Genomic DNA, 1153433 nt, shown 5'->3' with positions numbered 1-1153433 from the left:
TTCCACTAATTGGGCCACACACACCCCACTTGACTGGCATCAGTTGGCCCCCATTTTCAAGATGAAAAAGATGCTTTGCATGAAGCACTCTCAAAAATACGCGTGCCTTTCACCTCCCATGGATGAGCCAGGGGAAGAAAAGTCCTCTGAGAGCCATGACTTGTTCATCTTGGTTCTTTTTTCAAAAACAAGGGGACTCCAACCACAGTCTCCCTCATTTCCACTAATTGGCCACACACAGCCCACTTCACTGGCATCAGTTGACCCCCATTTTCAAGATGAAAAAGATGCTTTGCATGAAGCACTCTCAAAAATACGCGTGCCTTTCCCGTCCCCTGGCTGACCCAGGGGAAGAAAAGTCCTCTGAGAGCCATGACTTGTTCATCTTGGTTTTTTTAGAAACACAGCGAGGGGACTCCAACCACAGTCTCCCTCGTTGCCACTAATTGGGCCACACACACCCCACTTGACTGGCATCAGTTGACCCCCCTTTTGAAAAAGAAAAAGATGCTTTGCATGAAGCACTCTCAAAAATACGCGTGCCTTTCCCGTCCCCTGGCTGACCCAGGGGAAGAAAAGTCCTCTGAGAGCCATGACTTGTTCATCTTGGTTCTTTTAGAAACACAGCGAGGGGACTCCAACTACAGTCTCCCTCGTTTCCACTAATTGGGCCACACACACCCCACTTGACTGGCATCAGTTGGCCCCCATTTTCAAGATGAAAAAGATGCTTTGCATGAAGCACTCTCAAAAATACGCGTGCCTTTCACCTCCCCTGGATGAGCCAGGGGAAGAAAAGTCCTCTGAGAGCTATGACTTGTTCATCTTGGTTCTTTTTTCAAAAACAAGGGGACTCCAACCACAGTCTCCCTCGTTTCCACTAATTGGGCCACACACACCCCACTTGACTGGCATCAGTTGGCCCCCATTTTCAAGATGAAAAAGATGCTTTGCATGAAGCACTCTCAAAAATACGCGTGCCTTTCATCTTTCCTGGATGAGCCAGGGGAAGAAAAGTCCTCTGAGAGCCATGACTTGTTCATCTTGGTTCTTCAAAAACGAGGGGACTCCAACCACAGTCTCCCTCGTTTCCACTAATTGGGCCACCCACACCCCACTTGACTGGTATCAGTTGACCCCCATTTTCAAGATGAAAAAGATGCTTTGCATAAAGCACTCTGAAAAATACGCGTGCCTTTCCCGTCCCCTGGCTGACCCAGGGGAAGAAAAGTCCTCTGAGAGCCATGACTTGTTCATCTTGGTTCTTTTAGAAACACAGCGAGGGGACTTCAACCACAGTCTCCCTCGTTTCCACTAATTGGGCCACACACACCCCACTTGACTGGCATCAGTTGGCCCCCATTTTCAAGATGAAAAAGATGCTTTGCATGAAGCACTCTCGAAAATACGCGTGCCTTTCACCTCCCCTGGATGAGCCAGGGGAAGAAAAGTCCTCTGAGAGCTATGACTTGTTCATCTTGGTTCTTTTTTCAAAAACAAGGGGACTCCAACCACAGTCTCCCTCGTTTCCACTAATTGGGCCACACACACCCCACTTGACTGGCATCAGTTGGCCCCCATTTTCAAGATGAAAAAGATGCTTTGCATGAAGCACTCTCAAAAATACGCGTGCCTTTCCCGTCCCCTGGCTGACCCAGGGGAAGAAAAGTCCTCTGAGAGCCATGACTTGTTCATCTTGGTTTTTTTAGAAACACAGCGAGGGGACTCCAACCACAGTCTCCCTCGTTGCCACTAATTGGGCCACACACACCCCACTTGACTGGCATCAGTTGACCCCCCTTTTGAAAAAGAAAAAGATGCTTTGCATGAAGCACTCTCAAAAATACGCGTGCCTTTCCCGTCCCCTGGCTGACCCAGGGGAAGAAAAGTCCTCTGAGAGCCATGACTTGTTCATCTTGGTTCTTTTAGAAACACAGCGAGGGGACTCCAACCACAGTCTCCCTCGTTTCCACTAATTGGGCCACACACACCCCACATGACTGGCATCAGTTGGCCCCCATTTTCAAGATGAAAAAGATGCTTTGCATGAAGCACTCTCAAAAATACGCGTGCCTTTCACCTCCCCTGGATGAGCCAGGGGAAGAAAAGTCCTCTGAGAGCTATGACTTGTTCATCTTGGTTCTTTTTTCAAAAACAAGGGGACTCCAACCACAGTCTCCCTCGTTTCCACTAATTGGGCCACACACACCCCACTTGACTGGCATCAGTTGGCCCCCATTTTCAAGATGAAAAAGATGCTTTGCATGAAGCACTCTCAAAAATACGCGTGCCTTTCATCTTTCCTGGATGAGCCAGGGGAAGAAAAGTCCTCTGAGAGCCATGACTTGTTCATCTTGGTTCTTCAAAAACGAGGGGACTCCAACCACAGTCTCCCTCGTTTCCACTAATTGGGCCACCCACACCCCACTTGACTGGTATCAGTTGACCCCCATTTTCAAGATGAAAAAGATGCTTTGCATAAAGCACTCTGAAAAATACGCGTGCCTTTCCCATCCCCTGGCTGACCCAGGGGAAGAAAAGTCCTCTGAGAGCCATGACTTGTTCATCTTGGTTCTTTTAGAAACACAGCGAGGGGACTCCAACCACAGTCTCCCTCGTTTCCACTAATTGGGCCACACACACCCCACTTGACTGGCATCAGTTGGCCCCCATTTTCAAGATGAAAAAGATGCTTTGCATGAAGCACTCTCGAAAATACGCGTGCCTTTCACCTCCCCTGGATGAGCCAGGGGAAGAAAAGTCCTCTGAGAGCTATGACTTGTTCATCTTGGTTCTTTTTTCAAAAACAAGGGGACTCCAACCACAGTCTCCCTCGTTTCCACTAATTGGGCCACACACACCCCACTTGACTGGCATCAGTTGGCCCCCATTTTCAAGATGAAAAAGATGCTTTGCATGAAGCACTCTCAAAAATACGCGTGCCTTTCATCTTTCCTGGATGAGCCAGGGGAAGAAAAGTCCTCTGAGAGCCATGACTTGTTCATCTTGGTTCTTCAAAAACGAGGGGACTCCAACCACAATCTCCCTCGTTTCCACTAATTGGGCCACCCACACCCCACTTGACTGGTATCAGTTGACCCCCATTTTGAAGATGAAAAAGAGGCTTTGCATAAAGCACTCTGAAAAATACGCGTGCCTTTCCCGTCCCCTGGCTGACCCATGGGAAGAAAAGTCCTCTGAGAGCCATGACTTGTTCATCTTGGTTCTTTTTTCAAAAACGAGGGGACTCCAACCACAGTTTCCCTCGTTTCCACTAATTGGGCCACACACATCCCACTTGACTGGCATCAGTTGACCCCCATCTTCAAGATGAAAAAGATGCTTTGCATGAAGCACTCTCAAAAATGTGCGTGCCTTTCCCGTCCCCTGGCTGACCCAGGGGAAGAAAAGTCCTCTGAGAGCCATGACTTGTTCATCTTGGTTCTTTTAGAAACAGCGAGGGGACTCCAACCACAGTCTCCCTCGTTTCCACTAATTGGGCCACACACACTTCACTTGACTGGCATCAGTTGACCCCCATTTTCAAGATGAAAAAGATGCTTTGCATGAAGCACTCTCAAAAATACGTGTGCCTTTCCCGTCCCCTGGCTAACCCAGGGGAAGAAAAGTCCTCTGAGAGCCATGACTTGTTCATCTTGGTTCTTTTAGAAACACAGCGAGGGGACTCCAACCACAGTCTCCCTCGTTGCCACTAAATGGACCACACACACCCCACTTGACTGGCATCAGTTGACCCCCCTTTTGAAAAAGAAAAAGATGCTTTGCATGAAGCACTCTCAAAAATATGCGTGCCTTTCCCGTCCCCTCGCTGACCCAGGGGAAGAAAAGTCCTCTGAGAGCCATGACTTGTTCATCTTGGTTCTTTTAGAAACACAGCGAGGGGACTCCAACCACAGTCTCCCTCGTTGCCACTAATTGGGCCACACACACCCCACTTGACTGGCATCAGTTGACCCCCATTTTGAAAAAGAAAAAGATGCTTTGCATGAAGCACTCTCAAAAATACGTGTGCCTTTCCCGTCCTCTGGCTGACCCAGGGGAAGAAAAGTCCTCTGAGAGCCATGACTTGTTCATCTTGGTTCTTTTAGAAACACAGCGAGGGGACTCCAACCACAGTCTCCCTCGTTGCCACTAATTGGGCCACACACACCCCACTTGACTGGCATCAGTTGACCCCCATTTTGAAAAAGAAAAAGATGCTTTGCATGAAGCACTCTCAAAAATACGTGTGCCTTTCCCGTCCTCTGGCTGACCCAGGGGAAGAAAAGTCCTCTGAGAGCCATGACTTGTTCATCTTGGTTCTTTTAGAAACACAGCGAGGGGACTCCAACCACAGTCTCCCTCGTTTCCACTAATTGGGCCACACACACCCCACTTGACTGGCATCAGTTGACCCTCCTTTTGAAAAAGAAAAAGATGCTTTGCATGAAGCACTCTCAAAAATACGTGTGCCTTTCCCGTCCTCTGGCTGACCCAGGGGAAGAAAAGTCCTCTGAGAGCCATGACTTGTTCATCTTGGTTCTTTTAGAAACACAGCGAGGGGACTCCAACCACAGTCTCCCTCGTTTCCACTAATTGGGCCACACACACCCCACTTGACTGGCATCAGTTGACCCCCATTTTCAAGATGAAAAAGATGCTTTGCATGAAGCACTCTCGAAAATACGCGTGCCTTTCCCGTTGTCATGATGTATGTAGTTTTCTCCATCCCATATTTTTGTATAAGATGCCATGTGATGATTTTACCTTCTCTCTGTATTTGCTTTAGTACTATGTCTTGTGATGTAAGTGACCATACCTTCCCCCAGCCTGTATCCTATTGCAATCAGGCTTCAGCAGTAGCTATTGTCATTGATTTGGTGGGGGTTGCATATATATATTGTTCTTCTCAGCATGGGACTTCTCCAATCTACAACTTGGTAAACAGAACAGAGCCAGCAGTCTAAAGTCCATTCATGCATGAAATGGCCAGGGGGAGGTGTGCCCACCTAAGGGGCTGATCCCAGGAGAGAAGAACATGTTAGTTCAGTTAGTTGGAGCTCAGCTGGATAAGGACGAGGATATATAGCTGAGGCTGGATCCTGGGGTCTGAGTGTGTGGACTGTTACAGACTGGAGATCCGCGGCCACGTGGGATTGTGTTTTGTTGTTCACCTGTTGGACTCAAGGAACTCATATAAGGACCATTGCCCTAATTCCCCTGGCATCGGAATACCAGGCGGTGCCCCTGGATCTTTTGTTTTCTGTTGTGGACTCCTTGCAGATTTGAAGGATTTATATTTATGTTTGCTGCTTTATCTTTGTGGTTCCAATAAAGCCCTTTGGATTGTTCCTTGGCCTGGCGTCCCTCACTGCTCTTTTGCATACCCCGTCACACCCGTCCCCTGGCTGACCCAGGGGAAGAAAAGTCCTCTGAGAGTCATAACTTGTTCATCTTGGTTCTTTTAGAAACACAGCGAGGGGACTCCAACCACAGTCTCCCTCGTTTCCACTAATTGGGCCACACACACCCCACTTGACTGGCATCAGTTGGCCCCTATTTTCAAGATGAAAAAGATGCTTTGCATGAAGCACTCTCAAAAATACGCGTGCCTTTCACCTGCCCTGGATGAGCCAGGGGAAGAAAAGTCCTCTGAGAGCCATGACTTGTTCATCTTGGTTCTTTTTTCAAAAACAAGGGGACTCCAACCACAGTCTCCCTCGTTTCCACTAATTGGGCCACACACACCCTACTTCACTGGCATCAGTTGACCCCCATTTTCAAGATGAAAAAGATGCTTTGCATGAAGCACTCTCCAAAATACGCGTGCCTTTCCCATCCCCTTGCTGACCCAGGGGAAGAAAAGTCCTCTGAGAGCCATGACTTGTTCATATTGGGTTTTTTAGAAACACAGCGAGGGGACTCCAACCACAGTCTCCCTCGTTGCCACTAATTGGGACACACACACCCCACTTGACTGGCATCAGTTGACCCCCCTTTTGAAAAAGAAAAAGATGCTTTGCATGAAGCACTCTCAAAAATACGCGTGCCTTTCCCGTCCCCTGGCTGACCCAGGGGAAGAAAAGTCCTCTGAGAGCCATGACTTGTTCATCTTGGTTCTTTTAGAAACACAGCGAGGGGACTCCAACCACAGTCTCCCTCGTTTCCACTAATTTGGCCACACACACCCCACTTGACTGGCATCAGTTGGCCCCCATTTTCAAGATGAAAAAGATGCTTTGCATGAAGCACTCTCAAAAATACGCGTGCCTTTCACCTGCCCTGGATGAGCCAGGGGAAGAAAAGTCCTCTGAGAGCCATGACTTGTTCATCTTGGTTCTTTTTTCAAAAACAAGGGGACTCCAACCACAGTCTCCCTCGTTTCCACTAATTGGGCCACACACACCCCACTTCACTGGCATCAGTTGACCCCCATTTTCAAGATGAAAAAGATGCTTTGCATGAAGCACTCTCCAAAATACGCGTGCCTTTCCCGTCCCCTGGCTGACCCAGGGGAAGAAAAATCCTCTGAGAGCCATGACTTGTTCATCTTGGTTTTTTTAGAAACACAGCGAGGGAATTTCAACCACAGTCTCCCTCGTTGCCACTAATTGGGCCACACACACCCCACTTGACTGGCATCAGTTGACCCCCCTTTTGAAAAAGAAAAAGATGCTTTGCATGAAGCACTCTCAAAAATACGCGTGCCTTTCCCGTCCCCTGGCTGACCCAGGGGAAGAACAGTCCTCTGAGAGCCATGACTTGTTCATCTTGGTTCTTTTAGAAACACAGCGAGGGGACTCCAACCACAGTCTCCCTCGTTTCCACTAATTGGGCCACACACACAACACTTGACTGGCATCAGTTGACCCCCATTTTCAAGATGAAAAAGATGCTTTGCATGAAGCACTCTCAAAAATACGCGTGCCTTTCATCTTTCCTGGATGAGCCAGGGGAAGAAAAGTCCTCTGAGAGCCATGACTTGTTTATCTTGGTTCTTTTTTCAAAAACGAGGGGACTCCAACCACAGTCTCCCTCGTTTCCACTAATTGGGCCACCCACACCCCACTTGACTGGCATCAGTTGACCCCCATTTTCAAGATGAAAAAGATGCTTTGCATGAAGCACTCTGAAAAATACGCGTGCCTTTCCCGTCCCCTGGCTGACCCAGGGGAAGAAAAGTCCTCTGAGAGCCATGACTTGTTCATCTTCGTTCTTTTAGAAACACAGCGAGGGGACTCCAACCACAGTCTCCCTCGTTTCCACTAATTGGGCCACACACACCCCACTTGACTGGCATCAGTTGACTCCCCTTTTGAAAAAGAAAAAGATGCTTTGCATGAAGCACTCTCAAAAATACGCGTGCCTTTCTCGTCCCTTGGCTGACCCAGGGGAAGAAAAGTCCTCTGAGAGCCATGTCCACATTGTCAGTGGACAGACACGTGTGCTTATCTGCCAGCAGACCCCCAGCAGCACTGAAGACAGGTTCCGAGAGAACGCTGGCTGCAGGACACGACAAGATCCCCAAGGCGTACGTGGCAATCTCAGGCAATTTATCCAGATTGGAAGCCTAAAATGAGCAGGGCTCAAGTTGCACAGTAATGGCATCGATGTTTCCTTGCATATACTCATATATCTGTGTGTCCTCCTCTTTTTCCTTGTCCAGCTCTTTTGTTTTCGCATGAGTATATGTCCTTGTCACTTTCCCATGTGTTTGTGTTGTGTTGTGAGTTGTTTGTCACCTTTTGGACACCTTTGAGGGTGTTTTCTAGGTGTTTTTATGTGTTTGTGAATGCCTGCCATTGTTTCCTATACAGTTCGAGTTCGGTTCGTCGAACGTTCGACGAACCGAACTCGAACGGGAGCTCCGTTCGGTGAACCGACCTCGAGCCGAACCGCGACCGGTTCGCTCATCTCTAGGAAGGACGTGTTCCGTCCCTCGCTCAGACTGGGTCCCAGCTTCCAAAATTTTAACCCAGTGTGCCGTCAACGAGATGTAGCAGCCTTGCCCACAAGCACTTGTCCACGTGTCTGTGGTTAGGTGGACTTTGGCTGAAACAGCATTGTTCAGGGCACGTGTGATGTTTTGTGACACGTGGTTATGCAATGCGGGGACGGCACACCGGGAGAAATAGTGGCGGCTGGGGACCGAGTAACGTGGGACAGCTGCCGCCATCAGGTCGCGGAATGCTTCTGTCTCCACCAGCCTAAAAGGCAACATTTCCAGCGCAAGCAGTCGCGAAATGTTAGCATTTAGAACTGTGGCATGTGGGGCGTTGGCAGTGTATTTGCGCCTGCGTTCAAAGGTTTGCTGAATGGATAAGTGAACGCTGCGCTGGGACAAGGACGTGCTTGATGATGGTGTTATTTCTGCGTGGGCAACTGCAGGTGCAAGGCCGGAGGAGGCTTGTTCGCGGGCAGCATGGACAGGGGATTGGCTCGCATGCACAACAAGTGAAGACGTAGCAGTGACATCAGCAAGCACTGCTCCTCGACTCTGTTGTACATCCCACAAAGTCGGGTGTTTGGCTGACATGTGCCTGATCATGCTGGTGGTGGTTAGGCTGCTAGTTTTGGTACCCCTGCTGATGCTGGCATGGCAGGTGTTGCAAATGGCCTTTTTAGAATCATCTGGAGCCAATTTAAAAAACTGCCAGACTCGGGAAGACCTAGCATTTGTACAGGCACCTTGTGTCGTGTTGTTGTTTTGGGGAACGGTTGCCTGACTTCTGCCTGGGGCCACCACCCTGCTTCTTACTGCCTGTTGGGATGCTACGCCTCCCTCCCCCTGTGCACTGCTGTCCTCGCTCTGCATATCCTCCTGCCAGGTTGGGTCAGTTACTGGATCATCCACCACGTCGTCTTCCTCTTCCGCACCCTGCTCCTCCTCCTGACTTCCTGACAATAGTGTCTCATCATCGCCCACCCCTTGTTGAGACACGTTGCCAACTTCGTGAGAACGTGGCTGCTCAAATATTTGGGCATCTGTACATACGATCTCCTCATGACCCACTTCAACAGGAGCTGGCGAGAGTCCAGAATGTGCGAATGGAAACATGAACAGCTCTTCCGAGTGTCCAAGTGTGGGATCAGTAATGTCCGTGGACGTGTACTCGGCCTGGTGGTAGGAAGGAGGATCAGGTTCTGAAATGTGCGGTGCAGTATCACGGCTACTGACACTTGACCGTGTGGAAGACAGAGTGTTTGTGGTGGTGCCAATCTGACTGGAAGCATTATCCGCTATCCAACTAACAACCTGTTGACACTGGTCTTGGTTCAAGAACGGTGTACTGCTGCAGTCCCCAAGAATTTGGGACAGGACGTGCGAGCGAGTAGATGTGGCCCTTTGTTGTGGCGAAATTAGAGCTTGCCCACGACCTCGGCCTCTGCCTGCACCACCATCACGTCCACTTCCTTGTTCGTTGCCAACGCCCTTGCGCTTTTTGCAATGCTGTGCTGACGTGTATTCACTAGACTTGTGCGTTATATCCTAGTATGTGCAAAACGCACACAAGTGCACCTGAACGCTGCCACCAACAGGCACTCATGTGCGGTTTTTAAATGCAAGCACGGACGCACTAAGAACCTAACAGGTTTTTAGGAGCGACAATTACTGAGAAGTTTGACACTATCAGACACTGCTGACTGACGTGTATTATTCACTAGACTTGTGCGTTATATCCAAGTTTGTGCAAAACGCACACAAGTGCACCTGAACGCTGCCACCGACAGGCACACACGTGCGGTTTTTAAATGCAAGCACGGACGCACTAAGAACCTAACAGGTTTTTAGGAGCGACAATTACTGAGACGTTTGACACTATCAGACACTGCTGACGTGTATTATTCACTAGACTTGTGCGTTATATCCTAGTTTGTGCAAAACGCACACAATTGCACCTGTACGCTGCCACCGACAGGCACACACGTGCGGTTTTTAAATGCAAGCACGGACGCAATAAGAACCTGACAGGTTTTTAGGAGTGACAATTACTGAGAAGTTTGACACCATCAGACACTGCTGATGCGTATTATTCACTAGACTTGTGCGTTATATCCTAGTTTGTGCAAAACGCACACAAGTGCACCTGTACGCTGCCTCCGACTGCCACACACGTGCGGTTTTTAAATGCAAGCACGGACGCAATAAGAACCTAACAGGTTTTTAGGAGCGACAATTACTGAGAAGTCTGACACTATCAGGACTGAATTAGACTGTGTATAGCAGCCCCAGATATGATGAAGGCTGGTATACGGTCACCACTAGGAATGGCTATATACCCTGCCTGCTTGCCTGTATACAGCTACAATAGTCCTGAGAAGGACTCTTCTGGTCACTAGCCTGTATTCCGACCTGGCTATACCCTTTCTGCCCTGCCTGTATACAGCAACAATAGTCCTGAGAAGGACTCTGCTCCTGTACTCCGACCTGGATATGCCCTGCCTGCCTGTATACAACTACAATAGTCCTGAGAAGGACTTCTGGTCACACTGTTTGCAGCCCTGCTACGGAAATAACTATAAAGGGCCGCCAACCTTTCCCTGAAGCAGCAACACTCTCCCTGCACTGACTGTCTGGATGGCTGTGTGCAGAGCACAGCACGCCCGCCGGTATAAAGGCTCGGTCACGCTGTGCGGGCCGGCCAATCACTGCAATTCCACGACTAACAGGGCTGTGGCATTGTAGTGGTCTGCCAGCCAATCCCTGCATGAGGGCTGGCTCTCAAAAGAGTGCCAACATGCAGGGATGAAGACCACGAGTACAGCACGAGTATCGCGAGATTACTCGGTACCCGCCGAGTAGCCCAAGTACAGTGATACTCGTGCAAATACCGAGTAGTGACAAGCGTAATCGCTCATCACTAATAAAGCCCCATCCTTTTCGGGGATTAAAATGCCGGACCTGTCCTTGGAACATCGGGCCCCGCACCCGGAATGTTGCCTGCCGGAGGTTTTCCCTTTCCCGGATGGTCCTGTTCAGTATTTCGGCCTTCCGCTTCTCCCTGGCCGCGATCTCCGTCTTCAGCTGTTGCCGCTGCCGCTCCCAGTACAGGGTACGGGTTCCGCACTCCGCTTCCTCCTGCTCAGTGGCTTGGACCATCCAGATGCCCTCACTGCTGGCTACAACCAGGCTCACGTGAAGTGTAAAAGGGCTCCATTGTTTTGCGGCCTGCTCTGCCGCCCTGCAGGTGCATCCCGGCTGTGCCTCAGCCGGGACCGGGTACTGGGGAGTAGAGTTGAGCGCGGTTCGCGGTTCGAGGTTCTCCAGTTCGCGGCTCGAGTGATTTTGGGGCTGTTCTAGATCGAACTAGAACTCGAGCTTTCTGCTAAAGCTCGATAGTTCTAGATGCATTCGAGAACGGTTCTAGCAGCAAAAAGACAAGCTAATTACTAGCTGGCTTTCCGCTGTAATAGTGTTAGTCACTCTGTGACTCACACTATTATGAAATTTCAGCGTATAGTGTGCGGGAACAGCGCATTCAGATCACTGCTGTTTGGATAATGGCGATCACCATTTTTTTTTTTCCTTGTCTTCCTTCCCTAAGCGCGCGCGTGTAGTGGGGCGGGCCAGCATGTCAGCCAATCCCAGACACACACACAGCTAAGTGAACTTTTAGCCAGAGAAGCAACGGCATGTGTGATAGGATGTCCATGTCACATGTCCCTGGATTATAAAAACGGATATTTTCCTCCAGCACGCCATTATCTGCCTTCTGCGTCTTGGTGTTAGTCACCACTGGGGTAGCTCCTGTCTCCGATACTGCTGTGTACGCTCTATACACAGCGCTATACAGAATAGGGATAGAAGTTTCTTTCAGCCCTTGTAAGGGCTAATACCGGTAGGGTCAGAGCCATGGGTGACAGTCAGGGCCGTGAAAACAGATTTTAACAGCTACACAAGATGACAGCGTCTGTGTAGCTAAGGTCAGGGATTTCCTCGCTGCATTTCCCCATTAGGAGGGATAGAAAGGGAGGCTTCCTTTCCTCTACCCAGACCCACAACGCTGCCACTGTACCCTCCTGCCCTTTGCACACTCAAACTCATTGTTACTAAGCCATTATACTAGCAAACACTGAGGAAACTTAGTGGCATCCTAAACGTGGCTGTTGGACTTCTGTATTGTCCCACTAGTACAAAGATATTTGCAGCACATCTGCCTGCATTGCACACTCAAACTCATTGTTACTAAGCCATTATACTAGCAAACACTGAGGAAACTTAGTGGCATCCTAAACGTGGCTGTTGGACTTCTGTATTGTCCCACTAGGGCAAAGATATTTGCAGCACGTCTGCCTGCATTGCACACTCAAACTCATTGTTACTAAGCCATTATACTAGCAAACACTGAGGAAACTTAGTGGCATCCTAAACGTGGCTGTTGGACTTCTGTATTGTCCCACTAGTGCAAAGATATTTGCAGCACGTCTGCCTGCATTGCACACTCAAACTCATTGTTACTAAGCCATTATACTAGCAAACTGTTACACCTCGTGGCTCTCCTGTGGCAAGGAATGAGACAGTCTCCTTGCCTGCCACGAGCGCTCCTGCTCAGCAGTGCCGAAGGTCTGCCAGACTGCGCAGAGTGCAGGAGAAACCTCCTCAGAGAGGCAGCACAAGGGTGACACCTAGTGGTACTCCTGTTGCAAGAAATGAGGCGGTCTCCCATTCCTTGCCTGCCGCAGCTCCTCCTGCTCAGCAGCCTCGAAGGTCTGTGAGGTTGCGCAATGTGCAGAGGTTTGCTGCTCAGGGAAGCAGTGAGACTCCCGTTATCTCTACACATTGTGAGACCGAGGATCCCGCCTCTATTTCCCAGAGGCAGGAGGGTGAGCATGTGCTATGCTTGGTGGATCCTGATTCGCCCACTGACGTCACACGGCTTGATGACAAGGCTGGTGATGTGGTGAATCCTGACTGGCCAGGCTGGGATGTCGTGGATCCTAATTGGGTCAAGTCCATCATCTCCGCCTCGCGCCCTCCCTTTGCTGGAGCTACACCTCCTTAAAAGCTCCTCCTGCCATCATGGCGGCGCGCGGCCGTCCTTCTATGTTTGGATGTCTGGCAGCGTGCTGCCACGCCACTGCTCAGGCATTATCTTCTTCTGTGGGCTTGGCCCTTGCTGCTTAGGCAGCACCTGGTTTGCAGGCCGTGTCCCTGCCTTGCTGCTCCGGCAGTAGCTCCTTCTACAGGCCGTGTTCCTGTCCCAGGTGAGCTCCTCGAGTCTCCACTGGACTCACCTGGTTATTGAAAGCACACGTGCGTGGGCACCTCTGTGCTACCCTCGTGCCATATTCTCGTGACTTCCACTGGCACACGTGCGTGGGCACCTCTGTGCTTCCCCGTGCAACAGGTACACCGAGCCGTGTGATCCCTGCCATACAACCCACACGGGTTAGGGCAGACCGGTGTACATAGATCGTCTGTGACATTCCAGACGATCGCTAGCAGCAACCCGCTCACTCTTCACCCACCATAGCAGCGGTCCCTTACACCGCACAGTGGACCTTGACCGGCGGAAGCTGTCCATTCCCCATCTTGGCACGCTTCCCCGGGTCCCCCTCGTAACATTACGGTCGCGCCAAAGGTCTGGCTATGGCTGAAGAGCAGCAGCAGTTGCTGCGTTATGTGCAGCAGTTGGAATCACGTTTGGCAGCAGTGGAGCAGTCTTCCTCCGACAAGACTGCTCTGACGACAGTCGCCACCCAGGCGGCTACCCAGGCTGTGCTATTGGGCGGAAGGTCTCCTCGCCTTGCGCTTCCAGAGCGCTTTAGCGGGGACAGCTCCAAGTGCCGTGGATTTATAAACCAAGTTACCACCTACTTAGAGCTGTCCGCGACTCTTTACGCTACCAGGCGGAGCGGAGGCTCAAGGTCTCTTCAGCACCCACGTCCTCATGGCCTAAAAAGCGTCTGGCTCCCGTCTTCCACCAGACAGGTCTCCCAGCCAGCTCTGTAGGCGACTCCGTGGAGTCAATGGAGGTGTCCAAAGCGGTCTCCTCTACCCCAGGTTCTCGGTCTGGTATCATCTGCTTTTCCTGTGGGCAGAGGGGACACATAGCTACCCGATGTCCCAAACCATCGGGAAAAGACAGCGTCTAGTTTCCATCAGAGGGGGGTTCCTAGACGCTGCTTCTCCCTCTAGGTTGACTATCAGCGCCCAGTTGCAGTTTGGCACTACTCTCTTCTCTGCTCTGGCCTGCCTGGACTCAGGCGCTGATGGCAATTTCATTTCGACCTCCCTGGCAACCCGATACTCAGTTCTCCTGGTTCTCTTGCCCAAGCCACTCAGGGTTCGGGTAGTCAACGGGTCCCTACTAGTCGATCCCATCACCCAGATCACCATCCCTCTCAGGATGGAAGTACCACCAGGACACCATGAGCAGGTGTCCTTCCTGGTGCTTCCAGGGGGGACGAATGAGATCCTACTGGGCCTCCCCTGGTTGAGACAGCATGCTCCTATACTCAACAGGGGAGATCTCATCATGGGCAGGATCCTGTAGGGAGCACCTCGTGACTACCGAACCACCCGCTACCATTAGGTCGGTTGGGTCCTCAGGGAATACAGGGGAGCCAGGTTTACCGACTCCTTATGAGGCCTACAGGGACGTCTTCTCCAAGAGGGCCGCAGATACCCTTCCTCCCCACCGGCCATACGATTGCCGAATAGACCTGAAGCCAGGCTCCGAGCCCCCTAGGGGCAGAGTGTATCATAGTATCATAGTATCATAGTTTTAAGGTTGAAGGGAGACTCTAACTCCATCTAGTTCAACCCGTAGCCTAACATGTTGATCCAGAGGAAGGCAAAAAACCCCAATGGGGCAAACAAGTTCCAATGGGGAAAAAAATTCCTTCCTGACTCCACATCCGGCAATCAGACTAGTTCCCTGGATCAATACCCTGTCATAAAATCTAATATACATAACTGGTTATATTAAATTTTTCAAGAAAGGCATCCAGGCTCTGCTTAAATGTTAGTAGCGAATCACTCATTACAACATCATGCGGCAGAGAATTCCATAGTCTCACTGCTCGTACAGTAAAGAATCCTCGTCTGTGATTATGATTAAACCTTCTTTCCTCAAGACGTAGCGGATGTCCCCGTGTTCCAGTCGCAGGCCTAGGTGTAAATAGATCTTTGGAAAGGTCTCTGTACTGTCCCCTCATATATTTATACATTGTGATTAGATCTCCCCTAAGCCTTCGTTTTTCCAGACTAAATAACCCCAAGTTTAATAACCTGTCTTCGTATTGCAGCCCCCCCATTCCTCTAATAATCTTGGTCGCTCTTCTTTGCACCCTCTCCAGTTCAGCTATGTCCTTCTTATATATCGGTGACCAGAATTGTACACAGTATTCTACGTGCGGTCGCACTAGTGACTTGTACAGAGGTAGAACTATATTTTTTTCATGAACACTTATACCTCTTTTAATACATCCCATTATTTTATTAGCCCTGGCAGCAGCTGCCTGACACTGTCCACTAAAGTGAAGTTTACCATCCACCCATACACCCAAGTCTTTTTCTGTGTCTGTTTTACCCAGTGTTCTACAATTAAGTACATAATCATAAATGTTATTTCCTCTACCCAAGTGCATGACCTTACATTTATCTACATTAAACTTCAATTGCCACTTCTCAGCCCAATCCTCCAATTTACATAAATCTCCCTGTAATATAAAATTATCCTCCTCTGTATTGATTACCCTGCAGAGTTTAGTATCATCTGCAAATATTGAAATACTACTCCGCATGCCCCCAACAAGGTCATTTATAAATATGTTGAAAAGAAGCGGGCCCAATACTGACCCCTGTGGTACCCCACTATGAACTGAGACCCAGTCCGAGTACGTACCATTAATAACCACCCTTTGTTTCCTATCACTGAGCCAGTTTTTAACCCAGTTACACATATTTTCCCCTATCCCCATTATTCTCATTTTATGTACCAACCTTTTGTGTGGCACCGTATCAAAAGCTTTTGAAAAGTCCATATACACAACATCCACTGCATTTCCCTGGTCCAGGCTTGAACTTACCTCTTCATAGAAGCTGATCAAATTAGTTTGACAGGATCGATCCCTCATAAACCCATGTTGATACTCTGTCATAAGGTTATTTTTCTTGAGATACTCCAGTATAGCATCTCTCAAGAAACCCTCAAGGATTTTACCAACCGTAGAGGTTAAACTTACCGGCCTATAATTTCCCGGCTCAGTTTTTGTCCCCTTTTTGAATATTGGCACCACATTTGCTATGCGCCAGTCCTGCGGTACCGACCCTGTTATTAAGGAATCTGAGAAGATTAAAAATAATGGTCTATCTATCACAGAACTCAATTCCTGTAGTACTCTGGGGTGTATGCCATCCGGGCCCGGAGATTTGTCAACCTTAGTGATTTCGAGTCGGCGGCATACTTCCTGCTGGGTTAAGCAGGTAATATTCAAGGGTGAATTTATGGCATCACTGGTCATGTCATCTGCCATGGCATTTTCTTGTATAAAAACCGTAGAAAAAAAGTCATTCAGCAGGTTGGCTTTACCCTCATCCCCTCTGAGAGTGTATCCCCTCTCTGCTCCAGAGACGGAGGCTATGTCCAAATATATTCAGGACAGCCTGGCAAAAGGGTTCATTCGCAAGTCTATTTCACCGGCCGGTGCGGGGTTCTTCTTCGTGCAAAAGAAGGAAGGGGATCTACGCCCCTGTATCGATTACAGGGGATTAAATGCAATCACGATCAAAAACAAATACCCTTTGCCCCTCATTACGGAGTTATTTGATCGATTCCGCGGGACAAAGATCTTCACGAAGCTGGATCTACGCGGGGCGTATAATCTAGTGCGAGTCCGAGAGGGCGATGAGTGGAAGACCGCCTTCAACACCAGGGACGGTCACTACGAGTATCTCGTAATGCCCTTCGGACTCTGCAATGCCCCCGCCGTATTTCAAGACTTTGTGAATGATGTTTTCCGGGATTTGTATCTTTCCGTGGTTGCATACCTGGATGATATCCTTATCTTCTCCCCCGATCTTGCCACCCATCGGAGGGATGTCATCCGAGTACTTAAGAGGCTCCGCACTCATTCGTTATATGCTAAGCTAGAAAAGTAAGTTTTTGAACGTGAATCCTTGCCGTTCCTGGGGTATATCGTGTCCAGTCAGGGGTTAGCAATGGATCCGGGGAAGTTGGAGACAGTGATGAAATGGCCTGAGCCCCGCTCGCTGAAAGCGATCAAGCGATTCTTGGGGTTTATCAATTATTATCGCCAGTTCATTCCCAACTTCTCGACGGTGGCAGCACCCATCATTGCCCTTACCCGCAAGGGCGCTAATCCCAAAGCATGGACACGGGAAACGGTAGAGGCATTTCACACTCTCAAAACTTACTTCTCCAGAGCTCCCATCCTTCATCGTCCAGACATCTCCAAACCCTTTCTACTAGAGGTAGACGCCTCTTCGGTCGGTGCTGGTGCAGTCCTGTACCAAAAAGACGAACGAGGAAGGAAGCATCCATGTTTCTTTTTCTCCAAAACCTTTTCTCCGGCCGAGAGGAACTACTCCATAGGGGATAGGGAGTTACTGGCGATGAAACTAGCATTCCAGGAATGGCGGCATCTCCTGGAGGGTGCGAAGCATCGATTTGAAGTATTTTCCGACCATAAAAATCTCACATACCTCCAGACAGCACAACGCCTGAACCCAAGGCAGGCCCGTTGGTCCTTGTTCTTCTCCCGGTTCTGCTTTATTATCCGCCACCTGGCCGGTGAGAAGAACGTACGGGCCGATGCCTTGTCACGTTGTATGGTTGTGTTGGAGGAGGACGAGGAGGAGCCTCGTCTTATACTACCCCCGGACAGCTTGAGGATGGTCACTCCCACTTCTTTGGACCAGGTGCCACCTGGCAAGACCCTCGTTCCCCCTGAACTACGGAATGAGGTGCTATCGTGGGCCCATGCCTCCAAGGTCGGGGGTCACTTTGGGGTCAAAAGGACCAGAGACCTTGTGACTAGGCACTATTGGTGGCCGAGACTACCCCAGGACATACAGGAGTATGTGGGAGCCTGTATGTCGTGTGCACGGAATAAGCCGTCCCGGCAGAGACCGGCAGGTACAAAGATATTTGCAGCACATCTGCCTGCATTGCACACTCAAACTCATTGTTACTAAGCCATTATACTAGCAAACACTGAGGAAACTTAGTGGCATCCTAAACGTGGCTGTTGGACTTCTGTATTGTCCCACTAGTGCAAAGATATTTGCAGCACGTCTGCCTGCATTGCACACTCATACTCATGGTTACTAAGCCATTATACTAGCAAACACTGAGGAAACTTAGTGGCATCCTAAACGTGGCTGTTGGACTTCTGTATTGTCCCACTAGTGCAAAGATATTTGCAGCAAGTCTGCCTGCATTGCACACTCAAACTCATTGTTACTTAGCCATTATACTAGCAAACTATGCTGCCAGTTTAAATGCCGTAGTTGCTTTGTCAGGGATAATTATTGTTGTTTGTTCTGCTGTTAATAAAGCTAGACCACCGCTGAAATCTACACCACCTCTCACTTTTTACTACCACATTTTAAGTGCACAATCTTGTCGCAATCAAAATGAGTGGCAAAATGACAGATGCTGGTGGAAAGGGGAAGAGGCGTGTTGTAAAAGGGAAAAAAAGATTTTGTCCGTGGGGAAGGTGGCAAAGCTCCATTAACATCTGCTGAAGATAGACCATCTTCCAGCAAAAGTAAAATGTCTACTACTTATCGTGGACAATCCGATGTGCTCCCTTTTTTATGGACACGAACAACTGGAACAAAGGTAGATGATGGACAAAAAAGGAAAATGCTTGAATGGATCTCAAGTGGTCCAACAAGTGCCCTCTCCGCCACCTCAACTACCGCATCCAAAAAACATCAGTCCTCTGAGTTGTCAGCCCAATCACACTTGCATTCTCCCAGTTCTGAAGTCTCCATCCGCCCTGCACAGTATGGTGGAACTGAGATGGCTGAGTCTGCAGAGCTGTTCAGTCACACTATAGCCTGGGAATCAGAGGTCTGCTCCCAAGCTACAAATAAGGAATAACGTTTGGAACACCATTCTAAGTCTGAACTGGGTGCAAAAACCTAAAAAACATCACTATGGGGAGATAAGGTATGCACACCAGTGACTATGTAAGGGGAATACATGAAATAGCAGAAACTGCTGTGTGAATACTGACTTGAAAAATCCAATAGCTATATGCAAGAGTGAAAATGTGAATAATGGAATCTGCATTACTGCCATGAACATATGAATCAAGAGAAATTTAGCTACTGAATTGATCAATGCAATAGAGCCCCAACACTACGCCAAAGTATTTCTCTACGTTGGGGTCCCTAGCTTGTGTGTGTCCTCTCATGCAGTTAAAAAACTTACCGTGTATGGGAAGCTGAGACTCAGGCTATTTATGCGTATGATATGGATTGGCAATAGGTGTGGTTGGGGAGGGTTCACAAACGAAAAACTACTAACAAATAAGGAATAACGTTTGGAACACCATTCTAAGTCTGAACTGGGTGCAAACACCTAAAAAACATCACTATGGGGAGATAAGGTATGCACACCAGTGACTATGTAAGGGGAATACATGAAATAGCAGAAACTGCTATTTTCTCTTGATTCATATGTTCATGGCAGTAATGCAGATTCCATTTTTCACATTTTCACTCTTGCATATAGCTATTGGATTTTTCAAGTCAGTATTCACACAGCAGTTTCTGCTATTTCATGTATTCCCCTTACATAGTCACTGGTGTGCTCCCAAGCTACAGTGAGTACAGACCACGAAATAGTGTGCAGTGATGCCCAGAACTTTTGTGACTCTGATTCAGGCCGTGAGGACCAGGTTTCTGAGCATAATGTTGACCCTTTTTCACAAACTGTAACACCTGTTGTTATAGACAATGAGGAACATACTGATGATGATGAGACGCAGATACCAGATTGGGATGGTAACTTAAATATTCGGTCAGGGCAAGAAGAGGCTCGGTCTGAGGGTGAGGGGAGTGCAAACACAACAATTGATGAGGAAGTTCTAGATCCTACCTACTGTCAACCCACAGTCAGGCACTCGAGGAGGTCAACAGAGGCGGTGGTGGAGGATGCAACTGACGATGAAGTTACCTTGCGCCTTCCTGGACAGAGTCGGAGCACTGGTAGCACGTCTACAACTGCATCCTCAGCCACCACTCTGCCTCTGAGCACTAGTCGGGGGGGCTCAGCAGGTCGCATGCCCTCTAAGCCTTGCCTAGCCTGGTCCTTTTTTGACATAGAAAAAGATCGCCCAAATTATGTGATCAGTAAAATTTGTCGTGATTCTGTTAGTAGAGGGCAAAACCTCAGCAGTTTGACAACTTCTTCCATGAATCGTCACATGAATAAATATCATATGTCCCAGTGGGAAGCTCACCGTGCTGCAATGCGGCCTAGCGGAGCGAACCATCCACCGCCTGCCCCTTCCAGTGCATACGCGCGCTCTTCGTCTTCTAGGACTGTGGGGACAGCTGTCACACCTGGTTTTCCACGCACAACTTCCACCACTGTAACCGCAACAGGCAGTTTGCTTGGTAGGTCGTCAGTTGGTTTGGAAGGGGAAACAAGTACGTGTGTACAGCTCTCTCAGACATCGATAGCACCAACGTTGGATGAAGGCAACATCATTTCTACGCCTGCACTTTCCTCACAAAGCTGCATTTTTCCAGGGACACCCTACTCAACACCGTCTACACACAGCAGCCAGATCTCTGTCCCTCAGATGTGGACAAATAAAAGGCCATTTCCTGCGACCCATGACAAAGCTAAGAGGTTGACTTTATCCCTCTGTAAGCTCTTGGCTACCGAAATGCTGCCTTTCCGCCTGGTGGACACACAGGATTTTAGAGACCTTATGTCTATCGCTGTGCCCCAGTACCAGATGCCCAGTCGCCACTACTTCTTTAAGAAAGGTGTGCCCGCTCTACACCAGCATGTCGCACACAACATCACCGCTTCCTTGAGAAACTCTGTGTCAACGGGGGCATTTCACCACCAATACTTGGACCAGTAAGCATGGACAGGGACGTTACATGTCGCTGACTGGGCACTGGGTAACTATGGTGATAGATGGTGAAGGTTCTGCTGCACAAGTCTTGCCGACCCCACGACTTGTGTGTCAATCCTCTGTCTGTCCAAGTTCCGCCACTTCTTCTGCCTCCTCCACCTCATCTGGGTCCTCCACCTCCGCCCCAAGCCTGCTGGTCAGGCCACCAGCGTTCTCACTGCGCAGAAGGAATCACGCACCCCTCATTACTATGCTGGCAGCAGAGCGCAACGGCATCAGGCGGTCTTTAGCTTGACATGTCTTGGAAATAGGAGTCACACAGCGGCTGAGTTGTGGGCAGCTCTGGAGACTGAGTTTAATAAATGGTTGTCTCCACTCAACCTGCAGCCTGGTAAGGCCGTGTGCGACAATGCTGCAAACCTGGGTGCGGCCCTTTGCCTGGGCAAGGTGACACACGTGCCTTGTATGGCTCACGTGTTGAACCTTGTTGTCCAGCAATTTTTAACACACTATACCGGCCTAGATGGCCTTCTGACCAGGGCATGAAAACTGTCTGCTCACTTCCGCCGTTCAACCGCCGCAGCTGAGTGACTTGCATCGCTCCAGAAGTCTTTCGGCCTGCCGGTTCATCGCCTAAAATGCGATATGCCGACACGCTGGAATTCGACTCTCCACATGTTACAGCGACTGTGGCAGCAGCGCCGAGCCCTGGTGCAATACGTCATGATGTATAGCCTGGGCCAATGAGATGCAGAGGTGGGGCAGATCACCCTGATGGAGTGGTCTCAGATCAAGGACCTATACATCCTTCTGCACAGTTTCGACATGGCGACGAATATGTTTAGCGCTGACAATGCCATTATCAGCATGACAATTCGAGTCGTTTACATGCGGAGCACACGCTAAACACTATTCGGAGTCAGGGAGTGGGACAACAGGAAGGGGAGGAACTACAGGAGGATTCATATGCGCAAGACACAACAACATCACCAAGGTCCAGACGTTCATCATCACCAACGCGGCAGGCATGGGACCATGGGGGACAGGGATCAACAAGGGCGCATGGTAGCAGGCGAAATGTTGAGGAAGGTGCAGGAGAACATTAAGAAATGGAGGACAAACTGTCCATGGACATGGAAGACTCAGCGGATGAGGGAGACCTTGGTCAAATTTCAGTTGAAAGAGGTTGGGGGGAGATGTCAGAGGAAGAAAGAACGGTTAGCACCTCTATGCCACAAACACAGCGTGGACTTGGTCCGCATGGCTGCGCAAGACACATGAGCGCCATCTTGCTGCACTACCTCCAACATGACCCTCGTATTGTCAAAATTAGAAGTGATGATGACTACTGGCTTGCCACACTATTAGATCCCCGGTACAAGTCCAAATTTTGTGACATAATTCCAGCCATAGAAAGGGACGCACGTATGCAGGAGTAACAGCAGAAGCTGTTACCGTGCAGGTGCAGGGAGTGAATCTCCCAGTTGTAACTTGACAAACATGGGACGGTCTCGTCATCTTCAACAGTCTACCCGTACCAGTACCACCGTATCTGGTGCTGGTAACAGCAATTTTATTGAATCTTTTCATAATTTTTTTAGACCATCCTTTGCAAGGCCACCAGAGACAACAAGTCTGACACATAGTCAACGGCTGGAGAGGATGATAAAGGAGTATCTGCAAATGAACATCGATGCCATGACTTTGCAAATGGAGCCTTCCTCATTTTGGGCTTCAAATCTTGAAAAATGGCCAGAGCTCTCAACTTACGCCTTGGAGATTTTGTCGTGTCCAGCTGCCAGCGTTGTCTCTGAACGTGTCTTCAGTGCTGCTGGGTGTGTGCTGACAGATAAGCGCACGCGTCTGTCCAGTGACAATGTGGACAGACTAACGTTCAACAAAATGAACAAGTCATGGATCCACAAGGAATTTACTACCCCTGTGTCATCCTGGGGAGAGTAAATGCTTGTGGATTTGGAATGTGCTTGATGCAAATCAAAACATCCAGTTTGCAACTAGGGCACAAGTGCTGCCACTGATGGGGTGTCTGTGTGGCCCAATTTTTGGAAAAAAAGGGAGACTCCGCTTGGAGTAACCCTTGCTTGCTGTGTTTTTTAAAAGGAGCCAAGAAGAACAAGTCATGGTTCAGCAAACACTTAGCTAACTACCCCGGTGTCATCCTGGGGATGGTTAAGTATGGCGTATTTTTGAATGTGCTTGATGCAAATCTACCTGTGAAGTGTACAACTGGGGCACAAGTGCTGCCACTGATGGGGTGGGTGTGTGTGGGGCCCAATTTTTGGAAAAAAAGGAGACTCCGCTTGGAGTAACCCTTGCTTGCTGTGTTTTTTAAAAGGAGCTAAGATGAACAAGTCATGGTTCAGCAAAGACTTAGCTAACTACCCCGGTGTCATCCTGGGGATGGTTAAGTATGGCGTATTTTTGAATATGCTTGATGCAAATCTACCTGTGAAGTGTACAACTGGGGCACAAGTGCTGCCACTGATGGGGTGGGTGTGTGTGGGGCCCAATTTTTGGAAAAAAAGGAGACTCCGCTTGGAGTAACCCTTGCTTACTGTGTTTTTTAAAAGGAGCCAAGATGAACAAGTCATGGTTCAGCAAAGACTTTATCTACCTACCCCAGGGTCATCCTGGGAACGGTTAAATATGGCGTATTTTTGAATGTGCTTGATGAAAATCTAGCTGTGAAGTGTACAACTGGGGCACAAGTGCTGCCACTGAAGGGGTGGGTGTGTGTGTGTGTGTGGCACAATTTTTGGAAAAAAGGGAGAACTCCGCTTGGAGTCACCTTGTGGTGTTTTACATGATTTTAGAAGGCGTGCCATGCCTATATCTGTGTCTCCTCCTCTTTTTCCTTGTCCAGCTCTTTTGTTTTCGCATTAGCATATGTCCTTGTCACTTTCCCATGTGTTTGTGTTGTGTTGTGAGTTGTTTGTCACCTTTTGGACACCTTTGAGGGTGTTTTCTAGGTGTTTTTATGTGTTTGTGATTGCCTGCCATTGTTTCCTATGCGATTCGAGTTCGGTTTGTCGAACGTTTGCCGAACTGAACTCGAACGAGACTTCCGTTCGACGAACCGAAATCGAGCTGAACCGCGGCTGGTTCGCTCATCTCTACTGGGGAGTGGCCGGCATCGTTGCTGACTTCCAGTTGGGCATCGCCTCTACTGCGGCCGGGCGGATTGCCGGGGCCGACGTCATTGAGTGCGCTGCCTTCTGCTGGATCGGGAATGATGTCATCTCTGGTGCGGCCGGGCTCCGGGCCGGAGGGGATGTCTTCCGGGCTTTGGTCTTTCGCGGGACTGTTACGGGTGCCGAAGCGGTGGCGTGCTCATAGCCCGAGGGGTCCGTTGCCGGGTCCTCTCAGGCAGATAAAACGGGCACCGCTGCCATGGCTTGTGGCAGCGGACCGAGCGGGGCGCCAGCTACAGGTACGGGCAGCAAGGAAGGCGGCATGGCAGATGGGGCAGACCGGGCTCCTCAGCCTGTTGGGCTGGTCCCGGTGGGACATAGCGGCGTATGTCGCTTACCCGCTCCTCCGAGGTCATCTCCACTTCGCGAGCCCGGACAGCTGCAGCCAGTTCCTGGATCTCGGCCGTCCATCTTTTTAGCAGAAAGTCGTCCTGGCCCTGGATTCTTCGGCACTTCCGTTCTGTCTGGGCTTCTACCCAGTCGGCAGTCCTGGGGGCAGATCCTTCCATCTTTGGGTTGCCGGACCGGTTAGACATCCTCACTAGGTGGTGTCCACGTACGGAAGATGCAAATCAAAAAGGTCCGTGGAGCCTCTGTTAGGAGTCTCAACACAGAAACCAGCCAGATATCCCTCCGGGAAGGGCCCAGCCAAGGGGTGACTCTTTTTAGGAGACCACCATAACCACCATATTAAGTGGCCCTTTTAGTCAATATCCAACTTATTGACAAGTTTAAAGATATGACAAGGGAAATACCAAGGCCAGGTATCCATCCAAGGACAGCTGTTTCGGGGTATTGCCCCTCATCAGTGTGGATGAGGGGCAATACCCCGAAACAGCTGTCTGTGGATGGATACCTGTCCTTGGTATTTCCCTTGTCATATCTTTAAACTTGTCAATAAGTTGGATATTGACTAAAAGGGCCACTTAATATGGTTGTTATGGTGGTCTCCTAAAAAGAGTCACCCCTTGGCTGGGCCCTTCCCGGAGGGATATCTGGCTGGTTTCTGTGTTGCCACTCCTAACAGAGGCTCCACGGACCTTTTTGATTTGCATATTTCCCAGGGGGCAATGTACCTAGGATTTCACTGTCTTGAGCACCCTCGCTGGCTGCCGATAGTGTTTTCTCTGGCTGGTCTCCCCGAGATCAGTGATTGTTTTGTTTTGCACGTACGGAAGATGGCAGAGTCCTGGTGTCCACGCCTCCAATTTTTTCGGATCACATGCCTCTGTTCTCTCCTGCCCCCCTGGTTTTTCGGGAGCAGTCCTCTGATGCAGCTTGCTAGTTTCGATTTCGGCCTCAGGGTTTACCTTCTGGCCTAGTTCCCAGGGGGTGGGGCTTCGTCTTTGTGCCCCCGTTCTTCGGGGAAGAAGATTCTGGGTTGTTGTTTTTCGCTCCTAAAAATGGCAGTAAAGATGGCAGTTTTCAAAAATTTCACAGCGGAGCACCGCTGACAGTCCAGAACACGGCGCACTTTCACCGGGTAAGTGAATGGGTAAGAATCCTGTTTGTGACGCCAAGTTTTGGGGTGTGCCGCACCCACGCCAGCAGACGCCGCTGCTCGGATCCGGATCTACATTACGGCTCGAGGAATTCTCCGGACCGGGTGGTCGCGCAGACACTCCGAATAAAATGGGGACGTATTTGTATGGGGTTGGTTGTAAATTGTCTGTGAAGCCACTCACGGTGTGTGGTGAGGTATGGTACCACTACTGCTGTTATGGGAGACCCGGGGAGATGTGAAGGCAGCTGGATGTTAACCCCATCGTGGGTAGGGATGGATGCCCCGGGGCCTAGTGTCTCTATGCTGAGGATTATGATTGCAGGGGCCGGCGTACCCGGTCAGGCCGAGGATGTTACTCATGTTGGAGCACATCATAAAGCACACGAGTCCTGTGGTAAACCAAGGTGATGGTGGCCGGCTGCCGCAGACGGGTGTATCTGATCCCACACCCGGGTTTGGTAGTCAAAGTCTCTCTCCTCTTCACTGTTTTGTAGATAGGACTTCCAGGTGTGAAACGCAGAAGTCCGCTCCCGGTTCTTTGGTTGGAAGCCGTGCCCATCTGACTCTGACCCTTGGAATCTAAGGGCCCTGGCGGTTGCCCTATCCCTCTCGGTGGGTGGTTGTCTACTTTTTGGGACTTAGGTTGGGACAGGACCTATAATCCTGCCCTTAATTGGTTAATTAGATAGGCTGTTGGTGCCGGTCCTGGATCAGGGTCCAAGTACCCCGTCTGTGCACACGGTTTCCGTGTTGGTTCTCCGGTGTCGGTACCGGCGGGCTACAACCCGGTCCACCTCGGATCCCCGCAGCCGTCTTCCCGTCTCCTGCAGACCCTGGCAACCATCTGCCCTGAGGAATACACAGTGCAGCGGCAGACCACATAGCCGCAGTACCACAGGTGACGTCACAAACTTTTACTTTTAACTACATTTCCTATCATCATAATCATCATCCCTTTATTATTGAAAGACACCGCCAGGGTCACAGAACAGGACCACACCTCTGCGACATCACTGGACTAGTCCGGCCCGGTAACGAGTACCCCCGGCCCTGGAGCTTGGCGTGTCAACTTTGATGTCACAAACAGGATAACGTGCCCGCTTCCACCGGGTACTGTGTGCCTAAGTACTGTGTGTTTATGAACTGTTGCGCAATAGTGAACTGTCGCCACCATTAAACTAGCCACATGCAAGGAGAAAGGGTGGGTTCCAGTAAATGAGTGTGAAGGAAGCCCACCATCAGAGCGATGGTTAATTAACCCCGCACTGAGTACCCCCTTGTGCTCCGGTTTCCGAGTCGATTCCCCGGGTCGGTACCGGCGGGCCACTACCCTGTCCTGGTCCACCACGGTTCCACCGAGCCTTATTTCTGGCTCCTGCAGGCTAGGCCACCGTCTGCCTCCTATCCGAGGTACCAGGGCTACGACCCTGGCACCTGGCAGTTTCCGATGCAGACCTGTCACCACAGGCCTGCTGCGCTCTGTACTCAACTCCTCACTCACTACAACTCTCAACACTCTCTCTCTGACTATTTCTCCTGCCTCAGGCCATCTGGACTCTTAGGTGGGTGTGGCCAACCACCTAGATCCGCCCCCTGGTGTGTCCATCACGCACTGAGGGAGGTGACTAGGTTTTAAGGGTTGCTGATGTTACCTTTTTGGGGGACAGGTGTTGTGCGGGGCGCCATCTGTGACTACCTGGCTAGTCCAGGGCGTCACACTCCCTCTTGGTTAACTACAGACCGTCCGCGGGCTGTCCAACCACCACCGTTTATTTTCTGTACTGGAAAAGAGAAAAAAAACATGTATACAAGTATACTAACATATGTACAATTACGGATTCTTTGTTTTTTTCCCTTAACGGGAGGCATTTGGATTAAACGTTGTAAAACTGTAAAAACATTTTTATTAAACGTGAACGGGACGAGACCGGGTCCTTTCAGTTGCCCACCCAAGCAAACCTGAACCTTGATGCTGCCTCTAAAAACAGGTCAGCCCCCTTTTTCCCCAGTCCAGGAAACAGGAACGGGTCCGGGTGTTGCCCAAATGGACTGGGTACAAAGTTCCATACCCGGCAGTCTCTCAGAGGTCCCAAGTCCAGGGGACCCCTGACCCGGAGGGTTGCCACCGGTTGCAATGGTGACGGGACCTCAGCCTCCTCTGCCGCAGGCCCTTCCTCCAACCAGCCTCCCCGGTGGCTGCAGGACCTGAAAGTTTGGTCCGGGATTATTTACAAGCCCAAAAGTTTTTGGGTGGCCTGCAAGCTCTCAGCCTTGTTTATTTTGAAACGGAAACATCAACAAAGTCCCAACGGGGACGGACAGTATGGTAGCCGGGAACCGCTGTAAGACCTGTTAACATTTATATATATAGCTTAGAAGACTGTTTGTGGACTTTTCCTTGTGTTATGCTGCCACCTGCTGTCAAAACAAAGAACAGCGGGCACAAAACCCCTGCTGCTCCGACGGACTTGGTACAGTCCTGGAGCAGGATGTGACGAAAGGAGCAGGAGTGTGTCTACGTGGTGGCTGTTTGCTGAAAGGAATGTGCTCGGCTTTGCTGTAATATAGAAGGCCACAGTCTGCCCTGCTTAACGAGGTCCAAGTACCTGAGAGTGTTGCGTGGCGTCTCACCAAGACACAGATCCAAAGAGGCTGGATGTGGAGCGAGGAGCCAGACAGCACGGGAAGTTACAGATCCGGGACAAAGACTGAACTTTAGATGTGTCTGCCAGTGGAATACGGGCCCCAACGGTGACAAGGTATCCCACGCTAAAACCGGCAGTTAAGTGTACACACTACTTTTAGTTAGGGACAGATAGGAAAAGACTCTGCACTGTGTTATACGAGTAAAGTAACAAGGACCCTGCATTTTTGCTTAATAAGGATTTTTGTGTTTTGCTTTTGGAGGACAATCTGAGGTTTCTCACCCTTGGCAAACTAGTCAAAGTAGTTGTATGTATATTACATTATATTTACTGCTGTGCACCTTCCCGCTTCTCTCCCCCTCCTTTCCCGCGCTTTTCCCCCACTTGTGTTGTGCAATCCGTTATTAAATTTGCATCAGTTAATCCCCATGGTTCCATGCAGTCCTTGTGTATCCCGTCACCTGCTGGTTATTACATTTGGCGTAGTCGGCAGGATACGCAGGCTGGTACGGAACAATGGACGGACAGGGGTGTGTCGCTTATGGAGGTGTTCTAATACAACCTGATAGGGGAATACCAGCAAGGCAACTGTCCCTGGGGGCTATGCTGACCCATATACCAAAATTTACTGGCAACGATGTACCTCTCCATGACTGGGCGCAGAGAGTGAGGGGCATGTTGAGAGTAGCAGGAGTGACTGCAGAAAATCAAGGAGAGATACTGTTGATTGCCCTTGAAGGCCATGCTCAAGAGACTACTTTTTTGCGCCCTGAGAGTGAACGAAAGATGTTAGAGCAGGTGGTGAAGATTCTTGAGAGAGTGTATGGCGGGAAAGCAGAAGCAGGAGATTTACAGGTGCAACTGTTCTACAGGCTGCAGGATGAAGAAGAAGGTCTGCCACAGTATGCAAATGCACTCCAGAGAATAATGAGACAAAGGCTTACAGCATAGCCAGAGCTAGCACAAACCCCTGGTTACGCTGACTGTACCCTACGAGATCAATTCCTCCGCGGGTTACATAACCCCAAGATCAAAGGTGCCCTCCGTGAATGGCTCAGGGTAGAAAAAAAAACTAACTTTCCAGGAAATATTGGAAGAAGCAGTCTCCCACACACAAACTGAAAATTGCGACCCACAGAACGCCTGGGGAGAAGTTTGTACGCATAGGGTAGTCCCGGATGAGAGAAACCGAGAACCTAGCCAACTTGAGGCTAAAGTGGATCAGTTACAAGAGACTGTTACTGCTATACAAGAGTTGCTTGAAGAATATGCAAGCCCCGGCATCAGAAGTAAGAACGACAGCACCGCGGCCAAATACCCGCATGCATACCTATGGAGAAGAGAGGGGACAGATCGAGCAGAGACGATCGAGATCCGCTGGAGAGTACCAGTGTTGGAACTGTGGAAATCGGGACCATTTATTCCGACACTGTCCGGAGAGGAAGACGTCTCAAGAAAGACCGCCGTTAAACTAGTGCCTCCCTCCATGGGTAGGCACATGGAAGGGAGACCAACTGAGCTTAGAGAAAACCAACGCCCTGAAGATATAGCAGCCAGTACGCCAACGATCACTGCCGAATTTGAAGGGAAAGAAGTAAGATGCTTGATGGATACTGGGTTTCAGGTGATCACGATGCCAGAACAGTTCTTCTACCAACATTTTGGACAAACTGTATCCATTGACAAAGGGGCACATATCAAACTGAGGGCTGCAAACAATCTTCCCATTCTGGTTGTAGGGGTCGTGTAGATGAACATACGTTCCTGTGGACAGAACTTACATAAAAAAGGGATTGTGTTAACGTAGGGGCGGTACGACAGAGAGGTGTCGGCTATCGTGGGCATGAACGTCCTGAAAGAATTAGACCAGTTGCTCTTCAACAAGGAGGGCTGTGATTACTGGAAGACGACTGCTGGTAGCAGACCCGCCCAAAAGGTCTTCCAACACCTTATCCGTGCCCGAGGACTGTGGGGGAATGGTGGGAGCCGCTACCCGGTGGGGAGGGTTCAAGTCCCAAGACAGACAACAATTACTCTACCTCCAAATCGTGAGACAGTCCTCACCTTGCCAGTCGGGGCCCACCGTACACTCGAGGGGGTGGAGGTGTTGGTGGAGCCTTACCATGATGAAGAGAATGGAGACGAACCGTTGGTGGCTTGCACTTTAGCAACAGTAAGAAATGGAAGAGTCCCTTTCGTTGCGTGAACACCGGTGAACAGGCCTACACCTTGACCTCGGGAGTTGTTCTGGCCCATGTCTACCTGGCGCCTGAAGAGGTAGCGACCGCAGAATTGATTGAATTGCAGCCCATGGCAGGGGAAGCCTGGACTTGGGCTGTTTCTATGGAAAAAAAAGAGAAACCCACTGATCAGTGGAACAGTCACGTCATCTTAGGGCAGATGGGAGTGGACCTGAGCCCCTTCGCTTCGGAGCAAGCCCAAGCCATAGAGGACTTTATTTGGGAGAATCAAGCCACGTTCTCCCGTCACACAGAAGATTTCGGCTGTACTGACAAGATTCAGCACGAAATTTCCATGGGAGATGCCCCACCGATCAGGGAAAGGTACAGACAAATACCCCCAAAATACTACCAAGAGGTGAAAGAGCTTTTGGTGCAGATGCTGAAGAGCAGGGTGATAAGAGAAAGTCAGAGTCCATGGGCTGCCCTAATCGTGCTGGTCAAGAAAAAGGATGGGTTTACCCGCTTCTGTGTTGACTACTGCAAGCTTAATGGATGCACGGTTCGTGATTCCTACCCTCTGCCCCAGATAGAGGAGTCCCAGTCAGCGCTGGGAAAGGCACGTTACTTCTCCTCCCTCGATCTAGCCAGCGGATATTGGCAGGTCCCTGTGGCAGAGAAAGACAAGGCCAAGACCGCATTTATTGTACCCATGGGACACTTCGAGTTCAATCGCATGCCGTTTGGACTAAATAATGCCCCAGGAACTTTTCAGCACCTCATGGAAAGTTGCCTTGGAGACATGAACTTCGAGGCCACATTGATTTACCTGGACGACATAGTAGTGTATTCTGCAACCTTCGAGAAACATCTAGAAAACCTGGGCCAAGTGTTTCAGCGGTTACGGGCCCATGGGCTTAAACTGAAACCAAAAATATGCCGGATCTTTCAGGAAGAGATTGAATATCTCGGACACAAGGTGTCAAAAGCCGGCGTTCAGCCATCCGATGGGAAAGTGAGAGCAGTGCTACAATGGCCCACACCCAGCACAGTGCGGGAGGTTCGAGCTTTCCTGGGACTAGCGGGATATTACCGTCACTTTATCAAAGATTTTGCAAAGGAGGCAGAACCTTTGCACGGGTTGCTCCGAGAGACTGCGAAAGGACCAAAAGCACAGAAAATTTGCTGGGGACCAAGACAAGGAGAAGCCTTACACCGATTGAAAGAGGCCTTGGTTAGCGCCCCTGTGCTTGCCTATGCAGACTATAACCTCCACTTTCGGTTGTACACAGACGCGAGCCTCTACGGCCTGGGGGCAGTACTGGCCCAGGTACAGAACGGTACTGAACGGGTGATTGCATATGGAAGCCGGACGTTGCGAGAAGCCGAGCGCAACCCCGAGAATTACAGTTCCTTTCAGCTGGAGTTACTGGCACTAGTATGTGCAATAACCGAAAGGTCCTCAGAATATCTCACGGGAGCTCAAATTGAAGTCTATATGGATAATAACCCCCTGGCTCACATCTCCACCGCCAAACTGGGAGCAATGGAACAGAGGTGGCTGGCACGACTCTCCAGATATAATTATCATGTGCAGTACCGTTCCAAGCATGAAAATCAGAATGCGGATGCCCTTTCTCGTGTTACCACCGAAGCCCCAGTGGGGGAGAGAGATGAACAGTTGGAGGAAGACAAAATTCCAGACTTCAGTAAATTCACCGCTCAAGTGGTAGAGGCTCGTATGCTGGAAATTACGTCGGGCACGACATCACGCCTGCTTGGCCAAACCAGAGAGGAATGGGTGAAAATCCAGTCATCTGATCCAGAACTGCTTCAAGTGAAAGAGTGGGTGATCCAGCAGCGCAAGCCTAGAAAGGAAATACGGGCTACACTGTTGCATGTGGCCCTCCAGATTCTCAGCCAGTGGGATAAGCTGTCGGTGCAAGAAGGGATGCTGTATTGGAAGGTGCACCTAGCTACAGAGTTGGAAGTACGGTGGCAAGTAGTGATACCCCAGAAGATGGCAGTACCATTGGCCCGAGAGGCGCATGAGAAGGGAGCCCATTTCGGACCGGACAAGACTTACCAGTGTCAAATAGGTCATAGACAAAAAGGGGAAAGTTAATTTATGCGGTTTTAACATAGTGAAAAACAATCACATTCCCCTGTGTGGACAATAACATAGAATATACTCCCAAACGATTAAATACTTAGTGTGAACACACTTGAGGAGACTGATTCCAATATAAAATCTAGTTTTATTGAAAGATAAACATACAATATAAAAAAATGTATTTTCCATAAGGTCAAGTAATGAGGTAGGTGGATTGAAAAACACCCACCCATCTGGGAAACTAACCACAATAACCCATCATTACTCCATAGCCTAAATAGTAAATGCTAACTCAAGTGAGTTTGTAATGGAGACACACCATGGGATCAATTAATCTAACATGGAGACAAGTAGTTCAAGACTTACCCATGGTGTAAGAAAAGAGGGTCCAGGCTGGCAGTCCCAGAATGGGTGAGTGGGCAACCTTTCTCCCGGACGCGCGTTATCGCAAAATGCTTCCTCAGCGGGGTGCAGGCAGGTGAATGTGCCACTCATAATACTCCCCATTTTATATTCCCAAGCAGCGTGCATTAATGGTGACGTGCTCCACGTGTTACGGCGCCGCATAAGCAGTGCATGCGCGCAGGACGAGAGTCCCGGACATTGCATCAGCGCGCGGCGGCCCTCACTCCCAGAGCGCACGTCAGAGGGAATTCCCTCCATGACGTCATTAGACATGCGCACTAGGATTACTGAGGCCGCCGGGCGCCGACACCCGGAAGTCCCGCCCCGCACGCACGCGCAGCAGCAGCAACCCAACACGGGAGAAAATACATCACAGGGATCGGTGTACGGCCAAAGAAACATACACAAAGGATGTGTGATTCATCCAGACGTGGATACAAGGAGGGTACAACATGCATTGATTAAATAGAATGAGCACATAAAGATGCATATCCATACATTCCAAAAACGGCAATAGAAGTGCAATATATATAACCTCATTGTATCCTACCTTATTCATATTATTCATTAATATATGTGCATATTAATTTGTTCATAAACCATCCACAAATATATACGAATCACCATCCACATGTCATTAGACCCACATCAAGGTTTACAAGGGCACAGATGTATAAACAGAGGACCTCTCGTCAAAAAAAAGAGAGACCCCCAACATTACAATGACATAATAACATGAAGTCAAAGGACTATGTCTTTATATTTCATCTGTTCCTCTGCCTGATATGATCCAGACTTCTGATCAGCCATAATGATTCGGTCAACAGTTGTAGATGAAGGAAAAGATGTATATATGCATCTTCTTATGCACCGATCTCCACTTAATTCCGTCACCAATATATTCATCATATAAATGGAGGAGATGTATATGGAAATTACTATTAAAATGACAAAACATGAAATTAAAAACAGGCACAATTAAAAACGAGCCATTAGACCACAGTACAAAGAACAAACCAATAACCTTTCCTTGTCACAATAAATCATTTCCATATTTTCTCATGATAGTTGTTATATCAAAAACTACCTCAACGAGGGTAGAACCATAAGGGCATCCCTATAAAGCTAGAGGTCACAAAGAGGCAGTCCCAATGGAGGGCTCAAAGGAAGGGAGAAAAACTGAGTTTTTCATTGAGCCCCATAGGGGCCATAGTACCCAGAATGACTATCCAGCGGCACTCCATTTGGGCCAGCTGCCTCTTTAAATCACCTCCCCTGATGCCACAGTGCAAGACATCGATCCCCCTAACCTTAAGTCCCGATGGATCACAGTTATGATAAATATAAAAATGTCGTGGGACAGTCCTGAGTAGTGACATGTCCAGACATTGCTTAGAATTACGAATGTCCCGGACGTGTTCCCTAATCCTTGTCCGAAACTGACGTGACGTGAGACCCACATACATCTTTTGACATGGACAAATTGCCAAATAAATGACATATGTACTGCTGCAGGAGATACGTCTAGAAATTTTAAATGTTTTTTTGCCGTCGGCGGAGCTAAACCCAACCTCTCTAATGATGTTCTTTTCCCCACAAGCCAAACATTCCCCGCAAGGGAAGCATCCACCCCTCACTGTAGCAACCCCAGAAATCGTAAAGGGGTTAATTGATCTTGCTACATAATGGCTGTCCACCAATATGTCCTTGAGGTTTCTCCCCCTTCGAGATGTCATTAGGGGCGACTTTGGGATAATCTCCGCCAGACACGGATCAGTATGCAAGACAGACCAGTGCCTGGACAGAGACTCCCTCATCTGTTCCCATCTACCATTAAATGTGGAGATAAACCTCAACACATTTTCAGTACTCGCCCGGGGAGTCGCCTTAAAGAGGAGATGCTCCCTCCGGGTATGTTTGGCTCTTAAATAGCTTTTCTTGATGTTACGTCTGCTATACCCCCTTTGCAGAAAGCGTTCTCTCAAATCATTTGCCTGTGCCTCAAATTTTTCCTCCGTGGAACAAACCCTTCTGGCCCTCAGGAATTGTCCCGTGGGGACAGCTTTGATCGTGGACCGGGTATGTGCCGATGATGCGTGCAGAAGAGAGTTCACGGAAGTATCTTTCCTGTGAATATCCGTCTGCACTACACCATCCTCACCTACTTCAAACAGTATGTCCAAAAATTCCATCCGCCTCTGATGCGCACAATGTGTAAGTCTAATATTTAGATTGTTCTTATTTAAATCATTCATAAATTCATCAAGCTCTGACCTGGCACCCTGCCACAGGAACAGCACATCGTCTATATATCTTAGCCATAGGACAACGTGGTTGGAAAATAAGATGTTATCATGAAAAAGTTCCCGTTCCCACATGCCTAAAAATAAATTGGCATAAGATGGTGCGCATGCTGCCCCCATGGCGGTGCCACGTCTTTGCAGGTAAAATCTATCTTTAAAGACAAACACATTGTGCGTCAGGGCGAATTCAAGAAGATCGGTGATCAGTCCACGAACAGCACCACCCCACCCGCTACCCTCGAGGAACAGTCGGGTAGCCTCAAGCCCATCGCTGTGAGAAATGCACGTATAGAGGGACTCCACATCAGCCGTCACCATCCACATATCTTGGTCGATGTGGAGGCCCTCCATTTTAGTTAGTACATCGGTAGTATCTCTCACATAAGATGGTAGGTCATGGACCAGAGGCTTCAAATAATGATCCACGAACTTGCATATGGGGTCACAGATGCCACCAATCCCCGAGACGATAGGACGCCCAGGGGGATTGGTGGCATCTTTATGGACCTTAGGCAATAAGTAAAATGTTGGGGTTTTGGGGTGTTTAACAATTAGGCCATCCATAACCTTTTTGGGGATAACTCCGTCGCGGCATGCTCGATCGAGTATCTCCTGCAGTTCGATATTATAGGCAAGAAGTGGATTACTGTCCAGTCTCAGGTATGTATTTTTATCATTTAGTTGCCGGAATGCCTCACGTTCATATTTGATAGTCGGCCAGATAACCACATTCCCGCCCTTATCGGCACTTTTAATCACGATATCCTTCATGTCTTTTAGTTCTTTAATTGCCGTCCTCTGAGCTCTGGTTAAGTTATCATTTCTAGAGAACTTATGGATGGTCTTAAAGTCCTTGAGTACCAGCTTGGTGAAAATTTCCACCTGAGGACATATAGACAGAGGCGGGAATGTGGTTGATCTTGGAAGGAGTCTTCCGGGGAACCCGCTCAGAGAGTCAGTGTCCTGCTCCCTGAGCAAATCCTCCAGGTCTCTTAATGTCTCCTGTTCAGTAATGGACAGAGATACATCGGGAGTATCTCGTTTCTGATGTAACCTCCTCAAGATTATTTTCCGTGAAAATAAATATAAATCTTTGACAGATGTAAAGTAATCAAACCTGTTATTAGGGACAAAGGTTAAACCCAGTTTCAAAACCTGACACTGTGCGTCTGAGAGGTTATGAGGGGACAGATTGATTACCTCCAAATTATTCTGTTTCCTTTTGGTATCTTGGCCGCTATTCGGGGAAATTTCCTTCCGCTTGATGGAGGGTTTTCCCTTATAGTTTCTAGATAGTCCTGGTTTGTCCCATTTCTGACGATAAGATATTCCAGGACCACCCTTGGCGCCATCAACTTCAGATTCCTCACCGGATGTTACAGAGGAGATAGAGAAGGACCTTGTTCTAGTAAAGCCACGTTGTGGTAATTTCTTTTTGTTCCACCTATATACTTGGTTTAACTGGAGATCAGTGAGATCCCTCTGAAATTTCTTACTTTTGGTGGTTTTTAATTCGTTCTCCCATTTCACAAACTCCGCCTCCAATTCAGAGTTCAGCTTCTGTAACTCAGCAGCTGGGAGTTCCTTTCTTATTAATTCTTGTAAAGGTTCAATTTCCTTCTCCATCTCATTTAAGGTTTCGCCATTCAATTTAATCAGTAATTCCATGAATTTCACAGAGCATTGGTTGGCACATTCCTCCCATCTATCCTTGAACCATTCTTTATCAATCAGAAATGATGGAAACACCTGAATACGCAGGCCACGGGGGATTAACCCCTTAGTAATATATTGCTCTAAAAACCCTTTGTTCCACCAAATTCTCGTCCTACGGTGAAGTAGTTGTTTTAAATTATGGATATGTACTGTAAGGTCTTTGTGGCTCTCAACACCACTCCCCAACGAATCCTCCTTAAAAACCTCATTAAGTAAGGTAAGCCACGAACTATCTCGGGCCTTATAATCCATGTCTTTACCAGAAAAAGCTGTGAAAAACACAGAAATGAACACTATCAAATAGGTCATAGACAAAAAGGGGAAAGTTAATTTATGCGGTTTTAACATAGTGAAAAACAATCACATTCCCCTGTGTGGACAATAACATAGAATATACTCCCAAACGATTAAATACTTAGTGTGAACACACTTGAGGAGACTGATTCCAATATAAAATCTAGTTTTATTGAAAGATAAACATACAATATAAAAAAATGTATTTTCCATAAGGTCAAGTAATGAGGTAGGTGGATTGAAAAACACCCACCCATCTGGGAAACTAACCACAATAACCCATCATTACTCCATAGCCTAAATAGTAAATGCTAACTCAAGTGAGTTTGTAATGGAGACACACCATGGGATCAATTAATCTAACATGGAGACAAGTAGTTCAAGACTTACCCATGGTGTAAGAAAAGAGGGTCCAAGCTGGCAGTCCCAGAATGGGTGAGTGGGCAACCTTTCTCCCGGACGCGCGTTATCGCAAAATGCTTCCTCAGCGGGGTGCAGGCAGGTGAATGTGCCACTCATAATACTCCCCATTTTATATTCCCAAGCAGCGTGCATTAATGGTGACGTGCTCCACGTGTTACGGCGCCGCATAAGCAGCGCATGCGCGCAGGACGAGAGTCCCGGACATTGCATCAGCGCGCGGCGGCCCTCACTCCCAGAGCGCACGTCAGAGGGAATTCCCTCCATGACGTCATTAGACATGCGCACTAGGATTACTGAGGCCGCCGGGCGCCGACACCCGGAAGTCCCGCCCCGCACGCACGCGCAGCAGCAGCAACCCAACACGGGAGAAAATACATCACAGGGATCGGTGTACGGCCAAAGAAACATACACAAAGGATGTGTGATTCATCCAGACGTGGATACAAGGAGGGTACAACATGCATTGATTAAATAGAATGAGCACATAAAGATGCATATCCATACATTCCAAAAACGGCAATAGAAGTGCAATATATATAACCTCATTGTATCCTACCTTATTCATATTATTCATTAATATATGTGCATATTAATTTGTTCATAAACCATCCACAAATATATACGAATCACCATCCACATGTCATTAGACCCACATCAAGGTTTACAAGGGCACAGATGTATAAACAGAGGACCTCTCGTCAAAAAAAAGAGAGACCCCCAACATTACAATGACATAATAACATGAAGTCAAAGGACTATGTCTTTATATTTCATCTGTTCCTCTGCCTGATATGATCCAGACTTCTGATCAGCCATAATGATTCGGTCAACAGTTGTAGATGAAGGAAAAGATGTATATATGCATCTTCTTATGCACCGATCTCCACTTAATTCCGTCACCAATATATTCATCATATAAATGGAGGAGATGTATATGGAAATTACTATTAAAATGACAAAACATGAAATTAAAAACAGGCACAATTAAAAACGAGCCATTAGACCACAGTACAAAGAACAAACCAATAACCTTTCCTTGTCACAATAAATCATTTCCATATTTTCTCATGATAGTTGTTATATCAAAAACTACCTCAACGAGGGTAGAACCATAAGGGCATCCCTATAAAGCTAGAGGTCACAAAGCCATTACAAACTCACTTGAGTTAGCATTTACTATTTAGGCTATGGAGTAATGATGGGTTATTGTGGTTAGTTTCCCAGATGGGTGGGTGTTTTTCAATCCACCTACCTCATTACTTGACCTTATGGAAAATACATTTTTTTATATTGTATGTTTATCTTTCAATAAAACTAGATTTTATATTGGAATCAGTCTCCTCAAGTGTGTTCACACTAAGTATTTAAGACTTACCAGTGGTTGCAAAGAATAGTATACTGTCCTCAGATGCTTCGGGCAGTAGAGAAGGCCTGTAAACTGTGAGTTAAGTAAGGCTACCCCACAGCGAGCACCAGTACAGACTATTGTAACCAAAGAGCCGTTGGAAGAACTCATGATCGATTATCTGAAGATTGGCCACTCCCACCGGAGCTATCAGTTCTGCCTTGTGATGACATATCACTTCTCCAAATTTGCGGTGGTGACGCCCACCAGAGATCAGGTGGCTGAATCAGCTGCTCGAGCCATCAGTGATGACTTTATCCGGGTGTACGGCTGCCCCAAAAGAATACATTCCGACCAAGGGGCTTGCTTTTAGGGCGGTGTCATGAGAGAGCTGCAAAGGATTTACGGAATGCAAAAGTCAAGGACTACGCCTTATCATCCACAGGGCAACGGAGCCTGCGAGAGATTTAACTGGACCCTCCTACAAATGCTACGCACATTGGAGGATGATCGTAAGAATCACTGGCCCGACTATCTCGCAGAACTCATGTGGGCGTACAATAATCGTGTCCACTCCACCACTGGGTACACCCCATACATGCTCCTGTTTGGAAGAGCCGGAAAAGGCATTGAAGAGCTAAACCTGGCTCCCCCCGAGATCAGTGAAAGTTAGAGCGTAGGTTCCTGGGTTGACTGTCACTGCCGACGGCTGGAGACCGTCCATCGAATTGTCACCAAGCGGCTGCAAGAAAAGACACAACCACAGCGGAAACCTGTGTGTGAAGCCCCGTTCTTGCCAGGAGACCGAGTACTAGTTGCAGTGAAACATCCGAGACACAAGTTGAGCGAGCACTGGAAAACAGAGCCGTACTTTGTGATCAGAAGAATCTCGCCCCACGGATCAGTATATGAAGTGAGAGGCGAGCGAAGAGGCGGCACCCTCATCCTGCATCGTAATATGCTGAGGCCCTGCTATTCAGAAGACAGGACCAGACAAAGTACCTCGGAGACCACCGTGTGCCCCTATGCAGAGTGCCTCAGGAGAGTATCGGCCGGGACGGCCGAGGTTAAAGAGGGGGGGAATGTAAGACCTGTTAACATTTACAAATAAGTTAGAAGACTGTTTGTGGACTTTTCCTTGTGTTATGCTGCCACCTGCTGTCAAAACAAAGAACAGCGGGCACAAAACCCCTGCTGCTCCGACTGACTTGGTACAGTCCTGGAGCAGGATGTGACGAAAGGAGGAGGAGTGTGTCCACGTGGTGGCTGTTTGCTGAAAGGAATGTGCTCGGCTGTGCTGTATTATAGAAGGCCGCAGTCTGCCCTGCTTAACGAGGTCCAAGTACCTGGGAGTGTGCGTGGCGTCTCCCCAAGACACAGATCCAAAGAGGCTGGATGTGGAGCGAGGAGCCAAACAGCACGGGCAAGTTACAGACCTGGGACAAAGACTGAACTGTAGATGTGTCTGCTGGCGGAATATGGGCCCCAACGGTGACGAGGTATCCCACGCTAAAACCGGCAGTTAAGTGTGCACACTACTTTTAGTTGGGGACAGATAGGAAAAGATTCTGCACTTTGTTTTACGAGTAAAGTAACAAGGACCCTACGTTTTTGCTTAATAAGGATTTTTGTGTTTTTCTTTTGTGGCGCCCTGGACTAGCCAGGTCGTCACAGGTACTACAACATGCACCCCCACCCCGAGATAGGCATATCAGCCAGACACAAAATCCTTGTTGCCTCCCTCCAGGGGCTGATGTCCACACCAGGTGGGGTGGAGCCAGGCGGTTGACCCCACCCACTGAGGAGTTCACAGTCCTGGAGGCGGGAAAAGGAAAGCAGATCAGTTAGGGAAGTGGAGAGTGGAGGACAGAGAAGAGTGTGGAGCAATCTGATCGTGTCCGGGTGTGTGACCCAGGCACCAAGAGCAAGGTTGGCAGACGGTGGTGGCCGTCTGCAGGAGAGGCAGATCGACGCGGAACCGTAGGACCGGGGAGGGGTGGTGGCCCGCCGGTACCGAACCGGGGAGCGAAGTGAAGCCAGCACAAACCGGCAGGGCCTGCGGACCCCGACCAGGCTTGGAGTCGCCGTTAAATAGGTCAAATCCGTCAGTGACCGGAACCCCAGGGGTTTCCTAACAGCCAAGACCCGATTGAAGGCAACAGTCCAACCAGCAAAAGGGAATACAGCTACCACCACAGCTACAGTTCCAAGGGCCAGAGCCTGTGGGCAAAAGGGCTCCTCCGGCACATATACACGCTGGGGAGCGGGTTACCGGTGGGAAGCCATCGGGACCGAACATACACAAAGGTGCAGGGAAAGGCAGCCACCACCAACCGTCCGGGAGAAACCACAGCAGCCGGCTGCGGGACCCGTCCATCCAGCCGTTTGGTTTACCAGAGACTTTGCATCCATTTGTGCCTGAGTGAGTACTACCGTGTCATCCGGCACCGCGCTGCGCAGTCCAAGCGACCCTGCACCTTGCCAACCCTGCCTCCCCGACACCTCACCGGGCCCCGGGACCACCAACCGCCTACCCACGGAGGGGAGAGAAACATCCCAGCTGCTCCCTACCATCGCCCCCGGGATCCCTGTCAATAGCAGCGGTGGTGCCCAACCTCACCACAACCCGTGGGTGGCGTCACGGACCAAATCCCCAACCCGAACTACCTCCCTTTCACTCACGGGCGAGGAGCGCCGCTCGAGTCCCCGGATCCGGCCCACCACTCAAGCCACCGTGCAGCAGCGCCAGACCCGAGCGTGGTGAGCACAGCGCCCCGTCGCCCGCGACACTTTTGGAGGACAATCTGAGGTTTCTCACCCTTGACAAACTAGTCAAAGTAGTTGTATGTATATTACATTATATTTACTGCTGTGCACCTTCCCGCTTCTCTCCCCTTCCTTTCCCGCTCTTTTCCCCCACTTGTGTTGTGCAATACGTTATTAAATTTGCATTGGTTAATCCCCATGGTTCCGTGCAGTCCTTGCGTATCCCGTCACCTGCTGGTTATTACACTGCTACCTCCTTATATTAGACTTTGAAATCAGGTGAGCGTCTCGGGTGATTGCCATTCATTCACACACATTCTCATGGTGCCATCTTTCTTCCTCACCAGCACCAATGGAACTGCCCAGGGACTACAACTATCCTGGATGACCCCTGCCTCCTTCATGTTCCTCAACATGTCTTTGGCGCACTGGTAGTGTGCAGGTGGAATCGGCCTGTACCTTTCCTTAATGGGTGGATGCATACCTGTGGGGATATGATGTTGAACAAATTTTATTCCCAAAGTGCAAAAATATTTTATTAATATAATGTAAAATATGCTGAACACAGCAATTAAACCAAAATTATTTCTTTAGACTTATTAAATAATACGTTCCTGAATATCAGGAGCAGACAAAGGGGATCCTAAATAGAGTTGAGCGCGGTTCGTGGTTCGTGGTTCTCCAGTTCGCGGCTCGAGTGATTTTGGGGCATGTTCTAGATCGAACTAGAACTCGAGCTTTTTGCAAAAGCTCGATAGTTCTAGAAACGTTCGAGAACGGTTCTAGCAGCCAAAAAACAGCTAAATCCTAGCTTGGTTTCTGCTGTAATAGTGTAAGTCACTCTGTGAATCAAACTATTATCACATTTCAGTGTATAGTGTGCGTGAACAGCGCCTTCAGATCACTGCTGTTTCTATAATGGCGATCGCCATTTTTTTTTTTTTTTTTCTTGTCTTCCTTCCCTAAGCGCGCGCGTCTTGTGGGGCGGGCCAGCATGTCAGCCAATCACAGACACACACACACCTAAGTGGACTTTGAGCCAGAGAAGCAACGGCATGTGTGATAGGATCTGCATGTCACATGTCCCTGCATTATAAAACCGGACATTTTCTTCACGAACGCCATTATCTGCCTTCTGCGTCTTTGGTGTCAGACATCAGTGTCGCAGCTCCGTCCTCCTGAGTCCTATAGCCGATACAGCTGTATGCGCTGCATACACAGCGTTAGACAGCTTAGGGAGAGCACATTCTAGCAGTCATTTTAAGGGCTCAAAGCGGCAGGGTCAGAGAGCCATAAGTGACAGGTCCTGCAAACAGCAACAGCGTCTGTGTAGCCCAGGTCAGGGATTTCCTCCCTGCATTTCACCATTAGGAGGGAATAGAAAGGCAGGCTTCCATTCCTCTACCCAGAGCACCACAATCCTGCCACTGTACCCTCTTGTCCTCTGCACACTCCAACTCATTCTAAGTAAGCCATTATACTAGCAAACATTCAGTGTACCTAGTGGCATCCTATACGTGGCTATTGGACTTTGCTATAGTCCCACTAGTGCAAAGACATTTGCAGAGCACGTCTGCCTGCATTGCACACTACAACTTTTTTAAACTAAGCAATTTTACTAGCAAACACTCAGTGTACCTAGTGGCATCCTATACGTGGCTATTGGACTTTGCTATAGTCCCACTAGTGCCAAGACATTTGCAGAGCGCATCTGCCTGCGTTGCACACTCCAACTAATTATAACTAAGCCATTATACTTGCACACACTAAGTGTTTTTTAGTGGCATCCTATACGTGGCTATTGGACTTTGCTATAGTCCTACTAGTGCCAAGACATTTGCAGAGCGCATCTGCCTGCGTTGCACACTCCAACTAATTATAACTAAGCCATTATACTAGCACACACTCAGTGAACCTAGTGGCATCCTATACGTGGATATTGGACTTTGCTATAGTCCCACTAGTGCCAAGACATTTGCAGCACGTCTGCCTGCGTTGCACACTCCAACTAATTATAACTAAGCCATTATACTAGCACACACTCAGTGTACCTAGTGGCATCCTATACGTGGCTATTGGACTTTGCTATAGTCCCACTAGTGCCAAGACATTTGCAGCACGTCTGCCTGCGTTGCACACTCCAACTAATTATAACTAAGCTATTATACTAGCACACACTCAGTGTACCTAGTGGCATCCTATACGTGGCTATTGGACTTTGCTATAGTCCCACTAGTGCCAAGACATTTGCAGCACGTCTGCCTGCGTTGCACACTCCAACTAATTATAACTAAGCCATTATACTAGCACACACTCAGTGTACCTAGTGGCATCCTATACGTGGCTATTGGACTTTGCTATAGTCCCACTAGTGCCAAGACATTTGCAGCACGTCTGCCTGCGTTGCACACTCCAACTAATTATAACTAAGCCATTATACTAGCACACACTCAGTGTACCTAGTGGCATCCTATACGTGGCTATTGGACTTTGCTATAGTCCCACTAGTGCAAAGACATTTGCAGAGCACGTCTGCCTGCATTGCACACTACAACTTTTTTAAACTAAGCAATTTTACTAGCAAACACTCAGTGTACCTAGTGGCATCCTATACGTGGCTATTGGACTTTGCTATAGTCCCACTAGTGCCAAGACATTTGCAGAGCGCATCTGCCTGCGTTGCACACTCCAACGAATTATAACTAAGCCATTATACTAGCACACACTCAGTGAACCTAGTGGCATCCTATACGTGGATATTGGACTTTGCTATAGTCCCACTAGTGCCAAGACATTTGCAGCACGTCTGCCTGCGTTGCACACTCCAACTAATTATAACTAAGCCATTATACTAGCACACACTCAGTGTACCTAGTGGCATCCTATACGTGGCTATTGGACTTTGCTATAGTCCCACTAGTGCCAAGACATTTGCAGCACGTCTGCCTGCGTTGCACACTCCAACTAATTATAACTAAGCCATTATACTAGCACACACTCAGTGTACCTAGTGGCATCCTATACGTGGCTATTGGACTTTGCTATAGTCCCACTAGTGCCAAGACATTTGCAGCACGTCTGCCTGCGTTGCACACTCCAACTAATTATAACTAAGCCATTATACTAGCACACACTCAGTGTACCTAGTGGCATCCTATACGTGGCTATTGGACTTTGCTATAGTCCCACTAGTGCCAAGACATTTGCAGCACGTCTGCCTGCGTTGCACACTCCAACTAATTATAACTAAGCCATTATACTAGCACACACTCAGTGTACCTAGTGGCATCCTATACGTGGCTATTGGACTTTGCTATAGTCCCACTAGTGCAAAGACATTTGCAGAGCACGTCTGCCTGCATTGCACACTACAACTTTTTTAAACTAAGCAATTTTACTAGCAAACACTCAGTGTACCTAGTGGCATCCTATACGTGGCTATTGGACTTTGCTATAGTCCCACTAGTGCCAAGACATTTGCAGAGCGCATCTGCCTGCGTTGCACACTCCAACTAATTATAACTAAGCCATTATACTTGCACACACTAAGTGTTTTTTAGTGGCATCCTATACGTGGCTATTGGACTTTGCTATAGTCCTACTAGTGCCAAGACATTTGCAGAGCGCATCTGCCTGCGTTGCACACTCCAACTAATTATAACTAAGCCATTATACTAGCACACACTCAGTGAACCTAGTGGCATCCTATACGTGGATATTGGACTTTGCTATAGTCCCACTAGTGCCAAGACATTTGCAGCACGTCTGCCTGCGTTGCACACTCCAACTAATTATAACTAAGCCATTATACTAGCACACGCTCAGTGTACCTAGTGGCATCCTATACGTGGCTATTGGACTTTGCTATAGTCCCACTAGTGCCAAGACATTTGCAGCACGTCTGCCTGCGTTGCACACTCCAACTAATTATAACTAAGCCATTATACTAGCACACACTCAGTGTACCTAGTGGCATCCTATACGTGGCTATTGGACTTTGCTATAGTCCCACTAGTGCCAAGACATTTGCAGCACGTCTGCCTGCGTTGCACACTCCAACTAATTATAACTAAGCCATTATACTAGCACACACTCAGTGTACCTAGTGGCATCCTATACGTGGCTATTGGACTTTGCTATAGTCCCACTAGTGCCAAGACATTTGCAGCACGTCTGCCTGCGTTGCACACTCCAACTAATTATAACTAAGCCATTATACTAGCACACACTCAGTGTACCTAGTGGCATCCTATACGTGGCTATTGGACTTTGCTATAGTCCCACTAGTGCAAAGACATTTGCAGAGCACGTCTGCCTGCATTGCACACTACAACTTTTTTAAACTAAGCAATTTTACTAGCAAACACTCAGTGTACCTAGTGGCATCCTATACGTGGCTATTGGACTTTGCTATAGTCCCACTAGTGCCAAGACATTTGCAGAGCGCATCTGCCTGCGTTGCACACTCCAACGAATTATAACTAAGCCATTATACTAGCACACACTCAGTGAACCTAGTGGCATCCTATACGTGGATATTGGACTTTGCTATAGTCCCACTAGTGCCAAGACATTTGCAGCACGTCTGCCTGCGTTGCACACTCCAACTAATTATAACTAAGCCATTATACTAGCACACACTCAGTGTACCTAGTGGCATCCTATACGTGGCTATTGGACTTTGCTATAGTCCCACTAGTGCCAAGACATTTGCAGCACGTCTGCCTGCGTTGCACACTCCAACTAATTATAACTAAGCCATTATACTAGCACACACTCAGTGTACCTAGTGGCATCCTATACGTGGCTATTGGACTTTGCTATAGTCCCACTAGTGCCAAGACATTTGCAGCACGTCTGCCTGCGTTGCACACTCCAACTAATTATAACTAAGCCATTATACTAGCACACACTCAGTGTACCTAGTGGCATCCTATACGTGGCTATTGGACTTTGCTATAGTCCCACTAGTGCCAAGACATTTGCAGCACGTCTGCCTGCGTTGCACACTCCAACTAATTATAACTAAGCCATTATACTAGCACACACTCAGTGTACCTAGTGGCATCCTATACGTGGCTATTGGACTTTGCTATAGTCCCACTAGTGCCAAGACATTTGCAGCACGTCTGCCTGCGTTGCACACTCCAACTAATTATAACTAAGCCATTATACTAGCACACACTCAGTGTACCTAGTGGCATCCTATACGTGGCTATTGGACTTTGCTATAGTCCCACTAGTGCCAAGACATTTGCAGCACGTCTGCCTGCGTTGCACACTCCAACTAATTATAACTAAGCCATTATACTAGCACACACTCAGTGTACCTAGTGGCATCCTATACGTGGCTATTGGACTTTGCTATAGTCCCACTAGTGCCAAGACATTTGCAGCACGTCTGCCTGCGTTGCACACTCCAACTAATTATAACTAAGCCATTATACTAGCACACACTCAGTGTACCTAGTGGCATCCTATACGTGGCTATTGGACTTTGCTATAGTCCCACTAGTGCAAAGACATTTGCAGAGCACGTCTGCCTGCATTGCACACTACAACTTTTTTAAACTAAGCAATTTTACTAGCAAACACTCAGTGTACCTAGTGGCATCCTATACGTGGCTATTGGACTTTGCTATAGTCCCACTAGTGCCAAGACATTTGCAGAGCGCATCTGCCTGCGTTGCACACTCCAACGAATTATAACTAAGCCATTATACTAGCACACACTCAGTGTACCTAGTGGCATCCTATACGTGGCTATTGGACTTTGCTATAGTCCCACTAGTGCCAAGACATTTGCAGCACGTCTGCCTGCGTTGCACACTCCAACTAATTATAACTAAGCCATTATACTAGCACACACTCAGTGTACCTAGTGGCATCCTATACGTGGCTATTGGACTTTGCTATAGTCCCACTAGTGCCAAGACATTTGCAGCACGTCTGCCTGCGTTGCACACTCCAACTAATTATAACTAAGCCATTATACTAGCACACACTCAGTGTACCTAGTGGCATCCTATACGTGGCTATTGGACTTTGCTATAGTCCCACTAGTGCCAAGACATTTGCAGCACGTCTGCCTGCGTTGCACACTCCAACTAATTATAACTAAGCCATTATACTAGCACACACTCAGTGTACCTAGTGGCATCCTATACGTGGCTATTGGACTTTGCTATAGTCCCACTAGTGCCAAGACATTTGCAGCACGTCTGCCTGCGTTGCACACTCCAACTAATTATAACTAAGCCATTATACTAGCACACACTCAGTGTACCTAGTGGCATCCTATACGTGGCTATTGGACTTTGCTATAGTCCCACTAGTGCCAAGACATTTGCAGCACGTCTGCCTGCGTTGCACACTCCAACTAATTATAACTAAGCCATTATACTAGCACACACTCAGTGTACCTAGTGGCATCCTATACGTGGCTATTGGACTTTGCTATAGTCCCACTAGTGCCAAGACATTTGCAGCACGTCTGCCTGCGTTGCACACTCCAACTAATTATAACTAAGCCATTATACTAGCACACACTCAGTGTACCTAGTGGCATCCTATACGTGGCTATTGGACTTTGCTATAGTCCCACTAGTGCCAAGACATTTGCAGAGCGCATCTGCCTGCGTTGCACACTCCAACTAATTATAACTAAGCCATTATACTTGCACACACTAAGTGTTTTTTAGTGGCATCCTATACGTGGCTATTGGACTTTGCTATAGTCCTACTAGTGCCAAGACATTTGCAGAGCGCATCTGCCTGCGTTGCACACTCCAACTAATTATAACTAAGCCATTATACTAGCACACACTCAGTGTACCTAGTGGCATCCTATACGTGGCTATTGGACTTTGCTATAGTCCTACTAGTGCCAAGACATTTGCAGAGCGCATCTGCCTGCGTTGCACACTCCAACTAATTATAACTAAGCCATTATACTAGCACACACTCAGTGAACCTAGTGGCATCCTATACGTGGCTATTGGACTTTGCTATAGTCCCACTAGTGCCAAGACATTTGCAGCACGTCTGCCTGCGTTGCACACTCCAACGAATTATAACTAAGTTACATTGTCAGGGATATTTATTCTTTATTATTCTGCTGTTAATAAAGCTAGACCACCACTGCAATCTTCACCACCTCTCAATTTTTACTACCACATTTTCAGTCCACAATCTTGTCGCAATCAACATGAGTGGCAAAATGACAGATGCTGGTGGAAAGGGGAAGAGGCGTGGTGGAAAAGGCAAAAAAGGTTTTGTCAGTGGGGAAGGTGCCAAAGCTCCATTATCATCTGCTGAAGATAGACCATCTACTAGCAAAAGTAAGATGTCTACTACTTATTGTGGACAATCCGATGTGCTCCCTTTTTTACGGACACGAACAAGAGGAACAAAGGTAGATGATGGGCAAAAAAGGAAAATGCTTGAATGGATCTCAAGTGGTCCAACAAGTGCCCTCTCAGCCACTTCAAGTACCGCATCCAAAAAACACCATTCCTCTGAGTTGTCATCCCAATCACACTTGATTTCTCCCAGCTCTGAAGTCTCCATCAGCCCTGCACAGTATGGTGGAACTGAGATGGCTGAGTCTGCAGAGCTGTTCAGTCACACTATAGCCTGGGAATCAGAGGTCTGCTCCCAAGCTACAGTGAGTACAGAACAGGAAATGGTCTGCAGTGATGCCCAGAACCTTTGTGACTCAGATTCAGGCCGTGAGGACCAAGTTTCTGAGCATAATGTTGACCCTTTGTCACAAACTGTAACACCTGTGGTTATAGACAATGAGGAACATACTGATGAAGATGAGACGCAGATACCCGATTGGGATGACAACTTAAATATTCGGTCAGGGCAAGAAGAGGCTCGGTCTGAGGGGGAGGGGAGTGCGAACACAACAATTGATGATGACGTTCTAGATCCCACCTACTGTCAACCCCCAGTCAGGCACTCGAGGAGGTCAACAGAGGCGGTGGAGGAGGATGCAACCGACGACGAAGTTACCTTGCGCCTTCCTGGACAGAGTCGGAGCACTGGTAGCACGTCTACAACTGCATCCTCAGCCACCACTCTGCCTATGAGCATTATTCGGGGTGGATCAACAGGTCGCATGGCCTCTAAGCCTTGCCTAGCCTGGGCCTTTTTTCACATCGAAAAAGATCGCCCAACTCATGTGATATGTAACATTTGTCATGATTCTGTTAGTAGAGGTCAAAACCTCAGCAGTTTGACAACTTCTTCCATGAATCGTCACATGAATAAATATCATAAGTCCCGGTGGGAAGCTCACCGTGCTGCAATGCCGGCTAGCGGAGCGAACCATCCACCGCCCGCCCCTTCCAGTGCATCCGCGCGCTCTTCATCTTCTAGGACTGTGGGGACAGCTGTCACACCTGTTTTTCCACGCAAAACTTCCACCACTGTAACCGCAACAGGCAGTTTGCTTGTAAGGTCGTCAGTTGGTTTGGAAGGGGAAACAAGTGAGTGTGTACAGCTCTCTCAGACATCGATAGCACCAACGTTGGATGAAGGCAACATCATGTCTCTGCCTGCACTTTCCTCACAAACCTGCATTTTTCCAGGGACACCCTACTCAACACCGTCTACACACAGCAGCCAGATCTCTGTCCCTCAGATGTGGTCAAATAAAAGGCCACTTCCTCCGACCCATGACAAAGCTAAGAGGTTGACTCTATCCCTCTGTAAGCTGTTGGCTACCGAAATGCTGCCTTTCCGCCTAGTGGACAGACAGGATTTTAGAGACCTTATGTCTGTCGCTGTGCCCCAGTACCAGATGCCTAGTCGCCACTACTTCTCTAAGAAAGGTGTGCCCGCGCTACACCAGCATGTCGCACACAACATCACCGCTTCCTTGAGAAACTCTGTGTGTGAACGGGTGCATTTCACCACCGATACTTGGACCAGTAAGCATGGACAGGGACGTTACATGTCGCTGACTGGGCACTGGGTAACTATGGTGATAGATGGTGAAGGGTCTGCTGCACAAGTCTTGCCGTCCCCACGACTTGTGTGTCAATCCTCTGTCTGTCCAAGTTCCGCCACAGCTTCTGCATCCTCCACCTCATCTGGGTCCTCCACCTCCGCCCCAAGCCTGCCTGGTCAGGCCACCAGCGTTCTCACTGCGCAGAAGGAATCACGCACGCCTCATTACTATGCTGGCAGCCGAGCGCAACGGCATCAGGCGGTCTTTAGCTTGACATGTCTTGGTAATAAGAGTCACACAGCTGAGGAGTTGTGGTCAGCTCTGCGGTCCGAGTTTAATAAATGGTTGTCTCCACTCAACCTGCAGCCTGGTAAGGCCGTGTGCGACAATGCTGCAAACCTGGGTGCGGCCCTTCGCCTGGGCAAGGTGACACACGTACCTTGTATGGCTCACGTGTTGAACCTTGTCGTGCAGCAATTTTTAACACACTATCCCGGCCTAGATGGCCTTCTGAACAGGGCACGAAAACTGTCTGCTCACTTCCGGCGTTCAAGCGCCGCAGCTGAGCGACTTGCATCGCTACAGAAGTCTTTCGGCCTGCCGGTTCATCGCCTGAAATGCGATGTGGCGACACGCTGGAATTCAACTCTCCACATGTTACAGCGACTGTGGCAGCACCGCAGAGCCCTGGTGCAATACGTCATGACGTATAGCCTGGGCCAACGAGATGCAGAGGTGGGGCAGATCACCCTGATGGAGTGGTCTCAGATCAAGGACCTATGCACCCTTCTGCACAGTTTCGACATGGCGACGAATATGTTTAGCTCTGACAATGCCATTATCAGCATGACGATTCCAGTCATTTACATGCTGGAGCACACGCTAAACACTATTCGGAGTCAGGGGGTGGGACAACATGAAGGGGAGGAACTACAGGAGGATTCATATGTGCAAGGGACAACAACATCACCAAGGTCCAGACGTTCATCATCACCAACGCAGCAGGCATGGGACCATGGGGAACAGGGATCGACAAGGGCGCATAGTAGCAGGCGAAATGTTGAGCAAGGTGCAGGAGAACATGAAGAAATGGAGGACGAACTGTCCATGGACATGGAAGACTCAGCGGATGAGGGAGACCTTGGTCAAATTTCAGTTGAAAGAGGTTGGGGGGAGATGTCAGAGGAAGAAAGAACGGGTAGCACCTCTATGCCACAAACACAGCGTGGACTTGGTCCGCATGGCTGCGCAAGACACATGAGTGCCTTTTTGTTGCACTACCTCCAACATGACAGTCGTATTGTCAAAATTAGAAGTGATGATGACTACTGGATTGCCACACTATTAGATCCCCGGTACAAGTCCAAATTTTGTGACATAATTCCAGCCATAGAAAGGGACGCACGTATGCAGGAGTATCAGCAGAAGCTGTTACTCGATCTTAGCTCGGCTTTTCCACCAAACAACCGTGCAGGTGCAGGGAGGGAATCTCCCAGTTGTAACTTGACAAACATGGGACGGTCTCGTCATCTTCACCAGTCTACCCGTACCAGTAGGACCGTATCTGGTGCCGGTAACAGCAATTTTATGGAATCTTTTCATAATTTTTTTAGACCCTCTTTTGCAAGGCCACCAGAGACAACAAGTCTGACACATACTCAACGGCTGGAGAGGATGATACAGGAGTATCTCCAAATGAACATCGATGCCATGACTGTGCAACTGGAGCCTTGCTCCTTTTGGGCTTCAAACATAGAAAAATGGCCAGAGCTCTCCAGTTACGCCTTGGAGATTTTGTCGTGTCCAGCTGCCAGCGTTGTCTCTGAACGTGTATTCAGTGCTGCTGGGTGTGTGCTGACAGATAAGCGCACGCGTCTGTCCAGTGACAATGTGGACAGACTGACGTTCATCAAAATGAACAAGTCATGGATCCAGAAGGAATTTACTACCCCTGTGTCATCCTGGGGAGAGTAAATGCTTGTGGATTTGGAATGTGCTTGATGCAAATCAAAACATCCTGTTTGCAACTAGGGCCCAAGTGCTGCCACTGATGGGGTGGGTGTCTGTGTGGCCCAATTTTTGGAAAAAAAGGGAGACTCCGCTTGGAGTAACCCTTGCTTGATGTGTTTTTAAAAGAAGCCAAGATGAACAGAGCTGGGATCAGCAAAGACTTTGCTACCTACCCCGGTGTCATCCTGGGGACGGATAAGAATGGCGTATTTTTGAATGTGCTTGATGCAAATCAAAACATCCTGTTTGCAACTAGGGCCCAAGTGCTGCCACTGATGGGGTGGGTGTCTGTGTGGCCCAATTTTTGGAAAAAAAGGGAGACTCCGCTTGGAGTAACCCTTGCTTGATGTGTTTTTAAAAGAAGCCAAGATGAACAGAGCTGGGATCAGCAAAGACTTTGCTACCTACCCCGGTGTCATCCTGGGGACGGATAAGAATGGCGTATTTTTGAATGTGCTTGATGCAAATCAAAACATCCTGTTTGCAACTAGGGCCCAAGTGCTGCCACTGATGGGGTGGGTGTCTGTGTGGCCCAATTTTTGGAAAAAAAGGGAGACTCCGCTTGGAGTAACCCTTGCTTGATGTGTTTTTAAAAGAAGCCAAGATGAACAGAGCTGGGATCAGCAAAGACTTTGCTACCTACCCCGGTGTCATCCTGGGGACGGATAAGAATGGCGTATTTTTGAATGTGCTTGATGCAAATCAAAACATCCTGTTTGCAACTAGGGCCCAAGTGCTGCCACTGATGGGGTGGGTGTCTGTGTGGCCCAATTTTTGGAAAAAAAGGGAGACTCCGCTTGGAGTAACCCTTGCTTGATGTGTTTTTAAAAGAAGCCAAGATGAACAGAGCTGGGATCAGCAAAGACTTTGCTACCTACCCCGGTGTCATCCTGGGGACGGATAAGAATGGCGTATTTTTGAATGTGCTTGATGCAAATCAAAACATCCTGTTTGCAACTAGGGCCCAAGTGCTGCCACTGATGGGGTGGGTGTCTGTGTGGCCCAATTTTTGGATAAAAAGGGAGACTCCGCTTGGAGTAACCCTTGCTTGATGTGTTTTTAAAAGAAGCCAAGATGAACAGAGCTGGGATCAGCAAAGACTTTGCTACCTACCCCGGTGTCATCCTGGGGACGGATAAGAATGGCGTATTTTTGAATGTGCTTGATGCAAATCAAAACATCCTGTTTGCAACTAGGGCCCAAGTGCTGCCACTGATGGGGTGGGTGTCTGTGTGGCCCAATTTTTGGAAAAAAAGGGAGACTCCGCTTGGAGTAACCCTTGCTTGATGTGTTTTTAAAAGAAGCCAAGATGAACAGAGCTGGGATCAGCAAAGACTTTGCTACCTACCCCGGTGTCATCCTGGGGACGGATAAGAATGGCGTATTTTTGAATGTGCTTGATGCAAATCAAAACATCCTGTTTGCAACTAGGGCCCAAGTGCTGCCACTGATGGGGTGGGTGTCTGTGTGGCCCAATTTTTGGAAAAAAAGGGAGACTCCGCTTGGAGTAACCCTTGCTTGATGTGTTTTTAAAAGAAGCCAAGATGAACAGAGCTGGGATCAGGAAATACTTTGCTACCTACCCCGGTGTCATCCTGGGGACGGATAAGAATGGCGTATTTTTGAATGTGCTTGATGCAAATCAAAACATCCTGTTTGCAACTAGGGCCCAAGTGCTGCCACTGATGGGGTGGGTGTCTGTGTGGCCCAATTTTTGGAAAAAAAGGGAGACTCCGCTTGGAGTAACCCTTGCTTGATGTGTTTTTAAAAGAAGCCAAGATGAACAGAGCTGGGATCAGCAAAGACTTTGCTACCTACCCCGGTGTCATCCTGGGGACGGATAAGAATGGCGTATTTTTGAATGTGCTTGATGCAAATCAAAACATCCTGTTTGCAACTAGGGCCCAAGTGCTGCCACTGATGGGGTGGGTGTCTGTGTGGCCCAATTTTTGGAAAAAAGGGAGACTCCGCTTGGAGTAACCCTTGCTTGATGTGTTTTTAAAAGAAGCCAAGATGAACAGAGCTGGGATCAGGAAATACTTTGCTACCTACCCCGGTGTCATCCTGGGGACGGATAAGAAAGGCGTATTTTTGAATGTGCTTGATGCAAATCAAAACATCCTGTTTGCAACTAGGGCCCAAGTGCTGCCACTGATGGGGTGGGTGTCTGTGTGGCCCAATTTTTGGAAAAAAAGGGAGACTCCGCTTGGAGTAACCCTTGCTTGATGTGTTTTTAAAAGAAGCCAAGATGAACAGAGCTGGGATCAGCAAAGACTTTGCTACCTACCCCGGTGTCATCCTGGGGACGGATAAGAATGGCGTATTTTTGAATGTGCTTGATGCAAATCAAAACATCCTGTTTGCAACTAGGGCCCAAGTGCTGCCACTGATGGGGTGGGTGTCTGTGTGGCCCAATTTTTGGAAAAAAAGGGAGACTCCGCTTGGAGTAACCCTTGCTTGATGTGTTTTTAAAAGAAGCCAAGATGAACAGAGCTGGGATCAGGAAAGACTTTGCTACCTACCCCGGTGTCATCCTGGGGACGGATAAGAATGGCGTATTTTTGAATGTGCTTGATGCAAATCAAAACATCCTGTTTGCAACTAGGGCCCAAGTGCTGCCACTGATGGGGTGGGTGTCTGTGTGGCCCAATTTTTGGAAAAAAGGGAGACTCCGCTTGGAGTAACCCTTGCTTACATTGTTTTTAAAAGAAGCCAAGATGAACAAGTCATGGGTCAGCAAAGACTTTGCTACCTACCCCGGTGTCATCCTGGGGATGGATAAGAATGGCGTATTTTTGAATGTGCTTGATGCAAATGTAGCTGTGAAGTGTACAACTGTGGCACAACTGCTGCCACTGAAGGGGTGGGTGTGTGTGTGGCCCAATTTTTGGAAAAAATGGAGACTCCGCTTGGAGTCACCTTGCGGTGTTTTACATGATTTTAGAAGGGCGTGCCATGCCTATATCTGTGTGTCCTCCTCTTTTTCCTTGTCCAGCTGTTTTGTTTTCGCATGAGTATATGTCCTTGTCACTTTCCAATGTGTTTGAGTTGTTTGTCACCTTTAGGACACCTTTGAGGGTGTTTTCTAGGTGTTTTTCTGTGTTTGTGATTGCCTCCCATTGTTTCCTATGCAGTTCGAGTTCGGTTCGTCGAACGTTCGACGAACCGAACTCGAACGGGAGGTCCGTTTGGCGAACCAACCTCGAGCCGAACCGCGACCGGTTCGCTCATCTCTAATCCTAAATAGGACCCATTAGATATACATTACATCACACAGGAAACGGTTTGGTACAAACAATTTAAACACACAATGCTTATTAGGCCTGTTTCACACGTCAGTGATTCTGGTACGTTTGTGCTTTTTGTTAAATGTACCAGAATCACTGACATATGCAGACCCATTATAATCAATGGGTCTGCTCACACATCAGTGATTTTTCACTGCACGTGTCTCCGTGCGGCGTACCCGCGTGTCCGTGATTGCCGCATGGAGACATGTCCATTTTTTTCTGGCATCACTGATGTCCCACGGACCACGCAGTGGTGTGCTCCGTGAAACACGTGCCAGAAAAAAAGGTGGTTTTAAAATAAAAATCATTTTTACTCACCCGGCTCAAGCGATGTGCTCTGCAGCCCGTGCAGCTTGTTGCTTCTGAGCCGGCTCATTACTGTCGCGCATATTCATGATGCACGACACAGCCGACCCGGAAGCAGCTGGTGCGGGGGTCAGCGCCGGCCGGATGCTGCACCGCGGGAGCGATCAGCACCATGGAGAGCAGGAGCGCGCACAGGTGAGTTAATCTCTAAGTGCAATCATGGGCCACGGGAAACGGAGCCCGGATTGCACTTAGACAACCCACGTGTGCTGTGATTCACGGCACACGGAGGGACATGTGCGTGTTTTACACGCCAGTGAAAAACGTCAGTGTTTTTCACTGACGTGTGAAACGGGCCTTACAAGCCAATACTCAGCAGTATTCCAATGAATGGTCAGGATCATAAAACCATTCCACTTCCGTGGATAAAATGAAATTTGCTTGTTGGCAATGGTATAGCAGTCCTTAGTGTGTGATATACACCGTTAGGCCTAAAACACACATCCGTGAAAACCACGTCCGTGTAAAGCGGGCCATTTTTCGGGTCCGTTTTCCGTTTTTTAGGTCCGTTTTTATGGTATGTGTGACCTGCGTATGTATCCCGTATGCTAGCCGTATGTGCGTGTGAAATGTCCGTGTGTGCGTGTGAAACTTAACTGACATGTGTTTGTGTTGTCCGTGTGGAATGTCCGTGTGTGATGCAAAATGTCGTTTACTACATGTCGGCAGACAGCAGACAGAGTAGCGCGATGAGAATGAACTCGAGTGAACTTCACCCGACTTCATTGTCATGCCGCGGCTCTGTCTGTGTGCCGTGTACTGATTAGCGGTCACCTGTGAAGGATTCACCGGTGACCGCTAATCCCTCGAGTGACTTAAATGTCCCCCCCTCTCTCATACTCACCAATCCCCGATCACCAGCGCTGCACGGCGTTCACACTGCTCCGGCGGCTTTTTCTAATTTGAAAAAACCGGCCGCTCATTAAACAATCTCGTATTCCCTGCTTTCCCCGCCCACCGGCGCCTATGATTGGTTGCAGTGAGACACGCCCCCACGCTGAGTGACAGGTGTCTCACTGCACCCAATCACAGCAGCCGGTGGGCATGTCACTATGGAGTATAGAAATAAATAAATAATTAAAATAACGGCGTTGGTCCCCACCAAATTTAATACCAGCCAGATAAAGCCATACGGCTGAAGGCTGGAATTCTCAGGATGGAGAGCCCCACGTTACGGGGAGCCCCCCAGCATAACAATATCAGTCAGCAGCCGCCCAGAATTGCCGCATACATTAGATGCGACAGTTCTGGGACTGTACCCGGCTCTTCCCGATTTTGCCCTGGTGCATTGGCAAATTGGGGTAATAAGGAGTTATTGGCAGCCCATAGCTGCCACTAAATTCTAGATTAATCATGTCAGGCGTCTCCCCGAGATACCTTCCATGATTGATCTGTAAATTACAGTAAATAAACACACACAACTGAAAAATCCTTTATTAGAAATAACAAACACAAACACATTCCCTAGTTCACCAATTTAATCAGCCCCAAAAAGCCCTCCATGTCCGGCGTACTCCAAGATGGTCCAGCGTCGCTTCCAGCTCTGCTGCATGAAGGTGACCGGAGCAGCAGAAGAAACCGCCGCTCCTGTCACCTCCACGCAGCAAATGAAGAGAGCCGCGTGATCAGCTGGGCTGTCACTGAGGTTACCTGGATCCAGCGGTGGATGCAGCGGTGGCCGCGGGTAACCTCAGTGACAGCTCAGCTGATCGCACTACTCACCTCAGTTGCTGCGTGGAGCTGACCGGAGCGGCGGTAAGTAGCGCGATCAGCCAACGCACCAGGGCAAATCGGGAAGAGCCGGGTACAGTCCCAGAACTGTCGCATCTAATGTATGCGGCCATTCTGGGCGGCTGCTGACTGATATTGTTAGGCTGGGGGGCTCCCTATAACGTGGGGCTCCCCATCCTGAGAATACCAGCCTTCAGCCGTATGGCTTTATCTGGCTGGTATTAAATTTGGAGGGGACCGCAAGCCGTTTTTTTTAATTATTTATTTATTTATTTCTATACTCCATAGTGACACGCCCACCGGCTGCTGTGATTGGGTGCAGTGAGACACCTGTCACTCAGCGTGTGGGCGTGTCTCACTGCAACCAATCATAGGCGCCGGTGGGCGGGGAAAGCAGGGAACACGAGATTGATTAATGAGCGGCCGGCTTTTTCAAAAGAGGAAAAGCCGCCGGAGTTTAGAGAACAGCCATGCAGCGCCGCGCCGGAGATCGGGGAACGGTAAGTATGAGAGAGGGGGGAACTGACCGATAGATAGCGAGAGGGACAGATAAGACAGAGAGACGGACCGACAGACATAGAGAGAGACCAACCGACCGACGGACTGAGGGAGAGAACGAAACAGAAAAAGAAAAAAGACCGACATCACATGAAAAAAGCACAAAACGTACAGGGAGCAAACAGAGATGCATCCGTGTCACTCGGACGTGCGCACAGACCCATTGACTTTCATTGGGTCCGTGCTGCGTGTTGCGTGCTGAAAACGGACATGCTTCTGTGAAAAACGGAGACACAAACGTAGCACGCACATGGACCCACGGACCTTAATGAAAAACGCACATGTGTCCTCAAACATTAAATAACATTGGTGCACGTTTGGCCGTGTCTCCGGTATATACGGAAACGGACCAAACATAAACGTGTTTCACGGATGTGTGTTTCAGGCCTTACACAAAGATGGTACGCCTGGTGATATTGCCTCTTTGCCTCGACGCATTTCCCCATAAACAATGGTTCCTCAGGAGGCTATGGATATAAATGTAGTCCATCAGAGATCCCACCAACACAAAAATATACAGACAGAACAAAAGATACAGAGTAAACACTTGCCCATAATAAAGATGATGAATGATTAGAATATATCTATCCATTTTTATCTCTGGGGTCTGTGTCTTGATTAGCGGAATGTATCTTTGATTCCTCTGCGCGCGTGTGCGGGACCGGGTATCTGAATTTGTGGTGTGTCGTGAACGGACCGCGCGTGCGCGCGGTGTCTTAAGGGCATTCACCACATTTGCTCCATTGTGCTCATGCACGGGACTAGGCCTTGCATGTTCCCCTTTATTTGATCCAGACTGGGCGCTGTAGTCGGCCCATGCATGTGCGCGGAGTGTAATGACACTACTATTTTGATTCCAGTGCGCGGTACCCGTTAACCAGTTCTGTGGTGTGTTGCTGCCGGCTCACGCATGCGCGCGGTGCCTTGAGAGCTTCATCATATGGGCTCCATTGTGCGCATGCGCGTGACCGGGTTTTGCACGCTCCACTCTATTTGATCCATAGTGGGCGCCGTAGCCGGCCCGCGCATGCGCTCTTACTTTAAAAACATTACCACGTGTGTATCTGTGATGCCTCTGTTGCTAGGCGCGCTGCACATGTGCAGTGGTGATGTGCTGTTGTTACACATCACTGCCTGAATGTGCCTTGATTGTTAACGTGGTATAGATGTGGTAGATGGAGGTATTTAAACCCCATTTAGACATGCATTTCCATGGAGCCTTCCTGACTGCTGGAGGGTGGAATTCTGACAGCATTGACTGTGCCTGAGGCAGGAGTATCTTTGGATTGGCTTTCCATGGAACTGCATCTCTGATTCTAATCATTCATCATCTTTATTATGGGCAAGTGTTTACTCTGTATCTTTTGTTTTGTCTGTATATTTTTGTGTTGGTGGGATCTCTGATGGACTACATTTATATCCATAGTCTCCTGAGGAACCATTGTTTATGGGAAAACGCGTCGAGGCAAAGAGGCAATATCACCAGGCATACCATCTTTGTGTAACGGTGTATATCACACACTAAGGACTGCTATACCATTGCCAACAAGAAAATTTCATTTTATCCACGGAAGTGGAATGGTTTTATGATCCTGACCATTCATTGGAATACTGCTGAGTATTGGCTTGTAATAAGCATTGTGTGTTTAAATTGTTTGTACCAAACCGTTTCCTGTGTGATGTAATGTATATGTCGCGGGCGGGGAGGACGCCGTCGCTGCTGCGCTCTCGCTAACGCTCGGGTCCGGCGCTGCTGCGGCTGCTGCTGCTCGGTAGCTCGAGCAGTGGGCCGGATCCGGGGACTCGAGCGGCGCTCCTCGCCCGTGAGTGAAAGGGGTGGTTGGTTTAGGGGATTTAGTCCGTGACGCCACCCACGGGTCGTGGTGAAGATAGGGACCACCGCTGATGATGACGGGGATCCCGGGAACGATGGTAAGGAGCAGCTGGGATGTTGTTTTCCCCCTCCGTGGGTAGGGGTCGGTGGTCCCGGGGCCCAGTGATGTTGTGATGGGGAGGCAGGGTTGGCGAGGTGCAGGGTTGCAGGGACGGCGCGGCGCAGAGCCAGATGGCATGGGTGTTCTCACTCAGCAAGAAAGGTATAAAGTCCTCGGTAAACCAAACGGCTGGATGGACGGGTCCCGCAGCCGGTTGCAGTGTCTCTCCCCAGACAGGTGATGGCGGCTATCTTTCCCTGCACCTTGATGTACTTGTTTGACTACGATGGATTCCCAAGGGTAGTCCGCTCCCCGGTGTATAGGTACCGGAGGAGCCCGTTTGCCCGCAGGCGCTGGCCCTTGGGTCTCTAGCCTTAGGCGGTAGCTGTATGCCCTCATGGTGTGGGCTGTTACCTTCAATCGGGACTTTTGCTGTTGTGAAACCCCTGGGGTTCCAGTCACATTTGGATCTGACTATTGACGGTGGCTCCTAACCTGGTCGGGGTCCGATGGCCCTGCCTGTGTGTGCTGGCTTCACTTCGCTCCCCGGTCGGGTACCGGCGGGCCGTCGCCCGACCCAGGTCCTACGGTTCCGCGTTGCTCCACCACTCCTGCAGACGGCCACCACTGTCTGCCAACCTTGCTGTCAGTGCCTGGGCCACAAACCCAGACACCCAAGTGCTTACTCCTCACTCCTCAAACTCCAAACTCTATCTGTCACTTTTCCCGCCTCCAGGCCTGTGAACTCCTCGGGTGGGTGGGCCAACCGCTTGGCTCCGCCCCACCTGGTGTGGACATCAGACATTGGAGGGAGTCAACAAGGGTTTTTGTTTGGCTGGTGTCCCTGTCTAATGGGGGTGGGGGTGTTTGTGTGTTATCTGTGACGACCTGGCTAGTCCAGGGCACCACATTCTCCCTTGGTGAAATGCAGACTGTCCGCGGACTGCCCCGTCCATCACCGGTTTTAATTTTTTTTTCAAAAGCTGTAAAAATATAAATAACATGTAAACATTTTCAAACATAAGTATTTTTGTTAGGACACTTGAACGTTGCACATATATAAAACAAAAACATTTTTAATAATAACGGACGGACGGATGTCTTCCGCTCTCCCACCCAAGCAACCTAGCCCTTATGCTGCCCCTAAGAAGTGGGCAGCACCCCTTGACCCCAGTCCAGGTTCAGGCTGCCCGAGCGGGTACAGTTACTTGCACCCGGCTGTCATTTTCAGGGGACCCCACGTCCTTGGAGGACCCCTGACCCCTGGAGGATGGCCAGCGGTCCTGGTGGTGGCCGGGCCCCAGCCTGCTCTGCTGCAGGCCCTTCCTCCAATCTGCCTCTCTGGAGGCGGCACCGACGGAAAATCACCCCTCAACTTATTTACAAGCCCACAAGTTCGTCGGTGGCCTGCCAGTTCTCGGCCATGTCCATGAGTAGTCTCTCATGCAGGGGGGGTAAAAGCACACAGGGTCCTTCCGGCGACAACTTGCCGGCAACGGCTAGAATAATCACACAGATAATCAGATGAAGGTCACGGTTCATTAAAGTCATTCAATCACACTGCTAAGGGTCCCAACGGGGGACAACTGCTTGCAACGGCGAACGCTGCGCTGCCACTACTTAAGGTCACCATCACCACTCACTTCCTCCGGATCCGCCCTAGGATTGTATGGTGGAGGAGGTGACCCGGGGCTGCTAGTGGTCATCATGGCTCACCCTTCTCTGGACATCTAGGGTGAACCAGCCCCTCTCTCCCAGGTGACAGGTATATGTGACCAACTCTCCCGCGCAAAGGTCACACTTCGGATGGCCCAGAGGTAGTTGGCTGTGCACGTCCCGATGGGAGAAGAATGCCTCGACTCCCAGGCAGGGCTCGTAAATAAACCCCCATCCTTGCCGGGGGTGGAACTGCTGGACTTGACCTTCAAAGACCGGGCCCCGAGCTTCAGGGGAGGCCCTCCGGAGAGCATCCTTTGCTTCTATAGTACGGGCCAGGACTGCAGCCTTCTCCCGGGCCTCTGCCTGTCGTCCCATCAGGTCTGGCCACCGCTCCCAACATGGCGGCTCCTCCAGCGCGGGGGTTGGGCCCAGCCGGTACCCCCTGATGCGGGCTACAACCAGCACCTTCTGATTAGGGAGGCACCGCTGTGTCGCGGCCTGTTTTGCTGTCTTGCAGTGGCAACCCTCCGCAGCCTCAGCCAAGGCCTGGAGTTTGGGAGCAATCAGCGTCACCTTCCGGGCTTGAGGCGGGCTACCCTCCGTCTCTGTACTAGTCGGGCGGACTGCCGGAACCTCTTCAGGCGCGGCCGCCTCCGGGCGGGGTGACTCCCTTTTGGAAGCGGGTGTCTCCCAGGGGAGCGGGGTCGGGACTGGCTGGGCAAGTTGTCGTTCGCGGGCAGCACCTGCAGGTGGGTCTTTGCAGGCGGGGGTGATGTCATCTGTTGTCGGGTTCAGGAGCAACTGGCCGGCCGACGAGGGTGGCACCGACCAATACGGGCAGCGGGGAACGCAGCTGGCTGAGCAACGGCAGAACGGGCCCCTCGGCCGCAGCGACCGGTCCCTCTAAGACACAGGGGCGTGGGTCACTCACCCGCTCCTCCGATTCTGTTTTCGCCTCATGGGCCTGCACGGTCATCACCACCTCCACCATTCCAGCCTCCCATTCTTGCACCAGGAGCTGGAGCCGGGTCTGCAGCCTGCGGCTTAATTGGGCCACCCGAGCCTCCACCCATGCCGCTGTTTCGGGCATGGGCCTGATGGACGGGATGGACATCCTACTTGCTCGGCCTCCAGGAACGGGATATCTTGCAGAGTCCTGGCATCCCCGCTTCCTATAACCTCGGCTACATCAGGCAGACAAACTCTCGCGCCCCCTTTGGTACTCTTCAGCACTTCCGTTTGTTGGGGGCGGGGCTTCGCTTTCGCGCCTTCCCTGCTCGGAGAAGACGCTCGAGCGGGAGATTTTCACGCCAAGATAGCGACGCTTCAAAATTTTCGGCCGGATACCGCCGGCGGAGATCACAAGGCGCACTTCTACTGGTAAGTAGAGGGGTTCATTCCTGTTCGTGACGCAAAGTTGTCGCGGGCGGGGAGGACACCGCCGCTGCTGCGATCTCGCTAACGCTCGGGTCCGGCGCTGCTGTGGCTGCTGCTGCTGCTCGGTGGCTCGAGCGGTGTGCCGGATCCGGGGACTCGAGCAGCGCTCTTCGCCCGTGAGTGAAAGGGGTGGTTGGTTTGGGGGATTTAGTCCGTGACGCCACCCACGGGTCGTGGTGAAGATAGGCACCACTGCTGCTGATGACGGGGATCCCGGGAGTGATGGTAAGGAGCAGCTGGGATGTTATTTTCCCCCTCCGTGGGTAGGGGCCGGTGATCCCGGGGCCCGGTGATGTTATGACGGGGAGGCAGGGTTGGCGAGGTGCAAGGGTTGCAGGGACAGCGCGGTGCGGTGCCGGATGGTATGGGTGTACTCACTGAGCAAGAAGGTACAAAGTCCTCGGTAAACCAAACGGCTGCATGGACGGGTCCTGCAGCCGCCTGCAGTGTCTCTCCCCGGATAGGTGATGGCGGCTGTCTTTCCCTGCACCTTGATGTACTTGTTTGACTACGATGGATTCCCAAGGGTACCAGAGGAGCCCGTTTGCCCACAGGCGCTGGCCCTTGGGTCTCTAGCCTTAGGCGGTAGCTGTATACCCTCACGGTGTGGGCTGTTGCCTTCAATTGGGACTTTTGCTGTTGTGAACCCCTGGGGTTCCAGTCACATTCGGATCTGACTATTGACGGCGGCTCCTAGCCTGGTAAGGGTCCGATGGCCCTGCCTGTGTGTGCTGGCTTCACTTCACTCCCCGGTCGGTACCGGCGGGCTGTCGCCCGACCCCGGTCCTACGATTCCGTGTTGCTCCACCACTCCTGCAGACGGCCACCACCGTCTGCCAACTAGCTGTCAGTGTACAGAAGTAGTAAGTAACTGTTTATGCTGCAAGTCTATACAACACAAAAGGGTTCATTTCAATTCCTCAGTAGGAGGAGATGTTTTTTCTATCAAAACCCACCTTACTTGTCAGTCAGATTTTGTCATAAATCTGATTGAATGTGAATGCAACAAACAGTACATAGGAAGAACGATTCAGGCACTACACAACAGACTGAACTCCCATAGACATAATATAAAAATAGGGTTCATGTTACATGGACTCTCTAGACATGTTACTTTATGCCACGATGGGAAATCAAAACTTAGGATTACTCCCATTGAGCAGATACCCCCTTTTGCTCACAACCGCATTGAATTATTGAAGAGAAAAGAAACATACTGGATCTACAAATTAAACACTCTTAAACCCTTTGGGCTCAATGAGGTTACAGATCTATTTTACTAAGACATGATTTTTAGATATCATTATGTTAATAATTCTAAATTGGTTTTATCTCCGGTAGTTATTTTTATTTGTATTTATTTTACATGTATATTTATGTTTTTATGTGTATCTTTCCGTTTTTACCTTGAGTAATATTTACATGCCGGGTCTTGAATAATGCTAATCTTAATATATGTTTTATACCACTTAATTTTACACATACATGTATTCATTATTTTTTACACATATTTATTAATGTTTTTATGATATTTATACTGATCTTCTTATCGCATTGAGACATGAACGGTGACCGAGAGGCTCCCTAACTTGGCCCGTTGTGGGAGACTTTTTTCTTTCCTCCAGTCCACACTGTGATTGCTTTGCGTTCACATAACATAGGGCATTTGGTCCACTAGGGCATGCGCACTAGAGATTTTCCCACGCTCCTGAACTTATGTGACCCAGTCGTCCTTTCAAAGTCCTCAATGGAGCACTGGCTTCATATCCTTCAATCGAGCATGCGCACTCAATAGTTTCCCACGGTCTTGAACTCCTTCCACCCCGCTCACTTGTTTGATCTGCTGTAACTTCAGTGAACCTGTAATTTGGACGGCCTGTGAGCCGTAACTGAATCTATGCACGTTTTAAGTAAATTCCTATTCACTATGCGTTTTTTCTGTCCTGCTCCCTACTTTTTATAGAAATGACACTCACGTACACTATAAATAGATCATGCTTACAATTGCCGGACCCCCTTATATGAGCCTTTTTAGCTATGTGCTAATGGTTGTGGACTGCTATCCATATATTGGTACATGTACGGCTGTATTGATGATAGCAATTGTGTTGCTTTTAACCCTTGAAACACGATCACTGTTCCTCTAACAATCTTGTGATATTATGTTAATATCCCAGCGGGGATTATGTCACCGTGAATAGCACTTGTGTTTTCCCACACTAATTTTCACTCTAATTCCTTTTCATGTCCCCCCCTCTCCCTCACCTAAGAGGGATAGATACCCTTAATAGGATCGGGCAAGAGACTGATTCGCATATAACAAGTAGCACTATCAGCTGCAGGTTCTTCACACACTGTTCTCGGCTCCTGGGTCGATGAGTTCCTGACGCTGTCTATAGTGATCTAGGCAATGTGCTATACACTGATTTATTTGTAATATATAGTTACATTTACACATATATATATTATATATTTTTTAGAACACAAATAAACCACTCCTTTATAATTTTTCAATATAAATTTTTATTGTAATAGCTTGGGAAAAAAGAGAGAGCTTATGATAGAATAATCGGTATTATTGTTTTATTACAATGTACTACGTCATCTGTGAACCTGAAAGGTATAGATTCCCGCATATTTTTTTTTTTTTTTTTCCCTCTGGGGGTGTGCCTTGACGTCATCTCTAAGGTATATAATGCGGTGTAGACTCTCTATACAGCAGATTTGATGTTCTTTTCTGGTTTGTCCTGAGGAAGGGAGCTGTGTTTCCTGAAACGCGTAGACCTGACCTGTGCATGAAATAAAGCAACATTAATCTTAAGCTTACATGATCCGTTGGTCATTGGCGCGGTTTTGAAACCCATCTCTATTACTCTCTGTTATTTGCCTTATGGGGACCGCTGCCGGGACTTGGAGTTACATGCTGTTATAGGAGTTGTGACTTTCACAACCCCCTTTGGTGAGTAGTATTGCTCATTGCTTCACCCTATATATATTGGGGTAAGACCCTATTGCGCTTCTTTTTCCACAGTTTTTCTCCAAAAATGTCAACAGGCACTCCCTCATGACTCCAAGACCTACGCAGACAAACTCTGAGTTGGTACGCATGATTGGTACCTATGACGTACAATCAGAGCGAGTTTTTGGTATAATTAAAAAATACTGGAATGTTCTTAAAGCAGATCCTGACTTGACTAAATTTATCCCAGATAATCCTGGGATCACCTATAGATGCGGAAGCACTATAGGTGACAATTTTGTCCACAGTATGTGTGGCGCCCCTGACCTGGTCAGGCACCACTGAGTACTGCACCCATGCTGGGGACAGTACAATACAGGTAATCCAGAAGGCTGACCGAGGTGTGACTACACAGGCGCATAGTGATCAGGTCTCACACATGTACCTATGAGAGGACCCCTGGGGATCCCAGGAGGGGGAAAAGCCTTCACCTCCACTGGAATAGTGGAGGGGGCCAAAAGCCTCCATCTCCTCTCAAGGGGTGTGGTAAGAGAGTCTGGTTGCTAGGTGGCGTAGGCAGGCACAAAAGGGAAAAGAGAAGGAGGAGTAAACAGTCTGCAGGAGTCTGCAGCAGAGTGTGGAGGAGTGAGGAGCAGGAAAGTGAAGCTCTGACAGGAGCAGCAGCAGTGAAGGTCCCAGATGTGAGCCGGTTCAGAGCAGAGTCCAGGGAGCTCCGAGGAGAGCTGACCCCTTCCCCTGGGCTGCTGTAGTCTGACAGCGTCCGCGCAGTGGCTACCGACGGGGGAGAACGGTCACCTAGGAGTGCTAGCCGAAACCCATCTCCAGCTAGAGAGAGAGCACAGAGTGGGAAGTAAGGAGACTGCTAGGGAGAACCAGGCCCAAACGGGCGGCAGATCCCGGAGCGGGGATAGATCCACCTTTCCTTGCTAAACCTGCCGGTGTGGGGCCCTCAAAGCCCACACCACAACACCACAAAAGCCGCAGCCACGTAGCCACAGTTAGGGCCCATAGCTCACAGGAGGCAAGCAGCTGGAGTGAGCTGGTCCAGGCCACAAGCAAACGGCAAACGAAGGGGAGTGAGGCTTCAGCAACTTCCCTGGGTGACCCCCATAGGGACTAAAAGTCGGGGTCACCCCAAACCACCAAGGGCTAAGGAAGGCGAGTTGGTAGTCACCATCAGAAGTCAGCCTGAAGGATACCTGGTTCCCGCCTGGTTCATCCCAGCTACGCCCGGGTTACTCACCCTGCCACCTGAAGTGAGTAAAAACCCTGAAAGACATTCTGCCTGTGTGGAGTTATTCTGCGCCTTGTGGTTCTACGCACCTACACAGGGCCCTGGGGCTTGCCTCACTCTCAGGAGGCTATTCCAACTAACTGCACTCACCATCAGCCCCAGGCGTCCCTCAACCTGCAGTGGCGGTCCCTACTGGCCGCAATACTGAGAGTGGCATCACGACAAGAAGAAGATCTCCTACCTGTGACCAGATCCAGCTGAGTGGAGTCCCTGAAGGTAATGCACCGACACAACACCTGTGGGGCTTCACATCTGGCGTCACGAACAGGATAAGGACTAGACCTGTTCAGACAGGTGACCATGTGCCTGGGCGGTCCGCTTGAAAAATTGGAAGCGCCGCCATATTGCCACCATGAAAAGCGCGCTGAAAAACAACAGCAGCCCGCGCTGGGAGAAGTTACCGCCCACGAAGAGGTGTGGCTACCCAGAGATCCCCTGCAGAGTCCTGACCTCGCAAGTGAAGAGAGCGGAGGCGTTCAGAGACGTCGGGACAGAAAGGGAGCCAGAAGCCTGCTGCTGGGAGAGGAGCTGCTGAAAGAGGCAGAGCGGAAACTGAACAGCTTGCTACTAGAGGCAACGACGAGTCCACTGCTGGGAAATCGTACAGAAGAGGGCGCAGAAGAAATGGCGTCTGACCGCAGAAACCCAGAACCGGGCTCCGCTGCCTGGTGGTATCGGGAGCTGGCCCAGTTCTGCGACCGACTGGAGACCCGGGTCGTGGAGCAGATCAGAGAAGAACGCATGGAACTTCTGGAGATGGCTGCCGCGGTTCAGGCCTATGAGGGGAGAGCCGCGCGCCGAGTGCCAGACCGGGCGGTGACGACTCAGACCCCGATGCTGCCACCGATGGGTGAGTCCAGTGATGCCCCTGCCGGCGCGAGTGCCCCGACCCCTGCTGCCACGCCCGCAGTCCCTGAAGAGGCGCCCGGCGCGGCGACGCTGAGCCAGGCCGCAACCACGCCAGGTGCGGCCCGCCAAGCCCCGGCCGCCGCAGCGATGCCCTGCTCGGCCCACCAAGACCCGGTCCCTGCAGCAACGCCCAGTCCGGCCCGCAGAGAACCGGCAGCCACCGCGACCCTCATCCACGCCGCAGGTGTGACGCTGACCCAGGCCGCCGCCTTGCTAGGCCCGGCCCGCCGAGACCCCACCGCAGCAGCAACGCTCGTCCGCGCCGCAAGTGAGGTGCTGAACCAGGCCGCAGCCCCGCCAGGTGCGGCCCGCCAAGCTCCGATCGCTGCAGCGACGCCCAGCCCAGCCTGCACCGATCCCATCGCGACCGCGACGCCGATCCAGGCCGCCGCCATGCAGGGCGCGGCCCGCCAAGATCAGGCCGCCGCCATGGCAGGCGCGGCCCGCCAAGACCAGGCCGCTGCCATGTCAGGCGCGGCCCGCCAAGACAAGATTGCATCACCATTTTCCCCGGCCTGCAAGGCCAGAGCAGACACTGCTCCCCAGTCCAAGGAGGTCCCTGCTAGGAAGCCCACGCTGGGGGAGGACCCTGCATACTGGCAGCTGAAGGCTGACATGGAGGCCAAGTTCCCACAGGAGATGGTGGATCAGTACATGCTCCCTCCGCACACCCCCAAGAGGATTCCGGCAACCCCTGCAGCAACCACGCCAAGGAGTCCCCCGCCTGGGCCTGCTGAAGAAAGTCCATCCCCAGCACTACCACCAAAGGAGTGCTCAGAAGAACTAAGGGGGAGGGGAGGCCAGGAAGCTGAGGAGCTGACCCAGGAGCCATCAACAGTGGATCCATGCCCAGAGCCGGAGATGTTGCCATATTCTCGCTGGGATGAAGAGGAAGATTTATCCAGCAACCTCACCTGGGAGCCTGCCAGCAGTGAAGCAGCCACCCAGCAGAATCAAGCCCGCAAGACACGGCGCCGTAGCCGAAACCAGTTGTCACCTGCTCCGCCATCCCCAGAGCAAAGAGATGACATAACGGCCAGAGACCTAGAAGAAAAACGGTTCCTGAGAAGAGCCAAAGCACAGGTCAGAGGACCCCTTTGTAGAGGAATTGTGGAAGACTTTAGCCTGAAGTCAGGATACGGATTCATCGTTGCACCTGGCATAAAGGAAGGTATCTTCGTCAATAGAAGAGATGTGAGAGCTCATCTGCCCAGAGGACATCCTGGAAGGAACCTGCGTACAGGAGACTCCGTACAGTTTACCATGCATCAAGGAGAAAGAGGGTGGTATGCGCTAGATGTAGCACCATGTCCTAAGGAAGAAGAAAGGAAAGACAGCGACAAAGAAAGAAAAGACAAAGGACCTACTGATGAGACAACCACAGATGAAGAAAGAGATCAAGGAAGCAACAGGTGCCGCAGCCCTACAGGCCCAAGCCCTGGTATGGAGGAATCCACATAAAGTACAGAGAAGCAAAGAAGTTACCAGTTTGAAAAAGTTTGTTTTGCAACGTTTTAAAAGTTCAAGTATGTGCCCACATAAACTGATGTGAGAAATGAACCTTAAGGCTATGAACTGGCTATAGCCACAAACTCTCGCAGTGTAAATAGTTACACCAGAGGGCACCACCGCCACCAGAGTCAGCCTGTTTAGGGGCTTGGCTCGTCTGCAACCAGGGAGCCCGTCCGTATATAGGGCCTTGGCTTACCTGCAACCAGAGAGCATGCCTGTTTATGGGGCCTGGCTCTCCACCACAAAGAGGGTACCTGGTCAGCACCAACTGTGGAGGCCGCCTCTACATCCTGCCAGAAGAGGCTGAAGGCGCGGATCCACCAGGCCAGGTATACCCTGAAGACCACCAGACCATGAAAGCCGCCTCTACATCCTGCCAGAAGTGGCTGAAGGCGCGGCCAACGTGAGAGGGTTTTGGGTGGGTTAACGGACTTGTGGGTGGAGGGTGGTGATGTATGGTACCTGGTGCTTTTAAATGTTTTACATGTTTTAATGTTTTATGCATTTTTAAAATGTTGACTTGCAGCCCGAGGACGTGCTGGTGATAACTAAGGGGGAATGTGGCGCCCCTGACCTGGTCAGGCACCACTGAGTACTGCACCCATGCTGGGGACAGTACAATACAGGTAATCCAGAAGGCTGACCGAGGTGTGACTACACAGGCGCATAGTGATCAGGTCTCACACATGTACCTATGAGAGGACCCCTGGGGATCCCAGGAGGGGGAAAAGCCTTCACCTCCACTGGAATAGTGGAGGGGGCCAAAAGCCTCCATCTCCTCTCAAGGGGTGTGGTAAGAGAGTCTGGTTGCTAGGTGGCGTAGGCAGGCACAAAAGGGAAAAGAGAAGGAGGAGTAAACAGTCTGCAGGAGTCTGCAGCAGAGTGTGGAGGAGTGAGGAGCAGGAAAGTGAAGCTCTGACAGGAGCAGCAGCAGTGAAGGTCCCAGATGTGAGCCGGTTCAGAGCAGAGTCCAGGGAGCTCCGAGGAGAGCTGACCCCTTCCCCTGGGCTGCTGTAGTCTGACAGCGTCCGCGCAGTGGCTACCGACGGGGGAGAACGGTCACCTAGGAGTGCTACCCGAAACCCATCTCCAGCTAGAGAGAGAGCACAGAGTGGGAAGTAAGGAGACTGCTAGGGAGAACCAGGCCCAAACGGGCGGCAGATCCCGGAGCGGGGATAGATCCACCTTTCCTTGCTAAACCTGCCGGTGTGGGGCCCTCAAAGCCCACACCACAACACCACAAAAGCCGCAGCCACGTAGCCACAGTTAGGGCCCATAGCTCACAGGAGGCAAGCAGCTGGAGTGAGCTGGTCCAGGCCACAAGCAAACGGCAAACGAAGGGGAGTGAGGCTTCAGCAACTTCCCTGGGTGACCCCCATAGGGACTAAAAGTCGGGGTCACCCCAAACCACCAAGGGCTAAGGAAGGCGAGTTGGTAGTCACCATCAGAAGTCAGCCTGAAGGATACCTGGTTCCCGCCTGGTTCATCCCAGCTACGCCCGGGTTACTCACCCTGCCACCTGAAGTGAGTAAAAACCCTGAAAGACATTCTGCCTGTGTGGAGTTATTCTGCGCCTTGTGGTTCTACGCACCTACACAGGGCCCTGGGGCTTGCCTCACTCTCAGGAGGCTATTCCAACTAACTGCACTCACCATCAGCCCCAGGCGTCCCTCAACCTGCAGTGGCGGTCCCTACTGGCCGCAATACTGAGAGTGGCATCACGACAAGAAGATCTCCTACCTGTGACCAGATCCAGCTGAGTGGAGTCCCTGAAGGTAATGCACCGACACAACACCTGTGGGGCTTCACATATGTATCAAGGCCCACGTCCAGAAGATACGTGGTTGGGTAGACGTATCTGTGTTTTTTTTAGATGCGGGAGTTGTAGTATTTGTAAATCTGTTGATCAATGCAAATCTTTCTCCAGTTCGACTAATGGCAGGAATTTTTTTCTGAGAGATTTTGGGAATTGTGATACTCCCATTGCGAGACATATGAATATGGTGCATGGAGGTAGTTTGAAACATATTAAGTTTGCGATGATGGAACTGGTCAAACCAAATGTGAGAAGGGGCAATTTCGATAGGGTACTTTTACAAAAAGAGGCAGCTTGGATTTTTAGGATGGGGTCAATGACTCCAAAGGGTCTAAATGAACAAATTACATTTAAATGCTTCCTTCCTTCATAGCTGTCTGATGGCCCCTAAATTGATTATGTGATCCTGCTTTACATACTCAAGTGAGCGAAAAAGTCCCCTAGGGGATCGTCTGTATTGACAGACTATATCTGCATAAACATCTAAATATATTGATGTACTCCTTTCCTATTAGAATAAGTATGCTATATTCTGTTTGTGTTTGTGTTTTTAATTGTATCTATGTACTTGCTATGGTTTTTTTTTTTTTTGCTATCTATGTATCTACATAACTGTATACCTGTGTTTTTTGTTATGCTGTATTGTAAGGTATATACTCGCCCATATATCTATCCATTGTTATCTCTGGGGTCTGTGTCTTGATTAGCGGAATGTATATTTGATTCCTCTGCGCGCGTGCGTGGGACCGGGTATCTGAGTTTGTGGTGTGTCATGGACGGACCGCGCGTGCGTGCAGTGTCTTGAGAGCATTCACCACATTTGCTCCATTGTGCGCTTGCACGGAACTGGGTTTTGCAAATATTAATACGATATCGTGTTGACCTCCTTTAACTCTCCCAAAATCTAGCGGGTGTTTGCTGAAAACCTGCCCATACTACTGCACTACCCTGTATACCCGTTCCTTGTGGTGCATGGGTGTAGCCTCAGTACCGACATGTAACTCCCGACACCATTCCTCCAATTGTCCAGGCGGAAGGTCACTACCTGTACCTGAGCATGGGGTAGTGGTTGTGAGGGTTGTGTCGTGAATAGCATGTGCGTCTACTGTGAACAACTTGGCTATGGTGACATAGCGGGGGAGCCTGACTTCTTCTTCTCCACAATTCAGCACTCTCACGGGCACTCTCCCCTTTTTGACATCAATCACCCCCGTGGCTGTCATTACTGTGGGCCAGTGTTCCGAAGGCAAAGGTTCTATCATTGCCGGGTAATCCCGTCCTTGGGGTCCTACTGCTGCCCTGCACCAAATCATCATCTCACTCCGCGGCGGCACCACCAAAGGCACGGCGTCCATCACCCGCACACCACCAATCTCTCCACCTGTCGTGTTCACCTGCTGTTGCTGTAGGAGGTCCCGGATCTCACGCTGCAGTGCCCTATGCCGACCCACTCCCGCAGTGGCAGACAATTGTTGCAACAGACTCAACACCTCCCCCATGCAATGCTCAATCACATTGGTCCCTAGGACCACCTTTGGGTTACGGTCAGTGGAATCATTCAGCACCACAAGCATCCCTTGACGTCTCAGCTCTGTTCGTCCCACAGTCAGGGTCACCTCTTTGAACCCCACCTGGATCATAGGGAGTCCATTGGCCGCAATGATAGTTAGGCCATCGTCTGGGGGGGCAAGTTCACTATCAGCCCAATATCGCTGGTACAATGAGTAAGGCATAGTCGTTACCTGTGATCCAATGTCAAGCAGGGGACACCATCCACCGCCAGGGAGATGAGGCAGCCTCCAATCTACCAATCCCGCCAATCAGCTAGGCCTTAAGGATCTACTCCTGAGGATTGGCCCTTGGCCTCAGGGGTTGCACATTTAACGGACACTGGCTGGAGTAGTGGCCAGTCTTGTTGCACTTGTATCAGACAGGCAGTCCATACCGTGGGTTGTTATTCCTCCCCCGCTGCATCCAAGGGATGTCCTCTGGGCTGTTGGTGAGCTGGATCTTCTCCGCGGGCTTGACTCTCGTCGCTGGAGATTGGCGAGGATCCGGGTGACGTCCTCATTCAGGCGCCGGACTTGCGATGTCAGATCTTCCAGAGCACCGGTGGCTGCAGCAGGGGCCGGCAGGGCTAACAAGGGGCTCGCTACCGAAACAGGGGCGGTATCCACCGGCCAAGACGGCGGATCGGGGGCGCTGGCTTCTGATGTTTATAGGGCCTTGATAGCCCGTTCTTTTACCACTGCAAAGTCCAGGCCGGTGTGCTCCAGAGACCACAGCCGCAGTTGTTTGCGATCTTCAGCGGACCCTAGCCCCTGCAGGAACTGCTGGACTAGCATCTTATTGCCATCAGCCTCGTTGATGGGGTCCACCCGCTTTAGCGTGCGTAAGGCTGTTTGCAGCCGCAAGGCATAGTCTCTTATACTGTCCTTTGGTCGCTGCCGGCAAAGGTAAAACTGCATCCGTAACTCCGCTTTCGTGCGGGTTTCAAAGGCGAGCTGGAGTTTATCAAAAATGGCGGTTACCGAGGCCTGGTCCGCGTCTGCCCAAGTCTCCACCTCCTGCTCGGCCATGCCAGTCAGCTGCCCCAGGACTACCGCTGCACGCTGTTTGCCAGTCATGTCATACAAATTGAGGATCGTGCACATTTTCTTCTGGAACACCTGCAAAGCATCAGGCTTCCCATCGTACTGGGGTAACCAGACAGCACCAGGCACGTAGGGCAAGGAGATTGGCATTACCTGGGCGACTGTCGGAGCCACGGCCTCCCCCGTTCCTGCAACCGGAGCGAGCGCCGCCGCATTCCCATCACCGGGCGCATCTGCGGGCGCCACCACTCTAGCGGCCGGCGCCACTCCGCCATCGAGGTTGGGCGCGGACATCTTGCAGCTTCTCCCCCTTGGTCTTTTCGTGGCCCTCCCTTCTCGAGCCAGTCAGTTTCGTTTTGCGACCTCTTACTTTTCTGCACGGCTGCGTTCCCAGGGGGCGGGGCTTCAGTTTTTCGCGCCCTTTCTGCGGGGAAGAAGATTCTGGCGGGAATCTTCTCGCCAAAAGATGGTGGCAAGATAGCGGATTCTGCAAATTTTGCAATGGATCACCGCTGACTTTACTTCAAAGCACACTTCACCAGGTAAGTGATTGGGTTCAATTCTGTTTGTGACGCCAGAAGAGTCGATGTGTACCGCCCCGCACTCAGCTGCCTGCCGAGCCGCTTGGATCCGGGCTTGTTGGTGGGTGGCTCGAGAGCCTCCGGACCCGGGGGTCACCTCGCTCTGAAAGGGGGATGCTGGCGCTACTTAGGGGGTAGGTAGGTAGGTGTACGGCCGGAGTCGTGTTTGAGTTCGTGACTCCACCCATGGGATATGGTGAAGACACCACCGCTGCAGTTACGGGGCACCCGGGGGAGATGGTTTTGCAGCAAGATGTTAACCCCTCTGTGGGCAGGGATGATGGCCCCGGGGCCCGTTGGGGAGTGTAGCTGGGCGGTGCAGGGTGGCGCGCTACTGAATGGCACTGTTGTACTCACAGTTATTGACACACACACAAGTCTCTGGTAAACAAAGTTGATGGTGGTCGGTGCCCGCAGCTGGCTGCGTCTGGTCCCCCACCTGGATCGATGGTCTTGGCCTTTCTCCTGCACCGTGTTTTGTATGTGTAGACTGCCTGTGCTTCAGCAACGGGAGTCCGCTCCCCGGCTTTGTGTATGTCGGAGGAGCCCGTTTGCCCGCAGATGCTGGCTCGTGGGATCTCTCTGCCTGTACGGTGGCTTTCTATCCCCCTCGGTGGGCTGTTGTCTTCAGTCAGGACTTGGATGGGAAAGGACCTATAGTCCAGACCGCAATCAGTAGATTTGACTCGGTCCAGTGGCTTCTGCACCTCGTTCAGGGTCTGAATACCCCCCTTGTGCTCCAGTTTCCGAGTCGGTTCCCCGGGTCGGTACTGGCGGACCACTACCCTGTCCCGGTCCACCATGGTTCCACCGAGCCATCTTCCCGGCTCCTGCAGGCTAGGCCACCGTCTGCCTCGTAGCTGAGGTACCAGGGCTACGACCCTGGCACCTGTCAGTTTCCGCTGCAGACTCACCACAGGCCTGCTGCGCTCTGTACTCAACTCCTCACTCACTACAACTCTCAACACACTCTCTCTTTCTCTCTTTCTCTCTCTTTCTCTCTTTCTCTCTCGCCTCAGGCCCTCTGGACTCTTAGGTGGGTGTGGCTAACCACCTGGCTCCACCCCCTGGGGTGTCTGTCACGCACTGAGGGAGGTGACTAGGTTTTAAGGGTGGCTGATGTTACCTTTTTGGGGGACAGGTGTTATGCGGGGCGTTATCTGTGACTACCTAGCTAGTCCAGGGCGTCACATTAATACTTAGCCTGGAAGCAAGCGAGGGGTCCCTTGGTCAGTAAGTACCTACATTCAACACAGTTCCTACTCCGGACCAGCAGAGGGAGCTCTAAACCTGTTTTTTTGGGGAACTTCCCAGAAACTCTGACCTGGGGGAGTAGAGGAGTGACAATTGGGAGTTGACCGTTGGAGAGAGAAGAGTTGGAGCAAGGAGTTTGAGGAGAGCAGACCAGTTGAATTGGAGCATATTGGTTTGGTTTATGGATTTGTTATCCCTGTATATAAATTAATGACCAGTTGAATTGGAGCATATTAAATGGATATGAGTAACAGGGTAGTGTAGTATCTGTTATCCCTGTATATTAATTAACGACCAGTTGAATTGGAGCATATTAAAACAGGGTATTATAATATCTTACTTAACCATTGCCCTCTCTTTGAGATCCATTGAGGGCTAATAAGGCCAACCAATAATTATTAGTATTTTGCATAGGCACTCTCATTTTTTCCTTATATGGTAGGGAAATTATTAGGGTAAGTAAGGGATAGCCACCGAGGAACGGGGGCGCCCAGTTAAGTTAAGGCGGTATTACCTCGTCGGTAGGAAGGAGTGAGGTGGTAGGTCCATAATAGGGTCAATTTAATCCCATCTGGGACCCCACACTCCTATTTGTTGCTCTTGTTTGAATTTCCTTTTAAATAGGGGTGGCATCCCTGGTGTATATTTATACTACCCTTGATAATTTCTGTACAGGTGAATCACTTGGGTAATTTTAAGACGTATTTAATAAAATAGAATTTTTAAAGGGATTGTTTTTTCACTTTATATATACAAAAATAGACTCTCCAACGTTTGCCCCGGGGTCCTGCTCCACCTGTGGGGAGCAATATCAGTCAGCTGCGCCATCATCATCTGCCCCGGTGAATACACAGCACAGCGGCGGCCCACATAGCTGCAGTACTACAAACTTTTACTTTTAACTACAACTAGTCCGGCCCGCTAACGAGTACCCCCTGGCCCTGGAGCTGGGCATGTCATTTACAGTCGACCATACACACAGGCTGTGGGCCATTTTTTATTTACCGTATTTTTCGCTTTATAAGACGCACCGGATTATAAGATGCACCCCAAATTTAGACATGAAAAAGTTAAAAAATAAAAATGGGGTCCATCTTATACTCCGGTGTTGTCTTACTGGAGGAGGGCAGCAGTGGTGATGAAGCGGGGTCAGTGGCGGCGGGGTCAGTGGCGGCGGGGTCCGTGGTGGCGGGGTCTGTGGTGGCAGGTGCGGCGGCGTCCATGGTGGCAGGTGCGTCGTCGTCCATGGTGGCAGGTGCGTCGGGTGAGTAGTGGCGGCAGCAGTGGCGGCGGGTGAGTGGTGCAGCAGGCTGGTGCGGTGAGTGTCCCAGTGTCCGCGGTCCCGGTTCAAATGATGGTGCCTAGAGCGGCACATGCGCAGATGGAGCTATCTTCCAAGAGCTCCATCTGCGCATGCGCTGACTTCCGGAGCGGCGTGTGCGCAGATGGAGCTCTCATCCAAGAGCTCCATCTGCGCACGCGCCCGCTCCCGGCGCTATCATTTGAAACTGGGACCGCGGACACACTGGGTAACCTGCTGCACGGCCGCCCGCGCGCACAGAGTGGCAGCCAGCAGGCTGCCCGCCCACCCACACAGAGAGGCAGCCGGCACCGACAGGCACCCGTCTGCTGCCCTCACGCAGGTACCCGGCTGCCGCCCGCACACAAGCACCCAGCTGCCGCCCGCATGCAGGCACAGGCACCCGACTGCCACCCGCACAGGCACCCGACTGCCACCTACACGCAGCCACAGGTACCCGGCTGCTACCCGCACACAAGCACAGGTACCCGGCCGCTTACACGCAGCCACAGGCACCCGGCCGCCCGATTGCCGCACAGACAGGACCCCCAGGTAACGCTATATTCGGATTTTAAGACGCATCCCCTCATTTTTCTCCCAAATTTTTGGGAGGAAAAGTGCATCTTATAATCCGAAAAATATGGTATTTATTTTTTTTTTTTTTAAATCAAGACATACATTTTTGGGCCTGTGGAAGGCCTGAACACTGGCAGTAAACTTTCCAGAACATTTGGAGACATATCTTTTTAGTCTCAGCGTACCCAAACAAAAAGCTGTTTAATATCATCAACTGCCCCCTACCATAGGAAATTGCCCCCTCCTCATAGGGCTTTAAAACACCCGGGAGTTACAGTCTATGCGAAGGCTGTGGGCCGGCATTTTAATTTGAAAAAGTGATCCCATACTGATTGCGCCTTCTGCAGCAGCGCATCTAGCACATAATCCTGTTCTAGAAATTGCTGTACAACCAGGTTGATCCATGCAGTGAATATGTGATTTTGCCCAGACATTGTGTCACTCGGCCATAGTGCTGCCACTAGATTTTCACCCTAGTAATAGGATACTGTCCTTGTCACTGCTATACTGTCCTGAGAAAGGGGGTTGCGACCCCTGAAATGCATAGACCTGACCTAGCTAATACAATAAATACTTGGATTTATTAATTCTGGCTTGATAAGCGCAGCGTGATACCCGTTTTTTTCCTTCCTATACTTCATCTTACATCTACGGGGCTGCAGATGTTTCCAACCATTGCTATGCAATTATGGGAGTTGTGACCTTTCACAACCCCTATAGGTGAGTGAACCTAATTATATATTATCGCTTTATATCTGGTAAGACCCTATGCGCCTTTTATTCCACAGTCTCTGAAACACTGAGATGTAGTAAGGGGGAGATATTATAGAAAGGGCAAGTGTTGGTGGGACATTGTGGAAAGGGGCACTTTGTGGGGCTATTTTGGAAAGAAGCAGTGTGTGGAAGGATATTTTGTACAGGTAACAATTAAAAACCCTTTCTGATTCCACTTGTTTCCCCAGACATTATTAAATAAAGGGGACCAGGATGGGGGACATTATTAAATAAAAGGGGCCAGGATGAGGGACATAACAACAACAACTACTACTACTACTACTACTACTACTATATACTATAGTACTACTATACTATATCACCAGCGTGAAGGACATACATTATTGGTTTATGGTGGCAAGTGGGGCATAATTACTGTAGGGTCAATTTAGGAGACATTATTACTGATGAAATATAGGTTAATTTTAAGGATACTGTCTTCCATGGTGGAACAAAAGTCTGATGTAGTGTAGAAATTAGGGAAAAAATGGGGAACGTGCTTTTGAAGCGATCGGCTATAGGTGACTGTGTTATTTTCTGTAGAGTCGCAACACAGCAGGAAGAAGTGATGGCGGTCAGCGCCAGATGAAAAGGAAAATCGAAGATGAATAACTTCAGCTAGAGATGTCACTGGTAAGACAGTGTATTACATGTACACACACTATATACAGAGCTCCTGTGTATAATGTCACTGGTGATCACTGTATTGCCTGTACACTGACACTATATGCAGAGCTCTTGTGTAAAATGGCACTGATGATAATATTAGTGTTATTAGTTTTGTGGTTTTTACTCATGATCATTATTTAGGAATTATACGTCCCTGTATGGTAGTAATATGTGGTCTGGTTAGTGTGGTGGTATTTGTCTCGTGTGAGGTATTATTTGGTCACTATGTGGTCTGGTGATAGTGTTATGGTATTTCTCCCTTGTATGTGGTAATATTCAGTTACTATATGGTCTAATTATGGCGTGGTGTTATTAGTCCCTTGTATGTGGTTGTATTTGATCACTATGTGTTGATAATATGTTATCTGGTCATAGTGTCGCAATATTCCTCCCTTGTATGTGCCTGTATTTGGTCACTATATGGTGGTAATATGATGTCTAGTCACAGTGTGGTGATATTTCTCCCTTGTATGTGGCTGTATTCAGTCCCTATGTGGTGGTAATATGTTGTCTGGTCACGGTGTGGCGGAATTTCTCCCTTGTATGTGGTATTATTGGTCTTGGTATAGTGGACTGTGTTGTGTATGGAGGTCACTTTTTCTCTCTGATATCAATATGGGGAAGATTCTTTATTTCCAATGGTTGCTTCCTGTTTTCTACTGCTAAATTGGCTTTGAGTACTTTTTCATCTCAACAATGTGGCTCTCGACCAACTTTCAAAGTCGAATGTGACTCTCAAGGTAAAAAAGGTTGGGGACCCCTGCACTACAGTATTATAACAGTCCAGTTGTATCATTTCATGTAATGAAGCAAATAATCCATGAAAACAGTGAATGTTCAACCAAGGATCAATTGCAAATCCATGTAGTTATTTTAATATACTTAGTCCCTTTTATATATAGTTTTTTTCCGATGAGCACTTGAATCTGAAAAACACTGGACTGGGTATCCTCAGAACGGGTAATACACGGCTGAACACCATTTGGTCTCAGGTTTTTATCTGCGCTACAAAAACTGAATGGCGCTGGATGGAAAACATGTGTTTTTTGGACATGAAATGGCTTTGAGGTTGTAAAGAAATTCGTAGTTCTTGGCAGCAAGACTGGACGTCCTTCCAAAAGAATAGTCACATGACATTGTGGAGAACTTGATTAACAAAGCTTTTATCCACCATTATTGTTGTGAATTTCTGGATGTAAAAGGATTTTTGCTGGAAATGTATTCAAGACTAATTTGAGTATATAACAAACTATAAGTGTGATTCTGAGCCTGTTTTTCTTCATTTATTGTTATTTTATGTAACTATTTTGCCTAAAGTAACCTGACATATAAGAAACAAATTGTACAGACTATACAGAGTACTGTTGATTACCTTTAATTTTAAACAGAACCTGTCAGCAGGATTTAGCACTATAAAGTAAAGTCGTGGTCATACTGGCGCGGTGATGCTTATTAAACTGATACCTGGGGTGAAGGAATCTGATCCATGGTTCTTGAATAATCTTCTAAAATTTTCATTTACTGACATCTTCTGTGTATCGGGGCAGGACTTGGGGGCAGGGTTTTCTTCTTCTCTTCCCCTCCTCCTCCACCTTCCTTCTCTGCTTCTTTTACAGGTCACTGATTATTAAGTGTCCTGCCTCTTTTTGAAACTCTGCGTTGCTGCTGCCATCATTGGGGTGGGTGTTGTGTGTTCAGTATGATTCTGCTGCCAGTTTGCAGGTCTTCAATAAAATGAAAAAAAAGAGCATGCACAGACTGAGATTACAGCTCAAGGACTTCTTCACTAAGGCTGCTGTCACACTACGTTTTTTTAACATCCGTCATGAACGTTTTTTTAACGCAAAAAGGGATCCAGTGCAAATGCATTTTCATTTCAATGCATTTGCAATGGACTCGCGTCAACATGCGTTCACATGCGTTTGCATGCGTTATAGTGAGGATCCAGCAACTTGCAGTTTTTTAACTTTTTTCAAAAACACTACTTGTAGCATTTTTGAGCTGCGTCCAAATACTGCAAATTGCTGGATCCTGACTAAACAGCATGCAAACGCATATGAATGCTGGCATGCTGATAGACAGGATCCTGCTTGCTCTACTGAGCATGCCCAGAAACCAGCCTTGGGTGATCAGTCCCTCTCTGAGGATGGCAATTGTATCTTGCTGAAACGCGTTGTGTTAATACAAGAGCTTTATTAATAATAAAGCCAAATTTCTTAAAAGATCAAAGACCAAAGATCTATTACTAGCGCTCACAAAGACCGGAATCTTTTTTTCTATATGCCTACTTGGGCTGCAAAGGGCCCATATATTGTTCTTGCACAGGGGCTGTTTTCTGTCTGTGTCCACCAGTGCTTACTTAATAGTGCTAATCCTGCTGACGGGTTCTCTTTAAAGCAAAAATGAGATGTTGCAGCTAATTTATTGATTCACATCATAGCTATTTCCATACACTTTATTTCACCCCAGGCATTTAGCCTGAAAATCATCTTTCCTTCTTAGGTTTTTTTAAAGAATGTATTTTATGGCAGCAAACTACTTTTAGCCTTCTTCTTTCCCAGCAAGAAAGATCATAAAAGATGTCAAGAGGTTTTGCAAACAGATCTAAGCTTATAGCGTACGTTTATTTATTTATGTCTGAACATGCCAAATAATCTAAACTTAGAAATGAAAGAATATAGATATATTTTTGGAACTAGCATGACTCCAGTGACAGTCTGGAATCTGGACATACTTAACCCTTTCCCAACATCAATTCTATTGTACGCTTATACCGCCAGAACTAGTTGCTTGCAAAATGTACAAGATAATATAATTTACTATAGTAGCCAATATTCTTGGACCCATTGTAAAGGCTGCCATTTCATGCGATGTTCCATTTTTTTCTGTATTTTTATTGTTCTGATCAGTCATTTTATCCGATTCAAAAACAAGATTCCTCTCTGAACAAGTTTTCTATTTACAATGACCTATTTTTTCAAAAGTACTTGAAAAAGTTAGTAGTTTTGAAGTAAAGTGAACTAAAAGTCCCATATTATACCATGCTTCAAATACTGTAGACTGTAACCCATTGAGTAGAACCCAAAAGCACTTCATTTTCAACTTAATTTATTTCCTATCTAATAAAGGTACATCATTTTTTAGGACACTGTCTTTGTCTGTCATACATAAAAGACTTTTGCTAGCTATATCCTGATCCTAGTGATCTGAATCAAAGCAGAACCTATAATACATTGATAAATCATAAATAAACTCATTAAAATTAAGGATATGTGAAGTATCAATGGTTCGAATGGTGCATCAACTAAAGCCTGACATATACTTTATATAATTGGTTCATTATTTGCCCAACAGCTGTCTCCCCGACTCTCCTACACATAGGAGCGCTCAGCTTGTTGTCAGAAAACAGCTGACAGGTATCTCTGGTTGTGGCTTACTTCTTAAAGAACAAAGCATCGGCATGCCAAAATTCGACATGCCGGATTATTATCTTCCATGACATTTTCCATCATGGGACAATAGGGAGGCTGGCATACATATTAGACTGTAAACCAAACTCGACAATATATCTGGGTGTAACTGATGTTCGTTTCTTATGTGCCATAAGGCAGAAAGAAATGAGTGAAAAATGAAACAACAAAGTCTTTTTTTGGAGATTTCATGCAGGATTTGGCATAGCAATTTCAAACAATTTTATTCCCATTTTATTTCCATTTCCTCAAAAAGAAGGCATTTCACTTGAAATTGTTCATCATTTTTTATGAGCGCAATGAGAGATCAAGAATAGTCAACTATATAACTATAAATACACTAAATTACTACATCTAGAGGTTATCACAAGACATGGTGCGTGTTAGCTTGTCAGCTCTTACTACAGCTTCCAAAAACAAGGTTAGTGCTAGCCAATTTGGCTACTAGATCCAAGGGTTTGCCATTGCCTTCACACTTTAATCTCTGTACAGGAATCTTGACTTGCATAATGAACTTTGGCTGGGTCCACAGAGAAGCTGCTGACTTGTGGAATAGGTTGGCAGGGGAAGTTCAGGTTCAGCTATGACAAAACAGGACTCACAGCCGGACACTCCTGCTTCCTCTGCACCGCTCCCTGTACTGGCTTCTGGCACACGGGCCTCGCGCATGCGCATTAGGGCGCGCGCGCGGTCATTGACCCTCTCTTAAAGGGCCAGCATCTAGAAACAGGAAATTGCATAGACAGGTACAGGGTATATTAGGAATCTCTTTCCTGGTGGGCGGGGCCTGTTCTACATGTTTAATAAGCTAGGAGTTCAGGTCCCCGTATTGCCGTGTCCAGTATTAACCCCTGTCTGTCTCGCAGAGCCTGTCCTGCCACGCCAGCCGGTCCTGACCACGTCCGCTCCGGTACTCCTGACGGTGACTTTGGCGGATGTTCCACCACCTCTTCAGCTCCGCCAGTCTCCAGTCCCTGGCTCCGTTTGGTGACCCGTCCTCTCGCTCAGCAGGTTCCGGATTCCGCCTGATCCTACAACCCGGCCTCGGACCCTGAGCCTCGTCACCCGGACTACCGTCTAGAACTCTGTGTTCCCAGCGACATCTACCTTCCAGCTCATATGGACTGTCTGGCTACCAATAGTGCTTCGGCTGCCGTGCATCAAGGCCCTCTGGCGGGGTGACCGGTCTGGCTGCTTCACCAGGGGAACCCGGTGTACGGTCCAGTGTTTCCACCACCCGGACGTAACAGAATCCTACTCCACACTGATGAGGGGCAATACCCCGAAACAGCTGTCTGTGGATGGATACCTGGCCGTCGTATTTCCCTTGTCATATCTTTAAACTTGTCAAAAAGTTGGATATCGACTAAAAAGGCCACTTAATATGGTGGTTATGGTGGTCTCCTAAAAAGAGCCACCCCTTGGCTGGGTCCTTCCCGGAGGGATATCTGGCTGGTTTCTGTGTTGAGACTCCTAACAGAGGCTCCACGGACTTTTTTGATTTGCATATTTCCCAGGGGGCAATGTACCTAGGATTTCACTGTCTTGAGCGCCCTCGCTGGCTGCCGGCAGTGTTTTCTCTGGCTGTTTTCCCCGAGATCAGTGATTGTTTTGTCTTGAGAGGAGCACCTGAGTATTCCTGATGATGTATTCACTTCTAAAGGTGATGTGGAAAGGGAGGAGAAAGAGATGGAGGAACAAGGGCTGCCACCTATGGGGCAGCAGATCACTGTGGTGGGAGAAGTGAGTATGCTACAGCTGATGAATAATCTGTGTTTTCTGTCAAATAACCTGCAGGGTATTGCTGAACAAAACAACAATAATTTTTGGGCTCCACCTCCAAACCCCGAACCAGCTGCAACCCTTTTGGTGATCAAATCTCATGGCACCTATTTTTTAGGCTCCTGTTTTTTTTTGTAATGATCCTGATGGCATGTTTGATCCATCGACCATGTGTGCAGGCAGACAGCAGTACATTAGTATCAATTGTTCCCTCTCCATAGGGCATTAAAACAGCAGGGAGGTGCGGTCCATCCAACACACAGGCTATAGGCCAGCATTTTAATTTGAAAAATGAAGACATGCCTGAGTGGCAGGTGTAGGCTTGTCCATCCCAGAATCCTGGCACTACCCAAAAGACAAGTTTCAGACCCATTTTGAAGTCTGCACATTCAAAATCCTTTCAGGCAGACAGCAGTACTATAGTATCAATTGCCCCCCTTCTGATAGGGCATTAAAACAGCAGGGAAGTATGGTCCATGCAACACACAAACTGTGGGATGGCATTTTAATTTGAAAAATCAAGGCATACCTGAGTGGCAGGTGTAGGCCGGTCCTTCCTCTCAAGACATACGTTTCAGACTCATTTTGGAGTCTCAACATTCAAAATCCTTTCAGGCAGACAGCAGTACAGTACCATCAATTGTCCACTTCCCCATAGGGCGTTAAAACAGCAAGGAGGTAAGGTCCATGCAACACAGGTTGTGGGCTGGCATTTAAATTTGATAAATGAAAACATGCCTGAGTGACCGGTGTAGGCCTGTACATTCCAGAAACTTGGCTCTACCCACAAGACATAAGTTTCAGAACCATTTTGGAGTATCAACATTCAAAATCCTTTAAGGCAGACAGCAGTACAGTAGCATCAATGGCCCTCTTCTCCATAAGGCGTTAAAACAGCAGGGAAGTACGGTCCATGCGATACATTGGCATTTAATTGTTAACAATCAAGAGATGCATGAAAGACAAGCATATACCTCTTGCTCACAGAAGCCTGGCAGTACATCATCAAAGCAAAGTCACTCGACATCCACAACTTGTTCATCTTTATCAATGTTAAGCTGTCTACGCTTTGAAGGGATAGCTGGATGCGTTTATCAGTCAATACACTGCCAGAAGCATTAAAGACATTTTCTGAGAGAACGCTGGTTGCTGGGCTGGCCAAAACTTCCAGGGCATGACTGGCGAGCTCAGGCGACTGTTCAATTTTTGAAGACCAAAATGAAAAGGGTCCAATACCCACCTTATGGCATTAATGTTGAGCTCTAGATACTCCGGCACCATCCTCTCCAGTCATTCACTATGTGCCAGACGTCTACTCTGTTCTATTGGTGCATACAATAGTGTAAAAAATGTGTGCCAGAAATCACAGAAATTGGTTCTGGCACTTGAACTGCTGCTGCTAATGCTTCTGCATTGACGACGCAACGTTTCCGTGGTTGGAATTCTAGAACTGCGATTCACGCTGTGTGCCTCCCTGCTGTCTTGTGCAAAAGTAGTTAAGATGGTCTACAAGCTTGTTTCGATACTCCAGCATCCAATCGTCCCTTTCCAGAGGTGGAAGCATCTTGCTAAATTGACTCTTGTACCGTGGATCTAACAGAGTAGCAACCCAGTAGTCAGCACTATTTCTAATAGTAATGATATGGACATCATATTGCAAATAGTGAAGCAAGAAGGTGCTCATGTGTGAAATTCTTCCATGCGGTCCAAGTCCATGTTGTGTTGGTGGCGGGGTAATGCTCAATTTTGCCTCTTCCATTCCCTCCTACCAACCACGGACAAAAGAGACAGGATCAATATCTTCTTCATCTGCTGAGTTTTCTGCACCCCTCACCTCTTCCTTCTCCATTTTTTCCTTGGCTCCATCACCTTCACTACCACTTTGTCTGCTATCATGAGCCGACCTCGATCGATGGACTCTACCTGTGGCACCCCTGAGGCGTCAGTCGCCCCAGAGGTACTGCTTCTCAGACAGAGGTGTGGTAATCCATCTTGGGTAAGGAGGAGGTCAACACCGGTTCACACAAAGCACGGCACCCAGGCTCAGGAACACCTCATCAGACATAGCAGAGGGCATGATTATACTCGAAGCCATGCTGGGGGTGGTGGAGTCATAAGAGTGGAGTGGGAACACAATAGTACAAGGGGGCGAACACAGTGTGACGTGTGGAGTTTCAGTCTGAGAAGCTAAGACCCGCGGCCTGGAGCAGGTACCGCCCGGGCACAGACAGAAGGGGTCCTGGAGACCACGGGAGTTCACCTCTCATGGCCTTGTTCCACATATAATTTATTGGTGGAAGGACTTGGCTGCAACACCTGGACTGGTCCTAGGCTAGGGAAGTATAACCTACGGGTTTCACTAGCAAAACCAGCGGCTGAGGTGTCTGTATGCACCGAAGCTACCACCGCCACAGATTCACTGGAAGGTGACCCTCAAGGACCAAAAGGATAGAGCTTCACGCCACCCCACAGGGTTCACGGGCACTGATATAGGGTTCAGTGAGAGAAGGCGCAATGCAGGAGGGAGAAGCAAGCGCAGGAGTCAGCAAGGAAAGGGTACACTTTAGAAAGGTCCACTGGACTCGACCTCCAAACTACCCGGGATCGACTGGAGCCCGTTATGGTGGCTCCAAAGGTGGTCCTTGGCGTGTGTGTAACTGGATACAGTGAGTAAAAACCTTGAGACTGCACCCCTGTATTGCTCCGTTATTCACCTGCGCCTACTATCATAGACTACTACTACCACCCCCATCCCCCCTGGGGCCCAGATCTACCTGTGGAGAGCTACACCATCTAAGCTGCGTCACCATCTGCCCCAGACTGATTTTAACAACACATGGTATATCGGCATACTCAGGAGATATTGCACAACAAACTGTATGGTGCATTTTCTTCTGTTATCCTTGTGAAAATGCAACATTTGGAACTTAAACTATATATTTTTGTGAGAAAAGTAACTTTTTCATTTTTTCATTCCACATTGCTTCAGTCCCTGTGAAGTACCTGAAGAGTTAATAAACTTCTTGGACTTTGTTTTGAGCAGTGTAAGGTGTGTAGTTTTTAGAATGGTGTAACGTTTGAGTATTTTCTGTCACCTAGGCCTCTTAAAGTCACTTCAAATGTGATGTGGTCCCTAAAAAAATGATTTTGTTAACTTTGATCCCTTCTAACTTCCTAATGTTAGATATTTAATAAATTGTGCTTATGTAAAATAGACAAGTGGGAAATGTTATTTAGTAACTATTTTTGTGACATAACTTTGGTCAAAATTGAAAAAAATTATCAGGTCATGAAGTTGAAAGCAGGTTGGGGGTGAAGTGGTTAAACTAAAAAAAAATACTCAGCTCCCATCTTTCCCCTGCTGCTTTGGTCTCTATGTTGAAACATCAGTGCACAAACACAGTGGGAGAATGATGAAGGAGGGAGCGGAGTGCATCATCCGTGAAGCCAATATAGTTGAAAGTGTGATGCAGTGTGGGAGAGGCTCCCCCGACTTAAGGGCCCCTTAGTGGTCACATGGTCTGCTGTTATTGGTGGTAAGCCACTTGTTTTGAAGCTACAGTGATACAGCACCAATTAATTATTTGTAAACAGGTGAATAATAGGAATACACTTGTAACTCCCATACCAGTGTCCCCATGCTGTTCTGCCTCCCTCCTACGGTGGAGATGCCAGTGCTCTCACTTTTCTGGCTGCCCAGAGGTAGCTGATGTCTCCCATGGATTCCTGTGAATGCCTGTAAGAGCCGCACAGAAACGCCCCTTTTCTTAAGAGGCATTTAAGGTACCATCCCCTTAAGGGAGGTGCCTAGGAAACAATTTCTATACTTTGCAAGTTCTCAGGTCCAATGTGCTGCTGCTGTTTTTGTGGTGTGATGTTTCTGATTCATACAGTCATATGAAAAAGTTTGGGCACCCCTATTAATGTTAACCTTTTTTCTTTATAACAATTTGTTTTTTTGCAACAGCTATTTCTGTTTCATATATCTAATAACTGATGGACTGAGTTAATATTTCTGGATTGAAATAAGGTTTATTGTACTAACAAAAAATGTGCAATCCGCATTTAAACAAAATTTGACAGGTGCAAAAGTATGGGCACCCTTATCAATTTCTTGATTTGAACACTCCCAACTACTATTTACTGACTTACTAAAGCACTAAATTTGGTTTTGTAACCTCATTGAGCTTTGAACTTCATAGGCAGGTGTATCCAATCATGAGAAAAGGTATTTAAGGTGGCCACTTGCAAGTTGTTCTCCTATTTGAATCTCCTATGAAGAGTGGCATCATGGGCTCCTCAAAACAACTCTCAAATGATCTGAAAACAAAGATTATTCAACATAGTTGTTCAGGGGAAGGATACAAAAAATTGTCTCAGAGATTTAAACTGTCAGTTTCCACTGTGAGGAACATAGTAAGGAAATGGAAGAACACAGGTACAGTTCTTGTTAAGCCCAGAAGTGGCAGGCCAAGAAAATTATCAGAAAGGCAGAGAAGAAGAAGGGTGAGAACAGTCAAGGACAATCCACAGACCACCTCCAAAGACCTGCAGCATCATCTTGCTGCAGATGGTGTCAATGTGCATCGGTCAAAAATACAGCGAACGTTGCACAAGGAGAAGCTGTAGGGGAGAGTGATGCGAAAGAAGCCGTTTCTGCAAGCACGCCACAAACAGAGTCGCCTGAGGTATGCAAAAGCACATTTGGACAAGCCAGTTACATTTTGGAAGACGGTCCTGTGGACTGATGAAACAAAGATTGAGTTGTTTGGTCATAAAAAAGGCGTTATGCATGGAGGCAAAAAAACACGGCATTCCAAGAAAAGCACTTGCTACCCACAGTAAAATTTGGTGGCGGCTCCATCATGCTTTGGGGCTGTGTGGCCAATGCCAGCACCGGGAATCTTGTTAAAGCTGAGGGTCACATGGATTCAACTCAGTATCAGCAGATTCTTGACAATAATGTGCAAGAATCAGTGACGAAGTTGAAGTTACGCAGGGGATGGATATTTCAGCAAGACAATGATCCAAAACAGCGCTCCAAATCTACTCAGGCATTCATGCAGAGGAACAATTACAATGTTCTGGAATGGCCATCCCAGTCCCCAGACCTGAATATCATTGAAAATTTGTGGGATGATTTGAAGCGTGCTGTCCATGCTCGGCGACCATCAAACTTAACTGAACTGGAATTGTTTTGTAAACAGGAATGGTCAAATATACCTTAATCCAGGATCCATGAACTCATTAAAGCTACAGGAAGCGACTAGAGGCTGTTATTTTTGCAAAAGGAGGATCTACAAAATATTAATGTCACTTTTATGTTGAGGTGCCCATACTTTTGCACCAGTCAAATTTAGTTTAAATGTGGATTGCACATTTTCTGTTAGTACAATAAACCTCATTTCAATCCAGAAATATTACTCAGTCCATCAGTTATTACATATATGAAACTGAAATAGCTGTTGCAAAAACCCAAATTGTTATAAAGAAAAAAGGTTAACATTAATAGGGGTGTCCAAACTTTTTCATATGACTGTACACCCGGAAATCTGTCAAAGTGTAGGTGCCCAGTGCATGTCCACCACTTTGCCTTAAAGTCCCGCAAAACACCCCCCCAAACGGGGCACGGCTCCAGACGGTTACCAGGTCCTTCGGATCATTAAGTGGCACTGCACACCACACTAGCGTCCCCTGCCCTGGCATGACACCAACCCGACATGCAGGAAGGCAATGTTCTATTTGCAACCTGCTCACCTGCTAAGTCCAGTACACCTCCCCAGCCGCTGTGCCGCGCAACAATCGTGTCCCCGTAATACAAGCCAGTCCTGGCAAATGCACATGGCCGAATGAACCACATGGCCATGTAGTTCCGGAGGGGCTACACCACCACGGGAGACCAGTCTCACGGCCATCGAAACAACATGTCCTGCCTCATTCCTGATACAGGATTCCCGACAAATGGAACAACACCCGCCCTCAGCACCGGCCAGCTGGATAAACAAACAATTCACCAACCAAAGACCCCCGATGCAGCAAATAAACTCTGGTTCACCCAACTCAACGGTTACCACTGCCTTGCGCCAACCCACAACCCAGCCCCCCTTCCCCCCCATGTCCGGGGCATCAGAAAAGAAAACTTCACCAGAAAACCCTCTGAGGCGAGCTGTATACCCATAAGCAGAGCAGGGCCAGCTGCACACGGACGAAACCTCCAAGCCCGCCGTGAGATAGAACCACCTCCTCTTTAGAATAAAATCCTACGTAGCTTCTATCAACGGCTATAACGAATACAACCCGATACGGTTTGCCATCAACGCAACCGGCAACCCTAAGGAACCGCAGTAAGATCCCACCAATCCATGCTAATAAAATCTGTTAAAATGGCCCATGCGCAGCCACGGCCAGCAGACTGCCGTAAAATCCCATATAACTGCAGATCATGCAAAAGCCCCAGGCGGCACGTAGGCCCACGTAGTCAATAAAACCACCTCAACCCCCAAGGCAGCAGAACGATATACCCTGAACCTTAATAATGGCCCGCGACCCGGCACAATAGACACGGGAACCCAACAATGACCCGCGGCCTGACTTAAAGAAGTTGTCCAGTTACCAAAACTGATTTTTTTTTTTTCTGATAAATCTTGCTAATATGTGCCCCTCAACACATATATTATGTTTTTTCAGCAAAATTACCTTTTATTGTGCACTAGCAGCACATGCTCATTGCTGGCTCCAGCTCTGATGGGGTTAATCTCTCCTCTGACTTCCTGTGTTCAGTTCCTACAAGTCCCAGAATTCTTTGTGGCTCTAGGGCGGTGTCTAGCTTATCTAACACACCCACTGTGTGTAACACCCCTCTCAGCTCTCCACCCAAAGCCTCCTCCCTGCCTCTTCCCTGTGTGGATGCACTGAGAGAAATCACACAGAGACAACAACAGCAGCTCCCAGCTCTGCACAACCAGGGGAAGAAAGTGTGTGTGTGTGTGTGTGAGTGTGTGTGTGTGTGTGTGTGTGTACAGAAATTATGATTATTAGCCGGCGCAACATGTGAGAAAAATAATTGGGGAAAAAAAAATGACGGGGTGATGAGATTGCTTTTTCCCTCTTGCCTAGTCTGTGTGTCGTCCGTATCATCCGCAAACCGCATATGACCGGATCCTGTGGATTAAATGTGCAGCGCATGCAACCGTTATTTTACCGGATCCTTCTGTAGCGTAACACAGAATTTATCGGCCGGCACTAGAGTTAGCTGACTCCTGATCTCACAGCCCACACACGCTGCAATGGCTGCAGGTGGGCTCATTCACATGACCGTTCCGTTTGTCCTGGTCAGTTCCTGTTTTTTTGCGGCCCCACAGACAGGACCATCTTTTCAATGTCTTTGTGTAGGATCGGATGGTACACGGTAGCACTTCCATGTGACTTCCGTTGGGTGCCCGTGCAGTCAGTGTCCCACTCCAGCCCCAGCCCCGCGGCTGCCCTCTCAGCAGTGTCAGCAGCGGCCCGCACTGCAGTGTCAGCAGCCGCGGGGATGACAAGTGCTACCGTCAGGAAGTTAGTAAGTTCATTACCTACAGTGATGAAGTCCTGCCCTCCTGACGTCAGCGATCGTCACTGCCTTCTATGCCTGCCGCTTGTCACATCACCTCTCGCTGTTGACCCGAGATTGTGACTAGTGGTGACATCACGGGCCGCTCGCGATACTTTGTTTGTGAGGGCGGCGGTCATTGAACTCGGTGACAGTGCTGCTGTCAGGAGTTCAGTGATCATCGCAGGTAATATACCTCGCTAACCTCCTGACAGCAGCACTCGTCATGCCCTGCAGTGACCTGGGCTGACTTATTGATGTTAGCTCAGGTCCCTGCACGGCTCTCCCAGAAAATAGGGAACATTCTGTTCTTCATTGACTGGGACATTGACTATGGTATGGCTCATCGTGGGACCCCCTTGTATTACACCAGACCTGGATTTGTTTTTCTTTCTAATAAATTGGTGAAAGAGGGAATGTGTTGGGGAGTGTTTTTTCAAATAAAAATGTGTTTGTTGTCTATTTTTTTTTTTTTATTACTGCCTGGGTTTGTGATGTCGGGTATCTGATACACACCTGACATCACTAACTCCAGGGCTTGATGCCAGGTGACATTACACATCTGGTATTAACCCCATATATTACCCCGTTTGCCACCGCACCAGGGCAACGGGATGAGCTGGCGCGAAGCACCAGGACTGGCACATCTAATGGATGCGCTACTTCTGGGGCGGCTGCAGCCTGCTATTTTTAGGCTGGGGAGTGTCCAATAACGGTGAACCTCCCTAGTCTGAGAATACCAGACCACAGCTGTCCGCTTTACCTTGGCTGGTGATCCAATTTCGGGGGACCCTGTGTTTTTTGTTTTAAATTATTTAGTTAATTTAAAATAACAGCGTGGGGTGCCCTCTATTTTGGATTACCAGCCAAGGTGAAGCTGCCAGCTGTGGTTTGCAGGCTGCAGCCGTTTGCTTTACCCTAGTTGGCTACAAAAGATATTCATTCATTCATTCATTCATTCCTCTATCCCTCTGTCTCTATTTATCTATCCATCTCTATATCTACTCATCTATTTATCTTTCTTGCTGCTTCTGTTTTTTGCGGTCTGCAAAAAAAAACGGAAGGCACGCAGATGTCACACGGATGCCACTAGTATGCATCCGTGAAAAAAAAGGACCGTTTTTTGTGGCCCGCAAAAACGGAACGGTCATGTGAATGTAGCTTTAACAGCAGTCACTGCCTGCTGCCGATCACATGTGACCGTGTGCGGGCTGTGTGTGCGGGCTGTGTGTACAGGAGTTTAGCTGAGTTCAGATCAGCTGACTCAAGTGTCGGCCGATCAGGCTGGGGCCACACGGGGATTACTGCGATCCCTTCGCATTACACTCGGCTCACGCTCAGTACAGCAGAGCTGAGTGTCATGCGTGTGTCCCTGCGACTGAGGTCCGACTGTGCGAGCAGACCTCAGCTGCGGGGGGGTCCGCCACTCGAGGGGTGGGCCAGCACTGAGGAGGGGTGGGAGGGATTTCTCTCCCTCTCTCCTCCGTAGTCCACCGATGTACCACAAGTGCAGTGCGAGTTTTCTCTCACCACATACACTTGAATGGGTAAAATAGAGAGTCTTGCATTACAGATGTAGCATGCTGTGAATGTTTTCTCGGTCCAATTAGGGCTGAGAAAATAATCGCTCATGTGTGCTGACACACAGGCTAATATTGGTCCGCGTGGAATGCGATGTTTTATCGCACTCCACTCGCACTGTTTTTCTCGCCGTGTGGCTTAGACCTTACTTGTTCTATGTCCCCCTGCATCCATCGCAGCGTGTGCAGGCTGGAGTTCAGCTGAGTTCAGATCAGCTGACTCCAGTGCTGGACTGAACTCCGCTGACCTCACAGCCCGTACACGCTGCAATGGATGCAGGGGGACACAGAACAAGTAATTGGCAGACACTGGAGTCATCTGATTGAATGAGCAGTAAAATGCTCTGGTGCTCGATGGGCGAAGCCCATGTCGATTTTTTTTTTAAAAATTCTTTAAAAATAAAAAAAAAAAAAAAAATCACATTGTTTGTGGGCTCCCGTTGCATTTTCTATTGCTAAGGGTAGCCCAAGCAGCTACTGGCTGCTAACCCCCGCTGCTTGGTGTTACTTTCACTGGCAATAGAAATCCAGGGAAGCATTTTTTTTTTTTTATAAAGGTTTTTGCCTGAAAACTTTTTTAAAAAAATGACTTGGGCTTCGCTATATTTTTGTATGCTAGCCAGGTACAGCAGGCAGCTACGGGCTGCCCCCAACCCCCAGCTGCCTAATTGTACCTGGCTGGGAACCAAAAATATAGAGAAGCCCTTTTTTTTTTTTTTTTTTATTTCATGAATTTCATGAAATAATTTAAAAAAAAATGACGTGGGCTTCGCCGAATTTTTGAGTCCAGCCAGGTACAACTAGGCAGCTGGGGATTGGAATCCGCAGTGCAGGGTGCCCAAACTTTCTGGGCCCCCGCTGCGAATTGCAGTCCACAGCCGCCCCAGAAAATGGCGCTTTCATAGAAGTGCCATCTTCTGGCGCTGTATCCAACTCTTCCAGTGGCCCTGGTGGCAGGTGGCACGCTGGGTAATAAGAGGTTAATACCAGCTATGTTTTACCAGCTGGTATAAAGCCCGAGATTCTTAATGTCAGGCCAAGTTTGACCTGGCCATTAAGAATCTCCAATAAAGGGTTTAAAAAAAAAAAAAAAAAGACATCACACAGAGAAAAATACTTTATTAGAAATAAATACACAGACACAGTAGGGACTCCATGTTTATTACTCCCTCTCACCCCTCCACGATGGAGAGATTTCTGTACTGACCATGCCAGGAGAGAGCGAGGGAAAAGAGAGAGAGAGCGAGGGGGGGAGGAAAAGAGAACGAGGTGGGGGGAGGAAAAGAGAGCGAGGGGAGGAGGAAAAGAGAGCGAGGGGAGGAGGAAAAGAGAGCGAGGGGGGGAGGAAAAGAGAGCGAGGGGGGGAGGAAAAGAGAGCGAGGGGGGGAGGAAAAGAGAGCGAGGGGGGAACGAGAGCGAGGGGGGGAGGAAAAGAGAGCGAGGGGGGGAAGGAAAAGAGAGCGAGGGAAAAGAGAGCAAGTGAAAAGAGAGCGAGGGAAATGAGAGCGAGGGAAAAGAGGGGGATAAGAGGGGGGAAGAGTGGAGGGGGGGAAGAGGGGAGGGGGAGAAGAGTGGGGGGAGAGAAAAGAGTGGGGAAAGAAGAGGGGGGGGCAGAGGTGCTCTGTCATTAACTGTCTCCACTCTGTGACTTGTGGTGCAGGTGACAGAGTGCAGATAGTTGGTGCCATGCAGCAGGACAGATGGCAGAGCACAGCGGTGACATGCCTGTCAGTGTCTTGCTGCATCCTGCAGTGCTGCTGGGAGGAGCAGATGATCACACTGCCCGACACCGGCCGCTCTCCCGACATCGCAGCAGAGCGGGCGGGTGGATAGTGTGATCAGATACTTACGTGCAGGGGGGGATTTCAGCTGAAGAACCCCCCCTGTACTGTACTCCACACAGGCGCCCCGTGCCTCACCATCTGCAGGACGCTTAGCCGGCTCCACAATGACGTCCTCCATCTCCTCCCCTCGATGCTGGGCTGTGCCGTGCGGTAGTCACCGCCCACAGCCTGTCACTCAATCTGAGTGGTGCCAGCCTCCTCTGACGTACCCGACAAGTTTGAGAGCCCGGAATTGCCAGGACGTCAGAGGATACTGGCGGCCACAGCTCCAGGGGGTCATGTGACAGGCACTGAGCGTGCAGGATAGCGCCGCTCAGTGCCAGAAATGGAAACAGAAGCCAATGGAGAAAACGCCTAGAATGGTAAGTAGAACTCATACACAAAATAAAAAAAATGGGTGAACCACCCCTTTAAACATCAGGCATCAAATTAATCAGAACCGTTAACTTATCAAAACACATGCTAACCGCAAACACAGAAAACCTCAGTAGTCCCAGGTTAGCCCCTGAACAGAAAATAAGCACTCAACCATCCCTAACACAGGATAGTCCCCGACTACCAGACAGAACCCAACCACGGACCTCAACTACCAGACGATGAGTAACCATAAAACCCCAGCTCCACACAATATATATGTACCCCCAGAGACTTGTGACAAACACTGAAAACCCAAGTACAGGGAAAAAGGCAACAAACTCCGCCTCCGAACAGGGATTATCACGCTTTTTTTTTTATTAACATCAAAAAAACGCCCATACTTTCTATTAATAAACTGCTGCCCTGGAAACCAAATCCGGTAAACGGATGATTCCAGGACCCCCGGGGAGGTGCCATCCACCGTTGCAAGAAAGGACGGGTCCTCAAGAGATCTTCCGTCCCAAGCATCGCAACCTCTTCCAAACGGCTGACCGCAACAAACCCTCCCACCCGTCAGTGAACATGAAACCCTTAGTGAACACACAACATCTATTGGAGAACCGAACCTGGACCGAGGCATATCAAATATAAAACACCCTAGTGAAAACGCAACCACCGTGCCCCACATTTCTGACCAACAACAGCACACACCCCACTGCAACGCCAAAGATTAAGCCGCCGAGTGCACCACCCAACACGGCCCACCATGTCAGTGAACTGCCACTGAACCCTATCAAGTAATAGGGAGCAGCGATAATCCCCCAGCCAAAAAACCCCATGACTATTACCAGAAACCATGAAACTGCCATGGACATGGCTATCCACCACCGCTTTACCAATATCCGTATCACCACCTGAAGCATGAGTATCCACCACCGCCTTGCCAATATCCGTATCACCACCTGAATCAGTCCCAAACCGCTGTGAAATCACCAGTCATATCCAATCCCCCAGAGAATGCAAACACAATTACACCCACCAAGTAAAATGATGTCATCACCCAGAAAATATACCCACTATCATGAAAACACACTAGCATGAAAAACCCTAACACTCATGAAATGCACCAAACGGCCACCCGGACCACAAAGCAACCACCCTCTCAAAATTGTACGCTGGCCACATAGACCTCCTGACAAGCCGTGCGCCGTTCCGAAACCCACTGACAAACACTATCACCCGAATGCACCCGAAACCCTACGTATCAACACCCTTACCACCCCCCAGAATTCAAGCATTAATACAAGATATAAGTGAGCCTTAATCTTACTAGGCTGACTCCATGGAATCCCATGGAACAGCCGTCACGTGTCCTCCGCGTCGAGCACTGTCATCTTCTCCACAGGTAGATGTAAAATGCAGCCCTCCTCCCTTGCACCAGATGCCGGGGGCCGTGACGGCAAGGCCAGACCGCGAGACCGTGCCAGGGGTCATGCGGTCGCGCCACCCATGGTGTCACACCAAACCCTCGCGCCGTAGCCCGCCTGCCATGTTGCCTCCTCATTTGCTGCCACCTGACTGCTAGCCGTGCCCTACACAGATGCGCAGGCCGCACTTTCCTCAATATCATATGACCTCAACGCCGGGGGGGGACCTCAGTGCAACGCCGGACCCCATGACCGCGCCGCGGTTCATGGGGCCACGCCGCCCCTGTCGCTGCGGTGACCCCCGCGCTGCAATTGGAATATCGGGTAGGAGCAAGGCTGTCACTTACCCCCACCCGCACCGCTGGACGACTCCCGCTGTGTACTCCAATGATACTGGCCAGGCCTCACCCGTATGTGCGGCCGCACTTTCCTGATGCTGCCGGTCACATGACCACATAAAAGAGCCGTGTGACCATGATCTGGGCCATCTCCATCCTGTCCTCGCCACCGCCACTGGAGCCCTATCCTCCTGCATAGGCACTGCCCGCACTGTTGGAGGCTGCCGTTAATCTCCTCGGCCGCAGCAGCGTCCAGCGCAGACACATCCGTCCCACGTGACCGCGGTGCCGTCCCACGTGTCCGCGACGCTGGGCAAGGTGAGCGCGCCACCAGGCAAGGTGAGCGCGCCGCTGGGCAATGTGGGCGCGCTGCCGGGCAAGGTGAGCGCGCCATGTCGGGTAAGCGTGCCTGGTCAGAGGGCATGTGACTGCGGCATTAGACCACATGACCGTGCTCCGGGTCACGCGGCTACACCGCGCATGCCACCATGCTGAACCCCCACGCCGCAGCCGGACGTGTGAGGAGGCCAGAACCTCGACTCACCATCTGAACGCCGAACCGACCTCAGAGTCCCTTCCACTTCTGCGACGCCGTCCTAGCTTCCTAAACCGACGCCGAAGGGGGCTGCTGGGCTCCGACTCCTGGATTCCATCGGAACTCCGTCACATGAGCCGCCCGGTCAGCCTTCATCCAGCGCTGCAGCATCTCCTGGAGCAGGCGCTCTCCACACCTCACCGCCGACCTCCCCGGGACAAGGGCCTTCTCCTCGGATCATCCTGCGTTCCCCGACGATTCTGGACGTCTGCCAGGTAAGGAAATGACTGCCCCCTTCCTACAGATCTACCCTATATATCCATCCCCCAACTGACCACTCCCTGCCCACTCACATGGCCCCATAACCCCCAAAGCTACACCCCACACCTTCCTGCGCAAAAGCACAACACATTAACCCTTCACTAACCCTCGGGCCTAGCATTCCTCCTCAGTCATGTGCACCCTCACTGTAGCCCCTTTGGGGCAGGCGTCCGGGCTTGTCTTTTAGCTCTTCTGTATGTGTTTCCTTTCTTTTGCAATTTGTTCTGAATCTGTCTTACATTTTTTTAAAAGTCAATTGTTTCCTTTTCTCCTCTTCATCTTTTCAATTTCATTTTTTTTAAGAATAGCATGAAAAATAAGCTTAAGTAGAAAAAGGTGCGATCTGAAAGCTTTACTCTTGATATGACATGACATTGCCTTGATGCAAAGAGGTAAAAGCTATAAGTACAGAACAGTAATAAAAGAGCACAGACTTATTTTTTTTTTTACCCACTTGCCTTTATATAGATATACTGAATAACAGCCTATCTCTTTTGCACACAACTGACTTAAAATGCTGAAGAACAATTTTGTAAAGGAGATGTGTTATCCGCCCTGAAAGTCCTGGAGTAGTAAGATGACAGTAATTTGAATTGAATATTGCAGATTTCTTCCACAATAAAAGATTAGAGTGACATGATATGACCCTCTAGATTATAACAATTTCTTTTCTTTGAAATACACTGCAGCATTACATGTTTTTCAGCTGAAGTTTCATTTATAGGGATTAAATGAAATTCATCTGCTTGAAGCATATGACCAATGACTTCGGCAATCTCCCTTTTCATCTTGTGAGGAAGCAAGTATGATTGCTTTGGGTGAAATAGGAAAATGATAGATCCGAAGAAATGTGAGATTTCTTGAGTCAAAAATGGTGGGCGATTATAGATGTTTTAATCCCTGATGAAAATAATACTGTGCTAAATATAAAGTGAGACAAAACTATGTTGTCATCTTATCATTTATTTGCACTCGGTTTCAAATTAAAGCAATTTTAATACTGGGTTTTTTGCTAGTAGATAATGACAGTCTCCATAGATGTTAAATAAACAGTCCTGTACTTGTTTCTTGCTAAACTAGTTGTTTTTGTAAAGAGAGGCCGTACTGGGCACAGCCTTAAAAGGGAGGCCGACATGACTGGGTTAGGTCGGGAATAAGAGAGGTTTTTTTTTAAGTGACGGGGGTTAGGCAGGGGTTAAAGATACTTAGATGGGGCGGAAATAGAGGAAGTTTGCATTGTGCATTGTGGGCGTAGTTAGTGGGGGCGGGAACAATTAAGGGGTTTATAAGGGGTGGTCAGTTAGTGGGGTCATCCATTTTGGCACAGGAAACGGAACAATCTACCTGTCCTTGTGTGCCAGCTTTCCTGCCCCAGAAAATGGAGTCTGTGGATGCCATTCTTCAACAGCTTAGGACCACTGCCGGCCTGATGGGATCAGACTGGCTCCAGGCTTCAGTGAACAGCCTGCTGCAAGGGGCTGAGGATGCTCCAGCTCAGCCATCCCCCGAACCACGCCGGTCGCGGAGGACCAGGCCTCCGGAGCGCCTAAGCCCAGAAGCTACCCCTCGGGTCCGGCGCCGAATAAGGAACCCCTCACGGGACCCTTTAGGTCAGGGTGCCGCCAGGCCCGCCGCCTCCCGCCGGGACCGTCCTGGGAGGAATCCTGCTTCACGGCGGGGCCCGCAGCAGAGGGAGGTGTCGGCCTCCCTCCCATCCAGGACAACGCAGGAGGAGACAGGAACGGCGTCGGCAGGGGCTCAGGAGCCTGCATCGCCCACCCGGAGCAGAGGAGAGGGAGCACGGAGACCACAGGCCGGGGTCTCTCAGCGTGGGTCACGGAGCAAGCAGCAGTCGGCAGCCCCTCCCTCCATGGAAGAGAACAGATCATGCCTCCCTGCAAGCGATTGGTCCTCAGCGTTGTCTGTCTCCAGCCAGCAGATGCAGCCACGCCCCCCGACGATGACAACTTCTGGCCAGCCGGGGCTGGCCCTCCCACAGCCAATGTCAACATCCTGCCAACAGATACTGGGCTTTCCTGTTCAGGCGATCCCTCCCGGCCAGCAGGTGCTGGGCCTGCCACCTTATGGATTACCTCCCGGCCAGCAGGTGCTGGGCCTGCAACCCCATGGATTACCTCCGGCCAGCAGGTGCTGGGCCTGCAACCCCACGGATTACCTCCCGGCCAGCACGTGCAGGGCCTGCCATTACTAGATATGCCACCCGGCCAGCAGGAGCTGGCACGACTACATCACCACGTCGAAAGCGATTTGTCGCATCGAGCCTCCTCCCTCAAGGCCGTGGGGGTTCTGCTAGAGTTTAATCTGATGATCCAGGAAGGCGTCAGGAACCCGGATCTTCGGCTGCTGGGCTCACAGCACCCAGGCAGCCAGGTGAGAACCCTTTTAATTTTTCTCTTAACTCCATATTACCCTCCCCTTTAGTTAGTGGTGCTGAGGGGCCATCAGGGGGGGGGGCAGTCAGGGGTAGATATGTTAGCACAGGGATTGCGCACACTAGCGGTTATTTTAGGTTCGGTGGGAGTCCAAGGGGGGATATCACCGGCGGTGGCATGGACGGGTAGCTCGAGCGTAGGTGCAGTATCGGCTGGGGGGCTTGGCGTGTTGTCTGGTGCAGTTGCCAATCCTTTACCGGAAGTCGGGGTTCCAGCCGGGAGTGCTATTGGCGTCGGAGCACGAAGTCAACCCCCTTCGGTTAGTCAGGGAGAAAAGGAAAACGACGACGTGGTACGGCTCGATGATTCAGCAAAGGGGGAGGTGTACGTCTGCTTTGAGGGGCCGCTGGGGGCCCACCTTAAACAAGAAGTGCGGGAAAAGATATGGCGTAATGAGTACGTAGATATTTTTTCCCTTTTGCCATTAGAACGTTTTAATTTAGACCGGGCCAGGAAGGATGAAGGAAAGAAAGAAGACGAAGAAAAGAGGAGGTACCGTTTAATTCCGCTGACCTTTTCTAACTGGCTGCACGCATTCGCCATACTAGCCAGCGTGATAGGGGAAAAAGCACCGGATAATTGTTCCGGCCTTTTTTGCTACATGGATGCTATTGGCGAAGACTACAGGGTGTACGGGGGTCAGGGATGGCTTAGGTATGACGAACAATTTCGTCAACGCAAGGCGGTACGTCCCAACATTCGTTGGGATCATAAAGATATCAGCCTTTTGATGAAGGTTTCTGCACCCAATAGGTCTGGTTTCGGTGGACAGTCCTTTCCAGGGAGTGGAGGCGGCCCTGTCCAGGCTGGGCACACAGTTGCCCTGCAGAAAGGATTGTGCTTCCTATTTAATGAGGGGGCATGCAAGTTCGGGGGCAAGTGTAAATTCAAACACGAATGCTCTGTGTGCAATGGGGGTCATAGCGCATCCAAATGCTTTCGAGGTGGAAAGCAAAAAGGGGGAGATAATGCTGAAAAAAGGAGTGACACCGGTGCGGCTGGCAGAGATGCAGCATTTTCTAAATAGATACCCTGATCGGGCGGCAGCGTTCTTGTTGGAAGACGGTTTTAAGCATGGTTTCAGGATTCCGTTTGTTGATAGGGAGTTTAGTTTTTGTACAAAAAATTTAAAATCGGCGTTAAGATTTCCAGAAGTTGTATCTGAGAAATTAATGAAAGAGGTTGCTTTAGGTCGCATGGACGGGCCTTTCTCTGTGGCTCCCCTAAGGAACCTAAGGGTTTCACCGCTGGGCGTGGTTCCAAAAAAGGAGCCGAACAAATTTAGGCTTATCCATCATCTGTCATTATCCAGGGGAGCATCTGTGAATGATGGGATTGATCCGGACCTGTGTTCAGTTATTTACACGTCGTTTGACTCGGCTATCGAATGGGTGAGAACATTTGGAAAAGGAGCTTTGTTGGCAAAAACGGATGTTGAAGCGGCGTTCCGATTATTGCCGGTTCACCCAGATTGTCTGCATTTATTAGGGTGTTTTTGGAACGGAGGTTTTTTTCATTGACTGCTGTCTGCCAATGGGCTGTTCTCTGTCTTGTGCCTATTTTGAGGCTTTTAGTACATTTGTGGAGTGGGTTGTAAAGGAGGTCTCGGGTGTGAAATCTTTTATACATTATCTAGATGATTTCTTGTGTATAGGCCCGGCTGATTCTTTCGAATGCTCCCTGCTGCTGCATACCATGGAAACGGTAGCTCGGAGGTTTGGCATTCCATTGGCAGCAGATAAGACGGAAGGGCCAACTATGGTATTGAGCTTTTTAGGCATTGTCATTGATACAGTAGCTATGGAGTGTCGACTACCAGAGCAAAAAGTGGCAGAGCTTTTGGTGGAGGTGAAGAGAGCCAGGCAGTTACCAAAGATAACGTTGAGAGAACTTCAGTCGCTACTTGGGAAGTTGAATTTCGCCTGCCGCATCATGACCATGGGCAGGGCCTTTTGCCGAAGGCTGGCAATGGCAACAGGTGGGGTAAAAGCTCCTCATCATTGCATTAGGTTAAAAAAGGAACTTAGGGAGGACTTGCAGGTGTGGGCTGATTTCCTGAAAGTTTACAATGGAAAGACGTTGTGGATGGACCCAGTGGTAAAACTGAGTGTGGCAGGCCTATTTATAAGCACGGTGGAGCTGAGGGTTTTGGAGCATACTGTCATGGCAGCTGGATTTATGGCAAGTGGCCAATGGAATGGAGGTCCGCGGGTTTGTTGCAAAATGTGACATTAATCGAACTGTTCCCCCTGGTAGTGGCGTTGACACTTTGGGGTGACAGGTTCAGGAATAAAAAACTGAAGTTCTGCGGCAGTAATGAAAAAGTGGTGTCAGCAATTAATTCATTGTCAGCGGCGTCCCCCTCCGGTAGTTAAGGTGTTGCAAAAACTGGTTCTTTTGTGTTTGTCTTTAAATTCTTGGTTGGTGGTGGAATGTGAAGCGGGGGCACATAATCTTATCGCTGATTCAATTTCTTGTTCACAGACGGCGCTTTTTCAGAGATTGGCACCTGCAGCAGAAGCCAAAGGTCTGACTTATCCAATGGAGTTGTGGGTTCTGCCATTCGAGCGGCAAGGAAGCTGATTTCCGGATCATTATCAGGTGGTACCTAGTCAGCCTACTCACAGGCTTGGAAGGTTTGGGAGGATTGGAAGTTATCTGTAGGGGGCGACATGGAGGAGGATGGTCGGTTGTTACTGCTAGTAGGCCATTATTGGGAAGCCAGTTGGTCGGTTCCTAAAGTTAATCGTTTTTTAGCTGGTTTAGCCTTTGGCTTCAAGGTTAGGGGCCTTAAGGATGTAACAAAATCCTTTTTAGTCGTACAAGCGCTAAAAGGATGGAGGAGAGGTTGGAAAGTGGAAGATAAGAGAAGACCAATTTCATACGACTTGCTGTTGAGTTTGGGGAGGCAAGTGGAGAGGGTTTGTACTTTTATTTGGGAGAAGCGTCTCTTTAAGTTAGCCTTTTCCTTGGCATTCTTTGCAGCTTTGCGGTTAGGGGAGCTGGTGTGCACCTCCAGATTTAAAAGGGATGGTCTATCGAGGGATAGTGTCGATCTTTATGAGGACAGGATTGAAATATTAATCCGTTCTTCTAAAACTGATCAGTTAGGAAAAGGTTGCAGAGTGGTGGTGTTTGGAGTCCCCGGATCGGCGAAGTGTCCGGTCCGTTGTTTAAGGGAATTCGGTTCAGTAGCTGGTGGGGCTAACATTCCGTTGTTGGTGCATGCGGATGGTTCCTCATTGTCTCGATTTCAATTTATAGCTATTTTCAAACGCTGTTTAGAGCGGGGTGGTTTCTCATCAGCTGATTTTGGCAGCCATTCTTTCAGAATAGGGGCAGCCACTGAAGCAGCCAGGAGAGGGCTCAGTGATGAAGTGGTAAGAAGGATTGGAAGGTGGGAATCTGGAAGATTCAAGTCATATGTGCGAATTGTCAGGTTGTGAAATGTAAAAATGTTTTACTTTATGTTTCAGTGTCCGGTTTCTTCTTAGTTTTTTCTTTTGTTGTTCCCTCAGGTGCTGGCCCTCTCCTAGTGTGGATCATGGGGCATTCTTTTGTCTTCTGGGCGGCATTGCATGCTGCAGTTCATCCGAGCGGTAGGCAATTACATTTCTCTAGGGAGGATGCTATACTTCGCTGGATTGGTAAACGTGGCATGGCATGGAAACAGTTCCTACCTGAATTTAATTTTTTTGCGAGGCTGGATCGGGCCCCTGATGTGCTAGTGTTGCACATCGGGGGCAATGATCTGGGAAAAAGGCCTTTTCGGGAGCTGATAAAAGATATTAAATTTGATCTCTTGCGGTTATGGGCAATGTACCCAAAGGTAACAACAGTGTGGTCGGATATTGTCCCAAGGAAGGTCTAGCGAGATGCAAGCTCCGTAGATAGGATAAATAAGGCGCATGTTAAGGTAAATAGAGCCATGGGTCGCTTTATCCGTCATCCGGATTTGGGAGTCGGGGGATGGCGAATTTTGGAGACGGGACGGAGTCCACCTAAATGCGGTAGGTTTGGACATATGGTGTGTGTCAATACAAGAAGGCACTGAGGTCGCTCTAAAGTTGTGGAAGGACATAAATGTTTGAGGTTTGCAAAACATTTATGCTGGTGGCGAAGGGGAGGAGGGTCCTCGAAGTAGGAATTTGGGGTTTGTGGCGGAACGGTGGGGGGAACCCGTCAGGTTCTGGACCCCTCATGTGGACTCTTTATATGCTGGCAGGTAGAGGAATCCCGTGGTAGGCCTGGTGGGCCGCGGGTTGGGGACATGTGTTCAGATGAGGCCAGGTTGTTGGTTAACTGGTGCCTCCGAGCCGGTGCTTGAGCGGCTGGGGGTAAAACATCAGTCTGGCTACAGTTTGGGTAGAATACCCGTCGGCAGGTTTTGGGGCTTCGAGGACCACCCTCCGGTTCTGTTGAGTGTATTTCTGTTATTTATGTTGTTTTGTTATAATAAAAGGCTGCTGTGGCCAATAAAATCCATATTGGTGTGCAGTCTGTTTATTTTAAGTAAGGTAATGGTGGGGGGTTTATGTAAAGTCTTCAAGAAAGACTTGACCATACCCGTTGTCATGAAAAATTGCAACTACAAAAAATTACTGTAGGTAACTAGATCTGGCTAGCAAATTTTGGCCTGGGGGGCCCATGAGCAGCGGCCCATGAAAATCATTATTGTATTTACTGGCTGCTTAATATAGGGAGTAGAGGTTACAAGGCTTTATAAAGATAAAACCGAAGTAATGATGATATACTTGTGGTCAAATGCCGACTAAATTCTCATCCACATCTATCAGTGTCTCCAATCGGCACGTAACCATAACTGTGCAAAATGCATACATCTAATCACTAAAATAGGAATACAGGGAATCCTGACAGTATGCACTGCGCTCTATCACCATTCATCAGTCTGCTGTCACATAGTGACTACAGAAATCTCTCTAGAGCTCGGAAAACAGTGTAGAAAAAAGAAAATATGTTGCATGGAAATTGTATGTTGTCCATAGAGTTGATTCATATATACTCACCAACATTATAAAACAGACAAAAAGGCCACCTAAAGAAGCCTCATATGAACTTTTTCTCTTTCTATGGGTAAATGTTAGTGTAGTGTACTTTCAGTGTGTTAATATACTCACCTGCAGCGACCTTCTCCTGTCTGCAGCACCACTCTGCTCCTCTTCTGAGTGAGGTCACAGCTCTGCAGGTAGCACTGCGATCTACTCTTCTTCTCAGTGATGTCACCGCTCTGCAGACTCTCCGGGTCACACTGCGATCTGCTCCTCTTCTCAGTGACGTCACAGCTCTGCAGACTCTCTAGGTCGCACTGCAATCTGCTTCTCTTCACAGTGATGTCACCACTCTGTAGACTCTCTGGGTCATGCTGTGCTCTGCGTAACCTAGAAGAGGCTTTTACAATGTAAGTCTATGGAACAACGTTCCATAGTTTTACATTGTAAAAGAGTCTTCCAAGTCACAAAGCATAGTGTGACTCAAAAAGTCTGACAAGCGGTAACATCACTCAGAAGAGGAGCAGAGCAGTGCTGGATACCAGAGAATGCGCTATGTGAATATATTAACATATTCACACTGCAGAGCACAAACATTTACACAGAATTTGGGGAAAAAGTTCACTGGACACGTCTTCAAAGCAGAATATAAGCAACATTCTGTTATAGCCTTTCTTTGTAGTATATAGTACCTGGTTACAGAAATATGGAGAAAGGATAATATGTGACTGGTATATGATGTATCAGAGACATATTGTCATGTACTGTATATACATCCGATGTCTGTGCACATAGTATATTACATACACTATACAGGATAATATGTGACTGGTATATGATACACTGTGACCCATTGGCGGACACAGACAAAAGGGGACCCCTGTGCAAGAATACTATATAAGCCCTTTTTTTTTATCCAGTAATTCATTAAAATGCACAATTCCACCTGTTTTGGAGGTAGTAGTGGAGCCCCCTTACCTCTTGGGTTCCTGTGCGGCCGCACAGGCTGCACCAATAATGTCGCGGGCGGAGGGTTCTATCCTGTTCGTGACGCCAAGTTGTCGCGGGCGGAGAGGACGCCCTCGCCACGCTCGGGTCCGGGCCTTCTGCCGCTGCTGCTCGGTGGCTCGAGCGGTAGGACGGACCCGGGGACTCGAGCAGCGCTCCTCACCCGTGAGTGAAAAGGGATGGTTTGTTTGGGGAGAGAGTTCGTGACGCCACCCACGGGACGTGGTGATGATGGCACCACCGCTGCTGGTGACGGGGATCCCGGGAGAGATGGTAGGGAGCAGCTAGGATGTTGTCCCCTCCGTGGGTAGGGGGTTGGTGATCCCGGGGCCCGGTGGTGTAACGGGGAGGCTGGATGGCTGGGGTGCAGGGTTGCAGGGACAGCACGGCGCGGTGCCGGAAGGCACTGGTGTACTCACTCAGACAATCAATGACAGAGTCTCTGGTAAACCAAAATGGCCAGATGGACGGGTCCCGCAGCTGGCTGCAGTGTTGTTGTGCTCTCCCCGGACGGCTGATGGTGGCTGTCTTTCCCTGCACCTGTTAGAATGTTCTGACTCCTGTGGTTGCCCACTGGTAGTTCGCTCCCCGGCGTATAGGTGCCATAGGAGCCCGTGTTGCCTGCAGGCACTGGCCCTTGGATCTCTAGCCTGTGGCGGTGGCTGTATATCCTCTCGGTGTGGACTGTTGCTTTCTGTCGGGTCTTGGTTGTTGGAAACACCTGGGGTTCCTGTCACACTCGGATTTGACTATTGTCGGCGTCTCTAAGCCTGGTTGGGGCCCGACCCCGGTCTTTTTGGCTCTGCAGAGTTCCACCAACTCCTACAGATGGCCACCACCGTCTGCCAACCTTGCTGTCAATGCCTGGGCTCCGACCCAGAGACTTGCAGTTTGCGTCCTCTCACTTTCACCTCCAAACTCAATCTGCTGCTTTTCCCGCCTCCAGGCCTGTGAACTCCTCGGTGGGTGGGGCCAACCGCCTGGCTCCGCCTCACCTGGTGTGGACATCAGACCCTGGAGAGAGGCAATAAGGGTTTTTGATTGACTGATGTAACTGTCTAGGGTGGGGTGTGTGTATGTTGTTATGTATTTGACTACCTGGCTAGTCCAGGGCGTCACACTCCCCCTTGGTAAAATGCAGAGCGTCCGTGGGCTGCCCGTCCATCACCGGTTTTATTTTTCTTTCTGCAAAAGATAAATTAACATATAACCATTCAACATAAGCATATTTTAGTTCTTCCCTTACGGGAGGCACGGTACTTTAACGTTGCAAACGGTAAACATTTTTATTAAAACGGACGGGTTCATGGTCATCCGCTCCCCCACCCAAGCAACCTAAACCTTGGTGCTGCCCCTAAGAAACGGGCAGCACCCCTCTTCCTCAGTCCTGGTCCAGGTTACCCGAGCGGGAACGGGTACGGTGTCTCGCACCCGGCTGTCACTTCAGGGGACCCCACGTCCAGGGGGACCCCTGACCCTCGGAGGATGGCCACCGGTCCAGGTGGTGGCCGGGCCCCAGCCTCCTCTGCTGCGGGCCTTTCCTCCAATCTGCCTCTCCGGAGGCGGCACGGAACGGAAAACGTCCCACAAATTATTTACAAACCCACAAGTTCGTGGGGGGCTTGCTAGTTCTCAGCCTTGTCTCTTAGTAGTCACTGACGCAACAGGGAACGGGGCAACAGTGATCCCAACGGGGATGGGGCTCTTCATAGCCAACGGGCTACCACAAACAAAACTGTAGGGTCCCAACGGAGACTTGCTGTAGGGTCCCAGGGACTATCCACAACACCTGACTCCGGTACAGCTTCCTCCTGCAGATTTCCCACAGTCCACCACCGGAGAGCCCGAGCCCCCAATGCCACCCTCACTCAGGGGTGACACTGTCCCACAGGACTCCATTTTCAGCTGCCGGCGGTGCGGGTACGACTGCTCCTCCAACCGGACTCTTTAATCTTGAGGGCCAACTGGAACATCAACAGGGTCCCGACGGGGACCGACAGCAAGGTAGCCGGGAACTGCTACCGCATCAGCATCCTTTTTCTCCAAGCAGCAGTCTTATGGCACAGCTGCCATAGCTGCCACTCCGGGTCAGTCGGTGTGGGGGATGGGCCCAGCCGGAGTCCCTCCGTGCTGGCTACGACCGGCACCTTCAGTAGGGAGGGGCCCCGCTGTGACATGTCCTGCTCTGCCGCTTGGCAGCTACATCCCCGCGGTGCCTCGGCCGAGGCTGGGTGTCTGGGAGCGGTCAGCGTGACTTGCGGTGCTGGCGTCTAAGCGAGGATCGCCTCCGTTGCGGCCAGGATGAAAGCCGGGACGGGTGCCAGGGCGGTGACAATGGTAGGGTCCGGGCCTCCTCCCACAGATGCTGCGGATGCCGCTACCGGTGACAGGGGTAACGGGTCGGTCGGGTCGGTGACTGCGGGCGTGGGCAGTGAGGAAGGTGGCGTAGTGGATGGCAGCAGGCCGGGCCCCTCAGACGCAGCGGCCGTTCCCTCGGGGACATAGGGGCGTGGGTCGCTTACCCACTCCTCTGAGACCACCTCCACTCCAGATGCCCGCACAGTTGCGACCAGGCCCTTCTCCGACGTCCACTCCGCCATCATGGGGTGGACCTTGGCCTGGAGCTCCTGGCACATCTTGCTGCTGTATCGAGGAACGTGTTCCGGCAGAGTCCTGGCGTCCCTGCACTCTGTAGCGCTAATTACATGCAGTCGTTAAGCACCACCGCTCCTGCGGCCAGCGCTCCTCCGCCAGGCACGGACATCTTTTTCCCGTCCCCCCTTGGTTCTTTCTAGCACTTCCTCTTTGGGGGCAGGGCTTCGCTTTCATGCCTTCCCTGCTCGGGGAAGATGCTGGAGCGGGAAATATTCGCGCCAAAGATGGCGGCACTTCAAACTTTTCGGCCGGACGTCGCCGGCGGGGACTGCAAGGCGCACTTCTACCGGTAGGTAGATCGGTTCTATCCTGTTCGTGCCGCTAAGTTGTCGCGGGCGGAGGGGACGCGCTCGCCACACTTGGGTCCGGGGCTTCTTCTGCTGCTGCTCGGTGGCTCGAGCGGTGGACCGGACCTAGGGACTCGAGCAGTGCTCCTCACCCGTGAGTGAAAAGGGATAGTTGGTTTGGGGAGAGAGTTCGTGACGCCACCCACGGGACGTGGTGATGATGGCACCACCACTGCTGGTGACGGGGATCCCGGGAGAGATGGTAGGGAGCAGCTAGGATGTTGTCCCCTCCGTGGGTAGGGGGTTGGTGATCCCGGGGCCCGGTGATGTAACGGGGAGGCTGGATGGCTGGGGTGCAGGGTTGCAGGGACAGCACGGCGCGGTGCCGGAAGGCACTGGTGTACTCACTCAGACAATCAATGACAGAGTCTCTGGTAAACCAAAACGGCCAGATGGATGGGTCCCGCAGCCGGCTGCAGTGTTGTTATGCTCTTCCCGGACGGCTGATGGTGGCTGTCTTTTCCTGCACCTGTTAGAATATTCTGACTCCTGTGGTTGCCCACCGGTAGTCCGCTCCCCGGCGTATAGGTGCCGTAGGAGCCCGTTTTGCCCACAGTCGCTGGCCCTTGGATCTCTAGCCTGTGGCGGTGGCTGTATATCCTCTCGGTGTGGATTGTTACCTTCTGTCGGGTCTTGGTTGTTGGGAAACCCCTGGGGTTCCTGTCACACTCGGATTTGACTATTGTCGGCGGCTCCAAGCCTGGTCAGGGTCCGATGGCCCTGCCTGTGTGCTTAGCTTCACTCCGCTCCCCGGTTCGGTACCGGCGGGCCAACGCCCGACCCCGTTCTTTACGGCTCTGCAGAGTTCCACCAACTCCTGCAGACGGCCACCACCATCTGCCAACCTTGCTGTCAGTGCCTGGGCTCCGACCCAGACACTTGCAGTTTGTGTCCTCTCACTTTCACCTCCAAACTCAATCTGCTGCTTTTCCCGCCTCCAGGCCTGTGAACTCCTCGGTGGGTGGGGCCAACCACCTGGCTCCGCCTCACCTGGTGTGGACATCAGACCCTGGAGGGAGGCAACAAGGGTTTTTGGTTGACTGATGTAACTGTCTAGGGTGGGGGGTGTGTACGTTGTTATGTATGTGACTACCTGGCTAGTCCAGGGCGTCACAATAACATGTTAGCTCCTGCTGTGACTGCACACATCAGATTTTATAGTAGTCATATATTATCTGTATATAACCTCTAAGGCCTGAAACAAACGTCCGTTAAAAATACGCACGTGCCGCGAGACACGTATTTACCCTGCGTGTTGCGTGTGGTAAGTACGTGTCTTGGGTACGTGCAGTCCACGTGTGTTCTACGTGTGTTATCCGCGATAGCACACGTAGAACCGGTAATTTGCATACTCACGTGGTCCGCGCTGCTGTCCATGGTGCTGATCTTTGGTCTCCAGCCCTGCTGTCTTCCCACTGCTGCTGCTGCCGGCCGCAGTGAAGTGAATATTAAATGAGCATAATGAGCGGCAGTCGGCAGCAAGTGGCAGCAGCGGCAGAGACAGGAGGGCTGGAGAAGGTGAGTAAATGTTTTGTTTTTTTTTCACTGAAACGTGTGTTTTCTCCGGCGCGTGTCACACAGGACCGCATCCACACTACATCCGTGTGGTACGGGTGCGGGCCGTGTAACACCCGTGCTGCCGGAGAAAATGTGGACATGTTAGCGTGTAGAAAAACGCACACACGTACAAATGCACACGGACACACGTTCCGTGCGGTTATACGTGTGTGTGCCTGCTACCATAGGGTAGCATTGGTGTACGTGTATCCGTGCCGCCGGGACGTGCAAAAAATGGCAAACACGTACCGGCGGCACAGATGTGTGTCGGAGGCCTAAGACAAATACTAAATCTGTCCCTAGATCAGCAGCACCTCCCTGACACTACACTAGCACTACCTACACTAGCTGACTGTGGATCAGAGTTGAGCACAGCCCCGTCAGGTGTCATATAGAACTGATGACACTGTGCGGCCAGCCAATCACTGTAATGCCACAATCAACATGGCTGTGGCATTACAGTGTGCGGCAGCCAATCAGTGCATGTGGGCTGACTCTGGAAAGAGCTCCAACATGCAGGGAGGGGGAGCCAAGCATGTGCCCGAGCATCTTACCGGTACTCGGCGCTCGCCAAGTATACAGAGTACTGAGATGCTCGGGCGAGGTTCGAGTAGCGGCGAGCATGTTCGCCCATCCCTAGTGACCGTTACTGGCTAGTTCATTATGTTTTCATGATTTTTTTTTTGTTTCTTAAAGCCAGAAAGTTGCCATTTGAAATTACTTTAGTTTTGTGCCATGTCTGTGATATGCTTTTTTTAAACAAAAGTAAACAACTGAATGAACATCCTCAGAGCCAGGTGAGTCCATAATTTTTGCCAGTGGTTGTATATACTATGTACAGACATCAGATGTCATATACAGGATAGTATTCAACTGGTATAATATGTGATAGTCTGTACTTATACTAGTCACATATCCTGTATATCACATCTGGTATAGTACAGTATATTATATCAGTCACATAGTATCCACAAAGAGGGATAGGGCATCCGTCAGAGCCTGTAGATCCCACGGGTCAGCGTCAGTGACTGTGTGCGACTGATGATGATGGTGGTGGTGGCTGTGTGTGACTGATGATGATGGTGGTGGCTGTGGGTGACTGATGATGATCGTGGTGGTGGCTGTTTGTGAGTGACGATGATGATGATCACGATGGCTGTGTATGATGATGATGTTGGCTTTGTGTTTGTGTATAATGATGATGATCATTGCCGTGTGTGTTTGTATGATGATGATGGTGGCTGTGTGTGTATGATGATGATAAAAATGACTTTGATGATGATGGTGACTGGAAGACCGGAAAATGTTACTTTCGGTCTCAGCCTTCTTGCCGGTCTGGACAGACGCTCATCTGTTCAGAGCGATGAAGCTGAGCTGACATTGACTTTGGACTACGTCAGAGGGAAGCTTACAGCCATGGATTGTTATTGAACAGGACCCGCTGCCGTCTCCCCTTAGCCTCCTGATGAACCTCTAAAGGGAGAGGAGAAACGCGTTGAGGCCTGGCAGGCCTGGATTCCTGGTTCTCAGGGAAGTAATTCATCTTTTCTCCCTGTTATACTATATTATATAGAATATGATTGGAGCAACCTTTTCTATTTTGCAGTAATTTGCAGGGGTGTCTGTATCCCATTTTTCTTTCAGCTCCTGGGGTATAATGGGGAGATTATCTGAGCCCCTTGTGATATGACTCTAGGTAACTGTAATATACTTGTGGGGTATACCACCCTGTAACATATGTGGTTGTAAATAACTCTTATGGATCACTACCTTGCATAAAGATAATTTATTAGGAATAGAAGTCTATACGTCTTGTACAGTGCTAGTATCATGAATAGGAATTCCTGGTTGTAGATCAGTAAATTGATACCTTCTTGATCTAAGGAAAACAATACAGGGAAGAGTATTACCATTTGGGAACTCATATATATTGTACTGTGCAAGCACCACTATAGGGCTTTCCATCCCATCCCTATATCAGCGTCAGGGAGAGGGAGAGCCGACGTGGAACGGGGGCGCCCGGTAACTTATGGTGTCATACCCTCCGTTGTTAGGTAGGGATACACTACCCTTATAGGGCTATATTAGTTTCCCTTCCTTTTCCTAAAGTGAGTGTGTATATAAAATTCCTTGGTTATTTACAAGGATATCGTGATCCATTCTCATTTATGTTTGTGTGTCTGTTTGTGGGTACATTTTAATGAATATTAATAAAAATTGCACATTTTAAAATAGGGTTGAGATTACATGTTAGTCCCTTTTTGAGCACTCTACCCATCTATTTAACTCTGTTAGTTCTTGCAGTGCAGGATAAAACAGACGACACAGGGCTTGCAGTTCGGATGTTTTACTCAATGTTTCTGAATCCAGGTGTCGACAAACCAGTCACCCGTGGTATGCTGGAATCCACTGTCAGGGACCTCCGCCAATCCCGGGTAGTTCAGGGGCCAATACCGATGCACCCCTCCTGTGTCTCTTTCCCTGACTGTCTTCTTAGCCTTGACTCTATTAGTTGAACTGGTCTTGGCCTCCACTACAGGGCCTGAACAAGGGGCTTGCCTCACTGGTTTCTTGCCCTCTTCCCAGGGGGACTGTGGCAGGTTGTGGCCCTGGGCGCTTGCAACCACCCCGGGCCTTCGGTGTCACTTTATGAGGAAATGTCTTTCTTCCCTCTGCCTGGGGACCGTCCCCAAATGCAGCCAGATTCCTCCACCCGATCTTCCTGTGGAACAGGCCACGAGCCAAAATGCCCTTCCATGGCCCTGGAATCCTTTCTCTCTCTTTAGGTGTCACCTGGGCCTAACTAGACCCCAGGATCTCCACCAGGAACTTCGTTCTGTCCCTTTCTCTTCTTCACTCTCTGCTCTTGACTGACTAGAGCTTGACTCCACTTCACTTATCTAACTGACAGACTCTTTTCAACCGACTGCTCTTGAACTTCCTGGTTCCCTCGTCTACTCTCTCCTTCTGACTCCTCCCACACACCCACTAACTAGCCCCCACCCACACTATTGGGAACCAGAAATGGGACTTACGACCCCATGAATACATCTATGGGGGTTGCTGCCACTATCCCTGACCCAGTGTATGCCTACCAATTGGTGTGTGCAAGTTTAGTCTGTGGACCGGTATGTGTCCCCGTTCTTACCCAGGATGGGACATCACACCTCTGGCTGAGGAGCAATATCTCTGTGGCGACGGAAGCCTTAGGGGCACCACATATTTCTATTATATCAAATACTTATTTCATGCAATAAAATGCAGAATAATTATTTAAATTCATACAATGTGATTTTCAGGTTTTTTTTTGGATTTTGTCTGTCACAGATTAAGTGTATCTATGATAAAAAATTACAGACCTCTCAATTCTTTGTAGGTGAGAAAAGTTTCAAAATTGGCAGTGTATCCAATATTTATTTTCCCCATTGTACTTATAAACCATTTATTATATACATCCACCTGTAATTAATTAGTAACCTTATGTAATTAACCAACAAACAGATAGTAAGGTAAAAGACTTATGACCTGTAGGGAGAAAATTACTGTATTTTTCATTTTATAAAACACCCAGATTATAAGACACACCCCAAATTTAGAGGAATAAAAAACAAATAGAAATATGTGGTCCGTTTTATAATCCAGTGGTGTCTTACCGGAGGGGGGAGGCAATAGTAGTGGAGTGGTGCAGAGGAGGCAGAGGCGGTGGTGGAGTAGCGCGATGCTTCTGTTGGTGCAGCGGGTGTCCCAGATGCTCGCTGCGGAAACCGGCGCTGTGAGCCAGTAGGAACATTCAGGAACTGTCGGCGGTGCGGGTTTCAAAAGAATAGTACCTGCAGTCGGCGCCTGTGCAGATTGAGCTAACGGCTCAATCCCAAGCCGAGGTCTCATCTGTGCATGCGACACCTCCAGGTGCCATTTTCCTTAAGTCGCACTGTTCAAACGGAAAATACATCAACTGTTGGGAGCTCAATGGGCCAGAGGCAGAGTGTGCGCAGATGAGAGCTTGAGCCGATACCTCCATCTGTGGCGCCCCTGAGGCTACCGTCGCCTTAGAGGTACTGCACCTCAGCAGAGGTGTGGTGCCCAATCCTGGGTAAGAAAGAGACCATCTGCCGGTTCACATCCCAAGCACCTACAGACACCCAATTGTTAGCTCTCACATTAGATCAGGGCTGGGGCAGGTCCCATTAATGCTTAGCGACCAGTAGTCTGGTTATTGCACTTAAGCCCCGTGCACTGTCTCTAGAACCATCCAGGGGGTGGAGCATAATAGGTGAGCTGTCTGAGGTTAACCTTCGTCAGGCTGCATAATTTTACAACGTTAACAGCGACCCCTTATCTCGGAAGAGGGTGGAGATATTATTTTATTGAAATTTGGCCAATATATTCTGGACCAAAATTGCAGAGATGTCACGAAATTTCAGCCCTTTACGGCTTTTGGAAAAAAAAATGTATTGCACTTTTAAAACGGAATAGTTACAATTGTACCTATTCAGGGGGACAAAGGTTGGGCAGAGCTAAGTTTTGAAAATTGGCGGTTAGGAGAGTCAGTCAGTGAGTCAGGAGGAGGGAGGAGACTGACTAGGGTGAGGACCCCATGGGTCCTACTCAACTTTGAGGAAATGGAAGAAAGAATCCCAGTGACTTAGGTGAAATGTGTCAGACACCCCTATTGTCACATTTCACAGACAGTAGCTCAAAGTGAAGGGATTGGTTGCAAACGGGGTCCTGGTCCCTAGGCTAGGACAATACTTCAGGACTTCCTACTAACACCGGAGGCCAGGGTGGCTGTACTCACTTTTCGGCAACAAGCAGCACACGAATCTGCTGGAAGGGGGCCACAGAGGACAAGGGAGCCAGGCAGGCACTAATCTCTTTGAAGGTCCCCAGAGGGAGCCAGGCAAGTGGCAGAAGTCCCATTACTGGTCCGCGGCCCCTGGCTCAGGGCACTGTGTGTGGAGACGCAGGACAGGAGAGAGAAATTGAGCGCAGAGAGACGGCCAGGAAAGGCAAACAAAAGAAGAACCTGGTACTGGTCTCGGACTTATTCGGGATCGGTGGTTGCCCATCACTGCGGATCCCAGCATAACGTGGTGGACTAATCTGGCTGTTAACTGAGAATCGGTAAAGTAAATAAAAGACTGTTATTGCAAAGCCACGATGTCGTCTCCATTCCTCCTGTGTCACAGCCTGCCCTCATAGACCTTTGATTTAATCAACGGTTATCTCGGGGCCTCACTCTACCTGTGGGGAGTAAAATACCTCAGCTGTGCCCTCACCACCTGCCCCAGGAACACGCAGCGAAGTGGTGGGTCACATAGCCGCAAAATCACAGATGGCGTCACAGACTTTATTCCACTGTAAATATAATCATCATCCCCTTTCTTTAAAAGACACCACCAGGGTCACGGAGCCGGACCCTGCCACTGCTGACATCCCTGGACTAGTCCGGTCCAGTTCCGAGTACCCCTGGCCCTGTGTCACTTCTGCTCATGTGCTGACTCTGGGCGCCATTTGAAGCCTGCACTGCCGACATTGAGGATGGCTGCCCCTATCTCACCACCAACAGTGCATCAGAGCCTACAGCGCAGCGCAGCAGAGCCCGCAGCGCAGCAGAGTCCACAGTGCACCACCAGCAGCACACCCCAGCACTTAGTACAGCCCGCAGTATCGCTGTGACCTCTCTCCAGCACCCGGTAAGCTACATTCGGCTGATAAGACGCACCTCTCATTTTCCTCCCAAATTTTTGGGAGGAAAAGTGCATCTTATATTCCGAAAAATACGGTAAATTAAATAAGAAAGTTCAATTTAATAAAAAGTTAGATAGAAATAAACCCAGCAGTGCACAGGGGTATTTGATGCAGGATTCCCAAATACCTCTTCACTGAATCACAAATCACACTTAGACACAAATCACGCTCACTGGCTCATTCACACTCACATTGGATGATTTAAATGGACTCTTTTAGGCCCCCTTCACACGCACGTGCCTCCGGTACGTGTTAGGTCTGTTCCTGCACGTACCGGAGACACAGGCACACGTACTCCAATGTTAATCAATGTACTGAGTTACACGTTCGTTTTTCCATACGGAGCGTGTGTCCGTGTGCGTGATACGTTTGTTGGTGCGTTAATTACGTTTTCTCATGGAACACGCACACATGCACCCATTAAACTCAATGGGTCCGTGAGCATATGTAATTGACACGGATACATCTCCGTATGGCCCGTGTCCGTTTTTTTGCAAATATGGCAATGATTGTATCATTTTGGAACAGGTGCATGTGATTAGAAAAGGTCCCTAGGAAATCGCATTTATCTTGCAGGACATAGTGAGGGTGAGTGAATTGAACACACCAGCAACATATTATCCCATTCATTACATGACTTTTTCGGACTACAAACACGGACACACGTACATCTCATACGGACATACGGATGACACACGCATCACACACAGAGCCAGAAAAGGGACGTTAAAAACTCAACACTGACATGAAATACGGTACGCCTAACACGTACGTGATTTACACGCACGTGTGAAGGGGGCCTTAAAGAGAGTGAAAATGACTGTTCAAACCAAGTACTGGTCCTCGGTGCACCCCTGGAGGGGCTAATCATTTAAATACAATTTACCATCTGCTTGTATTCTCCTTATCTTTGGCCTTCTCTGGGCCTATGAAGCCAGAGCTGTCAATCAAAGAAGAGGGGGGTGGTGGAGATAGAGGAAAAACAGAAAACAAGTGGGCAGGTTTGTGTATTTAAATGATTAGCTATGCTATGAAGCATCCAGCACCTGTACTTGGTTTGAACAGTCATGCTATGCTGACAGTCTCTTTAACTCCTTCACCCATGACCATTTTCGATGTTTGCGCTTTAGTTTTCTCCTCTTCTTCTTCAATAAGCAATTCCACAGTCATTTTTTTTATTTTTTTTTTCATTTACCATATTCACTATATGGTAAAACTGAGCAGCTAGTATGATTCTCCAAGTCAGTACAATTACATAGATATGAAACATATCTAGTTGTTTATTTTTTTATTTAAAAGGAACCTGTCAGGTCCCCAGTGCACCCAGAACCATGATTAGTTCTGTCCACATATCTAGAAGCTGTGCCTAACTGTCCCTGCATGTAGTAACACACATAAACAGATCTTTAGAAAAAGAATTTCTACAGATCTTTTATGAGATGCTAATTAGGGCTGTGATTAATCACAGGGGCATTAGTTCCCTGACTAGTCAGCCCACTAAGCATGTTATACCACCCCTGTGGGCATGAAAGCATGCTTTCTAACAGCCAGCGTCATCGTCAGTGTGATACAAAGCTGTACTGATTTCCAGTCATGCAAACTACTCCTCTCTGAAGCTGGAAAACATATTCCCGGCTTCTGAGTAGTGCGTATGACCATGACATCTCTATGAGGGATACTTCTGTCTTCATAAATTATACCCACTTAATTACTATCTATCAAAAATGACAAGACAACTTCCATTGGACGAATGGCCACAGCTTTATTTAACAAGTATATATATATATCTTTCCCGCGGCTCAACATGCCGCCCCTTTAATTAAAACCATAACTGATATATATATATATATATACATTCCAAACACCACAAACCAAACACCGATAGGTCCGTCCCAGAAGCAACCAATTCTTCCTATCCCCTGGCCGTATCCTAAAACCAGCCCAAGGGACCACCTCGGCCGTGACCAAAACCGACCCGAGGTGTGAGAGGTATTTACGTTCCATCGTTAAATACCCCTCCCCCGACCCTGCAGGACCTACGCCCACAAGTTCCCAATTTCTTACGAAGCTACTACCCCTGAGTGACTTCGTACCACCAACCGAGTATCGGTACTCCCAGCCTCTGACAACGGACCTATCCCCCCACTGTGACAAACAAATCTTCCCATTCTTATCTTTTTATTTAGTTATTTTCATTTATTTATTTTTCCATTTTTTTTTAAATATATATATATATATATAATTATTATTACTTTTTCTTTTATTTTTTCTTTTTTTTTTTTTACAATTAATTAGGGCAGGTGGGTGGGCCACGCTGATCTTCCTGCAGCAAGAGGAGGTAACCATTGCCTCACCCCACCTATATACCCCCCTGATCAGCCAGCCTCCTACCCTATCCCCCCAATCACAACTGCCCCCTTTTCACCAATCCCATAACCCCATAGAATGCACACTTCTGCATTCCAAACATTAACCCCTTCAGACCCTAGCCCCCTCCAGATTGTCATGGGCTTATTCGCCCTTATAGGGCTCACTTGCCCTCTGATGTGCAAACGACTTCCGATCATAGGCAATCAGCCTCTTTGAAGCTGGGACAAATACACACGGTGTCAAAGAAGCTCAATGCTGACAGGTACAAAGCCGTGAGCATGCATAGCTTTGTATTACGCTGCCGATGATGCTGGTTGTTGGATTTGTGACTTAGGGTGGCTTTACACGCTGCAACATCGCTAGCCGATGCTAGCAATGGCGAGCGTGATAGCACCCTCCCCTATCGTTATGCCGATATGTGAAGATAGCTGTCGTAGCGAACATTATCACTACGGCAGTGTCACACGTACTTACCTGCTCGGCGACGTCGCTGTGACCGGCAAACCGCCTCCTTTCTATGGGGGCGGTTCGCTCGGTGTCACTGCGACGTCACTAAGCGGCTGCCCAATCAAAGCGGAGGGGCGGAGATGAGCGGGACGAACATCCCGCCCACCTTCTTCCTTCCTCATTGCTGGCGTGTGGCAGGTAAGGAGAGGTTCCTCGTTTCTGCGGCGTCACACGTAGCGATGTGTGCTGCCGCAGGGACGAGGATCAACTTCGGCCAAGCGACAGCAGCGATAATTGGGAGAGGACCCCCATGTCAACGAGGAGCGATTTTGGACGTTTTTGCAACGATCCAAAATCGCTCCTAGGAGTCACACACAACGAGATCGCTACAGCGGCCGGATGTGCGTCACAAAATCCGTGACCCCAACGAGATCGCTGTAGCAATCTCGTAGCGTGTAAAGCCCGCTTAAGTCAAGACTTCAGCACTGTTCTGTATAGCAAAAATCATGATCTCCTATGCAGATTGTCATGACCAGCTGAGGGAGGATTCTCCAGTCGTGATGTCTGTGTTACCAAACCATTAACATATGTAAATAAACACACGGACTGCATGCGACTTGGTTCAAATGGCCACAGCAGCCTTTTATTGCCTATTATTTACATACTAAAACCTTGGGGAAGCCATCCAACGGGCGACCCCAATCAACAACATAAAGGTAACAATAGACAATACAACTCAACATGACCCCACGGGGCAGGCCGAGTCCATGAACTACTATTCCCCCTATCCCTGGCCACAACACACCGACCCAGGGATGAGGTACCAATCACCCAAGGATTGATACCCCACACTTTAGCAGAACCCCGTGCCTGCAACATCCCGGAACCGAGAGCCACCATACCAAGACTATGTCTCCCGGTCCAGTTACCAATCACTTCCAAACCTCTGGATCAGACCTACCCCCGCCACAGGACAGACCACATGACACCTTACGTGGCCTGAACCCGCCACACATCAAAAGCTCACTCCACACCATCCCGCAAGCCCAACGCCCATAAATCTGAACCGATGTCGTTGAGATGCACACTATCCCCTCTCCGAAACTGCCAATTTGGCGACTCCAACTCCCTGTGCCTCACCACAATCCCACCATTCCTGGTCACAAATCGCGCCACCTCCCTGTTCACTTGAGCCCTGGCTTTGTTAACCTTGTCCACCGACCGATCCTCCCTCCACGAAAACCTTGCCACTATGTAGGACTACACGACAATTGTGGCGCCCCTGACCTGGTCAGGCACCACTGAGTACTGCACCCATGCTGGGAACAGTACAACACAGGTAATCCAGAAGGCTGACTGGGGTGTGGTACACAGGCGCATAGTGATCAGGTCTCACACATGTACCCATGAGGGGACCCCTGGGGATCCCAGGAGGGGGAAAAGCCTTGACCTTCATTGGAATAGTGGAGGGGGCCAAAAGCCTCCATCTCCTCTCAAGGGGTGTGGTAAGAGAGTCTGGTTGCTAGGTGGCGTAGGCAAGAACAGGAGAGGAGGGGCAGTGAGTCAGTTAGAGCAGAACTCCATAGGGCTCAGTGAGGAGCAGACCTGTGGGGCTGTTGCTGTCTAACAGCGCCCGCGCAGTGGCTACTGACGGGGGAGAACGGTCAACTAGGAGTGCTACCCGAAATCCATCTTCAGCTAAAGAGAGAGCACGGAGTGGGAAGTAAGGAGACTGCTAGGGAGTACCAGGCCCAAACGGGCGGCAGATCCCGAAGCGGAGATAGATCCAGCTTTCTTTTGCTAAACCTGCCGGTGTGGGGCTCTCAAAGCCCACGCCACAACACCACAAAAGCCGCAGCCACGTAGCCACAGTTAGGGCCCATAGCTCACAGGAGGCAAGAAGCTGGAGTGATCTGGCCCAGGCAACAAGCACACGGCAAACGAAGGGGAGTGAGGCTTCAGCGACTTCCCTGGGTGACCCCCATAGGGACTCAAAGTCGGGGTCACCCCAAACCACCAAGGGCTAAGGAAGGCGAGTTAGTAGTCACCCTCACAAGTCAGCCTGAAGGACACCTGGTTCCCGCCTGGTTCATCCCAGCTACGCCCGGGTTACTCACCCTGCCACCTGAAGTGAGTAAAAACCCTGAAAGACATTCTGCCTGTGTGGAGTTATTCTGCGCCTTGTGGTACTACGCACCTACATCGGGCCCTGGGGCTTGCCTCACTCTCAGGAGGCTATTCCAACTAACTGCACATACCATCAGCCCCAGGCGACCCTCAACCTGCAGTGGCGGTCCCTACTGGCCGCAATACTGAGAGTGGCGTCACGACAAGAAGAAGATCTCCTACCTGTGACCAGATCCAGCCGAGTGGAGTCCCTGAAGGTAATGCACCGACACAACACCCGTGGGGCTTCACATCTGGCGTCACGAACAGGATAAGGACTAGACCTGTTCAGACAGGTGACCATGTGCCTGGGCGGTCCGCTTGAAAAATTGGAAGCGCCGCCATATTGCCACCATGAAAAGCGCGCTGAAAAACAACAGCAGCCCGCGCTGGGAGAAGTTACCGCCCACGAAGAGGTGTGGCTACCCAGAGATCCCCTGCAGAGTTCTGACCTCGCTTGTGAAGAAAGCGGAAGCGTCCAGAGACGTCGGGACAGAAAGGGAGCCAGAAGCCTGCTGCTGGGAGAGGAGCTGCTGAAAGAGGCAGAGCAGAAACTGAACAGCTTGCTACTAGAGGCAACGGCGAGTCCACTGCTGGGAAATCGTGCAGAAGAGGGCGCAGAAGAAATGGCGTCTGACCGCAGAAACCCAGAACCGGGCTCCGCTGCCTGGTGGTATCGGGAGCTGGCCCAGTTCTGCGACCGACTGGAGACCCGGGTCGTGGAGCAGATCAGAGAAGAACGCATGGAACTTCTGGAGATGGCTGCCGCGGTTCAGGCCTATGAGAGGGGAACCGCACGACGAGTGCCAGACCGGACGGCGACGACTCAGACCCCGATGCTGCCACCGATGGGTGAGTCCAGTATTACCCCTGCCGGCCCGGATGCCCCGACCCCTGCTGCCACGCCCGCGGTCCCTGAAGAGGCGCCCGGCGCGGCGACGCTGAGCCAGGCCGCAGCCACGCCAGGTGCGGCCCGCCAAGCCCAGGCCGCCGCAGCGATGCCCTGCTCGGCCCGCCAAGCCCCGGCCGCCGCAGCGATGCCCTGCTCGGCCCGTCAAGCCCCGGCCGCCGCAGCGATGCCCTGCTCGGCCCGCCAAGCCCCGGCCGCCGCAGCGATGCCCTGCTCGGCCCACCAAGACCCGGTCCCTGCAGCGACGCCCAGCCCAGCCTGCACAGATCCCATCGCAGCTGCGACGCCGATCCAGGCCGCCGCCATACAGGGCGCGGCCCGCCAAGACCAGGCCGCCGCCATACAGGGCGCGGCCCGCCAAGACCAGGCCGCCGCCAAACAGGGCGCGGCCCGCCAAGACCAGGCCGCCGCCATGCCGGGCGCGGCCCGCCAAGACCAGGTCGCCGCCATACAGGGCGCGGCCCGCCAAGAGATTGCATCACCATTTACCCCGGCCTGCAAGGCCAGAGCAGACACCGCTCCCCAGTCCAAAGAGGTCCCTGCTGGAAAGCCCACGCTGGGGGAGGACCCCGAATACTGGCGGCTGAAGGCTGACATGGAGGCCAAGTTTCCACAATGGTTGGTGGACCGGTACATGCTCCCTCCGCACACCCCCAAGAGGATTCCAGCAATCCCTGCAGCAACCACGCCAAAGAGTCCCCTGCCTGAGCCTGCTGAAGAAAGCCCATCCCCAGCACTGCCACCAAAGGAGTGCCAAGAAGAACTAAGGGGGAGAGGAGGCCAGGAAGCTGAGGAGCTGACTCCGGAGCCACCGGCAGTGGAGCAATACTCAGAGCCGGAGATGTTACCCTATTCCCGTTGGGATGAGGAGGACTTGACACCGTCTGCTGATGAAGACCAGCCCAGAAACCTCACCTGGGGCCCTGCAGGCATTGAGGTAACAGCCCAGCAGAACCCAGCCCGCAAGACCAGGCGTCGCAACAGAACAACGCTGTCCCCTGCACCACAGTCTCCAGAGCAGAGAGAAGTCACGGCCAGAGACCTACAAGAAAAAAGGTTCCTGAGAAGAGCCCAAGCACAGGTCAGAGGACTTCTTTGTAGAGGAGTTGTGGAAGACTTTAACTTGAAAAGCGGATACGGCTTTATTGTGGCACCGGGTATGAAAGAGGGCATTTTCGTTAATAGGAGGGATGTGAGAGCCCACTTGCCCAGAGGACACCCTGGCAGAAACTTAAAGATGGGAGACACAGTGCAGTTCACCATGCACCAAGGAGAAAGAGGCTGGTATGCCTTAGATGTAGCACCATGTCCCAAAGAAGAAAGAAAAGACAGAGATAAAGAAACAGATGCAGCAAAGGAAACAGATGAAGATCAAGGAAGAAAAGACAAGGAACCTACAGATGAGACTACCTCAGACGACGACAAAGAGCAAGAAAGCAGCAGGTGCCGCAGCCCAACAGGCCAAAGCCCTGGTATGGAGGAGTAAAGTTCAAGTAAAGTAAAGAAAGAAGTTATCAGTTAAAGTTTTGAAAAAGTTTGTTTTGCAACGTTCTCAAGTTCAAGTAATGTGCCCACAAAAACTATTGTGAGAAAAACCATAAACCTTAAGGCTATGAACTGGCTATAGCCACAAACTCTCGCAGTGTAAATAGTTACACCAGAGGGCACCACCACCACCAGAGTCAGCCTGTTTAGGGGCTTGGCTCGTCTGCAACCAGGAGGAGCCCGTCCGTATATAGGGCCTTGGCTCACCTGCGACCAGAGAGCATGCCTGTTTATGGGGCCTGGCTCTCCACCACAAAGAGGGTACCTGGCCAGCACCAACTGTGGAGGCCGCCTCTGCATCCTGCCAGAAGAGGCTGAAGGCGCGGATCCACCCGGCCAGGTATACCCTGAAACCACCAGCCCATGTAAGCCGCCTCTACATCCTGCCAGAAGTGGCTGAAGCCGCGGCCAACGTGAGAGGGTTTTGGGTGGGTTAACGGACTTGTGGGTGGAGGGTGGTGATGTATGGTACCTGGTGCTTTTAAAAATGTTTTACATGTTTTAATGTTTTATGCATTTTAAAATGTTGTCTTGCAGCCCGAGGACGTGCTGGTGATAACTAAGGGGGAATGTGGCGCCCCTGACCTGGTCAGGCACCACTGAGTACTGCACCCATGCTGGGAACAGTACAACACAGGTAATCCAGAAGGCTGACTGGGGTGTGGTACACAGGCGCATAGTGATCAGGTCTCACACATGTACCCATGAGGGGACCCCTGGGGATCCCAGGAGGGGGAAAAGCCTTGACCTTCATTGGAATAGTGGAGGGGGCCAAAAGCCTCCATCTCCTCTCAAGGGGTGTGGTAAGAGAGTCTGGTTGCTAGGTGGCGTAGGCAAGAACAGGAGAGGAGGGGCAGTGAGTCAGTTAGAGCAGAACTCCATAGGGCTCAGTGAGGAGCAGACCTGTGGGGCTGTTGCTGTCTAACAGCGCCCGCGCAGTGGCTACTGACGGGGGAGAACGGTCAACTAGGAGTGCTACCCGAAATCCATCTTCAGCTAAAGAGAGAGCACGGAGTGGGAAGTAAGGAGACTGCTAGGGAGTACCAGGCCCAAACGGGCGGCAGATCCCGAAGCGGAGATAGATCCAGCTTTCTTTTGCTAAACCTGCCGGTGTGGGGCTCTCAAAGCCCACGCCACAACACCACAAAAGCCGCAGCCACGTAGCCACAGTTAGGGCCCATAGCTCACAGGAGGCAAGAAGCTGGAGTGATCTGGCCCAGGCAACAAGCACACGGCAAACGAAGGGGAGTGAGGCTTCAGCGACTTCCCTGGGTGACCCCCATAGGGACTCAAAGTCGGGGTCACCCCAAACCACCAAGGGCTAAGGAAGGCGAGTTAGTAGTCACCCTCACAAGTCAGCCTGAAGGACACCTGGTTCCCGCCTGGTTCATCCCAGCTACGCCCGGGTTACTCACCCTGCCACCTGAAGTGAGTAAAAACCCTGAAAGACATTCTGCCTGTGTGGAGTTATTCTGCGCCTTGTGGTACTACGCACCTATATCGGGCCCTGGGGCTTGCCTCACTCTCAGGAGGCTATTCCAACTAACTGCACATACCATCAGCCCCAGGCGACCCTCAACCTGCAGTGGCGGTCCCTACTGGCCGCAATACTGAGAGTGGCGTCACGACAAGAAGAAGATCTCCTACCTGTGACCAGATCCAGCCGAGTGGAGTCCCTGAAGGTAATGCACCGACACAACACCCGTGGGGCTTCACACAATCAATCCCAGGTACTGCCTCCACAAATGCAGCAAGTCAATTGTTATATTCCGCGAAGCCCGAATACCCAAATCATTACCTCCCACATGCAACACCAGCACATCCGGAGGCCGTTCCATATTACAATAAAACCGAAATTCCGGGACCAGCCTGCACCACTCCATGCCCCGGACGCCGATCCACCTAACGGCTGCTTGCGAACAATCCAGACCCAGCTGCCGACCATTCGGGCGAGTCTCAACCTGACAGGCACCCCAAAAAATGAAGGAATGTCCCAAAATCCATATCAGTTACACCCCTACAACAAAGTGAAACAAAAACAAAAAAGGTTATAACATCAATAAAACAAAAACCCATCATTTTCCTTCTTTTTTTTTTTTTTTATATATACTTATTCAATCCCGTCAGTCCACATTCACCTAACCCCAAACTACCGTACTGTTACAACTGCGGTCGCACATACCGCCGAACAAAAGAGGATTCCCAACTGCCAATGCGCTTCACCACCTCATCTCCAAGCCCCCATTGAGAGGCCTCCGTAGCTGCACCAATTTTGAAGGAATGCGACCCGAAATCCTCCAGGCGCTCCCCCACCCCACGCAAACTCTTCCGCAGAACCACCACAAACTGATATCGCGACAAGAAAGATCCATCCATATGCCGCAAGAACGGTCCCGGTTGGCCCCCCCCTCACGGCCAAAAATCACTCCACTAAACGCACCGGGCACAATTCCTCCCCTGGAACCGCGTACAGCACAACCAACCTACCACGAACCAACTGATCCGTTTTTGATCGGCGAATCCGGCACTCCACCTGTCTACTTCCCACACACACTTCTTCAATCATGAGTCCACCACCCGTCAGCCTGGATGGGCGATCCGAAAAGGCCGAAAGCCATCTTGAACAAAACCGTCTCATAAGCCGACGAACAAATGCCCCTCAGGCTACCCACCAACCTTCTCAACAAACTAAACGATATAGGTCGCCTCTCATCCCTTTCCCTTACACCGCAGCAAAAACCCTTCAAAGCCTGCCAAACCCGAAAATCCTGGGAAACATCCCGCTCCCCTCTCATCTGTAACCAAAACGCAACCACCGCCACCCGATGAGCCACGGCCGATGCCGATTGTCCAGCCGAGAAATCATTACTCACCACCGTCAATAACGCCACCAAATGATCTACCCTCTCCCCCTCAAACATCGATTCCAACAACTCCTCCCATTCGGCCCACACCTTGGCATAATGGCACCAAGTCACCTCGGTCACCGAATTCTGGATCAAGTCCGAGATCACACCCTCACCAGATTCCACAATTCCTCTGGACACTCCACTCCGACCTCGTCCGCCCATAGCAACAGCGCCCGAAACCTGCTGAACTGAAAACGAGACAAAGCGTCAGCCATCCCATTATCAACTCCTGGAACATGCTTCGCCACCACCTGTACATTCTGCTGCAGACATGTGGCGCCCCAGGACCTGGTCGCCACAACAGCATTGCCCTCCCAAAGGGTTAATGCTGAGCCTGGAGGTAATGGGGAGGTCCATTGGCCAGCAAGTTTAACACCCAACGCAGTTCTCCCTCCGGCCAGCAGGGGGAGCTCTGAACCTGGGATTCCAGAGAGCATCCCTTAAGTCTGGTCTGAGGGAGGAAGTAGTGGTCAGTCTGTAGAGAGCAGTAGAAGTGAACAGACGCAGAGTGAGCTGTCCTGTGAATCTGGGGCCTAGAGCTAGAGTAGCTTGGCCCAGAGAAGGAGGAGTAGCTGAGAGGCAGCGGAGAGACTCGGACATCGGAGTCTGTGGCCACCAGGGCTTAAACATACTCCCTGGTAGCCGAATCTGAAGGGCAGGAGAGCTGCAAGCACCTGGCCCAAAACATCCCAAAAGTACAGCTGCAGCATCAAGGCCGGTGTGGATTCCAGCAGAGAAGCACCAGAGAGAGAGCCTGCGCAGCCTGCTACAGAGGGAAAGGGACGTACCATCAGTCCCAGCAGCACAGAGGGCCATTGCTGGATTCAGTGAAGCAGGGTCCTATCGTAACAAAGCAAAGTACAGGAGTAGGCCTCATACTCAGCTGGCCAGAGAGATCACCACAAATACTTCCAGGCCGACCGGATCCCCATCACCACCTGTAACGGTCTCCCAGGACTGGACTGTTTCCAAAGTAAAGAGGAAAAGGTAAAGAGACTGTTGTTTATGCCTAGTTCTTTCATCACCTGTCGGCCCTGCACCGTGTTAGTCCCACAACCTCATAGACTTCCACGAGCACTAACAGTGTCCCCGGGGCTCCGCTCCACCTGTGGGGAGCAGTACCACCATTGCTGCCATAACATCACCCCGGAGGCCTCACACAGCAGCGGCGGCTTAATAGCCGCAGACCACAGGTGGCGTCACGAACACAACCATTAATAAGCAAGCCACATATTCTACTGACACCCACCAGGGCCACGGAGCCGGGCCCAGCCACCACTGACTACCACCGGACTAGTCCGGCCCGGCACCGCGGGTCCCATAGCCCTGGGGTGGGTGAGTCAATTTTGGCGTCACGAACAGGATTTCGTGCCCGGTCCCACCGGGTACTGTGCGCCTGAAGAATTGCGCTTAAAAGATTGTGTTACTGCGTGTTTCACTGTTTGAAAACTGCCGCCGCCATTAGCCCCGCTGAGCGCAGGAAGAAGGGGGGCGTGCCTGACAAAGAGCGCGAAGGGAGCGCGCCATCAGAGCAGAGCGCTGTTAACCCCGCGCAACCCAGAAGGGAATTTGAAAAGTGAACGGAGCCTGGTAAGGTTCACTAAGGGGGAGGAAGATGTCCGACTCGGAGGGAGGGCAGGTGGCTGCCATAGCCCGAGACGCCGCAGCACCAGCCGAAGCAATCCCAGTCGCCGTCGCCCCAGCCCCCGCTGTAGCGCCGGTAATGCCGATCACGATGCCGTACATCCCGAGGGCAGAATGGCTGCCGCAGTTCTCCGGGGAGTCACATACCCTCGGTGACTTCAGAGAAAGCCTGCACAGCTTGTTCCGGGTGTATCCGCTGACTGATTGCCAGAAGGTGGGCATATTAATGGGACAGCTAGCCGGCGCTGCCCAGCGTGAAGTGAAGTCCTGGCCTGATACAGATAAAGGGACAGCAACCCAGATACTGGCCAAGCTAAAGAGTACTTTTGACACCCGCACCGCAGCAGAAATAAAGATGAGATTCTTTGGGTGCAAACAACGGGCCACAGACAGCATAAGGAACTATGCCTTAAACTTGCAAGAGGCCCTGAAAGCAGTTAAACAGGTGGACCCAGAGAGTGTACGTGAAGAACACAAACTCCTAACTGAGCAGTTCATAGAGGGGCTCCTGTCAGATGCCCACAGGACCCAGCTGCGTATCATGGTCCTGCAGAACCCTGCTCTGGACTTTGCAAAGTTTAAGGACCAGGCCATCCGGGTACTAAGAGAATCTACACCGAACGACCCAGTACCCCTCCGGCCTCTTGCTATCACGTACCCTGGGGTGGTGCCTGCAACACCAGCTGCTGCAGGGGCCGAGGCGCAGTCCATGGAAAAGGATCCCACTGCAGAGCTCAGACAGCAGGTCCGGGAGCTGACCAAAACTGTAGCTGCCCTTGCCAAGACCGTGCAGTCTCTACAAGTGACCCCATCACCTGCAAGAATCGAGTTGGCCTCCAGCCCAGATGACGTCCCATGGATGCGACAGAGGAGGATTCCGCCGACCCGAGGCAGAGACACAGACCGGTATGATTCAACGGGACAACCGATCTGCCGCCGCTGCAGCCAGGCGGGCCACATTGCACGACACTGTCCTTTAAATGGGCCGAGCCTGGGGCCAGGAGCCGACCCCCAGGTGTAAGGAAGCCCGGCTCAACCCCCAGCCGCAGCAAGTATGTGGGAGGACGACCGGTCCTTCCTATTGTGCTGGATGGGATCCCGTTGAATGCCCTCCTGGATACGGGGTCCCAGGTAACAACCATCCCCTATAAACTGTACAAAAGATATTGGGCTGATTCAGACATTGACCATGGCCCAGATGATGATTTAACAATTGTGGCCAGTAATGGTCAGCCCTTGCCTCAAATTGGGTACAAAGAAGTAACCATTAAAGTGGGGCGGGTAGAATTGCCATGTCAGGGGATGATAATTGTAGATATTGATCGCAAAGAATCTGACCCACTGCTAACCATTGGTACAAATGTGATAGAAAATTGTATTGCCGAAGTGATAATTTTGTTGCAACAGGCGTCTGAAACTGCCAGCTCCGGGCAGCAGCGTGCCCTACAGAGGGAGATCCGAGCCCTGATGAGGAGGCAGCAGGTAGAGCTGGCCGGAGGAGAAATTGGCAGTGTGAGGGTAAGTGACCCCCTCCCCATTGCAATACCCCCAAGAAGTGAAATGTTGATATGGTGTTGGGCAGCAATAGGCCTCAAGGGTCAGGACTACCATGCCTTGGTAGAACCGGTGTATTCAGACAGTAGGCCTGGAGTCCTGATATCCAGAGGGGTAGCAGACGTCCGCAAGGGGAGAGTGCCCGTCCGTGTCCTGAATTGTGGGGAGGAGGAAGCCAAATTGCCCCGGTACGCCACTGTAGCAAAACTGTACACTGTCAGCAACAATACCATCAAAGCAGTGGAACCCTTGATCCCGTCCGACCAGGCGGAAAACAATGGCTCCAAGGGGCAGCTGGAAGACTGGTGCCAAAAATTACATGTGGGCACCGACTCCACCCCCTCACACCAAAAGCATGGGGTTTACCGGGTGGTACAGGAGTACGAGCGGGTCTTCAGCAAACACCCCCTAGATTTTGGGCAGGTGAAAGGGGTTAAACATCAAATCCCCACAGGTGATCATCATCCCATTAAAGAGAGATACCGCCCTGTACCCCCCGCGCAGTATCAGCGTGCCAAAGAAATGTTACGGGAAATGAAGGAGGCTGGGGTTATCAGAGATAGTTGTAGCCCTGGGCAGCTCCACTAGTGCTCGTAAAGAAAAAAGATGGTACAATGAGAATGTGTGTAGATTACAGGCAAATTAACCGCATTACACATAAAGATGCTTATCCACTGCCCAGAATAGAGGAGTCACTAACAGCCTTAAAGTCAGCTAACTATTTCTCCACCTTGGATCTCACCAGTGGGTATTGGCAGGTTCCCGTGGCAGAGGCGGACAAGGAGAAGACTGCATTCACGACACCAATGGGCCTCTGTGAGTTCAACTGTATGCCATTCGGGCTCTGCAACGCCCCAGGGACATTCCAAAGGTTGATGGAGTGCTGCTTGGGCCACCACAACTTTGAAACCGTGCTGTTGTACCTGGATGACGTCATAGTCTACTCCAAGACTTATGAAGACCACCTGAGGCACTTAGCAGAAGTGTTTGAGTCCTTGTCGAAATATGGCCTGAAGATAAAGCCGTCCAAATGTCACCTCTTGAAGCCAAAGGTACAGTACCTGGGTCATGTGGTCAGCGCAGAAGGTGTGGCACCTGATCCGGAGAAAGTCACCGTAATCAAGGACTGGCCAAGACCCACCACGGTAAAGGAGGTGCGGCAGTTCCTTGGGCTGGTGGGCTACTACCGAAGGTTCATTGATGGTTTCACCAAGATAGCAGCGCCCCTTCAAGATCTCCTGGTAGGCCAGCCAAAGCAGGCTAAGAAGCAGAGCCCTCCATTTGAATGGAGCAGCCAACTAGAAACATCCTTTGTCCGGCTGAAAGGGGCTCTCACGGGAGAAGAAATTCTGGCCTACCCTGACTACAGCCAGCCGTTTGTACTGTATACAGACGCCAGCAACGTGGGACTGGGAGCAGTTCTGTCCCAGGTGCAGGGAGGCAGAGAGAGGGTGATAGCGTACGCCAGTAGGAAGCTTCGACCCACAGAAAGGAATCCAGAAAACTACAGTTCCTTCAAGCTGGAGTTCCTCGCTATTGTTTGGGCAGTGACTGAACGCTTCAAGCACTATCTGGCATCGGCCAAGTTCACCATCTTCACGGACAACAATCCGTTGACACACCTGGCAACAGCCAAGTTAGGTGCGTTGGAACAGCGATGGATGGCCCGGCTGTCTAACTTTGACTTTACCATCAAGTATCGGGCTGGCAAGAAGAATAACAATGCTGATGCGCTGTCCAGAATGCCTCACTTACCCGAGTCTGGAGAAGACCTGGATGAACTCGAAGAGATAGAGTTACCGGCTTTCCATCACCAAGGTGTTTCCCAGTGTGAGCATGCTGTAGGAGTGAAGCGCTCGAGCCAGCACGAGGTCTCGGTCAACCCATTACTCCACCATTATTGGGAAGAGACACAGAACGGTGACCCGGCCGTGCGATTGGTCAAAGAAAAGCTAGCACAAGCTGAGGCTCATCTTGGCCCAGATGCTCCAGAAGAAGCCCAGCAGTTGTGGAAGGAGAGGGGACGACTGTTCACCTATCAAGGCAAGCTCTGTAAGAGATATGTCAACTGGCGAACGAATGAACTCATCTGGCAGATAGTGGTTCCGCAGAGGGATGCTCCAATGGTCCTAGCAGCTTATCATGATAATGCAGGACACTTCGGGTGGAAGAAGTTGGAGACCCTACTCCGTGATCGGTTCTACTGGGTGCACATGAGAAAGACAGTCGAGAAGTGGTGCCGAGACTGTGGTCCGTGTAACCTGAGGCGGAAAGATGATGCCAGCCAGAGGTCTCCCCTACAGCCAATTGTCACGAAGCAGCCCCTGGAGTTGGTGGCCCTGGACCACATGAAGTTAACACCCAGCCGGTCAGGCTATGTGTACGCCCTCACCATTGTGGACCATTACTCTCGTTTCCTGGTAGTAGTGCCCGTGAAGGACCAGACAGCCAGAACAGCAGCGAGAGCATTTCAGGCCTACTTTTGTCGACCTCACGGTTACCCTGAAAGGGTACTGACTGATCAGGGTCCTGCATTCGAGGCAGAAGTGTTCCAAGAGTTCTGTAACATGTACGGTTGTAAGAAAATCAGAACCACACCGTAGCACCCCCAAACCAATAGATTGTGCGAGAAGATGAACCATGTAGTTATTGACATGCTCAAGACTCTACCTTTGGAAGAAAGAAACCAATGGCCAGAAAAGTTACCAGATCTGGTAGACTTGTACAACCATATCCCGGTAAATTCGACCAACTGTAGTCCTGCTTACCTGATGCGAGCCAGACCTGGCAAGTTACCTGTAGACTTTGAGATGGGGACTGTGTCATCTGAGGCGGTTCAGGAAATAGAGGATTGGGATACAGAGCAGCAGCAGCGGTACCGTAAGGTCCAGGAATGCGTAGAGAAGAGCCTGTCTCAAGCAAGAACGAGACAAGAGCAGCAGTACAATCAAACAGCCCCAGCAATTCCCTTAGCACCTGGAGAACAAGTCCTCAAGAAGAAGCGGAGGACGCATAAATTGGATGATCAGTGGGAAAATGAGCCCTACACCATTATCCCCTCCAACTTTGACAATAGTAAGGTATGCCTCATAAGCAAGGATGAAGGCAAGACCTATCAAGCAGTTTCTCGGGACCGCCTGAAAGCGTGCCCTGAACGGTGCAGAACCCAAAAAGAAGTAGAAGAAGTACAAGAAAGTCCCCAAAGTCAAGAAAAAGAGGAAGAGATGATCCAAACAATCCTTGGAAAATTCCCCAAAACTTGGACCCGAATAAACAATGCCATAGTGGTACCAGTCTTGACGTTCCCGCAGTTGGTCGAGCCAGAAACAGAAGAGGTTCCAGATCCACCTAAAGAACCGGCCGCTCCAACACGAGGTGACACGCCAACAGTGGAACAGGAGGTTCAACCCCCTGCCAGTGGTGAACCTGCCGTACCCTTGGCGAATCTGAGATCCCGTAGGCAACCGACATGTATCCCTGTCAGGGTTAAGCCTACCAATCACACGGGGGGGCAGACACTCTAAGTAGTCCGGGACAAACCCCAGAGCTACGCCGGTCCCAACGTAGCACTCGGGGACAGCCCCCTCCAAGGTATAGAACATAGAAAGTAAAATACCTAACAGAATGTAAATAGTTATGTGAAATGTCTGTAATGTTGTGTATAAAATGCTTTTTTGTCTTAGGCGATTAAGTAAATGGACAATTGGGCCACTGGACTATGGGTGGCCAACACCTAAATTGTTCATAGTTAGCACCTGTGTGCTCAACACCCCTGAAGAAAAACCCGTCCGGCGTGCATAGAGTGGGGTCATCAATGCTCTGACGCACGCCCAGAGCCTACGTTGGGGGTCTGATCGCGGCGGGTCCCCCATGGAGCAGTGTAATGGACACCCGGCAGGGAGCCACACTGGACTCTTATAGTAGTGTTTAAGTTTGTAACGTTTAAGTAATGCGCCTCCCATAATGGGATGAAATGTTGTAACATGTTATGTTTTGTTTCTACAGTCCGGGAGTACTGAATTTAACTAAGGGGCAGTGTGGCGCCCCAGGACCTGGTCGCCACAACAGCATTGCCCTCCCAAAGGGTTAATGCTGAGCCTGGAGGTAATGGGGAGGTCCATTGGCCAGCAAGTTTAACACCCAACGCAGTTCTCCCTCCGGCCAGCAGGGGGAGCTCTGAACCTGGGATTCCAGGGAGCATCCCTTAAGTCTGGTCTGACGGAGGAAGTAGTGGTCAGTCTGTAGAGAGCAGTAGAAGTGAACAGACGCAGAGTGAGCTGTCCTGTGAATCTGGGGCCTAGAGCTAGAGTAGCTTGGCCCAGAGAAGCAGGAGTAGCTGAGAGGCAGTGGAGAGACTCGGACATCGGAGTCTGTGGCCACCAGGGCTTAAACATACTCCCTGGTAGCCGAATCCGAAGGGCAGGAGAGCTGCAAGCACCTGGCCCAAAACATCCCAAAAGTACAGCTGCAGCATCAAGGCCGGTGTGGATTCCAGCAGAGAAGCACCAGAGAGAGAGCCTGCGCAGCCTGCTACAGAGGGAAAGGGACGTACCATCAGTCCCAGCAGCACAGAGGGCCATTGCTGGATTCAGTGAAGCAGGGTCCTATCGTAACAAAGCAAAGTACAGGAGTAGGCCTCATACTCAGCTGGCCAGAGAGATCACCACAAATACTTCCAGGCCGACCGGATCCCCATCACCACCTGTAACGGTCTCCCAGGACTGGACTGTTTCCAAAGTAAAGAGGAAAAGGTAAAGAGACTGTTGTTTATGCCTAGTTCTTTCATCACCTGTCGGCCCTGCACCGTGTTAGCCACACAACCTCATAGACTTCCACGAGCACTAACAGTGTCCCCGGGGCTCCGCTCCACCTGTGGGGAGCAGTACCACCATTGCTGCCATAACATCACCCCGGAGGCCTCACACAGCAGCGGCGGCTTAATAGCCGCAGACCACAGGTGGCGTCACGAACACAACCATTAATAAGCAAGCCACATATTCTACTGACACCCACCAGGGCCACGGAGCCGGGCCCAGCCACCACTGACTACCACCGGACTAGTCCGGCCCGGCACCGGGTGTCCCATAGCCCTGGGGTGGGCGAGTCAGACATCTCAACACCAAATGCCGCAAATACACCACCACCGGCTCTGATTTTGCAGACAAATTGTTAATTGAATGCACCACTGCCTGATTATCACAATGGACGCACACCTTCCTCCCGGAAAACTGGGACCCCCCATTACTCTACCGCCACCACAATGGGAAATAGTTCCAGCAGAGCCAAATTCCTAACCAATCCATTCTCACGCCATGCCTCTGGCCATTCACCCGCACACCAGTGACCCCGAAAGATCGCCACAAACACGGCTGACCCAGCCGCATCCGTGTACAGCTGCAAAGCCCCGTTATACGCCACTTTCTCCATCACCAACGCCCGGCCATTAAAACACTGCAAGAAAATATCCCATACCAGAAGATCTTCTTTAATCGCCCTTGTGATTCGCAAAAAATGAGCCGATGATTTCACACCTGCTGTAGCCGTCACCAACCGTCTCACAAATACTCTCCCCATCGGCATAATCCTGCACGCGAAATTCATTTTACCCAGCAAGGACTGCACCACTTTAAGCTGCACTTTCTATGTCGCTTTCATCCCTTCCACCGCAGCCCTCAAATCACGAACCTTCTCCTCCGACAACCGACATTCCATAGCTATGAAATCAATCTCAATCCCTAGAAAACACATCACCGGCGTCGGGCCTTCCGTCTTGTCAGGCGCCAAAGGAATTCAAAAGCTGCCCGCAACTTTCTGCAACCAAAATAACAACCCCACACAAACCATCGAACCCGCCGGCCCGACACAAAAGAAATCGTCTGAATAATGGACGAAAGCCCGGACACATCCCGCACCACCCACTCTACAAATGAACTAAACGTTTCAAAATAAGAACACGAAATCAAACATCCCATTGGCAAACAACGATCAATATAATAACTGCCATCCCACCAGCAACCCAACAGATGCTGACTATCCAGATGAACCGGTAACAACCGAAACGCCGCCTCCACATCTGCCTTCGCCATCAATGCTCCTCGACCCGCTGCCCTGACCTAGTCCAATGCCTTGTCAAACGACACATAATACATAGCCGCCAATTCTGGCGCGATGCCATCATTCGCCGACAACCCTTCCGGGTAAGATAAATGATGAATGAGCGAAATTTGTTCCGCTCCTTCTTCGGTATAACCCCCAGTGGCGAAACCACCGAATCTAAACACGGGCGTCATAAGGGCCGCCCATCCTACCCAGCTCCACCTCCTTTTCCAGTTTCTCAACTACCACCTCCGCATGTTCCCTAGCAGAACGCAAATTTCGATACGACGGAATCGATGAACCAACAACCGACGGAATACGAAATCCGTCAGAAAAACCAAACCATAACAACGCTGCCGAGTCACCGTCCGGATACCTATTTAAAAACGGAGCCATCACTTCTACCTTCACCGGCGTCCTGCCTCTTACCAGCCCCGTCCCCAGCCTTTCCTTTCCCCTTCTTAAAGCATTTGGACAGACTGTGTCCCCCTCCACAACCCGAGCATTCATGTTTAAAGCGACAGGCAGCTCCAAACCTGCACTGCCCCTCATTGTACTGCCAACACAAACATTTCTTCTGGCTTGCCGGGGACCCGGCGCCCGGTCCCCCAGCGCCCCTCCGAAAGGGCTGACTCGGAGCCGACATTAGCCGCATCCATAAGGATATATCCTTATGATCCCACCACATACCTGGCAACAACGCCTTCCTATGCCTAAATTGCTCGTCATAGCACAGCCACGCCAACCCGCCGTAAACCCTATAGGCCTCTCCTATCGGATCCATATAGCCAAACAAAGCAGAACAATGCTCCGGCTCCTTTTCCCCAATAACACTTGCCAGGATTGCAAACGCCTGCAGCCAGTTCGCAAATGTCCGAGGAATAAGCCTATAACGGCGTTTTTCCTCCTCGTCCTTCTCCTTCTTGGAGTCGCTCGCCTTGACCCTATCTAGATTAAATTTTTCCAGGGGCAGCAGCAAAAATATCTCCACATATTCCCCTTTCCAAATCTTGTCCCTCACCTCCTTTTTCAAATGGGCCCTCAACAGGCCCTCAAAACATACATATACCTCGCTTTTTGCCCTATCAACTTGCCGCACCACTTTGTCCTCCTTCTCTTTCTCCTTTGCGTCCCCATCCGCACTCACCGCCTCGTCCCCGCCTCGCATGCCCCCTTTCCCCCCGCCACTGCAGTACCTTGTCCCGCCGTCCCTACCCATGCCGCCGCTGGCACCTGAGCCCCCCCCACCCCCCGCTGCCCCGGAAGCCGCCACCAACCCCTGCAACAGCCCCAACAATTGGCTTCACCCTGCCGATCCCCCGGGCACTGCCATATCCGCAGACACCCCCCCCCCCCCAGAACACCCTGCCTGCGCAAACCCTGCCGACACTGCAGCTGTCTCACCCAACCGCAGCTCGGCGTCCCCCGGAACTGCCGCCTCGCTGTCCTCTGCCATCCGTCCGTCTGAATCTTCTGACATCCCGATGTCCTCTGCCTCCTCCTCGCTGCTGTCTTCCTCTTCCATCCTAGATCCGGGAGGCACCTCCGCAGCACCTCCCCCACCACGGCCACCCGTCCGGGCCACCGCGTGGGCAAAGTCGTCCCCGCTCCGCGGTGACAGCCCAGGAGACTGTCCTGTCCCCTGTGCCGTCACTCCGGGTCTCGACCTCTTCCGACTGCCCCCTTCCCCTCGCTGATTGCCAGGGGGCTCCACGCTCAGTCTCACTGACACCTAGCTCTGGACTCCAGCCGTCGCCTTCTCCAGCCCTCCAGGGCCACCGCAGGCCTCCTGCCACCAGGTCCTCCCTCCCCCAAGGGAGACTGCTGCTACCGGGGGCTGCACGACCGATCTAAGTGACTGGGCGGTCACCTCAGGGGTCCCGCCGTCACTTCCACTTACCGCCACACAAGAGTCCGTCACACTGTTACATCACTGCCGGAGTCTGCTCCAGCGACTTTTGCTCCAATTGCCAGGCGACGCCGTGTTCCTGCCATGGATGGTGCTGATGATGGGAGAGGAGTCGATGCCAGCGGCACCGTAGGACGCAGGCTCCGATCATCCACTGGGCTGGGTTAACTTGGGATCTGCAGTACCGCTGGCTGACTGTGGGTGGCATGTGTCTTCCAGATGAAGTTGCCAGCGTTCAGCTACAGCCAATGGGAAGACACCACACCCTTCTTATTCCCCCTCCTGTCATATGACCACTGCCAGAGATAGTTCTGATTTTCCTGGCTCCTGTTACGGCCTATTCTGTTTGGTGATTCCTGTGTGTTGACTTCTGCGTGTTTTCTAACTACCCTCCCGCATACTGTTTTTGTACCTCGCTGCCCGATCCGGATTTTGACCTCTGCTACGTTTGCTGACTACGTCCTTGCCTGCCGATTCTGTCCCTGTTCCGCAATTCCTGGTTTGACCCTGCCTGACTACTACTCTCATCGGACTGCAGCCTTCCACAGGTAGTGATCTCCAGGGTCCTGTGTAATTCCAAATCCCTGTATAGGGGTTAAAGGGTTTCAGGGTTCTGGGGGTCCTGCTTGGTGAGTGGCTTCCCTCTAGCCTCCCCTTTACAGCCCATCTGAGTCTGTGGATCGAGGCAGGCGTTACACACACCCGACCTCCTCCTGGCACCGGACCTCCTGCTGTCTGCAGCCCCGCGGTCCCCCCGCCTACTCCAGGGGGATATGCTGGCCTCACTCTGCCGCCGGACGCTCTCCCGGCCAGGAGCCGCCGCTGTCATTCGAACTCCAGCCCGAGGCCCGGGACCGGAAGTAGGCCCCGTGCTGACCACTCCCACCTCCCAGCCATCGCGGCTGGAACGCAGATTTCTCCCACCGGCCGGAGCAGCCACCAGACGCTGCTGCTGCTCGGCCTGCCCCGGAGGGTCCCCGGAGGGGCTCTGACATCTCCTCCTCGCCCCCCGCGCCCGGGGAATACCTGCGGGGGGGCCGTGACTGCCGCCCGCTGCTACTGGGGGAGCGAGGGGAAGGTGCCAACGGGTTAACCCCGGCAGCCCTGATGTAGTATTGAACTGCCAGGGGCCCGTGCGCTGCTACCGTTGCCCGGATAAGACTCTCGATCTCCTGCAGGTCCGCCATCTGTAGTCCACGTCCAGTTCCCTTGGAGTCCGGAAGTCAAGAGGAGGTAACCCTCTAATGCTTCCCAACTAACCCTTTCCCTGCTCCTCCTCTTCCTCCCCAGCTAAACCACCCACAAATGCCATGTTTGGCATACCCTGTACATACTGTCCCTATTAACCCCATCACTCCTTCACCTTTTCCCTGGTCATGTCCTCCCTCCACCCCAGGGAGTTCCATGGCTTTCTTGAGAGAAAGACTGATTATCAGCTGACCCCTGGCTGTTATGACAACCCATCAACGACCTGTGATGACGTCTCTCATCCACCCGCAGCTGTTAGAGGCACATGTCGACTGATCAGTTTAGCTGTTATGTGTAGGGAAATATGGGGGCCAGGATCAAAAATTACAACCTGCAACTGACTCACCCAAGGGCTATGGGGTTCTCGGTCTCAGGCGGTGTACTACTGGGACGTGTCACTGGGTGGCCGTTGCACGGTGCTGTGACCCTGGGGGTCGCTTGAAAAGTGTGTTGTACAGGGGAATATTTAATAAAGTTTTTGTCTTGACGCCACTTATGGGTTGCAGTTATGGAGATGGAACCGCTGCTGCACAGTATCTCACCACTGGGCATGATGTTAATGGCAGCCTGGATAGTAGGTCCTCCGCAAGTAGGGTCAGGCCCCAGGGGGTAGGTGATGGAGTTAGGTGCGGAAAGAAGATAGGTCCCACAAGGGATTGCAGTGTAACTGGTTTCTTTACTCACAGCGTTGTTATGGCTGGCAACCCGAAGAAGGCTGGTCCTCACCACTGGTCCCCTTAGTCACAGTGCCGGTGTGGTAACCTGGTGGCTTCTTTCACCTGCACCTGTCTTTGGTTGGTGGGTCCCCGTGGCTTGAAGCATCTGGGGGTCCCTTCCTGGTAGTCTTTCAGTCTTTCAGTCTTTAGTCCGTACGGGGGAAAGATTGAACCCTCTAGGGTCGGTGTTCTGTTCCGGTCCCTGGTTCTCCCGTCACTGCTGGTGCCCCCGAACTTTACGGTCAGGGAGGTCCAGGATGGTCCCATCACTGTGCAGATTTTATCAGGTCTGCCTGGACCATTTGCCTGTCCTAGGACTCTGTACCCCATCGGTGCTATGGTTCCGAGAGTACTCCACCGTACTCCTTTGGCAACCACATGTTTACGCCTGACAGGTCCCTGTTACACACTCCCGTCAGTACGCTTATGTCCGTCTCTTTTCACTTCCACTTATTGACTGTCTGACCCATCCTCCCTGGTTGTCGTCTAGTTGACTAGATCGGCTCCACCTCTAGGTGGCCATCCATTGGGTCCAACCCTTTTTGCCATCCATTACCTGGTGTCCCTGTGAGGTATGTCGCTGGCTACTATGACGACCGGGTCTCGGCCGCCTCTGCTGCAGACCCTTCTTGCGACCTGTCCTCTCCCACACTTTTGTTGCAAAAACAAGGGTCCTCTGTGAAAGAAAGGTAAATCCTCTTTGAAAGACTTTGTTGCAGAAAACAGGTCCTCTTCGAAAAGGTATGGCTGCAGCATTACTCTGGTAGTGTGCACAACTGGTGCAACTATTTTCAATGGAAAGTTTCTACTTTATCAAACATTATGAAAGCCAGGTCAAATCAACATTCTTCACACATTATCAACATTTACAGTTTACAACCTTCTTACTTTCTATGGTTACACTACTATTTATAACTCTATTTATACATTTTTCTGTTGACACCTATTCTCTGCATCTGAGTGGGGGCTGACTAAAGTTGCTACGACTGGATCTGCGTAGCTCTAGTGTCTCAGCTGATCCCTGTTGTGTTCTGTTGTCTAGTGCACGTGTCTCACTACTGTTTATAGGTAGACTGTGTAATTGTCTACGACTTCTTAAGCGGGCTTTACACGCTGCGACATCGCAAGCATTTGCTGGTGATGTAGAGTGCGATAACACCCGCCCCCGTCGTACGGCCAATATGTGGTGATCGCTGCCGTAGCGAACATTATCGCTATGGCAGCGTCACACGCACATACCTGGTCTGCGACGATGCTTTGGCCGGTGAACCTCTACCTTTCTAAGGGGGCGGTTCGTGCGGCGTCACAGTGACGTCACATGGCAGGCATCCAATAGAAGCGGAGGGGCGGAGATGAGCGGGACATAACATCCCGCCCACCTCCTTCCTTCCTCATTGCCAGTGGAGGCAGGTAAGGAGATGTTCGTCGCTCCTGCGGTGTCACACACAGCGAAGCAGAAAACAATTTTTTGTTTCAGGATGACCTCTCCACGGCAAACGATTTTGACCGCTTTTGCGATCGTTTAGGCTGGTTTCACACTACGTCTTTTTAACATCCGTTGAAAACGTTTTTTTAGCGGACAAGCGGATCCAGTGCAAATGCGTTTTCATTTCAATGCATTTGCAATGGACTCGCGTTAACATCCGTTCACCTGCGTTTGCCTGCGTTATAGTGAGGATCCAGTGACTTGCAGTTTTTTAACATGTTTCAAAAACGCTACTTGTAGCGTTTTTGAGCTCCGTCCAAATACTGCAAATTGCTGGATCCTGACTAAACAGCACGTGAACGCAGGTGAACGCTGGCGTGCTGATAGACAGGATCCTGCTTTTGTACTGAGCATGCCCAGAAAGTACTGAGCATGCCCAGAACCAGTCTCGCGTGATCTGTCTATCTCTCTACTCCCTCCCTCACCCTCTCTCTCTCTATCTATGTCTTTCCCCCTTCCTCTCTCTCCCACCTGAGAGCTGCGGACACTCGTAACCAAGGTAAATATCGGGTAACCACTTCTCTTAGTTACCCGATGTTTACGTTGGTTACGCGTGCAGGCAGCCCTGCTCCTAGCAGCTGCAGACACTCGTAACCAAGATAAATATCGGGTATCCAAGGCCGATGTTTACCTTGGTTACCAGCGTCTGCAGCTGTCAGAAGCCTCCTCCCAGTCTAGTTCCCCTCACTCCCGATCACATGAATCCAATGCCCGCCCCTAAACATCCAGTGCAGGATCCTGCAAAATAACATATGCGTTTGCATACGTTATTTGCTGTAAAAGCAGGATCCGTACTTCCGCTAAAAAAACGTTTTCAGCGGATGTTAAAAAGACGTAGTGTGAAACTAGCCTTAAGGTGGCTCATAAGCGTCACACACTGCGATATCATTAATGATGCCGGATGTGCGTCACAAACACCGTGCCCCCGACGATAATTCATTAACGATATCGTAGCGTGTAAAGCCCGCTTTAGTCTTCTTTTAGAACTTTCGGATTCACTGTTTGTAGACTCTTCTGGAACTTGAACTGGTTCTTCCACTGGTTGTGGGAAAGTAATTACTGTAATTATTATGGCTCCATTGTACTGAGGCCAATTCTCAGGAAAGTCTCCAAGTATTGTATGTATCACCTTCTTTTTCTTCTCTGGTACTTGAGGTGTACTGGGAACTTCTTTAAGTTTCAATGGTTCTGGGCATTTCTTCAAATGATCCCTTGAGACTGTTGACAAAGTTTTTCCTTTATCTTTGCTGAGTAAGCAAGTTTTCCTTTTGTCAGAATTAGAAGATAGCACAATGTAGGGTTCTGCTTCTCACTGATCATCAAGTTCATGAACTTTCCTCTTTCTCTTTAGAACTAGTTCTCCAGGTGTTAAGGAAACAGCTTGTGCGTTCTTGTTGTAATCCTTCTTATTTTTCTCGACTCTGTTTCAAGCTTTTTTCAACACATTCTTGTATTCTTTTATACTGCGCTTGGCGATTAGAGTCCCAATCAGCATCTGACAAATTGATTTCTGGAATAACAATTCCCATTTCAAGATTTACTGGCAATCTTCCAGGTCTTGCTCTCATCAGATACGCTGGTGTGCAGTTTGTGGAGCTCACAGGAATGTTATTATACATGTTCACTAAGTCAGGTAGCTTTTCTATCCACATGTTCCTTTCTTCTAATGGCAGAGTTTTCAACAGATTGATAACTAAATGATTCATTTTCTCACACATACCGTTAGTTTGTGGATGGTAAGGTGTAGTGCGGATCTTTTTACAACCATACAGGTTACAGAACTCTTAACATATTTTAGCTTCAAATGCAGAACTGTAGCATCTCTGAACCCATCAGGGCACTACAAGGTCAAAGATGCAGGGCCTACCGCCAGGGACCTGGAAGACCATTGCCAGTAACATCAAAACACATAAACATCCCCAGCTTCCCTCTCCCAATCATGTATGAATGACTAGTTTGGGACTCAATGGATGGCCACCCAGGGGTGGAGCCGATCCAGTCCACTAGATGTCAACCGGGGGGGAAAGTGAGACAGAAGGAGTGTCTGTAGTGACAGTTGCAGGAGATGGATGTGTCTCTAGATGGGGTCATGTAGCAGTGACCTAGCTTGTGAAGGAGAGTGTTTGCCATGGAGGATACGACCAGGTATCCCTGGAACCATAGCATTGACGGAGCACAGGGCCCTAGGTCAGGTGAACGCTTCAGGCTACCTGACAAATACCTGCACAGTGAGGGGACCATCCAGGACCTCACTGACACAAGAATCCGGGGGCACCAGCAGTAACGAGAGAACCAGGGACCGGGACAGACCACCGCCCCTACAGGGTTAACACTGCCCGTCGTATGAACCAGAGACTGAACGATAAACAGGAGGGGACCCCCAGACGCTCCAAGAAATGGGATTCCAACAAACAGTGAGAGGTGCAGGGGAAAGAAGTCACCAGGTTACCACACCGGCACTGGGACGAAAGGGATCAGAGGTCGGAACCACCTGTCCTCTGTGAACCAGCAATACCAGTGCTGTGAATAAACACCAGTTGCACTGCATCCCCATTGTGTGGTCTCCCTTCTTTCCACGCCAAATTCCAGCATCCACCCCCTGCACAGTTTACCTTACTGGATGTACAGCCTGCTCCTCTCCTTCCATAGATGTTGGGCTTCCAGTGGAGCATCAGGATCTAGGCACGAACCTGGTTGGGCTATCAGTTCTTTAACCAGTCTTACCGCGGGGTCACTGTCTTGTGTCTCTTTCCATCCATGATGAGGTAGTGTGTTCAATGCAGCCTCCTGGCGCTTGCTACAAGACTACTGGTTCTGAGAGGCACTATGGCAGTGGAAAGTTGGCAACTCGATCTCCTCTAGCTCATCTATGTCTTCTCCCTCATCTGATAGGGGAGGCATCCTGGATAACACATCTGCATTGGCGTTCTTGCGACCAGCCCGATACTTGATGGCGAAATCATAGTTCGCTAGCTGAGCCACCCAACGTTGCTCCAATGCACCTAGCTTTGACATATCCAGATGGGTCAGAGGATTATTATCTGTGAAGACCGTGAACTTCGAGGCTGCCAGAAAATGTTTAAACCTTTCGGTGACAGCCCAGACCAACGCCAGGAACTCCAACTTAAAGGAGCTTTGGTTTTTAGGGTTCCTCTCAGTGGGACGGAGCTCCCTTCTTGAGTAAGCAATCACTCATTCTTTTCCATTGTGCACTTAAGATAGCACGGCTCCCAGTCTCACGTTGCTGGCATCCGTATACAGCACAAAGGGTATATTGTAGTCAGGATATGCCAAGATCTCGTCACTAGTCACGGCCCCTTTTATCTGTCTGAAGGAATTCTCTTCTCCTTCACCCCATTCAAATGGAGGACCAGAAGTCTTGCCCTTCTTCGCCTGATCTACCAGGAGTTCTTGCAAAGGTGCTGCCATCTTTGTATATCCCTTTATGAACCTCCTGTAGTATCCTACCAGGCCAGGAACTGACTACCTCTTTGACGGAGGTTGGTCTTGGCCAGTTCTTGATGGCTGTAATCTTTTCTGGGTCTGGTGCTACTCCTTCGGCGCTGACCAGTGATACTGGACCTTGGGTTTTAACAGATGACATTTAGACGGTTTAAACTTCATTCCGTACTTTGACAACTGTTCAAGTACTTCAGCTAGATGTTCAAAATGTTCCTCATAGGTCTTTGAATATACGATAACATCATCCAGGTGAGCAGTACTGTCACAAAGTTGTGGTGTCCAAGGCAGCATTGCATCAATCTTTGGAACATTCCCGCTGCATTACACAGTCCAAACGGCATAGTTTTGAACTCACACATGCCCATTGGTGTTGCACATGCAGTCTTCTCCCGATCCTCTTCGGCTACAGAGACCTGCCAATAGCCACTGGTGAGATCTAAGGTAGAGAAGTAGTTAGTAGTCTTCAGTGCAGCCAGCGATGCCTCTATGTGGGGTAGCAGATAAACCTTCTTGTGAGTTATTCAATTGATTTTCCTATAATCCACACACATCCTCAAGGTACCATTTTTCTTTTGGACTAGAACCAGTGGAGCTGCCCAGGGGCTACAACTATCTCTAATAACCCCTGCCTCCTTCATAGTCCTCAACATCTCCTTGGCCCACTGATAGAGAATGGGTGGTATAGGTCTGTGTGCCGCCCCCGTGCCAGCAGCCGGTGGTGCTCAGATCCGGGCCTTCAGGGGTGGTGGCCGGGGGTCTCGCGGACACGCCGAATAAATGGGGGGATGTATATGTACAGGCTGGGCCGTATTAAGTTTGTGACGCCACCAATGGTATGTGGTGAGGTGGGACACAACAGCTGCTGTTACGGGGCCCCCGGGGGGAGATCTTGTGAAGCAAGTTGTTAACCCCTCCGTGGGCAGGGATGTGGCCCCAGGACCCGGTTGGGGTGTGCAGGGGATGGCGACCGCAGGGGGTGCTGGTGTACTTACTGTTAGTAAAACACACAAGTCTCTGGTAAACCAAGGTGATGGTGGCCGGTGCCGCGGCCGGTTGCGTTCTAGTCCCCCACTCGGCTGGTGGTCTCTATCCTTTTCCTGCCCTGCTGTGTGTAAGATGGACTTTCCTAGTGTGAAACTCACGAGTCCACTCCCGGCTGTGGCCTAAGGAGCCGTGCCCGCAGACGCTGGCCTGTGGGATCTATGGGCCCTGGCGGAGACCTCTTATCCCTAATCGGTGGGCTGTCTTCTATGAGGGACTTTGGGTGGGACAGGACCTCTAGTCCTGGCCTCAATCGGTTAATTAACCAGCTCCAGTAGGTTCTTGTCCTGGCTTCAGGGTCCAAGTACCCCCCTTTGTGCTCCAGTTTCCGGTTCGGTTCCCCGTGTCGGTACCGGCGGGCTACAACCCTGTCCCGGTCCACCTCAGTTCCACTGAGCCGTCTTCCCGTCTCCTGCTGATGGAGACTATCATCTGCCTCGTAGCCAGTGGCACCAGGGCTCCTACCCTGGTACCGTTCAACTTCAACTTCAGTACTGGAGCTACACTTAGCTCCAGCTCACACTCCTCTCCAAACTGAACGCCAAAGCTTAACTAACTGTTTTTCCCACCCTGTTTGGACCCCTGGGTGGGCATGTCCCAACTGCCTGGTCATGCCCACTGGTGTGTCTACCTTTCCCTAAGGGGGGTGACTAGAGTTTCTGGTTGGCTGTGTGTTTCCTAATGAGGGAACGGTGTAATGCGGGGGCCTATTTGTGACTACCTGGTTTTGCCAGGGCATCACATCTGTATCTTTCTTTGATAGGAGGATGATCTCCTGTGGGTACGTGGTGATGTACCCCTTTTACCCTCCCGAAATCTAGTGGATGCTTACTAAAACTTGTTCGTATTCCTGCACTACCCGGTAGACTCTGTGTTTCTGGTGTGAGGGGATGGAATCAGTGCCTACATGCAGTTTCTGATGCCAACCCTCTAGTTGTTCTAGGGAACGGTTATCTTCTGCCTGTTCTGGTGGGGTCAGGGATTCTACTGCCTGGATAGAATCATCTGTGACAGTGAACAATTTAGCAATGGTAGCATACCTAGGCAATTTAGTTTCCTCCTCCCCACCATTTTACACTCGCACAGGCACTCTTCCCTTGCTAACATCAACCACTTTCCTGGCTGCCAAGAGGGCAAGTGAGCCCTATAAGGGCGAATAAGCCCATGACAATCTGGAGGGGGCTAGGGTCTGAAGGGGTTAATGTTTGGAATGCAGAAGTGTGCATTCTATGGGGTTATGGGATTGGTGAAAAGGGGGCAGTTGTGATTGGGGGGATAGGTTAGGAGGCTGGCTGATCAGGGGGGTATATAGGTGGGGTGAGGCAGTGGTTACCTCCTCTTGCTGCAGGAAGATCAGCGTGGCCACATGCTGCTGGAAGTGCTGCTGGTCATCATCATCATCGGGAGAGCTGCAGGATTTCTGACTTGGAGGCCCTGATGGAGATGGTCCGGGGAGACTCTGGAGTGCTGGGAGTCGAGGCACTGCGTGGGCAGCTGGCTGCAGTGTGCGCTCCCGGTCCAGTGGTGCCTGATCCTGCACCTCGGCCTGAGCTGCGCGCTCAGGCTCGCGGCCACCGGAGCGCTACTCCCCGGCTGGGGGAATTAGAATACAGTTTTGGAGCCCCCTCGGGGACCCTCCGGGACAGGGGAGCCCGCGGATGTTCCCTGGTTCCCCTCCGGTCACCAGGAGGAATCCGCGTCTGTGACCCCGCGAGCCGGAAATGGGCGGAGCTACACTGAGGCCTACTTCCGGTTCGCGGCCTGCAAGGACCCGGACCAGCCGTACGGCAGCCCCCGGTGACGTGCGGGCCGGGGGGCAGAGCCCAGCTTGAGGTGGCAGCAGTGGAGACTCCCTGCAAGCCGCAGGGGAGCCGCCCACGGCGGAATTGGCAGTGGGCTGGAGAGAGCGAGAAGCCAGAGGACGTCAGCCAGGGAGGAGGGGATGGTGGCTCCTGCAGTCGGCAGGGCCACAGACTGCGATCAATGGTGACGGTCCCCTCCAGCGGGGATCTGGCTGGAGGGTGGACCCGGCTGACGGCGGACTGGATACGGCCTTCCTGCAGCCGGCAGGGAGGGAGACCTCTGAGGATGGCCGATGGAGCGGTGGCTTCACAGATGGGCAGTGATACGGCGAGGTCTGATGGCGGCAGGACGCCACGTCCGTTAAAAAGGCGGACGACCAGCAGGAGACAGTTGGCGGAGCAGGGGCGATGACCACGGGGGTTGATGGCCGCCGGGAGCGGTTTGTCCCTCCGAGGGTCCCCCCTGAGGACGCCAGCAGCACCACGGATTCCGCCGATGAGGAAAGTCGAATGAACACATCTGGAGGAGAGGAGCGACAGCAGGAATATCTTGTCACGGCTGCTCCAGGATCGGACCAGAGGCAGCCCGGTGAGAGATCATCGAGTGTGCATAATGTTGTGGGTTCTGGGGGTGGGGGGTCGGTTGCGGCTGTAAGTACATGTTTCAGGGGTTGGTGGCAAAGTGATCGGGAGCAAGCGGGTCCGTGTTTCCGGCGGTTGCATGAGTGGGCCCCACTGGGGCTGGGCAATCGGTTGCAGTGGTACAGGAGGAAGGGGTGCAGGGAGTTGGAGTTGCGGTTCCGGTGGAAGCACAAGTGGCCGGGTTGCGGCTGGGGTTGAGATGGCGAAGGAGAAGGATGCAGACAAGGAGAAAGAGGATGAGGTATTTTGTTTAGATGACAGGGCGCGGAGCGAAGTGTATGTGTGCTTTGAGAGTCTGCTGGGGGTCTATTTGAAGAAGGAGGTGAGGGAAACAATTTGGAAGGGGGAGTATGGGGAAATATTTTCCCTGCTCCCCCTGGAGAAGTTTAATCTCGATTAAAGTTAAACTAAGCGATTCAAAGAAGGAAAAAGAGGATGAGGAGAAGAGGAGATATAGGTTCATCCCCAGAACCTTTACTAATTGGCTGAAAACGTTTGCCATACTAGCTAGTATCATCAGGGAGAGGGAGCCGGAGCATTGCTCTGCCCCTTTTAGGCTATATGGATTCCAGTGGGGAGGCATATCGAGTGTAAGGAGGTTTGGGGTGGTTAAGATATGATGAGCAGTTCCGGCAACGGAAGGCTCTGCGTCCTGGCCTTAGATGGGACCACAAGGATATATCCTTTTGGATGCGGTTGATGATGGCTCCGGCTCAGCCTTTTCGTGAGGGTGCCGGGATTCCAGGTACGAGCAACGGGTCGCCGGCTGGCAAAAGAAAGGGGGCATATTGACAGTGTAATGAGGGGCACTGCAAGTTTGGGGCCTCGTGTTGGTTCAAGCACGAGAGTTCCGGTTGCTGAGGTGCCCACCCGTTGGTCAGGTGTTTTAAAAAGAAAAGGGGAAGTCAGGGGAAGGGGCTGGAAAGAGGGAGGATGCCAGTGAAAGTAGAGGGTTGCTTCCCTATCTAAATAGGTATACGGATGTGCAGGCGGCAGGGTTATTGCGGCATGGTTTTGGTTGACGGTTGCAGGTTCCCGTTTGTTTCTCGGGCACCAGTTTTTCACCCAGGTAATTTGAGGTCTGCAACGGAACACCCAGAAGTTGGGAGGGACAAGCTAACTAAGGAGGTGGAGCTAGGTCGGATGGCGGGTCCGTGTAAGGACCCTCCATTCCCTAACCTCAGGATTTCGCCATTGGGGTGTTGTGCCCACAAAAGAGCCGATGAAATTCAGGCTCTTACATCAGTAATCTTACCCGGCCGGGTTGTCGGTTAATGATGGGATCTCACCGGATCTGTCCGCAGTTTCTTGCATTTAATTTGCTAGGGCGTTTGAATTAGTGCGAGCGGCAGGACAGGGGGTGTTGATGGCGAAATCAGATGTGGAAGCAGCTTTTCGCTTGCTTCCGGTCAATCCAGATAGCCATCATTTGTTGCGGTGCATGTGGAATGGAGAATATTATGTGATCTCTGCCTGCCCATGGGTTGTTCTATTTCATGTGCTTATTTTGAAGCATTTAGTTCCTTTCTGGAATGGGGAGTGCGGGACGTGGCAGGGGTTCATTCAGTAATTTACTCTCTGGATGATTTTTTGTGCGTTGGGTCGGCGGGTTCCTCGGTTTGTTCCTTGTTATTGTTTACTTTGGAGCGGATTGCGCTGAGTTTTGGTATGTCGTTGGCAAAGAAAAAAAACGGACGGACCAGCGACGGTTTTTATGTTTCTTGGGCATCGAAATCGATACGGTTGCCATGGAGTACCGGCTGCCAGAAGAGAAGTTGGTGGATTTAAAGCGTCTGTTAGAGCGTTGTATCAGGCAAGAAAGGTAAGGTTGAGGGTTTTGCAGCCGGTGTTCAGTAAATTGAATTTTGCATGTCGCATTATGCCGATGGGGCGGATATTCAATAGAAGATGGGCAAGTGCGACCTGAGGTGTCGTATCGCCAAATCACTTTGTTAGAGTGGAAAAGGAGATTAAAGGGGACTTGCTGGTTTGGGATTCCTTTTTTGACAAGTACAATGGAAAGACGTTGTGGATGAGTATAACAATGTCCTATAGTCAGCTGGAACTGTTTACGGATGCGGCAGGAGCGGTGGGTTTTGGAGCAATTTTCAGACTCACTGGGGTGTTGGGGAGTGGCCACGGCTGTGGAAGGAGAAAGGGTTGGTAAAAAATCTGGCGTTGCTCGAACCCTTTCTGATTGTAGTGGCAATCGAGTTGTGGGGTTCAGAATTTGTTGGAAAAAAGGTTTGCTTACACTGCGATAATATGGCGGTGGTACATGCTATTAACACTTTGTCAGCAAAATCACCCCCAGTAGTGGGTTATAAGGCATTTGGTGCTGCGTTGCTTGGATTTCAACATTTGTGTGGTGGTAAGGCATGTGCTGGGGGTACAAAATTGGGGTGGCTGACGCACTGTTTTGATTTCAGTGTCGCAGGTTCAGGAGACTGGTGCCGGGGGTGGACGAGGATGGAGAACAATGTCCAGGCTGGCTGTGTGATCTGGCATCGGTGTCCCTTTCGAACGGATTAGGAGATCGGTGACCGAGATCACTTGGTGCCGATATCGGTCGGTGTGGAAGAAATGGGAAGAATTGGAACGAGAGGGTTTAATGGGGCCTGGTTACAATGGACGGGTGTTGGGGGTTTTGACAATTGTTAGCTGAGAATTTTTGGCGGGCCGATCAGTGTCAGTGATGGGACACAGGTTGGCGGCACTAGCGTTTTTGTCTAAATTGCACGTGGTTACAGATGCTACAAAAGATTTTCTGGTGCGGCAAGCCATGGAAGGTTTTAGGAAAGGGCCGAGGGCTCGGGACACAAGAAGACCAATTTCTATTCACTCTTTGGCACTTATGGTGCATTGTTTGGGCAAGGTGTGTTCATCACAGTTCACAGTATGAGCAGGCATTGTTTGCGGTGGCGCTTGTTTTGTCGTTTTTTGGTGCTTTTCGCATTAGTGAATTGATTACTCCTCCAAAGCAGGTGGCAGGAGACCTTTTAATAGGGGATGTTGGGCTGGGGGACGGTCGAGTTGAATGTACTTTGCACCGTTCCAAAACGGATCAGATGGGTCGTGGACATTTGACGGTGTTGTATAGCATTCCAGGACACCACTGGTGTCCGGTTGCACAGGTGGCAGGTTTTAAGGATGCGCGGGGGTTACCCTGGCTCCTTCCTGAGGCATGAGGATGGGTCATCGTTGTTCAAATTTCAATTTGTAGCAATATTGAAGTCTTATTTGGCACGGGTGGGAGCAGTGCCAAGGAATCGCGTGAGGGCGATCGATTCAGTTTGGAGGTTAATAGGGGATGTTTAATGGCTGTGCGGCATGTGGGTTTTTTCTGTTCTTAATGGTGTTTATAAGCTTATAGGTGTGTGTCTTGTCTGTGTACTCGGGCACTCCTACATGTACTGGGGGGTGTTGCGGGCGGACGTGCATACGGACGGTCGACAACTCGGAATGGCGAGAGGGGAGGCGCGAGTAAAATAGATTGGGATTCGTGGTTTGATGTGGGGGAGAGTATGCGTGGAGGTGGCATATTATGCTAGGGTTGACCAGGATCCCAAGGTTTTAAATTTCATGCGGGAGGAAATGATTTGGGAGTGCGGGCAGCCAGAGATTTGAAGCGGAAAATTAAGTTGGACCTTTGGTGAGAGTTTCCGGGTATCGTTATCGTCTGGTCAGATATCGTGGCTCGGATGAGTTGGAGTTTTTCCAGGTCAGTCTAGCGGATTAACAGGGCGCGTAGCAAGTTGAACAGGGCGAGTGGCCAGTTTGTGGCGTGGAATGGAGGCTTTGTCGTCCAGCACAGGGACTTAGAGAAGTCGTCGGATCAATATTTGCGGCAGGACGGAGTTCATCTCACTGATATTGGTTTGGATCTGTGGATGCTCGGTTTGCGGGAAGGTTTGGAGCACGCAGTGGGGGTTTGGAGAGCCCGGGCCATGTAAGGGGTCACGTGACCGGTCGGTGGCGGGGGGATAGGTCCCTTGTCAGAGGCTGGGATTACCGATACTCGGTTGGTGGTACGAAGTCACTCAGGGGTAGTGGCTTCGTAAGAAACTGGGAACTTGTGGGCGTAGGTCCTGCAGGTTCGGGGGAGGGATATTTAACGATGGAACGTTAATACCTCTCACACCTCGGGTCGGTTTTGGTCATGGCCGAGGTGGTCCCTTGGGCTGGTTTTAGGATACGGCCAGGGGATAGGAAGAATTGGTTGCTTCTGGGACGGACCTATCGGTGTTTGGTTTGTGGTGTTTGGAATGTATATATATATATCAGTTATGGTTTTAATTAAAGGGGCGGCATGTTGAGCCGCGGGAAAGATATATATATATACTTGTTAAATAAAGCTGTGGCCATTCGTCCAAGGGAAGTTGTCTTGTCATTATTTATAGATATAGTAATTAAGTGGGTATAATTTATGAAGACAGAAGTATCCCTCATAGAGATGTCAAGACAGTAGACCAATTTTCTGAATATATGGGTTCAATCATTGCCTTGTAAAATTACCCGTTAAGGCCTATTGCCGCCCGACACCATATCATCATCTCACTTAGTGGGAGTATCACAATAGGTCCGGGGTCTATTACCCGTACATTACCAATTTCCCCACCCGATACGTTTACCTGTTGTCTCTGCAGGAGGGCTCTGATTTCTCTTTGCAGGACCCTCTGCTGCCCAGCACCCGCAGTTTCAGCAATCTGTTGGAGTAAGAACAACACTTCCCCCAGGTGGGGGGAATTCCGTGGGGATTCCGTCCAGGGTGATGGACAGAAATGGTCGTCTTCCCACGTACCGGTCACACTAATCAGATGAAAGGAGAAGTAACTCCGGCACACTGTATATTTCCCTTAAAGTATGAATAGACACCAGTAGTTAAGTCTTGATCTTTTCTTTTATTAAAGTGAAAAAGTGAAAAAGTACTGTACAAAACAGGGAGTCCGCCAGATGACAACGTTTCGGCCTTGTGGCCTTCCTCAGGTCGGGCACACTGGATGGAATATTACATATACAATAAAATAAAAGAACATTGATCAGTATAGGAAATACAGTTACATGTCAAATGATGCAGTATGATGGATATACATTACACGAGGAGGATACAGCACAGAATCGTCAAGTAACAACGTCAGATTAGTAAAAAAAATGGGTAAAATATGATCATTAAGAGGAAGAAAGACCCATATGTTTCAGACATGCGTGCATAGCTATTGCAGCATGTGGGGGGCATATATTTGTCCTGTGCCGGAAAATTGGGGAATAAGTAAGCTCACCTGAGATGAGCAGGAATCCCTACACAATCATGAGAGGATGGAGAAACTTGTACTATACCTATTGGTAATCAGATGGGCCTTGTCGTCTTATTCCTGGGGGTTGGTGCTTGACCCTAGGGATTGCCAGTTTAAAGGACACACTTGTGCAAAATGGCCGGCCTTGTTGCACCGACAGCAGATGGGTTGTCCAGATAAATCATAGGGATCGCTGCTCCTTCCTCTGGATGGTGGGATCCTCCTTCCTCGCATCCATGGGATGTCCTCAGGGCAGTCGGCTAGCTGGATCTTCTCCACCGGCTTGGGTTCTGGCTTGAGCCACATCACTTTTAGGATCATGGCCACATCCTCGCTCAGCTGTTGCACCTGGGAAGTCATTTGGAACACCAGGGGGTGCTGCCTGTCTATTAGCTCCTACCATGGTTAGGGATGAGGGTTCCACTCGTAAACGTAAGGTACTGGCTTGCCAGGGCTGAAGAGCAGAGTCTGCGGTCGCAGGGGATTGCAGGGATTTTATGGCCCAGTCCTTTAGAACAACAAAGGGGCACTTTGCATACTATGACATCGCAGGTGCGATGTCGGTGGGGTCAAATTGAAAGTGATCCACATCCGGCGTCACAGGCGATATCGTAGTGTGTAAAGCCTTTTTGATATGATTAACGAGCGCAAATCGTCGTAATCGTATCATCGGTGTAGCGTCAGTCATTTCCATAATTTGGAAATGACCAATGTTACGATGTTGTTCCTCGTTCTAGCGGCATCACACATCACTGTGTGTGAAGCCGCAGGAGCGAGGAACATCTCTTACCTGCGGCTCATGCCAGCTATGCGGAAGTAAGGAGGTGGGCGGGATGTTTACGTCCCGCTCATCTCCGCCCCTCCGCTTCTATTGGCCGCCTGCCATGTGACGTCGCTATGACGCCGCATGACCCGCCCCCTTAATAAGGAGGCAGGTCGCCGGCCAGAGCGACGTCGCAGGGCAGGTGAGTGCATGTGAAGCTGGCGTAGCGATAATGTTTGCTACGGCAGCTATCACAAGATATCGCAGCTGCGACGGGGGCGGGGACTATCGTGCTCGTCATCGCAAGCATCGGCCTGCGATGTCGCAGTGTGCAAAGTGCCCCAAAGTCCACATCTGAGTGTTCCAAAGCTCACAGGCGAAGCTGCTTATGGTCCTCCACTTATTGTAGCCCCTGCAAGAACTGTTCAACCATCATCTTGTTCCCTTCTGGATCACTGATGAGGTCTACATGTTTCAAGGTCCGCAGTGCTGCTTACAATCTTAGAGCATAGTCTCTGATACTGTCCTGTGACCTCTGCTTGCAATTGTAAAAACCCCTTTGTCAGCTCTTCCTCTGTACGGGTTTCAAAAACAATTTTTAACTTTTCAAAGATAGTGTTCTCTGATCCCCAGTCGACATCTGACCAGGTCTCTACTTCCAGCTCTGCTGCACCCGTTACTGTCCCAGCACCACAGACACTCTGCTTGCCAGTCATTGCATACATGTCCAATACGGTGTATATTTTCTATTTAAACCCGATTAAGGCATCCGGTTTGCCATCATACTGGGGCAGCCATGCCACTCCTGGGACTTAAGGCAGGGTGATTGGCATGATGGGTGCCGCCGCTCCAGGCGCTGCAGCTTCTGCAGCCAGACCAGGCCCCCCTACATTCCCATCGCCTTGCACCTTCATTTTCCATCCTCCTTGGTTTATCTCACCACTCTCTTGTGGGACTGGAGCACTTCAGGAGCTTCCGTTTCAGGTAACTGCCCCCTCCGCCCAAGCTTGTTAGAGTTTGTGGAAGGGATTTGTGACGCCCTGGCAAAACAAGGTTGTCACAGAGACTGCACAAATCTTCCAGGTGCAGGACTCCATCCTCATTGGCATACCAACACAAATCCACACCCATGTACACAACATCAGCCAGCAAAGCCTAGTCATCCCCCATGACAATAGCGACACACCAGTAAGCGGGGCCAAGCGAATGGTGACGCCCACCGAGGTGTTCTGGGAGGGAACAAGTTGAGTTGAGTGGAGTTGAGTTAGAGCTGGGACACAGTCAAGCTTAGGGAGAGGAAGTGAGAGGAGTGGGAAGTGACAGGGTAGTCAGCTGTTGGAGCCTCTGGACTACCGGACTACTGACTAGGTGGCAGTCGGCAGACAGGGTCACAGGTGACGGAGATCCGGTCGCGGGAGACCTTAAGTGGACCGGGGCAGGGTTTTAGCCCACCGGTACCGACAGCGGGAATCCAGTCCGGAGGCCGTGCACGACAGGGCACCTGGACCCTAGAGCAAGGACAGCTTCACGCACCCTACTAATTGACCAGCCGGGGACAAGATTTCAGGACTTGTCCCACAAGAGGCCCAGATAGAGCGAGACGGAAGCCCAACGAGGAGGATAGGGCTTCGCAATTGCCTGCTAATATCCCACGATCAAATAGATCATAGACAAAAGGGGGAAAATAAAGTTTTGCAATTTTGTCATAGTGAAAACAGTCACAATCCCCTGTATGGACAATATTTATAGAATATACTCCCGGACCATTTCATACTTAGTGCAAACACACTAGAGGATACTTATTCCAATATAAAAACTATTTTTTATTGAAGAATAAACATACATTAACCCATCTTTGCTCCATGAGCTGAGTAATAAATACTAAGTCTAGTGCACTTGCCTGCACCCCGCTGAGGAAGCATTTGCGATAACGCGCGTCCGGGAGAAAAGGTTGCTCACTCACCCACTCTGGGACTGCCAGCAAAAACCCTCTATTTTTTCACTATGGGTAAGTCTGATTTACTTTGTTTAAACACTATGACTATTTGACTATGTGGTGTTCCTTTATTACATGGCTCACTAGACTTAGTATTTATTACTCAGCTCATGGAGCAAAGATGGGTTAATGTGGTTAGTTTCCCAGGTGGGTGGGTGTGATAAAATCCACCTACCTCATTATTGATTATATGGAAAATGCACCTTTATATTAATGTATGTTTATTCTTCAATAAAAATTAGTTTTTATATTGGAATAAGTCTTATAAGATCCCACGATTCAGTTCTCGCGGGCCGAAGCTCCCTACACACAAGAATCACTGGGAGTGGACTTCCCCGTTTCAAGCGGAGTAGTCAAACTAAGGACACAAACACTAAGTGCAGGAGGAAGGGACCCCTGTTTCCTGTACCAGGGTGAGGGACCCGAATACACCCACCGGAGGTCACCGGTCACTGGCAATTTGGTTACCATTTGGACTCTGTGTGAATTCTTCTACAACTGTGAGTACACCAATACCACCCGGTCCAGCCCTGCAGAATGCGGTCCGCAGCATCCTTCCCCATACACCTGGGCCCCGGGACAACACCTCCCACTACCCATGGAGGGGATACCATCCTTCTGCCCCGCTCCATCAGCCCCGGGCGTCCCATACCAAGGCAACGGTGGTGTCACCAACCGTCACCGCAACCCATGGGTGGCGTCACTGACAAACTCTTCCCCTGTAAATACCTCCTTTATTACGTTGTGGCCGGCGGGCTGCAGCACGAGCCCCGGATCCGGCTGCCACTCGAGCCACAGCCACGATCCCGGATCCGAGCGCCTCGGGTAGCCTCCCCCTGCCGTTATCAGTCACCTCTGCCCACAACAAATTCTGGCGTCACGAACAGGATACTTACCCCATCCACTAACCTGGGTGAAGTGTGCCTTTCCTGGACTGTTAACCCGTGAAAACGCAGACATTTTTGGACCGCCGCCATCTTGTCTGTCATTTTTTGGCGCCAAAAACAACAACCTCACCATCTTCATTCCGAAAAGAGCGCGAATCTGAAGCCCTGCCCCCTAAGAACGCGGGCGGAACCCGGTGATCCCAGAGCAGGAAGTTGCAAAGGAAAGTGGGTCCCGCGAGACTGCTGTTGAAAACCAAAGGGGAGGGCAAGAAAAGTGGCATGTGACCAGAGAAGATAAAGTGCAGGGACACCAGGACTCTGCAGAAACCCGGTCGTGGACACCAACGCGGCAAGATGTCACAGCAGCTTGGCAAACAGCGCTCGGAGAGCCCCATTCCCATAACTGCTGATTGGATCGAGGAACAGACGGAGAGGATGTGCCGAAGGATCCAGGTCCAAGCCCACTTCATACTAGCAAGGTGGACGTCGGACATGAAGGGCCTGGCTGCAGCTGTCCAGGTACGTGAAGTGGAGATGGCCTCGGAGGAGTGGGTAAGCAGTGACCCACACCCCTCTGTACCTCAGGAACCGGCCTGCCCGGCTGAGGGGTCCGGTCTGCTCCCATCCGCCACGCCGCCTTCCTCGCCGACCGTGTCCGCAGCCAACGCCCCGACCGACCCGTTGCCTCAGCCCATGGTAGCAGAACCCGTGCAGTCTGCGGAGGAGGACCCAATTCCGGGGTCCTCGGGCCTTATACTCACCACCGCCTCGGCACCCGTCCCGGCCCCGAGCCAGGCCGTAACCCCGATGACATCTCATCCGGCCCCGAGCCAGACCGCAGCCCCGGCGGCATCCGTCCCGGTCCCGAGTCTGATTGTACCGCCGACGACGTCAGTCCCAGTTCCAAGCCAAGCTACCACGCAGCCAGCGCCCATAGCAGTAGCCCCCCCAGCTGCAGCATCCAAGGCTCCCAGGCTCCCTGTACCAGCTGAGAGGCAGCCGGTGTGCTCCTGCAGGAGTGAAGAACAGTCCGCTGATAGGTGGGGCCCACGGCAACGTGAGAGGCCGGTCGTAGCTGGAACTGAGGGCATCCGCACGGGCTCAGCTCCTGAGTGGGAGGGGTAGCATGGAGACCGTGCCCTACACTGGGAGCAGCAGCAGCAACTACGCAGGGAAATAGCTGCTGGGGAGAAACGCAAAGCTGATGTGCTTTCCCATACCTACAAGGAGAAAGACTGCCTGTGGCAAGCCACCTTCCGGGTCCAGGGCCTGACCTACCGAGGGCAAGTCCGCCATTTTGACCCCAAAAAAGGGTGGGGATTCATATACGAGTCGGGACTGTAAGCAGAAATCTTTGTGTCCCGGAGGGATGTAGCTCCTCATTTGCCAACTGGCCATCCAGATAGGAATCTGGAACCCGGGGATATGGTCAGCTACACAAGATATTGTGGAGAGCCAGGTTTGTTTGCCCTCAAAATAAGGAAGTGGATCGTGGTTAACGAACAACCATGCCTCGCCTCCCACCACCACCTTTATGAGCAAAAGGAGTAAAAGGTAGCGGATCCCGGTTACCCCCTTTCCCTGTTTTAAACCCAGCCTTTCCCTTGTTTATGTTTATGTCACACATAGCGATGTGTGATGCCGCAGGAATGACGAACAACATCGCTACTTACCAGACAACGATTTTTCATAAATAAACGACCTCTCTCAGACAAACTATTTTTGCCTCTTTTGCGATCGTTTAAGGTCGCTTCAGCCTGTCACACGCTGCGATGTCGCTAATGACGCTGGATGTGCATCACAAACACCGTGACCCCGACGATATATCGTTAGCGATGTCACAGCGTGTAAATAGCCCTTTAGTGCAAGAGGAAGGGACCCCTGTTTGCTGTACCAGGGTGTGGGACCCGAATACACCCACCGGAGGTCACCGGTCACTGGCAATTTGGTTTACCATTTGGACTCTGTGTGAATTCTTCTAGAACTGTGAGTACACCAATACCACTCGGTCCAGCCCTGCAGAATATGCTCCGCAGCATCCTTCCCCATACACCTGGGCCCCGGGACAACACCTCCTCTACCCGTGGAGGGGATACCATCCTGCTGCCCCGCTCCATCAGCCCCGGGCGTCCCATACCAAGGCAGCGGCGGTGTCATCAACCATCACCGCAACCCACTGGTAGAGTCACTGACAAACTCTTCCCCTGTAAATACCTCCTTTATTACACTGTGGGCGGCGGGCTGCTGCACGAGCCCTGGATCCGGCTGCCACTCAAACCACAGTCACGATCCCGGATCTGAGTGCCTCGGGTAGCCTCCCCCCGCTGTGGTCAGTCACACCTGCATGCAACAGATTCCCTTTCGCGCCTTTTTCATAAAAGCTGTGGCGCAATCAGTTTTGCACACAAAATGACGACAGGTGCACAAGTCACAAAACAGTCCATAAGGCGCACGTCACTCAGTGATTAACGGGTCTAGTCCAATCCTGTTCATAACGCCAGAAAGCTGTCTCACCCCAGGGCTATGGGGTACTCGGTCCCGGGCGGTATACTGCTGGGAGATGTCACTTGGTGGCCATTGCCCAGTTCCGTGACCCTGGGGGTCGCTTGAAATGGGTTATGTACAGGGGAATATTTAATAAAGTTTTTGTTGTGACACCACTTGCGGGTTGCGGTTATGGAGATGGAACCGCCGCTGCACAGTCTCTCAATGCTGGGGCTGATGTTAATGGCAGACTGGATGTTGGGCCCTCTGCAAATAGGGCCGAGCCCTAGGGGGTAGATGATGGACTTAGGCGTGGAAAGAAGGTAGACCACACAAGGGATTGCAGTGTAACTGGTTTCTTTACTCACAGCGTTGTTATGGCTGGCAACCCAAAGAAGGTTGGTCCTTACCACTGGTCCCCTTAGTCCCAGTGCTGGTGTGGTAACCTGGTGGCTTCTTTCCCTTGGACCTGTCTCTGGTTTGTGGGTCCACATGGCTTGGAGAGCCTGGGGGTCCTCTCCTGGTAGTCTTTCAGTCTTTAGTTTGAACCCTGTTTGGTCAGTGTTCTGTTCTGGTCCCTGGTTCTCCCATCACTGCTAGTTACCCCGGACTTTACGGTCAGTAAGGTCCTGGATGGTTCCCTCACTGTGCAGATTTTATTAAGTCTGCCTGGAGTGTTTTCTTGACCTAGGGCTCTATACTCCGTCGGTGCTATGGTCCTGAGAGTACTCCACCGAACTCCTTCGGCAACCACACACCTGCGCCTGTCACGTCCCTGTTACACACTCCCATCAGTACAGTTACGTCCGTCTCCTTTCATTTCCACTTACTGACTGTCTGACCCATCCTCCCTGGTTTTCATCTAGTGGACTGGATCGGCTCCACCCCTAGGTGGCCATCCATTGTGTTCAACCCTAGTCTGTCACCAGTCCTTGGGAAGGGAAAAACAGGGGTTATATATGTGTTTTGGTGTTATCGGCACTGCTCCTCTTTGTTCCAGGGAGTAGGCCCTGCATCTTTGACAGGTTGGAGTATCTTGTTGCTCCATATGTATGGCTTCAGGGGCGCTACACAACTCACTGCAATCACTGTATCAGGCATCACATGCAGCCCACAGGACTAGAGATGAGCGAACCGGTCCCGGTTCGGCTCGAGGCGGTTCGCCGAACGGGGGGTCTGGCTCGAGTTCGGCTCGTCGAACGTTCGACGAACCGAACTAGAACCAATAGGCTATAATGGGAGGCAATCACAAACACATAAAAATGCATTATAAATGTACACAAACAGTTAATAAACATTGCCATAACACTTACCGGTCCTCGCGATCCCTTCTGCACTCTGTCTCCTGCCGCTATTCCATCCGATGATCGCTGAATCCTCCCGGTGACCTGCACTGCCAGCAGAGAAGCAGGACCTATCGTGACGTCAAAATAGCCATGTGACCAGTCACGTGGCTATTATCTCATTGGCTACAGACTGGTCACATGACTATGACACGTCATGTAGGACCTGCGAGTGCATCTCTCCGGTACACGGTGCACATATGTGTATCGCCGTGTACCGGCGACATGCTCTAGCACACGGTCGACTCCCCGTTCCGTTAGGGACCGGCTGACACAGCCGGTCATTAACGGAGATCACCGTTGCCATAGCAACGCAGTTAGCGGTGACGTCACCGCTAACCGCGGCTCCGGGAGCACCGTTGCTATGGTAACGCGTCTGTCAGCGTTACCGCTGTTACCGCTAGCAGCCAGCAGTGATCACTCACGGAGTGAAGGCTGCACGCTGCTTCCCGATTGTAGTGAGCATTGTAGTTAGGATGGAGGTTCCCCAGCCCCAAGTGATGCCCCTCACTACAATCGTCACTACTACTACACTAGAAAGAAAGAAGACAGAAGAGCAGGATCGTGGAGGGCTGACAGGGGTAATAAAGATGGAGTCTCTAATGTGTCTGTGTATTTATTTCTATTAAAGTATTTTTTCTCTGTGTGGTGTCTTTTTTTAACCCTTTATTGGAGATTCTTAATGGCCGGGTCAAACGTGCCTGACATTAAGAATCTCTGGCTTAATACTGGCTGGTAAAACAAAGCCAGTATTAACTCATGATTACCCAACAAGCCACCCGGCTCCAGGGCTGTTGGAAGAGTTGGATACAGCGCCAGATGATGGCGCTTCTATGAGAGCGCCATTTTCTGGGACGGCTGCGGACTGAAATCCGCAGCAGAGGCGCCCACAAACCTCGGGCTAACCTGTGCTGCGGATTCCAATCCCCAGCTGCCTAGTTGTACCCGGCTGGACACAAAAATAGGGCGAAGCCCACGTCATTTGTTTTTTAATTATTTCATGAAATAAGTGAAATAATTAAAAAAAACGGGCTTCCCTATATTTTTGGTTCCCAGCCGGGTACAAATAGGCAACTGGGGGTTGGAGGCAGCCCGTGGCTGCCAGCTGTACCTGGCTAGCATACAAAAATATGGCGAAGCCCACGTCATTTTTTTGGTGGGCAAAAAACTTCTGCATGCAGTCCTGGATGGAGTATGCTGAGCCTTGTAGTTCTGCAGCTGCTGTCTGCTCTTCTCCATACAGACAGACAGCAGCTGCAGAACTACAAGGCTCAGCATACTCCATCCAGGACTGTATGCAGAAGTTTTTTGCCCCCTGAAAAAATTATGTGGCTTCGCCATATTTTTGTATGCTAGCCAGGTACAGCAGGCAGGTACGGCTGCCCCCAACCCCCAGTTGCCTATTTGTACCCGGCTGGGAACCAAAAATAAAGGGAAGCCCTTTTTTTATTATTTCATGAATTTCATGAAATAATTAGAAAACAAATGACGTAGGCTTTGCCCCATTTTTGTGTCCAGCCAGGTACAACTAGGCAGCTGGGGATTGGAATCCGCAGCACAGGTTGGCCTGAGCTTTCTGGGCCCCACTGCTGCGATTTGCAGTCTGCAGCCGCCTCAGAAAATGGCATTTTCATAGAAGCGCCATCTTCTGGCGCTGTATCCAACTCTTCCAGCACCTGCCTGCTATACCTGGCTAGCATACAAAAATATGGCGAAGCTCACGTCCTTTTTTTGTAGCTTTTTGGCAAAAAAAAAAAAAAATGCTTCCCTGGATTTTCCATTGCCAGTGAAGGTAACACCAAGCAGTGGGGGTTAGCAGCCAGTAGCTGCTTGGATTACCCTTAGCTAGCAATACAAAAAATGCAGTGGGAGCTAACATATATTTTTTTTAATTATTTATTTAAATAACTAAAAATAAAATGGGCTTCCCTGTATTTTGATTGCTGGACATCACAGTGCTGTAAAAATAAATCTTTAAAAAAATGACGTAGCGCTCCGCGGTATTTTTGATTCTCAGCGCAGATAAAGCAGACAGCTATGGGTTGCCACCCCCATCTGCCTGCCGTTACCTTGGTTGGCAATCAAAATACAGGGAAGCCCATTAATTTTTTCTATTTAAAAAATAGTTAAAAAAAAAAAATTACGTTGGGTCCCCCCATTTTTGATAGCCAGCTAGGGTAAAGCAGACGGCTGTAGCCTGAAAACCACAGCTGGCAGCTTTACCGTGGTTGGGGATCCAATGTGGAGGTCCCCTCAGGCTCTTTTTTATAATTATTTTATAAATATTAATAATTACACAATAAAAGTAGGGGACCCCCCAAATTGGATCACCAGCCAAGGTAAAGCGGACAGCTGTGGTCTGGTATTCTCAGGGTGGGAAGGTCCATAGTTATTGGGCCTTCACAGCCTAAAAATAGCAGGCCGCAGGCACCCCAGACGTGGCGCATCCACTAGATGCGCCAATCCTGGCGCTTCACCCCAGCTCATCCCGTGCCCTGGTGCAGTGGCAAACGGGGTAATAAATCGGGTTGATACTAGCTGTAAAGTCACCTGAGATCAAGCCCAGCAGTTTGTGATGTCATGGCGTCTATTAGATACCCAACATCATAAACTGTCAGTACTAACAAAAACAAAAAATCGACAAAAGAAATTTATTTGAAAAAACAGTCCCCAAAACATTTCCTCTTTCACCAATTTATTGTAAGAAAAAAAATAAAGGGGTCCCACGACGACTCTGGACCGTCTAGAATATGGGGGGGGAGACACTCAGGGAACGTATCCCCCATTTTCTAGGAGTGCGGACCCTTCATGTGAGGAGTGTGGGTGCAATGAATCTGCACTCACTCTCCCCGGGTCCACAGCAGCAGAGTCCATGTCGTAATGGTTGCTACCAAAGCTGCAATGCCCTGCTCATGAGGTAAGGGCATGCCTAATCAGGAGAACTACTGTAGAGGAAGCTCTGCTCACTGGTATATAGGTGCTCAGAGGTAATAATAGATAAAATTAGTGAGTAACCTCGGCACTCTATATCTCCCAGACTAAGTCAGTAAGTCACAACGGATAGTAATGCAAAATCACTCTTTATTGGTCCGTATTAAGAAAATTTTTTTTTCATAAGCATATATGTTTTTGTCCAAAACAAGTTACAAATGACGTTTCGGCCTGAGCCTTCGTCAGATTGGACTTATCTGCTTGTAATCATGAAAAATGACAATAATCAGTATCACATAAGAGTGAGAGAACAATAACATAAACTCGAACAATGTAGAGGTACAATTGGGATGCAGCAAAAAAATTGCAACACAGCAAGAAATGAAACACATGATACAAATGTCATAATACAGTACAAGGACAATATAGTAATGACAAATATGGGGTCAGAGTAGACTTAGACAGCTCTGGTACGAAAGAGATGTCAATCATAAAGTAACATGTGCAGTAGGTGTAGAGCTACACTATGCATGGCAGAGCTAATGGGTAGACCGACCATAGAAAAAGTAGAGAAAAAGTGGAGAAAAAGTGGAGAATAAGTGGAACATAAGAGGAGAAAAAGTGGAGAAAACGTGGAGAAAAAGTGGAGCATAAGAGGAGAAAAAGTGGAGAAAAAGTGGAGAAAAAAGTGGAGAAAAAGTGGAGAAAAAGTGGAGAAAAAGTGGAGAAAAAGTGGAGAAAAAGTGGAGATTAAGAGGAGAAAAAGTGGAGAAAAAGTGGAGAAAAAGTGGAGAAAAAGTGGAGCATAAGAGGAGAAAAAGTGGAGAAAAAGTGGAGAAAAAGTGGAGAAAAAGTGGAGCATAAGAGGAGAAAAAGTGGAGAAAAAAGTGGAGAAAAAGTGGAGAAAAAGTGGAGCATAAGTGGAGAAAAAAGTGGAGAAAAAGTGGAGAAAAAGTGGAGTAAAAGTGGAGAAAAAATGGAGAAAAAGTGGAGAAAAAGTGGAGATTAAGAGGAGAAAAAGTGGAGAAAAAGTGGAGAAAAAGTGGAGCATAAGAGGAGAAAAAGTGGAGAAAACGTGGAGAAAAAGTGGAGAAAAAGTGGAGAAAAAGTGGAGAAAACGTGGAGGAAAAAGTGGAGAAAAAGTGGAGAAAAAGTGGAGAAAAAGTGGAGAAAAAGTGGAGCATAAGAGGAGAAAAAGTGGAGAAAAAAGTGGAGAAAACGTGGAGAAAAAGTGGAGCATAAGAGGAGAAAAAGTGGAGATTAAGAGGAGAAAAAGTGGAGAAAAAGTGGAGAAAAAGTGGAGAAAAAGTGGAGAAAAAGTGGAGAAAAAGTGGAGAAAAAGTGGAGCATAAGAGGAGAAAAAGTGGAGAAAAAGTGGAGAAAAAAGTGGAGAAAAAGTGGAGAAAAAGTGGAGAAAAAGTGGAGAAAAAGTGGAGATTAAGAGGAGAAAAAGTGGAGAAAAAGTGGAGAAAAAGTGGAGCATAAGAGGAGAAAAAGTGGAGAAAAAAGTGGAGAAAACGTGGAGAAAACGTGGAGAAAAAGTGGAGAAAAAGTGGAGAAAAAGTGGAGAAAAAGTGGAGCATAAGAGGAGAAAAAGTGGAGAAAAAAGTGGAGAAAACGTGGAGAAAACGTGGAGAAAAAGTGGAGAAAAAGTGGAGAAAAAGTGGAGAAAAAGTGGAGATTAAGAGGAGAAAAAGTGGAGAAAAAGTGGAGAAAAAGTGGAGCATAAGAGGAGAAAAAGTGGAGAAAAAGTGGAGAAAAAGTGGAGAAAAAGTGGAGCATAAGAGGAGAAAAAGTGGAGAAAAAAGTGGAGAAAAAGTGGAGAAAAAGTGGAGCATAAGAGGAGAAAAAGTGGAGAAAAAAGTGGAGAAAAAGTGGAGTAAAAGTGGAGAAAAAATGGAGAAAAAGTGGAGAAAAAGTGGAGATTAAGAGGAGAAAAAGTGGAGAAAAAGTGGAGCATAAGAGGAGAAAAAGTGGAGAAAAAAGTGGAGAAAACGTGGAGAAAACGTGGAGGAAAAAGTGGAGAAAAAGTGGAGAAAAAGTGGAGAAAAAGTGGAGAAAAAGTGGAGCATAAGAGGAGAAAAAGTGGAGAAAAAAGTGGAGAAAACGTGGAGAAAAAGTGGAGCATAAGAGGAGAAAAAGTGGAGATTAAGAGGAGAAAAAGTGGAGAAAAAGTGGAGAAAAAGTGGAGAAAAAGTGGAGAAAAAGTGGAGAAAAAGTGGAGAAAAAGTGGAGAAAAAGTGGAGAAAAAGTGGAGCATAAGAGGAGAAAAAGTGGAGAAAAAGTGGAGAAAAAAGTGGAGAAAAAGTGGAGAAAAAGTGGAGAAAAAGTGGAGAAAAAGTGGAGATTAAGAGGAGAAAAAGTGGAGAAAAAGTGGAGAAAAAGTGGAGCATAAGAGGAGAAAAAGTGGAGAAAAAAGTGGAGAAAACGTGGAGAAAACGTGGAGAAAAAGTGGAGAAAAAGTGGAGAAAAAGTGGAGAAAAAGTGGAGCATAAGAGGAGAAAAAAGTGGAGAAAACGTGGAGAAAACGTGGAGAAAAAGTGGAGAAAAAGTGGAGAAAAAGTGGAGAAAAAGTGGAGAAAAAGTGGAGCATAAGAGGAGAAAAAGTGGAGAAAAAAGTGGAGAAAACGTGGAGAAAAAGTGGAGAAAAAGTGGAGAAAAAGTGGAGCATAAGAGGAGAAAAAGTGGAGATTAAGAGGAGAAAAAGTGGAGAAAAAGTGGAGAAAAAGTGGAGAAAAAGTGGAGAAAAAGTGGAGCATAAGAGGAGAAAAAGTGGAGAAAAAAGTGGAGAAAAAGTGGAGAAAAAGTGGAGAAAAAGTGGAGATTAAGAGGAGAAAAAGTGGAGCATAAGAGGAGAAAAAGTGGAGAAAAAAGTGGAGAAAAAGTGGAGAAAGTGGAGAAAAAAATGGAGAAAAAGTGGAGAAAAAGTGGAGAAAAAGTGGAGAATAAGAGGAGAAAAAGTGGAGAAAAAGTGGAGAAAAAGTGGAGAATAAGAGGAGAAAAAGTGGAGAATAAGTGGAGAAAAAAATGGAGAAAAAGTGGAGAAAAAGTGGAGAGAAAGTGGAGAAAAAAATGGAGAAAAAGTGGAACACCCTTTGGTACCTTTCATGTGGCACTAAGGGGTGCTTAGCTTTGTATTTAGCCAAAAAAATGAAAAAAAAAATGACATAGGGTTCCCCCTAGTTTTGTAGCCAGCTAGGGTAAAGCAGACGGCTGCAGCCTGCAGACCACAGCTGGCAACCTCACCTTGGCTGGTAATCCAAAACTGAGGGCACCCCACGCTGTTATTTTAAATTAAATAAATAATTAAAAAAAAAAACCACGTAGGGGTCCCCCAAAATTGGATCACCAGCCAAGGTAAAGCAGACAGCTGGGGCCTGATATTCTCAGACTAGGGAGGTCCATGGTTATTGGAATCTCCCCAGCCTAAAAATAGCAGGCCGCAGCCGCCCCAGAAGTGGCGCATCCATTAGATGCGCCAATCCTGGTGCTTCGCCCCAGCTCATCCCGCGCCCTGGTGCGGTGGCAAACGGGGTAATATTTGGGGTTAATACCAGATGTGTAATGTCACCTGGCATCAAGCCCTGCGGTTGGTGAGGTCAGGCGTCTATCAGATACCCGACATCACCAACCCAGTCAGTAATAAAAAAAAATACACGACAAACACATTTTTATTTGAAAAAACACTCCCCAAAACATTCCCTCTTTAACCAATTTATTAGATTGAAAAACAAATCCAGGTCTGGTGTAATCCAAGGGGTTGCCATGACGATGCACACTGTCCCAGTCAATGAAGAGCAGGATGTTCCCCATTGGCTGGGAGAGCAGTGCAGTGACCTGAGCTAACATCAATGGGTCAGCCCAGGTCACTGCAGGGCATGACAAGTGCTGCTGTCAGTGAGGTACATTACCTGCGCTGATCTCCAGCACACTGACAGCCCCTGTCACTGAGGTCAATGACCGGCGCCTTCACATCAAGTATCGCGAGAGGTCCGTGACGTCACCGCCAGTGTCAGTCTCGGGTCGGAAGCGAGAGGTGATGTGACAAGCGGCGGCCATGGAGGACAGTGACAGCGCTGAGGTCGGGATGGCGGGAGTTCATCACCGCAGGTAAGCCGAGCGAGCGAGCGAGCGAGCGGGCGGGCGGGCGGGCGGGCGGGCGGGCGGGGGGGGGGGTGGATGTGTGTGTGTGTGTGTGTTTGTGTATGTGTATGTATGTGTACATGCCGCGGGCAGGAGGGGGTGGAGCGAGCTGAGCGGGAAAGTGTGGGCTTCCTGCACGTAACTAAGATAAACATCGGGTTACTAACCAAAGCGCTTTGCTTGGATACCCGATGTTTATCTTGGTTACCAGCTTGTGGCAGGCTGCCAGCGATGGCTCCTGCTCACTGTAGCTGTAAAAAGCCCTGCTTTTTGCTGCTAGAACCGTTCTCGAACGTATCTAGAACTATCGAGCTTTTAGCAAAAAGCTCGAGTTCTAGTTCGATCTCGAACAGCCCAAAAATCACTCGAGCCGCGAACTGGAGAACCACGAACCACGAACCGCGCTCAACTCTACACAGGACATGGCTATTCTGGACCAAAATAAATAAACACTGCACATGCTCCAGTGTTTTTGGCATGTCTGCAGAAGTGCACCAAAACTTTTTTTTCCCCAAAAATATTTCCTAGGATATTTGCATTTCCTGTTGAATCTGTTGAATCTGTAATCAGATGTCCAACGGATGTTGGAAAAAAAATGGAATTAATTTTTTTATTTTAGGCCCTACTTAAGGCAGGGCCTAAAACGCCAGGCCTCTACCTGGTGATACTGCACTGTTTCTATGAATAATCTCCACTGGTTTCATCATACCTCCCAACCGTCCCGGATACAGCGGGACTATCACGCTTTGCAGAGTTTGTCCCGTTGCCACGGGCGGGTGGTCCGTATCCCGTGGCTCCGCCCACCCACTCTCTCCCCGCCTCGCTGCTTTTCCCTCCTACCATCCTAACACGTGTCTTGAGCATTACAGAGCAGAGCGCGCTAGTCTCTGTGCTGCTGCTGCTAGAGTAATGAATGTCCCCAGCGCTGATTCCCTCTCCCTCTCCTCCGGCCCGGAGCCTGTGCTCCTCTAGCTGTTTCTCTGACTCCCGTGTGTTTGTGTCCTGATCTATCGTGTGTGCAGTGTTTGCCTCTCAGTGCTGCAGGCACACACCACAGTAGATCAGGACATTGGGGAGAAGACAGTGTGTACTTACCACTTGTGTCCTCTCCTGCAGGTGCACAGCACTGGCCGGTAATATGCAAAGATAGAAGCATTGCCAATGCTTCTATCAGCTACTGTCCACATGATCTCCTGCCTGGCAGAGCTGCTGCATCTTAGGCTAAGTTCACACCTCCGGTTTTGCAGAGCCGGCCAATCCGGCTCTAAAACCTATGCAACGGATGCGGCGACAAAACCGCATCCTTTGCATAAGTTTTTTACATGCGGCCCGTCCGGTTTTTGCCGCTTGCAGTAGGCTACTGAGCATGCGCAGTGGAAAAAAACGCATGCGGCGTCCATAGGCATTCATTGCAAATAGCGCCGCATCAGCCGGATGCGGCGTGATGCGTTTTTTTTTTGCTGGACAAAAAAACATGCCAGGCAACGTTCCATCCGGCCGCCGCATCGGCTAAATCTGCCACATGCGGCAAAAACCGGACCGAACGCAAGCCCATGCGGCACAATACGGCACTAATGTAAGTCTATGCAGGAAAAACCGCAACCGGCGGCAAAAAAAAAAAACGGTTGCGTTTTTCCTGCAGAGCGCCATATTGTGCCGCATGGCAAAAACCGGATGTGTGAAAGCAGCCTTAGGTGAAGTTCACACATCAGTTTTTTCCAATCAGGCACAATCCGGTTTGTGCCTGATGCAACAGATCCGTCTCAGATTGTGAAAAAACTGATGCGACGGATCCGTTTTTTTTGTTTTTTTTGTTATGCTGAGAGAGAGACAGAGACCCCACCATCACTGCACAAATACCGGCACTACCTCACACGCATCATCACCGCACACGCCAGCACTACCCAGCACGCATCATCACCGCACAGGCAGGCACTACATCACACGCATCATCACCGCACACGCCAGCACTACCCAGCACGCATCATCCCCGCACAGGCAGGCACTACCTCACACGCATCATCACCGCACACGCCAGCACTACCCAGCACGCATCATCACCGCACAGGCAGGCACTACCTCACACACGTCATCACCGCACACGCCAGCACTACCCAGCACGCATCCTCACCGCAAAGGCAGGCACTACCTCACACGCATCATCACCGCACACGCCGGCACTACCCAGCACGCATCATCACCGCACAGGCAGGCACTACCTCACACGCATCATCACAGCACATGCAAGCACTACCCAGCACGCATCATCACCGCACAGGCAGGCACTACCTCACACACATCACCACCGCACACCCCTGCACTACCGCACGCATTATCACCGCACACGCCGGCACTACCCTGCACGCATCTTCACCGCACACAACCCGGCATTACCTCAGTGACGTCACCGCTGACAGCACGACTCCCTTCAGTTGCTGCGTGGAGCTGATAGAGAGAGGCGGTGTTCTACTGCCGTTCCTGTCAGCTTCATGTAGTAGAGCTGAGAGCATCGTGGGACCTCTGTGGAATATGTCGGACCTGGAGGGGTACTTGCTGATTTTAATAAAATGGTGAAAGAGGGTGTTTTTTTGTCTTTTATTCCAAATAAAGGATTTTTTTGGGTGTATGTGTTTATTTACTTTCACTTACAGGTTAATCATTGGGGGTGTCTCATAGACGCCTGCCATGATTAACCCCTTATTACCCCAATTGCCACCGCACCAGGGCAATTCGGGAAGAGCCGGGTAGAGTCCCGGGACTGTCACATCTAATGGATGCGGCAATTCCGGGCGGCTGCTGGCTGATATTTTTAGGCTGGGGGGCTCCCCATAACGTAGAGCTCCCCATCCTGAGAATACCAGCCTTCAGCCGTGTGGCTTTATCTTGGCTGGTATCAATATTGGGGTGGAAACCGCACGCCGTTTTTCTTGTAATTATTTATTTATTTTACTGCACAATATAGACCCGCCCACCGGCGGCTGTGATTGGTTGCAGTGAGACAGCTGTCACTCAGTGTGGGGGCGTGTCTGCCTGCAACTAATCATAGGCGCCGGTGTGCGGAGAAAGCAGGAAATACGAGATTGAATAATGAGCGGCCGGCATTTTCAAATCAGGAGAAGCCGTCGGAGCAGTGTGACAGCCGTGCAGCCCTGCGCCGGTGAGTGGGTAAGAGTGAGTGAATGAGTCAGTGAGTCAGTCAGTGAGTGAGAGAGTTTGAGAGAGAGTGAGTGATTGATTGATTTTCTGACAAGCAATGAATTTGTATCACTTCTGGGCATGCTCAGAAGTAAAAACTGGATACGGTACATGCTTCCGGCATTTCAAGCATGACACCGTATCCGGCTCGCATAGACTTTCATTATGCACCCGGCGCTAGGCATTTTTTTGCTGCTGGCAAAAAACGTTCCTCTCTGCGTCTTGTGCGGCCGCCGGAGTGACGATTTTTGCCGCATCAGGCAAAAACCGGATCAAACGCAAGTACATGTGGCACAATCTGGCGCTAATAAAAGTCTATGAGGAAAAACCACACCCGGCGGTAAAAAAAAAACAGATGCGTTTTTCCCGCAAGGCACCGGATTGTGCCGCACAGCAAAAACCTGATGTGTGAACATACCCTTAGCTGCACACCCTGTTCAGCTCTCCTCCTAGGTCCTAGCTGCCTGCACAACCTGTTCAGCCCTCCTGCTGGGTCCTAGCTGCCTGCACACCCTGTTCAGCCCTCCTCCTGGGTCCTAGCTGCCTGCACACCCTGTTCAGCCCTCCTCCTGGGTCCTAGCTGCCTGCACTCCCTGTTCAGCTCTCCTCCTGGGTCCTAGCTGCCTGCACACCCTGTTCAGCTCTTCTCCTGTGTCCTAGCTGCCTGCACACCCTGTTCAGCTCTTCTCCTGGGTCCTAGCTGCCTGCACACCCTGTTCAGCCCTCCTCCTGGGTCCTAGCTGCCTGCACACCCTGTTCAGCTCTCCTCTTGGGACCTAGCTGCCTGCACACCCTGTTCAGCTTTCCTCCTGGGTCCTAGCTGCCTGCACACCCTGTGCAGCTCTCCTCCTGGGTCCTAACTGCCTGCACACCCTGTTCAGCTCTCCTCCTGGGTCCTAGCCGCCTGCACACCCTGTAGTTAACTCCCTGCCTGTTCTGCACATTGCAGATCTGTGGTGGCTCAGAGCGATCACGGGCAGCTTCTGCAGTTTCAGTTTGCTGGATGGGTGTAGATGGGGAGTGGATATGGGTGTGGTCATTTGTAAAATGGGTGTGGTTAGGGGTGTGGCCTAAAAATTGCCTCGCTCGGCCCCACCCCCGCACACATTGGGCACCTATACACCTCCCCCCACACACATTGGGCACCTATACACCTCCCCCCAGGACTACTCCACCTATTAGACACCTCCCCCCCAGTACTACTCCTCCTATTATACTCCTCTCCCCCCAGGACTACTCTTCCTATTATACTCCTCTCCCCCCAGGACTACGCCTCTGATTATACTCCTCTCCCCCCAGGACTACTCCTCCTAATATACTCCTCTCTCCCCAGGACTACTCCTCCTATTATACTCCTCTCCCCCAGGACTACTCCTCCTATTATACTCGTCTTTCCCCAGAACTACTCCTCCTATTATACTCTTCACCTCCAGGACTACTCCTCCTATTATACTCTTCACCTCCAGGACTACTCCTCCTATTATACTCCTCTCTCCCCAGGACTACTCCTCCTATTATACTCCTCACCTCCAGGACTACTCCACCTATTACACTCCTCACCTCCAGGACTACTCCTCCTATTATACTCCTCTCTCCCCAGGACTACTCCTCCTATTATACTCCTCTCCCCCAGGACTACTTTTCCTATTTTACTCCTCTCTCCCCAGGACTACTCCTCCTATTATACTCCTCCTATTATAGTCCTCCGATTATACTCCTCTCTCAGGGGTGCGCAGCATAGGGGATGGAGCACAATGGGGGGTGCGCAGCATAGGGGGATGAAGCCTGATGGGGGGTGCGCAGCATGGGGGATGAAGCACGATAGGGGTGTGCAGGTTGGGGGATGGAGCATGATGGAGGTACGCAGCATGGAGGATGGAGCACAATGGGGGTTCGCAGCATGGGGGATGGAGCATGATGGGGGTTCGCAGCATGGGGGATGGAGCACGATGGGGGGTGCGCAGCATGGGGGATGGAGCATGATGGGGGATGCGCAGCATGGGGGATGGAGCACGATTGAAGTGCACACCTCCCCCCAAAACACACACACACCGCCACACATGCACCGCATAACATACCACACACCCACTGGGAACCACAAACACCACCCTACACAGACACCCACACACACAGACAACGCCGCACACACACAACACTCAACACACAACCACCGCAGCACACACAAATATACGCGCACACTGCGCAACACACACATTGCACAAAACATACCTCCCCAAAACACACACGCACCCCACACACACACCCACACAAACCGCACAACACACACAGCACCACACACACACACAATGCTGCAGACACACAGCACTCCACAAACAACGCAACACACAAACAACGCTCTCACACAACCCCACACCCAGACACCCAGACAACACCCAAAACATTTACAGCGCCCTACGCAAACACTTTGCAACTACACACAACAACAACATATATATATATATATATATATATATATATATATATATATATATATATATATATATATATATATATAAATAAAACAAAAATCATACATTAACTACACAATAAATTCTAGAATTCCCGGTGAGTTAGAATCGGGCCACCTTCTAGTGTATATATATATGTGCATATATATATATATATACTGGCTGTAGTACCGGTCATTGCCCGGGATAGTAACTGTCTCTCTGTCTCTCTCCCAGTCTCTGTCTGTGTCTCTGTCTGTCTCTGTCTGTGCCTTTCTTTGTCTGTCTGTGTCTATGTCTCTGTCTGTCTGTTTCTATGTCTCTGTCTATATTTGTATCAGTCTATCTGTCGCCATCTCTGTGTCTGTCTGTCTCTCGCTATCTCTGTGTCTGTCTCTATGTGTGTGTCTGTCTGTCTCTCTCTTTCCACGTCTGTCTCTTTCCCCATCTGTCTTTGTCTGTCTCTTTCCAGGTCTGTCTTTTTCCAGGTCTGTCTCTTTGCCCGTCTGTCTCTTTGCCATCTGTCTCTTTTCAGGGCTATCTCTTTCCAGGGCTGTCTCTTTGCCCGTCTGTCTCTTTGCCCGTCTGTCTCTTTGCCCAGCTGTCTCTTTACAGGGCTGTCTCTTTCCAGGGCTGTTTCTTTCCAGGGCTGTCTCTTTCCAGGGCTGTCTCTTTCCAGGGCTATCTCTTTCCAGGGCTGTCTCTTTCCCTGTCAGTCTCTTTCCAGGTCTGTCTCTTTCCAGGTCTGTCTCTTTCCAGGTCTGTCTCTTTGCCCGTCTGTCTCTTTGCCAGGCTGTCTCTTTCCCCATCTGTCTCTTTCCCCGTCTGTCTCTTTTTCTATCTGTATCTTTGCCAGTCTGTCTCTTTGCCAGTCTGTCTCTTTGCCAGTCTGTCTTTGCCAGTCTGTCTCTTTGCCCGTCGGTCTCTTTGCCCATCGGTCTCTTTGCCCGTCAGTCTCTTTTCCTATCTGTCTCTTTGCCAGTCTGTCTCTTTGCCAGTCTGTCTTTGCCAGTCTGTCTCTTTGCCCGTCGGTCTCTTTGCCCGTCGGTCTCTTTGCCCGTCGGTCTCTTTGCACATCTGTCTCTTTGCCCGTCTGTCTCTTTGCCCGTCTGTCTCTTTGCCCATCTGTCTCTTTCCCCGCCTGTCTCTTTCCCCGCCTGTCTCTTTCCCCGTCTGTCTCTTTCCCCGTCTGTCTCTTTCCCTATCTGTCTCTTTTCCTATCTGTCTCTTTGCCAGTCTGTCTTTGCCAGTCTGTCTCTTTGCCAGTCTGTCTCTTTGTCCGTCTGTCTCTTTCCAGGGCTGTCTCTTTGCCAGTCGCTCTCTTTGCCAGTCGGTCTCTTTGCCCGTCGGTCTCTTTGCCCGTCGGTCTCTTTGCCCGTCGGTCTCTTTGCCCGTCGGTCTCTTTGCCCGTCGGTCTCTTTGCCCGTCGGTCTCTTTCCCCACCTATCTCTTTCCCTGTCTGTCTCTTTCCAGGTCTGTCTCTTTCCAGGTCTGTCTCTTTCCAGGTCTGTCTTTTTCCCCGTCTGTCTCTTTGCCCACATGTCTCATTGCCCTTCTGTCTCTTTGCCCGTCTGTCTCTTTGTCTGTCTTTCTCTTTCCAGGGCTGTATCTTTGCCCGTCTGTCTCATTTCCCATTTGTCTCTTTTCTCATCTGTCTCTTTCCAGGTCTGTCTCTTTGCCAGTCTGTCTCTTTGCCAGGCTGTCTCTTTGCCAGGCTGTCTCTTTGCCAGGCTGTCTCTTTCCAGGTCTGTCTCTTTCCAGGTCTGTCTCTTAGCCTGTATGTCTCTTTGCCCATCTCTCTTTGCCCATCTGTCTCTGTCTGTCTCTTTCCACGTCTGTCTCTGTCTGTGTCTCTGCATCTTTCTGTCTCTCTCTATCCATTTCACCACCGACATCTTTTTACCTCACACATAAGCTTGTTATACTAACAGTTTATTTTGTTCCTATAGCAACCACTGACAGTTGCTATTAATAGCCTGCAGCTCCCATCTCTATTCAGTTTAAATGAAGCAGGAGTAACTGTAAAGCACGAGGTTAAATTTTCTTGTCAAAACATAGTCTATGACATTCACTGGGTCACATGGGGTGTCTGTGCAAAATTTCATGATTGTAAATACGACGGTGCAAATTCCTTTAGCGGACATACACACATACATACATACACACATACATACATACACTCAGCTTTCTATATATTAGAAACAACAAAGAGCCAGCACCAATGTGCACTAAGGCATCAAATATTCCAAACTGCATTATAAAAATTTTTTTTTGAGATTTTTGGCAAAAAATTGCAATTTCTTGAGCTGCTTCGCCACGTCACGGCAAATCTCATTTGAAGCAGTCCTACACTAAAATATTTTTATAAAATGTGCCATGCGGCCTCACATATAAATAGCAGAACTGCTCTCAGCAGCACTCACCTGGTCTATTGCAGTCCCGTACCCATGACTGAGTCATGGCTGTGGGCGGGACAGGTCCAAGCAAATGCTGCATGAAGTATATATATAGCCTGTGGACAAAGCCTGATGACCCAATGTGAACAGTCACCAAACGCCAAAATCTATACAGATGGAATACATCCCAAATTGGGGTGCATAGCAAGGTGGAGGTCAACCACCGACCAATTCAACAAAGAAACAACAAAGAGCCAGCACCAATGTGCACTAAGGCATCAAATATTCCAAACTGCATTATAAAAATTTTTTTTTGAGATTTTTGGCAAAAAATTGCAATTTCTTGAGCTGCTTCGCCACGTCACGGCAAATCTCATTTGAAGCAGTCCTACACTAAAATATTTTTATAAAATGTGCCATGCGGCCTCACATGTAAATAGCAGAACTGCTCTCAGCAGCACTCACCTGGTCTATTGCAGTCCCGTACCCATGACTGAGTCATGGCTGTGGGCGGGACAGGTCCAAGCAAATGCTGCATGAAGTATATATATAGACCAGGTGAGTGCTGCTGAGAGCAGTTCTGCTATTTATATGTGAGGCCGCATGGCACATTTTATAAAAATATTTTAGTGTAGGACTGCTTCAAATGAGATTTGCCGTGACGTGGCGAAGCAGCTCAAGAAATTGCAATTTTTTGCCAAAAATCTCAAAAAAAAAAAATTTTTATAATGCAGTTTGAAATATTTGATGCCTTAGTGCACATTGGTGCTGGCTCTTTGTTGTTTCTTTGTTGAATTGGTCGGTGGTTGACCTCCACCTTGCTATGCACCCCAATTTGGGATGTATTCCATCTGTATAGATTTTGGCGTTTGGTGACTGTTCACATTGGGTCATCAGGCTTTGTCCACAGGCTATATATATACTTCATGCAGCATTTGCTTGGACCTGTCCCGCCCACAGCCATGACTCAGTCATGGGTACGGGACTGCAATAGACCAGGTGAGTGCTGCTGAGAGCAGTTCTGCTATTTATATGTGAGGCCGCATGGCACATTTTATAAAAATATTTTAGTGTAGGACTGCTTCAAATGAGATTTGCCGTGACGTGGCGAAGCAGCTCAAGAAATTGCAATTTTTTGCCAAAAATCTCAAAAAAAAAATTTTTATAATGCAGTTTGGAATATTTGATGCCTTAGTGCACATTGGTGCTGGCTCTTTGTTGTTTCTTTGTTGAATTGGTCGGTGGTTGACCTCCACCTTGCTATGCACCCCAATTTGGGATGTATTCCATCTGTATAGATTTTGGCGTTTGGTGACTGTTCACATTGGGTCATCAGGCTTTGTCCACAGGCTATATATATACTTCATGCAGCATTTGCTTGGACCTGTCCCGCCCACAGCCATGACTCAGTCATGGGTACGGGACTGCAATAGACCAGGTGAGTGCTGCTGAGAGCAGTTCTGCTATTTATATGTGAGGCCGCATGGCACATTTTATAAAAATATTTTAGTGTAGGACTGCTTCAAATGAGATTTGCCGTGACGTGGCGAAGCAGCTCAAGAAATTGCAATTTTTTGCCAAAAATCTCAAAAAAAAAAAAAAAAAATTTTTATAATGCAGTTTGGAATATTTGATGCCTTAGTGCACATTGGTGCTGGCTCTTTGTTGTTTCTTTGTTGAATTGGTCGGTGGTTGACCTCCACCTTGCTATGCACCCCAATTTGGGATGTATTCCATCTGTATAGATTTTGGCGTTTGGTGACTGTTCACATTGGGTCATCAGGCTTTGTCCACAGGCTATATATATACTTCATGCAGCATTTGCTTGGACCTGTCCCGCCCACAGCCATGACTCAGTCATGGGTACGGGACTGCATTAGACCAGGTGAGTGCTGCTGAGAGCAGTTCTGCTATTTATATGTGAGGCCGCATGGCACATTTTATAAAAATATTTTAGTGTAGGACTGCTTCAAATGAGATTTGCCGTGACGTGGCGAAGCAGCTCAAGAAATTGCAATTTTTTGCCAAAAATCTCAAAAAAAAAAATTTTTATAATGCAGTTTGGAATATTTGATGCCTTAGTGCACATTGGTGCTGGCTCTTTGTTGTTTCTTTGTTGAATTGGTCGGTGGTTGACCTCCACCTTGCTATGCACCCCAATTTGGGATGTATTCCATCTGTATAGATTTTGGCGTTTGGTGACTGTTCACATTGGGTCATCAGGCTTTGTCCACAGGCTATATATATACTTCATGCAGCATTTGCTTGGACCTGTCCCGCCCACAGCCATGACTCAGTCATGGGTACGGGACTGCAATAGACCAGGTGAGTGCTGCTGAGAGCAGTTCTGCTATTTATATGTGAGGCCGCATGGCACATTTTATAAAAATATTTTAGTGTAGGACTGCTTCAAATGAGATTTGCCGTGACGTGGCGAAGCAGCTCAAGAAATTGCAATTTTTTGCCAAAAATCTCAAAAAAAAAAAAAAAAAAAAAAAAAAAAAAAAATTTATAATGCAGTTTGGAATATTTGATGCCTTAGTGCACATTGGTGCTGGCTCTTTGTTGTTTCTTTCTATATATTAGGCCTAAAACACACTTCCGCAAAAAAAACGTCCGTGTGACACGGTCCGTTTTTCGGGTCCGTGTTCCGTTTTTTTTGGGGCGTTTCTCCGGTATGTATGGCATCTGTGTGATGGCGTATTCGGGCCGTGTGTACGTGTAAAATGTCCGTGTTTGGGTGTAAAATGCCCGTGTATGTGTACGTGGAATGTCCGTGTGGAATGTCAGTTTGTGTGTTGCACAATGTCGTTGATACATGTCGGCTGACAGCAGACAGAGTTGCGCGATGAGAATGAACTCGGGTGAACTCACCCGACTTCATTGTCATGCCGCGGCTCTGTCTGTGTGCCGTGTACTGATTAGCGGTCACCTGTGAAGGATTCACCAGTGACCGCTAATCCTCCGAGTGACAGAAGTGAGCGGCCCTCTCTCATACTTACCGCTCCCTGATCACCAGCGCGGCGAGGAACAACTGTGCAGAGAATACGCAGCAACAATTACTTTGAATATGCCGACCGCTCATTAATCAATCTCGTATTCCCTGTTTTCCCCACCCACAGACGCCTGTGTTTGGTTGCAGTCAGACACGCCCCCCACGCTGAGTGAAAGCTGTCTCACTGCACCCAATCACAGCAGCCGGTGGGCGTGTCTATACTGTGCAGGAAAATAAGTAAATAAATAATTAAAAAAACGGCGTGCGGTCCCCCCCCATTTTAATACCAGAAGACACCGCCGCTCCTGTTACCTCCACGCAGCTAATGAAGGCAATAGCGCGATCAGCTGTATTCAGCGTTGGCCGCGAGTAACCTCAGTGACAGCTCAGCTGATCGCGATATTGCCTTCATTAGCTGCGTGGAGGTGACAGGAGCGGCGGTGTCTTCTGTAGCTCCGGTCAACCTTCATGCAGCACAGCTGGATGCGACGCTGGAGGTCCGTGGATTACGCCGGACATGGGGGGCTTTGTTGGGGTTAATAAATTGGTAATGAGGGAATTTGTTAGTGTTTTTTAATTCTAATAAATGATTTTTTCAGGTGTGTGTGTGTTTATTTACTGTAATTTACAGATTAATCATGGAAGGTATCTCGGGGAGACGCCTGACATGATTAATCTAGGACTTATTGGCAGCTATGGGCTGCCAATAACTCCTTATTACCCGATTTGCCAACGAACCAGGGCAAATCGGGAAGAGCTGGATACAGTCCCAGAACTGTCGCATCTAATGTATGCGGCAATTCTGGGCAGCTGCTGACTGATATTGTTAGGCTGGGGGGCTCCCCATAACGTGGGGCTCCCCATCCTGAGAATACCAGCCTTCAGCCGTATGGCTTTATCTGGCTGGTATTAAAATGGGTGAGGATCGCACGCCGTTTTTTTAAATTATTTATTTATTTTCCTGCACTGTATAGACACGCCCACCGGCTGCTGTGATTGGGTGCAGTGAGACAGCTGTCACTCAGCGTGGGGGGCGTGTCTGACTGCAACCAATCACAGGCGTCTGTGGGTAGGGAAAGCAGGGAATATGAGATTGATTAATGAGCGGCCGGCATATTCAAAGTAATTGTTGCCGCGTATTCTCTGCACAGCTGTTCCTCGCCGCGCTGGTGATCGGGGAGCGGTATGAGCCGGGGCAAGAAAAATACCGAGCGCCAATGTAAGTATGACTGAGAACAGCAGAAAAAAAGGTAAGTATACTGAATTTAATTAAAAAAAATAAATAAATAAGATCGCTAGTGTAAAAACGCACACACACGAAACGTGCTGAACACGGACATACTCCGTGTGCGGTACGTGCAGGCACGGACCCATAGACTAAAGCGGGTCCGTGCCTGCGTGCTGCCGGCCAAAAACGGACATGTTTTCCGTGTAGAAAAGCGCACACACGTACTTACCTCACGGACACACGTTCCGTGCGATTTTACGTGTGTGTGCCATCTACCATTGATTAACATGGGTCTCCGTGTCTACGTGTCTCCGGTACGTGCAAATACGTACCGCACACGTACAAATTACATGGATGTGTGCTGCGGGTCTTAGATATACAGTACAGACCAAAAGTTTGGACACACCTCATTCAAAGAGTTTTCTTTATTTTCATGACTCTAAGAATTGTAGATTCACATTGAAGGCATCAAAACTATGAATTAAAACATGTGGAATTAAATACTTAAAAAAGTGTGAAACAACTGAAAATATGTCTTATATTCTAGGTTCTTCAAAGTAGCCACCTTTTGCTTTGATTACTACTTTGCACACTCTTGATGAGCTTCAAGAGGTAAGGCCGCTTTACACGCTGCGATATCGTGACCGATATCGCTAGCGTGCATGCCCGCCCCCATCGGTTGTGCAACATGGGCAAATCGCTGCCCGTGGCGCACAACATCGCGCTGACCCGTCACACTACTTACCTGCCTAGTGACGTCGCTGTGACCGGCGAACCGCCTCCTTTCTAAGGGGGCGGTTCATTTAGCGTCACAGCAACGTCACAGCAGCTTCACCGAACCGCCGCCCAATAAAAGTGGAGGGGCGGAGATGAGCGGGACGTAACATCCTGCCCACCTCCTTCCTTCCTCATTGCGGGTGGCCGCCGGTAAGGGGAGGTTCCTCGTTCCTGCAATGTCACACATAGCGATGTGTGCTGCCGCAGGAGCGACAAACTACTTTGTACACCAAGCAGCAGCGATATTCGAGAATAGGGGGGCATGTCACCAATGAGCGATTTTGACCGTTTTTGCGACGATTCAAAATTGCTCATAGGTGTCACACGCAAAGACATCGCTAAAGCGACAGGATGTGCGTCACAAAATCCGTGACCCCAACGAGATCGCTTGAACGATGTCGCAGCGTGTAAAGCTCGCTGTAGTCACCTGAAATGGTATTCCAACAGTCTTGAAGGAGTTCCCAGAGATGCTTAGCACTTGTTGGCCCTTTTGCCTTCACTCTGCGGTCTGAGGCTATGTGCGCACTTTGCATACAGTTCACTGCAGAAATTTTTGCAGCGATCTGAAGAGCACATAGCTTTAAATCGCTGCAGAAATGTCCGTAGTGAAGCCGATTCCATGCGCTCTGCCTGCAGCTCCTGCCAAAGACAGAGCAGGAGTTGCCGGCAAAGCGCAGGAAAGAAGTGACATGTCACTTCTTTTTACGCAGCGCTTCGGCAGTAGCCGAAGCGCTGCGCTCTAACACGCCACATGCGCACGGCCCCTGCACAATCTCTATAGACTGTGCAGGGGACGCAGGACGCATGCAGTTACGCTGTGCTACAAAGCGCAGTGTAACTGCATGTATTTACGCAACGTGCGCACATAGCCTAACTCACCCCAAACCATCTCGATTGGGTTCAGGTCTGGTAACTGTGGAGACCAGGTCATCTGGCGTAGCACCCCATCACTCTCCTTCTTAGTCAAATAGCCCTTACACAGCCTGGAGGTGTGTTTGGGGTTATTGTCCTGTTGAAAAATAAATGATGATCCAACTAAACGCAAACCGGATGGAATAGCACGCCGCTGCAAAATTCTGTGGTAGGCATGCTGGTTCTGTATGCTTTCAATTTTGAATAAATCCCCAACAGTGTCACCAGTAAAGCACCCCCACACCATCGCACCTCCTCGTCCATGCTTTATGGTGAGAACCAGGCATGTAGAGTTCATCCGTTCACCTTTTCTACAAAGACACGGTGGTTGGATCCAAAGATCTCAAATTTCGACTCATCAGACCAAAGCATAGATTTCCACTGGTCTAATGTCCATTCCTTGTGTTCGTTATCCCAAACAAGTCTCTTCTGCTTGTCGCCTGTCCTTAGCAGTGGTTTCCTAGCAGCTATTTTACCATGAAGGCCTGCTGCACAAAGTCTCCTCTTAATAGTTGTTCTACAGATGAGAAGGTGTGTCCAAACGTTTGGTCTGTACTGTATATATAGATATACATATGTATATATATATATATATATCTATATATACAGTTAGGTCCAGAAATAATTGGACAGTGACACAATTTTCGCGAGTTGGGCTCTGCATGCCACCACATTGGATTTGAAATGAAACCTCTACAACAGAATTCAAGTGCGGATTGTAACGTTTAATTTGAATGTTTGAACAAAAATATCTGATAGAAATTGTAGGAATTGTACACATTTCTTTACAAATACTCCACATTTTAGGAGGTCAAAAGTAATTGGACAAATAAACCAAACCCAAACAAAATATTTTTATTTTCAATATTTTGATGCGAATCCTTTGGAGGCAATCACTGCCTTAAGTCTGGAACCCATGGACATCACCAAACGCTGGGTTTCCTCCTTCTTAATGCTTTGCCAGGCCTTTACAGCCGCAGCCTTCAGGTCTTGCTTGTTTGTGGGTCTTTCCGTCTTAAGTCTGGATTTGAGCAAGTGAAATGCATGCTCAATTGGGTTAAGATCTGGTGATTGACTTGGCCATTGCAGAATGTTCCACTTTTTTGCACTCATGAACTCCTGGATAGCTTTGGCTGTATGCTTGGGGTCATTGTCCATCTGTACTATGAAGCGCCGTCCAATCAACTTTGCGGCATTTGGCTGAATCTGGGCTGAAAGTATATCCCGGTACACTTCAGAATTCATCCGCCTACTCTTGTCTGCTGTTATGTCATCAATAAACACAAGTGACCCAGTGCCATTGAAAGCCATGCATGCCCATGCTATCATGTTGCCTCCACCATGTTTTACAGAGGATGTGGTGTGCCTTGGATCATGTGCCGTTCCCTTTCTTCTCCAAACTTTTTTCTTCCCATGATTCTGGTACAGGTTGATCTTTGTCTCATCTGTCCATAGAATACTTTTCCAGAACTGAGCTGGCTTCATGAGGTGTTTTTCAGCAAATTTAACTCTGGCCTGTCTATTTTTGGAATTGATGAATGGTTTGCATCTAGATGTGAACCCTTTGTATTTACTTTCATGGAGTCTTCTCTTTACTGTTGACTTAGAGACAGATACACCTACTTCACTGAGAGTGTTCTGGACTTCAGTTGATGTTGTGAACGGGTTCTTCTTCACCAAAGAAAGTATGCGGCGATCATCCACCACTGTTGTCATCCGTGGACGCCCAGGCCTTTTTGAGTTCCCAAGCTCACCAGTCAATTCCTTTTTTCTCAGAATGTACCCGACTGTTGATTTTGCTACTCCAAGCATGTCTGCTATCTCTCTGATGGATTTTTTCTTTTTTTTCAGCCTCAGGATGTTCTGCTTCACCTCAATTGAGAGTTCCTTAGATTACATGTTGTCTGGTCACAGCAACAGCTTCCAAATGCAAAACCACACACCTGTAATCAACCCTAGACCTTTTAATTACTTCATTGATTATAGGTTAACGAGGGAGACGCCTTCAGAGTTAATTGCAGCCCTTAGAGTCCCTTGTCCAATTACTTTTGGTCCCTTGAAAAAGAGGAGGCTATGCATTACAGAGCTATGATTCCTAAACCCTTTCTCCGATTTGGATGTGAAAACTCTCATATTGCAGCTGGGAGTGTGCACTTTCAGCCCATATTATATATATAATTGTATTTCTGAACATGTTTTTGTAAACAGCTAAAATAACAAAACTTGTGTCACTGTCCAAATATTTCTGGACCTAACTGTATATATACACTGGATATATTGCTGTCTTCTAAATTCAGCAGCCCCTCTAGGCATCCCTTGTGACTAATACAACTATGTTTATTTTTGCACCAATTTCCTCTTTTTCATAGCTCTCTTCCCTCTTTTTCTGCCTGCCATTAAGATGACAAATCTTATTGCTTACTTATTAAAATATTTTTCTATTATATAGATTAGTTTTACAAAGTTGAGGAATATTCTGTATTATTCTGGTGATTCTGAAAGTATCTTACTGAATGCTTATTGAGAAATAATGGCCAGAGCACACTGACACCATCTGGTTCTCATGTCATCAGTCAGGGCTATTCCCTACTGAAATACAGAAAGGATTCTGCAGGACATTCTAGTTACGTATATTATATAGTTGTAATGATGTTAAGGTCATCTGAGAATAGACAGGAAAAGCAGATGTACTGCGTGGTCAGATTAGAAATTTCTCTGTCCTGGTTAAAATAGACAACAGACTTATCCGCTACTGTTGCCTGGATATACCGAAGGGATGTTGCTATGGTTCTAAAAGATCAATGGTGAAGTAGATACACTACTCACAAAATGCTTTCAGGTGAAATTTCTGGATGATCATAAAATGCACTTCACCCTTATCAGATGATCTTAATGTGACCTCCTCTAAACTTTTGAAAGCACATGTCCAGCTATTCAATGTTTCAGTAATTTTTGCACAACTTGCTGTTCTCTAGCAAAGAGCTTAATGGCCAAATTCACAATAGGTGTTTGATCCATGAATTACCCAATAAATTTCAGGGTTCAATTAGAACAGACTTCATCACCATGCTGTTCACATTTTGATATCATGAGAACAAGACAACACTTAATAATTGATCAACAGTAATGCGCCATTGTGAGACTTCAAGCATGATCTTCTCAGATAGATGAGGCCACTGAGCTTAGAGTGTCACAGAGTGTCAAGAGCAGGTTACAACACAGATGCAGAGAGACTGGAAGAGTCACAGAAAGGCATAGAAATGGACATGTTTTGGCCAGGCTCCATAGTGAACAATGCCCTTCAAATGCGGAGGAAGAATGCCACACAACTGTAGGAACATTAAAGGGAGGTGAGAGGCACCAAAGTGTCACGTTAGACCAGACCTGGGCAAGGGGTGGCCCGTGGGCCAGATCCAGCCCGCCTACTGTCTGTGACCGGCCTGCCTGTCTTAGCTCAGAGTTGGAGGCGTGGCCTAATCTACGATTTTAACCAACCGAGGAGAAGAAAGCTCATGCATGATAGACGTGCAATCCAGAAAATAAAGCTATATCACTGTGTTCCTCAAGTGATTAGTAATACATTTTATTGGATAATCAAGGTCACACACAAAACATGGTTAAAATCACATAAAGACATGTAATATCAAAAACACCACATCTCTCATGATGGTAATAAGGGGTATCGCCCTGTGCAACCATACAACAAAGTGCAATAGTGTATAAACAGGTTTTTTCACAGTATAATAAATAACCACTGAAATAGTCCCTATGAATACATGTGATGAATCAATCAAACAGATTGTCAGGATAAATCCTGTGTCAGTAAGATCTGTAAAACCGGGAGCAAAACCTGTAAGCTGTATCAGTTGTAAAGATATACAGCTGAGAATAGCCCTGCATGGAGCCAACAATGACAAGGTTACAGAGAAGGGGCGGTCAATATATAACATCAAAATGGCATAAAAAATCACACAGTAAACACAATATATTATGCATGAATTCAATAACCAAAAAATTGACCAAGGCCTGTGCCAAGCAATCCCACATATGGCTCACAATCAGCTACCCAAATGTGAAACTACCATGCTCCCAACCTGTAAGGGGAGCTAAAAGCACAAGGTGATACCCACAAAGAGGGAGCGACGTGGGGGGACCCCACGTGTATCGTTGCGGACAGCTTCGTCAGGGGAAGGTGTGTCCAAGATTGCATCAGAACGGATATTTATAGAGGACCACAATATAATTAATTATCTAATAATTGCGTAATTAGACAGTACCATTGGTGGTGTATGTCAGAACGTGGCAGCCGAGTGTGGATACCAAAACTGGAAGTTAGGCCGGAGGAGGACCCAGGCCCCAGACTGAACATTGTAGCAAGGCCTGTGCTATAGATCCATCCATATTACCGTGCGCACAGTCACGTAGTAACCCGTGCTGTTCATTCGGGTCTTGTTATGCCCAAAAAGAAAGTGAATGACTGCCAAGTGATCACATACCGGCTCCGCTGTAACCGGAAGTGATGTTCCCCCTTAAGTTGCCATGGACGCAGTACACGCTAGGGCCACTGCGCATGACATGGCATCTAGTGGTCGAGCTGTGCTTAATATTATAGCGCATGCGCCGACCAAAAGGGGATCTCCCATTCATATCTGGCTAGCGGACGGCATCAGAGAGAGTACATCATGCAATGATCAAGAAGCATGGAAGATAGCTCAGTAAGATCTGCATAGATGTATATCACGGAAGCTGATATTAGTTGCGGGGTGGGCTAATCTAGTAAAGTGCTCGTAGCTGACTAATCATCAGGTTAAGCCATCAAATACACTGTGATCGAACCGCACATGTGAAAAATGGCAAAATAGAAAGCTGGATTTAATTGTAAAAAGAAGAATACACATCTTTAAATACATATCATGCATACTAGGTAGATGATAAGGTTACCTGAGAGCGGTGTCCAAAAAGATGGGACACAATTATATTTAATTTGATTCCAAAAGGAAACCATTCACACATGGAATAACCCATGTATATTGATACCCGCTCCAGTTGCATATAGATCCCAAACATGGGAGCGTGAACAGTATAATCCCTGTTAAGTCATCACAACTATTGGTACCACCAAGGTGGATTTATCTTATAATTGAATATCAGAAAGGACATAGATCACACGAGAACCACTGAGGGGATATAGTAGTCCCAATTTGTGCATCTAATTGTCAAAGACAGAAGCCCAAAGCCCCTATTGGAATAAAACTGCTGTTAATACCACCGGCAAGGCGGATTTATCATATAGTTGGACGCCAAAATAGGAGAATGCAAAAACTGGACACAGACCACTGAGTGGTCATTAGTTCATCACTAAAGTCATTTCCCCACCACTCAGTGCATTCAGTTATCAAAAGGAAGAGGCCAAAGACCACTATTAAGATGTAACTACTGTTAGTACCGCCAAAATAGGCGGGTTTGCCAAAAAATTGAGCGACGCAAATGGTGCCATCTTAGATTGAGACCAAGGATTAGAAGTTGTTCCACCGTTTATCTGAAAAGAAAAAATGGAAGGAACAACATGAGTGTAACTTATTCTTCTATTCAAAATGCAATCTAAATGCTGCCCAATTGGAAACATGCAGAGCTCTATACTGTATCTTAAGCCATATGGAAGGGGGCCGGATTAACGAGCCATCCTAATGTGGGATGAAACATATACATGTGTAAGTGTCCTTGAGATCGACAGGGTGTCCACAATATTCCAATATGGTATGGACAATGTGATAGTCCCGTTTAACCTTGTAGAAGTGTAGGATGTGCTCTAGGCCAGAGCCAAAAATATCCTGAAACTCCTGTAGATTTGTTCCCCCCAACAGGGAGCTGGTCTCCATCCCATAAATGTCCATATGGGCGGAAATTGATGAAAAAGTTCACCGAGATAGTTGAACAGGAAGCAGTTACAGTTGATGTACCGTTTTGTCCAAAGTCAAGATGTTGATCCCAGAGTCCTTCACATCCCAAAGGTGAAAAGATGAATATCCAATGAATCAAAGCCATCAATAGAAACCATAGTTGCAGACCATATACCCCTGTCTGCTTGATTTAGCCGGTGTGGACCAAGACATGAGTGGAAGACGTATCCCCATTTAATTCCTGTTTAGAGACAGCGGGAGGAGGAGGAGGAGTGGTCCTGATGTTGCAACTGTAAAGAATAAAAGATAAAAATAATAATAGGATGAGATTAGGGTCAAATCATGGGTGTGTGATTCCTGTATATTAGCCCAAAAAGCCAGTATACAGTAGCTCTTCGTTAAGCCCCGATGGTGTGAGTGATTTCAAATTGAAAATCCATCTTGCCTCAATTTGTAACAAAGGCTTCAGGAGGGACCCACCTCTTCTATTCGTAGTTATCCTCTGGAGCCCTACGAAATGTAGACCGTGACAGGAGCCCTGATGGTATCTGAGGAAATGTGCAGCCACCGAAGTCAAAGTTCGTCCTTTTTTCTGGTCAGATCTAGCCAAATTGATAGTAGACATATGTTTCTGTGCCCTTTTTTGTAGTTCTTGGGAGGTCTGTCCCACATAGACCTTCTGGCAAGGACAGAGAATAGCATAGATCACATTGGAGGTCTTACAGTTGATCTATCCATTTAGTCTATGTGAGACAGCGTCAAGGGGGTTCAGGAAGACATCCCTGACCGGTTGCATAAAAGGGCATACATTACACTCACCACATGGGTAAGATCCTCGTAGTATGATTCCTCTGTTCAATCTCGTCGTTGGTCTCCTGAAATGGCTCCTCTTTAGCAGATCTCTAAGTCTGGGCGCTCTCTTGGCTGTGAGGAGGGGAACATCACTTACAAGGGATGCGGTTTGGCAAAAACGGATAAAATCCGAGGAATCTTGTATGTAAGATGAAAGCTGTAATACCATGGGCTGGAGAAAAAAATCAACATATGTGCCCGCCTTCTCGCACAAACTTCCAACACTGGACACAATGGGATGGCCGAGTGGTTTGGTGGCATCCTTGTGTACTTTTGGAAGCACATAGAAAGTGGGTATCGTAGGATGCTCCACCCACATATATTTACGTTCCTTGTTGTTAATAATACCGAGGCCATATGCACCATCTAGCAGGGCTTTCAATTTTTTGTGGAAAACCGCATTGGATCGGATGGCACTCTGATATAACATCTGGCATTGTTGTCTATAGGCCTCCTCCAGATATAGTAAGGTAGGCCATAGAACAACGTTGCCACCCTTATCAGCCTCCTTGATGATAAAGGTGCTGTTGTCTTTTAACTGGTACAGGGCTGTTTTTTCGGCAGGGCTTAAATTACTTTCCATAATGACCCTGGTTTGTAAATTCATGATGTCAATTTTAACTAGGTCAAAATAAGTTTTGACCGCGGGTGCCAGGGACAATGGCGGTGTATCCAAGAACTTACATCTGTGTGGAAAGATCCTCCTCCCTGTGGTACCCTCACTTTCTTGGAGCAAGTCAAGGAGGTCCTGGAAAACCTGTCTGTCTGTGTCCGGCAGATGGTCCAACATGTCTGGTTTCTTATGGATCACCCTAAGAACCAGAATCCTACAAAACAGATATAAGTCCTTGATCAACGTAAATTTATCCAACATATGCGTGGGTACAAATGTAAGCCCTTTTTGTAGCACAGAAACCTCCCCTGGTGTCAAAACATGATCAGAAAGGTTAATAATTTGCACATGATCATTCTTATTAGGCTCACCTAAATCCAACGGATCTTGTTGGCTGGTTTGTACCGGAACCATCATGTCCAACGGGCTTTTACGCTTTGACAGCTTTCACCCCTTCCACACAAGAAAGGGAATACCAGTGGGGCAATTTTTACGGGCACACCGTAATTGTTCCACGGATGAGGATTTTCGGAGCCAGGCCTGTGATCTGCCGAAACGGTTGAAACATAGAGGGTATCCCAGGGGAGTTATCTCCTCAGCCTTCCAAAGGGCCAAGCAGGAGTCTCATCAAGATCTGCTTATCCGCAAAGGACCAGTCAGGGGTCAACCATTATGCCTGGTAACCGATTACAACAGTCATTGGGAGCAGGTAAGAGGGATCTTGCGGGAGCATTGGAAGATCATCAGATTCGATTGCCAAACAGCATCCCTTGTAAGTGATGTTTCCCTCCTCACAGCCAGGAGAGTGCCCAGACTTAGAGATCTGTTAATGAGGAGCCATTTCAGGAGACCAACGATGAGCTTGAACAGAGGAATCCTACTACGAGGATCTTACCCATGTGGAGAGGGTAATGTATGCCCTTTTATGCAACCGGTCAGGGATGTCTTCCTGAATCCCCTTGACACTGTCTCACATAGACTAAATGGATACATCAACTGTAAGACCTCCAATGTGATCTATGCTATTGTCTGTCTTTGCCAGAAGGTCTATGTGGGACAGACCTCCCAAGAACTACGAAAAAGGGCACAGAAACATACATTGTTACAAATTGTGGCAAGATGGATTTTCAATTTGAAATAACTCACACCATCGGGGCTTAACGAAGAGATACTGTATACTGGCTTTTTGGGCTAATATACTGGAATCACACACCCATGATTTGACCCTAATCTCATCCTATTATTATTTTTATCTTTTATTCTTTACAGTTGCAACATCAGGACCACTCCTCCTCCTCCTCCCGCTCTCTCTAAACAGGAATTAAATGGGGATACGTCTTCCACTCATGTCTTGGTCCACGCCGGCTAAATCAAGCAGACAGGGGTATATGGTCTGCAACTATGGTTTATATTCATGGCTTTGATTCATTGGATATTCATCTTTTCACCTTTGGGATGTGAAGGATCCTGGGATCAACATCTTGACTTTGGAGAAAACGGTAAATCAACGGTAACTGCATCCTGTTCAACTATCTCGGTGAACTTTTTCATCAATTTCCGCCCATATGGACATTTATGGGACGGAGACCAGCTCCCTGTTCGGGGGAACAAATCTACGGGAGTTTCAGGATATTTTTGGCTCTGGCCTAGAGCACATCCTACACTTCTACAAGGTTAAACGGGACTATCACATTGTCCATACCATATTGGAATATTGTGGACACCCTGTCGATCTCAAGGACACTTACACATGTATGTGTTTCATCCCACATTAGGATGGCTCGTTAATCCGGCTCCCTTCCATATGGCTTAAGATACAGTATAGAGCTCTGCATGTTTCCAATTGGGCAGCATTTAGATTGCATTTTGAATAGAAGAATAAGTTACACTCATGTTGTTCCTTCCATTTTTTCTTTTCAGATAAGCGGTGCAAAAACATCTAATCCTCGGTCTCAATCGAGGATTGCACCATTTGCGTCGCTCAATTTTTTGGCAAACCCGCCTATTTTGGCGGTATTAACAGTAGTTACATCTTAATAGTGGTCTTTGGCCTCTTCCTTTTGATAACTGAATGCACTGAGTGGTGGGGAAATGACTTTAGTGATGAACTAATGACCACTCAGTGGTCTGTGTCCAGTTTTTGCATTTTCCTATTTTAGCATCCAACTATATGATAAATCCGCCTTGCCGGTGGTATTAACAGCAGTTTTATTCCAATAGGGGCTTTGGGCTTCTGTCTTTGACAATTAGATGCACAAATTGGGACTACTATATCCCCTCAGTGGTTCTCGTGTGATCTATGTCCTTTCTGATATTCAATTATAAGATAAATCCACCTTGGTGGTACCAATAGTTGTGATGGCTTAACAGGGATTATACTGTTCACGCTCCCATGTTTGCGATCTATATGCAACTGGAGCGGGTATCAATATACATGGGTTATTTCATGTGTGAATGGTTTCCTTTTGGAATCAAATTAAATATAATTGTGTCCCATCTTTTTGGACACCGCTCTAAGGTAACCTTATCATCTACCTAGTATGCATGATATGTATTTAAAGATGTGTATTCTTCTTTTTACAATTAAATCCAGCTTTCTATTTTGCCATTTTTCACATGTGCGGTTCGATCACAGTGCATTTGATGGCTTAACCTGATGATTAGTCAGCTACGAGCACTTTACTAAATTAGCCCACCCTGCAACTAATATCAGCTTCCCTGATATACATCTATGCAGATCTTACTGAGCTATATTCCATGCTTCTTGATCATTGCATGATGTACTCTCTCTGATGACGTCCACTAGCCAGATACGAATGGGAGATCCCCTTTTGGTCGGCGCATGCGCTATAATATTAAGCACAGCTCGAGCGCTAGGTGCCCTGTCATGCGCAGTGGCCCTAGCATGTACTGTGTCCATGGCAACTTTAGGGGGAAAATCACTTCCGGTTACAGCAGAGCCGGTATGTGATCACTTGGCAGTCATTCACTTTCTTTTTGGGTATAACAAGACCCAAGTGAACAGCACAGGTTACTACGTGACTGTGTGCACGGTAATATGGATGGATCTATAGCACAGGCTTTGCTACAATGTTCGGTCTGTGGCCTGGGCCCTCCTCCGGCCTAACTTCCGGTTTTGGTATCCACACTCGGCTGTCACGTTCTGACACACACCACCAATGGTATGTCTGAATTACGCAATTATTAGAAAATTAATTATATTGTGGTCCTCTATAAATATCCGTTCTAATGCAATCTTGGATGCACCTTCCCCTGACGAAGCTGTCCGCAGCGATACGCGTGGGGTACCCCCACGTCCCTCCCTCTTTGTGGGTATCATCTTGTGCTTTTAGCTCCCCTTACAGGTTAGGAGCATGGTAGTTTCACATTTGGGTACCTGATTGTGAGCCATATGTGGGATTACTTGGCACAGGCCTTGGTCAAGTTTTTGGTTATTGAATGCAGGCATAATATATTGTGTTTAATGTGTGATTTTTCATGCCATTTTGATGTTATATATTGACCGCCCCTATTCTGTAACCTTATCATTGTTGGCTCCATGCAGGGCTATTCTCAGCTGTATATCTTTACAACTGATACAGCTTAAAGGTTTTGCTCCCGGTTTTACAGATCTTACTGACACAGGATTTATCCTGACAATCTGTTTGATTGATTCATTACATGTATTCATAGGGAATATTTCAGTGGTTATTCATTATACTGTGACAAGACCTGTTTATACACTATTGTACTTTGTTGTATGGTTGCACAGGGCGATACCCCTTATTACCATCATGAGAGATGTGGGGTTTTTGATATTACATGTTTTTAAGTGATTTTAACCATGTTTTGTGTGTGACCTTGATTATCCAATAAAATTTATTACTAATCACCTGAGGATAACAGTGATATAGCTTTATTTTCCGGATTGCGCGTCCATCATGCATGAGCTTTCTTCTCCTCGGTTGGTTGCTGTCTCTTCATGCAGGACGCAGCATCCCATTGTTTGAATATTCATATACTTGGCTGTGCACCCAGAGTTTTTTGATCTACGGTTTTATGCCTCAGCCCTGCTCTCACAGCCGAGAACTATGTATCCCGCGTGCGACTGCCACCCCCCACCCCACTCTGCTGGCCACACAGGGGACTCAGAGAAGGCAGCCAGAAGAGCCCTCATGCTTTGCTGCTGCAGTGCTGCCAGCCTGAGCCTGCAGCATTCTGCAGTGCTGCCAGCCTCCTGCCCTTAGCACCCTGCAGTGCTGCCAGCCTGTGCCCTCAGCACCCTGCAGTGCTGCCAGCCTGTGAGCTCAGCACCCTGCAGTGCTTCCAGCCTGAGCCCTCAGCTTCTTCCAGTGCTTCCAGCCTTTGCCCTCAGCGTCCTGCACTGCTGCCAGCTTTGGCCCTATGCATCTTCCAGTGCTGCCAGCCTGTGCATTCAGCGTCCCCAGGAGCAGTATGTATGCCCCACAGACCACCACTGTCAGTATGTGTGCTCCACAGGCCACCAGGGCCAGTATGTATACCCCACAGGCCCCAGTATTCTGTATATCCCCCTGTTAAGGACAAGATTATGAACTATTAGGAGTATATATGAAGATATCCAAAAACCAGGATTTAAGATGCTGTTTGAGACTATGTACCCTACCTAGTTCTGCATTCAGACATAAGACTCAGACAGTCTGGACTTTGCATGTGATGAGTGAATCATGCTGACATTGCTTAATATAAATGAGGAAGCAAGCACATTACAGTATATTGTATATCACAGAATAAGCTGTTATACTTTATCCAATAGGAGACGTGTTACGTATTCTTGGCACCTAGCCAATAACTCCGTTTAAATGTTTGTCCAACTTCCGGATTAAATGAGTCTTACTTTCTAATTCATATCCGAGTACGTCTCTGGTGTGTATGAAAGAGAGTGGTATGCATGCTACCATGAGTGACTCATAATTTGGACTGCAGACTGTTTAAGGTAGATGCACAATTATTAGATTGCATCACAGTAAATTTATGGCCAACATTAACAGTGGCGCCCAACGAACCTGAGGACGGAGCTCTGGATGACGGACGGCCGTGCTGACATTTTGATTCGAAAGGCAACTGCACAAGAGGGGAGAATTGCGCACTCCACAGGCAAGTGAGAAAATTTATCTAATCTCACCTTGCAAACCTCATGCGTGTACTTGCATTTCGAAAGGGGGGGTTGGGCTGTCTCAGTCTAGACACCTAATGACCGCCATCTCGCATGAGATAAGCCGTCCTAAGAGATCCCACACCAAGGTGGTCAGGTTCACCTTAAGCTGTCTGTATAAATGTAATTCTAAATCACGTAATGTAATGTGGTTTTGGGTTTTGTCTTTTCTGTGGAGAAAGCAGAAGTTCCAAGTTTCATTTTATCTGACTTAACTGCAGAGGAAAATGAGGAAGTGGTTATATACACTGGTTATATATATATATAGTTATATATGCAGGTGAGATCAGCCACCTGGATGGTATATATAGTGTCCCTATTGTTATGTCATTATGTTTACCTGTGTCTACCTGTTGAAATGTCTGTTTATTTGCAGCAGGCTGGCTGCCTGAAACAGGAAGTCCTGTGTGCTTTGTTCGTGCGGCAGAAAAGAGGAAGTGTCACGATAATGTACTTTGAAGCTGTTTTTCTTTGAGTGAAAGAGAAAATTGTAACTTGTAACTAGTTAACTGTTTGTTGTGAGGCAGATGGTACAAGAAGGTACAGTGCCATATACACTGGTGTGTGACATGTCCGGTCGATAGTCAGTAGTTGATAAGGCTGAGGGCCAGGTACAGAGTTATGGTAAGAGCACTGACTGTATCCTGGTACGTCTCCCACAGAGAGGAGATGATAAGGGGGGTTGACTTTGGTTTTGGCCAGTACAGAGTTATGGTAAGAACCCTGACTGTATCTGGTGGAATTTGATGTGTTCTCCGCGATCCTAGGTAGGAGGAACATTGGCAGAATCCCTTGACTTTGGTCTTAATCAGAATTATTGAGTTATGGATGGACCGTCCTTATGTGTATGTAATGTAATGTTAACAGAGGTTACTAGTACTTGAAGTAATATGTAGTGAGGGTGAATTTAGTTCCTTATCACCCACGTGACACTTCTTACTGGTGGAGGGAACACAGTAGGACAATCTGTTTGTGTTGTGGACTGAAATAGAGATCTGTGTATTCTGTGGATGTTAAAAACGTTAAAAATATGAAGTCGCTCCTCAAGGTGGCAGGGATCACTGCCAAGAGAGAGAGATTAGAGGAGCAGGAATAGAAAGATGTCTTGTTAAATAAGCGAGGGATTTTGAAGGACAAAGATCTCCTTATGGATGCTGAGGCATGGTATAGAACGTCTAAAGATGTTAAAAAAAAAAAAAAAAATTGGCATGGAAAGAGGAATGTGATGGAGATGGCAGATATTTCTATATTGCATAAGCTCAGAAAATGACACCTCAGGAAGTGGCCAAGCCCATTAGGAAACAATGCCCCCCTCCTCATCAGTCGTCCCCAGAGGGTTGTCTAACGCCCTCCCTAGCCCCCACAGACTCCATTTCAGGTCGGGTCGCACCTAGTTCCCTTTTCCAGCCATCTTAAGTCCCAAGACCACTGGCCTATTTGTTGCTGGAGCAACAGTAGCCACCGAGGGGGGGCAGGAAGATGACAATGATTTTACATCCACCCCCCCACCAAAACTGTCCCCAGCAGAGACCAAACCCACAATCTTCAGCTATAGAGATAAACCACAGCTGCTGTCCTTATTTGAGGAAGTCAGCCCACACATAGCATCGCACCATTATTCCTATAGTCCCGGACAAGAACGCCCTAAATATGTGACATGGAAGCCTCAGAAGGCTGCAGTCCTTGTGAAGGAACACTGAGATATATACTCCGATGAGTGGCGTGTCATCAATAATTGATGTTTGATAAGGCCTTGGACCTGGTCTTTGTGGATAGAAGATTTGCAAGGAGGGGGTTTTCTATGTACAGGTGTAGTGTTATGGAAAAGGAGGGTGGAGAAGCCCTGACTGTTACCTGGTACGGTTTTCCTGCTAAGCAGTGAGGAACGTTGTATGCGTACTCACTGGTCTTGTTTTAGTGGATGTCAATGTATTCTTACCTGGAATTGAATACATTGGGGAAGAACCCTAAACTTTGGCCTTAATCAGAATTATTGAGTATTGGATGGACCGTCCTCATGGAGGTGTATGTATTGTGAATTCTCTCCCTGATCCTGATTTGCATCCCATGCCTTTCTATAGGAAGATGAGCCAAATCCAGAAAACCCACTCTGCCACATATGCTGATTTGTATGGGCTCACCCAAACTAAAGCTGGGGATTCTTTCTGGCCAGTAATGGAACCAAGTTTACAGTGTTACAGTAAGGGTGAGTGGTGAGTGTACTTTATCATCACACAAGTGACACTGGTGCTCTAGGTTTTCCTGAAAGACGTTTGTATGTATAATGTACGCAGTTTTTGGTGTGAAACACCGTAGGGTTGAAATTGGGAAAAAAAAAGAACAAGTGTTAGTTTCTATTTCGTCTTCTGTGAAGTTTACTTGTAAGTGACACATGTATGTTGAAAAAGAGAATTCTTCCAAGGGGGTGAGATTAGATGAGAATTGATTGAAGGTACAGGATGGTATATTGAATGTCAATATAGTGAAAGTATTGAGATGATTTGAAGAGATGTAATTCTGAATCTAGTAACTACACTATGTGTATTTTACCTGTCTGTGAAAATAAGATGATATAAGCTGATATATAGGGTGGACTTGTGTGCTGTCTGTGGAGCACTGTGTCCACGTAAGCCCACCCCATTATTTCCTGTCCTGAATGTAGATTTCTTTCTGTCACTCAGTGTTTTGCCCAGCCCTGGGTGGGGTATGGTATGAGGATAGTTATCAGGGTCTGACAGGACATAGGGATACGATGGAGGCTCGGCCCTGACCACCATCAGGTCTACCGTCGAGATGAGGGCAAGCACAGGGTCCCTAGTTACAGGGTCAGCCCAGGGGTCCCTATATAATCTATATTCCCGGTGACAGATTGAATACCTCCTGGTCCCCATGTCCCTCCCTCCCAGGCCTCTTCAGACGCCATTTTTGGCCAACACCTACTTCCTCTTTTAGTGGTTGTTTCTTATCGGTAATTATCTTTTAGCGGCTGTTTTAACTCAGACACTACATAGTTCATCTTTTGATGCCATTTTAGTCCAGCCGACACCCAGTTCCCTATTTTTGTTTCAGCAGCCAAAGCTACTGCTCTGTTTATTGCTGATGCAGCAAAGGCTGCAGAGGGGGGACATAGGGACCTGAAACACACACTCCGTTTTTGGTCATATATGCAGTTGTGCCCCATTGTGTTCCCACTAATGAACCTTAGCAGAGGATATTGCTGATAGTCCTGTGGAAACCTTTTACCTTCTCTTTTGCATGTTTGTTTTTGCTGTACCTAGTATACAATTTATTAGACCATATAGACTGCTCACTATTAGTCCTGGTGGACAGTGAATATTTTTCTGCCTATGGCAGTTGCTGCTTAGCCTAGTTTTGAGATATTCTCACTTGTACATTATCCTGCTTGGTATCTTGCACAAGAGTTCCCTGATAGAGAGGGTGGAGGATCATGTGCTCCTAAGGGGACTTTGATCATCAGGAGTTGGCATATATTAGGGTTTTTGTTGGCAGCACCCAGTAATCCTTTGTGTCTTAGTTTACAGGGTCTGACTGGAGATAGGGATACGCTGGAGGCTCGACCCTGACCACCATCAGGTCTACCGTCGGGATGAGGGAGAGTGTAGGGCCCCCAGTTACAGGGTCAGCACAGGAGAGGTAGAGTAGATACGCTCCACTGTTGTTTCTAGTTGTGTATATGTAGTCAGGGGGTGCTGCTTGCTAGTTTCCAAACACTCTTGTGCTCTTTTCTCTTTCCCCGGGGTTTTAGGGGATCTTAGTTTTTAGAATTTCAGTGTTCTCCTGACCCAAAGTTACACCCATTGCTCTTTCTTACAAACCTGGGTATAGTCCTTTTTATCAGGTCTCCGAGAGCCCATATGCAAACAACTACAGCTGGTAACTCCTGATTACAGAAGTGAAGGATCAAGACACCCTCCTTCAAGTGGCAAGATGTCTGGAGATGAATCTAGCAGCTTACAAGATCACCCCACATACAGATGTGCTGCAGTCACAGTCACCTGAGTTACAGTCACCTGAGTTAGAGTCACAGTCACCTGAAGAGTATCATCACGTCATCTCCAGCCCAGAAGTCATTCTACTTGTTTGCCATGGAGGAAGACAGCAGCCCTTTGACTACTACTACTCAGCCAGATTGAACACCTACCTAAAGCACCAGTGACAAACTGCTCCCTGACAAAGTCACCATCTCCCGGTGTGGGGTCCTTAATCCTGCTAAACTTCTCCCTCTTCCAAGGGGGGAGTGTCCCACCTCTGACACCTTGGTGGAAGAGGTAGTCGACTCTGGCATAGCTGAGGAAACTCTGGATTCGATACAGTGATGGATACACCTCCGGACCCTGACTTAATCCCTTTGTGGATGGATCAAGATGTGCATCAAGAAGACGGTTCCACATGGGTATGGTGGTGGTAGCAGAAGACGCTGTGCTGATAGAGCAGTCGCTACCCGCATACCTGTCTGTGAAGAAGCAGAGGTATGGACTCTCGCTGAAGCCTGCAAGATGGCAACCAGCATCTACTCTGTATGGAAGACAAGAGACTTGATCACTGCCAATGGAACTGTACGCCGCCATGAGGCCATAGAAGAACGGATGGAAGCTTTGCTATTGCCAGACAGAGTCACAGTGAGCAGGGTTGAGGCCCACATTGGAGGAGTCAAGGGAAGCAGTAAGAAGTGCCCTCACTGGCAGAACATCCAAAGAAGCCCCAAGACCACTTACCAAAGAAACAGTCAGTCAATCTGTGCTCTTTGAATGACCCCGATGTGAAGAAGAAAGGAAAGATGGAAAGTCTTGAGAAAACATTGTCCTGACCCTACAAGTGCAAGTCCCAGAAGAAGATGTGGACTGAGATAGGGTGCAGCTGTGGGCTCCCGGAGACCATGGAAAGTGGCTAGTGACCTGCTTTTACTGCCAGCCAAAGAGATATGGCAGGCCTTAGACACAGAACTGACTCTACACACCCCATACCAGCCACAGAATAGAGGGAAGGTTGGGAAGATGGGGCAGTGTAGAAGGCAAGGGCATGAGAGTCTTCCCCTTGAATTGTTCAGTGTCAGACACACCCCAGCAGGGACCACTAGGTTGAGACCCTATGAAATCCTGTTTAGAAGTACCCCCAGATACTTCAACTAAGCTTGTTGTTTGTTTAACTAAACATTTGCCTAATATATGTTTTTGAGTTTTCTCCTCCAGATCCAACAAGATCTAGATTTCTCTCTTTCTCTCTCTTCTTTTCTCTCTCTCGTTCTCTTCCTCTCTTCTCAATCTCTCTCTCTCTCTCATCTCAATCTTCTCTCTTTTCTCTCTCTCTCTTTTTCTTTCTTACGAAGATCCATGCATCCTACTACAAAAGATTGCGGACCTGGGACCAGGAGATGGCTGTCTTCCCTCTTCTACCCGATACTTTGTGCCAAGAAGATGATATCCAAGCCTGTGGCCCAAAAGATGACTGTGCATTCCACCTTTGATGATGTCACACCATTACCGCCTGTGGACTGAGGAGCATGAGACTTTGGTTGAAACGAACCCTGATAAATATGAGCTAATTAGAGGACTACATCCATGTTCCCCTTCCTAAATAACGTGTGCCAGCGGAACATAGCCATGAGGACAGTCTAGAGAATACGGTCAGGATCTGGCTTCCTATGCATAGTCTGTTGGGTGGGAAGATTCATCCACAAGGGATGGGGTATCTCGTATGTGAGTGAGGTAACCATCGGCATTAGGACAGATCAATAGACTTGGGAAAGTAAGGAAAGACTTTTGGCTATCTCCAAAGGGGGGACTGTTAAGGACAAGATTATGAACTATTAGGAGTATATATGAAGATATCCAAAAACCAGGATTTAAGATGCTGTTTGAGACTGTGTACCCCACCTAGTTCTGCATTCAGACATAAGACTCAGACAGTCTGGACTTTGCATGTGATGAGTGAATCATGCTGACATTGCTTAATATAAATGAGGAAGCAAGCACATTACAGTATATTGTATATCACAGAATAAGCTGTTCTACTTTATCCAATAGGAGACGTGTTACGTATTCTTGGCACCTAGCCAATAACTCCGTTTAAATGTTTGTCCAACTTCCGGATTAAATGAGTCTTACTTTCTATTCATATCCGAGTACGTCTCTGGTGTGTATGAAAGAGAGTGGTATGCATGCTACCACAAGTGACTCATAATTTGGACTGCAGACAGTTTAAGGTAGATGCACGATTATTAGATTGCATCACAGTAAATTTATGGCCAACATTAACACCCCCACTGACCCCAGTAATGTGTATGCACACAGGAATGTCTATGCCACTTACTGACCCCAGTAATGTGTATGCCCCCTATAATGTCTATGTCACTTAATGACCACAGTAATGTGTATGCCCCCAACTGACCCCAGTAATGAGTAATGAGTAATGTGTATGCCACTTACTGACCTCAGTAATGTCTATGCTCCCCACTGACCCCAGTAATGTCTATGCCACTTACTGGTGTGCCAGAGGCTGGATCAGTAAAGGGCAGAGAGCTCCACTCCGACTCAGACGATAGCAAGGTGGAAGTGGGGTACTGGTATGGGCTGGTATCATCAAAGATAAACTTGTGAGACCTTTTCGGGTTGAGAATGGAGTGAAGCTCAACTCCCAGACCTACTGCCAGTTTCTGGAGGACAACTTCTTCAAGCAGTGGTACAGGAAGAAGTCAGTATTGTTCAAGAAAAACATGATTTTCATGCAGGACAATGCTCGATCACATGCATCCAACTACTCCACAGCATGGCTGGCCAGTAAAGGTCTAAAAGATGAAAAAATAATGACATAGCCCCCTTGTTCATCTGATCTGAACCCCATAGAGAACCAGTTGTCCCTCATAAAATGTAAGATCTACAGGGAGGGAAAACAGTACACCTGTCGGAACAGTGTCTGGGAGGCTATGGGTGGCTGCTGCACGCAATGTTGATCGTAAACAGATCAAGCAACTGACAGAATCTATGGATGGTAGGCTGTTCAATGTCATCATAAAGAAAGGTAGCTATATTGGTCACTAATTGGTCACTAATTTTGTGGGGTTTTGTTTTTGCATGTCAAATGTTTATTTCTAAATTGTGTGTAGTTATATTGGTTTACCTGATGAAAATAAACAAGTGAGATGGGAATATATTTGTTTTTTATTAAAGTTAAGATATCTTCCTAAGATAGCCAAATCTAAAAAACAAAACCACTCCAACTTCCAAAAATATTAAGCTTTGATATTTGAGTCTTTTGGGTTGATTGAGAACATTTTTGTTGATCAATAATAAAAAAAATCCTCTAAAATACAACATGCCCAATAATTCTGCACACGGTGTACTCTGTATGGAAGACAAGAGACTTAATCACCGCCAATGCAACTCCTGGATGTCACCATGAGACCATAGAAGAACTGCTTTGTTATTGCCAGACAAAGTCGTGGTGATCAGCATTGAGGCCCACATTGGACGAACCTCAAGGGAAGCAGTAGGAATGCCCTCGCTGACAGAACAGCCAAAGAAGCAGCAATGCGACCACTTACCATGGAAACAGTAAAGCTGTGCTCTTTAACTGACCCCGATGTAAAGAAGAAAGAAAAAGATGGAAGGTCTTGAGAAAACATGGTCCTGACTCTCCAAAAACAAGTCTCAAAAGAAGAAAAGGACAAGTAAATCCAGAATAGAGCAGAATGAGAAACAGCTGATATTAAGATAGTGTGCAGATATGGGCTCCAGGAGACCATGGAAATTGACCAGGGACCTGCCTTTACTGCCAACAAGAGATATGGCAGGATTTGGGTACCGAGTTGGCCCTACACACCCCATATCACCTGCAGAATAGTGGTAGGGTTGAGAGGTTGGGGCAGTGTAGGAAACAGGGAAACAAGGGCATGAGAGTCTCCCCCTTGCATTGTTAAACACACCCCAGCAGGGACCACCAAGTTGAGACCCTACGAGAAACTGTTTGGAAGTGCCAGCAGATGCTCTAACTGATAAGGGAGGGGCATAATTTGGGGAGATGCAATTCAAGTTATGCATCCACGTCTTAAACCCATCTGCATTCCAAATTATGAGTCAAATGTATGTTACGCAAAACAAAAAACCTCAATTTCAAATTAAAATTTAAACTTTTATTGATATATTTAAAACATTTAGACACCCATTAATAGTGAACACACAAAAGGGCATAGATGATGAAGGGGAGGAGCTAAATATATGGGGTCCCTATAGCAAAATGGGACCTTACTCCTACCTACCAACGGAGGGTATGACGCCGTAACTGTTTTGGGCGCCCCCGTTCCACGTCGGCTCACCCTCTAGTTGCCCTGGATAGTTAGTGAATTAAAATAGTAATTACACTACGGATGGCCATACAATAGTACTAGAATGTATTAAGTACAAAGTGCTCATATAATCACACTGTCCGATAGATAATAGCTTCCTATCAGGAAAACCAGGACAAAAAAATCAAATATTAAGCCCCAATATAGGTAGGCTTCTGAAGAAACATTAGTCAGGTGTTGTGTCGGTGCATTACCTTCAGGGACTCCACGTGGAGAAACAGTCTGGTCACAGGTAGGGAACCTTCTCTTTAGGATTTTCGTGATGCCACTCTCAGTATTGCGGTCAGGGTGACCACCACTGCAGATTAAGGGGTGCCTGGGGCTGATGGTGGGTGCAGTCAGTTGTAGTGGCCTCGCGAGAGTGAGGCAAGCCCCAGGGCCCAGGCGCAGAATGACTCAAACACAGTCCATGCAGTCTTTCAGGGTTTTTACTCACAGTTAATGGCAGGGTGAGTAATCCGGGCGTAGCTGGGATGAACCAGGCTGGAACCAGGTATCCTTCCGGCTGGCTGATGAGGGTGACTACCAACTCGCCTTCCTAGCCCTGTGTGTTTTGGGGTGACCCCTACTTGAAGTCCTGCTGTGGTCGCCCAGGCTGCGGACTCTGTGGTGGTATGGCATGGGTCTGAAGTTCCCCCACCGGCAGGTTTGGCAGGAGAAAACTGGATGAATCTCTGCACGGGGACCTGTTACCCTTGCGGGCCTGGTACCTCCCTGGCAGTCCCCTTACTCTGCCACCCCTTTGCTCTCCCTAGCCTTGGGTGGATTTCGGGTGGCACTACCAGGTGACCGATCTCCCCCCGTCGGTAGTCACTGCGTGTACGTTGTCTGACTAGTGGCAGCCCCGGGTCTCTTCTTTGCATCTGCTCTCCCTGAGCTCCACTTCAGACTCGACTCACTCCTTCCTACTCTGTCTGCCTACGCAACCTAGCAACCAGGCTCTCTACCACACCTCCTGAGTGGACATGGAGGCCACGCCCCTCCTGGATTCCCGAGGGAAAAGTAGATGCGTGAGACCTGATTACTATGCGCCTGTGTAGTCACACCTCAGTCAGCCTTCTGAATTACCTGTATTGTACTGCCCCCAGCATGGGTGCAGTACTCAGTGGTGCCTGACCAGGTCAGGGGCACCACAGTTTTCCTGATAGGAAGCTGTTATCCATCGGACAGTGTGATTATATGAGCACTTTGTACTTAATACATTCCAGTACTATTGTACCCAAAACAGTTACGGCGTCATATCCTCCGTTGGTAGGTAGGAGCAAGGTTCCATAGGGTGCTATAGGGACCCCATTTATTTAGCTCTTCCCCTTCATCATCTATGCCCTTTTGTGTGTTCACTATTAATGGGTGCCTAAATTTTTAAAATATATCAATAAAAGTTTAAATTTTAATTGAAATTGAGGTTTTTTGTTTTACGTATATTGAACTCAATTGGTCCTATTGTATATGGTTTTTTTCAAATGTATGTTAGGCACACATGCTATATTAATCTACACAGAGCAGAGATGACCACGGGTCAAAGTAGAAAAGATGACTGCTTTAATCACGGAAGCTCAAATATATTTATAGAAGTCAGTTGGATAGGAGCCAAGAATCCGTAACACTTCTTCTATTGGGTAAATGGCAAAAAGAGCTTATTCTGAGATATACATGTATATCATTTTATATTACAGGAGTTGTCCGACATATACTCAAAAAAAATGCAAGCTAATCTGTGCTGTATTGCCATATAAATCACCCCTACATTGTTATTTTTTGTTTTCTGACTTTTGTTCCTCTTGAATTATGACTTTATTCTCTGCAGCTCTTTGTTTACCTTCAGCTCAAGCAAACATGATAATTTCCTGTATTCTTGGTTGCCAAACCTCACAGTCAGAGCTGGCACCACCCGGCCTCACTGTCCAGCCCCACCCCCTGCCCGCCCTCTGCACACTCATTGGCTGTCAGTATTCTGCCCCAGCACCTGACCTCTCTGCATTAGAAATAACAGAGCAGAGATCATGCTTCTCTCATCTGTGACACAGCAATCACCTCACATCCACAATGGTGACACATAGAGATGTTACATGTTCCTCACCCCTTATAGATAAATGAATACTGTGTTAGGAAGACTATATAGCATCTAATGTGAGTAGATATTTACGCCATGTATGTATGGTATATGTGTGTGTGTGTTTTGTGTCATGGTCATGTATTTTCACAGATGGATCTGTGTGGCATCCGTTCTGTTCCTTATACGGTCCGTGTGTCATCAGCGTGCCTTCCTATTTTTTGCTTACTGCAAAAAAAAAAAGAAGCAGCTAGATAGATAAATAGATGGAAAGATATAGATAGAGGGATAGATAGTGAGACAGATAGCTAGAGGGATGGATGAAGGAATGAATGAATGAATGAAAGGATAGATAGAGGGATAGATAATAGATGAGAAAGACATATAAAATGTCCCACTCCCCTACATTTTGTAATCTTGCACCCTTTAGTGCCATTCATGTGGCACTAAGGGGTGCTTAGCCTTGTGTTTAGCCAAAAAATAAATATAAATTTAAAAAAAAAAAACACGTGGGGTCCCCCCTATCTTTTGCAGCCAGCTAGCGTAAAGCAGACGGCTGCAGCCTGCAGACCACAGCTGGCAGCTTCACCTTGGCTGGTAATCCAAAACAGAGGGCACCCCACGCTGTTTTTTTAAATTAAATAAATAATTTAAAACAAATTGGATCACCAGCCAAGGTAAAGCAGACAGCTGTGGTCTGGTATTCTCAGACTAGGGAGGTCCACTCTTATTGGACACTCCCCAGCCTAAAAATAGCAGGCCACAGCCGCCCCAGAAGTGGCACATCCATTAGACGTGCCAATCCTGGCGCTTTGCCCCAACTCATCCCATTGCCCTGGTGCGGTGGCAAACGGGGTAATATATGGGGTTGATGCCAGATGTGTAATATCACCTGAGATCACGCCCTGGGGTTTGTGATGTCATGGCATCTATCAGATACCTGACATCACCAACCCAGTCAGTAAGAAAAAAAAATAGACAACAAAAAAAGTTTTATTTGAAAAAAACACTTCCCAATACATTCCCTCTTTCACCATTTTATTGAAAAGAACAATCAAATTTGGGTCCAGCATAATCCAATAAGGGGGTCCCATGACGATCCATACCATAGTCACTGTCCCAGTCAATGAAGAACAGAATGTTCCCCATTGGCTGGGAGAGCAATGCAGTGACCTGAGCTAACATCAATAGGTCAGCCCAAGTCACTGCAGGGCATGACGAGCGCTGACTTCAGGAGGTTAGCTGAGATCATTACCTGCAGTGACGATCTCCTGCACAGCTGACGTCACCGCTGTCACTGACTTCTATGCCCGCCACGTTCTCAGCAGTATCGGGGGAGCCCGTTACGTTACTGCTAGTGACAGTCTCGGGCTGCCCGCGAGACGTGATGTGAGAACGCGTGCGCATAGAAGGCAGTGACAGCGGTAACGTCAGGAGATCGTCACCGCAGGTAATGATCTAATCTAAGCTCCTGACAGGAGCACTCGTCATCCCCGCCAGCACTACAGTGTGGAAGCTGCTGATACTGACTGCAGTGCAGACAGACACTGACACTGCAGTGCGAGCAGGCGCAGGGCTGGCAGGGAGCGGGACACAGACTGATGCACAGACATATATGACACATGATGACACAGACAGCGTGCACGGGGGAGAGGGGGAGACAGTTCCCTGTGTGTCGGGCAGTAAACAGGATAAAGCGCCGGGGACACAGCTCCGGCAGTGTATCTGAAAGCAAATGTGCAACTTTCTTGTTCCTTGCCTTATTGAACTGGACACTGAATTGGCTGGAATTCAGGGCGCAAGTAGCTGGGCACAGGAGGCGGGGGAGGGAGACTACAGAGTGTTTGGGAGGGGGCGGGTACTCATCGCACTATACCTGCCCACTAAGCAGCGGGGCGACAACAAGCTGTTCCCAGATTTGCATGTCAACATAGTCCTGCCCATGTTGACATGAAATGACCGGAAGCTGCAAAATCGCGGTAGGAGCGGTCACATGACCACTCTGAGCCGGGGGAGAGGGGCTGATAGCGGGGCAGGTAAGTGCTCACTATCTACTTACCTCCCCCAATGTAGCCCAGTAGGGAAATAATAAAAAAAAAGTCAAAATAGGCCGGATAACCCCTTTAAGCTAAGTCAGCATGATTTACAAAAGTCTTATAATTAGAAAGTCTAAGTACAGTTCAAATGCCATTTTGAGTCAGTCCTGATATTTTTGGTTATCTTCATATAATACAGAATACTGACCATAACAATAAACTTGTTGTTTAATTAACTAAACCTTTGACTAACATACGTTCTTGAGGTTTCTCTTCCACTCCAGATCCAACCAGATCCAGATCAGGAGACTGCTGTCTACGAGCTCTGGAACCAGATACGATGTGACCTTCCATGTTTTCCTGATGACCAGCACTGCTGTAAAGGTTGAAGGGAGACCCACATAGATCCTCGTATCCCACTACAAAAAGATGCCCGATCTGGGACCAGGAGATGGCTGTCTCCCCTCTTCTACCCAATACTTTGTGTCAAGAACATGGTATCCAAGCTTGTGGACCAGATGATGACTATGCATGCTGCCTTTGATGGTGTCCCACCACCACCGCCTGAGGAATATGAGGCTCTGAGTGCCACCAACCCTGATGAATATGAACTGATAAGAGGACTACCAACACTTCCTTCCCCCCGGATAGTGTATGTCAGCGTGGAACGTAACCATGAGGACAGTTAAAGCGATAGGGACATGATGATTTGACTTCCTATGCACAGTCTGTTGGGCAAGGGGGTTCATCCACAAGGTATGGATTATCTCGTAGTCATGTGAAGTGACCATTGGTATTAGGACAGATTGATAGACTTGTGTGTCTCTGTCTGTCTCTCTCTGTGTCTGTCTCTCTCTGTCTATCTTTGTCTGTCTCTGTCTCTCTATGTCTGGCTCTCACTGTCTATCTCTTTCTGTCTGTCTCTCCCTGTCTGTATCTCCTTGTCAGTCTCTCCCTGTCAGTCTCTTTCTGTTTGACTCTCTGACTGACTGTCTCTCTGTCTGTCTCTGTCTGTCTCTTTCTGTCTGTCTGTCTATCTCTCTCTGTCTCTCTCTCTGTCTCTATGTCTGGCTCTTTTTGTTTCTCTCTCTGGCTGTTTCTCTCTGTCCGTCACTCTCTGTCTTTCTGTACCTGTCTGTCTCTCTGTCTGTCTCTCTGTCTGTCTGTCTCTTCCTGTTTGAATCTCTGTCTATGCCTGTTTTTTTCTCTGTCTGTCTCTGTCTGTCTCTCTGTCTGTGTCTCGTTCTGTCAGTCTTTGTCTGTCTCTCTCTGTCTCTTTGTCTCTGTGTCTATCTGTCTCTGTCTCTCTCTGTCTCTTTATGTCTGTCTCTGTCTTTTTCTCTCTGTATGTCTCTCTCTCTGTTTGTTTGTCTCTCTGTTTCTCTGTCTATCTCTTCCTGTCTGTCTCTCTATTTCTATGTTTCTCTACATCTCTGTCTCTCTCTCTGTTTCTCTGTTTGACTGTCTGTCTCTGTCTGGCTTTTTCTCTCTGTATGTCTGTCTCTCTCTGTTTGTCTCTCTGTCTGTCTGTTTCTCTGTCTATCGCTCTCTGTCTGTCTCTTTCTCTGGCTGTTTCTCTCTGTCTGTCTGTCTCTCTGTCTGTCTTTCTGTCTGTCTTTCTGTATGTCTCTATGTCTGTGTCTCTGCCTGTCTCTCTGTCTGTCTGTCTTTCTGTATGTCTTTATGTCTGTGTCTCTGCTTGTCTCTCTATCTGTCTGTCTGTCTGTCTCTTTCTCTGTTTGTCTCTTTCTCTGTTTGTCTCTTTCTCTGTTTGTCTCTTTCTTTTTCTCTCTGTCTCTCTCTCTGTCTGTCTCTGTCTGTCTGTCTCTCTGTCTGTCTTTCTGTCTGTCTTTCTGTATGTCTCTATGTCTGTGTCTCTGCCTGTCTCTCTGTCTGTCTGTCTGTCTCTTTCTCTGTTTGTCTCTTTCTCTGTTTGTCTCTTTCTCTGTTTGTCTCTTTCTTTTTCTCTCTGTCTCTCTCTCTGTCTGTCTCTGTCTGTCTGTCTCTGTCTCTCTCTATCTGTCTTGCTACCGAAATCACATGAATTGAGACACATAAGCTGTCTTATACTAAGAATGTCTTTCGTTGCCTATAGCAACCAATCCGAGCTCCTATTAATGACCTGCAGTTCCCAACCCTATCGACTTTAACGTAACCAGAGTTTTTTTGGCGAATAACTGTAAAGCGCGGGGTACATTTTCCCCTGAAAACATAGTCTATGACATTCCCTGAGTCAAATGAGGTGGCTGGCGAAAATTTTGTGATTATAAATGTGATGGTGCGGATTCATTTAGCGGACATACAGACATACATGGGTGGCACGGTGGCTCAGTGGTTAGCACTGCAGTCTTACAGCGCTGGGTCCTGGCTTCAAATCCCACCAAGGAGAGCATCTGTAAGGAGTTTGTATGTTCTCCCCGTGTTTGCATGGGTTTCCTCCGGGGTCTCCGGTTTCCTCCCACACTCCAAAAACATACAGATAGGGAATTTAGATTGTGAACCCCAATGGGGACAGTGTGTCCAATGTATGTAAAGCGCTGTGGAATCAATAGTGCTATATAAATGAATAAATATTATTCTTATTATTATTTTTATTATATACTTTATAAGTATATAAGTATTATTTACTTATATACAGCTTTATACTGTGTAGCACCCTGGGATATGCTACCTCAGTGGTCTGCAGGATCCTAAGGCTTTCTGGAACGCCCTCTGCTGACAACCCACACCTCACACACAGGTAGGGGCACATTCCCTGAGAACTGGGTGTAGCATGTAGAGGGTTTACAGTGAGCAGATGTGAGAACCAATCCCTTAGCTGTTAGCCTGGGGAAGGGGTGTGGCTTGTGGGAAGCAACAGGGGTTGCTAGGCAGAGTAGGGAGAGGAAAAACGACAGTTGAAGAGGTGACAGTTGAAAGGAGTCAGTGAGTGAGAAAGGTGTAAGGAGTGAGAGGAGACCCCAAAAGGCGACTAGGAGGTAGTAGCCTGAGGGTAGACAGAAGATCCCTGGTACTATGTACGACGGGGTACTGGACCCCAGAGTAGACGACAGCTCCAGGCGATCTGCTGTTCCAGCCATGTGTGGTGACTTCCAGGGTATCACATCACCCATAGGCTCAGAACAACAGCCTCATATATAGGACCCGGGAGAGGGCACCGAGAAGAGTAACCTACTCCACAAGGGACCGCGAGGCCTGTCATACTGGGTCCGGAAAGACAAAGGAGCGGAGCGCCGCAGGTCACCAACAGCTTCAGGCAAGGAGACCATCAGCTTTGCATGTGCACGGAGGGCTCAACTGGGTCTCAAGTCAGCACCTGGACAAAAGAAAGTTGGTTGACCAGCCGTATCAAACTGTACTTGCAACATCCAGTGAGTAAATACTAGTTAATCTGAAAAAAATGTGTCGTGTCTATTACTGGTGCACCACAAGGCGCAGCACACCTACATGGGACTTAAGCCCCTACGGGCGGAGGGCGCGAACACGCTTGCTGCTATACCATCTGTCCCTAAAATGACAGCAGCAGGGGGACATCTTATTTCCGCAACCTGCCAGTGGCGTCACGAGTGACATACAAAATAACCCTGTTAAAGAGCGCCCCCCAGGTCACAGAATCGGGCACGGCCACCTGTGATGGTGATCCCCATTATCCACCACCTGGAACCAAGTATCCCATGGGCCTAGGGTGTGGCCGCTCTCTACAACTGTATACTAGAAGGTGGCCCGATTCTAACGTATCGGGTAGTCTAGAAAGTGTATGTAAGTCCTGCCATGTGCCCACATCCTGCGGGGTAATGTGTGCGGGAAGTGGAGTGCGGGGGGGTGTGGAGCCGAGCGTGGCCATGGCACCGAGTACGTCAGTGCTCGGGACTGCATGACTGGGGACAGGTGACTATTCGTGTGTGTGTATATTCAGGGTATACATGCGGAGGGCGGAGTTAGGGGGGTGGAGCCAAGTGGAGTAATGTGTGCGGGGGCGGAGGTGAGCGGTGGGTATGTGTAGGCTGGGTTGCTGGTGTGGGCTCCTGGGGGTGCAACACTCATCGTGGAGTCGGGGCTCCATGTGGGTGTGGGGAAAAGTGTTGGGCATCGTCCTGTGGGCTCGTAGTTCGGGCTGTTCAGTTAGCTGAGCCGTTGGTCGCAGGCTCTTTAGCGCGCGGTGTGGGGACGGTTGTCACTGTAATAACGTCATTTTGGAGCAAGACAGACAGACAGAATTAGGCAAATATATATATATATATATATATATATATACAGTTAGGTCCAGAAATATTTGGACAGTGACACAATTTTCGCGAGTTGGGCTCTGCATGCCACCACATTGGATTTGAAATGAAACCTCTACAATAGAATTCAAGTGCAGATTGTAACGTTTCATTTGAAGGTTTGAACAAAAATATCTGATAGAAATTGTAGGAATTGTACACATTTCTTTACAAACACTCCACATTTTAGGAGGTCAAAAGTAATTGGACAAATAAACCAAACCCAAAAAAAAAATTTTTATTTTCAATATTTTGTTGCGAATCCTTTGGAGGCAATCACTGCCTTAAGTCTGGAACCCATGGACATCACCAAACGCTGGGTTTCCTCCTTCTTAATGCTTTGCCAGGCCTTTACAGCCGCAGCCTTCAGGTCTTGCTTGTTTGTGGGTCTTTCCGTCTTAAGTCTGGATTTGAGCAAGTGAAATGCATGCTCAATTGGGTTAAGATCTGGTGATTGACTTGGCCATTGCAGAATGTTCCACTTTTTTGCACTCATGAACTCCTGGATAGCTTTGGCTGTATGCTTGGGGTCATTGTCCATCTGTACTATGAAGCGCCGTCATCCGTGGACGCCCAGGCCTTTTTGAGTTCCCAAGCTCACCAGTCAATTCCTTTTTTCTCAGAATGTACCCGACTGTTTATTTTGCTTCTCCAAGCATGTCTGCTATCTCTCTGATGGATTTTTTCTTTTTTTTCAGCCTCAGGATGTTCTGCTTCACCTCAATTGAGAGTTCCTTAGAGATATATATTAGACCAGCTGTAACACCCAGCATTGCCCGTGATAGTAAATAAGTGTCTCTCACTCTCCCTCTCTATCTCTGTCTGCCTTTCTCAAATTCAAATTGAAATATGCTTTATTGGCAGGACCAAAATAAAATTAGTGTTGCCAAAGCAAGAGAAATATAGTAAGTGTTTTGGGAGGGGATCAGGGTTATGGGGAGTTGGGGGCACAATTTGGGCTCTGAAAGTCCTTTTGGAAGTCTTATGTCCATCTTATCTTATGTGGTGGCGACATTCTAGGCAGCGATCTCCACCATTGATTCCTCTTCCCCCAGAAGGATGCGGAGTTTCCTCGCCTTGCCCATGGATGAGTTTCTGGGAGTTTTCTAATTCACTCTTCCAGTCCTCTATGTATTGTGTCTTGCAGCTCTCTGAGATCTCTTTTATTTGGGCTTTTGTCAGGGTGTGTTGCTGACTTTGGCTGTACTGGCTGCCGGGGTTCCTGGCTTGCTCTAGGCTCTGGCTCAGCAAGGCTTTATGATGGTAGGAGTTGGGGTTGCTGTTCTCTATGTGCGCCCTCTTGTGTATACTGAGCCATAAGGGGAATTGGCCCAGCTCTGCCTGACAGGCTATGTTTGAGGTGCTGCGATGGACTTGGAGGAGATATTATCAGAACTCCATGTAGAAGACTTCGGTTGGGCTAGAATCCCACTTTGTGTGGTCTGGGTAGGTCACTGGGTCCCATATCTCGCTGCCATACAGCAGTATAGGGGTGATGATGCTGTCAAATATCTTGAGCCAGACTCTCACAGGTGGTTTGAGGTGGTACAGCTGTCTTCTGATGGCGTAGAAGGTTCTGCACACTTTTCCTTTCAGGGCTTCTGCTGCTTGCTTGAGGCTGCCGTTATTGCGTAGCTCCAGATTGATGTACTTATACTTGCTAGTCATTTCCAGCGTGGAGCCATTTAATGTAAGGTGAAGGAGGGAGTGGGTATTTTATTCTGGTTCCTCTTCTGAAACACCATGACTTTGTCCTTCTTTTGGTTGATGGGATGCACCCATGTGGTGCTGAATTTTTCCAGTACTGCAAGGCTATCTTGGAAGCCTCTTTCGGTTGCGGAGAGTAGCAGGAGGTTGTCTGCGTCTGTGTGTGTCTGTGTCTGTTTCTGTGTGTGTTTGTGTGTGTATTTGTTTCTGTGTGTCTCTGTGTCTGTCTCTGTGTGTCTCCGTCTCTGTGTCAGTTTCTGTGTGTCTTTGTTTCTGTGTGTCTCCGTGTCTTTGTGTGTCTCTCTGTCTTTGTGTCTGTGTGTCTGTGTGTGTGTGTCTGTAAGTCTCTGTGTGTCTATCTCTGTGTGTCTCTCTGTCTCTCTGTGTATCTGTCTTTGTGTGTATCTGTCTCTGTGTATCTCTGTGTGTGTCTGTGAGTCTTTATGTGTGTGTCTGTGTCTCTGTGTGTCTATGTATCTTTATGTGTATGTCTCTGTGTGTCTTTTTCTCTGTGTGTCTTTGTGTCTGTGTCTCTTTGTCTCTGTGTCTCTGTCACTGTGTGTCTGTCTCTGTGTGCCTCTGTCTCTATGTCAGACTCTGTGTCTGTGTCTCTCTGTGTGTCTGTTTCTCTGTGTCTTTGTTTCTGTGTGTGTCTCTAACTGTCTTTGTCCCTTTCTCTGTGTGTCTATGTCTCAGTGTGTGTATGTCTCAGTGTGTGTGTATGTCTCAGTGTGTGTATGTCTCAGTGTGTGTATGTCTCCGTGTTTGTCAGTCTCTGTGTGTCGGTCTCAGTGTTTGTCGGTCTCTGTGGGTGTCGGTCTCTGTGGGTGTCGGTCTCTGTGGGTGTCGGTCTCTGTGGGTGTCGGTCTCTGTGTGTGTCGGTCTCTGTGGGTGTCGGTCTCTGTGGGTGTCCGGCTGTATGCGTGTCTATGTGTCTCTGTCTCTGTGTCTCTCTCTCTGAGTCTCAGTCTCTGTTTGTCTGTGTATGTGTGTGTCTATCTCTGTCTGTTTGTCTGTGTCTGTCTGTGTCTCTGTCTCTGTCTGTCTCTGTGTTTCTCTGTATGTGTCTTTGTGTGTGTCTGTCTCTGTGTCTCTGTGTGTGTGTCTTTATATGTGTACAGCATGTCTGTGTGTCTGTCTGTGTGTCTCCGTCTCTGTGTGTGTCTGTCTCTGTGTGTCTCTGTCTCTGTGTATGTCTCTGTCTCTGTGTATGTCTCTGTCTCTGTGTCTGTCTGTGTTTCTCTGTGTGTGTCTCTGTATGTGTGTGTCTGTGTGTGTTTCTCTGTGTGTGTGTGTGTGTGTGTGTGTCTGTTGGAGTTTCTCTGTGTGTGTCTGTCTGTCTGTGTTTCTCTGTGTGTGTGTCTCTGTGTGCATCTCTGTGTGTGTCTGTCTGTGTTTCTCTGTGTGTCTCTGTCTGTGTGTGTGTCTGTCTCTACCGATGTCATATAACCTCACACATAAGCTGTCTTATACTAAGAATGTTTCTTGCTGCCTATAGCAACCAATCAGAGCTCCTAATAATGACCTGTAGCTCCCAGCTGCATTGACTTTAATGTAAGCAGGTTTTTTGATGAATAACTGTAAAGTGCATGGTTACATTTTTACCTCAGAACATAGTCTATGACGTTTTCTGAGTCAAGTGAGGCATCTGTGCAAAAATTTCTGATTGTCAATGCGACGGTGCAGATTTCTTTAGTGGAAATACACACACACACACATACACTCAGCTTTATATATTAGACTAGCTGTAGTACCCAGTGTTGCCTGGGATAGTAACTAAGTGTCTCTCTCTCTCTCTGACTCTCCCCCTTTCCCACTCTCCCACTTTCCCTCTCTGTCTCCCTGTCTGTCTGTCTCCCTCTCTCTTTGTCTGTCTGTCTCCCTCTCTGTCTGTCTGCCTCTCTCTGTCTTTGTAAGCGCAAGAATCCGGCACACAATAAGGTTGATTCCAGAGATGATATTTCGTTTCAAAATCTTTTTTATCACTATTCTTTTCTTGTGGGGATATCAAAGAAAGAAATGCGAAAATAAGTCCAACGTATCGACCAAAACCATCGGTCTTTTTCAAGGACTGTGAGATATAAAATGATATACAAAAACAAACAATTACATGAAATAGATACAATAAGCATTATTCAGTCACAATGAGAACTGTTTTCATATAAAAAAACAAAAATAAATCACTCGATAGTGAGAGGAAAAACTGGGATTACAATAAGTTTCTCCCACAAGAAGTCACAATAGTTATGAAAATGAACACATTATTTCACTTCAGAAATTATTTAAACATCATAGTTATAGTAAGGAGAAAAAGAATGTTATTACGGAATTTTATTGGGTATCAAGAAAACAAACCTCAAGGGGTTGTAGTATAGCATGTATCGCGTACAATGATCACTCGCATATATTTAATACACATCACTCTTAAAGAGCCTATAACCAAAAAGGAATCAATTAGGAAAGTGGTATGAATGGTACAAGGTACATTAGTGGAGATGCGATCATATGAGTTATTGAGAATAGAGGGGATGATAACATCAAAGGGGGTAGATGTAATTACCTTAAAATACACATACATACACACACACAAACACACACACACACATACACTCAGCTTTATATATTAGACTAGCTGTAGTACCCAGTGTTGCCTGGGATAGTAACTAAGTGTATCTCTGTCTCTCTGACTCTCCCCCTTTCCCACTCTCACACTTTCCCTCTCTGTCTCCCTGTCTGTCTGTCTCCCTCTCTGTCTGTCTGCCTCTCTCTGTCTCTGTGTCTCTGAATCTGTGTCGCTGTGTCTTTGTCTCTATATCAGTCTATGTGTCTGTCTCTGGGTGTGTCTCTGTGTATCTTTCTGAGTCTCTGTGTGTATCTCTGTGTGTCTCTGTCTCTGTGTGTCTCTGTCTCTGTGTCTCTGTCTCTGTATCAGTCTCTGTTTTTGTATCTCCGTGTGTCTCTGTCTCTGTGTGTCTGTCTCTACTGATATCCTATAACCTCACACATAAGCGGTCTTATACTAAGAATGTCTTTTGTTGCCTGTAGCAACCAATCACAGCTCCAATTAATGACCTGTAGCTCCCACCTCCATTGACTTTAAACAAAATTTCCTTTTTGTTTTTGCTATTACTTTTTGAACTTTTTATTCTTTTTGTTACCCCTTCCAAAAACTATACTAAGGGCGGCATCACACGCTACGATATATCGGGCGATATGTCGTCGGAGTCACGGGTTCCGTGATGCACATCCGGCATCGTATGACATATCATAGCGTGTGACAGCTACGAACGACTGTGAACGAGCAAAAATACTCACCTTATTGTTGCTCGTTGGCACGTCGTTCATTTTCAAAATGTCGGTCCTCCTTCTGTGATCCGGTTGTTCATCGTTCCCGAGGCAGCACACACCGCTCCGTATGACACCCCGGTAACGATGAACTGCAGCTTACCTGCATCCCGCCGGCAATGCGGAAGGAAGGAGGTGGGTGGGATGTTATGTCTCGCTCATCTCCACCCCTCCACTTCTATTGGCCGGCCGCTGTGTGACATCGCTGTGACCCCGAACGTCCCTCCCCCTTCAGGAAGAGGATGTTCACCGCCCACAGCGACGTCATCCGGGAGGTAAGCGCGTGTAACAGGGGGTTAACGAGTTTGTGCGCTACGGGCAACTAATTGCCCGTGACACACAAACGAGAGGGGGGTATGATCGCTCGTCCCGTGTGACGCTGGCCTAAGTTAAGAGTGGAAGAAAATTGATTCTGGCAGCTAAATAGGAAAGGGTTCTTCACAGTTAGAGCAGTCAGACTGTGGAATGCCCTACCACAAGAGTTAGTAATGGCAGATACTATAACATCTTTTAAAAAAAGGCTGGATGATTTTCTTAGTACACACAACATTGTTGGTTATAAATGACTTAGGGACAAAATGTAGAATTGGTGGAGGAAGGTTGAACTAGATGGACCTAGGTCTTTTTTCAACCTATGTAACTATGTTTGTTTTTTACCTACTAGCCTGTTTTGAACATTTTATAATATTTTATAACATGTAGATTATGTGCACAATATATATAAGGTTATAGTTATATATAAACTTTGAAAAAGTTGTAAAGTCAAAATCTTAAAAACAATTACATTCAGGAAACTCAAAAAGATACTACATTAATATACAGTGACTAATAAGAGATGTGAGAATCGATTCTCAGCAAACTGAATTAGCTTCAAATTTCACCCTGATGGCTGACTTTTTGTTGGACTCTTTTTAGAGATGGGTAGAAGTAAAAAAAAAAATATATGTTCATCCCACCCCTCGCTAGTCCTAACACCGCAGCACCATGCCCTTTTGTCTGCTGTTTCACTTCTTCCTTCAAGCTCTTCTCTTATATCTTTGCATTTTGATATCTATGACTGACTAAGCATTAAAGGGAACGTATCAGACTCTGAAATTTTCAGGACTTATTTACTTATTGATTGCTCCATTTGTGGATTTATTTATCCAACATTACTGTGTAGCGCCCCTGACTATATCAGGCTGCTACAGGGAACTGCATCCTGTCCCCCAGGGTGCAGGACCCAACCTCTATGGTTCCAGGTTCCCAATAACCGGTGTCACACCATCAGCACCACAAATCCCAAGCACACCTCACATCAAACCTGTCAAACACACCAGTGGGATGGTGGAGCTGGAGTAGGGCCACCCACCTAGGGGTCAGGCAGACTGGTGGGAGGGAGGAAGTGGAGAGCAGATGAGTCGAGTAGTAGCCCTCAAAGAGTGAGGAGCTGGGAGTTGTAGCTCCTGGGGAGCGAGACCTTGGTTGGGTCGCAGATGGTGGTCTGGGACCACATTAGTCGGGGTCTTGGAGGACTGTCGGTATCAGCAAGCCCAATAAACGGACCGGTACCGAGCACGACGGGGTAAAGGACCCTAGGTCAGGAATCAATTCAACGTCCTGATAATTAACCTGGGAGGGAGAGTGTCTTTATGAACTTCCCTAGGAGCTCAGAGATTGAAGGCATCAGCACAATGCAGGGAATAGGGTTTTTTATATAAAGCAACCCAACTGAAATTCCAAGTGCCAGCCATCAAGAGCACAGCTACACTACATATAGGTAGTGGGGCCCTAACAGCTTCAAGCCAAGGGGCCACAACAGAAAACTAAAACGGAGGCAGGGTCCGGACTATCAAGTGACACCGGTGGGATCGGATGCCTGCACGGGCCCTCTGTAGTGACTGTGTGCACAGAGACTTTGGTTTATCTTCAGTGTGAGTTTCTACTTTATAATCCTCATCCAGCACCACGACTACCCACAGTGAGTATAGTACCCTGGTCCCCTGCAGCCTGCGCTCCCAATTATTCACCAATATCCCAGAGGCTAGGCCCTTCCCTACCTGCGGAGGGACTGACACCTTGCTGCTCCACACCATCTGCCCCTCCAGCAGCGGCGGTACTCCCATTACTGCAACCCGCAGGTGGCGTCACGAACTTCTCTCTTGTAAATATCCCCTTTTAATAATCAGAGTGTTAGCCGAGCCGGGGTCCAGATCCCTCGAGCCATGACCACCCCGAATCCGAGCACCCCGGTCTGCACAGGGGCAGCACACCTCTAATTATTTCTGGCGTCACAAACAGGATAAGAGCTGGACCCATTAAATCGGGTGACGTGCGCCTTGAAGAACTGTCCAAATCTGAATTGTGACTTTTAATTTGCCTTGCCGCCATTTTGGCGCCTAAAAACAACAACTGCGCCATCATCCCCAGCAAAAGGGCGCAAAGCCGAAGCCCCGCCCCTTGTCCTTAAAGCGCTGCCAGAAACCGGTAGTGGCTGGACCCGGAAGTTTCCAGATATCCCCTGTTCCAGAGAGCTTGGTGACAAAAACCAAGGGGGAGTAGGAAGATGTCGGCGCCGAATGATGGGAGCGTAGTAGCGCTTCCCCCACCAGATCAAGGTAACGCAGACGCCGTGGGAGCCGCTCCGGTCGCACGAGCGGGAGCGCCTGAAGCTGAAGTGGCCGCGGCAATAATGACGATCACCTTACCTTATGTGCCTGGTGCCGCCTGGCTGCCCCAATACGATGGCTGACCTGATGCCCTGCAGGGATTCAAGAGAAAGATCTGCACTGTCCTGGATATGTATGCAATGACCGGCCGGCAGCGAGCGTCTGTGGTACTCGGTCAGTTAACAGGCGCATCCGAGCTGGAGGTGGAGACCTGGACAGATCAGGACTGGACCTTGATACCCGCCATCTTTGAAAGACTGAAAGTTGCAGTTGAGACCCGCACTGAGGCTGAGCTGAGGATGAGATTTTACAGTTGCAAACAGCACCCCCAGGACAGCATTAGAGATTATGCCTTAAGATTGTAAGCGGCACTGCGGACTTTGAAACTGGTTAATACCATCAGTGAGCAGGAGGGGAATAAAAAGCTTATCCAGCAGTTCCTTCAGGGCCTGGAGTCAGTGGAAGACCGCGAGCAGCTAGCTTGTGGGCCCTGGAACATCCTGCAATGGACTTTGCCGTTTTGAAGGACCGGGTCATCAAGGCTTTGCAACCTCCAGAGGCTACTGACTCTCTCCCACTGTCCTGGCAAGCCGGCACCTGTCCTCTACAGGTGCAGCCTCCTGCCCTATCATTGCCAGAGCCAAGACCTCTGGCAGTGCCTTTGGGTGTTCCCAGTGATTTATCTTCACAGGTGCAGCAGCTGAGCAATGACGTCGCCAGGATCCTAAAGGTGATGCAGCTCCAGCCAAAGACCAAGCCGATGGAGAAGATCCAGCTCGCAGATTGCCCGGAGGATGCTCCCTGGATGAGAGGAAGGACCTCGACGTATAGAGGAAGGAACAGCGACCTGTATGGACAACTTGTTTGTTTTAAGTGTAACAAGACTGGCCATTATTCCCGGCACTGTCCTTTAAATGGGCAACCCCTGGGGCCAAGGGCCAATCCCCAGGAATAGAGCAACAAGGCCCAGTGGACTAGCGGAAGTGGTATGTGGGAGGCAGGCTCATCGTTTCCCTCACCCTGGATGGGATCCTGACTTCCGCACTTCTTGATACCGGCTCTCAGGTAACAACAATACCCCATACACTGTACAAAAAGTTTTGGTCAGATGATGAACTCACCCCGCCGGATAACGACCTTACCAACTATGCCGTCAATGGGTTACCAGTAACTCAAATCGGGTTCAGGGAGGTGACTATTGTGGTGGGCGGGGTGGAGTTAGAGCGTCAAGGATTCATAGTAGTACAGAATTACCCTAATGACCGGAACCCTAAAATGATTTTGGGCACGAATGTCATTGAGAATTGTATGGGGGAAGTGTGCCGCCCAGTGCCCCGTTATCTTCAGGTCGTCTCAGGGTCTTCATGGACGACGCATCCTGGGCCATTCTGGTCACAGGTAGGTTGACTTCTATAGGATTCGTGACGCCACTCTCGGTATTGCGGTCAGGGCGACCACCACTGCACTTTAAGTGGCACCTGGGGTTGATGTTTGGTGCAGTTAGATGTGATAACCTCCCGAGAGTGAGGCTCACCCCAGGGCCCAGTGTAGGTGTTTGACACCACAGGTCGCAGAAAAACTCACACGCACAGCAGGAATGTCTTTCAGGGTTTTTACTCACTTCAGGTGGCAGAGGTGAGTAACCCGGGTGATGCTGTGATGCTCCAAATGGGGAATCAGGCTCCTTCAGGCTGACTTAGGGGGTGGCTGCTGACTCGCCTTCCTAGCCCTCGTGTTTTTGTGGTGACGCAGACTTGTAGTCCTACGGGGTCACCCAGAGAGGTTGCTTCCGCCTGTTCTTTCCTTTTTTGGCCCGTTTGCTTGTAGTCTGGACCAGGTCACTCTGGCTGCTTGCCTCTTGTGATCTATGGGCCCTCTCATTGCTACATGGCTACGGACTCTGTGGTGTTTTGGTGGAGGGTATGAAGTACCCCCACCTGCAGGTTGAGCAGGCCAACTGAATGGGCCCCTGTTCTGGGGACCTGTAACCCAGTGAGGGCCTGGTCCTTGCCTGGCAGTCCCCATACTCAGCCAACTCTCTGCACTCTGGCCTTTGGTGTATTTCGGGCGGCACTACAAGTTGACCTTTCTCCCCCGCCAGCAACCTCTGCACCTGCGGTGTCTGACTAGTGACAGCCTCCAGGTTTCCTCCTTGCGACTGCTCTCCCTGAGCTTCACTGACTGACTGGCTCACTGCTCCCTCCCCTCTTTGCCTGCCTCCGCAACTTAGCAACCAGACTCTCTACCACACCCCTTGAGTGGAGATGGAGGCCACGCCCCCTCCTGGATTCCTCAGGGGTCCCTTCAAAGGTCAATTTGGGAGACCTGGTTTCTATGCGCCTGTGTAACCACACCCCGGTCAGCCTTCTGGATTACCTGTATTGTACTGACCCAGCATGGGTGCACTACTCAGTGGTGCCTGACCAGGTCAGGGGCGCCATATTCCCCCTTAGTTATCAACAGCACGTCCTCGGGCTGTAAAGACAAACATTTTAAAATGCATAAAACAGTAAAACGTCATAAAAACATCATAAAACATACCAGGTACCATACAACACCACCCTCCACCCACAAGTCCGTTAACCCACCCAAAACAATCTCAGGAGGCAGGTCACCGGTAGAGATGAGAGAGCCTCTAGAGGCTCGAGTTCGGTTCGGTTCATCGAACGGAGGCCGCGTTCGAGTTCGGCTCGACGAACCTCTCGACCTCATTGAAAACAATGGGAGGCAAACACAAACACATAAAAACACATTATACATGTACACTTACAGTTAATAAACATTGCCATTACACTTGCCAGTCCCCGCGACGCATCCTGCACTCTGTCTCCTGCCGCTTTGCCTTCCGATAATCGCTGCGTCCTCCTGGGAACCAGCACTGATAATAGGACCTTCCGTAACATCAAAATAGCCATGTGACCAGTCACGTGTCTATTATCTCATTGGCTACAGACTGGTCACATGACTATGACGTCATGCTAGGTCCTGTCAGTGCATCTCTCCGGTAAGCGTTGCTGGTTTGAGCATGCCCTTTTACTGGCGAGATGCTCTGGCACATGATAGGCTTACCCGTCCATGCATGTCGGCGCTCTTTACAGAGTCAGCCCACATGCTGGGACTAGATGTCACAGCCGGTAAATAGTGGCACCGGGAATCACGTGATCGGAGCACCGTTGCTATTGTAACCCGTCTGTCAACGGTGACGTCACCGCTTACAGCCGGCAGCCTCTGGTCACATACAGAGTGATTACTGCACGGAGCAGCAGCATTTTCTTCCCATGCAGTGCTGTCTGATGTAGCAGAGCTGCCTGGGTTGAAGGGGAAAGAAGACAGAAGAACAGGATCGTGAAGGGCTGACAGGGAGTAATAAACATGGAGTCTCTAATGTGTCTAATGTGTGTGTATTTATTTCTATTAAAGTATTTTTTTCTGTATGGTGTCTTTTTTTTAACCCTTTATTGGAGATTCTAAATTGCCGGGTCAAAATTGCCTGACATTAAGAATCTCTGGCTTAATACTAGCTAGTAAAACAAAGCTAGTATTAACTCATCATTACCCAGCAAGCCACCCGGCTTCAGGGCACCTGGAAGAGTTGGATACAGCGCCAGATGATGGCGCTTCTATGAAAGCGTCATTTTCTGGGGCGGCTGCGGACTGCACTTTACAGCAGAGGGGCCCAGAAAGCTCGGGCTAACCTGTGCTGCGGATTCCAATCCTCAGCTGCCCAGTTGTACCCGGCTGGACACAAAAATGGCGCGAAGCCCACGTCGTTTTTTTTTTTTAATTATTTCATGACATTCATGAAATAATTAAAAAAAGGGCTTCCCTATATTTTTAGTTCCCAGCCGGGTACAAATAGGCAGATGGGGGTTGGGGCCAGCCGTACCTGCCTGCTGTACCAGGATAGCATACAAAAATATGGCGAAGCTCAAGTAGATTTTTTTTTTGTAGTTTTTTGGCAAAAAAAATAAAAAATGCTTCCCTGGATTTTCCATTGCCAGTGAAACACCAAGCAGTGGGGGTTATCAGCCAGTAGCTGCTTGGATTACCCTTAGCTAGCAATGCAAAAAATGCAGCAGGAGCCCATATATTTTTTTTTTAATTATTTATTTAAATAACTAAAAAAAAAAATGGGCTTCCCTGTATTTTGATTGCCTGACATCACAGTACTGTAAAAATAAATCGTTAAAAAATTGACGTAGCGCTCCACGGTATTTTTGATTCTCAGCGCAGATAAGCTATGGGTTGCCACCCCCATCTGCCTGGCATTACCTTGGCTGGCAATCAAAATACAGGGAAGCCAATTAATTTTTTTTTATTTAAAAAAATAGTTTAAAAAAAATGACGTGGGGTCCCCCCATTTTTGATAGTCAGCTAGGATAAACCAGACGGCTGAAGCCTGAAAATCATAGCTGGCAGCTTTACCGTTGTTGGTGATCCAATGTGGAGGTCACCCCAGGCTCTTTTTTATAATTATTTTATAAATAATAATAATTACAAAACAAATTAGGGTCCCCCCCAAATTGGATCACCAGCCAAAGTAAAGCGGACAGCTGTGGTCTGGTATTCTCAGGGTGGGAAGGTCCATAGTTATTGGCCCTTCACAGCCTAAAAATAACAGGCCGCAGGTGCCCCAGAAGTGGCGCATCCACTAGATGTGCCAATCCTGGCGCTTCACCTCAGCTCATCCCGTGCCCTGGTGCAGTGGCAAACGGGGTAATAACTGGGGTTGATACTAGCTGTAAGGTCACCTGACATCAAGCCCAACAGTTTGTGATGTCATGGCATCTATCACATATCCGACATCACAAACTGTCAGTACTAACAAAAAAAATAGACAAAAGAAATGTATTTGAAAAAACACTCCCCAAAACATTGTCTCTTTCACTAATTTATTATAAGGAAAAAAAAATAAGGGAGTCCCATGACGACTCTGGACCATCTAGAATATGGGGTGACACGCTCAAGGAATGTATCCCCCATTTTCTTGGTGTGCAGACCCTCCACGTGAGGAGTGTGGGTGCAATGAATCTGCACCCACTTTCCCCGGGTCCACAGCAGCAGAGTCCATGTCGTAACTGTTGCTATCAAAGCTGCAATGCCCTGCTCATGAGGTAAGGGCATGCCTAATAAGGAGAACTATTCTACATTTCCAAATATTGGTATTTGCTGATATTATTGCTATTCCACCTACTATATATTGGGGATAGGATCTTGGAGATGGAATATCCCTTTAATGCCAGTTATCCAGCTGAATGAATACTAAACAACAGAGCTCGATATTTAGACATGTTTTCTTGTGGCGTATAACAGACTTTGGAAGTTGTTCAGGAGGGCAACAATAAAATCAAATACCTCCATTTGGAAATGTAGTATAGCTCTCCTGATCAACTATATTCCTTACCTCATGAGCAGGGCATTGCAGTAGCTTACAGATGCATGGTTACCGCCACTCACTGTGTCTGAACACAGGAAGCTGAGCTGACAGACGCTCTGTGCATGTGGCAGCGTCTATTGTGAAGAAGGGGGCCGCGGGGGATCAATACTGCACACAGGTACCGTGGGACACCGGGAAACACCAGTGGTGTTATAGGGGGTGACCTGGCAGGGCCTGGGGAGGAGTTTTCTGTCGCATGTGTCATGAATAGGGTGAATGCGGCTGGCGCACTGCTGTGCGCGCGGCCATCTTGGATTTCCGGGAGGAGGTTAGGGGGGGACACTTTGGCGACACCGGGGGACCGGAGGGGACCGGGGAGATTTATCTCCCATCTGACATGTTTGTTCATACCAGATGGGAGATAAATAATTTTTTGCCAGCGCTGTCATTTACTGTAACGTGATCATCGGTATACGGTGTATAAAAGTGATCACGTGAGCGGGGACCGGAAAAACCGGCCTGAATCATGATCTCCAGCTACCCCCTGAATCCCCGTAGATTTTCTGATACTGGGGGGCGCTATTTACTTATTTCTGCCTGCTGTCTATTAACGGCAGATTAGAATAAGGCTACATTCACACGACCGATCCGTTTTTGCGGTCTGCAAAAAATGGTCCGTTTTTTTCACGGATGCATGCGTGTGGCATCCATTTCCGTTCCGTATACGGTCTGTATGTCATCCGTTTGTCATCTGTATGCCTTCCGTTTTTTGCGTACTGCAAAAAAACTGAAGGAGGGAAAATACATAAATTTACCCAGGATCCATAGCTTCAACCTACATGAGGCGGTGACATGTTCACTCCAGTGCCATTTTCTACTGCTTTTCACAGCATAGAGCGCTCTAGTGATTTTCCTGTGCTTGTACACTTTATTTCAGTCTTTTCTGTCATTATAATGGCAGAAAGACACATTATGTCTCACTCTCCTGCATTTTGTAATTTTGCACCCTTTGGTGCCTTTCATGTGGCACTAAGGGGTGCCTAGCCTTGTATTTAGCCAAAAAAATGACGTGGGGTTCCCCCTATTTTGGATAGCCAGCTAGGGTAAAGCAGATGGCTGCAGCCTGCAAACCACAGCTGGCAGCTTCACCTTGGCTGGTAATCCAAAACTGAGGACACCCCAAGCTGTTATTTTAAATTAAATAAATAATTAAAAAAAAAACACAAGGGGGTCCCACCAAAATTGAATCACCAGCCAAGGTAAAGCGGACAGCTGGGGTCTGATATTCTCAGACTAGGGAGGTCCATGTTATTGGACTCTCCCCTGCCTAAAAATAGCAGGCCGCAGCCGCCCCAGAAGTGGTGCATCCATTAGATGCACCAATCCTGGTGCTTCGCCCCAGCTCATCCCGTTGCCCTGGTGCAGTGGCAAATGGGGTAATATATGGGGTTAATACAAGATGTTTAATGTCACCAGGCATTAAGCCCTGGGGTTCGTGATGTCAGGCATCTATCAGATACCTGACATCACAAACCCAGTCAGTAATAAAAAAAAAATAGACGACAAATACATTTTTATTTGAAAAAACACTCCCCAAAACATTCCCTCTTTCACCAATTTATTAGAAAGAAAAACAAATCCAGGTCTGGTATAATCCAAGGGGGTCCCATGACGATCCATACCATAGTCAATGTTACAGTCAATGAAGAACAGAATGACCCATATTGGCTGTGAGAGCAATGCAGTGACCTGAGCTAATATCAATAGGTCAGCCTAGGTCACTGCAGAGCATGACAAGTGCTGCTGTCAGGAGGATAGCGAAGTACATTACCTGCGGTGATCGCTGAACTCCTGATAGCAGAGCTGTCACTGCAGGGCATGACAAGTGCTGCTGTCAGGAGGATAACGAGGTACATGACCTGCGGTGAGCGCTGCACTCCTGATAGCAGAGCTGTCACTGCAGGACATTACAAGTGCTGCTGTCAGGCGGTTAGTGAGGTACATTACCTGCGGTGATCACTGCACTTATGATAGCAGAGCTGTCACTGAGTTCAATGACCGCCGCCTTCACAACCAAGTATCTCGAGTGCCTGTGATGTCACCACTAGTGACAGTCTCGGGTCGGCAGCGAGAGGAGATGTGACAAGCGGCGGCCATGGAGGACAGTGACAGCGCTGACGTCGGGAGGGCAGGACTTCATCACCGCAGGTAAGGAGCTTCACTAACCTCCTGATGGCAGCGCTTGTCATCCTCGCGGCTGCTGTCACTGCAATGTGGGCAGCTGCGGACACCGTACAGTGCGGGCAGCTGCGGACACTGCAGTGCAGGCAGCAACGGACACATTAGAGTGCGGGCATATGCTGACACTGCAGTGTGGGCAGCTGCAGACACCTTACAGTGCGGGCACTGCTGAGCGGCAGCCGTGGGGCTGGGGCTGGAGCGGGACATAGACTGCAGCAGCATCTGACGGAAGTCACACGGAAGTGCTTCTGTGTGGCTTTCGGGGATTTTTGCACAAGTAGCCAGAGTAAACATCGGGTTACTAAGCAAAGTGCTTTGCTTGGATACCCGATATTTACCCTGGTTACCAGCTTACCGCAGGCTGCCAGAGATTGCTCCCGGCACACATACAGTTAGGTCCAGAAATATTTGGACAGTGACACAAGTTTTGTTATTTTAGCTGTTTACAAAAACATGTTCAGAAATACAATTATATATATAATATGGGCTGAAAGTGCACACTCCCAGCTGCAATATGAGAGTTTTCACATCCAAATCGGAGAAAGGGTTTAGGAATCATGGCTCTGTAATGCATAGCCTCCTCTTTTTCAAGGGACCAAAAGTAATTGGACAAGGGACTCTAAGGGCTGCAATTAACTCTGAAGGCGTCTCCCTCGTTAACCTGTAATCAATGAAGTAGTTAAAAGGTCTGGGGTTGATTACAGGTGTGTGGTTTTGCATTTGGAAGCTGTTGCTGTGACCAGACAACATGCGGTCTAAGGAACTCTCAATTGAGGTGAAGCAAAACATCCTGAGGCTGAAAAAAAAGAAAAAATCCATCAGAGAGATAGCAGACATGCTTGGAGTAGCAAAATCAAGAGTCAGGTACATTCTGAGAAAAAAGGAATTGACTGGTGAGCTTGGGAACTCAAAAAGGCCTGGGCGTCCACGGATGACAACAGTGGTGGATGATCGCCGCATACTTTCTTTGGTGAAGAAGAACCCGTTCACAACATCAACTGAAGTCCAGAACACTCTCAGTGAAGTAGGTGTATCTGTCTCTAAGTCAACAGTAAAGAGAAGACTCCATGAAAGTAAATACAAAGGGTTCACATCTAGATGCAAACCATTCATCAATTCCAAAAATAGACAGGCCAGAGTTAAATTTGCTGAAAAACACCTCATGAAGCCAGCTCAGTTCTGGAAAAGTATTCTATGGACAGATGAGACAAAGATCAACCTGTACCAGAATGATGGGAAGAAAAAAGTTTGGAGAAGAAAGGGAACGGCACATGATCCAAGGCACACCACATCCTCTGTAAAACATGGTGGAGGCAACATGATGGCATGGGCATGCATGGCTTTCAATGGCACTGGGTCACTTGTGTTTATTGATGACATAACAACAGACAAGAGTAGCTGGATGCATTCTGAAGTGTACCGGGATATACTTTCAGCCCAGATTCAGCCAAATGTTCATCGGACGGCGCTTCATAGTACAGATGGACAATGACCCCAAGCATACAGCCAAAGCTACCCAGGAGTTCATGAGTGCAAAAAAGTGGAACATTCTGCAATGGCCAAGTCAATCACCAGATCTTAACCCAATTGAGCATGCATTTCACTTGCTCAAATCCAGACTTAAGACGGAAAGACCCACAAACAAGCAAGACCTGAAGGCTGCGGCTGTAAAGGCCTGGCAAAGCATTAAGAAGGAGGAAACCCAGCGTTTGGTGATGTCCATGGGATCCAGACTTAAGGCAGTGATTGCCTCCAAAGGATTCGCAACAAAATATTGAAAATAAAAATATTTTGTTTGGGTTTGGTTTATTTGTCCAATTACTTTTGACCTCCTAAAATGTGGAGTGTTTGTAAAGAAATGTGTACAATTCCTACAATTTCTATCAGATATTTTTGTTCAAACCTTCAAATTAAACGTTACAATCTGCACTTGAATTCTGTTGTAGAGGTTTCATTTCAAATCCAATGTGGTGGCATGCAGAGCCCAACTCGCGAAAATTGTGTCACTGTCCAAATATTTCTGGACCTAACTGTAGCTGTAAAAAGCCATGCTTTTTTTTGATTGAACCATTCTCGAACGTAACTGGAACTCTCAAGCTTTTAGCAAAAAGCTCGAGTTTGTCGAGCCTCTCGAACAACCCCCAAAATCACTCGAACATGAAATAGGCGAACCTCGAACATCGCTCATCTCTAGTCACCAGTCCTTCTAGCAACCAGGTCTGGGCCATCTGTTTCCCCAGACCTTTCATCCAATCTTCCTCTCCTGGGGCTGGTGGTTAAAGGCAAGCCCCTTCCTGTCAAGTCGCGTGTTCGGCCTCTTCTGGCAGGAATGTAGAGGCAGCTTTCTCAGTCGGTGTTGTTAATGGGTAAGCCTCCCTTGTGGAGCTGCGCCTTCGTCCTCTTCTGTCAGGAACGTAGAGGCGGCATCCACAGTCAGTCCAGGCAGGGTACCCTCTTTGTGGTGGAGAGCCACAGACGAGCCAGGCCCCTAAACAGGCATGCTCTGGTTTTAGGATAGCAAGCACCATCACACGCATGTTTCCTGGTGGTGCAGAGCCAGGTCCCATAAACAGACATGCTCTGTTGTTGGTACCGCTGGGGTAACTATAAACACTGCGAGAGTTTGTGGCTATAGCCAGTTTATAGCCTAATGGTCCTTGTTAAAGTGCTCAAACCAGGTGCAAATGCTTGGTAAACAGGGTTCTCACATTAGTTCATGTGAGCACATTTCTTGAACTTTAACGTTGCAAACTTCAAACTTGTAACTTTGCTGTACGTTACTTTGCTTACATGGACTCTTTTCTCTCTTTACCAGGGCTTTGGCCTGTAGGGCTTTGGCACTGGAAAATCTCTGTCTTTGTTGTCATCTGTCGTACTTGCGGTGTCTTGCTCGTGCTCTTTGTATTTATCTTCTCTTTCTGTTTCTGTTCTTCCCTCTGTTTCTTTATCTTGTTCTGCTGACCTTGGGGTAGGCTGGTTAGAGACAGCAGGGCTGCAGTAAGGATTCCTGGGGCATGGCACCACATCCAGTGCATACCAGCCGCGTTCACCTTGGTGCTTGGTAAACTCGACCAGGTCTCCCATGTGCAAGTCTCTGCCAGGGTGTCCTCTGGGCAAATGTGAACGAACATCTCTTCTACTGACACATACACCCTCTTTGACTACGATAAAGCCGTATCCAGACTTTAGACTAAACTCTTCAACCACTCCACGGAAAAGAGGTCCTCTCACCTGGTGGCGGGCTTTTCTCAGAAGCTGCTTCTCCGCCAAGTCCCGGGCTGTGACATCTTCCTTCTGCCAATCTGGAGACTGTTGTACTGGAGTTGGTTTTGTTCTGGTGTGGCGCCGTGCCCTGCTGGCTGGACTCTTTTTTTTTCTGCCACCTCACCGCCTGCGAGCTCCCAGGTGACATACATTCTGGGTATTGTTATGGCCAGCGCTTCATCTTCAGCAGGGGACGTCGGGCTCTCCTCATTAGAGTTGAGCGCGGTTTGTGGTTCTCCAGTTCGCGGTTCGAGTGATTTTGGGGGCTGTTCTAGATCAAACTAGAACTTGAGCTTTTTGCTAAAGCTCGATAGTTCTAGTTACGTTCGAGAACGGTTCTAGCAGCAAAAAGCCAAGCTAATTACTAGCTGGCTTTCCTCTGTAATAGTGTAAGTCACTCTGTGACTCACACTATTATGAAATTTCAGCGTATAGTGTGCGGGAACAGCGCATTCAGATCACTGCTGTTGGGATAATGGCGATCACCATTTTTTTTTTTTAAGTGTAGTGGGCCGGGCCAGCATGTCAGCCAATCCCAGATACACACAGCTAAGTGGACTTTTAGCCAGAGAAGCAACAGCATTTGTGATAGGATGTCCATGTCACATGTCCCTGCATTATAAAAATGGGTATCTGCCCGTCCGGACGCCATTATGTCTTCTGCGTCTGGGTGTCAGTCACCGCTGGCATAGCTCCTGTCTCCGATACTGCTGTGTACGCTCTACACACAGCGCTATACAGAATAGGGATAGAAGTTTCTATTAGCCCTTGTAAGGGCTAATAACAGCAGGCTCAGAGCCATAGGTGACAGTCAGGTCCGTGGAAACAGATTTTAACAGCTACAGAAGATAACAGCGTCTGTGTAGCTAAGCTCAGGGACTTCCTCGCTGCATTTCCCCATTAGGAGGGATAGAAAGTGAGGCTTCCTTTCCTGTACACTGACCCACAACCCTGCCACTGTACCCTCCTGCCCTCTGCACACTCAAGCTCATTGTTACTAAGCCATTATACTAGCAAACACTGAGTAAACTTAGTGGCATCCAAAAAGTGGCTGTTGTACTCCATTTGTGCCCCACTGGTGCCAAGCTATTTGCAGCACCTCTGCATTGCACTCTCAAACTCATTGTTACTAAGCTATTATACTAGCAAACACTGAGTAAACTTAGTGGCATCCAAAAAGTGGCTGTTGTACTCCATTTGTGCCTCACTGGTGCCAAGCTATTTCTAGCACCTCTGCATGACACCCTCCTGCTCTGTTTTTAATAAGTTATAATAATAGCAAAAAATGCTGCCAGTTAGTGGCATCCAAAAAGTGGTTGTTGTACTCCATTTGTGCCCCACTGGTGCCAAGCTATTTCTAGCACCTCTGCATGACACCCTCCTGCTCTGTTTTTAATAAGCTGTAATAATAGCAAAAAATGCTGCAAGTTAGTGGCATACTTAAAATGGCTGATGTACTCCATTTGTGTCCCAATGGTGCCAAGGTATTTCTAACACCTCTGCATTACACCCTCCTGCTCTGTTTTTAATAAGCTATAATAATAGCAAAAAATGCTGCTAGTTTGTGGCATACAAAAAGTGGCTGTTGCACTCCATTTGTGCCCCACTGGTGCCAAGCTATTTCCAGCACCTCTGAATTACACCCTCCTGCTCTGTTTTTAATAAGCTAATGTGGCGCCCTGGACAAGCCAGGACGTCACAGATACAGCAACAACACACCCCACACCCCGGTTAGGAACACCAGAGTCACACACAAATCCTTGTTACCTCCCTCCAGGGGCTGATGTCCACACCAGGTGGGGCGGAGCCAGGCGGTTGGCTCCACCCACCGAGGAGTTCACAGTCCTGGAGGCGGGAAAAGTAAGGCAGTTGTTTTACAGAGTTGAGTTGGAGAGTGAGGAAGTGGTAGTGGAGCAGACTGGCCGTGTCCGGGTACGTGGCCCGGGCACAAACAGCAAGGTTGGCAGACGGTGGTGACCGTCTGCAGGCAAGGCCGATTGACGCACAACCGTAAGGACCGGGGACGGGCGGTGGCCCGCCGGTACCGGACCGGGGAGCGAAGAGAAGCAAGCACCATTCGGCAGGGCCTACGGACCCCGACCAGGCTTGGAGTCGCTGTTAAACCGGTCAAATCCGTCAGCAACGGGAACCTCCGGGGTTTCCCAGCAGCAAAGACCAGACTGAAGGCAACCGCTCAACCGTGAAGGGAAATACAGCTACCGCTACAGCTAGAGTTCCCAGGGCCAGAGCCTGCGGGCAAAAGGGGCTCCTCTGGCAAATACACCGGTGGGGAGCGGGTCACCGGTGGGAAGCCATCGGGGCCGAAAGCACATCAATTGTGCAGGGAGAGACAGTCACCGCCAACCTACCAGGAGTGACCACCGCAGCCGTCTGTGGGACCCGTCCATCCAGCCGTTTGTTGTACCAGAGACTCCATGTACGTTACTGGCTGAGTGAGTACCACCGTGCCGTCTGGCACTGCGCTGCTACCACGACCCTGCACCTCCCCAACTCCTGCCATCCACCCTCCAGTCGCTATCACCGTGCCCCGGGACCACCAAACCCCCCCTACCCACGGAGGGAAGAGAAACACCTCAGCTGCTCCCTGTTTTCGCTCCCGGGATCCCCGTCCAGAGCAATGGTGGTGTCCCATTATCACCACAAACCGTGGGTGGCGTCACGGACAACATCCCCAAACCACACCATCCCCTTTTCACTCACGGGCGAGGAGCGCCGCTCGAGTCCCCGGATCCGGCCCACTGCTCGAGCCACCGAGCAGCAGTAGCAGCAGCGCCAGACCCGAGCATGGTGAGCGCATCGTCTCCTCCCCGCCCGCGACAACTTGACGTCACAAACAGGATCTTACCATTCTACCGCCGGCGGTGTCCGGCTGAAAATTTTCAGACGGCGCCATCTTGGGCGCGAAAAGTTCCCCGCTCGAGCGTCTTCCCGAGCAGTGAAGGCGCGAAAGCCGAAGCTCCGCCCATGAAGAGGAGGTGCCGGAAAGAAACCAAGGGGGGCGGATGGCGTCTGGCCGCATGTAAGCCGCGGCTATAAAAGCAGGGACGCCAGGACTCTGCGGCCATCTTTTGGTTCCTGGAAGAGGCCGCCGCAGCGATGCACCGTCCGACCAGCAAAACTGTAGCCCTCGCGCCCGGCACCACGGCGTGGGTGGAGGTCCGGACCGTCCAGCTAAGCACCCGTCTGCAGGTCCATGTGCAGCTCCTCCTGGAGGAGTGGGAGGCCGACATGGCGGATGTGGTGGCGGCTATGTGGAGACGCGAAGTGGAGAAAGAGATGGAGAGGCGGGTAAGCGACCCGCGCACCTGTAGTCCGAAGGGATCGGCCGTAGCGGCTGATGGGCCCGGCCTGCACCCGCTTCCCCTGCTGCCTCCCCCGCTACCTGTATTGGTTGCTACCACCCCGACACTAGGCCCGCTACCTGCCCAACCGGTAGCGGTACCCTGCCTGTCCGCCCAAGCGGACCGACCTGCAGCTGAGGCCTATAACCGTCTTGACCCGCTCCCCTGGAAGCTGCCGAAGACCAAGCCCGTCGGCGGAGATGTACCGGAGGCACATGCAGTGACCGTGCCTGATCCCGTACCGACTCCGGCAGCCTGTCCCGTGCAGGAGGAGGCAGAGGTCGAGCGGGAGAGGAACACTGTACCCATCCCCCACGCCTCGGCTGAGGCTGCGCCGGGTCGTTGCTGTGAGGCAGCACCCCAGGCCACGACACTGTGGGATCTTCCACAGAGGGCGCCAATGGTAGGCAGTGTGGTGGAAGTCTCGCGGGGTCCGACCCGCGCGCAGAGACAAGTAGTAGCCCCTTACTGGGACAGGGAACCGACCCCGCTGGGCCAAGAAATCGCGGAGAGGGAGAAGCTGAGAGCTGAGATGATAGCCCGCACCATCAGAGAGAAGGAGAGCCTCCGCAGAGCCACCTTCCGGGTATGGGGCCCGATCCATGAGGGGCAAGTGAGGAGGTTCGATGTCCGTCAGGGATACGGGTTTATCTTTGAGCCGGGCCTGGAGGCTGAAGTTTTCGTGGCCTGCCGGGACGTCAACGCACACTTACCGGAGGACCACCCGGACTGTAACCTGCTCCCAGCGGGCCTGGTGAAATACACACGGCACTGTGGAGAGAGGGGCTGGTTTGCCCTGGATGCCAAATTGAGGGGCAGTCAGGAGGCCCAAGCACTGGCCCAGCCCTCTCCTCCGGCCGATGTAGTCAACCAGCAGTGATGTCAGCGGTTCCTCCGCCGCAAGTTGTCCCCATTGGGACCACCAGTACCGTTAAGTAACCGAATGATAAGAAAAATAATTAGCCGAACTGTTATCTGATTTTCACCGTAATTTAATTGGCCCCTTGCCGGCAACTAGTCCCCGTTGGGACTTTCTGCACCGTTTGCGTAAGAAACTGCTTACGGACAAGCCCGAGAACTTGCAGGGCAACCACAAACTAGTGGCATGTAAATAAAAATGTTGGCTTATACCGTTACCGCCTCCGGAGAGGCTGATTTGGAGGATGGGCCTGGAGGAAATGGATGGCCAGGCCCGCCACTACCGTAACCGGTGGCGATCCTCCGGGGGTCAGGGGTCCCCCATGGACGTGGGTCCCCTGAAAGAGACCCTACCCACTCGGGCAATTTGGTTCTGGACTTGGGCAAGGGGTGCTGCCCACTTCTTAGGGGCAGCATCAGGGCCAGGTTGTTTGGGTGGGGGGAGAGCGGAAGCCGTTTGTTTAATAAAATTGACTGCCATTTAGTAACGTTAAAAGTACCGTGCCTCCCGTTATGGGAAGTTTATACAGTAATGCTTGTGTTTAATGTTTTTCTATGTTTTTACTTCTTTACAGTTAACAAAAATAAAACCGGTGATGGACGGGCAGCCCGCGGACGGTCTGCGTTTAACCAAGGGGGAATGTGGCACCCTGGACAAGCCAGAACGTCACAGATACAGCAACAACACACCCCACACCCCGGTTAGGAACACGAGAGTCACACACAAATCCTTGTTGCCTCCCTCCAGGGGCTGATGTCCACACCAGGTGGGGAGGAGCCAGGCGGTTGGCTCCACCCACCAAGGAGTTCACAGTCCTGGAGGCGGGAAAAGGAAGGCAGTTGTTTTAGAGAGTTGAGTTGGAGAGTGAGGGAAGTGGTAGGGGAGCAGACTGGCCGTGTCCGGGTACGTGGCTCGGGCACAAACAGCAAGGTTGGCAGACGGTGGTGACCGTCTGCAGGCGAGGCCGATTGACGCACAACCGTAAGGACCGGGGACGGGCGGTGGCCCGCTGGTACCGGACCGGGGAGCGAAGAGAAGCCAGCACCATTCGGCTGGGCCTATGGACCCCGACCAGGCTTGGAGTCGCCGTTAAACCGGTCAAATCCGTCAGCGACGGGAACCTCCGGGGTTTCCCAGCAGCAAAGACCCGACTGAAGGCAACCACTCAACCGTGAAGGGAAATACAGCTATCGCCACAGCTAGAGTTCCCAGGGCCAGAGCCTGCGGGCAAAAGGGGCTCCTCTGGCAAATACACCGCTGGGGAGCGGGTCACCGGTGGGAAGCCATCGGGGCCGAAAACACATCAAAGGTGCAGGAGAGACAGTCACCGCCAACCTACCGGGAGTGACCACCGCAGCTATCTGTGGGACCCGTCCATCCAGCCGTTTGTTTTACCAGAGACTCCGTGTACGTTACTGGCTGAGTGAGTACCACCGTGCCGTCTGGCACTGCGCTGCCCCCACGACCCTGCACCTCCCCAACTCCTGCCATCCACCCTCCAGTTGCTATCACCGGGCCCCGGGACCACCAAACCCCCCCCTACCCACGGAGGGGAGAGAAACACCTCAGCTTCTCCCTGTCATCGCTCCCGGGATCCCCGTCCAGAGCAGCGGTGGTGTCCCATTATCACCACAAACCGTGGGTGGCGTCACGGACAACATCCCCAAACCACACCATCCCCTTTTCACTCACGGGCGAGGAGCGCCACTCAAGTCCCCGGATCCAGCCTACTGCTCGAGCCACAGTAGCAGCAGCTCCGGACCCAAGCGTGGTGAGCGCAGCGTCCCCTCCCCGCCCGCGACACTATAATAAAAGCAAAAAATGCTGCAAGTTAGTGGCATACTTAAAATGGCTGTTGTACTCCATTTGTGCCCCAATGGTGTCAAGGTATTTCTAACACCTCTGCATTACACCCTCCTGCTCTGTTTTTAATAAGCTATAATAATAGCAAAAAATGCTGCAAGTTAGTGGCATACTTAAAATGGCTGTTGTACTCCATTTGTGCCCCAATGGTGCCAAGGTATTTCTAACACCTCTGCATTACACCCTCCTGCTCTGTTTTTAATAAGCTATAATAATAGCAAAAAATGCTGCAAGTTAGTGGCATACTTAAAATGGCTGTTGTACTCCATTTGTGCCCCATTGGTGCCAAGCTATTTCTAGCACCTCTGCATGACACCCTCATGCACATTTTGCAACGCTATTTTTATAGCAAACTCAGGGAATTCCTTGCTGCATTTCATCATTAGGAGGGATAGAAAGTGAGGCTTCCTTTACTGTCCTGGTACACACAGAACACGGCCACTGTACCCACCTGCCCACTTTTGCCACGCTATTTAATTTGCCCAAAGAGCTGACACTTTTTCTGCCATCCTAAAATTGTCTGGAATACTAAGTTAGTGTTCCTTTGCTGCCAAGCAAGGTACAATACATGTGCATTCTACACTCATTTCCATTTCTGGAATGCAATTATTAACTGCAGGTAGTCCAGCCAATCTTTGACGAAGGTGCAGGCGTGGATATAATGTTGCCTTCATCCAATGGTGGTTCTCTCGATGTCTGACAGCTCAACAATACCATCTGTTTTCACTTAAAAAACAAGTGACGACCTGCCAATCACACTCCCGCTTACGGGTAAAGGGGTGGAAGTTCATCGTGAAAAAGCATGTGTGACTGCTGTCCCCACAGTCACAGAAGATGAAGAGCACGCAGATGCACTTGATGGGGCAGGCGGTGGTTGCACAGCCCCGCCAGGCCGCATTGTAGCACAGTGAAACTCCCTTTGCGACTTATGCTTCATTTTAAGTCTTGTATTTGGTGGGATCTACAGTATGCAGCAAAACCACGCAACATAAAAAGCACTGTTTGCAGTTGGGTTCACAAATGATTCTTCACTTTCACAAAACAAACAATAAGAACCATGCATTAAATTGAAATAATAGAACAATCTATTCAGTTGCCTACTGCTTGCTAAGCCCTCTACGTAGCAGCAGTAATTGTTTGTTTCTGTGTGTGTGTGTGTGTGTGTGCGAAGACAACTTACTAGTGGCGCATCACAAGAGCTTCCCAGTTATCTACCTAAACATAGACACAACACATCACCCACCCTGAATAACCTTGTTAGCTGAAGCCTCACAGATAAGGCAGATGATAACAGTGTGAATGCAAACCACACAGCTCTGCAACACAGTCATGTAAATCTTGAAAAGCAACATTCAATGCAAACATGTGTCGCTGTCCCTCTATGATTTAAACTGTACGTGACAATTTGACAGTGCAGAGGCAGCAAGTGTGAGTGTCTATATAGTCGTCCTACACAGAACAGATATGTGTTTTCATAATAAAACAAAGTGTTGCGTGCACGCATTACTGTCTGGGCACAGCCTACCGTACCCGGGTAATGTGATGTCCAGTTGCCATAAATACAGACTTTACGCTCCTATCATAGTTAACAGTATAGACAGCACCGGAAGAATGTTGGTCTGTGGCACAGGATGCTGCTCACTGGCGTTACGGTACTCCTCACCAAACTCCAAAATGACTCCCCTCACAATTGAGCGAAGTGTTTCCGCGGTTGCTCCTTCCTGTGTGCGGATTTACTCCAGCCGCAGCCTAACTCCAGTGTTCCGCCAACTGAGTATGCTCTGCCTGACTGTGTCATTCCTGAGGCAAAATCTTAATTTTGGGCTACAGCGCATGCTTGTTTTTACTGTGTCTGAGTCATTCTGCGACCTGCGGCTCAACACACTTACACAGGGCCCTGGTGCTTGACTCACTCTCGGGAGGCCACTAAAACTAACTGCACCCAACATCAGCCCCAGGTGTCCCCTTACACTGCAGTGGCGGTCCCCACTGACCGCAATACCGAGAGTGGCGTCACGAAAATAAATATAAAGAAGCAACCTAAGTGTGACCAGACTCTTCCTCCACGTGGAGTCCCTGAAGGTAATGCACCAACACAACACCTGTGGGGCTTCACAATGACTGAGAAAAGCCTCTTTGCACAGGTACTTGCACTCCGTGCTGGGTCTAAGTCCTGTGTTGTGCCTAGACAGCATGCTGAAGCGGATAGTCTTTTTTTCAGAAACTGTATTTCATGCTACTGAGCATGCTCAGGCAATTACTGCATCAGAGGCTAGGTCGGGTAATGAACTCTTTGGCCCTGCCCCTGTTGTGGGGTGCCCATATAGACCACAGGGCATCAGGTGTCCTGACAATTTGGCCAGGCCACTCCCAACAGGCTTGCAGAGGGCCACCCTATGACTTGTCACCTCATTGTTGTTGGTCAGACGATGACTGTTGAGGTGTTTTGGTTGTGGCAGCCATGAGGTCATCATTCAAGTGGCGGTTCAAAATAGGACGCTAGTTATGCCACACATGACGTGTCACTCTGCTTTTGTCTCTAAGAGGTGCATTGTGGTCCACCCTGGTTTGGAGCGGACCCAAGTTATAAAAGGGGCTGGAGCCAAGAAGAAGGTGCCCAGTCTTCTACTATGCTCCGAAAGAGCACACCTCCATGTGTTGAACCCATTGCGGCTTTAGGCCAGAGGTAGGCAGGGATAGGTCATCGATGCAGGCCGCCAGCATAGTTGGTAACGCAGAACGTTTAAGAACAGCTCCTGTCCTACCAGTCCTACTAGTGCAGCCCAGTGGCATAAACAGGCCTGCTGCTGCTGATGCACCTTCTGTCCACAGGTGTGTCCCCTACGCACACGGACAGCGTACCCAATGGCCCTTGTGTTGTTAACAGGGAGTTCCGGGGCTGGGTGGTCGTGTGGACCCTGTGACGCTAACAGAGCTCCGAGTCTCCAGATCCGAGTGGCGTCTAACTCGGTTCAGGCTACTATTTGTTTTAGAGTCAACCTGCTCTGTATCCTCCACCTAACCTTCCAGTTGCCAACCTCTCCTTTTCCATCTGTGAGCACGGTGGACACCGAATGGCGATTGGGATATCTACCTTTCTCTTTCTTTTCTTCTTAATATTTTTTATATAGCGGAAACATAGTATATACCACCTTATCCAAATCTGCCAGTCCCACCATACCAGATGTTGTTTCTTCAGCAAATGTTAATGTTGCTTAACCACCAAACCCACGGACACAAACTTTTTTATCCTTTCCAACACACCTGTTCCCCTTTCCACCAGCATCTGTCCTTTTTCAACTCAGTTTGTATATGACCAAAAATGCAACTCTGCAGAGACACCGTACTCAACGCCGTCTCAGCACAGCAGCCAGCCCTCGGTCCCTCAGATGTGGACAAGTAAGACCATTTCCTCCTATCGATGAAAAAGCGTTGAGATTCACTCTGTGCACCACTGGTGTTTAGTGGAAAAGCAGATGTAAGATTGCGTACCACCTTCTGCTGATACTCCTGCATACGTGCGTTCCTTTCTATGACAGGAGTTATTTCGCAAAATTTTGTGTTGTACTGGGGATCTAACAGTGTGGCAACCCAGTAGTCAGCATGACTTGGAATTCGTATAATCCGAGGGTCATGTTGTAGGTAGTGCAGCAAGAAGGCGCTCATGTGTCTTGAGCATCCAGGAGGACCAAGTTCTTGGTGTGTTGGTGGCGGAGAGGTGAGAATCGTGCCTCCTTCCTCTGCCCTCTCCCCACAACCTCGCACAACCAAAATGTGAGCAAGCTCTCACTAATCTGTTGAGTCTTCCATGCCCATCGCCAGTTCGTCCTCCATTTCTTCCTGGGCTCCTGCACCTTCCTCAACTGTTTTGCTGATACTATGCTCCCTTTATAATCCCTCTCCCCCACTGTACCATGACTGCCGCCAAGGTGCCGCTGACCATCTGGACCTTGTAGATCTTGTTATCCCTTCCGCATATGACTCCTCCAGTACTTCCTCCCTTCCTCTTGGACCAACACCTGACTACGAATAATACTTACAGTGTGCTCCATCATGTAGATGACCAAAATTGTCATGCTGAGAATGTCATCGCCAGTGTTCAACATCTGCGTCGACATTTGTAAACTGTGTAGAACGGTGCATATGTCCTTGATCTGACACCACTCCAGCAGCGTGATCTGCACCGCCTCTGGATCAAGTTAGCCCAGGTTATACGTCATAACGTATTTCAGCTGGCCTCTGCGGTGCTGACACAAACGCTGCAACATGTGCAGATTCAAATTCCTGTCGGAACATCGCATTTCTGACGTTTAACCGCCAGACCTTAAGACTTCAGGAGCGATGAAAGTTGTTGAGCTACTGGGTGCGAACGATGGAAGTGAGCACATAGTGAGCGTGCCCGCTGTACAAGGCCATGTAGGCCGGGATGTGGTTTTAATAATTGCTGGAGAATCAGATTAAACACGTGAGCCATACAAGTCATGTGTGTCACATAGGCCTGAAGAAGGCACGCTGCCATGTTTGCATCATTGCTGCACACGGCTGTTAAGTCACCACCGTAGTCCACTACGTGAATTTGTACTCCTGTCGCAAGGTGACAACGTGTTCCTTTCGTGCATAGTGCTGATGATCGGAGAGGAGTCGACGCAGGTGGACGCAGGTTATGCTCACCCACTGGGATGCGTTACCTTGACATATGCAGAACCAATGGCTGAATGCAGGTGGTGGGTATCTCACAGATGAAGTACCATCATTCAGCTACAACCAATGGGAAGACACAACATCCTTTTTTAGGCCCCTCCTGTCTGAAGACCACTGCCAGACATAGCTATGAACCTCTGGTTACTGTTACCTCCAGTTTAGTTTTATGAGTTTGTGTGCTTGTTACCTGACTACTTTTCCTGCTTGCTGTTTAGGTACCGATTTGCATTTCACCTCTGCTTGTTTTCTGATTAAGTCCTGTCCCTCCCATTCTGTTCCTCTTCCTCAATTAATGTTTTGACCCTGCATGACTACTATTCTCTGGGACTGCAGCCTTCCACAGGTATTGATCACCTTGGACCCTGTGTAATTCAAAATCACTGTATAGGGGTTAAAGGGTTTCAGGGTTCTTGGGTCCAGCTTGGTGAGTGGGTTCCCTCTAGCCTATCCTTTACAGCCCGTCTGAGTGTGTCGATCCAAGCAGGCGTTACACCGTGCCCTCGACAGAAGGACATGTAGGCCGGGATAGTGTTTTAAAAATTGCTGGAGATTTGGATTCAACACGTGAGCCATACAAGGCACGTGTGTCGCATTGCCCTGAAAAAGGGCCGCAGACTGTTTAGTATCATTGTCGCACCTGGCATTCCCTGGCTGCTGGTTGAGTGGAGACAACCATTGATGAAACTCGGTCTCACTCTACAGAGCTAACCGTCCACAACTCATCAGCGGTGTCTCACATTTCCCCTACATTTCAAAGTAAACATTTGACCGCCTGATGGCCTTGAGCTCTGGTGCCAGCATAGTAAGGAGGTGTGTGTGATTCCTTGGGTGCAGTTAGAAGGAAGGGTGGCCTGACCACACAGGGTTTGGGCTGAGGTGCAGGAACAACACGAGGTTGATGAGGCAGAAGCAGTGGAAAAACTTGTACATACAATGGAAGGATTGAAAAACACAACTCGTGGGGACGGAAAGACTTGTACAGCAGACACTTCTCCATCTATCACCATAGTTACCCAGTGCCCAGTCAGCGACATGTAACGCCCCTGTCCATGCTTACTGGGCCAAGTATCTGTGGTGAAATGCACCCTGTCACACAGAGTTTCTCAAAGAAGCGGTGATATTTGGTGCGACATGCTGGTGTAGCGTGGGCACGCCTATGTTGGAGAAGGAGTGGCGCCTGGGCATCGGCTCTTGGGGCACTGCGATGGGCATAAGGTCTCAAAAATCCTTGGTTAAAAAGGTTTCAAAGGCAGCATTTTAGTAGCCAACAGTTTGAAGATGCTGAAAGTCAACCTCTAAGCCATGTCATGCCCTTCTAAAAGCATGTAAAACACAGCAAGGGGACTCCAACCACAGTCTCCCTCGTTTCCACTAATTGGGCCACACACACCCCACTTGACTGGCGTCAGTTGACCCCCATTTTCAAGCTAAAAAAGATGCTTTGCATGAAACACTCTCAAAAATACGCATGCCTTTCACCTCCCCTGGCTAACCCAGGGGAAGAAAAGTCCTCTGAGAGCCATGACTTGTTCATCTTGGTTCTTTTTTCAAAAGCGAGGGGACTCCAACAACAGTCTCCCTCGTTTCCGCTAATTGCGCCACACACACCCCACTTGACTGGCATCAGTTGACCCCCCTTTTCAAAATGAAAAAGATGCTTTGCATGAAGCACTCTCAAAAATACATGAGCCTTTCGCCTTCCTTTGGATGACCCAGGGGAAGAAAAGTCCTCTGAGAGCCATGTCCACATTGTCAGTGGACAGACGCGTGTGCTTATCTGTCAGCACACCCCCAGCAGCACTGAAGACACGTTCCGAGAGAACGCTGGCTGCGGGACACGACAAGATCCCCAAGGCGTATGTGGCGAGCTCATGCAATTTATCCAGATTGGAAGCCTAAAATGAGCAAGGTTGCAAAGTAATGGCATCGATGTTCCCTTGCATATACTCCTACAGTATATCTGTGTCTCCTCCTCTTTTTCCTTGTCCAGCTCTTTTGTTTTCGCATGAGTATATGTCCTTGTCACTTTCCCATGTGTTTATGTTGTGTTGTGAGTTGTTTGTCACCTTTTGGACACCTTTGAGGGTGTTTTCTAGGTGTTTTTATGTGTTTGTGATTGCCTCCCATTGTTTCCTATGCGGTTCGAGTGGTTCGCCGAACCGGTTTGCCGAACCGAACTCGAACGAGACCTCCGTTTGGCGAACCGAACTTGAACCGAACCGCGACCGGTTCGCTCATCTCTACTCCTCATCCCAGCGGGAGTAAGGTAGCATCTCGGCCTCCGGACCTCCCTCAATTCTGCAGGGTGCTGCGTCCTCCTCTGACTGTTCAGGAACTTGCTCTTCAGCCTCCAGGCCTCTCCTCCTCCTGTGTGCTCTTGAGCACTCCTCCTGCAGCAGCGCTGACGACAGGCTCTCATCGGAGGGCCAGGATGGTGGGCTCACCTTAGCCAAGGTAGCTGCTGGGACCACTCCATGTCCGGGTAACTGCCTGGGGACGATGTACCGGTACACCAGTTCCTTGGGGTAGAGGACACTCAGCTCTACTTTCAGCTTCAGGAAAAACTGGGTCTTCTCCCGGCGGGGACGTAGAACCAGATTCCCTGAGCAGTGGCTGGGGTGCGGTGACTGTTTCTGCCTTGCAGGCTTGGGTAGATGGCCTAGCGGCCTGGTCTTGGCGGGCCGAGCCTGGTGTGGCTGTGGCCTGGTCTTGGCGGGCCGAGCCTGGCATGGCTGCGGCCTGGTCTTGGCAGGCTGGGTGTCGCTGCAGTGGCCTGGTCTTGAAGGGCCGGGCTGGGCATCGCTGCTGTGGCCTGGTCTTGGCGGGCCGGGCTGGACGTCGCTGCAGCGGCCGGGTCTTGGCGGGCCGGGCTGGGTGTTGCTGCACCAGGCATCTCTGCAGGAACCGCGGGCTTCGCAGCGTGGGCCATGTCGGGCGTCGCCTCCAGGATTGCAGCAGGGATCTTCACGGACGTGGCAGCATGGTGCGCCGTGGGCATCGCAGCGGCCTCCTGTTGGGACGGCAGGGTCAGTGCTCTCACGAGGGCATGGGCAACACGGGACTCACCCATAGGCAGCATCATTGGAGTCTGGGTGGTCGCCGCTCGGTGTGGCACTTGTCACGTAGGCCCGAACTGCTATAGCCATCTCCCGGAGTTCAGGGCGTCCCTCTCTGATCTGCTGCACGATCCTGGTCTCCAGCCGGTCGCAGAACTGTGCAAGCTTCCAGTCCCAACAGGCAGCATACCCTGGCTCTGGATCTCCACGTGCAGACGCTATGCTTCCTATGTCGCAGCTCGTCCAGTCCTCTGCACAACCTTCCAGCTTCACTGGCAGCAGCAGACTCATGACTCCTTCTTCCCGCCGTCTCTGGATAGACCCGCCTCCATCACTTGCGAGGTCAGAACACTGCAGGGGTTCTCTGGGTAGCCACACCTCCTCTTCGTGGGTGGTTACTTCTTCTAGCGCGGGCTTCTGTTGTTCTTTGGCGCTCTTTTCATGGTGGCAATATGGCGATGCTTCAAATTTTTTAAGCGGACCGCCAAGGCACATGGTCTCCTGTCTCAACAGGTCTAGTCCTTATCCTGTTTGTGACGCCAGAGTTGTGCCGCCCAGTGCCCCGTTACCTTCAGGTCGTCTCAGGGTCTTCAGGGACGGCGTGTAGGTTGACTTCTATAGGATTCGTGACGCCACTCTCGGTATTGCGGTCAGGGCGACTGCCACTGCAGTTTAAGAGGTACCTGGGACTGATGTTTGGTGCGGTTAGATGTGATAGCCTCCCGAGAGTGAGGCTGACCCCAAGCCCAGTGTAGGTGTTTGGCACCACAGGTCGCAGAAGAACTCACACGCACAGCAGGAATGTCTTTCAGGGTTTTTACTCACTTCAGGTGGCAGGGGAGAGTAACCTGGGCGATGCTGTGATGGTTCAAGTGGGGAACCAGGCTCCTTCAGGCTGACTTAGGGGGTGGCTGCTGACTCGCCTTCCTAGCCCACGTGTTTTTGTAGTCTTACATCAGACTTATGGACCTGATGCCACAGTGATAGGCTGTCATTGCAGGTACCTACTACCTAGAGAGCCTTCCTGGTGCCATTATGTGGAAGGAGCTTTCATTGTAACTCCAGCACCTAATGGGGGGGTACAGAGTATCAACTGGACCCGCATAAGGACTACACAGGACCTTTATCTTATGGAGAATACAAACAACGAGGAGGTATGTGCAATTCAACATGGGTCATGTGATAACTAATATGTCATGTCGGTATTTATCTAAAGGAATGATAATCTCTTTATTATAGATTGATGACCTTAACAGATTAGAGATAATTTGATATATCTATATCCCCTGATGAACCCCAAGACGTTGGGGGGAAACGCGTCGGGATCAAGTTAGTCCTGGCAGGATAAGTACTAGGACCACAGGTCCATCATCTTTTGCTTAGACCCTTATTCTCATGTATCTTCCCAGTTTCATAGCCATATAGGCAATTTGAAAAACTGTGATTTAAAATCCTTAATTTGCACATGAGATTTGGGTTTATTATTGTAATTGTTATGACTTATGACACATGACTGTTAGGCACCACTGCACAATTCACTTGGTGGTGGGTTAGGGTCAGGAGTAGCAACAGGGGCAGTTAGGGCTAGCCGCCGAGGAACGGGGGGCACCCAAAAAATTAAGGTGCTATTGACCTCCGTGGTTAGGTAGAGAATAACATCAGGGATTATCAGACCCCCTATCTCACCCTGATAACTATCAGCATATTAATTGAATATAGTAGGCGGTGCACACCCCTTGTCCCCTGTCCACCTTCAAGACCCTATTCAGTTATCACTAAGCACGACTTGTTGATGTCTTTACTTCTGGATATTATTCCAGAATTTAGTATTATTTCAGTATTTTAATAGTATTAATAAAAGTGACGTTTTAGAGAGAATTTTTTCCCGTTTGCTTGTAGCCTGGACCAGGTCACTTCGACTGCTTGCCTCTTGTGATCTATGGGCCCTCTTGTTTCTACGTGGCTGCCGACTCTGTGGTGTTTTGGTGGAGGGTGTGAAGTACCCCCACCTGCAGATTGAGCAGGTCAACTGAATGGGCCCCTGCTCTGGGGACCTGTAACCCCGTGCGGGCCTGGTCCTCGCCTGGCAATCCCCGTACTCAGCCACCTCTCAGCACTCCGGCCTTAGGTGGATTTCGGGTGGCAATAAAAGGTGACCATTCTCCCCCGCCAGCAACCACTGCACCTGCGATGTCTGACTAGTGACAGCCTCCACGTTTCCTCCTTGCGACTGCTCTCTCTGAGCTTCACTGACTGACTGGCTCACTGCTCCCTCCCTTCTGTGCCTGCCTCCGCAACTTAGCAACCAGACTCTCTACCACACCCCTTGAGTGGAGATGGAGGCCACGCTCCCTCCTGGATTCCCCAGGGGTCCCTTCAAAGGTCAATGTGGGAGACCTGGCTACTATGTGCCTGTGTAACCACACCCCGGTCAGCCTTCTGGATTACCTGTATTGTACTGACCCAGCATGGGTGCAGTACTCAGTGTTGCCTGACCGGGTCAGGGGCGCCACAGAAGTACTGTTTTTACTTTGACAGCTATCTGAAACTGCAGGAGAAGGGCAACAGCGGATCCTGCAACAGGAAATCCAAGCCCTCCTGCAGCGGCAACAGGTAAATTTATCCGGTGGAGAAATTGGTGGTGTAAGGGTGATGGATGCAGCCCCTCTTGTAGTGCCCCCACGGAGTGAAATGATGATATGGTGCTCGTCAGCTGTAGGTTCCCATGGACAGGATTCTCAGGCAGTAGTGGAGTCCCTGCCCTCAGAACACTAGCCCACAGTCTTGACAGCCAGAAGAGTAATTAATTTCCGTAAGGGGAGAGTGCCCGTGCGAGTGTTGAATTGTGGGGAAGAGGAGGTTAAGTTGCCCAGATATGCCACTATTGCCAAATTGTTCACAGTAGATACAGATTCTATCCAGACAGTAGAATCCCCAAGCACACCGGTCAGCCAGTGACAACTCCCCAAGTCAGCCAGAGAAATGGTGTCAGGAGTTACATGTAGGCACTGACTCTACCCCTCTACATCATAAACAAGGGGTTTACAGGGTAGTGCAGGATTATGAACAGGTCTTTAGCAAACATCTGTTGGACTTCGGGAGGGTGAAAGGGGTGCAATAATACATACCCACAGGTACTCACCCACCCTTTAAGGAGAAGTACAGACCTATACCACCTGCTCACTACCAATGTGCTAAGGAGATGTTGAGGAACATGAAGGAGGCAAGGGTCATCAGGGATAGTTGTAGCCCCTGGGCAGTTCCACTGGTGCTGGTAAAGAAGAAGTGTGCCGCCCCCATGCCAGCAGACGGGCTGCTCGGATCCGTGGTGGCTCGAGGGGTCTCCGGACCCGAGAATCGTGCGGCCTCTCGATAAAAGGGGGCTATGTACAGGGGGACTAGAAAGTTTGTGACGCCACCCACGGTGCGTGGTAATGTGAGGGATCACCGCTGCCGTTGGGGAGCCTGGTGACGATGGTGTGGCAGCCTGATGTTTAACCCCTCCGTGGGTAGAGGGTTTGTGTCCCGGGGCCCGTTGGATGGTTGGTGTTTGGGTGCCGTTGGGGATAGGAACAGGGGTTTTCAATGTACTCACTCAGTCCAGGAATAACAACACCGACAGATTGTAAACCAGAATTCTGAGCACCACTGCAGCTTGTAGGGAGCATGCTTGGGTCCGTGCCCTTGGTGTTGCTGTTAGTCTGTGGCCCTGTCCTTGGCACCTTTGTCTCTGTTGGACCCGTGGGTATAAAACTCTTCGGGTTCCGCTCACCCTTATGGCTAACGGAGTGAGCTTGCTCTCAGGGTTCACGCATAGCATTTCTTTGGACTGTATTGGGAAAGTCCTATCCCATCAGTGTGCTAGTACCCCGATTTTGGAGCGGGTTGGGGATGACACTTGAAATCTTCACCCCTGTCGGGTAAATTACCGGAACGCGTGAACTACTTTCCGGCCTGGGGTCCACATACCCCATCGTGCCCTGGCCACTGCCCGGTGATAGCTTAAGGCTGCCGGCTGCCCTCCTTGGCAGTCCGTGCCCCTGGACACTGTCCCCTGCGACCGGGGTTCCATTTCCTACCAGGCCCAGTCCAACGTCTGTCACCTAGTAACCAGAGGAGCCCTGCTCCGTGACCTCTCCTCACAAGGGTCACCACACTCCACCTCTCCTCTAGCTCAACTTCAGCTCGACTGTCACTTTCCTCACTTTCCCCCTACCAACCCCCCATGTGGGCGGCCCTATTCCCTTCAGGCCCCCCAATGGTGTGTCTGGTAGGTTCAGTGCAAAGTGTTCCAATGGTTTTGATTGGCTAAGCTGTTAACAACACCAAAGGACCAGGACCCGTAACCAAGGAGGGTGGATTCTGTGCAGAAGGGCAGGATGCACAATACCCTGTGACGACCTCATAGGCCAGGGCGGCACATTCCCCCTTGGATAAACGTAGCTCGTCCGCGAGCTACAGGACACCAGAGGTATATTTTTGTTTTGCTTTCAATTGTAAAGGGGAAAAGTATAAAGATTAACACATTTTTATTAACGGGTCCAGCCCACACAGAGGAGGCATTTCAGTTAAATGTTACTAACATTTTGTTAAGAGTTTGTCGCCCAACGGTGGGACGTTACCGGTTTCCATGGTAATGGAGGCTCAACTTACTCCGTTCCAGCCCCTTCCTGCGACAGTCTAGTGCCAACGCTCCGGATCCCAATAACCCGCCACGCAAACAACCTGTTCCCCCTGGAAACCTAAGGTGGGTCCTTGACCGGGTTAAGGTCCCGAGTGTTGTATATTAGATGACTCTGGTTGGCACAGGAGATTCAACTATTATACAAGACACAAGTTTGTGTTGGTCACGCCAGTCCTGTGACCATGGTCCATTTTTTTACCTAGTTATATAAAAACCTTAACCATGTACCGGTTGTACGCATTTTGACAATCTTCTAGCAAATCTGGTAACTTTCACTCGTTTCATTAAAACTGGTTGATTAGGCACTTATTCACTAATATTTTCTATATGGAAAATAACAAACTCTGAAAAATAACAAACGAAAACACCGATACCTAACAATTCTATGGCATCGCAACTACTGGTACTGTATATTTAGTAGGTTCAGTGCAATACTATATTTATGTAGGTTCAGTGCAAAGTCTTCCTAGGGTTTTGATTGGGTAAGCTGTTAGCAACACCAAAGGACCAGGACCCGTAACCAAGGAGGGTGGATACTGTGCAGAAGGACAGGTTGCACAATACCCTGTGACGACCTGATAGGCCAGGATGTCACAGCAGGACAGCACTATGAGGATGTGCGTGGACTACCGGCAAATCAATAAAATCTCCCACAAGGATGCTTATCCACTAACCCGTATTGAAGAGTCATTGGCTGCGTTAAAATCTGCAAATTATTTCTCTACCCTTGACATAACTAGCGACCATTGGCAAGCATCTGTTGCCGAAGAGGACCGTGAGAAACTGCCTTTGCCACCCCGATGGGCATATGCGAGTTCAATAGCATGCCATTCGGGCTGTGCAATTGTAAAATACTCCGTTATTATGAATATTTTCCTGATAATATAACTCTACATACATTCATAAATTGTATGTATAGTAATCACCGACGTTAGCTTGTATGAAGTGTGTTTGTGAGGTTGGAGAACTTCTAGCTAGCATCTGACATCATTAAATCAAACCTGGCTGACAACTCAGTGCTATTTTTCTATCTGGTTTCTTAGCGACGGTCTGGAATTAACATTGAAGCCCTTCTATGCATTACATTAGGCCAAAGGTCAACTAGCCTCAAAGAGCTTCTATACATTCTTTAGGTTAAAGGTCAACTAGTCTGGTTTTGGAAAACAAGTTCTGCGCAGGACACTGCGTTTGCAGTTTTAGGACCACGTGACACAATGACTTAATGTATGGGCTAAAAATGAGAATGAGTTTTATTGGGTTTTTGAAGACATGTTTAAAGGCATGTAAAGACACAACTAAGGAAAGGAGGGTGTGAGGAAAGGTTATATAAAGTGTACTACAGTTCATAGAGTTTAGAATGCCGGTCATTCTCGACGGCAATGTGAAATTGAGAATACTATGTTAGATAAGATGTTTTTTACTGTAAAGAGATTGCAGAAAAAGATACAGAATGTATTGGCCATGGTTTATACTTACAACTCTATGGTGGGTGGGGCACAACCAACACACGCCATCTGCATGGTGACAGACACATCCAATACAACGGACACACACATAGCAGATGCAGAAACAACAGATTGTCCAAATTGTTTAATATTGGCTGAACATATTGAACATCTGGAAGATCAATTGGAAGTTAGAACAGACTTAATATCAAAATTACGTAAAGATATAAAACATGTGTCTGCCAATACAAGACAAAGTTAGAGGGATGCCTCAGCCTCACCTGCCTCAGGTTCAGATATTCCTGAACAGTTGAATACGACCATCGAGGAAGAGCTGAATGAGGAGGAGATGCGTAAAAAGAGATTACATGAAAAAGCAGCCCGTCTTAATATTAAGATTCATGACCAATTAATGAAAATCATTAAAGATATACCCAAATATGATGATAAAATGGACGCCTTCCATAATGCGGACATTTTTTAATCGAACTCAGATAAATACAATCTGACGGACGATCAAAAAAACAAAATATTTAGGGTATGACTTCTCTCCCACATGACAAAAAGGTTACAAGCCACACCTAGGACAGACAAACACGATGACCTGATCCATAATACAAAGGAAGATAGGCTGAAACAGTTAATTTTTTTACAACAGGAGAGTGTACCCCAACAGTTGAGATTTTAGAAAATCTTAAAATACACATATAGGAGGATCCTTTTGTCTTCTTAGTCAAATTCAAACAAGGGTACTGAATGGTAATGGAAATCTGATCTGATCAAGAACCAACTTCCATGGTCAAGGCCTTTGTTAAAAAATTTAAATATTTGGACCCTGCTTCATTCAAAATTGCTTCTAGGATGGACAATCTACAAGAGGCCACGTCATTTATTTATAGAATACGGAGACGAATGAAGCGAAATCAGGTAAAGTCAAAAATAGCCATGATATAGGAGACAAATGACAAATCAGTATCACAAGAAAAACAAACCAAGAATAAAAGACCCATACTGAATTCTAAGAACAAGAACAGGGGGAGCAAACAGAAATAGCAATCATAACTTCTTTTGTGGACTGCCTGGTCACCTGAAGTGGGAATGTAAAAAATTCCTAAGGTCGGGAGCTGAGGAAAAGCTGGGTAAAGAAAATGGACTGATGCCAACCACATCTAGTGCACCTTCCCCATCTTCAGCACCTCCACATTCATACACGCCCACTCATACTGACTACAGGAATAACCAGTCACCATATGCACCACTGACCAAACAGATTATTGAAATGACCATAAAGGAGTTGGATGGAAGGAACAAGACACCTGCTGCTCTACTTCCCTCTCCATCTTCATGACTGGCAAAGCCGGTCCCCAGGCTTCATCCACTGGAATTTGTCACTCAAGTTTCAATGGATAGATGTGGTCGACCATTTTTAAAGGTACATCTTGAAGGCCAGGAAGTAACGTTTCTCCTTGATTCAGGTGCACAATTGAGCGTAACAAATGTTGATTTACATTTAAAGCCAGATTCCCCTGTATGTACAATTGTTGGATTCAGTGGCAAAAATGGAACAAAGGTAACTTTAGCGCAGGATGTTTCTTTGGAAATACCTGGTTCTTTGAAAACAAAAATGGATATTTGGTGTTGTCAGGATACTGAGAACATAATTGGCACTGATTTTATGGAAAAGCACGGCTGGATTATTGATTTGGGTAACAAAACAATTTGGAAAGACTCTAACGGTTGTAAGGCGGTAGTTATTGATCCAAATGAATATAGTCATGTTGGAACCATTTGTTTGAACGATGTAGTGTCATCAGATCATTTGTGGCCTGAAACTGGTGGTAATGAAGTATTGACTGAGATAGTACAAAGGTTTCCATCTCTATGGGCTCAGTACAGGAATCAAGTAGGAACTATGAAGGACGTGATTGTTAAAATAGAAGGGAGGGATCCGCCTCCACAGCATCAGTATAAGTTGCCTCCAGAGTCAGTTGCTCCGATGTCTAAAATTATTCAGTAATTGTTGGATCAAGGTGTCATACGTAAGGCAAATTCTGTTTGTAACAATCTATTGTGGTGTGTTCTGAAAAGCGATGGTAGCTATCGGATGATATTGGACTTACGAATGTTCAATAAGTTTACTCCCAATGTTGCACCGATTGTAGCTGATACACATGACATGATGTCGAGATTGAATGCAAAGGCAGAGTATTTCTCAGTATTGGATATCAGTAATGGTTTCTTCAGTATACCGACTGAGAAAAGTTGTCAGTATCAGCTTGCGTTTAATCATCTGGATCAACAATACGTGTGTTGTAGGCTTCCTCAGGGGGCACATATGTCGCCAAGCATTTTTCATCAGGCGCTAGCAAACGTTTTGTCGAAATGTTCTCGTCCGGAATGTATATTGCAGTATGTGGATGACATTTTGCTCTGTACAGAGGATGAGGATTTGCACGTGTCTCTACTGGCAGAGTTGTTTGAGCTCTGCATGATGCAGGAATGAAACTGAACACCAAAAAGGTCAAGCTCATGCAGACTGAGGTCAGATTCTTAGGAGTTCTGCTAAGTCCAGGTAAAAGGCGACCCCTATAGGACAGAATAGAGGCAATTGCATCCCTTCCAATTCCAACATCACACAAGGCACTAAGACATTTTTTAGGACTTGTAAATTATTCAATTGATTTCATTGAAAATTTTGCTGACAGAGCCAGACCTTTGTATGATCTTTTAAAAGGTGATAATGATGATTATTTTGGTCCCTGGGGTGTCGAACAGGAAAAAGCCTTCACACAATTGAAGCATGATCTACAACACGCAACTGCGTTAAGTATGGTAGAAAAAAACGCACATTTTGCGCTCCAAGCATACACTTCAGAGACAAGTATCTCTATGGTTTTGCTGGAGCTGCAAGGGGGGAATGGAGAATCTTGGGTTACTTCTCTAAGCTTCTCTCACCTGTTGAGAGGGCGTTCGAGGTGTGCGCAAGACACTTGGTGGGAGTGTATTTTGCGATAAAAATAACCCAACATATAATCGGGTTCTAAAAGGTCATCCTTCAAACGCCGCATAATACACTAAAGCTTCTCTTTGAGAAAAATATTCCAGGTGTGTCACATCAGAGATTAACCCATTGGTTGCTCTCATTGTCTCCAAATCAAATTGAGGTAGATTATAAGGCCAAATATGTTCTTCCTCAATTGATGCAATATGAAGGACAAACCCATGATTGCCTACAAATGTTCCAAGAACCAAGTCCATCTCTCTTCAGACGTCAGTCGGAAGACACAGATGAACCTGTGTTTGTAGACGGTTCTAGATTTTTTCTAGAAGGACATTTTTACACAGGATATGGAATTTTCTATTCCAAGAGAGGACAAGTGGTAAAGCACAAATTACCAAGTCATTTCTCAGCTCAAAGGGCAGAGATAGAAGCGGTAAGAATGGTCCTACAGCTGAATGAAGCTGATGACCAGATTCCAATGGTAATTTACAGTGATAGCTCCTATGTTGTCAGGTCCCTAACCGATTATCTGCCTATCTGGGAGAGAAGAGGTTATGTGGATTCTTCCAACAAGACCTTGGTGCACAGCGACACTCTAAAAACAAATAGCATCAAGGACCCCAAATAGGTTTGCTATAGTGAAAGTCGCTGCACATAAAAAATCTGATGATGAGTTATCTGTAGGAAATGCAACCGCAGATGCTCTAGCCAAAGAAGCTGCCCTGACTGGAGAGGAAGTGTTTGACTCTGAACCTTTTGAGATTTCAGCGGTTCAAAGAACAAATACGTGCATACCTTCATTTGCAGAAGAACAGAGAAATGATCCTTCTCTTGTTATTTCTCACTATGATCCAAAGCCTCCTTTTATCTGTGAAAATGGGGTTTTGTGTCACAATTCAAATATTAAATTGCATTCCGTTGTACCAAAATATCTACAGGTAGAATTCACTCGATACAACCATGAGAGTTTAGGTCACTTGGGCCAACAAAAATTGTTAGTCATTCTCAATGAGAAATTTTATTGGGAAAAAATGGACGAAACAGTTCAAAGTGTTGTACTATCATGTCTCATTTGTGCCCAAATAAATCCAAGACCTAAAGGACAGAAACCACCACTTCTACGAATTGCACCTGCAGATGGTCCATGTTCTACATTACAAATAGACTACATTGGTCCTTTACCCTCAGGTAAACATGGTCTCAGGTATGCATTGATAGTGGTAGATGTGTTCTCAAAATGGGTAGAAATATTACCTGTTAGGAAAGATGATGCTTTATCCACAGCAAGGGGATTGGTACAACATGTCTTTCGTACTTGGGGAATCCCAAGGATGATTACCTCCGGTCGAGGAAGCCATTTCACAGGTAAAATCATGCAAACTACTTGTGCTATTCTAGGGGCACGACAACAATTTCATGTCCCCTATCATCCACAATCTGCGGGGTATTGTGGAAAGAATGAATAGAACAATCAAATCCAGAATTGCAAAAATGCTTTTGGATAAAGGTAACACCTGGGTTGATAAGATACCCTTGACACTCATGAGTATAAAGGCCCCGTCACACTAAGCAACATCGCTAGCAACATCGCTGCTAACGAACAACTTTTGTGACGTTGCTAGCGATGTTGCTGTGTGTGACATCCAGCAACAACCTGGCCCCTGCTGTGAGGTCGTTGGTTGTTGCTGAATGTCCTGGGCCATTTTTTAGTTGTTGCTCTCCCGCTGTGAAGCACAGATCGCTGTGTGTGACAGCGAAACAGCAACAACTAAATGTGCAGGCAGCAGGACCCGGCTTCTGCGGAGGCTGGTAACCAATGTAAACATCGGGTAACCAAGAAGCCCTGTCCTTGGTTACCCGATATTTACCTTTGTTACCAGCCTCCGCCCTCTCACTGTCAGTGCAGGCTCCTGCTCTGTGCACATGTAGCTGCAGGACACATCGGGTTAATTAACCCGATGTGTGCTGTAACTAGGAGAGCAGGGAGCCAGCGCTAAGCATTGTGTGCTGCTCCCTGCTCTCTGCACATGTAGCTGCAGCACACATCGGGTAATTAACCCGATGTGTGCTGTACTAGGAGAGCAGGGAGCCAGCGCTAAGCGGTGTGCGCTGCTCCCTGCTCTCTGCACGTGTAGCTGCGTGAGCTGGTAACCAAGGTAAATATCGGGTTGGTTACCCGATATTTACCTTAGTTACCAAGCGCAGCATCTTCCACGCGGCGCTGGGGGCTGGTCACTGGTTGCTGGTGAGCTCACAAGCAACTCGTGTAGCCACGCTCCAGCGATCCCTGCCAGGTCAGGTTGCTGGTGGGATCGCTGGAGCGTCGCAGTGTGACATCTCACCAGCAACCTCCTAGCAACTTACCAGCGATCCCTATCATTGTTGGGATCGCTGGTAAGTTGCTTAGTGTGACGGGGCCTTTAGAGGTTCAATCTCCTCTACAACTCAATTCACTCCTTTTGAGTTAATGACGGTAAAAGCCCCGTCACACTAAGCAACATCGCTAGCAACATCGCTGCTAACGAACAACTTTTGTGACGTTGCTAGCGATGTTGCTGTGTGTGACATCCAGCAACAACCTGGCCCCTGCTGTGAGGTCGTTGGTTGTTGCTGAATGTCCTGGGCCATTTTTTAGTTGTTGCTCTCCCGCTGTGAAGCACAGATCGCTGTGTGTGACAGCGAGACAGCAACAACTAAATGTGCAGGGAGCAGGAGCCGGCTTCTGCGGAGGCTGGTAACCACAGTAAACATTGGGTAACCAAGAAGCCCTGTCCTTGGTTACCCGATATTTACCTTTGTTACCAGCCTCCGCCACTCTCACTGTCAGTGCCGGCTCCTGCTCTGTGCACATGTAGCTGCAGGACACATTGGGTTAATTAACCCAATGTGTGCTGTAGCTAAGAGAGCAAGGAGCCAGCGCTAAGCGGTGTGCGCTGCTCCCTGCTCTGTGCACATGTAGCTGCAGCACACATCGGGTAATTAACCCGATGTGTGCTGTAACTAGGAGAGCAGGGAGCCAGCGCTCAGTGTGCGCTGCTCCCTGCTCTCTGCACGTGTAGCTCCGTGCGCTGGTAACCAAGGTAAATATCGGGTTGGTTACCCGATATTTACCTTAGTTACCAAGCGCAGCATCTTCCATGCGGCGCTGGGGGCTGGTCACTGGTTGCTGGTGAGCTCACCAGCAACTCGTGTAGCGACGCTCCAGCGATCCCTGCCAGGTCAGGTTGCTGGTGGGATCGCTGGAGCGTCGCAGTGTGACATCTCACCAGCAACCTCCTAGCAACTTACCAGCGATCCCTATCGTTGTTGGGATCGCTGGTAAGTTGCTTAGTGTGACTGGACCTTAAGAAAAATGCCATTGTGGTTTCCACATGAGCCACTTTTATCCACTCCACAAAAAGATGCCATCTCAAGGTCCCAATGATTGAGATCGCTACAGGAGAACCTGAAAGCGATTCTGCCATATGCGGCATTGAGAATGCAGAAAATGGAGCCAACCTAAGAGTCCAAATTCAAGAAAGGTGCTCTAGTGATGATCAAAACCTTTCGCAAGAGTGGTCCATGGGAGTGTAATTGGGAAGGTCCTTTTGAAGCCCTTGAGACTATGGGACAAGTCATGATTCTCGTGCAACGAGCATCTAATGTGGTAAAAAATACCCGCAGAAAGCAAAAAGTGTGGGTTCACATTGATCAATGTAAATTGTTTGTAAAAAAATAATGATACTGCATTTCTTTACAGGAAGAATTTGATTCTTATAAGAACTGGAATAAGAAACCTAAAGACTTTGATGACATCAAGCCTTCCGGAAAAAGAACATTTTCCCAAGCTCAAGAAAAGCTTCTATGTGATGGGAACTACTTTCCTGCTGCTTTGCTTTATTTCAGTCATTGTCTACAAGGAAGACATGTTACATCAAGGAACAATCACTAATGATGTGGATGAGCGGACCAGAGAGATTCAACAATCACGAAGACCAAGAGGATCAGAGACACTGAACTTACTGACAGAGAACATCACGGATGATTCTGTGGAGATAACAGGAAATATCTGCATGGGATATTGAACAAAATGTTGCATTGAATTACATTTCATACACGACACAGACATAATCTTACATGCTATTGCAGGACCTAAAACTAATCTTACATGCTATTGCAGGACCTAAAACTAAATTCACACAATTACAAGAAGAATATGTACATAATAATAAAACAGGTACATGGGAATGTTCTCCTACTGATGTACTATACTGGAACATAGAGATCAGAGGTGATGAACCTGCTGTATGGTCCGGTGATATTACAAATGATATGATTGCTAGGGGAAAGTTTGGAAGATCCAAAAAAGAAATTTTGTTAAAAACTCAGGTTTTTGGGAAAATTCTGGATCCTTCATTACTCTTCATTACAGAAGGAGATAAAGATTGGGTAAAAACATGGAATTTCAAGATAACACGGGGACCTGTACAAGTTCAGGTATCTGTAGTGTTTACCGTTACTAACACTATAGTTCCAGAAATAAGGGTTTCACCACAGACAGTACACAATAAAGAAAATACATCCCCTATAATGTTAAAATGTAACACAAGGTTGACATTGCCTTCTGAGTCTCTGTTGACATGGACTAAAAATTCATCATTTTTGGGAACTTTTTTAAATAGTCCAACTAATGTCATTCTCAGAGGTCAGATTGGTAATATCAGATGGATGGATGATAATTTCATTTTTTCCACAGAAAATCCATCTTCCAAGGACTCTGGAATTTACCAGTGTTGCGTTGCAACAAGGACTCATTACAGACAATGTAAAGATGTTAATGTGAATACTTGGTCAGCAGCAGATAATGCATGCACAAACACAAGATTCATGCCATCTACTCCTTTCCAAATCAATCAATTTCAATCTAAGTCTTTATTAAGGGATGGAGAATTTATGACAATGGTATGGACTTTCAATATGTCTCATTGGAAAATCTCTACCAGGTTTCCTCGGTGTCAATCACATCTCACTAACATGGAGATGGGGATAGAAAAATGGTTTGGGAGAAGAACAACTCAGACTAGAAGTAAGAGGAGAGTGTTGGAAGGAATTCTGGGAGGAATAGGGACAGTGGGAAGTTTGCCTAATATCATGAATATACAGACACTTAAGTCAGATTTGGATAATATTGGTTTCATTGGAGGAAAAGGGGTAAAGATTCAGAAAAGTTTGAATCAACTCCTTGAAAAGATGGTAATGAATACAGCTGCTGTACTAGGGTCTTCCGTGTCACATCTACAGGATGCTACACTAGCTCTCGTGGAAAGTACTCAAGAAACACAAGTAGCTGAAGCGTGCCTGGAGATACAGATCGAGTATTCCACCAATCTGAAAATGATTGCTCAAGCTTTACAGAGTGGAATTACTCCACTAGGAATACTGCGAAATTTACCTGCAGAGTATAATTTTGCATTAAATCATACGGATTTGTGGGTAAATAAGTGGTTAGGATGTGAACAAAACATTTGTGTTGGCACATCGTTAATCCCAGTGATTGGAAGAGATGGAACAATTGTTCCTGTAACGGTTTTGGGGATACCTGTGAGTAAGGGGTGCTTCACACACAGCGAGCTCGCTGCCGAGATCGCTGCTGAGTCACGCTTTTTGTGACGCAGCAGTGACCTCATTAGCGATCTCGCTGTGTGTGACACTGAGCAGCGATCTGGCCCCTGCTGCGAGATCGCTGCTCGTTACACACAGCCCTGGTTCGTTTTCTTCAAAGCCGCTCTCCTGCTGTGACACACAGATCGCTGTGTGTGACAGCAAGAGAGCGACAAATGAAGCGAGCAGGGAGCAGGAGCCGGCGTCTGACAGCTGAGGTAAGCTGTATCCAAGATAAACATCGGGTAACCAAGGTGGTTACCCGATATTTACCTTAGTTACCAGCCTCTGCAGCTCTCACGCTGCCTGTGCTGCCGGCTCCGGCTCTCTGCACATGTAGCTGCTGTACACATCGGGTTAATTAACCCGATGTGTACTGTAGCTAGGAGAGCAAGGAGCCAGCGCTGCGCGGCTCCCTGCTCCCTGCTCACACTGGTAACTAATGTAAACATCGGGTAACCATACCCGATGTTTACCTTAGTTACCAGTCTCCGCAGCTTCCAGACGGCGGCTCCGTGCAAGCGCAGCGTCGCTTGCACGTCGCTGCTGGCTGGGGGCTGTTCACTGGTCGCTGGTGAGATCTGCCTGTTTGACAGCTCACCAGCGACCATGTAGCGATGCAGCAGCGATCCTGACCAGGTCAGATCGCTGGTCGGATCGCTGCTGCATCGCTAAGTGTGAAGGTACCCTAACACACAACAAGTGTTCTATCAACAATTCTGAACAATTAGACATTTCTTCATGTTTACATTTTGTTTCTAAGGTGATGTTTTTATCCGGACAGGATAAGGTGATCTATTATTCATGTTTCCATAATCATTCCTTTTGTCATGCCAGAATAGAGATTGTACAGACAATACATGATCTGGTGACCCCAGTAAGTCCAAATAAGATTTGTTTCCAGGTCATGTCTGTGACAAACAGTTTCTGCTTTTTATTCTACTTGTGTACATAAGTCAAAGTTACCTATGGGAATGTATTGTATAGAAGGAAATGTGAAATCTCTTTCAAAGAAGGAAGGAAATTTTAATATCACTTCTATAGGAAAGAGCAACTTAATGGCATTTCCCATACAATTCAATTTATCACAAATTAATGATTTCCCTTGGGATATGTGGACAAGTGAAATAAAGAAAGATAAGGGTTTGTTAGATTTATTAACGAAACAGTTAAAGGAAGCAGAAATTATATTCAGGCATAAACAAGGTGAGTTGAACGATATCGAACACGAACGGAACGAGATGTCAGGTAGATCTTGGTGGAAAAGTTTTGGGAAGTCAGTACATACCTAGTCTCAGTCATCAATCCAGACAGCGGTAAGAAATGTTTTATTTAACCCCATTATAATCATATTTTTATTAGTTTTGATGTACTTTATTTATCAAGTTTTTGTGATGTGTAGAATTCAGAAGATATATAAGAATATAAAAATAGAAATGAAGAAGGAAGATACTATTCTTAGAGAAATGTTAAATTGTAAGACTATGATTTTTTGACAGAAAGCTTTAGATTGTTTTGTTAAGTCAGATATTGGTCTAGAATCTTCAAACAGAATGCATGTGATACGAATGATGACGAATGAGTTAGGGTTTCACGGGATTCCTCAAATCTTCAAAGGGGGGATTGTAAAATACTGAGTTATTATGAATATTTTCCTCATAATATAACTCTACATACATTCATAAATTGTATGTATAGTAATCACAGGCCTTAGCTTGTATGAAGTGTGTTTGTGAGGTTGGAGAACTTCTAGCTAGCATCTGACATGATTAAATCAAAGCTGGCTGACAACTCAGTGCTATTTTTCTATCTGGTTTCTTAGCGACGGTCTGGAATTAGCATTGAAGCCCTTCTATGCATTACATTAGGCCAAAGGTCAACTAGCATCAAAGAGCTTCTATACATTCTTTGGGTTAAATGTCAACTAGTCTGGTTTTGGAAAACAAGTTCTGCGCAGGACACTGCGTTGCAGTTTTAGGACCACGTGACACAATGACTTAAAGTATGGGCTAAAAATGAGAACTTCGGCTTGCGAACTACGACTTCACTATAAAGTATATAGCCCGTTACAAGAACGCCAATGCTGATGTGTTGTTCAGAATGCCTCATTTGCCTGATGATGGGAGAGATGAAGGCGACCTAGAGGAGATTGAATTACCCGCTTTCCATCGACCTGACAACCTGGAGAAGCCTCAATGTCACAGCAGTCAGCAGGAAGCAATCTTCAATCCACTACCCCATCATGGTTGGCAAAAAGCGCAAGATAATGATCCTACTGTTTGACTGATTAAAACACTGATATCCCAAGCTGATTAGAGTTTGGAATCAACTGCCCTGGAGTAAGCACAGAAAATGTGGAAGGAAAGAAGCCAATTGTACCTTCATAGAGCATGTTGTGCAGAAGCCTCATTAATCCCAAGACACATGAGAGGGTATGCCAGATAGTGATACCCCGATCGAATGTACCAGTGGTCTTGGAAGCGTACCACGATAGGGCTGGACATTTTGGTTAGAAGAAGTTGGAGGTGCTGCTGAGGAGTCTGTTTTACTGGATCGGAATGAGAATAACCATTGAGAAATGGTGCAGGAACTGTGGTCCTTGTGCATTAAGGAGAAAAGATCGCACCAGTCAGAGAGCACCACTACAACCAATAGTCACCAATCAGCTTTTGGAACTCGTCGCTCTGGACCACGTCAAGCTCACACCAAGCAGGAGTGGTTACACCTATGCACTCACGATGGTGGATCACTATTCAAGATTCCTGGTGGTGGTACCTGTAAATGATCTAACTGTCAGCACAGTGGCGAAGGCCTTCCAAGCACATTCGTGTGGACCACATGGTTATCCGGATCAAGTCCTCACAGATAAAGGTCCTGCCTTTGAAGCAGAAATCTTCAAGGAATTTTGCAGCCTGTACGGATGTAAGAAGATACGTACTACCATGCGCAAACAAATGGAATGTGTGAGATAATGAACCATCTAGTCATCAATCTGCTGAAGACTTTAAAGGGTTCTTTACACACTGCGACATCGCTAGCGATTGCTAGCGATGTTGCGAGCGATAGCACCTGCCCCCGTCGTTCGTGCGACATGTGGTGATCGCTGCCGTAACGAAAAATATCGCTACGGCAGCGTCACATGCACATACCTGTTCAGAGACGTCGCTGTTGCACCAAACAATCCCTCCTTCAAAGGGGAGGCGCGTTCGGCGTCACAGCGTCGCCACAGCAGCGTCACAAAACGGCCGCCCAATAGAAGAGGAGAGGAGGAGATGAGCAACCGGAACATGCCACCCACCTCCTTCCTTCCTTCTTTTCCGCTGGACGCAGGTAGGATGATGTTCGTCGTTCCTGCGGTGTCACACACAGCGATGTGTGGTACCGCAAGAACGACGAACAACCAGCGGCATGCACCACCAACGATATTAAAGGAGCGACGTGTCAATGATCAACGTTTTTTGCCATTTTTGCGATCATTGATTGTCGCTCCTAGCTGTCACACGCTACGATGTCACTAACGACGCCGGATGTGCGTCACAAACACCGTGACCCCCATGATATATCGTTAGCGATGTTGCAGCATGTAAAGCCACCTTAACACTCGAGGAGCGGAACCTGTGGCCTGAAAAACTGCCAGACCTCGTTGATATATATAATAATATTCCCGTGAGCTCCACCAAATGTACCCCTGCCTACCTCATGCGAGCCAGACCTGCAAGGTTGCCAGTAGACTTGGAGATGGAAGTTAAATCTCCTGAAACCACCTCACCAGCTACAGATTGGGACTCGAAATACCAAAGTCAATACAAGCAAATCCAAGAGTATGTTACACAGAATTTGAACCAAAGTAGAGAGAAACATGAAAAGAGCTTCAACAAACAAGTGAAGGCTGCCCCCTTTTCACCAGGTGAAGTAGTATTGAAGAGAAAAAGGAAACTGCACAAGTTGGATGACCAATGGGAAAAGGAACCTTATGTAGTGCAACTCTCGAACTTTGACAATCAGAAGATGCTTGCGATGCTGAGCACGATAGTCCCCGCCCCCGTCGCAGCTGCAATATCTTGTGATAGCTGCCGTAGCAAACATTATCGCTACGGCAGCTTCACATGCACTCACCTGCCCTGTGACGTCGCTCTAGCCGGCGACCCGCCTCCTTATTAAGGGGGCGGGTCGTGCGGCATCATAGCAACGTCACACGGCAGGCAGCCAATAGAAGCAGAGGGGCGGAGATGAGCGGGACGTAAACATCCCGCCCACCTCTGTCCTTCTGCATAGCTGGCGTGAGCCACAGGACGCAGGTAGGAGATGTTCCTCGCTCCTGCGGTTTCACACACAGTGATGTGTGCTGCCGCAGGAACGAGGAACAACATCGTACCATCGCAGCAGCATAATTATGGAATTCCCCGACACTACACCGATGATACGATTACGACGATTTTGCGCTTGTTAATCATATCATCTAGGATTTACATACTACAATGTCGAGAGCGATGCTGGAAGTGCGTCACTTTCGACATGATTCCCACCGACATCGCACCTGTAATGTCGTAGTGTGTAAAGTGCCCCTAAGGATCAAGGAAAGACAACATTTGCAATTTCCAGAGATCACTTGAAGAAGTGCCCAGAACCTCTTAGAGTCCAGATGAAGTTCAACCTCAACCTCAGGTCCTGGAGAAGAAAAAGAGAACAATTGATACTATCCTTGGTGATTTCCCAGAAGATTGGCCTATGCACAATGGAGCGGTGATTATCCCTGTAATAACATTCCCACAACCAGTGGAGGAACCAGAACAGGAAAGGCTTTCTGACACTGCACCCACTCCCGCACCTAGAGTAGCACCCATACCTTTGCCACGAACACGTAGACTCCTACCAGCAACACCCGCCATCAGTAGTGAGGAACCTGCAGCAGACACTGCCACACCACAGGGGATAGAAGGGAGTCCAGAGTTGAAGAGATCAACCCGTGTCAATATTGGACAGCCCCCACTTAGGTATAGAGAGTAATGGTAACGGAACCTGGCTATCTAGTCATAATGTTATGATGAGTTTGTTATTTTCCTGAAAATGATATGTAATGTTTGAGAATATCTAAACATGCTGATTATCCGGGAAAGTCACCTGATTTTCTACTAAATATTAAAAAGTTCAATATGGACTGTGGCTGCAGGACTGACAGCAGCCAGCAGGAACTTGTGCTCCTTGTAAATAGTTGCACCTTGTGTAAACCATCAGGGCTTCAATCCAATCACCATGGACACAACAAGGAACTTGGGGTGGTGCGACACCATAATTAGAGGTGGCACCAGGGTTCAGGTGTTTTGGGTGGCGGGTTGAAAGGAAAGGGACAATGGGAATGGACTGTCCCAGGAAGGAGCTGCAGTCGAGTAGGCTGAGCTACCGACTACCACTACAAAAGGTAGCGTTCTTATGTGAGACTCTGTGAGTTGTAACGTTCAAGTGTATTGCCTCCCCTGTGTGGGAAGAGTATTTAAAATTAAACATTTTACATTTTTCCAGTTCCTGAAAAATAAAACCTCGGTGTGTCCTGTAGCTCGTGGATGAGCTACGTTTAACTAAGGGGGAATTTAGCACCCCTGACTATATCAGGGTGCTGCAGGAAACTGCATCCTGTCCCCAGGGTGCATGACCCAACCTCCATGGTTACAGGTTCCCAATAACCGGTGCCACACCATCAGCACCAAAATTCCCAAACCACACCTCACATCAAACCTGTCAGACACACAAGTGTGATGGTCAAGCTGGAGTACAGCCACCCACCTAGGGGTCAGGCAGACTGCTGGGAGGGAGGAAATGGAGAGCAGAGGAGTTGAGCAGTAGCCCTCAAAGAGTGACGAGCTGGGAGTTGTAGCTCCCGGAGAGTGAGACCTTGGTTGGGTCGCAGACGGTGGTCCGGGACCACAGGAGTCGGGGACTGGTAGTAGTGACACTGGAAAAGGGTGCCACGGACATAGTCTTGGTGGACTGTCAGCATCAGCAAGTCCAATAAACGGACTGGTACCAAGCACGACGGGGTACAGGACCCTAGGTCAGGAACCGATTCAACGTCCTGATAATTAACCTGGGAGAGAGAGTGTCATTATGAACTTCCCTAGGAGCTCAGAGATGCATCAGCACAACGCGGGGGATACGGTTCTCCATATAAAGCAACCCAACTGAAATCCCAAGTGCCAGCTATCAAGAGCACAGCTACTAGAGATGAGCGATGTTCAAAGTTCGAGGTTCGCCAATTTCATGTTCGAGTGATTTTGGGGGTTGTTCGTGTCGTTCGACGAACTCGAACGATTTGCTAAAAGTTCGGTAGTTTGAGTTACGTTCGAGAACGGTTCGATCACCAAAAGCGTGGCTTTTCACAGTAATAATGTGCGCACGTTGCATTTCTGCATGCATCCTGCGTCCCCAGCACAATCCCTCTCTCTTTCCTACTCATCGAGTACGGGCGCCTCGCTGCACGGCTGTCACAAATCTCCGGCGGCTTTTCCTGTTTTGAAAATGACTGTGGCTTCATTATTCAATCTCGTATTCTGTGCCCCGCCCACTGGCGCCCATGATTGGTTGTAGTCAGACACGCCCACACGATGAGTGACAGCTGTCTCACTGCAACTAATCACAGCCGCCAGCGGGCGGGTCTATATCGTGCAGTGAAATAAATAAATAATAATAAAAAAAAAATGCGGTCCCCTCAAATTTGATACCAGCCAGGATAAAGCCACACGGCTGAAGGCTGGTATTGTCAGGATGGAGAGCGCCACATTATGGGGAGCCCACCACCCTAACAATATCACCCAGCAGCCGCCCGGAATTGCCGCATCCATTAGATGCGGCAGTCCTGGGACTCTACCCAGCTCATCCCGAATTGCCCTGGTGCGGTGGCAATCGGGGTAATAACGGGGTTAATCATGTCAAGCGTCTCCCCGAGACACTTTCCATGATTAACCTGTAAGTGAAAGTAAAGAAACACACACAGCGAAAAATCCTTTATTTGGAATAAAAGACAAAAAAAACTCATTTACCTCTTTATTAATCCCCAAACAGCAATCCAGGTCCGAAGTAATCCACACGACACTGTCAGCTCTGCTACATGAAGATGACAGGAAGCCCCGTAGAACATGAACGCTTTGTGTCCTCTCCACGTAGCACCTCAAGTGAGCCGTGCGGTCACCAGAGACTTCACTCTGCAATACAGATGTCAAGATAACCAAATCTTCCTATGTGTCTCATTAGAGCCAGTGGCTCAATGGTTAGAGCTCCCGCCTAAGAAGCATTCAAGGTTCACGAGTTCAAGTCCCAGCCGCCCCGGTAAAGAATTTAATTTATTTTTAATTTTAAATTATAATTATTATTTATAATTATAATTTAATTTAATTTAATTATGCACTGAGGGGAGGAACTGGACATCAGCTGTGAGCCGCGGGCCACACCTCTAAAATCGGAACAATTCACGGAATGAGGCTGCATTGCTCTCTCCTCTCTCTCTTCTCTCTTTCTCTCTCTTGTTCTCTCTCTATCTTCTCTCTCTCTTGTTCTCTCTCTCTCTTGTTCTCACTCTCTCTTGTTCTCACTCTCTTTTGTTCTCACTCTCTCTTGTTCTCTCTCTCTCTCTCTTGTTCTCTCTCCCTTGTTCTCTCTCTTGTTCTCTCTCTCTTGTTCTCTCTTGCTCTCTTGCTTTTTCTTGCTCTCTCTCTTCTCTCCTCTCTTTCTCTCTCTCTCTTGTTCTCTCTCTCTCTTCTCTCTCTTGTTCTCTCTCTCTTGTTCTCTCTCTCGTTCTCTCTCTCTTGTTCTCTCTTTTTCTCTCTCTTCTCTCCTCTTCTCTCTCCCTCTCTTCTCTCCTCTTCTCTTTTATCCCTCTTTTCTCTCTCTCAGACCTGGCGATGATCAGCTGATGCGGTCCCCTGACGGGATCAGCTGACCCTATTATTCGAGCGGTGAGGCTGCCTTTTTACCGCCCGGCTGGCTAAACTATCAGCTGCTGCTGTCGGACAGGAGTCTGCACAGAAACGTGTCATTTTTTTTTTGCACTGATGCATCAGCTGATTGTATAAAAGCCATTTATACAATCAGCTGCAGTGTCATGTGATTCAGGCCCTTGAACCTGACATATCATCTGATCGCTTTGCCTTCCAGCAAACCGATCAGATGATATTGGATCCGGATTGGATGGCGCGGGACCCTTGACCCAGGATTACTGCGGAGGGGGGTTCTTTATTTCAATAAAGAAGGAGTCACTAATTGTGTTGTATTTTATTTCTAATAAAAATATTTTTCTGTGTTCTGTTTTTTTTATCTGTACTTGAAATTCATGGTGGCCATGTCTAATATTGGCCTGGCACCATGAATTTCGGGCTTAGGGCCAGTTGATAATATACAGATAGCCATAACCCCATTATTACCCAACGAGCCACCCGTCACCAGGGCAGCGGGAAGAGTTGGATACAGCGCCAGAAGATGGCGCTTCTATGAAAGCGCCATTTTCTTGGGCGGCTGCTGACTGCAATTCGCAGCAGGGGTGCCCAGAAAGCTTGGGCACCCTGCGCTGTGGATTCTAATGCCCAGCTGCCTAGTTGTACCTGGCTGGACACAAAAATTGGGCGAAGCACACGTCATTTTTCTTTTTAATTATTTCATGAAATTCATGAAATAATTAAAAAGGAAAAGGGTTTCCCTATATTTTTGGTTCCCAACCAGGAACAAATAGGCAGCTGGGGGTTGGGGGCAGACCATAGCTACCTGCTTTACCTGGCTAGCATGCAAAAACATGGCGAAGCCCACGTATTTTTTTTGGGGGGGCAAAAAACTCATGCATACAGTCCTGGATTGAGTATGCTCAGCCTTGTAGTTCTGCAGCTGCTGTCTGCTGTCTGTCTGTATGGAGGACCGCAGACAGCAGCTGCAGAACTACAAGGCTCAGCATCCTCCATCCAGGACTGTATGCTGGAGGGAGAGGCAGGGGGAGCAGAACTGGAAGGCTCAGCATACTTCATCCACTAGTGTATGCAGGAGAGCAGACAGCAGCTGCAGAACTACAAGACTCAGCATACTTCATCCAGGACTGTATGCAGGAGTTTTTTGCCCCCCCAAAAAATGACGTGGGTTTGCCATATTTTTGTATGCTAGCCAGGTACAGCAGGCAGGTACAGCTGCCCCCAACCCCAAGCTGCCTATTTGTAACCGGCTGGGTACCAAAAATATAGGGAAGCCCATTTTCTTTTTAATTATTTAATGAATTTCATGAAATAATTAAAAAGAAAAATGACGTGGGTTCGCCCAATTTTTGTGTCCAGCCAGGTACAACTAGGCAGCTGGGAATTGGAATCCGCAGAACAGGTTGGCCCGAGCTTTCTAGGCCCCTCTGCTGCGAATTACAGTCCGCAGCGGCCCCAGAAAATGGCGCTTTCATAGAAGCGCCATCATCTGGCGCTGTATCCAACTCTTCAGCAGCCCTGAAACCGGGTGGCTTGCTGGGTAATAATGAGTTAATACTAGCTTTGTTTTACTAGCTAGTATTAAGCCAGAGATTCTTAATGTCAGGCAAGTTTGACCCGGCCATTAAGAATCTCCAATAAAGGGTTAAAAATAATACACCACACAGAGAAAAAATACTTTAATAGAAATAAATACACAGACACATTAGAGACTTCATGTTTATTACTCCCTGTCAGCCCTCCACGATCCTGGTCTTCTGTCTTCTTTCTCCTTCAGCCCATGAAGCTCTGCTACATCAGACAGCACTGCATGGGAGGAAGACGCTGCTGCTCCGTGCAGTCTAATCACTCAGTGAGTGAGCAGAGCCTGCGGGCTGTAAGCGGTAACGTCACCACTGCCAACGTTACTTTAGCAACTGCAATCTCTGATCATGTGATTCCCAATGCTCCAATTCACCGGCTGTGGCATCCAGTCCTTGCATGTGGGCTGACTCTGTAAAGAGCGCCCACATGCAGGAACGGGGAAGCTTACCATGTGCCAGAGCATCTCGCCGGTACATGGAGATGCTGGAACGAGCACCGCGTACCGGAGAGATGCACTGACAGAACCTAGCATGACGTCTAGCCATGTGACCAGTCTGCAGCCAATGAGATAATACACACGTGACTGGTCACATGCTATTTAGACGTCATGATAGGTCTTATCATCAGTGCTGGTTACCGGGGGACGCAGCGATTATTGGAAGGAAAAGCGGCGGGAGACAGAGTGCAGGATGCGTCGTGAGGACCTGTAAGTGTAATGGCAATGTTTATTAACTGTACGTGTACATGTACAGTATAATGTGTTTTTATGTGTTTGTGTATGCCTATTATTGTTGTTCGAGTTGGTTCGTCGAAATTTCGACAACTTGTCCTCCGTTCGACAAATCGAACTTGAACTTTAGTGGGGTAGCTAATCGCTAACAGCTACACTACATATAGGTAGCGGGGCCCTAACAGCTTCAAGACAAGGGGCCACAACAGACAACTAAACTTGTGCATAGAGGCAGTGTCCGGACTATGAAGTTACACCGGTGGGAGCGGATGCCTGGATGGGCTCCCTGTAGTGACTGGATGCACAGAGACTTTGGTTTATCTTTTCTCTGAGAATCTGAAAAAAATAATTTATGCTCTATATAAAGATGGCCTAAGCTATAAGAAAAGTGAAAACTTAACAAAAACTCCTAAAATTCAATTTTTTATTAGTATCAAATGTTAAAAAAGGGGGGGGGGGAATATATTCCAACACCTATGTATCAATTTATTTCAAACCTTCAATGAAAAATACGCACAGTACAAGGGGGAGGGGCAGGGGGGCTAGCCCTTATATTGCCCTGAACTGACCCCTTCCTTGCCGCGGAGGTTGGCACCCTATAGCCTGCGCAGTTGGCGCCCCCGCTCAACTTCGACTATCCCTTCAGGCCCTGATATGACCCTGTTAGATGTGAAGGTGACAGTACCAGCAAGGATTAAATAATCCAAATGAACCAACAATGAAGTCTAATATAGATGATAAGAACGAGCTAACCAATATGATTAAATTGGAAGTATAGCAGGGTACAATGACCCAAACAAATAACCACTCAGTTAATCTCAAGCGGCTTCTATCGAAAACCACCCGACGCGTTTCCCCTCATCTATCTGAGGTTCCTCAGGAGTGGATTACAAGGTTAGTTCAAGGAAAAAGAGAAACAGATAGTACATTAGTAAATGCTGGTGGTCCTATGACACACAGGGAATTAAAAATTACTTGGGATAATCCAATTCAATCCAATTGCGGCTACAATAAGATATTATAGAAATCTCAATACCAGACTACCAGTATCCTGGCAAGCATAACAATAGCAGGGGTTAATCACAGATTCTGTTGAGATAAAGTAAACACAGATCTAAAGGTCCAGTCACACTAAACAACTTACCAGCGATCCCAACAACGATAGGGATCGCTGGTAAGTTGCTAGGAGGTTGCTGGTGAGATGTCACAATGCGACGCTCCAGCGATCCCACCAGCAACCTGACCTGGCAGGGATCGCTGGAGCGTCGCTACACGAGTTACTGGTGAGCTCACCAGCAACCAGAGACCAGCCCCCAGCGCCGCGTGGAAGATGCTGCACTTGGTAACTAAGGTAAATATCGGGTAACCAACCCGATATTTACCTTGGTTACCAGCGCACGCAGCTACACGTGCAGAGAGCAGGGAGCAGCGCACACTGAGCGCTGGCTCCCTGCTCTCCTAGTTACAGCACACATCGGGTTAATTACCCGATGTGTGCTGCAGCTACATGTGCACAGAGCAGGGAGCAGCGCACACCGCTTAGCGCTGGCTCCCTGCTCTCCTAGTTACAGCACACATCGGGTTAATTACCCGATGTGTACTGCAGCTAAATGTGCACAGAGCAGGGAGCAGCGCACACCGCTTAGCGCTGGCTCCCTGCTCTCCTAACTACAGCACACATCGGGTTAATTAACCCGATGTGTCCTGCAGCTACATGTGCACAGAGCAGGAGCCGGCACTGACAGTGAGAGTGGCGGAGGCTGGTAACGAAGGTAAATATCGGGTAAGTAAGGACAGGGCTTCTTGGTTACCCGATGTTTACTGTGGTTACCAGCCTCAGCAGAAGCCGGCTCCTGCTGCCTGCACATTTAGTTGTTGCTGTCTCGCTGTCACACACAGCGATCTGTGATTCACAGCGGGACAGCAACAACTAAAACATGGCCCAGGACATTCAGCAACAACCAACGACCTCACAGCAGGGGCCAGGTTGTTGCTGGATGTCACACACAGCGACATCACTAGCAACATCGCTGCTACATCACAAAAGTTGTTCGTTAGCAGCGATGTTGCTAGCGATGTTGCTTAGTGTGACGGGGCCTTAAGAAAGAACTAGGTAGCTACAATTCAGATAAACAAGGCATCAGCCACTTATCTTAACCCAGTGTTCATCAGTATAGGACATTCATCAAGGACTCCCAGATGAGAAACGGCTCCAGAACCCTCAATGCAGCCATTATCTGGCTCCTCACGTCCCAGCCCTTCAGCCCAGATATGGCCACACAATGAAGGTATGAAAAGGGGCAAAAGAACCGCCCACAATAGACTGCAGGTTTATAAAGACCTACCGTGATTAATGTCACCTGCGGTAGAATCGATTAACCCCTCATTGCCAGCCTAATAGAGCATATGCTCTAACGTACCGCACAGCACAGTTACCGCTTCCACATTGTAGCATACTGCGGTCACGTGATCGGGAATTCCCCGATGACGCGACTCCGCGCATGCCCACAGCCTGCGTCTCAGTCTGGAACGCAAACAGGGAAGCGACGTCATAGGCAGCAGCCCACCTCCTTCTGCCACCAGCGTCTCCCTATCAAGCGTGTGTTGAAAGGCAGGAATACTCAAGTGCTGGAGGTTTGTCAGATAACGCAAACCTCTTGGAGTACAGTGTTTTATTAATTTAAGATAAACATACTGCCAGCGTCAGTTTATTTACCTAATTTCTTGATGGCAGGATTTTTGTCAGGACCTGTTAATCGGCAGCAGTGGGCACTAGATGCAAGGGACGCTTTCTCTGACTGTGCGAGCAGTTCTGATACCCCAAGAGCCTCAAATATTAGAAACATCTTTCAGGAACTCACAGGCTGCTATAAGGATAATTTAAAATCCTGGTGGGAAATACAATCCCTGGAGAACTATATAAAGAACAAAATTGTTCCCAGGGGTTTAAGAATAAATTTAATTCCATCAAAACGATCTAGGTCCCCAGAACTCCTGATATCGTGGGAGAAGGAGCTTACTGAGAGCTCTATAAGGTTGATGGGTGTGCTCCTAAAGGAGGAGAGGAATATCTTCGATTACACCTCAAGAAGATTAACTACCCTAACAGAGGAGGCACTTAGGTTTAAGACTGATATAGACTTCCCAAGGAAGGAAGCTTCTTTACAATTTGCAATTGAAAAGTTCCAAAACTCCATTAGGACCGTAAACAAAAACAATTTAGCAGAGACTTATTGGAGTTTAAGGAAGGCAGGGTTTACCCCACGCTTCAAGGGGATTCTGCTGAAGGTTTGAAGGACGTGTCTACATCGGATACAGACGCGTCCGATACGGAGAAATCAGACACGGCCTCTGCGGACATTGAAAGGGGTGCGAGACTTAAGTCTAGCTATCAGAGTAGCGGTCCCCCTAGGAAAGGGAAATGGGGAAAGTCTACACAAAAAATATGGGCCAAAGAATGGACCCTCCCCCTTTTCCTTCTTCACATGTCCCCTCCTCCACTTCTTCTGCCTCGGGTGTCTCCTCATCTTTTTTAGAACAGAGGACACATCAGAATTTCTACAACCTGAGGAACAATCCTGTGAGAACGAACCGCAGATGAGCTGTGGAAATGACAATTGTATCATTAATCTAACTTCTCGTATAATTACCCCTTTGAATGTCAAGTATTATCTAAAGCCCGCTACACACGCTTCAATATATCTCACAATCCGTCATTGGGGTCAAGTTGTAAGTGACGCACATCCGGCATCGTTTGTGAGGTATCTGCGTGTGGCATCTACGTGCGATCAGGATTGAACGCAAAACCGTTGATCGCAAACACATCGTATCTTTGTCTAGAATTGAGCGTTTTGTTGCAGGAACCTAGTCAATTGTAGCGGTGGCCGCGGATAACCTCAGTGACAGCTCAGCTGATCGCGCGGCTGTCTTCAGTTGCTGTGTGGAGGTGACAGGAGTGGCTGTGTCTGCTGCAGCTCCGGTCACCAACATGCAGCAGCGCTGGAAGCGACGCTGGAGCATCCTGGATTACGCCGGACATGGAGGGCTTTTTTGGCCTGATTAAAGTGGTTAACCAGGGTATAAGTTTGTGTTTTTTATTTCTAATAAAGGATTTTTTCGGGTGTGTGTGTTTATTTACTGTAATTTACAGATTAATCATGGAAGGTATCTCATAGATGCCTGACATGATTAATCTAGGACTTATTGGCAGCTATGGGCTGCCAATAACTCCTTATTAACCCCGTTTTGCCAACGAACCAGGGCAAATCGGGAAAAGCTGGGTACAGTCCCAGAACTGTCGCATCTAATGTATGCGGCAATTCTGGGCGGCTATTGGCTGATATTGTTAGGCTGAGGGGCTCCCCATAACGTGGAGCTCCCCATCCTGAGAATACCAGCCTTCAGCCGTATGGCTTTATCTGGCTGGTTTTAAAATTGGGGGGACCGCACGCTGTTTTTTTTAATTATTTATTTCACTGCACAGTATAGACACGCCCACCGGCTGCTGTGATTGGGTGCAGTGTGACACCTGTCACTCAGCGTGGGGGCGTGTCTCACTGTAACCAATCATAGGCGCCGGTGGGCGGGGAAAGCAGGGAATACGAGATTGTTTAATGGGCGGCCGGCTTTTTCAAATTAGTAAAAGCCGCCGGAGCAGTGTGAATGCCGTGCAGCGCCGGGGATCGGGGATCGGTGAGTATATGAGAGAGGGCTGCTCAGTTCAGTTACTCAGGAGTTTATCGGTCACCGGTGAGCCCTTCACAGGTGACCGCTAATCAGGGCGCGACACAGACAGAGCCGCAGCATGACCATGAAGTCGGGTGAGGTTCACCCGAGTTCATTGTAACAGTGCGGCTCTGTCTGTGTCTGCTGTCATCTGCCATTCAGCTCTGCTACATGGCTGTCTGTGTCTGCTGTCAGCGGCCATGTAGCAGAGCTGAATGGCAGATGACATAGTAAATACGCATCCCTACACATTACACACGCTTGGCAAGTCAATAAATTAAAAAAAAAAGGGTGCCCAATGCATACGTCACAGAACACATGATCTAAAGGATCACACACAAAATTGATCAATTTAACATAGACTACTAACGCTCGTGTGACAGCAAATGAACGACCTACGTGCAATCTCATAAGATCCCGTATGCAACCTGGGTGTGTCACATCGCAAATGCGATTGTACAACTAATTGCAACGTGTAAAGCAGGCTTAAGGGACTATCGTAGGGACTATCGTTTGTCCCCACAAACTCATTTGATGAGTTTGGTTGGGTAAGAGACATTAACCTTTTCTCTCGCAAACTTAAATGAAAGCGTTTCTTTAATTGTCATGACAAGCAGGAATGTCTGAGGTTGGGTATACCCGAGGAGGATCTTTCAGACTTTAGAACTTTGAGTAGCCTTTGGAGTGAGAACTTCTCAGTCCCGGGACATGGCCCCTTCACAGAATTAAAACCTAAGAGTCAAAAAATGCCACCGAGCTCTGAGGTTAATAGCATTGATATTTTTACCAAATTGGTGACGGATGAACTTGGCCAAATCTGGAGGAGGGGTCGGACTCCCCATGGGAATCTTGAGGTGAAGGAGAGAGAAGCATTGGATACCCTAATGAGGAATGATACAATTCTCATAAAGCCATCTGACAAAGGCGGTAATTTAGTTGTTATGACCCACAGCCAGTATAAAAAGATGTGCTTTGATATTTTGGATAACAGGGACACGTATGGAATCATCAGGAGAGATCTGACTGTGGGGTTCAATCAGGAACTCTATTCACTGCTTGAAGGAGCCCTTAATCAGAAACTGATCTCAAAGAATGAATTGGATTTTATGTACTCTAAATTTCCAGTGCTACCGGTTTTTTATTCCCTGCCAAAAGTGCATAAGGGGTTGGACCCCCTGCGTGGACGTCCAATAGTGTCGGGGGTCGACCCCTTTACACAGAATAGTAGTATCTATGTGGACAGGGTGTTGAGAAATTTTGTTACAGCGCTACCCTCATTTCTGTGCGATATTTCGGATCTGCTTTTGAAGTTGGAGGATGTGGTGATTGAGGATGATGTACTCCTCGCCTCGATTGACGTTGAGACCCTCTATAGATGTATCCCACATGAATTGGGTATCATTGCGGTGGATTACTTCCTCAGTACGCGAGGTACACAGTTTACTGCACACAATAAGTTTATGACTGCCCTTTTGAACTTTATCCTCAAGCACAACATCTTTAGGTTCGATGGGAGGTTCTTCCACCAGCTCAGGGGTACAGCAATGGGGATCCCATGTGCTCCCACATATGCTAACCTGTACCGGGGCTGGTGGGAGGACACCATCATCTTTGGCGAGGAGACATCATGGTGGAGCCCCCATATAACATTCTGGGGGCGTTACATCGATGATGTGCTGGTACTCTGGTCAGGTGGGGAAGGAGAATTTAATAGGTTTGTGGATGACCTGAACAGGAACAATTTGGGTCTGAGATTTACCTCGGACTGCAAAAAGGATAGGATTGATTTCTTAGATGTATCTATCTTTAGGGGGGTTCAGGGGAAACTCCAAACCAGAACCTTCCGCAAACCCACGTCAACAAATAGCTTTCTCCACTGGCAGAGCCATCATCCCTTGAGCCTGAGGAGAGGCATACCGAGGGGGCAGTACCTTCGGATGAGAAGAAATTGTTCCTCTGACATAGATTTTTACCACCAAGCAAGAGATCTGAAAAAGAGGTTTCTATTTAGGGGTTATCCAAATCAGGTACTCATTGCAGCCTACATTAATGCCGTTGCGACACCGAGAAGTGTCACTCTGCAGACGAGGGATAGCAATGCCGATTAAGTGATGAGGATCATTGGTGATTTCGATGATCACTCAGAACAAGTACGTAGGATAATCAACAAGTACTGGGGTATACTTAAGGCTGATCCGGACATTGCTGGCTCTATCCCCTCTTCTCCATCTATCACGTTCAGACGAGGTAGGACCATTCGAGACAGGCTGGTCCATAGTAATTACTCCTCTCCCTCTGGATCGACGTGGCTTGATAACAGAAAAATGGGCACTTTTAGGTGTGGGAGATGTACCTTCTGTAAATATATAAAATGGGGGGATCATTTCCTTAGTGAGACAACAGGGAGGACATACTACAATAGACAATTTGCCAACTGTACCACGGTCGGTGTGATCTATCTCTTTAAGTGCGATTGCAGGAAGGAATATATAGGGAAGACCAAACGTGAGTTCAAAAAACGGATAGGTGATCACGTTGGGGACATTAGGAATGCCAGGGATACACCGATTTCGAGACATGTTAGGATGGAGCATGGGGGTAGCCTGGACTGTTTTGCTTTTAATGCCATTGAGGTAGTCCCACCGCCAGATAGGGGCGGTAATTGGGACAGACTAATTCTGCAGAGGGAGGCCCGGTGGATTCACAGAATGCGGACTGTGAGTCCGTCTGGCCTCAATGAGCAGTTATATTTTGGCTGTTTTCTTTAGACTTCCCTAAGTGATATATTTCTTTACACAATTTTTTATTCCATATTTCGGTATATTCATTCATATTTCATAATTATATTCATGTGTCCTTTGTCTCTGGCCCACTGTATTGCCCGATCTTCATAGTCTTGTTCCTGTCATGCCCATTGTTCCACAAAGGATCTGGCTTTGTTTATTTTCCTTAATCTTAGGGTTTATCTTTGGTTATTTGTGTAATGATTATTGGGATTGACGGTCTCCATTACCCCCCTACTCTCTCTGTGACGATTTGTTATATCTCCCTGGCCCCTCCCCCCTCCCTTTGATCCTGACGTTGGCAGTATGTTTATCTTAAATTAATAAAACACTGTACTCCAAGAGGTTTGCGTTATCTGACAAACCTCCAGCACTTGAGTATTCCTGCCTTTCAACACACGCTTGATAGGGAGACGCTGGTGGCAGAAGGAGGTGGGCTGCTGCCTATGACGGCGCTTCCCTGTTTGCGTTCCAGACTGAGACGCAGGCTGTGGGCATGCGCGGAGTCGCGTCATCGGGGAATTCCCGATCACGTGACCGCAGTATGCTACAATGTGGAAGCGGTAACTGTGCTGTGCGGTACGTTAGAGCATATGCTCTATTAGGCTGGCAATGAGGGGTTAATCGATTCTACCGCAGGTGACATTAATCACGGTAGGTCTTTATAAACCTGCAGTCTATTGTGGGTGGTTCCTTTGCCCCTTTTCATACCTTCATTGTGTGGCCATATCTGGGCTGAAGGGCTGGGATGCGAGGAGCCAGATAATGGCTGCATTGAGGGTTCTGGAGCCGTTTCTCATCTGGGAGTCCTTGATGAATGTCCTATACTGATGAACACTGGGTTAAGATAAGTGGCTGATGCCTTGTTTATCTGAATTGTGGCTACCTAGTTCTTTCTTAAGGTACCGTCACACTAAGCAACTTACCAGCGATCCCAACAACGATAGGGATCGCTGGTAAGTTGCTAGAAGGTTGCTGGTGAGATGTCACACTGCGACGCTCCAGCAATCCCACCAGCAACCTGACCTGGCAGGGATCGCTGGAGCGTGGCTACACGAGTTGCTGGTGAGCTCACCAGCAACCAGTGACAAGCCCCCAGCGCCGCGTGGAAGATGCTGCGCTTGGTAACTAAGGTAAATATCGGTAACCAACCCGATATTTACCTTGGTTACCACCGCACGGAGCTACACGTGCAGAGAGCAGGGAGCAGTGCACACTGAGCGCTGGCTCCTTGCTCTCCTAGCTACAGCACACATCGGGTTAATTACCCGATGTATGCTGCAGCTAAATGTGCACAGAGCAGGGAGCAGTGCACACTGCTTAGCGCTGGCTCCCTGCTCTCCTAGCTACAGCACACATCGGGTTAATTAACCCGATGTGTCCTGCAGCTAGCTACATGTGCACAGAGCAGGAGCCGGCACTGACAGTGAGAGCGGAGGAGGCTGGTATCGAAGGTAAATATCGGGTAACCAAGGACAGGGCTTCTTGGTTACCCGATGTTTACTGTGGATACCAGCCTCCGCAGAAGCCGGCTCCTGCTGCCTGCACATTTAGTTGTTGCTGTCTCGCTGTCACACACAGCGATCTGCGCTTCACAGCGGGACAGCAACAACTAAAAAATGGCCCAGGACATTCAGCAACAACCAGCGACCTCACAGCAGGGGCCAGGTTGTTGCTGGATGTCACACACAGCAACATCGCTAGCAACGTCACAAAAGTTGTTCGTTAGCAGCGATGTTGCTAGCGATGTTGCTTAGTGTGACGGGGCCTTTAGATCTGTGTTTACTTTATCTCAACAGAATCTGTGATTAACCCCTGCTATTGTTATGCTTGCCAGGATACTGGTAGTCTGGTATTGATATTTCTATAATATCTTATTGTAGCCGCAATTGGATTGAATTGGATTATCCCAAATAATTTTTAATCCCCAGTGTGTCATAGGACCACCAGCATTTACTAATGTACTATCTGTTTCTCTTTTTCCTTGAACTAACCTTGTAATCCACTCCTGAGCAACCTCAGATAGATGAGGGGAAACGCATCGGGTGGTTTTCGATAGATGCCGCTTGAGATTAACTGAGTGGTTATTTGTTTGGGTCATTGTACCCTGCTATACTTCCAATTTAATCATATTGGTTAGCTCGTTCTTATCATCTATATTAGACTTCAATGTTGGTTCATTTGGATTATTTAATCCTTGCTGGTACTGTCACCTTCACATCTAACAGGGTCATATCAGGGCCTGAAGGGATAGTCGACCTTGAGTGGGGGCGCCAACTGCGCAGGCTATAGGGTGCCAACCTCCGCGGAAAGGAAGGGGTCAGTTCAGGGCAATATAAGGGCTAGCCCCCCTGCCCCTCCCCCTTGTACTGTGTGTATTTTTCATTGAAGGTTTGAAATAAATTGATACATAGGTGTTGGAATATATTCCTCCCCCCCCTTTTTTTAACATTTGATACTAATAAAAAATTGAATTTTAGGAGTTTTTGTTAACTTTTCACTTATTTGTACTTCTACATTATCGGTTCTATATTTAGCTATAAGAAAAGTGCCAATCATCTGAAACTGAGCTGCAGCACGGTGGCCAAGATCATGCAGTGATTAGCAAGACAGGTTCCACTGAGAACAGACCTCGCCATGATCGAGCAAAGAAGTTGAGTACATGTGGTGAGCGTCCTATACAGAGGTTGTCTTTTCAAAATAGATGTTTGCGTGCTGCCAGCATTGTTGCAGAGGTTAAAGGGGTGAGGAGTCAGCCTGTCAGTGCTCAAATCATACGCCGCACACTGTATCAAACTGGTCTGCATGGCTTATGTCCCAGAAGCAAGCCTCTTCTAAAGATGCACAAGTATGTTCGCAAAAGTATATTATGATCTGGTACTAATGTTGAATGTTTCTTGGTTGGTGCCTTTGGCAGAAACGGTCACTGAGATGCTTTTGTTATGATTTTTCCCTTTGTTCTCTGTGTCTTTTGTAAGGTGTATATGCACCTCAGGTACCTGGAATATGTGTATTTTTTGTACTGAATTCTCTTACAGTTTTGCAAAAAGCATTATACATGTCCTTATTCTGTACCTGGTTTATTTTGGTTACTTAATGAACAAATTTAAAAAAATAAAAAGGATGTTTGCAAATAGTTTGCTGAAGACAGACAGAATAAAGACACAGGTTACTGGAACCATGTCCTATGGTCTGATGAGACCATGTTAAAATTTTTTGGATCAGATGGTGTCAAGCGTGTGTGATGGCAACCAGGTGAGGAGCACAAAGTGTGTCTTGCTTAAAGAAGTTGTCCAGTTACCAAAACTGATTTTTTTTTTCTGATAAATCTTGCTAATATGTGCCCCTCAACACATCTATTATGTTTTTTCAGCAAAATTACCTTTCATTGTGCACTAGCAGCACACGGTCATTGCTGGCTCCAGCTCTGATGGGGTTAATCTCTCCTCTGACTTCCTGTGTTCAGTTCCTACAAGTCCCAGAATTCTTTGTGGCTCTAGGGCGGTGTCTGGCTTATCTAACACACCCATTGTGTCTAATACACCCACTGTGTCTAATACACCCACTCTGCTCCCACCCAAACCCTCCTCCCTGCCTCTTCCCAGTGGATGTGCACTGAGATCAATTACACAGAGACAGCAGCAGCTCTACACAGCCAGGGGAAGAAAGTGTGTGTGCGCGTATATACAGTGTGTGTGTATATACAGTGTGTGTGCGTATATACAGTGTGTTTGCGCGTATAAAAAGTGTGTGTGTATATATACAGTGTGTGAGTGAGTGTGTATGTGTGTGTGTATGTCATACTCACCTGTCTGCAGGGTCCGGGTGCCATGCCTGCTTCCAGCCCCTGTCTCGGTCCCGCCGCTTCGGCTGTGTGCAGTCTCCCCGGGGCACGCACGAAGCTTGCAGGACCTGGCGGTGGATCACCTGATGCAGTCACCTGACGCATCAGCTGATCGATTCTCGTGGTGTCACCCGGCCGGCTATCAGCTGATCCTGCCGTCAGGGGACTTCATCAGCTGATTACCAGCCGCTCCTGCAGTGATGGGCCAGGATCAGACTCCCCTGCAGGAGCTGCCGGTAATCAGCACATAAGTGAGTATGTATTTATTTATTTTTTTTTTTTTTGCACTGATGCATCAGCTGATTGTATAATCGGCTTTTATACAATCAGCTGATGTATGATGTGATTCACTTCCTTGATCCTGACACATCATCTGATCGCTTTGCCTTCCAGCAAACCGATCAGATGATATTGGATCCGGATTGGACGGCGCGGGACCCTCCCTAACCCAGGATTACTGCGGAGGGGGGTTTATTTCAATAAAGATGGAGTCACTAATTGTGTTGTGTTTTATTTCTAATAAAAATATTTTTCTGTGTGTTGTGTATTTTTTTTTTTTTATCATTACTAGAAATTCATGGTGGCCATGTCTAATATTGGCGTGACACCATGAATTTCGGGCTTAGGGCTAGCTGATAATATACAGCTAGCCCTAACTCCATTATTACCCGGCTAGCCACCCGGCATCAGGGCAGCTGGAAGAGTTGGATACAGCGCCAGAAGATGGCGCTTCTATGAAAGCGCCATTTTCTGGGGTGGCTGCGGACTGCAATTCGCAGTGGGGGTGCCCAGAAAGCTTGGGCACCCTTCACTGTGGATTCCAATCCACAGCTGCCTAGTTGTACCCGGCTGGACACCAAAATTAGGCGAAGCTCACGTCATTTTTTTTTAAAATTATTTCATGAAATTTATGATATAATTAAAAAAAAAAAAGGGCTTCTCTATATTTTTGGTTCCCAGCCGGGTACAAATAGGCAGCTGGGGGTTGGGGGCAGCCCGTACCTGCCTGCTGTACCCGGCTAGCATACAAAAATATGGCGAAGCCCATGTCATTTTTTTTTTCTTTTTGGGTAAAAAACTGCATACAGTCCTGGATGGAGGATGCTGAGCCTTGTAGTCCCATGCATGACAAGTAACAGTGTGGATTTCGGCTACGTTCACACACTGCGTCGTTTTATTTAAGCGGTGTTTTTGTGCGTTTTTTTGCGTCAAAAAACCCCAAAAAAAACATACGTGGCAAACAACAGACGCGTTTTTACCGGGTTTTGGTGCGTTTTTTGCTCTGTGTTTTTATGCTTTTTTTTATCAGAGAAAGATTGTTGAAAGAAAAAAATAAATAAAAAAGGTCTGAAGTAATTTCCTTCTTCAATATGTTCTTCATTCTCCACTAGTGTATGCAGGAGAGCATACAGCTGCAGAACTACAGGGCTCAGCATGCTCTATCCAGGACTGTATGCTGGAGGGAGAGGCAGGGGGAGCAGAACTACAAGGCTCAGCATCCTCCATTCAGTAGTGTATGCATGAGAGCAGACAGCAGCTGCAGAACTACAAGGCTCAGCATCCTCCATTCACTAGTGTATACAGGAGAGCAGACAGCAGCTGCAGAACTACAAGCCTCAGCATCCTCCATTCACTAGTGTAAGCAGGAGAGAAGACAGCAGCTGCAGAACTACAAGGCTCAGCATACTCCATCCCGGACTGTATGCAGTTTTTTGCCAAAAAAGAAAAAAAAATGACGTGGGCTTCGCCATATTTTTGTATGCTAGCCGGGTACAGCAGGCAGGTACGGGCTGCCCCCAACCCCCACCTGCCTATTTGTACCCGGCTGGGAACCAAAAATATAGAGAAGCCCTTTTTTTTTTTTAATTATTTCATGAATTTCATGAAATAATAAAAAAAAAAAATGACGTGAGCTTCGCCTAATTTTTGTGTCCAGCCGGGCACAACTAGGCAGCTGGGGATTGGAATCCACAGTGCAGGGTGCCCAAGCTTTCTGGGCACCCCCACTCTGAATTGCAGTCCGCAGCCACCCCAGAAAATGGCGCTTTCATAGAAGCACCATCTTCTGGCGCTGTATCCAACTCTTCCAGCTGCCCTGATGCCGGGTGGCTAGCTGGGTAATAATGGAGTTAGGGCTAGCTGTATATTATCAGCTAGCCCTAAGCCCGAAATTCATGGTGTCACGCCAATATTAGACATGGCCACCATGAATTTCTAGTAATGATAAAAAAAAAAAAAAAAACACAACACACAGAAAAATATTTTTATTAGAAATAAAACACAACACAATTAGTGACTCCATCTTTATTGAAATAAACCCCCCTCCGCAGTAATCCTGGGTTAGGGTCCCGCGCCGTCTAATCCGGATCCAATATCATCTGATCGGTTTGCTGGAAGGCAAAGCGATCAGATGATGTGTCAGGTTAAACTACGTGAATCACATGACACATCAGCTGATTGTATAATCGGCTTTTATACAATCAGCTGATGCATCAGTCGAAAAAAAAAATAAATACATACTCACTTATGTGCTGATTACCGGCAGCTCCTGCAGCGATCGATTGGACAGGAGTATGATCCTGTCCCATCGCTGCAGGAGCGGCCGGTAATCAGCTGATGAAGTCCCATGACGGCAGGAGCAGCTGATAGCCAGCCGGGCGCAAAAAAGCCGGCAACACCGCGAGAATCGATGAGCTGATCCACCGCCAGGTCCTGCAAGCTTCGTACGTGCCCCGGGGAGACTGCACACAGCCGAAGCGGCGGGACCGAGACAGGGGCTGGGAGCGGACATGGCACCGTGACCCTGCAGACAGGTGAGTATGCCTTTTTTTTTTTCTACTGTTCACTTTGGTTTTCGCCGCTGCCTCCACCTCCCGCCCAGACATGGCGCCGCATGGAGCTGACATGGCACCGGGCGGGTTGTGGACGCAGCGGTGACGGTACCGGGAGGATTTATGCTTCTGTGTTTATCAACAGAAGGAATCCTCTTCCTGTACACGTCACTGTAGTACCCACCCCTTGCGTTTATAGCTGCGTTTTTAGTCATAGAAACGCAGCTATATGCGTTTTTCATTGCGTTGTTGAACATCTCATTGAACTCAACGGGTGAAAAACGCAGTGAAAAACGCAGAAATAATTGACATGCTGCATTTTTGTGGTCAACACAAAAACGCAGCTACAAAAAAACGCTGTCTGCGGACAGCACTTCTGAAAACCCATAGACATTGCTGGGGAAGCAATGTCACTGCGTTTTCAGCACAAAAACGCGGTAAAAAATGCCGCTAAAAACGCAGCAAAAACGCCTAGTGCGCACAATGGCATAGACTTTACTCGGGAAGCAAAGTCATGCAGTTTTCTGAGTAAAAACGCACCAGAAAAACGCGCAAAAACGCCACGAAAAACGCAGTGTGAACTTACCCTTAGTTGGTGACATGCAGCATCGCAGGTGACAGAGCAGAGCAAGTTGGTGACATGCTCTGCTCTGACACATAGTGTGCTGCATGTCACTGTATCCACTCTGGGACTTGTTGTGCAGGTGACCGGATGCTACATGTCACTAACTGTCTCCACTGTGGTACTTGTTCTGCAGGTGAGAGTGTATACAGTTGGTACTATGCAGCAGAAATCACAGAGTGGAGACAGATAGTGACATGTAGCATCCGGTCACCTGCACAAGTCCCAGAGTGGATACAGTTAGTGACATGTAGCATCCGGTCACCTGCACAACAAGTCCCAGAATGGAGACAATGACATGCAGCACACTATGTGTCAGAGCAGAGCATGTCACTGTCTCCACTCTGGGACTTGTTGTGCAGGTGACCGGATGCTACATGTCACTGTCTCCACTGTGGGACTTGTTGTGCAGGTGACAGAGTGGAGCAGATTGGTCCCATGCAGCGTCCGGTCACCTGTGCTGCTGGGGGGATTATATGATCACACTGCCGACACCGTCCGCTCTCCTGACAGCTGAGCACAGCGGGCGGGTGGACAGTGTGATCACATACTTGCGTGACAGGGGGGATTTCAGTGGAGGAAACCCCCCCTGTACTCCACACTGGCGCCCCGTACCTCCCGCAGCTGAATGCTGGTAAGCGCGCGCTCTGCCTTCACCGCTCCACACTCCACACTGGCATCCTCCGGCTCCTCCCCTCGATGCTGGGCTGTGGCGTCAGGTAGTCACCGCCCACAGCCCAGTCAATCACTATGAGTGGCGCCGGCATCCTGTGACGTACCCGTCTAGTTTGAGAGCCCGGAAATGCCGGGACGTCAGAGGATGCCGGCGGCCACAGCTCCAGGGGGTCATGTGACTGGCACTGAGCGTGCAGGATAGCGCCGCTCAGTGCCAGAAATGGAAACAGAAGCCAATGCAGAAGATGCAGACAATGGTAAGTGAGAATCATTGGGGAAAAAAAAAAATGGGTGAACCACCCCTTTAAGTCAAGCTTGGTGGTGGGAGTGTCATGGTGTGCGGCTGCATGAGTGCTGCCAGCTGTATGAAGCTACAGTTCACTGAGGGAACCATGAAGGCCAACATATATTGTGACATACTGAAGCAGAGCATGATCCGCTCCCTTCATAAACTGGGGCGCAAACACCCTTCCAAGAAGACCACTGCTTTGCGAAAGAAACCGAAAACAAAGGTGTGGACCAAAACCCTACTTATCATCTGTGAGGCATCCTCAAATGGAAGGTGGAAGAGCACAAAGTCTTTAACATTCACCAGCTCTGTGCTGTCATCCAGGAGAACACAAAATATTGACTCTTTGACCACAATTTGGCCATTTCATTTAGGGGTGTACTCACTTTTGTTGCCAGAGGTTTAGACATTAATGGCTTTCTGTTGAGTTTTTTAGAGCATACACCAAATCTACAGTGCTATACTTGCTGTAATTTGGACACTGACTACATTGTTTCAAAGTGTCACATCTTCAGTGTTCTCCCATGAAAAGATATAAAATATTTATAAAAATGTGAAGGGTTTACTCACTTTTGTGAAACACTGTATATGTTCTATATGCTACACATATGTATCTACTGTATATATACAGTTGAAACAAGAAGTTTACATACACTATCTAAGAAGACACATCTGAATGTTTTTCTCACTATCTGACATGACATCAGATCTAAACCTTTCCTGTTTTAGGTCAATTAGGAACCAAAATTATTTATATTTGCCAAATGCCAGAATAGTTAGAGAGAGCATGTTTTTAAGGCATTTTTATCACTTTCTGCAAAGTCAAGTTCCATACACTAAAGGCCACTTTACACACTGTGATATCGATACCGATATCGCCATCGTGCGTACTCGCCCCCATCGTTTGTGTGACACGGGCAAATCTCTGCCCGTGTCGCACAACATCGCCCGGACCTGTCACACATACTTACCTTCCCTGCGACGTCGCTGTGACTGGCGAACCGCCTCCTTTCTAAGGGGGCGGTTCGTTCAGCGTCACAGCGACGTCACAGCAGCGTCACTGAACCGCCGCCCAATAGAAGTGGAGGGGCGGAGATGAGCGGGACGAACATCCCGCCCACCTCCTTCCTTCCGCATTGTGGCCGTGAGGCAGGTAAGGAGAGGTTAATCGTTCCAGCGGTGTCACACAGAGCGATGTGTGCTGCCGCAGGAACGAGGAACAACTTCGTTACTGCTGCAGTAACGATATTTGAGAATGGACCCCCATGTCGCCGATGAGCGATTTCGCACGTTTTTGCGACGATGCAAAATCGCTCATAGGTGTCACACGCAACGGCATCGCTACAGCGGCCGGATGTGCGTCACAAAATCCGTGACCCCAATTGCTGCAGCGATCTCGTAGCGTGTAAAGCCCGCTTAAGAGTACTATGCCTTTAAACAATATGGGACAGCCCATATGATCATCTTTTGGAAGCTTCTGGTTTATTGGTGTGACGCCCCAGGGCTGCGGGGCACTCGGTCCTAGGCGTGTGGTGCGCAGAGGGGAACAGTCGTGGTCACGGCAAATGCCCGGTTCCATAATCCTGAGGGGTAAAAGGATAAAAATGGGTGAAAAATGGAAAAAAAAAATAAAAGAAAATATAATGAAAGATTTTTCTACTACGCCACTTGCAGTGTGCGGCCAGGTTATTGAAGCCGCCGCTGCAGGGTCCTGCTAGGGCTGGTGGAGTAATGCAGCTTAGGTGTTTTGGGCCCTCCGCAAGCAGGGCTAGGCCCCTGCAGTGGATGATGAGGGGCTAAAGTAGGGGACAGTCAGTGTATGTGTACGGAGGCGAAAAGGAAACAGTCCACACCGTTATTGCAGTTTCAACTTGCCTTTTTACTTTGGCTTGATACCTGGACCCGCTGGTGCTGGTTTCAGGTGTTCCCATTCCCCTTGTTCTCCGTGCCAGCTGTGATCTGTGGTAGCTGTCCTCCATGCACACTTGTTGGTATTGGGCTCCCGTGTCTTAGAGCTTCTGGGGGGGCCCTCAGTTTCAGTCTTATTGCAGGCAGCCTGGACTATTTAATGGGTGGACTTCTGTCCCGGATCCCAGGTCACCTCTTTGTTGCTGATGCTTCAGACTCTTTGGTTGATGAGGGACCCTGGAGATCCCCTCACCTTGCAGATTTAACAGTTGACCATAAAGTGTCCCGCTGTCCTAGGGTCTGCACCCCGCCTTGTGCTGAGTCCTGTGAGCCTTGGTTCCATTCTTCCACAGGTGCCCCGCGGTCCCTGGAGTCATAGATTTTCACAGGTAACCCACGGTTCCTGGAGTCCTGGTTCCTTACTCCACACTCCCTCTCTCCTTTACAGTGTCCTGTTCTTACTTTAGGTCTCTACATATTTCCTTCTTTACTTCACTCCTCACTCTTCTCATTCCTTCACTTTCAACCCTCTTCTTCACTTCCTCCCACCAAGTGACCACTGGCCTCTCCCCTTGCTGGGTTTCTCCCTACAGATTCGGTGGCAATTAGCCAATAAGTGCCCATCCCTTTTACCTGTTGCTAGGCAGTCTCCCAGTCTGGAATTGGGGTTATGTATGTGGCCTGAGGGTGCTGGTGTGTTGACTGGCACAGATATTGTGGGGTTTGGGTTTCCACAGTTCATATTTATTTGTGGCACCTGAGACCTCAGGGGTGCTACATTGGCAACATCTGAGTTAATTAGAGACACCTGTGGATGTATTTTAATGCAGACCATGGGAAAGTCAAAAGACATCAGACAAGATGTGAGGAAGAGAATTGTGGACTTGCACAAGTCTGGTTCATCCTTGGGTGCAATTTCCAGATTCCTGAAGGTGTCTCATTCATCTGTACAAACAATTATATGCAAGAACAAACATGATGGGAATGTCCAGCCATCACACCGCTCAGGAATAAGACAGGTTCTGTATACCAAAGATGAAAGTGCTTTGGTCAGACGTGCATATTAACCCAAGAACAAAAGCAAAAGACCTTGTGAAGATGCTAGCGGAAGCTGGTAAGATTGTGTCATTATCCACAGTGAAAAGAGTACTGTATCAACATGGGCTGAAAGGCCACTCTGCCAGGAAGAAGTCATTAATCCAAAAGAAACATAAAATAGCCAGAATAAGGTTTGCAAATGCACACAGGAACATTTTTGGAGACATGTCTTGTGGTCTGACAAAACTAAAATTGAACTGTTTGGCCACAATGACGATCGTTATGTTGGGAGGCAAAATGGAGAAGCCTTGAAGCCTAAAGGGGGCTTTACACGCAACAACATCGCTAACGAGATGTCATTGGGGTCATGGAATTCGTGACGCACATCCGGCCTCGTTAGTGACGTTGTTGCGTGTGAAACGCACGAACGACCGCTAACGATCAAAATTACTCACCATATCGTTGATCGCTGACATGTTGTTCTAATCTCACATATCATTGCTGTTGCAGGACGCAGGTTGTTCGTCATTCCTGCAGCATCACACATCGCTATGTGTGACACCGCAGGAATGAGGAATAACATCGTGCCTGTGGCCACCGGCAATGAGGAAGGAAGGAGTTGGGCGGGATGTTCGGGCCACTCATCTCCGCCCCTCCGCTTCTATTGCGCGGCCGCTTAGTGACACCGCTATGACGCCGAATGAACCTTCCCCTTAGAAAGGAGGCAGTTCGCCGGCCACAGCAACATTGCTAGGGAGGTAAGTATGTATGACGGGGACTAACGATGTTGTGCGCCACGGGCAGCGATTTGCCCGTGACGCACAACCGATGGGGGCAGGTGCTTTCACCAGCGACATCGCTAGCGATGTCGCTGTGTGTAAAGTGCCCTTTAGAACACCATCCCAACTGTGAAACACCGTAGGGACTAATGCACTTTGCAAAATAGATGGCATTGTGAGGAAAGAAGGTTATGTGACAATACTGAAGCAACATCTCAAGACATCAGCCAGGAACTTAAAGCTTGGGCAAAAATAGGTCTTCCAAATGGACAATGGCCTGAAGCATACTGCCAAACTGATTACAAAGTGGCTTCAGGATGACAAAGTCAATGTTTTAGAGTGGCCATCACGATCCGTTGATCTGAATCCTATTGAAAATTTAAGGGCAAAGCTGAAAGGCAGGTGCAAGCAAGGTGACCTACAAACATTGCTCAGTTACACCAGTTCTGTCAGGAAGAATGGGCTCAAATTCCTGCCAACTATTGTGAGAAGCTTAGGGAAGGATATCCAAAATGGTTGACCCAAGTCATACATTTTAAGGGCAATGGTACCAAATACTACTGAAATGTATGTAAACTTTTGACTTTGCAGAAAGTAATAAAAATGCCTTAAAACATTCTTTCTCTATCATTATTCTGTAATTTGGCAAATATAAATCATTTTGGTTCCTAATTGACCTAAAACAGGAAAGGTTTATTCTTATTTCATGTCAGATAATGAGAAAAACATGTAGATGTGTCTTTTTAGATAGTGTATGTAAACCTCTAGTTTCAACTGTATAAATATATATACTGTATATCCACAATGCAAGTATGTGTTTGTGAGTGTGTAGTGTTTATATACTGTAAGTGTGCTACAGCATAAATAAATGGAATTAAATTAAATATAGCTGTAGGTTGCAATGCAATGTACTAAAACAATAGCATGTATTACTGCCGAATGAAAAGCTGATTTTTGCCTTGCTAAGCAACAAAAGACCATTCCGATAGGACGGAGTCATCACCCATCTGGTAGCTGATACCTTCTAGATATGAGGATTACAATGGCTGAAGCTCCAAACAATCCAAACAGCAAACAATTTGTGCTTGTTTGTACAGAGTGGAAGTGTGCATGTTCAACCGCATCTCCATTCATTTCCTATAGGACTGCCGAAGAAAGTAGTACTTGGCTATCTAAAACAGACTCATATAGAAGGAATGTTGTAGTGGGTGAGCATGGGCACTGCTGCTCCATTCAGATGGGTGGCATAATTCCCCATGCTGGCAATCATTCAGGTTTACAGCAGTCAGACCACCATTGATTCAATGATTATCCCCTATCCAGTTCATAGTTGTTGTTATTTTCTTATTAGTGGAAAACCATTGTGAGAAATCTTTGTATAGAAACATCCAACAGTTTTAGGCCTCGGTTCCACTTGCGATTAACACAGACGAGTGCAATCTGATAAAACATCAGATTGCACTCACATCAGTGTAAAACTAAAGGGCAGTATCCATCTGCTTTGTTTATTTCATGCAGAATTGGCATGAGAAAATAATCGCATCATGCTGCAATTAGCAGCGATTCTCACATCACTTGTACCCATACAAGTCTATGGGTGCATGTGAAACATTGGCCTGCACTCGGATGTAATCCAAGTGCACTGCGATATACGCAGAGAGGCAGAGGAAAAGAGGGAGCGATCACTTAATCCCTCTTCTCCGCACCTGTGAGCTCATTAGCATATTGCATCCAATGCTCTCACATCGGATCCCATACGCTTGGAGGAATTAGGCTGCTTTCACAAATCCGGTTTTAGCAGTGCTGCTCAATCCGGCTCAAAAACCTATGAAATGGATGTGGCGAAAAAAAAAGGATCCGTTGCATGTTTCTCCATGCGGCCGATCCGTTTTTTTGACAGATGCGGCTTGATACTGAGCATGCGCAGTGCAAAAAACCGCATCCGGCGGCCGGATGCGTTTTTTGCCACAGGATGCCGCATCCGGCATCCATAGGCTTGCATTGTAAATCACGCCGCATCGCGCGATGTGTTTTTTTCGCCGCACAAAAAAACGTGCCATGCAATGTTCCATCTGGCCACCGCATGGGCTAAATATGCCACATCCGGGAAAAACGGATGCAACGCAAGGCCATGCGGCACAATACGGTGCTAATGCAAGTCTATGCGGGAAAAAACAAATCCGGCGGCAAAAAAAAAACGGTTGCGTTTTTTCTGCAGAGCGCCATATTGTGCCGCACAGCAAAAACGGATGTGTGAAAGCAGCCTTAAAAGACTGTGGAAAAAGAAGCGCGATAGGGTCTTACCCCAATAGATACGGGGTTATGAAATAAGCAGTTCAACTCACCAATTGAAATTGTGAAAGTTACAACTCCTATAAAAGCATGTCACTCCAGGTCAGGGCAGCAGTCCCTACGGTGGCTGGTAACAGAAAGTAGTAGAGATGGGTTTTCAAAGCCGCGCCAATTACCAAATGATGATGGAAGTATAAGATTAATGTTTCTTTATTTCATGCTCAGGTCAACGCGTTTCAGGAGACTCAGCTCCCTTCCTCAGGACAAACAGGTAAAAGAACATCAAATCGCTTTGATGTTCTTTTGCCTGTTTGTCCTGAGGATGGGAGCTGAGTCTCCTGAAACGCGTTGACTTGAGCATGAAATAAAGCAACATTAATCTTATACTTCCATCATTTGGTCATTGGGGCGGCTTTGAAAACCCATCTCTACTACTTTCTGTTATACGCTGGGACGAGTGAGGCCTAATACTGACAACTGATTCCAGTGACTCATTTCACTTCCGTGGTACTGCTGGAAGATATTTTATGCTGCATTATAACATTTGGTGCCCTAGGGGAGGTATGCTTTACAATTCCATATTGATTGGAAGCATTTTGTGTGTCACTGTGGTATGTGTTTACTGGTGCCTAAAGCGGGCTTTACACGCTACGATATATCATATGATATGTCGTCGGGGTCACGTCGTAAGCGACGCACATCCGGCATCGTTTGACATATCGTAGCGTGTGATAGCTACGAGCGAGTGTGAACGAGCAAAAATACTCACCTTATCGTTGCTCGTTGACACGTCGCTCATTTTCTATAAATCGAACGTTCGGTTGTTCATTGTTCCCGAGACAGCACACATCGCGCCGTGTGACACCCCGGGAACGATGAACTGCAGCTTACCTGCGTCCCGCCGGCAATGCGGAAGGAAGGAGGTGGGCAGGATGTTTACGTCCCGCTCATCTCCGCCCTTCCGCTTCTATTAGCCGCCCGCTGTGTGACGTCGCTGTGACGACCAACGTCCCTCCCCCTTCAGGAAGTGGATGTTCGCCGCCCACAGCGAGGTCGTTTGGAAGGTAACTACGTGTGACGGGGGGTAACAACATTGTGCGCAACGGGCAACAAATTGCCCATGCCGCACAAATGATGGGGGCGGGTGCGATCGCAAATGCGATCGCACGATTAATTGCAGCATGTAAAGCAGATGTTAGTCATTTTTTGTGGTCCACTCTGGTTGTGGTGCAGCTAATCGGTTCATGTAGACTTTTGGTAAGCAGTGTTGCAACATGGGACTCTGATTATTCACCCGTATGAGACCAAAGATTTTCTAATGGCTTCCCTGATAGCGGTTAATAAATATTCATATACTTGTATTCATGGATTCCTGAGATTTATGTTATGGTTAGTTACCTGAGCTTAGTTATATAAGCAGATACAATAATGGAAAATACAATACATCTGTAGTAACTATGGAGAAGCCAATGGTCCGATGATAAATTGATTTTCCAAAGATTTGAAATGTTTTTCTAGAAAATATTTGTTTATTACAAGTCTTCTAACACTTATCTAAAATAGCATTAATAAAGTCACATATAAAAAAACTGCTTTGTCATTGATGTCACTTAAAAATATTGTGCCATTTGCCAGATAAATACCCTTCACCACAAAGGAAAGCATATGAAGGATGTATTCAGCCGGGATGCTATCCTGCTCCTTAGTGAGTCTGCACAGTATCTTTTCTTCCCATTAGGACATGTTCACACGTTCAGTATTCGCTCAGTATTCTACATCAGGTGCCCGTGTTTCTATTATACTTTTCCTCTGACTGTTCCACTCCTGATTTTGGCTTACAAATATAATGTAAAATACTTAATAAATACTGAATGTGTGAACGTGGCCTAAAACTCATTGGAGCCCATAGAAGTCTATCTAAATTGTTGTCCATGCTTTTGCTGTGCTTTCTAGATATTCTTTAGACTTTTATAGGCTTAAGGCCGGGGGCAGACAAGTGTACAGCATCCAATGTGAGAGAATCACACTTGATATGGTAATGACACTCGGCTCAAGCTCTGCTGCGAGCATCAGCCAAGTGTCATCTACTGGGCTTCAATTCTCTCACATGTGAAAATCAGAGCACAGGGCAGGTAAGAAGGAGATTAATCCCTCTATCTCCTCAATTTTCTCTCTCAGCATATATTGTACTGCACTTAGGTGACATCTGAGTACAGTCCGATGTTTCACACCCCCATTGACTTGTATGGGTGTGAGTCATCTGGGACATACTGCCAATCGCAGTACAATTAGGGGAGCTTTACACGTTGCGACATCGCTTCCGAAATATCGTCGGGGTCACATCGTTAGTGACGCACATCCGGCGCCGGTAACGACCTCGCAACGTGTAAATCCTAGATGCGCCGATAAACGATTGCAAAAGCGTCGAAAATTGGTGCTCTGTGTAGCGTCGGTCATTTTCATAATGTCGGGTCGACCGCAGGTACGATGTTGTTTGTCGCTCCTGTGGCAGCACACATCGCTGTGTGTAAACACGCAGGAGCGACAAACATCTCCTTACCTGCGTCCCGACGGCAATGCAGAAGGGAGAAGGTGGGTGGGATGTTATGTCTCGCTCATCTCCGCCCCTCCGCTTCTATTGGCCGGCCGATTAGTGACGTCACGGTGATGCTGTGACTGCCGAACAATCCCTTCTTGAAGGGGGAGGTGCGTTCGGCGTCACAGCGACATCGCCGACAAGGTATGTGCGTGTGAAGCTGCCGTAGCGATAATGTTCGCTACGGCAGCAATCACCACATATTGCATGTGCGACGGGGGCGGGTATTATCGCGCTCGGCATCGCTAGCCGATGCTAGCGATGTCGCAACGTGTAAAGAACCCCTTAAGGGGGCTTTACACGCTACGACATCGCTAATGCGAACTCATTGGGGTCACGGAATTGGTGACGCACATCCGGCCGCATTAGCAATGCCGTTGCGTGTGACACCTATGAGCGATTTTGCATCTTTGCAAAAACGTGCAAAATCGCTCATTGGTGACATGGGGGTCCATTCTCAAAAATCGTTACTGCAGCAGTAACGAGGTTGTTCCTCGTTCCTGCGGCAGCACACATCGCTCCGTGTGACACTGCAGGAACGAGGAACCTCTCCTTACCTGCCTCCCGGCCGCTATGCGGAAGGAAGGAGGTAGGCGGGATGTTACATCCCGCTCATCACCACCCCTCCGCTTCTATTGGGCGGTCGGTTGGGCGGTTGACGCAGCTGTGACGTCGCTGTGACGCTGAACAAACCGCTTCCTTAGAAAGGAGGCAGTTCGCCGGTCACAGCGACGTCGCCGGGCAGGTAAGTAGTGTGACGGGTCTGGGCGATGTTGTGCGGCACGGGCAGCGATTTGCCCGTGTCGCACAACAGATGGGGGCAGGTACCCACGCTAGCGATATCGGTACCAATATCGCAGTGTGTAAAGCGGCCTTTAGACCTGAGGAAAATCTCGCAGATCTGCACTGTGTCACTGACTAACATTAGGCCGAGTGCAATGTGAAATTTTCCTGCATTGCACTCGTCCAATTTATACGCTCATATGATGAGCCTCAAAGAGATCCCTTCATATCTGATAAGGTTAACACCTTGCAGTTATAGGATAACCTGTTCCCATACTGACGCACTGCATCAATCAGAGTGCCGCTGCATGCTTACAACTGTTAGGGGTACTATGCCCGCTGCGACATCGTTAACCAATTGTAGCGATGCCGAGCGCGATAGTCCCCGCCCTGTCGCAGATGCGATATCTTGTGATAGCTGCCGTAGCAAGCATTATCGCTACGGCAGCTTAACACGCACTTACCTGCCCTGCGACGTCGCTCTGGCCGGCGACCCGCTTCCTTCCTAAGGGTGCGGGTCGTGCGGCGTCACAGCGACGTCACACGGCAGGCGGCCAATAGAAGTGGAGGGGCGGAGATGAGTGGGACGTAAACATCCCGCCCACCTCCTTCCTTCCTCATTGCAGGTGGGACGCAGGTAAGGAAAAGTTCCTCGCTCCTGCGGCTTCATACACAGCGATGTGTGCTGCCGCAGGAACGGGGAACAACATCGTACCTGTCGCTGCAGCGAAATTATGGAAATGACCGACACTACACAGATCACCGATTTTCGATGCTTTTGCGATCGTTTATCGGTGCTTCTATGCTTTACACGTTGCGACGTCGTTACTGGCGCCGGATGTGTGTCACTTTCAATTTGACCCCGACGAGATCGCAGTAGCGATGTCACAACGTGCAAAGTACCCCTTACTGTCTGCTGTGAGCGTGACTGAAAGCTGCCAGCTCCAGGGAGAAATAAGGAACATTTTTTCCCAGGTGCCTAACTTTTAGCACTTTTACCGGAGCACCTTTCTAATGATATTATCCTGCAGATTAATGTTATTTTTACAGGTTATCTGGCCTGAAATGTTCTCTTTAATTGTCTTCTATAGAACTCACAGAAGTCTATGGACATAGTCAAGTGAGTAGTAACTGCTTGTTACTGAACATTCTTATATATTTTACATTTATAAGATTAGCAGTGTTATCAGACATTAAAGAAAAAAAAACCTTATAATTGTTAAGGACTTGCACAAAAACACACAATGCACATCCTGTTAGAATACTCTACATGAAGACAATGCTTAATATTAACATCTGTTGCTCAGTCATCCTCTGCGAGGCTTTTTATCCTCTTGTTAAAACAGATCTGGCTGATAAAAGATTTGAAATAGCAGAAACCAGCACAATCCTGAAGATCCAGCTGTACATGAAGGGTAGTGGCAGAATGCAGTCACTGCGGAGCGCAGGGTCCAGTACACGATGTTCTGTGTATACTGAAGAACCGGAAGTCCAAAAACATCTACCACATTGAAAATCATTGTCCTGCATAGGATTGGATAGCAAAGGTGCAACTGACCAGGGACATAGGAAATATTCTATGCATTTGATAAGCAATTTATGATCCTCAGATGGCTGTTTTCCTTTACTATTGTACTTTGTTGCTGGTTACAGCATTTCCAAATGCCAAGAAACTTGGTTTATCCAAAAATATCCCCTCCTTTACTGCACCAAACCACCAAACTGATCATTGCTGCTGTCAAGAAAACAGGAATTAAAATGAGAGCTGTGAGAATATCATCTGGAGGATCTTCCCATATTATTGTGTCTGAAGTACAGTTGGAAAAAAACTTGGTGTGAATCCCAATGATGAATCTTTCCGCCAAGTTGTTTGGCCAAAAACAGTTTCCATTTCTAGCTGTGTGTTCGGCACATTCTGAAAGTGTGTCATAATACCTGGGAAAAATAGAAATAATCAGTTAATAAAATAGTTATCAATTATTCTTACTACTACTGCTATTTTTAGATATAATGTATACACATTAATAATACAGACTCTAAAGCGGGCTTTACACGCTACGATATTGTTAATGAATTATCGTCGGGGTCACGTTGTTTGTGACGCACATCCGGCTTCATTAACGATATCGCAGTGTGTGGCACTTATGAGCGACCTTAAACGATCGCAAAAGCGATCAAAATCGTTTGCCGCGGAGAGCTCGTCCTGAAACAAAAAATCATTTTCTGCTTATTAGCGATGTTGTTCCTCGTTCCTGCAGCAGCACACATCTCTGTGTGGGACACCGCAGGAGCGACGAACATCTCCTTACCTGACTCCCGCCGGCAATGCGAAAGGAAGGAGGTGGGCTGGATGTTACGTCCTGCTCATCTCTGCCTCTCCGCTTCTATTGGACGCCTGACGTGTGATGTTGCTGTGACGCTGAACGAATCGCCCCCTTAGAAAGGAGGCAGTTCACCGGCCAGAGCGACGATGCAGAGCATGTATGTGCATGTGATGCTGTCGTAGCGATAATGTTCGCTACGTCAGCGATCACCACATATCGGCCGTACGATGGGGGCAGGTGCTATAGCGCACGACATAGCTAGCAAATGCTAGCGATGTCGCAGCATGTAAAGCCCGCTTAACAATATAACAAAACCAGAACATGAATCCAGGCAAAGCTCATTAGCTGCAGAGGATTGGGGCCACACATGAGATATCGGTGCACAGGCACACATGCAGCACACATTAAATAGATCTCAATTAGTAAGGAAGCATGGCACTCACCAATCTACTATGTTTTTCAAGAAAGTGGCATAGAAATCAAAACCATACAACAATTGGTTTTATTTTAAATGCTACTTTTCCTTGAAAAAAAAAAAAGAAAAAAGAAATGACAGACTAGTGAATGCCATGCCTTCTTCTTGACATATTACTCCTTCAGGGAATACAATACAAATGTCATCTATTGTAAGATTAAAATTTATGTATGATATTTATATGTTTTACTATTTATGTAAACAATTTTAATTATTACATTTTTGTTCAACATTGGGCAAAAGGGGTTTTCAGCATGTGACAGAATTGTCCCTGTATAAATGCAGATAAGGTTCTGCCTTATCAACCTCTCTTCCATGGGGTCTGGCAACCATCAGGAACTCAAGTCTGATAAAGATCAGTCACTGTGAATTGCTGTTTTTACAATGATCAAATAAATTAGCATTTCTCCACACCTGTATAAAACCTTTGCACAGTATTATATACAGTGCTCAGCATAAATGAGTACACCCACTTTGGAAAGTAAGATTTTAATTGATATCTCATTGAACATTCAGTTATTATTATTATTATTATTATTATTTATAAAGCATCATTGATTCCATGGTGCTGTACCTGAGAAGGGGCTACATACAAAATACAAATATGTTACAATAGACAGACTGGTACAGAGGGAGGAGGACCCTGCCCTTGCGGGCTTACATTCTACAGGATGATGAGGAGGTGACAGTAGGTGTGGTCGGGGTCAAGGCAGCTCCAGTGGTGGTGAGGCAGAATCTGTAGTGGTGAGGAGGCAGCGGGGTCATTTGGTGCATAGGCATTTTTGAAGAGATGGGTTTTCAAGTTCCGTTTTAAGCTTGCAAATGCAGCAGATAATCTGAAGTGTTGGGGCACAAAAATTAGGAGGACAGGGGATTCTCAGGAGAAGTCTTGGAAGCAGCTGAATGAGGAACAGAAAAGTGTGGAAGAGAGAAGAGGTCTTGGGAAGACCGCAAATTACGTGTTGGAGTATATCAGGAGATTAGTTCAGAGATCTATGGAGGAGACAGATTATGAACAGATTTGTAGAATAGCTTGAGTTAAATATGGGGGGAATCGGGAGCCAATAAAGGAATTTTCATAGAGGAGAAGTGGTGAACTAGCAAGGAGAGAGGTGAATCAGTCAGGCACCAGGGTTAAGGATGGACTGGAGAGGAGAGAATTAGCAGGGAGGCCACAGAGGAGAATTTTGCAGTAATCAAGGCCGGGATTTATGAGGGCATGCACTAGCATTTTTGTAGATTGGGAGTTAAGAAAAGGACAGATTCTGGACATATTTTTGAGTTGTAGATGGCAGGAGGTGGTGAGAGATTGGATGTGTGGTATGATAACAAGGCAGAGTTGAGGGTTACTCTAAAGGGGGCTTTACACGCTACGACATCGCAAATGCAAACTCGTTGGGGTCACGGAATTGGTGACACACATCCGGCCGCATTAGCAATGCCGTTGCGTGTGACACCTATGAGCGATTTTGCATCGTCGCAAAAATGTGCAAAATCGCTCATCAGTGACATGGGGGTCCATTCTCAAAAATCGTTACTGCAGCAGTAACAAAGTTGTTCCTCGTTCCTGCGGCAGCACACATCACTCCGTGTGACACTACAGGAACGAGGAACCTCTCCTTACCTGCCTCCCGGCCGCTATGCAGAAGGAAGGAGGTGGGTGGGATGTTACATCCCGCTCATCTCCGCCCCTCCGCTTCTATTGGGCAGCGGTTCAGTGACGTAGCTGTGACGTCGCTGTGACGCTGAACGAACCGCCCCCCTTAGAAAGGAGGTGGTTCGCCGGTCACAGCGACGTCGCCGGACAGGTAAGTAGTGTGACGGGTCTGGGCAATGTTGTGCGATTTGCCCGTGTCGCACAACAGATGGGGGCGGGTACCCACGCTAGCGATATCGGTACCGATATCGCAGCGTGTAAAGCAGCCTTAAGGCTACTTTTACACTTGCTTTGGACGGCTTTTGTTGCTATCCGCAGCCTTGAGGAATTACGGTAACTGTTGCAGGAAACCGTTATATTCCTCATAGCCTTCTATTAGCTACGGATAGCAATGGATGGTCTTGCGTTTCATCCGCTGCACGACGCTGAGTCGTTATTTTGATGCTGCGTCGGACGGAAGGAACACTGCATGTTGCGTTTTTTGTGTCGTTAAAATAACGCACCTTGACGGATTTCGCTGGAATCCTCAATGGTGTCTAATGATTGTCTATGGTGGCGGTTTCCGGCGCTGTTCACTAAGCGGCGGAATCCGCTGATGGATTTCATCATGTTCTATTGCACATGCTCAGCATATCCAGCAAAACGATCAAAATCGTTTAAAATCACTCCTGGTCTCTCCCCCTTTCCCCCCCTCTCTCATACTCACCAATCACGGGTGCGCCGCTGCATGGCTGTCACAAAGCTCCGGCGGCTTTTCCTCTTTTGAAAATGCCGGCCGTCCATTATTCAATCTCGTGTTCACTGCTTCCTCCGCTCACCGGCGCCAATGATTGGTTGCAGTCTGACTATATCGTGCATTACAATAAATAAATAATTTTAAAAAACAACGTGCAGTTCCCCCCAATTTCGATACCAGCCAAGGTAAAGCCACACGGCTGAAAGCTGGTATTCTCAGGATGGGGAGCCCGATGTTAATGGGTGCCCCCCAGCCTAAAAATATCAGCCAGCAGCCACCCGGAATTGCCGCATCCATTAGATGCGACAGTCCTGGGACTCTACCCAGCTCATTCCGAATTGCCCTGGTGCGGTGGCAATCGAGGTAATAAGGAGTTAATGGCAGCAGCCCATAGCTGCCACTAAGTCCTGGGTTAATCATGGCAGGCGTCTATGAGACACATTCCATGATTAACCTGTAAGTGAAAGTAAATAACCACATACACCCGAATAAATCCTTTATTTGGAATAAAAGACAAAAAAAACACACTCTTTCACCACTTTATTAAAATCCCCAAATACCCCTCCACATCCCGCGACGCATCCAGCTCTGCTACATGAAGCTGACAGGAGCGGCAGTAGGAAAACCGCCGCTTCTGTGAGCTCCACGCAGCAACTGAAGTGAATCGCGCTGTCAGCGGGGACATCACTGAGGTAGTGCCGGCGTGTGTGCGGTGATAATGGGTGCGGTAGTGCCTGCGTGTGCGGGGATGATGGGTGCGGTAGTGCCGGTGTGTGTGCGGTGATGATGAGGGCTGTAATGTCAGGATGTGTGCGGGGATGATGTGGGCGGTAGTGTCGGGGTGTGTGCGGTGATGATGAGGGCTGTAGTGTCGGGATGTGTGTGGTGATGATGTGGGCAGTAGTGTCGGGATGTGTGCGGTGAAGATGAGGGCTGTAGTGTCGGGATGTGTATGGGGATGATGAGGGCTATAGTGTCGGGATGTGTGCGGTGATGATGTGGGCGGTAGTGTCGGGGTGTGTGCGGTGATGATGTGGGCTGTAGTGTCGGGGTGTGTGCGGGGATGATGTGGGCAGTAATGTTGGGATGTGTGCGATGATATAGGCGGTAATGTCGGGATGTGTGCGGTGAAGATGAGGGCTGCAGTGTCTGGATCTGTGCGGTGAAGATGAGGGCTGTAGTGCCAGGGTGTCTGCGGTGATAATGAGGGCTGTAGTGCCAGGGTGTGTGTGGTGAAGATGAGGGCTCTCTCGGCTAAAGAAAACTTAATGCAACGCGTTATTTCACTGGAATCCGTGGCCTTTATTATCACACTTTTTGCAAGGCATCCGTCACATGCGTCACACAACGCATTGTGACGGAAGCCGTTCAACGCAAGTGTGAAACTAGCCTTAGGCAGCGGACTTCAGGTACTGGGAAGAGTATGGTGTTATTTGTTGTAATAGATTGCAGGGAAGATAATGAGATGGGGGAAAGATGATTAGTTCAGTTTTACCCACATTGAGTTTTAGGAAGCGAGAGAAGAAGAAAGATATGGCTGATAGACACTCTAGATCTAAGTGTCATCGTAATATAGGTGGTACTGAAAGCCATGGGACTTTATGACTTGTCCCAGGCCAAATTTATAGATGGAGAAGAGTAAGGGTCCCTGGACAGAGCCTTGAGGGACACCGACAGAGAGTGGGCAGGATGAGGAGGTAGTATAGGAGTGGGAGACACTAAAGGTGCATGCAGTTGGAAACGTATGAGGAGATTCAGGAGAGGGCAAGGTCCCTGACACCTAGGAAAGAGAGGTTCTGCAGTAGGAGGGAGTGGTCGACAGTGTCAAAGACTGAGGACAGGTCTAGAAGGAAGAGTATAGATAATTGTTTGCTGGCTTTGACAGTATGGAAGTCATTAGTGATTTTGGTGAAGGCAGTTTCGGTAGACTGGTGAGGACAGAAGTCACATTGTAGGTTGTCAAAGAGTGAGTTGGATGAGAGGTGGGAGGAAATTTCAGCATTAACATTCTGTTTGAGGAGTTTTGAGGCAAGGGGGAGCAGTGATATGGTGCGATAGTTTGTAGTAGAGGTTGGATCAAGGGATGGTTTCCTTAGCATGGGTGTGTGTGATTGTTGCGTATTTGAAAGCAGATTGGAAGGTACCAAAGGTTAACGATGGGTTGAAAAGATGGGTTAAAGCTAGGATAACCATGGTAATGAGGTGGGGGAGGAGATCCTATGATATGGGGTCAAGTACACAAATAGTGAGGTGTGATTTGGATGAGTAAGCTCTCCTTCAGTGATGGTGAGGAGGACATTTATGGGGGAAGGGCAATGGTCTGTTGGATGGAGGGGTTATGGTGATTGAGCAGGAAAGACTTGCCTTGTCTGGTTCATCTTATCTTTGATATATTGTGGTAAAGTCATCTGCACAGATGAAGGAAGTGATAGGGGGTAGCGGTGGGCGGAGGAAGGAGTTAACAGTGTTGAATAGCTGTTTGGGATTGTTTGATTTTAGAAGATACAAGAGTTTTGAAGTAATCCTGTTTAGCAAAGGTTAGAGCCGAATAGAATATTTAAATTGCTTTTTGAATGTGGTGAATAGAGATGAGCGAACTGGTCCCGGTTCGGCTCGAGGCCGGTTCGCCGAACGGGGGTCCCGTTCGAGTTCGGTTCGTCGAACGTTAGACGAACCGAACTCGAACGTATAGGCTAGAATGGGAGGCAATCACAAACACATAAAAATGCATGATAAATGTACACAAACAGTTAATAAACATTGCCATAACACTTACCGGTCCTCGCGATCCCTTCTGCACTCTGTCTCCTGCCGCTATTCCATCCGATGATCGCTGAATCCTCCCAGTGACCTGCACTGCCAGCAGAGATGCAGGACCTATCGTGACGTCAAAATAGCCATGTGACCAGTCACGTGGCTATTATCTCATTGGCTACAGACTGGTCACATGACTATGACACGTCATGTAGGACCTGCGAGTGCATCTCTCCGGTACACGGTGCACATATGTGTATCGCCGTGTACCGGCGACATGCTCTAGCACACGGTCGACTCCCCGTTCTGTTAGGGACCGGCTGACACAGCCGGTCATTAACGGAGATCACCGTTGCCATAGCAACGCAGTTAGCGGTGACGTCACCGCTAACCGCGGCTCTGAGAGCACCGTTGCTATGGTAACGCGTCTGTCAGCGTTACCGCTAGCAGCCAGCACTGATCACTCACGGAGTGAAGGCTGCACGCTGCTTCCCGATTGTAGTGATGATTGTAGTGAGGATGGAGGTTCCCCAGCCCCAAGTGATGAGCTGGTGAATCTCATCCTTCCTCACTACAATCATCACTACTACTACACTAGTGATGATTGTAGTGAGGATGGAGGTTCCCCAGCCCCAAGTGATGGGCTGGTGAATCTCATCCTCACTACAATCGTCACTACTACTACACTAGAAAGAAAGAAGACAGAAGAGCAGGATTGTGGAGGGCTGACAGGGGGTAATAAAGATGGAGTCTCTAATGTGTCTGTGTATTTATTTCTATTAAAGTATTTTTTCGCTGTGTGGTGTCTTTTTTTTAACCCTTTATTGGAGATTCTTAATGGCCGGGTCAAACGTGCCTGACATTAAGAATCTCTGGCTTAATACTGGCTGGTAAAACAAAGCCAGTATTAACTCATGATTACCCAACAAGCCACCCGGCTCCAGGGCTGTTGGAAGAGTTGGATACAGCGCCAGATGATGGCGCTTCTATGAGAGCGCCATTTTCTGGGACGGCTGCGGACTGAAATCCGCAGCAGAGGCGCCCACAAACCTCGGGCTAACCTGTGCTGCGGATTCCAATCCCCAGCTGCCTAGTTGTACCCGGCTGGACACAAAAATGGGGCGAAGCCCACGTCATTTGTTTTTTAATTATTTCATGAAATAAGTGAAATAATTAAAAAAAACGGGCTTCCCTATATTTTTGGTTCCCAGCCGGGTACAAATAGGCAACTGGGGGTTGGAGGCAGCCCGTGGCTGCCAGCTGTACCTGGCTAGCATACAAAAATATGGCGAAGCCCACGTCATTTTTTTGGTGGGCAAAAAACTTCTGCATACAGTCCTGGATGGAGTATGCTGAGCCTTGTAGTTCTGCAGCTGCTGTCTGCTCTTCTCCATACAGACAGACAGCAGCTGCAGAACTACAAGGCTCAGCATACTCCATCCAGGACTGTATGCAGAAGTTTTTTGCCCCCTGAAAAAATTATGTGGGCTTCGCCATATTTTTGTATGCTAGCCAGGTACAGCAGGCAGGTACGGCTGCCCCCAACCCCCAGTTGCCTATTTGTACCCGGCTGGGAACCAAAAATAAAGGGAAGCCCTTTTTTTATTATTTCATGAATTTCATGAAATAATTAGAAAACAAATGACGTAGGCTTTGCCCCATTTTTGTGTCCAGCCAGGTACAACTAGGCAGCTGGGGATTGGAATCCGCACCACAGGTTGGCCTGAGCTTTCTGGGCCCCACTGCTGCGAATTGCAGTCTGCAGCCGCCTCAGAAAATGGCATTTTCATAGAAGCGCCATCTTCTGGCGCTGTATCCAACTCTTCCAGCACCTGCCTGCTATTCCTGGCTAGCATACAAAAATATGGCGAAGCTCACGTCCTTTTTTTGTAGTTTTTTGGCAAAAAAAATAAAAAATGCTTCCCTGGATTTTACATTGCCAGTGAAGGTAACACCAAGCAGTGGGGGGGTCAGGTTTCCGGGATTTCCAGTTCTCTTTTGAAAGAGCTTGCCCTCGGTTAACATGGAGTTTACTGTTCTGTTGCCCTACTTCCTGTCCAGCTGCTTAAAAGGCCGCCTCTAAGCCTAGTCCAGTGCCTGAGTATACTGCTTGCTGTGTGCTCCTGCTTTGCTGCTCCTATTTCCTGATTGCCATTTGGATCCTCCTGAAAGACTACCGACACCGACTCTGGACTTTACCCGGTTTCATCAAGCTGTGCCCGGACTCCGTCTGCCGTCTTTGGTCAGCACTTCTGCCCGGTTCCTTCCGGTTCGTAACCACTCTGGACTATCATCCCGTACGGACACTTCTGGACTTTACCACTTGCCCCTTGTGTCCCGGCTGCTGCGCATTTAGGCCTTCCGGGGTGATTGCCAGACAGTCCCTGTATAGGGGTTCGCTCTTGGTGGTCTCCCTGGGGGAGTCCGGTGCGTGGTCCCGGGAATTCCCTTCGCTCCGATTCGGGAAGGTATTTCGTGTGTTATTGTTTTACTGTGTTTGTTCCGTTTGTGTACCTATCGTGGTTACATATTATAAACATCTCTGTACCAAGAACTCGTCTCTGGTTGTCATTGCCCTAACGCTATCGAAATCCTCAGAACATACAATAGTATTACAGGGGGTTAGCAGCCAGTAGCTGCTTGGATTACCCTTAGCTAGCAATACAAAAAATGCAGCGGGAGCCCATATATATTTTTTTTAATTATTTATTTAAATAACTAAAAATAAAATGGGCTTCCCTGTATTTTGATTGCTGGACATCACAGTGCTGTAAAAATAAATCTTTAAAAAAATGACGTAGCGCTCCGCGGTATTTTTGATTCTCAGCGCAGATAAAGCAGACAGCTATGGGTTGCCACCCCCATCTGCCTGCCGTTACCTTGGTTGTCAATCAAAATACAGGGAAGCCCATTAATTTTTTCTATTTAAAAAATAGTTAAAAAAAAAATGACGTTGGGTCCCCCCATTTTTGATAGCCAGCTAGGGTAAAGCAGACGGCTGTAGCCTGAAAACCACAGCTGGCAGCTTTACCGTGGTTGGGGATCCAATGTGGAGGTCCCCTCAGGCTCTTTTTTATAATTATTTTATAAATATTAATAATTACACAATAAAAGTAGGGTCCCCCCCAAATTGGATCACCAGCCAAGGTAAAGCGGACAGCTGTGGTCTGGTATTCTCAGGGTGGGAAGGTCCATAGTTATTGGGCCTTCACAGCCTAAAAATAGCAGTCCGCAGGCACCCCAGACGTGGCGCATCCACTAGATGCGCCAATCCTGGCGCTTCACCCCAGCTCATCCCGTGCCCTGGTGCAGTGGCAAACGGGGTAATAAATCGGGTTGATACTAGCTGTAAAGTCACCTGAGATCAAGCCCAGCAGTTTGTGATGTCATGGCGTCTATTAGATACCCAACATCATAAACTGTCAGTACTAACAAAAACAAAAAATCGACAAAAGAAATTTATTTGAAAAAACAGTCCCCAAAACATTTCCTCTTTCACCAATTTATTGTAAGAAAAAAAATAAAGGGGTCCCACGACGACTCTGGACCATCTAGAATATGGGGGGGAGACACTCAGGGAACGTATCCCCCATTTTATAGGAGTGCGGACCCTTCATGTGAGGAGTGTGGGTGCAATGAATCTGCACTCACTCTCCCCGGGTCCACAGCAGCAGAGTCCATGTCGTAATGGTTGCTACCAAATCTGCAATGCCCTGCTCATGAGGTAAGGGCATGCCTAATCAGGAGAACTACTGTAGAGGAAGCTCTGCTCACTGGTATATAGGTGCTCAGAGGTAATAAATAATAGATAAAATTAGTGAGTAACCTCGGCACTCTATATCTCCCAGACTAAGTCAGTAAGTCACAATGGATAGTAATGCAAAATCACTCTTTATTGGTCCGTATTAAGAAATTTTTTTTTTCATAAGCATATATGTTTTTGTCCAAAACAAGTTACAAATGACGTTTCGGCCTGAGCCTTCGTCAGATTGGACTTATCTGCATGTAATCATGAAAAATGACAATAATCAGTATCACATAAGAGTGAGAGAACAATAACATAAACTCGAACAATGTAGAGGTACAATTGGGATGCAGCAAAAAAATTGCAACACAGCAAGAAATTAAACACATGATACAAATGTCATAATACAGTACAAGGACAATATAGTAATGACAAATATGGGGTCAGAGTAGGCTTAGACAGCTCTGGTACGAAAGAGATGTCAATCATAAAGTAACATGTGCAGTAGGTGTAGAGCTACAGTATGCATGGCAGAGCTAATGGGTAGACCGACCATAGAAAAAGAACGGAGAAAAAGTGGAGAAAAAGTGGAGAATAAGTGGAGAATAAGTGGAGAATAAGTGGAGAATAAGTGGAGAATAAGTGGAGAAAAAGTGGAGAAAAAAATGGAGAAAAAGTGGAGAAAAAGTGGAGAAAAAGTGGAGAAAAAGTGGAGAAAAAGTGGAGAAAAAGTGGAGAAAAAGTGGAGAATAAATGGGGAAAAAGTGGAGAAAAAGTGGAGAAAAAGTGGAGAAAAAGTGGAGAAAAAGTGGAGAAAAAAATGGAGAAAAAGTGGAGAAAAAGTGGAGAAAAAGTGGAGAAAAAGTGGAGAAAAAGTAGAGAAAAAGTGGAGAAAAAGTGGAGAATAAATGGGGAAAAAGTGGAGAAAAAGTGGAGAAAAAGTGGAGAAAAAGTGGAGAAAAGGTGGAGAAAAAGTGGAGAAAAAGTGGAGAAAAAGTGGAGAAAAGGTGGAGAAAAAGTGGAGAAAAAAATTCTCCACTTTTTCTCCATTAATTCTCCACTTTTTCTCCACTGTTTCTCCACTTTTTCTCCACTTTTTCTCCATTTTTTTCTCCACTTTTTCTCCACTTTTTCTCCATTTATTCTCCACTTTTTCTCCACTGTTTCTCCATTTTTTTCTCCACTGTTTCTCCACTTTTTCTCCACTGTTTCTCCATTTTTTCTCCACTTTTTCTCCACTTTTTCTCCACTGTTTCTCCATTGTTTCTCCATTTTTTTCTCCACTTTTTCTCCACTTTGTCTCCACTTTTTCTCCACTTTTTCTCCATTTATTCTCCACTTTTTCTCCACTGTTTCTCCATTTTTTTCTCCACTTTTTCTCCACTTTTTCTCCATTTTTTTCTCCACTTTTTCTCCACTTTTTCTCCACCTTTTCTCCATTTTTTCTCAAGTGGAGAAAAAAGTGGAGAAAAAAGTGGAGCACCCTTTGGTGCCTTTCATGTGGCACTAAGGGGTGCTTAGCTTTGTATTTAGCCAAAAAAATTAAAAAAAAATGACGTAGGGTTCCCCCTAGCTTTGTAGCCAGCTAGGGTAAAGCAGACGGCTGCAGCCTGCAGACCACAGCTGGCAACCTCACCTTGGCTGGTAATCCAAAACTGAGGGCACCCCACGCTGTTATTTTAAATTAAATAAATAATTTAAAAAAAAAAACACGTAGGGGTCCCCCAAAATTGGATTACCAGCCAAGGTAAAGCAGACAGCTGGGGCCTGATATTCTCAGACTAGGGAGGTCCATGGTTATTGGACTCTCCCCAGCCTAAAAATAGCAGGCCGCAGCCGCCCCAGAAGTGGCGCATCCATTAGATGCGCCAATCCTGGTGCTTCGCCCCAGCTCATCCCGCGCCCTGGTGCGGTGGCAAACGGGGTAATATATGGGGTTAATACCAGATGTGTAATGTCACCTGGCATCAAGCCCTGGGGTTGGTGAGGTCAGGCGTCTATCAGATACCCGACATCACCAACCCAGTCAGTAATAAAAAAAAAAATAGACGACAACCACATTTTTATTTGAAAAAACACTCCCCAAAACATTCCCCCTTTAACCCCTTAACGACCTTGGACGTACTGAGTACGTCATGGTGACATGGTGCTAAACGACCCATGACGTACTCAGTACGTCCTGGCGAAATCGCGGTCCCGGAGCCCCGGGGAGTGAAATTTATTTACTTAAACGGTGGATTCGGGAAGGAGGGGACCTCTGCCTGACGTCAGGAGGGGTGGTGCCTCCTCCCCGAACCTACAGAGGCTGTGATTGGCTGACGAACGCCGCTCAGCCAATTACAGCCACTGTAATGTTCCAGCCATTGAAAATGGCTGGAACATTGAAATCCAGCCCTGATCAGTGCTGCTGTAGCACTGGCCATTGGCTGGAGCTGGGTGATCGATGCTTCACCCGCCCCCAGCTCTGATTGGAGAGACCGGTCTTGTGACCGCTCTCTCCAATCAATGTGGATCTGCGGCCTGTGATCGTCCCTAGAAGCCGAGGAGAGCGGTAAGTTGTTGTCCCCGCCGCCCGCCCCTGTCCCCGATCGCCCCGCCGCTCGCCCCTGTCCCCGATCGCCCCGCCGCTGCTCCCGCTTCACCGCTGTCCCCGCCGCTGCTCCCGCTTCACCGCCGCTGTCTCCGATCGCCCCGCCGCTGCTCCCGCTTCACCGCCGCTGTCTCCGATCGCCCCGCCGCTGCTGCCGCTTCACCGCTGTCCCCGCCGCCATGCTCCCGATGCACCGCTGTCCCCGCCGCCATGCTCCCGCTGCACCGCTGTCCCCGTTGCCGCTCCCGATCCACCGCTGTCCCCGCCGCCATGCTCCCGCTCCACTGCCGTCCCCGCCGCCATGCTCCCGCTGCACCGCTGTCTCCGCCGCCATGCTCCCGCTGCACCGCTGTCCCCGCCGCCGCTCCCGATCCACCGCCGTCCCCGCCGCCATGCTCCCGCTGCACCGCTGTCTCCGCCGCCGCTCCCGATCCACCGCCGTCCCCGCCGCCATGCTCCCGCTGCACCGCTGTCTCCGCCGCCGCTCCCGATCCACCGCCGTCCCCGCCGCCATGCTCCCTCTGCACCGCTGTCTCCGCCGCCATGCTCCCGCTCCACCGCTGTCCCCGCCGCCGCTCCCGATCCACCGCCGTCCCCGCCGCCATGCTCGCCACTGTCCCCGCCGCCGTCGCACCGACCTTTTTCAGCCGCTGCTGCCCCCGATCGGCCTCCGTCATCGGCTGCCCCTTCTCCATCGCCACACCACCTATCCCTCCATGTGCTGCAAGCCACCCTCCCCCCACGTGGGGGGAGGGTGGCTGGCTTGCAGCACATGTGGGGGGAGGGTGGCTGGCTTGCAGCACATGTGGGGGGAGGGTGGCTGGCTTGCAGCCCATGTGCTGCAAGCCACCCTCCCCCTACATGTGCTGCAAGCCAGCCACCCTCCCCCTACATGTGCTGCAAGCCCCCCTCCCTCCCCCTACATGTGCTGCAAGCCCCCCTCCCTCCCCCTACATGTGCTGCAAGCCCCCCTCCCTCCCCCTACATGTGCTGCAAGCCCCCCTCCCTTCCCCTACATGTGCCATCTCTCTCTCGCATCAGACTCTGCCCCCCTCCCCGATCTGCTGCCTGCTCTCTCCCATTTTCCATCTACTGCCCCCTCTCACCCTCCTCGATCTGTTGCCTCCTTCATCTGCTGCCTCTTCTGTCTGCTGTGATCCTGCTGCCTAGATCCATCCGGTAAGGTAGGTATCCCCATCTCGCCTCCCCCCCCCATCCTCTGCCGCTTCTCCATCCGCTGCGCCCTTTCCCATCCATCCGCTGCGCCATTTCCCATCCATCCGCTGCGCCATTTCCCATCATCCATCCGCTGCGCCCTTTCCCATCCTCTGCCGCTCCTCCACCCGCTGCGCCCTTTCCCATCTTCCATCCGCTGCGCCCTTTCTCATCTGCCGCCCCGCCCTCTCGCATCGCATTATCCAGCGCAGTTGCTCGCTTCCAGACTGCAGTGGATGATGCGATGCGAGACTCGTGCATTGCTCTCACGTTTGGCACTGGTCTTAGTGGCAGGCGCCCTTTTTTTTTTTTTTTTTTTACTGATGTCTGTATTTTTTATTTCGCCAAACTAATTTTTTTTGTATGGGGGGGGGGGGTCTAGTTTCCAAAATGGGATCACATGTGGGGGAGCTCCATTGTTTAGGCACCTCAGGGGGGTCTCCAAATGAAACATGGCGTCTGCTAATAATTCCAATCAATTTTACTGTGAAATGGCGCTCCTTCTCTTCTGAGCCCCGCCGTACGCCCAAACAATTGATTTCCACCACATATGAGGTATCGTCGTACTCAGGAGAAATTGCACAATACATTTTATGGTGCATTTTTTCCTGATACCCTTGTGGAAAAAAAAGCTACCTGTTTGAAAAAACAATTTTGTGGTAAAAAAAAGAATAAAATATTTTCACGGCTGAACATTACAAACGTTTGTGAAGCCTCCAGGGGTTCAAAGTGCTCACTAAACAGCTAGATAAATTCCATGAGGGGTCTAGTTTCCAAAATGGGGTTAATTGTGGGGGAGCTCCATTGTTTAGGCACTTCAGGGGGGTCTCCAAATGAAACATGGCGTCCGCTAATAATTCCAACCAATTTTGCTGTGAAATGGCGCTCCTTGCCTTCCGAGTCCTGCCGTGCGCCCAAACATTTGATTTCCACCACATATGGGGTATCTGCGTACTCAGGAGAAAATGCACCATAAATTTTATGGTGCATTTTTTCCTGATACCCTTGATAAAAAAAGCTACCTGGTTGAAGCAACAGTTTTGTGGTAAAAAATTTTTTTTTTCTTTTCACGGCTCAACGTTATAAACTTCTGTGAAGCCCCCAGGGGTTCAAAGTGCACATCAAACATCTAGAAAAAATATTTGAGGGCTCTAGTTTCCAAAATGGGGTCATTTGTGGGGGAGCTCCATTGTTTAGGCACCTCAGGGGGTCTTCAAACCCGACATGGCGTCCGCTAATGAGTGCAGCTAATTTTGCACTCAAAAATTCAAATGGCGCTCCTTGCCTTCCGAGTCCTGCTGTGTGCCCAAACATTTGATTACCACCACATATGGGGTATCTGCGTACTCAGGAGAAAATGCACGATACATTTTATGATGCATTTTTCCTGATACCCTTGTGAAAATACTAATTTTTATGGCTAAAGTAACATTTTTGTGTTAAAAAAGTAAAATTTTCATTTTTTCGTCTACATTGCTTTGGTTGCTGTGAAGCTCCTAAAGGGTTAATAAACTTCTTGGATATGGTTTTGAGCAGAGTGAGGGGTGCAGATTTTAGAATTGGGTCACTTTTGGGTATTTTCTGTCGCCTAGGTTTCTCAAATCACTCCAAATGTGATGTGGTACCTAAACAATTTTTTTTTGTAAATTTTGTTGGAAAAATGAGAAATTGGTGATGAACTTTGAACCCTTCTAACTTCCTAACGGAAATTTTTTTTTTTTTAAAAATTGCGCTGGTGTAAAGTAGACATGTGGGAAATGTTATTTAGTAACTTTTTTGTGTGACATATGTTTCGCCCGGGGACCAGGGGTACTCAGGTCCGGGCCACAGAGTCACTTCTGCGGGTATCACGGTGGCGTGACCCGGTCTGTGATCCCAGGCTCCACAGTAAAAGGGGGTTTTGTTAGGGGAGATTGTCCGTGACGCCACCCACGGTTGTGGTGATGGTGGAACACCACCGCTGCTCTGGAAGGGGACCCCGGGAGCGATGACAGGGAGCAGCGTAGTTGTTATGTCCCCTCCGTGGGTAGGGGGGTTGGTTGTCCCGGGGCCCAGTGATGGGGTAAGCAGGGGGCAGGGCGCAGTGCTGCAGTGCGATGCCCGAGGGCACGGGTGTACTCACAAGAAAGTCACACAGAGTCACTGGTAACTAGGAATTGCCGGTGTCCGCAGCCTTTGGTACGGGGTGTTAGTGTCCCACACACGGTGCAGCAGCCCTGGTTGTTCTTTCCCTGCAGCAAGTGTCTTTCTCTCCACTCTCCTCCACTGCTCCTCAGCCGGGAACGGGGAATCCACTCCCCTGTAGTGATCCGGGTACCCAGGCACCGAGGGGCCACCGCCCAGCTCCGGCTACCTGTTCTGGCCCCTTCCTCACTACGGCCTGTCCCGGCCCTCTCAGAGCACACTTCACTCCCAGCCGGGAGCTACAGCTTCAGACTTCCGTCCTGTCTGCCTCCACACACTCTCTGCTCCAGCCCCTCCCCTCTCCTCTGCTTTTCCCTTACACTGGGGGCTGTGCTTTGTCATGCTGCACCGTGTGAGATCATATTACCAAGGAGGATTAACTCTTTATGTGACAACCTGGCTGTGCCAGGGCGTCACACATATCTCTCAGATTTATGGGCATAAAATTTCAAATTTTGAAAATTGCAAAATTTTCAAAATTTTCGCTAAATTTACGAAATTTTCACAAATAAACGCAAAACATATCGGCCTAAATTTACCACTGACATGAAGTACAATATGTCACGAAAAAACAATCTCAGAATCGCCAGGATCCGTTGAAGTGTTCCAGAGTTATAACCTGTCAAAGTGACACTGGTCAAAATTGCAAAAAATGGCCGGGTCTTTAAGGTGAAAACAGGCTGGGGGCTGAAGGGGCTAATCAATTTATTAGAATGAAAAACAAATCCAGGTCTGGTGTAATCCAAGGGGTTGCCATGACGATCCACACTGTCCCAGTCAATGAAGAGCAGGATGTTCCCCATTGGCTGGGAGAGCAATGCAGTGACTTGAGCTAACATCAATGGGTCAGCCCAGGTCACTGCAGGGGGGTGACAAGTGCTGCTGTCAGCGAGGTACATTACCTGCGCTGATCTCCAGCACACTGACAGCCCCTGTCACTGAGGTCAATGACCGGCGCCTTCACATCAAGTATCGCGAGAGGTCCGTGACGTCTCGGGTCGGAAGCGAGAGGTGATGTGACAAGCGGTGGCCATGGAGGACAGTGACAGCGCTGAGGTCGGGATGGCGGGACTTCATCACCGCAGGTAAGCCGAGCGGGGGGGGGGATGTGTGTGTGTGTGTGTGTGTGTGTGTATGTATGTGTACGTGTGTGTGTGTATATGTGTACATGCCGCGGGCAGGAGGGGGCGGAGTGAGCTGAGCGGGAAGTGTGGGCTTCCTGCACGTAACTAAGATAAACATCGGGTTACTAACCAAAGCGCTTTGCTTGGATACCCGATGTTTATCTTGGTTACCAGCTTGTGGCAGGCTGCCAGCGATGGCTCCTGCTCACTGTAGCTGTAAAAAGCCCTGCTTTTTGCTGCTAGAACCGTTCTCGAACGTATCTAGAACTATCGAGCTTTTGCAAAAAGCTCGAGTTCTAGTTCGATCTCGAACAGCCCCAAAAATCACTCGAGCTTAGAACTGGAGAACCTCGAACCACGAACCGCGCTCAACTCTAGTGGTGAAGTCATCTTGGGAATATGTTTTTTTCCCCTGCCACTAAGCAAAGTTAGACACTTGCCAAAGCCTTTTAGTGAGGTTATTGTAACATGATTGTCTATTTATTCATCTCGCTCTGCCATGCATGAGAGGAGCAACCAAATCAGTAGCTGATGTGAGCGTGACATTGTAGAATATGGTTCCACTGTCTGTGCCCCGGAGAGTAAATATGGAGGACAGCGGTAGGATAGAGTGTATGAATGTTGAGATGCGCAAGATCTCTGCGGGGATGTTCTAATTGCTGGACAAAGGGGGCAGGTGAGGCGGATAGGGATGAGAAGATCAGTTGATAGTGGTCAGATAAGGGGAGAGGGGAGGTTATGAGGTTAGACAGGGAGCAAAGGATAAAGCCCTGTATGGGTGGCTGAAGAGGACCACTAAGTAAGCCCAAAGTATGAAGCGAGGGACAGGTGTTCGGAGGCTGCTGACTAGCGAGTGTCAGTGAGAATGTTTAAGTCATGATGATTTGGGGAATGTCAGCAGAGACACAATGTAGAATCCAGGTGTAGAATTGGTCAATAAAAGCAGTGGTCATGCCCGGGGATCAGTATATGATGGCCACTTTGAGGTTGGAGGGAGAGTAGGAGTTAACAAAAAGATTCAAATCCCTTAAAATCCAATATTTTATTTATTGATAGATTAAAAACCACCCAAGTAAACAAAAGTATACTCCCTTCCTCTGATGGTCCTCTCTGTGCTTTTTCCTTTTTTAGAGTGTCTACGTTTGGGATTCTAAGGATTGTTAAGCTCCTTTATCGACCCGAAAATGGGGTCATTTTCTTATTTTGTGCATCAAACACTGTTTTTCCAAGTGTCTATTATACTTTAATATTATGTGCCCCTTAAGGCTATGTGCGCACTAGAAAAGGGATTTTTCTCAAGAAAATTCCTTGAGAAACTTCTGGGAGTTGAAAATTACCGCACCTGCGGTAAAAAACCGCACCAAAACCGCGGGAAAAACGCATGCGTTTTTCCCGCGGTTTTGCCGCAGGTTGGTCCCTGCGTTTTTTTTATGCTGAACTGCAATAAAAAATAGATATAATAGCTATAGATAGATAATCGATAGATAGACAGATAATGGATAGAGGGAAAGATGGATAGATGAAAGAATAGATAGATAGATAGATGAGAAAGACCTATATAATGTCCCACCCCCCTGCATATTCTAAGCTGGCACCCTTTAGTGACTTTCATGTGGCACTAAAGGGTGCCTAGCCTTGTATTTAGCCAAAAAATAAATAAATAATTAAAAAAAATACGACGCAAGGTCCCACCATCTTTTGTAGCCAGCTAGGGTAAAGCAGACGGCTGCAGCTTTACCTTGGCTGGTAATCCAAAACAGAGGGCTCCCCACACTGTTATTTTACATTAAATAAATAATTTAAAACAACCACGTGGGGGTCCCCCCAAATTGGATCACCAGCCAAGGTATAGCGGACAGCTGGGGTCTGATATTCTCAGACTAGGGAGGTCCACTGTTATTGGACACTCCCCAGCCAAACTCGCCATGCCAGATGTGTAATGTCACCTGGCATCAGGCCCAGGGGTTAGTGATGTCAAGCATCTATCAGATACCCGAGATCACCAACCCAGTCAGTAATAAATAAAAAATAGACAACAAAAAAAGTTTTATTTGAAAAAACACTCCCCAAAACATTCCCTCTTTCACCAATTTATTGACAAGAACAATCAAATCCGGGTCCGGGATAATCCAATAAGGGGGTCCCACGGCAATCCATACCATAGTCAATGTCCCAGTCAATGAAAAACAGAATGTTCCCCATTGGCTGGGAAATTAATGCAGTGACCTGAGCTAACATCAATAGGTCAGCCCAGGTCACTGCAGAGGAAGACAAGCGTTGCCATCAGGAGGTTAGATGAGATCATTACCTGCTGTGATGATCTCCTGCAGTGCTGACGTCAGCGCTGTCACTGCCTTCTATGCCCGCCGCGTTCTCCGCATTATCGCGAGAGCCCGTGATGTCACTGCTAGTGACAGTCTCGGGCCGCGGGCAAAGACGGCAGTGACGTCAGGAGGCAGGAGATCATCACCGCAGGTAATGATCTGATCTCATCTCCTGACAGCAGCGCTCGGCATCCCCTTGGCTGCACGCACTACAGGGTGACAAGCTGCTGATACTGCAGGCAGACACTGACACTGCTGTGCTGGCAGCGGCGGGGCTGGAGCGGGACACAGACTGCACGGGCACCTGGAGGTCACACGGAAGTGCTTCTGTGTGGCATCCAGGAGGGAGTGTGATGTGTGTGTTTACTCTGCTCCGCTTCCTCTTCCTGACAATAACATCACTCCCCTGCAAAACAGCAGGCAGTGATGAGCATTACTGCAGGTAAATCGCGGCTATACCGGGGGTATACCGCACATCATTTGCTACCTGCGGTATACCCCCGGTATTTCGTGATTACATTACAGTGAATGGAGGGAAATACCGGGGGTATACCGCAGGTACCTGCGGAAAAGAAGTGACATGCACATTTTCTCAAGAAATTTTCTCAAGAAAATCTTCAGAAAGAATTTTCTTGAGAAAAAAACGCAGTGTGCGCACAGCTATTTTTTTTTCCCCATAGGTTTTGCTAGGAAATGTCTGCAGAAAGATCATAAGCATTTCTCAAGAAATTTCCGCAGCAAAACCACGGGTAAAACCACGGGTAAAAATGCCTAGTGCGCACATAGCCTAAGGCTATGTCCGCACGTTGCGTCGGAGTACCTGCAGTTTATTCTGCACGTTTTCCTTCCCTTGGTTTTTGACCAAATGGCTTTTGACCATTTTTTAGTGCTAAAAAACGCATGCGTTTTTACCGCGTTTTTAGTGCGTTTTTAGCGCTTTTTACCTGCGTTTTCACTTGCGTTTCTGCAGATGCGTTTTTGAGATCAAGACACTGAGAAATAAAGTTGAATTAGTCAAAAAGAATGAAAAAAGAGAAAAAAAGTATAAAATTAACTTTTAATAAAACTATATGGGAAATTATCATTTTTAATGAGATAATAGTGGTTATGCACATTTTAACAGAAAAATAGGTGAAGTTTCTAATTTTTTAACATTTAAATTTTCGGTTATTGTGTGTGTGTAAAGGAACATTAGAACCCATTAAATTTTGTCCAGAAAAGCATGCGTTTTTGGAGCCAAAAACGCAGTGGAAAAGCAGGTAAAATGCATGAAAAACGCAGGAATTGTGATTTTGGTTGCGTTTTGCCATTTCTCATTGACTCCAATGTTAAGGAAACGCTGCAGAAATGGCAAAAACAACTGACATGCTGCTTCTTTTTCAGCATGGTTTTTGACCACAAATATGCAAATTAAACGCTGCTGAAAAAAAAGCAAAGTGCAGACAGGATTTCTGCTTTTCCCATAGACTTTGCTGGCAATCAAAAACGCATGCGTTTTAGCACAAAAACGCTGCTGCTAAAAACGCTGCAGAAACGCGGTAAAAAACGCAACATGCGAACATAGCCTTAGTGAGGTTTTTCTCCCTCTTTTTGATACATTTTTCCTCCAGTTAACTTTTCCCCATTCTAATTCCATCTTTGCCCCCCCTCCTTTCTCCTTCTCCCCCTTTGTTTACCCCAATCCCTCTTGAGATTTTGTAGCCAATAATATGGGGGTCCACATATACATCTAATTAACAATGGAGTTCGATATTAATCACATTCATCCAAAGATCCTGTTGAGCCCTATGGAATTGGGTATTAGCATATTGGTTATTTGTATATGTGATGTCTGGTACATCCATGATTTAGATGTCCAGATAATGTTGGAGGACGTGGACATGTGCAGTATTTAATACAATCTCGGGAGGGTGCTATACCAGGTCGCAGCCTTTTATGTTGTGGTCATGTTACCTTCTGAGCTGGGAGTTAACTCATATGTATATGTTGGTGACTGGGATCGTGTACATACATCACCATCACTTGATTTCCTGTTTTCACAGCAGCACAGATAAACGTGCTTGCATACCCCAGACCGTAAAATGATTGCGATCGTATTTGTTTATGTCACCGCCACGTGACCTTCTGTCCGTATGGCAGTAACGATAACTACTTCTGCACATGTTTTTTTCTAGGTTCCCCTGGCACCGCGCTACGTCACGGGCACATACACTGATTTCAGTGGTGTGTCCTTTTTTTGATGTTAAGAAACACCCGATATTCAGCCAATGAGGAGTGAGGGGCGTTAGCGGTGCCCGGCGAATCAGTCTGCGATGGTCGTTACCTAAATGTGACGTATCACAGAAGTAGAATGTGGGAGGCTCTAGTGTTTATCGGAGCAGAGTCATGCGCAGTTTGATTTGGAGGACAGAAGCCCAATTTGGCTTCTGTTGGAGATTTAACCCTCCTATTGTGGGCATGGATTTTTAAGTCAGGGATTCCATAGCAATGGTAACGACCATTGAGGATAACTGGACCTATTTTTTTTTCTCCCCCTTGAGCCTCCTGATGATCCATTGTGGGTGGGGAAACGCGTTGAGGTTGTGCATATTTGCACCGACAATAAGAGAAGTGTACCTTTTGAGCAGTATGTTCCTATTATCAATATGCACAATTTGCTAAAACTCTGCTTGTATTTTTGTGGACTTCAGCATGCTTTGTTCCCATTTATATGTATGGTTGTTCAATTCAATTGGTCTATAAGGGCTTTGTATATGGCCTGCAACACACATCCGTTTAAAACATGCGTGTTTTGTCCGTTTCCGTACATACCGGAGATACGACCAAACGTGCACATGTTTTTTTATGTTTAAAGGCACACGTGCGTGTTATTTGATCTTCCATGTGTTCGTGTGCGTCCCACATTTTTTGCTCCGTTTGGCACAAAAGCATGTTCGTTTTTGGGACGGAGCACGCACACACGGACATAATGTTAGCCTATGGGAGTCCAAATAAAATGTTCCTTGCACGGATGTGTGGTTATGTTGTCCGTGAGAAATGTCCGTGTGTGATGCAAAATGTCGTTACTACATGTCGGAAGACAGAGTAGCGGGATGAGAATGAACTCTGGTGAACTTCACCCGACTTCATTGTCATGCCGCGGCTCTGTCTGTGTGCCGTGTACGGATTAGCGGTCACCTGTGAAGGATTCACCGGTGACCGCTAATCCCTCGAGTGACTGAAGTGTCCCCCCCTCACTCATACTCCCCGATCACCGGCGCTGCACGGCGTTCACACTGCTCCGGCGGCTTTTTCTAATTTGAAAAAGCCGGACGCTCATTAAACAATCTCGTATTCCCTGCTTTCCCCGCCCACCGGCGCCTATGATTGGTTGCAGTGAGACACGCCCACACGCTGAGTGACAGCTGTGTCACTGCACCCAATCACAGCAGCCGGTGGGCGTGTCTATACTGTGCAGTAAAATAAATAAATAAATAATTAAAAAAAACGGTGTGTGGTCTCCCCAATTTTAATACCAGCCAGATAAAGCCATACGGCTGAAGGCTGGTATTCTCAGGATGGGGAGCCCCACGTTATGGGGAGCCCCCCAGCCTAACAATATCAGTCAGCAGCCGCCCAGAATGGCTGCATACATTAGATGCGACTGTTCTGGGACAGTACCCGGCTCTTCCCGATTTTCCCTGGTGCATTGGCAAATCAGGCTAATAAGGAGTTAATGGCAGCCCATAGCTGCCATTAAATCCTAGATTAATCATGTCATGCGTCTCCCTGAGATACCTTCCATGATTGATCTGTAAATTACAGTAAATAAACACACACACCTGAAAAATCCTTTATTAGAAATAATAAACACAAACACATTCCCTGGTTCACCAATTTAATCAGCCCCAAAAAGCCCTCCATGTCCGCCGTAATTCAGGATGGTCCAGCGTCGCTTCCAGCTCTGCTGCATGGAGGTGACCGGAGCAGCAGAAGACACCGCCACTCCGGTCAGCTCCACGCAGCAAATGAAGAGAACCATGCAGCGAGAATGGATGCAGCGGTGGCCGCGGGTAACCTCAGTGACAGCTCAGCTCATCGCGCTACTCACCGCCACTCCGGTCAGCTCCACGCAGCAACTGAGGTGAGTAGCGCGATGAGCTGAGCTGTCACTGAGGTAACCTGCGGCCACCGTTGCATCCAGCGGCGGCCGCGAGTAACCTCAGTGACAGCTCAGCTGATCACGCGGTTCTCTTCATTTGCTGCGTGCTGTAAAATTGGAGGGAGAGTAGAATAAAGACAGAGTGCACATCAAAAGAAAGGAGAATAAAGGCCCCGTCACATGCTACGATATATCTAACTATATGTCAGCGGGGTCACGGAGTTTGTGATGCACATCCGGCATCGTTAGAGATGTCGTAGCGTGTGACATCTCTGAACGACTGTTAATGAGCAAAAATACTCACCTTATCATTGCTCGATGACACGTCGTTCATTTTCATAATGTCATTCCTCCTTCTGTGTGCCAGTTGTTCATCGTTCCTGAGGCAGCACACATCAATATGTGTGACACCCCGGGAACGACTAACACAGCTTACCTGCGTCCCGCCGGCAATGCGGAAGGAAGGAGGTGGGCGGGATGTTATGTCCCGCTCATCTTCGCCCCTCCGCTTCTATTGGGCGGCGGATGTGTGACGTCTTTGTGACGCCGAACATCCCTCCCCCTTCAGGAAGAGGATGTTCACCGCCCACAGCGACGTCGTTAGGGAGGTAAGTACGTGTGACGGGGATTAACAACTTTGTGCACCACGGGCAACTAATTGCCCGTGACGCACAAACGACAGGGGCCGGTGCGCGCACGATATATCGGCGCATGTGACGCCGCCTTAAGGGAGGGTAGAGGTGGAATTGTGTTACAACTGTTAGAAAGCAGAAGAAAAGCAAAACTGCTATGGAAATACTAGACTGAAAAATAGAATGAACTATCTGAAAAAGTGAAAAAGATGAAAAATGGAATATGCATAACTGCTATGAATAACAGGAGCCTGATGAAGAGACTTAAAACATCGAATTGCACCAGTGTAAAATGATGGTGCAGTGTCCATCTGCGATTGATTTTTCATGATATATTGGCATGAAAAAAGAATTGCAGCATGCTGCGAGTGTCTGAGAGTCTCAGCTCACACACCCATTCAGGTCTACGGAAGTGTGTGAAACATCGCACTGCACTTGGATGTCATCAGAGTGCAGTACGATGTACGCAGAGACAGGCCATGGAGAAGGGGGAGAATTACTCCCTCCGTTCCTCTTGTCCGAAGTTGTGATGCGATCGCAAGATTGGATCACAGACGCATGACACTCGGCTCATGCTCCCAAGTGTCATTAGCATATCGCATCTGATGCTCTCGCATGGGAAGCAATGCGCAAGTGAAACTGAGGCCTAATGATGAGAATTAGTCAGTATCACAAATAAAGGCTGGAGTCACATTAGCATATGGCATCCAATGTGAGTGCAATGGATGCGATATGCTAATGACCCTCGGCTCAGGCTCTTCTGCCAGCGTGAGCCAAGTGTCATGCGACTGTAACGATACATGCACACACAGACGCATTACAGATATTATTAATATGGGGAGGACGGCAGCAGCCTCACTCACCTCCCCCGCTTGTCTCCGTCCAGCTCCCCCTCGGCATGTTCACCTCCCCTGCTTGTCTCCGTCCAGCTCCTCCTCAGCATGTGGCTGTGCCACGCTGATTGGTGGCCATGACTAACAGACATGGCCACACACAGAGCACACTGACACTGCTGTATATATATCACAGGAGAGGCTGCGGACATACAGCAATGGGGGTGTTATGGACAAGATTATGAACTATTATGAATATATAAGAGTTATATGGAGATATCCATATAGAACAGGATTTAAGATGGTGTTTGAACTGTACCACACATATATCTCTTGGCATAAGACTCAGACAGACAGAGTCTTGTGACAAGTGAATCATTCTGACATTGCTTAATATAAATGAGGAACCAAGCACATTACAGTAAATTGTATATCACAGAATAAGCTGTTTTACTTTATCCAATAGGAGACGTGTTAGGTATTCTTGGCACCTAGCCAATAAGTCCGTTTAAATATTTGTACAACTTCCGGAATAAATCAGTTTTACTTTCTATTCATATCTGAGCACGTCTCTAGTGTGAGTGAAAGAGAGTGGTATGCATGCTACCATGAGTGACTCATAATTTGGACTGCAGACAGTTTAAGAGGGATGCATGACTAGATTGCATCAAAGTAAATTTATGGCCAACATTAACAGATGGCGCCCAACGAACCTTAGGACGGAGCTCTGGATGATGGACGGCCGTGCTGGCCCCTTAATTCGAAAGGCAACTACCGGGAGATGGAGATGCGCACTCCAGCTGCAGGAGAGAAAATTTGTCTAATCTCACTTTGCAAACCTCCTGCGTGTACTTACATTTTGAAGGGGGGGTTGGGCTGTCCCAGTCTAGACACCTAATGACCGCCATCTCGCATGAGATAAGCCGTCCTAAGAGATCCCACACCAAGGTGGTCAGGTTCACCTTAAGCTGTCTGTATAAATGTAATTCTAAATCACATGAAATGTAATGTGGTTTGAGGTTTTTGTCTGCTCTTTGGAGAAAGCAGAAGTTTTAAGTTTCGTTTTTCTCTGAGTTAAAGGTAGAGGAAAATGAGGAAGTTGATATATATAGATATATATATATATGGATATATATATATGGTTATATCTGCAGGTGAGATCAGCCACCTGGATGGTATATATAGTGTCCTTATTGTTATGTCATTGTGTTTACCTGTGTCTACCTGTTGAAATGTCTGTTTATTTGCAGCAGGTGGAGTACTTGCTGGTTGCCTGAAAACAGGAAGTTCTGTTTTGTTCAGTTATGGCGGAAAAAGAGGAAGTGTCATGATAATGTAGTGAGAGCTGTCTTTACAGAGGAAAAAAGAAAACAAAACAAAAAACTGCAGCCTTACTTTGGAAAAGTTAACTGTTTATGTATACTGCTGTGTATACTGCGAGATACACTGGTGTGTGACGTGTCCGGTCGATAGTCAGTAGTTGATAAGGCTGAGGGCCAGGTACAGAGTTATGGTAAGAGCCCTGACTGTATCCTGGTGCGTCTTCCAGAGAGAGGAGACGATAGGGGGGTTGACTTTGGTTTTGGCCAGTACAGAGTTATGGTAAGAGCCCTGACTGTATCTGGTGGAATTTGATGTGTTCTCCGTGATCCTAGGTAGGAGGAACATTGGCAGAATCCCTTGACTTTGGTTTTAATCAGTGTTATTGATGTTCTGGACGGACCGTTCAAATGTGGTGTATATAGTGTAAACAGAGGTTACTAGTACTTGAAGTAAGAGATAGTGAGGGTGAATTTAGTTTCTATCACCCACGTAACACTTCTTCCTGTTTGTTAGCCTGTTTGTGTTGTGGACTGGCATAGAAATCTGTGTATTCTGTGGATGTTAAAAATTTTTTAAAAATATGAAGTCGCTTCTCAAGGTGGCAGTGATCACTGCCAAGAAAGGGAGATTAGAGGAGCAAGAATGGAAAGATGTCTTGTTAAATAAGCGAGGGATTTTGAAAGATAAAGATCTCCTTATGGATGCCGAGGCATGGTATAGAACGTCAAAAGATGTTAGAAAATTGGCATGGAAAGAGGAATGTGATGGAGATAGTAGATATTTCTATATTGCACCAGCTCAGAAAATGGCAACTCAGGAAGTGGCCAAGCCCATTAGGAAGCAACGCCCCACTCCTTATAAGTCGTCCTCAGAGGGTTGGACTTGTGTAGTTTGTCCCCCTGCCCACCAAACGCCCTCCCTAGCCTGCCCAGACGCCATATCAGGTCGGGCCGCACCTAGTTCCCTTTTCCAGCCATCTTAAGTCCCAAGGCCACGGCCTATTTGTTGCTGGAGCAACAGGAGCCACCGAGGGGGGGGGCAGGAAGATGACAATGATTTAACAATGATCCACCCCACCACCAAAACTGTCCCTAGTAGAGATAAACCACAGGTGCTGTCCTTATTTGAGGACGTCAGCCCACACATGGCATCGCACCATTATTCCGATAGTCCCAGACAAGAACGCCCTAAATATGTGACATGGAAGCCTCAAGAGGCTGCAGTCCTTGTGAAGGAACACTGAGATATATACACCTATGAGTGACGTGTCATCAATAATTGATGTTTGATAAGGCCTTTGTGGATAGAAGATTTGAAAGGGGGGGGTTTTCTATGTACAGGTGCAGTGTTAAGGAAAAGGAGGGTAGAGAAGCCCTGACTGTTACCTGGTACGGTTTTCCTGCTAAGCAGTGAGTTGAACATTGTATGCGTACTCACTGGTCTTGTTTTAGTGGATGTCAATGTATTCTTACCTAGAATTGAATACATTGGGGAAGACCCCTAAACTTTGGCCTTAATCAGAATTGAGTATTGGATGGAGCGCCCTCATGGAGGTGTATGTATTGTGAATTCTCTCCCTGATCCTGATTTGCATCCCAGGCCTTTCTATAGGAAGATGTGCCAAATCCATAAAACCCACTCTGCCACATATGCTGATTTGTATGGGCTCACCCAGATTAAAGCTGGGGATTCTTTCTGGCCAGTAATGGAGCCAGGTTTGCAGGTTTACAGTGAGGGTGCGTGTACCTTATCACCCAAGTGACACTGGTGCTCTAGTTTTTCCTGGAAGATGTTTTTATGTATAATGTACGCAGTTTTTGGTGTGAAACACCGTAGGAGAGTTGAAATTGGAAAAAAAAATAATAAGAGAAGTGTTATTTCATCTTCTGTGAAGTTTACTTGTAAATGACACATGTATGTTGAAAAAAGAGAATTCTCCCAAGGGGGGAGATTAGATGAGAATTGATTGAAGGTACAGGATGTGATATTGAATTATTGAATGTCAATATAGTGAAAGTGTTGAGATGATTAGAAGAGATGTAATTCTGAATCTAGTAACTACACTATGTGTATTTTACCCGTCTGTGAAAATAAGATGATATAAGCTGATATATAGGGTGGACTTGTGTGCTGTCTGCGGAGCACTGTATCCACGTAAGCTCACCCCATTATTTCCTGTCCTGAATGTAGATTTCTTTCTGTCACTCTGTGTTTTGCCCAGCCCTGGGTGGGGTATGGTATGGGGATATTGTTGCAGGGGCTGACAGGAGATGAGGGCGAGTACAGGGTCCCTAGTTACAGGGTCAGCCCAGGGGTCCCTATATAATCCATATTCACAGTGACAGATTGAATACCTCCTGAATGTAGATGGCACAACCCATGTCACAATCCATGTCACTCCCTCCCAGGCCTCTTTAGACGCCATTTTTGGCCAACACCTACTTCCTCTTTTAGCGGCTGTTTCTTATCGGTAATTATCTTTAGCGGACGTTTTAACTCAGACACTACATAGTTCATCTTTTGACGCCATTTTAGTCCAGCCGACACCCAGTTCCCCATTTTTGTTTCATCAGCCAAAGCCACTGCTCTGTTTATTGCTGATGTAGCAGGGACTGCAGAGGGGGGACATAGGGACCTGAAACACTCCATTTTTGGTCATATATGCAGTTGTTCCCCATTGTGTTCCCACTCATGAACCTTAGCAGAGGTTATTGCTGATAGTCCTGTGGAAACCTTTTCCCTTTACTTTTGCATGTTTGTTTTTGCTGCATCTAGTATATAATTTAGTAGACCATATAGACTGCTCACTATTAGTCCTGGTGGATGGTGAATATTTTTCTGCCTATGGCAGTTGTTACTTAGCCTAGTTTGAGATATTTTCACTTGTATGTTATCCTGCCTGGTACCTTGCACAAGAGTTCCCTGATAGAGAGGGTGGAGGTTCATGTGGTCCCAAGGGGACATTGATCATCAGGAGTTGGTATATATTAGGGTTTTCGTTGGCAGCACCCAGTAATCCTTTGTGTCCTAGTTTGCAGGGTCTGACAGGAGAGAGGGATACGCTGGAGGCCTGACCCTGACCACCATCAGGTCTACCGTCGGGATGAAGGAGAGTGCAGGGCCCCCAGTTACAGGGTCAGCACAGGAGAGGTGGAGTAGATACGCTCCACTGCTTTTTCCTAGTTGTGTATATGTAGTCAGGGGGTGCTGCTTGGTAGTTTCTAGACCCTCTTGTGCTCTTTTCTCTTTTCCCGGGGTTTTAGGGAGTCTTAGTTTTTAGAATTTCAGTGTTCTCCTGACCCCAAGTTACACCCATTGCTCTTTCTTACAAACCTGGGTATAGTCCTTTTGTATCAGGTCTCCGAGAGCCCACATGCAAACTACAGCTGGTAAGGACCAAGACACCCTCCTTCAAGTGGCAAGATGTCTGGAGATGAATCTAGCAGCTTACAAGATCACCCCACATACAGATGTGCAGCAGTCACAGTCACCTGAGTTACAGTCACAGTCACCTGAAGAGTATCCTCACGTCATCTCCAGCCCAGAAGTCATTCTACCTGTTTGCCATGGAGGAAGACAGCAGCTCCGGACATCTAAGGGACAGCAGCCCTTTGAACACTACTCAGCCAGATTGAACACCTACCTAAAGCACCAGTTGAAGATCAGTGCCCGTATGACATCACTGCTCCCTGACAAAGTCACCATCTTCCTGTGTGGGGTCCTTAATCCTGCTATACTTCTCCCTCTTCCAAGGGGGGAGTGTCCCACCTCTGACACCTTGGTGGAAGAGGTAGTCGACTCTGGCATAGCTGAGGAAACTCTGGATTCGATACAATGACGGATACACCTTTGGACCCTGACTTAACCCCTTTGCGGATGGATCAAGATGTGCATCAAGAAGACGGTTCCACATGGGTATGGTGCTGGCAGCAGAAGACGCTGTGCTGATAGAGCAGTCGCTACCCGCATGCCTGTCTGTGAAGAAGCAGATGTATGTGCTCTCGCTGAAGCCTGCAAGATGGCAGCCAGCATCTACTCTGTATGGAAGACAAGAAACTTGATCACTGCCAATGGAACTGTACGCCGCCATGAGGCCATAGAAGAACGGATGGAAGCTTTGCTATTGCCAGACAGAGTCGCGGTGAGCAGGGTTGAGGCCCACATTGGAGGAGTTAAGGGAAGCAGTAAGAAATGCCCTCACTGACAGAACATCCAAAGAAGCCCCAAGACCACTTACCAAAGAAACAGTCAGTCAATCTGTGCTTTTTGAATAACCCCGATGTGAAGAAGAAAGGAAAGATGGAAAGTCTTGAGAAAACATTGTCCTGACCCTACAAGAGCAAGTCTCAGAAATAGAAGAGGACTGAGATAGGGTGCAGCTGTGGGCTCCCGGAGACCATAGAAAGTGGCTAGTGACCTGCTTTCACTGCCAGCCAAAGAGATATGGCAGGCCTTAGACACAGAACTGACTTTACACACCCCATACCAGCCACAGAATAGAGGGAAGGTTGGGAAGATGGGGCAGTGTAGAAGGCAAGGGCATGAGAGTCTTCCCCTTGAATTGTTCAGTATCAGACACACCCCAGCAGGGACCACTAGGCTGAGACCCTATAAAATCCTGTTTAGACGTACCCCCAGATACTTCAACTAAGCTTGTTGTTTGTTTAACTAAACATTTGCCTAATATACGTTTTTGAGTTTTCTCCTCCAGATCCAACCAGATCTAGATTTTTCTCTCTTTTCTTTTTCTCTCTCCTCTTTTCCTCTCTCTTTTCCTCTCTTTCTCTCTCTTCCTCTCTTCTCAATCTTTCTCTATCTCTTTCTCCCTCTTCTCTCACTCTTTTTCTTTCGGACGAAAATCCATGCATTCCACTACAAAGAGATGTCGGACCTGAGACCAGGAGATGGCTGTCTTCCCTCTTCTACCTGATACTTTGTGCCAGGACGATGATATCTAAGCATGTGGACCAGAAGACGACTGTGCATCCCACCTTTGATGATGTCCCACCATCACCGCCTGAGGACTGAGGAGCATGAGACTCTGAGAGAAACCAACCCTGATAAATATTAGCCAATTAGAGGACTACTGCCACGTTCCCCCTTCCTGAATAACGTGTGCCAGCGGAACATAGCCATGAGGATAGTCTAGAGAATACGGTCAGGATCTGGCTTCCTATGCATAGTCTGTTGGGTGGGGAAATTCATCCACAAGGGATGGGTTATCTCGTATGTGAGTGAGGTAACCATCGGCATTAGGACAGATCAATAGACTCGGGAAAAGTAAGGAAAGACTTTTTGGCTATCTCCAAAGGGGGGACTGTTATGGACAAGATTATGAACTATTATGAGTATATAAGAGTTATATGGAGATATCCATAAAGAACAGGATTTAAGATGGTGATTGAACTGTACGTATTCTTGGCACCTAGCCAATAAGTCTGTTTAAATATTTGTACAACTTCCGGAATAAATCAGTCTTACTTTCTATTCATATCTGAGCACATCTGTAGTGTGAGTGAAAGAGAGTGGTATGCATGCTACCACGAGTGACTCATAATTTGGACAGCAGACAGTTTAAGAGGGATGCATGACTAGATTGCATCAAAGTAAATTTATGGCCAACATTAACAGGGGGGACATACAGCTCTAGAGGGGGGCATTCAGATCTGAGGTGGTATACAGCACTGGGGTGGGGGTCGTACAGCTCTGGGGGGTATATAGCACTGGGGTGGGGGACATACAGCTCTGGTGGGTATACAGCTTTAGGGTGGTATACTGCACTGGAGTGGGGATATACAGCTCTGGGTGTGGTTAATAGACAGTTCTGTGGGTATATAGCACTGGGGTGGGGTTAATAGACAGTTCTGGGGGTATATAGCACTGGGGTAGGGTGAATAGACAGTTCTGGGCGTATACCGCACTGGGTGGGGTTAATTAACAGTTCTGGGGTATATAGCACTGGGTGGGGTTAATAGACAGTTCTGGAGGTATACAGCACTGGGTGGGGTTAATAGACAGTTTTGGGGTATACAGCACTGGGTGAGGTTAATAGACAGTTCTGGGGTATACAGCACTGGGTGAGGTTAATAGACAGTTCTGGGATATATTGCACTGGGTGGGGTTAATAGACAGTTCTGAGGTATATAGCACTGGGTGGGGGCCGAGGACAGGACATACAGCTCAGCGTGAAGTTGATGCTTCGGCTCCTGTCTGACAGTGTTTTCATCTGTGGGTTGAGCCTAGAATGTACGGGTTCCTACCAGGTTAGTGGGCGTGACCAGCTGCATGACAAGTCATACATGGAAGGAGCCCGTACATTCTAGCATCTCCTTTTTCTATTGGACGCAGTTCACACTGCGTGCTAGCTCCGCTCACAGATGAACTTAGGCTCTGCAGAGCGCAGAGAAGGCTGCGTGCAGGTGTGGATATAAGAGCCATCAGCCAGGAAAGTAAGGCTGCCGACATGAGCTTTGCGGGCCCTGGAACTCGGCCCGGGGGCCGCAGCATACATTATCGCCCTTGCAGAAAGGTGCTGATGCCGTCCCTGTCCGCCTGGGAGACTCAGAATGCTGCATCAGTCGCCCCTCCGACACTGCGCCTGGGGCAGATGCCCCGCCAGCCCCTCCTAGATATGCCTCTGCTGAAAGAAATCTTCTCCTTCATTTGATTGCTTCAAACTTTTGGTCTTTATTGCCAAAGTGGTTTCCGAAATTTTGTACATAGTTGTTTTTTTTGTGTAAATGTATTCTTTATAAATAGCTATGATATTTTCCTTTCTTTTTAAGGACTCATGCTATATGGTTCTCCTACTCCCTTGTTCCTTCATTCCTCTCCCCCCCCCTTTTTTTTTTATTTTGCCTGTTTCCCTATTAAACCTTTGCAATCCTTCACATCCTAACTTCCCCTTCTCAGGGAGCTACATTTCTTTGCTGATATAATGAATTCAAAGATGTACTACTCTATACTGAAAAAGATGTTTTCTTCATTTCATGCCCATGGTAGATCTGCATCTTTTTTAAATGTATGGTGCCTACAGTGATACATGGTGGTGGCAGTGTGCCTCTGGTGTCGGACAGTTATATTTTATTGATAGTATCATAAATTCTCAAATTTCCATGTCCTTGGCAAATGAGTTCTTTTAAAACTTAATTATGATCCAAAACACACATCTGTTGTATTTCTGAAGAATAACAGGATCAAAGTGATTTAGGGGCCAAGTATGTTTCCTGATCTGAACCAAACTGAACACCTATGGGGAATTCTTAAAAGACAAGTTGAGCATCACTCTTCAATCAGCATCAAAACTCTAAAAGAGGTCATTTTCTGAACAATGGAAAAAAAATTATATAATATGTTGCCAATTTGTTCAATCCTTGAAGTCTTTAAAAATCATGACAGTCATACAAAATACTAGTTGCAGTAGTTTTTGATGTTGGGTGTATTCATTTTTACACCAACTAATTTGAATTAAATTGAAGATTTTGTGCTGAAAGTTTTATTACCCTAAAGTGGGCTTTACATGCTACGATATCATTGCTGATATTGTTAGCGTGCGTACCCGCACCCATCTTTTGTGCGACATGGGCATATCGCTACCCATCGCGCACAAAATCGCGCACCCCAGTCACATAGACTTACCTGCTCTGTGACGTCGCTCTGGCCGGCGATCCGCCTCCTTTCTAAGGGAGCGGGTTGTGCGGCATCACAGCGACGCCACACGGTAGGCGTCCAATAGAAGCGGAGGGGCGGAGATGAGCGGGACGTAAACATCCCGCCCACCTTCTTCCTTTCGCCTAGCCGGTAGATGCCGGTAAAGAGATGTTCCTTGCTCCTGCGGTGTCACACACAGCGATGTGTGCTGCCGCAGGAACGAGGAACAACATTTCTAATGAGCGTTAAATAATTTTTGGTTTTAGGATGACCTCTCAACGGCAAACGATTTTGGCCGCTATTGCGATCATTTTAGGTCGCACAAAAGTGTCACACGCTGCGATATCGTTAATGACGCCGGATGTGCGTCACTAACGGTGTGACCCCGACGATAAAACATTAACGATATGGTAGTGTGTAAAGCCCCCTTAACTTTAATGTTATGAGCTAAAAATGTTCTATAAATATATGGTTCTGTTGATTTATACTGAACACAAGAAGTAAAACTGGTGAAATCTCCTTTTCCCAGCAATCTTAGAAAGACAGAAGAGCCAATTTAATGAAAAATCTGATATTTATAAAACCATATGATTATATTCTTACAGACTATTTATTATAGTTGTACGAAATCATAATGTCATGCTGTACTCTAAGATGTACAATAGCAGTACAGCGCAGTAATGTGGGACAGAGAGGATTTCTGAAACGACCTGAGAAGGTAGTTAGCTGGTAAACCACTATGGGGCGTTAGAGTGGAGAAAACGTATGAGCAGAGAATTCCCTAGCAGAGGTAATACTAGTCAAGCCCACCAGATGGCGTAGTCCTAGAGAAACAGTGCCCTAATAAAGTAGCCTGACCTCCAGAAGCAAGCAGGAAAGATTAACCCCTAATGTGATCTATCTCAGAAGTGAAACTAAAAAAAAGGCTCAGCTGCAGCTGAGCCAGGAGTAAATCATGACACATAAAGCACCAAACTACTATTTGGCTATACACGCTTGAAACTACAGCCAATTTATAGCACTTCCATAACTCATCTATTTCTGGACATGATCAATGCTCTGACCAGAATGCATTATAAAGATGTTGAAATTTAGATGGGAATCCGTGGGTCTGAACTGAAGATTTAGGAAAATTGTTGATGTTTCCTTTTTACTGCAATTTGAGGAGGACAGTCCACCGTTAAAAATCGTATTTAATGCAGAACACATTTGAAGGAGTATCTGATAAACGTTAACTCCTTCATGACATTTGACATACCTATGTCATGGTGGGGTAGGTATTCCCGATAGAATACATAGAGGCATGTGATGGCGATGTCATCACCATCAGGATCCAAGTGAAACCCGCGCCCCAGCTTTCACAGCCAATAGCAGTACCTGCACCACCCCAGGCTGTTTAACCCTGTATATGCCACAATTGATATCAATTTCCACATTTAGGAAGCTGGGAGAAGAAGTGCACTCCCTCTCCTGTTCTATCAGTGCCCTTACGATGTCATCTCAAGAGCTCGATCCTCCACGTCAGCCAGCTATGGCAAGCATATCAGATCAGGCCATGAGCATGGCCTAAGAGGCTTCTATCAGCAATGCAAAAACATTTTTTTTCTATAAATAGTTTTTATTGTGCAAAACCAGTAAAAAATAAAAAAATTTAAATATGGTATCCCTATAATCATCCTGACACAAAAAATAAAGCTGTCATATTACTTTTACCCATGCGGAAAGTCATAAAAAAAACAAAAAAAACATCCTGGATTGCTGTTTTATGTTTATTCTTCCTACTAAAAATCAGAATAGAAAGTGATCAAAAAATGTTATGTGCTGGAAAATGGTACTAATAAAAACGTCAACTCATTCTACAAAAAAACAAAGCCCTCACATGACTGTTTTGGCAGTAATACAGAAACATTATAGCTCTCATAATATGGCAAAGCAAAAACTTTTTTGTGGAAACAAAGTGTTTCTTAGTATGTAATAGCAGCCACAGATAAAAAAAAACTATATAAATCTGGTATCTCTCTAACCACACCAACCTGAAGAATAAAACTTTCTAATCTAATACCTAGCTTGCTTGGCACTGGTCGGTATTTGTTCAAGTAGCAAGGTGCTTGAGAGGCTCAACACTCGATCAAGTATCCTACCGTAGTACTCGGGTGCCATGTTCGAGTTCCCATCCCACGTGTTTTTCACCAATTTAACATACGAGGATTGTTTGCTAATCATGGTAATGTCATAGCCATATTGGCTACCATCATTACTGTAAATGGCCGGCCGCATCATGTCATAGGATCTATATAAGACACGGTGATGCCATGCATGGGGCACTGTACCTGAAAATAATGTGGGGAGAGTTTCTGCTGGAGAAGGGACAGTATGCTATAATGTGACAGTATCTGCTGTTGTAACATTAAACATACACTCCTTTTCAGGCTTATTTCAAATCTATTCTATTGTATTTAGTGTAGGACAAGCTGCTGGATAAGGGATAGTGGATTAGAGGCATTTATTCTGGGATTCTAGCCTTACAGACCTTGCTGCTGCTACCTAACAAATCTATTCTCAAATAATTCCACTTTTAGCTGCATTTAGTGTAGGGCAAGCTGCTGGAGAAGGTATAGTGTAGTACAACTCTGTAGGCAGGGATCTAGCCTTAAAAACCTTGCTGCTGATACCTCTAAAAGTTATTCTATTCTCTAATAATACCGCTCTTAGCTGCATTTAGTGTAGGGCAACCTGCTGGAAAAGGCAAAGTGTATTAGAGATAGGAAGGCAGGCATTCTAGCTTTACAACCTTCATGCTGCTTTGTAAAAAATAATTTCTATTCTCTAATAATACCACTTAGCTGCATTTAGTGAAGAACAAGCTGCTGGAGAAGTGATAATGTATTAGAGACCTGTAAGCAGGGATTTTAGCCTTACAGACCTTGCTGCTGCTACCTAAAAAATTTTTTTTTATTCTCTAATAAAACCGCTCTTCACTGCATTTAGTGTAGGGCAAGCTGCTGGAAAAGTCATAGTGAATCAGAGGTCTGTAGGCAGGGATTCTAGTCTTATAGACCTTAATGCTGCAATCTAAAAAATCTGTTCCGTTCTCTAACAATACTGCTTTTAGCGGCACTTAGTGAAGGACAAGCTGCTGGAGAAGAGATAGTTGACTAGAGGTCTGTAGGCAGGAATTCTAACCTTACAGATCTCACTGCTGCTAACCAAAAAAATCTAGCCTATTCTCTAATAAGAGATTTTAGCCTTACAGACCTTGCTGCTGCTACTTAAAAAAATATTTTTTTTATTCTCTAATAAAACCACTCTTCACTGCATTAAGGGTACCTTCACACTTAGCGATGCAGCAGCGATCCGACCAGCGATCTGACCTGGTCAGGATCGCTGCTGCATCGCTACATGGTCGCTGGTGAGCTGTCAAACAGGCAGATCTCACCAGCGACCAGTGAACAGCCCCCAGCCAGCAGCGACGTGCAAGCGACGCTGCGCTTGCACGGAGCCGCCGTCTGGAAGCTGCGGAGACTGGTAACTAAGGTAAACATCGGGTATGGTTACCCGATGTTTACATTAGTTACCAGTGTGAGCAGGGAGCAGGGAGCCGCGCACACTGAGCGCTGGCTCCTTGCTCTCCTAGCTACAGTACACATCGGGTTAATTAACGCGATGTGTAATGCAGCTACATGTGCAGAGAGCAGGGAGCCGCGCACACTGCTTAGCGCTGGCTCCTTGCTCTCCTAGCTGCTGTACACATCGGGTTAATTAACCCGATGTGTACAGCAGCTACATGTGCAGAGAGCCGGAGCCGGCAGCACAGGCAGCGTGAGAGCTGGTAACTAAGGTAAATATCGGGTAACCACCTTGGTTACCCGATGTTTATCTTGGATACAGCTTACCTCAGCTGTCAGATGCCGGCTCCTGCTCCCTGCTCGCTTCATTTGTCGCTCTCTTGCTGTCACACACAGCGATCTGTGTGTCACAGCAGGAGAGCGGCTTTGAAGAAAACGAACCAGGGCTGTGTGTAACGAGCAGCGATCTCGCAGCAGGGGCCAGATCGCTGCTCAGTGTCACACACAGCGAGATCGCTAATGAGGTCACTGCTGCGTCACAAAAAGCGTGACTCAGCAGCGATCTCGGCAGCGAGCTCGCTGTGTGTGAAGCACCCCTTAGTGTAGGACAAGCTGCTGGAAAAGTGATAGTGAATCAGAGGTCTGTAGGCAGGGATTCTAGTCTTACAGACCTTAATGCTGCAATCTAAAAAATCTGTTCTCTAACAATACTGCTTTTAGCGGTACTTAGTAAAGGACAAGCTGCTGGAGAAGAGATAGTTTACTAGAGCACTGTAGGCAGGAATTCTAACCTTACAGATCTCACTGCTGCTAACCAAAAAAAATCTAGTCTGTTCTCTAATAATACCACTCTTAGCTGAATTTAGTGTAGGGAAAGCTGCTAGAGAAGGGATAGTTTATTAGAGGCCTGTAGGCACGGATTTTACCGTTACAGATCATGCTGTTAGAACCTAAAACCAAAAGTCATTTTCAGGCCTACATCTATTCTTTTCCCTATTAATACCACTATTGGCTGCATTCAGTGTAGGGATAGCCATTTGATTAGGCTTAGCATTGGATTAGAAGAATATTGTCAGGGACAATTACTTTACCTTACCTTAGGTAAAGTGCTGCTGCAACCTAACTGCATTGGTTAGGGCTTCGATGATGTTATGGGACACATGCAGGTGTAAGGTAGGGATGGCACAGTGGGAAATATATTGCTGTCTGGGGACTGAGTCCCACAATTGTGAGCAGCGAGTGTTTGAGTAGACAAAGAAGCAGGATAGTTATGCTGATTGTGGTGTCATAGCTGCTCACCATCTTGATTGATTATTTAAAGTTTTGACAGTTGAGTTAGGGCTCTCTGCTGGACCTCTAAATATTATGAGTGAGGGCTGCCTGCTGACCCTCTAAAAAATATGAGTGAGAGCCATCTTCTGGCCCTCTAAAAATTATGAGTACAAGCCCTCTAAAATTATGAGTGAACGGTGGCTGTTGGCCCTCTTAAAATAGATTGAAGCTCACCTGCTGACTCTCACAGTATTATGGGAAAGTACTGCATGATGCCTCTATAGATATGATGGAAAAGGAGAAAGACAAGAAAATTAAAAAAAATATGAACTGCATACCCATTTTGGGCTGAGAAAGGGTTCATGGGAATATAAAATAAAAGAAGAACTGAATTGGCTTTAAGTTTCGCTGCTGTCCTCCATTGGTGTTGAGAAGCAGGGACTAATCCAGGTCTTGTTAATTTTGAGAACAGCAGCCTGTCAGCATTTTCATTTGACAGGCGGATGGACCTATTAGTTATTATTATGTGGTACTAAAAACCCATGGAATTAATTAAAGCATGGAGAGACCAGTGACTGCTGACTGTGAGCAAAAGATTTGCCTCAACTCTTTGTAAAAAAAATAAAAATACATTCAAATAATTGAAGAAATGCCCAAATGACCCTCCTGTGTCAGTAAATGGACAAAGGACTGGTGGTGTTCTTTCCTCTGGAATAGGTTGGAGAAGTTCTTCCCACATGGTTTATGCATTTTAATTGGCAAAAGGAAATAAAAGAAAAGTTTGGAAATTTCTGCTTTAATCTATTTGAAGCCTCATAGCTAGCTGCCTGATTAACTGAGTGTAATGCCTGCCTGGAACCACAGACTCAGACTGGCTTTCATGGTGTGACGCCCTAGACTAGCCAGGTTGTCACAGGTAGTCCCATACACACACGCCCCCCCCCCCTTAGTAAGGTGACAGCAGCCAAACTACAAAACCTTGTCACCACCCTCCGGGTTTGATGTTCACACAAAGGGGGCGGAGCCAGGTGGTTGGTTCCGCCCACCAAGGAGTTCACAGGCCCTGAGGCGGGAAAAACAGTAGATTAGCTTTTGACAGTGGACTGGAGTGAAGTTCAAGGGCAGACCTGCGTCCAGGTCTGCCATAGTCTACACGAGGTGTCTGGGTGGAGCCCAGTCACCTCTGGCAAGGAGGCAGATGGTGGTGGCCGCCTGCAGGAGCTGGGATTACAGCCGGTGGAACCATAGGGACTGGGGACGGGCAGTGGCCCGCCGGTACCGAACCGGGGAACCGATTGGAAACCGGAGCACCAGAGGGGTACTCAGACCCAGTACAAGGCCCAGAAACAACCGGGCTGAGTCAAATCAACTGATTGAGGACTAGACTTTAGGACCTATCCCACCTAAGACCCGACTGAAGACAACAGCCCAACCATTAGGGTAACACCACCGCCCAGGCATAGAGACCCGAAGGGCCAGTGTCTGTGGGCAAAGAGGGCTCTCCTGGCACATACCAAGCCGGGGAGTGGACTACCGGTGCTCAGGCATAGGAGTCGACATTTTCTACATAAGTAAGGTGCAGGACAAAGGCGGAAACCACCAAACTGATAAGGGGAAAACTGCAGCCGGCTGCGGGCACCGTTCACCATCTTCTTTGGTTTACCAGAGACTCCAGCGTGTTTGTAATAGTGAGTACAACAGTACCGTCGGGCCGCGCACCGTGCCGCACCGGCACCCCAGCACGCATCCATTCCCCCGCCTCAGCACCTCCCTCGGGCCCCTGGGACCATCATCCCCCTACCAAGCCGCGCAACACCGTCCCCGGGAGCCTAGTCAACGGCAGCGGTGGTGTCCATCCATTCACCACAACCCGTGGGTGGCGTCACGAACTCAAATACCCCTACAAACAACCGTGGCTCCGGCCGTGGACCTCCCCACCAAAGTCTTTATGCATAGCGCCAACCCCCTTTCAGAGCGACGTGACCCACCGACGAGCATGGATCCGAGCGGCTCGGCAACCGGCCGAGCTCCGGGGCAGTAAAATGGACAGGCTAGAGGAAAGCTGCTCACAAAGCAGGACGCCGAGAACCCAGAAACCCTTTAACTCCTATACAGGGATTTGGAATTACACAGGGCCCCGGAGATCACTACCTGTGGTAGGCTGCAGTCCAATTAGAGTAGTAGTCAGGCAGAGAAAACTAGGAGATACAGAACAGGGACAAAATTGGCAGACAAGGACATAGTCAGGAAGCCAGGCAGAGGTCAAATTCAGATCTGGCAGGGAAATACAGCTACCGCCACAGCTAGAATTCCCAGGGCCAGAGCCTGCGGGCAAAAGGGCTCCTCCGGCATATATCCACGCTGGGGAGCGGGTTACCGGCGGGAAGCCATCGGGACCGAAGTTACACAAAAGGTGCAGGGAAAGGCAGCCACCACCAACCGTCCGGGAGAAACCACAGCAGCCGGCTGCGGTACCCGTCCATCCAGCCATTTGTTTTACCAGAGACTCTGCATCCGTTCTTGGCTGAGTGAGTACCACCATGCCACCCGGCACCGAGCTGCCCCCGTGACCCTGCACCTCACCAACCGTGCCTCCCCGCCTCACCTCACCCGGGCCCCGGGACAACCAACCCCTATCCACGGAGGGGGAAACAACATCCCAGCTGCTCCCTGCCATCTGTCAGGGCCAGGTGGACGGGCAGACCCAGGAGGTGGATCCACTGGGCCGAACTCCTAGATGGTGGTAAGGGGTCCGGTAGCTGGAGCACTATAGGCAGCAGAACAGTCCGTGCACACGAATATAACGGAGATGACCCTGGGACCACGGAGTCACTGGTGGTAGTCCGGGTGACGCAGCTCAGGTTCGGAAGCCGAGAAGATGTCAGGCGGGGTCCGGAACCTTTGGAGCGAGATGACGGGTCACCGCAGGTATCCGAGATGGTACGGACTGTCAGGATGGCAGATGGACAGCGTTCGGGGTTCGGGATTCGGTCAGGACCGGATGTCGAGGCACGCACGGCTCTACAAGAGAGATAGGTGAGTATATACACAGAGACACCAGGAGACCTGACTCCTAGCTTAAGAAACACGAAGATCAGGCCCCGCCCCCTTGGACATTAAACCCCTTTATACCCTGTACCTGTTTTGCATCATTTCCTGTTAATGGACGCTGGCCCTTTAAGAAAGGGTCAATGACCGCGCGCGCGCCCTAATGCGCATGCGCGCGGCCCGAGTGCCAGAAGCCAGAGCAGGAGGCTGCGAGGAGGAAGCAGCAGGGCCAGGCTGGGGCTGTGAAGCCGACGAACGCCGGGTGCGGGGACCAGGACGCTGGGGACGCGCCGGCAAAGGGTGCTGGAGAGCGGGGAGCGGCGGTGACCGGACCAAGGAACCGGGAAGCGAGGCGGGGGAGCCGGGGAGCGTGACAGGTGAGCCGGAGGGCAGCACAGGGGACCCGGGGAGCGTGACAGTACCCCCCCACGCCCCCCTCCCCGCAACCGGGACAGGAAGGCACGGATCAGCGGAGTACCCACATTCTCCCGGGGCTCCCAGGACCTATCCTCAGGACCATACCCTGCCCAGTCCACCAGGAAGAACTGTCGACCCCGTACGGTCTTCATGGCCACGATATCCCTTACCGCATAGATGTCGTCATCGGCAATAGGTGGAGGAGCCGAACAGGCAGCAGCGGAGAAGGGACCCAGGACAACCGGCTTGAGCAGGGAGACGTGGAATGAGTTGGGTATCCTCATCGTGGCCGGGAGCTGTAGCTTGTAGGAGACCTCATTGATCTTGTTGAGGACTTTAAACGGCCCGATGTAGAGAGGACCCAGCTTGTAGGATGGTATCTTCAATCGGACGTACTTGGATGCAAGCCAGACTAGATCTCCAGGAGAGAAACACGGAGGATCCAGACGTCTCTTGTCTGCGTGTCTTTTCATCCGCAGGGAAGCACGCCCAAGGGACGCCTTGACAGAGTCCCAAATGGTTACAAAGTCACGGGCTACAGTATCAGCAGCAGGGACATCCGAAGAAGGGGATACAGGCAATGGGACGGAGGGCTGAAGTCCGTAAACGACATGGAAGGGAGAGCTGGAGGACGACTCACTGATGTGGTGGTTATGGGAGAATTCAGCCCAAGGAAGAAGCGTGGACCAGTCGTCGTGATGGGCGTTGACATAGTGACGTAAGAAAGAGGTCAAGATTTGATTGACCCTCTCCACTTGGCCATTAGACTGAGGATGGTATGCAGATGAAAAGTCTAGAGTCACTCCCAGATGTTTGCAGAGAGCCCTCCAGAAGCGGGAGGTGAACTGAGTTCCTCTATCGGATACGATGTGTGATGGAAAGCCATGCAAGCGGAAGATGTGATGTATATAAGCATCCGCGAGTTCCTGAGCAGAGGGCAATCCAGCCATAGGGACGAAATGAGCCATTTTAGAGAACCGATCCACCACGACCCATATGACTGTGTGTCTGGAGGACAATGGCAAGTCCGTAATAAAGTCCATCGCTATGTGTTGCCACGGAACTGAGGGTATCGGCAGAGGCAGAAGACGGCCATATGGCAGGTGTTTGGGCGTCTTGTTCCTGGCACAAGAGGAGCAGGCAGAGACGAAAGCAGCGACGTCCGTGCGAAGGGATGGCCACCAGTAATGACGTACAATCGCACCCCATGTTCTCCTCTGACCAGCATGACCGGCTGTTTTCGAGGCATGACCCCAGTGTAACACTTTTTGCCTGTCTGTCTCAGAGACATAGGTCTTCCCGGGCGGTATCTGGGCCAGGGTGACAGGGGCCACCGGAATGATTTTGCTAGGACAAATGATGGGTTGGGTAGTCTCCTCCTCCTGCTCCATGGGCATGAAAGACCTGGACAAGGCATCAGCGCGTACATTCTTGTCCGCGGGTCGGAAATGGAGCTGGAAATCAAACCTGGCAAAGAATAAGGACCACCTGGCTTGCCGTGGGTTCAGTCGCTGAGCGGACCGTAGGTATTCCAGGTTCTTGTGGTCCGTGTAAATAATCACGGGGTACACTGCTCCTTCCAGAAGGTAGCGCCATTCCTCCAGAGCCAGTTTGACTGCCAAGAGCTCTCGGTCACCGATGGTGTAGTTGCGTTCAGGCGCTGAGAAGCTCTTGGAGAAGAAACCGCAAGTCACCATCTTCCCGGAGGAGGACTTCTGCATGAGCACTGCTCCGGCTCCTGAGGAGGAGGCATCCACCTCCAAGGTGAACTGGCGGTTTAACTCCGGACGGTGGAGTACAGGAGAGGAGGCAAATGCCCGTTTCAGAGAGCCAAACGCGGCGTCGGCCGCTGGTGACCAGTCCTTTGGATTAGCCTCCTTCTTGGTCAAAGCGGAGAGAGGAGCAGTCAGAGCAGAGAAGTGAGGGATAAACTGGCGGTAGTAGTTGGCGAATCCCAGGAAGCGTTGGATTGCCTTCAGTCCAGAAGGAGGAGGCCAGTTGAGAATGGAGGAGACCTTCTTTGGATCCATCTGCAGTCCGGTATCAGAGATGATGTACCCCAGGAAGGGGAGAGAAGACTGCTCAAAGACACACTTCTCATACTTAGTGTACAGACGATTCTCTCTCAGTCTTTGTAGAACCAGCTGTACGTTCTCTCTGTGGGTCTGGAGGTCCGGAGAGAAGACAAGGATGTCATCCAGATACACTACCACACAGACGTAGAGAAGGTCCCGGAAAACGTCGTTCACCAGTTCTTGAAAGACGGCTGGGGCGTTACACAGGCCGAAGGGCATTACGCAGTATTCATAGTGCCCATCGCGCGTATTGAACGCGGTCTTCCATTCGTCCCCAGAGCGGATGCGTACCAGGTTGTAGGCACCCCGAAGATCCAGCTTGGTGAACACACGAGCTCCTCTAAGCCGGTCAAACAATTCGGGGATGAGCGGCAGAGGGTACTTGTTTTTTACGGTGATTTGATTCAAACCCTGGTAGTCTATGCATGGGCGTAAGTCGCCCTCTTTCTTCTTGACGAAGAAGAAACCTGCTCCAGCAGGAGAGGAGGATCTCCGAATGAATCCCCTTGCCAGGCTCTCTGTGATGTAAGTAGACATGGCCCTTGTTTTGGCTGGAGACAAGGGATATATCCGTCCTCGAGGTGGTGTTGTTCCAGGGAGCAGGTCGATGGCACAATCGTAAGGACGATGTGGCGGAAGTACCTCGGATTCCTTTTTATCAAAGACGTCTGCAAAGGACCAATAGGCCGAGGGCAGCCCCGGTAGGTTCTCTGGAACCGGAGGTCGTCGGATGGGTTGTATGGTCTTCAGGCACTTCTCATGGCACGAAGAGCCCCATCGGGTGATTTCGCCAGTACCCCAGCTGACTAATGGTTCGTGAGTCCGCAACCAGGGAAGTCCCAGCAGGATTTGATGGGACATGTGTGGGAGGACGTAGAAAGTGATGTTCTCGGTGTGCATGGCACCGATACGCAGTTCCACCGGCTTGGTGATCCAGGAGATGGTGTCAGAGAGGGGTCTCCCATCCACGGAGGCAATCACGAGGGGCTTGTCGAGTGGAGTAACAGGCACCTGGTACTTGTCCACCGTGGCCTGCTGGATGAAATTGCCTGCTGCCCCGGAATCGAGGTATGCCTCAGCCGTGAACCGCGTCTCTCCCGTTGTCACTTGCACAATCCACGTAACCGGGTCTGAGAGAGTCCCAGCACCTAGAGTACCAACCCTAGGCTTTGGAGTTTCCCGGCCTCTCTGGACAGGAACGTAGCAGGTGTGTGCCCTCTCCGCAGTAAAAGCAGAGGCCCTTGGCGAGCCGCTCAGCTCGACGTTGTTCAGACTGCCGCACTCTGTCAATCTGCATGGGCTCGTGGACGGGGACCCCAGCTGTCGATGACTGAAGTACGGCGGGCTTCTGCGGAGGAGAGGACTGCCGTACCAGACGTCTCTCACAGGACACTTCCTTGGATCGCTCCGGAAAGCGAATGTCCACTCGAGTCGCTAGGGTGATCAGGGCATCCAGGGTGGTCGGTACGTCACGACCCGCCAGCTCATCTTTAATTGCCCCGAGAGTCCTTCCCAGAAGGCGGCGGTTAGGGCCTCGTTGTTCCACCCGAGTTCCGAAGCCAAGGTGCGAAACCGGATTGCGTATTGTCCCACCGTCAGAGTCCCCTGACGCAACCGGAGAAGAGACGAAGCAGACGCGGAGGCGCGTCCGGGCTCATCAAAGGTGCCACGGAATGCCTGCAGGAACTCCTGGATGTTCGTGGTCACAGGATCCCCCTTCTCCCACAAGGGGTTCATCCACGCCAGTGCCTCACCCTCTAGATGGGACATGATGAAGGCGACCTTGGCTTGGTCAGAGGCAAACAAATGCGGCAGCTGCGTGAAATGGAGGGAGCATTGGTTTAAGAATCCCCTGCAGGTCTTGGGGTCTCCGGCGTACCGGGGTGGTGAGGCCAAACGAAGTCTGGAAGTATCTGAAGACGTCGCCACGGGAGCTGGAGCCGTGGCTTGACTAGTGGAAGCCCGGGATGCTGAAGTCGTAACTGCCGCTTGTAGCGTGTTCAGGCGGGCGTCCACAGAAGACATAAATTGCAGCATGCGGGTCTGAGTCTCACGCTGGCGTTGGAGTTCCTCCTGTATGGCTGCTAGTGCTGCAGCGGGATCCATGGCCTGATCTTACTGTCAGGGCCAGGTGGACGGGCAGACCCAGGAGGTGGATCCACTGGGCCGAACTCCTAGATGGTGGTAAGGGGTCCGGTAGCTGGAGCACTATAGGCAGCAGAACAGTCCGTGCAAACGAATATAACGGAGATGTCCCTGGGACCACGGAGTCACTGGTGGTAGTCCGGGTGACGCAGCTCAGGTTCGGAAGCCGAGAAGATGTCAGGCGGGGTCCGGAACCTTTGGAGCGAGATGACGGGTCACCGCAGGGATCCGAGATGGTACGGACTGTCAGGATGGCAGATGGACAGCGTTCGGGGTTCGGGATTCGGTCAGGACCGGATGTCGAGGCAGGCACGGCTCTACAAGAGAGATAGGTGAGTATATACACAGAGACACCAGGAGACCTGACTCCTAGCTTAAGAAACACGAAGATCAGGCCCCGCCCCCTTGGACATTAAACCCCTTTATACCCTGTACCTGTTTTGCATCATTTCCTGTTAATGGACGCTGGCCCTTTAAGAAAGGGTCAATGACCGCGCGCGCGCCCTAATGCGCATGCGCGCGGCCCGAGTGCCAGAAGCCAGAGCAGGAAGCTGCGAGGAGGAAGCAGCAGGGCCAGGCTGGGGCTGTGAAGCCGACGAACGCCGGGTGCGGGGACCAGGATGCTGGGGACGCGCCGGCAAAGGGTGCTGGAGAGCGGGGAGCGGCGGTGACCGGACCAAGGAACCGGGAAGCGAGGCGGGGGAGCCGGGGAGCGTGACAGGTGAGCCGGAGGGCAGCACAGGGGACCCGGGGAGCGTGACACCATCGCTCCTGGGATCCCCGTCACCAGCAGCGGTGGTGCCCCAACCTCACCACAAACCGTGGGTGGCGTCACGGACCAAATCCCCAAACCAAACCACCCCCCTTTCACTCACGGGCGAGGAGCACCGCTCGAGTCTCCGGATCAGGCCCACCGCTCGAGCCACCGAGCAGCAGCAGCGTCGGACTCGAGCGTGGTGAGCGCAGCGCCCTCCCCGCTCGCGACAACTTGGCGTCACGAACAGGATCTTACCATTCTACCGACTGGTAGAAGTGCGCCTTGTGTCCAGCCGGCGGTGTCCGGCCGAAAAATTTCAGAAGCCACCATCTTGGGCGCGAAGATTTTCCCGCTCGAGCGTCTTCTCGAGCAGTGGAGGCGCGAAAGCCGAAGCTCCGCCCCTGAAGAGGAGGTGCTGAGAAAAGACCAAGGGGGGGCGAAAACAAGATGTCCGCACCCGACGAGGCCGCTGGAGGAGCGGCGGTTGCAGCCGTAGCGGCGCCCGCGAATGAGAATGGGCCAGGCCGTGCTCCGGCCGCACGAGCAGGGGAGGCTGCGACCCCCGCCATTGCCCAGGTGATGCCGTTCTCCTTGCCCTATGTGCCCAGAGCTACCTGGCTGCCCCAGTATGACGGGAAACCTGACGCTTTGCAGGTCTTCCAGAAGAAGCTTAACCCGGTCCTAGAACTGTATCCCCTGACCAATAAGCAACGTGCAGCGGTAGTGTTGGGGCAGCTAACCGGCGCGGCTGAGCAGGAGATGGAGACCTGGACCGAGGGGGACCGGTCCTCCGTCGCCACTATCTTTGAAAAGCTACAGATTGCCTTCGAGACCCGCACCGAAGCCGAGCTGCGGATGCAGTTTTACCTATGCCGACAGCGGCCTGCAGATAGTATTAGAGACTATGCCTTGCACCTGCAAACTTCCCTCCGCACACTAAAGCAGGTGGATGCCATTAATGATGCAGACAGCAACAAAATGTTAGTTGAGCAGTTCGTGCAGGGGATGGGATCCCCGGAGTACCGCAAGCAGCTCCGGCTGTGGGCCCTAGAACACCCTAATGTGGACTTTGCCATGCTGAAAGAACGGGCCATCAAAGCTCTGCAACCCCCAGCATCCGACGTCCCAGAGGCGGCCCCATGGCCAGCTGAGACGGCCCCCATCGAGGTAGCCCCTTCTCTCCCAGCTCCCTCGGTGCCTGCAGCCCCTAGAGGAATGATGGAGGAGCTGGCTGCTCAGGTCCATCGCATGGATGGAGACCTCGCCAGGATCCTCGCCGCACTCCAACCTCCGACGAGACCCAAGTCCCCGGGGAGGATGCAGCTCGCCGACAGCCCGGAGGACGTCCCCTGGATGCAGCAGAGAAGGGCCAATGACTCATGGTATGGACCTCCAATTTGTTACAGGTGCAGCAAGCCCGGCCACTACTCCCGACGGTGTCCGTTAAACGAACAACCCCTGGGGCCAAGGGCCAATCCTCAGGAGTAGAACTCCGTGGCCCCCCTGACTGGCGGGACCGGTACATTGGAGCCCGGCCCATCATCCCCCTGGCAGTGGACGGCATCCCGCTGATGGCACTCCTAGACACTGGATCCCAGGTAACCACGATACCTTACACACTGTATCAGCGGTATTGGGGAAATGATGAACTTGCCCCTCCAGATGGTAGCATGACACTCGTCGCAGCCGATGGACTCCCCTTGACCCAAGTGGGGTACAAACAAGTAGCCATGACCGTGGGACGGGCTGAACTGCAGCACCAGGGAATGATTGTGATAATGAATGAACCCAGTGACCATAATCCGAAGGTAGTGCTAGGGACTAATGTGATGGAGCACTGCTTGAGTGAGGTGTTGACCCTACTGCGGCAGTTAGCCGCCACAGCAGCAGGAGGCCGACAGAGGGCTGTGCAGTGTGAGATCTGGGCCTTGTTGTATCGGCAACAAGTGAACTCAACAGGAGGAGAGATTGGGGGAGTGAGAGTGATCGATGCGGCCCCGTTGATTGTGCCTCCCAGGAGTGAGATGATGATCTGGTGCAGGGCAGCGGTAGGTCCCCAGGGACGGGATTACCCAGCCATGGTAGAGCCCATGCCCTCCGAGCACTGGCCCACAGTAATGGCCGCCCGAGGGGTGGTAGACGTCAAGAAAGGTAGGGTGCCCATAAGGGTGTTAAACTGCGGGGAGGAGGAGGTTAGGCTTCCCCGGTACGCTACCCTCGCCAAGCTGCTTACTCTAGACCCCCACACTATCCAAGAGGCCGTTCCCCCGACCGCACCGCCTCCTGCCATTCACCACCCATCCCCGGGGCGGTTAGATGAGTGGTGCCAAGAGTTACACGTAGGCACTGATGATACCCCCACACATCACAAAGAAGGGGTATACAGGGTAATACAGGAGTACGAGCAGGTTTTCAGCAAGCATTCATTAGATTTTGGGCGGATTAAAGGGGTCCAACACCATATCCCCACCGGTGAGCATCCTTCCATCAAAGAGAGATACAGACCTATTCCCCCTGCACACTACCAATGCGCCAAAGACATGTTGAGGAACATGAAGGAGGCAGGGGTTATCCAGGATAGCTGCAGTCCCTGGACCGCCCCGCTGGTGCTGGTAAAGAAGATGGATGGTACCATGAGGATGTGTGTGGATTACCGGAAGATTAACCAGATAACGCATAAAGATGCCTATCCTCTGCCCCGTATAGAAGAGACCCTGGCCGCGCTGAGAATCGCTAACTATTTCTCTACCCTTGACCTCACCAGTGGGTACTGGCCGGTGGCCGTTGCGCCCGAAGACCGGGAGAAGACCACCTTCGCTACCCCCATGGGACTCTGTGAGTTCAACAGCATGCCGTTTGGGCTGTGCAACACCCCTGGAACCTTCCAACGGCTAATGGAATGCTGTCTGGGGCATCTGAATTTTGAGACCGTCTTGTTGTACCTAGACGATGTAATTGTATACTCACAGACGTATGAAGCCCACCTGGAGGACCTGGCTGAGGTGTTCGCATCCCTTGCCAAGTATGGGATGAAATTGAAGCCCTCCAAGTGTCATCTGTTGAAGGCGAAGGTGCAGTACCTCGGACATGTGGTGGGCGCGGAAGGCGTCGCCCCGGACCCCGAAAAGATCACAGCCATTCAAGACTGGCCGAGGCCGACCACGGTGAGAGAGGTGAGACAGTTCCTGGATCTGGTGGGCTACTATCGCCGCTTCATTAAGGGGTACATGAAAATGGCTGCCCCCATGCAAGACCTCCTCGTGGGACAGACCAAGGGTAGTAGACCCCCTGGAACCCCGTTGGCGTGGGAAGAAAAGCATGAATAATCTTCCCGCCAGCTGAAGACGGCCTTGACTGGGGAAGAGATCCTAGCATACCCCGACTACAGCCTCCCCTTCGTCCTCTACACCGATGCCAGCAATGTGGGCTTGGGGGCAGTCTTATCCCAGGTCCAGGATGGAAGGGAGAAGGTGATCGCTTACGCTAGCCGAAAACTCCGACCTACGGAAAGGAACCCTGAGAACTACAGCTCTTTCAAGCTTGAGCTCTTAGCACTGGTGTGGGCTATCACCGAGCGATTCCGCCATTACCTAGCTGCAGCCAAGTTCACCGCTTATACGGACAATAACCCGCTAACCCATCTGGATACAGCTAAGTTGGGTGCATTGGAGCAGCGGTGGGTGGCCAGGCTAGCCAATTATAACTTCACCATCAAGTACCGGGCCGGCCGTACGAATGCTAATGCCGATGCACTCTCCCGGATGCCCCACCTGTCGGAAGAGGGGCCGGATGATGATGACCTCGAAGAAATCGAGTTGCCTGCATTTCACCGGCTGCTGGCTGAGAAGTTGCATGTCCATCAACAACAGGTGAACCTGGATCCGCTGCCCAGTCAGGGGTGGCAAGAAGCCCAGGACCAGGCACCTGCTGTCCGCTTGGTCAAGACCCTGGTGGAACAAGGCTCGGCTGGAATAGACGCTGCCGCCCCTGCCGAAGCCCAACGCCTGTGGCAGGAACGAACCCGGCTGTACCTGCACGAAGGGAAACTGTATCGGGAATTGATCAACCCAAAGACCCACGAGAAGGTTCGCCAGCTGGTGATTCCCCAGGCTAATGTGTCGACTTGTCCTACAGGCATACCATGACGGTGCCGGCACTTTGGGTGGAAGAAGCTGGAGATGCTGTTGAGGGAGCGGTTCTATTGGAGTGGGATGCGGAAGTCTGTGGAGGCCTGGTGCCGAGAATGCGTCCCTGTGCACTGAGAAGAAGGAACGAGGCCAGCCAGAAGGCCCCTCTACGCCCAATCATTACGCATCAGCCGCTGGAGCTGGTCGCCCTCGACCACGTGAAGCTCACCCCTAGCCGAAGTGGGTATACCTACGCTCTGACCATTGTAGACCACTATTCAAGATTCATGGTGGTTGTCCCAGTCAAGGACCTGACCGGCCGTACCGCCGCTAGAGCATTCCAGGCCTATTTCTGTCGACCGCACGGGTACCCAGAGAGGGTGCTTACCGACCGGGGCCCGGCCTTCGAAGCAGAGGTGTTCCAAGAATTCTGCCAGTTGTATGGCTGCAAGAAAATTCGGACCACGCCTTACCATGCCCAGACCAATGGCATGTGTGAAAAGATGAACCACCTGGTCCTGGGCCTCCTCAAGACGTTACCGCTGGAAGAGCGAAACCTGTGGCCAGAGAAGCTACCTGATCTGGTCGATATGTACAACAACATCCCTTCCAGCTCTACGAAATGCACACCGGCGTACCTGATGAGAGCTCGGCCCGGTTGGCTGCCAGTGGACCTGGAAATGGGTCTGGAAGCCCCAGAAGCACTCCCCTCGACTGCTGGATGGGACGCTCGGTGAAGAGTGCAGTACTGACAGGTCCAAGAATACGTAGAAAAGAACTTGTGCCAAAGTCGGGGACAGCAGGAGCAGTGCTTCAACAGGAAGGCGCCTGCAGGTCCCCTCCAGCCTGGGGATGTAGTACTGAAGCGAAAGAGAAGAACCCATAAGCTGGATGATCAATGGGAGAAGACCCTGTATGGTGTACAACCCACCAAATGGGAGAATGGGAAGGCCTACCAGGTCAATCGTGACCAGGGGAAGACTTTGGCCACGGTTTCCAGGGACCACCTGAAAAGGTGCCCACCACCATTGCGGGTGGTAACTGAAGCTCCGGTCCCTAGACCGGTTGGGGAGAAGGAAAAGGGAGTAATCCTCACCATGATTGGCGATTTCCCGGCAGATTAGCCTACACAGAACGGCGCCGTGATTCTTCCAGTGATAATGTTCCCACAACCCGTGGATGAGAAAGTGATGGAAGTGGTTGACGATGAGCCAGTGCCCAGGGATGCACCTGTACCCAGCTCCCCTATGCCTCCGCCTGCCCCACACGATAGCCGGGAAGAGGAACCAGTTGTTCCCTCTTTCCCACTGCCTGTCACCACTGACATTGGGCCCCGAAGGTCCACACGTCCCAACCTAGGTCGACCCCCGCTTAGGTACAGGGAAACTACCATTTAGGGGTTTGATATGTTGCGAGTGCGAATAAGTAGATGAATGACTGTAATCAACTGGAGATGTTACCTGATTGTCGACTGTGATTGATCCGGCCGTTGCCAGCAAGTAGTCCCCGTAGGGACCCTTTGTTACCGTGCATAAGTAACTACTTATGGACATGCCTGAGAACTAGCAGGGCAGCCACAAACTAGTGGAAATGTAAATATGTTGGCATGATTCCGTTACCACCTCCAGAGAGGCTGATTTGGAGGATGGGCCTGGAGGAAAGAGATGGCCCAGGCCCGCCACTACCGTAACCGGTGGCGATCCTCCGGGGGTCAGAGGTCCCCCATGGACATGGGGTCCCCTGAAGTGACCGTAGGGTGCGAAACACCATACCCGTTCCCGCTCGGGCAGCCTGGATCTGGACTGGGGTCAAGGGGTGCTGCCCACTTCTTAGGGGCAGCATCAGGGCCAGGTTGTTTGGGTGGGAGAGCGGAAGCCGTTTGTTTTAATAAAAAGTGACTACTGTTAGTAACGTTAAAAGTACTGTGCCTCCCGTTAAGGGAAGATCCATAAAAAAAATGCTTGTTGAATGTTTTTACATGTTTTCTACCTCTTTCAGTTAAAAAGAAAAATAAAACCGGTGATGGACGGGCAGCCCGCGGACGGTCTGCATTTAACCAAGGGGGAATGTGGCGCCCTGGACTAGCCAGGTCGTCACAGGTACTGCAACAACACACCCCACACCCCGAGATAGGCACATCAGCCAGACACCAAATCCTTGTTGCCTCCCTCCAGGGGCTGATGTCCACACCAGGTGGGGTGGAGCCAGGCAGTTGGCCCCACCCACTGAGGAGTTCACAGTCCTGGAGGCGAGAAAGGAAGGCAGTTCAGTAAGGGAGGTCAAAGAGTGATGAGTAAAGTGGTAGTAGAGGAGCAGACTGACCGTGTCCGGGTACGTGGCCCGGGCACCAAGAGCAAGGTTGGCAGACGGTGATGGCCATCTGCAGGAGAGGCAGATCAACGCAGAACCGTAGGACCGGGGACGGGCGGTGGCCTGCGGACCCCGACCAGGCTTGGAGTCGCCGTTAAACAGGTCAGATCCGTTAGTGACCGGAACCCCAGGGGTTTCCAAACAGCCAAGACCCGATTGAAGGCAACCGTCCAAACAGCGAAAGGGAAATACAGCTACCGCCACAGCTAGAATTCCCAGGGCCAGAGCCTGCGGGCAAAAGGGCTCCTCCGGCATATATCCATGCTGGGGAGCGGGTTATTAGCGGGAAGCCATCAGGACCGAAGTTACACAAAAGGTGCAGGGAAAGGTAGCCACCACCAACCGTCCGGGAGAAACCACAGCAGCCGGCTGCGGGACCCGTCCATCCAGCCGTTTGTTTTACCAGAGACTCTGCATCCGTTCTTGGCTGAGTGAGTACCACTGTGCCATCCAGCACCGTGCTGCCCCCGCGACCCTGCACCTCACCAACCGTGCCTCCCCGCCTCACCTCACCCGGGCCACGGGACAACCAAGCCCTACCCATGGAGGGGGAAACAACATCCCAGCTGCTCCCTGCCATCGCTCCCGGGATCCCCGTCACCAGCAGCGGTGGTGCCCCAACCTCACCACAAACCGTGGGTGGCGTCACGGACCAAATCCCCAAACCGAACCACCCCCCTTTCACTCACGGGCAAGGAGCGCCACTCGAGTCCCCGGATCCGGCCCACCGCTCGAGCCACCGAGCAGCAGCAGCGCCGGACTCGAGCGTGGTGAGCGCAGCGCCCTCCCCGCCCGCGACACATACACTTTACCAGTTTAGGAGTCTTACTCCTTCCAAATGAGGAAATAAACTTTGATGCTATCCTCTATGTGTATTCCAAGGTGTATTGCATTTTCTCTTTTTAGTTTTTGATAGACCTTGCATTTAGTGCATAGGCTTCACCAGTTTAGAAGTCCCACTCCTTACAAATGGGAAAAATATTTGAGCAATCTCATGCACATGATTCTTTTTTTTGTGACAGAAATGGAAAAATGCTGCATTTTTGAAAGTAGGAGCATGTTAATGCTTTAAAAGTTTTTTGCAGCATTTTTTCACCAAGCAATGAGAGTGCAAAAATGCAGAAGAAAACGCTATGTGTAAACATAGCCTAAGGGGTGGAGGAGGTGTTTTTTCTCTCTGGTTAAATTTGTCTTATATATATGTATAAGTCATTATACAGGAAAGAAGGATTCCTAACTTTTTTCCTGTTAATTCCATATCTTTGGTTTGGAATGTTTTATCGTAAGTCAATAAAAGTGGCATAATACTCTGACAACATTATTTCCATCAGTGACCTGGGAGTCAGAGATGTGTCCAGGTGTCTTCCCCATGCTGTTCCAATTCCATTATTTACAGCAAAAAGGCAAAAATAAAAGCTTCAACTCAACCCAAAACAAACAACAAAACCCAAAACAAACAAAACAACTCCCCACTTGGGTCTGTCACCTTTTAACAGGAATATAAGGGGTGTCCAAGTTGCTGGCAGCACAAAGGCTCTGGAAAAGCGACATGGCTAACACAAAAAAATCTAGCAAAAGCTGTTCTCTCTAATCCAAATTCACCATCCCTTCTGAGTCCTGCAATGTCCCTAAACTACAATTAGCATCCACATGTTTGACATTAGCATGGTGAGGAAGCCCATTTATTTTTCGGGTGCTGGACTCCAAAAGGAAGAGATGAGCACAATGTATTAGGTGTATTGGAACTAAATTTGCAGATTTGCAATTTTCACTCTGTAACTTACAAAAGTGTTTTTGTTCTGGCAAAACAATAATACATAAAAGTAGTCGCTACACCATAGATGAATTCTAAGAGGGGTGTAAATTCTAATAAGTGGTCAGATGAGAGGCTCTGAAAACAGAGTCCACAAACTATTCTAGAAAAACCTGTGCTGCAAAAGTGAAATAGCACTCCTTACCTCTTGAATCCTGCCATAATGTCAAACAATACTGTACAGGCTTATATGTGGTATTGCCACATTCAGCAGAAATGGGGACTTATGGGGCCTTTTTAGCTATTTTCCATTGTAAAAATAATATATCTGGGGCTGAATCTGTATTTCAGTGATAACAATGCAATTATAAGTTCTTCACCACAGAATGGTATAAAATTCTAGATGATTTCACTGAGGGGTGCAGTTTGTAAAATGGTATTACTTGTGTGTATTTCTGCTCTTCTGGCACCTCAGAGGCTCTGCCAATGTGACATGGCACCTGAAAACCATTTCAGAAAATTCTGAAGTCCAATATGGCACTCATTCGTTTCTGAGTTTTGCACTGTACCTCAAAATTAGTTCCCGATTACATGGAGGGTATTGGCGTACTCAGGAAAAATTACACAACAACCTGTTTTTATTTTCCCAGTCCAATGTTATACAATTCCATAAATCACCTGAGGGTTAAATTTGTTATCTACACCCTAAGATGAATTCCTTAAAAGGTGTATTTCCTGAATGAGTTCACTTGTGGGGGGGGGGGTTGTGCTGTTTTAGGATATCAGGGGATATTGAAATGTGAGTTAGAATCTACTGTTCATTCTAGCCAAAATGGCTCTCCAAAATTCAAATAGCATTGCATCCCTTCCAAGTTCTGCCTTGCATCCAAACAGTAATTTTACACCACATATGATGTGTTGGTGTAGTCAGAACAAATTCCACTTTGTCCTGCTACCCTTGTGAAAATGAAAAATTTGGGCTTAAACCAACATTTTTGTAGAAAAATTTTATTTTTTCATTTTCATGGTTCAACATTATTAATGTTTTAAAGCACTTGTGGGTGCTCACCCCAACTTTAGATAAGTTCCTTAAGAGATATATTCTCCAATGGGGTCACTTGTGGGGGTTTCCAATATTTAGGAACATCAGGCACTCTGCTATTGTGACATGGCATCCATTATCTATTACAGCCAATTTTGCCTTCCAAAATTCAAATAGCGCTCTTTCCCTTCAGAGCCTTGTCGTGCGCACAAACAGTAGTTTCTCATCATATATGCAATATCACTATACTCAGGAGAAATAGCACAACAAATTGTACAGTCCAATTTTGCCTGTTATGCTTGTGAAAATGAAAAAAATTTGGGTTAAAGCTTTTTTGGTCTCTATATTAGAAAATACAGTTTTATTTTTTATGGTTAGATTGATTTTACATTGCATTCGCATTATCATTCACAGATACTAAATCTTTGTTGTATAATTTTAAATAAAACTGCACTGTAAGTATACAGTGTTTTATTTTTAGAAAACAGGATGGGACACATGGAAACCCTTTATACATTATTAGTAGAGAGGAGGTTCGGCTCGAGTTCGGTTCGCCGAACGGAGGTCTCGTTCGAGTTCGGTTCGGCGAACCACTCGAACTGCATAGGAAACAATGGGAGGCAATCACAAACACATAAAAACTCCTAGAAAACACCCTCAAAGGTGTCCAAAAGGTGACAAACAACTCACAACACAACACAAACACATGGGAAAGTGACAAGAACAAATTCTCATGCGAAAACAAAACAGCGTTACAAGGAAATGAGGATGAGACACAGATATAGACATGGCATGCCCTTCTAAAATCATGTAAAACACCGCAAGGTTACTCCAAGCGGAGTCTCCCTTTTTTCCAAAAATTGGGCCACACACACACCCACCCATTCAGTGGCAGCACTTGTGCCCCAGTTGTACACTTCACAGGTAGATTTGCATCAAGCACATTCAAAAATACGCCATACTTAACCATCCCCAGGATGACACCGGGGTAGGTAGCAAAATATTTCCTGAACCATGACTTGTTCATCTTGGCTCCTTTTAAAAAACACAGCAAGCAAGGGTTACTCCAAGCAGAGTCTCCCTTTTTTCCAAAAATTGGGCCACACACACCCACCCCTTCAGTGGCAGCACTTGTGCCCCAGTTGTACACTTCACAGGTAGATTTGCATCAAGCACATTCAAAAATACTCCATACTTAACTGTCCACAGGATGACAACGGGGTAGGTAGCTAAGTCTTTCCTGATCCCAGCTCTGTTCATCTTGGATAATTTTTAAAAACAATGTAAGCAAGGGTTACTCCAAGCGGAATCTCCCTTTTTTCCAAAAATTGGGCCACACAGACACCCACCCCTTCAGTGGCAGCACTTGTGCCCCAGTTGTACACTTCACAGGTAGATTTGCATTAAGCACATTCAAAATCCACAAGCATTTTCTCTCCCCAGGATGACACAGGGGTAGTAAATTCCTTGTGGATCCATGACTTGTTCATTTTGATGAACGTTATTCAGTCCACATTGTCACTGGACAGACGTGTGCGCTTATCTGTCAGCACACACCCAGCAGCACTGAAGACATGTTCAGAGACAACGCTGGCAGCTGGACATGACAAAATCTCCAAGGCGTAAGTAGAGAGCTCTGGCCATTTTTCAAGATTTGAAGCCCAAAATGAGCAAGGCTCCATTTGCAAAGTCATGGCATCGATGTTCATTTGGAGACACTCCTGTATCATCCTCTCCAGCCGTTGACTATGTGTCAGACTTGTTGTCTCTGGTGGCCTTGCAAAGGATGGTCTAAAAAAATTATGAAAAGATTCAATAAAATTGCTGTTACCAGCACCAGATACGGTGCTGCTGGTACGGGTAGACTGTTGAAGATGACGGGACCGTCCCATGTTTGTCAAGTTATAACTGGGAGATTCACTCCCTGCACCACGGTTGTTTGGTGGAAAAGCCGAGCTAAGATTGAGTAACAGCTTTTGCTGATACTCCTGCATACGTGCGTCCCTTTCTATGGCTGGAATTATGTCACAAAATTTGGACTTGTACCGGGGATCTAATAGTGTGGCAAGCCAGTAGTCATCATCACTTCTAATTTTGACAATACGAGGGTCATGTTGGAGGTAGTGCAGTAAGAAGGCGCTCATGTGTCTGGCGCAGCCATGCAGACCAAGTCCACGCTGTGTTTGTGGCATAGAGGTGCTAACTGTTCTTTCTTCCTCTGACATCTCCCCCCAACCTCTTTCAACTGAAATTTGACCAAGGTCTCCCTCATCCGCTGAGTCTTCCATGTCCATGGACAGTTCATCCTCCATTTCTTCATGTTCTCCTGCACCTTCCTCAACATTTCGCCTGCTACCATGCGCCCTTGTTAATCCCTGTCCCCCATGGTCCCATGCCTGCCACGTTGGTGATGATGAACGTCTGGACCTTGGTGATGTTGTTGTCTCTTGCGCATATGAATCCTCCTGTAGTTCCTCCCCTTCCTGTTTTCCCACCCCCTGACTCCGAATAGTGTTTAGCGTGTGCTGCGCCATGTCGAAACTGTGCAGAAGGGTGCATAGGTCCTTGATCTGAGACCACTCCATCAGGGTGATCTGCCCCACCTCTGCATCTCATTGGCCCAGACTATACGTCATGACGTATTGCACCAGGGCTCGACGGTGCTGCCACAGTTGCTGTAACATGTGGAGAGTCGAATTCCAGCGTGTCGGCACATCGCATTTCAGGCGATGAACCGGCAGGCCGAAAGACTTCTGGAGTGATGCAAGTCACTCAGCAGCGGTGGTTCGGCGGCAGAAGTGAGCAGACAGTTTTCTTGCCCTGTTCAGAAGGCCATCTAGGCCAGGATAGTGTGTTAAAAATTGCTGGACAACAAGGTTCAACACGTGAGCCTTACAAGGCACGTGTGTCACCTTGCCCAGGCGAAGGACCGCACCCAGGTTTGCAGCATTGTCGCACACCGCCTAACCAGGCTGCAGGTTGAGTGGAGACAACCATTTATTAAACTCAGTCTCCAGAGCTGCCCACAACTCAGCTGCTGTGTGACTCTTATTTCCAAGACATTTCAAGCTAAAGACTGCCTGATGCCGTTGCGCTCTGCTGCCAGCATAGTAATGAGAGGTGCGTGATTCCTTCTGCGCAGTTAGAACGCTGGTGGCCTGACCAGGCAGGCTTGGGGCAGAGGTAGAGGACCCAGACGAGGTGGAGGAGGCAGAAGTAGTGGCGGAACTTGGACAGACAGAGGATTGACACACAAGTCGTGGGGACGGCAAGACTTGTGCAGCAGACCCTTCACCATCTATCACCATAGTTACCCAGTGCCCAGTCAGCGACATGTAACGTCCCTGTCCATGCTTACTGGTCCAAGTATCGGTGGTGAAATGTACCCGTTCACACACAGAGTTTCTCAAGGAAGCGGTGATGTTGTGTGCGACATGCTGGTGTAGCGCAGGCACACCTTTCTTAGAGAAGTAGTGGCGACTGGGCATCTGGTACTGGGGCACAGCGACAGACATAAGGTCTCTAAAATCCTGTGTGTCCACCAGGTGGAAAGGCAGCATTTCTGTAGCCAAGAGCTTACAGAGGGATAAAGTCAACCTCTTAGCTTTGTCATGGGTCGCAGGAAATGGCCTTTTATTTGTCTACATCTGAGGGACAGAGATCTGGCTGCTGTGTGTAGACGGTGTTGAGTAGGGTGTCCCTGGAAAAATGCAGGTTTGTGAGGAAAGTGCAGGCGTAGACATGATGTTGCCTTCATCCAACGTTGGTGCTATCGATGTCTGAGAGAGCTGTACACACGCATTTGTTTCCCCTTCCAAACCAACTGACTACCTACCAAGCAAACTGCCTGTTGCGGTTACAGTGGTGGAAGTTGTGCGTGGAAAACCAGGTGTGACAGCTGTCCCCACAGTCCTAGAAGATGAAGAGCCCGCGGATGCACTGGAAGGGGCAGTCAGTGGATGGTCCGCTCCGCTAGGCCGCATTGCAGCACGGTGAGCTTCCCACTGGGAGACATGATATTTATTCATGTGACGATTCATGGAAGAAGTTGTCAAACTGCTGAGGTTTTGCCCTCTACTAACAGAATCACAACAAATTTTACATATCACATGATTTGGACGATCTTTTGCTATGTCAAAAAAGGTCCAGGCTAGGCAAGGCTTAGAGGGCATGCGACCTGCTGAGCCCCCCCCGACTAGTGCTCAGAGGCAGAGTGGTGGCTGAGGATGCAGTTGTAGACGTGCTACCAGTACTACTCCTATGTCCAGGAAGGCGCAAGGTAATTTCGTCGTCAGTAGCATCCTCCTCCACCGCCTCTGTTGACCTCCTTGAGTGCCTGACTATGGGTTGACAGTAGGTGGGATCTAGAATTTCCTCATCAAGCGTTGTGTTTGCACTCCCCTCACCCTCAGACCAAGCCTCTTCCTGACGTGAACCAATATTTAAGTTGTCATCCCAATCTGGTATCTGCGTCTCCTTGTCATCAGTATGTTCCTCATTGTCTATAACAACAGGTGTTACAGTTTGTGGATAAGGGTCAACATTATGCTCAGAAACTTGGTCCTCACAGCCTGAATCAGAGTCACAAAGGTTCTGGGTATCACTGCAGACCATTTCCAGGTCTGTACTCACTGTAGCTTGGGAGTAGACCTCTGATTCCCAGGCTATAGTGTGACTGAACAGCTCTGCAGACTCAGCCATTTCAGTTCCACCATACTGTGCAGGGCGGATGGAGACTTGAGAGCAGGGAGAAAGCAAGTGTGATTGGGATGACAACTCAGAGGACTGGTGTTTTTTGGATGCGGTAGTTGAGGTGGCGGAGAGGGCACTTTTTGGACCACTAGAGATCCATTCAAGCATTTTCTTTTTTTGGCCATCATCTACCTTTGTTCCAGTTGTTCGTGTCCGTAAAAAAGGGAGCACATCGGATTGTCCACGGTAAGTAGTAGACATCTTACTTTTGCTGGAAGATAATCTATCTTCAGCAGATGTTAATGAAGCTTTGCCACCTTCCCCACGGACAAACCCTTTTTTTCCTTTTCCAACACGCCTCTTCCCCTTTCCACCAGCATCTGTCATTTTGCCACTCATTTTGATTGCGACAAGATTGTGCACTTAAAATGTGGTAGTAAAAATTGAGAGGTGGTGTAGATTGCAGCGGTGGTCTAGCTTTATTAACAGCAGAATAATAAAGAATAAATATACCTGACAATGCAACTACGGCCCTTAACCTGGCAGCATAGTTTGCTATTACAATGGCTTAGTAACAATGAGTTTCAGTGTGCAATGCAGAGGTGCTGCAAATATCTTTGCACCAGTGGGACAATAATGAAGTCCAACAGCCACTTTTAGGATGCCACTAAATTTCGTCAGTGTTTGCTAGTATAATGGCTTAGTAACAATGAGCTTGAGTGTGCAATGCAGAGGTGCTGCAAATAGATTTGCACTAGTGGGACACCAATGGAAGTCCAACAGCCACTTTTAGGATGCCACTAAGTTTACTCAGTGTTTGCTAGTTTAATGGCTTAGTAACAATGAGCTTGAGTGTGCAATGCAGAGGTGCTGCAAATAGATTTGCACTAGTGGGACACTAATGGAAGTCCAACAGCCACTTTTAGGATGCCACTAAGTTTACTCAGTGTTTGCTAGTTTAATGGCTTAGTAACAATGAGCTTGAGTGTGCAATGCAGAGGTGCTGCAAATAGATTTGCACTAGTGGGACACTAATGGAAGTCCAACAGCCACTTTTAGGATGCCACTAAGTTTACTCAGTGTTTGCTAGTATAATGGCTTAGTAACAATGAGTTTGATTGTGCAATGCAGTGGTGCTGGAAATATCTTTGCACCAGTGGGACAATAATGAAGTCCAACAGCCACTTTTAGGATGCCACTAAGTATCCTCAGTGTTTGCTAGTATAATGGCTTAGTAACAAAGAGTTTGAGTGTGCAATGCAGAGGTGCTGCAAATAGATTTGCACTAGTGGGACACTAATGGAAGTCCAACGGCCACTTTTAGGATGCCACTAAGTTTACTCAGTGTTTGCTAGTATAATGGCTTAGTAACAATAAGCTTGAGTGTGCAATGCAGAGGTGCTCCAAATAGATTTGCACTAGTGGGACACTAATGAAAGTGCAACAGCCACTTTTAGGATGCCACTAAGTTTACTCAGTGTTTGCTTGTATAATGGCTTAGTAACAATGAGTTTGATTGTGCAATGCAGTGGTGCTGCAAATAGCTTTGCACCAGTGGGACAATAATGAAGTCCAACAGCCACTTTTAGGATGCCACTAAGTATCCTCAGTGTTTGCTAGTATAATAGCTTAGTAAAAATGAGTTTGATTGTGCAATGCAGTGGTGCTGCAAATATCTTTGCACCAGTGGGACAATAATAAAGTCCAACAGCCACTTTTAGGATGCCACTAAGTATCCTCAGTGTTTGCTAGTATAATGGCTTAGTAACAATGAGTTTGAGTGTGCAATGCAGAGGTGCTGCAAATAGATTTGCACTAGTGGGACACAAATGGAAGTCCAACAGCCACTTTTAGGATGCCACTAAGTTTACTCAGTGTTTGCTAGTATAATGGCTTAGTAAGAATGAGCTTGAGTGTGCAATGCAGAGGTGCTCCAAATAGATTTGCACTAGTGGGACACTAATGGAAGTCCAACAGCCACTTTAAGGATGCCACTAAGTTTCCTCAGTGTTTGCTAGTATAATGGCTTAGAAACAATGAGCTGGAGTGTGCACAGGGCAGGAGGGTACAGTGGCAGGGTTGTGGGTCTGTGTAGAGGAAAGGAAGCCTCACTTTATATCCCTCCTAATGGGGAAATGCAGTGAGGAAGTCCCTGACCTTAGCTACACAGACGCTCTTATCTGTTTCCACGGACCTGACTGTCACCTATGGCTCTGAGCCTGCTGTTATTAGCCCTTACAAGAGCTAAAAGAAACTTCTATCCCTATTCTGTATAGCGCTGTGTGTAGAGCGTACACTGCAGTATTGGAGACAGGAGCTATGCCAGCGGTGACTGACACCCAGACGCAGAAGGCAGATAATGGCGTCCTGACGGGCAGATGCCCGTTTTTATAATGCAGGGACATGTGACATGGACATCCTTTCACACATACCGTTGCTTCTCTGGCTAAAAGTCCACTTAGCTGTGTGTGTGTCTGGGATTGGCTGACATGCTGGCCCGCCCTACTACACGCGCGCGCTTAGGGAAGGAAGACAAGGGAAAAAAAAAAATGGCGATTGCCATTATCCCAGCAGCAGTGATCTGAATGCGCTGTTCCCGCACACTATACGCTGAAATTTCATAATAGTGTGAGTAACAGAGTGACTTACACTATTACAGCGGAAAGCCAGCTAGTAATTAGCTTGGCTTTTTGCTGCTAGAACTGTTCTCGAACGTAACTAGAACTATCGAGCTTTAGCAATAAGCTCGAGTTCTAGTTCTATCTAGAACAGCCCCCAAAATCACTCGAACCGCGAACTGGAGAACCATGAACCACGAACCGCACTCAACTCTAATTATTAGGTTACATATGGTTGCTCCCTATAAGGGCAATATAGGAAACTGAGAAAAAAGAGGGGAGAGCAACCAGAGTCATGTGTTTGAGAATAAATGTCAAACAAGATCAGCTCTTATAATAGTTTCATACATCTTTATTACATACAAAAGAAGAGACATGGTATAAATTACATAAAGAGAGTGATCTAAGATTACATAGTGAGTTATAAATAGGTAATAGATAAAAATCCAGAGCAAGGCAAATGGGTCTGGTAGGTCACCATGGGAAGTAAAGATAGAGCTCAAATAGACATGTGCCAATTACGTCATAGTGATAGTGCATATGTCATCATTATAATATACGTTCCTGCTTATCCATGGTGAATCCTATGCAGACCAACAGCCACCGCACCCCAGTGTTTATTTTTAGTTTTATATTTTTGATATAATTGTACTTTTTATAATTGTATATTGTTTATATTATTAATTACACACTTTCTATTATTCATGGGACTATACTGCTTGCACTGCTAGTCAATTATGATATTTTACTATTTATCCTTTATGGTTTGTTCATTTATTTATTGGATCAAGTATCAGTAATATATAGATATACAGTATATATAGGATCAAGTATCACTAATAATAATTATATATGTATATATATATATATATATATATATATACATATACCGTGTGCAGAGTTATCAGGCAAGTTGTATTTTAGAGGATTTTTTTTTATTATTGATCAACAACTATGTTCTCAATCAACTCAAAAGACTCATAAGTATCAAACTTTAATATTTTTTGAAGTTGGAGTGGGTTTATTTTTTTTTAGATTTGGCTATCTTAGGTGGATATCTGTTTGTGCAGGTAACTATTACTGTGCAGAATTATTTGGCAACTTAATAAAAACCAAATATATTCCCATCTCACTTGTTTATTTTCACCAGGTAAACCAATATAACTGCACAAAATTTAGAAATAAACATTTCTGACATTCAAAGACAAACCCCCCAAAAATTAGTGACCAATACAGCCACCTTTCTTTATGATGACACGTAACAGCCTACCATCCATAGATTCTGTCAGTTGCTTGATCTGTTTACGATCAACATTGTGTGCAGCAGCCACCACAGCCTTCCAGACAGTGTTCCGAGAGGTGTACTGTTTTCCCTCCCTGTAGATCTCACATTTTCTGAGGGATCACAGGTTCTCTGTGGGGTTCAGATTAGGTGAACAAGAGGGCCATGTCATTATTTTTCATCTTTTAGACCTTTACTGGCCAGCCACGCTGTGGAGTAGTTGGATGCATGTGATGGAGCATTGTCCTGCATGAAAATCATGTTTTTCTTGAACGATACTTCCTGTACCACTGCTTGAAGAAGTTGTCTTCGAGAAACTGGCAGTAGGTCTGGGAGTTGAGCTTCACTCCATCCTAAACCCGAAAAGGTTCTACAAGTTCATCTTTAATGATACCAGCCCATACCAGTACCCCACCTCCACCTTGCTGGCGTCTGAGTCGGAGTAGAGCTCTCTGCCCTTTACTGATCCAGCCTCTGGCCCATCCATCTGGCCCATCAAGAGTCACTCTCATTTCATCAGTCCATAAAACCTTTGAAAAATCAGTCTTAAGATATTTCTTGGCCCAGTCTTGATGTTTTATCTTATGTTTCTTGTTCAAAGGTGGTCGTTTTTCAGTCTTCCTTACCTTGGCCATGTCCCTGAGTATGGCACACCTTGTGCTTTTTGATACTCCAGTAATGTTGCAGCTCTGAAATATCGCCAAACTAGTGGCAAATGGCATCTTGGCAGCTTCACACTTGATTTTCCTCAATTCATGGGCACTTATTTTGTACCTTTTTTTGCCGAACATGCTTCTTGTGACCCTGTTGGCTATTTGCCATGAAATGCTTTATTGTTCGGTGATCACGCTTCAAAAGTTTGGCAATTTCAAGACTGTTGCATCCCTCTGCAAGACATCTCTCAATTTTGGACTTTTCAGAGCTCGTCAAATCTCTCTTCTGACCCATTTTGCCAAAGGAAAAGGAAGTTACCTAATAATTAAGGACACCTTGTATAGGGTGTTGATGTCATTACACCACACCCCTCCTCATTACAGAGATGCACATCACCTGATTTACTTAATTGGTAGTTGGCTCTCAAGCCAATACAGCTTGGAGTAGGACAACATATATAAAACGCATCATGTGATCAACATACTCATTTGCCTAATTCTGCACATAATGTATTTATAATTATAATTATTAGTGATACTTGATCCAATCTATTATGTCATCAATACTTACAGCATTGATAGTAACACTAAAATATTTTCTACTTGTTAATATTATATTAGGGATCATTTTTTCTTTTTTTTTGTCCTTTTTGTCATAAGTACATAAAAATTTTTACATTTCCAGAATTCACACACTTCTTCACATTTTTTAGTAATTTATAAACACTTTCACTTTAATCATTTCTTTTGATTTTTACATCACTATTTTAATAGTTACCATATTTTTAATAATCACTTTATTATTTAATCAACTGATTTATTTTTTGTAGTTAACTAATAAGTTTCATATGGTTTCAGATTTAAAATACTTCTTAACCCCATGCAATAATAATATGTCTCTGCAATTAATAATACTAGTTTACAATACTTGCATTGTCATGCTAGGTCGCATGTTAGATAATTGTACCCTTCCTAATTCTTCAGCCCTTGGCCCTAGTTGCTGAGTGTGTACTGTACATCTGCTGTTTTCACACAGACACAGTTGTTGGCCAAGAAAACAGTACTTATTTCTCTTTGAAAATGAAATATGTACAGCAGTGCTATCAGCTTAGCATTGGCAGCAACTAGTGGGACCCAGCTGCATATATCTTCTGGTCAGAAGTGGTCATCATGGAAAAACTATGGTCAATAAGCCATACTTTTGACATGCAAACAAGGCCAACAAACCAAACTATGAACCAAAACAATAGGAAAATCACAGCAGATGCTCGCAAGTCAAAATTTTAAAAATTTGGCAACAAAAGAAGAAAATATACAAACCAAAGAGGATCCCAGAGGTCAAAAAACACCTATAATGAGATGAAAGGAAGACCACTGGTAAAGAAGAGACCAAGGACAAGTACTTAGTGAAATACAAAATCCATTTAATAAGGTGCACGTGACACAAAGACAAACAGTAATGACGAAAAGATCTAAAAATCGTCAGACACACAGAATTGCACAGACACCACCAGCAGGTATAGTGAAGCTACTAGAACCAAAGGGTTAATATCAAAAACCAGTAGCAAAGCAGATAGGGAATGCATGTAATTAAGAGCAAACAAATAGTAATCACCAATGCGTTTTCTCTCCCTTTGCAAACGCTAGGGTGGCATGTCAAATGGGTATATAGTTAAGGGAAATTACCTTGAGACATGATAGGAAATGCTAGCAGACAGGCTGGTGGCGGTGGGCGTGGCCTCGATGCGCGTTTCACCGAGCGTGGCTTCGTCAGGAGGCTCCTGATGAAGCTACGCCCGGTGAAACGCGCGTCGAGGCCACAACCACTGCCACCAGCCTGTCTGCTAGCATTTCCTATCATGTCTCAAAGTAATTTCCCTTAACTATATACCCATTTGACATGCCACCCTAGCGTTTGCAAAGGGAGAGAAAACACATTGGTGATTACTATTTGTTTGCTCTTAATTACATGCTCTCCCTATCTGCTTCGCTACTGGTTTTTGATATTAACCCTTTGGTTCTAGCAGCTTCACTATACCTTCAGGTGGTGTCTGTGCAATTCTGTGTCTGACGATTTTTAGATCTTTTCGTCATTACTGTTTGTCTTTGTGTCACGTGCACCTTATTAAATGGATTTTGTATTTCACTAAGTACTTGTCCTTGGTCTCTTCTTTACCAGTGGTCTTCCTTTCATCTCATTATTGGTGTTTTTTGACCACTGGGATCCTCTTTGGTTTGTAGTTCTTATTGATACCCTCCCTTTAAGGGAAGTTGTAGGTTTATAAAAGAAGAAAATATGTTTGCGGAAGGGAAGGAGAGAGGTACAATAATGAATGTCTGTTGACAACTAGAGATAAGTGAACTTATTCTAAAAAGGTTCACCAATGTCTAATTCGACATGAGCCTTGGCTCTTTCAGGTCAGGATCGGATTCACAAACACTTTTCTCAAAAATCGGCAAAGTTCGGCTTTGTTTAATAGCCGTTCTCGTTTACACTACTGCAGAAAGCATCCATTTATGGCTCCATCACAGCCATGTCAATTACTGGCTTGGTTGTGATTAGTTAGGAAATTCACAGTAAAAAAAAGAAAAGGAAGCAAAATGGTTAAAGCAGGACATTCGTACTAGTCTCCACAGAGCTGTAACACTCCTTCGGGCTGCATTCATTAACCCTCATATATATTCACTGCTTCCCCTGCCCACCGACAAGCTGGGCATCTGTGATTGGTTGCAGTCAGACTATGCCCCCACCCTGTATGACAGCATCTGTAGTTGGTTAGAATCATATACGCTGTCTACGTGCCTAGTGTAAAAAAAAATAAATTGCCATAGGTCCCCGCATATTATAGTAGACAGTGCAGCTAAAGCATATGGCTACAGGCTTGAGCCCTGAGCCGTGTGCTTATCTTGGCTGTTTATCAAAAGAAAAGGGACCCCATTTGTTTTTAATTATTTAAGTAATAAAAAAACAGATGTGTAGTCACCCCCAGTTTTGATACTCAGCCATGATAAAGCTGACAGCTGGTGGCTGGTATTCTTAGGCTGGGAAAGTTCATGGTTATTTGGCCCCCAGCCTAAAAATAGCAGCCTGCAGCTGCCCAGAATTGTCACAGAATTGTCCATTAGATGTTACAATCCCGACAGTTTACCCGCCTCATCCTGAATGCCTTACTGCGGTGGCTATAAGGGTAATATAAAAGGTTAATGACAGCTCACAGTTGCAACTAAGCCCTAGATTACTAATGGGAGGCATCTATGAGACCCCCCTCATTATGAATACTGCAAGTGAAAAGAAATAAACATAGACACTGAAAACATACTTTATTTGAAATAAAATATAAAAAATTCCTCTTTCTCCAATTTCTCTCATTGAACTCAGTGACCTTACCTCAGGTGAATTCATTCAGTTCACTGAGACCTGCATCTCCTGGCAAAAAAATGCATTTTTTGCCAAGAGATGCAGATATGGTGTTGAAATTTCTACACCAAATTCCTGCACCAATACTACATCTTCTGTCAAAAAAATGCATCTAAACACAATCCAATTTTGATATGGTATTTGCCAGGAAATGCAGATTTGATGTATAATTTCAGCACCAAATCTGCATTTCTTGGCAAAAGAACACACAAAAATGGTTTTTGCAGCTATTTTGGTGTGGGTTTATGCAAATTTGGTACAGAATTCTGGTTGAAACATTTCCGCACCAAATGTTTATCTCCTGGCAGAAAACAACACCAAACTGCATCAAAACTGTTTTTGTGCATTTTTTTAATTAAGAGATACAGATTTACTGCTGAAATGTATATATCATATTCCTGCACCAAATTTGCATCTCTTGGCAAAAAATCGCATCAATACTGCATCAAACCACATTTCTATTTGATGGGGTTTTTTTGCCAGAAGATTCAGATTTGGTGCAGGAATTTGGTGTATAAATTTCAGCTCAAATCTGTATCTCTTGGCAAAAAAACCCTCAGTTTTCTGCCAGGAGATGCAGGTCTGATTGAACTCAGTTCACCTGAGGTGAGATCACTGAGTTCAATCAGTTCACCTGAGGTGAGTTTTCCTGCAGTCACAGGTAGGGTGCCGTGGGAACCTCCAGCTGTGACCGCACATAAACTCATTAATGTCACCACTCACAGATGCAGCTCAGTCAGCCTCTGCCTGCAGTTGCAGCAGGCGGTCATATTCTGTGACCACGCTCTGCGCCTGTAGGATGTAGCAGGCTGGAATTGTCGTTGGACCTCGTCTGGATTACATAGGACTTGGGTGTTTGAGGGTCAATAAAGGGGTGAAAGATGGTTGATTTTTGTGCAGTTTATTTCAAATAAAGAAAATAAATAAAAAAGTAAATACATCTTCGCTGTTTAGAGTTCAAACTTCCATCACCTCTTGCAGGCTTAGAGGTAATCCTATTAGGGATGATTAGGGCAGATGAGTTCAAGCAGACAAGTTCCTCTTCCAGGGTGTTGATCCAATTGTATGATTTTATATCTATTTATGTATTTCTAAATATTAACTAGTCTCCCAAGTTAATTCAATCCTGAGCAGACTAACAGCTCTTCCTGACATTAAATTGGATAGAAGGATGGGAATCAATACTTTTAGATATTTTAGATATTACTATAATCTTGCCGTTTAAAATAAATAAATAAAAAATGAAAATTTAAACTTCAAACAGCTCAGATTTATTTATTTCATTATTCTATTTTTTACTCTTGGAAAAGAGAGGGCTTTTTGCCTAAAATCTGCTGCAGTTGGGGAAGTAGTGGTATATTAGCAATCTGCAAATCAAACCCATTTCAGTACTTTAAATAAAGGATTTTTTGTGTTTTGTCTTTGCTTATTTTTATTTACAGATTAGTAATGGGGGGGTCTCATAAATGTCTCCCATTACTAATCTAAAGCTTAGTGGCAGCTGAGAGTTGTCATTAACCCCTTATATTACCTTGATTACCAATGCACCAGGGCAATTGAGATGAGCCTGATAAAGTGCTGGGATTGTCACATCTAATAGATGCAACAATTCTGGGTGGCTGCTTTTTTTTAGGCTTGGTAAGCCCAGTAACCATGGACCTCCTCAGGCTGAGAATACCAGCGCCTATCTGTTGGCTTTATCTTGGCTGGGTATCAAAACTGGGGGGGGGGGGACCACACGCCAATTTTTAAAATAATTTATTTAAATAAATAAAAAAGCCACTTGGGGTCCTCGTATTTTGATACACAACCAAGATTAGCACATGGCTGGCGGCTACAGTCTGTAGCCATCTGCTTTGTCTGCACTATGTCTCAATATATGGGGGACTCTAGGCCAATTTTTTTAGTCTATTTATTTTTACACTTTATTAGGGGACCAAGAAAGCGTGTACAATTCCAACCTGTCGCACAGGTTGGGGCGCAGTCTTATTGCAAACAATCAGAAATGCTGGGACTGCCGGTGGGTGGGGGAAGCAGTGAATATGTATGAGGGTTAATGAGTGGTAAGTATAACTGTCCTGCTTTATTTCATATTTTCTTTATTTTGCAGCTCCCCTAGCTCTAAAGCCTGCTTTACAAGTTGCAATTAGTTGTACAATCGCATTTGCGATGTGACACGCCCAGGTTGCATACGGGATCTTATGAGATTGCACGTAGGTCGTTCATTTGCTGTCACACATGCGTTAGTAGTCTATGTTAAATTGATCAATTTTATGTGCGATCCTTTAGATCATGTGTTCTGTGACGTATGCTTTTTTTTTTTTATTTATTGACTTGACAAGCGTGTGTGATGTGTAGGGATGCGTTTTTACTATGTCATCTGCCATTCAGCTCTGCTACATGGCCGCTGACAGCAGACACAGACAGCCATGTAGCAGAGCTGAATGGCAGATGACAGCAGACACAGAAAGAGCCGCACTGTCAGAATGAACTCGGGTGAACTTCACCCGACTTCATTGTCATCTTGCGGCTCTGTCTGTGTCGCGTCCTGATTAGCGGTCACCAGTGAAGGACTCACCGGTGACCGCTAAACTCCTGAGTAACTGAATTGAGCAGCCCTCTCTCATATACTCACCAATCCCCGATGTCCGGCGCTGCACGGCGTTCACACTGCTCCGGCGGCTTTTACTATTTTGAAAAAGCCGGCCGCCCATTAAACAATCTCGTATTCCCTGCTTTCCCCGCCCACCGGCGCCTATGATTGGTTACAGTGAGACACGCCCCCCACGCTGAGTGACAGGTGTCACACTGCACCCAATCACAGCAGCCGGTGGGCGTGTCTATACTGTGTAGTGAAATAAATAATTAAATAATTTAAAAAAACAGCGTGCGGTCCCCCCCAATTTTAAAACCAGCCAGATAAAGCCATACGGCTGAAGGCTGGTATTCTGAGGATGGGGAGCTCCACGTTATGGGGAGCCCCCCAGCCTAACAATATCAGCCAACAGCCGCCCAGAATTGCCGCATACATTAGATGCGACAGTTCTGGGACTGTACCCGGCTCTTCCCGATTTGCCCTGGTGCGTTGGCAAATCGGGGTAATAAGAAGTTAATGGCAGCCCATAGCTGCCAATAAGTCCTAGATTAATCATGTCAGGCGTCTATGAGACACCCTCCATGATTAATCTGTAAATTACAGTAAATAAACACACACACACCCGAAAAAATCCTTTATTAGAAATAAAAAACACAAACATATACCCTGGTTAACCACTTTAATCAGCCCCAAAAAGCCAACCATGTCCGCCGGAATCCAGGATGCTCCAGCGTCGCTTCCAGCGCTGCTGCATGGAGGTGACCGGAGCTGCAGAAGACACCGCCGCTGCTCCGGTCAGCTTCACACAGCAACTGAAGACAGCCGCGCGATCAGCTGAGCTGTCACTGAGGTTACCCGCTGTCACTGGATACAGCGGTGGCCGCGGGTAACCTCAGTGACAGCTCAGCTGATCGCGCTACTCACCGCCGCTCCTCTCACCTCCACGCAGCAACTGAGGTGAGCAGCGCGATCAGCTGAGCTGTCACTGAGGTTACCCGCGGCCACCGCTGTATCCAGTGACAGCGGGTAACCTCAGTGACAGCGGATTTGTGTCACTAATGACGTGACCCCGACGATATATCGGTAGCGATGTCGCAGCATGTAAAGCACCCTTTAGGGTTTCGCAGTTCGACTAGTGCCATCTGTCCACATCAGCCACATTAATGTGTTGCTTGTGGCTTTTGCAAATACTAAGCAGGACTCTACCATTTTGTGCTGCCTGGTACAAAGTACTCACTTGTACTTTCTCCACAATATTTTTGGGGTCAAAGTTTGCTTGGCTTGGGCCACCAACATCTGCAAATATGTCAGTAAAATTCAAAATGACAAAAAAGTCAGTTGTTAAGGGACAGTGACGTGGACGTAGGTGTGGTTTTCTGATGTGTGACCTGACTCATGTGTTAATCTGCCCATGTGGTGGAACTCAACATTCTATATTTTAAAGGATTACTGTGCAGCAGAGGGAAGTAGCTGAATACCAGCTCCAATATGCCCGTTAGACTGAGAGTCAGCCACCACACATAACAATTGTTGAAAGGGTGTGAATCGCTGACATTTGTGAGGTTCTTGACAACATTGAGTACTGCACCAAGCTCGTAAGTGGTGATCAGGCTATTAGCAGCTTAACCATCCCGCTGCTGTGTCTGCTGAAACAATTACTGCATAATCTCAAAGATGAAGCTTTGCGTGTCCAGCATGGGGCTATGGAGTTAGATTTCACCATGAGTGATACTACCAAGCCCAGCCAATATTCTGTGGACACATTGGATGATAATGAGGAGGATGGGGAGGATGAGGAGGAAGAAGACTTTTTTTCTGTGCTACCCAGGGGACTCCCAATTCTACAGAGTGGACTCTCAACCCCAGCTTCATATCTGTCCAGCATGGATGGGCTGGAGAGGAGGAGGTGGAGGTGGAGGAGGTGAATCAGCGTGAGGAGAGGATGGGTATTGATCCTCCTGGTGGTGATTCAGAACCTTTCCCTGTTTGTAGCTTGGCCCACATGGCACAGTTCATGTATAAGTGTCTGTGGCAAGACCCTCGCGTAATACACATTTTATCCAACAACCTTTACTGGTTGGACACCTTTCTGGACCCACGGTACATGGAAAAATTTCCTTCTCTCCTTTTGGAGTCACCAAAGGGTTGCACAATGGAATCCTTAAAGAGGGTCATTGTAGATCACTTGATGAAAACATCACCCTCAGAGAATGCTGGCAGCAGAGTTACCGACTCTTTTCAACACAAAGGATTAATGGGGAGAGACACCAACAGGAGGTCCAACAGAGGTGGGGGGAAAATGTGCGCAAACTGGGCCATTCTCAATAAAGCAGGACATCAGCAAGGGCTATCTGTGCCTGTAACAATGCCAAGGAGGGAAAAGTTGCACAACATGGACAAGGGGTACTTATGTGATCATACCTGCGTCCTTTCTGATGCTTCAGTTCTGTTTAATTATTGGGTGTCCAAGCTGAACACTTGGCCCGTTCTCTCCTTATATGCCTTGGAGGTGCAGGCCTGCCCAGCTGCTAGTGTGATGTCAGAGCGGTTTTCAGTTCTGCTGCTCAATCGTCACTGATAGGCGTTCCTGCCTCTCCACAGAAAATGCAGAGAGGCTTAAGGGTGCTTTACATGCTGCAACATCGCTACCGATATATCGTCGGGGTCACGTCATTAGTGCCGCACATCCGGCGTCGGTAGCGACATCAGTGCGTGTGACACCAAGGAGCGATGATCAATGATCGCAAAATCGTTCAAAAACGGGGACCGTTGACACGTCGCTCTTTTACTTAATATTGCTGCTGCCACAGGTACGATGTTGTTCGTCATTCCTGTGGCATCACACATCGCTGTGTGTGACACCGCAGGAATGACGAACATCTCCTTACCTCCGTCCACCGGCAATGCGGAAGGAAGGAGGTGGGCGGGATGTTACGTCCCGCTCATCTCCGCCCCTCCGCTTCAATTGGCTGGCCGCTTAGTGATGCTGCAGTGATGTCGCTATGACGCCGAACGCACCTCCCCCTTGAGGGAGGGATTGTTCGGCGTTCACAGCGACGTCGCTGTCAAGGTATGTGCGTGTGACGCAATAATGGTCGCTGCGGCAGCGATCACCAAATGTCGCACGAGCGACGGGGGCGGGTGCTATCGCGCACGACATCGCTAGCTATTGCTAGCGATGTCGCAGCGTGTAAAGCACCCTTTACTGTGATTAAATTCAGCAAGGACTCGATTTCTCCACAGTTTGTAATCCCTCTAGATGAGAGCAAGCCAAACTAAATTCCCCCAAATTGTTCATTTTGGCTACTGCTGTTAACGTCCACCGCTTCCCATATAAAGCTGATACTTTCCTGCGTCAAATATGACTAAGGCCATAGGGATTATTTCTGTAAACACTATGCACATTGTGTAGTAGACAAACCAGGACAGTACTCCTACGCCAGCCTAACTACTGTTTGTCATTGGAGGCTCTTGTGATAGGGACTTCCTGCCTCAACCATGACTCAGCCCATAGGGCTAATTTTTGTAAACACTATACACATTGAGCAGTGGTAGACAAGCCAGGACTGTACTCCTCCATATATGGAGAGAAGGTATGCACACCAGTGACTATGTAAGGGGAATATATGAAAAGCAGAAACTGCTGTGTGAATACTGACATGAAAAATCCAATAGCTATATGTAAGAGTGAAAGTATGAAAAATGGAATCTGCATTACTGCCATGAACTTATGAATAAAGAGAAATTTAGCTATTGAATTGATCAATGCAACAGAGCCCCAACACTACGCCAAAGTATTTCTCTACGTTGGGGTCCCTAGCTAGTGTGTGTCCTCTTATGCATTTAAAAAATTACCGTGTATGGGAAGCTGAGACCCAGGCTATATATGCGTATAATGTGGACTGGCAATAGGTGTGTGGGGAGGGTTCACAAACGAAAGACTACAAATCAATTAAGAAATAACGTGTGGAACACCAATTCTGAGTCTGAACTGGGTGCAAAAAAAACCAGATTTTTGTTTTAGGTTTTTTGCACCCAGTTCAGACTCAGAATTGGTGTTCCAGACGTTATTTCTTAATTGATTTGTACTCCTACTCCAGCCTAACTACTATTTGTCATTGGAGGCTCTTGTGGTGGGGACTTCCTGTCTCAACCATGACTAAGGCCATAGGGCTAATTTTTGTAAACATCATGCACATTGTGCAGTGGCAGACAAACTAGGACAGTACTCCTACTCCAGCCTAATTACTATTTGTCACTGGAGGCCCTTGGGATGGTGACTCCCTGCGTCATCCATGACTCAGGCAAAAGGGCTAATTTTTGTAAACCCTATGCACATTGTGCAGTAGACAAACCAGGACAGTACCCTATTCCAGCCTAACTACTATTTCTCATTGGAGGCCCTTGTTGTGGGGACTTCCTGCCTGAACCATGACTCAGGATATAGGGCTAATCTTTGTAAACACTATGCACATTGAGCAGTGTCAGACAAGCCAGGACTGTACTCCTACTCCAGCCTAACTACTATTTGTCATGCCTTTGGAGGCCCTTGTGATGGGTACTTCCTGCCTCAACCATGCCTCAGGCCACAGGGCTAATTTTTTTAAACAATGCACATCCGTGTGACATCTGCATCCTTTCCGTTCTGCATACAGTTTTACATCTGTGTGCCTTCCATTGTTTATTTTAGCAGACCGCAAAAATAATCGGAAGGAGGGTTACATACAGTCAAAAGCTAGAAAAATAGATAGCTGGATAGATAGATAGAATGTCCCACTCCCCTGCATTTTGTAATCTTGCACCCTTTAGTGCCTTTCATGTGGCACTAAAAGGTGCTTAGCCTTGTATGTAGCCAAAAAAAAAAAAAAAATTAAAAAAACTGATGTGGGGTCCCCCCCTATTTTTTGTAGCCAGCTCGGGTAAAGCAGGCTGCTGCAGTCTGCAAACCACATCTGGCAGCTTCACCTTGGCTGGTAATCCAAAACAGAGGGCACCCCATGCTGTTATTTTAAAGTAAATAAATGATTTAAAATAAAAAATGTAGGGTCCCCCCCAAATTTGACTACAGGCCAAGGTAAAGTGGACAGCTGTGGGCTGGTATTCTCAGACTAAGGAAGTACATAGTTATTGGACCCTCCTGAGCCTAAGAATAGCAGGCCGCAGCCGAACCAGAAGTGGCATCTCCATTAGATGCGCCAATCCTGACGCTTTGCCCCAGCTCAATTTGAAAAAACACTCCCCAACACATTCCCTCTGTTGACAATTTTTTGAAAAGAAAAACAAATCTGGGTCCGGCGTAATCCAATAAAGAGGTCCCACGAGGATTCATACCATACTCACTGTCCCAGTCAATGAAGAACAGAATATTGCCCATTGGCTGGGAGAGCAGGGCAGTAACCTGAGCTAACATCATTAGGTCAGGCAAGGTAACTGTAGGGCATAACAAAGCGCCAATGTCATGAACTCGTCAGGTCAGCGCTTCTCACTGAGTTCCATGGCCACCGTATTCTCATGCAAACTGTCCTGTAAGCCTATGACGTCACCGCTAGTCATAGTCTCGGGCCGTCTGCGAGACTTGATGTCAGAATGCGGCATCATGGAAGTCAGTGACGAGCGCTGACGTCGAGCGCTGAAGTCACGAGTTCAGCAGAGATCATCACAGCCGGTAATGATCTGAGCTATCCTAATGTCGGCGCTCGTCATCCCACAGCTGCTTGCACACTGCTGTGTGAGTCACTGCAGGGCTGGTAAGGGCAGTGCCACATAGACTGCAAGGGTACTGATAGATTGCAGCCACACAGAAGTTCTTCCATGTGGCTTCAGGAGATCCTAGAAACCATATGCAAGTTAGAAATGCATGCAGGCATATTCTTTATTCTCTGCCCATTGAGTTTCAGCACTTTAACATCTATATCAGCTTTTTCCTCCTTGGTTGGGTCCAGCAGAAAATTACTCGCATTTCCAATTGACTTGCATTGTACTCACTATTCGGAACGAATACATAAATATTACAAAGTACTCATTACGAATATTACGGTACTCGCTCATCTCTAGCAATAATCATTGTCTTCAATAACAAATCTAGATTGAGAGCTCATTAGCTTTCTAGGCTTCCAGTCATTCTAGTAGTTTTTTTTTACTATGTACTATTCTCTAAATTTTGTTCAATACCCAAAATATATGGGGCCACAGAGATAGTCACTACAATGACAGTTTGAGACCCAATAATATCTATTTAGTATGTAAATAATTTGGGATATTATTAGAATAGATAGAACCAAGTTACTTTTACATCTTGAACATAGTAAAGACTTTACAAGGCCTATTTGACTAACAAACACTGCAGTACAACATAGTGCACAAATAAAAAAGCAACACGTTTTGTCAATAAATATTCCCCTATCAGTGGCAATATTTTGAATGATCATTAGTCAATATTGAAAGATGCATTCCCATAGACACTTGAATTTAATGTTCTATAGAAACTAAGAAGCCTGAAAGATAAGGACAGATATTCTTGTTTGAATTGTTGTCATTGCAACATGTTTCATGAGAATGGGTAAAGTTTACAATTTATTATCTTTTCATTCTTAATTATTCAACAATTGTTTAAAAAGAAATAACACAATATGCTAAGTAGGTCCTTGTAGATGTACAGAAAGCATAATGTGACAGTGGTCCACAGTGAACAAGCGGCGTGTATAGTTCACAAATTGGACTGGTAAGACGTTCAGAACACAAATGTACCGTTAAATGTCTACTAAATCAACTAAATTCAGCTCAAAATGGTGAAAAAAAGAAATACTATGTAGGTACCTGTCCAACAAGGGACTGTATAGAAGGAATATTTTACTTGTAAAATTGATGTGCAAAAAAAATAGTTTGCGATATGCACCCCTTATGTGGTAGACAGTCGTGTTTAAATGCCCGGATTTTGGGGATCTTTATTTCACTTGCCATAGTAGATGCTATATATTAATGTACTACAAAATATAAATTTGAGATACTAAACAAGACTGTAAAAAGGCATTTGTAACTTAATCCTTAATGTCTTTCATTTTATACAGGTAACTTGTTTGATGACAGTGCCCTGAATGAAAGGGAGCACAATGGAAGAAAAATCTTGTAAAATGATGCAGCAGACGATGGGGTGGCAGGAACAGCTGGGAAGGAAGCAGCTATAGAAGTTTGCTGTAATGAGGACGCATTGCTTACACTTCTCAATGTTTCTGTTATCAATTCCTGCATTAGGTCATTGGCATTTCCTGAACTTTCCATATGTTACCCTTAGGGGTACTTTGCACGCTGCGACATCGCAGGCCGATGCTGCGATGCCGAGCGCGATAGTACCCGCCCCCGTCGCAGCAGCGATTTCCTTGTGATAGCTGCCGTAGCGAACATTATCGCTGCGGCAGCTTCACATGGACTCACCTGTCCTGCGACCGTCGCTCTGGCCGGCGAGCCGCCTCCTTGTTAAGGGGGCGGGTCGTGCGGCATCATAGCGACGTCACACACCAGGCGGCCAATCGGAGCGGAGGGGCGCAGATGAGTGGGATGTAAACATCCCGCCCATCTCCTTCCTTCCGCATATCCTACGGAAGCTGCAGTGACGCCGGTAGGAGATGTTCCTCGCTCCTGCGGCTTCACACACAGCGATGTGTGCTGCCGCAGGAGTGAGGAACAACATCGGACTGTCGCGTCAGCGTAATCATGGATTACGCCGACGCTGCACCGATGATACGATTACGACGCTTTTGCGCTCGTTAATCGTATCATCGAGCCTTTACACACTACGATGTCGCATGCGATGCCGGAAGTGCGTCATTTTCAATTTGACCCCACCGACATCGCACCTGCGATGTCGTAGTGTGCAAAGCCCGCCTTAGTACCAACATTGAAATTGGATGACATTTGTATAGTTATAATTAAACTATTCTATATGTGGAGTTTTTATGTTACAATGCTAATATATTTACCCATTTTCCTATCTCCATTGCTGAGCTGTGAGCTCTGACATCTTTTCACCACCCTATACAGTATGTTACCCTAAACAGATTGCTGCATTTCATGATCCTGTTTTTATATAGGCTATAATAATTCCTCCTCGTTGGCTGCATTATACTATGTGATATGATTGCTGTAAGGCATGAATAATTGACAAATATCTGCTTGTTTTTCTCATGACTGATGACATCATTATACTTGACCAAATTCCCAACTCAGGATTGCTGAAATGCAGCACCAAACTTGCAAGGAACCTCCACTATGCTTTACTGGTGCCTGCATATACTAACTATTATACTTCTTTCTAGCCCAAACTGCCTTTTTACAGCACAAATTGCATTCTGAAGCAAGACAATGACTCCACACATAGAGCCAATGTCATACAGCAAAAGGGAAGATTCTCAGTTAAAAGGCTTGTCACAAGTTCAGAAAGAGGTACAAAGGCAAAGTTCTTGTAAAAACAAGTAACTGCAATTTACTCCTCTTTCATTTTCTAGTGTATAGCTCGTTGCCTAAGTTAACAGCCAGAGACAGATATTTATCAAGGAGGCATCTGTCTCTAAGCTTATTCTTCAACATTACAACCCAAAACATAACATCAATGTCATTTAAGAGAACCTGTCATTTTGTTTTGTAATGTAAAGAAATGGCTGTAAAGGCACTTTATTCTTTATTACAGGTTACATTGATACATTTGAATGGGACATCCACATTGTCATTTTTCTGTAATCAGCATCTGCTTTCTACTAATTCTGTCTTCTCCCTGTCTGTGATTCCCTAGCCCCTCTCCCTACCTCTGAACTGTGAAAGATATTGCACTTCTGAGATTTCAAAAAGAGGAGGCCCGTCATTCAAAAATGGAGGCAGGCAGAGGGGCAGGGGAATCACAGGCAGGGAGGAGAAATCTTATGAACTCGGCACCAAAATCTAATTAGCAGAAAACTTCAAATGGTGATTAAAGAATGACAAAGCGGATTTGTGCAAGCAATCACAGATGCCAGGACTTTTGGTGGGTGGAGTAGCAGTGAATATATATGAGGCTAATGAGCGGCCCGGAGGCAGTTACAGCAGCGCTGGACACTTGGTAAGTATAGTGCACTTGCGCTAATCCCCCTATCCCTTCTACCACCAGATTTTGGATCCCACAGACTAATATGGGGATTTGGTATCCAGACAGATATCAGGGATCAATTCCAGGCTGGAACCATTTTATTTTTTATTTTTTAAATCCGGTTAGACACTCCGATCCCGGATATCTGCGAGTCTGCCATCACTAGTGTTATATATTGCTAGTTTAGGACACCCATTCAAATAAATAGATTATCATGTAGTATTTGGTTGTTTTGAGTTTGCCCAAGGTTAGAATTAGCGATGAGCCATCCCCCTAGAGTTCGAGTTCGGTTCGCCGAACAGAGGCTCTGTTCGACGAACCACTCGAACCCATTGAAAACAATGGGAGGCAAACACAAACACATAAAAACACATTATACATGTACACATACAGTAAATAAACATTGCCATAACACTTACAGGTCCCCGCGACGTGTCCTGCACTCTGTCTCCCGCCGCTTTTCCTTCCGATAATCACTGCGTCCTCCTGGTAACCAGCACTGATGAAATGACCTATCGTGACGTCAAAATAGCATGTGACCAGTCACGTGTCTATTATCTCATTGGCTACAGACTGGTCACATGGCTATGACGTCATGCTAGGTCCAGTCAGTGCATCTCTCCGGTACGTGGTACTCGTTTGAACATGTCTGTGTACCGGCGAAATGCTCTGGCACATGGTCGGCTCCCCGTTCCTGCATGTGGGTGCTTTTTACAGAGTCAGCCACATGCAGGGACTAGCTGTCACAGTCGGTAAATAGCGGCATCGGGAATAACGTGATCGGAGCACCGTTGCTATGGTAAACCGCCTGTCAGTGGTGACGTCACCGCTTATAGCATGCAGCTTCTGCTCACTCACTGAATAGACTGCACGGGAAGCAGCAACGTCTTCGTCCCATGCAGCCCTGTCTGATGTAGCAGAGCTGCATGGGTTGAAGGAGAAAGAAGACAGAAGAGCAGGATCGTGGAGGGCTGACAAGGAGTAATAAACATGGAGTCTCTAATGTGTCTGTGTATTTAGTTCTATTAAAGTATTTTTTCTCTGTGTGGTGTCTTTTTTTTTAACCCTTTATTGGAGATTCTTAATGACCGGGTCAAACTTGCCTGGCATTAAGAATCTCTGGCTTAATACTAGCTAGTAAAACAAAGCTAGTATTAACTCATTATTACGCAGCAAGCCACCCGGCTTCAGGGCTGCTGGAAGAGTTGGATACAGCGCCAGATGATGGCGCTTCTATGAAGGCGCCATTTTCTGGGGCGGCTGCGGACTGCAATTCGCAGCAGAGGGGCCCAGAAAGATCGAGCTAACCTGTGCTGCGGATTCCAATCCCCAGCTGCCTAGTTGTACCTGGCTGGACACAAAAATGAAATAATTGAAAAAAGGGCTTCCCTATATTTTTAGTTCCAAGCCGGGTACAAATAGGCAGCTGGGGGTTGGGGGCAGCCGTACCTGCCTGCTGTACCTGGCTAGCATACAAAAATATGGCGAAGCTCTTGTCTTTTTTTTTTAGTTTTTTTTGCAAAAAAAATAAAAAATGCTTCCCTGGATTTTCCATTGCCAGTGAAGGTAACACCAAGCAGTGGGGGTTATCAGCCAGTAGCTGCTTGGATTACCCTTAGCTAGCAATACAAAAAATGCAGCGGGAGCCCATATATTTTTTTTAATTACTTATTTAAATAACTAAAAAAAAATGGGCTTCCCTGTATTTTGATTGCCTGACATCACAGTGCTGTAAAAATAAATCATTAAAAAAAATGACGTAGCGCTCTGCGATATTTTTGATTCTCAGTGCAGATAAAGCAGACAGCTACGGGCTTCAACCCCCATCTGCCTGGCATTACCTAGGCTGGCAATCAAAATACAGGGAAGCCCATTAATTTTTTTATTTAAAAAAATAGTTACAAAAAAAATTGGCGTGGGGTCCCCCCATTTTTGATAGCCAGCTAGGGTAAAGCAGACGCCTGTAGCATGAAAACCACAGCTGGCAGCTTTACCGTGATTGGTGATCCAATGTGGAGGTCACCCCAGGCTCTTTTTTATAATTATTTTATGAATAACAATACTTACAAAAAAAAAGTAGCGTCCCCCCCAAATTGGATCACCAGCCAAGGTAAAGCGGACAGCTGTGGTCTGGTATTCCAGGGTGGGAAGGTCCATAGTTATTGGCCCTTCACAGCCTAAAAATAGCAGGCCACAGGCGCCCGAGAAGTGGCGTATCCACTAGATGCGCCAATCCTAGCGCTTCACCCCAGTTTATCCCGTATCCTGGTGCAGTGGCAAACGGGGTAATAAATGGGGTTGATACTAGCTGTAAGGTCACCTGACATCAAGCCCAGCAGTTTGTAATGTCATGGCGTCTATCAGATACCCGACATCCCAAACTGTCAGTACTAACGAAAAAAATAGACAAAAAAAATGTATTTGAAAAAGCACTCCCCAAAACATTCCTTCTTTCACCAATTTATTGTAAGGAAAAAACAAATAAGGGGGTCCCACGACGACTCTGGACCATCTAGAATATGGGGGGACATGCTCAGGGAACGTATCCCCCATTTTCTAGGAGTGCAGACCCTCCATGTGAGGAGTGTGGGTGCAATGAATCTGCACCCACTCTCCCCGGGTCCACAGTAGCAGAGTCCATGTCGTAACTGTTGCTACCAAAGCTACAATGCCCTGCTCATGAGGTAAGGGCATGCCTAATCAGGAGAACTATTCTATATTTCCAAATATTGGTATTTGCTGATATTATTGCTATTCCACCTACTATATATTGGGCATAGGATCTTGGAGATGGAATACCCCTTTAAGTCCAGTTATCCAGCTGAATGAATACTAAACAACAGAGCTCGCTATTCAGATATGTTTTCTTGTGGCATATAACGGACTCTCATGTTTGGTAGTCGTTCAGCAGGGCAACTATAAAATCAAATACATCCATTTGAAAATTTAGTATAGCTCTCCTGATCAACTATGTTCCTTACCTCATGAGCAGGGCATTGCAGTAGCTTACAGATGCATGGTTACCACCACTCACTGTGTCTGAACACAGGAAGCTGAGCTGACAGCCGGTCTGTGTATGTGGCAGAGTCTATTGTGAAGGCGGGGGCCGCGGGGGATCAACGCTGCACAGGTACCGTGGGACACCGGGGAACACCGGTGGGGTTATAGGGCGTGACCTGGTAGGGCCTTGGGAGGAGTTTTCTGTCGCATGTGTCATGGCACATGCAACAGAAGTCAGAGAAGTAGGGTGAATGCGTCCGGCGCGCTGCTGTGCGCGCGGCCATCTTGGTTTCTGGGAGAGGGTCAGGGGGGGCACTTTGGCGACACCGGGGGACCGGAGGGGACCGGGGAGGAGATTTATCTCCCATCTGACATGTTTGTTCATGCCAGATGGGAGATAAATAATTTTTTACCGGCACTGTCATTAACTGTAACGTGATCATCGGTATACGGTGTATACCGGTGATCACGTGAGCGGGGACCGGAAAAAACGGCCTGAATCATGATGTCCAGGGTCTCAGCTACCCCCTGAAACAGCTGGGGGGCGCTATTCACTTATTTCTGTCTGCTGTTTATAAGCGGCAGATCAGAATAAGGCTACATTTACATGACCGATCCGTTTTTGCGGTCCGCAAAAAACGGTCTGTTTTTTTCACGGATGCATCCATGTGGCATCCGTTTCCGTTCCGTATACTGTCTGTATGTCATCCGTTTGTCATCCGTGTGCCTTCCGTTTTTTTGCGTACTGCAAAAAAACTGAAGGAGGGAAAATACATAAATTTACCCAGGATCCATAGCTTCAACCTACATGAGGCGGTCACATGTTTACTCCAGTGCCATTTTCTACTGCTTTTCACTGCATAGAGCGCTCTGGTGATTTTCCTGTGCTTGTACACTTCATATCAGTCTTTTCTGTCATGATAATGGCAGAAAGACACATAATGTCCCACTCTCCTGCATTTTGTAATTTTGCACCCTTTGGTGCCTTTCATGTGGCACTAAGGGGTGCTTAGCCTTGTATTTAGCCAAAAAAATAAATAAATTTAAAAAAAAAATGATGTGGCGTTCCCCCTTTTTTTGATACCCAGCTAGAGTAAAGCAGATGGCTGCAGCCTGCAGACCACAGCTGGCAGCTTCACCTTAGCTGGTAATCCAAAACTGAGGGCACCCCACGCTGTTATTTTAAATTAAATAAATAATGAAAAAAAAAAAAACACGTGGGGAATTGGATCCCCAGCCAAGGTAAAGTGGACAGCTGGGGTCTGATATTCTCAGACTAGGGAGGTCCATGGTTATTGGACTCTCCCCAGCCTAAAAATAGAGAGAGAGGGGAGCCAGCACGATCTGAAAATGGCATGCATCATATAAAAAGTGCAAATTCACAGATTTATTCCAACTGTACTGTAATATAAATGAGATTTTTAGCAAATAATTGATCAATTCTTTGAGCCACCCCTGCCAACCCCTGGCAAATCTCAATAGGGGGGTCCTACTCTATATTCTGTATTTCATGTGCCATGCGGCCTCCTAGATAAAGTTAAAAGCAGAACCATAATGGAGCACACATACCTGTAACCGTTGGCAGGGGTGGCTCAAAAAATTGATCAATTATTTGCTAAAAATCTCAATTTTTTTATTATAGTACAGTTGGAATAATCCGTGAATTTTCACTTTTTATATGATGCATGCCAATTTCAGATCGTGCTGGCTCCTTTTTTTCTCTGTTTTGACCGTAGTTATGCTACAATTCTGGTGACTGACCATCACTATACCATGCACGCCTGATTTTGGTTTGCAATGTATTCCTCCTGTTGGTAGCTGTTCAAATTCAGTTACCTCACCCCTTTCCACAGGCAATGCTAATTAAGCACCATTCTTGGATCTGGTCCGCCTTTATCAATGGTTGCTGTTTGGCACTGGGAGGATCAGTTGTGATATAGTCCTGGTATGTGTAGAGCTTGCTCCACATGCTGGGACCTGGGCTGGTCTCTATCCACAATTGCCTTTTTTGCAACATGGAAGCGGCTATACACAGGTTACAGGTATGTGTGCTCCATTTTGGTTCTGCTTTTAACTTTATCTAGGAGGCCACATGGCACATGAAATACAGAATATAGAGTAGGACCCCCCTATTGAGATTTGCCGTGACGTTGGCAGGGGTGGCTCAAAAAATTGATCAATTATTTGCTAAAAATCTCATTTTTTTTATTATAGTACAGTTGGAATAAATCCGTGAATTTTCACTTTTTATATGATGCATGCCAATTTCAGATCGTGCTGGCTCCTTTTTTTCTCTGTTTTGACCGTAGTTATGCTACAATTCTGGTGACTGACCATCACTATACCATGCACGCCTGATTTTGGTTTGCAATGTATTCCTCCTGTTGGTAGCTGTTCAGATTCAGTTACCTCACCCCTTTCCACAGGCAATGCTAATTAAGCACCATTCTTGGATCTGGTCCACCTTTAGCAATGGTTGCTGTTTGGCACTGGGAGGATCAGTTGTGATATAGTCCTGGTATGTGTAGAGCTTGCTCCACATGCTGGGACCTGGGCTGGTCTCTATCCACAATTGCCTTTTTTGCAACATGGAAGCGGCTATATACAGGTTACAGGTATGTGTGCTCCATTATGGTTCTGCTTTTAACCTTATCTAGGAGGCCGCATGGCACATGAAATACAGAATATAGAGTAGGACCCCCCTATTGAGATTTGCCGTGACGTTGGCAGGGGTGGCTCAAAAAATTGATCAATTATTTGCTAAAAATCTCATTTTTTTTATTATAGTACAGTTGGAATAAATCCGTGAATTTTCACTTTTTATATGATGCATGCCAATTTCAGATCGTGCTGGCTCCTTTTTTTTCTCTGTTTTGACCGTAGTTATGCTACAATTCTGGTGACTGACCATCACTATACCATGCACGCCTGATTTTGGTTTGCAATGTATTCCTCCTGTTGGTAGCTGTTCAGATTCAGTTACCTCACCCCTTTCCACAGGCAATGCTAATTAAGCACCATTCTTGGATCTGGTCCACCTTTATCAATGGTTGCTGTTTGGCACTTGGAGGATCAGTTGTGATATAGTCCTGGTATGTGTAGAGCTTGCTCCACATGCTGGGACCTGGGCTGGTCTCTATCCACAATTGCCTTTTTTGCAACATGGAAGCGGCTATATACAGGTTACAGGTATGTGTGCTCCATTATGGTTCTGCTTTTAACTTTATCTAGGAGGCCGCATGGCACATGAAATACAGAATATAGAGTAGGACCCCCCTATTGAGATTTGCCGTGACGTTGGCAGGGGTGGCTCAAAAAATTGATCAATTATTTGCTAAAAATCTCATTTTTTTTATTATAGTACAGTTGGAATAAATCCGTGAATTTTCACTTTTTATATGATGCATGCCAATTTCAGATTGTGCTGGCTCCTTTTTTTCCAGCCTAAAAATAGCAGGCTGCAGTCGCCCCAATAGTGGCGCATCCATTAGATGCGCCAATCCTGGTGCTTCACTCCAGCTCATCCCTTTGCCTTGGTGCGGTGGCAAACGGGGTAATATATGGGGTTAATCTGTAATCTCTAATGGGGTTAATCTGTAATGTCATCTGGCATCAAGCCCTGGGGTTCGTGATGTCAGGCGTCTATCAGATACCTGACATCACCAACCCAGTCAGTAATAAAAAAAAAAAAACTACAAACATATTTTTATCTGAAAAAACACTCCCCAAAACATTCCCTCTTTCACCAATTTATTAGAAAGAAAAACAAATCCAGGTCTGGTGTAATCCAAGGGGTTCCCATGACGATCCATATCATAGTCAATGTCCCAGTCAATGAAGAACAGAATGTTCCATATTGGCTGGGAGAGCAATGCAGTGACCTGAGCTAACATCAATAGGTCAGCCCAGGTCACTGCAGGGCATGACAAGTGCTGGTGTCAGGAGGATAGCGAGGTACATTACCTGCAGTGATCGCTGCACTCCTGATAGCAGAGCTGTCACTGCAGGACATGACAAGTGCTGCTGTCAGGAGGTTAGCGAGGTATATTACCTGCGGTGATCGCTGCACTCCTGATAGCAGAGTTGTCACTGAGTTCAATGACCGCCGCCTTCACAACCAAGTATCGCAGGTGCCTGTGACGTCACCGCTAGTGACAGTCTCAGGTCGGCAGCGAGAGGAGATGTGACAAGCGGCGGCCATGGAGGACAGTGACAGCGCTGACGTCGTTTTGGCAGGACTTCATTACCGCAGGTAAGGAACTTCACTAACCTGCTGACGGCAGCGCTTGTCATCCCCGATGCTGCTGTCACTGCAGTGTGGGCAGCTGCGGACACCGTACAGTGCAGGCAGCTGCAGACACTGCTGAGCGGGTAGCCACGGGGCTGGAGCTGGTGCGGGACACAGATTGCAGAGGCATCCAACGGAAATCACACGGAAGGGCTTCTGTGTGGCTTTCGGGGCTTTTGCACACGTAGCCAGGGTAAATATCGGGTTACTAAGCAAAACGCTTTGCTTGGATACCCGATATTTACCCTGGTTACCAGCTTACTGCAGGCTGTCAGCGATGGCTCCCTGCACACGTAGCTGTAAAAAGCCATGCTTTTGGTGATCGAACCGTTCTCGAACGTAACTCGAACTGCCGAACTTTTAGCAAATCGTTCAAGTTCGTCGAACGACTCAAACACCCCCCAAAATCACTCGAATATGAAATTGGTGAACCTCAAACCTCGAACATTGCTCATCTCTAGTTAGAATATCTCCTTTATTGCTAAACACAGTTAATTAAGAAAACCTGAATAGAGGCTCCTACTCACCAACTAAAACCCGTACTAATTATTGTGCAACAATTAAATCTAAATGGTATAAAAAATTAGGAACTGTGTAAAATAAAATAAATGTATATATTAATTGTGCTTTATAAGATACACAAGTGCCATATCAGTAATGTAATGTTCTTATTATATTAAAAGCTTATACATTATTCATGTAGATTATAAAATAATATGTGGAATAATAATAAAGTGTAAAACTCCAGTTCACTTAGACCATGTAGTAGAATTATAAATAAAATATGTGTTAACAGCGTTCATATTGTAAAGTATAGTATTCTGATTTGAAAAAGAAAGCCTCAGACAGCTGTCTATATGATAAATCACTTTGTAATAAAACAATTGCAAGTTTGTCTTGTGAATGTAGAACAAAATTATTGTCTTCAAAACACAAAGTTTAGTAATTTGACTGTATTTATTGCAAGGCAAAAAGTTAGAAAATTGATTTATTTTGTTTATTGTAAGCGCTACATCAGGCAATGATTTATTATCAATATTCAGACTCTCTACCTCTCTCTGTAATTTTTTTTTTAAATCAGTAAAAATCTGCAAGATGGAAAAACAGAAAAGAAGCTGTTATATTACTGTAGAAAAATGAATGTAAAGTGCGTTTTCAATACAATATCTTCAACAGTAAATAAATGTCAGCGCTTGCTGGGCTTTGTGCAGTGCCGAGGTTTATTTACAGTCAGCAGTCATTCTGGGATCAGGACCCGCAGAGTCCTGCAAGCTCCAGGATTCCAATTCCAGTGCAGAACGCTAGTTCTAATTGTAATTGGAGCCTGACTGTCTAAGGTGCTGATGATGTTTTAAAATCCTGTGATGTCTTCTAAGTGCCGCGATCAATAGCGATCCCAGCATTTAGAAATTTGTGAGAGGGAGTGAGCTCCTTCTCTTAACCTTTATCCCTAAATAACAAAAAATATTTCAATCAATACATATATTTTTTAAAAAACAATAATGAACAAAAAAAGAGGCCAAAAACTATGGTTTTCATCATACCGCTGAAAAAAAGGGAATAATAGGTTTAAAATGTTGCATGTAAACAAAAAATAGAATTGCTGAAAATGTCATCTTTGTGGAAACATGATGGTCAGTGGATGCTTTTGTCCGTTGGCCCAGCTTTCTTCAGAAAGCCCGCATGGACCAGGGCTCATTCCATTGAACACTCGCACTCCTTCCCTGTGGACAGAACACTACTCAGACAACACAGGGTGAGGAAATCACACATTGGCAAGAATTTATGAGTTCACCAACAGACAAAAACATATACATTGGCAGCAAAAACAGAAGATAGTAGAAGCAACAGTATCACCCTTCTGCTCTCCTGCCAGGGATTAGAATCTTTGTAACTTCAGGCTTCGAAGACCAACTATCTCAGCCAGCAGCACTCCACTTTTGGTGGGCACCCATCTGCATATAAAATACCTAAATAAAATCTGGATATAAAATATACATGGGCACCAACTGAGCGATATAACAGCAAGCTTACTGTCATGATTTACTCCTGGCGCAGCTGCAGTTGAGCCTTTGTTAGTTTCACATCTCTGATACATGTCTTTTAGGGGTTAATCTTTCCTACCTTGTTCTGGAGGTCAGGCCACTATATTATGGCACTGCATTTCTAATATTTTAGGCTCTGCTGCATTCTGCTTATAAGTGACCTGTTGTCTGCCCTGGCCCCTCCTGAACTGCGTGTTCACCTGACCTGTTGTTGACCTCTATTCTCTGTTTCCATCTTGTCAGTGTCTCTCCCACTGTCTCCCTTCAGTTCCCTGCTCGTCTGCATCCCTATTCGTTCCTCATCTGCTTACCTTGATTCCAGTCCTGTCCTCTTCCCATTCCTCCCCAATTCTGAGTTCTGACTTCCCAACTACCGACTCCTTGCTTCCCTCTGACTACATTTTGACTTTGCCCCTGTGTATTTACGATACCTCATGTTGTGATCCGGTGTCCTGACGATTCTACTGCCATCTGGTGGGCTTGACTAGTATTACCTTTGCTAGGGAATACTCTGCTCACATGTTTTCTCCACTCTTCCGCCCTCTAGTGCTTTATCTACTAACTACCTTCTCAGGTAGTTTCAGGAATCTTCTCTCTACCACATTACTGCACTGTATTGCTTTGGGACATCCTAGAGTACAGCGTGACACTTAGAAAGCTAACTGAGCACAGCAATATATGTAGCCAGGTGACCAAATTGTCCCAACCTGGATTCTCCAAGCAAATTTGTGGGCTCAGCATTGAGCAGTGAAGCAGATCCTCCAGCTGGAAATGTGGATCCTAGGCTGAAGTCCTGTAGAATATATGACGTGAAGCAGTTCTGTGATCTTTCAGCTGTAATCGTGGATTCTAGGCTGATGTCCTGTAGAATATGACTGAAGTGAAGCAGTTCTGTGAACCTCCAACTGGAATCGTGGATCCTATGTTGAAGTCTGTAGAATATCAATCTGGTGACAGGAGCAAGGTCCTTTTCAAACCCCACAGATCTCATTTAAGGGTATTGGGTCTAACAGGATTAGTGGGACATGGCTGTTCTCTTATTGGTCACTAGTCCAATCCAACTGCATAATTTTCCTGTGAATTATGTATTCAGAAGTGCTGAGGCAATCCACATTTTACAGACAATAGAGCTCCAGTCAGTCTGACATTGAACAATGGCTAACTGCTCTTGATTTACCAAACAAAGAAACAACATGTCTTTCCTAATTAGGAACAGTTCACCACTGAGAAAGTGGCTATATTGAAGCTACATTCTTGTCCCTCAAAACTCAAGCTAAAGCACAGTACAGTAAGTGAAAAAATAAAAACTTATAACACTTGGACGATAGCGATGCAAAAAAAAATATTTTCCTACAAAATTGCTTTTATTGTGTAAAAGTGCCAAAACATAAAAAATAATATTTATTGTAGTACCACTGTAATCATAATTAGCCGATGCATAAAGATGTCTTATCAATTGTACCACAACATGAACTACAGAAAAAAAAAAGAAAAAAACACAAAACAATTCCAGAATTGCTGTTTTTTGTTCATTCTGTCTTCCAAAAAATTAAAATAGAAAGAGATCAAAAAATGATTTGTGTCCGAAAATTATACAAATACAATTTTTAGATCACTCTCCAAAAAACAAATCCTCACCTGACTCCATTGTCAGAAATATAAAAAAATTATAGGTCTCAAAATATGGTGATGCAAAAACTTTTTTAAAGTGTTTTTTTACTTGCTGATGGTTGCCAAACATAAAAACCCGATACAAATGGGGTATTGCTGAAATCTCACCAACCTTATACTGCATGGTGAATGACTTAAAAAATAAATTAAACCCATTCTTGACCTTCTGTTGATTTGTTCATTCTTTTTCCAAAGACTCGGTTCACATTTGTCCTGTGCTTTACGCTGACAATTTACATGGGGGTTTACATGTAAGTCTCTGAAATACATGATTCAGACAGAACCCCTTACAGAATATTCTTGATAATGAGGCAGAGGGAGTTACTTTGTGTACTTCTAAAAATATAGACACCACCAAACAGAGGTCAAGGTTCATCTCTGTTGCCTCATTATAGTGAATTTATCTAATGTGGCTTTCATCTGAATCACATCATTTGCAGATTTAGATGTAAACCCCCAATGTAAGTGCGTTACGTAGAGCACAGGATAAATGTGATCCAAAATGTCATGTAAAATGTCCGCAGTACAAGCTTTAACTCATTCCACAAAAATAAAACAAGTCCCAACTCTGTCATTTGCTAACGGAAATACAGGGGTTTTCCATGGTAGAGGTAGCACAAAAACACTGGAAGAGTGGCATGGCGCCTTTTCTTCCACCCCCAGATGAAATCCAGCCAATTTTACCCTCCCAAATCCAAAGTGCCCTCTTCCATTCTGAGCACCACAGTGCAGTTAGTATCAACATGTTTCACAGTACAGTACAGTACAATTTTTAAAAATTCTGTGGAAGTATGGTTGAAAAGCAATGTCTGTCTGACTTTCATTTGGATATCAAAGTGTAGACTGGAGGAAAAACGGGTTTAAAAACCGCGCTAGGAAACCACGAGCAAGGATGTAAATGAATATTTTTCTTTTATTTAGATAATTCCAACGCGTTTCGGAGACCCATCTGTCTCCTTCCTCAGGGAAAAAGATTCTTTTTCCCTGAGGAAGGAGACAGATGGGTCTCCGAAACGCGTTGGAATTATCTAAATAAAAGAAAAATATTCATTTACATCCTTGCTCGTGGTTTCCTAGCGCGGTTTTTAAACCCGTTTTTCCTCCAGTCTACACTTTGATATCCTTTGCTCAGACACGGGGCCGCTGCTGAACCACTAAAGCACTCATCCACGTTCTCTAAGGGGTTGTGACTGGCACAACCCAGCCAGGTGAGTGTGTTTTAACCCTTTCCCTCTGCCCTGTAAATTGGGTAAGACCCTATTGCGCCTTTTCTCTCCTACTACAGCTTGACTTTCATTTGTTCATTTTCATAGATTTTTTATTTATTATTACTTTTTCAAATTCAACTTATTTCTGTGACCATTGTGGGGTTTTCTTTCATTAAACAAGGGGTACCAACAATTTTGACCATGTGTGTATATAGAGGACCAGTGTGTGTGTGGGGGTGATATTATACAGAGGACCAGTGTGCATGTGAGGGGATATTATACAGAGGAGCAGTGTGTGGGGGAATATTATACAGAGCAGTGTGTGTGGGGGATATTCTACATAGGAGCAGTGTGTGGGGGGGGATATTTTACAGAGGAGCAGTGTGTGGGGGATATTATACAGAGGAGCAGTGTGTTGGGGGATATTAGACAGAGGAGCAGTGTGTGTAAGGGGGATATTATATATGGGGCATTTTGTGAACAGAAAGGCAGTGTGTTTGGGGGGATATTATACATGGAGCAGTGTGGGCAAGATACTATGAAGAGGGGCAGTGTAGGGGATGTATGATTAATTTTCTGAGGGAAATACTTCATTTTCTGAAACAACTTCAAGGGTGGTAACATGTTTGTGTCTGTGCGTGTATATATATATATATATATATATATATATATATATATATACCGCATATATATATATATATATATATACCGCATATACAGTTAGGTCCAGAAATATTTGGACAGTGACACAATTTTCGCGAGTTGGGCTCTGCATGCCACCACATTGGATTTGAAATGAAACCTCTACAGCAGAATTCAAGTGCAGATTGTAACGTTTAATTTGAAGGTTTGAACAAAAATATCTGATACAAATTGTAGGAATTGTACACATTTCTTTACAAACACTCCACATTTTAGGAGGTCAAAAGTAATTGGACAAATAAACCAAACCCAAACAAAATATTTTTATTTTCAATATTTTGTTGCGAATCCTTTGGAGGCAATCACTGCCTTAAGTCTGGAACCCATGGACATCACCAAACGCTGGGTTTCCTCCTTCTTAATGCTTTGCCAAGCCTTTACAGCCGCAGCCTTCAGGTCTTGCTTGTTTGTGGGTCTTTCCGTCTTAAGTCTGGATTTGAGCAAGTGAAATGCATGCTCAATTGGGTTAAGATCTGGTGATTGACTTGGCCATTGCAGAATGTTCCACTTTTTTGCACTCATGAACTCCTGGGTAGCTTTGGCTGTATGCTTGGGGTCATTGTCCATCTGTACTATGAAGCGCCGTCCGATCAACTTTGTGGCATTTGGCTGAATCTGGGCTGAAAGTATATCCCGGTACACTTCAGAATTCATCCGGCTACTCTTGTCTGCTGTTATGTCATCAATAAACACAAGTGACCCAGTGCCATTGAAAGCCATGCATGCCCATGCCATCACGTTGCCTCCACCATGTTTTACAGAGGATGTGGTGTGCCTTGGATCATGTGCCGTTCCCTTTCTTCTCCAAACTTTTTTCTTCCCATCATTCTGGTACAGGTTGATCTTTGTCTCATCTGTCCATAGAATACTTTTCCAGAACTGAGCTGGCTTCATGAGGTGTTTTTCAGCAAATTTAACTCTGGCCTGTCTATTTTTGGAATTGATGAATGGTTTGCATCTAGATGTGAACCCTTTGTATTTACTTTCATGGAGTCTTCTCTTTACTGTTAACTTAGAGACAGATACACCTACTTCACTGAGAGTGTTCTGGACTTCAGTTGATGTTGTGAACGGGTTCTTCTTCACCAAAGAAAGTATGCGGCGATCATCCACCACTGTTGTCATCCGTGGACGCCCAGGCCTTTTTGAGTTCCCAAGCTCACCAGTCAATTCCTTTTTTCTCAGAATGTACCCGACTGTTGATTTTGCTACTCCGAGCATGTCTGCTATCTCTCTGATTGATTGTTCCTTTTTTCAGCCTCAGGATGTTCTGCTTCACCTCAATTGAGAGTTCCTTAGACCGCATGTTGTCTGGTCACAGCAACAGCTTCCAAATGCAAAACCACACACCTGTAATCAACCCCAGACCTTTTAACTACTTCATTGATTACAGGTTAACGAGGGAGACGCCTTCAGAGTTAATTGCAGCCCTTAGAGTCCCTTGTCCAATTACTTTTGGTCCCTTGAAAAAGAGGAGGCTATGCATTACAGAGCTATGATTCCTAAACCTTTTCTCCGATTTGGATGGGAAAACTCTCATATTGCAGCTGGGAGTGTGCACTTTCAGCCCATATTATATATATATAATTGTATTTCTGAACATGTTTTTGTAAACAGCTAAAATAACAAAACTTGTGTCGCTGTCCAAATATTTCTGGACCTAACTGTATATATATATATATATACCGCATATATATATATATATATATATATATATATATATATATATATATATGTGCACGTTTTTTCCAAGAATGGTGGTGAGAGTGTGGAAGGTGTGAGCAGAGCTGGGGGGGAGCCTGGGCAGAGTCTAAAGGGGACCCAAAAAATTTGCCAGTATGGGGCCCTGAAATGCCAATGGCGGCCCTGTCTACAATGGCACAGTGAGGCATTTGCCATAAATGTTCTTTTTTCATCTGTCTACAAGATTTTTGTTTTTGATACTTTTTGGTATTTAGCTTTGACAAAACTCTAATAAGACATTCATGTGCTAATTACATGGGGTTTTGGTGCGTTTCTGCAGCAGAAGCACACTAACAACACGTGTCTTTTACCAGCGGATTTTCTGCATAAAATACTATTCTATGGCTAAAATCTTCACAGAGGACTCTGCGTACTCACAAGAGAAATGAACATGCTGCAAACTTAAAACATGGACTGCAGGTTAGTTCACACTGAGTAAAGGACAGTGGGGAGGAGATTTCTAGGACTCCCATCCACTGTGCTAGAGCTGTAAAATGCTGTATTTTTTAACACAGCAAAAATACGCAGCTTCAAAAACTTAAAGGGGTGGTTCACCCATTTTTTTTATTTTCTGTAGGAGTTCTACTTAAATTTCTAGGCGTTTTCTCCATTGGCTTCTGTTTCCAGTTCTGGCACTGAGCGGCGCTATCTTGCACGCTCAGTGCCGGTCACATGACCCCCAGGAACTGTGGCCGCCAGCATCCTCTGACGTCCCGGCATTTCCGGGCTCTCAAACAAGACGGGTACATCAGAGGAAGCTGGCACCACTCAGATTGAGTGACAGGGCTGTGGGCGGTGACTACCGCACATCACAGCCCAGTATCGAGGGGAGGATCCGGAGGACGTTAGTGTGGAGCCGGCGTCCTGCAGATGGTGAGGCACGGGGCGCCAGTGTGCAGTACAGGGGGGGGTTCTTCAGCTGAATCCCCCCCTGCACGTAAGTATGTGCTCACACTCTCCACCCGCCCGCTCTGCTGCGATGTCAGGAGAGCGGCCGGTGTCGGGCAGTATGATCATCTGCTCCTCCCAGCAGCAAGACACTGACAGGCATGTCACCGCTGTGCTCTGCCATCTGTCCTGCTGCATGGGACCAACTGTCTGCACTCTGTCACCTGCACCACAAGTCACAGAGTGGAGACAGTTGGTGACAGAGCACCTATGACCCCCCCTTCTTTCCCCACTCTCTTCTCTCCCCCCACTCTTCTCTGCCCCCCTCTTATCCCTCTCTCCTCTCCCCTCTCTTCCCTCGCTCTCTAACCCCCCCTCGCTCTCTTCCCCCTCCCCTCGCTCTCTCCCCCCCCTCGCTCTCCCCCCCCTCGCTCTCTCCCCCCCTCGCTCTCTTCTCCCCCTCGCTCTCTTCCCCCTCCTCGCTCTTCCCCCTCCTTGCTCTTCCCCCCCCCTCGCTCTCTTCCCCCCCTCGCTCTCTTCCCCCTCGCTCTCCCCCCCCCTCGCTCTCTCCCCCCTCGCTCTCTTCCCCCCTCGCTCTCTCCCCCCTCGCTCTCTTCCCCCCCTTGCTCTCTCCCCCCCTCGCTCTCTCCCCCCCCTCGCTCCTCCCCCCCGTGCTCTCTTTTCCTCCCCCCGCGCTCTCTTTTCCTCCCCCCGCGCTCTCTTTTCCTCCCCCCGCGCTCTCTTTTCCTCCCCCCCGTGCTATCTTTTCCTCCCCCCGCACTCTCTTTTCCTCCCCCCGCACTCTCTTTTCCTCCCCCCCGCTCTCTTTTCCTCCCCCCTCGCTCTCTTTTCCTCCCCCCTCGCTCTCTTTTCCTCCCCCCCTCGCTCTCTTTTCCTCCCCCCCTCGCTCTCTTTTCCTCCCCCCCCGCTCTCTTTTCCTCCCCCCCACTCTCTTTTCCTCCCCCCTCGCTCTCTTTCCCCCCTCCTCGCTCTCTTTTCCTCCCACCCCTTGATCTCTCTCTCTTTTCCCTCGCTCTCTCCTGGCATGGTCAGTACAGAAATCTCTCCATCGTGGAGGGGTGAGAGGGAGTAATAAACATGGAGTCCATACTGTGTCTGTGTATTTATTTCTAATAAAGTTTTTTTCTCTGTGTGGTCTTTTTTTTTTTTAAACCCTTTATTGGAGATTCTTAATGGCCAGGTCAAACTTTGCCTGACATTAAGAATCTCGGGCTTTATACCAGCTGGTAAAACATAGCTGGTATTAACCCCTTATTACCCAGCGTGCCACCTGCCACCAGGGCCACTGGAAGAGTTGGATACAGCGCCAGAAGATGGCGCTTCTATGAAAGCACCATTTTCTGGGGCGGCTGTGGACTGCAATTCGCAGCGGGGGGCCCAGAAAGTTTGGGCACCCTTCACTGCGGATTCCAATCCCCAGCTGCATAGTTGTACCTGGCTGGACTCAAAAATTCGGCGAAGCCCATGTCATTTTTTTTTTTAATTATTTCATGAAATTCATGAAATAAAAAAAAAAAAAGGGCTTCTCTATATTTTTGGTTTCCAGCCGGGTACAAATAGGCAGCTGGGGGTTGGGGGCAGCTCGTAGCTGCCTGCTGTACCTGGCTAGCATACAAAAATATGGCGAAGCCCACTTCATTTTTTTAAAAAAGATTTCAGGCAAAAACCTTTATAAAAAAAAAAAATGCTTCCCTGGATTTCTTTTGCCAGTGAAAGTAACACCAAGCAGCTGGGGTTAGCAGCCAGTAGCTGCTTGGGTTACCCTTAACAATAGAAAATGAAGCGGGAGCCCACAAACAATGGGATTTTTTTTTTTATTTTTTATTTTTAATGAATTTTTTAAAAAAAAAAAAATCGACATGGGCTTCGCCCATCGAGCACCAGAGCATTTTACTGCTCAATTCATCCCAAGTAATCAGATGACTGCAGTGTCTGCCAATTACTTGTTCTGTGTCCCCCTGCATCCATTGCAGGGTGTACGGGCTGTGAGGTCAGCGGAGTTCACTCCAGCACTGGAGTCAGCTGATCTGAACTCAGCTGAACTCCAGCCTGCACACGCTGAGATGGATGCAGGGGGACATAGAACAAGTAAGGTCTAAGCCACACGGCGAGAAAAACAGTGTGAGTGGAGTGCGATCAAACATCGCATTCCACTCGGACCAATATTAGCCTGTGTGTCAGCACACATGAGCGATTATTTTCTCTGCCCTAATTGGACCGAGAAAACAATCGCAGCATGCTACAACTGTAATGCAAGACTCTCTCTTTTACCCATTCAAGTGTATGTGGTGAGAGAAAAATCACACTGCACTTGCGGTACATCAGTGGACTACGAAGGAGAGAGGGAGAGAAATCCCTCCCACCCCTCCTCAGTGCTGGCCCACCCCTCGAGTGCCGGACCGCCCCCCGCAGCTGAGGTCTGCTCGCACAGTCGGACCTCAGTCGCAAGGACACACGCATGACACTCAGCTCTGCTGTACTGAGCGTGAGCCGAGTGTAATGCGAGGGGATCGCAGTAATCCCTGTGTGGCCCCAGCCTAATCGGCCGACACTTGAGTCAGCTGATCTGAACTCAGCTGAAGTCCTGTACACACAGCCCGCACACGGTCACATGTGACATGCGACTGCTGTTAAGGCTACATTCACATGACCGTTCCGTTTTTGCGGGCAACAAAAAACGGTCCTTTTTTTCATGGATGCATCCTAGTGGCATCCGTGTGACATCTGCGTGCCTTCCGTTTTTTTTGTGGACCGCAAAAAACGGAAGCAGCAAGAAAGATAAATAGATGAGTAGATATAGAGATGAATAGATAGATATAGAGACAGAGGGATAGAGGGATAGAGGGATGAATGAATGAATGAATGAATGTATAGATAGATAGATAGATAGATAAGAAAGACATATATAATGTCTTACCCCCTGCATATTCTAAGCTGACACCCTTTTGTGACTTTCATGTGGCACTAAGGGGTGCTTAGCCTTGCATTTAGCCAAAAAATAAATAAATAATAAAAAAAAATGACATGCGGTCCCCCTATCTTTTGTAGCCAGCTAGGGTAAAGCAAACGGCTGCAGCCTGCAAACCACAGCTGGCAGCTTCACCTTGGCTGGTAATCCAAAACAGAGGGCACCCCACGCTGTTATTTTAAATTAAATAAATAATTTAAAACAAAAAACACGAGATCCCCCAAAATTGGATCTCCAGCCAAGGTAAAGCGGACAGCTGTGGTCTGGTATTCTCAGACTAGGGAGGTTCACAGTTATTGGACACTCCCCAGCCTAAAAATAGCAGGCTGCAGCCGCCCCAGAACTAGCGCATCCATTAAATGTGCCAGTCCTGGTGCTTCGCGCCATCTCATCCCGTTGCCCTGGTGCGGTGGCAAACGGGGTAATATGTGGGGTTAATACCAGATGTGTAATGTCACCTGGTATCAAGCCCTGGAGTTAGTGATGTCAGGCGTGTATCAGATACCCGACATCACCAACCCAGGCAGTAATAAAAAAAAGAAAGACAACAAACACATTTTTATTTGAAAAAACACTCCCCAACACATTCCCTCTTTCACCAATTTATTAGAAAGAAAAACAAATCCAGGTCTGGTGTAATCCAAGGGGGTCCCACGATGATCCATACCATAGTCAATGTCCCAGTCAATGAAGAACAGAATGTTCCCTATTTGCTGGGAGAGCCGTGCAGTGACCTGAGCTAACATCAATAGGTCAGCCCAGGTAACTGCAGGGCATGACGAGTGCTGCTATCAGGAGGTTAGCGAGGTATATTACCTGCGATGATCGCTGAACTCCTGACAGCAGCACTGTCACTGAGTTCAATGACCGCCGCCTTCACAAACCAAGTATCGCAAGCGGCCCGTGACGTCACCACTAGTCACAGTATCAGGTCGACAGCGAGAGGTGATGTGACAAGCGGCGGGCATAGAAGGCAGTGACGACCGCTGACGTCAGGAGGGCAGGACTTCATCACCGTAGGTAATGAAATTACTAACCTCTTGACGGTAGCGCTGGTCATCCCCGCGGCTGCTGACACTGCAGTGCGGGCCGCTGCTGACACTGCTGAGCGGGCAGCCGCGGGGCTGGGACTGGAGCGTGACACTGACTGCACGGGCACCCGACGGAAGTCACATGGAAGTGCTTCCGTGTTGCTTCCGGGAATTTTGCGGACCCATTGACTTGTATTGAGTCACGGTTCGTTATTATGGAACAGAATAGGACATGTTCCATAATAACGGAGCGGACATACGGCATCCAATGTGTTTTTTTTTGTAGGATCGGATGCACATGGAAGTGCTACCGTGTACCATCCGATCCTACACAAAAGACATTGAAAATATGGTCCTGTCTGTGGGGCCGCAAAAAAACAGGAACTGACCAGGACACACGGAACGGTCATGTGAATGAGCCCACCTGCAGCCATTGCAGCGTGTGCGGGCTGTGAGATCAGGAGTCAGCTGACTCCAGTGCCGGACGATAAATTCTGTGTCCCGCTGCAGAAGGATCTGGTAAAATAACGGTTGCATGCGCTGCACATTTAATCCACAGGATCCGGTCATACGCGGTTTGCGGATGATACGGACGACACACAGACTAGGCAAGAGGGAAAAAAGCAATCTCATCACCCCGTCACTTTTTTTTCCCCAATTATTTTTTTCACATGTTGCGCAGACTAATAATCATAATTTCTGTACACATACACACACATACACACACACACACACTCTCACACACACACACACACAAACACTCACAAACACACTCACACTATACACACACACACATACACACACACTGTATATACGCACACACACTTTCTTCCCCTGGCTGTGCAGAGCTGCTGTATCTGTGATTTCTCTCTGGGCATCAACTGGGAAGAGGCAGGGAGGAGGGTTTGGTCGGAGAGCAGAGTGGGTGTATTAGACACAATGGGTGTGTTAGATAAGCTAGACACCGCCCTAGAGCCACAAAGAGTTCTGGGACTTGTAGGAACTGAACACAGGAAGTCAGAGGAGAGATTAACCCTATCAGAGCTGGAGCCAGCAATGAGCATATGCTGCTAGTGCACAATAAAAGGTAATTTTGCTGAAAAAACATAATAGATGTGTTGAGGGGCACATATTAGCAAGATTTATCAGAAAAAAAAAAAATCAGTTTTTGTAACTGGACAACTTCTTTAACAAAAACTTAGGCTTAGGGTTCACACAACCTTGCATATAAGGCGCTGTGCACATGTTGTGGGTTTTAACGCATTTTTTGATGCGGTATTTCCAAAATCTGCATGTCTCTCCTAATACCAGCAAACTCAAAGTTTTGTTTTGCTGTGCACACACTGCATTTATTTCCCCTGCGGTTTCGGTGCGGTTTTTGATGCCGTAATAATCTGCAGCATGTCAATTATTGGTCCGGTTTTGCAGTGTTTCTTACCCATTGACTCCAATGTTGTGATGACAAAACAGTGATTAACGGTAGGTAAAATCACACTGAGACGATTTCCTTCTGGTGTTACAGCGTTATCGCTCTCTCTCATCAAATTGTTCATCAGGCGACCACATGCCAAATCACGGAAAAAAACAAACCCAATCTGCTTCCGTTTTTTGCACGCGGTTTTCTGCCAAACATTGAGGTTGACATGCAGAAACTTTCTGCAACTAATCTGCAGCGTGGGCACAAAGCCTAAAACAGACAAGTGCAACGCGAGAAAAACTGACTCACACCAATGTTATTCTGTAATTGGGCTGAAGAAAAAAATTGGAGCATACTTTGTATGGCCGCAGATATTGGACAAGACTCGCCAATGAAAGTCTATGGGAGAGAGAGAAAAAACGGGCATGGACCAGCCATATGCTGTCTGTTTTGTATGGATACATTACATTCTGTAGCCTGGAACACTGAACATGGTTCTGTAAATGATTGTACAAGAATAGCTGCTGAAAAAAATAAACATGTTGTCTATGGATGCTGGGCGATAAAATAATCACATACTCGCATGACATACGCAATGGCAAACACAGAATACTTGTCCAGCTTTTTTAAATGACAATCGGACTGATTAGAGCTGGGAAAACTGACAGATCTGCATCACTAACATTGGGCCGAGTGCGAGTATCACACTAAGGGGTACTTTGCACGTTGCGACATCGCTACTGTGATATCCTTGGGGTCAAATCGAAAGTGACGCACATCCGGCGCCGGTAACGACGTCGCAACATGTAAAGCCTAGAAGCACCAATAAATGATTGCAAAAGCGTTGAAAATCGGTGATCTGTGTAGTGTCGGTCATTTCCATAATTTCGCTGCAGCGACAGGTACGATGTTATTCCTCGTTCCTGTGGCAGCACACATCGCTGTGTATGAAGCCGCAGGAGCGAGAAACATCTCCTTACCTGCATCCCGCCTGCAATGAGGAAGGAAGGAGGTGGGCGGGATGTTTACATCCCGCTCATCTCCGCCCCTCCGCTTTTATTGGCCGCCTGCCATGTGACGTCGCCGTGACACCGCACGACCCGCCCCCTTAGAAAGGAGGCGGGTCGCCGGCCAGAGCGACGTCGCAGGCCAGGTAAGTGGCTAATAATGTAATGTAATGTGCTAGTAATGTTCGCTACGGCAGCTATCACAAGATATCGCATAGGCGACGGGGGCGGGGACTATCGCGCTCGGCATCGCTACAATCGGCTAGCGATGTCACAGCGTGCAAAGTACCCCTAAATCTAAATTAGAAATCAGAACATTTATTTTACTTGAACCACACTCAATTTGTAGTTATTTTCCATAACTGACCGGTATTGCTCTGCCACACACAATGTAACCTTAACTTCTTTGACATCTCCATGTTTGGGCTTTTCAAAATCCGCACATTATAATGAAAAAAAGGCTTTTTAAGTGGTCATATAATTTTCTTCAAAATTGGAAAATGACAGCTCTGGTAATGGTGTGCTGTTTGATGGAGAGCGAAGGAGGCAATTTATTTCACTGCCATGTTCCCAACCATTTGGATTTCTTTTTTGCTCAGCTCTTTTCAGATCAAATAGTTTCATCTAATAAAATAAAATTATCAGGTTTTTATTTTTTCATCCATTATGTCTCATCTTAGTTTTCATTTATTATTACTTTTAGCTTGAAACCTTCAGGAGAGGCTGTTGATTGAAAAAGAATATTACTGAAAATGATGTAAAACCCAATTGTCACTTATATATTACTGGTACCCATATATTCACTATCAACTATCCTCAATAAACCCAGTAAAATTACACTATGTCAAAATAACACAGCAAAAAGAAAACAGGTTTACTGTAAAAAATAGTATTTCATGTAACTGAACGTTGTAATTCTTGTTCCAGTTAGTAGAATTACCTGTGTAACTTAGAATTCTATATGTTTTAGTCACAAAAGACATTTTTAGCTAAACCTGATAAATACAGTATATAATATTGGATATTGTAGTTTTCATGAAAATTAACTTTCATCCCCTTAAAGGTAGGTGCATACATTATTTTATTTGATAAAAAAAGCAGACTGCAGGAAAAATGCAGCTTAAAATATGCATATTTTTGCTGCGTTATTTAATGCATTTTTTATTTGTTTTTATTTCAATTTTTCCTTCTTTCATTTGAATGGGTCAAAAATGCTGCAAAAGCTCTGAAAGAATTAACATGCTGTGGATTGAAAAAAATGACTTAAAGATTTCAAACTGCAAGAAAAAAAATATATATTTCAGTGGCAAAAACATTTAGGAAATATGCTACAAAATATGCAACTTGTGAACAAGCCCTAGTAATGCAACTCTTTTGTGCTTTGGTGACACAGCAATTTTTTTTTTTTATCACCATGTTACAAGAGTCCCATTCCCTTAACACCTAGGGAGCATCAGCACATAATAAGATAGGGGACATGAAGTGTCTGCAAGACTGAGCACAGGCTTATCAAGGCAAAAGCAAGCAGGTGCAAGTGCATCTACCACAAGTATATTAGACTAGTACAGATGTGATTACCATCAGTGTGACACCCTATTGGGCCCTAACAGGGTCATGGTCAAGTATGTTGCTCAACCTCCTCCCTGCTGAATCCCTCCCAATCAAACATGAAGGCACTTGTGGCATTACAGCACAGTAATAACAATAATTGTATTTATAGTGCATCAACATATTCTGCAGCATTTCACAACAAGGCCGGGACGAGAGGTAGGCACCTGCCTAGGGTGCTTCTTCCTGGCTACCCTAAGGGACATTGCTGAATTCTTGTGGCTGTTCAGCTCCTCCCTGCTCCATAAGGCGCAATGTGAAAAAGGGATTCTTCCCCCCTTAAAACATAAATTAACTGTGGTTTATCACATCTGTAGGAACCTGAGTTCAATTTTCTAGCCACACCCAGGCCTGATTACTGCCACACCTGTTCTCAATCAAGAAATCACTTAAATAGGACCTGCCTGACAAAGTGAACTAGGCCAAAAGATCTTCAAAAACCAGACATCATGCCGCGATCTAAAGAAATTCATGAACAAATGAGAAACAAAGTCATTGAGATCTATCAGTCTGGAAAAGGTTATGAAGCCATTTCTAAAACTTTGGGACTCCAGCGAACCACAGTGAGAGCCATTATCCACAAATGTCGAAAACAGTGAGCAGTAGTAAACCTTACCAGGAGTGACTAGCTGATCAAAATAACCCCCAGAGTGCAGAGAAGATTCCTCAAAGAGGTTACAAAAGACCCAGGCGTCACTTGCCTCAGTTAAGGTCAGTGTTCATGACTCCACCAAAAGAAAGAGACAAAATGGACTGCATGGCAGAGATCCAAAGCAAAAACTACAGCTGAGCAAAAAGAACATAAAGGCTCGTCTCAGTTTTGCTACAAAACATCTTGACGATCCCCAAGGGTTTTGAGAAAATACTCTGTGGACTGATGAGACTAAAGTTGAACTTTTTGGAAGGTGTATGTCCTATTACATCTGGCATAGACGTAACACAGCATTTCAGAAAAAGGAGCATCAAACTGGGCTATAAGCCCAAAAGTCCTTTTTTCAGCACTAAAAAAGCATGTCTAAAAGCTGCATATTTGTGCTTTTTTTCATGCTTTCATGCTTTTTTTCATGCTTTTTCTTATCTATTGAGATAGGGGAAAAAGTAGGAAAAAAGCAGAAACAATTGACATGTTCCTTCTTTTTTTCAGTAACAAAAAAAGCAACTGAAAAAGAAGCAACGTGGGCACAGTAAGTGACGATTCTCATAGACTTTGCTGGGATGCGTTTTCCTTGCTTTTAATTGATTAAAAAAAAGCAGAGATCATGAGAAAAGCCTTCTGGGCACAAGGCCCAGTAAAATATGGTGGTGGTGGTGGTGTGATGGTCTGGGGATGTTTCAGTACATGGAAGACTTGCTGTGGTAAATGGAACCATGAATTCTGCTGTCAAACAAAATTCCTCAAGAGCGTTTTAAACTCATTGGCAATCACTTTTTCACACAAAGCCCTGTAGGTTTGGATTTCTTTTTCCCTTAATAAAGACCTTCATTTAAATATTGCATTTTGTGTTTATTTGTGTTATCTTTGTCTAATATGTACATTTGTTTGGTGGTCTGAAACATTTAAGTGTGCCAAACATGAAAAAAAATAAGAAATCAGGAAGGGGCAAACACTTTTTCACACCACTGTAGATCATTAAGGTGGACAGGGTGGAGGATCTATCCATAGGAGGCGTATTTAGGGCATAATATGGACATGTATTCTTATGCTGAGGGCATTTTAATAACACATTTTTAAGGGCACTGTGTCAATATACGCCGCCGCAATGTAGCTGTTGTCAAATAGATAAGTAAAACAGGGTTACAAAAGCAGACATACATAGCCTAAGGAAATCTGGCACCAGGTTTTTGCATCCTGATCTGAAAGCAAGATAATATAGAGATATAGACTCTAATTTAGTCACTTACTCAACTGCTTGTAGTATTGGTAAAATCACTGTTTTAGAAGCAGGAGACTATGATTAGAAGACTAATAAATGTGATTTATAAGCTTTGTATACTCCGCCACCTCCACTAATTGGCAGCTTTCTGACTATGCACATTATATACGGAAATCGGTCAATCAGTGTCACGGGCAGGGTTATATGGAGTTCAACATTTACATAACTGCTAGGTTTGCATCACATAATCCTGGGATTTTACCAAATGACAAAAAAATAAAAAACATAATTATATGCCTATGTTTACATATTTTAATTATATACTGACTCTCAAAACAGTCATTATCCATCTAAAAACCTTATTTTTTACCTATTTGTCAAGGGTGTGTCATGTGTGACAGACAGTCGTGTGGTTTCTGGCCATAGAAGGTCACAGCGTCTGGCTGCACAGAATGTTCCCTGACTTTCCATTGTTCCTGCTGTCAGTATTCATTGGTATAGGTAGCTTTCCTGCTGGATTCATCTCTCCTCCTTTTGGACCAAGTAGGAGCTCAATTTCCACTTACAATAGCTTTTGAGGGGTGTTTAAATACCCCTTCCTTCCTTGGACCTGTGCTGGTGATATTATTCAGTTTCTTCAAGCCGAGGTTGTAACCAGGTGGCTTGTACTCCTTTGTGATATTGTTCCTGAAAGCTTTGCTGTACTTCTACCTGAGTCATCTAATGATAAGTAGTAGTTTATGCTTTTCCCCCTGTGTGTCCCGCTGATGTCTTCTATAGTTGTTTAGTGGGGTTGATGAAGAGCTCATCCCATCCGTTCCCTATTTTGGGCCCAGCACTAGATATACCTAGGGTGAGGTATCTGGTTTGGTGCATAGGTGTGGATCCTATCTAAGGTGGTGACGGACCCCAGGGACCAGAGGTAGGTTTTGTCAGGGGTCACCATCTTCCCTGTCCCTTCCCTTCCCCTTCGCCGTGCACATGGTACTTCCCCGTACCCAGCGTAACATTATCACCAGCTTCACAAAAAAAAAAAATAAAGATTTTGTTTGTTTTTTTCTTTCTTGAAAAAAAGGGGGGATATTTTTTTGTGTTTTTTTTCCCCTCAAGGATCCTGTTGCTGCCTTGGCTCAGCAGCTGCAGGGTCTGGATTCTGGTGGTTGCAGACCTTAAGTTATCCTAGTTAGTTTTCAGGACTATTTCAAATAGACTCTATTCTCTAAAAATAACTCATTTAGCTGCAGTTAGTGTTGGGCTAGCTTCTGGAGAAGAGATAGCGTATTAGAAGCATGCAAGTGTGACGCCCTAGCTTATCAGGTCATCACAGGGTATTGTGCAATCTGCCCTTCTGCATGATATCCACCTACTACTTGGTTACGGGTCCCTGACCTTTGGTATTGCTAAGAACAAGCTAATCAAAACCCTAGGAACACTCTGCACCACACCCACCAGACACACCAGTGGACAGCCTGAAGGGAAAAGGGCTGGCCACTAGGGGGGTTGGTTAGGGGAGGTGAGGAGTGTTAGGAGAAGTTAGTTGTGGAGTGACTCACAAGTGGAGAGGTCAGGAGTAGAGATGAGCGAACCGGTCCCGGTTCGGCTCGAGGCCGGTTCGCCGAACGGGGGTCCCGTTCGAGTTCGGTTCGTCGAACGTTCGACGAACCAAACTCGAACGTATAGGCTATAATGGGAGGCAATCACAAACACATAAAAATGCATTATAAATGTACACAAACAGTTAATAAACATTGCCATAACACTTACCGGTCCTCGCGATCCCTTCTGCACTCTGTCTCCTGCCGCTATTCCATCCGATGATCGCTGAATCCTCCCGGTGACCTGCACTGCCAGCAGAGATGCAGGACCTATCGTGACGTCAAAATAGCCATGTGACCAGTCACGTGGCTATTATCTCATTGGCTACAGACTGGTCACATGACTATGACATGTCATGTAGGACCTGCGAGTGCATCTCTCCGGTACACGGTGCACATATGTGTATCGCCGTGTACCGGCGACATGCTCTAGCACACGGTCGACTCCCCATTCCGTTAGGGACCGGCTGACACAGCCGGTCATTAACGGAGATCACCATTGCCATAGCAACGCAGTTAGCGGTGACGTGCTAACCGCGGCTCCGAGAGCACCGTTGCTATGGTAACGCGTCTGTCAGCGTTACCGCTGTTACCGCTGACAGCCAGCACTGATCACTCACGGAGTGAAGGCTGCACGCTGCTTCCCGATTGTAGTGAGGATTGTAGTGAGGATGAGGTGCCCCAGCCCATGATGGGCTGGGGCACCTCATCCTCACTACAATCGTCACTACTACTACACTAGTGAGGACTGTAGTGAGGATGAGATGCCTCAGCCCATGATGGGCTGGTGAACCTCATCCTCACTACAATCGTCACTACTACTACACTAGAAAGAAAGCAGACAGAAGAGCAGGATCGTGGAGGGCTGACAGGGGGTAATAAAGATGGAGTCTCTAATGTGTCTGTGTATTTATTTCTATTAAAGTATTTTTTCTCTGTGTGGTGTTTTTTTTAACCCTTTATTGGAGATTCTTTTTTTTTTTTTTTAAATTCTTTATTTTAAAGACCGACTCGAGAACATACAAAATAACCACTGTTCCACAAAGAGCAGAAAAACAGATTTCAAATATTTAACATTGACATGTAGCCCACCCTTCCGCTCCCCTATACATATCTAGTAACTGCAACTGCTCGAGTCAGGCCCATTTTAATCCTTTTATGAACCAACCCAACATGGGTAGAAGACAGAACATAGAAAGAGAGAGCAAAGCCCGAAAAGAATTTAGAACAGGATAAGAGAAAGAGGTAGAAAGAGAATAAAGGGGAGGGGAGAGTAGGAGAAGATAGGGGGCAAAGAGGTGAGAGAAAGGGCAAGCGAGAGAAAAAAAAAAAAAAAAAAAAAAAAAAAAGGGGGGGGGGGAGGGAATGCTCCACCAGAGCCTCACAGCAGACGTGGAGGAGCGAGTAATCTGGCGTAATCCGCCGAGTAAGTCAACTCCAACCATGGGAGCCAGGTCCTACGAAAACCTTCCTGACTGTCATTGAGAGAGGATGTCAGGTCCTCCATGTGCCTTAGGTCGTTAACCCTTGAAACCCACTGTGCCAGTGTGGGGGGGGTAGTAGACTTCCAGCCAAGCGGGATACAAGACCTGGCGGCCATTACCAGAAATCTGAGCAAAGAGCGCTTGTATCTATGAGCCGGGAGTTCCGAAAGCTGTAAGATATACAGTTCCGGACCCAATGTCTCAGCCGTGCCGGTCACCAGTCTAGTTACCTCCCTCACTCCTGACCAAAACCGTTGCAAAGAAGGGCAAGACCAAAAGATGTGCACGTAGTCACCCTCCCCCGAACCACATCTCCAGCAAACGGGATCGACTGAGGGGAATATCCTATGAAGTCTGGTCGGGACTCTATACCACCTGGTCAGTAGTTTGAAGTTGGCCTCCAACATTCTGGAACTGATCGAGGTTTTATGTGCCATCATTAGGACGTTGTTTCGCTGCGTGTCTGATAAGGCCGTCCCAAGGTCCCTTTCCCACTGCCGCAAATAAACCGGGGTGGGCAAATCTCCCGGGTCTGATAGCAGATTGTATGCCAGGGAAAGTGAGTGCCGCAGGGCCCCCTCTCCCAAGCACAATTTTTCGAATCTAGTGAGAGGCCCAGCATACCGGGCGAAGCAGGGAAGGGAGCTCAAGAAGTGTCTCAACTGCATGGCCCTCCATCTCCCCAAGGGGTCCGGCGGCAGGAGACCACAAATATCCGAAAGAGATAGCCAGTCACCCTCTCCTCCCATCTGGTAAGCTCTGAATCTGCCCCCCTGTACCCAGCTCCGAAAAACTGGGTCCGAGAGGCCGGGACGGAAATCCGGATCTCCTATAATTGGTGACATGGGGGAAGGCAACGGCAGGAGGAGGCGCCGAACCTCTCCCCTCGAACAGCATTCCAGAGTAGCGCCAATGGTGGGATGAGATCTCACAGAGGCCGGGAATAAGCTCCCGACCCAAGGCATGGCCGGTAAATGTACCTCCGAGAAGCTCTGTTCCAGGGCGACCCATGGTTTCATCCTAGAGTGACGGCACCAATCCAGAACCCTGACCATATGTGTGGCCCAGTAATATTTTTTCATATCAGGTATTCCCAGCCCCCCCCTACGCTTAGGTCTGCACAGTAGGGAACGGGAAAGCCTCGCCGGCTTATTTGCCCAGATAAATTTAGTATATAGTGAGGCCAATTCCTTGAAAAAAGAGCTCGGGATCTTAATTGGCAGGGCCTGGAAGAGATAAAGAAGCCGTGGTAATATGTTCATCTTCAATATTGCACACCTCCCAAACCATGTGAAAAGACCCCTCGCCCAGTTTGCGCAGTCTGTTCTAATGGACTGCAGGAGAGGGAGATAGTTCAGCTTATAAAGTTGGCTATTTTCCGCTGCCAGCTGGACCCCCAGATACCTCAGAGAGTGATTAGCCCACTTAAACCCGAACGCAGATTGAAGCGCAATAACAAGATCTTGGGGGAGAGATACATTCATAGCCTCTGATTTTGACATGTTAATTCTAAAATTAGAAAGAGAGGAGTATGTTTCCAGCTCTCTCAGTAAATTGGGCAGGGAGACCCGAGGGTTAGTAATAAAGAAAAGTAAATCATCCGCGTACGCCGCGATTTTGTAGGTGGAACCCGCAACTATAGGGCCGGAAATGTCAATGTTACCTCTAATTCGGCAAAGCAGGGGTTCCAGGGTCAGGATAAAGATCAGGGGTGAGAGGGGACATCCCTGCCTTGTGCCGTTAAGAATGGAAAATCTATCTGAAAGGAGACCGTTCACCCTGACCACAGCAGAGGGATTGCTATACAGAGAGCAAATCCACCTGAGCATCATCCTCCCCAACCCCACCTCCCGCAGAACCTCCTCCATGAATATCCAATTGACTCTGTCGAATGCTTTTTCTGCGTCGGTCGACAAGAGCATCAGGGGCAACCCTTCCGAATTAGCCCTGTGGATTAAGTTCACCGCCTTAGTGGTGTTGTCCCTCGCTTCCCTTCCCATCATGAACCCAGCCTGGTCAGGGTGGACAATCTCCCCCAGCAATGGAGAGAGTCTCTCTGATAATATTCTGGTGAAGAGCTTCAAATCTGTGTTGAGGAGGGAGATGGGTCGGTAACTAGAACAAGAGGTAGGGTCTTTACCCTCTTTAGGGATGACTACTATATTAGCGGCCAGAGAGTCTCTCGGCAAGTGGACTTTTTCAGAGAGTGAGATATTGTTAAAGGCCGAGAGAAATGGGGGAAGCAGCATGGAGCCCATCTTTTTGTAGTAAAGCAGGGGGAAGCCATCCGGACCAGGGGCCTTACCAGTGGGGGAATTTTTAATTGCAGCCCAGTACTCCTCCTCTGAGATGGGTCTTTCCAGGGCGTCCGCATCCTCCGGTTTAAGGTGTTTCAACCCGGAGTTAGAAATGTACTTCTGGATACGCTGCCGTAGTTCCGTCCTGGCCCTCTCCGACCGCCCCCCATCTATTGAGTAGAGAGAGGCGTAAAAGTCTTTAAAGGCGGAGGCAATGTCTTTCGGAAGAGTGGCCCACCTGTCGCCAGACACGTGCACTCTAGGAACATAGCCCCTCGCCCTCTGGATCCGGAGGGCTCTAGCCAGGGTCCTGCCACTTTTATTGCCATATTCATAGAAATGCCGCCTGCATTTAGCTAGCACTCCCTTGGCCTTTTGATATAGCAAGGACCTGAGTTCCTCCCTCTTCCTGGCCAGATTGGCGCCCACGTTCCCTCCCAGAGACCCCTTATGTACTGCTTCCAACTCCCTTATGTCTGCTAGTAGAGATGTAACCTCAGCTTCCCGTTCCCTTTTCAGACGGGCCCCATGTTTAATGAATAATCCCCTCACGACACATTTGTGAGCTTCCCACACAATGTTGGGGGACATCCCCTCCCCCCCACTACAATCAAAGTATTCCTTCAGGGCCTCCCTTATTTCTTGCATTGTCACCGGCTCATTGAGTAGCGAGGTGTTCAATAGCCACTGACCCTGCCTCCCGATGGGACATTCAAGGGACAGAGTGACCGTGATCAGTGCGTGATCAGAAAAAGATATGCACTCAATTGACGCATCCACCAGAGAGTGTAGGTCCCCATGTTTAATAAAAAAGAGGTCCAACCTAGAATAGCAGTCGTGCGCTGCAGAATAAAATGAAAAGTCTTTGTCTGATGGGTACAGCAATCGCCAAGTGTCTATCAGTTGGTGGTCATGTAATCCCCGTCTCATCCGGCGCAGCGTCATGTGTGGCATACCGGACACCCCTTTTGAACTGTCTCTCAACGGTTCCAAAACTACGTTAAAGTCACCCCCGAGAACCAGAGTGCCCTCCGAGAATTCCTCTATCTTCTCAAGGTACCGCAACAAGGTGGGACATTGGCCCACATTAGGCAAGTATACTGCCACAAATGTGAATATCTGAGTAGCTATGCGTCCCTTGAGCATCATAAGTCTACCCAGGTCGTCTGTCTGAGAGTCTAACAATTCCCACGGGAGCGTGCTGGACATGAGGATGCTCGTTCCCCTAGATCTAGGATCAGGGGAGGGTGAGTGGTACACAATGGGGTACCTTCTGTCCGAGAGTCTGTAAGGCTTAGCTTCACAGTAATGTGTCTCCTGGAGGAAGGCTACCTGGATTCGGTTTCTCCAAAGAAGGTTCAGCAGGATAGACCGTTTCTCCGGGCTATGAAGGCCCTTGACATTCAGTGAGCCCACCCGCAGTTCGGCCTGCCTCTGTTTTGCCATTTTCTGTCGCGAGGTCCTAGAGGAGCAAACCAAGAGAAAAGAGGGGAAGGGGGGAGAGAAAAAAAAAAAAAAAAAAAAAAAAGGAAGAGAGGGAAAGCTGGTAAAAAGAGAGGAGGGGTAGAAAAAGTATTGACAAAGAGGGAAGTAGCTGAGACCCTTTAGCAGGGGGAAGAGAGAGAGGCAAGAAGTTCAGAGGAGAGAACAAGAAAGAGGAAAAGCAGCGAGACTGCCGCTCGCAGCACCAGGGACCAGCCCAGGGACTACTAAGAAAAAGATAGGGACAAGAACTGACATGCGGCCAGAGCGCAGACCCGCGCCCCTCTTATTAGCACTAAATGACCCCTCTCCCCGACGGAGAGGAAGGGTCAGCCGATTAACCACCCACACACCCCACCACCCAGGATGAACGCGGTAAAGAAAAACATCCCCCCCCCACCCCCCCCCCCAATCTTAAACTAGACATTGCCAAAGAAATAGAATTTTCAAAAACTTTAGACAGTATACTATGTCCAGAAAAAACTAGCCCAAGGCCAGGGCTCCTGCTCAGGAGTCGTAGAGACAAGAGAGAGCCTCCCAGCTCCCCGTACTTTGACTCCGCCTCTCATCAAAAGCACCTTCGTCTCACATCTTGGACCACTCCTTCCTCCCGGCAGCATCCGGTACATGCCAAACCCCTCAAGGATCGCCGCTTTGAGCAGAACGGGTGCCTCCCTTCCTCCTCCGCGGCCTCGGGGGTGCCTGGGGTTCCCACTCCAACCAGTCCGGAATTGAGCAGTCTGGTATTCCCAGGAATGCAAAAAGATCAGGAAGCTCTGAGTGCCTCCTCAGCAAAAACACGGAGTCCCCCTTGCGTACTATCAAATGGAAGGGATGGCCCCATCTATATGAAGCGCTTACTTCTTTGATGCCGAGCAGGAGAGGATGAAGCAGGCGTCTCATATATAGCGTGCGGCCGGAGACATCAGGGAATAACTTCACCATGGCCCCATCCATCTCCACCGGTCCGTATGACCAAGCTCCCTGTAGGATCCTTTCTCTGTCTCCATAATAGTGCAAACGACATAGTACATCTCTAGAGGAGGGGGCAGATCTAGGGCCCGTCCTTGCGACTCTGTGAATTCTGTCGAAGAGGTAGGTAGCCTCCAATGGGCGATCAGTGACCCGGTTGAAGATGTTTAAGACTTTAGTACGCAGGAGTTCCTGGGGCCAGTCCTCCGGTATACCCTTCAGTCTGATATTATTTCTTCTGCCCCTGTTCTCTTGATCATCCAAGAGCAGGGCAAGGTCTCTGATGCGGGCATTGGATGACTCACAGTCTCTCTCAATCCTCTCCATTCTGCTCTCCAGGGACTCCTGAGCCTGCTCTGTGGCTTCAATTCTGTCCTCCAGTACCACCATTTCCTCCCTCAGGGCAGACAGCGCCATCTGCTGGGAGGATTCAATTCTAGCCACAACATCCTCCAGATCTTTCTTGCTGGGGAGGGCCAAAATTAGCTCTCTCAGGGCTTGTATGTCCCCCTGTGGGGGGCCAGCATGCATACTGTTTGGTATCACCTGAGGTTCTGTGTGCCCCGTGGGCGGGGGGGTCTCCTGTGTGCAGAGCATGGCCGGTATCCCCGGGTCTGGTGATCCCCTCAGGGCCCCCCCCCTATCCACAGCAGCGTGCTGCGAGGCAGGCTGAGCAGCCTCCCCCCTCCTCCAGTCCTCTGTACCTGGGCCCGCTCCGTCCAGTGCCACCGCCGCCTCCGACCTCCGTTTCTCTGCACCGCTGGTCCCCTGCTCTGCTGCACAGGCTGTGGGAGAATGCCGAGCGGCACCTGGGGAATCCCCCGCTGGAGGACGCCGCGCGCCCGCCGGCGCCATCTTGCTTCGGGCCGCCTGCGGAGGTTCAGAGCCCGGCGCCGTCAGAAACTTTGTGAGGCTCCCCTGGGATCTCTGGCTCGTCACCGGGGAGGCAGAAGCGGGCGCTACCCCCGGTCTCTTCTTGGGGGCCATCCTGGGTAAGTGGGGGCTGCAGGATTTAGTAGATTTAGGCTGTGGGCGCAGGAGCTCTGGGATCCAGCGTCCTCACGCTTCCATGTCAGGACACGCCCCCTATTGGAGATTCTTAATGGCCGGGTCAAACGTGCCTGACATTAAGAATCTCTGGCTTAATACTGGCTAGTAAAACAAAGCCAGTATTAACTCATGATTACCCAACAAGCCACCCGGCTCCAGGGCTGTTGGAAGAGTTGGATACAGCGCCAGATGATGGCGCTTCTATGAGAGCGCCATTTTCTGGGACGGCTGCGGACTGAAATCCGCAGTAGAGGCGCCCAGAAACCTCGGGCTAACCTGTGCTGCGGATTCCAATCCCCAGCTGCCTAGTTGTACCCGGCTGGACACAAAAATGGGGCGAAGCCCACGTCATTTGTTTTTTAATTATTTCATGAAATAAGTGAAATAATTAAAAAAAAACGGGCTTCCCTATATTTTTGGTTCCCAGCCGGGTACAAATAGGCAACTGGGGGTTGGAGGCAGCCCGTGGCTGCCAGCTGTACCTGGCTAGCATACAAAAATATGGCGAAGCCCACGTCATTTTTTTGGTGGGCAAAAAAATTCTGCATACAGTCCTGGATGGAGTATGCTGAGCCTTGTAGTTCTGCAGCTGCTGTCTGCTCTTCTCCATACAGACAGACAGCAGCTGCAGAACTACAAGGCTCAGCATACTCCATCCAGGACTGTATGCAGAAGTTTTTTGCCCCCTGAAAAATTTATGTGGGCTTCGCCATATTTTTGTATGCTAGCCAGGTACAGCAGGCAGGTACGGCTGCCCCCAACCCCCAGTTGCCTATTTGTACCCGGCTGGGAACCAAAAATAAAGGGAAGCCCTTTTTTTATTATTTCATGAATTTCATGAAATAATTAGAAAACAAATGACGTAGGCTTCACCCCATTTTTGTGTCCAGCCAGGTACAACTAGGCAGCTGGGGATTGGAATCCGCACCACAGGTTGGCCCGAGCTTTCTGGGCCCCACTGCTGCGAATTGCAGTCTGCAGCCGCCTCAGAAAATGGCATTTTCATAGAAGCGCCATCTTCTGGCGCTGTATCCAACTCTTCCAGCACCTGCCTGCTATACCTGGCTAGCATACAAAAATATGGCGAAGCTCACGTCCTTTTTTTGTAGTTTTTTGGCAAAAAAAATAAAAAATGCTTCCCTGGATTTTCCATTGCCAGTGAAGGTAACACCAAGCAGTGGGGGTTAGCAGCCAGTAGCTGCTTGGATTACCCTTAGCTAGCAATACAAAAAATGCAGCGGGAGCCCATATATATTTTTTTTAATTATTTATTTAAATAACTAAAAATAAAATGGGCTTCCCTGTATTTTGATTGCTGGACATCACTGTGCTGTAAAAATAAATCTTTAAAAAAATGACGTAGCGCTCCGCGGTATTTTTGATTCTCAGCGCAGATAAAGCAGACAGCTATGGGTTGCCACCCCCATCTGCCTGCCGTTACCTTGGTTGGCAATCAAAATACAGGGAAGCCCATTAATTTTTTCTATTTAAAAAATAGTTAAAAAAAATGACGTTGGGTCCCCCCATTTTTGATAGCCAGCTAGGGTAACACAGACGGCTGTAGCCTGAAAACCACAGCTGGCAGCTTTACCGTGGTTGGGGATCCAATGTGGAGGTCCCCTCAGGCTCTTTTTTATAATTATTTTATAAATATTAATAATTACACAATAAAAGTAGGGTCCCCCCCAAATTGGATCACCAGCCAAGGTAAAGCGGACAGCTGTGGTCTGGTATTCTCAGGGTGGGAAGGTCCATAGTTATTGGGCCTTCACAGCCTAAAAATAGCAGGCCGCAGGCACCCCAGACGTGGCGCATCCACTAGATGCGCCAATCCTGGCGCTTCACCCCAGCTCATCCCGTGCCCTGGTGCAGTGGCAAACGGGGTAATAAATCAGGTTGATACTAGCTGTAAAGTCACCTGAGATCAAGCCCAGCAGTTTGTGATGTCATGGCGTCTATTAGATACCCAACATCATAAACTGTCAGTACTAACAAAAACAAAAAATCGACAAAAGAAATTTATTTGAAAAAACAGTCCCCAAAACATTTCCTCTTTCACCAATTTATTGTAAGAAAAAAAATAAAGGGGTCCCACGACGACTCTGGACTGTCTAGAATATGGGGGGGAGACACTCAGGGAACGTATCCCCCATTTTCTAGGAGTGCGGACCCTTCATGTGAGGAGTGTGGGTGCAATGAATCTGCACTCACTCTCCCCGGGTCCACAGCAGCAAAGTCCATGTCGTAATGGTTGCTACCAAAGCTGCAATGCCCTGCTCATGAGGTAAGGGCATGCCTAATCAGGAGAACTACTGTAGAGGAAGCTCTGCTCACTGGTATATAGGTGCTCAGAGGTAATAATAGATAAAATTAGTGAGTAACCTCGGCACTCTAAATCTCCCAGACTAAGTCAGTAAGTCACAATGGATAGTAATGCAAAATCACTCTTTATTGGTCCGTATTAAGAAAATTTTTTTTTTCATAAGCATATATGTTTTTGTCCAAAACAAGTTACAAATGACGTTTCGGCCTGAGCCTTGGTCAGATTGGACTTATCTGCATGTAATCATGAAAAATGACAATAATCAGTATCACATAAGAGTGAGAGAACAATAACATAAACTCGAACAATGTAGAGGTACAATTGGGATGCCGCAAAAAAATTGCAACACAGCAAGAAATGAAACACATGATACAAATGTCATAATACAGTACAAGGACAATATAGTAATGACAAATATGGGGTCAGAGTAGGCTTAGACAGCTCTGGTACGAAAGAGATGTCAATCATAAAGTAACATGTGCAGTAGGTGTAGAGCTACAGTATGCATGGCAGAGCTAATGGGTAGACCGACCTTAGAAAAAGAACAGAGAAAAAGTGGAGAAAAAGTGGAGAAAAAGTGGAGAAAAAGTGGAGAAAAAAGTGGAGAGTAAGTGGAGAAAAAGTGGAGAAAAAGTGGAGAAAAAGTGGAGAAAAAAAATGGAGAAAAAGTGGAGAAAAAGTGGAGAAAAAGTGGAGAAAAAAGTGGAGAAAAAGTGGAGAAAAAAGTGGAGAAAAAGTGGAGAAAAAGTGGAGAAAAAATGGAGAAAAAAAATGGAGAAAAAAATGTAGAAAAAGTGGAGAAAAAATGGAGAAAAAGTGGAGAAAAAATGGAGAAAAAGTGGAGAAAAAGTGGAGAAAAAAATGTAGAAAAAGTGGAGAAAAAATGGAGAAAAAGTGGAGAAAAAATGGAGAAAAAGTGGAGAAAAAGTGGAGAAAAAGTGGAGAAAAAGTGGAGAAAAAGTGGAGAAAAAGTGAAGAAAAAGTGGAGAAAAAAATGTAGAAAAGGTGGAGAAAAAATGGAGAAAAAGTGGAGAAAAAATGGAGAAAAAGTGGAGCACCCTTTGGTGCCTTTCATGTGGAACTAAGGGGTGCTTAGCTTTGTATTTAGCCAAAAAAATGAAAAAAAAAAATAACGTAGGGTTCCCCCTAGTTTTGTAGCCAGCTAGGGTAAAGCAGACGGCTGCAGCCTGCAGACCACAGCTGGCAACCTCACCTTGGCTGGTAATCCAAAACTGAGGGCACCCCACGCTGTTATTTTAAATTAAATAAATAATTAAAAAAAAAAAACACGTAGGGGTCCCCCAAAATTGGATCACCAGCCAAGGTAAAGCAGACAGCTGGGGCCTGATATTCTCAGACTAGGGAGGTCCATGGTTATTGGACTCTCCCAAGCCTAAAAATAGCAGGCCGCAGCCGCCCCAGAAGTGGCGCATCCATTAGATGCGCCAATCCTGGTGCTTCGCCCCAGCTCATCCCGCGCCCTGGTGTGGTGGCAAACGGGGTAATATATGAGGTTAATACCAGATGTGTAATGTCACCTGGCATCAAGTCCTGGGGTTGGTGAGGTCAGGCGTCTATCAGATACCCGACATCACCAACCCAGTCAGTAATAAAAAAAAATAGACGACAACCACATTTTTATTTGAAAAAACACTCCCCAATACATTCCCTCTTTAACCAATTTATTAGAATGAAAAACAAATCCAGGTCTGCTGTAATCCAAGGGGTTGCCATGACGATCCACACTGTCCCAGTCAATGAAGAGCAGGATGTTCCCCATTGGCTGGGAGAGCAGTGCAGTGACCTGAGCTAACATCAATGGGTCAGCCCAGGTCACTGCAGGGGATGACAAGTGCTGCTGTCAGCGAGGTACATTACCTGCGCTGATCTCCAGCACACTGACAGCCCCTGTCACTGAGTTCAGTGACCGGCGCCTTCACAGCCAAATATCGCGAGAGGCCCGTGACGTCACCGCTAGTCAGTCTCGGGTCGGAAGCGAGAGGTGATATGACAAGCGGCGGCCATGGAGGACAGTGACAGCGCTGAGGTCGGGACTTCATCTCCGCAGGTAAGCCGAGCGGGACCATGTGTGTGTGTGTGTGTGTGTGTGTGTGTGTGTGTGTGTGTGTGTATGTATGTGTACATGCCGCGTGCAGGAGGGGGCGGAGCGAGCTGAGCGGGGAAGTGTGGGCTTCCTGCACGTAACTAAGATAAACATCGGGTTACTAACCAAAGCGCTTTGCTTGGATACCCGATGTTTATCTTGGTTACCAGCTTGTGGCAGGCAGCCAGCGATGGCTCCTGAACACTGTAGCTGTAAAAAGCCCTGCTTTTTGCTGCTAGAACTGTTCTCGAACGTATCTAGAACTATCGAGCTTTTGCAAAAAGCTCGAGTTCTAGTTCGATCTCGAACAGCCCCCAAAATCACTCGAGCTTAGAACTGGAGAACCGCAAACCGCGAACCGCGCTCAACTCTATTCAGGAGCTGGGCTCCTCGTTTACTAGGTGGCAGACGTTGGTCTGGGCCTGGTAGGAGATGGACCCCAGTCGCAGGGGACCGTGACAAGGGGCACGGACTGTCAAGGAGGACAGCCTGTGGCCTTGTGCCATCACCGGGCAGGGGCCAGGGCACAGCGGGGTACGTGGACCCTAGGCCAGGAAGTAGCTTCAGGCGTCCTGGTAATTCACCTGACGAGGATGGAGCCTTCAAGATCCGTTCTCCACCCGCTCCAAAATCAGGGTACTAGTGCAACGAGGGGGATAGGACTTTCCCACTGCCTAGTGCAGAAAATCCCAAGCGTGAACCCTGAGAGCAAGCTCACTCCGTTAGCCATACGGGTGTGTGGTGATGGGGGGTGCATTGTATTGTGTGTGTGGTGATGGGGGTGCATTGTATTGTGTGTGTGGTGATAAGGGGTGCATTGTATTGTGCGTGTGTGTGTGTGGTGATGGGGGGTGCATTGTATTGTGTGTGTGTATGTGTAGAGGGGGTGATGGGGGGTGCATTGTATTGTGTGTGGAGAGGGTGATGGGGGTTATTGCATTGTAGTGGGTGTGTGTGTGTGTGTGTGTGGAAAGGGGGTGATGGGAGTGTATTATGTGCGTGTGTATGAGTGTAAGACCTGTTAACATTTATATGTATATATATATATAGGTTAAAAGACTGTTTGGTGGACTTCCTTGTGTTATGCTGCCACCTGCTGCTCAAGTGACTAGATTGAGTCTGGAACAGGAGGAGGAGGAGTCTACATGTGGCTGTGTTTTTGGCAGAGAGGAGTGTGGTGGAGTGGGCTGTAAGATAGAAGGCCTCAGTCTGCCCTGTTTTTCCGAGGCCCAAGTACCTCAGAGTGTTGCGTGGTGTCTCCCCCAAGACACAGATCCAAAGAGGCTGGATGTGGAGCGAGGAGCCAGGCAGCACGTGCAAATTACAAAATTACAGATCCAAAGAGGCTGGATGTGGAGCGAGGAGCCAGGCAGCACGTGCAAGTTACAGACCCGGGACAAAGACTGAACTTTAGAGGTGTCTGCCAGCGGAATACGGGCCCCAACGGTGACGAGGTACCCCACGCTGAAACCTGCAGTTAAGTGTGCACACTACTTTTAGTTAGGGACAGATAGGAAAAGACTGCACTGTGTTATACGAGTAAGATAACAAGGACTCTGCGTTTTTTTGTTTAATAAGGATTTCTGTGTTTTGCTTTTGGGAGTACAATCTGAGGCTTCCTATCCTTGACAAGTTATTCAAAGTGGTTGTATGTATATTGCATTATATCTACTGCTGTGCACATTCCCGCTTTTCTTCCCCCTCCTTTCCCGCACTATTCCTCCACCTGTGTTGTGCAATACATTATTAAATTTGCATTGATTAACCCCCGTGGTTCCGTGCAGTCCTTGCGTATCCCGTTACCTGCAGTATTACATTTGGCGTAGTCGGCAGGATACGCAGGCTGGTACGGAACAATGGACGGACAGGGGGGTGTCGCTGATGGAGGTGTTCTAATACAGCCTGATGGGGGAATACCAGCAAGGCAGCTGTCCCTGGGGGCTATGCTGACCCATATACCAAAATTTACTGGCAGCAATGTACCTCTCCATGACTGGGCGCAGAGAGTGAGGGGCATGTTGAGAGTAGCAGGAGTGACTGCAGAAAATCAAGGGGAGATATTGTTGATTGCCCTTGAAGGCCATGCTCAAGAGACTATTTTATTGCGCCCTGAGAGTGAACGAAAGACGTTAGAGCAGGTGGTGAAGATTCTTGAGAGAGTGTATGGCGGGAAACCAGAAGCAGGAGATTTACAGGCGCAACTGTTCTACAGGCTGCAGGGTGAAGAAGAAGGTCTGCCACAGTATGCAAATGCACTCCAGAGAATAATGAGACAAATGCTTACAGCAGAGCCAGAGCTAGCACAAACCCCCGGTTATGCTGACCGTACCCTGCGAGATCAATTCCTCCGCGGATTACATAACCCCAAGATCAAAGGTGCCCTCCGTGAACGGCTCAGGGTAGAAAAAAAACTAACTTTCCAGGAAATATTGGAAGAAGCAGTCTCCCGCACACAAACTGAAAATTGCGACCCGCAGAACGCCTTGGGTGAAGTTTGTATGCATAAGGTAGTCCCGGGTGAGAAAAACCGAGAACCGAGCCAACTTGAGGCTAAAGTGGATCAGTTACAAGAGACTGTTACTGCTCTACAAGAGTTGCTGAAGAATATGCAAGCCCCGGCGTCAGAAGTAAGAACGACAGCACCGCGGCCAAATACCCGCACGCATACCTATCAAGAAGAGAGGGGACAGATCGAGCAGAGACGACCGAGACCCGCTGAAGACTACCGGTGTTGGAACTGTGGAAATCGGAACCATTTATTCCGACACTGTCCGGAGAGGAAGACTTCTCAAGAAAGACCGCCGTTAAACTAGTGCCTCCCTCCATGGATGGGCACATGGCGGGGAGACCAACTGAGCTTAGAGAAAACCAACGCCCTGAAGATATAGCAGCCTGCACGCCGACGATCACGGCCGAATTTGAAGGGAAAGAAGTAAAATGCCTGATGGATACTGGGTCCCAAGTGACCACCATGCCAGAACAGTTCTTCTACCAACATTTTGGACAAACTGTATCCATTGACAAAGGGGCACATATCAAACTGAGGGCTGCAAACAATCTTCCCATTCTGGTTGTAGGGGTCGTGTGGATGAACATACGTGCCTGTGGCCAGAACTTAGGCAAAAAAGGGATTGTGTTAACGGAGGGCCGGTACGACAGAGAGGTGCCAGCTATCGTGGGCATGAACGTCCTGAAAGAATTAGACCAGTTGCTCTTCAACAAGGGGGGCTGTGATTACTGGAAGACGACAGTTGCTAACAGGCCTGCCCAAAAGGTCTTCCAACACCTTATCCGTGCCCGAGGACTGTGGAAGAATGGTGGGAGCCGCTACCCGGTGGGGAGGGTTCGAGTCCCAAGACAGACAACAATTACTCTACCTCCAAATCGTGAGACAGTCCTCACCTTGCCAGTCGGGGCCCACCGTACACTCGAGGGGATGGAGGTGTTGGTGGAGCCTTACCGTGGTGAAGAGAACGGAGACGAACCGTTGGTGGCTCGCACTTTAGCAACAGTAAGAAATGGAAGGGTCCCTTTCCGTTGCGTGAACACCGGTGAACAGGCCTACACCTTGACCTCGGGAGTTGTTCTGGCCCATGTCTACCTGGCGCCCAAAGAGGTGGCGGCTGCAGAATCGATTGAATTGCAGCCCATGGCAGGGGAAGCCTGGACTTGGGCTCTTTCTATGGAAAGAAAAGAGAAACCCACTGATCAATGGAACAGTTGCGTCATCTTAGGGCAGATGGGAGTGGACCTGAGCCCCTTCGATTCGGAGCAAGCCCAAGCCATAGAGGACTTTATTTGGGAGAATCAAGCCACGTTCTCCCGTCACGCAGAAGATTTCGGCTGTACTGACAAGATTCAGCACGAAATACCCACAGGAGATGCCCCACCGATCAGGGACAGGTACAGGCAAATACCCTCAAAGTACTACCAAGAGGTAAAAGAGCTTTTGGTGCAGATGCTGAAGAGCGGGGTGGTAAGAGAAAGTCAGAGTCCATGGGCTGCCCCAATCGTGCTGGTCAAGAAAAAGGATGGGTCTTCCCGCTTCTGTGTTGACTACCGCAAGCTTAATGGATGCACGGTTCGTGATTCCTACCCTCTGCCCCGGATAGAGGAGTCCCTGTCGGCATTGGGAAAGGCACGTTACTTCTCCTCCCTCGATCTGGCCAGCGGATATTGGCAGGTCCCTGTGGCAGAGAAAGACAAGGCCAAGACCGCATTTATTGTACCCATGGGACTCTTCGAGTTCAACCGCATGCCGTTTGGACTAAATAATTCCCCAGGAACCTTTCAGCGCCTCATGGAAAGTTGCCTTGGAGACATGAACTTCGAGGCCACATTGATTTACCTGGACGACATAGTAGTGTATTCTGCAACCTTTGAGAAACATCTAGAAAACCTGGGCCAAGTGTTTCAGCGGTTACGGGCCCATGGGCTTAAACTAAAACCAAAAAAATGTCGGATCTTTCAGGAAGAGATTGAATATCTCGGACACAAGGTGTCGGAAGCCAGCGTACAGCCCTCCGATGGGAAAGTGAGAGCAGTGCTAGAATGGCCCACACCCAGCACAGTGCGGGAGGTTCGAGCTTTCCTGGGGCTAGCCGGATATTACCGTCGCTTTATCAAAGATTTCGCGAAGGAGGCAGAACCTTTGCACGAATTGCTCCGAGGCACTGCGAAAGGACCAAAAGCACAGAAAATTTGCTGGGGACCAAGACAAGCAGAAGCCTTACACCGATTGAAAGAGGCCTTGGTTAGCGCCCCTGTGCTTGCCTATGCAGACTATAACCTCCCCTTTCGGTTGTACACAGACGCGAGCCTCTACGGCCTGGGGGCAGTACTGGCCCAGGTACAGAATGGTACTGAACGGGTGATTGCATATGGAAGTCGGACGTTGCGAGAAGCCGAGCGCAACCCCGAGAATTACAGTTCCTTTCGGTTGGAATTACTGGCACTAGTATGGGCAATAACCGAAAGGTTCTCGGAATATCTCACGGGAGCTCAAATTGAAGTCTATACGGATAATAACCCCCTGGCTCACATCTCCACCGCCAAACTGGGAGCAATGGAACAGAGGTGGCTGGCACGACTGTCCAGATACAATTATCATGTGCAGTACCGCTCTAAGCATGAAAATCAGAATGCGGATGCCCTTTCTCGTGTTACCACCGAAGCCCCAGTGGGGGAGAGAGATGAACAGTTGGAGGAAGACGAAATTCCGGACTTTAGTAAATTCACCGCTCAAGTGGTAGAGGCTCGTATGCTGGAAATTACGTCGGGCACGACATCACGCCTGCTTGGCCAAACCAGAGAGGAATGGGTGAAAATCCAGTCATCTGACCCAGAACTGCTTCAAGTGAAAGAGTGGGTGATCCAGCAGCGCAAGCCTAGAAAGGAAATACGGGCCACGCTGTCGCACGTGGCCCTCCAGATTCTCAGCCAGTGGGATAAGCTGTCGGTGCAAGAAGGGATGCTGTATCGGAAGGTGCACCTAGCTACAGAGTTGGAAGTACGGTGGCAAGTAGTGATACCCCAGAAGATGGCAGTACCATTGGCCCGAGAGGCGCATGAGAAGGGAGCCCATTTCGGACCGGACAAGACTTACCAGTGGTTGCAAAGAATAGTATACTGTCCTCAGATGCTTCGGGCAGTAGAGAAGGCCTGTAAACTGTGCCGTTCCTGCGAGTTAAGTAAGGCTCCTCCACAGCAAGCACCAGTACAGACTATTGTAACCAAAGAGCCGTTGGAAGTACTCATGATCGAATATCTCAAGATTGGCCACTCCCACCGGGGCTATCAGTTCTGCCTTGTGATGACAGATCACTTCTCCAAATTTGCGGTGGTGACGCCCACCAGAGATCAGACGGCTGAATCAGCTGCTCGAGCCATCAGTGATGACTTTATCCGGGTGTACGGCTGCCCCAAAAGAATACATTCTGACCAAGGAGCTTGCTTTCAGGGCAGTGTCATGAGAGAGCTGCAAAGGATTTACGGAATGCAGAAGTCAAGGATTACGCCTTATCATCCGCAGGGCAACGGAGCCTGCGAGAGATTTAACCGGACCCTCCTACAAATGCTACGCACGTTGGAGGATGATCGTAAGAATCACTGGCCCGGCTATCTCGCAGAACTCGTGTGGGCGTACAATAATCGTGTCCACTCCACCACTGGGTACACCCCATACGTGCTACTGTTTGGAAGAGCCGGAAGAGGCATTGAAGAGCTGAACCTAGCTCCCCCCGAGATCAGTGAAGGTCAGAGCGTAGGTTCCTGGGTTGATTGTCACCGTCGACGGCTGGAGACTATCCATCGAATTGTCACCAAGTGGTTGCAAGAAAAGACACACCCGCAGCGGAAACCTGTGTGTGAAACCCTGTTCTTACCAGGAGACAGAGTACTAGTTGCAGAGAAACACCCGAGACACAAGTTGAGCGAGCGCTGGAAAACAGAGCCGTACATTGTGATCAGAAGAATCTCGCCCCATGGATCAGTATACGAAGTGAGAGGCGAGCAAAGAGGCGGCACCCTCATCCTGCATCGTAATATGCTGAGGCCCTGCTATTCAGAAGACAGGACCAGACAAAGTACCCCGGAGACGGTGCCTGTGCCTGTTCCTGTTACCTTCGAAGAGGGCTCTGATGATGAAGAATGGTGGCGGGCCCCGACCAACCCAACAGACTGGGAGAGATCCACACCCCCATCCGTTCAAGACACAGGTGCCACCCCTGCAGAGCAGGAGTCACTAATCTCCAGAGATGGGGACGAGAATACTGTACTCCCTGATACGGCGCCGACGTCTGGCGAGTTAGCTGTGGTGCCACGCCGGACTGAGCGGGCTAATGCTGGTATTCCCCCTGATCGGTACTTGGCAGATGAATTTGTGTGTTCTGTCACTGAATCCTGTTTTACGACATTGGCTCCCAAGCAACAGGTTGTGAAGCAGGGCAGGAGTTGCCACCGTGTGCCCCTTTGCAGAGTGCCTCAGGAGTGTATCGGCCGGGACGGCCGAGGTTAAAGAGGGGGGGAAATGTAAGACCTGTTAACATTTATATGTATATATATATATATATATAGGTTAAAAGACTGTTTGGTGGACTTCCTTGTGTTATGCTGCCACCTGCTGCTCAAGTGACTAGATTGAGTCTGGAACAGGAGGAGGAGTCTACATGTGGCTGTGTTTTTGGCAGAGAGGAGTGTGGTGGAGTGGGCTGTAAGATAGAAGGCCTCAGTCTGCCCTGTTTTTCCGAGGTCCAAGTACCTCAGAGTGTTGCGTGGTGTCTCCCCCAAGACACAGATCCAAAGAGGCTGGATGTGGAGCGAGGAACCAGGCAGCACGTGCAAATTACAAAATTACAGATCCAAAGAGGCTGGATGTGGAGCGAGGAGCCAGGCAGCACGTGCAAGTTACAGACCCGGGACAAAGACTGAACTTTAGAGGTGTCTGCCAGCGGAATACGGGCCCCAACGGTGACGAGGTACCCCACGCTGAAACCTGCAGTTAAGTGTGCACACTACTTTTAGTTAGGGACAGATAGGAAAAGACTGCACTGTGTTATACGAGTAAGATAACAAGGACTCTGCGTTTTTTTGTTTAATAAGGATTTCTGTGTTTTGCTTTTGGGAGTACAATCTGAGGCTTCCTATCCTTGACAAGTTATTCAAAGTGGTTGTATGTATATTGCATTATATCTACTGCTGTGCACATTCCCGCTTTTCTTCCCCCTCCTTTCCCGCACTATTCCTCCACCTGTGTTGTGCAATACATTATTAAATTTGCATTGATTAACCCCCGTGGTTCCGTGCAGTCCTTGCGTATCCCGTTACCTGCAGTATTACATGAGTGTGTGTGTGTGGATTGTATTGTGTTTGTATAGGGGGCGATAGGGGGTGCATTGTATTGTGTGTGTGTGTGTGTGTGTGGGGTCATAGGGGGTGCATTGTATTGTGTGTGGGGAGGTGGTAATGGGGGGTGCATTGTGTGTGTGTGTGTGTGTGTGTGTGTGTGAGTGTGTGTGTGTGTGGGGAGGAGTAATGGGGTGCATTATGTTGTGTGTGTAGGGAGTGAGTGATGGGGGTGTATTGTATTGTGCGTGTGCGGGGATTACAAAAGAGCAGTTTGGGGGGGAATATTTTGGAGAGGGGCAATATGGGGGGATATTATGGAGAGAGGCAGTGTGGGAGTATATTACAAAGAGAGCAGTGTGGAGGGGACATTATGGAGAGAAGCTGAGTATGGGGACTTTATGGAAAGAGGCAGCGTGGGGGTATATTAAGGAGAGAGGCAATGTGGGAGGTATTTTGGATATGGGCAGTGTGGGGGGATATTTTGTGAAGGAAGTACAGTAATTATTTATTCAGGGCCACAGCATGAGAGATATTTATATTTATGGGGCACTATAATGATACTTTTATATTTAAAGGTGCTGTGTGGGGAAGTGCTGCTGAAGAATAAAGAGGGAGGGCTTCAGAGATGAGCAGTGGGCATGAAACCTCATCATGGCGTCTGTACTGCGTGGAGGCAAAAGGGATAGGAATGACTCAGAAGATGTCACCTATAAAGGTACCTGGATGTAAATGATTATTTGTGATATTGCCTGCATCTTATCAGTATTGTGGTTCCTGTATGGTCCGGAGTCTGATAACAACAACTCCCAGCATCTCCTTACCATTGTTAAGGACAAGCTGGGAGTTGTAGATTCCGGGCATCTTCTGAGCCTTCCCATTGATTTGCATTGTAAAATACAGAACATTTTCCAAGTGGAAAACACCAGAAGAATGGAGCGGTCACTTCTTTTAATCACTTGGTGGTTTTAGAAACCTAAAGTGGGTAAAGGATTATTTTATACGTAAAGACCTTCTCCAGGTTTAAGCTAAAAATGTGCAGTCACTGTGTGTCACTCTATGTGACTAAAGACTTCTGAATTCTCACACTGTACACTGTCAGGATTCTCTGGTGCTGGCAGTGAGAGTGGGAGGTCATGAAACCGCAAGTATACGATATACATATGTCGCGGGCGGAGGAGGGGACGCTGCGCTCTCCCACTGCTCGGGTCCGGCCGCTGCTGCTGCGGCTGCTGCTGCTCAGTGGTGGCTCGAGCGGTGGGCCGGATCCCGGAGACTCGAGCGGCGCTCCTCGCCCATGAGTGAAAAGGGTGGGGATTGGATTGTGGGGATTTGGTTATTGTTCGTGACACCACCCACGGTTGTGGTGATATTGGTGACACCACCGCTGCTCTGGACTGGGATCCCGGGAGCGATGACTGGGAGCAGCCTGGATGTTAGTTCCCCCCTCCGTCGGTAGGGAGTTGGTTGTCCCGGGACCCGGTGATGGGGTAGGGATGGATGGCAGGCGGGTTACGGGGCCTGGCGAGGTGCAGGGTGCAGGGCTGTGCCGCACGGCACGGTGGTACTCACTCAGTCAATGATGAGGACACAGTTCTCGGTAAAACACACGGCTGGATGGACGGGTCCCACAGACGGCTGCGGTGTTTCTACTCCCGGCAGGTTGATGGTGACTGCCTTTCCCTGCACCTGTGTAACGTGTACAGTTCCAATGGGTTCCCACCGGTAACCCGCTCCCCAGCTTGGATGGGTGCTGAAGGAGCCCCTTTTGCCCGCAGGCTCTGGCCCTGGGAACTTTAGCCTTGGCGGTGACTGTGTTTCCCTCTCTCGGTTGGACTGTTGCCTTCTGACGGGACTTGGCTGCTGGGAAACCCAGGAGGTTCCCTTCGCTAACGGATTTGGCAAATTCACGGCGACTCCAAGCCTTACCGGGGTCCGTAAGCCCCTGCCAGATGGTGCTGGCTTCTCTTTGCGTACCGGTCCGGTACCGCCAGGCCACCGCCCGTCCACAGTCCTTACGGCTGGCTCCAATAGGCCTCTCCTGCAGACGGTCACCACCGTCTGCCAACCTTGCTGATCTGTCCGAGCCACACACCCGGACCAACTTCAGGCTGCTTAACTGCCACTTTCCTCCTTCCACTTCCACTTCCAAACTGAACTCCTTACTTTTCCCGCCTCCAGGACTGTGAACTCCTCGGTGGGCGGGGCCAACCGCCTGGCCCACCCCCTGGTGTGAACATCAGCCCCTGGAGGAAGGCAACAAGGATTTCTGTCTGACTTCGGTGTGCCTGACCAGGAGTGTGGGGTGTGTTGGTGTTGTTCTGTGATGACCTGGCTTGTCCAGGGCGCCACATTCCCCCTTAGTAAAATGCAGACCGTCCGCGGACTGCCCGTCCATCACCGGTTTTATTTTCACAAACTGGAAAAGATAAAACGGTAAACATATTACAAGTATAATAACATCTTCCCACATCGGGAGGTACTCTTACTTAAACGTTGCTAACGGTGTTGGCTTCCGCTCTCTCCCACCCAAGCAACCTGGCCCTGATGCTGCCCCTAAGCAAACAGGCAGCACCCCTTGACCCCAGTCCAGCACAAGTTACCCGAGTGGGTTCTGTCCTTTTCAGGGGACCCACATCCATGGGGAACCCCTGAAACCCCCAGAGGATCGCCACCGGTTGTGGTAGTGGCGGGCCTGGGCCATCACTTCCCTCCAGGCCCATCCTCCAAATCAGCCTCTCTGGAGGCGGTAACGATTAAAGCCACAAACATAATTATTTACAAGCCACAAGTTCGTGGTTGCCCTGCAAGTTCTCAGGCTTGTCCATAAGGAGTCCCTTATGCAAAACCTGAAAATAGTCCCCACGGGGACAATGGTGCTGGCAACGACCGGTTTGAATCAAGGTTTGTTAATCAGGTGAACTTCGGTTAATCATTCTTATCATTCTTTCAAAACATTTAAACGGTACTTTTAACACATACAGACACAATTCCCCCCCTTTAAAGAGTAGTTTCCCTGTACCTAAGTGGGGGTCTACCTAGGTTACGACGAGTGGACCTCCGGGGTCCGGTGTCAGTGGTGACAGGCAGTGGGGCAGAGGGAACAATCAGTTCCTCTTCCCTGCTATCGTGTGGGGCAGGCGGAGGCATAGGGGAGCTGGGTACAGGTTTATCCCTGGGCACTGGCTCATGGTTGACCACTTCCATCACTTCCTCATCCACGGGTTGTGGGAACAGTATCACTGGAAGAATCACCGCGCCATTCTGTGTAGGCCAGTCTGCTGGAAAGTCACCCATTATGGTGTGGATTACCTCTTTTGCCTTCTCCGCTGGTCTAGGAACCGGAGCTTCAGCCGCTGCCCTCAATGCTGGTGGGCACCTCTTTAGATAGTCCCGGGAAACCGTGGCCAAAGTGCCCCCTTGGTCACGACTGATCTGTTAGGCCTTTCCATCTTCCCATCCTGTGGGCTGTATGACATATGGGGTTTGCTCCCATTGATCATCCAGATTGTGGGTCCTCCTCTTTCGCTTCAGCACTACATCTCCAGGCTGGAAAGGGCGAGCAGACGCCTTCTGGTTGAAGCGCTGCTCCTGTTGTTCCCGACTCCGACTCAAGTTCTTCTCAACATACTTCTGAATTTGTCGATACTGCACCCTCCGCCGAGTGTCCCATTCAGCTGTCGAAGGGAGTGCTTCTGGGGCTTCCAATCCCATGTCCAGATCCAGCGGTAGCCGGCCGGGGCGAGCCCTCATCAAGTATGCTGGGGTGCATTTCGTTGAGCTGGAAGGGATATTGTTGTACATATCGACCAAGTCAGGTAGCTTCTCCGGCCACAGGTTCCGCTCTTCTAACGGCAACGTCTTGAGGAGGCCCAGGACCAGGTGGTTCATCTTTTCCCACATGCCGTTAGTTTGGGCATGGTAAGGCATGGTCCGGATTTTCTTGCAGCCGTACAACTGGCAAAATTCTTGGAATACCTCCGCTTCAAAGGCCGGGCCTTGGTCTGTAAGCACCTTCTCAGGGTATCCATGTGGTCGGCAGAAATAAGTCTGGAACGCTCTAGCGGCGGTACGGCCAGTTAGGTCTTTGACTGGGACAACCACCATGAACCTTGAATAGTGGTCTACAATGGTTAGAGCGTAGGTGTACCCACTTCGGCTGGGGGTGAGCTTTACATGGTCCAGGGCAACCAGCTCCAACGGTTGATGTGTAACGATCGGGTGTAGGGGCGCCTTCTGGCTGGCCTCATCCTTCCTTCTCAGCGTGCAAGGGCCACACTCTCGGCACCAGGCCTCTACAGATTCCCGCATTCCACTCCAATAGAACCGCTCTCTCAACAGCATCTCTAGTTTCTTCCATCCGAAGTGTCCAGCACCATCATGGTATGCTTGCAGGACGGTGGGCACGTTAGCTGGGGAATCACCAACTGGCAGATCTTCTCATGAGTCTTCGGGTTAATCAGCTCACGGTACAACTTCCGCTGGTGTAGATACAGCCGGGTCCATTCTCGCCACAGGCATTGGGCTTCGGCTGGGGCGGCAGGTCTATCCCAGCAGCGCCTTGTTCCACCAAGATCTTGACTAGGCGGATAGCGGGTGCCTGGTCCTGGGCTTCTTGCCACTCCTGGCTGGGGAGTGGGTCCAGGTTTACCCGTTGTTGATGGACATGCACCTTCTCAGTCGGTGGCTGATGAAATGCGGGCAACTCAATCTCTTCGAGGTCGTCATCCTCGGGCCCTTCTTCCAACAGGTGGGACATTCGAGAGAGTGCATCGGCATTAACGTTGGCACGGCCGGCCCTGTACTTGATGGTGAAATCGTAGTTGGCTAGCCTAGCCACCCACCGCTGTTCCAACGCGCCCAGCTTGGCTGTGTCCAGGTGGGTCAGCGGGTTATTATCCGTGAAAGCGGTACACTTAGCCGCTGCCAGGTAATGGCGGAACCACTCGGTGATAGCCCACACCAGTGCCAGGAGTTCAAGCTTGAAAGAGCTGTAGTTCTCAGGGTTCCTCTCAGTCGGTCGAAGCCTTCGGCTAGCATAAGCAATCACTTTTTCTTTTCCGTCTTGGACCTGGGATAGGACTGCCCCCAAGCCTACATTGCTGGCATCGGTGTAGAGGATGAAGGGGTGGTTGTAATCAGGGTATGCTAGGATTTCTTCTCTGGTCAGGGCCGCTCTCAGCTGATGGAATGATTCCTCATGCTTTTCTTCCCATACCAATGGGGCTCCTAGGGGTCTACCACCTTTGGTCTGTCCCACGAGGAGGTCTTGCATGGGGGCGGCCATCTTCGTGTACCCCTTGATGAAGCTACGGTAATACCCCACTAGGCCTAGGAACTGCCTCACCTCTCTCACCGTGGTCGGCCTCGGCCAGTCCTGGATGGCGGAGATTTTCTCAGGGTCAGGGGTGACACCCTCTGCACTGACCACATGCATTAGGTACTGCACTCTGGGTTTCAGCAGATGACACTTTGAGGGCTTCAACTTCATCCCATATTTGGCAAGGGATGCGAACACCTCGGCTAGGTGCTCCAGGTGGGCTTCATATGTCTGGGAGTACACAATCACATCATCCAGGTACAGCAGGACGGTCTCAAAATTTAGATGCCCCAGACAGCATTCTATCAGCCGTTGGAAGGTTCCAGGGGCATTGCACAGCCCGAACGGCATGCTATTAAACTCGCAGAGTCCCAAAGGGGTGGCAAATGCAGTCTTCTCTCGGTCTTCTGGCACCACAGCCACCTGCCAGTACCCACTGGTGAGGTCAAGGGTGGAAAAATAGTTAGCGGTTCTCAGCGCAGCCAGAGAGTCCTCAATGCGGGGCAGAGGGTAAGCATCCTTATGCGTTATCTGGTTAATTTTCCGGTAATCCACACACATCCGCATGGTGTCATCCTTCTTCTTGACCAGTACCAACGGGGCAGCCCAGGGACTACAGCTGTACCTAATAACCCCTGCCTCCTTCATGTTCCTCAACATGTCCTTGGCACATTGGTAGTGTGCAGGGGGAATAGGCCTGTACCTCTCTTTGATAGGGGGGTGCTCACCGGTGGGGATATGGTGTTGGACCCCTTTAATCTGCCCAAAGTCTAGGGGATGTTTGCTAAAAAACTCGCTCATACTCCCGTACCACCCGGTATACTTCTTCTTTGTGATGTGTAGGGGTATCGTCAGTGCCTACATGTAGCTGTCGGCACCACTCGTCTAACTCCCCTTGGGATGGGTGAGTGCTGGCAGTAGGTGGTGAGGTTGGGGGAACGGCCTCGCGGATGGTGTGGGGATCCAGAGTGAACAACTTGGCAAGGGTAGCGTACCGGGGAAGCCTGACTTCTTCCTCCCCGCAGTTCAGCACCCTCACGGGCACTCTCCCCTTCTTTACATCTACCACCCCTCGGGCGGCCATTACTGTGGGCCAGTGTTCATGGGCTCTATCATGGCGGGGTAGTCACGCCCCTGGGGCAATACCGCTGCCCTACACCAAATCATCATCTCGCTCCTGGGAGGTACAATCAAAGGGGCAACATCCATCACTCTCACCCAACCAATCTCTCCTCCTGTCGAGTTCACATGTTGGCGGTACATCAGGGCTCGGATCTCACGCTGCACAGCTCTCTGTCGGCTCCCCGCCGCCGTGGCGGCCAGCTGCTGCAGTACGGTCAGCACATCACTCATACAGTGCTCCATTACGTTAGTCCCTAGCACTACCTTCGGGTTATGATCACTGGGTTCATTCATTATCACAGTCATACCCTGGTGTTGCAGTTCAGCTCGTCCCACAGTCATGGCCACTTGCTTGTACCCAACTTGGGTCAATGGGAGTCCATCAGCAGCAATCAGTGTCATACTGGCATCTGGGGGAGCCAGTTCGTCTTTTCCCCAATACCGTTGATACAGTGTGTATGGTATGGTGGTTACCTGTGATCCAGTGTCCAGGAGAGCCATCACCGGTATGCCGTCCACAGCCACGGGGATGATGGGTCGGGCCCCGATGTACCGGTCCCGCCAGTCTGGGGGGCCATGGGGTTCTACTCCTGAGGATTGGCCCGTGGCCCCAGGGGTTGCTCATTTAACAGACACCGTCGGGAGTAGTGTAACAGATTGGGGGTCCTTCCCGTGAGTCATTGGCCCTTCACCGCTGCATCCAGGGGACATCCTCAGGGCTGTCGGCGAGCTGCATCTTCACCGGGGCCTGGGATCTGGTCGGAGGCTGGAGTGCGGCAAGGATCTTAGCGAGGTCTCCATCCATGCGGCGAACCTGAGCAGCGAGTTCTTCCATCGTTCCGCTTAGGGCTGCAGGTACTGGAGGTGCTGGTGGGGTAGGGGACACCACGACGGGAGCAGTCTCAACCGGCCACGGGGCTGGCTCAGGGGCTTCAGATGCGGGGGGTTGCAAAGCTTTGATGGCCCGTTCCTTTAATACGGCAAAGTCCACATCAGGGTGTTCTAGGGCCCACAGCCGAAGTTGTTTGCGGTCCTCTGAGGACCTCATCCCCTGCACAAACTGCTCACTTAACATTTTGTTACTGTCCGCACTGTTGATGGTGTCCACCCGCTTCAGTGTGCGGAGTGCGGTTTGCAGGCGCAAGGCATAGTCCCGAATACTATCTGCGGGCTTTTGCCGGCATTGATAGAACTGCATCCGCAACTCTGCCTCGGTACGGGTCTCAAAGGCGGTCTGCAACTTCTCAAAGATGGTGGCTACAGAGGACCGGTCCCCCTCGGCCAAGGTCTCCGCCTCTTGCTCAGCCACGCCGGTTAGCTGCCCCAGCACTAGCGCTGCACGTTGCTTATCAGTCAGGGGGTACAGCTATAGTAGCGGACTAAGCTTTTTCCGGAAAACCTGCAAGGCGTCAGGTTCCCCATCGTACTGCGGTAGCTAGGCAGCTCCGGGCACATAGGGCAGAGAGAACGGCATCACCTGAGCGAGAGCTGGGGCCACGGCGCCCCCCGCCAGCGCGGACAGGACCTGTGCAGGCCAATTCCAATCTACGGGTGCTCCCACGACTGCGTCCGCCGCTCCTCCAGCGGCTTCGACGGGCGCAGACATCTTGTTTCCGTCCCCCTTAGTCTCTTTCCGGCTCCTCCTCTACAGGGGCGGGGTTTTGGCCTTCGCGCCTCCACTACTCGAGGAGATGCTCGAGCGGGAATTTTTCGCGCCCAAGATGGAGGGTTCTCAAATTTTCCGGCCGGACACCTCTGGCGGTAACAAGGCGCACCTCTACCAGACGGCAGAGCGATAAGATCCTGTTCGTGACGCCAGGTTGTCGCGGGCGGAGGAGGGGACGCTGCGCTCTCCCACTGCTCGGGTCTGGCCGCTGCTGCGGCTGCTGCTGCTCAGTGGTGGCTCGAGCGGTGGGCCGGATCCCGGGGACTCGAGCGGCGCTCCTCGCCTGTGAGTGAAAAGGGTGGGGATTGGATTGTGGGGATTTGGTTATTGTCCGTGATGCCACCCACGGTTGTGGTGATATTGGTGACACCACCGCTGCTCTGGACGGGGATCCTAGGAGCGATGACTGGGAGCAGCCTGGATGTTAGTTCCCCCCTCCGTGGGTAGGGGGTTGGTTGCCCCGGGACCCGGTGATGGGGTAGGGATGGATGGCAGGCGGGTTACGGGGCCTGGCGAGGTGCAGGGTCGCGGGGGCAGCGCTGTGCCACATGGCACGGTGGTACTCAGTCAGCCAATGATGAGGACACAGTTCTCGGTAAAACACACGGCTGGATGGACGGGTCCCACAGACGGCTGCGGTGTTTCTCCTCCCGGCAGGTTGATGGTGACTGCCTTTCCCTGCACCTGTGTAACGTGTATGGCAACAATGGGTTCCCACCGGTAACCCGCTCCCCAGCTTGGATGGGTGCTGAAGGAGCCCCTTTTGCCCGCAGGCTCTGGCCCTAGGAACTTTAGCCTTGGCGGTGACTGTGTTTCCCTCTCTCGGTTGGACTGTTGCCTTCTGACGGGACTTGGCTGCTGGGAAACCCAGGAGGTTCCCTTCGCTAACGGATTTGGCAAATTCACGGCGACTCCAAGCCTTACCGGGGTCCGTAAGCCCCTGCCGGATGGTGCTGGCTTCTCTTTGCGTACTGGTCCGGTACCGCCGGGCCACCACCCGTCCACGGTCCTTACGGCTGGCTCCAATAGGCCTCTCCTGCAGACGGTCACCACCGTCTGCCAACCTTGCTGATCTGTCCGGGCCACACACCCGGACCAACTTCAGGCTGCTTAACTGCCACTTTCCTCCTTCCACTTCCACTTCCAAACTGAACTCCTTACTTTTCCCGCCTCCAGGACTGTGAACTCCTTGGTGGGTGGGGCCAACCGCCTGGCCCATCCCCTGGTGTGAACATCAGCCCCTGGAGGAAGGCAACAAGGGTTTCTGTCTGACTTCGGTGTGCCTGACCAGGAGTGTGGGGTGTGTTGGTGTTGTTCTGTGACGACCTGGCTTGTCCAGGGCGCCACACATACATGTGGTCATATGCTTAATAGACATGCATGGCCTCGCTCAATAAAAATGAATTGACATCTAGTCAGAATGTGGCCAGAAATATATAAATCTCATACTCATACAGTCCTCTCTCCTCCTGTACCAGTCTGTTATGTACTGTTAATGATTGTTGTACGTATACCCTTTCACTTGTAAAGTGCCATGGAATAAATGGCGCTATAATAATAAATAAATAATAATAATAATACTAGCGCTCATATGACCGTCCACTCTCGTAACTGGCACCGGAAAATACTTAAAGTGTGTAGAGCATGCATTGTAAGAATTCAGAAGCCTGCAGTCACCTAGGGAGACTGGAAACTTTAATCTCAAACCTGGACAAGACTTTACTTATAAAATTAAGCAGTGTAGCCCAATTCTAAAGCCCCTGTCACACATAGAGATAGATCTGTGGTTGCAGTGAAATTGTGGACAATCATTGCCAGGTTTGTGGCTGTGTACAAATGGAACAATATGTCCATGATTTCACTGCAACCACAGATCTGCCAAAGATTTATCTCTGTGTGTGACGGGGCCTTAAGTAAAAGGGTTGTCCAATCTCACAATTTATGTATTGTTACTTGTGTACAGGATCAGAAATAGTAACAGCACCAGAACTACCAGAGGTATAGAAATACATAAATAGAACCCCCATCAATACAGAAGCACAGCATCACAACCACCAGCAGCACAGAAATTCATCATCAGAACCACCAGCAGTACAGAAATACATCCATATAACCCCATCAGTTAAAAAACACAGCATCAAAACCCTCTTCAATAGAGAAATACATAATCAGAACCACAAGCAGTACATGGTACATCAATTGTAATGTCAGCTCAGACATATACACATTTGACTTGCAGGAATCTACAACTTCCAGTACATCCTTAAACGGAATCTGTCACTAGGATTTTAACACCTAATCTGAGAGTGGCATAACGTAGGGGCAGAGATCCTGATTCCAGCGGTGTGTCACTTACTGTGCTGCTTAGTGTAGTTTTGATAAAATAACTGTTTAATTAGCAGTAGATTATCATTACAGGACTGCTTGGCATGCTGCCAGGTAGTCCAGCATATTTATGAGCTCTGTATAACTGATAGATCTGCAGCAGAGAAAACATTGATTTTATCAAAATAACAGAAAAGAGCTCAGTAAGTGACACATCGCTGGAATCAAGGTCTCTGTTACATTATGCTGCTCTCAGATGGGGGAGCAAAAGCTTGTGACAGATTCCTTTTAACAATGGTAAGGAGATACTTGGGAGTTATCAATCATCATCAGACTGCGGACTATACAGGAACTACAGTAAGGCTTCAGTTCTACTTGTGTTTTGCATGGATGAGTGCAATCCGATAAAACATCGAATTGCACTTGCACCAGTGTAAAAGTATGGGGCATTGTCCATCTGCGATTGATTTTTCATGATATATTGGCATGAGAAAAAAAATTGCAGCATGCTGTGTTTGGCAGCGAATCTCAGCTCACACACCCATACAGGTCTACGGTTGCGTCTGAAACATCGCACTGCACTTGGATGTCATCAGAGTGCAGTACGATGTACGCAGAGACAGGCTGAGGAGAAGGGGGAGAATTACCCCACCCCTTCCTCTTGTCCCTACCTGTGATCTGATCACAAGATCGGATCACAGTCGCATGATACTCGGCTCAGGCTCACTGCAGAGCCTGAGCCAAGGGTCATTAGCATATCGCATCTGATGCTCTCGCATGGGAAGCAATGCGCAAGTGGGACTGAGGCCTAATGATGAGAATTAGTCAGCAGTAGCGTATCGCATGGTGGGGGGATAGACAGTTCTGAGTTCTGAGAGTATACAGCACTGGTGTGGGGGGTATACAGTTCTGGGAGTATACAGTACTAGGGTCAGGGGATAGACAGTTCTGGGGGTATACAGCACTGGGAAAGGGGGGATAGACAGTTGTGGGGGTGTACAGCACTGGGGTGTGGGGGATAGACAGTTCTGGGGGTATACAGCACTGGGGTGGGGGATAGACAGTTCTGGGAGTATACAGCACTGGGGTCAGGGGATAGACAGTTCTGGGGGTATATAGCACTGGGGTGGGGAAATAGACAGCTCTGCAGGGTATACAGCACTGGGGTGGGGGGGTAGACAGTACTGGGGGTATACAGCACTGGGGTGGGGTGAATAGAGTGTTCTGGGGGTATACAACACTGGGGTGGGGGGAATAGAGAGTTCTGGGGTATACAGCACTGGGGTGGGGCAATAGACAGTTCTGCAGGGTATATGTGGCGCCCCTGACCTGGTCAGGCACCACTGAGTACTGCACCCATGCTGGGAACAGTACAATACAGGTAATCCAGAAGGCTGACCGAGGTGTGACTACACAGGCGCATAGTGATCAGGTCTCACACATGTACCTTTGAGAGGACCTCTGGGGATCCCAGGAGGGGGAAAAGCCTTCACCTCCACTGGAATAGTGGAGGGGGCCAAAAGCCTCCATCTCCTCTCAAGGGGTGTGGTAAGAGAGCTTGGTTGCTAGGTGGCGTAGGCAGGCACAAGGGGAAAAGAGAAGGAGGAGTAAACAGTCTGAAGCAGAGGGTGGAGGAGTGAGGAGCATGGAAGTGGAGCTCAGACAGGAGCAGCAGTGAAGGTCCCAGGAGTGAGCCGGTTCAGTGCAGAGTCCAGGGAGCTCGGAGGAGAGCAGACCCCTGGGGCTGTTGCAGACTGACAGCGTCCGCGCAGTGGCTACCGACGGGGGAGAACGGTCACCTAGGAGTGCTACCCGAAACCCATCTTCAGCTAAAGAGAGAGCACGGAGTGGGAAGTAAGGAGACTGCTAGGGAGTACCAGGCCCAAACGGGCGGCAGATCCCGGAGCGGGGATAGATCCACCTTTCCTTGCTAAACCTGCCGGTGTGGGGCCCTCAAAGCCCACACCACAACACCCAAAAGCCGCAGCCACGTAGCCACAGTTAGGGCCCATAGTTCACAGGAGGCAAGCAGCTGGAGTGATCTGGTCCAGGCGACAAGCAAACGGCAACTGAAGGGGAGAGAGGCTTCAGCAACTTCCCTGGGTGACCCCCATAGGGACTAAAAGTCGGGGTTACCCCAAACCACTAAGGGCTAAGGAAGGCGAGTCGGTAGTCACCATCAGAAGTCAGCCTGAAGGATACCTGTTTCCAGCCTGGTTCATCCCAGCTACGCCCGGGTTACTCACCCTGCCATCTGAAGTGAGTAAAACCCCTGAAAGACATTCTGCTTGTGTGGAGTTATTCTGCGCCTTGTGGTTCTACACACCTACACCGGGCCCTGGGGCTTGCCTCACTCTCAGGAGGCTATCCCAACTGACTGCACACACCATCAGTCCCAGGCGACCCTCAACCTGCAGTGGCGGTCCCCACTGACCGCAATTCTGAGAGTGGCGTCACGACGAATAGAGGATTTCCTACCGGTGACAAGATCCAGACTGACAGCGGAGTCCCTGAAGGTAATGCACCGATACAGCGTCCTCGGGGCTCGACATATACAGCACTGGGGTGGGGGGTAGACAGTACTGGGGGTATACAGCACTGGGCTGGGGCAATAGACAGTTCTGCAGGGCATACAGAACTGGGGTGGGGGGGTAGACAAAACTGGGAGTATACGGCACTGGGGTGGGGTGAATAGAGAGTTCTGGGGGTATAGAGCACTGGGGTGGGGTGAATAGACAGTTCTGTAGGTATATAGCACTGGGATGGGGGGATAGACAGTTCTGGGGGTATATAGCACTGGCATACCTCCCAACCATCTATATATTGGGACAGTCCCGATTTTATACTTCAGTCCTGTTCTCACGCCCGGGAAGCTATGTGTCCCGCAGTCAAGTGAGAAGCAGCTGCCACGCCCCTGCACTTTGCCGACCATGCCCCCTCCGGATGCTGGCCACACTCTCTGGATACCTTCCATGGCATCTATGCTGCTGGCCACGCCCCTTTACGGTCGTCCACGCCCCCTCGCTATGCTGTACACACACTCCTCGGATGCCTTCCTTGTCCCCTCCTGCTGCTCTCTCAATGCTGGCCACGCCCCCTCTGCCTGGCCCTTCTACCCAGGAATCTCACATGTGACCGGCTCATCTACACAGCGGCTGCTTCAAAAGCGTTTCTTTTACAACTGATGTAAGTGCACCAGTAGCAGCAGGGAGAGAGCAGTGTGCCTGCAGGAGCGGGGAGCAGTGTGAGTGCAGGAGGGGGGAGCAGTGTGAGTGCAGGAGGGGGGAGCAGTGTGAGTGCAGGAGGGGGGAGCAGTGTGCCTGCAGGAGGGGAGAGCAGTGTGCCTGCAGGAGGGGGGAACAGTGTGAGTGCAGGAGGGGGGAGCAGTGTGCCTGCAGTAGGGGAGAGCAGTGTGCCTGCAGGAGGGGGGAGCAGTGTGAGTGCAGGAGTGGGGAGCAGTGTGCCTGCAGGAGGGGGCAGCAGTGTGCTTGCAGGAGGGCGGAGCAGTGTGCTTGCAGGAGGGGGGAGCAGTGTACCTGCAAGAGGGGAGAGCAGTGTGAGTGCAGGAGGGGAGAGCAGTGTGAGTGCAGGAGGGGAGAGCAGTGTGCCTGCAGGAGGGGAGAGCAGTGTGCCTGCAGGAGGGGAGAGCAGTGTGCCTGCAGGAGGGGAGAGCAGTGTGCCTGCAGGTGGGGAGAGCAGTGTGCCTGCAGGAGGGGAAAGCAGTGTGACTGCAGGAGGGGAGAGCAGTGTGAGTGCAGGAGGGGGAAGCAGTGTGCCTGCAGGAGGGGGGAGCAGTGTGCTTACAGGAGGGGAGAGCAGTGTGCCTGCAGGAGGGGGGAGCAGTGTGAGTGCAGGAGTGGGGAGCAGTGTGCCTGCAGGAGGGGGCAGCAGTGTGCTTGCAGGAGGGCGGAGCAGTGTGCTTGCAGGAGGGGGGAGCAGTGTACCTGCAGGAGGGGAGAGCAGTGTGAGTGCAGGAGGGGAGAGCAGTGTGAGTGCAGGAGGGGAGAGCAGTGTGCCTGCAGGAGGGGAGAGCAGTGTGCCTGCAGGAGGGGAGAGCAGTGTGCCTGCAGGAGGGGGAGAGCAGTGTGCCTGCAGGTGGGGAGAGCAGTGTGCCTGCAGGAGGGGAAAGCAGTGTGACTGCAGGAGGGGAGAGCAGTGTGAGTGCAGGAGGGGGAAGCAGTGTGCCTGCAGGAGGGGGGAGCAGTGTGCTTACAGGATGGGAGAGCAGTGTGCCTGCAGGAGGGGGGAGCAGTGTGAGTGCAGGAGGGGGCAGCACTGTGCCTGCAGGAGGGGAGAGCAGTGTGCCTGAAGGAGGGGGGAGCAGCGTGAGTGCAGGAGGGGGGAGCAGTGTGCCTGCAGGAGGGGGGAGCAGTGTGCTTGCAGGAGGGGGGAGCAGTGTGCCAGCAGGAGGGGAGAGCAGTGTGCCTGCAGGTGGGGAGAGCAGTGTGCCTGCAGGAGGGGAAAGCAGTGTGCCTGCAGGAGGGGAAAGCAGTGTGCTTGCAGGAGGGGAGAGCAGTGGGCCTGCAGGAGGGGGGAGCAGTGTGGGTGCAGGAGGGGAGAGCAGTGTGCCTGCAGGAGTGGAGAGCAGTGTGCCTGCAAAAGTGGAGAGCAGTGTGCTTGCAGGAGGGGAGAGCAGTGTGCTTGCAGGAGGGTATAGCAGTATGAGTGCAGGAAGGGTGAGCAGAGTACCTGCAGGAGGGGGGAGCAGTGTTCCTGCAGGATGGGAGAGGAGTGTGCCTGCAGGAGTGGAGAGCAGTGTGCTTGCAGGAGGGGAGAGCAGTGTGCCTGCAGGAGGGGAGAGCAGTGTGCCTGCAGGTGGGGAGAGCAGTGAGCCTGCAGAAGGGGAAAGCAGTGTGCTTGCAGGAGGGGAGAGCAGTGTGACTGCAGGAGGGGAGAGCAGTGTGAGTGCAGGAGGGGGAAGCAGTGATCCTGCAGGAGGGGGGAGCAGTGTGCTTACAGGAGGGGAGAGCAGTGTGCCTGCAGGAGGGGGAGCAGTGTGAGTGCAGGAGGGGGGAACAGTGAGCCTGCAGGAGGGGGGAGCAGTGTGAGTGCAGGAGGGGGGAGCAGTGTGAGTGCAGGAGGGGGGAGCAGTGTGCCTGCAGGAGGGGGGGAGCAGTGTGCTTGCAGGAGGGGGGAGCACTGTGCCAGCAGGAGGGGGAGAGCAGTGTGCCTGCAGGAGGGGGGAGCAGTGTGCTTGCAGGAGGGGGGGGGGGCAGTGTGCCAGCAGGAGGGGAGAGCAGTGTGCCTGCAGGAGGGGGAAGCAGTGTGCTTGCAGGAGGGGAGAGCAGTGTGCCTGCAGGAGGAGAGAGCAGTGTGCCTGCAGGTGGGGAGAGCAGTGTGCCTGCAGGAGGGGAAAGCAGTGTGCTTGCAGGAGGGGAGAGCAGTGTGACTGCAGGAGGGGAGAGCAGTGTGAGTGCAGGAGGGGGAAGCAGTGTGCCTGCAGGAGGGGGAGCAGTGTGCCTGCAGAAGGGGAGAGCAGTGTGCCTGCAGGAGAGGGGAGCAGTGTGCCTGCAGGAAGGGAGAGCAGTGTGCCTGCAGGAGGGGGGAGCAGTGTGAGTGCAGGAGGGGAGAGCAGTGTGCCTGCAGGAGTGGAGAGCAGTGTGCCTGCAAAAGTGGAGAGCAGTGTGCTTGCAGGAGGGGAGTGCAGTGTGCTTGCAGGAAGGTATAGAAGAGTGAGTGCAGGAGGGGTGAGCAGTGTGCCTGCAGGAAGGGGGAGCAGTGTTCCTGCAGGAGGGGAGAGAAGTGTGCCTGCAGGAGTGGAGAGCAGTGTGCCTGCAGGAGTGGAGAGCAGTGTGACTGCAGGAGGGGAGAGCAGTGTGCCTGCAGGAGGGGAGACCAGTGTGCCTGCAGGAGGGGGAGAGCAGTGTGCCTGCAGGAGGGGGGAGCAGTGTGCCTGCAGGAGGGGAGAGCAGTGTGCCGGCAGGAGGGGAGAACAGTGTGCCTGCAGGAGGTAGGAGCAGTGTGCCTGCAGGAGGGGGGAGCAGTGTGCTTGCAGGAGGGGAGCAGTGTGCCTGCTGGAGGGGAGAGCAGTGTGCCTGCAGGAGTGGAGAGCAGTGTGCCTGCAGGAGTGGAGAGCAGTGTGCTTGCAGGAGGGGAGAGCAGTGTGCTTGCAGCAGGGGAGAGCAGTGTGAGTGCCAGAGGGGGAAGCAGTGTACCTGCAGGAGGGGGGAGCAGTGTGCCTGTAGGAGGGGGGAGCAGTGTGCCTGCAGGAGGGGAGAACAGTGTGCCTGCAGGAGGGGGGAGCAGTGTGAGTGCAGGAGGGGGGAGCAGTGTGCCTGCAGGAGGGGGAAGCAGTGTGCTTGCAGGAGGGGAGAGCAGTGTGCCTGCAGGAGGGGAGAGCAGTGTGCCTGCAGGAGTGGACAGCAGCGTATCTGCAGGAGTGGAGAGCAGTGTGCCTGCAGGAGTGGACAGCAGTGTGCTTGCAGGAGGGTATAGCAGTGTGAGTGCAGGAGGGGGGAGCAGTGTGCCTGCAGGAGGGGGGAGCAGTGTGCCTGCAGGAGGGGGAGAACAGTGTGAGTGCAGGAGGGGGAGAGCAGTGTGAGTGCAGGAGGGGAGAGCAGTGTGAGTGCAGGAGGGGGGAGCAGTGTGCCTGCAGGAGGGGGGAGCAGTGTGAGTGCAGGAGGGGGGAGCAGTGTGAGTGCAGGAGGGGGGAGCAGTGTGCCTGCAGGAGGGGGGAGCAGTGTGCTTGCAGGAGGGGGGAGCAGTGTGCCTGCAGGAGGGGAGAGCAGTGTGCCTGCAGGAGGGGGGGAGCAGTGTGCTTGCAGGAGGGGGGGCAGTGTGCCAGCAGGAGGGGAGAGCAGTGTGCCTGCAGGAGGGGGAAGCAGTGTGAGTGCAGGAGGGGGAAGCAGTGAGCCTGCAGGAGGGGGAAGCAGTGAGCCTGCAGGAGGGGGGAGCAGTGTGCCTGCAGGAGGGGGGAGCAGTGTGCCTGCAGGAGGGGAGAACAGTGTGAGTGCAGGAGGGGAGAGCAGTGTGCTTGCAGGAGGGTATAGCAGTATGAGTGCAGGAAGGGTGAGCAGAGTACCTGCAGGAGGGGGGAGCAGTGTTCCTGCAGGATGGGAGAGGAGTGTGCCTGCAGGAGTGGAGAGCAGTGTGCTTGCAGGAGGGGAGAGCAGTGTGCCTGCAGGAGGAAAGAGCAGTGTGCCTGCAGGTGGGGAGAGCAGTGAGCCTGCAGAAGGGGAAAGCAGTGTGCTTGCAGGAGGGGAGAGCAGTGTGACTGCAGGAGGGGAGAGCAGTGTGACTGTAGGAGGGGAGAGCAGTGTGACTGCAGGAGGGGAGAGCAGTGTGAGTGCAGGAGGGGGAAGCAGTGAGCCTGCAGGAGGGGGGAGCAGTGTGCTTACAGGAGGGGAGAGCAGTGTGCCTGCAGGAGGGGGAGCAGTGTGAGTGCAGGAGGGGGGAGCAGTGAGCCTGCAGGAGGGGGGAGCAGTGTGAGTGCAGGAGGGGGGAGCAATGTGAGTGCAGGAGGGGGGAGCAGTGTGCCTGCAGGAGGGGGGAGCAGTGTGCTTGCAGGAGGGGGGAGCAGTGTGCCAGCAGGAACGGAGAGCAGTGTGCCTGCAGGAGGGGGGAGCAGTGTGCTTGCAGGAGGGGGGGGCAGTGTGCCAGCAGGAGGGGAGAGCAGTGTGCCTGCAGGAGGGGGAAGCAGTCTGCTTGCAGGAGGGGAGAGCAGTGTGCCTGCAGGAGGAGAGAGCAGTGTGCCTGCAGGTGGGGAGAGCAGTGTGCCTGCAGGAGGGGAAAGCAGTGTGCTTGCAGGAGGGGAGAGCAGTGTGACTGCAGGAGGGGAGAGCAGTGTGAGTGCAGGAGGGGGAAGCAGTGTGCCTGCAGGAGGGGGAAGCAGTGTGCCTGCAGAAGGGGAGAGCAGTGTGCCTGCAGGAGAGGGGAGCAGTGTGCCTGCAGGAGGGGAGAGCAGTGTGCCTGCATGAGGGGGGAGCAGTGTGAGTGCAGGAGGGGAGAGCAGTGTGCCTGCAGGAGTGGAGAGCAGTGTGCCTGCAAAAGTGGAGAGCAGTGTGCTTGAAGGAGGGGAGAGCAGTGTGCTTGCAGGAAGGTATAGAAGAGTGAGTGCAGGAGGGGTGAGCAGTGTGCCTGCAGGAAGGGGGAGCAGTGTTCCTGCAGGAGGGGAGAGAAGTGTGCCTGCAGGAGTGGAGAGCAGTGTGACTGCAGGAGGGGAGAGCAGTGTGACTGGAGGAGGGGAGAGCAGTGTGCCTGCAGGAGGGGAGAGCAGTGTGCCTGCAGGAGGGGAGAGCAGTGTGCCTGCAGGAGGGGAGAGCAGTGTGCCTGCAGGAGGGGGGAGCAGTGTGCCTGCAGGAGGGGGAGAGCAGTGTGCCTGCAGGAGGGGAGAGCAGTGTGCCTGCAGGAGGGGAGAACAGTGTGCCTGCAGGAGGTAGGAGAGGTGCCTGCAGGAGGGGGGAGCAGTGTGCTTGCAGGAGGGGGGAGCAGTGTGCCTGCAGGAGTGGAGAGCAGTGTGCCTGCAGGAGTGGAGAGCAGTGTGCCTGCAGGAGTGGAGAGCAGTGTGCTTGCAGGAGGGGAGAGCAGTGTGCTTGCAGCAGGGGAGAGCAGTGTGAGTGCCAGAGGGGGAAGCAGTGTACCTGCAGGAGGGGGGAGCAGTGTGCCTGCAGGAGGGGGGAGCAGTGTGCTGCAGGAGGGGAGAACAGTGTGCCTGCAGGAGGGGGGAGCAGTGTGAGTGCAGGAGGGAGGAGCAGTGTGCCTGCAGGAGGGGGAAGCAGTGTGCTTGCAGGAGGGGAGAGCAGTGTGCCTGCATGAGGGGAGAGCAGTGTGCCTGCAGGAGTGGAGAGCAGCGTATCTGCAGGAGTGGAGAGCAGTGTGCCTGCAGGAGTGGACAGCAGTGTGCTTGCAGGAGGGTATAGCAGTGTGAGTGCAGGAGGAGGGAGCAGTGTGCCTGCAGGAGGGGGGAGCAGTGTGCCTGCAGGAGGAGAGAACAGTGTGAGTGCAGGAGGGGAGAGCAGTGTGAGTGCAGGAGGGGAGAGCAGTGTGAGTGCAGGAGGGGGGAGCAGTGTGCCTGCAGGAGGGGGGAGCAGTGTGAGTGCAGGAGGGGGGAGCAGTGTGCGTGCAGGAGGGGGGGAGCAGTGTGCCTGCAGGAGGGGGGAGCAGTGTGCCTGCAGGAGGGGAGAGCAGTGTGCCTGCAGGAGGGGGGGAGCAGTGTGCTTGCAGGAGGGGGGGCAGTGTGCCAGCAGGAGGGGAGAGCAGTGTGCCTGCAGGAGGGGGAAGCAGTGTGAGTGCAGGAGGGGGAAGCAGTGAGCCTGCAGGAGGGGGAAGCAGTGAGCCTGCAGGAGGGGGGAGCAGTGTGCCTGCAGGAGGGGGGAGCAGTGTGCCTGCAGGAGGGGAGAACAGTGTGAGTGCAGGAGGGGAGAGCAGTGTGCTTGCAGGAGGGTATAGCAGTATGAGTGCAGGAGGGGTGAGCAGAGTACCTGCAGGAGGGGGGAGCAGTGTTCCTGCAGGATGGGAGAGGAGTGTGCCTGCAGAAGGGGAAAGCAGTGTGCTTGCAGGAGGGGAGAGCAGTGTGACTGCAGGAGGGGAGAGCAGTGTGAGAGCAGGAGGAGGAAGCAGTGAGCCTGCAGGAGGGGGGAGCAGTGTGCTTACAGGTGGGGAGAGCAGTGTGCCTGCAGGAGGGGGAGCAGTGTGAGTGCAGGAGGGGGGAGCAGTGAGCCTGCAGGAGGGGGGAGCAGTGTGAGTGCAGGAGGGGGGGAGCAGTGTGAGTGCAGGAGGGGGGAGCAGTGTGCCTGCAGGAGGGGGGAGCAGTGTGCTTGCAGGAGTGGGGGAGCAGTGTGCCAGCAGGAGGGGAGAGCAGTGTGCCTGCAGGAGGGGGGAGCAGTGTGCTTGCAGGAGGGGGGGGGGCAGTGTGCCAGCAGGAGGGGAGAGCAGTGTGCCTGCAGGAGGGGGAAGCAGTGTGCTTGCAGGAGGGGAGAGCAGTGTGCCTGCAGGAGGAGAGAGCAGTGTGCCTGCAGGTGGGGAGAGCAGTGTGCCTGCAGGAGGGGAAAGCAGTGTGCTTGCAGGAGGGGAGAGCAGTGTGACTGCAGGAGGGGAGAGCAGTGTGAGTGCAGGAGGGGGAAGCAGTGTGCCTGCAGGAGGGGGAGCAGTGTGCCTGCAGAAGGGGAGAGCAGTGTGCCTGCAGGAGAGGGGAGCAGTGTGCCTGCAGGAGGGGAGAGCAGTGTGCCTGCAGGAGGGGGGAGCAGTGTGAGTGCAGGAGGGGAGAGCAGTGTGCCTGCAGGAGTGGAGAGCAGTGTGCCTGCAAAAGTGGAGAGCAGTGTGCTTGCAGGAGGGGAGAGCAGTGTGCTTGCAGGAAGGTATAGAAGAGTGAGAGCAGGAGGGGTGAGCAGTGTGCCTGCAGGAAGGGGGAGCAGTGTTCCTGCAGGAGGGGAGAGAAGTGTGCCTGCAGGAGTGGAGAGCAGTGTGACTGCAGGAGGGGAGAGCAGTGTGCCTGCAGGAGGGGAGAGCAGTGTGCCTGCAGGAGGGGAGAGCAGTGTGCCTGCAGGAGGGGAGAGCAGTGTGCCTGCAGGAGGGGAGAACAGTGTGCCTGCAGGAGGTAGGAGCAGTGTGCCTGCAGGAGGGGGGAGCAGTGTGCTTGCAGGAGGGGGGAGCAGTGTGCCTGCTGGAGGGGAGAGCAGTGTGCCTGCAGGAGTGGAGAGCAGTGTGCCTGCAGGAGTGGAGAGCAGTGTGCTTGCAGGAGGGGAGAGCAGTGTGCTTGCAGCAGGGGAGAGCAGTGTGAGTGCCAGAGGGGGAAGCAGTGTACCTGCAGGAGGGGGGAGCAGTGTGCCTGCAGGAGGGGGGAGCAGTGTGCCTGCAGGAGGGGGGAGCAGTGTGCCTGCAGGAGGGGGGAGCAGTGTGCCTGCAGGAGGGGAGAACAGTGTGCCTGCAGGAGGGGGGAGCAGTGTGCCTGCAGGAGGGGGGAGCAGTGTGCCTGCAGGAGGGGGAAGCAGTGTGCTTGCAGGAGGGGAGAGCAGTGTGCCTGCAGGAGGGGAGAGCAGTGTGCCTGCAGGAGTGGAGAGCAGCGTATCTGCAGGAGTGGAGAGCAGTGTGCCTGCAGGAGTGGACAGCAGTGTGCTTGCAGGAGGGTATAGCAGTGTGAGTGCAGGAGGGGGGAGCAGTGTGCCTGCAGGAGGGGGGAGCAGTGTGCCTGCAGGAGGGGAGAACAGTGTGAGTGCAGGAGGGGAGAGCAGTGTGAGTGCAGGAGGGGAGAGCAGTGTGAGTGCAGGAGGGGAGAGCAGTGTGAGTGCAGGAGGAGGGAGCAGTGTGCCTGCAGGAGGGGGGAGCAGTGTGAGTGCAGGAGGGGGGAGCAGTGTGCCTGCAGGAGGGGGGAGCAGTGTGCTTGCAGGAGGGGGGAGCAGTGTGCCTGCAGGAGGGGAGAGCAGTGTGCCTGCAGGAGGGGGGGGAGCAGTGTGCTTGCAGGAGGGGGGGGCAGTGTGCCAGCAGGAGGGGAGAGCAGTGTGCCTGCAGGAGGGGGAAGCAGTGTGAGTGCAGGAGGGGGAAGCAGTGAGCCTGCAGGAGGGGGAAGCAGTGAGCCTGCAGGAGGGGGGAGCAGTGTGCCTGCAGGAGGGGGAGCAGTGTGCCTACAGGAGGGGAGAACAGTGTGAGTGCAGGAGGGGAGAGCAGTGTGCTTGCAGGAGGGTATAGCAGTATGAGTGCAGGAGGGGTGAGCAGAGTACCTGCAGGAGGGGGGAGCAGTGTCCCTGCAGGATGGGAGAGGAGTGTGCCTGCAGGAGTGGAGAGCAGTGTGCTTGCAGGAGGGGAGAGCAGTGTGACTGCAGGAGGGGAGAGCAGTGTGAGTGCAGGAGGGGGAAGCAGGGAGCCTGCAGGAGGGGGGAGCAGTGTGCTTACAGGAGGGGAGAGCAGTGTGCCTGCAGGAGGGGGAGCAGTGTGAGTGCAGGAGGGGGGAGCAGTGAGCCTGCAGGAGGGGGGAGCAGTGTGAGTGCAGGAGGGGGGAGCAGTGTGAGTGCAGGAGGGGGGAGCAGTGTGCCTGCAGGAGGGGGGAGCAGTGTGCTTGCAGGACAGGGGAGCAGTGTGCCAGCAGGAGGGGAGAGCAGTGTGCCTGCAGGAGGGGGGAGCAGTGTGCTTGCAGGAGGGGGGGGCAGTGTGCAAGCAGGAGGGGAGAGCAGTGTGCCTGCAGGAGGGGGAAGCAGTGTGCTTGCAGGAGGGGAGAGCAGTGTGCCTGCAGGAGGGAAGAGCAGTGTGCCTGCAGTAAGGGAGAGCAGTGTGCCTGCAGGAGGAGAGAGCAGTGTGCCTGCAGGTGGGGAGAGCAGTGTGCCTGCAGGAGGGGAAAGCAGTGTGCTTGCAGGAGGGGAGAGCAGTGTGACTGCAGGAGGGGAGAGCAGTGTGAGTGCAGGAGGGGGAAGCAGTGTGCCTGCAGGAGGGGGAGCAGTGTGCCTGCAGAAGGGGAGAGCAGTGTGCCTGCAGGAGAGGGGAGCAGTGTGCCTGCAGGAGGGGAGAGCAGTGTGCCTGCAGGAGGGGGGAGCAGTGTGAGTGCAGGAGGAAAGAGCAGTGTGCCTGCAGGAGTGGAGAGCAGTGTGCCTGCAAAAGTGGAGAGCAGTGTGCTTGCAGGAGGGGAGAGCAGTGTGCTTGCAGGAAGGTATAGAAGAGTGAGTGCAGGAGGGGTGAGCAGTGTGCCTGCAGGAAGGGGGAGCAGTGTTCCTGCAGGAGGGGAGAGAAGTGTGCCTGCAGGAGTGGAGAGCAGTGTGATTGCAGGAGGGGAGAGCAGTGTGCCTGCAGGAGGGGAGAGCAGTGTGCCTGCAGGAGGGGAGAGCAGTGTGCCTGCAGGAGGGGGGAGCAGTGTGCCTGCTGGAGGGGAGAGCAGTGTGCCTGCAGGAGTGGAGAGCAGTGTGCCTGCAGGAGTGGAGAGCAGTGTGCTTGCAGGAGGGGAAAGCAGTGTGAGTGCCAGAGGGGGGAGCAGTGTACCTGCAGGAGGGGGGAGCAGTGTGCCTGCAGGACGGGGGAGCAGTGTGCCTGCAGGAGGGGAGAACGGTGTGCCTGCCGGAGAGGGGGGCAGTGTGAGTGCAGGAGGGGGGAGCAGTGTGCCTGCAGGAGGGGGAAGCAGTGTGCTTGCAGGAGGGGAGAGCAGTGTGCCTGCAGGAGAGGAGAGCAGTGTGCCTGCAGGAAGGGGGAGCAGTGTGCCTGCAGGAGTGGAGAGCAGTGTGCCTGCAAAAGTGGAGAGCAGTGTGCTTGCAGGAGGGGGAGCAGTGTGCCTGCAGGAGGGGGAGGCAGTGTGCTTGCAGGAGGGGAGAGCAGTGTGCCTGCAGGAGGGAAGAGCAGTGTGCCTGCAGGAGGGGAAAGCAGTGTGCTTGCAGGAGGGGAGAGCAGTGTGACTGCAGGAGGGGAGAGCAGTGTGAGTGCAGGAGGGGGAAGCAGTGTGCCTGCAGGAGGGGGAGCAGTGTGCCTGCAGGAGGGGAGAGCAGTGTGCCAGCAGGAGGGGAGAGCAGTGTGCCTGCAGGAGGGGGGAGCAGTGTGCCTGCAGGAGGGGAGAGCAGTCTGCCTGCAGGAGTGGAGAGCAGTGTGCCTGCAAAAGTGCAGAGCAGTGTGCTTGCAGGAGGGGAGAGCAGTGTGCTTGCAGGAGGGTATAGAAGTGTGGGTGCAGGAGGGGTGAGCAGTGTGCCTGCAGGAAGGGGGAGCAGTGTTCCTGCAGGAGGGGAGAGAAGTGTGCCTGCAGGAGTGGAGAGCAGTGTGATTGCAGGAGGGGAGAGCAGTGTGCCTGCAGGAGGGGAGAGCAGTGTGCCTGCAGGAGGGGACAGCAGTGTGCCTGCAGGAGGGGACAGCAGTGTGCCTGCAGGAGGGGAGAGCAGTGTGAGTGCAGTAGGGGAGAGCAGTGTGAGTGCAGTAGGGGAGAGCAGTGTGCCTGCAGGAGGGAGGAGCAGTGTGCCTGCAGGAGGGGGGAGCAGTGTGCCTGCAGGAGAGGAGAGCAGTGTGCCTGCAGGAGGGGAGAACAGTGTTCCTGCAGGAGGTAGGAGCAGTGTGCCTGCAGGAGGGGGGAGCAGTGTGCTTGCAGGAGGGGGGAGCAGTGTGCCTGCAGGAGTGGAGAGCAGTGTGCCTGCAGGAGTGGAGAGCAGTGTGCCTGCAGGAGTGGAGAGCAGTGTGCTTGCAGGAGGGGAGAGCAGTGTGCTTGCAGCAGGGGAGAGCAGTGTGAGTGCCAGAGGGGGGAGCAGTGTACCTGCAGGAGGGGGTAGCAGTGTGCCTGCAGGAGGGGGGAGCAGTGTGCCTGCAGGAGGGGAGAACAGTGTGCCTGCAGGAGGGGGGAGCAGTGTGAGTGCAGGAGGGGGGAGCAGTGTGCCTGCAGGAGGGGGAAGCAGTGTGCTTGCAGGTGGGGAGAGCAGTGTGCCTGAAGGAGAGGAGAGCAGTGTGCCTGCAGGAAGGGGGAGCAGTGTGCCTGCAGGATGGGAGAGCAGTGTGCCTGCAGGAGTGGAGAGCAGCGTATCTGCAGTAGTGGAGAGCAGTGTGCTTGCAAGAGGGGGGAGCAGTGTGCCTGCAGGAGGGGGAAGCAGTGTGCCTGCAGGAGAGGAGAGCAGTGTGCCTGCAGGAGAGGAGAGCAGTGTGCCTGCAGAAAGGGGGAGCAGTGTGCCTGCAGGAGTGGAGAGCAGTGTGCCTGCAAAAGTGGAGAGCAGTGTGCTTGCAGGAGGGGGGAGCAGTGTGCCTGCAGGAGGGGGAAGCAGTGTGCTTGCAGGAGGGGAGAGCAGTGTGCCTGCAGGAGGGAAGCGCAGTGTGCCTGCAGGAGGGGAGAGCAGTGTACCTGCAGGAGGGGAGAGCAGTGTGCTTGCATGTGGGGAGAGCAGTGTGCCTGCAGGAGGGGGAAAGCAGTGTGCTTGCAGGAGGGGAGAGCAGTGTGACTGCAGGAGGGGAGAGCAGTGTGACTGCAGGAGGGGAGAGCAGTGTGAGTGCAGGAGGGGGAAGCAGTGTGCCTGCAGGAGGGGGAGCAGTGTGCCTGCAGGAGGGGAGAACAGTGTGCCTGCAGGAGAGGGGAGCAGTGTGCCTGCAGGAGGGGAGAGCAGTGTGCCTGCAGGAGGGGGGAGCAGTGTGAGTGCAGGAGGGGAGAGCAGTGTGCCTGCATGAGTGGAGAGCAGTGTGCCTGCAAAAGTGGAGAGCAGTGTGCTTGCAGGAGGGGAGAGCAGTGTGCTTGCAGGAGGGTATAGAAGTGTGAGTGCAGGAGAGGTGAGCAGTGTGCCTGCAGGAAGGGGGAGCAGTGTTCCTGCAGGAGGGGAGAGAAGTGTGCCTGCAGGAGTGGAGAGCAGTGTGATTGCAGGAGGGGAGAGCAGTGTGCCTGCAGGAGGGGAGAGCAGTGTGCCTGCAGGAGGGAACAGCAGTGTGCCTGCAGGAGGGGAGAGCAGTGTGAGTGCAGTAGGGGAGAGCAGTGTGCCTGCAGGAGGGGGGAGCAGTGTGCCTGCAGGAGGGGGGAGCAGTGTGCCTGCAGGAGGGGAGAGCAGTGTGCCTGCAGGAGGGGAGAACAGTGTTCCTGCAGGAGGTAGGAGCAGTGTGCCTGCAGGAGGGTTGAGCAGTGTGCCTGCAGGAGTGGAGAGCAGTGTGCCTGCAGGAGTGGAGAGCAGTGTGCTTGCAGGAGGGGAGAGCAGTGTGCTTGCAGCAGGGGAGAGCAGTGTGAGTGCCAGAGGGGGGAGCAGTGTACCTGCAGGAGGGGGGAGCAGTGTGCCTGCAGGAGGGGGGAGCAGTGTGCCTGCAGGAGGGGAGAACAGTGTGCCTGCAGGAGGGGGGAGCAGTGTGAGTGCAGGAGGGGGGAGCAGTGTGCCTGCAGGAGGGGGAAGCAGTGTGCTTGCAGGAGGGGAGAGCAGTGTGCCTGCAGGAGAGGAGAGCAGTGTGCCTGCAGGAAGGGGGAGCAGTGTGCCTGCAGGATGGGAGAGCAGTGTGCCTGCAGGAGTGGAGAGCAGCGTATCTGCAGTAGTGGAGAGCAGTGTGCCTGCAGGAGAGGACAGCAGTGTGCTTGCAGGAGGGTATAGCAGTGTGAGTGCAGGAGGGGGGGAGCAGTGTGCCTGCAGGAGGGGGGAGCAGTGTGCCTGCAGGAGGGGAGAGCAGTGTGAGGGCAGGAGGGGAGAGCAGTGTGAGCGCAGGAGGGGAGAGCAGTGTGAGTGCAGGAGGGGGGAGCAGTGTGCCTGCAGGAGGGGGGAGCAGTGTGCCTGCAGGAGGGGGGAGCAGTGTGAGTGCAGGAGGGGAGAGCAGTGTGCCTGCAGCAGGGGAGAGCAGTGTGCTTGCAGGAGGGGAGAGCAGTGTGCCTGCAGGAGGGGAGAGCAGTGTGTCTGCAGGAGGGGAGAGCAGTGTACCTTCAGGAGGGGACAGCAGTGTGCTTGCAGGAGGTATAGCAGTGTGAGTGCAAGAGGGGGAGCAGTGTGCCCGCAGGAGGGGAGAGCAGTGTCAGTGCAGGAGGGGAGAGCAGTGTGAGTGCAGGAGGGGAGAGCAGTGTGAGTGCAGGAGGGGAGAGCAGTGTGAGTGCAGGAGGGGGGAGCAGTGTGCCTGCAGAAGGGGGGAGCAGTGTGAGTGCAGGAGGGGAGAGCAGTGTGCCTGCAGGAGGGGGGGAGCAGCGTGCCTGCAGGAGGGGAGAGCAGTGTGCCTGAAGGAGGGGAGAGCAATGTGCCTGCAGGAGGGTAGAGCATTGTGCCTGCAGGAGGGGGGAGCAGTGTGCCTGCAGGAGGGGGGGAGCAGTGTGCCTGCAGGAGGGGGGAGCAGTGTGCCTGCAGGAGGGGAGAGCAGTGTGAGTGCATGAGGGGAGAGCAGTGTGAGCGCAGGAGGGGAGAGCAGTGTGAGTGCAGGAGGGGGGAGCAGTGTGCCTGCAGGAGGGGGGAGCAGTGTGAGTGCAGGAGGGGAGAGCAGTGTGCCTGCAGCAGGGGAGAGCAGTGTGCTTGCAGGAGGGGAGAGCAGTGTGCCTGCAGGAGGGGAGAGCAGTGTACCTTCAGGAGGGGACAGCAGTGTGCTTGCAGGAGGTATAGCAGTGTGAGTGCAGGAGGGGGAGCAGTGTGCCCGCAGGAGGGGAGAGCAGTGTGAGTGCAGGAGGGGAGAGCAGTGTGAGTGCAGGAGGGGAGAGCAGTGTGAGTGCAGGAGGGGAGAGCAGTGTGAGTGCAGGAGGGGGGAGCAGTGTGCCTGCAGAAGGGGGGAGCAGTGTGAGTGCAGGAGGGGAGAGCAGTGTGCCTGCAGGAGGGGGGGGAGCAGTGTGCCTGCAGGAGGGGAGAGCAGTGTGCCTGCAGGAGGGGAGAGCAATGTGCCTGCAGGAGGGTAGAGCATTGTGCCTGCAGGAGGGGGGAGCAGTGTGCCTGCAGGAGGGGGGGAGCAGTTTGCCTGCAGGAGGGGGGAGCAGTGTGCCTGCAGGAGTGAAGAGCAGTGTGCTTGCAGGGGGGGAGAGCAGTGTGCTTGCAGGAGGGGAGAGCAGGGGAGAGTCCAGCACTTGTCTTCTCAGTTCCCCCCTGTGGCTGCAATAGAAAAAGCAGACAAACAGGGGACTCAGAGAAAGCAGCCAGAAGAGCTTTCAGGCTCTGGTGCTGCAATGCTGCCAACCTGTGCCCTCAGCGCCCCCCAGCATCACGCCAGCCTGTGCCCTCAGTGTCCCCCAGCACCACGCCAGCCTGTTCCGTCAGCGCCCCCCAGCAGCACACCAGCCTGTGCTCTCAGCGCCCCCCAGCACCATGCCAGCCTGTGCCCTCAGCGCCCCCCAGCACCACGCCAGCCAGTGCCCTCAGCACCACGCCAGTCTGTGCCCTCAGCACCATGCCAGCCTATGCCCTCAGCGCCCCCCAGCACCACGCCAGCCTGTGCCCTCAGCACCACGCCAGCCTATGCCCTCAGCGCCCCCCAGCACCACACCAGCCTGTGCCCTTAGCACCCCGCCAGCCTGTGCCCTCAGCGCCCCGCCAGCCTGTGTCCTCAGTGCCCCCCAGTGCTGCCAGCTTGTGCCCTCAGTGCCCATAAGTGCTGTCAGCCTGTGCCCTCAGCGCCCCACCAGCCTGTCCCCCTAGTGCCCCCAGTGCTGCTAGCCTGTGCCCTCAGCGACCCGCCAGCCTGTGCCCTCAGCGCCACCCAGCACCACGCCAGCCTGTGCCCTCAGTGCCCCCCACAGTGCTGCCAGCATGTGCCCTCAGTGCCCCCCTGCAGTGCTGCCAGCCTGTGCCCTCAGCGCTCCCCCGCAGTGCTGCCAGCTTATGCCTTAAGCACCCTCCAGTGCTGCCAACTTGGCCCCTCAGCATCTCCCACCGCTGCCAGCCTGTGCGCTAAGCATCCCTAGGGCCAGTATGTATGCCCCACAGGCCACCACTGTCAGTATGTAGGCTCCACAGGCCCCAGTAATGTGTTTGTGTAGAGCGCTGCCACACCCCAGGCGCTTGGGATAGTCGGTTCCGGGCGGTGGATAATGGAGATCACCGTCACAGGTGGCCGTGCCCGGTTCCGTTACCTGGGGGGGTCGCTCGGTAACAGGGTTATTTGGTATGTCACTTGTGATGCCACTGGCGGGTTGCGGTAATAAGATGTCCCGCCACTGCTGTGGTTTTAGGGACAGATGGAATAGCAGCAAGTGTGTTCGCACCCTCCGCCAGTAGGGGCTTAAGTCCCATGTAGGTGTGCTGCGCCTTGTGGTGCACTAGTAATAAACACAACACAGTTCTTGCAGATTAACTTTCCTTTGTCCCAGTGCTGACGTGAGTCCCAGTTGAGCCCTCCGTGCACATGCAGAGCTGATGGTCCCTTTGCCTGAAGCTGTTGGTGACCTTGCGGCGCTCCGCTCCTTTGTCTTTCCAGGCCCAGTATGACAGGCCTCGCGGTCCCTTGTGGGATAGGCTACTTCTCTGTGCCCTCTCCCGGGTCCTATATATGAGGCTGTGTCCCTGAGCCTATGGGTGGTGTGGTACCCTGGAAGTCACCACACACGGCTGGATCAGCAGACCGCCTGCAGCTGTCGTCTACTCTGGGGTCCAGTACCCCATCGTGCGTAGTGTCTGGGATCTGTCTACCCTCAGGCTGCTACCTCCTAGTCGCCTTTTGGGTGTCTCCTCACAATCCTCACACCCCTCTCACTCTCTAGCTCCTTTCAACTGTCACTCCTTCAACTGTCGTTTTTTCCTCTCTGCCAACTCTGCCTAGCAACACCTGTTGCTTCCCACAAGCCACACTCCTTTCCCAGGCTAACAGCTAAGGGATTGGTTCTCACATCTGACCACTGGTAACCCTCAAAATGCTGCGCCCAGGTCTCAGGGAATGTGCCCCTACCTGTGTGTGAGGTGTGGGTTGTCAGCATAGGGTGTTCCAGAAAGCCTTAGGATCCTGCAGATCACTGGGGCAACATATCCCAGGGTGCTGCATTCCCCCTTGGTTAAGACCAGCACGTCCGCGGGATGCAAAACAAGAAAATCTGCAAAATATATATTATTTTTAAAACGGCAATAAATAAATATACATTTGTAACAGGTTAGTACTCCGTACACTTTTCTTCCCACCACCCACAGTCTCTGAGGCCACTATCCGGTGGACCTCTCCGGACGAACTTCCGCACCCAGAGCGCTGATGTCAAAGGCAGGAGCCTCTAATTGGTCAGCGCGCTGCCTTTGAGTAGCGTCTGACAGCGGAAGTTCCTGCTTCGTCGCCGATGGTTACCGATACACAGCCTGGAGCGGCGAACTACAGGACCCAGGAGGCCGGCGATGGAACGGAAGGTACACATATTATGCTCACCTTACCTTCCGTTCCATCGCCGGCCTCCTGGGTCTCGTAGTTCGCCGCGAGGATTCCTTCCTCGTCGCGATGCATCGGCAAACTACAACTATGTGCGCACGTTGCATTTTTTCCCCGCGTTAATGCTGCGTTTTGAACTGCAGCATTTCAGTGCCAAATTGCATGTGTTCTGCTTCCCCAGCAAAGTCTATGAGAAGTCAAAAAATTCAATGCGCACGCTGCATTTGTAAACGCAGCGTTTTGGATGCCAAAAAATCGCTGAGGAAAAAAAGCAGCATGTCACTTCTTTTGTGCGTTGTAGCTGCGTTCTCCACCCATTGAAATCAATGATGTGGGTCAAAACGCAATCAAAATGCACTTGGACTGCATTTTTGTTGCGTTCCGCATGCTTTTTTGACAAAACGCAGGTCTTTTCAGTCTCTCTCTGTCGATGTCGGTCAATCTCCCTCTGTCTGTCGGTCGGTCTCTTTCTCTGTCTCTCTCTCTCTCTGTCTCTCTGTCCGTTGGTCAGTCTCTCCCCCTCTCTCATATTCACCGATCACGGGCGAGGAGCTGCACAGCTGTCACACTGCTCCAGAGGCTTCTCCTCTTTTGAAAATGCCGGCCACTCATTATTCCATCTCATATTCCCTGCTTTCTCCGCCCACCGGCGCCTAAAATTGGTTGCAGTCAGACGCGCCCCCACACTAAGTGACAGCTGTTTCACTGTAACCAATTACAGCCGCCAGAGGGCGGGTCTATATCGTGCAGTAAAATAAATAAATAAATAATTTTTAAAAACGGTCCCAGCCAGTTTTTTGATACCAGCCAGGGTAAAGCCACACAGCTGAAGGCTGGTATTCTCAGGATGGGGAGCTCCACGTTATGGGGAGCCCCCCAGCCTAACAATATCAGCCAGCAGCCACCCGGAATTGCCGCATCAATTAGATGCAACAGTCCTGGGACTTTACAAGGCTCATCCCGAATTGCCCTGGTGCGGTGGCAATCAGGGTAATAAGGAGTTAATGGCAGCCCACAGCTGCCACTAAGTCCTAGGTTAATCATGGCAGGCGTCTCCCCGAGATACCTTCCATGATTAACCTGTAGGTTAAAGAAAATAAACACATACACCCAAAAATCCTTTATTTGGAATAAAAGACAAAAAAGACCCTCTTTCACCATTTTATTAAACCCCCAAATAGCCCTCCAGGTCTGACGTAATCCACATGAGGTCCCGCGATGCATCCAGCTCTGCTACATGAAGCTGACAGGGGCAGCCACAGACTAAGATTGCTCTCTGTCAGCTCCACGCAGCAACTGAAGTGAGCCGCACGATCAGCGATGACATCACTCAGGTTACCCGCGGCAACCGCTGGATCCTCCAACTGTGACAGCAAGTCGCCCGAGTGACTGAAGTGAGCTGCGCGATCAGCGATGACATCACAGGTGAGTTGCGGTCTCAGGTGGAGGACTCCAGCTGGCCGCGGGTAACCTGAGTGACGGCACCGATGATGACGCTGCTCACTTCAGTCACTCAGGGGATTTGCGGTCACCGGTGCGTCCTTCAAGGGTGACCGCTAACCAGGACGCGACACACAGACAGAGCCGCGGGATGACAATGAAGTCGGGTGAAGTTCATCTGAGTTCATTCTCATGTCTGTCTGCTGTCAGCGGGCATGTAACAGCTGAATTGACGGGGGAACGCACTGTCAAAAATGCATCCAAAATGCATGCAAAACGCATTTTTTTTACAAACTCAGTGTTTACATTTGTCCATATAACAAAAGAGAATCCTGGCACACAGTATGGAAAAAAGGAAATAGTCGATAATTCTTGTTGTATGTTGTGGTTTTATTCAAAAGGTTCTCATAGCAAGTTGTAATAAAGTTTTTTCATGATAACAGGAAAATGAATGACAGTCCAACGTTTCGGCTCTAATTTAAGCCTTCATTAGGGACCATGAGATACTAGATACAAACATATGAAAATACAGGCAAAATTACAATAATATCATGTTCTGAATAAATACATAACAACAGATTTTTATCAGGAATTGTGAAAAACAAACGTGAAACAGTGTACGTGAGGCTAGGTGAGTTAGATGAACATCCGGTAAGAGGGGGGGGGGGGGGAAGCGAGGGGGAGAGAGAGCAGGAAAGAAGGGGGGGAAAAAGGGGAAAGAAGAAGGGGAATATACATAAAGAGAAGAAAGGAAAAGGTAGAGAGAGAAGTGAGGAAGCAACAGAGAAGAGGAAAAAGAGGAAAAAGAGGAAAAAATGAAACATACCCGTGTTGTTGTTATCATAAAAGGAACCTATTAACAACGCTAGAGGCTAAAACGTTTCGGAGAAATATTGATCTTCCCAAAAATGGAGGGCTTCGGTTATCAGGTGTGGGTCACTCTATAAAGCGGCTACTAGGTAGAAAAAGGAGGGAGGAAGGAAAGGAGGAAGATAAGAAAACAAGAGAACAAAAGATAAAAAAACAGGAGAATATGGCAAAAGACATTGTATTTTGAAGAAGAAAAGAAAGGGAATTTGAGAATTAGGTGACACGTACCTATGGGAACCACCTTGTCATATGAGTAAGTGTGTGCCTCTATATCGTGGAGGAATGGAGTGTACTCATAGTACGAATATGTAGTGGCTAGAAAAGAACAAGGAGATGAAGGGGAATGTACTGTAAAACCATATACGACAAATGCAACAAAATGCAACAAAAATTGCAACAAAAAATGCACCAGACTGTAGACATACCGCCGTAGGTAGAGAAACTATTTCAGGGTAGATTGTCGGAGGGCGCTTGGTGTGTAAAGGTAATGGGTAAAATTGCCCAATGAAGAAAAGGGACTAAAAATAACATGAAACTGTTAAAATCACATGAAAGCAGTTAGCATATGGTATGGGCACCAGTGGTCACATACCTAAAATGTCCGTAAGAGAACCAAAGGTCAAGGTGAAAGCCGCCAATCATACGGATATGTGGTTTGCCATATATACCATATAAGGATACATTTGTCCAGTCTGCCAGAGGGTGTGTTCTTTTCCGCACTGCACAGAACGCAACATGCACACATACCAAGCTAAGGTCACACTGGCATATCACATGTGATGCGATACGCTAATGACCCTCGGCTCCTGCTGTGCTGTGAGCGTGAGCCATTACACTGTGATATGATTCTGCCGTTGGATCACAGCTGAGGAGGAAAGGGAGGGATTAAGGATGTCAGGCGTTCAGTTGGGATGAGCCCTGGGTCCTGCTGTCTTTCTAAAGGCGGTCAGATCAGCGGACGAGAGCACCCACTGACCCTCGTGTCTCCACAATTGGAACAATCAGAACAGTAAGTCGCCTGTATTCACTAATTCCTCCCATTAATCAAAAGCACAGTATTATTACAGATATTGTATCTAATAGAGCGGATCTGTCATGATGTCTGTAGTTTTGTACATGGGGCAGATTGAGGGTATAGATCGTCTTTAAAACATAATTTTGTGGTTTAAAATATTCTAGTTTAAAAGTAACACGGCCAAGTTTGCATTTAGATTCTAATTTACTACTTAGAAATAAATCTATGTATATTCTTTTAATTATTGTTTCTAAAACAATGATTGTCATTACTGACTGGGTGTGGTAAGAGGCGTGGCCATGGGCATGGCCTAAAAATTTGCCGCGGCGCGCTACGACGCAAACTTTGTCCCTCTTTACCTTCTTTAAAAGTTGGGAGGTATGGCACTGGGGTGGGGTGAATAGACAGTTCTAGGGGTATATAGCACTGGGGTGGGGTGAATAGACAGTTCTGCAGGGTATATAGCACTGGGGTGGAGGGATAGACAGTTCTGCAGGGTATACAGCTCTAGAGTGGGGGGATAGACAGTTCTGCATGGTATATAGCTCTGGGGTGGGGGGATAGACAGTTCTGCATGGTATACAGGTCTGGGGTGGGGGATAGACAGTTCTGCATGTTATACAGCTCTGGAGTGGGGGGATAGACAGTTCTGCAGGGTATACAGCACTGGAGTGGGGGAGGGGGGACAGGACATACAGCTCGTTGGGATGTTAATGCTTCAGCTCCTCATTTCATCTGTGGGTTGAGCCTAGAATGTATGGGCTCCTTCCAGGTTAGTGGGCATAACCAGCTTCATGACAAATTAAGTCATACCTGGAAGGAGCCCATATATTCTAGCATCTACCTTCATCTGTGGGAGTGCAGTGAAAGCTGCGTGTTAGCTCCGACCACAGATGAACTTAGAGTTGACCCTACACGTGGCGGTGAAAGAATTGATAGTGTATTAAAGGCATGTAGCAGTCGCTTCTTACAGAACTTGCTGTGGCAACGTTAACTCACATGTTATTTTCAGGGCTAATTCTCTATCTATTCTATTCTATTCTATTTCATTCTATAATAATAACGCTCTTATCTGCAACTAGTATAGGACAAACTACTGGAGAAGGGATGGTGTATTAGAGGCATATAGGCAGGGATTCTAGCCTTACAGCCTTGCAATCTAAATTCAAAATCCCTTTTCGGGTGTAGATCTAGCTGCGCTTAGTGTAGGGCTAACTGATGGAAGAGGGATAGTTTTGGATTAGAGGCATATAGGCATGGTATATTGATTTACAGTCCTCCTATAGGTGTACTACTGCTGCACCCTAACTGCATTGGTCAGTGCACAGGTGTGTTATGGGACAGGTGCTAATGTAAGGAGTAGGCGGCTTACCAGGAAATATAGTGATAGCTGGGGACCGAGTATGGTGGGAGGGCTGCCGTCATGAGGTTGCAGAAAGCAACATTTCCATGGCAAGCATTAAGGATATGGAAGCACGTAGCATCCTGTGTACTTTCTCTATCTCTATTTGATCCACAAGCAAAGCTTCCTCTTCAATAGTCAGCAGGGAGCGTTTCAGTTGATACAGAAATGAGATGGTTATGCTGATTATGGCATCATCGCCACTCACCATCTTGGCTGATTCCTCAAAGTTTTGTAGAACATCACAGTTATCAAATATCCATGCCCACTCATTGGTTCTTATGTGCAGCAGCTGATCAGAATACCGACAGGCAAGATGAAATTGGCATTAGAGATGAGCGAACCTCTAGAGGCTCGAGTTCGGTTCGGTTTGTTGAACGGACGCCGCGTTCGTGTTTGGTTCGGCAAGCCGTTCAACAAACCTCTCGAACCCCATTGAAAACAATGGGAGACAATCACAAACACATAAAAACACATTATAAATGTACACATACAGTTAATAAACATTGCCATAACACTTACCGGTCCCTGCGATGCGTCCTGCACTCTGTCTCCTGCCACTATTCCTTCCAATGATCGTTGCGTCCTTCCGGTAACCAGCACTGATGATAGGACCTATCGTGACGTCAAAATAGCATGTGACCAGTCATGTGTCTGTTGTCTCATTGACTACAAACTGGTCACATGGCTTTGACGTCATGCTAGGACCTGTCAGTGCATCTCTCCAGTACGCAGTCATCGTTTGTGTATCTCCGTGTACTGACGACATGCTTTGGCACACGGTCGGGTTCCCGGTCTGCTTCCCGTTCCGTTATTCACCAGCTGCCACAGCCGGTCCATAACAGGGATCACCATTGCTATAGCAACGTGCCTGTCAGTGGTGATGTCACTGCTAACAGCATGCAGCCTCTGATCACTCACGGAGTGAAAAGACTGCACGGGAAGCAGCACCGTCTTTTTCCAATGCAGCGCTGCTGCTGTAGCAGAGCTGCATGTGTTGAAGGAGAAAGAAGACAGAAGAGCAGGATCGTGGAGGGATAAGAGGAAGTAATAAACATGGAGTCTCTAAGTGTGTCTGTGTATTTATTTCAGGACTGTATGTAGGAGTTTTTTGCCCACCAAAAAAATGACATGGGCTTCGCCATATTTTTGTATGCTAGCCAGGTACAGCAGGCACCTCCAAGCTGCCCCCAACCCCCAGCTGCCTATTTGTACCCGGCTGGGAACCAAAAAGATAGGGTAGCCCTTTTTTTTATTATTTCATGAATTTCATGAAATAATTAAAAAACAAATTACGTGGGCTTCGCCATATTTTTGTGTCCAGCCAGGTACAACTAGGCAGCTGGGGATTGGAATCCGCAGCACAGGTTGGCCTGAGCTTTCTGGGCCCCTCTGCTGTGAATTGCAGTCTGCAGCCGCCCCAGGAAATGGCGCTTTCATAGAAGCGCCATCTTCTGGCCCTGTATCCAGCTCCTTCAGCTGCCCTGGTGACGGGTGGCTCGCTGGGTAATATTAGGGTTAGGGCTAGCTGTATATTATCAACTGCAGAAAATAAGGATTTTCAGCTCACCCCTCTTCACTCCCAGATCTCACCCCCGACGCACGGAAACACCCTGGCCCGGGTGTGTGATTACAGAAGCAAATAGAAAAAAATTCCAGCGTCTTCCAGAAGATAAAATGACAATTCTTTATTCATATAAAAATCTTCTTACCATCAAATAAAATAATACATGGAGACACCCTGTAGAGGGCTTAATCATGGAATGCGTAAAAAGGTCTCTAAGCAAATATTTAAATGCAATGCACATCGAAAAACAGATGGTTCAATTACATAGAACACACCCATCACATTTGGTATGAGCAGCATTGGATTTAAAACAATACAAGAAAACAAGGAAAAAAGGAAAAGATTTTTTTGAAAATACAGAGACCAATACACAAGAAGAGAAATAGTTCTCTCCCCCTGTGTGTAAGTACAAACAGATCAAAACAAATAATAATAATAAGAAAAAACATGCAATACAGTTAAAAACAAACTCTTGGTGCTAAAGAAGGCAATAAAATATTAGCGCAAGACATGAAAAAGTATTTTATGTTGTTATATTAATATATACAAACAGTGAAAATCGCATCTGCGATATAAAATTAACGCAGGAAAAAAAATAAAATTCCTTTCAAACACCTGGAGTCAGGGGGAGCTCTTAAGATTAGCATGGTAATGGGTAGAGAGATCACTATGAATGCTGCATGTTCAAATCTCTCCTCTTGTTCGTACCGAGCAGTATTCTAGTGCCTAATTTATTTATATATATATATATATATATATATAAAAATCCTTTCAAACACCTGGAGTCAGGGGGAGCTCTTAAGATTAGCATGGTAATGGGGAGAGAGATCACTATGAATGCTGCATGTTCAAATCTCTCCTCTTGTTCATACTGAGCAGTATTCTAGTGCCTAATTTATATATATATATTAAATAAAAAAAAAATTATGCAGACTCTCTCTGTGCATAGTAATGGAGGGTTCCCACTAAAGAGTTGATAGCTTCAGAAACCCTCCATTGATAGGAAACAGGAAAAACTCAAGATTGGTAATGGGGAGAGAGATCGCTATGAATACTGCATGATCAAATCTCTCCTCTTGTTCATACCATGCGGTATTCTAGTACCTAATTTATATATCCAGAAAGACTCTCTGTTGAGAATCTTTCTGCGGTGGTCCCCTCCCCTGACAGGTTTATAGACCTTTTCAATGCCAGCGAATGTGAGAGAATCCAGGCACCTATTGTGGGCCGTAATAAAGTGCCTGGAGACTGCTGAAACATTCACTGCAGAAGGATTTAATGTGGCAGACATATGTCTGCGTATCCGTTGCTTTAAAGGACAACTCGTGCAACCCACATATTGAATTAAACACAGGGTACATTCAACTAAATATACAACATTAGGGGTATTACAATTAATATAATCCCTAATGCTGTAAGATATACCCGTGTGTGTGGAAGTGAAAGATCTGCACCTCCTGACATGTTTGCAGGAAATGCAGAAATTGTGTCCCCATCTATAAAACCCGGTACAAGATAACCAATTTTTTGAATTACCTAAACCATTGTTACTAATTACAAGACTAGGTGACAAAATGTTGGCTAAACTGGGCGCTATCTTGGCCACAAAATTACTTTTATTTTTTCAAGGATATGATTCAGTAAATCATCCTGTGAAAGAATGGGAAGATGTTTTTGTATTATTTTTACAATATCACGAAATTGTGGGGAGAAACTAGCAGTGAAGGTCACCTGATGGTTGGTTTTGTATTTATTTTTGTGGTGATTTTTAAAAAGATCAGATCTGTCAATTTGATTTACTATTTTTTGGGCTCTGTTTAAACTCCAGTCAGGGTATCCCCTATGGTATCCCCTATCTTTTAGCTTGGCTAAAGCTTTGTTAGTTTCATGTGGGAGGAGATCAGATCTGGAGCAATTCCGCTTCAGTCTTATCAACTCCCCAACAGGAATATTTTTTACTGTATGTGGAGGATGGCAAGAACTGGCTAATAGTATTGAATTGGAATCAGTTTCCTTGTGATAAGGGAGAATGTCAATTTTATTATGGTTGCCAATCAATGTTACATCTAGATAATAAAAACCGGATGTATGTGAAAAGTAAATTTAAGATTGAAGGAATTTTGATTGGGATGATTAATAAAGGAGTGTGCTGTATTTACATCTCCTTTCCAAATAAACAATAAATCATCTATGTAACGTGTATAAAAAATAATATTTTCAGAAAAATTATTGTCATCATCAAAAATATAAAACTCCTCAAAAATGGCAACCACAATGTTAGCAAGGGAGGGAGAGAATTTCCCTCCCATGCTAACGCCGCATTTTTGTAAAAAAAATTTCCCATCAAAAGAAAAATAATTGTGAGTCAACAAATAATTTATAGCCGTAATAATGAAATTTTGAATGTGTAAGGGATAAGAGCTATGTTTTCTGAGGAACACTTGTAGGCAATCAATGGCCACATGATGTGGTATAGACGGATACAAGCTAACGATGTCACAGGTTAACCACATGTAGCCATTGCGCCATGAAATAGAATTAAGATTATTTATTAAAGATTTAAGGTACCGTCACACTAAGCAACTTACCAGCGATCCCAACAACGATAGGGATCGCTGGTAAGTTGCTAGGAGGTTGCTGGTGAGCTGTCACACTGCGACGCTCCAGCGATCCCACCAGCAACCTGACCTGGCAGGGATCGCTGTAGCGTGGCTACACGAGTTGCTGGTGAGCTCACCAGCAACCAGTGACAAGCCCCCAGCACCGCGTGGAAGATGCTGCGCTTGGTAACTAAGGTAAATATCGGGTAACCAACCCGATATTTACCTTGGTTACCACCGCACGGAGCTACACGTGCAGGGAGCAGCGCACACTGAGCGCTGGCTTCCTGCTCTCCTAGTTACAGCACACATGGGGTTAATTACCCGATGTATGCTGCAGCTAAATGTGCACAGAGCAGGGAGCAGCGCACACTGAGCGCTGGCTCCCTGCTCTCCTACTTACAGCACACATGGGGTTAATTACCTGATGTGTGCTGCAGCTACATGTGCACAGAGCAGGGAGCAGTGCACAATGCTTAGCGCTGGCTCCCTGCTCTCCTACTTGCAGCACACATCAGGTTAATTAACCCGATGTGTCCTGCAGCTAGCTACATGTGCACAGAGCAGGAGCCGGCAGCACAGGCAGTGAGAGCGGCGGAGGCTGGTATCGAAGGTAAATATCGGGTAACCAAGGACAGGGCTTCTTGGTTACCCGATGTTTACATTGGTTACCAGCCTCTGCAGAAGCCGGCTCCTGCTGCCTGCACATTTAGTTGTTGCTGTCTCGCTGTCACACACAGCGATCTGTGCTTCACAGCGGGACAGCAACAACTAAAAAATGGCCCAGGACATTCAGCAACAACCAACGACCTCACAGCAGGGGCCAGGTTGTTGCTGGATGTCACACACAGCAACATCGCTAGCAACGTCACAAAAGTTGTTCGTTAGCAGCGATGTTGCTAGCGATGTTGCTTAGTGTGACGGGGCCTTTAGTGTCTCTCAGAAAACCATGTAAATCCCTGACAAGAGGCTGCAAAAAATGGTCTATCCAAGCACCCAGTTTTTCTCCTAGGGAGCCAATGCCTGATATAATGGGCCTGAAAGGCGGTGGAAAAATATTTTTGTGTAGTTTTGGGAGGGCATGGTAAATAGGAATGATGGGATGGTCCACTTTAAGATGATCATATATTTTTTGTGAAAAAATGCCCCCCTCAAAACCATCCTGAAGCATTTTATCAATCTTTTTTTTGTAAAAACTGGTGGGATCCCCTTGGAGATGTAAATAGGTGTTGTTATCAGATAATATGGCATGATTTATTTTGAAGTAAAGTGACGAATCCAAAATTACAACCCCCCCCCCTTATCAGCTTCTCTAATAATTAACCCAGTATTGGACTGCAGATCCTGTAACGCTAGAGTTTCTTGTGGATCAAGATTGTTATTAATTATACTCGTAGTTCTATCCAGAGCCACAAGATCTGCTTCCACTTTCTCCTGGAAAATATCCAGGATAGATGGCCTGGATTGAACAGGATAAAAAAATGGGTTAGTAGTTACAAATTTATCAGGAAGAAAATCATAAGATCTACTTTCTGACTCCAGCTGTCGCAGATCAGCAAGTTTTTTTAATTCCTGAAATCCAGGTATTAAATTAGGATCATGATACATGGAGAGAGGGGAGGAACACACATTTTCTTGTACATCATTATCATCATGGAAATGACATTTTAAAGTTACATTTCTGGCCAGTTTATTGACATCCAGTAATGTCCTGAAAACATAAAATTTATTAGTGGGGCAGAAACTCAATCCTTTGGAGAGAACAGAAAGATGGTGTTGAGAGAGGATTTGGGCAGAAAGATTCCAAACAGGACAAGTTAATACCTCTACTTCCTGCGGTCTGGATACCTTGTGTTTCCAATGTTTCCTGCCTCCTCTCCTGGTGCGTTTTTTGAGGCAGCATTTTTTCTCTTATGTTTTTTGTTTGAAGAAACAGAAGTATTACTTTCTTCAAATGGAGAGTCCGAAGAATTTTCCACTGAGTAGCTAGTTGTAACTGAAGACGCACTGGTGTCGCCAAAGCTGACCCTGCGTCTATAATTTCCTTGGAAAAATCTTTTGTTGTTGTCCTGTTTTCTCAAAATGGAGCTTTGATGGGGAAGATTTCTCCAAGAATAGACTTTATTTGTTTGGTAGTCATTAATGTCTCTATCAAATTTGCGTTTTTTTTCTTTCTGCAATTTTATCATCTAATGTAGTGAGATGCTTATCCAAATTTTCTTTAAGTGTAGTCAATTCAGGAAAATCTTTAAATTTATCCAAAGCAGATTCCGTTGTGACAATATCTTTCTTGCAGGTTTCCAGTTCTAGTTCTTCATATTTTACAATAAGCTCCATAAGCTGTATCGAGCACTTAGAAAGTACAGTGTTCCAATCACGCAAAAAAGTCTCAGGAAAGGAGGAAAAAGTGGGAGTTATTATAATCCTCAGTCCACGAGGTATCATACTTTTATCAATGTATGAACGCAAAGAGGTAGAGTCCCACCACAATCTGGCTTCTTTAGACTTACTTTTTTCCAATGATCTGTATAGTAGCAGGAGCTCCTCATTGTCCTTAGTAGCAGCCTCAGACATAGTAACTTCAATACGTGAGTTGAAGATGGAGTTGAATTTGGATCTCCTGTGTAGGGGTGGATCCATATGGAGTGGAGTGATGTGGATGATAATTTCCACTAAATTCACACAGTGAAAGTATAGGGGGAGCATGAAACAAGTCAAATGAAATGCAGAAAATAAGGATTTTCAGCTCACCCCTCTTCACTCCCAGATCTCACCCCCGATGCACGGAAACACCCTGGCCCGGGTGTATGATCACAGAAGCAAATAGAAAAAAATTCCAGCGTCTTCCAGAAGATAAAATGACAATTCTTTATTCATATAAAAATCTTCTTACCATTAAATAAAATAATACATGGAGACATGAGGACAGAGGAGCTCTTTCCTACGCGTTTCACCCTGCAGAGGGCTTAATCATGGAATGCGTAAAAAGGTCTCTAAGCAAATATTTAAATGCAATGCACATCGAAAAACAGATGGTTCAATTACATAGAACACACCCATCACATTTGGTATGAGCAGCATTGGATTTAAAACAATACAAGAAAACAAGGAAAAAAGGAAAAGATTTTTTTGAAAATACAGAGACCAATACACAAGAAGAGAAATAGTTCCCTCCCCCTGTGTATAAGTACAAACAGATCAAAACAAATAATAAGAATAAGAAAAAACATGCAATACAGTTAAAAACAAACTTTTGGTGCTAAAGAAGGCAATAATATATTAGCGCAAGACATGAAAAAGTATTTTATGTTGTTATATTAATATATACAAACAGTGAAAATCGCATCTGCGATATAAAATTAACGCAGGAAAAAAAAATCCTTTCAAACACCTGGAATCAGGGGGAGCTCTAACTCCAACAACATAAAATACTTTTTCATGTCTTGTGCTAATATATTATTCCCTTCTTTAGCACCAAGAGTTTGTTTTTAACTGTATTGCATGTTTTTTCTTATTATTATTATTTGTTTTGATCTGTTTGTACTTACACACAGGGGGAGAGAACTATTTCTCTTCTTGTGTATTGGTCTCTGTATTTTCAAAAAAATCTTTTCCTTTTTTCCTCGTTTTCTTGTATTGTTTTAAATCCAATGCTGCTCATACCAAATGTGATGGGTGTGTTCTATGTAATTGAACCATCTGTTTTTCGATGTGCATTGCATTTAAATATTTGCTTAGAGACCTTTTTACGCATTCCATGATTAAGCCCTCTACAGGGTGAAACGCGTAGGAAAGAGCTCCTCTGTCCTCATGTCTCCATGTATTATTTTATTTCATGGTAAGCAGCAAAAAAACAGCTAATTCCTAGCTGGCTTTCCGCTGTAATAGTGTAAGTCACTCTGTGACTCACACTATTATGACATTTCAGTGTATAGTGTGCGGGAACAGCGCCTTCAGATCACTGCTGTTTGTATAATTTTTTTTTTTTTCCTTGTCTTCCTTCCCTAAGCGCGCGCGTGTAGTGGGGAGGGCCAGAATGTCAGCCAATCCCAGACACACACACAGCTAAATGGACTTTTAGCCAGAGAAGAAACGGCATGTGTGATAGGATGTCCATGTCACATGTCCCTGCATTATAAAACCGGACATTTTCCTCCAGCACGCCATTATCTGCCTTCTGCGTCCTTGGTGTCAGACATCACTGGCGCAGCTCCGTCCTGAGTCCTATCGCCGATACTGCTGTATGCGCTCCATACACAGCGCTGGACAGCTTAGGGATAGCACTTTCTATCAGTCCTTTTAAGGGCTCATACTGGCAGGGTCAGAGCCATAGGTGACAGGTCCTGAAAACAGAGTTTAACAGCTACACAAGATGACAGCGTCTGTGTAGCTAAGGTCAGGGATTTCCTCGCTGCATTTCCCCATTAGGAGGGAATAGAAAGGCAGGCTTCCATTCCTCTACCCAGAGCCCCACAACCCTGGCACTGTACCCTCCTGTCCTCTGCACACTCCAACTCATTATAACTAAGCCATTATACTAGCAAACACTGAGTGCACCTAGTGGCATTCTAAACGTGGCTATTGGACTTCTGTATAGTCCCACTAGTGCACAGATATTTGCAGCACGTCTGCCTGCATTGCACACTCAAACTCATTGTTACTAAGCCATTATACTAGCAAACACTGAGTCTACCTAGTGGCATCCTAAACGTGGCTATTGGACTTCTGTATAGTCCCAGTAGTGCACAGATATTTGCAGCACCTCTGCCTGCATTGCACACTCAAACTCATTATAACTAAGCCATTATACTAGCAAACACTGAGTGTACCTAGTGGCATCCTAAACGTGGCTATTGGACTTCTGTATAGTCCCAGTAGTGCACAGATATTTGCAGCACGTCTGCCTGCATTGCACACTCAAACTCATTATAACTAAGCCATTATACTAGCAAACACTCAGTGAACCTAGTGGCATCCTAAACGTGGCTGTTGGACTTCTGTATCGTCCCACTAGTGCAAAGATATTTGCAGCACGTCTGCCTGCATTGCACACTCAAACTCATTGTTACTAAGCCATTATACTAGCAAACACTCAGTGAACTTAGTGGCATCCTAAACGTAGCTATTGGACTTCTGTATCGTCCCACTAGTGCAAAGATATTTGCAGCACGTCTGCCTGCATTGCACACTCAAACTCATTGTTACTAAGCCATTATACTAGCAAACACTCAGTGAACTTAGTGGCATCCTAAACGTGGCTATTGGACTTCTGTATAGTCCCACTAGTGCAAAGATATTTGCAGCACGTCTGCCTGCATTGCACACTCAAACTCATTATAACTAAGCCATTATACTAGCAAACACTCAGTGAACCTAGTGGCATCCTAAACGTGGCTGTTGGACTTCTGTATCGTCCCACTAGTGCAAAGATATTTGCAGCACGTCTGCCTGCATTGCACACTCAAACTCATTGTTACTAAGCCATTATACTAGCAAACACTCAGTGAACTTAGTGGCATCCTAAACGTAGCTATTGGACTTCTGTATCGTCCCACTAGTGCAAAGATATTTGCAGCACGTCTGCCTGCATTGCACACTCAAACTCATTGTTACTAAGCCATTATACTAGCAAACACTCAGTGAACTTAGTGGCATCCTAAACGTGGCTATTGGACTTCTGTATAGTCCCACTAGTGCAAAGATATTTGCAGCACGTCTGCCTGCATTGCACACTCAAACTCATTATAACTAAGCCATTATACTAGCAAACACTGAGTGTACCTAGTGGCATCCTAAACGTGGCTATTGGACTTCTGTATAGTCCCAGTAGTGCACAGATATTTGCAGCACGTCTGCCTGCATTGCACACTCAAACTCATTGTTACTAAGCCATTATACTAGCAAACACTCAGTGAACTTAGTGGCATCCTAAACGTGGTGTGAGGCAGTGACAGGGGTAATATTTGAAGACCGCTATGTGTCCCCCAGAATGTGTCTGGAAACCCTCTGAGTTTGCTATAGCTATTACTGGGAGTATAGCACAAAGGGTAACAGGGAGACAGATCCCTCCTCCCAGTCCAGGTTTTGTAGCAATCCTCATGTCCGGCATTTTCGTTTAAATCATGCCTAGCACAGCAGGGTGTGCCTCAGTTGAGAGCCAGGCTTGGTGAAGCTAACACATGCGGTGTGAGCTGGGCTGGCTCTGTGTGGAGTAAACACAGGCCAAGAGTGTCAGCCTAGGAGAACCTTATACAGATCCCTGCGGTTATCGGGGTCCTAAGGTAACAAGACTTTTTGATGCAAAGAATTTGTCTATATGCACCGGCTGTGATCCGTAAGAGACTTTGACTGTGGGAAATTGGATCTATTTATGCTGCAACAATAAATAGACTGTTGGTGTGAACACGCTGCTGCCTCACTGCCTCACGTTTTTGCCCAAACAACGCTGCTACCTCACAGTGGCTATTGGACTTCTGTATCGTCCCACTAGTGCAAAGATATTTGCAGCACGTCTGCCTGCATTGCACACTCAAACTGATAGTTACTAAGCCATTATACTAGCAAACACTCAGTGTACCTAGTGGCATCCTAAACGTGGCTGTTGGACTTCTGTATCGTCCCACTAGTGCAAAGATATTTGCAGCACGTCTGCCTGAATTGCACACTCAAACTCATTGGAACTAAGCCATTATACTAGCAAACACTCAGTGAACTTAGTGGCATCCTAAACGTGGCTGTTGGACTTCTGTATAGTCCCACTAGTGCAAAGATATTTGCAGCACGTCTGCCTGCATTGCACACTTAAACTCATTGTTACTAAGCCATTATACTAGCAAACACTCAGTGAACCTAGTGGCATCCTAAACGTGGCTATTGGACTTCTGTATAGTCCCAGTAGTGCACAGATATTTGCAGCACGTCTGCTTGCATTGCACACTCAAACTCATTGTTACTAAGCCATTATACTAGCAAACACTCAGTGAACTTAGTGGCATCCTAAATGTGGCTATTGGACTTCTGTATCGTCCCACTAGTGCAAAGATATTTGCAGCACGTCTGCCTGCATTGCACACTCAAACTCATTGTTACTAATACATTATAATACCAAAAATTGAGTAAACTTAGTGGCATACAAGAAGTGGCTGTTGTACTCCATTAGTGCCCCACTGGTGCCAAGCTATGTGCAGCACCTCTGCATGACACCCTCCTGCTCTGTTTTTAATAAGCTATAATAATAGCAAAAAATGCTGCCATTTAGTGGCATACAAGAACTGGCTGTTGTATTCCATTAGTGCCCCACTGGTGCCAAGCTATTTCTATCACCTGTGCCGGACACCCTCCTGCTCTGTTTTTAATAAGCTATAATGATAGCAAAAAATACTGCAACTTAGTGGCATACAAAAAATGGCTGTTGGACTCCTTTATTGTGCCACTTGTGCCAAGCAATCTCAAGCACCTCTGCATTCTACCCTCATGCACATTTTGCTATGCTAATTTTATAGCAAACTCAGGGAATTCCTTGCTGCATTTGATCATTAGGAGGGATAGAAAGTGAGGCTTCTTTTACTGTCCTGGTACCCACAGAACACGGCCACTGTACCCATCTGTCCACTTTTGCCACACTATTTAATTTGCCCAAAGAGCTGACTCTTTTTCTGCCATCCTAAAATTGTCTGGAATACTAAGTTAGTGTTCCTTTGCTGCCAAGCAAGGTACAACACATGTGCATTCTACACTCCTTTCCATTTCTGGAATGCAATTATTAACTGCAGGTAGTCCAGCCAATCTGTGACGAAGGTGCAGGCGTGGATATAATGTAGCCTGCATCCAATGATGGTTCTCTCGATGTCTGACAGCTCAACAATACCTTCTGTTTCCACTTCCAAAACAAGTGATGACCTGCCAATCACACTCCCTGTTGCGGGTAAAGGAGTGGAAGTTCAGTGTGAAAAACCATGTGTGACTGCTGTCCCCACAGTCACAGAGGATGAAGAGCACGCAGATGCACTTGATGGGGCAGGCGGTGGTTGCACAGGCATGCTAGGCCGCATTGTAGCACAGTGAAATTCACATTGGGACTTATGCTTCATTTTAAGTCGTGTACAGGGTGGGCTTCCCAGTATGCAGCAAAACCAGGCAACAGGAAAAGGACTCTAGGCAGTTGGGTTGATAAATGATTGTTTAACTTTACCAAAACAAACAATAAGAACCATGCATACAATTTAAATAATTGAACAATCTATTCTGTTGCCTACTACCTGCTAATCCCTCTGTGTAGCAGTAATTGTGTGTTTGTGCGTGTGTGTGTGTGTGTGTGTGCGAACACGACTTACCAGTGGCGCATCACAAGAGCTTCCAAGTTATCTACCTAAACATAGACAAAACACATTACCCCCCCTGAATACCCTTGTTAGCTGAAGCCTCACAGATAATGCAGATAACAGTGTGAATGCAAACCACACAGCTCTGCAACACAGTCATAGAAATCTTGAAAAGCAACAGTCAATGCAAACATGTGTTGCTGTCCCTCTATGATTTAAACTGTACGTGACAATTTGACAGTGCAGAGGCATCAAGTCTTATTGTCTATATAGTCGGCCTACCCAGAACAGATATGTGTTTTGCTAATAAAACAAAGTGTTGCGTGCCCGCATTATTGTCTGGGCACAGCCTACCGTACCCGGGTACTGTGATGTCCAGTTGCCAGAAATACAGACTTTACGCTCCTCTCACGGTAAACAGTATAGACAGCACCGTAAGAATGTTGGTCTGTGGCACAGGATGCTGCTCACTGACGTTACAGTGCTCATCATCAAAGTACAACACAACTCCCCTCATAATTGAACAAACTGTTTCCGCGGTGGCTCCTTTCTGTAACACACACCTTTAGCTTTTCCTTCTGTTCATAGACAGCATCTCCAAGTCCACACCCGAAGAGCAATTTTATATTGCTATAGTGACCAAAGGCAGATCCAAAAAAACAGCAGCCCCTTGTGTGTAGTCTGCAACAATGCATGCAATGAACGGCAAATAAGCATATTGCGTTGACAGTTGCTAAAGCTGAGCAATACACCTTCACGCTGTCAATTCATATCCATGTGATCCTTCATGGAGGAAGTACTCAAAAGTGTGAGTTTTTGCCTTCTACTTACAGATTGTTGACAAATCTTACAGATTCCATGACTTGGGTGATCCTTTGCGATGTCCAAAAATTCACAGGCTAGGAAAGGCTTACAGCCCATGCGACCTGCATAGCCAACACAACTTCTGCTCAGAGTCAAAGTTGGGGTCCAGGATTCAGTTGTTGACGTGCTTCCAGTACTTTGTCTCTGGCCAGGAAGACGCAACGTAACCTCGTCGTCAGTAGCATCCTCCTCCACCTCCTCTGCTGACCTCATCGACTGGCTGACTTTGGTTTGACAGTAAGTGTGGTCTCCAACCTCATCAATAACCCTGTGTGTTTTCATTCCCCTCGTCCTGAGTCCTCCGAGACAACCTCTTCCTGCCCTGACCGAATAGTAAAGTTGTCATACCAATCAGGTATCTGTGCTCCTCATCATGTTCCCCATTGTCTCCACCAGGAGGATTTACTTTCTGGAAATGAGGGTGTAGATTAGGCTCAGCACCTTCTTCATCGGGGCCTGGATCCCACTCACAAAGCTTCTGGCCATCTGCGCAGATTATTTCCCCTGTCTCATGGAACTCGCTACCTCAACACGTCAGATTATCTGCTACACCCACAAGCTTCAAACTGAATCTGAAAACTCATCTGTTCAGAAATAACTATAACCTTCAATGACACCACCACCATACATACTTGACGCTCAACCTACACCACTCCTACTGTCTCCTCCCAAAAATCCTTTAGAATGTAATCCCGCAAGGGCAGGGCCCTCTTCCCTCTGTACCAGTCTGTCAATAGTTACTTGTATATGTATTCTGTATGTAACCCCCTTCTCATGTACAGCACCATGGAATCAATGGTGCTCTATAAATCAATAATAATAAAAATAATAATAACTTCCTTGTCTGTACTCATTGCAGCTTTGGAGCAGACCTCTGATTCCCAGGCTATAGTGCGACTGAACAGCTATGCAAACTCAACCATCTCTGTTACCCCATACTCAGCAGGGCTGGTGGAAACTTAAGAGCTGTTAGGAAGCAAGTGCGATTGGATTGACACCACAGAGAAATGGAGTATTTGGGATCTTGAAATTGGGAGGAGGAGAGGCCACTTTATGGAGCACTTCAGATCCATTGAAGCAGCTGCTGTTTTGGCCTCATCTACATTTGTTAGCGATGGTCGTGTCCATGAAAAAAGGGATCCTATCAGATTATCCATGGGAAGAAGTACACCTGTTCTTTTGGATGGTATTTGTTGTTACAAAACGGTGACGCCTTAAACGCAAGCAGCCTGCTGCGGTTTCAGTTGCGCCCAGGCATCAGCTGCCATTTAGGCCTGTGCCTCGGGTTGTCCAGCTGGCTACTTTCTCCTCCACGTCTAAGTGTGGAGAGGCAGCTAGTGCGCATGCGTGTGCCGATTTACCCCAGCCACAGCCTAACTACAGTGTTTCACCTAGTGAGTATGCTCAGCCTGACTGTGCCATTCCTGAGGCTAAGTCTTCATTTCGGGCTACAGCGCATGCTCCCACACTTAGTGCGAAAAGCCTCTTTGCACAGGTACTTGCACTCCGTGCCGGGTCTAAGTCCTGTGTTGTGCCTAGACACCATGCTAAAGCGGATAGTCTTTTTTCAGAGACTGTATTTCATGCAACTGACCATGGTTAGGCACTTACTGAATCAGAAACTAGGTCCGGTAATGAACTCTTTGGCCCTGCCCCTGATGTGGGGGGCCCATTTAGACCACAGGGCATCAGGTGTCCTGAGGATGTGGCCAGGCCACTCCCAAATGGCTTGCAGAGGCCCGCCCCTATGACTTGTCACCTCATTATTGATGGTCAGACGATGACTGGTGAGGTGTTTGGGTCATGACAGCCATGAGGTCATCATTGAAGTTGCGGTTCCAAATAGGACGCTAGTTATGCCACTCATGAAGTATCACTCTGCTTTTGTCTCCAGGAGGTGCATTGTGGTCCACCCTGGTTTGGGGCGGACCCAGGTTATAAAAGGGGCTGGAGACAACAAGGAGGTGCGCAGTCTTCTATTATGCTCCGAAAGAGCACACCTCCATGTGTTGAACCCATTGCGGCTTTAGGCCAGAGGTAGGCAGGGATAGGGCGTCGATGCAGGCCGCCACCACAGTTGGTAACGCAGAACGGTTAAGACCAGGTCCTGTCCTACAAGTCCTGCTTGTGCAGCCCAGTGGCATTAACAGGCCTGCTGCTGCTGATGCGCCTGCTGTCCACAGGTGTTGCCCCAATGCACACGGTCAGCGTACTGAATGGCCCCTGTGATGTTAACAGTGAGTTCCTGGGCTGGGTGGGCATGTGGACCCTGTAACGCTAACAGGGCTCCCAGTCTCAAGATCCGAGTGGCGTCTAACTTGGTTCAGGCTACTATTAGTTTCATAGCCACACAGCTCTGTATCCTCCACCTAACCTTCCAGTTGCCAACCTCTCCTTTTCCATCTGGGAGCACGGTGGACACTGACTGCTGATGGGGATATATACCTTTCTCTTTCTTTTCTTATTAATTTTCGTTATATAGCGGTAACATAGTATATACCACCTTATCCAAATCTGCCAGTCCCACCGTAACAGATGGTGTTTCTTCATCAAATGTTACTTTTGCTTAACCACCAAAGCCACGGACCAAAACTTTTTTCCCCTTTCCAACACACCTGTTCCCCTTTCCACCAGCATCTGTCCTTTTTCAACTCATTTTGTATATGACCAAAAGTGCAACTCTGCAGGGACACCGTACTCAATGCCATCTCAGCACAGCAGCCAGCCCTCGGTCCCTCAGATGTGGACAAGTAAAAGACCATTTCCTCCTATCCATGACAAAGCATTGAGATTCACTCTGTGCAGCACTGGTGTTTAGTGGAAAAGCAGATCTAAGATTGCGTACCACCTTCTGAAGATACTCCTGTATACGTGCGTCCCTTTCTATGGCAGGAATTATTTCGCCAAATTTTGTCTTGTACCGGGGATCTAACAGTGTGGCAACCCAGTAGTTAGCATTACTTTGAATTCGTACAATCCGAGGGTCATGTTGTAGGTAGTGCAGCAAGAACGCTCATGTGTCTTGTGCATCCAGGAGGACCAAGTCCTTGGTGTGTTGGTGGCAGAGAGGTGAGAATCGTGCCTCCTTCCTCTGCCCTCTCCCCCCAACCTCGCACAAACGAAATGTGAGCAAGCTCTCACTCATCTGCTGAGTCTTCCATGCCCATCGCAAGTTCGTCCTCCATTTCTTCATGGCTCCTGCACCTTCCTCAACAATTTTTGCTGATACTATGCGCCCTTGTTAATCCCTATCCCCCACCATAACTGCTGCCTAGGTGCCACTTACCGTATGGACCTTGTAGATCTTATTATCCCTTCTGCATATGACTCCTCCTGTACTTCCTCACCTTCCTCTTGTACCAATACCTGACTCCGAATAATGCTTACAGTGTGCTCCATCATGTAGATGACCAGAATTGTCACGCTGAGAATGGCATTGCCAGTGCTAAACATCTTCGTCGACATTTGTAAACTGTGTAGAAGGGTGCATAGGTCCTTGATCTGACACCACTCCAGCAGCGTGATCTGCACCACCTCTGGATCAAGTTAGCCCAGGGTATACGTCATACCGTATTTCAGCAGGGCTCTGCGGTGCTGCCACACACGCTGCAACATGTGCAGATTCCAATTCCTGCGTGTCGGAACATCGCATTTCCGGCGTTTAACTGCCAGACCCTAAGACTTCCGGAGCGATGAAAGTTGTTGAGCTGCTGGGTGCGAAGGATGAAAGTGAGCACATAGCAGCGTGCCCGCTGCACAAGGCCATGTAGGCCGGGATGGTATTTTAAAAATTGCTGGAGAATCAGATTCAACACGTGAGCCATACAAGGCCCGTGTGTCACATCACCCTGACGAAGGGCCGCAGACAGGTTTGCATCATTGCCGCACACGGCTGTTAAGTCACCAACGTAGTCCACTCAATCAATTTGTACTCTGGTCCCAATGGGAAGACACCACACTGACTTCGTTTCCTGCTTGCTGTTTATGTACCTCGTTGGCCGATCCGCATTTCACCTCTGCTTGTTTTCTGATTAAGTCCTGGCCATCCCATTCTGTTCCTCTTCCTCAATTAATGTTTTTGACCCTGCATGACTACTATTCTCTGGAACTGCAGCCTTCCACAGGTATTGATCAACTTGGGCCCTGTGTAATTCCAAATCACTGTATAGGGGTTAAAGGGTTTCAGGGTTCTGGGTGTCCAGCTTGGTGAGTGGCTTGCCTCTAGCCTATCCTTTACAGCCCATCTGAGTGTGTCGATCCAGGCAGGCGTTACACCGTGCCCTCTGCAGAAGGCCATGTAGGCCGGGATAGTGTTTTAAAAATTGCTGGACAACCAGGTTCAACACGTGAGCCATACAAGGCACGTGTGTCACATTGCCCTAAAGAAGGGTCGCAGACTGGTTTGCATCATTGTCGCACCCGACCTTCCCTGACTGCTGGTTGAGTGGAGACAACCATTGATGAAACTCGGTCTCACTCTCCAGAGCTAACCGTCCACAATTCCTCAGCGGTGTCTCACATTTCCCCTACATTTCAAAGTAAACATTTGACCGCCTGATGGCCTTGAGCTCTGCTGCCAGCATAGTAAGGAGGTGTGTGGGATTCCTTGGGCGCAGTTACAAGGAAGGGTGGCCTGACCACACAGGGTTTGGGCCGAGGTGGAGGACCCACACAAGGTTGAGGAGGCAGAAGCAGTGGAGGAACTTGTACATACAGAGGAAGGATTGACACACAAGTCGTGGGGACGGCAAGACTTGTACAGCAAACCCTTCTCCATCTCTCACCATAGTTACCCAGTGCCCAGTCAGCAACATGTAACTCCCCTGTCCATGCTTATTGGTCCAAGTATCTGTGTTGATATGCACCCTGTCACACACAGAGTTTCTCAAGGAATCGGTGAGGTTGTGTGCGACCTACTGTGGTAGCGCGGGCACGCCTTTCTTGGAGAAGGAGTGACGACTGGCCATCGGCTCTTGGGGCACTGCAATGGGCATAAGGTCTCGAAAATCCTCGGTCTCAAAAGGGTGTAAAGGCAGCCTTTCTGTTGCCAACAAGTTGCAGATGATGAAACTCAACCTCTTAGGCATGTCATGCCCTTCGAAAATCATGTAAAACACAGCGAGGGGACTCCAACCACAGTCTCCCTCGTTGCCACTAATTGGGCCACACACACCCCACTTGACTGGCATCACTTGATCCCCCTTTTCAAAATGAAACAGATGCTTTGCATGAAGCACTCTCAAAAATACGCGTGCCTTTCCCGTCCCCTGGCTGACCCAGGGGAAGAAAAGTCCTCTGAGAGCCATGTCCACATTGTCAGTGGACAGACGCGTGTGCTTATCTGCCAGCAGACCCCCAGCAGCACTGAAGACAGGTTCCGAGAGAACGCTGGCTGCAGGACACAACAAGATCCCCAAGGCGTACGTGGCAATCTCAGGCAATTTATCCAGATTGGAAGCCTAAAATGAGCAGGGCTCAAGTTGCACAGTAATGGCATCGATGTTTCCTTGCATATACTCATATATCTGTGTGTCCTCCTCTTTTTCCTTGTCCAGCTCTTTTGTTTTCGCATGAGTATATGTCCTTGTCACTTTCCCATGTGTTTGTGTTGTGTTGTGAGTTGTTTGTCACCTTTTGGACACCTTTTGAGGGTGTTTTCTAGGTGTTTTTATGTGTTTGTGATTGCCTGCCATTGTTTCCTATGCAGTTCGAGTTCGGTTCGTCGAATGTTCGACGAACCGAACTCGAACGGGAGCTCCGTTCGGCGAACTGCCTCGAGCCGAACCGCGACCGGTTCTCTCATCTCTAGCAATAACTAAATCACACTTGCACCCAGTTGACATGGATGAAAGTTGACTCAACTTCTGTCCTGTGTCCTTGTGTGTACCACATTGAGCATGGAGAAAAGAAAGAAGACCAAAGAACTGTCTGAGGACTTGAGAATCCAAATTATGAGGAAGCATGAGCAATCTAAATGCTACAAGTCCATCTCCAAAGACCTGAAAGTTTCTGTGTCTACGGTGCGCAGTGTCATCAAGAAGTTTAAAGCCCATGGCACTGTGGCTAACCTCCCTAGATGTGGGAGGAAAAGAAAAATTGACGAGAGATTTCAACGCAAGATTGTGCGGATGGTGGATAAAGAACCTCGACTAACATCCAAACAAGTTCAAGCTGCCCTGCAGTCTGAGGGTACAACAGTGCCAACCCGTACTATCTGTCGGCGTCTGAATTAAAAGGGACTGTATGGTAGGATACCCAGGAAGACCCCACTTCTTACCCCGAGACATAAAAAAGCCAGGCTGGAGTTTGCCAAAACTTACCTGAGAAAGCCTAAAATGTTTTGGAAGAATGTTCCCTGGTCAGATGACACAAAAGTAGAGCTTTTTTGGGAAAAGCCATCAACATAGAGTTTACAGGAAAAAAAAGAGGCATTCAAAGAAAAGAACACGGTCCCTACAGTCAAACATGGCAGAGGTTCCCTGATGTTTTGGGGTTGCTTTGCTGTCTCTGGCACTGGACTGCTTGACCGTGTGCATGGCATTATGAAGTCTGAAGACTACCAACAAATATTGCAGCATAATGTAGGGCCCAGTATGAAAAAGCTGGGTCTCCCTCAGAGGTCATGGGTCTTCCAGCAGGACAATAACCCAAAACACACTTCAAAAAGCACTAGAAAATGGTTTGAGAGAAAGCACTGGAGACTACCAAAGTCGCCAGCAATAAGTCCAGACCTGAATCTCATAGAATACCTGTGGAGAGATCTCAAAACTGCAGTTTGGAGAAGGCACCCTGCAAATCTCAGGGACCTGGAGCAGTTTGCCAAAGAAGAATGGTCTAAAATTCCAGCAGAGCATTGTAAGAAACTCATTGATGGTTACTGGAAGCGGTTGTTCGCAGTTATTTTGGCTAAAGGTTGTGCAACCAAGTATTAGGCTAAGGGTGCCAATACTTTTGTCTGGCCCATTTTTGGAGTTTTATGTGAAATGATCAATTATTTGATTTTTGTTTCATTCTCCTTTGTGTCTTTTCATTGCAAGCAAAATAAGTAATAATTCAAGAAGAAACTGAGTATTATCTGACAGAATTGCAGGGGTGCCAATACTTTTGGCCAGCACTATATATATATATATATATATATATATATATATATACACACTACAGAGTCCAGGGGAGGTAGGGGCAGCTCTGGAGCGGTGCTGGGGGCAGGTAAAAGCTGCGGGCGGCAGCGTTAGATCTCCTGCTCCCGCTCATATAATATGCACTGCCGCTGTCCATCAGCGTGGTGCTGAAATCGCACCGTGGTGACGGGCTGGGGCAGCGGCGCATATTATATCTGCCTGCACCCCGCTTTCATGGCACATGCCCCCCCCCTGTGTTAGATATGGCCCCCATGCTGCTGCACGCAGAGATGATATCATTCTGCTGTGCCGATCACATGACCGGCACCAAGAACCAGGAAGTGCAGGAGGCTGGAGCTCAACCGCACGGAGGGAGACACGTGTGTGCCATCCACAGGGGGCCATGTGCAGCAATAGGGGGCCGTGTGCCAGCCACAGTGGGCCATGTGCCAGCCACAGTGGGCCGTGTGCCATCTACAGGGGGCCATGTGCCAGCCACAGGGGACGTGTGCCAGCAATAGGGGACATGTGGCATCACTGGGGGCCATGTGCCAGCCAAAGGGGGCCATGTGCCAGCCATAGGGGCCATGTGCCAGCCATAGAGGACGTGTGCCAGCCACAGGGGGCCGTGTGCCAGCCATAGGGGACATGTGCCAGCAATAGGGGACATGTGGCATCACTGGGGGACGTGTGCCAGCACAAGGGGGCTATATTCAATATAAGGTGGCCATATCCAGATTAAGGAGGCTAATTTTAGGATGGAGGGGCTTTGAGGGACATATACCCTATATGATTTGTTAGACGGACACTGGCATTTATTAAAAAATTATCTATTCTTTCACTAAATTTGGGGGTGTGTCTTATAATCAAGTGCATCTTATAAAGCGAAAAATACGGTAATTGACAAGACATAGAGTTGACTATTGCTGCTGCAATGGGCTGCCACTAGCACAGCGTCTTATTGTCTTCATCCAGCAGAGAGCAGACAGACACATCTCCTCTCTTGGGAAGCTTACAACTTATGACTGATATGAACAACGTGCTCGGAAATGACAATTCAGAAATGGAGGATGAGGAAGAAGAGGGAAACAGCAACTGGTGTATGAGGTGTGGGAAAAACGGATGGACTCTGAAGTATTCTAGGAGAATAAAAGAGATTTCTACTTCCGGATCCGGTCCTGGCTGAGGAGGCAGCATAGAGGGGAAGCTCCCGACACCCCCCTGAGAAACCGATGATAAAGAACATACCCGGGCAAGTGAGCGAGCCGGGAGCAGCGCCTCTGGGAGTAGGAAGCAAGCAGCTATGGAGCGGTACTTACTGAGGAGTGGAGATGGCGATGATGAGGGGTCCTGGAGGAGTGGAGATCCTGATGGCCAGTGTGGGGAAGAGGAAACTGTCATGGCGCTGATGAGCCTGATGGAGAAGGAGCCAGAGTCCCCAGTGCAAGATGTGGTAATGAAAGGCAGGAGAGGGAGAAACGAAGGAGATGAGAGCGGGGGGTCGGTGGAGGATGGAGCAGGAGAGAAATCGCTGCAGCGAATTGAAGAGGGAGGAACACATTGGGAAGAGGAAGGTGAATGGAGGAAGAAGAGAGAGAGGAGAAGTGCGGCAAGGAAAGGGTGCACAGAGACGCAGGAGACCGGATTGAACACTCTGACAAGCAGCATAAGGTGTCTAATCATGATCAAAGCCAGCAGAAGCTGCATATCAGAAATAGTAACACCCCTTCTAAAGGAAACAAAAAACAGCCGGGCACACCATTATCTAAATCCTGTAAACTAATGGGGGAGGGAGGAAAAGGCTCAGCACAGAATAAGAGAACTAAGAAAACAGCACCACCTGCAGGCCAAGAAAAGCATGCACAAGAGCTCAATGTTGATTATAAAAAAACTGGCTGAGGAAGTGGCATCACATCTGTCAAAAGAGATTAAAGAAGCCATTGAAACAGCCATACAAACATCCCTAGCAGCTATGCAAAAGCAGATTAGTGGCCACGCATCTAGACTGGCAGAAACAGAACAGAGAATATGTGACTCAGAGGAGAAAATACTGGCAATGCAAGAGCAAATAGCAAGTCTAGTGAAATCTAACGATTATTTGAGAGATAAAGCGCAAGATTTGGACAACCGATCAAGGCGCAATAATTTGTGCATTGTGGGGCTGCCAGAATCGGTATCTTTGGGACAGCTGGATAACATATGTAAGCAGGAGTTACCTCAGCCCCTAGGTATTAAGGCTAAATTCAGAGTGGAAAGAGCGCACAGAGTGGGACCACTGAGACAACAAGAAGCGAATAAGGGAGAGGACCCAAATCCAAACAAGGAAGCCCCATAGTCAAATATCTTGATTATAAACATAAAGAGGAAATACTGAGGGCCTTTAGAGACAGACAGCGACCACTACATTATCAAGGCAATAGACTGCTGATATTTGGAGATTACTCGGCCGAAGTCTCCAGAAGGAGAAAAGAATTTAGCAAAGTATGTTCATTTTTGTATAACAAGAAAGCCAAGTGTCAGCTGCTTTACCCTGCTGCACTGAAAGTTAGAAACCACAATGGCTCGTTTGCATACTATACAGACTATAAAGAAGCAGAACATGTCCTTATGGCAGAACAGGATAAGAATCGGTCAGACGGACAAAAAAGAGGAACTAATGGAGAAGGAAACAGCAGAGGAGGATCCCCCACTGGCCCAGGGAAAGACCCGAGACGCTTGGAGGGGCAACCGCAGTTTGAGAGTAGAAAGGAAGGGAGATTGAGCCCAGGACAACAACACAACCCTCGCTCTGACCACAGAGACTAATTGTCGGGGAAGATTCATGACAACTTAACTGAGCTTGATATTGTTGGTCCCCTTTTTTTTTTTTCTTCTTTCCCTTCTTTTTATTGCCTTTGTCCAGGAACGGCATCCAGGCGTTAATGAAGTGGATCTGCTCTGAATGATAGGATGGTCATCAGAAGTCAGAGCTAAGTTGAATTTTAAAATCTCGCAGAGGTCTTCTCACACTGTATTATTCACGGAATATTGTTTAAGGCTCTCTCGTGTGAATACGGGGCTAGAACGTAATCTCTAAGGGGGTGACTAGGGAGCTTAATAGTTTGGCTAGGAAGAGGGGAAATCATCAGCTGAAAATTTCTCGAAAGGGAAAATATGTTTCACAGTTACTTGTTTAGTGTTATACATATGTTTGTTATATCTACAAGGGGGGAAAGGATGTGTCAAGCCTGGGGACAAATTTTGTATATGATGTCAAATGTCTCGTCTCTCGTGAGGTGGGGGCCCACAGGGGAGGGAGTAACAAGAGCAAAATACGTTGGTAATTATGGTACAAATAACTACTTGGAATGATAAAGGCTTGAGATCACCCAACAAACGGGCAATGATACTAAGACATCTGAAAAGACTATAATCAGATATTGCATTGTTACAGGAAACACATTTGCGAAAGGAAGATTTCTTTCGCATGAAGACACACTGGGTGGGCACCATTTATGGGGAAGAAACTCAAGGCAGGAAAGCGGGTACTATGATTTTAATACATAAACAGCTCAGGCATGAAGTAGTGACACACAAGGCAAATGATCAGGGACGGTGAAAGCACTTAACAATCATTAGTCCAGCGGGTAAACTAAGTATATATAATGTATACGGTCCAAACTCCCAACAGAGCGCATTTCACAATGGTATAAAGGCCAACATACTAGCAGATGGAGAGACTGACGTCATAGTGGGAGGGGATTTTAACACAGTTCCAGACTCAGCTGAAGATAGGAGGAGGGGTGAGGGGGGACAGGTGACGTGGACAGACGGTCGGACAATAGGGATCTAACACTAGAAGATGTAGGACTAAAAGACATCTGGAGATTAACTCACCTGCATGACAGAGAATATACACATTTCTCGCATCCTCATGACAGCTGATCGCGTATTGATCAAATTTGGATTTCTCAAGGCCTAGTTTTTGGAGCACAAGAATGTGCAATAGAGAATATGGTGATATCTGACCATAGTCCGGTAAGACTGGCTATTAGAGAGAAATTTCAGAGAGGTACAGATGTCATTTGGAGATTTCCATCCTTTCTTCTCAAACAAGACAATTTTCACACGGTATTACAAGAGTGGTGGGGAGAATTCACAGAAGACAATAAGGAACACAAAGCGACCCCAGTGTTATACTGACAAAAGCGGTCTTGAGGGGCCGCCTGATGGGGTATGCGGCCATGATCAAATGGAAAATCAACGAGAACTACAGTGCCCAGAGTGCAGCAGTGTGGGAAGCATACACAAAGTATTTGGCAAACAGATCTCTTACGACAAAAGATAGATGGCTGGAGGCAAAAAGGGGGTTCAATGAATGGGCTAAAAAAAAGGAACAATTATATTGGTCGCACAAGGAAGCTGAGTTGCATAGATTTGGCAAGAAGGCGGGGAGGATGTTGGCAAATTTGGCAAGGGGTAGCAGGAAAATGACAGTGATTTCTAAACTAAAAACAAAGGTGGGAGAGGCAACCACAGATCCTAAGGAAATTAATAAATTGCTGGGAGAGTATTATAGGAAATTATATGGGCCAGGGAACAATGACATGACTGACGAGGCGGAGTGGTTAAGACAAGCACACTTGCCTAGCTTAACGGAGGAAGACCTGAGTGACTTAAATGCAGATATTACAGTGGAGGAGGTTCAAAGAACAATCGGGGAGCTTAATACCAACAAGGCACCAGGACCTGACGGTTTCAACAGCAAATTTTATAAGGCTATGGGAGATTTGATCTCGTCGGATCTAACTTCTGTATTTAATGCCTTTTTGGAAGGAAGGGAAATCCCTAAAAATGGGAACTAAAGACCTGGATGATCCCTCTAGCTATAGACCCATATCGCTCATAAACCACGACCTAAAAATAATGTCTAAAATTATGGCTAATAGATTGGCCAAGATTCTTCCAAGGATCATTACAGAGCACCAGGTAGGGTTTATTAAAGGGAGAAATGCTGTCACTAATATCAGAAAGGCAATTCTAGTGGTAGATGCGGTGAGATTGGAACAGATAGAGAGGGGGGCAAGACCGTCTCTAGTTACACTTTACGCTGAAAAAGCATTCGATAATGTATATTGGAGCTGGTTAGATAAGGTATTAGAGGCCATAGGGATTGTAGGCAAAATGAGGCTTTACATTAGGAATTTTTATGCTAATTCGGGAGCCAGAGTATACACTCCAGGTTTTCTGTCAGACGTGTTCCCTTTGATGAAGGGAACAAGACAAGGTTGCCCGTTATCTCACCTTCTATTCAACTTGGCAATTGAACCACTATCAAGAATACTGCAGGGCCCAAATAGTTTTCAAGGGATCAAGATAAGGGGAACAGAAATAAAGACAGCCCTATTTGCCGATGATGTTATATTATTTATGGGAGACCCTAACATGGACTTGCTACAGACTCTTGCCTAATTGAAAAATTTGGACTAATCTCAGGATTTAAACTAAATAAAAGGAAGTGTGAGGTCATGTTCTTAAAGGGACACCAGGGGATATCAGGGGGAAATGTAAGGGATGGTTGTCTATGGGGCATTCCTATAGCACAGACATCACTCAAATACCTGGGAATTCATATAAGAAGAACGGTGGAATCAATTTATGAGATGAATTATGGTCCGCTAATTAGGAAAATTATAACACGACTAAAGGGATGGAAGGGTCTGCCTCTACCACTACTGGCAAGATGCCACCTGATAAAAATGATGAGCTTTCCTAGGCTGTTATATCCATTCCAGATGATTCTGTTATTGCTAAAATTAAAAGATGTAAATAGGCTAAATTCAGCGTATGCGGATTTTATATGGAGGGGGAAGAAACCCAGAATAAAGTTGCGAACACTAATGAAGTCAGTAGTAGAGGGAGGTCTTAGTTTCCCAGCCTGGTGTGTATAATGAGGCATGTGTTTGATTGGATGAGAGGAACGAGCAGGCACTCAGATTATGGCATGGAAGCCAAGTATGCATCAATGTGGGATCTGACGTCCATTTTACACTCCCCATTATCCAGGGTGGAAGGGCATATAAGGAACTCAATCCTATTCCGAGACACTATGCTAACATGGAAATTGGTAAGAAAGAAACTGGGGCTGTCATGGAAAGTATCTAAGTACTTAAACCCCTAGGCATCTCCGAACTTCCCCCTGGGACGAGAAAATAAGCTATTTACTAGATGGAAAGAGATGGGCATCAAGAAAATGAAGGATGTTATGAATGTAGAGGAAAGAAGGTGGATGACAGGCTGGGAAGTGCTTGACAAGTATGAACTTAATAGCTCACATATCATCCAATATGAACAACTGAAGTATGGAGTATTTGGAGATTTGGGCAAGATTGGAAAGGAATTGAACAAGAGTTTGATTGATGAGCTTATGGAATGTGACGCAGCAAACGTAAATGTCTCCCAAATTTACCAATCATTTCGGGGAGTACTTATCTCTGGGGAGGATAGTTGTACCCTAACAGCATGGGGGAAACAATTGAAAGGGCAGGAAATGGTAGGGAATATATTGAAGGGATGGGTACAAATGCGGAAGCATGTTACAAACGAGAGATGGAGAGACACCTAATTCAGAATCTTACATAGGGCTAATTTGGGCTTCAATATACCGGGAAGAGACATGCGGTGTCCTAAATGTCAAAAAGAGAAAACAGATATGTTACATGGGCTATGGGAATGTAAAAAAATTCACAGGTTATGTAATCAAGTCAGAATATATGTTCAAGCAACATGGGGAATCTTTGGAAATCTAGAGCTAATGGTGTGGATTTTTCATTCCTTTGAGGGAGAGGTAAGAGGGGGATCGGACATACTGGGAAAGAAGAAATACACAATAATACATGACGTAGCTATGATAGCCAAACGATCCATCTTAAAGCATTGGATACAAAGAGAGGGCCCATCCATAAAAGAAGTTATTGGTGAACTACATAATTTATTGAGGCTGTAGAAATTGGAAGCGGAGAGGGACAAAAACAGGTTGACACCCAAGTTCTTTGGGAAATGAAGAAGCTTCATTGAAAGTCAATTTACTCAGGGAGAAATAAACAGTCTGATGATACCTTTTAAACAATCGGAGTGGTACCTTCGAAATGATATCAGTGATAGCCTGGGTGAATTGAAAATAACTTAGCAGGGGGTTCCGGAGGGCAGGGGAGACGAGATGACAAGGTAGTAACAAGGCACGTCAGAAAGTTTGGAAGCATCCAGGGTTGACACAGGGGTTTAAAGATTTTGTATCACATGTGTTATTTCTTAGTACTTTTGTTTTGGTTCAATATAGATCATATCAAACAGAAGATTAGTTTGGAATGTAAAGTGGGGGAGCTACACTTTACTATGTCACACATTGCCTGACAAATGCTTTTTCTGTGTAACTATGAATATTTTGTTTTGTTATGTTTATAAAAAAATTGAAAAATTAATAAAAAAACGTTTTGGAAAAAAAAAGAGATTTCTTTTTCTTCTAATAAAATTACTAAAATTTTTTTTAAAAAATAGACTAATGTAATTTTTTTCGTGCTTTTTTATACAATAATAAACATCACAAATCAGTAAATAACATGGACATATTTGGTGTCCCTGAAATCGTAATGATCTGCACACCATAGCGGTCAAATTATTTATGGGGATTGGTAAATGGTGAAAAAAATGGCGGAATAGATTATTTTTCTCTATTAAACCCATAAAAATGTAATAAAAATGTAATGCTGAGGCCTTGTTCACACATAGCATAAATGCAGCTTTTTTTCTGCAGGTGTCAGTGTCGCGGGTGGGGGGTGCGCTGCTCGACTCCGCGCTTGCGGCTCGGGTCTGGCTGCTGCTGCTGCTCGGTGGCTCGAGCGGTGGGCCGGATCCCGGGACCTCGAGCGGCGCTCCTCACCCGTGAGTGAAAGGGGTGGTCTGTTTGGGTTTGGTATGTCGGTTTGTGATGCCACCCACGGTGTGTGGTGAGGTTGGGGCACCACCGCTGCTCTGTACGGGGATCCCGGGAGCGATGACAGGGAGCAGCTGGGATGTTTCTCCCCCCCCTCCGTAGGTAGGGGGATTTTGGTAGTCCCGGGGCCCGGAGTTGTTGACTGTAGGGTGGATTGCGGGGCTTGGCCAGGTGCAGGGTCGCGGGGGCAGCGCTGTGCCAGACGGCACGGTGGTACTTACTCAGCCAGTAACGTACATGGAGTCTCTGGTAAAACAAACGGCTGGATGGACGAGTCCCACAGACGGGTGCGACGGTCACTCCCGGTAGGTTGGCGGTAACTGTCTCTCCCTGCACCCGTGTTGTGTTCTCGGCCCCGATGGCTTCCCACCGGTAACCCGCTCCCTAGCGGTATATTTGCCGGAGGAGCCCCTTTTTGCCCGCAGGCGCTGGCCCTGGGATCTCTAGCTGTGGCGGTAGCTGTATTTCCCTTCACGGTTGAGCGGTTGCCTTCAGTCGGGTCTTTGCTGCTGGGAAACCCTGGAGGTTCCTGTCGCTGACGGATTTGACCGGTTTAACGGCGACTCCAAGCCTGGTCGGGGACCGTAGGCCCTGCCGAATGGTGCTGGCCTCTCTTCGCTCCCCGGTCCGGTACCGGCGGGCCACCGCCCGTCCCCGGTCCTTACGGTTGTGTGTCAATCGGCCTTGCCTGCAGACGGTCACCACCGTCTGCCAACCTTGCTCGTAGGTGCCCGGCCCACGTACCCGGACACGGTCAGTCTGCTCCACTACCACTTCTTCAACTCTCCAACTCAACTGCACTCTTTTCCCGCCTCCAGGACTGTGAACTCCTCGGTGGGAGGGGCCAACCGCCTGGCCCCACCCCACCTGGTGTGGACATCAGCCCCTGGAGGGAGGCAACAAGGATTTTGTGTGTGCGGCTGATGTGCCTAACCGGGATGTGGGGTGTGTTGTTGCAGTACCTGTGATGACCTGGCTTGTCCAGGGCACCACATCAGCATCACACAATGCATTAACAATCGTCTCTGATTATTGCGTGTTTGCTGCATTTTTTATGCCTTTTCCCCAATATTTCATACATGATTGTTGCAGATCAGTTTTAATGCATTTGAATACTATAGAAAAGCTTTGATTCCATGTTTAATAATGCAAAGGCACTTTTTTGCTTGTGTTTTTTGTCACGCTCCACAAAGAAGCCTAAAGAGAAAAAACCCCACCAAAAGTGCAGAGTTCAGCAGTGCCTTTAGATGAACCAAGGGTGGAGATTTCATGACATCTCATCCACTTTGCTTGGACATTTAGTCCATGTTCCCATGTAGCGTAAATTGTGCATTTTTTTCTGCTTTTTTTTTGCACCCAAATTTTGCTGTATTTAATTGTACAAGCAAAGTGGATGTGATTCCATGAGGAGACGCCGCTGAACTCTGCGGTTTTGGTGCTTTCTTTTTCTCTAGAATTTTCTATGTGGAGCTTAAAAAAACTCATGTAAAAAACTGAAGTTACTTTTGAAGTGCAGATTCAAAGCTTTTCTGTACTATAAAAACGTTTAAAAATGTGGCTTCACATCTCCACCAAAAATAATGGGGAAAGGGTTTAAAAAATGCAGCAAAAATTGAATAATCAGAGAAGATTGTTATTGTGTAGTTTGGTGCAGACAGCGGCAGAAACAAAAAGCACAGAATTTATGAAACATGTGAACACGGTCTTATAAGCACAAAAAAGCAACATGTCATATAGTGAAGCTTATATAAAAACTAGAAATATGCCCGATGCTATCACATCGGGAGTGAGGTGAAATGAACATCTGTCTATGCTTAGTGGTGCTGACAGAAGCAGTGGACATGTGTCATACTGTTTACGCTTTCCAATATATCTGTTCTATGTTACCCCTCTGCATTTGTGTGTTGTATGTGTTGCGTCATTTGACCTCTTTCACCCCTGTGCACTGTCTCTTCCTTGTTGTGTGCTGTATATTGGTATCTGGTGTTGTGTTTTTTGAGCTGTGTTCACTATGTGGTGTCTCCCCTGTGCACTGTGCATGTGTTTACACTACATAGTCTCTTGTAAGCTGCTGTGACTATAATTGGAGGTAGTACATTGTCTTGGGCAGTTTGATGTATGTGTGATTGTTGGTTCCCAAAGTGGACAAAAAAACACAAAGGAAGTGAGAGGATACAATTTATTAACATGTCAAAATAATGGCAAAGCTTCTTACTTTTACATAACAGTAACAGAAAGATAATAATGGAAATGTTATTATATTCTATTTCTATGTATTAGGTATATTGATGTAAATATATTATTTATGTATGTACGGATAAACTATGTATATCTGTATCTTTAATGTCTCCTCGATCTACCATATATATGTCTATTTATCTATTATCTAGGTTTATCATATTAAGAAATTATATATCTACAGTGCCTTTTAAAAGTATTCGGCTCCCTTGAATTTATTAACCTTTACCCACATTTCAGGCTTCAAACAAAGATAAGAATTTTAATGTTATGGTGAAGAATCAACAAGTGGGACGCAATTGTGAAGTTTAACGAAATTTATTGCTTGTTTTAAACTTTTTTAAACACTAAATAACTGAAAAGTGGGGCGTGCAATATTTAAAATGAGTAGTACACTAACATAATAGTACAAAATCTTATTATATAAGGAATAATATAAAAATTGCTAAACAAATGTCATCCAATTTCATTGTTGGAATTAAAGCCTGCTTTACACTCTGCAATTAATCGTGCAATCGCATTTGCGATCGCACCCGCCCCCATCGCTTGTGCGGCACGGGCAATTTCTTGCCCGTGTCGCACAATGTTGTAACCCCACGTCACACGTACTTATCTCCCGAACGACCTTGCTGTGGGCGGCAAACATCCACTTCCTGAAGGGGGAGGTACGTTCGGCGTCACAGCGATGTCACACAGCGGCCGGCCAATAGAAGCAGAGGGGCGGAGATGAGTGGGACGTAAACATCCCACCCACCTCCTTCCTTCCGCATTGCCGGCGGGATGCAGGTAAGCTGCAGTTCATCGTTCCCGGGTTGTCACACAGAGTGATGTGTGCTGCCTTGGGAACAATGAACAACCGCTACGCAGAAGGACGTTCGATATTTTGAAAATGAGCGACGTGTCAACGAGCAACGATAAGGTGAGTATTTTTGTTTGTTCACACTCGCTCGTAGCTGTCACACGCTATGATATGTCAAATGATGCCGGATATGCGTCACTTACGACGTGACCCCCGACGACATATCGTATGATATATCGTAGCGTGTAAAGCCCGCTTAAGAGTAACAGATTTCAAGTTCAGGAAGCTCTAGTGATTAGTGATGGGGAACCAGCAGATATGCGGAATCGGAATGGTTATTGGGCCCCCCAGCCTAAAAAAGGAACATGTAGCCACCCAGAATTGTTGCATCCAGTAGATGTAACAATCCTGGCACTTTACCCAAATCCTCCCGATTGACTTGGTACATTGGCAATTGGGGTAATAAGGGGTTAATGGCAACTCACAGCTGTCACTAAGCCCTACATTAGTCATGGAAGGTATCAATAAGATTCCCCATTACTAATCTGTAATTGAAATGAAATAATCACAAACACCAAAAAAATCCTTTATTTGAAATAAAATACAAAAAATACACCCTTTTTCACCCCTTTATTAACTCCAAACACCCAGTTCCATTGTAATCCATACAAGATGAGGTCACTGAATTAAATGATGTTACCTGACGTCAGATTACCTGGGGTCACAGGTGGGGTATCGTGCGAACCTTGACCTGTGACAGCAAATAAACTGAGGGACATCACCGTTCATTGTTGCAGTTCAGTCAGTCTCTGCCTGAAGCCACAGAATGCGGACATATTCTGTGCCCATGCACTGTAACTTTCCGTATGTATGAAGCCGAGCTGGAATCATTGTGGGAATTTGTGTGGGTTACATCAAAACTGGGTGTTTGGGGTTAATAAAGGGGTGAAATAGGGTGGGTTTTTTGTATTTTATTTCAAACTAGCTGTACTACCCGGCTTCACTCGGGTTAATAACTGTTGTTAGCAAAATAGAATGTATTAACAAAAATGTATTCTGCACACAAAAACCACAAAACAAATAGATAGAAATGTAATTATTAAAAGGCAAAAACTAAGCTAATAGAAGCAATTTCACAACATATATTTCAACACCACAGATATTCCACACAGATTTAACTAAATTGGCCAAGTAATGTGCTCCGTCTGTCTCTTTCCAGGTCTGTCTCTTTCCCCGTCTGTCTCTTTCTCCGTCTGTCTTTTTCCCCGTCTGTCTCCCCGTATCTTTGTCTGTGTCTTTTCCTGTCTGTCTCTTTCCCTGTCTGCCTGTCTCTGTCTGTCTCTTTCCTTGTCTGTCTCTATTTCTCTATCTCTTTCCCTGTCTGTTTCTATCAAGGTCTGTGTCTTTCCCCATCTATCTTTGTCTGTCTCTCTGGCTGTCTCCTCCTTCCCTGTCTGCCTGTCTCTGTCCCTGTCTGCATGTCTGTCTGTCTCTATCCCCATCTGTCTCCTTTCCAGGTCTGTCTCTTTCCCTGTCTGTCTCTATCTCTCTGTCTCTTTCCCTTTCTGTCTCTGTCTGTCTCTCTCTCTGTCTCTGTCTGTCTCTCTCTAGCCGTCTCCCCACTGACATCTTATTACCTCACATATAAGCTTCTTATGCTATGAATGTCTTTTGTTAATATAGCAACCAATCACAGCTCCTACTAATAACCTGTAGTTCCAGGCTCCATTTACTTTAATGGAGGCATGTTTTTTGGAGAGTAACTGTAAAGTGCGGGGTTACATTTTCCTGTCAAAACAGTCTACGACGTTCCCTGGGTCACATAAGGTGTCTGTGCAAAATTTCATGATTGTAAATGCGACGGTGTGGATACACTTTTCGTTTCACTTTTTCCCCATTATGTAGATAGGGGCAAAATTGATTGGTAAATTAGAATGCGCGGGGTTAAAATTTCACCTCACAACATAGCCTATGATGCTCTCGAGGTCCAGACGTGTGAGTGTGCAAAATTTTGTGGCTGTGGCTGTAGCTGCGACGCCGCTGCCCGGGATAGTAACTGTCTCTCTGTTTCTCTCCCATTCTCTGTCTGTCTCCCCCCTCTGTATATATCTCTGTCTCTCTCTCTCTTTGTCTGTCTGTCTCTTTCCCTGTCTGTCTCTGACTGTCTCTGTCTCTTTCTCCGTCTGTCTCAATCTCTTTCCCTGTCTATCTATCTCTTTCCCTGTCTGTCTATCTATCGCTGTCACTTTCCCTGTCTGTCTATTTCCCTGTGTCTCTTTCCCTCTCTTTCTCTGTCTGTCTCTTTCCCTCTCTTTCCCTGTCTTTCTGTTTCCCTGTGTCTGTCTCTGTCTCTTTGTCTGTGTCTGTCTCTTTACCTGTCTATATCTGTCTCTTTACCTGTCTCTCTCTTTCCCTCTCTTTCCCTGTCCGTCTCTTTCTCTGTCAGTCTGTCTCTTTGTCTGTGTCTCTCTCTTTGTCTCTGTCTCTTACCCTGTCTATGTCTGTTTCTTACCCTGTCTGTGTCTGCCTCTTTCCCTGTCTGTGTCTATCTCTTTCCCTGGCTGCATTGTGACACGCTAACATTCCATTTAAGGGCGTCACTGCGCATTCTTCTGAAGTTCTGGCTGCACTGTGGCTCCCAGCTCCATTCGCTTTAATGGAGGCAGGTTTTTTGGTGAATAACTGTAAAGCGCAGGGTTAAAATTTCCCCTCAAAACATAGCCTATGACGCTCTCGGGGTCCAGAAGTGTGAGTGTGAAAAATGTTGTGGCTGTAGCTGCGACGGTGCAGATGCCAATCCCAGACATACACACACACACACACACACACACACATACCCACACACACAAACACATACATACATACACACATTCAGCTTTATATATTAGATAAAGGATTTTTTCACTGTTTTGTTTATTTCTTTTCACTTACTAAATAGTAATGGGGGTCTCTTAGACGCCTCCCATTGCTAATCTAGGCTATGAACTGTCATTAACCCCTTATAGCCTTGATTAACACCGCACCATGGCAATTGGGATGAGCCGGGTAAAGTGCCAAGATTGTCGCATGAAATGGATGCGAAAATTCTGGGCGACTGTAGGCTATTATTTTTAGGCTTGTGTGGTCCCAATAACCAAGGGCCTTCACAGCCTGACCTGATCAGCCCCCAGCTGTTGGTATTATCATGGCTGGGTATCAAAATTGAGGGGGAATGCATGTCATTTTTTAAAATCATTTATTTAAATAAAAAAAAATAAAAAAAATAAGCCGCATGGGGTTCTTCTTATTTTGATACACAGCCAAGATAAGCACATGACTGGGGGCTGCAGCATGTAGCCATATGCATTACCTTTGCTGCGCATCTTAACATGAGGGGACCCTACACTCATTTTATTTATTTATTTATTTTTACCTCACTATACATATACAGACAGTGTGTGGGATTGCAATCAGTCACAAGCACACTATCACACAATGTGGGGCCGCCGTCTGCCTGCAACCAATCATAGACGCTGGGACTGCTAGTGGGTGAGGGAAGCAGTGCATCTGTGACGCCGTGGCCTATCAGGTCGTCACAGCGTATTGTGCAATCTGCCCTTCTGTGCAATATCCACCTCCTCCTTGGTTAGGGGTCAAGGAGTAGGCCAGTGTAGTGTTGGAAGTGAAGGAGAGAGGAGGTCAGGAGCTGGGCTCCTTGGAAGTACTAGGTAGCAGACGGTGGTCTGGGTCTAGTAGGAGCTGGACCCCCGGTCGCAGGGGATCATGATAAGGGGCACGGTATTGTTGTGGAAGACAGCCGGCGGCCTTGTACCATCACCGGGCTGGGACCAGGGCACGACTGGGTACGTGGACCCTAGGTCAGGAAGTAGCTTCAGGCAACCTGACAATTCACCCGACGAGAACAGAGCCTTCAAGATCCGCTCTCCACCAGATCCAACATCAAGGTACTAGCGCAACGAGGGGGATAGGACTTTCCACTAAAACAGTCCAGGATATCCCAAACGTGAACCCTGAGAGAAAGCTCCCTCAGTTAGCCACACTGGGGAGCAGGACCCGACTAGTTTCAAGCTATAGGGGCCAATTAAGAAGAGAACAAGGTGCCAAGGGAAAGGTCACAGATCATCAGGCAACACCAGCAGGAACGGGACTCAAATGTGCTCCCCTCAGTGGCAGCGGTGTTCAGAACTTTGGTTTACTAAGTTGTCGGTGTCAACTTTATGGACTGAGTGAGTATGCAAGTGACCCTTACCTCCCCAACGGCACATTCCCGTCACTATCACCGAGTCCCGGGGCATTCCCCCCTACCCGTGGAGGGGTTAAACACCTAGCTGCCCACTCCATCGCCCCCGGGTACTCCCAGCTGCAGCGGTGGTACTCCACCTTACCACACACCACGGGTGGCATCACGAATTGTAGATACACCATCCCCTGTAAATATCCCCTTCATTTGAGTGGCCGCACGACCCCTGGGCCCGGACGCCCCTCGAGCCACCGCGGATCCAGGTCCCAGCAGCTCGGCTGGTGACGTGGGGGCGGCACACATATGCATCAGATTAATGAGCGGCTTCAGAAGTTGTGTTAGAGCCGTGTGGAGAGTGGTAAGTATAACATGCCTGCTTTATTCTTATTTTCTTTCTTTTTCCTTTCTTTTTTTTTTTTAATTACACAGGTTGCCGGATCCGAATATAGTTACCCAGAGTTCTCTGAGAACTCCAGACGTGGGATCAGTACCCGATTACTAGGTTACAGGCGTGCATCCGGGCTTTTATCCGGGTTTGCCCATCACTAATAGTGATCTATAACAGAAGTCGAAAACAGTGAGAAATTGAAGCACTGCTTCATTACAACAACAGTATTACCTTTAACTATTTCCTTCTGCCTGAGGCATCATTTTAGAATATTCATCCAAATATCATCAACAAGTTTCCTGTGTCAACCACAAGACATAAGGTTAAAGAGTAACCGTCAATTTAATTATTTCATAAATCAACAGCACCCGTCAAGAGTACTCATTATCTTAAGCTTCTTTCTCTTCTTGGATTGATCTTTTACTCTCAATTTGTGAATAAATCTGTAACATCTGTATGCAATGGATACAGATTTTTTTTATTACTGAGAGGAGTTGACAGTTGGTGCTTATAATATAATATGGAGATGCAGAAGGGACGCTAGAGGCACACAGACAAACTCCTACAAGTTCTTTAGAAACTACAGTTATAGTTCTCCACAGAATTTTATGAGCACCATCTGTCATGTCTTATGTCAGTAATGAAAAAAATCTGTATTCATTGAATATAGATTTTACACATGCACTGTGAATTTTGAGAAGGAAAGATCAGTCCTGGAGGAGAAAGAAGGAGATTTCTCTAATAAGATATATTACAAAGTTTCTTATTTTAGCGAGTACTATTAATTTTTGGGAAAAAAAATAATAAAACAATATATTTAGTTGTACATTAATGTATTTATAAGTTAGACAGTTTCATTAAAATTTCTGGAATATGGAAGTGTTTCTTTTCGGCACATTCTCAGTCAAATTAGTCTCTGCTTCAGGAATTTACTTCTAAAGAAAAATTATAACAGAATGGTTTTCATCGCCCCCCTTCTTTGCAGTGTGTGCAAAATAAAAAAAAATGTGGTTGTCAACCCCTTAAAGAAAATGTCCTCTACTTTAATATTGATGGCCTATCCTTAGGATGGGCCATCAATGTCTCATCAGCCACGGTTCAACACCTGGCACCCCGCCGATCAGCTGTTGTCAATTCCAGTGGTGACAGCAGGCAGCTGAAAATGCTCAGTTCCGGATCTGCCCCATCTTTGGATAGCAAACGTGGCCAGGTACTGCACATCCTCCTCCTACTAATCTGAATGGAAGGCGACTATGCAGTACCCGGCCTCGGCCACTATCAGAATACGGGGCAGTTCCAGAACTGAGCATTTCGTGTCTCTGGCACCAAGAATAGCTGATTGGCGAGGGTGCTAGGTCTTGAACCCCAGCCAATCAGACATTGATGACTTATCCTAAGGATAGGCCATCTATGCTAAAGTAGTGGACAAGTCTTTTACTGACAAAGCAAAGGGAAAGCTTTTTATTTGTGGGACTATTTGTACTTTTGAATCACACTTTTCAGTTTATCATATTGTTTACTTTTAAATGGGAAAGAAATTCCAAGTGAAGAGAAATTGTAGAAAAAAATGAAATTTCAAAATAGTTTTGGGGTTTTGGTTTTTTTTGGCATTCATTCTGCAGTAAAAATGACCCAGAAAGGTGATTGTTCGGGTTAGTATGTTTAGGCCATGTGCCCACGGGCGCTCGTACCTGCGTATATATTCGCAGGTACGGCCGCATGTTTCCTGCAGCTGCCCGCCGGCATCCGCAGCTATTTTTAGCTGCGAGTTTCCAGCGGAATAGCTGCGGGAAACATGCGGACTTTCACGCGATTTACCTGCAGACGTCCCAGCCTCTATCTCCATAGCGGAGGGCCGGGATCTCCGCAAGTAAATCCGCATGAATAATTGACATGCAGTTAGGTGCAGCTGAGGGATCTCCGCAGGAGATTCCGCAACCGCACTTTCCGCAGCATTGACACAGACACTCCCCATGTCCCATAGGGTAACATGGGGAATGCCTGTACATGCTAGAACCTGCGGATTTATCTGGAAAATCCAGAAAAATCCGCAGGTTTTCCGCAGCAAACTCCGCAGCAAAAAGCTCCCGTGGGCACATGGCCTTAGGGTGATACCAAACTTGCTTTTTTTTTTAATTTAAGCTGTGCACCCATGAGGAGCTTTTAGCGAGTTTTTGGCAATGTATATTTTCACTGTTTCTGAAACGTAGCACCTTACAGTTCCTGCGCAGCGGATTTCTAGAAATGTCATGACCCCTGTGCTTCTTTTTTACTAAGCATAAACTGACTTGCAGAGAAGATTTCAAGTTTGCAACATGTTAATTTCTCTTGTGGGCATGCTGAGTTTTATCTGCAGTTTTCTCATGAACTTGCACTAGATGCTGACAATCAGAAGATAAAACCTAACATACTGCCAGAGTTACAATGGAATGGTTTAGAGCAAAGCATATTCACCTACGTATTCCTGCAGATGGAGAAGCATGATTTCACTCCATAGAACAGATTTCCGCTGCTCTAGAGTCTATTGGCTCCATCTGATGCTTAGCATTTCTTGATAATGTAAGGTTTGTATGCACATGAAAATTCGTGCCATGAAGCTCCCATGCCCACTTATTGTACTTATGTTAATGCAAGTGCAGATTTGTACTCTGACATTTTTGGCCTAGTGCATTAGCCACTTTTATGCACTATGCTCAGTTACACCCGAACTCTTCCATTCTTTAATATCAACAGTCATAGTTGATCATGGAATATTTAAAAAAAAAAAAATACATTTCAGAAATTGACTGTCAAAGGTGACAGTTTTTTGATGTCCAGCTAAAGAAAATTGGAGGGGTAATCTGTGGTGGAACCATCACTCATTGGTTTAGAGGAGCCCATGCAGTTTGGGGGAGCCACTATTTTACGTTTCCACTGAGATCTTCCAAAAATAGGAGTTTGTTTTTTGTGGTATGTTCGTTAACCTCATCTCCATCTATGCCATCGACTCAGTTACTCTTGCTCAGGGATGCCTGACACAGATGTCGTGGGCGGAGAGGACGCCGCTGCGCTGCGCTCGCTAATGCTCGGGTCCGGCGCTGCTGCGACGGCTGCTCGGTGGCTCGAGCGGTGGGCCGGATCCGGGGACTCGAGCGGCGCTCCTCGCCCGTGAAAGGGGGTAGTTTGGTTTGGGGATTTGGTCCGTGACGCCACCCACGGGTTGTGGTGAGGTTGGGCACCACCGCTGCTGGAGACGGGGATCCCGGGAGCGATGGTAGGGTGCAGCTGGGATGTCGTCCCGTCCGTGGGTAGGGGTTGGTGGTCCCGAGGCCCGGTGAGGTGACGGGGAGGCAGGGTCGGGAAGGTGCAGGGTCGCTTGGACTGCGCAGCGTGGTGCCGGACGGCACGGTAGTACTCACTCAGCTACAAATGTACGCAAAGTCTCTGGTAAACCAAACGGCTGGATGGACGGGTCCCGCAGCCGGCTGCTGTGGCTTCTCCCGGACGGTTGGTGGTGGCTGCCTTTCCCTGCACCTTTGTGTATGTTCGGTCCCGATGAATTCCCACCGGTAACCCGCTCCCCAGCGTATATATATGTCGGAGGAGCCCTTTTGCCCGCAGGCTCTGGCCCTTGGAACTCTAGCTTTGGCGGCAGCTGTATTTCCTTTTGCTGGTTGGACGGTTGCCTTCAATCGGGTCTTGGCTGTAAGGAAACCCCTGGGGTTCCGGTCACTGACGGATTTGACCTCTAATGGCGGCTCCAAGCCTGGTCGGGGTCCGCAGGCCCTGCCTGTGTGTGCTGGCTTCACTTCGCTCCCCGGTTTGGTACCGTCGGGCCACTGCCCGTCCCCGGTCCTACGGTTCTGCGTTGATCTGCCTCTCCTGCAGACGGCCACCACCGTCTGCCAACCTTGCTCTTAGTGCCCGGGCCACACACCCGGACACGGTCAGATTGCTCCTCCACTACTACTTCACTCTTCTCCTGACTCCTACTGACTGACTTCCTTTTCCCACCTCCAGGACTGGGAACTCCTCAGTGGGTGGGGCCAACCACCTGGCTCCACCCCACCTGGTGTGGACATCAGTCCCTGGAGGGAGGCAACAAGGATTTTGTGTCTGGCTGATGTGCCTGTCTCGGGGTGGGGGTGTGTATTGCAGTACCTGTGTCGACCTGGCTAGTCCAGGGCGCCACATTCCCCCTTGGTTAAATGCAGACCGTCCGCGGGCTGCCCGTCCATCACCGGTTTTATTTTGCAAACTGTAAAAAAAAATTAATAACATGTAACGGTAAACATTAAGCATACTTCAGGTTATCTTGAACGTTGCAAAGCATATATATATAAACACTTTTTTAATAACAAAGGACAGCTTCTGCTCTCCCACCCAAGCAACCTAGCCCTGATGCTGCTCCTAAGAAGTGGGCAGCACCCCTTGACCCCAGTCCAGATCCAGGCTGCCCGAGCGGAAACTGGTACGGTGCCTTGCACGCGACTGTCACTTCAGGGGACCCCACGTCCATGAGGGACCCCTGACCCCCGGAGGATTGCCACCGGTTGCGGTAGTGGCGGGCCAGGGCCATCTCCTACCTGCAGGCCCATCCTCCAAACCTGCCTGTCCGGAGGCGGCAACGGAAAACATGCCCCAACCTATTTACAATCCCACAAGTTCGTGGGTGCCCTGCAAGTTCTCAGGCATGTCCATGAGCAGTTCCTCATGCAACGGTAACAAAAGGGTCCCTACGGGGACTACTTGCCGGCAACGACCGGGTCAATCACGGTGTCAATCAGGTTAAACTTCGGTTTGATTAGTCTTATCATTCATTTACTTGTAATAGTACTGGTGGTCTCAACGGGGACAACAATGCAACGGAGGGAGCGCTGCCTTACTCCGACTCTTCCTCTGAGGTGGCCCCACCCTCCGCTGCCAATATTTCAAACATGTGGTGGCAGGCCTGTTGGGAAAGGGCCACCCGGTATCCATTTCCACCGGCGCGCGGGACATAGAAAGCCACCGGCCCACTGCCGTGACGAAGATTCTCACCCACTTCCTCGGACTCCGAAACTGGCTCTGTGTCGGGCCCAGAATAATCACTCTTAACTCCCTCACGGTCAGGCGCCTCCTCCAGGGCCAGGCAGACTGACGGGGCCTTCTTCTCCTCTGCGCCAGGTGGATCGTTATCAGTCGCAGCAGCATCCAAGCCTGCAGCCTCCTTCAGCTCTCCGACCTCCGGGCCCTCGGCACCCAGCATCTTGGGCCCCACCGCCGTAGCACGGGGCAGCAGGTCAGGCAGGTTAGCGCTGGGAGCCGCATGGGTAGTGGCAGGGATGGTACAAGGGTCAGGATCGGACCGAGTCTCCCAGCCACAGCGGCCGGTCCCTGTGGGACATGGAGGCGTGGGTCACTCACCAGCTCCGTCACGTCGGCTCCCATCTCGTGCATCTGGGCAATCGCAGCCAGTGCTTCCACCTCAGTGGTCCACTGCTCCGCCAGGAGACGTATCTGATTCCGATGACGTTGGTTAGACTCAGTTACTTGGGCCCTCATCCACGCCACGGTCCCGGGCGCGGGCTGCTGTGCCTCGGGCGGTGCAGGTGGGGTTGACATGGTATCGCGGCTTCAGGGCTCCAGGAACCGGGTTGTTGACAGAGTCCTGGCGTCCCTGCTTTTATGGCCTCGGTTTACATGCAGCCGGCCGCCATCCGTCCCCCCTTGGTCTTCTCTCGGCACCTCCTCTTCAGGGGCGGGGCTTCGGCTTTCGTGCCTCCACTGCTCGAGAAGACGCTCGAGCGGGAAAATCTTCGCGCCCAAGATGGCGGATTCTGAAATTTTTCGTCCGGACACCGCCGGCGGGACACAAGGCACACTTCTACCAGCCAGCAGAATGGTAAGATCCTGTTCGTGACGCCAAGTTGTCGCGGGCGGGGAGGACGCCGCTGCGCTGCGCTGGCTAACGCTCGGGTCCGGTGCTGCTGCGACGGCTGCTCGGTGGCTCGAGCAGTGGGCCGGATCTGGGGACTCGAGCGGCGCTCCTCGCCCGTGAGTGAAAGGGGGTAGTTTGGTTTGGGGATTTGGTCCGTGACACCACCCACGGGTTGTGGTGAGGTTGGGCACCACCGCTGCTGGAGACGGGGATCCCGGGAGCGATGATAGGGTGCAGCTAGGATGTCGTCCCCTCTGTGGGTAGGGGTTGGTGGTCCCGGGGCCTGGTGAGGTGACGGGGAGGCAGGGTCGGGAAGGTGCAGGGTCGCTTGGACTGTGCAGCGCGGTGCCGGACGGCACGGTAGTACTCACTCAGCCACAAATGTATGCAAAGTCTCTGGTAAACCAAACGGCTGGATGGACGGGTCCCACAGCCGACTGCTGTGGCTTCTCCCGGACGGTTGGAGGTGGCTGCCTTTCCCTGCACCTGTGTGTATGTTCGGTCCCGATGGATTCCCACTGGTAACCCGCTCCCCAGCGTGTATATATACCGGAGGAGCCCTTTTGCCCGCAGGCTCTGGCCCTTGGAACTCTAGCTGTGGCGGTAGCTGTATGTCCTTTTGCTGGTTGGACGGTTGCCTTCAACCGGGTCTTGGCTGTTAGGAAACCCCTGGGGTTCCGGTCACTGACGGATTTGACCTCTAATGGCGGCTCCAAGCCTGGTCGGGGTCCGCAGGCCCTGCCTGTGTGTGCTGGCTTCACTTTGCTCCCCGGTTCGGTACCGGCGGGCCACCGCCCGTCCCCGGTCCTACGGTTCCGCGTTGATCTGTCTCTCCTGCAGACGGCCACCACCGTCTGCCAACCTTGCTCTTAGTGCCCGGGCCACACACCCAGACACTGTCAGATTGTTCCTCCACTACTACTTCACTCTTCTCCTGACTCCTACTGACTGACTTCCTTTTCCCACCTCCAGGACTGTGAACTCCTCAGTGGGTGGGGCCAACCGCCTGGCTCCACCCCACCTGGTGTGGACATCAGTCCCTGGAGGGAGGCAACAAGGATTTTGTGTCTGGCTGATGTGCCTGTCTCGGGGTGGGGGTGTGTGTTGCAAAACCTGTGACGACCTGGCTAGTCCAGGGCGCCACACAGATTGTACAAGATATAGGACTGAGGTTAAGACCCCTTTATTGTGAAGTAATTTCCTGCAATGTCCTGGAGGGCCTTCCCACTGTTATTATATTAGGTCTACCTTGGTAGGTGAAATATAATCCTGTAGTAAGTTGGCAATTCAGGGAAATTGTGGAGTGGGGAAATTACTGTCTTGATAACTGCTTAAACAATTCCCTCTCTGCAGTCTCTACGGAGACCATATTAGCATTTTTGTCGAGTTTTGAGGATGTATTTTCAGAGAAGGGGTGTCAGGATTGGCCACCCCATCTTGTATACGACTGCTTCCTGGAGCAAAACTGCCCAAATCCAGACTATATAATCTTTCTGGTACAGAGAGACAAGCCATGAAAGATTACATTGCTGATAGTCTGGATGAGAGACATATCAGACCTTCCTCTTCGCACTTGGTGGCAGGGTTCCTCTTTGTTAAGAAGAAAGACAGGGGTCTCCGACATTGTTTGAATATTTGGGAACTGAATCATATTACCAAAGTATATAGTTATGGAGGAGGGTTGGGCACTGCAGAGCAATTGTGCCGGGCAGTGGAGCCGTACTCACAGTTCAGTGGAAAACAGCTGATCCTGGACTTCACGTGCGCCTGTATTGAAGGTGCCTTGCAGAGTGGTGCTCAGCATGCGGTGTAGTGAAGAATCCGATCATCCAGGGATGAAAAAGCGGCTACTCACTGTGTAAGTGGCAATAACTTTATTCTGCGATTGCAGACAAATACAGGAGCAGTGGGATGAGGAAGGAATGCAGGGACGGGGAGTGGACGACAGCCTGTTTCGCGCTGGTAGCGCTTTGACGAGTCCTAGGTAATACTGACAGCTGATCCTCTTTATGAGTCATCCCAGCTGACGTATGTGCAGTTAAAAAGCAGGGCGAAGCTGCTAGTATAAACAAACAACAAAGCCGCAACAACGCAGCGGTAACGGATCTAACAGATGTATACAAGTCATGATCTGAAAGAGATTTCATTCATGAGTATGATTAGCACATTTTTTCATGCAACATTATAATCATATTTTAAGCTGTCATATGTATACATGAGACATGAATGGAAATCATATGGAACTACCATAGCTTGTGCAATGACATAAAGTCAACAGAAAGCAAGAGAGGGAATATGAAAGGAATAGCCAAAGGACAGAGAGCAAGGTTTTCCAGATACAAAAACGATTGTTAGGCTATGTGCACACGTGTGCGCTCTGCACCGCACCTAAAAGGTGCGCTTCAGAGCGCAGCTGAAAAGCTCCGTTCTGAAGCGCATGGTGCCGGCAGAGAACGTGCGCTCTGCATGCTGCCTCTCCCTATAGACAGCATGCAAACCGCACGAAAGAAGTGACATGTCACTTCTTAGAACGCAGCGATTCGGGCAGCAGCTGAATCGCTGCGTTCTAATAGGCCACGTGCGCACGGCTCCTGCACAATCTCCATAGATTGTGCAGGGGACACAGAACGCATGCAGTTACGCTGCGGTGCAGAACGCAGCGTAACTGCATGCAATACGCACACGTGCGCACATCCCCTAAAATATGTGTCTTTTAAGGGAGATTTTTTTTCAAGAAAATCATTTTTGTAAAAAAAAATAATTCTTTCTCAATGGTATGTATTAGGGCAATTTTTTTATATACTCTGCTGAAATTTTTTTTATATATATATTTTCAAAAACACATGAAAACTCATTTGTTATGTGATAATAAAGGGGGCATGGAGAAAAAGTTTTGTTAGAAGGAACTGACGATTTTTTGGAATAATGGCCGTTAAATATTAACTAATTCAGGTCTGTTCTCTCTAACATAGAGCGTAAAGATATAACATTAGGCGTGGAGATGTGAAACATCAAAAAGCTAGCTTGCTCCGTTTTCCTTTATTCAGGATACCCTATAAAAATATAGATTATAAATCTTTTTATTTTTATGATTTTTTTTTACCCCCCCTCTCCCCTTCCCTTTTTTGGTCTGGCTGTTTGATATAAATTACGTGGATATTAGGTGCTATAGACGCTCGTGTGGAACATATTTTTGAGAGCGATGTCGCTTATTTGGGGTTTTGATGTCTTTAATATTTGCGATAGACATGCTAACATGTATAGACAAATAGCAAACAAATAACATAGAGGGCCACAGAGAAATAAAAGAAATATTAGGTAACATCTCCATTACCTGTGACCCCTCCACTCGTTACGTCCCACCGCACCCTACTGTTATATTTCTCGCACAATAAACTTATTCACAAGAAATAGATATAAAAATACAGATGAGCGAAAAAGGATATAACATACGTTAGTAAAAAAATCATATCTAACGATATAATCGTATCTAACGATATATCGGCGGGGGTCACGGATTCCGTGACGCACATCTGGCATCGTTAGCGATGTCGTTGCGTGTGACAGCAAGGAACGGCCATTAATGATGGAAAATACTCACCTTATCGTTGACACGTCGTTCCTTTTTAAAAAATCGTTGATTCTTGAGCACGCAGGTTGTTCGTCGTTCCCGAGGCAGCACACATCGCTACGTGTGACACCTCGGGAACGACGAACTGCAGCTTACCTGCGGCCGCCGGCAATGCGGAAGGAAGGAAGGAGATGGGCAGGATGTTACGTCCTGCTCATCTCCGCCCCTCCGCTTCTATTGGGCGGCGGCTTAGTGACGCCCCTGTGACGCCGCACGAACCGCCCCCTTAGAAAGGAGGCGGTTTGCCGTCAACAGCGACATTGCTAGGCAGGTAAGTACGTGTGACGGCTCCAAATGGTATTGTGCGCCACAGGCAGTAATTTGCCTGTAATGCACAAACGACGGTGGCGGGTCCTTTCACCAGCGATATCATTAGCAATATCGCTGCGTGTAACACCCCCTTAAGCCAAACTAGAGAAATATGTTTTCGCTGTCCAAGAGGTGCAATTTTTGGCATATCTGTTGTCATCTTCAGGGTTTCGGATGGATCCAGAGAAGGTCTGTGTAGTACTTGATTGAGATCGTCCAGAAAACCTGAAAGCATTGCAGCACTTTCTAGGGTTTACCAACTTTTACCGGAAATTTATTAAGAATTATTCGGTAATTGTAAAACATCTTACGGACATGACAAAAAATGGGTCAGATTTTCTTAAATGATCAGACTCTGCCCAGCAGGCTTTTTTCTCTTTAAAGAGATGTTTTTCCACAGCATCTATGCTCATTCAGCCTGATGTTTCACAGGCTTTTATTGTGGAGATTTTTGCATCTGAGGTGGGGGCTGGGGCTGTGTGTCCCAGGGGCCATCTCCTGGTATATGGCCATATCCATGCGCTTTCTTTTCGGCTGAGGGAAACTATAATGTTAGCAATAGAGAACTCTTGGCAGTTAAGTTGGCTTTCAAGGAATGGCATCATTGTTTGGAGGGGCAGTCGATCCTATTACTGAAATCCCAGATCAGAAAAACCTTTCATAGCTCGAGCCTGCCAAATGTCTAAATCCTAAGCAGGCTAGTTGGTCTTTGTTTTTTAGTAGGTTTAATTTGACTGTCACTTACCGTCCAGGGGTTAGAAACATCAAAGCTGATGGTTGTAGTGATCATGTTAACCCTGTCTCCATTTCCTACTACAGATTCTCTCATCTCTGGGCATCACAGACTTGGCCCTATCCTGGATCTCCTCATACCTAACCGACCGAACTTTCAGCGTCTCCCATTCTCACACCACTTCCTCATCTCGCCCCCTATCTGTCGGTGTCCCCCAAGGCTCAGTTCTTGGACCCCTGCTGTTCTCCATCTATACCTTCGGCTTGGGACAGCTCATAGAGTCCCACGGCTTCCAGTATCATCTCTATGCCGATGACACACAGATCTACCTCTCTGGACCTGACATTACCTCCCTACTAACCAAAATTCCACAATGTCTGTCTGCTATTTCATCCTTCTTCTCGGCGCGATTCCTAAAACTTAACATGGACAAAACAGAGTTTATTGTCTTTCCTCCTCCTCACTCATCTCCTCCAACAAGCCTTTCCATCACACTTGATGGTTGCTCACTCTCCCCAGTCTCACAAGCTCGTTGCCTTGGAGTGACCCTCGACTCTGCTCTATCCTTCAAGCCACACATCCAAGCCCTCTTCACCTCATGCCGATTACAACTCAAAAATATCTCCCGGATCCGTGCTTTTCTTAACCAAGAATCTGCAAAAACATTAGTGCATGCCCTCATCATCTCCCGCCTCGACTACTGCAACCTCCTGCTCTCTGGCCTCCCTTCCAACACTCTTGCACCCCTCCAATCTATCCTAAACTCTGCAGCCCGCTTAATCCACCTCTCCCCTCGCTACTCCCCAGCCTCGCCACTCTGCCAATCCCTTCACTGGCTTCCCATCGCCCAACGACTCCAGTTCAAAACATTAACCATGACATACAAAGCCATGCACAACCTGTCTCCTCCCTACATCTGTGACCTAGTCTCCCGGTACCTACCTGCACGCAACCTTAGATCCTCACAAGATCTCCTTCTCTGCTCCTCTCTTATCTCCTCTTCCCACAATCGTGTACAAGATTTCTCCCGTGCATCCCCCATACTCTGGAACGCTCTACCTCAGCACATCAGACTCTCCACGACCGTGGAAAGCTTCAAGAGGAACCTCAAGACCCACCTCTTCCAACAAGCCTACAACCTACAATAGCCTTCAGCCCAGTAGACCACTGCGCAACCAGCTCTGTCCTCACCTATTGTACCATCACCCATTCCCTGTAGACTGTGAGCCCTCGTGGGCAGGGTCCTCTCTCCTCCTATACCAGTCTGTCTTGTACTGTTAATGATTGTTGTACGTATACCCTCTTTCACTTGTAAAGCGCCATGGAATAAATGGCGCTATAATAATAAATAATAATAATAAAATAATAATAATAATTTTGCAGGAGGGGGTGGTAGTCTTGGCCTTGTGCCCAGACCTGAAGGGTAAGGGGTTGGAGGCTCAGGAGGCTACCAGGTCTCTTGCCCTCCAGGGGGGTTGTTTTTGCCACCTAATTTGTGTTGTAAATAATTGTAGGTCATCCAGGTAGTAAAGAAACTTGGAAGTCCTTTCTCATCGGGTTTGGTGACCGGGTTTCATCAGGATGCGGTTGACTAGGTGTCTGATTGCAGAATTTGCTCATGTTGCAATGTTAAGCTGCCGTCTAGTTGTCTCCTGCCATTGTCTATCCCTAGTAGACCTTAGATGCATTTGTCTATGGATTTTATTACTGACCTATTTTGTCTGCAGGTAAAACTATGGTCTTAGTGGTTGTGGATAGGTTCAGTAAGATGGTACATTTCATCACATTACGGTCACTTCCAAATGACAAGACTCTAGTTCATGTGTTCATCAATAAGATCAAAAAGCTTTACAAAGTTCCTTCTGATGTTGTCTCAGATCGGGGAACCCAGTTTTTTTCTAAGTTTTGGAAAGCATTTTGTGTTTGACGTAGGGTGCAGTTGTCTTTTTCTTCTGCCTTCCACCCTCAGTCAAATGGTCAGACCAAACACATTAATCAAAATTTGGAAACTTACCTGAGGTGTTTTGTCTCCAAGAATCAGGAGGATTGGGCATCTTACCATTGGCTGAATTTGTTGGAAACAATTGTCAACAGAAGTCTACTGGCAAGTCACCTTTCTTTGGTGCATATGGTTTTCATCCACAATTTGGTACCTTTAGTGGTAGAGGGCCTATGTAGTTCCTGAGAAGAAACGTTTTGCCTCATCACTCTATTCTATATGACAAGGGTTTCGAAGTAATTAGAAGCTCATGGGAGACAGATACAAACGTATTGCTGACAAAAAATACTTGCCAGGTCCAGACCTAAGTGTGAGTGACTATGTATGGTTATCTACCAGTAATATTAAGTTGAAGCTTCCTAGAAGCTGAGACCTAGGTTTATTGGTCCCTAAAAGGTAATCACCATCATTATTCCAATAGCGTATTGTCTAGAGTTACCTCAGGCTGTTAGGATCCAAATGTGTTCCACAGGTGTCTGCTCAAGAAGTATGTGGCACCGTTGGAACCATCTCGGTTGCCAACAGCCCCAATCATGGTTGATGACAATTTAGAGTTTCAAACTGCTAAGATTGTTTATTCTTGTTTTCTACGTTGTTCCTTTCAATAATTGGTGCACTTGGTGGAATTATAGACCGGAAGAGAGGATGTGGGTACCAGCATTGGATGTGAATGCCACAAGGTTGGTTCGTTCATTTTCTGCTGCCCATACGGATAAGGCTGGTTCTGAGTGTCCGAAGACCATTTGTAGAAGGGGGGTACTGTCACGTGTGTGTCACGTGTGGCGGAAAGTTCTGTGGTGTCCGACTATAGGAGGTCGTAGCATTTAGCTGTGCAAACTGCTCCCTGACCTACTATTATTCATGCTTGGTGTATATGGTATTCTGATGCATCTCCTCTGGTTCATTCCTTTCTCTTTAGGACCCTGCGGAGTTCGTAAACCTTTCAGCTGTTTTCATCAGCACTTCCATTTGTGTCCTTAAATATCCTTATTCCCTTCTGGTCTGTGCAAGTGATAATGCTAATACCTACAGATCCTGAGTGTAAGCAGTCGGCTTGTAATTATCTGGAGTAACTTCATTGCATGTTGCAGTCCTTCTCCCTGAATCTCCTTGAAAATGAGTTGTTTGTTATTTTCCCTTGTTTCTTATCACTGTGTGTCCTTTAACTCCAAGTGGGATTGATGAAGAGCTCATCCCATCCATTCCCTACCTAGGCCCAGATTAGCATCAGCCTAGGGTCAGGTATCCTGCTCAGCGTATAGGTGCAGACCCTATCAAGGGCGGTGAGAGAAGCAAGGGCACAGTGGTAGGCTTGCTCAGTGGTCACCCTAATAAATAATAATAATAATAAGTTTTATTTTTATAGCTCCAACATATTCCGCAGCAATTAAGAGGGGACTTGTACAGACAATATGAGACAATACAAAATAACAAAATTAAGATACCAGGAGGAGTGAGGGCCCTGCTCGTAAGCTTACAGTCTATGAGGAAATAGGGGAGACACAAAAGGTGAATGGGGGGAGAAAAGCTTGTCATATATGGTCCAGCCATCGATTTAATAGAGTATTCAAAAGCTGCATGAACCCGTCGGTGAGAATTTATACAGGTACAGGGGACGAGAACTGGAAGTAAATTTTTTGAAGGGCAGAAAGGGACTAGATTTGATCAGGGCAGAGAGTTGATAGGCTAGTCTAAAGAAATGCGTTTTTAGGGCCCGCTTAGAGGTGTGGATGTTGGGAATTAATCGGATTTCTCTTGGTAGTGTGTTCCAGAGCATAGGCGCAGCTCGTGAGAAATCTTGAAGACGGGAGTGGGAGGTTCGAATTGTTGAGGATGTCAGTCTTAAGTCATTAGCAAAGCGGAGGGCACGAGTGGGGTGATAGACAAAGATGAGGGAGGAGATGTAGGGTGGTGCAGAACTGTGGAGAGCTTTGTAAGTGAGAGTGATAAGTTTATATTGGATTCTGTAACGGATAGGCAACCAGTGCAATGACTGTCAAAGAGCAGAGGCATCAGTGAAGCGGTTGCAGAGGAAAATGATCCTGGCTGCGGAATTCAGAATGGATTGGAGAGGGGAGAGTTTAGTAACAGGGAGACCAATTAGTAAAGAGTTACAATAATCCAGGTGAGAATGAATGAGAGCGACAGTAAGAGTTTTTGCAGAGTCAACGGTCAGAAAAGGTCGAATTCTTGAGATGTTTTTGAGGTGGAAGTGACAAGAACGAGCATGTGAATGAATGTGGGAAGTGAAGGAAAGATCGGAGTCAAATATGACCACAAGACAGCGGGCGTGCTGCTGGGGCGTAATGGTAGAGCCACACACAGAAATGGTAATATTGGGTTTCGGAAGGTTAGGAGAGGGAGGAAACAGGAGAAGTTCAGTTTTTGACAGGTTCAGTTTTAGATAGAGGGAGGACATGATGTTGGATACAGCGGACAGACAATCGGTAGTATTTTGTAATAGTGCAGGGGTGATGTCAGGAGAAGATGTGTACAGTTGGGTGTCATCAGCATAGAGATGGTACTGGAAACCAAATCTGCTGATTGTTTGTCCAATAGGGTCTGTGTATAGAGAGAACAGGAGGGGGCCTAGGACTGAACCCTGAGGAATCTCGACCGTAAGAGAAAGAGCAGAGGAAGAGGAGCCGGCAAAGGATACAGTGAATGAGCGGTCAGAGAGGTAAGAGGAGAACCAGGAAAGAACGGTGTCCTTGAGCCCGATAGAGCGGAGCATAGTAGTAGGAGCTGGCGATCCACAGTATTGAATGCAGCAGAGAGATCCAGGAGGATCAGCAGGGAGTAGTGACCATTAGATTTAGCTGTTAGTAAATCATTAGAGACTTTAGTAAGAGCAGTTTCAGTAGAATGTAAGGAGCGGAAACCAGATTGTAGAGGGTCAAGGAGAGAATTATCTGACAGATAGCGGATTAAACGGAAGTGGGCCAGACCTTCCAGGAGTTTGGAGATGAATTGGAGATTAGAGACAGGTCTGTAGTTAGATTGAATATTTTAGTTAGGTGAGTGGTAACAGCTGGGGTGACAGATTTAAGGAGATGTGAGGGAATAGGGTCACTGGTGCAGGTAGTAGGGCGAGAAGATGCGAGGAGCCTGGTGACTTCTTCTTCTGTGACTGGATCAAAAAGTGAAAGTGAGCTAGATGAAGTGTAGGAAGGCAGACAATGTGTGGTGTTATGAGGCTGAGAGAAAATTTCCTGGCGTATATGGTCAATTTTTTCTTTAAAGTAATTGGCCAGGTCATCTGCACTGAGGTTGGTGGTTGGAGCCAGAACTCTTGGTCCTAGGAGGGAATGGAAAGTATCAAAGAGTCATTTAGGAATTTTGGCTAGAGAGGTGATGAGGGTGTTAAAGTATGCTTGTTTGGAGAGGTGAATGGCAGCACTGTATGTTTTGAGCATAAACTTATAATGGATGAAATCTTCGGCTAGATTGGATTTTCTCCACAGACGTTCAGCGCACCTGGAACACCACTGGAGAAAGCGTGTTTGCAACGTATGCCAGGGCTGCTGCCGTCTGCGCCGAGTTGCTCTGTGTGTAGCAGGTGCAGCTTCATCTAGGACACTCTGTAGGGTGTCATTATAATGTTTTACAGCAGAGTCAGGACATGAGAGGGAGGATATTGGGGCCAGTGATGACTGCAACTTCTTCAGAAATTCCTGGTTGTTAATGGCATGTATATTCCTATATTGGAGGAAAATGGGGGTGTCCTGAGTGGGTTGACAGCTCTTGACCAAGAATGAAAGAAGGTTGTGGTCAGAGAGTGGGAGAGGGGAGTTAGTGAAATCATGCACTGAGCAGAGACGGGAGAGGACCTGGTCCAGCATATTCCCACCTTCATGTGTAGGAGAGTTAGTTAGTTGTCAAAGGCCAAGAGAGGAGGTTAGAGATAAAAGATGAGTGGCAGCTGGGGAGAGGGGATCATCAATAAGGATGTTAAAGTTCCCCATGACAAGAGTGGGGAGGTCACAGGCTAGGAAATGTGGAAGCCAGGTGGCAAAATGATCCAAGAACTGACTGGTTGGGCCTGGAGGGCGATACACAACTGCTACTTGCAGGGAGAAGGGTCTGTAAAACCTGACAGTGTGGACCTCAAAAGAAGGGAAGATAAGTGAGGGAACAGGAGGGATGACCTGAAAAGTGCAGTTTGGGGAAAGCAACAGACCAACACCTCCACCTGATCTGTTGTCAAGTCTAGGGGTGTGTGAAAATTGTAGGCCACCATATGAGAGAGCAGCAGCTGCGGTGGTGTCTGACTGCTGAATCCAGGTCTCATTAAGAGCCAAGAGGTTGAGGGAATTGGAAAGGAAGAAGTCATGGATGAAGGAGAGTTTGTTACATGCTGAGCGTGAGTTCCAAAGGGCACAGTTAAAAGAGACAGAAGGTATGCAAGGAATATTAATGAGATTTAGGTGGTTTTTGAGTATGCCAGGGAAGGAATTGAGCTTACTATTATAAGAAGGTCCTTGATTAGGTGCAATATCTCCTGCTGAAAGGAGAAGGAGAATTCAGAGAGTGAGCATGTGGTTAAGAGATTTATGAGAGTGTCTATTACGTTGCATGGTGGGAGTGGGTGGATCTGGATGGTTTATAATTTTGAAAAGAGCATGAGAGCAGTACATAGGAGAGGAGAGGAGAGAAGGACTGATATAGATGGAGCGCACTGGATGTGTGAAAGAGTGGTAGAAATGAGGCATTGAAACAGCTAGCATATAAATTGTACAAATACATAGGGTGGAAACATGTTGCAATACACAAAAATTTGGAGCAAGTTTGTTTGTTAGTCTTACATGCCTTACCTGTCTCCTGCCCTGTATAACTGCCATGAATAACTGCAGTGCAGTTATCAAAAATCAGCACTTATAAAATCTGCACACATGCCCCCTGCATAAATGCTTCCCCTTAGCTAGGTTTACTTATATAGGAAAGTTTGTGCTTAGATGTGGGTCAATTTAGCTCGTTAATCAATCAATCAGCTAACTTGAGACACAAAGAGGCAATGACTTGTAATAACAACAAACAGGCTTGCATACTAACAAGATCATAAAACTCATGAGCAAGTGAAATACATTTTCTACATCTAAGAACAAGCTCAGTTAGAACTAATGATATATACCATTTCATTGCTATAAGCAGTAATGTGGGAGAGAAAAAGGCGCAATAGGCTCTTACCCGATTTACTGGGTAGAAAGGTAGAAGAGTAGTGCACTCACCTGATCGGGTTGTGCCAGTCACAACCCCTTCATAGACGTGAATGAGTACCTTTGTGGTCTAGCAGCAGCCCTGTTTCAAAGCGATGTGGCAAGGAGAAAAAACTGGAGAAAAAACAGGTTTTTGCCGCGCTGAAAACCACGAACATCAATGACATAAAAACAATGTTTTTTTTATTTAAACATCCAAAGCGTTTAAGAGACTCATCTGTCTCCTTCCTCAGGGAAAAAAGAACTTTACAGAAGCCAAAAGAGTGTCCCTATAAAGAGGCATTCAGGAAAACAAGGGGAGGGGAAAAAGACGCTACTAGTCATGACGTCATCACATGTGCCACAGAGCAATGACTCATAACCACGTGTAGTGGACCTGCGTCACAATGCCTATTTTACAAATTATAATGTGGTATAAATTAATAGAACACAATGCCTTAATATAAACCATACATGATAAATGTATAAATTCAAATTCGTATAAAACATCTAAGTTCTTTTCACTGAGAAGCAAGAAAAAAGGAAGAAAAAAAAGAGAGAGAGAAGTATTCTCGTCTTTGTAAAATACAGCTGGTATATGTACATCAGACTCGAACCTGAAGGGTTTTTGGTCTGAGTAAATAATGCATTGCTCCTAAACCATTACGCCATCAAGAGAATTAGTGTAGAAAAGGAGTGTTATAAGCGGCTAAGAAATAGAGCCATCTATATTTGTGGTAGAATTGGAATCCTAAGTATGTGCATATTTGTATTATCATATATATGCATATATATACATACACACACATATATATATCTCTTTCGATTCCATATTTTCAAACTATATAGAAAGTGTGATAGTTCTCAACAGTTTTAGTTGGGGACATGTAAAAAAATGATAAAAGAATAAATTATGAGGTATGGAGCAGTGTTAGTGACTTGAAACAAGTGAAACTAATCGAATTCCTAGAAAGCAACACCAGAGCAGAGAAAACGGAGATTAGCGCGTACATTGTAAGGGAATAGAAGCAAGTTCCTTGCTAGAAGGGGTGATGAAAGTTCAAACCGTGAGAAAAGGTGTACTGCGCATGCGTGCACTATAAGAGAAGGAGCGAGCTCTCCTGCTTGAAAGGGTAATGAATGAGAGTTCAATGCCGTGGGAAAAAATTGTGCTGCGCGTGCGTGCGCTATGTAAAAAGACACAAGCTCCACGCTGAAGGGAGTGATAAAGATCCAGTCTAGGGAAGTTGGTGCGGTGTGACAACGTGAAGAGAAGCTAAAAGAAATTTCAGTTCTAGGGAGTGTAAAAGCAGGACTGTATATTACAGTGTGAGGAGAAAAAATATAAATATATATTTTTTGAGAGGAAGGGAAGAAAGAACGAAGGAAAAAGAAAAAGTTTGAAAATAGTAAACTGACATGATTGTCTGTGAAAAAAACGTGAAAAAAAGGGCAAGAAGATAATAAAATATAAATAAAGGAAGGAAGATGAAAAAAGATCTCCCTTCACTTGATTCTAAAAAAAGGTCTTTTTGTAGACCTTATCGTGGACCTTACTTGATGAAAACACATTATTTAAAACACGTTGGAAATATTAAAACGGTAAGACCCAGAAATATTATAGAAGTAAAAAATTATTGTTATAATAAGTACATATTAATTAAAATATATATATAGAAAAATAAACATATATATGTATGTATATAATATAACATATACAATAAATATATATAGCAAAGAAGAGGGGAGCCAGCACTGCTCATGAATGGCATGCAACAATGAAAAAATAAAAAGTGTAAAATTCACAAATTCATTCCTAGTGTAACAATTCAATGAGATTTTTTGCGAATTATTGGTCAATGATTTGAGCCCCCCTGCCTCGTCACGGCAAATCTCTATAGGGGGGTCCCTACACTATGTTATAAATTAATATCGTACCATAAGGTCTCATATAATGACTTGAACAGGACCATATAAGAACACCACTTACCCGGGGAATGTCAGAACCGCTGCCATGCTGCAAGGACTGACAACTGCGAATAAAGGCAGCCCAGGTGCCAGTGTGTGTGGCAGAACCACACACCAGCACAATGTCAGAACTGGCCCTCACAGTTTTTAGTGCTGAATTGCACATTTAGTGCTGGCTTTTTGTTTTTTCTTCATTGAATTGGTCGGTGGCTGACCCCCACCTTGCTATGCACCCCAATTTGGGATGTATTCCACCTGTCTAGATTTTGGCGGTTGGTGACTGTTCACATTCAGTCATCAGGCCCTGTCCACAGGCTATTTACTTCATGCAGCATTTGCTTGGACCTGTCCCGCCCTCAGCCATGACTCAGTCATGGGTACGGGATTGAAACAGACCAGGTGAGTGCTGCTAAGAGCAGTTCTGCTATTCATATGTGAGGCCATATGGCACATTTTATAAAAATATTTTAGTGTAGGACTGCCCCAAATGAGATTTGCCGTGACGTGGCGAGGTAGCTCAAGAAATTGCAATTTTTTGCCAAAAATCTCTAAATTTTTATAATAAGTACAGTTTGGAATTTTTATTGCTGAAGTGCACATTTAGTGCTGGCTTTTTGTTTTTTCTTCAATAAATATATATAGGTATATAGGTAACCCCTGGTGTTACCTTCCGGCGAGCACCCACAATTAAAACCATTATAGCCCCAAGTAGACTAAAAACAAAGACTTTGAGCCAAAAAGCTTCAGTCTCAGGAGGTTCATATAGATGTGGTTCCAAGAACTGTTTGTGCTGTAAAAGTATACATCATGGGAGAACCACTTTTTGCTCACTAGGGAACTCTGAAAACTTCCCAATAAGGAACCGGTTGACTTGTCAGTCCGACTATGTTGTCTACTTGGTAGACTGTGCATGCGGGAAACAGTATGTTGGCAGGACAAGCCAGGCGCTTCATAATAGGTTAAATTCTCACCGTCATAATATAAGGACCGGTTTTTTACAACATGGGCTGTCCAAACACTGTAAATTTTACACAATAGGAGTCTGGATTTTAAAATTACGCCCATCAAACAGGTCCCCTTAAATACCAATAATAGGGCAGAAACCCTCAGTAGGAAAGAAACCTATTGGATCCATAGGCTGAACACCTTGAGGCCCTTCGGCCTTAATGAAGTCACTGATTTATTTTATTAGCTGCTTTTTTTTATGTGTGATCCTCGTGCTTTTTTCTCTTTATATATTCCTCAGGGTGAATATTTAATATGTAATATTTTATATTTCATTTTTATATGCTTCATAAGTTATTTTATACATATGTATGTGTGTTTTTTAGTTGTATTTATTATTTCTGATGTCCCTACCCCGGTATTATATTTATTGTATATGTTATAATATATATATATATATATATATATATATATATATATATATATATATATATATATATATATATATATATATATATATTATATATTTATTTATTTTTCTATATATATATTTTAATTAATATGTACTTATTATAATAATAGTTTTTTACTTCTATAATATTTCTGGGTCTTACCGTTTTAATATTTCCAACGTGTTTTAAATAATGTGTTTTCATCAAGTAAGGTCCACAATAAGGTCTACAAAAAGACCTTTTGGTTCACTTGCTTTTTTTTTTTCATCTTCCTTCCTTTATATATATTTTATTATCTTCTTGCCCTTTTTTTCACGTTTTTTTCACAGACAATCATGTCAGTTTACTATTTTCAAACTTTTTCTTTTTCCTTCGTTCTTTCTTCCCTTCCTCTCAAAAAATATGTATTTATATTTTTTCTCCTCACACTGTAATATACAGTCCTGCTTTTACACTCCCTAGAACTGAAATTTCTTTTAGCTTTTCTTCACATTGTCACACCGCACCAACTTCCCTAGACTGGATCTTTATCACTCCCTTCAGTGTGGAGCTTGTGCCTTTTTACATAGCGCGCGCACGCGCAGCACAATTTTTTCCCACGGTATTGAACTCTCATTACCCTTTCAAGCAGGAGAGCTCGCTCCTTCTCTTATAGTGCACGCATGCGCAGTACACCTTTTCTCACGGTTTGAACTTTCATCACCCCTTCTAGCAAGGAACTTGCTTCTATTCCCTTACAATGTACGCACTAATCTCCGTTTTCTCTGCTCTGGTGTTGCTTTCTAGGAATTCGATTAGTTTCACTTGTTTCAAGTCACTAACACTGCTCCATACCTCATAATTTATTCTTTTATCATTTTTTACATGTCCCCAACTAAAAGTGTTGAGAACTATCACACTTTCTATATAGTTTTAAAACATGGAATCAAAAGATATATAATATAAAATATATATATATACATATATATATATAAATATATATATATAATATATGTGTGTATGTATATATATGCATATATATGATAATACAAATATGCACATACTTAGGATTCCAATTCTACCACAAATATAGATGGCTCTATTTCTTAGCCGCTTATAACACTCCTTTTCTACACTAATTCTCTTGATGGCGTAATGGTTTAGGAGCAAGCCATTATTTACTCAGACCAAAAACCCTTCGGGTTTGAGTCTGATGTACGTATACCAGCTATATTTTACATAGACGAGAATACTTCTCTCTCTCTTTTTTTTCTTTTTCCTTTTTCTTCCTTTTTTCTTGCTTCTCAGCGAAAAGAACTTAGATGTTTTATACGAATTTGAATTTATACATTTATCATGTATGGTTTATATTAAGGCATTGTGTTCTATTAATTTATACCACATTATAATTTGTAAAATAGCCATTGTGACGCAGGTCCACTCCACGTGGCTATGAGTCACTGCTCTGTGGCACATGTGATGACGTCATGACTAGTAGCGTCTTTTTCCCCTCCCCTTGTTTTCCTGAATGCCTCTTTATAGGGACACTCTTTTGGCTTCTGTAAAGTTCTTTTTTCCCTGAGGAAGGAGACAGATGAGTCTCTGAAACGCGTTGGATGTTTAAATAAAAAGAACATTGTTTTTATGACATTGATGTTCGTGGTTTTCAGCGCGGCAAAAACCTGTTTTTTCTCCAGTTTTTTCTCCTTGCCACATTGCTATAAGCAGAAAGCGGAGTTAGAATTCAGCATAGAAGAGGAGATGAGATGATCATATATACCATTTCATTGCTATAAGAAGAAAGCGGAGTTAGAATTCAGCACAGAAGAGGAGATGAGATGATCATATATACCTAGACACAGCGTCTCCCTTTGGTTGCCTTTTGCCATTCGCTGGGTACTTCCTCGTGCCAAGCGTGACATTGACTTGTTGCAATTATGACATCTAACCACAGTATCACTCTCCAATTCAGTGCAACTCTGTAGAATGATTCATTATCTCATAAATGTTCGTGAAGCTAGATTGCAAGGCTTTTTGCTTTATTTTATAAATTTGTGGTAATAAGGTTGAATTGAAAACCTGAATTCAATGATTTAAAGGTATGCCTCAATACTTTTGTTCATGAAGTGGTCTGGTGAACTACCTTAATTAAAAGCACGGCGTGGTGAAATATTACACTGGGGAACAAAAAAATTGGGGCATGAGAAATGTAACGTGTTTTTTGTCAGTTTTTGTCTCTGATTCTAAATCTGCCCTTATTTTTCTTCCATCATCTCTAGTTAATGAGATTGGATATACAGTACAGTGTGTATATGCATACAACCGATCGAAAAGCTAGCACTGCTCTCTACTAACCATTATTGTTTTTGCCTTCTTGGTTATTAAAACAAATTCATACATGTAGATTTTTTTTTTATTTGTATTATTACCATGCCTCTGCCTCAGCATCATTCAATGAATCTTCGAAGTGTGGATCTTTTATAAGTCCTCTAATTTGAGGACTGACAAAAATATCTGTCTGTAGCTTCTTCAAGGTCATTGCTGGAAATTTCCATCAGATAAATTCAAAGCATCTTCCCTCTTTGTTTAGAGACTTTAGAATCTGCTTTAAATGTGCAGTGGTGGTAAAATGATCTTATTCCTGTCAACCAATGGATCTCCAATCACATTGTTTCCTCCTTCTACCACGAGTTCTCTCAGAGGCCACTGTTTTCTCATCCAGTTTTTGATCTATTATCACAGAGACCAAATAAACAAGGATACTTGGAGTATCTGCTGTCCCAGGAGAATATTCTTCATTTTTAGATCCACATATATGGGCCTGTGGTGATCATGGTATGATAGTTTCTGTAGGACCAGGGTAATTGTGTTTTACGTTTCAGTTATCTTAGTTGAGTGACCTATTCAGGTTGATCCGTATGTGTTTCCATTGAGTAAAAGCTTAGCACATTTTAGGTTCCACTTAGGACTGTTAAGAACAGCCGTCATTCACTTTGTCAATATTGTAATATGCCCATTTTCATCAGCAACCCTTATACCTTAATACTTATTTAAGTGTGCATTGCATTTAATAAGTTTTCAAGTATTTGTCACATATCTTACAGACTATTTTTGATCATATAATTAATACCCCTGCTGAGGAAAAAAATCACAAATTCATATGTGGGCAACTGTACATTATCTCAAAAAGTAGAGCTGCTAAATACAAAAAAAAGAATGACATATTCTGATTTTAGAGGACTGAATACACCTAAAATAGAGCCTAATACCTGAGGCACTAAAACATTTTTTTTCATTTTTTCCTCAGTGTTATTAATTGGAACACTATATTTGGCGTACTATTGTTTACAAGTTTTCAAAGGCAGTGTCTGCCCTGTTGAGGAGGTAACCCAAAATAAAGATACAAACTATCCTTTTGGATTTTTCATGTACACCAAAACTTCTGAACTACAGTATTTTGTTGCATTGTACAAAACATTAGTACACTATTGGGGACAAGTGGAGCTCAGTATAAGCACTAGTGTTGGGAAAATGTGGGGAAAGTAACTAAAAATAAATAGACAAAGATGTCTGGGCCACAATCTCATCACAAAAAGGGAAAAGAGATATCCAGTCACTGGTTCTTTTTAATATGCTCGTGTTTTTTATTCAAGAAATTCATAACAGTCAGTGTGTAGCAAAAAGGACGGATATAGTCCGACATTTCAGCTCATACAAGAGCTTTCACCAGGGACATGAAATACCGTAATGTATAGAGGAAGAGTCCCGTATCCGCCCATCTCCTTCCTTCCGCATAGACGGCAGGTGCCGCGGGACGGAGGTAAGCTGCTGTTCATTGTTTCTGGGGTGTCACATGGAGCGGCGTGTGCTACCCCGGGAACGATGAGCAAACAGCACCATTTTAATTAAACGAGATTATGAAACCGAGCGACGAGTACACGACTCACGATTTGAGCGATACTGCGTCGCTCGGAGGTGTCACACAGCCCGACATTGCAAGCGATGCCAGATGTGCGTCACAAAAACCATGACCCCAACGATCTATCGCACGATAGATCGTCTCGTGTAAAGCACCCTTTAGTCTACCATCCAGTCCCTTCATTACAGCAACAGAGTGAGAAAGAGAGAGGAGAGAGTAAGAGCCCTACCTGTATAAGAATGTCATGAGAATCTATACTACTACCACATTGTATTACCAAGTTTCATAAATTTAAGATGCATTCAAATGCTTTTTGGAATGTTATGCACTTATAAGTCACAGTCTGCATACTACATCATCAGATAGTTTCCTGCCAAACATGCTTTATTGGCTTTGAATTCCACCATAAAGCATGAATAAGTTGGACCACTTCAGCAACCTACAGTCATAGCTCCTTTCAAGAACAGCACTCCACTGCCCCCAATCGTCAGGACAATATGCAATGGATGTTCGATTGATGGCTGAGGCAATAGCGGCTTTCACTGCTAGGCCAATTATTGGGGAACTGTCAGTGGGTGTATAGTATATACACAACCGATTTCAAGCTCATGGAATATATATATATATATATATATATATATATATATATATATATATATATATATATACACACCTCGGTACAGTCAGTGCCAACTCCACAATAACAAAAGGAACTACTACTAGTACTGCCACCACCAATCATTTTACAGGCCAATTGGATACCTGTTACAGAGAGCTTATGGGTTCAGCCACAGAACTCAAAGCAAGCTATACTTTCCAAGAACTGACCAAGCACCAAGCCCAATTTTGGCTTTTTTTTTTTTTTTTTTAGATCAAAGCTACTCTCACATACTTCTCCTTGATGAGATTATGTGGGGCCTGTTCATGGGATGTACTCAACCCTTCAGAATTTTAAGGGATCTGTAACCTAAAGGATATGTTCACTCCGTGCAGTCCCAGGTTGAAGATATCATGGTCATGTTTCTTATCATGATTTTATTTTTCTATAGAGATGAAATATGGCATGGAGAGCATCATTCAACTGAGCAATATTAATTTGCTCAGGCCTCACAATTATAATAAAATATAAGTATTCTTCCCCTCATAATCAAGATGCAGAAAATGTGTCTACCATAATTATTGAATGCTTCTATGTAGAGCTTAAAAAATACATGTAATGGAGCACTTATTTTTTAAGTGCAGAATCAAAGCTTTTCTGTACAATAAACAACACTTAAAAATGCAACTTCATATCAGCATAAAAAAGAATCAAATAAATGGAAAAAGGCTTAAATAAAATCAGCAAAATTTAGTAATCAGTTAATCAGCTAAGCCAGTCATTGTGTAGTTTAGTACGAACACTTGTTATATATATGGTCATCCTTAATTTCATAGTTTTGTATATTAGTATGCATAACACCCAGGGGCGAGCATACCATTGGTGCAGCCTGTGCAGCTGCACAGGGTTCCAAGAGGTAAGGGGACCCACTGCGATCTTTAAAGAAAGAGGAATTGTACATTATAATAAGCTATTGGACTGCAAAGGGTTCACATATTATTCTACCACAGGGTTCCTCTTCTTCTGTGTCCGATCCTGATAGTACGATCCCTTATTATGCAGCATACTCTAGTTATGCATAATGCCATCTGTTGTGAACACATTTGGACTGGGTTCCAGTTTTGGGCTCCCTTTGGTGGCCAATGCTGGTAGTGGAGCTGGCTTGCTTGATAGAGGCCAGACAGCTGATGAGGATTGGAAGTCAGGTGGTTCTGACTGGCCTATATAACTGTGTAGTGTTCTCTTGTTCCTGGCTGGTGCTCAATGTTTCCTCCTGTGTTCTAGGACATCCTGAATCAAGCCTAACCCTTGTTTCTACCTGGACTCATTTCAGATAAGTCTGATCTTTGTACCTTGCTGGTTACTTCCATTTACTTGTTGTTTGCTGTTTAGGTACTAAGGCTTATTTTCTGATTTTTCTTGTGTGAAGTCTGGGGGGAGTTGGATCAGGGAGTTCCCCTGCTGGGAATGTCTGTATACATTGCTTAATTTTCTGCAGTATATTTTGTTTTGTCTTGCTTGGTACTGATTTCAGTCCCTCCTCAATATTAGTGTTTTGCTTGGATCCCAGTAACACCAGAGTACTGATACAGTGGGGGCAGAGTCCGTGTAGTATTTTTCCATATCAGGCTTGTTGGTATTTTCTAGGGTCTTTCCTATCCTTTCCTATATAGATAGTTTGGGCCTCATCTTTGCTGAATCTGTTTTCTTCCTGTGTATTGTGTTTTCCTGCATCACTGTAATCTTTATATGTGGGGGGCTTTCTATATCTTTGGGGTCTGCTCCGAGGCAGATTAGCTTTTCTTGTATTTCTCTCTGTAGGAATAATTCGTTTTCCGGCTGTGTCGAGGTGACCAGGGCATCGTAGGCACGTCCCACGGCTACTTCTAGTTGTGTGTCAGTGTGAGGTCTGCAGTCTGCTAAGATTCCAATCATTCTGGTTACACTCTGAGATTCCCAGTATTTGTCCTTTTTTTGTGATCCTCCTCGGTCACTGAATCACAACAGCCATCCCTTATTATAGAGTGTCATCTGTTATGTTCAGCACCATCTCATTATTACATAGTATCAACTCTTGTTACGTACAGGGCAGCCACTTACATATTATATTCTTTTTATTTTTGTTATTCACAGTGCCAGCTCTTTATTACAAAGTCCTCTATTGTTAGATATATATATATATATATATATATATATATATATATATATATATATATATATATATATATATTCACTGGATGGAGAAACATCTGAACAGAAGAACAGCTCATCAGCCTGCTCCACAAGAGAGGGCACTATGTAATAAATGATTGATAACTTGCTGTACATAATGAGAGAAGACTATGTACTGTGCTTTTCAACAAATAAGACACTGTGACACTGTACTTTTTTGCTAAGGTTTATTTTTGGGTAGGTCTTATTTTTGGGGAAACAGGTTTGGGGGTAAGTTTACTCCCCAAAAAGCAGACCCACCTTCCCAGGAGACTCATACTTGACAGACCCTGGACGTTTGCATCACTGCCAGGTCCACCTGCGATCCTTGGTGGGTCCTCCCAGCAGGTTTGCTGCAAGCCATCCTGCCCTGCTTCTGGCTGACACACACACATCAGGTCGTACAAACACACACTCATACTCACACACAAATCAGATCAAACACAATCACACATCAGATTGCTCACACTATCACACATCAGATCGCACACACACTCACCACATAGGTCATACGCATTGCATCCAGCCTGCATGGGAAGTTAGGACGCAGTGCAATAGGACACATGGAGGACTCAGCCGTTTAATGCATCGATGCATTCCACTACAGGTCCTTTGCGTTCCTCCGCACTGCATCCCAGAATTCTCTGCTGGCCAGAAGCAATGTGTATCACTGGATGTGGTGAGTGTGTGTGTGAGCGATCTGATGTGTGATTGTGTGTGTGCAATCTGATGTTTGTGTGTGTGCACATGACCTGATGTTTGTGTGTGTGTTTGTGTAACCTGATGTGTGTGTGTGATCTGATTGTATTTACGATCCGATGTGTGTGGGTGTGCGATCCACTGCAGGTCCCCCCGTTCGGTATCTGGTGAGTATAATTGCGGGGTCATCTCTCTTCTTTCTTTTTCCTTTTGGGGGTGTCTGCTTTCTATAATGAAGTGTCATGCAGTGTTCTTTAACTTTTTTAGCTGCACGGACACTTCCTTTTTGAACCACAACTCGGGCTTATTTTCGGGGGAGTGCTTATATTTAAGTCTTGCTCTGCAATGGCTGATAATTCCTGCTAGGGCTTATTTTTGGAAAAACACGGTAATACACTGTATAACATACAGTGACAACCAAAAGTTTTACATTTTTTTTGTAAAAGTGTAATTACATGATTACTTCTGTCTGTTGTTGTGACGCCATTTTCCTGGTGATTTTAGTAAGCTTAAAGCAAATGGCTGTCAGCTCTAAGGATGAAATTGGTTTGACATTGTTTTATTCCTTTATGTGTTAGTTTTCCACATTTTGACACATTAGCAGAGCCCCTGATGTGCTAGAACAGTAGGACCTTCCTATAGGTGAGCACATTTTATGAACTACAGCGGTTGATTAATTAATCTAGGGGTGCAGAGAGCATATTACCTCAATGGGTGTTTCTCAGAATTTATTACCATTGAGATGTGAAGAAAAATGATAACACTTTTACCAATAAAATGTTATTTTATCCCCCTCTTTTACATTTTTACTAGAAAAAATGGCCCTATGGTTTATTACAAATTTTTTCCTGAATATGGAAATATCACATTTGTGGCATAGCCATAAAATTGGCTAATAGGAAGTTAATAGCATAAAATGCTGTTATTAGGTATGGTGAAAGCCAATGCTATTGTGATCCTTCCATATGAAAACTCTGTCCCTCCTTATAATGATTATAATACAGGAATGAAATAACATAGTAGTAGATGTGTAGTTGCTATAAGATGTGACATGAAATTTGGTGTTGAATATTGTTTTTAATGAACAGAAAACCATTAACCTGTTACCTGCAATAAGAAAAAAAAGATTTTTCCAGCCTCCATTTGTTAACATGAAAATCCTCAAACATTGTGAGTAATCCTTCATTACAATTCTGCAAACTTTCTTTCAACAGACTCATATCAAAATAGTGTGGAGAGAATTCATGAATTTTTATTGTGATTTTAATATAAAAAGGACAAAAGACAGAAGATATTATACAGTTCAGTAAAACAGAAGAGAAAGAAAAGAGATTTGCATTTCTGCCTTATTCACTTGAACCGATCTACACTGCGAGGTGGCGGACCTAGGGTGTACATGTATCTCAAAGTGTAAACCTCGGAATGATGTGCACATCCCGCATCTCCACTTTCCACTGTCTTTTATTGTTTAATCTCCCCCATGGTTCTAAAATTACCTTATGCCAGTGCTCTTTTCGGACATTTCTCACTTGTTCCATTCCTTGTTTACCACGTTATAGCAAAATTATTACTTTTCCTGACATAAGGCTTTGCTCACACTGGCATTTAAAAAAACCGCTCCTATTCTCATCTTAAACAGTGGAAAAATCTATTTGGTATTCTATATATAATTTAGAAAACCTGGCATATAATTTGGACAAATCCAATGTAAGAATAAAAGGAATTGCACTCGGACCAATGTTATCCAATGCTGCAGTGAAGATCTAGATTTTTTTCTTGACTGTATTCGACCTGAGGAAAAGATTTCAGAATGCTGCTAGTGAACGCTTAAATCGGTTGGGACTCACCTATTCAAGTCCATGGGTGCAATAAAAAAATGGATGTAACACGGACCATCCTAGTGGCGTCCGTTTTTTACAAATATATAATCATTCTGTAGCCTAGAACACTGTAAATGGTCCTGTAATATGACTGTAGAATAATATTACTGAGAAAAGACGCATGTCATACGAATGTCATAGGGATTGCTTACGGATGCAAGAGACAAAAATCACATACTTGCATAGCACTCACATAACATAACGCAATCAGATTCCTCTCCATCCCACTTTTATGGATGAGAATTGGACCACACCAGTGCGAGTAAACCATAAAGCTTATTTACTATTATTTCTCTTTTTATAACCGACCACATTACCAGTAGTCTGAATCTTTTGGACAAAAAGTGCACACAGTGTAGGGATTATAAAAATATTTCACCAAGAATCCCGAATGTTCCACGTTAGTCCATAATGTGTGGCTTGCCTCAACACTTGCAAAAATAATAATTGTATTGCTATTTATTTAGTAAAAATCAGATAGTGATGACAAAATATTCTAATAATAATATGTTTTTACATAGCGCATTAATATTCCACAGTGCTTTACCACCTCTCAGAAAGTAATAACTGACCCAGTGGAAGTACACATTACTATAAATAACGCCGTAGTAGAAGCTTTGTCTCATGCAGTGTCCTCTAACCTTGTTTTGTAGTTCTCTTCATGGCATGAGAAGAGCCAAATAACAGTAAAGGTTCCCGCAGTTCAAACTGTTTCAGATTTCATTATTATTTGCTTCGTTTTCAACACTAACCCAGTGCTCTACAGAGAACTTATTATTTCCACTTCACAGCTTGTTTTTGCTCTAAAATTCATAAATAAAACTAAACAGTCCAAAGTACGGTAATAGAAACTAAATGTTAAGTCAAAATAAAAAGACAGGACTCCTCAGACTACAGAAGAGTCATTTAAAGATGTAACACATACAAGGAAATGGTCTTAAAGGCAGTATGCTCACGGACTGTCATAGCCAAACGTGTTGGCACTCTTAAAATTGTTTCATAAAAGAAACTTTTTCTCCTAGAAAATTATTCCAATGCGGTAATGTAATGCGGACTGTATCTTAGGCGGAAACCATTTTAGTGCATGTCCTAACACCAACGAGGATTGGTGCACATTTCTCTGTCCATGTTTCCTCCTACTACCACTCCAGTTTGTCCACCTTCTCCTTATCCTATCAGCATCACACCTGCACAACATACCCCAGCTCAGCACAGTTAGGGGGAAACAACTGCAGACTGATCTGAGTCTCAGCTGTTTGGGATTGAAATTTCCCAATGAGCTGGAGCTTTAGATGGACTCCGTATGCGCTCTATGGGGGAACTTTTCCTTTCTTGACTGTGTGGGTGAACCAGAAATGTTAAACTTCTTACTCTGTTCGGCAAGTCTGGCAATCTTGACTGTGTGGGTGAACTGGGTCTGTAAGGGCCTTTTTTAAATCGTTGGTCTGTGGAGAATCTCTGAAATCCATCTCTGTAGAGTCACTGTTACATTTTTTAGTTTCTTAATTTACTTGCTACATAACCATAATTGTTATGGTGAGAGAAGCCATTTAAGTCATTTATATATCCACATATGTTTGCACGGCAAATGGCATGCTCTTACCCCCATTTAGGTTCCATTTTCAGTCCCCTAGCCTTTACTACAACCATTTTACAGCCCCAGACTTGAGCTCCCCATTGACTTGTATAAGGTTTGTTGTTCGGGGTCAAGTTTGGAGTCAAGTTTGCTTGGCTGCACCACTTGTTTTGGGTCTGTGCTGGTTCGGCGAACCGAATTTCCCTGGGTGCACTCATCAATATTCTCAAATCCTCAGACAGTTCTCTTCTCCTCTTTCTGTTCTCCATGCTTAGTGTGCCACACAATGACACACAATGCAAAGATTAAGTCAACTTCTCACCTTATTATCTGGTTTTAAGTGTGATTTTCATATTGCTCACACCTGATACTTGTCACAGATGAGTTTTAAAGAGCATGACATGCTTGAAACAAAGTTAATTACCCACATTTTTGGAAAGGTGCCAATAGTTGTGTCCAGTCCATTTTTGGGGTTTTGAGTGAAATCATGTCCAATTTGCCTTTTCTTTTATTTTTTTCGGGTTGTTCAAATACAAACAAAGGAAATAAACATGTATTCAGCAAAACATGTGTAATTGCAATAATTTTCAGGGAGAGGTACTTAATTTTATGCCACAACTTCAAGGGTGCCAACACCTTCGGCCATGAATGTGTAAACTATGCTCAATTTGAATATCTTCAAACAATACAGTAGTATTTAAAGAGAATCTGTCAGCAGATTTCTGCTATGTAATTTGAGGACAGCATGATGTAGGGGTTAAAACACTGAATAAGGGATGTGTCACTTATCCGGCTGTGTGCTGTTGTTTACTTACTATGAAGGTTTTATCACCAAATTATTAGCACTGCAAAGATTACACTTCACTCATGTGCTACACGGATCATGCCCCCTCCTCTGATAAGCAGCTCACTGTCAATAGACAATGTACACACAAATATATGGTGTGGGTTGGGTTAGCTTCCTCGGCTCTGCCACGTTCTACGCTAAAGGATTCTGATTGTGTCACAGCTGTTGCACCCAGTAAGCTAAGTGATGTATTCTTGGAATCTGGGTCTCTTTTCCTACATTCTGCATGCTTCAAGAGGTAGAAAAAAACTGCTGACAGTTTCCTTATAAATGTGAACCTTGTTCTTTTCTATTATAAATTGATTGATTTAAAAAATGATTTAGTAAATTTGTATATCCAAAAATAAATAACAATATATCTCACTATTAAAGATGTGCTCTGAAACCTAAAATGTTCTTTATAAATATCTATTTCTACACCCTGAGGACTTTTGCAATTTGCTTTATTATAAAATACCCTAAAATCCTCCCCATAGATTTAAAAGTGTTGTTTTACTTCACTTTCTGTGATGTGTAAATTTGAGAGACAAGAGTTCATGAGGAAGCGGTGATGCAATCACTTGTCACATTTGTTTTAATCACCACCCTCTAAAGAAGTCTTGAATCCATGGGGATGATAGAAGCTGTGGGAGAAGTGACTGAGGTGCTGGCACTCTGCTAATAAAGCACATTTTGGGTAGAGGACCACTCCTTTAAGTTGTGAACCCTGCTGTTATATAATATTAACTCCTGAAACACTCTCACTGAGCATATACTACATCATGTGTAACCACTATGGTATTGCAGTGGTCCACTATGCCTATGCATTTAATATTTGAACTAGACTGTAAGCAAGATAGAGTGGGGACCAGCTGAAAAGTGTCCATATTATCCTTTTGAATTACTGTATTTTTCGGATTATAAAACGCACTTTTCCTCACAAATATTTTTGGGAGGAGAGTGAGGGGTGTGTTTTAAAATCCGAATTTATCTTACTGGGGGGTGGTGTAGAGGGGTAGCAGGAGGCAGGGACAATGCTGTGGCAGCTGTGCAGGGTTTGCGGTGGCTGTGCAAGGTCAGCAGGGGCTGTGCAGGGTCTGTGGAGGCTCTGCATAGGCTGTGGTGGCTGTACATGGGCTGTGGCGACTGTGCAGGGTCTGCAGTGGTTATGCATGGGCTGCGGTGGCTGTGCACAGGATGTGACAGCTGTGGGTGGTGAGGGCTTCAAATAATAATGCCTAGAGGCGGCGCGTTTGCATATGGAGCTCTCGGCTCAAGATCTCATCTGCTCACGCGATGCCTCTGGCCCATTGATCTCCCATCAGCAGAGTTACGGAAAATGGTGCCCGGAGATGGCGCGTGTGCAGATGAGATCTCGCCTTGTCACTGAGCAAAGAGTTTAATCTGCCCAAGCGCTAGCTCCGGGTGCCATTATTTGAATCTCTCACCACCCACAGCCCTAGCTCAGCCGCTGCCACAACCACAAGCCAGCCACTCCAGCAACAGCACAGCCACACCAGCACAGCCTCCCTAGCAATAGCACAGCTGCCCCAGCACAGCCAACACCGCCAAAAGCTTCTAGGGCAGCATCTGGGACACCCACCGGCTGCACTGCTTGCAACATTGCCCTGCTCCACCATTGACTCTGCCTTCTGTGACCCTGCTCCACCCCAACTGCTGCCCCCCTCCAGTAAGACACAATCGGATTTTAAGACGGACCCCATTTTCTTTACCTTTTTTTTCCTCTAAATTTGGGGTGTATTTTATAATCCGGTGCATCTTTATAAACAAAAAAATACAGTAATTTCCTAACTACTCACAGAAGTTGGCACCCTGTGATTTGCTGCAGCAACTCATTGATGGTTAACCCTGGTATACCCTACTTGATCCATAATATGCCAGATATATACAATTGTATAGGAATTCAAATATCTCTGCATAAACTTTTAAATTAAATCTAATATATAAAGCTGAGTGTATGTGTGTATGTGTATGTGTGTATGTGTGTATGTGTGTATGTGTGTATGTCCGCTGAAGGAATCTGCACTGTCGCATTTACAATCACAAAATTTTGCACAGACGCCCCATGTGGCTTGGGGAACGTCATAGACTATGTTTTGACAGGAAAATGTAACCCCGCACTTTAGTTACTCTCCAAAAAATCTGCCTCCAGTAAAGTGAATGGAGCTGTGAGATACAGGTTATCAATATCAGCTGTGATTGGTTGCTATAGGAACAAAGGAAATTGTTATTATGATAAGCTTATGTGTGAGGTAATAAGATGTCAGTGGGGAGACAGACAGAGACAGAGAGACAGACTGAGAGACAGACAAACAGGCACAGCCAGACAGGCACAGGCAGATAGGGAAAGAGACAGAGACAAACAGACAGAGACAGATAGGAAAAAAAAGCCAGACAGACAAAAAGAGACAGACAGAAAGACACACGGGGAAAGACACAGAGACAGACAGACAGATAGAGGCAGACAGGGAAAGAGACAAACAGACAGAGATAGACAGGAAAAAAGGCAGACAGAGAGACAGAGAAAGAGACAGATAGAATCTGTCACGGAAAGAGACACAGACAAACAGAGAGACAGACAGGAGAAAAAGGCAGACAGACAGGGAAAGAGACAGAGACTAAAGGGTACTTTACACGCTACGACATCGCTAGCTATAGCTAGCGATGTCGTGCGTGATAGCACCCGCCTCTGTCGTACGTGCGATATGTGGTGATCGCTGCCGTAGCGAACATTATTGCTACGGCAGTGTCACACGCAAATACCTTGTCAGTGACGTTGCTATGCCCGCCGAACAATCAACCCTTCAAGGGAGAGGTGCGTTCGGCGTCATAGCGACGTCACTGCAGCGTGACTAAGCGGCTGGCCAATAGAAGCGGAGTGGCGGAGATGAGCGGGCCGAACATCGCGCCCACCTCCTTCCTTCCTCATTGCCGGTGGGACGGAAGTAAGGAGATGTTCGTCGCTTCTGCGGTGTCATAGATAGCGATGTGTGATGCCGCAGGAACGAGGAACAACATCGCTACTTACATGACAACGATTTTTTGTAATTAAACAACCTCTCCAAAACAAATGATTTTTGTCTTTTTTGTGATCGTTTTAAGTCGCTCCAGCCTGTCACACGCTGCGACGTCGCTAACGATGCCAGATGTGCTTCAAAAACACCGTGACCGCGTGATATATTGTTAGCGATGTCGCAGCATGTAACGCACCCTATAGATAGACAGGGGAAGAGACAGACAGCGGAAGAGACAGACAGGGGAAGAGACAGACGATGAAAGAGACAGACCTAGAATGAGACAGACCTGGAATGAGACAGACCTAGAAAGAGACAGACTGGGAACGAGACAGACCAGGAATGAGACAAATGGGGAAAGAGACAGACGGACAAAGAGACAGACGGAGAAAGAGACAGACGGCGGGGAAAGAGACAGACCTGAAATGAGACAGTCAGTGAAAGAGACTGACAGACAGACACAGAGATAGAGAGAGACAGAGAGAGAGAGACAGACACAGAGAGACAGACACAGAGAAAGAGACAGACAGACACAGAGAAAGAGACAGACAGACACAGAGAGAAAGAGACAGACAGAAACAGAGATAGAGTGAGATAGACAAAGAGACAGACAGAGAGATAAACACAGACAGACAGACATGGATAGAGACAGAGGCACACATGGATAGAGACAGAGACACACATGGATAGACAGACAGAGACAGACAGACAGAGACATACTCACAGAGAGAGACACACAGAGACACACACAGAGACAGACACACAGACAGACACAGAGACAGACAGAGACAAACAACCAGAGACAGACAGAAATAAACAAACAGACAGACAGACAGACAGAGACAAACAGACAGAGACTGGGAGATAGACAGAGAGACAGTTACTATCCCGGGCAACACCCATGTACTACAGCTAGTAAACTAATAAAGTAATTGTCATTGTTCCGAGATTTCCAGTTTGCTTCTGAAGGATCTTGCCCTTTGTTGACATGGAGTTTTCTGTTCTGTTGCCCTACTTCCTATTCATCTGTTTAAAAGCCCGTCCCCTAAGCTTAGTCTAGTTGCTTTAGTATACTGCTTCCTGTCTACTCCTGCTCTGCTGCTCTCGTTTCCTGGTTGTTATTTGGATCCTGGTGAATCACCCGACACCGGCTCTGGACTACACCTGGTCTCATCGAGCTGTGCCCTCGCTAGTCCCGGACTCAGTCTGCCGTCTCTGGTCGACGCTTGTGCCCGGTCCCTTCCGGTCCATATCCACCCTAGGACGCACATTCCACATCCTGTACAGACATTTTTGGATGATAACCTGTTGCCCTTTCGTGTCCCGGCTGCTGGGCATCTAGGCCTTCTGGGGTGATCGCAAGACAGCCCCTGTATAGAGGTTCGCTCCTGGTGGCCTCCCTGGGGGAGTCCGGTGCGTGGTCCCGGGAATTCCCCTTGCTCCGAACCTGGCAGGTATATACTGTGTATGTTCTTTTCTGTGTACATATTGTTGGTTGCATATTATAAAACTTTTTTGCACCAAGAACCCGTCTTTGGTTGTCATTGCCCTAATGCGATCGGAATCCTCAGTTCATACAATAGTATTACAGTAATGTTTGCAGTACCTAGATGACAGACACAATAAATAGAATACCATATTGGCATACTTTGGCTGGAGAGCCTAGGAGCTCCAGATATGCATCATAAAGGATTGATAATCATTCTATTTATTGTGTTGTTATTCCAATGAAACCTTACGCGGAGATATTGGAAATATAATTCATTGTATTTGTTTTTTGTTATTTGTTCTCCACAATCACAATTACAGATTAAAAAAAACGTTACTAAAATAAATTATTAAATGGCAAACTTTAACCACAGTATCCCATGTACAATAAAAGCATTAAAGTACTTTTGTGTTTGTCTCAAGTGCTTTACTACACTGAAGGAAATACAGAAAAGATTTTACAATAGTTTTCAAACAAATTATGTCATTTTAAACCTCAAATCTACAAGTATTTCTCGAATTGTAAAGTAACAAGATACAATGTTTTCCATTCAGTTGAAAAACTTTAAAAAAATAAAATATTCATAAAAAGTAAATGCTAGAAATGTTACAAATTACTTGTTTTTGCTGAACACAAATAGAAATTTACTTGAGGCTTGAAACACACATCCGTAAAACACGTGCGTGTTTGGTCCGTGCACCAATGTTACTATATCTCAGCGGTTACATTTGCGTTTTTGGTTATGTCCGTTAGTCCGTCTCCGTGATGCGTTTTGTGGGCCGTGTCTCACGCCAGCATGTCCGTTTTATTCACGCAACACGCAGCACGGACCCAATGAAAGTCAATGGGTCTGTGCGCACGTCCGAGTGACACGGACGCATCTCTGTTTGTTCCCTGTATGTTTTGTGCTTTTTTCATGTGATGTCAGTCTTTTTTCTTTTTATGTTTCGTTCTCTCCCTCAGTCAGTCGGTCGGTCTCTATGTCTGTCTGTCCCTCTCGCTGTCTGTCGGTCAGTTCCCCCCTCTCTCATACTTACCATTCCCCGATCTCCGGCGCGGCGCTGCACTGCTGTTATAAAAACTCCGCCGGCTTTTCCTCTTTTGAAAAAGCCGGCCGCCCATTAATCAATCTCGTATTCCCTGCTTTACCCGCCCACCGGCGCTGGCTGTGATTGGTTGCAGTGAGACACACCCACCACGCTGAGTGACAGGTGTCACACTGCACCCAATCACAGCAGCCGGTGGGCGTGTCTATACTGTGCATTGAAAAAAATAAATAAATAATTAAAAAAACGGCGTGCGGTCCCCCCCCATTTTAATACCAGCCAGATAAAGCCATACGGCTGAAGGCTGGTATTCTCAGGATGGGGAGCTCCACGTTATGGGGGGCCCCCCACCCTAACAATATCAGTCAGCAGCCGCCCAGAATTGCCGCATACATTAGATGCGACAGTTCTGGGGCTGTACCCGGCTCTTCCCGATTTACCCTGGTGCGTTGGCAAATCGGGGTAATAAGGAGTTATTGGCAGCCCATAGCTGCCAATAAGTCCTAGATTAATCATGTCAGGCGTCTATGAGACACCCTCCATGATTAATCTGTAAGTTACAGTAAAAAACACACACACCTGAAAAAATCCTTTATTTGAAATAAAAAACACAAACAAATTCCCTCATTACCAATTTATTAACCCCGACAAACCCTCCATGTCCGGCGAAGCAGTGTGAACGCCGTGCAGCGCCGGTGATCGGGGAACAGTGAGTATGAGAGAGGGGGGGGACACTTCAGTCACTCGGGGGATTAGCGGTCACCGGTGAATCCTTCACAGGTGACCGCTAATCAGTACACGGCACAGACAGAGCCGCAGCATGACTATGAAGTCGGGTGAAGTTCACCCGAGTTCATTCTCATCCCGCTACTCTGTCTTCTGACATGTAGTAACGACATTTTGCATCACACACGTACATTTCACACGGACAACACATACACATGTCAGTTATTTCACTCACGCACACACGGACATTCCACACGCACATACAGCTAGCATACGGGATACACACGCAGGCCACACATACCATAAAAACGGACCGAAAAAACGGAAAACGGACCCGAAAAACGGCCTGTTTTACACGGACGTGGTTTTCACGGATGTGTGGCGGAGCCCTTAGGATGTCATGTTGAATTTTACTCCTGTTCCCCAATTTACTGTGGATTTAGAATGGATACTTGAAGATTTATGTTAATATGTAATAATTGTATCTAGTTTTTGATATGTTGTAGTTCTGTGAGTTAGTTATTGTTAATTTGTGGAGGTCTGGGTCTTGAGACCCTTATAGATCAAGGCTCAGCTAAGCACTTACACCAGGGTTTACGTGTAAATTTCTGAAATATGTGATTCAAATGGAGCCCTAAAAGAAACATTCAATGTAATGAGGCAGATGGAGATACTGCAGACTGTCTCTGGCCTATATTCCAGTGGTGTTCTTCTTTATAAGGGTTTATTTAAACAGAATCTATTATCAGAATTCTGGTATATAAAATAAAGTCAATGCTATACTGGCACTAGGATGCTGAATCTAAGCATGTCTTTTTTTCTGAGATTGGAGGTTTTATTTCAGAAATATGTGCAAATAACAGCAATGCACTACTATTTGATTGACAGGTGCAACCAGGGCAGGAATATGTGGGTCGGGTTTTGCTATCTATTCCCATCCCTGTCTACCTGCCTGGCCTCAGTAGATGCTAGATTGTATGGGCTCCTTCCAAGTATAATGTAATTTCCGTCATGGGATAGGGACGTGTTCGAAATGCAGCCTATACAATCTAGCATCTACCAAGGCCAGGCAGTCATAGAGAGGCAGGAATAGATAGCAAAACCTGGCCCACATACTTTCGCCCAGGTTGCATCCATCAATAAAATAATAATGCATTGCTGGAGCTTTACTTGCACATATTTCTAAAATAAAACATCCAATCTATAAACAAAAGGTATGCTTACGTTCAAAATCCTAGCACCATTAGAGCACTGGCTTTATTTTATATGCAAAAATTCTAATGGTTGGTTCTCTTAAAGCATGGTTGGCCACAGTTTTGTGCACTTCTCAAAGACAAACACTGCTGAACAGAGTCCAGAGTAACTCTGCTTATTCCTTATAGTGAATTGATACCAGTGCCTTTTGTAGCCCAAGAACTCAAAAAAATGCAAAAGTGCCCCTTCTTTGGAGCTAGAAATTGGCCCCTTACCACTGGGCTCCTGTGCGGTCACACAGTTTTTGGTAATGATATGTCCGCCCCTGAATATGATCCAAAATCTCCTGTAAAATGTTCCTAATAAAAGCTGCAACTCATTACACACAAAAAAACAAGTCCCCAATCATGTCCATCTTTCAATGGAAATATAGGGGGCTACCATATTACTGGTAACCCAGAGACTCTGGAAAAGCACCCTGGCTCCCTGCCAAAAGGAAATCCAGCAAGACCTGGACCAATGAAATGCACTCCATGTTTCTGAGCCCCACAGTGTGTCTAAATCATATCTAGCATCCCCATGCTTGGCATTTCTGTAGCAATGAGAGCCCACTTAATTTACCAGGTGCATGTCTGTAGAAGCACAAGCTGGGCACAATGTATAGTGACTACAATGTACTGGGTACTATAATGGCAGATTTTCAATTTTCACCCAGCAACATCCATTGCTGCTGGTTTCTGGGAAAATACTCATATAATGTAAATGTCACTATACATGTGGATTAATTTACAGATGGGTGTCATTTCCAAAATGGGCAGTATGAAGGAACCACAAGAAATGTGGATTAAACTGTGCTGCTGTAGAAGAAAAGTTACAAAATGTTCGAAAGGCGATATAGGTGCTTTATTCAATGTATTTTAAAGTGAGTCCCCACTTCTTCATCAGGAAATGCACCAAAATGAAATGAACTGAATTTAGTGCATTTCCTGATGAAGTGGGGATTTACTTTAAAAAGCGCTGAATAAAGCACCTATATCGCCTTTCAAGCAGTTTATAATTTATTTTCTTCTCCAGCAGCGCAGTTTAATCCATATTTCTTTGGTTTCTTCATACTGCTTCAGCCTCTGGGCTTGTGGACCTTGCAACGGTTGTTTACACTCATACTACTGGTTGTCGATGACACAACCATACAAGCTGAGCACCTTACTGGCATAGTACCACCCTTTTGTTTTCATTATGCTTGTTTGTCCACAGCATTTGAATTTCCAAAATGAGATCACTTAAGGGGGGATTCTTCTCTTCTGGTACATAGGGGCTTTGTATACAGTGGGAAGTAAACGTTTGGGCACCTTTTGTTCCTTGTGCCCTGTAGTATTGTGCCCTGCAGTATTGTGCCCATGTTGCGGGCAGGGGACAGACCGCGGCTGGGGGGGCTGCTCGAGACGCTCGGATCTGGGGTCATGGCGGTGGCTCGAAGGGAAGCCGGACCCGGGCTGAGCACCTGTCTGTCGCCCGCAAGTGAAAAAGGGGAATTATTATATAAGGAAGGTTTGTCAGTGATGCCACCCGTGGTGTGCGGTGATTGTTGGTGACACCGCCGCTGCTGCTGGGGTGATGCCCGGGACCGATGGAGTGGGGCAGCTGGATGTCATCCCCTCCACAGGTAGGGGAGGTGTTGTCCCGGTGCCCCAATACAGGTGGGATGGTGCTACAGAGCACAATCTGCAGGGTTGGACCGGATGGTGTTGGTGTACTCACAGTTCCTGAATAAATTCACACAGAGTCCAGATGGTAAATCAAACTGCCAATGACCCATGACCTCCGGCGGGTGTGTTCGGGTCCCATACCCTGGTACAGCAAACAGGGGTCCCTTCCTCCTGAACTTAGTGTTTGTGTTCTTTATGTAACTACTTCGCATGGAACGGGGAAGTCCACTCCAGGTGATTCTGTGTGTTGGGAGCTGTGGCCCGTGAGAACTGACCCGTGGGATCTTAGCAGGCAATTGTGGAGCCCTATCTCCCTCGTTGGGCTTCCGTCTCGCTCTATCTGGGCCTCCTGTGGGACAAGACCTGAAATCTTGTCCCCGGCTGGTTAATTAGTAAGGTGCGTGAAGCTGTCCTTTTTCTAGGGTCCAGGTACCCTGTCGTGCACGGTCTCTGGACTGGATTCTCACTGTCGATACCGGCGGGCTACAACCCTGCCCCGGTCCACTTAAGGTCTCCCGTGACTAGATCTCCATCACCTGTGGCCCTGTCTGCCGACTGCCACCTAGTTAGTAGTCCGGTAGTCCAGGGACTCCAACCCCTGACCACCCTGTCACTTCACACTCCTTTCACATTCTCACTCTCTTAAGAACTGTCTTGTTCCCTCCCAGAACACCTCAGAACCACTAGGTGGGCGTCACTAACCGCTTGGCCCCGCCACTGGTATGTCCCTATTGTCATGGGGGGTGACTAGGCTTTGCTGGCTGATGTTGTGTACCTAGTTGTGGGGGTTGTGATGGAGGGCAAAGGAGGAGGGAATTCTGCACCAGAACATGGGTGCAGTCATCTGTGACACCCTGATTTTGAAAGGGCGTCACACCCATCCTTGTAGTATTGTGCCCATCCTTGAGGTATTGTGCCCATCTTTGTGCCCTGTAGTATTGTGCCCATTTTTCTGCCCTGTAGTATTTTGCCCTGCAGTATTGTGCTCATCCTTGTAGTATTGTGCCCTGTAGTATGGTGCCCTGCAGTATTGTGCCTATCCTTTTTTCCCTGTGTCATTACTCAATTATTACACATCACCAAATTTATGGACATACATATGGTTTAATTTGTTTCCCTGTGTGGATTAGTTGGCTTGTTACTGCTGAGAAATTCAAGTCAATATTTGCTCAGAAAATTGGTGATTTTGTTCAATACTTTTCACCCACTGTTTATAATTTTTTGATGTAGTGATGTTCAATAATGAGTATATATATATATATATATATATATATATATATATATATATATAATTTGTTTACACACACACATAACTAGGCATATCTGGAATAAATAGGATGTGGCCCATTCACAGCGCCAATAAACGAGATTATAGTGTCTTCTCGCTTTTTTCCTTTTTTCCCCATATTTTTTCGTGTTAATGCTAGCACCAGGGGGCATGCAGCAAACCTCACTGAGGGCCATGGATACAGGCAGCATTCCATCTGGCCTCTGTTTTTCACATATCTGCAATGAAGCTGTGGCCAATTCAGCACAGCTCATTAAGGTGAGCCTTTATCTATAATTCATCCTTTTTGTTTCCATACATATTAATTCTGAGTGAATTTCTCTGTTTCTTTGCATTTTTCCTCTGGATGAATAGGCAGAAATTCTCACAGGTACACTTCAAACTATTTAATAATGTGTAGGTGTCACAATAATTCTGTGCATATAGTGTATCTCTCCAAGGAATATTTAAGATTGCTGAGTTACTCTACTTTATTTATATTTTTTCAAACTACGGATTTTATGACCTTTATTTTTTGGGAAGTATTTGGGTGCACTCCTTTGTAGATGCTTATGGGAAAATGCATTAAATGTTAATCTCACAGTGAATGGATAAGACTCAGTATAATCATAACCAGCTGTGCGAGCTCACTGCCTGGAACAATTCACTGGCCTACATTAAAATACAATTTGATTATCTATGAAAAATGACTGCACATAATACTAGTTGGACATTTTTGTGTATTTTTTCTCTTTTGAGCAATGTAATCCTTTTTTTGTCAAGTTTATTCTGGTCCTTTATTAACAATTATTAATAATTTACATTTATTTTATGCTAATTTGTACCTTTGCCATAGTTACACAATATAGATCCATGTTATAGTTTTATGAAGGCCAAGACGTTAAATTAGGAAAGAAAACACAGATATCCATTAGGCCAAAAGTGTGAAAATACTTACTTAATTTTTATTTCCTGTAATCCAAGCTGCACAGGTAAGGACAAGATAAAAACAATCAGACATTAAGACAGCCAATTTTAATGCCGGTCTTAATGAGGGGGAGTGGTGGAGTCAGAAGCTCCTGATTCATGAAGTATCTGACAAGTGGCGAGAACTGCAATGTACTGCACCACACATTTCATTCCACTCTGAAGGTGGCCTAATCTCGTCATGAATTAAACAATTAAACGCTGCAGCGTCTCTCCCTCATTGTTCCCTCATCCATTCACAGGAAACAAGAAATGCGGAATATACACTTTCCTGTATCTCCTCTAAGCAGCACATACAAATGGGAACACAATGATGGAGAAAAAGTATAGTATAGTGTCTTTTATTTATCTCCCTCCAGTTCCAGTCCTGTTCCTTTCTTTATATATTTGGCAAATTGGGTGAACAGCATTAAAATGAAGTGTTACATCGAAGCCATGGCTATCCAAGCAAAATATGGTGTATACCCGAGTTTCGTAATATACAGTGCCTACAAGTAGTATTCAACCCCCTGCAGACTTAGCAGGTTTACACATTCGGAATTAACTTGGCATCGTGACATTTGGACTGTAGATCAGCCTGGAAGTGTGAAATGCACTGCAGCAAAAAAGAATGTTATTTCTTTTTTTATTTTTTTTTTTAAATTGTGAAATGTTTATTCAGAGGGTCATTTATTATTCAACCCCTTCAAACCACCAGAATTCTGTTTGGTTCCCCTAAAGTATTAAGAAGTATTTCAGGTACAAAGAACAATGAGCTTCACATGTTTGGATTAATTATCTCTTTTTCCAGCCTTTTCTGACTAATTAAGACCCTCCCCAAACTTGTGAACAGCACTCATACTTGGTCAACATGGGAAAGACAAAGGAGCATTCCAAGGCCATCAGAGACAAGATCGTGGAGGGTCACAAGGCTGGCAAGGGGTACAAAACCCTTTCCAAGGAGTTGGGCCTACCTGTCTCCACTGTTGGGAGCATCATCCGGAAGTGGAAGGCTTATGGAACTACTGTTAGCCTTCCACGGCCTGGACAGCCTTTGAAAGTTTCCACCCGTGCCGAGGCCAGGCTTGTCCGAAGAGTCAAGGCTAACCCAAGGAAAACAAGGAAGGAGCTCTGGGAAGATCTCATGGCAGTGGGGACATTGGTTTCAGTCAATACCATAAGTAACGTACTCCACCGCAATGATCTCCGTTCCAGACGAGGCCGTAAGGTACCTTTACTTTCAAAGCGTCATGTCAAGGCTCGTCTACAGTTTGCTCATGATCACTTGGAGGACTCTGAGACAGACTGGTTCAAGGTTCTCTGGTCTGATGAGACCAAGATCGAGATCTTTGGTGCCAACCACACACGTGATGTTTGGAGACTGGATGGCACTGCATACGACCCCAAGAATACCATCCCTACAGTCAAGCATGGTGGTGGCAGCATCATGCTGTGGGGCTGTTTCTCAGCCAAGGGGCCTGGCCATTTGGTCCGCATCCATGGGAAGATGGATAGCACGGCCTACCTGGAGATTTTGGCCAAGAACCTCCGCTCCTCCATCAAGAATCTTAAGATGGGTTGTCATTTCATCTTCCAACAAGACAACGACCCAAAGCACACAGCCAAGAAAACCAAGGCCTGGTTCTAGAGGGAAAAAATCAAGGTGTTGCAGTGGCCTAGTCAGTCTCTTGACCTTAACCCAATTGAAAACTTGTGGAAGGAGCTCAAGATTAAAGTCCACATGAGACACCCAAAGAACCTAGATAACTTGGAGAAGATCTGCATGGAGGAGTGGGCCAAGATAACTCCAGAGACCTGTGCCGGCCTGATCAGGTCTTATAAAAGACGATTATTAGCTGTAATTGCAAACAAGGGTTATTCCACAAAATATTAAACCTAGGGATTGAATAATAATTGACCCACACTTTTATGTTGAAAATGTATTAAAATTTAACTGAGCAACATAACTTGTTGATTTGTAAGATTTAGGCATCTGTTAATAAATCCTGCTCTTGTTTGAAGTTTGCAGGCTCTAACTTATTTGCATCTTATCAAACCTGCTAAATCTGCAGGGGGTTGAATACTACTTGTAGGCACTGTAGGTAAGCATGTGTCAATTGGTCACCATTCTGGTCACTCTTCTCTGAACTTGCTACAGTTTGTTGATGTCATTTTTAAATCTGGTGCCCAGAACAGGACACAATATTCCAGATGAGGTCAGACCAAAGAGGAGTAAAGAAGGATAATGACTTCACGTAATCTAGAATGTATGCTTCTATGAATACATCCTAGAATGGTGTTTGCCTTTTTTGCTGCTGCATCACACTGCTGACTCATGTTCAGTCTGTGGTCTTTTAGTATAGTCTTTTTCACACATGCTGTTGGATAGCTCTATTCCTCCCATGCTGTATATGCTCTTTTCATTATTCTTGCCCAGATGAATGACTTTGCATTTCTCCCTGTTAAAAACCATTCTATTAGTTGCTGCCCACTGTTCCAGTTTGTTTAGATCTTATTAAATCCTCTCTCTCTTCTCTAGTATTAGCTATTCCTCCTAGTTTTGTGTAATCAGCAAATTTAATCAGTTTACCCTTAATTCCTTCATCTTAATCATTGATAAAGGAACAACATGGGGCCAAGGACAGAGCCCTGTGGTACCCCACTTGAGACAGTCTTCCAACTGGATGTGCAGCCATTTATGACCACTCTTTGACTCCGATCACTAAGCCAGTTATGAATCCATCTAACAGTTGCCTTGTCCATTCCACACTTGGTCATTTTTTCAATAAGGATTGTATGAGATACTTTGTCATATGCTTTGCTGAAGTCAAGATATACTATATCTGCTGCATTTCCCTGATCCACCCAGTCAATGATTCTGTCATAGGAGGAAATTAAGTTTGTCTGATATGACTTATTAGCTACAAACTCATGCCTGCTCTGGTTACTCACTTCTTTCTCATCCAGGTACTTGCATAAATGTTGTTTAATAATTTGTTCAAAGATCTTTCCTGGTATGGAAGTCAGGCTCACAGGCCTGTAGTTCCCTGGGTCCACCTTCTTCCCCTTTTTGAAGATAGGGACAACATTTGCTCTTTTCCAGTCCTCTGGAACGTCTCATGTTCTCCAAGAATTTTCAAAAATTATGAAGAGTGGTTCTAATATGACATATGGGAACCAGGATGGATAACATTTGGGGACCAGGATGACATATGGGGGCCAAGATAGAACACATAAGGGCACTAGGATGGAGGACATATGGGTCCAGGGTAACATATGGGGACTAGGATGACATATGGGAACCAGGATGACATATGGGAACCAGGATAGAACACATATGGGTATCAGGATGACACATGTCGACCAGTTTGGAACACATATTGGGACCAGGATGACATTGGGACTATTATGAAGCACATATGGGGACCTGGATGATATAGGGGGACCAGTAGTGAACGCATATGGGGAATAGGACCTAACACATATGAGGAACATAATGATATATGGGGACAAGCATGGAACACATATGGAGACCTGGATGACATATTGGGACCAGGATGGAACACATATGGGGACAAGGATGACATATTAGAACCAGGATGGAACATATATTGAGACCAGGATGGAAGAGATATTGGGACCAGGATGGAGTGGAGCACATAGGATTTTCTCTAGGAAGGCACGCTACCAAAACATGCATTGGGACTCCTGGCATCACACCGCAGTATTAGTTAAATGCTGATCCACATCTTTTTCTCCTGTGTCATACCATTCTATTGATTCCATTGCTTTCACTTAGAGGAAACCCGACACCGGCTTTGTCCTTTATAAACGGCCACCACCAGTAAGCTCTTCTATACAGCATTCTAGAATACTGTATAAGTGCCTAGGCTGATCTATATAAAATAAAAACAGCCAGTCGAATGGGTGTCGCTAGTCTTGGTCCGGCACCACATGTCCAGACTGATCTGTGAGATGTAAGATACTTCATCCACAGGAAGCAAGAAGGAGGACGGCGATCGCAAAAAGATAGTAGGTGCCGGATCGAGACCAGCGACGACCATCACACCGGACAACCCCGCAAGTGAGTTTAATAAAGGCTGTTTTTATGTTATACAGAGAGGCCTGGGCACTTATATACAGTATTCTAGAATGCTTTATATAGGTGCTTACTGGTGGTGGTTGCAGCTTATAAGGGACAAATCTGGTGATAGTTTCCCTTAAGTATACTGTGGGTTTCTACGAAACCTAATATATGTTTTTGTGTGCACTGGCTTTGACTTTTACTATACACATCAGTTGTGATCTATATTATCCATATAGAGTGTCTGTTTGTTTTTATCAGAGTAATTTATATTGAAATTGGTTTTCTTTACATATTGATTACCTTTATTAGTTATTACCTTAGCTTAATATACTCAAGTGTTAGTATTATTTGCCTTTGCTGTGGTGTGTTTGCCAAAATTATTTGGCTGCTTCACTCTATTATAACAGTTTTTCTGGCCTTTTTTTTTAATTTTAACATGTAATATATTTATTATCCAATGCCATATATGTACACACTAACTGTAGGTTAAGCGCCCTAAGATGGGCTGTGAAGTGAAGGGAGCATTTATATTTGGCAGTAAAGATTTTGCAAGATTTAATTTGAGTAGGTGAGTGACATGTCGTTGAAACCCCTATATTTCCAATGACAGATGAGTAAGGGATTGTGTTCTGCGGGATAAGTTGAAGCCACTATTTGTAACATTTTGGAGTACATAGTATTTTTAGCTCATTCAGTTAAAGGCAAACTTTACATATAATCTGAACTCTATACTGATCACTTATGTAGTGGATTCCTTCTAAATTCACCAAAAATGGAATTCAAATTGAATCTCCGGCGAAACGAATTGAGGCAGATGGAGTCAGTTTGGACTTTGTCATTTGTTGCGGTGGTATCAGCCTTTTTAGGCATGCACACCACTGTAGTCATCTACACTTTTGTGAGATCAAATATCTAAAATAATGGGGCCGCATCAGAACAGAGTCTAGTTCAAAGTGACTCTATCATAATACAAGCGTGTCTTCGTAATATAAGGTGAGTGTCACTCTTTTTCTTCTTTTTTCAAATATATATGTGACGCCCCTGACTCTATCAGGGTGTCACAGGGAACTGCACTCCTTTCTCTTTTGGTGCAGAACTCACCCACCATGGTTCTGGGATCCCAACTGTTGTTATTGCTTCCATCAGCATTCAAATCCTAGTCACACCTCACACCACACCCTGTCAGGCACACCAGTGGGTGGTCTAGCTGGAACAGGGCCACCCACCTAGCGGTTAGGCAGACTGGTGGGAGGGAGGAAGTCAGTTTAGAGTCAGCTCTCGAAGTGAGAGGAAGAACAGTAGTAGCCCTCAGAGAGTGAGGAGCTGAGGGAGCTCCCTGTGGGACTTTTGGTTAGGTCTCAGACAGTGGTCTGGGACCAGAGGAGTTGGAGACTCGGTTGCAGGGTGCTGGGGAAGGGTGCCAGGCTTAGTTTTGGAGAATGGTCGGCACTGGAATTGCACCGAGCACGGCAGGGTACAGGACCCTAGATCAGGGAGTAGCTTCACGCAACCTGGTAATTCACCTGTGGAGGACAGTCTCTTTATAAACTTTCCCCAAGAGCTCAGAGATCAAAGGCAACAACACAACGAGGGGGATAGGGCTTTCCAGCTTATGCAGCCTGCAAAGATCACAAGTGTCAGCCATCGAGAGCACAGCTACCCTATTCAAGTATAGGGAGCAGGACCCCGACCATGGTCAGGCCAAGGGGTCACTCAGAAACATCTAAATATATGTGCATGGAGGCAGGCTCCAGACCACTAGCAATACTACGGGGACGGATTCCCGGACGAGCTCCCCAGAGGGGCAGCGAAACTCAGAGACTTGATTTACTCCTGTGTCAGAGTCTACTTAATGGTTGCACCAACATCCACACAGCCTGAGTGAGTACGCTGCTTCCCTTGTGTCCGGCCTGTCCGCATAGCCTGCACCATCCCACCCGTCACCTATTCCATCCAGGGGTCTCCCCTACCCGTGGAGGGAACACCATCTGGCTGCACCATTCCATCTCCCCCAGGTACTCCAATAGGCAGCAGCGGTACTCCCCTTACCGCGAACCACGGGTGGCGTCATGAACTCTCCCCTTGTAAATAATCCCGTTTTCATTTGAAGTGTCCGCAAGCCCCCCGGGTCCAGAGACCCTAGAGCCACAGTAACTCCAGATCCAAGCAGTGCAACTGCTGCAGGGGCGGCACATATGTTCATGGACTATATACATATTTTTGAGTTAGCACCACCTGTTATGCGCATGAAGTAACTACCTGTGCCTTATTGCTATTTGCCAGAGGGGAGCCTAGTATCGTAGTGCAGAACCACTCTGGTTGCTTGTTCCTAAGTGACTGCATCTACCTCATTAAAATGACTGACTGCATTGGGGGCTTTATCTGTTTTACATTTTTTGGTGATTTACATGGACACCTTGAGGTATGTTCTCAGCCCAGAGCACAGAATAAATACTGTATGAAGAAAACTTATTCTGATTTTTGGGAGGCAAAATGACCAAATAAACAGCAGTTCAAAAAGTGTAAGTGATACATCAGTTTTATTTTTCAGGTCAGTGAGATCAGAATAAAATAAAATTTTATAGCTTTTTTATGTATTGCTACTAGTGAAAATTGGGGGACTGCATGTCATTTTTTTAATTATTTATTTAAATCATTTAAAAAATACAAACAAAAAATGCCACATGTGTTTCCCCTTATTTTGATACACAGCCAAGATAAGCACACAGCTGGGGGCAGCAGCCTGTAGCTGTATGCTTCATCTGTGCTGGGTATCAATATGGGGTACCCTACGCCAATTTATATATTTATTTATTTATTTTTATACAACAATAGACGCTTCTAACCTCTGTGATTGGAAGCAGTCAGCTGACACGCTGTCACTCAGGGTGGGGGCACGTCTGACTGCAACCAATCACAGACATTAGTGGGCGAGAAAGCAATGCATAAGCATGAGCCTAATGAGTGGCACCCGAAGTAAATGGGCGGCCACAGGAGCAGTTACTGCTGCGTCGGAGCCTTGGTAAGTAAAGCGTGCCGGCTCCTATTCCCATCCTTTGTACCACCATTATTATTCGCTGGATTCTGGTCTCCATAGACTTATATGAAGACCGACGTCCAGCCAGATATCTGGGATCAATTCCGAGCCAGAACCGGATTTTTTTAAAATCCAGTTAGGTCCGCGGATCCCGGTTATGTGTGAGTCCGCCCATCACTAATTGCTACATAACATACTAAAAATACTTTTTGATAAACAAAAAACTTTATGTTGGTATCGTATTCTGAGAGCTATATTTATTTTTTATTATTTAGTAAACATAACTACATTAGGGCTTATTTTTTGTGGGACTAGTTGATGTATATACTGTATTGGTAAAAAAAACAAACCAGCAATTCATTTATTGCTGTTATATTTTATTTTGCACAATGTTCTTCCTCAATAAAAGTGATAAGATGACTTAGTTCTTTGGGTCAGTATGACTATAGTGATGATAGATATATATTGATTGTTTTATGCTTTGATACTTTTGCATATTAAAAACAATAATTTACAAAAAATATATCTGTTTTTGCATCACCATGCTCTGAGAGTCGTAACTTTTTTTTTTTCCGAATGACAGAAATAAGTGCTAATTTTTTTGCAGGAAAAGTTGATGCTTTTATTTATATTATTATTTTACATATTACTTTTAAAAGCTTTTTACATTTTTGTGTGTATGATGAAAAGATACATTTTTGGTGTTTTTTTATGGTATTTATGATACAGAATAAATAATGTGACAATTTTACAGTCCGAGTCATTCAGGATGTGGCAATATTCATTATATGCAAGGTTTTTTTCTTGTTGTTTTAACACAAAAACTGCGTTTCTAATGGAGAAGCAGTTTTTCATGTTTTCTTTTTACATTTTACACATTTTTACTTTTTTTAGTTATTTAATTAGTCACACTGCGGGTCATGAATATAGTTCACTTTGATATATTTTCTCATGCACTGCAATATGTAAGTATTGCAAAGCATGAAACCTATCAATCTTTCTCTGACACACTCTGTATTTGACCTTGGGTTACAACAGCAGCCATCATCACCAATAGGGTTAAAAAAGTTACGGTACATAGTTGAAGTGAAACTGGTGGCTTTGATCAGTTGCAAAACCAATCGGGACTGATGTAGCAGGAGGTCAGCTGTCATATATACAAGTAGATCACCCCTATTGCAATATTTGCCCATCGAGGGGGATATAAACTGAAGCCTCAGTGCCATGGAAAAAGTGGCGCTGAAGATTACCGCACATTAATTACCCGCTGTGTTAAAAAGCACACAGCGGTCTAAGGCGGGCTTTGCACGTTGCAACATCGGTAACAATGTGTTACCGATGCTGCAGCGATAGTCCCGCCCCCGTCGCACGTTCGATATATAGTGAAAGCTGCCGTAGCGATTATTATCGCTACGGCAGCTTTACACGCACATACCTGCCGTGCGACGTCCCTCTGGCCGGCGACCCGCCTCCTTCCTTAGGGGGCGGGTCGTGCGGCGTCACAGTGACGTCACACGGCAGGCGGCCAATTGAAGTGGAGGGGCGGAGATGAGCAGGATGTAAACATCCCGCCCACCTCCATCCTTCTCATTGCAGCCGGGAGGCAGGTAAGGTGAAGTTCCTCACTCCTGCGGCTTCACACACAGCGATGTGTGCTGCCGCAGGAGCGAGGAACTACATCGTACCTGTCGCTCCCCCGGCATTATGGAAATGTCGGAGGCTGCAGCGATGATACGATGACGACGATTTTGCGCTCGTTCATCGTATCATCTAGGATTTACACACTACGACATCGCAAGTGACGCCGGATGTGCGTCACTTTCGATTTGACCCCACCGACATCGCACCTGCGATGTCGTAGTGTGCAAAGCCCGCCTTAGGCTTTGTGCCCACGGGGAAAGTGTCCTGCGGTTATATCCGCAGGACATTCCACAGTAGCTCCCAGAAATCCGCAGCACAACTTTGTCTGTTTACATGCTGCGGTTTTATTGCGGAATGTCCTGCGGATATGGTGCGGTCATTCTGCATTGAGGATACAGTACCATGGCTTCAGCACTGCATCCTCAATGCAGAACAAGTGCTGAGTGATCGTGGAGTTCATACTTACCTCCATCCCGCCGCACTTCACTTTCCAGCCGTGTGTGCACTGTGCAGGAAAAGGTGGGCGGGCCTGAACTAGCTCCGGCTGTCACATGACAGGAGCTCGTGCAGGCCCCGCCCTCTCCATCTCCGGCCGTGTCTACACTGTGCAGGAGAAGGTGGGCGGGCCTGAACTAGCTCTGGCTGTCACATGACCAAAGCTCGTGCAGGCCCCGTCCACATCTTCTTTCCTGTACCTGGCTCCATCGCGCTCCTGTGCACCGGACGGAGAAAGTGACTAGGGTGTCTGCTATCAAGGCAGGTAAGTATGGGACCCTGCGGAGAAATCCGCAGAAATAATTGACATTCTGCAGATTTTTCCTCAGGGAAATCCGCATTATTTCTGCTGCGGAAAAAAGTGCAGCATGAGCACAGCAGTCCCCAAATTCCATAGAAATGGCTGGGGACTCGCTGTACTGCGGATTTTTGAAAAATCCGCGGAATTTCCGCGAAAAAATCGCGGCAAATTTTCCGCAGCGTGGGCACATAGCCGTAAAGGGGTTTACACTTGAATCCCTTTAGAACATGCTATGGGAAGTGTATTCCAGTAATACAGTTGTCACCCTTCAGTAATGGCCACAATCGGTGCAAGCACTCATTGCAGGCATTTAACTCCTCTGATGTCACTGTCAATAGCAAGAATGGCCTTCAATCTGGTTATAGAGGGAGGTGTCTTCCTGTTTTATCTGATTAGATGAGAAACTGTGGAAAGAAAAGCGCAATAGGGTCTTACCCCAAAAAGGGGAGGAAGATATGTAATAAAAACACACTCACCTATAATGGTTGTGCCAGTCACAACCACTATACAGGCATATATAAGATCCAGGTCCAGGCAGCAGTCCCAAAGTTGGCTGATAACAGAGAGTGATAGAAGAAGGGTCTTAATTCTGCGCCAAGGACTCAATGGATCCAGGAAGAGATTAATGCTTCTTTAATAACATGCACAAGTCTACGCGTTTCTGGAGACACAGCTCCCTTCATCAGGACATTGGCAAGAGAACATCAAATCTGGTTTCAAGTGAGATGGTGAAGTATAAAAGCATGCAATGATGTCATAGGAAACACCCATCCCACGCCCGCTTTCAAAGTTTTTTTCAGGATGGGTGTTTCCTATGACATCATTGCATGCTTTTATACTTCACCATCTCACTTGAAACCAGATTTGATGTTCTCTTGCCAATGTCCTGATGAAGGGAGCTGTGTCTCCAGAAACGCGTAGACTTGTGCATGTTATTAAAGAAGCATTCATCTCTTCCTGGATCCATTGAGTCCTTGGTGCGGAATTAAGAACCTTCTTCTATCACTCTCTGTTTTATCTGATTGGCACAACATGATTCTAATAACTTTGTGCCAATGGTCTCCATGGTGGCCCTGAGTTGAATAATGGCCATTGAGTCAGCAGGTCACCTTGTCTTAAGCAGGACCTGACACACCTCCTGCCTATGTGCAATTAACAGCTCTAAATGCAGAGTACTAGACCAGGAACTGGAAACGTTGATGTCATATGGAAGGAATAAGTAAAAAAAAATGAAAAAAAATAAAAAATAATATTTTTTAAAAAAAATCACAAAATAAAGAACAGAAAAAAAATTAAAAAAAAGCAATAGACATATACTTATATAGAAAAAAAAATAAAATCATATGACAGTAGCAAAACCTAAAAAATCTATATACATCTGTTATTGCTATAATGTTACTGACTCAAAGAGCAAAGTTGTCTTATTGCTTATACTGCACAAAGAACGGTAGGAAAAAATAAAAGCATTTCTTAAACTGCAGTTGATTTGTTCATTCATCCTCCCAAAGATTACAAGAAGGCTCAGCTCACATTTATCCTGCAGTCTATGCTGAGCACTTACATCAGAGTGTCTGTGTAAATCTCTGAAAACGTGATTCAGATGGAACATTCCCTATAATGAGACACATGGAATCACCTTGGATTCAGTTTTACCTATGATCTGGGGATGTACGTCTTTTTAAGTGTAAATAAAAGCATGGGCAACCCAAAGTTTTAAATAGAAGGACACCACTGAACAGAGGCCAGATAGAGTCCAGAGTAAATATGTTGCCTCATTGTAGTGAATTAATCCATTGGGGGTTTTAGCTGAGTCACATCTTTTGAAGATTTTGATGGAAACCGCTGATGTAAGTGCTTAGCTTAGATCGCTGTATAAATGTGATCCAAAATTTTATGCAAAATGTTCCAATAAACATTTATAAAAGATAAAAAGTCCCCACTCATGTCTGTCATAGGTTAATGCAAATATAGGGGATTTCTACATTACTGGTAACAAAAAGGCTTTGAAAAAGCAAAATGACTCCCCCAATGAATCCAACCAATTCTGTGCTCCCAAATCCAAATTCCCCTTTCATATGTGTCTCTCTCAACCACATTTAGCATCCACATTTAGCATCCACATTTTTGGCATTACTGCAATGAGGAGAGCCTGCTTATTTTACAGGGTGTGGGTCTCCAGAAGCATGAGCTGAGCACAATATACGGGCACTACAATTTCTGTGGATTCAGCTAAAGGAACCCCTTATTCAATAGCAGGAGTTGTTTATTTCACACTAACCAGTTAATTGATTTTTGAACATTCACATTAAAGCTAGTTTCACACATCTGTGTTTCATGTTCCTTCGGCGGACCATGACTTTTGGATGGGTTTCATGTCTTCTGACTGAATTAACAGTCTGACATATGTCTTTTCTTCAATAGTTGATGGCTGCTCTCACATATTTAAGCCACACTTTCGTTTTTCCCTGATCCATTAGCTTTTGACCCTTTCTAGTATCAAGCAATATCAATAATATGGTAATGTAACTTAGGATAGGAAAATATAAGATAAATCAAGTATTTTAAAGGTGAGCATAGGCCAAGAACTAAATTACATATTATATAAAAAGTCTTCTCTTGAAGGGGTTGTCCGGTCTAGATCCACAAGTCGTCTGCAGTCACTCTATATGACTGCAGACTTGTGAATCCTCACATCGCATACACTGTGCAAAAAGAGCAATAGGTTTTGGAAAGGTGTTTCCTGTCCAGCAACACGTCCAGAGGTGGTTTGATTAAAATTTCATTTTATTTTAGAAAAAAACATAAAACAAACATGACGTTAGGTGGACATCCAAAGCAGATAAAAAACATCTTACGCGTTTCAAGCCAGTGTGGCTCTTAATCTTAAGCCAGCTTTACACCTTACAATTAGGTGTGCGATCTCGTATGCGATGTGACACGCCCAGGTCGCATATGCGATTTAATGAGATCGCACGTAGGTCGTTCATTTGCTGTCACACGTGCGTTAGTAGTCTATGTTAAATTGATCAATTTTGTGTGCGATCCTTTAGATCATGTGTTCTGTGACGTATGCATTGTGCACCCTTTTTTTTTTTTTTTATTTATTGACTTGCCAAGCGTGTGTAATGTGTAGGGATGCGTTTTTACTATGTCATCTGCCATTCAGCTCTGCTACATGGCCGCTAAGAGCAGACACAGACAGCCATGTAGCAGAGCTGAATGGCAGATGACAGCAGACACAGAAAGAGCCGCACGATCAGAATGAACTTGGGTTAACTTCACCCGACTTCATTGTCATGCTGCGGCTATGTCTGTGTTGCATCCTGATTAGCGGTCACCCGTGAAGGACTCACCGGTGACCGCTAAACTCCTGAGTAACTGAATTGAGCAGCCCTCTCTCATATACTCACCGATCCCCGATATCCAGCGCGGCGCTGCACGGCATTCACACTGCTCCGGCGGCTTTTACTATTTTGAAAAAGCCGGCCGCTCATTAAACAATCTCGTATTCCCTGCTTTCCCCGCCCACCGGCGCCTATGATTGGTTGCAGTGAGACAAGCCCCCACGCTGAGTGACAGGTGTCTCACTGCACCTAATCACAGCAGCCGAACCATCCTGGATTACGCCGGACATGGAGGGCTTTTTCGGGCTTATTAAAGTGGTGAAAGAGGGTATATGTTTGTGTTTTTTATTTCCAATAAAGGATTTTTTCGGGTGTGTGTGTTTATTTACTGCCACTTACAGATTAATCATGGAAAGTATCTCGGGGAGATGCCTGACATGATTAATCTAGGAGTTATTGGCAGCTATGGGCTGCCAATAACTCCTTATTACCCTGATTGCCAAAGCACCAGGGCAAATCGGGAAGAGCCTGGTACAGTCCCAGAACTGTTGCATCTAATGTATGCGGCAATTCTGGGCGGGTGCTGGCTGATATTGTTAGGCTGGGGGGCTCCCCATAACGTGGAGCTCCCCATCCTGAGAATACCAGCCTTCAGCCGTATGGCTTTATCTGGCTGGTTTTAAAATTGGGGGGGACCGCACGCTGGTTTTTTAAATTATTATTATTTATTTTAAATTATTTCACTGCACAGTATAGACACGCCCACCGGCTGCTGTGATTGGGTGCAGTGAGACACCTGTCACTCAGCGTGGGGGCGTGTCTCACTGCAACCAATCATAGCCACCAGTGGGCGGGGAAACCAGGGAATACGAGATTGTTTAATGAGCGGCCGGCTTTTTCAAAATAGTAAAAGCCGCTGGAGTAGTGTAAATGCCGTGCAGCGCCGCGCTGGTGATCGGGGATCGGTGAGTATGAGAGAGGGGGTAAGAGGGATAGACTGACATGGACAGAGAGAGAGGGACAGAGATAGTGACCGACTGATAGAGATTAGTGAATGACAGACATTGTGAGGTGCTTCAGAATGCAGCTTTTCAGCTGCGCTCTGAAGGGGACCTTTTTTAAGCTGCAGTGCAGAGCGCACACCTGCGCACATAGCCTCAGACATCAAAATCGTATGAGGGATGTCACACGTTTCAATTGACTAGGTTCGTACAACAAAACGTCCAATGTATGAGGAATAAATGACATGTATGCGATCACCGTATTTGCGTTCAATCTTGATTGCACGTAGGTGTCACATGCAAATACGTAACGAACGATGCCGGATGTGCGTCACAACTTGACCCCCAACGACGGATTGTGAGATATATTGAAGCGTGTAAAGCGGGCTTTAGACATATGCTGTTTGAATAAGACACAATATGTATAGAAAATACCTGATCACTCCCTTGAACATCATATCCTGTTTGGACACACACAGGTTGTGCTAATCACTCTCAGAGTAGCAGCAGCAAAACATTATGACCCATAGGTCTCTGCAAGTCATTTAACCCATCATAAGCCATTGAGCATAGCAAATCCTTATGAGATAAAATCTTTTCAATCATAAAGTCATCAATTAATTTTCTTACTAGAGGAGCAAAAAATGACATAACATATTACTTTTCTCAATATCCCAAATATAAATAGCGTAAAAAAAAATAAAAAATATTTTTTTTTTAATAAATGAAAAAATTCAATAGACTTGTAGCTAATGCGATTAGTATATATACATAAGGTCGCTTTTAATATTCATACCCATTGGCATGCAGGAATTGTATGTCAAAATCAATTTGGTCTCTTTATCTCGAAGCATGTGAATGCGATCACCCCCTCTTCTAGGGAGTGGAATTTGTTCTATGGCATTCATCCGAAAAAAACTAACATCACCACTGTGGTCATATAAAAAAATGCCTCGATGCTCCTGAAAAACTCCTGGAGGTAGGATGTAGGATGACATACAGATGCTCCCCTATGCGTTTCCTCAAAGTGCGGCTTGTGCAACCTATATATTGTTTCTGGCATTTTTCACATGTTATAACATAGACACAATAATCCGTGCCACAGTTAATAAAAGAATTGTTCCTGTGGCGCTCTCCCGTGATGGAGTTAACGCTCTCTTTGGTATTATACATATAGGCGCATATACCACATTGTTTTTTGCCGCACGTGAAGGAACCGCATGTGGGTAACCAATTCTTTCCATCAATATGCACGGGCTTCCTCAGATATAAGTCACTAGGGGAAATCAAACCACCGATCATAGGTGCACGTCTAGATATGTAGCGGCAACCTACATCCAAAATATTTTTGAGGGTTTCATCCACATGTAAAATGGGTAGATATTTACAAACTGTGTGATTTTATGAAAGCTGCAACTATATTGAGTAGAAAAGACTAGAGCACTATTCTGATCCGTTTTTTCCATGGAATTTTTTTGTCTCAAATAATCTGTTCTAGATTTTGAATCCACTTTCCTTTTGCCCTGTCAACCAAAATTTTGTCGTAACCTCTACTGTGCAGTCTATTATCAATGCGTTTGTATTCTTTAGTGTAAGCCGCCTCTGTGCTGCATGACCTTTTCGCTCTAATGTATTCCCCAATAGGAATATTCCTCACTATATGGTTGGGGTGATTGCTAGTAGCATGGAGGAGAGAGTTTCCTGCCCCAGCTTTTCTATAGAGTTCCGAATTAACCTCTCCATTCACAGAATCACCAGTGAGGGTTAAATCCAGAAAAGAAATAGACTTCCCCTCATTACTGGAAACAAATGTTAAATTAAAGTTATTGGAATTGATGTATTTGAAAAATTCTGGTATGGTCGCTTCACCTCCACACCATATTATCCAAATATCATCTATGAAATGACCATACCAGAAGATATAAGACATAAAAGGATTCCAGGAGTTATAAATAAATTGTTTTTCCCACCAATTCATGTAAATATTGGCTAATGAGGGTGAAAATCTTGATCCCATGCTATAGCCACAGATTTGAATATAGTGCTGCTTTAGAGAAACAAAATAATTATTTTTGAGCAAAAATAAAGTAACATCCAAAATTAAATCCTGTAAAATTTCAGAATAATTCGAACAAGTCATCAGTTGCTCATGTAATGCGATTTATGGCCAGATCATGCGGTATTGAAGAATACAATGCTGTTACATCACTGTATATCCAAGAATAGTTCTCCCTCCATTCAATCCCCTGCAAAACCATCAATACAAGTTTGGAGTCTCTAATGTAAGCAGGGAAAGACTTCATCAGAGGTTGTAGTCTCTCATCCAGCCATGCTCCAGTGTTCTCCAATAGAGCCCCTATTCCGGACATAATAGGCCTGAATGGCGGAGGGAAAACATTCTTGTGGGTTTTAGGCAATGCATGAAACAGAGGGACTCTCGGATTTTCAGGAGTCATAAATTCCCTTTGTCTTTCCGTTATTAACCCCAAGTCCACACCTCTCTGCAGCAGCTCTTGTAAGCATGTTCGTATAACATTAGTTTGGTTATGCAGGCGTCACACGAGACGATCTATCGTGCGATGCATCGTCGGGGTCACGGTTTTCGTGACGCACATCCGGCATCGTTTGCGACGTCATTTCATGTGACACCTCCGAGCGATGCTGAATCGGTCACAAATTGTGAGTCGTGTACACGTCGCTTATTTTTAAAAAATCGTTTCTTTTTTCATGGCGCCGGTTGTTCATCGTACCCGGGGCAGCACACATTGCTCCGTGTGACACCCTGGGAACAATGAACACCGCTTACCTGCATCATGCGGCACCCGCCGGCTATGTGAAAGGAAGGAGCTGGGCGGGAGGTTTACGTCCCGCTCATCTCCGCCCCTCCGCTTCTATTGGCCGGCGGCTGTGTGATGTCGCTGTGATGCCAAACGTCCCTCCCCCTTCAGGAAGAGGATGTTCGTCGCCCACAGCGAGGTGGCTCAGCAGGTAAGTATGTGTGATGGCGGTTTAACGACTTTGTGCTACACGGGCAGCGATTTGCCCATGACGCACAAACGACAGGGGCGGGTACGATCACTCGTGCGATCGCACGATAGATCGTACCGTGTGACACCCGCATTACTATCAATCTTACAGTAAGTGTGTTGATCATCCAGCATAAGTTGTAATTGCTTTCATAAAGACCCCGGTCCAAGACTACAACTGAACCGCCCTTGTCCGAGTTTTTTATAATAATTTGGTCATTGAATTTCAATTGATTCAGGGCTTCTCATTCTGAACTTGTCATGTCCCTATGGCCTGGGGCTTCAATACTTGCTGCATGTAATTTCTTTAGTTCATTAAACACAACATACTTGTAGTCATCGATGGCAGGTGCACGTGAGGCCAGAAGGTAAAACTTTGGATTCGGGACCCTCTTTGAAAAATCAGTGTCAGTTGCAAAATTGTCCTTTGAATTATCGGTGCTCAAGGAATTCAGATTTTGAAATGTCATCTGTTCCATAAACATCAAATTTTTGTATTGACTAGGAAATTTTTTCTTATCAGTTGTATCATCATTCTCTACAGTCGACTGGAAAAATGTTTTTTTACAGTTAGTCGCCTGATAAATCTGGTAATAAAATGTCCAGGAATAAAAAGAAACCACTATGGATAAATAAGACTGTACAAAGTATAATAAAACAAAAACAAAGGGCATTTAAAATCTTAAAGGCTGAGAATACAGAAATAGCATTGCAGGAGTATAAAGATATCAATAGGAAATGTAAAAAAGAAATCAAACAAGCAAAATTAGCTACTGAAACAAAAATCGCCAATGACATTAAAATAAATCCCAAAATCTTTTATAAATACATTAATGCCAAAAGGACAACAAAGGATAGTATCGGCACCTTAAAATATAATAACAAGTTAGTTATAGAGGACAAACAAAAGACTGAGATATTAAATAGGCATTTCTCATCTGTATTCACCAAGGAACTGACTGTACCAGGGATCATTCAATAAGTGAAAAATCAAAGTCCAACACCCGATATAATTAATTTAACACAAGATGAAGTACGCCTACGTCTGAATAAATTAAACATTCACAAATCCCCAGGGCCAGATGGCATTCATCCACGAATATTGAGGGAATTGAGCTCCGTAATCGACAGACCGCTGTATCTCATCTTTTTAGACTCACTTGTAACAGGGTTGGTGCCTCAGGATTGGAGGATTGCTGATCTGGTACCGATATTTAAGAAAGGTAAGAGGGTAGATCCAGGCAACTACCGTCCAGTAAGCCTGACATCAGTAGTATGCAAAGTTTTTGAGGGCATTTTAAGGGATGACATGCAAAAATATATTGCAGAAAATAATATGATAACTGACAAACAGCATGGATTCATGAAAGATAAGTCGTGTCTAACCAACCTGTTGGGGTTCTATGAGGGGGTAAGTTCAAACCTGGATATTGGTAATGGCATTTGATACTGTACCACATAATAGCCTTATACTAAAGCTCCAGAAGCAAGGACTAGGGGACACAATATGCAACTGGGTAAGGAATTGGCTAAAAGATAGGAAACAAAGAGTAGTCATAAATGGTACATTCTCTAAATGGGTTATAGTCAGCAGTGGGGTGCCGCAGGGATCTGTGCTTGGACCGATTCTTTTTACTCTCTTTATTAATAACCTTGTGGATGGGATTGATAGTACAGTGTCAGTCTTTGCTGATGACACCAAACTATGTAGGATATTAAAAACTGACCTGGATAGTACAATATTACAAAAAGATTTGGATAAGATGTCAGAATGGGCAGATACTTGGCAAATGAGATTTAATGTTGATAAATGTAAAGTAATGCACCTAGGACGGAGTAATCCTATAGCTGCGTATACATTAAATGGAAGTAAACTCGGGACTACAGAACAGGAGAAGGACTTGGGTATTCTCATTACAAATAAGCTGAGCAGCAGCACTCAATGTCAAGCAGCAGCTGCTAAAGCAAACAAGATTTTAGGGTGTATAAAAAGAGAGATTAGATCCCGTGATCCCAACGTATTGTTACCCCTCTATAAATCACTTGTAAGGCCACATCTGGAATACGGGATCCAGTTTTGGGCTCCACATTTTAAAAAGGACATTCAGAAGTTAGAGTCAGTTCAAAGGCGGGCAACTAGACTATTACAAGGAATGGAATGCCTCCCATATGATGACAGGTTGAAAAAGTTAGATATGTTTAGCTTAGAAAAAAGACGTCTCAGAGGAGATCTCATTTATATGTATAAATACATGTGTGGTCAATATAAAGGACTGGCACATGACTTATTTCTTCCAAAGACAGTACTAAGGACCAGGGGGCACTCACTGCGAGTGGAAGAAAAGCGATTCCGACACCTAAATAGGAAAGGGTTCTTTACAGTTAGAGCGGTCAGACTGTGGAATACACTACCACAAGAGGTAGTAATGGCAGATACTATAACAGCTTTGAAAAAAGGGCTGGATGATTTCCTCAGTACACAAAACATTGTTGGTTATAAATGACTTAGTGACTAAATGTAGAACTGGTGGAGGAAGGTTGAACTAGATGGACCTAGGTCTTTTTTCAACCTAAGTAACTATGTAACTATAAATCAGTTCACATCCTTAAAGGTGGAGTATAAATCAAATTTGTTGGCACAAAATTCAAACCTTTTTTCAATACATTAATTTTGTCTTCAGACAGTATAGTAGCTGAAAGGTTCAACACCGTGAATTCATTGCCATTTTTTATTTCCGACTCCTGAAGGAATAACCGCGCATTTTTATTTGATTTGTATTTCCTGCCCGACCTCCTTGTTGGTTTCTTGTTTTTCTCCCATCCTAGCCTAAAAAATTACGTTCTGATGTTCCAGCGAGGGTTTCAGAATCTGATTCCCCTTCTGTGGTATCCAGCTCTGTGGAGAAAAAACTCACTGGAGATTCATAACGATTAGATCTATAATCATCCGAGGTATTTTTTAGGATTGATTTGGGATTTCTCATGTTTTTAACATCCCGCCGCGTATAAACCTCATCATTATCGTAGTCTTTTCTATCCCGGGTGAATTTCCTATGTTTTGTTTCTGTAATATTATTCTCCAGCTTTTCAAGCCGATCAGAAACATTTTTTTGAGCTTAGCGTAGGAGACATCATCTTTAAATTTAGCAAGCGAAACATCCAGTTCTTTAATTTCATTTTCCAATGTTGTGATTCTGGATTGCTCCCTATCCACTATAAGCTTCATTAATCTGGTGGAGCATTCAGAGAGTATCTCATTCCATGAGGTCAGGAAATCAGAATCAAACATAAAAGTGGGCTGTTTTTTCATCCGCAGACCCCGCGGTATCATCGAATTTTCAATGTATTTTTGTAATGTCATACAGTCCCACCAAGTTCGTACTCTAGATGACATAAGTTTTTCCAGTTTTTGCATACATTCTTTTAAATCTGCAGGTTCAGCGCCAGCAGAGCTATTGTCCATGGAAAACCATGAACAATAACTCTACTGATTACCGGGTGAGCTGAAAAAAACTTTTTTACCTCTATTACTGTGCAAAAAGAGGTTGGACAATTTTTATGTTAGAAAACTAACAACGGTTTAGGCAAAGTCGGCATCTCACTATGGTTGCTAAATATTAAGTTTTTACATGTGGCAAACACTATCGCCTGAAATAAATCATGTTCTATTCCTACAATATATAAATACCACTTAATTGTCATGAGAAAGAGAAAATTGCTTTACAAAACCTATTGTGATTTACTGCTTTAACCCCATTACGACCGCGTTATGTTTTAAAACGGCACCAAAAAAGGGTACTTATTCCTTTCTGCCGTTTTAAAACGGCGGGCAGAAATAAGTGAATAGCGCCCCCCAGCGTCAGAAAATCTCTGGGGTTTCAGCTACCGGGGGTAGCTCAGACCCTGGAGATCATGATTCGGGCCGGTTTCTCCGGTCCCCAGTCACGTGATGACCGGTATACACCGTATACCGATCATCAAGTTATAGTAAATGACATCGCCGGTAAAAAATGATTTATCTCCCATCTGGCATGATCAAACATGTCAGATGGGAGATAAATCTCTTTCCCGGTTCCCTCCGGTCCCCAGTGTCCCCAAAGTGCCTGACCGACCCCCAACCCCCTCCCGAAAATCCAAGATGGCCGTGCGCACCGGCGAGCACAGCAGCGCGCCGGCCGCATTCACACTTTTCTTATGGTTTCTGTCGTATGTGCCATAACACATGCGACAGAAACCTGCTCCCCAGGCCCTGCCGGGTCACCCCCTATCCCCCCCGGTGTTCCCCGGTGTCCCCTGTACCTGTCGGAGCGCTGATCCCCCGCAGCCCCCTCCTCCGGCTCCTTCTCAGCAGACGCCGGTCACATGTGCAGAGCGTAGCTGTCAGCTTCCTGTGTTCAGGACGCTGGCTGCTGCTGCTGCTCGGCACTTTGCAGCTGTGACCCGTGGAGGGTGGGTGCAGATTCTTTGCACCCACTCTCCTCAAATGGAGCGTCTGCACACCTAGAAAATGGGGGATACGTTCCCTGAACTTGTCCCCCATATTCTAGAAGGTCCAGAGTCGACGTGGGACGTCCAAATGGATTACAGTGGATTTTTTTTTCTTTTCTTTTCAATAAATTGGTCAATCAGGGAATGTTTTGGGGAGTGTTTTTTCAAATAAATTTTTTTTTTGTTGTCAATTTTTTTTTTTATTACTGTCAATTAGTTATGTCGGATATCTGATAGACGCCGTGACATAACTAATTGCTGGGCTTGATGCCAGGTGACATTACACATCTGGTATCAACCCCATTTATTACCCCGTTTGCCACCGCACTAGGGCGCGGGATGAGCTGGGGCGAAGCGCCAGAATTGGCGCATCTAATGGATGCGCCACTTCTGGGGCGGCTGCGGCCTGCTATTTTTAGGCTGGGAAGAGTCCAATAACCATGGCTCTTCCCATCCTGAGAATACCAGACCCCAGCTGTCAGCTTCACCTTGGCTGGTGATCTAATTTGGGGGGACCCCACGTTTGTTGTGTTTTTTTTAATTATTTATTTATAAATAATTAAAAAAAAAAACAGCTTGGGGAGCCCTCCAAATTGATCACCAGACAAGATGAAGCTTTCAGCTGTGGTTTGCAGGCTACAGCTGTCTGATTTACCCTTTACCCTTTTTTTTTTGGGCTAAATACAAGGCTAGGCATCCTTTAGTGTCACATGAAAGGCACTAAAGGGCGCCAGCTTAGAATATGCAGGGGGTGTGACGTTATATATGTTTGACATCTATCCAATCATCCATTGTAGCATTTTAGGCTATGTGCCCACAATCAGGGTTTGCAGCGTTTTGGGTGCAGAGTGTTTTCCCTGCATCCATAACGCTGCGTTATGCAGTAGAAGCACAGTGGAAGGATTTTTAGATATCCCGTGCCCACTGTGTTTCTTTTCTCCGCAGCATAAACCGACCTGTGGCGCAGCTTCCCGAGCCTCAGCATGTCAATTTATGCTGTGGAGATGAGTGTTTTCTGCAGGTAGAATAGAGCTAAAGTCCACAGCAGCATGAACCCAAATCGTGGGCATGGGCAGCTGCGTTCTCCCGTGGACAACACTCACATCTCTGCAGGAAGGCTGACACTGTATACTAGACGCCATGTCGCTGGATCATGGCTACATAGCCTAACAGTGAGAAATTTGTTGCTACAGCAACATTTTTGTGAAGTACCTGTGGATTCACAATGCTTACTATACTCCTGAATAAAATCCAGTTTCCAAAATGAGGTCACTTGTGGAGGGTTTCTGGTGTATAGGTACCCAAGGGGCCCTGCTAATGTGACATGGTGCGCGCAATTTACTTCAACTTTTCCAAAATTCAAATGGTGCTCCTTCCATTCCAAGCCCTCCCATTTATCCAAACAAAGGTTTTTGGCCACATGTGGGGTATCCCTGCGCTCACAAGAAATTAGATAACAACCTGTGGGGTACACGTTTTGTTGTTGCCTCTTGAAAAAGTGAGAAATGTGTTGCTAAATCAACATTTTTGTGAAAAAAATGAAAATTTCAATATGGCAACCTAAGCTTATCAAATTCTGTGAAGTATTCGTGGATTCAAAATGCTCAATATACACCTAGATAAAAGCCTTGAGGTGTCTTGTTTCCAGAATGGGGTCACTTGTGGGGGACCTCCACTGTTTAGGCACCTTAGGGGCTTTCCAAATGCGACATAGCGTCCGCTAATTATTCCAGCCAATTGTTCAGTCAAATGGCACTTTTTCCCTTCCGAGCCCTGCTGTGCACCCAAACAGTTTATTTCCACCACACATAAGGTATCAGCATACTCAGGAGAAATTGCACAATAAATTTTATGCTGATATTTTTCCGTGTACTCTTGTTAAAAAAAAAAAGCTATCTGGTTGAAGTAACAATTTTGTGGTAAAAATATATTTTTTTTATTTTCACAGCTCAACATTATAAACTTCTGTGAATCACCTGGGGGTTCAGGGTACTCGCTAAACATCTAGATAAATTCCTTGTGGGGTCTATTTTCCAGAATGGGGTCACTTGTGGGGGACCTCCACTGCTTAGGCACCTCAGGGGCTCTACTAATGCAACATGTCGTCCGCTATTGATTCCAGCCAATTTTGCAGTCAAATTGCACTCCTTCTCTTCCGAGCCCTGAATTGTGCCCAAACAGTTGATTTCCACCACGTACAAGATATCACCAAACTCAGGAGAAATTGCGCAATAAATTTCATGGTGATTTTTTTTCCTGTTACCCTTGTGAAAAAAAAAGCTACCTGGTTGAAGTAACAATTTTGTGGTAAAAGTTTATTTTTTTATTTTCATGGCTCAACATTATCAACTTCTGTAAAGCACCTGGAGGTTCAGGGTACTCACCAAACATCTAGATAAATTCCTTGAGGGGCCTAGTTTCCAATATGGGGTCACTTGTGGTGGTTTTTTGCTGTTTACGTACCTTAGGGGTCCTCCAAATGCGACATGGTGCCCGCAATCTTTTTCAGCCAAATTTCCTTTCCAAAATTCAAATATTGCTCCTTCCATTCCAAGCCCTCCCATTTCTCCAAACAAAGGTTTCAGACCATAAGGGAGGTATCACCGTGCTCATAAAAAAGTGGGTAACAAACATTGGGGTCAAATTTTTGGAATTACCTCTTGAAAAAGTGAAAAAATTGATGCTAAACAAAATTTTTGAGAAAAAAATGAAAATTTTCAATGTGACAATGTAACGTTATCAAAATCTGCGAAGTACCTGTGGATCCAAAATGCTCACTATACCCCTAGATAGAAGCCTTTAGAGGTCCAATTTCCAAAATGGCGTCACTTGTGAGGGTTTTCTGCTGTTTAGGTACCTTAGCGAACATGTAAATGCAACATGGTGCCCGCAATCTATTTCAGCCAAATTTGCTTTCCAAAATTCAAATATTGCTCCTTCTGGTCCGAGCCCTCCCATTTGTCCAAACAAAGGTTTCTGACCACATGTGGGGTATTGGCGCGTTCATAAGAAAGTTGGTAACAAGTTTTGGGGTTCATTTTGTTGTGTTATTTCTTCTAAAAGTGAATAAATGTTTGGTAGAGCAACATTTTAGGTAAAATTTTATTTTTTGCTTTTTTTTATTCCACTTTGCTTTAGTTCCTGTGAAGCACCTGAAGGGTTAATAAACTTCTTGGATGTGGTTTTGAGTACTTTGAGGGGTGCTGTTTTGAGAATGGTGTCACTTTTAGGTATTTTCTGTCACTTAGGCCTCTCAAAGTCACTTCAAATGTGATGTGGTACCTAAAAAAATGGTTTTGTGAATTTTGTTGAAAAAAATGGGAAATTGCAGATGAACTTTGACCTCTTCTAACTTCCTAACCCCAAAACATTTTGTTTCAGAAATTGCGCTAATGTAAAGTAGACATGTGGGAAATGTTATTTATTAACTGTTTTGTGTGACATAACTCTCTGGGTTAAGGGCATAAAAATTAAAAGTTTGAAAATTGCAAAATTTTCAAAATTTTCATCAAATTTCCGATTTTTTCACAAATAAAAGCAAAAAATATCGTTCTAAATTTATAACTATCATAACGTACAATATGTCACGAAAAAACAGTGTCAGAATCATTGGGATCTGTTGAAGCGTTCCAGAGTTATAACCTCATAAAGTGACACTGGTCAGAATTGCAAAAAATGGCCTGGGCATTAAGGACAAAACTGGCTTCGTCCTTAAGGGGTTAACAAACATTTTTCAATTACTTGTTTTTTTCCTTATCAGTCACCAATGAGTAAATTCTGAGTAAATTATATATGACCCTCGTAATCTATGCTATCTTCTTACTTGTTGAGGTGGTTAACCCTTGAATAAATTATTTTTTGGGCAAAAAAATAGAAATGAGCAAATCCATTTTTCTTCAAATTGTATAAAAATTTGGATTCAGCCAGAACTTGAACTATACTCACCTCGCTCTTCATAGATCTTGGCACCGCAGCTTCCCATCAAATACTCCATTGCCTTGCTCCCTTCCTACTGGTGCAATCTTCTACTGAATCTTAAGTCTTAGGTAGCACCAACATTGATTAGGCCTGACACAATGTCATCATGTGCATCGCCCCATGAGGTCAATGCCAGGGGCATCTAAAAATGAGTACATCACTTCTTTTTATTTTTCAACCCCTCACTAATCTGAAAAGACCTCAGAGCTTATAAAACATCTTTTACCAGCAATTTGATTTGCATCACATACATTTTATGGGAATAGATTTTCCCAAGCAACATTGGAGTGAATCTGACAAATTCAAATTAAGCAGATTCACTCTTCTATATTAAAATCTGTCAAAATTCTACCTAACATCTACATTTCCAGGCTTTTCATTTTCCTTCATAGAGTATACTGCATTTACATTTGCCATTTAGTTTTTAGGTTTACTTGCATTTTTGGGTGGGTTTATCACTAGCTTAATTTCTTTAATTATTAAATGTAAAAATAAAACATAGTGCATAACCACATAGAATCTATTTATTACTGTAGTTTGAACTAAGTCTAAGAGAGACCTTAAAGGGAACCTGCAGGTGCAATATGCACCCATAAACACTAGCAGCTCTGGGTGCATATTTCTAATCCCTGCCTAACTGTCCCTGTATCTAGTAGAATACATAAAGAGATCTTTAGAAAAAGTATTTCTAAAGAGCTTTTATGATATGAAAATGAGGTCAGGGATTAGTCGCAAGGGTGTTACTTCACTTGGCTAATCGGCCCCCTTAGCATGTAAGCATGCCCTTGTGGGTGTGCTAAGATGCTAAGAAATGTGCAGTGTCAGAGGCATGGTCACTCTCATATCTCTGCTGCCACCGCTGCTCTTCAGCTCAGAAGTCCCTGCATTTCCAGTCATGCTCAATACACCAGTTTGAAGCTTGGACGTAAACACCCGGTTTCATAGTGTGCATGACCGAAACTCCAAGGACTTCGGATCAAGGGCACTGAACTGAAAACCAGCGGTAGCAGCAGAGATGAGCGTGACCATCCTTTGGTGTTGCGCATTCAGTAGCATGTCAGCACACCCACAGGGGCGTACTTACATACTAAGGGGGTTGACTAGCCAAGGGAAATCACGCCCTTGCAACTAGTCTCTGGCCTCATCAGCATATAATGAAAGATCTTTAGAGATACTTTTTCTAAACATCTCTTTATGTATGTTACTATAGCCTGGGAAAGTTAGGCAGGGATTGGCAATATGCACCCAGAACTGCTCGTGGTTCTGGGTGCATATTGCACCTAACAGGTTCCCTTTAAGCTAATCTCTATTTAGTGACCTATGTTCTGACACCTGTGCACAAGTAACTGTCAGTCACTCTACTTTTAGTCCTTATTTTTCAACTCCAGTCTACCGTAGTCCCTTACAGGGGCAGCATTTTAACAGTATCCTTACCACACACATGATTAAGAGCTTGTTTGTTCAATCCATGTATTTATAGAAGACATTTTAGAATATACCATCCAGCAAACAAAGTCTGTAACAATACTAGAGAGTAACAAATCCTTTTTCAATCATTTCTGCATAAAACTAAAAACAGATTCATAATGAAGTAAATTTTTAAAACTTTTAGAGTTTTTTTCCAAAATAAAAGAATCCGCAGTAGCCGCTGTATTTTGCAGCAGAGTATCAGAAAAGTACTTTTTTTGGTCACATAGTTTTACAGTGTGTAATATTACATCAAGACTCTTTGTATTTACCATAATGATTTACAATACGTCAGAAAAAAAAAGCAATTCTCTTACATGATAACTTTAGTCAGGTTGCACCACTGGCTTGAATCCATTTTCATCATAAGCATTTCAAATAGATAGCCACATTCAGGCAAGGATTCCATCACAAATGATTCATTGCAGTTATGTACAGGGCTTTGTAATCCACCTATAAAATGTCAGAAAAGAAAAAAATCAGAACATGGAAACATAGACACTTATCAGAACAGTTTTATAACACATACATTAAAAAAGATCATCTAAATCCACATCTCTTACTTAAAGCGGTTGGGGAACATTACCTTTAGTTTAATACACTAACATAAAAGTAGTTCCTCCTTAAAAAATTCAACCAAAAGACATCTATTCTGAATGACCGGCTAATGTAGTGGATCTGAGATGCCAATTTGCATAAGAATCATTGTCAGCCTAACAAATTTCCACTAGATATGACACTAATTTGTAGATGTCACTTTATTGGTGTTGAGCTGTTGAGGACAACCATTTTTGTAGCCTCCATAGATATGAGCTGATCCCCATGGATCAGGATTTTCTTAATTCCTAATCAACATTCATTTGTCTAACTGTAATAATATGAATGTAAATGTTAGTCTGAGGCTGCTAGCTCACGGCCTAGAAGAGATGGTCCATCCCTTGTTGGCATTGATTTTGATATACTGTATTTTCCAAAAATAAGACCTCCCCCAAATACAAGTCCTAACAGGGATTTTCAGCATTTTCGGAGCAAGGTTTAAATACAAGCCCTCCCCCGAAATTAAGCCCTAGTCACGTTTAATAATGAAGAGTCCATGCAGCTAAAAAAGTTAAAAAAATACTGCAGGACACTTTATTATAGACAAAGGACACCCCGCAATCACACTCACCGGACGCCGAATGGAAGGTCCTGCAATGGATCGCACACACACACATCAGATCTCACACCTGCAAACATCAGATCACACACACACATCCACCACATCCAGCGATACCAATTTCCTGAGATGCAGTGCGGTGAGACACAAGAACTTGCAGCTGCAGATGGAGTACTTACAGGACCTGCAATGCGTAATGTCCTCCCATCTTTCTCTGTGGCCGGAGGAATTCTGTACCGCCGGATGCGGTAAGTGATTAGTGAGTGTGTGTGTGTGTGTGAGATCTGATCGAGGACTGTGTGTGTGATCTGATGTATGTGAGTGTGTCGGCCAGAAGGAGGGGAGGACAGCATGCAGCGTACCTACTGGGAGTGCCCGCTGGAGGTCACGCAGACATCCGGGTCTGGTAAGTATGAGTCTCCTGGGAAGGGGGGACTGCTTTTTTGGGGGCGGTAAACTTACCCGTGGTTCTCCAAGAATAAGACCTACTTCAAAAATAAGCCCTAGTGCTTTTTTGGGGGCAAATAAAATATAAGTCAGTGTATTATTTTTGGAAAAACATGGTATATGCTTTTTTTTTTGGAAATCTAAACATTTCTAATATTATCCACACTTTTCGTATTGTCAGATACTGAACATTATTTTGTGATAATGTATCAAAAAGGTAACAGTTGAAAAAGTAAACTAAAAATAAATTATTCCATATTAAGGGTAACATTGTACAATTACACTCTAGAATAACATTTTGCCAATATTTGACACTAACAACTTTTAGCTAAGACAGAATACTACATTTTCTATATCTGTAACATGTATGACTGATCTAGTAAAGGGACTGATCTATTGGAAAAAATCCAAGTCCAACTAAAAGTAACATTTTACAATATTTGGCATCAAACCGATGCCCAGATGTAAGGAAAGAATCTTGTAAGGGAACTTGCAGACAATGCTGGGAAAAAGAAATAGACTATAAAAAAAATCTGAGTATAAGAATTAGAGGAAACCTTTCACCAGGCCAAATTTAGAAAGTCATTATTCCTATTTTATTGCCGCTGCTCCCCTGAGTATTCTGCTTTTTCTTCTATTATAAATCCACCATACAGTTTGAGATTTGGGCCTTTTAATTCAGGGCTAATTTTTATGGTCTTTACAAGGGGCGTGGCTCATAAGATACCAATGCAGCCTAAAGACACAACCCCAGCCACGCCCATTTGTAAAGACCATAAAAATTAGCACTAAATAAAAAGGCCCAAATCTCTGGAACCGTATGGTGGATGTAAAAAAGAGAAAGCAGAATAGTCAGGGGAGCAGTAGGAATAAAATAAGTATAGTAACTGGCAACTAATGAGCTGGTGACAAGTCCTCTTTAAAACAAACATTAGATGAATTCCCCAAATATATGCTGCTATTATAAGAACAGCTTTCAAATAGATGGGGGCAGCAATGTTAATAGCACTCTATAGTGTTGATTACAAAAATAATATGACTGGCCAATCATAGAAGGACATTTTCATTTTATTTTGTTTCATCATAAAATGTGAAATAATTTTCTTTTGCTACTTGGTGGTGAATAGTAGAGAAATATAATATGTAGACATCTTATTAGGCAATTTGACTTAGCTATAATGTTACTAAAGTCAGTTTCCAATAATATGGCTGCATTTTAACATATGTATTAAAGGAAATCTGTCAGCTGGTGTTTGCTGCCTCATCTGAGAGCAGCATGATGTATGCAAAGAGATCCTGAATCCAACAGTGTATCACTTACTTTACAGATTGAAAGCAGAGCTAGGAAAGCCAACCCCACTAACACCAGGCTCTCTATGTACAGTGTCTATAAACAGTGTGCTGCTTATCACAGAAGGGGGTGTTCTGGACTAGTTGGCATGTGGATGCTGTAGTTGATGTAGTCCGGGTAATGATAAGCTCTTGGTGCTAAAAATAAAATGTTGTAAGCAAACAACAGCTCGGAGCTTGATAAGAGACACATTTCTGAAATTTGTGTTTTTAACTCCTACAGCATGCTGTCCTCAGATTAAATAGCAAAAACTGCTGACAGATTCCCTTCACAGCCACAAAAGCCAAATGTCAGGATTCCTCCACTCAGTGCATCTAGGACACAACGAGTGACACTGCTGTGACTATGGAATCAGAGCATGCTGAGCTGCTAGTTTGGTGAGTGACAGCTCAGTCATCAAATCAAGTATTAGGATGTGCTGAACTGTTGGTGAGTTGAATGCCAGCTCAGTTGTCCAGTCTTGTTCTGGGATTTGCTGGGTCCAGGTGTTCCATGTTCTCTGTGTGTGCACAGTTACACAAGTTGCACAAAGTTGAGCAGTTTCTCTCAGACTTCCGCCAGTCATAGCATTCTGTTTGATTCTGTTGGCCGGCATTTCTGTGCTCTGTTTGTTCTGATTATTGCAATCTGACCCTACTACTCCTACTACTCCTCTGTTTGCTCCCTGTATCCACAACATGTCCTCCTGGTATTCTCACCCTGGACCACCACCTGACTACTACTCAGTTTACTCTCTGTTTCAACAATGTGTCTTCCTGGTGTCCTGACCCAGGACCATTACCTGATAACATCTTAATTGTCTCTTTGTATCTATGATGAGCTCTCCTGGTATCTGACCCCAGGTCATCTGACTACCCTGCGTTCAGACTAGTCCGTAAGGGACTAGCATCATACCAGACCTCAACAGCTCTACAGAACAAAGTAGCCCTCATTCATTGTTGGTACAGTATGGATATTTATTCACAGTCGTATTAGAATCGATATTTTGATGTATAATGACCAATCTTATTACACATAAAATGGCCAGAGCCCCTAGAGAGTGACTTGCTCAAAGTGGCTATTCACTGTTTTTCACAGAAAAATTAATCCTAGCCATTAAAAATCAATCTGCATACTCCTGAGTTGAACAATATCACATGTAACACTACAATTCTTCATGACCAGAAGCAGCAGCATTTAATTTTAAGAAGCTTTTTTTTTCTTCATTCCACTGTATAATTTGTCGCTTTTTAAAGATATTTTGTAATAAAAGAAGATCTTTATGAGATTTATCATGTACTTTTAATTGTAATTAGAGATGAGTGAACCCAAGGTTCGATGTTCGGTGTTTGGTGCTCGTACCAAGCACAGACTTGACGAAAAAAAGCAAAGTTCGGATTCAGAGTTTGGGCTCTTTATGTGTGAATAACACTTGTGCGAGCATTGCTGTGCTCAGGTACGCTCGGACCTCAGCCTGGTGCCAGCCGCTTGCAGTGTTTGATAGGCTGTCACTGGGGGTAACAACAGCACGAAAAAAAATTGAAAAACAAAGCCCACCTGCTGCCCGGAAATGCACTATTTATAGCTGGCTCCATGTGGGGGAGACCCGAACTGCCAAATTAGTGACTTTGGAAAATTAAAGCTGTGGAGAGAAAGCGCAATAGGGTCTTACCCCAAAAACATACAGGGTGAAATGCACGTGAGGTTACTCACCATGTAGAGTTGTGAAAGTGACAACTACTGTATAAGCATAGACAATCGGTCAGCGGCAGCAGTAACCCCTCGACTGGTAGTAGAAATTGGTAAGGAAAGGGTGATTTCAATACCGCGCCAACGACCACTCATGAAGATGAAGAAATTAATGTTACTTTATTTCATGCTCAGGTCTGGTCTACGCATTTCAGGAGGCTCTGCTCCCTTCCTCAGGACAATACAGGCACAAGAAACATCAAATCTACAGACAAAAGAACAGACTGGACACATATACCCTTGGGTGTGACGTCATCGGACCACCCACTTTACAGAAAAAAATCGGCGGGAAATCTATACATTTAATGTATGACGTAGTATCATGATTTCAATGCAAATCAGAGCAACCTTCAACATGAATATACCTCTTGAAAACAAGATCACAGATGAGGTGTAATAAAATGAAAAAATGAAAAATGTGTGCCGCGTATTTATTACTGGTGATAAAAAATATATAAAGAACAACCAGGGTGATCAGAATCAAGATGTCAAAGGTGAATTAAGTCAGAATCGAACCCGCAGGGAACGTAGAATTAGCCTGAAATGTATGTCTTTTAAGGGTTGAAACCCTTGAGCCATCAGTGCGGGCAGGCATGAACAAGGGAAAGGATATATTATACTTTATCAGATGGACTCCATCGTTTTGACCAAAAGAAAAAATGTGTATAACTAAGTATATATAGTGAAGTAAGACAGAAGAAAGATCGTGCGTGTATTAAACCAGCAGAAAGCACTGGGGTCAATCAGTTCAAGACCATGGGAAACAAATATACTGCGCATGCGGTAATGGAAAGACAAGAAGCTAGAGTGCTGTGTGAAGTTAAACAAGTTCAGAAGTGTGGGAAAAAATATTACTGCGCATGCGGTGGAGGAAAAGACACCGAGCGTGAGCTCCATAGAAGATTCCATCATGATTATGAACGGGAATCTAGTTATATGAATAGAGCTATATATGTGAAGCAAAGAGCCTATAATGGTTTTAAAATCAAGGGTTCAATAAGGATCAAACCAAGGGAATTACAATGAACAATAGTGTGCATAGTCCAGAAAGTACCCATATGGCGTGTGTCTCGTCTCCTCACACCATCAGTAGGAGTAGCACACACAATATAAAACCCATCGCCTAGATGCATGTGTGACGATGAATATAGATTATAATCATATAGAAAGATGACTACGTGTTTCCATCTAAACGACTTAGAGGGGAAGTATTTAGAAAAAACACTATAGTATTGAATATGGATTTACCATGAATCATCCATAAAGAAGTTAGCCAAAGTATAATAGCGATGGGATTAAAAACTCTTTCTTACAAAGCGTGGTAGTAGAATTACAGTCAGTGATCCCGCGGGTCATGTAAGTTCATAGGCAAGGGAAAAGAACCTATTACGCATGTATTGGGCAAAAGGGAAAAGACCATTCCATGTAGACCCCAGCTCCACAAGGAAGAACACATATGTACATATATATATATATACATACATATATATATTCCCCAAGGTGAGGAAAATCATACATATAACAACCCCAGAAACAGACTTACAGCACACCAATAAAAAGTATATATGCATATAAAATACGGTAGGTATATAAGACCTGGCAATAAACATTAAAAATTACTAAAATGACAATGCCTATAAAAGGCGATGAAGAGCAAGGTAATATTCAAAATATAAAAATATATATAAAAAATATAAAATGTATATATATGTAAATAAAAATACACAGACATTAAAAGGTAAAAAACTCTCAATATATATAAAAAAATCATGAACCTCTAATGAAATAAATCAGTCACCTCATTAAGCCCCAACGGTTTGAGTGTTTTAAGTTTATAAATCCAATAGGTTTCTTTCTTATTCAATAATTCATTACGATTAGGGATATGAGGGGGTATCTGTTCAATAGGCATCACTCTTAGGCTGGATTTTTTGTCATGAACCATGGTTATGTGCCTAGATAGGCCATGAAGCATAAATCCTATTTTTATGTTGTGTCTATGTGAGTTAATTCTGTTATGGAGTGCTTGTGTAGTCCTGCCAACATAACGCATATTGCAGTCACACTCAATAAGATAGACAACGACCTCAGCCTGGTGCCAGCCGCTTGCAGTGTTTGATAGGCTCTCACTGGGGGTAACAACAGCACGAAAAAAAATTGAAAAACAAAGCCCACCTGCCGCCCGGAAATGCACTAATTATAGCTGGCTCCATGTGGGGGAGACCCAAACTGCCAAATTAGTGACTTTCAATGGGGTTCAGTTCATGTCCGGGTCTCAAACCGATCTTAATTTAAAGTTTGGCTGCACCCACCGAACTGAACTTGCACGGATTTGCTTATCTCTACCTGTAATTAGCAGATCCAATGGTATATACTGTATATACATTAGTGGAAAGCCATATAACTTATGTGGGGAAGCTAGTGAGAGGGTGAATAAGCTGTAGTTGGTCCAATATATGTTTGTAAGTAAGGGTTAGGAAATCAGACCAGAGGAGTTCATTGCTTATTCTCATTTAAAGGGGATCTGTCACCAGATTTTTACCACCTAATCTGAGAGCAGCATAATGTAGGGCAGAGACCCTGATTCCAGTGATGTTTCAATTAGATTAAGCAGTGATTTTATCATTAGAGGACTACTTGGCGTGCTGCAGGTAGTCCAGCAAATTATTGAGTTCTGTATAACTGCTAGATCTGCAACAGAGAAAACATTGATGTTATAAAAATGACAGCAAACCGTTCAGTATGTGACATCGCTGGAATCAGGGTCTGTTCACCTACATTATGCTGCTCTCAGAATTGGGAGGAAAAAACTGGTGACAGAAAAGCCCGGACGCCTGCCCTGAAAGGGCTCAAGGGAGGGCAACATGACTGAGGAGGGATGCTAGGCCTGAGGGTTAGCAAAGGGTTAAGGTGCAGGGTATTTTGTGCGGGAAAAGTGGGAGGTGGAGTTATAGGGCTGTGGGGCCATGTAATTGGTCAGGGGGTTGCTAGTGTAGGGGAGTATATATAGGACCGGATTAGGAGGTGGGAGGTCATTCACTACCTGGAAGACGTCTGGAATTGTCGTGGAATCCGGGATGGGCTGAGGAGGTGGCCCCTGTCCAGGTGGAAGTCGGCTATGGCGGAGCGGCGCTGGTTCCAGGGATGCAGGAGATGGCGGACGTGTGCTGGAGGAGGTCCAGGCTTCTACGGGACCCCGACTCCGGATGGCGCTCTGGACCGAAAGCCTAGCGGGACCCATGCGGCGATGGCGGCTGGATCCAGGTGCAGAGGCATCGGTCGGTGGATGGGGGGGCGACGCTGCGAGGAGCCCGGCAGCGAGGTGGTGAGTGACGTCACCGGCCTCAATACCTTTCCCGCGGCGCGGGGTCACCAGGGTGGCGCGGCCACGTGACCAGGGTCGCGGTCACGTGGTCCGGCGTCGCCGTCACGTGCCCCCGGCGTCCTGACGTCACGGTCACATGGCTCGGCGGTGCGGTCATGTGACCGGGCGCTGAACCCGGAAGTGCGGCCTGCGCGATAGCGCAGGGCTAGGTCAGAACAGAAGGGGCTGCTGCGGCCCGTTTTCACGGGGCCTGGTCACAGAGGTGCTTCAGGAAGGGAGCGGATGAGGGCCCATGGCAAGTTACCACTTACAACCTGTCATGGGAAGATGTCGGCGCAGAAACTGCGGACCTGGATGGCAGTCAAGCAGTGGTGCGGGCGGTAGTGGGATGGTAAGTGCCATCACCGGCCCCTTCTACTTTCCTTCAGTTACGGCGCAGGGGTCAGCGTGACACCATGAGCGGCGCGGCCACGTGACCCAGGGCGCGGTGCATGGTCTGGCGGCGCAATTGTGGCGCCCCTGACCTGGTCAGGCACCACTGAGTACTGCACCCATGCTGGGGACGGTACAAACAGGTAATCCAGAAGGCTGACCGAGGTGTGACTACAGAGGCGCATAGTGATCAGGTCTCACACATGTACCTTTGGGAGGACCCCTGGGGATCCCAGGAGGGGGCAAAGCCTTCACCTCCACTTGAGGAGTGGAGGGGGCGAAGCCTCCATCTCCACTCAAGGGGTGTGGTAGAGAGCCTGGTTGCTAGGTGGCGTAGGCAGGCACAAGGGGAAAAGAGAAGGAGGAGTAAACAGTCTGAAGCAGAGTGTGGAGGAGTGAGGAGCATGGAAGTGGAGCTCAGACAGGAGCAGCAGTGCAGGTCCCACGAGTGAGCCAGTTTAGTGTGCAGCTCAGGAAGAGCAGAAGCAGACCCTGGAGCTGTTGCAGTCTAACAGCGTCCGCGCAGTGACTACCGACGGGGGAGAACGGTCACCTGGTAGTGCTGCCCGAACACCACACACAGCTGGAGAGAGAGCAGTGTAGTGGAAAGTAAGGAGACTGTCAGGGAGTACCAGGCCCAAACGGGCGGCAGATCCCGGTGCGGGGATAGATCCACCTTTCCTTGCTAAACCTGCCGGTGTGGGGCCCTTAAAGCCCATGCCACAACACCACAAAAGCCGCAGCCACGTAGCCACAGTTAGGGCCCATAGTTCACAGGAGGCAAGCAGCTGGAGTGATCTGGTCCAGGCGACAAGCAAACGGCAAACAAACGAGGGGAGCAGTTACTTCCCTGGGTGACCCCCATAGGGACTAAAAGTCGGGGTTACCACAAACCACAGAAGGGCTAAGGAAGGCGAGTCGGTAGCCACCCTCATCAGTCAGCCTGAAGGACACCTGGTTCCAGCCTGGTTCATCCCAGCTACGCCCGGGTTACTCACCCTGCCATCAACTGTGAGTAAAACCCCTTAAAGACATTCTGCTTGTGTGGAGTTATTCTGCGCCTTGTGGTTCTACACACCTACACAGGGCCCTGGGGCTTGCCTCACTCTCAGGAGGCTGTTACAACTGACTGCACCCACCATCAGCCCCAGGCATCCCTCAATCTGCAGTGGCGGTCCCCACTGACCGCAATTCTGAGAGTGGCGTCACGACAATCCTAAAAGAAGATCTCCTACCTGTGACAAGATCCAGCTGCGTGGAGTCCCTGAAGGTAATGCACCGACACTGCACTTGTGGGGCTTCACATCTGGCGTCACGAACAGGATAAGGACTAGACCTGTTCAGACAGGTGACCATGTGCCTGGGCGGTCCGCTTGAAAAATTGGAAGCGCCGCCATATTGCCACCATGAAAAGCGCGCTGAAAAACAACAGCAGCCCGCGCTGGGAGAAGTTACCGCCCACGAAGAGGTGTGGCTACCCAGAGATCCCCTGCAGAGTCCTGACCTCGCAAGTGAAGAGAGCGGAGGCGTTCAGAGACGTCGGGACAGAAAGGGAGCCAGAAGCCTGCTGCTGGAAGAGGCAGAGCAGAAACTGAAGAGCCTGCAACTGGAGGCAGCGACGAGTCCACTGCTGGGAAATCGTGCAGAAGAAGGCGCAGAGGAAATGGCATCTGAACGCAGAAACCCAGAACCAGGCTCCGCTGCCTGGTGGTATCGTGAGCTTGCCCAGTTCTGCGACCGACTGGAGACCCGGGTCGTAGAGCAGATCAGAGAGGAACGCACGGAGCTTCTGGAGATGGCTGCAGCGGTTCAGGCCTATGAGAGGGGAACCGCACGACGAGTGCCAGACCGGACGGCGACGACTCAGACCCCGATGATACCACTGATGGGTGAGTCCAGTGTTGCCCCTGCCAGCGCGAGTGCCCCGACCCCTGCTGCCACGCCCGCGGTCCCTGAAGAGGCGCCCGGCGCGGCGACGCTGAACCAGGCCGCAGCCACGCCAGGTGCGGCCCGCCAAGCCCAGGCCGCCGCAGAGATGCCCTGCCCGGCCCGCAAAGATCCGGCTGCCGCCGCGACCCTCATCCACGCCGCAGGTGTGACGCTGACCCAGGCCGCCGCCATGCTAGGCCCGGCCCGCCAAGACCCCACCGCAGCAGCGACGCTCATCCACGCCGCAAGTGAGGTGCTGGACCAGGCCGCAGCCACGCCAGGTGCGGCCCGCCAAGCCCAGATCGCTGCAGCGACGCCCAGCCCAGCCTGCACAGATCCCGTCGCAGCTGCGACGCCAATTCAGGCCGCCGCAGCGATGCCCTGCCCGGCCCGCCAAGAACCGGCCACGGTAGCGATGCCCGCTAAGACTCCAGCTGCGACCCTGATTGAGGCTGAAACTGCAACGCTGATCCAGGCCGCCGCCATGTCAGGAGCGGCCCGCCAAGACCAGGCCGCCGCCATGCAGGGCGCGGCCCGCCAAGACCAGGCCGCCGCCATGCAGGGCGCGGCCCGCCAAGACCAGGCCGCCGCCATGTCAGGCGCGGCCCGCCAAGACAAGAATGTACCTCTGTTTACCCCGGCCTGCAAGGCCAGAGCAGACACCGCTCCCCAGTCTAAGGAAGTCCCTGCTAGGAAGTCCCTGATAGGAGAGGACCCCGAATACTGGAAGCTGAAGGCTGACCTAGAGGCCCAGTTCCCACAGGAGATGGTGGATCGGTATCTGCTCCCTCCGCACACCCCCAGGAGGATTCCGGCAATATCCACGTCAAAGAGTCCCCCGCCCGGGCCTGCTGATGACCACCCATCCCCGGCGCTGCCACAACAGGAGTGCTCTGAAGAACTAAGGGGGAGAGGAGGCCAGGAAGCTGAGGAGCTGACCCCGGAGCCATCAGCAGTGGATCCATGCCCCGAGCCAGAGATGCTGCCGTATTCCCGCTGGGATGAAGAGGAGGAGTTGCCCAGAAACCTCACCTGGGGGCCTGCAGGCAGTGAAGTAACAGCCCAGCAGAATCCAGCCCGTAGGACACGGCGCCGTAGCAGAACAAAGTTTTCCCCTGCACCGCAATCTCCAGAGCAGAAAGACGAAGTCATGGCCAGAGACTTGGAAGAGAAACGGTTCCTGAGAAGGGCCAAATCCCAGGTCAGAGGCCCACTTTGTCGTGGAGTTGTGGAGGATTTCAGTTTGAAGAGTGGATATGGCTTCATAGTAGCTCCTGGTATGAAGGAAGGCATCTTTGTTAACAGAAGAGACGTTAGAGCCCATTTGCCCAGAGGACATCCAGGAAGGAACCTACGGATGGGAGATTCAGTGGAATTCACCATGCACCAAGGAGAAAGAGGATGGTATGCATTGGATGTTACACCATGTTCCAGAAATCCCTACAGTGAACCTGCTGTCTCAACAGAAAAAGAAACAGATACAGAAGAAGAAGGAAAAGACAGAGATGGAGAAAGCAACAGGTGCCGCAGCCCTACAGGCCCAAGCCCTGGTAAGGAGGAATCTATGTAAAGTAAAGAAAGAAGTACAGAAGTTACCAGTTTGACAAGTTTTGAAAAGTTTTGCAACGTTTATAAGTTTAAGCATGTGCCCACATGAACTAATGTGAGAAACCCATGAACCTTAAGGCTATGAACTGGCTATAGCCACAAACTCTCGCAGTGTACATAGTTACCCCAGAGGTACCACCACCAGAGCCAGCCTGTTTAGGGGCTTGGCTCGCCTGCAACCAGAGAGCACGCCTGTTTATGGGGCCTGGCTCGCCTGCAACCAGGGAGCATGCCTGTTTATGGGGCCTGGCTCTCCACCACAAAGAGGGTACCTGGTCAGCACCAACTGTGAAGGCCGCCTCTGGATCCTGCCAGAAGTGGCTGAAGGCGCGGCTTCACCAGGCCAGGTATACCCTGAAACCACCAGACCATGAAAGCCGCCTCTACATCCTGCCAGAAGTGGCTGAAGGCGCGGCCAACGAGAGAGGGTTTAGGGTGGGTTAACGGACTTGTGGGTGGAGGGTGGTGATGTATGGTACCTGGTGGTTTTAAAACGTTTTACCATGTTTTAATGTTTTATGCATTTTAAAATGTTGTCTTGCAGCCCGAGGACGTGCTGGTGATAACTAAGGGGGAATGTGGCGCCCCTGACCTGGTCAGGCACCACTGAGTACTGCACCCATGCTGGGGACGGTACAAACAGGTAATCCAGAAGGCTGACCGAGGTGTGACTACACAGGCGCATAGTGATCAGGTCTCACACATGTACCTTTGGGAGGACCCCTGGGGATCCCAGGAGGGGGCAAAGCCTTCACCTCCACTTGAGGAGTGGAGGGGGCGAAGCCTCCATCTCCACTCAAGGGGTGTGGTAGAGAGCCTGGTTGCTAGGTGGCGTAGGCAGGCACAAGGGGAAAAGAGAAGGAGGAGTAAACAGTCTGAAGCAGAGTGTGGAGGAGTGAGGAGCATGGAAGTGGAGCTCAGACAGGAGCAGCAGTGCAGGTCCCACGAGTGAGCCAGTTTAGTGTGCAGCTCAGGAAGAGCAGAAGCAGACCCTGGAGCTGTTGCAGTCTAACAGCGTCCGCGCAGTGACTACCGACGGGGGAGAACGGTCACCTGGTAGTGCTGCCCGAACACCACACACAGCTGGAGAGAGAGCAGTGTAGTGGAAAGTAAGGAGACTGTCAGGGAGTACCAGGCCCAAACGGGCGGCAGATCCCGGTGCGGGGATAGATCCACCTTTCCTTGCTAAACCTGCCGGTGTGGGGCCCTTAAAGCCCACGCCACAACACCACAAAAGCCGCAGCCACGTAGCCACAGTTAGGGCCCATAGTTCACAGGAGGCAAGCAGCTGGAGTGATCTGGTCCAGGCGACAAGCAAACGGCAAACAAACGAGGGGAGCAGTTACTTCCCTGGGTGACCCCCATAGGGACTAAAAGTCGGGGTTACCACAAACCACAGAAGGGCTAAGGAAGGCGAGTCGGTAGCCACCCTCATCAGTCAGCCTGAAGGACACCTGGTTCCAGCCTGGTTCATCCCAGCTACGCCCGGGTTACTCACCCTGCCATCAACTGTGAGTAAAACCCCTGAAAGACATTCTGCTTGTGTGGAGTTATTCTGCGCCTTGTGGTTCTACACACCTACACAGGGCCCTGGGGCTTGCCTCACTCTCAGGAGGCTGTTACAACTGACTGCACCCACCATCAGCCCCAGGCATCCCTCAATCTGCAGTGGCGGTCCCCACTGACCGCAATTCTGAGAGTGGCGTCACGACAATCCTAAAAGAAGATCTCCTACCTGTGACAAGATCCAGCTGCGTGGAGTCCCTGAAGGTAATGCACCGACACTGCACTTGTGGGGCTTCACACAATCACATGCCCCTGGCATCACGGTCATCTGCGACTGCCGGGGATCTAGGTGGAACAGCCTGAACAGGGTCCAGCGGGCAGTGGCGGCACGTCTGGCGCTGGCTCGGGGGGTCAGCGAACGGCAGGGTTGACCCAGAGCTGGACTTGTCGCACGATCATCTGCATATTCCAGGAGCGCGACCTGCGCAGCCGTGTAGGGTCTGGTCAGCGGTCAGGTGGCAGCCGTGTTCCAGCTGGCGGATGTGCTGCTGGAGCGCACCACCCCCCCCCAAGTTGTGGCTCCGAGCCGGTGACTATGTGACAAGCATCCCCGGCTGGCCGGTCAGTCCGGCCGGTTGCGTTGCGGCCCTGGAGGGCTGCAACCTGTGTTTACCCATGGAGAAGATGGCGGTGCTCGACGCGGAGGACACGTGATGGCTGTTCCGTGGGATTCCATGGAGTCAGCCTGGTAAGTTAAGGCTCACTTAAAACCTTGTATTAATGCTTGGATTATGGTGGGTAGTAAGGGTGTCGATACGTATGATTTCGGGTGCAATAGGGCGGTAGTTTGTTTGTCAGCAGGTTTTGTCAGGAGGTTGAGGGGGGAGCCCTGTGTACGGCGTTGAATTTTGTGCGGGAGTGGTTGCTACGTGGTCCCGGATGCCTTGCTATGCACTTCATGAGCGTTGGGGTTTTTTATGCTAGGGTGTCTATCTCTAGGTGACGACATTGTTTATTCTGGTTGGCGTAATTGCGCTTGCATTCTCTGGGTGATTTTGTTTGATTGGGTGATTTCCTGGTGGTTCGCGACTGATTCAGGTGTAAGTCGGCGGTGGGGCGGAGATTGAGGCAGGGATACGAATACTTGCAAAGGGGTGGTGGATAGCCGTGTTCACGGCAATTCCATGGTTTATGTAATGGTCATGGGGGTCTTTTGGCTAGAGGATTATCGCGGTTCATAGTATTTGATAAGGGTTCGATGCTAGTCCACTGACATGGTGGACCGTTCTGCGGGGGTGCATTTGCATTTGGCGGCTTACTCTTGAGCGTTGCATGGGGTGTGTGCTATTGCTGGTGGGAGGTGAAGGGGAAGGTGGTTGCGTTTTACGAGGGGGTGTTTTATATTTTATAGGAATCGGTCTAGGTCCGGTTCTCCAACAGGGGTTGTGGGAGTACTGGGGTTTTTTTCAGGTTCACTGGGGCGTGGCATGTTTTGTTGCGGCCAGATGTTAAGGTCGAGATGATTGGGAAAGCAGATCTTTGGAGATCTGTCCTTCCTTGTGGCGGTTGACGACACCTCCCTGGGGGTCTTGAAATTGACCATTCACCTGTATGCGGTGCCCAGGCTAGCCGTCTATTAACAGGAGTAATAGGCGATTAATGTAAAAAAAAAAAAAAAAAGGCACGATTTTGTTGCCTTTGCCTGTAATCGGGTTTTCAGTGTTTGTTTACGATTTCTTTCGTACATATATTGTGTGGAGCTGGGTGTTTTATGGTTGCTCAATGTCTGGTTATTGTGGTCCATGGTTCGGGTTCGGTCCCATAGTTGGGGGATTATCCAATATTCGGGATGGTTGAGTGCTTATTTTCTGTTTCTGGGACAACCTGGGACTGATAAGCTGTTTCTTCATGCCCAGGGTGTATTTGCAGAGTTAGCATGTGTTTGATAAGTCGATGTGTTTGGTTCGTCTAGGTGGGGCCCTATGTCTGAGGTCAGGTTACGGGCCATTATCAGGTTCCAGTGTATATCGTGCTACTGTTTTGTGGTCAAGTTTGGTTATTGAATATGTGGGTCCACGTGCCGTTTGGGGGCCTTTGCAGGATCTGCGGGTTCATGGGGAGGTTACGGGAGTCTGCTGGCAGTGTCTGCACAGGGGCAGTTTTAACAAGTTTTATACGCGCGGATTGGTATGCGGTTCTTAGTAGGGTTGCCTGCTTAACGTTGGCAGACCGTATCGGGCGGCATTCGTTATGGCAGTTGATAGTAGCTCCGCAGGAGTTTATTATAAAAGTATGTGGTTCTCGTTTACGATGGGCTTGGGGGTTTCTTTCGGGTACAGCTGGCTTTGCTTTGCCTTATGGGTATATGGTTCGTCCTAGAGTGTTTCTTCCTGGTGCCCCCGGATAGGGGGCTCGGGTAATGTGTCGGTGCAAGGAATAAGTGACATTTGGGTCGGGTGATTCAGTGTGTGGACTATTGGTGTCGAAGGGCCTCCGATTGGTGACTTGTGGGATTTTCCAGCTAGCTAGTGCTGATGGCGGGTGTTGTTCCATTTGTTGGTTATGCGGGTAGATCGTGGGGCATGTTGTGGGCTTCGCCGGCTGTCACGCGGTGGTGTAGCCCCTCCCGGTACTACATTGCCAGGTGGTTTCTTTGGTCTTACGTATTTGTCGGGACCGGCAGGTATTACGGGTACACAGTTGTGCGTCGCAGCTGTGGGTGAGGTATTTGAAGTAGTGTGCGAGTAGGTCGCAACCATGTCGTTACCTCCCTCAATGTTGGGCTGGATGGCAGAGGTAGCCAGTGCGGTGTGCACTGACTCTTATGGTTTAAGGACCTGGTAATCGTCTGGGGCACTGCCCCGTTTGGGGGGGTGTTTTGCGGCGCTTTAAGGCTGAGTGGCGGACAAGCACCAGGCACCTGTGGGTGCAACGTTTGATTGACGGTTAGCCCTGGCTTATGGTATCTGCAATTTCGGAGAAATGTGGTGTCTGAGTTTTCCTGGACTACGGGTCGAGTGAGAGTTGCTGTTCTCTCATTTTGTGAGTAGTACTGAGTCTGCAGTTTAGCAGGGATTGGGCAAGGTGTGCAGTTGGCTTTTGGTGAGAGGGTGGTGTGGCGCCCTGGACTAGCCAGGTCGTCACAGGTACTGCAACACACACCCCCACCCCGAGACAGGCACATCAGCCAGACACAAAATCCTTGTTGCCTCCCTCCAGGGGCTGATGTCCACACCAGGTGAGGTGGAGCCAGGCGGTTGGCCCCACCCACTGAGGAGTTCACAGTCCTGGAGGCGGGAAAAGGAAGACAGATCAGTTGGGGAAGTGCAAGTGAGAGGAGTAAAGTGGAAGTAGAGGAGCAAACTGACCGTGTCCGGGTGTGTGGCCCGGGCACTAAGAGCAAGGTTGGCAGACGGTGGTGGCTGTCTGCAGGAGAGGTGAATCAACGCGGAACCGTAGGACCGGGGATGGGCGGTGGCCCGCCAGTACCGAACCGGGGAGCGAAGTGAAGCCAGCACACACAGGCAGGGCCTGCGGACCCCAACCAGACTTGCAGTCGCCATTAGAGGTCAAATCCGTCAGTGACCGGAACCCCAGGGGTTTCCTAACAGCCAAGACCCGATTGAAGGCAATCGTCCAACCAGCTAAAGGAAATACAGCTACCGCCACAGCTAGAGTTCCAAGGGCCAGAGACTGCGGGCAAAAGGGATCCTCCAGCACATATACACGCTGGGGAGCGGGTTACCGGTGGGAATCCATCAGGACCGAAAATACAGAAAGGTGCAGGGAAAGGCAGCCACCACCAACTGTCCGGGAGAAACTACAGCAGCCGGCCCATCCATCCAGCCGTTTGGTTTACCAGAGACTTTGCGTACATTTGTGGCTGAGTGAGTACAACCATGCCATCCGGCACCGCGCTGCGTAGTCCAGGTGACCCTGCACCCTGCCAACCCTGCCTCCCCGTCACCTCACCGGGCCCCGGGACCACCAACCCCTACCCACGGAGGGGGAGAACAACATCCCAGCTGCTCCCTGCCATTGCTCCCGGGATCCCCGTCACCAGCAGCGGCGGTGCCCAACCTCACCACAGCCCGTGGGTGGCGTCACGGACCAAATCCCCAAACCAAACTACCCCTTTTCACTCACGGGCGAGGAGTGCCGCTTGAGTCCCCGGATCCGGCCCACTGCTCGAGCCACCGAGCAGCCGTCGCAGCAGCGCCGGACCTGAGCGTTAGCGAGCGCAGCGCAGCGGCGCCCTCCCCGCCCGCGACAGTGGCAACGGTAGTGTTGTGCTTTCGGGTTCGAAGTGCACGGAGATACCAATGATTAACTGTGGTCATGTGCCCCTTTTACGGGGTTTTGAGCAATATGTGGTGGTCAGAAGGGTGTATTCTGACTTAGTTTTGGGAAATCGTCTGGTGGTGGGAGTATCGTTACGCATTGGTATATAGTTAAGGTCTTTTCTTCAGGCCGTTGGTCGGCTTGACTGTTTTCGGTTCCGTGTTGTTGTGACTTCGGGGTGGAATGGTTTTGGCTATTGGGCTGGGTGGAAATTTCAGGATCGGTGCGATCACACACACTTTACGGGAACAGCATCATTTTGGTACTGCACGTGTGTGGAGGAGACGTGGTCGCTGGGGGCATCCGGGGTGCTTGATTCGTGACATCGGGCCGGATTCCCCTGGGCCATTTCTTCCTGCCTGGGTGCCGTGCTCATGTTGTTGTTCACAGGGGCATAACCGCCTCGTGGTTTTATTACTGGGTATGTTTTAGGAATCTGTCAGAGGTTGGGGAAACAGTGGAGGTTGTTTTGTTTCCAACTATAAGGGTTGGCTTTGCTTAATTATCAGTTGATGTGTAATTTTCGGAGGCGCCTGCAGTGTAGCTGTCTCAACGAGGCCGATCTTGCCCCTTATTCCATGGAGATGGGGCGGCGGCTCAGGTGGCTCGTTGGGGACTGGTCGCGCAGGCGGTGCATAGGATCGGACAATGTGGTCGGCTAGTTGCAGGTCTTGGGTGCGGCTGACCTTGTTGTACTGGTACACCAATAATGGTTGGCTTTGCTTAATTATCAGTTGATGTGTAGTTTTCAGCGGCGCCTGCAATGTAGCGGTCTCAACGAGGCAGAGTTTGCCCCCTATTCCATGGAGATGGGGGCGGCGGATCAGGTGGCTCGTTGGGGACTGGTCGCGCAGGCGGTACATAGGATCGGACGATGTGGTCGGCTAGTTGCAGGTCTTGGGGGCGGCTGACCTTGTTGTACCGGTGGTTTGGTGCAGGTTGGCATCGTGAGGTCTATTGGGGGGTCATTTTGCTCGATTGGCATTGGTCCCACAGCATTGGTTGCTCGGGTCGGGTTTTTGGTGGTGGGGCTTGCACGTACAAGGTGTCATACGTGCTTGCTGTGGCGGAAATGAGGGGGGTATTTGAAGTCGGTGGATTGCACAAAGAGCGGGGGGGAACCCAGTACGGGAACGGGTTACCCCTGGTGGTGCAATGGTATGGTTGGTGCTCGATCACAGCGGGACATGTTAACGTGGGACCCTGCTGTGCTGGGTCACAGCAGGGCATGTTACTGTGCTGGGTGTCCTCGAGCCGGTGTGGTGCGGCTGAGGGCACATGGTGGAGCTGGTGTTGCAATCATGTACAAAGGGACTCTTCACTTACCCCCCCCTCCTTTGCTGGTGGTTATGTTTATGGAGTTATTTACTATATTTATGAATAAAATGATATTGATTATTTTGGTGTTAATAAACGAGGCTGCTGTGGCCTTTACATCCAAAGTCACGCAGTCTGTGTCTTATTTTGAGTGGAAAAGCGGTAAAAGGTGGATAACTGGTTTGGGTCAGAACGGCAAGTTAGTGCCATCAGTCAGACTTTCCTAAGTCAAGATTCCCTTTAGTTAATGCTATAACAGTGTGTAACTTGTGAAATGTATGCATGCCTGTAATAGCCATATGACAGGCAATCTGTCTGCACTATGCCAGCATATTACATATTTGGAAGGCCAGTTTCTTGATTTAAATATGTGGGTGGTTGAATATAACATTGCAAGATTTACAGATTTACTGTGGAGGGAGGAGGGGTTCAATGGAAATTGGTCTGTGTTGCCTACGCCTACAGGACCTACATTTGGGACAGATTGAACCTAAATGTGGAGGGTGCAGCTCTGCTGGAGGTAAAAATGAATAATAGACAGCCGGAAGAACTTTTAAACTAGGATCAGGTAGAAAGAAAGTAATTATATAAAAATGGAGTTAGATAGAGCACACAGAGTGGATACTGATGGTGATCAGTAACACTACCCATATGCATGCAGAGGTAGTGTGGAATAGGGCACTGTAAAATATTATGAAATATATGGCTATAAAGGTGGAATCTGCCAAAATCTTGACCGTTATTGAAATGCTAATTAGGGTAGCAAGTGCACTGGTGGGCATATCACAGCACTTGCAGTTTATGGCTCTACAACCACCCCCATTTCTTAATCCACAATGGAGAGCAGAGTTGATGTTATATAATAGATCATCTGTCTCTGATGTCAATTACGAAGTGTGGGTGGCTTCAGAAAGGAAAACTTAAGAGGAGCCATATACTGCAAGTGCACCAATATGGCCACCAATGCACTTGCGAAGCTAATTTGCCTATCAACCAATGTCAAGTTTCTTTGCAAGATGTTGTAGAAATCCTTCAGAACATTTTACACTGCCCAATCATACACTACATATTGTACAGGAATAGTGTTACTGACAGGTTTCATTTAATGGAAATTTAGAGGTGGTTGGGACTACCAAGGAAAATATAAAAGTGGCTAAGATTAAATGCTGACCTAGGAAAAATAAATCTGATAGTAATAATAAATGGTTGCCAGCAAATGCAAGAATTACAAATACTGCAAGAAGCACACGAGAGGTTAGAATTTGCAGCACCCTGGGATATGCTACCCAGTGGTCTGCAGGATCCTAAGGCCGGTGTCACACGGTATGATCTATCGTGCGATCGCACAAGTGATCGTACCCGCCCCCGTCGTTTGTGCGTCACGGGCAATTAGTTATCCGTGGCGCACAAAGTCGTTAACCCCCTGTCACACGTACTTACCTCCCGGACGACCTCGCTGTGGGCGGCGAACATCCTCTTCGTGAAGGGGGAGGGACGTTCGGCGTCTTAGCGACGTCACATAGTGGCCAGCCAGTAGAAGTGGAGGGGTGAAGATGAGCGGGACGTAACATCCCGCACACCTCCTTCCTTGCTCATTGCCGGCGGGACGCAGGTAAGCCGTGTTCGTCGTTCCCGGGGTGTCACACGGAGCGATGTGTGATGCCTGGGGAACAATGAATAACCGGAGCACAGAAGGAGGACAAACATTTTGAAAATGAACGACGTGTCAACGAGCAACGATAAGGTGAGTATTTTTGCTCGTTCATAGTCGTTCATAGCTGTAACACGCTACGATAAATTTATTGATGCCGGATGTGCGTCACGGAATCCGTGACCCCGTTGACATATCACCCGTGTGACGCCACCCTAAGGCTTTCTGGAACACCCTCTGCTGACAACCCACACCTCACACACAGGTAGGGGTACATTCCCTGAGAACTGGGCGCAGCATGTAGAGGGTTAACAGTGGTCAGATGTGAGACCCAATCGCTTAGCTGTTAGCCTGGGGAAGGGGCGTGGCTACTGGGAAGCAACAGAGGTTGCTAGGCAGAATAGGCAGAGAAAAAAACGACAGTTGAAGGGGTGACAGTTGAACGGAGTCAGTGAATGAGAAAGGTGTAAGATTTGTGAGGAGACCCAAAAGGGCGTCTAGGAGGTAGTAGCCTGAGGGTAGACCGTAGATTCCAGGTACCATGCCCCAAAGTAGACGACAGCTCCAGGCGGTCTGCTGATCCAGCCGTGTGTGGTGACTTCCAGGGTACCACACCACCCATAGGCTCATGGACACAGCCTCATATATAGGGCCTTGGAGAGGGCACCGAGAAGTAGCCTACCCCACAAGGGACCGCGAGGCCTGTCATACTGTGCCCGGAAAAACAAAGGAGCGGAGTGCCCCAGATCACCAACAGCTTCAGGCAAGGGGACAATCAGCTCTGCATGTGCACGGAGGGCTCAAACTGGGACTCACGTCAGCACCGGGACAAAGGAAAGTCAGTTAACCAGCCGTACCAAACTGCACTTGCAACATCCAGTGAGTAAATACCAGTTAATATGCAAGAACTGTGTCGTGTTTATTACTGGCGCACCACAAGGCGCAGCACACCTACATGGGACTTAAGCCCCTACTGGCGGAGGGTGCGTACACACTTGCTGCTATACAATCTGTCCCTAAAACCACAGCAGTGGCGGGACATCTTATTACCGCAACCCACCAGTGGCGTCACGAGTGACATAAAAGATAACCCTGTTACCAAGGGCCCCCAGGTCATGGAACCGGGCACGGCCACCTGTGACGGTGAAACCCATTATCCACCACCCGGAACCGAGTATCCCAAGAGCCTGGGGTGTAGCAGTGTCGCGGGCGGAGGAGGGGACGCAGCGCTCTCCCTACTGCTCGGGTCCGGCCGCCGCTGCCGCTGCGGCCTGCTGCTGCTCAGTGGCTCGAGCGATGGGCCGGATCCCGGGGACTCGAGCGGCGCTCCTCGCCCGTGAGTGAAAGGGGATTGGTTTTTGGGATTGTTTATTGTCCGTGACACCACCACTGCTCTGTATGGGGATCCCGGGAGCGGTGACAGGGAGAAGCAAAGTGGTTAGTTCTCCCCTCCATGGGTAGGGGGTGGTTGTCCCGGAGCCCAGTGATGAGGTGTAGGATGAGGGATGGCAGGGCCGGTGCAGGGCTTGGTGAGGTGCAGGGACGCGGGGGCAGCGCTGTGCCTCACGGCACGGTGGTACTCACTCAGCCTGAGATGATGACACAGTTCTCGGTAAAACACACGGTTGGAAAGACGGTTCCCACGGACGGCTGCTGTTGCTTTTCCCCGGTAGTTAACGGTGACTGTCACTTTTCCTGCACCTAAGTTCACTGTTGGTAGCGATGGATTCCCACCGGTAACCCGCTCCCCGACTTGGATATGGGCCGGAGGAGCCCCTCCTTGCCCGCAGGCGCTGGCCCTGAGAAACTGGTGCCTTGGCGGTGGCGGTATCTCTCGCATACGGTTGGACTGCCTTCAATCGGGACATAGTTGTTTGGAGACCCAGGAGGTCCCCTTCACTGACGGATTTGGCAAATTCACGGCGACTCCTAGCCTTGCCGGGATCCGAAAGGCCCCTGCCACTGGTGCTGGCTTCTCCTTGTGTACCGGTCCGGTACCGCCGGGCCACTACTCGTCCGCGGTCCTTTCGGCAACTCCGATCAGCCTCCATTGGAGACGGTCACCGCCGTCTGCTAACCTTGCTGTCTCAGTCCGGGGCACACACCCGGACCAACTTCAGGCTTTCAAACTGTCACTACTCTCCCTGTACTCCTTTCCTCTCCTCTCACTTTGAACTCCAAACTTCATCTGCCTGGTTTCCCGCCTCCAGGACTGTGAACTCCTCGGTGGGCGGAGCCAACCGCCTGGCCCACCCCCTGGTGTGGACATCAGCCCCTGGAGGAAGGCAACAAGGATTTAAGGTTTAGCTTTGGTGTACCTATCCGGGGTGTAGGGTGTGGTGATGTCATTACCTGTGACCCCTGGCTTGCCCAGGGCGTCACAGCAGCGCTCTACAAATTGGCGTCATGAACAGGATACAAACTGGGCCCAGCAACCCTGGGTACCGTGTGCCTTAAATCGTGTAAAACTGTAAATAGACTTTTGCAGCCATTTTGCCTCAGTAAAAACTACTGAACTATCACTCTGGCTGTAAAAGAGCGCAAAGTTTGAAAAAGCGCGCAGGAAAACTTGGCTCCGCCCCTCCACAGGGAGTCTTCAGAGAAGCCAAACACCATGAAGTAGCACCGAGCTGCTCGAGACCCCCATAGAGAAGGTGGTGAAATTAACCAAGGGGGACTAAAATGGAAGTGCAAGAGAACAGAGACACTGCCGGACTGAGTCGGGGCGCAGACGCTGTGGCGGTGGCACCGATCATGCCGCTCATGCTACCCTACCTCCCAGGTGCAACCTGGATGCCCCAGTACAATGGCAAATCAGATACCTTAGCCGGGTTCAAAAAGAAAATAACTACTACAATGGACATGTATCCCTTAACCGGCAAGCAAAGGGTGTCCATTATACTGGGTCAGCTTAAAGGGGCAGCGGAGCAGGAAGCAGAAACTTGGTGAGATGCTGAACGCGAGTCAGTAACCGCCATCTTTGACAAATTGAAACTTGCATTTGAGACCCGCACTGAGGCGGAACTGCGGATGGAGTTCTACAACTGCAGGCAGAAGCCGCAGGATAACATCAGGGACTATGCCCTGAGACTACAAGCAGCATTAAGGACATTAAAACATGTCAGTCCTCTCAGTGCCACAGAGGAAAACCGGATGCTAATGGAGCAGTTCATACAGGGCCTGTTGTCATCAGAGGACCGCAAGCAGCTGCGCCTGTGGTCCCTTGAACATGCTGATGTGGACTTTGCAACTCTAAAAGACCAGGCTATCATGGCATTGCAGCCCCCGGCAACCTCAGACTCTACCCTGACGGTGCTACCTGCCAGTGTCCCTTCCTTGGAAATGGAATCTGCCTCCTCTACTCCAGCAAGGCCAACGGGCAGGTTGCGACCCCTAGTGCGCCAGAGGACCTGTGTTCCCAAGTGCAGCGACTCAGCGAGGACGTAGCAAAGATCCTCAAAGCCATGCAGCTTGCTCCAGACCTCAAGCCACCGGACCGGATCCTGCTTGCTGGCTGGCCTATAGACATCGCGTGGATGAGGAACTCGCGGAGTCCTCAATTGCGAGGAAGACCTACCGATCACTATTGTTCTTCAGGACAACCCATCTGCCAGCGTTGCGGTAAAACAGGCCATCTTGCAAGAAGGTGTCCTTTAAATCCACAAGCCCTGGGGCTAAGGGCCAATCCCCAGGTGTAAGTCAAAAAGGCCCAATAGAATGGCGTGACCGGTATGTGGGAGGACGTCCAATTCTGTCCATTACCTTGGATGGGATCCCCACTTCTGCACTGTTGGATACCGGTTCACAGGTAACCACCATTCCCTATGTGTTGTACCGCCGATTCTGGTGTGATGAAGAACTCACCCGACCTGATCCTAGCCTCACCGTATATGCTGTAAACGGGTAGAGTAGAGCAGATAGGATTTAAAGGATTAACCATAAAGGTGGGGAGGGTGGAGCTTAGGGGTCAGTGATTGATTGTTGTCAAAACTGATGCAAATGATACAAATCCCCATATGATCCTAGGTACCAATGTCATCAAAAATTGTTTGGGAGAAGTATTGTTCTTGCTCCAACAGATCACCAAGACTGCTGATGCAAGGCAGCAGAGGGTCCTGCAGAAGGAGATTAAAGCCCTCTTGCCAAGACAACATGTAACCAGTCTGGTGAACAGGGTAGTGTGCGGGTAATGGATTCTAACCCCATTGTGTTACCTCCAAGAAGTGAAATGATTGTGTGGTGTGCATAGATCCTAGAGGGCAAAATTACCAGGCGGTGGTGGAGCCGGTGTATTCAGAGGACTGGTCCACAATCCTGACAGCCCGGGCGGTAGTCAATGTACACAAAGGGAGAGTTCTTGTACGTATATTAAATTGTGGGGAAGAGGAAGCCAACTTACGCTACCATTGTAAATTGTTTACCGTCACTGAAAGTGCCATTCAAGCAGCAGAACCACTTGCCCCAACAGACCTGGCAGATGAGCAGTTAGCAAACTGGTGCCAGGAACTCCATGTTGGTACTGACATCATGCCTTCTTACCAGAAGCAAGGAGCATACCGGGTTGTGCAGGTGACTCGCCCACCCCAGGGCTATGGGACACCCGGTAACGGGCCGGACTAGTCCGGGGGACGTCAGTGGTGGCTGGGCCCGACTCCGTACCCTGGTGGGGTCAATTAATATGGCTGGTGACTTGGGGGTGATTACAGTTTATAATTTTCGTGACGCCACCAGTGGTTTGCGGCTATTAAGCCGCCGCTGCTGTATGAGGCCTCCAGGGTGATGGAACGGCAGCAATGGTGTTACTGCTCCCCACAGGTGGAGCGGTGCCCCGGGGCAACTGTTGGTGCTTGTAAGTGTCGATGTAGTTGCAGTGTAGTGCAGGGCCGACAGGGCGGTGAAAGGACCAGACACAAACAACAGTCTCTTTACCTTCTCCTCTTTTACTGTGCAAACGCTTAGTCCTGGGAGACCGTTACAGGTGGTAGAGGGTTCCGGCCGGCCTGGAAGTAACGGAGGTATCTTTTTGGCCAGCTGAGTATGAGGCCTACTCCCTGTTCTTCCTTTGTTTTTACAGGACCCTGCACTCTGGATGTAGCAACGTCCCTCTTCCTGCTGGGACCGGTGGTTCATCCCTTTTTCTTAGGATAGGCTGCGCAGACCCTCTCTGATGCTTCCCCTCCGGGGTCCACACCGGGCCCTGGTGATGCAGCTGCACCTTAGATTTGTTTTGGGGCCAGGAGATTTGCAGTCCTCCTGCCCTTCGGATTCGGCTACCAGGTAGGATTTTAGGCCCTGGCGGCCACAGACTCCGATGTCTAGTTCTCCTCTGCGCCTCTCTGCCAATCCTGCTTCACTGGGCCAAGCTATTCCAGCTCCAGGCCCCAGTCCACAGGACAGCACTACTCTAGGTCTTCACACTCCAAACTTTTCTCTCAGACTGAACACTAACTCCTCCTTCAGGTCAGGCTTGAGGAATGCTCCCTGGAACTCCAGGTTCAGAGCTCCCTCTGCTGGCCTGAGGGAGAAACTGCGTTGGATGTTGGTACCTACTGGCCAATGATTTCCCCAATTACCTCCAGGCTCAGCATTAACCCTTTGGAGGGGCAATTCTGTTGTGGCGACCAGGTCCTGGGGCGCCACACAGGAATATGAACCAGTCTTCAGTAAGAATCTATTGGATTTCAGGAGAATTAAAGGGATACAACACCATATACCCACTGGGAACCATCCTCCAATCAGAGAGCGATACAGACCTGTACCACCAAAACACTATCAGAGGGCCAAAGAAATACTACATGACATGAAGCAGGCTGGGGTTATCCGAGATAGTTGTAGCCCTTGGGCAGCTCCACTAGTCTTAGTCAGAAAAAAAGATGGCACCATGCGGATGTGTGTAGATTACAGGCAGATAAATGGCGTTACACATAAGGATGCTTACCCATTACCCCGCATAGAAGTGTCACGGGCGGAGGAGGGGACGCTGCGCTCTCCCACTGCTCGGGTCCGGCTGCCGCTGCTCTGCGGCTGCTGCTGCTCGGTTACTCGAGCGATGGGCCGGATCTCGGGGACTCGAGCGGCGCTCCTCGCCCGTGAGTGAAAAGGGGTGGTTTTGGTTTTAGGGATATTGTCCGTGACGCCACCCACGGTTGTGGTGATTTTGGTGACACCACCGCTGCTCTAGACGGGGATCCCGGGAGCGGTGACAGGGAGCAGCTGAGTTGTTATTTCTCCCCTCCATGGGTAGGGGGTTGGTTGTCCCAGGCCCGGTGATGGGGTAAGGATTGATGACAGGTGGGTTGCGGGGCCTGATGAGGTGCAGGGTCGCAGGGGCAGCGCTGTGCCGCACGGCACGGAGGTACTCACTCAGCCCAATGATGATGACACAGTTCACAGCAAAACAAGCAGCTGGATGGACGGGTCCCTCGGACGGCTGCGGTGTTGTTGTTCCCTGCAGGTTAGCGGTGACTGTCTTTTCCCTGCACCTACTCAGTCTGTACGGTTTCGATGTGTTCCCACCGGTAACCCGCTCCCCGACTTGGATATGGGCCGGAGGAGCCCCTTTTGCCCGCAGGCGCTGGCCCTGAGAAACGGTTGCCTTGGCGGTGGCGGTGTCTCTCTCACTGGGTTGGACTGTTGACTTCTGTCGGGACTTGACTGTTTGGAAACCCGGAGGTCCCTTTCACTAACGGATTCGGCAACTTTACGGCGACTCCTAGCCTTGCCGGGGTCCGAAAGGCCCCTTCCACTGGTGCTGGCTTCTCTTTGTGTACCGGTCCGGTACTGCCGGGCCACCACCCGTCCACGGTCCTTACGGTAGACTCCAATCGGCCACTCCTGCAGACGGTCACCACCGTCTGCCAACCTTGCTGTCTCGCCCGGGCCACACACCCGGACACTCTTCAGACTGTTTGTTTGCTCTAGTACCACTTCACTTCCTCACTCCTCCAACTCCTAAACTAATCTGACTCTTTTCCCTCCTCCAGGACTGTGAACTCCTCGGTGGGTGGAGACCAACCGCCTGGCGCCACCCCCTGGTGTGGACATCAGCCCCTGGAGGAAGGCAACAAGGGTTTTGTGTCTGACCTTGATGTGCCTGCAGGGAGTGTGGGGTGTGTTGGTGCTGTTCTCTGTGGCCCCTGGCTTGTCCAGGGCGACACAGAAGAGTCACTAGCTGCACTCATGACTGCTAACTACTTTTCCACCTTAGACCTTACTAGTGGGTATTGGCAGGTCATTGTAGCAGAGGAAGACCGGGAGAAGACTGTGTTTGCCACACCGATGGGCCTGTGCAAGTTTAACAGTATGGCTTTTGGACTCTATAACGCACCTGGAACCTTCCAGCGCCTGATGGACTGTCTGGGGCACCTGAACTTTGAGACTGTACTACTCTATTTTGATGATGTCATTGTGTTCTCCAAGTCCTACGAAGACCATCTGGAACATCTGGCAGCGGTGTTTGAAGCACTATCCAAGTACGGCATGGAGCTGAAACCATCCAAGTGCCATCTCCTTAAACCCAAGGTTCAGTATCTGGGAGACGTAGTCAGTGCTGAGGGAGTCGCGCCATATCCAGACAAGATAACAGTCATCAAGAGATGGCCAAGACCAGCTACTATCAAAGAGGTACGTCGTCAGTTCTTGGGCCTGGTAGGATACTACCGAAGACTCATCAAAGATTACACCCAGATGGGTGCCCCCTTGCAAGACCTCCTGGTTGGTCAGCCCAAGAAAGGCAAGAAGTCTGGTCCTCTATTCGAATGGGGTGAAAAAGAAGAAAGTTCATTCAGACAAATGAAGTGGGCTCTGACGGGGGAACAAATTCTAGCTTATCCAGACTACAACTTAACCTTTGTGCTGTACACGGATGCCAGCAACATGGGACTAGGAGCAGTGTTGTCACAGGTCCAGAATGGGAGAGAGTGAGTAATTTCCTACGCTAGCAGGAAGCTTCGGCCTACTGAGAGAAATCCGGAAAATTACAGCTCTTTGAAGTTGGAGTTCCTGGCCATGGTCTGGGCTATCACTGAGAGGTTCAAGCACTATCTAGCAGCCACTAAGTTCACAGTCTTTACTGAAAACAATCCTCTTACTCATCTAGATACAGCAAAGTTGGGCGCATTAGAACAATGCTGGGCAGCTCGGTTATCCAACTATATAAGCAAGGATGGTTGACTTTAGGGAGATCAACATCCAACACCGCGGAGACACCATCACGTGTTTCTCAACACAGTGATTCTAGAGCAAAGTCCCCTGGGAAATATTCAAAACAAGATAGCCTGCGGAGACACCATCATATGTTTCTCAACGCTGGCAGGAAACTAGCCAGGTCTTTCACCGGGAAGGAACAACCATGGGAACGGCAGTCTCCAGTCAAATAGACCACCTATGCCAAACATGGTATCCATCCACAGACAGTTGTTTCGGGGTTTTTGCCCCTCATCAGTGTGGAGTAGGAAACTGGCTAGTGGGAGCAATGCCTAGTAGAAGACTACATAAGCAAGGATGGTTGACCTTAGGGAGATCAACATCCAACACCGCGGAGACACCATCACATGTTTCTCAACGGGGCAGGAAACTAGCCACGTCTTTCACCGGGAAGGAACAACCACGGGAACGGCAGTCTCCAGTCAAGGAGACCACCTATACCAAACATGGTATCCATACACAGACAGCTGTTTCGGGGTATTTGCCCCTTATCAGTGTGGAGTAGGAAACTGGCTAGTGGGAGCAATGCCTAGTAGAAGACTACATAAGCAAGGATGGCTGACCTTAGGGAGATCAACATACAACACCGCAGAGACACCATCACGTGTTTCTCAATGCAGTGATTCTAGAGCAAAGCCCCCTGGGAAATATTCAAAACAAGAAAACCTGCGGAGACACCATCACATGTTTCTCAATGCTGGCAGGAAACTAGCCAGATCTTTCACCGGAAAGAAACAACCACGGGATCGGCAGTCTCCAGTCAAGGAGACCACCTATGCCAAACATGGTATCCATCCACAGACAGCTGTTTCGGGGTATTTGCCCCTCATCAGTGTGGAGTAGGAAACTAGCTAGTGGGAGCAATGCCTAGTAGTAGACTACATAAGCAAGGATGGTTGACCTTAGGGAGATGAACATCCAACATCGCGGAGACATTATCACGTGTTTCTCAACGCAGTGATTTTGGTTATCCAATTATGACTTTACCATCAAGTACAGAGCTGGACGTAAGAACGCAAATGCAGATGCGCTGTCAAGAATGCCCCTTTTACAAGAAGAGGGAAAAGACATAGATGTGCTAGAAGAGATAGAGTTGCCTGCCTTCCATCGCAAGAGAACATGCCAATGTCAACAAACTGGTTCTAGACCAAAAGAGGCAACCTTGAAACCCTTATCAAATTTTAGTTGGAAAGAGACACAGGACAGTGATCCCGCTGTCAGCTTAATCAAGAGACTGGTAAGCCAAACTGATTCTCGTCTTGCACCAGAGGCTCCACAAGAAGCCCAACATCTGTGGAAGAACAGGAATAAGTTGTTTATCCACCGGGGAACACTCTGTAGACATTTCAGCAATCCAAAAACTCACGAGATGAGGTGGCAAGTGATAATACCAAAAAGAGACGCCCCAATAGTGTTAGAAGCGTACCACAACGACGCTGGACACTTCAGTTGGAAGAAACTTGAGATGTTACTCTGTGAAAGATTCTACTGGGTTGGAATGAGATCTTATTTCGAAAACTGGTGTAGAAATTGTGGTCCATGTGCTTTGAGAAGAAAAGACATAGATAGTCAAAGAGCACCACTGCAGCCTATTGTTACCAAACAACCTCTAGAACTAGTCTCCTTAGATCATGTAAAATTAACACCGAGTACCAAAGGTTATGCTTACACCCTTACCATTGTAGACCACTATTCAAGATTCCTTGTAGTAGTACCAGTCAAGGACTCAACAACACAAACAGCAGTAAAAGCGTTTCAAGCCTACTTTTGCAGACCTCATGGTTATCTAGAGCAAGTAATTGCAGATCAAGGACCAGCGTTTGAAGCACACGTTTTTCAAGAGTTCTGTAATATGTATGGTTGTAAAAAGATTCGTACTACATTCTATCACCCTCAAGGAAATGGAATGTGTGAGAAAATGAATCAGATCGTCATTGACATGCTAAAGACCCTACCACTGAAAGATAGGAACAATTGGCCAGAAAAATTGCCTGATCTAGTGGATATGTATAACAACATCCCCGTAGGGTCTACAAACTTCACCCCAGCTTATCTTATGCGAGTAAGACCAGGAAAATTACCTGTCGACTTAAGCTGGTGTCACACTAAGCGACAGAGACAACGACGTCGCTGTTACGTCACCATTTTCGGTGACGTAACAGCGACCTTGTAAGTCGCTGTTATGATTGCTGCTTAGCTGTCAAACACAGCAGAAGCAGCGATCATAACGTCGCTGTGCTACATGTGCAGAGAGCAGGGAGCCGCGCTTAGCGCTGGCTCCTTGCTCTCCTAGGTACAGTACACATCGGGTTAATTAACCCGATGTGTGCTGCAGCTACATGTCACAGTGCAGAGAGCAGGGAGCCTCGCGCACTGCTTAGCGCTGGCTCCTTGCTCTCCTTGCTACAGTATACATCGGGTTAATTACCCGATGCATACTGCAGCCACATGTCACAGTGCAAGAGCCGGCGCTGGCAGCAAGAGCGGAGGCTGGTAACCAGCGTAAACATCGGGTAACCAGGGAAAGGTCTTCCCTTGGTTACCCGATGTTTACGCTGGTTACAGCTTACCGCAGCTGCCAGTGCCGGCTCCTGATCGCTTCATTTCGTCGCTCTCTCGCTGTCACACACAGCGATGTGTGTGTCACAGCGGGAGAGTGACGACCAAAAAATGAAGCTGGACATTCAGCAACGACCGGCGACCTCACAGCAGGGGCCAGGTCGTTGCTGGATGTCACACACAGCGACAGCGACGGGACGTCGCTGCAACGTCACAGAAAATGGTGACGTAGCAGCGACGTCGTCGTCAGTATGTGTGACACCAGCTTTAGACATGGGAGTCCTAAACCCTGAAGACCATACACAAAGTGATTGGAATACAGCTTGTCAAGCTCAATACAAGAAGGTTCAAGAATGTGTTGAAAGGAATTTAGACCAAAGTAGGGAAAAACAAGAAATAGATTAGATTACAACAAAAAAGCAAAAGCTGTACCATTGACACCTGGAGAAAGGGTACTAAAAAGAAAAAGAAGACTTCACAAACTTAATGATCAATGAGAAGAAGAACCTTACATTGTCCAAACATCTAACTTTGACAACAAAAAAGTCTGTATTATTAGCAAAGATGAAGGAAAAACATCAACAGCTGTTTCTAGAGACCATTTAAAGAAATACCCAGAACAGTTAGCGCCAAAAGAAAGTACAGAAAGAATTGTAAATCTACCTCAACCTGAACCAAAGAAGAAAATGATCCATACTATATTAGGAGATTTCCCAGAAGATTGGCCTCAATACAATAGAGCCATAGTCATACCTTGTATCACCTTTCCACAAGTACCAGAAGAACCTGTACCAAGGCAAGAAGAACTTGTAACAGTACAAGAACCAGAAGATATCTCAGGGAAAGTTGAACCAGAACGTTCTGCAAACATTGACCTTGTCAATCCTACAGTAAGAGTAAGAACACGTAGATACTTACCCAGTCAACCTACCATACCAAGTGTAGTACAAAACACAGACAACATTGACACACCAGAGTTGCGTAGGTCAAACAGAAGCAACATTGGTTATCCCCCATCCAGATTAGGAGAGTGGGAATACTACTAAAAATTGTCATTAAATGCATATTAACTATGTAAAATGTAAATAATGTATATTAAGCATGTTGACCCTACAGAGACTGACCTGTATGGACTTTGGGGTTACTAACAACTGTTCATAATGTTTGCTTAAGAACTGTGCCTCCCTTTGGGAAGAATACAGGTTTTTCCCCATCCTTTGTTTTTATGGACCTAAGCCACAGGACTGGACTTAAGCCACAGGACTGGCGTGGCACAAAAATATTTGTATATAGTTGCACATGTTGTGCTTTTCATTGGGATTACCCAGAAACTGAACTTTTGTTCCCAACACCCTAAAAAGAGAGCCAGAAATCGCAGGGAGGATCAGCAGCGGAGCTGGCTAAGACCCCCATCACCATCATAACCGGTGATGTGCTCCCTAGGACAGTCCCCACAGGAAACTGTCGCCAAGAGGTTGGGAGAGATCCACCGGATAATGGCCTCAGAGACTGTGGGTGGTGGGAAGAAAAGTGTATGGAATACTAAACCTGTTGCAAATGTATATGTTATTTATTGCCATTTTAAAAATAATAATATATATTTTGCAGATTTTCTTGTTTGCAGCGGGCGGACGTGCTGGTCTTAACAAAGGGGGAATGCAGCACCCTGGGATATGCTACTGTTATGATCCGGAACCATGGAAGATCACCACAAATCATTGGCAAAAAGGTGACAAGAGCATTGGCAACTAATCTGGCCGCCATCCCCTTACTAACCAACACAACTAGAAGTAGCCGAGGGGTGAACTAACATCCTGTGAACCGCGAACCCAGCCGGAGAACTAACTATCCTAAAGGTAGGAAAGATGAATAACTCTCTGCCTCACAAAATAGACAAGAATAGCAAGCCCCCCACATTCAAAGACTGCGGTGATATAGGAAAAACACAATACACAGGTAGATGACAGGATTAGCAAAAGGTGAGGCCCCCGCTGACTAAAATAGGAAAGGACAGGAAAGGGACTGATGGTAGCCAGAGAAAAACCCTGCAAAATACCAACTTCCTGATAGTACAAAAAGGCCCTCAGATCGCTCGATCTGAACTCCGTCCTATACCAGGTGCCCTTGTCATACCAATGAACAGAAAACAAGAATTATAACAAATTCAACAAGCCATAAACACATGGACCCAAAGGAGCTATACTCCACACAGAACTGCAGGGAGTTCCTCAACAATCCACTGAGGGGGAAAATCCCTGGAAGGAAATAAACTGAAACCAACCACAACAAAAGACAAACCCAGATAAGCAAAAGAACCAGGCAATAAATAAAGAGCAAGAACTTATCTGGAGTGGATGTGGTGTAGAGCAGGATTAAGCAGGCTAGAGATACAAAGAACAACTGACATCCGGCAACAGCCTGCAATCAAACCAGGACTTAAATAAGCAGAGAGTTAGGAAAGGAAACACCCACTGCACGACACACCTGGTCTCTGTCCAAACCCTTCCTGGCCACCAGAGGGAGCCTCCCAGCAGCCAAGACATAACTAACATTCAGAACAGTACCCCCCCCTTGAGGAGGGGTCACCGAACCCTCACCCACGCCACCGGGTCGCTCGGGATGAGCATGATGGAAGGCACGAACCAACCTGTCCGCATGAATGTCAGAAGCCACAACCCAAGAGTTATCCTCCTGCCCATAACTCTTCCATTTCACAAGGTACTGAAGCTGACGCCTACTGCGACGGGAATCCAGAATTTTTTCAACCTCATACTCCAGATCCCCTTGTACCAAAACAGGGTCAGGAGGCGCTGCTGCAGGAACTGCCGGCTCTACATGTTTCTTCAACAAGGACTTATGGAAGACATTGTGAATCTTAAATGACGCAGGCAGAGTACAGGATTAATAATCTCCGAAATCTTATAAGGTCCAATAAATCTGGGCTTAAATTTAAGAGACGGAACTCTCATAGGAATATTTTTGGAGGACAACCACACCATGTCCCCTACTTTAAACCGGGGACCAACAGTTCGACGCCGGTTGGCAAACTTTTTGGCAGTTTCTTGGGACTGAAACAATTTATCCACTACCTGCCCCCAAATCTGCTGCATTCTGTTGACCACCGAATCCACCCCCGGACAGTCAGACGCCTCAAGCTGCCCTGAGAGGAACCTAGGGTGATACCCAAAATTGCAGAAAAAGGGGGACACCAACGTGGTAGAGCTAGCTCTATTGTTAAGGGCAAATTCAGCCAAAGGCAAAAACGAAACCCAGTCATCCTGATCCGCAGAAACAAAACACCGTAAACAGGTCTCCAGGGTCTGGTTAGCCCTTTCAGTCTGACCGTTGGTCTGAGGATGAAACGCCGAGGAGAAAGACAGCTGAACACCCAATTTGGAGCAAAAAATCCTCCAAAACCTGGATACAAACTGCACCCCTCTGTCAGAAACAATGTTTTCGGGAATACCATGCAAACGGACAACATGTTGCAAAAACAAAGGCACCAACTCTGATGAAGACGGCAACTTAGATAGGGGAACCAAGTGGACCATCTTGGAGAATCTGTCACAGATCACCCAAATCACAGTCATTTTCTGAGAGACGGGAAGCTCTGAAATAAAATCCATAGAGATGTGCGTCCAAGGTTTCTTAGGTACAGGCAAAGGCAATAATAGCCCACTAGAACGTGAACAACAGGGCTTGGACCTAGAACAAACTCCACACGACTGCACAAAACGACGGACATCTCGGGACAGGGAAGGCTACCAAAAAGAGCGTCTCACAAGTTCCGAGTACCAAAAATGCCAGGATGACCCGCCAAAACAGAGCAATGAACCTCAGAGACAACTCGGTCTCTCCATTGGTCTGGGACAAACAGTTTCCCTGTAGGACATCTCTCAGGTTTATCCCCCTGAAATTCCGCCAATGCCAACCGCAGATCAGGTGAAATAGCCGAGAAAACTACACCATCATTCAGCATAGTAGACGGTTCGACAGCCTCCAAAGAGTCAGCGCAGAAACACCTGGAAAGGGCATCGGCCTTAACATTCTTGGTGCCTGGCAAAAAAGAGACCACAAAATTAAACCGAGTAAAAAACAAAGCCCACCTGGCCTGCCGAGGATTCAACCTCTTGGCCGATTCCAGATAGATGAGATTCTTGTGGTCCGTAAGCACCACAACTTGATGCCTAGCCCCCTCCAACCAATGCCTCCACTCTTCAAATGCCCACTTCATAGCCAATAATTCCCGGTTCCCCACATCATAATTCCGTTTAGAAGGAGCAAACTTCCGAGAGAAAAAGGCACAGGGCTTAAGTTTACCCGAAGTAGCGTCTCGTTGAGACAGAACAGCACCTGCTTCGATCTCTGAGGCATCAATCTCAACTTGAAATGGGCGAGACACATCAGGTTGCTGCAGAACTGAGGCAGAAGTGAATCGCCTTTTAAGCTCCTGGAAGGCCACAATAGCCTCAGGGGTCCAATGCTCAGCATCAGCTCCCTTCTTTGTCAAATCTGTCAGAGGTTTGACAATGGCAGAAAAATTGGCTATAAATTTACGGTAAAAATTAGCAAACCCCAAAAACCGCTGCAGGGATTTTAGAGAAGTCGGTTGCACCCAGTCGTAAATAGCCTGAACCTTAACCGGGTCCATTTCAATAGCGGAGGGAGACAGGATGAAGCCCAAAAAGGAAATCCTTTGCACCCCAAAGAGGCACTTTGACCCCTTAACGTACAGTGCATTATCCTTAAGTATCTGAAAAACCTCCCGTACTTGCCCAACATGAGAGTCCCAATCATCAGAAAAAATCAAGATGTCATCCAAATACACAATCAAAAATTTTCCAATAAGGTCCCGAAAAATATCATTCATGAAGGCCTGGAAGACGGAGGGTGCATTAGTGAGCCCAAAAGGCATCACTAGGTACTCAAAATGCCCCTCAGGAGTATTAAAAGCCGTCTTCCATTCATCACCATCCTTAATACGGATGAGATTATACGCACCCTTGAGATCCAGTTTCGTAAACCATTTGGCACTCTGCACTCTAGAGAACAGATCAGACATCAGAGGCAAAGGGTACTGATATTTGACTGTAATTTTATTAAGAAGATGGTAATCAATACAAGGCCTCAACGAACCATCATTCTTAGCAACAAAGAAGAAGCCAGCACCCAAAGGAGAAGATGAGGGCCGAATGTGCCCCTTCTCCAATGATTCTCTGATGTATGACCGCATGGCATCATGTTCGGGCACAGACAAGTTGAAAATCCGCCCCTTGGGAAATTTACAACCGGGCACCAACTCAATGGCACAGTCACAGTCCCGGTGTGGGGGCAGAGAATCAGATTCCTGGTCATTAAATACATCACGGAAATCAGACAAGAAAGCCGGAACATCAACTGCCTGAGCAGACGTGGACGATACGGAAAGGTCCTGATGCAAACCTTGACAACCCCAACTAGCTACCGACAAGGATCTCCAGTCAAGAACCGGATTATGGATCTGCAACCACGGAAATCCCAGTACCAAGGTATCCTGTAGATTATGCAATACTAAAAATGTACAAGTTTCCTGATGCGCTGGTGCAACTCTCATAGGCACCTGGGTCCAAAATTGGGGTTTATGTTTTGCCAAAGGGGTAGCATCAATGCCCCTTAAAGGAATAGGAGTTTGCAAAGGAACCATGGGAAAACCACAATCCCTAGCAAACCCAAAATCCATCAAATTGAGTGCTGCCCCTGAATCCACAAAGGCAAATGCAGAAAAGGAAGACAATGAGCAAATCAATGTGACAGACAAAAGAAACTTTGGTTGCAAAGAACCCACAGTAACAGAAGTAGCCAATCTCCTTTCACGTTTAGGGCAGACAGAGATGTTATGAGAAGCGTCTCTACAATAGAAGCACAGTCTATTCTTCCGTCTGAACCCCTGCCGACTAGCATTAGAAAGGACCCTATCACACTCCATAGGCTCCAAAGGCTGTTCCACAGGCACAAAACCAGCAGGTATCTTCCTGCGCTCACGTAAACACCTATCAATCTGAATGGCCAAGGTCATAGAGGCATCAAGACCAGAAGGGACGGGAAATCCTACCATTACATTCTTCACAGCATCCGCAATACCCTTGCGAAAAAGAGCCGCAAGCGCATCATCATTCCATTTGGTAAGGACCGCCCACTTACGAAATTTCTGACAAAACGTTTCTGCAGAATCCAAACCCTGAGTTAAGGACAACAAGACCTTTTCTGCTTGGTCCACAATATTGGGTTCGTCATATAATAATCCCAAGGCCTGAAAAAAGGAGTCCACATCATTGAGAATCGGATCATCAGACGCTAAAGAGAAGGCCCAGTCCTGAGGGTCACCACGCAGCAAGGAGATGACAATCTTAACCTGCTGTACGGGATTCCCTGAGGACTTAGGGCGCAGGTCAAAAAATAATTTACAATTATTTTTGAAGCTCAAAAATCTCGACCTATCTCCCGAAAAAAATTCAGGAACGGGAATTTTAGGCTCTGCAAGGGGAGTCTGTGCAAGATAAGACTCTATACGACGAACCTTAGCATCAAGATGAGCAACACGCTCACCCAATTCATCCATGCTAGACAAAAGAAATCTTCCACAGAACCCAAAGAAGAAGAGGAAAAACACCAAAAAAAAAAAAAAAACATTTTCTCAGCAGCTTTTTTTTTTTTCTTTTTTTTTTCCTTCTTAAGAGTACCCTTTAAATTTGTTTGGCCGGATGTACTGTTATGATCCGGAACCATGGAAGATCACCACAAATCATTGGCAAAAAGGTGACAAGAGCATTGGCAACTAATCTGGCCGCCATCCCCTTACTAACCAACACAACTAGAAGTAGCCGAGGGGTGAACTAACATCCTGTGCACCGCGAACCCAGCCGGAGAACTAACTATCCTAAAGGTAGGAAAGATGAATAACTCTCTGCCTCAGAAAATAGACAAGAATAGCAAGCCCCCCACATTCAAAGACTGCGGTGATATAGGAAAAACACAATACACAGGTAGATGACAGGATTAGCAAAAGGTGAGGCCCCCGCTGACTAAAATAGGAAAGGACAGGAAAGGGACTGATGGTAGCCAGAGAAAAACCCTGCAAAATACCAACTTCCTGATAGTACAAAAAGGCCCTCAGATCGCTCGATCTGAACTCCGTCCTATACCAGGTGCCCTTGTCATACCAATGAACAGACAACAAGAATTATAACAAATTCAACAAGCCATAAACACATGGACCCAAAGGAGCTATACTCCACACAGAACTGCAGGGAGTTCATCAACAATCCACTGAGGGGGAAAATCCCTGGAAGGAAATAAACTGAAACCAACCACAACAAAAGACAAACCCAGATAAGCAAAAGAACCAGGCAATAAATAAAGAGCAAGAACTTATCTGGAGTGGATGTGCTGTAGAGCAGGATTAAGCAGGCTAGAGATACATAGAACAACTGACATCCGGCAACAGCCTGCAATCAGAACAGGACTTAAATAAGCAGAGAGTTAGGAAAGGAAACACCCACTGCACAACCCACCTGGTCTCTGTCCAAACCCTTCCTGGCCACCAGAGGGAGCCACCCAGCAGCCAAGACATATCTAACATTCACAACATGCTACCCAGCGGTCTGCAGGATCCTAAGGCTTTCTGGAATGCCCTCTGCTGACAACCAACACCTTACACACAGGTAGGGGTATATTCCCTGAGAACTGGGCGCAGCATGTAGAGGGTTATCAGTGGTTAGATGTGAGACCCAATCCATTAGCTTTTAGCCTGGGGAAGGGACGTGACTAGTGGGAAGCAACAGGGGTTGCTAGGCAGAATAGGCAGAGAAAATTGACAGTTGAAGGGGTGAGAGTTGAACGGAGTCAGTGAGTGAGAAAGGTGTGAGATTTGTGAGGAGACCCAAAAGGGCGTCTAGGAGGTAGTAGCCTGAGGGTAGACAGTAGATCCCTGGTACTATGCACAACGGGGTACTGGACCCCAAAGTAGACGAGAGCTCCAGACGGTCTGTTGATCCAGCCGTGTGTGGTAACTTCCAGGGTACCACACCACCCATAGGCCCAGGGGCACAGCCTCATATATAGGACCCGGGAGAGGGCACTGAGAAGTAGCCTACCCCACAAGGGACCGCGAGGCCTGTCATACTTGGCCCGGAAAAACAAAGGAGCGGAACACCGCAGGTCACCAACAGCTTCAGGCAAGGGGACCATCAGCTCTGCATGTGCACGGAGGACTCAACTGGGACTCACGTCAGCACCGGGACAAAGGAAAGTCGGTTGACCAGCCGTACCAAACTGCACTTGCAACATCCAGTGAGTAAATACCAGTTAATCTGCAAAAACTGTGTCATGTTTAATACTGGTGCACCACAAGGCGCAGCACATCTACATGGGACTTAAGCCCATACTAGCAGAGGGTGCGAACACACTTGCTGCTGTACTATCTGTCCCTAAAACCACAGCAGCGGCGGGACATCTTATTACCACAACCCGCCAGTGGCGTCACAAGTGACATACAAAATAACCCTGTTACCGAGCGCCCCCGGTCACGGAACCGGGCACAGCCACCTGTAATGGTGATCCCCATTATCCACCACCCGGATCCGAGTATCCCAAGGGCCTGGGGTGTGGCAGTGCTCTACAAATTCTTCTTTTGTTTTCCTCATCCTCTAAAAAAATATCAAAATGGTGTCTGACCGTCCACCATTTTACCGAACCTACAGAAAGTGAATTGCAAAGTGTTCGGATTCAGGAAAATCTTTTCCATTTTTTTTATAAAATTCTATTGCAAAATTCAAAGTAAATTAAACTATAACTGAAACAAATTTGCTCTTCTCAACAAACTACTAATTGGAGTTCGCTATAAGCCTGCAAATAACTGAACAGGCCTAAAATCACGTTACAATGAATGGAAAAGGCAGCAAATAATGGGGTCTTCATTAGGTTATGTGCACACAATGTATTTTTCAGGAAATTCTAGCTTGAATTCTACCTGAAAAAAAAACTGTTAAGAATGTTAAAAAATATTAACCTTATACATTGCAATGTCAAAACGACTTGCTTTGCATATGTTCAGTTTTCTTAGCTTCTTTTAACATCTTCAGACTTTGAAAGCTATGAAGTAGCTGAAAAAAGTGACCTGGTCATTCTTCAGATGGCTTTCATTTCGAAAATACTAGTTTATATATATACAGTGGCATATAAACCACAAAAACAACCAAACTGATGCCAAAGAACATACCTCAGGAAAAGCACCAAAGTATTGCAGAAACATCTTCCTCTGCCAAAACTCGGCAGGTATGTTAACTAGTGATGAGCAAATAGTAACTATTCGTGCTGGGATTAATCTTATCGAATACCATGTACTATACCAGTATTCATCATGACTAACATACCTATTGTAAGTAGTGATGGGCAGACTCGGAGATAACCGAGACTGGTAGACCTAACCAGATTTGAAAAAAAATCTGGTTCCGGCCCAGAATTAATCCTGGATATCTGGTTGGACGCCGGTCTCCATATAAGTCTATGGGGACCAGAATCTGGTGGTAGAAGATATAGGAGGATAGGTGCGGCTGTAACTGCTTCCTGGCTGCTAATTCCATTCCAGGGCCACTAAGTACCTTCATTGCATATGCATTGCTTTCTCCACCCACCTGCATCTGTGATTGGTTGCAGTCAGATACACCCCCACGCTGAGTGGCAGCATGTCAGCTGACTGCTTCCAATCACAGACGCTATGTGTGTCTATCGTGGTATAAAAATAAATACATTTAAAATATTGGCGTAGGGTCCCCCATATTATGATACTCAGCACAGATAAAGCCTACAGTTACAGATTTAAAACAAAAATAACAAACAATCAACATTTTCATCTATCACATCGTCTGTATGAGAGGAATCATGTGGAGAATGTTTTCAGACAAATGCGGGAGGTGAAACACAGCAAGCGTTCTGGAGTCTCCACGCCTTCCAAGCATTTCAAGGTTCCCTGCAAGGAACATACGAAACAGCAAGAGGGAGTGAAGAGAGCAGGGAGAAATTAAAGGTAAGACATTTATCTCACATCATTTTATCCAGTGTGAAAATAAAAGAAAAAGGAGGGTGCTCCTGTGTGACTTCGTTTACACAATGTAAAAAACACAATGGTTTGCAGCTCACCTATGGCGGTTGTGCACCTTTGCACTTCAGTTAGCGTAGAAATCACTAGCCAGTTGTTCAGGAGATGATGGAATCGTTAGAAGTAATAGCGTGGTAATCATGAAGGGCGTCTGCCACAAGAAAATACCATGTGGTTCACCCGGCTGGGAGATGGATTCACCGCAATACTCAATAACCAAATCACAGAAAAAACGATCAAAGGGGAGTAACCCGAAAATATAATCACAGAAAAAATACTCCTAAACATTTTTTTCGTTAAACTTTTATTAAATATCAATATATTGAAACATAAAGTGAGGGTGGGGGTGTTCAGAAAAATATAAAATACCCTAAGGGTCTAAAGTACAATATAAAATACAGTCTAGTGGACCAGCCAGCGGTATATCCCAGCAAATGGTGGGAAAGGCTTATATCGCTCCACCAGTCAACTTTACAAATGATGATACATCAATTTTTTAACATTCATTGCAGAAACATTTTTAATATACAATTATTATCATCCAGATCCAATAACCATGCATTGAAAAAGAGACTTACATAAAATGTAAATTTTTAGATAGATTTGGCATATATCTCTCAAATACAGAAACTTGAACTATATGTATTATTGGTAGGACAGTGTAAGAAGATATAAATATAGAGTACTGTAGTGGGATAAAACAAACATACAGTATTCTTTTTATGTCAAAAAAAGCATAAACAAGTTAGCCCCAAGAAATATTACCCAACGCGTTTCGCCTCCTTGGGTGGAGGTTCATCAGGGGTATAAATATTACATATGTTCCATAGTGTATCAAATGTTGTAATATATCAGTTTAGATTCTCATTCTTCAAATAAAGATATTTTTACAATGTAATAGAATTCATCAGTGGGACCTCTTTTCCATTCATAAATATAGCCTCACTCTGATGAAATATTTCACAACAGAGGGCTCTCAGCCCATAACAGGTCAGTGAAACCTTCAATGGTTAATCAGTTGTTTTTATAAATCCATTCAGGAAAAACATTCTGCATGTTTCATCAGAAGTAAAGGCCCCGTCACACTAAGCAACATCGCTAGCAACATCGCTGGTAACGAACAACTTTTGTGACGTAGCAGCGATGTTGCTAGTGATGTCGCTGTGTGTGACATCCAGCAACAACCTGGCCCCTGCTGTGAGGTCGTTGGTTGTTGCTGAATGTCCTGGGCTATTTTTTAGTTGTTGCTGTCCCGCTGTGAAGCACAGATCGCTGTGTGTGACAGCGAGACAGCAACAACTAAATGTGCAGGCAGCAGGAGCCGGCTTCTGCGGAGGCTGGTAACCACAGTAAACATCGGGTAACCAAGAAACCCTGTCCTTGGTTACCCGATATTTACCTTTGTTACCAGCCTCCGCCGCTCTCACTGTCAGTGACGGCTCCTGCTCTGTGCACATGTAGCTGCAGGACACATCGGGTTAACTAACCCGATGTGTGCTGTAGCTAGGAGAGCAGGGAGCCAGCGCTAAGCATTGTGCGATGCTCCCTGCTCTGTGTACATTTAGCTGCAGCACACATCAGGTAATTAACCCGATGTGTGCTGTAACTAGGAGAGCAGGGAGCCAGCGCTTAGTGTGCGCTGCTCCCTGGTCTCTGCACGTGTAGCTGCGTGCGCTAGTAACCAAGGTAAATATCGGGTTGGTTACCCGATATTTACCTTAGTTACCAAGCGCAGCATCTTCCAAGCGGCGCTGGGGGCTGGTAACTGGTTGCTGGTGAGCTCACCAGCAACTTGTGTAGCGACGCTCCAGCGATCCCTGCCAGGTCAGGTTGCTGGTGGGATCGCTGGAGCGTCGCAGTGTGACATCTCATCAGCAACCTCCTAGCAACTTACCAGCGATCCCTATCGTTGTTGGGATCGCTGGTAAGTTGTTTAGTGTGATTGGACCTTTAAGGCCCCGTCACACTAAGCAACATCGCTAGCAACATCGCTGCTAACGAACAACTTTTGTGACGTTGCTAGCGATGTTGCTTAGTGTGACATCCAGCAACAACCCAGCCCCTGCTGTGAGGTCGTTGGTTGTTGCTGAATGTCCTGGGCCATTTTTTAGTTGTTGCTGTCCCGCTGTGAAGCACAGATCGCTGTGTGTGACAGCGAGACAGCAACAACTAAATGTGCAGGCAGCAGGAGCCAGCTTCTGCGGAGGCTGGTAACCATGGTAAACATCGGGTAACCAAGAAGCCCTGTCCTTGGTTACCCGATATTTACCTTTGTTACCAGCCTCCGCCGCTCTCACTGTCAGTGCCGGCTCCTGCTCTGTGCACATGTAGCTGCAGGACACATCGGGTTAATTAACCCGATGTGTGCTGTAGCTAGGAGAGCAGGGAGCCAGCGCTAAGCAGTGTGCGCTGCTCCCTGCTCTGTGCACATTTAGCTGCAGGACACATCGGGTTAATTAACCCGATGTGTGCTGTAACTAGGAGAGCAAGGAGCCAGCGCTAAGCAGTGTGCGCTGCTCCCTGCTCTGTGCACATGTAGCTGCAGCACACATCGGGTAATTAACCCGATGTGTGCTGTAACTAGGAGAGCAAGGAGCCAGCGCTAAGCATTGTGCGCTGCTCCCTGCTCTGTGCACATGTAGCTGCAGAACACATCGGGTAATTAACCCGATGTGTGCTGTAACTAGGAGAGCAAGGAGCCAGCGCTCAGTATACGCTGCTCCCTGCTCTGTGCACATGTAGCTGCAGCACACATCGGGTAATTAACCCGATGTGTGCTGTAACTAGGAGAGCAAGGAGCCAGCGCTAAGCAGTGTGCGCTGCTCCCTGCTCTGTGCACATGTAGCTGCAGCACACATCGGGTAATTAACCCGATGTGTGCTGTAACTAGGAGAGCAGGGAGCCAGCGCTCAGTGTGCGCTGCTCCCTGCTCTCTGCATGTGTAGCTGCGTGCGCTGGTAACCAAGGTAAATATCGGGTTGGTTACCCGATATTTACCTTAGTTACCAAGCGCAGCATCTTCCACGCGGCGCTGGGGGCTGGTCACTGGTTGCTGGTGAGCTCACCAGCAACTCGTGTAGCGACGCTCCAGCGATCCCTGCTAGGTCAGGTTGCTGGTGGGATCGCTGGAGCGTCGCAGTGTGACATCTCACCAGCAACCTCCTAGCAACTTACCAGCGATCCCTATCGTTGTTAGAATCGCTGGTAAGTTGCTTAGTGTGACTGGACCTTTAGTCTGCTTCTTATATTGATAAGAAGAGACAAAAGGGGGATGGAGGGTTTACATAACCACAGAAGTCCCCTTCAGCTGATTGTAAGGATGTAAGGCTGTGGATAAAATTCCTCCTCGTCTGTCTGGTCAGACCATGCCTGATTTCTGACAGGAGAGGGGGACTTTTATCCACAGCCTTACAATCAGCTGAAGGGGACTTCTGTGGTTATGTAAACCCTCCATCCCCCTTTTGTCTCTTCTTATCAATATAAGAAGCAGACTTACTTCTGATGAAACATGCAGAATGTTTTTCCTGAATGGATTTATAAAAACAACTGATTAACCATTGAAGGGTTCACTGACCTGTTATGGGCTGAGAGCCCTCTGTTGTGAAATATTTCATCAGAGTGAGGCTATATTTATGAATGGAAAAGAGTAGAGTTGAGCGCGGTTCGTGGTTCGTGGTTCTCCAGTTCGCGGCTCGAGTGATTTTGGGGCTGTTCTAGATCGAACTAGAACTCGAGCTTTTTTGCAAAAGCTCGATAGTTCTAGATACGTTCGAGAACGGTTCTAGCAGCAAAAAAAACAGCTAATTCCTAGCTGGCTTTCCGCTGTAATAGTGTAAGTCACTCTGTGACTCACACTATTATGACATTTCAGTGTATAGTGTGCGGGAACAGCGCATTCAGATCACTACTGTATGTATAATGGCGATCGCCATTTTTTTTTTTTCCTTGTCTTCCTTCCCTAAACGCGCGCGTGTAGTGGGGAGGGCCAGCATGTCAGCCAATCCCAGACACACACACACAGCTAAGTGGACTTTTAGCCAGAGAAGCAACGGCATGTGTGATAGGATGTCCATGTCACATGTCCCTGCATTATAAAAACGAGTATCTGCCCATCCGGACGCCATTATCTCTTCTGCGTCCTTGGTGCCAGACATCACTGCTCCTATCGCCGATACTGCTGTGTACGCTCCATACACAGCGCTGGACAGCATAGGGATAGCACTTTCTATCAGTCCTTTTAAAGGGCTTATACTGGCAGGGTCAGAGCCATAGGTGACAGGTCCTGAAAACAGAGTTTAACAGCTACACAAGATGACCGCGTCTGTGTAGCTAAGGTCAGGGATTTCCTCGCTGCATTTCCCCATTAGGAGGGATAGAAAGGCAGGCTTCCTTTCCTCTACCCAGAGACCCACAATCCTGCCACTGTACCCTCCTGGCCTCTGCACACTCCAACTCATTGTTACTAAGCCATTATACTAGCAAACACTGAGTGAACTTAGTGGCATCCTAAACGTGGCTATTGGACTTCTGTATAATCCCAGTAGTGCACAGATATTTGCAGCACGTCTGCCTGCATTGCACACTCAAACTCATTATAACTAAGCCATTATACTAGCAAACACTGAGTGCACTTAGTGGCATCCTAAACGTGGCTATTGGACTTCTGTATAGTCCCAGTAGTGCACAGATATTTGCAGCACGTCTGCCTGCATTGCACACTCAAACTCATAATAACTAAGCCATTATACTAGCAAACACTGAGTGAACTTAGTGGCATCCTAAACGTGGCTATTGGACTTCTGTATAGTCCCAGTAGTGCAAAGATATTTGCAGCACGTCTGCCTGCATTGCACACTCAAACTCATTATAACTAAGCCATTATACTAGCAAACACTGAGTGAACCTAGTGGCATCCTAAACGTGGCTATTGGACTACTGTATAGTCCCAGTAGTGCACAGATATTTGCAGCACGTCTGGCTGCATTGCACACTCAAACTCATTATAACTAAGCCATTATACTAGCAAACACTGAGTGAACTTAGTGGCATCCTAAACGTGGCTATTGGACTTCTGTATAGTCCCAGTAGTGCACAGATATTTGCAGCACGTCTGCCTGCATTGCACACTCAAACTCATTATAACTAAGCCATTATACTAGCAAACACTGAGTGAACCTAGTGGCATCCTAACAGTGGCTATTGGACTTCTGTATAGTCCCAGTAGTGCAAAGATATTTGCAACACGTCTGCCTGCATTGCACATTCAAACTCATTATAACTAAGCCATTTATACTAGCAAACACTGAGTGAACCTAGTGGCATCCTAAACATGGCTATTGGACTTCTGTATAGTCCCAGTAGTGCAAAGATATTTGCAGCACGTCTGCCTGCATTGCACACTCAAACTCATTATAACTAAGCCATTATACTAGCAAACACTGAGTGAACCTAGTGGCATCCTAAACGTGGCTATTGGACTACTGTATAGTCCCAGTAGTGCACAGATATTTGCAGCACGTCTGGCTGCATTGCACACTCAAACTCATTATAACTAAGCCATTATACTAGCAAACACTGAGTAAACTTAGTGGCATCCTAAACGTGGCTATTGGACTTCTGTATAGTCCCACTAGTGCACAGATATTTGCAGCACGTCTGCCTGCATTGCACACTCAAACTCATTATAACTAAGCCATTATACTAGCAAACACTGAGTGAACCTAGTGGCATCCTAACAGTGGCTATTGGACTTCTGTATAGTCCCAGTAGTGCAAAGATATTTGCAACACGTCTGCCTGCATTGCACATTCAAACTCATTATAACTAAGCCATTTATACTAGCAAACACTGAGTGAACCTAGTGGCATCCTAATCGTGGCTATTGGACTTCTGTATAGTCCCAGTAGTGCAAAGATATTTGCAGCACGTCTGCCTGCATTGCACACTCAAACTCATTATAACTAAGCCATTATACTAGCAAATACTGTGTGAACTTAGTGGCATCCTAAACGTGGCTATTGGACTTATGTATAGTCCCAGTAGTGCACAGATATTTGCAGCACGTCTGCCTGCATTGCAAACTCAAACTCATTATAACTAAGCCATTATACTAGCAATTAGCAAACACTGAGTGAACTTAGTGGCATCCTAAACGTGGCTATTGGACTTCTGTATAGTCCAAGTAGTGCAAAGATATTTGCAGCACGTCTGCCTACACTGCACACTCAAACTCATTATAACTAAGCCATTATACTAGCAAACACTGAGTGAACCTAGTGGCATCCTAAACGTGGCTATTGGACTTCTGTATAGTCCCAGTAGTGCACAGATATTTGCAGCACGTCTGCCTACACTGCACACTCAAACTCATTATAACTAAGCCATTATACTAGCAAACACTGAGTGAACTTAGTGGCATCCTAAACGTGGCTATTGGACTTCTGTATAGTCCCAGTAGTACAAAGATATTTGCAGCACGTCTGCCTGCTTTGCACACTCAAACTCATTATAACTAAGCCATTATACTAGCAAATACTGAGTGAACTTAGTGGCATCCTAAACGTGGCTATTGGACTTCTGTATAGTCCCAGTAGTGCAAAGATATTTGCAGCACGTCTGCCTGCATTGCACACTCAAACTCATTATAACTAAGCCATTATACTAGCAAACACTGAGTGAACCTAGTGGCATCCTAAACGTGGCTATTGGACTTCTGTATAGTCCCAGTAGTGCACAGATATTTGCAGCACGTCTGGCTGCATTGCACACTCAAACTCATTATAACTAAGCCATTTTACTAGCAAACACTGAGTGAACCTAGTGGCATCCTAAACGTGGCTATTGGACTTCTGTATAGTCCCAGTAGTGCAAAGATATTTGCAGCACGTCTGCCTGCATTGCACACTCAAACTCATTATAACTAAGCCATTATACTAGCAAATACTGAGTGAACTTAGTGGCATCCTAAACGTGGCTATTGGACTTCTGTATAGTCCCAGTAGTGCACAGATATTTGCAGCACGTCTGCCTGCATTGCACACTCAAACTCATTATAACTAAGCCATTATACCAGCAATTAGCAAACACTGAGTGAACTTAGTGGCATCCTAAACGTGGCTATTGGACTTCTGTATAGTCCCAGTAGTGCAAAGATATTTGCAGCACGTCTGCCTGCACTGCACACTCAAACTCATTATAACTAAGCCATTATACTAGTAAACACTGAGTGAACTTAGTGGCATCCTAAACGTGGCTATTGAACTTCTGTATAGTCCCAGTAGTGCACAGATATTTGCAGCATGTCTGCCTGCATTGCACACTCAAACTCATTATAACTAAGCCATTATACTAGCAAACACTGAGTGAACTTAGTGGCATCCTAAACGTGGCTATTGGACTTCTGTATAGTCCCACTAGTGCAAAGATATTTGCAGCACGTCTGCCTGCATTGCACACTCAAACTCATTATAACTAAGCCATTTTACTAGCAAACACTGAGTGAACCTAGTGGCATCCTAAACGTGGCTATTGGACTTCTGTATAGTCCCAGTAGTGCAAAGATATTTGCAGCACGTCTGCCTGCATTGCACACTCAAACTCATTATAACTAAGCCATTTTACTAGCAAACACTGAGTGAACCTAGTGGCATCCTAAACGTGGCTAGGGCCGTAGTTGCATTGTCAGGGATATTTATTCTTTATTATTCTGCTGTTAATAAAGCTAGACCACCGCTGCAATCTACACCACCTCTCAATTTTTGCTACCACATTTTCAGTGCACAATCTTGTTGCAATCAACATGAGTGGCAAAATGACAGATGCTGGTGGAAAGGGGAAGAGGCGTGGTGGAAAAGGAAAAAAAGGGTTTGTCCGTGGGGAAGGTGGCAAAGCTCCATTATCATCTGCTGAAGATAGACCATCTACCAGCAAAAGTAAGATGTCTACTACTTACCGTGGACAATCCGATGTGCTCCCTTTTTTACGGACACGAACAACAGGAACAAAGGTTGATGATGGCCAAAAAAGGAAAATGCTTGAATGGATCTCAAGTGGTCCAACAAGTGCCCTCTCCGCCACTTCAAGTACCGCATCCAAAAAACACCAGTCCTCTGAGTTGTCATCCCAATGAAACTTGCTTTCTCCCAGCTCTGAAGTCTCCATCAGCCCTGCACAGTATGGTGGAACTGAGATGGCTGAGTCTGCAGAGCTGTTCAGTCACACTATAGCCTGGGAATCAGAGGTCTGCTCCCAAGCTACAGTGAGTACAGACCAGGAAATGGTCTGCAGTGATGCTCAGAACCTTTGTGACTCTGATTCAGGCCGTGAGGACCAAGTTTATGAGCAGAATGTTGACCCTTTGTCACAAACTGTAACACCTGTGGTTATAGACAATGAGGAACATACTGATGACGATGAGACGCAGATACCAGATTGGGATGACAACTTAAATATTCGGTCAGGGCAAGAAGAGGCTCGGTCTGAGGGGGAGGGGAGTGCAAACACAACAATTGATGATGAAGTTCTAGGTCCCACCTACTGTCAACCCCAAGTCAGGCACTCGAGGAGGTCAACAGAGGCGGTGGAGGAGGATGCAACCGACGACGAAGTTACCTTGCGCCTTCCTGGACAGAGTCGGAGCACTGGTAGCACGTCTACAACTGCATCATCAGCCACCACTCTGCCTCTGAGCACTAGCCGGGGGGGCTCAGCAGGTCGCATGCCCTCTAAGCCTTGCCTAGCCTGGTCCTTTTTTGACATAGAAAAAGATCGCCCAAATTATGTGATGTGTAAAATTTGTCGTGATTCGGTTAGTAGAGGTCAAAAGCTAAGCAGTTTGACAACTTCTTCCATGAATCGTCACATGAATAAATATCATAGGTCCCAGTGGGAAGTTCACCGTGCTGCAATGCGGCCTAGCGGAGCGAACCATCCACGGCCTGCCCCTTCCAGTGCATCCGCACGCTCTTCATCTTCTAGGACTGTGGGGACAGCTGTCATACCTGGTTTTCCACGCACAACTTCCACCACTGTAACTGCAGCAGGCAGTTTGCTTGGTAGGTCGTCAGTTGGTTTGGAAGGGGAAACAAGTGAGTGTGTACAGCTCTCTCAGACATCGATAGCACCAACGTTGGATGAAGGCAACATCATGTCTCCGCCTGCACTTTCCTCACAAACCTGCATTTTTCCAGGGACACCCTACTCAACACTGTCCACACACAGCAGCCAGATCTCTGTCCCTCAGATGTGGTCAAATAAAAGGCCATTTCCTGCGACCCATGACAAAGCTAAGAGGTTGACTCTATCCCTCTGTAAGCTCTTGGCTACCGAAATGCTGCCTTTCTGCCTAGTGGACACACAGGATTTTAGGGAACTTATGTCTGTCGCTGTGCCTAGTACCAGATGCCTAGTCGCCACTACTTCTCTAAGAAAGGTGTGCCCGCGCTACACCAGCATGTCGCACACAACATCACCGCTTCCTTGAGAAACTCTGTGTGTGAACGGGTGCATTTCACCACCAATACTTGGACCAGTAAGCATGGACAGGGACGTTACATGTCGCTGACTGGGCACTGGGTAACTATGGTGATAGATGGTGAAGGGTCTGCTGCACAAGTCTTGCCGTCCCCACGACTTGTGTGTCAATCCTCTGTCTGTCCAAGTTCCTCCACTGCTTCTGCCTCCTCCACCTCATCTGGGTCCTCCACCTCCGCCCCAAGCCTGCCTGGTCAGGCCACCAGCGTTCTCACTGCGCAGAAGGAATCACGCACCCCTCATTACTATGCTGGCAGCAGAGCGCAACGGCATCAGGCGGTCTTTAGCTTGACATGTCTTGGTAATAGGAGTCACACAGCTGAGGAGTTGTGGTCAGCTCTGCGGTCCGAGTTTAATAAATGGTTGTCTCCACTCAACCTGCAGCCTGGTAAGGGCATGTGCGACAATGCTGCAAACCTGGGTGCGGCCCTTCGCCTGGGCAAGGTGACACACGTGCCTTGTATGGCTCACGTGTTGAACCTTGTTGTCCAGCAATTTTTAACACACTATCCCGGCCTAGATGACCTTCTGACCAGGGCACGAAAACTGTCTGCTCACTTCCGCCGTTCAACCGCCGCAGCTGAGCGACTTGCATCGCTCCAGAAGTCTTTCGGCCTGCCGGTTCATCGCCTGAAATGCGATGTGGCGACACGCTGGAATTCGACTCTCCACATGTTACAGCGACTGTGGCAGCACCGCCGAGCCCTGGTGCAATACGTCATGACGTATAGCCTGGGCCAACGAGATGCAGAGGTGGGGCAGATCACCCTGATGGAGTGGTCTCAGATCAAGGACCTATGCACCCTTCTGCACAGTTTCGACATGGCGACGAATATGTTTAGCGCTGACAATGCCATTATCAGCATGAAAATTCCAGTCATTTACATGCTGGAGCACACGCTAAACACTATTCGGAGTCAGGGGGTCGGACAACAGGAAGGGGAGGAACTGCAGGAGGATTCATAGGAGCAAGGTACAACAACATCACCAAGGTCCAGACGTTCATCATCACCAACGCAGCAGGCATGGGACCATGGGGGACAGGGATCAACAAGGGCACATAGTAGCAGGCGAAATGTTGAGGAAGGTGCAGGAGAAGAAATGGAGGATGAACTGTCCATGGACATGGAAGACTCAGCGGATGAGGGAGACCTTGGTCAAATTTCAGTTGAAAGAGGTTTGGGGGAGATGTCAGAGGAAGAAAGAACGGGTAGCACCTCTATGCCACAAACACAGCGTGGACTTGGTCCGCATGGCTGCGCAAGACACATGAGTGCCTTCTTGTTGCACTACCTCCAACATGACCCTCGTATTGTCAAAATTAGAAGTGATGATGACTACTGGATTGCCACACTATTAGATCCCCGGTACAAGTCCAAATTTTGTGACATAATTCCAGCCATAGAAAGGGACGCACGTATGCAGGAGTATCAGCAGAAGCTGTTACTCGATCTTAGCTCGGCTTTTCCACCAAACAACCGTGCAGGTGCAGGGAGTGAATCTCCCAGTTGTAACTTGACAAACATGGGACGGTCTCGTCATCTTCAACAGTCTAACCATACCAGTAGGACTGTATCTGGTGCTGGTAACAGCAATTTTATGGAATCTTTTCATGATTTTTTTAGACCCTCCATTGCAAGGCCACCAGAGACAACAAGTCTGACACATAGTCAACGGCTGGAGAGGATGATACAGGTGTATCTCCAAATAAACATTTATGCCATGACTTTGCAAATGGAGCCTTGCTCATTTTGGGCTTCAAATCTAGAAAAATGGCCAGAGCTCTCCAGTTACGCCTTGGAGATTTTGTCGTGTCCAGCTGCCAGTGTTGTCTCTGAACATGTCTTCAGTGCTGCTGGGTGTGTGCTGACAGATAAGCGCACGCGTCTGTCCAGTGACAATGTGGACAGACTAACGTTCATCAAGTCATGGATCCACCAGGAATTTACTACCCCTGTGTCATCCTGGGGAGAGTAAATGCTTGTGGATTTTGAATGTGCTTGATGCAAATCTAGCTGTGAAGTGTACAACTAGGGCACAAGTGCTGCCACTGAATGGGTGGGTGTGTGTGGGGCACAATTTTTGGAAAAAAAGGGAGACTCCGCTTGGAGTAACCCTTGCTTGCTGTGTTTTTTAAAAATGATCCAAGATGAACAGAGCTGGGATCAGGAAAGAGTTTGCTACCTACCCCGGTGTCATCCTGGGGACGGTTAAGTATGGCGTATTTTTGAACGTGCTTGATGCAAATTTAGCTGTGAAGTGTACAACCGGGGCACAACTGCTGCCACTGAAGGGGTGGGTGTGTGGGGCACAATTTTTGGAAAAAAGGGAGACTCCGCTTGGAGTAACCCTTGCTTGCTGTGTTTTTTAAAAATGATCCAAGATGAACAGAGCTGGGATCAGGAAAGACTTTGCTACATACCCCGGTGTCATCCTGGGGACGGTTCAGTATGGCGTATTTTTGAATGTGCTTGATGCAAATCTAGCTGTAAAGTGTACAACTGGGACAAAACTGCTGCCACTGAAGGGGTGGGTGTGTGTGGGGCACAATTTTTGGGAAAAAAGGGAGACTCCGCTTGGAGTAACCCTTGCTTACATTGTTTTTAAAAATGATCCAAGATGAACAGAGCTGGGATCAGGAAAGACTTTGCTACCTACCCCGGTGTCATCCTGGGGACGGTTAAGTATGGCGTATTTTTGAATGTGCTTGATGCAAATCTAGCTGTGAAGTGTACAACTGGGGCACAACTGCTGCCACTGAAGGGGTGGGTGTGTGTGGGGCACAATTTTTGGAAAAATAGGGAGACTCCGCTTGCAGTAACCCTTGCTTACATTGTTTTTAAAAGAAGCCAAGATGAACAAGTCATGGTTCAGCAAAGACTTTGCTACCTACCCTGGTGTCATCCTGGGGACGATTGAGTATGGCGTATTTTTGAATGTGCTTGATGCAAATCTAGCTGTGAAGTGTACAACTGGGGCACAAGTGCTGCCACTGAAGGGGTGGGTGTGTGTGGGGCACAATTTTTGGAAAAATAGGGAGACTCCGCTTGGAGTAACCCTTGCATACATTGTTTTTAAAAGAAGCCAAGATGAACAAGTCATGGTTCAGCAAAGACTTTGCTACCTACCCCGGTGTCATCCTGGGGACGGTTCAGTATGGCGTATTTTTGAATGTGCTTGATGCAAATCTAGCTGTGAAGTGTACAACTGGGGCACAACTGCTGCCACTGAAGGGGTGGGTGTGTGTGGGGCACAATTTTTGGAAAAAAAGGGAGACTCCGCTTGGAGTAACCCTTGCTTACATTGTTTTTAAAAGAAGCCAAGATGAACAAGTCATGGTTCAGCAAAGACTTTGCTACCTACCCCGGTGTCATCCTGGGGACGGTTAAGTATGGCGTATTTTTGAATGTGCTTGATGCAAATCTAGCTGTGAAGTGTACAACTGGGGCAAAACTGCTGCCACTGAAGGGGTGGGTGTGTGTGGGGCACAATTTTTGGAAAAAAGGGATACTCCGCTTGGAGTAACCCTTGCTTGCTGTGTTTTTTAAAAATGATCCAAGATGAACAGAGCTGGGATCAGGAAAGACTTTTCTACCTACCCCGGTGTCATCCTGGGGACGGCTAAGTATGGCGTATTTTTGAATGTGCTTGATGCAAATCTAGCTGTGAAGTGTACAACTGGGGCACAACTGCTGCCACTGAAATGGTGGGTGTGTGTGGGGCACAATTTTTGGAAAAAAGGGAGACTCCGCTTGGAGTAACCCTTGCTTACAATGTTTTTAAAAATGATCCAAGATGAACAGAGCTGGGATCAGGAAAGACTTTGCTACCTACCCCGGTGTCATCCTGGGGACGGTTAAGTATGGTGTATTTTTGAATGTGCTTGATGCAAATCTAGCTGTGAAGTGTACAACTGGGGCACAACTGCTGCCACTGAAGGGGTGTGTGTGTGTGGGGCACAATTTTTGGAAAAAAAGGGAGACTCCGCTTGGAGTAACCCTTGCTTACATTGTTTTTAAAAGAAGCCAAGATGAACAAGTCATGGTTCAGCAAAGACTTTGCTACCTACCCCGGTGTCATCCTGGGGACGGTTAAGTATGGCGTATTTTTGAATGTGCTTGATGCAAATCTAGCTGTGAAGTGTACAACTGGGGCACAACTGCTGCCACTGAAGGGGTGGGTGTGTGTGGGGCACAATTTTTGGAAAAAAGAGAGACTCCGCTTGGAGTAACCCTTGCTTGCTGTGTTTTTTAAAAATGATCCAAGATGAACAGAGCTGGGATCAGGAAAGACTTTTCTACCTACCCCGGTGTCATCCTGGGGACGGTTAAGTATGGCGTATTTTTGAATGTGCTTGATGCAAATCTAGCTGTGAAGTGTACAACTGGGGCACAACTGCTGCCACTGAAGGGGTGGGTGTGTGTGGGGCACAATTTTTGGAAAAAAAGGGAGACTCCGCTTGGAGTAACCCTTGCTCGCTGTGTTTTTTAAAAATGATCCAAGATGAACAGAGCTGGGATAAGGAAAGACTTTGCTACCTACCCCGGTGTCATCCTGGGGACGGTTAAGTATGGCGTATTTTTGAATGTGCTTGATGCAAATCTAGCTGTGAAGTGTACAACTGGGGCACAAGTGCTGCCACTAAAGGGGTGGGTGTGTGTGGGGCACAATTTTTGGAAAAATGGAAAAATAGGGAGACTCCGCTTGGAGTAACCCTTGCTTACATTGTTTTTAAAAGAAGCCAAGATGAACAAGTCATGGTTCAGCAAAGACTTTGCTACCTACCCCGGTGTCATCCTGGGGACGGTTAAGTATGGCGTATTTTTGAATGTGCTTGATGCAAATCTAGCTGTGAAGTGTACAACTGGGGCACAAGTGCTGCCACTGATGGGGTGGGTGTGTGTGGGGCACAATTTTTGGAAAAAAGGGAGACTCCGCTTGGAGTAACCCTTGCTTACATTGTTTTTAAAAATGATCCAAGATGAACAGAGCTGGGATCAGGAAAGACTTTGCTACCTACCCCGGTGTCATCCTGGGGACGGTTAAGTATGGCGTATTTTTGAATGTGCTTGATGCAAATCTAGCTGTGAAGTGTACAACTGGGGCACAACTGCTGCCACTGAAGGGGTGGGTGTGTGTGGGGCACAATTTTTGGAAAAAAGGGAGACTCCGCTTGGAGTAACCCTTGCTTACATTGTTTTTAAAAATGATCCAAGATGAACAGAGCTGGGATCAGGAAAGACTTTGCTACCTACCCCGGTGTCATCCTGGGGACAGTTAAGTATGGCGTATTTTTGAATGTGCTTGATGCAAATCTAGCTGTGAAGTGTACAACTGGGGCACAACTGCTGCCACTGAAGGGGTGGGTGTGTGTGGGGCACAATTTTTGGAAAAAAAGGGAGACTCCGCTTGGAGTAACCCTTGCTCGCTGTGTTTTTTAAAAATGATCCAAGATGAACAGAGCTGGGATAAGGAAAGACTTTGCTACCTACCCCGGTGTCAACCTGGGGACGGTTAAGTATGGCGTATTTTTGAATGTGCTTGATGCAAATCTAGCTGTGAAGTGTACAACTGGGGCACAAGTGCTGCCACTGAAGGGGTGGGTGTGTGTGGGGCACAATTTTTGGAAAAATAGGGAGACTCCGCTTGGAGTAACCCTTGCTTACATTGTTTTTAAAAGAAGCCAAGATGAACAAGTCATGGTTCAGCAAAGACTTTGCTACCTACCCCGGTGTCATCCTGGGGACGGTTAAGTATGGCGTATTTTTGAATGTGCTTGATGCAAATCTAGCTGTGAAGTGTACAACTGGGGCACAACTGCTGCCACTGAAGGGGTGGGTGTGTGTGGGGCACAATTTTTGGAAAAAAGAGAGACTCCGCTTGGAGTAACCCTTGCTTGCTGTGTTTTTTAAAAATGATCCAAGATGAACAGAGCTGGGATCAGGAAAGACTTTGCTACCTACCCCGGTGTCATCCTGGGGACGGTTAAGTATGGCGTATTTTTGAATGTGCTTGATGCAAATCTAGCTGTGAAGTGTACAACTGGGGCACAACTGCTGCCACTGAAGGGGTGGGTGTGTGTGGGGCACAATTTTTGGAAAAAAGGGAGACTCCTCTTGGAGTAACCCTTGCTTGCTCTGTTTTTTAAAAATGATCCAAGATGAACAGAGCTGGGATCAGGAAAGACTTTGCTACCTACCCCGGTGTCATCCTGGGGACGGTTAAGTATGGCGTATTTTTGAATGTGCTTGATGCAAATCTAGCTGTGAAGTGTACAACTGGGGCACAACTGCTGCCACTGAAGGGGTGGGTGTGTGTGGGGCACAATTTTTGGAAAAAAAGGGAGACTCCGCTTGGAGTAACCCTTGCTTACATTGTTTTTAAAAATGATCCAAGATGAACAGAGCTGGGATCAGGAAAGAATTTGCTACCTACCCTGGTGTCATCCTGGGGGCGGTTAAGTATGGCGTATTTTTGAATGTGCTTGATGCAAATCTAGCTGTGAAGTGTACAACTGGGGCACAACTGGTGCCACTGAAGGGGTGGGTGTGTGTGGGGCACAATTTTTGGAAAAAAGGGAGTCTCCGCTTGGAGTAACCCTTGCTCGCTGTGTTTTTTAAAAATGATCCAAGATGAACAGAGCTAGGATCAGGAAAAACTTTGCTACCTACCCCGGTGTCATCCTGGGGACGGTTAAGTATGGCGTATTTTTGAATGTGCTTGATGCAAATCTAGCTGTGAAGTGTACAACTGGGGCACAAGTGCTGCTACTGAAGGGGTGGGTGTGTGTGGGGCACAATTTTTGGAAAAATAGGGAGACTCCGCTTGGAGTAACCCTTGCTTACATTGTTTTTAAAAGAAGCTAAGATGAACAAGTCATGGTTCAGCAAAGACTTTGCTACCTACCCCGGTGTCATCCTGGGGACGGTTAAGTATGGCATATTTTTGAATGTGCTTGATGCAAATCTAGCTGTGAAGTGTACAACTGGGGCACAACTGCTGCCACTCAAGGGGTGGGTGTGTGTGGGGCACAATTTTTGGAAAAAAGAGAGACTCCGCTTGGAGTAACCCTTGCTTGCTGTGTTTTTTAAAAATGATCCAAGATGAACAAATCATGGTTCAGCAAAGACTTTGCTACCTACCCCGGTGTCATCCTGGGGACGGTTAAGTATGGCGTATTTTTGAATGTGCTTGATGCAAATCTAGCTGTGAAGTGTACAACTGGGGCACAACTGCTGCCACTGAAGGGGTGGGTGTGTGTGGGGCACAATTTTTGGAAAAAAAGGGAGACTCCGCTTGGAGTAACCCTTGCTTACATTGTTTTTAAAAGAAGCCAAGATGAACAAGTCATGGTTCAGCAAAGACTTTGCTACCTACCCCGGTGTCATCCTGGGGACGGTTAAGTATGGCATATTTTTGAATGTGCTGGATGCAAATCTAGCTGTGAAGTGTACAACTGGGGCACACGTGCTGCCACTGAAGGGGTGTCTGTGTGGCCCAATTTTTGGAAAAAAGGGAGACTCCACTTGTAGTCACCTTGCGGTGTTTTACATGATTTTAGAAGGGCATGCCATGCCTATATCTGTGTCTCGTCCTCTTTTTCCTCGTAACGCTGTTTTGTTTTCACATGAGAATTTGTCCTTGTCACTTTCCCATGTGTTTGTGTTGTGTTGTGAGTTGTTTGTCACCTTTTGGACACCTTTGAGGGTGTTTTCTAGGTGTTTTTATGTGTTTGTGATTGCCTGCCATTGTTTCCTATGCAGTTCGAGTTCGGTTCGTCGAACGTTCGACGAACCGAACTCGAACGGGAGCTCCGTTCGGCGAATCGACCTCGAGCCGAACCGCGACCGGTTCGCTCATCTCTAGAAAAAAGAGGTCCCACTGATGAATTCTATTACATTGTAAAAAATATCTTTATTTGAAGAATGAGAATCTAAACTGATATATTACAACGTGTGATACACTATGGAACATATGTAATATTTATACCCCTGATGAACCTCCACCCAAGGAGGCGAAGTGCGTTGGGTAATATTTCTTGGGGCTAACTTGTTTATGCTTTTATTGACATAAAAAGAATACTGTATGTTTGTTTTATCCCACTACAGTACTCTATAATTATATCTTCTTACACTGTCCTACCAATAATACATATAGTTCAAGTTTCTGTATTTGAGAGATATATGCCAAATCTATCTAAAAATTTACATTTTATGTAAGTCTCTTTTTCAATGCATGGTTAATTATTGGATCTGGATGATAATAATTGTATATTAAAAATGTTTCTGCAATGAATGTTAAAAAATTGATGTATCATTATTTGTAAAGTTGACTGGTGGAGCGATATAAGCCTTTCCCACCATTTGCTGGGATATACCGCTGGCTGGTCCACAAGACTGTATTTTATATTGTACTTTAGACCCTTAGGGTATTTTATATTTTTCTGAACACCCCCACCCTCACTTTATGTTTCAATATATTGATATTTAATAAAAGTTTAACGAAAAAATTTTTTAGGAGTATTTTTTCAATACTCAATAACCAGCGGTATCCAGAGAAGAGAGGGCACTCACAAAGATCAGCTTAACCCCTTCACGACCGCGGGCAGTAAAATTACGTCCTATTTTAACGTGACTTAACGACCAGGGACGTAATTTTACTGCCTAAACTTCATTTGATTGCCGTGGCCATAGCAACGGCTTTCAAATGATGTCCACTGCTGTTTCTTACAGCAGGGGACCTTTGTTTGACCCCAGGGGAGGTGGCATCACCACCCCCCATAGGCGATCGATGTGATTGGCTGTTCAAATCGGAACCGCCAATCACATTGATCACGCTGTTTTCGGCAAAAAAAAATGCCAAAAATAGTGTGATCTTGTAAAATCCAGCTAGGACAGGGGCTGCAGCAGCTCCGATCATTGTCTGGAAGCAAGCAGACACCGTGGCCCCCCCCTGCAGCACTGATTGGAGCGATCGTGCTATGACGCGCAATCGCTCCAATCAGTGTGCAGTGGGGCGGTCTGATCTGCCAGTGGCCGCCCTCCCCAGGCCTGTGCTGGTCTGGGGACCCTCCCCCAACATGTCTGCAGCGTGCAGCACTGGCTGGTACTAGTGGTACCACGCCACCGCTGCTGCTGCCGCTGCTGTCACGGAGCAGGAGCAGGAGCGGGAGCGGTGAGTATTGTGCGAGTATTGTGCTCACCTTGCAGCCCCTGCGCGCTTCCGTAATGGCCCCTGCTCGTGCCCCCCTGCGATCTGCCCCCCCCCGACATCCCGATCTGCCCCCCCGACATCCCTATTCTGCAGCTCCTCCGGTATCCATCCTCCCCTGCTCTCTTGCAGCCCCTGCGCGCTCTTGTGATTTGCTCCTGCGCGCTCCCATAATGGCCCCTGCCCGTGCCCCCCTGCGATCTGCCCCCCGCCATCCCGATCTGCCCCCCGCCATCCCGATCTGCCCCCCCCGACATCCCGATCTGCCCCCCCACATCCCGATCTGCCCTCCGACATCCCGATCTCCCCCCCCCGACATCCCGATCTGCCCCCAGACATCCCGATCTGCCCCCAGACATCCCGATCTGCCCCCAGACATCCCGGTCTGCCCCCAGACATCCCGGTCTGCCCCCAGACATCCCAGTCTGCCGGCCTCCCCCGTGATCTCTATTCTGCAGCTCCTCCGGGATCTCTATTCTGCAGCTCCTTTGATATCTCCCTCCTCTGCTCTCCCCCTCTGCTCTCCCCCTCTGCTCTCCCCCTCCCCCTCTGCTGTCCCCCTCTGCTGTCCCCGTCCCCCTCTGCTGTCCCCGTCCCCCTATGCTGTCCCCCTCTGCTGTCCCCGTCCCCCTCTGCTGTCCCCCCGGCGTCCTCTTACCTGTCTTCACCGGCCGATCACATCTGCCTCCATCGCTGGGTCCTTCTTCCTGGGTCTTCTGCTAAGCTGTCCAACTTCCTGCCTGCTGGCTGCTGCTGTAAAGCTGTTCCTCCTGCTAATCCTCTGGGTACTGTGAGTATAACTTTTTTTTTTTTCTTTTTTTTCCTCTATCCCCTTTCTATTTTTACACCTCATGCGTCCGTGCGTCCCGCCGAGCGCTGATCAGGGATGCACATAACGGATCGGCATCCCTGCTCAATTTTTGGCGTGACAAAAAGCATCGGGGATACGGAAAAAAAAGCCACGCCAAAAATTGAGCAGGGATGCCGATCCGTTATGTGCATCTCTGATCAGCGCTCGGTGGGACGCACGGACTGATGCAATACAAAAAGCGTCGGGGATACGGAAAAAAAAAGTATCGCATCTGTCCGTGCGTCCCGCTGAGCGCGGATCAACATCCCTGCTCAATTTTTGGCGTGACTTTTTTTTTTTTTTCCGTATCCCCAGCGCTTTTTGTATCTCATCCGACCGTGCCTCCTGCAGCGGCCGATCAGTGCACCGCGTCTGTGCGTTTGAAAAGTCAAATGGCGTTCCTTGTCTTCTGAGCCCCGCCATGCGCCCAAACAATTGATTTCCACTACATGTGAGGTATCTGCGTACTCGGGAAAAATTGCACAATACGTTTTATGGTGCATTTTTTCCTGATACCGTTGTAAAAAGAAAAAAAAAAAAGCTACCTTGTTGCTGCAAAAATTAAAAAAAAAATTAAAAAAAATAAATAATTTTCACGGTTCAACGTTATCAACTTTCAGTGGAGCACCTGGGGGTACAAGGGGCTCACTAAACATCTAGATAAATTCCTTGAGGGGTCTAGTTCCAAAATGGGGTAATTTGTGGGGGAGCTCCACTGTTTAGGCACCATGGGGGGGTCTAAAAACGTGACATGGTGTCCGCTAATGATTCCAATCAATTTTGCTGTCAAATGGTGCCCTTCTCTTCTGAGCCCCGCCATGCGCCCAACAATTACTTTCCACCACATGTGAGGTATCTGCGTACTCAGGAGAAAATGGACAATACGTTTTATGGTGCATTTTTTCCTGATACCCTTGTGAAAAAAAAAGCTACCTAGTTGAAGCAACAGTTTTGTGGTAAAATTTTTTTTTTTTCTTTTCACGGCTCAACGTTATAAACTTCTGTGAAGCCCCCAGGTGTTCAAAGTGCTCATCAAACATCTAGAAAAAATATTTGAGGGCTCTAGTTTCCAAAATGGGGTTACTTGTGGGGGAGCGCCATTGTTTAGGCACCTCAGGGGGTCTTCAAACCCGACATGGCGTCCGCTAATTAGTGCAGCTAATTTTGCGTTCAAAAATTCAAATGGCGCTCCTTGCCTTCCGAGCACTGCCGTGTGTCCAAACATTTGATTTCCACCACATATGAGGTATCTGCGTACTCAGGAGAAAATGGACAATACATTTTATGTTGCATTTTTTCCCGATACCCTTGTGAAAAAAAAAGCTACCTAGTTGAAGCAACAGTTTTGTGGTAAAAAAATTTTTTTTTCTTTTCACGGCTCAACGTTATAAACTTCTGTGAAGCCCCCAGGTGTTCAAAGTGCTCATCAAACATCTAGAAAAAATATTTGAGGGCTCTAGTTTCCAAAATGGGGTCACTTGTGGGGGAGCTCCATTGTTTAGGCACCTCAGGGGGTCTTCAAACCCGACATGGCGTCCGCTAATGAGTGCAGCTAATTTTGTGTTCAAAATTCAAATGGCGCTCCTTGCCTTTCGACCTCTGCCGTGAGCCCAAACAATTGATTTTTACCCCATATGGGGTATCAGCGTACTCAGGAGAAAATGCACAATAAATTGTAGGGTGCACTTTCTCTTTTCTCCCTTGTAAAAATGAAAATTTTATGGCTAAAGTAACATTTTTGTGTTAAAAAGTAAAATTTTCATTTTTCCCTTACACATTGCTTTGGTTCCTGTGACGCACCTAAAGGGTTAATAAACTTCTTGGATGTGGTTTTGAGCAGTGTGAGGGGTGCAGTTTTTAGAATGGGGTCACTTTTGGGTATTTTCTGTCACCTCGGCCTCTCAAAGTCACTTCAAATGTGATGTGGTCCCTAAAAAAAATATTTTGTAAATTTTGTTGGAAAAATTAGAAATTGCTGATGAACTTTGACCCCTTCTAACTTCCTAACGAAAAAAAAAAATATTTCGAAAATTGCGCTGATGTAAAGTTGACAAGTGGGAAATGTTATTTAGTAAATATTTTGTGTGACATATCTCTCAGATTTATGGGCATACATTTTCAAAGTTTGAAAATTGCGAAATTTTCCAAATTTTCGCACAATTTCCTAAATTTTCACAAATAAACGCAAAAAAGTATCGGCCTAAATTTACCACTGACATGAAGTACAATATGTCACGAAAAAACAATGTCAGAATCGCCAGGATCCGTTGAAGCATTCCAGAGTTATAACCTGTCAAAGTGACACTGGTCAGAATTGCAAAAAATGGCCCGGTCATTAGGGTGTTTTAGTGGCCTGGCCGGGGGTGAAGGGGTTAATGAACCAGTGTGTGAGGTAAGGTCCGGGGGTTAATAGATTGGAGCCGCTGCTGCACTCCAAGCCTGTCTCCTGAACAGGTTTGGAACAATATAGAAGTAACTAAAAATAGAGGCTTAAACGGAGGCGCTGTGAACCAAGGCAAAATTTAATTATAAAATTACTGGACAGATATTTAGATACAACACATCGCGTTTCTGGGACCCACAATGCAGATGTCCCCTTCCTCAGGTGTAAACAATCACAAATGGCTGGTGTATGCATATGCACCATACCATACCATACCCATATGCACCAACCAATTATATATTAATTGAATCAGACAATTATACAGATATATCTATAAGCATTAATTAAAACCAATAAATATGAACCATATATGAATTATTAAAATTAATACCCGTACAGACCTATTTGGTCTTTTCATGGATTTGAATCAATATATCAGAAAAATGAATATACATAGACATTTTCTGATTATGGAAAATAGAGCTATTAAAATAGATTCCACTGAGGAGGAAGGATTTGATGGAATGGATTCTTGGAATCCTATTTCTTCTACAGGTCTGGCTAAAGGGGCACCAGTACATGTCCCTGTCCATTATAAATCCCAATTCTACCCTACACACCATAAAGGTAGCCATCTTGAGATGTTCAAACATTTAATATTAAAAGGGTTAAGAGAATTTCCACACTCCCTTAAAAAAGAAAACCTCACCTCTGAGGAGACATCTGCCATTGAGTCATTAAGAAATAATTCTGATATCATTCTGAGAAGTGCTGACAAGGGTGGAGGAGTAGTCAAAACGGCCATAGACAATCACCTTCTTAATAAAAAAGAAAATTGCTTTCCAGACATCAAAAGATTTTCCACGCCTTTTTTTATTTTTTGCCTAAAGTTCACAAGAGTATTACACATCCTCCTGGATGCCCCCTTATTTCTGGTGTTAAATCCATTACATCTAATTTATCACATTATGTGGATTTATTTTTGCAGACATATATATTTAACTTGGATTCCCATCTAAGGGACTCCTCCCATCTGATAGATGTTTTAGAGAGGGCTCCCTTGGATGGTGAATATATATTTTTCACTCATGATGTAAATTCATTGTATTCTAACATACCTCATTATTTAGGACTTCAAGCAGTAGAACACTACCTTTCCACTGACATCAATCTTCCAGAAACTCAAAAGTTGTATATTTTGGGGAAAAAAAAAATATTTTAAATCAGAATTATTTCATGGTCCAGGGTGCACCGTATCGACTGTTGAGGGGCTGTGCGATGGGGACGCGATTCACACTCAGTTATGCCAACATTTTTATGGGACGTTTCGAGTCCGTCTTCATCGCACGCTCCTCTCTGTCGATGGGGCGCATTTTATTTTATCAAAGATGCATTGATTATTTATTTTTTATTTGGCGTGGTACCCCGGATGATATTAATAATTTTGTCAATGAGATTAATCACAATTCTTGGGGACTTCAATTTACTTTGACTATTTCAGCTACCAGTATTCAATTTCTTGATCTCCTGTTATCGAAGTAAGGGGAGGATTAGTACATCCACTTTCTTCAAGAAGGTTGACGTCAATAGCTACCTTGATTTTTAGAGTAGCCATCTTGCTGTTTGGATTCGTAACATACCCTATGGAGAATATTGGAAGGTCCATAAAAATTGTATGCATTATGCGGACTTTTACCAGAATCCAAAATTCTCAAAAAGAGATTCCTAAACAAAGGATATTCCAATAAACTCTTGAAAGATGCTTTCAAAAATACCAAATCCCTTAGTCAACAAGACTGTTTAGATAAAATCAGGGCTAATGAAAATATGGATCTTTCAAGTAATCATCTTTTTAATTGTAGTCTAGTGACCACATTTAGTAACTCATATCTAAATGTTACAACACTCATTCAAAAATATTGGTTCTTGCTAAAAAATTATCCTATTCTTGGTCCAAAATTGTCTAAAAATCCAGTAATCATTTTTCGAAAAAAGCATAATCTCAAGAGCTTGGTGGCACCCAGCTCCAGACAGACTTTGCTTGGTCATGTTAGGACTAATGATGGTTCTTCTATTCATACTAAATCCCTGGGAACTTTTAGTTGTGGTAATAAGAAGTGTTTATGTTGTGGGTTGATTACACATGGTGTTGACACCTTCAATTCCAAAACTACAGGCACTGTATTTAAAATCCATCAATCATTAAATTGTTTATCATCCTATGCTATCTACCTACTGGAGTGTAATGCTGGGTTTACACACTGAGACTTTCTAGCGATCCAACCTGCGATCTCAACCTAGCCGGGATCGCTACAAAGTCTCTGGTGAGCTGTCAAACAGGCAGACCTGGCCAACGACCTAACAGCGATCCGGACCTGCAGAGCGACTAGCTGGTCGTTGGGGACAGCAGGTGAACTTCACCCGACTTCATTTAATGCCGCGCGGCTCTGTGTGCCGTGTAAATAAATAAATAATTAAAAAATCCGGCGTGCGGCCCCCCCCAATTTTAATACCAGCCAGATAAAGCCATACGGCTGCAGGCTGGTATTCTCAGGATGGGGAGCCCCACGTTATGAGGAGCCCCCCAGCCTAACAATATCAGCCAGCAGACGCCCAGAATTGCCGCATTCATTAGATGCGACAGTTCTGGGACTGTACCCGGCTCTTCCCGATTTGCCCTGGTGCGTTGGCAAATCGGGGTAATAAGGAGTTATTGGCAGCCCATAGCTGCCAATAAGTCCAAGATTAATCATGTCAGGCGTCACCCCGAGATACCTTCCATGATTAATCTGTAAATTACAGTTAAAAAACACACACCCGAAAAATCCTTTATTAGAAATAAAAAACACAAACACATTCCCTCATTACCAATTTATTACCCACAACAAAGCCCTCCTTGTCCGGCGTAATCCACGGTCCTCCAACGTCGCATCCAGCTCTGCTGCATGCAGGTGAAAGGAGCAGCAGAAGACACAGCTGCTCCTGTCACCTGCACGCAGCTAATGAAGAGAGCCGTGTTAGCGGCTGAGCTGTCACTGAGGTTACCTGGATCCAGCGGTGGATGCAGCGGTGGCCGCGGGTAACCTCAGTGACAGCTCAGCAGAAACGCGTTGTGTATTGTATCCAAATATCTGTTCAGTAATTTTATGATTAAAGTTTGCCTTGGTCCACAGTGCCTCCGTTAAGCCTCTATTTCTAGTTTTTCTACATCATTCTATCCAAAGCACAAATAAAAGTCCTGGAAAAGGGGCTTAACTTTTCCCCTGTGGGCAGATTCAATTATTTCTCGATCGTGAAAGATCTTGAATTATTTGCATGTAAGCTACATTTCAAAAAAATATTTTTCTTTAAAAACATGTGTTCTTTTTCCTACAGAGATAGAAAGATAAGCACTAGGGGATCTTGAATCGCTACTGGCAGAGCAATGTTAGGAGCCTAATTTTCCTACATGCTTCGCCCTTGACGTCCCGCCCCCGGAAGAAGCAAGGGCGAAACGGCGTTGGGGTGGAGGGACCTGTTCACCCAGATCCAGGTTTTCTATGGTCACCTATTTAGGTAAATATATAACCTTGGGTTGTTTGTCCTACAGGAGAGTTTTACTTTTATGTACATTGGTAGTTTCTTTGCACTTTACATCTTCTCTGGCAGCTAATTTGTTGCATTTAGTTCTCTGTGGCTGTATAGTTCATGGTTCAATAGCAGCACGAGTATAATGTTTACATTTACCAGGGCATGTGCAATTCTCAGCAATAGATGGATGGCAGATCAATTGGGTTTGTGCAATGATCATGATATAATTTCTATGTAATCTTATATGTATTGATATTTTATCATATACTATATGTTATAGGATTTTCATTGCACATTATCCATTTTTGTTGACTATGTTACCTTTCCTGTAGTTCTTTGCATATTTTCTATACTCTGGGTATTTTTCAGGTCACTCTCAGGAGCAATTCTCTGTTTTTTATATTTTTAATTCACAAAAAAATTTTCTTTTAAATTTAATAATAAAGTATATACTTTTTAGCATGAATCGCTTGTTATTGTCTTGAATTTGGGACAATTTTCATTGTTGATGTACAATCTCTGCACTTTGCCCGGCTCTTCCCGATTGCCCTGATACAGTGGTAATCAGGGTAATAAGTGGTTAATTGCAGCTCACAGCTGCCACTAAGTCCTAGATTAGTAATGGAGAGGGTGTATGAGACCCCGATTACTAATCTGTAAGTGAAAGTAAATAAACACAAACACTAAAAAATCCTTTATTTGAAATAAAATACATAAAACCTCTTTCACCACTTTATTAACCCCAAAAGACCCCTGAAGGTCTTGACCTAATCCACATTAGTCCAAACAATGATTCCAGCTCTTCTACATTTGAATTCACAGCACGCAATCATAGAACATGACTACCCACTGTGAGCTTCAGGCAGACACTGAGCAGCAATCAGCAGTGACATCACTCAGGTAAGTTGCAGGCAAAGCTGGTGGTTCCCATGGTCCTCCATCTGTGACCACAGGTAATCTGAACTCAGGATACTTCACCTCAGGGTCCACCCGAGTCCGCGCATCACTAACTGCAAGACAATTGGGAACCCAAGCATTTTTCTTAAAGAGTTCCCAGAAAAATGCTTGGGTTCCCCATTGACTTGCATTAGGTCCGTTATTAGTCATGAATACTGGAATAGTACTCAGAATTTGGTAAGACTAAGCTGAACAAAAATACCTTACTGCAGTATTTGCTCATGACTAAAGTTAATATGTCTAAAATAAGTCATGCTAACATCCCAGTATAGGGAAATTAAACTATCCGATTCCTGACATTAAAGGGAATCTGTCTGCAGGTTTTTCCTATGTAAGCTGAGGACAGCATGATGTAGGGGTTAAAAAACAAAAAGAAACTATGCCTCTCTTATCAGTGTGTGCTATTTTTTACTTAAACTAATAGATTTATTACCTTATGATTAACATTGCAGGGCTACCATACTGTCCAATGCAGTCTGACACACTGTCTGCTCTGATTGACACCTCACTGTCAATGCACAATCTTTATTGAGAGCCTGGAGTGGGCGAGACAGCTCTCTCAGATCAGCTACATGCTTAAAACTCAATTTTTTGATTATGTGAGAACTACGAGACGAGGTAGTAAAAAATTGTTGACAGATTCCCTTTAAATACAATATAAATATCTATTGTTTGTGCTAACAGCCACAAGACTTTACCCACAATTCAAGAGAAATATCTCCCTCTATAACAAAAAGTACAGGAATAAAAAGAAACTATGATTAAATAGGGAAGCATTGAGAACAAAAAGGGGAAAACTAAAAGCATTTCAAAAATTGACAACAAAGATCTCAAAACCTCATCTTCCATCTCATTCTCCTTCCAAAGGCAATTACCAGTCTTGCGGCACTCCTGCTACCAATGGTGGAACATATTGGATGATTTTCGGTCATATGACTGGACCAATATACAAATAAGTAAAGAGATATTTTATTTGTACATTAAAATATGGTTAATTATACAACACGTTTCAGTTCGGATGTTTTATCCTTCAGCCTTCTTCAGGTATAATTGAGATAAAAAAGATGTATACATGTATTGTGGAAATAGGTCCCAATTCCCTACCTAATCCACAATCTCTCCCTCTCTGCTGTGACTTTGTTCAGTGCTATCAGCTCTTAAAAGAGCTATTGTATTCTGGTTTCTGCATGGTAATATGGATGTAGTAACACACACTGCTTTAAACACTGTCCCTGCTCAGAAATCTGTCCCTCCATATGCTATACTGACCTACATTGCAAGCAGCCCTGGAAAGGGATTTTTGTGTTATTAAGAGGCCTACACTCTCCCTAGCAGCTTCTCGCTCTATCCCTATGCTGATACATCGCTGGTTCCGGACGCAATGTGTGCAAAATGGCGGCGGAAGGCTTTTATAGACCCTATGACACTGCGAGGCCAGCCAATCACAGTAATGCCATAACCAAAATTGAATCGGCATTACTTTGATTGGTTAAGAAGCCCAGCATGTTTTGTGGCTGCAAATCAGGCACCAAACATGCAGGGCGGGACATCCGAGCATAGCGAGGTGAATACACCATTACTCGCTATATAGCGAATAGCCCGAATATCGTACTATTCTGCGAATAGTGACGAATATATTCGCTCATAATAATAATCTTTATTTCTATAGTGCCAACATATTTCGCAGCGCTTCATAATTCAGGAAGTTCATATACACTATGTATAGATTTATGTCTATTTATGTGTTTTTCTGAATTTGTCTTTAAATAAGTATATGTGCATATACCTGTATGTGTATGTATCTCTGTATGTGCATGTCTGCATGTGGATGAGGCCCACTGAGACTCTGTCGCCCGGGGCCCACAAAAATCTGGAGCCAGGTCATGGTGCAAGGTCATGCATTACAGAATTACACAGAAACAATTGTTGTTTCCCAAACTGGTCCTACAAAGCCTAGGTGGCCTCTGAAAAGCAACCCTCCAGCAATACCATCTTCACCAAACATTATAGTTGGCACAATGCAGACAGGCAGTTAACATTGTCCTGGAATTTGTCAAATCCAGACACGACCATCCGACTGTCAGATAGTGAAGCATGATTCACCATGCCAAGAAAAACATTTCCACTGCTCTAGAATCTAGTGCTGTCATGCTTTATACTACTCTATATGCCATTTGGCATTGCATTAGGTAGTGTAAGGGGCCCTTTGCACACTATGACATCGCAGGTGCGATGTTGGTGGGGTCAAATCGAAAGTGACGCACTTCCGGCGTCGCTCTCAACATCGTAGTGTGTAAATCGTTTTAACTACGATTACCAAGCGCAAAAGCGTCGGTATCGTATGATCGGTGTAGTGTCGGTCATTTTCATTATTTTGGCTGCAGCTATAGTACGATATTGTTCCTCGTTCCTGCGGCAGCACACATCGCTGTGTATGAAGTCGCAGGAGCGAGGAACATCTCCTACCTGCGTCCCGTCTGCAATGCGGAAGGAAAGAGGTAGGCGGGATGTTTACGTCCCGCTCATCTCCGCCCCTCCGCTTCTATTAGCCGGCTGCCGTGTGACGTCGCTGTGACGCCACACGACCCGCCCCCTTAGGAAGGAGTTGTGAAGCTGCCATAGCGATAATATTCGCTACAGCAGCTATCACAAGATATCGCAGCTGCGACGGGGGCGGGGACTATCGCGCTCGGCATCGCAACATCGGCTTGTGATGTCATAGTGTGCAAAGGGCCCCTAAAAGTCTGATGGACCAGGTTCGCCATGAAACTCATGGCACAGTTTTTGCTAGGGTTCAGCGCCAGAGGAAGTTGGGAACGCTGCAAGTATTTGGTCAGCAGAACATTGGAAATTAATATGCACTACGTATCTCAGCACTCAACAACGCAGTTCTTTAACTTTATGGCTTAGTAGCTTTTATAGCTCTTAGATAATACTACACATATTTGATTGTGTAATATTTACGAAGGAAGACATTTTACAAACTGATGTTTCAATGGTTCTACTACATTACAACACTATAATTCAGGGAGCTGTTCAGAATGACATTTAGCAAATGTTTCTACAGACAGAATACATGGCTTGGTGTTTGATTTTATACACTTGTCGAGATGGGACTGAATCAAACACTTGATTTCAAACATAAGATGTGTCCCAATACTTATGTCCATACCGATAATCATTTAGCGAGGCTGCACTCAAGGTTACACATCATTTTTTGCTTAATTTTTTGTAAAATTTTGAGGACTTTAAAAATTTTCTACTGATCTTTACTTTTTTTTTACTTTTTAACAAGTGTAAAAGCCGCTTTACACGCAACGACATCGCTCACAAGATATCACTGGTGTCATGAATTCGTGAAGCACATCCGGCCTCGTTAGTGACGTCGTTGCGTTTGACACTTACGATCGACCACTAATGATGCAAAATACTCACCAAATCGTTGATCATTGACACGTCATTCCTTTCCCAAATATCGTTGCTCTTTTTGGACGCAGGTTGTTCGTCATTCTGGAGGCAACACACATCGCTACGTGTGACACCCCGGGAACGATGAACAATAGCGTACCTGCGTCCTCCGGCAACAAGGTGGGAGTGACGTTAATGCGGCTGCTCTCCGCCCCTCCGCTTCTATTGGTGGGCTGCTGTGTGACGTTACTATGATGCCAAACGAACCGCCCCCTTAAAAAAGAGGTGTTTTGACGGCCACAGCGCCGTCGTTAGGAAGGTAAGTATGTGTGATGCGTACCGGTGATATTGTTCGCCACGGGCAGCGATTTGCCCATGACACACAAACGACGGGGGCGAGTGTGATCGCTAGTGATGTCGCAGCATGTAAAGCGGCCTTAAAATATTAGTTCCTGCTACCAATGTTCAAGAAGTTTGACATCATCAGTATACAATATATTTGTAAAATAGTTGTTATAAAACAGGACTTGCACGAAAATATAGCAAAAACAAACAAGATTTAAGAGTGTAAAAAATAAAGACATAAAAAAACTTGATTTCAATGTTATAATACCCCTTTACTAATATAGTGTATGAATATAGTGCTTTACAGAAACTGCTAACATGAATCCTCTTGTATATTATTCCAGTTAGTAAAATGAGACATTTCCCTCAATCACTATAGTCATTGGTATTGCTTGAATTAAGTATCCCAGTCACCATAAAGAAGGACATTACTTCCAGTATTGTTTGCCACATTTAGCAGTTTGGACTAAGTGATATAACAATTATTAATTACTCTTTTACATAGGCACGCCCAATGCTGTATGCTAATAAAGAACCTACAAATCCACCCTCCCATCAGTTATAACATTGTTTTCAAACTTACCTAGCCACTGTCAGACACTTTGGGGGGCGGCTTGTCATAAGACTGTTCCCAACATGGATGGATGGTGTCTGAGTGGGTACACATTCCACAGAAAGACGAAATGTCACAAGTATTTATACATTTTCAGGAAAAATGTTTCAGAAAAAACGCATTGAAGATATTGAATAATAACTAACTGAACACTTTTTCCAAAATGGGATTCATTCCAATAGGAAAAGCATATTTTGAGATTGGGTTATATGAATTTTCTTAAAATGTACAGTAATTGTTTTCCAATAAAGGTTAAGCAATACCTTAATTGAAGATATCCCATTTTTCAGCCTCTTAGTAATAGACATCACAACATCTAGGAAAAGCTACCATAATGTACTTGTTAATTTAATCTATAATCTCTTACTGTAAGTTCTCTTCTTATGTGTTAACATTGGATACAATGATTAAAAGTATAAAGAAGAACCAGAGAGATAGAGAGAGATAGAGAGAAAAAGCAAAATTGAAAGGCTAATTATTAACAAATACACTGATGAGCAAAAGGGTAACAATGTTTTGAGCTTTTAACTTTCAGGCTCCATATCTCACCATCCACTACAGCTTTGAGCATGAGACTACCTTCATTTTATAGACAATCATCTTGGCTATTTCATACATAAATTTGACTTGCAACTATTTAGCATATGATTAGTTATGCAGATTTTTGTCACTGCATTGTTACTGTTTTGCTCCTAGAGATGTAAATATACATTTTTATTAGTATTTTGTAAATCCACCTTTTGCTTTCAACACTGCCTGAATGCTTCTGGGTATCCTCTTAATCAGATTCAAGCATGTCTGAACTAAAATCTGATCCCAGTTCTCTTCTACATGTTTCCAATGTTGATGTATACTGGTCTACTCACTCATAGCTTTTTCTTCAACTATATACAAGTGTTTGATTAAGTTGAGGTATGGGAACTGTGGGGGCCAATCCAGCACCTCTACTTCATTGTCACTGAACTATTTCTTGGCCAATCTTGTCACATGTTTCAGATCGTTATCCTGCTGGAAAACTATATCGACCTTTTCACACCCATAGTACTCAAATTTACAAAGTAACTCGCCTTGTAGGATACTCACATATAGTTTATCATTGAGAAAACGATTGATCTTGGGCAAATATCCAACGATTTTGGCTGTGAAACAACTTCATATCATCAGTGTTCCATCACCAAAATTGACAGTTTCTTCAATTTCTTGATCCGTTAGCCTCTTTTTCTCTTGTTTCTTCCAGAACCATTTGCCTCATGAGAGCCTAGTCTACTGACTTTTGTCTCATTGATTCAAATCACATGTTTTCAAACTTCAACTCTCCACCTTTCGCACTTTTTGTAAACTAGAGCCGATGCTTTTAATAATGATATTGAAGTTGAGGCTTCTTCACCTTTTTTGGGCCACCATTCCAGACTTTTGCCATGTGCATTGCACAGTGCATGCATGGATGTCTGTGACCTCATTATTATGAAGCATACAAACACTGACTGACGTGTTTATCTCACCAGAACTGATAGACCTTGTGATAAGCCAACTTGTTGACACCAATATTTTGCCTGGATGTCCACCTCTTGGCTTTTGAATGGATGGATAGACTTCATTTTTTATTCCTCTAATTTTCATGGCCTCACATGATGCAGTTTGGCAACTTTCTTAGCCAAGGAACTGCTATCGATGAGCTGGATGAAGCTGTTTATCTTTGCTTGAGAAATCTTCATGGCTACTCCTCAATTTGAAATCAGTGACTTTTCACTTGGGAATCAACATAACACACTGAGCTATTAGGGAATATGAGAACAGGTTGTAATTCAGAGTACATAGGAAGAAAAAGATTTTTCAAACACCAAGAGAAAAACAGTAACAATGCAGGGACATGACAAGAATCTACATAACTACTCATATGCTAGATAATTGCAAGTCAAATTTATGTATGAGATAGCCCAGATTACTTTGTATAAAATTATGGTAGATTCACACTCAAAAACTGTAGTGGATAATGATTTATGGAGCTTGAATGTCAAAAGTTCAAAACATTGTTATCCTTTTGCTCGTCAGTGTACTGTTGTTGGTTTATATCAATTCTTCACATATCAACAACAACAGGAAAAAACTTCATCAAAACAGGAAACTTTAGATCATAAATGTTAAGGACACTTTCACTTGAATATTTTTTTTAAAAAAATGCACATATATTGGACTAAAAATCATTGTGTTGATTGGGGTTTCATTAAAAATGTATAATCACTTAGTTTTTAATCCCTTCTTGACATTGGACATTTGTTACACAGCGTATATGTAAAGGTAATAGATGGACAGCCAAGAATAAAAAAGAGGTGCCGAATCGTTAAGCAGATATGAGTATGTGCCTCCCCCGTGACAGCCACGGGCTGCTCGGACCCGGATCCACAGTGGCTCGAGGGGTCTCCGGATCCGAGGCGGGTTCGCGCGGCTACCTCGGAATAAAAATCGGAATGTTTCGGGTGGTGAATGGAATAATGTTCATGACGCCACCCACGATGTGTGGTAACGTGAGGGACCACCGCTGCCGTTTGAGGGGGAAGAGCCCGTGGTCGATTGTGTGGCAGCTCGAGATGTTAACCCCTCCGTGGGCAGGGGGAGTGGTGTCCCGGGACTCGGTAAAGGATGGAGTGGGGAACCAAGTAAACCAAACTCTTGAATGCTCTGTCTCTGTTGGTCGAGCACGCTGCGTGCGTGCCCCTTCGGTGTTGCTGGTTGGTCTGAAGCCTTGTCTCTTGGCACTGTGTGTCTTTCGTATGGATCTCTTTTACTTGAAATTACTCAGGTCCCACTCATTTGCGTGGCTAGCAGGGTGAGCTTGCTCTCAGGGTTCACGCTTGGGATTTTCTGGACGGTTGTGGGAAGTCCTATCCCCCTCGTTGCGCTAGTACCACAATTCTGGAGCGGGTGGGGAACGGTTCTTGAAAATTCTGTTCCCGTGGGGTGAATTACTGGGCTGCGTGAAGCTTCATCCCAACCTAGGGTCCGCGTACCCCGTCGTGCCCTGGCCCCTGCCCAGTTGTAGCACAAGGCAGCCGGCCTGCTCTCTGTAGCAGCACCGTACTCCCTGTCACTACCCTCTGCGACCGTGGTTCCAGCTCCTTCTGGCCAGGCCAACATCTGGCACCTAGGATGGGTACAGGAGTCCAGCTCCACAGCGTCACCTGTCCTGTCACCACTGTCTCACTGCTAAACTACTACTCTCTACTGACATCTCTGCCCTCCCTCTTCCATTCCTTCATCTGGGTGGCCCTATTCCCCTCAGGCTGCCCAATGGGACTTTGGTGGGTGTGGTGCAGAGTGTTCCTCAGAAATTTATGTATACCTATTGGTAGCAACACCAAATTGATAGGACCCATAACCAAGGAGGAGCGGGTACCATGCAGAAGGGCAGCTTGCACGGCACCTGTTACGAACCGGCGCCGCCATAGCCGCAAGTAGCCTGCTGCGGTTCCTGTTGCGCACAGGCGCCGGCTGCCATTCTTGGCCGTGCCTCGGGTCGTCCAGTTGGCTGTTCCTTCCACCATGTCTAAGTGTGGAGAGGCGGCTAGTGCACATGCGTGCGCCGATTTACCCCAGCCAGAGTCTAAGCCCGGTGTTTTGCCTAGTGAGCATGCTAAGCCTGTTTGTGTTATGTCTGAGACTAAGTCCTCAGTTCAGGCTACTGAGCATGCTCCCACAATTAACCCTAACAGCGTCTTTGCACAGGTACTTGGACTTCGTGCTGTGTCTAAGTTCTGGGATGTGCCTACTGAGCATGCTCAAACTGATAGTCTGCTTTCTAAGCCTGTTGCTCAGGCTACTGAGCATGCTCAGGCACTTAGTGCATCAGAGGCTAGGTCCGGTAAGGACCTCACTGAGCATGTCCGTGAGGTGCAGGCCCTGATAGGGCAGAGGGTGTCAGGTGTCCTGATGACGTGGCAACTCCGGACTGGCTCGCAGAGGCCCGCCCCTATGATCTGGCACCTCACCATTGGTCGTCAGACGATGACTGGTGAAGTGTTTGGGGCGTGGCTGCCATGAGGTCATCAATGACGTGGCGGTTCCGGATAGGTCGCATGTGGCGTCACTGATGACATGGCACTCTGCTATTGGACCTTGGTGGTTCCACCCTGGGTTTGGGGCGGACCCAAGTTATAAAGGGGCTGGAGACAACATGGAGGTGCGCAGTCTTCATTTAGAGTTCTTGGTGGCATAAGCCTTGTTGGAAGCAGTAGGTAGGGCTAGGCGAACGGTGCCTGTCACGCCAAGATTCGTGGCTCAGCACATGAGGGTCAGGCGCCATGCTTCCTTGCTACCGTTCCTGTCGTGCTAGAGCAGTCCAGTGGCGCTAACTGGGCTGCAGCTGCTGCGTCACCTATTCAGTTGTGCCTCCTACGCACACGGACAGAATACATGTTGCGTCACCTGTCCGAGAGTGTCCTCCATGCACATGGACAGTGTACCTGCTGCGCCACCTGTCCGGTTGTGCCCTCTACGCGCACGGACAGTGCACCCCAGAACCCCTGTGAAATTAACAGGGTGTTCCTGGATTGGGTGTGTGAACCCTATTATCCTCCTCGGCATCCCAGTCAAATGCTACTGGTGTGACTACCTGGTCTAACGTGTCCTTTACACACGTGGCCAGTCGAGTGGTGGCCAGAAATGCTAATCGGAGGACCGCTCGGCCTGACGTGTCTTACACACGTGGCCGACAGGACGCTGTCGCAGCGGTCTTCTCGGTCAACGCAAACTGGTTACCATCCGGCCTGACGTGTTGTTACACACATGGTCGGAGTAGCGTCTGCTCCACCGAAACGCTAACTGGGTTGTCGTCCAGTCTGACGGACACACGTGACTGGTTCCTTGAGTTATCTCAGAGCCATCTAGCTCTATAGTCTCTGCCTAACCCCCAGGGTGCCAGCAGCTCCATTACCATCTGGAGCACGGTGGGCCCAGACTGGCGATTCGGATATATACCCCTGGTCCTAATCTGCTGGTCCCCTCGTAACAGCACCCTTGTGATGACCTGATAGGCCAGGGCGTCACAAGTAGAGATGAGCGATGTTTGAGGTTCGCCAATTTCATGTTCGAGTGATTTTGGGGGGTGTTCGAGTCATTCGACGAACTCGAACGATTTGCTAAAAGTTCGGTAGTTCGAGTTACGTTCGAGAACGGTTCGATCCCCAAAAAGCGTACCTATTTACTAGCCGGCTTTTCACTGTGATAGTGTGAGTCACTGTGTATCATGATATTATCAAAATTCAGCGTATAGCGTGCGGGGGGGGGGGGACGAAGTTTAGATCAGTGCTGCTGCTGAGTGCTGAAAGAATGCCGGTAGTCAATTTTTTTTCCCCCCTAACCGCGCGTACAGTGGGGTGGGCCAGGCTGTCAGCAAATCACAGACACACACACAGCAATGTGGATTTTTGCCAGACAAGCAAGGGCATGTGTTACAGGCTGTGCATGTCATATGTCCTTGGCCTATAAGACACGGCCATTTTCCCCGTCGCCGCCATTATCTCTCTGCTGCGGGTGGCTGATAGTCTCCACTCCCGCTCCCGCTGCCAATTCTGCTGTGTGCGCTATAGACATACAGTGCAATCTACACAGTGCTTTAGGGGTTAGGGAATACTTGTAATTTCAGCCTTTTTCAGGGCTGCATTACAGCCGTTCATAGCCATTGTTGCTAGGCAGGTCCGTGCCAACGCTGTGCAGGGTTTTATATAACAGTGTCTGGCTACATCAGCTCAGGCAATTCCTTGGTGCATTTTTTTCATTGGCAGGGATAGAAAGTGAGGCTTCCTTTGCTGTCCAGCTACCTACAGCACCTGTGCATTCTACACAACTGCCCATTTTTGCTACGCAATTTTCACTGCAAACAGTACTGACACTTTGTGGCATACTAAAAGTGTCTGGGATAGTAAGTTAGTGTTCCTTTACTGTCCAGCTACCTACAGCACGTGTGCATTCTACACACCTGCCCATTTTTTTCTACTCAATTTTCATTGCCAAAAGTGCTGCCATTGTTAGAGCCATACTTTCATTGTCTGGGATAGTCAGTGTTGGTTCTTCAGCTGTCAATAAAGCTAGACCACCTCTGCATTGTACACCACCTCTCCATTTTTGCTACGACATTTTAAGTGTCCAATCTGGTCACAAACAAAATGAGTGGCAAAAAGACAGATGCTGGTGGAAAGGGTAACAGGCATGTTGGAAAGGAAAAAAAAGTTTGTGTCCGTGGGGTAGGTGGTAAAGCTAGAGTAACATCTGCTGAAGAAAGGCCATCTTCCAGCAAAAGTAAGATGTCTACTACTTTCCGTAGACAATCTGAGGTGATCCCTTTTTTACGGAACCGAACAACTCTAACAAAGGTAGATGATGCACAAACAAAGATCATGTTTGAATGGATCTCAAGTGCTCCAACAAGTGGCCTCTCCTCCACCTCAACTTCAACATCCAAAAAACAACAGTCCTCTGGGTTGTTACATCAATCGCACTTGCTTTCTACCAGCTCTCAAGTTTCCACCCGCCTTGTAGAGTATGGTGTAATAGAGATGGCTAAGTCTGCAGAGCTGTTCAGTCACATTATAGCCTGGGAATCAGAGGTCTGCTTCCAAGCTACAGTGGGTACAGACCAGAAAATGAACTGCAGTGATGGCCAAAAGCTTTGTGAGTCAGATTCAGGCCCTGATGACCATGTTTCTGAGCATAATGTAGACCCTTATTCCCAAACTGTAACTCCTCTTGGTGGAGATAATGAGGAACATACTGATGACGATAAGACTCAGATACCTGATTGGAATGACAACTTAACTATTCAGTCAGGGCAGGAAGAGGTTAGGTCTGAGGACGAGGGGAGTGCAAACACACCGGTTGATGATGATGTTGTAGATCCCATTTACTGTTAACCCACAGTCAGGCACTCGAGGAGGTCAGCAGAGGCAGTGGAGGAGGATGCGACCGATGCCGAGGTTATCTTGCGCCTTCCTGGACAGAGTTGGAGTACTGGAAGCACGTCAACAACTGCATCCTCAGCCACAATTCTGCCTCTGAGCACAAGTCGGGGTGGCTCTGCAGGTCGTATGGGTTCTAATATTTGCCTTGCCTGGTACTTTTTTGACATCGCAAAGGATCACCTAACTCATGTGATCTGTAAAATTAATCGTCAATCTGTAAGTAGAAGCCAAAAACTCACTAGTTTGACTACTTCGTCCATGAACCGTAACATGAATAACAAACATAAGTACCGGTGGGAAGCTCAATGTGCTACAATGCGGCCTAGCAGAGGGGGCCAACCACCGTCTGCCATGTGACGACATGGACTCTCATGGGTTAAAGTTTCTTAAAATCCAGCCAGACAGCATGATAGATTGTCTATAGATGGGGGAGAAGTCCCTCATTGTTTTTACAAGACTCTTGTTGACTCAATGTAATTGTGTTGGCCACTGAAAGCTAGACGTATTGTTCTCCAGACTTTTCCAGTAACCATTGTATTGTAGTGGTGTATTGCTAATGTGATTACCTTAGTAGCCATTGTTGAGTCTGTGACTTGCCGACTCCATGTAGATATACTGAGTCTTTCTATGCACATCATTTAAATGAACATTATCCATGCAGCTTGAAATTCATCCAATGGGAGAAGCAATCTTGTCCAACCAATCAATAAGGACGCAGTGTATCCTAAGGGAAGATTATGGCTATAAAAGGGACTTCTTTAAGCCACCAGGGGATGAAGGTTGATGGATGCTGATGGATCCAGTCTAAGCTCTTTGGAGCTGACTAGAGGATCAGGATATCTTATGGCTTCAATCTAGGGATTCCGGTTCCGGTTGGAGACCATATCCACAGCCTAGGGATTTCGACTCCGGCTGCCAGGATTTTAACATCATACCAGGACTACCTAAGGAGGACACTCAGGTTGGGACAGTTCAGTCACCTGTTACAGACTTTGCAGACCTCACACAGCTTTCTAAATCTGGCGTTATTCCAGTCACGGTGGGTGCCCGCCGAAAGCGGGGTGCTGCTGTATTGGAGTAAGTAGCCCTGGAACCTGTGAGTCATGGACATTCTAAATCCCTGGTGAGCCAGCGGAAGGGTGAGACTCTGTTGCCTGTTACATTTGTGTGTTTTGCTGGTTATGTGTTATGTGCCGTTAATTGTTTGGGGATCCAATAAAGTCTAATTATTGTGGTTCCCTCACCCTGTGTTGTCTGAGTAGTGTTACGCCCACGGTTAAGGAGGCCGGCGTTCAGTTGGGATGAGCCCTGAGCCACGCTGTCTTTCTAAAGGCGGCGGGTTTTAGTGGACGAGAGCACCCACTGAGCCCCATGTCTTCAAGTGCATCCGCACGCTCTTCATCCTCTATGACTGTGGGGACAGCTGTCACACATGCTTTTCAACGCAAACCTTCCACCTCTTTAACCACAACAGGCAGTTTGATTGGCAGGTCATCAGTTGTTTTGGAAGGGGAAACAGGTGCTGGTGTAGAGCTTTCTCAGACATCGAGAGCACCAACTTTGGATGAAGGCAACATCATGTCTCCACCTGCACTTTCCTCACAAACCAGCAGTTTTCCAGGGACACCCTACTCAATGCTGTCTCCACACAGCAGCCAGATCTCGGTCCCTCAGATGTGGACAATTAAAAGACCATTTCCTCCTAGCCATGACAAAGCTAAGAAGTTGACTTTCACCCTCTGCAAGCTGTTGGCTACAGAAATGCTGCCTTTCCACCTGGTGGACACAGAGGATTTTTGAGACCTTATGTCTATTGCTGTCCATCCATATGCCCCAGTACCAGATGCCCAGTCGCCACTACTTCTCCAAGAAAGGCGTGCCTGCGCTACACCAGCATGTCGCACAGAAAATCACCGCTTCCTTGAGATACTCTGTGTGTGACAGGGTGCATTTCACCACCGATACTTGGACCAGTAAGCATGGACAGGGGCATTACATGTCGCTGACTGGGCACTGGGTAACTATGGTGAGAATTGGAGAAGGGTCTGCTGTACAAGTCTTGCCGTCCCCACAAGTTGTGCGTAAATCCTCTGTATCTCGAAGTTCTTCCACTGCTTCTGCCTCTCCAACCTCGTCTGGGTCCTCCACCTCCGCCCAAACCCTGTCCGGTCAGGCCACCCGCATTGTAACTAGGCACAAGGAATCACGCACACCTCCTTACTATGCTGGCAGCAGAGCTCAACGGCATCAGGCGGTCTTTACGTTGAAATGTCTGGAAAATAAGAGTCACACAGCTGAGGAGTTGTGGTCAGCTCTGGAGAGCGAGTTTCGTAAATGGTTGTCTCCACTCAAACTGCAGCCAGGGAAGGCCGTGTGCGACAATGCTGCAAACCTGGGTGCGGACCTTCGCCGGGGCAAGGTGACACACGTGCCTTGTATGGCTCACGCGTTGAACCTTGTTGTCCAGCAATTTTTAACCCACTATCCCTGCCTAGATTGGCTTCTGCACAGGGCACGGTCACTCTCTGCTCACTTCCGCCATTCAACCGGCGCAGCTGACCGACTTGCATCGCTCCAGAATTCTTTCGGCCTGCCGGTTTACCGTCTGAAATGCGATGTGGCAACACACTAGAATTCGACTCTCCACATGTTGCAGCGACTGTGGCAGCACCGCCGAGCCCTGGTGCAATACGTTATGACGTATAGCCTGGGCCAACGAGATGCAGAGGTGGGGCAGATCACGCTGCTGGAGTGGTCTCAGATCAAGGACCTATGCACCCTTCTGTACAGTTTCGACATGGCGTCGAATAAGTTTAGCGCTGACAATGCCATTATCAGCACATCAATTCCAGTCATTTACATGCTGGAGCACACTCTAAACACTATTCGGAGTCAGGGGGTAGGACAAGAGGAAGGGGAGGAAGTACAGGAGGATATGCGGAAGGGATACCAACATCTACAAGGTCCAGATGTTCAGCATCACCAAGGCGGCAGGCATGGATGGTGGGGGAGAGGGATTAACAAGGGTGCATGGTAGCAGCCAAACTGTTGAGGAAGGTGCAGGAGACCAGGAAGAAATGGAGGACGAACTGTTGATGAGCATGGAAGACTAAGCAGATGAGAGAGACCTTGGTCAAATTTCGGTTGAATGAGGTTGGTGGGAGATGTCAGAGGAAGGAAGCACGGTTATCCCCTCGCCGCCACAAACACAGCAAGGACTTGGTCCGCATGGATGCGCAAGACACATGAGCGCCTTCTTGCTGCACTACCTACAACATGACCCTCGGATTGTCCGAATTAGAAGCAATGATGACTACTGGGTTGTCACACTATTAGATCCCCGGTACAAGATCAAATTTGGCGAAATAATTCCAGCCATAGAAAGAGACGCACGTATGCAGGAGTATCAGCAGAAGCTGTTATTAAATCTTAGCTCGGCTTTTCCACCAAACACCAGTGGTGCACGGAGTGAATCTCCCAGTTGTAACTTGCCATGCATGGGACTGTCTCGTCATTATCAGTCAAACCATACCAGCAACACCGTATCTGGTGCTGGTAACAGCAATTTTATGGAATCGTTTCATAATTTTTTTAGACCATCCAATGCAAGGCCACAAGAGACAAGACGTCTGACACATAGTCAACGGCTGGAGAGGATGATACAGGAGTATCTCCAAATAAACATCGATGCCATGACTTTGCAACTGGAGCCTTGCTCATTTTGGGCTTCCAATCTTGAAAAATGGCCTGAGCTCGCCACTTACGCCTTGGAGATCTTGTATTGTCCCACAGCCAGCATTGTCTCGAAATGTGTCTTCAGTGCTGCTGGGTGTTTGCTGACCGATACGCTCACGCATCTGTCCAGTGACAATGTGGACAGACTAACGTTCATCAAGATGAACAAGTCATGGATCCACAAGGACTTTACTACCCCTGTGTTATCCTGGGGAGAGTAAAGGCTGGCGTATTTTTGAATGTACTTGATGCAAATCAACCTGTCAAGTTTGCAACTGGGGGACAACTGATGCCACTGAAGTGGTGTGTGCGGCCCAATTTTTGGAAAAAAAGGAGGCTCTGCTTGGAGTCCCCTTGCTGTGTTTTTAAAAATGAACCAAGATGAACAAGTCATGGTTCAGCAAGGACTTTGCTACCTACCCCGGTGTCATCCTGGGGACAGTTAAAGCTGGCGTATTTTGGAATGTGCTTGATGCAAATCAACATGTCAAGTTTGCAACTGGGGCACAAGTGATGCCACTGAAGTGGTGTGTGGCCCAATTTTTGGAAAAAAGGGAGATTCTGCTTTGAGTCCCCTTGCTGTGTTTTACATGATTTTAGAAGGGCATGACATGCCTATATCTGTCTCCTCCTCTTTTTACTCGTCCAGCTCTTTTGTTTTCGCATGACTACATGTCCTTGTCACTTTCCCATGTATTTGTGGTGTCTTGGGAGTTGTTTGTCACCTTTTGGACACCTTAGAAGGTGGTTTCTATGTGTTTGTATGTGTTTGTGTTTGCCTGTCATTGTTTTTAATTGGGTTCGAGTTGGTTCATTGAACGGAGCCTCCGTTCGATGAACCGAATCGAACTCGAATGCTAGGGGGGTGGCTCATCGCTAGTCACAAGTACATAAAGAAAAGGAAGGAGCTTATCAAAGTCATAAGCACCCCAGTGTAATAACTTAATATTATTAGATATAAAAAACATTTACCGTCACTTGAAAATCTTAAAGTGTAAATGATAATCAAAGTGATATGTAGTCAGATACAATTATGCAGTAAAGCCACATAACACAGGCATTGACCAGGTCCATAATATGAGAACCAATTATGGTGTATGGAGGATGCAAATGGAGGCAAGCCAAAAATGCATTGCTTATAGGCAGCTTCCTCAAGGAAAAACATGTACAATAAAAAATGCAAATACATTCAGCATATATATAGTATACATATCAAGGACAAATACTTACCAATGTGTAACAGCACTTGGTGACCTGTATAATCCCTCTAGTGGGCGATGTTCTGCATTGGAAACGTGCGCATACACATAAGCATGAGTATAGTTTATCAAGGAAATGTAACTGCGCATGTGTATGTGTCGCGGGCGGCGGGGCGCCGCTGCGCTCGCTAACGCTCGGGTCCGGCGATGCCGCGGCTACTGCTGCTCGGTGGCTCGGGCGGTGTGCCGGATCTGGGGAATCGAGCGGCGCTCCTCGCCCGTGAGTGAAAAGGGTGGTTGGTTTGTTTTGGGGATTTAGTCCGTGACGCCACCCATGGGTCGTGGTGAAGGTGGGCACCACCGCTGCTGGTGACGAGGATCCCGGGAGCAATGGTAGGGAGCAGCTGGGATGTTGTTTTCCCCCTCCGTGGGTAGGGGTTGGTGGTCCCGGGGCCGGTGGTATGATGGGGAGGCAGGGTAGGTGAGGTGCAGGGTTGCAGTGACAGCGCAGCTTGGTGCCGGATGGCACGGGTGTACTCACTCAGGAAGAGATGCACAAAGTCCTAGGTAAACCAAACGGCTGGATGGACGGGTCCCACAGCCGGCTGCAGTGTCTCTCCCCAGACAGGTAATGGCGGCTTTCTTTCCCTGCACCTTTGTGTACTGTCTTAACTACGATGGATTCCCAACAGTAGTCCGCTCCCCGGTGTATGGATACCGGAGGAGCCCGTTTGCCCACAGGCGCTGGCCCTTGGGTCTCTAGCCTTAGGCGGTAGCTGTATACCCTCACGGTGCGGACGGTTGCCTTCTAACGGGTTTTTGGCTGTTAGGAAACCCCTGGGGTTCCTGTCACACTCGGATTTGACTGTTGACGGCGACTCCAAGCCTAGTCTGGGTCCGATAGCCCTGCCTGTGTGTGCTGGCTTCACTTCGCTCCCCGGTCGGTACCGGTGGGCCACCGCCCGACCCCGGTCCTATGGTTCCGCGTTGATTCACCACTCCTGCAGACAGCCACCACCGTCTGCCAACTTTGTTGTCAGTGCCTGGGCCACAAACCCAGACACTCTCCACTTTACTCCTCTCACTTCAACCTCCTAAACTTTTCTGTCACTTTTCCCGCCTCCAGGCCTGTGAACTCCTCGGTGGGTGGGGCCAACTGCTTGGCTCCTCCCCACCTGGTGTGGACATCAGACCCTGGAGGGAGGCAACAAGGGTTTTGTGTTTGGCTATTGTTACTGTCTGGTGGGGGTGTTACATGTGACGACCTGGCTAGTCCAGGGTGCCACATTCCCCCTTGGTGAAATGCAGACCGTCCGCGGGCTGCCTGTCCATCACCGGTTTTATTTTTCAACTGTAAAATATAAATAACATGTCAACATATCAAACATAAGCATTTTTGTCAGGTCACTTGAACGTTACACATAAAAACATTTTAATAATGACGGACGGACGTCTTCCGCTCTCCCACCCAAGCAACCTAGCCCTGATGCTGCCCCTTAGAAGTGGGCAGCACCCCTTGACCCCAGTCCAGGTTCAGGCTGCCCAAGCGGGAACGGGTAACTCGCACGCGACTGTCACTTCAGGGGACCCCACGTCCAAGGGGGACCCCTGACCCCCGGAGGATGGCCACCGGTCCTAGTGGTGGCCGGGCCCCAGCCTCCTCTGCTGCGGGGCCTTCCTCCAATCTGCCTCTCCGGAGGGGGCAACGGTTTCCATCCCACAATACTATTTACAAGCCCATCAGTTCGTGGGTGGCCTGCCAGTTCTCGGCCATGTTCATGAGCAGTTTCTCATGTGGGCGGTAAAAACACACAGAGTCCCTCCGGGGACAACTTGCCGGCCGGAATAATCACAGTAGATAATCAGAAGATCTTTCAGATGATTATTGTCATTCATTCAAACTGCTGAGGGTCCCAACGGGGACAACTTGGTTGCAACGGAGAACCACTGCCACTATTTGAGGTCGCACTCATCCAGGACCTCCTCCAGCTCGATATCCGGATGGCTCGGTGGCTCGGTGGAGGAGGGGGCTGGGGCCGCATCTGCACACCGCGGCTCTTCCTTTGCTTAACATCTAAGGAGAACCACCCCCTCTCCCCGCAGTGGCGGGTGTAAGTTACCAGGTCGCCAGGCAATAGATCGCGACCTGGGTGGCCCGTGGGAAGGTGTGAGTTTTCATCGCGGCGGGTCACAAGCACTTCGGCCTCCAGGCCCGGCTCGTAGATGAAACCGAACCCCCTCCGCATGTCAAACTGCCGGACTTGGCCTTCATACACCGGGTCCCGCACCCGAAAGGTAGCATGGCGGAGTGCATCCTTCTCCTTAATCACTCGCGCCATCACTTTGGCCCTCTGCTGCTCCCTGGCGGCAATCTCTTGGCCCAACTGGTTTGGTTCCCTGTCCCAATAAGGGGCGTTGGCAGACCCCTGCACCCGGGTCGGGCCCCGCCAGACCGCGCCCACACCGGCCACAACCAGTACTTTCTTGTGGGGGTCCTGCGGTGACGTGGCCTGTACTGCGGCTTTGCAGTGGTGGCCCGGCGTAGCCTTAGCTGTGGCGTGGGACTCAGGGATGTCTGGCCTCACCGGTTGGGCCTTTGGCCCCCCGCAGCGGCCGGTTATTCCATGGCCAGGCGGACTGCCGGAGCCGGGACGGTCTCGGGTGCAGCCACTTCCGGGGCCGACGGCTTCTCATCGCGGATGGCTACTTCCCGCAGGGTCTTTCATGGCAGCGGGAGGGATACAGGCCGTTCTTGAACAACGCCCTCAGGCCGGTCCTCTAGGGCGGACGGGTTGGATTCCGCTACCGGTGTTGGGGTAGCGGACCGAGTGGAGGGGCAACAGCAACCGGTACGGATGGCGGAGGAGGCAGGAGGGTGAGCGGGCGCAGGCCGGGCCCCTCAGCCGCAGCGGCCGGTCCTTCTCGGACACAGGGGTGTGGGTCGCTTACCCGCTCCTCCAACACTGCCTCCACCTCGCGTCTCCGCACGGCCGCCGCCACTTCCTCCATCTCCGCCACCCAGCGCTCTATCAAGAACCGGACCTGGGTTTGAAGGCGGCAGCACATTTGTGCGGTCCGGGCTTCCACCCACGCTGCCGTTCCTGGCGTGGGCTCGGGAAGTTCGGCATCACCGGACGGGACAGACATGCTTGGTGGCAGACTTTCAGGAACCGGATATGTTTGCAGAGTCCTGGCGTCCCCGCTTTTTATGACCTCGGCTACATCAGGCAGACACACACCCGCCCCCCCTTGGTTCTCTTCAGCACTTCCGCTTGTTGGGGGCGGGGCTTTGCTTTTGCACCTTCCCTGCTCGGAGAAGACGCTCGAGCGGGAGATTTTCGCGCCAAAGATCGCGGCGCTTCAAAATTTTCAGCCGGACGCCGCCGGCGGAGATCACAAGGCACACTTCTACTGGTAAGTAGTAGGGGTTAGATCCTGTTCATGACGCCAAGTTGTCACGGGTGGCGGGGCGCCGCTGCGCTCGCTAATGCTCGGGTCCGGCGCTGCTGCCGCTGCTGCTGCTTGGTGGCTCGAGCGGTGGGCCGGATCCGGGGACTCAAGCGGCGCTCCTCGCCCGTGAGTAAAAAGGGTGGTTGGTTTGTTTTGGGGATTTAGTCCGTGACGCCACCCACGGGTCGTGGTGAAGGTGGGAACCACCGCTGCTGGTGACGGGGATCCCGGGAGCGATGGTAGGGAACAGCTGGGATGTTGTTTTCCCCCTCCGTGGGTAGGGGTTGGTGGTCCCGGGGCCCGGTGGTATGACGGGGAGGCAGGGTAGGTGAGATGCAGGGTTGCAGGGACAGCGTGGCGCGGTGCCAGATGGCACGGGTGTACTCACTCAGCAAGAGATGCACAAAGTCCTTGGTAAACCAAATGGCTGGATGGACGGGTCCCGCAGCCGGCTGCAGTGTCTCTCCCTGGACAGGTGATGGCGGCTGTCTTTCCCTGCATCTTTGTGTACTGTCTTGACTACGATGGAGCCCCAACGGTAGACCGCTCCCAGGTGTATGTATACCGGAGGAGTCCGTTTGCCCACAGGCGCTGGCCCTTGGGTCTCTAGCTTTAGGCGGTGGCTGTATACCCTCACGGTGCGGACGGTTGCCTTCTAACGGGTCTTTGGCTGTTAGGAAACCCTGGGGTTCCTGTCACACTCGGATTTGACTGTTCACGGCGACTCCAATCCTGGTCGGGGTCCGATGGCCCTGCCTGTGTGTGCTGGCTTCACTTCGCTCCCCGTTTAGTAGCGGCGGGCCACCGCCCGACCCCGGTCCTACGGTTCCGCGTCGATTCACCACTCCTGCAGACAGCCACCACCGTCTGCCAACCTTGTTGTCAATGCCTGGGCCACAAACCCAGACACTCTCCACTTTACTCCTCTCACTTCAACCTCCTAAACTGTTCTGTCACTTTTCTTGCCTCCAGGCCTGTGAACTCCTCGGTGGGTGGGGCCAACCGCTTGGCTCTGCCCCACCTGGTGTGGACATCAGACCCTGGAGGGAGGCAACAAGGGTTTTGTGTTTGGCTAATGTTACTGTCTGGTGGGGGTGTGTGTGTGTGTTAGCTGTGACGACCTGGCAAGTCCAGGGCGCCACATATGGACCTGTGCCATGTGCAGCTAGTAAAATGAATATATGCTCATTTGCACAAATATATTAGATGAAAAATGTAAAATAAATAACATAACTTATAAGCATAGAGACAACCTATATGTGAAGCCCAGTTAGCATATACTCACATGCGCACATTACAATCCATGACAAGTTAAATAAAGATTGTTCATGCGCCAATTCAAGTGGTCCACTCGAAAGACAATCCCTGAAACTATTTCTTGTGCATGCGTAAAAAAACATATGATATAAGATAGTGTAGGACTAGGACTTAATATGCTAAGACTTAATTTCATGAAGAATGTATCACCGCCTAGTTTTAACACCGTCTCAACATTGGACTAGAGCAGAGCGGAGCCTGCTACTGCTAACTAGAGATGAGCGAACCGGTCGTGGTTCGGCTCGAGTTCGGTTCGTCGAACGGAGGTCTCGTTCGAGTTCGGTTCGTTGAACGTTTGACAAACCGAACTCGAACCGCATAGGAAACAATGGCAGGCAATCACAAACACATAAAAACACCTAGAAAACACCCTCAAAAGGTGTACAAAAGGTGACAAACAACTCACAACACAACACAAACACATGGGAAAGTGACAAGGACATATACTCATGCGAAAACAAAAGAGCTGGACAAGGAAAAAGAGGAGGAGACACAGATATAGGCATGGCACGCCCTTCTAAAATCATGTAAAACACCGCAAGGTGACTCCAAGCGGAGTCTCCCTTTTTTCCAAAAATTGGGCCCCACACACTCCCACCCCTTCAGTGGCAGCAGTTGTGCCCCAGTTGTACAATTCACAGCTAGATTTGCATCAAGCACATTCAAAAATACGCCATTCTTATCCATCCCCAGGATGACACCAGGGTAGGTAGCAAAGTCTTTGCTGAACCATGACTTGTTCATCTTGGCTCCTTTTTAAAAACACTGTAAGCAAGGGTTACTCCAAGCGGAGTCTCCCTTTTTTCCAAAAATTGGGCCCCACAGACACTAACCCCTTCAGTGGCAGCAGTTGTGCCCCAGTTGTACACTTCACAGCTAGATTTGCATCAAGCACATTCAAAAATACGCCATCCTTAACCGTCCCCAGGATGACACCGGGGTAGGTAGCAAAGTCTTTGCTAAACCATGACTTGTTCATCTTGGCTCCTTTTTAAAAACACTGTAAGCAAGGGTTACTCCAAGCGGAGTCTCCCTTTTTTCCAAAAATTGGGCCCCACAGACACTAACCCCTTCAGTGGCAGCAGTTGTGCCCCAGTTGTACACTTCACAGCTAGATTTGCATCAAGCACATTCAAAAATACGCCATCCTTAACCGTCCCCAGGATGACACTGGGGGAAGGTAGCAAAGTCTTTGCTGAACCATGACTTGTTCATCTTGGCTCCTTTTAAAAAACACGGCAAGCAAGGGTTACTCCAAGCGGAGTCTCCCTTTTTTCCAAAAATTGGGCCCCACAGACACTTCATCAGTGGCAGCACTTGTGCCCTAGTTGCAAACAGGATGTTTTGATTAACATCAAGCACATTCCAAATCGACAAGCATTTACTCTCCCCAGGATGACACAGGGGTAGTAAATTCCTTGTGGATCCATGACTTCGTCTGTCCACATTGTCACTGGACAGACGTGTGCGCTTATCTGTCAGCACACACCCAGCAGCACTGAAGACACGTTCAGAGACAACGCTGGCAGCTGGACACGACAAAATCTCCAAGGCGTAAGTTGAGAGCTCTGGCCATTTTTCAAGATTTGAAGCCCAAGATGAGCAAGGCTCCATTTGCAAAGTCATGGCATCAATGTTCATTTGGAGATACTCCTGTATCATCCTCTCCAGCCGTTGACTATGTGTCAGACTTGTTGTCTCTGGTGGCCTTGCAATGGACGGTCTAAAAAAATTATGAAAAGATTCCATAAAATTGCTGTTACCAGCACCAGATACGGTGCTACTGGTACGGGTAGACTGTTGAGGATGACGAGACCGTCCCATGTTTGTCAAGTTACAACTGGGAGATTCACTCCCTGCACCTGCACGGTTGTTTGGTCGAAAAGCCGAGCTAAGATCGAGTAACAGCTTCTGCTGATACTCCTGCATACGTGCGTCCCTTTCTATGGCTGGAATTATGTCCCAAAATTTGGACTTGTACCGAGGATCTAATAGTGTGGCAAGCCAGTAGTCATCATCACTTCTAATTTTGACAATACGAGGGTCATGTTGGAGGTAGTGCAGCAAGAAGGCGCTCATGTGTCTTGCGCAGCCATGCGGACCAAGTCCACGCTGTGTTTGTGGCATAGAGGTGCTAACCGTTCTTTCTTCCTCTGACATCTCTCCCCAACCTCTTTCAACAGAAATTTGACCAAGGTCTCCCTCATCCGCTGAGTCTTCCATGCCCATGGACAGTTTGTCCTCCATTTCTTCATGTTCTCTTGCACCTTCCTCAACATTTCGCCTGCTACCATGCGCCCTTGTTGATCCCTGTCCTCCATGGTCCCATGCCTGCCGCGTTGGTGATGATGAATGTCTGGACCTTGGGGATGTTGTTGTGTCTTGCGCATATGAACCCTCCTGTAGTTCCTCCCCTTCCTGTTGTCTCACCCCCTGACTCCGAATAGTGTTTAGCTTGTGCTCCAGCATGTAAATGACTGGAATTGTCATGCTGATAATGGCATTGTCAGCGCTAAACATATTCGTCGCCATGTCGAAACTGTGCAAAAGGGTGCATAGGTCCTTGATCTGAGACCACTCCATCAGGGTGATCTGCCCCACCTCTGCATCTCGTTGGCCCAGGCTATACGTCATGACGTATTGCACCAGGGCTCGGCGGTGCTGCCACAGTCACTGTAACATATTCAGAGTCGAATTCCAGCGTGTCGCCACATCGCATTTCAGGCGATGAACCGGCAGGCCGAAAGACCTCTGGAGCGATGCAAGTCGCTCAGCTGCGGCGGTTGAACGGCGGAAGTGAGCAGACAGTTTTTGTGCCCTGGTCAGAAGGCCATCTAGGCCAGGATAGTGTGTTAAAAATTGCTGGACAACAAGGTTCAACACGTGAGCCATACAAGGCACATGTGTCACCTTGCCCAGGAGAAGGACCGCACCCAGGTTTGCAGCATTGTCGCACACGGCCTTACCAGGCTGCAGGTTGAGTGGAGACAACCATTTATTAAACTCGGACCGCAGAGCTGACCACAACTCCTCAGCTGTGTGACTCCTATTCCCAAGACATGTCAAGCTAAAGACCGCCTGATGCCGTTGCGCTCTGCTGCCAGCATAGTAATGAGGGGTGCGTGATTCCTTCTGCGCAGTGAGAACGCTGGTGGCCTGACCAGGCAGGCTTGGGGCGGAGGTGGAGGACCCAGATGAGGTGGAGGAGGCAGAAGCAGTGGCGGAACTTGGACAGACAAAGGATTGACACACAAGTCGTGGGCACGGCAAGACTTGTGCAGCAGACCCTTCACCATCTATCACCATAGTTACCCAGTGCCCAGTCAGCGACATGTAACGTCCCTGTCCATGCTTACTGGTCCAAGTATTGGTGATGAAATGCACCCGTTCACACACAGAGTTTCTCAAGGAAGCGGTGATGTTGTGTGCGACATGCTGGTGTAGCGTGGGCACACCTTTCTTAGAGAAGTAGTGGCGACTGGGCATCTGGTACTGGGGCACAGCGACAGACATAAGGTCTCTAAAATCCTGTGTGTCCACCAGGCGGAAGGCAGCATTTCGGTAGCCAAGAGCTTACAGAGGGATAAAGTCAACCTCTTAGCTTTGTCATGGGTCGCAGGAAATGGCCTTTTATTTGTCCACATCTGAGGGACAGAGATCTGGCTGCTGTGTGTAGATGGTGTTGAGTAGGGTGTCCCTGGAAAAATTCAGCTTTGTGAGGAAAGTGCAGGCGTAGACATGATGTCGCCTTCATCCAACGTTGGTGCTATCGATGTCTGAGAGAGCTGTACACACGTACTTGTTTCCCCTTCCAAACCAACTGACGACCTACCAAACAAACTGCCTGTTGCGGTTACAGTGGTGGAAGTTGTGCGTGGAAAACCAGGTGTGACAGCTGTCCCCACAGTCCTAGAAGATGAAGAGCGCGCGGATGCACTAGAAGGGGCAGGCGGTGGATGGTTCGCTCCACTAGGCCGCATTGCAGCACGGTGAGCTTTCCACCGGGACATATGATATTTATTCATGTGACGATTCATGGAAGAAGTTGTCAAACTGCTTAGGTTTTGCCCTCTACTAACAGAATCATGACAAATTTTACAGATCACTTAATTTGGGCGATCTTTTGCTATGTCAAAAAAGGACCAGGCTAGGCAAGGCTTAGAGGGCTTGCGACCTGCTGATCCACCCCGACTAGTGCTCAGAGGCACAGTGGTGGCTAGATGTGCTACCAGTACTCCTACTCTGTCCAGGAAGGCGCAAGGTAACTTCGTCGTCAGTTGCATCCTCCTCCACCATCTCTGTTGACCTCCTCGAGGGCCTGACTGTGGGTTGACAGTAGGTGGGATCTAGAACTTCCTCATCAATTGTTGTGTTTGCACTCCCCTCACCCTCAGACCGAGCCTCTTCTTGCCCTGACCGAATATTGAAGTTGTCATCAGAATCTGGTATCTGCATCTCATCGTCATCAGTATGTTCCTCATTGTCTATTACAACAGGTGTTTCAGTTTGTGAATAAGGGTCAACATTATGCTCAGAAACTTGGTCATCACGGCCTGAATCAGAGTCACAAAGGTTCTGGGCATCACTGCAGACCATTTCCTGGTCTGTACTCACTGTAGCTTGGGAGCAGACCTCTGATTCCCAGGCTATAGTGTGACTGAACAGCTCTGCAGACTCAGCCATCTCAGTTCCACCATACTGTGCAGGGCGGATGGAGACTTCAGAGCTGGGAGAAAGCAAGTTTGATTGGGATGACAACTCAGAGGACTGGTGTTTTTTGGATGCGGTAGTTGAGGTGGCGGAGAGGGCACTTGTTGGACCACTTGAGATCCATTTAAGCATTTTCCTTTTTTGGCCATCATCTACCTTTGTTCCTGTTGTTCGTGTCCGTAAAAAAGGGAGCACATCGGATTGTCCACGGTAAGTAGTAGACATCTTACTTTTGCTGGAAGATGGTCTATCTTCAGCAGATGTTAATGGAGCTTTGCCACTTTCCCCACGGACAAACCCTTTTTTTCCTTTTCCAACACGCCTCTTCCCCTTTCCACCAGCATCTGTCATTTTGCCACTCATTTTGATTGCGACAAGATTGTGCACTTAAAATTTGGTAGTAAAAATTGAGAGGTGGTGTAGATTTCAGCGATGGTCTAGCTTTATTAACAGCAGAATAAACAACAATAATTATCCCTGACAATGCAACTACGGCCCTTAAACTGGCAGCAGTGTTTGCTAGTATAATGGCTTAGTAACAATGAGTTTGAGTGTGCAATGCAGGCAGACGTGCTGCAAATATCTTTGCACTAGTGGGACAATACAGAAGTCCAACAGCCCCGTTTAGGATGCCACTAAGTTCACTCAGTGTTTGCTAGTATAATGGCTTAGTAACAATGAGTTTGAGTGTGCAATGTAGGCAGACGTGCTGCAAATATCTTTGCACTAGTGGGACAATACAGAAGTCCAACAGCCACTTTTATGATGCCACTAAGTTTCCTCAGTGTTTGCTAGTATAATGGCTTAGTAACAATGAGTTTGAGTGTGCAATGCAGGCAGACGTGCTGCAAATATCTGTGCACTACTGGGACTATACAGAAGTCCAATAGCCACGTTTATGATGCCACTAAGTTCACTCAGTGTTTGCTAGTATAATGACTTAGTAACAATGAGTTTGAGTGTGCAATGCAGGCAGACGTGCTGCAAATATCTTTGCACTAGTGGGACAATACAGAAGTCCAACAGACACTTTTATGATGCCACTAAGTTCACTCAATGTTTGCTAGTATAATGGCTTAGTAACAATGAGTTTGAGTGTGCAAAGGGCAGGAGGGTACAGTGGCAGGGTTGTGGGTCTCTGGGTAGAGGAAAGGAAGCCTGCCTTTCTATCCCTCCTAATGGGGAAATGCAGCGAGGAAATCCCTGACCTTAGCTACACAGACGCTGTCATTTTGTGTAGCTGTTAAACTCTGTTTTCACGGACCTGTCACCTATGGCTCTGACCCTGCCAGTATTAGCCCTTAAAAGGACTGATAGAAAGTGCTATCCCTATTCTGTACAGCGCTGTGTATAGAGCGTACACAGCAGTATTGGAGATAGGCGCTGCGCCAGCAGTGACTGACACCAAGGACGCAGAAGGCAGATAATGGCGTGCTGGAGGAAAATGTCCGTTTTTATAATGCAGGGACATGTGACATGGACATCCTATCACACATGCCGTTGCTTCTCTGGCTAAAAGTCCTCTTAGCTGTGTGTGTGTCTGGGATTGGCTGACATGCTGGCCCGCCCCACTACACGCGCGCGCTTAGGGAAGGAAGACAAGGAAAATAAAAAAAAAAAATGGCGATCGCCATTATACAAACAGCAGTGCTCTGAATGCGCTGTTCCCGCACACTATACACTGAAATTTCATAATAGTGTGAGTCACAGAGTGACTTACACTATCACAGCGGAAAGCCAGCTAGTAATTAGCTGGTCTTTTTGCTGCTAGAACCGTTCTCGAACGTATCTAGAACTATCGAGCTTTAGCAAAAAGCTCGAGTTCTAGTTCTATCTAGAACAGCCCCCAAAATCACTCGAGCCGCGAACTGGAGAACCTCGAACCGCGAACCGCGCTCAACTCTACTGTTAACTGCTTAAATGCTCCTGTTAATCTCTGATAACACCATTGAATGTGTGCATTCCGGGGGTGCACTGTTCCATACATCCCTTGCCCACTCGAGACGTGACTGCAGGGTTCCATGACACCTAAGTGTCTACCTGAAAGCCACTGTACCTGCCATGATGATGCTCCTATGAAGACAAGCCTGTGCCTAGAATTTATAGGAGACCATTAATTTTACTGTATATTGCAATATAGTACTAGTGAAGAATGCCCAAAGGGGCTAAAAAATAAATTAAAAAATATTTCTAAAAATGTAAAAAAATTTGAATCAACTGTCTTTTTCCCCAACAAAAACAAAGCATTAAAATAGTAACAAACATAAACTTATTTGGTGTCTCTGCATCCATACAATTCCAAACCAAGATATATAATTGAGAAACCCAGCTGATAAAATCAGTAAAGAGAACAAATATAACAGGCAGAATTGGTGTTTTTGGTTGCTACAACTCTGCAAAATACTGTAACAAGATAAGATGAAAGCATATCTGCCCCAAATTGTAGGATTAAAATGGTCAGCATGCCATGCAAACAAACAGTTCTGTCAACGTTAACATGAAAATGCCATTGGTTTGGGACAATTGTCACAGTAACCAATGTTTTGTATCACTGAAGTCATACTGACCTGTAGAATCACTTTTACCAAACAATGAGCTTCATAAAATAAAAACCCCAAAAACTATTGTGAAATTACACTCAGAATTTTCTCCTGTTTGTGAATACAAAAATATGGTAAAATGAATAATATCATTCAAAACTGCAACTTGTTCTGCAAGAAAACCAAGCCCCATACAAGTATACTGATAGAAAAATAAAAATGTATTGGAAGAAGAGGAGGAAATAAGGAAATGTCAGTTTTTTCCTATTTTCCCCATAGAATTGCATTATGTTACATTCCCATGTCGAGCTTTTGGGGAGTTTTTGATGTTGCAGAATCTCTGCAGTATTTCCGCACCTATTATGTAAATTTGGTTACTTGTGTTTTTTCATTGCATTTTTTGAGCAGTGTTTTGTTTGGTTCCTTTTGGTATATTGTGGCGCCCCTGAGGCTTCCGTCGCCACAGGACATTGCACCCCATCCAGCGGTGTGATGCCCCATTCTGGGTGAGGAAAGGAGTGAACGCCGGTCCCCTGGTAAATCTACACAACACCCATTGTTAGGTACACACTGGGACCAGGGATAGTGGCAGCAACCCTCCCATGCTGCATGCTGGGAGGGGCCGTAAGACCCATCCCTGCTCCTATAGGGTACAGCTTAGCAACTGGGGCGGTGGGAGGAGCCACCAGAGTGCAGTCAGAGAAAGGAAGGTCAAGTGTAGGGAGTTGAAGAGAGTGAGGAGAAGGAGGAGGAGGTCTGCAGGAGGCAGACGTGAAAGAGAAGAAGAAGAAGAAAAGCTCTAGACAGACAGGAGCTAAGAAAGAAAGTGACGCTTCCTGGTGAAGACCCTGGGACTCAGAGGGTCCAGGTGACACCAAGCAGGGAACGAATGGATTCCAGGGCCACGGATAGCTGGTGAGCTGTGGTGGCCTGTTCCACAGGAACATCGGTGGAGGGATCAAGCTGCAACAGGGGACGGTCCCTAGAAACAGAAGGAGTGAAAAATCATCTCCAACAGTGAAAACCGAGGCCCAGGGAAAGTTGTAAACTCCCCGGGCCACAGCCCACAGCAGAACCTCTAGAAAGGGGGCAAGTAACCGACAGGCGAGCTCTCAGCCTGGAGGCTGTAGTGGAGGCCGAGCAGGTTCATCCTAAAAGAGCTAGTCTTAGGAAGACAGCTGAAGACAGAGACACCTTAGAGAGAAGGGTACCGGTTTTCATTCCAGAAATCATCCAGAAACGGCGGAGGTCCCTGACAGTGGGTTCCAGCAGTCCAGAGGCACCAGTGTGCACCTACCAGGATGTGTGAGTAAACAACTTGAAACTGCACCCTTGGTGTCGCCTCTGTTATTTCATCTGCTTAGACTTCCACTACACCATAGACTCTCACGAGCACCAACTGTGCCCCGGGGCACCGCTCCACCTGTGGGGAGCAGTACCACCATTGCTGCCATATCATCACCCCGGAGGCCTCACACAGCAGCGGCGGCTTAATAGCCGCATACCACAGGTGGCGTCACGAACACAAAGTTTATTCATCACGAAGTCATCAGCCACATTTTAACTGACACCCACCAGGGCCACGGAGTCGGGCCCCGCCACCACTGACTACCCCCGGACTAGTCCGGCCCGGCACCGGGTGTCCCATAGCCCTGGGGTGGGCGAGTCATGTCATGTTTTTATAACTTTGTTTTTTATACTTTCTGGTATTTGGCTTTGACAAAATTTTATTGATTTTGTTATATGTGGATTACATGCATTTTTAAACTCACTAATGCCATGTGCACATGTTCAGTATTTGGTGAGTTTTTTACCTCAGAATCTGTAAGCTAAAACCAGGGAGTGGGTGAAGCAGGGGAAAAGTATAATAGAAACATGTTCACCACTCCTGCATTTATTACCTACTCCTGGTTTTGGCTTATAAATACTGAGATAAAAAAACCTCACCAAACACTGAACATGAGCACGAGGCCTTACAAATACTGAGGTAAAAAACACACCAATACTAACATGTGCACGAGGCCTTACAAATCCTGAACATGAGCATGTGGCCTTAGTGTGTTTCTGCTGCGGAAACGCACCAAAGACACATGTAATCTGCATATAAAGGTATTAATAAAGTTTATTTAAAGCCAAAAAAAAAAGAAATTTAGCAACATCAAAAACTCACCAAAAGCTCATCATGCAATGTTATTTAAGGCCATTAGCACACGCTGAGTATTTGGTGATTTTTTTACCTCGGTATTTGTAGCCAAAATCAGGAATGGAACAATCAGAGGAAAAGTATAACACAGCACCACTTCTGTATTTTATACCCACGCCAGGTTTTCGCTTACAAATACTGAGATAAACTTGTGAGTAAACAACTTTGTTACAAGCAAATGATCCTTGATCAAACTCACCTGTGGCAAGTAACCAGTGTGGGCAATATGAAAATCACACCTAAAACCAGATAAAAGGAGAAGTTGACTGAATCTTTGTATTGTGTGTGGAACACTAAGTATGAGGAAGAGAACGAGGAGAAGAGAACTGTTTGAAGACTAGTGAAACAAAAAATTGTTGAAAAAAAATCAACAATCTCAAGGGTAAAAGTCCATCTCCCTGGATCTTGATGTTCTTTTATTCACAGTCGCAACATCATCAGAAAGTTTACAACCCATGATACCTGTAGCAAATCTCCCTGCACATGGACAGCAGAGAAAAATTGATGAAACTTGCAACGCAGGATAGTCCGCACGGTAAATAAGCAACCTGAATTAAGTTCCAAAAAAATGAAAGCTGTCCTGCAGGCTTGGGGTGCATCAGTGTCAGCACCAGCAATGCATCGACATTTTAATAAAATTAACCGCTATATCAGGAGACTAAGGAAGACCCCACTGCTAAAACAGAGACATAAACATAGACCGCAGTTTGCCAAAATGTACATGAGTAAGCCAAAATCTGGGAAAGCATCTTATGAACAGATGAGACCAAGATAGAGATTTTCGGTGAAGCATATTATTCTACTGTTTACTTAAAACAGAATGAGGTCTACAAAGAAAAGAACACAGGACCTACAGTCAAATATAGTGGAGATTCAAAGATGTTTTGGGGTTGTCTTGCTGCCTCTCACACTGGGTGACTGTGTGCAAGGTGTCATGATATCTGCAATGCCCAGTGTCAGAATGCTGGGTTTGCATCCTAGGTCTTCCAGCAGGACAATAACGCCAAAGATACTTCAAGAAGCCCTCAGATATGATGGAAACAAAGCGCTGGACAGTTCTGAAGTGGCAGCAATGAGTCCGGCTCTTAATCTCATTGAACACCTGTGGAGAGATCTTAAAACTTCTGTTGGGAGAAGGCGCCTTCAAATTTGAGAGACCTGTTGCAGTTTGCAAAAGAAGAGCAGTCAAAAATTTCAATTGAGAGGTGTAAGAATGTTGATGATGATTATTGGAAGTGATTAATTGCAGTTATTTATTCCAAAGGGTGTGTAGCCAAATATTAAAAGGAACCTGTCATGTGCAATATGCACCCAGAGCAGTTCTGGGTGCATATTTCTAATCCCTGCCAAAATGTCCCTGTATCTAGCAGCATTGATAAAGACATCTTTAGAAAAAGTATTTCTAAACATATTTTATGATATGCTAATGAGCGCAGGGACTAATAACAGGGGCGTTAGTTCCTGCTCTTATTCTGCCCTCTTATGGCAGCATGCTCACAGGGGCGTGCTGATATGCTATTCAATGCAGCGTCACCAGCGGCGCCACACGTACCTGTTTCCGCTGATCTGAATGCCCGGCACCTTGGTCATGTGCAGTATGAAGCCGGCTTCAGAGAGGTCTAATGCGAATAACTGGAAGTGCCGGGAGTTCTGATCAGCAGACAGAGGTATGCGTGGCCCCGCTGGTAATGCTACATTGAATAGCATATTAGCACACCCCTGTGGGCATGCTGCCTTGCTAAGAGGGTGGAGTGAGCGCAGGAACTAACATCCTTGCGACTAGTGCCTGCACACATTAGTATATCATAAAAGATCTTTAAAAATGCTTTTTTTACTAAAGATCCCTTTATCTGTGCTAATGTATACAGGGACATTTAGGCAGGGATTAGCAATATGCACCCAGAACTGCTCGTGGTACTGGGTGCATATTGCACCTGAAAAGTTCACTTTAAGTTGTGGGTGCTAACAATTTTATCAAGCCCATTTTTGGAGTTTTATGTGAAACTATGTCCAATTTAGTTTTATTCTGTGTTTTTTTGCTGGGTTGTTCCAATACATGCAAAGGAAAGAAACATGTCTATAACAAAATATGCGTAAATGCAATAATTTTCTGTGAGAAATTCTTCATTTTCTGGAACAAATTTGTAACGGGGTGCCGGGGGTGCCTCAGGGGGTGTAGTCGTGGCCCCTTTAGGCGACAGGCTAACCCCCGGCCCCGCCGTCACTGCTGGGACAGGGGAATGTTTGGTGGGGCAGAGTGTGGATGGCAGGAGTACGCTGGCAGGCTCAGGAAAACTCCGCAGACAGGCATCAGCTGAACCAGAAGGCATTTTATTACACATATCTCCAAAACAGTCTCAGTACACAAATCTTGCAGTGTCAAATCACAATTCCTGCCGGGGAAACTGTTCCTGTTTTCTCTGTTCAGGGGCCTTGCCCGGCTACTCTCGTTTGCCTAAGCTCACACTCCGGTTACTGCAGAATTGACCCACACACTTCTGCTTCGCCGGCTAAGCCTCTTCGGGTCCCACCTGTACACTGCTGGTTCCCGATCCGGACACTCTCCTTTTTCTCTCTCTCTGGCTAACTGCCACAATCGACCCAACACTCTGCCCCCGTTGCTCCTTCTCCCCCGTCCCAGCAGTACTGACTTCTCATTGCAGCAACCTCTCACCCTCCCCCTAGACTGTCCGGCTTCTCCTCTCTCCTGTACTGTTCCTATGGGGACAGCCGTCCCACCCTGACATCTAGGGAGAGGAAACCCGTTAACACTGTAAAACACAATTAACATTTTTAACTACCCCAGCGTGGGGTATCTTCAGGGGGGTAAACTGCGCCTCCGTGTAAGGGGTCCGTCCACCCCTTACATATTCAAAGGTTCCAACGCTTTCAGCAATGATTGTATCTAGCATCAGTACTTATAACACCTATAGCAGCACACACAGTATAGATAGAACATGGTGAACAGGCAGGAGATGCACAATTATGTAGTCCTGACATTAGTGCTGGCAGCACAGTACAGAACATAATAATCAGGGAATCAAATTAAGTATTGGCATCAGTTGTAGATGAATGATAATACTCAATGATCTATGCCAATTAATTCTCACAAGTATAAGGTTATCCACACTAGTAGAGGACAATCTGATCTGCTTAGGTGGGACCAGTCTGACTCTGCATGGCACAGAGAGAATCTTTTGTTCAAGCATGTGATTGACAGGCATCTGCTCAACAAAAGATTTGCCATGCATGGAACAAAACTTATCTTAGTAATGCACTAATTTTGACTTCCTTCCGGAAGCTGGAGATAAATTCCCCATTTTTTTTATAGCAGGGGTTTGAAAGCCAGATTATTTAACAGTCATCTCATTGATTGATGCTAAACATCAGCCACAAACAATTGGGCCTGTAGTCTGAAAAGCTCTCCAGCATGACGGAGGCATACTTGGTTGATTTTTCTCCCCCTGCTGTGGTCATCATATTCAGCATCATAATAGTCATCAATTTACACTGACTGTCAGCCTGGCCCTCTGCATGTGCTTTGGATATCCCATATATTCTACATATTCCCCTGCTGCTGCTCCTCTGTGACATACATGTGACATTTTCTGTGAGGTCCCCTTGCATTTGTTCCACTATAAATGTCTCAACTGACAAATTTAGCAGACTTTGGCCAGATCTCATTTGAGTAACAAGAGTTAAGGGTGCTTTACATGCTGCGACATCGCTAACGATATATCATCGGGGTCATGTCGTTAGTGACGCACATCCGGCGCCGTTAGCGACAGCGCAGCGTGTGACACCAAGGAACGAAGATCAATGATCTCAAAAGCATCAAAAATCGCTGATCGTTGACACGTCGCTCCAAAGCATTATATCGTTGCTGCTGCAGGTGCGATGTTGTTCGTCGTTCCTGCGGCAGCACACATCACTATGTGTGACACCGCAGGAACGACGAACATCTCCTTACCTGCGTCCACCGGCAATGCGGAAGGAAGGAGGTGGGCGGCATGTTCCGGCCGCTCATCTCCGCCCCTCCTCTGCTTTTGGGAGGCTGCTTAGTGACGCCCTATGACGCCGAACACACTTGAAGGAGGGACTGTTCGGCGGTCAAAGCGACGTCTCTGAAAAGGTATGTGCGTGTGACGCTGCCGTAGCGATATTGTTCACTACGGCAGCAATCACCAAATGTTGCATGAACGATAGGGGTGGGTGCTATCACGCTCGACATCGCTAGCAATCTGTCGCAGCGTGTAAAGCACCCTTTAGTCAAGCTCCGATTAGCAAGCTAGACGGTACAGACGATCCAACATTGGCTGCAGTAAATTCAATCCCATTGGAAATGAAGCAAACCATTCTGTATCTGCAATGCCTGCTGGTCTTTTTTTATAATAATAATAATGATAATTTTATCTTTAGAGCGCCAATATATGCTTCAGCACTAGTGATGAGCGAGTACTAAAAAGCTCGGGTGCTCGAGGCTCGGGCCGAGCATCCCAAGATACTCGTGTACTCGGCCCGAGCACCGAGCCCAATGTTATCCTATGGGAGACCCGAGTATTTTTCTGAAATGACCCCCGGCAGCACGTAGAAACCCTAAAAATGTCACAAAAGTCTCAGATTTGTGCTCAAATGACATGGCAACAGCATGGGGAAGACCCCTTGAAGCATTTATCACTCAAAAGTCACAGCTGTGAACAATTTTGTCCGAGTTTTACGCCATTTTTACGGACTCACCAGAAAACCTTCCAAAATGACACCAAAATGAATTTTCATGGCGGAAATGTTAAGGGCACATACCAAATAGTGAGATAGAGCTGGTGTATGTTACTTTTTGAGATTAATACATGAAAGATTTTACGTAAAACATTGTGTGGCACTCCGATGTACAAAACGCACGTTTTGTGCTTTTTACTAGCGATGTTGGTCATTTTTTTTTTCATTCTTTCTCCCGTCGGTCGGTCTCGCTCTGTCTGTCTCTCTCTGTCTTGTCTGTCCCCCTCTCACAGTCTGTCGGTCATTCTCCCCCCTCTCTCTTATTTACCGTTCCCCGATCACTGCCGCGGCGCTGCACTGCTGTTCACTAAACTCCGGCGGCTTTTCCTCTTTTGAAAAAGCCGGCCGCTCATTAAACAATCTCGTATTCCCTGCTTTCCGGCGCCTATGATTGGTTGCAGTGAGACACGCCCCCACGCTGAGTGACAGGTGTCTCACTGCACCCAAACACAGCAGCCGGTGGGTGTGTGTATACTGTGCAGTGAAATAAATAATTAAAAAAAATGGCGTGCGGTCCCCCCAATTTTAATACCAGCCAGATCAAACCATACGGCTGAAGGCTGGTATTCTCAGGATGGGGAGCTCCACGTTATGGGGAGCCCCCCAGCCTAACAATATCAGTCAGCAGCCGCCCAGAATTGCCGCATACATTATATGCGACAGTTCTGGGACTGTACCCGGCTCTTCCCGATTTGCCCTGGTGCGTTGGCAAATCGGGGTAATAAGGAGTTATTGGCAGCCCATAGCTGCCACTAAATCCTAGATTAATCATGTCAGGCGTCTCCCCGAGATTCCTTCCATGATTAATCTGTAAATTACAGTTAAAAAACACACACACCCAAAAAATCCTTTATTAGAAATAAAAAACACTAACAAAGTCCCTCATCACCAATTTATTAACCCCGACAAACCCTCCATGTCCGGCGTACTCCACAGTCCCCCAGCGTCGCATCCAGCTGTGCTGCATGAAAGTGACAGGAGCTGCAGAAGAAACCGCCGCTCCTGTCAGCTTCACACAGCAACTGAAGACAGCTGCGCGATCAGCTGAGCTGTCACTGAGGTTACCTGGATCCAGCGGTGGATGCAGCGGTGGCCGCGGGTAACCTCAGTGACAGCTCAGCTGATCGCACTACTCACCACCGCTCCGGTCAGCTCCACGCAGCAACTGAGGTGAGTATCGCGATCAGCTGAGCTGTCACTGAGGTTAATCGCGGCCACCGCTGGATCCAGCGGTGGCCGTGAGTTACCTGACTGACAGCAGCTGATCGCGCTACTCCCCTCAGTTTCTGTGTGAAGCTGACCGGAGCGGCGGTGTATTCTGCAGCTCCTGTCACCTGCATGCAGCAGAGCTGGACGCGACGCTGGAGGTCCGTGGATTACGCCGGACATGGAGGGTTTGTCGGGGTTAATAAATTGGTGATGAGGGACTTTGTTATTATTTTTTATTTCTAATAAAGGATTTTTCGGGTGTGTGTGTTTTTTAACTGTAATTTACAGATTAATCATGGAAGGTATCTCGGGGAGATGCCTGACATGATTAATCTAGGATTTAGTGGCAGCTATGGGCTGCCATTAACTCCTTATTACCCCGATTTGCCAACGCACTAGGGTAAATCGGGAAGAGCCGGGTACAGTCCCAGAACTGTCGCATATAATGTATGCGGCAATTCTGGGCGGCTGCTGACTGATATTGTTAGGCTGGGGGGCTCCCCATAACGTGGGGCTCCCCATCCTGAGAATACCAGCCTTCAGCTGTATGGCTTTAGCTGGCTGGTATTAAAATTGGGGGGCACCGCACGCCGTTTTTTTTTAATTATTTATTTTACTGCACAGTATAGACACGCCCACTGGCTGCTGTGATTGGGTGCAGTGAGACACCTGTCACTCAGCGAGGGGGCGTGTCTTACTACAACCAATCATAGGCGCCTGTGGGCGGGGAAAGCAGGGAATATGAGATGGCGGTGTGCAGAGCACAGACTGCCAGGACCCAAACACCACTTTTTCCCCCCTAGAAAGACACCACACCGTTCTTTATAAGTTAAATTGCTTTTATTTTCACTTATTCAATTTTGGAGAGGCATGGGGAAAAAACACTCTCATCTTTTCCTTTGGCATAAATTTTTGGTCGCAGCTTTTAAATTAGGAATTACCAGCCAACACCACGGGGTTTTGGGAAATTTTCCGCCACCGGCCGTCCGGCGCGGGTATTTCACCACCACTTTTCCTACCCCTTCCGCCAAGGAGCAGCACAGCGCTAGCAAGCTGCGACCCCCCCCAAAAACCACCGTACCTGAGCCATCTCCTCGCACATTCCCACTGCCAACATATCCGAAACAGCATCATTTAAGATGTACCCGCTTCCTCATAAGGAAGGCCAAGTTAATACCTTCCAGGTGGCGGTACCCCACCAACAACTTTTTTTTTTTTAATATTTTACAGAATCAACTTACAGTTAGGTCCAGAAATATTTGGACAGTGACACAATTTTCGCGAGTTGGGCTCTGCATGCCACCACATTGGATTTGAAATGAAACCTCTACAACAGAATTCAAGTGCAGATTGTAACGTTTAATTTGAAGGTTTGAACAAAAATATCTGATAGAAATTGTAGGAATTGTACACATTTCTTTACAAACACTCCACATTTTAGGAGGTCAAAAGTAATTGGACAAATAAACCAAACCCAAACAAAATATTTTTATTTTCTATATTTTGTTGCGAATCCTTTGGAGGCAATCACTGCCTTAAGTCTGGAACCCATGGACATCACCAAACGCTGGGTTTCCTCCTTCTTAATGCTTTGCCAGGCCTTTACAGCCGCAGCCTTCAGGTCTTGCTTGTTTGTGGGTCTTTCCGTCTTAAGTCTGGATTTGAGCAAGTGAAATGCATGCTCAATTGGGTTAAGATCTGGTGATTGACTTGGCCATTGCAGAATGTTCCACTTTTTTGCACTCATGAACTCCTGGGTAGCTTTGGCTGTATACTTGGGGTCATTGTCCATCTGTTCTATGAAGCGCCATCTGATCAACTTTGCGGCATTTGGCTGAATCTGGGCTGAAAGTATATCCTGGTACACTTCAGAATTCATCCGGCTACTCTTGTCTGCTGTTATGTCATCAATAAACACAAGTGACCCAGTGCCATTGAAAGCCATGCATGCCCATGCCATCACGTTGCCTCCACCATGTTTTACAGAGGATGTGGTGTGCCTTGGATCATGTGCCGTTCCCTTTCTTCTCCAAACTTTTTTCTTCCCATCATTCTGGTACAGGTTGATCTTTGTCTCATCTGTCCATAGAATACTTTTCCAGAACTGAGCTGGCTTCATGAGGTGTTTTTCAGAAAATTTAACTCTGGCCTGTCTATTTTTGGAATTGATGAATGGTTTGCATCTAGATGTGAACCCTTTGTATTTACTTTCCTGGAGTCTTCTCTTTACTGTTGACTTAGAGACAGATACACCTACTTCACTGAGAGTGTTCTCGACTTCAGTTGATGTTGTGAACGGGTTCTTCTTCACCAAAGAATGTATGCGGCGATCATCCACCACTGTTGTCATCCGTGGACGCCCAGGCCTTTTTGAGTTCCCAAGCTCACCAGTCAATTCCTTTTTTCTCAGAATGTACCCGACTGTTGATTTTGCTACTCCAAGCATGTCTGCTATCTCTCTGATGGATTTTTTCTTTTTTTTTCAGCCTCAGGATGTTCTGCTTCACCTCAATTGAGAGTTCCTTAGACCGCATGTTGTCTGGTCACAGCAACAGCTTCCAAATGCAAAACCACACACCTGTAATCAACCCCAGACCTTTTAACTGCTTAATTGATTACAGGTTAACGAGGGAGACGCCTTCAGAGTTAATTGCAGCCCTTAGAGTCCCTTGTCCAATTACTTTTGGTCCCTTGACAAAGAGAAGGCTATGAATTACAGAGCTATGATTCCTAAACCCTTTCTCCGATTTGGATGTGAAAACTCTCATATTGCAGCTGGGAGTGTGCACTTTCAGCCCATATTATATATATAATTGTATTTCTGAACATGTTTTTGTAAACAGCTAAAATAACAAAACTTGTGTCACTGTCCAAATATTTCTGGACCTAACTGTAGGTAGGCACTGGTTGCCCGTGTGCCAAGGACAGCTCCATAACACATCCTTCCTTAAGATACGTTCCCATATGAGCTGAAAATCACCTCTGACTGGCCCATCTTAACTTCGGAAAATATCAGGGAAAATTGTACATCTCTGACCGCATGAGGGTACGGGGCGGAGCGCTGCTAGATGGCAGGAGACCAGATCTGTGACGCCTACTTGGGTCGCCAAGTCAACTGTGGAAGACGGCTCACCAATCCTGAACACCTCAGGTAGCGCCCTCAGCTAAACCAGCCCCCGGCAACTTTTCCAATTACCATCCAGGTCAATGGAAACAAAGGACCGACCGCCAGGGCGAGGATCACCTTTTAACGCTGCCCGAGAAGTATGGGCATGACCTAAGCTCAGACACTAGGCCGACTTACATCTGAAAAGAAAAACATTGTCAGAAAGGAAAATTCTCGTAACTAGCAAAATTCTCATAACCAGCAGACCCTCTTCTCCCTGGGGTGGATTTGGCAAAACCCCACGTACTTTTTTTTTTTTTTTTTTATTATTATTAATAAAATACACAAATCTGGAACATATGTAATGTTACGCCAGCCTATATGACAGTCAGTAGCCTCTTGCTCGTCTACTGGTGGACTGTTTTTAAAACAAACTCTGTACAAACGTCCCTCAAAAATGCATTTGCATTGCCAACCCCCATCCCATTGAAACCACGCTCATGCACACTTGCACCCAACGCCTCATGAGCTCCCTGGTTCTGGGGGGGTGGGGGTGGGGGTTACAACCCAGATCCTGCAGCTGGAGAACCCAAAATAAACAGCCACCACCGAATTACCGCCAAAACTGTCCGCTAAATATGGGAAAAAATCTTTGTGGTTAAAAAATGCTCCCCGTCGCCCCTCGTCTAAGGGCCATCACTAACACTCTCGGGCATACCCACCAGTGGTTGGGGAAAAAGGTACCCAAAACTGCAAGGGAAGAAAAGGCTTGACTAGATAGACCTAAGTCTTTCTTCAACCTATGTGACTATGCTTTAAGAGTAAGTCCGCAATGGGCATAACCACCCAGCCCGGTACCTTTTATTAGGTCGGCAAACAGCTAGGAAGTATTAGGCCTCCTAACATCCACCCACTTGCCGCTAATCCTCTAACCCTTCCATACCGTGGGTCCCACTAAGCCTTGGTCAGGCAAGTCCAGTTCCGCAATTGAAAAAATGGCAGTACCAGTTTGCTCGCAACAGGAAAAAACGGTGCCCGTTGGTGATGTAGAATCACTAAATACTGCCGGTTGTATATTAACAAGGGATTGCTTGAAAATCATCATGCTCTTCACCCACCTGATAAACCCCACTCGCTGCATACCTTACCATAGGCCCGTCATGTCTGTGTTGTAACGGGAGGCCGGGTCATCGGCCTCCTTTTACTGGGCATCCCACTACGAATTTAAGAAATCAAACCCTTGATCCTGCCAGCAGATGGAGTTAACGGGAATACCTGGGATTGGAAATGCAATAAGGTGTAAAACAATGCTATCACGACAACCGGATACCTGTTATGACTTTAACCTTTCGTTGACTGATATGCATTCTAAACACCAAAAAGCCTAATCAGCCCACTTACTGATGAGGGAAGTTGTAGATAGGTGGTTAGATGTTTTTTCCCCCAGGCTTGGTAAACCAACTGGTCATACCACTTTTTTGGAGTCTTCAACCACCCCCTTTTCCAACTGCAACCTACTTGGGGGAAAGTTGCGGCCAGGGGGTAGGTTTCTCGAAACATGGCCCCTAGGCCAAGCCTATTTTTTTTTTTTTTTGTGTGTGTTAAAACCCTTTTGTATTGAAAATCATCCCGAAACAGCTGGACCTGCTGCTGTTAAATACTCCACACACCAATTTGTCCGTTCCTGCACTTGAAGCGAATGTAGCCGTTGAAACTTAAAGTAAAATTCAGCTACACCATCAGGTCCTCCTTTTCAGGTGCCTAATTCCATGTAGCGGAAAAATAACGTTTAAACTTTCCCCACCTAGGGTTGGACCAGTGTGCCAATTCCGGGTAACGTGACACTGCTGCTTAGTCATGCACTGGGCAGCCTAGCAAAGGCGCCTTGAGAAAAAATGACCGCAATGGAAATGACCTTACACGCAAAGTTGAGGTTCATACCTGTGGATCCACAGGGCCGAAAGCTGATAAACCTCCATACAATGAGTAATAGCAGATAAAGCCTATTTCCATGCGGCAAAACCTTCCAAAACGAAAGACAAACCCAAAGGGTGGGGGGCTTTTTTTTTTTTTTAATTCATAATAGGTGCTTCAAATAATGAAGCTACTTGGCACCCTCTATAGTATTAGAATGATTGCGGTCTGATAAAACATTGGAGAGCACTTGCCAGTTATACGCACCCAAGATCAAAAACTAAAATTGTGTATATTTTTTAGGAGGAGATCTCATTTATATGAATAAATACATGTGTGGTCAATATAAAGGACTGGAACATGACTTCCTCCTCCGCAGCTAAATAGGAAAGGGTTCTTTACAGTTAGAGCAGTCAGACTGTGGAATGCCGACCGCAAGAGGTATTAATGGCAGATACTATAGCAGCTTTTACAACGGGTGTATGATTTCCTCAGTACACCCACGGTGTTGGTCATACATAACTTAGTTACAGAATGTTGAATTGGGAAGAAAACCTGTTGCCTGGTGACATCACGCGACCCCTCCGCCAGGGCACTTATTCCACCCCACACTTCCACATAATGGTACTTGCCAGATTATGCAGGAAAAAGGTGGCCAGACTCTGGATGTTCCTTGCCCAATTCCAACAGCAACTCCGCTGTCCAGGCCAATGTACGCCAAGATGCGCTTCATCCCGCCGCGGGACCGCACCGGAGCTTAGTCTGAAGAAAAGGGGGATCTAGCTCTACACATGTGACCCTGCTACTATGACGCTCACGACGCCCGGACGAGTTGTACTTTTAAATTAAATAAAATATAGAAATGTGGCACTCCTTCTATAGTCGCTGGTGCTTGGATAGGGTCCCACCCCAGATCAAAAAATTGAAAAAAATCCAGCACTCAAAGCATTCAACTGAAATTGTTTTATATTTTCCCAAAAATGTATCCAAAAATGTGTATCTTGCTAATATAGAAGGACAAAGAGCCTAAGCACCAGCACTGAGACACTATTCTACTCTAATAAAACAGACAATACACAGAAATACCAAGCAATGAACACTCACCAGAAAGGGCTCTGTAGAAATATATGAAAAACCTGGACCAGAGGAAAAAGCTGCCCGTCCGGGTCTGCAGTCAATGTAATCTGACAGTCCAATGTCCAGATTTAAATAGAACGCTCAATTAGCTCATTAACAAGTTACAGAGCGTCACTTCCGGTCTGGAGACCGGAAGTGACGTCACGGAGCGTCACTTCCGGTCCGAAAACCGGCAGTGACGTCACCGGCTGGCAATGTGTAAATCCTGATGGTTGGCAACTGTAGACATACACAGACAGCCACTCCTCACCGCGGAACGTCACTTCCGGTCCGCAAACCGGAAGTGACGATCCTGGTTGGCAACATGTAAACCAGATGGTTGGCAAGCGCTAAAATTGCGCTGACTGGCAATGTCCCCTTATGCAATAACCATGAAATAAGGGTAATTAAGCCCAAACTAGTGTAATGAATAAGAGACTCTATGGGTAACATTATTTAAAGACAAATTACCTAAAAGGTCAAATAAAAGAAAAAATAGAAGAAATAAAATAAGAGGACTAAGGGAATGGTGTATTTATTCGAAATCAATTTAATAATTTTTTAATTATTTTTTAATTTTTTATCAACTATAATCAACCCTAGTAAAAAAACAGGAAAAAAGAAAAAAAGAAAAGAGAAAAGCTAAGAGGAATGTACATAAGAAAATGGAGGGGGGGGGAAGGGAAAGGAAAGGGAGTGGGGATTGGAAAGGGAAGGGGGGGGGAAAGGGGGGTGAGGGGAAGGGGGAGGGAAGGGGAAGGAGAGAATATAAAAGAAAGGGATCAAGGGAAAATTAGTAATGTGTAGAGAAAACTAAAACTAGGGAAAAAGCAGGAAAAAGGATTATGTTAAGAAAGAAACAGGAAGAAGATTATAAGAAAATACCTAAAGGGACCGGCCATGATCAAGTCAGTGATCAACTCCTCTGAAAAAGATAATAATAAGTAAGCATAAATGAATGTAAAGCTATAAGAAACTAGAAGTATCGAAATCACGATTAAGGCCTTTGGGCTCCAAAGTCTGAAGAGTAAAAATCCAATACGCCTCCCTTTGTTTCAATTTTTTAACCCTATCGCCTCCTCTTCTATTTGGCAAGACCTGCTCCAACACCTGGAACCGTAACTGACTAACACTATGTCCCTGTTTATGAAAATGAGATGGAAGAGGTAAAGTCAATCTCTCACACCTAATGGTGGATTTATGTTGTGATATACGTTCCTTAACAGTCTGGGTGGTTTCGCCTACATAGAGTAGGCCACAAGGACACTTCACTACATATACAACATAAGATGTCTCACAGGTGAAAAAACCTCTAATTGGATAACCCCCGACCACTGTAGGGATGCAAAACTCTATCACCTTTCAACACATTACTGCATTGGGCACAATTTAAACATGGGAAAGTACCACGTCTCTGGGTATAAAGATGAGTTTGAACGGGTCCAGTCACACCGGCGCCCACATCAGCTCTCACCAATTTATTACTGAGATTGGACGGTCGTCTAAAACAAGGAAGAAAAGGTGATTTAAATTCTTCCACCTCCGGGTACCCTTTACGCAAGATGTTCCAATGACTTCTGATGAATTTATGAATTTTGTAAGAGAAAGGATGGTAAGTATGAACGAAAGCCAAACGTTTATCTCTAGTCTTACCAATAGAAAATTCGGTATTTACACTAGCACTATTCAAAACCTCCTGTGGATAACCCCTCGCCAGAAACTTAGTCCTCATCTCCTGTAATCTGGTATCTTTAATTTCTTGTTGGTTAACAATCCTATGTACCCTAAGAAACTGGGACTTAGGTATAGAATTCTTCATGGCCTTGGGATGACAACTATCATATGCGAGTAAGTTATTCCTGTCCGTCGACTTTATGTACAAATCAGTTTGTAAATGTCCATTCTCTAATTTCGTAACAGTGACATCTAAAAAATTGATATGATGTAAATCATATTGTATAACAAATTGAAGTTCAGACCAAATGCTGTTAATGTAATTATGGAACTCCATGATGGAATCCAACGGGCCAACCCATATGCAAAAAACGTCGTCAATAAATCGCTTCCAACACTTGCAGTGCTCTTGGAATCCCTTATGTGGATATATGAATGTATCTTCAAAGTAAGACATGTACGTATTTGCATACGGGGGCGCTACGTTGGACCCCATCGCGGTCCCCTGTTTTTGAATATAATAGATGTCCTGAAACAAAAAGAAATTTTCAGTTAACACTATTTGTAATAAGTCCAGACAGAAATCACTTGTATCACTCGAAAAGTTATGTTGTAACAATAACTCACGAACTGCTGACATGCCCTTCTGATGTACAATAGACGTATATAAACTTGTCACATCCCAAGTCACGAGAAAAGCATCAAATGGAATGATATCAAGCCCACGAATCACCTCTAGGAAGTGACCAGTGTCCAACAGGAAAGAAGGAATGTTTTTAGTCAAAGGAGTAATAATCTTCTCAAGTAAGATAGCTAAAGGGGAAAGGATAGAATCTGTGCCCGCCACTATAGGTCTACCAGGAGGGTTCACCAAGGTCTTATGAATTTTGGGGAGTACATAAAAAACATTTTATGGTGAGTGTTCATTGCTTGGTATTTCTGTGTATTGTCTGTTTTATTAGAGTAGAATAGTGTCTCAGTGCTGGTGCTTAGGCTCTTTGTCCTTCTATATTAGCAAGATACACATTTTTGGATAAATTTTTGGGAAAATATAAAACAATTTCAGTTGAATGCTTTGAGTGCTGGATTTTTTTCAATTTTTTGATCTGGGGTGGGACCCTATCCAAGCACCAGCGACTATAGAAGGAGTGCCACATTTCTATATTTTATATAGTATATCCTTTAGTGTGTGCACCCTCATTTTTTCTTATAATATGGCCAATGTGGCGTTTTCTTATACTGCGGATGAAATGGCAGATATTATGAGCCGTACCACAGTGCAGAGTGATTTTTTGCATATTCCTACTTCTGAGCTTCGAACCCGTGATTTTCAGAAGGAATCTAGAAAATTACAAAATTTGGAATTGCACTGTGCCACTATTGCAGAATACGTACGTGTTCAAAGAATTCCAAGAGGACTACGGGTTGGTGTAAGACCGACCATCTTCAGTGACAACCCTGATTTTTGTAATCGTTTTGAACAGATTCTTAACAAATGCTCTTTTGATTTAATGACTTTGACTTTGGATTATTTAAACCAAGCGATCATTACTAAACGTGAAGAGATTGTCGTGATTGAGCAACAATTAAATTCTACCTCTTCGGCTGAAGATCTGGCGAAAATCAAAGATCAAGTCACAAGAGATTTACAAATTCATAAAATTGAAAGTCAAAAAATTAAAAGAGAAAAATTCTTACGGGATACTGAGGACTATAAAAATAATCGAGTTTATCGGTGGCGGGATACATCCTCCAGAGTGTTTCCAAGACGTTTCCAATATTCCTCTAGTGATAATTCGGCTTCGGATTCGGAATTTTCCTTCACCAGACGACCAAAACCACATTTTTTAGGTCAAAGAAGCCGCAGAGGTCAAAGAGGAAACCTAGGCGGGGGGGACAACGCCACCGAACCTGCAAGAACAACGATGGTCACCAGATCCCAGGTACGCCGGATACCATTGTAGTTAACATTTCTTCTAAGAATTTGTTACCGGATCAAATTAGTCTTCTTCAGAAGGGTCTATCTTTTTGCCCTTCCTACAAATTCAATACATTCCAGTTACAAATGGACTTACTAAGATTTTATCGAAATTTACGTATTAAGGCCCATTTTTCATCATTATCTGATATAGGTCTGAGACCATCGACACAATCTACTTCTATTGCTCCTATCAATATCCAAGGATTGGGACTCAAAACTAAGAGCACTTTCATGCCTCCCAAAAATAGCCCTCCAGTGGAAACGTTCATAGGCTTATTGGAACATGACATTACGTCTTTTTTCAAGGATGTGTCTAATAAATCATTATACTGTCCTTCCAATTTTTCAGATAAGGATAAAAATGCGTTGGCATCTCTTATGCAGGATAAAGACATAATTATCAAACAAGCCGATAAAGGCGGAGCTTTGGTAGTTATGGACAAATCCATGTATTTACAGGAAATACTGAGACAATTGGGGGACAGTAATGTTTATGGAATATTGGCAAGTAACCCGACGAATAGGATTCGAGATAGGATTAGATCTGTGACCGGCCACTATCTACAAAAGGGAGTAATAGATCAGAAGACATTTGATTTCTTACAAAAGCAGAATCCAATCATTCTTGTTTTTTATGTACTCCCCAAAATTCATAAGACCTTGGTGAACCCTCCTGGTAGACCTATAGTGGCGGGCACAGATTCTATCCTTTCCCCTTTAGCTATCTTACTTGAGAAGATTATTACTCCTTTGACTAAAAACATTCCTTCTTTCCTGTTGGACACTGGTCACTTCCTAGAGGTGATTCGTGGGCTTGATATCATTCCATTTGATGCTTTTCTCGTGACTTGGGATGTGACAAGTTTATATACGTCTATTGTACATCAGAAGGGCATGTCAGCAGTTCGTGAGTTATTGTTACAACATAACTTTTCGAGTGATACAAGTGATTTCTGTCTGGACTTATTACAAATAGTGTTAACTGAAAATTTCTTTTTGTTTCAGGACATCTATTATATTCAAAAACAGGGGACCGCGATGGGGTCCAACGTAGCGCCCCCGTATGCAAATACGTACATGTCTTACTTTGAAGATACATTCATATATCCACATAAGGGATTCCAAGAGCACTGCAAGTGTTGGAAGCGATTTATTGACGACGTTTTTTGCATATGGGTTGGCCCGTTGGATTCCATCATGGAGTTCCATAATTACATTAACAGCATTTGGTCTGAACTTCAATTTGTTATACAATATGATTTACATCATATCAATTTTTTAGATGTCACTGTTACGAAATTAGAGAATGGACATTTACAAACTGATTTGTACATAAAGTCGACGGACAGGAATAACTTACTCGCATATGATAGTTGTCATCCCAAGGCCATGAAGAATTCTATACCTAAGTCCCAGTTTCTTAGGGTACATAGGATTGTTAACCAACAAGAAATTAAAGATACCAGATTACAGGAGATGAGGACTAAGTTTCTGGCGAGGGGTTATCCACAGGAGGTTTTGAATAGTGCTAGTGTAAATACCGAATTTTCTATTGGTAAGACTAGAGATAAACGTTTGGCTTTCGTTCATACTTACCATCCTTTCTCTTACAAAATTCATAAATTCATCAGAAGTCATTGGAACATCTTGCGTAAAGGGTACCCGGAGGTGGAAGAATTTAAATCACCTTTTCTTCCTTGTTTTAGACGACCGTCCAATCTCAGTAATAAATTGGTGAGAGCTGATGTGGGCGCCGGTGTGACTGGACCCGTTCAAACTCATCTTTATACCCAGAGACGTGGTACTTTCCCATGTTTAAATTGTGCCCAATGCAGTAATGTGTTGAAAGGTGATAGAGTTTTGCATCCCTACAGTGGTCGGGGTTATCCAATTAGAGGTTTTTTCACCTGTGAGACATCTTATGTTGTATATGTAGTGAAGTGTCCTTGTGGCCTACTCTATGTAGGCGAAACCACCCAGACTGTTAAGGAACGTATATCACAACATAAATCCACCATTAGGTGTGAGAGATTGACTTTACCTCTTCCATCTAATTTTCATAAACAGGGACATAGTGTTAGTCAGTTACGGTTCCAGGTGTTGGAGCAGGTCTTGCCAAATAGAAGAGGAGGCGATAGGGTTAAAAAATTGAAACAAAGGGAGGCGTATTGGATTTTTACTCTTCAGACTTTGGAGCCCAAAGGCCTTAATCGTGATTTCGATACTTCTAGTTTCTTATAGCTTTACATTCATTTATGCTTACTTATTATTATCTTTTTCAGAGGAGTTGATCACTGACTTGATGATGGCCGGTCCCTTTAGGTATTTTCTTATAATCTTCTTCCTGTTTCTTTCTTAACATAATCCTTTTTCCTGCTTTTTCCCTAGTTTTAGTTTTCTCTACACATTACTAATTTTCCCTTGATCCCTTTCTTTTATATTCTCTCCTTCCCCTTCCCTCCCCCTTCCCCTCCCCCCCCTTTACCCACCCCCCTTCCCTTTCCAATCCCCACTCCCTTTCCTTTCCCTTCCCCCCCCCCTCCATTTTCTTATGTACATTCCTCTTAGCTTTTCTCTTTTCTTTTTTTCTTTTTTCCTGTTTTTTTACTAGGGTTGATTATAGTTGATAAAAAATTAAAAAATAATTAAAAAATTATTAAATTGATTTCGAATAAATACACCATTCCCTTAGTCCTCTTATTTTATTTCTTCTATTTTTTCTTTTATTTGACCTTTTAGGTAATTTGTCTTTAAATAATGTTACCCATAGAGTCTCTTATTCATTACACTAGTTTGGGCTTAATTACCCTTATTTCATGGTTATTGCATAAGGGGACATTGCCAGTCAGCGCAATTTTAGCGCTTGCCAACCATCTGGTTTACATGTTGCCAACCAGGATCGTCACTTCCGGTTTGCGGACCGGAAGTGACGTTCCGCGGTGAGGAGTGGCTGTCTGTGTATGTCTACAGTTGCCAACCATCAGGATTTACACATTGCCAGCCGGTGACGTCACTTCCGGTTTTCGGTCCGGAAGTGACGCTCCGTGACGTCACTTCCGGTCTCCAGACCGGAAGTGACGCTCTGTAACTTGTTAATGAGCTAATTGAGCGTTCTATTTAAATCTGGACATTGGACTGTCAGATTACATTGACTGCAGACCCGGACGGGCAGCTTTTTCCTCTGGTCCAGCTTTTTCATATATTTCTACAGAGCCCTTTCTGGTGAGTGTTCATTGCTTGGTATTTCTGTGTATTGTCTGTTTTATTACAGTAGAATAGTGTCTCAGTGCTGGTGCTTAGGCTCTTTGTCCTTCTATATTAGCAAGATACACATTTTTGGATAAATTTTTGGGAAAATATAAAACAATTTCAGTTGAATGCTTTGAGTGCTGGATTTTTTTCAATTTTTTGTACTTTTAAATTAAACCATAGGTTTTACCATATAGTTTACTGGAAAACGGCAAAAAAAAATTCCAAGTGCGGAAAAATTGCAAAAAAAAAATGTGATCGTACAATACTTTTTGGGATATTTTATTCACGGTGTTCACTATATGGTAAAACTGATGTATCTATGTGATGCCTCAGGTCAGTGCGAGTTTGTAGACACCAAACATGTATAGGTTTACTTGTATCTAATGGGTTAAAAAAAAATTCACAAGCTTGTCCAAAAAAAAAAGTGGCGCACGTTTTGCGCCATTTTCCAAAACCCATAGCGTTCTCATTTTTCGTTTTTGGATCTATGGCTCAGTGACTGCTTATTTTTTGCGTCTCGACCTGACGTTTTTAACGGTACCATTTTTGCAGAGATGCTACGTTTTGATCGCCTGTTATTGCATTTTGCGCAGTTTGCGGCGACAAAAAAAAAACCCCGTAATTTTGGCGTTTGGAATTTTTTTGCCGCTACGCCATTTACTGATCAGATCAATTGATTTTATATTTTGATAGATCGGGCATTTTTGAACACGGCGATACCAAATATGTGTATTTTTTTTTTTTATTCATTTATTTTTTAACCCTTTAATTTTCAATGGGGTGAAAGGGGGGTGATTTGAACTTTTAGAGTTTTTTTTTTTTTTTTTATTATTTTACTAGTCCCCCTAGGGGGCTATAGCGATCAGCAATCCGATCGCTCTGCACTATCTGCAGATCTCAGCTACAGAGCTGAGAACTGCAGATTTGGTGCTTTACTTTCAATGCCGGCTGTATTCCGGCATTGAGAGGAAGTGAGTCATGTTAGCTACAGGCGTCATCACATGACCCTGTGCTACCATGGCAACCACCGAAAGTCACGTGGTCATGTCACGTGACTTCCGGTGGGGCGGGGTAAGTGATTGTCATGGCGGCGCACATATACATCTTGCTGCCAGATTTTGGCAGCGAGATGTAAGGGGTTAATAGCCGCGGGTGGAAGCGATTCCACCCGCGGCTAGCAGACACACATGTCAGCTGTTAAAAACAGCTGATATGTGCGCGGATCGCCTCCTGCCCGCGGCAGGGGGCAAGGCTTAACGGCACACGATCCATGACATACCCAGTACGTCATGGGTCGTTAAGGGGTTAAACTTAGCGGCGGGCTCAAGCCGACCGGCGGGCGGGCAGTTCCCTCAGAACACCGCCCACCGGCACCAGCCTGAGCCTCAGCAGGGAGGGAGCAGCTCACAACTAACAGCGTCGCGAGCAGGATGCTTCCCTCCCTGCTGATGGGGGTTTTGTGATGGACGGCGAGCACAAGCTGACCGGCGGGCGGGTAATTCCCAGAGAACCCCGCTTGCCGGCACATGTCGCTTGTGCCTCAGCAGGGAGGGAAACCGCTCACAGCTAACAGCGCCGTGGGCAGAACGCTTCCCTCCCTGCTGATTTGAGGGGAGGGGGTTAGTGAATGACAGCGAGCACAAGCTGACCGGCGGGCGGGTAGTTCCCTCAGAAGACCACTCGCCGGCACACGTCGCTTGTGCCTCAGCAGGGATGGAGCCGCTCACAGCTAAAGCGCCGTGGGCAGAACGCTTCCATCCCTGCTGATACCTCTCTTACCGCCTCCCGGAGCGGGTACACGACACCGGCCGTCCAAACAGGTCCGGGTCCTTGAACAGAGAGACCAGAAGCTGGCAAGCACGGTGACCTATATCTGGGAGGCGGGGCAAGAGCAGGAGCGGGGTAGCTGAACAGTGTCTTTCCAGGGGGGGGGGACACCTCCTAATCTAGCATAGGGGGCCAGCAGTCAGGGGGCAGCATCTCAAATTTGGCTGCAGTGCCCCTCAGCGTGCCCGCCGGTATAAAGGCTCGGTCACGCTGTGCAGGCCGGCCAATCACTGCAATTCCACAACTAACAGGGCTGTGGCATTGCAGTGGTCTGCCAGCCAATCCCTGCATGAGGGCTGGCTCTCAAAAGAGCGCCAACATGCAGGGATGAAGACCACGAGTACAGCACGAGTATCGCGAAATTACTCGGTACCCGCTAAGTAGCCCGAGTACAGTGATACTCGTGCGAGTACCGAGTAGTAACAAGCATACTCGCTCATCACTATTCAGCACTTTACAATTTAGTTAACCACATACGAATGTTGAAAATGCCCAATGTCTTGGCTATAGGCATCATCTTTCTCATGCAGGCATATTTCCATAAAAATTTAGCAAGATTAGATTTAGGATGTGAGCCAAGTAGGGAGGATGTGTGTCTTTGCCTAAACATTGTGCACATAAAATGTTTCCAGAATTGTCATTTGCTTCAATGCTCCGTGGTAGTTGATGGGAGAGCTACGCAGCATGACATTTGCTGCTTGATGCAGAGAAGCAATTTGTCTGCTATATAGCTTTGTTGCCCATCCTTATGAGTTGTAAAACATCTTTACAGTGCTTTATTTTACAAGAATGAATAAACTGAAGGAGTGGAGTAGATGAAGCATTCAGCTTTGTTGCTGTTGGAGACAGAGATGACCATTGAGGAGCATGTGGGTAAGATGGGGGAGGAGATGGATACCCACACTCTGGTGTTGGAATCAGACATAGTGCCCAAAAGCTGTTTTGTCACCACCTGCCCTAGATGCGACGGTGCACCACAGCTGCTGAAAACTTGACCTTGTGAGCCATGACAGACTTGTACTGTCACTGTCAATATTTGGAGGGTACAGTGCACATTCAAGCACAATGACAAGTCTCATTAGACGCCCATATATTTTCCTGCACATGAGAGCGTAGAATGGGCAGCCCTTTCTGTGACAAGTAATGATGGCTCGCTATACTGTACTGAGGTTAAGCACACAATGTTATTTCACAAAATATGGTAGTATACACAAAGATATTTAAAAGTGACTGTGTCATCAGCAACATGAATAGATGTGCAGTTGAGTTAGCACACAAGGGAATGACTGGGCACAGATTGTTGTTTCTTAGCTACAAAAATAAGGTTTGATAACAGACGCTGAAAAGGGAAATGATTTGGAGGAGTTATGTTCTGATGGTGATGATGATGATGATGATGATGATGACACTGAACATGTATTACTGTACTACTTTAACCCCTTTACGACCAAGGACATATCAGTATGTCCTTGGTCATATTGCGGTAACCACCATGAGCTGCTGCGGTGAGCCAACGGTGATCCCTGCAAATGTCTGCTGAGTTGAACAGCAGACATGTGGGGCTAACAGGCATGGGTGGGTCCGCGATCCAACAGTGCCTGCTTGCCACTTAGTTCACACTGTCAAAATGCAACAGCTTGATTTAAATGGCTGCAGCAAGAATTGAGCCATTTTCCACCATCATCAGAGGCCCTGTGACACGATCACGGGGAGCCTATGGTTGCCATGACAGCAACGGGCCATGTGATGACCCCTGTCACTATCATGACGAAGTTCCTGTAAGTGCTGACTGAGCCGCGGCTCTTAGGGGTACTTTGCACACTATGACATTGCAAGCCGATGGTAGCTATGCCGAGCACGATAGTCCCCGCCCCCGTCGCAGCTGCGATATCTTGTGATAGCTGCCGTAGCGAAAACTATCAAATTATTTTGAAAATTATCGTAGCAAAAATTCCTTCCTAATTGCAGCCGGGACGCAGGTAAGGGGATGTTCCTCGCTTCTGCGGCTTCACACACAGTGATGTGGGCTGCCGCAGGAACAAGGAACAACATCGTAACATCGGTCCTTCCGAAATTATGGAAATGACCGACGCTACACCCATCATACGATTTTGATGCTTTTGCGCTCGTTAATCATAGTAAAAAGGATTCACATACTCCGATGTCGACAGCAATGCCGGATGTGCGTCATTTTCGATTTGACCCCACCGACATCGCACCAACGATGTCGTAGTGTGCAAAGTACCCCTTAAAGTAACAGTGCATTTTTGCTGATCAGAGCTGTGCAGCTCTGATCACCAGAAATTTCCAAGCGATCAGACTGCTGATCCATAAATTCTCCTAGGAATACTAGTAAAATAAATAAAAAATGTAAAAAAAAGTTTTAAAAAATATGAAAAAAAAAAAGTTGGAATCACCCCCAATTAAAATAAAACCGTAAAAAAAAAATAAAACAAATACCCATATTTGGTATTGCTGTGTTAAAAAATGCCAGATCTATCAAACTATAAAATCAATTAATCTGATCATTACATGGCGTGGCAAGAAAAAAATTCCAAAAGACAAAATTAGGTTTTTTGGTCACTGAAAAAAAATGTTTAAAATGCAATCACAGGCGATCAAAAAGTAGCATTTGCACAAAAATGGAATAATTTAAAACATCAGCTCCAGACAGAAAAAATAAGCCATCAATGTCACGCAGTACAAAGGCTAGTATGACGCAGTACAGCATAATCCCCACTTGGTGGCAGCAGAGTAGTGGAGAGAGAAAGAAACACTGTAATGGAAAGGCAGCCGAAGTATAGCAGAGTAACTTCAGCAATGTTTACAGACAAACCAGCAGGGGGCAAAAGAGTAGTCAAAGAGTCAGGATCTAGCCAGGAAAATCGAGTCACTGTAAAGGGAGGATCAATATCAAAGTCAGAAAGCAGAACTGAGTCAGAAGCCAGGAGATCAGGTATGCAGAGGGAAACACAAACAAGAGACAGGAGAGGGAAGTCAGAGACCAGGACAGGCAGACAAACGGGGGAGGGTCAAAGTCAGGACACAGTAGCAGGGAGGCAGAACAGATCAGGAACACTCACCAGCGCCAGTATACACACTGCAAGGCAGAAATATCACTGGCACTGAGACATAGGTAGAGAGCCAATATATAGCGTCCTGGGATCCAGAACAAGGCAAGGGAAGTTAACCCATGACATGACCAGGCCAGAGCTGAGTGTAACCAGCAGCAGGGAAAAGCCGGCCTGGATCATGACAATCACTGAGCCCCAGATTCTGAAAAATGAGAGCGCTACAGGTCTCAGAAAGTGGGGCAAAAAAGCGCAATTCTTTTTTGAACAAACATCTGAATTTTTTTTAACCCCTTAGATAAAAGTAAAACTATATATGTTTGGTATCTACGAACGTGTACCGACCTGAGGCATCACACTTACATATCAGTTTTACCATATAGTGAACATGGTGAATACAATATCCCAAAAACAATTGTGCCATTGCACTTCTTTTTGCAATTTCACCACCTGAAAATCGCCTGGGGTGAAGGGGTTAAGCTGTATGGCTACCAAAAAATGATCAAGTTGAGAAGGAGGGGGATAGTCCAAGCCTTGCTTATCTAGCTGGCCAGTTTGCTTCTCTCATCTGTTGCTGTGTATGGGCTGATGGGAGCCATAGTTCTACGTTGACCAAATTTGTTGACCAACAACATGAAAAGGGTTCCCACAGCCAAGTTGCCCACATGTATTGAAAAAGAAATGTAGGCAATATTTCTGTGAGATGGGTGTCACAGTTGACTTTCAAATATTTAAAGGGGTTGTCCGACATAACAAAAATTTTTGTGTTTAAGCTAATCTGTGCTGTATTGTCATATAAAACTCCCCTACATTGTTATTTTTTGTTTTCTAACTTTTGTTCCTCTTGAATTATCCCTTTATTCTCTGCAGCTCCTTGTTTACATTCAGCAAACTGACCACTTCCTGTGCCAAACCTCCCAGTCAGAGCTGGCACCGCCCAGCCTCACTGTCCAGCCCCACCCCAGTGTCCAGCCTCGCCCCCTGCCCGCCCCCTGCACACACATTCCCTGTCAGTATATTCTGCCCCAGCACTGACCTGTTATCACTACAGCATTGCAAATAACAGCCCCACATCGGGCTCTGCACTGCATACACACATCAGGCTCTGCACTCCACACACACATCAGGCTCTGCACCGCATACACACATCAGGCTCTGCACCGCATACACACATCAGGCTCTGCACCGCATACACACATCAGGCTCTGCACCGCATACACACATCGGGCTGGGCTCTGCACCGCATACACACATCGGGCTCTGCACTCCACACACACATCAGGCTCTGCACTGCATACACACATCAGGCTCTGCACCACATACACACATCAGGCTCTGCACCGCATACACACATCAGGCTCTGCACCGCATACACACATCAGGCTCTGCACCGCATACACACATCAGGCTCTGCACCGCATACACACATCAGGCTCTGCACCGCATACACACATCAGGCTCTGTACCGCATACACACATCGGGCTCTGCATTGCATACACACATCGGGCTCTGCACCGCATACACACATTGAGCTCTGCACTCCACAAACACATCAGGCTCTGCACCGCATACACACATCAGGCTCTGCACCCCATACGCACATCAGGCTCTGCACCGCATACACTCATCAGGCTCTGCACCACATACACACATCAGGCTCTGCACCGCATATACACATCGGGCTCTGCACTCCACACACACATCAGACTCTGCACCGCATACACACATCAGGCTCTGCACCGCATACACACATCGGGCTCTGCACCGCATACACACATCAGGCTCTGCACCGCATACACACATCGGGCTCTGCACCGCATACACACATCGGGCTCTGCACCGCATACACACATCGGGCTCTGCACCGCATACACACATCGGGCTCTGCACCGCATACACACATCGGGCTCTGCACCGCATACACACATCGGGCTCTGCACCGCATACACACATCGGGCTCTGCACCGCACATACACATCGGGCTCTGCACCGCATACACACATCGGGCTCTGCACCGCATACACACATCGGGCTCTGCACCGCATACACACATCGGGCTCTGCACCGCATACACACATCGGGCTCTGCACCGCATACACACATCGGGATCTGCACCGCATACACACATCAGGCTCTGCATGCACACACGGCGCTCTGTATCGACCCCCCCTTTCCCCATAGGGAACACATGTAGGGAGTACATACTCACCCGTCCTCGGTCCCCGTCGCTCCTGCACGTTCGCGCGCTGTCTGTGCTCTGGCCATATCAGCACAGTAGGGACATCACCGCTGTGCTGAAGAGAGCACAGACAGCGGGGCAGTGATGAGAAGCAGCGCTCCCTCTCATTAGCACTTTCAAATATACCGGCATCTGTGATCTGTGATGCCGGTATATTTGAATGTGTGATCCTGAGCAGGGGGCCCGGTGCTGGAGCTGACACCATGGCAGCCGCCGCCAGGCCCCTCCTCCAGGTCACGGACCCCACAGAAGTGCAGGGGGAGGTTGTGGGCAGAGTATGGGGTGCGGGGGAATGTGTGGGAGGGAGCAGGGAGGGGGGCGGGGACTCACACACTGTACCCGCCCAGCAGGGAGGCGACATGCTGTTCCAGATTTGCATGTCAACATGGCCCTGCCCATGTTGACATGAAATGACCAGAAGCAGCAAAATTGCGGCAGGAGCGGTCACATGACCACTCTGAGCCGGGGGAGTGGGGCTGACAGCAGGGCAGATAAGTGGTCTCTATCTACTTACCTGCCCCAATGTAGCCCAATAGGGTGATAATGAAAAAAACCTCAAAATAAGCCGGATAATCCCTTTAAAGAAAAAAAAACTAATTGCACTGATGCAAAGTATTAATTCACAAATTTTGATGGCTGATTTAAGCAATAATACAGGTTTCCAAATGAAAAATACATTAAAATATCATTACTTTTCCTATTCCAAGGATACATAAATGGTAACATTTGGCTAGAAGTTATTTTTTTTACAGATTTGTATTTGGAGTTTCACGTATAGGAAAGAAAGGTCTTTTATCTTCTAAATGACATTACTCCAAGGCAAACAAATGTCACTGTCATATTATATTTACGATGGAGAAACAGACTGACTGACATCATTGTTGTATAGAATTCAGATTTCATGGGTCTTCTGCTAACCTTTCCTCATAAATGCTTCTGTTATGTGTATAAGTAGATAAGGCTACAATCTAGCTATACCTGACACAGATAAGTATAAAATCAACGGCTGTTACGGAAAAAGTTGAATGTTGAAGAACAAGAAAATATTAGAAAATAGAAATTTTGATGAATGTACGGTATCCTGTAAAATATTGATATTTTAAACTATATTCATGCAATACTGACTCAGTAAAGTGGTAAAAAATATATATATATACACACACACAACTGAGGAGGGATCTTCACCTGTTACCACATCTTCACATCTGGAGGGAGCAACATGTGACTTCTGCAGCCAATGGACTGTAGTCAGTGAATGGTAGCAGCTGTCACATGACTGTATGATCAGAATCACCCATTGATTGCAGTGGTCACATAATGCCCCATGAGAGGAGATGGCGTTTGATAAAGAAAAAAGTGCTGCTAATCCCATTTAATATTTCCCAATTATAGCAATCTTCCATTAACTGTAATATGCTATTACTTAAAGTGCTAAACGTTAACAATATATTCTAGTCACTTTTTAATGGGTTAAGTTTTCCTTTAAATATTTCCTTCAATGACTTCACCTTGGAATGACTGAAAGGTTAGATAGCTCAAATCTGGTGACAGATAGAGATGAACGAAACTGTTTGATAAAGACTCGCCAAACTCAGGTTCAGTACGAGCCGGAGCTTGTTCGTTCAAGCTTGGCAAACAAGAGCATTAAACTTAAAACTCGGAGAACGATTTTCCCATGAACACTGCGTTTCCAGAAATACATTTGGAATCCGGCGCAATTGGTAGGAGCAAGTGTGGCGCCCTGGACTAGCCAGGTAGCCACAGACAAAACACACACACACCCCCACCCCCGGACAGTTACATTAGTCAGACACAAAACCCTTGTTGCCTCCCTCCAGGGTCTGATGTCCACACCAGGTGGGGCGGAGCCAGGCGGTTGGCCCCACACACCAAGGAGTTCACAGGCCTGGAGGCGGGAAAAGTGTTAGATCAGTTCTGGAGGTGAAAGTAAAGAGGAGTAAATACTATAGGTCTGGGTAGGAGCCCAGGCACTGACAGCAAGGTTGGCAGACGGTGGTGGCCGTCTGCAGGAGTTGGTGGAACTCCGCAGAGCCGTAAAGACCGGGGCTGGGCGGTGACCCACCGGTACCGGACCGGGGAACGGAGTGAAGCTAAGCACACCCAGGCAGGGCCATCGGACCCCGACCAGGCTTGGAGCCGCCATCAATAGTCAAATCCGAATGTGACAGGAACCCCCAGGGTTCCCTAACAACCAAGTCCAGATTGAAGGCAACAGCTCATACCGTGAGAACATACAGCCACCGCCACCGGCTAGAAGTCCAAGGGCCAGCACCTGCGGGCAAAACGGGCTCCTCCGGTATCTATACACCGGGGAGCGGACTACCGTTGGGAAACCATTGGAGTCAACACAGTACACAAAGGTGCAGGGAGAGACAGCCACCATCACCTGTCCGGGGAGAGACACTGAAGCCGGCTGCGGGACCCGTCCATCCAGCCGTTTGGTTTACTGGAGACTTTTTGCCTCTTTTGCTGAGTGAGTACACCCGTGCCATCCGGCACCGCACCGCGCTGTCCCTGCAACCCTGCACCTCACCGACCCTGCCTCCCCGTCACACCACCGGGCCCCGGGACCACCAACCCCTACCCACGGAGGGGGAAAACAACATCCCAGCTGCTCCCTACCATCGCTCCCGAGATCCCCGTCACCAGCAGCGGTGGTGCCCATCTTCACCACAACCCGTGGTTGGCGTCATGGACTAAATCCCCAAAACAAACCAACCCCATTTTCACTCACGGGCGAGGACCGCCGCTCGAGTCCCCGGATCCGGCCCACCGCTCGAGCTACCGAGCAGCAGCACCGGACCCGAGCGTTAGCGACAACTTGGCGTCACGAACAGGATCCTACCCATCTACTTACCAGTAGAAGTGCGCCTTGTGGTCCCCACCGGCGGCGTCTGGCCGAAAAAAATTTGAAGCACCGCCATCTTTGGTGCAAAGATTTCCTGCTCGAGCGTCTTCCCCGAGCAGGGAAGGCGTGAAAGCAAAGCCCCGCCCCCACCAAGCGGAAGTGTTAAAGAGAACCAAGGGGGGACGGGAAAAAGATGTCTGCGCCCGACGGAGCCGTGGGAGGAGTGGCGGTCGCAGCAGCGCCCATAGATGGAAACGGTATAGCCCATGCTCCGGCCGCAAGAGTGGGGGAGGCCGCGGACCCAGTGGTCGCCCAGGTGATGCCGTTCTCCCTGCCCTATGTGCTACCTGGCTACCGCAGTACGATGGGAAGCCTGATGCTTTGCAGGTGTTCCGGAAAAAGATTAGCCCGGTCCTCGATTTATATCCCTTGACGGATAGGCAACGGGCAGCAGCAGTAGTAGTAGTAGTAGTAGTAGTAGCAGCTAACCAGCGTGGCTGAGCAGGAGACGGAGACCTGGACCGACGCGGACTGGGCCTCGGTGACTACCATTTTTGAGAAACTCCAAATCGCTTTTGAGACCCGCACGGAAGCGGAATTGCGGATGCAGTTTTATCAGTGTCGACAGCGGCCTGCGGATAATATAAGAGACTATGCCCTGCGCCTGCAAATAGCCCTCCGTACGCTGAAGCGGGTGGACACTATTAATGATGCGGACAGCAATAAGATGCTAGTGGAACAACTCCTGCAAGGGCTGGGGTCCGCGGAAGACCGCAAGCAGCTACGGCTGTGAGCCCTAGAACACCCCAATCTGGACATTGCAGTGTTGAAAGAGCGGGCCATCAAGGCCCTGCAAGCCCCAACGCCAGACGCTCCTGAGGTGGCCCCATGGCCGGCTGAAACCACTCCCATCACGGTGGCACCTCCTCTCCCGGGTCTACAGGCCCCTGCAGCGCCCGTCGGGATGATGGAGGAGCTAGCTGCCCAGGTCCGCCGCATGGATGGAGACCTAGCCAAGATCCTCGCTCAAGCCCGGAGGACATCCCCTGGATGCAGCGGAGAAGGACCAATGACTCACAGTATGGGCCTCCTATTTGTTACAGGTGCAGCAAGCCTGACCACTACTCTAAGCGGTGCCCGTTAAACGAGCAACCCCTGGGGCCAAGGGCCAATCCTCAGGAGTAGACACCAGTGGCCCCCCCGATTGGCGAGACCGGTACGTCGGATCTCGCCCCATCATCCCTCTGGCAGTGGATGGCATCCCGCTCATGGCCCTCTTGGACACAGGATCACAGGTAACCACTATACTATATACACTGTACCAGCAGTATTGGGGTACTGATGAACTTGCCCCCTCTGATGATATCCTGACCCTTGTCGCAGCTAATGGACTCCCTCTAACCCAAGTGGGATACAAACAAGTGACCCTGACCGTAGGACGTGCAGAGTTAAAGAACCAAGGGATGATTGTGGTGATGAATGAACCCAGTGACCATAACCCGAAAGTAATCCTAGGGACCAATGTGATGGAGTATTGTATGAGTGAGGTGCTGAGTCTGTTGCAGCAGTTGGCCGCCACAGCAGGAGGAGGCAGACAGAGGGCTGTGCAGCATGAGATCCGAGCCCTTCTGTATTGGCAGCAAGTGAACTCAACTGGTGGAGAGATTGGTGGAGTAAGGGCGATGGATGTGGTCCCCTTGGTAGTGCCACCCCGAAGTGAGATGATGATTTGGTGCAGGGCAGCAGTAGGCCCCCAGGGGTGCGACTACCCGGCGATGGTGGAACCCACGCCTTCTGAACAATGGCCCACGGTGATGGCAGCCAGAGGGGTGGTTGACGCTAAAAAGGGGAGAGTGCCTGTAAGAGTGCTGAATTGTGGAGAGGAGGAAGTCAGTCTCCCCCGTTACGCTACCCTTGCCAAGTTGCTCACCCTAGACCCTCACACCATTCACGAAGCCGTCGCTCCTACCTCAGCATCCCCTGCCAGTAACCATACACCCCCTGAACAGTTAGAGGAGTGGTGCCAGGAACTACACGTAGGTACTGACGCCACAACCACGCATCATAAAGAGGGGGTATACAGGGTGGTGCAGGCGTATGAACAGGTTTTCAGCAAACACCCGTTAGATTTCGGGAGGATTAAGGGGGTTCAACACCATATCCCTACAGGCCTACATCCACCCATCAAAGAGAGGTATAGGCCCATTCCGCCAGCACACTATCAATGCGCCAAAGACATGCTGAGGAACATGAAGGAGGCAGGGGTCATTCGGGATAGTTGTAGTCCCTGGGCAGCCCCACTGGTGTTGGTAAAGAAGGAGGACGGCACCAAGAGAATGTGTGTGGATTACCGGAAGATCAACCAGGTCACGCATAAACATGCCTATCCTCTCCCTCGTATCGAAGAGTCGCTAGCTGCTAACTTCTTCTTTACCCTTGACCTTACTAGCGGGTACTGGCAGGTAGCGGTCGCACCAGAGGACCATGAGAAGACTGCATTCGCCACTCCCATGGGACTCTGCGAGTTTAACAGCATGCCGTTCGGGCTGTGCAATGCCCCTGGAACCTTCCAATGGCTCATGGAGTGTTGCCTGCGACATCTCAATTTCGAAACGGTCCTACTGTACCTGGACAATGTGATCGTGTATTCCCAGATGTACGAGGCCCACCTTGAACATCTGGCTGAATTGTTCGCATCCCTAGCCAAATATGGGATGAAACTGAAGCCCTCTAAGTGCCACCTACTGAAACCCAGGGTGCAGTACCTCGGACATGTGGTAGGCGCAGAAGGCGTCGCCCCAGATCCCGAAAAGATCACTGCCATTCAGGACTGGCCGAGGCCGACCACGGTGAGAAAGGTGAGACAGTTCCTGGGCCTGGTGGGCTACTATCGCCGCTTCATTAAGGGATACATGAAGATGGCCACCCCCATGCAAGACTTCCTCGTGGGACAGACCAAGGGTGGCAGGTCCCCTGGAACCCTGTTTGTGTGGGAGAAGAAGCATGAGAAGTCCTTTCACCAGCTGAAGACGGCCTCCTTGACGGGGGAGGAGATCTTGGCGTACCCCAACTACAGCTTCCCGTTCGTCCTCTACACCGACGCCAGTAATGTGGGCTTGGGAGCAGTCCTGTCCCAGGTCCAGAACGGAAGGGAAAAGGTGATCGCCTACGCCAGCAGAAAACTCCGGCCCACAGAAAGGAACCCTGAGAATTACAGCTCAAGCTTGAGTTCCTAGCGCTGGTGTGGGCCATTACAGAGCGGTTCCGCCATTACCTTGCAGCAGCGAAATTCACCGCCTATACGGACAATAATCCGTTAACCCATCTGGACACGGCCAAGCTGGGCGTGTTGGAGCAGCGGTGGGTGGCCAGGCTGTCTAACTATGACTTCACTATCATGTTCCGAGCCGGCCGCAAGAACACCAACGCGGACGCGCTATCCCGGATGCCCCACCTGCCGGATGAGGGGTCGGAAGACGATGACCTCGAAGAAATCGAGGTGCCCGCGTTCCACCGGCCACTAGTCAATAAGTTGTATGTCACGCAGCAACAGGTGAGCCTGGACCCGCTACCCAGTCAGGGATGGTGAGAAGCCCAAGACCAAGTGCCCGCCGTCCAATTGGTCAAGACCATGATTGAACAAGGCTCTACTGGAATGGACCCTGCCGCTCCTCCCGAGGCCCAATGGCTGTGGAAGGAACGAGCCCAGCTGCACCTGTCCCAGGGGAAACTGTATCGGGAACTGATCAACCCGAAGACTCATGAGAGGGTTCGTCAGCTGGTTGTTCCTCAGGCTACCGTGCCCGCAGTTCTACAAGCTTACCATGACGGTGCCGGGCACTTTGGGTGGAAGAAGCTGGAGATGCTGTTGAGAGAGCGGTTCTATTGGAGTGGGATGCGGGAGTTCTGTAGAGGCCTGGTGCCGAGAGTGCGGTCCCTGTGCACTGAGAAGAAGGGACGAAGCCAGCCAGAAGGCCCCTCTACGACCAATCATTACCCATCAACCACTGGAGTTGGTTGCTCTGGACCACGTCAAGCTCACCCCTAGCCGAAGTCGGTACACCTACGCCCTGACCATCGTAGACCACTATTCAAGATTCATGGTGGTTGTCCAAGTCAAAGATCTGACCGGCCGTACTGCAGCTAGAGCATTCCAGGCCTACTTTTGCCGACCGCACGGATACCCGGAGAGGGTACTTGCGGACCAGGGTTCAGCCTTTGAAGCAGAGGTGTTTCAAGAATTCTGCCAATTGTATGGTTGTAAGAAGATCAGGACCACCCCATACCATGCCCAGACTAATGGGATGTGTGAGAAAATGAACCACCTGGTCCTGGATCTCCTCAAGGTGATACCGTTGGAAGATCGGAACCTGTGGAAAGCTGCCTGATCTGATAGACATGTACAATAACATTCCCTGTACCTCTACCAAATGCACACTAGCATATCTGATGAGAGCCGAACCGGGCCGGTTGCCGGTAAACCTGGAAATGGACTTGGAAGCTCCAGAGGCCCTTCCTTCGACTGCTGACTGGGACACCCGGCAGAGAGCGCAGTACCGACAGGTCCAGGAGTACGTGGAAAGGAACCTGTGTCGGAGCCGGGAACAGCAAGAACAGTGCTTCAACAGGCGGGCTGCAGCTTTTCCCTTTAAGCCTGGGGATTTAGTGCTAAACGGAAAAGAAGAACCCATAAGCTTGATGACCAGTGGGAGAAAACCCCGTATGTCATACAACCCACTGAATGGGAGAATGAGAAGGCCTACCAGATTAGTCGTGATCAGGGGAAGACTTTGGCCACGGTTTCCAGGGACCACCTGAAGAGGTGTCCACCTCCATTGAGGGTGGCAGCTGAAGTTCCGGCCCCCAGAGCAAGCGGGGAGAAAGGAAAAGAGGTGATCCACACAGTGATGGGTGATTTCCCAGCGGACTGGCCTACGCAGCATGGCACGGTGATTATTCCGGTAATAATGTTCCCACAACGCGTGGAAGAAACGGAGATGGAAACGCCCGCCAGTGAGACACTCGAACAGGTGCCCAGGGACGCACCTCTACCCCCTCCCCTTGGGTCTCCACTTGCCATACCTGTAATAAGGGAAGAGGAACTGACTGTCTCCTCTGTCCCCTTGCCCTCCACTGATAACATTGGGCCCAGAAGGTCCACACGCCCCAACCTAGGTCGACCCCCACCTAGGTACAGGGAAACTACTATCTAGGGGTGTCGTATGTTAATTGTGTAAATATGTGAGTAAATGAAAATGAATCAATCCGAAAAATCACCTGATTACCATCCGAGAAGAGAACAGTCCCCGTTGGGACTGGAGTTGCCCTGTTGTTAAGTTCATTCCCATACTCACATGAGAAACTCCTCATGAACATGGCCGAGAACTAGCAGGCCACCCACGAACCTGTGGGCCTGTAAATAGTGTTCTGGGATGGATACAGTTGCCACCTCCGGAGAGGCTGATTTGGAGGATGGGCCTGGAGGAAATGGATGGCCCAGGCCCGCCACTACCATAACCGGTGGCGATCCTCCAGGGGTCAGGGGTCCCCCTGGATGTGGGGTCCCCTGAAGTGACAGTCGGGTGCGAGTTACTGTACCTTTTCCCGCTCGGGCAGCCTGAACCTGGACTGGGGCAAAGGGGTGCTGCCCACTTCTTAGGGGCAGCATCTGGGCTAGGTTGCTTGGGTGGGAGAGCGGAAGACATCCGTCCGTCCATTATTAAAAATGTCTATATGTGTTGTAACGTTTAAGAAGACCTAAAGTATGCTTATGTTTTATGCTTTACCGTTTTACCATGTTATTTATATTTTTACAGTTTGAAAAATAAAACCGGTGATGGACGGGCAGCCCGCGGACAGTCTGCATTTTACCAAGGGGGAATGTGGCGCCCTGGACTAGCCAGGTAGCCACAGACAAAACACACACACCCACCAACCCCCGGACAGTTACATTAGTCAGACACAAAACCCTTGTTGCCTCCCTCCAGGTTCTGATGTCCACACCAGGTGGGGTGGAGCCAGGCGGTTGGCCCCAACCACCAAGGAGTTCACAGGCCTGGAGGCGGGAAAAGTGTTAGATCAGTTCTGGAGGTGAAAGTGAGAGGAGTAAACACTACAGGTGTCTGGGTAGGAGCCCAGACACTGACAGCAAGGTTGGCAGACGGTGGTGGCCGTCTGCAGGAGTTGGTGGAACTCCGCAGAGCCGTAAGGACTGGGGCTGGGCGGTGACCCACCAGTACCGGACCGGGGAACGGAGTGAAGCTAAGCACACCCAGGCAGGGCCATCGGACCCCGACCAGGCTTGGAGCCGCCGTCAATAGTCAAATCCGAATGTGACAGGAACCCCCGGGGTTCCCTAACAACTAAGTCCCGATTGAAGGCAACCGCTCACACCACGAGGACATACAGCCACCGCCACCGGCTAGAAGTCCAAGGGCCAGCGCTTGCGGGAAAAATGGGCTCCTCCGGTATCTATACACCGGGGAGCGGACTACCATTGGGAAGCCATTGGAGTCAACACAGTACACAAAGGTGCAGGGAGAGACAGCCACCATCACCTGTCCGGGGAGAGACACTGCAGCCGGATGCGGGACCTGTCCATCCAGCCATTTGGTTTACCGGAGACTTTGTGCCTCTTTTGCTGAGTGAGTACACCTGTGCCATCCGGCACCGCGTCGCGCTGTCCCTGCAACCCTGCACCTCACCGACCCTGCCTCCCCGTCACACCACTGGGCCCCGGGACCACCAACCCCTACTCACGGAGGGGGAAAACAACATCCCAGCTGCTCCCTACCACCGGTCCCGGGATCCCCGTCACCAGGAGCGGTGGTGCCCATCTTCACCACAACTCGTGGGTGGCGTCACGGACTAAATCCCCAAAACAAACCAACCCCCTTTTCACTCACGGGCGAGGAGCGCCGCTCGAGTCCCCGGATTCGGCCCACCGCTCAAGCCACCGAGCAGCAGCGCCGGACCCAAGCATTAGCGAGCGCAGCATCCCCTCCGCCCGCGACACAAGCGCTTCATACTCACTGATTCACCGAGGCGGCTACTCCCACATGGCTGTACGCTGCTCAGTGGCTTATTTTTTGTCTCAAGCTGCCATTTTCAATGGTACCATTTTTGCGCAGATGTTACTTTTTGTTTGCTAGGTATTGCATTTTGCGGAAACTTTGCGACGAACAAAAAACGTAATTTTGGCATTTGGAATTTTTTTGATGCTACGCTGTTTATCGATCAGGTTCATTGATTTTATATTTTCATTGACCAGTTTAAACTATTACTATAGACATACAGGTAATAGGATGCTAAAAGTAGTATTTACCTGTATGTCTCAAAGTAGAAGCTTTCTTCCAGAAAAATTACTTTAGATTACCATATGCAAATTAGCCTACCAGGCTTCTAGGCATTTTGCTTCGGCTACTGAGCAATTGCTTCCCTGTAAGAAATCCCCGCATCTATGCTGCATTATCATTCCTGTCACGTCCTCTCAGCATCACAGTTGGCAAATCCCCATCCGTGCGCAGTAGTGTTTTTCAGCCTGCGTTCATTCACCCCTCCATTGAATCTACTGTGCATGCACTGGTGAGTCAGCTCCACTTCCGTTATCGGTACACTGTTCTAAGTTGTCCTCCCAACTTCCTGCAGGTGGCCGGGGAGCGGGGGGGTTGGGGTGGCCAGACATACTCATACATACCTGGGCGATTTTGCAGGTTTGCATAGTGCTGTTGTGTGACGCCCTGGCCTATCAGGTCGTCTCAAGGGTGCCGTGCAATCTGCCCTTCTGCATGGTACCCGCTCCTCCTTGGTTACGAGTCCTGTCACTTTGGTGTTGCTGCCAACAGGAGTACACAAATCCTGAGGAACACTCTACACCACACCCACCAAACACTTATTGGGCAGCCTGAGGGGAATAGGGCCACCCAGATGGAGGGCTGGTAGAGGGAGTGCAGAAGTGTGAGAAGTTGAAGTTCAGCCATGACAGTGAGAGGTCAGGCTGTGGAGCAGGGCTCCTGTACCCGTCCCAGGTGCCAGACGTTGGCCTGGCCAGAAGGAGCTGGAAACACGGTTGCAGGGGGTAGTGGCAGGGAGCACGGTGCTGCTACAGAGAGCAGGCCGGCTGGCTTGTGCTAAAACCGAACAGGGACCAAGGCATGACGGCGTATGCGGACCCTAGACTGGGAAGTAGCTACACGTAGCCCAGTAATTCACCCGATGGGAACGGAATCTTCAGGAACCGTTCCCAGAATCGGGGTACTAGCGCAACGAGTGGGATAGGACTTCCCACAACCGTCCAGAAAATCGCAAGCGTGAACCCTGAGAGCAAGCTCACCTTGCTAGCCACGCACGTGAGCGGGACCCAAAACGCTTTAAGTGTAATGGATCCACACGTAGGACACACAGTGCCAAGGGACAAGGCTTAAGGTCAGCAGGCAACACCAAGAGGACACGGACCCAACGTGCCCGTCCAAGGACCACAAAGTGCTCAAAAGTTTGGTTTACTTGGTGTCAGCGTCAGTGACTTTGGACTGTGTGAGTACACTTTACCCCCCTTGCACCCAACGGGTTCCCCACGCCATCCATCACTGGACCCCGGGACACCACTCCCCTGCCCATGGAGGGGTTAAGAACTTCAGCTGCCACAGACCAGCAGCCTCGGGCTCCTCGAAACCGGCAGCGGTGGTCCCTCACGTTACCACACACCGTGGGTGGCATCACGAACATTATCCCAAAACCACCAACAATCCCCCCATTTATTTCTGAGGGTGCCACGCGATGCCGCCTCGAATCCGGAGACCCCTTGATCCACTGTGCATCCGGGTCCGAGCAGCCCGTCGGCTGTCGCGGGGGTGGCACACCTTATAGGAAAACCTGGCGTCACGAACAGGATGCGAGCAGGACCCAATAACCTGGGTGACGTGCACCTTGAAAAGTGAAAGTCGCGATCCAAAATCCCTTTTTCCGCGACGACCGCCATTTTTCCGCTATTTTTGCGCCAAAAATGACATCTTCTTGGAAAAGGGCATGAAGCCAAAGCCCCGCCCTTCGTCTTCATACTGAAACAGGAAACAAAAGAGGGACACAGCGCGCAAAAGAGTGCTGGGAGAAAACCGAGGGGGCATACCCGAATGTAGAAAAAGCGGAAGAAAAGCAGGGATGCCAGGACTCTGCCATACTGTTCCTGGACAACGCAGAGGCAAGATGGCGGAGCGGAGCTGGTCACCAGAACGTGCTGTTCCCGGGACCACGACCTGGATCGAAGAAGAGACCAAGCAACTGTGCAGGAGAATGCGGACACAGTTCCTCTTTATACTAAACCACTCTAGGGAAGAGATGAGGAGTCTGGCAGTGGCGGTGCGAACCCATGAGATCGAAATCCCATGTGAAGAAAGGGTAAGTGGTTACCCAGTCTCTATTGATTACCCTAATCCGGCCATGGTGACTGAGGGATCCGGTCTGCCCCCGCTTGTGGCAACCACTCCACAGTCACCCGTCCCGACATCGGCAGACGCCGTGCTGCCGCTATCCATCCCGGCAGCGGAACCTGCAGTTTGTTTTTGTGAAGCTCCAGCAACAGTTCCAAGGTCTATCTCCAATCCGGTCACGTCAGCGGTTGTCCGGAGCCCGGCCAGACCAGACCCGGCCGCATCACCGGGCTCATCCTTAGAGGCGGAGCAGCCAGGCCCTGCAACCCCAGCTGCGGAGTAGTCGGGCCCACTACTTCCATCGGCGGGAGTGGAGCCTTCTGGTTTACCGGTTCCACTACCGCGCGGTATCTCAATGGCTGTTGGGGCCGCACGAATCCAGTTCAAGCTGGAGCCAGCTATGGAGCCGAGGCCGGACGCCGGCACCCCCTACTGGGAGCGGCACAGCCAGGAATTGCAGCAGGAGATTGCTACCAGGAAACAGCGGCGGCAGGAGCAGGCCGCTCGTAACAGAGCAGAGAAGGAACAGTTGAGGAGCGCTGCTTCACGTGTCAAAGGGCCACGGTGCCGCGGTCTGGTGGAACGCTTTGACCCCGAACAGGAATGGGGTTTCATTCATGAAGCAGACCTCACAGCGGGGGTATTTGTGTCCCGGCGGGACGTATCCCCACACCTCCCTTGGAAGCATCCTGGCCGCAATCTGGAGCCAGAAGAAATGTTTGTTATTTTGCATATAGAAAATGTTAGAAAATGAGAGAACCAATGAAACACTAATTGCATGGGAAAGTAATTTGATTTTCTCTAAATTTGCAACAGTTGTACTACGGTACAGGACTTTTAGGTATGGTTTTTATAGAGTCTTCTACATTTCATAGTTGATTAAAAATGGACCATGGTCACAGGACTGGCGTGACCAACACAAACTTGTGTCTTGTAAAAAGACTGCACCCATTATGCCTAAAGGAGTCATCTGGCCCACCCCGGGACCTTAACCCGGCCCAAGGACCCATCTAGGTTTCCAGGGGAACCAGGTTGTTGAAGCATGTGGTATCTCCGGATGTTGTGAGTGTGAGTGTATGCGATCGGATGTGTGTGAGTGTGTGTGTGTGAGTGTATGCGATCGGATGTGTGTGAGTGTATGCGATCGGATGTGTGTGAGTGTGTGTGTGTGTGTGTGAGTGTATGCGATCGGATGTGTGTGAGTGTGTGTGTGAGTGTATGCGATCGGATGTGTGTGAGTGTGTGTGTGTGAGTGTATGCGATCGGATGTGTGTGAGTGTGTGTGTGTGTGAGTGTATGCGATCGGATGTGTGTGAGTGTATGCGATCGGATGTGTGTGAGTGTGTGTGTGTGAGTGTATGCGATCGGATGTGTGTGAGTGTGTGTGTGTGAGTGTATGCGATCGGATGTGTGTGAGTGTGTGTGTATGCGATCGGATGTGTGTGAGTGTGTGTGTGTGTGAGTGTATGCAATCGGATGTGTGTGAGTGTATGCGATCGGATGTGTGTGAGTGTGTGTGTGTGAGTGTATGCGATCGGATGTGTGTGAGTGTGTGTGTGTGAGTGTATGCGATCGGATGTGTGTGAGTGTGTGAGTGTATGCGATCGGATCTGTGAGTGTCGGCAGAGGAGAACAGCTGCTGGGACCGCCCAACGGTGGGCACAGGGAGAAGTGGGGTGTGTGTGTGAGTGTATGCGATCAGATGTGTGCGTGTTTACTGTCTGATGTGTGACTGTGGAGCACGATGGGGAGTGCGCAGCATGGGGGATGGAGCACGATGGGGGGTGCGCAGCATGGGTGATGGAGCACGTTTGGGAGTGCGCAGCATGGGGGATGGAGCACGATGGGGAGTGCGCAGCATGGGGGATGGAGCGCGATGGGGAGTGCGCAGCATGGGGGATGGAGCACGATGGGGAGTGCGCAGCATGGGGGATGGAGCACGATGGGGAGTGCGCAGCATGGGGGATGGAGCACGATGGGGGGTGCGCAGCATGGGGGATGGAGCACGATGGGGAGTGCGCAGCATGGGGGATGGAGCACGATGGGGAGTGCGCAGCATGGGGGATGGAGCACGATGGGGAGTGCGCAGCATGGGGGATGGAGCACGTTTGGGAGTGCCCAGCATAGGGGATGGAGCGCGATGGGGAATGCGCAGCATGGGGGATGGAGCACGATGGGGAATGCGCAGCATGGGGGATGGAGCACAATGGGGAGTAGGGATGGAGCACGATGGGGGGTGCACACCTCCCCCCAAAACACACAAACACACAACACACACACTGGGAACCACAAACACCGCCCTACACAGACACCCACACACACAGACACTGCCACACACGCACTGCACAACACACCACACACACACTGGGAACCACAAACACTGCCCTACACAGACACCCACACACACAACGCCACACACACAAACACCGCGGCACACACAAATATACGCACATACCGCACAACACACATTGCACAAAACATACCTCCCCCCAAAACACACACACCCCACACCAACACAAACTGCGCAACACACACACAGCGCTCCACAAATAATGACACACAACGCAACACACAAACAAAACCGCTCTCACCCCCTGCCACACCCAGACAACACCCAGAACATGTACAGCGCCCTACACAAACACTTGGTAACTACACACAACAACATCTATATATATATAACAAAAATCATACATTAACTACAGAATACGTAAATTCTAGAATACCCGATGCGTAGAATCGGGCCACCTTCTAGTCTATATATATAATTGCTTTATTCTGTCTGTCTGTCTGTCTTGCTCCAAAATTCTGTCCTTACCGCGACAAGCGTCTCATTGGCCGCTCGCCTCGCCTCCGCCCCCCCCGCACGGATTGGCCGCTTGCCTCGGCTCCGCCCCCGCATGGATTGGCCGCTCGCCCAGGCTCCGCCCCCCACACAGATTGGCCTCTCGCCCCGGCCCCCTAACCATGGTACACATCGAGGAATATTGTGTAGCATGGTTACCAGCGTACACCGGCTCCCAAGTGAGCGCATCAAGGTCCTGCAGCAGCGGAACACACACACACATAAGAACAGACACACACACATCAGATCACACTCCCTCTCACACACACCTCACAACTTCCAGTGATATCGCTTGCTTCTCGGCGGCGATACTGTGCGTGCAGTGACCTTCCAGGACCTGCCAGAAGATCACATGGCCAGAAGCATGTGGTTATCTCCGGATGTTGTGAGTGTGAGCGCGTACGTGCAATATCGTCAATGTGTGTGTGCGTGTATGTGATCGGGTGTGTGCGTGTATGGGGATGGAGCACGATGGGGAATGCGCAGCATGGGGGATGGAGCACGATGGGAAGTGCGCAACATGGGCGATGGAGCACAATGTGGAGTGCGCAGCATGGGGATGAAGCACGTTTGGGAGTGCGCAGCATGGGGGATGGAGCACGATGAGGAATGCGCAGCATGGGGAATGGAGCACAATGGGGAGTGCGCAGCATGGGGATGGAGCACGTTCGGGAGTGTGCAGCATGGGGGATGGAGCACGTTCGGGAGTGTGCAGCATGGGGGATGGAGCACGATGAGGAATGCGCAGCATGGGGAATGGAGCACGATGGGGAATGGAGCACGATGGGGAGTGCGCAGCATGGGGATGGAGCACGTTTGGGAGTGCACAGCATGGGGGATGGAGCACGATGGGGAATGCGCAGCATGGGGGATGGAGCACGATGGGGAGTGCGCAGTGTTACTCGTGGCTCTCTGAGGCAAGGACTGAGGCAGTCTCCCATTCCTTGCCTGCCAAGAGCACTCCTGCTCGGCAGCGCCGAAGGTCTGCCAGACTGCGCAGTGTGCAGGAGAGACCTTCTCAGAGAGGCAGCAGAAGGGTGACACCTAGTGGTTCTCCTGTTACAAGGAGTGAAGCGGTCTCCCATTCCTGGCCTGCCGCAGACTCTCCTGCTCAGCGGCCCCGAAGGTCTGCGAGGCTGCGCAATGTGCAGAGGTTTACTGCTCAGGGAAGCAGTGAGATTCCCGTTATCTCTCCACATTGTGAGACCGAGGATCCCGCCTCTATTTCCCAGAGGCAGGAGGGTGAGCATGTGCAATGCGTGGTGGGTCCTGATTCGCTCACTGACGTCACACGGCTTGATGACAAGGCTGGTGACGTGGTGAATCCTGACTGGCCAGGCTGGGACGTCGTGGACCCTGATTGGGTCAAGTCCGTCATCTCCGCCTCGCGCCCGCCCTCGGGTGGAGCTGCACCTCCTTAAAAGCTCCCCCTGCCATCATGGCGGCGCGCGACCGTCCTTCTATGTTTGGATGTCTGGCAGCGTGCTGCCACGCCACTGCTCAGGCATTACTGTCTCTTGTGGGCTTGGCCCTTGCTGCTCCGGCAGTACCTCATTTGCAGGCCGTGTTCCTGCCTTGCTGCTCCGGCAGTACCCCCGTCAACAGGCCGTGTTCCTGTCCCAGGTGAGCTCCTCAAGTCTCCATTGGACTCACCTGGTTATTGAAAGCACACGTGCGTGGGCACCTCTGTGCTACCCTCGTGCCATATTCTCGTGACTTCCACTGGCACACGTGCGTGGGCACCTCTGTGCTTCGCCGTGCAACAGGTACACCGAGCCGTGAGATCTGTGCCATACAACCCTCACGGGTTAGGGCAGATCGGTGTACATAGATCGTCTGTGACATTCCAGACGATCGCTAGCAGCAACCCGCTCACTCTTCACCCACCATAGCGGCGGTCCCTTACACCGCACAGTGGACCTTGACCGGCGGAAGCAGTCCATTTCCCATCTTGGCACGCTTCCCCGGGTCCCCCTCGTAACATTACGGTCGCGCCAAAGGTCTGGCTATGGCTGAAGAGCAGCAGCAGTTGCTGCGTTATGTGCAGCAGTTGGAGTCACGATTGGCAGCAGTGGAGCAGTCTTCCTCCGATAAGACTACTCTGACGACAGTCGCCACCCAGGCGGCTACCCAGGCTGTGCTATTGGGCGGAAGGTCTCCTCGCCTTGCGCTTCCAGAGCGCTTTAGCGGCAACAGCTCTGAGTGCCGTGGTTTTATAAACCAGGTTACCACCTACTTAGAGCTGTCCGCGACTCTTTACGCTACCGAGAAGGCGAAGGTAGCCTTCGTCCAGTCCCTGCTCACAGGGAGAGCGCTGAAGTGGTCCACGCCGTTGTGGGAGCGCGGAGATCGTGTGGTGAATAACTTAGCAGCTTATCTTGGGGCCATGAGAATGGTGTTCCTCGGGCCTCAAGTCACCCACGATTCCGCGCTGCGCCTCCTACGACTTCGGCAAGGGTCTGCTTCAGTCGGGGACTTTGCTATACACTTTAGGACACTGGCCGCAGAGCTGGACTGGCCGGATAAGGTCCTTGTCCCTGTGTTTTGGGAGGGCCTAGCAGGGTTTGTCAAAGACGCACTGGCCACACGTGAGGTGCCTGCCACTTTAGAGTCCTTGATTCAGGTTGCCTCTCGCATAGACATCCGCCAGGCGGAGCGAAGGCTCGAGGTCTCTTCAGCACCCACGTCTTCTCGGCCTAAAAAGCGTCTGACTCCCATCTTCTATCAGACAGGTCCCCCAGCCAGTCCTGTAGGCGACTCCGTGGAGTCAATGGAGGTGTCCAAGGTGGTCTCCTCTGCCCCAGGTTCTCGGTCTTGTGTCATCTGCTTTTCCTGTGGGCAGAGGGGACACATAGCTACCCTATGTCCCAAACCGTCGTGAAAAGACAGCGTCTAGTTTCTATCAGAGGGGGGACTCTAGACGCTACTTCTCCCTCTAGGTTGACTATCAGCGCCCAGTTGCAGTTCGGCACTACTCTCTTCTCTGCCCTGGCTTGCTTGGACTCAGGCGCTGAAGGCAATTTCATCTCGACCTCCCTGGCAACCCGATACTCAGTTCCCCTGGTTCTGTTGCCCAAGCCACTCAGGGTCCGGGTAGTCGACGGGTACATACTACTCGATCCTATCACCCAGATCACCATCCCTCTCAGGATGGATGTACCACCGGGACACCATGAGCAGGTGTCCTTCCTGGTGCTTCCAGGGGGGACGGATGAGATCCTACTGGGCCTTCCCTGGTTGAGACAGCATGCTCCTATACTCAACTGGGTAACAGGGGAGATCTCATCCTGGGCAGGATCCTGTAGAGAGCACCTCGTGACTACCGAACCACCCGCTACCATTAGGTCGGTTGGGTCCTCAGGGAATACTGAGGGGCCGGGTTTACCGACACCTTATGAGGCCTACAGGGATGTCTTTTCCAAAAGGGCCGCAGATACTCTTCCTCCCCACCGGCCATATGATTGCCGAATAGACCTGAAGCCAGGCTCCGAGCCCCCTAGGGGCAGAGTGTATCCACTCTCTGCTCCAGAGACGGAGGCTATGTCCAAATATATTCAGGACAGCCTGGCGAAGGGGTTCATTCGCAAGTCTATTTCACCGGCTGGTGCAGGGTTCTTTTTTGTGCAGAAGAAGGAAGGGGATCTGCGCCCCTGTATCGATTACAGGGGATTAAATGTAATCACAATCAAGAACAAATACCCTTTGCCCCTCATTACTGAGCTATTTGATCGATTCCGCGGGGCAAAGGTCTTCACAAAGCTGGATCTACGCGGGGCGTATAATCTAGTGCGAGTCCGAAAGGGCGATGAGTGGAAGACCGCCTTTAACACCAGGGACGGTCACTACGAGTATCTAGTAATGCCCTTCGGACTCTGCAATGCCCCCGCCGTATTTCAAGACTTTGTGAATGACATTTTCCGGGATTTGTATCTTTCCGTGGTTGCATACCTGGATGACATTCTTATCTTCTCCCCCGATCTTACCACCCATCGGAGGGATGTCATCCGAGTACTTAAGAGGCTCCGCACCCATTCGTTATATGCTAAGCTGGAAAAGTGCGTTTTTGAACAGGAATCCTTGCCGTTCCTGGGGTACATAGTGTCCAGTCAGGGGTTAGCAATGGATCCGGGGAAGTTGGAGACAGTGATGAACTGGCCTGAGCCCCGCTCGCTGAAGGCGATCCAGCGATTCTTGGGGTTTATCAATTATTATAGCCAGTTCATTCCCAACTTCTCGACGGTGGCAGCACCCATCATTGCCCTTACCCGCAAGGGCGCTAATCCCAAAGCATGGACACGGGAAACGGTAGAGGCATTTCACACTCTCAAAACTCACTTCTCCAGAGCTCCCATCCTTCATCGTCCAGACATCTCCAAACCCTTCCTACTGGAGGTAGACGCCTCTTCGGTCGGTGCAGGTGCAGTCCTGTACCAGAAAAACGAACGAGGAAGGAAACATCCGTGTTTCTTTTTCTCCAAGACCTTTTCTCCGGCCGAGAGGAACTACTCCATAGGGGATAGGGAGTTACTGGCGATGAAACTAGCATTCCAGGAATGGCGGCATCTCCTGGAGGGTGCGAAGCATCCATTTGAGGTTTTTTCTGACCACAAAAACCTCACATACCTCCAGACAGCACAACGCCTGAACCCAAGGCAGGCCCGTTGGTCTTTATTCTTCTCCCGGTTCCGCTTTATTATCCGCCACCTGGCCGGTGAGAAGAACGTACGGGCCGATGCCTTGTCACGTTGTATGGTTGTGTTGGAGGAGGACGAGGAGGAGCCTCGTCTTATACTACCCCCGGACAGCTTGAGGATGGTCACTCCCACTTCTTTGGACCAGGTGCCACCTGGCAAAACCCTCGTTCCCCCTGAACTACGGAACGAGGTGCTATCGTGGGCCCATGCCTCCAAGGTCGGGGGTCACTTCGGGGTCAAAAGGACCAGAGACCTGGTGACCAGGCATTATTGGTGGCCGAGACTACCCCAGGACATACAGGAATATGTGGGAGCCTGTATGTCGTGTGCTCGGAATAAGCCGTCCCGGCAGAGACCGGCAGGTCTTCTTCACCCACTGCCAGTGCCGGATCGTCCCTGGGAAGTGGTGGGGATGGACTTCCTGGGAGATCTGCCCAAGTCAGCAGGGCACAGGGTCGTATGGGTCATCACGGACCACTTCTCTAAAATGGTCCACTTGGTGCCTCTCCCACGACTCCCGACGGCACGTGCTCTCGCCACCTTGTTCATTCGGCATGTATTTAGGTTGCATGGCATGCCTGACAAGGTGGTGAGCGACCGGGGTCCCCAGTTTGCGTCTCGCTTCTGGAGAGAGCTCTGTAAGCTCCTGCAGATAGAGCTGAACATCTCCTCCGCATACCATCCCGAGACCAATGGACTAGTGGAGAGGACTAATCAGACCTTGGTAACTTACCTCCGCCATTTTATATCCGCGCACCACGACAACTGGGCTAACCTCCTTCCTTGGGCCGAATTTGCCATTAACAATTCGGTCCATGAATCCTCTGGCCAGACTCCGTTCCTACTCAATAACGGACAACATCCCAGAATCCCGGTTCCGATGCCCATTACGTCACCCGATACTAGAGTGGAGGATTGGGCGACCAAGGCCCGGGAGATCTGGGATGACACCCAAGAGGCTCTTAAAAGGGCTAAACACCGGATGGTGACAACGGCTGATGTTCGCCGCCGCCCTGCACCATCCTTCGCCCCTGGTGACCTAGTATGGCTGTCCTCTAAGAATGTTAACCTACGGGTACAGGCAGCCAAATTCGCCCCTAGGTATCTGGGTCCATTTAAAGTACTACAGCAGGTAAACCCAGTGGCATATCGACTCCAGCTCCCTCCACGCTGGGCTATAGCCAACACCTTTCACGTGTCCCTCCTGAAACCCGTACGACTTAATAAATTCTCGGGGTCCCTGCCGGCTCAAACCGACTCCCCGTCCGACGACCCTGAGGTGGCAAAACTTGTGGAGACAAAAGTCATACAGGGCAAGAGGTACTACCTCGTGGAGTGGGCCGGCCGTGGTCCGGAGCATAGATCCTGGGAGTTGGAGGATCATATCCGCGCCCCGGGTTTGATAGCGGCCTTCGAGCACGGACAGGGGTGGGGGCCTAGACAGGGGGGTAATGTTACATCTCGTGGCTCTCCTGAGGCAAGGACTGAGGCAGTCTCCCATTCCTTGCCTGCCACGAGCACTCCTGCTCGGCAGCGCCGAAGGTCTGCCAGACTGCGCAGTGTGCAGGAGAGACCTTCTCAGAGAGGCAGCAGAAGGGTGACACCTAGTGGTTCTCCTGTTACAAGGAGTGAAGCGGTCTCCCATTCCTGGCCTGCCGCAGACTCTCCTGCTCAGCGGCCCCGAAGGTCTGCGAGGCTGCGCAATGTGCAGAGGTTTACTGCTCAGGGAAGCAGTGAGATTCCCGTTATCTCTCCACATTGTGAGACCGAGGATCCCGCCTCTATTTCCCAGAGGCAGGAGGGTGAGCATGTGCAATGCGTGGTGGGTCCTGATTCGCTCACTGACGTCACACGGCTTGATGACAAGGCTGGTGACGTGGTGAATCCTGACTGGCCAGGCTGGGACGTCGTGGACCCTGATTGGGTCAAGTCCGTCATCTCCGCCTCGCGCCCGCCCTCGGGTGGAGCTGCACCTCCTTAAAAGCTCCCCCTGCCATCATGGCGGCGCGCGACCGTCCTTCTATGTTTGGATGTCTGGCAGCGTGCTGCCACGCCACTGCTCAGGCATTACTGTCTCTTGTGGGCTTGGCCCTTGCTGCTCCGGCAGTACCTCGTTTGCAGGCCGTGTTCCTGCCTTGCTGCTCCGGCAGTACCCCCGTCAACAGGCCGTGTTCCTGTCCCAGGTGAGCTCCTCAAGTCTCCATTGGACTCACCTGGTTATTGAAAGCACACGTGCGTGGGCACCTCTGTGCTACCCTCGTGCCATATTCTCGTGACTTCCACTGGCACACGTGCGTGGGCACCTCTGTGCTTCCCCGTGCAACAGGTACACCGAGCCGTGAGATCTGTGCCATACAACCCTCACGGGTTAGGCAGATCGGTGTACATAGATCGTCTGTGACATTCCAGACGATCGCTAGCAGCAACCCGCTCACTCTTCACCCACCATAGCGGCGGTCCCTTACACCGCACAGTGGACCTTGACCGGCGGAAGCAGTCCATTTCCCATCTTGGCACGCTTCCCCGGGTCCCCCTCGTAACACGCAGCATGGGGGATGGAGCACAATGGGGGGTGCGCAGCATGGGGGATGGAGCACGATGGGGGGTGCGCATCATGGGGGATGGAGCACGAGGGGGGTGCGCAGCATGGGGGATGGAGCACGATGGGGGGTGCGCAGCATGGGGGATGGAGCACGATGGGGAGTGCGCAGCATGAGGGATGGAGCACAATGGGGGGTGCGCAGCATGGGGGATGGAGCACGATGGGGGGTGCGCATCATGGGGGATGGAGCACGATGGGGGGTGCGCAGCATGGGGGATGGAGCACGATGGGGGGGTGCGCAGCATGGGGGATGGAGCACAATGGGGGGTGCACACCTCCCCCCAAAACACACACACACACCGCCACACACGCACTGCACAACACACCACACACACACACTGGGAACCACAAACACCGCCCTACACAGACACCCACACACACAGACAACGCTTCACACACACAACACCCAACACACAAACACCGCGGCACACACAAATATACGCACATACCGCACAACACACATATTGCACAAAACATACCTCCCACCAAAACACACACACACACACACCCCACACCCACACAAACCGCGCAACACACACACACAACGCTACACACACAGCGCTCCACAAACAACGCAACACACAAACAACACCGCTGTCACCCCCCGCCACACCCAGACAACACCCAGAACATGTACAGCGCCCTACACAAACACTTGGTAACTACACACAACAACATCTATATATATATATATATATATAGTGCCTACAAGTAGTATTCAACCCCCTGCAGATTTAGCAGGTTTACACATTCGGAATTAACTTGGCATTGTGACATTTGGACTGTAGATCAGCCTGGAAGTGTGAAATGCACTGCAGCAAAAAAGAATGTTATGTCTTTTTTTATTTTTTTTTTAAATTGTGAAAAGTTTATTCAGAGGGTCATTTATTATTTAACCCCTCAAACCACAAGAATTCTGTTTGGTTCCCCTAAAGTATTAAGAAGTATTTCAGGCACAAAGAACAATGAGCTTCACATGTTTGGATTAATTATCTCTTTTTCCAGCCTTTTCTGACTAATTAAGACCCTCCCCAAACTTGTGAACAGCACTCATACTTGGTCAACATGGGAAAGACAAAGGAGCATTCCAAGGCCATCAGAGACAAGATCGTGGAGGGTCACAAGGCTGGCAAGGGGTACAAAACCCTTTCCAAGGAGTTGGGCCTACCTGTCTCCACTGTTGGGAGCATCATCCGGAAGTGGAAGGCTTACGGAACTACTGTTAGCCTTCCACGGCCTGGACAGCCTTTGAAAGTTTCCACCCGTGCCGAGACCAGGCTTGTCCGAAGAATCAAGGCTAACCCAAGGAAAACAAGGAAGGAGCTCTGGGAAGATCTCATGGCAGTGGGGACATTGGTTTCAGTCAATACCATAAGTAACGTACTCCACCGCAATGGTCTCCGTTCCAGACGAGCCCGTAAGGTACCTTTACTTTCAAAGCGTCATGTCAAGGCTCGTCTACAGTTTGCTCATGATCACTTGGAGGACTCTGAGACAGACTGGTTCAAGGTTCTCTGGTCTGATGAGACCAAGATCGAGATCTTTGGTGCCAACCACACACGTGACGTTTGGAGACTGGATGGCACTGCATACGACCCCAAGAATACCATCCCTACAGTGAAGCATGGTGGTGGCAGCATCATGCTGTGGGGCTGTTTCTCAACCAAGGGGCCTGGCCATCTGGTCCGCATCCATGGGAAGATGGATAGCACGGCCTACCTGGAGATTTTGGCCAAGAACCTCCGCTCCTCCATCAAGGATCTTAAGATGGGTCGTCATTTAATCTTCCAACAAGACAATGACCCAAAGCACACAGCCAAGAAAACCAAGGCCTGGTTCAAGAGGGAAAAAATCAAGGTGTTGCAGTGGCCTAGTCAGTCTCCTGACCTTAACCCAATTGAAAACTTGTGGAAGGAGCTCAAGATTAAAGTCCACATGAGACACCCAAAGAACCTAGATAACTTGGGGAAGATCTGCATGGAGGAGTGGGCCAAGATAACTCCAGAGACCTGTGCCGGCCTGATCAGGTCTTATAAAAGACGATTATTAGCTGTAATTGCAAACAAGGGTTATTCCACAAAATATTAAACCTAGGGGTTGAATAATAATTGACCCACACTTTTATGTTGAAAATTTATTAAAATTTAACTGAGCAACATAACTTGTTGGTTTGTAAGATTTATGCATCTGTTAATAAATCCTGCTCTTGTTTGAAGTTTGCATGCTCTAACTTATTTGCATCTTATCAAACCTGCTAAATCTGCAGGGGGTTGAATACTACTTGTAGGCACTGTATATAACAAAAATCATACATGAACTACACAATACGTAAATTCTGGAATACCCGATGCGTAGAATCGGGCCACCTTCTAGTGTATAATAACCATGTTGTCTCTCTGGAGCTCTTCACCAACTACATTTACAGTAATCTAGTGTGACAGTATATGGCAATGCCATGTCTGTCTGAGGTCTGATATGTCCTGACATTTTTAGAAATACTGTTAGACTTTCTGTCATCAATCCCTTTTCATTAACATCAAAGAAGACTTACCTGTCGCACAGAAAATGACCTCTCTGCTCGGTGGTATGGAGATATTCATTAAGCTGTAAAAAAGCTAATCAAGACACTAGCAGGCCAGCACTATGAATAACTGCTACCATCAGTAATACATTGTGGCAAAGCTTTACCATTAGATGATACCTTGTATACACTATGGGACAGGAACTCTAATTGTATGATAAATCATTTCTACAGCAGGATCCATCTGTCAAAGAAAATAAGATTCACGCTTTTTGTGATGCGGAGCAGGGAATCTATATCTGCACGTTCTGTCAAGTGTGCAAGATGTTGGGATCTAAATGCTCCTTCATTACTTGTAGGTGAAGGGACAGAGGAATAAGACGCTTCTTAATTGCTTGATATTCAATTCTCAATTTACAATATTTTAATATACCTTTACTATGAAATGATTCTATATTTGAAAGTATTTCTCAATGGGTGTGAAGTGGGTTAAATTTTAATTACAGTTTACTTATTATAGAAAAGCCTAGTGTAGGATATTTATCGGAAAATATAAAAGCTTCATCTCTACAAATTACTTCCTTCTTGTTATTTTAGTAACTCAAGAACTAGTATAGAACTGCAAATACTTAGAGGTAATTAACTCTTAGGCCACATTCACACCTTCAGTATTTGGTCAATATTTTTACCCCAGTATTTGTAGCCAGAACCAGGAGTGGGTGATAAATACAGAAGTGGTGACAAGTTTCTATTATACTTTACCTTTTACTTTTTCCGCTCCTGGTTTTGGCTACAAATTCCGAAGTAAAATACTGACTCAATACTGAACGGTGTGAACGTGGCCTGAGGCTGAGGCTACATGGCAACTTTGGCTGCGTGGCATAAACATGGCTGTATGCAACTGCTACATTGCAGCATTATGCAAGTGGATGGGGTCACATTGCAACCTGCATGATCCAGAGACAACCATATATACAAATAAGTTATAAGTTGACTTTTTTTGTCACTATCTGAAGACACAAAACAAAGGATAAGCAGTCTCATATAGACACCCGTCTGTGGTTTAGTGACTCCTGCAGTGATGGGGGGGGGCTTGAACACGATGACCCTGGAGGTTCCATCAAACTCTAGCATTATATGATTCTACTATTAAAAATATGTAGTAGAGATAGCTGGTCTCCTACCTATTCCTGCACAATAACTAAAGCATACAAAACAGAATATTCTGACAAAGCTTTTCCATAAACATCAATGTTTTCTTTAATTTCTGAGTTGAGTTTTGTCTTGTCCAGGTGCATATCAAGCATGATTGCTGCCACTATAAACACGAAAAAAGTAAAATAAAACTAAAAAATCAGAGAATTAAATTAGATTAAAATAATGAGTATATTTCAGTGTAATAACGTAAATAAAAAAAACTTACATATATGTTCCCCTAAATAAAGGGAAAAACTGATATGTTGTCTAAATGCTTTGAAAAAAATAGAAATTTTATGTGTGTGTGAATTATCAGGAGAGAAGTGAATCTTTTGAAATGTAAATTTACCAGCTTCAATAATTTGTTTTTTTAGAAAATTTGATTTTTCATGATCTCCAAGTGCTACGCCTTTGTTTCCCAATATAAGACATGCATAAAACTCTGATCTATTCTAGGACTGCATTCAACCCCTTTCAAGCTCTTTAATCCAAACACAGCCTTAGTAAAGTCAAAGGGACCAAAACATATATTGATATGGGTAGGTGGATGATAGCCTGCGGTAACCACCAGGCTTTTGAGTATCAAACTGCACTGACAGACTTTTTGTCCTTTTTGCAACATAAAAATTGATATTTTTTTGGAAGGAAGTACATGAATACCATGTGGCTGTTTATACACAGGCTGTGCCATGATTCATGCTTGGCTCTGCCATCCGTGAGCCGATGCAGGTATCCTGCCTCCAGGATTAAGGTCTTTGGGAAGGGGCCTGTTCATTCTTGCCTCATTCAGGGGGTCGACTTCTGCTCCGATTGCCAGGCGATGCCGTGTTCCTGCCGCCGTGGATGGTGCTGGTGATGGGAGAGGAGTCGATGCCAGCGGCGCCGGTGGGCGCAGGCTCCGTTCATCCACTGATCTGGGTTTCCTGGGGATCTGCAGTGCAACTGGCTGACTGTAGGTGGCGGGTGTCTCCCAGCTGAGATACCATCATTCAGCTACAGGCTATGGGAAGACACCACACCCTTTTTAATTCCCCTCCTGTCTGCTGACCTCTGCCAGAGATAGTTCTGAGAATTCTGGCTCCTGTTTTGTCCTGTGATTTCGTGTGCTGATTACCGCTTGTTTCCTGACTACCCTCCGGCCTGCTGTTTTTGTACCTCGCTGCCCGATCCGGTTTTGACCTCTGCTTGTTTCTGATTACGTCTTTGCCTGCCGATTCTGTCCATATTTTGTGTGGTGTGACTATCTGCATTAAAGTGATAGCCATTCAAAGGTTGAAAATTGCAAATTTTAAAAAATATTTTTCTAATTTCTGATACTTTTGTTGAGGATAGCCAATTAAAACCTGCGCTTTATCAATTTGAGAGCCCGTGAAAAACATGTGCCTAACCTGACTAATTAAAACCGCGCTATATTTCTAGGCCTCTTGCCGAGTCATTCACTCTAGGCCTGAAGCCAAAACTCTATTTACTACACCTCGAGCCGAGTCATTCTCTCTAGGCCTAGAGCCAAGAACTCAATTTACTAAGCCCTGTGTCGAGTCATTCACTCTAGACCACGTGCCAACAACTTAATGTACTAGGCCAAGTCACTCACTCTAGGCCTTCTACCAAACCTTATTAACCACTTAAGTCTCCACTAGAACCACAAACTGTATCACAGGCAACAACCCCGTAATACCACATGGAGCGTCCTCCGCATTTCCAAACACCGCTCAAAACCCCACTTGCTATCCTAACTACCAGTCAATCTCCCCTCAAGACAAACACACAACAGGCAGCAGACAACTGAATATGTGACGGTTCTTCTGAGATTAATATGGCCAATAGCCGTGAGACCCATCTGCCAGTCAACAGATACCCCAAAAAAACGGACACGGTGAGGCAATCAGTGCCACACAACCCCCGAGACCACGGGAAGACTACAGATTATGAAAAATCAGCAGACCTACCGTGTTCTCATTAGGAGGTGATCAAATTCCTGGGGTGTCCAGCATGTCATGCCATTCCAGTTGCCGGTTCATCGGGATTTCAGGTGTCTCCGTCTATTGCCCCACGTTGGGCACCATTAATGTTAGGGTGAACTCTTAACCAGGGGTCACTAGTGGCCTACTACCTGGCCTAATTGGTATAGACCAAGTGCATGCGTAAAGAATTCACACCAGACACAGTCGGATGTGAAATCTCTTCTTGGTCACAGTAAAGATGGCACCGAACAGAGCGAGTACAGAGGATGCGTCCTCTTAATATAGGCTAGGGGCATACACAAGTTCAGATATGCCCATTTAGTGGGACAGTTCATGGGCTAGCCAATGGGGAGATCTGTGTTGCTGTTGATGGGCGGGTCCGACTTCAGTGGATGAATGCATGGTGATGGTGATGGGAGGGACGTCATCTGGTGGATCCATGCTGAAAGTTTGGTCTGTGATGTCATCGGGGGCCATTTTGGGTTCCTCTGAAACTGACTGGCTTATGTATAGAGAATTCATTCATTGAACACACTTCTCACAGTGCTCTATGTCCAGAGTTTAATTAAGTATTTCATCTTATGGCTCTCCTCAACATTTTTATAATTAAATACAAAACATATCTACTAAAAATTACCATTAACATCAAATACAATGTATCACGAAAAAATGGTCTCAAAATCACTGGGATGTGATGAAGCATTCCAGAGTTATTATATCATAAAGTCACATATCTTTGACTTCAAAAATTTTGCTTCGTCACTAAGGGGTTAGGATGGATAGATGCAAATGTGTTAACAATCCATACAATTTCTGCTACATATGTGGCAGACACTATTCATGATCAGTGCAAGAATCTCACAAAGCGAGTGCGTTTTGCTTACAAGTATTACTTTAACTGTCAAATTGGAGATCAAGATAAAACTTGGGCACCTCATATTTGTTGCATTGTGTGTTACACTGGGCTAATGGGACTATTGCTGGTTTTTGCAAAGGAATAATATTACTGCTCACAAACACAAAAGCAGATGCCTGAAGCACTTCTGCCAGTACTGTGGGCCTTGCTCAAGTAGGATTTTAAGACAGGATTACAAAATTGCAATTTTGTTATTCCATGACATTTTCATAAACTATTTACTACAAAAACTTTGATGTAGATCAGTTTATTGTAACTCGTTCTGTACAAATTTAATGCTTTCAAATTACTTCATACATTTGTGCAAACTTAACCTCTTACCGACATTGGACGTACTGGGTACATCCTACCATATGTCGGTATACTCCTTGCTGTGAGTCACACACATGTCAGCTGATTTGAACAGCTGACATGTGCAGCTATCAGGCATGAGGGGATCCGCATTCCCCTCGTGCCTGTTAACTCCTTACACCGCGCTGTCAAAATATGACAGTGTGGCGTAAATCCCAGACACGGTAAGCATTCACTTTCCCAGCGCCATCGGAAATCACGTGATGTGATTGTGATGCCCCTGACTTTATCAGGGTGTCACAATCTATGTCTATGTCTATCATGGTGCGGAACCCACCCTCCATAGTTCTGGGTTCCTACACACTGGTATTGCTTACATCAGCACTTAAATCCTAACCACACCTCACACCACACCCTGTCAGGCACACCAGTGGGTGGTCTAGCTAGAACAGGGCCATCCGCCTAGGGATCAGGCAGACTGGTGGGAGGGAGGAAGTCAGATGAGTAGTATCCCTCAGAGAATGAGGAGCTGAGGGAGTTATAGCTCCCTGTGTGACTTTGGTTGGGTCGCAGACAATGGTCTGGGACCAGAGGAGTCGGAGACCCGATCAGAGGGTATTGGAAAAGGGTGTACTGACATAGTTTTCGAGAACGGTCGGCATCAACACACCCACTGCCCCTGATGAAGCTAACATAGCGACATGCGTTGGGCCAGGTTCTCCACCTCTATTTTCAGATAGGGAATCAACATGATAGGAATTTTCTGCCTATGAGGTATTGCAGTTGCTGCTCTGACTATTTGGTCATAATGCTGCTTGAGAGATAGAATGTCTGTCTCAACGTATACCTATTTATAAGATGGTTATATCTCTGATTCATTATCTGTATTGTTATACATTTTGAACTATTTATGGTGATTCTGGTACAATATATTTTTGAGAGGATTTATTCTGGATTGGGTCTCATTACCATTGTCCTTGGTGTTTTTTAATATGTTTGCACTGTGTTGTATTTTGTATGTGTGTTTTTAAACTTTTTGATACACAAATAAAAATCGTATTATGTTACTCTAAATCTGGAGTGAGTGCCTTTGGTCAAGTGCTTTTCTTGTGATTGATAACGGAGGGGACTTGGACACTTTCCTGCAAGCCTTTGAAAAGACTTGTCAGCAGAACCATGTGCCTGAGGACCAGTGGATCCAGTTATTAACCCTTCACCTCAGGGATAAGGCTCTAGAAATCTTTGGGCACCTGCCCAGTGAGATCATCATGAACTATAATGATATCAAGCAGGCAGTAAAACCTGACCCCTGAGGTGTACCAGAAGATGCTCCAGAGTTTGCAGTGGGGTCATCCAGACAGCTGGGTCAAACACATGCAAGCCCTACTGAAAGCAGTTGACCAATAGACTATGGGATTGGAGCTTATCACCATCCAGCAGCTAAATGAGCTAATCGAATGTGAGTAGTTTGTACAGTACTGCCAGGAGGGATTCCAGCAGTATCTCTGTGATCAGAAGCCAAAAGGGACTTCCGAAACAGTAACACTTGCCAACAAGTACTCTAGCAACAGGACTAGTGATGAGCGAGTACTAAAAAGCTCGGGTGCTCGAAGCTCGGGCCGAGCCTCCCAAGATACTCGTGTACTCGGCCCGAGCAACGAGCCCAATGTTATCATATGGGAGACCCGAGTATTTTTGTGAAATGACCCCCCGGCAGCATGGAGAAACCCTAAAAATGTCACAAAAGTCTCAGAAGAGTGCTCAAATGACATGGCAACAGCATGGGGAAGACCCCTTGAAGCATTTATCACTGAAAAGTCACAGCTGTGAACAATTTTGTCCGCGTTTTACGCCATTTTTACGGACTCACCAGAAAACCTTCCAAAATGACCCCAAAATGATTTTTCATGGCGGAAATGTTAAGGGCACATACCCAATAGTGAGATAGAGCTGGTGTATGTTACTTTTTGAGATTAATACATGAAAGATTTTACGTGAAAACATTGTGTGGCACTCCGATGTCCCTGAGAAGAGACGTACATGAAGGCCTCTTGAGTCTAATGTGCCCATTTTGAGGAAGTGAGTCTTTGTAGTATTTTCCTTTGCCAGGGCAGTCCAAAATTGTGAGGTTCACCAATGCCCCTGCATACAGACGTGCATGAGGGCCTGTAAACCTGAAGTGCCCATTGTAAGGAAGTGGGTCTATTGTAGTATAGCCCTTAGGCAGGGCAGCCAAAAATTGGGAGGCTCCACGTTGTCCCTGGATAGAGACGTGCATGAGGGCCTGTAAACCTGAAGTGCCCATTGGAAGGAAGTGGGTCTATTGTAGTATAGCCCTTAGGCAGGGCAGCCAAAAATTGGGAGGCTCCACGTTGTCCCTGGGTAGAGACGTGCATGAGGGCCTCAAAACATTAAGTGTCCATTGTCAGGAAGTGGGTGTATTATAGTATAGCCCTTAGGCAGGGCAGCCAAAAATTGGGAGGCTCCACGTTGTCCCTGGGTAGAGACGTGCATGAGGGCCTCAAAACATTAAGTGTCCATTGTCAGGAAGTGGGTGTATTATAGTATAGCCCTTAGGCAGGGCAGCCAAAAATTGGGAGGCTCCACATTGTCCCTGGATAGAGACGTGCATGATGGCCTGTAAACCTGAAGTGCCCATTGTAAGGAAGTGGGTCTATTGTAGTATAGCCCTTAGGCAGGGCAGCCAAAAATTGGGAGGCTCCACGTTGTCCCTGGATAGAGACGTGCATGAGGGCCTCAAAACATTAAGTGCCCATTGTCAGGAAGTGGGTGTATTATAGTATAGCCCTTAGGCAGGGCAGCCAAAAATTGGGAGGCTCCACGTTGTCCCTGGGTAGAGACGTGCATGAGGGCCTCAAAACATTAAGTGTCCATTGTCAGGAAGTGGGTGTATTATAGTATAGCCCTTAGGCAGGGCAGCCAAAAATTGGGAGGCTCCACGTTGTCCCTGGGTAGAGACGTGCATGAGGGCCTCAAAACATTGTTCCCATTGCAAAGGAGCGGGTCTCCTGTCGTTGTAATGTCCATTCTGCAAAGAATGGGCGAAAAAATTTACCACTGGGGGTATACCTGAAACAAAGGCCTAAGTATTGCAATTTGTAACGGTCATCATCATGGTGGCGCATGAGGAGAAGGAGGAGCAGTCCAGCGATTATCCAAAGTCCAGAAGTGTGTACCCATGGGTGAGTGGAGGTACATGGCAAACTTTAAATTCCGCTCTCATTTGCTGGTGGTGTGGTGAAGTCTGGCCCAATCCAACCCTTGTTCATCTTGATCAGAGTCAGCCTGTCAGCATTTTCAGTTGACAGGCGGGTGCGTTTATCTGTAATGATTCCACCTGCGGCACTAAAAACACGCTCTGACAAAACGCTAGCAGCAGGGCAGGCCAGGACTTCCAAGGCGTAGAGAGCCAATTCATGCCACGTGTCCAGCTTGGATACCCAATAATTGTAAGGCACAGAGGAATGTCGGAGTACAGTTGTTCGATCTGCAAGGTACTCCTTCAGCATCTGGGCAAACTTAGGATTTCTTGTGGCACTACCCCGCACCTCAGGGGCTGTGGTACGTGAGGGGCTGAGAAAACTGTCCCACATCTTAAAGACTGTTCCCCTACCTCTGGCGGATTGGACTTGTGCCTCTCTCGGCTGTACGCCTCGGTTGTCCACTGATTCATGACCTATGCCGCTAGCGTTTTGTGAGGGGAATGCTTTGCCTACTTCCGTGACTATGGCCTTCCGGAACTGCTGCATTTTGGTTGACCTCTCCTCCACGGGAATAAGAGACAAAAAGTTCTCCTTGTAGCGTGGGTCTAACAGTGTTACCAACCAGTAATGATTGTCGGCCAAGATGTTCTTAACGCGAGGGTCACAAGACAGGCAGCTTACCATAAAGTCAGCCATGTGCGCCAGACTCTTAACAGCCAGGACTTCAGTAGCCTGACCAACAAGATGACTGAACATGCTGTCCTCCTCCTCCTCCTCATCTACCCTGTCCTCTGGCCAGCCACGCTGAACCGAGGATATGACTGGTGTGCATGTCATATCCTCAATTTGGCCGGAGAGTTGCTCCATGTCTTCATCCTCCTCTTCGTCATAGTCCTCCACTGCACGTTGTGATGAGACGAGGCTGGGCTGTGTGTTATCACCCACACCCACTACTGTTTCTTGCTGCAACTCATCGCGCTCCGCCTGCAATGCATCATGTTTGTTTTTCAGCAGAGACCGTTTTAGAAGGCAGAGTAGCGGTATGGTGACGCTAATAATGGCGTCATCACCACTCACCATCTTGGTGGAGTCCTCAAAGTTTTGGAGGATGGTACATAGGTCTGACATCCATCTCCACTCCTCAGGTGTTATGTGTGGAGTTTGACCCATTTCCCGACGGCTTAGGTGATGCAGGTACTCAACAACTGCCCTCTTCTGCTCACATATCCTGACCAACATGTGCAGAGTTGAATTCCAACGCGTGGGGACATCACACACCAGTCTGTGAGCCGGAAGATGCAAACTGCGCTGAAAGCCGGCAAGGCCGGCTGAAGCAGTAGGTGACTTTCGAAAATGTGCAGACAGGCGGCGAACTTTTACCAGCAGATCAGACAGCTCTGGGTATGACTTTAGAAACCGCTGAACCACGAGGTTGAGCACATGGGCCACGAATGGAACATGTGTCAGCTGGCCTCGCCTCAAAGCCGCCACCAGGTTCCGGCCATTGTCACACACGACCTTTCCTGGCTTTAGGTTCAGAGGTGTGAGCCAGTGATCTGCCTGCTGTTTCAGAGCTGTCCACAGCTCTTCTGCATTGTGGGGTTTGTCACCTATGCAGATTAGCTTCAGCACAGCCTGTTGCCGCTTCGCCGAGGCAGTGCTGCAGTGCTTCCAGCTTGTGACTGGTGTGGAGGGTACAGTGGATGAGGATGCGCAGGAGGAGGAGGAGGCTGAAGAGCATGACATTCCGGAGCTGTAGAGTGTGGGTGAAACACTGACTGAGGTAGGGCCTGCAAACCTTGGTGTGGGAAGGACGTGTTCCGTCCCTCGCTCAGACTGGGTCCCAGCTTCCACAATATTAACCCAGTGTGCCGTCAACGAGATGTAGCGGCCTTGCCCACAAGCACTTGTCCACGTGTCTGTGGTTAGGTGGACCTTGGGTGAAACAGCGTTGTTCAGGGCACGTGTGATGTTTTGTGACACGTGGTTATGCAACGCGGGGACGGCACACCGGGAGAAATAGTGGCGGCTGGGGACCGAGTAACGTGGGACAGCTGCCCCCATCAGGTCACGGAATGCTTCTGTCTCCACCAGCCTAAAAGGCAACATTTCCAGCGCAAGCAGTCGCGAAATGTTAGCATTTAGAACTGTGGCATGTGGGGTGTTGGCAGTGTATTTGCGCCTGCGTTCAAAGGTTTGCTGAATGGATAACTGAACGCTGCGCTGGGACAAGGACGTGCTTGATGATGGTGTTCTTTCTGCGTAGGCAACTGCAGGTGCAGGAGTGGAGGAGGCTTGTTCGCAGGCAGCATGGACAGGGGATTGGCTCGCATGCACAACCAGCGAAGACGTAGCAGTGACATCAGCAAGCACTGCTCCTCGACTCTGTTGTACTTCCCACAAAGTCGGGTGCTTGGCTGACATGTGCCTGATCATGCTGGTGGTGGTCAGGCTGCTAGTTTTGGTACCCCTGCTGATGCTGGCACGGCAGGTGTTGCAAATGGCCTTTTTTGAATCATCTGGATCCAACTTAAAAAACTGCCAGACTCGGGAAGACCTAACATTTGTACAGGCACCTTGTGTCGTCGTGTTGTTCCGGGGAACGGTTGCCTGACTTCTGCCTGGGGCCACCACCCTGCTTCTTACTGCCTGTTGTGATGCTACGCCTCCCTCCCCCTGTGCACTGCTGTCCTCGCTCTGCATATCCTCCTGCCAGGTTGGGTCAGTTACTGGATCATCCACCACGTCGTCTTCCTCTTCCGCACCCTGCTCCTCCTCCTGACTTCCTGACAATTGTGTCTCATCATCGTCCACCACTTGTTGAGACACGTTGCCAACTTCGTGAGAACGTGGCTGCTCAAATATTTGGCCATCTGTACAGACGATCTCCTCATGACCCACTTCAATATGAGCTGGCGAGAGGCCAGAATGTGTGAATGGAAACGTGAACAGCTCTTCCGAGTGTCCAAGTGTGGGATCATTAATGTCCGAGGAGGACGTGTACTCAGCCTGGTGGTAGGAAGGAGGATCAGGTTCAGAAATGTGCGGTGCAGTATCACGGCTACTGACACTTGACCGTGTGGAAGACAGAGTGTTTGTGGTGGTGCCAATCTGACTGGAAGCATTATCTGCTATCCAACTAACAACCTGTTGACACTGGTCTTGGTTCAAGAGCGGTGTACTGCTGCGGTCCCCAAGAATTTGGGACAGGACGTGCGAGCGACTAGATGTGGCCCTTTGTTGTGGCGAAATTAGAGCTTGCCCATGACCTCGGCCTCTGCCTGCACCACCATCACGTCCACTTCCTTGTTCCTTGCCAATGCCCTTGCGCATTTTGCAATGCTGTGCACTGCTGACGTGTATATTCCCTACTTGTGCGTTATATCAAAGTTTGTGGAAATTGCACACAAGTGCACCTGTACGCTGCCACCAACAGGCACACACGTGCGGTTTTAAAAACCAAGCACGGACGCAATAAGAACCTAACAGGTTTTTTTGGGGAGCGACAATTACAGACAAGTCAGACACTATCTGGACTGTTTTACACTGTGTACACCAGCCCCAGATATGATGAAGGCTGGTATACGGTCACCACTACCCTGCCTGCCTGCCTGCCTGTATACTGGTACAATAGTCCTGACAAGGACTCTTCTGGTCACTAGCCTGTATTCAGACCTGGCTATACCCTGCCTGTATATAGCAACAATAGTCCTGAGAAGGACTCTGCTACTGTACTCCGACCTGGCTATACCCTGCCTGCCTGTATACAACTAGAATAGTCCTGAGAAGGACTTTTGGTCACACTGTTTGCAGCCCTGCAACTGAAAAAGCTATAAAGGGCCGCAAAGCTTTCCCTGAATCAGCGACACTCTCCCTGCACTGACTGTCTGGATAGCTGTGAGCAGAGCACAGCGCGCCGGCCGGTATAAAGGCTCGGTCACGCTGTGCAGGCCGGCCAATCACTGCAATTCCACAACTAACAGGGCTGTGGCATTGCAGTGGTCTGCCAGCCAATCCCTGCATGAGGGCTGGCTCTCAAAAGAGCGCCAACATGCAGAAATGAAGACCACGAGTACAGCACGAGTATCGCGAGATTACTCGGTCCCCGCCGAGCAGCCCGAGTACAGCGATACTCGTGCGAGTACCGAGTAGTTACAAGCATGCTCGCTCATCACTAAAAAGGACCCTACAGGACAAGAAACCTGCATGCTGTAGAGGGGGTAAGATGAATATGGTGCCTGCTGTGCCTGCCCCTAAGCCCAAGGGGGTACCTGGCCATGCTCCCCTCTTCACCTCAGTGAGAGAACTACGATTGTGCCACCTACAGTTAGGTCCAGAAATATTTGGACAGTGACACAATTTTCGCGAGTTGGGCTCTGCATGCCACCACATTGGATTTGAAATGAAACCTCTACAACAGAATTCAAGTGCAGATTGTAACGTTTAATTTGAAGGTTTGAACAAAAATATCTGATAGAAATTGTAGGAATTGTACACATTTCTTTACAAACACTCCACATTTTAGGAGGTCAAAAGTAATTGGACAAATAAACCAAACCCAAACAAAATATTTTTATTTTCAATATTTTGTTGCGAATCCTTTGGAGGCAATCACTGCCTTAAGTCTGGAACCCATGGACATCACCAAACGCTGGGTTTCCTCCTTCTTAATGCTTTGCCAGGCCTTTACAGCCGCAGCCTTCAGGTCTTGCTTGTTTGTGGGTCTTTCCGTCTTAAGTCTGGATTTGAGCAAGTTAAATGCATGCTCAATTGGGTTAAGATCTGGTGATTGACTTGGCCATTGCAGAATGTTCCACTTTTTGCACTCATGAACTCCTGGGTAGCTTTGGCTGTATGCTTGGGGTCATTGTCCATCTGTACTATGAAGCGCTGTCCGATAAACTTTGCGGCATTTGGCTGAATCTGGGCTGAAAGTATATCCCGAAACACTTCAGAATTCATCCGGCTACTCTTGTCTGCTGTTATGTCATCAATAAACACAAGTGACCCAGTGCCATTGAAAGCCATGCATGCCCATGCCATCACGTTGCCTCCACCATGTTTTACAGAGGATGTGGTGTGCCTTGGATCATGTGCCGTTCCCTTTCTTCTCCAAACATTTTTCTTCCCATCATTCTGGTACAGGTTGATCTTTGTCTCATCTGTCCATAGAATACTTTTCCAGAACTGAGCTGGCTTCATGAGGTGTTTTTCAGCAAATTTAACTCTGGCCTGTCTATTTTTGGAATTGATGAATGGTTTGCATCTAGATGTGAACCCTTTGTATTTACTTTCATGGAGTCTTCTCTTTACTGTTGACTTAGAGACAGATACACCTACTTCACTGAGAGTGTTCTGGACTTCAGTTGATGTTGTGAACGGGTTCTTCTTCACCAAAGAAAGTATGCGGCGATCATCCACCACTGTTGTCATCCGTGGACGCCCAGGCCTTTTTGAGTTCCCAAGCTCACCAGTCAATTCCTTTTTTCTCAGAATGTACCCGACTGTTGATTTTGCTACTCCAAGCATGTCTGCTATCTCTGATGGATTTTTTCTTTTTTTTCAGCCTCAGGATGTTCTGCTTCACCTCAATTGAGAGTTCCTTAGACCGCATGTTGTCTGGTCACAGCAACAGCTTCCAAATGCAAAACCACACACCTGTAATCAACCCCAGACCTTTTAACTACTTCATTGATTACAGGTTAACGAGGGAGACACCTTCAGAGTTAATTGCAGCCCTTAGAGTCCCTTGTCCAATTACTTTTGGTCCCTTGAAAAAGAGGAGGCTATGCATTACAGAGCTATGATTCCTAAACCCTTTCTCCGATTTGGATGTGAAAACTCTCATATTGCAGCTGGGAGTGTGCACTTTCAGCCCATATTATATATATAATTGTATTTCTGAACATGTTTTTGTAAACAGCTAAAATAACAAAACTTGTGTCACTGTCCAAATATTTCTGGACCTAACTGTATGTAAACAGCGAGGACACTTCAAGGTCATGTGTCTCCAGCACCAGAGGGGCCCATCACCATCCCAGAAACTGTTCATTGTTTTATGTGGGTAGGGGAGGTCCATAGATAACTTTCAGCTTGTCACCATAGGCCAGGCCGTGGCTATGGGACTGCGGGACACAGGCGCTGAGATGACTTTTGTGCGGCTTGAGCTGGTATCACCACAGGATTTAGTGTCTGGGAAAACTGTTACTGTTTCCGGGATTGTAGGAGTTGCACGGGCACTCTCCGTCACCAGGATGTATTTGGACTGGTGCGCCAGGAATGGAGTGCAGGAAAACATGTCCCAGTATGTGGCCAATGTATATTTATGTAAAAAGAAAAAAAGTACACATATTTGGTGTAGCTGCATCCATAAAAACCTGATCTATAAAATTGTAACACTAGTTAACCCCTTCAATGAAGAATACAAAAAAGTAGCATCTTTTCATCATACAAATGACAAAAAAAGTGGAATAAATCACGATCAAAAAGTCAAATATAAATAAACATGATATCAATCAATATGTAATTTTGTCCAGCAAAAAAACAAGCCATAATACAGCTCCATCAATAAAAAATAAAAATGCTATATCTCTCAACAATACAGCGATGCAAAAACTATATTTTTTTTCTATAAAATTGTTTTTTGGTAGTAAAGCAGAAAAACATTAAAAAAATGTAAATGTAGTATCGCTGTAATTGTACTGACCTGAAGAATAAAGCTTTTCCCTTTTACGACAAAATTAACATTGTAAAAGAAACACAAAACCATTCCTGAATTGCTGTTTCTTCTTGATTCTGTCTCACAAAAAGTGGAATAAAAAGTAATCAAAACATATAATGTAGCCAAAAATAGTACCATTTCAAACTTCAGCTCATCCCGCAAAAAACAAACCCTCACATGACTATGTCGGCAAAATAAGTAAAAAAAAGATGTTGATAAATGTAAAGTAATGCACCTAGGACGGAGTAATCCTATAGCTGCGTATACATTAAATGGAAGTAAACTCGGGACTACAGAACAGGAGAAGGACTTGGGTATTTTCATTACAAATAAGCTGAGCAGCAGCACTCAATGCCAAGCAGCAGCTGCTAAAGCAAACAAGATTCTAGGGTGTATAAAAAGAGAGATTAGATCCCGTGATCCCAACGTATTGTTACCCCTCTATAAATCACTTGTAAGGCCACATCTGGAATACGGGATCCAGTTTTGGGCTCCACATTTTAAAAAGGACATTCAGAAGTTAGAGTCAGTTCAAAGGCGGGCAACTAGACTATTACAAGGAATGGAAGGCCTCCCATATGATGGCAGATTGAAAAAGTTAGATATGTTTAGCTTAGAAAAAAGACGTCTCAGAGGAGATCTCATTTATATGTATAAATACATGTGTGGTCAATATAAAGGACTGGCACATGACTTATTTCTTCCAAAAACAATACTAAGGACCAGGGGGCACTCACTGCGAGTGGAAGAAAAGCGATTCCGACACCTAAATAGGAAAGGGTTCTTTACAGTTAGAGCGGTCAGACTGTGGAATGCCCTACCACAAGAGGTAGTAATGGCAGATACTATAACAGCTTTTAAAAAAGGGCTGGATGATTTCCTCAGTACACAAAACATTGTTGGTTATAAATGACTTAGTGACTAAATGTAGAACTGGTGGAGGAAGGTTGAACTAGATGGACCTAGGTCTTTTTTCAACCTAAGTAACTATGTAACTATGTAACTATGATAAAAAAAACCTTAAGTTTTGTAAAAAAAAAGACTTTTTAGCGTTATAGTAGGCAAACCTAAAAGAAATTATATAAATCTGCTATCTCTGTAATCATACTGACCTGAGGAATAAAACCACCTTATGACTTATACTGCAAGGTGAATGGCGTAACAAATAGTACTAAGTTAAATTATTCAACTGCTGTTGATTTGTTTCTTTTGCCTCCCAAAGATACTGCGTGGCTCATATTTATCCTGCGCACTATGATGAGCTGAGCGATTACACCGGAACGATTACACTGCATGATCTGAGGAATAAAGCCACCTTATCACTTATGCTGCAAGGGGAAGGGCGTAAAAAATAGTACTAAATTAAATTCTTCAACTGCTGTTGATTTGTTTCTTTTGCCTCCCAAAGATCACAGTTCTCCATGGCTCACATTTATCCTGTGCTCTATGATGAGCTGAGCGATTACATCCGAGATTACATGTAAATCTCTGAAAAATGTGATTCAGACAAAATTATCAAGGGAATAGTCACTGTAATGAGGCAGAGGGAATCACTTTGAACTCCTGTCTCTCCTGTGGTCCAGTAGGGTCCATATTATTATATGTCTTTTTAGATGTGCACAAATTTTGGTCAACAAAAATTTTGTGCACCTTTGAAAAGATGGACACAGCTGAACAGAGTCCAAATGGAATCCTCAGTAACTCTGCTGCCTCATTACTGAATGGATTTGTCAGAGATTTTATTTGAATCACATATTTTGGAGATTTAGATGGAAACCCTGATGTAAGTGCTTAGTGTAGAGGAGAGGGTAAATGTGAACTGATCTAAAATGTTTTGTACCAAAAGAGCCACTAAATAGCATTCAACTCAAGACACAAAGAACAATCCCAACTCAGGTCTGTCATGTGTGAATGGAAACATTGGAGGCTTCCACATTACTGGTAGCACAAAGGCTCTGGAAAAGTGCTATGCATCCCTCCCCAAAAAGAAAGCTAGAAAATTCTGTGCTCACAAATCCAAATGCCCCCTCTATATTGAGCACCACGGTGTGTTTAAACCACAGTTAACATTCAGGTTTGACATTGTTGTAGTTAAGAAGCTTGCTTATTTACAGGATGTGTGTCTTAAGAAGCATGAGTTGGGCATAATGTACGGGCACTTCAATGTACTGAGCATTACAAGGGCTTATTTGCAATTTTTAATTCTGCAACATTCACTTTGTTTAACTCTGTGAGTGTTTTTCAGAGACTTAAGGCCGCTTTACACGCTATGACATCGCTAAAGCGATGTCGTTGAGGTCACGGAATTTGTGATGCACATCCAGCCGCGTTAGCGATGTCGTTGCATGTGACACCTATGAGGGATTTTGAATCGTCGCAAAAACGTTCAAAATCGCTAATCGGTGACATGCCCCCCTATTCCCAATTATTGTTGCTGCTGCAGGTACGATGTTGTTCGTCATTCCTGCGGCAGCACACATCGCTATGTGTGACACCGCAGGAACGAGGAACCTCACCTTACCTGTGGCCGCCGGCAATGACGAAGGAAGGAGGTGGGCGGGATGTTACGTCCCGCTCATTTCTGCCCCTCCGCTTCTATTGGGCGGCCGCTTAGTGACGCGGCAGTGACGTCACTATGACGCTGAACACCCCTCCCCCTTGAAGGAGGAATTGTTCGGCGGTTACAGCGACGTCGCTGTCAAGGTATGTGCGTGTGACGCTGCCGTAGTGATAATGTTTGCTACGGCAGCGATCACCACATATTGGCCGCACGACGGGGGCGGGTGCTATCGCGCTTGACATCGCTAGCAAATGCTGCGTGTAAAGCGGCCCTTAATCATCACTACATCCACAGATGATCTCTGTTACACGAAGATTTTCACAAACTTCACCGACTGTCATGGCGGCATCAGGTTCTGTTCAGACTACAGATTCTGACACATCATCTGATGACTCCTCTGGCGTCAGTGATCTACGCAGGCAGACTCAGGCATCGACATACTGTGTGCTGATTCATAGGCAGGCTAGCCAGACTTAGGGCGGCTTTGCACGTTGCAACATCGCACGTGCGATGTTGGTCTGGTCAAATCGAAAGTGACGCACATCCGGCGTCACTTTCGACTTCGTTGTGTGTAAATCCTAGATGATACGATTAATGAGCGCAAAAGCGTCGTTATCGTATCATCGTTGCAGGCTCCGACTTTTTCATAATTACGTTGCCGCGACAGGTACGATGCTGTTCCTCGTTCCTGCGGCAGCACACATTGCTGTGTGTAAAGCCGCAGGAGCGAGGAACACCTCCTTACCTGCCGCCGACGGCTATACGGAAGGAAGAAGGTGGGCGGGATGTTTACATCCTGCTCATCTCCGCCCCTCCGCCGCTATTGGTCGCCTGCCGTGTGACGTCGCTATGACGCCGCACGACCCGCCCCCTTAGGAAGGAGGCGGGTCGCCGGCCAGAGCGACGGTCGCAGGGCAGGTGAGTGCATGTGAAGCTGGCGTAGTGATAATTTTCGCTACGCCAGCTATCACAAGATATCGTACCTGCGACGGGGGCGGGGACTATCGCGTGCGACATCGCAGCATCGGCTTGCGATGTCGCAACGTGCAAAGCCCGCCTTAGTCTCTGCTAATCTGCTTGCTCCTTTAATTACATGTTGTGGGGAGTCCTATCATATCTGCTCTCCTCCTATTTATACTGGTGGAATCCTTCTACTGATGCCAGCTATAGTTTATTCTTACACTTATTTATAGTGTATAGTTGTCTTTAAGGTGTGGATTCCCAGACTTACTGGTGGATGTTGTGCTCATTACTTGGTGCGAATATAGAGTTTACCCCTGTTGTTTTGTAGCTTCCTTCCTTGTTTTTCTTCCTGAAGCTCGTATTGTCTTTACCTTTGTGTGTGCATGCTGTGTGACAGACTTTTGGTTTTCCTTTGTCTGTCTATATCTGGGGTACAACACACTCCTGACCTGTCCCTCCCTGGCCGGAGGGGAAGGGGGAATCAGATCAGGACTGGTCAGGAGCAGAGCCAGGAAGGAGACTAAAGTCTTTCCACCATTAGGGATAGAGTAGGGTCCCCTAGCTTGAGGGACAGCTTAGAAGACCCAGTACCCTGCTATCCCAAAGTCAACTTGACATTGTAGCTGGCCATACTTTACATTCCAGCAAGGACTCAGTTTCTTCGCTATCGAGGCAATTGCAGACCTTGCCTCTCCAGGTGGCTGAATTAAATGGATGGTACAGCAACAATTGCAATATAGAAAAGCAAGATTCGGCACACTGAAATAAGAAAATATGAAATGAAAAATGTTTTATTATTATTTTATTTTTTTTTGCAGGTGATTTTATTGCAAGGCAAAAAAGGTTCATCAATTAGACCGACGTTTCAGCTCATAGAGCTTTTATCAAGGTAATGCTAACAAAGGTATATAAGGACATAGACCATACATTAGATGGATCAATTGGATCAAAACTTGGTTGTTGAATGATGCCTAGTACTGCAATAATACAAATAGGTATAAAAGGAATGGTGATGATGCCAATATACAATGGCAAAAAGTGATGCTGTCCTTGGCAATAATCCTCAGCGGAAAATGGAGAGTTTGGGAGCTGAAGAGCATGAATTACCTATGGCGTCACAGAGAGGTATTTTAATGGCAACCGTCAATACAAGCTTAGTGCAGTAGGGATCCAATGGAAATCCTAATGGTAAGTGTGTAGTAGTGAGAATCTCTCCAGATTGATTGAACTATATAATGCATATCAGAGATCCACATTCAAATCAGGCTGTGGTATGCTTCAATGAGACCATTGAAAATGCCTATGAATAGAGTCATTGGGGAACAGGGTGTGCACGTCTTAAACGCCAGGGGACAGCAGGAGATAAAGTGAAAACTTTTTCTATAGCCAGCAACAATTGCAGTCTGCCGCACTAGTACAATTTGTTCTGGGTGCTGGATCATCCAAATGCTTGTTAGTCTCCATTGATTACTTGATGTGGGAGAGCCAATCCCATTTGCTCCCCTCCTATATACACTGGCTGGATCCTTCCACCTATGCCAGCTACCATTTATCTTAGTTGGTCTGGGGAGGTGTGGTGATCCATACTATGTGGTGTGATACCTGTTACTGTATGCGGTTGTAGAGTTTACTCTTGTTGCCTTTTTGTTGGTATCCTTTTGCTTTTGTGTGCAGTGTCTTAGAGTTTTGATTTTCCCTTGTCTGTCCTTATCTACTTACAATCTTGCTCTTGCCCCCTCTCTCCCTGGGAGGAGGGAGTATTACAGTAGTATTTCTCAATAGTACAGAAAGGCAAGGGATTCTGGCATCTCCACTATTAGGAGTAATCCAGAGATGAGGAATAGCCTAGGGTGCCCTTGGCGTAAGTGACAGCATAGGTGCCCCCCCTGTCCCTTGCTATTTTGAAGTAACATCATTAAAAACTCCCAGAGGGGTATAATTTCCAACATTTGGTCACTTGTGGGGGTTACTGCTGTTTTGGTACTTAGGGGCTCTGCAAATGGAGTCTGCAAACTATTCTAGAAAAAGCTGTGCTCCAAAAGTCAAATGGTGCTCCTTTCCTCCCAAGTCCTGTGGTGTGGACAAACGTACTGTATGGAAACATTTGGGGATGTCGGGTATTGCCACATTCAGGAAAAATTGTGAAACACATTATGGGACATTTTTTTACCTGTTCTTATAAAAAATGGAAATCTGGGGTTTAAACAACATTTTAGAGGTCAAATGTAATTATTTTTTTCTTCACCGCCCAATGGTTTAATATTTTGTCACACACCTACAGTGTTAATATTCTCACTGCACCCCCAAATGAATTCATTGAGGGGTGCAGTTTGTTAAATGTGGTTACTTGTGGGGGATTTCTGCTGTTCTGGCACCTCAGGGGCTCTGCCAATAGGACATGCTTCCCCCCAAACTATTCCAACTAAATCTGAATTAAAATATGGCACTCCTTCCCTTCTTCACTTTGTACTTTGCCTCAAAAGTAATTTTAACTCAGGAAAAAAATTCATAATAAATTGTATTGTCCATTATCTCTTGTTACTCAGTAAAAATAAAAAATATGGGGTTAAAGCAACATTTTTGTGATAAAAATGCATTTTTTTTTATTTCTCGGCTCAACGTTATAAAGATATCTGAAGCACCTGGGGGTTCAAGGTCCTCATCAAACATCTAGATACATTTCTTGAGGAGTTTAGTTTCCAGAATGGGGTTATATGTGGGTGAATCCTCTGTTTTAGGCTCATCAAAGGCTCTCCAAATACAACATGGCGTCCTCTAATTATTCCAGACAATCTTCTGTTCTAAAAGTCAAGTGGCGCTCCTTCTCTTCAGAACCATGCCGCACAATCAAACAGTAGTTTTCAAAGGAAAAAGGAACAAATCGAGTGGACAGCAGGCAGGGATAGGCAACATCTGTTTTATTTCAGCCTTTAAATACAATATTAGCGGTATTGGCATCCACAGAAAATCACAGGACATGCGACCAACGCGTTTCGCAAGAAAAAAATAATTATGTTTTATTCATGGATACAGTGTTAGCTGACAAACACTTTTAAATGGACCAACCATCACCCATAGTTCAACAGATCTGAATAGCAATAGTTCCCAATTAATCTGTAGACACACCTGTCAGGAACACCTGTGTCCAAAAAAGGGAAATTAGGCAAGCTAATACAGACCTAAAAAAAACAAAACATACACATATAGAAAAAAAAAATTAAAAAACATAGAAAACATGAAAGATACACAATTAATTATATTGTGCAATGAAATCTTGGTATGTATTCAATCCCTGCAGTATTCTAGTATATAATTTAAAGATTCAGAAGGACTCTCCGTTAAGAAGCTTTCTTTTAAAATCTCCTCCTCTATCAGGTTTCGAAACCTTATCTATTGCTCTAAATTTGAAGCCAGAAACATCCCCCACATGCTGCAACGAACAATGTTTAGAGACCACATAGATTGGCTTTACCCACATTTAACATGTGTCACCTAATGGCCTTTTTCAGTGGTCCAATAGTGCATCCTACATATTGAGTTAGACAAATAGTACAGTCAAAGAGACAGATGATACCCTCGCTATTACAATTCATGTGTCTATTCAATTGATAACGCAAGCCTGTGGCATAGGTCACAAAGCTATCTCCGCTAGCGACATAGTTACAAGCTTTACACAGGAAATGTTCACACTTGAAATAACCTTTAGAAGTAAGCCATGTACTGTCAGATTTCACAATAGTTTGGGTATGATAACTAGGACACAATAAATTACTCAAAGTAGGGGCTCGTTTTGCCACAAAGCGTACCGAGTTAGACTTCAGGGTAGTGGCTAAAACTGGATTCTGACTCAATATTGGCAGATATTTTTTGATGACCTGAACTATGCGGTTGTACTGCGGACTAAATCGGGTTGAAATAGTAATTGGTGCAGCATGAAGAGTATAGTCAGAGCATTTATGTATTTTGTTTAGTTTTTCAATAATTCCTTCCTATCTAAACTACCTACATATGCTTATGCCCTATCCAGTGTCCACATCGGCTAACCGTTAGCAAGTAATCTATTGCATACATTACTACTCTCTGCCAGAAAATTTCTATTTTTGCTACAGTTCCTTTTTGTTCTTATTTTTCTCCTGTGGGAATGTTTATAACAATATGGGCAGGATTCTATACAAAGGATAAAGCGCACATAGGGTCTTATCATAAATCACACAGTGGGTAAAGAATTGTCAGATATTTTCCCCCGTGTTTGTGGGAAACACAACCAACAGACAAGCATAAGACTAGCAGCTGCGGCCACTTACAAGGATCCAGTCCAAAGAAAAAACAGAGTGGTGTTAGGAGATCCGCGATCGCCAGTAAGAAGGTCCAGACTCCGGTAAAAGAATAATATCTTTATTCTTCCAGTCACTACACTTTGCGTTTCGGGGATATGCACTTACCCCTTCATCAGGTGTTTAAATGACCATAAAAAAACCCACCACCACACACTTATATAAAATCAAAAGACCTATCCATAAAAAGGGCGGTACATTTGAAACACACATAGTATAATATGCTCCATAAAATAAAAAAAATCACACATTAAATATCATATAACATCAATATATAATGATTAGTGATGAGCGAGCATGCTTGTAACTACTCGGTACTCGCACGAGTATCACTGTACTCGGGCTGCTCGGCGGGTACCGAGTAATTTTGCAATACTCGTGCTTTACTCGTGGTCTTCATCCCTGCATGTTGGCGCTCTTTTGAGAGCCAGCCCTCATGCAGGGATTGGCTGGCAGACCACTGCAATGCCACAGCCCTGTTAGTTGTGGAATTGCAGTGATTGGCCGGCCTGCACAGCGTGACCGAGCCTTTATACCGGCCGGCGCGCTGTGCTCTGTACACAGCCATCTCATATTCCCTGCTTTCCACGCCCACAGGCGCCTATGATTGGTTGCAGTGAGACACGCCCCCACGCTGAGTGACAGGTGTCACACTGCACCCAATCACAGCAGCCGGTGGGCGTGTCTATACTGTGCAGTAAAATAAATAAATAAATAATTAAAAAAACGGCGTGCGGTTCCCCCCAATTTTAATACCAGCCAGATAAAGCCATACAGCTGAAGGCTGGTATTCTCAGGATGGGGAGCCCCACGTTATGGGGAGCCCCCCACCCTAACAATATCAGTCAGCAGCTGGCCAGAATTGCCGCATACATTATATGCGACAATTCTGGGGCTGTACCCGGCTCTTCCCGATTTACCCTGGTGCGTTGGCAAATCGGGGTAATAAGGAGTTAATGGCAGCCCATAGCTGCCACTAAATCCTAGATTAATCATGTCAGGCGTCTCCCCGAGATTCCTTCCATGATTAATCTGTAAATTACAGTTAAAAAACACACACATCCGAAAAATCCTTTATTAGAAATAAAAAACACTAACAAAGTCCCTCATTACCAATTTATTAACCCCGACAAACCCTCCATGTCCGGCGTACTCCACGGACTCCGGCGTCGCGTCCAGCTCTGCTGCATGGAAGTGACAGGAGCTGCAGAAGACACCGCCGCTCCGGTCACCTCCACGCAGCTAATGAAGACAGCCGTGCGATCAGCTGAGCTGTCACTGAGGTTACCCGCTGTCACTGGATCCAGTGACGGCGGGTAACCTCAGTGACAGCTCAGCTGATCGCGCTACTCACCTCATTTGCTGCGTGGAAGTGACCGGAGCGGCGGTGTCTTCTGCAGCTCCGGTCACCTCTATGCAGCAGCGCAGGATGCGACGCTGGAACATCCTGGATGACGCCGGACATGGAGGGCTTTTTGGGGCTGATTAAAGTGGTGAACCAGGGAATGTGTGTGTGTTTTTTATTTCTAATAAAGGATTTTTCGGGTGTGTGTGTTTATTTACTGTAACTTACAGATTAATCATGGAGGGTGTCTCATAGACGCCTGACATGATTAATCTAGGATTTAGTGGCAGCTATGGGCTGCCATTAACTCCTTATTACCCCGATTTGCCAAAGCACCAGGGCAAATCGGGAAGAGCCGGGTACAGCCCCAGAACTGTCGCATATAATGTATGCGGCAATTCTGGGCGGCTGCTGACTGATATTGTTAGGCTGGGGGGCTCCCCATAACGTGGAGCTCCCCATCCTGAGAATACCAGCCTTCAGCCGTATGGCTTTATCTGGCTGGCATTAAAATGGGGGGGGCCGCACGCCGTTTTTTTTTAATTATTTATTAATTTATTTTACTGCACAGTATAGACACGCCCACCGGCTGCTGTGATTGGGTGCAGTGTGACACCTGTCACTCAGCGTGGGGGCGTGTCTCACTGCAACCAATCATAGGCACCGGTGGGCGGGGAAAGCAGGGAATAGGAGATTGTTTAATGAGCGGCCGGCTTTTTCAAAATAGTAAAAGCCGCCGGTCACCTCCACGCAGCTAATGAAGGGAATAGCGCGATCAGCTGCTGTCAGTCAGGTAACTCCCGGCCACCGCTGGATCCAGCGGTGCCGCGATTAACCTCAGTGACAGCAGCTGATCGCTCTACTCACCTCAGTTGGTGCATGGAGCTGACTGGAGCGGCGGTGAGTAGCGCGATCAGCTGAGCTGTCACTGAGGTTACCCGCGGCCACCGCTGCATCCACCGCTGGATCCAGGTAACCTCAGTGACAGCTCAGCTGATCGCTATACTCATCTCATTAGCTGCGTGGAGGTGACCGGAGCGGCGGTGTCTTCTGCAGCTCCTGTCACTTCCATGCAGCAGAGCTGGACGCGACGCTGGAGGACTGTGGAGTACGCCGGACATGGAGGGTTTGTCGGGGTTAATAAATTGGTAATGAGGGACTTTGTTAGTGTTTTTTATTTCTAATAAAGGATTTTTCGTGTGTGTGTGTTTTTTAACTGTAATTTACAGATTAATCATGGAAGGAATCTCGGGGAGACGCCTGACATGATTAATCTAGGATTTAGTGGCAGCTATGGGCTGCCATTAACTCCTTATTACCCCGATTTGCCAACGCACCAGGGTAAATCGGGAAGAGCCGGGTACAGCCCCAGAACTGTCGCATCTAATGTATGCGGCAATTCTGGGCGGCTGCTGACTGATATTGTTAGGGTGGGGGGCTCCCCATAACGTGGAGCTCCCCATCCTGAGAATACCAGCCTTCAGCCGTATGGCTTTATCTGGCTGGTATTAAAATTGGGGGGACCGCATGCCGTTTTTTTTAATTATTTAATTATTTATTTCACTGCACAGTATACACACACCGGCTGCTGTGATTGGTTGCAGTGAGACAGCTGTCACTCAGTGTGGGAGCGTGTCTCACTGCAACCAATCATAGGCGCCGAAAAGCAGGACAGCAGGGAATAGGAGATTGATTAATGAGCGGCCGGCTTTTTCAAAAGAGGAAAAGCCACCGGAGTTTGAACAGCTGTGCAGCGCCGCGGCAGTGATCGGGGAACGGTAAGTAAGAGAGAGGGGGGGGAACTGACCGACAGACTGTGAGAGGGGGACAGACAAGACAGAGAGAGACAGACCGACGGACTGAGGGAGATAGAATAAAAAAAAAAAAATGACCGACATCGCTAGTAAAAAGCACAAAACGTGCGTTTTGGACATCGGAGTGCCACACAAGGTTTTCATGTAAAATCTTTCATGTATTAATCTCAAAAAGTAACATACACCAGCTCTATCTCACTATTGGGTATGTGCCCTTAACATTTCCGCCATGAAAATTCATTTTGGTGTCATTTTGGAAGGTTTTCTGGTGAGTCCGTAAAAATGGCGTAAAACTCGGACAAAATTGTTCACATCTGTGACTTTTGAGTGATAAATGCTTCAAGGGGTCTTCCCCATGCTGATGCCATGTCATTTGAGCACTCTTCTGAGACTTTTGTGACATTTTTAGGGTTTCTCCATGCTGCCGGGGGTCATTTCACAAAAATACTCGGGTCTCCCATAGGATAACATTGGGCTCGGTGCTCGGGCCGAGTACACGAGTATCTTGGGAGGCTCGGCCCGAGCTTCGAGCACCCGAGCTTTTTAGTACTCGCTCATCACTAATAATGATATGTATATTGACATTATATGATGTTTAATGTGTCAATTTTTTATTCTATGGAGCATATTATACTATGTGCGTTTCAAATATATCGCCATTGTTATGGGCGTGTCTTTTGATTTTCTATGTGTGTGTCTGTTCTTTTTTATGGTCTTTTAAATACCTGATGTAGGGGTAAGCGCATATCCCCGAAACGCGTAGTGTGGTGACTGGAAAAATAAAGATTTTATTCTTTTACCGGAGCCTGGACCTTCTTAGTGGCGAGTGCAGATCTCCTAATACTACTCTGTTTTTTCTTTGGACTGAATATGTGAAGGATGACATGATTGGGCTTGCAAGAGAGAGTTAATATTTGTGGGATTTCTAAATGGTCTAGATTTAACGGCCCCACAACTTGCATCTCCTATAAGGGCAGACTTTTGCAGGTTTGACATAAATTTCCAATTGAATTGATTGCAATTCAAATACACTGTGCAGAATTATTAGGCAAATGAGTATTTTGATCACATGATAATTTTTATACATAGGCTTGAGAGCCAACTACCAATTAAATAAATCAGGTGATGTGCATCTCTGTAATGAGGAGGGGTGTGGTGTAATGACATCAATACCCTATATAAGGTGTGCTTAATTATTAGGCAACTTCCTTTCCTTTGGCAAAATGGTCAGAAGAGAGATTTGACGGGCTCTGAAAAGTCCAAAATTGTGAGATGTCTTGCAGAGAGATGCAGCAGTCTTGGAATTGCCAAACTTTTGAAGCATGATCACCAAATAATCAAGCGTTTCATGGCAAATAGCCAACAGGGCCACAAGATGCGTGTTGGGCAAAAAAGGCGCAAAATAACTGCCTATGAATTGAGGAAAATCAAGCGTGAAGCTACCAAGATGCCATTTGCGACTAGTTTGGCCATATTTCAGAGCTCCAATGTTACTGGAGTATCAAAAAGCACAAGGTGTGCCATACTCAGGGACATGGCCAAGGTAAGGAAGGCTGAAAAACGACCACCTTTGAACAAGAAACATAAGATAAAACGTCAAGACTGGGCCAAGAAATATCTTAAGACTGATTTTTCAAAGTTTATTTGGACTGATGAAGTGAGAGTGACTCTTGATGGGCCAGATAGATGGGCCAGAGGCTGGATCAGTAAAAGGCAGAGCGCTCCACTCCGACTCAGACGCCAGCAAGGTGGGGTGGGGTACTGGTATGGGATGGTATCATCAAAGATGAACTTGTGGGATCTTTTCGGATTGAGGATGGAGTGTAGCTCAACTCCCAGACCTACTACCAGTTTCTGGAAGACAACTTCTTCAAGCAGTGGTACAGGAAGAAGTCGGTATTGTTCAAGAAAAACATGATTTTCATGCAGGACAATGCTCCATCACATGCATCCAACTACTCCACAGCGTGACTGGCCAGTAAAGGTCTAAAAGATGAAAAAAATAATGACATGGCCCCCTTGTTCACCTGATCTGAACCACAGAGAGAACCTGTGGAACCTCATAAAATGTGAGATCTACAGGGAGGGAAAACAGTACACCTCTCGGAACAGTGTCTGGGAGGCTGTAGTGATTGCTGCACGCAATGTTGCACGTAAACAGATCAAACAACTGACAGAATCTATGGATGGTAGGCTGCTGAGTATCATCAGAAAGAAAGGTGGCTATATTGGTCACTAATTTTTTGGGGTTTTGTTTTTGCATGTCAGAAATGTTTATTTCTATATTTTGTGCAGTTATATTGGTTTACCTGATGAAAATAAACAAGTAAGATGGGAATATATTTGTTTTTTATTAAGTTGCCTAATAATTCTGCACAGTAAGGCTATGTGCGCACGTGTGCGCTCTGCACCGCACCGAAAAGGTGCGCTTCAGAGCGCAGCTGAAAAGCTGCATTCTGAAGCGCATGGTGCTGGCGAGAATGTGCGCTCTGCCTGCAGCTCCTGCCATAGACAGAGCAGGGGCTGCCGGCAAACAGCACGGAAGAAGTGACATGTCACTTCTTAGAATGCAGCGATTCGGACAGCAGCCGAAGCGCTGCGTTCTAATATGCCACATGCGCACGGCCCCTGCACAATCTCCATAGATTGTGCAGGGGACGCAGGACGCATGCAGTTACGCTGCGCTACAAAGCGCAGCGTAACTGCATGAATTACGCACACGTGCGCATGGGCCGTAATAGTTACCTGCACAAACAGATATCCTCCTAAGATAGCCAACTCTAAAAAAAAAACACTCCAACTTCCAAAAATATTAAGCTTTGATATTTTATGACTCTTTTAGGTTGATTGAGAACATAGTTGTTGATCAATAATAAAAAATATCCTCTAAAATGCAACTTGCCTAATAATTCTGCACGTGGTGTACTGTAAAAAAGAATTGTATGGCCTCTCCCCTCCCTTCCACACAAACATCAGATCATCAATATAACGACCATAAAATTCTATATATTCACCAAAAGGATTCTGCTTATGGATGATATTGGTCTTACCAAACTGCTACAACTATATTTGCTAAGGAAGGGGAAAATGTCTCCCCATACTAACTCCCCGATTTTGCATAAAAAATGTATTGTCAAAAGTGAAAAAGTTGTGCGTTAATAAAAATGTACCCTCTAATACTAAAAAATCCTTAATCAAAGTTGAATATTGGGTATATTTGTTAAAAAATAAAGACTATCCAAGGTGACTTTGTGTGGAAGGGAGGGATACAAACTTTCGATACCACAAAAGAACCATTGGTACTCCTGTTTTCCAACAAAAATCCTGCATACTGCAAATAATTGTTTATAAGAACTGAGAGTCCTCAGTTGTTGATACCTTTTAATGGCTAACTGAAAAGATGGAAATAATAGCAAGCTTTCAAGACTACTCAGATCTCTTCATCAGGCTCAGTATAATACAAAATCTGAAGAGTCACATATTATACACAACAGGACATAAAATGGAGTAGTAAACAAGACAAGTTAGGTGAAGCAGAAACGATCAGTAGGTCAAGGGGACAAACTGTTATGGCCATAAATATTGCAGCAGTTCATAGATTGCTGCAATATTTAAGGCCACAACAGTTTGTCCCCTTGCCATAATGATCGTTCTGCTTCACGTAACTTGTCTTATTTATTGCTCCATTCTATGTCCTGTTGTGTATAAATATGTGACTCTTCAGATTTTGTGTTATACCATGCCTGATGAAGAGACCTGAGTAGTCTTCAAAGCTTGCTATTATTACCATCTTTTCAGTTTGCCATTAAAAGGTATCAGCTAGGGATCCGACACTATTTGACATCCGCTCTGATACATCCATTTTCATTTCTCACTTCCTAGCACCTTTTTCCAGCCAATCAACAAATCTGACATTGCTTGCCTGTGGTATTACCATGATTGGGTTGACCGCACGGCTTCATAGGGGCTATATAAGCCAGCGGCCATTATGGTCAGTCGGTCTCTCCCTCTCTCTTTCTTAGTCACTGATCACGGGCACGGCGCTGCACGGCTGTCAAACTGTGGCGGGTTCTCCAGCTTTTGAAAATGCCGGCCGCACATTAATCCATCTCGTATTGCCTGCTTCCCCCGCCCACCGGCGCCTATGATTGGTTGCAGTCAGACACGCCCCCATGCTGAGTGACAGCTGTCTTATTGCAACCAATCACAGCCGCCAGGTGGGCGGGTCTATATCGTGTAGTAAAATAAATAAATAAACAATATAAAACAACGATGTGCACCCCCCCTCAAATGATACCCTGCCGAGGTAAGCACACAGCAGCGGGCCGGTATTCTCAGGCTGGGGAGGGTGAGGGCCATGGTTATGGTCCCCCCTCTCGCAGCCGAGAATATCAGCCCGCTGCTGCCCCGAGAATGTCACATCCATTAGATGTGACAGTCCCAGCGTGTCACCGGCCCTTCCTGATTGCCGTGATGCGGTGGCCATCAGGGTAATAATTAAGGAGTTAATGGCAGCGCATCGCTGCCACTAAGTCCAATGACACGCCATCACTAATCTGTAAGTAAAGTGAATAAACACACACCGAAAAATCCTTTATTTGAAATAAACCACCAAAAAGCCCTCTCTGTCACCACTTTATTAACACCCAAATATCCAGGTCCAGTGCAATCCACACTCGGCGACATCTGTGAGCGACTGCTTAATGCAGCCTCATTCCGTGAACTGCCCCGATTTTAGAGGTGTGTCCCGCGGCACACAGCTGATGTCCGTCTCCTCCCCTCAGTGCATAATTTAATTAAATTTTAATTGTAAATAAATAATAATTATAATTTATAATTAAATTAAATTGGGATGGCCTGGACTCGAACTCGTGAGCTAATTGTCTATAGGCAGCAGCTCCACCCATTGAGCCACTGCCTGTAATTAAAAACATAGGAAGATTTGGTAATCTTGACCTCTGTATTGCAGTAGAGATACCAGAAGCAGATAATTCAGCTACAAAGATGAGAGATAGATAGATAGATAGATAGATAGATAGATAGCTAGAGGGATAGATAGCTAAAGGGATAGATAGATAGATAGATAGATAGAGGGCTAGATAGATGGAGGGATGGATAGATAGATAGATTGATTGATAGATGATAGATGGATAGATGGATAGATAGATGCATAGATAGATAGATAGATAGATAGAGGGATGGATAAATGCATAGATAGATAGAGGGATGGATAAATGCATAGATAGATAGAGGGATGGATAGATATATAGATAGATAGATAGATAGAGGGATAGAGGGATAGATAGAGGGATAGATAGATGGATAGATAGATAGATAAAAAAAGGATAGATGGATAGCTAGATAGATAGATAGATAGACAGGCAGACCGATGTCAAACACAATATAATGTCCCACCTCCCTGAATATTCTAAGCTGGCACTCTTTAGTGACTTTCAAGTGGCACTAAAGAGTGCCTAGCCTTGTATTTAGCCAAAAAAATAACTAATAAAAAAAAAAAGTGACGTGCCCCCCCCCCCCATTTTTGAAAGCCAGCTAGGGAAAAGCAGATGGCTGCAGCTTGTAGACAACAGCTGGCAGCTTTACCATGGTTTGGGATCCAATTTGGAGGGCCCCCAAACTTCGCCCCAGCTCATCCTGTGCCCTGGTGCGGTGGCAAATGGGGTAATAAATGGGGTTAATACCAGATGTGTAATGTCACCTGACACCAAGCCCAGCAGTTAGTGATGTTATGGCATCTATCAGATACCCGACATCACCAACTGTCAGTAGTAAAAGTAGAAAAAAATATACAAAAAAAATTGTTTGAAAAAACACTCCCCAAAACATTCCCTCTTTCCCCAATTAATTGTAAAGAAAATAAAGAAAAACAAAATCTCCTGTAATCCATTTTGGAAGTCCAACGACGACTTTGGACCTACTAGAATATGGAGGGCACGCTCAGAGAACGTGTCCCTCATTTTCTAGGAGTGCAGACCCTCCATGTGAGGAGTGTGGGTGCAAAGAATCTGCAACTACCCTCCCCGGGTCACAGCAGCAGAGTGCGTGCAGCCAGCGCAGCTCCACAGCTCACACTGAACACAGGAAGCTGAGCTGAGTCTGACAGCCACGCTCTGCGTATGCGCCCATCATTCATTGTGAAGGAGAAGCGACGTGGGGGATCAGCGCTGCAAAAAGGCAAAAACAGCAGGGGAACACCGGAAGACACCGGGGGGTATGGGGGATGACTTAGCTGGACCCGGGGAGTAGTTTTCTATCGCATGTGTCATGGCACATGCGACAGAAATCAGAGCAAGAGGATGAATGCGGGCGGCGCGTTAGTGTGCATCCTGTCATCTTGGATGAATCAAGAGGGGGCAGAAATGCAGTCAGGCAACTTCTACAGGCTGTGCCCATACTGTTTCAGCCTTTTCCCATCCATTTCAGCCCCTTCCTCAATCACCACAGCTCACCGACAGGTCCAACATGAAATTATTCGAGTTTCCCATAGACTTACATTGGGTATCGGATATCCGCGGATACTCGGATATCGGCGACCTATCCGGCGGATAGCCGTCAGATCGGCTAATACGGCATCCGCTCATCCCTAGTATCAACCACTGAGGAGTTTCAGTTCTTTTAAACAATTTTTTTTATCTGTACTGGCTACCATGGTACAAAGATGTATTTTACCTGTACTGCAAATAATAGACTTTATATTGCGTACATAACCTAGTAGGGTACACACTAAGGGGTACTTTGCACGCTGTGACATCGCAAGCCGATGCTGCGATGTCGAGCGCGATAGTCCCTGCCCCCGTCGTAGTAGCGATATCTTGTGATTGCTGGCGTAGCGAACATTATCGCTACGCCAGCTTCACATGCATTCACCTGCCCTGCGACGTCGCTCTGGCCAGCAATCCACCTCCTTCCTGAGGGGGCGGGTCGTGCGGCGTCACAGCGACGTCACACGGCAGGCAGCCAATAGCAGCGGAGGGGCGGAGATTAGCAGGATGTAAACATCCTACCCACCTCCTTCCTTCCGCATTGCAGCCGGGACGCAGGTAGGAGATGTTCCTCGCTCCAGCGGCTTCATACACAGCGATGTGTGCGGCCGCAGGAACGAGGAACAACATCGCTGTCGCTGCATCTACATTATGGAAATGTCGGACCCTACACCGATGATACGATAATGACGCTTTTGCGCTCGTTAATCGTATCAAAAAGGACTTGCACACTACGATATCGACTGCGACGCCGGATGTGCGTCACTTTCGATTTGACCCCACCGACATCGCACCTGCGATGTCGTAGTGTGCAAAGTACCCCTAAGGGTTGGAGATAGAAATCTACCAAAAATCAAATATCTAGATACGTTTCTAGTTTGCAAAATGGGGTTACATGTGGATGATTCCTCTTTTTAGGCACATGAGGCGCTCTCCAAATACAACATTGCATCTGCTAATGATTCCAGACAATCTTCTGTTCTAAAAGTCAAGTGGCGCTCTTTCTCTTCAGAGTCCTGCTGTGCACCCAGACAGTAGTTTTCAACCACATGTGGGGTATTGGCATATTCAGGAGAAATGACATAACAAATTTTATGAGGCATTTTTTCCAGTTACCCTTGTAAAAATGAAAGATTTGCAGTTGAAGAAACATTTATGTGGTAAAAATGTACTTTTTCATTTTCACGGCTCTACGTTATAAAATTCTGTTAAGCACCTGGAAGATCAAGCTGCTCACCACACATCTATATAATTTCCTTAAGGGGTATAGTTCCCAAAATGGGGTCACCTGTGGGCAGCTTCTACTGTTTAAGCTCATCAGATGTTCTCCAATTCGACATAGCATCCACCTTTTATTCCAGACAATTTTACACTCTAAAATTCAAATGGCGCTCCTTCCCTTCTGAGCCATGCTGTGTGACCAAACAGTAGATTTCTACCACATATGGGATATTGGTATACTCAGAAGAAATTGCACAATAAAGTGTATGGTGCATTTTCTCCTGTAGCCTTTGTTAAAATGCAAAATATGGGGCTAAATAACATTTTTGTGGGAAAAAGTAATCCTTCCACATTGCTTTAGTTCCTGTGAAGCACATAAAAGGTTAATAAACTTCTTGAATGTGGTTTTCAGCTGATTGATGGATGCAGTTTTTAGAATGGTGTAGCTTTTGGGTATTTTCTGTCACCTAGGCCTCTCAAAGTCACTTCAAATGTGATGTGGTTCCTGGTTTTGTAAATTTTATTGGAAAAATTAGAAATTGCTGATAAAATTTTAACCCGTCTCATTTCTTAACAATAAAAAAGATCTTTAAAAATGGTGCTCATGTAAAGTAGACATGTGGGAAATGTTATTTATTAACTATTTTGTGTGCCTTGACTCTCTGGTTTAAGGACATAAAAACTAAAAGTTTGAAAATTGCGAAATTTTTATTTTTTTTTGGCCAAATATCCAATATTTTCACAAATAAAACAATAAAATATCATCCTAAATATACCACTATCATGAAGTACAATATGTCACAAATAAACAGTCTCAGAGTCACTGGGATATGTTGAAGCATTCCAGAGTTATTAACTAATTAAATGACACTGGGCAGAATTGAAAAAAGTGGGCTGGTCATGAAGGTTAAAACAGGCTGGGGGGTGAAGATGTTAAATTGAAGGTGCCAATATTTTTGTCCAACCTATATTTAGGGTTTTGTGTGAAGTTATGTCCATTTTTTTTGTGTTGTTTCAATAGACACAGAGGAAATAAACATGTGTATAACAAAGTATGTGTAACTGCAATAATTTTCAGGTAGAAATATTTCATTTTCTGGAAAAATTTCAAGTGTGCAAACATTTTCATCCATGACTGTATACAATAAATTTATGAAAAAAGGATGTAATGTAAATAGCCTAAATAGTGGCTTGGCAAAAAAGAACTATACTCCATAAATGTATAAAATGTAAATAGTAGGTATGGAAATGAAACTAAAATCTAATATATAAAGCTGAGTGTATGTGTGTATGTATGTGTGTATGTCCGCTAAAGGAATCAGCACCATCGCATTTACAATCACGAAATTTTGCAGACACTCCATGTGACTCAGGGAACGTCACAGACTATGTTTGGGAGGGAAAATTTAATCCCGCACTTTACAGTTACTCTCCAAAATCCTGCCTCCATTAAACTGAATGGAGGTGGGAGCTATAGGTTATTAAAAGCAACTGTCAGTGGTTGCTATAGGAACAAAATAAACTGTTAGTATAAGAAGCTTATGTTTGAGGTAATAAGATGTCGGTGGGGAGACGGATAGAGAGAGACATAAAGATACAGATAGACAGACACAGACAGAGACAGATGGGGAAAGAGACAGAGAGATAGAGACAGACAGACAGAGACAGATGTGGAAAGAGACAGACAGAGACAGATGGGCAAAGAGACAGACCTGGAAAGAGACAAACCTGGAAAGAGACAGATGGGCAAAGAGACAGATGGGCAAAGAGACAAAAGGGCAAAGAGACAAAAGGGCAAAGAGACAAAAGGGCAAAGAGACAAAAGGGCAAAGAGACAAAAGGGCAAAGAGACAGACCTGGAAGAAGACAGACCTGGAAAGAGACAGACCTGGAAAGAAACAGACGAGGAAAGAGACAGACGGGAAAAAAAACAGACAGGATAGAGACAGACGGGCAAAGAGACAGACGGGCATAGAGACAGATAGGCAAAGAGACAGATGGGTAAAGAGACAGACCGGGAAAGAGACAGACAAGGAAAGAGACAGACAAGGAAAGAGACAGACGGGCAAAGAGACAGACGGGCAAAGAGACAGACGGGCAAAGAGACAGACGGGCAAAGAGACAGACCTGGAAAGAGACAGACCTGGAAAGAGACAGACCTGGAAAGAGACAGACCGGGAAAGAGACAGACCGGGAAAGAGACAGACCGGGAAAGAGACAGACAAGGAAAGAGACAGACCGGGAAAGCGACAGATGGGAAAAGAGACAGATGGGGAAATTGACAGACCTGGAAAAAGACAGCCCTGGAAAGAGACAGACCTGGAAAGAGATAGACCTGGAAAGAGACAGACGGGGAAAGAGACAGACGGGGAAAGAGACAGACGGGGAAAGAGACAGACCTGGAAAGAGACAGACCTGGAAAGAGACAGCTGGGCAAAAAGACAGCCGGGCAAAAAGACAGCCAGGCAAAAAGACAGCCAGGCAAAAAGACAGCCCTGGAAAGAGACAGCCCTGGAAAGAGACAGCCCTGGAAAGAGACAGACGGGCAAAGAGACAGACAGGCAAAGAGACAGAGGGGCAAAGAGACAGACGGGGAAAGAGACAGACAGACAGACACACACATAGAGACAGACACAGAGATCGAGACAGACAGACACAGAGATGGAGACAGATAGACTGAGACAAATACAGACAGAGAGATAGAAACAATTAAAAAATAACGTCTAGAACACCAATTCTGAGTCTGAACTGGGTGCAAAAACCTAAAAAATCTACACTCTATGGAGAGAAGGTATGCACACCAGTGACTATGTAAGGGGAATATATGAAAAGCAGAAACTGCTGTGTGAATACTGAGATGAAAAATCCAATAGCTATATGTAAGAGTGAAAATGTGAAAATGGAATCTGCATTACTGCCATGAACATATGAATAAAGAGAAATTTAGCTATTGATCAATGCAATAGAGCCCCAACACTATGCCAAAGTATTTCTCTACGTTTGTGAATCCGGCCCCACCACACCTTTTGCCAGTCCACATTATACGCATATATAGCCTGGGTCTCAGCTTCCCATACACGGTAAGTTTTTTAACTGCATGAGAGGACACACACTAGCTAGGGACCCCAACGTAGAGAAATACTTTGGCGTAGTGTTGGGGCTCTGTTGCATTGATCAATTCAATAGCTAAATTCCTCTTTATTCATATGTTCATGGCAGTAATGCAGATTCCATTTTCATATTTTCATTCTTACATATAGCTATTGGATTTTTCATGTCAGTATTCACACAGCAGTTTCTGCTTTTCCTATATTCCCCTTACATAGTCACTGGTGTGCATACCTTCTCTCCATATAGGGAGATAAAAACAGACAGACAAGGAAAGAGACAGACAGAGAGACAGACAGACAGCAACACACATACAGAGACTGGGAGAGAGACGAGACAGAGAGACAGTTACTATCCCAGGCAACGCCCGGGTACTATAGCTAGTAATATATAAAATGCAATGATGATACATAGAGATGAGCGAGTACCATAATATTTGTAATCGCTATACTCGTAACAAATAGTTTGTAATATTTGTGTATTCATCACGAATAGCGAGTACACTACAATTGGAAATGTGAGTAATTTTCTGCTGGACTCAACAAAGAGGTCTGGGGGCCTGAGGAAAAGGCTGAAATGGATGGGAAAGTGATGAAAGTGAATGGGGAGAGCCTGGAGAATATGCCTGCATGTATTTCTGACTCACATATGGTTTCTGGGAATGTCACAGTACTACACTACTTATTCTCTCTCTCTCTCTCTGACTCTCTCTCTTCACTTCATACTCACCGATCATCAGCGCGGCTGTCACACTGCTCCCGCTGACTCTCATTCTTCTTCCCTACCCGCTCATTAGGCTCATACATATTCACTGCACCTGCTCATTAGCCTCATTACATATTCACTGCTTCTCCCTGTGATTGGTTGCAGTCAGACCCACCCAAGGTGAGTGACAGCTGTCTGACTGCAGCCAATCACAGCCGTCGGTGAGCGGGACTATATCGTACAGTAAAATAAATAAATAAATAAATAATTAAAAAAACGGCGTGCTGGCTGATATTTTTAGGCTGGGGACTCCTAAAAACGTGGGTCTCCCAAGCCTAAGAATACCAGCCCTCAGTTGTGAGGCTGTATCTTGGCTGGGTATCAAAATTGGGCGTATTTTACTGTACACTATAGACCCGCCCACTGGCAGCTGTGATTGGTTGAAGTCAGAGAGCAGTTACTCAGCGTGGGGGCAGGTCTGACTGCAACCAATCATGGCTACCAGTGTATAGGGGAAGCAGTGAATATGTAATGAGGCTAATGAGTAGTTAGGGAAGAAGAATGAGAGGCTGCGGGAGCAGTGTGACACACCAGTGATCGGTAAGTATGAAACGCTTTAAGAGAGACGCTGGCAATGTACTGTGCACAAAATCGCAGCGGCCAGCCAATCACAGTAATGCTTCAGCAAAGATGGCTGCGGCATTACTGTGATTGGTTAGGAAGCCCAACATGTTTAGTGGCTGCAAATCAAGTGCCAAACATGCTTGTCAGGACATCCGAATATAGCGAGGCGAATACACCATTACTCGCTATAGAATGAATAGCCCAAATATCGTACTATTCTGCGAATAGTGGAAATTAATGAATACATTTGCTCATCACTAAATGTTACATTAAAATATGAAGTGTAAAGTATATTTTCAAATTCTGTAAATTACATACATGATTATATAAAGTCATAATGCATCTAAATAAATACATATACTGTATGTACAGCAGACATAAATATATGAATGCCTAAAAAATGTTCCTTACAAATTCATTCTTTGTGAAAGGGGTTCAAATAGCCATAGATAAAAATGATTGTAATACTAAAACCAGCATACCTGAAAAGTCTGTAAAGAAATGCATGGTATGTATGCATTATCTGGTATGGCGCCTTCTCAGAGGAGGCAGACATAATGCCATTCTATATTTTTATGAATTTCATGACTGCATTTTTCTATATTATTATATACTTTCATTTTTATACTTTCAATTTACTCTTTATATATACATTTATGAGGTCTCAATCTTTTTTTTTCCAGCCAGTATTTACGTTGCTTACATTATACCCTTTATATACACAGTTACTGTATATCTTTGATATCAACTATATGTGTATGCCTGCTTCATTTGTTGATGAAGCTTGTCTCATGATATTTACTCACTTTTTAAATATTTTAATATTCATGTAATAATAACGAATTATATACTTTTTACTCTTGTTTGTGTTTTAATTTATATGTGGTTTTTATACATACATTGATGATGAGCTAAATACAGCACATGGTGATACTGATAGTAAGCATGTACTATATTTTTTGAGATTATAAGATGCACCAACTATAAAACAAACTTAAAAAAAAATGTGGTAATGAACAAATAAAGCAGACACGGGACTGCACCAGCGTATTATCATCTGCTCCTGTGCCATGGCTACCTGGAAGGAAGTGTAGCCTTCCCTGTGGACCTTGTCCAGTGGTACTCGCTGTGTGTAGAATATAAGTCCTGGTGAAGTCCAGGTGAAAGGATGAAAAAAGTGGCACTCGCTAAGACATAAAAAATTTGGTCTTATTGAATAAAGTGCATAAAAAGCAGGTCTATGGCCGGTTTCAGACGTCCGTGTTTAATCAGGTACCAGTCACACGCAGGGTTATGGTCATAAGTGTGTCATACATGTGGCACGTACCAGGTAAAACACGTGTCTCTGCAATGAAAAGATGTTCTATATTTACCTGTATCCAGTGATGCTGTCTTCTGCTCAGCTGCCTCCCGCTCCTAACCCCTGCTCATTATTTTAATTGATTATTCACCGCCCGAGGATTTGAAAGCCGGAGCATCGCGGGGACAGGCTGGGTACAGCACCGCCGAGGACAGCATCACCGGGGACATCGCCGGTGAAAGGTAAGTATACAGCAGTTTGTGCAGTGACATCCAGGGGGTCATCGGAGTTCCTAATGAACTCTCATGAACTCCTGGAAGTCACCATCGTGACACTCGCTGTAGCGCAGTTGTTGCAGGGGTGTCATGAGGAAGTTATCAGAGTTCATAGGGAAATCCGATGACCTCGTGGACGTCCCTGCACACACACTGCTGGCAGAATACTCACCTGTAACTAGCAATGTCCCCAGCGATGCTGTTTTCGGCGATGCTGTCTTTGGCAGTGCTGCCTCCAGTGCTGTCACCATGATGCCCCTGCTCCCAGCTGCTCACTGCAGTGAATATTCAATGAAAATAATGAGCTGGGGTCAGGAGCAGGAGGCAGCAGAACTGGAGACAGCATCGCTGGATACAGGTAAATATAGAAAATCTTTTTATTTAAAAACCCGTGTTTTCTCCGGTCCGTGTCACACTGATGTCACACGCATCACATCAGAGTGCAGTCCGTGTGACACCCGTGCTGCTGGAGAATAAACGGACATGTTTCCATGTGAAATAGTGGGGTCACACGGTCCTTGTGAAGACACGGCTGTGTGAGTACACAATAGGATAACATGGGTACGTTTGACATCCGTCTTAAAAACGGATGTCACACATACCTAAAACACAGGCGTCTGAAACCAGCCTAAAACTGAGTGCTGGCACTCAGGAAGACGATGGTCGTTTTGGGCGGCTGCGCTTCCATAGGTTCATACCATTGTGTTACATTCTGGTCTTCAGCCAGGATAGGGTAGACATCTAGGCAAAGTCCAGGTGATATTTAATGCTTTAAGGAACGCAGAATTTTTCATCAACCCAAAGAAATATGCCGTTGGATGAAAAGCAAAGTACTTGGGGTCGTGTCAGATATCGGGTTAGGTACTGTTTTGTCTCATGAAGTAATTGGTGAAGAACACCCAATAATGTACCTGTCACAAACTGTCTTCCTGTGAGAAGAATTACTTCATTGTGGACAAGGAATGTTTGGTCATTAGAGTAATGCGGGCGTCACACGGTACGATCTATCGTGCGATCGCACGAGCTATCGTACCCGCACCCGTCGTTTGTGCATCACGGGCATATCGCTACCCGTGTCGCACAAAGTTGTTAAACCGCCATCACACGTACTTACCTGCTGAGCGATCTCACTGTGGGCGGCGAACATCCTCTTCCTGAAGGGGGAGAGACAATCGGCGTCACAGCGACGTCACACAGCCACCGGCCAATAGAAGCGGAGGGGCGGAGATGAGCGGCACGTAACATCCCGCCCATCTCCTTCCTTTTGCATAGTCGGCGGATGCCGCGGGATGCAGGTAAGCTGTGTTCATCGTTCCCGGGGTGTCACACGGAGCGATGTGTGCAGCATCGGGTACGATGAACAACCGGCGCCATGAAAAATAAATGATTTTTTAAAAATAAGCGACGTGTACACGACTCACGATTTGTGACCGATTCAGCGTCGCTCTGAGGTGCCACACGAAACGACGTCGCAAATGATGCCGGAGGTGCGTCACGAAAACCAGGACCCCAATGATGCATCGCACAATAGATCATCTTGTGTGACGCCCGCATAAGCATTAGACATTTTAAGATACTACCTATTAGGCAGTGTGCAATACAAGGTAATATTGTGGTACCGTGTTAGCCAGAAAAATCAATTGAAATACTATGTCCCAAGAATGACAAAAGTATTTTAGGAATGATACCTTTATAGGCTAACCAGAAAAATTATATTAGCAAGATTTTCAGAGCCTTGATGCTCTGAAAGCTTGCTAATATAATTTCTCTCGTTAGCCTATAAAGGTATCACTCCTAAAATACTTTTGTCATTCTTGGGACATAATCTTTCAACCTATCAGGCAGGAAAGTTAGGTTAGTGTCAGACTATGCTCCATTGAGGTCGATGCATGAGAAGATGGGGAACAATATGGAACTTCAGAAATTTAGCTTCTATGTATTGCATAGGCCTGGGAAACTACATCGCAATGTGGCTGCTCTGTCAAGGGTCTTGTCACGGTTCGCCTCCCCGTCCACATGGCTAGGGGGCGGAGCCTTCTCCCGGGCCTCACTTCCGGAGCCTGGATGCCTTAAAAGCTGACCTTTTCAGTGAGCCAGTGCCGGCTATAAGCTTAGCACTGCTTTGCCTGTGAGTGCTGGTCCCTGTAAGTGTGATCCTGATCCATTCCCTCTCTGTGCCATAAGCCTCTGTCTGTGTTCTGTCCCCTAGTCGTTCTGCCATTCCTCTGTCCCACCTTCTTTCTTCCCACAATAGCCCCGGTTGTTTCCCCCTCTCCTACCTACCCACTCGGTTGTTTTCTCTGGTACCGACCTCGGCCTGATCTCGACTCCTCCACTGCTAGTTCCTCCGGTCTTCCTGCTGCCCGTACTGTGTATGACCTGGACCCGTCTAACCATCCCCCGCATGCTCCACAGCTTCAGCTGTCCGGCTGATGCTAGCAGACACTGCATTAGCACACACTGGGAGTTCCCCCCTTGCTCATTCAGCTCTATGTAGTGTCTTTCCCTGTGGCACTCCAGCTCCCCCTGCTGGCAGCCTGACAAGTCTACTGTATGATGGTAGTCAGAGTGGAGGGGGATGTAAGATGAATGGTGGACACTTTACGGATGGGAGATATGTATCCCAGGGGTAGTTATCCTCAGTAATGTAAGCCCGTAAGCAAGCTCCAACATGTACAGTAGTGAAAGTGTTAAAAGGGCGTGGCAAGGGCCAGGTTTATGAGCAGTCAGTGAGATGGGTGGGATTGGTTGTTAATATATCCCCACCCAGGGGCGTGGTATGGTGGATATAAGAAAGTCCAAGTGTGTCATTATGTGTCTGCATATGGAATTAAGAAGGCCTCCTATGTGAAGTCTCCGTACTGGAACTTGTGTACTGGATTATCACCAAAGTGCTATTATTTGGACAGTGAATTTGGTTTTGCTTGCACAAAAATACTGTTAATTTTCTATATTTGCGACTTTATGGAGCCTGAAAAACGCAGCCTGAACGTTTTACTTAAATTGCCTCCTGTGCCTACCTCAAATGCAATCAAATGAGTCATGATCCTTACACCCACTCTGATCAAGATCTGTACATCTGGGGAAGTGTTTACTCTGCAGGGAGCACACAGCGATCATAAGGTCATACATACAGTAGGCAACCATCTGATATGCAAAAGTTTCAGGCCCCCGGCCCCATCCCAAAAAAATTGTTAATAATTTTGGAGAAAATCTTATTTATGGAATTCAAACGATTCTGATTTTAAACATCAACAGTTTTAAGTCCAACTTGAGCAGCTGACCCATAGTTCACGTTGGAAGATAAGTCCAAGTCTATTAAACCCATCTTCGGATTGGGGAAGACGCAACTTCCCAACTCTTCCAGCAACCCAACAATCCAATAGCAATGATCAAGTTAAGTCCAAGGAAAGACAACAATGTTCAACACAACAGGAGAAGGTGAGGCAACATGCTCCCCGCCATGAGCATCATCCAGGAGCAATGTTCTGTTCATGTGATATCCATGTCAGCGCTTGTAAGATGACTATTACACATATGCCAGCCATGGAACTCTGAAGACTTGTAAGATTCTGGTTCCACCAGTTCATAAGCATTGCTGGTATTGCTTGCACAGAAATTTTCATATAGGAGAATTAAAGACATCAATCACATGTTGTCACCAAGCTTAGATGCAGCTGTAAGTCTTTTTCCTCTGTCAGCTGGGTTCAAATCGGTGGAGATATGATGCCACTGTCCAGAAGTAGAGAAACCTCTGATGCGTTCTACTCTGTTGCTCATGTATACATAGAACTGCTTTGTTTAGTTGTGTATGTACCCAAATACCACTCTGCTCTCTGTGTAGAAAGTAAAGGAATCAATTGCAATGTCCATTTCATCTCTTACAACTTCAGCAATTTTTACTGCCGGTACTGCAGCACAAAGTTCGAGTCTGGGTACTGAGTGTGCAGGTTTTGGGGTTAATTTGGCCTTACCCAGGATGAAACCACAATGCCCCCCATTCATTTCTAAGGTCTTCAGATAAGCTACTGCTGCTATGGCCTCTTTAGATGCATCAGAGAAAATGTGGACTTTTCTTCTGACTGCAGCCGAGGGAGATCTTGGAGAATAACAATGAGGGACTTGGAGTTGCTCTAAGAGCTTCAGAGACTCTTTCTATGTCTCCCACCTCTGTTGCTTCTGGTGGTAGACATGGAAGGAGTCTCTGAAGCTCTTAGAGCAACTCCAAGTCCCTCGTTGTTATTCTCCAAGATCTTCCTCAGCTATAGTCAGAAGAGAAGTCCACATTTTCTATAGATTACTCTCATCCGGTAATCTATAACCTTGCTATTAACGTCGTTGTCTTTGTGCCATAGGAACCTGAGATTGCTTCATTGTTAAGGAAGACAGCAGAAACTATGGAACCTCTGCTGGATGTCAGCCATTATAGCAACAGGTTCTTGTCTGAAGCAAATCAATACTCTAATGAGACTGTTATTCATGTTAGTTCCAGTTAGGAGCAGGCTGTTAAGAGAGAGGCCTTCATACTGAGCACTGGAGTCAAAAACACCACTCTGATCTGTTTAGGCTTGCGAGGGTGATAGACTCCAAAAGATGGAAGGTACCATCATTCTTCTCCTTCATTCAGTGGTGATGCAGGTTCAGCATGATCTCTGTCGAAGATGTTTTGCATGAAGTCAATGAAATGCTTTTCCATCTCTGGTTTCTTCTGTAGGGTACGCTTTAAGGATAAGAAACTTGCAGTTGCTTGCTGTTTAGCAACCTCGCTCTTGAGGAACGGAAAGGTAAAGGAGCTACCCAGCTGTTAGAGTCATCTTGAGCAAATTCTTGGTCCATAACTCTTATGAATTCTTTATCTTCCCTTGTAGGTACCAACTTGTTGTCTTCACTTATGGAATCAAACACTGTTGACTCAAGGTTTTTGTCCCAGGGCAGGAGCGTGTTCATGTTGTTGAAGAAGGATTCCTGTTGCCACTTGGTGTCGCTCAGTTTCTCTTTCACCCAGTAATGATGTGGGCATGGCTGAAAATGAATGCTGCGACCATTTGGCAAGATGTGCATTTTGTAGGAGGAGATGTTGTTAGATCTCTTCATCTTGTGTATGCAAACATTGCCTATGATTACCCAGCCTAGATTAAAGCGTTGGGCAAATGGTGCATCATGTAATCCATTAATTTGCTGACGTACCTTGTGCAGACAGAGATTATTTCTGCAGAGTACAATTGGGATATTTGCGCTGTTGTCGAGGGCTGGTATCTTGTCTGCTATCCCCTTGAGATGTGGATAATGAAGAGCAGCCTCTCACATTGGGATCTCTTCCATATTGGATGGAATCTGGTTACACTCAACAAGTGTAAGTAAGGGTATCTTGATAGTGTTTTCAAGAGATGTTGGCATAAGACCACTGGCCCTTCTCCCAGAGACCTCTATAACACCGCTGCAGGTGCCCAAGGTGTAAGGGTAAGCGTTTCCCTTTAAGCTTAACATATCAAAGAGTTCTGACCTTGCAAGTGATCGGTTGCTCTGATCATCCAAGAGGACATATGCTCTCACAATTTTCTCTGCATCAACCATGGAATATACCAGACAGATCTTCGCACAGGACTTGTCCCAGAGGCTGAGGCCACGTAGGTGGGTGTCTGCCTTTGCCAGCAGCTCTAACAGTAGGTTACTGAGCTCTAGGAATTTTGAACTGTCCTTACTTGATATTTTAGGAAAACTTTGTAGTTGCTTGAACAGTACATCTTCTATGGCTTCTGGACTGCCAAAGTTTCTATCTAGTCTTTCCTATGCAGCTGTGAGACCAGCAGTTGGATTACTGATATGTACAGATCTGAGTCTCTTGACACATTCTGTGGATTGTGGTCCTAACCATCTGATCAGTAGGTCCAGCTCTTCAGCTGCAGTGATAAAAAAGGTCACTAGTTACGATTCTAAAGGTGCTTTTCCAACCTCTGCAGTTTTCAGGTTGGTCGTCGAACCTTGTGTGACCGGTTTTAGTAAGTTCACAGCGAATCATGTACTTGTGAAGTCAGAAATGTCTGTTCTTTGTGTCTTAGGATGCACAATTTTATGCTGAGTAGTGCTGTACGTAGGATTGGTAGCGTTTTGGCTTAGAAGCATTGGGAAGTATGGACTGGCATAGGCATTTAGTCCAGCAACCGGTTTGGTGGGTATAGTCTCTGCAGCATGCAGAGGTGGGACTGTGCGATTGTCCAAATATGGTGTACAGCTGGCATATTGGATTGTGTATAGGCATTAGAGGGTAGAGTTTGGTGAGATGCAGGGTCTTGGTGCATTCTGGGGTATGAAGGAAGTTCAAGTTTGGGAGCTAGTGGAGCATTGTACTGTCACTTGAATACAGGGTTCCATAAGAGGATCGGCATCCTGTTGTCCTGGAGAGGCATCAGCACTGTCAAGAATGTTACTGATGGCCTGTGGTTCGCCACCTTGGCTTAGCACGTAGTATCTTGCACATTCAAGGGGGTCTTCCGACTTCATTTCCCACAAACTGGCACTATCTCTTTGACTTCCACTCATAGCTTGCTCCAGGATCTTTAACTCTGCCATGGCTGTCGCATGCTCATATTCCTTATCTAGAGCTTCCTTGCATGCCGTGTCTGCACCTATACATGCTTTCTTTTGCGCAAAGGTGACTTATATCTTAGAAATTTCCACCTTAGCACGTGCTCTTATAAGCTTCTCACTGAGAGTTGAATATTTTGATGAAATTGATCTAGATGAACGTTTTGAGTAGAGATGAGTGAACCGGTCGCGGTTCGGCTCGAGTTCGGTTCGCCGAACGGGCGTCTCGTTCGAGTTCGGTTCCGCGAACGTTCGACGAACCGAACTCGAACCGCATAGGAAACAATGGCAGGCAATCACAAACACATAAAAACACCTAGAAAACACCTTCAAAGGTGTCCAAAAGGTGACAAACAACTCACAACACAACACAAACACATGGGAAAGTGACAAGGACATATACTCATGCGAAAACAAAAGAGCAGGACAAGGAAAAAGAGGAGGAGACACAGATATATGAGTATATGCAAGGGAACATCGATGCCATTACTGTGCAACTTGAGCCCTGCTCATTTTTGGCTTCCAATCTGGATAAATTGCCTGAGCTCACCACGTACGCCTTGGGGATCTTGTTGTGTCCTGCAGCCAGTGTTTTCTCGGAACGTGTCCTCAGTGCTGCTGGGGGTGTGCTGACAGCTAAGTACACGCATCTGTCCACTGACAATGTGGACAGACTAACGTTCACCAAGATGAACAAGTCATGGCTCTCAGAGGACTTTTCTTCCCCTGGCTCAGCCAGGGGAGGCGAAAGGCACGCATATTTTTGAGAGTGCTTCATGCAAAGGATCTTTTTCATCTTGAAAATGGGGTCAACTGATGCCAGTCAAGTGGGGTGTGTGTGGCCCAATTAGTGGAAACGAGGGAGACTGTGGTTGGAGTCCCCTCGCTTTTGAAAAAAGAACCAAGATGAACAAGTCATGGCTCTCAGAGGACTTTTCTTCCCCTGGCTCAGCCAGGGGAGTTGAAAGGCACGCGTATTTTTGAGAGTGCTTCATGCAAAGCATCTTTTTAATCTTGAAAATGGGGGTCAACTGATGCCAGTCAAGTGGGGTGTGTGTGGCCCAATTAGTGGAAACGAGGGAGACTGTGGTTGGAGTCCCCTTGCTGCGTTTTACATGCTTTTAGAAGGGCATGACATGGCTTAGAGCTTGACTTTCAGCATCTGCAAACTGTTGGCTACCAAAATGCTTCCTTTCCAACCTTTTTAACCGAGGATTTTCGAGACCTTATGCCCATCGCAGTGCCCCAAGAGCCGATGCCCAGGCGCCACTCCTTCTCCAACAAAGGCGTCCACGCGCTACACCAGCATGTCGCACCAAACATCACCGCTTCTTTGAGAAACTGTGTGACAGGGTGCATTTCACCACAGATACTTGGCCCAGTAAGCATGGACAGGGGCGTTACATGTCGCTGACTGGCTGAGGGAGAACCTCGAACCGCGCTCAACTCTAGTTTTGAGTGCTTAGTGGATTTGGATGAGCAAGTTGATGCATCTGGTGCCTGTGCAATTCTAGCCTCTATCTTGGCTTTAATGTCACGTACAGTGCAGTTTCTTTCAGAATTAAGCTGCTGGAAACGTTGCAATTCATTTAAAGTCTCTGGCAGATTCATTTTTTTTCAGGAGTGTAATGTATTTGTCACTCTTCTCCATATACATTTGTTATGCTGTGCATAATTGCTCTAGTGCTCCCTCTAGTGGTAACTCATGTAAATCAGGCCTTCATACAGTGTCTAAGTGAGTCAGCACTTTTTCCCATAATTGAGATACATCACAGTATAACTCACATTTTTCAGTCTGTAAATTCTCCATGACTTTCCATGTGGGTTTGACTGCACACTTTCCCCTTTCACTAGATGGTGGATGGGGGTCTGGCTCTCTATCCTGTGCTTGTAAGTCTGGTAGGGACGTTGTGTTCTTTCCTTCAGACATAATAGAGTTGCAGGCAGGAAGAGTGAATGATGAGGGTTATATTCCTCACTGTTCAGCAGCAGGAAATGCACAGAGCCTCTGCATGGAGTTTATAGTTTGCGGCACAGCTGCAGTGTGCAATAATGGGAATTATTATATTCCTCTCTGGTCAGCTGCAGTGTGTAGCTTCTATGCAAGCTGTGGTCTGGCTGGGAACTGGGTTAACAGTCTATCTGTGAAATGTCTTTTTCTACTGAGATTAAGTACAGACCTTGAGTTACTGTCCTTGAAGGCAGATTATGCCTCTTTTCTATTCTGACCCACAGGTATGTGTAACGTAGTGGTGTTGCACCGACCACTCTTTCTGGCCTCTGCGTATGACCTGCTGTACTCACGTTCATACCGATAAATCAGACAACTTAACTCAGCCACAATCTCGTGTAAGAAGACTCAAGGAAAAGAGAGTTACTTTTAACTGAAATTCTTATATTAATGAAGAACGGAGCAGGTAAAAAGGGATAATGTCTCCAGAGAGCATAAGACAGGATGCATAAGACAGGATGCTTGCAGGGGGAGACTAATGATGATCCACACCCCTAGTATTCGAGTTCAGTTCGGTTTGTCGAAAGGTGGGTGTGTTCGTCGAACGTTTGTCGAATATTCGACGAACACCTTCGAACCCCATTGAAAACAATGGCAGGCAAACACAAACACATACAAACACATAGAAAACACCTTCTAAGGTGCCCAACAGGTGACAAACAACTCAGAAGACACCACAAACACATAGAAAAGTGACAAGTACATATACTCATGAGAAAAGAAAAGAGCTGGACGAGTAAAAGGAGGAGGAGACACAGATGTAGTAGTATCTGCAAATGAACATCGATGCCATAACTGTGCAACTGGAGCCTTGCTCATTTTGGGCTTCCAATCTGGAAAAATGGCCTGAGCTCGCCACTTACGCCTTGGGAATCTTGTCATGTCCCGCAGCCAGCGTTCTCTTGGAACGTGTCTTCAGTGCTGCTGGGTGTGTGCTAACAGATAAGCGCACGCATCTGTCCAGTGACAATATGGACAGAATAACGTTCATCAAGATGAACAAATCATGGATCCACAAGGACTTTTCTACCCCTGTGTCATACTGGGGAGAGTAAAGGCTTGTAGCTTTTTGATTGTGCTTCATGCAAACCAACATTTTAAGTTTGCAACTGTGGGACAATTGATGTCACTTAAGTGGTGTCTGTGGCCAAATTTTTGGAAAACATGGAGACTCTTGTTGGAGTCCCCTTGCTGTGTTTTACATGATTTTAGAAGGGCATGACATGCCTAAGAGGTTGACTTTCAGCATCTGCAAGCTGTTAGCTACAGAAATGCTGCCTTTTTTTGCCCAGTGGACACAGAGGATTTTTGAGACCTTATGTCCATCGCAGTGCCCCAAGAGCAGATGCCCAGTCGCCACTACTTCTCCAAGAAAGGTGTGCCTGCGCTACACCCGCATATCACACACAACATCACCGCTTCCTTGAGAAACTCTGTGTATTACAGGGTGCATTTCACCACAGATACTTGGAAAAGTAAGCATGGACAGGGGCGTTACATGTCGCTGACTGGTCACTGGGTAACTATGGTGAGAGATGGAGAAAGGTCTGCTGTACAAGTCTTGCCATCCCCACAAGTTGTACATCAATCCTCTGTATGTAGAAGTTCTTCCACTACTTCTGCCTCCTCAACCTCGTCTGGGTCCTCCACCTCTGCCCAAATCCTGTCTGGTAAGATCACCCACATTGTAACTGTGCACAAGGAATCCCGCACACTTCCTTACTATGCTGGCAGGCGGTCAACTGTTTACTTTGATATGTATGGGAAATGTGAGTCACAACGCTAAGGAGTTGTGGACGGTTAGCTCTGGAGACCGATTTTCATCAATGGTTGTCTCCACTCAACCTGCAGCCAGGGAAGGTCGTGTGCGATTATGATGCAAACCTGGGTGCAGCCCTTCGCCAGGGCAATGTGACACACGTGCCTTGTATGGCACATGTGTTGAACTGGGTTGTCCAGCAATTTTTAAATCACTATCCCGGCCTACATGGCCTTCTGCAGAGGGCACGTTTGCTATGTGCTCACTTCTACCATTTACATCCTGCAGCTGAACGACTTGCATCGCTCCAGACGTCTTTCGGCCTGCCGGTTCACCGCCTGAAATGCGATGTGCCAACATGCAGGAATTTGATTTTGGTCATGTTGCAATGACTGTGGCAGCACCGCCAAGCACTGGTGCAATACGTTATGACATATAGCCTGGGCTAAAGAGATCCAGAGGTGGGGCAGATCACACTGCTGGAGTGGTCTCAGATCAAGGACCTATGCACCCTTCTTCACAGTTTCGAAATGGCGACGAAGATGTTTAGCGCTGACAATACCATTATCAGCATAACAATTCTGGTCATCTACATGCTTGAGCACACTCTAAACATTATTCGGAGTCAGGTGGTGGGACACGAAAAAGGGGAGGAAGTACAGGAGGAGTCATATGCGGAATGGATAACAAGATCTCCAAGGTCCAGACGGTCAGCAGCACCAAGGCGGCAGGCATGTGACGGTGGGTAAAAGGGATTTTCAAGGGCGCATGGTAGCAGCCAAACTGTTGAGGAAGGTGCAGGAGCCAAGGAAGAAATGGAGGACGAACTGGTGATGGGCATGGAAAAATCAGCAGATGGAGACTTTAATCACATTTCTGTTGTGAGAGGTTGGGGTAAAAGGGCGCAGAGGAAGGAAGCATGATTCTCACCTTGCCGCCAACAACACAGCAAGGACTTGTTCCTCCTGGATGCGCAAGACACATGAGTGCCTTCTTGCTGCACTACCTACAACATGAACCTCAGAGTGTCAGAATTAGAAGTAATGCTGACTACTGGGTTGCCACACTTTTAGATCCCCGGTACAAGACAAAATTTGGCTAAATAAGTCCTCCCATAGAAAGGGACGCACGTATGCAGAAGTATCAGCAGAAGCAATCTTAGATCGGCTTTTCCACTAAAGACCAGTGCTGCACATAGTGAATCTCACATTTCTAACTTGCCAACCATGGGACTGTGGAGTCATCATCACTCAAACCGTACCAGCTGCACAGTATATGGTGGTAACAACAATTTAATGGAACCGTTTCATGAATTTTTTAGACCATCCTTTGCAAGGCCACAAGACACAAGAAGTCTGACACATAGTCAACGCCTGGAGAGGATGATACAGGAGTATCTCCAAGTGAATATCGATGCCATGACTGTGCAACTGGAGCCTTGCTCATTTTGGGCTTCCAATCGGGAAAAATGGCCTGAGCTCGCCACTTACGCCGTGGATATGTTGTCGTATCCCGCAGCCAGTGTTCTCTCGGAACGTGTATTCAGTGCTGCTGGGGGTGTGCTGACAGATAAGCGCACACGTCTGTCCAGTGACAATGTGGACAGACTAACGTTCATCAAGATGAACAAGTCATAGATCACAAGGACTTTTCTACCCCTGTGTCATCCTGGGGTTAGGCGGAGGATACAGAGCTGGGTGGCTCTGAAACTAATAGGAACCTGACCCGAGTTAGACGACACTCGGATCAGGAGACTGTGAACTCTGTTAGCGTCACAGGGCCCACACACCCAGCCCAGGAACTCCCTTTTAACAACACAGGGGCCCTGTAGTACGCTGTCCGTGTGCGTAGGGGGCACACCTGTGGACAGCAGGTGCATCAGCAGCCCAGTCAATGCCACTGGGCTGCACTAGCAGGACTGGTAGGACAGGAGCTGGCTGTAACCATTCTGCGTTACCAAGTGTGGTGGCGTCCAGCACCAACGCCCTTTCCCTGCCTACCTCTGTCCTAAAGCCACAATGGGTTCAACACATGGAGGTGTGCTCTGTCTGAGCATAATAGAAGACTGCGCACCTCCATGTTGTCTCCAGCCCCTTTTATAACTTGGGTCCGCCCCAACCCAGGGTGGACCACAATGCACCTCCAGGAGCCAATAGCAAAGTGCCACATCATCAGTGACATAACCAGCGGCCTAACTGGAACCGCCACTTCACTGATGACCTCATAGCAGCCACGCCCCAAACACCTCACCAGTCATCGTCTGATGAACAATGATGAGGTGCCAAGTCATAGGGGTGGGCCTCTGCGAGCCAGTCCGGAGTGGCTACATCATCAGGACACCTGATGCCCTCTAGTCTAACAGGGCCTGCCACCTCACGGACATGGCCAGTGAGGTCCTTACCAGACCTAACCTCTGATGCATCATGTGCCTGAGCATGCTCAGTAGCATGAAAAACAGTCTCAGAAAACAGACTATCAGCTTGAGCATGCTCAGTAGGCACAACAAAGGACTTAGACACGGCACAGAGTCCAAGTACCTGTGCAAAGAGGCTTTTCTCACAAAGTGTGGGAGCATGCTCAATAGCCCGAACTGAGGACTTAGCCTCAGGAATGGCACAGTCAGGCTGAGCATGCTCACTAGGCGAAACACTGGACTTAGGCTGTGGCTGGGGTAAATCGGCACACGCATGCGCACTAGTCGCATCTCCACACTTAGACGTGAAGGAGGAAGAAGAGAGCTGGACGACCCGAGGCACGGCCAAAAATGGCAGCCGACGCCTGTGCGCAACTTGAACCGCAGGAGGCTGCTTGCGGCTACAGCGGCACCGATTTGTAACACCATCTTCCAGCCAAAAAAAATGTCTACTTCTTCCCGTGGATAATCTGATATGATCCCTTTGTTACGGAAATGACCATCGCTACCAAATGTAGATGAGGCACCAAAACAGCAGGTGCTTGAATGGATCTCAAGTGCTCCATCAAGTGGCCTCTCCTCACGCTCAACTTCAATATCCCAAATACTCCATTCCTCTGTGGTGTCACCCCAATCGCACTTGCTTCCTATCAGCTCTCAAGTTTCCACCCGCCCTGCTGAGGATGGGGTAACAAAGATGGTTGAGTCTGCAGAGCTGTTCAGTCACACTATAGCCTGGAAATCAGAGGTCTGCTCCAAAGCTGCAGTAAGTGCAGACAAGGAAATGATCTGCATGGATGCCCAGAAGCTTTGTGAGTCGGATCCAGTCCCAGATGAAGAAGGTTCTGAGCATAATGTAGACCCTCATTTCCAAACTGTAACTCCTCTTAGTGGAGACCATGGGGAACATGCTGATGAGACTCATATACCTGATTGGAACGACAACTTTACTATTCGGTCAGGGCAGGAAGAGGTTGGCTCTGAGGAGTCAGGACGAGGGGAGTGAAAACACACAGGGTGATGATGAGGTTGGAGACCCCACTTACTGTCAACCCACAGTCAGCCAGTTGATGAGGTCAGCAGAGGCGGTGGAGGAGGATGCTACTGACAATGAGGTTAGGTTGTGTCTTCCTGGACAGAGACGAAGTATTGGAAGCACGACAACAACTGAATCCTCAGCCACAACCCTGCCTCTGAGCAGAAGTCGTGGTGACTCTGCAGGTTGCACGGGCTGTCCCAGGCCTTGCCTAGCCTGGGACTTTTTTAACATTGCAAAGGATCACCCAACTCATGTCATCTGTAAGATTTGTCACCAATCTGTAAGTAGAGGGCAAAAACTCACTAGTTTGAGTACTTCGTCCATGAACCGTCCCATGCATATGAAGTGATAGGGTGAGCGTGTATTGATGACTAGTGATGAGCGAGTATGCTTGTCACTACTCGGTACTCGCACGAGTATCACTGTACTCGGGCTACTCGGCGGGTACCGAGTAATTTCGCGATACTCGTGCTGTACTCGTGGTCTTCATCCCTGCATGTTGGCACTCTTTTGAGAGCCAGCCCTCATGCAGGGATTGGCTGGCAGACCACTGCAATGCCACAGCCCTGTTAGTTGTGGAATTGCAGTGATTGGCCGGCCTGCACAGCGTGACCGAGCCTTTATACCGGCGGGCGCGCTGTGCTCTGCACACAGCCATCTCATATTCCCTGCTTTCCCCGCCCACAAGCACCTATGATTGGTTGCAGTGAGGCACGCCCCCACGCTGAGTGACAGGTGTCTCACTGCACCCAATCACAGCAGCCGGTGGGCGTGTCTATACTGTGCAGTAAAATAAATAAATAATTAAAAAAAACGGCGTGCGGTCCCCCCCAATTTTAATACCAGCCAGATAAAGCCATACAGCTGAAGGCTGGTATTCTCAGGATGGGGAGCCCCACGTTATGGGGAGCCCCCCAGCCTAACAATATCAGTCAGCAGCCGCCCAGAATTGCCGCATACATTATATGCGACAGTTCTGGGACAGTACCTGGCTCTTCCCGATTTACCCTAGTGCGTTGGCAAATCGGGGTAATAAGGAGTTAATGGCAGCCCATAGCTGTCACTAAATCCTAGATTAATCATGTCAGGCGTCTCCCCGAGACACCTTCCATGATTAATCTGTAAATTGCAGTTAAAAAACACACACACCCGAAAAATCCTTTATTAGAAATAAAAAACAATAACAAAGTCCCTCATCACCAATTTATTAACCCCGACAAACCCTCCATGTCCGGCGTAATCCACGGACCTCCAGCGTCGCGTCCAGCTCTGCTGCATGCAAGTGACAGGAGCTGCAGAATACACCTCCGCTCCAGTCAGCTTCACACAGCAACTGAGGTGAGTAGCGCGATCAGCTGCTGTCAGTCAGGTAACTCACGGCCACCGCTGGATCCAGCGGTGGCCGCGATTAACCTCAGTGACAGCTCAGCTGATCACTATACTCACCTCAGTTGCTGCGTGGAGCTGACCGGAGCGGCGGTGAGTAGCGCGATCAGCTGAGCTGTCACTGAGGTTACCCGCGGCCAACGCTGCATCCACCGCTGGATCCAGGTAACCTCAGTGATCGCGCGGCTGTCTTCAGTTGCTGTGTGAAGCTGATAGGAGCGGCGGTGTATTCTGCAGCTCCTATCACCTTCATGCAGCACAGCTGGATGCGACGCTGGAGTACTGTGGAGTACGCCGGACATGGAGGGTTTGTCGGGGTTAATAAATTGGTGATGAGGGACTTTGTTAGTGTTTTTTATTTCTAATAAAGGATTTTTCGTGTGTGTGTGTTTTTTAACTGTAATTTACAGATTAATCATGGAAGGAATCTCGGGGAGACGCCTGACATGATTAATCTAGGATTTAGTGGCAGCTATGGGCTGCCATTAAATCCTTATTACCCCGATTTGCCAACGCACTTGGGTAAATCGGGAAGAGCCGGGTACAGTCCCTGAACTGTCGCATATAATGTATGCGGCAATTCTGGGCGGCTGCTGACTGATATTGTTAGGCTGGGCGGCTCCCCATAACGTGGAGCTCCCCATCCTGAGAATACCAGCCTTCAGCCGTATGGCTTTATCTGGCTGGTATTAAAATTGGGGGGACCGCACACCGTTTTTGTTAATTATTTAATTATTTATTTCACTGCACAGTATACACACACCCACCGGCTGCTGTGTTTGGGTGCAGTGAGACACCTGTCACTCAGCGTGGGGGCGTGTCTCACTGCAACCAATCATAGGTGCCGAAAAGCAGGGAATACGAGATTGTTTAATGAGCGGACGGCTTTTTCAAAAGAGGAAAAGCCGCTGGAGTTTAGTGAACAGCAGTGCAGCGCCGCGGCAGTGATCGGGGAACGGTAAGTAAGAGAGAGGGGGGAGAATGACCGACAGACTGTGAGAGGGGGACAGACAAGACAGAGAGAGACCGACCGACGGGAGATAGAATGAAAAAAAAAATGACCGACATCGCTAGTAAAAAGCACAAAACGTGCGTTTTGGACATCGGAGTGCCACACAATGTTTTACGTAAAATCTTTCATGTATTAATCTCAAAAAGTAACATACACCAGCTCTATCTCACTATTGGGTATGTGCCCTTAACATTTCCGCCATGAAAATTCATTTTGGTGTCATTTTGGAAGGTTTTCTGGTGATTCCGTAAAAATGGCGTAAAACTCGGACAAAATTGTTCACAGCTGTGACTTTTGAGTGATAAATGCTTCAAGGGGTCTTCCCCATGCTGTTGCCATGTCATTTGAGCACTCTTCTGAGACTTTTGTGACATTTTTAGGGTTTCTACATGCTGCCAGGGGTCATTTCAGAAAAATACTCGGGTCTCCCATAGGATAACATTGGGCTCGGTGCTCGGGCCGAGTACACGAGTATCTTGGGATGCTCGGCCCGAGCCTCGAGCACCCGAGCTTTTTAGTACTCGCTCATCACTATTGATGACCTTTATCCACTGTGAATTCAAGATGCTTATTTGCCGTTCATTGTATGCATTGTTGCTGACCACCCACAAGGGGCCGCTGTTTTGCATCTGCCTTTGACTGTTTGGTCACTATAGTAATAGCAAAACGGTCTTCGGCTGTGGACTTGGAGACCGGAGGAGGTGCTGTATGTGAGCTGAAGGAAAAGCAAAAGGTGTGCGTAACAGAAAGGAGCCACCGCGGAAACACTTAGGTGGATTGTGAGGAGACTCGTGTTGGAGTTTGGTAAGGAGGAGCGTAACGCCTGTGAGCAGCATCCTGTGCCAGAGACCGCCATTCTTCAGTTGCTGGCTATACTGATTACCGTGAGAGGATAGTCAAGTCTGTATTTATGGCAACTGGACACCACAGTACCCGGGTACGGTAGGCTGGGCCCAGCCAGGACTGCGTGCACACAACACTTTGTTTTGGTAAAAAAACACATATCTGTTCTGCTTAGGCCGACTATATAGACAAGGAGACTTGCTGCCTCTGCTCTGTCAGTTTGTCAGTTACAGTTAAAATCCTAGAGGGACAGCGACACATGTTTGCATTGACTGTTGCTTTACAAGATTTCCAGGACTGTGTTGCTGAGCTGTGTGGTGTGCCTTACCACTTTTATCATCTGCCTTATTTGTGAGGCTTCAGCAAACTAAGGTATTCAGGGGGGTTAATGGGTTTTGTCTATGTTTAGGTAGATAAGTTGTAAGCTCTTGTGCTACACCACTGATAGGTCGTGTTCGCACACACACACACACACACACACACACACACACAATTACTCCTGCTACGCAGAGGGATTACCAGGTATTAGGCAACTGTTTAGACAGTCCCTTGGTTAGGCAAAGGTTGGTGTGAAGGGGGTATAAATCGCCATTATGAATGGTGCAGCATAGGGGTGTAGGCTTTTGGACTTGTGAATAGATTGTTCTATTCTTATCAGTTTTATGCATGGTTGTTATTGTTTGTTTTGGTAAAGTTAAACAATCATTTATCAACCCAAAAGCCTAGAGTCCTTTTCCTGGTGCGTGGTTTTGCTGTATACTGGGGAGCCCACCCTGTAAATGACTTTAAATGAAGCATAAGTCACAGTGGGAAGGTCACTGTGCTACAATGACCTTCCCACTGCGGGGCGGGGCAACCACCATCTGCCCCATCAAGTGCATCTGCGTGCGCTTCATCCTCTGTGACTGTGGGGACAGCAGTCACACATGATTTTGGATGCAGACCTTCCACACCTTAGTGTGATTGGCAGGTCGTCAGTTGTTTTGAAATTGGAAACAGCTGCTGGTGTTGAGCTCTCTCAGACATCGAGAGCACCACCTCTGGATCAAGGCAACATTATATTTATGCCTGCACCTTCCTCCCAGATTGGCAGGATTACCTACAGTTAAAAATTGTGTAGCAAAAATGGAGAGGTGGTGTAGCTTTCTTGACAGTAGAGGTATGTCACTGACTTTCACAGACACTAATACTATGCCCCAAAAAATTGTCTGGACTACCTGCTGTTAAAAAAAGGCTAGTAGAAATAGAGCGGTGGTGCAGCTTTCTTGACAGCAGTGGTACGTCACTGACTATCCCAGACACTGATACTATGCCCCAAAACATTTCCTGCACTTTTTGCAGTTAAAATAGCGTAACAGAAATGGAGAGGTGGTGTAGAATGCAGAGGTGGTGTTGCTTTCTCGTCAGCTGAGGGACGTCACTGACTGTCCCAGACACTCAAACTATGCCCCAAAAAATTTCCTGCACTTTTTGCAGTTAAAATAGCGTAACAGAAATGGAGAGGTGGTGTAGAATGCAGAGGTGGTGTAGCTTTCTTGTCAGCTGAGGAACGTCACTGACTATCCCAGACACTCATACAATGCCCCAAAAAATTTCCTGCACTTTTTGCAGTTAAAACTGTGTAGCTGAAATGGAGAGGTGGTGTAGAATGCAGAGGTGGTGTAGCTGTCTTGGCAGCAGAGGAACGTCACTGACTAACACAGACACTCATACTATGCCCCAAAGAAATTGCCTGCACTTTTTGCAGTTAAAAATTGTGTTGCAAAAATGGAGAGGTGGTGTAGCTTTCTTGACAGCAGTGGTAGGTCACTGACTATCACAGACACTAATACTATGCCCCAAAGAATTGTCTGGACTACCTGCTGTTAAAAAAAGGCTAGTAGAAATAGAGCGGTGGTGCAGCTTTCTTGACAGCAGTGGTATGTCACTGACTATCCCAGACACTGATACTATGCCCCAAAAAATTGCCTGCACTTTTTGCAGTTAAAATAGCATAGCAGAAATGGAGAGGTGGTGTAGAATGCAGAGGTAGTGTAGCTTTCTTGTCAGCTGAGGAACGTCACTGACTATCCCAGACCCTCATACTATGCCCCAAAGAATTGCCTGCACTTTTTGCAGTTAAAATTGCATAGCATAAATGGATAGGTGGTGCAGAATGCAGAGGTGGTGTAGCTTTCTTGTCAGCTGAGCTACGTTACTGACTATTAAGGACACTCATATGCCCCAAAGAATTGCCTGCACTTTTTGCAGTTATAATTGCGTAGCAGAAATGGAGAGGTGGTGTAGAATGCAGAGGTGGTGTAGCTTTCTTGTCAGCTGAGGAACGTCACTGACTATCCCAGACGCTCATACAGTGCCCCAAAAAATTGCCTGCACTTTTTGCAGTTAAAGATGCGTGGCAGAAATGGAGGGGTGGTGTAGAATGCAGAGGTGGTGTAGCTGTCTTGTCAGCAGATCAACGTCACTAACTATCCCAGACAATGAAACTATGCCCCAAGGAATTGCCTGAGCTGATTTAGACAGACGCTGTGATAAACCCATGCACAGCGCTGGCACAGACCTTCCTAGCAAAAATGGCTATGAAGTGCTCTAATCTAGCCCTGAAAAGGGCTGAAATTACAAGTAGTCCCTAATCCCTAAACCGATGTGTAGATTGAACTTTTTAAGTGTGTAGCGCCCACAGCAGCAGCAGCGGGAGCGGTGACTGTCATACACCCGCAGCAATGAGATAATGGCGGCGATGGGGAAAATGGCCGGGTCTTATAGGGCAAGGACATGTGACGTGCACAGCCAATGACACATGCCCTTGCTTGTCTGGCAAAAATCCACTTTGCTGTGTGTGTGTCTGTGATTGGCTGACAGCCTGGCCCACCCCACTGTACGCGCGGTTAGGGAAAAAAAAATGGCGATCGCCATTCTTTCAGCACTCAGCAGCACTAATCTAAACCCCGTCCCCCCCCCGCACACTATACGCTTACTTTTGATAATATCATTAGTAACATTGACAGTATTACAGTGAAAAGCCAGTTAGTAACTAGCTACACTTTTGGTGATCGAACCGTTATCGGGGCCTCTCACCTGCCACCACGCTCTGCCACTCCACCAGGTAATTTGGCCTATTACTATCTCCTTACAGTCTGTGACAGTGGTGGACCTTGCACTTGCCTCTGCTGACCCCCGCTGTCACAGTCTCTCCATTTTCTCCTGAGTCTTCCTCCCTTGCACATCCCCTCCTCCTCTCAATTTTTTGACACCTTGTCCGTGGTGGGGGTGGTCCAGCACCTTCACACATGCGGGCCCCTCACCCCAACGGCCCACCATTACTTGTCACTATATCACCCACTGGGCATAGGTAGGGTTATAGATGCACCATTGCTTATTATCTTTTTTCTGTTTTTTTCTTCCCTTTGGCATTCCCTGTTTTATGCAGGTTTATGTATCTGGGCTTTAATCTTTTTCTTTGATAGTCATCATTGGTGCATCTATTTTCCTCTACAGCTACACTACTCCTTATATCCAGAGGTCTCTCTTCAGTATTTAAATTTACCCTTTGTGGTATTTAATCATTACATGACTTATTGGGACCCTTGGTTGTTTCCATCTTAGTGAGTTCCCGGTATGTGCCCACCTTGTGTCCTTCTCATTTTCTTTGCATAGCCATATTGACCTAGAGGTGTCCCCTGTAACTAATTTACCCATTGTGGTTTTACAGGTGTTTGTTTGTGACGTCTTGGGTACACTTACTTTATTAAAATACTGGACCTTCCTTATACAGGCCATCATGTGATTTTGGCCCCATTACAATTAACACTAATTGGCCCTTCATTCATAATTTTCTCCCTTTCATCCTGGAAGGGTCTCACATATCCCGGCCATTACCTTGGTTACACACATTCTTTCTACCATCTTGGCAGATTCATGTGAGTGGTGGCATGGTTTTTGCCATTTCATTTGTGTTCTTGTTTACATCAACAACTTGTCCACTTATACCAATGTGACTTCATACTTTTATCTTCTTGCAAATACTTTGACTGCTTTGATATAAAATATTTTTTTTATCACTCAATAAAACTTAATTTTTTGCATATATCTTTGTGCCATTCTCTTCTTTGTTCTCCTTGTTTACAGGGCAAGGACATGTGACATGCACAGCCAATGACACATGCCCTTGGTTGTCTGGCAAAAATCCACTTTGCTGTGTGTGTGTCTGTGATTGGCTGACAGCCTGGCCCGCCCCGCTGTACGCGCGGTTAAGCTGGTGTCACACACAGCGACAACGACGGCGCTGCTACGTCACCATTTTCTGTGACGTTGCAGCGACGTCCCGTCGCTGTCGCTGTGTGTGACATCCAGCAACGACCTGGCCCCTGCTGTGAGGTCGCCGGTCGTTGCTGAATGTCCAGCTTCATTTTTTGGTCGTCACTCTCCCGCTGTGACACACACATCGCTGTGTGTGACAGCGAGAGAGCGACGAAATGAAGCGAGCAGGAGCCGGCACTGGCAGCTGTGGTAAGCTGTAACCAGCGTAAACATCGGGTAACCAAGGGAAGACCTTTCCCTGGTTACCCGATATTTACCTTCGTTACCAGCCTCCGCTCTTGCTGCCAGTGCCGGCTCCTGCTCTGTGCACATGTGGCTGCAGTACGCATCGGGTAATTAACCCGATGTATACTGTAGCAAGGAGAGCAAGGAGCCAGCGCTAAGCAGTGCGCGCGGCTCCCTGCTCTCTGCACTGTGACATGTAGCTGCAGCACACATTGGGTTAATTAACCCGATGTGTACTGTACCTAGGAGAGCAAGGAGCCAGCGCTAAGCGCGGCTCCCTGCTCTCTGCACATGTAGCGACGTTATGATTGCTGCTTCTGCTGTGTGTGACAGCTAAGCAGCGATCATAACAGCGACTTACAAGGTCGCTGTTACGTCACCGAAAATGGTGACGTAACAGCGACGTCGTTGTCGCTGTCGCTTAGTGTGAACCCAGCTTTAGGAAAAAAAAAAATAGTGATCGCCATTTTTTCAGCACTCAGCAGCACTGATCTAAACCCCATCACCCCGCACACTATATGCTTACTTTTGATAATATCATTAGTAACAGTAACTGACAGTATTACAGTGAAAAGCCAGTTAGTAACTAGCAACGCTTTTGGTGATCGAACCGTTATCAAACGGTAACTCGAACGGTCGAACATGAAGCAAATCGTTCCAGTTCGTCGAACGACTCGAACATCGCCCAGAACAACTTGAATTTGAAATTGGTGAATGGTTTGCTTTGAACATAGCTCATCTCTAGTGGAAATACATTTACAAAATAAAGAATGAGGGAGGGAACAAACATACATCACAGGGCTACAGGGAGAGAGCAAGGACAAACATAAAGAAAGGCAAACGTTTACCTTAGCAACACAGGTACAATACAAGGCAATGTAAAACTTGAAATTATTTTCCAGGTAGTGGGACATAACAACCACCATGCAAAAACTTCACGGATTAAGGAACACAAACTTCAATGTTAATATGCATATTCACTCACCCCAAAAATGTCTGAACAATTTTGAAAAAAAAGATCATATTTTAATGAAAATTTAACTTAAAGAAAACATATCACATGTAAAACACTATTAAATTTCAGATATAAGTTAAGTTATTAATCTGCATGTTAAAAGTGTTTGGAACCTGCTCGGCGCCTTCACATCGAACCCCACTGCTGGAAGGAAATAAACCTTATTCTGGCTTTATTAAAAAAAAAGAAAGCCTGCGGAGACACCATCATATGTTTCTCAACGCTGGCAGGAAACTAGCCAGGTCTTTCACCGGGAAGGAACAACCACGGGAAGGGCAGTCTCCAGTCAAGGAGACCACCTATGCCAAACATGGTATCCATCCACACACAGCTGTTTCGGGGTATTTGCCCCTCATCAGTGTGGAGTAGGAAACTGGCTAGTGGGAGCATTGCCTAGTAGAAGACTACATAAGCAAGGATGGTTGACCTTAGGGAGATCAACATCCAACACCGCGGAGACACCATCACGTGTTTCTCAACGCAGTGATTCTAGAGCAATGCCTCCTGGGAAATATTCAAAAAAAGAAAGCCTGCGGAGACACCATGATATGTTTCTCAATGCTGGCAGGAAACTAGCCAGGTCTTTCACCGGCAAGGAACTACCACGGGAAGGGCAGTCTCCGCGGTGTTGGATGTTAATCTCCCTAAGGTCAACCATCCTTGCTTATTTATTCTGGCTTTAGTCATGACGGTGGCCCCAACGTGGGTTCAGTCACTGCCCTATGTATCCAAAGCAGCGGCTGTTAGTGTGACGCCCTAGACTAGCCAGGTAGTCACAGGTAGTCCCTTGCACAAACACCTGCCCCTAAAAAGGTACCAGCAGCAAACCTTAAAACCCTGAGTCACCCCTCTCAGGTTCTGACGTTCACACCCGGGGGGCGGAGCCAGGCGGTTGGCCACTCCCACCGAGGAGTTCGGATGGCCTGAGGAGGGAAAACACAGAGATCTGTTTTGGAGGTGAAAGGAAGAGAAAGGGGAGGAGTAGGGAGAGAGTTAGGAGAAGACATCTGTCAGGGATCTGGGTCAGAGCCCGGATACCCTGTGGCCAGGAGGCAGACAGTGGTGGCCGCTTGCAGGAGCTGGTATTACAGCTGGTAGAACCGTAAGGGACCGGTACCGGGTAGTGGCCCGCCGGTACAGAACCGGGGAACCGATTAGAAACCGGAGCACCAGGAGGGGTACTCGGACCCAGTACGAGGCCCAGAAACCACTGGATCGAGTCGAATTCACTGATTGGGGTCTGGACTTTAGGTCCTTTCCCACCCAAGACCCAACTGAAGACAACAGCCCAAACATAGGAATAGAAAGCCACTGCCCAGGCATCGTGATCCTACGGGCCAGCGTCTACGGGCAAACGGGCTCTACGGCACACATAAAGCTGGGGAGCGGACTACCGTTGCTCAGGCATAGGAGTCACAATTCTACCAAAAGTGAGGTGCAGGAGAAAGGCGGAAACCACCAACCTAAAAAGGGGAGAAGCGCAGCCGGCTGCGGGCACCGTCCACCATCTTGTTTGGTTTACCAGAGACTCCAGTGTGTCTGTAATAGTGAGTACAACAGTGCCCTCGGGCCGCGCACCGCACCGACACGCAATCACACATCCATCCCCCCTCCTCAGCACCTCGCGCCCCCGGGACCATCATCCCCCCTACCCACGGAGGGGTCAACACCAAGCTGCGCAACACCGTCCCCGGGAGCTTAGTCAACGGCAGCGGTGGTGTCCATTCATTCACCACAACCCGTGGGTGGCGTCACAAACTTAATTCCCAACACAACCGTGGCCTCGGCCATGGATCTCCCCCCACCGAACACCACCCCTCATGTACCGCCAGCATTCCCTTCAGAACGACGTGACCCCCGGGTCCGGGAGGAGCTCGAGCCACCCACCGACGAGCCCAGATCCGAGCGGCTCGGCAGCCGGCCGAGCCCCGGGGCAGTACGTAAGTGACTGACAGCTGCTTCTAAGTTGAGAGTGCCAATAATGTTATCCAGCCCATTACTAGAGTTGTTGCAATGCACACAAAGTAAATAAACATATGCACAACAAAATATGTGTAATTGCAATAATTTTCTCGAAGAAATACTTCATCTGTTAGAACATTTATATGTATACTAGAAGGTGGCCCGATTCTAACGCATCGGGTATTCTAGAATTTATTATGTAGTTAGTGTATGATTTTTGATATATATATAGATGTTGTCTGTAGTTGCCAAGTGTTTGTGTAGGCCGCTGTAAATGTTCTGGGTGTTGTCTGGGTGTGGGGGTGTGTGAGAGCGGTGTTTGTGTGTTGCGTTGTTTGTAGAGCGCTGTGTGTCTGCAGCGTTGTGTGTGTGTGTGGTGCTGTGTGTTGCGTTGTGTGTGTTGTGTTGTTTGTGGAGCGCTGTGTGTCTGCAGCATTGTGTGTGTGTGTGGTGCTGTATGTGTTGCATGGTTTGTTTGGGGGTGTGTGTGTTTTGGGGGGAGGTATGTTTTGTGCAGTGTGTGTGTGTGTCTGTGTTTGAGGAGTAGTCCTGGAGGGAGAGGAGTATAATAGTAGGAATAGTCCTGGGGGGAGAGGAGGATATTAGGAGGAGTAGTCCTGAGGGGAGAGGAGTCTAATAGGAGGAGTAGTCCTGGGGAGAGAGGAGTATAATAGGAGGAGTAGTCCTGGGGCAGAGGAGAATAATAGGAGGAGTAGTCCTGGGGGAGAGGAGGATAATAGGAGGAATAGTCCTGGGGGGAGAGGAGGATAATAGGAGGAATAGTCCTGGGGGGAGAGGAGGATAATAGGTGTAGTCCTGGAGGTGAGGAGTATAATAGGAGGAGTAGTCCTGAGGGGAGAGGAGTCTAATAGGAGGAGTAGTCCTGGGGAGAGAGGAGTATAATAGGAGGAGTAGTCCTGGGGGAGAGGAGGATAATAGGAGGAATAGTCCTGGGGGGAGAGGAGGATAATAGTAGGAATAGTCCTGGGGGGAGAGGAGGATAATAGGAGGAGTAGTCCTGGAGGTGAGGAGGATAATAGGAGGAGTATTCCTGGAGGGAGAGGAGGATAATAGGAGGAGTAGTCCTGGGGGTAAGGAGTCTAAGAGACAGTGCTGGGTCACTTGTTGGTCTTGTTGGCGAGCGGCCAATGAGACGCTTGTCACGGTAACGACAGAATTTTGGAGCAAGACAGACAGACAGACAGACAGATAGACAGACAGAATAAGGCAATTATATATATAGATTGTAGTATTTGCACCCATTGTATGTATTGTATATTGTATTTGCACCTGCAACTCTAAGAAGACAAAAGCTTCTTAAAGAATACACTAAAGTAGTGAATAATGAAAAACTTCCAATACATCAAAATATCAGAGATGTTACAATACAACGATTGAAATCAAGACACCCACCCATCCGAACTGCAATCACCTTGCATGAACAAGACTTCAATTTAGAGGAGAAATGGCGAGAACTTTGGGTCAGTGTAGTAGACGGTGATCCCCAAATGTTCCCTAACTTACAAATCCCTCCACCAGGCTTCAATCTACCAAGGAAAACATGGTTTACTCTAAATTGTATGAGAACAAACTTTGGCGTCTGTGCAGATTTTATGTATAAGTGGGGAAAATATGACTCTCTGACCTGTGACTGTGGAGCAGATAGTCAAACTATCCAGCACATTGTTGAGGAGTGCCCCCTGAGATCCCAGAGGTGTATCTAGGCTTTCTGGCACCCGGGGCAAAAATTCAGTTTGGTGCCCCCCCCCCTCTCCCGAGGTTTGGGTAGTTGTCATGTGACCACTCATGATTTGCACAGTTAAGGCCCCGTCACACACAGAGATAAATCTTTGGCAGATCTGTGGTTGCAGTGAAATCATGGACATATTGTTCCATTTGTACACAGCCACAAACCTGGCACTGATTGTCCACAATTTCACTGCAACCACAGATCTGCCAAAGATTTATATCAGTGTGTGACAGAGCTTTTAGTCACATATAGACAGGCTGCTCTTCCTAAATCTCAATGTTCAATGAAAAACAGAGAAATAGAAAGAGAAGCAAATTGTCACATTATTAAATATGAAAATTGTGTCGCGGGCGGAGGAGGGGACGCTGCGCTCTCCCACTGCTCGGGTCCGGCTGCCGCTGCTGCTCGGTGGCTCGAGCGATGGGCCGGATCCCGGGGACTCGAGCGGTGCTCCTCGCCCGTGAGTGAAAGGGGATTGGTTTTTGGGATAGTTTATTGTCCGTGACGCCACCCACGGATGCGGCGATTGTGTGGACACCACCACTGCTCTGTATGGGGATCCCGGAAGCGGTGACTGGGAGCAGCAAAGTTGTTAGTTCTCCCCTCCGTGGGCAGGGGGTGGTTGTCCCGGGGCCCAGTGATGGGGTGGGGGATGCTGGATGGCAGGGCCGGTGCAGAGCTTGGTAGGGTGCAGGGACGCGGGGGCAACTCTGTGCCTGACGGCACTGTGGTACTCACTCAGCTTGAGACGGTGACACAGTTCTCGGTAAAACACACGGCTGGAAAGACGGTTCCCACGGACGGCTGCTGTTGCTTTTCCCCGGTAGTTGACGGTGACGGTCTCTATCCTTGCACCTAATGAAATGTTGGTAGCGATAGGTTCCCACCGGTAACCCGCCCCCCGGCCCGGACACGGGCCGGAGGAGCCCCTCCCCGCCCGCAGGCGCTGGCCCCGAGAAACTGGTGCCCCGGCGGTGGCGGTGTCCCTCCCCTACGGCTGGACCGGTGCCCTCAACCGGGACCTAGCTGCTGGGAGACCCAGGAGGTCCCCCTCACCGACGGATTTGGCAAATTCACGGCGACTCCTAGCCTTGCCGGGATCCGAAAGGCCCCTGCCAATGGTGCTGGCTTCTCCCCGCACACCGCTCCGGCACCGCCGGGCCACCACCCGTCCACGGTCCCCCCGGCAACCTCCGATCAGCCTCTCCCGCAGACAGCCACCGCCGTCCGCCGACCCCGCCGTCTCAGGCCGGGGCACACACCCGGACCGACCTCAGGCTTTCTCAACTGTCACCTTCTCTGTCACTTTTACTCCTCTCACTTGCTCCTCTACCACTTCCCTTCACTTCCCTAGCTTAACTGCCTGGCTTTCCCGCCTCCAGGACTGTGAACTCCTTGGTGGGCGGAGCCAACCGCCTGGCCCACCCCCTGGTGTGGACATCATCCCCTGGAGGAAGGCAACAAGGATTTTTGGGTAGCTTCGGTGTACCTATCCGGGGTGTAGGGTGTGGTGGTGTCATGACCTGTGACCCCTGGCTTGCCCAGGGCGTCACAATTGCATGTTAGTGGAGTGGCCATGTGATGACTGCTGGAGCCAGAAGCAGAGCTGAATCCTGACAGTGAGTATATTACATAATGTTAGGATTGGGCTTCAGGGCTTAATTTTATAATTAAAGGGGTTATCCAGGTTTATGATGAAAGTCTGCAGTCACTCTAGGTAACTGCAGACTTCTGAATTCTCACAACACATGCTCTGCACACTTTTAGGATGCTCTCATGTCAGTGGAAAGAGTGGACGGTCATATGAGCACAAGCATGCCGGGTACTGCACATCTGCCTCATTGATTTGAATAGGAGCAGATGCGCAGTACCCAGCCATGGCCACTATCAGAAGATGGACCAAAATTGAGCACTCCAGCTATCTGTTGTCACTGCTGGTACCAAGAACAGCTGATTGTCAGTGGGCCGGACCCTATCCAATCAGACATTGATGACCTATCCTGGGAATACAGGGGAATCCTGACAGTGTGCACAGCTGCCTATCACCATTCATCAGTCTGCTGTCACATAGTGACTACAGAAATCTGTCTAGAGCTCAGAAAACAGTGTTAGGAAAAAAAAAAAAGTGTGTGGCTTGGAAATCTCATGTTGTCCTCAGAATTGATTCATATATACACAGCTCCATTGTAAAACAGACAAAACCATCCATCTACAGAAGCCCTACATTAACTTCTCTAAACATGTGTAATGTTAGTGTAGTGTCAGTTTGTTAGTATACTGACCGATCGCTGTCTTCTCCGGTGTCCAGCTGCGCTCCGCTCCTTTCCTGAGTCACCTCATGGCTCTACAAACTCTCCGGCTCACACTCTGCTCTACACAACACAGAAGAGGCTTTTAGAACGTAAGTCTATGTAGTGTCAAAACGAGTCCCAGAACAAGGCTCCATAGACTTAGGGGTGCTTTACACGCTGCAACATCGCTAACGAGATATCGTCGGGGTCACGTCATTAGTGACGCACATCCGGCGCCGTTAGCGACATTGCAGCGGGTTACACCAAGGAGCGGTCACAGCGACGTCGCTGAACAGGTATGTGCGTGTCACGCTGCTGTAGCGATAATGTTTGCTAAAGCAGCGATCACCACATGTTGCACGTACGACGGGGGAGGGTGCTATCTCGCTCGACATCCCTAGCAATCGCTAGCGATGGCGCAGCGTGTAAAGCACCATTTACACTGTAGGGCACGTCAGTATTTGACTGGGTGCACTCTGACTGCTGTGCCCCGTTGTAAAGGGTTAATCTGGTCGTCCCATGTAATTTCTGCCTCCTCCCTGTTTTGTTGCAGCCAGTGATTCTGCTCCTCCTCCTGCTTCCCCCTATACAGTTAGGTCCAGAAATATTTGGACAGTGACACAATTTTCGCGAGTTGGGCTCTGCATGCCACCACATTGGATTTGAAATGAAATCTCTACAACAGAATTCAAGTGCAGATTGTAACGTTTAATTTGAAGGTTTGAACAAAAATATCTGATAGAAATTGTAGGAATTGTACACATTTCTTTACAAACACTCCACATTTTAGGAGGTGAAAAGTAATTGGACAAATAAACCAAACCCAAACAAAATATTTTTATTTTCAATATTTTGTTGCGAATCCTTTGAAGGCAATCACTGCCTTAAGTCTGGAACCCATGGACATCACCAAACGCTGGGTTTCCTCCTTCTTAATGCTTTGCCAGGCCTTTACAGCCGCAGCCTCCAGGTCTTGCTTGTTTGTGGGTCTTTCCGTCTTAAGTCTGGATTTGTGCAAGTGAAATGCATGCTCAATTGGGTTAAGATCTGGTGATTGACTTGGCCATTGCAGAATGTTCCACTTTTTTGCACTCATGAACTCCTGGGTAGCTTTGGCTATATGCTTGGGGTCATTGTCCATCTGTACTATGAAGCGCTGTCCGATCAACTTTGCGGCATTTGGCTGAATCTGGGCTGAAAGTATATCCCGAAACACTTCAGAATTCATCCGGCTACTCTTGTCTGCTGTTATGTCATCAATAAACACAAGTGACCCAGTGCCATTGAAAGCCATGCATGCCCATGCCATCACGTTGCCTCCACCATGTTTTACAGAGGATGTGGTGTGCCTTGGATCATGTGCCGTTCCCTTTCTTCTCCAAACTTTTTTCTTCCCATCATTCTGGTACAGGTTGATCTTTGTCTCATCTGTCCATAGAATACTTTTCCAGAACTGAGCTGGCTTCATGAGGTGTTTTTCAGCAAATTTAACTCTGGCCTGTCTATTTTTGGAATTGATGAATGGTTTGCATCTAGATGTGAACCCTTTGTATTTACTTTCATGGAGTCTTCTCTTTACTGTTGACTTAGAGACAGATACACCTACTTCACTGAGAGTGTTCTGGACTTCAGTTGATGTTGTGAACGGGTTCTTCTTCACCAAAGAAAGTATGCGGCGATCATCCACCACTGTTGTCATCCGTGGACGCCCAGGCCTTTTTGAGTTCCCAAGCTCACCAGTCAATTCCTTTTTTCTCAGAATGTACCCGACTGTTGATTTTGCTACTCCAAGCATGTCTGCTATCTCTCTGATGGATTTTTTCTTTTTTTTCAGCCTCAGGATGTTCTGCTTCACCTCAATTGAGAGTTCCTTAGACCGCATGTTGTCTGGTCACAGCAACAGCTTCCAAATGCAAAACCACACACCTGTAATCAACCCCAGACCTTTTAACTACTTAATTGATTACAGGTTAACGAGGGAGACGCCTTCAGAGTTAATTGCAGCCCTTAGAGTCCCTTGTCCAATTACTTTTGGTCCCTTGAAAAAGAGGAGGCTATGCATTACAGAGCTATGATTCCTAAACCCTTTCTCCGATTTGGATGTGAAAACTCTCATATTGCAGCTGGGAGTGTGCACTTTCAGCCCATATTATATATATAATTGTATTTCTGAACATGTTTTTGTAAACAGCTAAAATAACAAAACTTGTGTCACTGTCCAAATATTTCTGGACCTAACTGTATAAACCTACTTCCTGCTCTGTTCTGCCTCTCCTCACTTGTGAGACCTGGAGACTTGCTGTTCCTGTTTATGCAGCCTGTCGCTGGTGAGAGAATATGGCTGACGCCATTAGAGACAGAATCAGGGGGAAGGCGATTCCTGATTCACCTGCCTTACAGGTGAACAAATCCCCTTCTCTCCTGAGGCTCAGGCACTTATGCACAGCGGCCGGCGGAACGCACGGCGAACACGCCCGCTGTACTGCTTGAGTTCTCCTTCCCTTTCCTGACAGGGAGAGCACTGAAGCTGCACGCTGCCCCGTCTTGCCCGCACCCATTCGCCCCGTTTTGAATGATGCGACGGCTGCACGCCTGCCCTGTCTCCGAGGCTACACAGCGCCACTATCTCTGTTAACTATTCCCTATTTCCCACCCCGTCCTTTTAGTAACATGGCAGCTGCACACCCACCTTGGCAGGTACGCAGTGCCTTAGCTCCTTTCCGGCCTGTGGGTCCTATAAGTTTCCCTTTCCTGCCCCATCCCCCTCCTGACCGGAGTGCTTTTCCTCTCACTATGGGAGGTCAGGCTGCAGCAGCACCTGTAACACTGAGCTGCCTGCTGCTTAGTCACAGGAGCAGCAGCATCTCCTATTGTAAGCAAGGCTCCCCCCTCCCTTTCCCCCCCCTTGCCAGTTTATGCTGCTCTGTCTTTAGTCACTGGAACATTTCACCAGACACAAGCTCACCTCTGCCCCCTCCCGCTGCACTGCCTGCTGACGCTGCTCTGCCTCAGTCACTGGAACATTTCACCAGACACAAGCTCACCTCTGCCCCCTCCCGCTGCACTGCCTGCTGACGCTGCTCTGCCTCAGTCACTGGAACATTTCACCAGACACAAGCTCACCTCTGCCCCCTCCCGCTGCACTGCCTGCTGACGCTGCTCTGCCTCAGTCACTGGAACATTTCACCAGACACAAGCTCACCTCTGCCCCCTCCCGCTGCACTGCCTGCTGACGCTGCTCTGCCTCAGTCACTGGAACATTTCACCAGACACAAGCTCACCTCTGCCCCCTCCCCCTGCACTGCCTGCTGACGCTGCTCTGCCTCAGTCACTGGAACATTTCACCAGACACAAGCTCACCCTGCCCCCTCCCCCTGCACTGCCTGCTGACACTGCTCTGCCTCAGTCACTGGCAGGGTTCATCAAACAAGATCCCCACCCCCCCCCCTTTTTCTGCCCTCTCCTTCACTAGTGACTGTGGCCTCTAGGGCACTTCACCATACATAATGTCTGCCCAGCGGGTGCTGGATCAACGGTCCGTTAAGGAAGCGCTACCCGGTCCGCTGGCCTGTTTTTGCTTTGACTCTCATAGTCCAGAGGGTCCCCATCCATCAGCAGCTATTAATCTTGCAGCTCCATCATTCCATACCCTCTCGTGGAAAAAGAGCCCTCAAATTAATTGGTGACTCGCCTGCAGTTGGGTCACAGGTCCAGACACTATTGTAAACCCACTGCAGAACCTTCATCATGCACAGCGCTGGTAAGTACCAGTATTCAGGGGCGGGGGGATGACCAGCATTATTTCCCTTGCCTTCTAGTCAGTTACTTTGCTGGCTGATTGTAGTAGTGTTCATTAACACCCCCTCCTTCCAGCACATGTAAGAATGTTTTTTACTACGTTCAAACTTAGACATCAAAACAGTTAATAAGATTCAGCTTAATTTTACACCAACATTTCGTTCATAGCTTTACTATTATTATTGTTTATTATTATTGTGCCATTTGTACCATATGTTACGTGTAAGGGTGTTCATTATAGTTAAGAAAAAAAAAAAAAAACCTTCAATAATCATCATTATTATTATTATTAATAATAATATAAATAATACATAAATAATATCAATAATAATAATAATCATTGATACATGGCACATCCTGGTACAGTTGGAGTGAGGATCTTGCCCTTGAGCTCAGTCTAGAAGGAGTGATGTGTATAGGCAGTCGTGCAGTGATATAGTGGAAAGGGTTACTGCTCGTCTACCAAAAAAATAAAAAATATATGATGGCTGGATAACATAGCATTATGGTTTCGATCCCTGCCCTGAGCGTTTCTAGGTATGCTAAATTACCAGGTTTCTATTTAAGACACAAGGATTTTGTATTACACAAGGATTTTGTATTTGCCCTCCTTGCGTCTGCATTTCTGGGGTTTGCCCACATGCAAGGTGTGTCCCCCCTCCCCATCCCCGGTTACACCGCCTGCATGGGGTCTTTTTTCTGTCATGAACAGCACTCTGCTGCCCGCCCCCCCTAATGTCAGGTGAATTATGTAGTTATTAATTAATTATTAGATGTCTTGGCTGCTTTCACTACTTGGTCATCTTATTTAGAAGTTTCAGTGAGCATTTTGTGTTTTTTAACGTCGGAATTGCTGATAATTCATTTCTGTATATGCAGATATGTCCACCTTCAATGCATGTCAGGTTTCATCAGCTTTAACGGCACTTCCGATAATGTCTTGTGTACATATATAACCAATTTTAAACACATCGCAAGGGTTCTTGCTAACATAATCCTATCGATAGTTACATTTTCAGCCTGTGTGTATATAACCGTTTTCAACTTATCTTAAAGGTTTCACTTCGGTAACATACGCATCATCAGACATCAGGTCTTCCTTCCGTTTTTCCTGGTTCATTCACACTCTCACCATTTTTCCGTTGGTTTTTTTTTTTGGTCATTTTAAGACTGACATTAATTTAACACATTTTCCTTTGGGTTGTTTTAATTTGTTATGTTGAGCCATTTTAGTTGTTTCCTGAAATGGGTCATTTGGTATGTGACAGGGATTGTCCCATCATACACAACTTTGATGATTTAATTCTTGTCAAGTTTATTAAACGCTTTTGTTCATTCATGCTCTGTCCAGCGTCCCCCCTATTCGGTTTCGCACTCTGATTTTGTATCGTTTGTTCAGATGAGAATTCTTCCGACGGGTTACATTTTCCCTCGTTGGTTGTTGCTTCCAACAACAGGTTTTGGCAGTGATGGCGTGTATAGCTCAATAGTAAGTGTGCGGGTTACAGACAGAACTTTGGGTTCTGGTCCCACCAGTGGATAGTTGACATTTCCCTTAACAACGGTATTGTATAGCATGTTAGAGTGAGATGCCTTGACGGTTTGAGAGCTTCTTTCATCCTATACTTGCCTTGTTTAGCTCCCAGGTTCGACTATCAGGAATTGATCTTTTTTTTTTTTCATACTGTCGGTTCTGTGGGTTTTAAGTTGTCTCTGGTGTCCTAGGGGTTGGAAAATTCATCTTTCCTTGCTGTGTTGTTTCCCATTGATATCACACTTTGGATTGACATTTTTTCGCTTTGACTCTTTTGCTTTTGGGCCGCTAGCATCAGCATTGCGATTCTTAAACTATTTGTCATCGCTAACATAAGCATTGTGACTCTTAAACCATTTGTCATAGTATCCCCATCCTCACCCCTCGGTAATACAGTTCATTGTTTATTGTTCTTTAGGGCTTTGGTTTCAACATTTGGTTATGGGTCCGGTACATTTTAGTTGGTGAAATATCATTGCTGACACTTTCTCGTTTTCATTATGTTCTGAGAGTTTCATCCCAATGCCTGAGTGTCCATTTCCATCCCTCATGTGGGAAGTGGTGAATACAGACGATAACACTGGTGAGGTTTTTTGGTGGCTGTGCAAATGGTAAGCTCACAGTAAAACATGGTGAGAGTCATATGTGTGCGCGATCACTATTTTTCATACATTCACTATTAAATGTTTGTTTCTAGAAGTGAAATGACCTGATAAAGATATTTATATAAAAGTAAAACAACACAAAAATATATATATATACTTGCTGCTTACTTCAAGTCAAAATTTCTAAGTAAAAGAAATATGAATTAGCAATTGTTTTATTTATTTTACACCGGTCTATATTGGTATCCAGGCTTTTTGCATCATATATTCCGGTAGGTGCTCACTTCTTGAAGGTGTGTTTTTGGCACCATTGCATTGGTTCCTGCATACTTGGGGACATGCGGAGTCCCGATTACAGGAATAGAAGTGGGATAATATAACTTTGTTTCCCAAACAAGCCCCGGTGGTCTTTATCGTGATAACATCAATTTAGTGATCGGGAGTTTTGCATTCGGATTTGATGCTCAAACAACCGAGCCTCCAGATATTTGTTCTTGGGTACCTGTTTTTCCTTCCTTGGCAAAGTTTCCCCTGTCTCTAGTTGCAATTACCTTTTCTTTCGCCGTTCAGGTCCTTCGTTCTTACCTCATGACAATGGTTCCCCTCTCATAAATATTATTTTAATTGCTCCTTTGTGTTTCTCAGCCTCGAGGCTAGGAGATTGTTGCTAAATCATAATTGGTGCCATTACTTGCCAATCCTGAAATTCGTCGTATTTATAGTTGCCGTGCTGAGTTTTCTCCATGTATATTAGACCGGTTTTATTGCGTTTGTAACAATTTTCTCTATTACAGATGGTGTTAAACATGTGGTATCGTTTTTGGCCATTCATTTATCTTGGGCGACCAGGAGAATGGGAGAACCATGCACGTGGAAGAGGATTTGGGTTTTTCAGGTTTTGGATGTTCCCTGAAAGGCATCGAGGACCAATAGTTGGGATCGCCCGGATGCCTCTTTACCTCTTAGTTTGTTTTTCTATGCTGCTGGGAATGACCTCTGCCTTTTTATTTAACGCAACTTTCCACTATGATGTGTTCCATGGTTTCTTTGGTTTAGTCAGAGGTCAGTCCTCGCGTGTATGACATGACGGCTATTTAGGAATCATGGAGTTCATGTTGGAGTGTCACGTTTTATTTGCTTTGCAGCGCACTTTTTCACAGCTTCTGTTTCCCGATGGTATACTTAACGGAAATTAGAGCTGACTTATTTCTTTCTATCGAGTGTTCCTTATTTTATGGGTGGGGGTCGGAGCACAGTTTGCTACTTTGCTCCTCCTTGGCGGTCAATTTAACAGCGTTGATGGCTTTTGTACGAAAGCTACCTGTGCTGGGAGTCCAGCGGCGGCATAATGCTTTGTACTGGTTTACTGTGGTTTATTTACGTGGTTTTATCTTAATATTTTATGCTGTGACCGACCACCATCCACTAAAAGATGAGATTTGGTTATTAAATCTCCAAATAAAGAGAGTTCTGTTTTTATATATCCGAGTGTGGTTTTTCATTACATGGGACGATTAGTTTTGGGTTGTTGGGGTCTCAGCAGTCTGAGAGACGTCACTCACGGACAGAGCAAAGTGATCCACGGTCTGAACTGGCATCACGTGACTCAGAAGAGCGGAACAGCAGCGGTGCTGGACACCGGAGAAGGCACTAGGGGAATATAGTAACGCACCGACACTGCAGTATATTAACATTTGCACAGAATGTAAGGGGACAGGAGGACTGTACTATACTTTGACCACAGACAATAAGATGTCATCTTGTATATAACACCAGATGTCTGTAGTCACAGCAGATCATACACCAGTCATGTATTCTCATGTATACTGGATGTAATATACTACCGCATGTGCACAGACATCAGATGGTATATACAGGATAATATGCACCGGTGATATCTGATATTCTATAGTATACTCAGCGTAATATGTAACAGTCACATACCCTGTATATAACGTCGGATCTCTGCATACCACAATCCCCTTCAGAGATAGGTCAGTATATGATATACAGTGACTACAGACATTAGATGTCAGATATAGGATAATATGTGATAGTATATAATATACTATGACTGCAGAATATCAGATATCACACCAGTCACATATTATCACATATTACATATAAGTACGCTGACACCCCCCTCCCCCCGATATACAGTATAAGCCTCATATACAGCATGAGCTCCCACGCAGTCCCCCTAAATTCAGTATGAGCCCTCCTTCGCTCCTATATGCAGGCACATATCATATACACATATAAAAACAATCCTCCCCTTGCTCCCATTCCCTGGCGCTCTGCTCCGATCTCTGGTACACTCGCTCTCAGCACAGCAGACAAGGATGAGGTGACGTCATCGCTTCCGCTGCCTCAGTCGCACGCGCTGATTGGTAATGAAGGAGCCGGCGGCTCCGGTCTCCACCAATGTATTTACCGTACTTTTATCTGCATCTTGAGGCTGCGGATAGCGGTGATATCATGAAGCGTATAGTAGGGTGTAGTGTGGCCCGTGGGCCACTAATTTCAGCCCTTTGACTGTCTCGGCTGGACTGGAGCAGGCAGAGGGCCAGATGTAGCCTGCAGGCCGTATTTTCCTGAGTCTGGTATATGATATACTGTGACTACAGACATGAGATGGTATATAACAATTTATGTTGTAATATGTGATGTCTGTATCACAGTATGTTATATACCAGTCACACAATCTGCATATATACAGTGTTATACATACTGTATGTGCTTGCTGATCACACCTGGGCCTGGCTGCAGGCCATCACATATATAATGTAAGGCCCTGTATATGATCGATAATGTCCTGGAGCCAGGCGCAGGAGCAATCAGTGTGTGGTGCTTGTATACTGGTGTCTGCTGTCTGTATACTGGTGTCTGCTGTCTGTATACTGGTGTCTGCTGTCTGTATACTGGTGTCTGCTGTCTGTATACTGGTGTCTGCTGTCTGTATACTGGTGTCTGCTGTCCTCACTGTGATTTATTGAGGTGGCCAGGCTGTGCGACCTGATCTGTGTGGAGGCTGGAGCCATAACTCACCACAGCTCAGGCACCCCTCCACAGACACACGGGAGCCGGCCCTGACATCATCCTGCCCGGGCCCTGCGACTCTTCTCTTCTCTGATGAGGAAGCAGCATGGCCGGCGCACTGGGGACGTCAGGTCAGCAGACGCCCTCACAGCACGTGTGGCTGTGTCTGAAGCTCTCACAGGCCGGCACTCGTACACAGGAAGATACTGTGTCAACCGCAGATAGCCGGGCAGACTGAAACTAAGCACTGGGGGAGTCGGGGAGGGGGCATTTGCATCTCTGCCTCCAAGGCCAGCCCGCACCTGCAGAGAATAGCTGGCTCCCACCAAGGAGGGCGGCAAACGTAACCGCCAGGGAGTCTAGGGAGACGCTCATAGCGCTGCATCAGGCATCCCGACAGCGCCCCCTAGAGAGCTGTGCCCGGGGCACATGCACCGCCAGCTCCCCTCTAGATACGCCCCTGTGAGATCTTACCATGATGACAAAAATGATTTCTATAGTGTAGATGATAACGCTATTGCATATATAGAAAATCTTGATATTCGACTTTGATTTTTATCCTTTTGATATTTTTCAATCATTGTCTATTGTCTGGTATTTATTTTGATATCATAGTAAGGTATACGTTCATATGATTAAATAAATATATTGTAGTGTATATTGCAAGTGTGGTAATGGTTAACTCTTAACTCTGCTGTTGTGTAGTGAAGTCAGTGTGGTAAAGGTTAAATCCTAGATCTGCTGTTATGTAGTGAAGCTACAGTGGTAAGAGTTAAATAACTATGCTGCTATGTAGTATAGCTGAGAATGTGAGGGTTAACTACTTGCTCTGCATGTACTGATTGGAAATGCATATGAAATGTTTTGTGTGGAACCAGGCATAAAACGTCTACATCATATTCCTGCACCCAATCTACACTTCCTGGCAAAATAACATCACTACAGCATGCAATATGATGTGTAAGTGATGTGATTTTTTTTGCCAGGTGTAGAGGGGGTGCAGGAATATGGTGTAAAAAAAAAATTCTGCCAGGAGATGCAGGTCTGGGAACTCAGTGAGAGTTCATTGAGGTCCCCTGCAGTCACAGGTGAAGGGCCGAGGGAACCTCCAGCTGTCGCCGCAACTAACCTGAGTGACCACTGATCACTAGGTCTTAGTCTGAAGTAACTGTGTGCGGTCATGTTTTGTGACCGCTCACTGTGCCTTCAGCTGTAGTAGAGCTGGAATCGTCGTGGGACTTGTGGATTACGTCAGACCTGGGTCATTTGGGGGGTTAATAAAGTGGTGAAAGAGGGTGATTTTTTTGTATTTTATTTGAAATAAAAGATTTTTTTGGTGTTTGTGTTTATTTACTTTCCCTTACAGATTAGTAGATTAGTAATGGGGGGTCTCATAGTCACCTCCCAATACTAATCTAGGACTTAAAAACAAAAAAAAACAACCCTTGGTTTTCTTAATCTAGGCCTTAGTGGTAGCTGTGAGCTGCCATCAACCCATTTTTACCCCAGTTTCCAGCCTCCAGCTGTCGGGCTTTATCTTGGCTGGGTATCAAAATTGGTGAGGACCGCATGCCGGTTTTTAAATTATTTATTTAAATATTTATTTATTTATTTTTAAAGGCTGCATGCGATTCCTCCTATTTTGATACAGAGCCAAGATAAGCTGCAGCCAGTAGCATGGGCATTATCTGTGTTGGTATCAATAGATAGGGGACCCTATGACAATTTCGCTATTTATTTAATTTATACCACGGTGTAGATGCGCAGACAGGGTTTGTGATTCCAACCAATAACAGACACTGTCTGGGGTCTAACTGCAGCCAATCAGAGACACCGGTGATAGGGAAAAGCAGTAAATATGTATGAGGGATAATCAGCGGCCCCGGAAGTACAGCCGTGGGAGCAGTTACAGCCATGGAGAGACTCGGTAAGTATGTCCTGCTTTAACACTTTTGATTCCTTTTTTACAGTGATTTCCCCGGCCAATCAGAGCCATGCCAATACAAAGTGTCAGAAAGACACTCACCAATGACTTGTTCAGGATCCTGCTTTCAGAATTCTTGAATGTGGAGATTAGACCGCTTATCAGCCACCAATGGACAATAGTAAGTCCAGAAAAATAGAATTTGTCCGGTAATTCCATAAAATCTTCAATTCATTATAAATTCATAAAATCCGTATTAATGGTCAATGGAGGCAGTCCCAGTTAACGTGTTTCGACCTCTTGTGGTCTTAGTCGTAACCTTATGATTAAAATCTATTTTTCCAGACCCCCCACTTCTGTGTTTTAGGCAGCCCCCGAATCTAAGAAGCATCATTGTCAGAAGCTCCCTATCCTCTCCAACAACAACAGGAACATTTCCCTGCAACCAGAAAAAATGTAAGACCTGTACATTTATATTGACAACGGACAAGATAAAAATTCCCAGATCACATCAGGACTACAAGATCCCAGGTACCTTCAGCTGCACCACAACTAATGTGGTGTACTTAATTATATGTACCAAATGTCCAACTGGGGGTCTGTATGTAGGGGAGACCGGACAACAGCTCAGGACAAGGATGAATTCTCACCGCCACACGATTAGAGAAAAAAGGATGGATCTACCTGTGGCCAAACATTTTTGTAACTCAGACCACAGCATCATGGACATGAAATTGCTGGTATTGAAAGGGAATTTCAAGTCCCAAAGAGACAGGAGAGTCTGGGAATACAAACGTATGATGACCTTTGACACATTCAGAGCAGGAATTAATGTGTCTCATGGATTTATGTCTTTTCACATCAATTAAGAAATGTGCTCTTCAGAGCATCCGGGGGCATCACAGCCCGGACCAGACCCCAATCAGAGGATAATAAAACTTTCACACTGCTTATCTATGAACCACAACAATATTTATGGCCACAACAGTTTGCCCCCTTGCCATAGTGATAGTTCTGCTTCACAGGACTTGGTTTTTTTTTCACTGCACTATTCTATGTCCTGTTGTGTATAAATATGTGACTTTTCAGATTTTGTGTTATATCATGCCTGATGAAGAGACCTGAGTAGTCTCGAAAGCTTGCTATTATTTCCATCTTTTCAGTTGGCCATTAAAAGGTATCAACTACTGAGGACTCTCAGTTCTTTTAAACAAACTTTTTACAAACAATTGTGGAGTTTATTTTTTCCTGTTATCATTGTGAATGTGAGAAATTTGAAGCTAAATCAAAATATTTGAAGTCCAATGGTCATCATATCTGTACATGACTTCAGTGAGCTGGTATTTTCCAAAGTAGAATCTCTTGTGGGAAGTTTCTGCTGTTTGGTCCCCTTGGGACTCAGAAAATGTGACATGATGACCACAACAAATTCCAGTCAAATTTACTCTCCAAAAATCAATTAGAACTCCTACCCTTCCAAGTAGAGATGAGCGAACCGGCCGTGGTTCAGCTCGAGTTCGGTTCGCCAAACGGAGGTCTCGTTCGAGTTCGGTTCGGCGAACCATTCGAACCGCATAGGAAACAATGGGAGGCAATCCCAAACACATAAAAACACCTAGAAAACACCCTCAAAGGTGTCCAAAAGGTGACAAACAACTCACAACACAACACAAACACATGGGAAAGTGACAAGAACAAATTCTCATGCGAAAACAAAACAGCGTTACAAGGAAAAGAGGATGAGACACAGATATAGGCATGGCATGCCCTTCTAAAATCATGTAAAACACCGCAAGGTTACTCCAAGCGGAGTCTCCCTCTTTTCCAAAAATTGGGCCACACACACACCCACCCCTTCAGTGGCAGCACTTGTGCCCCAGTTGTACACTTCACAGCTAGATTTGCATCAAGCACATTCAAAAATACGCAATTCTTAACCGTCCCCAGGATGACACCGGGGTAGGTAGCTAAGTCTTTCCTGATCCCAGCTCTGTTCATCTTGGATCATTGTTAAAAACAATGTAAGCAAGGGTTACTCCAAGCAGAGTCTCTCTTTTTTCCAAAAATTGGGCCACACACACACCCACCCCTTCAGTGGCAGCACTTGTGCCCCAGTTGTACACTTCACAGGTAGATTTGCATCAAGCACATTCAAAAATACGCCATACTTAACCGTCCCCAGGATGACTCTAGGGTAGGTAGCTAAGTCTTTCCTGATCCCAGCTCTGTTCATCTTGGATCATTGTTAAAAACAATGTAAGCAAGGGTTACTCCAAGCGGAGTCTCCCTTTTTTCCAAAAATTGGGCCACACACCCACCCCTTCAGTGGCAGCACTTGTGCCCCAGTTGTACACTTTACAGTTAGATTTGCATCAAGCACATTCAAAAGTACGCCATCCTTAACCGTCCTCAGGATGACCCCGGGGTAGGTAGCAAAGTCTTTGCTGAACCATGACTTGTTCATTTTGGCTCCTTTTAAAAAACACAGCAAGCAAGGGTTACTCCAAGTGGAGTCTCCCTTTTTTCCAAAAATTGGGCCCCACACACACCCACCCCTTCAGTGGCAGCACTTGTGCCCCAGTTGTACACTTCACAGGTAGATTTGCATCAAGAAAATTCCAAATCCACAAGCATTTACTCTCCCCAGGATGACACAGGGGTAGTAAATTCCTTGTGGATCCATGACTTGTTCATTTTGATGAATGTTAGTCTGTCCACATTATCACTGGACAGACGCGTGCGCTTATCTGTCAGCACACACCCAGCAGGACTGAAGACACGTTCAGAGACAACGCTAGCAGCTGGACACGACAAAATCTCCAAGGCGTAAGTGGAGAGCTCTGGCCATTTTTCAAGATTTGAAGCCCAAAATGAGCAAGGCTCCATTTACAAAGTCATGGCATCGATGTTCATTTGCTCTCCTGTATCATCCTCTCCAGCCATTGACTATGTGTCAGACTTGTTGTCTCTGGTGGCCTTGCAAAGGATGGTCTAAAAAAATTATGATAAGATTCAATAAAATTGCTGTTACCAGCACCAGATACGGTGCTGCTGGTACAGGTAGACTGTTGAAGATGACGAGACCGTCCCATGTTTGTCAAGTTACAACTGGGAGATTCACTCCCTTCACCACGGTTGTTTGGTGGAAAAGCAGAGCTAAGATCGAGTAACAGCTTTTGCTGATACTCCTGCATACGTGCGTCCCTTTCTATGGCTGGAATTATTTCACAAAATTTGGACTTGTACCAGGGATCTAATAGTGTGGCAAGCCAGTAGTCATCATCACTTCTAATTTTGACAATACGAGGGTCATGTTGGAGGTAGTGCAGCAAGAAAGCACTCATGTGTCTTGCGTAGCCATGCGGACCAAGTCCACGCTGTGTTTGTGGCATAGAGGTGCTAACCGTTCTTTTTTTCCTCTGACATCTCCCCCCAACCTCTTTCAACTGAAATTTGACCAAGGTCTCCCTCATCCGCTCAGTCTTCCATGTCCATGGACAGTTCGTCCTCCATTTTTTCATGTTCTCCTGCACCTTCCTCAACATTTCGCCTGCTACCATGCGCCCTTGTTGATCCCTGTCCCCCATGGTTCCATGCCTGCCGCGTTGGTGATGATGAACGTCTAGTCCTTGGTAATGTTGTCTCTTGCGCATATGAATCCTCCTGTAGTTCCTCCCGTTCCTGTTGCCCCACCCCCTGACTCCGAATAGTGTTTAGCGTGTGCTCCAGCAAGTAAATGACTGGAATTGTCATGCTGATAATGGCATTGTCAGCGCTAAACATATTCGTCGCCATGTCAAAACTGTGCAGAAGGCTGCATAGGTCCTTGATCTGAGACCACTCCATCAGGGTGATCTGCCCCACCTCTGCATCTCGTTGGCCCAGGCTATACGCCATGACGTATTGCACCAGGGCTCGACGGTGCTGCCACAGTCGCTGTAACATGTGGAGAGTCGAATTCCAGCGTGTCGGCACATCGCATTTCAGGCGATTAACCGGCAGGCCGAAAGACTTCTGGAGCAATGCAAGTCGCTCAGCTGCGGTGGTTGAACGGTGGAAGTAAGCAGACAGTTTTCGTGCCCTGTTCAGTAGGCCATCTAGGCCAGGATAGTGTGTTAAAAATTGCTGGACAACAAGGTTCAACACGTGAGCCATACAAGGCAGGTGTGTCACCTTGCCCTGGCGAAGGGCCGCACCCAGGTTTGCAGCATTGTCGCACACGGCCTTACCAGGCTGCAGTTTGAGTGGAGACAACCATTTACCAAACTCAGTCTCCAGAGCTGCCCACAACTCAGCCGCTGTGTGTCTCTTATTTCCAACACATTTCAAGCTAAAGACCGCCTGATGCCATTGCGTTCTGCTGCCAGCATAGTAATGAGGTGTGCGTGATTCTTTCTGCGCAGTTACAACGCTGGTGGCCTGACCAGGGAGGTTTGGGGCGGACGTGGAGGACACAGATGAGGTGGAGGAGGCAGAAGCAGTGGCGGAACTTGGACAAACAGAGGATTGACACACAAGTCGTGGGGACGGCAAGACTTGTGCAACAGACCCTTCACCATCTATCACCATAGTTACCCAGTGCCCAGTCAGCGACATGTAACGTCACTGTCAATGCTTACTGGTCCAAGTATCGGTGGTGAAATGCACCCGTTCACACACAGAGTTTCTCAAGGAAGCGGTGATGTTGTGTGCGACATGCTGGTGTAGCGCAGGCACACCTTTCTTAGAGAAGTAGTGGTGACTGGGCACTGGTACTGGGGCACAGCGACAGATATAAGGTCTCTAAAATCCTGTGTGTCCACCAGGCGGAAAGGCAGCATTTCGGTAGCCAAGAGCTTACAGAGGGATAAAGTCAACCTCTTAGCTTTGTCATGGGTCGCAGGAAATGGCCTTTTATTTGTCCACATCTGAGGGACAGAGATCTGGCTGCTGTGTGTAGATGGTGTTCAGTAGGGTGTCCCTGGAAAAATGCAGGTTTGTGAGGAAAGTGCAGGCGTAGACATGATGTTGCCTTCATCCAACGTTGGTGCTATCGATGTCTGAGAGAGCTGTACACATGCACTTGTTTCCCCTTCCCTGCGGTTACAGTGGTGGAAGTTGTGCGTGGAAAACCAGGTGTGACAGCTGTCCCCACAGTCCTAGAAGATGAAGAGCGCGCGGCTGCACTGGAAGGGGCAGGCGGTGGATGGTTCGCTCCGCTAGGCCGCATTGCAGCACGGTGAGCTTCCCAGTGGGACATATGATATTTATTCATGTGACGATTCATGGAAGAAGTTGTCAAACTGCTGAGGTTTTGCCCTCTACTAACAGAATCACGACAAATATTACATATCACATGATTTGGGCGATCTTTTGCTATGTCAAAAAAGGACCAGGCTAGGCAATGCTTAGAGGGCATGTGACCTGCTGATCCACCCCGACTAATGCTCAGAGGCAGAGTGGTGGCTGAGGATGCAGTTGTAGACATGCTACCAGTACTCCGATTCTGTCCAGGAAGGCGCAAGGTAACTTCGTCGTCAGTAGCATCTTCCTCCACCGCCTCTGTTGACCTCCTCGAGTGCCTGACTGTGGGTTGACAGTAGGTGGTATCTAGAACTTCCTCATCAAGCGTTGTGTTTGCACTCCCCTCACTCTCAGACCGAGCCTCTTCCTGACGTGAACCAATATTTAAGTTGTCATCCCAATCTGGTATCTGTGTCTCATCATCATCAGTATGTTCCTCATTGTCTATAACAACAGGTGTTACAGTTTGTGAATAAGTGTCAACATTATGCTCAGAAACTTGGTCCTCATGGCCTGAATCAGAGTCACAAAGGTTCTGGGCATCACTGCAGACCATTTCCTGGTCTGTACTCACTGTAGCTTGGGAGCAGACCTCTGATTCCCAGGCTATAGTGTGACTGAACAGCTCTGCAGACTCAGCCATCTCAGTTCCACCATACTGTGCAGGGCGGATGGAGACTTCAGAGCTGGGAGAAAGCAAGTGTGATTGGGATGACAACTCAGAGGACTGGTGTTTTTTGGATGCCGTAGTTGAGGTGGCGGAGAGGGCACTTGTTGGACCACTTGAGATCCATTCAAGCATTTTCTTTTTTTGGCCATCATCTACCTTTGTTCCAGTTGTTCGTGTCCGTAAAAAAGGGAGCACATCGGATTGTCCACGGTAAGTATTAGACATCTTACTTTTGCTGGAAGATGGTCTATCTTTAGCAGATGTTAATGGAGCTTTGCCACCTTCCCCACGGACAAACCTTTTTTTCCTTTTCCAACACGCATCTTCCCCTTTCCACCAGCATCTGTCATTTTGCCACTCATTTTGATTGCGACAAGATTGTGTACTTAAAATGTGGTAGTAAAAATTGAGAGGTGGTGTAGATTGCAGCGGTGGTCTAGCTTTATTAACAGCAGAATAAACAACAATAACTATCCCTGACAATGCAACTACGGCCCTTAAACTGGCAGCATAGTTTGCTATTAGAAAGGATTAGTAACAATGAGTTTCAGTGTGCAATGCAGAGGCGCTGCAAATAGATTTGCACTAGTGGGACACTGATGGAAGTCCAACAGCCACCTTTAGGATGCCACTAAGTTTCCTCAGTGTTTGCTAGTATAATGGCTTAGTAACAATGAGCTTGAGTGTGCAATGCAGTGGTGCTGCAAATAGCTTTGCACCAGTGGGACACTAATGGAAGTCCAACAGCCACTTTTAGGATGTCAGTAAGTTTCCTCAGTGTTTGCTAGTATAATAGCTTAGTAAAAATGAGTTTGAGTGTGCAATGCAGTGGTGTTGCAAATAGCTTTGCAACAGTGGGACAATAATGAAGTCCAACAGCCACTTTTAGGATGCCACTAAGTTTCCTCAGTGTTTGCTAGTATAATAGCTTAGTAAAAATGAGTTTGAGTGTGCAATGCAGTGGTGCTGCAAATAGCTTTGCACCAGTCGGACAATAATGAAGTCCAACAGCCACTTTTAGGATGCCACTAAGTTTACTCAGTGTTTGCTAGTATAATAGCTTAGTAACAATGAGCTTGAGTGTGCAATGCAGAGGTGCTGCAAATAGATTTGCACTAGTGGGACACTAATGGAAGTCCAACAGCCACTTTTAGGATGCCACTAAGTTTCCTCAGTGTTTGCTAGTATAATAGCTTAGTAAAAATGAGCTTGAGTGTGCAATGCAGAGGTGCTGCAAATAGATTTGCACTAGTAAGACACTAATGAAAGTCCAACATCAACTTTTAGGATGCCACTAAGTTTCCTCAGTGTTTGCTAGTATAATGGCTTAGTGACAATGAGCTTGAGTGTGCAATGCAGAGGTGCTGCAAATAGTTTTGCACCAGTGGGACTGTTAAGGGGGGACCGGCAGATTAGGACCAGGGGGTATATATCCTAATCGCCAGTCGGGGCCCACCGTGCTCCAGATGACAAAGGAGCTGCTGGCACCTGAGGGTTAGGCGGAGACTATAGAGCTCGATGGCTCTGAGACAACCCAGGAACTCTGGGAACCGGTCACGTGTGTTGGGACACGTCAGACCGGACGACAACCCGATTAGCATTTTGGTGCACCTAGCGCTACACCAACCACGTGTGCAGGAAACACGTCAGGCCGGGTGGTAACCAGGTAGCGTTGACCGGAAGACCGCTACGAAAGCGCCCTGTCGGCCACGTGTGTAGGACACGTCAGGCCAAGCGGTCCTCCGATTAGCGTTTCTGGCCACCTCTCGACTGGCCACGTGTGTGTAGGACACGTCAGGCCAGATGAGTACACCAGTAGCGTTGCCCGGGAAGCCGAGGAGGATAAGGAACACCCTGTTAACTCCATAGGGGTCCTGGGGTACGCTGTCCGTGCGCGTAGGGGGCACAACCGGACAGGTGGCGCAGCAGGTGCGTTGTCCGTGTGCGTAGGGGGCACAATCGGACAGGTGGCGTAGCAGGTGCGTTGTCCGTGTGCGTAGGAGGCACAATCGGACAGGTGACGCAGCAGGTGCGTTGTCCGTGTGCGTAGGGGGCACAATCGGACAGGAAGCACAGCAGCCGCAGCCCAGTTAACGCCACTGGGCTGCTATAGCAAGACTGGAACGGCAGGAGGGAAGCACGGCGCCTGACCCTGATGTGCCGAGCCACGAATCTTGGCGTGACAGGCACCGTTCGCCTAACCCTACCTACCGCTTCCCAACATAGGCTTATGCCGCAATGAGGCTCTAACATGGAGGTGTGCTCTGACTGAGCAAAAGTGAAGACTGCGCACCTCCATGTTGTCTCCAGCCCCTTTTATAACCTGGGTCCGCCCCAAACCCAGGGTGGAACCACCAAGGTCCAATAGCAGAGTGCCATGTCATCAGTGACGTCACATGCGACCTATCCGGAACCGCCACGTCATTGATGACCTCATGGCAGCCACGCCCCAAACACTTCACCAGTCATCGTCTGACGACCAATACTGAGGTGCCAGATCATAGGGGCGGGCCTCTGCGAGCCAGTCCGGAGCTTCCACGTCATCAGGACACCTGACACCCTCTGCCCTATCAGGGCCTGCCACCTCACGGACATGCTCAGTGAGGTCCTTACCGGACCTAGCCTCTGGTGCACCAAGTGCCTGAGCATGCCCAGTAGCCTGAGCAACAGGCTCAGAAAGCAGACTATCAGTTTGAGCATGCTCAGTAGGCACATCCCAGCACTTAGACACAGCACGAAGTCCAAGTACCTGTGCAAAGAGGCTGTTAGGGTTAATTGTGGGAGCATGCTCAGTAGCCTGAACTGAGGACTTAGTCTCAGACATAACACAATCAGGCTGAGCATGCTCACTAGGCAAAACACCGGGCTTAAACTCTGGCTGGGGTAAATCGGCGCACGCATGCGCACTAGCCGCCTCTCCAAACTTAGACGTGGTGGAAGGAACAGCCAACTGGACGACCCGAGGCACGGCCAAGAACGGCAGCCGGCGCCTGGGCGCAACAGGAACCGCAGCAGGCTGCTTGCGGCGCCGGTTCGTAACAGGGACAATAATGAAGTCCAACAGCCACTTTTAGGATGCCACTAAGTTTACTCAGTGTTTGCTAGTATAATGGCTTAGTAACAGTGAGCTTGAATGTGCAATGCAGAGGTGCTGCAAATAGATTTGCACTAGTGGGACACTAATGGAAGTCCAACAGCCACTTTTAGGATGCCACTAAGTTTACTCAGTGTTTGCTAGTATAATGGCTTAGTAACAATGAGCTGGAGTGTGCAAAGGGCTGGAGGTACAGTGGCAGGGTTGTGGGTCTGTGTAGAGGAAAGGAAGCCTCACTTTATATCTCTCCTAATGGTGAAATGCAGCGAGGAAGTCCCTGACCTTAGCTACACAGACGCTCTTATCTGTAGCTGTTAAAATCTGTTTCCACAGACCTGACTGTCACCTATGGCTCTGAGCCTGCTGTTATTAGCCCTTACAAGGGCTAAAAGAAACATCTATCCCTATTCTGTATAGCGCTGTGTGTAGAGCATACACAGCAGTATCGGAGACAGGAGCTGCACCTGCGGTGACTGACACCCAGACGCAGAAGGCAGATAATGGCGTCCTGACAGGCAGATACCCGTTTTTATAATGCAGGGACATGTGACATGGACATCCTATCACACATGCCGTTGCTTCTCTGGCTAAAAGTCCACTTAGCTGTGTGTGTCTGGGATTGGCTGACATACTGGCCCGCCCCACTACACGCGCGCGCTTAGGGAAGGAAGACAAGGAAAAAAAAAAATGTCGATCGCCATTATTCCAGCAGCAGTGATCTGAATGCGCTGTTCCCGCACACTATACGCTGAAATTTCATAATAGTGTGAGTCACAGAGTGACTTACACTATTACAGCGGAAAGCCAGCTAGGAATTAGCTTGGCTTTTTGCTGCTAGAACCGTTCTCGAACGTAACTAGAACTATCGAGCTTTAGCAAAAAGCTCGAGTTCTAGTTCGATCTAGAACAGCCCCCAAAATCACTAGAACCGCGAACCTGAGAACCACGAAACGCGCTCAACTCTACTTCAAAGCTCTGTAGTGTGCCCAAACAGTAGTTTCTGACAACATATAGAGTATCAATGTACTTAGAAGAAAATTGTACTACAAATTGTTGGGTCTATTTTTTTTCTTTGACCATGGTAAAATGATAATTGTGAGGCTTAAGTTACATTTTGGGAAAAGAAAAGGTAATTTTTAATTTTTTTCTTCTAATGCCTGTGAAGCATCAGAAGGGTTAATAACCTTTGTAAATGCTATTCTGGATACGATGAAGGGTGCAGTTTTTAAAATATAACCTTGTTTGTGGGATTTCTGATATATAGGCCCCTGAAAGTCACTTCAAATGTGAAATGGTCCCGGAAAATATAGGTTTTGTAATTCTTTTAAAAATTGAATAATTGCTACTAAACATTTAAGCTTTCTAATGTTCTAAAAAAAAAACAATTTAAAAAAATGATGCGGATGTAAAGGGAGACATATTGTAAATGTTAGTTATTAACTATTTTCTGTAGTTTGACAATCTGTCAAATTTTAGAAAATTTCACACATAAAAATAAAACAAATCGACCTAAAAATACCACTAACATAAACTACAATCTGTGTTGAAAAATAATCTCTGAATAATTGAGTTATGTAGAAACAGCACAAGTTCAGTAAATTAATTACCTGTTTGTGCAAGAAGATGTTTAATCATTGTGGAAGCTGAAAATGTTAAAGGAGTTGTCCGACATTAGCTTAACAAAAATTTTTGAGTTTATCTGTGCTGTATTGTCATATAAATCACCCCTACATTGTTATTTTTTGTTTTCTAACTTTTGTTCCTCTTGAATTATCCCTTTATTCTCTGCAGCTTCTTGTTTACATTCAGATCCAGCAAACATGACCACTTCCTGTGCAAAACCTCAGTCAGAGCTGGCACCGCCCAGCCTCAGTGTCCAGCCTCGCCCTCTGCCCGCCCCCTGCACACACATTCCCTGTCAGTATTCTTCCCCAGCACCTGACCTGTTAGGCTGCTTTCACACATCCGGCTTGAGCTCTGCGGCTCAATCCGGCTGTGCAAGCTATGCAACGGATGCGGTGAACACACCGCATCCTTTGCATAAGTTTTTCCTTTGCGGCCAGTCCGGTTTTTGCCGCTTGCGGCATGCTACTGAGCATGCGCAGTGGCAAAAACCGCATGCGGCGGCCGGATGTGGTTATTGCCGCATCGCGCCGCATCCGGCCGCCATAGGCATGCATTGAAAAATGCGCCGCATCGGCCGAATGCGGTGCGATGCGGGTTTTTTTGCCGCATGAAAAAACGTGCCAGGCAACGTTCCATCTGGCCGCCGCATCGGCTAAATCTGCCGCATGCGGCAAAAACCGGACGGAACGCAAGGCCATGCGGCACAATGCGGCACTAATTAAAGTCTATGCAGAAAAAACGCAACCGGCAGCAAAAAAAAACGGTTGCGATTTTCCTGCAAAGTGCCAGAGTGTGCCGCATTGCAGAAATCGGAGGTGTGAAAGCAGCCTTATCACTACAGCATTGCAAATAACAGCCCCACATCGGGCTCTGCACAGCACATGCACACATATGGCTCTGTACCGCAAATGCCTACATATGGCTCTGTACCGCACACGCACACATATGGCTCTGCACACGCACACATATGGCTCTGCACCGCACCCGCACACATATGGCTCTGCACCGCACACGCACACATATGGCTCTGCACTGCACACATATGGCTCTGCACCACACACGCAGACATATGGTTCTGCACCGCACACGCACACATATGGCTCTGCACCGCACACGCACACATATGGCTCTGCACCGCACACGCACACATATGGCTCTGTACCACACACATATGGCTCTGCACACGCACACATATGGCTCTGCACCGCACACGCACACATATGGCTCTGTACCGCACACGCACACATATGGCTCTGCACCGCACACGCACACATATGGCTCTGCACCGCACACATATGGCTCTGTACCGCACACGCACACATATGGCTCTGCACCACACACGCACACATATGGCTCTGTACCGCACATGCACACATATGGCTCTGTACCGCACACTAACACATATGGCTCCGCACACATATGGCTCTGCACCTCACACGCACACATATGGCTCTGCACACGCACACATATGGCTCTGCAACCCCCCCATCCACATCCCCATCCCCATCGGGAACACATGTGGAGTACATACTCACCTGTCCTCGGTCCCGGCCGCTCCTGCACGTTCGTGCGCTGTCTGTGCTCTCTTCAGCACAGTAGTGACGTCACTGCTGTGCTGAAGAGAGCACAGACAGCGGGAGGGACAGTGATAAGAAGCAGCGCTGCGCTGCTTCTCATCAGCACTTTCAAATGTACCGGCATCGGTGATCTGTGATGCCGGTACATTTGAATGTGCGATCCTGGGCAGGGGGCCCGGTGCTGGAGCTGACACCATGGCAGCTGCCGCCAGGCCCCTCCCCCAGGTCACGGACCCCACAGCAGTGCAGGGGGAGGTTACTGGAGGTGCGGGGGAATGTGTGGGAGGGTGCAGGGAATGGGGGCGGAGCTTATCACACTGTAGACACCCAGCAGGGAGGCGACAAGCTGTTCCACATTTGCATGTCAACATGGTCCTGTCCATGTAGACATGAAATGACCGGAAGCAGCAAAATCGCGGCAGGAGCGGTCACATGACCGCTCTGAGCCGGGGGAGAGGGGCTGACGGCAGGGCAGGTAAGTGCTCTCTATCTACTTACCTGCCCCAATGTAGCCCAATAGGGAAATAAAAAAAAAAATGTCAAAGAAGCCGGATAACCCCTTTAAGTCTGAATATTACCAACTGAAAAAAACATGTTGAAATTTTCTTTATTCCAAAGTTGTGACTGCATTATCATAGAGTCATGCCAAGTACTCTTAAGCTGGGTTCACACTAAGCGACAGCGACAACGACGTTGCTGTTACGTCACCATTTTCTGTGACGTAACAGCAACCTTGTAAGTCGCTGTTATGATCGCTGCTTAGCTGTCAAACACAGCGACGCAGCAGCGATCATAACGTCGCTGTGCTACATGTGCAGAGAGCAGGGAGCCGCGCTTAGCGCTGGCTCCTTGCTCTCCTAGGTACAGTACACATCGGGTTAATTAACCCGATGTGTACTGCAGCTACATGTCACAGTGCAGAGAGCAGGGAGCCGCGCACACTGCTTAGCGCTGGCTCCTTGCTCTCCTTGCTACAGTATACATCGGGTTAATTACCCGATGTGTACTGCAGCCACATGTGCACAGAGCAGGAGCCGGCGCTGGCAGCAAGGGCGGAGGCTGGTAACGAAGGTAAATATCGGGTAACCAGGGAAAGGTCTTCCCTTGGTTACCCGATGTTTACGCTGGTTACAGCTTACCGCAGCTGCCAGACGCCGGCTCCTGCTCCCTGCTCGCTTCATTTCGTCGCTCTCTCGCTGTCACACACAGCGATGTGTGTGTCACAGCGGGAGAGTGACGACCAAAAAATTAAGCTGGACATTCAGCAACGACCGGTGACCTCACAGCAGGGGCCAGGTCGCTGCTGGATGTCACACACAGCGACAGCGACGGGACATCGCTGCAACGTCACAGAAAATGGTGATGTAGCAGCAACGTCGTTGTCGTTGTCGCTGTGTGTGACACCAGCTTTAACATTGGACAACTGAAACTTTAAAGGCCAAATGAGCTTTATCTAAAACTGCAATATACTGTACGACAGTTTCATTAATAATTTGCCAACTCAACAGCCAATTAATTTTCTACGTTCATCACTGAAATACTATTATGTAGTTGTCATCCAGAGCACATTGCTCTAGCTTCAACACTGGTTCTAAAACATTTGCCAAGCCACACTGAACACGCAAAAAAAAAATCACAGCGTGACAAGAATCTTAATCTGTTGACCAGATCTACTCAGGGAAAACGAACAAAACATAAAATAAATAATAATTAACTATTAATAATTAACTGGTAGTTGTTTAGTATATCCATTGTGTAAATGTAAGCCAGGCTCCGAGGTGGGCTCTTTAGGATACCGTGAAGCCACAAATGGGAAATAAATTGCTCCAACACTAGATCAACTAACTAAAGTATTTTACTTCAATATGTAAAAAAAAACAAATAAAAGTCGAATAAAGGAAACACTCAGGAAAAAAATCCATAGACACTCAGTGAAGAGGCTGAGACCCTTGTGTTGTACAGCGTGGCACCCTACAATATGTGTCAACTACAGCATATTCGCTATGCATTACCTACAGGCGTGCCTGTATAATCCAACTGCCAACTACCAATTAATAACCTTTAACCTGAAACAACTGAATGGGTGTGTTATATGAGCCGCCTGCGGTACAGCACTACAGTTTACAAACATAATAAATTCACTCTAATCCTCAACTAAATATTCCCCCTCCCTAATATAAGTAAAGTGAACTTTGATGGACGGTCCTTCCTCAGATTCTCCTGGAATGACCACACAAATTAAAATATCCAATGGCTGCTTAGCCAGATACAGAGTATAACAACTTGAACAAATAGCACATACTTTTATTGTTCTTCACCATTTCCCTCCTGGTTGTGCCCAAATGTAGCCTAAAGTCCGTGATAGGCTTTGGCAACACCTAGGTCTAAGTGAGATCATTGCGGTCCACAGAGAATCCTCAATGGTGAAGCGTTAGATGACGTAGTAGTGGAAGTGATGGTCCCAAATGGTGATTGTGCAGTAACTGCGACCTGACAGGGTTACTATGCCTACCTAAACTAACTACAAGCCCAGCCTCAGTCTCAAATAATTTGGCGCCAAATTGTTGTGAGCTGTGTGCATGGTTACCCACTGCGATGGCGCAGTGGGCCTTAGTTATCTTACCGATCCGGGTCTACTCTAGACAATATGACTAAAGTTCGCAGTCAGACGAGATGCCTCTCAAACAGATGAGAAGTGCTGCTGGTAACTGTGGCTTGACTCCTCAGTGGCATCCTATCTGCAATCTTCTCCCATCTGGTAAGGACTCGGATACAATCAGGGTCAGCTCCATTCTGTCACAGCTCTGGTCAAGATGATAAACTTCTATGTGCATATATTATGAACTCTCTGTCCTGCACACTACCCGATATTTACCCTGGTTACCAGCGTACACCGCTTACAGGCTGCCAGCGCTGGCTCCCTGCACACATAGCCAGGGTAAATATTGGGTAACTAAGCAAAGCGCTTTGCTTAATAACTGATGTGTAACATAGCTACGTATACAGGGAGCCAGCACTGGCAGCCTGTAAGCGGTGTATGCTGGTAACCAGAGTAAATATTAGGTAACTAAGCAAAGCACTTTGCTTGGTTACCCGATATTTACCCTGGTTACCAAGAACAGCATCGTTACACGAGTCGCTGGTGGCTGTTTGCTGGTGAGATTTGCCTGATTGACAGCTCACCAGCGACCATGTAGTGATGCACCAACGATCCCTGCAAGGTTGGATCGCTGGTGGGATTGTTGGTGCGTCGCTACGTGTGACGGGCCCTTAACAGGAATGAGTGGACTGATGCTTCACCTGTGCCTGTTAACCTCTTAGATTGGGCTGTCAAACTCTGACAGCGCAATCTAACATGCTCTTAGGGGGATCATAGGGCGCTAATAGGTTGTTATGACAGTGCGGGGTCAGCTGATGACCCCTGTTGCTGTCATGACTCACTTCCTGTGAATGTCAGCAAAGCTCCAGCATTCACAGGAGATCAGTATTTCTGTTGACCAGAGCAATGCTAAACAATAAAGACCCCTAAGTGGACTAGTAAAATCAATAAAAAATGTAAAAAAAAGTGTAAAAAAAAATACGAAAGAAAAACCCCTAGAAGTTCAAATCAACCCCCTTTTTTTCCATTGAAAATAAAACAATAAAAAAATACAAATAGTTGGTATCACCGTGTATCAAAATATAAACTCAATTTATCTGATTGGTAAAGGGTGAAGCGAGAAAAAAAAAAATCAAAATTCCAGATATATTTGTTGGGTTGCCACAACATTGCATTAAAATACAATAACAGGTGATCAAAACATTAAATCTATGCAAAAATGGTATATTTAAAAACATCAGCTCAAGACCCAAAAAATAAGCCATGGCTGAGCCCCAAATCCTGAAAAATGAGAACACCACAGGTCTCAGAAAATGATGCCAAAAGCGCAATTGTTTTTTTCACTACTTAGATAAAAGTAAAACTATACATGTTTGGTATCTGCAAACTCACACTGACCTGATGAATCATATTACCAGGTCAGTTTTACCATATAGTGAACATGGTAAATACAAAACAAACAAAAACAATTGTGGAATTGCACTTCTTTTGCAGTTTCACCGCACTTGGAATTTGTTTCCCATTTTCCAGTACAATATGGGGCAAAATGGATGGTGTCCTTCAAAATTATAACTCATCCCACAAAAATCAAGTGCTTAAATGGCTATATTGACAAAAAAATAAAAAAGTTATGACTCTCGTAAGAAGGGGAGGAAAAAACGAAAATGGAAAATCGCCTGATGGTGAAGGAGTTATTACATCACAAGTCCCAAGTTTTGAAGATTTGATGAGTATTTGGCAAGACTATGCTCAGTTTCTGCTCCCAAAAAATACATTTGAACATACAATGACTTACACTGAATTTTTAGAGCAGTATTTTTTCATAATTTTTTTCATAATCTGAAAACTTTAAGTTTTCAGGATTTTTACATTTAAATGTATGAAGTATGTTTTGAATTGCTACATGTGAATAAGATCAGAACCACTGTCCATAGATGAATCCAATGCGAGATACACTGTCCGTACATGAATGCAATGCCAGAACCACCATCTGTATATGAATGCAGCATCAGAACCACAGTCTATACATGAAAACAGCGCCAGAACTAATGTCAGTACATGAATGCAGTGTCAGAACCACTATCAGTACATGAATGCATCATCAGAAATACCATCAGTATATGAATGCTACATCAGAACCATTGTCAAAACAGAAATGCAGCGTCAGAACCACTGTCAGTACATGACTGCTGCTCCAGAACCACCATCAGTACATGAACAAATCACCAAGCATAGTGAAGCCACCAATTGCACTGTCAGGTCAGCCCCATGTACAATTGTACTGAATGAACCTACAAGTCCTAATTTTCTTTAACAATGGTAAGGAGATACTGTGAGTTGTTTACAGTTATCATCAGATTGCCATACAAGAACTACAGTACTGATGACACACAAGAAAAATCACATATAAACATTTACATCCAGGTAGCTTAGAAATGACATATTTTCTGATTGGAGTTGTTTCCATTCGTTTTGTCTCCATGTAGTACTAAACCCATTATGAGAATTCATGCCCAGATCTCATCTCTGCCTTCCATCTTCTCCATCTTCAACAACACTTCCTGACATTGTGCCCTTAAAAATAAAAGTATCTTTATACTGCTCCAGAGATAAAAATATATCCCACACTGTGCCCCTAAATAAGTAATTGCTGTGCTTTTCAGCACAAAATATCTACACCCACACTGCCCTCTGTAAAATATCCCCCCACTCTGCCCCTTTGTAAAACATCCACCCACACTTCCCCTTAGTAAAATATCCAACCACACTTCCCCTTAGTAAAATACCCCCCCACACACACTGCCCGTCTCCATAATACCGCCCACACTCCTCCACTCCAAAATACATACACAAGCACAATATCCCCCCACCAGCAGTAGGTGCACACACACTACCCCCCATAGGAAAACATTGCCTCCTTTCACAATTGTCCTTCTATTATGTGCCCTCACAGTAACTTTAACCCTCCCTTCATCCACAATCAGGTACTTAATCTTTGGTTCCTTGATGGAAAGCTTATTATTGCCCATGCGGTCTCCAATGCCTCTGCCCTTCTGTTCCAGAGGTAGCGTGATGAGGTCACAGAATGCTGACCTCCTCATACTGCTGCACGCAGAGGCCAGGGATGTTGAGCCCTCCTCTGCCCCTCTGCAGCAGTCCTGGCATCACAGTGCTCAAATATATTCATGTCTGAAAGACGCAAATTCATTTTAACACAGAAAGCAGGGAGCAGTGTCTTAGGGCCACAGCAACCCTTTGGCTGGCCACATGCGGCCAAGGAGCTACATATTCTGCTGGCCTGAATTATTTAAACCATTGTAAATCAATGTACCTAATCTGCTGTGGATTTAAAATAAATTATTCAACACAGATATTATCTTGATCTTGTAAATAGTGAATAAAATCTGTATGTAATATTGAGAAACTCAGAAATGATAAAGAAATTGCTTAAACTAATGTTACTATTGTAATTATAGTAGGAGGCATAAGCGCCTTAATGAATCAACCTCTGACTCATTGGTATTGTATGGGAAATTAAAACAAAATAAATAAAATGGGATACTTAAGAGAGCATCAGAATAAAACAATAGCAAAAACTGTCCACTTTTGACCTGGTGGCAGGTATAAGGCCCTAAATTGATATAGGGAAGTGGTCCCCAACCTCCTTACCTTAAGGATGACAATCAGCTCTGAGAGAGGGTTTTGAGCCACCCCAAGAAGTAACACACAGATCCCATACACCCCTCTCAGTCGTCAAACTAAGATCCAAAACTCCACCAAAGAAATCACACTAAGGCAGCATACTAACAGCCAAGGGTTTCTATTTTACCCCCATTTGGTATTCTTGCATCAGGTACTCCCACAAAATTATTGCACCAACCTCAAGCAACCCTTTAACTGGGAGTAGCATCCTATCTCTAGCTTGCCATACACCAACCCTTAAGTGAGTATATGTGCATCTAGATCTTCCCTTCTATGCAAGGCTACTCACGAAAGTCACCATCTGGAGATCTGCTCTTCATAGCTATCTTTTAGATTCTGTGCTAATGCAACAAGCTGACAGGCATGAGCCTGCGAGTTACATGTGGCACCCGAGCCACAGATTGGGAACAACTGGTTTAGGAGATTAACGTTGAACTTCAATTAATTATTAAAAGAGTTTTCTGGGATCACAAAATTAATGACCTATGTTAAGGATAGGTCATAAAAATCAGCTCATTGGGCGTCTGACTCTCGATACTCCTGGCAGTGGCCATGTTGCCACTGTTGCCTCTTTATTATTTACAATGCTTCTTTTATATTCATATTGTATAATATGTATAATATGTAGCACATGCTGCTTTAAATGGGCTTTACTGCATACAGACCAGTGATTTTTTTCATAACCCTTTGTCATAAAATAATCACACACCTTTAACCAATATTTCCTGTTTGCCTCATCCATTTCATCTTGTGTTGCTCGATTTGGATGACACTGTAGTTCATATACTATTTTTCAGTTTCTTTAAGATGAAGTGACTCAAGTATTCTAAATGACGCTTATATTGCTGGTTCTCAGATATTTAATGAATGGAACACTGAAAAATAGCTTGTTTTTATACAGAAAATGGAAAGGGAAATGTCACACATCAAAAATAGATGTTCAGAGATATTATTTTTTTCATTAGCCATGACAGGGTTTGCAGGTCACTAAATTGTATCAGACATTCTAAAAATACCTAAAGCCTTACTTTTGTGGAAGGAGCCATTTTAGACAGACCTTATTTTACGACTATATCAGGGGTGTATTTAGAGAGGAGCAGGCGAGGCGTTCGATCCAAACACATGTCAGGGTGGCATCATCAGGTATCCTTATGCGGCGGTCTGAGGTGTCTCCCGGGTAGCTGCCAGTCCCCCCCGGAGTGGGATTTGACCAATCGCTAAGCTGGATGTTAAACTGACAGCCAGCTTAGAGAGTGTGCAACATGCTGTGTGCCTGAATTCGATTGTACCTACAATTTTCAGGTGCAAGTACAATTGAAGCTCTGATTTCTGGCACTACTAGAAAATGTGATGTTAGCGGCATGATCAGGTCATCTGATCGAGTTGCTAACGTCATCCATCTGTGATTTTGTGTGCTTATTACCGCTTGTTTCCTGACTATCCTCCTGCCTGCTGTTTTTGTACCTTGCTGATCGATCCGGTTTTCATCTCTGCTTGTTTCTGATTACGTCCTTGCCTGCCGATTCTGTCCCTGTTCTGCAATTCCTGGTTTGACCTTGCCTGACGACTACTCTCTCAGACTGCAGCCTTCCACAGGTAGTGATCTCCAGGGCCCTGTGTAATTCCAAATCCCTGTATAGGGGTTAAAGGGTTTCAGGGTTCTGGGGGTCCTGCTTGGTGAGTGGCTTCCCTCTAGCCTGTCCATTACAGCCCGTCTGAGTCTGTGGATCCAGGCAGGCATTACAGACAGACAAGCAAAGAGATAGACAGACAGAGACAAACAGGAAAAGAGAGACAGTGAGACAAGGAAAAAGACAGAGAGACAGGGAAAGAGATAAACAGAGAGACAGGGAAAGAGACAGGGCAAGAGACAGACAGGGCAAGAGATAGACAGGGAAAGAGACATGCAGGGAAAGAAACAGAGACAAACAAACAGGGGAAGAACCACACAGGGAAAGAGGCAGACAGGGAAAGAGAGAGACAGGGAAATATACAGAGACAGACAGAGAGAGACAAACAGACAGAGAGATAGAGAAATAGATAGACAGGGAAAAAGAGACAGACACAGAGAGACAGACACACAGAGACAGACACGCAGAGTGATAGGGAGAGACAGATAGAGAGTCATAGACAGACACTGACAGACACAGATACAGACAGACACACAGACAGACAGAGACAGACACACAGATAGAGAGACAGACACAAATAGACAGAGACAGACAGAGAGAGACAGAAAGATATTGACAGATAGACAGATACAGAGACAGACAGATATAGAGAAACAGACAAAGAGATACAGAGACAGACAGGGAAAGAGACAGAGAGACAGAAAAGGAAAGATAGACAGACAGACAGAGCGAGACAGACAGACATAGACAAACAGAAGCAGACATGGAAAGAGACACACAGACAGAGACAGACAGAAGCAGACAGGGAAAAAGACACAAAGACAGACAGAGAGAGACAGACAGACCGACAGAAGCAGACTGGGAAAGAGAGACAGACAGAGAGATAGAGAGACATGCAAACAGAGACTGGGAGAGAGACAGAGAAAAAGTTACTATACCGGGCAACACCGGGTACTACAGCTAGTGTATGATATAACAGTATGGTGAGTGGTGGCAGAGAATCTGTAGGGATACACTATGGGGAGCAAAGGGGGGTGAATGTTTGAAAAAACAGAATTGGGATTACAATCTAAGCTCTAATCTCTGGTACTTTTGGGTCAGGGCAAAGTCAACAGCGTTATCAAGTCATTTGATCTCACTGCTGATGTCACTCTGCTGCACCGCATAGCATGTGAATGTCTGTATGGTAAGTTCTCCAATAAAGATGAAGAAGCCAAAGTTAAACAAGCCTTTGAGGAGACAATATAAGGAGGAGCAAATGTGTGGGGAGACAGTGTCTGAGGAGTGATGGGAATGTATGAAGTAACATTATGGGGAGTGAGGGGAATGTTTGAAGAAAAAAAATGATGAGTGATGGGGGGCGTATAAGGAAACAGTATGGAGTGCGTGTGGGAATGTGTGACAAAAAACAATGAAAAATTATAGGGGAACGTATGATGAAATAGTATGGAGAACAGGGAAGCATGTATAAAGAAACTGTATGGGGAGTGAGTGAAACGTGTTGAAAAATTAAGAGGAGAAATGGAGCATGGGGGAATGTGTGAGAAAACAGTCTGGGGATCCGGGAGGGAGAAGTGTGTGAGGAGACAATATCAGGAGTGGGTCGGTGGATAAATGTATGAGAAAACATTATGGAAATGTATGAGGAACCAATATGGGGAGCAGAGGGGATTTTTGTGAATAAACAGTATGTGGAATGGGGGTCAATGTGTGGGTAAATAATATGAGGTGTGGGAGGGTGATGAAGTAGGAAACAGTGTGGGGAGGGGAGAGAATGTTTGAAGAGACAATATGTGTTTTGGGGGAGGATGTGCGATGAGACAGTATGGGGAGGGTGGAAATGTGTGAGTAGACAGTATTGGGAGAGGGTTGAGAAACATGTAAGGGGACAAATGGGAGGGGATAGAAAAATCTGTGAGACGACAGTATGGGGAGGGGATGGAAAATGTGTTAGGAGACAGTATGGGGATGGTGGAGGGAATGTTTGAGGGGATAGTACAAGGGAGAAATGTGTGAGAAGACAGTATGGGGAAAAGTGTATAGGGCACCATTTAGAGACTGGTTAATGTGGGGGGTGCAGCATACAGAGGGTGAATCATGGGGTGGACAGTGGGAGAGTACAGTATGGAGGGGATAGTATGCAAAGGGAGGCAGTTGGTGCATACTATACAGACTGGGCAGTAGAAGGGGAACACAATGTGACTGGAAGTCTGAAGAGTGGACCCAGTATTTAAAGGAGAGGGTATTATGGAAGTCATGTACTTTAAGAGGGACAGTGTGGGAGTCATATTTTTTGCAGAAAGCACAATGAGGGGCAATTATTTATTTAAGGGCACAGCATAGGGCAGATGATGTTCGCAAGAAGCTGCAAAAACCCTAATGCATGCCCTTATTATCTCCTGCCTGGATTATTACAACCTCCTGCTCTGTGGCCTCCCTTCTAACAGTCTCGTACCCCTACAATCTATTCTAACCTATGCTGTCCGACTAATCCACCTATCCCCCCGCTACTCCCCGACCTCTCCTCTCTGCCAATCTCTTCACTGGCTTTCCATTGCACAACGACTCCAGTTAAAAACCCTAACCATGACCTACAAAGCCATCCACAACCTGTTACCTCCCTACATCTGTGACCTAGTCTCCCGGTACTTACCTGCACGTAACCTTTGATCCTCACAAGATCTCCTTCTCTTTTCCCCTCTCATCTCCTCTTCCCACCATCGCATCCAAGATTTCTCGCGTACCTCCCCAATACTCTGGAACGCCCTGCCACAACATATCAGACTCTCACCTACCTTGACAAGCTTCAAAAGGAACCTGAAGACCCACCTCTTCCGACAAGCCTACAACCTGCCATAACCCTCTGTCTGATACAGCGCCGCATGACCGGCCCTACCCTCACCTACTGTATCCTCACCCATCCCTTGTAGACTGTGGGCCCTCACGGGCAGGGACCTCTCTCCTCCTGTACCAGTCTGTGTTTTGTATTGTTTATGATTATTATCCCTATTATGGAGAAAAAAAGGAGCCAGCACGATCTGAAATTGGCATGCATCATATAAAAAGTGAAAATTCACAGATTTATTCCAACTGTACTATAATAAAAAAATGAGATTGGTTTGCAATATATTCCTCCTGTTGGTAGCTGTACACATTCAGTTGCCTCACCCTTTCCACAGGCATTGTTGATTAAGCACCATACTTGGATCTGGTCCGCCTTTATTAATGGTTGCTGTCTGGCACTGGGAGGGTCAGTTCTGATATAGTAATGGTATGTGTAGAGCTTGCTCCACATGCTGGGACCTGGGCTGGCCTCTATCCACAATTGCCTCTTTTGCAACATAGAAGCGGTTATATATACAGGTTACAGGTATGTGTGCTCCATTATGGTTCTGCTTTTAACTTTATCTAGGAGGCCGCATGGCACATGAAATATAGAATATAGAGTAGGACCCCCCCATTGAGATTTGCCGTGACGTTGGCAGGGGTGGCTCAAAGAATTGATCAATTATTTGCTAAAAATCTCATTTATATTACAGTACAGTTGGAATAAATCTGTGAATTTGCACTTTTTATATGATGCATGCCATTTTCAGATCGTGCTGGCTCCCCTCTCTCTGTTTGGTTGTAGTTATGCTACAAATGTCTGGTTGCTGGTCACCACCATGCTATGCACGCCTGATCTTGGTTTGCAATATATTCCTCCTGTTGGTAGCTGTACACATTCAGTTGCCTCACCCTTTCCACAGGCATTGTTGATTAAGCACCATACTTGGATCTGGTCCGCCTTTATTAATGGTTGCTGTCTGGCACTGGGAGGGTCAGTTCTGATATAGTCCTGGTATGTGTAGAGCTTGCTCCACATGCTGGGACCTGGGCTGGCCTCTATCCACAATTGCCTCTTTTGCAACATAGAAGCGGTTATATATACAGGTTACAGGTATGTGTGCTCCATTATGGTTCTGCTTTTAACTTTATCTAGGAGGCCGCATGGCACATGAAATACAGAATATAGAGTAGGACCCCCCTATTGAGATTTGCCGTGACGTTGGCAGGGGTGGCTCAAAGAATTGATCAATTATTTGCTAAAAATCTCATTTATATTACAGTACAGTTGGAATAAATCTGTGAATTTGCACTTTTTATATGATGCATGCCATTTTCAGATCGTTCTGGCTCCCCTCTCTCTCTGTTTGGTTGTAGTTATGCTACAAATGTCTGGTGGCTGGTCACCCCCATGCTATGCACGCCTGATCTTGGTTTGCAATATATTCCTCCTGTTGGTAGCTGTACACATTCAGTTGCCTCACCCTTTCCACAGGCATTGTTGATTAAGCACCATACTTGGATCTGGTCCGCCTTTATTAATGGTTGCTGTCTGGCACTGGGAGGGTCAGTTCTGATATAGTCCTGGTATGTGTAGAGCTTGCTCCACATGCTGGGACCTGGGCTGGCCTCTATCCACAATTGCCTCTTTTGCAACATAGAAGCGGTTATATATACAGGTATATATACAGGTTACAGGTATGTGTGCTCCATTATGGTTCTGCTTTTAACTTTATCTAGGAGGCCGCATGGCACATGAAATACAGAATATAGAGTAGGACCCCCCTATTGAGATTTGCCGTGACGTTGGCAGGGGTGGCTCAAAGAATTGATCAATTATTTGCTAAAAATCTCATTTATATTACAGTACAGTTGGAATAAATCTGTGAATTTGCACTTTTTATATGATGCATGCCATTTTCAGATCGTGCTGGCTCCCCTCTCTCTGTTTGGTTGTAGTTATGCTACAAATGTCTGGTGGCTGGTCACCACCATGCTATGCACGCCTGATCTTGGTTTGCAATATATTCCTCCTGTTGGTAGCTGTACACATTCAGTTGCCTCACCCTTTCCACAGGCATTGTTGATTAAGCACCATACTTGGATCTGGTCCGCCTTTATTAATGGTCGCTGTCTGGCACTGGGAGGGTCAGTTCTGATATAGTCCTGGTATGTGTAGAGCTTGCTCCACATGCTGGGACCTGGGCTGGCCTCTATCCACAATTGCCTCTTTTGCAACATAGAAGCGGTTATATATACAGGTTACAGGTATGTGTGCTCCATTATGGTTCTGCTTTTAACTTTATCTAGGAGGCCGCATGGCACATGAAATACAGAATATAGAGTAGGACCCCCCTATTGAGATTTGCCGTGACGTTGGCAGGGGTGGCTCAAAGAATTGATCAATTATTTGCTAAAAATCTCATTTATATTACAGTACAGTTGGAATAAATCTGTGAATTTGCACTTTTTATATGATGCATGCCATTTTCAGATCGTGCTGGCTCCCCTCTCTCTCTGTTTGGTTGTAGTTATGCTACAAATGTCTGGTGGCTGGTCACCACCATGCTATGTGTCGCGGGCGGGGAGGAGGGTGTCAGCACACTACGCTCACCCCTTCTGCTCGGGTCCGGCGGCTGCTGCTCAGTGGTGGCTCGAGCGGTGGGCCGGATCCCGGGGGTTCTCGAGCGGCGCTCCTCGCCCGTGAGTGAAAGGGGATTGGGTGTTGGGATAAAGTCTATTGTCCGTGACGCCACCCACGGTTGTGGTGATTTCACCACCGCTGCTCAATATGGGGATCCCGGGGATGGTGATGCGGAGCAGTCAGGTGTTATGTTGCCCCTCCGTGGGTAGGGGTTGGTGACCCCGGGGCCCGGTGATGGTGAGGGAGGTGCAGGGCCTGGTGGGCGCAGGGACGTGGGGGCAGCGCTGTGCCTTGCGGCACTGTGGTACTCACTCAGCCTGAGACGTTGACACAGTTTTCGGTAAACCACACGGCTGGAAAGACGGTTCCCACGGACGGCTGCACTTGCTCTCCCAGTAGGTGACGGTGATGTCCCTTTTCCTTGCACCTTTGTTTCTGTGTTGGTAGCGATGGGTTCCCACCGGTAACCCGCTCCCCGGCTTCAAGCTGGACCGGGGGAGCTCTACTCTTTGCCCGCAGGCGCTGGCCCTGAGAGACTGGTGCCTTGGCAGTGGCGATGTCTCTCCTACTCTGGTTGGGCTGTTGCCTTCACTCGGGAGTTGGTTGTTGGGGGATCTACGTCCCCTTCACTGACGGATTTGGCAAATTATGGCGACTCCTAGCCTTGCCAGGGTCCGAGAGGCCCCTGCCCTACTGCTGACTGTCCTTCGGAACACTGCTCCAGACCACCGGGCCACTACCCGTCCGCGGTCCTTCCAGGAACTTCCAAACGGTCCCCCTCCAGACAGTCACCGTCGCTGCTGACCTTGCTGACCTGTCCTGCACACAGCTGGACTACTTCAGGCTTTCTTTCTGTCACCACTCTTGCTTTCCTCCTTTACCACCTTACTTCTTTCTACTTTCACTACTTGTTTACTCCTCCACTTAGCTCCTCACTCAAGCTCCCCCCTGAGCTTTCTGCACTCGAGCCCTGCCTGGGCTAATCTGCCTGGTTCTTCCCGCCTCCAGAGCTGTGAACTCCTCGGTGGGCGGAGCCAACCGCCTGGCCCACCCCCTGGTGTGAATCATCAGCCTCTGGAGGAAGGCAACAAGGATTTTTGGTTAGCTTTGGTGTTCCTAACTGGGATGTAGGGTGTGGTGGTGTGATGACCTGTGTCCCCTGGCTTGCTCAGGGCGACACATTCCCCCTTAGCAAAATGCAGACCGTTCGCGGGCTGCCGTCCAACACCGGTTTTATTTTTCTGTAAAAGATAACAGAGTAAAATAACATATTTACATTTTTAATGAATCTTCCCATAATGGGAGGCACATTTCTTAAACGTTGCAAACGGTTTACGGTTACGGTTTCCGCTCTCTCCCACCCAAGCAACCTGGCCCTGATGCTGCCCCTAAAGCCCAGGCAGCACCCCTTGACCCACAGTCCAGCACAAATTACCCGAGCGGGATCTGTCCTTCCCCTCCAGAGGGTAGCCACCGGTTCCTTTGGTGGCTGGGCCCCAGCCTGTTCTGCTGAGGGCCCTCCCTCCAACCTGCCTCTCCGGAGGCGGCATTGCGGAACCGGTAACGGCAAACAACTTATTTACAAGCCACTTAACGTTTGTGGTTGCCCTGCAAGTTCACGGGCTTGTCCATGGATAGTCCTCCATGCAAAACTTTTTAAACGGTCCCCACGGGGACAACGGTGCCGGCTCCGGCCGGTTGCTAATCAAACAGACAATCAGATCAGGTACTCGGTATCATTTTCATCATTAGTAGAACTTTTTAAACTTTCAAACAAACAAACAACCACTCTTTACATTCCCTGACCCCTTTTACTCACAGAACGGTCTCCCTGTACCTAAGTGGGGGTCTACCTAGGTTGGGACGGGTGGACCTTCGGGGCCCGGTGTCAGTGGTGCTAGACTGTGGGGTAGAGGGAACAATCGGTTCCTCCTCCCTGCTATAGTGTAGAGCAGGCGGAGGTATAGGGGAGCTGGGTACAGGTTCATCCCTGGGCACTGGCACTGGTTCTGGCTCACGGTTAACCGCTTCCACTACTTCTTCATCCACGGGTTGTGGGAACAGTATCACTGGAAGAATCACCGCGCCGTTCTGTGTAGGCCAGTTTGCTGGGAAGTCACCCATTACAGTGTGGATTACCTCTGCTGCCTTCTCTGCTGGTGCAGGAACCGGTACTTCAGCCTCTGCCTTCAACGCTGGTGGGCACCTTTTTAGATGGTCCCGGGAAACTGTGGCCAGGGTGCCCCCTTGGTCACGGCTGATCTGGTAGGCCTTCCCATCTCCCCATTCTGTGGGTTGTATGACGTAAGGGACTTGCTCCCACTGATCATCCAGCTTGTGGGCCTTCCTCTTCCGTTTCAACACCACATCTCCTGGCTGGAAAGGACCCGCGGGTGCCTTTTGATTGAACCGGTGCTCCTGCTGTTCTCGACTTCGACTGAGGTTTTTCTCCACATACTCCTGGATTTGCCGGTATTGGGCTCTCCTCCGACTTTCCCACTCCGCCGTCGACGGGAATGCTTCTGGGGCCTCCAACCCCATCTCCAGATCCACCGGCAGGCGGCCAGGCCGAGCCCTCATCAGATACGCTGGGGTGCACTTCGTCGAGCTAGACGGGATATTATTGTACATGTCGACCAAGTCGGGTAACTTTTCCGGCCACAGGTTCCGTTCTTCCAGTGGTAGCGTCTTGAGGAGCCCCAGGACCAAGTGGTTCATTTTCTCGCACATGCCGTTGGTCTGGGCGTGGTAAGGAGTGGTCCGGATCTTCTTGCAGCCGTACAACTGGCAGAATTCGTGGAACACCTCTGCTTCAAAGGCCGGGCCTTGGTCAGTCAGCACCTTTTCTGGGTACCCATGGGGTCGGCAAAAATAAGCCTGGAACGCTCGAGCAGCAGTTCGACCAGTTAGGTCCTTAACGGGGACTACCACCATAAATCTTGAGTAGTGGTCTACAATGGTCAATGCGTAGGTGTACCCACTTCGGCTAGGGGTGAGCTTGACATGGTCTAGGGCGACCAGCTCCAGCGGCTGATGGGTGACTATGGGATGTAACGGTGCCCTCTGGCTAGTCTCGTCCTTTCTCCTCAGCGTGCAAGGACCACATTCTCGGCACCAGGCTTCCACCGATTCACGCATCCCACTCCAATAGAACCGCTCCCTCAACAGCATCTCCAGCTTCTTCCACCCGAAGTGGCCAGCACCATCATGGTATGCCCGCAGGACAGTAGCCACGTCAGCTTGAGGAACGACCAACTGGCTGATTTTCTCATGGGTCTTCGGGTTGATCAGCTCACGGTACAGCCTCCCTTGGTGTAGGTAAAGCCGTTTCCGTTCCTTCCACAAGTGTTGGGCTTCGGCTGGAGGGGCAGGGTCTATTCCCATAGCACCTTGTTCCACCAGAGTCTTGACAAGGCGAACAGCCGGCGCTTGGTTCTGAGCTTCCTGCCACTCTTGACTGGGCCGTGGGTCCAGATCCACCCGTTGCTGATGTACTTGTACCCTCTCAGTAGGCGGCTGGTGAAACGCAGGCAACTCGATCTCCTCGAGGTCGTCATCCTCGCACCCCTCTTCTGACAAATGGGGCATTCGGGAGAGTGCATCAGCATTTATGTTGACACGACCGGCTCGGTACTTTATGGTGAAATCATAGTTGGCTAGCCGGGCTACCCACCGCTGCTCCAGCGCGCCCAACTTGGCCGTGTTCAGGTGAGTCAGCGGATTGTTGTCCGTAAACGCGGTGAAGGTTGCTGCCGCCAAGTAGTGGCGGAACCGCTCCGTGATAGCCCATACCAACGCCAATAGCTCGAGCTTGAAGGAGCTGTAGTTCTCAGGGTTCCTTTCGGTCTGCCAGAGTTTTCGGCTAGCATAGGAAATCACCTTCTCCTTTCCATCCTGGACCTGGGATAGGACCGCTCCTAGTCCCACGTTACTGGCGTCTGTGTGAAGGATGAACGGGCGCCCATAATCAGGGTACGCCAGGACCTCTTCTCCGGTCAGGGCCGCCTTCAACTGGCAAAAGGACTCCTCATGCTTGTCTTCCCACGACAGTGGGGCTCCAATGGGTCTACCACCTTTGGTCTGTCCCACGAGGAGGTCCTGCATGGGGGCAGCCATCTTCGTGTACCCCTTTATAAAGCGCCGGTAGTACCCCACCAGACCCAGAAACTGCCTTACTTCCCTCACTGTAGTTGGTCTCGGCCAGCTCTGGATGGCAGTAATCTTCTCAGGGTCGGGGGCGACACCGTCCGCACTCACCACGTGCCCTAGGTACTGCACCCTGGGTTTCAGCAGGTGACACTTAGAGGGCTTCAATTTCATCCCGTACTTGGCAAGGGACGCGAACACCTCGGCCAGGTGCTCCAGATGGGCTTCATACGTCTGGGAATAAACAATCACATCATCCAAGTACAACAGGACGGTCTCGGAGTTTAGATGTCCCAGACAGCACTCCATCAGCCGTTGGAAGGTTCCGGGGGCATTGCACAGCCCAAACGGCATGCTATTGAATTCGCAGAGCCCCATCGGGGTGGTGAAGGCGGTCTTCTCCCGGTCCTCTGGGGCCACGGCCACTTGCCAGTACCCGCTGGTGAGATCAAGGGTCGAGAAGTAGTTTGCAGTTCTCAGTGCAGCCAAAGACTCTTCGATACGAGGTAATGGATAGGCATCTTTATGGGTTATCTGATTGATCTTCCGGTAGTCCACACACATCCGCATGGTACCATCCTTCTTCTTGACCAGTACCAACGGAGCGGCCCAGGGACTACAGCTGTCCCGAATAACCCGTGCCTCCTTCATATTCCTCAACATATCTTTGGCACACTGGTAATGTGCAGGGGGAATAGGTCTATACCTCTCTTTGATAGGGGGATTTTCACCGGTGGGGATGTGGTGTTGGACCCCCTTGATCTGCCCAAAGTCTAGGGGGTGCTTACTGAAAACCTGTTCGTACTCCTGCACCACCCTGTATACCCCTGCCCTGTGATGTGTAGGGGTATCATCAGTGCCTACATGTAGCTGTTGGTGCCACTCCTTTGTCTCCCCTTGGGGTGGGGAAGTGCTAGTGGTAGGTGGGAGTGTGGATGGACTGGCTTCATGGATAGTGTGAGGGTCCAGGGTGAGCAGCTTGGCAATGGTGGCATACCGGGGAAGCCTGACTTCTTCCTCTCCACAGTTCAACACCCTCACAGGCACTCTCCCTTTCTTCACATCCACCACCCCTCGGGCGGCCATTACAGTGGGCCAATGATCAGAGGGTATGGGCTCCATCATGGCTGGGTAATCACGCCCCTGTGGCCCTACTGCTGCCCTACACCAAATCATCATCTCACTTCTAGGGGGCACAGTCAACGGAGCTACATCCATTACTCTCACTCCCCCAATCTCCCCTCCTGTTGAGCTTACATGCTGGCGGTACATCAGAGCCCGGATCTCACGCTGCACAGCTCTCTGCCGGCTTCCTTCTGCTGTGGCGGCCAACTGTTGTAATAGGGTCAACACATCAGTCATACAGTGCTCCATCACATTGGTTCCTAGCACTATCTTCGGGTTATGATCACTGGGTTCATCATGATCACAATCATACCCTGATGTTGTAGTTCAGCTTGCCCCACAGTCATAGCCACTTGTTTATACCCCACTTGGGTCAATGGAAGTCCATTGGCAGCAATCAGTGTTATACTAGTGTCTGGGGGTGCCAGTTCGTCCATTCCCCAATACCGCTGATACAACGTGTACGGTATGGTGGTTACCTGTGATCCAGTGTCCAAGAGAGCCATCACCGGTATACCGTCAACAGCCACGGGGATGATGGGTCGGGCCCCGATATATCGATCTCGCCAGTCCGGGGGGCCACGATGTTCTACTCCTGAGGATTGGCCCGGGGCCCCAGGGGTTGCTCGTTTAACGGGCACTGTCGGAAGTAGTGACCAGGCTTACGGCACTTGTAGCAGATTGGAGGTCTGCTCCGCGGGTTATTGGCACTTCTCCGCTGCATCCAGGGAACATCCTCAGGGCTGTCAGCGAGCTGTATCTGGGTTGGAGGCTGAGATCTAGTCAGAGGTTGTAGTGCAGCAAGGATCTTGGCGAGGTCTCCGTCCATGCGACGGACCTGGGCTGCCAGTTCTTCCACGGTGTTGCTTGGGGCTGTAGGTATTGGAGAGGTTGGTAGGGCAGAGGCCGCCGCAACGGGGGCCGTCTCAACAGGCCACGGGACAGGTTCCCGAACTTCTGCAGCTGGGGGCTGTATCGCTTTAATAGCCCGCTCCTTTAACACAGCAAAGTCCACATCAGGGTGTTCCAGGGCCCACAGCCGGAGTTGTTTACGATCCTCAGGAGACCTCATCCCCTGCGCAAATTGCTCCACCAACATCTTGTTGCTATCCGCCTCATTGATAGGGTTCACCCGCTTCAGTGTGCGGAGGGCGGTTTGCAGACGTAAAGCATAGTCCCGAATGCTATCCCCAGCCCGTTGTCGGCACTGGTAAAACTGCATCCTCAGCTCAGCTTCAGTCCGGGTCTCGAAGGCAGTCTGTAGCTTCTCAAAGATGGTGGCTACAGAGAGCCGGTCCCCCTCGGCCCAGGTCTCCGCTTCCTGCTCAGCCGCACCGGTTAACTGGCCTAGCACTATCGCTGCACGTTGCTTATCAGTCAGGGGGTACAGCTCTAGCAACGGGTTAAGCTTTTTCCGGAAGGCCTGTAAGGCATCCGGTTTCCCGTCATACTGCGGTAGCCAGGCAGCTCCGGGCGCATAGGGCAAGGAGAACGGCATGACCTGAGCGAGCGCGGGGGCCGCGGCACCTCCCGCCGGTACGGCCGGGACCTGGGCAGGCCCATTCCCATCCGCGGGTGCCGCTGCGGCTGCGACCACCGCTCCTCCAGCGGCTCCGTCGGGCGCAGACATCTTGTTTCCGTCCCCCTTAGCTCTTTCCGGCCCCTCCTCTCTCGGGGCAGGGTTTTGGCCTTCGCGCCTCTGCTACTCGAGAAGACGCTCGAGCGGGAACTTTTCGCGCCAAAGATGGCGGCTTCTGAAATTTTCCTGCCGGATACCTCCGGCGGTAACAAGGCGCACCTCTACCAAACGGCAGAGCGGTAAGATCCTGTTCATGACGCCAAGTTGTCGCGGGCGGGGAGGAGGGTGTCAGCACACTACGCTCACCCCTTCTGCTCGGGTCCGGCGGCTGCTGCTCAGTGGTGGCTCGAGCGGTGGGCCGGATCCCGGGGGTTCTCGAGCGGCGCTCCTCGCCCGTGAGTGAAAGGGGATTGGGTGTTGGGATAAAGTCTATTGTCCGTGACGCCACCCACGGTTGTGGTGATTTCACCACCGCTGCTCAATATGGGGATCCCGGGGATGGTGATGCGAAGCAGCCAGGTGTTGTGTTTCCCCTCCGTGGGTAGGGGTTGGTGACCCCGGGGCCCGGTGATGGTGAGGGAGGTGCAGGGCCTGGTGGGCGCAGGGACGTGGGGGCAGCGCTGTGCCTTGCGGCACTGTGGTACTCACTCAGCCTGAGACGACACAGTTTTCGGTAAACCACACGGCTGGAAAGACGGTTCCCACGGACGGCTGCACTTGCTCTCCCAGTAGGTGACGGTGATGTCCCTTTTCCTTGCACCTTTGTTTCTGTGTTGGTAGCGATGGGTTCCCACCGGTAACCCGCTCCCCGGCTTCAAGCTGGACCGGGGGAGCTCTACTCTTTGCCCGCAGGCGCTGGCCCTGAGAGACTGGTGCCTTGGCGGTGGCGATGTCTCTCCTACTCTGGTTGGGCTGTTGCCTTCACTCGGGACTTGGTTGTTGGGGGATCTACGTCCCCTTCACTGACGGATTTGGCAAATTATGGCGACTCCTAGCCTTGCCAGGGTCCGAGAGGCCCCTGCCCTGGTGCTGACTGTCCTTCGGAACACTGCTCCAGACCGCCAGGCCACTACCCGTCCGCGGTCCTTCCAGGAACTTCCAAACGGTCCCCCTCCAGACAGTCACCGTCGCTGCTGACCTTGCTGACCTGTCCTGCACACAGCTGGACTACTTCAGGCTTTCTTTCTGTCACCACTCTTGCTTTCCTCCTTTACCACCTTACTTCTTTCTACTTTCACTACTTGTTTACTCCTCCACTTAGCTCCTCACTCAAGCTCCCCCCTGAGCTTTCTGCACTCGAGCCCTGCCTGGGCGAATCTGCCTGGTTCTTCCCGCCTCCAGAGCTGTGAACTCCTCGGTGGGCGGAGCCAACCGCCTGGCCCACCCCCTGGTGTGAATCATCAGCCTCTGGAGGAAGGCAACAAGGATTTTTGGTTAGCTTTGGTGTTCCTAACTGGGATGTAGGGTGTGGTGGTGTGATGACCTGTGTCCCCTGGCTTGCTCAGGGCGACACATATGCACGCCTGATCTTGGTTTGCAATATATTCCTCCTGTTGGTAGCTGTACACATTCAGTTGCCTCACCCTTTCCACAGGCATTGTTGATTAAGCACCATACTTGGATCTGGTCCGCCTTTATTAATGGTTGCTGTCTGGCACTGGGAGGGTCAGTTCTGATATAGTCCTGGTATGTGTAGAGCTTGCTCCACATGCTGGGACCTGGGCTGGCCTCTATCCACAATTGCCTCTTTTGCAACATAGAAGCGGTTATATATACAGGTTACAGGTATGTGTGCTCCATTATGGTTCTGCTTTTAACTTTATCTAGGAGGCCGCATGGCACATGAAATACAGAATATAGAGTAGGACCCCCCTATTGAGATTTGCCGTGACGTTGGCAGGGGTGGCTCAAAGAATTGATCAATTATTTGCTAAAAATCTCATTTATATTACAGTACAGTTGGAATAAATCTGTGAATTTGCACTTTTTATATGATGCATGCCATTTTCAGATCGTGCTGGCTCCCCTCTCTCTTTGTCCCTATTATGTATACCCCTTTCACATGTAAAGCACTATGGAATAAATGGCACTATAAAAATAAATAATAATAATGGTGTTATTCAGGAATGTTATATTCATGCTCCTATTTTTAAGGGCACCTTGCCAGGATGTGTAGATTGGATATGTCTGCAGAACGGAGCTGTGGATGGGAAAAGTCATTATGGCATCTAGACAAGATTGAAAAGAAAAGACAGAAAGTGACTTAAATCAGAGGAGTTGTTATCTAAAAAGTACCTAGATGTACATTTATTTTTGTGATAGTGACTATATCTCATCAGTGCTTTGGTTCATTTATGGTTTGCAGTCTGATAATGGCTGGTAATAACAAATCCCAATATCTCCTTGACATTGTTAAGGACATATTGTGTATTGTAGGTTCATGCAACTCAACTGTATATGATGCTGACATGACATTACAATTGTTTGCTGTACTAAGCTTGGTGCTGATTGTGATTCTAGTGACGTAGTCATGTACTGATATTGGTTCTCATGGTGTATTCAAGCACTGATTGTGGTGCTGGTGAAATATTGCAGTACTCATGGTGGTTTTCGTGATGTATTCATATACAGATGGTAGATCTGGTGTTGTATTTCTATACTGATGATTGTTCTTTTAATGTATTCCTGAACTGCCAGTGGTTTTGATTATGTATTTCTATACTTATGGTGGGTCTGGCCATGGTTCTGATCCTGTACACATGTAACAATTCACAAGTTGCAAGATTATGTCATACATGGCCCTGTTAATAAAGTATTATGCTGTCTGAGAAATTAAGGGGTACAACAGCTGCATTTATGCTATGAAAATTAAAGGGGTTGTTCAAGTTTGTGATGAAAGTCTACAGTCAATCTATGTGACTGCAGACTTCTGAATCCTTATAGCATGCACAGCATTTCTGGTGCTATTGGTGAAAATGCCAGGTCATGTAACCTCCAGTAAGATTTGCATACATGCGGTTATGTACTAACTAGACGTGCACTGCCTCGCTCAATTCACTTATATTGAGTGAAACCCAGCATGTCTAGTCGGAATGTAGCTGGGGAGTATGCAAATTCCCTACTTGCAGTCAGATGGCCATCCATTCTTGTCATGGGCAGGAGAAAATCCTGACAGCAAGTAGTCCATGGGCGACAAGGATTCAGAATTCTTGAATCACATAGGGTGGCTACAGACTTTCAACACCAACCTGGACAACCACTTTAATTATAAAATGAAGCACTGTAGGACGCAATATGCTCACTATCCAGATTTGGTTCAGTCACGTACTGACTAACTTCTCTTCCTGCTACAATTAATAAATCAGGTGGCTGTAGTATTTCACTGAAGATTTAGAGAATTAGGGACATTTTTTAAGTGTGCAACTTGCATGAGTGGTCACATGATGACTTCTTAAACCGATTAAGCTGTGTGTAAAATGGGATGCTAAAATGAATTTGCCCCAGGTACCAGAAAACCTTGATCTGTATCTGACTATGTCACCCTGATTACTTTACACTGCTAATAAACACCCACTAATACACTGCGTACAGAACACCACTACAGCATTTTGGTTTTTTTCATCGCTGGAGTGGTGCTTTTAATCTAAGATCCTTGCCCTTATTCTTATACTCAACCTCCGGCGTCTTCACTTGTTATAGATATTGCTCGGGTTCCATGTCTCCATATTGTGACCGTAACGTCTGACTGGCCAAAAGTTATATCACAAGCTCTTAATGCAAGTCTATGAGAGAGAGAACAAGGCTTTTATAGACTTGAAAAGAAATGGGACCTCTGACTTGCTTCATGAAACACTGGAGCAGACGAAAGCTCACCAACTGCCTGAGACCGTCAGGAGAGACGCTGATAACAGATGAAGATGTCGCAGGGTGAATTTAAAACTAGGGGCAGGATACTTTAATTGCAGCACCACTCCCATGGTAAAATGGAAAGAAAAAGGTGTTTTGCTTTGACAAACGTTTATTGATACAGTCATGTGAGGATTACATACGTTTTTAGTGCATTTTGAATATGTATATTTCACATGCGTATTTTCCACATTTGATGCAGTTGTATGCGGAAAATTCACACAGAAAAGCGTACTCAAAAGAGAAATTGTCATTTTGAGGATTTGAAGCATACACCACACCAATGGGGATGAGATTTCAATAAATCCCATCCACTTTGCTGCAACTGTAAAATACTGCAAATTACACAGCGTCAAAAACTCCCCAAAAACTCATTGTGGCAATTAACCTTATACAGTTTTCATGACACAAATATTCTTTTAAAGAGACCTATTAGCAGATTCATGTTGTTCATAACAAGACCTTTTAATCACCTACAGCAGCACTGGGAAACGCCATCGCAGGGCAGTGCCAGACCAATCTAATCTCTGGCTTTGGTTCATAGTCGGATCCTCTAAATTTGAAGCAGAGAAAAATACACCTGGCTGCAATCGTGCAGGCAGACTCATTCATGTTGCTCATGACTTGGCTAATATGAATCAGCAGATAGGTGCCCTTTAAAGAGACTCAGCAAAAGAAAATTTACATAACCACAAAAGATGAAAACTGTCTTTAGTGCATCTAAAGTTAGTCATCTGCCCTTCACATCAGTATCTCACTTCTGAAAAAGTCCTAGACATGACTTGATATTTTATTCTAAAGCATTGCACACTATTTTTTGGTCTTTATGAATCATCACTATTGAACACTATTTTGTCATTTTTTGTACAGGTGTGTTCAGAATTCAGCGCTGATTCACTTCCTGAGGCATTAAAGTCAGAGCTTTATTTATCTAATACAAACCTCCAAATCTCCTAAATAGTCATAGATTTAAAACATTCATACTGACTGCTGTCACTATAAAGGGATCATATTCCTTAGTGCCTTGTCACAGCCTTCAATATAGGGCTGTACACGGTAAAGTCCCAAGCTCCCTCTAGTGGTGACTGTAAGTAGCATATTCTGTCCTAAATCTATTTTTACGCTTATGATTTGAAATTTTGTATAAGAAAAATAAATCTCTGGCTGCAAAAAACAATGTATTAAAAATAAAATCTGAATTTTCAGTGCATTCAACATACAGATAATAAATTATATCTAACATGCTCAATGCCAGTCCTAATTTATTAACAAAACATTGTCCAAATTGATTTTTGTTCATCCAATCTTACAAAAAAAAAGAAAATAATGAAAAAGTGATCAAACAGCCCTAATAGCCTGGTGCACAGTGCCCTAACAGCCTGGTGCACAGTGCCATAATGGCCTGGTACACACAGCCGTAACAATCTGGTGCTCAGTCCCTTAGCAGCCTGGTGCACACTGCCCAAACAGCCTGGTGCACAGTGGCCTCACAGCCTGATGCACACTGTCCTAACAGCCTGGTGCACAGTGGCCTCACAGCCTGGTGCATAGTGGCCTAACAGCCTGATGCACATTGCCCTAACAGCCTGGTGCACAGTGTACTAAAGCCTGGTGCACACTGCCCTAACAGCCTGGTGCACACTGCCCCAGCAGCCTGGTCCACAGTGACATAAAAGCCTTTTGCACAGTGCCATAACAGCCTGGTGCACACGGCCCAAGCAGCCTGATGCACACTGCCCTAACATCCTGGTAAACAGTGCCCTAACAGCCTGGTGCACAGTGGCCTAACAGCGTAATGCACAGTGCCCTAAAAGCTTATTGTCCATTTAACTAACAGCCAGGTGCACAGTGCCCTAACAGCCTGGTGCACAGAGCCGTAAGAACCTGGTGCTCAGTCTCTTAGCAGTCTGGTGCATGCTGCCCTAACAGTCAGGTCCACAGTGCCCTAACAGCCTTATGCACACTGCCCTAACAGCCTGGTACACACTTCCCTAACAGCCTGGTGAACACTACCTTACCAGCCTTTTACACAGTGCCTTAACAGTCTGGTGCGCAGTGCTATAACAGCCTGGTGGACAGTGCCCTAACAGCTTTGTGCACAGTGCTGTAATAATGTGGTAAAGAGTGCCCGAACAGCCTGGTACACTCTACCCTAACAGTCTGGTGCACACTGCCGTAATAGCCTGGTGTACTCTGCCTTAACAGCCTTGGGCAGAGTGCTGTAACAGCCTGGTGAAGAGTGCCCTAACAGCCTGATGAACTGTGCCCTATCAGCCTGGGGCACAGTACCCTAATAGCCTGGTGCATAGAGCCCTAACAGCCTGGTGCACACTGCCCTAACAGCCTTGTGCAGAATGCCCTAACTGTCTGGTACACAGTGCCGTAACAGCCTGTTGCATACTGCCCCAACAGCTTGGTGCACAGTACCCTAACACCCTTGTGCAGTCTTCCCTAACAGCCTGGTGCATAATGCCCTAATCACAGCCTCTTCTCTACTGGAAGTTTTTTTAGGGGAAAAAATAAGGGAAGCATCAAACAGGAGACAAGGATGTGGTGGTGTGTTTGCTGCAGAGAGAGGATGTGGTGGATCTGTGCCTTCTACATGTCCTAATGAAACAGCTTCCTCTGCTGCACGCAAGTGACAAGACGGTCTGTGTAATTTCATTGGCCTTCGTACCGCTGGATGAATGGTAAAGCCAGAATAGGTTGAGGCAGTTTTTGATTGGATGGCTGAGAGTGCCTCCAGTTCCTTCACATTCTCCTCCACCCGATTACCTGCTGAAAGTATAGATTTGAAACCTGCAGACCATGGGCATCTGTATTCCACCTCACCCCCTTGAAAATCAGCTAAGCATTCAGATCCCCAAGTCATGCAGCAGTCATTTCTGCTTTTTGATTTATCCACTGGCTGGGCTTCCATGGTACACCCACCTGACCCTGCTCCAGAAGTGGAAGAATTGAGTGCACTGATGCCCAATCACTTCTTCTGTTGAATTGCACATGGTCAGCAGAAAAACACAGAACATGTCTGCCCCCTGTCTCTCCGGTGCCCGAGACTCATTCTGCGGGTTCTGCACCGTTTTCAGTGTTTGGCCCAATCCTCCGTTGTCTTAGTGGTGGCTATACAGCCACCAGAGTCTAAGTGTGGAAAGCGGGCGAGTGCGCATGCGCGGGCCGAGTCTTTTTCTAAGTCAGGCTCTTTGGCCAATACGCATGCACATGACATGGCATTTTCAGATTGGCCATTGGACGTCAGCTGTCCTGATAATGTGGCTTGGCGTAGCATCTTCAGATTGGCCGCTAATTGGACATGACCTGAGCCTGGGTGGTGCTTAGGTTATATAGGGACGGCGCCTCTTGCCATGTTAGGCAATTCTCTTTACCTCTCCTCTACTTAGTAATGTTAGCGGGCTCTCTCTATTATCCCGCTACTGAATAACACTTAGCTAGTAACAAGCGCCGGCTAATCATACAGGTTACTGCGGTCCTCCATCTATATACATAAGCAGTTATAGTGCTGGGGAATCGACTGCTATCTCTAGCCTGCCTAACCTCTATTTGTATAGCAGTGCAGGTTTAGCGTACTGTCACTTTATCAGGCAGCAGCACTGGTGAAGTGCACTGCTGTACTGAACTTTATTATTTATAGCAGGGGCTACTGCGCAGGGACGCTCATAAGTGGCTCTACTGAATTTGCATTTCTGTTTTCTTGAGTTAGTGTGCAAACAACACTGACCATTTAGCGCCTTATTAATTTGAACAAAATTATACTGAAGTCTATAGTTGTCTGTCCAGCCCTCTGAGCTCTTAGCAGCTAAATCCAATAATAGCACGGTGGACCCCGGGTTGTGCTTAGAATTGCATGTACCATCCTCCCTCTAAACCGCCAACCCTTAACACTGAGGCTGATGAAACACAGGTGCCAACTGCTGCGTCCTTCTCAGTGTAATGCTTAGCAAGGAGGGTAGGGGTGAGGAGTGGGTGGAAGATAATGATGGGATCCTAGACCCCACATGGAGCAAAGGCAATCAGAGTAATGTGCGCAGTTTGGAGGAAAAGAAGGTTATCACACTTTCTCTGCAGCACAGAAAAAGAGGGAGCAGGGTGGAAAAGTACAGTAGCCAGCCCCACATAGTATGTTGGCTGCTACTGCCCAACGCTGAACTGAGCACTAGAGTTGAGCGCGATTCGTGATTCGTGGTTCTCCAGTTCACGGTTCGAGTGATTTTGGGGGGTGTTCTAGATTGAACTAGAACTCGAGCTTTTTGCTAAAAGTTCGTTAGCTCGAGTTATGTTCGAGAACAGTTCCATCAGCCAAAAGCCAAGCTAATTACTAGCTGGCTTTTCGCTGTAATAGTGTGAGTCACTCTGTGACTCACACTATTATGAAATTTCAGCGTATAGTGTGCGGGAACAGCGCGTTCAGATCACTGCTGCTGGGATAATAGCGATCGCCATTTTTTTTTTCTTTTCTTCCTTCCCTAAGCGCGTGTGTAGTGGGGCGGGCCAGCATGTCAGCCAATCCCAGACACACACACAGCTAAGTGGACTTTTTGCCAGACAAGCAAGGGCATGTGTCATAGGATGTCCATGTCACATGTCCCTGTATTATAAAAACAGGCATCTGCCCGTCTGGACGCCATTATCTGCCTTCTGCTTCTAGGTAGACAAGAAATCTGTGGAAAAAAGCGCATATAGGGTCTTACCCCAGTATATAAGGGGTGGGAGGAGGGTGAAACTACTCACCAGATATCGTTGTGAAAGTCACAACAACTGTAGTCGCATGTAGAATCTGATCAAAGGCTGCAGCCACCCGAAATGGCAGATAACAGAGAGCATAAGAGAGGGGTGTTTAATACTGCGCCAAAAGATCACTGGAACAGATGTTTAGATTAATGTATCTTAATTTCATCCAGGTCTACGCGTTTCAGGAGCCACTTCCCCCTTCCTCAGGACCGTCAGGAAAGACAAACATCAAATCTGTCCTGGTGGACACCAGCATACAGATAAAATCTGTATGCTAGTGTACACCAGGACAGATTTGATGTTTGTCTTTCCTGACGGTCCTGAGGAAGGGGGCAGTGGCTCCTGAAACACGTAGACCTGGATGAAATAAAGATACATTAATCTAAACATCTGTTCCAGTGATCTTTTGGCACAGTATTAAACACCCCTCTCTCATGCTTTCTGCTTCTGGGTGACAGTCACCGCAGACGCAGATCCTGCCGGCGATCCTGCTGTGTACGCTCTACATACAGCGCTATACAGAATAGGGATAGAAGTTTCTTTCAGCCCTTTTAAGGGCTAATTACAGCTGGCTCAGAGCCATATGTGACAGTCAGGTCCGTGGAAACAGTTTTTAACAGCTACAGATAACAGCGTCTGTGTAGCTAAGCTCAGGGACTTCCTCTCTGCATTTCACCATTAGGAGGGATAAAAAGTGAGGCTACCTTTCCTCTACACTGACCCACAACCCAACCACTGTACCCTCCTGCCCTTTTTAGCAAAGCCATTTTAATTGCAGAGTGCTGACAGTTAGTGCCATCCAAAGAGTGGCTGCTGTCCTCCATTATTGTGGCACTTGTGCAAAGCAAGTCCCACCACCTCTGCATTCTCCCCTCCTGCACATTTTTGCAAAGCCATTTTAATTGAAAAACGTGCTGCCAGTTAGTGGCATCCAAAAAGTGGCTGTTGGACTTCATTAGTGTCACACTGGTGCCAAGTAAATTACAGCACCTCTGCATTGCACCCTCAAGCTCATTTTTACTAAGCCATTAGAATAGCAAACACTGAGGAAACTTAGTGGCATCCTAAAAGTGGCTGTTGGACTTCATTAGTGTCCCACTGGTGCAAGCAATTTACAACACCTCGGCATTGCACCCTCAAGCTCATTGTTACTAAGCCATTAGAATAGCAAACACTGAGGAAATTTAGTGGCATCCAAAAAGTGGCTGTTGGACTTCATTAGTGTCCCACTGGTGGCAAGCAATTTCCAGCACCTCTGCATTACACCCTCCTGCTCATTTTTAATTAGCTATAATAATAGCAAAAAATGCTGCAAGTTAGTGGCATCCAAAAAGTGGCTGTTGTACTCCATTTGTGCCCCACAGGTGCAAGCAATTTCCAGCACCTCTGCATTACACCCTCCTGCTCATTTTTAATTAGCTATAATAATAATTATGCAAGTTAGTGGCATCCAAAAAGTGGCTGTTGTATTCCATTTCTGCCCCACTGGTGGCAAGCAATTTCCAGCAGCTCTGCTCTGCATTACACCCTCCTGCTCATTTTTAATTAGCTATAATAATAGCAAAAAATACTGCAAGTTAGTGGCATACAAAAAGTGGCTGTTGTACTCCATTTCTGCCCCACTGGTGGCAAGCAATTTCCACCACCTCTGCATTACACCCGCCTGCTCATTTTTAATTAGCTATAATAATAGCAAAAAATGCTGCAAGTTAGTGCATACAAAAAGTGGCTGTTGTACTCCATTTGTGCCCCACTGGTGGCAAGCAATTTCCAGCACCTCTGCATTACACCCTCCTGCTCATTTTGCTACGCTATTTTTATAGCAAACTCATGGAATTCCTTGCTGCATTTCATCATTAGGAGGGATAGAAAGTGAGGCTTCCTTTACTGTCCTGGTACCCACAGAACACGGCCACTGTACCCACCTGCCCACTTTTGCCACGCTATTTAATTTGCCAAAAGAGCTGACTCTTTTTCTGCCATCCTAAAATTGTTTGGAATACTAAGTGATTGTTCCATTGCTGCCAAGCAAGGTGCAACACATGGGCATTCTACACTCCTTTACATTTCTGGAACACAATTATTAACTGCAGGTAGTCCAGCCAATCTTTGACGAAGGTGCAGGCGTGGATATAATGTTTCCTTCATCCAATGGTGGTTCTCTCGATGTCTGACAGCTCAACAATACCTTCTGTTTGCACTTACAAAACAAGTGACGACCTGCCAATCACACTCCCACTTACGGGTAAAGGGGTGGAAGTTCAGTGTGAAAAAGCATGTGTGACTGCTGTCCCCACAGTCACAGAGGATGAAGAGCACGCAGATGCACTTGATGGGGCAGACGGTGGTTGCACAGCGCCGCTAGGCCGCATTGTAGCACAGTGAAATTCCCATTACGACTTATGCTTCATTTTAAGTCTTGTATTTGGTGTGATCCCCAGTATGCAGCAAAACCACGCAACATGAAAAGCACTGTATGCAGTTGGGTTCATAAATGATTGTTTCACTTTCCCAAAACAAACAATAAGAACCATGCATAAAATTGAAATAATAGAACAATCTATTCAGTTGCCTACTACTTGCTAAGCCCTTTGCGTAGCAGCAGTAATTGTGTGTTTGTGTGTGTGTGTGTGTGTGTGTGTGTGTGCGAACACAACTTACTAGTGGCGCATCACAAGAGCTTCCCAGTTATCTACCTAAACATAGACAAAAACACATCACCCACCCTGAATACCCTTGTTATCTGAAGCCTCACAGATAAGGTAGATGATAACAGTGTGAATGCAAACCACACAGCTCTGCAACACAGTCATGGAAATCTTGAAAAGCAACAGTCAATGCAAACATGTGTCGCGGTCCCTCTATGATTTAAACTGTACGTGACAATTTGACAGTGCAGAGGCAGCAAGTCTGATTGTCTATATAGTCGTCCTACCCAAAACAGATATGTGTTTTGATAATAAAACAAAGTGTTGCGTGCACGCATTACTGTCTGGGCACAGCCTACCGTACCCGGGTACTGTGATGTCCATTTGCTATAAATACAGACTTTACGCTCCTATCATGGTAAACAGTATAGATAGCACCGGAAGAATGTTGGTCTGTGGCACAGGATGCTGCTCACTGGCGTTACGGTACTCCTCACCAAACTCCAAAATGACTCCCCTCACAATTGAACGAAGTGTTTCCGCGGTTGCTCCTTGCTGTAACACACACCTTTATCTTTTCATTCTGTTCACAGACAGCATCTCCAAGTCCACACCCGAAGATCGTTTTGCTATTGCTATAGTGAGCAAACAGACAAAAGCAGCTCCAAAAAAACAGCAGCCCCTTGTATGTAGTCTGCAACAATGCATGCAATGAACAGCAAATAAGCATGTTGCATTGACAGTGGCTAAAGCTGAGCAATACATCCTCACGCTATCAATTCATATCCATGTGACACTTCATGGTGGTAGTACTCAAAGTTGAAATTTTTTGCCTTCTAGTTAGAGATTGTTACAGATTACATGACTTGGGTGATCCTTTGCTATGTCCAAAAAATTCCCAGGCTAGGCAAGGCTTACAGCCCATGCGAACTGCATAGCCAACATGACTTATGCTCATAGGCAGAGTTGTGGCCGAGGATTCAGTTGTTGACTTGCTTCCAGTACTTTGTCTTTGTCCATAAAGACACAACGTAAACTAGTCGTCAGTAGCATCCTCCTCCACCTCCTCTGCTGACATCATCGATTGGCTCACTTTGGTTTGACAGTAAGTGGTGTCTCCAACCTCATCATCACCCTGTGTGTTTTCATTCCCCTCGTCCTGAGTCCTCCGTGACAACCTCTTCCTGCCCTGACCGAAAAGCAAAGTTGACGTTACAATCAGGTATCTGAGTCTCCTCATCATGTTACCCATTGTCTCCACCAGGATGATGTACGGGTTGGAAATGAGGGTGTACATTATGATCAGCAACTTCTTCATCGGGGCCTGGATCCAACTCACAAACCTTCTGGCCATCTGTGCAGATCATTTCCCCTGTCTCCTGTAACTCGCTGCCTCAACACGTTAGATTATCTGCTACACCCGCAAGCTTCAAACGGAACCTGAAAACTCATCTGTTCATAAATTACTATAACCATTAAATGACACCACCACGGTGCGGAGCTTATGCCCAACCTACACCCCACCAACTGTCTACTCCACAAGATACTTTACAATGTAATCCCACAAGGGCTGAGTCCTCTGCCCTCTGTACCAGTCTGTCTATTGTTACTTGTATATGTATTCTGTATGTAACCCCCTTGTCATGTACAGCACCATGGAATCAATGGTGCTCTATAAATAAATATTATTAATAATAATAATACTAATAATATGAACTTCTTTGTCTGTACTCACTGGAGCTTTAGAGCAGACCTCTGATTCCCAGGTTACAGTGTGACTGAACGGCTCTGCAGACTCAACCATCTCTGTTACCCCTTATTCAGCAGTGCTGGTGGAAACTTGAGAGCAGTTATGAAGCAAGTGCAATTGGGTTTACACCACTGTGGAATGTATTATTTGTGATATTGAACTTGAGGTGGAGGAGAGCCTACTTTATTGCGCACTTTACATCCATTGAAGCAGCTGCTGTTTTGGTACCTCCTCTACTTTTGTTTACGATGGTCGTGTCCGTGAAAAAATGATCATATCAGATTATCTACGGGAAGACGTACACCTGTTATTTTAGCTGTTATTTGTTGTTACGAATTGGTGCCCCCGTAAATGCAAGCAACCTGCTGCGCCCAGGCGTCAGCTGCCATTTAGGTCTGTGCCTCGGGTTGTCCAGCTGGCTGCTTTCTCCACCACGTGTAAGTGTGGAGAGGTGGCCAGTGCGCATGCGTGTGCCGATTTACCCCAGCCGCAGCCTAACTCCAGTGTTTCGCCTACTGAGTATGCTCAGCCTGACTGTCTCATTCCTGAAGCAAAGTCTTCATTTTGGGCTACAGTGCATGCTTGTTTGGACTGTGCCTGAGTCATACTGCGACCTGCGGTTCAACACACTTACACAGGGCCCTGGGGCTTGACTCACTCTCGGGAGGCCACTAAAACTAACTGCACCCAACATCAGCCCCAGGTGTCCCCTTACACTGCAGTCGCGGTCCTCACTGACCGCAATACCAAGAGTGGCATCACGAAAATACATATAAAGAAGCAACCTAAGTGTGACCAGACTCTTCCTCCACGTGGAGTCCCTGAAGGTAATGCACCTACACAACACCTGTGGGGCTTCACACTTACTGCGAAAAGCCTCTTTGCATAGGTACTTGCACTCCGTGCCGGGTCTAAGTCCTGTGCTGTGCCTAGACAGCATGCTGAAGCGGATAGTCTTTTTTTCAGAAACTGTATTTCATGCTACTGAGTATGCTCAGGCACTTACTGCATCAGAGGCTAGGTCCGGTAATGAACTCTTTGGCCCTGCCCCTGATGTGGGGGGGCCTATATAGACCACAGGGCATCAGGTGTCCTGACGATTTGGCCAGGCCACTCCCAACAGGCTTGCAGAGGCCCACCCCTATGACTGGTCACCTCATTGTTGTTGGTCAGACGATGACTGTTGAGGTATTTTGATCGTGGCAGCCATGAAGTCATCATTCAAGTGGCGGTTCCAAATAGGGCGCTAGTTATGTCACTCATGACGTGTCACTCTGCTTTTGTCTCCAGGAGGTGCATTGTGGTCCACCCTGGTTTGGGGCGGACCCAGGTTTTAAAAGGGGCTGGAGCCAACAAGAAGGTGCCCAGTCTTCTATTATGCTACGAAAGAGCACACCTCCATGTGTTGAACCCATTGCAGCTTTAGGCCTGAGGTAGGCAGGGATAGGGCATCGTTGCAGGCCGCCAGCACAGTTGGTAACGCAGAACGTTTAAGAACAGCTCCTGTCCTACCAGTCCTGCTAGTGCAGCCCAGTAGTATAAACAGGCCTGCTGCTGCTGATGCGCCTGCTGTCCACAGGTGTGTCCCCTACGCACATGGACAGCGTACCCAATGGCCCCTGTGTTGTTAACAGGGAGTTCCGGGGCTGGGTGGTCGTGTGGACCCTGTGATGCTAACAGGGCTCCCAGTCTCCAGATCCGAGTGGCGTCTAACTCGGTTCAGGCTACTATTTGTTTCAGAGTCAACCTGCTCTGTATCCTCCACCTAACCTTCCAGTTGCCAACCTCTCCTTTTCCATCTGTGAGCACGGTGGACACCGAATGGCGATTGGGATATCTACCTTTCTCTTTCTTTTCTTCTTAGTTTTTTTATACAGCGGTAACATAGTATATACCACCTTATCCAAATCTGCCAGTCCCAACATAACAGATGTTGTTTCTTCAGCAAATATTACTGTTGCTTAACCACCAAACCCACGGACACAAACTTTTTTCCCCTTTCCAACACACCTGATCCCCTTTCCACCAGCATATCTCCTTTTTCAACTCAGTTTGTATATGACCAAAAGTGCAACTCTGCAGGGACACCGTACTAAACTCCGTCTCAGCACAGCAGCCAGCCCTCGGTCCCTCAGATGTGGACAAGTAAAAGACCATTTCCTCCTATCCATGACAAAGCGTTGAGATTCACTCTGTGCACCACTGGTGTTTAGTGGAAAAGCAGATCTAAGATTGCGTACCACCTTCTGCTGATACTCCTGCATACGTGCGTCCCTTTCTATGGCAGGAGTTATTTCGCAAAAATTTGTGTTCTACCGGGGATCTAACAGTGTGGCAACCCAGTAGTCAACATGAACTTGGAATTCGTACAATCCAAGGGTCATGTTGTAGGTAGTACAGCAAGAAGGCGCTCATGTGTCTTGTGCATCCAGGAGGACCAAGTCCTTGGTGTGTTGGTGGCGGAGAGGTGAGAATCGTGCCTCCTCCCTCTGCCCTCTCCCCCCAACCTCGCACAACCAAAATGTGACAAAGCTCTCACTCATCTGCTGAGTCTTCCATGCCCATCGCCAGTTCGTCCTCCATTTCTTCCTGGGCTCCTGCACCTTCCTCAACAGTTTTGCTGATACTATGTGCCCTTGATAATCCCTCTCCCCCACCGTACCATGACTGCTGCCAAGGTGCCGCATCTGGACCTTGTAGATCTTGTTATCCCTTCCACATATGACTCCTCCAGTAATTCATCCCCTTCCTCTTGTCCTAACACCTGACTCTGAATAATGCTTACAGTGTGCTCCATCATGTAGATGACCAAAATTGTCACGCTGAGAATGGCATCGCCAGTGTTAAACATCTTCGTCGACATTTGTAAATTGTGTAGAACGGTGCATAGGTCCTTGATCTGACACCACTCCAGCAGCGTGATCTGCACCACCTCTGGATCAAGTTAGCCCAGGGTATACATCATAAAGTATTTCAGCAGGGCTCTGCGGTGCTGCCACAGACGCTGCAACATGTGCAGATTCCAATTCCTGCATGTTGGAACATCGCATTTCAGGTGTTTAACCGCCAGACCTAAAGACTTCAGGAGCGATGAAAGTCGTTGAGCTGCTGGGTGCGAACGATGAAAGTGAGCACATAGCGAGCGTGCCCGCTGTCCAAGGCCTTGTAGGCGGGATGTTGTTTTAAAAATTGCTGGAGAATCAGATTAAACACGTGAGCCATACAAGTCACGTGTGTCACATTGCCCTGATGAAGGCCCGCACCCATGTTTGCATCATTGCCGCACACGGCTGTTAAGTCACCAACGGAGTCCGCTACGTCAATTTCTACTCCTGTCGCAAGGTGACAACGTGTTCCTTTCGTGCATAGTGCTGATGATGGGAGAGGAGTCGACGCCAGCAGCGCAGGTGGACGCAGGTTATGGTCACCCACTGGGCTGCGTTACCTTGACAGATGCAGAACCACTGGCTGAATGCAGGTGGTGGGTATCTCACAGATGAAGTACCATCATTCAGCTACAGCCAATGGGAAGACACCACACCCTTTTTTATGCCCCTCCTGTCTGCAGACCACTGCCAGACATAGCTATGAATCTCTGGTTACTGTTACCCCCAGGTCAGTTTTATGAGTTCATCTTGGTTGTTTGAGAAACACAGCGAGGCGACTCCAAGCACAGTCTCCCTCGTTGCCACTAATTGGGCCACACAACCCCGCCACTTGACTGGCATCAGTTGACCCCCATTTTCAAAATGAAAAAGATGCTTTGCATGAAGCACTCTCAAAAATACGCGTGCCTTTCGCCTCCCCTGGCTGAGCCAGGGGAAGAAAAGTCCTCTGAGAGCCATGATTTGTTCATCTTGGTTCTTTTAGAAACACAGCGAGAGGACTCCAACCACAGTCTCCCTCGTTGCCACTAATTGGGCCACACAACCCCCCCACTTGACTGGCATCAGTTGACCCCCCTTTTCAAAATGAAAAAGATGCTTTCCATGAAGCACTCTCAAAAATACGCGTGCCTTTCGCCTCCCCTGGCTGAGCCAGGGGAAGAAAAGTCCTCTGAGAGGCATGACTTGTTCATCTTGGTTGTTTGAGAAACACAGCGAGGGGACTCCAACCACAGTCTCCCTCATTGCCACTAACTGGGCCACACAAACCCCCCACTTGACTGGCATCAGTTGACCCTCCTTTTCAAGATGAAAAAGATGCTTTGCATGAAGCACTCTCAAAAATATGCGTGCCTTTCGCCTCCCCTGGCTGAGCCAGGGGAAGAAAAGTCCTCTGAGAGCCATGATTTGTTCATCTTGGTTCTTTGAGAAACACAGCAAGAGGACTCCAATCACAGTCTCCCTCGTTGCCACTAATTGGGCCACACAACCCCCTCACTTGACTGGCATCAGTTGACCACCCTTTTCAAGATGAAAAAGATGCTTTGCATGAAGCACTCTCAAAAATACGCATGCCTTTCGCCTCCCCTGGCTGAGCCAGGGGAAGAAAAGTCCTCTGAGAGCCATGATTTGTTCATCTTGGTTCTTTGAGAAACACAGCAAGAGGACTCCAATCACAGTCTCCCTCGTTGCCACTAATTGGGCCATAAAACCCCCCCACTTGACTGGCATCAGTTGACCCCCTTTTTCAAAATGAAAAAGATGCTTTGCATGAAGCACTCTAAAAAATACGCGTGCCTTTCGCCTCCCCTGGCTGAGCTAGGGGAAGAAAAGTCCTCTGAGAGTCATGACTTGTTCATCTTGGTGAACGTTAGTATGTCCACATTGTCAGTGGACAAACGCGTGTGCTTATCTGTCAGCACACCCCCAGGAGCACTAAGGACACGTTCCGAGAGAACGCTGGCTGCGGGACACGGCAAGATCCCCAAGGCATACGTGGTGAGCTCAGGCAATTTATCCAGATTGGAAGCCTAAAATGAGCATGGCTCAAGTTGCACAGTAATGGCATTGATGTTCCCTTGCATATACTCATATATCTGTGTCTCCTCCTCTTTTTCCTTGTCCAGCTCTTTTGTTGTCGCATGAGTATATGTCCTTGTCACTTTCCCATGTGTTTGTGTTGTGTTGTGAGTTGTTTGTCACCTTTTGGACACCTTTGAGGGTGTTTTCTAAGTGTTTTTATGTGTTTGTGATTGCCTCCCATTGTTTCCTATGGGTTCGAGTGGTTCTCCGAACCGGTTCACCGAACCGAACTCGAACCAGACCTCGGTTCGACGAACCGAGCTCGAGCCGAACCGCGACCGGTTCGCTCATCTCTACTGAGCACTCAAAATCCAGCTCAAAGGAGTCTCTTGCATGGCATTTCTTAAGGCACTATGCTGATGACAACAGTAAAGGTTTGTATAGATGAGCAAACCTTCCAAGGTTTGATTCAGTTTGTGCTCGCCAACTTCATCTGTGTTTGCCAAACGGTTCGATGAACAAATCAAAACTTCATTGTATTCAAATGGAGACAAAAATAAAGACATAGCAACACCTTTAAGGGGGCCCGAAAGCTGCCAAAACAACTGAAACCATTTTACAGTGCAGTCACCCTGATGTGGCACAGTCACTACTTTACTAGACTATTAAAATAAGAAATATTGAGGTGGATGAGTGACAGGTGTAGGCCTGATGCTCTAAGACCCCTGCAACTATAGATAACACACAACTTGGAGACCCAACTTGGAGTCTCCACATTTCCAAAAATTAGGGGTAGACTCCAGGAAAAGTGGCATCAATTGCCCCAGAGTACAAAAAGTATAATGGCGCAGCATGGATGCATGGGTGTTGTGAATTCCATCAGAGATGGTGCTCACCCTGAGAGTGTTTCTGGACTCCCTCTGGTGGCTAGTGCTGGTAGTGAGTCTGATTCTGCCTCTGTCACTCAGACAGGTGTAGAAGATGATTGCTGTTTCAGGTAGCCTATTGAGTGCAGCCTGGGGGAATAAAGGAAAGCTGTCTCTGTCTAACCTTTGCCGGTGATAATTGTTTTTTCTTCATGGGAAGATGTCCTGAATCCTTGTCCTCCAGCCTTTGGCCTTTTTGCCTGCATCTTTAGGTTTTTGTTTTACCTTGTGAGCTTTTTTTGGATTCTGTAGGAATGCTTTCAACAGCGGTTTTTCATTCCTTTGTATCGGTTCTGTTCCCATGTCATCCTGAGTCTGCAGCAATGCCTGATAAGTATTTTGCTCTCTTGGTCTGTGCTTGGTTGGTGCTGAATTTGCACTGAAGGGCTTTTCTGCTTAATTTTGCCTTTTCCTAAACCTGTGTTTGAGAATATTATCTTTTGTTTCTTGCTGGTGAATAAGTGCTTTTCCTGCACCATTTGTGGAGAGCGATTTATTCCCAGCGAGAAAGGGAGTTGTTAATGACTGTCTGATCAGGATTTGTATTTTTTGTATATCATGTGTTTTTTGTTGTAATGATCTTTTCTATTACATTTACATTTTCCATTTAAATGTATGTGCACAAGAGTTCCTGATATAGTGGGAGGAAGATCGTGTGATCTTTAAGGGAATTTGTTTGTTATCAGGTGTTGGTATTTTTTCAGGGTTTTTGCTGGCTGCAACCAGTAATCTATCCTTTTGTATATAGCTAGCAGGGCCTCACTTTGCTTAACCCTATACTTTCCATCTGTGTGTGGTTTTTTTCTTACATCACCGTAGTTATATGTTGGGGGCTTTTTACTTTCCTTTGGGGCTCTTCCGAGGCAAGTCAGGATTCCTCATTTCATCTTTGAGGCTAGTTAGTTCTCTGGCAGTGACAAGGCGTCTAGGTTTGTTAGAAAGCTCCACTGATACTCCTAGTTGTAGTCAGAGGATTGCAGCCAGCTAAGTTTCCAACTACTCTTTGTCCATCATCATCAACCTTTTAATGGGATTTTTGTAGATCTTTTTGCGGTCTCCTGACCACAACAGATGGGAAAGGGCCTGGAACAACGCTTGTGTTATGGTCACCGAGGGGTGGCGAGCGTCCAGGCATGGACACACTGGGCCGTACACCGGACTCCCCAAGAAGGAGCAACCAGTAGCGAGCTCCTATACAGGGGCTGTCTGGCGCAGCAACCAGGGGCCTAAATGTACGACTGCCAGGAACCAATAGTTTTCAGCTCTTATGGACGGGTACAGTCTCTTATAGTCCGATGCTGGTCTGCAAGGTTGTATCAGCACAGTGGTGGTAACTCGGACATGGCAGCATAGAGTTGAAGGCTCTGACGTGGCAGCACACAGTTGGTGGGTCAGACGTGGCAGCACTGCGGTAGTGGCTTTGGTGTGGCAGCACAGAGGTAATGGCTCAGACTTGGCAGCATGGAGGTGATGTAGGGAGCAGGCACTAGTATGAGATAGAGGTTAGGCACACGAGACTGGAACAATAACTCAATAGCAGGACTAGACACATTAACGTACATGGACCTGAGAACTAGCAACACACTAATAGGCAACGTTGATCAGGTGTCAACTGTTATGGGAGGCGGACATAAATATATTAGAGAACGAGGTGACCTCAGAGATCACTTCCAGGTAATGGGATGCCAGCCCTTTAAGAAAGGGGTGTGTGGCTGCACACGCACCCTACGGGCACTCACAGAAGGTCTGCGCGTGGCCTTGAAGCAGGAGGATGCCGCAGCAGACTTCGGGACAGGAGAAGAGCATGTGGAGCTGCCGGGCAGGAGAAAGGGAGGATGGCCCTGCTGGAGCCTGGGAGTGAGAGAGTGCGAGGATACTGCTCTGGAACTGGGTCTGGGCAAGTGAGAGGGAGGACAGCCCCGCTGGAGCCTGGCAGCAGGGCTGGGGTTACAGCATGGCTCAGTATTTCTTACTTAAACACTGATCAGTAACAGGTGGATGAGTGACAGGTTGTAGGGCTGGTGCTCTGAGACCTCTGCCATTACAGACAACACACAACAAGGAGGCCCAAATTTCGCTTGTCGTGACTCAGGAAACAATAGGTGGACAAATAGGGTTCTATTAGGTGCTTCATACATAAAAAAGCCAAACTGTAACGTCTTAGTGTGACTGGTGAGCTCAGGCCACTCTTTTATTTTCGAAAACAAAAATGCAAAAGGGTCAAAGCCACCCTGATGTCATTGATATTGAGCTCTACATACTCCTACACCATTCTCCCCAGTCGTTCATTATATGTCAGACTTGTACTCTGTTCTGCTGGTGCATGAGATGGTCTAACAAATGTGTGCTATAACTCACAGAAATTGCTTCTGCCACTTCAGCTGCTGCGGCGAATGTTTCTGCGAAGATGACTCGACGTTCTCAGGGCTGGAAGTCTAGAACAGCAATGTACACTGTGCGCCTCCTTACTGTCTTGGAGAAAACGACTCTTAAGATTACAAGTACAAATTGGTTTTGATACTCTAGCATGTGCGTGTCCCTTTCCAAGGGGTGAAGCATCTGGCAAAATTTGCTCTTGTACCATGGATCTAACACAGTGGCAGCCCAGGAGTCAGCAATATTTTAAAACCTAACAATTTGGGAATCATGTTGCAGATAGTGCAGGAATAAGGTGCTCATGTGTCACACGCTTCTGTGAGGGCCATGTCCATAGTGTGTTAGTGGAAAGGTAACACTCAAGCTTGCTTCCTCCTTCCCCTCCCACCAACCACGGACAACAGAGAGGGGATCAATATTTTCTTCATCTCCTGACTGTTGCGTGCCCATCAACTCTTCCTCTTTGTCCTCCTCCATTTGCTCCTTGGCTCCTGCATGTACACTTATGCCGGCGTCACACGGGATGATCTATCGTGCAATCGCACGAGCGATCATACCCGCCCCCGTTGTTTGTGCGTCACGGGCAATTAGTTGCCTGTGGCGCACAAAGTCATTTACCCCCGTCTTACATACTTACCTCCCGGGCGACATCACTGTGGGCGGTGAACATCCTCTTCCTGAAGGGGGAGGGACGTTCTGCATCACAGCGACGTCACACGGCAGCCAGTCAATAGAAGCGGAGGGGCGGAGATGAGCGGGATGTAACATCCTGCACACCTTCTTCCTTCCTCATTGACGGCAGGACGCAGGTAAGCTGCAGTTCATCGTTCATGGGGTGTCACACGGAGCAACGTGTGCTGCCTCGGGAATGATGAACAACCGGAGCACAGAAGGAGGACATTTTGAAAATGAAGGACATGTCAACGAGCAACGATAAGGTGAGTATTTTTGCTCGTTCACAGTCGTTCGGAGGTGTCACACAGTATGATATCTCTGCCGATGCCGGATGTGCGTCACTAACAATGTGACCCCGACGACAAATCGCCCGATATATCGTACCGTGTGATGCCAGCATAACAGTTTGTATGGCATCATGAACTCCTCTCGATCATGTACTCCACCCTCCCATGCCACCCGCCTGAGCGACAATAGTCCAAACCTTACAGATACCGATCTCCCTTGTGCATCCTCCTCTGCTTCTTCCTCTTCCTTCCATTCTCCTCTGCTTCCACCTCATGATAACGGCATCGAAAGCACTAACCATCCAAGTAGCCATTTTGAAACTTTGCAGAAGGATGCAGAGGTCCTTCATCTGTGCCCACTCCGCTAGCATGATATAACTCACGACTGAGTTGGCCCAGGCTATGCATTATGAGATACTGCCCCAGGGCTCGTCGCTGCTTTCACAGTCTCTACAACATGTGCAAAGTGGAGTTGGCACACTGCATATCAATCGGTTAACTGGTAGGCTGAAAGAACTCTGTACCGATACAAGTCAATTAGCCTCAGGGTGTGAATGGCAGAAGTGAGCACACAGCGACCATGTCTTCTGCAGCGGTATATCCAGGCCAGGATAATGGACTAAAAATTGCTGTGCAACCAAATTGAGAATATGAACCATGCACAGCACGTGTGTGAGGTTGCCGCAGTGTAGTGCCACCAACAGGTTAGCACTGTTACTGCACATGGCATTTCCTGGCTGAAGATTCAGTTGAGAGAGCCATTGCTGAAACTCGGCCCGGAAAGCTGTTCACAACTCTTCACTTCTGTGACTGCATTCTCCAATGCATTTTAACTTCAACACTGCCTGATTTTAGTGAGCCTTGGTTGTGCTATACAGATGTGTGTGGGGGGGGGGATTCTCGATGTGGGGGTGGGATTCTCTTTGCACTGTTGGAACACTTGTTACACTAAGGGAGTGGTTGATGGCACAGGTGGAGGCCCTAGAGAAGGTGGAAGAGGAAGAAGCAGTTGGAAGGAAGTGGTAGATACAGAGGTTTCTCCCAGAAGCCTTGGGGATTTCAAGAATTGTGCAGCAGCCCCTTCCCCACCTGCCCCCACAGCCACCAGAGTCACCCAGTGCCCACTCAGGGAGATATAATGCCCCTGGCCATGCTTGCTCATCCAGGTGTCAGTGGTGAAATGCACCCTGTCAGACAGAGTTTTTCAAGGAAGAAGTGATGTTGTCTGTGATATACTGGTGTAGCGCAGGCACATCTTTATTAGAGAAATAATGGTGACTGGGCAACTGGTACTGGGAGACTGCCATGGTTGTCTATATTTATGAAGAATATATCCTGTGGCACTTCATGGCACTGTACCCCTGTATTCCAGAGATACAGGGGCAAAATCAAGCTTACTACAGAGATGTGAGAACATGATGATAGAATAAAAAACACACAGTAGGCAGACATGCACACATACAATACGCAGACATTCACAAACATGCGCAGACATGCACATATACAGTACACAGATATGCACACATACACTGACATGCACTCATACAATACCCAGACATGCATGCACACAAACAATATGCAGACATGCACACACATAAGCAGACATCCACAAATACAGTACACAGACATGCACAGATGCTGTACACAGACATGCACAAACATTCGCAGACAAGCACACATACATTATGCAAACATGCACACAAACAATACGCAGACATGCATACATACAGTACACAGACATTCACATACATACACAGACATGCACATATACAGTACACAGACATTTACACATGCAATATGGAGACATGCACACATATGTAAGCAGACATGGACACACATACACAGACATTGCATTGCACTGTTCGCAGCCATGTCTGCTAAAGTGATGGACATCAAGCAGAACACCTCAACATGCCCCTACCTGCACTGTTTGTTTTATCTTCAGGAGATTATCATTGCCATGCTAGACCAGCTAGTATGGCATGACCCCTTTTGTGATTAACAGCTCAGTGTCAATAGGCATTGTACATAGATATATAATCAAAAATCTCTCAATTATGTTAAGTGTTAAAATTACAACAATAGTAAATCACAAATGTCTATATCCTGAAACACCATGAAATTTTAGAATATAGACATTTTGACAAAATGTCTGTATTCCAAAATTTAATTGTAAATAGAGAGCCTGGTGTGGTCGAGGGCAGCTTTCTCAGCTCTTCTGCATTGCTAAATCTAAAACGCTGTCAGAACAGCTGCACCCAGTAAACTAAGTGATACATCATTGGATCTGCTGACAGATTCATATTAAGTTTTGTCTTAAGCATGTAAAATGCATGCTTGAAGGGGTTGTGATATGGCGACTCAAAAGGATAAGGCACTTCTACCGAATTTCTAGTTACCAGGGTGCTCAGGTAGGTTTCCAGACCATATACAGTAGTAATATATACAAGGCACTCCTGAATTCAGTAAAATATGATGATTTTTTTATTATTTTATACTCAGTATAGTCAAGTCAGACATTGCGGCCCAAACATGGCCTTCATCAGTAACTAGCACCTGAGATGATTAGAAATAGATTATAGTTTCACTCTTTTCATTGGCAGTATTTGGAATGCTAGCAGATATGTGACTGTGATCTGCAGTCTGTTATTTCTGCCATGGGCAGTTGTAGTAATGCTATTAAGGCCAAAAACACACTTCTGCATAAAAAACGTACGTGTCTCACGTTCCGTTTTTCGGGTCCGTGTTCCTTTTTTTAGGGGCGTTTCTCCCGTACGTATGACATCCGTGTGATGGCGTATGCTAGCCGTGTGTGCGTGTGGAATGGCTGTGTATGCGTATGTGTAATGTCCGTGTGAAATGATCCGTTTGTGTTGCTCAATGTCGTTGATACATGTCGGCTGACAGCAGACAGAGTTGCGCGATGAGAATGAAATCGGGTGAACTTCACCTGACTTCATTGTCATACCGCGGCTCTGTCTGGGTGTCGCGTACTGATTAGCGGTCACCCGTGAAGGACTCACCGGTGTCCGCTAATCCCCTGAGTGACTGAAGTGTCTGAGTGACTGAGTGACGATTTGCACTGCCGTCACTCAGGCTACCCGCGGCCAGCTGGAGTCCTCCCCCCGAGACCGCAACTCACCTGTGACTTCATCGCTGTCATTTGTGAGACTTGCTGTCACAGTTGGAGGATCCAGCGGTGGCCGCGAGTTACCTGAGTGACATCATCACTGATCGCGCTACTCACCTCAGTTGCTGCGTGAAGCTGACAGGTGCGGTGGTGTTCTTCTGCAGCTCCTGTAACCTTCATGTAGCAGAGCTGGAAGCAAAGCGGGACTTCCGTTGATTACATCGGACATGGATGGGTTTTTGGGGCTTAATAAAGTGGTGAACGAGGGTATTTGTTAGTGTTTTTTTATTGCAAATAAAGGATTTTTCGTTGTGTGTGTTTATTAACTTTAAATTACAGGTTAATCATAGGGGGTGTCTCATAGACGCCTGCAATGATTAATCTAGGGCTTAGTGGCAGCTATGGGTTGCTGCCATTAACTCCTTATTACCCCGATTGCCAACGCACCAGAGCAAATCGGGAAGAGCCATGTAGAGTTCCAGAACTATTGCATCTAATGGATGCGGCAATTCTGGGTCGCTGCTGGGTGATATTGTTAGGCTGGGGGGCTCCCCATAATGTGGAGCTCCCCATCCTGAGAATTCCAGCCTTCAGCCGTATGGCTTTACCTTGGCTGGTATCAAAATTAGGGGGGACCGCACGTCGTTTTTTTTTAATTAATTAATTAATTATTTATTTTACTGCACAGTATATACCCGCCCACCGGCGGCTGTGATTGGTTGCAGTGAGACAGCTATCACTCAGCGTGTGGGCGTGTCTTAACTGCAACGAATCATAAGCGCCAGTGGGCGGGGGAAGCAGGGAATAGTAGATTGATTAATGAGCGGCCGGCATTTTCAAATTAATTGAAGCCGTGTATTTTTGGAACAGCTGTTCTTCGCCGCGCTGATGATCGGGGATCGGTGAGTATACGACAGGGGAAGATACAGACCGAGCAACAAAGGGATGATGACTGAGAACAGCAGAAAAAAGGTAAGTAGACTGACATTTAACAAAAAAAAAAACAAACGACGTTGTTCGTTTAAAAACGCACAAGGACGTACTTCCTGAATACGGACATGCTACGTGTGCCGTCCGTGCAGTCACAGACCCATTGACTTTAGCGGGTCCGTGCCTGTGAGCTGACCGCCAAAAATGGACATGTCGACCGTGTGGAAAAACGCACACACGTACTAACCACACGGACACACGTTTCGTGTGATTTTACGTAAGTGTGCCATCTACCATAGGGTAACATTGGTCAACGTGTCTCCGTGTCTCCGGTACGTGCAAAAACATACCAAACACGTACCGGAGGCACGGATGTGTGTTGCAGGCCTAAGAGAATTTCTGTGGTTTGGAGCCTGTTATTAGCAGTATCCACTGCTGTGTGGAGGGGATACTGCTAATGACAGGCTGCAAACCACAGAAATTCTCTTAACAGCATTACTACAACTGCCCATGGCAGAAATAACAGGCTGCAGATCACAGTCACATAAATGCTAGCATTCCAAATACTGCCAATGAAAAGACTGAAACGATAATCTATCTCTATTCATCTCAGGTGCTAGTTACTGATGAAGGCCATGTTTGGGCCGCAACGTCTGACTTGACTATACTGAGTATAAAATAATAGAAAATCATCATATTTTACTGAATTCAGGAGTGCCTTGCATATATTACTACTGTGATATGGCGACTGACTTTGCCATTGCAGAATACTCTACTTCTTTGCCTTGAAAAAAACCTCCTGGGTTGCATTACGGTCATTGCCCAGCTGTACTGTAAAACACTTTCCATTCAATCTTGCTGCATTTGGCTGAATATGAGCAGAAAGTATAGCTTCAGAATTCATCCAACTGCTTCTGTCGTCAGTCATATCATCAATAAGCACTAGAGGCCCAGTGCCATGCATGTTCATGCCATCACACTGCCTTCACCATGTTTTACAAAGGAACAAACCAGAAAAAAACATAGAGTACAGGCCAGAAATATAAATAAATCAAATTTTATTTAATAATTACATAAAATAATTTCAAAAGGACACATACACAGAAAGCGATTCAATGGAATACAGCCGATAAACAATGACTAGTACAGAGTATTTCATCTGATCAATCACTAATGCTAATTTGTTGTAACAAAGTAAATAAATATCGCAATAAATAGATAAATAATAACACCAAGCAGAACTGTATGCACATCTAGTACACCGCCAATTAAATTGCAATGTGTAAGAGACCAAGGTACCTAAAAGATAATATAGACCCGCAACACACATCCGTTTAATTTGTACGTGTGCGGTACGTATTTGCACGTACCGGAGACATGTACTCACGGAGACCCATGTTATTCAATGGTAGATGGCACACACACGTAAAATCACACGGAACGTGTGTCCGTGTGATAAGTACGTGTGTGCGCTTTTCTGCACAGATGACATGTCCGTTTTTGGCCGGCAGCACGCAGGCACGGACCCGCTAAAGTCTATGGGTCCGTGCCTGCACGGACCGCACACGGAGTATGTCCGTGTTCAGCACGTTTCGTGCGTGTGCGTTTTTACACTAGCAATCTTATTTTTTTTTTTTTTTAAATTAAATTCAGTATACTTACCTTTTTTCTGCTGTTCTCAGTCATACTTACATTGGGGCTCGGTTTTTTTCTTCCCCCGGCTCATACCGCTCCCCGATCACCAGCGCGGCGAGGAACAGCTGTGCAGAGAATACGCGGCAACAATTACTTTGAGTATGCCGGCCGCTCATTAATCAATCTCGTATTCCCTGCTTTCCCCACCCACAGACGCCTGTGATTGGTTGCAGTCAGGCACGCCCCCCACGCTGAGTCACAGGTGTCTCACTGCACCCAATCACAGCAGCCGGTGGGCGTGTCTATACTGTGCAGTAAAATAAATAAATAAATAATTAAAAAAAAACGTTGTGCGGTCCTCCCCAATTTTAATACCAGCCAGATAAAGCCATACGGCTGAAGGCTGGTATTCTCAGGATGGGGAGCCCCATGTTATGGGGAGCCCCCCAGCCTAAAATATCAGTCAGCAGCTGCCCAGAATTGCCGCATACATTATATGCGACAGTTCTGGGACTGTACCCGGCTCTTCCTGATTTGCCCTGGTGCATTGGCATTCGGGGTAATAAGGAGTTTTTGGCAGCCCATAGCTGCCAATAAATCCTAGATTAATCATGTCAGGTGTCTCCCCGAGATACCTTCCATGATTAATCTGTAAATTACAGTAAATAAACACACACACCCGAACAATCCTTTATTAGAAAAAAAAACACTAACAAATTGCCTTGTTCACCAATTTTATAAGCCCGAAAAAGCCCTCCATGTCCGGCGTAATCCAGGATGGTCCAGCGTCGCTTCCAGCTGTGCTGCATGAAGGTGATCGGAGCTGCAGAAGACACTGCTGCTCCTGTCAGCTCCACGCAGCTAATGAAGGGAATAGCGTGATCAGCTGTATTCAGCGTTGGCCGAGAGTAACCTCAGTGACAGCTCAGCTGATCGCGCTATTCCCTTCATTAGCTGCGTGGAGCTGACAGGAGCGGTGTCTTCTGCAGCTCTAGTCACCTCCATGCAGCAGAGCTGGAAGCGACGCTGGACCATCCTGGATTACGCCGGACATGGAGGGCTTTTTCGGGCTTATAAAATTGGTGAACAAGGCAATTTGTTAGTGTTTTTTTTCTAATAAAGGATTTGTTCGGATGTGTGTGTTGATTTACTGTAATTTACAGATTAATCATGGAAGGTATCTCAGGGAGACGACTGACATAATTAATCTAGGACTTATTGGCAGCTATGGGCTGCCAAAAACTCCTTATTACCCCGAATGCCAATGCACCAGGGCAAATCGGGAAGAGCCGGGTACAGTCCCAGAACTGTCGCATATAATGTATGCGGCAATTCTGGGCGGCGGCTGACTGATATTGTTAGGCTGGGGGGCTCCCCATAACGTGGGGCTCCCCATCCTGAAAATACCAGCCTTCAGCCGTATGGCTTTATCTGGCTGGTATTGAAATTGGGGGGGACTGCACGCCATTTTTTTTAATTATTTATTTATTTTACTGCACAGTATAGACACGCCCACCGGCTGCTGTGATTGGGTGCAGTGAGACACCTGTCACTCAGCGGGGGGGCGTGTCTGACTGCAACCAATCACAGGCGTCTGTGGGTGAGGAAAGCAGGGAATACGAGATTGATTAATGAGCGGCCGGCATATTCAAAGTAATTGTTGCCGCGTATTCTCTGCACAGCTGTTCCTCGCCGCGCTGGTGATCGGGGAGCGATAAGTATGAGAGAGGGCTGCTCACTTCAGTCACTCGGGGGATTAGCGGTCACTGGTGAATCCTTCACAGGTGACCGCTAATCAGTACGCGGCACACAGACAGAGCCGCAGCATGACAATGAAGTCAGGTGAAGTTCACCCGAGTTCATTCTCATCGCGCAACTCTGTCTGCTGTCAGCCGACATGTATCAACGACATTGTGCAACACACAAACGGACATTCCACACGGACATTCCACGTACACATACACGGGCATTTTACACACAAATACGGACATTTTACACGTACATACGGCTCGCATACGCCATCACACAGATGCCATACGTACCGGAGAAACGCCCCAAAAAAACGGAACACGGACCCGAAAAACGGACCGTGTCACACGGACGTTTTTTATGCGGAAGTGTGTTTTAGGCCATAATAGTAGATAAGTGAGATTGATCTGATCCCCAAAAAAAGTGCAAGTGCAAATTAGGGAAGGTCAATAAAATCCATAGACCAAGGCCCTGGAAAAAAGGTGTCTAATAGTCTAATAAGGAACTATACAATGCCCAGTGGCAAAAGACAAAAGTATAACGTGCAATAAAGAGGCATCCATAAAGATGCTCATATTGCAGTTCCTAAAAGATGCCCAATAGTCAGGGGGCTTTTGAGTGCAAGAAAATGAGCAAATATATGGGAACTGTTCTAAAGCAGATTACCTGGCCAAGATAAATAAACAAACAAGTGCCACGGAGCAGAGAAATTTCGTAAGAATAGAGTTGAAGCCCACAACGTGCATTTTGTGTTAGTTTCTTCCAAGGGGGTGTAATTTTTTACAGAGGATGTGGTGTGCTTTGGATCACGAGAAATTCCAAGCCTTTTGTTATGCTAACGGGCATGGACCCACTGTGCCATGGACCAGGCTTACCCTGAAGGGGTGTGACTAAGTGTCCACCAGAGACTCTGATGGTGACGGTGGACTGGGCTGCCGGTAAAATCCAGGTACCACCTCAGGGTAGTCCCTGGTACCACAGCAACTGATCAAAAGGTCAGGAATGAAGGTACAGAGGGCAGACTAGACAGAGCAGGTAGTGAAGGTTGACAGGACGGAGTACGTTCAGGAAACAAGCTGGACGGACAGGTACTGGAGACAGGCAAATTGGATTCAGAAATATTTACAGGCAGGATGAGTACGGAACTGGAAACAAGCAGGATGGGTTTAAGTACTGGAGATGGACTGGCGTCATTCATAGGCCACAATTCAGACACTGTGTATCTCACTTATCCGTGTGAGATGCACTTATATAGTGCTGAATGGCCCGCCTGACCTGGGTTTCTGGTGTCATCTATAGGTTACAGTTCAGACACTGTGCATCACACCTACGGTATCTATATGACAGGCTCCCAGTGCAAGCCTTATTAGTGTGCAAGTTTTTTGCTGGGCAGCTGCCCCTCCCCCCCAGCTTAGAGGGGTGAGATGCTGTGATATCAGCATCTTGCACCTGGGCTGCAGCCACCTTCATAAAGAAGGTTTGCTACATTTTGTTTGTGCATACATCATCTGGTTTGGCATCATTGGTACATTTTTTTCTTTTTTTATACAGTTTTGTGTTTTTTTCTTAATAAATTGGGGGTTTTCTTCACCATGAAAATAATTTTGCGATCATCCACCAATGTTGTCTTATGTAGAGATCCAGACCTTTTTAGGTTTCCTAGCTCACAATTGTGCTTTCATTTTTTGCAGAATGTAGAAAACTATTGATTTGGCTACTCTTAACATTTCTGCTCTCTCTGATGTATTTCTTCTTTTTCAGCCTATTTATGGTCTGTTTCTCTTCCATTAAGAGCTTCTTTGACCGTATATTGTGGGTTCAGAGCATGAGCTTCCAAATACAAATGCCAAACCTGGAATCACTTCCAGACCTTTTAGCTGCTTAAGTGATGATAGAATAATGAGGGGATATCCCAGGCAGCCCATTAAAGAGCTTTTGAAATAAATGTCTAAAGCTGGGTTCACACATAGCGACAGCGACAACGACGTCACTGTTACGTCACCATTTTCTGTGACGCAACAGCGACCTTGTAAGTCGCTGTTATGATCACTGCTTAGCTGTCAAACACAGCAGAACCAGCAGCGATCATAACGTCGCTACATGTGCAGAGAGCAGGGAGCCACGCACACTGCTTAGCGCTGGCTCCCTGCTCTCCTAGCTACAGTACACATCGGGTTAATTACCCGATGTGTACTGCAGCTACATTTGCAGAGAGCAGGGAGCCGCGCACACTGCTTAGCACTGGCTCCCTGCACTCCTAGTTACAGTACACATCGGGTTAATTACCCGATGTGTACTGCAGCTACATGTGCAGAGAGCAGGGAGCCGGCACAGGCAGCGTGAGAGTGGCGGAGGCTGGTAACGAAGGTAAATATGTTTACCCTGGTTACAGCTTACCGGAGCTGCCAAATTCCGGCTCCTGCTCCCTGCTCGCTTCATTTCCTCGCTCTCTCGCTGTCACACAGAGCGATCTTTGCGTCACAGCAGGAGAGCAACAATAAATAAATGAACCAGGGCTGTGTGTAACGAGCAGCGATCTCACAGCAGGGGCCAGATCGCTGCTCAGTGTCACACACAGCAAGATCGCTAATGAGGTCACTGCTGCGTCACAAAAACCGTGACTCAGCAGCGATCTCAGCAGCGATCTCGCTGTGTGTGAAGCACCCCTAACAGAACAGAAAGCAAACAATATAAGGATTTTATACACCTACAATGTTCATTAGAAACTGTACAAAACATCCATCAGGTCTTTGGTTACAGCATTAACCCTTTATGGAGGGGTCAAACATTTTTTTGTGAGTTTTTTAATTGTCACATACCGGGAGCCATAATATATTTTTTTAAATTATTATTATTATTATATCCATATTTGTCTTTTGTGAGATGATTTGAGTTTGGCAAACCCTCCTATTAAAGATGGCCGCAGCCCAGGTGATACAGCTGCTCAAACCTCCACACTAGAGGGGGGGGTGGCTGTTTAGCGTAGGACATGCACACTAATAAGGTTTGCATTGGGAGCCCGTCATATAGATGAGTGTGATGCACAGTGTCTGAACTGCAACCTATAAATGATGCCAGAAACCTAGGTCAGGCGAGCTAAACAGCACTATATAAGTTCAGACACTTTAGTGTGGAGGTTTGAGCGGCTGTATCATCAGCATCGTGCACCTGGGCTGCGGCCATCTTTATTAGCAGGGTTTGCCACATTCTGTGTGTGCGTACATCATCTGAATTTGCTCCTATGGTCTGGAATTTTTTTTTTTATATAGTTCTATGTGGTTTTTTTCAAATGATTTGAGTCTGTCAGTGGCACCATTTAGAAGGAGGCTTAGGTTCAGAAATATTTGGATAGTGACACAAGTTTTGTAATTTTAGCTGTTTACCAAAACATTCACAAATTATTTGGAATTAGGGTTTAGGAATACATGTAGCTGCCTCTTTTTCAAGAGATCAAAATAAATTAGACTTATCTCAAAAGCTCTTTAATGGGCTGTATGGGATATCCCCTCCTTAATCTATCATCACTTAAGCTTTTCAAGGGACCCAAAGTACTTAGGGTGGTGTCACACACAGCGACGACGACAACGACGTCGCTGCTATGTCACCATTTTCTGTGACGTTGCAGCGACGTCCCGTCGCTGTCGCTGTGTGTGACATCCAGCAACGACCTGGCCCCTGCTGTGAGGTCGCCGGTCGTTGCTGAATGTCCAGCTTCATTTTTTGCTCTCAGTTGGAAGTCGGCAGTGTTTGCACATCTGGGCAATCCAAAAGAAATGCTTTGACTTCTTTGTTGCTAGTTTAGTTATTCAATTACATTAATGATTTATGAATTTGTCTTTTAATTCCCCCAATAAATATTTAGGAAGTTCAATGTGCTTCTATTTTTTTTTTTAACTAGATAGCAAGATACCACTGAACGTGGAATAAAGATTCCTGACAATACAAAAGTTGGTATAACACAATAGCAGATAGGTGTATAATAGTGTTGAGCGAGTATGCTTGTTACTACTCGGTACTCGCACGAGTATCACTGTACTCGGGCTACTCGGCGGGTACCGAGTAATTTCGCGATACTCGTGCTGTACTCGTGGTCTTCATCCCTGCATGTTGGCGCTCTTTTGAGAGCCAGCCCTCATGCAGGGATTGGCTGGCAGACCACTGCAATGCCACAGCCCTGTTAGTTGTGGAATTGCAGTGATTGGCTGGCCCGCACAGCGTGACCGAGCCTTTATACCGGCGGGCGCGCTGTGCTCTGCACACAGCCATCTAATATTCCCTGCTTTCCACGCCCACAGGCGCCTATGATTGGTTGCAGTGAGACACGCCCCCACGCCGAGTGACAGGTGTCTCACTGCACCCACTCACAGCAGCCGGTGGGCGTGTCTATACTGTGCAGTAAAATAAATAAATAAATAATTAAAAAAAACAGCGTGCGGTCCCCCCAATTTTAATACCAGACAGATAAAGCCATACAGCTGAAGGCTGGTATTCTCAGGATGGGGAGCCCCACATTATGGGGAGCCCCCCACCCTAACAATATCAGTCAGCAGCCGCCCAGAATTGCCGCATACATTAGATGCGACAGTTCTGGGACTGTACCCGGCTCTTCCCGATTTACCCTAGTGCATTGGCAAATCGGGGTAATAAGGAGTTAATGGCAGCCCATAGCTGCCACTAAATCCTAGATTAATCATGTCAGGCGTCTCCCCGAGATTCCTTCCATGATTAATCTGTAAATTACAGTTAAAAAACACACACACACCCGAAAAAATCCTTTATAAGAAATAAAAAACAATAACAAAGTCCCTCATCACCAATTTATTAACCCCGACAAACCCTCCATGTCCGGCGTACTCCACAGTCCTCCAGCGTCGCGTCCAGCTCTGCTGCATTCAGGTGACAGGAGCTGCAGAATACACCGCCGCTTCTGTCAGCTTCACACAGCAACTGAGGTGAGTAGCGCGATCAGCTGCTGTCAGTCAGGTAACTCATGGCCACCGCTGGATCCAGCGGTGACGCGATTAACCTCAGTGACAGCAGCTGATCGCTATACTCACCTCAGTTGCTGCGTGGAGCTGACCGGAGCGGCGATGAGTAGCGCGATCAGCTGAGCTGTCACTGAGGTTACCCGCGGCCACCGCTGCATCCACCGCTGGATCCAGGTAACCTCAGTGACAGCTCAGCTGATCGCTATACTCACCTCAGTTGCTGCATGGAGCTGACCGGAGCGGCGGTGAGTAGCGCGATCAGCTGAGCTGTCACTGAGGTTATCCGCGGCCACCGCTGCATCCAGGTAACCTCAGTGACAGCTCAGCTGATCGCTATACTCACCTCAGTTGCTGTGTGAAGCTGACCGGAGCGGCGGTGAGTAGCGCGATCAGCTGAGCTGTCACTGAGGTTACCCGCGGCCACCACTGCATCCAGGTAACCTCAGTGACAGCCCAGCCGATCGCGCGGCTGTCTTCATTAACTGTGTGAAGCTGACCGGAGCGGCGGTGTATTCTGCAGCTCCTGTCACCTTCATGCAACACAGCTGGACGCGACGCTGGAGGTCCATGGATTACGCCGGACATGGAGGGTTTGTCGGGGTTAATAAATTGGTGATGAGGGACTTTGTTAGTGTTTTTTATTTCTAATAAAGGATTTTTCGGGTGTGTGTGTTTTTTAATTGTAATTTACAGATTAATCATGGAAGGAATCTCGGGGAGACGCCTGACATGATTAATCTAGGATTTAGTGGCAGCTATGGGCTGCCATTAACTCCTTATTACCCCGATTTGCCAACGCACTAGGGTAAATCGGGAAGAGCCGGGTACAGTCCCAGAACTGTCGCATATAATGTATGCGGCAATTCTGGGCGGCTGCTGACTGATATTGTTAGGGTGGGGGGCTCCCCATAATGTGGAGCTCCCCATCCTGAGAATACCAGCCGCACGCCGTTTTTTTTAATTATTTAATTATTTATTTCACTGCACAGTATACACACACACACCGGCTGCTGTGTTTGGGTGCAGTGAGACACCTGTCACTCAGCGTGGGGGCGTGTCTCACTGCAACCAATCATAGGCGCCGAAAAGCAGGAAAGCAGAGAATACGAGATTGTTTAATGAGCGGTCGGCTTTTTCAAAAGAGGAAAAGTCGCCGGAGTTTAGTGAACAGCTGTGCAGCGCCGCGGCAGTGATCGGGGAACGGTAAGTAAGAGAGAGGGGGGAGAATGACCGACAGACTGTGAGAGGGGGACAGACAAGACAGAGAGAGACCGACAGAGCGAGATCGACCGACGGGAGATAGAATGAAAAAAAAAATGACCGACATCGCTAGTAAAAAGCACAAAACGTGCGTTTTGGACATCGGAGTGCCACACAATGTTTTACATAAAATCTTTCATGTATTAATCTCAAAAAGTAACATACACCAGCTCTATCTCACTATTGGGTATGTGCCCTTAACATTTCCGCCATGAAAATTCATTTTGGTGTCATTTTGGAAGGTTTTCTGGTGAGTCCGTAAAAATGGCGTAAAACTCGGACAAAATTGTTCACAGCTGTGACTTTTGAGTGATAAATGCTTCAAGGGGTCTTCCCCAAGCTGTTGCCATGTCATTTGAGCACTCTTCTGAGACTTTTGTGACATTTTTAGGGTTTCTACATGCTGCCGGGGGTCATTTCAGAAAAATACTCGGTTCTCCCATAGGATAACATTGGGCTCGGTGCTCGGGCCGAGTACATGAGTATCTTGGGATGCTCGGCCCGAGCCTCGAGCACCCGAGCTTTTTAGTACTCGCTCATCACTAGTGTATAATGCTGAAAAAAAGACTTAAAATATAACTTTTAGATTAATGAAAAATGACCTAGGTCCATTCTCTAAAAAGACACACTAAACGAACATGAAGCATTACACAATGGACCATCAAGGTCAAATGGGTCCAAGTGTATGCTGTGGCACAATAAAAGGGGACTGACTCCAAAACAAATGTATTAGACCCGCTATACCTACTAAAGGACCAACAGTTGTCCCATTTTAGGACCACAAGAGCTCAAATAATCTCCAACTCACAATAAAGAGACATAAAGTTTCATAGACCTATGGGAACCGCCCAACAGGTGAATGTAAGGCTATGTGCCCACGTTGCATATTTGCATGCAGTTACGCTGCGTATTGCACTGCAGCGTAACTGCATGCGTCCTGCGTCCCCAGCACAATCTATGAAGATTGTGCAAATTCCAGCCTCACGTTGCATTTTAGAACGCAGCGTTTCAGCTGCTGCCAAGACGCTGCGTTCTAAAAAGCAACATGTCACTTCTTTTGTGCACTTTGGTTGCAATGTCGGTCTCTCTCTCTGTCGGTCGGTCTCTCTCTCTCTGTCGGTCTATCCCTCTCCCCCCTCTCATACTCACCGATCACTGACCGAACACGGCTGTCACACTGCGGCAGCTTCTCCAGCTTTTGAAAATGCTGGCCGCTCATTATTCCATCTCATATTCACTGCTTCCCCGCCCACTGGGGCCTATGATTGGTTGCAGTCAGACGCACCCCCATGCTGAGTGACAGCTGTCTCACTGCAACCAATCACAGCCGCCGGTGGGCGGGTCTATGTAGTGCAGTAAAATAAATAAATAAATAATAAAAAAAAACGCTGTGCGTTCCCCCCCAATTTTGATACCAGCCAAGCTAAAGCCACACGGCTGAAGGCTGGTATTCTCCGGATGGGGAGACCCACGTTATGGGGAGCCCCCAGCCTAAAAATGTTAGCCAGCCGTCCGGAATTGCCGCATCGATTAGATGCGACAGTCCCGCGACTCTACCCGCCCATAGCTGCCGCTAAGTCCTACGTTAATCATTGCAGGCGTCTTTGAGACACCCCAATGATTAACCTGTAAGTGAAAGTAAATAAACACATACACCCAAAAAAATCATTTATTTGAAATAAAAGACAAAAAAACACCCTCTTTCACTACTTTATTAATATCCCCAAACACCCCTGCAGGTACGGCGTAATCCTCACGAGGTCACACGACGCATCCAGCTCAGCTACATGAAGCTGACAGGAGCGGCCGTAGAACACCGCCGGTCCTTTCAGCTCCACGCAACAACTGAAGTGAATAGCACTGTCAGCGCAGACGACACTCAGGTTACCCGTGGCCACAGGTCTTGGGTGGAGGACTCAAGCTGGCTGCGGGTAACCTGAGTGACGGCACCGGTTAACGCACAGCTCACTTCAGTCACTCAGGAGATTTGCGGTCTCTGGTGAGTCCTTCACATGTGATCGCAAATCAAGCCGCGGCGCACACACAGAGCCGCGCAATCATAATAAAGTCGGGTGAAGTTCATCCGAGTTCATTCTGATCGTGCGGCTCAGTCTCGCAGCCAGCCATGCTCTTTTTGACAGTGCGGTCCCTCTCGGCTCCGCTGCAAGTCTATGGGGATGCAGCAGAGCCGAGTGGAACAGCACTGTCAAAAAAATGCGTTCTGGATGCTTTTTCCATGGCAGAGCAAGCATCCAGAGCACATGAATTCTGCAGGAATTCTGCAGTAAACAATGCGTCTCAGAATGCAGCTTTTTGGCTGCGTTCTGAGACGCACATGCAGTGACTTACAAGCTGCCTAATAGAACGCAACGTGGGCACATAGCCTTTAACTAAATACAGGGCCAGTACATATAAGTGTGTTTCCCAGGGTTATGGGGTACTCGGTTCCGGGCAGTGTATAACTGGGGAATGTCACTTTGGTGGCCATTGCTCGGTTCCGTGCCCTGGGTGCTTTTTGAAAAGGGGATTATTTACAGGGGATTGTTGAATAAAGTTTATACATGACGCCACTTGCGGTGTTGTGGCTATAGGGATGGAGTCGCCATGTAGGTGATGTGACGAGTATCGGAAGAAGGTAGGCCACAAAAGGGTTTCAGTGTAACTAGTTCTTTACTCCCTTTCTGGTGGTAACTGGTCACCCGAGTCTGGTGACCTGGTGGCTTCTTTCCCCTGCACCTGTCTTTGGTTGGTGGGTCCCCGTGGTGTAGAGTGGCTGGGGGTCCCCTCCTGGTTGTCTTCTTCAGCAGTCCATATGACAGTAGCGTGAACCGTGTGGGGTTGGAGTCTCTGGTCCTGTCCCCGATTTTCCCTTTGCTACTAATCCTGAACTTCAAGGTCAGTGAGGTCCTTGATGGTCCCCTCACTGTGCAGATTTTATCAGGTCTGCCTGGAGCTTTTGCCTGACCTTGGATTCTGTACCCTGTTGGTGTGTAGTTCCGGGAGTACTCCACCATACTCCACCGGCAACTAACCACCTGGGCCCTCAGGTCACTGTTCACTCCAGTCAGTTTGTCTGCTCACTTTCACAGTCTCTTCTCTACTTTCACCATTACTGTGTCTTCTCCACTGTCTGACTGTCCACTGCCTGCCCCTCTCACCTGTTTGTCTAATGGACTGGAGTGGCTCCCCCTCTAGGCAGCCATCCATTGGTCCAACCCTAGCCTTGTACCATTCTATGGGGGATAATTTGGGGAAAACTGGGATTACCTGGAGTTTTTGTGTGTTACCAGCACTGGTCTTCTGGGACCCTAGGGGGTAGGCCCTGCATCCCAGTGAGGATGCAGTACCTTGTAGCTCCCTGATGGCTTCAGGGGTGCTACATTCCCCCTTGGTTAAATCTAGCACGTCCTCGGGCTGCAAGTGATACAGGTTACACTTTTTATTTTTCACACATAACATAACAGGTCTTCCCATGCAGGGGAGGTTCAGGCTTTAACGTTTTCAACTGGAGAACCCCTTTCCCTTCACCCAAAACCCAAAGGTCCTGGTCCCAGAACCCTCTAAAGAGGAAGGTCACCGGTTTGGCTATGTGCACACTTTGTGTCGTCCTACTTGCATTTCAAAACGCATATTTTTGCCCAAAATGGCTTTTGCCTTTTTGGATTTTTGCCACAACATGCATCCCAAACGCATCAGTTTGCCTTACGTTTCCGAAGCTTGTAACTTACGTTTCACTTGCGTTTATATGTACTTTCCTGCGTTTCCGAAATTTCATTCATGCTGCGTTTGTCACATATTTACCATTGTAAATAAAGTTGATTGTTGTTTTAGTTCTATTTAGTATAAAAAAAAGGATCTATAGAGATCTACTGATGTCATTTCCGACTTGGATCCTGAAATCGGCTTTTCTTGGTTTATGTGATTCCATTTGAAGATGCCTAATTCGTCGACGCATTTACGTTTGAGGAGGTCGCAAAGGCATCGCTTGTTGCTAATATTGATGTTATTAAATCGTAGAAGAAGAATCGCTTCTGTACATCATTTTCTGTAGTTTGTAAGATTTTAAAAAGAAATTATGTTTTAAAACATTTGTTTTAAAAAAAAATATATTAAATAGAAAATTAAGAAAAGTTAACAAAATAACATACCAATCTTAGTCTGGAGGATTTGATCGGCCTCATGCCATTGCGGATATAATTCTTTACATATTATTATCCAGCATTCTTCTCGTTTGTTTTTTATCATGTACTCGGGCGACGTGGGATCCCATAAGCAGGGCATTGATTCAACCTGATTATGAAATTTTAAGTTTTAAAAATAAGATAATTTTTTAAGTAATTTTTATATATAAAAAAAAAATACTTTACAAAAATATTTGACATATTTTTAAAAAAAAAAAATTACATAAAATGAGAGACAAAAAACTTACCATACTAATAAGTTTGGAGACATCCAATTTCAATCTCTTATACCAAGACATGTTGGATATTTTTGTCAGCTTTGCTTGAGACCACAATGATTAAGATCAGTGCAGCAATATTGTTCCCACATGGGTCTATTTATTGTTAAGGGGATGTGACGTTAATTTAACTCTTTTGTGAGGTCATTTGAAAATTTACATAGTTGCCTTCGGAAACATCAAAACGCATTACAAATGCAATTCAAACGCATATGAGACGGATGAATTTTTGAGTTGAGTTCAATTCCGACGTTTCTCATTGACTTCAATGTGTTGAAAACGTAACTAAAAAGGCAAAAACAATTGACAGGGTCCTTTTCTGAACGCATGGTTTTTGACCAAACTTATGCAAATTTGGAGATGCGTTTAGAAACGCTAAGTGCGGACAAGAAATCAGCAATTCTCATTGTCTTTAATGGAAAATCAAAACGCATGCATTTGGGCACAAAAACGTTGCAGTTCAAAACTGATCCTAAACGTACCTGAAACGCAGGTGAAAACGGAAAGTGCGCACATAGCCTTTCTGTAATGACCAGGTCTGTGCCATCTTTGTCCCCGACCTTTCCTCCAATCTTCTTCTCCTTGGTGGTGGTGTTTAACAGGGTCCATTGGTTAGGTTGTACTCTGGTGATGCACAACTGGTGCAACTTTTTACAACTTTAAAGTTTTTGCTGCTGTCAGTCCTGCAGCCTGCGTCCATTTTTATCAAAACATAAAAACTGGTAAATGCAATGTCGAAAACTTTTTCAGCACACATTTTCTGGAACAGTCAACAATAAACAAACAATCTGGTAGCCTGCTTCAGCCACCATACCTTTTACTTTTAAATCAGGAACAAGCACAACACATCCCGGGAGCCTGGTCAACAGCTGGGGATGGAAGCAGTGTGGCCAGTGATGGTATGGCCTCGGGAGGCTGGGCTGGCTGGTGCTCCACAGCCAGATCGGGGATGGGTTTTGCCTCCGGACGGCTCAGTAAGGTCAAGAGGGTCTGCGTTCCTACCTCCCGGAGCTGCTCTGCGTGAATGGCCCGGTTCTCGTGGGCCCACACTGTTGCCACCATTCTCCGCACCTCTTCTTTCCAGTCCACGACCTGCTGGAGTGACTGTACCTGCACCCGGATGCAAAACCGGGCTAATTCTCCTTCCAGCCAGGCAGTGGTTCCCGATGCAGGATGGCTGGACTCCCGACTCCCTAGAGCAGCCATCTTGTTTTTCCTAGTGTCCAGAAAATTTCTTGCAGAGTTCTGGCATCCCTGCACCAGCTTCCGTTCTCACATCCTTGACGCTATCAAGGGGCAGGGCTTTCTTTTCGCGCCTTTCTCACTGCTGTGGCGCAGTTACTTTTTACACCAAAATGGCAGCGTTTTTTCAAGCAGTAAAACACAGTCCATAAAACACAGTCTATAAAGGCACACGTTGCCTGGTATAACCGGATCCCGTTCAATCCTGTTCGTCACACCAGAAAAAAGAGGTGTCGCACAGGGTTATGGGGTACTCGTTCCCGGGCAGTGTATAACTGGGAAATGTCCCTTTGGTGGTCGTTGCCCGGTTCCGTGCCCTGGGTGCTTTCTGAATAGGGGATTATTTACAGGGGATTGTTGAATAAAGTTTATACGTGACACCACTTGCGGTGTTGCGGCTATAGGGATGGAGCCGCCGCTGCACAATGTTCACTACTGGGGCTGGTGTTAGTGGCAGCCTGGATCTTAGGCCCTCCACAAGCAGGGCCAGGCCCCAGAGGGTAGGTGATGTGATGGGTGTCGGAAGAAGGTAGGCCACACAAGGGTTTCAGTGCAACTCGTTCTTTATTCACTTTTTCGTGGTAACTGGTCACCCAAGGCTGATTGGTCTTAACCGTAGGTTCCCTTAGTCCCAGTGCCAGTTTAGTGACCTGGTGGCTTCTTTCCCCTGCACCTCTCTTTGGTTGGTGGGTCTCCGTGGCGTAGAGCGGCTGGGGGCCCCCTCCTGGTTGTCTTCTTCAGCAGTCTGTATGACGGTAGCGTGAACTCTGTGGGGTTGGAATCTCTGGTCCTGTCTAGTCGGTCATCCATTGGTCCAACCCTAGCCTTGTACCATTGTATGGGGGATAATTTGGGGAAAATTGGGATTACCTGGAGTGTTTGTGTGTTACCGGCACTGGTCTTCTGGGTCCCTAGGGGGTAGGCCCTGCATCCCAGTGAGGATGCAGTACCTTGTAGCTCCCTGATGACTTCAGGGGTGCTACATAAATAACACACTGATCACAGCTGCCGTCACGAAAATGATACTTATCAATCACTCATTACATTATATAGTAAAGGAACGCTCTCACCCTGATCCCAGAAGGATTTCCCACATTCATAGAATCACATTCATAGAATTGGATGGTGTAAACGCTCCCGATACATTTCTTCTGGGCAGATTCATCAGGGGAGCAAAACCGTTATGCGCTTAAATTGCACCCAAATCAGCCATATAACATGGTCACCGCTTGCTGGCCTGTGGAAGACATATACCAGAAACAAGGCTAATTATAGCCACTGAACAAACTAATGCACATGTTAACATGCTCTAGCGCAGGGCCGGACTGGGACTAAAATTCAGCCCTGGCATTTGGAGGTACACAGGCCCACTTGTCGCGTGGTGAATGTGTAATATCTTTGTGCACTTGTAGGTTGTGTAACCATATAACATGTAGTTACAGCTGTGTCCAGTATTACAGCTCAGTCCTATTTAATGTTCTATTTGCAGCTATTTTCCCTACAGAGCTCGGTCACGCAGATAATGAAGAGGATGCTGCCCTCCATAATGCTGCGGTCTCTCCATATTGCTGATGGGCAGGGATACAAACTCAGATTTTCCACCAATTTCTGAGACCCATAACTTTGCTTTTTTTTTGGAAAGGGGAAATGGAAGGAAGCTGTAGTTTTCACTGGTGATAATTTTGGACACATAGTACTTAGGGAATGCGCAATGACATTTTTGGGGGAAGACCCCCCCATAGATACAAGAAAAAATATTCGAATGAACATCTGCATCCATTGCTGTGCACAGGTTCAGGCTTTTGAGCATCCTTTACTCACTTCAGGTTTCTAAAACCACCCAGCAGTTAAAAAAAGTGATCGCCCCATTCTTCTGGTGTTTACCACTTGGAAGACGATCTGTACTTTACAATGCAGGCCAATAAGAAGGCTTGGGAGATGCCCGGACGTCATTTGTTGCATTTTACCATCGCTTTTTTTTTAGAACCGCAGTAAAAAAATGTGACAAAAACACTAAAAAAAAACAAAGATGGTCAAAAAACAGAAAAAAATACATAGGAAACTACTGTAAAACCCAGGAGACGGGTCCAGAAAATATCATCATGGTTTTCAGCATATTCTGCTTCAAAAGCTTGGTGGTTCTGCTTGAGTTTAAAATACCTTGTGTGCACATAGCCTTAAAGTGGTTTTCCGGTTTTGAAAACCCATTCCTTGGATTGTTTATTTGAAAACAAATTTTATTATCTCTCCCCAGGCCTGCTATTGTCTGCAATGCTGATGTCACGTCACAATGACGAAATTGCAACCAATGAATTATAGACAGCAGACACAACAGCAGTTTATAATTTTTATAACAAAAAGGAAGCATCAGACATCAAGAGGAGGTGAGCAGTTCGTATCATGTTAGGGGTACTTACATGAATATATCACTAGAACCACCATCAGTACATTAATGCATCCCTGGAATAAAGTTTTAAGGATTTAATGAGGATTTGGTGGGATTATGCTCAGTTTGTGCTAAAAAAATAAATATGAACATATGCTAATTTACACTGTTTTTGGATAAGAATCTCTCCAAATTCTCCTCATAATCTCAAGTTGTGAACATTTTTATATTTTAACAGCCATGAAGCTTGTTTTGGATTGTTTCATGTGTACAAGATTAGATTCCCTGTCATTACATAGGGTCAGCACATGAATGCAACGCCACAACCACTGTTAGCACATGAATGCAAAGCCAGAACCACCGTCAGCACATGAATCCAACGCTAGAACCACCGTCAGCACATAAATGTAGCGCCAGAACCACCGTCAGTACATGAATGCAGAGCTAGAATTACCATCAGTACATGAATAAATAACCAAGCTGAGCCCCATGTACAATTGTATTGTACAAACCTACAGTACAACTCCCAGGTTGTCCTGAAAAATGGTAAGGAGATGCTGGGAGTTATCAGGCATCATCAGACTGCAGAGCATACAGGAACCACAGTATTGATGAGATTCAGGCAGTATCAAAATTATTTACATGCAGGTACCTTATAGGTGATGTCATCTCAAATCAGAGTTGTTCCCGTGCCTTGTGTCTCCATGTAGTAAAGACGCCATAATGAGATGTGTCCAGCTTGTGTGTCCAGATTTCCCTCTTCTCCACCTTCCGCAGCACTTCCGAACATGGCACTTTAAAAATAAAAGTATCATTATACTGCCTCATAAATGTCTTCTATTCTGCTCTCCTGAAAAAATAATTGCAGTGCTTCCTTCACAAAATATCCCCTCCACAAACTGAACCTCTACATCATATTTCCCCCCAGGCTGCCCCTCTCCATCATACTCCCCCCCCAGGCTGCCCCTCTCCATCAAATTTTCCCCCAGGCTGCCCCTCTCCATCATATTTCCCTCCAGGCTGCCCCTCTCCATCATATTTTCCCCCAGGCTGCCCCTCTCCATCATATTACCCCCAGGCTGCCCCTCTCCATCATATTCCCCCCAGGCTGCCCCTCTCCATCATATTCCCCCCCGGCTGCCCCTCTCCATCATATTCCCCCACAGGCTGCCCCTCTCCATCATATTTTCCCCCAGGCTGCCCCTCTTCATATTCCCCCCAGGCTGCCCCTCTCCATCATATTCCCCCCAGGCTGCCCCTCTCCATCATATTCCCCCCAGGCTGCCCCTCTCCATCATATTCCCCCCGGCTGCCCCTCTCCATCATATTCCCCCACAGGCTGCCCCTCTCCATCATATTTTCCCCAGGCTGCCCCTCTCCATCATAGTCCCACCAGGCTGCCCCACTCCATCATATGCCCCTACAGGCTGCCTCTCTCCATCATTTTCCCCCCAGCCTGCCCCTCGTCATCATATTACCCCCAGGCTGCCTCTCTCCATCATATTTCCCCAAGGCAAACCCTCTTCATCATATTACTCCAACACTGCCCTTCTCCATAATAGTACCCCCAGGATGCCTGTTTCTATCATATTCCCCTCACACTGCTCTTCTCCATCATATATCCCCCCAGGCTGCCCCTTTCCATCATATTTCCCCCCAGACTGCCCCTCTTCATCATATTTCACCCCAGACTGCCCCTCTTCTTCATATTTTCCCCCAGACTACCTCTATCCATCATATTCCCCCCTCCATCATATTCCCCCCATGATGCCCCACTCGATCATATTCCCCCACGATGCCCCACTCCATCACATTCCCCCATGATGGCCCACTCCATCATACTCCCCTCATGATGGCCACTCCATCATATTCCCCCCATGAGGCCCCACTCCATCATATTCCCCCCATGATGCCCCACTCCATCATATTCCCCCACACACACGGCTGCCTCTCTCCATAACATCCCTGCATCACACACACACACACAAACACACACAGTTCCACTCCAAAATATTTCTCCCCACACTGCTTCAGTACAAACCCTGCCCTTACAGATGTGACGCCCTGGCCGGGCTAGGTAGTCACAGATAGGCCCCTGCACTACACCTTTCCCTCACAGGTGACATCAGCCAACCTTAAAACCCTAGTCACCCTCCCTCAGGGCTGAATGGACACACCAGGGGGCGGAACCAGGCGGTTGGAAGACGCCCACCGAGGAGTCTGGACAGCCTGGGGCGGGAAAGTAAACAGATCAGTTTAGAGTTCAAGTTGGAGAGGAGTGTGGGCTGAAGCTGAATGCAGCTCCAGCAGAGGCGAATACCCCAAATTGAACAGCGCCAGGGTAGGAGCCCTGGTGCCATTGGCTAGGAGGCAGACAACGGTCTCCGTCTGCAGGAGCCGGGAAGACGGCTCAGTGGAACCGAGGTGGACCGGGACAGGGTAGTGGCCTGCCGGTACCGACTCGGGAAACCGACTCGGAAACCGGAGCACACAGAGGGGTACTCGGACCTTGAAGCCAAGTCCAGAAGCTACTGGAACTGGTTAATTAACCGATTGAAGCCAGGACTAGAGGTCCTGTCCCACCCAAAGTCCCGATAGAAGACAACAGCCCACCGAGGGGGATAGAAGGCCACCGCCAGGGCTCAGAGATCCCACGGGCCAGCGTCTGCGGGCAAGGGCTCCTTAGGCCACATCCAGCCGGGAGCAGACTCCTGAAATTGCAAGCACAGGCAGTCCACCATTACACAAAGGTGCAGGAGAAAGACAGAGACCACCAGCCGGGTGGGGGACCAGAACGCAGCCGGCTGCGGGCACCGACCACCATCACTTGGTTTACCAGAGACTCGCGTGTTTCCTTCAATAGTGAGTACACCAGTACCCTGCGGTCGCCCATCTCCCTGCACCAATCCCCAACGGGTCCCGGGGCCACCATCCCTGCCCACGGAGGGGTTAACAACTTGCTGCATAACATCTCCCCCGGGTGCCCCGTCACAGCAGCGGTGGTGTCCAACGTCACCACATACCGTGGGTGGTGTCACGAACTTAATACGGCTCAGCCCGTACATATACGTCCTACATCCACCATTACAAACCACCTTTTTGATCGAAGTGACCGCGAGACCCCCGGGTCCGGAGACCCTCGAGCCACCCACAGAAGGTCCGGATCCGAGCAGCTCGGCTGCTGCGAGCGGGATGGTACACCTCGATTTCTGGCGTCACGAACAGGATTGATACCCATTCACTTACCTTGTGGAAGTGCGCCTTGTATTGAAGTCAGCGGTGATCCGTTGCAGAAATTTCAGAAACCGCCATCTTGCCGCCATTTTTTGGCGCAACGATTCCCACCCAAAGTCTTCTTCCCCGAGAAAAGGGCGCGAAAGCCGAAGCCCCGCCTCCTGGGAACACGGCCGGAAAGCAAGGCCAGAAGTCGCAAAACGAAACTTACCAACCTAAAAGAGCAGTGCCAGCAAAAGACCAAGAGGGAGAAGCGGGAAGATGTCCACGCCTAACCCCGACGGCGGAGTAGCGCCGGCCGCTAGTGCGATGGCACCTGCAGATGCGCCTGACAATGGGAGTGTGGCGGCTCTCGCTCCGTTTGCAGGAGAGGTGGACCTCTGGACTCCACTAGTTGCTCCCCGTGTAGCAGCTGGCGGTGACTCGCCTGCCACAGAAAGGATGTCGGCTTTGGCAGTCCGCATGGCCGCAACGGGAACGGCGCCTAGCTGAGAGACGGATGACAGTGGCTCCGAGGGTGATACGGAGTCCATCTCGGAAGACGAAGCCCCAACTGCCGCTGGGGGTATGATAATATTAATCTGTAGATACTGCAGACAGCTAGGGCACTTTGCCGGTGCGTGCCCTGAGAATGGCCGGTTTTGAGGCAGCTCGCCACAAGTTTAAAAGTTTACAGTTGAAAAGTTTTAAGTAGAAGACCCGCTCCTGTTATACTGACTCCTGACCTTTGTTGAACGTCTCCAAGTTCCCCGGGAGATGCCACCCAGCACACGGGGTGGAAGGGAAGGAGAATCTTGTCCGACTTGTTGAATGCCACTGCGGTCGGAGCCTCAGAAGGCGCCATCAGGTGTCGGAGCCCCTGTGGAGGACGACAAGAAGTTGAGTTGGAGTGAGGACAGTTCCGTTTGCAGAGTCTGGTTTGGAGGAGCAATCGTACCCGCACTGCAGGCAGTGGAAGACGGGGTCTTTATTGACAGTGTCACTCGTGAATGATGGTGGCATTGGGGACCCATGCTGCCCGGTAAGTGGACTGAGGGACAGTTGCCAGAGGAAGCTGTACCGGCAGTTATGTTAAATGTTTTACACCCGGACCACCCTTTTCATCGTTCCACGGTCTCCGGAGGGGCTGGTTGGAGGGGGGCCTGCGGCGGAGTGGGCCGGGGTCCCATCACCATGGAAACCGGTAACTACCCTCCAGGTCAGGGGTCCCCTGGAGGTGGGACCTCTGAGAAAGACTGCCAGGTAAGAAACTTATTACCCTGCCCGTGTGGGCACCACCCGGACCCGAACCTGTTTTCTGGACTGGGGAAAAGGGGTGGTGTGCACCAGTGCTTAGCGGTGGCACCAGGCTAGGTTTGTTTGGGTGGGCTAAGGTGAAAAGGAACCGGTCCCGTCCAATAAAAATGTTTTAAGCAACGTTAAATTAAAATGCCTCCCGTTAAGGGAAGAAACCAAAATTTTCATGAATGTAAATATGTTATTATACTTGTATCTGTTTTAAAATCTTTTATCTTTTTCAGTTAAAATAATCCGGTGGTGGTCGGACAGCCCGCGGATGGTCTGTGTTTAACCAAGCGGTAGTGTGACGCCCTGGCCAGGCCAGGTAGTCACAGATAGGCCCCTGCACTACACCTTTCCCTCACAGGTGACATCAGCCAACCTTAAAACCCTAGTCACCCCCCCTCAGGGCTCCAGCAGAGGCGAATACCCCAAATTGAACGGCGCCAGGGTAGGAGCCCTGGTGCCATTGGCTAGGAAGCAGACGGTGGTCTCCGTCTGCAGGAGCCGGGAAGACGGCTCGGTTGAACAGAGGTGGACCGGGACAGGGTAGTGGCCCGCCGGTACTGACCCGGGGAACCAACTCGGAAACCGGAGCACACAGGGGGGTACTCGGACCCTGAAGCCAAGTCCAGAAGCTACTGGAACTGGTTACTTAACCGATTGAGGCCAGGACTAGAGGTCCTGTCCCACCCAAAGTCCCGATAGCAGACAACAGCCCACCAAGGGGGATAGAAGGCCACCGCCAGGGCTCAGAGATTCCACGGGCCAGCGTCTGTGGGCAAGGGCTCCTTAGGCCACATTCACCCAGGAGCAGACTCCTGAAGTTGCAAGCACAGAGAGTCCACCATTACACAAAGGTGCAGGAGAAAGACAGAGACCACCAGCTAGGTGGGGGACCAGAACGCAGCCGGCTGCGGGCACCGACTACCATCACCTTGGTTTACCAGAGACTCGCGTGTTTCCTTCAATAGTGAGTACACCAGTACCCTGCGGTCGCCCATCTCCCTACACCAATCCCCAACGGGTCCCGGGGCCACCATCCCTGCCCACGGAGGGGTTAACAACTTGCTGCATAACATCTCCCCCGGGTGCACCATCACAGCAGTGGTGGTATACAACCTCACCACATACCGTGGGTAGCGTCACGAACTTAATACGGCTCAGCCTGTACATATACGTCCTACATCCACCATTACAAACCCCCTTTTTGATCGAAGTGACCGCGAGACCCCCAGGCCAGAGACCCTCGAGCCACCCACAGAAGGTCTGCTGCGAGCGGGGCGGCACACAGACACACATTGCCCATGTGTATAACGTATAAAGTACTCTCTCCACTTTCTCTTGGAAAGCTGTGCCTCCTTTCACCCATCTTGTGCCCTAATCCCCTCCCCTCCCTTCTTGTCCACATTGATAAAACTTTTCATCTTCGGCTCCGTGAAGCGACATTTGTCTGAGCGCCGTGTGATGACATCAGCAATGTACTGTCATCATGACGCTGCCACACTTCAGGGCCCAGTCACAGCGGTACACTGATCAGGAAGCAGGGAGCAGTGTAGGATTTACAAATCTCGCGGGCCAGATAGAGGCTCAATCTACGTTTATGTGACACCCCTGGACTATCAGGTCGTCCCAGGGTATTGTGCAATCTGCCCTTCTATGCAATATCCACCTTCTCCTTGGTTATGGGTCCCCAACTACATGGTGTTGCTTACATCAGCCAATAAAATCCTAAGTACACTCTGCACCACACCAGCCAGACACACCAGTGGACGGCCTAAGTGGAATAGGGTCGCCTACTTGGGGGATTGGTAAGGGGAGGTCAGGAGTGTCAGGAGGAGGTCAGTAAAGTGTAGGAAGTGAAGGAGAAAGGAGTTCAGGAGCTGGGCTCTTTGGAAGCAACTAGGTAGCAGACGGTGGTCTGGGCCTAGTAGGAGCTGGACCCCCGGTCGCAGGGGATTGTGACAAGGGGCAAGGAACTATCGAGGAGGACAGCCGGCGGCCTTGTACCATCACCGGGCGGGGACCAGGGCACGACGGGTACGTGGACCCTAGGTCAGAGAGTAGCTTCAGGCAACCTGACAATTTACCCGACGAGAACGGAGCCTTCAAGATCCGCTCTCCACCTGCTCCAAAACCGGGGTACTAGCGCAACGAGGGGGATAGGACTTTCCACTAAAATGGTCCAGGAAATCCCAAGCGTGAACCCTGAGAGCAAGCTCCCACAGTTAGACACACTGGGAAGCGGGACCCAACTAGTTTTATGCTACCGGGGCCAACCAAGAAGGGAACTAAGTGCCAGAAGGAAGGTCACAGATTAACAGGCAGAACCATCGGGGACGGGACCCAAACTAGCTCCCCTCAGCGGCAACGGTGTTCAGAACTTTGGTTTATCTAGTTGTTGGTCTCAGCTTTATGGACTGAGTGAGTACGAAAGTGACCCCCTTCACTCCCCACGGTACTCTCCGAACACCATCACCGAGTCCCTGGGCATCCCCCCTACCCATGGAGGGTTCTAACATCCGGCTGCCCCACTCCATCGCCCCTGGGTACTCCCAACTGCAGCGATGGTACTCCACATTACCACACAGCATGGGTGGCGTCACGAACTCTAAATATACCATCCCCTGTAAATACCCCCTTCATTTGAGTGGCCACACGACGCTTGAGTCCGGACACCCCTTGAGCCACCGCGAATCTGGATCCGAGCAGGCTGGCTGCTGACACGGGGCGGCACATTTACTATCTGCAGGCGCAGGGGGCAGCACGACTTGCCCTATGGCCTGTCCGGCCCTGCTCTAGCGATCAAATGATCACTTACCACTTCCAACAGTCCTCAGTTCATCTGTGGTGTGCCATACCTGCTCACCGCTCCAAAACCCCCCCTTATATGGACAGCCAGAGCAGTGTGCTGGCAGGGGACGCTAGGTTACTTCCGGGTCCGCCTACTTTTACGGCGTCATCCATCACTACATTCCCCTGCTGCTGTGGAACGCACAGCATGCGCTCCACACAAAGAACACTTCCTGAAAGTATGATGTCAGCCCTAACAGTCTCCCAGGACCACCTCCTACTATCTATACTATTGAATGGAATGCAAATAAATAATGTTCTACTGCATACAAAGCGGCGGTTATTAACATAATCCCTAATCAAACTAAGAAACAATAGTTTTCTTAGTACAGAATCACAGAATCATAATGGGAGAGAGAGTAAAGAAAAGGCTCACTCCCCCATGGTATCAATAGGAAACAAAAATAGTAGCCTTAAGCCATTGTCTCATTCACCATACAAAGCAGTGTGAGACAAAGTCCATCATCTCAGAACCAGTGATAAAAACACAGGCACCTACAATCATAAATCAAAGCAAAACCGCTGATAGCGTTTAGGCAAGCTGCAGCAAATGCAGGAATTTAGTATAAGAATCATATAATCCCTTATAGATCATATAAACAGGATTTCCCAAGCCCCGCCTTCCATCAAAACGACGTCACCCAGGATATTAGCAAGAGCAAAAACACATTAGTACAGAATGATAACGCCAAAAACGAGAACAAAATTAAATAATCATATCACAAATATATGTAAATCTACAATATCAATTAAGCCCCACCCACAGACGAGATATCAAGCCACATGTCCACGGAAAAACAAGGTAGGACAGACAAAGTAACAGTTCTAAATGAGGGGGTTTATTTGCCCAACAAAGGTAAATGGCCCATGAACATTCCAAGTAAGGCCAAATTGGGCAATGGATAATAAAATTAGAACAGGACCATAGTGAAGCAACTCTCCACAAAAAAACTAAATAAATCCCAAGCTCTATACGGGACACTGACCCTACCTAGCAAGCGGAGGTTGGCACCCTAAAAATCAGACTCCGCCCATGGTGCCCCAGCTCCACAACAGCTCTCTCTCCTGTTGTCACCCTATATCTAAATAGTAGCCAAAAAAGGTGCAAAGGAGAGTTGCTCATTTAAACCTCTCGGTGCTATAGCGTCCAATCTGTAGATCCAAAAGCATTCTTTATTCAAAATCAAATTGTCCCAGTTCCCACCCCTTATTGGTGGCTTAATCCGATCAATCCCCATTAATGACAAGCAACTCTTGTTGTCTCCATTATGTTTCGTATTAACATGCCTAGCTAAGGGTGTATCATTATTTTTATGAATGTCTCTTCTGTGTTTGCCTATCCTTTTCTGGAATTCACGAATGGTCTTACCTACGTATTGAACCCCACAGGAACAGCTCACCAAATACACAATTCCTTTGGTCCTATAATGAATGAAATATCTAATTTCAAAGAGCCTTCCTCCTCCATAGAATTCCTTTCCTACCTTCAGCATATTGCAGGTGACACAATTACCACACTTGAAACACCCTTTCAGGGTACTTGATAACCAAGTTCTCTCACCCTGAAAGTGACTATGGACAAGTCTATTACGCAGGGACCTGGATCTTTTGAAAGTTAATTGTGTGTGGTCAGGGACAAAATCACCTACAGTCATGGCCAAAAGTTTTGAGAATGACACCAAAATTATTTTTTCACATGATCTGTTGCCCTCTGGTTTTTAATTGTGTTTGTCTGATGTTTACATCACATACAGAAATATAATTGCAATCATATTATGAGTACCAAAAGGTTATATTGACAGTTAGAATGATTTAATGCAGCAAGTCAATATTTGCAGTGTTGACCATTCTTCTTCAGGACCTCTGCAATTCTCCCTGGCATGCTCTCAATCAACTTCTGGACCAAATCCTGACTGATAGCTGTCCATTCTTGCATAAGCAATGCTTGCATTTTGCCAGAATTTGTTGGTTTTTGTTTGTCCACCCGCCTCTTGATGATTGCCCACAAGTTCTCAATGGGATTAAGATCTGGGGAGTTTCCAGGCCATGGACCCAAAATCTCTATGTTTTGTTCCATGAGCCATTTAGTGATCAGCTTTGCATTATGGCAAGGTGCTCCATCATGCTGGAAAAGGCACTGTTGGGCGCCAAACTGCTCTTGGACAGTTGGGAGAAGTTGCTCTTGGAGGACATTCTGGTACCATTCTTTATTTATGGCTGTGTTTTTAGGCAAGACTGTGAGTGAGCCGATTCCCTTGGCTGAGAAGCAACCCCACACATGAATCGTTTCAGGATGCTTAACAGTTGGCATGAGACAAGACTGGTAGTAGCGCTCACCTCTTCTTCTCCTAATAAGCTGTTTTCCAGATGTCCCAAACAATCGAAAAGGGGATTCATCTGAGAAAATGACTTTACCCCAATCCTCAGCAGTCCACTCCCTGTACCTTTTACAGAATATCAGTCGGTCCCTGATGTTTTTTCTGGAGAGAAGTGGCTTCTTTGCTGCCCTCCTTGAAACCAGGCCTTGCTCAAAGAGTCTCCGCCTCACAGTTCGTGCATAAGCACTCACACCAGCCTGCTGCCATTGCTGAGCTAGCTCTGCACTGCTGGTAGTCCGATCCCGCAGCTGAAACAGTTTTAAGATACGGTCCTGGTGTTTGCTGGTCCTTCTTGGGCACCCTGGAGCCTTTTTGGCAACAATGGAAGCTCTCTCCTTGAAGTTCTTGATGATGCGATAGATTGTTGACTGAGGTGCAATCTTTGTAGCTGCGATACTCTTCCCTGTTAGGCCATTTTTGTGCAGAGCAATGATGGCTGCACGTGTTTCTTTAGAGATAACCATGGTTAACTGAAGAGAAACAATGATACCAAGCACCAGCCTCCTTTTAAAGTGTTCAGTGGTGTCATTCTTACTTAATCATGACTGATTGATCGCCAGCCCTGTCCTCATCAACACCCACACCTGTGTTAATGGAACAATCACTAAAACAATGTTAGCTGCTCCTTTTAAGGCAGGAATGCAATGCTGTTGAAATATGTTTTGGGGGTTAAAGTTCATTTTCTTAGCCAATATTGACTTTGCAAGTAATTGCTGTTAAGCTGAACACTCTTTATGACATTCTGGAGTATATGCAAATTGCCATTAGAAAAACTTAAGCAGTAGACTTTGTAAAAATTAATATTTGTAGCATTCTCAAAACTTATGGCCATGACTGTATATCAGGATCCATCTTGAGTATCGACCAATATTTAGATAGAACTTTCCTTACTGCACCAGCACCATTGTTAAATGTAGTTATAAAACGGGGTTTGTCACAGTTGTCTGTCCTATCCTTTTTGGGGATTAGGGTGGCATTATGATTCATATCCTTCGTATGTTCCCATGCCTCTTTGATTATTTTGCTGGGGTAGCCCCTCTTTCAGTCTGGTTTTTAGGTCCTCAGACTATACCAAAAACTGACCATCATCTGAGCAATTCCTCCGCATATGTATTAATTGCCCTTTTGGTAGTCCCTTATTTTGGCTATAAGGGTGTGCACTATCCCAACATAACAGGACATTTGTAGATGTTTTTTCCTGTAAGTACTGGTCACCAACCTTCCCTCATTGTCTTTCTCAATCAAAATGTCAAGAAATGGCAGATGCTCATTACTGAATTCACAAGTGAATCAGAGATCGATTGTGTTATTGTTTAAATCAGCAACAACGTTTCTGAAGCCCAAAGAGTCCCCTTTCCATATTACAAAAACATCGTCTATAAATCGGACCCACAACACCACGTTCTCACATATGGGGGGACCACCAAAGACCACAATTTCCTCCCATTAGCCTAGGAGCAAGTTTGTATATGACGGGGCACAAAAACTCTCCATCGCGGTGCTCCTAAGCTGGTGAAAGTACTGCCTGTCAAACGCAAAAGTGTTGTGGGTCAGACAAAACTCCAAAGCTCTCAATACAAAGTCATTGTGTTTCTCCTGATGAATACCTCGGGATCTAAGGTAATACCTTGTAGCCTCTAGTCCCCTGTTATGTGGAATAGAAGAGTATAAGGACTCAACATCTCTACTGCACAAGAGCATGTCTTCCTTGATGTAGATACCCTTAATTTTACTCAACAGGTCTGTAGTATCCCTTAGATAAGAATTTAAAGATGTCACAAAGGGCCTCAAAATCCTGTCAATATAGATGCTTAGGTTTTGCGTGAGACTCCTTACTCCTGACATGATTGGTCTCCCCTTCAAATTTTCCAGTCCTTTATGGACTTTTGTAAGACAATAGAATGTTGCCATGATGGGAAACTTATGAAGTACAAAATTGTTTTTGTCGATCACATTCTGCACTAATGCCTGGTCCAACAAGGTTTTCAATTCCCTTCGATAATCCTGTATTGGGTTAAACATCAATTTGCAATAGCTATCTGCGTCTTCAAAAATATCAAGACACATCTTCTTATATTTAATGGAGTCCATCATGACAGTGTTGCCACCTTTATCGGATGGCTTCACTGTTATGCTAGAGTCTGTCTCGAGACCCCTCAGACTAGTCATTTCCACCTCACTCAGATTGTAGTGCCTATTATCCTTAATCTCATTTCTCTTAATTTCTTCAGTTACCAAATTGACAAAAATGTCAATAGAATCCAAATCATTTTTTATGGGAGGCATCCTATTACTTTTACATTTAAAATCTGTAAAAGGACCCTCAGCACTATCATTAGGATTTGTTTCACTCAGATTATACAGTAGCCTCACACCACTAAGCAAATCATCCGTTATACCCAGTTCCAGACATTCCTTCCTCTGTTCTTTTTTTGAAGTGTTTTTTCCATTTCAGTTTTCTTGCATATAAGTGCAAGTCCTTGATGCACCCAAACTCATCAAAGTCCGTTGTAGGGATAAAAGAGAGACCCCTACCAAGAGCCAACAGTTCAGTCTCATCAAGGACTCGAGATGATAGATTAATCACTTGTGGTCCTCTAAAGGTACCTTGAGAGGCATATATTAATATGGGGGCTGGTGCTGGTTCGTATGACTCCTTAGAAAGTAACTGTGGTCTAAAAAAAACACCTTTTAATCTCCCATTACCTCTCGGAGTGAACCTACCTCTCCCCTCTCTAAAATGTTGTTGTCTCCCAATCTGCTTTTTAGCACTGCTGACCTGGCCCTGACGCCAGGTGGACGGGCAGACCCAGGAGGTGGATCCACTGGGCCGAACTCCTAGATGTTGGTAAGGGTTCCGGTAGCTGGAGCACTATAGACAGCAGAACAGTCCGTGCACACGAGGATAACAGAGAAGTCCCTGGGACAACGGAGTCACTGGTGGTAGTCCGGGTGACGCAGCTCAGGTTCGGAAGCCAAGATGATGTCAAGCGGGGTCCGGAACCTTTGGAGCGAGATGACGGGTCACCGCAGGGATCCGAGATGGTACGGACTGTCAGGATGGCAGATGGACAGCGTTCGGGGTTCGGGATTCGGTCAGGACCGGATGGCGAGGCAGGCACGGCTCTACAAGAGAGATAGGTGAGTATATCACAAAAACACCAGGAGACCTGACTCCTAGCTTAGGAAACACGAAGATCAGGCCCCGCCCCCTTGGACAATAAACCCCTTTATACCCTGTACCTGTTTTGCATCATTTCCTGTTAATGGACGCTGGCCCTTTAAGAAAGGGTCAGTGACCGCGCGCGCGCCCTAATGCGCATGCGCGCGGCCCGGGTGCCAGAAGCCAGGGAAGGAAGCTGAGAGGAGGACGCAGGGGAGCCGGCCAGGACCTGGGAAGCCGTCGGGCGCCGGGATCGGAGACCAGGGGGCCTGGGAAGGACGGGCACCGGAGGCTGGAGAGCGGGGAGCGTGGCAGGTGAGCCGGGGAGCGGAGCTGAGGACCCGGGGAGCGGAGCAGAGGACCCGGGGAGGGGAGCCGAGGACCCGGGGAGCGTGACAGTACCCCCCCCACGCCCCCCTTCCCGCAACCGGGACATGAAGGCACGGATCAGAGGAGTGCCCACGTTCTCCCTGGGCTCCCAGGACCTATCCTCAGGACCATACCCCTCCCAGTCCACCAGGAAGAACTGTCGACCCCGTACGGTCTTCATGGCCACGATATCCCTTACCGCATAGATGTCGTCATCGGCAATAGGTGGAGGAGCCGGACTGGCAGCAGCGGAGAAGGGACCAAGGACAACCGGCTTGAGCAGGGAGACGTGGAATGAGTTGGGTATCCTCATCGTGGCCGGGAGCTGTAGCTTGTAGGAGACCTCATTGATCTTGTTGAGGACTTTAAACGGCCCGATGTAGCGAGGACCCAGCTTGTATGATGGTATCTTCAAGCGGACGTACTTGGAAGCAAGCCAGACGAGATCTCCAGGAGAGAAACACGGAGGGTCCAGACGTCTCTTGTCTGCGTGTCGTTTCATCCGTAGGGAAGCACGCCCAAGGGACGCCTTGACAGAGTCCCAAATGGTTGCAAAGTCACGGGCTACAGTATCAGCAGCAGGGACATCCGAAGAAGGGGATACCGGCAATGGGACGGAGGGCTGGAGTCCGTAAACGACATGGAAGGGAGAGCTGGAGGACGACTCACTGATGTGGTGGTTATGGGAGAATTCAGCCCAAGGAAGAAGCGTGGACCAGTCGTCGTGATGGGCGTTGACATAGTGACGTAAAAAAGAGGTCAAGATTTGATTGACCCTCTCCACTTGGCCATTAGACTGAGGATGGTATGCAGATGAAAAGTCCAGAGTCACTCCCAGATGTTTGCAGAGAGCCCTCCAGAAGCGGGAGGTGAACTGAGTTCCTCTGTCGGATACGATGTGTAATGGAAAGCCATGCAAGCGGAAGATGTGATGTATATAGGCATCCGCGAGTTCTTGAGCAGAGGGCAGTCCTGCCATAGGGACGAAATGAGCCATTTTAGAGAACCGATCCACCACGACCCATATGACTGTGTGCCCGGAGGACAATGGCAAGTCCGTAATAAAGTCCATCGCTATGTGTTGCCACGGAACTGAGGGTATCGGCAGAGGCAGAAGACGGCCATATGGCAGGTGTTTGGGCGTCTTGTTCCTGGCACAAGAGGAGCAGGCAGAGACAAAAGCAGCGACGTCCGTGTGAAGGGATGGCCACCAGTAGTGACGTACAATCGCACTCCAAGTTCTCTTCTGACCAGCATGACCGGCTGTTTTCGAGGCATGACCCCAGTGTAACACTTTTTGCCTGTCTGTCTCAGAGACATAGGTCTTCCCGGGCGGTATCTGGGCCAGGGTGACAGGGGCCACCGGAATGATTTTGCTAGGACAGATGATGGGTTGGGTAGTCTCTTCCTCCTGCTCCATGGGCATGAAAGACCTGGACAAGGCATCAGCGCGTACATTCTTGTCCGCGGGTCGGAAATGGAGCTGGAAATCAAACCTGGCAAAGAATAAGGACCACCTGGCTTGCCGTGGGTTCAGTCGCTGAGCAGACCGCAGGTATTCCAGGTTCTTGTGGTCCGTGTAAATGATCACGGGGTACACTGCTCCCTCTAGAAGGTAGCGCCATTCCTCCAGAGCCAGTTTGACTGCCAAGAGCTCTCGGTCACCGATGGTGTAGTTGCGTTCAGGCGCTGAGAAGCTCTTGGAGAAGAATCCGCAAGTCACCATCTTCCCGGAGGAGGACTTCTGCATGAGCACTGCTCCGGCTCCTGAGGAGGAGGCATCCACCTCCAGGGTGAACTGGCGGTTTAACTCCGGACGGTGGAGTACAGGAGAGGAGGCAAATGCCCGCTTCAGAGAGCCAAACGCGGCGTCGGCCGCCGGGGACCAGTCCTTGGGATTAGCCTCTTTCCTGGTCAAAGCGGAGAGAGGAGCAGTCAGAGCAGAGAAGTGAGGGATGAACTGGCGGTAGTAGTTGGCGAATCCCAGGAAGCGTTGGATTGCCTTCAGTCCAGAAGGAGGAGGCCAGTTGAGAATGGAGGAGACCTTCTTTGGATCCATCTGTAGTCCAGTATCAGAGATGATGTACCCCAGGAAGGGGAGAGAAGACTGCTCAAAGACACACTTCTCGTACTTGGCGTACAGGCGATTCTCTCTCAGTCTTTGTAGAACCAGTTGTACGTTTTCTCTGTGGGTCTGGAGGTCCGGTGAGAAGACAAGGATGTCATCCAGATACACTACTACACAGACGTAAAGAAGGTCCCGGAAAATGTCGTTCACCAGTTCTTGAAAGACGGCTGGGGCGTTACACAGGCCGAAGGGCATCACGCAGTATTCATAGTGCCCATCGCGCGTATTGAACGCGGTCTTCCATTCGTCCCCAGAGCGGATGCGTACCAGATTGTAAGCACCCCGAAGATCCAGCTTGGTGAACACACGAGCTCCTCTAAGCCGGTCAAACAATTCGGGGATGAGCGGCAGAGGGTACTTGTTTTTTACGGTGATTTGATTCAAACCCCGGTAGTCTATGCATGGGCGTAAGTCGCCCTCTTTCTTCTTGACGAAGAAGAAACCTGCTCCAGCAGGAGAGGAGGATCTCCGAATGAATCCCCTTGCCAGGCTCTCTGTGATGTAAGTAGACATGGCCCTTGTTTCGGCTGGAGACAATGGATATATCCGTCCTCGAGGTGGTGTTGTTCCAGGGAGCAGGTCGATGGCACAATCGTAAGGACGATGTGGCGGAAGTACCTCGGATTCCTTTTTATCAAAGACGTCTGCAAAGGACCAATAGGCCGAGGGCAGCCCCGGTAGGTTCTCTGGAACCGGAGGTCGTCGGATGGGTTGTATAGTCTTCAGGCACTTCTCATGGCACGAAGAGCCCCATCGGGTGATTTCGCCAGTGCCCCAGCTGACTGACGGTTCGTGTGTCCGTAACCAGGGAAGTCCCAGCAGGATCTGATGGGACATGTGTGGGAGGACGTAGAAAGCGATGTTCTCGGTGTGCAGGGCACCGATACGCAGTTCCACCGGCTTGGTGATCCAGGAGATGGTGTCAGAGAGGGGTCTCCCATCCACAGAGGCAATCACGAGGGGCTTGTCGAGTGGAGTAACAGGCACCTGGTACTTGTCCACCGTGGCCTGCTGTATGAAATTGCCTGCTGCCCCGGAATCGAGGTATGCCTCAGCCGTGAACCGCGTCTCTCCCGTTGTCACTTGCACAGTCCACGTAACCGGGTCTGAGAGAGTCCCAGCACCTAGGGTGGCCTCTCCTACCAACCCTAGGCTTTGGAGTTTCCCGGCCTCTCTGGACAGGAGCGTAGCAGGTGTGTGTCCTCTCCGCAGTAAAAGCAGAGGCCCTTGGCGAGCCGCTCAGCTCGACGTAGTTCAGACTGCCGCACTCTGTCGATCTGCATGGGCTCGTGAATGGGAAGCCCAGCTGTCGATGACTGAAGTACGGCGGGCTTCTGCGGAGGAGAGGAATGCCGTACCGGACGTCTCTCACGGGACACTTCCTTGGATCGCTCCTGAAAACGAATGTCCACTCGAGTCGCTAGGGCGATCAGGGCATCCAGGGTGGTCGGTACGTCACGACCCGCCAGCTCGTCTTTAATTCGCCCCGAGAGTCCTTCCCAGAAGGCGGCGGTTAGGGCCTCGTTGTTCCACCCGAGTTCCGAAGCCAAGGTGCGAAACCGGATGGCGTATTGGCCCACCGTCAGAGTCCCCTGACGTAACCGGAGAAGAGACGAAGCGGACGCGGAGGCGCGTCCGGGCTCATCAAAGGTGCCACGGAATGCCTGCAGGAACTCCTGGATGTTCGTAGTCACAGGATCCCCCTTCTCCCACAAGGGGTTCATCCACGCCAGTGCCTCACCCTCTAGATGGGACATGATGAAGGCGACCTTGGCTTGATCGGCAGCAAACAAATGCGGCAGCTGCGTGAAATAAAGGGAGCATTGGTTTAAGAATCCCCTGCAGGTCTTGGGGTCTCCGGCGTACCGGGGTGGTGAGGCCAAACGAAGTCTGGAAGTATCTGAAGATGTCGCCACGGGAGCTGGAACCGTGGACTGACTAGTGGAAGCCCGGGATGCTGAAGACGTAACTGCCGCTTGTAGCGTGTTCAGGCGGGCGTCCACAGAAGACATGAATTGCAGCATGCGGGTCTGAGTCTCACGCTGGCGTTGGAGTTCCTCCTGTACGGCTGCTAGTGCTGCAGCGGGATCCATGCCCTGATCTTACTGTCAGAGCCAGGTGGACGGGCAGACCCAGGAGGTGGATCCACTGGGCCGAACTCCTAGATGTTGGTAAGGGGTCCGGTAGCTGGAGCACTATAGACAGCAGAACAGTCCGTGCACACGAGGATAACGGAGAAGTCCCTGGGACCACGGAGTCACTGGTGGTAGTCCGGGTGACGCAGCTCAGGTTCGGAAGCCGAGATGATGTCAAGCGGGGTCCGGAACCTTTGGAGCGAGATGACGGGTCACCGCAGGGATCCGAGATGGTACGGACTGTCAGGATGGCAGATGCACAGCGTTCGGGATTCGGTCAGGACCGGATGGCGAGGCAGGCACGGCTCTACAAGAGAGATAGGTGAGTATATCACAAAAACACCAGGAGACCTGACTCCTAGCTTAGGAAACACGAAGATCAGGCCCCGCCCCCTTGGACAATAAACCCCTTTATACCCTGTACCTGTTTTGCATCATTTCCTGTTAATGGACGCTGGCCCTTTAAGAAAGGGTCAGTGACCGCGCGCGCGCGCCCTAATGCGCATGCGCGCGGCCCGGGTGCCAGAAGCCAGGGAAGGAAGCTGAGAGGAGGACGCAGGGGAGCCGGCCAGGACCTGGGAAGCCGTCGGGCGCCGGGATCGGAGACCAGGGGGCCTGGGAAGGACGGGCACCGGAGGCTGGAGAGCGGGGAGCGTGGCAGGTGAGCCGGGGAGCGGAGCTGAGGACCCGGGGAGCGGAGCAGAGGACCCGGGGAGGGGAGCCGAGGACCCGGGGAGCGTGACAACTGCCTTCAGTGTCAGAGGCTTCAGTCTCTGAAGATGACACATTAGTGGCACTGTTTCTTTGGGCAGTACCAAAAACATAGACCCTGTTGTCTTTGAAGTCCTGTAGATCATGCACGTAGAAACAATGTTTTTTCTCTTTAAGATGGTATTGATATATCTCTACCTCATTTTGTAGTTTCATCTCTTTCCTCTTAAAATCAGTCTCATTAGAGAATTTTTTGGTCATATCAATTTGTCGTTTCAAGGACTCCTCAAGAACAGAGAGATTTTTCTTTTCCTCATCTAATAGTAGCCGCAAAAACCATAAAGCGCAATGAGCTCTTAGTGGCTTTCTTTTTCCCATTTACGCAAAAATTCAGAGTTCTTATATCTAAAACTGAGTAATAAAGATATTCTCAGATGTCTAGGTACTATATTCTCCTTCAGATAGCACTCAAGAGACTGAATCTCCCACCAGGATGAAACTTTATCTTTAAAGGTCTTAGTCAGATCTCTAAATGCCCCACTCATAGAGGGCGTATATTTTTTTCAAGGCAAAATATCTTTGTTACCCAGTTCCCCCAATTTTGATACCAGACAAGATAAAGCTGAGACTGGTATTCTCAGGTTGCGAAGACCCATGCTTATTGGCCTCCCCCCAGCCCAAAAATAGCTGCCACTAAGCCCTTGAATAGTAATGAGAGGCGTCTGAGACCCCTCCCATTACTAATCTGTAAGTGAAAGTAAATAAACACAAACCCCCAATCCTTTATTTAAAATAAGACAAAAAAATCACCTTTTTTCATCACTTTATTAACCTCAAAACACCACTGCAGATTCGACGTAATCTACATGAGGTCCCACGACGACTCCAGCTTTGCTACATCTGAAGGCACTGCTCGAGATCTAGAAACATTACCGAATGCTGTGAAGTTCAGGCAGAGACTGAGCCGCGATGAACGTTGACATCACTAAGGTTAGTAGCAATCACAGCTGGAAATTCCCTCAACCCTCCACCCATGATCACAAGTAACCTGACCACAGGTGACTTCAAAAAGCTCTCACTGAGTTCACATACCTGCATCTCCTGGCAGAAAACTGCTTTTTTTTGTCAAGGAATGTAAATTTGGTGCTGAAATTTTTACACGACATTCCTGCACCCAATCTAGAACACCTGGCAAAAAAAAAAATCATCACTACTGCATGCGGTATGATGCGGTAGTGATGCATTATTATTTTTTGCCAGGAAGTATAGATTGGGTACAGGAATATGATGTAAAAATGTCAGCACCCAATCTGCATCTCTTTGCAAAAAAATATACAAAAATGTTTTTGACTCCGTTTCATTGCAGTTTTCATCCAGGAGGTGCAAATTTGGAGCTGAAATGCCTGCACCAGGTTTCAGCACCAAAATTGCACCTCCTGGAAGAAAACTGCCGTGAAACCGTTTTTGTGCATTTTTTTGCCAAGAGATGCATATTCGTTGTTGAAATTTTTACAACACATTCCTGAACCCAATCTAAACCTCCTAGAAAAAAATTGCATCACTACCACATCATACCACATGCAGAAGTGATGCATTTTGAGGTTAATAAATTGGTGAAAGAGGGTGTCTTTTGGTTGTTTATTTCAAATAAAGCATTTTTTTGGTGTTTGTTTCTTTTCACTTACAGATTAGTAATGGGGGGGACGCATAGATGCCTCCCATTACTAATCTAGGGCTTAGTAGCAGCTGTGAGCTGTGATTAATCACTTATTACCCCAATTGCTACCGCACTAAGGCAATTGGTAAGAGCGGGGTAAAGTGCTTGGATTGTCACATCTAATGGATGTGACAACTCTGGAAGGCTGCAAGCTACTATTTTTAGACTGGGGGAGACCCATAGGTATGGGTCTCCCCAGCCTGAGAATACCAGGCACTAACTGTCGAGCTTTATATTGACTGTGAATCAAAATTAGGGGGACTGCATGCAATTTGTTTAAAATTATTTAAGTGACTAATTTTTTTTATAAAGCCGCATGTGGTTCCTCATATTTTGATACACAGTCAAGATAAGTGTGCGGCTTGGGGTTGCAGCCTGTAACCATGGCTTTAACTGTGCTGGTATCAATAGATGAGGAACCCTATGCCAATTCTTTTATTTATTTATTTATTTTATACCATGATAAAGACCTGCACACAGTGCGTGTGATCCAAGCAATCACAGATGCTGTCTGAGAGTGGGATCTGACAGCAGCCAATTAGAGATGCCGGTGAATGGGGAAAGCAGTGATTATACATTAGGGATAATTATCGGACCTGGAAGAAGCGCCGCAGCTGTGGGAGACTCAGCAAGTATGTCCTACTTTAACCCTTTTGCTTCATTTTTTTTAAAAGTGGCCTATATCAGCCATGCCAATACTTGACATGGCTGTGATGGGCAGGAAGAGGATGTTTTTTTGCCATCTGAACATTTACTGATCTTTGGTAAGATCAACGACTTTTGCTATAAATAATCAGATGTCCGATCCCGATCTGATCCGGCCAAAGATCATACGATTTTACATTTTCCGATCTTTACCGATCAGGATCGTTCATCTCTACTCCATACTTACTTGGGGAATGTACATCAAAGAATCTGATTCAGAAAAAAGTTAATGCAATGGGTGCTTCAGGTTAGTTCCAAATGGCAATGTGCCTGTTTGGTTGATTAACCCAATTCTCCTATTGCTATATTAATATAGTCAAGTAGAGCTTCAGCTTTCATTCAGATATTCAGATATCCGTTTTTTCACATACGAGAAAAATGGACTGAGTTTCATCAGTGACTTTCATCAGAGTTTGGTCAGAGAATGGTCATGGTTTCATCAGTTTTATTCACTGGTGAAAAGGAAAAAAATTGATCCACCTTCTATCAGTCAGTGAAAAACTGACAATACACAAATGGCATATGAGCACTGTCCAATTTTTTAATGGATGTATACTTTCATTGTCAAGTTGTATCCGACACACTGATCAATATGTCTCCATAATTTTGAATGGACTACTTGATCCACAAAAAAGCAAGGACATGTGAGAACCCTATAGCTATGAGTGCTGTTCAAGAAAAACACGAATAGCACTAATAAATGAAAAACGAATGCGTGAATGAGCCCTTCAGCCTCATCACACGTCCAGGACAAAGCTTCTATCCTTTGGGATGTTCAATAAGGAGAGCACACGGATGTCACATGGATGCCATCTGTGTGCTGTGTGTGATTTTTATGGATGTATATACTGATATTGGCCCTTGTCATCCATTATACTGGAAAAAAAGGACATGACTCCATGAGTTTTGTATGCACACATCGTCCATAAAAAATACAGACAGGTATTGTAGATTATAATGGATACATGTTGTATTCTTGAAGAAAATGGACACAACAGGTGCGTGCAGCATGGACATCTGAATGAGTCCCAAGTGTGTAAATCAGTGCCTATAACTCTACTAACATTTCCTCCATGTTCACTTTAGATTTGTTGATGTTATCACATGTGCTGCTATGCCCTAACATTTCCTCAGGTAATACATTAGCCCTGGTGAATTAGGAACGCAGCTCTGGGATATGATACATAATGGAGGTCAGGGTCAACACAAAGGCTGCTCTTTGTAATGTAACAGATTTATGACATATCGGGCATGACCTTAAATAAGTGTAGCAGAGAATATGAAACTCCCCATAAAAAGAGCACAAAAAGAAATAACACAATAGCAGATAGGTGTATAATGCAGAAAAAAGAAATAAAATATAACTTTTGATAGATTTATGAAAAATTACCAAGGTCCATTCTCTCAAAAGACAAACTAAACAAACATGAAGCATTACACAATGGACCACCAAGCTCAAATGGGTCCAAGTGTATGCTGTGGCACAATATAAGGGGACTGACCCCTAAACAAATGTACTAACCCGCTATTCAGTTGTCCTGTTAAAGGACCAACAGTTATCCCATTCTAGGACCACAAGAGCTCAATTAATCTCCAACTCACAATAAAGAGACATAAAGTTTCATAGACCTATGGGAACCGCCCATCAGGTGAATATATAACTAAAAACAGGGCCAGTACATATAAGTGTGTCACCCAGGGATATGGGGTACTTGGTCCTGGGCAGTGTATAATTGGGGAATGTCACTTTGGTGGCCGTTCCCCGGTTTAGTTTCTGGGTGCTTTTTGAAAAGCGGATTATTTACAGGGGATTGTTGAATAAAGTTTATACATGATGCCATTTGTGGTGTTGCGGCTATAGGGATGGAGCCGCCGCTGCACAATGTTCACTACTGCCGCATGTGGTTCCTCTAATTTTGATACACAGCCAATATAATAGCACGGCTAGGGGCTGCAGGTTGTAGCCACTGTTTTATATGTGATGGTATGAATACAGGGGGACCCTACGCCTATTATATTATTGAATTTAATGGGTTTGGCTAGGATTGATGATCCGATCGGCAATCTCAGGTGGACTCAGCGATCCTGAACTAATCCGATCCTTGGCAGGATCGCTCATCTCTAGTATGGAGGAAATTCCACACAAATGTTAGCTTTTCATTGTCAGGTGAACACATACATTATGTCTGCTTGAATATGAAAAAAGCCGTGCATTTGGAAGGGGAACATAGAACTGAACTTCATTATTCCTCCTACTATTTATACATTTTTAAAAAAATATAATATTTAGGTTTTGGTTTTAAATAATTATGTTCTTGCAGACTCTGTCTGCCCTGACCGTTCAATTTGTCCTGGCCACTCCTGTGGTCCCAGTCTACACTTGAAACCCAGCCCTGTCTACTCTTGTGCCCGCCCCTGCCCTGGGGGTCGGCTGCCACAGTCCTGGTCCCTGCCCTGGGAGCATAACCTGGCGTCCACCTTGCGGTGGGCGCTTAGTCAAGCCCCTCCACTAAAAGGCAGGCTCGAGGTCCCGCTGTGGTTTCATGGGTCCACTTCTGCTCGTCGTAGTAGCTCGTCGAGCGTGACAGTTTCTTCTGTGATGTATGCAACAATGTCAGAGTCTACTTTGTGATGTAAATACAGCAGTTTCATTGTCTCCAATATAATGTATATTTAGCAGTCTCTGTGTCCCCTATGTGATCTATATAGAGGACTATCAGTGTCTCATGTTTGATGTGTGTACAACAGAATCTTAGTGTTTAGAATGTAATGTATACGGCAGTCTTGGTGTCTCCTATGTGATGTTTAACAGCGGTCTCAGTGTCTCCTCTTTGATGAATATACAGCATTCTCAGTGTCTCCTATGGGATGTATAATCAACAGTCTGTGTCTCCTATGTGATTTGTATATAACAGAATCTCAATATGTCCCATGTGATGTACAGAGCAGTCTAGATATTTCCTATGTGATATATATACCACATTCTCAATGTCTCCTATGTGATGTATATAGATCAGTCTCAATGTCTCCTATGTGACGTATACTTCAGACCTCCCACTGCTTGAGTTCCATAACGTGATCAAGGTGATGTGAGCAGTGATGAATTTCCAACTGTGGGGAGACATGAAGTGTAATATTCATATGTGTTCAGAACTTAATGTGAGTTGTTTTCAAAATTCATTGCAAAGTGTTGACTGTACTCCAGATTGACGCAAATTTGGAAAATCAGTTGTGAGTAGCAACATAATCAACACCACCTAACATCACATGTTGTACCAAAGAGAAGTGTGGCGCCCTGGCCTAGCCAGGTCGTCACAGATAACACACAAACACCCCCACCCCCATTAGACAGGGACACCAGCCAAACAAAAACCCTTGTTGCCTCCCTCCAGTGTCTGATGTCCACACCAGGTGGGGCGGAGCAAAGCGGTTGGCCCCACCCACCGAGGAGTTCACAGGCCTGGAGGCGGGAAAAGTGACAGTTTAGTCCAGGAGGTGGAAGAGAGAGGACTGAACACTTGGGTGTCTGGGTTTGTGGCCCAGGCACTGACAGCAAGGTTGGCAGATGGTGGTGGCCGTCTGCAGGAGTGGTGGAGCGACGCGGAACCGTAGGACCGGGGACGGGCGACAGCCCGCCGGTACCGACCGGGGAGTGAAGTGAAGCCAGCACACACAGGCAGGGCCATCGGACCCCAGCCAGGCTTGGAGCCGCCGTCAATAGTCAGATCCGAATGTGACTGGAACTCCAGGGGTTTCATAACAGCAAAAGTCCCGATTGAAGGCAACCGCCCACACCGTGAGGGTATACAGCTACCGCCTAAGGCTAGAGACCCAAGGGCCAGCGCCTGCGGGCAAACGGGCTCCTCCGGTACCCATACACCGGGGAGCGGACTACCGTTGGGAATCCATAGTAGTCAGAAGGAGAACATCAAGGTGCAGGGAAAGACAGCCGCCATCACCTGTCCGGGGAGAGACACTGCAGCCGGCTGCGGGACCCGCCCATCCAGCCGTTTGGTTTACCGAGGACTTTGTACTGTACTTTTCTTGCTGAGTGAGTACACCCGTGCCATCCGGCACCGCGCCGCACTGTCCCTGCAACCCTGCACCTCACCAAACCTGCCTCCCCGTCACATCATCGGGCCCCAGGACCACTGACCCCTACCCACGGAGGGGGAAAACAACATCCCAGCTGATCCCTACCATCGCTCCCGGGATCCCCATCACCAGCAGCGGTGGTGCCCGTCTTCACCACGACCCGTGGGTGGCGTCACGGATTAAATCCCCCAAACCAACCACCCCTTTCACTCACGGGCGAGGAGCGCCGCTCGAGTCCCCGAATCCGGCCCATCGCTTGAGCCACCGAGCAGCCGCAGCAGCGCCGGACCCGAGCGTTAGCGAGAGCGCAGCAGCAGCGACGTCCTCCCCGCCCGCAACAACTTGGCGTCACGAACAGGATTGAACCCCTCTACTTATCAGTAGAAGTGCACCTAGTGATCTCCGCCAGCGGCGTCTGGCCGAAAGTTTTGAAGTGCCGCCATCTTGGCGCGAAAATCTCCCGCTCGAGCGTCTTCTCCGAGCAGGGAAGGCGCGAAAGCGAAGCCCCGCCCCCAACAAACGGAAGTGCTGAAGAGTACCAAGGGGGGGGGGCGGGAAAAAGATGTCTGCGCCCGACGGAGCTGTTGGAGGAGTGGCGGTTGCAGCTCCCGCCGTGCCCGTAGATGGAAACGGGATAGCCCCTGCTCTGGTCGCAGGAGCGGGGGAGGCCGCAGGCCCAGCGGTCGCCCAGGTGATGCCGTTCTCCTTGCCCTATGTGCCCGGTGCTACCTGGCTACCGCAGTACGATGGGAAGCCTGATGCTTTGCAGGTGTTCAGGAAAAAGATCAGCCCAGCCCTCGATTTATATCCCTTGGCTGATAGAGAGCGGGCAGCGGTAGTGCTGGGGCAGCTAACTGGCGCGGCTGAGCAGGAGGCGGAGACCTGGACCGACGCGGACCGGGCCTTGGTGACTACCATTTTCAAAAAACTACAAATCGCTTTTGAGACCCGCACTGAAGCGGAGCTGAGGATGCAGTTTTATCAGTGCCGACAACGGCCTGCGGACAATGTAAGAGATTACGCCCTGCGCCTGCAAACAGCCCTCCATACACTGAAGCGGGTGGATACTATTAATGATGTGGACAGTAAAAAGATGCTAGTGGAGCAATTCCTGCAGGGGCTAGGGTCCGTGGAAGACCGCAAGCAACTGCGGCTGTGGGCCTTGGAACACCCCAATCTGGACTTTGCACTACTGAAAGAGCGGGCCATCAAGGCCCTGCAGGCCCCAGCGCCAGACGCTCCTGAGGCGGCCCCATGGCCGGCTGAGACTGCTCCTATCACGGTGGCGCCTCCACCCCCGGCTCTACCGGCTCCTGCTGCACCCATCGGGATGATGGAGGAACTAACCGCCCAGGTCCGCCGCATGGATGGAGACCTAGCCAAGATCCTCGCCGCACTTCAGCTTCCGACGAGAGTCAAGCCCCCAGGAGGAATCCAGCTCGCCGACAGCCCAGAGGACGTCCCCTGGATGCAGCGGAGAAGGACCAATGACTCACGGTATGGGCCTCCTATCTGTTACAGGTGCAGCAAGCCTGTGCACTACTCTAGGCGGTGCCCGTTAAGCGAGCAACCCCTGGGGCCAAGGGCCAATCCTCAGGAGTAGACACCAACGGCCCCCCTGATTGGAGAGACCGGTAAGTCGGAGCTCTCCTTATTATCCCCCTGGAAGTGGACGGGGTCCCGCTCATGGCCCTCTTGGACACAGGATCACAGGTAACCACTATACCATATACCCTGTACCAGCAGTATTGGGGCACTGACGAACTTGCCCCCTCTGATGATAGCCTGACCCTGATTGCAGCCAATGGACCCCCGCTAACCCAGGTGGGATACAAGCAAGTGACCCTGACTGTGGGACGTGCGGAGTTAAAGAATCAAGGGATGATTGTGGTAATGAATGAACCCAGTGACCAGTCCCCGAAAGTAATCTTGGGGACCAACGTCATGGAGCATTGTATGAGTGAGGTGCTGAATCTGTTGCAGCAGTTGGCCGCCACAGCAGGAGGGGGCCGACAGAGGGCTGTGCAGCGTGAGATCCGGGCCCTGCTGTATCGGCAACAAGTGAGCTCGACTGGCGGAGAGATTGGTGGAGTGAGGGTGATGGATGTGGCCCCTTTAGTAGTGCCACCCCGGAGTGAAATGATGATCTGGTGCAGGGCAGCAGTAGGCCCCCAGGGGCGCGACTACCCGGCGATGGTAGAACCCATGCCTTCTGAATACTGGCCCACAGTGATGGCGGCCAGAAGGGTGGTTGACGTTAAAAAGGGGAGAGTGCCTGTAAGGGTGCTGAATTGTGGAGAGGAGGAAGTCAGGCTCCCCCGTTACGCCACCCTCACAAAGTTGCTTACCCTAGACTCTCACACCATTCACAAAGCTGTCCCTCCTACCTCCGCATCCCCTGCCAGTAACCCTACACCCCCTGAACAGTTAGAGTAGTGCCAGGAACTACACGTAGCCACTGAAACCACACCCGCACATCACAAAGAGGGGTTATACAGGGTAGTGCAAGAGTACGAACAGGTTTTCAGCAAGCACCCATTAGATTTCGGGAGGATTAAGGGTATTCAACACCATATCCCTACAGGCCTAAACCCACTTATCAAAGAGAGGTACAGGCCCATTCCACCAGCACACTATCAATGCGCTAAAGACATGTTGAGGAACATGAAGGAGGCAGGGGTCATTCGGGATAGTTGTAGTCCCTGGGTAGCCCCACTGGTGCTGGTCAAGAAGAAGGACGGCACCATGAGAATGTGTGTGGATTACCGGAAGATCAACCAGATCACGCATAAAGATGCCTACCCTCTCCCCTGTATCGAAGAGTCACTAGCTGCACTGAGAACTGCTAACGTCTTCTCTACCCTTGACCTTACTGGTACTGGCAGGTAGCGGTTGCGCCAGAGGACCGTGAGAAGACGGCATTCGCCACTCCCATGGGACTCTGCGAGTTTAACAGCATGCCGTTTGGGCTGTGCAATGCCCCTGGAACCTTCCAACGGCTCATGGAGTGCTGCCTGGGACATCTCAACTTCAAAACGGTCCTACTGTACCTGGACGATGTGATTGGATACTCCCAGACATACGAGGCTCATCTGGAACATTTGGCTGAAGTGTTCGCGTCCCTAGCCAAATATGGGATGAAATTGAAGCCCTCTAAGTGCCACCTACTGAAACCCAGGGTACAGTACCTCGGACACGTGGTGAGTGCGGAAGGCGTCGCCCCAGATCCCGAGAAGATCACTGCCATTCAGGACTGGCCGAGACCGACCATGGTGAGAGAGGTGAGACAGTTCCTGGGCTTGGTGGGCTACTATCGTCGCTTCATTAAGGGGTATACGAAGATGGCCGCCCCCATGCAAGACCTCCTCGTGGGACAGACCAAGGGTGGCTGGCCCTCTGGAACCCCGTTGGCATGGGAAGCGAAGCACGAAGAATCTTTCCGCCAGCTGAAGACGGCCTTGACAGGGAAAGAAATCCTGGCGTATCCCGACTATAATCTCCCATTCATCCTCTACACCGATGCCAGTAATGTAGGCTTGGGAGCTGTCCTGTCCCAGGTCCAGAACGGAAGGGAAAAAGTGATTGCCTATGCCAGCAGAAAACTCCGGCCCATGGAAAGGAACCCTGAGAATTACAGCTCCTTCAAGCTTCAGTTCCTAGCCCTGGAGTGGGCCATTACTGAGCGATTCTGCCATTACCTCGCAGCCGCTAAGTTCACCGCCTATACGGACAATAATCCGTTAACCCATCTGGACATGGCCAAACTAGGCGCGTTGGAGCAGCGGTGGGTAGCCCGGCTGTCTAATTGTGACTTCACGATCTAGTACCGAGCCGGCCGCAAGAACACCAACGCGGATGCGCTATCCCGGATGCCCCACCTATCAGATGAGGGACCGGAAGGCGATGATCTCGAAGAAATCGAGCTGCCCGCATTCCACCAGCCACCAGTCGAGAAGCTGCATGTCCAGCAGCAACAGGCGAGCCTGGACACGCTACCCAGTCAGGGATGGCAAGAAGCCCACGACCAAGCGCCTGCCGTCCAAGTGGTCAAGACCATGTTTGAACAAGGTTCCACTAGACTGGACCCCACTGCTCCGCCTGAGGCCCAACGGCTGTGGAAAGAATGAGCCCGGCTGCATCTGGACCAGGGGACACTGTATCGGGAACTGATCAACCCGAAGACCCATGAGAAGGTTCGTCAGCTGGTGGTTCCCCAAGCTAGTGTGCCCACAGTTCTACGGGCTTACCATGACGGTGCCGGGCACTTTGGGTGGAAGAAGCTGGAGATGCTGTTGAGGGAGCGATTCTGTTGGAGTGGGATGCGGGAGTCTGTGGAGGCCTGGTGCCGAGAGTGTGGTCCCTGTGCACTGAGAAGAAGGGACGAGGCCAGCCAGAAAGCCCCTCTACGCCCAATCATTACTCATCAGCCGCTGGAGCTAGTCGCCCTCGACCACGTGAAGCTCACCCCTAGCCGAAGTGGGTACACCTACGCCCTGACCATTGTAGACCACTATTCAAGATTCATGGTGGTTGTCCCAGTCAAGGACCTGACCGGCCGTACCGCCGCTAGAGCATTCCAGGCCTATTTCTGCCGACCGCTTATGTACTCGGAGAGGGTGCTTACCTACCGGGGCCCGACTTTTGAAGCGGAGGTGTTTCGAGAATTCTGCTAGTTCTACGGCTGCAAGAAGATTCGGACCACGCCTTACCATGCCCAGACTAATGGCATGTGTGAAAAGATGAACCATCTGGTCCTTGGTCTCCTCAAGACGTTACCGCTAGATTGGCGATTGGGCCAGTCATTTTTCATTGTCTCCTGATGAACCCTAACTAATCATATGGGGAGAAACGCGTTGAGACTGTGTGAATTTATATTATTGGGTTGAGGACCATGGAAAGCTCGGACGCCTTCACGTTATGAAAAAAGGATCACTAAGGGATTATTTCTGACTCAAACATCTCTCAGATAAGTTTATTTTCCCTATCTTTCCTGACTACTAATGGTATAACCTCTAGACCTCATTTGATCACGAGGGAGATTAGGGATATCGTAGGAGGGAAAGCCGCCGAGGAATGGGGGCACCTTTTTACCTTTAGGGTGTGTTGTGACTTTATGTTGCATCTCCATTGGCAGGTAGAGGAAAGAGAGAGCAAGGGTCATTTAGAAACTACACTTTTGGCAGGATTATTAATGCGATTCTCTATGGAATAATTGTTTTGTTCCTCTGGGTGGATATATTGGAGCTGTCCCATGGTCCTGGGATTATGTTTATGTGTTATATAATTTTCACAGGTGGAATTTTGAATTTTTTAATGAATTTCAATAAAAACTGTTTTTATACTATTTAATTTGAGGTAGCATTCTGGGTCTACACCTACGCCCTGACCATTGTAGACCACTATTCAAGATTCATGGTGGTTGTCCCAGTCAAGGACCTGACCGGCCGTACCGCCGCTAGAGCATTCCAGGCCTATTTCTGCCGACCGCACGGGTACCCGGAGAGGGTGCTTACCGACCGGGGCCCGACTTTTGAAGCGGAGGTGTTTCGAGAATTCTGCTAGTTGTACGGCTGCAAGAAGATTCGCCTTACCATGCCCAGACTAATGGCATGTGTGAAAAGATGAACCATCTGGTCCTGCGTCTCCTCAAGACGTTACCGCTAGAAGAGCGGAACCTGTGGCCAGAAAAGCTGCCTGACCTGGTTGATATGTACAATAACATCCCTTCCAGTTCTACCAAATGTACACCAGCGTATCTGATGAGAGCTTGGCCAGAACGGTTGCCAGTAGACCTAGAAATGGGCTTGGAAGCTCCAGAAGCCCTCCCTTCGACTGCTGGATGGGACACTCGGCGGAGAGCGCAGTACCGACAGGTCCAGGAGTACGTGGAAAGGAACCTGTGTCGGAGCCGGGAACAGCAGGAACAGTATTTCAACAAGCGGGCTCCAGCTGGCCCCTTTAAACCTGGAGATGTAGTGCTGAAACGAAAAAGAAGAACCCATAAGCTCGATGACCAGTGGGAAAAGACTCTGTATGTCATACAACCCACTGAATGGGAGAATGAGAAGGCCTACCAGATTAGTCGTGACCAGGGGAAGACTTCGGCCAAGGTGTCCAGGGACCACCTGAAGAGGTGCCCATCGCCGTTGAAGGTAGCAGCTGAAGTTCCAACCCCCAGACCAACCGGGGAGAAGGAGAAAGAGATGATCCACACAGTAATGGGTGATTTGTCAGCAGACTGGCCTACACAGAACGGTGCAGTGCTTATTCTGGTAATAATGTTCCCACAACCCGTGGAGGAAAAGGAGACGGAAGTACCCACCAGTGAACCAGTGCCCAGGGCTGCACCTGTACCCAGTCCCCTTGAGTCTCCGCCGGCCCCACACAGTAGACGGGAAGAGGAGCTGACTGTCTGCTCTGTCCCCTTGCCCTCCACTGATAGCATTGGGCCCAGAAGGTCCACACGCCCCAACCTAGGCCAACCCCCGCTTAGGTACAGGGAAACTACCATTTAGGAGTGTCATATGTTAAGTGTGTAAATATGTGAGTGAATGACATTAATGAACAGTGAACCTTCATCTGATTGTCTACGTGATTATTCCGGCCATTGCCAGCAAGTTGTCCCCGGAGGGACCCTGTGTACTTTTACCCCCTCTGCATGAGAGACTACTCATGGACATGGCCGAGAACTGGCAGGCCACCCATGAACTTGTGAGCTTGTAAATAAGTTGAGGGGTGATTTTCCGTTGGAGCCGCCTCCGGAGAGACAGATTGTAGGAAGGGCCCGCAGCAGAGCAGGCTGGGGCCCGGCCACCACCAGGACCGGTGGCCATCCTCCGGGGGTCAGGGGTCCCCCTTGGACGTGGGGTCCCCTGAAATGACAGTCGGGTGCGAGAAACCGTACCCGTTCCCGCTCAGGCAGCCTGAACCTGGACTGGGGTCAAGGGGTGCTGCCCACTTCTTAGAGGCAGCATCAGGGCTAGGTTGCTTGGGTGGGAGAGCAGAAGACATCCGTCCATCCGTCCGTTATTATTAAAAATGTTTTGTTTATATGTGCAACGTTCAAGTGTCCTAGCAAAAATACTTATGTTTGAAAATGTTTACCTGTTATTTATATCTTTACAGTTTTTGAAAAAGAAAAATAAAACCGGTGATGGACGGGCAGCCCGCGGACGGTCTGCATTTCACCAAGGGGGAATGTGGTGCCCTGGCCTAGCCAGGTCATCACAGATAACACACAAACACCATTAGACAGGGACACCAGCCAAACAAAAACCCTTGTTGCCTCCCTCCATTGTCTGATGTCCACACCAGGTGGGGCGGAGCCAAGCGGTTGGTCCCACCCACCGAGGAGTTCACAGGCCTGGAGGCGGGAAAAGTGACAGTTTAGTCCAGGAGTGGAAGAAAGAGGAGTGAACACTTGGGTGTTTGGGTTTGTGGCCCAGGCACTGACAGCAAGGTTGGCAGACGGTGGTGGCCGTCTGCAGGAGTGGTGGAGCGATGCGGTACCGACCAGGGAGCGAAGTGAAGCCAGCACACACAGGCAGGGCCATCGGACCCCGACCAGGCTTGGAGCCGCCATCAATAGTCAGATCCGAATGTGACTGGAACCCCAGGGGTTTCATAACAGCAAAAGTCCCGATTGAAGACAACCGCCCACACCGTGAGGGTATACAGCTACCGCCTAAGGCTAGATACCCAAGGCTCAGCGCCTGCGGGCAAACGGGCTCCTCCGGTACCCATACACCGGGGAGCGGACTACCGTTGGGAATCCATAGTAGTCAGAAGGAGAACATCAAGGTGCAGGGAAAGACAGCCGCCATCACCTGTCAGAGACACTGCAGCCGGCAGCGGGACCCGTCCATCCAGCCGTTTGGTTTACCGAGGACTTTGTACCTTTCTTGCTGAGTGAGTACACCCGTGCCATCCGGCAACGCGCCGCGCTGTCCCTGCAACCCTGCACCTCACCAACCCTGCCTCCCCGTCACATCATCGGGCCCCGGGACCACCGACCCCTACCCACGGAGGGGGAAAACAACATCCCAGCTGCTCCCTACCATCGCTCCCGGGATCCCCGTCACCAGCAGCGGTGGTGCCCATCTTCACCACGACCCGTGGGTGGCGTCACGGACTAAATCCCCCAAACCAACCACCCCTTTCACTCACGGGCGAGGAGCGCCGCTCTAGTCCCCGGATCCGGCCCACCGCTCGAGCCACCGAGCAGCCGCAGCAGCGCCGGACCCGAGCGTTAGCGAGAGCGCAGCAGCGGCGGCGTCCTCCTCGCCCGCGACAGAAGCAGCTTCAGCCATCACATTACGGGTGAGTTAATTAGGCTGCTTTCACACATCCGTTTTTTGCAGTGCGGCTCAATCCGGCTCAAAAACTTATGCAACGGATGCGGCGAAAAAAATGGATCCGTTGCATAAGTTTTTCCATGCGGCCTGTCTGTTTTTTGATGGATGCGGCTTGATACTGAGCATGCGCAGTGCAAAAAACTGCATCCGGCCGCCGGATGTGGGTTTTGCCGCAGGACGCCGCATCCGGCATCCATAGGCTTGCATTTAAATCACACCGCATCGCACCGGATCCAGCACAATGCGTTTTTTTCGCCACACCAAAACAGTGCCAGACAACGTTTCATCCGGCCGCCGCATGGTCTAAATATACCGCATCCGGCAAAAACTGGACGCAACGCAAGGCCATGCGGCACAATATGGCGCTAAAGCAAGTCTATGCAGAAAAAAACGCAACCCGCGGCAAAAAAAAGGTTGTGTTTTTTCTGCAAAGCGTCGTATTGTGCCGCTCAGCAAAAACCGGATGTGTGAAAGCAGCTTTAAATGTTTGGTAAAATATCGGAAGAAACCTTTCAAGCTGATCATTTTATACGGCCCCCGAATTATGGTATTGATATCCGAAGGGCACCTCTCAGAAAAAAAGGTACCCTAAAACCAGTCTATGTATTAGACTGAAGAATACTTCTCTCTATATATTTGCTTCTGTTGCTTAGAATCTATATACCAATACATCGCAACGGTCATAGACAATTAAAGATTAATCCTTCCAATGGGGTGAATTAGTTTCAGAAATGGCCTAGCCATTTTGCAGGCAGTATATAACCCTTCATGGAATTGAGGGGAGAGAGACACTTGATTAATAAAGAAGCTGGAGCTATGTCGCTACAAGTCATTCATTACTGCTTTTTCATTTTCATGTTCTCCTTGATACATATGTTACAGTCATATGGTTTTAGAAAAACCGGAGAAAAATGTATCAAAGGCAAACATGAAAAATGTGATAAAGCTTGGTTTTATTTTGACTATTTACACACACAGTAAACCTCTCTATTTCTATTTCCTGCTGGTGCTTATCATTCATTTTCACACCTTCCTTCTACTTCAAAACTTTAAACTCTAAAGGTACCGTCACACTAAGCGATGCTCCAGCGATCCCACCAGCAACCTGACCTGGCAGGGATCGCTGGAGCGTCGCTACACGGGTTGCTGGTGAGCTGTCACACAGGCAGATCTCACCAGCAACCAGTGACCAGCCCCCAGCCAGCAGCGACGCGTGGAAGCGATGCTGCGCTTGGTAACTAAGGTAAATATCGGGTAACCAACCCGATATTTACCTTGGTTACCAGTGCACACCGCTTAGCGCTGGCTTCCTGCACTCCTAGCCAGAGTACACATCGGGTTAATTACCCGATGTGTAGTCTGGCTATGTGTGCAGGGACCAGGGAGCCGGCACTGACAGCGTGAGAGCGGCGGATGCTGGTAACGAAGGTAAATATTGGGTAACCAAGGAAAGGGCTTCTTGGTTACCCGATATTTACATTGGTTACCAGCGTCCGCAGAAGCCGGCTCTCTGCTTACTGCACATTTAGTTGTTGCTCTGTCGCTGTCACACACAGCGATGTGTGCTTCACAGCAGGAGAGCAACAACTAAAAAATGGCCCAGGGCATTCAGCAACAACCAACGACCTCACAGCAGGGGCCAGGTTGTTGCTGGATGTCACACACAGCAACATCGCTAGCAAGTTGTGCCTCAGCAGCGATGTTGCTAGCGATGTTGCTTAGTGTGACGGTACCTTAAGTCTTTGACTTTACTTTTTCTCTTTAAACTAAAGACATGCACTTGACATTAAAAATGACATTTTCTAGAAGAAATCTCTATCCTTTTCCTTACATATAATTTTTATCCTTTAAACTAAATAATATGATAAATAGCAACACATTATTTATGGTGTAGATTTAGGAGAAAAATAAGAAAAAACGACAATATCTTTTAGTGCCTTCTTGCCTTTCTTTGTTAAACTTCCTATTTTTATTATTGCAAGCTAGTGCTAGGTTTTGTTTCTCTGTACCCTTCAAGAAAAAGGACTATTTCTGCATTTCCTTCCTAATGGGGAATGTTTTTAATCACCCTTTCCATGCATGTTCCCTTTTGTTTGTAAACGGCTATAGTTTTTCATTTAGTAATACATTTATAATTATAACATTAACCGGTTTGTGACGTGGCTAATTTTCGATTTTGTGCTTTCTTTTTTTCATCTCTTTCTTCGGAGAGCCATAACTTTTTTATTTTTCTGCTCACATAGACAAATGAGGAATTTTCGTGGGACAAGATGTACTTTTGAATGACACCATTCATTCTACTACATAGCGTACTGTAAAACTTGGGAAAAAAATCCAAATGTGGAGAAATTCTGAAAAAAAAACCCTGAATTCTGACATTTTGGGGGGGTATTGTTTTTAAGCTGTACATTTTTGGGTAAAATGAATTCACAATATATTTTGCACATCGGTACGATTACAGCGATACAAAACATGTCCAGGATTTTTATTATATTCATGGTGGAAATAAATTGGGAGATTGTGTCTCCATTTTCCAAGACCCGCAACATTTTTATTTTTCGGTTCATGGAGCTGTTTGATGGCTTATTTTTTTTGCAGTTCAAGACTATGTGTTTATTAATACAATTATGGGATAGATATGACACTTTAATTGAATGTTACATCATTTTTTGTGGTATTACGGCAATTTAAAAAAAAATTGTAATTTTGGCGTTCTTGATTTTTTTGTTTAGAGAGTTTACCGATCGTGTTAATTATTTTTATTATTTTAATAGACCAGACTTTTGTAAACATGGCAATACGAGAGAGGTAAACATTTTTTAATTGTTTTATTTTTATTCTTACTGGGGAAATGGAGGGTGATTTGAGTCTAGGAAAGAGGTTCACGTTCTAACAAGATAATGACCTAAAGAATACTGCTAAAGCAACACTCTACAGCAGGGGTCTCAAACTCAGCTGGATGTAAGGGCCACATATAGAAAAAAAAATTGAGAGGGGCCGCATTCTTTGCAGGACAGAGTGACATTTTTAATGATTTCATGTTTTTTTTCTATACATCTTTAGATCACTTTTTTGACATTGTGTTGCTTGCTTATTATAACAAACCTGCACTTTTTTGTTTAGTTAAGTTTAAATATAAAAAAACATTTGTAATGGAATAAAAAAATTATTCCTTATGTTGAATTTTTTTTACATTTTATCCCCTTCTTGTAATATTGTTTTACAATTAGCAGCATCATATAATCTCTCAGCCAACATCTTGTAGTAATGAACCCATGCTGCAGTAATGTCCCCCATCAGTGTGCCCTGTAGTATTGTGTACAGTAGTATTGTTCTCATCCTTAAGGTATTGCGCCCATCCTTGTGCCCTGTAGTATTGTGTCCATCCTTGTGCCCTGTAATATTGTGCTCATCCTTGTGCCCTGTAATATCGTGCCCAGTAGTTTTGTGCCAATACTTGTAGTATTGTGGCCAGTAGTTTTGTGCCATCCTTGTGCCCTGTAGTTTTGTGCCCATCCTTGTAGTATTGTGCCCAGTACTTTTGTGCCCATCCTTGTAGTATTGTAGTAATACACACACACACACACAGCGAGGAGACCGCAGCACCCTGAACCCTGATCGCGGGCACAGGCAGCTGCAGTTTCCTCTGGAGGAGACATGCGACCCGCAAGTCAGGACCCGCCACGTCCAGGATGCAGCAGGTCCTGATCGTGAGCACTTACCTGCTTATTGGGGCCCATGACGATCGCAGCTGTATGCCCGGGGACTGACGCCGGAAGGATTTTACTACAATTAAACCATTTGCGGTGCCGCGCAGAGGAGATGGCTGCTGCCCGCCAATCAGATACAAGGAGGTGACGTCATACAGCGATGTATGCGATCCTTGTATCTGATTGGTGGGCAGCAGTGGCCAATGGTATAACACGGACAGTTCCTCTGCGTGGCACAGCAAATGATTTAATTATAGTAACGTCCTGCCGGCCCCGTGCATAGGGCCGCGATTGTTGCAAGGTCTTGGGGCTTCAATAAGCAGCCTCAGGGGCTGCATGCGGGCCGCGTGTTTGAGACCTCTGCTCTAGAGGATTACCTTTAGCTGTCGAGGTGGATACTCTGGTTTTAATTGTTTTTCATTTTGGAATATATTACCCATAAATCTTTATTTTTGTACACAGAGATGTACACATTTTTTCTTTACTGCTTTATCTACCTTTTTTGTACTGCATTTACATGTGTGATTAATATGTCACTGGCACCATTACTATCCCCAAAATTGATGATAAAATGCTGGGGTGGCTTTGAGAAGTCTAGCAAGTTTATTGCAGAGTTGATCCTCCTCAAAGACACTGCAATTATTCCTAGGTAGAGGTGAGCAGCAGACTTATTACAGTGGAATTGAATTGTACTTGACTTTTTACAAAACTCAGCATTCTGGAGAATTCAGATTCTTTGTAATTTGCACAAATTCAGCAAAATGGTGACAAGCTATGGCGTTTCTCTTATTGAACAGCAAATTTGCAGCAAAAGGTTAAAAATAAAAAATAAAAACATACTCCTCTCACTGCTCACCTCTCTGGCTGTCCCTTCTGCTCCCTGCCCGCTATCTAGTTCTCCATAGCTCCTCCATCATGTTGCATTTCTGGCCCAGTGTTAACTCTAGGTCGATGCTTTGGAGTTTCTGGGGCCTTCTTACAGAAGCCATGGCATACAGTGATGTCCTGCTTGGAGATACAATGCGACTAAAGCACAAAGGACATGACGTATCTATAGGGATAAGCGGGTCTCCAGTGACAAACTTCCCCTTACTACTATATTTAAATTAACGACACAGACTACGACTTTATTGCCGAATGGCCACAGCTTTATTAAACAGTATATATGTACCAAACTTGTGGCTCAACATGCCACCCCATTAACACCTGAACCTGTACATATATACATATTCTCCACAAAATGACACCTGATAGGTCCATCCGAGAGGGCAACCATCATTCCTATCCCCCGGCCGTAACCTCCAACCGGCCCAGGGGACCACCTCGGCCGTGACCAACCGACCCGAGGTGTAGGGTAATTAACGTTCCATTGTTAATTACCCCTCCCCAGAACCTGCAGGACCTCCGCCTACAAGTTCCCATCCAACTCGAAGCCACTCCCCCTGAGTGGCTTCATACCAACAAACCTACTGTCGGTACACCAAACCTCTCTGAACGGACCTATCACCCCGCTGTGACAACAAACTCAAAAGAAAACAACATCCTTTTTTTTTACATTTCCTGTTTATTTTTTTTTTTTATTATATATATTTTTTTTTTTTTTTACATTATTGCAGGGCGGGTGGGCGGGACACGCTGTCTGTAGGTCAAAAGGGGCAGTGACCTCAGGCGGACGGCGCGGCGGCCGTGGCGTTGGTTAGCAAGGACCGCCTGACCCGCAACGACCACCGGCACAACCTCCTGAGCCTCTACCTCGCGCACCGGTACCACCAGCAGCACCCCGACCGTGGGACCCACCCACGCCCCCGCCAGGGACCCAGGCCCGCTTCGACCTGACCGCTCAGCCGACAACCCCTGCAACACCCCTAGCAGCTGCCCCCAAAACTCCGCCCCGGGTAACCCCGACTGATCGACCGCACTAACCCCCGGCAAACCACTCCCCGCAGTGGAACCCCCGCCCCCGCTAACACTACCCACAACATTAAACATATTGGTCGTCCTCTCACCGGGCTGCCTCTGAACCGAATCCGGAACAGCCGTACCGCGAACATCCTGCTGCCGTTCCATCAGTCCTGCCGCCTCCTCCGGTCCTTCATCCTCGCCCGAATAAGAAGAGCTGCTGGAGTCCGCTAGGGAGACCAGCGAGGGGACAGCCCGCACCTGGCGGCCGTCAACCCCCACGGTCACCGCACCCTGCTCCTCTGGGCGCCTCCTGCTTGGCCTCTTTCTCTTGCCGCGACGCGGCGTCCTGCCGCCGTCCTTCTTTGCTGCCCCCTCCTGCTGCACTGCTGTAAGCTCCGTAGCTCCCGGTGGTCCCCCTCCCTGCCGACTGCAAGAAGGCTATGCCTCTCCCTCCGGATGCCGGGAACACCCCCCAGCCTGATCCCTGCTGGGAGGTACCGTGACAACGGACCGCAGGACTGCGGGACCCTGCCACCAGCCCTCTCCGACTACCGCTCCGATCCGCGCCGCCCCTCCATCCATGCTCTCTCCCCTGCCGACTGCAGGGAGTCTCCATGACCGCTCCGTGGTGCCGGGCACTACCCCCAGCCCGCACCTCACTGGGGGCTGCCGCTGCTCTGGTCTGTGGCCGTGCAGGCCGTGGACCGGAAGTAGGCCTCACAGAAGCTCTGCCCACCCCCGGCCCGCGGGATCTCCGGCGAGGATTCCTCCCGGCGGCCGGAGACGCGTCTGAAAGGTGAGGTGGGCTCCGCTGCCCCGGAGGGTCCCCGAGGGGGCTCCTAAATCTGTTTACCCCCCCCCCACGCCGGGGGAGAAGCGCTCCGGCGGTCACGCCCGCCGAGCGCGCAGCGCAGGTCCGGGCGCAGGAGCAGAGATAGCCGCTCCAGCCCCGCAGACCGCCTCCAGCTGCTCCAGCTGCTCCCGCAGCGCGTCCATGCCGATGGCCTCAGTTGCCCCCCGCACCAGCTCCAGCAGCGCTGCGAAGTCCGCCATTATTCAGTCAGGGATGCAGCAGCACAGGGGGGGACACGCTGTCTGTAGGTCAAAAGGGGCAGTGACCTCTGCGCAGCCCCCTTAATACCCACCACACCAACCCTCCCATATCTTGTCCCTCACCCAATCCCTTTTCCCGACTCTCCCACCAATCAGGCAGCCCCTATGTACCTCCAACCTTAGAACTTAACTCTTTCCTACCCTAACCCTCCCGATCGTCATGGGCCTGTTCACCCCTATGGGGCTCACTGCCCATCTGGACAGGGAGCAGGGAGCAGTGGAGATGGTCGGGGAAGGAGCTGTGATATGTTTATTTCCATCCTTTTTAACCTTTTGCTGGCTGCTTATCTCTCTATCCACCACTCTGTGTTCTTCTGTTCTCCGTTACATCACATCCTTAGCTGTAGTGCTCATTGCGCATGCTCAAGGGCCTCTTCACGAAAGTCCTGGCTTAGACTGAAAATTGGACCTTGTCCATCCTCAGGATCCAGGATCAGGATTTTTGAGAGTGCTTCATGCAAAGCATCTTTTTCTTTTTCAAAAGGGGGCTCAACCGATGCCAGTCAAGTGGGGTGTGTGTGGCCCAGTTAGTGGAAACGAGGGAGACTGTGGTTGGAGTCCCCTCGCTGTGTTTCTAAAAGAACCAAGATGAACAAGTCATGGCTCTCAGAGGACTTTTCTTCCCCTGGGTCAGCCAGGGGACGGGAAAGGCACGCGTATTTTTGAGAGTGCTTCATGCAAAGCATCTTTTTCTTTTTCAAAAGGGGGCTCAACCGATGCCAGTCAAGTGGGGTGTGTGTGGCCCAGTTAGTGGAAACGAGGGAGACTGTGGTTGGAGTCCCCTCGCTGTGTTTCTAAAAGAACCAAGATGAACAAGTCATGGCTCTCAGAGGACTTTTCTTCCCCTGGGTCAGCCAGGGGACGGGAAAGGCACGCGTATTTTTGAGAGTGCTTCATGCAAAGCATCTTTTTCTTTTTCAAAAGGGGGCTCAACCGATGCCAGTCAAGTGGGGTGTGTGTGGCCCAGTTAGTGGAAACGAGGTAAACTGTGGTTGGAGTCCCCGCGCTGTGTTTTACATGCTTTTAGAAGGGCATGACATGGCTTAGAGGTTGACTTTCAGCATCTGGAAACTGTTGGCTACCAAAATGCTGCCTTTCCAACCTTTTTAACCGAGGATTTTCGAGACCTTATGCCCATCGCAGTGCCCCAAGAGCCGATGCCCAGGCGCCACTCCTTCTCCAACAAAGGCGTGCACGCGCTACACCAGCATGTCGCACTAAACATCACTGATTCCTTGAGAAACTCTGTGTGACAGGGTGCTTTTCACCACAGATAATTGGCCCAGTAAGCATGGACAGGGGCGTTACATGTCGCTGACTGGGCAATGGGTTACTGTGGGGAGAGATGGAGAAGGGTCTGCTGTACAAGTCTTGCCGTCCCCACGAGTTGTTTCAATCCTTCTTCTGTATGTAGAAGTTAATACACTGCTTCTGCCTCTTCAACCTCGTGTGGGTCCTCCACCTTGGCGCAAACCCTGTGTGGTCAGGCCACCCTTCCTTGTAACTGCGCACAAGGACTACCACACACCTCCTTACTATGCTGGCAGCAGAGCTCAATGCCATCAGGCGGTCAAAGTTTTACTTTGAAATGTATGGGAAATGTGAGTCACACCGCTGAGAAGTTGTGGACGGTTAGCTCTGGAGACCGAGTTTCATCAATGGTTGTCTCCACTCAACCAGCAGCCAGGGAAGGCCGGGTGCGACAATGATGCAAGCATGGGTGCGGCCCTTCGTTGTGACAATGTGACACACGTGCCTTGTGTGGTTCACGTGTTGAACCTGGTTGTCCAGCAATTTTTAAAGCACTATCCTGGCCCACATGGCCTTCTGCAGAGAGCACGGTGTAACGTCTTCCTTGATCCACACACTCAGATGGGCTGTTAATGATAGGCTAGAGGGAAGCCACTCACCAAGCAGGACCCCTAGAACCCTGAAACCCTTTAACCCCTATACAGGGATTAGGAATTGCACAGGGCCCAAGGTGATTAATACCTGTGGAAGGCTGCAGTTCCAGAGAATAGTAGTCAGGCAGGGTCAAAACATTAATTGAGGAACAGGAACAGAATGGGACGGCCAGGACTTAATCAGAAAACAAGCAGAGGTGAAATGCGGATCGGCCAACAAGGTACATAAACAGCAAGCAGGAAAAGTAGTCAGGTAACAAGCACACAAAATCATAAAACTGAACTGGGGGTAAAAGCAGAGCTATGTCTGGCAGTGGTCTGCAGACAGGATGGGCATAAAAAAGGGTGTGGTGTCTTCCCATTGGTTGTAGCTGAATGATGGTATTTCATCTGTGAGATACCCACCAGCTACATTCAGCCAGAGATTCTGCATCTGTCAAGGTAATGCAGCCCAGTGGGTGAGCATAACCTGCGTCCACCTGCGCCGCTGGCATCAACTCCTCTCCCATCATCAGCACTATTCATGAAAGGAACACGTTGTCACCTGGCGACCGGAGTACAAATTGACGGAGCGGACTCCGTTGGTGACTTAACAGCCGTGTGCGGCAATGATGCAAACCTGGCTGCGGGCCATCGTCAGGGCAATGTGACACACGTGCCTTGTATGGCTCACGTGTTGAACCTAATTCTCCAGCAATTTTTAAAACACCATCACGGCCTACATGGCCTTGTGCAGCGTGCACGCTCGCTGTGTGCTCACTTCCATCGTGCGCACACAGCAGCTCAACGACTTTCGTCGCTACAGAAGTCTTTAGGTCTGGTGGTTAAACGCCTGAAATGCGATGTGCCCACACGCAGGAATTTGAATCTGCACATGTTGCAGCGTTTGTGGCAGCACCGCCGAACCCTGCTGCAATACGTTATGACATATAGCCTGGGATAACTTGATCCAGAGGTGGTGCAGATCACGCTGCTGGAGTGGTGTCAGATCAAGGACCTATGCACCCTGCTACACAGTTTACAAATGTCGACGAAGATGTTTAGCACTGGCAATGTCATTCTCAGCGTGACAATTCTGGTCATCTACATGATGGAGCACACTGTAATTATTATTCGGAGTCAGGTGTTGGGACAAGAGGAAGGGGAGGAAGTACAGGAGGAGTCATATGCGGAAGGGATAACAAGATCTACGAGGTCCAGCTGGTCAGCGGCACCTATGCGGCAGTCATGGTGAGGGAGAGGGATTAACAAGGGCGCTTAGTATCAGCAAAAAGTGTTGAGGAAGGTGCAGGAGCCCATGAAGAAATGGAGGACGAACTGGCGATGGGCATGGAAGACTCAGCAGATGAGTGAGAGCTTGCTCACATTTCGGTTGTGCGAGGTTGTGGGGAGAGGGCAGAGGAAGGAGGCACGATTCTCACCTCTCTGCCACCAACACACCAAGGACTTAGTCCTCCTGGATGCACAAGACACATGAGCGCCTTCTTGCTGCACTACCTACAACATGACCCTCGGATTGTACGAATTCAAAGTAATCCAGAATACTGGGTTGCCACACTGTTAGATCCCCGGTACAAGACAAAATTTGGCAAAATAATTCCTGCCATAGAAATGGACGCATGTATACAGGAGTATCTGCAGAATGTGGTACGCAATCTTAGATCTACTTTTCCACTAAACACCAGTGCTGCACAGAGTGAATCTCAACGCTTTGTCATGGATAGGAGGAAATGGTCTTTTACTTGTCCACATCTGAGGGACCGAGGGCTGGCTGCTGTGCTGAGATGGCGTTGAGTACGGTGTCCCTGCAGAGTTGCACTTTTGGTCATATACCAAAATGAGTTGAAAAAGGACAGATGCTGGTGGAAAGGGGAACAGGTGTGTTGGAAAGGAGAAAAAAGTTTTGGTCCGTGGATTTGGTGGTTAAGCAACAGTAACATTTGCTGAAGAAACACCATCTGTTACAGTGGGACTGGCAGATTTGGATAAAGTGGTATATACTATGTTACCGCTATATAACGAAAATTAATAAGAAAAGAAAGAGAAAGGTATATATCCCCATCAGCAGTCAGTGTCCACCGTGCTCCCAGATGGAAAAGGAGAGGTTGGCAACTGGAAGGTTTGGTGGAGGATACAGAGCTGTGTGGCTATGAAACTAATAGTAGCCTGAACCGAGTTAGACGCCATTCGGATCTAGAGACTGTGAGCCCTGTTAGCGTCACAGGGTCCACATGCCCACCCAGCCCAGGAACTCCCTGTTAACAACACAGGGGCCATTGAGTACGCTGACCGTGTGCGTAGGGGCACACCTGTGGACAGCAGGCGCATCAGCAGCAGCAGGCCTGTTAATGCCACTGGGCTGCACAAGCAGGACTGGTAGGACAGGAGCTGGTCTTAACCGTTCTGCGTTACCAACTGTGGTGGTGGCCTGCATCGACACCCTATCCTTGCCTACCTCTGGCCTAAAGCCGCAATGGGTTCATCACATGGAGGTGTGCTCTTTCGGAGCATAATAGAAGACTGCGCACCTCCTTGTTGGCTCCAGCCCCTTTTATAACCTGGGTCCGCCCCAAACCAGGGTGAACCACAATGCACCTCCTGGAGACAAAAGTAGAGTGACACGTCATGAGTGGCATAACTAGCGTCCTATTTGGAACCGCAACTTCAATGATGACCTCATGGCTGCCATGACCCAAACACCTCACCAGTCATCGTCTGACCATCAATAATGCGGTGACAAGTCATAGGGGTGGGCCTCTGCAAGCCATTTGGGAGGACACCTGATGCCCTGTAGTCTATATGGGACCCCCACATCAGGGGCAGGGCCAAAGAGTTCATTACCGGACCTAGTCTCTGATGCAGTAAGTGCCTGAGCATGCTCAGTAGCATGAAATACAGTCTCTGAAAAAAGACTATCAGCTTTAGCATGGTGTCTAGGCACAAAACAGGACTTAGACCCGGCACGGAATGCAAGCACCTGTGCAAAAAGGCTTTTCACACTTAGTGTGGGAGCATGCGCTGTATCCCGAAATGAAGACTTAGCGTCAGGAATAGCACAGTCAGGCTGAGCATACTCACTAGGCGAAACACTGTAATTAGGCTGCAGCTGGGGTAAATCGGCACACGCATGCGCACTAGCTGCCTCTCCACACTTAGACGTGGAGGGGAAATTGCTCTTGGAGATGCTGTCTATGAACAGAAGGAAAAGCTAAAGGAAGCCTGACTTTCTATCCCTCCGAATTATCAAATGCAGCAATGAATTCCATGAGTTTGCTATAACATTAGCGTAGCAAAATGTGCATGAGGGTGTCATGTAGAGGTGCTATAAATAGCTTGGCACCAGTGGGGCACTAATGGAATACAACTGCCAGTTCTATGATGCCACTAAATGGCATTATTTTTTGCTATCATTATAGCTTATTAAAAACAGAGCAGGAGGTTGTCCTGCACAGGTGCCAGAAATAGCTTGGCACCAGTGGGGCACTAATGGAATACAACAGCCAGTTCTATGATGCCACTAAATGGCAGTATTTTTTGCTATCATTATAGCTTATTAAAAACAGAGCAGGAGGGTGTAATGCAGAGGTGCTGCACATAGATTTGCACCAGTGGGGCACTAATGGAGTACAACAGCCACTTCTTGTATGCCACTAGGTACACTGAGTGTTTGCTAGTATAATGGCTTAGTTAAAAAGAGTTTGAGTGTGCAATGCAGGCAGACGTGCTGCAAATATCTTTGCACTAGTGTGACTAGACAAAAGTCCAATAGCCACGTTTAGGATGCCACTAGGTACACTGACTGTTTGCTAGTATAATGGCTTAGTTAAAAAGAGTTTGAGTGTGCAATGCAGGCAGAGGTGCTGCAAATATCTTTACAATAGTGTGAATAGACAAAAGTCCAATAGCCACGTTTAGGATGCCACTAGGTACACTGACTGTTTGCTAGTATAATGGCTTAGTTAAAAAGAGTTTGAGTGTGCAATGCAGGCAGAGGTGCTGCAAATATTTTTACAATAGTGTGAATAGACAAAAGTACAATAGCCACGTTTAGGATGCCACTAGGTACACTGACTGTTTGCTAGTATAATGGCTTAGTTAAAAAGAGTTTGAGTGTGCAATGTAGGCAGACGTGCTGCAAATATCTTTGCACTAGTGGGACTAGACAAAAGTCCAATAGCCACGTTTAGGATGCCACTAGGTACACTGACTGTTTGCTAGTATAATGGCTTAGTTAAAAAGAGTTTGAGTGTGCAATGCAGGCAGAGGTGCTGCAAATATCTTTACAATAGTGTGAATAGACAAAAGTACAATAGCCACGTTTAGGATGCCACTAGGTACACTGACTGTTTGCTAGTATAATGGCTTAGTTAAAAAGAGTTTGAGTGTGCAATGCAGGCAGACGTGCTGCAAATATCTTTGCACTAGTGGGACTAGACAAAAGTCCAATAGCCACGTTTAGGATGCCACTAGGTACACTGACTGTTTTCTAGTATAATGGCTTAGTTAAAAAGAGTTTGAGTGTGCAATGCAGGCAGAGGTGCTGCAAATATCTTTACAATAGTGTGAATAGACAAAAGTACAATAGCCACGTTTAGGATGCCACTAGGTACACTGACTGTTTGCTAGTATAATGGCTTAGTTAAAAAGAGTTTGAGTGTGCAATGCAGGCAGAGGTGCTGCAAATATCTTTACAATAGTGTGAATAGACAAAAGTACAATAGCCACGTTTAGGATGCCACTAGGTACACTGACTGTTTGCTAGTATAATGGCTTAGTTAAAAAGAGTTTGAGTGTGCAATGTAGGCAGACGTGCTGCAAATATCTTTGCACTAGTGGGACTAGACAAAAGTCCAATAGCCACGTTTAGGATGCCACTAGGTACACTGACTGTTTGCTAGTATAATGGCTTAGTTAAAAAGAGTTTGAGTGTGCAATGCAGGCAGAGGTGCTGCAAATATCTTTACAATAGTGTGAATAGACAAAAGTACAATAGCCACGTTTAGGATGCCACTAGGTACACTGACTGTTTGCTAGTATAATGGCTTAGTTAAAAAGAGTTTGAGTGTGCAATGCAGGCAGACGTGCTGCAAATATCTTTGCACTAGTGGGACTAGACAAAAGTCCAATAGCCACGTTTAGGATGCCACTAGGTACACTGACTGTTTGCTAGTATAATGGCTTAGTTAAAAAGAGTTTGAGTGTGCAATGCAGGCAGAGGTGCTGCAAATATCTTTACAATAGTGTGAATAGACAAAAGTACAATAGCCACGTTTAGGATGCCACTAGGTACACTGACTGTTTGCTAGTATAATGGCTTAGTTAAAAAGAGTTTGAGTGTGCAATGTAGGCAGAGGTGCTGCAAATATCTTTACAATAGTGTGAATAGACAAAAGTACAATAGCCACGTTTAGGATGCCACTAGGTACACTGACTGTTTGCTAGTATAATGGCTTAGTTAAAAAGAGTTTGAGTGTGCAATGCAGGCAGAGGTGCTGCAAATATCTTTACAATAGTGTGAATAGACAAAAGTACAATAGCCACGTTTAGGATGGCACTAGGTACACTGACTGTTTGCTAGTATAATGGCTTAGTTAAAAAGAGTTTGAGTGTGCAATGCAGGCAGAGGTGCTGCAAATATCTTTACAATAGTGTGAATAGACAAAAGTACAATAGCCACGTTTAGGATGCCACTAGGTACACTGACTGTTTGCTAGTATAATGGCTTAGTTAAAAAGAGTTTGAGTGTGCAATGCAGGCAGAGGTGCTGCAAATATCTTTACACTAGTGTGACTACACAAAAGTACAATAGCCACGTTTAGGATGCCACTAGGTACACTGACTGTTTGCTAGTATAATGGCTTAGTTAAAAAGAGTTTGAGTATGCAATGCAGGCAGAGGTGCTGCAAATATCTTTACACTAGTGTGACTACACAAAAGTACAATAGCCACGTTTAGGATGCCACTAGGTACACTGACTGTTTGCTAGTATAATGGCTTAGTTAAAAAGAGTTTGAGTGTGCAATGCAGGCAGAGGTGCTGCAAATATCTTTACACTAGTGTGACTACACAAAAGTACAATAGCCACGTTTAGGATGCCACTAGGTACACTGACTGTTTGCTAGTATAATGGCTTAGTTAAAAAGAGTTTGAGTGTGCAATGCAGGCAGAGGTGCTGCAAATATCTTTACAATAGTGTGAATAGACAAAAGTACAATAGCCACGTTTAGGATGCCACTAGGTACACTGACTGTTTGCTAGTATAATGGCTTAGTTAAAAAGAGTTTGAGTGTGCAATGCAGGCAGAGGTGCTGCAAATATCTTTACAATAGTGTGAATAGACAAAAGTACAATAGCCACGTTTAGGATGCCACTAGGTACACTGACTGCTAGTATAATGGATTAGTTAAAAAGAGTTTGAGTGTGCAATGCAGGCAGAGGTGCTGCAAATATCTTTGCAATAGTGTGAATAGACAAAAGTACAATAGCCACGTTTAGGATGCCACTAGGTACACTGACTGTTTGCTAGTATAATGGCTTAGTTAAAAAAAGTTTGAGTGTGCAATGCAGGCAGAGGTGCTGCAAATATCTTTGCAATAGTGTGAATAGACAAAAGTACAATAGCCATGTTTAGGATGCCACTAGGTACACTGACTGTTTGCTAGTATAATGGCTTAGTTAAAAAAAGTTTGAGTGTGCAATGCAGGCAGAGGTGCTGCAAATATCTTTGCAATAGTGTGAATAGACAAAAGTACAATAGCCACGTTTAGGATGCCACTAGGTACACTGACTGTTTGCTAGTATAATGGCTTAGTTAAAAAGAGTTTGAGTGTGCAATGCAGGCAGAGGTGCTGCAAATATCTTTGCAATAGTGTGAATAGACAAAAGTACAATAGCCACGTTTAGGATGCCACTAGGTACACTGACTGTGTGCTAGTATAATGGCTTAGTTAAAAAGAGTTTGAGTGTGCAATGCAGGCAGAGGTGCTGCAAATATCTTTACACTAGTGTGACTACACAAAAGTGCAATAGCCACGTTTAGGATGCCACTAGGTACACTGACTGTTTGCTAGTATAATGGCTTAGTTAAAAAGAGTTTGAGTGTGCAATGCAGGCAGAGGTGCTGCAAATATCTTTACACTAGTGTGACTACACAAAAGTACAATAGCCACGTTTAGGATGCCACTAGGTACACTGACTGTTTGCTAGTATAATGGCTTAGTTAAAAAGAGTTTGAGTGTGCAATGCAGGCAGAGGTGCTGCAAATATCTTTGCAATAGTGTGACTAGACAAAAGTACAATAGCCACGTTTAGGATGCCACTAGGTACACTGACTGTTTGCTAGTATAATGGCTTAGTTAAAAAAAGTTTGAGTGTGCAATGCAGGCAGAGGTGCTGCAAATATCTTTGCAATAGTGTGACTAGACAAAAGTACAATAGCCACGTTTAGGATGCCACTAGGTACACTGACTGTTTGCTAGCATAATGGCTTAGTTAAAAAGAGTTGGAGTGTGCAGAGGACAGGAGGGTACAGTGCCAGGATTGTGGGTCTCTGGGTAGAGGAATGGAAGCCTGCCTTTCTATTCCCTCCTAATGGTGAAATGCAGCGACGAAATCTCTGACCTTGGCTACACAGACGCTGTCTCTGTTTTCAGGACCTGTCACCTATGGCTCTGACCCTACCGGTTTGAGCCCTTAAAAGGACTGATAGAAAGTGCTCTCCCTAAGCTGTCTAACGCTGTGTATGGAGCGCATACAGCTGTATCGGCGATAGGACAAAGGACGGAGCTGCGACAGTGATGTCTGACACCAAAGACGCAGAAGAGATAATGGCGTCCTGGAGGAAAATGTCCGGTTTTATAATGCAGGGACATGTGACATGGACATCCTATCACACATGCCGTTGCTTCTCTGGCTAAAAGTCCACTTAGCTGTGTGTGTGTCTGGGATTGGCTGACATGCTAGCCCGCCCCACAAGATGCGCGCGCTTAGGGAAGGAAGGCAAGGAAAAAAAAAAAAAAATGGCGATCGCCATTATAGAAACAGCAGTGATCTGAAGGCGCTGTTCCCGCACACTATACACTGAAATGTCATAATAGTGTGATTCACAGAGTGACTTACACTATTACAGCGGAAACCAAGCTAGGAATTAGCTGTTTTTTTGCTGCTAGAACCGTTCTCGAACGTTTCTAGAACTATCGAGCTTTTGCAAAAAGCTCGAGTTCTAGTTCGATCTAGAACAGGCCCCAAAATCACTCGAGCCTAGAACTGGAGAACCTCGAACCACGAACCACGCTCAACTCTATTGCAGACCCCTAGGATGGACTATGCTTCATGTTGCTTCATCAATTCTGCTGGGCCACGGGTAGACTAGGTAGTCCCCGGGCTCACCCCATTTCGAATGGGACAAAAAGTGGAACTGGAGTCCCCAAGTCACTTCACGTCACGGGGATCCATATTACACTACAGGTGCAGAGGAGCAAGGTCTTACATGGTCACGGACACCGGTGGTTGCTCCTTGCTTACCCAGGATCAGCTGGGTCCCAGTGCGACGATGACCGGTATCCCGAGGGCAGCTTTTTTAAAAAACTGTAAGTAAAAGTTATGGACCCACAGTCGCTACCTCAGCCTGTTATTACCTGCACCTGAGTCCCGCGATTCCGCGCCAATGGCCCCCTCCCCCAGTTGCCACCATCCTCCCCGGGGCTTGCGTCACCTGTGGGGAGCTAGACTACCTGAGCTGCGTGAACATCAGCCCTGGAGGAGAGCAACAACATCTCGCAGCGGCGGCTGATCCCTGGCCACACACCACGGGTGGCGCTGCAAAGCTGGTGATAAGCGTGGCGTCAGACCTGTTCTCCTCCATTTACATTGTTCCTGATTCTGCGGAGCTGTGGCTATTCACCTTCAACCATGTCTGCACAGGTGTTGTGACTCTCACAACCCTGACAGGTGAGTGTACCTATACAATCGTTATACCCTATTGCATCGGATAAGACCCTGTTCCACAGTCTCTCCTTCTCTTACAATTACAGCTAAGAAGAGTCAAGAAAACTTGTTTAACAGAAACTAGAGGCTGTTTAGTATTTCTGTGATTATCCTAATTAACTTTCAATACGAACTTTCCAATAACACTGCTAACAATCACTTGACCTGAACATTTGTGCAGAAAGTAATGCATGATCCGCCACAATTTTCCCAAAGAGCTCAAAGGCAGTAGTGCCTCCATATCTCAAACGCAAACATATAATTAAATCCCTTTTTAGATGTTTTATTCATGTGACAAACATATTTAAATAAAACTGAAGAGCACGTTTAGAAATAAATACTCACTGCTGAGCTTTAGTAAGTCTTGAAGACCCTTAATTTTCACACACAGATGCTTGTTAAGGAGCCATTTGTAAAACAGGGATTTGATGTATTCTGATTGAAATGATCAATAAATGTTGAGTGACAACAATTCAGAAAACAAAAAGCAATCTTGATTTAGATACAAGCAACACACACACTGATTTACAAAGCTTGAATTTGGTGGAATTTTCACCGTATAAATATCATATAGGAATTTGCAGCCTTTATTAACATTACAAAAGCTGTGTCACAATGCAAATGGCCTTTTTACATTCATTTTTCACTTTTCAATCCTCCCTCCCAGTGCTGAAGGAGTGTTGCTGTGGGCAGATGTGGCACGTGCTGCACATTCATCCTAAAAGTCGGATGGATTAGTAGTGTCTGTGCACTCCCTACATCTCTGTAGCTTTACCCTAGAGAAAGGTCCCTGTGGATGGTTCACAGCACGTTCTCTGTCTAATAGAACTAACGCCTTTTGACATCCTAGGATGGCATACTGACAGCAGGAGACAAAAAAACTGGTAAAGAACAACATTCTCTAAATCTTTTGCTATATTAACCCCTTCACCCCCGCCTGTTTTCACTTTCATAATCAGGCCAATGTTTATATTTCTGACCAGTGTCACTTTATGAGGTTATACCTCTGGAACACTTCAACAGATCAAGGAGCTCCTGAGATTGTTTTTTCATGAAATTTTCTACTTCATGATAATGGTAAATATATGACGATGTTTTTGAGTTTATTTTTAAATAAATATAATAAATTTAGCGAAATTATTGAAACTTTTACAATTTACAAAGTTTGAATATTTATGCCTTTGAACCAGAGAGTTATGTCACATAAAATAGTTAATAAATAACATTTCCCTCATGTCTACTTTACATCAGCACAATTTTAAAAGATCTTAGAAGGGTTCAAAGTTTCTCAGCAATTTCTCATTTTTCCAACAAAATTTACAAAACCATTTTTGTAGGGACCACATCACATTTAAAAAGACTTTCAGAGGCCAAGGTGACAGAAAATACCAAAAAGTGACCCCATTCTAAAAACTGCACCCTCACACTGCTCAAAACTACATTTTAGAAATGTATTAACCCTTTAGGTGCTTCACACGAAGTAAATAAATATGGAATGAAACAGTGAAATTATTACTTTTTACAACAAAAATGTTGCCTTAACCCCAAATGTTGCATTTTCACAAGAGTAACAGGAGAAAATGCACCATACAGTTTATTGTGCAATTTCTCCTAAGTATGTTAATGCCCCACATGTGGTTGAAATCTGTTTGGCCGCACGGCAGGGCTCAAAAGGGAAGGACCGCTATTTGACTTTTAGAAAACAAAATTAGCTGGAATCATTAGCGGACGCCATGTCGCGTTTATAGAGCCCCTGAGGTGCATAAACAGTAGAAACCCCCCAGAATTGATCAAATTTTGGCAACTGGACCCTTCAAAGAATTTATCTAGATATTTGGTGCACCAGGAACCCACAAGTGCATCACCTTATTTTATAATGTTAAGCTTTGAAAATGAAAAAATGCAATTTTAACCACAAAATATTGCTCTTACCTCAAATTTTTCATTTTAACAAGGGTGACAGGAGATAATTGACAGTAAAATGTGTTATACAATTTCTCTTGAGTTTGCCAATACCCCATATGTGGTCGAAAACTACTTTTGAGGCACAGTAAAACTATGAAGGGAAGGAGTGCCTTATTTGACTTCAGATGTCATTGGAATGATTTGTGGGTGCCATTTTACATTGGCAAAACCCCTGAGGTGTCAGAACAGCAGAAATCAACAAAAGTTGACCCTATATTACAAACTGCACCTCAATTAATTCATCCAGGCATGCAGTGAGTATACTGACACCACTGGTGAGTCATACAATGTTACACTATTGGGCAGTGAAGAAAAAATAATTACATTTTTACCACAAAAATGTTGTTTTAACCCCAGATTTCCAATTTTTACTATTAGGGGAATAGGTAAAAAAGGCCGCAGAATATGTGACACAATTTCTCCTGAAGTATAAATACCACATGTGACTGTACAGTACAGTTTGGCAGCACCGTAGGGCTAAGGAGGGAATAGGTGCCATTTGATTTTTGGAGCACAGATTTTCCTAGATTAATTTATGTACTCTATTTGCAAAGCCCCTAAGTGCTAAAGCTGCAGGAACCTCATCCTGTGATGAAACTTTGGAAATCACATCCCTATGAGACTTCATCTCCGGGTGTAGTGATGATTTAGTCTATGGAAAACACCAATTGAGTCAAATGCACTGAATGTTGCAGAATTAAAAATTGCAAATAAGCCTTTGTCATGCCCAGTACACTGTATTGCCCATACATTATGCCCAGCTTATGCTTCTGGAAAGCTATATTCTGTAAATTAGGCGGGCTCTCTTCACTACAATATTGCCAAGCATGTGGATGTTAACTGTGGTTTAGACACATTGTGGGGCTCAGAAAGTTAGGGTGCATTTGGGAGTGCAGATTTTGCTGGTTTTCTTTTTTGGGGAGGATCCATAGTGTTATTCCAGAGCCTTTGTGCTACCACTAACATGGAAGCACCTTATATTGCTATTAACAGATGATAACTTGAGTGGGGACTTGTGTTTTTGTGGGTTGAGTTGAATGTTATTTGTTGACAATTTTGTGGTACAGAACATTTTGGATTAGTCCACATTTACCCTGTGCTTTATGCTGAGCGCTTACATCAGGGTTTCCATCTTCATCTCCAAAATACGAAACTCAGGTTCAAAATACGAAACCCCCAACGGATTCATTCACCTTAATGAGGCAGCAGAGTTTCTCTAGCCTCTGTTCAGTGGTATATGTCTTTTCAAAGTTGAACAAATCAGTTGATGACTGAACTTTTGTGCATGCCACATGTAAAAAGATGGAAACTACTGGACCACAGGCCAGAAGGGAGTTCACATTGACTCCCTCTACTTGATTACAGTGAATTTTTTGTTAGGAATTTTGTCTGAATAAAGTTTTTCAGATTACACATAATACTCAGTGTAAGCACTCAGCATACAGTGCAGGATAAAAGTGAGCTGCACCGTACTGCGATCTTTGGGAGGCAGAATGGACAACTCAACATCAGTTGAATTGACTTTATTTATTTATTTGTTTACGCTGTTCACCATGTGGTATAGGTGATTAGGCGGTTTTATTCCTCTTGTCAGTACAATTACAGTGATACCAGATTTACCGTATTTTTCGCTTTATAAGACGCACCTGATTAAAAGACGCACCCCCAAATTTGGTTAAGGAAAAGAGAAATTTTATTTTAATGTTAAATGGGGTCCGTCTTAAAATGCCAGTGTCCGTCTAACAAATCATATAGGGTATATGTCCCTTATAGCCCCCCCATCCTAAAATTAGCCCCCTCAATCTGGATATGGCCTCCTTATATTGAATATAGCTCCCTTGTGCTGGCACACATCCCCCCAGTGATGCCACATGTCCCCCATTGATAGCACACGTCCCCTATTGCTGGCACACGTCTCCTATTGATCGCACACGTCCCCTATTTATGGCACACATCCCCCTGTGCTGGCACAAGTCTCCTATTGCTGGCACAAGTCTCCTATAGCTGGCACACATCCCATATTGCTGGCACACGTCTCCTACAGCTGGCACAATTCTCCTACAGCTGGCACAAGTCTCCTATAGCTTGCACAAGTCTCCTATTGCTGGCACACATCCCATATTGCTGGCACACGTCCCCTACAGCTGGCACAGGTCTCCTATTGCTGGCACAAGTCTTCTATTGCTGGAACTAGTCTCCTATAGCTGGCACAAGTCTCCTATAGCTGGCACAAGTCTCCTATTGCTGGCAAACATCCCATATTGCTGGCACACGTCTCCTACAGCTGGCACACATCTTCTACAGCTGGCACAAGTCTCCTATTGCTGGCACACATCCCATAATGCTGGCACACATCCCCTACAGCTGGCACAGGTCTCCTATGGATGGCACATTTCCCCCTGTGTTTTGATATGGCCCCCATGCTGCTGCCCATAGTACAATAAACACTTTACTTTACCTTCTCCAGCACTGTAATCCCTCATGTCTCCCTCCGTGCTGCTCAGATCCTGCACTTCCTGGTTCTCGGTGCCGGTCATGTGATCGGCACAGCAGAGTGACATGATCTCTGCATGCCTGATCACAGTGGCTGCAGTGAGATCGGGGAGACACCGGGAGACACGCTGGAGGAGGTACGTAAAGCTTTTTTATTTTAGGATGGGCAGCAGCATGGGGGCCATATCTAACACGGGGGGGCATGTGCGGGTTGGGGGAGGCATATGCGATCAAAGGGGGCGCAGGCACATATAATATGCGCTGCTCCCCCAGCCCATCGCCGTGCTGCGGTTTAAGCACCACGGTGATGGACAGCGGCAGTGCATATTATATGAGCGGGAGCAGGAGATCTCTCGCTGCCTCCTGCAGCCTCTACCAGCTTTCACCAGCCTCCAGCACCGCTCCAGAGTTGCCCCCACCTCCCCTGGAAACTGCAGTATTTAATACGTATATTTGGATTATAAGACGCACCCCCTACTTTCCCCCAAAATTTGGAGGAACAAAAGTGATTCTTGTAATGCGAAAAATACGGTATATAGTTTTTTAGATTTGGCTACTATCAAACTATAAAGGTTTTTGCATTACTGAGTTTTTAAGGCTTTTTTTTTTTTATTTCTGTGCTGACAGAGTCATGTGAGGGCTAGTTGTTTTGTGCGATGAGTTGGAGTTTTCATTGGTACCATTTTGGGCAACATAATTTTTTATCGCATTCTTTTCCACTTTTTGCGAGGCAGAATCCAGAAGAAATGGCAATTCAGGAATTTTTTATTATGCCGTTCACCATGTCCTAAAAGTGATAAGACAGCTTTATTCTTCAGGTAAGTGTGAATACAGCAGTACCACATTTATATAGTTTTTTATGTTTTGACGCTATTCCATCATAAAAACTATTTTAAAGAAAAAAAAATGTTTTTGCATTCCCCCAGGATTGCACACCCCTTAAAATCCCACCACACACATCTCTACAGCATTGCACACACCCCCAAATCTCAACACTGGCATCCCCACAGCATTTAAGACCCTTAATATCGCACCACAGGCATCCCCCCAGCATTGCACACCCACCAAAACCCACCACAGGCATACTCCCACATTATAGACCCCACAAATCCCACCTAAGGCTTCCCCCTGTATTATAGCCCTCTCAAATCCCACCACAGGTACCCCCTTTGGCATTATAGACATCCATAAAACCCACCACAGGCATATATATAGCAGTATAGACCCCCGAATACCACTACTATTGATACATTGATCGAGTGCTAAATATGGGGAGTGCACATCACGTTTCCTGAGTCACAGCCACTCCTTTGAATGGCGCTCTACTCTTTAGACCGGAAGTGATGCTGAAGACACATGAAAGAAATGGTGTCACACCTACCAAGAGCCTATATATGCTAGCATTTACTGTTTGTACTGCGTATACCATATAATTAATTACCAACAACCTACTACACATGGTAGATAGTATACTGCTGCCCTGTACATAGATAGTACATAGGATTAGTGGATATGTGAAAAAACTACCACTGTACAGATATGGACTATTAAGGGCTAGTCGCAATATTTAACAGAAAAACAAAAGGAGGACAAACGACCAAACGCCCAGATAATTTTTATATAACGAGTTTATTTTAGAAAAGTGCACATGTAAAGGGTGAAACAGGAATGATACAGGACTTAAAAGCCCCAAACAAGGTCACAGAACCCACATATATATATAGCTGCTAGACATGCTAAATGATAAGGCACCTTTACTATGGAAATATCAGGAGCGTCCACTAGATGTCACTAGAGCACCCCGTGCCATAGCCCTACGTGTACATATAGCATAACTGGGAAGATTCCCACCATAATCAAAACAAACAGTATATATACTCACTGTGGAGCCACACGAAGGGACGCTGGGTGCCAAATAGGAAGGAGGGGGGGACCGTGACCCACTCGAGGTTGCCTTCGTCGAGTTGCGGAAACGGCCGTCGGGTGGGTCACGGTCCCCCCCTCCTTCCTATTTGGCACCCAGCGTCCCTTCGTGTGGCTCCACAGTGAGTATATATACTGTTTGTTTTGATTATGGTGGGAATCTTCCCAGTTATGCTATATGTACACGCAGGGCTATGGCACGGGGTGCTCTAGTGACATCTAGTGGACGCTCCTGATATTTCCATAGTAAAGGTGCCTTATCATTTAGCATGTCTAGCAGCTATATATATGTGGGTTCTGTGACCTTGTTTGGGGCTTTTAAGTCCTGTATCATTCCTGTTTCACCCTTTACATGTGCACTTTTCTAAAATAAACTCTTTATATAAAAATTATCTGGGCGTTTGGTCGTTTGTCCTCCTTTTGTTTTTTTGTACTGCGTATAGCAGCATCTTTAGCACATACACTGTAGAAACTGGAGTAAAAAGTAAAAGAAATCATAGATGGTGCTTTTGTTGTGCCAGATATTATGGATAGCAGAGAAAAGCACTCGGGTTTCACTAGCAACTCAGCTTGTGGGCCACATAAAATGATGTGGTGGACCAAATTTGGTCTGCGGGCCATGAGCTTGACACCCCTGTCCTAAGGGGTTGGTCTGGAACATCTCTAGGTGTTACAAAACGAACTAAAAATTTTAGCCTCTAGCATGCAGTATTTCCACATGGCTAAGGCTAGTTTCACACTTGCGTTGGACGGGATCCGTTGCTATCCGCAGCCTTGAGGAATTACGGTAACTGTTACAGGAAACCGTTATATTCCTCATAGACTTCTGTTAGCTACGGATAGCAACGGATGGTCTTGAAATGCATCCGCCCCGCAGCGCATCAGTTGTTTTGACGCTGACCGTCAGTGAGCGTCGGGCGGATGGAACGCTGCATGTAACGTTTTTTTGAGCAGCGGAAACCTTTATTTTTCACTGTGCATGCTCTTTTTTTTTTTTTTTTTTTAATCACAAACTTTATTATATTTCTCGGTGGCCGAACGTTCAGCTGAGCGCTCGGCCGACGGCATGTCAGGGCGCCCAGCTGATCGCTTGGCCGCCGGCATGTCAGGGCGCTCAGCTGAGCGCTTGGCCGCCGGCATGTCTGTGCGCCCAGCTGAGCGCTCGGCCGCCAGCATGTCAAGGCACTCAGCTGATCCGCCGGCATGTCAGGGCACTCAGCTGAGCGCTCGGCCGCCGGCATGTCAGGGCGCTCAGCTGATCCGCCGGCATGTCAGGGCACTCAGCTGAGCGCTCGGCCGCCGTCATGTCAGGGCACTCACAATAGTCGGCTGCCGGTAAACTGGAAGAAAAAAAGAAAAAAAAAAAAAAGCTTTCCGTTATTTTGTACGATCCGTAGCATTGCATTGTGCCACTATATGCAACGCATCCGTTGCATGCGTCACACAACGCAATGCTACGGATCCCGTCCAACGCAAGTGTGAAACTAGCCTAAGCCTGCCTTTACTGAGAGAAGTATTGTGGATATTAAGGCCTAAAAATAGGAATCACAGGTGTGCACCCAAAGGAGTTGTAGTGGCTAAGAATTTCTAAATGAGGTATCCATCAGTCAAGATGTAAAATGACCTTGTAATAAACTGAAACATGCACAGCTTAGTCTTCCTTTTATCATTTCCCTCCTCAGACAGCATTTGTGCTAAGATAGGAATTTATTGTAAATTATGATTGAAAAAAGACTTTATAAAACAAGTAAAGTGTTACAGGAAGCGCCATAATTCATCATTTCCTTTCTATTATGTAGCGGATGACCAAGAAGGACATCAAGAAGAAATGAGCTAATGTTGTTTGAAAAGTCTTTAGACTATAATTCTCATTTACATGGTCTGTCAGAGGAGATAAGAACCAAAATTGAATTTTATTTCACGTAAAAGCCTGAAGAAATTGAGCTATTCCTAGAAATATCAATACATAAAATGTATTCCACTTATTTGTGTCTGCAACTGAGATCTAGTTCCACATTACTACTATAGATCCTTGGAGTTTGGAGGAATAGTCAATATATTGTATACTGGCATCTCATTATAATCCTTGGCTGAGGCATTGTGTTCATAAGATCATTTTAAGGTTCCCGTGTTTATTCATGGGATATTATTCAAGTAGTCGGATATAATTGTGATATGTGAATATTCCATTATGTTGTTTTTCAACCATATGTTGCTTATTTATCTAGTTTACCTTTCTTTTTGGCTACACACATTTTTTTCACAGACATATTTTGATTTGGTGTTTGTTTTCGCATGAACCTCTTAAGGACTCAAGTTTGCACTTTTGTTTTTTTACTCACCTTATTCCAAAAGCCATAAGTTTTGTTTTTTTTCGTTGATATAGCCGTGTGAGGACTTTTTTTTGAGGCATTAGTGGTACTTATGAATGACACCATCCATTTTATTATGTGATGTACTGGAAAGAGGGAAAAAAATCCAAGTGCAAAAAAAAGTGCAATTCTGTAAATCTTTTTTTTTTAATTACAGTGTTCATTTTACTGTAAAAAGGACCTGACAGTATGATCCTCTAGGTCAGTATGATTACAACGATAACAAACATGCATGCTTTCTGTTTTATTTAAATCGTGGAAAAAATAAGGAATTTGTAAAGTCCCTGCACCCACTATAGTTCTGCCCATGATCAATGTCTCTCTTACTGCTGAGATATCACATTGCTCATTACAAGATGTAGCTTGGGTTGGGTAAAATACACTTGGACTCTATCGATTTCAATAAAATGCTGGAGTAATCTTAAATGCATATATTAATATCAGAATTAAATGGCCATTTGACATGGAAATGCAAAGGAAGTACACCAAACTCATTAGGTTTAAGTTATCTATTTAATAATATATACTATTTGTGTTGTAAAAACTGGTAACTTTTGTGTCAGTACTTAGTTTTGGCAATAAAGTAGTTAGTTCAGTTTCTTCCAAAAGCATTTATCACAGAAGATTGCACAATGCTCCGCATTAGAAGTTGCATTTGAGTCATATTGTTGGTTTTAAAGTGAATCTGTCAGCAGGTCTTTGCTACCTCATCTGAGAGCACTGTGATGTAGGCAAAGAGATTCTGAATCTAACGATGTATCACTTAGATTACTGGCTGCAGCCATTCTGACACAGTGAATGATATTATTTTTTTGTATGTAGCAGAGTCCATTCTGCTGCTCCTGCCCACACTAGGTTTTCAGGGTACATTTCCATAGACAGAAGCTGCTAATCACAGAGGGGGGCAGAGCTGGACTCAGTGCATGCTAATGATAAAGGTAAGAGGCTTAAACTAACATTACAGGTAAACAAAAACACACTTTGAGATAAGAGACACAGGGATGTAATCTGCATGTTAACTCTTACAGCATTCTGGATTCAGATTACATAGCAGAAACATCCTGACAGAGTTGCTGTAAGAATCTGGTAAATCTAATATCTTTGGGATATGATGAAAGCATTAAACAAGCATTCTTTATTGATTTGTACTGTGTAAAATATATTAAGCTATGCCATCATGGTTTGTTGTTAGCTAAGTGTCAAGTCCACATCAATATATTTTAATCTGATGGGTGAATATGATTATTTTATTACAATGACACCTGTTCAGAGTCTGGTCAGTTTTTAATTTTGATTAGTGATGGGTAAATACTTTCTATTCAGCCATTACTAGTGTTAATGTGTTAACACAAGAAGTATAAGAATCAGATCAAAACTGTGTCAGATCCCAAAATAGTAGGTTCTGCGGGCTGTCACCAGTAAACTAGTATCTACCAAGCTCACATCACATAAGTAAATCGTAGCCAGGCACGACAATGTTTTCTGTTTTCTTCCCCTCTCTAGCTTCGATTTCATTTAACCTACAAGCCATTGTAATTATTTCATTTTGTGGAGGTATGGTTTCTGTGACCTCGGTGAAAGATCAAATTCTTCAGCTGTCTTTTTGCAGTTCGTTGTCCTTGCTCACTATATGATCAATGTATTCTTTCATATTTGATGTTTCAAGGTTGGTGTAATAAATGAGAAATTTCACATGGCTGTCCATTTAATTTTATGCTACTTGATTTAAAGGGAATCTGTCGCTAATGATTTGCACATATAGGGTTAATCTGCAGGTAAATAGCATTAAAATCCTGTTAGTCTGCTTTACTGGAGCAGTGACTACCAGGAGAAAATGAAGTTCTATCCTTTCTCTGGCTTCTGGGGATGGTGGGGCTGCAGGGGGCCATCAGTCACCACTGTAATCATTCCCAGCAGTCTATGAAAGCCTGTCCTTTATCGTGTGTGTGTGCTATAGATGCCCCAGTAGGGTAGTCTAATATGATTTCAACACTACCAGCAGTTCATCTATACATCTGCAGGTAAATAGCATTTCTAGATGTGACAGATTCCCGTTCAGCACAATGTAATGTGTTTCCTGTAATTATACTTTTAAATGCTTTCTAAAAAATACTAGTTTTGTGGCAGTAATTAATCCTGTCTTCACATATATCTACATTTATTGATACACTAAGGTCTTGTGCGCACACTGCGTTTTTACCCGCGGTTTTGCTGCATAAATTTCTTGAGAAATGTTTGTAATCTTTCTGCAGACATTTCCCAGCAAAACCTATGGGAAAAAAAAATAGCTGTGCGCACACTGCGTTTTTTTCTCAAGAACATTCTTTCTGCAGAATTTCTTGAGAAAATTTCTTGAGAAAATGTGCATGTCACTTCTTTTCCGCAGGTACCTGCGGCATTTCACTCCATTCACTGTAATGTAATCGCGAAATACCGCGGGTATACCGCAGGTAGCAAATGATGTGCGGTATACCATCGGTATAGCCGCGATTTACCTGCGGTAATGTTCATCATTGCCTGCGTTTTGCAGGGAAGTGATGTCATTATGACAGGAAGAGGAAGCGGAGCAGAGTAAACACACACATATCAGACACAGACATATAGTAAACACACACACAGATCACACACAGACATAGACTTACAGAATACACATAGAAATAAAATGTACATATACCGTATTTTTCGGACCATAAGACGCACTTTTTCCCCCCCAAATGTTGGGGGAAAGTGGGGGGTGCGTCTTATGGTCTGACTATAAGGCTGCGGGGAATGAGGGTGCCGCGGTGCAGCGGGTCATCGGCGGCACGAGCAGGCTGTAACAGCCTGCCGTGACCACGTGGGCCCGCTCATTACATATGCACGCCCATCCTCCCGCCCATCATCTCTCAGCGAAACCGGCGCTGACAGGTGGGCGGGGTGATGGGCGGGGGGGGGGTGCGTGCATAATTAGCAGCCGGCCGTGATCACCCCTGGCAACTACAGCCTGGAGTGATCATGTGCGGCTGTATTAACTGCCCCCCGTGCATCATTATCAGCTCGGGGTGCAGTGAATCAGTGTACTCACCCGTCACCGTGTGTGGAGCCACCCCCCTGCAGCATCGCGTCTTCCTGTCTGTGCCGGCGGTCAGCTGATCTGGACACTAGCGGCACGCACCGCGATGACGTCATCGCTGTGCGCGCCGCTAGTATCCACCAGAATCGATCAGTTTACCGCCGGCACAGACAAAAAGACGCGATGCTGCAGACACCGGTGACGGCTCCACACAGCGGCGCTGCAGCTGAGACAGAGATCGGTGCTTCAGGGAGTGAGGAAGTATAAACGTTTATTTTTTTTTCCCTGTGCCACAGGATACACGCCATTTACCAGGATGGGGGCATTTCATGAGCAGGATGGATGGGGGCATATCATGAGCAGGATGGATGGGGGCATATCATGAGCAGGATGGATGGGGGCATATCATGAGCAGGATGGATGGGGGCATATCATGAGCAGGATGGATGGGGGCATATCATGAGCAGGATGGATGGGGGTATATCATGAGCAGGGTGGATGGGGGGTATATTATTAGCAGGATGGGGGGTATATGAGCAGGATCATATACAAGGCAGGAGGATCCTTATCAGAATGGGGTACCTTAGTAGATAATTTGGGGACATTACCCCCATAACAGTGTCAGCAGCAGATCCTCGCCCCATAACAGTGTGTCATGACCATATTTTTTGGTTAAAATTTTATTTTCCTATTTTCCTCCTCTAAAACCAGGGTGCGTCTTATGGTCAGGTGCGTCTTATAGTCCGAAAAATACGGTATATAAAAAAAAAAAAAAACGCAGGCTCCGCTCCAGCCGAGGTAAACACACAGCGGCGGCCCGGTATTACCAGGCTGGGGAGGGCGAGGGCCAGGGTTAATGCCTCCCCCTCCCGCAGCCGAGAATATCAGCCCGCAGCTGCCCCGGGACTGTCGCACCATTATGCGGCAGTCCCGGAGTGTCCCCGTGCTGCGGTGGCAATCAGGTAATAACGAGTTAAATGGCCATTTAAGTCCAGGCTTAATCATGGCAGCGTCTATGAGACAGCTTCCATGATTAACCCGTAAGTAAAGTGAATAAGCACACACCGAAAAATCCTTTATTTTAAATAAAAGACAAAAAAGCCCCCTCTTTCACCCCTTTATTACACCCCCCCACACACTGCTACGGCGTAATCCATGCAGGTCCCACGACGCTTGCATCCATCTGCGACTGACACTGTACAGAATGCAGCCTCGTAACGAGCCTGCAGAGAGGTAATTACAGGTCATTTCTCATGGTCGGTAATGTGAACACACTACCAACCGTGAGAACTGCAGTGTCCTCACAGGGACTCTATCTATTGATTATCTATCCAGCTATCTATCCTTCTATCTATCTATCTATCTATCTATCTATCTATCCTATCTATCTATCCTATCTATCTATCCTTCTATCTATCTATCTATCTATCCATTATCTATCTATCTATCCTTCTATCTATCTATCTATCTATCTATCTATTATCTATCCATTATCTATCTATCTATCCATTTATCTATCTATCCATTATCTATCTATCTATCTATCTATCCATTTATCTATCTATCCATTACTATCTATCCATTATCTATCTATCTATCCATTTATCTATCTATCCATTACTATCTATCTATCCATTTATCTCTCTATCTATGCATTATCTATTTATCTATCTATCTATCTATCTATCTATCTATCTATCCATTTATCTATCTATCCATTACTATCTATCTATCCATTTATCTCTCTATCTATGCATTATCTATCTATCTATCTATTATCTATCCATTATCTATCTATCCATTTATCTATCTATCCATTATCTATCTATCCATTTATCTTTCTATCCATTACTATCTATCTATCCATTTATCTCTCTATCTATGCATTATCTATTTATCTATCTATCTATCCATTTATCTATCTATCCATTATCTATCTATCTATCTATCCATTTATCTATCTATCCATTATCTATCTATGCATTTATCTATCCATTATCAATCTATCTATCCATTTATCTAGGTATCCATTATCTATCTATCCATTAATCTATCTATCCATTATCTATCTATCTATATATCTATTTATCATAAAAATCTATCTATCCATTTATCTATCTATTTTTTTTTTCTTTTTCAACATGCTTTATTTATACATTATTGCAGTTACAGCATAAAAAAACACAGGAACCAACCTGCGGAAAAACTGCGGCAAAAACGCACCAAAACCGCGCCAAAACCGCATGCGTTTTTCCCACGGTTTTGGTGCGTTTTTTTACCGCAGATGTGGTAATCTTCAACTCCCAGAAGTTTCTCAAGAAATTTTCTTGGGAAAAATCACTTTTCTAGTGCGCACATAGCCTAAGAAGATCTTATTAAGTTAGAGGCCTGTGCCTCCATGTTGTTACGTCCGGATGGTGGAAGCACTGGACCGTACACCGATTTCCCCTGAGGAGGCAGCCAGGCCGGTCACCCCGCCAGAGGGTCCTGATGCATGGCAGCCGAAGCACTATTGGTAGCCAGACAGTCCGTACAGGAGCAGGAAAGGTGGATGTTGCTGAACCCACGGAGTTCTGGACGGTAGTCCGGGTGACGAGGCTCAGGGTCTGAGGCCGGGTTGTAGGGTCAGGCGGAATCCGGAACCTGCTGAGCGATGGGGCGGGTCACCGAACGGAGCCAGAGACTGGAGACTGGCGGAGCTGCAGAGGTGGTGGAACATTCACCGAAGTCACCGTCAGGGTCCAGGGATGGACTTGGTTCAGAGCGGCTGGCGTGGCAGGACAGGCTCTGCGAGACAGACAGGTTAATACAGGGCAAGGCACAGGGTAAAGCAATACGGGGACCTGAACACTAGCTTGCTAAACACGTACAACAGGCCCCGCCCACCAGGAAGGAGAAACCTAATATACCCTGTACCTGTCTATGCAATATCCTGTTTCTGGGTGCTGGCCCTTTAAGAGAGGGTCAATGACCGCGCGCGCCCTAATGCACATGCGCGAGGCCCGTGTGCCAGAAGCCAGTCCAGGAAGCGGTAGGGAGGAAGCAGGAGCGCCCGGCTGTGTGTCCCATGTCGCAGAGGAGCGCCGGGAGCAGAGAGCAGGACACAATGAGGGTGCAGGCGAGGAGGACGGGACCGGGACCAGGGTGGTGAGCAGGGGACGCCGGCGGGAACCGGGGAGCGGGCCACGGGGACCGGAGTGCGGGGCACGGGGACCAGAGAGCGGGGCCCGGGGACCGGGAAGCGTGACAGTACCCCCTCCCCCACGCCCCCCTCCCCGCAACCGGGACAGGAAGGCACGTATCAGAGGAGTGCCAACATTCTCCCGGGGCTCCCAGGACCTATCCTCGGGACCATACCCCACCCAGTCCACCAGGAAGTATTGCCGACCTCGCACGGTCTTCATGGCCACGATATCCCTTACCGCATAGATGTCATCGTCAGCGATGGGAGGAGGAGCAGTACCGGCATCAGCGGAGAATGGACCAAGGACAACAGGCTTGAGCAGGGAGACATGGAAGGAGTTGGGTATCCGCATCGTGGCCGGGAGCTGCAGCTTGTAGGAGACTGCATTAATCTTGCTGATGACTTTAAACGGCCCGATGTAACGAGGACCCAGCTTGTACGATGGCAACTTCAATCGGACATATTTGGATGCAAGCCAGACCAAATCACCAGGGGAGAAACACGGGGGATCCAGGCGCCGTTTGTCCGCATGTCTCTTCATCCGCAAAGAAGCACGCTCTAGGGAAGTCTTGACAGAGCTCCATATGGCTGAGAAGTCTTGTACCAGAGCATCTGCTGCGGGGACGTCGGAAGCCGAGGATACCGGCAATGGGACAGAAGGCTGAAGTCCGTAAACGACTCGGAAGGGAGAGCAGGAAGTGGACTCGCTGATGTGGTGGTTGTGGGAAAACTCAGCCCAAGGAAGAAGCGCGGACCAGTCATCGTGATGGGCATTAACGTAGTGGCGCAGGAAGGAGGTCAGGATCTGATTGACCCGTTCCACTTGCCCATTCGACTGAGGATGGTAGGCTGAAGAGAAGTCCAGAGATACTCCCAGATGTTTGCAGAGGGCCCTCCAGAAGCGCGAGGTAAACTGAGTTCCTCTGTCGGACACAATGTGTGCGGGAAAGCCATGCAATCGGAATATATGTTGTATGAAGGAGTCAGCTAGTTCCTGGGCAGAGGGCAGCCCGGCCATAGGAATGAAGTGAGCCATTTTTGAGAAACGGTCCACCACAACCCATATGACTGTGTGTCCTGAGGATAAGGGTAAGTCCGTAATGAAGTCCATTGCAATATGTTGCCACGGAACGGAAGGAATGGGCAGAGGCAGAAGACGTCCATATGGTAGGTGCTTGGGTGTCTTGTTCCGGGCACAGGACGAACAGGCTGAGACGAAGGTTGCGACGTCTTTACGGAGAGACGGCCACCAATAGTGACGGACAATCGTACGCCACGTCTTCTTCTGACCAGCGTGGCCGGCGATCTTTGAGGCATGGCCCCATTGCAGGACTCTGTGTCTGTCAGTATCAGAGACATAGGTTTTCCCAGGGGGTATCTGTCAGAGCGACAGGAGCCACCGGAATGACTTTACTGGGGCTGATGATGGGCTGGAACGTCTCCTCCTCCAGCTCTATGGGCACGAAGGACCTAGACAAGGCATCTGCCCGCATGTTCTTGTCCGCGGGCCGAAAATGGAGTTGGAAATCAAAACGAGCGAAAAACAAGGACCAGCGGGCTTGTCGTGGGTTCAGTCTTTGGGCTGACCGCAGATACTCCAGATTCTTGTGGTCCATGTAGATAATCACAGGATATACAGCTCCCTCCAAGAGGTAGCGCCATTCCTCCAAGGCCAGCTTGACGGCCAGTAGCTCCCGATCACCGATGGTGTAGTTGCGTTCGGGTGCCGAGAAGCTCTTGGAGAAGAATCCGCATGTAACCATCTTACCGGAGCAGGATCTCTGCATCAACACTGGCCCGGCCCCTGAGGAGGAGGCATCCACCTCTAAGGTGAACTGTCGGTTCAATTCAGGGCGATGAAGAACTTGGGAGGAAGCAAACGCCTGTTTCAATGAGTAGAACGCGGCATCGGCCGCCGGTGGCCAGTCTTTAGGGTTAGCTCCCTTCTTGGTCAAGGCAGAGAGAGGCGCAGTCAGGGCAGAGAAGTGCGGGATGAATTGCCGATAATAGTTCGCAAAGCCAAGGAAGCCTTGGATAGCCTTCAGTCCGGATGGAGGAGGCCAGTTGAGGATGGAAGACACTTTCTCGGGGTCCATCTGCAGGCTGGTGTCCGAGATTACATAACCCAGAAAGGGAAGGGACGACTTTTCAAAGACGCACTTCTCGTATTTGGCGTACAGACGGTTCTCTCTAAGCCTTTGGAGTACTAGCTGCACGTTCTCTCTGTGGGTCTGTAGGTCCGGAGAGAAGACCAGGATGTCGTCCAGATACACCACGACACAGACATAGAGGAGATCTCTGAACACGTCGTTTACCAATTCTTGGAAGACTGCCGGAGCATTACACAGACCAAAGGGCATGACACAATACTCGTAGTGCCCATCCCGAGTGTTGAATGCGGTCTTCCATTCGTCTCCAGAGCAAATGCGAACCAGGTTATAGGCCCCACGGAGGTCCAACTTGGTAAATACACGAGCTCCTCGGAGCCGATCGAATAGTTCGGGGATGAGAGGCAGAGGGTATTGTTTTTTACGGTGATCTGGTTTAATCCCCGGTAGTCAATGCAAGGGCGCAGATCACCCTCCTTCTTCTTGACAAAGAAAAACCCTGCTCCGGCAGGGGACGAGGATCTCCGAATGAAGCCCTTAGCCAGGCTCTCGGTGATATAGGCAGACATGGCCCGTGTTTCAGCAGGGGACAAGGGGTATATTCTTCCTCTAGGAGGCGTAATTCCTGGCAAGAGATCGATGGCACAGTCGTAGGGACGATGAGGTAGTACCTCCGACTCCTTTTTATCAAAAACGTCCGAGAAGGACCAGTAGGCAGAAGGCAGTTCTGGTAGAGACTCTGGAACCGGAGGTCGTCGGATGGGCTGGATGGATTTCAGGCATCTCTCGTGACACGAGGAGCCCCATCGGGTAATTTCACCTGTACTCCAGCCGACCGACGGTTCGTGTGCCCGTAACCATGGGAGTCCCAGCAGGATCTGATGAGACATGCGCGGGAGGACGTAGAAGGTGATCTTCTCGGTGTGCAGGGCACCGATCCGTAAGTCCACAGGCTTGGTGATCAGTGAGACGGTGTCAGAGAGGGGTCTCCCATCTACAGAGGCGATCACCAGCGATTTTTCTAGTGGGAGAACAGGCACCTGGTACTTATCCACTGTGGCCTGCTGGATGAAGTTGCCTGCTGCTCCGGAATCGAGATACGCCTCTGCCGTGAACCGGGTCTCTTCTGTAGTGACTTGAACAGTCCATGTAACGGAGTGTGAGAATGTCCCAGCACCTAGGGTGGCCTCTCCTACCAAGCCTAGGCTTTGGAGTTTCCCGGCTTCTCGGGACAAGAGCGTAGCAGGTGTGTGCCATCACCGCAGTAGAAGCAGAGACCCTTTGCTAGTCGTTCTGCTCTGCGTTGCTCAGACTGCCTCAGGCGGTCATTCTGCATGGGCTCGATGGTAGACGCGCCAGGTGACGCCGACTGGGGAGCGATGGACTTCTGTGGTGGGGAGGAGTGCCTTATCGGACGCCTCTCGCGGGACACCTCTTTGGCTCGTTCCTGAAAGCGAAGATCCACTCGAGTCGCTAGATCAATCAGGGCATCCAGGGTGGAAGGCACGTCACGACCAGCCAGCTCATCTTTAATGCGACCCGAGAGTCCTTCCCAGAAGGCGGCGGTTAGAGCCTCATTGTTCCACCCTAATTCCGAAGCCAAGGTGCGAAAACGTATAGCATATTGGCCCACCGTCAGAGTCCCCTGACGTAGCCGGAGGAGGGATGAGGCAGACGCGGAGGCGCGTCCGAGCTCGTCAAAGGTGCCACGAAAAGCCTGCAGGAACTCCTGGATGTTGGTGGTTACCGGATCCTCCTTCTCCCACAAGGGGTTCATCCAGGCCAGTGCCTCTCCCTCTAGATGGGACATCATGAACGCGACCTTGGCTTGGTCAGAGGCAAAAAGGTGCGGCAGCAGCTTGAAATGGAGGGAGCATTGATTTATGAATCCCCTGCAGGTCTTGGGATCTCCGGCGTACCGGGATGGTGAGGCCAGACGAAGTTTGGAAGTATCCGAGGAGGCTGCCATGGGAGCTGCGGCCATGGATTGCACAGTGGAAACCTGAGATGCCAAGGACGTGGCCGTTGCTTTTAGCGTGTTCAGGCGAGTATCCACAGAAGACATGAAGGACAGCATGCGGGTCTGGGTCTCGCGCTGTCGTACGAGTTCCTGCTGCAAGGCCGCTAGTGCTTCGGTGGGATCCATGGCCTGTTCTAGCTGTTACGTCCGGATGGTAGAAGCACTGGACCGTACACCGATTTCCCCTGAGGAGGCAGCCAGGCCGGTCACCCTGCCAGAGGGTCCTGATGCACGGCAGCCGAAGCACTATTGGTAGCCAGACAGTCCGTAGAGGAGCAGGAAAGGTGGATGTTGCTGAACCCACGGAGTTCTGGACGGTAGTCCGGGTGACGAGGCTCAGGGTCCGAGGCCGGGTTGTAGGGTCAGGCGGAATCCGGAACCTGCTGAGCGATGGGGCGGGTCACCGAACGGAGCCAGGGACTGGAGACTGGCGGAGCTGCAGAGGTGGTGGAACATCCACCGAAGTCACCGTCAGGGTCCAGGGATGGACTTGGTTCGGAGCGGCTGGCGTGGCAGGACAGGCTCTGCGAGACAGACAGGTTAATACAGGGCAAGGCACAGGGTAAAGCAATACGGGGACCTGAACACTAGCTTGCTAAACACGTAGAACAGGCCCCGCCCACCAGGAAGGAGAAACCTAATATACCCTGTACCTGTCTATGCAATATCCTATTTCTGGGTGCTGGCCCTTTAAGAGAGGGTCAATGACCGCGCACGCGCCCTAATGTGCATGCGCGAGGCCCGTGTGCCAGAAGCCAGTCCGGGAAGCGGTGAGGAGGAAGCAGGAGCGCCCGGCTGTGTGTCCTATGTCGCAGAGGAGCGTCGGGAGCGGGGAGCAGGACACAAGGAGAGTGCAGGCGAGGAGGACGGGACCGGGACCGGGGTGGTGAGCAGGGGACGCCGGCGGGAACCGGGGAGCGGGCCACGGGGACCGGAGTGCGGGGCACGGGGACCGGAGAGCGGGGCCCGGGGACCGGGAAGCGTGACACATGTCTTCACAGAGGTGGAGGATTGCGAGGACAAGACAAAGCCTTTTAAAAGTAAGCAATTTAAGTCCATCTTCTCCAGCCTGTGATCATATTATCACTAGTGATGGGCAAATAGTGAAATATTCAGGTTCGGATTATTTGTCTCGAATATTTCATACTATTTGTGTATTCATCACGAATCTAATGCAAGTAACTGGGAAACTTTAGCAATTTTCTGTATGCCCATCAGGGCTGGAAAACTTCTTAAATGGATGAAAAAGTGCTGAAACTAAATGGGAACAGCAGGGGGAAGATGCCTGGATGCATCTCTGAAGCACAGGTTGCTTCAGATAACAATGTTGTCAAAGTATTATGCTACTTTGACGTGCGGTCCCCCATCTATTTCTAATGGCCAGCCCATGTGAAGAGGACAGCTGCAGGCTGCAGCCCTTAGCTGTGTGCTTTATCTTGGCTGGTTATCAAAAACAGAGGCTCCCCCATGATTTACATTTTTTAATTAAATAATAAAACAAACGACTAGGCTCATGCCCATTTTTGATAACCAGCATACATAAAGCAGATAGCTGGGGACTAGTATTCTCAGGCGGGAAAGGTACATGGTTATTGGGCCGTTCCGAGCTTAAAAATATTAGCCCACAGCTGCCCCACAATTGGCGCATTTACCTGGCTCATCTCGATTGCCCTGGTGTGGTGGCAATTGGAATAATATATGAAGTTGATGTCAGCTGTGATTATCAAAAATCACAGCTGCCATCAAGCCCTGAGTTGGTATGAGAGAGCTGTCTATGAACCCCCCACACATCTATTACCAACCCTGCAAGTAAAAGAAATAACACAAACACACAAAAATCCTTTATTTTAAATTATAAAACAACATTAACTATTAACCCTTAAAACACCCCAGCAGGTCCGAAGTAAGCCACATGACGTCCAACGATGATCCCGGCTCTGCTATATCCGGAAGACATGGTGAGCTGTGGCCTTAAAACACCTGACCGCTCACCACGGCTTCTGAGAAACACTGACGCAGCATGGTAGCTTCCAGAAGTGACCTCAGGTGAACTCAGTGCTGGACTGTTTGACTGCATGTCAAGGCGGCAGCATAGTCCGACAGTCTGGCACTGAGGTACTCATTGTGTAAGCTGCCAGGGAGTCTTTGATGGTTCTTGGAGTTCCCAAGCTGTTAATGTGACGCCCTGGACCCCAGGGGTTACAGGTAATAACACCTACCACATACACACACACCCCCACCCCCTGTGAGGTCACATACCAGTCACCCAAAAGGGAGACCTGATGCCTCCCTCACTGCCAGTAGGGCACACCAGGTGGGCGGAGTCAGGCGGAAAGGCACGCCCACCGAGGAGACTACTGTCCTGAGGCAGGAAACACAAACAGAACAAGTTGTAGAGTGACAGTGAGAGGAGTGGTAGAGCTGTCAGGGACCGGGGTAGGAGCCTGGGACCCTTGAAACGTCAGGCAGGCAGACGGTGGTGGCCGCCTGCAGGCGTACCGGTAAAGCAACCGGCGGAACCGTAGGGACCGGGCCAGGGTTGGAGCCCGCCGGCCCTGAACCGGGGAGTCAACCGTGTACCGGAGCACCAGAAACCGGGTACTCAGACCCCGTCCTAGCTTAGAAGCCACTGAGTTTAGGCAAATTGACTGATTGCTGGCTGGACCTCACAGGTTCATCCACACCTAAAGTCCCGAAAGAAGGCAAAAGCCCACCGAGACCGGGTGAGTGCCATCGCCAAGGGCCAAACACCTGACGGGCCAGCGCCTGCGGGCAACTGAGGGCTCCTCCGGCAGCTCCATCCTGGGGAGCGGGCTACCACTGCTCAGGCAGGGGAGCCGAACAAACCACAACCAGAGGTGCATGAGAAAGGGGCCACCATCAACCTCACAGGGGACACGAGCAGCCGGCTGCGGGACCCGACCATACCTGAACTTTGGTTTACCAGTGAGTCTGAGTGTGAATTAATCGTGAGTACACCAGTGCCATCCGGGCACGACACTGCACCACAGCACGGCACCTTGCACCCCGACAACAACACCAGCGCTCCAAGCTCCCCCACCGGGCCCCGGGACACACTGCCCCTACCCACGGAGGGGGCTAACATCTAGGCTGCGGCCGCAACACCGATCCCGGACGAGCCCGCCTTCACTCCAGCCACAGCGGTGGTGCATCCCGTCACCACGACCCGTGGGTGGCGTCACGACCTGTAGGACGACAGCGCGGCCCTCCCCGGCTGCGCACCTTGTCCCACCATCACCACCACCCCACTGGCTCTCCCCTTAGCATAACGACGTGGCCCCCGGTCAGTAGGCGCTCGTGCTACCGACAACCCGAGCCTGGACCTCGAGCAGCTCGGCCCGAGCAGCGGAGAAGCGGCCGGGCCCCTCTCAGGGCGGTACACATAGACTCTTCTGCCGTCACGAACAGGATTCGGACAGTCCACTTACCTGTGGAAGTGCGCCTTAGAAGTATCCGTCAGCGGCGTCCTGTCGAAAAAGTTGAAAGTCCGCCATCTTGGCGCAAAAGTTTCCCGCTCGAGTCATCTTCCCCGAGCAGTGAAGGCGCGAAAGCGAAGCCCCACCCCCGAAGGAGGAGTGCTAAGAGAAAACCAAGGGGGAGGCGGGCGAGAAGGCTGCCTGATGTAGAAGGCAGAGACTCCAGGACCCTGCATCCGTAATGTTCCTGGCCCCCATCGGTGCAGAAGCAACATGTCTGCCCCATCCGCACAGCCCGAGGGTTTGGAACCTGTGCCCGGAACATCGGCGTGGCTGGAAGCCCAGGCAATGCTGATGTGCCGCCGCAGCCAGGTGGAACTACGCCGCCTGATGGCCCGGTGGACGGCCGAGGTGGAGGAGCTGGTTACAGCCGCGTGGTTGTACGAGGTGGAGGCTATTCTTGAGGAGCGAGTAGGTGACCCAGGCCCCTATGTCCCTGAGGGACCGGCCGCTGCGGCTCAGGAACTCGGTTTGCCCCCGGCCCCTATCCAGTCTCCCCTGCTGCCCGCGTCGGCTGTTGGCCTCCCTCCGCCTGGTCCGCTGGTGCCTCCACCGGTAGTGGAGGCCGCGGACCCCGGCTCAAGGAGATCCACCCGCGGAGATGACCGCCAGCAGACAAGAGGAAGCTACAGTTCCCGCATGGGCCTCAGGAACAGCGCCCGCCCAAGACGCGGAAGCAGAGGCGACCCAGGACCGGTGGCCGCCAGGGACAGCGGCGTGGCTGGAGAACAAGTTGGCACAGTTCTGCATCCAGGTACGGGTCGAATCAATGCGGCAGGCTACGAGCTGGAAGCAGGGGATACGTGAGATGGCAGCCGTGGTGCGGGCAAACGAAAGGTCCGCCTTGGAGAACGCGCCCCTGCAGGATCCAGCCTCCCCCGACCCACCGGCCAGGCAGGATGCCGGGCCCGTCTGCGGTGAGACCCATGAATCCCGTGCGGGTGCTCCGCCGCACGTCCGAGCCTCCACACCGCCGACCCGCGAAGGGAAGTAGGCAGCGGACCTCCCGTTGTCACAAAAAGGACCCGTCCATGTTGGGACTTGTGTTTTGATGACCCCTGCTGCATGAGTGACTGCTCATGGACAAGGCTGTGGACTTGCCGGCCACCCAAAAACTTTTGGGCTTGTAAATATTGCCCCTATCTGCCCCCTTTAACATGCCTTCCCATTCCGTTAGCCTCCGGAGAGGCAGATTGGAGGTAGGACCCGCAGCAGAGCAGGCTGGGGTCTGGTCACCACCGGGACCGGTGACCATCCTCCGGGGAGCCCTTGACAACTGCCGGGTGCGCTTCACTGTACCCGTTCCCGCCTGGGTGATCTGGCCATGTTCCTGTTTCCGGACTGGGGAAAAAGTGTGCTGCCCGTCCTGTCACCACGACCCGTGGGTGGCGTCACGACCTGTAGGACGACAGCGCGGCCCTCCCCGTCTGCGCACCTCGTCCCACCACCACCCCACTGCCTCTCCCCTTAACAGAGCGACGTGGTCCCCGGTCCGTAGGCGCTCGTGCCACCGACAACCCAAGCCCGGACCTCGAGCGGCTCGGCCCGAGCAGCGGAGAAGCAGCCGGGCCCCTCTAAGGGCGGTACATTAACTCTTACTAGATCCAACAGTCTGGCAATCTGGTAGTCAGGTGAGTGACTTTAGTTCACACTCAGGGTCTCCCCCGCTGCTCTCAGTGAACGTTAATATACAATGTACATAGCTGTGGTGTGGGAGGAGTTAGCTTTCCAAGTTCTGCAACATGCTACATCTAAAAACTGTGATTATGTTACAATGGCTGCACCCAGTAAATTAAATGACACATCATTGGAAACAGGGTGTCTTTTCTTACATTATGCTGCTCTCAGATGATTTAGCAAAAACCTGATGACAGATTCCCTTTAAGGGATTGTTCACTACTGGTGAACCCTTTCTTAGCAGCTCCACTCTCTAGCACTGCGGCATCTACATTGTTAATGCTCTGTGATCATTTGGAGACACAGTACAGAGGTAGACAGAGAAGCACTGGTCCAGCAGGTATGTGTGCAAAAACACTTCTTGGTTGTGCTGTAGAGTAGAACTATTAAAAAGGGGTTTCCGGAGGGGGCGGGGAATTGAAGGGAGTTGCTTTGGATTATATATTTGTTTTCCTATACATATGCAGAAAAAGCTTAATAAAAATAGATCTGGTTTATAAAAAGAAGGGCTTTTCCCGTAGTAAACAATTCCTTTAAGAAGGGACAAGAGTTGTCAACTATGGCTGAGGTTGATATGTACAAAGAATCTGTCATCAGGTTTGTGTTGCCCATCTGTGAAAAGCATAAAGTTAGAGCAAAGATCCTGATGATAAGGCACCTGTTGTAGTTTTGATAAAACATGGTTGCAGCATTGCTACTAATCTCACTGTCCAGCTTCTCCTTTTTAGTCCTCTATTTTACTGACCTCCAGATATCAATGCCTTTCTACTTATTAGCTACCTTCTGCCTATGCACTGTATAACCAGGATTCATATCTGTAATATAACTTCACTAAAATATGCCACTCAAAATAGAATAAAATGAATTGATGTATTTAATGAGAGTCCTTGCATCCATAAAGAAAGATATTTTGGTTTTATAGACCTTCATCAGTACTACAAAATAGTATACAAAAAAGGAGCAATCAAACATTGGTAATCAACACCCAAGTAAGTACATATATAACAGTGAAATGAGTAAGCAAAGCACTAGAAGAATGCATGAAATAATAAAGTGGCATAATATAAAACATGTAAAGGAAACCGTATTACATGAAGAGGAAATACACACAAAGCAAAAGAAAAGGGGCATGTATTTCCTCTTCATGTTGTAATGAGATTTCCCTTACATGCTTTATATTATGCTACTTTCTTATGTCATGTATTGTACTAGTGCTTTGCACTCATTTCACTCTTGTATACATACTTATAGGGGCTTTGATTGCCAAGGTTTAACCCCTTAATGACGGCCGTTACAGAAAATCTCCGGGGTTCCAGCTAACGGGGGTAGCTGAGACTCTGGACTTCATGATCCGGGGCAGTTTTTCTTGTCCTCGGTCACATGTTCGCCAATTTTACACCATATAACGGCAACTATGTAAAAAGTAAAATAAAGCATAGGTAAAAAAAAAGATTTGTCTCCTCCAAATGTGACATGGTACCCACAAACTATTTCAGCAAATATTGCTCCTTCTGTTCTGGGCCCTCCCATTTGTCCAAACAGAGTTTGCTGACCACATGTCAGGTATCAGTGTGACGCCCTGGACCCCAGCGGTCACAGAATAACACCACATACACATACCCCCCTGCCCTGGTCAGGAACACCAGTCAAACAAAAACCCTTGTTGCCTCCCTCCAGGGTCTGATGTCCACACCAGGTGGGATGGAGCTAGGCGGTTTGCCCCGCCCACCGAGGAGTTCACAGGCCTGGAGGCGGGAAAAGAAGTTAGTTGAGTTTTGGAGTTGAAGTGGAGAGGTGGTAGTGAGAGGAGAAAGTCTGTGTGTGTCTGGGTCGGAGCCCAGGCACAATCAGCAAGGTCGGCAGATGGTGGTGGCCATCTGCAGGAGTTGGTGGAGGTCAGCGGAACCGTAGGATCGGGGTCGGGCGGTGGCCCGCCGGTACCAAACCAGGGAGTAGATTGAAGCCAAGCACCAAGGCAGGGTATTCAGACCCCGACTAGGCTCGGAAGCCGCCGTAAAGGTCAAATTCTCTGATTGCGGTCTGGACCTCAGGGGTTCATTCCCAACCAAGTCCCGTCAGAAGGCAACAGCCCAACCCATCCAAATAAGAGCCACCGCCAACGGCCAGAGATCCAAGGGCCAGCGCCTGCAGGCAAAACGGGCACATACAAGCCGGGGAGTGGACTACCCATGGGAATCCATAGGAGTCAAACACTTACACATAGGTGCAGGGAACGACAGCCACCATCAACCCATCCGGGGAGAGTAAAGACACCGCAGCCGACTGCGGGCCCCGTACATCCAGCCGTTTGGTTTACCAGAGACTCTGTTCTTGTCTACCTGAGTGAGTACACCAGTGCCATCCGGCAACGCGCTGCACCGCAACGTTGCCCCCGTGTCCACAGTGCCTCCCTGCATAGGCACTTGTACCTATCCATCCTCCCTACTCCCCAACTGGGGCCCCGGGACCAACAGCCCCTACCCACGGAGGGGTCAACACCTTAGCTGCTCTCCGCCATCGCTCCCGGGATCCCCCATCTCCAGCAGCGCTGGTGCCCACCATCACCACGACCCGTGGGTGGCGTCACAACCGACACTCCCACCACAAACCAACTTCCCTCCCTTTTCACTCGTGGGCGAGGAGGCGCTGCTCGAGCCCCCGGGTCCGGCCCCGTGCTTGAGCCACCGAGGAGCAGAAGCACCCGACCCGAGCGCCAGCGATTTCCAGGTGAGTGGCGTTGCCCAGCCCCTCCTCCGCAACATCAGAACATTCAGAAGTCAGTGGGTAACTCATTTTGGGATCCATTTTTTCATTCTATCATATGTAAAAGTGAATAAATTGAGTATAAACAACATTTTTAGGTAAAATATAAATTTATTTCTTCATTCCATTTTGCATTCATTCCTAAGAAGCACTTGAAGGGTTAATAAACTTCTTGGATGCGGTTTTGAGTACTTTGAGGGGTGCAGTTTTTAGAATGGTGTCACTTTTGAGTATTTTCTGTCACCTAGGCCTCTCAAAGTCATTTCAAATGTGATGTGGTCCCTAAAAAGATGGTTTTGCAAATTCTGTTGGAAAAATGAGAAATTGTTGCTGAACTTTGAACCCTTCTAACTTCCTAACAAAAAAAAAGTTTTGCCAAATTTCCATTTTTTTTTCACATATAAACGGAAGAGATATTGTACTAAATTTACCACTATCATGAAGTACAATATGGCACAAAAAACATTGTCAGCATTACCGGGATCCGTTGAAGCATTCTAGAGTTACTTTTAACCTCATAAAGTGACAGTGGTCAGAATTGAAAAAAAAATGGCCTGGTTATTATAGGATTATTCCCATCTCCAAGATGCTATCTGGAAAAAGCAAAAAAATGCAAAAAGTAAAAAAAAAATGCTGAGAAAGCATCTGTTGTCCCTTCAATACAGAAATGTGCTGGTGTGAGCATGAAGACCTTGTGTGCCCTGCAGGATTTTAATCCATGACAGCGTTGTGTGTTACTTACTGTAATCTTTGAGACTGTGGTCCCAGTTCTCTTCCGGTCATTGATCATGTCCTCCTGTGTAGTTCTGGGCTGATCCCTGACCTTTCTCAGAATCTTTCTTACTACACAAGGCATGTACCCCCCTACTAAGTAAGATTGACGGTCATCTTTTGTTTCTTCCATTTTCTAATAATTGCACCAACAGTTGTTACCTCTCACCAAGCTGCTTGCTTATTGTCCTGTAGCCCATCCCAGCCTTGTGCATGTGTACAACTTTATCGATGATGTCCTTAGTCCACTCTTTGGTCTTGGCCATGGTGGAGGTTGGAATGTGATTGATTAAGTGTGTGGACAGGTGTCTTAAACAGGTTACAAGTTCAAGCAGGTGCTATTAATACAAATAATGAGGGCAGAGTAGGAGGGCTTAAAAAAAAAAATAACAGGTCTGTGAGAGCTGGAATTCTTGCTGGTTGGTTGGTGATCAAATACTCATGCAATAAAATGCAAAATAGTTATTTAAAAATCATACAATGTGATTTTCTGGATTTTGGGGGGGATTCTGTCTGTCACAGGTGAAGTGTACCTACAATAAAAGTTACAGACCTCTCCATTCTTTGTCAGTGGAAAAACTTGCAAAATTGACAGTATATCAAATACTTATTTTCCCCACTGTAAATTAGATGAGTGCTATCTGATGTTTTATCGAATAGCACTAGGCACAATGTTATTCTATGGAGCAATTGCCGATCAGTGCATTTTTTCTCACTCCAATTTGGTATAAGAAAAAAATAGCTGCATGTTACGATTGATAGATTATTTTGGGATCACGGACGCATACACGTTTATGGGGATGTGTGAAAAATCGGTCTGTACTCGGATGTCATCTAACTGCAGTCTGATATACGCCAAGACAGGTAATGAAGAACATGGAAAGATCAATCTCTATATCTGGTCACCTGTGATCCGATTCACATGTGAGAGAATTGGATCATAGTAGATGACAATTGGCTCACATTGGCAGCACAGTTTAAGCCGTGTGTTATTGGCATATCGCTTCCAATTACCTCGCATCAGATGCTATTTGACAGTGTGACTCCGGCCTAACACAAACATTAGTTAGCGATCAGTATATGAATACCCTGGACCATACAATACAAAGCACTTTTTACCTTTTGTGTCTTCCCAATACCTTATAGATTATAAGCTTTTGATCAGGGCCCTCACTCCTCTTGTTTAAAATTTTTGAACTACCCTGTTTCCCCAAAAAAAAGATACTGTCTTATATTTTTTTTTTGCCCCGAAAAAAGCGCTAGGCCTTATTTTCGGGTAAGGGCTTGTAACGGTGACAAATGTACATAAGATAAACTTGCATGTTTGTTAATGTATTGTATAAATTTATGCTAGAATTTAAATGGCCACTAGGTATCACTAGAGGGCAGCCACACTGCTAGACAGTAAAGGGTTACATTAGGTTTCCATGGTAACGTAGACTGAGAGAGACGGTTGAAAAGTTCAGTCAAGATCTGAGAGACTGCGTAAGAGAAAGACGGCTGTCGTTTTCCCGTGTTTGGATTTGTAGGATTGCTTTTTTTTCCTTTTTTGTGGACTGCTTACTTGTTTTTTTCCTTGGAGCTCCTACTGCCCCTGACGAGGGGAATTCATCTGAGTGAATTTTTCTCCAGAAACTGTTTGGATAAAATCATCTAAGAGTGAATCAGAATCAGTCTGAGGGGACGGACCCCATCTTGGGTGAAGACTTCAGTGAGTAACAATTGACCTGAGACCGATCGGTGTATAATAGTCAGTCAGGGACAGACAGATAGGATACAGGAGAAGGAAGATTATTCTTCGACAGATTATTCAATGAGAAGGAGCGGTGTTTCTTGTTTATCCTGAGACGTTTGCTCTGAAGTTATTAGAGCTTAAGCTGTATTATGCTGATAATAACAGACTATTCTGCCTTTGCTTCATCACACTATCTAGGGGCAGTGAGGTACACAATATTGAATAGAGGTACATGTACATATATTTGCTTGTTGTTGACTGTATATGGGAAGGTGGCCGGGTACCCTGATTGAATTGTAAACATAAGGGGAGGTGGTTGTAAGATTATATCCTTGGAGAGATCACGTGCCATTAGCTGTAGTAGTGCACCCGGGTAAGCCCCATTAATAGATAAGGGAGGTAGTGGTATAGTGGGGGGAAATATAGTCCAGGTCATCCCTACAGACCGACACTTGAAGTCCTCCAAGTTGCACAAACTGTTATTGTTTATTCCGGGCTGTTGTGGCCCATAAATTGTAAAAGAACTGTTATTTTTTTTTGTAAAAAAAAAAATGTTTTGAGACTTATAAAGAAAATTGTTATTAACCATCTTTGTGTCCCTGGGTTTTCCATAGTGCCATCGTATCTTAATTGGAGATGAGCAAACCGGTCGCGGTTCGGCTTGAGTTCGGTTCGCCAAACGGGCGTCTCGTTCGAGTTCGGTTCGGCGAACGTTCGACGAACCGAACTCGAACCGCATAGGAAACAATAGGAGGCAATCACAAACACATAAAAACACATTATAAATGTACACATACAGTTAATAAACATTGCCATAACACTTACCGTTCCCCGCGATCCCTCCTGCACTCTGTCTCCTGCCGCTATTCCATCCGATGATCGCTGAATCCTCCCGGTAACCAGCACTGCCAGCAGTGATGCAGGACCTATCGTGACGTGAAAAATAGCCATGTGACCAGTCACGTGCCTGTTATCTCGTTGGCTATAGACTGGTCACATGACTATGACGCGTCATGTAGGACCTGTCATTGCATCTCTCTGTTACACGGTGCACGTTTGTGTATCGCCGTGTACCGGCGACATGCTCTAGCTCTACTCCCCGTTCTGCTTCCCCGTTCCCTTATGGTACCATTATTGGGGGGTGCTACTGCTATGGACAATAAGAAACACGCTGCCACTTTAAGAGACAGAAACCTCCCCGTGTTGAGGGGTAATGGAATGTTCTGCTCCCTCTGCAGAAAGTGTGCTAATGGACAGCCCGAGTGTAAGAAGAGAAGTGAGTTTCTGTTTTGATTTTAGAAGCGTGTGAAGGAACACACAGCCGGTGTGTCTCGGAGGATTGGAGTTTTTCTTCTGAATCGAGAGAGAGAGACTTGCAGATAACAGGGAACAAGCGAGGAATCTGAAGCAAGAAGAAGATTTTGATCTCCTTAACCCGGCCCAGGAGAAGTGCGCACCTTCAGATGAGACTGTTGTTGGGGGGCCCCCGGGACTGGATCCACGTTCCAGCATCACTGTGAGTTGAATATTGTGCACATACTAGGGGCTAAAGTAGGCTTCAGTAGGTAGAACACGGCATCCGTGTGGCCCGTTTAGCAGAGGCCAGAGAGGTTACGTGTAGAGTAGCATTGTACCTGACTGTTTTTGTGTTTCGAGAACCTGTAATAGTTGGAGCACCGTGCTATTGAGCGGACCAGCTAGAGAATTCAAAAGTGTTGTTAAATCCCGTTTTGCCACTGTATACCCCGTGCCTGAACCTGCCTTCTCCACATCTTTCCCCGCCTGTTAATAAATACACCCTTGTTGTTCGCACCTCGTCTTGTGTACTGTAACCTACTCTGCACTGCGGTGGTCCTCTCGGCCATCGCTTCAAGTGGCGCTGCGAGCAGGGTACGGTCACCAAGATGGAGGCAGCAGACAGCAACGGCGGGAACGCTAATATTAATGGGGGTGCTGTGGGCAATGGTGGAACCCCTGCAAGGACACTTCCAATGGGCACCATATTTAGTGTGCTACCAAAATTCGATGGCAATAACATGGCACTGTGCGACTGGGTGTCCCGACTGCAGAGCACCCTGAAAGTGTATAACATCGGCCCAGAGCTTGAGGTGGACATCGCTTTGACTGCCCTAGAGGGAGAAGAACGTAGAAATGTCTGTCTACAACCAGAACCCACTCGTAGTACCCTGAAAGAGTTAGTTGGATTCTTGGAAGAGATCTATGGCGAGACTGCTAGTGCGGGATATCTTCGCGCCAAATTATTTTCGAGTCTGCAGCGGGAAGAAGAAGGGACCTCTCAGTATGCAACAGCACTACAAGAAGTGTTAGCGGAGGTCCAGAGAAAGGAGTCAGATGGACTCGGCGGCATAGGCTCTACCGACCGGGTACTTCGGGAACAGTTTATTCTGGGATTGCATTGCGTATCCTTGCAGCGAGCCCTGGCAGAACAGGTCCGAGCGAATCCGGCTCTTACTTTTCGTCAAATCCTAGCAGAAGCAGTAGCCCGAAGTAAAGAAGAAAGTTACGCATCTTTGGTGGTGCGCGTCCAAACCGCCACCTCCAGAGTGGACCCAAACTGCCAGGTGGGACTGGTCCAGGTGGTGCAAGATTTACAGAAATCCGTTCTCAACGTACAGGAGAAGCTGACCCAGATGGAGCAAAGAATGAGGGACTTGTCTGGTGAACATCCCTACCCAGCTGCATCCTCCTCCTTCCAACCTGGCCCATCATACTCACGCAATAATTCCTCGGCTCTACCAATTGGAGACTGGAGGCTGCAGGCTTCCTCTCGTCAGCCACCAGAGGCACGAGGTATTCCCCAGCGAGGAGAAGACATCCACTGCTGGGGATGTGGAGGTCGGGGGCATATTGCCAGGGGGTGCCGGAATAACACTCAAAGCCAACGGAAGCCATCGTTAAACTACCAACCCCCGCGGTAGTGTGGCACTCTGCGGGGGAGGTGAGAAGGGAGGCCGCTCCGTATCATAACGAACATTTGATCGCTGGTTGTCTCATCCTACGTGCTGAATTTGAGAGTGTCCCAGTGAATTGCTTGATAGATACTGGGTCACAAGTGACGACGATGCCAGAAGCATATTTCAACCAACATTTCCAGACACTGGCCAGGCCAGAGAAAGAGACCCTGATCCAGGTGATTGCTGCTAATCAACAACTGATCCCGGTCACAGGAGTCGTGTGGATGGATGTTCGAATCTGTGGGCAAGAAGTGGGAAAAAAAGGGATCCTACTCGTCCCTGAGCCCATCAACGAAGATGTACCTGTAATATTGGGGATGAATGTCCTACATGAATTAGATCAGATTATGTTCACCAAACGGGGACCCGGATACTGGAAGCAAGCTACTACACATAAGTCTACACAGGAAGCACTTCAACGGCTGATCCGCGTCTGTGGGACGCAGAAGAGTGTGCCATCTCATCAGACGGTAGGGGTCATCAGGGCTCCTGGGAAGGAACCTATAATCCTGCCTCCCGGCCGAGAAAATATATTACACCTCCCAGTGGGAACCTATCGCAATGTCGATGGGATAGAAGTGATTGTTCAGCCTGTAGCAACCGGAAGAGTGGACCAAGAAGTTATGATAGCTCGTACGGTAGCTGTGGTCCAACAAAGACACGTCCCTATCAGAGCCTTGAATGTGGGCCCCGGTGAGGCCACCTTGCCTCGAGGGATGGATCTGGCCCTGGTGTACGCACATAAAGGCGAGATAATGAGTCATAAAGAGATATCCTTATCGCCGATAGAAGGTGTGGGGTGGACCCTGGCAGTCTCTGCGAGGGCCAAAGAGATGCCATCCCCAGAGTGGAGTGGAAAGGCAATTCTCGATCAGATGGAAGTGGATGTGAATTCGCTGGGCCCTGAGCATTTGCAAGCAGTAGAAGCTATGCTGTGGGAGAACCAGGCCGCATTTGCTCGCCACGCTGAAGATTTCGGCTGCACTGAAGCCATCATGCATGAGATACCGACCGGGGAAGCTCGTCCGATTCGAGAACGGCACCGACAGATCCCTCCCAAGATGTACCAAGAGGTAAAGACGTTACTGAAGCAGATGCTGGATTCAGGAATAGTGCAGGGCAGCCAGAGCCCTTGGGCGGCCCCGGTGGTACTCGTCAAGAAAAAGGATGCAACCATCCGGTTCTGTGTAGACTACAGAAAACTCAACGCTTGTACCATTCGTGACTCGTACCCATTACCACGAATCGAAGAATCCTTGACGGCCTTGGGGAAGGCCAAGTACTTCTCCACCTTGGATCTAGCAAGCGGGTACTGGCAAGTACCTGTGGCGGAAAAAGACAAAGCCAAGACCGCGTTCATCCTCCCGATGGGATTGTTTGAGTTTAACCGGATGCCCTTCGGACTCTCCAATGCTACGGGCACGTTTCAACGGCTGATGGAAAAGTGCTTGGGAGACCTAAATTTTGAAGCGACCCTGATCTATCTGGATGACATCATCGTGTTCTCGGCCACGTTCAAAGAACACCTTGACCGGCTCTCGGCCTCTCTGTGCGGGCGGCAGGCCGCCTCTCTGTGCGGGCGGCCGGCCGCCTGTTTCTGCGGGCGGACGGCCGCCTGTCTCTGCGGGCGAGCGGCCGCCTCTCTGTGCGGGCAGCCCGCCGCCTGTCTGTGCGCGCAGCTGGCCATCTCACTGTGCGGGCGGCCGGCCGCCTCATTGAGCGGGCGGCCGGCCGCCTCTCTGTGCGTGCGGCCGGCCGACTCTCTGTGCTTGCGGCCGGCCGCCTCTCTGTTCGGGCGGACAGCTGCCTCTCTGTTCGGGCGGCCGGCCGCCTCTCTGTGCGTGCAGCCGGCCGCCTCTATGTGCGGGCGGCCGGCCGCCTCTCTGTGGGCGGGCGGCCGCCTGTCTCTGCGGGCGGACGGCCGCCTCTCTGTGCGGGCACCCCCCGCCGCCTCTCTGTGCAGGCGCCCCCCACCGCCTCTCTGTGCAGGCGCCCCCCACCGCCTGTCTGTGCGGGCGCCCCCCGCCGCCTGTCTGTATGGGCGCCCCCCGCCGCCTGTCTGTGTTGGCGGCCGGCCGCCTGTCTGTGAAGGCGGTTGGCCAGCCGCCTGTCTGTGAAGGCGGGCGGCCGGCCGCCTGTCTGTGAAGGCGACTGGCCGCCTCACTGTGCGGGCGACCGGCCGCCTCACTGTGGCTGCCTGCGTCTTCGTGCTGGAGGCCCGCCGGCTGTCTGCGTCTCCATGCTGGAAGCCCGCCGGCTGCCTGCGTCTCCATGCTTGGGGCCTGCCGGCTGCCTGCCGGCTGCCTGCCTCTCCGTGCTGGAGGCTCGCCGGCTGGCTGCGTGTCCATGCTGGAGGCCCGCCGGCTGCCTGCGTATCCATGCTGGAGGCCCGCCGGCTGCCTGCGTGTCAATGCTGGAGGCCCGCCGGCTGCCTGCGTATCCATGCTGGAGGCCTGCCGGCTGCCTGCGTGTCAATGCTGGAGGGCCGCCGGCTGCCTGCGTGTCCATTCAGGAGGCCCGCCGGCTGCCTGCGTGTCCATGCTGGAGGCCCGCTGGCTGCCTGCGTGTCCATGCTGGAGGCCCGCCGGCTGCCTGCGTGTCCATTCTGGAGGCCCGCCGGCTGCCTGCGTGTCCATGCTGGAGGCCCGCCGGCTGCCTGCGTGTCCATGCTGGAGGCCCGCCGGCTACCTGCGTGTCCATTCTGGAGGCCCGCCGGCTGCCTGCGTGTCCATGCTGGAGGCCCGCCGGCTGCCTGCGTGTCCATGCTTGAGGCCCGCCGGCTGCCTGCGTGTCCATGCTGGAGGCCCGCCGGCTGCCTGCGTGTCCATGCTTGAGGCCCGCCGGCTGCCTGCGTGTCCATGCTGGAGGCCCGCCGGCTGCCTGCGTGTCCATGCTGGAGGCCCGCCGGCTGCCTGCGTGTCCATGCTGGAGGCCCGCCGGCTGCCTGCGTGTTCATGCTGGAGGCCCGCCGGCTGCCTGCGTGTCCATTCTGGAGGCCCGCCAGCTGCCTGCGTGTCCATGCTGGAGGCCCGCCGGCTGCCTGCGTGTCCATGCTGGAGGCCCGCCGGCTGCCTGCGTGTCCATGCTAGAGGCCCGCCGGCTGCCTGCGTGTCCATGCTGGAGGCCCGTCGGCTGCCTGCGTGTCCATGCTGGAGGCCCGCCGGCTGCCTGCGTGTCCATTCTGGAGGCCCGCCGGCTGCCTGCGTGTCCATGCTGGAGGCCCGCCGGCTGCCTGCGTGTCCATGCTAGAGGCCCGCTGGCTGCCTGCGTGTCCATGCTGAATGGGTGTGGATGGGGAGTGGATATGGGCGTGACTGTGAAATGGGTGCGGTTAGGGGGCGTGGCCTAAAAAATTGCCGCGTCACGCTACGCGCGCCGCAAACTTTGTCCCTCTTTTCCTTCTTTAAAAGTTGGGAGGTATGCACTGAGCCACCACAAGATTGCAGTGCTAACCACTGAGCCACCGTGCCGCCCATTTAGCTTACAGATGCATAACCACCACTCACTGTGTCTGAACACAGGAACTTGAGCTGACAACCGCTCTGTGCATGCGGCAGCGTCTATTGTGAAGGAGAGGGCCGTGGGGGATCAACGCTGCACAGGTACCGTGGGACACCGGGGAACACCGTGTGTGTGTGTTGTTATAGGGGGTGACCTGGCAGGGCCTGGGGAGGAGAAATCAGAGGAGTAGGGTGAATGCGGCCGGCGCGCTGCTGTGCGCGCGGCCATCTTTGATTTCTGGTAGGGCATCAGTGGGGGCACTTTGGTGACACCGGGGGACCGGAGGGGACCGGGGAGGAGATTTATCATGTTTGTTCATGCCAGATGGGAGATAAATAATTTTTAACCGACTCTGTCATTTACTGTAACGTGATCATCGGTGTACGGTGTATACCTGTGATCACGTGAGCGGGGACCGGAAAAACCGGCCTGAATCAGGATCTCCAGGGTCTCAGCTACGCCTGAAACCCCAGAGATTTTCTGACGCTGGGGGGCGTTATTCACTTACTTCTGCCTGCTGTTTATAAACGGCAGATTAGAATAAGGCTACATTAACACGACCGATCCATTTTTGCAGTCTGCAAAAAACAGTCCGTTTTTTTTCACGGGTGCATCCGTGTGGCATCCGTTTCCGTTCCGTAGACGGTCCGTATGTCATCTGTTTGTCATCCATGTGCCTTCCGTTTTTTTTGCGTACTGCAAAAAAACTGAAGGAGGGAAAATACATAAATTTACCCAGGATCCATAGCTTCAACCTTCATGAGGCGGTCACATGTTCACTCCAGTGCCATTTTCTACTGCTTTTCACAGCGTAGAGCGCTCTGGTGATTTTCTTGTGCTTGTACACTTCATATCAGTCTTTTCTGTCATTATAATGGCAGAAAGACACATAATTTCCCACTCTCCTGCATTTTTTAATTTTGCACCCTTTGGTGCCTTTCATGTGGCACTAAGGGGTGCTTAGCTTTGTATTTAGCCAAAAAAAATGAAAAAAAAAATGCCGTAGGGTTCCCCCTATTTTTGTAGCCAGCTAGGGTAAAGCAGACGGCTGCAGCCTGCAGACCACAGCTGGCAGCTTCACCTTGGCTGGTAATCCAAAACTGAGGCACCCCACGCTGTTATTTTAAATTAAATAAATAATTAAAAATAAAAACACGTAGGGGTCTCCCCAAAATTGGATCACCAGCCAAGGTAAAGCAGACAGCTGGGGTCTGATATTCTCAGACTAGGGAGATCCATGGTTATTGGACTCTCCCCAGCCTAAAAATAGCAGGCCGCAGCCGCCCCAGAAGTGGCGCATCCATTAGATGCGCCAATCCTGGTGCTTCGCCCCAGCTCATCCAGTGCCCTGGTGCGGTGGCAAACGGGGTAATATATGGGGTTAATACCAGATGTGTAATGTCACCTGGCACCAAGCCCTGGGGTTGGTGAAGTCAGGCGTCTATCAGATACCCGACATCACCAACCCAGTCAGTAATAAAAAAAATAGACGACAAACACATTTTTATTTGAAAAAACACTCCCCAATACATTCCCTCTTTAACCAATTTATTAGAAGGAAAAACAAATCCAGGTCTGGAGTAATCCAAGGGGTTGCCATGACGATCCACACTGTCCCAGTCAATGAAGAGCAGGATGTTCCCCATTGGCTGGGAGAGCAGTGCAGTGACCTGAGCTAACATCAATGGGTCAGCCCAGGTCACTGCAGGGGATGACAAGTGCTGCTGTCAGCGAGGTACATTACCTGCGCTGATCTCCTGCACACTGACTTCAATCATCTTCACAGCCAAGTATCGCGAGCGGCCCGTGACGTCACCGCTAGTCAGTCTCAGGTCGGAAGCGAGAGAAGGTGATGTGACAAGCGGCGGCCATGGAGGACAGTGACAGCGCTGAGGTCGGGACTTCATCACCGCAGGTAAGCCGAGCGGGACCATGTGTGAAGAGTACCAGGTGGGCGGAGCCTAGCGGGGTAATGTGTGCAGAGTGCCAGGTGGGCGGAGCCTAGCGGGGTAATGTGTGCAGAGTGCCAGGTGGGCGGAGCCTAGCAGTGCCATGTGTGCAGAGTGCCAGGTGGGCGGAGCCTAGCGGGGTAATGTGTGCAGAGTGCCAGGTGGGCGGAGCCTAGCGGGACCATGTGTGCAGAGTGTCAGGTGGGCGGAGCCTAGCGGGACCATGTGTGCAGAGTGTCAGGTGGGCGGAGCCTAGCGGGACCATGTGTGCAGAGTGTCAGGTGGGCGGAGCCTAGCGGAACCATGTGTGCAGAGTGCCAGGTGGGCGGAGCCTAGCGGGGTAATGTGTGCAGAGTCCCAGGTGGGCGGAGCCTAGCAGTGCCATGTGTGCAGAGTGCCAGGTGGGCGGAGCCTAGTGGGGTAATGTGTGCAGAGTGCCAGGTGGGCGGAGCCTAGCAGTGCCATGTGTGCAGAGTGCCAGGTGGGCGGAGCCTAGCGGGGTAATGTGTGCAGAGTGCCAGGTGGGCGGAGCCTAGCGGGACCATGTGTGCAGAGTGTCAGGTGGGTGGAGCCTAGCGGGACCATGTGTGCAGAGTGTCAGGTGGGCAGAGCCTAGCGTGACCATGTGTGCGGAATGTCAGGTGGGCGGAGCCTAGCGAGACCATGTGTGCAGAGTGTCAGGTGGGCGGAGCCTAGCGGGGTAATGTGTGCAGAGTGCCATGTGGGAGGAGCCTAGCGGGACCATGTGTGCAGAGTGTTAGGTGGGCGGAGCCTAGTGGGACCATGTGTGAAGAGTGCCAGGTGGGCGGAGTCTAGCGTTGTAATGTGTGCAGAGTGCCAGGTGGGCGGAGCCTAGCGGGGTAATGTGTGCAGAGTTCCAGGTGGGCGGAGCCTACTAGCACCATGTGTGCAGAGTGCCAGGTGGGCGGAGCCTAGCGGGACCATGTGTGCAGAGTGTCAGGTGGGTGGAGCCTAGCGGGACCATGTGTGCAGAGTGCCAGTTGGGCGGAGCCATGTGTTCTGGCGGCGGAGTGCGAAGTGGGTGGAGCCTAGCGGGGTCATGTGGCGCTGAGGATGTCAGTGTCGTGGACTGCATGGCTGGGAACAGGTGAGTGTGAGTGTGTGTGTGTGTATGTATGTGTACATGCCGCGTGCAGGAGGGGGCGGAGCAAGCTGAGCGGGGAAGTGTCGGCTTCCTGCACACATAACTAGGATAAATATCGGGTTACTAACCAAAGCGCTTTGCTTGGATACCCGATGTTTATCTTGGTTACCAGCTTCTGGCAGGCTGCCAGCAATGGCTCCTGCACACTGTAGCTGTAAAAAGCCCTGCTTGTTGCTGCTAGAACCGTCCTCGAACGTAACTAGAACTATTGAACTTTAGCAAAAAGCTCGAGTTCTAGTTCGATCTAGAACACCCCCCAAAATCACTCGAACCGCGAACTGCAGAACCTCGAACCGCGAACCATGCTCAACTCTAATCTTAATAGTCATAACAACCGGCATTCAGTCATTACATATTTAACGTAGACGGCAGAATACGGTGCTTGCTATGGATAACCCCGATCAGGTGGGAGACGCTGTAACACCCCCTGTAGTAATTCATTCCCCTCCCCCCTTGGTGACCAGCAGTGAGCGGCTAATAGGGTGCTCTGCAACGGGCGCGCTGCTAAATCACCTGGCTAAATTCGATGGTTAGAACTTACTGTTCAGTGACTGGGTGGGCCGGCTGAAGACCGCCATTGCCTTGCACAGCATACACCCCAAACTGCAACCCGAGGTCGCTCTGAATGCTCTGGAAGGGGATGCCCGCAAGGTTGTTCTGCTGAAACCAGAAGGCCAGCAGAAGACAGTGGATGAAAAAGCTCAGTTCTTGGAAAAGGCTTTTGACCATGTGGCAGCGGCCGGACAACTGCGAGTACATTTTTTCGCTCGTACCCAGAGGAGTCTGATCCAGTATGGCATCCCATTGGAAGAATTGCATCAGGAAATTAAGAAAAAGTCGAATATAACGGTGGGCGCTGAGGCCGAGGTTGACCACATTTTACGGGATCAGTTCATTGAGGGGCTCCAAAATGAGATGTTAAGGAGTGAACTACTACTGAAGGCAAGGAGTACCCCTGGTGTTACCTACGCTGAAATACAAGAAGAGGCAGTGGCGCGGACCCTGGAGGTGAAATGGAGTAAAATGCAGGTGGTTGACACAAGGAAATTGAGTCTAGACCCTGTCCAGGTACAGCTAGCAGCCTTGCAGAAGACTGTGGAGGGTCTGGAGGAACAGATGCAACAAATGCGGGCTCAGGGGATGCCTCTGACCTACCCAGCACCAATTGACCCCTGTACTCCCATGCCTGGACAAATGCCGCCTCCTATGTTGGAGATGCAGTCAGGGCATTATACACAACAAGGAACAGCGGCCCGCCCCAGATCAGAGGCAGCAAGAAGAGGGATGAGAGGGCCTATCCAGTGTTGGAGATGTGGAGGGCTTGTACATCTGCAACGAAATTGCCGGATGGGCAGAACAGAAGAAACTGTGACGGCGGTAAAAGGGAAGCCCTCGCTGTAGCCGGGCATACGGCGAGGCAGAACCCAGAACCAATGCCCGAACTCTGCTCAGAAGATCTGATTGCGGAGAGTCCTGTACTGGAGGTACAGTTTGCTGGGAAGAAAGTTGTGTGTCTGGTAGACACTGAATGAGAGGTGACAATTATGCCGGTAGAATATTTCCAGACGTACTTTAAGGTGGCTGCTAAACCAGAATCGGGGCATTTATTAAAACTGAAAGCGGCTAACAATGAAGAGATTCCAGTAGCGGCTATCGCATGGATGAAGGTGCAGTTGTGCGGACAGGAGCTAGGAACCAAGGGAGTGATACTCGTGAAGACGCAGGCAAGGCCAAATCTCCCTGTGGTCCTAGGGATGAACATCCTGAGGGAACTGGATTCTCTTCTGTTTAAGTGCGATGGACCAGGATACTGGAAAAGAGCAACAACTCATAAGGTCACGCAGAGAGCCCTACAGCAGGTGGTCCGTTCGTGTGGTATACAGAAGAGTTCAGCAGGGGGAAGAGCAGTGGGAGTGGTGTACGTCCCATGTGGCCCCGCTGTAACTATCACTCCGGGTCAAGAGAAGCTGGTGTTGATGCCGGTGGGGACCCATAGTAAGCTGAACGATGTGGAAGTAATTCTGGAGCCAGTGAGACAGTCCGAAAGCATGGAAGGCTTCATGATCGCCAGGATGCTGGTCACTGTACAAAATGGGAGGGTGCCGGTAAGGTGCCTGAATTTGCAGAGCCATGAGATGACTTTGGTGGTGGGCTCAAAACTGGCCGATGTGTATGTGTGCAGTGGAGAAGTTCTCCACAAAAATCAGTTCACGTTGAAATTGAACCGCCAGACTGCTTGGACTCTGTCGATGCAGGCAGCAGAAGAAGAGTCACCCATGCCCATGTGGAATGGTAAAAAGATCATAAAACTGATGGGGATGGATACAACTCAGCTAACGCCGGAACAGGTGCACCAGCTACAGACTACACTGTGGGAATACCAGTCTGCCTTTTCCAGGCGTGATGAAGACTTTGCCTGCACAAAGGCGGTAGAACACGAGATACCCACAGGGGACATGGTCCCAATCCGAGAGAGATATCGCCAGATTCCCCCGAATCTTTATCAGGAGGTCAAGAGTATGTTAGCGCAAATGTTGGAGAATGGCGTGATCCGCCCGAGTCAGAGTCCCTGGGCTGCGCCGGTTGTACTGGTTCGGAAGAAGGACGGGTCCATACGGTTTTGTATTGATTACCGCAAGCTGAACGAGCAGACAGTGCGTGACTCATACCCGTTGCCAAGGATTGAGTAGTCTCTGTCCGCTCTGGGAAAGGCAAAATACTTCTCCACATTGGACCTGGCTAGTGGCTATTGGCAGGTACCCATGGCAACTAAGGAAAACAGTTTTCATCCTACCAATCTGACTCTATAGGCCACTTTACACACAGAGATAAATCTGCGGCAGATCTGTGGTTGCAGTGAAATTCTGGACAATCAGTGCCAGGCTTGTGTCTGTGTACAAATGAAACAATATGTCCATGATTTCACTGCAACCACAGATCTGCCAAAGATTTATCTCTGCGTGTAAAGTGGCTTTTAGAGTTTAATCGCTTGCCTTTCGGACTGACTAATGCCCTGGCCACATTTCAGCAACTGATGGAGTACTGTCTAGGTGATTACAATTTTGAATCTGTGTTGATATATCTGGACGATGTAATTATATTTGGAGATTCCTTTGAGGATCACCTGAGGAAGCTCCGGCAAGTGCTACACCGGCTAAAAGACAATGGCCTCAAGATCAAACCCAAGAAGTGTCGCTTGTTCCAGACCCAGATTGAATATCTTGGACATGTGGTGTCAGCAGAGGGGGTGCGTCCGACCGAGAGGAAGATAGAGGCTATCCAGGAGTGGCCCACCCCCAGGACTGTGAGAGACAAGCGGGCCTTCATCGGTTTGGCCGGATACTATCGTCGGTTTGTGAAGGACTTTGCTAAGATGTCTGAACCATTAAATGAGTTATTGAGGGGGACATCTCAGGGCCCAGGAATTAGCCTATTTGATGGACCGACCGACAATAACGTTCGATCAAATTCGGGCCGCTCTCATACAGGCACCTCTGTTGGCATATGCTCGCTTTGACTGACCCTTTACTCTGTATACAGACAGAAGTCTGGGCTGGGAGCAGTGTTGGCCCAAGAGCAAAAGGTATGGGAGAGGGTTGTCGCGTATGCCAGCTGGTCCTTACGGGACACTGAGCGCAACCCTGATAACTATAGTTCATTCAAATTGGAGATGTTAGCCCTGGTGTGGGCCATGACCAAAAAATTTGCTGAGTATCTAGCGGGGTCAGAGGTTCTTGTAATGACAGACAATAAACCGCTAGCTGATCTGGAGAACGCCAAACTGGGAGCGTTAGAACAGCGATGGGTGGCGCGAATGTCCAAATGTAATTACCGGATTCGGTTCCGGTCCGGAAAAAAAGAACTCCAATGCGGATGCCCTGTCATGGGTAACGCGAGATGTGCCAGGGCGTGAGGTAGACGAAGATCTCGAGAATACCGAGATTCCTGACCTGAGGCGATTACCTGAATTTGTAGATCTGGCACTTTCAAGTGGGGTGGTGACACGAGTAGCCAGATTGATGGGGAAGACTCGTCAAGAATGGGCTGATCTACAGAACGCAGACCCTGGGCTGTCACGAGTAAAGAGGTGGGTGAATCAGAAAACTTGGCCTAATGTGAAAGCTAGGGCTCAGCTGAGCTCGGAGGAGCAAAATTTGTTACGGCAGTGGCACAGACTGACAATAACAGAGGGAGTGTTGTATCGCTGGATCTACTTGCCGGCTGAGTTAGGATACCAATGGCAGGTGGTAATCCCATCCTCGGCAGCCCCAGACATTGCTCGCGAGTAGAGATTAGCGAACCTGTCGCGGTTCGGCTCGAGCTCGGTTCGCCGAACCGAGGTCTTGTTTGAGTTCGGTTCGGCGAACCGGTTCGGCGAACCACTTGAACCCATAGGAAACAATGGGAGGCAATCACAAACACATACAAATACATTATAAATGTACACATACAGTTAATAAACATTGCCATAACACTTACCGGTGCCCGCGATGCGTCCTGCACTCTGTCTCCTGTCGCTATTCCTTCCGATAATCGCTGCGTCCTCCCGATAACCAGCACTGACAGGACCTTCCATGACGTCGTCAAAATAGCATTGTGACCGGTCACGTGTCTGTTATCTCATTGGCTACAGACTGGTCAAATGACTATGACGCGTCATGTAGGACCTGTCATTGCATCTCTCTGTTACACGGTGCACGTTTGTGTATCGCCGTGTATCGGCGACATGCTCTAGCAAACAGTCGACTCCCCGTTCTACTTCCCCGTTCCGTTAGGGACCGGCTGACACAGCCGGTCAATAATGGAGATCACCGTTGCCATAGCTAACCGCGTCTCCGGGAATCACATGATCGGAGCAGCGTTGCTATGGTAACGCGTCTGTCAGCGGTAATGTTACCGCTTACAGGCAGCAGCACTGATCACTCACGGAGTGAAGGCTGCACGGGAAGCAGCGTCTTCCACCATGCAGTGCTGTCTGATGTAGTAGAGCTGCATGTGTTGAACGAGAAAGACAGAAGAGCATGGATCGTGGAGGGCTGACAGTGAGTAATAAACATGGAGTCTCTAATGTGTCTGTGTATTTATTTCTATTAAAGTATTTTTTCTCTGTGTGTTTTTTTTTTAACCCTTTATTGGAGGTTCTTAATGGCCGGGCCAAACTTGCCTGACAATAAGAATCTCTGACTTAATACTAGGTAGTAAAACAAAGCCAGTATTAACTCATTATTACCCAGCAAAGCCACCGTCACCAAGGCTGTTGAGGAGTTGGTTACAGCGCCAGATGATGGCGCTTCTATGAATGTGCCATTTTCTGGGGCACCTGCGGATTGCAGTTCGCAGCAGAGGCGCCCAGAAACCTCGGGCTAACCTGTGCTGCGGATTCCAATTCCCAGCTGCCTAGTTGTACCCGGCTGGACACAAAAATGGGGCAAAGCCCACGTCATTTGTTTTTTAATTATTTCATAAAATAAGTGAAATAATTAAAAAAAAAACGGGCTTCCCTATATTTTTGGTTCCCAGCCGGGTACCGGCAGCTGGGGGTTGGGGGCAGCCGTACCTGCTTGCTGTACCTGGCTAGTATACAAAAATATGGCGAAGCCCACGTCATTTTTTTGTGGGCAAAAAACTCCTGCATACAGTCCTGGATAGAGTATGCTGAGCCTTGTAGTTCTGCAGCTGCTGTTTGCTCTCCTGCATACACTAGTGAATAGAGCATGCTGAGCCTTGTCGTTCTGCAGCTGCTGTCTGCTCTCCTCCATACAGACAGCAGCTGCAGAACTACAAGGCTCAGCATACTCCGTCCAGGACAGTATGCAGGAGTTTTTTGCCCCTTGAAACAATTATGTGGGCTTCGCCATATTTTTGTATGCTAGCCAGGTACAGCAGGCAGCTACGGGCTGCCCTCAACCCCTAGCTGCCTATTTGTATCCGGCTGGGAACCAAAAATAAAGGGAAGCCCTTTTTTTATTATTTCATGAATTTCATGAAATAATTAGAAAACAAATGACATAGGCTTCGCCATATTTTTGTGTCCAGCCAGGTACAACTAGGCAGCTGGGGATTGGAATCCTCAGCACAGGTTGGCCTGAGCTTTCTGGGCCCCTCTGCTGCGAATTGCAGTCTGCAGCCACCTCAGAAAATGGCACTTTCATAGAAGCGCCATTTTCTGGCGCTGTATCCAACTCTTCCAGCTGACCTGGTGAAAGGTGGTTCGCTGTGTAATAATGGGGTTAGGGCTAGCTGTATATTATCAACTGAAATCATTATTACCCAGCGAGCCACCGGCATCAGGGCAGCTGGAAGAATTGGATACAGCGCCAGATGATGGCGCTTCTATGAGAGCGCCATTTTCTGGGGCAGCTGCGGACTGCAATTCGCAGCAGAGGGGCCCAGAAAGCTCGGGCTAACCTGTGCTGCGGATCCAATGCCCAGCTGCCTAGTTGTACCCGGCTAGACACAAAAATGATGCGAAGCCTACATCGTTTTTTTTTTAATTATTTCATGAAATTCATGAAATAATTATAAAAAGGGCTTCCCTATATCTGTAGTTCCCAGCCGGGTACAAATAGGCAGCTGGGGGTTGGGGGCAGCCGTACCTGCCTGCTGTACCTGGCTAGCATACAAAAATATGGCGAAGCTCATGTCATTTTTTTTGGAGTTTTTTGGCAAAAAAAATAAAAAATGCTTCCCTGGATTTTCCATTGCCAGTGAAGGTAACACCAAGCAGATCGGCTTCCCTGTATTTTGATTGCTGGACATCACAGTGCTGTAAATATAAATCTTTAAACAAAATGACGTAGTGCTCTGCGGTATTTTTGATTCTCAGTGCAGATAAAGCAGACAGCTATGGGTTGCCACCCCCATCTGCCTGGCGTTACCTTGGCTGGCAATCAAAATACAGGGAAGCCCATTCATTTTTTTTATTTAATAAAATAATTAAAAAAAAATGACATTGGGTCCCCCCATTTTTGATAGCCAGCTATGGTAAAGCAGACGGCTGTATCCTGAAAACCACAGCTGGCAGCTTTACCGTGGTTGGGGATTCAATGTGGAGGTCACCCCAGGCTCTTTTTTTATAATTATTTTATAAATATTATTAATTACAAAAAGAAAGTAGGGTCCCCCCAAATTGGATCACCAGCCAAGGTAAAGCGGACAGCTGTGGTCTGGTATTCTCAGGGTGGGAAGGTCCATAGTTATTGGCCCTTCAAAGCCTAAAAATAGCAGGCCGCAGGCGCCCCAGAAGTGGCGCATGCACTAGATGCGCCACTCCTGGCGCTTCACCCCAGCTCATCCCGTGCCCTGGTGCAGTGGCAAACGGGGTAATAAATGGGGTTGATACTAGCTGTAAGGTCACCTGACATCAAGCCCAGCAGTTTGTGATGTCATGGCGTCTATCAGATACCCGACATCACAAACTGTCAGTACTAACAAAACAAATAGATGAAAAAAAATGTATTTGAAAAAACACTCCCCGCAACATTCCCTCTTTCACCAATTTATTGTAAGGAAAATAAAAAAGGGGGTCCCACGATGACTCTGGACCGTCTAGAATATGGGGGGACACGCTCAGGGAACGTATCCCCCATTTTCTAGGAGTGCAGACCCTCCATGTGAGGAGTGTGGGTGCAATGAATCTGCACCCACTCTCCCTGGGTCCACAGCAGCAGAGTCCATGTCGTAACAGTTGCTACCAAAGCTGCAATGCCCTGCTCATGAGGTAAGGGCATGCCTAATCAGGAGAACTATACTACATTTCCAAATATTGGTATTTGCTGATATTATTGCTATTCCACCTACTATATATTGGGGGTAGGATCTTGGAGTTGCAATACCCCTTTAAGTCCAGTTATCCAGCTGAATGAATACTAAACAGAGCTCGCTATTTAGACATGTTTTCTTGTGGCGTATAACGGACTCTCATGTTTGGTAGTCGTTCAGTAGGGCAATAGAAATAGAAAATCCCTCCATTTGTAAATGTAGTATAGCTCTCCTGATCAACTATGTTCTTTACCTCATGAGCAGGGCATTGCAGTAGCTTACAGATGCATGGTTACCACCACTCACTGTGTCTGAACACAGGAAGCTGAGCTGACAGCCGCTCTGTGCATGCAGCAGAGTCTATTGTGAAGGAGGGGGCCGCGGGGGATCAATGCTGCACAGGTACCATGGGACACCGGGGAACACCGGTGGGGTTATAGGGGGTGACCTGGCAGGGCCTGGGGAGGAGTTTTCTGTCGCATGTGTCATGGCACATGCGACAGAAATCAGAGGAGTAGGGTGAATGCGGCCGGCACACTGCTGTGCGCGCAGCCATCTTGGATTTCCGGGAGGGGGTCGGGGGGGGCACTTTGGCGACACCAGGGGACCGGAGAGTAGATTTATCTCCTATCTGACATGTTTGCTCATGCCAGATGGGAGATAAAAAAATTTTTTACCGGCGCTGTCATTTACTGTAACGTGATCACCGGTATACGGTGTATACCGGTGATCACGTGAGCGGGGATCGGAAAAACCGGCCTGAATCATGATCTCCAGGGTCTCAGCTACCCCTTAAAACCCCGGAGATTTTCTGACGCTGGGGGGCACTGTTCACTTATTTCTGCCTGCTGTTTATAAATGGCAGATCAGAATAAGGCTACATTCCCACAACCGATCCGCTTTTGCGGTCTGCAAAAACGGTCTGGTTTTTTCATGGGTGCATCCGTGTGGCATCCGTTTCCATTCCGTATTGTTAGGTCCGGGTGGTGGATCCACTGGGGAGCCGGAGCCGGAGCACTAGCGTGACAGGGACTGCGTCTCACAGGGGACGGGTAGAACAGTCACTAGGGCTTCAGAGTTCCTGGAGACAGTGCAGGAATCTGGCACAGGTGCCAGGTAGGAATGTCAGGCAATAGTATTGATCACAGGACACGGCACAAGGGGGACCTGAGCACCTAGCTTTCAAGACAAGGCTTACAAGACACATTTATCAGGCCCCGCCCACATGGCAAGGCCAGTCTTATATACCCAGCACAGCCTCATGTCATATCCTGCTGCAGCAGTGCTGGGCCCATAAGACCAGGTGAGTGGGCGCAGCCAGACCCTATACAGAAGCATGAGTCAGACACATGAGACTGGGGACCGGACACAGGAAAGCACGAGCGGGAGCGGCAGCCGTGACCGGTGGACACATGGACCGGATCAGTGGGTAAGGAGCAGTGCTGTGCAGGTGCGACCGGATCAGTGAGTAAGGAGCGGTGCCGAGGCATCTGGAGCGTGACACGTATACGGTCCGTATGTCATCCGTTTGTCATCCGTGCGCCTTCTGTTTTTTTGGCGTACTGTCAAAAAACTGAAGGAGGGAAAATACATAAAATTGTACACTTCATATCAGTTTTTTCTATCATTATAATGGCAGAAAGACACATAATGTCCCACTCTCCTGCATTTTCTAATTTTGCACCCTTTGGTGCCTTTCATGTGGCAATAAGGTGTGCTTAGCCATGTATTTGCCAAAAAAATAAATAAATTTTAAAAAAAAATGACGTGGGGTTCTCCCTATTGTTGTAGCCAGCTAGGGTAAAGCAGACAGCTGCAGCCTGCAGACCACAGCTGGCAGCTTCACCTTGGCTGGTAATCCAAATCTGAGGGCACCCCACACTGTTATTTTAAATTAAATAAATAATAATAAAAAAAACACGTTGGGGTCCCCCCAAAATTGGATTACCAGCCAAGCTAAAGCGGACAGCTAGGGTCTGATATTCTCAGACTAGGGAGATCCATGGTTATTGCACTCTCCCCAGCCTAAAAATAGCAGGCCGCAGCCGCCCCAGAAGTGGCGCATCCATTAGATGTGCCAATCCTGGTGCTTTGCCCCAGCTCACCCCGTGCCCTGGTGCGGTGGCAAACGGGGTAATATATGGGGTTAATACCAGATGTTTAATGTCATCTGGCATCAAGCCCTGGGGTTGGTGAGGTCAGGCGTCTATCAGATACCCGACATCACAAACCCAGTCAGTAAAAAAAAAAAAAATAGACGACTAACACATTTTTATTTGAAAAAACACTCCCCAATACATTCCCTCTTTCACCAATTTATTAGAAAGAAAAACAAATCCTGGTCTGCTGTAATCCAAGGGGTTCCCATGATGATCCATACCATAGTCACTGTCACAGTCCATGAAGAACAGAATGTTCCCCATTGGCTGGGAGAGCAATGCAGTGACCTGAGCTAACATCAATAGGTCAGCCCAGGTCATTGCAGGGCATGACAAGTGCTGCTGTCAGGAGCGAGGTACATTACCTGTGGTGACGATCTCCTGCACTGTTGACAGCAGACCTGTCACTGAGTTCAATGACCTTCACAGCCAAGTATCACGAGAGCCTGTGACGTCACCGCTAGTGACAGTCTCGGGTTGCAGTGACAGATGTGAAGCGGCAGCCATGGAGGACAGTGACAGCGCTGAGGTCGGGAGGGCGGGACTTCATCACCGCAGGTAAGCTGAGCGGGGTAATGTGTGCGGAGTGCGAGGTGGGCGGAGCCTAGTGGGGTAATGTGTGCAGAGTGTCAGGTAGGCGGAGCCTAGCGGGTTAATGTGTGCAGAGTGCCAGGTGGGCGGAGCCTAGCGGGACAATGTGTGCAGAGTGCCAGGTGGGCGGAGCCTAGCGGGGCCATGTGTGGAGAGTGCCAGGTGGGCGGAGCCTAGCGGGACAATGTGTGCAGAGTGACAGGTGGGCGGAGCCTAGCGGGGCCATGTGTGCAGAGTGCCAGGTGGGCGGAGCCTAGCATGGCCATATGTGCAGAGTGCCAGGTGGGCGGAGCCTAGTGGGGTAATGTGTGCAGAGTGTCAGGTGGGCGGAGCCTAGAGGGGTAATGTGTGAAGAGTGCCAGGTGGGCGGAGCCTAGCGGGGTAATGTGTGCAGAGTGCCAGGTGGGTGGAGCCTAGCGAAGTAATGTGTGCAAAGTGCCAGGTGGGCGGGGCCTAGCAGGGTAATGTGTGCAGAGTGCCAGGTGGGTGGAGCCTAGCGGGGCCATGTGTGCAGTGTCAGGTGGGTGGAGCCTAGAGGGGTAATGTTTGCAGAGTGTCAGGTGGGCGGAGCCTAGCGGGATAATGTGTGCAGAGTGCCAAGTGGGCGGAGCCTAGCGGGGCCATGTGTGCAGAGTGCCAGGTGGGCGGAGCCTAGCGGGACCATGTGTGCGGGCAGCGGAGTGCAAAGTGGGTGGAGCCTAGCGGGGCCATGTGGCGCTGAGGACGTCAGTGTCGTGGACTGCATGGCTGAGGACAGGTGAGTGTGAGTGTGTGTGTGAGTGTGTGTGTGTGTACATGCCGCGTGCAGGAGGGGGGCGGAGCGAGCTGAGTGGGGAAGTGTCGGCTTCCTCCACACGTAACTAGGATAAATATCGGGTTACTAAACAAAGCATTTTGCTTGGATACCCGATGTTTATCTTGGTTACCAGCTTACCGCAGGCTGCCAACGATAGCTTCCTGCACACTGTAGCTGTAAAAAGCCATGCTTTTGCTGATAGAACCGTTCTCGAATGTAACGCGAACTGTCGAGCTTTTAGCAAAAAGCTCGAGTTCGAGTTCTAACTAGAACACCCCCCAAAATCACTCGAACCGCGAACTGGAGAACCGCGAACCGCCTCAACTCTACTCGCGAGGCCCATACCCATAGTGCTCACCTTGGGCCTGAAAAAACTTATCGATGGTTGCACCGATTTGTATACACTCACAGCTTAGAAGAAGTTGTAAGGTCGGTGTGTGCTAGATGCCGGCCCTGCGAGTTAAATAAGTCCCCTGAGAAAAGGGCCCCTGTTCAAACCATCGTGACATCCGCCCCACTGGAGGTGTTAATGGTAGATTACCTGAGCATTGGGTATTCTAGGTGTGGGCATCATTCATGCCTGGTGATGACTGATCACTTCACAAAATTTGCTGTGGTTGTCCCCACCAGGGACCAGACCGCTGAAACCGCAACGGAAGCAATCTATAAACATTTTATTCCGACCTACGGGTGTCCACAATGGATACATTCATATCAAGGGGCCTGCTTCCAGGGTAAACTCATGACTGAGTTTCTGCAGGTCTATGGCATCAAACAATCGCGAATCACACCCTACCATTCGCAAGGGAATGGGGCCTGTGAGCGGTTCAATCGTATGCTGCTACAGATGTTGAGGACGCTTGAACAGCAACAGAAGGCAAGGTGGACTGAGTTCATCCCTGAACTTGTGTGGGCCAATAACAATAGAGTCCATAGCACTACCGGCTTTACCCCTTACATGATGATGTTTGGGCGGCCTGGCAGGGAGGTTGAGGAACTGAACTTGTCAGTACCTGGGGAACTCGAGTATCGCACAGCCAGTGAATGGGTTCAGAGTCACCAATGGAAGCTGCGGGAAATCCACAGGATGGATAGTGGGGGAATGAGTGCGGGACCATCCCCATCGAGATCGTGGACTGGTGCATGGAGATGAGTTACTAGTGGGCGATAGGTTGCTTGTACGAGTTACTCGCCCAGGTGGAAAGTTGGACGATCAGTGGGAGGCTACACCTTACACTGTGGTGGACAGACCATTTACGGGGGGAAGTGTGTACACTGTGATCCCTGAAGGATGTGTCGGGCCTCGTCATACGTTGCACCGGAACTGGTTGAAAAGGTGTATCTTTGACACACCCACATGCCCACCTGTCTTGCGTGATCCACCAATCACGGGTCAGCCAAATAACCTTGTGTGTGACTGCTGTATTGATTTCAGCAACGTGGCACCAGATGACCAAGATCTGGAATTGCAGATTCCACTTGCTCCAGAGCTACCTCCAAGTGTCGTTGCTCCACCAGACATGGAAATCGCCCCCACGAACACGACAGGTACTGAATTATGAAGATCTGAAAGGAGTATGGCTGGTGTTCCTCTGATACGGTACAACCCTGAAAAATATGTACTGCATGTAAGATGTAGAAATTGATTTGTCGGGACGCCAAATCTTAAGTGGGGTGGAGTGTAAGAGGGTGGAAATATACATAAGATAAACATGCATGTTTGCTAATGTATTGTATATATTTATGCTAGAATTTAAATGGCCACTAAGTGTCACTAGAGGGCAGGCTCACTGCTAGACAGTAAGGGGTTATATTAGGTTTCCCTGGTAACGTAGACTGAGAGAGACGGTTGAAAAGTTCAGTAAGGATCTGAGAGACTATCAAATACTTATTTTCCCCACTGTAAATTAGATGAGTGCTATCTGATGTTTTATCGAATAGCACTTGGCACAATGTTATTCTATCGAGCAATTGCCGATCAGTGCATTTTTTCTCACTCCAATTTGTTATAAGAAAAAAATAGCTGCATGTTACGATTGATAGATTATTTTGGGATCAAGGACCCATACAAGTTTATGTGGATGTGTGAAACATCGGTCTGTACTCGGATGTCATCTAACTGCAGTCTGATATACACCGAGACAGGTAATGAAGAACATGGAAAGATCAATCTCTATACCTGGTCACCGGTGATCCGATTCACATGTGAGAGAATTGGATCATAGTAGATGACACTTGGCTCACATTCGCAGCACAGTTTAAGCCGTGTGTTATTGGCATATCGCTTCCAATTACCTCGCATCAGACGCTATTTGACAGTGTGACCCCGGCCTAACACAAACATTAGTCAGCGATCAGTATATGAATACCCTGGACCATACAATACAAAGCACTTTTTACTTTTTGTGTCTTCCCAATATCCTTATAGATTATAAGCTTTTGATCAGGGCCCTCACTCCTCTTGTTTAAAATTTTTGAACTACCCTGTTTCCCACTAAAAAAGACACTGTCTTATATTTTTTTTTTGCCCCGAAAAAAGCGCTAGGTCTTATTTTCGGGTGAGGGCTTGTAACAGGGTGAAAATGTACATAAGATAAACTTGCATGTTTGTTAATGTATTGTATAAATTTATGCTAGAATTTAAATGGCCACTAGGTATCACTAGAGGGCAGGCACACTGCTAGACAGTAAGGGGTTACATTAGGTTTCCCTGGTAATGTAGACTGAGAGAGACGGTTGAAAAGTTCAGTCAGGATCTGAGAGACTGCGTAAGAGAAAGACAGCTGTCGTTTTCCCATGTTTGGATTTGTAGGATTACTTTTTTTTTTTTTTTTTTTCCTTTTTTGTGGACTTCTTAGTCGTTTTTTTCCTTGGAGCTCCTACTGCCCCTGATGAGGGGAATTCATCTGACTGAATTTTTCTCCAGAAACTGTTTGGATAAAATCATCTAAGAGTGAATCTAAGTCTGAGGGGACGGACACCATCTTGGGTGAAGACTTCAGTGAGTAACAATTGACCTGAGACCGATAGGTGTATAATAGTAAGTCAGGGACAGACAGATAGGATAAAGGAGAAGGAAGATTATTCTTCGACAGATTATTCAATGAGAAGGAGCGGTGTTTCTTGTTTATCCTGAGGCGTTTGCTCTGAATTTATATGAGGTTAAGCTGTGTTGTGCTGATAATAACAGACTATTCTGCCTTTGCGTCATCACAATAGAGGTAAATGTACATATATTTGCTTGTTGTTGACTGTATATGGGAAGGTGGCCGGGTACCCTGATTGAATTGTAAACATAAGGGGAGGTGGTTGTAAGATTATATCCTTGGAGGGATCACGTGCCATTAGCTGTAGTAGTGCACCCGTGTATGCCCCATTAATAGATAAGGGAGGGAATGGTATAGTGGGGGAAAATATAGTCCAGTTCATACCTACAGACTGACATTTAACGTCCTCCAAGTTGCATAAACTGTTATTGTTTATTCCGGGCTGTTGTGGCCCATAAATTGTAAAAGAACTGTTATTTTTTTTTGTAAAAAAAATATTTTGAGACTTATAAAGAAAATTGTTATTAACCATCTTTGTGTCCCTGGGTTTTCCATAGTGCCATCGTATCTTAATAGTCATAACGATTGGCATTCAGTCGTTACAGGCTTATTCTCAGGGAGGGGGGAAAGTTTACCCCCCCAAAACAATTCAGATCCCCCTTCCCAGGATCATCATACTTGCCAAACTGCGGACATCTGCATGTTTCCCAGGTCCTCCTGTGATCTCCGGTGAGTTCTCCCAGCAGGTATGGTCCATGCCACCCGCCTCTCCTTCTGGCTGACACACATCAGATGGCATACACAAACCCACACACACACACACACTCATACATACACATGGGATCGCACATACAATCGCGCGCACACACACTCACCACATCCGGTGATACCACTTTCTTCCAGCCAGCAGGGGACTCTCTACTCTCTTGTCTCTATGATGCGCTCCACCACTGGGTCCTCCATGCATTCCACCTGCAGGTCCTGGCGCTCCACTGCCCAGCATTTCAGGCCCTTATACCCATAAGCAATCGATATCGCTGGATGTGATGTGTGTGCTCTCTGATGTGTGATTGTGTGTGCGTGTGATCTGATGTGTGCGTGTGATCTGATGTGTGTGGGTGTGCATTCCACTGCAGATCTTCCCGATCGGCATCTGATGAGTATAATTGTGGGGTCTTCTCACTTCTTTCTTCTCTCTTTTGGGGGTGTTTGCTTTCTTGCAGTATCTTTAACTTTTTTAGCTGCATGGACACTTCATTATTGAACTGCGAATAGGTCTTATTTTCAGGTAGGGCTTATATTTAAACCTTGCTGAAAACTCCTGCTAGAGCTTATTTTTGGGGTAGGTCTTATTTTTGGGGAAACATGGTATGTGTTACTCTGTGATATGATAATCTGAGATATGTTTGTACCTGTGCTCTCTGACTAGTAAAGTGCTGCGGAAAATAGAGGCGCTCTGAAAATAAAATTATTATTATTATTATTGCATCATTACAATGATACTTAATTTATATATTTTTTAAAACGTTTGGCCAATAAAATCACGTAAATAAATTTTTTTTGCTTTAAGTTTCAGAAATGTTTTCTTATCAGCAAATGTTGCTGTGTAAGGATTTAGTTTTTTGAGCAGAAATGTAGTTTTCACATGTAGAAATTTGAGGAACATGATTTTTTTACATACATTTTTACTGTATTTTTTTAAGGCTGCGTGTAAAAGAATAACAGTTCTAGGATTATTTTCTTTATCTTGGAATAATACTTTAGTCTGTGGGTCAGTATGTTTGTGGTGATGCACAGGTTACATTTTTTTTTTCTGTTTTACCACCATTTAGGGGAACATACAACTTGTGATTTTTTTTTACTTCTGTTCTTTGGGGGGACATAAAATCCACATAAACAGTAATTAGACACTGCTTTCTTATCTTTTTTTTCCATTTTTCTTTTATTTCTTACTGTGTTAGAAACAATTGTTATGTATGCATTTAATGTTTAATTTCATTTTTATAAAACAATTCTTAAAAAATCACATCAATTATAATGGGATTTGTTGTGTTTGCGCAGTTTTTTTTATTTAGAAAATATAGAGCAGTGCTATTTTCTTTGTTAAAGACAATGTAATCCCGGATGCATGTTTTGGGAGAGAGCCTTAATGTCTGCAGTAGAGTGATTTTGGGGGCTGTTCTAGATCGAACTAGAACTCGAGCTTTTTGCTAAAGCTCGATAGTTCTAGATACGTTCGAGAACGGTTCTAGCAGCAAAAAGACAAGCTAATTACTAGCTGGCTTTCCGCTATAATAGTGTAAGTCTGTGACTCACACTATTATGAAATTTCAGCGTATAGTGTGCGGGAACAGCGCATTCAGATCACTGCTGTTTGGATAATGGCGATCGACATTTTTTTTTTTTTCCTTGTCTTCCTTCCCTAAGCGCGCGCGCGTAGTGGGGCGGGCCAGCATGTCAGCCAATCCCAGACACACACACAGCTAAGTGGACTTTTAGCCAGTGAAGCAACGGCATGTGTGATAGGATGTCCATGTCACATGTCCCTGCATTATAAAAACGGACATTTTCCTCCAGCACGCCATTATCTGCCTTCTGCGTCTTGGTGTCAGTCACCGCTGGCGTAGCTCCTGTCTCCGATACTGCTGTGTACGCTCTATACACAGCGCTATACAGAATAGGGATAGAAGTTTCTTTCAGCCCTTGTAAGGGCTAATAATGGCAGGGTCAGAGCCATAGGTGACAGTCAGGTCCGTGAAAACAGATTTTAACAGCTACACAAGATGACAGCATCTGTGTAGCTAAGGTCAGGGATCTCCTCGCTGCATTTCCCCATTAGGGATAGAAAGGGAGGCTTTCTTTCCTCTACCCAGACCGACAAACCTGCCACTGTACCCTCCTGCCCTTTGCACACTCAAGCTCATTGTTACTAAGCCATTATACTAGCAAACACTGAGGAAACTTAGTGGCATCCTAAAAGTGGCTGTTGGACTTCATTATTGTCCCACTAGTGCAAAGATATTTGCAGCACGTCTGCCTGCATTGCACACTCAAACTCATTGTTACTAAGCCATTATACTAGCAAACACTGAGGAAACTTAGTGGCATCCTAAAAGTGGCTGTTGGACTTCAATATTGTCCCACTAATGCAAAGATATTTGCAGCACGTCTGCCTGCACTGCACACTCAAATTCATTGTTACTAAGCCATTATACTAGCAAACACTGAGGAAACTTAGTGGCATCCTAAAAGTGGCTGTTGGACTTCATTATTGTCCCACTAGTGCAAAGATATTTGCAGCACATCAGCCTGCATTGTACACTCAAACTCATTGCTACTAAGCCATTATACTAGCAAACACTGAGGAAACTTAGTGGCATCCTAAAAGTGGCTGTTGGACTTCATTATTGTCCCACTAATGCAAAGATATTTGCAGCACGTCTGCCTGCACTGCACACTCAAATTCATTGTTACTAAGCCATTATACTAGCAAACACTGAGGAAACTTAGTGGCATCCTAAAAGTGGCTGTTGGACTTCATTATTGTCCCACTAGTGCAAAGATATTTGCAGCACGTCTGCCTGCATTGCACACTCAAACTCATTGTTACTAAGCCATTATACTAGCAAACACTGAGGAAACTTAGTGGCATCCTAAAAGTGGCTGTTGGACTTCAATATTGTCCCACTAATGCAAAGATATTTGCAGCACGTCTGCCTGCACTGCACACTCAAATTCATTGTTACTAAGCCATTATACTAGCAAACACTGAGGAAACTTAGTGGCATCCTAAAAGTGGCTGTTGGACTTCATTATTGTCCCACTAGTGCAAAGATATTTGCAGCACATCAGCCTGCATTGTACACTCAAACTCATTGCTACTAAGCCATTATACTAGCAAACACTGAGGAAACTTAGTGGCATCCTAAAAGTGGCTGTTGGACTTCATTATTGTCCCACTAGTGCAAAGATATTTGCAGCAAGTCTGTCTGCATTGCACACTCAAACTCATTGTTACTAAGCCATTATACTAGCAAACACTGAGGAAACTTAGTGGCATCCTAAAAGTGGCTGTTGGACTTCATTATTGTCCCACTAGTGCAAAGATATTTGCAGCACGTCTGCCTGCATTGCACACTCAAAATCATTGTTACTAAGCCATTATACTAGCAAACACTGAGGAAACTTAGTGGCATCCTAAAAGTGGCTGTTGGACTTCATTATTGTCCCACTGATGCAAAGATCATTGCAGCACGTCTGCCTGCATTGCACACTCAAACTCATTGTTACTAAACCATTATACTAGCAAATTATGCTGCCAGTTTAAGGGCCGTAGTTGCATTGTCAGGGATAATTATTGTTGTTTATTCTGCTGTTAATAAAGCTAGACCACCGCTGAAATCTACACCACCTCTCAATTTTTACTACCACATTTTAAGTGCACAATCTTGTCGCAATCAAAATGAGTGGCAAAATGACAGATGCTGGTGGAAAGGGGAAGAGGCGTGTTGGAAAAGGAAAAAAAGGGTTTGTCCATGGGGAAGGTGGCAAAGCTCCATTAACATCTGCTGAAGATAGACCATCTTCCAGCAAAAGTAAGATGTCTACTACTTACCGTGGACAATATGATGTGCTCCCTTTTTTACGGACAAGAACAACTGGAACAAAGGTAGATGATGGCCAAAAAAGGAAAATGCTTGAATGGATCTCAAGTGGTCAAACAAGTGCCCTCTCCGCCACCTCAACTACCGCATCCAAAAAACACCAGTCCTCTGAGTTGTCAGCCCAATCACACTTGCATTCTCCCATCTCTGAAGTCTCCATCCACCCTGCACAGTATGGTGGAACTGAGATGGCTGAGTCTGCAGAGCTGTTCAGTCACACTATAGCCTGGGAATCAGAAGTCTGCTCCCAAGCTACAGTGAGTACAGACCAGGAAATGGTCTGCAGTGATGCCCAGAACCTTTGTGACTCTGATTCAGGCCGTGAGGACCAAGTTTCTGAGCATAATATTGACCCTTTTTCACAAACTGTAACACCTGTTGTTATAGACAATGAGGAACATACTGATGACGATGAGACGCAGATACCAGATTGGGATGACAACTTAAATATTCGGTCAGGGCAAGAAGAGGCTCGGTCTGAGGGTGAGGGGAGTGCAAACACAACAATTGATGAGGAAGTTCTAGATCCCACCTACTGTCAACCCACAGTCAGGCACTCGAGGATGTCAACAGAGGCGGTGGAGGAGGATGCAACCGACGACAAAGTTACCTTGCGCCTTCCTGGACAGAGTTGGAGCACTGGTAGCACGTCTACAACTGCATCCTCAGCCACCACTCTGCCTCTGAGCACTAGTCGGGGGGGCTCAGCAGGTCGCATGCCCTCTAAGCCTTGCCTAGCCTGGTCCTTTTTTGACATAGCACAAGATCACCCAAATTTATGTGATCTGTAAAATTTGTCGTGATTCTGTTAGTAGAGGGCAAAACCTCAGCAGTTTGACAACTTCTTCCATGAATCGTCACATGAATAAATATCATATGTCCCACTGGGAAGCTCACCGTGCTGCAATGCGGCCAAGCAGAGCGAACCATCCACCGCCTGCCCCTTCCAGTGCATCCACGCGCTCTTCATCTTCTAGGACTGTGGGGACAGCTGTCACACCTGGTTTTCCACGCACAACTTCCACCACTGTAACCGCAACAGTCAGTTTGCTTGGTAGGTCGTCAGTTGGTTTGGAAGGGGAAACAAGTGCGTGTGTACAGCTCTCTCAGACATCGATAGCACCAACGTTGGATGAAGGCAGCATCATGTCTACGCCTGCACTTTCCTCACAAACCTGCATTTTTCCAGGGACACCCTACTGAACACCATCTACACACAGCAGCCAGATCTCTGTCCCTCAGATATGGACAAATAAAAGGCCATTTCCTGCGACCCATGACAAAGCTAAGAGGTTGACTTTATCCCTCTGTAAGCTCTCGGCTACCGAAATGCTGCCTTTCCGCCTGGTGGACACACAGGATTTTAGAGACCTTATGTCTGTCGCTGTGCCCCAGTACCAGATGCCCAGTCGCCACTACTTCTCTAAGAAAGGTGTGCCCGCGCTACACCAGCATGTCACACACAAAATCACTGCTTCCTTGAGAAACTCTGTGTGTGAACGGGTGCATTTCACCACCGATACTTAGACCAGTAAGCATGGACAGGGACGTTACATAGATGGTGAAGGGTCTACTGCACAAGTCTTGCCGTCCCCACGACTTGTGTGTCAATCCTCTGTCTGTCCAAGTTCCGCCACTGCTTCTGCCTCCTCCACCTCATCTGGGTCCTCCACCTTAGCCCCAAGCCTGCCTGGTCAGGCCACCAGCGTTCTCACTGCGCAGAAGGAACCACGCACCCCTCATTACTATGCTGGCAGCAGAGCGCAACAGCATCAGGCGGTCTTTAGCTTGACATGTCTTGGAAATAGGAGTCACACAGCGGCTGAGTTGTGGGCAGCTCTGGAGACTGAGTTTAATAAATGGTTGTCTCCACTCAACCTGCAGCCTGGTAAGGCCGTGTGCGACAATGCTGCAAACCTGGGTGCGGCCCTTCGCCTGGGCAAGGTGACACACGTGCCTTGTATGGCTCACGTGTTGAACCTTGTTGTCCAGCATTTTTTAACACACTATCCTGGCCTAGATGGCCTTCTGACCAGGGCACGAAAACTGTCTGCTCACTTCCACCGTTCAACCACCGCAGCTGAGCGACTTGCATCGCTCCAGAAGTCTTTCGGCTTGCCGGTTCATCGCCTGAAATGCGATGTGGCGACACGCTGGAATTCGACTCTCCACATGTTACAGCGACTGTGGCAGCACCGCCGAGCCCTGGTGCAATTTGTCATGACGTATAGCCTGGGCCAACGAGATGCAGAGGTGGGGCAGATCACCCTGATGGAGTGGTCTCAGATCAAGGACCTATGCACCCTTCTGCACAGTTTCGACATGGCGACGAATATGTTTAGCGCTGACAATGCCATTATCAGTATAACAATTCCAGTCATTTACATGCTGGAGCACACGCTAAACACTATTCGGAGTCAGGGGTTGGGACAACAGGAAGGAGAGGAACTACAGGAGGATTCATATGCGCAAGACACAACAACATCACCAAGGTCCAGACGTTCATCATCACCAACGCGGCAGGCATGGGACCATGGGGGACAGGGATCAACAAGGGCGCATGGTAGCAGGCGAAATGTTGAGGAAGGTGCAGGAGAACATGAAGAATTGGAGGACGAACTGTCCATGGACATGGAAGACTCAGCGGATGAGGGAGACCTTGGTCAAATTTCAGTTGAAAGAGGTTGGGGGGAGATGTCAGAGAAAGAAAGAACGGTTAGCACCTCTATGCCACAAACACAGCGTGGACTTGGTCCGCATGGCTGCGCAAGACACATGAGCGCCTTCTTGCTGCACTACCTCCAACATGACCCTCGTATTGTCAAAATTAGAAGTGATGATGACTACTGGCTTGCCACACTATTAGATCCCCAGTACAAGTCCAAATTTTGTGACATAATTCCAGCCATAGAAAGGGACGCACGTATGCAGGAGTATCAGCAGAAGCTGTTACTCGATCTTAGCTCGGCTTTTCCACCAAACAACCGTGCAGGTAGTGAATCTCCCAGTTGTAACTTGACAAACATGGGACGGTCTCGTCATCTTCAACAGTCTACCCGTACCAGTAGCACCGTATCTGGTGCTGGTAACAGCAATTTTATTGAATCTTTTCATAATTTTTTTAGACCGTCCTTTGCAAGGCCACCAAAGACAACAAGTCTGACACATAGTCAACGGCTGGAGAGGATGATACAGGAGTATCTCCAAATGAACATCGATGCCATGACTTTGCAAATGGAGCCTTGCTCATTTTGGGCTTCAAATCTTGAAAAATGGCTAGAGCTCTCAACTTACGCCTTGGAGATTTTGTCGTGTCCAGCTGCCAGCGTTGTCTCTGAACGTGTCTTCAGTACTGCTGGTTGTGTGCTGACAGATAAGCGCACGCGTCTATCCAGTGACAATGTGGACAGACTAACGTTCATCAAAATGAACAAGTCATGGATCCACAAGGAATTTACTACCGCTGTGTCATCCTGGGGAGAGTAAATGCTTGTGCATTTGGAATGTGCTTGATGCAAATCAAAACATCCTGTTTGCAACTAGGGCACAAGTGCTGCCACTGATGGGGTGTCTGTGTGGCCCAATTTTTTGAAAAAAGGGACTCCGCTTGGAGTAACCCTTGCTTACATTGTTTTTAAATATGATCCAAGATGAACAGATCTGGGATCAGGAAAGACTTTGCTACCTACCCCGGGGTCATCTTGGGAACGGTTAAGTATGGCGTATTTTTGATTGTGCTTGATGCAAATCTAGCTGTGAAGTGTACAACTGGGGCACAAGTGCTGCCACTGAATGGGTGGGTGTGTGTGGGGCCCAATTTTTTGAAAAAAAAGGAGACTCCGCTTGCAGTAACCCTTGCTTGCTGTGTTTTTTAAAAGGAGCCAAGATGAACAAGTCATGGTTTGGCAAAGATTTTGCTACCTACCCCGGTGCAATCCTGAGGACGGAAAAGGATGGCGTATTTTTGAATGTGCTTGATGCAAATCTAGCTGTGAAGTGTACAACTGGGGCACAAATGCTGCCACTGAAGGGGTGAGTGTCTGTGTGGCCCAATTTTTGGAAAAAAGGGAGACTCCGCTTGGAGTAACCATTGCTTACATTGTTTTTAAAAATGATCCAAGATGAACAGATCTGGGATCAGGAAAGACTTTGCTCCCTACCCCATGGTCATCCTGGGAACGGTTAAGTATGGCGTATTTTTGATTGTGCTTGATGCAAATCTAGCTGTGAAGTGTACAACTGGGGCACAAGTGCTGCCACTGAATGGGTGGGTGTGTGTGGGGCCCAATTTTTTGAAAAAAGGGAGACTCCGCTTGGAGTAACCCATGCTTGCTGTGTTTTTTAAAAGGAGCCAAGATGAACAAGTCATGGTTCAGCAAAGACTTTGCTACCTACCCCGGTGTCCTCCTTAAGACGGTTAAGTATGGCGTATTTTTGAATGTGCTTGATGCAAATCTAGCTGTGAAGTGTACAACTGGGGCACAAGTGCTGCCACTGAATGGGTGGGTGTGTGTGGGGCCCAATTTTTGGAAAAAAAGGGAGACTCTGCTTGGAGTAACCCTTGCTTGCTGTGTTTTTTAAAAGGAGCCAAGATGAACAAGTCATGGTTCAGCAAAGACTTTGATACCTACCCCGGTGCAATCCTGAGGACGGAAAAGGATGGCGTATTTTTGAATGTGCTTGATGCAAATCTAGCTGTGAAGTGTACAACTGGGGCACAACTGCTGCCACTGAAGGGGTTAGTGTCTGTGTGGCCCAATTTTTGGAAAAAAGGGAGACTCCGCTTGGAGTAACCCTTGCTTACATTGTTTTTAAAAATGATCCAAGATGAACAGAGCTGGGATCAGGAAAGACTTAGCTACCTACCCCGGTGTCCTCCTGGGGACGGTTAAGTATGGCGTATTTTTGAATGTGCTGGATGCAAATCTAGCTGTGAAGTGTACAACTGGGGCACAAGTGCTGCCACTGAATGGGTGGGTGTGTGTGGGGCCCAATTTTTGGGAAAAAAGGGAGACTCTGCTTGGAGTAACCCTTGCTTGCTGTGTTTTTTAAAAGGAGCCAAGATGAACAAGTCATGGTTTAGCAAAGACTTTGCTACCTACCCCGGTGCAATCCTGAGGACGGAAAAAGATGGCGTATTTTTGAATGTGCTTGATGCAAATCTAGCTGTGAAGTGTACAACTGGGGCACAAGTGCTGCCACTGAAGGGGTGAGTGTCTGTGTGGCCCAATTTTTGGAAAAAAGTGAGACTCCGCTTGGAGTAACCCTTGCTTACATTGTTTTTAAAAATGATCCAAGATGAACAGAGCTGGGATCAGGAAAGACTTAGCTACCTACCCCGGTGTCCTCCTGGGGACGGTTAAGTATGGCGTATTTTTGAATGTGCTGGATGCAAATCTAGCTGTGAAGTGTACAACTGGGGCACAAGTGCTGCCACTGAAGGGGTGAGTGTCTGTGTGGCCCAATTTTTTGAAAAAAGGGAGACTCCGCTTGGAGTAACCCTTGCTTGCTGTGTTTTTTAAAAGGAGCCAAGATGAACAAGTCATGGTTCAGCAAAGACTTAGCTACCTACCCCGGTGTCCTCCTGGGGACGGTTAAGTATGGCGTATTTTTGAATGTGCTTGATGCAAATCTAGCTGTGGTGTACAACTGGGGCACAAGTGCTGCCACTGAAGGGGTGGGTGTGCGTGTGGCCCAATTTTTGGAAAAAAGGGAGAACTCCGCTTGGAGTCACCTTGCGGTGTTTTACATGATTTTAGAAGGGCGTGCCATGCCTATATCTGTGTCTCCTCCTCTTTTTCCTTGTTCAGCTCTTTTGTTTTCACATGAGTATATGTCCTTGTCACTTTCACATGTGTTTGTGTTGTGTTGTGAGTTGTTTGTCACCTTTTGGACACCTTTGAGAGTGTTTTCTAGGTGTTTTTATGTGTTTGTGATTGCCTGCCATTGTTTCCTATGTGGTTCGAGTTTGGTTCGTCGAACGTTCGCCGAACCGAACTCGAATGGGACACCCGTTTGACGAACCAAACTCGAGCCGAACCACGGCCGGTTCGCTCATCTCTAGTCTGCAGGGAGCAGGAGGAAATCTGAATGTCGCTTTTGGATAAGGTTGCAGCTGCTCCGTCCTCCCATCTCTGAATGGCACAGAGATCTCTCAATGCTGTGCTCGGTTTGAACCCTCATTTTGCGCTGATAGACTCCCTTTAACCCCTTCAGCCCTCGGGCACTTTCCGTTTTTGCGTTTTTGTTTTTTGCTCCTTTTCTTCCGAGAGCCGTAACTTTTTTATTTTTCTGTCAATCTTGCCATATGAGGGCTTGTTTTTTGCGGGACGAGTTGTAATTTTAAATCAAACCATAAGTTTTACCATATAGTATACTGGAAAACAGCAAAAAAATTCCAAGTGTGGAAAAACTGCAAAAAAAGTGTGATCGCACAATAGTTTTTGGGATGTTTTATTCACCTTGTTCACTATATGGTAAAACTGATGTATCTATGTGATGCCTCAGGTTGGTGAGAGTTTGTAGACACCAAACATGTATAGGTTTACTTGTATTTAAGGGTTTACAAAAATTCGCACGTTTGTCCAATAAAAGTGGCGCACATTTTGCGCCATTTTTTGAAACATGTAGCGTTCTCATTTTTCGGGATCTATGGCTCAGTGACGGCTTATTTTTTTGCATATCGAGCTGACATTTTTAATGGTACCATTTTTGCGCAGAGGCTACGTTTTGATCGCCTGTTATTCCATTTTGCGTAAAACATGCGGTGACCAAAAAACGTAATTTTGGCGTTTGGAATTTTTTTGCCACTACGACGTTTACCAATCAGATTAATTGATTTTATATTTTGATAGATCGGGCATTTCTGAACGCGCCGATACCAAATATGTGTATATTTATTTCTTTTTTAACCCTTTAATTTTCAATGGAGTGAAAGGGGGTGATTTGAACTTTTAGGTTTTTGTTTTGGTTTTTTTTTTAAAACTTTTTTTTACTTTTTTCTGAAATTTTACTAGTCCCCCTAGGGGGCTATAGCGATCAGCAATCCGATCGCTCTTATCTATCTGCTGATCACAGCTACAGTTAGGTCCAGAAATATTTGGACAGTGACACAAGTTTTGTTATTTTAGCTGTTTACAAAAACATGTTCAGAAATACAATTATATATATAATATGGGCTGAAAGTGCACACTCCCAGCTGCAATATGAGAGTTTTCACATCCAAATCGGAGAAAGGGTTTAGGAATCATAGCTCTGTAATGCATATCCTCCTCTTTTTCAAAGGACCAAAAGTAATTGGACAAGGGACTCTAAGGGCTGCAATTAACTCTGAAGGCGTCTCCCTCGTTAACCTGTAATCAATGAAGTAGTTAAAAGGTCTGGGGTTGATTACAGGTGTGTGGTTTTGCATTTGGAAGCTGTTGCTGTGACCAGACAACATGCGGTCTAAGGAACTCTCAATTGAGGTGAAGCAGAACATCCTGAGGCTGAAAAAAAAGAAAAAATCCACCAGAGAGATAGCAGACATGCTTGGAGTAGCAAAATCAACAGTCGGGTACATTCTGAGAAAAAAGGAATTGACTGGTGAGCTTGGGAATTCAAAAAGGCCTGGGCGTCCACGGATGACAACAGTGGTGGATGATCGCCGCATACTTTCTTTGGTGAAGAAGAACCCATTCACAACATCAACTGAAGTCCAGAACACTCTCAGTGAAGTAGGTGTATCTGTCTCTAAGTCAACAGTAAAGAGAAGACTCCATGAAAGTAAATACAAAGGGTTCACATCTAGATGCAAACCATTCATCAATTCCAAAAATAAACAGGCCAGAGTTAAATTTGCTGAAAAACACCTCATGAAGCCAGCTCAGTTCTGGAAAAGTATTCTATGGACAGATGAGACCAAGATCAACCTGTACCAGAATGATGGGAAGAAAAAAGTTTGGAGAAGAAAGGGAACGGCACATGATCCAAGGCACACCACATCCTCTGTAAAACATGGTGGAGGCAACGTGATGGCATGGGCATGCATGGCTTTCAATGGCACTGGGTCACTTGTGTTTATTGATGACATAACAGCAGACAAGAGTAGCCGGATGAATTCTGAAGTGTACCGGGATATACTTTCAGCCCAAATTCAGCCAAATGCCGCAAATTTGATCGGACGGCGCTTCATAGTACAGATGGACAATGACCCTAAACATACAGCCAAAGCTACCCAGGAGTTCATGAGTGCAAAAAAGTGGAACATTCTGCAATGGCCAAGTCAATCACCAGATCTTAACCCAATTGAGCATGCATTTCACTTGCTCAAATCCAGACTTAAGACGGAAAGACCCACAAACAAGCAAGACCTGAAGGCTGTGGCTGTAAAGGCCTGGCAAAGCATTAAGGAGGAGGAAACCCAGCGTTTGGTGATGTCCATGGGTTCCAGACTTAAGGCAGTGATTGCCTCCAAAGGATTCGCAACAAAATATTGAAAATAAAATTTTTTTTTTTGGGTTTGGTTTATTTGTCCAATTACTTTTGACCTCCTAAAATGTGGAGTGTTTGTAAAGAAATGTGTACAATTCCTACAATTTCTATCAGATATTTTTGTTCAAACCTTCAAATTAAACGTTACAATCTGCACTTGAATTCTGTTGTAGAGGTTTCATTTCAAATCCAGTGTGGTGGCATGCAGAGCCCAACTCGCGAAAATTGTGTCACTGTCCAAATATTTCTGGACCTAACTGTATACAGCTGTAAACAGCAGATACAGTCACTTCCTGTTTCATTCGGCTCCGGGACCGGGTGAAAACGAAAGTGAAATTTCATAGCTGCAGGCGTCATCACATGACCCTGTACTACCATGGCAACCACCGAAAGTCACGTGATCACGCACGTGACTTCCGGTGGGGGCGGCGGTAAGTAAAAAACATGGCCGCGTGCATATAGATCTCGCTGACAGACTTTGGCAGCAAGATTTAAGGGGTTAAATGTTGCGATTGGAAGCGATTCCACTCGCAACATGCAGGCACACATGTCAGCTGTTGAAAACAGCTGATTTGTGTGCCGACAGCCGCCGCCTGCCCGCGGCAGGGGGCGGGGCTTAACGTGACACGCTCCATGACGGATAGATCCGTCCAAGGTCGTGAAGAGGTTAAAGTTCCAATAAAAGCCCTCTCTCAATAGCAGGAAACAAGACTGACAGAATTATAAGGCAGAAAAGACTACTCCCTGCAGTTCCTTATTCAGGCCTTCCCATAAGGTTTGGCAATGTTGTGCTGGGCCAAGCCCATATTATTCCACGTTTGTCTTAACCTGTGCTTTGATCTAAAGCTGCAGTGAATAACAGAGATACTATAGGTATGTGCTTATAGTCAGTGTCAGACTGGGGAGCCAAGAGCCCCCCATGTGTTCCCGAAAATAAGACCTACGACGAAAATAAGTCCAAGCAGAATTTTTCAGCCTTTTTGGAGTATGTTTAAAATACAAGCACTACTTCAAAAATGTGCCCTACATGCGGATCATCATACTAATAGTATCCTGAAATAAGGCTTGGGCAACCCTTTCATGATATGTAACTTTTAATGGTGTACGCTGCCCCGTTGTGTTGCTGTAAGATGCGAAGTTTATTGTCTCATGCCGGTTATTTAATGGCATGAATATTCACCCCTCTTCTTGCCCATAATCCCGTCCACCCATCTGCCGGCATCAATGAACTTGTGTTAATGAAAAAATGAATATTCACTCCTCTTCCTGCCCATAATTCTGCTCACCCCTCCGCTGGTGTCCCAATCACTGCCACTAATGCAAAATATTAGACATCCCCCAAAATAAGTCCCAACACATTTTTGGATACAAAAATAATATGAGACACTGTCTTATTTTCAGGGAAACATGGAAGTATCAACTCTGGGACCCACTGTCCAGCTGCATGGAAATATTTCACTGCCTTCATTCACAAATTAATATAATAATAAACTGTATAGCTTTTTTACCCCTTTATGACCTAGGACGTACCTATAAGTCCTAGGTCATATTTGTCTCTTTAATGCAGGCTGAAGCATCGCTCTCAACAGCAGAAGAAATCGAATAGTGCAGGCTTCGTCCCCAAAGGGGACTAATAAAATTAATAAAAATGTAAGAAAGGTTTTTAAAAATATAAAAAAATAAAAATAACAGTTCAAATTGCCCCCCTTTTGCCCCATTGAAAGCAAATCAATAAAAAATACACATGTTGGTATCGCCGAGTTCAGAAATGCCCGATCTATCAAAATATAAAATCAATTAATCTGTTCAGTAAGACGTGTAGAAAGAGAAAAATCAAACCACCAGAGAGGCCTGGATAGCTTTCTTGGAAAATATAATATTACTGGTTATGTGCACTAGATTCTGTGATGGGGCGTTTATCCAGGTAACTAATCTGATTTCCGTATGTGGAGTCGAGAAGGAATTTTTCCCTTAATGTGTCACATGAGATTTTTTTTTTGCCTTCCTCTGAATCAACATCTTATGTTAGGTCATGGATTGAACTCGATGAACTTAAGTTTACCTTAAAAACTATGAAACTGTAAGAATTACATTGTTTTGATCGCCACAACGCTGCATTAAAATGTAAAAACAGGCGATCAAAACATCGCATCTACCCCAAAACGGTATAACTAAAAACATCATCTCAAGACGCAAAAAATAAGTTATTTGGACTTTTGGTATCTATGGTAATAACTTTCTTTAGCAAGATAGCTGGTTATTACCAGGACTACCAAAAGTATACCTATCAGTTTCCCCAGAATATATCGATATACCATAAATGCCCATGGAGGGAAACTTTAAACCTATGATTTTTTTTGTCTTGAAAAGTGAATCTTTTGTTTGTACCTTAGTGGCAGGGTTAAGTTTTCACACTTGTCTTCTATTATGTCATCCATGCTTATAGTGTCATTACTTGTAAATATTCAGAATTTATCTCCTATTTCTTAAAGGGAACCTGTCACCAGATTTGGTGACTATAAGCTGTGGCCACCACCAGTGGGCTCTTATATACAGCATTCTAACATGCTGTATATAAGAACCCAGGCCGCTGTGTAGAACGTAAAAATCACTTTATAATACTTACCTAAACGGCCGGTGCGGTGCAGATGGGTCAGATGGGTGTTTCTGTTCTCCGGGTGCAGCGCCTCTTCTCTCGGCCATCTTTGTCCTCCTTCTTCTGAAGCCTGGGTGCATGATGCTTCCTACGTCATGCACATAGGCCAGCAATGAGGTCCTGCACAGGCGCACTTTGATCTGCCCTGAGCAGGGCAGATCAAAGTATTGTAGTGCGCATTAGCGGGACCCCAATGACCGCCTGTGTGCATGACGTAGGACCGTCATGCACCCAGGCTTCAGAAGAAGGAATACAAAGATGGCCAAAAGAGAAGGCGCCGCAGCCGGAGAACAGAGACACCCATCTGACCCATCTGTACCGCACCGACCTGGGTTCTTATATACAGCATGTTAGAATACTGTACATAAGAGCCCAGGGGTGGTGGCCGAAGCTTATAGTCACCAAATCTGGTGACAGGATCCCTTTAAAGGGAGCCAGTCAGAAACTTCAACATACCCCCAAAAAATAATTTATATTACTGTGTACTGCTTTAACAGAAAAGCCATTTGATCCATTTATGAACCCAAAGAACTACTCCAGCAGTGAGAAATCCCATTTTGAAGTTGTATATAAAAGTGCATTGCAGTGTGAAAACGCACTTCTCATCGCTAAGCCTCTGCTGTGTTCCCTGCCTAAAAAAAAATTGATTTAAAAAAATTGAGAGTCCTCAGCCACTCTTTAATGGCACTGCTGCTAATCCTACACTGCTCCTATGGATAATATCCCCCCACACATGCTGCCCCTCAGTATAATATACCCCCACACAATGCCCCTGTGTATAATATCCCCACACATACTGCCTCACTCTACAATATCTCTTCCACACACTGCTCCTTTACATAATATCCCTCACCAACACTGCCCCATGTATAATATCCCCCCACACTGCTCCTCTGTATATCTCTCCCACACAATCCCCCATGTATAATATCCCCCCTCTCTCTGCCCCTCTGTATAATATACCCAAACACAATGCCCCAGTGTATAATATCCCTCGAGTATGCTGCCCCTTTGTATACTATCCCCCACACAGGCTGCCCCACTTTTTATATATATATACAGTTAGGTCCAGAAATATTTGGACAGTGACACAAGTTTTGTTATTTTAGCTGTTTACAAAAACATGTTCAGAAATACAATTATATATATAATATGGGCTGAAAGTGCACACTCCCAGCTGCAATATGAGAGTTTTCACATCCAAATCGGAGAAAGGGTTTAGGAATCATAGCTCTGTAATGCATAGCCTCCTCTTTTTAAAGGGACCAAAAGTAATTGGACAAGGGACTCTAAGGGCTGCAATTAACTCTGAAGGCGTCTCCCTCGTTAACCTGTAATCAATGAAGTAGTTAAAAGGTCTGGGGTTGATTACAGGTGTGTGGTTTTGCATTTGGAAGCTGTTGCTGTGACCAGACAACATGCGGTCTAAGGAACTCTCAATTGAGGTGAAGCAGAACATCCTGAGGCTGAAAAAAAAAGAAAAAATCCATCAGAGAGATAGCAGACATGCTTGGAGTAGCAAAATCAACAGTCGGGTACATTCTGAGAAAAAAGGAATTGACTGGTGAGCTTGGGAACTTGGGAACTTGGGAAAAAGGCCTGGGCGTCCACGGATGACAACAGTGGTGGATGATCGCCGCATACTTTCTTTGGTGAAGAAGAACCCATTCACAACATCAACTGAAGTCCAGAACACTCTCAGTGAAGTAGGTGTATCTGTCTCTAAGTCAACAGTAAAGAGAAGACTCCATGAAAGTAAATACAAAGGGTTCACATCTAGATGCAAACCATTCATCAATTCCAAAAATAGACAGGCCAGAGTTAAATTTGCTGAAAAACACCTCATGAAGCCAGCTCAGTTCTGGAAAAGTATTCTATGGACAGATGAGACAAAGATCAACCTGTACCAGAATGATGGGAAGAAAAAAGTTTGGAAAAGAAAGGGAACGGCACATGATCCAAGGCACACCACATCCTCTGTAAAACATGGTGGAGGCAACGTGATGGCATGGGCATGCATGGCTTTCAATGGCACTGGGTCACTTGTGTTTATTGATGACATAACAGCAGACAAGAGTAGCCGGATGAATTCTGAAGTGTACCGGGATATACTTTCAGCCCAAATTCAGCCAAATGCCGCAAAGTTGATCGGACGGCGCTTCATAGTACAGATGGACAATGACCCCAAGCATACAGCCAAAGCTACCCAGGAGTTCATGAGTGCAAAAAAGTGGAACATTCTGGAATGGCCAAGTCAATCACCAGATCTTAACCCAATTGAGCATGCATTTCACTTGCTCAAATCCAGACTTAAGACGGAAAGACCCACAAACAAGCAAGACCTGAAGGCTGCGGCTGTAAAGGCCTGGCAAAGCATTAAGAAGGAGGAAACCCAGCGTTTGGTGATGTCCATGGGTTCCAGACTTAAGGCAGTGATTGCCTCCAAAGGATTCACAACAAAATATTGAAAATAAAAATATTTTGTTTGGGTTTGGTTTATTTGTCCAATTACTTTTGACCTCCTAAAATGTGGAGTGTTTGTAAAGAAATGTGTACAATTCCTACAATTTCTATCAGATATTTTTGTTCAAACCTTCAAATTAAACGTTACAATCTGCACTTGAATTCTGTTGTAGAGGTTTCATTTAAAATCCAATGTGGTGGCATGCAGAGCCCAACTCGTGAAAATTGTGTCACTGTCCAAATATTTCTGGACCTAACTGTATATATATATATATATATATATGAATAATATCCTCCTGGTATATATGTTCTCCTCCTAGTATATATGTCCCTTTTCTCGTATATATGTCCCCATCCTAGTATATATGCCCCCATCCTGAGCCCTTCCTGAATGTATGCCCCCATCCTGGTTTATTGTCCTTTTCCTAGCATATACAGTGCACACCAAAAGTTTGGACACACCTTCTCATTCAAAGAGTTTTCTTTATTTTCATGACTCTGAAAATTGTAGATTCACATTGAAAGCATCAAAACTATGAATTAACACATGTGTAATGAAATACTTAACAAAAAAGTGTGAAACAACTGAGAATATGTCTTATATTCTAGGTTCTTCAAAGTAGCCACCTTTTGCTTTGATTACTGCTTTGTACACTCTTGGCATTCTCTTGATGAGCTTCAAGAGATAGTCACCGGAAATGGTCTTCCAACAGTCTTGAAGGAGTTCCTAGAGATGCTTAGCACTTGTTGGCCCTTTTGCCTTCACACTGCGGTCCATCTCGATTGGGTTTAGGTCTGGTGACTGTGGAGGCCAGGTCATCTGGCGTAGCACTCAATCACTCTCCTTCTTAGTCAAAAAGCCCTCACACAGCCTGGAGGTGTGTTTGGGGTCATCGTTCTGTTAAAAAATAAACAATGGTCCTACTAAACGCAAGCCGGATGGAATAGCATGCCGCTGCAAGATGCTGTGGTAGCCATGCTGGTTCTGTATGCCTTCAATTTTGAATAAATCCCCAACAGTGTCACCAGCAAAGCACCCCCCCACACCATCACACCTCTTCCTCTATGCTTCACAGTGGGAACCAGGCATGTAGAGTGCATACGTTCACCTTTTCAGCGTCGCACAAAGACACAGTGGTTGGATCCAAAGATCTCAAATTTGGACTTATCAGACCAAAGCACAGATTTCCACTGGTCTAATGTCCATTCCTTGTGTTCTTTAGCCCAAACAAGTCTCTTCTGCTTGCTGCCTGTGTGGCGCCCCTGAGCCGGTCAGGCACCACTGAGTACTGCACCCATGCTGGGACAGTACTTCCAGGTAATCCTAATGGCCGGAATGAGGTGTGTACGCACAGACACATAGCAACCAGGTCTCCAGCACCATTAGATGGGACACTTGGGTAGTCCCTAGAGGGTACTGGCCTTCAATTCTTGTCAAGGGGTAAAGTGAAGGGCCTGGGAGCAAAAATGCAAAGGCTGTCAGGAAAGTGGAGTGAGCCAGTCTGGTAGTGGTGAGCGGCGGTTGCTAGGAGACGCAGACACGCGCTCACACTAGTCAGACCCTGCCCGTGGAGTAGCCGTTAGCGGGGGAGAACGGTTACCAGTCAGTCAGAAAGACAGAGAGTCAGTCGAGTACGGGGACTGCTGGTGATTAGGCATGCACGGGGTACAGGTCCCTAGAGTAAACGTCTATTTATTGATCTGCTAAACCTGCCAGTGAGGGGAACTACAAGTCCCTCACCAACCACACAGAGTCCGATCCTCAGCAGCAACACAGGGACCCATAAAGGGATAGAGCTTGAACATTTCACCTGGTCCACGCTGCTGGCAAATGGTCCAAAAAGGGGAGAAAAGGCAGAAGCGACTTCCCTGGATAGACCCCACGGTACTTCAAGTCAGGGGTTATCCGAAAAAAGAGTGCTAGGAAGTCAAGTTAATGGTTACCCTCAGACCGGACTGAACGAGCTCCTGGTTCTCACCTGGTTTACCTCACAGAAACAACTGAAGTGAGTAAAAAGCAGTTGAAAGACTTTCTGGATTGAGACTGAGTTATTCTGGGACCCGTTGTTCTACACACCCGAGCCCTTGGGGCCTGCCTCACTCACGAGAAGCCACACCATCCGACTGCAGACTCCATCAGCCCCAGATGCTCGTTAAACCTGCAGTGGCGGTCACCCATATCCCTGACCGCAAGCCGTTAGTGGCGTCACGACACATACAAAACTACATACCTGTTGCCATATATATAGAAGACCCTGTGGTGTCCTTGAAAGTGGATTGATTTCCCTGGGGCGACTACTGGGCTTCACACATGTCCTTAGCAGTGGTTTCCTAGCAGCTATTTTACCATGAAGGCCTGCTGCACAAAGTCTCTTCTTAACAGTTGTTCTAGAGATGTGTCTGCTGCTAGAACTCTGTGTGGCATTGACCTGGTCTCTCATCTAAGCTGCTGTTAACCTGCGATTTCTGAGGCTGGTGACTCGGATAAACTTATCCTCCGCAGCAGAGGTGACTCTTCCTTTCCTGGGGCGGTCCTCATATGAGCCAGTTTCTTTGTAGTGTTTGATGATTTTTGCCACTGCACTTGGGGACACTTTCAAAGTTTTCCCAATTTTTCGGACTGGCTGACCTTCATTTCTTAAAGTAATGATGGCCACTCGTTTTTATTTACTTAGCTGCTTTTTTCTTGCCATAATACAAATTCTAACAGTCTATTCAGTAGGACTATCAGCTGTGTATCCAGCAGACTTCTGCACAACACAACTGATGGTCCCAACCCCATTTATAAGGCAAGAAACCCCACTTATTAAACCTGACAGGGCACACCTGTGAAGTGAAAACCATTTCCGGTGACTACTTCTTGAAGCTCATCAAGAGAATTCCAAGAGTGTGCAAAGCAGTAATCAAAGCAAAAGGTGGCTACTTTGAAGAACCTAGAATATAAGACATATTTTCAGTTGTTTCACAATTTTTTGTTAAGTATTTTATTCCACATGTGTTAATTCATAGTTTTGATGCCTTCAATGTGAATCTACAATTTTCAGAGTCATGAAAATAAAGAAAACTCTTTGAATGAGAAGGTGTGTACAAACTTTTGGTCTGTACTGTATGTCCTCCTCCCGGTATATATATCCCCATCCTGTTACCCTTCTGATATATATGTCCCTATCCTGGTTTATTTGTCCCTATCCTGCCATATATGTCCCATCCTGGTTACCTCCTGGTGCATATATATCCCACTCTTTAGCACATTTTAGCACATTCTGGTATATATGTCCCCATCCTGGTTTCTGTCCCCTTTCTGGTATATATGTCCTCCACCTGGTATATATGTTCCCATCCTGATTTATTTGTCCCCTTCCTAGCATATACTGTCATATGAAAAAGTTTGGGCACCCCTATTAATGTTGACCTTTTTTCTTCATAACAATTTGGGTTTTTGCAACAGCTATTTCAGTTTCATATATCTAATAACTGATGGACTCAGTAATATTTCTGGATTGAAATGAGGTTTATTGTAGTAACAGAAAATGTGCAATCCACATTAAAACAAAATTTGACCGGTGCAAAAGTATGGGCACCTCAACATAAAAGTGACATTAATATTTTGTAGATCCTCTTTTTGCAAAACTAACAGCCTCTAGTCGCTTCCTGTAGCTTTTAATGAGTTCCTGGATACTGGATGAAGGTATATTTGACCATTCCTGTTTACAAAACAATTCCAGTTCAGTTAAGTTTGTTGGTCGCCGACCATGGAAAGCACGCTTCAAATCATCCCACAGATGTTCAATGATATTCAGGTCTGGGGACTGGGATGGCCATTCCAGAACATTGTAATTGTTCCTCTGCATGAATGCCTGAGTAGATTTGGAGCGGTGTTTTGGATCATTGTCTTTCTGAAATATCCATCCCCTGCGTAACTTCAACTTGGTCACTGATTCTCTCACATTATTGTCAAGAATCTGCTGATACTGAGTTGAATCCATGCGACCCTCAACTTTAACAAGATTCCCGGTGCCGGCATTGGCCACACAGCCCCAAAGCATGATGGAACCTCCACCAAATTTTACTGTGGGTAGCAAGTGCTTTTCTTGGAATGCCGTTTTTTTTTCCTCCATGCATAACGCCTTTATGTATGACCAAACAACTCAATCTTTGTTTCATCAGTCCACAGGACCTTCTTCCAAAATGTAACTGGCTTGTCCAAATGTGCTTTTGCATACCTCAGGCGACTCTGTTTGTGGCGTGCTTGCAGAAACGGCTTCTTCCGCATCACTCTCCCATACAGCTTCTCCTTGTGCAAAGTGCGCTGTATTGTTGACCGATGCACATTGACACCATCTGCAGCAAGATGATGCTGCAGGTCTTTGGAGGTGGTCTGTGGATTGTCCTTGACTGTTCTCACCATTCTTCTTCTCTGCCTTTCTGATATTTTTCTTGGCCTGCCACTCCTGGGCGTAACAAGAACTGTACCTGTGTTCTTCCATTTCCTTACTATGTTCCTCACAGTCGAAACTGACAGTTTAAATCTCTGAGACAACTTTTTGTATCCTTCCCCTGAACAACTATGTTGAATAATCTTTGTTTTCAGATCATTTGAGAGTTGTTTTGAGGAGCCCATGATGCCACACTTCATAGGAAATTCAAATAGGAGAACAACTTGCAAGTGGCCACCTTAAATACCTTTTCTCATGCTGGATACACCTGCCTATGAAGTTCAAAGCTCAATGAGGTTACAAAACCAATTTAGTGCTTTAGTAAGTCAGTAAAAAGTAGTTAGGAGTGTTCAAATCAAGAAATTGATAAGGGTGCATTGCACATTTTCTATTAGTACAATAAACCTCATTTCAATCCAGAAATATTACTGAGTCCATCATTATTTATGAAACTGAAATAGCTGTTGCAAAAACCCAAATTGTTATAAAGAAAAAAGGTTAACATTAATAGGGGTGCCCAAACTTTTTCATATGACTGTATGTACTCCTCCTGGTATATATGTCCCCATCCTGGGATTCTCCTGGTACGTATGTCCCCATTCCGACTTATTTGTCCCCATTGTGGTCTATATGTCCGCATCCTGGGCCCCTCCTGGTATATATATACATATATATATATATATATATATATATATATATATATTCCACTTCTGGACACACTCTGGTATATATGTCCCCATTTTGGTTTTTGTCCCCTCCCCTTCCTTTTATTTATGTCTTCCTTCTTGTACATATTTTTGGAAAAGTGCGAACAGCTTAGTGTGAGGGTATCCAGTTAGGTCTAGACATATTTGGACAGTGACACAGACTTTGGCATTTTACCTGTTTACCAAAACATTTTCAATATAAAATTATGTAATCAATATGTGTTTCAAAGTGGATATTCTCAGTTTAAAATTCTAATCTATCATCAATTAAGCAGTTAAAAGGTCTGGAGCTGATTCCAGTTGCAGCATTTGCGTTTGGAAGCTTTTGTTGTAAACCCACAACATGCAGTCAAAAGAGTTCTCAATGGAGTAGAAATAGAACATCATTGGGCTGTAAAAAGAAGAACTCCATCAGAGAGATAGCAGAAATGTTAGGGTGGTCAAATCAGCAGTTTGGTATATTCTGGGAAAAAAAATGAGGACATTGCAGAGCTTGGGAATGCAAAGAGGCCTGGATGTCCAAAGAAGACAATAGTTGTGGATGACCACAGAATCCTTTCCTTATTGAAAGAAAACCCCTTCAAAACATCTACCCAAGTGAAAAACACTCTCAAGAAAGTACGTGTTTCAGTATCTAAGTCTACCATAAAGAGAAGACTTCCTGAGTACAGAGGGTTCACCACGAGGTGCAAAACATTATTCAGCCTTAAAAATAGAAAGGCCAGATTAGACTTTGTCAAAAAGCATCTAAGCAAGCCAGCCCAGTTCTGGAAAAGTATTGTATGGACAGTTGAAACTAAGCTTGTCTTGTACCAAAATGATGGGAAACACAAAGTATGCATTAGGCTTGGAATGGCTCATGATAAAGCACACCACATCCTCTGTAAAACATGGTAAAGGTAGTGTGATGGCATGGGCATGCATGGCTTCCAATAGCGCTGGGTCACTAGTTGTTATCGATGATGTGACTGAAGAGAGAAGCATGTGGATAAATTCTGAAGTGTACAGGGCTATACATTCTGCTTAGATTCAACCAAATGCAGTAAAGTTGATTTGATGGCACTTCACAGTACAGATGAACAATGACCCAAAATATACTATGAATGCAAGCCAAGAGTTTTTAAAGGCAAAGAAGTGGAATATTCTTCAATGGCTGAGTCAATCACCAGATCTCAATCCCATCAAGCATGTATTTCACATACTTCTTATAAAACTTAAGGCAGAAAGACCCATATATAAGTAACAACTGAAGTCAGCTGCAGTAAGGTCCTGGCAAAGCATCATAAAAGAGGTAACCTTGCTTTTGGTGACGTTCATGACTTCCAGACTTCAGATAGTCATTGCCTATAAAGGATTATTTTCGAAGAATTAAAAATGAACAATTACTTTTGAGTCTCTGAAATGAGGAGGCTTTGTAGAAAAATGGTTGCAATTCCTAAACGTTTCCCAGGATATTTTTGTTCAACCACTTGAATTAAACCTCATAGTGTCCACTTCAATTGCATCTCAGTTGTTTAATTTTAAACCAAAAATAGTGGCCTGCGGAGCAGAAATCACAAAGATTCAGTCACTGTCCAAATAATTCTGGACCTAACTGTAACAGAACTCAGAGCCAAAAAGAAATTCATCCTAAATTGTGCCACAAAGGTGGCATAAATTATAGAGAAATGTACTCCAGTCAATGACTGGATTGTACTTCTGAGTCACAGAAGTTGAAAGCTGTGCCAAATTCATAAAGAGGCCACCAGTCCTCATTAACTGGCCCCACATCATGACGATTATAAAAAACCACGACAGTTTAGAAGATCAATTTCAGTAGGTTTCATCAATACTGTCCTGTGAAAATTGCACAGGTGTTTTTTCACTTTTTCAAAGTGACACATAATCTTACTTTTTTTGTAGCCAACACAGACCTCTGACTGATTAATTTAAATTGTAACTGCAGCAACATGTTTACACGACTGAACCACCCTGATAAAGTTTTTAATTTCCTTTGCCAAAGTCAAAAGAGTTTACATTATCAGAATCTCAGATCCCTTCATAAAATCAGGTCATGAGATGTTCTTATTTTCAACTATTGTTTCATCCAGAAAGTAATGAATATCATCTGTATTTTTGTAAGCACAATAAAATTTAGCTATATTGAACCACAGTATTATTACTTCAATATTCACTTAAAGGCCTAAATCAACATATGTATGTTGGGTTCACTTAGAAACACACTTAGAAACACAAGAGAACCACACACAGTGAGACACTGTACTGTAAATAATGCTAGAAATGGCATTATCTGCTAAGTCTGTTTTTTTTTTTGCCAAAATATAATATTTGGTTCAAACCAACCCATTATACTTTAAATTGTTATTTTAGTCATCTGATTTCTGTCACAAAATACCTAGACTTCTTGTAGTCTAAATAAAACTTTGAAAAATATTAATACTTTGTAGCCGGTAATATATTTCATGAAGTTTTCATTGTAATGAACACAATGTATGCATTTTCAGGAATAGACATGACTAGATCTTTCCTTTTGACTTGGTGTATTAAAAAAAAATCAGAGAATGAACCATGTTAAGTAAACAAAAACATTAGATATGCAGGTTGTGGTATTTTCTATTGTTGTTCCATGCAAGCTCATCTCGTCTGCCTACCATAAATAATCTATAGTCTTTTCTGACTGTCTTCTACTTATTTAATTGTTGCTACCAACACTAAACTTATGAAATTAGAAAACTTCATGGGGTATGAATACTTTTACAGGGCACTGGTATATATATGTGTATATATATATATATATATATATATATATATATATATATATAGACACACTGTATATACAGTATATACACCATCATTTTACGGACAATCATCTTGGCTAGCTCATACATAAATGTGACTTGCAGTTATATGGCATATGATTAGTTATGCAGACTCTGGTCATGTCACTGCACTGTTACTGTTTTACTCCTAAAGATCTAAATTTAAATTTTTATTAAATTGCTAGTATTTTGTAAATCCACATGTGACTTTCAACACTGCCTGAATCCCTCTGGGCATGCTCTCTATTAGATTTAAACAAGTCTCAACCAAAATATGATGCGGTCTCTTCGAAACGTTCCCAATGTTGGTGTATACTGGTCGGCTCACTTGGGTATGTATACAGCTTTTTCTTCAACTCTACCCACAAATGTTTGATTGGGTTGAGGTCTGGGGACTGTTGAGGTCTGGGGACTGTTGAGGTCTGGGGTCAATCCAGCACCTCTACTTCGTTGTCATTGAACAATTTCTCAATTTCTTCACCAATCTTTGACACTTTTTTTATGCATTTTTCTACCAGAAGATGCAGATTTGTTGCAAATACTCAATGTGCACATATAGTCTAATCTGGTAATCCAGCATTGAGCTTAATGAGTTCATTTGGGGTGAGTTCACTGACTCCACTTCAGGTTAGTTCACCTGAGGTCACAGCTGGGGTACCATGGGACCTCACGTGAATTGCTGACATAATCGCTTTGCGGCTCCATCAGTGTGTCCCAGATGCTGCAGTAGTCAATCACGTTTTCTAATGTGGCTGTGCACTGCAACATAAAGCTTTAGCAAAGCCGAGATTGTCTTGGGATGTCATGGTGTGGATTACTTCGAACCTGCCAAGGTGTTTGGGGGTTAATAAATTGGAGAAAGGGGTTTTTTGTTGTTTTTTAAATAAAGGATTTTTCTCTTTATTTTGTGTTTATTCCTTTTTTTGACATGATTATTAGTGGGGGATGTCATACGCCCTACCCAATACTAATCCAGGTTTTCATGTTGAATTTTTTGACAAATCACAGCTATCATTAACCCCATATATAACCCCGATTGCCACTACACCAGGGCAATTGGCCTGAGCCAGGTAAGTGGCAGGATTGGCAAATCTAATGAATGCATCAATTCCAGGGTAGCTGCAGGCTGCTATTTTTAGGTTGGGGAGGACCTAATAACTAAATAACTATGGGTCTCCCAAGCCTGAGAATACCGGCCCCACAGCTGTGCTCTTTATCTTGGCTGGGTATGAAAATTGGGGAGGGGGGACCCCACGCCTTTTCAATTATTTATTTAAATAATTTAAAAAAAAACACTTGGGGTCTCTCGTATTTTGATACATAGCCAAGATAAAGCTGACAGGTGGGGCTGCAGCCTCTGGCTGTCTGTTTTATCTGCGCTGGGTACCAAAATAAGGGAGACCGCATGCCATTTTTACAATTATTTACTTATTTTTACACTCCACTTCGGGGACTCAGGCAGCTAGTGCGATGGCAACCAATCACAGACGCCAGCACAGAGGGTGGGGCTGCAGTCTGACAGCGACCAATCACAGACGCTGTCACAAAGGGAGGGCAGTGGAAGATTTATTGAGTGGACCTAGGAACAGTGTGACTCCCATCCCACTCGCAAACTCGGTAACTATAATTGTCCTGCTCTAATCCTTGTTTTGCTTCCATTTGCAGGCCCCTACCCCATACTACCAACATTTTATAGCACTAAAGTTCAGGTCCCTAAGGACTTATATGGGGTTCGGGGTCCGGGCTCAAGTTCGGGTCAAGGCCGGACCTAAAACGGATTTTTTTAAGTGTAATCTGACCCGCCAAACCCAAACATCTACTGGTTCACTGATCTCTACTTATAGGGTATTTGCTATAAAAGTTCAGGGTGGAAAAACGGGTTTAATGCCGCGCTATAAACCACGAACTGATGTTATTAAAATAGATATTCTTTTATTGAAACATTCCTACGCGTTTCAGAGGCATGCACGCCTCCTTCTTCAGGGAAAAATATCAATATTTTTCCCTGAAGAAGGAGGCGTGCATGCCTCTGAAATGCGTAGGAATGTTTCAATAAAAGAATATCTATTTTAATAACATCAGTTCGTGGTTTATAGCGCGGCATTAAACCCGTTTTTCCACCCTGAACTTTTATAGCACTTTCTCTCCAACGGGGCCGCTGCTTAACCACTCCAGCACTCACATATGTCTGCACAGGGGTTGTGACTGGCACAACCTGATCAGGTGAGTGTATTCATTCCTTTCATTTTCCTAAACCCATATACCGGGTAAGACCCTATTTTGCGCCTTTTTTCCCTACTCAGAGTTTATCTTCAGTCCTTTGGACACCGGATTTGGCCGTGCGGACCAGATCCCCTTTTTCTTGGGAAAGTCGGCAGCAGAGGGATCGCCAGTGCCCATTGCCGGTGAGAGGCATGGATTACTATAATAACCGCCTGTCATCCAGGGAGAGGCTGATACTGCAAACGGTCGGAGCCCCAGATGACACTGACACGGAGATCTGCATGGACTCAGGAATTCCTTTTTCAGAGGAGGATACTACACTCATGAAGAAACTCTTCCATACTTTGGAGGATCTCATGAAGGAAGAACTTCATTATAGCCTGGACGCCAGGTTTTTATCTATTTACATGGACGAAAGATTATGCCCAAGGGGACTTCAGATCCGACGGGACTCTCCTTTTCCACAAGACCCGGATTTTACAGATAAGTGGGATAATCTTTTCAAAAATTGCATGCTGGGGATGTTGTTATGCCTGCATGAAAAAAGGACTAGTATAGCCATGACTTCTATGGGAAAAATTACAGAACTTTACAATGAATTAACCCCTTTTCTTTTACATCCTGAGTACAAAAATCTGAATTCTAGCCTAAATACCCGCCTTTTACAGCTAGAACAAGATACAATCATACGAAAATCTAAAAAACTACAAAGGGACAGACAAGAAAAGAGCCAAACTGGTCCGACCCACCCTAAGGAGAGACCAGCTCCTATGCCTAGGAATAATAGCCATAGAAGGCATAGCTCTATGGCTAATAATACGTATAGAAATAAGAAAAGTTTTGTAAATAGTAAATTTCACAAATCCACCAGGACCCCTTCAAGTGGCACCCTCCTTATTGATAATGACACAGCAGCACCTGAAAATTTAATGGTCAACTTGATCCCTAACCTTAATAAAGAGGATAAAATCCCAGACGAAATCGATATATTGGCTGATGAGGTTTTCTCACAGGCTAATAGCTCTAGAACAAAAAATAAAATAAATACCATGATGGCCTCCCCCTCCAATATCAAAGAAACTGCCATTCCCTGCCCTGTAGACCCAGCCCCCTTAAACCCAGAAGAGACACGTGCACATTTAGCCTGAATCAGGCTCCAGATAGAAAGAATAAGGAAAGAAAGAGCTCTGTTGGAATCAGAAGGAAATACTACAATGCCTCATGAGGAGAATTTCATTGATCTATTGAATTTATCTACCCATGATGACCCCATTTCCCTGCCTGATACACAGATGACTACATTTATATCTGACACAACAATAGCGAAAGAGAAAATTATCATTGATAATACCAGCATATCCCAACCATCAGTTCCTTTTTTGCCATCAGCTAAAAATCAAAGAACAAATCTCATCACGGATTTTTTAGTCCCAAGGTCTACCACCAAAAAAAGAAAAAACACAGTAGAGGGACCAGAGCAGGATCTAAATCTAAACAAAAGAGAGAAAAAAAACATATAACGGGAGTAAGGGACAAAAACACCAATGACCCCAATAAACCCCCTGAAGACCCTAAAAAAACTAGCTCCATATTTAATCTTTCAGATTACACCCTCAATAAGGGAGAAACCCAGGTGTTGAACAGAGGACTATCCTTCTGTCCATCTTACAGATCAAAAGACTTCGATTTGTTTTTAGACGTCCAAAATTATATTAGAAAATTAACTTTAAAAAGGCATTTTCTCCTAAAAGGGGACACTTCCCCCGCTATCCCCACAGAAATGATCCCCTTCTCCCATGCTGCAGTCAAACTGAAATCAAGGTTCTATCCAACAGAAAGCAAAGGTCATTTTCTAAAAACATTCTGCGATTTAGTATTAGCAGACCTCAAAGGAGCTGTGAGCCAAAAAAGATTTTTTAAAAATAATCTAACACATACTGAAAGAAAGGCTCTTGATTCCCTGAAAGAGAATAAAGTCATCCGAGCAGCTGACAAAGGGGGGGGCATTGTCATACAAAATAAAAAAGATTACCTCAAAGAAGCCCTGAGGATATTGTCAGACACAACCTACTATGGGGTTGTAGATAAAAATAAATACGATCTAGCCATTATAGCATATAAAATTTTAATTCAAAAAGCGATAGATCAGAATATTCTCAATTCTGCCGAAAAAAGATTTTTGACAGTAAAAAATCCAGTCATGGCATTTTTTTACCATCTCCCAAAAATCCACAAGAATCTGGTTAACCCCCCTGGGAGGCCCATCATATCGGGTATTGACTCTATAACAGCGAATTTAGCCCACTATATTGACACATTGATGCAGCCTCATGTGCTTAGTCTGAATAGTTATTTCAGAGTCTCGGTCCACCTTATAAAACAACTGAATAATATCCCATGGAAAAAGTCATATATGTTCATCACTATAGATGTGGCCGCACTGTATTCAAATATACGTCATTACTTGGGTCTGTCCTGTTTTTCATTTTTCTTGGAAAATGACAACAGGATTCCCCAAGTTCAGAAAGATTTCCTAACAGAAGGAATGAGCTTCATTATCCATAACAATTATTTTACTTTCGATAACAAATTGTACCACCAACGCCTTGGTACAGCAATGGGGTCAAAGGCAGCATGTACATACGCTAATCTGTTTATGGGTTTCTTTGAAACGATCTTTATAGAAAATGGCCTATATGATGAGAGTATCGTCATATATAAAAGGTACATCGACGATTTATTTATCATCTGGGATTGTGACCACTCTGACATTGGAATATTTCTAGACGACCTAAATAAGAACGACTGGGGCTTGTCTTTCACATCAACCATACATAAAGAGGAAATTAATTTTTTAGATCTCACTATTTTTCATTACAACGACAAAATCCATACAAAAACCTATTTCAAGGATGATATTTTTCCCTGAAGAAGGAGGCATGCATGCCTCTGAAATGCGTAGGAATGTTTCAATAAAAAATATCTATTTTAATAACATCAGTTCGTGGTTTATAGCGCGGCATTAAACCCGTTTTTCCACCCTGAACTTTTATAGCACTTTCTCTCCAACGGGGCCGCTGCTTAACCACTCCAGCACTCACATATGTCTGCACAGGGGTTGAGACTGGCACAACCTGATCAGGTGAGTGTATTAATTCCTTTCATTTTCCTAAACCCATATACCGGGTAAGACCCTATTTTGCACCTTTTTTCCCTACTCAGAGTTTCTCTTCAGTCCTATAGGGTATTTGGACAGAACTTCTTCTTGACAATGAGACCCTTCAGAGCGGTATCAAAGCTATACATGGGGCACAAAATTTCACTATATGTACATCATTTTTTTCCTGAGTTGTATTCGGCTTAAGGAAACAATTACAGCATACTGCCCAGCCACATATGGCTGTGTAAATCGGATGGGACTCACCTATTCAAGTCTATGGATGTGAGAAAAAAATGGATGCCACACGGACCATTATAGTGGTCCTGTAAATGATTGTAAATGAATAATAGTTGCAGAGAAAAAAAGAATGCCATACAGATGGTATATGGATGTCATATGGATAGTGAGAAAACAATTGCACCCTCACATTGCACTCACATGACATATAGAAATGGAACATCAAACAGATTGCACTCATCCAACTTTTCTGGCTAAAAATCTGATCTATTTACTATATGCAGATGTGAACATCCTCACCTTTCCTGTAGGAACAAAATATCAATGCTTTGCTCAGCAAGTGGCTGTCATACTCATCAGAATTGTTGGTGACATAAACATTGGAAATGGCAAGGGACATATTAGTCCAGTAATCCAGTGGTAGGTTACAGACACAATCAGTGGGATATTAGTATTTTGCAAATTTTGTTATTTTGCACTTTTTTGAAATACAATAAGATACTTTTCATAGTGATTTTGCAATCCTAGAACCAGTGTTGTTGTGAAACAAAAAATCTGTAAATTGTTCAGGACTTTTGGCTGTACAATAACAATGAACAATATTACAAACTCCAGTGGTACTATAGCTCAAGACAGTGTGAATAAATGCAGTTAAACCAGCTGCCAGAGAGATTATGGAGCCATTTGTAAAGTGTCCAGCAGTGGCTGACTAGGACCCGGTAGAGAAGATACAGCAGTCCTCACCTTTACTGTCTCCTCTGCTCTCACATGCCATAGGCCCTACATAAAAAAGCCACTCCATACCAATTATCTTTGAGATGCTAGCTCTGACCCAATTATTTAAAATGGATGTGAACCATGATGAGTTTTCTCCATGTTTGGTGCAACCAGAGCAGGTACTGTCACATGGCTTCATGTATGCAATTATAGGAGTGGTAACAACGTCTGTGGGGTCCCTGACGAGCATGCAGAGACATAAACATCCATTAACCTATACTTCTGTGCATGTGTTAGGAAGGACCCTGCAAACACAGTGACCATGCTTCATGCTGCATTTTAGAATAGCTTATGCCCTACAGCTCAAGTTTTGGATTCCATAAAATTATTGGTCATATATTATGATATATATGAGGTTTTACTAATTGTACAAACTTATTAACCTTATAGCCTAAAGGTTACTTCTAGTGATGAGTGAGCACTACCATACTTGGGTGTTTGATACTCATAATAAGCAGATGGATACTCAGATGGGTACGACTCAAGCACCCAAGTATAATGGAAGTCAATGGGGGATTCAAGCATTTTTCATGAAGATTTCCCAGAAAAATGCTCAAGTTCTCCATTGACTTCCATTATACTTGGGTATACTTGAGTCGTGCCCATCTGAGCATCCATCTGCTCGTTAGGAGTAATGAGCACCAAGAATGGTAGTGTTCACTTATCACTAGTTATTTCCATCATAGAAATTTATGGCAAGTCTACATGATATGAGTCCTACCTCTAAAACCCACACCTACCACCAAAACACGCTATGGTATATAACCGATTAGGTTCTTACCCCCTCCTGCTGGTAAATGCAGCAACTGGGAATACAGAAGTAATTGTACAGCAATCTGAATTCATTTCTATAGAAGTTTCAAAATTAGACAAAACCTTTCTTATAAAGGACAAATGATCTCTTTACATTTTTTTAGAACATTTTCATGTATGGAGTAAAATATTTTATTTAATAAAGAAATCACCAATAATCATCTTAAACACTTCACATATTCATGGCTCCCCATAGCTGTTAATGCAAGTACAGAAAGAAATCAGATGTAAAGAGAAGCCATGGAAATGTCTATTAGTGATTCATGACAAGATCTCATTCCGTGAACACTGGTAAAACGTCCCTTCACTATCACATTAATATGTGCTATGTTCTCACTGTTAGATAGATATAATTAGAATCAGGGACACTGGTAAAGTATAGCTCAGACGCAGTGATAATGGACTGGTCACTGGGTTACAGGAACCCAGGAGCATTATAGATATGAGATCAGGATCTAAATTATTCAGCTAGCTTCATTTTATTCCTCCCTTTCAGTGAAGTTTCTCATCAGATGTGTTTTTCTTTCTTGATGGGAAGTCATTATTTCAATAGCAAGAGAATAAAACAACAGGTATAATAGTCCATATTGTGATACGTTACCATTATCTTACACTTTTCTGGAAAAGATACCCAACTTTAACAACATAGGAATAAAAAAAACAAAAGCATACAATCTTTTTATATATATATATATATATATATATATATATATATATATATATATATATATATATATAGCGATCTGATTTCAAAGTGCTAGCTAACAAGTACTTACACCTTTTGCAACAACCACTCAACTTTACGGTGAGGGATTTTAAGCTTGGATTCATTAAGCCATTTTTTGCTAGTTTTTGGATATAAAACTGCATGAAATGTCATAAAATGTTTCTGCAACTCATCAGTCTTTGCCAGTTTGACCAACTTTTTGGAAAGTGTTCAGAGCTCAGGCAACATAAGGTGTGGCCAAGTGCACCTGAGAAAATAATCATAATTAATGGCGGAAGAGTGGTGGAAATTACAAGAGATATATATGGCAGCCACTAATTGGCGCACATTTCTGTGTCTGCTGCATGACAGCTGAAATATGCGCAAAATTCATAAAGCAGCACGCGCCATTTAATGATTGTGGTGTATCTTACTCCTGTGCACTTTTCATCAATGACCTACAAAACGCCACCCTTGATGAATTGGCTCCTTCATTTTTATAGGCATCAAGTCTTCGGAGACATGGTGTCTGACTATATGGGCTCTGTCTTTTCATCATTGGGGTGAGTGTGCAGTGGGAGAGGTCACACATCTGTGAAGGACATGCAGCTCAGTTTCGAGTTTGCTCTAAGTTCCAGGCATAATGATCATTACACTATCTCATCATTTCTCTCTCTGCTTGCTCAACCCTCTTAAATATTTTACCCACCCAGTACAATGAGGGGATTTCCATCTTATAATTAAAAAAACAGTCTTATTACAAGATTCAATTTCATTCCAAGTGGTGTAGATCTCTTTCCCAAGATACTTCTATTAATTAAAAGAAGGTTGTGCAAAAATATGGAGAAAACCCATGAGTCAGAGAAGGAGTTGTGGCACTTTGCAGATCAGTGGACCCTCACCAGCTAGCCCTGTGACTGTAGGGGTCAGGCTGATTTCCTACTTTGTAATAAGTTAGACTGCTGTCTTCTCCCCAGGTCAGGACACATCACAACATCCGCTCCTTGTCCAGTAAGTAATGCTATCTGTAAGCACCACACTCGGTTTATTTATATATTGCCATTGTATCACACACATCCTCTGTAACAGCACAAGTCCGGTCCCAGCGCTCCCTGCCCTCTTCTCTCCTCCCCTCTCTCCTCTTCTCCTCTCTCCTCTTCTCCTCTCCTCTACACACAATCACCAGAACTCAGCACAAGTTAGAATAGTACAGGCAGCAGCTGGCAGATAATAGCACTGAGCTCAATACTCACCACAAACCACAGATACAAAAAGTTGTAGAAGAGACAAGACATGTTTATCCATCCCGATCCCAAGTAATGTGAGCATGAAGCAATGACAGGAGGCGGTGGAGAAGTCCAACTCACAGCAGGAGAATGAAGTTCATCTCTGGTCCCAGCACCAGGCAGGATGATGCAGCCAGACAGATCCTACAGGTAGAGATCGCGGCTGGAGCTGTGTCAGAGGATAAGATCCGACCAGGGCATATAGAAGAAGCACACAGTGCCCTGCAGGCTAGAAGTAAGTGACCTAGAGGCAGAACAAAGCCCAGGACTTCCTCTGGAGAATCTGCAGCTCAGTGTGGATCCATCATGGACAGAAGCATGGTGTGCAGGGTCTGTCACTGCCTCCTTCCTCCACTATGATTAGCAGCAGCAGCACAAATGGAGCAGAAGTTGCTGTGATTCTTTTTCTCCTCTGGCTGTTGTTCCAAATTTCCAATGAACATTCACAGCATGCAACAGCCTTAGGAGGACCCTTCTCACCAGCCTCCTGACACTCCTCCTTCCCTCCTCCTGAGCATCAGCACCAGCCAAGGGTTAACAGCATTACAGCTGTCACTAGAGCTTCTAGCTACATTGTAGTATTACCATGCCCTGCTGTACTGTATGGACTATCTGCAACATTTATACAATACCAGGTGCTGCTCCTGTGATGGAAACCATCCTCTGCAGGATCTATCGGAGATCTCCCTCACAATTCAGAGGCAAACATGGATAATGGATAGACCACACATTCCATTCTCAATACTATATATATATATATATATATATATATATATATATATATATATACAGTACAGACCAAAAGTTAGGAAATTCTGTGTTCTTTTATTTTGATCACCAGTGTATATATACCAATATATACAGTACAGACCAAAAGTTTGGACACATCTTCTCATTCAAAGAGTTTTCTTTATTTTCATGACTCTGAAAATTGTAGATTCACATTGAAGGCATCAAAACTATGATTTAACACATGTGGATTGACATACTTAACAAAAAGTGTGAAACAACTGAAAATATGTCTTATATTCTAGGTTCTCCAAAGTAGGCACCTTTTGCTATGATTACTGCTTTGCACACTCTTGGCATTCTCTTGATTAGCTTCAAGAGGTAGTCACTGGAAATGGTTTTCCAACAGTCTTGAAGGAGTTCCCAGAGATGCTTAACACTTGTTGGCCCTTTTGCCTTCACTCTGCGGTCCAGCTCACCCCAAACCATCTCGATTGGGTTCAGGTCTGGTGACTATGGAGGTCAGGTCATCTGGCGTAGCACCCCATCACTCTCCTTAGTCAAAAAGCCCTTACACAGCCTGGAGGTGTGTTTGGGGTCATTGTCCTGTTGAAAAAAAAATTATTGTCTAACTAAGCGCAAACCGGATGGAATAGCATGCCGCTGCAAGATGCTGTGGTAGCCATGCTGGTTTAGTATGCCTTCAATTTTGAATAAATCCCCAACAGTGTCACCAGCAAAGCACCCCCACACCATCACACCTCCTCCTCCATGCTTCATGGTGGGAACCTGGCATGTAGAGTCCATCCGTTTACCTTTTCTGCGTCGCACACACAGTGGTTGGATCCAAAGATCTCAAATTTGGACTCATCAGACCAAAGCACAGATTTCCATTGGTCTAATGTCCATTCCTTGTGTTCTTTAGCCCAAACAAGTCTCTTCTGCTTGTTGCCTGTTGCAGTGGTTTCCTAGCAGCTATTTTACCATGAAGGACTGCTGCACAAAATCTGCTCTTAACAGTTGTTCTAGAGATGTGTCTGCTGCTAGAACTCTGTCTGGCATTGACCTGGTCTCCAATCTGAGCTGCTGTTAACCTGCGATTTCTGAGGCTGGTTACTCAGATAAACTTATCTTCCGCAGCCAAAGTTACTCTTGGTCTTCCTTTCCTGCAGCGGTCCTCATGTGAGCCAGTTTCTTTGAAGCGTTTGATGGTTTTTGCCACTGCACTTGGGAATACTTTCAAAGTTTTCCCAATTTTTCGGACTGAATGACTTTCATTTCTTAAGTAATGATGGCTACTCTTTTTTCTTTATTCAGCTGCTTTTTTCTTGCTATAATACAATTTTTAACAGTCTATTCACTAGGACTATCAGATGTGTATCCACCAGACTTCCGCACAGCACAACTGATGGTCCCAACCCCATTTATAAGGCAAGAAATCACACTTATTAAATCTGACCGGGCACACCTGTGAAGTGAGAACCATTTCCGGTGACTACCTCTTGAAGGTAATCAAGAGAATGCCAAGAGTGTGGATAGCAGTAATCAAAGCAAAAGATGGCTACTTTGAAGAACATAGCATATAATACATATTTTCAGTTGTTTCACACTTTATTGATAAGTATTTCATTCCACATGTGTAAATTCATAGTTTTGATGCCTTCAATGTGAGTCTACAATTTTCAGAGTCATGAAAATAAAGAAAACTCTTTGTATGAGAAGGTGTGTCCAATCGTTTGGTCTGTACTGTATATATTGGTATATATACACTGGTGATCAAAATTAAATGACAACACAGAATTTCCTAAATATTGCGTTTATTGTGTAGTCCTATGTGATTATATCCAAACATGAGGAAACTAGCAATATTTTAATCTTATTTCATAAATTGTAACATGCTATTCAGTTCAGCATCACCAGCGGTGCTGCGCTTACCTGAGTCTGCTGTGACCACGCTTCTGAATGCTGGGAACATCCGGTCATGTGCAGTATGAAGCCGGGTGTATGTGTCCAGGCTTCAGAGAGGTTTACTGCACATGACTGGAAGTTCAGTGCATTGAGAAGCACTATCACAGCTAACGCAGGTACGTGAGTCACAGCTGGTGATGCAGAATTGAACAGCATGTTAGTACACCCTTGTGGACGTGCTAACATGCTAATAGAGTGAACTAGTCGTGGGATATATGGTAAAAGATCTTTAGAAATACTTTTTCTAAAGAGCCCTTTATCCATGCTAGCCCGGCTCTGTTGCCCCCGAGGCATACAAAGATGGCTGGGGAAGGGATGATGGGGTAGTGGTGACGTGTTTGTCGTAACGCCACCTGTGGTGTGCGGCCAGGGAATGGGCTGCCGCTGCTATTGCTGTCCTCCAGGGAACATGGTAGTAGCAGCCAGGGATGGTATTACTCTCCTCAGGTAGAGTGGGCCCAAGGGAGGATGATGAGGGGAGTAGTAATGGCATCGGGGAGCGGCAGTGCAGTAATAAAGAGTCAGAGTCTAAAGCTGCGGTTCCAGGTGGTTTACTCACATTTGTGTACGATGCCGATCACCCGGGTAATACCAGTCATTTGTTATGATGGGCTCTATCGAACCCGAATCCCTGTAGAGATCAGTCCAGTTTGGTGTTTGATGGGTTTCTCCTTGTAACACCTGTCTGTGGATCCCCTGGCTTGAAGTTACAAGGGGACCTGGGTTTCACGACATGTACTCTTGTCCCTATCTGTAGCTGCTGCGGTTCCGATGTGGAGTACGGCTTAATGTGAGGCCCTGGATCCTATATGGCACTGTGCTTTCGAGCACTGTGTGGTCAGGGAAGCTTGAAACTTTCCCCGTCCAGGCAGATTCTGGAAAACCAATTTGAAGTATGGTCTTCCCTAGGGTCCTGCTGCCTTGTGTGGCATCAGTTCTGTGGGGAGCAGAATCACTCTCCCCACGGCAACCATTGTGAACTTCTCCTTCTTCCACTGGAGCACCTGTAAGGCACTTCTGCTCCACTGCTCTCATGCTGAAGAACTCCTAACTTTTGTGTTGGCTCCTCACTTCCCCTGCTGGCTGCACCTCCCCTCTCCCAGGTATTAAGCTACTAGGACAGGGGCCCCTGTTGATGGCATCCTGTTAATGCCACTCTGTCGGCGACCCCTTTATTACCCGACCCTAGCCCAGTCTCCAGTGGGAACAGGGCAACCTGGCGTGTATTTGAGTATCTAATGTGGTGAAACCGAGACTGACCTCCTCAGGCTGCTTATCTACATATCTGTAGTGGTCAGCTCAGATGTTTAGGTTTTGAAATCCAAAAAAGAAAAAAGTTTATAAAATTAGCTGCTTGTTGAGTGACATCAGCAAAGGAACAGATCATATATTCATAGTTATCCCCTCCCTCTGTTAGCATTAGCATAAGCATTATACAAACGATTCACTTTGTCTTGAAGGGCCTGTGTGAGGTCATACTCATCTGACCTTGCATCCAGCTTTGGTGGCTGAGGTCCCGCCCCTTCTGGTCACTAGGTCCTGCAACAGACAAAGTGAATTGTTTGTGTAATACTTATGCTAATTCTAACAGAGAGAGGCCATAAATATGAATATATTATCTGCTCCTTTGCTGATGTCACTCAACAAGCAGCTAATTTTATAAACTTTACTTTTTTGGATTTCAAAACCTAAACATCCGAGCTGACTACTACAGGTATATAGAGAATCAGCCCGATAGTGCCAGTATAGCACTGGTTTAGGTTATATATGAACATGTGCCACTCCTGTGGTAGCAGCCGAGCTGCTCGAATCCTGGTTCTCAGTGGCTCGAGGGTCTCTGCACCCGAGCGGCCACTCAAACGAAGGGGGTATTTACAAGGGATTATAGAGTTTGTGACGCCACTCGTGGGGCGCAGAAACTGGGGTGAATACCGCTGCTGCCATTGGGAAGTACCCGGGGTGATGACGGGGGGCAGCCAGGTGTTGTGACCCTCCATGGGTAGGGAGGATGCCCCGGGACTAGAGATGAGCGAACCGGTCGTGGTTCGGCTCGAGTTCAGTTCGCCGAACGGAGGTCTCGTTCGAGTTCGGTTCGGCGAACCGCTCGAACCGCATAGGAAACAATGGGAGGCAATCACAAACACATAAAAACACCTAGAAAACACCCGCAAAGGTGTCCAAAAGGTGACAAACAACTCACAACACAACACAAACACATAAGAAAGTGACAAGAACAAATTCTCATGCGAAAACAAAACAGCGTTACGAGGAAAAAGAGGACGAGACACAGATATAGGCATGGCATGCCCTTCTAAAGTCATCTAAAACACCGCAAGGTGACTCCAAGCGGAGTCTCCCTTTTTTCCAAAAATTGGGCCACACAGACACCCCATCAGTGGCAGCACTTGTGCTCTAGTTGTACACTTCACAGGTAGATTTGCATCAAGCACATTCAAAAATACGCCATCCTTAACCGTCCCCAGGATTGCACCAGGGTAGGTAGCAAAGTCTTTGCTGAACCATGACTTGTTCATCTTGGCTCCTTTTAAAAAACACTGTAAGCAAGGGTTACTCCAAGCGAAGTCTCCTTTTTTTTCAAAAATTGGGCCACACAGACACCAACCCAATCAGTGGCAGCACTTGTGCCCTAGTTGTACACTTCACAGGTAGATTTGCATCAACAACATTCAAAATTACGCCATCCTTAACCCTTCCCAGGATGACTCCGGGGTAGGTAGCAAAGTCTTTGCTGATCCCAGCTCTGTTCATCTTGGATCATTTTTAGAAACACTATAAGCAAGGGTTACTCCAAGCGGAGTCTCCCTTTTTTCCAAAAATTGGGCCACACAGACACCCCATCAGTGGCAGCACTTGTGCCCTATTTGTACACTTCACAGGTAGATTTGCATCAAGCACATTCAAAAATACGCCATCCTTAATCGTCCCCAGGATTGCACCGGGGTAGGTAGCAAAGTCTTTGCTGAACCATGACTTGTTCATCTTGGCTCCTTTTAAAAAACACTGTAAGCAAGGGTTACTCCAAGCGGAGTCTCCCTTTTTTCCAAAAATTGGGCCACACAGACACCCACCCCATCAGTGGCAGCACTTGTGCCCTAGTTGTACACTTCACAGGTAGATTTGCATCAACAACATTCAAAATTACGCCATCCTTAACTCTTCTCAGGATGACCCCGGGGTAGGTAGCAAAGTCTTTGCTGATCCCAGCTCTGTTCATCTTGGATTATTTTTAGAAACACTGTAAGCAAGGGTTACTCCAAGCAAGTAACTTCATTCAGTCCTATTGGTTTTAGTGTATTTAGTTTATAGATCCAGAAGGTCTCTTTCTTACTAAGCATTTCAAGTCTGTTTGGAATATCAGTCGGGATCTGCTCAATGGGTGTTATGGTACTTCTGGCCTTTTTCTCATGTGCAATAGTGCAATTACGAGAAAGTCCATGAAGGAGGTAGCTTTTTTAATGTTGTGTCTGTGGGAGTTTAATCTGTTATGTAATGCCTGTATAGTTCTCCCCACATATTGTTTACCACATATACAATCAATCAAGTAAATCACATAGTCCGACTGACATGTCAGATGACCTTTTATGCTTAATTTCTCTGGTTCTCCAGCTGGGCCAAACATTTTTCTGTTGTGTGTAATGGATCCACAACACAAACATTTGGTAGAAAAGCATTTAAAAGCACCCATTGGTAGATCACCAACATTTTTGGTAGTGGGAATTCTCAGCCTACTAGGTGCAACAATGTTTCTAATGGTGGGGGCCCTTCTGAATGTAATACCAGGGTGACAAGGTATGTTATTTTTCAACATAGGATCACCCATAAGGACATTCCAATGTTTAATCAAGATTTTTTTAATGGAGGCATTATCCTGGCTGAAAGTTGTGATACAATTAGAGGTAAAATCTGTGTCGGGGTATGCGGCAGAGCAGTAAGTGACGCCAGGCCAAGGAACAATCCAAAGGGCTTTATTGGAACCACAAAGATAAAGCACCAAACAAATATGAATCCTTAAAGTCTGCAAGGAGTCCACAACAAAACAAAAGATCCAGGGGCACCTTCCGGTATTCCGATGCCAGGGAAAATATGGCAATGGTCCTTATGAGTTCCTTGAGTCCAACAGGGTGAACAACAAAGTGCAATCCCACGTGGCCACTGATCTCCAGTCTGTGACAGTCCATACACAGGCTCTAGGATCCAGCCTCAGCAATAGATCCCAGTCCTTCTCCTGCCGAGATCCAACTAACTGAACTAACATGGGTCTCATTGTTATTCTCTCCTGGGATCAGCCCCTTAGGTGGGCAGAAGAGTCCAACTCCGCCTGGACACTTGATACATGAATGAACTTTAGACTCCTGGCTCTGTTTACCAAGTTGTGGATTGGAGAAGTCCCATGCTGAGAAAAACAAACAATCCCCCACCAGTAGTACACACAGAACAGTCAAGTAGAGACAGACTATTACACCATGAGCAAAGGTGGGGGAGGGACAAACTGTTTCAACCCCTTCCCCCCTCAATTTGTGTACGAACTAGTGACCTCAACAGGTCGCTTGTCAAGTTCACATAAACATGCTGACCCTGACTCAGGGCTCCTCTTGCCTGGACAATCCGTCTGCATTTTGGTGTTGGCTGCTCCTTCTATATTGTATTGTAAAGTTATAGGGTTGAAAAGCCAGGCTCCATTGTAGTAAGGGTCCATTGTCCCCAGAGACTCTGTTCAGCCAGGTGAGGGGATTGTGATCAGTAACCACAGTGAATTCTGGTCCATACAGATACAGCCTTAGTTTCCTAAGGGCCCATACTACAGCCAGACATTCCTTCTCAACAGTTGTAAAGGCCACTTCTTGGTCCAGCAGTTTCCTGCTGAGGTAGGCAATGGGGTGCTCCTCCCCGGCTGCATTCACCTGGCTGAGTACAGCTCCCAATCCATAAGAAGAGGCATCCATTTGCACAATGAATCTCCTCTTATAGCCTGGAGCAGCCAGAACAGGGTTGCAGACCAAGGCGTCCTTCAGCTGGTTAGAAGCCTCATCACAGGCTGGAGTCCAGATCACCAGCCGGGGCATCGTTTTTTTCGTGAGGTCTATTAGGGGCTTGGCCACAGAGCTGAAATGAGAAACAAATTTTCGGTAATAACTGGCAGTGCCCAAAAAAGCCATAACTTGCTTTTTAGTTTGGGGTACAGGCCAGTCTCTAATAGCCTGGATTTTGGCAAGTTCAGGACATACAGTAACTTCCCTCCTCCTACTCGATACCCTAGGTATTGGATTTCACCTTTCCTCAATTGGCATTTATCAGGTCGAATAGTTAGGCCTGCTGCGAGAATCCGGTCAAGAACAACAGCTACTTGATTCAGATGTTTCTCCCATGTGTGGCTGAAGACGGCGATATCATCTAGGTAGTCACAAGCGAAGTCGCCACATCCCCGGAGGATCTGGTCCACCATTCTCTGAAAGGTTGCAGGGGCGTTTTTCATTCCGAAAGGCATGTTTAGAAATTCATACAGACCAAAGAGGGTTATAAAAGCCGGCCTTCTCTACCTTCCTCCGTCAGGGGAATTTGCCAGTATCCCTTACTGAGATCCAAGGTGGTGACATATCGTGCCCCAGCTAGCAGGTCTAGAAGTTCATCAATGCGGGGCATTGGGTAAGCATCACTGATGGTATGGTCATTTAGTCATCTGTAGTCCACACAAAATCAAGTACTCCCATCTTTCTTGGGTACTAATACAACAGGAGAGGCCCAAGGACTATGGGAGGCCTGAATCACCCCAAGCTGTAACATCTCCTCCAGCTACTGCTGCATGGTGTTTCTAACTGATTCTGGTTCCCGGTAGGGAGCCTGCTGTATGGGACAGATGCCCTGAGTGTCCACATGATGTTGGGTTACTGTGGTTCGACCTGGTTGGGATGAGAATGCAGCCTGTCTCTGATGGAGCACTCCCAGCATTTGTTTTTTCTGTAAGGAATCTAAATGATCTCTCAGAGGAACCTGTTCCACAGTGCATGGGTCTCTGGCTGCTTCAACAAGATCAGGTAATGGGTCCTCATCCTCCTGACCATCTTCTGAAGCCAGCCGACAGCTTGCTATCATAGGTAATGTCCGGTCATGGTACTCCTTAATCATATTCACATGAACAGTCCTTTGTCTTAGACCCTGATCATCTAGAGCAAGAAGTTAATTGTTGTCGTTTAGTTTTCTGAGAACCCGGAAGGGACGCTCCCATGTTGTCTGGAGTTTATTTTGCCGATGGGGAACAATCATTAAGACTTGTTGTCCCTCTACAAATTCTTGATAGCATGCTTTGCGGTCATACCATCTCTTCTGTCTTGTTTGAGCCATCCGCACATGATCCTGAGCCAAACTAGCAAGTTGAGCCAGGGTTTCCCGAAGCTTGAGGACATATGGAACAACAGGGGTTCCTGTATCTTCACCTTGCCCCTCCCAATATTCCTTTAGCAGAGTTAAGGGTCCTCTGACCTTTCTTCCATAGAGTAGTTCAAAGGTGGAAAACCTAGTGGACTCCTGGGGAACTTCCCGATAGGCGAACAGGAGATGGGGTAGATACTTCTCCAAGTCGGAATCCCTGTCAGTGAAGGCCCTTAGCATATTTTTCAGTGTTTGATTAAACCGTTCACAAAGTCCATTGGTTTGAGGATGGTATGCTGAAGTTCGAATTGCTCGTACTCCACAGAGGAGCGCCACAGACACTGCACCAACTCTGACATGAACTGGGAGCCTTGGTCTGATAAGATCTCACTTGGGAATACTACTCGGCTGAAAATGGTAACAAGGGCCTTGGCCACCTTGGCTGCAGAAATACTTGACAAGGCCACGGCCTCTGGATATCGGGTGGCGTAGTCCACAACAGTGAGAATGTACTGCTTTCCAGATTTACTTGGTTTAGCCAGAGGACCAATGATATCGACAGCTACTCTTTGAAAGGGTTCTTCTATGATGGGGAGTGGTTGCAAGGGTGCCTTTGGGTGATCTCTGGGTCGCCCTCTACGCTGAAATATGTAGCAAGTTCGGCAGAAATGCGCCACTGCTTGATAAATTCCAGGCCAATAGAAAATTTGAGTCAATCTTCTCTCGGTGCGGGTTTTCCCTTGATGGCCAGCAGTAGGAATGTCATGAGCAAGGTGTAATAGGGGAACTCTGTATTTCTGAGGAACAATCAGCTGTTTGCTATAAGTCCAGGGTTTATCTACGGAGTCAGCATTGGTAACCCGATATAGAAGTCCAGTCCATTTTCTCTGATAATTTGTTTCCCATTTTCTCCTAACTTCCCTACTTCAGCCTGAGCTCTAAAGCTAGCCAGGGTGGGGTCAGTCTCTACCTCTTGTCTAAACTGAACTTTATCCCAAGTGACATTCATAAGAGACCCACAAGAAGAATCCCTCACCGGCTGTGACGGCAGTTCAGGTGGCCTCATTTCCATTGATGAGTTGAACACGTCCACATCTGCTGCTCTCTTGGCTTGACTTCTGGTTATCGCACCGACAAAGTGGCATTGCAGATTCCCCACATCATTCCCTAGAAGAATGTCTGCAGGAAGGCTGCTCATCACACCAATCATGCATTGTTTTGTCCCAAAACCATAATCCAGGGTCACACTCGCTCTTGGAATGTATCTTTGAGTACCTCCAGCCAATTCAATGGCAATTCCTGGTCCCTTTTGCATTTGCTTCTGGTTGAATTACTCGGGGATCTGCAATAGTGAGAAAAGCCCCAGTGTCACGAAAGCCAACAACTTTTTGGCCATCCAGCACGACCTCCTGTAGATGTTTATGCTGAAGATCAGAAGAACGGGCGGCTGTGGCTCGCAGCCCATAGACTCCTGGTAGGGAAGTCAACATATCAGAGTCTTTTGTCGAATCATCAGGGAGTGAATCCAGCTCTTCTCCTGTTGAGGTTGTCTGTAGATAATGGACAGGCAAAGGGGGTCTGTAACTGTTTTGCCTCCGAACACCTGGACAGTGAGCTTGCAGATGACCCAGCTGCCCACATCCATAACACCTACGTTCTATGAGTCTTTCTCCACGTCGCACTCCCAAAGAGGAGGCGGGAGTAGTAGGAGGCACATTCACACGGGGTCCGCCATGTGTTGGTAGTCTAATGGGACGGTGAACATTGGAGGCCAAAGGACAAGGGACCACTGGTGTTGGGGAGCTGGTAGTTTTTTTCTCACTGACTAGTAGACTTTTCCATTGAGTCTTGATGATGAGAAGCTCATCAGCTAGAGCAGCAGCTTGTTCCACTGTCTCTGGTGTCCTCTCGCGCACCCATTCCCTGATTTCAGTAGGGCACCTGGCATAGAACTGCTCTTTCAGGATGACCTGGAGGAAGGTCTCCCAAGTTAAGGCCCCCTCTCCCACCAGCCAGCGATGGCATACTTGTTTCAGTCTATGGGCATACATCTTGAAAGACACTTCCCCATCACAGGCTAACGTACAGAACTGAGCGATATAAGTATCTGGGGTCACGGTATAATGTTCTAGAATGGTCTGTTTTATCTCCCCATACTCACAATTCCACTGAAGGTCCATAGCTCTATAGGCGTCGGCAGCTCCACCCTCCAAGAGGCCCACCAGGTGTCTGACTCGCTGTCTTTCTGGGACTTCCATTAATCGGCACTGATGCTCAAAGTCCTGGAAGAAGCCCTCAATGTCGCCTGCAGCTTCATTAAATGGCTTAAAGTCCTTGCGGGACACTCTCGAGAATTCCCTCATAGTGGGTGCTGTGGTTACAGTTTGTCTGGAGCCTCTAGCTTCTTCCACAGCAAGCCTCCTCTCCAGCAATGCTGCCCTCTCTTGAGCTCTGTAAATGGCCTCCCTCTTATCTTCTATGGTGGCCTCATCTTCAAGCAGTGCCATCTCCTCCTCATACCACACAATCCATTGACTTTTTTGGGTATTTACCTCCAGCTCCCGTCTTTCCTCCCCTTGCTAAGGAAATCCTTCCTCGGTGCCATCTTGCAGGCAAGCGTTTTCCAATGCCTCAATTAGTTGCTCCTTAGAGAGTCTTTTGTAGCCAACTCCTAATTCACGGGCCTTTGTTTGTAGGTTCACCGCAGTCCAGTTCTTGTACTCTGAGGTTCTGATTGCAGATGTTAATGGCCCGTTGTCCTCCATTCTTTCTGCTCTGATCCCGCCGCTGCTAACCAGTTTGTGACGGGGTATGCAGCAGAGCAGTAACGGAGGCCAGGCCAAGGAACAATACAAAGGGCTTTATTGGAACCACAAAGATAAAGCACCAAACAAATATAAATCCTTAAAGTCTGCAAGGAGTCCACAACAAAACAAAAGATCTAGGGGCACCTCCCGGTATTCCGATGCTAGGGAAAATATGGCAATGGTCCTTATGAGTTCCCAACAGGGTGAACAACAAAGCGCAATCCCACGGGGCCACTGATCTCCAGTCTGTGACAGTCCATACACAGGCTCTAGGATCCAGTCTCAGCAATAGATCCTACTCCTTCTCCAGCCGAGATCAAACTACCTGAACTAACATGGGTCTCATTGTTCTTCTCTCCTGAGATCAGCCCCTTAGGTGGGCAGAGAAGTCCCATGCTGAGAAGAACAAACAATCCCCCACCAGTAGTACATACAGGACAGTCAAGGAGAGACAGACTATTACACCATGAGCAAAGGCGGGGGAGGGACACACTGTTACAAAATCATTTACAGAAGCCAATGCCCTTTTTTTCATTGAGGGTAAAATCAAGTCATCCTGTCTCATGTCTCTAGTATTTTTAAAAGCATTTTTTAAAAGTTTCTTAGGATAATCTTTCTCAATAAAATGATCATATAAAATTTTAGCCTGGACTTTAAAATCATGGTCAAGAGTACAGTTCTTTCTGATCCTTCTATATTGGTTTATTGGGATATTCAGTAACCACTTATTATAATGGCTACTGTTAAAATGTATGTATCCATTCGAATCTACTTTTTTAAAAAATGTTTTTGTTATTATATGATTTTCCTTATGAGATATGGTAAGATCAAGAAAATCAATTGTCATGTTATTCATCACTGGGGAAAAGGACAAGCCCCAGTTATTGCCATTAATATGTGTGATGAAGTCCAACATATTATTATCCTTATTATCCCAAATAATAAATAGGTCATCTATATACCTTTTATAGAATATGATATAACTTTTGTATATAGAATTTTGAATAAATATAGACTCAAAAATGCCCATGAAAAGGTTAGCATAAGTAGGTGCTATTTTACTGCCCATCGCAGTCCCGAGGGTCTGCTGATATAATACATCCAAGAAAGTAAAAAAAATATTTTTCAGAATAAAACTCATTCCTTGTAGAATGAAGTTTTCTTGTGCAGTCGGGAGTCTTGAATCATTATCAACTAACAGTGAAAAACAATCCAATCCTAATTCATGAATAATGTTTGAATATAGGGTAGACACATCCATGGTGATGAACCAATATGAGTCCTTCCACTGAATATTTTGAGTTAAGGTGATTAGTTGTGATGAGTCCCTTAAATAACTGTTTAGACTTAACACATGAATATGCATTATTTCGTCTAGATATGCTGCCAGATTGGAGGTAAGTGCATCAATCCCAGATATTATAGGTTTTCCTGGTGGATTTTCCAGATCTTTATGAATTTTAGGGAGATGGTATAGAAAGGCCATTTTTGGATTTTTAATCAACAGTAATTTTTTCTCCTTATTATTCAGGATATTATTAGCAATTGCTTCAAGAATGAGATCATTATATTCCAATACCGCCTTATTGTATTGTGTTTTAATCTTATGATACTGAAGTGGGTTTGAGAGGATATTGAGGGCTTCCCCAATGTAATTATCTCTATTCTGGATAACAATTCCACCTCCCTTGTCTGCCGAACGTATAACAATATTGGTGTTTTTCTTTAATGCAGCAAGGGCAACTTTCTCCTCCTTACTGAGATTAAAATATTTCTTTGTATTGCTAGAATTAAGTAGTTTAAAAACACCCAATACAAGATCACAAAACGTTTTAATGTGATGCCCTTTGCTGGCTGTAAGATAAAAAGTGGATTTCGCTTTAACACTAGTATGAAGGAAACCATCAGCATGTTCAGGATCATTGCATATAGTCCCACTATCATGGATATTAGTCAGTTCGAAATTATCCTTATTGCGAGCATCTTTTTTCTTTATTAAAAAATGCCTTTTCAGAGTGAGTTTTCTGATAAACGCTTGAAAATCAAGATAAAGGTCAAAATCTTTAGACAGAAAAGTAGGGCAAAAAGACAAACCCTTGTTAAGGACTGAGATTTCATCTTTAATGAGAATATGTTTAGAAAGATTAAAAATGTTGCCTGGATTTAATAGATGGTTTTCTTTCCTTTTTTGGTTATGTTTGATTCCTGCTCTAGTCCTTCTTGTGCACTTTTTCTTTTTGTGGCTTTTGGGGTAGTATGATTTATTCTCAGTTCCCTGTTGGGATTTGTGGCTGATGGTAAAAAAAAGGCACTAAAGGGGCCTTTTTATTACTATTATCAATGGTTACCATATTTTTATATTTATTTTTATGTTCAATACATGTTTCATTATTTATCTTGCTAGAATGTTTCTGCAAGATCAATGTCCATTTGTGATGTAGGTAAAAGTAAGAAATCTTCATGCGTGGTCAATTCCAATAGATCAATAAAATCCCTATCACTGTCCCTATCTTCAAAGACTGGTAGGGGTTCAAGTGTAATAGGTGGAATAGTCGATCTTTTTTGTCATCGGATTTTTTCAATTTGATCCTTAATTGTTGTTTCTAATTATTTGTGGGCTATGTTCATGTATAACTAATTAACTATATATGTAAATGTTATTTCTTTAATAGTTTGATACTTGAATGGGATATGCTGTGTCACGCTATCAGATTGTCTGACTCATTGAAATTTTAAAATGATTGAATAAAAGTTTCTACGTTTATACCTCCTTGGATATATTTTTCTACCCTGGCATCGGTGCTGAGTCCCTACTTCCTACTCTCCTAAATACTTTTTATCCCCACTGTATACTATTAAAAAGTTTAATTTATTATTAAATTAAAACATCTATGCAATTTTATGTGTTTTTTTTGTTTATGGCCCCTTCCCTTTTAAAGGCGTTATCAGCAAGTACTGATCACGCACAATTCTGTTGGATTGGATGACTGGTAGGCAATACAAATTCTACCTGCTGATCGTTTCTGGGACCTGGCAGATGTGCCGATGCAATGTCACCTGCATGACCATTTCTTCATATTGGTCTGATCATAACGTAAACTGTGCTCAACTATTTAATTTTTTAAGGTATTTGGGGCCAAAAATTCTTGCAACTTACTTTCATTAAAAATTTTGCAGTCTAGCTTTCACAGACTTTTTGTTTTGCTACATCTTCCAAATTTGAGAGAGAAGCTCAGAAATGTACTTTCTCAAACTCCCAGGAGTCTGTCAGAACAAGCTCACTGAAAGATTCTCATATAACGTGTTCTGCAGCCATCAACACAAAGGCTATAAAAAACCAGCAAAATATTTGATAAAACTATAAACAAAAACCCCAACAGAACAAAACTCTAAAATGACAAACAATATATTTATCTAATGAAGACAAATATTAAAAAACTATTTTTCTATTTGACTTTCATGGTATACTATTGATTAGTCTTGTTTTTATGCTGAAGAATCCACTGTTATACAGTTTTAATGTTTTTATCTACAACAGATCATTCTTTTGAATGGCCATAGACAATGTCTTTTCTTATCTAGTTTATCTACAAGGACCAGTCACCACTCATTTTCCCTACACCCCTTTTCCTAAAATGGTAAAATCCGGTTATGGGAAGACAGTTACCATTATTCCAACTACTGCTTTTATCATGTCTCTGGCTGTCACACCACACACAATATATCGATTTTTGTTTCACCTTGTATGGCGCAGCTCATATTTACTTGTATGGTGCAGCTCATATTTTTCATGCACTCCACACTGATCGCTTACACCCGGGATTACAAGTAAATGTCTGACAAACATGATTCATACAAAATTCTCAAAAGACAATTCACAGAAATGAGGCAGAGGGAATCACTTTGACCTCATGTCTGGCCTGTGATCCAGCAGTGTCCATGTTTTTACACCTTTTTTCACACTCCTTTTACCAAAAATTGGGCTTCTCATGACTCAAGAGTAGAGTTGAGCGCAGTTCGAGGTTCGTGGTACTCCAGTTCGTGGTTCGAGTGATTTTGGGGGGTGTTCTAGATCGAACTAGAACTCGAGCTTTTTGCTAAAACTTTGTTAGCTCGAGTTACGTTTGAGAACGGTTCTATCAGCCAAAAGCCAAGCTAATTACTAGCTGGCTTTTGACTGTAATAGTGTAAGTCACTCTGTGACTCACACTACTATGAAATTTCAGCGTATAGTGTGTGGGGACTGCGCGTTCAGATTACTGCTGCTGGGATAATGGTGATCGCCATTTTTTTTTTTCTTCCTTCCCTAAGCGCGCGTGTAGTGGGGCGGGCCAGCATGTCAGCCAATCCCAGGCACACACACAGCTAAGTGGACTTTTTGCCAGACAAGCAAGGGCATGTGTCATAGGATGTCCATGTCACATGTCCCAGCATTATAAAAACGGGTATCTGCTCATCTGTACGCCATTTCCTGCCTTCTGCGTCTGGGTGTCAGTCACCGCTGGCGCAACTCCTGTCGCCGGTCTTGCTGTGTACGCTCTACACACAGCGCTATACAGAATAGGGATAGAAGTTTCTTTCAGCCCTTTTAAGGGCTAATTACAGCAGGCTCAGAGCCATAGGTGACAGTCAGGTCCGTGAAAACAGTTTTTAACAGCTACAGATAACAGCATCTGTGTAGCTAAGCTCAGGGACTTCCTCGCTGCATTTCACCATTAGGAGAGATAGAAAGTGAGGCTTCCTTTCCTCTACACTGACCCACAACCCTGCCACCGTACCCTCCTGCCCTTTTTAGCAAAGCCATTTTAATTGCAGAGTGCTGCCAGTTAGTGCCATCCAAAGAGTGGCTGCTGTCCTCCATTATTGTGGCACTTGTGCCAAGCAAGTCCCACCACCTCTGCATTCTCCCCTCCTGCACATTTTTGCAAAGCCATTTTAATTGAAAAGAGTGCTGCCAGTTAGTGGCATCCAAAAAGTGGCTGTTGGACTTCATTAGTGTCCCACTGGTGCCAAGCAATTTGCAGCACCTCTGCATTGCACCCTCAAGCTCATTGTTACTAAGCCATTATAATAGCAAACACTGAGGAAACTTAGTGGCATCCAAAAAGTGGCTGTTGGACTTCATTAGTGTCCCACTGGTGCCAAGCAATTTACAGCACCTCTGCATTGCACCCTCAAGCTCATTGTTACTAAGCCATTATAATAGCAAACAATGAGGAAACTTCGTGGCATCCTAAAAGTGGCTGTTGGACTTCATTAGTGTCCCACTGGTGCCATGCAACTTACAGCACCTCTGCATTGCACCCTCAAGCTCATTGTTACTAAGCCATTATAATAGCAAACAATGAGGAAACTTAGTGGCATCCAAAAAGTGGCTGTTGGACTTCATTAGTGTCCCACTGGTGCCAAGCAATTTACAGCACCTCTGCATTGCACCCTCAAGCTCATTGTTACTAAGCCATTATAATAGCAAACAATGAGGAAACTTAGTGGCATCCAAAAAGTGGCTGTTGGACTTCATTAGTGTCCCACTGGTGCCAAGCAATTTACAGCACCTCTGCATTGCACACTCAAGCTCATTGTTACTAAGCCATTATAACAACCGATTCAAAGAAATAGCCAACAACCATATATACTAAAAATGAATATTTCTTTATTAACAAAATTTAGAAAAACAAATGAAAAAGTTTAGAAAATGGTGATAAAAAGAGGAAAGCTGACACACAATACTGAATACCAATGGTATATTGTAAATTCAATAAAAGTGCAAAAGTGCAATTTACATAAAAGGCCACCAGATGGCGAAGTGGGGAAAGGTATGGGTAAGCGCAAGCCAAGATCAAATCACCATGAATAAAGTGCTATATAGGAGGCACATATAATAGACCAAGATAATAAAAGGGCACAAATATTGCTATCCAAGAAGGTCTATAATAAAGTGCATAAAAAGGTAAAGCATGGTGATGAGTGTCAGTGAGCACCTACCCATACAGTTAGGTCCAGAAATATTTGGACAGTGACACAAGTTTTGTTATTTTAGCTGTTTACAAAAACATGTTCAGAAATACAATTATATATAATATGGGCTGAAAGTGCACACTCCCAGCTGCAATATGAGAGTTTTCACATCCAAATCGGAGAAAGGGTTTAGGAATCATAGCTCTGTAATGCATTGCCTCCTCTTTTTCAAGGGACCAAAAGTAATTGGACAAGGGACTCTAAGGGCTGCAATTAACTCTGAAGGCGTCTCCCTCGTTAACCTGTAATCAATGAAGTAGTTAAAAGGTCTGGGGTTGATTACAGGTGTGTGGTTTTGCATTTGGAAGCTGTTGCTGTGACCAGACAACATGCGGTCTAAGGAACTCTCAATTGAGGTGAAGCAGAACATCCTGAGGCTGAAAAAAAAGAAAAAATCCATCAGAGAGATAGCAGACATGCTTGGAGTAGCAAAATCAACAGTCGGGTACATTCTGAGGAAAAAGGAATTGACTGGTGAGCTTGGGAACTCAAAAAGGCCTGGGCGTCCACGGATGACAACAGTGGTGGATGATCGCCGCATACTTCCTTTGGTGAAGAAGAACCCGTTCACAACATCAACTGAAGTCCAGAACACTCTCAGTGAAGTAGGTGTATCTGTCTCTAAGTCAACAGTAAAGAGAAGACTCCATGAAAGTAAATACAAAGGGTTCACATCTAGATGCAAACCATTCATCAATTCCAAAAATAGACAGGCCAGAGTTAAATTTGCTGAAAAACACCTCATGAAGCCAGCTCAGTTCTGGAAAAGTATTCTATGGACAGATGAGACCAAGATCAACCTGTACCAGAATGATGGGAAGAAAAAAGTTTGGAGAAGAAAGGGAACGGCACATGATCCAAGGCACACCACATCTTCTGTAAAACATGGTGGAGGCAACGTGATGGCATGGGTATGCATGGCTTTCAATGGCACTGGGTCACTTGTGTTTATTGATGACATAACAGCAGACAAGAGTAGCCGGATGAATTCTGAAGTGTACCGGGATATACTTTCAGCCCAAATTCAGCCAAATGCCGCAAAGTTGATTGGACGGCGCTTCATAGTACAGATGGACAATGACCCCAAGCATACAGCCAAAGCTACCCAGGAGTTCATGAGTGCAAAAAAGTGGAACATTCTGCAATGGCCAAGTCAATCACCAGATCTTAACCCAATTGAGCATGCATTTCACTTGCTCAAATCCAGACTTAAGACGGAAAGACCCACAAACAAGCAAGACCTGAAGGCTGCGGCTGTAAAGGCCTGGCAAAGCATTAAGAAGGAGGAAACCCAGCGTTTGGTGATGTCCATGGGTTCCAGACTTAAGGCAGTGATTGCCTCCAAAGGATTCGCAACAAAATATTGAAACTAAAAATTTTTTTTTGGGTTTGGTTTATTTGTCCAATTACTTTTGATCTCCTAAAATGTGGAGTGTTTGTAAAGAAATGTGTACAATTCCTACAATTTCTATCAGATATTTTTGTTCAAACCTTCAAATTAAACGTTACAATCTGCACTTGAATTCTGTTGTAGAGGTTTCATTTCAAATCCAATGTGGTGGCATGCAGAGCCCAACTCGCGAAAATTGTGTCACTGTCCAAATATTTCTGGACCTAACTGTAAATAACACCAAATAAGTCAATGAAGGTAATATCCATTGTTGCGTGATGCATAGATCAAAATTTCAAAGTATCGCAAACAGATTTAAATAAAGATGGACATACCTGTGGCCATCAGCAGAGCAGTGTGTGGACAGCCAACCGACCCTACACGTGTTTCGGAAGTACCTTCGTCAGGGGGGGGGTGTAAAGGGACAGCTGGCATGGGCCCTTTTAAATAATGATGGACCAATAGGGTCGCAGAAATATGGCACCGGGATTTATTAAAGGGCGCATGCGCGGGACGCCGCCAGGAGAAGCGCCACCTGACCGGAGACGTCATCCGGAGATGAGAAGGATGACGCGAGCGGCCGCCGCCACGCGACAAGTCACATGTCCGCAGGTCGGTCACGCAATCCAACCCACCCCAGATAGAGACGCCCTAGGCCGTGACGCTCCCCAGCACCATCTCCGCATGCGCGCATCCCGGAAAATGAGAAGGCTGAATAACAAAGTGAGTTGGAAATTAATTTATGGATGGCTCTCATAATAGTAAATAGTAGTTAAGAAGACTAAACTGCACATGAATACTATGTAAAGTGCAAACGTGGCCACATAAATATAAATAAAATATAAATAAAGTGATGTACATGACAAACAAAAATAAATAATGAAAATATAAGTGAATGTAGAAAATATACAGACAAGGAAAGTAAAAGTGCACCAGTAGCACAACAAGTGAATGATGCATGTGTGTCATATATATATATATATATACAGTGCCTACAAGTAGTATTCAACCCCCTGCAGATTTAGCTGGTTTGATAAGATGCAAATAAGTTAGAAACTGCAAACTTCAAACAAGAGCAGGATTTATTAACAGATGCATAAATCTTACAAACCAACAAGTTATGTTGCTCAGTTAAATTTTAATAAATTTTCAACATAAAAGTGTGGGTCAATTATTATTCAACCCCTAGCTTTAATATTTTGTGGAATAACCCTTGTTTGCAATTACAGCTAATAATCTTCTTTTATAAGACCTGATCAGGCCGGCACAGGTCTCTGGAGTTGTCTTGGCCCACTCCTCCATGCAGATCTTCTCCAAGTTATCTAGGTTCTTTGGGTGTCTCATGTGGACTTTAATCTTGAGCTCCTTCCACAAGTTTTCAATTTGGTTAAGGTCAGGAGACTGACTAGGCCACTGCAACACCTTGATTTTTTCCCTCTTGAACCAGGCCTTGGTTTTCTTGGCTGTGTGCTTTGGGTCGTTGTCTTGTTGGAAGATGAAATGACGACCCATCTTAAGATCCTTGATGGAGGAGCGGAGGTTCTTGGCCAAAATCTCCAGGTAGTCCATGCTATCCATCTTCCCATGGATGCGGACCAGATGGCCAGGCCCCTTGGCTGAGAAACAGCCCCACAGCATGATGCTGCCACCACCATGCTTGACTGTAGGGATGGTATTCTTGGGGTCGTATGCAGTGCCATCCAGTCTCCAAACGTCACGTGTGTGGTTGGCACCAAAGATCTCGATCTTGGTCTCATCAGACCAGAGAACCTTGAACCAGTCTGTCTCAGACTCCTCCAAGTGATCATGAGCAAACTGTAGACGGGCCTTGACATGACGCTTTGAAAGTAAAGGTACCTTACGGGCTCGTCTGGAACGGAGACCATTGCGGTGGAGTACGTTACTTATGGTATTGACTGAAACCAATGTCCCCACTGCCATGAGATCTTCCCGGAGCTCCTTCCTTGTTGTCCTTGGGTTAGCCTTGACTCTTCGGACAAGCCTGGCCTCGGCACGGGTGGAAACTTTCAAAGGCTGTCCAGGCTGTGGAAGGCTAACAGTAGTTCCATAAGCCTTCCACTTCCGGATGATGCTCCCAACAGTGGAGATAGGTAGGCCCAACTCCTTGGAAAGGGTTTTGTACCCCTTGCCAGCCTTGTGACCCTCCACGATCTTGTCTCTGATGGCCTTGGAATGCTCCTTTGTCTTTCCCATGTTGACCAAGTATGAGTGCTGTTCACAAGTTTGGGGAGGGTCTTAATTAGTCAGAAAAGGCTGGAAAAAGAAATAATTAATCCAAACATGTGAAGCTCATTGTTCTTTGTGCCTGAAATACTTCTTAATACTCTAGGGGAACCAAACAGAATTCTGGTGGTTTGAGGGGTTGAATAATAAATGACTCTCTGAATAAACTTTTCACAATTTAAAAAAAAAATAAAAAAAGAAATAACATTCTTTTTTGCTGCAGTGCATTTCACACTTCCAGGCTGATCTACAGTCCAAATGTCACAATGCCAAGTTAATTCCGAATGTGTAAACCAGCTAAATCTGCAGGGGGTTGAATACGACTTGTAGGCACTGTATATATATATATATATATATATATATATATATATATATATGTGTATATGTGCACAATAATAAAGATATATGAAAAAAGAATAAATACGAGTATGTATACAGTGCCGACAAGTAGTATTCAACCCCCTGCAGATTTAGCAGGTTTACACATTCGGAATTAACTTGGCATTTGTGACATTTGGACTGTAGATCAGCCTGGAAGTGTGAAATGCACTGCAGCAAAAAAGAATGTTATTTGTTTTGGGTTTTTTTTAAATTGTGAAAAGTTTATTCAGAGGGTCATTTATTATTCAACCCCTCAATCCACCAGAATTCTGTTTGGTTCCCCTAAAGTATTAAGAAGTATTTCAGGCACAAATAACAATGAGCTTCACATGTTTGGATTAATTATCTCTTTTTCCAGCCTTTTCTGACTAATTAAGACCCTCCCCAAACTTGTGAACAGCACTCATACATGGTCAACATGGGAAAGACAAAGGAGCATTCCAAGGCCATCAGAGACAAGATCGTGGAGGGTCACAAGGCTGGCAAGGGGTACAAAACCCTTTCCAAGGAGTTGGGCCTACCTGTCTCCACTGTTGGGAGCATCATCCGAAAGTGGAAGGCTTATGGAACTACTGTTAGCCTTCCATGGCCTGGACAGCCTTTGAAAGTTTCCTCCCGTGCCGAGGCCAGGCTTGTCCGAAGAGTCAAGGCTAACCCAAGGACAACAAGGAAGGAGCCCCGGGAAGATCTCATGGCAGTGGGGACATTGGTTTCAGTCAATACCATAAGTAACGTACTCCACCGCAATGGTCTCCGTTCCAGACGAACCCGTAAGGTACCTTTACTTTCAAAGCGTCATGTCAAGGCTCGTCTACAGTTTGCTCATGATCACTTGGAGGACTCTGAGACAGACTGGTTCAAGGTTCTCTGGTCTGATGAGACCAAGATCGAGATCTTTGGTGCCAACCACACACGTGACGTTTGGAGACTGGATGGCACTGCATACGACCCCAAGAATACCATCCCTACAGTCAAGCATGGTGGTGGCAGCATCATGCTGTGGGGCTGTTTCTCAGCCAAGGGGCCTGGCCATCTGGTCCGCATCCATGGGAAGATGGATAGCACGGCCTACCTGGAGATTTTGGCCAAGAACCTCCGCTCCTCCATCAAGGATCTTAAGATGGGTCATCATTTCATCTTCCAACAAGACAACGACCCAAAGCACACAGCCAAGAAAACCAAGACCTGGTTCAAGAGGGAAAAAATCAAGGTGTTGCAGTGGCCTAGTCAGTCTCCTGACTTTAACCCAATTGAAAACTTGTGGAAGGAGCTCAAGATTAAAGTCCACATGAGACACCCAAAGAACCTAGATAACTTGGAGAAGATCTGCATGGAGGAGTGGGCCAAGATAACTCCAGAGACCTGTGCCGGCCTGATCAGGTCTTATAAAAGACGATTATTAGCTGTAATTGCAAACAAGGGTTATTCCACAAAATATTAAACCTAGAGGTTGAATAATAATTGACCCACACTTTTGTGTTGAACATTTATTAAAACTTAACTGAGCAACATAACTTGTTGGTTTGTAAGATTTATGCATCTGTTAATAAATCCTGCTCTTGTTTGAAGTTTGCAGGCTCTAACTTATTTGCATCTTATCAAACCTGCTAAATCTACAGGGGGTTGAATACTACTTGTAGGCACTGTAAATACACATATATGACTAAATAAAATAATAAAAGGACATGAATATTTGTATAAATATGAATGTGACACAAAAAAAAGTGAAGAAAAATGTGAAAAAACAAAAACACAAGTCTGTGTGTTATGTGATATGATCATATATATAAAATTATGAAATACATATAAAAATATGTGTAATATGAGAAAGAAAGATATATATATGAATATGAGTGTGAATAAGAATATATGCAGTAGACAATATATTAAAAACTACATTAGAATAATAAAAAAAAAATTTTTTTTTGTTTATGAACAGTAAACATAAGTATGGAAAACATTATATATATATATATACAGTGCCTACAAGTAGTATTCAACCCCCTGCAGATTTAGCAGGTTTGATAAGATGCAAATAAGTTAGAGCCTGCAAACTTCAAACAAGAGCAGGATTTATTAACAGATGCATAAATCTTACAAACCAACAAGTTATGTTGCTCAGTTAAATTTTAATAAATTTTCAACATAAAAGTGTGGGTCAATTATTATTCAACCCCTAGGTTTAATATTTTGTGGAATAACCCTTGTTTGCAATTACAGCTAATAATCGTCTTTTATAAGACCTGATCCGGCCGGCACAGGTCTCTGGAGTTATCTTGGCCCACTCCTCCATGCAGATGTTCTCCAAGTTATCTAGGTTCTTTGGGTGTCTCATGTGGACTTTAATCTTGAGCTCCTTCCACAAGTTTTCAATTGGGTTAAGGTCAGGAGACTGACTAGGCCACTGCAACACCTTGATTTTTTCCCTCTTGAACCAGGCCTTGGTTTTCTTGGCTGTGTGCTTTGGGTCGTTGTCTTGTTGGAAGATGAAATGATGACCCATCTTAAGATCCTTGATGGAAGAGCAGAGGTTCTTGGCCAAAATCTCCAGGTAGGCCGTGCTATCCATCTTCCCATGGATGCGGACCAGATGGCCAGGCCCCTTGGCTGAGAAACAGCCCCACAGCATGATGCTGCCACCACCATGCTTGACTGTAGGAATGGTATTCTTGGGGTCGTATGCAGTGCCATCCAGTCTCCAAACGTCACGTGTGTGGTTGGCACCAAAGATCTCGATCTTGGTCTCATCAGACCAGAGAACCTTGAACCAGTCTGTCTCAGAGTCCTCCAAATGATCATGAGCAAACTGTAGACGAGCCTTGACATGACGCTTTGAAAGTAAAGGTACCTTACGGGCTCATCTTGAACGGAGACCATTGCGGTGGAGTACGTTACTTATGGCATTGACTGAAACCAATGTCCCCACTGCCATGAGATCTTCCCGGAGCTCCTTCCTTGTTGTCCTTGGGTTAGCCTTGACTCTTCGGACAAGCCTGGCCTCGGCACGGGTGGAAACTTTCAAAGGCTGTCCAGGCCGTGGAAGGCTAACAGTAGTTCCATAAGCCTTCCACTTCCGGATGATGCTCCCAACAGTGGAGACAGGTAGGGCCAACTCCTTGGAAAGGGTTTTGTACCCCTTGCCAGCCTTGTGACCCTCCACGATCTTGTCTCTGATGGCCTTGGAATGCTCCTTTGTCTTTCCCATGTTGACCAAGTATGAGTGCTGTTCACAAGTTTGGGGAGAGTCTTAATTAGTCAGAAAAGGCTGGAAAAAGAGATAATTAATCCAAACATGTGAAGCTCATTGTTCTTTGTACCTGAAATACTTCTTAATACTTTAGGGGAACCAAACAGAATTCTGGTGGTTTGAGGGGTTGAATAATAAATGACCCTCTGAATAAACTTTTCTCAATTTAAAATAATAAATAAAAAGAAATAACATTCTTTTTTGCTTCAGAGCATTTCACACTTCCAGGCTGATCTACAGTCCAAATGTCACAATGCCAAGTTAATTCCGAATGTGTAAACCTGCTAAATCTCCAGGGGGTTGAATACTACTTGTAGGCACTGTGTATATATATATATATATATATATATATATATATATATATATATATATCTTTAATGTATTTCTTTTGCTGTACAGAAGACATAGAAGACATCCACTTGAATCCAGATCCAGAAATTCTCAGCAACCACAAAGAAAGTCCCATCAGTAAGTAAAAATTGAGAACTATGAAGAAGCATTGCACCCTCAAGCTCATTGTTACTAAGCCATTATAATAGCAAGCACTGGGGAAACTTAGTGGCATCCAAAAAGTGGCTGTTGGACTTCATTAGTTTCCTCCTGGTGCCAAGCAATTTGCAGCACCTCTGCATTGCACCCTCAAGCTCATTGTTACTAAGCCATTTCAGTTTAAAGAGGTTGGGGGGAGATGTCAGAGGAAGATAGAACGGTTAGCACCTCTATGCCACAAACACAGCGTGGACTTGGTCCGCATGGCTGCGCCAGACACATGAGCGCCTTCTTGCTGCACTACCTCCAACATGACCCTCGTATTGTCAAAATTAGAAGTGATGATGACTACTGGCTTGGCACACTATTAGATCCCCGGTCTAAGTCCAAATTTTGTGACATAATTCCAGCCATAGAAAGGGACGCACGTATGCAGGAGTATCAGCAAAAGCTGTTACTCGATCTTTACTCGGCTTTTCCACCAAACAACCGCGGTGCATGGAGTGAATCTCCCAGTTGTAACTTGACAAACATGGGACGGTCTCGTCATCTTCAACAGTCTACCCATACCAGCAGCACCGTATCTGGTGCTGGTAACAGCAATTTTATTGAATCTTTTCATAATTTTTTTTTAGACCATCCTTTGCAAGGCCATCAGAGACAACAAGTCTGACACATAGTCAACGGCTGGATAGGATGATACAGGAGTATCTCCAAATGAACGTCGATGCCATGACTTTGCAAATGGAGCCTTGCTCATTTTGGGCTTCAAATCTTGAAAAATGGCCAGAGCTCTCCACTTACGCTTTGGAGATCTTGACGTGTCCAGCTGCCAGCATTGTCTCTGAACGTGTCTTCAGTGCTGCTGGGTGTGTGCTGACAGATAAGCGCACGCATCTGTCCAGTGACAATGTGGACAGACTACCGTTCATCAAAATGAACAAGTCATGGATCCACAAGGAATTTACTACCCCTGTGTCTTCCTGGGGAGAGTAAATGCTTATGGATTTGGAATGTGCTTGATGCAAATCAAAACATCCTGTTTGCAACTAGGGCACAAGTGCTGCCACTGAAGTGGTGTCTGTGTAACCCAAGTTTTGGAAAAAAGGGAGACTCCGCTTGGAGTAACCCTTGCTTACAGTGTTTCTAAAAATGATTCAAGATGAACAGATCTCGGATCAGGAAAGACTTTGCTACCTACCCCGGTGTCATCCTGGGGACGGTTAAGGATGGCGTATTTTTGAATGTGCTTGATGCAAATCTACCTGTGAAGTGTACAACTGGGACACAAGTGCTGCCACTGAAGGGTTGTCTGTGTGGCCCAATTTTTGGAAAAAAGGGAGACTCCGTTTGGAGTAACCCTTGCTTGCCGTGTTTCTAAAAATCATCCAAGATGAACAAGTCATGGTTCAGCAAAGACTTTGCTTCCTACCCCGGTGTCATCCTGGGGACGGTTAAGGACGGCGTATTTTTGAATGTGCTTGGTGCAAATCTACCTGTGAAGTGTACAACTGGGGCACAAGTGCTGCCACTGAAGGGGTGGGTGTCTGTGTGGCCCAATTTTTGGAAAAAAGGGAGACTCTGCTTGGAGTAACCCTTGCTTACAGTGTTTCTAAAAATGGTCCAAGATGAACAGATCTGGGATCAGGAAAGACTTTGCTACCTATCCCGGTGTCATCCTGGGGACGGTTAAGGATGGCGTATTTTTGAATGTGCTTGATGCAAATCTACCTGTGAAGTGTACAACTGGGGCACAAGTGCTGCCACTGAAGGGGTGTTTGTGTGGCCCAATTTTTGGAAAAAATGGAAACTCCGCTTGGAGTAACCAGTGCTTGCTGTGTTTCTAAAAATCAACCAAGATGAACAAGTCATGGTTCAGCAAAGACTTTGCTACCTACCCCGGTGTCATCCTGGGGACGGTTAAGGACGGCGTATTTTTGAATGTGCTTGATGCAAATCTACCTGTGAAATGTACAACTGGGGCACAAGTGCTGCCACTGAAGGGGTGGGTGTCTGTGTGGCCCAATTTTTGGAAAAAAGGGAGACTCTGCTTGGAGTTCCCTTGTGGTGTTATACATGATTTTAGAAGGGCATGCCATGCCTATATCTGTGTCTCGTCCTCTTTTTCCTCATTACGCTGTTTTGTTTTCGCATGATAATTTGTTCTTGTCACTTTCCCATGTGTTTGTGTTGTGTTGTGAGTTGTTTGCCACCTTTTGGACACCTTTTAAGGTGTTTTCTAGGTGTTTTTATGTGTTTGTGATTGCCCCCCATTGTTTCCTATGGGTTCGAGTGGTTCGCCGAACCGGTTCGCCGGACCGAACTCGAACCAGACCTCGGTTCGGCGAACCGAGCTCAAGCTGAACCGCGACCGGTTCGCTAATCTCTACTCAAGAGGTAACAAAAAGAGGAGAAATGGGAGGAATACTACGTGCTTCATACTTGAAAAAAATTACAAATTGTAAAAGTAACAGTGGTTTGATTGTTGTGCCACCAAGGCATTTGTTAGTAATATCAGCATCATTAGCAACAGTAGCCACAGAATCCATGACAAAGGTGTCACAGACTGCAATAATTTGAGATGAATGCAGCATACTGACTACTACTCCATCACCTAGTCTGCACAGTCTGTGACTGGGGTAGAAAAGTCATTTGGGCAGTCTACGCTTTCAGGGCAAATCTAGATGCACTTGACACACCCATCCCCAGGGCCAGGGGTACTCGGAACCGGGCCGGACTACTCTAGAGATGTCAGTGGTGGTGGGGTCTGGCTCCGGGACCCTTGCTGTGTTTTTAATAAATGAAGGGGATGATGATGATGGGAGTTGTATTTGCAATTAAATAAAGTTTGTGACGCCACTTGCAGTGTGCGGCTATGAGAGGGAGCATCTGCTGCGTAGTGTCTCTCACTGCTAGGGGTAATGGTGTGATGCAGGGATGATGTTTCAGCTCTCTGCAAGTAGAGCTACGCCCCAGGAAGGATGATGGTGGTCATAGTGACGGTGGTGCTGAGGCACAGGGTGACGGCAAGTAAATAGACGACACAGGAGCTGCGGTTCAAGTTGTTTACTCACTGATGTCCTTTCTGCCCATGGGGTACCGGTCTCCACCAAGATGGGCTCCAGGCGATCAAGAACTCTTCAGATCCCAGTGCCGGTGCTCTACACCCTGACTGCGCTAGTCCCGGGGGAACTGACACAGTATCCCAATGGCGACCGTAACTCCTATGTCCTAACAATATCACTAGGTGAGCTCCTGTCTCCACCGAAGCCCCTCCTGACTCTCTACTCCAACTGTCACTAACGGTTCTTTGGCTTCTCCCACTCTCTGGTGACTCCTCCTCCTTACCCTGAGTCCCGGATCCAGTGGATCGGGAGTCTCTAAGTGCTGTGGCATCCTATAGACCCAACCGCTCTTGTGAACCCCTTTGTGACTCGACCCTGGTGCCAGTCCCCATTGGGGAGGGAATCTACTGTGTGGAACTGGCACTGGTCACCTAGGAATAAAGGATGAGCACAGCACATAAAATCAGGTGCAGTTCCCTGTGGCACCTGAAGCCTCAGGGGCGGCACTTACTTATCTTTCAGGACACCACCAGCAACCTAAAGAGACGTTCTGAGAGAATGCTGGCTGCCGGGCATGACAAAACGCTGTTATCCCACATGGCCTTCCCTGACTCCAGGTTCAGTGAAGACAACCATTGCTCAAACTAGGCCTCGATAGGGTCCTCAGCTGTGCAGCTGTTTGACTGCATTCTCCAATGCATTTTAATTTCAACACTGAGTGATTACGATGAGCCCCGGCTGCACAGTACGGAAGTGAGGGGATTCTCTCTGTACTGTTGGAATGCGGGTCACAATAAGGGAGATGTTGAGAGTGCAGTTGGAGGCCCCAGAGGAGGTGGAGGAGGCAGAAGCAGTGGATGAAGTGGTAGATGGATAGATTTGTCCTGGAAGCCTTCGCGGGTTTCAAGATTTGAGGGTGTCTTTTGTCTTCATTTCTTTAAAAATGTTCTCATTTTTTGCCTTTCAGGTTCACTTTTGGTTTCATCACTATGGATTACAGCAGACCTTTGTTAATTTTTTTTTTTTTAAAAATTGGTGAATGATTACTGTAGTGTGTTTGTTCTAGAGACTCATTGTCATCCTCTCTGTTGTCCCATTCCTCAACCTGGGAGTCACCTTCCTTCACTTCCTGCCCTGACAGTAGAGTACGTGTGCGCTTCAGGTCTCTGAGACTCATCATGTTTACCTCCATCTCCCAAGGGGTTAACATCTGGTGACGAGGGTCTGGATTCTGCTCGGACTGTACTTCTCTTCCAGCCTTGAATCAACTGACACAGATTTTAGCCTTTGATACAGTTGCTTTTTCCTTTCTGAGTCTGTGAATCTGTAACGCCTGCCTGGATCCACAGACTCAGACTGGCTGTAATGGACAGGCTAGAGGAAAGCCGTTCACAAAGCAGGATCCCAAAAACCTGAAACCCTTTAACCCCTATACAGGGATTTGGAATTACATAGGGCCCTGGAGATCATTACCAGTGGTAAGCTGCAGTCCGATGAGAGTAGTAGCCAGGCAGGGTCGAACCGAGAAATGCAAAACAGGGACATAATCACGCAGGCAAGGACATTATCAGAAAACAAAGCAGAGGTCAAATCCGGATCAGGCAGCGAGGTACATAAACAGCAGGCAGGAGGGTAGTCAGGAAACAAGTAGAAGTCAGAACACCAGAATCCCTAAACAGAACAGGGCGGGACAGGAACCAGGAATACAGAACTATCTCTGGCAGTGGTCAGTAGACAGGAGGGGAAATAAGAAGAGTGTGGTGTCTTCCCATTGGTTGTAGCTGAATGATGGTAAATTCAGCTGCAAGTTACACCCCACCTACAGTCAGCCAGTGGTACTGCAGATCCCAAGGAAATCCAGCCCAGTGGATGAGCGGAGCCTGCGCCCACCAGTGCCGCTGGCATCGACTCTTCTCCCATCACCAGCACTATTCACGGCAGGAACATGGCGTCGCCTGGTGATCGAATCAGATTTTGCTGGAGCAGACTCCGGTGGGGACGTAACAGTACCCCCCTCCACAAGGGGCCTCCGGACCCTCAAAACCTGGCTTGTCAGGGAACTGGAGGTGAAATTACCTGACAAGACCTTTAGCATGTACCTCACTTGCTAGGACCCATGATCTCTCCTCAGGGCCATAACCCTTCCAGTGCACCAGATACTGCACCGCCCCTCTAACAATATGGGAGTCAATGATCCTCTGTACTTCATACTCCAAGTTACCCATAACCAAAACAGGAGAGGGGGGGGCCTGACTGGGTGAATGGAAAAACGATACAAATTGAGGAGGGATTTGTGGAACACGTTCGATATTTTAAGCTGCAATAAATCTGGGACCCAGCTTAGCAGAAGAGATCTTGAGTTTAATATGACAAGTGGACAACCATACCTTATCCCCAATTCCAAGGCTTGGGCCCAAGGAACGCCTCTTATTAGCAGCCGAGGCTTGACCACCCTGTGCCCTCTTCAAGTTCTCTTTCATCTCAGATCAGATATCTTTCAGTTTGTCCACAGTGCTTTCTGGCTTAGGAGTATCCACCGTAGCGGGAGAAAACAACTCAAAACGAGGATGCAACCGAAAATTGCAGAAAAAAGGGGTAGTCTGGATAGACTCCTGATACTGCTTATTGATGGCAAACTCAGCTAGTGGTAGATATTCCACTCAGTCAGACTGATGGTCGAACACATAACACCAGAGATATTGTTCTAAGATTTGATTAGAACGTTCAGTCTGACCATTGGTCTCTTGGTGGTAGGCAGACGAAAAGGTAACTCTATATTAATCTTTTTACAAAAAGCCCTCCAGAATTTCGAGATGAAGTGCGTTCCTCAGTCAGAAACAATATTCTGTGGATCTCTGTGTAATTGCACAAAATGCCTAATGAACAACCTGCTTAGAGTTTCAGAATTAGGCAATCCGGACAATGGAACAAAATGACACTGTTTGCTGAACCTATCCACTACTACCCAGATACAAGTCTTCCCTTCCGAGGGTGGGAGGTCAGTGATGAATTCTATGGATAGATTGGTCCAAGGACTTCCTGGAATAGGTAGGGACTGGAGAAATCCAGCGGGACGGGTACGGGGTGCCTTGGCTTGAGCACAAGTTTCACAGGCCAGTACGTATTCCTTACAGTCCTTTGCTCTGTTGGCCACCAAAAATTGCTGGTCACAAGTCAGAGGGTATTGCCTAAAGCAGGGTGACCTGCAAGGACAGAATTATGGGACTCCTGAAGTACCCGTAGGCGAAATGGGGAGGCGACAAACGTATACGGTCAGGAGTGGTTTCAGGAGCTTGGTCTTGGGTATTATGGATCTGTTCTATCAAATCTAAGGATACCGATGATACAATAATGCCTTTAGCTAAAATAGGGACTGGTTCAATGTTATCTTACTGAGAGGGATAGAAGCTACGGGAAACTGCATCAGCTCTTGTGTTCTTGGTACCGGGCCGGAACATTACCACAAAATCAAATCTGGAGAAGAACAATGCCTACCTAGCTTGCCTAGGATTGAGTCTCTTAGCAGATTTCAGATAAGTGAGTGGTCTATGATGACTATGACCTTATCTTTGGTGCCCTCGAGGAAGTGGCGCCATTCCTTGAAGGCCCATTTAATAGCCAACAGCTCACGATTACCAAAATCATAGTTTCTCTTGGTGGGAGAAAATTTGAAGGAAAAGAAGGGACAAGAAGGACCAAGCTGAGTGAGAGACGGAGTACCTTTTGATAGCACTGTCCCCACTCGAACCTCGGATGCATAGACTTCCACAAGAAAGGGCCATGTAAGGTCAGGCTGAACCAGAATTGGGCCAGAGGAAAAACAGTCTTTTAATTTAGAGAAGGCGTGGATCACCTCTGACTTCCAATTAACTACATCCCCCCCTTTTTAGTCAAATCGGTGAGGGGTTTGGCAATCTTGGAAAAATCACTTACAAATTTGCAGTAATAATTTGCAAACCCAAGGAAATGCTGCAAGGCTTTCACGGACTTCTGTTGCACCCACTCCTTAGGCTAAGTTCACACATCCTGTGTTTTGCATCAGTCACAATCCGTAGCCTTGAGGAATTACGGAATCCTGCAAAATATTTTGCAGGAATCCTGTATTTCCCCATAGACTTCTATTAGTGACGGATTGCGACTGATGACCCTGCGTTGCATCCGCTGCGTCGCGGTCCGTCGTTTTTGACTGACCGCCGAGCGGGGAGCAACGCAGAATGTAACGTTTTTCGGGCCGTCAAAATTAACGCGCCGCGCAGGAATCCGTCGCCATCCGTCAAGCTTGTAATGCATGTCTATGGTGCTGGATTCCGTCGTAATCCGTCTTACAACGGAATCCAGCGCAGGATTCCGTCATGCTCTACTGAGCATGCCCAGCATGCTTGGCACGCCCACTGGGCTGTCCCAAACACAGACGGATCATGACTGATCCGTCAAAAAACGGACGCACAGCGGATGTAACGGACGCAACTGATCCGTTTTTTCACAGGATTCCTGTGAAAGGAATCCTGTGAAAAACACATCAGTTGCATCAGTTGACATCTTGAAAATGACTGATCCGTTGCTGACGGACCTGACGGATTGAAAACACAGGATGTGTGAACTTAGCCTTAATCGGCTGTAGCTTACAGGAATCCATGTGGAAGCCTTCTGCCGGCAATATATAACCAAGGAAATTAACCTCATTATCAAAAAAAAACACATTTTTCATATTTAGCAAACATGGAGTTCTCCCGGAGTCTCTGGAGTACAGTGTGAACATTTTGGACCTGTGACGTAGCATCATGAGAATAAATCAGGATGTCATCCAGATAGACCACCACATACTGACCCCAGATATCTCTGAAAATATCATTGACAAAGTTCTGAAAGACAGCCGGTGCATTACTTAACCCAAAAGGCATTACAAGGTACTCATAGTGTCCCTCTGGAGTGTCAAATGCCATTTTCAACTCATCTCCTTCGCTGATGTGGATTAGGTTATATGCACCCATGAGATCCAGCTTGGTGAACCACCGGGCTCCTATGAGCTGGTTAAAGAGATCGGGGATGAGTGGCAGAGGGTACTGATTCTTTATAGTAATAGCTTTAAGTTTACCGTGGTTAAAACAAGGTCTGAGGCCACCATCTTTTTTATCCACAAAAAAGAATCCAGTGCCAACTGGTGACCTGGACAGCCTGATAAACCCTTTTTGCAGACTGTCTGCTGTATAATCTTTCATGGTCTGACGTTCCGGAAGAAAGGAAAGTTTTTTTTCAGCTCACCCGTAGTATTATTTCACCTGGCTCCAGGACCCAGAACGGTGCAGGGATATGAATTCCGTGTTCAGGAATATAAAGCAGCAAGTAGTGGAAATTCCTTTCCTGATCCAGCAACACGTCCGAGATAGATGTGAATTAAAAATTCATTTTATTGAAAAATTGTTAAAATTGGTGTTTTAACAATTTTTCAATAAAATGAATTTTTAATTCACATCTATCTCGGACGTGTTGCTGGATCAGGAAAGGAATTTCCACTACTCTCTGACGCTCCGGACCAGAAAGATTATAAATTTTACCCTTGGGGAGTCGGGAATCGGAGACCAAATCTTTGGGGCAGTCAAAATCTATGTGTGGAGGTAATTTGTCAGATTCAGATACAGAAAACACATCAGCAAAGTCCCTGAATGTACGAGATATGAAGACAGGTTCAGCTCTAGTCAGGTTAATAGATAAAGACATACACAGTCAGTCTATCGCCGGGTTATGTTTACACGGCGCAGACCAAAGACCACCACTGACAGGTCCACAGATAAGGACATACATGTCTCCTAACACTCAGGGCTCCAGCGTACAATCTCTACCTGGTGCCAGTCTATGACCGGGTCATGTTTGCACAACCATGGCATGCCCAATACAACTGCTGACGTCAGGTTCTCAAGAACAAAAAATGACACAGATTCTACATGCAAAGCTCCAACAAGCATGGAAACCTGCTGAGTTACAAAATTAATCACACCCTGGGTGAGACGAGTACCATCAATGGCAGAGATTCTAATAGGAGCATTCAATTTTAGCCAAGGCAAACCCAGCTCCTTTGCTACAATAGAGTCTATGAAATTAGCTGCAGAGCCACAATCAACAAAGGCCTGCAGCCGTAAAGATTTTCCCTGGTGAGACAATTGAACAGGTAACATTAACCTCATAGGGTCTTCAGGGAGTACCTGGGCCCCTGAGTGACTATCCTGAGGCCCACTCAGGTGCCGTTGCTGCTCTGGAAGTGATTGCCTCTGAGATCCAGGCTGTCCACGATGGGTTCCACAACGTGCTTTGCTCACGTGAAGTTGACTGGACTCTGGACACGATGAGGGATGTTCTGCAGAAGCTTGAACTTGAGCAGATTTGAGATCTTGCACTTGCTGTAAAGGTCCTTGACCAAGGCCAGACAGGGTGTGCACATGGTTTATCACAGTGTGGAGAGAATCAATTTTTTTTTTTTGTTAGATGGGCCAGTGATAATGTAACTCCTGCCTGGATCCACAGACTCAGCCTGACTGTAATTGACATGCTAGAGGAAAGCCGCTCACAAAGCAGGACCCCGAAAACCTGAAACCCTTTAACCCCTATACAGGGATTTGGAATTACACAGGGCCCTGGAGACCACTACCAGTGGTAGGCTGCAGTCTGATGAGAATAGTAGCCAGGCAGGGTCAAATTGAGAAATGCAAAGCAAGGACAGAATCACGCAGGCAAGGACGTAATCAGAAAACAAAGCAGAGGTCAAATCCGGATCGGGCAGCAAGGTACATAAACAGCAGGCAGGAGGGTAGTCAGGAAACAAGCAGAAGTCAGAACACCAGAATCACTAAACAGAACAGGACAGGACAGGAAGCAGGAATACAGAACTATCTATAGCAGTGGTCAGTAGACAGGAGGAGAAATAAGAAGGGTGTGGTGTCTTCCCATTGGTTGTAGCTGAATGATGGTAAATTCAGCTGAAAGATACACGCCACCTACAGTCAGCCAGTGGTACTGCAGATCCCAAGGAAATCCAGCCCAGTGGATGAGCGGAGCCTGCGCCCACCAACGCCGCTGGCATCAATTCCTCTCCCATCACCAGCACTGTAAACAGCAGGAACACAGCGTCGCCTGGTGATCGAAGCAAACAATGGTAATTGGGGTGCCACCTCTGAGGACTGTACTGTGTGATGTTACATAGTTACTTAGGTTGAAAAAAAGACCTAGGTGCATCTAGTTCAACCTTCCTCCACCAGTTCTACATTTGGTCACTAAGTCATTTATAACCAACAATGTTGTGTGTACTGAGGAAATCATCCAGCCCTTTTTTAAATGCTGTTATAGTATCCGCCATTACTAGCTCTTGTGGTAGGGCATTCCACAGTCTGACTGTTCTAACTGTAAAGAACTCTTTCCTATTTAGCTGCCGGAATCACTTGTCTTCCACTCTCAGTGTATGCCCCCTGGTCTTTAGTATTGTCTTTGGAAAAAATAAGTCATGTGCCAATCCTTTATATTGACCACACATGTATTTATACAAATAAATGAGATCTCCTCTGAGATGTCTTTATTCTAAGCTAAACATATCTAACTTTTTCAACCTCTCATCATATGGGAGGCCTTCTATTCCTTGTAGTAGGCTAGTTGCCCACCTTTGAACTGACTCTAACTTCTGAATGTCCTTTTTAAAATGTGGAGCCCAAAACTGGAACCCATATTCTAGAAGTGGCCTTACAAGTGATCTATGAAGGGGTAAAAATACGTTGGGATCACAGGATCTAATCTCTCTTTTTATACACCCTAAAATCTTGTTTGCTTTTGCAGCTGCCTGACATAGAGTGCTGCTGCTCAGCGTATTTGTAATAAGAATACCCAAGTCCTTCTCCTGTTCTGTAGTCCCGAGTTTACTTCCATTTAATGTATATGCAGTTATAGGATTACTCCGTCCTAGGTGCATGACTTTACATTTATCAACATTTAATCTCATTTGCCAAGTATCTGCCCATTCTGACATCTTATCCAGATCTTTTTGTAATATGGAACTATCAAGGTCAGTTTTTAATATCCTACATAGTTTGGTGTCATCAGCAAAGACTGACACTTTACTGTCAATCCCATCCACAAGGTCATTAATAAAGAGATTAAAAATAGTCGGTCCTAGCACAGATCCCTGCGGCACCCCACTGCTGACTATTGCCCATTTAGAGAATGTACCATTTATGACTACTCTTTGTTTCCTATCTTTTAGCCAATTCCTTACCCAGTTGCATATAGTTTCCCCTATTCCTTGCTTCTGGAGCTTTAGTATAAGGCTATTATGTGGTACAGTATCAAATGCCTTTGCAAAGTCCAAATAATCACATCAGCTGCGTTACCAATATCCTGGTTTGCACTTACCTCCTCATAGAACCAAAACAGGTTGGTTAGACATTACTTATCTTTCATGAATCCATGCTGTCTGTCAGTTATTATATTCTTTTCTGCAATATATTTTTGCATGTCATCCCTTAAAATGCCCTCAAAAACTTTGCATACTACTGATGTCAGGCGTACTGGACAGTAGTTGCCTGGATCTACCCTCTTACCTTTCTTAAATATCGGTACCCCATCAGCCATCCTCCAATCCTGAGGCACCAACCCTGTTACAAGCGAAAAAAAAATCATCTAAAAAGATGAGATACAGTGGTCTGTCGATTTCGGAGCTCAATTCCCTCAATATTCGTGGATGAATGCCGTCTGGCCCTGGGGATTTGTCAATGTTTAATTTACTCAGACGTAGGCGTACTTCTTCTTGTGTTAAATTAATTATATCGGGTGGTGAACTTTGATTTTTCACTTGTTGAAGGATGCCTGGTACACTCAGTTCCTTGGTGAACACAGATGAGAAATGTCTATTTAATATCTCAGTCACTTGTTTGTCCTCTATAACTAACTTGTTATTATATTTTAAGGGGCCGATACTATCCTTTGTTTTCCTTTTTGCATTAATGTATTTATAAAAGATTTTGGGATTTATTTTAATGTCATTGGTGATTTTTGTTTCAGTTGCCAATTTTGCTTGCTTGATTTCTTTTTTACATTTCCTATTGATATCTTTATACTTCTGAAATGCTTTTTCTGTATTCTCAGCCTTTAAGATTTTAAGCGACCTTTGTTTTTGTTTTATTATACTTTGTACAGTCTTATTTATCCATAGTGGTTTCTTTTTATTCCTGTACATTTTATTACCAGAGGGTATAAGTTTTTTACAGGACTTTAGGAGTATATCCTTAAACTTACCGCATTTATGTTTGGCATCCCCAGTTATCATAACATTGTCCCAATCTACACATTTAAGCTCTTCCCTTAATTTGTTGAAATCAGCTTTCCTAAAATTCCAGGTGTTAGCATCTCCCCTTTGAAATGTTCTCTTGAATATTACTTTGAAGCTTACCATATTATGATCACTGGTGCCGAAATGCTCCCGAACCTGTAGATCTGAAATTGTATCTGGTCTATTTGACAGGACCAGATGTAGCAAATTATCTCCCCTGGTCGGTTCACCTACCATCTGAGAGAGGAAACTGTCTTGAATTGTAGATAAGAACTTACAGCTTTTAGCACAACCAGAAGATTCTATGTCCCACTGAAGCTCTGGATCGTTGAAATCCCCCATAATAAGAACCCGATTATTATTATTAGCTGCCTTTTCAATTTGTTCCAGCATTTCACCCTCTATTTGTTCAGGTATGTTAGGAGGCTTATAGCAAACTCCAATTAGGATTTTTCCATTATTCCCCTCCCCATGTACATTTACCCATACTGACTCTACATTGTTGCAGTTCCCCCCAATGTCATCATTCAACACAGGTTTTAGGTTAGATTTGATAAATATACACACCCCACCACCTTTTTTGTCTTTTCTGTCCTTCCTGAATGTAGTATAACCCTGTATGTTTGTCACCCAGTCATAGCTCTCATCCAGCCAGGTTTCTGTAATGCCCACCACATCATAATGCATGGTTGACATAAGAGTCTCCAATTCATTCATTTTGTTTGCAAGACTTCTTGTATTTGCCAGTAGACATTTAATACTATTAACACATTTATTACTCCTAGCCTCCCTTGCATGTCCCAGCCCCCCTAATCCTTCATTGACCACTACCGTCTCACTGTCTCTAGCTGCTCTATCTATCCCCTTATTTGCTCCACTACCCTCCCTCCCCCCAGATCCTAGTTTAAAAGCTCCTCCATCTGTCTGACCCTTTTCTCCCCCAGCACAGCTGCACCCTCCCCATTGAGGTGCAGCCCCTCCCTATCGTAGAGCCTGTAGCCGACTGAGAAGTCGGCCCAGTTCTCCATGAACCCGAACCCTTCCTTCCTGCACCAATTTCTAAGCCACTTATTTATCTCCCTAAGCTCCCGCTGTCTTTCTAGTGACGCTTGTGGCACTGGTAGTATTTCTGAAAATAGGCGGAAGAAGAAGAGGATAGAGCACTTGATGCAGCACTTACCATCCACTGTAACACATGCTCTCTCTGGCCTCAACTACAAGTCTTACCGCTGTGCTGCTGCCAAAGAAAGGAAGTTGAGTAGCCCCTCCAGTAACAGAAGTTGTCAGTTGTCTAGGCTCCTTAAGTGTTCATCAGAAATATACCAAAAATGTAATTCTACGATAACCATCCTTGCATTTCGCCATTAGTCCTGATCTGACAACCCATCTGTTTAATCCACAGGTATGTCTTCAACGTCAAAACAACATCACAAACTCATGCCTATTTCCCCTTCCACCACGATCTCAATAACCCCCTCTCATGTTTGATGTACTCATTTTAGAGCAGTAAGATTCCCAGACTAACCCTGATTGGATCTACTTGTTGTGTGTTGCTTGTAGCAATAAGACTCTCAGACTGGCAGGCATACAGCTATTCAATTTTTAGAGGGCCAACAGTCAGCCCTCACACATTTTTGGAGGTGCAGCAGGCAGACCTCACTGATAAATTTTGGTGAACAAGATCCCTTACTCAACAGACAAAACTTTGAAGAATCAACCAAGATGGTGAGTGGCTAATTAATCCACTTGCAGCTTCTCTCTCCCTCTCCTCCAATCTCCTTAGACTAGTATAGAGAGAAGCTGTAATATTATCCCATTGTGAAGCTGAAAATGCATCTCATTTCATTTCTAAAGACTATGAATTAAGAGTGAATGTCAATGTTCATTCAAGAAAGAGATGAAATTACTGAGAAGTGGGGAATAAGATATTTTTTTGCAGATATATAACATTTTTTTTTCCTTTGCTTTTACTAATGCTTTTGCAATGTTGAACCAAAAGTGCTTATTTATGTTTTAGGGCCTGTTGTAAGCCAATTTAACTCTCCTGTGGCTGGCTTTTTGTCTTTGCTACTCCCAAATCACCCCTCTTACTATTTCTCAGACGCATGTTGGATTGAATATTTTACCCATAGAATGAGAAATGTGATCTGTGATTGGTGATCCAAGCTTTGTTTGTTCATTAGGTATATATCACCCTTACTAGGACCATATTTGGTTTTCAATTGGAATAAATACATTTGAAAATTTTGGAAATAACTTTGAAAAGAACAAAATGTTGTCTTTTACAAAGACATATGGCAGTTTCCTGTGCATTCATTGTAAGATATTCTAGAACGTTTTTCTTGAAAATACCACAAATAGACTTTAAAGCAGAGATGCAGTTTAAAGGGAATCATGGTATTGCACCTACGTGTCACTATGAGCAGGTCATCATGATCTTCTGCATACCTCAGTATAGGCTAGCAGCCTCCCTCCAAACAGTTCTAGCAAATAAAGGTTCCCACTGTAGATGATATTTTGTTACATGGTTCTCTGTGAATTTGCTAAAAGTATTGTTTTCTTTCTTAGCTTTCGGATAGCCATCTACTGGTTAATATCATCTGGCTGGGATGTTTATTTTTGATGTTTGCTAGGATATAATACAGTACTGCTGTATGGTCAGCTGTGTCTACAAGAGACAATTTCATCATATTTAATGGCAACGAAAATAAACTATTCTATCCAATTATATACCTTGTTGGTTTCATTCATGCAATATAACTGAAGAATGAACCAAATCTTTTAGTAAAAATTGTAGGATTTTTTTTTTTTGCTCCTCTTCTTCCGAGAGCCGTAACTTTTTCGGTTTTCTGTCAATTTTGCCAAATGAGGGCTTGTTTTTTGCAGGACTAGTTGTACTTTTAAATGAAACCATATGTTTTACCATATCATGTACTGGAAAATGGCAAAAAAATTCCAAGTGCAGAAAAATTGCAAAAAAAAATGTGTGAATGCATATTTGTTTTTGAGATATTTTATTCACCATATTTACTTTATGGTAAAACTGATGTATCGGTGTAATGTCTCAGGTCATTATAAGTTCGTAGACACCAAACGTGTATAGGTTTACTTTTATCTAAGGGGTTAAAAAAATCAGAAGTTTGTCCAAAAAGAGTGGCACACGTTTTGCGCCTTTTCCGCAACCCATAGCGGTCTCATTTTTTGGGATCTATGGCTCAGTGATGGCTTATTTTTTGCATCTCAGGCTGACATTTTTAACTGTATCATTTTTGTGCAGATGCTACATTTTGATCACCTGTTATTGCACAATTTGTAGCAACCAAAAATGTAATTTTGGTGTTTGGATTTTTTTTTTTGCTGCTATGCTGTTTACTGGTCAGATTAATTTATTTTGCATTTTGATAGATTGGGCATTTCTAAACACAGCGATACCAAATATGTGTATTTTTTTATTTTTATAACCCTTTAATTTTCAATGGGGCAAAAGAGGGATGATTTGAACTTTTATGTTTTTTATTTTTTAATTTTTGAAACTTTTTTTTTTTTTTACTTTTCTTATTTTACTAATCGCCCTCAATAACTATAAGGGTCAGCAGTCTGATCTCTCATTTATTTCTGCTGTTCACAGCTACACAGCTGAGAACATCAGAAACACTCCCCTCTTTTTTCTGAGAGCAGCCGGCTCGGTGAAGGAGGAAGTGACTTATGATAACTACAGGAGTTATCACATGACCCTGTGCTACCATGACTAGAGATGAGCCACCCCCCTGGAGTTAGAGTTCGGTTCGTTGAATGGTGCCCCGTTTGATGAGCCATTCGACGAGCCGTTCGACGAACCTCTCGAACCCCATTGAAAACAATGGAAGGCAATCACAAACACATAAAACACATTATAAATGTACACATACAGTTAATAAACATTGCCATAACACTTACCTGTCCCCGCGATCTGTCCTGCACTCTGTCTCCTGCCGCTTTTCCATCGGTAATCGCTGCGTCCTCCCGGTAACCAGCAGTGATGCAGGACCTATCATAACGTCAAAATAGCCATGTGACCAGTCATGTGTCTATTATCTCATTGGCTACAGACTGGTCACATGGCTTTGACATCATGCTAGGTCCTGTCATTGCACTCTCCAGTACACGGTGCACGTTTGTGTATCGCCGTGTACCGGCGACATGCTCTGGCACACGGTCAACTCCCCGTTCTGCTTCTGACACAGCCGGTAAATAACGGAGATCACCGTTGCCATAGCAACGCGCCTGTTAGCGGTGACGTCACCGCTAGCAGCGGCACCGGGAATCACGTGATCGGAGCACCGTTGCTATGGCAACCCGTCTGTCAGTGGTGACGGTACCGCTAACAGCCAGCAGCACTGATCACTCACCAAGTGAAAAGCTTGCACGGGGAGCAGCATCTTCCTCCCATGCAGTACTGCTGATGGAGCAGAGCTGCATGTGTTGAAGGAGAGAGAAGACAGAAGACCATGGATCGTGGAGGGGTAAGAGGGAGTAATTCACATGGAGTCTCTAAGTGTGTCTGTGTATTTATTTCTATTAAAGTATTTTTTCTCTGTGTGGTGTCTTTTTTTAACCCTTTATTGGAGATTCTTAATGGCCGGGTCAAACTTGCCTGACATTAAGAATCTCTGGCTTAATACTAGCTAGTAAAACAAAGCTAGTATTAACTCATTATTACCCAGCAAGCCACCATCACCAGGGCAGCTGAAAGAGTTGGATACAGCGCCAGATGATGGCGCTTCTATGAGAGCGCCATTTTTTGGGGCGGCCGCGGACTGCAATTCGCAGCAGAGGGGCCCAGAAACCTCGGGCTAACCTGTGCTGCGGATTCCAATCCCCAGCTGCCTAGTTGTACCCGGCTGGACACAAAAATGGGGCGAAGCCCACGTGGTTTTTTTTTTTAATCATTTCATGAAATTCATGAAATAATTAAAAAAAAGGGCTTCCCTATATTTTTAGTTCCCAGCCGGGTACAAATAGACAGCTGGGGGTTGGGGGCAGCCCGTACCTGCCTGCTTTACCTGGCTAGCATAAAAAAATATGGCGAAGCTCATGTCATTTTTTTTTTTTTTAGTTTTTTTGGGAAAAAAAAATAAAAAATGCTTCCCTGGATTTTCCATTAACAGTGAAGGTAACACCAAGCAGTGGGGGTTAGCAGCCAGTAGCTGCTTGGATTACCCTTATCTAGCAATACAAAAAATGCAGTGGGAGCCCATATATTTTTTTTTATTATTTATTTAATTAACTAAAAAAATGGGCTTCCCTGTATTTTGATTGCCTGACATGACAGTGCTGTAAAAATAAATCATTAAAAAAAATGACGTAGTGCCTCGCGGTATTTTTGATTCTCAGCGCAGTTAAAGCAGTCAGCTACGGGTTGCCACCCCCATCTGCCTGGCGTTGCCTTGGCTGGCAATCAAAATACAGGGAAGACCATTAATTTTTTTTATTTAAAAAAATAGTTAAATAAAAAAATAGACGTGGGGTCCCCCCATTTTTGATAGCCAGCTAGGGTAAAGCAGATGGCTGTAGCCTGAAAACCACAGCTGGCAGCTTTACCGTGGTTTGGGGTCCAATGTGGAGGTCACCCCAGGCTCTTTTTTATATATTATTTTATAAATAATAATAATTACAAAAAAAAGTAGGGTCCCCCTCAAATTGGATCACCAGCCAAGGTAAAGCGTACAGCTGTGGTCTGGTATTCTCAGGGTGGGAAGGTCCATAGTTATTGGCACTTCACAGCCTAAAAATTGCAGGCCGCAGGTGCCCCAGAAGTGGCGCATCCACTAGATGCGCCAATCCTGGCGCTTCACCCCAGCTCATCCCGTGCCCTGGTGTAGTGGCAAATGGGGTAATAAATGGGGTTGATACTAGCTGTAAGGTCACCTGACATCAAGCCCAGCAGTTTGTGATATCATGGCGTCTATCAGATACCCGACATCACAAACTGTCAGTACTAACGAAAAAAATAGACAAAAAAAAATGTATTTGAAAAAACACTCCTCAAAACATTCCCTCTTTCACCAATATATTGTAAGGAAAAAAAATAAAAAAAAACAAGGGGGTCCCCTGATGACTCTGGACCGTCTAGAATATGGGGGGACACGCTCAGGGAACGTATCCCCCATTTTCTAGGAGTGCAGACCCTCCATGTGAGGAGTGTGGGTGCAATGAATCTGCACCCACTCTCCCCGGGTCCACAGCAGCAGAGTCCATGTCGTAAGTGTTGCTACCAAAGCTGCAATACCCTGCTCAGGAGGTAAGGGCATGCCTAATCAGGAGAACTATTTTACATTTCCAAATATTGGTATTTGCTGATATTATTGCAATTCCACCTACTATATATTGGGGATAGGATCTTGAAGATGGAATACCTCTTTAAGTCCAGTTATCCAGCTGAATGAATACTGAACAACAGAGCTTGCTATTTAGACATGTTTTCTTGTAGCGTATAACGGACTCTCATGTTTGGTAGTCGTTCAACAGGGCAACTATAAAATCAAATACCTCCATTTGGAAATATAGTATAGCTCTCCTGATCAACTATGTTCCTTACCTCATGAGCAGAGCATTGCAGTTGCTTACAGATGCATGGTTACCGCCACTCTCTGTGTCTGAACACAGGAAGCTGAGCTGACAGCCGCTATGTGCATGCGGAGGGGCCGCGGGGTATCAACACTGCACAGGTACGGGGGTCACCGGGGAACACCGGTGAGGTTATAGGGGGTGACTTGGCAGGGCCTCGCGAGGAGTTTTCGGTCGCATGTGTCATGGCACATGCGACAGAAATCAGAGGAGTAGGGTGAATGTGGCCGGCGCGCTGCTGTGCGCGTGGCCATCTTGGATTTCCGGGAGGGGGTCGGGGGGGGGGCACTTTGGCAACACCGGGGGACCGGAGGGGATCGGGGAGGAGATTTATCTCCCATCTGACATGTTTATTGATGCCAGATGGGAGATAAATATTTTTTTACCGGCGCTGTTATTTACTGTAATGTGATCATCGGTATACGGTGTATACCTGTAATCACGTGAGCGGAGACCGGAAAAACCGGCCTGAATCATGATCTCCAGGGACTCAGCTACCCCGGAGATTTTCTGACGCTGGGGGGCGCTATTCACTTATTTCTGCCTGCTGTTTATAAACAGCAGATCAGAATAAGGCTACATTCACACGACCGATCCGTTTTTGCGGTCTGCAAAAAACGGTCCTTTTTGTTCACAGGTGCATCCGTGTGGCATCCGTTTCCGTTCCGTATACGGTCCGTATGTCATCTGTTTGTCATCCGTGTGCCTTCCGTTTTTTTTGCGTACTGCAAAAAAACTGAAGGAGGGAAAATACATAAATTTACCCAGGATCCATAGCTTCAACCTACATGAGATGGTCACATGTTCATTCCAGTGCCATTTTTTACTGCTTTTCACAGCGTAGAGCGCTCTGGTGATTTTCCTGTGCTTGTACATTTCATATCAGTCTTTTCTGTCATTATAATGGCAGAAAGATACATAATGTCCCACTCTCCTGCATTTTGTAATTTTGCACATTTTGGTGCCTTTCATGTGGCACTAAGGGGTGCTTAGCCTTGTATTTACCAAAAAAATACATTTAAAAAAAATGACGTGGGGTTCCCCATATATTTGTAGCCAGCTAGGGTAAAGCAGACAGCTGCAGCCTGCAGACCACAGCTGGCAGCTTCACCTTGGCTGGTAATCCAAAACTGAGGGCACCCCACGCTGTTATTTTAAATTAAATAAATAATAAAAAAAAAACAATTTTGGATCACCAGCCAAGGTAAGGTGGACAGCTAGGGTCTTATATTCTCAGTCTAGGGAGGTCCATGGTTATTGGACTCTCCCCAGCCTAAAAATAGCAGGCCACAGCCGCCCCAGAAGTGGCGCATCCATTAGACGTGCCAATCCTGGTGCTTCGCACCAGCTCATCCCGTGCCCTGGTGCAGTGGCAAATGGGGTTATATATATAGGGTTAATACCTGATGTGTAATGTCACCTGGCATCAAGCCCTAGGGTTCGTGAGGTAAGGCGTCTATCAGATACCCGACATCACCAACCCAGTCAGTAATAAAAAAAATAGACGACAAACACATTTTTATTTGGAAAAACAAAACATTCCCTCTTTAACCAATTTATTAGAAAGAAAAACAAATCCAGGTCTGCTGTAATCCAAGGGGTTCCCATGACGATCCATACCATAGTCAATGTCCCAGTCAATGAAGAACAGAATGTTCCCCATTGGCTGGGAGAGCAATGCAGTGACCTGAGCTAACATCAATAGGTCAGCCCAGGTCACTGCAGGACATGACGAGTGCTGCTGTCAGGAGCGAGGTACATTACCTGTGGTGACGATCTCCTGCACTGCTGACAGCAGACCTGTCACTGAGTTCAATAACCACCGCCTTCACAGCCAAGTATCGCGGGAGCCTGTGACGTCACCGCCAGTCACAGCCTTGGGTCGGCAGCGAGAGGAGGCCATGTGACAAGCGGCGGCCATGGAAGACAGTGACAGCGCTGAGGTCGGGAGGGCAGGACTTCATCACTGCAGGTAAGCCGAGCATGGTAATGTGTGCGGAGTGCGAGGTGGGTGGAGCCAAGCGGGGTAATGTGTGCAGAGTGCTAGGTGGGTGGAGCCAAGCTGGGTAATTTGTGCGGAGTGGAAGGTGGGTGCAGCTAAGCAGGTTAATGTGTGTGGAGTGCGAGATGGTGGAGCCAAGCGGGGCCATGTGTGCGGAGTGCGAGGTGGGTGGAGCCAAGCGGGGTAATGTGTGCAGAGTGCTAGGTGGGAGGAGCCAAGTGGGGTAATGTGTGCGGAGTGCGAGGTAGGAGGAGCTAAGCGGGGTAATGTGTGCGGAGTACGAAGTGGGTGGAGCCTAGCGGGGCCATGTGTGCGGGCAGCGGAGTGTGAAGTGGGTGGAGCCTAGTGGGGCCATGTGTGCGAGCAGCGGAGTGCAAAGTGGGTGGAGCCTAGCAGCGCCATGTGGCGCTGAGGACGACAGTGCCGGGGACTGCATGGCTGGGGACAGGTGAGTGTGATTGTGTGTGTGTGTGTGTACATGGCGAGTGCAGGAGGGTGCGTAGCCCAGCGGGGAAGTGTCGGCTCCCTGCACACATAACTAGGGAAAATATTGGGTTACCAAGCAAAGCGGTTTGCTTGGATACCCGATATTTATCTTGGTTACCAGCTTACCGCAGGCTGCCAGTGATAGCTGCCTGCACACTGTAGCTGTAAAAAGCCCTGCTTTTGGTGATCGAACCATTCTCGAACGTAGCTCGAACTGTCGAGCTTTTAGCAAAAAGCTCGATTTAGATCTTGAGCACCCCCAAAATCACTCAAACATGAAATTGGCGAACCTCGAACCTCGAACATCGCTTAACTCTAACCATGACAACAATGAGCTCAAAGTGATCACGTCACTGGGATGCTGATGGAGCTTGGTGAGTACAGATTTACCACAGTCGGGATTTAAATGACCCTATCACATTTTGAAAGCGCCATTTAAGGGGTTAACAGGCACGGGTAAAATGCAGTTCCACTTGTGCCTGCAAGGCACACATGTCAGCTGTACAAATCAGAAGCCGGCGGGGATTAGACCATGACCGCTTAGGACTTAATATTACTGCCCGCTCTCGTTAAGGGGTTATATATGCTGTCAAAATCTGCAAATAAATAACAAATCACATCTAACAGGCTTATTATAAGCAAGTATACAACATGTACTTACAGTGTCTTAAAACAGTATTTTTACCCTGTGAACGTTTCCACATTTTTTCACATTCCACCCACAAATGTTAATGTATTTTATTGGGATTTTATTATGTGATATACCAATACAAAGTAGAAAGTATTTGTGAAGTGTAAAGAAGATGATATATGGATTTCTAAATATATAAATCTGAAAATTGTGTTCTGCATTTGTATTCAGCCCCCTATAGTCTGATACATAGTAATCACCTTATTAGTAAAATTAATAAAATGAGTCGACCTGTGTGCCATTTATTCTCAGTATAACTACAGTTGTTCTGTAAAAGCCACAGAGGTTTGTTTGAGAATATTAGGTATCAAACAACATCATGAAAATCCAGGAATACGCCAGAAAGGTCAGGGAAAAAGTTGTGGAGTAGGATAAAACAGGGTTAGGTTATAAAAAAATACCCAAGTTCTGAACATCTCACTCAGCCCTGTTCAATCTGTTATCCAAAAATGGAAGGAGTCTGGCACAACTGTAAACCTACCAAAACATGGCTGTCCACCTAAAGTGACATCCAAATCAAGAAGAGCACTAAACAGAGAAGCAGCCAAGACACTCTAAAGAGATTGTGACGACATGGACTCTGAGTGCCTAGCATGGGTTAATTTTCGTAACATTCAGCCAGACATGAAGACAGTTTGTTTATAGATGGGGGATAATCCCTCATTGTTCTACAAGACTCTTGAGAGTTTAGCATTGAAGTTTTTGATGACTCATGTAATTGTTTTGGCCACTGAAGGCCAGACACCCAGATAACTCAATTATGCGAACTTCCCATTGTATTACTAAGTGAATTGCTAGATGTGATGTAACTTACCTGTCTCACCCTTGTCTCCGGATATTTGAATATAGCTTGAAATTCATCCAATAAGAGAAGCAATCTTGTACAACCAATCCGATAAGGGACAGTATATCCTAAGGGAAGGCTATGGCTATAAAAAGGGACTTCTTGGAGTCACCAGGGTTGATGGATGTTGCATGATCCAGTCTAAGCTCTTAGGAGCTGGCTAGGGGATCAGAACCAGGATGCCTTGTGGACTCGGTCTAGGGACTTTGGCTCCGACTAGAGGATCACTTGGCTACATGGCTTAAATCTAGGGACTTTGGCTCCGACTAGAGGATCACTTGGCTACATAGCTTCAATCTAGGGACTTCGATTCCGATTGGAGACCATACCACAGTCTAGGGATTTCGGCTCCGGCTGCCAGGATTATATCATCATACCAGAGACTACTTAAGGAAGAAATCCAGGTTGGGACAATTTGGTCACCTGGCTACAGACTTTGCTGTGCTCGGTAAGCTTCCTACGCTTGCCACTATTCTTTTCTCAGAGTAGCTGGCGCTGGAAACCCCAATGCACGAACAATCTACTCCCTGGTGAGCCAGCGGAAGGGTGAGACTCTGTTGCCTCTTACATTTGTGTATTTTGCTGGTTATGTGTTATGTGCCGATAATTGTTTGGGGATCCAATAAAGTCTTAATATTGTGATTCCCTCACCCTGTGTTGTCTGAGTAGTGTTCCGCCCACGGTTAAGGAGGTCGGCGTTCAGTTGGGATGAGCCCTGGGCACGCTGTCTTTCTAAAGACGGCCGGGCCAGCAGACGAGAGCACCCACTGACCCCCTTGTCTCCACAATTGGTGGCAGCAGTGGGATACTACTCAGTCTGGTTTATCCAGGGGAGCTGCAGAGGACTGGTGTTTGCGGACACTGTCCAGGGCTCAACAACGAGGGAGGCACATAAGCATACCCAGCGGGCCATAGGGGAGGCATTCAGGTTTCGGACGCTGCCATGTCCAACCACACCAGCTCAGCCATGGGACAAGGACCGGAGAGGAGTTACAACTGCAGCAGTAAATGGATGCTACAGGATCTGTGCCAGATGCGAAAGATTGAATACAGGAACACTGACACTCGGTCGGACTTGATCCAGAAATTGGTCCATTGGGATGCCCAGACTGATGCAGAGGATGATGAGGACACCGCTGATGTGGTACCTGAGGATGTAAACTTTGTGTCTCATCCTAGATCCAGTGACAGTCTGGAAACAAACCAAGCCCACGCAGACCGAGTCAGGGAATTGTTGGCTACATTGGGTACTGAAGCTTCAAGAGAAGAGAGGGCTGGAGTTCTGCAATTCATGTTGGGAGTTCCAATTTCCTTACAATCAGCACCTACCTCCAGGATAGACCACCACCAAGGAAGTCTTCTTCGCTACAGGGACATGCCAGTGTTTAATGATTCCAGCACTGAGATAGATGAACATTTGCCAAACTTTGAGGTGCTAATACGTATGCACCAGGTGCCCACAGATGAGTGGTCAAAATACCTGTGGACAAGCTTGCCGGTCTGGGTTCAGGAGGCTGTCCGATCACTTGGGGCTCAGGACTGCCTGGACTACGAAATTTTTAAGGACACTTTGTTGGCCCTTTTTACCATAACACCCGAGAGACATCACACTAAGTTTCGGACTATGTCTCGCCAGGGTGTCTCATACATCGAATTTGGCAGTCAACTCCGACGACGCTGTAATCGCTGGCTCGATGGTCGGGCTGCCCACTCCACTGCTGCCCTTTGGGATGTGATAGTGCTTGGACAGCTGCTGGAGAAGATGGACCCGGAAATCCGAGAATGGGTAGCTGACAGGAAGCCCGACACCCCAAAGCAAGCAGCGCAATTGGCTGACGAATTTACAGCCAACCGACCCAGCTTGAGGCCCAATAGGCTCACCAATCCCAGGAGGTCCCTCAACCATGGATCCCAGCGACCTCTAGACTCCCGTGCTGGACTAACTCATTACCCCACAGAAGCCCTAACAAGACAAAGGTTCACCAACAGGACCGGTGACTTGTCTAACCCACGGCACTGTTATAAGTGTGGGTGCCTTGGACACATGGCCAAAGAGTGTCTTCAAAGTCAGGGCCCCATGCCTGGAGCCTGTCTCTCAGTCAAACCAATCAACATATGTCGAGATGAACCAACGAGACCTGAGAAATGCTACTCCCGAGAAACACCAATAGCTGAGGAAGTGATTTACCCAGTCCACACTCTACAACAGGACGAACACCGTAAGCCAGCCAACCTCCATCACCACATCCAGACGGTCAAGGTTGGTGATATACAGGCTCAGGGACTTCGAGACACTGGATCTTCCATCACCCTGGTCAGCCCAGATATTGTTCCCACCGAACATCATTTACCTGGCCACCAAGTGACCACCTCCCTTACTGGGGGCCAGCGCTTGAACATCCCTCTGGCATGAGTGCAGTTGGACTGAGGAACTGACCAAGGAGAGGTTGAAGTGGGGCTCATTGACGGCCTCCCCACCGCTGTAATTTTGGGAAATGACCTAGGACAAGGACTATCCAGCCAGTTTGTCACCACCACCACCCACAGCCAAGCCAAACACCATCCTGGTGCGTGACGACATGGACTCTGAGTGCCAAGTATGGGTTAACTTTCTTAACATTCAGCCAGACATGAAGACAGTTTGTTTATAGATGGGGATAATCCCTCATTGTTCTACAAGACTCTTGGGAGTTTAGTATTGAAGTTTTTGTTGACTCATGTAATTGTTTTGGCCACTGAAGGCCAGACACCCAGATAACTCAATTATGCGAACCTCCCATTGTATTATTAAGTGAATTACTAGATGTGATTTAACTTACCTGTCTCACCCTTGTCTCTGGATATTTGAATATAGCTTGAAATTCATCCAATAAGAGAAGCAACCTTGTACAACCAATCCGATAAGGGACAGTATATCCTAAGGGAAGGCTATGGCTATAAAAGGGGACTTCTTGGAGTCACCAGGTTGATGGATGTTGCATGATCCAGTCTAAGCTCTTAGGAGCTGGCTTGGGGATCAGAACCAGGATGCCTTGTGGACACGGTCTAGGGACTTTGGCTCCGACTAGAGGATCACTTGGCTACATGGCTTCAATCTAGGGACTTTGGCTCCGACTAGAGGATCACTTGGCTACATATCTTCAATCTAGGGACTTCGATTCTGATTGGAGACCATACCACAGTCTAGGGATTTCGACTCTGGCTGTCAGGATTATATCATCACACCAGAGACTACTTAAGGAAGAAACCCAGGTTGGGACAATTTGGTCACCTGGCTACAGACTTTGCTGTGCTCGGTAAGCTTCCTACGCTTGCCACTATTCCTTTCTCAGAGTAGCTGTCCCTAGAAAACCCCGATGCACTAACAATCTACTCCCTGGTGAGCCAGCGGAAGGGTGAGACTCTGTTGCCTCTTACATTTGTGTGTTTTGATGGTTATGTGTTATGTGCCGTTAATTGTTTGGGGATCCAATAAAGTCTTAATATTGTGATTCCCTCACCCTGTATTGTCTGAGTAGTGTTCCGCCCACGGTTAAGGAGGTCGGCGTTCAGTTGAGATGAGCCCTGGGCCACGCTGTCTTTCTAAAGGCGGCCGGGCCAGCGGACAAGAGGACCCACTGACTAGAGTTGAGCGCGGTTCTAGGTTCGAGGTTCTCCAGTTCTAGGCTCGAGTGATTTTGGGGCCTGTTCTAGATCGAACTAGAACTCGAGCTTTTTGCAAAAGCTCGATAGTTCTAGAAACGTTCGATAATGGTTCTAGCAGCAAAAAAACAGCTAATTCCTAGCTGGCTTTCCGCTGTAATAGTGTGAGTCACTCTGTGACTCACACTATTATGAAATTTCAGTGTATAGTGTGCGTGAACAGCGCCTTCAGATCACTGCTGTTTGTATAATGGCGATCGCCATTTTTTTTTTTTCCTTGTCTTCCTTCCCTAATCGCGCGCGTGTAGTGTGGAGGGCCATTATGGCAGCCAATCCCAGACACACACACAGCTAAGTGGACTTTTAGCCAGAGAAGCAACGGCATGTGTGATAGAATGTCCATGTCACATGTCCCTGCATGATAAAACCGGACATTTTCCTCCAGCACGCCATTATCTGCCTTCTGCGTCCTTGGTGTCAGACATCACTGGCGCAGCTCCGTCCTGAGTCCTATCGCCGATACTGCTGTATACGCTCCATACACAGCGCTGGACAGCTTAGGGAGAGCACTTTCTATCAGTCCTTTTAAGGGCTCGTACCGGAAGGGTCAGAGCCATAGGTGACAGGTCCTGAAAACAGAGACAGCGTCTGTGTAGCTAAGGTCAGGGATTTCGTCGCTGCATTTCCCCATTAGGAGGGAATAGAAAGGCAGGCTTCCATTCCTCTACCCAGAGCCCCACAATCCTGGCACTGTACCCTCCTGTCCTCTGCACACTCCAACTCATTATAACTAAGCCATTATACTAGCAAACACTCAGTGTACTTAGTGGCATCCTAAACGTGGCTATTGGACTTTTGTCTAGTCCCACTAGTGCAAAGATATTTGCAGCATGTCTGCCTGCATTGCACACTCCAACTCATTATAACTAAGCCATTATACTAGCAAAACACTCAGTGTACCTAGTGGCATCCTAAACGTGGCTATTGGACTTTTGTCTAGTCCCACTAGTGCAAAGATATTTGCAGCAAGTCTGCCTGCATTGCACAATCCAACTCATTATAACTAAGCCATTATACTAGCAAACACTCAGTGTACCTAGTGGCATCCTAAACGTGGCTATTGGACTTTTGTCTAGTCCCACTAGTGCAAAGATATTTGCAGCACGTCTGCCTGCATTGCACACTCAAACTCATAACTAAGCCATTATACTAGCAAACACTCAGTGTACCTAGTGGCATCCTAAACGTGGCTATTGGACTTTTGTCTAGTCCCACTAGTGCAAAGATATTTGCAGCACGTCTGCCTGCATTGCACACTCCAACTCATAACTAAGCCATTATACTAGCAAACACTCAGTGTACCTAGTGGCATCCTAAACGTGGCTATTGGACTTTTGTCTAGTCCCACTAGTGCAAAGATATTTGCAGCACGTCTGCCTGCATTGCACACTCCAACTCATTATAACTAAGCCATTATACTAGCAAACACTCAGTGTACCTAGTGGCATCCTAAACGTGGCTATTGGACTTTTGTCTAGTCCCACTAGTGCAAAGATATTTGCAGCACGTCTGCCTGCATTGCACACTCCAACTCATAACTAAGCCATTATACTAGCAAACACTCAGTGTACCTAGTGGCATCCTAAACGTGGCTATTGGACTTTTGTCTAGTCCCACTAGTGCAAAGATATTTGCAGCACGTCTGCCTGCATTGCACACTCCAACTCATTATAACTAAGCCATTACACTAGCAAACACTCAGTGTACCTAGTGGCATCCTAAACGTGGCTATTGGACTTTTGTCTAGTCCCACTAGTGCAAAGATATTTGCAGCACGTCTGCCTGCATTGCACACTCCAACTCATAACTAAGCCATTATACTAGCAAACACTCAGTGTACCTAGTGGCATCGTAAACGTGGCTATTGGACTTTTGTATAGTCCCACTAGTGCAAAGATATTTGCAGCACGTCTGCCTGCATTGCACACTCCAACTCATTATAACTAAGCCATTATACTAGCAAACACTCAGTGTACCTAGTGGCATCCTAAACGTGGCTATTGGACTTTTGTATAGTCCCACTAGTGCAAAGATATTTGCAGCACGTCTGCCTGCATTGCACACTCAAACTCATTATAACTAAGCCATTATACTAGCAAACACTCAGTGTACCTAGTGGCATCCTAAATGTGGCTATTGGACTTTTGTCTAGTCCCACTAGTGCAAAGATATTTGCAGCACGTCTGCCTGCATTGCACACTCCAACTCATAACTAAGCCACTATACTAGCAAACACTCAGTGTACCTAGTGGCATCCTAAACGTGGCTATTGGACTTTTGTCTAGTCCCACTAGTGCAAAGATATTTGCAGCACGTCTGTCTGCATTTCACACTCAAACTCATAACTAAGCCATTATACTAGCAAACACTCAGTGTACCTAGTGGCATCCTAAACGTGGCTATTGGACTTTTGTCTAGTCCCACTAGTGCAAAGATATTTGCAGCACGTCTGCCTGCATTGCACACTCCAACTCATAACTAAGCCATTATACTAGCAAACACTCAGTGTACCTAGTGGCATCCTAAACGTGGCTATTGGACTTTTGTCTAGTCCCACTAGTGCAAAGATATTTGCAGCACGTCTGCCTGCATTGCACACTCCAACTCATTATAATTAAGCCATTACACTAGCAAACACTCAGTGTACCTAGTGGCATCCTAAACGTGGCTATTGGACTTTTGTCTAGTCCCAATAGTGCAAAGATATTTGCAGCACGTCTGCCTGCATTGCACACTCCAACTCATAACTAAGCCATTATACTAGCAAACACTCAGTGTACCTAGTGGCATCCTAAACGTGGCTATTGGACTTTTGTATAGTCCCACTAGTGCAAAGATATTTGCAGCACGTCTGCCTGCATTGCACACTCAAACTCATAACTAAGCCATTATACTAGCAAACACTCAGTGTACCTAGTGGCATCCTAAACGTGGCTATTGGACTTTTGTCTAGTCCCACTAGTGCAAAGATATTTGCAGCACGTCTGCCTGCATTGCACACTCCAACTCATTATAACTAAGCCATTATACTAGCAAACACTCAGTGTACCTAGTGGCATCCTAAACGTGGCTATTGGACTTTTGTCTAGTCCCACTAGTGCAAAGATATTTGCAGCACGTCTGCCTGCATTGCACACTCCAACTCATAACTAAGCCATTATACTAGCAAACACTCAGTGTACCTAGTGGCATCCTAAACGTGGCTATTGGACTTTTGTCTAGTCCCACTAGTGCAAAGATATTTGCAGCACGTCTGCCTGCATTGCACACTCCAACTCATTATAACTAAGCCATTACACTAGCAAACACTCAGTGTACCTAGTGGCATCCTAAACGTGGCTATTGGACTTTTGTCTAGTCCCACTAGTGCAAAGATATTTGCAGCACGTCTGCCTGCATTGCACACTCCAACTCATAACTAAGCCATTATACTAGCAAACACTCAGTGTACCTAGTGGCATCCTAAACGTGGCTATTGGACTTTTGTATAGTCCCACTAGTGCAAAGATATTTGCAGCACGTCTGCCTGCATTGCACACTCCAACACATTATAACTAAGCCATTATACTAGCAAACACTCAGTGTACCTAGTGGCATCCTAAACGTGGCTATTGGACTTTTGTCTAGTCCCACTAGTGCAAAGATATTTGCAGCACGTCTGCCTGCATTGCACACTCCAACTCATTATAACTAAGCCATTATACTAGCAAACACTCAGTGTACCTAGTGGCATCCTAAACGTGGCTATTGGACTTTTGTATAGTCCCACTAGTGCAAAGATATTTGCAGCACGTCTGCCTGCATTGCACACTCCAACTCATAACTAAGCCACTATACTAGCAAACACTCAGTGTACCTAGTGGCATCCTAAACGTGGCTATTGGACTTTTGTCTAGTCCCACTAGTGCAAAGATATTTGCAGCACGTCTGCCTGCATTTCACACTCAAACTCATAACTAAGCCATTATACTAGCAAACACTCAGTGTACCTAGTGGCATCCTAAACGTGGCTATTGGACTTTTGTCTAGTCCCACTAGTGCAAAGATATTTGCAGCATGTCTGCCTGCATTGCACACTCCAACTCATAACTAAGCCATTATACTAGCAAACACTCAGTGTACCTAGTGGCATCCTAAACGTGGCTATTGGACTTTTGTCTAGTCCCACTAGTGCAAAGATATTTGCAGCACGTCTGCCTGCATTGCACACTCCAACTCATTATAACTAAGCCATTACACTAGCAAACACTCAGTGTACCTAGTGGCATCCTAAACGTGGCTATTGGACTTTTGTCTAGTCCCACTAGTGCAAAGATATTTGTAGCACGTCTGCCTGCATTGCACACTCCAACTCATAACTAAGCCATTATACTAGCAAACACTCAGTGTACCTAGTGGCATCCTAAACGTGGCTAGTGGACTTTTGTATAGTCCCACTAGTGCAAAGATATTTGCAGCACGTCTGCCTGCATTGCACACTCCAACTCATTATAACTAAGCCATTATACTAGCAAACACTCAGTGTACCTAGTGGCATCCTAAACGTGGCTATTGGACTTTTGTCTAGTCCCACTAGTGCAAAGATATTTGCAGCACGTCTGCCTGCGTTGCACACTCCAACTCATTATAACTAAGCCATTATACTAGCAAACACTCAGTGTACCTAGTGGCATCCTAAACGTGGCTATTGGACTTTTGTCTAGTCCCACTAGTGCAAAGATATTTGCAGCACGTCTGCCTGCATTGCACACTCCAACTCATTATAACTAAGCCATTATACTAGCAAACACTCAGTGTACCTAGTGGCATCCTAAACGTGGCTATTGGACTTTTGTCTAGTCCCACTAGTGCAAAGATATTTGCAGCACGTCTGCCTGCATTGCACACTCCAACTCATAACTAAGCCATTATACTAGCAAACACTCAGTGTACCTAGTGGCATCCTAAACGTGGCTATTGGACTTTTGTCTAGTCCCACTAGTGCAAAGATATTTGCAGCACGTCTGCCTGCATTGCACACTCCAACTCATTATAACTAAGCCATTACACTAGCAAACACTCAGTGTACCTAGTGGCATCCTAAACGTGGCTATTGGACTTTTGTCTAGTCCCACTAGTGCAAAGATATTTGCAGCACGTCTGCCTGCATTGCACACTCCAACTCATAACTAAGCCATTATACTAGCAAACACTCAGTGTACCTAGTGGCATCCTAAACGTGGCTAGTGGACTTTTGTATAGTCCCACTAGTGCAAAGATATTTGCAGCACGTCTGCCTGCATTGCACACTCCAACTCATTATAACTAAGCCATTATACTAGCAAACACTCAGTGTACCTAGTGGCATCCTAAACGTGGCTATTGGACTTTTGTCTAGTCCCACTAGTGCAAAGATATTTGCAGCACGTCTGCCTGCGTTGCACACTCCAACTCATTATAACTAAGCCATTATACTAGCAAACACTCAGTGTACCTAGTGGCATCCTAAACGTGGCTATTGGACTTTTGTCTAGTCCCACTAGTGCAAAGATATTTGCAGCACGTCTGCCTGCATTGCACACTCCAACTCATTATAACTAAGCCATTATACTAGCAAACACTCAGTGTACCTAGTGGCATCCTAAACGTGGCTATTGGACTTTTGTCTAGTCCCACTAGTGCAAAGATATTTGCAGCACGTCTGCCTGCATTGCACACTGCAACTCATAACTAAGCCATTATACTAGCAAACACTCAGTGTACCTAGTGGCATCCTAAACGTGGCTATTGGACTTTTGTCTAGTCCCACTAGTGCAAAGATATTTGCAGCACGTCTGCCTGCATTGCACACTCCAACTCATTATAACTAAGCCAATATACTAGCAAACACTCAGTGTACCTAGTGGCATCCTAAACGTGGCTATTGGACTTTTGTCTAGTCCCACTAGTGCAAAGATATTTGCAGCACGTCTGCCTGCATTGCACACTCCAACTCATTATAACTAAGCCATTATACTAGCAAACACTCAGTGTACCTAGTGGCATCCTAAACGTGGCTATTGGACTTTTGTCTAGTCCCACTAGTGCAAAGATATTTGCAGCACGTCTGCCTGCATTGCACACTCCAACTCAAAACTAAGCCATTATACTAGCAAACACTCAGTGTACCTAGTGGCATCCTAAACGTGGCTATTGGATTTTTGTCTAGTCCCACTAGTGCAAAGATATTTGCAGCACGTCTGCCTGCATTGCACACTCCAACTCATTATAACTAAGCCATTATACTAGCAAACACTAAGTGTACCTAGTGGCATCCTAAACGTGGCTATTGGACTTTTGTCTAGTCCCACTAGTGCAAAGATATTTGCAGCACGTCTGCCTGCATTGCACACTCAAACTCATTATAACTAAGCCATTATACTAGCAAACACTCAGTGTACCTAGTGGCATCCTAAACGTGGCTATTGGACTTTTGTCTAGTCCCACTAGTGCAAAGATATTTGCAGCACGTCTGCCTGCATTGCACACTCCAACTCATAACTAAGCCATTATACTAGCAAACACTCAGTGTACCTAGTGGCATCCTAAACGTGGCTATTGGACTTTTGTCTAGTCCCACTAGTGCAAAGATATTTGCAGCACGTCTGCCTGCATTTCACACTCAAACTCATAACTAAGCCATTATACTAGCAAACACTCAGTGTACCTAGTGGCATCCTAAACGTGGCTATTGGACTTTTGTCTAGTCCCACTAGTGCAAAGATATTTGCAGCACGTCTGCCTGCATTGCACACTCCAACTCAAAACTAAGCCATTATACTAGCAAACACTCAGTGTACCTAGTGGCATCCTAAACGTGGCTATTGGACTTTTGTCTAGTCCCACTAGTGCAAAGATATTTGCAGCACGTCTGCCTGCATTGCACACTCCAACTCATTATAACTAAGCCATTACACTAGCAAACACTCAGTGTACCTAGTGGCATCCTAAACGTGGCTATTGGACTTTTGTCTAGTCCCACTAGTGCAAAGATATTTGCAGCACGTCTGCCTGCATTGCACACTCCAACTCATAACTAAGCCATTATACTAGCAAACACTCAGTGTACCTAGTGGCATCCTAAACGTGGCTATTGGACTTTTGTATAGTCCCGCTAGTGCAAAGATATTTGCAGCACGTCTGCCTGCATTGCACACTCCAACTCATTATAACTAAGCCATTATACTAGCAAACACTCAGTGTACCTAGTGGCATCCTAAACGTGGCTATTGGACTTTTGTCTAGTCCCACTAGTGCAAAGATATTTGCAGCACGTCTGCCTGCATTGCACACTCCAACTCATTATAACTAAGCCATTATACTAGCAAACACTCAGTGTACCTAGTGGCATCCTAAACGTGGCTATTGGACTTTTGTATAGTCCCACTAGTGCAAAGATATTTGCAGCACGTCTGCCTGCATTGCACACTCAAACTCATTATAACTAAGCCATTATACTAGCAAACACTCAGTGTACCTAGTGGCATCCTAAACGTGGCTATTGGACTTTTGTCTAGTCCCACTAGTGAAAAGATATTTGCAGCACGTCTGCCTGCATTGCACACTCCAACTCATAACTAAGCCACTATACTAGCAAACACTCAGTGTACCTAGTGGCATCCTAAACGTGGCTATTGGACTTTTGTCTAGTCCCACTAGTGCAAAGATATTTGCAGCACGTCTGCCTGCATTTCACACTCAAACTCATAACTAAGCCATTATACTAGCAAACACTCAGTGTACCTAGTGGCATCCTAAACGTGGCTATTGGACTTTTGTCTAGTCCCACTAGTGCAAAGATATTTGCAGCACGTCTGCCTGCATTGCACACTCCAACTCATTATAACTAAGCCATTATACTAGCAAACACTCAGTGTACCTAGTGGCATCCTAAACGTGGCTATTGGACTTTTGTCTAGTCCCACTAGTGCAAAGATATTTGCAGCACGTCTGCCTGCATTGCACACTGCAACTCATAACTAAGCCATTATACTAGCAAACACTCAGTGTACCTAATGGCATCCTAAACGTGGCTATTGGACTTTTGTCTAGTCCCACTAGTGCAAAGATATTTGCAGCACGTCTGCCTGCATTGCACACTCAAACTCATAACTAAGCCATTATACTAGCAAACACTCAGTGTACCTAGTGGCATCCTAAACGTGGCTATTGGACTTTTGTCTAGTCCCACTAGTGCAAAGATATTTGCAGCACGTCTGCCGGCATTGCACACTCCAACTCATTATAACTAAGCCAATATACTAGCAAACACTCAGTGTACCTAGTGGCATCCTAAATGTGGCTATTGGACTTTTGTCTAGTCCCACTAGTGCAAAGATATTTGCAGCACGTCTGCCTGCATTGCACACTCCAACTCATTATAACTAAGCCATTATCCTAGCAAACACTCAGTGTACCTAGTGGCATCCTAAACGTGGCTATTGGACTTTTGTCTAGTCCCACTAGTGCAAAGATATTTGCAGCACGTCTGCCTGCATTGCACACTCCAACTCATTATAACTAAGCCATTGTACTAGCAAACACTCAGTGTACCTAGTGGCATCCTAAACGTGGCTATTGGACTTTTGTCTAGTCCCACTAGTGCAAAGATATTTGCAGCACATCTGCCTGCATTGCACACTCAAACTCATTATAACTAAGCCATTATACTAGCAAACACTCAGTGTACCTAGTGGCATCCTAAACGTGGCTATTGGACTTTTGTCTAGTCCCACTAGTGCAAAGATATTTGCAGCACGTCTGCCTGCATTGCACACTCCAACTCATAACTAAGCCATTATACTAGCAAACACTCAGTGTACCTAGTGGCATCCTAAACGTGGCTATTGGATTTTTGTCTAGTCCCACTAGTGCAAAGATATTTGCAGCACGTCTGCCTGCATTGCACACTCCAACTCATTATAACTAAGCCATTATACTAGCAAACACTAAGTGTACCTAGTGGCATCCTAAACGTGGCTATTGGACTTTTGTCTAGTCCCACTAGTGCAAAGATATTTGCAGCACGTCTGCCTGCATTGCACACTCAAACTCATTATAACTAAGCCATTATACTAGCAAACACTCAGTGTACCTAGTGGCATCCTAAACGTGGCTATTGGACTTTTGTCTAGTCCCACTAGTGCAAAGATATTTGCAGCACGTCTGCCTGCATTGCACACTCCAACTCATAACTAAGCCATTATACTAGCAAACACTCAGTGTACCTAGTGGCATCCTAAACGTGGCTATTGGACTTTTGTCTAGTCCCACTAGTGCAAAGATATTTGCAGCACGTCTGCCTGCATTTCACACTCCAACTCATTATAACTAAGCCATTACACTAGCAAACACTCAGTGTACCTAGTGGCATCCTAAACGTGGCTATTGGACTTTTGTCTAGTCCCACTAGTGCAAAGATATTTGCAGCACGTCTGCCTGCATTGCACACTCCAACTCATTATAACTAAGCCATTATACTAGCAAACACTCAGTGTACCTAGTGGCATCCTAAACGTGGCTATTGGACTTTTGTCTAGTCCCACTAGTGCAAAGATATTTGCAGCACGTCTGCCTGCATTGCACACTCCAACTCATTATAACTAAGCCATTATACTAGCAAACACTCAGTGTACCTAGTGGCATCCTAAACGTGGCTATTGGACTTTTGTCTAGTCCCACTAGTGCAAAGATATTTGCAGCACGTCTGCCTGCATTGCACACTCCAACTCATAACTAAGCCATTATACTAGCAAACACTCAGTGTACCTAGTGGCATCCTAAACGTGGCTATTGGACTTTTGTCTAGTCCCACTAGTGCAAAGATATTTGCAGCACGTCTGCCTGCATTGCACACTCCAACTCATTATAACTAAGCCATTACACTAGCAAACACTCAGTGTACCTAGTGGCATCCTAAACGTGGCTATTGGACTTTTGTCTAGTCCCACTAGTGCAAAGATATTTGCAGCACGTCTGCCTGCATTGCACACTCCAACTCATAACTAAGCCATTATACTAGCAAACACTCAGTGTACCTAGTGGCATCCTAAACGTGGCTATTGGACTTTTGTATAGTCCCACTAGTGCAAAGATATTTGCAGCACGTCTGCCTGCATTGCACACTCCAACTCATTATAACTAAGCCATTATACTAGCAAACACTCAGTGTACCTAGTGGCATCCTAAACGTGGCTATTGGACTTTTGTATAGTCCCACTAGTGCAAAGATATTTGCAGCACGTCTGCCTGCATTGCACACTCAAACTCATTATAACTAAGCCATTATACTAGCAAACACTCAGTGTACCTAGTGGCATCCTAAACGTGGCTATTGGACTTTTGTCTAGTCCCACTAGTGCAAAGATATTTGCAGCACGTCTGCCTGCATTGCACACTCCAACTCATAACTAAGCCACTATACTAGCAAACACTCAGTGTACCTAGTGGCATCCTAAACGTGGCTATTGGACTTTTGTCTAGTCCCACTAGTGCAAAGATATTTGCAGCACGTCTGCCTGCATTTCACACTCAAACTCATAACTAAGCCATTATACTATCAAACACTCAGTGTACCTAGTGGCATCCTAAACGTGGCTATTGGACTTTTGTCTAGTCCCACTAGTGCAAAGATATTTGCAGCACGTCTGCCTGCATTGCACACTCCAACTCATAACTAAGCCATTATACTAGCAAACACTCAGTGTACCTAGTGGCATCCTAAACGTGGCTATTGGACTTTTGTCTAGTCCCACTAGTGCAAAGATATTTGCAGCACGTCTGCCTGCATTGCACACTCCAACTCATTATAATTAAGCCATTACACTAGCAAACACTCAGTGTACCTAGTGGCATCCTAAACGTGGCTATTGGACTTTTGTCTAGTCCCACTAGTGCAAAGATATTTGCAGCACGTCTGCCTGCATTGCACACTGCAACTCATAACTAAGCCATTATACTAGCAAACACTCAGTGTACCTAGTGGCATCCTAAACGTGGCTATTGGACTTTTGTCTAGTCTCACTAGTGCAAAGATATTTGCAGCACGTCTGCCTGCATTGCACACTCAAACTCATAACTAAGCCATTATACTAGCAAACACTCAGTGTACCTAGTGGCATCCTAAACGTGGCTATTGGACTTTTGTCTAGTCCCACTAGTGCAAAGATATTTGCAGCACGTCTGCCTGCATTGCACACTCCAACTCATTATAACTAAGCCAATATACTAGCAAACACTCAGTGTACCTAGTGGCATCCTAAACGTGGCTATTGGACTTTTGTCTAGTCCCACTAGTGCAAAGATATTTGCAGCACGTCTGCCTGCATTGCACACTCCAACTCATTATAACTAAGCCATTATACTAGCAAACACTCAGTGTACCTAGTGGCATCCTAAACGTGGCTATTGGACTTTTGTCTAGTCCCACTAGTGCAAAGATATTTGCAGCACGTCTGCCTGCATTGCACACTCCAACTCATTATAACTAAGCCATTGTACTAGCAAACACTCAGTGTACCTAGTGGCATCCTAAACGTGGCTATTGGACTTTTGTCTAGTCCCACTAGTGCAAAGATATTTGCAGCACATCTGCCTGCATTGCACACTCAAACTCATTATAACTAAGCCATTATACTAGCAAACACTCAGTGTACCTAGTGGCATCCTAAACGTGGCTATTGGACTTTTGTCTAGTCCCACTAGTGCAAAGATATTTGCAGCACGTCTGCCTGCATTGCACACTCCAACTCATAACTAAGCCATTATACTAGCAAACACTCAGTGTACCTAGTGGCATCCTAAACGTGGCTATTGGATTTTTGTCTAGTCCCACTAGTGCAAAGATATTTGCAGCACGTCTGCCTGCATTGCACACTCCAACTCATTATAACTAAGCCATTATACTAGCAAACACTAAGTGTACCTAGTGGCATCCTAAACGTGGCTATTGGACTTTTGTCTAGTCCCACTAGTGCAAAGATATTTGCAGCACGTCTGCCTGCATTGCACACTCAAACTCATTATAACTAAGCCATTATACTAGCAAACACTCAGTGTACCTAGTGGCATCCTAAACGTGGCTATTGGACTTTTGTCTAGTCCCACTAGTGCAAAGATATTTGCAGCACGTCTGCCTGCATTGCACACTCCAACTCATAACTAAGCCATTATACTAGCAAACACTCAGTGTACCTAGTGGCATCCTAAACGTGGCTATTGGACTTTTGTCTAGTCCCACTAGTGCAAAGATATTTGCAGCACGTCTGCCTGCATTTCACACTCAAACTCATAACTAAGCCATTATACTAGCAAACACTCAGTGTACCTAGTGGCATCCTAAACGTGGCTATTGGACTTTTGTCTAGTCCCACTAGTGCAAAGATATTTGCAGCACGTCTGCCTGCATTGCACACTCCAACTCAAAACTAAGCCATTATACTAGCAAACACTCAGTGTACCTAGTGGCATCCTAAACGTGGCTATTGGACTTTTGTCTAGTCCCACTAGTGCAAAGATATTTGCAGCACGTCTGCCTGCATTGCACACTCCAACTCATTATAACTAAGCCATTACACTAGCAAACACTCAGTGTACCTAGTGGCATCCTAAACGTGGCTATTGGACTTTTGTCTAGTCCCACTAGTGCAAAGATATTTGCAGCACGTCTGCCTGCATTGCACACTCCAACTCATAACTAAGCCATTATACTAGCAAACACTCAGTGTACCTAGTGGCATCCTAAACGTGGCTATTGGACTTTTGTCTAGTCCCACTAGTGCAAAGATATTTGCAGCACGTCTGCCTGCATTGCACACTGCAACTCATAACTAAGCCATTATACTAGCAAACACTCAGTGTACCTAGTGGCATCCTAAACGTGGCTATTGGACTTTTGTCTAGTCCCACTAGTGCAAAGATATTTGCAGCACGTCTGCCTGCATTGCACACTCAAACTCATAACTAAGCCATTATACTAGCAAACACTCAGTGTACCTAGTGGCATCCTAAACGTGGCTATTGGACTTTTGTCTAGTCCCACTAGTGCAAAGATATTTGCAGCACGTCTGCCGGCATTGCACACTCCAACTCATTATAACTAAGCCAATATACTAGCAAACACTCAGTGTACCTAGTGGCATCCTAAACGTGGCTATTGGACTTTTGTCTAGTCCCACTAGTGCAAAGATATTTGCAGCACGTCTGCCTGCATTGCACACTCCAACTCATTATAACTAAGCCATTATCCTAGCAAACACTCAGTGTACCTAGTGGCATCCTAAACGTGGCTATTGGACTTTTGTCTAGTCCCACTAGTGCAAAGATATTTGCAGCACGTCTGCCTGCATTGCACACTCCAACTCATTATAACTAAGCCATTGTACTAGCAAACACTCAGTGTACCTAGTGGCATCCTAAACGTGGCTATTGGACTTTTGTCTAGTCCCACTAGTGCAAAGATATTTGCAGCACATCTGCCTGCATTGCACACTCAAACTCATTATAACTAAGCCATTATACTAGCAAACACTCAGTGTACCTAGTGGCATCCTAAACGTGGCTATTGGACTTTTGTCTAGTCCCACTAGTGCAAAGATATTTGCAGCACGTCTGCCTGCATTGCACACTCCAACTCATAACTAAGCCATTATACTAGCAAACACTCAGTGTACCTAGTGGCATCCTAAACGTGGCTATTGGATTTTTGTCTAGTACCACTAGTGCAAAGATATTTGCAGCACGTCTGCCTGCATTGCACACTCCAACTCATTATAACTAAGCCATTATACTAGCAAACACTAAGTGTACCTAGTGGCATCCTAAACGTGGCTATTGGACTTTTGTCTAGTCCCACTAGTGCAAAGATATTTGCAGCACGTCTGCCTGCATTGCACACTCAAACTCATTATAACTAAGCCATTATACTAGCAAACACTCAGTGTACCTAGTGGCATCCTAAACGTGGCTATTGGACTTTTGTCTAGTCCCACTAGTGCAAAGATATTTGCAGCACGTCTGCCTGCATTGCACACTCCAACTCATAACTAAGCCATTATACTAGCAAACACTCAGTGTACCTAGTGGCATCCTAAACGTGGCTATTGGACTTTTGTCTAGTCCCACTAGTGCAAAGATATTTGCAGCACGTTTGCCTGCATTTCACACTCCAACTCATTATAACTAAGCCATTAAACTAGCAAAACACTCAGTGTACCTAGTGGCATCCTAAACGTGGCTATTGACTTTTGTCTAGTCCCACTAGTGCAAAGATATTTGCAGCACGTCTGCCTGCATTGCACACTCCAACTCATTATAACTAAGCCATTATACTAGCAAACACTCAGTGTACCTAGTGGCATCCTAAACGTGGCTATTGGACTTTTGTCTAGTCCCACTAGTGCAAAGATATTTGCAGCACGTCTGCCTGCATTGCACACTCCAACTCATTATAACTAAGCCATTATACTAGCAAACACTCAGTGTACCTAGTGGCATCCTAAACGTGGCTATTGGACTTTTGTCTAGTCCCACTAGTGCAAAGATATTTGCAGCACGTCTGCCTGCATTGCACACTCCAACTCATAACTAAGCCATTATACTAGCAAACACTCAGTGTACCTAGTGGCATCCTAAACGTGGCTATTGGACTTTTGTCTAGTCCCACTAGTGCAAAGATATTTGCAGCACGTCTGCCTGCATTGCACACTCCAACTCATTATAACTAAGCCATTACACTAGCAAACACTCAGTGTACCTAGTGGCATCCTAAACGTGGCTATTGGACTTTTGTCTAGTCATACTAGTGCAAAGATATTTGCAGCACGTCTGCCTGCATTGCACACTCCAACTCATTATAACTAAGCCATTATCCTAGCAAACACTCAGTGTACCTAGTGGCATCCTAAACGTGGCTATTGGACTTTTGTCTAGTCCCACTAGTGCAAAGATATTTGCAGCACGTCTGCCTGCATTGCACACTCCAACTCATTATAACTAAGCCATTGTACTAGCAAACACTCAGTGTACCTAGTGGCATCCTAAACGTGGCTATTGGACTTTTGTCTAGTCCCACTAGTGCAAAGATATTTGCAGCACATCTGCCTGCATTGCACACTCAAACTCATTATAACTAAGCCATTATACTAGCAAACACTCAGTGTACCTAGTGGCATCCTAAACGTGGCTATTGGACTTTTGTCTAGTCCCACTAGTGCAAAGATATTTGCAGCACGTCTGCCTGCATTGCACACTCCAACTTATAACTAAGCCATTATACTAGCAAACACTCAGTGTACCTAGTGGCATCCTAAACGTGGCTATTGGACTTTTGTCTAGTCCCACTAGTGCAAAGATATTTGCAGCACGTCTGCCTGCATTTCACACTCCAACTCATTATAACTAAGCCATTACACTAGCAAACACTCAGTGTACCTAGTGGCATCCTAAACGTGGCTATTGGACTTTTGTCTAGTCCCACTAGTGCAAAGATATTTGCAGCACGTCTGCCTGCATTGCACACTCCAACTCATTATAACTAAGCCATTATACTAGCAAACACCTCAGTGTACCTAGTGGCATCCTAAACGTGGCTATTGGACTTTTGTCTAGTCCCACTAGTGCAAAGATATTTGCAGCACGTCTGCCTGCATTGCACACTCCAACTCATTATAACTAAGCCATTATACTAGCAAACACTCAGTGTACCTAGTGGCATCCTAAACGTGGCTATTGGACTTTTGTCTAGTCCCACTAGTGCAAAGATATTTGCAGCACGTCTGCCTGCATTGCACACTCCAACTCATAACTAAGCCATTATACTAGCAAACACTCAGTGTACCTAGTGGCATCCTAAACGTGGCTATTGGACTTTTGTCTAGTCCCACTAGTGCAAAGATATTTGCAGCACGTCTGCCTGCATTGCACACTCCAACTCATTATAACTAAGCCATTACACTAGCAAACACTCAGTGTAACCTAGTGGCATCCTAAACGTGGCTATTGGACTTTTGTCTAGTCCCACTAGTGCAAAGATATTTGCAGCACGTCTGCCTGCATTGCACACTCCAACTCATAACTAAGCCATTATACTAGCAAACACTCAGTGTACCTAGTGGCATCCTAAACGTGGCTATTGGACTTTTGTATAGTCCCACTAGTGCAAAGATATTTGCAGCACGTCTGCCTGCATTGCACACTCCAACTCATTATAACTAAGCCATTATACTAGCAAACACTCAGTGTACCTAGTGGCATCCTAAACGTGGCTATTGGACTTTTGTATAGTCCCCACTAGTGCAAAGATATTTGCAGCACGTCTGCCTGCATTGCACACTCAAACTCATTATAACTAAGCCATTATACTAGCAAACACTCAGTGTACCTAGTGGCATCCTAAACGTGGCTATTGGACTTTTGTCTAGTCCCACTAGTGCAAAGATATTTGCAGCACGTCTGCCTGCATTGCACACTCCAACTCATAACTAAGCCACTATACTAGCAAACACTCAGTGTACCTAGTGGCATCCTAAACGTGGCTATTGGACTTTTGTCTAGTCCCACTAGTGCAAAGATATTTGCAGCACGTCTGCCTGCATTTCACACTCAAACTCATAACTAAGCCATTATACTATCAAACACTCAGTGTACCTAGTGGCATCCTAAACGTGGCTATTGGACTTTTGTCTAGTCCCACTAGTGCAAAGATATTTGCAGCACGTCTGCCTGCATTGCACACTCCAACTCATAACTAAGCCATTATACTAGCAAACACTCAGTGTACCTAGTGGCATCCTAAACGTGGCTATTGGACTTTTGTCTAGTCCCACTAGTGCAAAGATATTTGCAGCACGTCTGCCTGCATTGCACACTCCAACTCATTATAATTAAGCCATTACACTAGCAAACACTCAGTGTACCTAGTGGCATCCTAAACGTGGCTATTGGACTTTTGTCTAGTCCCACTAGTGCAAAGATATTTGCAGCACGTCTGCCTGCATTGCACACTCCAACTCATAACTAAGCCATTATAGTAGCAAACACTCAGTGTACCTAGTGGCATCCTAAACGTGGCTATTGGACTTTTGTCTAGTCCCACTAGTGCAAAGATATTTGCAGCACGTCTGCCTGCATTGCACACATCCAACTCATTATAACTAAGCCATTACACTAGCAAACACTCAGTGTACCTAGTGGCATCCTAAACGTGGCTATTGGACTTTTGTCTAGTCCCACTAGTGCAAAGATATTTGCAGCACGTCTGCCTGCATTGCACACTCCAACTCATAACTAAGCCATTATACTAGCAAACACTCAGTGTACCTAGTGGCATCCTAAACGTGGCTATTGGACTTTTGTATAGTCCCACTAGTGCAAAGATATTTGCAGCACGTCTGACTGCATTGCACACTCCAACACATTATAACTAAGCCATTATACTAGCAAACACTCAGTGTACCTAGTGGCATCCTAAACGTGGCTATTGGACTTTTGTATAGTCCACTAGTGCAAAGATATTTGCAGCACGTCTGCCTGCATTGCACACTCAAACTCATTATAACTAAGCCATTATACTAGCAAACACTCAGTGTACCTAGTGGCATCCTAAACGTGGCTATTGGACTTTTGTCTAGTCCCACTAGTGCAAAGATATTTGCAGCACGTCTGCCTGCATTGCACACTCCAACTCATAACTAAGCCACTATACTAGCAAACACTCAGTGTACCTAGTGGCATCCTAAACGTGGCTATTGGACTTTTGTCTAGTCCCACTAGTGCAAAGATATTTGCAGCACGTCTGCCTGCATTGCACACTCCAACTCATAACTAAGCCATTATACTAGCAAACACTCAGTGTACCTAGTGGCATCCTAAACGTGGCTAGTGGACTTTTGTCTAGTCCCACTAGTGCAAAGATATTTGCAGCACGTCTGCCTGCATTGCACACTCCAACTCATTATAACTAAGCCATTACACTAGCAAACACTCAGTGTACCTAGTGGCATCCTAAACGTGGCTATTGGACTTTTGTCTAGTCCCACTAGTGCAAAGATATTTGCAGCACGTCTGCCTGCATTGCACACTCCAACTCATAACTAAGCCATTATACTAGCAAACACTCAGTGTACCTAGTGGCATCCTAAACGTGGCTATTGGACTTTTGTATAGTCCCACTAGTGCAAAGATATTTGCAGCACGTCTGCCTGCATTGCACACTCCAACTCATTATAACTAAGCCATTATACTAGCAAACACTCAGTGTACCTAGTGGCATCCTAAACGTGGCTATTGGACTTTTGTCTAGTCCCACTAGTGCAAAGATATTTGCAGCACGTCTGCCTGCATTGCACACTCCAACTCATTATAAACTAAGCCATTATACTAGCAAACACTCAGTGTACCTAGTGGCATCCTAAACGTGGCTATTGGACTTTTGTCTAGTCCCACTAGTGCAAAGATATTTGCAGAATGTCTGCCTGCATTGCACACTCCAACTCATTATAACTAAGCCATTATACTAGCAAACACTCAGTGTACCTAGTGGCATCCTAAACGTGGCTATTGGACTTTTGTCTAGTCCCACTAGTGCAAAGATATTTGCAGCACGTCTGCCTGCATTGCACACTGCAACTCATAACTAAGCCATTATACTAGCAAACACTCAGTGTACCTAGTGGCATCCTAAACGTGGCTATTGGACTTTTGTCTAGTCCCACTAGTGCAAAGATATTTGCAGCACGTCTGCCTGCATTGCACACTCAAACTCATAACTAAGCCATTATACTAGCAAACACTCAGTGTACCTAGTGGCATCCTAAACGTGGCTATTGGACTTTTGTCTAGTCCCACTAGTGCAAAGATATTTGCAGCACGTCTGCCTGCATTGCACACTCCAACTCATTATAACTAAGCCAATATACTAGCAAACACTCAGTGTACGTAGTGGCATCCTAAACGTGGCTATTGGACTTTTGTCTAGTCCCACTAGTGCAAAGATATTTGCAGCACGTCTGCCTGCATTGCACACTCCAACTCATTATAACTAAGCCATTATACTAGCAAACACTCAGTGTACCTAGTGGCATCCTAAACGTGGCTATTGGACTTTTGTCTAGTCCCACTAGTGCAAAGATATTTGCAGCACGTCTGCCTGCATTGCACACTCCAACTCATTATAACTAAGCCATTGTACTAGCAAACACTCAGTGTACCTAGTGGCATCCTAAACGTGGCTATTGGACTTTTGTCTAGTCCCACTAGTGCAAAGATATTTGCAGCACGTCTGCCTGCATTGCACACTCCAACTCATAACTAAGCCATTATACTAGCAAACACTCAGTGTACCTAGTGGCATCCTAAACGTGGCTATTGGACTTTTGTATAGTCCCACTAGTGCAAAGATATTTGCAGCACGTGTGCCTGCATTGCACACTCCAACTCATTATAACTAAGCCATTATACTAGCAAACACTCAGTGTACCTAGTGGCATCCTAAACGTGGCTATTGGACTTTTGTCTAGTCCCACTAGTGCAAAGATATTTGCAGCACGTCTGCCTGCATTGCACACTCCAACTCATTATAACTAAGCCATTATACTAGCAAACACTCAGTGTACCTAGTGGCATCCTAAACGTGGCTATTGGACTTTTGTCTAGTCCCACTAGTGCAAAGATATTTGCAGCACGTCTGCCTGCATTGCACACTCCAACTCATTATAACTAAGCCATTATACTAGCAAACACTCAGTGTACCTAGTGGTATCCTAAACGTGGCTATTGGACTTTTGTCTAGTCCCACTAGTGCAAAGATATTTGCAGCACGTCTGCCTGCATTGCACACTGCAACTCATAACTAAGCCATTATACTAGCAAACACTCAGTGTACCTAGTGGCATCCTAAACGTGGCTATTGGACTTTTGTCTAGTCCCACTAGTGCAAAGATATTTGCAGCACGTCTGCCTGCATTGCACACTGAAACTCATAACTAAGCCATTATACTAGCAAACACTCAGTGTACCCAGTGGCATCCTAAACGTGGCTATTGGACTTTTGTCTAGTCCCACTAGTGCAAAGATATTTGCAGCACGTCTGCCTGCATTGCACACTCCAACTCATTATAACTAAGCCAATATACTAGCAAACACTCAGTGTACCTAGTGGCATCCTAAACGTGGCTATTGGACTTTTGTCTAGTCCCACTAGTGCAAAGATATTTGCAGCACATCTGCCTGCATTGCACACTCAAACTCATTATAACTAAGCCATTATACTAGCAAACACTCAGTGTACCTAGTGGCATCCTAAACGTGGCTATTGGACTTTTGTCTAGTCCCACTAGTGCAAAGATATTTGCAGCACGTCTGCCTGCATTGCACACTCCAACTCATAACTAAGCCATTATACTAGCAAACACTCAGTGTACCTAGTGGCATCCTAAACGTGGCTATTGGATTTTTGTCTAGTCCCACTAGTGCAAAGATATTTGCAGCACGTCTGCCTGCATTGCACATTCCAACTCATTATAACTAAGCCATTATACTAGCAAACACTAAGTGTACCTATTGGCATCCTAAACGTGGCTATTGGACTTTTGTCTAGTCCCACTAGTGCAAAGATATTTGCAGCACGTCTGCCTGCATTGCACACTGAAACTCATTATAACTAAGCCATTATACTAGCAAACACTCAGTGTACCTAGTGGCATCCTAAACGTGGCTATTGGACTTTTGTCTAGTCCCACTAGTGCAAAGATATTTGCAGCACGTCTGCCTGCATTGCACACTCCAACTCATTATAACTAAGCCATTACACTAGCAAACACTCAGTGTACCTAGTGGCATCCTAAACGTGGCTATTGGACTTTTGTCTAGTCCCACTAGTGCAAAGATATTTGCAGCACGTCTGCCTGCATTGCACACTCCAACTCATAACTAAGCCATTATACTAGCAAACACTCAGTGTACCTAGTGGCATCCTAAACGTGGCTATTGGACTTTTGTATAGTCCCACTAGTGCAAAGATATTTGCAGCACGTCTGCCTGCATTGCACACTCCAACTCATTATAACTAAGCCATTATACTAGCAAACACTCAGTGTACCTAGTGGCATCCTAAACGTGGCTATTGGACTTTTGTCTAGTCCCACTAGTGCAAAGATATTTGCAGCACGTCTGCCTGCATTGCACACTCCAACTCATTATAACTAAGCCATTATACTAGCAAACACTCAGTGTACCTAGTGGCATCCTAAACGTGGCTATTGGACTTTTGTATAGTCCCACTAGTGCAAAGATATTTGCAGCACGTCTGCCTGCATTGCACACTCAAACTCATTATAACTAAGCCATTATACTAGCAAACACTCAGTGTACCTAGTGGCATCCTAAACGTGGCTATTGGACTTTTGTCTAGTCCCACTAGTGCAAAGATATTTGCAGCACGTCTGCCTGCATTGCACACTCCAACTCATAACTAAGCCACTATACTAGCAAACACTCAGTGTACCTAGTGGCATCCTAAACGTGGCTATTGGACTTTTGTCTAGTCCCACTAGTGCAAAGATATTTGCAGCACGTCTGCCTGCATTTCACACTCAAACTCATAACTAAGCCATTATACTAGCAAACACTCAGTGTACCTAGTGGCATCCTAAACGTGGCTATTGGACTTTTGTCTAGTCCCACTAGTGCAAAGATATTTGCAGCACGTCTGCCTGCATTGCACACTCCAACTCATTATAACTAAGCCATTATACTAGCAAACACTCAGTGTACCTAGTGGCATCCTAAACGTGGCTATTGGACTTTTGTCTAGTCCCACTAGTGCAAAGATATTTGCAGCACGTCTGCCTGCATTGCACACTGCAACTCATAACTAAGCCATTATACTAGCAAACACTCAGTGTACCTAGTGGCATCCTAAACGTGGCTATTGGACTTTTGTCTAGTCCCACTAGTGCAAAGATATTTGCAGCACGTCTGCCTGCATTGCACACTCAAACTCATAACTAAGCCATTATACTAGCAAACACTCAGTGTACCTAGTGGCATCCTAAACGTGGCTATTGGACTTTTGTCTAGTCCCACTAGTGCAAAGATATTTGCAGCACGTCTGCCTGCATTGCACACTCCAACTCATTATAACTAAGCCAATATACTAGCAAACACTCAGTGTACCTAGTGGCATCCTAAACGTGGCTATTGGACTTTTGTCTAGTCCCACTAGTGCAAAGATATTTGCAGCACGTCTGCCTGCATTGCACACTCCAACTCATTATAACTAAGCCATTATACTAGCAAACACTCAGTGTACCTAGTGGCATCCTAAACGTGGCTATTGGACTTTTGTCTAGTCCCACTAGTGCAAAGATATTTGCAGCACGTCTGCCTGCATTGCACACTGAAACTCATAACTAAGCCATTATACTAGCAAACACTCAGTGTACCCAGTGGCATCCTAAACGTGGCTATTGGACTTTTGTCTAGTCCCACTAGTGCAAAGATATTTGCAGCACGTCTGCCTGCATTGCACACTCCAACTCATTATAACTAAGCCAATATACTAGCAAACACTCAGTGTACCTAGTGGCATCCTAAACGTGGCTATTGGACTTTTGTCTAGTCCCACTAGTGCAAAGATATTTGCAGCACATCTGCCTGCATTGCACACTCAAACTCATTATAACTAAGCCATTATACTAGCAAACACTCAGTGTACCTAGTGGCATCCTAAACGTGGCTATTGGACTTTTGTCTAGTCCCACTAGTGCAAAGATATTTGCAGCACGTCTGCCTGCATTGCACACTCCAACTCATAACTAAGCCATTATACTAGCAAACACTCAGTGTACCTAGTGGCATCCTAAACGTGGCTATTGGATTTTTGTCTAGTCCCACTAGTGCAAAGATATTTGCAGCACGTCTGCCTGCATTGCACATTCCAACTCATTATAACTAAGCCATTATACTAGCAAACACTAAGTGTACCTATTGGCATCCTAAACGTGGCTATTGGACTTTTGTCTAGTCCCACTAGTGCAAAGATATTTGCAGCACGTCTGCCTGCATTGCACACTGAAACTCATTATAACTAAGCCATTATACTAGCAAACACTCAGTGTACCTAGTGGCATCCTAAACGTGGCTATTGGACTTTTGTCTAGTCCCACTAGTGCAAAGATATTTGCAGCACGTCTGCCTGCATTGCACACTCCAACTCATTATAACTAAGCCATTACACTAGCAAACACTCAGTGTACCTAGTGGCATCCTAAACGTGGCTATTGGACTTTTGTCTAGTCCCACTAGTGCAAAGATATTTGCAGCACGTCTGCCTGCATTGCACACTCCAACTCATAACTAAGCCATTATACTAGCAAACACTCAGTGTACCTAGTGGCATCCTAAACGTGGCTATTGGACTTTTGTATAGTCCCACTAGTGCAAAGATATTTGCAGCACGTCTGCCTGCATTGCACACTCCAACTCATTATAACTAAGCCATTATACTAGCAAACACTCAGTGTACCTAGTGGCATCCTAAACGTGGCTATTGGACTTTTGTCTAGTCCCACTAGTGCAAAGATATTTGCAGCACGTCTGCCTGCATTGCACACTCCAACTCATTATAACTAAGCCATTATACTAGCAAACACTCAGTGTACCTAGTGGCATCCTAAACGTGGCTATTGGACTTTTGTATAGTCCCACTAGTGCAAAGATATTTGCAGCACGTCTGCCTGCATTGCACACTCAAACTCATTATAACTAAGCCATTATACTAGCAAACACTCAGTGTACCTAGTGGCATCCTAAACGTGGCTATTGGACTTTTGTCTAGTCCCACTAGTGCAAAGATATTTGCAGCACGTCTGCCTGCATTGCACACTCCAACTCATAACTAAGCCACTATACTAGCAAACACTCAGTGTACCTAGTGGCATCCTAAACGTGGCTATTGGACTTTTGTCTAGTCCCACTAGTGCAAAGATATTTGCAGCACGTCTGCCTGCATTTCACACTCAAACTCATAACTAAGCCATTATACTAGCAAACACTCAGTGTACCTAGTGGCATCCTAAACGTGGCTATTGGACTTTTGTCTAGTCCCACTAGTGCAAAGATATTTGCAGCACGTCTGCCTGCATTGCACACTCCAACTCATTATAACTAAGCCATTATACTAGCAAACACTCAGTGTACCTAGTGGCATCCTAAACGTGGCTATTGGACTTTTGTCTAGTCCCACTAGTGCAAAGATATTTGCAGCACGTCTGCCTGCATTGCACACTGCAACTCATAACTAAGCCATTATACTAGCAAACACTCAGTGTACCTAGTGGCATCCTAAACGTGGCTATTGGACTTTTGTCTAGTCCCACTAGTGCAAAGATATTTGCAGCACGTCTGCCTGCATTGCACACTCAAACTCATAACTAAGCCATTATACTAGCAAACACTCAGTGTACCTAGTGGCATCCTAAACGTGGCTATTGGACTTTTGTCTAGTCCCACTAGTGCAAAGATATTTGCAGCACGTCTGCCTGCATTGCACACTCCAACTCATTATAACTAAGCCAATATACTAGCAAACACTCAGTGTACCTAGTGGCATCCTAAACGTGGCTATTGGACTTTTGTCTAGTCCCACTAGTGCAAAGATATTTGCAGCACGTCTGCCTGCATTGCACACTCCAACTCATTATAACTAAGCCATTATACTAGCAAACACTCAGTGTACCTAGTGGCATCCTAAACGTGGCTATTGGACTTTTGTCTAGTCCCACTAGTGCAAAGATATTTGCAGCACGTCTGCCTGCATTGCACACTCCAACTCATAACTAAGCCACTATACTAGCAAACACTCAGTGTACCTAGTGGCATCCTAAACGTGGCTATTGGACTTTTGTCTAGTCCCACTAGTGCAAAGATATTTGCAGCACGTCTGCCTGCATTGCACACTCCAACTCATAACTAAGCCATTATACTAGCAAACACTCAGTGTACCTAGTGGCATCCTAAACGTGGCTAGTGGACTTTTGTCTAGTCCCACTAGTGCAAAGATATTTACAGCACGTCTGCCTGCATTGCACACTCCAACTCATTATAACTAAGCCATTACACTAGCAAACACTCAGTGTACCTAGTGGCATCCTAAACGTGGCTATTGGACTTTTGTCTAGTCCCACTAGTGCAAAGATATTTGCAGCACGTCTGCCTGCATTGCACACTCCAACTCATAACTAAGCCATTATACTAGCAAACACTCAGTGTACCTAGTGGCATCCTAAACGTGGCTATTGGACTTTTGTATAGTCCCACTAGTGCAAAGATATTTGCAGCACGTCTGCCTGCATTGCACACTCCAACTCATTATAACTAAGCCATTATACTAGCAAACACTCAGTGTACCTAGTGGCATCCTAAACGTGGCTATTGGACTTTTGTCTAGTCCCACTAGTGCAAAGATATTTGCAGCACGTCTGCCTGCATTGCACACTCCAACTCATTATAACTAAGCCATTATACTAGCAAACACTCAGTGTACCTAGTGGCATCCTAAACGTGGCTATTGGACTTTTGTCTAGTCCCACTAGTGCAAAGATATTTGCAGAATGTCTGCCTGCATTGCACACTCCAACTCATTATAACTAAGCCATTATACTAGCAAACACTCAGTGTACCTAGTGGCATCCTAAACGTGGCTATTGGACTTTTGTCTAGTCCCACTAGTGCAAAGATATTTGCAGCACGTCTGCCTGCATTGCACACTGCAACTCATAACTAAGCCATTATACTAGCAAACACTCAGTGTACCTAGTGGCATCCTAAACGTGGCTATTGGACTTTTGTCTAGTCCCACTAGTGCAAAGATATTTGCAGCACGTCTGCCTGCATTGCACACTCAAACTCATAACTAAGCCATTATACTAGCAAACACTCAGTGTACCTAGTGGCATCCTAAACGTGGCTATTGGACTTTTGTCTAGTCCCACTAGTGCAAAGATATTTGCAGCACGTCTGCCTGCATTGCACACTCCAACTCATTATAACTAAGCCAATATACTAGCAAACACTCAGTGTACGTAGTGGCATCCTAAACGTGGCTATTGGACTTTTGTCTAGTCCCACTAGTGCAAAGATATTTGCAGCACGTCTGCCTGCATTGCACACTCCAACTCATTATAACTAAGCCATTATACTAGCAAACACTCAGTGTACCTAGTGGCATCCTAAACGTGGCTATTGGACTTTTGTCTAGTCCCACTAGTGCAAAGATATTTGCAGCACGTCTGCCTGCATTGCACACTCCAACTCATTATAACTAGAGTTGAGCGCGGTTCGTGGTTCGTGGTTCTCCAGTTCGCGGCTCGAGTGATTTTGGGGCATGTTCTAGATCGAACTAGAACTCGAGCTTTTTGCAAAAGCTCGATAGTTCTAGATACGTTCGAGAACGGTTCTAGCAGCAAAAAGCAGGGCTTTTTACAGCTACAGTGTGCAGGAGCCATCGCTGGCAGCCTGCCACAAGCTGGTAACCAAGATAAACATCGGGTATCCAAGCAAAGCGCTTTGGTTAGTAACCCGATGTTTATCTTAGTTACGTGCAGGAAGCCCACACTTTCCCGCTCAGCTCGCTCCGCCCCCTCCTGCCCGCGGCATGTACACATACATACACAAACACACACACACACACACATCCCCCCCCCCATCCCCCCCCATCCCCCCCATCCCCCCCGCCCGCCCGCTCGCTCGCTCGCTCGCTCGGCTTACCTGCGGTGATGAAGTCCCGCCATCTCGACCTCAGCGCTGTCACTGTCCTCCATGGCCGCCGCTTGTCACATCACCTATCGCTTCCGACCCGAGACTGACTAGCGGTGACGTCACGGACCTCTCGCGATACTTGCTGTGAAGGCGCCGGTCATTGACCTCAGTGACAGGGGCTGTCAGTGTGCTGGAGATCAGCGCAGGTAATGTACCTCGCTGACAGCAGCACTTGTCACCCCCCTGCAGTGACCTGGGCTGACCCATTGATGTTAGCTCAGGTCACTGCACTGCTCTCCCAGTCAATGGGGAACATCCTGCTCTTCATTGACTGGGACAGTGTGGATCGTCATGGCAACCCCTTGGATTACACCAGACCTGGATTTGTTTTTCAATCTAATAAATTGGTTAAAGAGGGAATGTTTTGGGGAGTGTTTTTTCAAATAAAAATGTGTTTGTCGTCTATTTTTTTTTATTACTGACTGGGTTGGTGATGTCGGGTATCTGATAGACGCCTGACCTCACCAACCCCAGGGCTTGATGCCAGGTGACATTACACATCTGGTATTAACCCCAAATATTACCCCGTTTGCCACCGCACCAGGGCGCGGGATGAGCTGGGGCGAAGCACCAGGATTGGCGCATCTAATGGATGCGCCACTTCTGGGGCGGCTGCGGCCTGCTATTTTTAGGCTGGGGAGATTCCAATAACCATGGACCTCCCTAGTCTGAGAATATCAGGCCCCAGCTGTCTGCTTTACCTTGGCTGGTGATCCAATTTTGGGGGACCCCTACGTGTTTTTTTTTTTAATTATTTATTTAATTTAAAATAACAGCGTGGGGTGCCCTCAGTTTTGGATTACCAGCCAAGGTGAGGTTGCCAGCTGTGGTCTGCAGGCTGCAGCCGTCTGCTTTACCCTAGCTGGCTACAAAACTAGGGGGAACCCTATGTCATTTTTTTTTCATTTTTTTGGCTAAATACAAAGCTAAGCACCCCTTAGTGCCACATGAAAGGTACCAAAGGGTGTTCCACTTTTTCTCCATTTTTTTCTCCACTTTCTCTCCACTTTTTCTCCACTTTTTCTCCATTTTTTTCTCCACTTTTTCTCCACTTTTTCTCCACTTTTTCTCCACTTTTTCTCCACTTTTTCTCCACTTTTTCTCCTCTTAATCTCCACTTTTTCTCCTCTTATGCTCCACTTTTTCTCCACTTTTTCTCCACTTTTTCTCCACTTTTTTCTCCACTTTTTCTCCTCTTATGCTCCACTTTTTCTCCACTTTTTCTCCACTTTTTCTCCTCTTATGCTCCACTTTTTCTCCACTTTTTCTCCACGTTCTCTCCACTTTTTTCTCCACTTTTTCTCCTCTTAATCTCCACTTTTTCTCCTCTTATGCTCCACTTTTTCTCCACTTTTTCTCCACTTTTTCTCCACTTTTTTCTCCACTTTTTCTCCTCTTATGCTCCACTTTTTCTCCACTTTTTCTCCACTTTTTCTCCTCTTATGCTCCACTTTTTCTCCACTTTTTCTCCACGTTCTCTCCACTTTTTTCTCCACTTTTTCTCCTCTTATGCTCCACTTTTTCTCCACTTTTTCTCCACTTTTTCTCCACTTTTTCTCCACTTATGCTCCACTTTTTCTCCACTTTTTCTCCACTTTTTCTCCACTTTTTTCTCCACTTTTTCTCCTCTTATGCTCCACTTTTTCTCCACTTTTTCTCCACTTTTTCTCCTCTTATGCTCCACTTTTTCTCCACTTTTTCTCCACTTTTTCTCCACGTTTTCTCCACTTTTTTCTCCACTTTTTCTCCTCTTATGCTCCACTTTTTCTCCACTTTTTCTCCACTTTTTCTCCACTTTTTCTCCTCTTATGCTCCACTTTTTCTCCACTTTTTCTCCACGTTCTCTCCACTTTTTTCTCCACTTTTTCTCCTCTTATGCTCCACTTTTTCTCCACTTTTTCTCCACTTTTTCTCCACTTTTTCTCCACTTATGCTCCACTTTTTCTCCACTTTTTCTCCACTTTTTCTCCACTTTTTTCTCCACTTTTTCTCCTCTTATGCTCCACTTTTTCTCCACTTTTTCTCCACTTTTTCTCCTCTTATGCTCCACTTTTTCTCCACTTTTTCTCCACTTTTTCTCCACGTTTTCTCCACTTTTTTCTCCACTTTTTCTCCTCTTATGCTCCACTTTTTCTCCACTTTTTCTCCACTTTTTCTCCACTTTTTCTCCTCTTATGCTCCACTTTTTCTCCACTTTTTTCTCCACTTTTTTCTCCACTTTTTCTCCTCTTAATCTCCACTTTTTCTCCACTTTTTCTCCACTTTTTCTCCACTTTTTCTCCACTTTTTTCTCCACTTTTTCTCCACTTTTTCTCCTCTTATGTTCCACTTATTCTCCACTTTTTCTCCACTTTTTCTCCACTTTTTCTCCTCTTATGTTCCACTTATTCTCCACTTTTTCTCCACTTTTTCTCCACTTTTTCTCCTCTTATGCTCCACTTTTTCTCCACTTTTTCTCCACTTTTTCTCCACTTTTTCTCCTCTTATGCTCCACTTTTTCTCCACTTTTTCTTCACTTTTTTCTCCACTTTTTCTCCTCTTATGCTCCACTTTTTCTCCACTTTTTCTCCACTTTTTCTCCTCTTATGCTCCACTTTTTCTCCACTTTTTCTCCACGTTCTCTCCACTTTTTTCTCCACTTTTTCTCCTCTTATGCTCCACTTTTTCTCCACTTTTTCTCCACTTTTTCTCCACTTTTTCTCCACTTTTTCTCCTCTTATGCTCCACTTTTTCTCCACTTTTTCTTCACTTTTTTCTCCACTTTTTCTCCTCTTATGCTCCACTTTTTCTCCACTTTTTCTCCACTTTTTCTCCACTTTTTCTCCTCTTAATCTCCACTTTTTCTCCTCTTATGCTCCACTTTTTCTCCACTTTTTTCTCCACTTTTTCTCCACTTTTTCTCCTCTTATGCTCCACTTTTTCTCCACTTTTTTCTCCACTTTTTCTCCACTTTTTCTCCTCTTATGCTCCACTTTTTCTCCACTTTTTTCTCCACTTTTTTCTCCACTTTTTCTCCTCTTAATCTCCACTTTTTCTCCACTTTTTCTCCACTTTTTCTCCACTTTTTTGTCCACTTTTTCTCCACTTTTTCTCCTCTTATGCTCCACTTTTTCTCCACTTTTTTCTCCACTTTTTTCTCCACTTTTTCTGTTCTTAATCTCCACTTTTTCTCCACTTTTTCTCCACTTTTTCTCCACTTTTTCTCCACTTTTTTCTCCACTTTTTCTCCACTTTTTCTCCTCTTATGTTCCACTTATTCTCCACTTTTTCTCCACTTTTTCTCCACTTTTTCTCCTCTTATGTTCCACTTATTCTCCACTTTTTCTCCACTTTTTCTCCACTTTTTCTCCTCTTATGCTCCACTTTTTCTCCACTTTTTCTCCACTTTTTCTCCACTTTTTCTCCTCTTATGCTCCACTTTTTCTCCACTTTTTCTTCACTTTTTTCTCCACTTTTTCTCCTCTTATGCTCCACTTTTTCTCCACTTTTTCTCCACTTTTTCTCCACTTTTTCTCCTCTTATGCTCCACTTTTTCTCCACTTTTTCTCCACTTTTTCTCCACTTTTTCTCCTCTTATGCTCCACTTTTTCTCCACTTTTTCTTCACTTTTTTCTCCACTTTTTCTCCTCTTATGCTCCACTTTTTCTCCACTTTTTCTCCACTTTTTCTCCTCTTATGCTCCACTTTTTCTCCACTTTTTCTCCACGTTCTCTCCACTTTTTTCTCCACTTTTTCTCCTCTTATGCTCCACTTTTTCTCCACTTTTTCTCCACTTTTTCTCCACTTTTTCTCCACTTTTTCTCCTCTTATGCTCCACTTTTTCTCCACTTTTTCTTCACTTTTTTCTCCACTTTTTCTCCTCTTATGCTCCACTTTTTCTCCACTTTTTCTCCACTTTTTCTCCACTTTTTCTCCACTTTTTCTCCTCTTAATCTCCACTTTTTCTCCTCTTATGCTCCACTTTTTCTCCACTTTTTTCTCCACTTTTTCTCCACTTTTTCTCCTCTTATGCTCCACTTTTTCTCCACTTTTTTCTCCACTTTTTCTCCACTTTTTCTCCTCTTATGCTCCACTTTTTCTCCACTTTTTTCTCCACTTTTTTCTCCACTTTTTCTCCTCTTAATCTCCACTTTTTCTCCACTTTTTCTCCACTTTTTCTCCACTTTTTTGTCCACTTTTTCTCCACTTTTTCTCCTCTTATGCTCCACTTTTTCTCCACTTTTTTCTCCACTTTTTTCTCCACTTTTTCTCCTCTTAATCTCCACTTTTTCTCCACTTTTTCTCCACTTTTTCTCCACTTTTTCTCCACTTTTTTCTCCACTTTTTCTCCACTTTTTCTCCTCTTATGTTCCACTTATTCTCCACTTTTTCTCCACTTTTTCTCCACTTTTTCTCCTATGTTCCACTTATTCTCCACTTTTTCTCCACTTTTTCTCCACTTTTTCTCCTCTTATGCTCCACTTTTTCTCCACTTTTTCTCCACTTTTTCTCCACTTTTTCTCCTCTTATGCTCCACTTTTTCTCCACTTTTTCTTCACTTTTTTCTCCACTTTTTCTCCTCTTATGCTCCACTTTTTCTCCACTTTTTCTCCACTTTTTCTCCACTTTTTCTCCTCTTAATCTCCACTTTTTCTCCTCTTATGCTCCACTTTTTCTCCACTTTTTTCTCCACTTTTTCTCCACTTTTTCTCCTCTTATGCTCCACTTTTTCTCCACTTTTTTCTCCACTTTTTTCTCCACTTTTTCTCCTCTTAATCTCCACTTTTTCTCCACTTTTTCTCCACTTTTTCTCCACTTTTTCTCCACTTTTTTCTCCACTTTTTCTCCACTTTTTCTCCTCTTATGTTCCACTTATTCTCCACTTTTTCTCCACTTTTTCTCTACTTTTTCTATGGTCGGTCTACCCATTAGCTCTGCCATGCATAGTGTAGCTCTACACCTACTGCACATGTTACTTTATGATTGACATCTCTTTCGTACCAGAGCTGTCTAAGTCTACTCTGACCCCATATTTGTCATTACTATATTGTCCTTGTACTGTATTATGACATTTGTATCATGTGTTTCATTTCTTGCTGTGTTGCAATTTTTTTGCTGCATCCCAATTGTACCTCTACATTGTTCGAGTTTATGTTATTGTTCTCTCACTCTTATGTGATACTGATTATTGTCATTTTTCATGATTACATGCAGATAAGTCCAATCTGACGAAGGCTCAGGCCGAAACGTCATTTGTAACTTGTTTTGGACAAAAACATATATGCTTATGAAAAAAAAATTTTCTTAATACGGACCAATAAAGAGTGATTTTGCATTACTATCCATTGTGACTTACTGACTTAGTCTGGGAGATATAGAGTGCCGAGGTTACTCACTAATTTTATCTATTATTACCTCTGAGCACCTATATACCAGTGAGCAGAGCTTCCTCTACAGTAGTTCTCCTGATTAGGCATGCCCTTACCTCATGAGCAGGGCATTGCAGCTTTGGTAGCAACCATTACGACATGGACTCTGCTGCTGTGGACCCGGGGAGAGTGAGTGCAGATTCATTGCACCCACACTCCTCACATGAAGGGTCCGCACTCCTAGAAAATGGGGGATACGTTCCCTGAGTGTCTCCCCCCCATATTCTAGACGGTCCAGAGTCGTCGTGGGACCCCTTTATTTTTTTTCTTACAATAAATTGGTGAAAGAGGAAATGTTTTGGGGACTGTTTTTTCAAATAAATTTCTTTTGTCGATTTTTTGTTTTTGTTAGTACTGACAGTTTATGATGTTGGGTATCTAATAGACGCCATGACATCACAAACTGCTGGGCTTGATCTCAGGTGACTTTACAGCTAGTATCAACCCGATTTATTACCCCGTTTGCCACTGCACCAGGGCACGGGATGAGCTGGGGTGAAGCGCCAGGATTGGCGCATCTAGTGGATGCGCCACGTCTGGGGTGCCTGCGGCCTGCTATTTTTAGGCTGTGAAGGCCCAATAACTATGGACCTTCCCACCCTGAGAATACCAGACCACAGCTGTCCGCTTTACCTTGGCTGGTGATCCAATTTGGGGGGTCCCCTACTTTTATTGTGTAATTATTAATATTTATAAAATAATTATAAAAAAGAGCCTGAGGGGACCTCCACATTGGATCCCCAACCACGGTAAAGCTGCCAGCTGTGGTTTTCAGGCTACAGCCGTCTGCTTTACCCTAGCTGGCTATCAAAAATGGGGGGACCCAACGTAATTTTTTTTTTTTAACTATTTTTTAAATAGAAAAAATTAATGGGCTTCCCTGTATTTTGATTGCCAACCAAGGTAACGGCAGGCAGATGGGGGTGGCAACCCATAGCTGTCTGCTTTATCTGCGCTGAGAATCAAAAATACCGCGGAGCGCTACGTCATTTTTTTAAAGATTTATTTTTACAGCACTGTGATGTCCAGCAATCAAAATACAGGGAAGCCCATTTTATTTTTAGTTATTTAAATAAATAATTAAAAAAAATATATGTTAGCTCCCACTGCATTTTTTGTATTGCTAGCTAAGGGTAATCCAAGCAGCTACTGGCTGCTAACCCCCACTGCTTGGTGTTACCTTCACTGGCAATGGAAAATCCAGGGAAGCATTTTTTTTTTTTTTTGCCAAAAAGCTACAAAAAAAGGACGTGAGCTTCGCCATATTTTTGTATGCTAGCCAGGTATAGCAGGCAGGTGCTGGAAGAGTTGGATACAGCGCCAGAAGATGGCGCTTCTATGAAAATGCCATTTTCTGAGGCGGCTGCAGACTGCAAATCGCAGCAGTGGGGCCCAGAAAGCTCAGGCCAACCTGTGCTGCGGATTCCAATCCCCAGCTGCCTAGTTGTACCTGGCTGGACACAAAAATGGGGCAAAGCCTACGTCATTTGTTTTCTAATTATTTCATGAAATTCATGAAATAATAAAAAAAGGGCTTCCCTTTATTTTTGGTTCCCAGCCGGGTACAAATAGGCAACTGGGGGTTGGGGGCAGCCGTACCTGCCTGCTGTACCTGGCTAGCATACAAAAATATGGCGAAGCCACATAATTTTTTCAGGGGGCAAAAAACTTCTGCATACAGTCCTGGATGGAGTATGCTGAGCCTTGTAGTTCTGCAGCTGCTGTCTGTCTGTATGGAGAAGAGCAGACAGCAGCTGCAGAACTACAAGGCTCAGCATACTCCATCCAGGACTGCATGCAGAAGTTTTTTGCCCACCAAAAAAATGACGTGGGCTTCGCCATATTTTTGTATGCTAGCCAGGTACAGCTGGCAGCCACGGGCTGCCTCCAACCCCCAGTTGCCTATTTGTACCCGGCTGGGAACCAAAAATATAGGGAAGCCCGTTTTTTTTAATTATTTCACTTATTTCATGAAATAATTAAAAAACAAATGACGTGGGCTTCGCCCTATTTTTGTGTCCAGCCGGGTACAACTAGGCAGCTGGGGATTGGAATCCGCAGCACAGGTTAGCCCGAGGTTTGTGGGCGCCTCTGCTGCGGATTTCAGTCCGCAGCCGTCCCAGAAAATGGCGCTCTCATAGAAGCGCCATCATCTGGCGCTGTATCCAACTCTTCCAACAGCCCTGGAGCCGGGTGGCTTGTTGGGTAATCATGAGTTAATACTGGCTTTGTTTTACCAGCCAGTATTAAGCCAGAGATTCTTAATGTCAGGCACGTTTGACCCGGCCATTAAGAATCTCCAATAAAGGGTTAAAAAAAGACACCACACAGAGAAAAAATACTTTAATAGAAATAAATACACAGACACATTAGAGACTCCATCTTTATTACCCCTGTCAGCCCTCCACGATCCTGCTCTTCTGTCTTCTTTCTTTCTAGTGTAGTAGTAGTGACGATTGTAGTGAGGGGCATCACTTGGGGCTGGGGAACCTCCATCCTAACTACAATGCTCACTACAATCGGGAAGCAGCGTGCAGCCTTCACTCCGTGAGTGATCACTGCTGGCTGCTAGCGGTAACAGCGGTAACGCTGACAGACGCGTTACCATAGCAACGGTGCTCCCGGAGCCGCGGTTAGCGGTGACGTCACCGCTAACTGCGTTGCTATGGCAACGGTGATCTCCGTTAATGACCGGCTGTGTCAGCCGGTCCCTAACGGAACGGGGAGTCGACCGTGTGCTAGAGCATGTCGCCGGTACACGGCGATACACATATGTGCACCGTGTACCGGAGAGATGCACTCGCAGGTCCTACATGACGTGTCATAGTCATGTGACCAGTCTGTAGCCAATGAGATAATAGCCACGTGACTGGTCACATGGCTATTTTGACGTCACGATAGGTCCTGCTTCTCTGCTGGCAGTGCAGGTCACCGGGAGGATTCAGCGATCATCGGATGGAATAGCGGCAGGAGACAGAGTGCAGAAGGGATCGCGAGGACCGGTAAGTGTTATGGCAATGTTTATTAACTGTTTGTGTACATTTATAATGCATTTTTATGTGTTTGTGATTGCCTCCCATTATAGCCTATTGGTTCTAGTTCGGTTCGTCGAACGTTCGACGAGCCGAACTCGAGCCAGACCCCCCGTTCGGCGAACCGCCTCGAGCCGAACCGGGACCGGTTCGCTCATCTCTAATTATAACTAAGCCATTGTACTAGCAAACACTCAGTGTACCTAGTGGCATCCTAAACGTGGCTATTGGACTTTTGTCTAGTCCCACTAGTGCAAAGATATTTGCAGCACGTCTGCCTGCATTGCACACTCCAACTCATAACTAAGCCATTATACTAGCAAACACTCAGTGTACCTAGTGGCATCCTAAACGTGGCTATTGGACTTTTGTATAGTCCCACTAGTGCAAAGATATTTGCAGCACGTGTGCCTGCATTGCACACTCCAACTCATTATAACTAAGCCATTATACTAGCAAACACTCAGTGTACCTAGTGGCATCCTAAACGTGGCTATTGGACTTTTGTCTAGTCCCACTAGTGCAAAGATATTTGCAGCACGTCTGCCTGCATTGCACACTCCAACTCATTATAACTAAGCCATTATACTAGCAAACACTCAGTGTACCTAGTGGCATCCTAAACGTGGCTATTGGACTTTTGTCTAGTCCCACTAGTGCAAAGATATTTGCAGCACGTCTGCCTGCATTGCACACTCCAACTCATTATAACTAAGCCATTATACTAGCAAACACTCAGTGTACCTAGTGGCATCCTAAACGTGGCTATTGGACTTTTGTCTAGTCCCACTAGTGCAAAGATATTTGCAGCACGTCTGCCTGCATTGCACACTGCAACTCATAACTAAGCCATTATACTAGCAAACACTCAGTGTACCTAGTGGCATCCTAAACGTGGCTATTGGACTTTTGTCTAGTCCCACTAGTGCAAAGATATTTGCAGCACGTCTGCCTGCATTGCACACTGAAACTCATAACTAAGCCATTATACTAGCAAACACTCAGTGTACCCAGTGGCATCCTAAACGTGGCTATTGGACTTTTGTCTAGTCCCACTAGTGCAAAGATATTTGCAGCACGTCTGCCTGCATTGCACACTCCAACTCATTATAACTAAGCCAATATACTAGCAAACACTCAGTGTACCTAGTGGCATCCTAAACGTGGCTATTGGACTTTTGTCTAGTCCCACTAGTGCAAAGATATTTGCAGCACGTCTGCCTGCATTGCACACTCCAACTCATTATAACTAAGCCATTATACTAGCAAACACTCAGTGTACCTAGTGGCATCCTAAACGTGGCTATTGGACTTTTGTCTAGTCCCACTAGTGCAAAGATATTTGCAGCACGTCTGCCTGCATTGCACACTCCAACTCATTATAACTAAGCCATTGTACTAGCAAACACTCAGTGTACCTAGTGGCATCCTAAACGTGGCTATTGGACTTTTGTCTAGTCCCACTAGTGCAAAGATATTTGCAGCACATCTGCCTGCATTGCACACTCAAACTCATTATAACTAAGCCATTATACTAGCAAACACTCAGTGTACCTAGTGGCATCCTAAACGTGGCTATTGGACTTTTGTCTAGTCCCACTAGTGCAAAGATATTTGCAGCACGTCTGCCTGCATTGCACACTCCAACTCATAACTAAGCCATTATACTAGCAAACACTCAGTGTACCTAGTGGCATCCTAAACGTGGCTATTGGACTTTTGTATAGTCCCACTAGTGCAAAGATATTTGCAGCACGTCTGCCTGCATTGCACACTCCAACTCATTATAACTAAGCCATTATACTAGCAAACACTCAGTGTACCTAGTGGCATCCTAAACGTGGCTATTGGACTTTTGTCTAGTCCCACTAGTGCAAAGATATTTGCAGCACGTCTGCCTGCATTGCACACTCCAACTCATTATAACTAAGCCATTATACTAGCAAACACTCAGTGTACCTAGTGGCATCCTAAACGTGGCTATTGGACTTTTGTATAGTCCCACTAGTGCAAAGATATTTGCAGCACGTCTGCCTGCATTGCACACTCAAACTCATTATAACTAAGCCATTATACTAGCAAACACTCAGTGTACCTAGTGGCATCCTAAACGTGGCTATTGGACTTTTGTCTAGTCCCACTAGTGCAAAGATATTTGCAGCACGTCTGCCTGCATTGCACACTCCAACTCATAACTAAGCCACTATACTAGCAAACACTCAGTGTACCTAGTGGCATCCTAAACGTGGCTATTGGACTTTTGTCTAGTCCCACTAGTGCAAAGATATTTGCAGCACGTCTGCCTGCATTTCACACTCAAACTCATAACTAAGCCATTATACTAGCAAACACTCAGTGTACCTAGTGGCATCCTAAACGTGGCTATTGGACTTTTGTCTAGTCCCACTAGTGCAAAGATATTTGCAGCACGTCTGCCTGCATTGCACACTCCAACTCATTATAACTAAGCCATTATACTAGCAAACACTCAGTGTACCTAGTGGCATCCTAAACGTGGCTATTGGACTTTTGTCTAGTCCCACTAGTGCAAAGATATTTGCAGCACGTCTGCCTGCATTGCACACTGCAACTCATAACTAAGCCATTATACTAGCAAACACTCAGTGTACCTAGTGGCATCCTAAACGTGGCTATTGGACTTTTGTCTAGTCCCACTAGTGCAAAGATATTTGCAGCACGTCTGCCTGCATTGCACACTCAAACTCATAACTAAGCCATTATACTAGCAAACACTCAGTGTACCTAGTGGCATCCTAAACATGGCTATTGGACTTTTGTCTAGTCCCACTAGTGCAAAGATATTTGCAGCACGTCTGCCTGCATTGCACACTCCAACTCATTATAACTAAGCCAATATACTAGCAAACACTCAGTGTACCTAGTGGCATCCTAAACGTGGCTATTGGACTTTTGTCTAGTCCCACTAGTGCAAAGATATTTGCAGCACGTCTGCCTGCATTGCACACTCCAACTCATTATAACTAAGCCATTATACTAGCAAACACTCAGTGTACCTAGTGGCATCCTAAACGTGGCTATTGGACTTTTGTCTAGTCCCACTAGTGCAAAGATATTTGCAGCACGTCTGCCTGCATTGCACACTCCAACTCATTATAACTAAGCCATTGTACTAGCAAACACTCAGTGTACCTAGTGGCATCCTAAACGTGGCTATTGGACTTTTGTCTAGTCCCACTAGTGCAAAGATATTTGCAGCACATCTGCCTGCATTGCACACTCAAACTCATTATAACTAAGCCATTATACTAGCAAACACTCAGTGTACCTAGTGGCATCCTAAACGTGGCTATTGGACTTTTGTCTAGTCCCACTAGTGCAAAGATATTTGCAGCACGTCTGCCTGCATTGCACACTCCAACTCATAACTAAGCCATTATACTAGCAAACACTCAGTGTACCTAGTGGCATCCTAAACGTGGCTATTGGATTTTTGTCTAGTCCCACTAGTGCAAAGATATTTGCAGCACGTCTGCCTGCATTGCACACTCCAACTCATTATAACTAAGCCATTATACTAGCAAACACTAAGTGTACCTAGTGGCATCCTAAACGTGGCTATTGGACTTTTGTCTAGTCCCACTAGTGCAAAGATATTTGCAGCACGTCTGCCTGCATTGCACACTCAAACTCATTATAACTAAGCCATTATACTAGCAAACACTCAGTGTACCTAGTGGCATCCTAAACGTGGCTATTGGACTTTTGTCTAGTCCCACTAGTGCAAAGATATTTGCAGCACGTCTGCCTGCATTGCACACTCCAACTCATAACTAAGCCATTATACTAGCAAACACTCAGTGTACCTAGTGGCATCCTAAACGTGGCTATTGGACTTTTGTCTAGTCCCACTAGTGCAAAGATATTTGCAGCACGTCTGCCTGCATTGCACACTCCAACTCATTATAACTAAGCCATTATACTAGCAAACACTCAGTGTACCTAGTGGCATCCTAAACGTGGCTATTGGACTTTTGTCTAGTCCCACTAGTGCAAAGATATTTGCAGCACATCTGCCTGCATTGCACACTCAAACTCATTATAATTAAGCCATTATACTAGCAAACACTCAGTGTACCAAGTTGCATCCTAAACGTGGCTATTGGACTTTTGTCTAGTCCCACTAGTGCAAAGATATTTGCAGCACGTCTGCCTGCATTGCACACTCCAACTCATAACTAAGCCATTATACTAGCAAACACTCAGTGTACCTAGTGGCATCCTAAACGTGGCTATTGGATTTTTGTCTAGTCCCACTAGTGCAAAGATATTTGCAGCACGTCTGCCTGCATTGCACACTCCAACTCATTATAACTAAGCCATTATACTAGCAAACACTAAGTGTACCTAGTGGCATCCTAAACGTGGCTATTGGACTTTTGTCTAGTCCCACTAGTGCAAAGATATTTGCAGCACGTCTGCCTGCATTGCACACTCCAACTCATAACTAAGCCATTATACTAGCAAACACTCAGTGTACCTAGTGGCATCCTAAACGTGGCTATTGGACTTTTGTCTAGTCCCACTAGTGCAAAGATATTTGCAGCACGTCTGCCTGCATTGCACACTCCAACTCATTGTTACTTACTAAGACATTATAATACCAAAAATTGAGTAAACTTAGTGGCATACAAGAAGTGGCTGTTGTACTCCATTAGTGCACCTCTGCATTCTACCCTCATGCACATTTAGCTATGCTAATTTTATAGCAAACTCAGGGAATTCCTTGCTGCATTTGATCATTAGGAGGGATAGAAAGTGAGACTTCTTTTACTGTCCTGGTACCCACAGAACACGGCCCCTGTACCCATCTGTCCACTTTTGCCACGCTATTTAATTTGCCCAAAGAGCTGACTCTTTTTCTGCCATCCTAAAATTGTCTGGAATACTAAGTTAGTGTTCCTTTGCTGCCAAGCAAGGTACAACAAATGTGCATTCTACACTCCTTTCCTTTTCTGGAATGCAATTATTAACTGCAGGTAGTCCAGCCAATCTGTGACGAAGGTGCAGGCGTGGATATAATGTAGCCTGCATCCAATGATGGTTCTCTCGATGTCTGACAGCTCAGCAATACCTTCTGTTTCCACTTCCAAAACAAGTGATGACCTGCCAATCACACTCCCTGTTGCGGGTAAAGGAGTGGAAGTTCAGTGTGAAAAACCATGTGTGACTGCTGTCCCCACAGTCACAGATGATGATGAGCACGCAGATGCACTTGATGGGGCAGGCGGTGGTTGCACAGGCACGCTAGGCTGCATTGTAGCACAGTGAAATTCACATTGCGACTTATGCTTCATTTTAAGTCGTGTACAGGATGGGCTCCCCAGTATGCAGCAAAACCAGGCAACAGGAAAAGGACTCTAGGCAGTTGGGTTGATAAATGATTGTTTAACTTTACCAAAACAAACAATAAGAACCATGCATACAATTTAAATAATTGAACAATCTATTCTGTTGAATACTACCTGCTAATCCCTCTGTGTAGCAGTAATTGTGTGTTTGTGCGTGTGTGTGTGTGTGTGTGTGTGTGTGTGTGTGCAAACACGACTTACCAGTGGTGCATCACAAGAGCTTGCAAGTTACCTACCTAAACATAAACAAAACACATTACCCCCCCTGAATACCCTTGTTAGCTGAAGCCTCACAGATAATGCAGATGATAACAGTGTGAATGCAAACCACACAGCTCTGCAACACAGTCATGGAAATCTTGAAAAGCAACAGTCAATGCAAACATGTGTTGCTGTCCCTCTATGATTTTAACTGTATGTGACAATTTGACAGTGCAGAGGCAGCAAGTCTTATTGTCTATAAATAGTCGGCCTACCCAGAACAGATATGTGTTTTGCTAATAAAACAAAGTGTTGCGTGCCCGCATTATTGTCTGGGCACAGCCTACCGTACCCGGGTACTCTGATGTCCAGTTGCCAGAATTACAGACTTTACGCTCCTCTCACGGTAAACAGTATAGACAGCACTGTAAGAATGTTGGTCTGTGGCACAGGATGCTGCTCACTGGCATTACGGGGCTCATCATCAAAGTACAACATGACTCCCCTCACAATTGAACGAAGTGTTTCCGCGGTGGCTCCTTGCTGTAACACACACCTTTAGCTTTTCCTTCTGTTCATAGACAGCATCTCCAAGTCCACACCCGAAGAGCAATTTGATATTGCTATAGTGACCAAACAAAGGCAGATCCAAAATAACAGCAGCCCCTTGTGTGTAGTCTGCAACAATGCATGCAATAGCAAATTAGCATGTTGCATTGACAGTGGCTAAAGCTGAGCAATACACCTTCACGCTATCAATTCATATCCATGTGACACTTCATGGAGGAACTACTCAAAGGTGTGAGTTTTTGCCTTCTACTTACAGATTGTTGACAAATCTTACAGATTCCATGACTTGTGTGATCCTTTGCGATGTCCAAAAGTTCACAGGCTAGGCAAGGCTTTCAGCCCATGCGACCTGCATAGCCAACACGACTTCTGCTCAGAGTCAAAGTTGTGGTCCAGGATTCAGTTGTTGACGTGCTTCCAGTACTTTGTCTCTGGCCAGGAAGACGCAACGTAACCTCGTCGTCAGTAGCATCCTCCTCCACCTCCTCTGCTGACCTCATCAACTGGCTGACTTTGGTTTGACAGTAAGTGTGGTCTCCAACCTCATCAATAACCCTGTGTGTTTTCATTCCCCTCGTCCTGAGTCCTCCGAGACAACCTCTTCCTGCCCTGACCGAATAGTAAAGTTGTCATTCCAATCAGGTATCTGTGCTCCTCATCATGTTCCCCATTGTCTCCACCAGGAGGATTTACTTTTTGGAAATGAGGGTGTAGATTAGGCTCAGCACCTTCTTCATCGGGGCCTGGATCCCACTCACAAAGCTTCTGGCCATCTGCGCAGATCATTTCCCCTGTCTCATGGAACTCGCTACCTCAACACGTCAGATTATCTGCTACACCCGCAAGCTTCAAACTGAATCTGAAAACTCATCTGTTCAGAAATGACTATAACCTTCAATGACACCACCACCATACGTACTTGACGCTCAACCTAAACCACTCCTACTGTCTCCTCCCAAAAATCCTTTAGAATGTAATCCCGCAAGGGCAGGGCCCTCTTCCCTCTGTACCAGTCTGCCTATAGTTACTTGTATATGTATTCTGTATGTAACCCCCTTCTCATGTACAGCACCATGGAATCAATGGTGCTCTATAAATCAATAATAATAAAAATAATAATAACTTCCTTGTCTGTACTCATTGCAGCTTTGGAGCAGACCTCTGATTCCCTGGCTATAGTGCGACTGAACAGCTATGCAAACTCAACCATCTCTGTTAACCCATACTCAGCAGGGCTGGTGGAAACTTGAGAGCTGTTAGGAAGCAAGTGCGATTGGATTGACACCACAGAGGAATGGAGTATTTGGGATCTTGAAATTGGGGTGGAGGAGAGGCCACTTTATGGAGCACTTGAGATCCATTGAAGCAGCTGCTGTTTTGGCCTCATCTACATTTGTTAGCGATGGTTGTGTCAGTGAAAAAAGGATCATATCAGATTATCCATGGGAAGAAGTACACCTGTTCTTTTGGATGGTATTTGTTGTTACAAAACCTGTAACCTAAAGCCTGCTGCGGTTTCATTTGCGCCCAGGCGTCAGCTGCCATTTAGGGCTGTGCCTTGGGTTGTCCAACTGGCTACTTTCTCCTCCACGTCTAAGTGTGGAGAGGCAGCTAGTGCGCATGCGTGTGCCGATTTACCCTAGGCGCAGCCTAACTACAGTGTTTCGCCTAGTGAGTATGCTCTGCCTGACTGTGCCATTGCTAAGGCTAAGTCTTCATTTCGGGATACAGCGCATGCTCCCACACTTAGTGCGAAAAGCCTCTTTGCACAGGTACTTGCATTCCATGCCGGGTCTAAGTCCTGTTTTGTGCCTAGACACCATGCTAAAGCTGATAGTCTTTTTTCAGAGACTGTATTTCATGCTACTGAGCATGCTCAGGCACTTACTGCATCAGAGACTAGGTCCGGTAATGAACTCTTTGGCCCTGCCCCTGATGTGGGGGTCCCATATAGACCACAGGGCATCAGGTGTCCTGACGATGTGGCCAGGCCACTCCCAAATGGCTTGCAGAGGCCCACCCCTATGACTTGTCACCGCATTATTGATGGTCAGACGATGACTGGTGAGGTGTTTGGGTCATGGCAGCCATGAGGTCATCATTGAAGTTGCGGTTCCAAATAGGACGCTAGTTATGCCACTCATGACGTGTCACTCTGCTTTTGTCTCCAGGAGGTGCATTGTGGTTCACCCTGGTTTGGGGCGGACCCAGGTTATAAAAGGGGCTGGAGCCAACAAGGAGGTGCGCAGTCTTCTATTATGCTCCGAAAGAGCACACCTCCATGTGTTGAACCCATTGCGGCTTTAGGCCAGAGGTAGGCAGGGATAGGGTGTCGATGCAGGCCACCACCACAGTTGGTAACGCAGAACGGTTAAGACCAGCTCCTGTCCTACCAGTCCTGCTTGTGCAGCCCAGTGGCATTAACAGGCCTGCTGCTGCTGATGCGCATGCTGTTCACAGGTGTGGCCCCTACGCACACGGTCAGCGTACTCAATGGCCCCTGTGTTGTTAACAGGGAGTTCCTGGGCTGGGTGGGCGTGTGGACCCTGTGACGCTAACAGGGCTCCCGGTCTCCAGATCCGAATGTCGTCTAACTCGGTTCAGGCTACTATTAGTTTCATAGCCACACAGCTCTGTATCCTCCACCAAACCTTCCAGTTGCCAACCTCTCCTTTTCCATGTGGGAGCACAGTGGACACTGACTGCTGATGGGGATATACAGTTAGGTCCAGAAATATTTGGACAGTGACACAATTTTCGCGAGTTGGGCTCTGCATGCCACCACATTGGATTTGAAATGAAACCTCTACAACAGAATTCAAGTGCAGATTGTAATGTTTAATTTGAAGGTTTGAACAAAAATATCTGATAGAAATTGTAGGAATTGTACACATTTCTTTACAAACACTCCACATTTTAGGAGGTCAAAAGTAATTGGACAAATAAACCAAACCCAAACAAAATATTTTTATTTTCAATATTTTGTTGCGAATCCTTTGGAGGCAATCACTGCCTTAAGTCTGGAACCCATGAACATCACCAAACGCTGGGTTTCCTCCTTCTTAATGCTTTGCCAGGCCTTTACAGCCGCAGCCTTCAGGTCTTGCTTGTTTGTGGGTCTTTCCGTCTTAAGTCTGGATTTGAGCAAGTGAAATGCATGCTCAATTGGGTTAAGATCTGGTGATTGACTTGGCCATTGCATAATGTTCCACTTTTTTGCACTTATGAACTCCTGGGTAGCTTTGGCTGTATGCTTGGGGTCATTGTCCATCTGTACTATGAAGCGCCGTCCAATCAACTTTGTGGCATTTGGCTGAATCTGGGCTGAAAGTATATCCCGGTACACTTCAGAATTCATCCGGCTACTCTTGTCTGCTGTTATGTCATCAATAAACACAAGTGACCCAGTGCCATTGAAAGCCATGCATGCCCATGCCATCACGTTGCCTCCACCATGTTTTACAGAGGATGTGGTGTGCCTTGGATCATGTGCCGTTCCCTTTCTTCTCCAAACTTTTTTCTTCCCATCATTCTGGTACAGGTTGATCTTTGTCTCATCTGTCCATAGAATACTTTTCCAGAACTGAGCTGGCTTCATGAGGTGTTTTTCAGCAAATTTAACTCTGGCCTGTCTATTTTTGGAATCGATGAATGGTTTGCATCTAGATGTGAACCCTTTGTATTTACTTTCATGGAGTCTTCTCTTTACTGTTGACTTAGAGACAGATACACCTACTTCACTGAGAGTGTTCTGGACTTCAGTTGATGTTGTGAACGGGTTCTTCTTCACCAAAGAAAGTATGCGGCGATCATCCACCACTGTTGTCATCCGTGGACGCCCAGGCCTTTTTGAGTTCCCAAGCTCACCAGTCAATTCCTTTTTTCTCAGAATGTACCTGACTGTTGATTTTGCTACTCCAAGCATGTCTGCTATCTCTCTGATGGATTTTTTCTTTTTTTTCAGCCTCAGGATGTTCTGCTTCACCTCAATTGAGAGTTCCTTAGACCGCATGTTGTCTGGTCACAGCAACAACTTCCAAATGCAAAACCACACACCTGTAATCAACCCCAGACCTTTTAACTACTTCATTGATTACAGGTAAACGAGGGAGACGCCTTCAGAGTTAATTGCAGCCCTTAGAGTCCCTTGTCCAATTACTTTTGGTCCCTTGAAAAAGAGGAGGCTATGCATTACAGAGCTATGATTCCTAAACCCTTTCTCCGATTTGGATGTGAAAACTCTCATATTGCAGCTGGGAGTGTGCACTTTCAGCCCATATTATATATATAATTGTATTTCTGAACATGTTTTTGTAAACAGCTAAAATAACAAAACTTGTGTCACTGTCCAAATATTTCTGGACCTAACTGTATACCTTTCTCTTTCTTTTCTTATTAATTTTCGTTATATAGCGGTAACATAGTATATACCACCTTATCCAAATCTGCCAGTCCCACTGTAACAGATGGTGTTTCTTCAGCAAATGTTACTGTTGCTTAACCACCAAATCCACGGACCAAAACTTTTTTCCCCTTTCCAACACACCTGTTCCCCTTTCCACCAGCATCTGTCCTTTTTCAACTCATTTTGGTATATGACCAAAAGTGCAACTCTGCAGGGACACCGTACTCAACGCCATCTCAGCACAGCAGCCAGCCCTCGGTCCCTCAGATGTGGTCAAGTAAAAGACCATTTCCTCCTATCCATGACAAAGCGTTGAGATTCACTCTGTGCAGCACTGGTGTTTAGTGGAAAAGCAGATCTAAGATTGCGTACCACATTCTGCAGATACTCCTGTATACGTGCGTCCATTTCTATGGCAGGAATTATTTCGCCAAATTTTGTCTTGTACCGGGGATCTAACAGTGTGGCAACCCAGTAGTCAGGAGGATTACTTCGAATTCGTACAATCCGAGGGTCATGTTGTAGGTAGTGCAGCAAGAAGGCGCTCATGTGTCTTGTGCATCCAGGAGGACCAAGTCCTTGGTGTGTTGGTGGCAGAGAGGTGAGAATCGTGCCTCCTTCCTCTTCCCTCTCCCCACAAGCTCGCACAACCGAAATGTGAGCAAGCTCTCACTCATCTGCTGAGTCTTCCATGCCCATCGCCAGTTCGTCCTCCATTTCTTCATGGGCTCCTGCACCATCCTCAACACTTTTTGCTGATACTATGCGCCCTTGTTAATCCCTCTCCCTCACCATGACTGCCGCCTAGGTGCCACTGACCATCTGGACCTCGTAGATCTTGTTATCCCTTCCGCATATGACTCCTCCTGTACTTCCTCCCCTTACTCTTGTCCCAACACCTGACTCCGAATAATAATTACAGTGTGCTCCATCATGTAGATGACCAGAATTGTCATGCTGAGAATGGCATCGCCAGTGCTAAACATCTTCGTCGACATTTGTAAACTGTATAGAAGGGTGCATAGGTCCTTCATCTGACACCACTCCAGCAGCGTGATCTGCACCACCTCTGGATCAAGTTATCCCAGGCTATATGTCATAACGTATTGCAGCAGGGTTCGGCGGTGCTGCCACAAACGCTGCAACATGTGCAGATTCAAATTCCTGCGTGTCGGCACATCGCATTTCAGGCGTTTAACCACCAGACCTAAAGACTTCTGTAGCGACGAAAGTTGTTGAGCTGCTGTGTGCGCACGATGGAAGTGAGCACATAGCGAGCATGCCCGCTGCACAAGGCCATATAGGCCGAGATGGTGTTTTCAAAATTGCTGGAGAATTAGGTTCAACACGTGAGCCATACAAGGCACGCGTGTCACATTGCCCTGACGATGGCCCACAGCCAGGTTTGCATCATTGCCGCACACGGCTGTTAAGTCACCAACGGAGTCCGCTCCGTCAATTTGTACTCCGGTCGCCAGGTGACAACGTGTTCCTTTCATGCATAGTGCTGATGATGGGAGAGGAGTCCCATCATCATCCATCAGGTTATGCTCACCCACTGGGCTGCATTACCTTGACAGATGCAGAATCTCTGGCTGAATGTAGCTGGTGGGTATCTCACAGATGAAGTACCATCATTCAGCTACAACCAATGGGAAGACACCCTTTTTTATGCCCATCCTGTCTGCAGACCACTGCCAGACATAGCTATGAACCTCTGGTTACTTTTACCCCCAGTTCAGTTTTATGATTTTGTGTGCTTGTTAGCTGACTACGTTTCCTGCTTGCTGTTTATGTACCTTGTTGGCCGATCCGCATTTCACCTCTGCTTGTTTTCTGATTAAGTCCTGGCCGTCCCATTCTGTTCCTGTTCCTCAATTAATGTTTTGACCCTGCCTGACTACTATTCTCTGGAACTGCAGCCTTCCACAGGTATTGATCACCTTGGGCCCTGTGTAATTCCTAATCCCTGTATAGGGGTTAAAGGGTTTCAGGGTTCTAGGGGTCCTGCTTGGTGAGTGGCTTCCCTCTAGCCTATCATTTACAGCCCATCTGAGTGTGTGGATCAAGGAAGGCGATACACCGTGCTCTTTGCAGAAGGCCATGTGGGCCAGGATAGTGCTTTAAAAATTGCTGGACAACCAGGTTCAACACGTGAGCCACACAAGGCACGTGTGTCACATTGTCACAGCGAAGGGCCGCACCCATGTTTGCATCATTGTCGCACCCGGCCTTCCCTGGCTGCTGGTTGAGTGGAGACAACCATTGATGAAACTCGGTCTCCAGAGCTAACCGTCCACAACTTCTCAGCGGTGTGACTCACATTTCCCATACATTTCAAAGTAAACCTTTGACCGCCTGATGGCATTGAGCTCTGCTGCCAGCATAGTAAGGAGGTGTGTGGTATTCCTTGTGCGCAGTTACAAGGAAGGGTGGCCTGACCACACAGGGTTTGGGCCAAGGTGGAGGACCCACACGAGGTTGAAGAGGCAGAAGCAGTGTATTAACTTCTACATACAGAAGAAGGATTGACACAACTCGTGGGGACGGCAAGACTTGTACAGCAGACCCTTCTCCATCTCTCCCCACAGTAATCCATTGCCCAGTCAGCGACATGTAACGCCCCTGTCCATGCTTACTGGGCCAATTATCTGTGGTGAAATGCACCCTGTCACACAGAGTTTCTCAAGGAATCAGTGATGTTTAGTGCGACATGCTGGTGTAGCGCGTGCACGCCTTTGTTGGAGAAGGAGTGGCGCCTGGGCATCGGCTCTTGGGGCATAAGGTCTCGAAAATCCTCAGTTAAAAAGGTTGGAAAGGCAGCATTTTGGTAGCCAACAGTTTGCAGATGCTGAAAGTCAACCTCCAAGCCATGTCATGCCCTTCTAAAAGCATGTAAAACACAGCGAGGGGACTCCAACCACAGTCTCCCTCGTTTCCACTAACTGGGCCACACACACCCCACTTGACTGGCATCAGTTGACCCCCCTTTTGAAAAAGAAAAAGATGCTTTGCATGAAGCACTCTCCAAAATACACGTGCCTTTCCCGTCCCCTGGCTGACCCAGGGGAAGAAAAGTCCTCTGAGAGCCATGACTTGTTCATCTTGGTTCTTTTAGAAACACAGCGAGGGGACTCCAACCACAGTCTCCCTCGTTGACACTAATTGGGCCACACACACCCCACTTGACTGGCATCAGTTGACCCAATTTTCAAGATGAAAAAGATGCTTTGCATGAAGCACTCTCAAAAATACGCGTGCCTTTCACCTCCCTTGGATGATCCAGAGGAAGAAAAGTCCTCTGAGAGCCATGACTTGTTCATCTTGGTTCTTTTAGAAACACAGCGAGGGGACTCCAACCACAGTCTCCCTCGTTTCCACTAATTGGGCCACACACACACCCCACTTGACTGGCATCAGTTGACCCAATTTTCAAGATGAAAAAGATGCTTTGCATGAAGCACTCTCAAAAATACGCGTGCCTTTCCCGTCCCCTGGCTGACCCAGGGGAAGAAAAGTCCTCTGAGAGTCATGATTTGTTCATTTTGGTTCTTTTAGAAACACAGCGAGGGGACTCCAACCACAGTCTCCCTTGTTTCCACTAATTGGGCCACACACACACCCCACTTGACTGGCATCAGTTGACCCAATTTTCAAAATGAAAAAGATGCTTTGCATGAAGCACTCTCCAAAATACGCGTGCCTTTCCCGTCCCCTGGCTGACCCAGGGGAAGAAAAGTCCTCTGAGAGCCATGACTTGTTCATCTTGGTTCTTTTAGAAACACAGCGAGGGGACTCCAACCACAGTCTCCCTCGTTGCCACTAATTGGGCCACACACACCCCACTTGACTGGCATCAGTTGACCCAATTTTCAAGATGAAAAAGATGCTTTGCATGAAGCACTCTCAAAAATACGCGTGCCTTTCACCTCCCTTGGATGATCCAGAGGAAGAAAAGTCCTCCGAGAGCCATGACTTGTTCATCTTGGTTCTTTTAGAAACACAGCGAGGGGACTCCAACCACAGTCTCCCTCGTTTCCACTAATTGGGCCACACACACACCCCACTTGACTGGCATCAGTTGACCCAATTTTCAAGATGAAAAAGATGCTTTGCATGAAGCACTCTCAAAAATACGCGTGCCTTTCCCGTCCCCTGGCTGACCCAGGGGAAGAAAAGTCCTCTGAGAGTCATGATTTGTTCATTTTGGTTCTTTTAGAAACACAGCGAGGGGACTCCAACCACAGTCTCCCTTGTTTCCACTAATTGGGCCACACACACACCCCACTTGACTGGCATCAGTTGACCCAATTTTCAAAATGAAAAAGATGCTTTGCATGAAGCACTCTCCAAAATACGCGTGCCTTTCCCGTCCCCTGGCTGACCCAGGGGAAGAAAAGTCCTCTGAGAGCCATGACTTGTTCATCTTGGTTCTTTTAGAAACACAGCGAGGGGACTCCAACCACAGTCTCCCTCGTTGCCACTAATTGGGCCACACACACCCCACTTGACTGGCATCAGTTGACCCAATTTTCAAGATGAAAAAGATGCTTTGCATGAAGCACTCTCAAAAATACGCGTGCCTTTCCCGTCCCCTGGCTGACCCAGGGGAAGAAAAGTCCTCTGAGAGTCATGATTTGTTCATTTTGGTTCTTTTAGAAACACAGCGAGGGGACTCCAACCACAGTCTTCCTCGTTGCCACTAATTGGGCCACACACACACCCCACTTGACTGGCATCAGTTGACCCAATTTTCAAGATGAAAAAGATGCTTTGCATGAAGCACTCTCAAAAATACGCATGCCTTTCCCGTCCCCTGGCTGACCCAGGGGAAGAAAAGTCCTCTGAGAGCCATGTCCACATTGTCAGTGGACAGACACGTGTGCTTATCTGCCAGCAGACCCCCAGCAGCACTGAAGACAGGTTCCGAGAGAACGCTGGCTGCAGGACACGACAAGATCCCCAAGGCGTACGTGTCGAGCTCAGGCAATTTATCCAGATTGGATGCCTAAAATGAGCAGGGCTCAAGTTGCACAGTAATGGCATCGATGTTTCCTTGCATATACTCATATATCTGTGTCTCCTCCTCTTTTTCCTTGTCCAGCTCTTTTTTTTTCGCATGAGTATATGTCCTTGTCCCTTTCCCATGTGTTTGTGTTGTGTTGTGAGTTGTTTATCACCTTTTGGACACCTTTGAGGGTGTTTTCTAGGTGTTTTTATGTGTTTGTGATTGCCTGCCATTGTTTCCTATGCGGTTCGAGTTCGGTTCGTCGAACGTTCGACGAACCGAACTCGAACGGGAGCTCCGTTCGGCGAACCGACCTCGAGCCGAACCGGGACCGGTTCGCTCATCTCTACCACTGACCCCCATGTCTCCACAGAGATCATCTGCTCAGGTGGGATAATCTGTCCACTGGATAACTGTAAAGGCCGCTTTAAACACTGCGATATCGGTACCGATATCGCCAGTGTGCGTACCCACCCCCATCTGTTGTGCGACACGGGAAAATCGCTGCCCGTGGCGCACAACATCGCCCAGACCCGTCACATGTACTTACCTGCCCGGCGATGTCGCTGTGACCGGCGAACCGCCTCCTTTGTAAGGGGCGGTTCGTTCAGCGTCACAGCGATGTCACTAAGCGTCACTGAACCGCCGCCCAATAGATGCGGAGGAGCGGAGATGAGCGGGACGTAACATCCCGCCCACCACCTTCCTTCCGCATAGCAGCCGGGAGGCAGGTAAGGAGAGCTTCCTCGTTCCTGCGGCGTCACACGGAGCGATGTGTGCTGCCGCAGGAACGAAGAACAACTTCGTTACTGCTGCAGTAACGATAATTGAGAATGGACCCCCATGTCACCGATGAGCGATTTTGCACGTTTTTGCGACGATGCAAAATCGCTATTCGGTGTCACACGCAACAACATCGCTAATGCGGCCGGATGTGCGTCACCAATTCCGTGACCCTAACAACTCCGCATTAGCGATGTCGTAGCGTGTAAAGCCCCCTTTAGTCATTTACTCCACAAATCTGGCTTTCATGTAGGAGTGCAAGAAGAAAGCCATTTTTGAAAGCAATCCACAGTAAGTCCAATCTACTTACATTTTGCAAAAAGCCATGTAAGGGACACAGCTAGCAAGTGAAGAAGGTGCTCTGGTCAGATGAGGTAAAAGTAGAACTTTTTGGAGCTGAAAGTAAATTATGTGTGGCAAAAAACTAATATTGCACAAAACCCTGAAAATTGAAAACATTATCCCCACTGTTAAACATAGTGGTGCCAGCATCATGATGCGGGGTGCTTGTCGTCAGTAGGGGCAAGAAAAGATTTGAGACTGGAGCATAGGTTCCCCTTCCAGTAGGACATGGTACAGTCAAAGTCCAGACCTAAATCCCATTTAAAATCTGGGAAAGACTGGACAATTGCTGTTCACAGATGCTTTCCAACCAATCTCACTTAGAAACAGCTATTTTGCAAAGAACAGTGGCCAAAAATTTCAGCCTCAGGATGTGCAAAACTGGTAGAGACATGGAGCAAAAAAAGTTGCAGCACTAATTGCAAGAAAAACTGATCCTACAAAGATTTGGACATCACACCACAATTTATTTACATATTTATATTTAAAAAAATATTTTGAATACCAAATATTATTTCTTTTATACTTTACAAATACTTATTTTTCGTATATCACATAAAATTCCAATAACATATGTGATGACATGGACACCCAATGCCTAGCATGAGTTAAAGTTTCTTAACATTCAGCCAGACGTATTGTTCTTTTGTGTATTAACTCATGTTTGCTTAGCTATTGTTTCTCCAGACCGTTCCAGTAATCATTATAATGTAGTTGTGTATTGCTAATGTAATTACCTTAGTAGCCATTGTCTAGTCTGTGACTTGCAGACTCCATGTAGATAACCTCAGTCTTCCTACCCACATCATTTAAATGAACATTATCCATGCAGCTTGAAATTCCTCCAATGGGAGAAGCAATCTTGTCCAACCAATCTGATGAGGACGCAGTGTATCCAAAAGGAAGGCTGTGGCTATAAAAGGGGATTTCTTTAAGTCACCAGGTGGTTGTTGTAGTTGATGGATGTGCATGATCCATTCTAAGCTCTTAGGAGCTGGCTAGAGGATCAGGATACCTTGTGGCTTCAATCTAGGGACTCCGGTTCCGATTGGAGACCATATCCACAGTCTAGGGATTTTGACTCCGGCTGCCAGGATTATATCATCATACCAGAGACTACTTAAGGAAGAAACCCAGGTTGGGACAATTTGGTCACCTGGCTACAGACTTTGCAGACCTCAGCCAGCTTCCTAAATCTGGCGTTATTCCAGTCTCGGTGGGTGCATGCTGAAAGCGGGGTGCTGCTGGATTGGAGTAATTAGTCCTGGAACCTCTGAGGCATGGACATTCTAAATCCCTGTTGAGCCAGCGGAAGGGTGAGACTCTGTTGCCTGTTTCATTTGTGTGTTTTGCTGGTTATGTGTTATGTGCCGTCCGTTAATATTTTGGGGATCCAATAAAGTCTAATTATTGTGGTTCCCTCACCCTGTGTTGTCTGAGTAGTGTTCCACCCACGGTTAAGGAGGCCGGCGTTCAGTTGGGATGAGCCCTGAGCCACGCTGTCTTTCTAAAGGCGGCCGGTTTTAGCGGACGAGAGCACCCACTGAGCCCCGTGTCTCCACACATATATTTAAGTTTGTGTGTAATATGAAAAAATGTGCAAACATTAACAGGGTATAAATGCAATGCACTGTATTTATTCAGGAGTGCAGAGTGAGGATTTTTTATTCTGTAACTACAGAGTTGATTCGATAAGGTGTTTAGTCCAAAATTCTGGAGTAAAAGACTTCAATACATTACAATATTTTTGCATAACTCAGAAAATGTCCAAAAATATTGCTACTTTTGGCATTTTCATGCTAGTCAAGGCTAGTTATGGCAATATAAGTCGAGCATTGGCAAGACAGAGTGGCTACACCTGCCTTTCAAATTCTTGAAAGTTATACCTCTGTAAATTGAGGTTCTGATCTGGCATAAACACTAAGGGGTACTTTGCACACTACGACATCGCAGGTGCGATGTCGGTGGGGGTCAAATCCAAAGTGACGCACATCCGGCGTCGCTGTCAACATCGGAGTATGTGAATTGTTTTTACTACGATTAATAAGTGCAAAAGCGTCGAAATTGTATGATCGGTGTAGCGTCGGTCATTTCCATAATTTCGGAAGGACCGATGTTATGATGTTGTTCCTCGTTCCTGCGGCAGCACACATCGCTGTGTGTGAAGGCTCAGGAGCGAGGAACATCTCCTTACCTGCGTCCCGACTGCAATGAGGAAGAAAGGAGTTGGGCGGGATGTTTACATCCCGCTCATCTCCGCCCCCCCTGCTTCTATTGGCCGCCTGCCGCGTGACGTCGCTGTGACGCCGCACGACCCGCTCCCTTAGGAAGGAGGCAGTTCGCCGGCCAGAGCGACGTCGCAGGGCAGGTAAGTGCATGTGAAGCTGCCATAGCGATAATTTTCGCTACGACAGCTATCACAAAATATCGCAGCTGCGACGGGGGCGAGGACTATCGCACTCGGCATTGCTACCATCGGCTTGCGATGTCGTAGTGTGCAAAGTACCCCTTAGTCATATGACAAAGCTTGTTAAAGGGTCAGTTTTCACTTTTAGGATTGCTACTTCCAATAGGTGGCACTTGAGTCCATCTACTTCCTTCCTGAAGAGACAATTACCACTTTAGTAACCCATTTTTCTTTTGAAATGTACTACAGTAATCGACTGGTGTACATATTTGCTGGAGACACATTGAACTTGTAAGATGCACTAATTTAGTAAGTGGTGTGCGCCTCTTAAGGAAATAGGTGCACTTTTCTTCATGGGTAGAGTTCATTAAAATTGGTGTGTACAATGACAGGACCTTGATTTGACCATGTGCTTAGGTAGTGTTTGCTTCTTCAGAAGTTTCAGGGATTCCATCAGCACTGGTGGACTCTTTATTATGTACTACATATGAATCATGCATTAATGTAGATGTTTCTAGAATAGTAATAAATAGTAGAATACATAACTGCATAATAAATACAGACACTCCCAGCATCCATGCAGTTTAGACAAACCAGCTCATCAGTTCTTTGTTCCAAAAGTGAATTTTTACCCATTATAAAGTTTTTTGGGGGGCAGGACTGAAGATATTAACTCTTTCCTTACTTTTACATTTCCCATCTTTTTATTCATGTCTGTCAAAATAATTAGTATCCCTTCATAATAGATTAGGTTGGTTAACCCAATCCTTAACGATATGGGTACTGCATTAAGGGCCAGCATTACCACCTGCATCTCATTCCCTGTTCTATCATTGAATTCCACAGAATATGCAGTGAGTGACATGCTAAGGATTGGTTTGATACACACTATGACATCTTTTGGTAAAATATGGTTCAGATGCTGCTGCACTGTTGGTCAGTTGGTCATGATTAGAGGTGAGCAAGTACCTAACTATTCGTACTCACTATACTCATAACAAATACCATCTAATACTCGCATATTCAGTCCAAGTAGCGTGTGCAATGCAAGTCAATGGGGAAAAACTCGTAAGGTAACAAGTAACTCGAATGCTGTACTTTTCATGCAAGTAGCAAATAGTGTGGATTTCGGGTTACTCGTAACTTTGCGAGTTTTTTCCCATTGACTTGCATTGCACATGCTATTCAGAACAAATACACGATTATTAGACAGTACTCGTTATGAGTATAGAGACTACGAATAGTTAGATACTCGCTCAACTCTAGCCATGATAATTAAGAATGATAGGAATGTTCTCTTTCTTTGCTAAAATAGAAAAAAACATTATTACAATTCTGAAAGCACTAAGTTATTATTGTCACCCAAGTAACTCTACAAATTACTACTATGCGTACGACTACATATTTATTTAATCAAATAGTAATTACTTGTACTATTAAAGGTAATATTCCTGAAAACCTTCCACTTAAACCCTTAAAACAATTAGCTGGATTTAACCAAGATAATCAACTAGGCCATTCAGAATTAAAATCCTCTTGAGAGTTGTTTCTTTTTTTTTGCTTGTTCAATATCAGGTTTTCCCAACTTCAGTTCTCAAGGCCCACCAAGAAGTGCATGTTTTCAGGATTTTCTTAGCACTGCAGGGGTGTTGGAATCATCACCTGTGCAGGTGATGAAATAATTATTAGGACAGTAGTTGGGGAACTCTGTTTTATATTTTGTATTACCTGCATAATTCCAGATGGGTCAATATAGTAACAACAGGGTGGACCTATTATATGACACATCCCTCCTTGTGAAGTTAGATAATCAAATACAATTGAGTGCTGGTTAGTCACTAGTATCAACTATTCTGTAAATATGGAAGATACATTTAGAGCATTGAATACATAATTAGTAATACTAAAAATAGTTCAGCTAACTTTTCAATATTATGTTTATTCTCAATAGCTAAACCTACTGATGAGACCGATAATCCAAGTTTATTTTCCCATGGTACATGACCTAAGGTTTTAGCTTTTGTTTCCTGTTTAATTGTTTCAAGTTTTTCTAACAAATGTACTGGCATATTCTTGTATGGCAGGTCTTTTTCTTGCCAAAGCCATGTAGCTGAAGCCAAGCTAAAGTCCATGCTGCTCCTGCTCCTTTAGGTAACCACCAATAAGCATTACACAGACAACATACGGAGGCTATGTTACATTGCATTGTCTGTCCCCCTTTGTTTTTTACTTGAACCAGCACTCCTCCCATTTGGCACAGGCGTTTTTAATTAGCAGGAGACTGCAAAGAGGGTTTCTGCCTATTTTCGTGGAAGGTCATTTGTTCCATCTAATTTCACAATGTGCTGGTGCTGCGTTGCGGCCATTGTTGTGGTGGTTTTGTGTTGGTGGAGCAGTGTGGCCTGGAGTCATGGAAGCTCAGGCTTACAACATGGGTGTTGTGAAGCACCAGGTCACCTGCCCTGCTGGTGCTGTGGTGGTGGTTGACCCGTGGCACCACACCTTTAAAGTTCAAAAAGATTAGGGACCCACTCATAAGTTCACCGTGACATGCAGTGGGCTTCATACAGTCTGATCAGAATGTTAAATCAAGAACATCATATTCAGGTATATACATTTTTGCTTAGAGGCATTAGATCAAAGTATGATTTTTGGATGTGTGGTTTATGTCTTTTTCTTCAGCTATGTTACATTGCATTATCTGTCCCCCTCTGTTTTTTACTTAAACCAGCATTCCTCCCATTTGACACAGGTGCTTTTAATTAGCAGGAGATTGCAAAGAGAGGTTCTGCCTTTTTTTATCTCAGTTCACACACTAAAGCTGGGTTTACACACTGCAACATCTCAAACGACATCGCTGTAACGTCACCGGTTTTGTGACGCAATAGCGATGTTGTTTGCGATGTTGCAGTGTGTGAAACCTATCAGCGACCCGGCCCCTGCTGTGAAGTTGTAATCGTTACAAATCATTCAGGACCATTCCTAGGTCCTTTGTTTCCCGCTGTGCAGCAAGCATCGCTGGAAAGTTTCAGTGTGCGAAAGACTTTGCAGAGAATTTGTTAGCAACTTCCCTTTCAAAAGGCTGCTTATCAACGTCCCCAACAACCAGCTAGGTCGCTCTGCAGGTCCGGATCACTGTTGAGTTGTTGGCCAGGTTTGCCTGTTTGACAGCTCACCAGCGACTTAGCAGAGACTTAGGGAGGTCGCTATTGCGTCACCAAACCGGTGACGTTACAGCGATGTCCTTTGCGATGTTGCAGTGTGTAAACCCAGCTTGAGAGCTTGTAGAAGGTCATTTGTTCCAATTTACAACCCTCCAAACAACCTTTATGTGTATGTGCATCCCACATACTGTAATTTGCATATTGTACAGTCAATAAGATAAATAACATAAGAGCTGTTACAGTTTATGATATTTTTGATGTGAAAAACTTATTAAGAAGATTTGAAAATAAAGAAAAATTCTTTTACACCTATCTACCTTGCTTGCTTGCTGGACTTTCTCCTTTTGTCTTGATTGTGTCGGGTGTAGGACTCACACCCTTGTCCGGAGTGAGATGTTTGGTGTTATATACTGATCCTGTGGTACAAACTACCACACCGTTAAGCTGGCTTTATGTTCCTTGTGTTTGGACTTTGGGAGTTTTAAGCCGTGTTTAAACCATTTGCCTGACAATTGCAATATATATATATATATATATATATATATATATATATACATACAGTACAGACCAAAAGTTTTGACACACCTTCTCATTCAAAGAGTTTTCTTTATTTTCAGGACTCTGAAAATTGTAGATTCACATTGAAGGCATCAAAACTATGAATTAAAACATGTGGAATTAAATACTTAAAAAAAGTGTGAAAAAACTGAAAATATGTCTTATATTCTAGGTTCTTAAAAGTAGCCACCTTTTGCTTTCATTACTGCTTTGCACACTTTTGGCATTCTCTTGAAGAGCTTTAAGAGGTAGTCACCGGAAATGGTTTTCCAACAGTCTTGAAGGAGTTCCCAGAGATGCTTAGCACTTGTTGGCCCTTTTGCCTTCACTCTGCGGTCCAGCTCATCTAAACCATCTTGATTGGATTCAGGTCTGGTGACAGTGGAGACCAGGTCATCTGGCGTAGCACCCCATCACTCTCCTTCTTTGTCAAATAGCCCTTACACAGCCTGGAGGTGTGTTTGTGGTCATTGTCCTGTTGAAAAATAAATGATGGTCCAACTAAACGCAAACCGGATGGAATAGCAAGCCGCTGCAAGATGCTGTGGTAGGCATGCTGGTTCTGTATGCCTTCAATTTTAAATAAATCACCAACAGTGTCACCAGGAAAGCACCCCCACACCATCACACCTCCTCCTCCATGCTTCATGGTGGGAACCAGCCATGTAGAGTGCATCTGTTCACCTTTTCTACAAAGATACGGTGGTTGGATCCAAAGACCTAAAATTTGGACTCATCAGACCAAAGCACAGATTTCCACTGGTCTAATGTCCATTCCTTGTGTTCTTTAGCCCAAACAAGTCCCTTCTGCTTGTTGCCTGTCCTTAGCAGTGGTTTCCTAGCAGCTATTTTACCATGAAGGCCTCCTGCACAAAGTCTCCTCTTAACAGTTGTTCTAGAAATGAGAGGTGTGTCCAAACTTTTGGTCTGTACTATATATATATATATATATATATATATATATACACTGTATATTTAAATATTTATGGATACAGCAAGACACTATTTTTCGGGCATAAATGATAATACAGTCAGGTTGGACAAAACAGCTAGGATTTTTCATGTTTATCCATCCAATATTGAACATCCATCAGATGCAGGAATTGGAGAAAATTATGCTTAAGGTGCTAAAAGTATGATGGGACCACAATGTTTCAAACAGCTTTTTAAAAAGCAAATGATCCCTCGTGGGCGCAGATTAACAAAAGAGAGCCATGACCTACTATGATGAAGAGTTCCAGGTTAAATGGAATGAAATATTGAGCAAGTGCTCCTTACAACTAATTCAATTGATTATTAGAGAGGAGGATAATAAACTGGCTAACATGAAAGCAGAAATTAAATCTATTTAAACCAAGTTAGAAAAACCCTGCCACTTAATGATTTCCAAAAATTACAGGACCAGATAAATGATAATCTTAAAAAAAATGGAGACTACTATCATGAATGTGAAAAAAAGAAAATTTGAGAGAGATCTCAATGATTATCAAAATGACAAAATTTATAATTTGTACCTCTGTAAACGTTTTAGATGTGACACAGCAAATAAAGAAGAAAACATTATTGTCAACCTGTGCCATTAGACCACCTCATGTAATACCATATTAGCGCAGACCCATGCCTTCCACCTCATATAACAAAAAATATTCCTATTGGTGAACTAAGAAGAATAAAAAGAAATAATTCAACTCATGACATCTATAAACAAAATACAATATCTGCTTGTAATAGACTTACCAACAGGGGTTACCACAATTGGACACTGGATAGGGCTGTGAGGTTGGTAGATAATGTTGATCACAGTGACCTATCTACATACATAATATCCAGTTTCTGTAACCCTATTCTAGCATGCACCGCACCACTGTCAGTTGTGCAGTCGCAGTTGGAACGTCACCGCAGCTTCCACACGCAGCACTGCCCTCTCCACATTACATGTGTGGCTCCGCCCCCCCACATTACACGCACAGCTCCACCCCTGCACATTACACACGCGGCTTTGCTCCCCCCCCACATTACAATTACACACGCAGTTCTGCCCCCCTCACATTACACACGTGGTTCTGCCCCCCACACATTACACACGTGGTTCTGCCCCCCCGCACATTACACATGCGGCCTGACTTCCCACCACATTACACCCGCGGCTCCACCCCCCGCACATTACACGCATGGCTCCGCCCCCGCACATTACCCCTGCGGCTCCAACCCCTGGACATTACATGCTCGGCTCCGTGTGTGTGTGTTAGAGCTGAGTATAGCAGAGCTGTGTGTGTGCTAGAGCTGAGTGTATAGCAGAGCTGTGTGTGTTAGATCTGAGTGTATAGCAGGGCTGTGAGTGTTAGAACTCAGTGTATAGCAGAGCTATGTGTGTGTTAGAGTGGAGTATATAGCAGAGCTGTGTGTGTGTTAGAGCTGAGTGTATAGCAGAGCTGTGTGTGTGTGTGTTAGAGATGAGTGTATAGCAGAGCTGTGTGTGTTAGAGCTGAATGTATAGCAGAGCTGTGTGTGCGTTAGACCTGAGTGTACAGCAGAGCTAAGTGTGTGTATTAGAGCTTAGTGTATAGCAGAGCTGTGTGTGTTTGTGTGTGTGTGTTTTAGAGCTGAGTATATAGCAGAGCTGTGTGTGTTAGAGCTGAGTGTATAGCAGAGCTGTGTGTGTTAGAGCTGAGTGTATAGCAGAGCTGTGTGTGTATTAGAGCTGAATGTATAGCAGAGCTGTGTGTGTTTGTGTGTGTGTGTTAGAGCTGAGTATATAGCAGAGCTGTGCATGTGTGTGTGTGTGTTAGAGCTGAGTGTATAGCAGAGCTGTGTGTGAGAAAAAAATAAAAAAAAATAAAATATATATATATATATATATATACATACATACACTGTATATCCAATATATATATACAGTGTGTCCACCCATATCCTGTGCCATTAACTTGAGAATGGCGGCAGCTATAGGCATAGAAGTGGTGTCTAGTTATAGTAAAGTAGCCATGCGGTGAGGTCAGGTGTTTTTTTCTGTATTATCATGTGATGCGTTATTCTGAGGGCCACCACTAGATGTCCTCTACTCGATTGCAACACCTATGTGAGGATTTTGGATCACAGCTTGACTGCAATCAATTCTTATGGGAGCCCCTGCACACCTTAAAATCAGTTTTGGCTTGGCCGTGAAGAAGGCGGTTTATACCGCCGAAACGTGTTGTCCGTAACGCACTATTTCCTGCAACTTATTATTCAGCTCTGCTATATATTTTTTTATTTGTCTATCAATAAATTAATTGTTTTATGCCAACCAGACCTCTTGATGTTTTCTGCATCCCTTTTCCTTTTCTACATTATTCAAGACCCACTCCCGGTCTGGAACCCGTATAATATTCAGGACAACAGGAGGAACCATTCATTCTGAGCTGTCATGGGGGAGCTGGTCTACATCCTCATTGCCTATATATATATATATATATATATATATATATATACAGTGTGTCCACCCATATCCTGTCTGCCACCGTTAACTTGAAAATGGCGGCAGCTATAGGCATAGAAGTGGTGTCTAGGTATAGTAAAGTAGCCATGCGCTGAGGTCAGGTGAGTGTGAAGGCGACTCCACGCAGCAACCATACCAAATGACTTGTAGGAAGGTCTCCGTGACGTATCGCTTCACGTCCGCAGTCTTGTGAGTTTTACACGTTCTAATCATAGCATCTGTATGCAGGTGTCGATTCGTATTGAATTATGATGTCCTGCAACTTTGTAATTCACTTTTTTCTCTATCTCGTTCCATTTTCGAGATAAAAATGCTAACTCCGTTGTTTTCCACCAGGTGGCGCTATAGGTGGTTTCATTGCATTGTGCATGGCTACTTTACTATACCTAGACACCACTTCTATGCCTATAGCTGCTGCCGTTCTCAAGTTAATGGCGGTGGACAGGATATGGGTGGACACACTGTATATATTACACACACACATTATGTAATAAACATACAATAAAAATACACACAGCCTTTAAACACACTTAATTAGCCAACAAAAAAATTCTGTGGGCAATCAGCTTACAAGGGACCACATAGTGTAAACACACACAGCACTCAGAGGTGACACCACATAGTGAACACAACTCAAAAAACACAACACCAGATACCAATATACAGCACCCAACAAGGAAGAGACAGTGCATAGGGGTGATAGAGGTCAAATGACGCAACACATAAAATACACAAATGCAGAGGGATGACATACAACTGATATGTTGGAAACCGCAATCAGTGTGACATGTCCATTGCTCCTGTCAGCACCACTAAGCATAGACAGATGTTCATTTCACCTCACTCCCGATGCTATAGCATTGGGCCTATTTCTAGTTAAAACATAAAACACAGTCACAATCTGCATCGCATAAACATGATTTGAACAGTGATAACAAAAAAATATTTTTCTCTACTCCCTACAGTATACAGTATAATCAAATTAGCAATATAGTTAAAAAATACTTACCGGTTTTAAATTCGGATAATACACTAAAACAAATATTGACAGACAATACAGTTCAGTGTGTAGCACGTAGGGCACCAACTCTATAAAATCTCCTCTCTCCCAGCATGTTTTTTGACAGGTGCATTACAAGTGGCAATGGGTTGAAATTAAAAGCTTTCTACAATTGCGATGCTACAAGATGCACCGCATGTAAATATGTCCAAAAAAATAATTCCTTCCAATCTAATATTGACAAAAAAGTTTTTCACATCAAAATTTCATAAATTGTAACATCTCTTATGTTGTTTATCTTATTGACTGTACAATATGCAAATTACAGTATGTGGAATGTGTGGCACCGATGAGGCTTCAGTCGCCACAGAGTATTGCACCCAACATTGGGTGTAATGCTAAACCAGCTTCCTAGGGAGGTCAGTCCCGGTTTCACCACATTACACACTCAAATACACACCAGGTTGCCCTGTTCCCACTAGGGACTGGGCTAGAGTCGGGTAATAAAGATGTCACCGACAGAGAGGCATTTACAGGATGCCCTCAAAAGGGGCCCCAGTCCCACTAGCTTAGGACCCGGGAGGGTGGGGGGAGCAGACAGCAGGGGGAGTCAGGAGCCAACACAACAGTTAGAGAGTTCTCCAGCAGGAGTGCAACGGAGCAGACTTGCCTCACAGGTGCTCCGGTGGGAAGGAGGAGAAAATTCACACTGTTGCCGTGGTGAGAGTGAACCTGCTCCCCTCAGAACAGACGCCACACAGGGTGGCAGAACCCGAGGGCAGATCATACTTCACGTTAGTTTTCCAGAATCTGCCTGGACAGGGACAGTTTCAAGCTTCCCTGACCACACAGCGCCCAACAGCACAGTGCCATATGGGATCCGGGGCCTAACGTCAAGCCAGACCCCACATCGGAACCACGAGAAACCCACCAAACACCAAATCGAACTGAACTCTAAAGGGATTCAGGTTTGACGGAGCCCATCATAGTAAGTTACCGGTGTTACCTGGGTGAGCGGCATTTTACAAAAGTGAGTAAACAACCTGGAACCGCAGCCATAGACTCTGACTCTTTAATACCAGCACTGCCGCTCCCCGCCGCAATTACTACTCCCCTCATCATCCTCCCCAGGGCCCGCTCTACCTGTGGGGAGTGATACGATTCCTGGCTGCTACTACCATCTGTCCCGGAGGACAGCGACAGCAGCGGCGGCCCATTCACTGGCCGCTACCACAGGTGGTGTCACGAGAAACACCTCATAACTACCCCCAACACCTCTGCCCAGTCATTCTCTGTACACCTCGGGGCAACAGAGCCGGGCTAAGCCGCCCGTGACGAAGACAGTCGAGGGCCCAGCGATGAGGAGGTTAAACGCACCTGCCCCGTGGGGTGCTACAGATGCACTATTGGTCCTTTCACAAGATGCATCTATAAGTGTTGAGGATAAGAATTGAGTATCCAAAAATACTTAATTCAGCCATTTCATAGACTCAGGTATATAGTTTAGTAGATGTAAACTAACGCACATATTTATGAATGCCTTTGTTCTTTTTACTAATACGTATATATGTATATTGCATATTTAGTGTATTTTCCTTAATACAATATACCAGCACATGTAATTCTGAAGATGGCTGCCATATCCTGTCTACACCCAAAGAATCTGATGAACAAAGAAATTCCTAAGTTTGGACTGTCCAATCAAAAAGAAACTATGCTAATTTCTATATGTCCTGAGTCCAGCCTACGATACTTGATTGGACTAAAATTTGTATACACCCTTCACTTTTCAAGAGCTATAGAAGTTTCAAACAACAAAGACCAGTTGCTTCAGCGTCTGTCATGGAGAAGGTCCATAACCGATATAGTGTCTGTTATTGTTCTTTCTCGCGTGTACACATGACAATATAATTTGAAACAGCAGTCAGAGCCTGAGGGACCACTTGAGTCCCGTCCTTAACAGTGGAGGCACTGCTGAGATTACAGTAAGAAGGATTGGCTGAATCTCTCTCTCGGGTCCAGGAGACCATTTCCCAGTACCCGGGGGCCCCCGACAATGAGAATTGATCACTCTCAAAATCACAGGTGAGTTTCATGTACATTATGTATATGATTTGCCTATGAGCCGGTGGTTTTCGGTGAACAGTTGGCCTCTGATCTGGGAGGGATATTGACACTGTTGACCCTTAGCGGGCCTGTGTCCTTTGTCGGTAGTCTAGAACAAAGGAAAGGACCCAGACCCCATAGGGTCATAAGGTCCATGGGTCATATGGATCTGACTGTCTGTATTTCTGAGTTGTAAAAAGTGAGAAACCAGGGGGGGGCTTTCTGAGTACCAGCTGCCCACGGATTTGAATGTAGCGGACTGATATTTGTGAAGAATTAGGCTTGTAATTTCTCCGCTTTAGCGCTGACTTAGTTCTCAAAGAGTTAATTGTCTGCAGTTGTTGGAATTAGTAGCGAAGAAAAGGGGGGTCATACGCCCACTGGCTGTTTGAACATGGACAGAGTGGGGGTCTGGGAATTACGCAGCTACGTCCCTGCATGCTTTCACTGAGAGGAAGAGGAAAGGGGGTTAACAAAATTACCCACTGCTGCTTGGAGCGAAGAGTCAGAGGGAGGGGGGACCAGAGCCCAAGGACGCAGCTGTAATTTTACACTAAGAGGAAGGGGGGTTCAATTACCCATATAGCTGCAGCTTTTACGTAGCAAAAGCAAACGAAGGAGCTGTAGTGATTTGTAAGAAAGACAGAGTGTTTTTTTTGTTTGGAGTTTATTACAGAAACTAGTTGTCTTATGCGTTTTCAGTATTTGCAATTAAGTTTGTTTTTTGGAGAGAGGTATGGAAACTAGCGATTCCCCTGTGTTGCAGATGACACATTCACTGCTTATTAAATATTGAATATTAAATATTGAATAGATAATGGGCGAGGAGGGAAGGGTTCAGGTAGATTAATAGTGTTAGAATCAGCTCTTCCCCTGTGTCATAAAGGACACAACCACTGCTATTGTGTAGGAAGCTGGAGAAATAGGAACGTATGAGGAATGGTAATTTTATTTATACGTTGGATGTCATAGGAACGTCCTCCCGTACACAGGCGAGGTGGGAAAGGATTCAGTTGGAATTGGCCGATCCAATTAAAGTACTATGCATACTCTGTTCAAGAAAGAAATGTGTTTTTTTTAGTAGGAGCTGAGAACACTATCGCCCTAGTTGAAAAAAAAAAAGAAAGAAAAAGAGCGGGAAACAGTATACAAAAGATTGTAAGGAATTGTGTAAAGTAGTTGGACTACCACCAGATAGCAGGCTACAACCCATGTACGGAAGTCCATATTGATTTCCAGTGAGGGTATACTGGAGAACAAAGTCCCCATTCACTACCTGTTGCTGTTTCTACAATCACTAAATGTTTTTCTCTAGCTGTGTCTCATTGGTCTCCTTTAGAAGTCATTATATCTGGTACTAAACAAATCTCTTTGTATACTGGAATGCGAACTGGTTTACAGCCGTTAAAAGTAACACCCCTGGTTCACTCCGTAGTTCCAGCCCTTCCCATTACACCCAGGGAGTCACAACATGGATGCTACACCCGGAAGTCAGGTGCCTGGAACTTCCTGTGGCAGCCATCTTGCTGCACCCACTGATGGCAGTACACCTAATAAGCTACGCCCCTCGCAATGGCTCTTTGTCCAAAGCTCTCCACCCATTCCCGGTGGGAGGTGTTCTCTGGTATATACGACTAACACATTTGAATAAACATTTAAATAGTATATTTGTTTACTCAGCTATCCAATACATGCAAGTCAAAGATAAATAAGTGAAACTTTTACAGAATTGACAAATAGAAAGAGGTATCTGTTACATAAAATCAATTGGTATTTTAGAAGTCCTGCAACATTATATCAAAATATAGAATAGAGGTAGGTAAATATATATCTTTGTATTGTGTTAGTTATTTAAAAAAAATTGTAAATGACTTACCCCTACTGATGCCAGAAGGTATCAAATCCATTTGTAAAAAGAAAAAAAATATAATGTATCCGACGGAGATGTGGGGAATGGATGTGTTCACGGCTACGTCTTTGTTATAACAAGAGATGAGGTTTTTTTTACTTCTCTCTCTCTGGCTTCTACTAAGAGATAAGAATGGAATGTGTTTTTTTTCCCAATAGTGACGTAAGTTCGGTTTAACCCTTAGAGTTCAGGATTTCACATTTTTAGATTACTGCTTATACCTGAATGATTCAATTAATTTTGCAGGGAAAATTAGATTACATGAGATATGTGAATTATTTTCTGTGTTGTTTTGTTTTTTAATGGCGATTTATTCGAACAATATATTTTTATTTTGTGACTCTATCCCCTTTTAAATAATTTATATTTTTGCAGGTTAGTCGCCCAGTCACAGCTGTCACCTAACCATGTTTCAGTTAATTTCTACTATCAAAGGTTTTCTTTTCCTTATGGATACAGTGTTGTTTAGCGTAAGGTTTTAAAATTCCCCAGCAATGTATATTGTTGTAAGATATACGTTATTTTCAGTGTTTGTCCAATTTTAGTTTCTAGTATGTAGCTAATTTATTACCTGCTGTCTTATTTTTTATTTTAGGGAATACCAGCATAAAAACTCTGAATTTTGCCACATTGGTAAACAAAAACTAAAAACAACAAAGGGGAGAAGTTATATATTATATTCTCCAACAGTAGAGGGCGCAAGCAGGCATATTAGATAGGTTTTGAGGCTGGCTTTTCCCTTGAAATAGTTATGTTTACTAGATTACTATGAGGCATATCTGTTAATTGAAATATGAAAGTCTTGTTTTATATGTTTATTTGTTTATTTATTTAGTATTTTTAGTCATGTGAAGTATAGATGACCACTAACTGTATTATGGTCAGAGTTGAAGTTATAAGAATGATCTAATGTATATTTTTTTAGTTTTTGTTTTCATAGATGGAATAAGATGTTTGTCGATTCTACACTGGATATGCTGCGGTTTGCACAACATGAGGTAGTCTAAATTTGAACCATTCCCTCCCCCCCTATCGGTACAGGAGGTAGTGACGCATTAATGCCTCTCTAGATGGGTAGAACAGGAGTGGGTAAGAGTCTTTAGATGTGTATGTAGGTTGTAATTTTTTCCTGTTGTCAAATGAATTAGGTATGCTGAAGAGAAAGTCTAGATCTGAGTTGATGGAATCGGATGGAGATCCCCGCACAGGTGCAGCTGACCAAGAAACAGTGAACGGGCCTAGAGTTGAGAGTCTTTCACCAATATGGACCATACCTCGGTGGCACTTGTGACATCAGTGATTTTTGTCACTCCTTGTGTTCTAAATCCCTACAGGAACAAGCGATACAACAAGGAATGGAGTGTGGCATGCAGGGAGGCAACTGACTGAGGAAAGTCTATGGATAAAGGGTGGTAAGCTTTCTCTGCCATGAGAGCTCTTCTTAATGATGGCCCAGGTAACCTATGGACTAAAATCTGTGAAAGACAGTTATCAGTGTGTGCTGTGGTGACATCAGGGTTCAGTACTCAGGTGGGCAGACTCACCCAGTCTTGTAAGACATGTGCAAAGAATCCGCAAAAGCACCCTGTACCTGCTGTACCCATTTTTAGAGACTGCAAACTGATTATAGATGTATATCATGAGCACATTGTATGCAAGTCTGTGCGTGTTGTGTAGATTTCTCTCCAGGTTTGGTCAGAGGCATTCCAGTGCAGAAAACGACGTTATTGCTGAAAAGCACATGATGAATGTGGTATGTAAAAAAATGGGTTTACAAAAAGGTGTATATTTTATAGAAAAGTGGAAACTGGCAAATCGTGAATAAAAATGTATGTTTTGTTTTCTTTTTGTAATAAACAGGTTTTTATGTAAGATATTTTTTGGTTTAGCACAGGCATGTACAATTTTCATATGATTGACTAAATAATGTGATAATCAGGTGTATTCTCCAATTCCAGATCTTAAGTCAGAGCTAGTAGCATATGGTCTCCAGTCAGGAGACTGATTTATCCTACAGGACAAGCGAAAAAGAGCCATGAGTCAATACTAGATAAGCCGATCCAACCGCAGAAAAATCTATGGATCCACACCTCGCATTGCAGAAGGGTCGACCAACTAGAGCTGCACTGAGCGTTCTGCTCATACTTATCCTTTTCAAAAACCTGTACAGTCTCAGACCATTATTGCCGGAACAGTTAGAAGAGAGGACTTAGAGAACCTTGAGACATGGGAAAGTCCAACTACAAAGGGTGAGGACTCACCTAGGAGTCCTTGGTCTCAAACCAGTAAAGAAAACCACTTTCCCTTTCCGCCCATGCCTCAACGTTCAGTTAGGCAGGTTTTTCCAACAGATCTTTCTACCGCTCTTCCTAAGGGAACACTGTACCCTTAGAATTCAGAAATGGCAGAAATATGTCTTTAGGGGGGACTATTGAGGATAAGAATTGAGTATCAAAAAATACTTAATTCAGCCATTTCATAGACTCAGGTATATAGTTTAGTAGATGTAAACTAACGCACATATTTATGAATGCCTTTGTTCTTTTTACTAATACGTATATATGTATATTGCATATTTAGTGTATTTTCCTTAATACAATATACCAGCACATGTAATTCTGAAGATGGCTGCCATATCCTGTCTACACCCAAAAAAGCTGATGAACAAAGAAATTCCTAAGTCTGGACTGTCCAATCAAAAAGAGACTATACTAATTCCTATATGTCGTGAGTCCAGCCTACGATACTTGATTGGACTAAACTTTTGTATACACCCTTTGCTTCTCAAGAGCTATAGAAGTTTCAAACAATAAAGACCAGTTGCTTCAGCGTCTGTCATGGAGAAGGTCCATAACCGATATAGTGTCTGTTATTGTTCTTTCTGTCGTGCACACATGACAATATAATTTGAAACAGCAGTCAGATCCTGAGGGACCGCTTGAGTCCCGTCCTTAACATAAGCACTTGTCAGACACTACCAATCCATATCTTCTAGCGCCCTCAACAGTTTCAAAGCATTTTGCACATAAAAACTATTTGGAGGGTTTTAAATTCAGAGGTATAGAGAAGGTTTTATGATACAATCTAGAGGGTAACTGATATTGTATTATTTTGGTTAACATATAAACTAAATTCATAAGAAGAGATGAACTGTTACAAAAAAATCAAGTTATTTGTATTGTTAACCATGGGACTATAATATGTAAAAGGGCCAGAATTGTTGTTTCTGTCATCTGAGCACCCATTTTTCACATTGTGCCCCAATTGTGTGAATTGTGTGAAATGATGAGGCCCTTACCTATGAGTTATTAGAAACATATCTCATTGTGCATGATCCATGGTCACATTCCCTGAATCCATATTTATTCTGTCCCTTAGCAGAGAATCTCACTTGAGTATACAGTTGAAACCAAAAGTTTACATACACTATCTAAAAAGACACATCAGCATGTTTTTCTCACTATCTGACATGAAAACAGAATAAAACTTTCCCGATCAATTAAGAAACAAAATTATTTATATTTGCCAAATGCCAGAATAATGAGAGAGCGAGATAGAGAATGTTTTAAGGCATTTTTATTACTTTCTGCAAAGTCAAAAGTTTACATACATTTCATTACTATTTGGTACCATTGCCCTTAAATTGTATGACTTGGGTCAAATGTTTTGGATATCCTCCACAACTGTCTCACAATAGTTGGTAGGAATTTGGACACATTCCTCTGGACAGAACTGGTGTAACTGTGTTACGGGGGGCTGTCTGATAATAAAACCCAAAGGAATATCAGACAGTCAGGGTCCACCGTGCAAAGACTCTGCTGCAGACTATGGCAGAGGATAAGGGGTATATAAGTGTGTCACTGTAAATAGTAATAGCACAAGTGCAGAGTGCAATACCTCTGTTAAACTCACAGAGGAATATAATTAGGAAATAAAGCAATTCCTCCCTTGCTTGGAGGGTGTGTGGTATGGTCTCTGTTAATGGTCACAGAGACAAAAGCAGTGAGTGTGAAATGGCACCTACCTAGGTCCGTTCCTCTCGCGGTGCCAGGAGACGGACAGCAGCGTAAGCCGCACAAAGCTCCCACCTGCGTTCTCTCCACTAGTGTGCGAGGACATGAACCACTAGATATGGCACCTGCCTAGGTCCGCTCCACTAGTGGTGCAAAAGAGACGGACAGCAGCATAAGCCGCACAAAGGTCTTACCTATGTTTGCTCCCCTAGTGTGCAAGGATACGAACAACTGCCAGACGCAGTATAAGGAACGTTACCCTAGTGGCAACGTCCACCTACGAGTAGAATCACAAGGCCCTGCCGGACCATGTGCCTCAGGCACCTGCCTATGTCCGCTCCACTAAGATGTAAGGATACGGACCGCAGCCGAAGCTGTAAGGTATAAGAACGCTACCCTGCCGGTAGCGCTCACCTAGCATAGACAGAGAGATGCCTAGAGGGACGTGCACAGAGCGTCTACTCTCATGCATGAACCAAGAGGACTGAGCGCCGGGCAGCGTGCGTCAAAGTCTTATATAGACTCTGTGCCTCATCCAAGATGGAGGACACCAGAGCCAATCAGCTGCCAGAACGACAGCAATGACGTCACGCTGGTCTATCACCGAGCAAAGCGTCACAAGCACATGACCAGCAGCCAATCAGCTTAGAAGGTGTCAGAGACATGTGACCTCATGTCAGCGATGATGTCACCCGCACATGTGCAATGGCTCCAAGATAGGACTTAGTCTCCAGCGCTTGCACATGTGCAGTAGCAAGAAATCCGAACATAGTCCCCAGTGCTCGCACATGTGCAGTAGCAAGAAATCCGAACATAGTCTCCAGTGCCACAGCAACTGTAACAAACTGAGCCATGTTTGTAGGTCACCTTGCTCGCACCTGCATTTTCAGATTTGCCCATAAAGTTTCAATGAGATTGAGATCAGGGTTTTATGATGGCCACTCCAAAACATTACCTTTGTTATTCTTAAGCCACTTTGCAACCAGTTTGGCAGTATGCTTTGGGTCGATGTCCATTTGGAAGACCCATTTCCGCCCAAGCTTTAAGTTCCTGGCTTATGTCTTGAGGTGTTGTTCAGTATTGCCACATAATCTTTTTTCCGCATGATGCAATCTATTTTGTGAAGTGCACCAGTCCCTCCTGCAGCAAAACAACCCCACAACATGATACTGCCACCCCTGTGTTTCACAGTTGGGATCATGCTCCTAGGCTTCAAAGCTTCTCACTTTTTCCTCCAAACGTAATAATGGTCATTATTGCCGAATAGTTCAATTTTAGTTTCGTCAGACCACAGAACAAGTCTCCAAAAATTAAGGTCTTTATTCCTGTATACATTTTCAAACATTAATCTGGCTTTTTTATGTTTCTTTTGGAGTAATGGCTTCTTCCTGCCAGAGTTGCCTTTTACCACATATTGATGCAGTACTTGCTTCACAGTGCATAATGGCACAATCTTAGAAGCTTCTTCACAAGGTCTTTTCTTTTTGTTCTTGCATTGATATGCACATGTCTGACCAAAGCATGTTAATCTCTGGTACACAGAACCCATCTCCTCCCTGAGTGGTATGAGGGCTGGACATTCCCATTTTGTTTGTATTTGCGTATAATTGTACAAATGAATGAAGTATCTGTCACCTGATCTCCACACATCACACACATATGTTGCTGCCTATCTCTTTGATTCTTATTTTTCTGTATGTTACTTAACAGCTCAAAGTCCACGGGTGTATCCTGCTGCACACTACATACAAAGTTCTATGGTAGTGGCGTGATGGTGGCTGCTTTAGCAGCAGTGTCAGCTAGGGCGTTTCCTTAAGCTTCCTTTGCTTTTTTCCCAAGTATGAGCCTGGACCTTTATAATAGCCACCTGGTTGGGTAGCTCCAATGCCCTAAAAAGATGCCTGAGACTTTGTGCATTACATGCAGGTTTACCTGAGGACCCAATCAAATCCCTGCTCCTCTAGATGGGTCCATAGTCATGTGGCACGCTAAATGATTATCGAGAATCGTTATATATGTTCACAGTTTGACTTTTTGCCATTGTACTTCCTGTAACAAGTGCCTTCAGCTCCATCTCCTTCTCTGAACAAGAAGATGGGAGTGGTTGTTGTATTAACACATCTTCCAAGGTGGTCACTGCATATCCTGTCAGTGGACTCCCCTCATGGCAATAACTGGAACCATCTACAAAAGGTCAAATTCTGCATTAGCAATTAGAGTAAAAAGAACATTTTCAAGTTCTGTCATCTCAGTTTTTATTAGCTCTAAACAATCATGGTATTCATCAGAATTAGAAAAAGGAAAAAAAAAAATATGGCATAGAATAAACCCATTCTCCATTTTTATCGCTTTCTTCATAAATTGTTGTGCTAATATGTCTGTCGCTTTTGCTTTCTCATATTCCTATTCCTTTTCCTGCTCCAGCTCTGCCAATTCATCTGTCCCCTCATTAGTACTCAGTGGCAATACTGTAGCTGAGGTCAACACTGTACACCTTTTAATAGTTAGATTTGTAGGCGTTAGCAAAGCTGCCTCATAGTTTGTTAGTCTGGCAGCGTGGCGCCCCCTGAGGCTTCAGTCACCACAGGGTATTGCATCTGCCTAAGGCTACTATCACTTCCGTTTTTTGCATCAGTCACAATACAATTTGTGACTGATGGGATGGATGTGTCACAGATTGTTGTAAAACTGATACGGATCAATTTTTTTTACTGGATCCATTGTAGGTTTTTTTTTCTGTGTGAAAGGTCATTTGGTATGGAAAAGAGAGAGAGAGAGCGAGGAGAGAGATACTGTATTTACTCAAGGTGACCGATTGTGACATACAAAAAGATGAAAGTGTGAAAGCAGCCTTAAGGTGCAGTACTTATCCCGGGTAAGAAGAGGTTAACCACTGGTGTTCATGGCTTACGCAACATCCTGTGTTCTAGGCTTTCTCAACACATCCAGCCAGCAGTTACACAACACAGGTGGTCACCATAGCAAAGGGTTTTTCCCGGGCAGGGTGAGTCATCAGGAAGGTGTGGGCTGACTGGGGAAGTTACAGAACACACTGGAAATCACTTCAGAACAGTCTAAGATGCAGGAGAAGCTAGGTCACTGAGGAGTGTGCTCCACAGCTCCCCTCAGAGAAACTGCCCGGGATGAGTGGTCGGGCCCATAATTGTTTTGCACTGCCTGCGAATGGGATGGTAATTAAAGCCAAGGACACTTGGGTCCCCAAGTATTCCACCCCTTTTGTTGTCTCTCAAACTCCATCCATCTCCACCCATCTCTTTAGATCCAGGGAGGCTGTAGTAGGCATACCTGCCTTTTAAGGATTTTCTTTATATCTTTTAAAGCAACCTTAACCATTCTATCACCCACTATACCTATAGTTCTTTTTGCTATCTCTCTAATATTCAATATTCCCATGGGTAGCCCCCTGTCCGCTAGTTCCAGGCACCTTGGAAATTTTGCTAGTTCTACAGTATCTGGATCCCTCCTATGAAACTAATCCTGAAATATTATACCACAATTCACTAGTCTGTTGTGAAAAAGATACTTAATTATCTCAAAAATAAAATCCTTCTCAGTGACGCTTACCTTTGCTACAATATGCACTTTGATTCTCTAGCCTTATGAACTTTAAATATCAAGATATGAATACATTGTGCAGTCTATCTGTTCTCTTTATCTAAATACTTGCATTGATTTCTAACTTATAACTAGAAGCAAACCATAAATCACAGAAAGAAGGAGGGGGTCAATTACCCAAGCTCAGATATGCTAAAAAGTCCCTAACCTCTATGGAGGAAAGAAAACACACATTATCAAAGAACAAGTTACATTTAGCTACCTTCTATTAGTCAAGTCAAGTATTTAGTTCTTTGTGAAATTTATGAGATACTGGTTTCAAAGATTTTCTACAGCTTCAAATTTATCTCCTATCTTATTACATTACAGAGGACAGAAGTCTACTTCTGACTGCCATAACCAGCTTTACACTCTGCCACTTCTGATTCAGACAACTCATCATCAAACTGAATCTCACAGAGACAAAGACGCTTGAAGAATTCCAGCAAGTCAAATCTACTGTTTTCCTCAAGTAGGTTTCCAATCACATTATCAAAAAAGACAATATAATTGTTCTAAATTCAGCCCATCTCACTCACTCAGTCATATGCCTAAAGACAATTGAAGCTCCTGTAACATACAATATGAATGCATAGCATAGAATTCTGAAAGTTCTCCAAGAAATACTATACTAACCTCCACAAATCTGAAAGAGATGTTTCTGAAGAAAGAGGATTTGTAAGTCAAAAGGCTACTTACACCGTTTGTTTGTCTCTCTTTCTCCAAAAAATACACCTCTTTCAGATTTTCGAAGGCTTCCTAGGAATCTCAAGTGGTGCCTCCAATAATGTTGAAGTAGTATTCGCTACTTCAGAAGTTTCAGGTATTCTATCAGGGCTGGTGAGACTCAAGGAAGTTTGTAAATTCAAGTTCTCTCTCTCAAAAATCTCCAATCTTTGAAGGGTGGGATTTTTATTATATACTACATACGAATCATGCATAAATATAGGTGTTTCTAGAATAGTAATAAATAGCAGAATATATAACTGCATAGTAAATACAAACACTTCCGGGATCGACCCAGTTTAGCCAAACCCCCTCAACAGTTTGTTGTTTCAAAAATGGAATCCCACCCCATATAAACTTTTTTGGGAAGCAGACCTGAAGATATTAACTCCTTCCTTACTTTAACACCTTTTTATTTCAAGGGTAGTGCTGAGCTGCTGAAAAAGCAAAGAGTAGAAGATTTCTATGCAGCAGACTCTACAGACAAGCTACTAGAGTTGAGCTAATATATTCAAGTAGAATTGAATTCTACTCAAATTTAATATAAATACATTTTCTTTAGAATATGATTTTTTTGTAATTTTAAATGTAATGATGGCATCCAGATCCTCCTTGAACTTTTTTTAATGCATCCACTATTAGAGTCCCATAAATTCACTTCTCACGCCAAAAGAAATTATGGCCTGTGATGATGGACAAACCTTACTTCCTCTGGACATGGATATAGTTGTTGCACATTTAGGTGTAAAAAGATAACTATTCCAATCTCTTTGCTGCCCCTTCACATATTTATACATAGTAATAAGATCACCCCTGCGCCTCTGGTTTACAAACTGTATAACCTCAAGTTTGATACATTTTCTTGGTATTGCAGGCAACCCATTCTATTAAGATTCTTGGTCACTCTTCTCTACACTTGCTTTAGTTCAGCTAAAATATGCTTTTGTTATACACCTGAGCCCAAAAAATGTGCACAGTATTCTGCACTGGAGATCAAATTAGAGAACAATGCATGATGTCTTGCTTTTTTCAGAAATATTGTAATCTACATTGATCAACATTTGAAGGTTTTTTGTAAGGGGTACACCATGCCACTAGAACAGTGTTTTACAAAAGATCCAAAGTTTATCAACATAAAACCTTTATTTTGCCCAAATCGCGATGATCATAATTAGAGAACAACAATGACTGAAGCACAGAGAAAGATGATAACTAAATTTTCTGAAGGTAACAAGAGTCACCAATCAGTAAGAAGTGTACAGGACTTTGCTTTGAATGACTTCAGCACATCTGTGGCCACAGAATATCACTAGTCTCTCACACTGCTCTGGTGTGATTTTGGCCCACTCTTATTCCAGTCTCTTCCACAGTTCTTTGACTGTTGTGGGTTTCTTGGCCATAACTTTGTCACCATGGATTTTCCAGAGGTTTTCTACTGGGTTTAGATCAGGACTCTGGGCTGGGCATTTCATTGCTTCAATGTTTTCTGTTACAAGGAACTGCTTTACTCGTTTTGCTTTGTGACAAGGGGGCATTGTCTTGCATGGAAATTTCTGGCTGATTTAGTGATGAGCGCAAGTAAGGAACCACATGTTGTTGAGGAAGGTTCTGATACATAACTCTGCTTACTAAAGGACTAATGTCTGCTACCCTCTCCTGCTGTATCTCGGTCCTGGTACAAATAACTCTGTTTGCTGTGATTTATGCTATGTCATCTTTACATTATGTTTAATACTCACTGATGTATGACTGTATCTTACTCTTTGTAAATCTTACCTGATGGTGGAAGGTGTGATTTTGTGTAGACTGGAGTCCGGGTGAGTGTCAAAAGTGTCCTGTTTTCTTTGATTCCTTAATCATTCCCTGGTGTGATCAGCATTTGTAATTTTCCTTAACAAGCTGAGCACCCATAATCACCCTTACATATTCCTTTAGTCTGCCTTATATATTTGTGTGCTCCTTAAGAGGTGCACACAAGTGGGGTGCCTGCATGCGTGCCATCTTATGCAAAGTGCCATCGTTGCTAAGTGCTGGGCAGTTATTTCAATGGCAGTTAGTCAGGGCAGGAGTCAGGTAAACTACTTTTTGACACCTTCTGTGTCAACCATGACCATTATTTCTATCGCTATCATTCTATACACTTTTACTGTCCACTTTTACCGCCCTGTCCCCCCTCCATCACCACTCATCCACATCAGCCCCTCTTTCCTCCCCTCTCCTATGTACAGCTCCAAGGCTATTTTCACCTATTTGAATAATCTCAATCCATTATGCTCCAGGGTCTTGCAGAAAAAGCCATGCCACAATTCCAAAAACCATCTGATCTTTCTCCTTCTACTGCTACTTCTCTCAGGTGATGTCTCTCCTAATCCTGGTCCACCCCATGCTAACTTTACCCCCTCCCCAACCTCCCATAGAAACCCTGCTTACCTTATTAACAATAGTTGTACACCCTCACTTCCCTCTTTTAATTGTGCTCTCTAGAATCCACAGTCTGTATGTAACAAGCTTCCCTACATCCACAAACTCTTTCTCAATATCTCCCTTAATCTGCTAGCCCTCACTGAAGCCTGGATTCAGGATTCTGACACTGCTTCCCCTGCTGCCATTTCTCACGGTAGTTTACACTTTTCCCATTCACCAAGACCTAAAAACAGACATGGTGGTGGAATCGGTTTACTCATGTCCACAAAATGCACTTTCCAGGTCATCCCCACAGCTCCATCACTCTCATTCCCATCTTTCAAGGTCTACACCATCAGGCTCTTCCATCCCCTCTCCCTCAGAGTAGCTGTCATATACCGTCCACCAGGCTCACTCCCCCAGTTCCCTGACCACTTTTCAGCCTGGCTGGTACATTTCATGTCCTAAGAGTTACCAACCCTCATCCTAGGAAACTTCAACATCCCCATGAACAGCCCCTCCTCCCCATCTGCATCCCAGCTTCTATCTCTCACCACCTCCCTTTGCCTCTCACAGCTCGCATCCTCTGAGACGCATAAGACGGCAACACCCTTGACCTGGTCTTCATCCCTCTCTGCTCAATCTCTCACTTTGACAGCTCACTTCTTCCCCTCTCTGACCACAACATCCTCTCCTTCAAGCTTACAAACTCTTGTCCACCCCAGCACACTCCCACCTATCACACATTCAGAAAACTACAGGCCATTGACTTTCAGACACTTACAGACTCTCTACACTCATCACTGTCCCCCATCTCCTCACTTTCCTGTCCTGATCTGGCTGTAAAGCACTACAATGACACACTCAGAAGAATCCTGGACCCAGTAGCACCCCTCACCCTCAGAACCTCCAAACACAGAGTAAAACAGCCTTGGCTCACATCCCAAACTCGATTTCTCCAGCGATGCTCTAGGAGTGCCGAACGCCTATGGAGGAAAACCCGCACACCAATAAACTTCATCCACTACAAGTTCATGTTAAGGACCTACAACTCTTCCTTTCACCTCGCCAAACAGACCTACTTCACTCCCCTTTTTTCCTCACTATCCAGCAATCAAAAAAAAGCTCTTTGACACCTTTCACTCCCTCCTCAGTCCCAAAGTACAGACCCCCTATCACAGACCTTCATGCTGATGACCTGGCCTCATATTTCACAGAGAAAATAGAAAAAATCCGCCGAGAGATCAGCTCCCAGCCACCAAGCTTTGTGAATCCCATCCCTCCCCATATCCCATCCAGCTAACTTTCCACATTTGACTTAGTCACAGAGGAGGAAGTCTCCAGGCTCCTCTCTTCTTCTCGTCCTACCACTTGCCCTACTGATCCCTTTCCCTCACACCTTCTCCAGTCCCTCTCTCCGGTTGTCACTACTCACCTAACTAAAATCTTCAATCTCTCTCTCTCTTCTGGTATCTTCCCCTGCTCCCTCAAACACTCTATCATTATTCCATTATTAAAAAAACCTTCTCTTTATCCGTCCTGCACAAGCAACTACCGACCAGTCTCTAATCTCTCCTTCATCTCCAAACTCTTGGAGCGCCTGGTCTATTTTCACCTCACCTGCTCCCTCTCCTCTCACTCGCTTCTAGATTCTTTACAGTCTGGCTTCCGCCCTTTACACTCAACAGAAACTGCCCTTGTCAAAGTGACCAATGACCTATTGACAGCAAAACGTAACGGTGACCACTCTCTGCTTATCCTTCTTGACCTCTCTGCCGCATTCAACACTGTTGACCACCATCTCCCTCTCTCTATGCTCCATTCTATCGGCCTAAAGGACACGTTTTTTTCCTGGTTCTCTTCCTATCTTTCTGGCCGCTCATTCAGTGTATCATTTGCTGGCTCCACATCTTCTCCTATTCCTCTCACTGTTGGGGTCCCTCAAAGTTTAGTCCTTGACCCTCTTCTGTTCTCCCTCTACACTGCCCCAACTGGAATGACCATTAGCAGATTTGGATTTCAGTACCATCTTTATGCTGATGACACACACCTCATCCCCTGAGCTCACCGCCGCTTTATTACAAAACACAAGTGACTGCCTGAATGCAGTTTGCAACATCATGTCTGCTCTCTATCTGAAACTTAACCTTTCCAAAATTGAACTACTTCTTTTCCCTCCGTCTTCCAACCTTCCTAAACCTGACATCTCCCTCTCTGTGTATAGCACCATGATAACTCCTAGGCAGCAAGCCCACTGTCTGGGTGTTATACTTGACACCGATCTCTCCTTCACCTCCTATATACAATCTCTTGCCTGCTCCTGTCGCTTGGACCTCAAGAACATCTCTAGGATCCGCATCTTTCTCACAATGGAAACTTCAAAAACCCTCACAGTGGCCCTGATCCACTCTTGCCTTGACTACTGTAACTCTCTATTAATTGGTCTCCCCCAAACTAGACTCTCTCCTCTATAGTCCATCCTTAATGCAGCAGCCAGGGTCACCATCTGGCTAACCGCTACTCGGATGCCTCTGCTCTGTTCCAGTCATTGCATTGGCTGTCCATATATCACAGGATCCAATTCAAACTGTTTGTTCTCACCCACAAAGCTCTCCACAGTGTGGCACTCCCCTGCATCTCCACCCTCCTCTCTGTCTATCACCCCACCCATTCTCTACTCTCTGCAAATGACTTTCGACTAACATCCACACTAACTCGAACCTCCCACTCCCGGATCCAAGACTCCTTCTGAGCTGCACCAATCCTCTGGAACTCTCTACCCCAAGAAGTTAGGATGAATCACAACTCACTCAGCTTCAGACACACCCTAAAAACGCGTCTTTTTAGGGCGGCCCAACTCCCTAATCACATAGTCCCTCTACAACTTCTCACAACATAACCCCACGTCAAACTCCATGGCACCCAAATGCATCTCAAGGTTCTGGCCAACTGGTCCAGGAAGCAATTATCTATCCCCCATTTCCTTGAGATGGCTGGATTGTCATTGTAAATAAGAACTTGTACCTTGTCCCTCCCCCATCTCATTGTAGATTGTAAGCTCTCACGAGCAGGGTTGTCTTTTTCCCCTCTAAATATTGTATTTTCTATAACTGTTATTTGTTTGTATATGATCCTCCTGAATTGTAAAGCACTGTGGAATATGTTGGCGCTATAGAAATAAAGATTATTATTATTATAATACACACTTGCATTCACTCTGCCATGTAGCTATATGAGAGGTCCAACTCCTGCTGCAGAAAACATTCCCCAAACATGACACTTCCTCCACCACCTTTCATTGAATTCTTAACACACTTTGGGTTCAGTGTTTCCCCAGTTTGTCGATGAACATAATGCTTCCCATCAGACCCAAATAAATTAAACTTGCTTTCATCACTAAAATAAACTGTGGACCACTTCTCTGTCCACACAACATGCTCCTCACCAAAGGTGACTCTAGCCTTTCGATAATTTCTACTAATGAGAGGTTTGGTCACTGTAGAGTGGGCTTTCAGTCCAAATGCTTGTAAATGTCGTGACACTATTTGACATGACAGATCCTTACCCTGTTCAGTACTGAACTGTCGAGCAACTCCAGCTGCAGTGTTGAAACGATTACTCATGGAGAGTCTTCACATTATCCTGTACTCTCTTGCGAGGGTGACCAGTCTTCTTGGGCAACTTGAATGAGTTTGTGATGTTGCAAACATGCAATATTGTCAAAATCACAGACTTGGAACCACCAACTTCTTTGCTATGGCTGATACGGTCACCCCTTTGTCCTTCACCTGGACAGCTAGAGTGTTTCAGTCACTTTGAAATGGCACACCATTTTTGCAAAGTCACTGCAAACTGGAAAATTAGGCTGCCAGTTACATAGGGTTTGTCAGATAATTGAGGAAATTAGCACCAGGTACCAGATTAACACCAATAACTTGCAGGTATCTGAAAGCGTTCACTAATTCTGATTAGTGTTCTTTTTCATTTATCTCAATTTGAAAAAATTCAATGTGAAATAACCTTAAAATACTGCTAGTTTTCTCATGTTAGGATACAATCACATAGGACTAAACAATAATGTTAACATTTAGGAAATTGTGTGTTGTTCTCTACTTTTGATCTCCACTGTAAGTGTGGCTGCTTTAATGACTTTTACAGAGGCAAATCTAAATTTTTGCTATGAGCATCTATGCCTCTTATAATACACTCCATTATTTTATTTGCTTGGGCAGCAGCGGATTAATCACTAAAGTTAAATTTGCCCTGCACCCACTTATTTTTCAGTGATAATTTTATCCAGTGTTCTATCATTTGATTGTATATTTTATTTCCTGTACCCAAGTGAATGACCTTACATTTATCTACGTTAAACTTAAATGTACATTTCTCAGCCCAAGCTTTTAGCTTATATGAATCCATCTATAGTATTTAATTTTTCCTCTTGTATGTTTATTATCTTGCAGAGTTTATTACTATCTGCAAATATTCAAATTTTACACTGCAATGCCTCCACTAGAAGAGGGGCCAATTCTGACTCTTGTGGTAACCGAATCAAAGTGTGTTATATTAATAATCATCCTTTGTTTCCTATTACTGAGACAGTTGTTAACCCAATTACACATATTTCCTCCCAATCTCATTCCTCTGATTTTAATAGAAATACACAATTCTTCAAGCACCAATATCTCAGGGCAGAAACATACAAAAAGTGGTATAACACCAGGTAAATCAATGTTTCCCCCACAATATTATATTGTGAACTCTACTCCCATAGATCAATTATCAAAACCAGAGAAAAATTGGAGTAACACATCCACTAAGAACATATTCTTTATTAAAGATTAGTCAAGAAATATAACAAACGTAGACAACATTACATAGGTTAGATTTTAACAGAGGATAAATCAGACACTAGTGGGGGGGTGGGGTAAATCCAGGGAAAGAAGGCCCATCCTGATGTAATTCCCTTGAAAAATGGCACCAGGCAAAACGTGCGTTGGGTTGCTGAGGTCTCCAGGGGGACTTTCCTCATCTACGATGGGTAAGCTGATAAAATTATTTTGTATTTATTTTGCTGAGTGGGATTTTCCTTGATGGTCATTTACTTCACTTTATTAGTGTTTTGACATATTTATTGGCTGCCCTACCTCACTCAGTGATTGATTTACAGTATATAGTCATACTTTGACCCTTTGATTTGGATGGGCCTTCTTCCCTCGAATTTTCCCCTCCTCCAGTAGTGGGATTTATGTCTGATTTATCCTTTGTTAAAATCTGACCTATGTAATGTTGTCTACGTTTGTTATCTTTCTTGACTAATCTTTAACAAAGAATATGTTCCTAGTGGATGTTTTACTCCAATTTTAATCTGGTTTTGATATGCCACTGATTTTATGTAGTAACCATGATATGGCAATATCAGATAGCATAAGATTTTCTTGTGAACTGTAGAGAAGAAGGTATTTTATAGATTGGCCTTGCCTTCATTTTCGTCCAACATTTCAACCAAATTATTTTTAGGGGGCATTTGCTGTTTATGTGGTTGAACAAGAATATTTTTGAATAATTTTTACTTTCCTTGGCAATGAGACTTTCCATCTCAATCTTTGCTGTCTTGATTTGTTTTTAAACAATTTATTTTCATCGCTATTAATTTTTTATCTCTTGTTACTACCCTTTTGCTTTAGTTCTCTGAACTTTTTTTCTCATTTATTGTGCCCCTTACATCTCTATTTAGTGATAGTGGTTAGATATGGATGAACTCCCTGATATCCGGGATCAGCGAGACTAACCAGATTAAAAAAAAAAAAAATTGGTTGCGGCCCGAATATCTGGCTGGACACCAGTCCCCATATAAGTGTATGGTGACCAGAATCTGGCGCTTAAAAATGGTGGTAGAAGGGATAGGAGGATTAGAGCAAGCGAGCTATACTTACCGAGTCTCCAGCGCAGTTCTAACTGCTTCTGGGCCACTCACTCTTCTTGCGGGGCCGCTCATTTACCTTAATACATATTCACTGCTTTCCCCGACCACTGGCAGTCCTGATGTTTGTGATTGGTTGCAGTCCAGCCTGTGTGACAGCGTCTGACTGCAACTAATCACATACCCTGTTAGCAGAAAAAAGATCCAAAATACTTTAACAGGGCATATCATAATGTAAGGCAGAAAAGTAAGTAACCCACCACAGGCAATAATGAACAAAAAACGAAAAATTGTGGTTTAAGGGATAACAATAAATGCTTTATTAAGTGGCAAATACCATCCATATTATAACACTCGAAAAATGCGAATGAAAGCAGGGGGTCAAAAAAAGGGTATAATAATAATAATCTTTATTTCTATAGCGCCAACATATTCCGCAGCGCTTTACAATTCAGGAGGATCATATACAAACAAGTAACAGTTATAGAAAATACAATATTTAGAGGGAAAAAAAAAGACAACCCTGCTCGTGAGAGCTTACAATCTACAATATACATGTAGGCATTCAATACATGATTAAAATTCTATCACATTATTGCTGCAAACTGATACAAATCCACATTAAATTACAGGAATAAAGTGTCATGTGCAATGCAAAAAACCACTACCACAATTGCAGAGGTTAGAATACTATTGCATGCTGTCCCATGTAAAGTGCCATGCATACCACAGTGGACCGAAAAAAGATTTGCAGCACATCAAAAAAGAATCAATTGAACATCGCATGTATACCGGTACCCAGAGGTGGAGGGAGATTCACACCGAGCCTAGGGACGCGCGTTTCACGTGTAGCTTTATCAACTAGGCGAGGTAAGAGTGGCCAAAGTAACTTTGCTATTCTGACAGAATGAGCATCTGAATGGGACTAGGCTTCTATTGTCTAGCCTGGTCCCATTGTGCCTAGGAGGAGTGTAGGTGCTGTGTACAAGCTGATCTCCGAGAGATCTGCCCTCCTGTAGGTAATGGCAAGTGAGGGGAGTATTCCAGTGTCCTCCCTTATTATGCATGTTGCTGTCCATTATTACATACTGTCCTCCATTTTAACATACAATGACTGATGCCTAGGCTGTGCTATGTATTCATTTTGAAGAGTCATGTGATGTAGGAACGGCAATGCATGAAGAAAAAAATGTTACAAAGCGCACTATGTTTACCACGTTTTACATGTTTTTTCACTGTCTCCAAAGGGTTCTGACTACCTTTTGTAGTACCCCACGGGGAAGGTGTTTTAACCTACTCGTTTCCCGGGCCGGGGGTGCACATCCTCTGCATCGTCACAGGGTGGCCTGGCCCGGTTCCGTTGCCCCGAGGCATAGAGGAAGTTGGGTGGAGGGTGGTAGGACGGATGGACGTGGTAGTTGGAGGTCAGGAAAGTCTTTTTAAAATTGTGATGCCACCCTAGGTACGCGGCCAGGCATGGGCCGCCTCTGCGGGTGATGCTGTCCAGGGCTGATGGTGAGGGTCGCAGCCAGGATGGTGTTGCTTCCCATAGGCGGAGTGGAATTACCCCGGGGAGGATGATGGAGGATGGACGGGGGTAGTGGTAGTCCCCGTTGGCACCGCAGCTCTTGCCGATGGCACCAGTAAAGGAGAGGTAGAGACAGGGGCTGCGGTTCCAGGTCTTTTACTCCCAGGTAGTGCAGGCACTGTCCCAGAGTACAGATTTCTGCCACGATGGGCTTCAGCCGATCTCGGATAGTTGGCGGTCACCGCCGGTGCCCGTGAAAGTCTTTTGGTGAAGTGTTCCTCGGTTGGTATTTGGAACCTGGGCCGAGCCTCCTGCTCCAAGCCACAGGCCCACGAAGAGAGAGAAACACTAACTCCTGTTGTCAGTGCTAGATGTTATCCGAAGCTGTGCCCAGGAAGATTTGCTGTAAGTGTGTTGGTTGCGCTTACTTCTACCCCATGTGGTGCCCACCCCCAGTGGTTATCCTAGCAACCGGGAAAGTCCCATGCTTTGTAATGGCTAACTATCCTGTCTGCCCTAGTCCAACCCCCTGTGAGTACAAGCCAAAGGGAAGAAGAGAGACACTGCACATAAAATCAGGGGCACACCTGTTATGTATTTCAATATCAAAAAGACACCTTTATTTATACCACACTGCCCCGATTATGGTATCATTTTGATAGTGAACAATTCCATTATGTTTACAATCTTCTTGTATTCTTAGGCATTTCAGGTTCTGTATTCTATGTACCCATACCTTCTGTTTTTCATCCATTGGGTTCCTTTTGGTCTATATAAAGTCACACTATTTTCATGTGAACGGGTATCTATATACTTATGGGACTCATCTTGTAATCTGGATTTATTGATCAACATATTTTCATGATATCAGGTCGTTCAATGTTATCGGGTACTATTTTCATATATTTATTGCATATTTATGTAATCTTCCAGGATAGGCTGCACTCCGTGGTCATTGTCATCTATGTTTTTTAAATGTTTTTAATGTGTGTTTTTGTCTTGTACTTAATAAAGGTGTGTTTTTTGATATTGAAATACATAACAGGTGTGCCCCTGATTTTATGTGCAGTGCCTCTCTTCTTCCCTTTGGCTCGACCTCGCCCTCCACTGCACCAGGGTGCACCCACTAATATTGATTGTTAATAGTGGTGCGTTCCATTGTTTCATTTTCTGTTAACCCCCTGTGAGTAAGCACCTTACTGTTGTTTGTGTGTGTTTTGTGAAGGCACCAGCAGTTAACCCCTTCCTGAAAAGTTGTGTAATGCCCTGTGGCGCCTGAAGCCCAGGGGCGCCACACTTTAATCTGCCCCTTTTTAAAAGATTTAGCAAGCAAAAGGCACTGATTTATCTTTAGTATAATATATGTTTACTTAGCTTTATAAGACTTAATAAATAATCTTTTCTTTAACCTTAGGTAGTCACTTTTTTGAATTTGAAAAGACAAACAGCTGCCTTTGCTATATTCATATTCATAGAATATTATGAAGAATTAAAAATATCTAGTTAACCCCTTAACAACCGCCGATACGCCTTTTAACGGCGACAAATTAGGGTACTTCTTCCGATCCGCCGCTTTTTAACGGCGGTCGGAAAAAAGGGTCTAGCGCCCCCCAGAGTCAGAAAATTTCCAGGGTCTCAGCTGCCGGGGTAGCTGAGACCCTGGAGATCATGATTCTGGCCTTTTTTTCCGGTCCCCGCTCACCTGATGACCGGTATACACCGTATACCGATGATCAGGTTACAGTAAATGACCGCGCCGGTAAAAAATCATTTATCTCCCATCTGGCATAAACAAACATGTCAGATGGGAGATAAATCTCATCCCCCGGTCCTCTCCGGTCCCCCGGTGTCGCCAAAGTGTCCCCCCACCCCCCCTTCCTCCCGAAAATCTAACATGGCGCTGCACATACCGGCGCGCACAGCAGCGCGACGGCCGCATTTCCCCATTTCCTATGGTTTCTGTCGCATGTGCTATGACACATACGACAGAAACCTGCTCCCCAGGCCCTGCCAAGTCACCCCCTATCCCCACCCCGGTGTTCCCCGGTGTCCCCCGTACCTGTCAGCTCTGATCCCCCGCGGCCCCCTCCTCCGGCTCCTTCACAGTGCACGCCGGTCACACGTGCAGAGCGCGGCTGTCAGCTTCCTGTGTCTGTGACTCAGACGCTGGCTGCTGCTGCTGCTTGCACAGAGTCTGTAGCTGTGACCCGGGGAGGGTGGGTGCAAATTCTTTGCACCCACTCTCCTCAAATGGATGGTCTGCACTCCTAGAAAATGGGGGATACGTTCCCTGAACGTGCCCCCCATATTCTAGAAGGTCCAGAATCGCCGCGGGACTTTCACAATGGATTAAAGCAGGGACTTGATTTTTTTTTTCTTTTCAATAAATTGGCCAAAGAGGGAATGTTTTTGGGGAGTGTTTTTTCAAATAATTTTTTTTTTTGTTGACAATTTTTTTTTATTATTACTGTCAATTAGTTATGTCTGGTATCAAATAGACGCTGTGACATAGCTAATTGCTGGGCTTGATGCCAGGTGACATTACACATCTGGTATCAACCCCATTTATTACCCCGTTAGCCACCGCACCAGGGCGCGGGATGAGTTGGGGCGAAGCGCCAGGATTGGCGCATCTGATGGATGCGCCACTTCTGGGGCAGCTGCGGCCTGCTATTTTTAGGCTGGGAAGAGTCCAATAACCATGGCTCTTCCCACCCTGAGAATACCAGACCCCAGCTGTCAGCTTCACCTTGACTGGTGATCTACTTTGGGGGGACCCTATGTTTGTTTTTTTTTTTAATTATTTATTTATAATGGAGCCCTCCAAATTGATCACCAGCCAAGGTGAAGCTGTCAGCTGTGGTTTGCAGGCTACAGCTGTCTGCTTTACCCTAGCTGGCTATCAAAAATAGGGGGGACCCCACGTCATTTATTTTAATTATTTTTTTTTCTTTTTGGGCCAAATACAAGGCTAGGCACCCTTTAGTGCCACATGAAAGGCACTAAAGGGCGCCAGCTTAGAATATGCAGGGGGGTGGGACGTTATATATGTTTGACATCTATCCATTCATCCATTGTAGCATTTTAGGCTATGTGCCCACAATCAGGGTTTGCAGCGTTTTGGGCGCAGAGTGTTTTCCCTGCGTCCATAACGCTGCGTTGTGCAGTAGAAGCACAGTGGAAGGATTTTTAGAAATCCCGTGCCCACTGTGCTTCTTTTCTCCGCAGCATAAACCGACCTGTGGCGCAGCTTCCCGAGCCTCAGCATGTCAATTTATGCTGCGGAGATGAGTGTGCTCTGCAGGTAGCATAGAACTAAAGTCCACAGCAGCCTGAACCCAAATCGTGGGCATGGGCAGCTGCGTTCTCCCGTGGACAACACTCACATCTCTGTAGGAAGGCTGACACTGTGTACTGGACGCCGTGTCGCTGGAGCATGGCCACATAGCCTAAAAGTGAGAAATTTGTTGCTACAGCAACATTTTTGTGAAGTACCTGTGGATTCAAAATGCTTACTATACTCCTGAATAAAATCCTTGAGGGGTCCAGTTTCCAAAATGGAGTCACTTGTGGGGGGTTTCTAATGTATAGGTAACCAAGAGGCCCTGCTAATGTGACATGGTGCACGCAATTTATTTCAACTTTTCCAAAATTCAAATGGTGCTCCTTCCATTCCAAGCCCTCCCATATATCCAAACAGAGGTTTTTGGCCACATATGGGGTATCCCTGCACTCACAAGAAATTGGATAACAACCTGTGGGGTCCACGTTTTGTTGTTGCCTCTTGAAAAAGTGAGAAATGTGATGCTAAAGAAACATTTTTGTGAAAAAAATGAAAATTTTCAATATGGCAACCTAAGCTTATCAAATTCTGTGAAGTATTCGTGGATTCAAAATGCTCAATATACACCTAGATAAAAGCCTTGAGGTTTCTTGATTCCAGAATGGGGTCACTTGTGGGGGGCCTCCACTGTTTAGGCACTTTAGGGGCTTTCCAAATGCGACATAGCGTCCACTAATTATTCCAGCCAAATGTTCAGTCAAATTGCACTCCTTCCCTTCCAAGACCTGCCGTGTGCCCAAACAGTTGATTTCCACCACATATAAGATATCACCAAACTCAGGAGAAATTGCAGAATACATTTCATGGTGATTTTTTTCCTGTTACCCTTGTGAAAAAAAAAGCTACCTGGTTGAAGTAACAATTTTGTGGTAAAATTTTATTTTTTTATTTTCATGGCTCAACGTTATAAACTTCTGTGAAGCACCTGGGGGTTCAGGGTACTCACCAAACATCTAGATAAATTCCTTGAGAGGCCTAGTTTCCAATATGGGGTCACTTGTGGTGGTTTTTTGCTGTTTACGTACCTTAGGGGTCCTCCAAATGCAACATGGTGCCCGCAATCTTTTTCAGCCAAATTTCCTTTCCAAAATTCAAATATTGCTCCTTTCGTTCCAAGCCCTCCCATTTGTCCAAACAAAGGTTTCAGACCACATGTGAGGTATCACCGCGCTCATAAAAAAGTGGGTAACAAACATTTGGGTCAAAAT

At 47.2% G+C, this 1153433-nt stretch overlaps 1 protein-coding gene and 1 pseudogene across 1 annotated transcript; one reads left to right on the top strand and one right to left on the bottom strand.

Moving 5' to 3' along the window:
- Positions 1–98962: 98962 nt before the first annotated feature.
- LOC142243925 (uncharacterized) lies at positions 98963–105325 on the top strand (annotated as a pseudogene).
- A 188651-nt stretch (positions 105326–293976) lies between these two features.
- Positions 293977–1012137, bottom strand: RAMP3 (receptor activity modifying protein 3). Its single transcript, XM_075316563.1, has 3 exons — positions 1011686–1012137; positions 567515–567650; positions 293977–297829 (listed from the first exon to the last, which is right to left on the bottom strand). Exons 1-3 carry the CDS (start codon positions 1011759–1011761, stop codon positions 297574–297576), a joined length of 468 nt encoding a protein of 155 aa, XP_075172678.1. The 5' UTR covers positions 1011762–1012137; the 3' UTR covers positions 293977–297573.
- Between the last annotated feature and the right edge of the window lie 141296 nt (positions 1012138–1153433).

The sequence above is a fragment of the Anomaloglossus baeobatrachus genome, chromosome 6, assembly GCF_048569485.1.
Source record: "Anomaloglossus baeobatrachus isolate aAnoBae1 chromosome 6, aAnoBae1.hap1, whole genome shotgun sequence".
NCBI lineage: Eukaryota > Metazoa > Chordata > Amphibia > Anura > Aromobatidae > Anomaloglossus > Anomaloglossus baeobatrachus.
Note: the sequence above shows the minus strand (reverse complement) of the source record. Positions and strands in the feature narration are given on the sequence as shown.

Coding starts and splice junctions, on each gene's coding strand:
- RAMP3 (XM_075316563.1), bottom strand. CDS start 1,011,761: ATGCTCACATTACTTGGGATCGGGATGGATAAACATGTCTTGTCTCTT. Junction 567,651..1,011,685: donor TTTTGTATCTGTGGTTTGTG/GTGAGTATTGAG, acceptor GACATTTTATAG/GTGGATTACAAAGCCCTGTA. Junction 297,830..567,514: donor AACCTGACTAAAGTTATCAT/GTAAGAGAATTG, acceptor TATTTTTCCCAG/GTATTATGACACACTTTCAG.